Raw genomic sequence first — 1130497 nt, 5'->3', positions numbered from 1 at the left:
TGAACAAAATAATTAATCATCTTTATAGATAGGAATTATTTTTAAAAATTTGCATCATTTTACTGATACTAATGTAGTTTTTAGCGCAGAAATAAACATTCATATAAAAAAATACAGCATTCTTAATAATACCAAGTTTTTATGATTGCAAAGGAAAATACAATAGTTTGTAGTTTGATAAATTTTACTTTCAAAAGATTGAAACTTCTAGAGCTTTCGTAGAATCGTACGACACTTTGTTAACTTTCAAAATTTACCTATCTGCCGAAGCATTAGATAAAATGCCTGGGACCAAATTTTGACGGCTTTTTCACAAGGAGTGCAACAGCCATCGACGAGTTCAAACTGCACCACCGGCCAATCAGAAGCGCTACGCCAAACTTAAGTGCAGTCGAGACCCGTCCTAAGTATATTATAGTACGGTGGAAGGACCAACAAAATTCGGCCCCTGAATTTACTATTTGCCTGCAGAGTTTACACCAACAAACAGAGCAAATTTTTAATAATGTTGGAGGAACCATTGATTAAATGCCTACTCAGTTCCATAAGATTTGACAGCACCCTACACTAGGAAGAGTGCAGAATGGAACTCTCGTACACCATAGAAATCATGGGTATCAGTGCTCGTACTTTCATGAAATTTTCCAGGAAAATTGATGGTGCCACTGTTTTCTACTGAGACTAAAACTTCAAAGCTCAAAAATAGCTATCAATGTCGGGACTACAATGGGGGGGGGGGGGGGGCTCTCACTACATTGAGAGTCCCCAGAGAGAAAGTCCCTAGATCCAGTTAAACCCTCTTGACACAGATAAGGAGTAAATACAATTACAGGGTTGCCACTTTTTCCAAAAATTCCAAGGCAATCATGCTTCCGATCTGTATCTGTGCATGGAGGAATTGACGAGGTATAGAGGTGGAATCCCTTCTATTACAGCCCCATTTTAGAGAGCCTTTTTAAGCTTGGAAGTTTGGTTCGGAGAAAATCAATGGCACCATGGTGTTTCTTGTAAACTTTTACATCCAAAAAAGTACCTAAATTACCAATTTCTGAGACATTCAAGAGTTCCATTTCAGTGCCCTTCTTCCACTAATGTGACAATTGAAATAGAGTAAAAATATGCATTTTTGGAGCAATTCTGTTGAAACTTCTGAGAACGCCGATACATCTATCCTCAAGTAAAAGGCTCAAAATTAAAAATTGAGAGATTATAATTTTCTCAACTAAACATTTCAATTGTTCAAATCCGATATTCTGTCTTTATCAGCGCTCAATTTTGCCTGTAGACCTGGGGGCAGTGAACATGTACTCAGAACATGTAAAATTGAAACAGAGAAGGATTTATTTTTTAGTAAACAAATTATTCACTTCCTTGATTTGAGATTGACAAAAGTAAATAATCTCTAAATTAAAATATAAATTAAATAAAAAACAATTGAAAAAAGTTGGAAACAAAATTAATAGGAGATGAACATTTAATGACTAAAACACAAAAAAACTGTTTCGAGACATTAAAAGGAAAAATAGTACAATTAAATTGTTATCACTAAAATGCATCGATTAGCGTACAGATTGCAGCACGAGCTAGCTCCTGATGTCTTCGAACCATTAAAGATGAGATAAATTTTATTGAAAATTTAGACCTACAAACGTAAAAAATTAGCTATGCAGCTGAGGCGCATTAGGAATTGATTAAAGCGATAATTTCAAAAACACAACTGTTTCAAAGAAGCAATCTTAGGCATAAACGGAGGTGCGGGATGTTCTTAGGTCAATAAAGTGCTCACCTGGCCTGGAATTTCCCCACTCCTCTTCAACAACCAAATTTTCTTTTCACATGCAGAGGAAAAATGGAAATATTTGGAATTCAAAAGACAAGTTACCTACATTTCCATCGCCTTGAAATAATAGACTAACTTATAATTTTAAAGATTAAGTTGATATGTACAAGCAAATAATTTACTGGTCACATTGACTGATACAGTAACAAGCTACGCTACTAAATCCTAGGGGAGAATATAAAACATTTTTAAGCGTAAGTGTACTTTGTCCATGGTTACCTTAAGATAATGCATAGTCAAGTGAACAATCAACAAATGCGTTTTCGCAGAGCAATTTTGAGTACATCACAGAAATTATGACTTTCTATTTCGGCCGATAAGAGCACTTTAAATCAGATTATTTCTTGAAGGTTTAGACTGTAATAATCTACCAAATTCTCGGTTCTTTATGCTGAACTTTAAATTAGGTTACTTGGAACATTCCGCACCTATCATACGCATTAGGCGCCGAGTTAATCAAGAATGGCACCCTCCCTAGTGACTCATACATAATTATTTAATTAATTAATAGAATAACAAATTATTCAGTGGAATCCAAGTGAAGTCTACGCCTAACGATTTGCTGCTAATGGAATTGCCAGGTTCGAGAGAGAGGAGTGAGGTACAAATGCAATTTGAATAAAAATATTAGTTATCGAAAGGAATAAATACATTTACAACTTTTAATCCTGTTCCCCGTTCTCTGTTTTCATCTTTTCATCTTGCGTCGACTCTTGCGATTGTTTCGGGCGGCGGCTGTTGTTTGGCGGGTTCCGGCGCTACTTTGGGCATCGTCGAAAGGAGTTTGATTTCCGACACCGCTTTCTGGAAAACAAAAATTAAGACATATGTTAGGGCAACGTTGGATCCATCAGTATCCGCAAAGTTAGCAGTGAATCAAACATAAGGAGTTGGATGCAAAAAGACTCTTTCACGCTTGAAAGCTTGTCACAAAAAGTAAATTTTTTTATTTCAAGATTCTGAGGAAAAGCAGTACAAAATGTTATCCTAATTTCAAAACTTGGCAATATACGCTGATGATACACTCTAAAGCTGGTGAAACAAGTTTGATTTTCTATAGTTTTTTGTATGACATGTAAGGTCATCTGAGGATCACAATATGATTTTTTTCCTGATAGAAATTTCTTTTTCCAGAATTTTTTCTCACAGAATTTTGGGAAAAGTTGTTCACTTATCAGGATTTTAATTTACAAGGTACTTATCAAAACTCATGAAAGAAGACTGTCCCCCATGATCTTTAGTGCTAAATTGTTAAAGTGAATGTTCATTGCCTGAAATATATTGGAATCTTGGGTGGCACAGGAATTTCAACGAGTTGTGGATATTTTAGAGTTGAAACTTTATTTTCTTGTCAATGTTCACGGCTTCTTCACAAATGAAGCCCGTGAGAAAGAAAATTCTTAGGATCTTTATATGGAGTTAATTTGACACTCAATGCAACAAAGCTTTAAAACCGATCTTTCTACAAACCAAAGAACCCCATTTATAACTCTATAAGATCGGAACACCCAAAAACCTCCCTTTAACTAGTGATATTCACGTTTTAGAAAAATGGATGAATTAAGCGCTTGAAACTATAAGCAGAGACCATTCATTTTTTAATAGTTATTGTGCATTTCTTTCGTCAAAATTCAGAGAAAGGGATTTTTTAAAAAATGTAGGTTGGCCTTTCCAGTGGCGGCACTTTCCAAAAAACTATACGAAAAAAAAGCGTTGAATCATTTTTCTATGAATTTTCCACAGAATTTTATTTGTCAATCAATTCATCTGAAACATTCAGCAAAAAATTTTGAATGCGCTTTTTCTTTCTTTCTTTCTTTCTTTCTTTCCTTCCTTCTTAAAAAAAGAGTTCTTTATCACAGGAGATTTGTTACCCTTTAAATGTTGATAAAATATGGACTTGAACCCTGCCCTGATAGCATAAGACGGGACTTACCTCTTTTTCGGCAAGTATTTCTGCAACAGAGACGGGTGGGTTCTGGTGCAGAGGCGTTGCGCTGAGGATTGCTCTCTTCTCTTCACACCAGTGGTGAAGATTGCGGATGTTTTGTTCGCTCTTCTCGACCGTTGCAGGGTCCAAGTTTTTCAGCTTATCTTCCCTTGCTTTGTACTGCTCTAAGTTCTTGAACGCAAGTTGGATGGCTACGCTCAGTTCTTCCAGTGCTTTGGGCCTTGCTTCATACTCCATCTTCCGCTGGTAGATGGCATCACCGATACTCTGAAAAGGCCAATATAAGAGTGAAATAGGAGGGTTTCAGAGAGGAAATGAGCTGCATAATGGGTCAGTTGTGCCGCTCACAAAATTAGGTCTTGATGCTTGATTCTTGTAGATTAGCTAAAAATATTAAGATCTATCTAAACAGCAACTTCCTACATTCAATATTAACAGAGATATCGTGCTTTGAAAAGTCGGGTTTTGAACGTCATTCACGGCAGTAATGCAGAGGGCGCAACACAAAACTTGAAGTCTGACTCAGAGTACTGAACCCCAAACCTGACTCAGCTTGAGTGTTTGAACAGCGCTTGATGTTCTATTAGAATAAGTTTCAAGATTTTTCAAAGTTCGAGTCTTTTTCGAAAAATTTTCTGACTTTTTCCTGATTTCCTTGACTTGATGAGATTTCCTGACAGTTTCTGGTTTTCCAGACATAAAGGCACCCTACTACACCTGTGTAATTTTATAAACAGGATACAAGAGTCAAGCTTGAAATGCGACACAAAATCTGTGAATTTCAATTCATAATCTTAATTCATTCGAAAAAGGGCACAACTCTACTTTTTTCTACATTTTACCTGGGCACCCGTTTAAAGACATCTTTTTGTGCCTTTCCAATGAATGTATTGAGCATTTAAATTACTTTTACAATACCATAGCATTGCTTTAGGTGAATTCTACACAGTTTTTTGACTCTCCTGAAAAGTAGCAACTTATAACAAGTGTCCTTTTTCTGGATGGTCCTTCACTTGTATTCATGGATCAATTGAAATATGGATCCCAAAAGTTTGAAGAGAAAAATCAGATTTACTGTGTGGGAGCAAAATTTCTTCTCCAGGATTTCTTTGAATTTTCAGGAGCTTTTCACCCTATTCAAGAACTTTTCAAGGCATTACAAGACCATGATGCCAAGAATTCTGCCGTGCTACGGAAGAATGCCGTAAGAACATTCGGAAGTTGCCTAATTTCCTCCAATAAAATGCCTATTTTTAAGAAAAGTTATGAATATTTTTCCTTGAAATTTTCAGGAGCTTTAGGTGAAATTGCGAACAAACTCATCTGAAAAATTGGAGGAAAAATGTTCATAAGTTTACCGGGAAATTTGCATTTTATCAAAAGAAATTTGGCAACATTTGTAGGTTCATACGGCGTTTTCCCTTAGCATGGCAGAATTCTTGACCATGCCCATTCCCTGATTTTTCGCCCATTTCCAGGAACTCATTTCCTGATGAGAAACCATAATTTTTCGCACTTTCCAAGATTTCCATGAGAAAATTTTTGTAACCCTCCCGAGTTTCAGATGCGAATACCGATTTTTTTCGTCTTTCAGACGATTCTTTGGAGCACATTTGAATTTTTAATTCTGCAAGCATTCTTAATGTTCACATTAACCGATCAATGAAAACTTCTCTATTATCCTCACGATTTGAAGATTCAAGAGGTCAATAATGGTGGATCAGGCGCAATGACATAAACCTTAAAATGGTCCCTAAGAGATAGAAGAAGAGTTTCTGGTACAGATTCCCTGATTTTCTTCAAAATTTTTCATTCCCGGATGAATCCCACTTTTTCTGGTTATTCCTGATCTTAGACATCATGTCCTTCGCATGTAGTTGGTCATCAATTAAAATATGGATCTCAAAGGTTTAGAGAGAAAGTTGCAATTACAATGTACGAGAACATTTCTGAGCTTTTTCAAGTTTTCTTCGTCCATCACTTTGTCTATCGATTTCAATGGGTCAGTTGCGCTGGTCTCAGAATCGTGTTATGATGCTTGATTCATATCGATCAGCTAAAAATAATAACTTCTGTCCAAACAGCAACTTTCTACATTCAATATTAACTGAGATATTGCGCTTTGAAAAATGCGGTTCATGATGTTATCCTCTGCGGCAGTGACACTCCTTGTTTCTTCCACCTTGCTTTCATCCGAGTTTCGCATTGAGTAATTACTGAAAATGTAAGTCTCCCTGACAAATGAAAGCAAGGTGGAGGCAACCAAGGGTGTCACTACCATGGTGGATAACGTCATAACCCAAATTTTTCAAAGCGCAACATCTCGGTAAATATTGAATACAAAATGTTTCAATTAGAGCAAACATTAATTATAGCTAATCTACAAAAATCAAGCATCAAACCACGATTCTGTGACCAGCGCAACTGAACCATAGCATAACCAACACGCTATTCAAGAAGTAACTTCTAACTTACCCTTAAAGATCCAAGTTTGTCCATGTAAACCTGCTTGACACACTCTTCCCCTTCCTCGTAGAGCCAGTTCTCCATCTGATCCAATTGCTCGACTAGCGACGATCGGTCCTTCTCAACAACATAGGCTGAGAGTTCTTCCGACAGCTTTCCTCGGAGCTCGTAAACGTACTCCTCCAGACTGTTACGCGCGTCAACTCGGTCCTTTTCCTGACGGTCGGCGGCCATCATCTGCCCCTCAGCCTCGAAGAAACTGCTCACTTCGCTCGAGGAAAAGCCCGGCAGGAACTCTTCGATTGGCAGGTCTACTGATTTCACTGTTTTCCGCTTTTTCTCTTTCTTCTCCGCGTCGTCGTCCTAGAATGAAGATAAAATATTAGAGGCTTATCAGCTTGGTTCTTTGATCCTGGTGGATTGAGTGGTGTTAGATCAAAATGCATGGATACATAACATGCAAATGAAGTAAATGCAGAGATAAAGAGTTTAAAAATAAGGTTAGCAAATCATTTTTCAACAAAAAAAAATCCCTACCACAAGCTTTCCTGCGACTTCTTTCCTACACTTTTTTTTCGTCCCATTACAATTTGTACTCAGAGTAAAATGTCCTACTGGTTTATTTCCGATTGTATTTGTCCTAATTTTAATTAGAATATTAGTTAAAATAGTGGGGGTGTCTCTTAGAAATCGATGTAAGTTGCGAGGATAGATTGAGAACTTTTCCCTCTGCTCCGCATTTGTTAAAGTAAAAATTACAATTAGGACAAACACTCTGAGGGGCAAAAAACCAACAAGATATCTCACTTGAAGGGCTTACGGTAATGGGACAAAAACGAGTGGGGAAAAAATAATTGGGGAAAATTGTGGTGGGTAAGAAAAGTTTCGGACAAATTACGTACCTAAAACCAAAAATAAGGATTAATATGGTGAAAAAGAACAGAATAAAATTAACTGTAAAATTGGTAAATATTTTTAAAAAAACCTGTAGTTTCCAATCGTTCAGTGAAAGTCTTCTAGTGCTATGCACAAGCATGAATTCAAAACTGCATTAGAAAACCCCTAACCGCATCAGACATTGTCTAATTTCTTCTACGTTTCATTTTTTTAACCAGAAAAGTGAGCAACACTGAAATTCGAAATTTTGTGAGGGTTTTCTTCGTAATCTGAGGAAAATCCAGTGAAAGTTTCAAGGCAAAAACGCAAAAGTAAGTTGAGCAACGTGAAATGCAGTTAATACATAGATTTCGGTTGGAATACATCTAAATGTGGTACACTGATGACTTTCACACACACAAAAGAAGCCTCATCTACCGCACCAAACTATCAAGTTGATGACAGATAGTAAACGGGCGAACGCTTAGATTGAAAATTAGCCAGATTATTCCACAATTTAAAAGTCTTGAAGTGACATAAACACAGTACAGGGCTTGGAAGTTTGTCTCATAAACGCTCTGACTTCACAATATCCCTGAGACCTGAAAAAACTAGGTGACACGGCTGTCCTGACAGCCGTGCAATTAACCGAACTAAGTTTCTTTCACATTCGAATAGTTACCAGATTAGTTTTTCACCTCTTTACTGATTTATACCCGGAAGAGAAATATTAAAAGAGACACAAATATGCACAGGCAGACTTTCAGGACTGCACTTTACGATAAGAAACCATTTATTGTAAAAACAATGTATTTCTCTATGCAGATGAGTGCTTCAACGGATAATCTAGTCCCTCATTGCATAATGTAGTCCATTTCTGCTCAGCTGGAACATGAGGTTCCCTTTTTTACACATTAAAAGGACTTATCTCCAGTATGACAAGGGCCCTGAGATTGATAAGATATCATGCAAGACAAGGTCCATGTCACGATAAAAATGGTTCTTTTTCATTAAAATACGTCCTAATGAAGTCAAACTAAGAAAAACTATCAGTTCTTAGAACACTACAATTGCCAAGCTACGAAACCACATATCTTTGTTTGCCATGTTGAAGACTTTCTGCCATACTATAATACATCTTTGAATTACGGGTCAACATAATTCCTTGAAAACGTCCTTACTTTTTCTTCTCTGTAATCAAAATATTTTTTTTATACATTTCATTCTATATAGTTGGCTTGTTTCTTTTCGAAAATATAAAATAGAGTGGAAGTATTGAAAAACAATGAGGATACTTGGTTTCGAACTTGGGCCATCGATATTCTGACAAGATTTTGTCTCCACTTATGACAGATCATAGATTTATGACTTATGTTTGAACATCTGATGAGGGAGTTCCGAACACACCCCCCCCCCCCCCATCTTCTTCCTTGCTCAGGAAAAACGCTAAATGAACATTTAAAAAATCACGTAATCTCTACAGATAAAAATTGTATTTTTGGGGGGATTGGTGCATGTTACTTTTCGATTTTTCACAGAATTTCATTCTCGATTTCGTTTAAAGTAACTGAAAATTTCAAAAAAAAAATAATCATAGCTAATTTCTAAAACGAATATTTGATTAGCAAAAAGTTGGCAACATAGGAGTTTTCTGGCTCATTTTAACAATTCAGGAACAAAATTAGTGCTACTAGTTTCCTTACTCAGATAAATACTTAAACGGATGAGCCAGAAATAGTCCCTTGCTGGAAAATAAAGTCCAAAATTGAAAATGGTACACCCCAGGCAAAACCTACGTCTGACAGAAGAATGGCACAATTACACTTGATGAACCTGAAAAGTGTAGCGCTTGTTAGTAATATTGAAAATTGCTGTCAACAATCCAATCTTCCCAGCAAAAATGTTTTTTGTAACTTGAAAAAACGTTGCAGCCACGAGAGCACATTCCATGGCATATGCGGCCTTGCAGGTAATGAATCAAGCTCTTTCTAAGCATCTTCAAGAAAACTGTCATGCATTTTCGGGCACCTTTGTTTAAAATTCACTCCTTGGTGTGTGGTACCCTGTACTGCCGTTCTAAGGGAAAACGCTGTAGGGACATTCAAGAGCAATCAAATTTCCATCGATGAAATGCTCATTTATGAGGAGAGGTGTGAATATTTTCTCCTGAAACTTTCAAATAATTTAGATCTAATTAGAAAGAAAATTCTCTGAAAAACTGAACAGAAAATATTCACAAATGTATCTAAAAATTCGCATTTAATTAAAGGAAATTTGGCAACTGCAGAATGTTCATACGGCATTTTTCCTCAGTAAGGCCGTATACCTAATTGTAATGTAGAGTTTTCAGAATGAGAATTTCATTTATTTTTCTGAATTTTCCTTGCATTTACAATCATTAAAAAAAAAAACTCATCCTGCCGTCCATAAGTTATTGTGCTGAGGAGGGCCCGGCCTCCTGTCACATGGCAGGGTGTCTACTAAAACAGGCTGGTTTAAAATCAGTACATTAATGGTACTTTTTTAGTACAGTCCTTAGAAATTCAGTGCCTCCTCAGCGGAAAAGCCCAGTGCCGCCATTTGAGGAAATTCGGAAAATTTTGAAGTTCTTACTCAAAGTACGACAAAAATGACGAAGACACAAAATTTCATGAAAGGATTGAAGATTAAGTGACTGCACAATCGCGATCTTGCAGGCTAATCCTACTCTAAGAATCATCGCTCAGGGGAATGCATTCTTTCCAGGCCTTGTTAAAAACACACGTGGTATGAGGGACCAAATTCCGGACCGCCCTTAAAAAATCAGTAATATTTCCAGACTTTCTAGAAATTCCGGACTCGTAGGCATCCTGCACTAGGGTATGGAAAATCCCTCCAGTCCAAGGTAGAGTTAGAGGGGTCTCACAGAGATTTTTGCGAGGAAAAAATGTAATTAGTTTTTTTTGGAAAATAAAAAACATCAAAGATTTTCACGTGGACACACATTATTCACATTGAGCCATCGGTGCTAAGTTTCGAATTTGTGTTTTCTTTCGAAGATCGTAATCGGATGCCTCTGATCTCAAAGGGGAAAAATCACTCGGAACCCTACATACACAAAGAACGATGAAGTTGAGTGGCTGTGCTCTCTTGATAACTGGCTTCTTCTGTTGCTAAAGGCTGTAACTGGACTAAAAACACACTAGCTTCAGTCACGATTTCAAACTACATGGACGAAATTGAAAAATACTTCATTAAGGTACCTGCCCTTGCCTTTGAGTTCACGAACAACCTAAGTGTTTGTGTTATCGTCGTTTCCCAGATAAAAATACGTTACCCAATTTCAACATTGTAAAACTTAACATAAATTGTACTTATAATGTCAAATAAAATACTTAGAGAATTTTCCCATTCACAGAAAGTAGGAAAGCGAATTCAAAATACTGAGAGGAGATAGATAAGACAGAAAAAAGAGAGTTATTCAGGTTGGCCAGGTGAGAAGGCTGAGAGGAGAAAATGCTGCAAGGTCGTTATTTTATGTTCCTGATATTGACATCGGGAGGGAAAATTGCAACTAGGGGCTCATTCCAGTGATCCAAGATTAGAGTTACGAATTGATTGTATTCATAGACATTGCTCAGATTTTTTCCAAGTTCGGCAAAGAGTCATTCACGAACATTTTTTTTCCACCATTAGTCTGATAATACTCGAATTTGAGACTAAAATCTTTCATTCGATATCTTAACTGATTCACTTTGCAGATAATACTCAGCTTTAGTTTTCAGATGGCTAAAAGATTAAATTTTTTCATGGAGTTCTGAGTGATGTAAGACGCCGATTTTTTTCATAGCTTTTTTATTTAACGCAAAGTCCACATAAATTTTAATAATTTGTTGACGTTCTTTCTAAAAATCCATAGGATGCTTTCGATCAGATTACGAATACAATTATCTAAACAAATCGGTAGAGAAATATTCACAAATTTCCTCAAAAATCCTGACCTTATCAGAGGAAATTCTGCAACACCTGAGGGCTTATACGGTGTTTTTCCCTGGCACGGTAGTATTGTACTCGAACTCGAGTCTATGCAACGTCATTATTCGGATCGTGTCGTTATTAAGAACTGCGCAAAATAGATAAAAAAATAATCATAATATGAATCTGAAAGCTGCGAAAATACGACGCAAACAGGAAATCTCTGAAAATACGAGCGGTTAATTTGTTGGCTCGCTGTTACTATCCTCTCGTCTCGTGCTCAACTTAATCGCCTCTCGTGTTTTTGTTCTTTTTTTCAGAGGTATAAATTCGTCTCGAATAGTCGAGACGAATTTACTACTCATCGTCGAAATACTATTGTACTCGTCGTTTACTATTTCTCGTCGAAAGTCATCGCAGTCATTTTCAATTATAGTTCTATTGAAAATGAATCTATTGAAAAAGAGGCCGACTCATCTAACTAGTTCGACTATTTAAAAATAAAAGAGTTTCTGTGGGGGAAATCTTTTAGAAACCTAGTCAACTTTTTGTTCTGCGAAGTAAGCTTTATTTCCTTTTTTCGATTCAACTGAAAAATAGACCAATCTATCCCTAATCGATATAGTTTCACATCACGTCAGGGATCCTCAGTGCAGTGCCAGGGGCGGATTGGTGATGGACGAGGGGGATGGGGAAGGGTGTCCCCGTCCTCGTGTTCAGCTCACTTGGCAGTGTCCATTCAAACACGGAATCCATCAAATTTCAGACAACTGCAAATTCTCCATTGGTAGTACCAAAATTTTAGGGGCTAACTCCCAACAATTTTTTCGTCCGTGCACTTAGGTAATTCGAAAAGGCTGGATTCAGGGTGCACAACAGGTGCATAACGAATGGGGGTTTGGGTTTCAAAAATCAGTCAAATTGTGTTGCGTGAAACTTAAACAGTCCCCAGACGTGTTTGGCCGCCGCGTGGAGTCGAGATGGGTTTGACAACTGCGTCTCAATATTTGAACTGCGCAGCAGGTGGATGCCAAATCCGGACTCTCCGCTTCTTATTTTCCAGTCCTCCTTCCTCCGGATGAAATCGAGCCTGTTCTGGAGGATGCGGTGTTCCTGCCTTAGAAACACCCTCGTCCATGTTGCCACACCGAACCCAGAAGAGAATCACTCAAATGGACGCGTTTATGCTAAAAGGAACCATGTTACAAGCAATCTCTATGCATCAAGCTCCTTTCATCGGAAATACGTCCTAATCGTCGCCCCTCTGACGTAAGGGCGTATCTCAAGTTAAACCAGAGCCCTGGTAAAAATTTGCGGTAGAATGGGTGCTCCAAAATACTATAGACCTAAAGCCGGCTGTAAGATTTCCAATAGCTTCTGTAGCCGGCTACACAATTTCTTATAGCCTTTTATAGCCGATGGCGATTAAGCAACAGCCAGACGATAAAGTTTATGCTAAACGTTACTAAATACGGATACTAGGACTTAGTTAGTTTTTGGACTACCGCTCTCTTTTTGTGCCGTAGTATCTTGATTTATTTTGCGAGGAAAGCTCCGTATTTTTGAAGGATGCCTGTCATTCTTAATATGTTGGAGCGCCTTCAATTTCTTATGATACTGTGCAATACCTCTGGTGTGAAATAGTTGCTTCAGACGCCGTGGCACGCTGCGGCGCGGCGGGCGGGCAGAGAGCGCGAAACGCGCATTGGCGCCTACAAACCTAACAGGCATACTTCACGCATTGCGCAATGCGTGAAGTATCCCTGTTAGGTTTGTAGGCGCCAGTGCGTCGCCGCTCCGCTTTGTGTTAGGCTCTAATATTTAATCTCGCGGAGTCAGCGTTTTTCAACTCATGATTTTGAAATGTTTGCACACTCTGTATGGACTATTCTCATTTTAATTGATGAAAAAAAATATGTTTTAAAGGAAAATATAATGTGCGTTTTGTAAATATTAAGGTAGTTCCGTATCAAACTTAAGTGATTTCCAAAGCACACGAATTTCTACACAATTTCTTTTAGCCTTTTATAGCCAATGGCGATAAAGTGTAAAGCCCGGCGATAGGAACTATAGCCCGACTGTATACTTTTTTATAGCTTCGTATAGCCCGGCTATATGATTTGCTCCGCTTTCTACAGTCAGCTATATGATTTTCAATAGCCTTCTTTAGTCGGCTATAAGAACTCCTATGGTATTTTGAAACGCAGCTCCATTGCCAATTTTTACCAGGGAGCCCTGTAGTCCATACCACCGTGCTAAGGAGAAACGCCGTATGAACTTTCAGGCGTTGCCGAATTTCGATTGATAAAACGTATTTTCCTGGTAAACTTAGGGATATTTTTCTTCCAATTTTCCACAGAATGCCGTTTGCAATTTTATCTAAAGTTCCTGAAAATTCCAAGGAAAAATATTCATAACTTTCCTCAAATATAAACATTTTATTACAGGAAATTTGGCAACTCTCGAATGTTCATACGACGTTCTTCCTTAACACGGCAGCATATAACTCCATACTTTTCGAGGTTCACTTGAATATGGGTATACGCGCTTACGTCAGAGGGACGACGAAATAAGACGGTATATTTAACGTCATCATTGCTATATTTCTGACCTCTAATTTTCGCACAGCGGCCATGCGTTGTATTCCCTAATGCGCCAAAATCCTCGGATCAGGTTCCATATTCCAGTACCTACATTCTGGCGGCGTGGCGTGCTTTGCGATGTATCGATTGATCTGCCATTCAAACCTTCGGAAAAGGATCGATGTGTTCGCAACGAACATCCTAACAATCAATGGGGATGTTGCATGTGTGAGGAATTTGCGATTTAACTATTGATTCTTATGTAAAAGTTCGCAAGAAACACGATAAAGCCACTGATTTTCCTGAAATCGACTCCAAAGCTCAAAATAAGCTCTCGACGTTGAGGGCGTAATGGAGACGATATCTCACGCTATCCTGAGAGTCCACCTCTACATCAAGACAAACTCCCCATGCAAAGATAGGGGGCAAATACATTAGCAGGGCTGCCATGTTTTCAGTTTTAGAGTCCCCAAATAAAGTGGCAGCCCTGTCAGTGTATTTGCTCCCTATGTTTACATATTTGTCTTGATATAGAGGTGGATAGCGTGGTGTATCCCCGCCATTACGCCCTCAACTTTGAGACCTTCTTTTGAGCTTGGGAGTTGACTTCAGGGAAAACCAGTGGCAATATCGTGTTTCTCGCGAACTTTCACAAAAGGAGGAATTGGATGACCTTTTGAATTGGACTATACTTTGCGATAAGGCACCTACTACTATTCTTAACTCATTTAAGAATAACTTGTACGTCATGAGTAGGTATTCCTACGCAGATAGGTGATTAATGGATGAGCAATAGATAGTAGTTCCTCTCCTCATTGCAAAAAGAAGTCAGACGGAGCGAAGCTAACTGTTGTCAACGTGCGAGGATTGGATTACATTCCGCAGTAAAGAACGACTATTTTTGACCAATTTTAAATACAACTTTGTGATTAATTTCTCTAAGCGGATGAGTGCTTTCATGAAAGAGGCACAAATAACAATTCCTAATCACAGACTGTAGTCCAACTATGAAATTAAGTCTCTTAAGTTGGAATTAACGTTTAGACCCTCTGGCCTGTGCCTGCACCCTCCCTTAGGCAGGTTCTGAGTTGTAAACTACGTACACGTAAATGAAATAATAGATACAAGTAAAAAATAAAAAAACCTAAGAAAGACGGAGCAAAACAAAAAGGAGAAAAAGATGTGAACAAAGGACAGTGTTAAAAACAGCGGAGCTCCGGGTCCGGGAACAAAGGAAATTCCGTCGTGGAGGTGTGGGCCGAGTCCCAGCTGATCGCACCCCCCTCCTCCATCCCTCATCCGCGCTCCATTCCCACGTGTGTGAGGGGCGGTGATGGCCGGGGGGGGGGGGGTTGCAGAACAAGATCAACCCCTTGATGCGTGGTGGAGGTAGCGAGCAAGTAGCATGACGAAACGTGAGCCATAGAAACCTCGGCCACAGAACCGGCCGTGCCTAGGGCTCGTGCAATTCACTGCCGTGCTACGAAAGAACGCCGTATGAACATTCGAGAGTTGCCAAAATTCCCTCGATAAAACATGTATTTGCGACGACATTCATGCATATTTTACCTTGAAATTTTCAGATATTATAGATTGAATTGCGTATGAAATTTTCTGAAAATATTGGGGGGAAATATTCACGATTTTCCTATTTAAGTCGCTTTTTATTGAAGAAAACTTGGCAACGTCTGATGGTTCATACGGCGCGGCGTTTTTCCTGAACACGGCAGTTCTGGCCGTGTTGTCGTCATGCCTGTGCTCGAGTGTATTACTGCCGCGCTAAAAGAAGGAACGCCGTATGAGCATTCGAGAGTTGCCAAATTTCACCGGATAAAACATGTACTGTTGAAAAGAGTTGATCTTGAAATTTTTAGATATTTTACATCGAATACCAAACAAAATTGTCTAAAAAATTTGAAGAAAAATATTCATATTTTCCCAATAAATTTGTTTTTCATTGAAGGAGATACGGCAACGTCTGGAGGCTCATACGGCGTTTATTTTTTTTTTTTAGCACGGCAGATTACCTTCATAGAGGATCCAAATCTGATTGGTTCGGCCATCTATAGAGCTATTGGGATAAAAAAAATTGCGGACGTAGCATGCAGATGACGCGTGAAAAAATGAGGGTTTATTTGCTTGTACCGCCATGAAAGGAGGAGTATCGATAAAGTCCGTTTTCCCACCCTGAATTTCCTCAATTCTTCAATTTTTAGCTCACCGTGGGTTCTCTCACGGAATGCGTCACGATTCGGTCATTTTCGGTCTGTTTTGGGTCTTTAGGCCTAAGCGTGGATCTAAAGGCCGACTTTGGCGAAAAATGCGTATATTTCCGGTATTCTACCGCAAGCCCGCACGCATTATTCGCCAAAATCGGTCTTCAGGTCTATGTAGGCATAAAGGGCTTATAAAGAGACCGAAACTGACCAAATCGTGATGCATTCCATGAATTATACACTTTCAATGGGCAAAAAGTCGTGGAGTTGAAGAAATTCAGGGAGGGAACAAAACGGTCTTAATCGATACGTCCTCCTTCACTCAAATTACGTAGTTGGACGCAATTTGAATAAAAAAATAATTGGAATAAATCCATAAATTTAAAACTTCAGCGGCATGATGTCACTCAGGTAGGTGCATGGCTGGACGCGTGTGAGGCAAAGCAAAAAATACATTGCAATGGGGGAAAACAAAAAAAAATCAACGGGGACGAAAATAGGGGAATGGGAGGGGTGACAATGAAAGAAATCCAGAATCAATTGTATCCTACGTTGCCACATCTAGACTGAATCACGCAATAGGGAGCTACAATCACAGGCTCATCCACAGGAGCGCGTACCTGTACTAATGGCACAAGCGTTGTTTTGACAAAGATCCAGTTTTACGAGAGTGATTCGCGCAAAAGAATTAAATGCGCGGCGTAAAAATCAATTACAATCGACATTTCTTCTTCTCAACATGTTTTAAATGCCTAAAACGAATATATTAAGAAAGTTTAGCTGGCCAGGTTGGCCTAGCGGTCAGCGCGTCTGACTCTAGACCAATAGGTCCCGGGTGCGAATCCCGGTGGTGGCAACAAATTTTCACGGAACTGACGTGAGGATCTGCAGAAACAGATTCTACTTGGCCTTAATCCCTGAAAATTTGGAAGCCGGAGCATGGATGTCCCTATCGCCCTGTTGTCTACGACGACGATGACTCGATAAAATACACCTATTTCACTCGGTAACAAGCAAGGATCTCAAGTTAGTTTTTCTTCTGCTCATGGTGATCCTGCCGGTTCAAACAGGCCGTCCCAGTCCTAGATGACCGTTACTCCCAAATGAAATCAATCGGTCGATGACGGACCAAAAATAACCTAAAGTTAAAAAAATATATGTGGGTAAGCGAATTTGGGCAAAAATCAACCTAGCATAGGTACATTGTTTACGCAATTTTATTCAGTTCCCACCCTACATTTGAATTTCAAACTTGTCCCGATTTCGCCGCCAATCCTCTGGCCAATAGTAGAGGTGGTTGAAAAGTAGCTTCATTTCTTGCTTTTAGCGCTCCGTCTTTATGTCTTGGGGATCCCCCATCTTTAGTTCTAGATCGTTGTCCATGAACTAACCTCAAAATCAGCGACGCGTCCGTACTCTCCCCATAGAGCTACTTTGATTGGATAAATCGGCAACGCTGAGCGATGCCACCCTTGGGCGGGAAAGAGGGGTCGGGAGCACTTAATTAGGCCGGGGTTGAACTCGAAAGCCCCCCCCCCCCCCTTCCCGTAATCGCATTTCAATATGAATGACACTCGTGCATAGCGCTGTGTGCAGGTATTCCGTCACCTGGAGGAGGACCACTTCTCCCCGTCCGAGCCGCCCCGCGAGCAGCTGCTGCGGCGAGGGCGAAAGCTCGTCAAAAGGCGCCAGAAAGGTCCACACCGTCACACAGTGGGTCGAGTCAATTACAGATGTCGGACAAGAAGTTTTTTTTACTAAAAATGCAAATTTTTCATACTCGTTTCGTCACATTTTAAATTTTAAGGGGTACCTCTGGGAGAACATTTTCACGAAATACCAGAGGGACCACTTTCAGAACCTCAAAGTTTCGTATTGACGGAGTTAAAAGCGTGCAAGGTTTCCAAATTTTGTCCGACCTCTCCTATTAACTCGATCCATTGTGCGCCCTGTCGCACCCATTACGGCAGCTTTTGGGTAGAGTTAGAGAGAAAACAGGGTGTGAGAAAATTTTTTATAATCTACTTGAATGTGATGGAGCTTTAGCAAGCTTTTCCGGGCTTTAGGGCTCGATTTGTGACTTTTTTGACGTTACCATCGTTTTTGTCGCGAAAAGTTCTATGGCTACAAATTATTTATTCTCAAATCCCTCGCCCATGCTACAACCCCATTATGTTCACGACTACACTGGAAAAAAAAGTCGCTTGGATCTAGAGTCCAGACTCTTGAAAACATTGACAAGAAATAATACTCTTGATTCAATCGGATTTTTGCTTAAATCGAGAGTCAAGCCTCTTAATTTAAGCGGATTTCCTTTTGATTCAAGCAAAAATCCGATTGAATCAAGAGTACTTTTTCTTGTCAGTGTTTTCAAGAGTTTGGACTCTAGATCCAAGCGACTTTTATTTCCAGTGTAGCTTCTTAAGAATTTGGAGCTTCTGTGTGTACAATGCGTTCCTTTTCCTCCAAAAAATATGGAAAATCTTGATTTTTGAAAGTTTAATTTCCTTCCACTCGGGTCAATGGTTTTGACCCTGACCTGACGGGACAGTCGAATGACACCGACTCGAATTGAAGAAAATTGAAATTGCAAAACTCAGGATCTTCGGTGTATATTTTGCAAAAGTGGAACGTATTATACATCAATAGAAACGCCAAATTCTCGAGAAGTCAGTCGTGATCATAATATTGCCGAAAGATTTTCCCGATTTGAAAAAATTCATGGGTTCGATTTCGCATATTATTTTCCACAAAAACAGTCTGATTCGCTCAAAAACAACGCGGGAATATGTGGTGGTCATGCACTTTCTCTACTCGATGCGGACATTTGGACCACATTTTGCAATAAGAAACCACAATTTCTGGCTCTTCCATAAAAGCACCTTCCTGCATAGGGAAACCAATGACGCATATGATGTTTCTAAAATGAGCCAGAAATAGTGATTCCTTATTGCAAAATATGGTCCATTTCATCTATGGGTAGAGTACTTACATGGGAAAAGTTGCGCACGGACAAGTCAGTAATATAGAAGGGTAAGTCAGCTTCTAGGGCCCAAATGGGCAGCCAACCTATGAACTCAAACTATCCAAAATGATTCGTTATCACAACAGTTACGACTCGTCTTTTGTGATGTGCGTATTTGACTTAGTTTTGGCACAACGACGGTGAAACTTCTAGACCACGTATCTTGTTTGAAGTGTTTAAAAATCTCCGCTTTCAGTTTAGAGATTCATTCCTTGAAGTTTTCACTGAGTTAGCTTCGAGTAAATAAAGTGTCACAGGAAGTCTGTGACATCGCAAACCGAGATACGTGCTCTGGTATCGCCATCGATGAGGAGCTTGATGCAAAAAAAGCCTGGAATTTCTTCAAACTTTGTCTATTGATTACTCATACTTGAGCGCTTCTTTTCCCAAATTTTCAGACCTCCATAAAAATTTTTGGGGTCGCTAGGGGGGGGGGGGTGGAAGTCAAGAGACGGACTTTTGAAGAAAAAAAACATAAGCAGAATATTTGAAAAAAGCTCATATTTTATTCATTCATTATTTTTAGGAACTATTAATTGTTACAAAGAAAAAAAAAAATTACAAACACGTAAACACAAAGGTAAATGATAAAAGTTGTTATGATTAAAAAGGCACTAATTCGACTGAAAAAAATCACGCTTCATCTCGATTGAAGATCAACGATAGATTCGAGTAACATGATTCATTGGGTCCCAGCGCAACCCTTTGAATGATCACTGAGGAATAACCGGCTGTGCGAGTTCTTACTCAGATTTCTTTTCTGGAGAAGGATTTATGAAAAAAAGTGAAACATAATTAATATTTAAAATAAAGCTGCTTTACCCGTGCGCGTATTTTAGTGTATTTACCGAAGGAAATGCACTATTTTTTTACTTCGTTTTGTAGGAACTAAGTATTGTATCACAAAGGAAAATAAAATTACATGCAATTTGCAAAGACAAACGATTTTTGTTACAATTGAAATTAAACAATTTGATTGAATAATCACACTCAGTCTTAAATCTCTTTATCTTAAATATCACTGAGATCAATTATGGATGAAAACACCATGCGATATATTTGACTTCAGCGAAACCCTTAAGGTTTCAGAATGGTGCTTTGAGTATGCGGTGGGAGAGTAATGATTATTGATCATTCCTAAAACTATAAAACATTCTAAAAATGTAGTGACAGACAAGAATGAACTATAAACTATCCGAGGCACATACAAACAAAATTGAATACTAAAAATATGTAGTGTTGGACTACATTACTCCATGCATGTATTCTCATGGATGTAAGAGCTCGTGTTTGATTGGATTTAAATCATTTCTGTTAAAATCCGTCCAGTTGAACCACATTTTGGAAAAAGGAACTACAATTCTTGGCTCATCCGTGAAACACAAATGTCAGTAGGGTTGTTTTTAATCTACCCCGGAAATCGTAGTTCCTCATTGAAAAATGTAGTCCTATTTCACACAGATTTTACCAAATGGACTCCATTTTCCAATTAGGAATTACAATTTCTAGTTCATCCGTAAAAATACTTATAGGCATAGAAACACTGGGGTTAAGTACATACGTTTTTTGAAACTGAGACAGAAATTTTAGTACCTAATTACATAGTGTAGTCCAACTCCAAATGATGAAAAACAAACATTATTCGGTACGGCTATTATTATCTAGGAGTTTAAATGGGACTGTGTGGATTCAGAGTAATATATTCATCTTATTTTATTCATAGTTACAAAAACTCTTCATTTTTTTAATTGTCATATTCCCCTGATCCCCAGGGATGTACCTATTCATTTACGTACCTTCATCAAGAGTTTCGTTCCATCCCCTTGGGTATTCCCGTTAACTAAGCTTCACAGCATCAGACAAGAGATAATTTTTTCCTCGTTTTCCTATCTTTTACTTTATTTTTATCAACTCCGTAAAAAAAAATCTACGTTTTCTCCGCGGGTTTGGAGGGCAAAAAGGGGAAATTCTGGATTTGTGTGGGTGAGACAATTTCTGGCGACCGGGAAAAATCGGCACGGCAGATCATAAAATACGTAACGGTACAGGGGGAGGGAAGGGGTTGGGGAAAGCGTTACGCAGTCTTGTTTTTGCGTGTAAGAAGATAGGGACTTACGTCACAAAAGTAAATGGAGCGGTAGCGGGGGGGGGGTTGAAGCATACGAATTTAGCGTTACGTATTTTACAGACTACGACTTTTTGCCATATTTTGAAACCTCGGAGTGGGGAGAAAACAGATGCTCGATTTTGAAAGTCGACTCCCTGACAGAGACCCTGATATTCTGGGTCTTTTTAAGGTCCCTAATAAAACCGAGGTTTCCAGGGTTTCCAGTTCCTGGGTTACTCAGCTAGGACACTCTCCAAAATTCTGGAGTAGAATTCAGTGCCGTTGTCTATGGACCACCCAAAAAACCCGAGTGATATGAATGCGGAGCGGAATCTCTTCTCTTGCTGGAGTGATTTACACTCTGCCGGAGGGGAATCGACTCTTTTTGCGGGGTGTCACACGATTTCATAGTGCTAATGGAGAATTTGCAGGTATCTGAAAAAATGGGTAGACGAAAAAAAGTAAGGTACGCATACCTTGGATATCCTTAGTTTTTAAATTGAACAATTATTGAAGGAAATATGACAAAATAACATGACCTGCTAAAATGCATGCGTTTAAATGAAAAATACCGACAAATGAAGTCACAAGTCCTAATTTTTAGATCTATTTTTCTACGGTTTCCAAAAGCAGAAAAAATCTTGAAAAAACTACGAGCTCAGCTCAATAGGCACTCTCAGATGAAGCCATACTTTTTTTTTGGTAAAAATGCTCCATTTCAATCCGCATTCATATCAATCGGGGTTTTTGGGCGCTGCATGAACTACGGCACCGAATTTCACTTCTCGATTTTTAACTAGAGTATCTTTACAGGGAGAGTTTGGACAACTAAATAAGGAGGTTAGGTTTGATCAGGTCAAGTAGCTCTTGGGGCTCAAAAGTGTAGCCAACTTCTGAACTCGAATTATCCAGTAAAACTTTGATTCCGCTTAAATTTTCTCAGTTTCAAAGTTTCAATCCTTAAAAACGCTTGTTTGTGATGCGCATTCGGCCATATTGAGCAATCTTCCAAATGCATAGGTTGGCAGCGGCACTTTTCTAGTGATTTGCGTTTTTCACGTTGTCGTCCTTTTGGGCCCTAAGAGCTACATAAATCAAGTTGTCCATACTCTTCCCATAAAGGTACTCTATTTTCAACAGAGTAGGGTGCATTCTAATTAATTTTATTTCGTTGTCCTTGCACTGGAATAGCCGGAGCAGTCTCCTCCATAACTAGTCGGTTTACACGATCGTGCCGTTTCAAGTGAGAGATCAACCTCCGCTTCCTGGCGAACGCAGCCGAGCAGTGGTCGCAGGTGAAAACTTGGTCGCCTAAATGCAATTTCATGTGCTTGGTGAAGCTGCTCTTCTGATTGGTCGCGAAAGGACATTGCTCGCAAGAAAAAGGCGTTTCGCAGGAGTGAATCTTCATGTGCTGAGCTAAGCGGCTCTTCCGCCTAAAAGAAACAGAGCAATGATCGCATCTGTACGGATTTCCATCAGAGTGCTGTTTTAGGTGCGAGATCAAACTCCCTTTCTGAGTGAACGAAACCGAACAATGATCGCAGGTGAACGGTTTCTCGCCGGTGTGCGTTCTCAAATGTCTCTTCAAACTGTTCCCCTGATTACACGCGAAGGGACAATACTTGCATTTGTACGGTTTCACGCCGGTGTGTATCATCATGTGCCGATAGAGCTCGCCTTTGACGGGAAATGCAGCTGAGCAGTGCGCGCAAATGAACGATTTTTCACCATTGTGCGCTCTCATGTGTTTCCTTAGAGTCACCCGCGCTTTGAAAGACTTGTCGCAATGTTCACACCTGTAAGGTCTTTCGTTAGTATGGACTACCAAGTGCTTCGTAAGACCGTTTTTTCTGGCGAAAGCACTACCGCACTGCTCGCATACGAATGGTCTTTCTCTGCTATGCACTGTCTTGTGTCTCATTAAACAGTTTTTGGCTTGAAAGGATGCATCGCACTGATCGCAAGGGAAGGGTCTCTCACCCGAATGCTTCTTCAAGTGGAACGTCAAGGAACTTTTACAGGTGAATGACGAGGAACATTGCGGGCAACGGAATGGGTTTTCATCGCTATGACGGGCTAACATATGACTTTTGAGATTCCATTCTCCTTGGAAAGATGCGGGACACTGCTGGCAACGGAATGGTTTTCCACCCGTATGCACTCTCATGTGTTTTTGCAATTTACATGGATTACTGAACGAGTGGGCACAAAGATAATGGCAGCCGTACACTTTACCGCTATTCCTTCTCATATGTATTTTTAATTCAGTCTGTGTAACAAACGAGTCAGCGCAAAAAGTGCAGCTGAACGGCCTTCCACCACTATTACTGCAGCTCTGGTCTTCTGGTGTGACGCTGGACTGCGCACAGCTAGAATTGTTTTCGCTGTTTACTGCGAAAACTTGCGTTGGTATATTTTTCTCCCTGTGATCATTATACAACGGCATTTGACGAGGGGCAAAGCCGAGTGGAAGTGAGCCGTTTCTTTGATTCATACTCCGGCACTGATAGCATTCACACGCTCTGTCACTGCTACGTAAATCAACATGAAATTCATGATTTTGTCTTTGCCCTGCAGGAAAATGAATTTGACGGGCGTGCCTAAAATAATTCGCGTCGTTTCTTACCGACGCTAAATTTTCCTGATTGATGTTCATATTGAACGGTATTTGACGAGGTTCAAAGTGATACGTATTTGAAGGTGTAAGGGGGATTTCTATTTGATTATTGCGTCCGTTTTGATACACGAAGCCCTGAGATCCCGGGAAGGGGTGGCGTATCAGCTGTGGTTGGGGCTGGTTGTTCAGTCCGTGTAACAAACGAGTCAGCGCAAAAAGCTGGGGCTGAACATGACCTCTAAAAGGGAAAGTATCCTGTATTCCTGTCCTAGAAATCGAGCAAGAGGCAGGAACGTTGAAAGTTTGAGCTTTATCAAGTCGGGGAACGTTGTATGGGAAAGCCACCTCCGGGTTAGCGTGGATGTCACGCGTTTTCATTTGATGTGGATTTGAAAAGAATTCCTCTTCATAATTGCTGGCAGGTTGAATGGTCATTCTGGATGTGTTGGCGCCTCCAACTTCACGCGGGTTAACGTGAAGGTTGCGCGTTTCCGTTTGATGCCAATGCGGAAAGTGTTCCTGTTCATAACTGCTGGCAGGTTGGAAGGTCATTCTGGATGTGTTAGCGCCTCCAACTTCACGCGGGTTAACGTGAAGGGTACGCGTTTCCGTTTGATGCCAATACGGAAAGTGTTCCTGTTCATAACTGCCGGCAGGTTGGAAGGTCATTCTGGATGTGTTAGCGCCTCCAACTTCACGCGGGTTAACGTGAAGGTTACGCGTTTCCGTTTGATGCCAATACGGAAAGTGTTCCTGTTCATGAGTGTCGGCAGGTTGGATGGTCATTCTGGATGTGGTGGCGTCTCCATCTTCAAACGATGGTACAGCGCCATGGGGTTGGGTCGAGGAGCTCCTCATCAAAGGATGGAGATTGTTCCCTTTTTCAACCCTCTCTGAATCCAAGGACTGCGAAGGTATCTCGTTCTTGATTTCGATACAAGTGTGTAAGGTATTGAGCAGATCATCTCCAACAAATTCTTCTTTTTCTCCTTTCTTTATTTTAGGTACCAAATTGAAAATGACATTTGTGGGGAGATTTTCTTTCACGTCATGTTCATTGGGTGACAAAGGACCGTCCTCGCGTTTTACAACCTTCATCAGGGTAGAGTCGGCTGATTGGATTGAAGAAAAGGGCTTTTGTTCGATAATTTCGGAATGCTTCAGCGGAACTCCCAAATTTTCACTAGCATAGAGCACTTCATTTTTTATTTTGACTCCATCCTCGACAACCCTGTGAGGCTCGCTGACAGAGCATCTCCTAGGCTTGTCCATCTTTCAAATCACGTTAACACCCGGACATTTAAGTACCTGCAAACAAAAATACGATTACACATTAAAGTCGAGTCTAGGAAAAATAAATAAAATATAAGGCATGTTATAAAAATCTGAAAATCAAAGTCAGCGAACATTGTCAAGCAATGTGTGGAGGTAATAGCAATATATATGGGTTTGGGTTGGTAGCCGAGTGCTAGACATGTAAAAAATGTTTACAAAACACACTTACATTTTATTAATAAAGTACCGAAGTTTTTCGAGGCGGACGCCTCATCGTCAGGGTAACATCAAAATTAATATCACAAAGGCCGCTGCCATACTTTAAATTTCAAACTAGGTAACAAGTGATAACAAGCTATTAGATCAGTCTTACTTGTAAGTCTTAGCTGAAGCGCAGTTAAGCGCATTCATGACTGCAAAAATGTTAACGGAAATCGAAAAGGCCAGCGTGCATGGACGCTATTTCCATTTAAATCTTCCGTCACATTCTTACGGCGCAATGATACAATTATTTGAACTCTCCGGAATGCGTGAGGTATCACGCCGCATTTGAAGGCGTTTTCAAATCAGCCGAGTTCCGATACCCGGATTATCGTTTTGCATAGTTCATACTTTTTAGTTATATTCCGTACCACTCGTTTATTTTCAATCCTCGTAGAAAAATCACCCATTTGCTAATTACAATTCTAGCTGGAGCGCACTTCAGCTATGCATTCATCAGCGCAAAAATGTAAAAGGAAATCGACACGCCCAGCGGAGTCCGCTTAATTCAGATTTTCAAAATATGACCCAGGTTTTTTTATATTACGTGGTAAAGTTTCGAATTCTCCCATTTAAACAATGTGAATTTTTATTTTTTGTCATAGTTTATTTGAGCGTTCTACTGGGCCGATTTCCATAATTTTTGCGGTTATCGACAGATGATAGTCTATAGATGAGCTCGCTGCAATCAGATTTTAGAAAGATGACCCAGATTTTTTTATAATTGAGTATGTCTGGGAGCTTGGAAAGGGGGCAAAATTTGAAATTCCCGCCATTAAAAAAAGACGGGAATTTCAAATTTTGCGGTAAATTGAAGTAAGCGGGAAATGTTGAATCTTGGTGTGTTAGAGTAAGGTACGTGAATCGAAGGTGTGCTCCTTTACTACAGACTATCCAAAAGTAACGAAACGCTCCGTTCCGTTCGTTCCGTTTCGTTTCAGTCTCAGCGTGAAGTTTGAAAGAAATGCCGATTTTTTCATTCGATTCTTATTGGTCCAATCGCTCCCGGCCAAAGAGAAACTGGACAAATGAGACAAATCTCTTCATTCTTTTTGGTCGTTCTTTTGCCAAAGCGAGCCTAAGAGAGGGCGAAGCGCTCTCTGGGGGTTGAGCCGCGTAGCGGCCAGGGGGCATAGCCCCCTAGTATTCTATTATCCTGTTACGTGCGGTATTTTCTTATCATTTTCAGAGATTCCTACTGTTCCTCTGAAATGAATATTTGGATTGCATTTTGCAAGGAGGAACTACGATTTCTGTCTCACACATTAAAGCACCTGCTTAGGAAAAACGCCGTATGAAAATTCGAATTGCATATTCCCTCTCAGAAAGTATTAATTTTTGAAGAAAAATATGAAAATTTTCCTTGATATTTTTAGAAATTTCCGATCAAATTAAGATCACAATTCACTGAAAACTCGGAGGAAAAATATTTAGAAATATTCCCGAAAATTCGTGATTTGTTAAAGGCTATTTGGCAACGTTTAAGGCACATACAGCGTTCTTCCTTAGCACGGCAGAGGACGCCCAAAGTTAGAGGGGGCGGTAGAGACTTTTAAATCACCTTGTACTTACATATACGATTGCAAATCTAATCTCGACGTCATAAAAATGGCTCAGTTCTTTCTTCGTCCTGCAAAATCGTCAGTTTGCAGATCGGTGGTATTGATCCTCAGCTATCCATATAGGTTCGGTGGTAGTTGTTAAAAAAAAATTATTAAATAATGTAAGCACACTATTTTAAATGTGTTTAAATAGCAGAAAGCCAGTGTTGGCAACTTGTGGGAATCGCTCATTGCCTCTTAGGGATGGATCGTGTCTTCGAGATTGTCTGATTGTGTAATGAAATGTGGATATTTTATGCGGCTTGAAATGGGAGAGAAGTGTCGATATCTCAGTACTATCGGGCAACACTGTTTGCCGGGTTTTGCGATAAAATATGGATACTTTATTTACGGTTAGATGCCGGAAAAAGTAAATTTTTCACTACAATCCGTCGACGAAGATCGCTAAGTTTTGCGACAAAATGTAGATATTTTACATTGGTGTAAAGGGGGAGGGGGAATGCTCATTTTCCAGGAACAACTGACAACATTGGTAGCCAAGTTTTGCGTTTTTGATATTCTACATTGGTTTCAATGGGTTAAAAGGCTGCTTTTCAGAACTATCTGGCAGTGATGCCTAACTCCTTAGTGAAGTTCAACCAACGCGATTGAATGAAAAAATCAAAAACAAAAACAAAAGACAAAACCCCTTTTTCCCTGGACTTCTTGATCGAGAGGGAGGCTTCCAAAAATAAAACATGGAATAATGGTGAACTTGTGATTTCATAATGATTAAATGTATTTCAAAATGCAATAAATATAACAATTCAAAATGCAATAAATATAACAATTCATCCAAGTGTGAAACAATGGATTTGGCAAATTCTAAAAATAAATTCTTAAAGTCATGAAACCAACAAATAACGAACATTAAACAAAAAATATAAAAAAACTTTCACATTTGGGCTTATTTAAGACCAATCTTCTCTACAGCGTGATCCAAAATTCCCATACCATGTATATAACCCCTGGGGTTCTTGCCCCTTTTTAGGACTCTCTTCATGGACTTTTTTTTTGGGGGGGGGGGAGGGTTGCCAAAAGTACTTTCCTTTTATCTAAGGACACTCACAAAATTCAAAGTCTCTATCTTGGAACGGTTCAAAGTTACAGGAGTGATGCCTGGTGATGGCGAGGCGGAACTTTTGAATCGCCCTGTATAGTGATTAAAACCTGCAATATTTTTAACTTAGAATCAAAGATTTGCTCGGTTAGAGAGAACAGAAAATATTTAGAATAATAAACTATGGTTAATAATAACAAGAAGGTGTCAAAAGAGTTTTTGAAACGATTGCACAAAAACAAAGGTACGCGTACATACATATTGATACGTACACATGGTCGTGGTCTCTATTTTTAAGTTTTATTTTTTATTCACACAGTTTTGGTAACTTATCGATCGCAATTTTTCCCGGGTTTAGTCAGGAAGGGTGATGTCTTAGATGTGCTGGTTGAGGAACGTTGCATGTTTCTGGCACTAAAAAGAAATTCACACGGACACTGAAGGGAATATTTTATTAATTTCGCTCGTAGAGGAATGAAAGTTTGACGAATTTCCACTGCCACTGCAGATAGGATCTTGTGCTTATTGTGAAAATGCTCGGACTCATATACTGAACTATCATTATTCAATTGACTTTCTTAGGTTTTGATCAATTTTACATATTTTCTACTCTATGCTTAGTGAAGCCCCTGAACAATTTGTGTATCAAATAGCGATCATCAAATTGGTTAATCCAGAGTTGTGTGTTTGAAGGAAGGAAAGATCCTGCGCATGCCTTTTCCCCCATACTAGCTGAAGTGTATTTCATGCATGACAATTTACTAATGTACAAACGAAGTTAATTTTTGTACCAGAAGCCTTGGCTACCGAGATGCATGTTGATGGCCGAAGTACAAAACCATGAATCTCCAATATGGTATTTTAAAATATCCGCTCCTAGTCAATTTTTTTTAAGCATAAAATGTAATATCATCACTTGATATTTATACTAAACATTCCGCAAACATAGAAGACAAATCTAGGAAGGTTTCAAGACATTACATTTACTAGATTACCAAGAAAAAATCAAATATGACGGGAAGTCCGCTACGTTACAATCGGAGATACGTGGCTTTGCACTTAAGCCATTGATGTATTTCCACTTTGGTTTGATCAAGCTCGTTTTCTGCTTAAAGCTGTTTTTCCCCTGATTTTCAGGTGCTCATATCCAAAAGAGAAACCTATGTTTGCTCTCATTTCCCCAGGAATTTTTTGGGGAAAATTATGCAATTCAGAAAATCGATTTTTAATCGATTCTTTGCCGCGTTTTCTAATTTTAAATTTCAAAGCGTTCCTGATATTCACATTATCTTGTCAATCAAAGCTTCATGATGATGATTTAAAGAATCAAACATTTAAAAAGGGTAATAATGGCGGGTTAAGTGCAACAAAGATTAACCTTAATAACAAATAGGTACTTAAAATTGCTTAAATATTCGAAAACGTAATGGTCTCTAAGCGGTAGAAGAAGAGAGCCCCAGTTTCCGGCATAGATTTCCTAGAATTTTTCGGCTCCTGATGAGCCCCGTTCAGTCTCGGTCCTAGCCACCATGGCTCGAATAATGCTTCTCCAGCAGCGATTCTTTCCAGAAGCCAACGGAGCAAACGTCGCACTTGAACGGCTCCATGCCGACGTGGATCTTAATGTGCCTTCGGAGATTGGCCTTGAGCACGAACGTTTCACAACAAAAGTCGCAAGCGAACGACGATTTCCCACTGTGCACGGCCGCGTGCATCTCCAGGTGGCAAACCCTGCTGAAGGAGGCGGAGCAGCGGTCGCACTGATGTTCCTTCTTCTCCGCATGCACCCTCATGTGCCCCCGCAAGTTCGTCTTCTCCGAGAAGGCGGCCGAGCACTGATGACAGACGAACGGCCTCCTGCCCGTGGTGTGAATGCGCATGTGCTGCGTTAGACTCCAGCGCCTCCCGAAGGCGGCGGAGCACTCCTGGCAACGGAACGGCTTCTCCCCGGTGTGGCTGAGCAAGTGTCGCTCGAGAGTATGCTTGATGCTGAAGGAGGCGGAACAGTGCCCGCAGCTGAAAGGCTTCTTGCCACTGTGCAAACGGATGTGGGACTGGAGGTTGCTGCTCCGGTTGAAGGAGGCGGAGCACTGGTCGCAACGGTAGGGTTTCTCGCCGGTATGTATCCTTGCGTGGTACACCAGATCGCCTTTCCTCTTAAAAGAGGCGGGACAGGAGGTACAGAAGAAGGGTTTCTCGTTGTTGTGCGTCTCGGAGTGTCTCTTCAGAAGGGACTCGTTCTTAAAGGTCGCGTAGCATAAGTCACAACTGTAGGGTTTGCGAGAATTCATTGTTTTCGTGTCTTTCATGTTGGAACTGCGGGGGTTTTGGTCACAAGGAGACTTGGTGTTGCAACTGTGTGGTTTTGTCTGATTGATGGTGGACTGATGTGTTGCAACTGTGGTTTTGGTCATGATGCGAGTTTTTGTCCAAGCCGCTCGGTTGTTGGCCATGATGAACTTTCATGTGCTTTCTCAAGTTCACCTTCCGATTGATTGTAAAGGAGCAATCGTTGCACGTGAAAAGCTTCCCGTTAGTGTGGAGTGCCTGGTGATACTTCAAGATGTCCGCTCGGTTGAAAGAGGAGGAGCACTGGTTGCAGGTGAAGGGGTTCTCTCTGCGATGAGTTTGCATGTGTCTCGTCAGTGAAGCACCTTGGCTGAACGCGTACGGGCAAAGCTTGCAGCGGTGAGGTTTTTCGCCGGTATGAGTGAGGGAGTGCCTGTTGAGGTGCCCTCGTTGTCTGAAGGTGGCCGGGCATTCGTTGCAGACGAAAAGCCGCTCGGAGGTGTGCGTCAGGATATGCCGGTTCAAGTCAGCCTGTCGTTTAAAGGTAACGGGGCAGTACCTGCAGATGAAAGGCAACTTGCAATAAGTACAAGAGCAGGGGAAATTGTTCGTATGGGCTCCCCCACGCTTCCGGATTTTATCCGGGAAAAGATCCACCAGAGTCACGTAAAGTAGCTTTCGATGGTTGATGTAATTTGTTCTTGACTGTGTTTCCTGCTTGATGATGGGCAAATCAATCACATCCTGAATGGCATCACTTACGGTATCAGGAAGTATGCACTCAGATGTAATTTCTGAGTGATCTGGTGTAATATCATTATTCTGCGCTTTACTATTGTCCGAATCATAAGTGATAATATCTCTCTCCAGGAAGCTTTTAAACTCGAACGAAAACGACAAGGGCTCGTCTTTGATATCGTTGTGACTGTGTAATGAATCGACGCGCACGGTATCGATTGGGTGATCGATATATTCCTCCTTCACCTGGAGGACCGGGAGAGTAATTTCCGATTCTGCTCCTAGAGAGTTCTCGTCCCGGTCACTCAAATCAGGCTTAAGCTGTACCATGTTTTCAGCAATATGAGGATTATTTTGTTGCTCTGGTGCTACGGTTCGCTCATTCAGTGAAAAATGCCTATCTTCGCTAAATAAAGCTTCCGTCGTGTGAACCGCATGGTTAGAGACATGGAAATTTCTTTGTAGCTCAGCTCCTGAAGTATATTCACCATGCAATGAATGACCATTATTGTCAGTATGCTGCAACACGTGGTTTTCAACAAGAGTTTTTTTGTGCTGCTCTGAGAGTGAGGCACAGTAATCATGTAACGCATTACCCTCTTCGCTTTCTGGAGGCTGCAACACAAGGTCAGTAACATAAGAAGTATTTTGCTGCTCTTCTACTGCAACAGATTCATCGAGAGACGAGTGACCATCCTCACCTTTTGGAAGTTGCGACACCAGGTCAGCAATATATGGCTCTACCACCCCAGCTTTCTCATCAAATGACAATTCGTCAGCCTCACTTTTGAAGAAAGGCAAATTCCCCGACTTTTCCCCCAATTTCCTGACCTGATGAAGTTGCCGGGCGATTCCCGGACAGTCATCAGGTTCATCCTGCGAGGATGCGCTTGGTTCGTCCGATCCGATAAACTCTTGTTTAATCAATACCTCGGTATCGTCAGGATCGAATCCATCCACACCATTTTCCGGCGGCATCATTTTATTTGCGGTCGCGAGTGATACCTCGACGACGATGATGAGGTGCCTTCAACAAAAGTTCATCGTCTAAGATTACAAGACATTTACGCCCAAGAAAGTAATCGGCACCTGCGAACAGAAAAACAAAAGAAGTTAAACTCGTGTCAGTGCGAGGTGCATTTTAATAGTCAAACAATGGATAAAAATAAAAATTATTTAAGCCAAAAATTGACCGCGTTAAGCAGAAAGGAACCAAGTCACGGTAGCGGATGCCAAATTGAACTGGGCTATTTAATATTTTTACATGAAAGTTGTGGGGATTTTTATGCAACTTTCAGTGCATTGTCTGCAAAGTACGAAGCAAATTCCTTGAAATTCTTAATGGAATCCGCACAAACGTTCTCTTGTAAAAAATTAAATTGCCCGGTTAAATTTGGCGATTGCTAATGTGGCTTAGTTCCTTCCTGCTAAACAGGGTCCATATTTCATTCCTGCTCAAATCCAAAAACAAATTCTACACAGCATGATAAAGGTACAGGAAAGAAAGGGACAAGTCACATCAGTTATTTTCCTACCTGCGATTACCATTAATTAGGCCTGGTTTCAGGTCAATTAAACAAGTCCGGAAAACCGGGTGAACCGGGAATCTCTAGGAAATTGAATGAGGTCTGGGAAAGGGGGTAAAAGTAGGAGAATTTTACGAAATTAAAAAAAAAAAAATAGACGTTGCTCATCAGTCATCATTCGGCAAGAGGTGGCGTTGAGCTCCAATATAACTTTTGCCTCCCTCGATTGCATTGCTTAAACTGTGAGCGCGGAGTCTCTAAAATAAATTGTCTCTGCCGGCAAGAGACTGGAGTTCATCCTTGTTCTCGAATACGCGACGCAACCATTGTTGCCAGATATTACTGAAAAATCAGCACTTTTTCATTCAAGTCCGTGTGATATAGAAAATATTTTACCGCATAATCTGGCAACTTTGCGCAACACGGTGGTGGCGGCGCGGCAGGTCAAGTGTCAACGCTCCCCACAGCTTCAACGCGAGTGACATGTTGCACCAGACGGAATCTGATTAGGATCCGCCCAAGGTGAAAACTGCCGAGCTAAGGAAGAACGCCGTAGGAGCCTCTAGACGTTGCCGCATTTCATTTGAAAAATCTTTAATTTTCAGGAAACCCTGTGAATACTTTCCTCCCAGTTCTTTGGAGAAAGTCCGCTATTTGATCGAAAGTGTCCGAAAATTTCAAGAACAAAATTCATTACGTTTCCGAAACATAAATACTTTCTGGAAAGAGATTTGACAACATTCGAATGTTCATACGGCGTTTTTCTTTAGCACGGCAGGAAAGCTTTCGGACATCGCGCCGCGCGTCGAATTCCGAATTCGACCCGGGATGCTCTTATGAGATCAATCGGATGTCATTCGGATAGTTACGTGGAGACACGGAGACAATACGGGGCATTGTTGCCATATTATGCTGAAAATTCAACACACTCCTCATTTAACTAGATGTAAACTCTCCGCGTTTATCTACACGACATGGCAACCTTAATACAGGGTGTCCCCAAGTTGAACGCAAATATTTTCAAAATCGATATTTAGGATCAAAAAAAGACTTTTTTATTCCTGGTGTAACGATTTCCCAGAAAATCCCCTTACTTCAGAGTGGCAGGCCCTCCCCAATAGCCCTCTTTAAAATATAATTTTTGCTTTTCCTCCTGTAAAAAATTAGCAACACGAAAGGTTTATTCGTTCCTTGCAAAGCACACGTCTGCGGGATCTATCGAGAGATGACGTTAAAAAGGGAAAAAAATACACGAGGTAAAACTTTTTCATGAATAGATGTGCAGATAAAACACACAGCCTCCATGACCGAGTAATAAAAAAAGCTTTTTTGCATTTAAAAATTTGCGTAAACTTTTCCGCGAAACTGCGAGCGCGTGTTTTTCTAGTTGGATGACGCTAGCCGGTTTTTAATGGATACATCGGATGATTCATCACCGATTCATCGAGTAAAGCGAGCAGCCCCTTCACTTTTCGGACACTGTTGCCGGGTTAACGGGAAATTTTCCGATCAATACACGAAAAACAGAAAATTCAGCCGAGGATTGCACACGGGGACACGTTTCTTTAGATTTGATCATTTTCTCACTTTTTCGAGTTTTTAACGATGTGATAGTCTGTTCATCTGCTAACATTCTCAGGACTAGCGGACTGACAATTGAAATTGATAGACAAAACATTCTGATACATGTCACTTAACCGGAATTTCGCACAGACCACGATTCTCACATCAGAAATTAATGAAATCAACTCTTAACAAAGATATTGACGTTTTTATACAACATTGCTGACAGGAAATTTGAATTTGCCGGAAACAAAACACGCAATACTCTAAGTGAGTCAAATCGCGCTCTACAACAGTTTTGGTGAGCCTGTTAATCGAGCAATGTTTCCTCTCCTTCAGCTGTTTAGAGTGTTAACAACAAGCACCGGCTGAGCTAAAGTACCGAGATTGAGGTTGCCACATTTTAAAACCACAGAGACTGTTGCGGCAATGTTCAGTGCTCGATTTGACTCACGCATACCATTGTGTTTTCATGAGCGGAAGGTTTGAATTCACGCATCAAGAAACATTAAATATCTTGGTTGAGAGTTGATTTCAGTGATTTTAGATGCGCGAATCGTGTTTTGCGGGAAATTTTGATGAAGAGACGTTTATCAGAACTCTTAACTTGATACATTGTCTAGCGGTCCGTTCGATTTAAAACATCTAGAAATTCCAAGAAAAATGCATGGTACAACTGTTTCCGCAAATAAACTTTCTATCACAAGAAATTTGACAACGATCAAATGTTCATAAGGCGTTGTTCTTTAGTGCTTCAGAACCAGCATGCTACCGACCGTGCCAAGGAAAAACGCCTTAAGAGCCTCTGGACGTTGCCAGATTTTCTGCAATAATAACAGAATTTATCGGGAAAATGTTGAATATTTTTCTTCCAAATTTATAGACGACTTTCTTTGCATTTGGATCGCCTTACGCAGAGGGGTACCAAGCCATGTCAGCTTTTGCCAAATTTAACGTGGCGAGTTAATTTTTCACAAGAAAACGGATGAGCGGATTTTGCGTGCAAATTTCGGTGAATTTTATGCGTAGTGCGAGGCAAAATCCTCAACATTTTCAATGGAATCCGCACAAACTTTCTCTTGTTGAAAATCAAATTGCCCAGTTCAATTTGGCAACAACGGATGTGACTTGGTTCCTTTCTGCTAAACGCGGTCCATTTGATCTAAAATATCTAAAAAATTCAGGAAAAATATGTATAACTTTCCTCAAGAATAAGTGTTTTATCCGGGGAAATCTGGCAAATCTCGAAAGTTCATACGGCGTTTTTCCTTAGCACGGCAGCATGAGTATCGCGGACACGGTGGAACAACTTTACGAGCTCTCGTTTTGAAATCATCAGCTGAATGCGCGTGTAAATAAATGAGCTCTTAGAATTTCCCAGAAGAAAAAAATTGATTTTTTCCTCGTCTTCATCCTCCTCTTTGCGCGAAAAAGATCCGGATTTGTATGATTTTTTCCTTATCTTCATCGTTCTCCTTGAGCGAAAAAGATCCGGATTTGAATAGGCTGTCCTATTTAATCCACCGAACCAAATCCAAAAAACGTCTTATTTAGACAAGCAGCATCCACTTTCATGCATGTATTTTTAAATCGTCCAAGAACTAACGCTTCTAAGAACAGACGGGAAGGGCTGGCTGGAGACAGGACGTGCTCTGCGATAAATCGATTGATGTCCCATTTGAACCTACGGAAAAGGATCGATGAACTGGGTGTTCGCGACGAACACCTTAATAATAGATTCTTTACCATAGCCTCAAATGGGGAATGGACCACTGGACAAGGTACGACTACGAATTTCAGTATTCTGATTCATGTTTCATATCAAAAATTTTACGTAGAACACGATGCGCACAACGAAAATTACTGAAATCAACTCCTTCCGAAGATATTTAATGATTCTTGATGCGTGAATTTAAACCATTCGCTCATGAAAACTCAATGCTCTGCGTGATTCACATCGCTGCATGATTCACAGTCTCCTGCGATACAAAAATCTGGCAACCTCAATCTTGACGCTTTGGCTCAGCTATAGCAAATTGCTGATAGTTTGAACAACACATGGTGGGAAATGAACATTGCTCGATTGAGAAGCTTGCTGAAACCGTTGCAGTGCGCGATTTGACTCACGTAGAGCTTTGAGTTTCTCGAGAGCGGGCAGTTCAAATTCCTCGTAACCAATGTGAAATAAAAACGTTAATATCTTCGTTGGGAGTTGGTTTCAGTAATTTTCGTTGAGTGAATCGTGTTCTACGTGAAGTTCTGGTTGAGAATCATGTATCAGATCGCTTAAATTCGTACCTTGTCTAGTGGTCCATTATCGATCGTCGATCATTCACGCCTCGACATTGGAGGAAGAGCGCTGCGGGGCGATTATTGAAACTGATAGACAAAGCGATAGACAAAGATGACATAGGAAGTATAAAGCAATTCTATTGGTTGAAATGGGTGGTTCTCATCGACTAAGGGGGAAAATGATAGACTAACTGTCGGGTTTCTCGTGGGTTGCCGTTACTTAGTCGATTACCTACCTTCTTTGTCCATTGCAACAACCCGTTTCCACCAATAGGATCCCTCCAAATCCCTTTTGTCGTCTTTGTCTATCGCTTTATCTATCAGTTTCAGTAATCGGTCCGCAGTTGATGGATTCAGTAAGCCAGGGCATTATCGATCATGTAACGTTGATTACCAGGCGCAGGTTTAGCGCGAAATTGTTGGGATTTTAATCAGATGTGGAAAGTTTATATAAGGCATGGTTAGGCTGCGAATTTAAAATTTAAATATGGGCAATGCGCAGCAGTTTAGAAAGTCATTTAACGACTTGCATAAAATGTGTAGTGCTTTAATTCGTTCTATCTGAAAGAGTAATTTTTGAGGGCAAAAACACGGCTCGTAAACAAAAGCCGATTACAGGACCGACCATAGACGAAGCGATTCTTCGGTGTGAGAAGCTGATCAAAACTTAGTCTCTCTCAAGTTAATTTTACTGGGTTTTTTTCCAATTTAACGAAGAGGCATTGGGCATTGTCCGCCAAAAGTAAAATGAATGAATTGGTGATAAGGTTAGCACGTGCACTTCGGATTGTGCCATAGCAGCTAAAATTATTCGTAGCTACGTAAGTTGGAAATATGCAAAGAGAGGTAGGTAATTACCGGTAGAACTTGAGTAAAATAAGCGGAAAAAACCACGCCAAAGTAATTATCATTATAATTAATTACTTTATTTGCGGGTCTTCTAACCCCTTTGGCCTTTAAAAGGTTCGGAAGTAATTACGGACAGAAAATCACCAACCAGAATTGCAAAATTAACAGCTTATGAAGAAAAAAACTAGAAGAAAGAAAGCAAAAAGTAGCCCAAGAAATTATCAATGTAGGTAATTAATAGCTTCGTCCACATCGTCAACGGTTTTCAACTATTACGATTTTGTAAGGTCCAGGCAGAAAATGTGCTAAGTCGCACAATTTTGCCAGAGGCAGCAATAAAAGAGATTGATAAGCATTCAACCATCGTTTCAAATAATTTTAATTCAAGAGCAATGTAAAGATAGATTACATTGTGAATGGGTATCGAGGTTAATTAAAACCGATAACTTAAGTTGCAACGTTGAGAGTTTTGTGTCCAGCTGCGGTGTCTAGAATTCTCAACTTTCTTCACTTTCTGATTATTCTTTTTTTATTGTATTCTATGATTTCCAGGGGAAAATTTCCCGATGGATACCCGAAATTTCCCGTCATTTTCCTGTTGATTCTACAGGGATGGGGACAGATTTTTCTGCAAAATTCGGGGAGAAAATTAACTTTTCCATTTTTGTGTGATTTTTTGATGCCGTATATGTCAACGCAAAAAACTAACTAGGTATTAACATAATTGGATAGAAATTCCTTGAATTTTCCGACAGTTCGCTGATTTTTTCTTCTTATTTTTTATTTTCCCCGATTCCACGATAAAAATTTTCGAATTCTTTAGCTTTTATTGACCTATGGACACCAGAGGCGGATCCAGCAATTTTGCAACACCGGATTTCTTCCATTTAAACCTATGCTAAATAATCGATTCTTGTCGAAGCACCTGGCCCCTTCAAGAATCGATACATTTCCGTAGATTTAAATGGAGGAAATCCGGAAATGCCAGATTGCTAGATCCGCCAATGGTGGGCACATAACCTCTTCTGAGGGACACACGAACCCTAATGTAAGTATGAACTTCTCATGATACCTGCTGATAGGAAAATTATCGCACGTCATGTGAGTGTCTCGACGTCAAAAATACGCAACTTCGTACGTGATTAAACCGGGCAAAAAATTAGAGTTAACATACAATAAAAAAAAACTTGACAAAGGAAAAGTGGACGAAAAAATCTTTAGGCGATAATTTTTTTCAGACGAGGAAAACTGCATTGTCGCCTTGATTACGCATTGTCTTCTTTCAAAAATTCACGGTTCGTTGACAGTTGCGTCTTCAGAGGCCTGACGGCATTTTCGAGCGACGTGACGCATTCTGGCTGCACGAGGAAACATTTTCGGTTGTAGTTACCGGGACAGAATATAGGAAACCTCCCTTTCTTCCGCATGACGTGTGCGCGAGAAGATACGAACCAAAAACGAAGATAGTTCAAGATTAAAAGTTTCTTTTGCGTTTCCTCAGACACCATGCGGGAGCTAACGTCCCCTCCACCACATCATTATTATTATGATTATAATATTTTTTTCCATCTCGCAAGATTTTTTCCGGTATTAAGAACCCGAGACGAGTCGAGGACTAGAGCCTTGCTCTTGGGCCCTTCTCTTTTCCTAACCATTAAAAATCTAAGAAATTGAAAAGAGAAATCAGAAAAACAAGCGGGAAAGCTCTAATACGTAGGCATTAGGGAAGCGCTCAGCTGCATGCTGCATTTCGATGGTACGGTAACGCAAAAGCTGTGTCATACGAAGGCGAATTTTAACAGGTTCAGAGAAAGTCATTACCGGTGGAGAATATTTCGGATGAAAAGAACTCGATATCTGGACTTTCAGACATAATAATAAAACAAGCAGGAAGCTCCAACGCATTGGCGTCGGAGAGCGGCTCTGGGGGCAGTAGTTGTAGTCAAGAATGAGGGCCTAGACACATTTTGTCATTGATGTACAATCCGACAACTGTCGATTCATGTTTTGTAACTTAGCAGATTTACGTAGCCGGTGTATAAATGTGTATTGGGCTTTGATATGGCGAATACATGGCATTATCACTTGTTGTATACTTTTAATTTTGAAAGCTCTTTGGAGGTCCGCTTCCTAAAAAATCTCTGGTTGATAAGTCGTTTAGCGAGGCTGCAAAAAATTTGCATTTTTATATCTGAAAGTGTAGGTATTGGTTTTTTGTATAATTGTTTTTTTGGATTGCTGGAAAAGTAACGCATACTTCTATAATTTAGGACTGAGTCAGGGAAATATAAGGTTCGTTAAATAGTAAATATTCCTAGTACCGTGTGACACTATTGTTAACGAAAAGTTTTTGCAACTTGTCAAAGAGGTTGTTGAATGATCTTCGAATAACTTTTGATGAGCTAGAGGTAATGGTTCTATCTGCAGCTCGTGGACTTCTGTACGATATTGTCCAGAATCATCTAAATTTTCAAAAAGTGTCCGCTTGTTCGATACCCAATTTGCTCATTCATGCATACAAGGAGAAGCGCATGAAAGCTTTAGCAGACATTTTGGAGATGAATCAAGAATTAGATGAAGAATTTATGACTTAAATCACGGCACCTTAATCACGGGATGACCTTAATTACGGCAACTATTTATTGTCCATGAGATGCAGATGGTTCCATTTCCCTAGCTCATCAAAAGGTATTCGAAGATCAATTTCATCAGCCACCCGTACGAACCACGTTTCTAGTGACCCGTACTTGCTTCGCACGTATGAAACATACAATCAGAGAAAACAGAATTCATCTTACAATAATCAATAATCAGTAGGACATGAATCGTTGCGATGTATAATACGACATTATAATGCGGCATTACTATTGTAATTCATTTTAATGTTTAGGGGCATTATAAATCATTATTGCCACGTCGGAATGAAATGTTGTAGACTGAATTGAAAAGCATGTTGGCAAAATTTATTATAAAAATAGTATAACATGTAGGTACATAACATAAAGGTAATACAAATTAAATGATTAGAGCGTGTATATTTCATTACATTATAGGTATATTACAATCATTTTTGTCATTGTTGGAAATTTTGATTAGTTTGAATTTTGATAGTTGATAGTTGATAGTTTGAGAGTTGAAAATTTGGTTATTTTATTTAGTTAAGGTGATTCGATAGACGCCATATTTTGTGTCAGAATGGCATGCGACATATCCCATCAATTGGTTCCATTTTTTCATTTACTCATCATTTTTCTCCAATTTTAAGTTTCGCAATTCTGTTTTCAGGAGACTAAAGCACTCACTTATCAATTTGTATATTTATATTGAGTTAAGGGTAGAGACGTATTCCTCACCGGAATTGAGGAATGGAGGTGTTACAGTAAGTCCGGCATTAGGTTCCATTTCGACATCAGCGACGATCAACGCTACGATACTGGAAGCCAGTCTTCCGATATTAAATCCCTAGCGGGGAAGAAAAAAAATGCCTAGATTTCGCTAAAAATCCCTAAATCCCCAGATTTGCTCAAATATACTTAAAAAATCCCTAGATTTTGCAAAAAGCGCCATTTTTTTATGAAGAATCATGATGTCATTCGATGTAGCGATTTGCAATATTTAAATCTGATTGGCTCGTTTGAATTTTGGCGCTCTCTGAAAGCAGTGCTAATCCAGACCAATAAAATGAAAGAATATTAGTTGATTTCTTATTATTAACAGGTTGAATGCAGTTGAATGTCAAGTACATCGAAGGACGCAATCGTTTTAATTTCCGGCTTATTTGCGGGGAAAATAGTGTTGCCAAAAAGGCCTACAAAATATAGATGAAAAAATGTTTTCGATTGTCGAAGCTAGAATTGAGGTTAAAAAGTTGATTTTTGGTAACTTTACCTCATCAAAAAAAAATCCCTAGATTTCCTGAAAAATCCCTAAATCCCTGGAAATTCCGGAAAATCCCTAAATCTAGGAATAAACTCTTAGACATCGGATGGCTGTTGGAAGCATTAGAGTCAACATTTGAAACGCTGCTGCAGAATTTGCCGGGAGTATAATCGAGTGTTGAAAGTCAGTAGAATTGAACAATGTAATAATTGCTTTCCGAAATAAGCGTTATAATAAAAAAACAACGAATCTGAACTGTTAATACTGGAACACACCTTCTGTAAATGTACCTTGCGAGAGATAAGTAAAAAAATAGATGTACTGGAGGAGAAGTGCTTCTCCACAGAGTTTGAAGAAGGAAAAAAAATGCCCAAATTTACTTACTTCAGCATTTTCGGCAAAATCACTGCAATTTCCGAACCTTTTTCTGGCCAGGGGCCAAAATTAAATGATTATGAAGGGCCACTTAGATGTTGTAGATAAAAATAGGACTGTTGAAAAATTCGCCGTTTTCAATAAATATGTACCCGGAATGGAAGACATCTAGGGGAAAATTGTTACGATTTTCCGATGCAAATATTTTCCTACAATCTATTTTCCTGCGTTTTGGGATTATACGTACTAAGCAGGCTAAGGGCCCGTTCGCCAAAACTAATCGGAACTGTATGAATGAATTGCTCCTTTTAAAAATCAAAACAATATCGAATTGCGATATATTACACAGTTAAGATAGGGCTATGTCCTGTCGTAAGCGGCGACATAAAGTCGATATCATTTCAATAATCGCCCCAATGGCCACGATAGTTGTTAGACGTTTACGGTTTCCCTGGTAACCTTTGTTTGCTATCAGCTGATATCGAGTAAATGACTAGGAAGCTCCAACCCAGTGGTTAAAGCTTCCTTAACCGCGAAAACTTTAAAATTCAAATTTTCAAATTTTGAACGTAAAGTACATTTTTTCCATCACGAGATAAAAGCACAAACAAGTTTTGAATTGTTGACTGTATCACCATGATTCCAAAAATACAATACACAACATAGCATTGACTAACAATAAAACAGTATGCAATAAAATAAAGTCATGACAAGGAACATAGCCGAAAATGGCGCCGATTCCCATCAACCAACGCGCGGTCTCTACAATGTAACATGCTGCATTGATACTCCCCAGCTGGGACCGTCCGGAATAGCAGCTCTAGTGCAAGCACCAGAGCCGCTAATAACTTTAAACTTTCCAGCAAAGAAAACTTTGGGAACGTTATTTACTTCGTCCGCTAATTTATATTTAAAAACGTTAAAGGGGGTATCATCAGCTGGTAGAAAGAACATTCTGAGAATCTCGTCGGCCATGTTTTGTTGAGTTGATAAGCCATTCAATCGCTTGAACGCTGTCCTATACAGGGTGTCCCAAAAGTCCGTAACACCCCCCCCCTATTAACTTTTGGACGGTTAGAAATAGAAAAGCAGATCGCAATTTCTTGCCAACGGTTGATCTAAAGGTTCCATTTTTTACAAAAAAACGATTGTAGAGTTTCTAGTCAAAGTTTCGCTTTTTCCTTTGCATGTACTCGGACGAAACATCGGTAAAAAATTTTCAGCTGAAAACTTTCGTCAGTTTTTGAATGAAAGTATAATTTGAGCGTAAAACTTTAGCGAGGATGAGTTGCAATCATGTTAAGGGGCGAAATAAAATACGTATATGGTGTTCAATAATCAAAAATATGCAACTTGCCAGCTTTCGGTGAATTTTTTTCTTCTTCTTTTCTATAACTCGGTTACTTGTAAATCAAATGCAAGGTTTGGCGGCAGAGTCAGCTGATTTCCAAAGAACCGTGGGTTATCTCTCAACCGAAAAGTTCGGTTACTCGGACCGAAGTTTCGAAGCTCTTCGTGTACGGCGCATTCAAACCGGGTGGCGTCGATCGAAACCGGTTCGACGGTTCGCCGCACAGTGCACCGAGTAATCTGGAAAGGTCAAGCGTGATGCCGGAATCACACACGGAATTTGGCAGCTGAATATGGAAGTCAACAGTCATCGGCTGAAATTTCGCAAGTTCGGGTAATTTTCATCCAAATGTGTATCAAATCTAATCGAATAGTTCAGACAAATCCGACATTATCCGATGGTTGCTCAGCCTCGTTGCTGAATTTTGCGCGACACGCGCAAAATTCAGGCATCGGGCCGATGACTTCCACAATCACGCCACATTCAGCGTGTTATTCTGCGTCAAATTTGAGACCAAAACTGCAAATGGGCCTCTTGCAAACTTCAGCTAGAGCAAATAGAGGAAATGTTTCTAATAGAAAAAGGCTCAAAAATCACGATGAGCGTATCGGGAAAGGCTGAAACACACACTCCTAACTTCAAAATCTCCGCAAGGGGTATTAAATGCGTTATTTTAAGGGGAAAGCAAAGAAAATGTACTAAAAAAAAGATACTTCGAAAAAGATACTACGGCACAGGTGAAAAGTCCGTATTATCTCATCTTGCGCACTAAGATGCTACGCAATATTCAACATGGCTGACGCTTCGACGCGCAAACCGTGAGGAGGTCCCATTGGTCTTCGTCAACACAATGGAAATGTACGCCGGTTGAGAAAACCCCGTCTCGTCACGTATGTTCTGGCAGGTTGGCGTCGGCCATGTTGAATATTGCATAGCATCCTAGTGCGCAAGGGTTCGATGGAAGGGCTCCTCTTTCTTACGAAATATTCACCTGTGCCGTCCCATCGTTTTTGAAGCGGAAAGCTTCAAAAACAACAAAAAACAACAACAACAACAGCTACAGCAACAACAACAACAGCTACAGCAACAAAAGCAACAGCAACAGCAACAACAGCAATATCAGCAACAACAACATAACAAACTTCAAATAAGCGCATATTTCCTGAGCAGACTGTGAAGTTAGCAGTGTATTTGTGACTTTCGCGGTGCGTTCATTTTTGAGACATTCTCTGAAGGGAAGAACTCTTTTCTCTACTCTTGCTGAAGTTTTCCACTGTGCGAGTGCGACGGGTCGGTCGTTAAACGGCAGCTGGTTTTGGCCTCGACCACGGCTCACGATCAGCCCCGTCGAGCGAGAACGACGTAACCACAACGATAAACTTACGGGTATAAGTGGTTTTCCGTCGAAACGATAGCACTGCCGGGAGCCACTCAACTGCACAAGATGGGATCAAGATCGAAACCCCCCCCCCCCCTCCCACCACACTACAGGGCACGCGTACCCGTCCGTTATTGCCGGCCGGTGCGGGGCCTGGCGCCGGACACAGAGCTGCAAATTTCTTCTTCTTCTTCTTCTTCTTCTTTTTTAAAGTTTTATTCAAGATTTCGCCTACTGCAAAGGTGTTAAGAATTTTACAATTTAATTTATATTAAAGCTAAGGAGTAATAATTGGTGGGTTGATGACAACCCTGTTGAGGATGAGGACTCTGGGACAGGGTCCAGATTACAAAATTAGTAGCTCCAGGTGTCCCCCAGGCCAGGCCGAGGTAAACAGAGGCAAGGATCCAAAATTTTATGATGAAAAAAACAAAATTGGAAAAATACAGGAAAAATGGAGAAAAAATTAATTTCGCGAGGAGTGGTTTTAGTGGGGGTCGAGCTCTACCTGACCCTAAATTTCGGTAGCTTTAGCGAATTTAGCTAATATCGATGGCAGTGGCGTGGCGTGCTTTGCGATATATCGATTGATCTGCCATTTACACTTATGGAAAAGAATCGATTAACAGGGTGTCCGCGACGAACACCTTAGTAATAGACTCTTTACCATAGCTTCAAATGGAGAAATATCGATACTCGATGGCCAAAGTGGAAAAGCACGTATCTCTATTGCGAATGCGATGTTCCAAAATTTCAAAAGTTCGGAAATTTTGAAACATCGCATTCGTATATTATATTTGTATATTATTATTACTATTTGTATATTATTTTTTCGAAGTTGAGAAAGCCAACTTCGAATGAATTTCAAGCTATTCATACTTGAGCTTGAGATGGATACTTGGTACAATTACCAATTCAGCTTCCGCACTTCAATTTCAACTCTACGTTGAGTTATGAATATTTTTCATTGAAATTTCTAGATTATTTACATCACATTACAGATCAAATTCTCTAAAAATTTCGACACAAAATTTTAATTATTTCTCTTGAAAGTCGGTGATTTATCGCAGGAAGTTTTGCACGTCTGACGGCTCATGCGGCGTTCTTCCTTTAGCGCAGCGGAGCGGCTCGCGTCGGTACGTTGTCCGTCGTAGCGCACCGTGGGTCGAATCAATGACAGAGCTCAGACAAAATATGGAAACTTTGAAAGCTTACATCTCCGTCATTGCAAAACGAACAATTGGACGTAATCCTATCAAACAGATTTGTGTGCAGGTGAGAAATGTGAGGTGTGCTCGTTAGTTCTCTGGCCGTAAAAGTGAATGAGCATAATAAATATAAATAAGAAATAATAAACAAAAATAAAATAAAGTAAAATTTTGGGTCCGAACTTTTTGAGAGGCATGCTACACTGAGCGGCGTCCCTGGACCGCTCGCCCGACCCGCGCTCCGACTTTTGCGCGGTGAACGCCCGTGAACCCGCGCCGCGACGCCGCGCCGCACAACGACGCCACAGCCTCGTCATGGCGCGACATCGTGCGGAGAGGGCGTCGGAGGCTATATGGATTCGATCGACACATTTCCATCGAAAAATAAAAGCATGAAACGATCGACACTAAGCCGATCGACAAAATTCGATCGATTCACGGGTTTATCAATGGCAGGGTTGCCACCATTTTTTCATCTTGAAATTCCCTGACTTTCCCTGACAATTTTTGCTTCTCCTTCACTCCAGAATCGTGTAATTCCCTAACTTCAACGAACTGAATGTTTAGAATGTCCGCCAGATAGGAAACCTGCGTAACACGCATGGACCGATTTTTAAAGGCCGGAGGAGGATAAAAGCCCAAGTATACAGGGCCGGATTTACTTACTTGCCGCCCATGGGCCGCCTGTATTTTGCCGCCCCCTTCTCATTCGTTTTGAAACATCACTAAAAGCCATCAAGGAAACGTGTCGGAGGGGGAGAGGCGTATAAGACGCGTTTACTCATGTTGGTCACATTTTTTGCGAAAGCCCTGTCAACACTACTAGCAAAAGTTCAAGGAACTTGGCGCGAAAGTTAAGCTCCGTAAAACTACCTGTGTATGGACCAGGCCTTCCATTTACAAGAAATGAACCAAAAAATTATGAGGGAACAAACATAAATGCGGTTTAATAATTTTAACTTCTACCGCCAAGCCGCGCTGACCGCAATGTATTTGGCTTAATGCGTGAAGTATTCCTACAATCTTACATGCACTACATGCGTTTCGGGCCGACCGATGCTGCACGCACTGTGTTTGACGCAATGCGTGAAGTATTCATGCAGTCTTGTAGGCGCCATGCGTTTCACGCTGCCCGCTGCTGACCGCAGCGACCGCACTGTCTTTGGCGCAATGCAAGAAGTATTCATGCAGTCTTGTAGGCGCTAATATGAGTTACATGCCGACCACCGCGCCGAGGGTTTCTCCTTTTCATCTCACGTTCTCGTCATCATTGCTCTCTGCGCCGCGCCGTTCCAAGCCAAATTTCGTGTCCGGTTTCTCTCTTAGTCTTAACTCGACTAATTGAAGGTGCTGTCTACTGTATCACATAAGGACGACAAAATTAGAGATATACTCTCAGGAAATGAGAGATTTTGTCACCTTTTCTCGTTCGTAATTTTTTTGTCTGAATCTGATTTTTCTTCATGGCTACATTTAAAAAAATTGCAAAATTTGCCGCCATGGGCCGCGGCCCATGTGGCCACCCCCTTAATCCGGCACTGCAAGTATACCTAACCTGCATCTCCATTTCCGTCACGTTTTGCCCATACGAATTAAATATGAAGATTTCCACCTTTGTAAATTTGAATTATTTGTAGAAGCGCCTTCAAAGTTCCTATTTTTTGAGTAGAGAAGACCTTGTGCGGTGCGATTATGATGCCATCTTTTCATTGCTATTACTTTGTTCAACGATATTCGGCAAAATTTGGGCGGTGTTTAACATGGGTTTAGATGGCAGCTTGCGGTGTGAGCCCAGATGAACCTAACCTAAATCAATGTCAAAGTGTTACGCAGTATTTGCACTAATCAGCCATTCTAGACGTTTAGTTCGTTGCCTGACTTTTCTTGACTTTCTAACAAATTTTATACAATATTTCCTTCGTTCGATCCAAGGAATTCACTTGAAATTGAAGGAAACACGGCAACATCTGAAGATCCACACCGCGTTTTTCTTTAGCACGGCAGACAGAGGGAGGGTAAGAGGGTACAAGCTGGACAAGGCGATACCAAAAACAGTGGCGTGGCGTGCTTTGCGATTTATCGATTAATCTGTCATTTAAAACTATGGAAAAGGATCGATGAACAGGGTGTTTGCAGCAAACACCTTAATAATCGATTCTTTACCATAGGTTTAAATGGTATAAAAATCGATACATCGCAATTCACGCCACGCCACTGACCAAAAACCTCACATCATTATATGAGCCGACTTGTCCTCAAGCTACGGAACCTTAGGCGCGTCTAGACGCGGCGTCCTGGACGCGGCGTCCAGACGCCGATAAATCTGTCTAATGATTTTTGCGCGGGGACGGCACCTTAGCGGCGAAGAGACGCTGCGAAAAACGCCGAGCGAGGACGCTCCGATCTGTCTCGAACAGATCGGAGCGAAGACGCCGAGAAATTCCGCTCAGTCCGCTGCCTTTCCTACCGATTTTTGAATGTGTTTAGTTCGACAAACCCACGAATCGATCACAAAGGCCGTGAATTGATCGACAAAAGCCGCGAATCGATCGAAAATTCCGTGAATCGATCGACAAGAGCCGTGGATCGACCGACCCACCCGTGAATCAATCGACAAAAGCCGTGGATAGATCGACAAACCTGTGAGTCTATCGACAAACCTGTGAATCTATCGACAAACCTATGAGTCGATCGACAAACCTGCGAATCGATCGACAAACCTATGAGTCGATCGACAAACCTGTGAGTTAAACGACAAACCCGTGAATCGATCCACCAAGTTGTGAATCGATCGAATTACGTCGATTGGTTCACGTTTTGGTTTTTCGATCGATTCATGTCGATTGACTAGATACTGGTTTTCCTTTTAATTGTCAATCATTTCTCGTCTATCGATCCACATTTTTTGTCGATCGAATCGACATCCGTTTTTTAGTAATTTGTCCATCGATTGGTGTCGATCGATTCACGTTTTTATTTTTCGGTCGATTTTTGTCGATCGAATCCACACCCTCCTAAAAAAAAGGGCGCACAGCCATTTTCGCGGCCCAGAGCATACTGTCCGATCAACAAAAATTCGAGAAATTGACGGCGGACAGAGCGGAAAAAATCCACGGATTCCGCTCCTAAGGTGCCGTGCTCCAAAATGTGAGCGTCTTCTCGCCCTCGACTCGGTAGCAGCATTTTCCGCCGGCGTCCAGGACGCCGCGTCCAGACGCGCCTAAGGTTCCGTAGCTTCACTCTCACTTTATAGGTACGGAACCTTAGGCGCGTCTGGACGCGGCGTCCAGACGCCGATAAATCTGTCTAATGATTTTTGCGCGGGGACGGCACCTTAGCGGCGAAGAGACGCTGCGGAAAACGCCGATCGAGGACGCTCCGATCTGTCGCGAACAGATCGGAGCGAAGACGCCGAGAAATTCCGCTCAGTCCGCTGCCTTTCCTACCGATTTTTGAATGTGTTTAGTTCGACAAACCCACGAATCGATCACAAAGGCCGTGAATTGATCGACAAAAGCCGCGAATCGATCGAAAATTCCGTGAATCGATCGACAAGAGCCGTGGATCGACCGACCCACCCGTGAATCAATCGACAAAAGCCGTGGATAGATCGACAAACCTGTGAGTCTATCGACAAACCTGTGAATCGATCGACAAACCTATGAGTCGATCGACAATCCTACGAATCGATCGACAAACCTATGAGTCGATCGACAAACCTGTGAGTTGATCGACAAACCCGTGAATCGATCGAATTACGTCGATTGGTTCACGTTTTGGTTTTTCGATCGATTCATGTCGATTGACTAGATACCGGTTTTCCTTTTAATTGTCAATCATTTCTCGTCTATCGATCCACATTTTTTGTCGATCGAATCGACACCCGTTTTTTAGTAATTTGTCCATCGATTGGTGTCGATCGATTCACGTTTTTATTTTTCGGTCGATTTTTGTCGATCGAATCCACACCCTCCTAAAAAAAAGCGCGTACAGTCATTTTCGCGGCCCAGAGCATACTGTCCGATCAATGAAAATTCGAGAAATTGACGGCGGACAGAGCGGAAAAAATCCACGGATTCCGCTCCTAAGGTGCCGTGCTCCAAAATGTGAGCGTCTTCTCGCCCTCGACTCGGTAGCAGCATTTTCCGCCGGCGTCCAGGACGCCGCGTCCAGACGCGCCTAAGGTTCCGTAGCTTATAGAGAATAGAGACTCAATGTGCTAATGGGGTGAGGTTGTTTTTCCTGTGCACGCGTTTAAGTCTCTGGACTGGAAGTGATTCCCGCAGTGTGGTCAGTCCATCCCATGTCTAAAAACGACTGAAATCGACGGAGACATACATTTCATACCTTCGTTATGGACAGTACTTGTGATAATTCGGTCTAATAGCTAGTGTTGCCGCTTCACTAAAATTTAATTCCCAGGAATACCTGGTAATATTTTAGACTAGAAACAATGTTAGATTTTATTTTTTTTCCCCTTCTTCTTTTTTTATGATTGAGCCAATTGTACTGCACTGCCACTGCTGACTGACCACTTCTTCAATCATAAAAATACTCGAGAAACTGGAACTGCGACTTTACGGTTAATTTTTTCGTCCGTGCGACAGCGAAAAAAATTCTAACAGCCTCACGCGATCCCAATTTCGTTCGAAATTACACGCACCAGTCTGCAGGGAAATCTTGATTTCAGCCTCACAAAAAAGTAAAATAAAAAAATGAAAAGTAGCGAAGTTATCCAGACGAACAATCCAGAAACGAGCGGTGATTTCGCCAAATTATGCAAGCGAAAATGACTCGGCGTCATTATCGGCTCGGCTTCAGGCCCGGTAAAAAACAACGCGGAAAACGAGTTTACTATTCTGCCGTGCTTAGGAAAAGCACCGTGTGAGCATCCAGACGTTGCCAAACTTCTTCTGATTAAATATAAATTTCCAAAGGAACTTTTGGTCATTTTGCTCCCAGATTTTCAAAGAATTTATCTCACAATTTAATCTACAGCATCTGAAAATTTTAATGAAAAAGATTCATAATTTCCTCAAAAATTAATGTTCTATAAACGGAAATTTGGCAACATTCGGATGTTAATACGGCGTTTTTTCTCAAGACAGCAGTATTCTCACGAAGCTGTCATAAGTTCCTGCGTGGTACCCAGTCACGGTACCGTTCATCGAAAGATATGAATATCAAATGATAAAAATTGAAAATGAACTTCGAAAAAACGAGGTTTTTTTCATTCGGTCAGTGATTTCATGTGCAGATTGCATACTCAGCGCCCGATAAGAATGGATATGGGTATTTTTTGCCTGGTGAAATCTATATATTTAATATCCTAAGGCCTTTTTTGGCCTCCAACAGTTTGTGCTAATTCGATCTCGGAAACTACTGGACCGATTTTCCTCGGATTTGTTTTAAATTAAAGCTTTTAGGCTGTAGACGTGCCAACATCCCTTGGTTTTTCGATTTGCGCGACCGACGTTGCAAAATTTACCTCGATTTGATAACCACATATTTGCATTTTTGACGCTGGACACTTTGTGCTAATTCGATCTCGGAAACTACTGGACCGATTTTCCTCGGATTTGTTTTAAATGAAAGCTCTTACGCTGTAGACGTGCCAACATCCCTTAGTTTTTCGATTTGCGCGACCGACGTTGCAAAATTTACCTCGATTTGATAACGACATATTTGCATTTTTGACGCTGGACAGTTTGTGCTAATTCGATCTCGGAAACTACTGGACCGATTTTCCTCGGATTTGTTTTAAATGAAAGCTCTTACGCTGTAGACGTGCCAACATCCTTTGGTTTTTCGATTTCCGCGACCGACGTTGCAAAATTTACCTTGATTTGATAACGACATATTTGCATTTTTGCCTGACGTTGTGCAATTCGATCTCGGAAACTACTGGACCGATTTTCCTCGGATTTGTTTTAAATGAAAGCTCTTAGGCTGTAGACGTGCCAACATCCCTTGGTTTTTCGATTTGCGCGACCGACGTTGCAAAATTTACCTCGATTTGATAACGACATATTAGCGTTTTTGCCGCTGGACAGTTTGTGCTAATTCGATCTCGGAAACTACTGGACCGATTTTCCTCGGATTTGTTTTAAATGAAAGCTCATAGTGTCTAGATGTGCCAAGATCCCTTTGTTTTTCGATTTGCGCGACCGAAGTTGCAAAATTTACCTCGATTTGATAACGACATATTTGCGTTTTTGACGCTGGACGAGTCATATGGTTGGGGTATCTCCCACCCTCTGATTTTCCGTTTCCCTCTCCACGTAAACCCATCCCTACCTGCTCACAACACGTGTCACCCTTCTACCCTAGCATGGGTCCTACGGCAGTTTCACTCATGTCGGGGGTCGGCTCATGTCTTCTTCCAAGAGAATTGGTGATTTATCTTCACCCTTTCGCACCGTTACATTTTCAAAAAGTGTTCTGATTTTCTTTTCCAGGAGTGTTATTTATTTTTCAAGGTTGTTTCTTTTTCTAAAAGTAGGTAATTTTTAGTTTCCTATTCTTTGTTTTTGAATTTATCATTTTGCCTCCAGGAAGTCCTCTAAGCACTGGTAGTAGCAAAATTTGGCTCGCGAAGCGAGCCAACAGTTACTCGCGGAGCGAGTAACTGGGGGTCCAGGGGGCTTGCCCCCGGCTAGCGGCGCAAGCGAGCGTAGCGAGCTGAAGCAGCTAGTTTTGTTAAATACCCATTGTACAATAATTTCTTTATTATATAGGCATGTGAGATCAAAAGGACACAAAATCACTTCAATAAATCGATTGGCAAAACTGGCTTTCCTAAATTTAAGCCTATACGTTGAATAATCGATTGTTGGCCGTAGCACCCGGCCCCTCTGAGAATCGATATATTTTCATATGTTTAAACGGAGAGAGAGCAATGTTGCAGACTGCCTGGATCCGCTGATAAAAGTTCCCAAAAACTGGAACTTATTTTTTAGTTAAGGATTAATACTTTGGTTTTTAAGGGTTAAGACTTTGAAACTGAGAAAATGTATGCTAGATCAAAGTTTTATACGTGCTTCAATAATTTTTGATCAATTTAAATAATTTGGTTAGTACCACTGGATAATTCGAGTTCATGGGTCGGCTGCCCTTTTGGGCCCCAAGAGCTACATGACCTGATCAAACCTAACCACCAAATCGAGCTGTCCATAACAAAGACAAGGGACCCTCCAGCCCTCCACTGGTCTCATGGCGACAGGTGAAAGCTTTTACTTTCGGGGATTCAACAGTTCCTTATGGACCATTAGGGAGCAACAGTCATCTCCCTAATTTTGGCTGTTGACCTACCTACATGGTAGATGATGAGCTTCGGGTGACGTCATGAGCCGAACAAGTTTCCCAAACTTTGGCCATTTTCGGCTTGTTTCCAAAACGAAACTGCCAACATGTTGTTGAACATCAACCATGTAGGTAAGTCAACAGTGGAATGCTGAAGTCCCGAAAGCAGGGTGTCTACCAAAACGGGCTGGCCAAAAATCAGTACTTCCTCAACAGAAAAATTAAGTACTTTCCAGTACCTCAAATTGACGAAATTCAGCAAAATTCAAAAATTTAAATCACCCGCTCAAATTGCGACAAAAATGACAAAAAAAAAAAAAAAAATGAAAAAGTTCCAGACCTCCTTGCGGAATCCCGCACTTTTTCAGTAAGTACTTCCGGACCGACCTTAGAAAATCAGTACTATTTCCGAACTTTCCGGAAATTCTGGACTTGTATAGACACCCTGAAAAATAAAAGCTTCCACCATGGTCAAGATACTACGGGAGTGTCTCTAGTCTCTTATCTCTGCACGGAGAAAAAAACTTCGTGCGTGGGACCCGAAGTTTAGGTCATATGGATCTCTTAAGTTTCCGGATTGAGTATCCGAACACTTAAAGTCCAGCTGCTGAGGTTTGGATTACACATCTGAAACCTCAGTTCTTACATCTGAAGTACTCCGGTTTTCACATCCGAAAAACTTCGATTAAAACTTCGGTTCTCACATCTGAAGTACTTCAGATGTGAGAACTGAAGTTTCAAATGTAGGAACTGAAGTTTCAGATGTAGGAACTGAAGTTTCAGATGTGCGATCCGAACCTCGGCAGCTAGACCTAAAGTGTTCAAATGCTCAATCCGAAAACTTCAGAGATCCATATGAACTAAACTTCGGGTCCCACGCACGAGGTTTTTTTCTCCGTGTGGTCCATACTTTCCCTATAAAGGTACTCTAGTTTTGGGAATGACTGACCTACATGTATAAATCTTTGCCTCGACTTGGGGAGAGTGATAGGGGGGTAGGAGCGTTGGGATCGGGCCGTCGGTCGGCGGGCGAAGGTGGAGCAGATCGCGATCGGCAGGACGGCCGCCGGAGCGAGGGCCCGGCCGGCCGGCCGGGCGGCGGTCGCGGCTGCGGAGGAGCGGGCGGTACTCGGTTGAGGTTGCGTGGCCTGGTAACCCGCAAAGCGTCCGCGGAAAAAGAGCGGAGTAGGCCAGCCGGCCAACCAACGCTTCACCACCAGTACCACCGCTGCCCGCCGCCCACCGCCCGACACGACGCCCCAAAATCAAGCCCGACAGCCAACAGCCAACACCTCCGCTGCCAAGCGCCGAGTCCGTCGCAGGTCGCGTGCCGCCATACTCCCGTTCTCAGGAAAACCGTCGTATGAGCCTAGAGTCCCTTTTTAAGGCCTCGATAGACAATCAAATTCCCGAACCAATTCCGATCAAAGTAGCATCAAAGTGTCGGGAGTCATCAGTCTTAAACTCATTAATTTGCTTCATTTTAAAATGAAAACTTGGCAGAAATGTTCCCTGTGGCAGGAAATGATGAATGGTGGCACTCCGTTCTGATCTTACTTTGAACAAAAAAGTGCGGCCCGTCAAAATTTAATGGTAGATGGTGACCACCAGTCATCAGCATGTCTACTTTGATCGGAATTTGATCGTCTATGCAGGGCTATACTGAGAGTCAAGACAATGTGAATCCATTTTTGATTGGTTCCCGTATTTTAGGCCTGCACAGTGTCACAAACGGGAATAAAGATTACATTTTCACCGATTGCAAAGATTAAAATCAGGAATGGACCAGGGAATTACGGGTTCGGCAAGGAACAAACGGAATGAGAGAGGGAACGGAGAAAGGAATTTGAGAATGGGCCGATCAAAGATTACAAAAAACGTTCAATTTCTGTAATCTTCATTCCCGTTTGTGACTCCATGAGGGGGTGTTGTCATGACTCTCAGTATAAAGGGACTCTAGTATGACCCTGTAGACGGCTGACAACCTTTTCCGCACGAAGTAGATTTGTGGTAACTTTTCGATTATCGGTGCCGCACAAAATAATTTTCTGTAGTATGTGGCGACGACGAGAAAAATATGAGGCATATTTGAATCAGTGAGAACGAAAACACACCAACTCGGTAACTCGAAAATGCTCTTTCTTTTACTAAGGACAGATAATTTTCATAAAGGTCATTGAAGTTACGGTACCTGTTCCAACGTGGACATTTAAAGTGTGAATTTTATGTGAAAATTTGGGAAAAGAAGCGCTCAAGCATGAGTAATCAATAGACAAAGTTTGAAGATATTCCCGGGGGGGGGGGGGGGGGGGAGGCGAAAAGAGCCATTTATGCATCAAGCTCTTTCATGGAATATTTCACAGCCTCGTTAAATTGAATGAAATATTTCGGAGCCTCGTGAAATTTGATTAAATATTTCACTAAAATTCCCAATCTTCTATTTCTTTTTACGCCTCATGGAAACCTGCCGTTGTCTACCGTTCCGTCGGCTAATGAGCTCGGAGAAGGAGGGACGACGCGACGCGAAAAAAATGAGATGATCCCTCGCGATGCCGGAGGGTAATTGGACTGCATTTTGCAATTTGGAACTATAGATTCTGGCCCGGTTTAAAAACAACGTATGTGCCATTGGTTTCCCTATGCACATAAGTGTTTTTTCACATGAGCCAGAATCTATAGTTCCAAATTGGACTGCATTTTGCAATTAGGAACTATAAATTTCGGCCCGGTTCAATACCAACGTATGTGTCATTAGTTCCCCTATGCACATAAGTGTTTTTTCAGATGAGCCAGAATTTATAGTTCCAAATTGCAAAATGCAGTCCAATTGCAAAATGCAGTCCAATTATTCCGTGCTGTGGAAAAACGCCGTATGAACATTCGAGAGTTGCCACATTTCCATCGATAAAATGTTCATTTTTGAGGAAAGCTATGAATACTTTTCCTTGAAATATTCAGGAACTATACCTAGGTGAAATTTCGAACAAAATCATCTAAAAAATTGGAAGGAAAATATTCATGAGTTAAGCAGGAAATACGTATTTTATCAAATGAAATTTGGCAACGCCCGACGGCTCATACGGCGTTCTTCCTAATTCCGTTGACCACGTCCGTGCCCGGGTCATGCCATCTTCCTCGACCCCTGATGACGGGATCGCATCTGGTCCGCCCGCCACCCGCCGCCGTCGCGCTTTCCATACTCCCGTGCTAAAGAAGAACGTCGTATCAACATTCGAGAGTTGCCAAATTTCCCTTAATAAAACACGTACTTTCGACAACATTCGTGCACAGTTTTCCTTGAAATTTGCAGATATTTTAGATTAAATGGACCGAGTTTAACAGAAAGGAACCAAGCCACATCAACGATTGCCAAGTTTAACTGGGCAATTAAGATTTTTACGAGAGAACGGTTGTTCGGATTTCTTTGAAAATTTTAAGGAATTTGCTTCGCACCACGGAGAATTTTCACTGAAATTTGCACGAAAATCCACACAACCGTTTTCATGTAAAAAATTAAATTGCCCAATTAAATTTGGCAATAGCTGATGTGGCTTGGTTCCTTTCTGTTTAACGCGGTCCAAATTGCGCACAAAATTGTCTGAAAATTTTGAAAAATAATATTCGCAATTTTCCCAGTAAATTCGGTTTTTACAGGAGGAAACTTGGCAACGTCTGAAGGCTCATACGGCGTTCTTCCTTAGCACGGCAGTATAGACGGCCACGTCGCGCGCGCGCGCGTTCTAGTTCCACGAAAGTAAATCACCGTCGTTGTTGCCGATGTGTCCACGCGGATAACCTCATCCCGGTCGGCGTCAGCGCAGGCGATTGGGTCAACGGGCTACTGAACAAGGTACAAGCTGCCGTCTTAGCCATGAGAGGAGTAAGTGTCAAATCAAAATCGAGTTTCCTTCTTACACCGCAATCACACGCTGAATGTGGGAGCTGAATGTGGCTTGAATGTGGAAGTCATCGGCCCGATGCCTGAATTTTGCGCGTGACGCGCAAAATTCAGCAACGATTCTCAGCAACCATCGGACCAATTTTGAATTTGTCTGAACTATTCGAGTAGATTTGATACACATCTGGATGAAAATAACTCGAATTTGCTAAATTTCAGCCGTTGGGCGATGACTGTTGACTTCCACATTCAGGTGCTAAATTCAGCGTCTGATTGCGGGATAAAGTCGCCTGATCTCTTTCAGATGAAACAGAGTTGCCACAGAATGTAGAAAGTGAAATTCCCTGACATTTCCCTGATTTCCCTGACACACTTTGGTGGAATTGCCTGAAAATTGAAAATGTGACTGCTGGTTAAGGCATAATTGAAAATAGTTTTCAGGCAAAAGTTGTTGTTCGAAATCTGAAACCCATTCTAGAAAGCAAATGAAGGTGATTTAACAAATTTTTCCTGACATTTCCAGGTCTACCTTGACTTTCTAAAATTTCCTACATTTCTAGGTTTTCCCTGACTGTGGCACCCTGATGAAAGCACTAAAATAGCTAACAGCAAAATTCATCTCAATCGCATAAAAACGAGACATGTGAGAAAACCGTAAGTGCGCACATAATGACGTAGTTTAAGGCAAGGCAGCAGTAAGTGACAATATTCCTCCAGAGCCGATGAAATTAGTGCTTTCATGTAAAGTGCCGCCCTCTCTTGCCAATTTCTAACCTGAAAATGAGTTTGTTGTTTGTCCAAAACGCTACCACGAAAGCATGCAAAAGATATCACTTACGGCTGTCTTGCCTACCACAAGCCTATCATGAAAATGAAAAATACCCTGTTTATGTAATGGAAATAAAATCAGTCGGTTTTTAATCAACCAAACGATTCCTAGGAGTCTTTGGGACGGTTAGTGGGAATTCGAGAAAGAACGGAGGCTTCTTTCAATAAAATTTTCCGGTCAGAAGCTTCTGAGCTCGTTGTCTCGAAACTTCATTTTTGCACTTACTGCACTTCGCCATGACGGCAGAATGGGTCAGTTGCGCTGGTCGCAGAATCGTGTTTTGATGCTTGATTCTAGCAGATAAGCTAAAATAATAAGACTTGTCCAAACAGCGACTTTCCACGTTCAATATTGACCGAGATATCACGCTTGGAAACATTGAGTTTATGACGTCATCCACCGCGGCAGTGACAGCCCTGGTTTCTTCCACCTTGCTTTCATCAGTCAGGAAAACACACATTTGCTCTGGTTACGCGACGTGTAACTCGTATGAAAGCAAGGTGGATGAAACCAGGGTGTCACTACCGCGGTGGATGACGTCAGAAACCGAATTTTTCAAGGCAAGATATCTCGGTTAATGTTGAACGTAGAAAGTTACTGTTTAGACAGATCTTATCATTTTCAGCATCTAACAGAATCAAAGATCAAAACAAAATCCTGTGACCATCGCAACTGACCCATCCCATTGGAGCATTCCGATAAATTGAATTCCCCTCTAACACGAAAGAAATAATAGCTTACTTGAATCTAATCGCGCCCTACAGTGGGTTAGGTGCGCTTCTTGATGAAGGGAACATTCCTCGATTAAGGAGTTTCCGAAAACCGTTGTGGTGCGCGATTTGATTCAAGTGCCTAAGCTGTTGTTTTCTTTTGAGTGCGGGAAATTCAAATTTCCTGTATCCAATGTAAACCGAAGTAGTTAATTAGTTACTAGTTAATTTCAATAATTTTGTGGCGCAAATCGTGTTTTACGTGAAGTTTTAGTAAGGAAACTTCTCCTAGAATACTTAATTTTGTACCTAGTCTAAAAAAAAAAATCGGAAAAAGTAAATGAAAAGCGGGCCGGATATTGACATTGATAGACAAAGCGACAGACAAAGAAGACAAAAGGGATATGGAAGGATCCTATAGGAGGAAGCGGGCGGTTGCAATGGACAAAGGAGGTAGGTAATAGACTAACTAACGACAACCCGCAAGAGATTCTATAATTAGTCCATCATTTTCCCCCTCAGTCTATAGGAACCGCACCCGTTTCAACCAAAGGATCGGTCCATACTCCTTATATCTTCTTTGTCTATCGCTTTATCTATCAATTTCAATAATCAGCCCGCAGGTCGACTCGCATATCCCGCACTTACGCAGAGGCTCCCGTTAAACAAGATTCCACATGACATGACCTAGGACATGTTGCGAGGTGGATTGGGTGGATTTTCGCGTTAAATTTGACAAGGGCGCAGATTTGAGTCTCACCAGGAGAGAAAACGCAGCCACGAGGAAGCGCCGGATTATCGTCTTGCCTCACGTCGCGCGAGAGGTCGTACCTCGATTTCTACATGAGCCCCAGAAAGCATGGATTTATATGTAAAACAGGGCTCACTTGGAAATCCAGATACGTTCTTACGTCAGCGGGGCGCAGTTGAGTCACGAGGCGGGAATGATGGATTGTCGATATTATCTCATTTGAGTTTGTGGTAAAGAATCGATTATTTAGGCGCTCGTTTGAACACCCTGTTTATCGATCCTTTTCCATAGATTTAAATGGCAGATCAATGGATATATCGCAAAGGAGCCACGCCGCTGGCGACGTTATCACCCGCTGTTGGTTCCACGCGACGACTGCTTCGATCGTGCGTCGTAGACGTCGCACCACCGGTTTTTGGCCAACTGCCAACTGGTTGCATACGTTCGTAAAGGAAAGGAACCGAGTGTTCCGACATTGTGGGCAACCAACGGCGATTTGTGGAAGTTGGCAACGCTGATTTTCCTCCATTTAAATCCATCGGAAATATCGATTTCAGGTGAGGCAAGCTCCCTCACCCGGAATCGATTATTTTACATACGTTTAAATGGAGGAAAAACAGAGTTGCCAACTTATACCGGTAAGGAAGGAACGGAACGAAGTGCTTCGACATTAATATAAACTAAGATCCAAAATACGACTCACATGCACGTCTGTAGGGTGTACGAGTCTCATCTCGGCCTAACCTGAAACATTCGAAAAATATCATTGAAAGCAGCTCCATCGAAACATAAATCTTATAATAAAAGTTCTCTTGGCAAACGACTGGAGTACATTTTGCAATACATGGCGACTATTTCTGGCTCATTTTAGGGACGAAATTTGTGCCATTCATTTCCCTGCACAGATATAGGTGCTTTCACGAATGAAACAAAAATAGTAGTTCCTTATTGCAGGATGTTGACGAAAATCTCTCTTGGAAAATGGATCGAGGAATTTTGACGAGGAAACATGCATCAGCATAATGATATTTCAGCACTAACTTGGAAGTGCATATGGACATATTCCTATCAAACAGAACTATGTGCACTATGACGTGAGCCCTGTTATGCGTGTATTCTTATGGGTCTCAGGGCTCATGTCTTTAATGCACATAGTTCCGTTTGCCAGAAATACGTCCATATATGTTCGGAGACTTAAACTCAAGAGAAGAAAAGTAGATAAATGCATGAAAACATCTTTGCTGGTCTTTACCAGATAAAAACGGGAGCTTTTCACACAGGGTTTTCCACTTTCATTCGATATTTTCTCCTTCAATCCCCACCCGAGAACCCTTCCCCCTTAACCCGTTATATCAAAAACATAGGAGAAAAAACAGGAAACAAGGCTAAAAAGGACACATAAAAATCCGAGAAGTTTCGGCTCAAAACTGAGCCATTTTCAGTCGGAAGAATGAACATAAGATATAAAAATTCCAAATAGAAACCTTCTATAGCTTCTCTTTGTTTTGATTTTGTCGGCAATCATGTGGATTGCATTTCGCAAAAAGGAACCACTAGCATTGCAATGTTGCTAAGATTGTGCAACTTCTTTTGTCTTGAAGGAAAAAACCCGATTATCCCTTAATAGTTTCTATTTTACTCGCTAAAAACTGTAAATTTAAGACAGAAATTACCATCTAAATTTTATAGTTTTTCAAAATTTCCGCAATTTTATTGCAAAGGATGAAGTTGCACAATCTTAGCATCATTGCAATGCTAGTGGTTCCTTTTTGCAAAATGCAATCCATGTAGTCTGCAGGTTTCTATTTGGAATTTTTATATTTTATTTTTATTCTTTCGACTGAAAATGGCTCAGTTTTGAGCCGAAACGTCTCGGATTTTTATGTGTACTTTTTAGCCTTGTTTCCCGTCTTTTCTCCTATGTTTTTGATATCACCATTGTCACGAGCTGCTGCTTTAGAAATGTTAACCTTAACCCGTTAAACCCGTTGTGAGGTTTCAAAATTTTTGTAGTAAAATCACCGTGTCAACATCCTGATATGGAAAATCTTCACGAGGAAACATGCATCATTAAAAGATTTCAGCAATAAAAGCTTTTTAGAGCGTGCAATCGTGCATGTGTCCGGAGACTTGAACGTAGGAGTAGAAAAGTAGATGAATGCAAAAAAACATTTCTGTCGATCGTCACCAGATTCATACGGGAGCTTTAACCGGGGTAAATTTTCCTCATTCATTTAATCTTTCTCTCTTTCTCTCTGGAAAAAAAAAAAAACTCTGAACTCACAGTATAGCTGGAAAATTTGTAAATATTTTTCCTCCTACTTTTCAGATAACTTTGTTCGCAATTCCAACTAAAGTCCCTGAAAATTTCAAGGAAAAATATTCTTAGTTTTCCTCAAAAGTAATGATAAAACATAATTCTCTGGTAAACTCGTAAACTTGAGAATATTTTCCTTCCGATTTTTTTTTTAGATAATTTTCGCTAGCATTTTCACCTAAAGTTCCTGAATATTTTAAGGAAAAACATTTATAACTTTCCTCAAAAATAAACATTTTATCGAAGGGAATTTGGCAACACTCGAATGTCCATACGGCGTTTTTCCTTAGCACGGCAGCGTTGCTCGGGGGCCCGGCCCGGGCTGTTCCGCGGCTTTTGTGTTGGAGCCACGACGCACAGTGGATCCAGCCAATCAGAGAGGTCGGACATGAATGTTTTCACTAAAACTGCAAATTTAGATGTATACTTGTTCAAATTTTAAAGTTTAAGGGTTGCTTCCAGTGAAAATTTCACGAGGAAACCAATGGAACCACTTTCAAAACCTCAAAGTTTTGTATGAGCGAAGTTATAAGCTTTTAAAGTTTCTAATTTTTGCCCAACTTTTTCCATTGACGTGACCTCTTGTGCGACGCGCGATGGGCACGGAGTAGTGGGAGCCAACTTTCTCTGTCGAAAAAGCGTGAGCCCGCAGCTGGGCGCCCGGGCGCTTTGCCGTGCTAAGGAAAAGCGCCGTACGAGCATCCAGGCGTTGCCATATTTCCTTGGATAAAAAACGAATTCACTGAAAAAATTCGGAATATTTTCCTTCAATTTTCCAGAGAATTTTGTTTGCAATTCAATCTAAAATATCTGAAAATTTCAAGGAAAAATATGCTCGACTTTCTTAAAAGATACGCGTTTCATTCGGAGAAATTTGGCAACTCTCGAAGGTTTATACGGCGTTCTTCTTTAGGACGGAGTTGGAGATCGCTTTAAGTCGGGCGTGACTGACCATACCGTCACCGCCAACGCACAGTGGCTCAAATCAGTAGGAGAAGTCGGACATAATTTGGAAACTTTAAACGCTTATAACTCCGTTTACACAAAAATTTGAGGTTCTAAAAGTGGTTTCATTGGTTTCCTCGTGAAATTGTCTTCAAGAGGCACCCCTTGAAATTTTAAATGTGACGAAATAAACATAAAAATTTGCAGTTTTAGTCAAAAATGTCATGTCCGACCTCCCTAATTGACTCGATCCACCGTGCGACGCGACGCCTTCCCGAGGGCAAAAAGAGCATGAAGCCATTCTACTGCCGTCCTAAGGAAAAACGGCGTATGAGCCTTCAGATGTTGCCATATTTCCTTCACAGGGTTGCCACAGAATATGATAAATTAAATTCTCTCACATTTCTCTGATTTCCCTGACACCTTTTGGTGAAATTCCCTGACCATTGAACAAATGCCAGATTTTTTTTAAAAAAAAGACTGATAGAGCCACATTTCCTTCACAGGGTTGCCACAGAATACGATAAATTAGATTCTCTCACATTTCTCTGATTTCCCTAACACCTTTTTGACATTCCCTGACCATTGAACAAATGCCAGACTTTTTTAAAAAAAAGACCGATAGAATTAGTTCTCAGGCAAAATTTGTTGTTCGAAACGTCAAACCCAGCACTCGAGAAAACAAAAGAAGGTGATTTGACCATTTTCCCTGACATTTCCCTGACTGTTTAAAATTCCCTGACATTTCCCGGTATTCCCTGACTGTGGCAACCCTGCATTCAATAAAAGTCAAAAACCGGGAAAATTGTGAATATTTCTGTTCAAAGCTTGCGGGCAGTTCTGTTCGGGATTTTATCTGAAAGCCCTGAAAATTTCAAGGAAAAAATGCAAAACTTTCCTCATCACAAAAACATGTTTTATTCGAGGAAATTTGGCAACTCTCGATCCCTCTTACGGCGTTCTCCCTTAGCATGGCAGTCTACTCCGTTGGCATTTTTCCTTCCATCAGAGCGTGTCTGCCACCATTTTAAAATCGCCCAACTCCCTCTTCACAACCATCGAAATAGCGCGAGCATATCCACGGCTAAGGGACCGTTCTTAAATAACTTAACGCTCCAAAGGAGGGGGGGGGGGGGTTTGTCACGAAGTATCCATACACATAAGCTTTGTGTATTATACAGACAAAATCGAAGAAAATCCGACAAATTTGAATGAACAGGCTATCATGAATTGCAAATGCGGTAAGGACAGATCTCTAGTGCGCTCGGTCCAAGTTACATGACTCTCAACGGCGAGGCGTGAAATATCGATGATCGATATTTCCTCATTTGAAGCTATGGCAGTGAATCGAATTGTAAGGCGCTCATTGCGAACACCCTATCTATCGATTCTTTTCCATGGGTTTAAACGGCAGACCAATCGATAAATCGCAGAGCGCCACTGCATGACTTGATTCGTTATGGTTCAACTGCGGCTAATATGAGGATCTAATTGGACGCATTTCTGTCAAACGGAACTAAGTGCATTATGACGTGAGCCCTATTATGCATGTTTTCTTATGAGTCTCAGGGCTCATGCCTTAATGCACTTAGTTCCATTTGATAGAAATACGTCCAATTGAGAAGACCCTTGAACGCCCTTCGAGGGGCTATTCGAGTCTGAGTCGGCCTCAATGCGACTGATCGAAACCTGGAGAATCGGTTCACGGGCGCATTTTGGATCAGGGGCAGAGACGAGGAGGAACTGGATCACTGTGCTGCTGTGCTAGGGAAAAACGCCATATGAACCTCCGATAGTAGCCGAATTTCCTTAAATTAAATACGAATTTTCAGGAAAACTTGTGAATATTTTCCGTTCAATTTTCGGAGAATTTTCTTCGTGATAAGATCTAAATTGAGGACACCGCACCAAGAACAGCCTATAACTGGAAACCGCGTTCGGAGAAAAACGTATTTAAAGTTTTGTTTTTGATGTATTGCGCGGACTTTTCTATGCAGGTACCCTGTTTGGTGTTTTTGGGTGACCTAACCCTTCTATTGAAGGATGCCGGGTAGATTTTTCGATACATTTTGGGTTTACACTCTAATATATTTAATTTAAAAAAACGGTTTATAGGCCATTATTACGCCCAACAGTCATTTTGGTGGCAATATGAAGTATAAATCATTTTAATCACGCATGATTAACACAAAATGAAAGAATATCGATGGTGAGTAAAGAAAGGGGTAACTAGCATCTTAGGCCCTTAAGTTTATAGGCCCGTTTATAGGACGTTCTTGCACCCATCGATCCAGAGGCCTGACTTAACTCGGAAAAAAAAGGTTTTTGGACCTCGAGCCGTTACCTATCTATATTCTATCGCTACCACAGCATAGTCCAGGGTAAGTAGAATCCGAAAAGCAGATGGGCGTAATAACGACCTATACGCCTAGAGGCTGTTCTTGGTGCGGTGTCCTGAATTGTAACCTTCTGTCGCATTTCTAAGGCGCAATGATACAACTATTTGAACTCTCCGGAATGCGTGAGGTATCACGCCGCATTTGAAGGCGTTTTCAAAACAGCCAAGTTCCGATACCCGGATTATCGTTTTGCATACTTCATATTCTTTTGTTATATTCCGTACCACTTGTTTATTTTTAATCCTCGTATAAAACCACCCATTTGCTAGATACAATTCTAGCTGGAGCGCACTTCAGCTATGCATTCGCCACTGCAAAAATGTCAAAGGAAATCGTGCCATCAAAGCCAAGCGTGCATGAAGGCAATTTCAATCGTAATCTTCCGTCGCATTTCTAAGGTGATACAACTATTTGAACTCTCCGGAATGCGTGAGGTATCACGTCGCATTTGAAGGCGTTTTCAAAACGGCCAAGTTCCGATATCCGAATAATCGTCTTTCATAGCTTATATTGTTTTTTTTTTTTTTCATTTCTAACCACTTGTTTATTTATAATCCTCCTATAAAAATTACCCACTTGCTATATACAATTCTAGCTGAAGCGCACTTAAGCTGTGCATTCATGACTGCAAAAATGTTACCGGAAATCGGAAAGGCCAGCGTGCATGAAGGCTATTTCAATCGTAATCTTCCGTCGCATTTCTAAGGCGCAATGATACAACTATTTGAACTCTCCGGAATGCGTGAGGTATCACGCCGCATTTGAAGGCGTTTTCAAAACAGCCAAGTTCCGATACCCGGATTATCGTTTTGCAAAGTTCCTATTATTATGTTTTATTTCCTACCATTTGTTTTTTTTCCATCCTCCTTTAAAAACTACTCATTTGCTGAATACACATCTGGCTGGAGCGCACTTAAGCTATGCATTCACGACTGCAAAAATGTTGATGGAAATCGGAAAGGCCAGCGTGTATGAAGACTATTTCAATTATTATCTGACAATGGAGAATTTGCATGCAAATATTTTATTGCTTCGTCTGAAAGTGCCGAAAGAGCTCATTTCACAGTATTTTTTATACTTTTTTTCTGATATGGGAAAAAGTGTAAAAATAGATTTAAAAGTGAGAAAATGCACCGCCTCGTGACGTCATCATTGTGTCATATCTTCTCCAATAATCGTTCAATTCATGAACCAATGGTACCCTCATGTTCAGTTCACTCAGTAGTTCCCACTTCAACGCGGAATTCATCAAATTTCAGACACCTGCAAATTCTCATTTCAAGAGAAAATATTCATAACTCTCCTCAAAAATAAACAAAATAAACACACACGAAATTTTTAGAGGTTACATTTTGACAATAATTCAAGAAATTTGGCATCGATGTGAGGAGCGCGGAGTAAGGACCCCGGGACCTCGTGCCGGATTAGGACGGCGACGCGGACCGGACGGGACGTCGAGACCGAGGTCCGCCATCGTTGACGTCACGCCGTCTACACGACCGCCAGCCCCCCCCCCCCCCACCACCGCCCCCCTCTTCCCCCGGTCACAACCCTCACCTCCGCGGTGAACGACTGATAACAGTCGCGCAGCGGAGACGAACACGATGTGGCAGCGTTGCAAAATGCACCACATTTTGAGATTGGAAACCAGTGTTCGAAACTCACCTTTGAGTCTCAGGAGTCATGTGGCTCAACAAGCTCAATTGGACTACATTTTGCAATTGGGAACTATAAATTCCGGCCCGGTTTAAAAACAACGTTCGTGCCATTAGTTTCCCTATGCTCATAAGTGTTTTTTCAAATGAGCCAGAATTGATAGGTCCAAATTGCAAAATGCAGTCCAATTTGTAGGGGCTATTGAAGATTTCTTAGGGGCCAAATTGACTTTTTGCCTGTATATCACGGCGCATTTAGTGAAAAGTTAGACGCGAGATGTTTTGGTAACGGGACAAGTTGCTGTAACTTGCGAGAAATTTCGAAAAATCACCAAACAGAAAAATTTGGATTTTTTCTGGGGGAGGGGGGGGGGGGGGGCGCAATTTTTAGGGGCCACGTTGGCTTTGCTGCACTGTGCCGAGTCTGTTTACCTTGCAATCAGTCTCGATCTCGCAATAACAGCGAATCGACGGCTCATTTTTATTTATTTCTTTTCCGGTTGAAAATGAAATTGTTAATATTTTGAAACGTTCCGGGTTTTTGTTTATCCTTTGTTGTTTTTTGGCAGCCTTTTCCCCAAATTAAGTTGTTATTTTATTGTTGCAGAACCTTCATCTTTTAGGCGCCATGACCGATTTTTTAGGCGCATTTGGCGCGTTGGCGCCTGTGAGATTTTTGGTTTATCTTAGAACTTGCCGTTCAATGACCTCATGCAGGTAGATGTTCTTCATTTATGAACCAGAAATCGTAGTTCCTTATCGAAAAATGCAGTCCGAGTAAACCATCAAAGAGTAAATGGCCATACTGCCTATTTCTAGCTCATCTGGAAAACGCAAAAATATCGTCATTGCCCGAGCGAAGAAACGCAACTCCACTCCCAGGTTGAAAAATTGACTCGAGCAATTCGATGTTCACAAGAATGTTCCTGCGCAATTTGTGTCCGAAAACTTCTGAACTGTCCATCGGAAAAAATTAGTGTTTTCCGTGAGAAATGCCCACGGTTCTCCTCTTAAAGATGCGGCTCGTAAGGGGCGATTGTGGTCAAATTGTAATGGAGTTAAGTTCCTTAGTCATGGAGGTACGTTCTTTGGTGATGGAGTTAAGTTCCTTGGTCATGGAGTTACGTTCCTCGGTGATAGAGTTACGTTCCTCGGTGATAGAGTTACGTTCTTTGGTGATGGAGTTATGTTCTTTGGTGATAGAAACGACGATATCGAAAGTTCAACAGAAACGCGCCAACTCGCATTTTTTTAAATAAATGGTTGAATTCCCTATCCTATTTAGTTTTGAATCCATCAAGTCGTAAGGTGCCAAAAGACATCTGGTTCCTATCATACATTTTTTTCAAAATAAGAAAGGAAGAATAAAAATTGCCCTTCAAAAATGGCCCCTAAATGTGTTTCATTTTCCCTTTAAGAACTGCAACTCCTGGCTGATCTATGAAAACGTCTATGTACATGGAGAAACTAATGGTGGCCTTCTTTCTAAATAGAGCCAGAAATTGTAGTGCCAAATAAAAGTTGGTCTAAAAATTGATCAATTTTTTTTTTATAAAAAAAACGAACATTTTAAAACCTAATGGCCCCTAAATATTGATGAAGCTGATCAAATTGACCCGTAAACTCAGTAAGATTGGACCATCGGTTTCCAATGAAAAAAGTGTGTTATGGCATAAAGAAAAAATAGGTGTTAGCATTCCGGGCATCTTGGATTCTTTTGATGACGTAAGTCGGCGCGGACGAATTTTATCATCGACTTCCTTGGAAATAGTGTAGTTTATGGAAAAAAGTCATTCTATATGAAGTGTTTGAAATTATATCATGAGTTGATCTAAGCAAGATTATTGGACGTTAAGGTCCATTTTTCATACTTCGACTTCCAGAGTTTGCCAGTGTACCTGCACTGACCTACGTCACGGGGTTAACAATCCTCAAGATGCAAACACCTCCTTTTTGTCTCTATGATGTTATGGTGTGACAAATTACCGTATTCTTTAACGAAAATGGTATATTCTTACTTTACATCGTGTTCCAAGGTACTGAGGAAGCAATCGGTGTCTTACATAATAATAACCGTTGGGTGACTGGTGAGGTCAGAAGAAACGGGTCCCGGTTCCACCGACGACGAAATGATGTGACAATGAAAAGCAAGGCCTCTCCGTTCATTACTCGTCTTTCTGGCTCTGCCGCCGCCGCGTGAAAAGATGTGGCCACGGCTACGAGCCTTGAGATCTTCTCTAAACTAGTGCGATGATGTGCATGACTAAACCAAGCCATCTTACGTACACTATAAGCCGATTCGCACGGCCTAAAACCTACTAATGGATTGTATTCGATCGTGTTTCGATTTATTGTTTGGTTCAAGGCAATCTAACATAACCCAAAACGAAAATATTGGGATTTAAGTTGGAAAAGCTGAAAATGAGAAAATTCCTGACAATTTCACTTTTCATTTCCATTTTGTACTCATACGAATAAAAAATCCACCAAAATAACCCGTTCCCTCAGATCGCTCAATTGACTTTACAGGGTGTCTAGTTTTTTTTTTTTTTTTTAATTTTGGGAAATCCTGATGAAATCCTTATTTTTGACTGCTACATCCTGATTTCATAATTTTTCCAGATCCTGATCAAATCCTGATTTTTTGCGGCGAAATATTAAAATTTCTGCATAAGCGTATGCAAAAGCATAAAAAAAATCCGATCAGACGGCCGATTTTTCTCAAATCCTGATTTTACGACCGATTTTTCCTCAAATCCTGATGAAATCGGGATTAAATCCTGATAGAATCGGGAAAATCCTGATGCTAGACACCCTGAAATCCCTGATTTTCCTGATTTGTCGTCTGCTAAACATGTATATACCCTAATATACCCAGTACAATGTGGGAATCAACGCTATGAATTGTCATATACCCGTCAATTTCTTCATGCACTAACAGGGAGCTAATACATTAGTTGAAGTTATTGTTCCGGAGTTGCCATTTTGTCTAGGAACTCCAAGACTGAAACCACGGAAACCCTGCTAACGTATTGGATCCCTTGCGCGCATGGAGAGTTTGACCAGATAAAGAAGTAGACTCTCAACGCAGCGTGGGATATCCCCTCCATTACGGTCTGAACTTCGAGAGCGTTTCTTGAGCTTAGGAGTCGGTTTCAGAGAAAACCAGTGGCACCACCGTGTTTTTGGCGAAAGTTTGCAGAATAGTACTTATATCACAAATCCCTCGTACATACAAGAACTCCATTCTCTGACTTTTCAGGTTTTTCGGACCGCCGGAAACTGTCTCATAATAAAAACGGCTGAAATTTGGCAACGTTGGACAACGGTTGAGTCAACTCTATTGAGACGAGACTGGTAGAGTCGCGTGAACGGCCGTCAACTCTGTCACTCCACAGCTCCTGTGTCCTAGTCTCCGCCCCACGCTGCCAATTCGCCGCTCCGATGCCTAGCCAAACCAAACCCAGCTCAGGTCAACGAAGCTGAGATGAAATAAGAATTCACTAAAATAGATCTTCGGAGAGGCATAATTTCGGCTTGGAGCGCCTTCATCTGGTCGTGATACTCTACGTTTTGCCACGGAGTTAGTTTAGTTGCCTAAGCTAACCAAACCCAGCCCCCGACACCGAAAATTAGAAGATTTCAATTAGAAGGATCATCAAAGCGGGTTAATTTCGGCTTGGAGCTCCTTCATCTCACCGTGATACTCTACGACTTGCAGCGAGGTTAGTTTAGCTGCCTAGCCGACCGACGGATGCACGAAAATGAGAGGATAGGTGTCAATGATAGCACGGAGGGCCACAGCAGGTGCACTGAAAAAAGTCACTGTTATTGACTTTTTTCGAGGGGCAAACACGTCTTTAGACATCGGATACCACCCTTTTCGGAGCGACACAATTTCGAAACCAGGCTAAAGACTTGAAGTCATGATATTAAAAGGTAAAATTGGGCACCAAGAACTTTTTCCGGGTGTCTACCAGTTGTAAAAAACAAAAATTGGGGACTTTTAGGGTGTTTTTTCAAGAAAATCGGGGACTTTTTCCCCGAAATAGTAAGAGAGCGGGAGCTAGTTACAGCAAAAGGCGTATTTTATGCGACTAATTTTACAAGTCATGTTGAATCGATGAAAACATACGAAAAACCGAGCAACACTTCAGTTTTTTTATTCCTGGTTATCCCGCGCCGCCGCGGCTGACGCGACGGGAAAATTTGAAAATGTCGGTGTTTAGGACAATTTCTGTCATTTTTTGGGAACCTGAACAGAAAAATTGGGGACTTTCGGGGATATCGGGGTCACCCTTCCAAAATCGGGGATAATCGGGGACATTGGAGACTTTTGGGGACCGGTAGACACCCTGTTCTTCCGCGGCTCTTAAATTTTCGACCAATTTTGGGGCCTGCGAAACGAGTCTTTACGGGTGTTCTTTCTAGCGACGAGACGAAAATCGTCGACCGTCGATAGTATGCTATACCAATTGAAACTATGGCAAAGAATCGCTTTGAATGAAGCTCCGGCATATTGGTTACGAAAAATTTGAATTTCCTGGTCGCAAGAAAAACAAAAGACATTTGAGATTGAATGAAACTGCGCATTAGGACGGTTTTGACAGGAGCCTTAATGAGCACTGAGCAGTGTTCTTGGGTTTTTTTTTCTATCTTGGCGTTAAAGTCTCTAAACTTGCTACATACACGAAATGATTTTGAAATGAACCGATTGACGGTTACGACGAGGTACGAATTAAATCCTTGTATTGAATGTTTTTCTCTTTAAAATTTCACTTAAAAGACGATTTAAGCAACAAACAGTACTACATTAACTCCCAACTATGATACGAATGTTTCTATTCTAGCACTGCACTGGGAACAAAGTTAACAAATAACACATTGGATCTAGAGTCCAGGACTTTTGAAAACATTGTACAAGAGGAATTACCCTGTGATTCAATCAGGTTTTTGCTTGAAATCAAAATGAAATCCGCTCAAATTAAGAGGCTTGGTTCTTGATTTAAGCAAAACATCCGATTGAATCAAGAGTATTTTTTCCTTGTCGATGTTTTACAGAGTCTTGGACCTCGAGATCCCATGAGTTTTGTCTTTTCTTTTTTTTTTTTTTTCTTTTTTCCCAGTGTGATAACGAAAAATTTCAATTTCCCGCTCACATGAAAAAACCAGAGTCTACTTGAATCAAATCGCGAACTTTGATGACTTTGGTATATAAGCTTCTCAATATTAGAGGCGAGACTTCCCCACCCATTGTCAACCAAAGTTTTAACAACTTGCAATAGCTGAGCCAAAGCGCCTACATTGAGATCGCTGATTGTCACGGTTACATTTTATGTGCGATTTTTCTCTAAGATTTTTGTATTTCTATGACACGGAAGTTTGAGTTTATGCATCGAAAAACATTACTATATAGTTTGGAGATACTTTCAGTAATGTTCGTTGCACATATCGTGTTTTACGTTATAAATGAGAAGTATTTAGGCCTTTTTCGGGACCATCATAAATTTTCTAGACTCTGCGATTTTTTAACAATAAATTAAGGTGATTCAATCGGACGCCATTTTTTGTGTCAGAACGACATACGATCTATCGCATCGATTCTTTCCATCATTTCGGCTACTTGTCATTTCTTTCGGATTTTGAGAACGCACCTCTGTTGTTGTTATGAGACTAAAGATTTCATGTACCAATTTTAAGAGAGAAATTCATTGTAATAGAGGCAGGGTTTTTTCAGAGGAAAAATATAGCATTCGATACTGATATCGAAACTGCACTCGGACGCGATATTTTTCCTCTGAATAAACCCTGCCTTTATTACGTTGAATTTCCTTGTCAAATTTGGTACATGAATTCTTATTTAGTCTCACGACAACAGAAGTGCGATCTCAAAATTGGGAAAAAATGACAAGTAGCTGAAATTATGGAACGAATCGATGCGATATATCGCACGCCGCTCTGACATAAAAAATGGCGTCCGTCGAATAACCTTAAGGTCTATATTTTACGGAATGCATCATGATTTGGTCATTTTCGGTCTCTTTCCGGGTTTGACACTACCAACAACATGGATAGCCTAAACATGGTAAAATGGGGGTTTCCAGTCGAATGCCGACAAATCCGCATTTTCCGGCAACGCTAGCCTTTAAACCAATGTTGAGGCTGGTATTCGACCTGAAAAGAGACTTGAAAAGAGACCTGAAAAGACCAAAATATGGTGCGTTCCGTAGGTTTCTGGGCACCATTATGGACTTCGGTGCCAAATGCACCCTCCGATTTTCAACATCGCAGACCTTCCATGAGCAAACTGGACGTACTTATGCTAAAAAGAACTGTGAAAATGGAAAGATGGGGTGTGCTCGTTGGTCGAGAGCCATAGGAACGAATGGGGATTTTACAGCGCCAGTGACGTCAGCGGCGACGTTGCCAAACCCGTCGTCGCACGGTGGATCGAGTCAATACGAGAGGCCGGACAAAATTTGGAAACTTCAAACGCTCACAACTCCGTTTATACAAGACTTAGAGGTTCTAAAAGTGGAACCATTGGTTTCCTCGTGAAATAATCTACTGCTTGCACTCCTTGAAATTTAAAATGTGACAAAATAAACATCAGCATTTTCAGTTTTGTTCAAAATTTCATGTCCGACCGCTCCAATTGACTCGATCCACTGTGCGTCTTTGCCGAGCCCGGTCGTCACCGCTGACGTCACTGGCGCTTTAGAATTCCCATTCATTCTTATGGCCCTCAACTAACGAGCACACCCCATCTTTCCGCTTGCACATAGTTCCATTTAGCATAATAACGTTGAGTTGAGGAAATTCAGGGTGGGCCCGAATTGCCTTTTCCAAGGGACCTTTTCGATAATCCTCCGTTTGATACACGGAGAAAAAAACCTCGTGCGTGGGACCCGAAGTTTAGGTCTTATGGATCTCTGAAGTTTTCAGATTGAGCATCTGAACACCTTAGGTCTAGCTGTCGAGATCCGGATCACATATCGACGGTGAAACTACCAAACACGTATCTCGGTTTGCGACGTCGCAGACTTCCTGTCATACTTTATTTTTTAAATGAAAAACTACTTAACATCCAGTCTTGAAAATTTCTGTGATTTTTCCTCTTTGTGCGGAGAAAATTCCGTGAAAATTTCATCAAGGAATGATATTGATTTGGTCTACTTCAAAAAAATAAAATGTGAGCGTAGATTTTTAAACACCGCAAACGAGATACGTGGTTTGGTAGTTTCACCGTCGATATCTGAAACTTCAGTTCTTACATCTGAAGTACTTCAGATGTAAGAACCGAAGTTTTTCGGATGTGAGAACCGAAGTTTTTCGGATGTGAGAACCGAAGTTTTTCGGATATGAAAACCGAAGCACTTCAGGCGTAAGAACTGAAGTTTCAGATGTATGATCCAAACCTCAGCAGCTGGACCTTAAGTGTTCAGATGCTCAATCTGAAAACTTCAGAGATCCATATGACCTAAACTTCGGGTCCCACGCACGAAGTTTTCTTCTCCGTGTGGGAATTTTTTTTACGTCATAATAATCTGAATTCGCACCTTGTCCCGTGGTCCGTTTCCCGACTTTCCCCGACGGGCGAAAAGCAGTGGCGTGGCGTGAGAGATCGATTATCGATATTTCTCCATCTGAAGCTATGGCAAAGAATCGATTATTAAGGTGGTCATTGCAAACACCCTCACGAAAAAAAATGTGTCACAATCCGTATGCTCCAGGCAGAATTTGGCGCCAGATAGTTGCACAAGCCAGAGGTGTGGTCAAGTCAGCTGAAAGTGTGATTGGATCTACCATACCTCTAGCCGGTGCCCTCAAAGTCAGCATAAGTCAGGTTGGATTAACTATACCGTTGGCCGGTGCCTTTCCTAAAGCAGGGTGTCTAGTTTTTTTTTCATTTTGGGAAATCCTGAGGAAATCCTGATTTTTGACTGCTAAATCCTGATTTCATAATTTTTCCAGATCCGATCAAATCCTGATTTTTTGCGGAGAAAAATTAAAATTCTGCATGAGCGTATGCAAGAGCATAAAAAAATCCGATTTGCAGCCGACTTTTCTCAAATCCTGATTTTACGACCGATTTTTCCTCAAATCCTGATGAAATCGGGATTAAATCCTGATTAATCTCAAATCCTGATAGAATCGGGAGAATGGGGAAAATCCTGATGCTAGACACCCTGTATTACACTTGGAGCTAGTGCAACTTCTCTTATAGCTGGCGCCAAAATCAGCTGGAAGTATAGTTGAGATTGTGATATTTTTTTTTCTTTTTTCAGTACTGTTAGAGTGGCAGATGAATCGATTTATCGCTAAGCACGGCATGCACGCCACTGGTAAAAAGCGACAACACCGGATAGCGAATCAACCTTGGAACTTTTACAACTACTGAGAATGGAGTGTCTGGAGCGATCCGATCGTCCTAGCTCAGCTCCAACTCCAGTCTTGCCGCGCCGCACAGTGGATCGGGTCAATGGGAGAGGCCCGACAAAATTTGAAAACTCATAACTCCGTTTTTTACAAAATTATGAGATCTTAAACTTGGTTTTCTCGTAAAATGGACCACTAGACAAGGTACGAATTCAAGCATTCTGATACATGTTTCTTAACCAGAATTTCACGTAGAGCACGATTTGCGCAACGAAAACTAATGAAACAAACTCCAAACGAAAATATTAACGTTTTTATGTCACATTGGTTACGAGGGATTTGAACTGCCCGCTCACAAGAAACTCAAAGCTCTACGTGAGTCAAATCGCGCACTACAACGGTTTCAACGAGCTTCTCAATCGAGTAATCTTCATTTCCCACCATGTGTTGTTCAAACTATAAGCAATTTGCTACAGCTGAACCAAAGCGTCAAGATTGAGGTTGCCAGATTTTTATATCGCAGAGACTGTCATGATAACGTTTAGCGCGCGATGTGAATCACGCAGAGCATTGAGTTTTCATGAGCGGGTGGTTTGAATTCACGCATCAATAATCATTAAAATCTTAGTTAGGAGTTGATTTCGGTAATTTTCGTTATCCGCGTCGTATTCTACGTGAAATTTTGGTTAAGAATCATGTATCAGAATGCTGAAATTCGTACCTTGTCTAGTGGTCCATTGTCGTAAAGAAAAATCCGGCAAAATTTAAAATTTGACGAAGTGAACGTCTTTTGCAGTTTTAGTGAAGAAATTCATGTGCGACCTCTGCCATTGATTCAGTCCATTGTGCGCCGTGTGCTTGAAGAAAACTCAACTTGCTCACCCAACAGCCTTGCCCTGAGAAAATCTCCGACGACCATTTCATACGCTCACGTTCGTTAAACGCATCGCGTTCGGAATTCTTGACCATGTTCATTCCCTCATTTCCAGGAGCTCATATCCTGATGAGAAACCAAACTTTTTTCCCACTTCCCCACGATTTCCTGAAGAAAAACTACATAAGTCTACCGAGTTGTAGATATGAATATCGCAGGGGTGCAAAACGTTCCTTCAGTTTACGCTTTTATCAGCAAGACACTCATTTTCCCTACGCACTTACACACAGCGCGGTCGAAGTAATTTTGACCAAAAAATCAGCCCGGTCGAAGTAAATTTGACAAAAAGATCAGCGCGGTCGAAGTAAATTTGACCAAAAGTCGGCGCGGTCGAAGTTTTGACAAGAGTTATGCGCGATGGCGATTGAAGTAAATCTGACAAAAAATCAACCCTGTTGCAAAGTAATTTTAACATAAAAATATCAGTGCGGCTACAGTAATATATACAAGAAATCAGTGTGTTCTTATTCATGTTTACACAGAATTGATCTGCTTGAAGTATTTTTTGATTCTTCTTCAAAATCAAAGCACACTGGAGAAAAAAAAAAAAAACAACACATTGGATCTAGAGTCAGACTCTTGAAAACATTGACAAGAAAAAGGACTCTTGATTCAATCAGATTTAAGCTTAAATCAAAACGAAATCCGCTCAAATTAAGAGGCTTGGTTCTTGATTTAAGCTTAAATCTGATTGAATCAAGAGTCCTTTTTCTTGTCAATGTTTTGAAGAGTCTGGACTCTAGATCCAATGTGTTTTTTCTTTTCCAGTGCATTTGGACAGTTTTCAGCAAAAAGTGTGCTCTTCTCTTGATTTTCATTCATCAAAATTCTTTTAGTTGAGCTAAATTATCAGAATTTCAGCAATGCCTAACAGATAAGGCACACGGTACCGAGCGTCGACGCGATCTGAAAAAAAGCTGGCTGACGCCGCGAATTCGAATTATCGCGGGCGCGCACCGCTTGGAAGTTGGAGCGCCTTCAACGGCGTGGATATGCTTCAAACACTACATTGATGAGGTGATGTGCAAATTGCCTATGCTGCGCCTGCCAGAGCGTACACTGTTCACCCGCGAGATTTTTCTCGCGGGATCGTGAATATTCTGCTGCCCTTAAGTATCAATTAGTTTCATTTTTCGGCCGATGGAACTAACGTTTTTTATGTTTATGTTATCTGATTAATGGATGCTTATTCTCTTTCCTTCTGAAGATTTGAAGATTCAAGAGGACAATAATGGTGGCTCAAGTGCAATAACATAAACCTTAAAATGGTTTGTAAACTGTGGAAGAAGTTATTCCCGGTTCCTGGAAAAGATTCCGTGATTTTTTCCTGAACTTTTTTCATTCCCCGATGAATTCCAGTTTCCCGATTTTTCCCGGTCCTAAACACCCTGATTTAATGATGAGGTGCGACATTGACGCGAGAAAAGATAAAAAATGAAACTCACAGGCTTGCTAGGATAATTCGGAGGTGTCAATGGGCTGCTTTACCTGAAACATACAAAAAAAAAATATTGAATGCTGTATTACTGGTTCTGGAGGAATCCTCAGTTTATCGCCATAAAAAGGACAATGGGCCGCTAGAGGAGATCTGAGCAAGCGAACTAATTTTCAAAAGTGATAGACAAAGCAATAGACGAAGGAGACGAAGAGAAAATGGAGCGATCCTATTGGTGGAAGCGAGTGGTTACAGTGGACAAAGGAACTATGTAATAGACTCAGTAATGGCAACCCAAGAGGGACTTCGTAGCTACTCCACACTGGTAAAAAAAACATCTTGGACCAATGCCGCGGTGCATTGACTTAAGAGTGCAGTTTCTTGTCACCGGATTTAAGAGTCTTGAACTCTTGTTTCAAGCGGATTTTGCATGGATTCAATTCAAAATCCGCTTTAAACAAGAGTCCAGACTCTTAAATCCGGCGACAAGAAACTGCACTCTTGAACCAAGAGGTTTTCTTTACCAGTGATCATTTGGACATAATTATAGTAAAAGGAACTATGTGCATAGGGTTTGTGGGCAACATAGTTCCTTTCAGCATAAATACGTCCATTTTACCCAACCATCTGTCTCAACCAACAGGATCGATCCATTTCCCTTAGTTTTCGTTGTCTATCGCTTTGTCTATTAATTTCAATACTCAGCCCGTAGAGGAAAGCGTCATATGTTCCTTCTTCGACATTTTGAGAAGAAAACAATTCACACAACCAAAGCAGTGGCGAGGCAAGAATGATCGATCATCGATATTCCCCCATTTGAAGCTATGGTAAAGAATCGACCATCAAGGCGTTTGTTGCGGAAACCCTGTTCATCGATCCTTTTCCATTGGTTTAAAGGGCAGATCAATCGATACATCGAAAGGCACCCCACTGAATCGAAGGTTCGGAAATCAACTCATGAACGAGGCTTTGACAAGTATTTTCAACACAGATAAAATTAAGCTTAAATTATACAAATGAAGTAATGGAGAATTGGCATGAAAATTTTTCATTGCTTCATCTGAAAGTGCTTAAAGAGCTGATTTCGTTGTATTTTTTATAATTTTTTTTTGATATGGGTAATGGTATAAAAATAGATTTAAAAGTGAGAAACTGCACCGCCTAGTGACATCATCTGGCGGCACTTCCCGTTTAAACGCATGTATTTTAGCAGATTAGATCATTTTGTCGTATCTCCTCTAATAATTGTTTGATTTATGAAGCAAGGGTATCCTCGTGTTCAGTTCACTCAGTAGTTTCCACTTAAACACGATATTCATCGTGTGACGCCTGCAAATTCTCTACTCCAGAGTGTCTACTCAAACAGACTGGCCAAAAATCAGTACTTTCACATTACTTTTCCAGTCCATTCCCGATAAATTCAGTGCCTCCTCATAAGAGAAATTCAGTACTTTTCCAGTATACCTACAATTGAATCAGTGAGAACGAAAACACACCAACTCGGGAAAATGAAAATAATCAAGACAAGCGCAAAACTGCACAGAAGGTGAAGAAGTTAGTTAGAGAAAAAGATTTTTGCTGCCGGAAGACAAGTACTCATGGACACTTTAAAGGTCCAAGTTGGAACAGGTGCGCTAACTTCAATGACCTCTACGTAAATTAACTGTCTCCACTCTCCAATGAAAATTGATTATTTTCGAGTTACCGAGTTGGTGTGTTTTCGTTCTCACTGATTCAATTGACGAAATTCGAAAATTTTCAAAAATTTGAAATTCTCGCTCGCCATGGCGACAAAAATGATTAAAATTCTGGACCTTCTCGTGAAATTCCGCATTTTTCAGGACTCCCGGAGCGCCCTTAAAAAATCAGTACTATATCCGGACTTTCCAGAAATTCCGGACTTGGAGACACCCTGCTATTCGAATTTTCGCCATTTAAGGTGATTCGATGGATGCTATTTGTTTGTCAGAACGGCATGCGAATTATCGCATCAATTGGTTCCATTTTTTCAGCTACTCGTCATTTTTCTCAAATTTTGAGATCACAATTCTGTTGTCAGGAGACTAAAGTACTCACTTTCCAATTTTAACAAAGAAATTCAACGAAATAAAGGCGTGTTTTTTTAGAGAGGAAACATCGCATTCGATACTGATATCGAAACTGCACTCGAATGCAATATTTTCTCTCTAAAAAAACCACGCCTTTATTACGTTGAATTTCTTTGTTAAAATTGGTAAGTGAGTGCTTTAGTTTCCTGACAACAGAATTGCGATCTCAAAATTGGAGAAAAATGACGAGTGGCGGAAAAAATGGAACCAACCGATGCGATATATCGCATGCCATTCTGACACAAAATATGGCGTCCATCGAATCACCTTAAGCAATGTTAGTTGTAAATAGAGTACCTATATTAAGAGAGTATGGCCACTGGGCCCCATGGAGAGGCTTAGGACCCAAAAATGGCGGTGCTTTGTTTCGGTTTTTGTGGATGGGAGGGGGGTCATTGCCAACTTTTGACGGTTTTCACCAACCGCACTTGCTGCCAACCTTACTACATCTAAGATAATTTTTCTCAAATATTGCGCACGATTAGCCTTAAAAATATGTAAAGAAGTCGCAATAGTGCATTTGGGTAAATTTCTCGTTACGATAAGCAAAGAAAACTACATTTTGAGTCATTTTGCATTACATCAATTTATTGCGTCCGCCATTTTTGGGTCCTAGGGGCTCCATTCAGCCTAAGATGGCTGAGCCAATCAGATGTGGTAACCCCAGTGGCCATACTCTCTCAATATAGGTACTCTAGTTGTAAACACTTGTATCTTCCTCAGAAGTCGACTGTGTACACCCTTACGATTTTTCTCGGAAATTCGGCAACGGGGCGCACGTCTCACGAGGAGGGCTCAGCGGGCGAAGGGGTTCGGGGTTCGAGACCCTTGGAGGGTCCGTAAACAAAGAGCGTCCCAGTTATATTGCGTTGTTAGTGGGTCTCACCTGCGCGCTGCGCCAGGAATACGGGAACAGCTGATGGGTCGCGGCGAGGCGAGGGGGGGGGGGGGGCGGGGGGAACTGATTTTTCGACCTGGTTGCACACGTAGATGTACCGGCAAGGTTGCCACAGAATTTAGAAAATAAAATTCCACGATACATTTTGGCGAAATTCCCTGACAATTGAAGATGTGACGGATGGTTAATAAGGCATAATTGAAAATAGTTTTCAGGCAAATTTGTCGTTCGAAACCTCAAACCCATTCAAGAAAGCAAATGAAGGTGATTTAACAAATTTTCCCTGACATTTCCCGGTTTTTCCTGAATTTTTATAATTCCCTGACATTTCCCCGTTTTTTTTTTCAAAAACCGATTACACATAACTCGTTTTACCCATTACCCATTTCAGTCACCTGAAGATGGGCGGGCAGCCCGCCCGAAATGGTCATCGTGCGTAATTAATAAAAAGTAAGTCATTTAAGTATAAGCGGTTTTCGAAAAAAAATTAATTGGTATCGAAAAAAAGTTTTCATAGTGCCAATACAGTGTTAGAAAAATTGTGCAGTATGCTACAACATGAAGTTACAAATTGACTTAAAATCGTGTTAGAAGAGTGACTTTAGACTTCTTACGGGAAACACAAATTTAACGTTCCGTCTTGCTAAAATATGCACTCAATTCAGGTCCAGTGGTGGAGCCTTTGTGCCCTTAATTCTTGAATACACGCCAAATCTGGCAGCCACGCAAAGGCATTTCGCCGGGACTGGACCCGTTGCGCCCAGCGTTGCCGAAGTAGGCGACTGGGAAGGAAAACATAAAGAACCCTGCGAAATCCCGGTCTCATCCGGCACGCATCAATTCTACCTGTTGTTGACGGACCCACATCCCACCCCCACAGCCACACTCCCGTGCTAAGGAAAAACGCCGTATGAACCTTCAGGTGTTGCCAAAGTTCCTTAGATAAAACACGCATTTCCTGGTAAACTTATGAACATTTTTCTCTCAATTTTTCGGATGATTTTGTTCGCAATTTCACCTAAAGCTCCCGAAAATGTCAAAGAAAAATATTCATAACTTTCCTTAAAACAAAGCTTTTTATCGAAGGAAATTTGGCAACTCTCGAATGTTCAAACGGCGTTCTTCCTTAGCACGGTAGCACAAGGGTTACGAGAGAATATTGACGGTGAAACTACCAAACCACGTATCTCGTTTGCGTGTTTAAAAATCTACGCTCGGCATTTTATTTTTTTGAAGTCGACCAAATCAATATCATTCCTAGAAATTTTCACAGAATTTTTCTCCGCACAAAGAGGAAAAATCACAGAAATTTTCAAGACTAGACGTTAAGTAGTTTTTCATTTAAAAAAATAGGGAAATTTGAAAAAGCGCGTTCCTGACAACGCAAATTGCGCGGTAAGGAGTGTATTTCAGACTTTTTTAATGTGACCATCGTAATTTTCGTGTCATTTAACCTCTAAAAAGTCTATTCGCGCGGCTGTATCTCTTGCATGCAACAGGCCCATTCTTTGCCTGCAGAGTTCTCGCCACCAAGTTGCAATTTTCCCCAACATACATCGGGGTTGCCATCATTTCTTCATCTTAAAATTCCCTGTCGTTCCCTCACTATTTTTGCTTTTCCTTGACTTCAAAATTTTTTACTTCCCTGACTTTCCCTGATCATCGAACAAACTTTCCACCAGGCTCTGACTGGCCATAAGGCCAATCTACCATTGGCAGATACGCCCCCTTGGCGCGCCGAAAACGCGCCCCTCTGACACATAGCAAAATAAGAAGAGAAAAAATTACGATCGAGAATATCTGCAAAAAATTTCTTAAATGAACGGAAGAAAAGAGAGCTGGGAGTGAAGAAAGGTGCTTTAACGAATGATAGTGACGGACAGAGGTCCAAATACTACTTTCTGGAGCGTAAACACTTTTCTGTGAAATTTTCACCTTTTTGTTGACATACAGGCGCTTTATCATACCCCTCCTTCATTCGCTACGTGTAACTCCCTCAGAAGCTATGGTCGATTCGAATTTTAGACGTACGCTCCCTTTATAGACCTCTTGAGAGACCTTTTAACATATTTCTTCCTTTTCAAAATGACTATTGATTTGGACATACCATAGCATGTCTCGGGCAAACTTAACCTTAATTTATCTCGAAATTAAAAAATAAGAGACATCTAAAGTGTAAACGCGCTATAACTATTCGCGCAAGATGGATGTCCACATTGCATATGAAAAAAGTAAGACGCGATGGCGTGAGTCGTGAACTCGCGATGCTCTGCTCTATGCTGCTAGTTTGAAGCACCATTACGAATAAGACAAGCGCAAACAAACACAATATGGAAATAAAGCGAGGGAAAGGATGATCGTTAGCGACGGCGCAGAGATACAACTATTCGTACTTGATGGACGTCCGTGCTGCATCTGAAAAATTGAAGGCGCGATGACGCGACGCGTGAGCTCTCAATGCTCGGTTATACGCTGTCAATTAGGCGTCGCTCTGATTCGGAAGAAAAGTTAAAAAAGAGGCCTGAGTAAGTCTTTCCTATCTTCGGCTGTGTTGATACTCGTTCTTTCGTCTTTTTCCAGGTTCTTGTCTGATTCTCTTTTATCATGGATTTGTAGACCCTCGCCTTAAGCTCGTGTAAACCGCAGCACTGGCTCGGTTCTTTTGGAAATAATGGTGCTTGGATGCGTCTAGTGACTTTAATTTTTAATGTTTTCTTTAATTTCAGAAGTCGGTCGGTTACTTCAAATACGTTCAATTTTGCAATTTTTACTCTGTACGCTTAATAATCTTTGAACCTGAAAATAGCGTAAACTTTGTGCTGCTTTGCCAAAATTTTCTGGACCCCTCTCCACGTAGGGGATGCCCTACCAGGAAATATCACATTGCATTATCACCAAGGGTCTACGCCCTCAGATGCGAGCCAGTCCGACCCTGCTTTCCACCTATTTTTGTTTAAGCTACGCTGACCTGCGCTAAACTTCGACAAAATCCTTGTTTATAGATTCGATGGGTCTCTTGCACGCAAGAGGCACACTCACAGCCAAATAGATAAACTCTGTCCAGGTAAAGCATGGTGTCTAGTTTTCTTGGCAAAGCTCATTCCCTGATTTTTCCCTGATTTTCAGGAGCTCATTCCCATATGAGAAACCAAAGTTTTCTCCCACTTTCCCGGGTTTTTTGGGGGGAAAGGAAAATAATTTTCCAGAGTTTCAAATATGAATATAGATTTTAATTAATCTTACAGCCATTTCTTTAGCGCACATTCAAAATTTTGATTAAAAAAATGTTCCTGATGTTGATATTATCTGGTTGCAATGAAAGCTTCTACATTATTCCCGGTTTCTGGAACAAATTCCCTGATTTTCCCGGTTACTGGCACAAATTCCTCGATTTCCCTGATTTTCCCGGTTTCTGGAACAAATTCCTTGATTTTCCCCTGACTTTCCCGGTAAATTTTCATTCCCTGATGAATCCCGGTTTTTAAAGAACTAGACACCATGAGGTAAAGTCGCACGAAATTCACGTTGGACACGTCAGAATAGTCTGAAATCCATTCCTTAGTGCGCAATCTGCGTAGTTTGCAACACTCTTTTTCAAGTGTCCCGCGCATGCGGTCAGTTTTTCTCAGTCACCGCCGACAAGGTTTGCACAGATTGGAGTAAAAAGAACGTCAAACCCAAAAGCAAATGAAGGTGTTTGACAATTTTTCCCTGACATTTTCGTCACTTTTCCCGGACATTTTCGTCACTTTTCCCTGACTTTTTAAGAATCCCCTGACATTCCCCGGTTTTCCCTGACTGTGACAACCCTGTGCCGACCCCTCCTTTTGAGATGAACAACAATGCGAGCGGGAGGACGGCAACGGCGCACAGTGGATTCAGTCAGATCGAGAGGTCGGACATGAAATTATCGACTTAAACTGCTTATTTTGATGTTTATTTCGACACATTTTGAATTTCGAGGGGTGCACCTGGTCGAAAATTTAACGAGGAAACCGATGAAACCACTTTTAGAACCTCAAAGATCTGTATAAACGGAGTTATAAGCGTTTAAAGTTTCCAAATTCTGTCCGACCTCTCCTATTGACTCGACCCAGGTTGCCACAGAATTTAGAAAATGAAATTCCTTGACATTTTCGCGGACACATTTTGGTGAAATTCCCTGACGATTGAAGATCTGACGGACGGTTAAGAAGACATAATTGAAAATGGTTTCCGGGGAAAATTTCTTGTTCAAAATCTCAAACCCATTCTAGAAAGCAAATGAGGGCGATTTCACAAATTTTCCCTGAAATTTTCGTACATACCTACATTAAGTCGCTTTCACAGCGCAGCCTCGCGCTCTGCGACGCCCAATCGCCATTCTGCCGTGCTAAGGAAGAACGCCGTACGAACCTTCGGGAGTTGCCAAATTTCCCTTGATAAAATATGTATTTTTGAGATCATTCATGGATGCCTTTCCTTGAGATTTTCAGATCTTTTAGATTAAATTGCGCACAAAATTGTCTGAAAATTTTGGAAAATAATATTCGCAATTTTCCCAGTAAATTCGGTTTTTTATCGGAGGAAACTTGGCAAAGTATAAAGGTTCATACGGCGTTCTTCCTATAGCGAGACAGCATTGCCCTTGCGAGCCCCCTATCCTCCCAGAGACCATCAGGCAATTGGCACCTTTTGATCTCCTCCTCCACCCCTTGTCGCCAACCTTCCACAGGACGTCCACGCCGTCGCCTTCCGGGAGGATCCAAATCGAAAAAAGGACATTTTCGTCATTGTCCCTGACATTTCCCGGTTTTCCCCAGAGACAAGAGACCCTCCACTAGTATCTTGGCCATGGTGGAAGCTTTTACTTTCGGGACTCCAGCGTTCTACTGTTGACTTACCTACATGGTTGATGTTCAACAACGTGTTGGCAGTTTTGTTTTGCAAAGAAGCCGAAAATGGCCAAAGTTTGGAAAACTTGTTTGGCTCATGACGTCACCCGAAGCTCATCATCCACCATGTAGGTAGGTCAACAGCCGAAATTAGGGTGATGACTGTTGCTCGCTTATAATTGGACGTATTTCTACCAAACAGACCTATATGGAGGTGAGAAATATGGGGTGTGCTCGTTAGTTCTCTGGCCGTAAGAGTGAATGAGAATAATAAAGCGTCAGTGACGTCAACGGAGATGGAACCGCCGTCGTCCCGCTTCGGCCGCTTCCGCTTCGTCTTTAACTCATGAGCCCTGTCCACAACGCTCTCTTGCCATGCCCGTGGCTCATGAAATCCGCATTCAGTTGGCACATAGGTCTGTTTGATAGAATGTAAAATCCTGCTTTTCCGATTCTTCGAAAGGAATCACGTCCACTTTTACATTGCTTCTTATGCAGCTTTCTAGAGCACACCCCATATTTCTCACCTGCACATAGGTCTGTTTGGTAGAAATACGTCCAATTGTCCATAAGGAATTGTTGAATCCCCGAAAGTAAAAGCTTCCACCTGTCGCCAAGCGGCCAGTGTAGGGTCTCTAGTCTCTGGTTTTCCCTGACCGTGGCAACCCTGTCGACCCACTGTGCGACGGGCGAACTGAAACCTGTCGCGACCTGTTCTGGGTAAGGAAACAGGAGCTAGCAGAGCAGGTGACCGACGCGATGGAGACTGTTGCTTCGGATTACCACCAGGATGGAGGAAGGGCGCGGGGACGCCACGGCTGCTCCGGTCTCGGGATGAAAGGAATCCAGATGACACGCCACGCAAATACAGAAGAAGACGGACCTCAGGGGGACGCCAAAAGGTCCCTCCACGAAATCACGAATGACCGAACCACGGGCGCGGAGCATCGATTCAGACAAAGGCACCAGAGCTGCCGTCACAGAACATACGGCCTATACTGCCGTCATAGCCAAGAGAGCAGTACGTGAAAAGATCAAGTCAAGAGAAAGCGGGCTCAGATGCGTCTGACCGGAAAATTTTATTCAAAGAAGCCTCCGTTCTTTGTCAAATTCCCACTGACCGTCCGAAAGACTTTCCTGGAAATCGTTTGGATGATTAACAATCCACTGACTTTATTTCGAGTACATAAAAAGGGTGTTTTTCATTTTCATGCTAGGCTAGTCTTAGGCAAGACGGCCGTAAAGGTTCAGTTACACGATCAAATTGAGCCATCAAACTGAAGCTCTGATTGGTGGAAAAAGACCTGAGGTGAGGATGCGACCAATGAGAGGCCCAATTTGATGGCTCAATTTGTTCGTGTAACTGGACCTTAAGTGCCATCTTCTGCATGCTTTCGCGGTTGCGTTATGGACACACAACAAACACATTTTCAGGTTAGAAATTGGCAGAAGAGGGCGGCACTCTACTTGAAAGCACTGTTTTCGTCGGCTTTCTGAAGGAATAATATCACGGCTGTCTTGCCTGAAACTACGTCATTTTTTGCGCACTTACAGCTTTCTCGCATGTCTTGTTTTGAGACGATGGAGAATTTGCAGGTGTCTGAAATTATGTACATTTCATGTTTAAAATGAAACTGTTAAGAAAACTGAGCACGAGGATATCCTTGGTTTCTAAATCGAACAATTATTGGAGGAAATATGACAGAATAACCTAATTTGCCGAAATACATGTGTTTAAATGGAAAATGCAACCAGATGACGTCACAAGGTGGCACATTTTCTCACTTTCAAATCTATTTTCTCCGATTTCCCATTTCAGAAATAAATTATAAAAAGTACTGCGAACTCAGCTTATTAAACACTCTCAAATGAAGCAATACAATTTTTGTGTGCAAATTCTCCATTAAGATGAATTTTGCAACATTGAAATGTAGTTATGTCCTTTCGTGAGAGAGACGACGATTTCTAAATACCGAGTCCGATGTCGCGCTCATGGTACCTGATCAAAAAATCCTAGGGATTTACAGACAACAAATGGACTACGTTTTGCAATTTGGAACTATAAATTCTAGCCCGGTTTAAAAACAACGTACGTGCCATTAGTTTCCCTATACACATAAGTGCTTTTCCATGAGAGCCAGAATTTATAGTTCCAAATTGCAAAATGCAGTCCAAATTATTGTTACTGTGGCCCGATTCACTGCCATCAACCCGGCACAGGCGCAAAATAAATTCACGCTTGCCCGACGCGGCAACCTGCGTAGAGAGCGGGGGGGGGGGGGAGGCGCCGCCGGCCGCGGTCTTGTTGACTACCGGTTTGTTTACACTCGTAGTTGCGCGTCTGGCCGCCAGAGAGCGCCACGCTGCGGGGACAGACTGTTGCCCCGGGTTAGGAACACCTTCGGAGGTGGTAATCGTTTCACCGCTTCGTCCTTGACGATGGGATAGATGGATAGATAACGCGCAGCTCATCCAACGTTGCCGCACTCCTTCGAAATCGTGATGGACAAAAGCACGGTTTTTCCGATCTGTACAGGGGACAAGAGACTTCAGCGCATAGAAACTCGAAGTTGGGTAGAGTCTATGCCAAATAAGTTTACGCATTTTTGGTCTGCGGCGGCAGATCCGCCATCTTGATTCTTGCATTCGCTTTACATGTAAAAGTGACGTCGGACGATCTTTTGATGCATGCCTTGACAGTGCGTAAATCTTATTTGGCGTTGTAACTGGCCAGGAATTAGGTCCAAGCACAATGAGAGAGCAGAGGCATTTAATGGCCTCAAAGCGAAAACGCAGTATCTATCCGATAGGCGAGCCGTTTTTGGGCCCAGAATTACCCAAATCTGCGATACTTCGCTTATTGAAGATCTATATTCAACGGAATGCAGCATGACTTGGTAATTTTCGGTCTCTTTAGGGGTCTAATGCTGGCCTAAACACGTGTGTCAAAACTGATGTTGGCAAAAAAAAATGTGGGAGAAAAGGAGTTTTAACAGTTTTGCCGACTAGCGAGAATCGCCACTGTCGCAGACCGGAGGAGCAGGGACAGCAAGGTTCAGAGAACAAGGCTGCTGCGCTAAGCGAAAACGCTGTATGGACATTTATATGTTGCTAAATTTACACGGAGAAAAAAACCTCGTGCGTGGGACCCGAAGTTTAGGTCATATTGATCTCTGAAGCTTTCGGATTGAGCATCTGAACACTTTAGGTCTAGCTGTCGAGGTTCGGATCACACATCTGAAACTTCAGTTCTTACATCTGAGGTACTTCAGATGTGAGAACCGAAGTTTTTCGGATGTGAGAACCGAAGTTGTTCGGATGTGAAAACCGAAGTACTGGTCAGTTTCAGACGTGTGATCCAAACCTCAGCAGCTGGACCAAAAGTGTCCAGATGCTCAATCCGAAAACTTCGGAGATCCATATGACCTAAACTTCGGGTCCCACGCACGAAGTTTTTTTCGCCGTGTACTATGATAGAACAACAATTTTTGAGGAGAGTCATGCATATCATTCCTTGGAATTTCAGAAAAATGGTTTATAGTGCGAACGAAATTGTCGGAGAAATTGGAAGAAAAAATTCTCAGCTCTCCCAATAAATTCTACTATCAGGGGAGATTTGGCAACGCCTGAGGGTACATACGGCGTTTATACTAAGCACGGCGGAGGGTTCCGAAGGAAGCGAACCTGACCCGGGACTGCAACTGGATGCCGGATGCCTCCTCTTTTTTTACGCGTCAACATCTGGGTTCGGGAACAAAGGACAAAGGATCCAGAGCTACTTCTCAGAAATCTCACTCTACCGTAAACATCCCAGACCGAACTTTCTTCTCTTATTTTGGTACCTAGGTATCCCAGTATGTGCGTGTGGCAGGGATGAGCGAACAATGTATTTCGACACGAAACATGAAAATCACCTCACACCACGCGTGTTCTTCACAAGAAATAAAGTATTAAGAGGATACCAGTTTATTTTATTCGGTTGGTGACCAGGCATGACGACAAATGGACGTATTTCTGCCAAACGGAACTATGTGCATTAAGACGTGAGCCTTGAAACCCATGAGAATATACGCATAACGGGGCTCACATCGTAATGCACACAGTCCCGTTTGTCAGAAATACGTCCAAATGGTCTCCACAGTAAGAAAAAGTAACCAAAACATTGTGTTGATATAGGAGGTAAACAGTGGCGTGGCGTGCTTTACGATGTATCGATTGATCTACCATTTAAACCTATGGAAAGGATCGATAGACAGGGTGTTTGCAGCGAACACCGTAATAATCGATTCTTTACCATAGCTTTAATAGGGACATATCGATGATCGATCATTCATGCTTTACGATATATCGATTGATCTACCATTTAAACCTATGGAAAAGGATCGATAGACAGGGTGGTTGCAGCGAACACCGTAATAATCGATTCTTTACCATAGCTTTAATAGGGACATATCGATGATCGATCATTCACGCCTCGCCACTGGAAGTGCAATAAAACACGAGGTAACAAGAACTGTTGGTTGATTTTTGTGTGTGTTAGTTTTCCCTGTGTCAAATGGATCGAATCTTTGTGTTGTAAATCTGCGACGTGTTAAAAATTAGTTGCCAGCCTCCGGAATCAAACCTTGGTCACATCGGCGATAGCCCAATGCGCTAGCCACGTGACGTTACAAGTCGAGCATGGGGAGGAAATAAGGGTACATAAGTTCGGCAGAACATTTTTTTCATGATCCCACGGTTTGGGTCGATTTCACACAAAAGGGCGTTGAGCAACCAAGTCCTGTAGGTTGACCTGACACAAAAAAAAAGTATCACAAAATCACACGGAGTGACATCAAACACAGAAATTTTTACATACGAAAAACCAAGCAACACTTCAGATTTTTTACTCCTGGTTATACCGTGCCGCCGCGGCTGGCGGGAAAATTTGAAAATGCCGGTGTTTGAGGGCGATTTTTGTCATTTTTTGGGGACCTGAACAAGAAAATTGGGGACTTTCGGGGATGTCGGGGACACCCTTCCAAAATCGGGAATAGTCGGGGACATTTGGAGACCGGTAGACACCCTGGTCATACTGTATTGAATCCTTGGAAGACTAGTCAACGTGATTCCTCGAAAACAGCCTCGATTATTTTTCTTCTTCATCCGCAGAATATTCGGTAAACATTTCAAGTCATAAAATTGACCTGTTTCTCTTAGAAAAAATAAAATAGGAGCGGTTACTGCGAAACACAGCGATGGAGGAACGTGGTTTTGCACTGCAGCCATCGACATACGCGAGCGGTGAAGGTCACCGAGAAAGGAAAAACCACGGGCCACGACTGGGCCCGTAAACGCCGCACAGTGGATCGAATCAATTAGAGAGGTCGCACTTGAATTTTTTAGCTATAACTGCAAATTTTGATGTTTAATTCGTCACATTTTAAATTTTGAGGGGTGCCCGTGAGACAAAATTTCACGAGGAAATCGGTGGAACCATTCTTTAAAATCTCAAAGTTTTGATTCAACGGAGTTAAAAACGTTAGAAGTTTCCAAATTTTGTCCGACCTCGCTTATTGATTCGATCCACTGTGCGCCGGCCGGATTCCCGTGAGTTCTCCATCAGGGGGAGAAGGGTACGTCAGGGGGGTGGGAGGGGGCACGTTTTGACATTGACCAAGGGTACGAATTAGGATTCCTCGCCGGTCCGAAACCAAACCAGTGGCGTGGCGTGAAGGATCGATTATCGATATATCGCCATTTGAAGCTATAGTAAAGAATCGATTACTAAGGTGTTCGCTGCGAACGCCCTGACAATCGATCTTTTTTCATAGGTTTGAATGGCGAATCAATCGATGTATCGCAAAGCACGCCACGCCACTGAACCAAACCGAAGCACCGGTTGCTCGGTCATCGTGCTCATCCTCCGAGCTGAGCTGCCCGCGGAAAAACAACGTATGAGCGTCCGGACGTTGCCAAATTTCATGGATTTTTTTGGAAAAACTAAGCACGTTCTACCGATTTTAGGAGGAATCTTGGTCGCGGTATAATCTGAGGCATTGGAAAATTTCGGAGGGAAACACTTAACTTTTCTTTTCAAACAGAGACAAAGAGAGACCCTCAATTATTGGACCACATTTTGCGATTCAGGAAGTACAATTTTTTGCTCAGTTGCCTGCAACTCCTATTTTTTGGAGTTATGCGGGACATTTTGGGGCAAATTTTAATTAAAGAATGTAGGCGTTCAAATCATCCGATTTTCATAATCTAAAAGTCTCTTGAGAGAAGAGGTCAATACCTTTTTACCGATGTGCCACATGACTCTTGTTGGTCCAAAATCATGGGGCCACGTCCCCCGAAAATTTTGGAACTTTGGAGGGCCGTAAATCGAAAATTTCAAACAGCAAGGGTATGTTTTGACTTCAGATTTGGATTCTACGCGAAAAGTTACGTAGAATTGATTACGCGTACGGCCTATTTGCTCCAAATTACTTTAGAACCCTGTTTCCCTATACTGCCGTGCTGAGGAAAAACGCCGTATGAGCCTTCAGGCGTTGCCAAATTTCCCCTAACAAATCAATCACTGATTTTCAGGAAAATTTATGGATATTTTTCTGCCAATTTCTCAGATAATTTTGTTTGTAATTAGATCTAAAGTGTCTGAAAAATTCAAGAAAAAATACTCATAAGTTTCCTCAAAAATAAACATTTTATCCAAGGAAATTTGGCAACTCTTGAATGTTCATACGGCGTTCTTCCTTAGCACGGCAGCATAAGAAGCCGGGTGTGGAGGAAAAGAGGGGCGAAACAAAATTTGGAGAAAACAGGCTGTAGTGTTACGCAGTTGGGTTAACCGGTGAAAAATTATTTTTTTCATTGCATTGAATTGTAAAATTATTTAAATATGTTCCCGTTTCACTGTTCTACAAACGAGAGGAAGGAAGTTTTTGGGCGGGGATGGGAGGAGCAGAAAGGATTGATGAAAAAGGGTTTTCCCGTGACAAATGCTACCATATATTGTGCCTGGAAAGACTGCCGACGATGTTTTTGCGCATTTACGTAGGCGGCTCCACACTGAAAAAAAGTTCTGTTGTCACAAACCAGAATTTCTGGTTGTATTTCGCAACCAGATTTTCCGGTTGATTTAACCAGAATTACAGTTGACTCGACCAGAATTTGGTAGAGTCAACCAGACGTCTGGTTGAGTCAACTGTAATTCTAGTTGAATCAACCGGAAAATCTGGTTGCGAAATACAACCAGAAATTCTGGTTTGTGACAACAGAACTTTTTTTCAGTGCAGGCACCTCATTCGGGAGGGGCGGGTTTTTTTCCTGAACACCAGTCATTGGGGAGGGGGCAGAGGTCGTAATAAATTTTGGAATTGTAAAGCATTGCTATCAGGGTGTCTACTAAAACAGGCTGGTCAAAATAAGTACTTTTACAGTATTTTCAGTACATTCTCAAGAAATTCAGTACCTCCTCCAACAGAAAAATTCCGTACTTTTCTAGTACCTCCATTTGACGAAATTCGAAAAATTTCAAAAAGTTGAAACTGCGGCAAAAATGACAAAAAATTAAAAAAATTCCGGACCTTTTTGCGGAATTTCGGCACATTTTCAGTACTTCCGGACCGCCCTTACAAAAACCGGTACTATTGTCAGACTTTCTGGGAAATTCCGGACTTGTAAAAACCCTGACTACGCAGTTACAGTCGATCTTGTCATATTTGTTATCAAATATAAGCGTTTTTCCTTCTTCTAACCTCCGTTCCTGTTTTCCTCTTTTCCTAATTTTCTTCTTCCCTTTTCTAGGGCAAACGAAGAGGGGGGGGGGGGGGAGCGTTCCTCCCCCTTGGATCTGCATAAATGCGCATTTATCTACTTTCCTTACTCCGCGTTTAAGTCTCCGAAAGTATGCACGTTCGAAAAAGCGTTAGAGCTGAATGATTATACCGACACCTGTTTACTCATGAGAATTTCCGTTGCGCATAGTTGGGATACGTTTTTGAGAACCATAAATCTGGCTGCCAAGCCACAGATCACCACAATCTCTAAAAGTTCCTTCTTTTTGTCGGGTATGCAATGCCGACGTCATGGAACTAAAATAATGTATCGAGAATCGAGATAGTATTGGACTTTCGACCAAGGTTAGAGGGACAAGCCGTGAGCCTCCCTCACTTAGACTACTCGGCTGCCGATCATCGCAATCATTCTGAGCTCCTTCATCTTGTTGAGTATGCAATTTGACCTCCTTGGACTTACTTCAAATAGTTGCTCCCAGTCAAAATGAACTTCCGCGGCCACCGACTTTCTCCGGCAAGGAGGAGCGATTGGACCACATCATTTTGCAATACAAACCAGAATTTCTGGATTATTTTAGAAACAACATAAATTCTATTGGTTTCCCTACGTAGAAAAGTACTTTTATGAAATAGCCGCAGAGATAGTGGTTCCTTAATGCAAAATGTAATCCAATGGCCCGTCTTTAAATTGATGAGAAACTCTTGATTTTGTTAGCATGTGCGTCTACAGTATGAACAAACTGAGATGTCATTGATGACACATGAAGCCCACCGGATTGGCCATTGATGTGATTTCGGGTCATTGATGACACCTCAGTTTGTCCGTAATTGACAGTGTACGAGAGCTTCACAAGTTTTCCCTCACAATGCATTGCTGCAGTGGAGGCGGTCCGTTTCTATATTCCTTCAACTATGCTGACCAACATGAGCCGTGATCACTTATCAATATTTTGGTTAATATCTCAAGGTCATGCAGTTTACAAAACCGACAATGACGTCACATTACACCAGTTTTATTAATCTTTGGTGGCCCACAAAACAGTTTGTAGATTGTAATACTGCATGCCCTTGAAATAATGACCAGAATATTGATGGCGTGAACTCGGCTACAGGAATTCACAGTGTTCTTGATTGTTTCTTTGAGCATCATAACGTCAGATCGTCACCTTCCAGGCAAAGTATCACAAGCGCCATGCGACGTTTAAAAAATTCCGCCGCCATTTTAGTTTTTTGCAGAGAAATTGTTCAACGAAGCTGTCCGAAAATTTCACTGAATTTTCTTTGTGCTGCCGATAAAATTTGGTGAAATTTCCAAACAGATTCAACCAACAATTTCTCAGTAAAAAAATAAAATGGCGGCGGAAATTTTTAAACGTCGCATGGCGCTTGTGATACTTTGCCTGGAAGGTGACGAGATTTTAAGAAAATACTTGTTAATACCTCGTCCATTTTAACCTGTGGAAAAGGATCAATAAACAGGGTGTTCGCGACGAACACAATAATCGATTCTTTACCACAGCTTCAAGTGGGGGAATATCGATGATCGATCATTCACGCCTTGCCACTACAGCGGGCTGATTATTGAAATTGGTAGACAAAGCAATAGACAAAGAAGACAAAAAGGATTTGGAGGGATCCTATTGGTGGAAGCGGGTGGTTGCAATGGACAAAGGAGGTAGGTAATAGACTAACTAACGGCAACCCACGAGAGACCCGACAGTTAGTCTATCATTTTCCCTCTTAGTCTATGAGAACCACCCATTTCAACCAATAGGATTGCTTTATACCCCCTACGTCTTCTTTGTCTATAGCTTTGTCTATCAATTTCAATAATCGGCCCGCAGGAGTTTAAATTTCCGAACTTCTCGAAGTAAAGAGACATAACCGATTCTCAGATACGGTTAAAAAGTCTAACTTTAACTACCTCATCTGAGCATCTGAGCCATCAGACACACTTATTATATAGTTTCATATAATATATCATTTCAGAAACAACATATGAAGAGTGGTAATTCAAAACCTTGTAGGCGTCATCGGGCGTTGCTAAGATCATGCAACTGTCGCTCTGGCATGACATAGCAAACTCCATAGGAAAACAGTAGCTCCCAATTGCAAAATTCAGTTCGAATAAGGAGAAAGTAACTTTGAGGATCGAAGGCGGATCTACTGAAAATTTTGGTCAAATGGAATCCGGAACTTCAAAAAATGATTGCAAAGAAAAAAAGAAAAATGGAAAAAAAAGGGGGGAGACTCTTTGAGGTGGCAATTTAAGCAAGTTCAGCCTCGGATTCCGGAGCCAGAATGACTAAACTACAATCGGCGGAGTTAATTCTACATGATTTGACACTAAAAGCAACCAAGGAGTCCAAAAGAGACTCTTGAGGAGCATTTTACCTTTGGAAAACTACAAATCGCTGCTTTGAGAAAAACACAATAATAATTTTGAGACGATTTCACGGCGAAGAGGCTGCTTCAGTAAGGAAGAAAGGAAAAAATCTGACAGCTGTCCAAAATTTTGATAAATAAGAATCGAAACGACCCCCTGCAGACAAATGATGAGAAACGGAATTACACGGAAAATTCATTTTTTAGTAGAAAAAAAATTATTTACTGATAGGTATATACAGGAGGAATGAGGGAGTATTCACAAAATTGAAGTACACGGTATATACATTTTCATTTAACTTCCTTAAATAGAACATCGAAAATTCTTGAAGAAATAATCGTTTGGCTCATTCAGGTGAAGAGAAGAAAACAAATCTGAAACTGGGTGTCAAACCAACAGCATTATGGCTATATTAATCTTTATTCAGCGTCCAGGACCAAACTTGTGTTGTGGTTGGGTGCGGGGCGGTGCAAGCAACAGTTCTGTACCCATATTTCCCCAAAATGGTTAGAACAGTGACCGCTGGTGCTTGCAGCGTCATAGAAATGGTTTGATGTTCATTAAAAGCAAATAGACTGGAAAAATCTTCTGGAAAACCATAAGGGAATGCTGTTCTCAAATAGGACAGCTGCTCCTTGCAGATCCCGTGCACGAGGCAAGTGCCTTTGTTTTTATATACTTCATGTGGTAATTTATAATTCTGTCGACGATGGAGTTCCATGTCTTCAGGGGGCCCCTCTGGCGGATTAGTCGCGTATCTCATTGTTTGATCCAAACACCCAACCACTACCAATGACAACACCATTTTGGACAAATCCAAGATTTACTTCAAACTGGGACCTAACAGAAAACAGAAGAAAGAAAAACTTCAAATCAAAATAAGATATAGATAAAGCGTATTTAAGAAGAAAAAAGGAAAATAAATACCTTCAAGAAATGAATACTTTCAACTTAAAACGAACCTACTCCTAACCCGACGACGGAAGCATGTTCTTGTGTTAAGACAAGGAATATACGGCCACACAAGGACTATAGCAGAGAAGAAGAAAGAATGACGGGGGCGTTTCTGGAAGCGCGCAAAGGGAGGGCTACTTCTCGTGTAGCCATCACGTAGCTCCATTGCGATGTTTTCAAATTTCCGCTCCTATTTTATTTTATCGAGAAGGAATTTCACAGCTTGAAATTTATATAGAACGTTCGGCTCACAGAGAAGAAAAACCACGGAAGTTTTTGAGAATTACACCGACTGGTTTTTGTAAATTTATCTATTGTTAATAATCTAGAAGTCTGAAAAGACAAATGGACGTATTTATGCTAAAAGGAGCTATGTGCATAGGGTTTGCGTGAGACATAGTTCCTTTTGGCATAAATACGTCTGAATGGACTGAATAACTACTATTTCTGGCTCATTTTAGAGATAACATACGTATCATTAGTTTCCCCGGTGCGAATAGGTGCATTTATGGATATGGAATAACCAGATATAGTGATCTTTTATTGCAAAATTTAGTCAAAATATAGCTAGAATCACAACCACTGGCAAGGCATGCTCAGAGATAACTTGATTGATCTGCCATTTAAACCTATAGAAAAAGACCGATAAAAAGAGCGTTCGCAACAAACACCGTAATAATCGATTCTTGAATCGATAGCTTCAGATGGGGAAAAATCGACGATCGACTATTCACGCCTCACCACTGCTGAAGCTGATCAAAAGTGTCAAGTGGAGTTTAAAATGATTCACTACGAGCGGGGATTTAGACAACGAAAAAAATAACTCTTCGAAAATTTGTGCACTCAAAACTATGTTTTCCCACTGATGATGAAAATCGATGCTAAGCAGGTCAGCTTGCCTCGATATCGATGGAATCGATATTTTAAATGGATTTAAATGGAGTATGAACAGTGTTGCCAATTCGCAAAATCGCCACTGGATTCCGCGGTGGTGATTTGTAGCCCTGCAACCGCGGCGCCTCCCCCTGCGGAGGTGGACCCGGCGTCGGGACGGCGAGAGCGGCGCCGCGACGCCGGAGCGATGACGCAACGAGCGTCGTTTCCTAGCATGCGAGACGTCGCGACGCGACACGGACGTCGACACCGACGCGTCGCCGCACGGTGGTCGCAAAACCGCGGCTCCACGTGCCAAGAGTAGGAATCAGTTGCGTGGCGTGCTCTGCGATAAATCGATGGATCTGCCATTTAAACCCATGGAAAAGGATCGATGGGCGGAGTGTTCGCAACGAATACCTTAATAATCGATTCTTTAGCATAGCTTCAATCGAGAAATGGACCACTAGACAAGGTACGAATTAAAGCAATCTGATACATGTTTCTTAACCAGAATTTCACGTAGAACAAGATTAGCGCAACGAATATTACTGAAACTAACTCCTTACGAAGATTTCAACGTTTTTATTTCACATTGGTTGCGAGGAATTTGAACTGCCCGCTCACAAGAAACTCAAAGCTCTACTCGAGTCAAATTGCGCACTACAACGGTTTCAGCAAGCTTCTCCATCGAGCAATGTTCATTTCCCATTATATGTTGTTAAAACCACAAGAAATTTGCTATAGCTGAGCCAAACCGTCAAGATTGATGTTTCCAGATTTTTATATTGCAGAGACTACATGATGGAAGTTTAGCGCGCGATGTGAAACACGTAGATCATTGAGTTTTCGTGAGCGGGCGGTTTGAATTCACGCATCATGAATCAGTAAATATCTTCGTAAGGAGTTGATTTCGGTGACTTTTGCTATGCGCATCGCATTTTACGTGAAATTTTGGTTGAGAAACATGTATCAGAATGCTGAAATTCGTACCTAGTCTAGTGGTCCATTATCAATAATTGATCGATCATTAACGCCTCGCCACTGAGGAGTATTCTGCGTGCTAGGGAAAAACGCCGTATGAACCTTCCGGCGTTGCCAAATATCCTTTCATAAAACACGAATTTCCTGACAACCATACGGATATTTTTCTTCCAATTTCTCATATTATTATGTTCGCAATTTCACTGAAAGTTCCAGAAAATTTCAAAGAAAATATCCATAACTTGCCTCTAAAATGAACATTTTAGCGAAGACAATTTAGCAACTCGTGAATGTTCAAACGGCGTTCTTCCTTAGCACGGCAGTATTGAACGCAGGGGACATAGTTCCGTCGTTCTCAGGGAGAGCCGTACGCGCATCCTGACGTTGCCAAATTTCCTCGCGTAAAATACGAATTCTCTGGAAAAGTGGTGATCCCCCACTTCCCCCTCCCCCTTTAAAGTTTAAGTTTTGCATTTAAGAATTTTTTGCGCAAAGAGCTTAATGACGGCAAGACAGCAGTGTAGGCTATCTTACGTACATCGATAACTAATGTGCATCTCCGTTTGGAACGTTGCAGACTTCCTGTCAAACTATTCATTCATTCTTGGAAAAACTAGTGACGGTAATTTTCCTTGGAAACGGACTTGATTTTTCTTCCCTGTTAGCAAAATGTTCCTGTATCTGGGTGTCTACTAAAACAAGCTGGCCAAAAATCAGTGCTTTTACGGTACTTTTTCAGTACATTTCCGAGAAATTCAGCACCTCCTCAAAGGAAAAATTCAGTACTCTTTCAGTGCCTCCGATTGACGAAATTCAGCAAATTTCAAAAACTTGAATTTTCCGCTCAAATTGCGACAAAAATGACAAAAAATAAAAATTCCGGACCTTCTTGCGGAATTCCGCTCTTTTCCAGTACTTCCGGACGGCCCTTTAAAAATCAGTATCAATTCCGGACTTGTAGACACCCTGTGTATAAATTTCAAGCTAAGAAGTTGGTTCGTTTCTCTTTAAAAAAATAAAATGGGGGGTGGAAATTTTAAAACACCGCAATGGAGTTACGTGGTTTTGCACTTTGGCCATCGATATTGTCTCTCTTGATGATCGAAGAGTTGAGCAATTGGTTAATCAACCTAGCGGGCTGATTACTGTAATTGATAGACAAAGCGATGGACAAAAAAGACCTAGGGGGGATGGAGCGCTCCTATTGGTTGAAACGGGTGGTTCCTAAACAGGGGAGAAAATGATGGACTAACTGAAGATTCTCTCGCGAGTTGACGTTAATTAGTCTATTACGTGCCGCCTTCGTTCACTGCAGCCACTCGCATCCACCAATAGGATCCCACCATTTCCTTTTTGGCTTCTTTGTCAATCGCTTTGTCTATCAATTTCAATAATCGGCCCGCTGACCTTATTCGCAAAGACTCGAGTAGCTAACTGCTTATCCCGACTAGATTGTCAGCGGGCTGATTATTGAAATTAAATGGACAAGGAAGACAACGGGAAAATAGAGCGATCCTACTGGTTGAAACGGGTGGTTGTTTTAGACTGAGGTACATCATTTCAGTCTAAGGTTTGTGGAAGGTTGTCTAAGGACCAGTGATTCTCGAACCGTTTCCCACCCCCTTCTACTGACATTGAAGTAGTTTTGAGCGAAAAATTTTAAAATGAACCATCATCGTGAGTCAAAAATATATTTGAGATGACAAACTCAAAAAAATTATTCAGATGTCCAGGGTGTCTACTAAAGCTGGCAGGCCAAAAATCAGTACTTTTGCAGTACTTTTCAGTACATTCCCAAGAAATTCAGTAGCGCCTCAACAGAAAAATTCAGTACCTCCTCAACAGAAAAATTCAGTAATTTTCCAGTAGGTACCTTCGTTTGACAAAATTCGAAAAATTTCAAAAATTTAGACTTCTTGCTCAAATTGCGATAAAAATGACCAGAAAATGAGAAAAATTCCGGGCCTTCTAGCGGAATTTCCGCACTTTTTCGGGACTTCCGGACTCCCCTAGAAAATCAGCGCTATTTCCGGACTTTCCGGACTTGTAGACACCCTGGAAGTGGAGTTGTGAATTTGTGATTTTTGTCCAGAGAGGGCCGCGCTGTGTGGCGGTGCGGCGTGCGACGCGGCGGTCGGCGAACCGGGAAGCGGGCGGGCGTCGCGCGTCGCGTCGAGCGGGAGTCGACGATGGCGGAAACGCGCGGCGCGCGGACACCCGAGCGCGGGACCTTGGCGTCCCGCATCCGCGTGGATAATAAGCAAACTCCGCTCCGGACACCACCGCCAGGATTCTCCAGTAGACAAGAGAGCAGTAATAACTCCAAAAATCCTCTCTCGGCTCACATAAGGCCTTGTCTCCACGGGCCTTTTCACGAGATTTATCCAGAGACAAGAGACCCTCCACTGGCCTCCTAGCGACAGGTGGAAGCTTTTACTTTCGGGGTTTCAACAATTCCTTATGGACAATTATTAGGGAGCAACAGTCATCACGCTAGTTTCGGCTGTTGACTTACCTACGTGGTCGATGATGAGCTTCGGGTGACGTCATGAGCCAAACAACTTTCCCAAACGTCGGCCATTTTCGGCTTGTTTGCAAAAAAAAAACTGCCAACACGTTGTTGAACATCAACTTCCATGTAGGTAAATCAACAGTAGAATGCTGAAGTCCCGAAAGTAAAAGCTTCCACCATGGCCAAGATACTAGTGGAGGGTCTCTTGTCTCTGGATTTATCCCAGGGAAAAATCCCACTTACGAAGTTGGGAAAAATATCGAGTTGTTCAATATTTTTCCCAGTACCAAGTATGGTCCTTCTACCCTTCGGACCCACTGAGAGAAGAAGAAGTGTAAACGAATTGTGCGATATTTGGTTGATTACTCCATTTTTCATGTTTGTTAAGTTAAAATAATGTGTCTAATTGTCAATTGAGTGCAATTATTATTTTAATCCCGGCTAAATACTCGACTTTAACTAACATAAGTTATCTTCCCGCGCAAACTAGTCGCAGGACCGTATGAGCCTCGTCCCGTGGAGACGGTAGGTAACTGGGAAAAATCCCAGAGGTTTCATTCCTGCTATTCGAACTTGGGAAAAATCCTATGAAAACGTCCCGTGGAGACAAGGCCTAAGGGCGTAACTACACATCGAGATGAGCCCGAAAAAGCTTTGAAATGTATGGAAGACAGGGTTCATTCCAGTATGTAGTTACGCCCTATTACGTCAGGTAGCCGACGAAATCAACTCAAGAGGAAACGGGCTCAGAAGCGTCTGACCGGACAATTTTATTGACGCAAGCCTCCGTTCTTTCTCAAATTCCCACTAAGCGTCCGAAAGACTCCTAGAAATCGTTTGGATTATTCAAAATCCACTGATTTTAGTTCCATTACACAAAAAGGGTATTTTTCATTTTTATGTTAGGCTAATGTTAGGCAAGACAGCTGTAAGTGCTATCTTACTTCTATCTTAACGTGGATAAGATGGTTTTCTATAAAGGGGTAAGGGAATATAATAAATTTAAATGTTATAAGTTGGAAGAATTGGGGCTGAAGGCATTTAAAATGAACTTGTTGTTTAAAATGAGGATATATCAGAACGATAACTGGGGTGATGGGAAATTGTTGAGGGAAGTCGACAGAGTGGGTTTATGAATTGGTGAATGAACGGTGTGTGAAGCCGAATGGGATTAGCCTTCCAGGCTATTTGAAGAAAAAAGAAAAAAAAAGAAAAAAAAAGAAGAAAAAAAAAGAAGAAAAAAATCTTCTGCATGCTTTCTAAAAAATTGTATGGAGGGAAACGTCTGTTCTCTGTCAAATTCGCACTAATCGTCCGAAAGACTCCTAAAAAAAGTTTGGATCATTAAAAGTCCACTGATTTCATTTCAATTACATTTGAAGAGTATTTTTCATTTTCATGCTAGGCTAGTATTATAGGAGGCAAGACAGTCATGAGTGCCATCTTTTGCATGTTTTCGCGGTTGCATTTTGGACACACAACAAACACATTTTCAAGTTAGAAATTGGGATAAGAGAGCGGCAGTTAACTTGAAAGCACGGTTTTCATTGACTCTCTGAAGGAATCATGTCACTTACGGCTGTCCTGCTTGAAACTACGTCCTTTATTGCGCACTTACGGCTTTCTCATATGTCTCGTTTTTTCCCAATAGGTAGTCCATCTTTTTCACCCTTAATCTACAGGAACCACCTACTTTAACCAATGGGCTAGCTCTTTACTCCCCATGTCTTCTATGTCTATAGCTCTGTCTATCAATTTCAATAATCGGCCGGCTGAGGAGTTCTACCACCGGGTTCTCCGTGCGTGCGCTTCGCAGGAACAGGTTTGCGCGGGAAATCAGGAAGACATCGTTATTGGTTCCACCAGAGCGACAGCGATTAAAACTGATGTCAACAATTTATTCTCGAGCGGTGAGAAGTGATGTGCGGCCATGTGGCGACGGAGTAGACTCAAATGCTATTCTCTCAGATCCTCAAGGTTTTTTAAACGGGAACTTTCTGACTATTCAAAGCTGCTGGGCTTTGTCAAAGAGGTGATATTCTACATATCGACGGTGAAACGACCAAACCACGTATCTCGGTTTGCGACGTCGCAGACTTCCTGTCATACTTTATTTTTTAAATGAAAAACTACTTAACGTCTAATCTTGAAAATTTCTGTGATTTTTCCTCTTTGTGCGGAGAAAATTCTGTGAAAATTTCAAGAAATGATATTGATTTGGTCTACTTTAAAAAAATAAAATGTGAGCGTAGATTTTTAAACACCGCAACCGAGATACGTGGTTTGGTAGTTTCACCGTCGATATGATTTTTCCTTCACTTTTCCGTAAAACCTCATCACACGTCTACTCTGCCGTGCTAAGGAAGAACACCGCATGAACATTCGAGAGTTGCCAAATTTTTCCCGAATATAAAGTGTATTTTTGAGAAAAGTTAGGCATATTTTTCCTCGAGATCCCAGGATATTTTAGGTAAAATTGTGTATAAAATTGTCTAAAAAAATTGAAAACAAATATCCACAATTTTCTCAGTAAATTCGATTTTTATTGAAGGAAATTTGGCAACGCTTAATGGCTCATGCGGCCTTCTTCCTTAGCACGGCAGTACTCCAGAGTCCGAGAAGTCGCGCGCTTCATTTGCGCACTTCACGATGCAGTGTTCAACACTCACATGGCGCCAAAAGCGCCTAAGAAATCGGTCATGGCGCCTAAAAAATGAAGGCTCTGCGCCAACGTGGCCCCAAAAAATTGCCCCCCCCCCCCCCCAAGGAAAATAAATCTTAATTTTTATGTTTGGCGATTTGATTTTTAAATTTCAATCCACGGCAACGGCTCCTGACTTTTCACTAGGTGCGCCGTGGTATGTAGGCAAAAAGTCAATTTGGCCCCTAAAAAATCTTCTAAAAAATCGCCATGCATACGGCGCGCTTAAAAAGCTGATTTTCAGCACTCTCTGACAACAATGAGGACGCAGATGCTTCTGCGGACGACCCAAAAATAGTAAGTAGTTCCTAATTACAAATGGGGTCTAGAATACCGAAGTCTGCCAGGTTAGGGTTAGAAAAAAGCACAAGGATATTCCTTTCCTAAGTACTTCATACACCACCGACTTCAATCCGAAATTGCACCCGAATAACGAAACTTCCGACACCAAAAAATTCTACTTTGATAAGTACCTAAAAATTAAATGCCTCTCGTAAATCTTGTGATTTTAAAAAAACAACATGACAAATAGAAGTTTTATACAGAGGGTTTTAAAGACTATCATTTCCACGCGGAGAAACGATTTTAAGGATCCTCTAGGGCTGTAATACAAATTGGTACATGGAATTTTCTGACAAATTTTTGCAGTATTCCCTGTGACATTTCAAGATATGCAAGATGGTTACAAATCGTTCCCTTCAAAACAAACACAACATATTTGCTGTTCCAAACCGCTATTTACGTACGCTTGATTTCCGCATTTACTTAACAACAACCGGGGGGGGGGGGGGGGGGGGACTTCATATAAGAAAGCTACAAGCAGAATTACATCCGAAATTAGACCCCGCGTAACACTATATGTACATTTTGAAGAACCGAAATCCCAGAGGCCTAACTATGACTGCCATTTTGAATTTAAGGCATTTTGGGAGGTGTTCAGAGGTCGGACCGGAGTGGACTTTTAGTATGTTGCGACAGAATTTGGAAAATGAAATTCCCTGACAATTGAAGACATGACAGATGGTTAAGAAGACATAATTGAAAATAGTTTTTGGGCAAAATATTTTGTTCGAAACTTCAAACTCATTTTAGAAGGAAATTTTCCCTGCATTCCCCGATTTTCACTGACATTTCCCGGTTTTCCCGGGTGAAAATTGGCGATAGGAGCTGCGTTTCAAAATACCATAGGAGCACTTAAAGCCGACTGAAGAAGGCGATAGAAAATCATATAGCTGGCTGTAGAAAGTGGAAAAAATCATACGGCCGGGCTACACGAGGCGATAAAAAAATTAAACAGCCGGGCTATAGTTCCTGTCGCCGGGCTTTACACTTTATCGCCTGGCTGTTTTTTTTTCGCCATCGGCAGTAAAAGGCTATAAGAAATTGTGTGGAAATTCGTGTGCTTGTAAATCCTTAAGTTTGTACGGAATCACCATAATATTTACAAAACGCATATCATATTTTCCTTTACTACATATTTGTTTTCATCAATTAAAATGAGAATAATCCATACAGAGTGTGCAAACATTTCAAAGTCATGAGTTGAACACCTCTGACTCCACGAGATTAAATATTAGAGCCTAACGCAAAGCGGAGCGGGGGCGCATTGGCGCCTACAAACCTAACAGGGATACTTCACGCATTGCGCAACGCGTGAAGTATCCCTGTTAGGTTTGTAGGCACCAATGCGCGTTCGGCGCTGGCTGCCCGCCCGCCGCGCCGTACCACGGCACTTGAAGCAACTATTTCACACCAGAAGAATTGCACAGTATCGTACGAAATTGAAGGCGCTCCAACATATTAGGGATGGCAGGCATCCTTCATAAGTACGGAGCTTTCCTCGCAAAATAAATCAAGATACTACGGCCCAAAAAGAGAGCGGTAGTCCAAAAACTCACTAAGTCCTAGCATCCGTAATTAGTAACGTTTAGCATGTACTGCATCCTTCATAAGTACGGAGCTTTCCTCGCAAAATAAATCAAGATATTACGGCCCAAAAAGAGAGCGGTAGTCCAAAAACTCACTAAGTCCTAGCATCCGTAATTAGTAACGTTTAGCATACACTTTATCGTCAGGCTGTTGCTTAATCGCCATCGGCTATAAAAGGCTATAAGAAATCGTGTTGCCGGCTATAGAAGCTATTGGAAATCTCTAAGTCGGCTGTAGGTCTATGGTATTTTGGAACACAGATTCTACTGCCAATTTTTACCTGGGTTCCCCGACTGTGGCAACCCTGTATGTTGTTCAAGAGGACGTGCCGATGAAGTTTACAAAAGAAAAGTTTGTTGAACAATTTATTCCGCCAGTACTTAATTTGAGGAGGCTAACATTTCCCTTCACTTCCCGGCGAAACCACATCCCTTACGCACTGCGGAGTCCGAAATTCGAATTGTGCGTGCTTGATATTCGCATTTAACAATGCGAGCATGATGCCTACCTTGGAGGGTATGGATTCGATCGACATGAATCGATCGAAAAATGAAAACGTGAATCGATCGACAAATTGTTAAAAAAACCGGTGTGGATTCGATCGAAAAATGAAAAACGTGAATCGATCGAAACCGATTCGATCGACAAATTATTAAAAGACCGATATCGATTCGATCGACATGAATCGATCGAAAAATTAAAACGTGATTCAATCGACATGAATCGATCGACAGTTAATTTAAAAAGTAAAAACACTCGTACCGATTCGATCGACATGAATGGATCGAAAAATGAAAACGTGAATCGATCGACACCGATTCGATCGACAACCGTGAATCAATCGACAAACCCGTGAATCGACCGACAAACCCGTGAGTCGATCGACAAACTCGTGAGTCGATCTAATTGAGGGGGAAAAATTCAGTCACGTCCTCCACCGATTTTGTGATCTCGAGGTCATTCGAGAGATTTAGTTACCTATGACCCTCAAAATCAGGTTTTCGGTTCCCTTATTTTGTTTTTGCTAAGGGAATAATTGTTTTTCTTTTTTTTTTACTGTGGCGTAAGTTTCGAGACGACCCTCCCTGCCGAGATACGGCAAACGAGTTTCACCGAAAAACCTTCAATTTTCTGCACAAACCACAAACCGTTGAGAAGCTGTTTGTGAGGTTATAAACACAGTTTTGATAACATAGATAAGGGCTGATATGCTGATAACAATAGTGCAATCATGAAAGAAATAGACTATTTCTTTCATATTTCATGAAATAATTAATTTTTTCTCAGCCAGATTAGTTCGGTACTAGAAATTCATATTCAAAGCTATTCACTCGATCCAGGTTCTCTAATTTTCGTGTCACTTTCATAGTTCTGTTCGTCAAAAGTTCAAAACCTGGAAAATCTGTATAAGTTGTACCTATACCTATTTATCGCATCGTGTTTCTTTTACAGCCAATTAGTATCAATCAATTTTTTGTTCTTTACGCTCAAACTGTATAGTACTTGAATTTATATCATACTGTTTGATGAGTGGATAAAAATTGAGGAGTTGAATCATCGGATTCTTCAGAAAGAAACATCTTTTAATTGCATTGAGAAAATACCCGTCACACTTCAACTCAACAATCCGTAATATATAAATTTTTGCTCACTCTTGTTTCTTACTGGAGGTTCGCCTTCTTGGGCCCTAATATTCTGGATCTATATGTTTAGATGAGTGACATCATTATAAGAGCCAAAGATTCAACCAGCAATTCTTGATATTCATTCACCTACAACTCAGTAAAGGATTCAGCCACCCTCAATTAAGAATGAGAGGTCATATTGATGGTGCAAGTGTGTTCACAAGTTTTTAACTTTAATATATCATAATTGTATACAAAAATGTTGAATTTCCTTTCCCTTCTTTAAAGCGATTAATCTTGTATACTGTAAGTGAAACTTTATCTCGCTCAGAAATTTCTTTACAGCCAATAATTGTTTTACTGTTCACAATTTTCTCTTAGAGAGGAAAATGAGCTTCATCCAATGAACTCCGACTCGTCCAAGTGATTGTGAAAATTTTGGAACTAACCAGATATTCTTCGTGAATAACGCGAATGACACATTTTCCTCTGTGTATGGGCATCATTGAAAAAAGCTTATGTTATTTATCATTTTATTTCTTTGATCTCCTGTAAGAAAGTGACACATTAGGCTTTAAATTTTTTCATGATGCTGCTGATCAGCTTCTCACCGTTTTTGCAATTGGGGGAAAATTACAAATCAAATGAGATTTGACTTGCTCTCAGTATGCTTATTGAAGAAAAAAAATAAAAGCAGGGCATCTCGGTTTTTTGTGCAATATGATCGACAGTCTCCTCGTCAAAGACATCTAGGCATCCTTGATCAAATCAAGCTATCAAATGGCTAAGGCCGGAAACTTTTTCTTTAAATAAAAATGGCCCACTTGTATTTGATGGGATGAGTGAACTCCGATTCACCAGCTTAGCTATATCAATTACCTGCGGGCTGCTGGTAAGTATTTCGAAAAAAAGTCTCTGACCTCGTCCATTTGATTTTAACTCTGAAATCTCTAGTAAGTAGGTAGTACCTGCTCCTGCCAATGCTTTCAAGCAGATGTTACTTACTTATCACTTGGTCGACTTGAGAAAGTGATGGGTTACAAAAATTGCAGAATCCACTGCTGATTTTAAAAGTAGCTATTGAAATACTCATGCTTTGATTCTAGCATGCCATCATGTTTCGTGATGGGAATGTAGATAGAAATGTGATGTATAGGTAACAATCAAGGAAAATGGGGCTCAAGGTGAAAGCACACAATTTTCTATCATCAAAAACAATGACCAAAGTTATCACTCTAAGCCCAATTCACATGCACTATCAGTCTTTTTATCCAACATATCTAATTGGACGAAAAGTTGGATAGTGTGATACTGACGCGATAGAAGACAATTTGATGAAAAACAGAACAGAAGCTTGAATGTGATGTCACATTCAACGTGGCGCCTCCAATTGGATGGAAAGTTGGACGGAAAGTAATCGAATGAAATTTTTTTGCGTTCAACTTTCCATCCTACTTTTCGTCCAATTATGTTGGATGAAAATTTTGATAGTGTGAATTGGGCTTTACCTATTTTCTGTTCCCCTTCTAAATACCTCCATGAATATATGATTCAAACTTTAGGTCCTTTTCTGCCGGACTCAATTACACATGGACTAAGTATTTAGGTAATGTAGATGCACCAAACTTGAACCGTAGGAAATAGATTCAAAGGTTTATTCCTCTACAATGATGAGGACCAAGTTTGAGGATTTTTTGCAACGTTAAAAATATTTTGACAGAGAAAAATTTAAGGCTCTTGTTGATGCAAAACTACACCCAAGTCATTTTTTCCACAATGCACCTAGCATTGATAATGATTGCAAGGATCGAAAAGCTTCAGCTATAATTTAATAAATAATCTTTCTTAACACCTTGGTGTCATGTATTCACATATTCCTGCTATAAGTAATGCACTTTATTGCATTTCTGTCAAACTATTCGTTCAAATGATGATACTGCGATGTTGCTTACAAGTTTCTAGGAATTTTAAGGAACAATGAGTCAAAATTGCATCACGACATCAAGTCTAATGATATTGAGATCGTGTCAGTAGTTCAGCATCAATATTGCTGGATGAAAACCCAGTTTGCTTATGAGGAAAGCATCAGTATTTGCTGCTCTCAATTCGAACTTTATCAGGTATTGCGCAACATGTATGAAATGGTAAGAAAAGAGGAACTAATCTAGCCATCATAACCAGAGACAAATCATGATGGGTGGGTGACATGGCAAAATGTAATGTGTGTAATAGTAGTGTAACGGAATAGAAAGGAGAGCGATGTCAATGACTGTGAAGAATGGATCTATCAGCCTTCACAACATGGCAACGGTACTATGATCTTCCTGGCTAAGATTCTCACTGATACTTCTTGCATCCTTGGAAGCATTCTGTTTTGACACAAACAGAAGCTTCACGAAAATTCAAATGAGTAGCTCATGTACATAAAGGAAAAATATGTAAAATATATACATTACAAAAATATAGACAAAAATACAATGGCAGTGATAGCATGATAAGAGGAAATCAGTTTCATCAAAAGCGCGGTGTTTACGTTGAGATAGTTGAGAGGTGACACTCCTTGGTGTACGTTGCTTGTCGTTTGCCGCATCTCAGCAGGAAGCAAAAACCGTAAGTTTCGGGACATTTTTGGTCTTGGTGGACCCTGAGAATTCAAGGGATGTTATTGCTCATCTCTTTGTTAGTTTTATCAACCTTCTTGAAGAGGTGAAAGGGCATGCTTTTGGTTACCTTAAGATGTAACTGGTCCATTTCTCGACCGGATATATAATCCCAAAAATGTTTTTGAGGGTTTTTGGTAGTTTATCTAATTCACTATGATGTTTCTGATTGCGTTACTAGCTATCAACAGCAGGTGAATGAATCTAACCTATTGATATCGTTATAGCGTTTCTGTCAATTTCGGTGCCTCTTTCCAGACCAACTTCCCTCACATGAAGCAGTCAAATGTCACTTTCGTTGAAGTTATGGATTATTCAAGGCTGACAAATCAAAGCTGCAATGTCGAAGGAAACTATTTCGGACCGTTCAGGGACAGAATTACCCGATTCCAAAAGGTTCCGCGTTGTTGGACTCCGTCAGAATTACTTGATGACTTGAGTCTCTACATATGAAAGCGTAACGTTTCTACAAAATGCTTATAGATCTCAAGAGTTGGTGGGTTGCGTTTGCAAACAGAAGAACCAAACGGAATCGGACAAGTTTACTTCAACAATGCACCTAAATCAACAAAGCGTTGCTTGTCCAATGAACCAACAGGTGGCCCCGCAAAATAACATTGTGATTGAGTTATCTCACAGAAGATGGTTGATACAGATGTTTGAGTTCAGCCTCAAATCTACTAATTTTTCACCAAGAGAGTGAACGACTCAGGTTGAAAATAGTTTTGAACATGATTGTTACACTTACTTTAGTCTCAATTTGAACCTAACCTAACTTAAGTATATTGGGAGCACACCACACATGGTAGAATCGTGGACTACCCCCTAAAGTTGAATTGAAGAGAGTGCTTGTATTATAGACAACAACCCTCGAGTAGAGTACTGACTGTATATTACAATCACCTGGTTCTACTGGGGAAATACTCTCTGATAGTTCTGAGTGCTGGCTGAGTCAAACCAACACATGATTCGAACACACCCACAATGAATTCTGGATGATTAATCTGTACCAGAATCGCAATTTCAGCTGCTTTCGATTAGACATACGGAAATCTAGTGAAAAATCGATTATTGGATAAGTTTAGAATGTTAAATATTCACCTGATAATGTGCCTGAGAAGAAACTGCTAGCTGGTATACTGGAACTAAGTGATGGAGGGTGGTAATCCAAAGAGCACTTTATCACGTCACACAGATAGCCGGTTTAAATTCTATCTGACACTTACACTGACTATATGACACTAGATTGTAAGCAATGCTTTTGTTTGAAGCTACTGAGAATAATAATTCAACTAAAAATGAATGAACACAGCGACGCGAAAGAGTGAAAAGGCGATGAAAGGCCCGATTCCGCGAAAACGAAAACAAACACTAACGGATTTTGCGAATTTTCCCGCCTTCGCAAACGTGGGCTGTTGAACGGTGAGATTCGGCGCGGAAAACGGTGCATGTTCTTTGCGCGGTTTTTTCGAATTGTCGGCCAGAAGGCATGCGCTATGGCTAAGGGTTGCGCAAGTGAAATGAGAAGCACGGAAGATTGGAAATTTGCGTTTAATATTTTATGAATATTACGCAGTGTAAAATATTTGACATGATTTCAGGGGCTGGGAAGGTAACACGCACTAACATACACCAGGCAGCCCCCCCCCCCCCCAAAAAAAAAATTGCACTTAATTTCCAGAAGGATATTTAATTTCTGAAATTTCTAAAATTTCTCAGAATATGTTTCAAGATTTCATTCTTCGTGCAAAGTTACACACCTGAAAGTACTTGGGCCTCATGCAAAAACAGCTTGGAGGATTTCTTGAGATTTCAGCTGTTGAAAAGTAAAATCTGAATCTGAAATTTCACTGTGAAGTGGAATTTAATTTTGCTGAAAAATGGAACGTTTTCAGTTGTCCATCGTTCAAATGCTTATAACATTATTAATAGCGTAAATTGAGGCATCTTCAGGCTGCATGTTCTGCACGGTTTCAGAAAAAATGTATCAATGAATGCTGGAAAACATTAATGTTGACCCTTGTTAATTTCAATACACTGCTCACATGACATTTTGACAGTGAACTGCAAGAACGCATATCTCTGTTAGCAAAGATGCAGAATTCCTTTCATACTTTATTTGTTAAATGAAAAAATACTCAACGTCTTGAAAACTTTCTAGAATTTTCTTCTCCGTGTGAAATATATTGTGTGAAAATTTCAAGTAACGACGTTGGTCCAATTGCCTCCAATGAACTGAAGTTGGAGCGGAGATTTTGAAGTAGGAAACAAGATATGCATTCCTCCAGCGGGCTGATTATTGAAATTGATAGACAAAGCAATAGACAAAAGAGTCAGAGGGAGTATGGAGCAATCCTAGTAGCTGAAACCACTAGACTACAGTATAGACCATGGGAGAAAAGGATGAACTAACTGTAGGGTCTCTCAAGGGTTGCCATTAGTTAATCTAATACTTCCCTCCTTTGTCCTTCGTCTATTGTTTCCCTCTTTTGTCCATTGAAACAAACCGCTTTCAACAAGAGGATACCTCCATATCCCTTTTGCAGTATTTGTCCATTAATTCCAATAATGAGTCTGCAATTTGATTGTCGATTGGAGTTCCCTCACTTCCTCCGATTCCATCAACACTAAGAATCCATTTTCCTTGCATTCAACCCTAACCTTTAATACTGTCTCATCAAGGAAAGCAATATCATTGGTAGGAAATTATCCTGGTGTCCTTGTTACAACATTCCTTGTACTATAATTCTTGCATTTCTTGGTAATTACACTAGAGCAACTGATTTTAGATCATAGAACTAAAAAAGAAATAATAATGTTTCATTTTTTTATTTTTTCAGTAAAGCTTTATAAAATTTTAGCTCTTATAAAATGAGTTCTTAAAATTTTCACTTTCGCTTGATATATTTTGGCTTTCCCTACTTTGTTTCATAGAATTTGTCCATTCAAAAACAACCCATCTCGGAATAATGACATTTTTCAGAAGACAATAAAAACTGCCTAACAGCCAGAAAAGGAGATCGAAGGGAATTTTTTTTGGCCAAAACACTGTACATATAAGGAAAATATATATAATCTATATTACATTTGCCTACACCGTTTTGACAGTGTTGACGGTATTTTTGCCAAAAATTAATTCCCTTTGATCTATATTATGGCACTGATAAATGCATAGGCATTCAGTTATTCAGAAAAGGAGTGTTTCTACGCAAAAAAAGAACATTGTGAAAAAACCAAGTTGGGTCATTTACGAAATTAGATATTCAATCAAGACCTGGATAAAATGTTTATTCAAATCGAGAATCTTAGTGCATATTGATGGCCAAAGTACGAAACCACATGACACATCTCACGTTTAGTTAGCTTTGATTGGTTAGAAAAAACTTGTGAATGGAATTTGGAAAGTTTCAATGCATCCGTTGTATTCTACCTAAAATTTTAAACCATGTTTGGTGGTGCGTCATTCCGTTCCCAACTTAGTGGTCTAATATGTTAGATAAGCTCTTTTTTCCAGTAAACTGCTCAAAATCGTCGGTTTTTTACGATATTCAAGTTGCAGGCAAAAGGTCAATTTAGGCATCTTGTCAAATGCCTCGGCAAAGTGTCAAACATTCTCACTCATATTGAAATTCTGGCTCTTCTGCTGTTTTTGAACAAAATAATTAATCATCTTTATAGATAGGAATTATTTTTAAAAATTTGCATCATTTTACTGATACTAATGTAGTTTTTAGCGCAGAAATAAACATTCATATAAAAAAATACAGCATTCTTAATAATACCAAGTTTTTATGATTGCAAAGGAAAATACAATAGTTTGTAGTTTGATAAATTTTACTTTCAAAAGATTGAAACTTCTAGAGCTTTCGTAGAATCGTACGACACTTTGTTAACTTTCAAAATTTACCTATCTGCCGAAGCATTAGATAAAATGCCTGGGACCAAATTTTGACGGCTTTTTCACAAGGAGTGCAACAGCCATCGACGAGTTCAAACTGCACCACCGGCCAATCAGAAGCGCTACGCCAAACTTAAGTGCAGTCGAGACCCGTCCTAAGTATATTATAGTACGGTGGAAGGACCAACAAAATTCGGCCCCTGAATTTACTATTTGCCTGCAGAGTTTACACCAACAAACAGAGCAAATTTTTAATAATGTTGGAGGAACCATTGATTAAATGCCTACTCAGTTCCATAAGATTTGACAGCACCCTACACTAGGAAGAGTGCAGAATGGAACTCTCGTACACCATAGAAATCATGGGTATCAGTGCTCGTACTTTCATGAAATTTTCCAGGAAAATTGATGGTGCCACTGTTTTCTACTGAGACTAAAACTTCAAAGCTCAAAAATAGCTATCAATGTCGGGACTACAATTGGGGGGGGGGGGGGGCTCTCACTACATTGAGAGTCCCCAGAGAGAAAGTCCCTAGATCCAGTTAAACCCTCTTGACACAGATAAGGAGTAAATACAATTACAGGGTTGCCACTTTTTCCAAAAATTCCAAGGCAATCATGCTTCCGATCTGTATCTGTGCATGGAGGAATTGACGAGGTATAGAGGTGGAATCCCTTCTATTACAGCCCCATTTTAGAGAGCCTTTTTAAGCTTGGAAGTTTGGTTCGGAGAAAATCAATGGCACCATGGTGTTTCTTGTAAACTTTTACATCCAAAAAAGTACCTAAATTACCAATTTCTGAGACATTCAAGAGTTCCATTTCAGTGCCCTTCTTCCACTAATGTGACAATTGAAATAGAGTAAAAATATGCATTTTTGGAGCAATTCTGTTGAAACTTCTGAGAACGCCGATACATCTATCCTCAAGTAAAAGGCTCAAAATTAAAAATTGAGAGATTATAATTTTCTCAACTAAACATTTCAATTGTTCAAATCCGATATTCTGTCTTTATCAGCGCTCAATTTTGCCTGTAGACCTGGGGGCAGTGAACATGTACTCAGAACATGTAAAATTGAAACAGAGAAGGATTTATTTTTTAGTAAACAAATTATTCACTTCCTTGATTTGAGATTGACAAAAGTAAATAATCTCTAAATTAAAATATAAATTAAATAAAAAACAATTGAAAAAAGTTGGAAACAAAATTAATAGGAGATGAACATTTAATGACTAAAACACAAAAAAACTGTTTCGAGACATTAAAAGGAAAAATAGTACAATTAAATTGTTATCACTAAAATGCATCGATTAGCGTACAGATTGCAGCACGAGCTAGCTCCTGATGTCTTCGAACCATTAAAGATGAGATAAATTTTATTGAAAATTTAGACCTACAAACGTAAAAAATTAGCTATGCAGCTGAGGCGCATTAGGAATTGATTAAAGCGATAATTTCAAAAACACAACTGTTTCAAAGAAGCAATCTTAGGCATAAACGGAGGTGCGGGATGTTCTTAGGTCAATAAAGTGCTCACCTGGCCTGGAATTTCCCCACTCCTCTTCAACAACCAAATTTTCTTTTCACATGCAGAGGAAAAATGGAAATATTTGGAATTCAAAAGACAAGTTACCTACATTTCCATCGCCTTGAAATAATAGACTAACTTATAATTTTAAAGATTAAGTTGATATGTACAAGCAAATAATTTACTGGTCACATTGACTGATACAGTAACAAGCTACGCTACTAAATCCTAGGGGAGAATATAAAACATTTTTAAGCGTAAGTGTACTTTGTCCATGGTTACCTTAAGATAATGCATAGTCAAGTGAACAATCAACAAATGCGTTTTCGCAGAGCAATTTTGAGTACATCACAGAAATTATGACTTTCTATTTCGGCCGATAAGAGCACTTTAAATCAGATTATTTCTTGAAGGTTTAGACTGTAATAATCTACCAAATTCTCGGTTCTTTATGCTGAACTTTAAATTAGGTTACTTGGAACATTCCGCACCTATCATACGCATTAGGCGCCGAGTTAATCAAGAATGGCACCCTCCCTAGTGACTCATACATAATTATTTAATTAATTAATAGAATAACAAATTATTCAGTGGAATCCAAGTGAAGTCTACGCCTAACGATTTGCTGCTAATGGAATTGCCAGGTTCGAGAGAGAGGAGTGAGGTACAAATGCAATTTGAATAAAAATATTAGTTATCGAAAGGAATAAATACATTTACAACTTTTAATCCTGTTCCCCGTTCTCTGTTTTCATCTTTTCATCTTGCGTCGACTCTTGCGATTGTTCGGGCGGCGGCTGTTGTTTGGCGGGTTCCGGCGCTACTTTGGGCATCGTCGAAAGGAGTTTGATTTCCGACACCGCTTTCTGGAAAACAAAAATTAAGACATATGTTAGGGCAACGTTGGATCCATCAGTACCCGCAAAGTTAGCAGTGAATCAAACATAAGGAGTTGGATGCAAAAAGACTCTTTCACGCTTGAAAGCTTGTCACAAAAAGTAAATTTTTTTATTTCAAGATTCTGAGGAAAAGCAGTACAAAATGTTATCCTAATTTCAAAACTTGGCAATATACGCTGATGATACACTCTAAAGCTGGTGAAACAAGTTTGATTTTCTATAGTTTTTTGTATGACATGTAAGGTCATCTGAGGATCACAATATGATTTTTTTCCTGATAGAAATTTCTTTTTCCAGAATTTTTCTCACAGAATTTTGGGAAAAGTTGTTCACTTATCAGGATTTTAATTTACAAGGTACTTATCAAAACTCATGAAAGAAGACTGTCCCCCATGATCTTTAGTGCTAAATTGTTAAAGTGAATGTTCATTGCCTGAAATATATTGGAATCTTGGGTGGCACAGGAATTTCAACGAGTTGTGGATATTTTAGAGTTGAAACTTTATTTTCTTGTCAATGTTCACGGCTTCTTCACAAATGAAGCCGTGAGAAAGAAAATTCTTAGGATCTTTATATGGAGTTAATTTGACACTCAATGCAACAAAGCTTTAAAACCGATCTTTCTACAAACCAAAGAACCCCATTTATAACTCTATAAGATCGGAACACCCAAAAACCTCCCTTTAACTAGTGATATTCACGTTTTAGAAAAATGGATGAATTAAGCGCTTGAAACTATAAGCAGAGACCATTCATTTTTAATAGTTATTGTGCATTTCTTTCGTCAAAATTCAGAGAAAGGGATTTTTTAAAAAATGTAGGTTGGCCTTTCCAGTGGCGGCACTTTCCAAAAAACTATACGAAAAAAAAGCGTTGAATCATTTTTCTATGAATTTTCCACAGAATTTTATTTGTCAATCAATTCATCTGAAGCATTAAGCAAAAAATTTTGAATGCGCTTTTTCTTTCTTTCTTTCTTTCCTTCCTTCTTAAAAAAAGAGTTCTTTATCACAGGAGATTTGTTACCCTTTAAATGTTGATAAAATATGAACTTGAACCCTGCCCTGATAGCATAGGACGGGACTTACCTCTTTTTCGGCAAGTATTTCTGCAACAGAGACGGGTGGGTTCTGGTGCAGAGGCGTTGCGCTGAGGATTGCTCTCTTCTCTTCACACCAGTGGTGAAGATTGCGGATGTTTTGTTCGCTCTTCTCGACCGTTGCAGGGTCCAAGTTTTTCAGCTTATCTTCCCTTGCTTTGTACTGCTCTAAGTTCTTGAACGCAAGTTGGATGGCTACGCTCAGTTCTTCCAGTGCTTTGGGCCTTGCTTCATACTCCATCTTCCGCTGGTAGATGGCATCACCGATACTCTGAAAAGGCCAATATAAGAGTGAAATAGGAGGGTTTCAGAGAGGAAATGAGCTGCATAATGGGTCAGTTGTGCCGCTCACAAAATTAGGTCTTGATGCTTGATTCTTGTAGATTAGCTAAAAATATTAAGATCTATCTAAACAGCAACTTCCTACATTCAATATTAACAGAGATATCGTGCTTTGAAAAGTCGGGTTTTGAACGTCATTCACGGCAGTAATGCAGAGGGCGCAACACAAAACTTGAAGTCTGACTCAGAGTACTGAACCCCAAACCTGACTCAGCTTGAGTGTTTGAACAGCGCTTGATGTTCTATTAGAATAAGTTTCAAGATTTTTCAAAGTTCGAGTCTTTTTCGAAAAATTTTCTGACTTTTTCCTGATTTCCTTGACTTGATGAGATTTCCTGACAGTTTCTGGTTTTCCAGACATAAAGGCACCCTACTACACCTGTGTAATTTTATAAACAGGATACAAGAGTCAAGCTTGAAATGCGACACAAAATCTGTGAATTTCAATTCATAATCTTAATTCATTCGAAAAAGGGCACAACTCTACTTTTTTTTACATTTTACCTGAGGCACCCGTTTAAAGACATCTTTTTGTGCCTTTCCAATGAATGTATTGAGCATTTAAATTACTTTTACAATACCATAGCATTGCTTCAGGTGAATTCTACACAGTTTTTTGACTCTCCTGAAAAGTAGCAACTTATGACAAGTGTCCTTTTTCTGGATGGTCCTTCACTTGTATTCATGGATCAATTAAAATATGGATCCCAAAAGTTTGAAGAGAAAAATCAGATTTACTGTGTGGGAGCAAAATTTCTTCTCCAGGATTTCTTTGAATTTTCAGGAGCTTCTCACCCTATTCAAGAACTTTTCAAGGCATTACAAGACCATGATGCCAAGAATTCTGCCGTGCTACGGAAGAATGCCGTAAGAACATTCGGAAGTTGCCTAATTTCCCAATAAAATGCCTATTTTTAAGAAAAGTTATGAATATTTTTCCTTGAAATTTTCAGGAGCTTTAGGTGAAATTGCGAACAAACTCATCTGAAAAATTGGAGGAAAAATGTTCATAAGTTTACCGGGAAATTTGCATTTTATCAAAAGAAATTTGGCAACATTTGTAGGTTCATACGGCGTTTTCCCTTAGCATGGCAGAATTCTTGACCATGCCCATTCCCTGATTTTTCGCCCATTTCCAGGAACTCATTTCCTGATGAGAAACCATAATTTTTCGCACTTTCCAAGATTTCCATGAGAAAATTTTTGTAACCCTCCCGAGTTTCAGATGCGAATACCGATTTTTTTCGTCTTTCAGACGATTCTTTGGAGCACATTTGAATTTTTAATTCTGCAAGCATTCTTAATGTTCACATTAACCGATCAATGAAAACTTCTCATTATCCTCACGATTTGAAGATTCAAGAGGTTCAATAATGGTGGATCAGGCGCAATGACATAAACCTTAAAATGGTCCCTATGAGATAGAAGAAGAGTTTCTGGTACAGATTCCCTGATTTTCTTCAAAATTTTTCATTCCCGGATGAATCCCACTTTTTCTGGTTATTCCTGATCTTAGACATCATGTCCTTCGCAATGTAGTTGGTCATCAATTAAAATATGGATCTCAAAGGTTTAGAGAGAAAGTTGCAATTACAATGTACGAGAACATTTCTGAGCTTTTTCAAGTTTTCTTCGTCCATCACTTTGTCTATCGATTTCAATGGGTCAGTTGCGCTGGTCTCAGAATCGTGTTATGATGCTTGATTCATATCGATCAGCTAAAAATAATAACTTCTGTCCAAACAGCAACTTTCTACATTCAATATTAACTGAGATATTGCGCTTTGAAAAATGCGGTTCATGATGTTATCCTCTGCGGCAGTGACACTCCTTGTTTCTTCCACCTTGCTTTCATCCGAGTTTCGCATTGAGTAATTACTGAAAATGTAAGTCTCCCTGACAAATGAAAGCAAGGTGGAGGCAACCAAGGGTGTCACTACCATGGTGGATAACGTCATAACCCAAATTTTTCAAAGCGCAACATCTCGGTAAATATTGAATACAAAATGTTTCAATTAGAGCAAACATTAATTATAGCTAATCTACAAAAATCAAGCATCAAACCACGATTCTGTGACCAGCGCAACTGAACCATAGCATAACCAACACGCTATTCAAGAAGTAACTTCTAACTTACCCTTAAAGATCCAAGTTTGTCCATGTAAACCTGCTTGACACACTCTTCCCCTTCCTCGTAGAGCCAGTTCTCCATCTGATCCAATTGCTCCACTAGCGACGATCGGTCCTTCTCAACAACATAGGCTGAGAGTTCTTCCGACAGCTTTCCTCGGAGCTCGTAAACATACTCCTCCAGACTGTTACGCGCGTCAACTCGGTCCTTTTCCTGACGGTCGGCGGCCATCATCTGCCCCTCAGCCTCGAAGAAACTGCTCACTTCGCTCGAGGAAAAGCCTGGCAGGAACTCTTCGATTGGCAGGTCTACTGATTTCACTGTTTTCCGCTTTTTCTCTTTCTTCTCCGCGTCGTCGTCCTAGAATGAAGATAAAATATTAGAGGCTTATCAGCTTGGTTCTTTGATCCTGGTGGATTGAGTGGTGTTAGATCAAAATGCATGGATACATAACATGCAAATGAAGTAAATGCAGAGATAAAGAGTTTAAAAATAAGGTTAGCAAATCATTTTTCAACAAAAAAAAATCCCTACCACAAGCTTTCCTGCGACTTCTTTCCTACACTTTTTTTTCGTCCCATTACAATTTGTACTCAGAGTAAAATGTCCTACTGGTTTATTTCCGATTGTATTTGTCCTAATTTTAATTAGAATATTAGTTAAAATAGTGGGGGTGTCTCTTAGAAATCGATGTAAGTTGCGAGGATAGATTGAGAACTTTTCCCTCTGCTCCGCATTTGTTAAAGTAAAAATTACAATTAGGACAAACACTCTGAGGGGCAAAAAACCAACAAGATATCTCACTTGAAGGGCTTACGGTAATGGGACAAAAACGAGTGGGGAAAAAATAATTGGGGAAAATTGTGGTGGGTAAGAAAAGTTTCGGACAAATTACGTACCTAAAACCAAAAATAAGGATTAATATGGTGAAAAAGAACAGAATAAAATTAACTGTAAAATTGGTAAATATTTTTAAAAAAACCTGTAGTTTCCAATCGTTCAGTGAAAGTCTTCTAGTGCTATGCACAAGCATGAATTCAAACTGCATTAGAAAACCCCTAACCGCATCAGACATTGTCTAATTTCTTCTACGTTTCATTTTTTTAACCAGAAAAGTGAGCAACACTGAAATTCGAAATTTTGTGAGGGTTTTCTTCGTAATCTGAGGAAAATCCAGTGAAAGTTTCAAGGCAAAAACGCAAAAGTAAGTTGAGCAACGTGAAATGCAGTTAATACATAGATTTCGGTTGGAATACATCTAAATGTGGTACACTGATGACTTTCACACCCACAAAAGAAGCCTCATCTACTGCACCAAACTATGCATTTTCGGGCACCTTTGTTTAAAATTCACTCCTTGGTGTGTGGTACCCTGTACTGCCGTTCTAAGGGAAAACGCTGTAGGGACATTCAAGAGCAATCAAATTTCCATCGATGAAATGCTCATTTATGAGGAGAGGTGTGAATATTTTCTCCTGAAACTTTCAAATAATTTAGATCTAATTAGAAAGAAAATTCTCTGAAAAACTGAACAGAAAATATTCACAAATGTATCTAAAAATTCGCATTTAATTAAAGGAAATTTGGCAACTGCAGAATGTTCATACGGCATTTTTCCTCAGTAAGGCCGTATACCTAATTGTAATGTAGAGTTTTCAGAATGAGAATTTCATTTATTTTTCTGAATTTTCCTTGCATTTACAATCATTAAAAAAAAAACTCATCCTGCCGTCCATAAGTTATTGTGCTGAGGAGGGCCTGGCCTCCTGTCACATGGCAGGGTGTCTACTAAAACAGGCTGGTTTAAAATCAGTACATTAATGGTACTTTTTTAGTACCGTCCTTAGAAATTCAGTGCCTCCTCAGCGGAAAAGCCCAGTGCCGCCATTTGAGGAAATTCGGAAAATTTTGAAGTTCTTACTCAAAGTACGACAAAAATGACGAACACACAAAATTTCATAAAAGGATTGAAGATTAAGTGACTGCACAATCGCGATCTTGCAGGCTAATCCTACTCTAAGAATCATCGCTCAGAGGAATGCGTTCTTTCCAGGCCTTGTTAAAAACACACGTGGTATGAGGGACTAAATTCCGGACCGCCCTTAAAAAATCAGTAATATTTCCAGACTTTCTAGAAATTCCGGACTCGTAGGCATCCTGCACTAGGGTATGGAAAATCCCTCCAGTCCAAGGTAGAGTTAGAGGGGTCTCACAGAGATTTTTGCGAGGAAAAAATGTAATTAGTTTTTTTTGGAAAATAAAAAACATCAAAGATTTTCACGTGGACACACATTATTCACATTGAGCCATCGGTGCTAAGTTTCGAATTTGTGTTTTCTTTCGAAGATTATAATCGGATGCCTCTGATCTCAAAGGGGAAAAATCACTCGGAACCCTACATACACAAAGAACGATGAAGTTGAGTGGCTGTGCTCTCTTGATAACTGGCTTCTTCTGTTGCTAAAGGCTGTAACTGGACTAAAAACACACTAGCTTCAGTCACGATTTCAAACTACATGGACGAAATTGAAAAATACTTCATTAAGGTACCTGCCCTTGCATTTGAGTTCACGAACAACCTAAGTGTTTGTGTTATCGTCGTTTCCCAGATAAAAATACGTTACCCAATTTCAACATTGTAAAACTTAACATAAATTGTACTTATAATGTCAAATAAAATACTTAGAGAATTTTCCCATTCACAGAAAGTAGGAAAGCGAATTCAAAATACTGAGAGGAGATAGATAAGACAGAAAAAAGAGAGTTATTCAGGTTGGCCAGGTGAGAAGGCTGAGAGGAGAAAATGCTGCAAGGTCGTTATTTTATGTTCCTGATATTGACATCGGGAGGGAAAATTGCAACTAGGGGCTCATTCCAGTGATCCAAGATTAGAGTTACGAATTGATTGTATTCATAGACATTGCTCAGATTTTTTCCAAGTTCGGCAAAGAGTCATTCACGAACATTTTTTTTCCACCATTAGTCTGATAATACTCGAATTTGAGACTAAAATCTTTCATTCGATATCTTAACTGATTCACTTTGCAGATAATACTCAGCTTTAGTTTTCAGATGGCTAAAAGATTAAATTTTTTCATGGAGTTCTGAGTGATGGTTGACGGACAAGTTTAGCACAACGTTAAATAGTTTGAGTTTAGGATGGTGTAAATGCTGCTTTTAATTGTTACTGGACAAAATTAACCTTAATTTGCGGTCAATTGTAATACAAAAATTGGGACCCACATTATTTTTGTTGAATTTATCTGTCTCATCAAAATTGATTGCACAATCTGTTACGGAAACACACTCAAAATTCGATAACATTATTTCCTGTGAAACTGAAAAACAGATTATTTGCCTTTTGCTGTTGACAGAAAAGCAGTACTTGGGTAACTCCAATTATTAAATGCTTAGGTCTCAATAAAAATTGAGGGGCACTTGGTGAATGAATTACGACAGTAAGAAAACATTAGAGCAGAATCATATGAATGACGAGATGATTAAAAAATTTGCCAATACTGGCACTATCAGCATAATTATGTCTTATTTTGTTAGAACCTTTCCTGCATACCACATTTTTATAGACAGGGAAAAAATCGTGAAAACACTATGAATACAGCTTACATTATTTTAAAATAATATCAGTATATTCTGCTGGTTCTCTTATCAAGAACACTCACTGCTAATTCTTGGGTCAGCAAGGAATAAATTATGGCAAATAAGTGAGGGGTTCTTCACTGTTGAATCTTCCAGACTAGCTTAAAAAATTTAAAGCAATTCACTTAAATATGAGAAAATTTTGCTTGGAAACCTGAAATTTATGGGGATGAATTAGAATTAGTGAAAAATCAATGGAATATATGATGATCTCCAAAATTCTTTTCAGCTTTTGTACATGTATGTACAAATATTTGAAGAAAATATTGGAATTTGCTTTTTTAGAGCACTACGAAAGTATGAAGTCAATAATGAAAAATGACTAGCAAGCAGGCTTATTATTGAACTTGATAGATAAAGCTATAGCCAAAGAATACAAAGGGAAAATGGACGAATCCTATTGGAAGAATCCGGTGGTTACATTGGACGAAGGAAATTAGTAATAGACTAACTAACAGCAACCCTTCAGAGACTGTATAATGGAGATGTTGCATGTGTGAGGAATTTGCTACTTGACTATTCATTCTTACGTAAAAGTTCGCGAGAAACACGATGGTGCCACCGGTTTTCTCTGAAATCAACTCCCAAGCTCAAAAAAAGCTCTCAAGTTGAGGCCAAAATGGAGGGGATATCCCTCACTATCCTGAGAGTTCGCTTCTGCATCAAGACAAACTCTCTGTGCAAAGATAGGGAGCAAATACATTGACAGGGCTGCCACTTTATTTGGGGACTCTAAAACTGAAAGCACGGCATCCCTGCTAATGTATTTGCTCCCTATCTTTGCATGGAGAGTTTGTCTTCATGTAGACGTGGACTCGCAGGATAGCGTGGGATATCCTCTCCATTTTGGCCTCAACTTGAGAGCTTTTTTTGAGCTTAGGAGTTCATTTCAGAGAAAACCAGTAGCACCATCGTGTTTCTTGCGAACTTTTACATAAGAATCAATAGTCAAATCGCAATTTCCTCACACATGCAACACCTCCATTAGTCCACAATTTTTCTCCTTAGTCTATAAGACCCACCTGTTTAAACTAATAGGGTCGCTGCATTTTCCCCTTGTCTCCTTTGCCTGTAAATTTCAATAAATAGCCAGTACAGCCAAAGCAGAGAAAAAAGGTATAGGAGAGATCTTTTCTGGATATTTTAGGAATACCCAACAGTTAGTAAACATCCCCTGATAAGTGATTCACTTACCCAATAGTTACCGGTAAAAGGTTGAAAAAAGGTTACCAGTGAACTAAGCCAGTCTGGTCCTGTACCATGGGTAAGCTGAATGTGTCTAAATGGGAACTATGGTCTTAATTCTGACCATTGAACGTACTTTGCAGCTGTTTCACAGAGGGACTCGGCCATCCTGAATTCGCTACTTGTTGTTATTACACTAACTGCCCAAGAGGTCCATCTCTTGATCAATGATTGGGCTGTGCTACCGTGCTTAGGAAAAATGCCGTATAGCCTGCGTCACACTATCAAAACTAGCTTTGAAAATATCAAGGTCAGGTGTTGTGATTGGCTTATTTGATGACTTAGACCAACCACAGCACTTGACCTTAATAATTTGAAGGAATATTTTGATGATGTGACACAGGAAAACCGCCGTGGGAACATTTAGGCATTGCCAATTTTCTTTAATAAAACTCGAATTTACATACTGAGAAAGTTGCGAGTGATTTTCTTTCAATTTTTCAGACAATTTATTTTGCTATCTAATCTAAAATATCTGAAAATTTTAATGAAAATAAGCATAATAAGTTTCTTCCAAAATAAAAATTTTATCGGAGGGAGTTGGACAACTCGTGAGCATTCATAAGGCGAAGAAATTCATAAGAAATTTCAAACCTGCTACTATTAATTTTTTGGATGAAATCTTGGTATTGCCCTCTTTTTGAATAATCTGATCAGCTCAACGTCTTGTATGCGATTTTTTTAAAGGAATTTCTGACCCTTTGAGGCATATTTCCAGCCCCCCTCCCTTCACCTGACTGGAACAAAAATGGCGGCCTATCATAGAAATACCTGACTTTTCGAGGAATTCCCTTAGACCCCTTGGACAGTTGTAAGCCAACAGTTCATTTAAACTATGGCTCTGTATAGGCCAGAAAAGAAAGATCAATTATTGAAGGGACAAAGAGGGAATTGAGAAAAGTGAAGAAAAAAATACGAGGAGAAAAACTAGGAGAGAGGATGGAGAGGCTGGCAGACAGCCTTCACTTAAGGTGCCTGGAACAGAGACACTTAAAAAATTCAGAAAATTAACATCGGAATAACTGAAAACATTTGCTAAAACTAGGTAGATCCTCTGTGACAATTCAGAGGACAAAAGCCTCAAGTTTTACTGTGTCTGTGCTTCATCTGGAAAAAAAATGAACTTAAAGCGAAGCATACTTTGAAGAAAATTTTCAGTGATAAAATTAATACTGAAATGATTTGTGCAGTATTAGCTGTGTGAAGTTAGAGTGCCAATAATTGCGGACTAGGTTGGTGCAATAATGCTCTCTTTGTAGTAGAAGCGGGGCTCAACGCAGACCACAAAATATGAGTGAGGATAAGCGTATTACAATTTCGGCGAATCCTAGGAGGAAAATTTTGAGAGATTGGTGCTGTCATAAATTCTTAGGGAAAGAAAAGTCGTTAAAAAAATTGTTTAAAACAAAAATTTCAAAGCCTTTCCATTTGCTGCTCTTAAAACTCAAATTTGTTAAATAATAAGTGATAAATTAGGTTTTCTCCTGATAAAAAAAGGGGAAAAGGCACTTAAGGTACGTTTGAAATTTTCAGTGCAGCAGAAAAATTTGATCAAAATTTTAATTATTAATGCTATTTAAGAGTATATAATAGGATTTTAAGATGGATTGTGTCAGCAGCCTATGATAGTATCAGCTTTAACTTGGCTGAGCAGGGCTCTATTTGTTACTTGGCTGACACAAAGACGTCAGGACAGTTATAAAGATGAGCCCGAAAAACATTAAGCAATATGAAATGTAGATATGACTTAATGTTAGAAGGGCAACTTATTGGCTATAAAATGAAGAAAAAGCTTGCTATCTATTCTAAAAGACACTATAGAATTTCCTAAATTCAATTGTTCAGCCTAACTTGAAATAAAATTGCTCCACTCCACTAGCAATTTCATCTTTAAATAGGGACACTTTTCCCTTTGACAGTCGAGAATCTTAGTTTTTCCTATGATGATATGATTGCCTTCCTCTAATTTTTTAGACTGAATTTACTTGTTTCCAAATGTTCATAAGCACGATCTTATATGTTATATTTGATAGCAAATTAATTGGCAACATCAAACTCTCCAAAAACCTCCTCCTCGGATAAGCTATAACCACACTCCGAAGTTAAACATTTGTGCAATACCAAAGGGCGAATAAATTCTTCATCTGAACTTGAGGTGACTTGGTTTTATTGGCAGCTGAGTGAATAGAACTACGACTTCCTTGCGAAATAATATCAGTCCAACGGAAACTATTTTATCGAGGAGTCGAGACAGCCTTCCATGTAGGAGCGAGCACCGAAAATAACAAGACATAGCATACACAGACAAGAAACTGCACTTATCATAACATTCAGGATCGGAACATTTGCAAGTCGACGCGGGGGAAATAGTAGGTCGGAATTTAGATCAGTTTCAGCACTTAACCGCAGAAGCCAGTCAAAAAACAGTCCATCAACATCTCGATTCGACAAGCCAAATATTACCATGGAAAATTGTGTGTGAAAAATAATCAAGGACGGAAGGTACACTGATAAACACAGCTGTACTGAAAATAAAAAAAATTGAATAACCACTTCCTATTACCACTTTACCGCAGTAAACTGTAACTCACAAGTCTAAGTCGCGTCCAGAGAATTTCAGAGCCTGATTAATCGACATGAAGAATAAAGGAAAACATTCCTTCGGACACAAAAACAACGGTTTTACAGGCAACGTTGCCAGGTAAATACAAGAACTGAGTAGGCACAATTATTAGCATGATTTTGCATGATCTAGAGAGAACAGATCAACAAAGAAACTAAGAAAAAAACACGTTGCTTCATGGGCAAAGATTCTAACTTTCAACACAATTTATTCCAATGAAGAGAAACAAGCTACTTTCAATCCGTGAAGTTCCGAATGATTTCCCTTACTTTATATATCAGAATAGTCATTCATGAATTTTCATCGAAAACTTCAGGTAAATTAAAAAAGATACGAGAGCAAGTATTTTGAAACGCTAAGATTGAAACATGTGTTTCTTTCTAGGTTTCATCATTGATATTCCCTCTGAAATTAACGGAGGTCCAAGAAATGCTGGACTCCAATACCAACTCATGATTCTGGCACGCCTGGCAACGCTGCTGATGAAAGTCAACTCATCGTCAGAGTCATCTGCTATCGCCATGAAATAATACTGCTGTTAACAGACTAGAGAGCTAAGGTTTGGCTATTGTTGAGGCATTTGCACAGCAATAAATCTGTAGCGTATAAGAAATACAGCAAACTCAGACGGTGAGAATTGTGAAATCACTCGAAAATTGAGTCCAGCACATCAAATAAGCCTATAATCCATTCCTTGAAACAAAATTTGCGATTTCCGCATCTTTAATTTTCAAATTACTTGCGGACAACAGCACTTATTTATGATTGTTGGATAGCCAGTTTGTCGAAAGAAAGACGTAAAAAAGCCCATCCAAAGTGAACAACCAACCTTGCACAGTTATTAATTTTTCTCTTATATGATTACTATCATTTGAACATTAATATTAAGTCATTATTAAACCATTTCAAGGGTTTAAAACCATTGAGATCCTGGGTGAGAAGAACTGATAACGGTTTGCAAGGTTGTTTGATTAGGTTCGGTTCCCTTGCATGTCTCATCAACTAACCTAGTCACTGGCAATTAAAAAACTCTCCAGTCAGGAAAGATGTCAAGATGTGTAATACAGACTTGGCAAATTTTGCTTGCAGAAGTGGATTTAAGACATTCCTTAAGTGTGTAAAGTAATTTTCATACAATATTGTCCCTTAGTTTTTCCGTTTGCTGTATTCCTTGTATGCAATAGACCCATTGATATTAGTGCATATCAACTTAGAACGGTGCGTATAGCAGACAATTCTTCGTTGTGTCGACAATTGTTGTATCGATTGACCAGTCAGTTATAAAAAAGTTGAGTCAAATTGAACATTTTCGTGTGAGTGAGGAGACTGCTGCAGGAGTCTAAGTTCAGACGATTTAAAAAAGAAAAAAAAATCATGACTGAGAGAAGACGTTTGGAAGTATTTTGGCAAACTGGGGGTAAATATGAGCTTAAAACTCTAGAAAATGCTGCAATAAACACAAATTGTTATAAGAACTTTACAACTGAAATGATTCAAAGATGTAGGATAGTTAGATAAGCTATCCTGTTAAAACTACTCAGCATTTCACAATTGGATGCATTTAGCCAGAACAACCTAACTGCATTTGGACTGCATTTTGCAATTTGGAACTATAAATTTTAGCTCTCCTGGAAAAACACTTACGTGCATGAGGAAACTAATGGCACATACATTGTTTTTGAACCGTGCTAGAATTTATAGTTCCTAATTGCAAAATGCAGTCCATTGGACATTGCTCACTTTTCTTTAACATTTCATTTTTTTAAATAGAGCTCTTAACTACTTCACTCCTTGGAACTTTCTACGAATTTATCCTGGATTGTAAAGAAAATGCTCACAAAATTTCAAGTTTCAGTGTTGCTTGGTTTTTCCTTTAAAGAATAAAACTTGAGAGGGATTAGACAATGTTTGATAGTAGATACATTCATTTCAGTCAAATCCGTCATTTGACCATGACAATTTTCTGATCAATTAATGAGAAAATATGGACCCCTGTAGCAGCCTCAATTGAAAAAAGAAAAAAAAATAAATGAATAAAATAAGGTGATGAAAATAGAATCCAACGTTCAAACAAAATAAAAAAATAAACTAGTCTAGTCTAGAATCAAAGTCAGTCTACAGGAATTTATCGTTTTCAGAGTCGTAGGTAGATTAGCTGTCGATTGATTTCCGAAAAGCCGAAAACACGACCACTGTCATCTTGAAAAGAGGGGAGAAAAAGAACTGGAAACCATCAGAAACTGCCAACCAGGAAATAAAGCACACTTCACCGGATTAACCTGAGTACTGCGCCTTATTTACAATAACCAGCGATCGCAAGTGGCTCAAATAAATGCAACAGACCTCGTCGAAAGAGAGCACCCTCTTTTACAGAGGAAACACCTTGTTCAAAAGTAGGTTAAATTAACTTTAATTAGATTATTCATTAAAAGAGGAGTTCTTCCACTAAAATTTGAATAGTTTATTCCTATCACTGGGTAATCTTTGTAATTTTTATTTTTTAAAAAAAAAAAAAAAAAAAAAAAAAAAAAACAATCAAGTTTCAGTAGTGTTTAAATGTTTCAGTCAAAACCTTCATTTTGGGGTGTTCAATAACATCTCTTTGTCTCCATAAAGAGGGTTTACGATTTGTTTAGATGAAAATGAAAAGGAACAATGTTTGAATCAATTTTACAGTCTTGCATGTCCCTTCCCTTCTTTTCTTTAAAAAGAATGAATCGTTCCTTCCTCTCTTCCTAATAATGAGTATCTCCTTTTTTCTAAAATACAAGCTTAAAAAATAAATATGTGCAAATATTTTTAGGGTACCTATTTTAATAAAAACACAGGAGTTTAAAATTACTGTGCAAGCATTCCAGAGAAATTGATATCCAATTTGTTAAAAGAGTTTAAAAAAGGTATTTTGGTAGACTTGGCTTTAATTTTTTCCCTATTGAAAAGCGAAGAAGAGTAAATAGAAGAGACAAAGGAAAAAAAGGATGGAGAAGAGAAGAAGGGGAGAAAGAGAAAAATTAAAAGGAAAAATTTGAGTTAAAGTTTTCATGATTAATAAGTAAACAAGTTTAAATGAGGAATAAAAATGATATTGAGAGGAGTAAATTTTTTTTCCTATTACAGAGTGTTCCATTATCAAGATGCTCTCTTTGACTTAAAATTCCACCAACTGCTCAACAGAACCACTTTCTTTCCACAAAACAAACAGATCGCTGTTCCAATTGACTGATCAGCAGAAAGAACGACAGAACGAGCGAAGGAATCGACCGCACAAAGAAATGACTCAGCAGAAACCGCGACAGCTTCCCGATCTGCACGGCATTCGAAATTCCCGCAGACTCAAAAGTCACCTGATGAACACAACATACCCCATAAAACCAACTCAGCAACTGTTCAGACAAAGATTCCGTTCGGGCCCGTTTCCGTTCCGAGTGCAATTCCTTTATGCTCACCTCGGCAGGGCCGTTTGGCTGCGCGTCCTGAGAATTGGCATTGGCCTCCGGAGGCTGTTGTTGTTCCTGCGTTGTTTCTTGCGCAGGTTGCTCTTTCTCCTTGTGTTCCTCTTCGTTGACTTCGACGTCCATCGGCTCAGCGCTACCTTTGATCTGCTCGATCAGGGACGCAGAGGAAACAGAGACAATCCCGTGAATGTTGATGCGGATTTTTAGCTTCACCTTCTGTGTCCCGCCTTGCGCTGTTGGCTTGATGTTCTTGATGCAGTATTCGCCTGTGACATGGATGCAATGTTAGAAAGAGATGCTAAGAAAGAAAAAAAAACTGGCTCCAAGTACCCTGACCAATTGACTCTCAAGTTTGAACTTGGAAAAAATGTAAATTTATTTTTTGAACATGCCGGTCAGAAAACTTTAGTTGTCCTTTCCTCTGTACAACTGATGTAAAATTTATGTTGCAATAAAAATATTGACATCACAAATTTGGTTAAATTCTAAAAGTTACTCATAATAATGCTAAACATAAAATTAACTGCAAAATACAAACAGTTATGTACAACAGGTGGTTTCCTAACTCCATTATTTAAACAGTTTTTTAGGAGTTTTCTCTTTGAAATTTACGAGTTCATCAATTTTTTTCCAACAGCCAATTTGAAGCCATTTGTCTTGATGTAGGACTCTGATGTAGGAAAATGCTGCAGCTTTACGTTCACAATATTTTACTTTTGCCCAAATTCATAAGGCACAATGATAAGGCATAATTAAGGCACAATTCTGAAAAATTCAAATTTTTTACTATTTTACTTTCATCAGAATGCGCTCAACTCATGAATTTGCGATGCATTAATTTTGTAATTAATTTTAGAGAAAACTGCTCCTGAACAATGTTACAATTCAAGTTTTTAAAGTCAAATTCAAGTGTCGAATGACAAGTATTACTCACCGATTCTTGGATCAGGATATGGAACACTGTTGGGAGGATAGAACGCCTTGAGGTTGAACGATTCTTTCTTGTACAGAGTAAGGACTTTAGAGAACGGAGCCGCATGATTCTTGCTAAACACTTCCATTTCCCTGGAAAAAACAAATTACACGATGAGAAAGAAGCAGACATGAAACCTAAAACTCACAGAGGATTTAAAAGTTGCAAGTATGCATCACAGAGCATGAAATATTATTCCACTAAGTTTAACCCATTGACTGAAAGCGACCAGTCCCACTCGTCCTGAGACTTGGCAACATTATTTGCGTTGTTTTGGGTGTCTCCCAATAGAGAGCGCCACATATATCGACTCATGTGAACACAATGACAAAACGTTCCAATATTTTTCCCATCTGATCCATTACTTCCCCGATTATACGGTAATTCTCAAGTTTAGAAAATAACCCTCATTTTTATTTTTGCTTGAAATTTTCTAGTTTTTCTTTGAGTTTACGCTTTCTATTTTATTTGTCTTGCTCTGGTTGTAGTTTTATTTTTTGCACTCTATCTTATAATATAAGTAATCTGCGTTTCCTCTTTGGTTTGCAAACCCTCTTCTCTTGTTCCATGCTGTTTTTTGTCAAAAATACATGATTTTCCCTAATTTTCCACTTTTTTTTTGTTTTCAATTTTTCCTCACGGATTTCAACAACACAGATGCATAAAAATGGAAGTCATATTCATCAACCAGGCAATTTTTCTCTCTTTGTAGTCTACTAATAAGCAACCAATTAAATTTTTTTGAGTTAGTGGCTCTACAAGCCCCGAAAATCTGATTTTATTGGGTAAAGGTGAAATTAGCAAATCAGGGCCAAAATTAATTTATCAGTCAATGGGTAAAAGTGTTTCGAGCTAAAATGTTTCAACAAGTATATCCCTGGAAGCCCATTGCAGATGATCTTTTGAGTAGAATGCTGTAGACGGGTTCAGTGACTACGTCTAAATGACTTATGGCTCCCCTTAAAGAGCACCATCTTCCACTAATTTGTCGAAAATCAAAGTAATGATCTTTCCCCTGCCCCCTTTTTTTCTTTTTAAACATCCATAATTTTACAACTAACACAGAACTAGCCTTTACACTTTCAAAACCCCTTCTCAAGACCTTTTTACTTCATCACACGATCACAAAATAATATCAAATATTTTCAAATATCATCTGCAGGCTGATCGTTGAAATCGGCAGACAAAGCAATAGACAAAAAAGATATGTAGGGATCCTACTGGGGAAAGCGGGTGGTTGCAATGGACACAGGAGGTAGGTAAGAGATTAACAAGAAGCAACCCTCAGTTAGTTCATCATTTCATTCATTTTTTCCTTTTATCTGTAAGAACCACCTATTTCAAGCGATAAGGTCATTCCATACTCCTTATGTCTTCTTTGTCTATGGCTTTGCTTACCAATTTCAAGAATCAGTCAAAGAGCAAGACTCACCCTTGATCCTGGGCGTCATGTCCATCCCAGTTAATATGTACAGGATACATTTGGATGTCAGTGACTGCAAAGTCCCGAACGCGAACAGCCGGAGAGAGCATGGCGCACTGGAGGGCACAGCCTCGTGCGACGGCTTCATCTTGGTTCAGCGTTGTTGAGGCAGGCTTGTTGAATACCACTTCGATGAGCTGCTTGATCGCCGGCACTCGACTTGACCCGCCAACGATTTCCACAGCATGAATATCTTCTAATTTTAGTTCTGGAAAATAAAACATATTATTTTAGGTTATGCGGTTCCCATAATTTCCTGACTTTTCACTCATTTTCCAATTCTTTGCCTTTTCCTGACTATCAAATGAAATGTCCACCCTCTCATTTCCCAGTCTCTCTCTCTCTTCTAAATACGCTGACCTCCACTAAACTTTGGACAAAATGTCATTGTTAGGATGTGGAATTATGGAAAAAAGCATTCAGTGGCTAATAGAAGCTCTTTAACCAAAAGGTATAAATCAGTAGCAAAATTATTACGTAGTATTTAGACGAAAAATCATGCTTTTGGGTATCAAAGTCGAAACAGACTTTGTCTCCATTCCTTAGACTTAAAATGGTCAACTCATGTTTATGCCTTGGAACAATCTAATTTTCAAGAGATGAAAAATAGTTACTAGTGAAAATCATAATAACTAAAGGAGCAATACTCACTAGAGTCTTCCAGACATTGTCGCAAGGTTTTCTCCACTCGTTGGAATAACCCCGCGCAGAGTTCTTCCATGTCCGCTCTGAAAGTAAACAAAACAATTCAATCATAAATAGAAACAGAATAAAATAACTTGTGAACATCTACAGTGAAAGGACCTTAAAACGCTAGGGCAAACATTTAGGCAAAGCGCTAATTGTAAAATAAAAGAAAAAGAATTCCTCCATGGGTTTTCGATGGAAAACGTCTGATGTGGTCTGAAGAAATTATTTAAGTCAGTTCAGTTTATTCATGTCCCATGCAAGAGCATAAAGTCGAATTTACGTATCTGAGAATGGAGAATAGCAAAGTAAAACCTGAATGAGCTTCCTCTCAAAACCAATATTTTTAAACTTCAAATTTCAAGCCATCATAATGCCTGTTTCAGTACTAGGAACTGAACTTCAGTTCATATTCAACAGATAACAAAAGTCTTTTAGGACAAAAATTTAGGTTACCTGAACTGCCGACCGGGTCATTCCATACCAAATCAACCAAAAATCTGGCAAAATTTTCATGACCATCTTCGATTTTGATGAAACTTGGTGAGCATAATGATCCGTATGATGGTATGAAAATCCCAAAATTTCAGCTCTCTACGACCAATAGAACCGAAGTTACGGGGGCTCAAAGATGGCAAAAAAACCCCCGGGGCTGTGAACCCCTTGAATTTCAAAAAATCATAACTCGGGTTCTAATTAAGCTACAGGGCTCAGCTTGAGCTTGTTTTGAAGCTGTTTATCTGCTCTATTGAAAAATGAATGAATTATGTCATTTTTGAAAAAAGGGGTGCCTGTTCCCCCCAATTTAAACCTTTGGGGGGCTGTAGCAAAAAACACCCCCCCTTCGATTTTTGTCAAATTTTCATATTTTGTACAGCAGACCCTCAGGAAGGTTCTGTGAAATTTTCAAGTTAGAGACTTGATGGAAACTATTTTTTTCTCATTTTTGAATACAATTTTAGCTCATTTTCGGTGCATGCAAATGGGTAATTCCACGGATTTTTGATGGTTTGACCCAGCGTCAGTATGGTTCCACCTCATGCACTTTCCTTAACTTACACTTGCTTTAGAGGTCCCCTTATTTTGATGAAAAAGAGTTTTGCTTATGAGATTCTTTGAGCCCCCCCCCCCCCCCCTCTAACATTGAGTACAATTCATAAATCAACCGAAATGATCAATCTGTAAAATCAGAATAATTAGGTCCATCAAGTAAGTAATCCAGCTGGGAATTAACTTGTTTGCTCTATCAAGCAATCATTGAGCGGTAAAAATTGGCTTGCATGGCTTCAGTTATGTCTGAAGCTAACCTTCTTTCCTTTTCTTCTGTTACTATGGAAAGAGGAGAGTAGCTGCTCCTATTTAATGAAAAGAAAATGAGCTAAATTTAAAATTTCTTTCGACCCATCTATATATTTTTGAATTCGAAATCCAAAGTATATCAGTATTCTCCTATTTCAAAATTTTATTGTGTCACAGCTTTATTCTTTTTAAATTCAAAATTTATCAGCCCCCCTCAAAATTTTTAAGTCCTCCTTTTTCCTTCCTTTTAAACCCTCCTAATACCATGTCTAAATTTATGAAAACTAAAATGTACTGTTCTAATCCTTTAAATAAAAAATCCCACTCCAAAGTCTCCAATGGGTTGAGGGATGTTCAACCCTGGATGGTGAACATTGTTCCCAGTTTGAGGCTGGGTGATAAAATTTGTAATAATTGTAGAATGGACTTGGGGAAATTGCGGAGGGGGGTGGAAGAAGAGTTCGACGATGATTCAGAGGCAGGCACAAGTGCCTTTGAGGAAAGCATGACGTCTCAAGCGGAAGCTGCCTCCGCAATCAAGAGCATCAATTCAAGTCTGGCAATTATGGGGGAATCTCCTGTTTCAAACCAAAAAATTGTAAGTCACAAAAAATATCCTCAAAATAAATTCAACAAAATTACTCGCGTTTTAAAAAGAAAATTATTTAAATTACCCGACGAGAGTGATGAAGAAGACCAATTTGAATGTGAAATCATCAGTCAACTCAAAGAAAAATTTTCTGGATCTGAATCAAGAAGTGAAAAACTTCAAATTCTAACTATTCTTCCGAAATCTTGGACAGTTAGTAAAATTGAAAAAACGTTCAACACCACCAACTACACTGCTCGTTTAGCGAAGAAGCTTCAGGCAGAAAAGGGTATTTTAGCAACTCCAAACGTAAAGATTGGCAGGATTCTATCGGCAGAAATAGAGGATCAAATAAAAAATTTTTTTGAATCAGATGAAATAAGCCGTGTTATGCCCGGAAAGAAAGATTTTAAATCCCTTATAATAGATGGGAAAAGGGTGCATATACAAAAGAGACTAATATTGTGTAATTTAAAAGAAGCTTATGCACAGTTTAAAGGCGAAAATCCAGGCATCAAAGTTGGATTTTCAAAGTTCTCCTCACTCCGGCCGAAGAATTGTGTGCTTCCAGGTTCCAGTGGCTCCCATGCAGTTTGCGTCTGCGCCCAACATCAAAATATGAAATTAATGATGTATGGTGGGAAACTAGCTGAATTGACAAAGAATTTTGAAGTTCCTTTAACGTCTTATAAACATTGTCTTGCTAAAATAGCTTGCAATCCTCCCAGAATTCAGTGCTTCTTTAAAGAATGTGAGCAATGCCCCGGTGTAGAGGGGCTAAAGAAAAGTTTAGAGAGAGCCTTTGAAGAAAATGAGATTGATGAGATATCCTACCAGCAATGGGTGACAACTGACAGGGCAAAGTTGGAGGAAGTTACTCAAAATTCTGCAGATTTTTTAGAAGCATTTGCTGACAATTTGAGGAACCTACTTACGCATTCATTCATAGCCTTTCAACAGGCCGCCTTTTTCAAGGAAAAAAAAGAAACGCTTGAAAACGGAGAGTACGCAGTGGTATTAGATTTTGCTGAAAATTATACTTTTATTCTTCAAGATGAAATACAAGGCTTCCATTGGAATAATGATCAGGCGACCATACATCCGTTCGTAGCATACTATCGTCACGAAGAAACGCTGCAGCACATCAGCTACATAATAATTTCTGACTGTCTACGCCATGACGCAGTCTCCGTGCATCTATTTCTGGTAAAATTAATATCATTTTTAAAGGCTCAATTTCCTAATAATGTCAAAAAGATATACTATTTTTCTGATGGTGCTGCAAGTCCGTACAAAAACCATAAAAATTACAGCAGCCTTTGTTCCCACTCGGAAGAATTTAATGTGGAGGCAGAATGGCATCATTTTGCCACCTCTCATGGCAAAAACGCATGTGACGGTGTAGGCGGCACTGTTAAAAGACTCGCTGCTCGTGCAAGCCTGCAACGTCCATATAATGAGCAAATAATGACGCCCAGACAATTGTACGACTGGGTTTCTACTAACATTCATGCCATGAACTTTCAGTATGTTCTAAATTCAGAGTATGAAATGCATTGCGAACTCCTTCATGAAAAATTCAATTCTTGTCAAACAATTGCGGGCACACAAAAATTACATGCTTTCATTCCTATCAGCAACACAACTCTGCAGACAAAATTGTTTTCTTGCGCTGAAAAGGCAAGAACAGTTTCAATAACCGGAGAAAATTCTGAAGAGCTAACCCTGGGGATTGACGAAATAAGGGGGTTTGTGGTCTGCATGTATGGATCTGAATGGTGGCTAGCCTGCGTTTTGCAAACCTTCCCTGTCAACGATGAAGTTAAACTAACATTCCTCCATCCATCCGGACCAAATGTTTCCTTCTATTATCCATCAAAACCTGACATTTTGGAAGTGCCAATCTCAGACGTTCTAATGACAGTCGATCCAACAACACAGACTGGACGAGTTTATTCTCTATCAAAACAAGAATCTGACAATGCCTCCCTCAAACTGAAGAGAAAACTCAATCTTTAACAGTCTATCTGAGAGGTTTGCATTAAAGCTAACAACATTAAAGCTGATTGCATTTTTTCTTCTGTACGATAGGATCCTTTCTAGGCAGGTGGAGGGAAGGGGATGTAGATCCCCCTCCCTCCCCATGAATAATAAGACAACAAACCCTCATAATTGTGCATAGTCGTGAAAGAACCTCTCCTCAATTTAAGTGCAAGCTAAACTAGAAATATGGGGTCAAACCATCAAAAATCCGTGGAATTACCCATTTGCATGCACCGAAAATGAGCTAAAATTGTATTCAAAAATGAGAAAAAAATAGTTTCCATCAAGTCTCCAACTTGAAAATTTCACAGAACCTTTCTGAGGGTCTGCTGTGCAAAATATGAAAATTGACAAAAATCGAAGGGGGGGTGTTTTTTGCTACAGCCCCCCAAAGGTTTAAATTGGGGGGAACAGGCACCCCTTTTTTCAAAAATGACATAATTCATTCATTTTTCAATAGAGCAGATAAACAGCTTCAAAACAAGCTCAAGCTGAGCCCTGTAGCTTAATTAGAACCCGAGTTATGATTTTTTGAAATTCAAGCGGTTCACAGCCCCGGGGGTTTTTTTTGCCATCTTTGAGCCCCCGTAACTTCGGTTCTATTGGTCGTAGAGAACTGAAATTTTGGGATTTTCATACCATCATACGGATCATTATGCTCACCAAGTTTCATCAAATCGAAGATGGTCATGAAAATTCACTGGTTGAGTTGACATGGAATGACCCGACCGATTATCGAAGTTGATAGACAAACTATAGACCAAGGAGACAAAGGAGATAAGAAGGAATCTTGGTGGAAGCAAGGGGTTGCGATGTACAATGGAGGTGGGTGATAGACTAACTAACAGCAACCCTTAAGAGACCCTTCGGTTAGTCCATCATTTTCTTCCTTAGTCTGTAGGAACCACCCATTTCAACCAATAGAATTGCTTCATACTCTATAAGTCTTCTTTGTCTGTTGCTTTTTCTATCAATTTCAACGATCAGCCTGATGAAGCTTGGTTATGACTGAAAAGTTCAGCTAACTGGAATGAAAACATTAGTGCTCTGTATGAACGAAACTTTTATTCTCCTTGCTGTTTCATGTGATTTTTTTGGAGCATTATCTGCGTCAAAAGTTTCCGTCACACCATCAATACTTCCATCGATATCTTCAGGGAGTATAATCAGTATAAATTGGGCGTGTGGCGGCAAACCACCCACTCCGCCAACCAGCGTAGCTCATTGGCTGTAGCCCGCTACAGTCGCAAGCTAATTATCTCGCTCCCGTCAGTCACATGGATCACACTCCTCATCCAACGCATGGACATCATGCAACCAGCCAGCTTGTCTCTTCCAACAGCCCTTCTTAGGGCCACAGGTGTAAAACGCGAAGTACGCGCAGAGGCTTAACGTACAACACACTTTATTGAACTCACCGTTTCATGTCACAATGGACATCCTTGTCTTCCATAAAGCACTCGATGTTTAGAGGTAGTTTGGTAGAATTGGCCGACATTTGTTTCTTGAGCTTGTCCACTTCCGTAAGGAGTCGTGTATACGCACGAGCGTTGGTCATAGGGTTTATGTTGTATCGAGCTTTCAGGTCTTTGCTCAGGTGTTCTGCTAGGATCACATCGAACGAATGACCACCTAGATCTGGATCGGCTGCACAGGCTAACATCTGAAAAAAAAATACCAGAATTAGACATTTTTCCTCTACTTTTTTTTAAAATAAAAACTTCTCATTACTACACTCCAAGGAACGGTTTGTAACAAATCCACATTTCTTTCAGTAGAAAATGTTCTGTAGGATCAAGTTTGAATTTTGAAATTAATTACTTTTTAATTTAAGAATTTTAACCTAACTATGCATGTAGAAGATAAGGTGGACGGATTCAACTGGAATCAGTCCAACTACATGAGAGGTTGCCTATTTTATTCTAATATTTTACTATTTTTGCAGAAAATTGAGCAACACTGAAATTTGAGATTTAGCAAGTGCGTTTTTCATAGTCTAAGGTAAATTGACAGAAAGTTTAAATGCATTAAATAAATAAGCTGTCTCTGTAAGTAATGAAACATGAGAGAAAATTGTGCAACGTGAAATGCAGGTAGGCTGTTTCTGCTTGCATCGTTCAACTTTCATAAGAATTTTTATTTTTTTTTAAAAGTAATAATAATAATGATCGGTGCTCTTCACAATGTCTCAGGTCTGGATTCGATATCATGGGAGAATGCAATAGTGTATTTTCTTCGGAAAATACACCAAAAAAATAGAACTTGAAATGTAGCAATGTAAAAAAAATTTTAAAAAATTGAAAATTTCAGGTATTTCTGTGAGCAAAAAAAAATTTCACAAGTGACTGGATCCCCAAAATAGGACCTCATTTTCCCTGGGCAAATTTTTCTCAACTTTTTGCAAATGCATGTAGAGAGAAAATCTGTAAATTTGGCCACACGTTTGAGCCAGAAAGCTCAAAAATTAAGAGAAATATGAGTCCCAGTTTCATGAAAAAGGTTAGGTTGTAGAAAAACCTAGTTAACATTTCTGCTGCAAGATGAGAAAAATCTTCTCCTGGAAGATAACTGCAGGGTTGCAACAGAATTGGAAAAATGAATTTTCCTGATACATTTAGGTAAAATTCCCTGCCAATTAAAGATAAACCAGATGGTTAAGAAGACATCATTGTCAATAGTTTTTAGGCAAAATTTGTTGTTTGAAAAGTCAAACTTATTTTAGAAAGTAAATACTTAAAGGTGAATTATCAATTTTTCCCAGACTCTTCTGTTGTCCTCTCTGACATTTCCAGGTTCTTTTGGACTCTTTAAAATTTCCTGACATTTTACTGGATTTCCCTGACTGGCAATCCTGCCAGTCACAAATATGAGTGGACTCAATACAATATAACAATTTATCAGGCGTCAGACAATTAAAACACCAGCGCATTGGAACATTAATCCAGCCAAAAATTAGTAACTGAGTGCGTACCTTAAGCTTTCCTTTGTGGAACGCACATGCGGAGACTTGTAGAGACGAATAACCGCAGTCAACAAAGACAACATTCCTAGGCTTCTCTTCTGGCGGGGGGAGGTCTTGTTTGTAGATACCATACGCCAAGGCTGTGGCTGTAGTTTCGTTAAACAATCGAAGTACATTCAGCCCTGCGATTGAAGCTGCATTTAACAGTGCTTTCCTCTCCGTATTTGTGAAATAACTAGGAACCTGCAGAAAACATAAAAATAATGATTAATGTATTGGTCACAGTGAAGCAAAAATGGACCACTATAAAATGTCAAAAGAGACCAGACAAAAAACCATGAAATTTTCGACAATGGTGCTTGATTTACTGTAAAAAAAAATTTCACAAATTTCAAGATTTTGTGTGGGAGTGACTTGATAAAATTATTTATCTTGTTTGAATACCTTCATCTTCTCATAACTGATTGGAATTCTTTAAGTATTCAGATTTTATAAGTACAGTTGGATCGACAACATGAGAAATTGACCAATTTTAAACATCAGTCGAGAAATTGCATTGACAGTATTGAACAACCTCAAGACATTATAATGTCTCTCAAAAGTGTTGAATGAAAAAGGAAAAAAAAGAAAGATACAAAAGAGAGCAAAGGTCAAATTCATCTTACAGAAATAACACAGTCATTGATTTTGGTATTGAGGGCTTCTTCAGAGATGGCTTTCAGTTTCGTTAAAAGCATGGCTGTGATCTGCTCTGGATGAAATACATGTGGCTCGTTCAAGTAGTTCACCTGAAAACATAAAGTACTGATGAGAACTTAGGGTAATTTTCAAGTTTTAACACAAATTAAAGCAAAACTTTAAATTACATAGAGGATAATTGGAATTGAGCTAGATGGAGGATCTGTACTCCGATTTGAAGCCTCCAATTAATTTAAAGATCGACAAATGTTTCAATTTCTTTAAAAAATGCCACTTAACTCTCTCATTGTTATGAGAACTGTGGGTGACATTTTTTTCTTTTTCGTAATTTTTTATTCCTCTAACGGGAAACTTTCATTTAAGTTTTTAACCTTACTGTAGAGGAAACAAACTTTTGAGACATGATTGACATTTTGCAGATCTCAGTATTTACAAAATAGTAAAGCAAATCTCATAGCACCATGACAAAATCAAAGCAGGACAATGCTAGACATAAAAAACCTCATTCACATTTAGGAATGTGAATCCAATTGAGGAGAAGCAAAGAAGCTTACCTTAATTCCAACCCCACCGGATGGTGTTTCGACTGTCTGGTATGTGAGACTCTGAAGATCTTTCTGGATGAACGGGTCTTTGTACTGGCGCCCCAAAAGTCGCTTGAACCCGTAGACAGTGTTTTTCATGTTTGTTACCAGCTGATTCTTCGCTGCAACTCCTAGGATCCTGGTTTTCTCGCTGAAGGCTACGCATGATCTGTAAATATTTCAAGACAAGACATGGATCAATTTTTATCCCAATAGAAAAATAATCCAATTCCCAGACTTTCGAACAAAACTATCCCTTTGATTTATTTATATTTTTTTCTTTTTACTCGCAATGACCAGGCTAAGCTTCAAACAAAATTTCCACTTCTGAAGATTCAAATTATGGAAAAGAGAAATCATTTGCGCTCCTTACTTAAAATGCAACCCACTGAAGTAGCTAAGCCGACGCGCTATTTGCAAAATGACCTGACTTTTTGTGGTCACTGTATATTCCTTGACTGAGGTTTCCAGAAATCCTGCTGCCAGGTTGCAAAGTTGTGCAATAAAATGAAGAATTTGGCATGGGTTTAGAAGGGGGAAAAGTGCTGATTTTTCAGCACTGACAACTAAGGTTGCCAGGTTGTGTGATAAAATATAGATATTAAACATAGGTTAAATGGGATAAAATGCTAATTTTCTGCACTTTCTAACAACAATGTCACAATGTGTAGCACATAGAGAAAAGAACATTAAAACATGACAAACAGCTGATAAACATTTTGCCTTCGAAATCTTATCACGCAGTCTGATCACATCAAATGTTCATTTCTGACGAAACATTGTTCTCATACTTTCTTCAGCCATAACATTGAGCTCATGAATAATCACTTTAGGACAACTGCATGGATTCAACCAGAATCAGTCCTAACTGCATCCAATTTAGCCTGATTTTGGCTCATGTTAAAAAATTAACAGACACTCCAGAAAATTCTGTCTGAAAATGTTGTGAGATCTTAAAATTCGAGGGAAATTCACCAACAGTTTCAATGCTTTTGACCAGGGTAATTTCCAAGAAAAACAGGACCTTCCAAATAATCTTTTCTAACTGCATTCAGCGATGAATCTTGATGGACTGAAGTGTGTAGGAAAGTATTTTCCGAATACGAACTGGAAAAAACTTGTGCAGGTGCTACATGCCTGAGATAGTCGCCTCAGAAATATTCCTCCTATACATTTCTGCAGAGAGGTCTGCAGAAATGGACATTGTTACACTGGACAGACCTGCATAATGACAAGAAACACCCAAGTGACTTTGAAATACAATGGAGGCTCAAGTGGTTTAATTGAGCGCTTCTTCTTCCCAGGCTCTTGTTCTCATTGTTGCGCCCTGCAGAAGTCAGATAAATCCCTGTCTGATGAATGATACCAGCCTTAAAGTGTAGATCACTAGGCGTTCTGTAAAACTCTCGCTGTAGGTGAAATCCCTAAAGCTTGGAGGCCAACTGACAACAAGGGGTTAACTCCCACTACCTGGTTGCCATGCAAACGAAGAAGGATGTGGATACAAAGCCGTCTTAATTAAATAGTCATGTACGATACAATAAGGCAGTAAAGAATAGAGAAGTACTGGGAAATTAAAAGATCAGTAGCAGTGATGTGAAGGAATTGCGAAAGGCTTCGCAGGTTGGAAAATTCTCATAAAACCGATTTGAACTCAGCAAGGTGGAAATGCAGATTGGGTGCAGAAGAGAGTATAAAATTACTAGTGACCATCTGGCCGAATCGGAGCAGTAAATATTGACCTATCGGAGAAATAATGCTAGGTACAAATACAATGTATGATGGATGTAGGATGTGGATAAGGTAATGGTCAACCACAGGCTAGTGATAACCTTCCACAACACGGCCCCGAAGTGGGTTTGGTCAAGATCTTTGAAGTCGAGGCTAGTTGAGCAATGAGGGGTTGAAAACACGAAGGGATAGTCAAAGGAGAGTGGAAAAACTGACTGGAAGTCTTGGAGATGATAAAAATGGGCGAAGATCAAAATACGATGCGTCATGGGCACCTGTGCACATGCTACGGAACCGCTACGGGAATTAGTCAGGTAGTCGTGTTTACGACGAAAGAAACACAACGAATTCGGGTAAAACGCATGGGAAAGGTGAGAACTGCGCAAGGAAAACGTTTACTTACGGTGTGGCTCGTAAACTGTAGTCGTTCGCAATGGTTTCTATTCCACCAGCACGGGCTACGGCGACATAACAAGACTCGTTGCCGAAATCTATGCCAATCACTGACATAGCAGCCATCGTTCACTAAATCAGACTCGCACGAACTTAATTATGCACTCACAAGCAGGAAAAATTGTTAATAATCACTATGCGAAGGCAAAATATCACGCACACAGACCGGTTACAGAGACGGAAATGAGTACAAGTCGAAACTTTCGACACACGAGGCAGCGAATCGGACGATACTGATAGGAATTGATGGGAGAGCACATGGAATGGTCGCCGCTGGCCAATCACAGGCCGGTATATGTTTGGAAATTTCTAGAACTTTTAGAGATAAAAGAATCGGGACAATGCGCTTGTCTATCGGGCGATGCTAGCGCTCCCGGCGATCGGCTTGTGAACTGTAGCAGTGTAGCCAATGTAGCTACATTTACCCTAGACAAACTGCATGTGTTTTTACTCTTCTCATAATCATATAACGGCAACTAGCAATACATTCTGCAACAATACATTAAAATATAATATTTAAATCCAACTTATTGAGGAAACTTTTACAAGTTTGTCCAATTACTCAATTTTTTAACTGAAGGACGAGGATGGCTATAAAGCGCTTTTTCATTATACAGTTGGTTAACATGTAAGATAAAAAGAGCGGGTAGGGACGGTAAGTATAAATAACAGGATTTCATGCGTGAAGTTAGTGATGCCTTGAATGAAGTCAATAAAACTCCGAATTTTCTGGAAGGATCATTATTATTTCATGATGCGACCATTGTCATTTAATTAACTGCTTCGGATAGAAATTTCGAATACAGACGAGCTTTAAAAACGTGATCCAAATGAAAAATATTTACCAACTCTCGTCGGTATTCCAGAGATATACATATTCCATACTTAGGTACTACATCCATGGCATCCATGAAAATGTGGATATCGTGGAGTTATTTTAAGAACTACTTGTTTTGACAGTTATTTACTTGGTGGAGGACTAAATTTACGAAATTTCGGCAATTTCAAGTCTCAAAATATACCATCAGCCGTAAAACATTTCCACTCAACCTTGGTGTCACTTGCGCAGGAGTTAAAAACGTCATGGATGGAGTAAAAACAAATTATTGAAGTAAAAGTTTGTAGATAAATGAGGAGCTTTTCCTCTATTTTTAGAAAGGAAAAATACTATGACTCATATGACTTTACAAAGAAGTCTTAACAACACAAAGAATTGTCTAGGTAGCCAACTTTGAAACAGCCTAACTGCTCGTGACAATGCCTAACTTCCTCTCAAGTTTCATTTTTATAAACAGAGAACTAAGCTAATAAAGCGCTGTTAAAATTTATGTGAATTCACCGTCAATTATGAAGAATATTCTCACAAAATTTTAAATTTCAGCATTAATTCGTTTTTTGTGTAAAAAATTAAACATCAGAGAAAATTGGGCAATGTCTCTTTGAGTTAGGCTCATTCTGGTTGTATTGCGCTGAAGTTTATTTTCAATGTTTACATTTTCAAAAATGGTTCAGCTTCCAGAGAAAAAAGAGTAAACAGTATCATAATCCATAACTTGTCTTTCGAGTAGGATGTGCTGTAAATTAGTATTGCCACGTCCCAAGAAAAAATCACAGCGTGATAAAAATGTTGAAATAATTTTGCACATTTAATGTGATAAAATCGCAAGTTTTTTCACCATAAAATTGCAATATTTTGACATCATTGGATCGAAAAATGCTGATTTTGAACGATCAATTAAATGAGTTTAATTCTTAAATAAGGCAGGTTTGCAGTGTAAAAAACTTCCAACTTACTCCAATTTTATTGCAATACATTTTGAGCCCTTTCAATTATTGTATAGACAAAACTCTAATTCAATAGCAATAAATTTATCAGGTAATTACAATTTATTGCAACGTTGGCTACTTGGGGAAAAAGGCTGCTTTTATACTGAGTTAATTAATGACTAGATCTATGAGAAGGGGCCTTATCTTCCCGGAGAAAGGTTCTTTGATTTTGTTTCAGATGCATTAAGGAAGATAATCTGGATACTTTGACGCAACTTTGATCCTGAAAGCTTTAAAATTGATGGTGATGTGAGTCCTGAAGTTTCGAGACACAGCATTCTAAGGTTGTTGAAGAACGTAGTTAGAGTAATTGCAAAATTTTAGAGAAAACTTTCTCCTGAAAGATAGGGTCCCTCAGTGGCAATTCTTAAAATAAAACAACACTGATTTCTCACCATTTAATTGTATTAGCCTGTGTCACACTATCAAATTACTCCATCAAAATCTCAAGGTCAAGTGCTGTGATTGGCTAATTTGATGACTTTTGCAGCTAATTTTATGGACCAATTACAACACTTGACCTGGACATTTTAATGGGGTATTTTGATAGTGTGACACAGGCGTATACAATTAAATGGAGAGAAAACAGAGTTGCCAGCTTGCAAAATCGTCACTTCGTCCCTTTTCACGGATCCGGTCACTTTTGAAAGTATGGAAAATGAATTTGAAAAATCAAAAGCAGAAAAAATTGGGCAAGATTCTTGCGATGCATGAAATGATAGGCAGAGGTTTAACATGGTATGGTATGTATTTACACCTACAGTAGAACCCACAAGGCAAGGAGGGTTAAAAATTAAAACTCTGAAATAAAATACTATCAAAAGTAAAATATTACAAAAAATTAACAAGATAAAAGGGCATCAAAATACTACAGATATCGTAACTTAGAATATTGTCATTATGTTGCGCTTGGTCGAAAATGGTAGGTATAATAAAGGTGCGCTGAAAGCCACTGCTACCACAGCCGTTCGAGTCGCTCTTTAAAAAATCCATAAAAAAACAAATTTAAGATTAGGAAATTAATACTAGAATAAAAGGAAATTATAGTAAATTAACGAGTGGTTTAGTTGCGTTCCCAAAGACATCGATGACTTGGAGAAAATTTGGCGGCAAGGTCAAAGTCAGGTTTTAAATTGGCACATTTTTTTCAATGATTTCCTTTTCTGGACTCTACGACAACTCAACCAAACACTGTGAAAGTAAGTTCACATCCAAATAATGAAAATACAAAGAACGAATTTAAAATCAGTCTCATGAAATCAATCAATCGAACGGTCGATTTTGGCAATAATCGAAGGAAATTTGGCCATGTCTGAGAGCTCCGATGGCGGTTTTTCTCTTCTTTTTAAGCATCGAAGAGCTCTCCTTATGGGAAAAATAACATTAATCTCTTTCACTTTGCAAATTTTTAACATATTCCTTCCGCAAACAAGTAAAAATTAAAAACATCAGTTTGAAAGATCACTAGAAAAGGTTACGTTATCAGACCTGCACAAAATTTTACAATTTCAACAACCAAAAAATATAAAAACAAAAGATTAAAAGTGTATTCATTGCTGGTAACAAATCACAAACTTTTAGAGGAGATGCTTTTGGTAGAGGGCGCAGTTGCTTCTATGAGGAATTTCTAGAATCAATACAGAGCTCCATGTGATTATTTTTTTAAACGTGTTTGAATAGTATGGTTAAACAATCAAAATTTAGTAGTTATTACAAAGAACTTTGGCTGGATAATTTTCTCAGCCACTTTTATGGACTGGAATAAAGAAACGATAACTAACAACATGGTAAATTTTTAAAACCTTCAAGGGAGCCTTCAGAAATGCATTTGTACAGTTTGAAGTTTCATACATACATACATTCTATGCATTTTCCTACTTTTGACTTACAAAAAGTTTGACACTGACTCAAGTCTTAGTTTTCAGACTTGAATATATAAAAAGAAATATTAAGCAAGTTTTACAAGAACTTTGTTAGTTCAAACTAAATATTAGAATTCAAGAAAGGGTGACTCACAAATTTCAAAATGCAATGCAGTAACATTTCTAAAAGAAAATCCTTGTAACAGTGCCAAAAATTTACATTTAAGTTCCAATTTTCTCTAGTTGGAAGTACAGAAATTTCCAACCTTGAAGCATTTCATGGTCAGAAGGTTGAATGGAATAAATATTAAAAATAGGGGTTTTTAGTTAATCCCAATGGTATCATTTAGGAGAATCATCATAACCGACAAACTTCAGGCACAAAAATATAATAACAAGTTTGGCTTCTTGATCTATTCATGATATTTGTGCGTTAACTAGAAAAATAAAAAAAAATCACAGTACACAGGGGCTTTCAAATTGCGCAAGAAACATACAGGTAAAAATAAAGTATCGAATAGGAAGACACGACTGGTAGGATATCTAGCTTAGCAGTGCTATTGGTACAGATCCACTGAGACATACATGCGAAATATGATTAATGTTGATAACGGTATACTTGTGATGATAGAACATGTGATTAATTACTGATATGACGATAAGGTTAGCAGTTGCTGAGTTGGGGATCGTCTACGTTCATTCTTGTAAGTGCTGATTCTGTCATTTGGTTGTTTTGGAAGAGACAGTTGAGACATTCTGAAAATTAAAAATAGGAGATAATGTGAGAAGGATAAGAGGAAGAAATCGTTCAAAAGTCGTTTCAAAATTCTATCTGCCTGTTAATTTGGATAAAACTAAACTGATGGGATGTATTGATGGGCAAAGAGCTAAACCCATTTATCTCAGTTTACAATGATGCATGCTTCCTGTCATACATGTTTTCCTTTAGAAAACTCGGGAGCGTAATATCTTGAAAACTTTCTTGATTTTTACTCTCTGCTAGCAGAATATTCTGTATGAATTTCAAACTATGACGTTTGCTCAGGTCTTTTGGAAAAAATAAAACGGGAGCAGAAATTTTGAATCATGGCGATAAAGATACATGGTCTTATACTTTGGCCATTGATATTTACTTAGAAGTTGTAAAAAAGACTTGAGGGCAACGAGTACAGGGCTGCTGACATTTGTTACAAAAGGATGCTTTCAAAATTGGAGGTTAGAGAGTCTTATACACTCATATTTCCGAGACTATTGGAAAAAATCCAAGGATTTTTCACACTTACTTGTGGAACTTTTTAAATGGACGTATTTCTATCAAACAGATCTATGTGGAGGTGAGAAATATGGGGTGTGCTCGTCGAAGCTGCATAAGAAACAATGTAAAAGTGGACGTGATTCCTTTTGAAGAATTGGCAAAGCGGGATTTTACATTCTACCAAACAGACCTATGTGCCAACTAAATGCGGAACTCATGAGCCGCGGGCATGGCAAGAGAGCGTTGTGGACAGGGCTCATGAGTTTATGCCGAGGCGGGCGGACGAGGGCGGAGGAGGCGAGCGGCTTCGTTGCCGCTGACGTCACTGGCGCTTTATTATTCTCATTCACTCTTACGGCCAGAGAACTAACGAGCACTCCCCATATTTCTCACCTCCACATAAGTCTGTTTGGTAGAAATGCGTCCAAATTATCATTGGAGTTAAATGAAAATGTATTAATGTCTTCTGTCTCCAGGGTCATTTTATATCACCGAATTGATGCAGATCACCTCTTTGAAGAGCAAGGTCCAAGAGTTCCATGACTTCCACGGCGATTTAAATAATTCAATAATCATAAATAAATAATCCGATATTCTCCGGATAAATCTCCGCATTTCCCGATTTGTCAGGTTCTAGACACTATGCTTAAAGGCCTAGATACACACGGTGATTAATCGCTGCGAGTGAAAGACGAAAGCCTTGATTTCGATCTATTGACATCGATCTATCGAAATCAAGGCTCTCCATTGGCTTTCGTCTTTCACTCGCAGCGATTAATCGCCATGTGTATCTAGGCCTTTAGTCCCAAATTCCTGTGGCATGCATGAGTTCCGTAGATATTTTCAATCTTTTGTTGTGTCAAAATGTTTACAAAAAAAAAAGCTCCTTCAAAGTGTGGTACCAATTTCAGAATTTTTAGTTTTTTGGTGCTAAGGTCTCCTTGTGAAAGATTATACTAAGTAATTAATTGTATTTAATTTTTTTTTAAGATTTGTATTAGAAATAATCAAAGCTAACTCACCTGGTTCAAAGATCCATTGGGCTCCTCAGAAGCAATTTCGTGATTTATACCTGATTTCTGCAGACAGGAAAGGCATAAATTAATATTCAACGTTGGAGGGTTAAAACATCAAAGGGACTAGAATGGTTCCGCGCAAGCTTTAGATTAATTTTTATGAGAGAAAAGGCTGTCAACGAAGCAGAGGAAGTTTTGAGCCTTTTTAATACTCACTAAAATTATCGTTTCTGGGAGCAAAATGTCTACAGACTTCCGGGAAAAAAATTCCAGACTTAATCTAGATTTTTCTTTGATTATTGGGCTAAATTTACTCGGCCAGTCGAGACACTGACAATGAGTAGTATAGAACAATCATTAATAATTTTAAGAGCCTGTTTGCTACTTCTTAAATATTGTCAAAGATCAATAGACTTAAAATTCTTGAGGCCGCATTTAGACGGCTTCGTATAGAATGTACCTAACTGCATTTCCTGTTATCTAATTTCCTCTCATGTTTTATTTTTTCAACAGAGAACTAAACCACTTCTGTTTAAAAATGAAACATCAGAGAAAACTAGGCAACATCTGATGCAGTTAGGCTCTTTCTGATTTAATCTGTCGGATTGATAATATCTTGATTTTAGATTTTATTTCAAAAATTTCCAAATGTCATACATGACGCTGAAGAGGAATTGGATAGATATTTGCAAGAGATTATTGATTTTTGTATTATAAATAAGTAAGCTTGTAACTGTCATAATCTGGCAACTTAGGAGTCTCGAAAAGATGGAGAAAATTTTCCCTGGTGGCGCAAGATTAGTCCGGTAATTACTTAACAACCGATAGTATCAGTTGGAATTTAGCATGGAAGAAGGGGCCGGGAGCCCCGAAACGCGTCTGCAATTTTAATTTATTGGTGTGAGTTTGAGTTTTTTAGTTCCAGCTTTCTTTATGTCATTATTTAGCTCACAGTTTGTTACCTCGATTTCTCGTTTGTTTTGTTTCGTTTTTTCCTTACTTTTGATATATAACCAATGGTATCGTTGAATAACTTGACACAGATAGGTGCTTTTATGGTTAAACCAGAAACAAAGGCTCCTAATCGGAAAATGAGGTCCATTTAACCTTCATTTGTGTTAATATAGTAAGTGAGATATGAGAGGACAAATACATGAGAAAAAATATACAAAAGAGTGCGAAACAACAGTATGTAGTACCAAGTGTTTTCGTGTGAATAATTTTATTAGTAAGGCCAATGAGTGTTATTGGTGATTAGCAGAATGGAGATTCCATAAATAAAAAGGTATAAAAAGAATTTATTAATTTATTAAATAATTAATTTAAAGATATCTGAGAATTTGACCCAGTTCCGATTTGAGGATAGAACTTAGACGTTTTTGACAAAAAATACTGTTTAAATTACATGATTATTACCATCATATTAATACTTTGATTAAACTGATAGTGATTCACCACAAAGAGAGTTAATTAATCAGAAACAATCATATTCCAAGGCGTTTGAACCTTTAATGAAAGCCAGTCTCATTTTTCAAAATACTTTTTTACCTAGAAAATAGAGAAGAACATTTACAAACAGAGATATAATATCATGATTAAGTCTGGCTTAAATTTGAGCTTCTTTTTGGAGATAAATTGAGCTGCAATTTGAGTAATAGGCTGCAAGGCAAGTTTTGATCTCAGCAATAGAGATGAGGTCACCTCTTTTAGTAGCTCATTCCACTTTACTTAATTTTGGTAAGCTAGCTTGCTCTGATTTAGGTTTTTCTTCCCATTAGTTAAGACCTTTTTCCTTGTGGACGGTCACAAATGTTAAAATTGGACTGAATTTTGCCATTAGGAACTAAAATTTTTGGCTCATCTGAAAAACACTTATGTGCATAAGGAAACCAGGGTGTCTACTAAAACAGGTAACCAAAAATCAGTGCTTTTACAGTACTTTTTCAGTACATTCCTGAGAAATTCAGTGCCTCCTCAACAGAAAAATTCAGTACTTCTTCAGTACTTCAAATTATTGACGAAATTTAAAAAATTTGAATTTCGCTCCAATTGAGACAAAAATTACGAAAAAATTAGAAAAATTCCGGACCGTCCTGCGGAATTTCCGCACTTTTTCAATATTTCCGGACCGCCCTTAAAAAATCAGTACTATTTCCGGACTTTCCGGAAGTTTTGGACTTGTAGACACCCTGGGAAACTGATGATACATATGTTGTTTCTAACCTGAGCCAGAAATTGTTGTTCCTAACTGGACTGCATTTAGCAGAAAGCTATTGCCAACTTTAACTGAGCACTTTAATTTTTTATAAGAGAGCTTTATGCAGATTTTTTTTCAAAATTTGCCCTGTACTATGCAGAAAATTCACACATAGGTAAAAGAATCCACACAACTGTTTTCATGTAAAAAATTAAATTGCCCGATTAAATGTAGCAATAGCTTGTGTGGCTTGGTTCCTTTCTGCTTAACGCGGTCCGATTACAAAATATAGTTCATTGCTGAATCAATTTGTAGAAATTTTCGTCACATCTACAATGTTTTGTATAAACTTATAATTTGGCAAAGTAGCCTATTTTTTTTCCAAGAAAATTCTGCTACATCCTATTCTTGCTGCTTTTCCAGAAACAGAGTCATGACTTTTCCCAACCTCTGGAAGGGTGATTTTAATGTATTTCAAGCCTTTGAATCGAAAAATGAACTCAGATTATTTTAATGCTCTCCAGTTTGCCAATGAAACTGATTTTCTCTGAAATATCTTTTTACCTTCTTCATAAAGCAAGGTAAAAAGCAGTCCTAGAAGAAATAGTTTTTCTGTAAAACTGAAAGAGACAAAGAGAAAAATGGAGATCTTTATCGTATTTAGCAATTGAAAATACACTAAAATCAGATCATTTTTGTACCTGGAAAAGTCTTAATACTGTTTCTTTCAAGTAATGTTTCACAGCATTTTCCTAGAAAAAAAATAGGCTGTTCCGGTCAACTGAGTGGCGTTATGAAATGATGAGGGCTATTCCCAAACTAAAAGGGTCAAAATACACTAGGGCGCACTTCATCCTGAGTCCAGAACATTTTTTACTTACTTTTCTGCAGAACTGTGGTGTTAGAAGAGCCTGAAATTGGATAGGAACGAAAAATGATTGTTTCTGAGAGAGAAAGAGAGAAGAGAAAATGTTAGTAGAACTTACACCAGAGAGTGAGACAGAGAGACTCAGGGCGGAATTCGAGAGCTCATCACCTGATTCCACGATATTTAAAATACTTGCACTGGCCTGCTCCATCGGGCAGATGAGATCGCCGTAATCAATGTTAGATTTTGATTTCTTGCGCTTCAGCGTGAATTGTGTTTTCTTTGGTATCTGAAAATTATTCACAGGAATGAATGAGAATCTGACCAATATTACCTTTTAAAATAGAGCTTGGCGAAAGTTCTGAAACCTTCCTCAAATTCAATCAGCCTTCCTCCAAAATTCTAAAACATTCTGCCATCTGCGATACTTTCACATTGCAGAGTTCATGGTTAATTGCTTGTTTATTTCCGTTTGCTCTCTTCTGGAGCTTCTTCAGTCTATGAAATAGGAGACAAAATTACAAGAACGAGGAACTTCCAGCTCCATTGATGCTTTATTTTAAGAATGGCATAAGTTCCATTAGTTTACTCATGCAGGTGCGTGCTTTCATTGATAACTAGAAATATTGATTCCTTATTGCAAAATGTATCTTCAATAATGCTTACTTTGATTTTGGCTGTAGCTGAGAGTGGGACGTGACCCAAGGAAACCTCAGCATCACGTTTTATTTGAATGACATCGCGACCCAGGAGCTCTTTGAAATGGGTACTCAGATGCCGCCTTAATAAAGTTTTCTGGGGGGGAATCGAAAGCAGGGAGGCGAGAAGTTCTGCGTTGAACCTGGGCTCGAACATTATTAGACCGCCATGCACACCTTGAAGAAAACATTTTCATTACCAGAGTTGAATGCAAAAACACAAAAGGAAGAAAAACAGAAAATACAAGAACGATTAAAAACCTAAAATTTAAAGTTGGTAACTCACTTGCACATAGATAAAACATTAAAATGAGAACTTGGAAAAAGGAACTGAAAGGAGAACTTGGTCTCATCATCAGCGTTCACCAACTGATTTGACAATCGAGAGTCTTTGAAAGCTGATGATGAGGCCAAGTTCTCAAAACCGATTTTAATTTTGTATCTACGTAGAAAAGAGTTAACAATTTTGATTTTTAGCTTTTTGATCGTTTTATTGATCTTGCGCGGTCCGCTTCACATTGCATCAGCAAATACAAGCCTATGCTTGGTTTAGAGTTGGCTTTTTTACAACCCACGCCCTGCTTTTGTAATTAATATAGCTAAAATAGAAACCTAGGATACACGGTGGTCTGGAAGGGGAGAAAAAGTGCGACAAAAATGTACACAACAACAGTTTGCAGGGGATGAATCTATGGTATGTGTGGCTTTAAAATTGCGAAAAATCGAAATCCTAGCTGATCCTATTTTCCAGACATCGTAATTTGAAATTTTGATGGTAAATGCAAGTTATCTACAGCTTTTGATCTATTTGTTCCACTGTAGACCCATAGAGATTCTTAGGGAGTGTGTTGCTTGAACATGATTTTCAGCTACCACCTTGGATTTGGAACATACTTCGCAAGAAATGTCGGTTTTGACTTAAAAGTTGGATTCTGCAATAAGAAAAAAACATAAGAATCCATATCTCACAAGGTGTTGTTTCATGGTAATGATTTGTTCATCCCTGTAGCAGCAATTTTGGCTGCTTTCTTGGATGGGGGGGGGGGGGGGTTGGGTGGGGGATTCCTTACAAGAAATTCCAGTTGTTGGCTTCAAATTCGGATTCTGCAACCTAAAGTCATAGGAATCGATACATCACTTGATGTTGTTTCATGGTCATGATTTGTTCACCCCTGCAGCGGCAATTTCCGCTGCCATCTTGAATTGTTGGGGGGGGGGGAGGGGGCTGCGTGTTGGGAAACTCGGAATCTCAAACATGAATTTCCTCTTCTTGGACATCTTAACCACGTATATTTCAACATTTTCTATTCTACTATCATCATGTCTCAGACGCGCAGTCGTACTAAACGCAGAGAAAATCAATCAAACGCTGTAAGTAACTTGCATTTACTTTCAGAATTTCAAATTGCGATATCTGAAAATAGGATCAGCCGGGATTTCAATTTTCCGCGAACTAAGTCCACACATACCATGGATTCACCCCCTGCAAACCGTTTTTGGATACATTTTTGTCGCATTTTTTCCCCTTTCCAGACCACCGTGGATACTTCTGTATACTTCTAGCAGTCATCCAATGATGCTGAAAATTTATACTTTTAACTGGTTTCTTGATGAGTACTGCCCTCTGTTGAACAATATCATACTTACAGGATCATTTAACAATTAGGAACTTCAATTTCTATCTTAGTTTAGAAAAATGTAAGGACCATAAGTTCTCACATGCATTTTTACCGATGAGCCAGAAACTGTAGTTACAAATCCCAAAATTTGGTTCATTTATTCCAGAATGGCCATGACGAGTTTACTCTTCATTTTAAGGCAATGGATTACTTGGCTCCTCCCAAGAAGGAAAATCAACTTTTCTCGTACCTAATATTTTAATAGTTATTTTAGAGTGAGCTTCTTGTAGTGGCATGACTTAAAATTTACGTACAGTGTGGTAAATCTAGCGGCAAAAAATCATTCTACCTAACCTTTAAATTGAAGAAATTCACACTTAAATTTGAGAAGAACTTGAAAAGAGTACAGTGTTCAGTTCAAAGTTACTGAAAATTTGCATAAAATCTAATAACTCCTCATGCGTACGTCGCAGGCAAATAATCAAAAAAAGCATTTTATCAAATAGCTGGGCAGATAGTCAAATTTAGAAGGTTAATGAGTTTTGCATGTTTTCTTAAAGACCTCTCAAATTCTCAATGTTGTAAGAGTGAAAATCCATCGAAGTACAAACTGTCATTGCATTATCCTCTCAAAAATGCTCCTTAGACATCTTCAACTGTCCAATTGTGAAAACTCATCATTACATAAAATGCTGCATATTTAGATATAAATGAGCATTCAAAGACCAGAAAAAAATGATTTATCATCGTATGCAGCAAATTTTTACTGAACATTTTTCCCACATTATCGAAGAATTCCTTTGTCCACACCTAGCAAAATAATCAGAATTTCAATTTAGGTAAGAATAATTGACTATTTGCCTAGGCATTTGAAAAATGCCCGATTTGATTATCTGCCTGTAACACATACAAATTCAAAATAGGAGAATCTCCTGATTTGAGCACATCATCGATTTTTTAATGAGAACTTTACCTCTTTCTAAAATTCGGAATTTATTTTCTTTTTAACTCTTTTTTTCTGCAGCCGATGGAATTATAATTATGTTAATTATTACCTGAGCCTCTGAGATTTGGCGCATATTCAGCCAGATCAACAATGCGCAGCCACTCCATAACACGATGGTTCGTCCACAGAGCCACTTGACTTGGGTTTGTCTCCGTCGCGTCTCCAGGCACTGATCGCCGACACAGGCAGTTGGGTTCGAATTTATTATTTCTAAGTACCTGCAGCAAAAATTGCCATTTGGAAATAAAGACGTTATTGCCAGATAGTGGTAACATATCTACATTTTAACATATAAACTGCCAACCACGGGTGGTGACTAGCCTCAAGTTGTAAAATTTAATGAGCTATTAAATAATTGTTCCATGGATGACTAAAAGCTCAGAATGATTGCTTTGTACCAATGGCTTAGTGAGAATAATAATGGAAAATTTGCGTTCGAAATTTTCAGAGAATTAAATATTTTCAAAATTATCTAACAAGGTGAAGAAAAATCAGATGAAGTTTCATGTGATATTCTTTACAATATGACTTATTATCCTTCAAAAATAAGAATAGGAAAACAGCTGTGACCTAGGGGAATAAGTAAATTTTTGGGAGAACCACCTCTGGCAATTAGCCTGATGAAAAAATTAATTTTGTGGGCCGGTTTCAACCAAATTGAATTAGGTTTTTTAGTCAGCAGAAAGTTTTTCTATAAGTCACAAAACGTTGTACAACTTATTTAATAATGATCAGATTTGAGAAACTTAGTCTTAAAATACAGCTGAGGACATGTAGAATCCGATGAGAAAAAAATGAGTACCTACTCCCCTAGAGGAGAAAACTTACTTGGATACCGCACCGCAAACTGGCAACATGGAGAACGGATGAGATGTGGAGAGCAGCGAGATCCTCGAGCGTTAGTCTATGTAGAGTAGCTCCGTTAATCCTCGCCGCAAGAAACGAGTCCTTGTACTGAGGAAGCCCGACATCATCTAACCACCGCAAAACCCAGACGGTTTCTAGTTTGCCTGCTTCGAGCAAGAGAGGGTCCTTGATTTCATCGCCACGCTCGCACTGAAGCGCCAGGAGTAACTTCTTCCTATGAAGTGCGTTCTATAAAGCAATGTCACTGATTAGTCATTTATAATTTAATCCAATTTCTTTACAGTTTTCATAATTTAACTTTTCAATTGGGACACTCGAAGCAAACGGAGCAAAGTTCCATGAATCTGATTTTTCAGAAATAGCAAGAAGCTGTCACATTGTTGCAAAAAGCTGTGCATAAACACTTTTTTTTTCACCAAGTGTAGTTTTTGATTCTGCTTTGATTGTGTGTGAAAAAAAGTCCTCTGAGCACATCGAAAGCCTCGCTCCCCAAAAAGGGATTTACTTACAACTTTAAATCATACCTTGACTAGCATCCTGTTTTAAGCGACTTTACCTACTTGAAGGCTACAGGGTCGCCAGTTTTTATTGTGAGTGACAGATCTTTTTGCAAGGAATAACTCACTTTTATTCCAAGGTGTTTCTCCAGATCATGGCTTGTCGCGTTGAGTAACTGTGTTCCTGATACAATCCATTTCTTTGCAGCATTGACATAACTATCCAGTCCTTTCTCCGTCAACCAATCACAAATTGAATCAAGGCTCCAGTCACTAAAAGGTAAATTTGGTCTGAAAGAAAGCAAACATGTTGAAATGGTTAATTCAACGATGATTGGGTCTGTTGCAAAATTTAGATACGCGAAAACATAACTAGAAAGAACATTTTCGAAGGGTAGTAAGAACCGCTCAAAAATCATTATAAGCCCTTGAAAAAAGTTTGAAGTCCATTGCATTATTCGGACCGTCTGTATCACTTAATATCAAAGTTCTCATACACCAAACCCTCTTTTTTTCATTTTTGGGAATTTTTTTTGCCAGAATGTTTGTGTTAAGTGCTGCCAACACCTCAATGATCTTTTTTAGGTGCTGAGGTCTCTTTGCCGTGAGTCACTAAAAAAATTTGGTAAAAATTGTGCATTGATGATTAAGAAATGAAAGCCTGAGGGTTTCCTTAGGTCAGAATAAAGGCTAAGCACAATATGAGTTGAATTTAACAGTTTTTGACTTTTGTACAAAGTAAATCCGAATTACTCAATACTTACTGACAGCTCATTTTTTAATAGAATTTAAGTACAAGGATATTTGGTTCCTTGCAAAGCAATCAAAAATAGGATTTGTTGATAGTATACTACAGAGAACACCCCTCTCAGTGTTAGATGACAAGTTGAGATTGATTAAAACCAGTCTGTAAGACAACCTAACTAATCAAACTTACTATACCTGGGTTTTACGTTGGAGCTAGTGAGGCGTCCATTCGCAGTTGCCCGCAATCCGCCTCTTTGAAATTCACCGCCTGATGTGTCATCCAGGTTTCCGGAATTACTTCGCTTTAACCTACAGCAAATACTGTGCGTTAATGGAATCGGACAAACCAAGTCTCAGCAAATCATGATGCTGATTTCCTTCAAGATGTTGATGTATCAAATTGAAGGAGAGCCAGTTGACTCCGAGGAAAATAGTTAAAAAAAATTAATGTTAAAAACAGCTAAATATCAAAAGCTATTACTTTTAACTTACCATTTTAACCCCTAAATGAATCAATTCTTCCAATTTAAATGAATGTGTCGAACCAAATGCTCAATTTTAAAAAATTTTTGACTCCTCTTTTTGGTGTTCTAAAAGAATATAAATGTACCATAATTCTTAGATTAGCTCAAATTTATAATTAAAATTAATAAAATAATAAAAATACTAGATGTTGCATTTCAATCGGTCAATAATTCCTCTGAGAGAAGAAAAATGGAGTGAGCTAGAAGGAAGCCAAGCAGAATACAACTTACTTTCCAAGAATCTTTCTAATTCCTCTTGACCGGTCCATGTTGAGAGAAGGACTCTGATGCGGAGAGAAGTCTTCATCACCACACTCAGATACAACGTCACTCATTCCAGTGTTCTCTGTTTCAGCTAAAAAAAAAAATTAAGAATTTTACAAATAATGTGATGATTATTTGAATGCTGGAATGCTACTTGAATATAATCAATTCCATTCAGCCTTGTCCGTGAATGGTTTTTGCGATTCCTTGCGGTGACAACTTCAGCAAACAAGCTGTGCTGCGGAGTTTCATAGTAAAGATTAGAAAAATACTCCAATTATTGGAGAATTTGTGGCAAGGGTCGCAACGGAGATCCAAAAAGTCAGATAGTTGAAATCATCAGAAAAAAACTGACAAATTGCCATTTCAGGCTCTTTTTGTGACCAAAAAGCACAAGCTTAGCCAATTTTCTATCGTATATCGATGGTGAAACTGCAAAAATGCGTATATCGGTTGCGGTGTTTGAAAATCTCCGCTCCTATTTTATTTTTTAAAAGGAAACCGAACCAACATCGTGGCTTGAAATTTTCTCAGAATATTCTTCCCATAGAGAAGAAAAATATCCGAAGTGCTCAATAAATGACGTTAAGTGGTTTTCCATATAAAAAATAAAGTATGACAGGAAGTCTGCAACGCCGCAAACCGATAAACGCATTTCTGCAGTTTCGCCATCGATATGTAAACATAGCAATTAAATTGGAAAAAAACGCAAGAAACCACCAATTTACATTCAATTTTTGCCAAATGACCGATTTTATCAGTCATTTGGCAAAAAATGAATGTAACTTGGTTAAACCGATTAAACCGATAAAATCGGTCATTTGGCAAAAATTGAATGTAAAATGTTTTATTGTGTCTGCTGATTTGTCTTTAACCAAAAACTCAATTATGACTACGTCCGAAAAGTGAAGTGTCGTATAATTGCCAAATTATATTGAGAAAAGGTGATTACAGAAAAAAAGAAGTTTTCTCGACTTTGCCTGTCATTATATTGGCCGGTCTCTTTTTTACAGGAATTATAATTAAATAATAAATTAATTATGTAAAAAGAAAATAGGAATCCATCCAGCAACACTGGGCTTTTTGAAAAAATAGCAAGAACAGATCGAATAGAGAGGCTACATCATACATTTCAAATCGCAGTTCAATGATTCCATTGCAAAAAGACACATAACCTTGTCCAAATCTGTCCAAGTATTTTTTTTGCCATTGAAATTGCTTGCGTTTATTGAGTACTTGATTCATGATTTGTTAACGCTCAAATAATAATGATTTGACACAATTAACTTCACACGGAATTTGGACACTAGCTTTTGTTCTACTGTTTTGGTTGGAATCATCGCAAATCAAATGTCGAATACTGGAAACTGGAACCATTGCAAATTGATTTATTAGATATCACAAGAAAAGACTGACTTAGTGGCTATGTCATGCTTCAAATGTAAACAGACACATAACTTTGTTTCTGATTCGCGCCCTTTGCACCATGGTGGTTGGTGGTAAAATGCATCCAAGTGTTTCTTACAATTGAAATTTCTCATGTTTAATGAGTCCTTAATGGATTTGTGACCGGTCAATGACTAAATTTTAATAAATGAACACAATTAACTCACGAAGAATTTGTACATGAGGTTATGTTAGTTTGTTTTGGTTTGAACCAAAAGTTCGATATTGAATGACGTAGCCACTAAATCAGTCTATAAATGTTGCAAAAAAAAAAAAAAAAAAAAAAAAAATACACAAAATGAGAAACCTCTCTGATCCAAGGACTAAAAATGTATGTACAAAATGAAAAACTTACACTCCCTATGAAGGGGATTCTTATGTACACAATCTTTTTTTAAAGATTAAGTACATCCCCTTCAAGAGACACAATCTTTAAGAAGAAATAAACAAACTACATTTTAAAAGGCATCACTGCTTTTGGCCATCACTATGATAGAAACATGCATTTTTTGAGAGAGAAATTTAGAAAAACTCTACGAGCCTAAATACAAATGCAAAACTGAGTGTGACTACTTACGTTCAGCTAGTTCAAATGAGCTACCATGCACAATGTAGAAAAAAAATGAAATTGAAAAGCTTAATCGCATTACTGACTAGCATGTAAAGCACAAAGCACAGATGTTTTGATTACAGAAAGGAAATGCACTTTTACACACGGTGGATTGCTAGGATGTGCGAGATAGAGACTTAATGTTATCGATGAGTTATGGAATAAAATTTAAAAGTTAAAAATGATAAATATTCAAATATTTTATCCTAGATAAAACTAAATCAGTACAGTCATGACTGAATCAAACCTACTCTTTTCTAATTCACGGCGATACTGTTTATTTAGTGTAGGTGTAATTTTTCTCAACAGCGGATAACCTATCTGGTGAATCGAAAAATATCAAGGAAAAATATTCATAATACTCCTCAAAAATCAATTTTCAAGTCTCTTGTTCCTCTTTTTTTGTAGATCTGTTTGTTGTTGTTAAAATTCGTTTTAGTTTTTTTTTTTTTACTGTTCTCAAAATTTTATTCTAGGCTATAGTTCGGACTCTGTTTTAGATTCTTAATCAGTAATTCTCTTTTGTACGGGCTTTATTGCCCATTTGTGTGAAATAAATATATAAAAATATGAACATTATACTGTTTGGAAAATTTAATACCATTCGAAGGCTAATACAGCACAGCAACGCAGCAGAGTAACGCTAGCATAGAGACAGAGAGAGAGGTTAAGAAAAAGGGGGTCGAGAGAAGACTGAAGATGGTTCACCTAGATTGGGCGCAGATGAACTCCGCTCACCCACCACCACCTCTGACTGCGCATCATGACTGAAGCTGTTGTACATATGAAGCGTTTTACCGAACATGACGCCTTTCCGCATGTGTGGACTCTCGCTCCCAGACTTGCTTTGCCGCGGCAGGCTCCCGTAGTGGTCGTACGGCCTCCGATAACTTGGACTCGACGTCTGCTTGGCACAAAAAAATTAAGTTACTCCCTATTAGAATAACTCAAAAGTTCTATTCCATTAGGAAAAATGCAGGGTATCATCAACGGCGGGCCACATATTGAAATTGATAGACAAAGCTATAGACGAAGAGGACAAAAAGGATATGGGGATCTTATTGGTGGAGGAAGTCGGTTGAAACGGACAAGGGAGGTAGATAATAGACTAACTGACGGCAACCCACAGGAGACCCTACAATTAGTCCATCATTTTCTTCCTTAGTCTACAGGAACTACCGATTTCAACCAATAGGATCGCTCCATACTCCCCATAACTTTTTTGTCTATCACTTTGTGTATCAATTTGAATAATCAATCCGCTGAAGGCTGATTATTGAAACTGAAAGACAAAGCGATAGACAACGGGTGGTTTTTACTGATTAAGGGGGAAAATGATGGACAAACCAGAGAGTCTGTTGTGAGTTGCCGTAAGTTAGGTTATGACTTACCTCCTTTGTTCATTGCAACAACCAGCTTCCACAAGTAGGAACGCTCCGTCTTGCCTTTGTTTTCTTTGTCTATCAATTTCTCAGTCTGTCAGTTTATATTCTATTCATTCATTATATTCTATTATATTCTATTCATTATATTATATATTTCTATTCTATTAATTTATATTTTTCAATTTTGTTCTTTTCTTTTTGCCTCGAGAATGTTCGAGACAAAATTCCTGACTTTTCTATGCTTTTACCTAATGATTAGGTCAAGTTTATTGATTTAGTTGAGATGCCGATTTGTACTGAACTAACAATCGTTAATAATTTTAAGGAGTTGCTTGTCACTTGCCAAATGTTTAAAAAAATCGAGAGACCAAACCTTTAAAGACTTATTTACCTTCAAAACAAACACACATAAGGAACATTTGTTAATTTCTAAACTTTTTTCAAAAAGAAGGGGGCTAATTTTGTTTTCTGTTGATTTTCTTGGATCTTGGTACCGAACACTAGTCTGAGGCTTTCATAACATGTGTTTTATTCCATTGTATTCACCTGCATGTTGATATGCGAGTTTGGCGGAGGGAACGGAACAAGCCTGGGTGCTATCGGCGGTTTCCGCTGTTTCCTTTCTTCTCGAAGGAATTCTTTCAACTCATTATTCTCCAACTCCAAAAGCGCTATTTGCCGTTTCTGATCCGTGACAACAGACAGTAGCTCTAACTTCTGGGTTTCTAGAGATGACTTTGCCAATAATTCCTGGAGGAAAAAATTTGCCATTAGATAAAGAGTCGCCACAAGAATTCATACAGAAGGGGGTACTTGTTAAGTAAGTGTACATTTTCACTGTATACAGAGATAGAGAAATACTTTTCCTTGAGCATCTTAGAATCAAGGTACAAGTCAGTAGCTTCCCTATGCAGATTAGTGCTTTTTTGAACTCGAGCAGTCGCAACTGTTCAACTGTAAAATTTGTTAGTTTAAGTTTCAATTGAACATTTTTTGCTTGAGAGATATCTATAATGAGATAATTTTTTTGCTAGTACTCAAAATTTTTATTCTCACGACTGGACTACCTTGATGAGAAAATATAAAGTTAAGTAATTCAAGCAAAATTTTGATTCTATTTTTATCTGTTTCATGAAATTCCAGTTGTGTGTGATAAAAGATCCTGGTAACTATTTAATTTGAATATTTAGTATTTGATCTGTAAAAAACTTTAACTGCTGACTTAAAGAATGTTCCGTATGTAATAAATCTACATTCAAGGTGTCTACTAAAACAGGTTTGCCAACAATCAGTGCTTTTTCAGTAAATTCCTCAGAAACTTAGTACCTCCTAAACAGAAAAATTAAGTAATTTTTCAGTACCTCCATTTGACGAAATTCGAAAATGTGAAAGTTCCGCTCGAATTGAGATAAAAAGTACGTACAATTTCATTAGTGGCTTGAAGATTACCTGACTGCACAATCGTAATATTGCAGGCAAATACTATTCAAACATGCGTGTTATGAAGGAAAAAATTCCAGACCGTCTTGCAGAATTTCCGCACGTTTTCAGTACTTCCGGACCACCCTTAAAAAACTAGTACTATTTATTTCTAGACTCTCAGCGGCCTAATTGTTGAAATTTTTTGTTTGTCGGACAACAGATGACATGGACGGAGCGTGATTGGTCGGCTATGTCTTATCGCTGCTTTGTCATGCCTTTGTTAGGTGGAATGGACGACATACTGTCGGAAACTTAAGAGGTGCCATTAGCTTGTCGTGAGTTCAACCCGACATAGGCACGACAAAGCAGTGATAAGACATAGCCGACCAATCACGCTCCGCCTTTTAACCTATATCATCTATGTTGTCAAGACAAACAAAAAATTTCAACAATCAGGCTGCAGGACTAGTAGACACCTTGGCATGGATAAACACATTAAACTATGCAGATTACCTTTTGAAGCAGTTCCTTCATTGATTCGAATCGTTCTTTTTGCTCAGCGAGCGATTTCTCGAGATCAGAGATTTTCTCCGACTGAGCGTCGATCTGATCACTGAGGACAACAACTTGTAGTTGCAGGGAGTCTTTGTCGTTTTCCAGTCTTTTGAACTGATCTTCCAACTCCTCTGGAGGCTGGAACAAATGAAACAAACAAACAATGAACAAATCGTCAGGACCGTCACTAAAATGATCCTAAATGATCACTAAATGATTCCTTTGATCGAAATATATGTTAGAGATAGCAGGTATATATTTTATTATTAAGAGGATTATTGCCAATAAACTGCATTTAATTTTAGGATTTTTTTCATTCAATTATTTACCTGATGATTTTCAACAAAACATGTTTTCATCATTAAAAGAAAAAAAAATGTAAAACCAAGCGCTGTTTACTGGCTATTATTTTCTTTTTCCTAAAACCTTTGATTCCTTCAAGAAAAATTCTAGATCTTAACCAATGAATCATTCTAGATGCAAAAAACAAATTAAATCGAAGGATATTCTGACAACTGAAATTTTGAAAAAAATATTCAGTCGCCGACTTAGAGCGAGTATAAAAGTCAAAACAGGTATCAGGATAGTGTGAATTGTAACAGAAAATTTAGACAAAACTGCATTTTTCACAAAAATTTCTTGGCAAAAATAACATACTTAAATTATCGAAGATAATAAAATCTTAAGTAGTGCATTTGATTGAGGAAAAAAAACAAACAAACAAAACACTCGGATAAAATAACAAATTAAAGAGTAAAAAGTCACAGTTAGGAATTCTCATTACTTGGCAAGCATTTAAAAATAAATGGAACTGCATAAATTCTGGCTCATCTGAAAAAATCCTTATGTGCATATGGAAACTAATGGCACATACGTTGTTTTTAAACCGGGCCAGAATTTATGGTTCCAAATTGCAAAATGCAGTCCAAATGTAACTCTAATCAGTACCACAAATCAATCTGTTAGTTAAACAGCTTCAAAAATAAGAAATGATTAGTTGAGACACAGGAATAGGAATAAGATTAGTTAACAAGAGTTTTAACCACACATAACACAAAATGCAAATTATGGTTTACACAGTTTCTTCAAGCAGCATTGTTTAATGAACAAAACCATTAAATAACCCTAACTGAATCCAATACAAAAAGTAGAATAATAATTGAATGGGTCATGTTCCACACACAAAATTATTGCTTCCCATCTTCTGAATCTTGAATCTGAAAAGAGCAGTAGTAACCAAACTCCCTTTCTAAATCCAACTGATTCAAGTTCAAACCCTAGTTGTGTTTTGGAATTGGAATAAACAAAACAACAAAACAGAAATATCCAAATTTATAGATAACAGAACTTTCTCTTGGATTCTTCATGGAAAATAATTACATAAAAACACGCATGGTACGGCATAAAGCGACAAATTCCAGATATTTTTGTGGAATTTTCGTAGTATTTTCATACTTTCAGACGCCTTAAAACAATCAGTACTATTTTCGGACTTTTCAGACCCGAAGGCACCCTGAATAGCAGAGCGGTCATGCAAACACGAGAAAACCAAACAACGGGAATCTTGGCAAGCTAGCTGCCTCACAGCGAACCTTGGGATAGCGTGGCCGCGCCGCAGCATGCTCCATCTGACAGCAAATCGGGACGGCGCAATGGTGACAGGGGAACATTTGAGCCCGCTGGAAATTAACGTTCAAGTAAGGGTTGCTCCCGTGCCAGCAGCATTCCCCGAGGTCCCCGCTCCCGAAACAGCGTCCTTGGCTCGGCTTGAGCCTCCGCGGGTAGGACGAAGTGGACTTGCAACGCTTGTCCCGTTCCTTGCGGGGCAGCTGACTCCGATCCAGGCTTCCGGTCCCGCGGGGGCGTCGTCGCAGGGTCAGAGGGGTCAGGGTGTCTCTGTCCCTGCTCAGGGTCCGCGATGAGGTCGAGGAGTTGTCTTCCGTTTGCGCCATCCATTGGAAGTCGTTGTCGTTCGAGGCCGAGTCGGATTCTGGCCCAACAGGAACATCGAGAAGATGTCAGTGAATAATATAAATTGGGTAAAAAAAACCTGTCAATTTGAGTGGTGAACTACGGGGTGGGTACCCACTTGCCCGCTACGCGGGCCAACGCCCAAAGAACGCTTCCTGCTATCTGGGTCCCGCTATGCAGGTCCCCGTGAGTTAATCTGAATACAGTGGGCTCATCTTGAAACTGTCGACTGTCACCTATCACAGTCAATAGCCGAAAAAATTATGAAAATCGGCCCAGTAGAACGCTAGAACGAACAGTGGAAAAAAAAATCTGAAAATATACGTTCTTTAAATGGGAGAATTTGCAACTTTCCCACGTTTGTATAAAAAACCTGGGCTACATTTCCAAAATCGGCATAGAGCGGGCTCATTTAGAGACAATGACCTGTAGATAGCCGCAAAAATCGTGAAAATCAGCCCAGTAGAACGGTGGAACGAAACTGTGGCCAGAAATGAAAATTTAGGAGGCCTGAGAGCTTGAAGCACGGACTAGGGGGCTATGTCACCTGGCCGCTACGCGATCCACCCCCAGAGGAAAGAGGAGAAAGAAGAGGAGGCAAAAGAGGAAGTAGAAAAAGGAGAGATAAAAGGCAAAGAGATAAGAGACACAAAAAGGAGGAGGAGGCAAAGGAGGAGGAGAAACGGAAATTAAGAGAAGAAGAAAAGTTACAAGATGTTATGAAACATTCTTCTTACCGATTTATCCAAATTTTGATGCTTTTACTTTGCTTTTAAATTTGAAAAAATCGGTGAGAAAAAGTTATCATACCATCTTGATAAATATGACCGATAAAGTTAATAAAAGAAGTGATAAAAGATACAATGTTCCCAGATTTGAGCCCTTCAATCTCCGCCCGCCTCTATGACCAGGGTTGCCACAGAATTTAGAAAATGAAATTCCCTGACATTTCCGTGATTTTCCTGATACGTTTTGGTGAAATTCCCTGACAATTGAAGATCTGACGGATGGCTAAGAAGGCATAATTGAAAATAATTTTCAGGCAAAATTTGTTGTTCGAAACCTCGAACCCACTCTAGTAAACAAATGAAGGTGATTGAACAAATTTTCCCTGACATTTTCGTCATTTTCCCTGACTTTTTAAAATTCCCTGACATTTCCCGGTTTTCCCTGACTGTGGCACCCTGTGTGACGTATGAGAACCGTTTCCGGCGAAACTTACTGTGGGTTGCGGCGCTGGTGCGGTGTCGCGTCTTGAGCCTTTTGAGCGCCGAGGCGGGAGCGGGGGCGGTGTTGCGGAACTCGTCAGGGGACGAGGCGAGATCCAGGCTGGAGCTGGAGGGACTCGAGGACTCCAGGTCCCGGCCCCGACCGGGCTCCTCGGTTCCCGGCTCCGGCTCCGTCGAGAGGGACCTCGACCGGGACCTCTCCGCCGAGACCCTCGTCCGGGTCCGCGGCGCCGCCACGCTCGTCTTCTTCCGGGCCGCCCGCTTCTCCAGCGTCTCGATCACGCTCGCCACGCCGGCGCTCGTCTTCACCATTTTGTCGATCTCGGACGCCAAGCCGCTCACCGGCCGCGCATCATGGGAATCGTCGATGGAAATCGTCCGGTTCTTGGTTCCGACGAGTCTATCCAGGTTCCTGTGCCAGTAGGAATCGTCCGGTTCTTGGTTTCGACGAGTCTATCCAGGTTCCTGTGCTAGTAGGAATCGTCCGGTTCTTGGTTCCGACGAGTCTATCCAGGTTCCTGTGCCAGTAGGAATCGTCCGGTTCTTGGTTCCGACGAGTCTATCCAGGTTCCTGTGCCAATAGGAATCGTCCGGTTCTTGGTTTCGACGAGTCTATTCAGGTTCCTGTGCCAATAGGAATCGTCCGGTTCTTGGTTTCGACGAGTCTATTCAGGTACCTGTGCCATTAGGAATCGTCCGGTTCTTCGTTTCGACAAGTCAATTCAGGTTCTTCGTTTCGATTGGACACTTCTGGTCTTGGTTTGAATTGAACACGACCACTTCTAGTTTCGGTGGGACATTTCCCGCTCCGCTTAAGTTTAGGTACTCTCGAGGACACTTTAAGCCACGGTCTCACTGGGACACGTCCAGTTCTGGCTACGATTAGTCTTTCCTGGTCCCGATTTGAATGGAATACACCTGGTTCTAGTTTTGGTAGGACACTTCCACATACGCTTGTTTGCGTGCTCTCAAGAATACACTTCAGGTTACGGTTTCCAGTAGGCACGTCCGGTTCTACTTTTGTAGGACACTCGTAGCTCCGGTTAATTTTGGGTGCCTTTGACTCAGGGTTCGATGAAACACTTTTAGTTCCGGTTTCGTTTCCCAAAGAGACGTTTCTGGCTCCGATCTCGCGAAAAGCACTCCCGGTTTCGACTTCTGCTCTGAGATGACAGACAGACAAGATGGAGGAGAAGACAGGCTCCGGATTTAATGGAAAGCTTTGGAACCCGGTTCCGATGGAACACTCCCAGTTCCAATTTCACGTTACAAAAATTGACTTGAGTTTCCGGTTTGAATGGGGCACGTCCTATTTTGACTTTGACGGGATACTACCGGTTCTGATCCCATTAGAGTGTTTCAAACAATGAAACACTTTCGATTATTGTTTCAACAGAGCGCTTGCGGTTCGGTCTCGTTTAGGCACTTCCAGTTTTGGCCTTGTAGGGGCTCATTCAGTTTGATTTTTTTAATACACATCTGGTTATGGTCTCGCTAGGTTGATAATGATTTTCTTTAAAAAGGAACACATTCAATTCTAGTTCCAGCTTCAGGTAGACACTTCCAGTTTCGTTCGGATGCTTCCGGTTCTGGTTCTGCTAGAGCAATTTTAGTCCCGATTCATGTAGAACAACTTCAGCTTCCGTTCTGAACACAAGAGGAACTATTGGGCTCCGGTTTCAATTGGAAATTTCCGGATCTGGTTTCGTTGCGGCGCTATGATTTAGGTATCGATAAGGCTCTCTCAGCCTCTCTTCTGATAAGACGCTACTTATCCTGGTCTCGTTGGGTACATGAGATATCGGATCCAAAAGGAAACCCCTGAAACGAAACAGAACTAAACCCGATTTCAAGGAGTCACTTTAGGTTTTGGCTTCAACGAGGCGCTTTCGATTCTGCAATCGTAAAAACACTCGCGAAGCTCGAGTTGTCTATATCACTTCACACAATCACATATCGTTCTCCGATAATCCTAGAATAGAAGAGGCGTTCTTGAGGGAAATATTTTACAAAACCTATGTTGGCTGGAAAGTAAAGGTCATACACGATCTGTCAATTCACTTCGAACATCGCTGAGCCCGTAAAGAAAGGAATTCTGAGCTATAGCCAGAGGAAAATAAGAAGTCACGTTTTGAAATTTTGCGAGTCCTAAAAAATTTCGCGAGTACAGAAATTTGACCCCGCTAAGCTGATTTGATTACTTCTCTTGCAATTTTGAATTATTCGGACGTCGAAGTTAGCGAGAGCCGATTATGCAACCCGCATCCACAATGCATCAGAGAAAACAAAAGTCCGGTGATTAGAGTGGAATCAACATTTCTTTCGTTCTCATCAGGATAGCGACCATATTCATCTAAGTGGGCTCCAAGAGTTCGAGAGTACGAGATCAGCTCTGATGCCAACGGAAAGGTAACACTTTCCCGATAATTTCAAGAAGTCCCGAATAATATGTGCTTGCCAGCGTGAAAAGAGACCTCGGTACACTTCAACTGAAAATGGGGTTATTGATACGGCACCACAGAAGAGTTTTCTACGAACGTTTGGCCACAAAAAAAGCTCAAAAATCAGGGTTATCACGATTGAAGGTTGCAGCTCAAAAAATGCTCTCTGAGAAAGGGTTTTTAAAATTCTACGCTAGCATGTTCAAGACACAATAGTGTGGGATTATAATACAAGTTCACACCATCTAGGTACAGGCAGAAAAAAATACCGAGACGTTAAGAACTCGTTTTCTCAGGACATTCCTTGATAGAAACGACCGGTAGAACAGGATAAAAATGCCATTGATACGGTTAACTATTCTACTGATCTCTACCGACATCATTAACTAAAGGTAACTGGTTTATTGACACTTTGACACTCTTCTACCGGTCATATTCATCAAGGCTTCAAAGAGTTTTCTGTCGAAATGTCACGTTTCAATACTTGGACGGAACTCGATTCACCCAACTCTACCTCAAAGGTCTAAGGTCCCTTCCCCTGCGGGCGATTACATACGTTGTCCTTGGAAATATCCCGAAGCCTCCGATGGAACGCAAGGACGCAAACGAAGCACTTCCGGGTCCGGAACTCCGGACCGTCCAGCTCGGAGGGCAACGAACCGCGGCCCCCAAGTTCGGAGCACGACCCGGGATAAAAGCAGAGGGACGAGGGTACGACTGCGACTACGGCAAGCCACCGCGTTCGACTGAGATGCCAGGGATTTCGAACGATGGCTCCTTCGGCTCGCGGTTCTCGCGGGTTAAAATTAGCCGGGCGCTCGACTCGCCGCGCCGCGCCGGCGGAGGGCGTGTGGCTCCCGATGCCACATGGCTCGCATCTTTCATTTCGACCGACCGCACCCCCGCCTCACGGGGCGCACGGCCACGACGGAGCGGCGGGTCGATTCCTGCACCGCCATCGAATGACCTTCATCGATACATCCTATTGCTAGGATAGGGATCAATCGATCAAAGTCTTTCGATAACGAGTCAACGACCGACGACTCGCCGGGTGGGATCAAGTGTTAGGATCGGAAGCAATGTGAAGAGTTCTGGATGACACGAAATGTGCAACAGCCGAGGACTCCAGATAGGGACGTAGTAAAAATTAGGAAAAGCGGAAAGATAAGAAGAAGAATGTGAAGGATTATATGGAAAAGAAAAGGAGACAGAGAGAAAGGAGGACGAACAGGAGAAGGGGGGAGATTATGGAAGAGAGAGACTGGTTGAAGAGGGAAAGGAGGAAGAAAGATGAGGATAAAGAGAAAAGAATAAAATGAAGAACCAAGCGAGGGGGGAGGGGGAAAGAGAGGAAGGTTGAAAAAGAGAGAAACAGAAGAAGACAAAGGAGAAAATCATTAAAAGAGGAAGAGGAAGAAAAACTAGTTATTTTTCTTTGTCCTTTCCTTCCTCCCCGGTCTCCACTTCTCGTTTATCTTTTCCTTCTTCATCCTCCTCCTTTTCTTTTTCAACCTTTCTCTCTTCCCACCTCACCCCTCGCTTGGTTCTTCATTCTATTCTTCTCTCTTTCTCTTCCATCCTCTCCTTTATCCTCATCTTTCTTCCTCCTTTCCCTCTTCAACCAATTTCTATCTTCCATAATTTCCTTCTCCTCCTCCATTCTCCTCTTCTTTCTTCCTCTATTTATCTTCCATCCTCTTCTGCTAATTCCCTTTTCATTCTCCTTTATATCACCCTTTTTTTCTTCGTCTTTCAACTTCTACCGTGCTCTAATCTGACGTATGAAAGAAGTCCCAACCTATGTCACATAATATACGTTCTATCAAAAAAAAGCCCTGCAGATCAATTGGACTACATTTTGCAATTTGGAACTGTAAATTCTAGCCCGGTTTAAATACAACGTATGTGATGAAGAGCCAGAATTTATGGTTCCAAATTGCAAAATGCAGTCCAATTGTTGATCTGATATAGTTACGAAGAAATTTGAATTTCTGGCGTACATAAAAAACTAGTGATTTATTCATGATGTGCCATTCTTCAAATTGGCAGAGATATAGGTAGGCTAAGGCACTTGAACACAGTTAACAACATTATTAAAAAGTACCTAAATAAGAGATCAACAGCTCAAACCCGAAATAACCAGCCTACAGATGATGAAAAATATATAACACTAACTTACTTCAACGAGTATACTAATAAAATCGCTCAGGTAATAAAAAAGCATAGATTCATTCCAACACTTAAAACCTACACCAACCTTCAGCATAAGCTGAATCACAAAACTAACAAAGAGAGAGACCTTTACAACACATCTGGTGTTTACAGAATCAAATGTTAAGAATGTAATACCAAATATATTGGTAGAACACAACCCTATTTCCATCAGAGGTTTGCAGAGCACATCAAAAATGATACATCAATGGTCCATAGGTTACTTTCAGTAATTTTCGTTGTACAAATCGTATTCTACATGAAATTTAGATGAAAAGACATCCATCATCAGGCTTAAATAAGGGGCTTGGAGGACAAGGCACAAAAATGCAGTTTTTTTAAAAATTGAGATATTAATGATTTTAAGTAAAACTTGTCTTAACGCATTTTCTGTAAAAAATTCACTCCTGAATTCCAATTTTTAAGCAGCAAAAAGTCAGTTTGAACTTTTTTTCTGCCATAAGGATCCATGTAATTTCGAAGCTTCAAACACGCATTTCTCAAGGAGCAAAAACTACACTTATGCTCCTCATCCTTCAAGCTCCTCAAATTTACATGCAGTGTGGTGGTTGAATGTAGAATATGAAGGATAAAATAAAACATATTGAAATCCTATGTTGTCACAGTGTTCCGGAGGGTCAATGTGACAGCAAAAATTTGACAAGCCTGGAAAGCTCTGTCTGAGTCTTGTCTCAAGATGAAATTTTCCGAAAAAGTTTGTGTTACCATAAACTTTCATTCGGGCCATATTTTATTGACCCTCTCCAGTATCCAAATAAAAGGCAGTTTCTACAGAGGCTTTTTCAGACAAGAATAGGAGAGTCAAAGAAAAATCCTAATACCAATAGCTTCTCATTAGGTCTCTTTTCTTGAGAAGGCTCCTCAAGAAGAGCTCAATAATGAACCCATCAACTTGTCTCTGAGGTGAAAATTTAATCAGGGGAAATTCGGCAACACCTTTATTTTGTCACCAGAAAAATCAGCACTTCTCTCCATTAATATTATCGTAAAGTATCCACATTTAATTGCGCAACTGGCAAGTTTAAACAGGGGAAAAACGCTCCGTTATTCCTGGGCACAGCAGCATAGAAAGGTTCAATAGTGCACAGAGGCTTTGTGGTTTCAACCGAAATGAGCCTTACGCATTTAATGGCCGAATTTTCTCTCATACCTATTTTATATTTTTGACGGAGATAGAGCTGTTTAAAGCCTCCAAATTTTCTGTCAGTTTACCCCAGATTATGAAAATATACTCACAAAATTTCGAGGTACAATTAGCTCAGTTTTTGGTTTGAAAATTAAAATAGTAGAGAAAATTACACAATGTCTCATGTGGTTAGGCTCATTGTAGGCAAACAAGTACAATTGGACGTACTTCTGCCAAACGGAGCTATGTGCATTAAGCCATGAGCCCTGAGACCCATAAGAATACATGCATAACAGGGCTCATGTCACAATGCACATAGTTCCGTTTGATAGAAATACGTCCAATTGTGACAAGGTGATAAAATTTCAATAACAGTAAACAATTTTCAGCTCTGATGAATACTATTACAGGACTGAGGGGAGAGAATGTTTACAAGGTCTAAAAAGATCCTAAACTTTATAGATTTCTCGGCAAGACCACAATTTAATATTTCAATACAATTGCATGAGCTGAACACTCTCCTCCCTCAGTCTTAGAATGGTACCCATGAAAGCTCAAGATTTGTGACTATAATTGACATTTTTTTAACTTTTTGGCCTTGAGTTCCCTGCATACTAGTGTGGACCCAACACCATTTTGCCACCTTGCTACGTACAGTTCAGGCCACATTCCTTGGTGTTCTTTTTCTTGTTCGTCCAATCGTGTGGATCCTCTTAAGAATTTCAGATAATGGAGATGTTGCATGTGTGAGGAATTTGCGATTTGACTACTGATTCTTATGTAAAATTTCTCGAGAAACACGATGGTGCCACTGGTTTTCTCTAAAATCAACTCCCAAGCTCAAAAAAAGCTCTCAAGTTGAGGCTAAAATGGAGGGGATATCCAACGCTATCCTGAGAGTCCACCTCTACATCAAGACAGACTCTTCATGCAAAGATAGAGAGCAAATACATTAGCAGGGTTGCTGTGTTTTCAGTTTTTGAGTCCCCAAATAAAGTGGCAGCTCTGTCAATGTATTTGCTCCCTATCTTTGCATAGAGAGTTTGTTATGATGTAGAGGTGGACTCTCAGGATAGCGTAGGATATCCCCTCCATTTTGGCCTCAACTTGAGAGCTTTTTTTGAGCTTAGGAGTTGATTTCAGAGAAAACAGTGGCACCATCGTGTTTCTCGCGAACTTTTACATGAGAATCAGTAGTCAAATCGCAAATTCCTCACACATGCAACATCTCCATTGTTTCTTGCCCCGGAAAATATTTTTGCTGGGAAGAGATGTCACTCAGTTCTCACTTCTCGCAATGCCGCCCAAATGGTACCATTTGTGTTTATGCAACGTGATGATTGGTTGTTAAATTTCTTTGCCTTCTAAATTTCTTTCTTGTCTTACGCAGTTATGCTCACTTTGGTTGAATCCGTTGATTTTTCCATTGGCGCGATTTCTGTCAAACTAGGTCTTAAAATCAGAGTTCAAATTTTTGAAAGACAACACTCATATATTGTATTCTCCTTCTGTTTCTTCATTTTTTCTTCTTTCTTCTCATTTTAACTCCTCTTCTGTCTTCTCTCTTATCACCTTTCGCTTGTTCTTTTTTTGAACTAAACTGGACAAGGTACCATAAGCCACAAATAGTAATTCTTAGAGCTATTATTATTAGTTTTTCCTTAGTGCTGAATTTAATCAAATTTAAAGTTGACTCAACTTTGAGTTTTTCAGTATGATGATACCTACTTTTTCCTATTCATGGTCTTGGAGAGAAGTACATGAAAACAAACTTACCTGTAGTCTTGAAGATGGCAGCATTTCTGTAGGGTTAAATGCTTGCGTTTGAACTTCAGATGCAAAATACGACTCAGAGGATGCCCCTGCCGATCAAACAGAAAGTAGGTAAGTGACATCAGGCACATCAAAGAACAATGGATATCAAGCTTAAAGGACCCTGCATGTAGACAAGGGATTTAACAGGGTGTCTAGTATTTTTTAATTTTGAAAAATCCTGATATTTTCCAGATTTTTCCTGATATTTTATAAAAAATTCCTGATTTTGTCATTCTGAAAATTCCTGATATTTTCCTGATTTTTGATGAGGCCTTCACTATACAACACAAGCGCTACGGGTGAGAAATTATCGGAAATGTTGGGGACAGGGACCTTTTCTATTTTCGTTCTGAAGTTAAGTTATGTTAAGTTCGGTTAGTATAAGGCCAGGCATTCAGTTATGTAACTTAGATCGGCACGTGTCACGCAACGTGACCGTTATGCAATCATTACTCAATCTTTATGTAATAACACCTATAAAAGCTCCAGTTCTTCAGCTTTTCAGTGAGTAGTCACCACAGTCTCATCCTGTCCACAGCTCCCATGCACGCCTGCTGTTTGGCTGCCCCTTCTTTCACTTAACTTCGTAAGGGTACGCCTGAAGTTTGGCTATCTTTGGCGCGCACGCCTGAGTTTGGCAGCTAGCTACTTCACTTTCTTTGCACGCCTGAAGTTTGGCTGCCACTTATTTACTTATGCTACTCCTAGGGACAGGATGACTGGTAGTAGGTAAACAAGATGCCTGGCTTGACTAGGCATACCCATTTTAGTTTCGTTATTTTTTCTTGGTTGTACAGTTCTCTGTGATGAAAATATCGCACGGCTTGATGCCAAATTTGATCTTCTGAGAGAGCCAAAAGCAAATAAATAGCGTTCACTTCAGGAAACAAAGACAGCGCGACGACACCTGGCAGGGTAGGCAAAAAGCAGTAAGACTTCTCCACTGAGGAGGTTCGCGTGAGAAAAATTCCTGATAAAACATCCGATTTTTCTGATATTTTCCGGTTTTTCCTGATGCTAGACACACTTCAAACACAATGTGAATTTCATTGTTATTTGGATTTTATATTAAACAGGACAGTCACATCTACATTGCAGAGTTCCAAAATCTTATCTCCTGTATTAATTTTTTAGCAGGGAATTAATCAACATCTCCGCTATAAAATGGTTGTAATTTTCCTTTCATATTAGTTTAAATGAAAATGCTGGTTGGTTTCCATCCCAAAAATTAAAATAGGAAATGAGATTTTGAAACACTGCAAAGTAGATGTGACTATTTTGCTTAGTTTTTTACTTTTTGCCCTGTAACGGTGCTTTGGCTTTAGTGCATGGGCACAAACAGCCACTAACAAGATATATGGTCAGTAGATAGCTAGATTATTGATTATTGGTGGTAGAAGAAACTAGGATGTTGATTATTTGCTTGGATTATTCCATGTGTGGATGTTGGGAGTGGAAGTTTAAACTTAAACAATTATTTTGTTGGAGCGGATGAAGCTGCTGACTGTTTTGCTTACCTCTAGCCATTTGATATCGTCACCTTCCAGGCAAAGTATCACAAGCGCCATGCGACGTTTAAAAATTTCCGCCGCCATTTTATTTTTTTACAGAGAAATTGTTCAACGAAGCTGTCCGAAAATTTCACTGAATTTTCTTTGTGCTGCCGATAAAATTTAGTGAAATTTCCAAACAGATTCAACCAACAATTTCTCAGTAAAGAAATAAAATGGCGGCAGAAATTTTTAAACGTCGCATGGCGCTTGTGATACTTTGCCTGGAAGGTGACGATATGATGTTCTATACATCCTGGCATCTTCTGCATTTGATAAGCTTTTAAGATAAAACTAAAGGCTTGATGGTTTTCTTCCCAATACCTAATAGTATATTCATATGAAAAAATAGTGCGAAATTTGAAAAAGGAACAATGTGGAATGCCTTCTACCTTCATGTCTGTTTCCCCTTTTCAGGTGCCTTCACATTTCTTCTGTGATCAGTTGATCACCCAATGGAGCACTTTTTACACCCCTGGTCACAAAAAACATCATGTTAAATGATGGCAGAATTTAGCTGGCACCAGGTTTCTCTGTATTGTTCGTAGTTCTTTCATGAGCAGGTAAGATTGGAACAAGATTTTTACAGTAAAAAGAATGGAGGAAAAAAATCAGTTGATGATACCTATAATTCCATCTATCTGATGAAGCGCAGCCTCCAACAGCTGACTGGCGTCGAAATTGTCATTTTCATCATTCTGATCACTGTCTTCGATTGCTTTCCCCATGCTTCTGCATCCTGAGAAAAAGAAAATGCAAAAAATAAATTTGCAACCATCATCCAGGGAGGATACATTTATCAAAGATGCTGAAATAGAGCAAAAGTCGGAGCAGTGAAACAGGAGAAAAACATGTCCATTTTTCGCTCCTTTGATTTAGCAAACTTTAAGACTTTTACAGAGTAGATGGATAAGCACGTGCAGGAGACAGCGATATAAGAAGTATTGAAAAAATAAATGCAATTAATTCATTGCTTTTGGTAACAATTGAACTGCAATAAAGTGGGTAGTAACATAAAATAATTCAGAAACAATTTGAGGAAAAAATGTATGACCGCAAATATGATAGTTAAGAAAAGGAGCCATCCAAAATAGGAAGGGGACGGCAGACATCTAAGAGGGAACTGTTTATTTGAATTCATAGATAAAAGTAATAGATATAGAAGACAAAGGAAAAATGGAACGATCCTTCAGAGGTACAAAAACTTCTCAACCACGCCACCGAGCAGGTGGCGATTGGTCGCTTGTGAAAATGAGAAGGCCCCACAAATGGTGATTAAAAATTGAATAATAATAATAAATAATAATGGCTGGCAGAATAGTCAGTGGTAAAAACACGATAAAAATCACAAGTTTTCTTTAGCAAAATCGCAGAAATTCATGCGTACCGAGTCTCAGAAAAAGTCATCTCTTGGAAATTCCTGAGGGAAGAGGGGTTTTCAGAAAAGGCAGGTCAATTTGAAAAGTGGGAAGGCTCAGGACTTCTTGCATCCTTGCAATCCTATCCTTGAAAATGAATGAAGGCGATAAGTATGTGATAGACTGGCGGCAACCCATGAGAGACCTTGTAGGTAGTTAGTCTATCATTTCCTGCCTTCGTACGTTAGAGCCACCCCTTCCGACTGATGAGATCCATCCATCTTTTGTTTATATTCTTCATCAGTTCTCATAATCAGCCTGCAGAAAGGATGAGTAAAAGTTAAAAGAGCCTCACTGGGCCAACCGGATGACAGCCACAAAAATGTTGTGAATCCGATCATACTATAGGAAACCAGAAATGTCAAAGGTTACTTGCAAAAAGAATGAGATAAAGACCTTTGAATACCAACAGAAATCAGATTAGCATAGATTTCTGCTTTAAACGGTGTGAAATTGATGCGACATTGAGTCTTACCATACAGTTTATTCAGATAAAATCACGGACAATCAGACTGATCAGAGCTGACTCTGTCCACAAATGAACTGTCCTTGCGAGCACAACACTGTACGACCAGCACGAGAATTTACGAATAAAATGCTCCTGCCTGCTCTACAAATCGCACTGAAACTTGAAAGGTCTGAATGAAAACGAGTACGTTTGCAAAAGAACAGATTTCTTCTTGCGGCAAAAGAACAGATGTAGGGTTGTATTCAAACAGAAGCAACAGGAGATCGGGCGCCGCCATGTTGAATCCCCCACTTCACTTCAGCTGGACGAATATCGAATATCGTATCGATGCGATTGTTCGAATATCGCACTATCGATTCTTTACCATAGCTTCTTACGGGGACACAGCTATAGTCGATCGTTCACGAAGTTTGGCCAGAAATCCGCCTCAACCACTGGACACCGTTTTTCTCGCACCGGCTCACTGAGGAGAAAGGCCGCGGCTAGAATTCTAACGATCAGCGACCTTTCTCCTCATTTTACTTTTAAACTTTCAATCTTAGAGGAAAATGTCATAGGACCCGAAATAACGGCCGTAAAATTTCCTATCGGTTCATTACACAAAATTTTCGAAAAAATAATTTTCGTGACCAAAAATAAGGGTTTTAAAAAGGGCGCAGGCAAAAATTCTTATGATCACCGACCTTTCTCCTCATTTTACTTTAAACTTTCAATCTTAGAGGAAAAGTTTCATAGGAACCCGAAATAACGCCGTAAAATTCCCGTTGAATCGGTTCATTACACAAAATTTTCGAAAAAATAATTTCACGTGACCAAAAATGAAGGGGGTTTGTAAAAAGGGCGCAGGCAAAAATTCAGGATGCAACCGACCTTCTCCTGCATTTTTACTTGTTAAACTTTCAATCTTAGAGGAATATGTCATAGGACCCAAATAACGGCCGTAAATTTCCTATCGGTTCATTACACAAAAGTTTCGAAAAAATAATTTCCGGACCAAAAATGAAGGGTTTTAAAAAGGCGCAGGCAGAAAATAGTTTATGATCACCGACCTTTCTCCTCAGTTTACTTGTAACTTTCAATCTTAGAGGAAAGATATCATAGGACCATAAGGCGGGGTTCTACGGGGGTGCCAGTTGGTGCCGGGCACCCCCAAGCAAAAATTAAGTACGGTTATCGGAACCGGAATTACTGGCTTTTACAGATTCTGTAGTTGCTCACACTGAGAAAAAATCCCAGCAAATAATTGAAAATGTTTAAACAGAATTAATATTGTTAGCTGTGTGTTTAATAATTCTACTGTTTTTTTCGCGTCTTCGTTGTTTTTCGGTTTCTCGTCCCCTTCGGAGCCGAGTCTCCGACATTTTCCACCGCTGGGCACCCCCAAAGCATGAGGTCAGAACCGCCTAGCAAAGGACCCATAATAACGGCCGTAAAAATTTCCCTATCGTTCTTTCTCTAAATTTTTCGGAAAAATGGACAGGCGATGAAAGGGAATACATCCAGAAGAATATCGACTCGGTGACCTGTAAGATCCACTCTGAATTTCGGTTCCTCCGCACTTCCCATAGGCTTCTTCTTGTTTTCTCGTGGCCCGGGGTTTAAGCTTCGTCTCGTATTGATGAAATACTTCTAAATGAGTAAAGGAGAAGATGACAATTTTAAGCTTAAAATGATTCAATATAATAATATAATTGAACGATCTGGGGACCGGTCGTGAATGCGTGATTGAGTTGGGGAAAATGCTTGGCCTGTGCAATGGCCGGGCCGCCATTTGCATTTCTTCAAACAGGTGGACGAATCGAATATCAAAATACGCGTCTCGTCTCGAATGCGATTATTCGAATATCGCACAATCGATTCTTTACCATAGCTTCTAACGGGGTCATAGCGATATTCGATCAATCACGAAAGTTGTCCAAAAAACCGCCTCGGCACTGACCGACTCCGTTTTGCATTGCGACGCACCGGCTCGAATGCCTGGCCCGCTCATCGCCTTATACTAGACTTGTTGCGTTGCGGCTATTTCACTCGTTCCTTCCTGGGGATCTCGTGCTAGACTATGAAGTATTCCTTGGTTATTTTGATCGTAGAATTATTCGTTTTTGACCTTACTTTTCTTGATATAATGACGAAATACACAATTTTACGCGTTCTTTCAAACTTTTTGTAGAAACATAAAACTATAAGTTACTCACAGATAAATTTTACTCGTTCTTGTGGGCATTTCGTGTTGAGACTCGATATCCAAGGGGATTTTTGATCGTAGAATTCATTTTTTACCTTACTTTTGTTGATTTGCTGACACAAACACATGATCTCGGGGATAAAAATGAAGGGTACTCACCGATTAGATTGCACTCGTCCTGGTAGACATTTCGTGTTGAAACTACGGAAACTAATGGTATTTTGATCGAAAAATTCATTTATAACCAAACTTATGCCAGTATATCGTCACCTTCCAGGCAAAGTATCACAAGCGCCATGCGACGCTTCAAAATTTCCGCCGCCATTTTATTTTATTACAAAGAAATTGTTGGTTGAATCTGTTTGTAAATTTCACTGAATTTTAACGGCATCGCAAAGAAAATTCAGTGAAATTTTCGGACAGCTTCGTTGAACAATTTCTCTGTAAAAAAATAAAACGGCGGCGGAATTTTTGAAACGTCGCATGGCGCTTGTGATACTTTGCCCGGAAGGTGACGATATATGATGACACATAATTGGGGGGGGGGGGGGGGGGGTGGCAAGCGGTCCGGATAAGCAAGGCAAGCACTGCTTGCCCAAATATTTCAGAAGAAAGAGGAAAATTACAAAATGTATTAGTAAGTAAATTTCATTAAAAACAGAAAGAGAGAGAGGCAGAGTTACGTATGCAGCAGCCACGCGCAGCTTGCGAAGGGCTGATGAGCGAAGCGCCCAGCGCCAGACGACGTGCGCGTGCGCCAGACTGCTCGGCGCGGCGGCGGAATCATGGCGGGCGGGGCGGGGAGAGCGGTACGGAACGAGTAGCAAAGGTCGACATCGGCAATGGTCGATTCGTGGCGAACGGTCAGAGGTCGATTCGCGAACGGTCATACGTCGATGCCCGAACGCACCGAACCAATCGAACCTAGTTCACCATTGTGCATTTTCATTTTATTTTACTTTTCATTTTATCGTTTGTTGCAAATGGAGCATTATGTATAGGCTGCTTGTCCTTGCCGTGGACGACACTAAAGACCTCTAAGTTTAAGTAGCTCTCTTAGCAGAACGAGAGCCATAATGGATCAGGAAATTCCATCAATGGTTGTAAATAAAACTAAATTTATGCTTTGTTTCTGACCCTTAAAGTAGATACCTAAGTAAACAGGTCTCGATTTTTAATTTGACCACGACTGATGAGCAATAAAAGCCTAGCGTCACCATTAATGTCTTCCTTCTCTTCATCAGAGAAAGGCTATGTCCAATAATAGACTTAATTGAAAATGAACTTTGGAGAAACGTTCTCCTCTTAATTTTGCACCATGATTTGAAGAGAAAGGTCTTCAGGATTTTTCCATTCTGATACTTGGAGGGAATTTAAGTTTTTTTAATATCTTTTCTAATAAGACCCAGCTGGGGCGCTAAGTGGCTTTTTTTATTTATTTTTATCTTTTAATGTGATTAGACATACACATCAATGGTGAACCTAGAAAAATTTCCATTGTGCAAGGAATATGGATTGATAGCATCTCAGAATCGGTGCATTACATGCAATTTTTCTTCATGTACTGATCCGTTATGCTTCAAAATAGTAAAAAATTTAAGAACATCTGAAATGATGCAACTGCAGATAGGATTGTGGTTAAGTGATGTCACCTTCATTGTGCATCCCCTTAAAATGGAAGGATTTAGAAAATGAACTTCAAATTTCTTCAATGAAAGTGGAAAACTCTTATGAAGTTAAGTGTAAAAATCAATGTCTCATTTCTGTGTTTTCAGAAACAAGTCGCGGTGAAAATCCCTATTTTTTTTTTTAATTTCATGGAAAATAAACTTGATTTTTCTCGTCTTTGAAAGTATCATGTCCTACCGCGATGTGCAAAAAGAATGCTCGATAGGTACCTATGTCATAACTTTTTCCATGTTTGAATTAAAATGTTCCGATTAGGACTAGTGTGAGAAGTTCCAGTTGTACTTCTTTGAGGCTGGGCCTCAGCCGGCTCTTTCACTTTTGCAGTCAAGTATACTTAGTGTTTCATCCTCTTATCTTTTTGTGTTCGTGTTTTCAGCACCCTGTCTCTCTTTAGTAGGGAGCCGAGGCACCCTTCTATGACTCAGTCTTGTCACGTTACAGTATGAGGAACTGCGCAAAAGCAGATTGAAGCAAAGGAAACTGTGTCGGTAGTAAATTCTAGGTATCCTACATGAATGTATTTATTTCCAAGTAACTCCTGTGGGTAACAAAACGTTGGCTTCCACATCAAGAATAAAGTTGTCAAAGTAGAGGCTTGAAAGCAACTTACAATGAAGTAGATGTAAAGACCTGTGATATTAAAGCGTATTAAAGGTCATAAGGAACTTTACCATCGAAGAAATCTTCAGTCATGGCGACTATGACCATGGAGCAGAGACGTTTCCCTCGCTGTATGAGAAAATCTGCCATTAAAGTTTTTCAAGAACAAGAAAAGCTACAGTTTCATCTGCATTTTTCATCAACTTGGTTCTCAAGAAACCTTCAATGATCAGACGCAATGATATGCTCCTTTGGCGTGGTAGCGAGTGGAGATAATCTATGAACTGCTGAAAGACTACTTTTTCCTCAAAAAGTGGATTTTTCCACCTACCTACACGAAAGTCGTAGAATGTCCACTCAATTAGGGCTCAGACTGAAAAAGAAATTAATTAATTAATTTAAACTGACTCAAAAACACTTCCGGATTGAACAGCTTCGATTAACTTCCCACCGTTCCGACAATGAACAGCAGTGGCTAGGCAAGAAATTACTACTAACAGACACACTGCCAAAAAAATAATTTATCCGACGACATGCGAAAATTTATTCAGTGAAAAATATTAGACATTCTTGACTATTAAATAGGTAGATGTACTATCACTATTACTAATGTCCTCAAAAGGGGTTAGTTTAATGAGAAACAATAACAAACTCGTCCGAACTCGCCCCGGCGAATGTTCATGACATTCGCGGCAGTTCGCGGAACCATTCGACTCGTTCGCTTCGAGTCGACGACTGCCCTTTTTTCGAATTCGACTTCTGCCGATGTCGACGATTGAACTCCGCTCGCGGTACGTTCCTATAGTCCGAGCGCCTCGCTGCTTTTGCCTCCGATGCGCTGTCCTGTTGCATCTTCCCGTCGCGGTTGCGATTGCTCCCTCCGAGCCAATTGTGTCCTCCATTTCAATACTATGCCGCTCACTTGGATCAACTTGGTGATGAATCAGACAATTCTCAAGCATGTTTATTCGTAAAGAGATGTTTTTTTGAAGAGTAAAATAACTCAAAAAATTCTGAACGCTGTGGAGTAACGACTAGATATACCTCAAGTAAGTGGCAAATGGAAATCATAAGTAAGAGAGAATGAAATAAAACCATTGTTTTTCAGGACGTTCCATCAGATTTCAACCGAAAAATAGAGTAAATTGAGGTTCGCGAGGATCTAAATTTTAACAATTGTCAAAGGAGGTTCCCTGAGGAGGGGAAGGGGGCTAGGCTACGTTGAACCCCCCCCCCCCCCCCCCGATTACGAACGCTAGAGCTTGCCCTGTCACTAAACCCACCGCACACCACGAGGGGGGGGGGGGGGGGGGCTATTTTCAAACTTTTAGTATCAGAGTGAAAATAAATTATTCAAAGATAGATTTCACTAGTTCCGGTTGAAAATGCACGTTGAATTGTTGATATACTAATTCAGGGACATCATTCCTATGATTTATCAACTTGGTTTTCAATCGTTTGGCTTTTAGTCGTTTTGTAACCCACGGCGACACGACTACTCCTTTTATCGTGAAATCACCCTTTAAGTGATGTAGCGTAATTTCGCAACACGCACCTGCAGGAAGAAATGGGAGAATGAATGGAATGCGGAACTGAGGGATGCGGCCCGCGCCCGCCCCGCGCGCCGCCCGCAGGCGCAGGGGGGAAGATGGGGGGAAGCGGAGGACGAATCGGCTTAGAAAAATGAGGAAATCCGGCGGATTGGAGCAAGGCTCCTGTAGAAATAGCTCTGGACGGATGAGCGACTCTCCTCCCTCTCCTTCTCCTCTCCCGTTCTCTCCCTGCTCCCTTTTCTCCATTTTCTCTCTGCTACGTTTTACTCCGCGAGCGCGGTCCTGCTCTGCCCGCCTGCGCCGCGCCGGTGCCTCACCTCACCTCTACCCCTTGCCCCTTCATCATTGCGTTCCCCTCTCGCTCTCCTCCAGGTTCGGTAGCTGGTGCGGTCCTGCGTCGCAGGATTCTCTCTCTCTCTCTTCGCCGCGCCGCGCCCGCGCCGCATGCCGCTGTCGGAAGCCAAGCGCGGCAAGCGCCCAATAATTATTTGCTGTCTTCTATTCAGTATTGTTTCCCACATTCTTAGCCATATTTATTAGTTGTTTCAAAGTATTTTGTTCGGCAAACACTGCGAAGCTAATGGACGCCACGTCACTGATACAATCAGTTGGATTCTCATTTTAAAACTTGATACAAATACAGTATTTTCATCGTAGAAGTCAATTTTGGCCTTACTTTTGCTCGTTTGACCAAAATTTATCATTCGTGGAGTTTATGAATTGTTGGTCGGGGTTAGAAAAAAGCTGTTATTCTAGCTTAAAAATTTTGGGCATTTAATGGAGAGAACATTAAGTAATACTACATTTTCTATCAATACTTTTGAGTGAAGTGTTCGTTACCTATATTTGTCCGCCCTTTTGCATTGGTTTAAGAGTTACCTTACCCATGAGTCTCCAAAACACACTACTTCCTGGAATTGTGCTCTTCTCAGCCGACTCTCATATTGGGTCTAGTAGAAAAGGGCTGAAAAAGAGTTGCCGTTGAATAATAAAAGGCATCGAAGGGTGGAAAAGGGTAAGTATAGAGATGGTATCAAAATGACTCAAAAGGTAGTAGGAGGGGAAAGAGGCAGTTTTAAGGGAGTGAGATTGGGCTGAAAAATCGCGTATTGATGTGAATCAATTAACATAAGTAAGGTCAAAAATGGGATTTTCGATGAACTTACCATCAGGTATATCAACAATTCAACGTGCATTTTCAACCGGAACTAGTGAAATCTATATTTGAATAATTGCTTTTCACTCTGATACTAAAAGTTTGAAAATACCCCCCCCCCCCCCCCCCTCGTGGTGTGCGGTGGGTTTATTGTGTCAGGGTAGGGATGTCGATACTTATCCGATACTTGCAAAGTATCGATACTTTCGATCGATACTTAACGATACTCGGCATCGATACTCCACGATATCGATACCATGCAGTATCGATGCCAAGACCCCAGTATCGACGGTATCGATACTTAATCTGATTTGGCCATGAAGAAGGCCTCTTTTTCTTTTTTAAAAAATTCTCTCCCCGCTATTTCACCTTCATGATGCACTGTGACAAACGACGGAGTAATCAAGTTTCTCAAGATGATTATACTTCAATAAAAATGGTAAAAGCTCAGTTCGATAACTGTAGTTAAGGGCTCAAAATAGTTGACTAAGGACGCGAACAGGGCTTTTTCGAGAGAGGCGTAAATCTGGCGGAATTTAACGGCCGACAGACATATGCACACTCAGAATCACGGCATAATTCAGAAATAGTATCGATGGTATCGATACCTCATAAGTATCGATACTTCAGCTCGATGATCGATACCGGTATCGATGCTTAGAGTCGATACCAGTATCGATACCGAGTATCGATACTTCCCTGAGTATCGACATCCCTATGTCAGGGCAAGCTCTAGCGTTCGTAATCGGAGAGGAGGGGGGGGGGGGGGGTTCAACGTAGCCTAGCCCAGCCCCCTGCTTCCTCTCCTAAAGGGAGCCTCCCTAGAAAATTGTTAAAATTTAGATCTTCGCGAACCTCAACTTACTCTATTTTTTGGATGAAATGTGATGGAACGTCTTGAAAAACAATATTTATTTCATTCTCCCTTACTTATGATTTCCATTTGCCACTTTATTTGAGGTATATCCAATCGTTACTCCACAGCGTTAAGAATTTTTTGAGTTATTTAAAGGACCCCTCACACCTCTTATGGGAAGCTGCACCACGACCGATTGCCTTCTGACTCATGGACTTCGATTCTCCTCAAGATGCTGATCAAAAGTTATAATTGCGCCAACTTTCTACGATGCACCGTTTTCGCAAAAAAGCTAACAAGGGGAACTTACGGACCTGCCGCCTCCGATTGGGCTGAATTTTTTTTTACAGACTCTATGGACCAATTCTAGAGGTCAATTTGAGCCGTTTTCCCGAATGCGCAATAGGAAGGGCGTAAAAAATTCCCAAAAGTTGCGTTTTCGGCGTGTGATTTGGTCGTGCGGCGCGTGGCAACACTGAAGCAGCCTCTAGTACCGCTTTATCGGCCTGAAGGTTTCAGCGGAGTCCGGAGCCCTACTGCACACGTACTGGTTCCATGATAGTGATGTCCCGGGTTCGATCCTCGACTTTTTATTTTCCGCATGATCACGTAACATTTTATTTTTAATTCTTCATCCGCATTTATAAATCAAGCAGTTCCGATCACTATCCCCCCCCCCCCCCCTCATTTTACGTACATTTTCCCCCGATATTTATTCACATTGGCCACATATAATCGTATGAAACTTCATTGATATAAATTAATGAATTAAAAAGCAAAGGGCTAAAATAATGTGTTTCTTGATGACCCTTGCATGCACATGGGTTTGGGGTTGCTCTTCGATTTATTTACACATTACATATTTTTCCAGGAAAACATTTGAAGATAATGTAGTAACAAATAAGGTTTTCTTTTGCTTTTTAATTCATTAATTTATATCAATGAAGTTTCATACGATTATATGTGGCCAATGTGAATAAATATCGGGGGAAAATGTACGTAAAATGAGGGGGGGGGGGGGATAGTGATCGGAACTGCTTGATTTATAAATGCGGATGAAGAATTAAAAATAAAATGTTACGTGATCATGCGGAAAATAAAAAGTCGAGGATCGAACCCGGGACATCACTATCATGGAACCAGTACGTGTGCAGTAGGGCTCCGGACTCCACTGAAACCTTCAGGCCGATAAAGCGGTACTAGAGGCTGCTTCAGTGTTGCCACGCGCCGCACGACCAAATCACACGCCGAAACGCAACTTTAGGGAATTTTTTACGCCCTTCCTATTGCGCATTCGGGAAAACGGCTCAAATTGACCTCTAGAATTGGTCCATAGAGTCTGTAAAAAAAAATTCAGCCCAATCGGAGGCGGCAGGTCCGTAAGTTCCCCTTGTAAGTGAAGATTCAATTATTTGGCGATAAAAAGCCAGAAAGATTCCTCATTTCAGTACTCGAGTGAACAAATCAGGGGAACTCCCGCACCGACCGGCAGTCTTATCTCGGATTCCGCACGCCGTTTTCCTCGACCACCCATCGTGAGGAGCATATGAACAGGAAAATGAGCGTCAAACGGACGCATCGAGAGCGGGAGGAGGGGGATATAGCCCTAGAGTCGGCAGGTACAGATAAGAAGACGGACACGCGCTAGGTACGTATTTTCCTTATTTAAATCGGGCCTGTTCTCAAATGCTTTGTTCTTTTTTATTCATAGTCGCCGAATAATTGAATCTTATTCACTTAGCTTTTTTGCGAAAACGGTGCATCGTAGAAAGTTGGCGCAATTATAACTTTTGATCAGCATCTTGAGGAGAATCGAAGTACATGAGTCAGGCAATCGGTCGTGGTGCAGCTTCCCATAAGAGGTGTGCGGGGTCCTTTAGATCTTCGCGAACCTCAACTTACTCTATTTTTCGGATGAAATGTGATGGAACGTCTTGAAAAACAATATTTATTTCATTCTCCCTTACTTATGATTTCCATTTGCCACTTTATTTGAGGTATATCCAATCGTTACTCCACAGCGTTAAGAATTTTTTGAGTTATTTAAATTTCTCAATAAAACATCTCTCTGCGTTTTAAACATGCTTGAGAATTGTCTCATTCATCACCAATTTAGATCCAAGTGAGCAACATTTTATTGAAATGGAGGACATACATGCTCCGGGGAGAGCAATCGCAACCGCGACGCGACGACGAGAAGAGCGAACAGGACAGAGGACAGCGCATCGTTTCTCATCAGAGGTATCAGAGGCAAAAGCAGCGATCGCGCAGCGAAGGGCTCGCGCTCGGACTCGGACGGAACGTACCACTCTCCCCGCCCGCCGTGATTCCGCCGCCGAGCCGTCTGGCTCTTGGCGCCTGGCCATGGACCAATAGAATAAATAAGGACTCCCAACTCCCTATGCTACCCTGTGTTAAAAACCGTTAACGCGCGCTCGCAGCGAACCTGGCAGAGGGTGCGGCGAACTAACGCCACAGCGGTCCACGATCGTACCTCTATAGTATGTTATTCCATGCAATGTTCTTTGTTTATCTATGATTTATTTATTTGTGTAGATACTTTAATACATTTTACTTTCGCAAACTAATGAAATTGTATAGATACATACCTTCGGCAGAGGTCAATGCGAAAGACTTTGATGTGAAGTATCTTATCAGAACACGAGCAAAGATGATTCAGTCAACTTCTGACGCAGAATCAAAGAGACTTGCTAATAATCAAATTAAAGGTAATGCTTGAAGTCAAGTATCTTTGATTTTGTGACACTCAGTTGATTTTTATCAGTACAACACTATTTCTCACTAAAAAGATTTCACTTAACAGAGCGGCGCCTTCGGCTAAAAGTACAATCCTGATTCCTGCTGCACACTACATACACACTTCCTTTGGCTTTCTCAACAGCAGTTGCTGCTGAGTAAAACGGTTAGAAATAACACTTCACATTAATACCAGTTTATGTACACGAAGACTGACGAAGATTGAAATGAAAATGGGAAACTTTTCACACTAAACTCTTCAAAACTGCAGGGCGACCACGAGGATACGAGGATCTAGAAACTTCTATGAGCACTACTGAGTGATAAGCCTAAATAGGTGGTGCATGGAAATATAAACAGGAAGACCCAATCATCGGTTTAGTTCACTACACCCTCTGCCAGGGAGCGCTGATGTCAGCGCTAACCGGAGTTGGGGGTCCTTATTTATTCTCTTGGTCCATGGCCTGGCGCTTATAGCCCATCGCAACGGACACTGCTCTCAGGCCCCCGCAGCGCGCTGCGCCATAACCGCGTTCGCTTAGCCGCTTTCCTACCTTGGTGGCTGCTTTAAGTATACGTATCTGTCTCCTTCTCTCTCTCCCTCTCTCCCCCCTTTCTGTTTTTATTTACTTACTAATACATGTTATCATTTGCTAAAATTTAAAACATGGAATATAGGTGTAATTTTCCTCTTCTGAAATATTTCGGCAAGCACTGCTTGCCTTACGCTTATTTAGGACCGCACGCTACTGACACCCCCCCCCCCCCTCCGCAATTCTGTGTCATTATATACATATCGACGGTGAAACTACCAAACCACGTATCTCGGTTTGCGACGTCGCAAACTTCCTGTCATACTTTATTTTGTAAATGAAAAACTACTTAACGTCCAGTCTTGAAAATTTCTGTGATTTTTCCTCTTCGTGCGGAGAAAATTCTGTGAAAATTTCAAGGAATGATATTGATTTGGTCTACTTCAAAAAAAAAAAAAAATGTGAGCGTAGATTTTTAAACACCGCAAACGAGATACGTGGTTTGGTAGTTTCACCGTCGATATAGGTATTAGCTTAAGTTTGGTCATATAAGAATTTTTCGATCAAAATACCATTAGTTTGCGGAGTTTCAACACGAAATGTCAACCAGGACGAATACAATCTATCTATCTATCGGTAGGGCTGTTCTATCGGTTGTCGGTAAGCTACCGAAACTGTTCCGTTAAGAAAAAGTTACGATGAGAGCACTCTTGCCGATAGCGATCAGAGTTTTCGGAGCTGGCGAAAATAAGCTGTTGCCATGTGTACATCTATTTCATGCGCCGCGCCGCGCCGCCGCGCCAGGCAATCTGATAAACCGACACAAGGGGCAACAATGCATTGAGTGCGAGCTCTCAAAAATCCGATACGGCCGGCTGTTGTCGATATCATCGCCACTGTCGGTACTGGTGCCAGTTTCAATAAGAGACGATATCGAAAGAGTTCCGGCAAGAATTCGTTTGAACACCCCTATCTATCGGTGAGTACCTTTTCTTTTTACCCCCGAGATCATTAGGTATGTGTTTGTGTTAACAAATAAACAAGAGTAAGGTCAAAAATGAATTCTACGATCAAAAGTGCCTGTAGTCACCGAGTTTCAACACGAAATGCCCTCAAGAACGAGTAAAATTTATCTTTGAGAAACTTATAGTTTTATGTTTCTACGGAAAGTTTGAAAGAACGCGTAAAATTGTGTAGGTATTTGCGTCATTAAATTAAGAAAAGTAAGGTCATAAATGAATTCTACGATTAAAATAAAATTAGAATACTTTTGTTTCGCACGAAATCCCCCGAAACGAGTGGAATAGCCGAGACAAGTTGGTTGGTAAGGCGATGACGGGGCCGGGTAGCGCTTCGGCTCGAGCGGGTCCGAGAACGGAAGAGGCGGATTTCTGGACACATTTTGTGAATGATCGATTATAGCTACGTCCCCGTTAGAAGCTATGGTAATGAATCGATTGTTCGATATTCGAACAATCGAGTATCTCGATATTCGATATTTGTCCACCTGTAGCGCGGAATTCAATATGGCGGCCATGTATAATTTTAATTTTAATTATAAAAGTGCTTTTTGGGATGTAAGCTCTTGAGTAATGTCATTATTTCAAATTATAAATGATGGAAGCTTCCTTATTATTGCTTGTTTGATAATGTGAGGGAGGAGCGCTGAGTCTTCATGAGTTTTTGTTCCTGATGTGCTTAAATCGATTGATAAAATGTTTAATAGGTAAGGGACGCAAGAAATATGTAGCTGATCAGAAAACCTAATCGTAAAGTCGTGTGAGTACTTTCGTTTTCATTTTTGATCGTTTCCTCTGAAATTTTAAGTTTGAATGCTGCCATGACCAGGGATTGATATAAAGGTAGACAAAACAAATCATTCAAAGTCGCAATGACCGAGTTTCATTCTGAGCCCTGGTTCACCATTTTTGTGTATTATACTAGCTATTAATACAATGGCCATTGCTAATGAATGAGATATTTGTTATTTAATGAATTTACGGTCTACATGGTACTTCAATGCACACTGGGTCTGGCTCTCACACTGCATGCTCATGTTTCGGAGGGAAAATTTTTCATGTTTCGTACAGCGTTCTTTTGTTTCTCAGCCAATTTTTTCAGCAATTTTTTTTTTATTTGTGTCAAAAAAGTAAGGTCAAAAATGAATTCTACGATCTAAAGTCCGCAAGGATCCCAAGTTTCAACGCGAAATGCCCACAAGAACGAGTAGGTAAAATTTATCTTTGAGTACCTAACATATATAGTTTTATGTTTCTACGGAAAGTTTGAAAGAACGCGTAAAATTGTGTATTTGCGTTATGATATTAAGAAAAGTAAGGTCAAAAATGAATTCTACGATCAAAATAACCTAGGAATACTTTGGTTTAGCACGAAATCCCCAGAAACGAGTGGAATAGCCGAGACAAGTTGGTTGGTAATAAGTAAGTAAGGCGATGACCGGGGCCGGGTAGCGCTTCGGCTCGAGCGGGTCCGAGAACGGAGAGGCGGATTTCTGGACACATTTTGTGAACGATCGATTATCACTACGTCCCCGTTAGAAGCTATGGTAATGAATCGATTGTGCGATATTCGAGCAATCGAGTATTTCGATATTCGATATTCGTCCACCTGTAGCGCGGAATTCAATATGGCGGCCATGTAATCTCTAATCATGCAATTTCCCACGCAGGTCCTGCCGGCCCTTAGATCTAAGATCGCTCAATTCATTTTGATTATTGATTTATTTATTACCAGCCGTTAAAACTGTCATCTTCTCTGCTCATATAGAAGTATTTCAACAATTCGAGACGATGATTTAACCCCAGGGTCAACGAAAATCAAGAAGAAGCCATGGCAAGTGTGGAGAAACCGAAGTTCGGAGTGGATTTTTACAGGTATGAGTGTATGAGTCGTTTTTCTGGTATTGCTTTCAATCGCCTCTATTTCAAGTAAATCGAGGAAGCTTATACAACTGATTCCTCTTTAAGATTGTAGTGAAGTTCCCATAACTTACGATGTTACAACACAACAGAATTGTCACAAGACTCCAGTGACGGAACATGTCTTTTTGTCTGTCCCTGGACTTGTCTTGGAGACTCCACTATGGACCAAAATGTATCTCATTATCTCCTCTCATCTTACCTAGTCAATCAATGAATGCAGACCGGTTCTTGAAACTCTGTTGGCACGCTAGGACAAGATAAGGAATGTGTGAGCTTTGCGCCTGTGAGACCTTGATCCCCTAGGCCTGGGTATGCGGATGAGATTTTCAAGGATCGATTCCTGTGTGTGAGACTGAAGCTAACTTTAAAGAAGGAACCTCTGTGCACAGTGAAGAGTGCTTAACAGGTTTTGTGTCACAATCCCCTGCAAATAGCATGAACTGTGAATGCAGCTTCCACACCTAATTATCTTCCTAGTTCGGACTCCACTGCCAGGTATTTCCCGCCTAAATTTCCTCCTCAAGAATTGTAACTTCCTCATTCCCTAAACGTCCTCTAACTCTCTCCTTCTTTCTCTTTCATGTCGTTTAATCTCTGAAGGAAAGAGTTAGTTTGTCTGCATGTAGTCATGCTGTGATAATGAGGCCAATTTCATCATGAAAGCTCACCTGGACCATCTCTTCCCTGCGAAACGATAGCTTAGCCACTGGTTCACCCGATCATTTCTCTTTCTTTACTCAATGGGCCAGTTGCGCTGGTAACAGAATCATGTTTTGATGCTTGGTTCCAGTAGATAAGCTCTAAATAAAAAGATCTGTCCCAACAGCAACTCTCTACCTTGAATATTAACGGAGATATCTCGCCTTGATAAACTCGATTTATGACGTCATCCACTGCGGTGCCACGTCCTACCGCAGTGGATGTTATTTGACCAATTTTATCTAATCTCCACTGTCAAGCTTCTCTGGTATTGAATCGTGCAACACTCAAGAATATTTATTTTCGGTTTACAGTGTACTCTCTGTTTTTAATTGATTAGAGTGGGTATGTTTTCAAAACCATTCATTTCTCTAAGTTCCATGTACAACAATGCTTACTTGCCAAGTGACATTTTTATGTCTTTGATGGTTTTTTGCACAAAGGAGTCAATTTCTCAAAATGGCGGCAGATAAGGTAACATTAACTGATGCCTTATCCTACGTCGACACCTTAGATGAGCTTACGTTACCTGATGATCAACTGTGTATAGTAGCTCAGCTATGCTCTGTCATTTATCAAGCTAACTTTGATACCAACTTCGAAGACCGGAATGGGTTCGTCACTGGCATAGCAAAGTACATTGAAGAAGTCACCGTTCACGCCAGTTTGGGAAGCTTCACATTCCTGCTACTTGACCACCGTTAATCTGTTAAATTGAATGGATGATGAATGATAAATTATGGCTTTTAGAAAAATTTTGCTTTTCCAGGATAATTTTGAGAAAAATGAGAGGAAATCGTAAGTTTTTGGCAGGGAATAAATGATATGACTCTTTTACTCTCACCTAAATCATTACAGAGCTATGGCAGGAGCAGAAACCTCGTATTCGAAAAGTTAGTTCCATGCAAGTGTTTTCAACTTAACGCAGACATTTTGAAAATTGGTAGAGGCATATTTTTTATAATAAAATCAGAAGTTTATGTATTTCTTTGATGGAAGTTCATATGACCCTTGATTTCAATTGTAAAGATTTCGAACTATCCAAGGAATCCATTGCAGATCGACCTTTAAATGTAAATGTATCAATTTTTGAACCTTTATAGTATTTGCACTGAAAACAGTCAATAGGTTTTTTCATTGAAGCTTAATCGACACCGGTTCTGGTCGTTTTAAAAATTCAGAGCTTTTCCATGTTCTGAATTTGAAGTTGTCAATCTACCAATCCTGTAAAATATCTATTTGTAATGCTCCAGAATGAACCTTTGGAAGATGGCTTGGAACAAGTGGTCATGCTGTCAACGTGGCGATGTTGCTCTCGAGCCATCCCACAACCGAAGTCCAATGAGCAGTCAAATTGGGTGGAAATCTATGAAAAGACTGTTGAAGTATTAGCTCCTGAAGTGAACAAGCTGCTTAATTTCATGTATTTTCAGGTGAGCATTCTAATTTTGTCAGTTTTCGACATTCGGTAAGTAATTAAAGTGGTGTATTTTAGGTGAAAACTTGCATCATGTTCTCTACCAATGTGTCTAAGAAGTGTAACTGATCTTGTTCGGGCCAGAAAAACATGTAAGAAAAAAAGGATATTTGAATGCTTCAAACCACAATTTCCACTTATTGCCACAATGCTAGAACTTAGTTTAGGTTACCCACCTGACACCTGTAGTCTTTAGTTATATAATTAAAAGACAAATAACTAAACGAAAGTATATCAATTGCACTGATAAAATGATTAAATTAATTATCTTTGTCTTTAAAATTAAACATATTTATTTAATTAACTAAAATTACTTCCCTCTGCTTTTTAGTTCCGTGCAAAAACTGGTGATGGTGCCATATTGCACAACTGTGTGATCTTTTATTTATTTAGTATGAATTGGTACAATTGAAACAATGAAAATTGTTATAGTACATGCTAAATACCGGTCACCGTGCCTGAAATTACCTGGCGCATTTAGCAAGAAAGGGGTCTTTGCTGTGGACTTGTAAAGGTCTTAGTCTTTTTGATTTTCATTCAGTTTTTCCGTCTATTGACTTCCATCTTATTTTGCCAATATTCATCGGAAAATTTCATTTTTTCTAGGATTTATGCCATAGGGTTAGATCTCAATTGATTATACAATGATAAATTCTCGCTTGCCAAATGATAATTACTTTTTTGAACTATTGCCCTGAGGGAAGTTTCATGCTTTCAGAGAGGAAACTACTGTGTGAATCTTCTGAAAATTTTCATCTAGAGAATCATAAAATCATGAAGAATATTCAGTAGGAGTTTCAGCGAATTACATACATTTGCTTGATCATAATTGATGAAAAATTGGTGAAGATTCTGAAACACTGCAACTGAAGAGTGTCCTTTCTGTGCTTTGATTTTCTCAAAAATTGGAATTACTTAATAAATCCTAATAATGAATTTGAATTTCAGTCCATCATTCTCTTCATACTTTACTTTGATTACACAACACAACAAATTTCCGGTTCTGGTTTGTCCTTCGAACCAAACCAATTTTTTTCGTTTCCTAGGTGCTACAGTAGTCTGAAAATGCCCATAGAAACTTCAGGAAAATTGTCTGGTGCTTCAGGACGCCGCCATTTTAAAGTTTTCAAATTTGAGAAAACCCACGATTAGATTTTTGCAAATATCTCCTCAACGGCTCATCCCACAAAAAAAACAAAAAACCAGCAGAAAGCACATGAAACTTCCTACCGAAATCTCTCTCCCTGTTTTATCTAGCTTACATTTTTTGTCATAAAATTAACGTTTTCTTCAAAAATTAACTTAAAGAAGGCGCATTTGTGCTGATTTTAGGAGAAACTTTGCTTTAAATCTCCAGCCACGATTATCTGAGAAAAAAACTGTTACGCTCATTGAAAAGAGCGTAAAATTTACTGCTGGAAAACATATCAATAGTTCCTAATCTTGATTATATTCTGTGAAACAGCAGTTTATTAGCTCGGCCCTTAAATTGTGACCATCTCCTTTCAAAACAAGAAAAAAAGAAGGAAAAAACCTAAAACCGAGGCTCAAACTGTGTAACAATGTGGTAAAATAGTGCTGGGCCCACACTATATGGAGGGGGGGGGGGGGGGAGCCAAAAAGTTCTAACATTTTCTATCAGAGCCAACAATTTTGAGCTCTAATGAGGATCAGTACAAAACTGATGGGGGAGTGTTCAGTCCAGGCAGTTTGCATTGGACTATTAAGGTGAGGTAACGTCGAGAAATCAATAATTTTGGGTTTTTTTTACACCTCATCAGTAGATCACACTAGTCAGTGAGATCAAAAGCCCTAAAATTCAAAAATTTTCAATTAGAATCAAAACTTGTGAACTCTAATGAGTACTAATACGAAACTTACCGTCTTGCAGTACAGAACTTGTACCTCGAACTTGTGCTTTGATGCTGTCTTGGATTTTGCAAGATTTTCAGTTGGATTCACTGACTAGTGTGATCTACTGATGAAGTATAAGAAGACCCAAAATTATGGATCTCTCAACGTAACCTCAACTTAATAGTCCAATGCAAACTGAGCTGAACACTCTTCCCATCAGTTTTGTTCTTGATCCTCATTAGAGCCCAAAATTGTTGGCTCTGATTGAAAATGTTTGAACTTTTTGGCTCCCCCCCCCCCCCCCTCCATCCATATAGTGTGGGCCCAGCACTATTTTACCACATTGTTACACAGTTTGAGCCTCGGTTTTAGGTTTTTTCCTTCTTTTTTCTTGTTTTGAAAGGAGATGGTCACAATTTAAGGGCCGAGCTAATAAACTGCTGTTTCACAGAATATAATCAAGATTAGGAACTATTGATATGTTTTCCAGCAGTAAATTTTACGCTCTTTTCAATGAGCGTAACAGTTTTTTTCTCAGATAATCGTGGCTGGAGATTTAAAGCAAAGTTTCTCCTAAAATCAGCAAAAATGCGCCTTCTTTAAGCTAATTTTTGAAGAAAACGTTAATTTTATGACCAGCAAAGTAAGCCAGATAAAACAGGGGAGAGTGATTTCGGTAGGAAATTTTATGTTCTTTCTGCTGGTTTTTTTGTTTTTTTGTGGGATGAGCCGTTGAGGAGATATTTGCAAAAATCTAATCGTGGGTTTTCTCAAATTTGAAAACTTTAAAATGGCGGCATTAGCTAAGTCGGCACTTGTTAAGATTCCACTCGCAAGCAATTGCGATGCAATTGTCCTACAGCAATAAGAGATTGACAGCAGCCGGATTGTGAGCTTAGTCAATCCTCGATTCCTGTTGGATGACTACATTATAGTTGCTTGCAAACGATATGTATTCAAGTGCCAACTTAGCTGACGACACCTCTACCTCAAGTTAGCTGTATCGCCTCTGATTTTTTTACACAAGTTTGTCCTACCTCTTGAAGGAATAAAGTTGTTTGACCAATTTTATATACTCTCCACTTTCAACCTCCTCTGGTTTTGAATCGTGCAACACTCAAGAATATTAATTTTCGGTTTACAGTGTATTCTCCGTTTTTAATTCAGTAGAGTGGGTATGTAGAACAAGAACTAAAGCATTTTGCCATATACCTTGTATCTTTGTAAACTTTATTTGAGAGGAGTTAAACTCCTGTTTGAGGTGACAACTTCAGCGGTAATCTTACTGTATCACTCTCCGCACTGTAGGACTGGCTAAATGATTTGCTATAGACTGTTTACACAAGTAAAAGTAGTCAGCAAAAAATTGATTAGTGTCGTAGTGAGTGGTGTTATTTTCGGAAGGTTGCTTTTGCAACATTAAAAACCTGCCCATCATATTGAAAAAATAAAATAAAAGAATAAAGAATCTTGAATAAAAGAAGCCCAAAGAATTTTGTTGTCTTCTTCCTAATGTAGATTCCTCCTTTTTACAGATTTAAAAACATATCAAAATGGCGCCAGAGCCACTGGATATCTCTGAGCATGAGTTGCTCTTCAAAGCAACCAATTTATCCAAACTGGCCTCCATAGATTTGTCTCAGGTATGAGTTATAAATATTTTTCATCAAGTAACATTTTTTTGTTAGTCAATGAGAACTGGAATAATTTTTTAGGACAAACAGCTCATATTTTTTCTGTTCTTTTTTTCTTATATTTTAGTTCAAAACCTGTTAGAGATCTCTCCTAAATTGTTGCAGGCTCAAGAAATGAATTTCAAATTCAGAGTATTGCATTAGAAAACTGGTTTTCTCAGTTGATGTGAAGTGTGCTCTATTATAATTAATAATTAACATTTTCTGTATTTTAAAATCCAGGAGGACAGGTCAAGAGTTGAAATATTTGCCGAGTATTGTGCTAAGAAGCGAGAACCTATTTGCGGTCAGTTTTTGAACTTGTTAAATGGATCTGATGGATTCATTGTGAATATGTCTGCCAGAATAATCGCCAAGATTGCCTGTTGGAACCCATCTGCCAATTTACTTGACAGCTCTGATTTCACTTTTACCTGAATCGGTTGAATGGACAATTAAAATTGAGTGTAAGTTAAATGGATCAATGATTTTCTGCTATTACTTCTAATTAATTCAGTAATGCATCTGTTGTCCTCAGAATTCTGTTTCTGCAGGTGCAAAAAGTTCTAAAGCATCTTGCCTTTGCCACATGATCCGGCGGTCTCTACTTCTTAGCAAAATTTTTGATGAGAAAAGAGAGAGAAAAAAAAGACATCACTTTTTTAAAATTGCATCACTCGATGCTGATTGTTGATGATTGCTTATTTCCTGTGATTGCTAATTTCCTACGATATAACATAAAATAAATAAGGAGCTAGGTGGCACAATGGTGTGGGGGAGCGCAGGTTGTTCTTCTGGAAAACTGATATTTCCATACAGCATACCATAAGGCACTACTGCACCAAATTTCATGACAGTATTTCAAGATTTGAGCAAGTTACAGGATTTTTTTTTTTTTTGCAAGGTTACGATTCTGTGACAATAATCATCTAGGTCATGACTGTTATCTGTCAAAATTTCTGTACAAATTCTCCACATAGCTGAAAATTGGCTGGTCTTTTAAGGTTTTTTCAATGCACGACCCCATTATAGCTGAGGAAGAGACCCTTCTCACAAGCAGCGATGGTGAAAGCGAATGTGAGGCTGAAGATTCATGATGTCTCGATTGATGAACTCAGTGGAGCTGGCCCTTCTTAATTTTGTCCCCTTTACTCCTAGACATGCACTGAGGGGGCTTATAAACTTTTTCAACATAAATATGCTTTTTTTCAAAAAAAATAATAATCTTTTAGTAGTTCCCTTTCCTTGATAGCCTGTAGTTCTCTTGAAAAACGACTTCTGTAGCGCTTTTATAAATCTCATTTTAAATATGTCAAATACTGTATTTCAGTAAATGCAGTGGTACCAACCTCTAAATGAGGGTTTGATCTATCATTTTTGTCAAACCCATGATCTCAAAATCTTTAGTATATAGCTGGTAATCATTAGAGTAACCTGTACAGCAAGAGTATAGACGGGTGTGAAACTCAGAAAATTAAATCCATCAGGCCTTCACCGATGCCTGCGCAAACAAGGTTAGGGCCCAAAAGGGCAGCCAACGTATGAATTACATACATCCAGAACGATTTATTATTATAATTGTCACAACCTGTTGTTTGCAAAGAACGTATTTGACATAGTTTTTGCATAAATTTACTAATTTTTGAAGAACGCACATTTATGAACATTCTTTGCCATCTTGATTTGAATTTTAATCTGAAGATTGGCAGTGAAATTTTATGTGTTAAAGAGCTGGCTACCCGTTTGGGCCCTAAACCCTCCATGAAGCAAGCTGTCCATACTCTCAGTATACAGGTACTCTAAGAATCATGTCTTAAAATATTCAACCTTCGTTTTCTCAAACCGCTATTTTCTGACTCATGCCATTTTTCCATCTAAATCCTCAAATGTGATGATCTGGAAAAGTCCGACTTATTTTTCAAAGTAAACTCTTCAAGCAAAAGAAAATGAGTGAATCTGCTGGAAAAGTCACCTTTTAATATTTGAACTTGCATTAAAAAATCCCATCTCTTCCTGAAACAGATAGAATTTTTCTTAAACTTCTTATTCCACACCCTTCTCATTTAAGTATGCCCTGGGTACTGTCAGTGGGCACTTTACAGTGGGCCTCAGTTCAATCTTGATCTGACATCTTCAGGATGCGTTTACTGATTTCATCGAATTTGTTATCTTTTAGGGAGAGGACTTCTTTTTGCCGGAAGATGCTTGCAAGTAGTTCTTCGTCACCATAAATATTGTTTGGCTTTCATCAAAGTTGGAGGGCCTTCAACATTGTTGAAAGTCCTTGCCTCCGGACAAGTAAATTTCCAAATTCAGTACCAACTTATGTTCTGTCTTCGGTTACTGCCTTTCAACCCTAAATTTGCTCAAAAAATGAACAAGTGAGTATATACAAATAAGTCTAAAAGTGTTAATTGTCTGTTGAAGAAGAATTTTGTTTTTAAATTGTTGAAATATCAGGTCAGATAGCCTTATCATGCCATAAATGTTTTAAATTCTTCGCTAGGGACCATCATGGAGGAAGTCCGGGTGACAATCGGCTCTGTCTATGAAAATAATAGGCTGTATAAAATTTGAGCCAATTTGAAGCTTTTTTAGATGATGCTCAAAGGGATTAAAACTATGGGCAAAATTACATTGGTTTGAATGGGCAGAAAAACGCCTGATCTGCGAAAATACATTTTTGGATCTAAAATGCGCTGAAATGAAGAAAACCTGTTCAGCTCTTAGAGAGGCATCCAGGGGCTTATTCGAAACGAGAAAATCACACTTTTGAAACATGAGTGGGGACAGCAGGGTCATGGCGTAGCTGGTTTTGAGGTGCCGCGCCCATAGCTACGTGATCGATTTTGAGACTTTCAGATCGAACTTACAATAAGTGTTCCAAAGTTGGAGAGGCAAATGTATCTCACAACTTGATGAGAAATAATGTATAATGGTTGTTTTAGCCCTTGAGAACTATACTTGGCCCTTTACAATTTAGCCTCCCATACTATTTCTCGAGCCCAGAACGAAATTGGTGTATACTTTTTATCTTGCACTCGAGTGATCCCCCTTACCCTCACCCTTGGGTCAAAAGTGTGATTTTCTCGTTTCGAAGGAGCCCCTGGATGCCTCTCTAAGAGCTGGTCAGGTTTTCTTCATTTAAATGCATTTTAGATCCAAAAAACGCATTTTCGCAGATCAGGCGTTTTTCCGCCCACTCAAACCAATGTAATTTTGCTCGTAGTTTTGATCTCTTTGAGCATTATCTACAAAAGCTTCAATTTGGCTCAAATTTATACAGCCCATTATTTTCATAGATAGAACCGATTGCCACCCGGACCTCGTCGATTTCCCTCCATGACGGAAATAAGCCGCACCCTAATGGTACCTCCAACTCAAATATCAGGTAAGAAGACCAGTTGAAAAAGAACAAGTTCAAAGGCGGAAGCGGTTCATTAAGAATCAGAAACCCTTCCCTAGAATATGGATGAATGTTTAATATGTTACTAATTAGTATAATTTCAATGCATTAAACAAATTGCTGTCTACATGGCATTGTTACTAAGTTTAGAACTTTCCAAGGCTGTATACAATGAGGAAAATGTTCTCTGTCAGTCCAATATTAAGGGATTAATAAAGAAATGATTTGAGTGTGTAGTCTGGTTGAGAGAAAAGTTCATGCGTAGTAAGAGCAGACAAAAAGAAAATGAATCTACCTCTATTTTTTTTCCTTCACTCTAACATAATTCTGGTTGCTCTTAAATTTCACAGATTAGGCGTCATTCCAATCCTAGGAGATATTCTCAGTGACTTTGTGACAGAAAAAGTTACCCGCATCATCTTGGCTGTATTCAGGGTAAGTTGGTTTTTATACCCATCCATTCTTTTATGCCGGCCCTACACACTTGCGCACAGGGTGCATTCAAAGCATTGATGCCTGCTTGATCATATTTTAAAAGTGATTGCAGATAGTTAATTAGTTAATTTAATTAGAGTCATTCAGCATCACAGGCTATTAATGTTTTTACAGAAAACATGAAGGGTGAGTGAAAATAAAAAAATTTAGATTCTTAACTTAATGGAAGCAAAAAATTTCAAAATCTTGGTTGTAACACTGACATCATCTTCGGTTAATTTACAAATAGTTTGAACAAGTATATCTATATCACGCCTGTACTATACTACCGTGCTAAGCAAGAACGCCTTAAATCCATCAAGATTTTCCCTCTTTTTTTGGAACTTAACACTTTATGAAGTAAAAATTCCCCTATGCACCGCAAATTTTCAGGTTAAGTTCTAGATAGTATTTGCAACAGAATTTTGTGAAAACATTTTCCCAAGGTATACAAGTTTTTCTGCTATAATATATTGTTTCCAAAAAATGTAAAATGGCGTTTTTGCGTTGCACGGCAGTATAGCGCTCTGCAACTCCTGATTGCCATCAAAACCGATTCTGCAACGATTCGATATCTGCAACCGTTCAAAAGTTATGCCCATAAGTTGATTTTTCTTTAACCCCCTCTCCCCGGGAGGCTGGATCAAAAACTCCGCCATTTTTTAACTTCTGTAACCTTCCTTTACAAAAGGTGAGGGTATGACAAGATTCTGTTCTGGGTCCAATTCTTATGGGAAATGCATATACCTCTTTGTGAAAATCGGCAGAAGTTCAGATATGGATTGTTTGTGTCAATGTAAGGTGGAAAGTAATCTGTATTTCTTTCCCTCGCCTCTCAAATGTAAGAATTTGAGGAAGTAAAAACAAGAGGGAAAGAGCTCGTTGATTCGAGTTTTGCTCTTGTGCTTTCTGTCTCTCCTCCTACCCCTTTCAAAACGGAATCGCCTGTCAATTGGATGGAATTAGCCAAGTTAGGGTTAGTTGGGGTCATTCCATAATAGGATGATTCTGGATTGGTCTCACAGCGATTGTAATCATATAGTCAGGAAATTTTTACATTAGTATGTTATTGCAAATGATCGGTCGGTCTCATGCAGTGTTTTGATTGACTCTCTTATTTTTTCTTACAAGGTATCCAGGAAAGTATAATCAATAAACTGGGAAACTCTACCTCCAGATGTTACAAGTAACAGAAAATTTCTGTATACGGTCAACCTCCGCTAAATCGAACATGTTACCTAAAAATTGCTATAAATCAGAAAGTTTCTGACCTAAAGAGCTCAACCAATTAGTATTTCAAAGCCAATGAAGTGATTTTCAAGCTCCCATAATCCACATTCCCTGGCTTTATTTGTGAAGGTTGGTGACATGACTTTTGAGATACCCCTCAACTTGGTGAAAGATGAACAACCGCCCCCCCCCCCTCCTTCCCCCAATAAAAAATTTTCAAAAACCTAAAGTGTCAACTCATTGTTTTTCAAAGAACAAACAATAATCCCTAAACAACTTTAAAGTGTGTTTTCCTGTTCAGAGATGATTAATAATTTCTTTTTTTTCTTGTTTTATTCGCTTTTTAGAACTTAATCATGAAACCAGAAGAGTCGAACATTGCAAACGAACATTGTATCGCAATGGTACAGAGAACGCAAATTCGATGATGAAGACATTGTAGAAGATATTCAGTTTCTCTACAAAAAATTGCAGGCATCCGTTCAAGATTTAAGGTATGTGGTAACTCTATTTTCTCTCCCACTAAAGTACTCGGCATTCTACAAGTGGGTGGGTGTATTTACTGGTCTTTCTCCCCAGTGGTTGCATACACCACATCTTGCAGGAGAACTATGGGTGGGGAGAAGTGTATTCCTGTGGTGAAGCACTTCCGAAAAAATTAACAACTGTAATATAGCCTATAAAATTTATGTATTTTAAATGTGGGTTCAAAAAAGTCCGGTTTGGGAACCCATGTGTATAACAACGGTCAGTAAAGCTAGGCCTAGACAACATTTTTAGAGACGCTGCACTCTTCATCCTCCCGAAGAGTAAGTCATTTTGGGAATCATTAATTACTTTTTGCCTAATGATGATTCATGAAATTGGTGAATAATCTGTTGAAACATGATTTAGATCAACCAACTTGCATTGTAAAATGTTCAACAGGTTATTCTGAAGTTATCATCTGCTTAGAATGGAGGCAAAAAATACTTCCGTGTTAAAGAAGAATGCTGTATGAGCCATCAGCCATTGCCAAAGCTCCTTTAATAGAATACAAAGAAATATGTGAATATTTTTTCTCCAATTTTTCAGAGAATTTAATCCACAATCGGACCTTAGTTAGCTGCAAATTTTAAGAGAGAATATTCATAAATCTTCTCAAATATGAACATTTAATCTGAGGAAGTTTGGCAACTCTCGAATATTCATACGATGTTTCTCCTTAGTACAGTAGAGTAGCTCATATATCATTAAATTGAAGTACAAAGTCTCTTAATGACATTTTCTCCACCTAAAAGAGTGATAATTCACGGTTTATTTTTGGAAGACCATTGTCTGTAGTGAGTGTGGTATCTATTATCAAGAAAGTAAATACTGTAATTTGAAATAATTTTTTTCATTTTTACTTATAGTTCTTTTGATGCCACTGAAGTAAAATGTGGGCGACTAGAGTGGTCTCCAGTCCACCGGTCTGCTCAGTTCTGGGGAGAAAATGCAGCACGTTTGAATGAGCACAACTATGAGCTTCTTCGCTGTCTGGTCTATTTACTTGATACTTCTGAGGATGCTTTGGTGCTCAGCATTGCATCCTTTGATGTTGGTGAATACGGCCGTCACTATTCTCGAGGCAAACAGTAAGTAATAATTGACAATTTTTAAATTAAATCAAGATTTAAAAACAATTCTTCTGAGAAGTTTTGATTTACATGCGCTGACATTCTAACCGTTTGATGAATGACAACTTAGTTGGTTTTGAGGCGGACAAGGTTTTGAGTTGGAAGTTCCCAAATCTTATCAATGCTCCGAAATTCCGTTATCATTCCGAAATTTTTAAACATCGCCAATTCATAAAGATACAGTAGTATTCCAATGTTACCATAACTAAACAAAACCAGAAATTTATTCAAAATCGAGGTTTATTCTAAGTAGTTTCCCTAAAAAATGTTTGTATCTGATTTTTAGTACCATAACATCTGGCTATTTTTTCTCTCTCAAAAAAGTTCTCAACTTTACATTTTGATCAATTTTCCGGAAATATTGTCATATTACATTTAATTTTGACTTATGACAGAAGTGACAGTAAATGACAGATTTTTACCACCTATCTACTGGTAAGTAGTAGAAATTGCTAAGTGTCACCCAGGATTAGATAGATTGGTCAGAGTTATAACTTCACATACAGCAAATGGATTCTGCACCAGAACTGTGACAGTCGTCACCCCTCTGCCAATTCGCTAACTACTTTAGGTGTTGAAAAATTAAAACATTTTATAAACCTTCGAAGCAATTTGTTTCAGTTCAATGTTATTTTGAAAACCTCAGCAAGAGGATAGTGTGTTGAAACAACTTGACAACTGTGTTTCAATTCTTTTTCAATCTAAAATCAAAGTTTCAAATACGCGCCTTTCACTGAAAACTTCATGCTCTTCCCTTATCTATTCAAATCTAGGCGTTTCTCTCTTTTCCCACTCCTCTTTATTAGACCTGTGAGCGGCCTTTACCAACATTTTAGTGATCTGGAGAGTGATGGTGATGCTTCGGGAAATGATTAATTCATACTGATCCCAGTACCTATTTGAGAAAATACTTCATATTTGTGGTGGACGTATTGTCTCAACGACTAAAGCCGATCATTAGTTTTGTCTTTGAAGGAACATCTCTGTGTCCTTTGAGTGCAGAACTTTTAACCCTTAACCCGAAAAATTCACTCCATCAACAAGAAATCAAGTATTCTATTCTTCCATGTGGTTTTATTATGAAACTTGTTGAATACATTTCTGCAATATTTAGGAAACCCGTTGTTTAATGCCGAGCAAGCCGACGTTTAATGTTGACCAGTCTTTTAATCATTTTGGCTCCTCATATTCTCTATTTTTTCTTTCATTTTGAATCATGAGTGACACATACAGGTGATTACTACAAAGCTGCATGGATACTGAGCATGTCATAATGCACTTAATGAAAAACTGTCTAACCCGTTAAGTATTAGAGATGAGGGTAAGGAAATATAAAATTATATTTAACAAAGTTCTTAGCACTTCAGCATTTATTTTAATTTCTAGCTCAATCAAAGATAATGTAACAATTAAATAATAATTTTTCTGTTATGAAAAATGAGTTTAGTTAAATATTGGTTTGTCTTTAACTAAACTATTATACACCTTAACAAAAGAGATCTAAGCTAATTGTGGGGTATAGAACCTGCTAATCATGTCAACTATTTTCCTTTTTCTTTTTTGCCCAATCTTCTGCAATTCTCTTTCTTTGTAACAGAAAACTCCGCAACGGATAAATTCACCCGCCTTTTCCTGTATTAAACACATGTATTACCCTCTCTGTCCAGTAGGTGTCTCTCTGTACCAGATGAATCTTCGGGTCCCTTGAGATCCACTACAGAGAGCACTGTATTAGTTTCTCAGTAGATCCATGTTAATGGTAAACGATTATTGCATGCGAATATAAATATTTTGCTACTCGAGTCTAGGATTATACCTGTCGCACAAACCTAAGAAGTAAAATTTTCTTAATTAATTTTGTCGTTGATTTTTTATTTTTGTTTTATTTCAGGGAGTATCTAGGATGCCAGCTGGAAAAAGAGCAAGGATCAACAACTACTGCAGCAAAATCTGCAGCTGGAGTATTCGCTGGTAAGACCTCCATGTAGTTTGACTGCTTCAGAAATTAATCAAATCTTGTATTTGAAGATCATCATGTGCTGCGGCCATATTAAACACTGAGATTTTTCCTGCCTATTATTATCAATACACCAGACATGGGTAAATTTACTGATGTGGCAGTCCATTGACCTGTATTAGCTAAAAGCCTGCTAATTAGGAGTATGGATTTTGGTGCCTTCAACGAAGACTTGTTACCAGAAGTATTACCCAGACTCTTAACAATGAGTCAATGACGCTGACTTTTTGTATTGTATCATTTAAAATTTCTAATTGAGGTGAATCCTTTGTAATGGGTCAGTTGCGCTGGTCACAGGAGTGCATTTTGATGGTTTCAGCTCATAGATTAGCAAAAAGGAATCAGTTATGTCCAGATGCTTAGTTTTTCCATCCAGTATTAACGGAAATATTGCACTTTTAAAAACACAGTGTATGATGTCATCCACTGCGGTAGCTTACACCATGGTCCCGTCCACCTTTGATTCATCAATTAGTGATGTACACATTTGTATTGGTAGCTCTACTCAAATCATAGATGAAACGAAGGTGGAAGAAACTATAGTATCCACTACTGTGATGGATGACGTCATACGCCATGCTATTTGAAGAGGAATATCTCCGCTGGTATCGGACAAGAAAACTTGGGTTTTGGACAGATCTTGTCATTTTTTGCTGATCTGTAATCTGATGTCATCATAATACAATTCTGAGACTAACGCAACTGACCCATTTAACACTTTGAATTTTGATCAAGGAGGGAAGCACGGATTTGACGAAGCTAATCGGCAATCTAGCTGAAATAGTAATTTTGATGGCCAGCTTGTAATATGCAATAATTATCTTCTCGATGGTTGTGGATTTTGAACTTGAAGAATTAATGGCTAATTAGTAATTATTGGTAGTCTCACACATCAAGACAGCCGTGCTAAGGAAGAACGCCGCATAAACCCTCAGGCGTTGCCAAATTTCCTTTCATAAAATCCGAATTTTCTGGTAAACTTATGACAATTTTTCTCCCAATTTATTCAGATAATATTCGTAATTGCATCTACAGGTTCTGAAAATTGAAAGGAAAACTATTCATAACATTCCTCGAAAATAATAATTCTATCGAAGTAAATTTGGCAACTCTGGAATGTTCATACTGCGTTCTTCTTTAGCACGGCAGAAGAGGACAATGATTCAGTAAAGGCAGGCAGGGGCACAGAGCAGCTGAGTTCCTCAGGTTTTTTCCTAAATTCTTGAAATTGACCCTATGTTTTCTCGAGGTTCCTCTCCTCCAGTAAATATTTTTTAGCCTCTTTCTCCTCTATTTTAGTTTGTTTTCATAGATCTTTATTCAAAATGAGTATGCAGCTCAAATGAGGTTTTTAGGTTCTTGCATTTATTCCTACGTTGCAAGAAATTTTTCAGAGCTCTTAAAATGCTATCTACTTCCCTGCCTCAAAAGTAGTGAAGCAATTCTATTAATCAATCGATTATTTTGTGAAGACATTCACTAATTTCCTTTGATTTTCTTCTAGAGGTATAGATCCATCAAAGTCAGTATTGGTGTCGATACTCAATTCAAAGCTTATCAACGGCGTAAGTCCGCGATCACATATCTCGTTTGCGGTGTCTGAAAATCTCAGCCTCTATGCTATTTTTTTAAAGGAGAACAAATTGACATCATTCCTTAAAGTTTTTGCAGAATTCTCTTTGCACAGAAAAGAAAAATCACGGCAGTTTTAAGGAATTGCCGTTGAGTAGTTTTCCGTTTAAAAAATAAAGTATGACAGTAAGTCTGCGACGTCGCAAATCAAGTTATGAGATTGCCGACTTTCACCGTCGTTATGTCTTTACAACTAAAACTAAATGGAACAAAACAGAACCTCAACATTGACTCCCAAATTCAGTGTCAAAAGGGCTCCTATCCAGAAAACCAAGTACCTCAGCATCTGCTAAATTCTGTTTTTTGATATAATATTCCTTACGACCTCTTGGACACCGTCTCACCATCAAAAAATCCGATATCAATAAGATCAGAGTATTTTATAGGGGAATATCTATAAATCTCATTTGAATAATTTTGTGAGGAGGTCTAATTGATCCTGTTCTTATATCTGGACTTAATCTATAGTAAAAATACATTCAAAAGAATGAAATAAATAGTCAAACTTCTGAAACAATAAAAAAGATTATTCCAGATCTAATAATATAGTTGATTTTTAAAGATCGAGATCCTTCGTATAAGGATTCTCGAATAACATCTGGCCATCAAGCTCTCAAACTCAAACCTTCTATGTACCAGGCTCGAGAAAAGCAGGGCCAAACAGTGAATTTTTCTGTATTTTTTCTTGCAATATTAAGTAGATATGATGAAACGTCCGACTGGTCTTCAAGGAGAGCTTTTGTTTCCTTGCTGATCAGGAAGATAAGATAGACAAAATAGTCAAATTTTCCGAATGATAACAGAGTGAGGCGTATCCTCTTTACACCTAAACCAGGAATTTCTCAGCTCCATTGGATAACACTTGTGAAAAGGCCAAAAAATTATTTTTTCAGCCCTGCTTGTCTCGACCTTGGCATATTGAAATTTTAAGTTCAAAAATTCATTGCGCTTAGAAAGTCGCAAAGAATATAATATTGTATAATAATTAAATTTAGCCAGGTCAGAATACCTTTGGTTTCCCATGCAGGGTCGCTACAGGTATCCTAATTTTTTGCTTTTGAAGCAACTTCTGTTGAATGAGTTCTAACTATTTCTCTTCTCTTCTTATTTTTAGGTAAAATATCATAAGATTATCTGGAAGAAGTTGGCTCCCAATAGTGGAGAGGAACAAATGCTGCTGTTATTTGGTGTCAATCAATTCTGGTGCCCTTTTAATTCTTTCTTGAGAATGATTTTTCCTCAAAAGGGACTCATGCTGATATCTTGGCAACTAGTTATGTATTAAAAAAGTATGATGGTGGCACTTTCTCAACTCATTTATTGAACTTAAATTTTCCAGATTAGTTGTCTTAAAGTAAAGTCATCCATGAAGTGTGAGCTAAAATTCGCTTTAGCTGTAATTAAACAGTGGCACGAGGGTGTAATTAAAGCCTCTGAAAACATTGTGAATGTCTCTCCAATGAATGCTTAATTTAAGTACATGTATAAACAATTTTGTTAGTTTATGAATTGGTTGGAACTCAAACAATTTACCATTCCCCATTTCGAGTATATTTTGTCTAAATTCTATTTTAGTCTTTTCCATAAGAAAGTTCTCTAAAGTAGGTTAATTTGAAAATCTGTAGTAGCATCTTTCAACTGATAGAGACTTCTTCAAGAGTTGCTGTTTTAATAGTTGTAATATTTTCATTCTTATTAGCCTCAACTCAACTTTACAATTAACAGGGTGTGTTGGGAACAACTACAAAAATCTAATACAGCATTCATCTTTTTGCACCATGCCAATCAGCTGTGCTTAAATTTTTTATCGCTGTAAACTGCATCTTATTTGAAATTGGTCACCTCTAAGCCAGTCAAATAGGCCAGACCAAATACTAAACGCAGGAAAGTTCAGAGATGTTGTTTTTTTTTTTTGCTGTTTTTTCCAGCCCCTGGACCCCTTAAAAACCAGTAGCTTTTCTCCACAAGCCTTAGCAGTTAATCTCAAACAAAAGATCAAAGAAAAAGTTTCAATAGTTTGGAACCTAAAGTCGTAAGATGCTAAACCTATTTACCATAATGCTTCTGAGCGGCTGATTTCACTTGATTTAAAATGACTATGTTATGAACGAGATTAATTATATTTTTTCAGCAACTCTTGTGCTGCAGTATTAGTATGTAATTCTTATGTTCATTGAAACAAATCTCTCTATGCTCCAAGCCACGATGACAACACATAATTATTTTCCCCAAGTTCATTTCATAGCAATGTCACCTATCACTGTCCTTGTCGGATCATTCTATGAGATGTTGATGATGTATTTTTGATTTGTTAAATTTTATTATTGAGGTATCATATAATATTGTTAATGTTAAATTATATGTCAAAAAATTATGCAATTTTATTTAATTTGTGTTTCCCAAATTCGATTTTTTTTTTGGATGGGAGGTGAGTAAAAATTGAAGAGCATTTTGTAGAAGGGTGGCTCTACAAGGTACTATTTATTGAGGAAAATGCAATTGAAATTGTGTTGATTTTGATCACACTTAATCCTGTTGGGTAACTTTAAACCCGTTAACTTCAATCAACCTATATTGAACTGAAAATTGACAATAGTTTTAATTGTTAACTTTTTGAGCTTTTCAAAACTTGAAGCATTGGCGGATCAAGAGGGGGCGGTCACAGTGGTATGCTGCCATGCTAAGTTGAAAATCAGTAAATCCATAATTTGTCGCAAGTCCACTAATGGACCAGTTTAGAAGGTACAAATTAACACATTCTGATACATGTCGTAACAAGAATTTTACCTAGAACACGATTCACGCAACAGAAATTGATGAAACTAACTCTAATTGATCTGTTTAACATTTTTTGATGCGTGAATTCAAACCTTACGCTCATAGAAAAATTAAAGTCTAGTTCAGACCAATTGCGCAGTAAGGGTTACTGTAACAGTCTCTGCGGTATGAAAAGATGGCAACCTTGATTTTGGATCTTCGGCTCAGCTGTTGCACGTAGTTAACACCTAGAACAATACAAGGCAGGAAGGAACATGGCTTGATTAAGAAGCCTGCCGAAACTGTTGTGGTAGGTGTGATTTGATTCAAGTAGACCATCGTTTTTCTTGTGAGCAGGGAATTCAAAATTCTTGTAACCAATGTAAACTAAAAAACGTTGTTATCTTAGTTTGGAGTTGATTTCAGTAAGTCCCTTTGTGCAAGTTGTGTTTAACGTGTTTTGGTTAAAAGCCATGTATCAGAACGCTTCAATTTTTGCCTTGTTTACTGGTCCATTACAAAATATAATTCTGCTCGTTTCGAAGAAAGTAGTTCAAGAGGTTTCCATTGACCACCTGGGATCAATTCATTTTTGATGATGACAAATGAGGGGCTTGGAGTACAAGGCACATCAGTGCAGTTTTTGCTATTTCAAAATGTACTTGTTACAAGTTTCGAAATTTCATGGATCCTCAAGGCAGAAAGAAAGTTCAAACTGACTTTTTGATGTTTAAAAATAGGAATTTGGGAGCGAATTTTTCACAAAATATGCATCAAGACCAGTTTCACTTGAAATTGTTAATATCTCAACTTTTAAAAACTGCACTAATGCGCCTTGACCTCCAAGCCCCTCGATTTCACTTCAATGCAGGAATACCAGAGAGAATTTAAATGAGGCCTTAAGTATTCTTTATGATGATTAAGGGGAAAAGATTAACATAAAAGAATCCTAAGGAAGCTGAGTTTATATAAATGTAGGAACTTTATTTACAGGAAATTTTTTATAATTCATTATTTACAGTTACCTCAGCTGGTTTATCACTTTAAAGCTTACCAATTTCATTCTTGAATTTAGTGATTGTTTCTTTAGCATTTTTAAGACGGTCCTTGTACTCGCTAATTTCTTGTCTAATCTTCTTTTTGGCATTTAAAATGGCTTGAAGGGTTTCCTCGAGTGGTTTCACAATAACTGGAATAGTTTTGTCGCCGTAACAGACAACACATTTTTCGGGCATATTTTTAGTAGTAATGATAATCTCTCGAATTTTTTTGCATTAATCTACACAGGGTTATGTGTTATAGTGCTTTTCAAAGATTTATTGCTCTACCCTTCAATTTTAATATATGAATGGTCGAAAATGTGCTGTCTATTACGCTGACTTTTTACCGTGTAACAGACAGCCTATTTTCGGAATTTACATAATATTAATTGAGAAGTAGAGCAATAAATCATTAGAAAGCGTTATAATAGGACCCTTTTAAGGTTAATGCAAAAAAATTCGAGCGATCATTATTTTTACTAAAAATATGACCAAAAAATGTGTTGTCTGTTACGGCGACAAAATTATTCCAGTTATCGTGAAACCACCCTCTCCTTTTCATCAACTGAAACAAATTAGAATTAGTCACCTAAATTAATTTTAAAGCAACTTTAAGTTAACAATTGAAAATAAAAAAACCGAGATAAGAATAATATTAAAAGATGAACATTCCAGATACAATAAAGAATACATTTAATCTTGCAGCCAGGGCTTCGTTCTAGGCTAACCTTCTTAGTTCCATTTCATAATCGTACCTTTGATGCAAAAGGTCTTCATTTACATCTTTCCTTGCTTCATGCTAACCAGATATTGATTGCCGAGGTCAAAAAATGCGTAACTCTGATTGTGACATTACTAATCTCCTCTCTTGTGTCCCTTTTTTTTAGAGGAAACTAGCCCAAGTACAGTTTTTTTTTACATTTTCTGTAAATTCCCCATACTCATTCATAACCATTCACAGATAGTTTTAAAGAGATAATTTAATTGGTTCTCTTTTAAAAAATAATACATAATTGGGGATTTTTAAAGACTTGATAATATCGAAAAGGAGCTATCTTTGAAATTTTGACAAACTTACTTTCTTAAAGGAATCTTCTCTTAATGGATACGCAAACCAGCCCCTAAAAGCCTACGACTGGTTTTCTTGCGAAACATCATTCAAGGGGGTCCAATTCAACAATAATTTAGAAAAGGAGCTATCTGCAAAGAGACTTGAAGTCAACCTAAAGTGTTGCTAAAATACACTTTCTATCTTTACTGATAAGCTGCTGTGTTCCTTAGATTTGCCTATCATTCTTAGCTAGACAGAGAACTGTCCAGTAGTTCTAACAACACAAAGCAACTAAGTAAAAATGTTGCCTTTTGAATTTAATTTCACACATGCTTTGTCACACAATAATATGTGTTCCACTGGCACTGGCACGGAAAAAACACGACACGGTGATAATATTTTTCAGGAGAGATCTCAGCACAATAGAAAGGTCCTTTTATTTATGCGAAAATTGTATGAAAAAGGGGCCATATCCATTTTATTATTTCAGTTCCAGAATTCATTTTTTCTGGTTTTGCTCTGGATTTACTCATTACTATCATACACAGTATCAAACCTTCAGTCTCGAGATTTCACTAAATATTCACTTTCCGATCAGTTTTTTGGCTCTTCTGAAAAATTAAAAAAAAAAGGAGATGGCGTTTCTTCGAAATTATTAATTCAAAAATTACAATGAAAATGTAAATTTTTCAACTCCAGCCCTGAAAATGCAAGTTTGGTAATAATGAAGCGGTAGCTCACAAGGGTATTAAAAGTTGAATGAAATATTACAATCAGTCTCAAGTTTCCACGGGCCTATGGTAGCTGGATGAGGATTTGTTAATAACTTTTCCATGGACGCAATTGGATCTTGAAACACTATTTCTTCTTAGTGCTCTGATACAAGAATTTTTTCAGTAACTAAAATATCTGGATTTGTTAAAAAAAGCTTCAGCATGTGGTAGACTGTTACCGAAACAAAAATGAAAGTAACGGTCACTCTGTAAAGTAAAGACTCGTTGGAAATCAAATGAAAAATTTATTGAAGATGATATCGATTAATATGTCCACTCCAGAAACTGCAACAAGTGAATGATGATAACAATGTTTATTATTATGAGCGATATCTCAAAAGTTCCCTGACAGCCAGATTAAGTACTTATGATGGAGCAAAGCTCTTTCATAGTCTCTTCCACTTCCCTACACTGCCCAGCAACATTAAAGGGTATGAATGCGTTATGTATTCCATTATTGTTTCAAGGCCACCCCCATTGACTATCTACCTGGAGGTTGCTTTTAAAATGGCAGAAAAATGGAGCAAAAAGACACAGGTAAAAATTAGAGAAGGGTCTTAGGAGGCCTTCCTCCAGATGAACACAAGAAAATGACTCAACGACTTAGCCTTTTTCATATCTATACAAAATTATGGATTTTCGCTAATCCGGGAAGACGGCAACATTGCTCAAGATTTTCCACTCGGATTTTCTCTTTATTCGAGGATAGTCCTTGGAGTGTATACTCAATATAAGATGAATCAAATCGGATGAACAAATGAAACTGACGTAACGCCTAAAAGCCTGTTCCGAATTTCCGCGACTCGACTCGAATGGATGATGGGGCGATTCGGCAACATTGCTCAAGATTTCCAAATTGGATTTTCTCTAAATTTTTCGAGGATGTTCCAGGGAGTGTATACTCAATATACCTACAATGTGTCAAATCGGATGAATAAATGAAATTGTGGAATCACCCGGGCCAATCCGAATTTACGCGACTCGCGAATATTGGATATTCGGAAATTTCGGCAACATTGGTCGAGACTTATTCCCCTTGGATTTTCTCTAAATTTTCCGAGGATGGTTCCGGGAGAGTATACTCAATATAAGTTGAATCCAACCCGATAAAAAAATGAAATTGACGAAACGCCTAGGCCTGTTCCGAATTTACGCGACTCGCGAATATTGGATACTCTGAAATTTCGGCAACATTGGTCGAGACTTCCTCTCGGATTTTCTCTAAATTTTCCGAGGATGGTTCTGGGAGAGTATACTCAATATAAGATGAATCAAATCGGATGAACAAATAAAATTGTGGGAACGTTAGGGCCTGGTCGGAATATCCGCGACTCGACTTGTATGGGTGATGGGGAATTTCATCAACATTGCTCCAGCCTTCCACCTTGCATTTTTCTAAATTTTTCGAGGATGGTCCTGCGGGAGTGAATACTCAATATAAGATGAATCAAATCAGATGGACAAATAAAATTGTGGAATAACGTTAGGGCCTGGTCGGAATATCCGCGACTCGCGAATATTGGATACTCTGATATTTCTGCAGCGATAGTAATAATAGGCAGTGTAAGATGTTGAGGTTTCGATGTGAATTCAAAATAACTTCGAAATTCAAGTTTCAGTACAAGATTTTTCGATTTTTCCCCCCTTTTTCACTCAAAGACATGTCTTTCCTTGTGCTTTATTCACTTCTGACTTTCATCCATAGAGTCGTTCATGGGTGCCGGACACGGGAGCTGTCAGCAATAGATTTCGGGTGCAGATTGCAAAACGACGGTGGTGGCGCGACTGCGGATTGCACAGGAGTTAGGCCGCTCCGTGAGAATACATGAACAATACCTATATGAAGCATGTGGCTCATTTTAGAACTTTGACTTTTAGAAGTTTTCTTGCTGGACTGTATGAGCCCCGTCCCGTGGAGACGGTAACTGGGAAAAATCCCAGAAGTTTCATTCCTGCGATTCGAACTTGGGACAAATCCTATGAAAACGTCCCGTGGAGCGACAAGGCCTTACCTTTCTCCTCTTGTATTTTAATCTCCCTAACAGGGAAACTTCCGAGCTGCCGCCTCCGATCGGCTGAAAAAAATTCGTACGAACTCTTTGGATGAATTTATTTGACCCATATTTTTTTGTTTTTTCCAATGCCCCCCCCAGAAACACCCCAAAAAAATTCCGGAAAGTTTTGCTTTGACCGCTTGAGTCTATATACGCAGTATAGCAGCACTCTCTCACCGTAAAGCGGTGGCTCTGCGGTAGTGCGCTTGCCTTGTGAACCGACGGGTCCGGGTTCGATTCCCGGGCGCCGCGCCAAATTTTTACGACCGAATTTTATATTCTCACACATTTTCACATCGATTCCCATTTGATACATTAGATCTTAAAACATCAATTAATTTACAACCATCAACGATCAAGAACTTCTTCAATTTGAAATATAGATTTTTTTTTTGGGAGGGGGGGAGGGGTCACGCGCGCGATATTCTCGCCAATCACTGTACTTTCACATTAGCAGACGACCGCTCCGCCCCCTCACATCAACATATTTCTCCCGATCACCCGTATGCGTCATGTTTTTTCCCATCATTATCCAGAAAATGATAATGAAAAATTACTACGAACATTCAAATTAAAAATGCTACAATTTTTCATTATCATTTTCTGGATAATGATGGGAAAAATCATGACTCATACGACCGGGCGACATGACTCATGAATCATTCGGGAGAAATATGTCGATGTGAGGGGGCGGAGCGGGTCGTCTGCTAATGTGAAAGTACAGTGATTGGCGAGAATATCGCGCGCGTGACCCCTCCCCCCTCCTAAAAAAAAAATCTATACTTCAAATTGAAGAAGTTATTGATCGTTGATGGTTGTAAATTAATTGATGTTTTAAGATCTAATGTATCAAATGGGAATCGATGTGAAAATGTGTGAGAATATAAAATTCAGTCGTAAAAATTTGACGCGGCGCCCGGGATTCGAACCCGGGCCTACCGGATCACTGAGCGAGCGCGCTACTGCAGATCCACCACTTGATAGTAAGAGGATGCTGCTATACTGCGTATATAGACTCAAGCGCTCAAAGCAAAACTTTCCGAATTTTATTGCGCATTTTTTGCGCGCATTTATTGCTAATTAGTTTTTGATGAGTCGATATTTTCTAAATTTCTCATTTTTAATAAATTTTCCGCTTCATATATAAAACCTTCTTTAGCATGTACAGCATCAACTTGTTTTGAATCCCCCGCCACCTCTTTTTAAAAGTCAGAGAGTTTTTAGAATCTTGTCCATCTGTATTACAGGTCGTCAATTTTTACAGCCCACAAGCTGTTCGTTAGTTCCTCAGATGTCCGATTCAATTTAGAGATTCAATTCTTCAATCCCGCGGCCAAAGTTTGTTTACATCATACGAGCGCCCTAACTCCTGTGCAATCCGCAGTCGCGCCACCCGTCGTTTCGCAATCTGCAGTGCACCCGAAATCTATTGCTGACAGCTCCCGTGTCCGGCACCGAGTCTTTCATCCTCCTTCCTACAAGTTGACAACATGGTTCAATGTTGGTTATGTTCTTTTGTTTACAAACAATCGAAGTAATTCGTTATCACTGTTGTTATCACTTGGTTAGTTGGTTACTTGGTTATCACCAGTTAGCACCTTCATCATTTTCAATTTTGCAAGTGTAAATATATGAGCACACATTTTGTACAATTCTCTCATTTTGTTTTCGAAACGGTCCTTGGATTTTCAGTATTTCTTCCCTGTTTGTTTTTGTTGGAACACTATTAAGTCCCATTTGCGTGGTGTCGATATTATACTGTTGCCTTAAGAAAGTACTATGCATGAAAATACATCCCCAATCCTTCCAGAAGTTTTCATGATGGTTCAAGTGGCAACTCATTCTTCATTATTTTGCAACTCTGTCGGTTTAAAAATTACGTATTCAAACAACTCATCGGAATCCTGACATTGAGCATCTCTTCGCTGAAAATCGAAATGATCGATGGAGCCTGTCAAACCCAACAGTTCAGACTGCTGTGGATCAGGTTGTGTGCCGTGTATCGTCGATGTCTACGAAGCAGAGTTGAGGAAGTGGAAAGAAGGTAGCACAGCATCGGTCAGCCACAAACAGAGATGTGATCTTTTATCAACACTGCGGTACCAACCGTTCAGAATTTTTGAAATCTCATTATTAGCACAGGACATTTTCTTATTTAGATTTCAAGCATCTGCGGCAAGTCACTGTTCTGACGAACAGACGGCTTTTGAAATCTCAGGTCATCTGCCATATCGGCCGAGCCAACATCTTATTATGCGATGCCCTCGTCTGAAGACTTCTGGGTTCCAATCGTCTGATATGGCAACAAGCTCTGAAACGTCACTGGGTAGAACTGAGGTGGAAAGCGAGTTTATTTCCCGAGCATACACTCCTATCAGTCTGGCAGATGAGGAAAACAACTGCTGCTTTGACACGGTCATCAAGCTGTATGAGAATGGGCTGATGTCTTCAGTGCTTCGAACGCTACAGAGAGGTCATCTACAAATTTATTTTCTAATTTACTTACTTATTTTAATTCCCTATCAATCATCTTGATATTTTTGTATCCTAGTAGTAGGGACTGTAAAAAAATCTCTTGGAAAAACTTGTAAATTTTAATCGAGAAACCCTTAATAAAACTTTTTTTTACACTTCAAGTATCCGACAAGGGATAATCCTGCGCTTTACCATCCCTAGAGCCCCATCCCCTCTCCGTCCCTAATCAAGCCAGTCCCAGGTAACCATCGTTTGAGACCATCAAACTCGGGTCACCGACCGGGAATCGAACCCGGAAACTCCTGAGCATAGAGCAAGCGCTACAACCACTACACCACAGGAGGCCGACTGTTGAAATTTACAAAGAAGGAAACCCGTTTTGGGATTTTTATATTTAAAATTTATGAGAGGTCAAATTTCAATGCCATAATTGTTGAATGAAACTGTTAGAAAACTCTTAAATAACTCTTGAAAATAATATATTGGTTTTGAACACAGTTTTTACTTTAATACCTCACGTTTTTACGTAAAAAAAAATCACTGAAATTGTTTTTAAAAAATTATCATGAGTCAAATTTCTTTGCCGTGTTGAATTCTTGGATGATTGCTTCTGGCTGCACATGCAGTTTCTGATGAAACACTTGAAATTTAATTTTCCATCTCTGAGTAAAATGTAGGTAAGTAATTATTCTTTTTGCGAAAAAACTGAAATTTCAGTATTTTTGCCTGAATTAACAGAAATTGCTCGGCTGAGGTTTTTTTCTCTCCATAATTCTTGAAATTTGGCAACACTGCTTTTCCTCCATTTATATCCATTGAAAATATCGATACATTAAAAATATTTTACATAATTTTTATGGATGAAAAACTGTGTTACCAACTTTCCAGAATCATCACTGATACTAGAGTATATTTTACATTTGAGGACTTTTTCGGTAAAAGGGCGGATGAGGCTTGCAATGCTGCTGAGATCATTCAATTTTTATAGTACTTGCGGTAATTGAAATTCATTCACAGTCGACTTACTTCGTAAACAAGTAAATATCAACAAGTAATAAGCAAACAAGTAACTTCACAATAGTAAGGAAAAACTCGGAACAGATTCAGGGAAAAATTCATAGCGGAATTGTTGAGTAAGTTACCTCCAACTAGAGAAGTGCATCGCACAATCTTTGCAGCATTGGAAGTCTCATACGCCTTTTTACCCAAAAATGCCTCATTTGATAGTGGCATATAAAATGGATTGATCTTATATTCCAGGTGACTTGGTCTATTTTCGAGGTCCTTACGGAGGCTTTGAACACACGCCTGGACTGTATTCATCCCTGACAATGGTGTGTGCAGGAACTGGTCTAGCGCCAATGATAAGCATCATCAAATCAATACTGCGCAACGAGGATGATGAAACGCTAGTATTACTCTTATTCTCCGTATCCAACTTTCAAAGTATCATTTTGCGAGAAGAGATCAGTAACTTCTGTCGCAACTGGAATATGAAAGCGAAAATTTTTCTGAGCGGCGAGAGGAATTGGAGTGAAGTCTCACAGCACCTACGGCACGGTGAAGCGATTCTGTGCCAGCGAATAAATCAAGAGACCATCGAGTCAGAGGTGTGCAATCGACAGAACAATCAGGTTCTTCTGTGTGGACCTGAAGGTTTTTGCCAGGACGTTCAAACTTGGTTGCGTAACACAAAGTTTGATGTGGAGCGAAGGCTTTTTATTTTTTGATGCCTTCAGAAATACTTTATTTTAAGAATGGTCAAAGACTGTCCTGCAGAAGAATTGGCTGCCTCTTGCAAAGTTTAATTCAAGATCTCCAGATTGTGTGATAAAATATAAATGTTCTACATGGGTTTTAATAACAGGAAGTGCTGATTTTGTAGCACTGGGTGGCATTGAAGGTTGCCAAGTTGAGCAGTTAAATGTGGATATTTTAAAAGCGTTTAAATAGCGGAAAGTGCTGATTTTTGGAACTATCTGGCAACAATGGTTTAATTTCCAGCCAAGTTGTTCTGTTTTCTGTCGCTTTAAGCCGTAACTTTTATTCAAAGATCAAATGAAGACTCTCCTGTTAAAAATTTTGCAGCACTATCTGGAGGTTGATGTTAATCAAAGACTGTTTGTTTTTTGAAGCTTTTAGAAATAAAGTTTATTTAAAGTTAAGAGAGGAATTTTTATTTTTTCAAGTCTTCGACAAAAGTGAATTTGACTTTAAGGTTGGCTGTCCAGAGTCCCCCTGAGGAACTGGCTGTATATGAATTTTTAGAGTAAAGACTATTTGTAGTTAGATACTCCTGGTTGTAAATTTCCTTTAAAAACTAAATAAATAATGTGTACAAAAGAATCTGCACCTCAAAAAGTTTCTTGTTGAAACCGGATTATTTTTTTTTTTTTAATGCTTCAACTGATAGCTTTTTGATGTTCATAGTAGTTAAAGTTGGAAAGTCCCCCCCCCCCCCCGCGAGATTTACAGCCGATTTTGGACTTTAATGACCCCCACTCTTTCTTTATTCAGTACCCAATTGACTCCCAGGAATAAACTTGCGATATTCAGATGAAAAAAAAAGGATATATTAAATGTAACAAGGCATACTTGCGTATATTTTAAAAAACAATAGATATGAGACAATACTGTAATATTGCAGATTAAAAGCGTATTTTTTGGATAAGACAAAGTTAAGCGTTTAGACAAAAAGTTCACTTGCACAGGCAATAAAAATTTTACTGTCATAGTGTCATTGTTAAAATTATCATGTGATCAAGTAATCATTTAATCTCATATTAATCATTACAAAAATTTCCTAAGGCTCCCTTCCAAATTTCAGATTCAATTCTCCATGCCCTAGAAGCAACAACTGTTGAAAAACACTAAATACTAATTCTTCGAAGAAGTAGCAAGAATTGCATAAAAAGAAACTCTATTTAAGTATTTTATTGGATAGAATTAAAGTCTGGAAAAATTTAGATGAAAAAGTGTTTGAAAACTACTACTTTTTTCAATAATTTTTTTTTCAAGATTTTTACTATTTTCAAAATTAAATTTTAATTTAAAATCAGCCAAAAAGGTTCTTATCAAAAGTTATTGCTACTGGACTGCAACTGAAATAGTTATTTTTGATTTTTACAGTTGATATAATCTTCATCAAACAAAATTCAAGGCATTTGATACGTATCTTTGGCATAATTTCTTAATCCTACATGCTTACAATAGTAATAATGAAAAAACTTGAGTAAAAAGATGAATTGTGCAAAAACAGCCTTGGATAAGGTAGGTAACATATGAAAATTTAGGTACATTCATCAGGAGAGTTCAGCTTAAATGGAGTTTGATTTTGCGATGGATGGCTGCTCGACAAAGCGGGCAGCAGCTTAAAGGCACGGTGCAAGTATCACAGCAGCAACAATGGCCGCATTCCATGAACACCACTGAAATCTGAAAACCAAAATTTTGTGAAAATTTCACCAAAATTCCAGGTATATTTGACCAAGATTCAGTTCAAATTTAACCAAAATTTCATTTGAAGGACATAATGTAGAATTCAAAAGGATTGAGAGCCAAATCAGTGTGTCAGCTCTATAGGGAATGAGCTCCAAGTAAAAGTATGATAGCCGCATAGATTTATTTGTCTGTTGAATTCCTTGGCCAGTAAAACTGACATTCATGGCAATGGTTCATTTTTGCCAACGGATCGCTGAACTGGGTGCAAATTTAAGCATTACTACATATGCGTTCTCTTCAAAATTTCATGTAAACTCAATTTGCACAATGAAAATAACTGACATTAATTCCAAACCAAGATATTGACGCTTTTACTTATCGTTGGTTATAAAAAATTTGAACTTACCGTTCAAGAGAAAAACGAGAGTACATATACATGAAACAAATTGCGCATGGTCTCAGCAGGCTACTCAGCAGTGTCCCTGCCCCACCCTGTGTTGTTCGAAGTGTGAACAATCTGCATCAACTGAACGGAAGCATCAATATTGAGATTGTCATATTTTTATACTGTAAAGACTGTCACGAGGTAAAATTTAATGTGCGACTTAACTCAAGTGGATTATTGTTTCTTCTATGAGCGGAAAGTTTGAATTTATGCATCGAAAAACGATAATATCTCGGTTAGGAGTTACTTTCAGTGATTTCCGATGTATAAATTGTGTTTTACATGTTTGAAGAGGAAACATACATCAGAATGCTGAAATTCGTACCTTGTCTACAGTTCCATTCTGCAACACCTGTTGGTAAGAGCCCCTTAACTCCACTATTTCTTGGTAAAACCTTTCAAGTGGCTTCCTGAAAACCCATCAAAGGCGAAAATACAAAACCAGGTATCTCCATTGCAGTGTTTCAAAATTTCCACTCCTATTTTGTTTTTTTGGTTTCGATATGAGCCAACTTAATAGCTTGAAATTTATGCAGAATATTCTAATACAGAAGGAAAATCAAGAGAGTGTTCAAGATATTACGTAGGCTATCAGAGATACCTCGTTTTGTACTTTGGCCATCGCTATGGGAACCACCCTTGGATATTACAATAAAGAGGCTTACCTCTCTCTCGAAGCAGATGATGCACTCATTCATAGGAGGCGCTGATGGAGTGTTGTTAGTCTCGATACTTTCGTCAAGGACAGGTACAACTGGCGATTCAATTTCCAACAAGAAATTTCCTATGGCCTCCAAAACTTTGGCACGATCCGAGCCAAGAACAACACCACTCTGAAAAACCAAAATTCAACAGGTAAACACTCGAGGTCGTGGAGGGCAAAGCAAAATGAGATGGTCAAAGAACTACGCGCGGAATGCCGAGAAATTCGGCGCCAAAAAAAAATCGTTGGCCGCTTTGTCGAAAAATTTCTCATCTTCCACTGCTTTCACAATAATATTTTTGAATAGACCCCTGGTGTCATCAGATACAACAAGCCAGCAGCAGCTGTCACCAAATATAACAACTAAGTAAAAATCGTCAATATGGCTTAAAACTGCAGTTACGGATATCAAATTTTCTGTTTTCATGCCTTTTCACCCTGAACTCATTTTTAAGCACTTGACTGACAGCAAAAGCTTTTGGCTTTGCTGCTTCACAGTTTGAAGGAAGATAAGCCAAGTATCTTTTCAATGCTACTTATGACAAACATCCAAGTGCCTTATTGATTCAGTGAAAAAACTCACATTTATGAGATCCTGGTCTGAAATTTCTCGAATCACCATAGAGTTGGCACAGTGAGCAACGAATGGAAGACAATGGATTGCGTTGGCCAAGACCAATTGATGGATCAGACGAGCGTCTAGCATCTGTTGTGCTTTCTGCAAGTTTCCTGGCAGTAGCCTCAAAAGGGTTTGGTACTGCTGAAGCCAGTAATCGGGATCATTCGCTAGATTCTTAACATACGTAATTACAAAAATAATAAGTGATGAAAAGAAAAAGTGAAGAAAACGAGGAAAAGTTTTTGTGACCAATGAAACATGGATGAATCGAGACTTAGCAATAAAAAATTTAAAAACAAGTCATAAGAAAATTGTCACTGAACATAGATGAAAAACTCATGAGAAACCCTGCTGGATATTTGCAACACTCTCCATGATTAAAACTCAAGACATCTATAGAAGTAACCCGAAAGTTATGCCAAAGAACAATGTTTTTTTTTTCAATTTTCAGGATGGCCGAATAGACGACATTTTGCAACGTCGAACCACACTCTATTTCTAGCTTGTCTCAGAAACAAAATTAATTCGATCAGTCACCTGATGCAAATAAGTGCTTGTTTGGGTCAGGTAGTGATATTGCTTCTTTATTCCAGAATGAAGTTCAAATAATTTCGATACTATCTGCGAAAAAGCTTCTCTTCATACTAAAACCTTTAAACTCAATATCTCCTCTCTTTTCCTTTTTTTTGGCTCAATCTATTCTCTCTCCACCTCTTACGGGGGACTGATTATTGAAATTAATAGACAAAGCTGTGGATAAAGAAAATGACAGGAAAATTGAGCGATCCTATTGATGGAAACGGGTCGTTGCGATGGAGAAAGGAGGTGGGTAATAGACTAACTAACGGGAACCTACACGAGATCCTGTACTTAGTCCATCATTTTCTCTCTTAGTCTATAGGAACCTCCCGTTTCAACCAATAGGATTGCTCCATTTTCCCTTTGTCTTCTTTGTCTGTTTATTTCTAATTTCAATAATAAGCATGCTAATGGTGGCTTAGTGTGTGATCCATGACCCAATTTCTGGCTTGCAAAGTTGCCTTCTTGGATTTTGAGGCCTCATTTGTGGGTCAATGCTACTAGGGAGACCCATTCTCCCTCAATCCTAAAATTCAATTGATTCAAAATTTAATAAATTAAATCAATTAATCAATTTAGAGTGGAGGAGTTTCATTCCTTAAGGTTGTTTCAAAGTTGCCTACAACATTTTGTTCTGTAGTCCTTGAGATAGAAAAGGCAACCAATTTGTGAGCTAAAACGAGTACATTCATAAAATACAGTTTTAGGTAACTCCATACAGCATTTTTCAAAATAACAGTCATCTAAAAAAAACTTTCTACTTTTAACTCACTTTAAAATGCTATAAGGAGATACATCTGTAGTACAAAGTATTACATGATAGATAAAGCAAGAATCGAACCTTGTTCAAGTGTTGACTCTGCAGTATATTTATTGTGCTCAGCAGTTGCAGTCTCCTTTCATCTCGCTGCTTGAGGAGTTCTTCGAGCAGCTGCGACAGAGCAGCTCGTTCCTTGCATAATTCCACCTGAAAAATGAGAGTAAATTTTGTTGACCACATCTCGAAACAATCTAAAATCATAATTATGCAGGGTGTCTACAAGTCCGGAATTTCCGGAAATAGTACTGAGAAAGTCCGGAAATTTTGCAAGAAAGTCTGGAATTTTTTTCATTCTTGTAACAATTTAAGCGGGAAATTCAAATTTTTGAAATTTTTCGAATTTCGACAGTTGGAGGTATTGAAAAAGTACTGAATTTTTTTTTAACGAGGTACTGAATATCTTGGGAATGTACTGAAAAAGTACTGTAAAAGTACTGATTTTTGGCCAGCCTGTTTTAGTAGACACCCTGGTATAATTCCCTTGGAGTAATTCTGAACTGGAAGTAGGCGATCGTTGAGGGATTGAATATATTTTGCTGGCATACTTGAAATTTTTAAAATGAACAGTACGTGAATGCAATTTGACTGATTCTGCTTAACTTTTTGATGATTGAACTAGGAACTTTCTTTGGAAAATTACTTAATATAATTTCTTGAAATCTTCTTTGATTTTTCTACTCTGTTAGAGGAATAATTTTTGTAAATTTCAAGCTACAATGTTGGCTTGTTCCTCAACAAAAACATAAAAGAGAAGTGAAGATTGTGAAACACTGCAAAGGAAATACGTGGTTTGGCACTTTGGCCATCGATATACAGTTGTATCAAGTTCAGGGGAGTCATGAGTCATTCATGGTGAAAAACATTTTTCTTCAAAAATGGGAAATGTAAATTTATGCATGAACAAACTTTAATATCTTGGTTAAGAGTTACTTTCAGTGATTTTCAGTGTACAAACCGTGTTCTACGTGGAATTCTGAGGAGAGCAGATACATAATGATTGTAGATGGGGACAGATCTTTCTAAATAGAGATCTTATAAAACAATGGGTACACCCAATAGTCAATTGCATAAACTTTAAGCTCACTCACTTGCTTTTCACAAATGTAAGGATAATTCTTTCAGAGCTGCCCACTTTATCCTCAGCTTTATCACGTGGACGGACAAGTCGTGAGGTAGTCGTCAAGATGAGGTTGGAGTGTGCAGCTCCGGAAAAATTGTCCTTAAATTTGTAAGAAGTAAGTGAGCTTAGAGTTTATGTAACTGAGGATTGCATAAATCCAGATATCATGATGCTTGAATTGGCACCTTTTCTGAAGGTCCACTATGAGGTTAGAAATAAAAACTCACGATATTTCCCAGCACTGTTAGCCTTCTTTCTTCAAGTTCAAGCTGCGTAGCCTGGGCAAGTTGTTTTTCTACGCTTTGGATTTCGTGCATGAGTCGGAAGGACTGGACATCAGATTGCTCCAAAAGTGCGCTTACGGCCGACCTTTGAAGATCCTCATTTTGCTCGATTGATTTGATCAGCTCCTTGCACTCTGAGCTCCGATTCTTCATCAGTTCCTCCAAATTTTCATTCATCCGTTCCTCACTTTCAAGTGAGACAAACGAACATCAGTATTAAAAGAAGCGAGAAAAAACACTAATAATTGGTCCGAAATGTATGCAACAAGGTGGTGAAATGGTGCTGGGTCCACACAAATGGTTTTGTGGGGAAAAAAAGTCATAAAATTCGGTTAGAGTCAGAAATGTTTGAGCTCTAATGAGTTCAGATTAGGCAGCTTGCGTTGGAATATTAAGTTGAGGTCACACCGAGAGATCTATAACGTTTTGGATCTTTTTAGACCTCATCAGTAGATCTCACTCGTCGTGAACCCAACTAAGCATCCTGCAAAATCCAAGACGGCATCAAAACGACGTCATGAATATGACACGAGGCATGACACTAAAGTGTGATCCTCACGCCATCTACCGTCGCTACTGAACAACTCTTATAACAAAACAAGGAAACCCCCAAAAAAACTGGTACTCATTAGAGTTCAAAAATTGTTGACTCTAGTTGAAATTATTGGAACTTTTTGGCTATGTTTTCCTCCGGAAATGGTGTGGACCCAGCACCATTTCACCGCCTTACTAAAAGAAGTTAAAATGCCATCAAACCAACAGAAAAAAATGTTTACCTACCGAGCAACAAAAAAAAAAAGTTCCATTCTTAAAGACTCAAAATTTTTATGATAAGAAAGTTGAGAAGGAATGATTCAATAACTTGCAGTTCCTTTGGGGAGGAAATTTTTACAGGAGCCTCCAATTTTGTACTTGATGTTGGCGTCCAACTACTGCTAGTTGATTTACTGTTCATAAAGACTGGCTCATAGGATAATGATTCGTTAACTCAGGCTCTATTTTACTGATAGAAATTCCATTTGGTGCCCAAAAATAAAAGTGCGCATTTGCAATTTTGAGTGGTAATACCTGTGAACATGTTTAATTCAAACAGCAGTTCTCAATTTTCTACCAACCACCTCTTACTGAAAAACTTTATTTGAAATTTTCGATCCTTATACTTCCTGATCCATTTCAAAATGTTCAAAAACTTAAAACAGGAGGTAAAAATGTTTATTAGTAATATATTCCCTGACAGAAAGAAGCAAAGATTCTCATCTAACTTCACTCCATATTTACAAAACTGAAAGAAATGAAAACGAAACAGAGAAAATGAGGTACCAAACTGTGAGCTGGATTTACGAGGAAGACAAGAAAATTAGAAAACTCCCTTTCAAAGTAAAATAAAGGAAACAGTATTGCATTGCAGAATATCAGCCAGTCAGACCAATTTCAACCGATTTCATCAGTCAAAATTCCAACCTTGAAGAGGGGATTACAAGGTCTAGAGACGCATCAGCCTTTACGTTAGTTTATTTTGAGAGTTTGAGTATTTCAATTTTCCGATTCTATTATCTTTTCCTTTAATTCATGTTGGTTACTCAGGATTTGCACTAAGAAGCTCTACCATTTTACCTTTTCATAGATCTGGTTTGCAATTCAGTCATGGCAGCTCGATGATCACAGAATTGTTTCTCTAGTTTGCGTTCTGATACAAGACAGTTGTACATGGCCTCTGAAAGGGACAAAAAAAAATGTCCTTTAGGGTAAGATTAGGGGCAATTTTACAATGGGTCAGTTGCGCTGGTCACAAAATCGTGTTTTGATGCTAGATTCTTGTAGATTGGCCAAAAATATAAAGGTCTGTCCAAACCGAAAATTTCTACGTTCAGTATTAACTGAGATATGGCGCTTTAAAAAATTCGGAATTTAGATTCCACTCAAATCAAATCAAGCGCAAATTTCAGTATATTTTAGGATGGAAGAATTTTTTTGTATAAAACATCAAAAGTAACTTGAATCAAAAGAGGAAGAAACTGTGTACAAGACCAAGCTCTAATCATTTGCCTATCATATTGGTTGATTTCAATGCCTAATTTGGGCAAAGTTGATTGAGGTTTTTTAATGGACAGGAAGCTCTGAATTTAATGTATATAATATAAATACTGAGCATTTACTTCTTACTTCTGAATTTATTTTGAAAGTTTTCAACATTTCTAGCATGGAATTTTCAAAAAAAAAAAAAAAAAAAACATGCTGTAGTGCTTAGATTCTAACCCTTTCTACCTTAGAATCAATCGATCAAATGATGATTCCTTGATTTTAAGACGTTCTTTAAAAAATCTGTGAAATTTATGTCATGCAGGTGCACACTAATATAACTGTAAAAAATTTAAACCTGAAACAATTTGAAATAACTCCTAAAGTATGCTGGTCAACCCGTGGCACAATGGCGATGTTGCATGTGTGAGGAATTTGCGCTTTGACTATTGATTCTTATGTAAAATATCGCAAGAAACACGATGGTGCCACTGGTTTTCTCTGAAATCAACTCCCAAACTCAAAAAAAGCTCTCAAGTTGAGGCCAAAATGGAGGGGATATCCCACGCTATCCTGAGAGTCCACCTCTACATCAAGACAAACTATCCATCCAAAGATAGGGAGCAAATACATTAGCAGGGTTGCCGTGTTTTCAGTTTTAGAGTCCCGAAATAAAGTGGCAGCCCTGTCAATGTATTTGCTCCCTACCTTTGCATGGAGAGTTTGTCTAGATGTAGACGTGGACTCTCAGGATAGCGTGGGATATCCCCTCCATTTTGGCCTCAACTTGAGAGCTTTTTTTGAGCTTTGGAGTTGATTTCAGAGAAAACCAGTGGCACCATCGTGTTTCTCGCAAACTTTTACATAAGAATCATTAGTCAAATCGCAAAAACCTCACACATGCAACATCTCCATTGTATGTACGGTAAAATTGTACAAGAGAATTAATCATTGAACTGAAAATCGTGCAGCAAATCCTCATTCTGCTAAAATTTTAATAAACGACTGAGGATTGAAAAATAAACAGGAGCTAAGCGTACCATAGATAGCTTCCTTGCGATAAAGTTGAGACTTCTCAAAGTGAGTTTTGAGCAATTTTTCTTGTAGTGCTCTATCTTCTTCCTCCAGACGAAGTCTATACTCACTACTGCGCATTTGACTATTCCTCTCGAGAAGTTCTGTGATTACTGCACTAGTGAGTCTCTCCGCTGGAAAAATAAATAGATAAAAAAAAATAGTTGAATAAAGTTAAGGGTCATATCTACATTGAGTTTTAGGAGAAGGGCTATGTACGACAGTGTGGAATCAGTAATATATATTAGACAGGGGCATATGCAATTAAAGGGCGCAGATGGCGCAACGGAGAACTGGAATCAGGAAACAACCCGAGACTCCATGAAACTCATAGCCACATAAGTGTTTGAAGATCCTCCAGAAGGTATGATACACTTGGTCAGAGAAATGTCCTTGTTGACACACTCTAGTAGCATTGGCTGTTAAAAAAAAGTTGAACAATTCTTGAAGTATTTTGCCATCCTGCAAAATGCACCAGTTGAAATTGAAGAGCTGACATTTTTCCAGACTGCCGGAAATCATGCCTTCTTCTCATTTATATTTTGTATAGCTAGAAATTGATACAGATTATTCTGCTGACAGAGGAGAAAAATAAAGGAAGTTTTCAAAAAATTATGTCAACTGATTTTCAAAAAAAAAAAAAAAAAAAAAAAAAAAAAAAAAAAAAAAAAAAAAAAAAAAGCGGAAGTGTAATAGGAAATCTGCAACATTTTGAATGGAGATATATGGTTTTTCACTTAGGCCATAAATGACATGCCCTGTCTGAAATATTAGGCATTCTGGAGAATAGTTTACGATCAGTCTCATTCTGCTGGTACAAGCCATTTTTGAGACAATCATGAAGGTCTTAAAAAAATTAATAGAAGAAAAACTTATTGGAAAAATTGATTGTGGATGCAGGCATCCGACGAACAGGAGAGAAATAAAATACCTACCCTCTTTTAGACATAGCAGTAAGTCTGAGCGTTCTGTTTCTTTCTGCAACTGTAGGTTTTTCATTCGAATCTCCAGTTCGACTTGCTCTTTTGTTATTTCTCGCAGCATCTATAGGATAGAAATAGAGAAAGTTATACGTCATTCAAACCAAAAAAATTGGACAAAGAGATACAAATAACAGAGCCCAAAGCAAAGACAATCTGGGCCTTATTAATTGCATACAACGAAAATTTGAAAAGGATGACAATGTACCATGTAAAATTATCTACATGCGATGTTTCAAAACCATCTTCTATACTTCACTGTATGTATGACTGTATTTCACAATTCACAATGCCCAACTTCCTCTTGAGTTGTGTTTTTTTTTTCTTTTTTTAACAGAGAACTAAATTACTTAATGTCTTGAGACTCCGTCAATTTCTCTTGGATTATGAAAAGTATGATCACAAAATTTCAAGTTTTAGTGTTGCTGTGTTATTTAGTTTTCTGTTTAAAAAATAAAGTATTAAAGAAAACGAGGCAAAGTCTCATGCAGTATGGCTGATTCTAGTTAAATCAGGGTCAAATCATTCAGGATGTTGTAAAGATCCCATACTACCCCTGTAACCCCTAGGGCTTTTGTTCCTTTACAGGGTGATCCTAAAAGTCGTTTCCTTCGATCTAGGATTACTAAAAAAAATTTCAAGTCTTTATCTCAATTTTTTAAAGTATTACAGGGTGAAAATGCTTCAATCATAAATACAGGGTTTCAAAATATTTTAAAACATTACCTGGTGCTGGTGGTGCAGGATTTTTAGATCACCCTGGAGAGCTACATTTGAGCTTTATTTTGCATTAAGGATCCACTATCTCCGCTCATTTTAGAGCCGACTTTTGTGCCATTTGTAACATTGCGCGAAAAGAAGCGTTTACAAGAAAGCAAGAAATAGTGATTTCTTGATGCAAAATAGAGTTCCGTTGAGTCTTCAGGTTCTGAATTGGAGTTTTTGACGAAGAAGACTCTCTGGGATCTAGATGATATGTTGCGAATAGTTTTGCTCATTCATTTGCGGATAGAAAGCATAATGTTGCTATACACTTTGTCAATTTTGAGCACTGGACATAGCTGAGTAAAACTGGACAACATAAAACTTACTTTCTTCCTTTTCTCTTTCTCGCTCAGTAGACACTCTAACTCTGATTGTTTCTGCTTCATTAGCGCTTCTTCAAACGCCACTTTCTCTTTAGCTCTTTCAGTCTGCAACCAAATAAAGAAAATATTTGTCCAACTTTAGACATCAAACTTTAAAACGTGAGCACATAAGAAAAATTCCAGGTTTTGAAAGCAGAGAACTTACTGTGGCAAGCTTGTAAAAAAATTGATTTTTCCAGATTTTTTTGCGACTCTCGTGTATATTGCTGAAGCATTTAAGTTGAAAATTAAATTCTTTTGATAAAAAATAGAGAATTTCTAACACAACTTTACCGTGAAGAGAATTGAGACATGAGCAACTGCCTTGAAGTAGTCATCTAGACCTGCAGGCTGATTGCTGTAACTGATGGATAAAGCAATAGACAAAGATGATGTAAGGAGTATGAAGCAAATCTGTTGGTTGAAATTGGTGGTTTTTATAGACTAAGGGAGTAAATGATCGACTTACTTTAGAGTCTCTCCTGGGTTGCCATCAGTTGGTCTATTACCTACCTCCTTTGTCCATTGCAACCACCCGCTTCCGCCAATAGGATCCCTTCACATTCTTTTTCTGTTCTTTGTCTATTACTTTGTCTAAAGTCTCATCAAGATCAAACAGAGAAAAAAGAGACTCAAATATTATTCCTCAGATATCAGACTCCGATAATTTTGCCACTAACTAACTCCATGTAATTCAGAAACATTATTGCCAAGTTGCTTTCTATTGCATAGTTGCATAGTATGCATAGTATGCATAGTATGCATAGTATGCATAGTATGCATAGTATGCATAGTATGCATAGTTGCATGGTAGCATATAAGTTGATGCATTATTGCTTTCTACCAAAATAAGGATGAATATTCATAGAGAAACAACCTCAAAGGTACTTGTTATTCTTTTTAAAAATACCGTCAGCAGCGCCATTTACTATATCTTGTCATCAGCTGCCAGATGTACACTTTGAAACAAAAATAAGCATTACTCACATATTTGGGGAATTTTTTACTCTCAAAAGTACGTGTTGTACTTTTGAATGCTTGTTTGTACACTTATGGGTTGAAAGGTGCATTGGAAAGAAAGAAACATACTTACTCGGAGTTGTTCTTGTAACTTTAATTTCGCCTGAAAAAAAAAAAGACAGATGCCCTTGGATTAATGTTTCTTGTTCTAGGTCATGGCCTAAACTTTAAAAGACAAGGTAAGAAATAGATCTCACTCAGCAGTAGAGAACCAACGCTATGACTGTGTTGTAAAAATCATCTTTACCAAGAATAAAGCCTAGAACAGCAAATCGTTTTCGTTTTTCTATCAAGAATGTGTCAATTTCAAAGCAAAACGATTGTATGGATTTTATTACTATACATTTGGCATTTTCAAAGTAAAAAAAAATCCACACAATTTTGAAAACACTGTAATTGACTAGGTTCTCTCCTGCTGAATTCAATCCGATTAAAGCACTGAAAGTGACATATCCTCATTAAAATTCCATATACAATACTCTGCGTGTGTTCAAAATGTGTAAAATCAACTTATAAAAAGGTTCTAATTTAAGGTCCAACTTTCCCTCAAAATTTTATTTTGAATTTAGGGGTGAGACAAACTTAATCTTGACCAATACTTGATGTAGAATCAGGAAATATTGGTCGTCAAGCTTAATAGTTAAGCTAAAACCTGAAATTTGACTGTGAAATGTATTATTGCAAGAAAGCTCTGATTACATTTGATTTTCCAAATCTTCGTCTCAAAGATGATGTACAATACTTTACATTAAAAATAGACCGAGATGTTTATAAGAGCATCGTTGAGCACTAAATTACCACATAATTGAAAAAAGTTAGCCCTTTTACACCTTGGAGAACTAAAAAAGTCGAGGAAAAATTGATCCGTTATGAAAGAGATCTAAGGCTTATTTTGCTTGTCTCTTTGACAGTTCTGTCTGTCGAAATCCGCATTGTCTTTCTTGAACACGAGAAGAAGCTTCAAATTCTTGGAATATTGCAATATGAAATGGATCAGAATCATTGAATTTTAAAACTTCAAGTGGGCATACCTATGAAGTGGAGATAAAGCCAGGAAAAGTCTGAGGAATTGCATTCACATAATAATTACACTGGTCAAAATTTTTTGTTTTAGATTCGCCAAACATTTGTCAACTGATACTGAGTAGCTTTTAAGTGCTGATTCTGAGAATGACCTCCGTTTTTCTGGATCAGTTCGATATTCCCCGGGAATATTGGAATTTTCCTTATAAATCTAGATTTTCTAGAAAAGACGATTTTCCGGGGAAATCTGTGCATGATGGAAGAAAACAAGGAATATTCCGATTAATATATATTCCGATTTTGCAGCCTTAGGTAAAACAAAGGAAACCTAGTATTGCACCCCTACAAAAATTTCTTTTCTTTTCTTGATACCAAAGTTTTTCCGGTCCAGTTTCACTTAAATTGATTGTTAAGGTACTCCTAAAGAATTTAAGGCCACCTCCGCTATCTTGGATTTTCGAATTTTGGATATTCAACTGAAAATTTGAGGCCCCCATTTAAAAATACCGTTAGACACCAAATTTCACTTAAATCGGTTGAATAGAACACCTACAGGGCTTAGACAAGCAAGTCTCAGTTTTACCAGTAAATGAGTTGTCCCACTAAGGTGGGACCCAATGGAATGGGACAGAGTGGAAATAAGCTGTTTTTGAAGCTTATTCCTAACAGTAAAGACAATTTTGGTGTTTTTTTTTCACGGAATTTGTAGTAACACATTCTGGTGTATCGGAATAAGATGAGTTTTTGCAAAACTCACACTTCGAAAATATTTTACGTCCTAATATTAGTATGTCTTGATGCTCTATTAGTTACCATGTATCACATTTTGTTTGGCATCCTGAATGGCGTATATTTTGCAGAAAAATTTGCGATTTCACTGTATTTTTGCTATCGATGGCATGTGAACTAGTCAGCCGAAGCAAAAAAAGTCGTTTTTGGAAAAATTTCTACGTTACTGCAATTATTTAGATCTTGTTACATTGTTGCCATGTCTCTCCTGACTGTTGCAGATTGTTGCTGGGGATAATGATTTTAGCACAAGTAAAAGTTATTGATATAATACAATAAAAAAAACCAGACCTATTTTTCTTTCTAAAATCTAAATTTCTTCCATTTCCAGTGCAGTGTTCCCAATTAATCACTCTAGTTGTGCTGCAATATCTGTTTAAAATCCAGAACCAGGTGCAAAGGACCCGCTTTGAGAATTAGGGTAATTTGCACATTGAATATTCTGCTAAATTTTGATTTTAGTCTGAATAATGTAGAAAATAGTGTGTGTTAGTCGACAGTAGTGTGATAAATTAGAAAAAAATGTGATTTGACCATTGTTGTCATATTATAGCGATGAAAACAGCTGGGGACACTGAATTAGACACTTATTTGAAAGCACCCATCTGCCGCTTTAACTGTTGTCAGTCGAATTTAACTTTCTGCTTGTGATAAGACCGAACTGGCAAGAATAAGCCTAAATACATGAGAGGTTGCCTCATTTTCTCCGATGTTTTATTTTTTTTTTTTACAAAAAACTAAGCAATAGAAACTTGACATTTTGTGAGTACATTCTTCATAATCTGAGGAGAATTCACAAAAAGTTTTATGGCGTTAAGAAGTTTAGTTCTTTGTTAAAAGAATGAAACCTAAGAGAAATTAGACAATGCTTAAGGTAGATAAACTACTTTCGGTTAAATCCCACCATTTAATTTAAAAGGAAACTTACAGAGCTCTGTAAAATTTGTCACTTACTTGGGGGAGGACTTGGAGGAAGGGGGGAGGGGGAAGCTCAAGAAAAATGGACATCATCAACCAGAATTAGCCTAACTACATCATGTATTGCCTTATTTCTTCTCAATTTTTTTTGGACAGAAAAACCAAACACATGGAGAAAATGGATTGCTGATTTAACAATTAAATTGTTTAGAAGATATGTCCGACATGTTTCAAATGTACATTTTACAATCGCAGAAAGCTAATTTAACCACATGGGTGGTTAAATTAGCATTTTTTTTGTAAAATCTACATTGACACATGTCGGACACTTCTTTTAACTACAAAATTGTTAGATCAGCACTTTCATTTTTTTTCCGTGCAACATAACATCTTGCGAATTCCTACTAAGCTCCTCTGGATCATAACACATGTCTTCACAAAATTCTAGGCAGAATGTTGCATGGCTTTCAACTAAAAAATAAAATAAAAGAAGGAATCAGGCAACACGAAATTAGGGGCTTGGAGGATAAGGCACATAGGTGTAGTTTTTACTATTTCAAGAAATATGTGTTTGAAGTTTCCAAATAACATGAATCCTTATGGTGCAAAGATAGTTCCAACTGACTTTTTTGTGCGTCAACATTGGAATTTGAGAGCAAATTTTTCATAGAATATGTGTTAAGACTAGTTTTAATTAAAATCATTGATGTCTCAATTTTTTCAGAAACTGCACTTATGCCCCTTGTCCTCCGAGTCCCTTAAATATAGTTAGCCAGCTTCTGGTTAATGTATGTAGTTGGGATTGTTTTTAGTGAAAGTACCTATCCCTCACAGATGATAAGGCAATTTTCATGAAAACTGGCCAAAAATGAATTAACTTTCGAACACTTTGAACGAACCTCCATCTCTTCGTGTTGCAGCAGCACAGGTGAGGGCACGTTTTTTGAGGAATTTTTCAAATGAAGATTTTCGTTTGAGTTTATATCACAGCCTGAATCACATTCTATATAGGTCAGAAAGCAAAACACGATTTCGTGAGTGTGTTGGAATACATTGAGCAAAGATACCAGTAACAAATAAAAGTCACCACATCACATTTAATTTAAATGTGAAAAAAAAAATTTGCTAAGCATGAGCATATGAAATTAGAAGGCGCAGAAAACGCAAGAGGGGAAAAGAAGGGGGGGAGAAAAGAGAGAAGAAATGGAGGAGAGAGAAGACACGGAGAGAAAGTGGACAAAGAGCACATGCAAAAACCACTTACGGCCCCATTAAATTACAAAGCCCCTTTGATGTTTCTAGCCTTCCCATAGATCCATTCTATCTGATGGATGATTCTTTAAATGAAATTCCTGCTTATGCACTTTTCAGCTTGACAGACTTATCTGCAGATATTCCTGTTTCCCAGACAAAGGAGTGTACCTAGCTTTATTGTAACATTGCAAACTTTAATTTCAAAAAATATATTTGTTACAAGATTATGTGCGTACGTAAGTTTCTCTCTAAAAAGTTGACTTCTGCTTGGAGTCGGGAAAAAAAATCTTCCCTCCCCCCTTTTTTTTATTTGAAAATCTTAAAAAATTAAAACTGAGGCGGCAGGTCTGAAAAACTTTTCGTTGAAAATTCTCAACAAGTGTTAAATAAAATTATATACCTTGAGATATATACCGAAAAATACCTTGAGCAAGGAATGACAAAATTCGAGCAGGCCCTTGACGCATAATGTCCTGAGGAGGAAACGTGAAGTCCTGGTTCTGGCTCCAGTTTATTTCAACAAGCACTGTTGCATGATGCAATGATGAAGGCAGTGTCTTCAACTCTGCGTTGTTGCTGACATCAAGTCGTGATAGTTTGGTCAGTCTTCCTATGTTCACTGGCAGTTTTGAAAGCTTGTTCGAAGATAGATTCATATCTTCCAGACTCTTGAGCTCGCAAATCGAATCAGGGAGGCTTGCAAGCTGATTTCGACTTAAATCTAGAATCTTGAAAGAAATGGGACAAGAAGAAGCAAGATTAAAAATAAAAGATAGAGGTATGAAATCATGGAGGATCTGTGACATTTACTATCAATTAGAATTGCTTCCTCCTGTTAATCTACAAAAGATGAAATATTTGACAAATTTTAACAAACAATCTTGATGGACTAACAGGCTGATTATTGAAATTGATAGACAAAGCGATAGACGAAGAAGACATAAGGAGTATGGGGGGATCCTATTGGTTGAAACTGGTGATTCTTACAAACTAGGGGAGAAAATGATGGACTGATGAAGGACTAACTCCATTACCTACCTCCTTTGTCCATTACAACCACCTGCTTCCACCGATAGAATCTCTTCATATCTCTTTAGTCTTCTTTGTCTACAGCTTTGTCTATCAATTTCAATAATAAGCCTTCAGTAGCAAAGAATTTTCGCAGGGCTGTAGTCTAGTATTTCCTGCGTGAAATTTTGTGAGGAGCCAAAAAGTTTCTTATAAAGTTCAAAAAATGATTTTGAGGGGGAGAAAAAGCTAATCAAAATCCGACCGATCAAAAGCTGACGGCTCAGTTGATGTAGTTTCAAAGCATGTCTGAGTATGAGTTCAGCCAACCAGAAAACGCAGTTTCCCCTGCCGAATTGCGTCTTCAGCGCTAGCCAAAAATATTGTTTCAAATGGTTTCCATTTTCGCCATGTTAAAAACGGATATCCTTTGCCACTTACAGTTAAAATGAACCTGAAAAAATTCTTAGGAGCTTAATTCGCCTGGTAGGTACTTTCGGTGAATGAATTAAAAAGAGAGAGTGCAACTAAACAATTGATCAATAGTGTGAAAACTTACTTTTAAATATTGCAATAAAATGATATCAGAAGGCACAATGGTCAATTTGTTGGTGCTTAAAATCAAAGTTTCTAGAAGCTCCAGGTCTTTCATGTTCCCTTTGCTCCCGAATGATGTTAGTTCATTATTCTGAAACAAAATCATCCATCATTCATCATACTCGAAAATACAACAGTTTAAAATACAAAGCACAGACTTAAATGCAATTCTCTCCATCTGCAATGGGACTTCATTTTGCAATTAGAAACTGCGATTACTGGTTCTTCCGTAAAATCACATACAATTTCTGGCTCAATTTAAAAACAACGCGCGACAAGGTGGAAAAATGGTGCTGGGTCCACACCATTTTGCCGGAGAAAACAAAGCCAGGAAGTTCCAAAAATTATAATTTGAGTCAAAAATACATTTTTTTAACTCTAATAGGTACCAGTACAAAACTGAGGGGGGGGGGAGAGTGTTCAGCTCAGGCAGTTTGCATTGGAATATTAAGTTGGAGTTACGGCGAGAGATCTATACCGGTTTTACAAGAGAACGTTGGTGCAGATTCCTTTGAAAATTTTAAGGAATTTGTTCTGTACTATAAGAAAATTCACTGAAATTTGCACAAAAATCCGCACAACCGTTTTCATGTAAAAAATTAAATTTTCCAGTTAAATTTGGCAATGACTGATGTGGCTTGGTTCCTTTCTGTTTAATGCGGTCCAAATATCAATCACCCATGTGCAAAACAATAGCCTGTGTCACACTAACAAAATACTCCATCAAAATGTCAAGGTCAAGTGCTGTGATTGGTATAAGTTATCGAATAAGCCAATCACAACACCTACCCTTGATATTTTGATGGTATTGCTGTTTGCAATATTGCAGACTTCCTATCAAACTTTAGTTTTTTTCTGGTGGAGCTAGTCAATGTAATTTATTGATTTTCCACATCTGTTTGCTGAAAATGTTGCAAAAATACCAAGCTATGAAGTTGGCTTGTTTCTCTTTGAAAAATTAAAAAGAAGCAGAAATTTTGAAACACTGCAACGGAGATGGAGGATTTCACTATTGGGCCATTGGTAGAATCCACACCAAATAAATTTACTCACTTTTAAATTGCGACAGAAGATCAGCCATCTTGCCTCCTGCATTTACTTTACGTGTAAAAGTGATGACAGAGGATCTTCTGTTGCAGTCTACAAATGCGTGAACTTATTTGGACCGCAAACAGAAAGGAACCAGGTCACATCAACTACTGCCTTTAAACGGGCAATTTAATTTTCTACATGAAAACGGTTGTACAGATTTTTGTGCAAATTTCAGTGAATTTCCTCAATATTACGAGGCAGATTCCTTAAAATTTTCAAAGGTATCCGCACAAACGCTCTCTCATAAAAAATTAAAGTGATCAGTTAAATTTGACAATAACTGATGTGGCTTGGTTCCTTTTTGTTAAACGTGGTCCAATTGCAAGGTCTCTCTTGGGTTGCCATTAGTTAGTCTATTACTTAGCTTCCTCAACCATTGCAGCCATTGGCTTCCACCAAAATGATAGCACCAATTTCCTTTTGACTTCTTCGTCTTTCACTTTGAATTATGAGCCTACTCAAGACACTAATAGCAACTTAATAGCTACTGAAAATGAAGCTTAGGTAGGTACTTGTAAAAAGAGAGCTGATTTTCTCAGGACAGCAACAAACTTAAAAACAGCCGATGGCACAGTCTCAAGTCCACATCCACTTAGATCAAATGTGGGTTCTGGATCTGACTTGGCCTGAAAAATTGAAACAAACACACATCGTGTTAGAATGAATATCTCATGGAAACTGTTAACTCTCACATTTTTCTGCTCACTAAGACAAGAACTTAATTTTATCATTGACTTCAAAAGCTCTTGTCACAATTACGGTTGATTTCAATCATGTCGATATTATACCATGATTCTAGGGTTGTGGTCCATTCAGTTGTGGCGCTGTTTCACAAAATTAGAGAAATGTATTTTCACCGAGGACAGGTCAATTGCTGGGCCAAGTATGTAGGTACTTTAATTTGTTTATCTGCTAGGACCTTGTCAACAGTGTGGTTGTGGAAAAATTGTCTTCGCCAACCGGATGAGCAATTTAAAGCAACTAGGGACAGGGATATGACAGGGGACAGGGCAGTGGCGTAGGAAGGGGGGGGCCAGGGGGGGCCTGGCCCCCCCCAAAATTGGAAATAGTATCATCTGGCCCCCCAGAAATTCTGGATGGTGCAAAAACACCATCTTTAATCGTTAAAAGTGAGAAAATAAATGGAATAACCTGTTGAATGCAACAATTTCAAAGTATTTTAACCTTAAATGCATAAAACTGGGTGAATTTTATGCAGAAATTGAAGGAAGATTAACGCCACAAGTGCCTCGAGATGCGCTCAAATAGAGTTAAAATTTCAAAAATTTTCCGGGGCAGGCCCCCCGGACCCACCGCTGACCTGGGGGGTATTCCATACCCCCCAGACCCCCCGGTGGTGGGGGGCCAGGCCCCCCCCAGCAAATTGGCCTAGCTACGCCTATGGGACAGGGACTCGTCTGATATGATCTCTTTTGTTTCTGTCATAAATAGTATATGTTTTACTACTTTAGCCGCACAAGGCTAGAACTCTTGGTGAGTTTTTTTGTAGTGGCTTTAACTTAATTACTGTATTATGTATTTTCTTTATTAATAAATGAAATCTGAATCTGATCTGGATGGGGTCATGAGATTAGTCAGCTTTATCAGTTGTTCTTTTCGTTGTTTGGTATCCACGAGAAATTGTAAAGGCACCTCACGAATGGCCGATAGTTTGCAACTGACACAGCCAGACATACACACGACAGAGGACAACTAATAAAGCTGACCAATCACATAACTCAATTTTAGCATTTGTCTACTAATACTTGTCTTGTCTGCTTAATCTTGTCTGATACAAGACCAATCCACACAGGTCAGCCATTCCCGTGGACGAGTTTTGGTACTCTACTGCGCAGTGACGTACTATTGAGTGCTTGCAATGTATTTCTTATGGGAGCACCCATTGTGACGTACTATTGAGTGCAGCCGAGTTAGGGCCGGGCGGGGAAGTGGCTTTCAAAAAGATGCGCAATGACTGACCGGTGTGGATTGGTCTTGGTCTGATACAATCACAAAATTTCAACGATCAGTTGCTGGTGTTCCTTCATGGCAAGAAGTCCATGTCAATTTTATATTCCCATTTACGGTTAATTTTTTCAAGAAAATTATGGAATATTCCTGAGCTCCCTTACCAGACAGAATTTTCTCTCGAACATCGCTTTGAATTCGTCTTTCTTCCTCCTACTTTGTCTGGAACTTTTCCCGAAGAAACTCATCGTCGAGTATTTGCATAATGCACATGACACTACCTCAGAGTGAAAAATTGATATTCACCGTAAAATGGAAACAAACCGTTAAGAATCATGATCCTTTCAAAGGACTGAAATTGAAATAACTTCCTAACTTGTAACTTCGCAATTGCAGTTTGTTTGTTATGTTATCTGTTATCATTAGTAGCGTAAATCAATTTCGACTATCAATTAATCGATTAATCGAGTGGTCGGACGTCTTGAGAAGGATCTTACCGCGCCACAACTGCTTTCGATGTATCGGTTGAGTGGAATGGAAAAACGTCTCTAGGAGGTGTAATCTAGACTCTAGTGTAATCTAGAAAGTTTCAAAAAGTGAATTAATTTTCATGAAATATCGTGAAATTTCAGTTTAGAATCTTTCATGAAGTTTTATCGTGAAACATCTTGGAATCCTTCATGAAATTTCGCAACTCTGTGAGTACTTACATATTGCTAATTATGTAACAGGTGAGCGTTGTCAAATCGTTAAATATCCAACAAATATAACGCGCCGAGCCTTTTTATCAACTTATCAACTCAGATATCCCAAAAGAGCTTGTAAAAATCCAAAAATCGTAAGTTTGGCACTCACTCGCTTGTTGTCTTTGACTATTCGTGTTTCGCATCATTGGTTTCGCGCGCTGACAGATTGATAAATCTTATCTTGCAATCACTTACGTGGGGCGTCCGTTTTGTGATAAGAGGACGAGTGAGTTCTTCGCTTATCGAAAACAACTAACTCGGCCGTCCCTGCCATCAGTTTGTAATTTCTCTATTTAGTTTCCATGTGCTGTACCGTTCCGCTCCCCACGGTTATTCTAGCTAATGTGCGATCGACTCAGTTTTTCTCGCGCCGTGTAAGTATCTTGACGAGCTTTTCATTAGATAACAACCACACGATCGCGTGATTTCTGCATCTCGAAGCTTCGGTCCGATCGAGCATGCACAGTAATTGTTCCTGCAGCGCAGCCTCTATCTTGTGGACCAAAAACGGCAGCATTGGCATCGCCTCCCTGTGTTTGGATATTGTTATGAGTTGACCGTGTGCCCATGGAGCGGTTGAAGGATTCCGTACAGCCGGATTACCAGGCGACCAGTCCTCGAACTCCCCTCCGCATCAATGAGCCATCGAACGACAGTGCATCTCCTTCCACTAACGCAAATGTAAGTTCCGACTAAGTATCCAAACCAATGTCCGGTAACTGGAGGTTCAGTATCGGTAACTTATACAGTTATCGACGGTGCAAGTCGACAATCACATAACTCGTTTGCGGTGTCTGAAAATCTCCGCAACTATGTTATTTTTTTAAAGGAGAACAAATGGACATGATTCCTTGCAGTTTTTGCAGAATTTTCCTCGCACATAGAAGAAAAATCACGGCAGTTTTAAGGAATTACCGTTGAGTAGTTTTCCGTTTAAAGAATAAAGTATGACAGGAAGTCTGCGACGTCGCAAATCGAGTTATGTGATTGCCGACTTTCACCGTCGTTATGTTTTATATCGAAAATAGTTCGGTTGTTGGGATACTTTCCCATATGGATGGTGAAACCACGGCCAAACGACGATCTCTACCCCCATTTTATTTTTTGTAGGAGGACAAGTCAGTACCATTCCTTGAAGTTTTCACAGAGGTTTCTTCACACAGGAAAGAAAAGTTACTAAAGTTTTCAAACATGGACGCTGATTAGTTTGAATGATTCCCTTTGAATATTTAAGCATGACAGAGAGTCTGCAACATGGCAAACGAAGATACGTGGTCTGGTAGTTTCACCGTTGTTATGTTCCAACTAGGCTTATTCCAGCAAGCTCCTATGATAGGTAGGTAGAGTGCAGTAAATTTTGGATGACAGGCTAACTTTAAAGCTTGATTGACCCTCTCAAATACCAATATCAAAGATGGAGGTACCAGGTACGGATTACAAGAAAGAATGTCAAATATGTCTGCCAAAATTGCATTCATCAATTTCCGTTTTGGGCCTCTAGGCGTGAAGCCATTGTTGGTCCTCTAGTTCAATCTCCTACTCTAAATCCCTGCAACGATTCCTATTCCATCTTAAGTATCCACATAACCAACCTGTAAATTAAAATTTGTTGTTAGTCGGCCGTAGGCTCCCGACCTGGAGTGTAAGCCATATAATCACTAGAATGTGCGATCTGCTCAGATCTGTCGTTGCGTATCTCTTTGGGATCCACTCCCTCGCCTAGTCCTGCATGACTGCAACCAGTGTGATGTCATATTGGCTGCTCTCACAAGAAATGCATCGCATCTAAATGTTCAGGCCTATTACACAGTAGGGTCTCAAAACTCTTCCACGAGAATGACCAACCTGTGTGGAATTGGTCTTGCTGAGAGGTGTTGAAAATGTAGATCAGTGTGGAAGAAACGGAACATTTCTGTCTTCCACAGGTCAAGTCTTGTATGATCTAGCATACTCCTCCACTAGAAAAAGACCATCATATTATACTTCGCAATTTTGCTCTATTTATAATAATTGTGGAAAGATAAAATGACGGAACTCACTAACTGAAGTACCTGTTGTATTTGCAGAACAGTTTTGTATTTGCATGCACTGATATTGATAACTCCTATTCAAGTTGTAGTGAACTTGGGTATACTTTTTTCTCTGGACAGTTCTGCCGCCCTGAGGAGAAACATTGTATTAATATTTGAATGTTGTCAAATTCACTTTCAATAATACTTATGGACAGTGTAAGTCGGCAATCTTATTACTCGGTTTGAGACCTCACAGACTTCCTGTCATACTTTATTTTTTAATCGGAAAATTAGTCAACGGCAATTCTTTAAAACTGCCGTGATTTTTCTTCTCTGTGCGAAGAAATTTCTGTATAAAATTCAAGAAATGATGTCCATTTGTTCTCCTTTAAAAAAATAACATAGAGGCAGAGATTTTCAGACACTGCAGACAAGATATGTGATCGCGGACTTGCGCCATTGTTATATGTGAGGAAAGTTATGGACGTTTTCATTAAAAATTTCGAACACTTTTGATCAAATTACTAATAAGATTCTTTAAAAATTTGGAAATTAAATATTCCCGAATTCTCCCATAAATGCAAGGTTAGTCAAAGAAAGTTTGGCAATATCTGAAGACTCATAAGTACGGCATTTTTCATCAGTATACGGCAGAGTTGTACATGATTAGAAATCCCTCTTCATCGAAACTCAGTTGTTAAAGGGGTCATACCTATCTCAATGAAATTCTCCCAAATCTTACACCACGCCCATTTTTTCAATTTTACCTCCTTTCACTTAAAAATGCTGTTGAAAAATAAATTTGTTTAACATTCGGGTGTTTTTCATGAAAGAAACTTAACGAATTTCAGTACTTAGAAATTGTTAAAATTAATTTCCTAACAAAAATAACTTCTTACAGAAGATGTCCTAGAAGTTTCCTATGTTTTTCTCATTTTTATACTGTAAAAAGGTGGGATTTATTTTCCTCAATCTCTGGAAACTTGCTGAACATGATTGTTTCCCTCTCTATGAATTCATCTATGACTTTTCAATTTTCCCAGGCAAGAAGTCCTAATTTTGAAACTGGAGCTCCTCAGAATGCCGGAATCAATGTTCTCACCGCAGCCGTCTTTGTGGCAGGAGAGATGGCAGGAAGTGGTGTACTTGCATTACCCAAAGCTGTCGTAGATTCCGGTGAGTGAAAAATTCCATCATTCCTCCCAAAATTGTTAAAACTATGACCCTTTTTTTTGTTCTGTATTCACGAATCCCCACAATTTTGTGAAAGACACGCAAATTCAACGATGACTCCAACACTACTGCACTTTTTGTTAGCTGGCCCTCTCAATTTCCACAGCCTTCCCATTTTGCACATGAGTTGCCTTAGCCTTGCATATCATAATCACAAGATCAAGAAGTTTCAGCACCCTGTCGCAGGGCAAGAATTTGAGCATTTCAAGAGAACGCATTTGAGCATTAGTCAAAATTGTATAAAAAAATGTTGAACTTGTTCAAAAATTTCAAAATCAACTTTTAATCAAGAAATTAAGTAGCCTACACGGTTCAAAGTGGAATAATTAAATTATTATTCCTCTCTCCGGAAAAAACTAGAATCGATCCAGGTCAAGTCAGCCATTGAAAATCAACTCATATACCTGGCAAATAGCTTATATTGGGCCTCAAATAGTTCTGTTCTTGTTTTTGAAACAGAGTAATTTTAAAATGCCGGTCAAAAACTTAAGACAAAACAGTGCAGAAAAGCAGAAAACAGTTTAGAGTACAAGTAAGCAGAATTCTATCGTTAACTAAGGTAAATAACAGTAGTTTTGAAAAACAGCTTGTCAAACACCGCAGTGTACGTTTAGTACTACACTTAAGTGGCATTAAATATGTAAGTACTCTAGCGTTAAGTCGTTTAATTCTCTGTCAAAAAAGTACAACATGCAAGATAATTATGCAGCCTGAAATGCAAGTACTCTCATTCCACTTACAATTATATCTGTCCAATGATGTCAAATTTGCAACTTTGTTAAGATTATCAGATCATTTTATTTCTCTGCTTCTTGGATCGCTGATGCCATTTGCTATCGCACGAAATTGTGAACAGATTGAAAATATTGCCAAGAATTTCATCTCAATCTTCTTTTTTTTCTCTTCTTTTTGTGAAGCTTGAGTGTTCTAAATAGTATAAGTGAATGATACACTGATCCGACCTTTCACAAGCTAGGAAGCACTTATCAGCTGGTTGTGGGCCCTTATCAAGGTCATCTGAGATATCTCCCGTATTCAGATTTAAATTGAATTCATTTTTTCTGCCCAGCAACAGAGTGTTTCCTCTTTACTCGCTCACTATCTGCACTGCGGTTTTATCACTTTATATTATTTTATTCAAGCTTTATTTTATAATCTCTGAATCCTGATTGCACCTCACATGAATAAATAATTTTTCCATCAGTTCTGTTATCAATTCGAGTTCTGAACTGTCAGGAATGTTACTAGATTGCACTGAGAATTTAGCGCATTTTACCATTTAACTCGTGTAAAATATCAAGATTTTTCCTTACAACCTGTCAGCCATGCTGCTATGAACATTCAAACGTCATCAAATACCTTCTGTAACTTTTTTTCTTCTCTTTTTTGAAAAGCGTTATATGAATATTTCTCCTCCAAACTTTCTGACACATTAAATCAATGATCAAATACAATTCTTTGAAAATTAGAATAAGAAAAAGTATTCCCATATCCCTAAGAAAATTTGTCTCTTATCTGAAAAACTGTGGCAGTATTCAGAAACGCATATGATACTCCTCCTTAGCTTGGCAGCAAAATAAGGATCACCGGTTGGCTGATTATAAAAATATAGACAAAGCTATAGATAAGGAAAAAAATTAGGTTTCAAGTTTAGGAAAAATTACCGCAATATTGCAACAAATAGTAGTAATTTTTACAATATCATTGCCTTATAATGTAACATTTCAGTTATGTAAAATGCTATGTGGAAAAAAAAGAGCTCAGTCAAATCTTTTTCTCATATCAGGTTGGATAGGAATTTTCATCGTGATCATCTGCTGCATCAATGCAGGGTACGGCGGTTCTCGTCTTGGAGAGTGCTGGGCAATACTGGAGGAGCGGTACCCTGAGTACAGGGGGAACACACGCAACCCGTATGCCACTATTGCAGAAAGGGCTGTCGGAAAGTGGGGCAGGTAAAAATCTCTCATCATTCGCCATTCTAAGCTTTTTATTTTCAGTCCATTTTAATCAATAAAAAATGAATGATCAATGAATTTTTTTGATTTTGAATCAATGAAAAATGAAGGAGAAGAGATATGGATGGCTAAAATGTGAAATCACATATCACCGTCCACAACATTGTAGACTTCCTGTCGTACTTTATTTTTTCTCCGGATAAGTAGTCAATGTAATTTTTTCAAACTTCCTGGGTTTTTCCTCTCTCCGAGCAGAATATTCTGTATCATCTTCAAGCTGTGAAGTTAGCTTGTTCCTCTTCGAAAAAATAAAGTAGGAGCGGAAATTGTGAGACTCAATCTTCTTTATCTTCATTACAATGAAAATACATTGTTTTGCACTTCAACGATTAAAGCTAAATATGCGTAATTTTCTCTGATGTCTCACTGTCAAATAGAAAACCAAGCAACATTGAAACTTGATATTTTGTGAGTGTTTTTTTCACAATCTAGAATTTTAAAGGCATTAAATAGTTTACCTTACTTACTTACTTACTAATGGCGCTACAAAATAGTTTACCTACTTCTTTGTCAAAAAAATAAAACAAAACATGAGAAAAACTTGGGCAAAATTAGATCCAGCTAGGCTGATTCCTCCAGTTCAATCTATCTGATCAAACTCTTGAACTTTGATGGATCTCAATGAAAATTTGATGAAGTTTGGGGAAGCTCAATAATAATGTGGACAACTCAATTGATAAATTGGAAATTTTCATAGTTTGATAGGAAATACAATGGAATAATAACCAAGAAACTTTTAACATAATTTACCTTTTTAATATGAGTATTTTTTGCTTTTTTAGAATTTTTTAGAAACAAGGAATGAAAAAACGCATGCTCAATAATTTTTCTTTTCGGAAAATAAGGAAAGAATTAAATCAAGAGACATGAAAATAATCAATTTGAATAAATCGTTGCTTCTCTGACATAAGGGCGTACCTCAATTTCCGTGGAGCTCTGGGTCACGTTCAAATTCATTCTCTCTCGGGCTCATGCGGGAATCAAGATACGTCTTTACATCAGAGGAGCGACGAAATGTCATCCAGTTTTCGCACGCAATTTTTTTGATGAGCTACTCTGATAGACCCGAATCTTGCCATTTCAGAATTCGATACGTATCATCTCCGTCAGCCACGTCTTCTAGTCAGAATTTGAATCGGTTCTCTAATGGGAAGTAACCAATAGAATCAATAAGGTGATAACCTACAGAGTGAGCCAAAAGTTCTGCACCAGGCACCACCGCTCCTGTAACTTTTGAACAAATCGAGATGAAGTCTTGCAATTTTGCGAGTACTCCTAGGTCAAAGGAAACAACTTTTGGGAACCCCCAAAATTTTAAGCGGACCTCACCGAAAAAGTGCAAGATCTTGGAGGTCTGAAAGGGAGGTGCAGGACTTTGCTATCACCCTGTAGAATAACTCAGTATTTTTATCGCCGTAATCTCTTGAAAGGTCAAAGCCGGCAGAGAGAAATTAAAATGGGCAAAGGTCAAGAATTTTGCAAAACGGTCTCTGCAGAAAGATAATTTTTGTCTCATCCTCTGTTTAAAGTCTGCCAAATGTTACAAAAAAGTTGAAGGGGGACAATGTGAGTCCATGAGGAATAGCTCAACCAGCACTTGCAGTTCTCATTTGTTGTTTTAGCAGACTGATGATCAAATGAACTACATTTTTCAATTGGAACAACCTATGTGCTATTATTATTTGATGCAGACAGGTGCTTTTGCAAATGCCAGGGACAGAATCTCAGTTGCTAAATGTAATTCAAATAAAGGACACCGGAATAAAATTTGATGCACCCGGGTCTTTTTATGCACTCCCTCATTTCTGGACATAAATCGAACCTTTCATTCCGAAAAGTATGGCAATCTCGATCTCGGTGCATCAACTCAGTCGCTGTACACTGTTTACTCCATGAACAACTGGGCAGGGATGAAACACGGTTGGATTAGAAAGCCTACCGATATCGTCGTAATGCGCGATGTGATTCAAGTAGACCATGATTTTTCTTGTAAGCAGGAAATTCAAATTTTTTGTAACCAGTTCTAAATAAAAACGTTAATATCGTTATAATAACGTTAATATATCTTTCTAGGTCAGGAAATCAGGGCGGAATTCATGAGTTTACCACCCTTCAGAAGTAATGACACTCCCCCCCCCCTTTGTTTCTTTGCTTTTTTTTATTTTGTGTGATTTTACCGGCAACAGAAATACATTTTTATTTTGAATGGGTTGCATTTTGTTCCAGTTACTTAGTCTCTGTGTGTATGCAGATCACGCTGTTTGGTGCCAGTATCGTGTATCTCTTGCTGGCAGCGCAGTTGGTTCAAGATCTCCTCATTGTGGTGTTCCCGTCGGTTGGTTTCTGCTGGTGGTTTCTCATCTTTGCTGTGGGGCTAATACCGGCCATGTGGCTGGGTTCACCCAAGGACTTTTGGTAATTAAATCATCGTGAAACCTCTACCTGTACAGACCTCTAAGGTTTGAAGCATCAAAAGATATTGATGGCCTAAGTGCGGAATGACATATTTTCGTTTGTGGCGTTGCAGACTTCCTGTTTTAAGTTCTTTGTTTTTGCTTTAGGAAACAGGTCGGAGTATTTTCTTAAAATCCTCTGGAATTTTTCCTTTTTATTAGCAAAATATTCTGTATGGATTTTAAAATATCTGACTGGTTTGTTTCTCTTCGAATAAATAAAATAGGAAACCAAATTTTGAAACACCGAAATGGAGATACATCGTTTGTATGATGGCCTTGGACCTGTTTTCTCATCAAATTTGTGCTCTCTGTGGAAAATGGACTGAGCCCAACTGCATTTAACATTGCCTAATTTTTGCCTAATTTTGCTTAATTTTCTCCCATGTTTTATTTTGTCAACCGAGAACTAAATTACTTGACCCCTTTAAACCCTCTGTGAATTTACCCTAGATTTTAGCTGACGACATATAATGAAACCATGCTATCAGTATCAAGGTCAGGTGGTGTGATTGGCTTATTCGACGACTCGGAACAATCACAGCTTTTGACCGTGAAGATTTGATGGACCGATTTGATCGTGTGACATCGGCTCATGAAGAGTACACCCGCTCAATTTTGAGTTTTAGTGTTGTCTATTTTTTTCAAAAAGAAAAAAACCTGAGTGAAAATTAGGCAATCTCTCCTCTAGTTAAATCAATTCATGTTAAATCGGTCTAATTAATCAGTGCATATAATGTATTTTCTCCTGCATCCTAAGCCATTATTAAGTGCTGGAACGCATTTTCATGGTGCGGAATGCTTATCTGTCACATTCCCCAGTTTTGCATTTGCCTTATCTGTTAGCTCATTACTCAGCTGTGATACTGCTAGCATTAAACGATCATTACTCACCACGGACTCTTAGCACTCTATTCTCAGTCTGATAAAATGTTACATTTCTCAAATGTTATGTTGATAAAACACAATTGAAATCATGATTGATTTAGAAAGATCTCAGATTAGATTATTACTAGTACTTCCACTTTCATACTTTATGACCTGCATTAATACAATATGTGTATCATGCACTTGAGACTTTGCAAAATTAGTTTTTGAAAACTTTTGATCTTTGAATGAATCCTGAAATTTTCCATTCACGAAAGCCGAGAGAAAGGCTGTTTTTACAATCTCCATCAAATCCTTAAGGGGAATCCCATAAAAATAGAAAAGGCAGGTTTGGGACCCCTAAATATGATTTAAGGACTGAAATTTTGCTCAGGGCCCTCATTTAAGCTATAGGAGAAATGAATGAATTCAAATAAATATAATTTTATTTGTCTGTGCACATAGATGGCTATTAAAAATCTGTCAGGATTAAACAGGATGACAAAAAACAAAACAAAAACAAAAGAAACACGATAGGGTAGGTGAGGGTAAGTATACGCATTTTTTGGTTTTTCCCGTATTTTCGTGACCGAATCGACTTTTAAGGCGGGAAAAGTGGTCAGGCACCTACTGCAAGCCCTCGCGCACAAATTCCCTGCGTTGTCCGAATTTAGAAATCAAATCCATGGCTGTGACGAATTTTTTAAAAAAATTTGAAAATGCGTACTTTTGCCCCATTTAATGGGGCAAAAGTACGCAGGTAAAATTTTTCTTTTAAAAACATCTTCTGGGCTCCAAATCGTTGTTAAATCCCGGAAAACGACTGAAACTGGTCTCAAAGGGTGCCAATAGTGCCTAACCACTTTTATGGAGGAAAAAAAAATAATTCAGTCTCTGCAAGTTCCCGAAAAATTTTCGAAGTCAATTTTTTTTAAACAGGAAAATAAAAAAGTATAATTTCCCAAATTGAAGAAAGGAACATAAAAATTTATTAAGATACTTAGTAAGTTGCCTTTATCTTCTATTTCGAAGTTCCTATACCCCCCTCCCCCACTACACCCCACTTTTGGGCGCGTACTTTTGCCCCATTCTAGCTGCGTACTCTTGCCCCATTTGTAAACATTGGACAACATAAACTAAAACTTTGAGCCCAAGGCGCTAGGTGTGAAAACAACCACGAATTATTAAAGCCAACACCATAACATTTTGATACAGTGTCTGTCAGATTTTCTCCATCAACTATTCTACTCACAACAGACAATACAAATACTAAAAAAATCGATCTTTTTCGCATGAAAAGAGAACTTGCCTCATAATTCCGTCAAAACACATCCACTTCGCACAAAACTTCGTCAACAAGTGAAACTCAATGTTGCCAACAACCAACACCTGGTGCCATCATAAATTCAAACAAAGCGCGCGAAAAAAGTGCAGTGCATACTTTTACCCCGTGCGTACTCTTACCCCCACCTACCCTAGTAAATACTTATGCTTAAAATTCCTTATTTTATTTATTTATTTGTTTTATTTGTTTGGAATATGCTACAACCACCAAACACATTACTGTCAATCAGCTTATTATTATTTTGAAAACAATAAATAAACTTATCTTGGTTTTGTTTTTAGTTTTGCAGTAGAAACATTTATCTGCAAAAAAATTTTCCAAGGCTGTTTTGAAATTCCTCTCGGTAGACTATTTTTCTTATCAACAAAATCTTGCCATGATATAAGGATGGGTTGCTTTTGATTGCACTTTTTATGGCTTGAAATCTAGTGTGGATTTTGTTTGAGTTAATTACTGCAGGTGCGAATAAGGTTTCGTGTTCGTATTTATGATTGATTTGGAAAATGAATTTTGCTTTTCATGTATTGTCTCCACTGGTAATTGCTCTAGAAATGTATCAACCACAAGGTTGTTTTTTAAATCGGGGTTACTTTCCTTTCCAGGTTAGTGGGAGTTGGAGCACTGCTTTCGACGACTGTGGCTGTTGTTTTCATAGCCACGCAGATGTTGATCGACGGTCTGAACCTGGAAAAGCTTCCGCGACACAGGCCACATTCGTTCAAGGAGTTTTTCCTTGCGTTCGGCACCATCCTCTTTGCTTTCGGCGGGGCCTCCACGTTTCCCACCATCCAGAACGATATGGTTCATCGTGAGAAGTTCTCAAAGTCGGTGATGATTGCTTTCATAGGTAAAAGAGCTCTCAACGTAAAGAAGTTATCGTAATTTGTTTTTAATGGAGCTGCAATCGCTTCTGAAAAAACTTCATGGAATGATGTTGATTCGTTTTCCTATGAAAAAATAAAATAGGAGCGGAAATTTCTAACACCGCAAACAAGGTCCGTGGTTATTGAGTTTCACCGTCGATATTTTTGATTTTCAAAATTACTTGTAGAGTATTATTTGTGCAACAAAAATAGAAGAGTTTGCTCGAGGAAGGGCGTCCTGTAAAAAACTTTTTTTTTTTTTTAAGTTTATTCGAAAATTTCACCTACTGTGTACAATATTAGGAAATCTATAATAAAAAAAAGTTTGTTTTTTGAAAAACTCAGTTGAAGCCTCGGTAAAGTGGCTCTTAATTTCGCACAGGAGCATCAGATCTAGATAAGAACATGACTGTGTGTTTCTTAAGATGTGCTGATGATATATAGTTGATTTTCAAAACAAAGACTAATCTTGAAATATTCTCTTCAATGAGAAAACTTTTCAATTATACAAAGTAACTTCCAACCAAGGTATTAAAGTATTTTAATTCATAAGTTCAAACTTTCTGCTCACAAAAGAAAATCATGAACTTCTTGTATAGAAGAAGTAACCTAATGTAAAGAAAAAAAAAATTTCTCTTTATAATTTATTTCTTCTAAATTTTCCTTTTAAAATTGATTCAAGTGTATAAAGCCTGAAGCATGCTTGATCTCGCAGTATAGCAAACTTGAATTTAAGGATAAGCTGAATCGAACTTGGAAGTAAAATTGCATCGATTTTCATTGTATTTTCAGCTTTCATTTCTGCAATATCTCATTTTTTCCGTTCTCTGTTTCGGTAGCTATCACCGGTCTGTACAGCCCTCTGGTGATCGGAGGCTATTATATTTACGGCGATAGTATTCAACCAAATGTAGTCATGTCGCTGAGTCATACAACTCTCGTTTCCTTAGCGAATATTGCCATGGCAATTCATCTGATCCTAGCGTTTTTAATTATCATCAATCCTGTTTGCCAGGATCTAGAAGAAATGCTCCAAGTTCCTCCCGGTGAGTACTCTATAATCTGTTATTGCTGCGATAAGGCAAAATCAAGGATTTAACCAAAAACAGCGTAACTGCATTTTCACGCTGCCAGATTTTCTCTCGTGTTTTATTTTTTTAACAGAGAGTTAAACCTCCAACTTTCTGTGAAAAACCCGCTAGTTTATGACAAGTAGATCCACGAAATTTCAAGTGTTGCTTAGTTTCCCTCTTGAAAATGAAATATCAGAAAAAATTAGGCAACATCTCATGTAGTTTGGCTCTTCGGTTGGATTTAGCCTATCGGTTCATGATAATTATGAGGTTACCAAATTTCAGACGTTACAGTGTAAAAAATTGGAACAAATATTTTTATTTATTTAACATAAATTGGTACAAACAGAACAATAAAAATAGTTATGGCACAAGCCAGAACAGCTATTATATACAACTATTTATAATAATAGGTAACAGTTTAAAAATTCATCTACATGTAATATAGCAGGCTTTGGTGATTGATAGATCTTTGATGTTGTTGAGGAAAGCCCTGTTGTTTTCAATTTCTTTAATTGGTTTTGGCAGTTCATTATAGAGACTAGTTGCCAACAAACAAAGCAAATGCTGCAATTATTGTGGATTAAACAGAGGACAGTTGTATATCGCTACCACTTCTGGTTGCATATGAGTGAGCATTATTGGATGTGACACAAATGTCATCAGCTTCCCGAACTAACTTTAAAAGTTCTAAAATGTAGATTGACACTACAGTAAAACTGATACTTCCTAAAATCTTCCCTGCAGGAAGCAGCTTTTTTCAAACCGAAAATTGATTGTAAGCCGTTTTTGGCTTTACATCAACTCTTGCATTGTTTTAGCTCCACCCCATGCAAGTATATTATACTTCAAATGTGAGAAGACATGTCCATAGTAAAATGATTTCATCCCTAGTCGGGAGATCACCTTCCTTGCTCTGTGTATCGCGTAGCTCATAGAGGCCAGTTTGTTAATTAATTTTTGAGTTGGAATACCCCTTTTCAATCATCATCAATACCTAGAAATGTGACTATTGCTACAGTTTTTATCCCTGCAATGTTCATATCTGACTCCTTACCGAAGAACATACATTGAGTTTTATCATTGTTAAGACACAAACCAAGCTTGTAATGGTCTAGGGGATGAGGAAATAGCCCAACTCACGATGACGTCTAGAAAGCACTAAGGTGGCAATCACCGGCAAGTACGCATGTACGCAACTGACCACTCCTTGGCCGCTTGGCTGCCGCTATATAGCAGTGCCCAAAAGATCTAACCCTGACGCGGCACGCGCCAACCAAAGCACCCACCTGAGATCACCTCGGAAATACGCGATCTCTCACGTATGTCCGAGGTGCTCCTAACAGAGGCGTACTCTCAAGGTAGAGTGCGTCTCTGCTACAAGCTCAGTAAAATATTCCTTCACACATTTCATTACATCATGATAGGCACTCACAATTTCTTCAATAGAACTACTAGTAATGATTGCTGTTTTGTCATCAGCAAACTGAATGAGTCCAGCAGATACTCTCTCTTTAATTACTCTGTACATGTTGTTTACATAAATAATGAAAAGCAAAAGGCCTAAGATGCTACCTTGAGGAACACCTAATTAATAAAAGAGTTGATCTGATTTACAGTTTCTGATCTGAAAAAATTGCTTTCTATCTTTTAAATAAAATTTCAATAAATCTGATGCTTTACCTATGATCTTAGTACATGAAATATTGTTACCAATTTTCAGGATCAGTTTATTAATAAAAAATAATGGAAATAAAGATAGAATACAGTATCTTAGTCTTTATTAATTTACAGAGGGGCATTTTCACATTATTTTTTCAAATTATTGTCAATCATTTTTGCCAAGTAGTCGTCTGAAAACCTTACCTGAATTAACAAATGATCCTCGAAGCAATTCAAAACTTTTGAAGGATTTAAAACTGGGAGCCTGCAGAAATTCTAGCGGAAACGACCGAAAAAAACACTCCTATGGCAAATTAACAGCTCTTCTTTCTTCAGTGGCAGACACCCCAGGTCTACTGATAGAGATGAAGGTAAATAAATTAATAATTGAATCAGATTCAGCCAAACTACATCAGACGTAGACCAACTTTTCCAATGTTTTATTTTTGAAACAGACAACCAAGCAACACTAAAATTTGAAATTTTTTGAATACTTATGTTCTCTTTAATGTAGGGTACATTTTCTGAAAGTTCCTCCTCTTCTACCTGTTTTTCTTCTTTTTTCTCCTCTTCTTTCTTTTATCCTTTCGCTTCATCATCTTCTCCTTTTCTCCTTCTCCTATTCTTTTTCTCCCTATCTTCCTCTTATCCTTTTGCTTTTTCCTCTTCCTTTTTTTTCTCCTTCTTTTTCTTAATTTTCAGTATTTTTGCTCTACCTCAAAAGCACTAAAAAACCTCATCAGCACTCCTCTAAAAGTCCTTGAAAATCCTCAATTCAACTAATTCAAACTTATTGTTTAGCCCTCAAAAGTCATTGATTCTGTTGTTGAAAAGCTGTCCTGAAGGAATTATGTTTTGATGCTTGATTCTTGTAGATCAGCTAGAAATGTTAAGGTCTATCAAAAGCCAACTTTTTGTGTTCATTGTTAACGGAAATATCACGCTTTGAAAAATTCGGTTTATGATGTCTTCCACTACACTGCTGTGCTAAGGAAGAACGTCGTATGAACATTCGAGAGTTGCCAAATTTCCTTCGATAAAATGTTTATTTTTTAGGAAAGTTATGAATATTTTTCCTTGAAATTTTCAGAAACTTTAGGTGAAATTGTGAGCAAAAGTGTCTGAAAAATTGGAAAGAAAATATTCATAAGTTTACCAGGAAATTCGTGTTTTATCAAAGGAAATTTGGTAACGCCTAGAGTTCATCCGGGGTTTTTTCTTAGCACGGCAGTACAGTAGTGGCACCCTTGGTTTCTTCCATCTAGATGATGTCAATTACAGAGACACACATTTGCACTGGTAACGCAATGTGAAACTCAGATGGAAGTAAGGTGGAAGAAACCAAGGGTGTCTTTAGCGTGGAGGATAACGTCATAAACCGAATTTTTCAAAGCGCAATATCTCTGCTAATATTGAACGTTAGAAGTTGCTGTTTGGACAGATCTCGGAAGAATTAAGCATCCAAACACGACTCTGTGACCAGCGCAACTGACCCTTTCACAAAGTAAAAGTCTACTCAATATCCTACACCTGTTGAGTGCAACCAAAATTAATTCTTGACTTTACCCTTTTGATTTGTCCAGAGTTCTGTCTAAAGCGTTGCATCGTGCGCACGTGCATGATAATGCTCATGATAATCGTGGGGGCGACTGTTCCCCGGTTTTCGAAAATCCTCTCGCTAGTCGGAGGCTCGACCATCACCCTTACAACTTTCGTTCTGCCAAACTATTTCTACCTGAAGCTCAGCGACCAAAGGGCACCGAACTGGCCAGTTAGGTAAGCCTAGTTATAATGAATCAGTGCTAAGGATCAGAATGTCCGCATTTATTGTTCAAAATATTCAAAGTACTATGTGAGCTAAAAGTTACGGTCATTGAAAAATACCCTCGAAGATGTTTGTTACTTATTTTAAAATCTTGGTTAATTTATCGAAACCAAATACAGGAAAACAGAGAACAATGGCTAAAAATAATTTGTTTTCAATTTTCTTGTATTTTGCCTCGTTTAAAACCTTGTTTACTGCAAAATCTTACTTGATAATTTGCAAAAATAGCACTTGAATATTCTCTCTTGTTCGTGAATTTCGGTTTTTTAATCAAGCATGAATTATCGGTAAAAAATACACATTTTTTTGGATTTACAACTTAAATTTAAATTGGATTTTCGAGAGAAGTTAATTGCATTCAGTCTGGTGCATCAGGAAAGTGCAGTAATAATTGTTCTTTCTTCTCCTGGAGAAAAGTTTTTTTCCAGGAAAATTGGAAAGATTTGAATGATCGGCTGGCCGTATTCCTCAGCACTGCAGTCTAAGTTTAATTGCGCCTTGGATTTTTTCGTTTTTCAGAACGTCAATTTTAAATCGTTTTCGATATTTTGCAAATCATTTGAAGCATTCATGAAAGTCTGAAAAGCTGCCGAATCACTGGACAAGGTCATTAGACAGTCAACTCATTTCAGTCTGTTTTACGACCAAATACTTTTTTCTTTTCCTGGATCTTTTTTAACCTCACTATAACTACCATGCATCAAAGAAGGATAAACAATGTTTCAGATTAAAAGCATGAATACTTGCCAAATGCCAAGTTTGTTTTCAATGACTGTTTCAACGTATGTTGATTATTTTTTGCCATTTTCTTCCCAGAGAGGTGCCGTTACACATGCGTGTGTACATGTACGAACTGATCGGAATTGGCCTGGTCGGTGGTTGCTGCTCGACATACAGTGCGCTCATTGACATGGTCGGACCAGACTCCTTCACCAAGCCTTGCTATTGGCCCAACTGATCCAACTTCAGTATTAACTCCACCGTTGAGCTTTCCTTGTTACTGTAAGTTGAGCTTTCCTTGTTACTGTAAGTTGAGCTTTCCTTGTTACTGTAAGTTGAGCTTTCCACCTTACTGTAAGTCGTCCATTCTGCTTCAGCTCGATCAGATCTCCTTCTGTTTTTAACCTCTTGTTTCCTCTTGCCAAACCTCTTTTCAATAAACAGTTCATCTCCACATCAGCCTCATGATCAAGCAACATAACTTATTTGGACTTTTTTTCGGAATCTCCCGTCGGAGGATACCCGCACTTTTTTCCTCTTAATTTTAAATTGGACGTAAAAACGCCTAAATCCGGTGTTAACTCTCAAGTCTGCAGATCTAGAAATTTGGAAGTCCAAAAATGTTCAGGAATTTTTATACACGGGCAGTCAGGCCATTTAATTGCGGAACGCCCTTTCTATTGTCGGTGAAAACGTTATTCTTACTATGAATTTTCTTAGGTATCATACTGTTATACATACAATAAAAATATATGTTGTTCATTCTATGATCTTGTGAGACCGATGTGGGTTGAATTTGTGGCACTAGGCCTTCGGCTGAAGCAGTATTTACGTAATGAAATAAAGACTGTCGAGTTTATTTTCAGATCCATTCCAGGTTCTGAATGTTTTCGCATCATTTGTGCCCTACTTTTATCACCCTTTCTGTGTAGTTTATCCTGGATGACCTACCTGGAATTTACTCATCTTACCAGAATAGAAAAGAACAGGATAAGTACTATGTTTAGGGGGGAAAAGTTTAAGAATTTGAGAATTTTCCAATTAGCAAACACATCATATTAAACCTTCTGATATTTTTGCTGAGGTGGGGGGGGATAACTTTTTGAGATGTCATGCACCTCTCTCTGATGTTTAATTTTTTACAAGAAAATTGAAGAACACCTAAACTTGAAATCCCGTGAGTATATTCTCCTCAATCTGAGGTAAACTTACTGAAAGTCTAAATGTTTAAAGTAGTTCAGTGCTCTGTTTAAAAAGTTTAACTAGAGAAAAATTAGGCGAAGTGAAAGGTGGTTAGGCTTATTCTCCTCAAATCCGTCTGAAAATTGACTAGTAAGCACAATAAGTAAGATATACATAATAAAAGTTCACAATGCTTTTGTGCTAAGGAACAACGCTGTATGAACATTCGAGAGTTGCCAAATTTCCTTTGATAAAATGTTTATTTTTGAGGAAAATTATGAATATTTTTCCTTGACATTTTCATGAACTTTCGATCAAAATACAAACAAAAATCTCCTAAAAATTAGAAAAGTTTACTGAGGAATTGGCGTTTTATCAAAGAAAATTTTGCGACGCCTGAAGGTTTGTACGCTGTTTTTCCTCAGCACGGCAGAATGGTAGTGTTTCATCCTTGTCAGTCCTCTGAATAGTTTTAAATAAACTTCCTTAAGAAGAATCTGTGCGTCTGTTCTGTTTTGGAGCTTGTTAATTTTTATTTTTTTTTTGCTTTTGTGCAAAATTACAACCACAGTCTAATTTTTAATAATTAATTTTAGTAGGTTAAATGGATAAGTGGCCTTTTTATCTACATATCTTGAATTTGTTATGCATTTACAAATTTTTATCAAATCACCTGTATAATCCTCAGACACAACGAAACGTTGATGCTATTTTATATTTTTTTAGTCAGCAAAGAGTTCACGAAAATTTGTCTATCATAAGAATAAACTGGGTCTCATTGGGAACATTGAGGCTAGTCAAATTGATCAGAAATGTCTAAACTAAAAAGAACTAAGTGCAAATTATGTAAAGGGACTATGAACGTAGTATTTGCACGTCTCTTGGTTCCTTTCAATTCAATTTTTTCTTACTTATGTAGTTCCTTTTTGTGTAATTACGCACATCCTATCTTTTCAGCAAAGAAGCACCTTGTGTTTCTCGATTTACCTTCACATGGCAAGAGAGTGAAAGAGACTGAAATGAAAGTTTTAGGAACAAACATTATTTCAGTCTCTAAGAAAAGTCATCAAACGTAACTAATATGACTATATTTTGCAATGAGGAACTACAATTTCTGGCCCATACCTAAAAGCACCTATCTGCGCACGGAAGCTAACCGCACATATGTTGTTTCTGAAATGAGCCAGGAATTGCAGTTTTTGATTGCAACATGTAGTTCCATTTCTGATTCTGTCCCTCGTTATTCTTGATTCTTTTGAATCTGTATTTTTAAAAATCCTTTTTAAATCATTTACACAGGCAGTAGGTAATGATTCCTATTTTTTCCACGGAAATAATATTTTTCAAGGAAATTGAAATAGCATGTTCTGGGACAAATCAATTCAAAACACTCGGCATTAGATACAGAGTGGGGAAAAAATTTGACCACCTTTTGCAATTAGGAACCACAATTTCAGGCTTAGTTTACCAACAATGATGTGCCATTAGCTTTCCCATCTAGATAAGTGTTTATACGGATAAGTCTGAAATAGTAGTTCCCAAGTGCAAAATGCAATTCAATATTTTGCAGGAAGAAGGCTGTACATTAAAAAGGCTGATTTATTTTTTACTTAGGGATGTGATAATCTAAGTGATATCCTCAAATTTTATAACTCATTCAATGTCCAGAAAAAAAACTATGCGGAACAATGGTTCAGAATTTTGTATTTTCTTATCAACGTATTTTTTTGTTTTTTTAAATCGTTTTTATGTTACCTTTTTATCCATGTTTTTGTACAATAAAGCGTTTAATTTTTCCACCTGCTTTTCTCAGTTTTTCCCTAGGAGATACCTCCAATGGAGCTTTCTCAAAATGTAAGGCAGAACTTAATTTGCTTTCGCATGTCTAAATTTTCTCTGATGTTTTGTTTTTTCGACAGATAACTAATCAATACTGAGACTTGAAATTTTATGAATATATTCTTCACAATTCTGGATACATTTATAGAAAGTTCAAAAGCATTACGTAGGTTAGTTCTGTGTTGAAAAATAAAACAAGAGAAATTAGGGAACGTGAAATGCAGTCGGGCACCTTCTAATAATTCGGTACAATTGAAAAAAAAAAAAATAAGTTTACAAGAACACTGTTCTTTTACTGGAAGAAGTTTCACAATGTCAAAATGTTTAGATGGCGCTTTTCCTCAGCGTATGTTAACTGACCCGTTAAATTTTAGCGACGGAGTTATTGGGCTTAGGAAAAAGGTGGTGGGAAAAGAGATACACAGAAAGTTGATAAATGTGAACCACGTTTACTATAGGAAAAGATAAAGGTACAAAATTCACAAAATAAATACAAGAAATGTAGGTGAAAGTAATTTTTTTGCTTGTAAGTGATGAAACAAGAGTTCAAACAGAAAAGGCATACATAGTTGCCAGATAGTGCTGAAAGATCAGCACTTCCCATGTGAAATACTTGTACAATGTCACTGTCTAATTGCACAATCTTGCAGCTTTGGTATAGAATAACCCGAAAGAAGAGGAGGTAGTTGGACTGTTTCTGACTCATCCACCGGTGGCGATTTTTGGCGATTGCAATTGGCATCAATAGTTTTCCTCCATAAAATGTATTATAAAACAATCAGCAGAAGAGGCAGCTCGCCTCACCTGAATCGATACTATATTGGAGGAAAAACAGTGTTGCCAACTTAAAAAATCGCCACCTCCATCCACAGGAGCACCTATTTGTATAGGAAAATTTACGGCACTTACGCTGTTTATGAAATGAGCCAGAAACAGTGGCTCCTAAATGGAAAAAGTTGTCTACACACACGAGTGTAAAATGATGTATGTGCTTGTATGCCTTACACCGAGGTTATTCAAATAATACCAAACAAAACTCCAATTGAAGCCATCTTACAAACAAAAGAGGAATGTTCGGGACTGGTCCAACTGATATATAAAATAGAAGCTTTTGTAACTGTCAAATAGTAAGATATATTCGAGAAAATACTTAATTGAACATGAAAAAACAGAACCGATTTATAGTCACAAAAAAATAGGAAGTTGTAAAGAGTTAGAAGAGAAAGCTGTATCTCAGGCGTGCAGTTTATCATCCGTGCCAGCATAACTGCGGATATTAGCCAGGTAATAATTGGTCTGTTAACATTCAAGCAATATTGTTACAGTGTTGATATTCAGTCAGAGAGCAGGATTTTTGCAGAAAACTGAAAATATGAACATCAACATGAAACAAATATTGCAGCAATACGACAGTAATCATTACCATAAATAATACAGAGTAATATTGATCAGAAAAAAAGCAATGGAGGTAATTAAAACCGAGAGAAATTGTACATCCTGGCGGAAAAATAGCACTGTACACTACTTTTGCACATTTCCACATTTAATACTGGTAAAAAATCCAATGACTTTATTGCTCTCTTTATAGGTCATGTTGATTCCATATTAAAGCAATTTTCCTTAAGATATTGCTACAGCTTTGGGGATATTAAGGCAAACTTCATACAAGAATGCTTCGCTGAGTGGATTGTACCTGTCTGCGGATGTTGTAGACCCTTAATTTTTTCCTGAACATAACATTAAATCAAAATTGTTGAAAAGAGGATGAATATCTTGCTGTTCTGCACTTTTGACCTACGATTCACCTGAATGAGAGGCAACCGCAACTGCAGACCTAAAGGCATGTGAAACTTAAAAAACTAAGCGATTATTCAACATAATTGTCTCAAATCCAAACGCAACATGCTCTCATATGCTGTGGGCTTCTTATTGAAACTGATAGACAAAGCAATAGACAAAGAGGATATAAGGAGTATGCATAGAGTACATAGAGTTGTAATGTAAATGAGAGAACTGGCGCCATGTTCTGCTCGACGAGTTCCAAGCCCGGTGTGCGCCGAGCTTTGGTCACTTTTTCTATACATTTTTCATCCAAAATGGCGGTGTATAATGAGTGGTAATTCCTATCTTCTTTGTTTACATCGGATGGCCGGGTACCCGTGTATCAAGAACAATCGATCATGTATCGGAAAAGTGACCCGTCGTCACACAGGAGTCTCGTTTGGGACCTGGAAAATGTTTAAAAATGACGCCTGCTCTCCCACTTACATTACGACTCTATGTACTCTATGGGAGTATGGAGCGATCTTATTGATTGAAATGGGTGGTTTTCAGAGACTAAGGGAGAAAATTTTAGGTTAGCTATAGGTTCTCCCATGGGTTGCCGTTAGTTAGTCTCTTACCTACCTTCTTTGTCCATTCCAACCATCTGCTTCCACCAATAGGATCTCTCCATGCCCCTTTTGTCTTCTTTGTCTACAGCTTTGTCCATTAATTTCAATAATCGGCCCGCTGCGCTGATGAGAAATGTTCGAAAAATAAAACTAATCAGTCGAAAAAATAATTCAATTGGTTATCAAATTAACAAGTCATCATGTATCAAGTTAACATTTTTACAAAATTATCATTGTGAGACTGAGGAGCATAGCTTAAAACTGCTTCAAATAGGATGTTTCACTTGATACTTTTTCTTTCAGGGTAGTGTTTATAACTACGTTGACTTCCGTTTTTACATACTGCCTTGCTGTGCTGCAGAAGAGAACCATTAGTGAAATTAATTGTATGTGAAGGAATGGAACCTAACTTAGGTCCTAAATTCGAGGAGATAAATACTTTCTAAGCTATTGGCAATGTTTCTCACGTATGAGTTTAGTTCTTTCAAAATGTTCGTTTCATCTTTGTGCAAAGGAAAAAGCAAGAGCAAATGCTTTGAAGGAGATGAAATCGCACATAAGGATGATCGATAGCAATTTTTTTAAAACAATGCATGAGAACAGCTCTTTTGATGAAAGTTTATTTTGGTTAGGTTTTCTTACATCTATTTCTGAGTAGGCCTTGGTGCCAGCAGGTGAGCAAAATGTCTCTGCGGCTGGAGGATATTAGAAAATGCGTGATATGGAATGCACAAATTGCCCCTTCGAAAGTGGATCTAAGAGGTCCCCATCAACATAACTTGCGTGTGAAGAATTAAATGTCCTGTGAGAAGTTTACTCAATCTCTAGCATACTTAAGATGTTCCATAGCGGAAAATACAAATGATAGAGAAACTGAATTGCTAATGATCACACAAATGAGAACCAACTCACAACTCTTCCAAAAAATGCTTGCAATTCACGAAGAGCACTCTCATTTTTTTCTCCAAAGTTCAAAAACCACCAATAGCTTTCTTGCGCAGCGAGGCAGTCATAGCTTCAAAATGTCTCAAAAAAATGGACAACATTTTGCAGTAAGGAACTACACTTTCGAGCTCATCCGTAAAAACATAATAGTTCTTGCAGTGTTTCTAGTCCATGCCATATATTATAGTTCCAAACTGCAAAATGTGGTCTCATTTATCTTATCACTAAGGTCTAAAGGACGAGAGGCTTCTCAGTCTTCGGAGTCAGACTACAAGTCTTTCTTCTGGGCACTTTCCAACTTGCTTTTGAGAAGCGAATAGCGATACGACAAATCAACGTACTCGACGAAGGCGCGCCGTAGCCTTTCTCGCATTTCCAGACAACACGCATTGTCTGCCTCCTTCAGCGTCGCATCACACACGACTACATTGCCATCGACATGAACATACTGAATTTCAGTCACAGGAACAGACGGTCTATACTCGTTCCAATACAGAGTCGCACCACTGTGCGACTGGATCGTGATTTCGATGCTGTCAGAATTAACGACGAAAATAAGAGCGTAGCAGGTGTCAGGTCGCAAGTCTTGAGGCAGATCATGCTTCTCCCCGTACAAGGAACTTCCTTGACAAGAGAGGTCAATCATGTCCGTGCTAATGGTGGCCTGGAGTGGAAATCGGGACTGGTCGTACCCCAGCTTGATGGTGAAATTCTTGCAGTGCGGTAGCGTTCTCACTTGGAATTCGAAACGAGTGCCCGGTACGACCGGTTGACTTAAAACGGCGTGGAGCGGTGTCCTCACGTCATTCAAACACCCGATCAAGCTCCGATTCCGCCAGCCTAGGTTGCAGTTCCCGACGTAATTTTGGGCCGCGTGCTTGAAGGTCTCAGGAACCCCCTCTTCCTCACTCTGTGTGGCTTTGTTCACCAGTGATTCGCGATTTGTGACGCTTCCACGTTGTTCCATGTCATCTGCAACAGAAGTTCCACGTTGTTCCGTGCTATGGGCCTCAAGTCTTTCTGTGCTACCTGCCATGAATCGATCCACGGTTTCCTTCAGTTTTTTGTTTTCGAGCTCGACTTTGGCCAGTTCGTCGGACAGAACGAGGACGATGTCGTCCAAATGATCGCCCCGCTCTGCTGAGCTGGGTTGCTTTGTTGACTCCAATTCCTGAATGTACGACTGGAGACCGGCAATTTCCGCTTCGAGTGCCTGGATTTTCTCTGTTTGCATGAGCCGTCTGCGTCCGGCCAAAATAGGATTGGGATGCCATCCATCCATCATCTGTTCCATCGACGTTCTTCCGAAAACGAAAGGCCTGGGACCATTGTATTTTCTTGCGATGTGTAACCATGGCCTGCGTACAGTTCTAGGAGCAGTGTTCGAGCTCTCACCCTGTATAGTGAAAAAAAGCTTCATTAATTCAAGTTCAGATGCAATGGACTGCTGCATAGAGTAAGGAATTAAACACAAAAGTTCACACATCTATAAATAGCAGGTGTCGAGTTTTCAAGCTTTCAGAAAATCCCGTGCAAAGTTTTTGAAGCTGTGCATTTAAATGTTCGTGCAGCAAATAGGGTTTAGCCAAGGATTTTATTATGGAGCAAATCGTCCTCCAAAAAAAGAGGCAAAAATGAGGGTAAATTGGACGTATTTCTGTCAAACGGAACTATGTGCATTGTGACGTGAGCCCTGTGATGCATGTATTCTTATGGATCTCAGGGCTCATGTCTTGATGCACATAGTTCCGTTTGACAGAAATACGTCCAATTAGAAGCAAATGTCAACGAGATACAGTAATCTATAAAAAAAAGACCACGTCCGCTGTTTTTACAGAGAAATTTTTTTTGATGATGAATGAACAACAACAGAATAGTATTTGATTTAACTCTCCATGTAAAGTGTTGAAGTGCATGTGGGGAATTTTCGTTTTTTTTGCGGGATTTTTGTTATTCCCTTTTTCTTTGTTCTCCCTGCTCTCCTCCGGCTTATCTGTATGCTATGGTTTTTTTGTCCAGACGTTAATTTCTCTGCTATGTAAAGTTACATTGAATAAAACTCATCTCAGGGCCGGTGGGACTTGTCCTCACCATTAACTAAGTGTTTTATTTCATCTCGTTTCCAACAAACAGACTCTGTGAGCTTTAGACCATTCAGTTATCCAAGTACTTACCATTGGAGGTGAGGGATTAGAGTTATCATCCCCACATTTGAAACCCTGAGCATCACATTTAACCTCAGACCCGCTTGTTGTCGGCTGTTTTATTGTTTCTGAAACTTCTTGAACGTCATCGGTTGAGGTTGACTGTGAAGGCAAAATAAGAGGAAACGTTGAAGAGAAAACACAGCTATGGAACATGAAACTAGTCCAATTATGATCCGATGGCATTGGACCACTGGACAGGGTGCAGAAAACGTCATCCTGCTGTGCTAAGGAAGAACGCCATATGAGGTTATAGATGTTGCCAAACTTCCTTTGACAAATCACAAATTTGCAGGAAAGTTTCTGAATATTTTTCTTACAAATTTTTAGAGTTTTGCTTGTACATACTTGGATCTAAAACATCTGAAAATTTCAAGGAAAAATGTTCATAACTTTCCATAAAAATTAATATTTAATGAGAGGTTTGGCGACATTCGAATGTTCATACGGCGTTCTTTCTTGAAATGGCAGTATGGTACATATTTTATGATCAAAATTTCCGATCAAAAAACGGTTTAAACAACGAAATGTTACTGAAAGTAACTCATAGCTAGATATTAATGTTTTTCGTAGCAAAAATTCAAATTTCCCTCTCATGAAAAAAACCATCTACTTGAGTGAAATTTGCCTTATTAAATGTTACCATAACAGTCTGAGCAGTATTGAAATATTGCAACTTCCATCTCGACACTTTGTCTCAGCTGTTGCGCGTTGTTTACACGAAGCTTGTCCACACCATTGTATTGCGCGATTTGATTCAAGTAGACTCTTGTTCTTCTGGTAAGCGGGAAATTTAAATTTTTCTTAACCAGTGCATGGAGCAAAGCAAGAAATTCACATCTTCATTGCAGTTTTTTAATAACTTATCTGGTATTTGAATTTTATGGAAGGGAACCAACCAACATCCCATCTTGCATTGCACTTTTTGTTTGCCCATTAGAGGGACATTTTCGCAAAAATGTTGGTTGGTTTTATTTGTCTAAAAAATTAAAATGCGAGATAAGAATTTGAAACACTGCGATGGAGACATGACCGGTATGTTTAACTTTATCCCTTACAAAAAACTTGATATTTTTGGTGGGAATTTCAGTAATTTTCACTGCGCAAATCATGTGTAATGTAAAATTTTGTAGAGAACTCATAACTCAGGATGTTTGAATTTGTACCTTGTCCAGTGATTGATTGTCGTTTATCATATCTCTTTATTTTATTTTTTTATCACAAAACTGTGCTACTTAATACCTATACAATTCCCATGAATTTACCTTAGGTAGAAAAGTACACTAGCAGAATTTGTGTCGCTTGGTTCCCTGATAAAAAAAATAAAACATCAGAAAAAATTACCCTACATTAAGGCTAATTGGGCACATATCGGTTAAAACTATCTATTTACAAGTGAAGAAATACTGTGTGTTGAAAGAGAGATGGAACTTCTGTGATGCTCAAGCCTAGTTGGACTATGTTTTGCAATTAGGAACTATAATTTTTGTCTCTTCGTAAAAACACTTAGGTGCATGAGGAAATTGATAGTGCATAAGTTCTTTCTAAACTGAGCCAGGAACTGTTGGAAAAATTAGCATTTTGATGGGTCCAACTAATCTTCATTGAGACTCTAATGGCATATATGTTGTTTCTGGGAAGAGCTGGAACTGGCCGTTCCTTATTGTAAAATTCACTCTGATTTTGAGAAGTAGAGAATTCTAGTCTGAACATTTAACATACCGTCGAAGAACTCCCAGAAGCCTCCGCCATCGTTGCTTCCTCTGCGTGTGATTCCTCATTGGTACCTTCCTTCTCGAGAGGCGCCTGTTCCTTGGAGTTGAATTTCCTCCTCAGCGTTTCAATTTCCTGTAAGAAAGTACGCTATCATGAGAGGCTTGAAACACTCCAAAGTTAATAGAAAAAAGATAGATTCACAAAAATCAATGCATGCTGGGCAATATATTGTAATTTTTAATTTTCATAAATGTGGCACAGCGCGATTTTTGCTCGTCCAGTCTGAATCTTAATAATCTCTGGTCATAAAAATAGGGCCATACAAGGGATAACTCCTCATTTATTCACATTATTTGCAGTGATCTGTTCAAAGACGACAAAATTTTAACGATCCCATCCTTATATGGACGTATTTTTATCAAACAGATCTGTGAGCAGGTGAGAGATATGGGGTGTGCTCTAGAAAGCTGCATAAGAAGCCACGTAATAGTGGGCATGATTCCTTTTGAAGAATTGGAAAAGCGGGATTTTACATTCTACCAAAAGGAACTAACAATAAGCGCCAACTGAATGCGGGATTCATGAACCGCGGGCATGGCTAGAGAGCATCAAGGACAGGGCTCATGAGTTAAAGCCGACCAAGCAGAGCCCGGCAGTGCCGCAAGGGCGGCTTTGTCCCTGCTGACGTCACTTATAAATATTTTACGCTTTATAGTTCCCATTCATTCTTACGGCCAGAGAACTAACAAGCACACCCCATATTTCTCACCTGCACATAGGTCTGTTTGGTAGAAATACGTCCATATGTGTATCGAGTTCTAATAGTTTTCTTCATGAAAAAGCACTACTTAAAATCGAACAAGGATTTTCATAATTACAACACTCAAGGAAAAAATCGTTGGTGCAGTAAGTGAGCTCAAAATGGGATAAACATAATGTTCTAACAGGGACATACCTTCTTTTACGAGCTGCCACAGTCAATTCAACATTCCAGCTCTCTATTTACCTTCGAGAGGGATTGTAAAAACTTATTAGTGGAAAAATGTCTGTATTCTATTGATGATTTCTAAGTGTTTGCTATTCTATCTTTAGACCTCAGTCTTAGTTTAAAAATTTTTTCTTCTTTTTTGTCCCTTTCTTGACACTATTTTATGTTCTTATATGCACTGGAAAAAAAACCACATTGGATCTAGAGTCCAGACTCTTAAAAACATCGACAAGAAAAAGTACTCCTGATTCAATCAGAATCTGGCTTAAATCAAGAACCAAGCCTCTTAATTTAAGCGGATTTCGTTTTGATTCAAGCAAAAATCCGATTGAATCAAGAATATCTTTTCTTGTCAATGTTTTCAAGAGTCTGGACTCTAGATCCAATGTGTTTTTTTTCCAGTGTGAATTAAAAAATAAAGGATTAATATTGTTATTTTAATAGGAACGCACAAAGTCGTATTTTGGAGAAAAAAATGAGTTTGGGGTGGTTATGAATTCAACTAGTTTTAAATTCCTCCTGTTGAACTTTCAAAGGGGAGAGATAATATTTCGAGTTTGAAATTAGTCGTTAAACTTTGTCCTTCTGCAAAACGTCTTGTTCAGGAATGTCATAATCCTCCAACATAATCTCCCTCACATCGGACAGAGAATTACAGAGGTTCTTTGACAGACAAGACGTACCCGATAGAAGGAATTTATCATTGGCAGAACATCTTGTTCAGGCATGCCGTATTCCTCCACCATAAAATTCCTTATAAGAGAGAGATAGGTAGAGCTGCTTGGAAAGTTGCGAGTGTTGAGAGGCCAAATAGCTTGTTCCGTCACATTAGTATCTTCCTTCTCATCCTTCTCAAGAGGCTTCTGTTCCTTGGAGTTGAGCTTCCTTCTTAACCTTTCAAATTCCTGTAAAAAAGTACGCAATCAAAAGAGGCTTGAAATGCTCCAGAGTGCATTGAAGAGATTATAGACTTACAGAGATTAATGCATCTTGGACAACAAAAACTATTTCTGGCTCATTCATAAAAACACCTGAGCACATAGGAAAACTAATAGTACATACGTTCCTTCTGAACTCAGCCAGAAATTGTAGTTCCTCAAAATGCAGTCCTTGTTGCCTAAATGTGCTGTAAAATTAGCATTTTAATGGATTTACCCATCTCCATAGAGAGACTTACGGCACATATGTGTTGTTTTTGGAACTGTTGTTACTTTAGCATGCACCTAGAGAATATCCTGGATTTTCATTGATTTGGAATGGGCCACTAGACAAGATCTACACTATGAAATATTGTCACAGATTTTCTCTTTAACATCTTCCGTAGAAAACGATCCATATGTCGGAAAATTCAAAAATCAAGTCCTGAACGAGTCATTAATAAGTATTTTTAATCCAGATCAAATCGAAGTTAGATTATACAAATGATGTCAGTTGTATAAATCATACTCTATACTATAAAATTATAAGCATAATGCATGGAAACTAAACGCTGGGTGTGTCCTCTACCCCTTCCTTTGCATCACCCCTCCCTCCTCATTCTGCACCTCCTCAATCCGCTACCCTTTATGATAAGCCTATGTCACACTATCAAAGCTAGCCATCAAAATATCAAGGTCAGGTGTTGTGATTGGCTTATTCCATGACTTTGACCAATCACAGCACTTGACCTTGACATTTTGATGGAGTATTTTGATAGTGTGACACAGGCTTTCTCACTCTACACCCCCCCCCCCCCCATTTTCTCTCCTGGCTTTTTGCTGACTATTACAGTTTTTCCACCAGTTCAGACCAGTTTTCTCTGCAACTTGGCGGCACATTATTTTGTGTTTTGTGTAGCTTGGCTAAGTTTCTTTTTAATTTTCTTTTCATACTTTTATTTCTACTTTGTTTTGCTTCCGCATGTGATTCCAGTGATTTATTTTGTAAGTCATTAACTACTCTTTATAATATTGTTTTCTTTCCCTTTCATGGTAAAGTTTCATTATTATTGACTCCCTCCCTGAGCATATTATTCTTTGTGAACCACTCTTAATAAAGAATGTTCTTTTTTATTGGAAAGTATCATTATTATTGATTTACTCAATCATTCTGAGGAAATAATATTTATTTTTTTATTGTTAATATCCTTTCATCGTTTGGAAAATCGCTTTTGGCTATCGATAGGATATAGTCCTTAGATGAGCCCACTCTTTACAGACTAACGATTGAGAGGTCTGCATAGCGATCAAGGGGCATACCCCTGTAGTGTTAATTATATACACGTATGTATATCTTGTGTGGAAGTTGATTTCTAGACTTGCTGTTAAGTGATTCGTCATGGCATTATGAGACAAAAACACGCTACGCAGTGCTTTAATTCATGCCTTGTCTAGAGGCTCATTCAAACATTTTTCTAGTTTTTTATTCACGTACCTGACAGAAGGAATCGATCATGACGGAAACCTCTTCTTCAGGAATGTTATACTCCTCCACCATGAAGTTCTTTAACCAAGACAGATTGCAAGAGAGGCCCACATGGTGTTCCCCACCATTGCAAAACCAATTAGCTTTGTCCGTCAGTGGGAGGGAATTCAATGCTGCCTGGTTATTTTGAGAGTCTTTAGTAGTCTCATCCAAAGTTCTTCTAGAGTCCTCCTGTGACGAGGGATTTGCCTTGACTGCCTCATTCGACACAGAACTGGCTCCTTCTGCCTCAAGGATGTCATCCTTAGGTTGTTCCTGCAAAAAAAGACTTAAGATTGTATTACAGTGGCGAGGCATGAATGATCCATTATCAATACTTCTCCATTTGAGGCCATAATAAAGAATCGATTTTTCAGGTGTTGGTTGCGAACACCCTTTTCTCGATCATTTTCCATGGGTTTGAATGACAGATCTATCAATACATCGCAAAGCAAGCAGCACCACTGTTGTACTCATAGTTGTTTCTTAAACAGCTCCTTCCCTTCGGAGACCCTAATAGACCATTAGACAAGATGTTGACAAAGCAATGTGATACATGCTTTCTTATCAAAATTTCACGCAGAGAAAGGTATGTAGGTACAATGAAAATTACAAGGAATAACTCCCAACCACGATATATGAATGTTTACTAATGCATAAATTCAAACTTCCCGCTCATAGAAAAAACAATTATCTACTAGTGTAAAATCGCACACTGAATGTTACCAAGACGGTTTCTATGGTATGAAAATACGACAACCCCAATCTCGGTGCTTCAGCTCAGCTGTTGCTTGTTGTTAACTCCTTAAACACAGGGCGGATAAGGAACATTCCTTGATTGAAAAGCCTGCGAAAACCGGTGTAGTAACCAATTTGATTCAAATAGACTGTTGTTTTCCTTGTGAGCGAAGAATTCAAATTTCATATAACCAATGTAAACCAAAAATGTTATTATTTTGGTTCCGAGTTGATTTCGGAGAATTTTGTTGGGCAGGTTGTGTTCAACGAACGACTCTGGCAGTATCCGTGCAGGTACACTAACTTGAGTTTGGTTTAGTTGGTCTGCTCGACCTTGGTCCGCGATCACCCCTTTCCCAAAATCTAACTCTTGATCAGAGATATTTCTTTTCTAGAGCCATACCAACACATGATAGCTTAACTCTTCAGACACCCGTCTGGCCGAAACCCACATCCTGCGTGATGTGGTGGTGCGAAACAGGTGGAAATTATATGGGAACTAAAGTGTCATATCTTTGAGAAGATTTGCCACTTTTTCTCTCAGTTACCAAAAAAAAAAAAAAAAAAAAAAATTGTGCACAACGTAAAATTTTGGTAAGGAAACAAGTATCAGAATGCAAAAATTGGCATTTTGTACGATGGTCCATTGGTTTACATTGTGATTAAGGGAGGTTTAAGAAAGCCTTCATTGTAGCAATATACAAAATACAATTCTTGCCAAACTCAAGTTTGCCAAAATTCGGCTATGTAACTTTAAAAACGGACCCTCGCAAGGAGTTACAGTGCTTTGCCACGACAAAAATTTCAAAACACAGAAGAATTCTATGATTTCAACTAACTTGAGGGTAGATATGAACCTACCTTAAAATTTACAAAACTCCCAAAGTAGCTTCTTTCTTCTTTAGTAATTTTTATTGTGTTAGAATCATTGTGATTTCTTCAAAGGGCCCACTGCCAAAATTTTACTGCTAAATTTTACTCCAGATTTGCTAAAATCGTGTTTTACATGATGCTATTTCAAAGGCCTCCTTTAAAAACCTCCCTTAATCACAATGTAAACCAATTCGTGCCTACTACAGAAAAGAGCTGTTTAAGGAATGATTAAGATTACAACCCTTGAATTACAGGTGAATGGAGAGGTTTGACCGGAATTAGCTTCACGACATTAGACATTGTCTAATTTTCTCAGATGTTTCGTTTTGTAGAGAGAAAACTAAGCAACACTGAAACTTGAAATTTTAGGTGTATACTCTTCATAATCTAGAGATATTTTACTGAGAGTTTAAAGGCTTTAAGTAGTCTCGTTCTCTGTTCAAAAATCGAACCAGGAGAAAAAGTTTGGCAATATAAAATACAATTAGGCTAATTACACTTCAAATAATTTAAGGTCACAATCTGAAAAACCAGTTCTCTGACTCAACTCAACAAAAAATACTGTACAGAAAATTTTGCCTCTGGGGACTAGCGTTTATTTCCCGTTGGACACTCAAGAACCACCCTAAGAGGACAGCTAAATTCAAACATTCCATACCTCTGACTGCAATGTAGCCAATTTCAGCTCGTGTCTTGTTATTTTGCAGAAGCATTTGACGAGCATTTTCCTTTCAATTTTCTGTGAATTTTCATCATGTGCCTACAAATGTCACAGTAACATTTCAAGGGCTTAATGTAAAAAATTCGTAACTCAATTGCATTCTTAAAAAATCTCCGATTATGTTGTATATGTTCTTCCCCAGAAACAAATCAAAATTTTTCTTTGTGATTATTCTGAGAATGAGAGAGGAAAATTCACAGAAAATTTCAACAGAAACCATTGATCAGTTTCCTCTCAATGAAAACAATGACATGAAAATGAAACATGAGTGGAGATTTACAACATTGCGATCCAAGAAGCGCATTTTCCGAGTTTAGGGGCTAAGTTCACACTATCGCACGTACGTCTATTTCAAAATTTTCAGGGTAGCTATGTCACTATTGCTCAATTCTAGCCTTCCAGGGTGATCTGGACCCCCCTCCCCACTACCAGACCCCTGTAACTTATGAACAAATTGACATAGGAACTTCGAATTTTGTGAGTGCTTTCAGGTCAAAAGAAATGACTTCTGGGAACCTCCGAAATTTTAAAAGAACCATCCTGAGAAGGGGCAAGAACCCTAAGGATTTTAGGGATTTTTGGATCATCCTGAACATTGGAAACAATAGGGAGCTATTACTTGTGGCACACTTTACAAAAACTTATGTGTTATTAATTTCCATATTCAGATAATTGCCTTGGTGGGTAACTCAGAAACAATAGTTCCTTTTTCTTTTACGTCTTTTTTTTTGTTTTTGTCTTTATTTGACTTATGATTCCATACAAAAACTTTAATGTTGTCTTTTTTTGTTTTTGGACTTTTATCTTTATTTAACCTGTGTTTACGCGTAGTCCATATTTGTGAACAACGTACCTCTCTGGGTTCAAAAATCTCAGTCGAAGGGTCATCCTCAGGTCTACAATCTGGCTTTGTGATTTTGCTCAAATCCAGCATAAGCTGGTAATTATCTAGTTGTGATTTTGCCGGTCCAGGGATCTTTGTTGGATTCATCAAATCCAACATTAACTGTTGGATATCTGGTTGTAATTTTTCCAGTCCAAGGATCTTCCTACGTTTGTTCAAATCCAACGTTAACTGGTGATTATCCGGTTGTAAATAAGGGATCTTTGTGCATTCGTACGAATCCAACATTAACAGGCAATTATCTGGTTGTGATTTTTTTGGTTCAGGGTTCTTTGTACAATTAAAAATATCCATCATTAACCGGTGATTATCTGGTTGTGATTTTGCCAGTTCAAGAATCTCATTGTGCGAGTCTTTTGTCTCCGGGGAAGCATCTTCTGATCCTTTCTGTAAAAAAGCTGGCTCATTCTTGGCGGTTGTACAGGATGATTCCAGTTTGGGCGCGACAAAATGCTAAAATCAATTCAATTCAACTTCGCAATACTTTTCAAAGAAATTCTATTCTAAATTTAAAATAAAAACAGGTTGATATCTCATTTGGCAGATTTAAGGGGAGGTAGCCTGATTACCTACATTTGAGGTTGCCTGGTTTTCTTTCATGTGTCATTTTTGAGCAAAGAACTCAAGTACTTGACCCCTTCAAAATTGTTGTGAATTTTTCCTAGATTATGAAGAATACACTCATAAAATTCCAAGTTTCAACGTTGCTCAGTTTTTTATTTAAGAAATAAAACATAAGAGAAAATAGTGTATTTTTCCTTCGGAAATTACACTAATTAGGGATTGTCTGATGTAGTAAAGTAAGGCTTAATCCGGTTTTTGTCCAATTACACACACAAAAAAAAAAAAGGTTTGCATATGAATATCAAAGAAAATCATTTAGGTGAGGTATCATTTTTGGAATACCTGCTTTAACAGAAAAAGTTCCGTCAGAAGTTCAGTGAATTTTTCACCCTTTTTCAATATTTTCAGTCCTACTTTGACAATTCAACTTTTCCTGGATTTTTCAAATTCTGACACTTCATACAAAAGATCATTTGGGAGTACTAAAAGGTCAGAGTCAATCGGAATGAGCCTAACTGTTAAAGATATTGCCTCATTTTCTATGTTTTATTTTTTTAACAAAAAAAAAGAGCAACTTGAAATTTTGTGAATATATTCTTCAAATCTGGGGTAAATTCAGAGAAATTTTAAAGTCATAAAGTGGTTTAGTTTTCCGTTAAAAAAATGAAACACATGAGAAAAAATTAGGCAATGAAAAATACAGTTACGCTCATACAAATTAGATCTGCTCAATTTTTATTGCGATTAAATTGCCTGTTTGGTAAAAGCAAAAGCAGAAATTGACGTTCTCTGTGGTATTTAATCAACAATTTATGCGATATGCTTTTAGTATGGTGAATCAAAAGCCTAGATTCACCAGCAATTGTGAATTGGACTACATTTTGCAATTAGGAACTACAATACCTGGTTCATCCGTAAAAAAATGTATGTGCAAAGGAAAAATAATGATACATGCGATATTTTTAAACTGAGCCACAATTTTTACTTCCTAATTGCAAAATGTAGGCCAATTTCACTACGGTCATGCCGAGGAAAAGGACTTGGGTGCATTTTGATGTTACAAACCTTCTGATTTAAAATGTAAATATCATGGGAAACTTGTGTTATTTTTTTGTATTTTCAAGAAAATCCATTCAGAATTAGTCTAACATACTTGCAGGCTATTTATTGATATTGATATAAAAAGCAATAGACAAAGAGGACAAAGAGAAACTGGAGGGATCCTATTGGTGGAAGATGGTGGCTTCAACAGTAATGGATTAACTTATTATATTCATATATGAGGCCTTATATGTAACAATGGCGGATGTGAAAAATTACCTTTTAGAAACACGCTTAAAAAACTGTTTTGTTCACACAAAAATTTAATATGTTTGGCTCTGGCATAATGTACAGATCTCGAAGATCACATCTCAAGTATTTTCTTAAAATTTTCTTGATGCCAAAACAGTTTTTTGAATGTGTTTCGAAAAGGTAATTTTTCACATCCCCATTGTTACAGATAAGTCCTCATATATATAATGGTTAGTCCACCATTTTTCCCTTCAGACTATAAGAGCCACCCGTTTCAATCAAAAGGATTGCTCCATATTCCCTTTGAATTCTTTGTCTATCACTTTGTCTGCTGAAAATTTAGAATAAATAAATTCATAAATTTCCTCAAAAATGAAGATCTTAACAAAGGAAAATTGTCAACATGCAAATCCTTCCACTACATATCTTCGTGGCCGATTAGTATTACACATTTTTCTGAGCAACTTACATTTTCCAGTGGCGTGGAAATGACTTTTCCAGGTCTAGTGTGCTTCTGTAAATCACACATCAATTGGAAATTTGCCACTTGCTTCTCCGTTAATTCAGGAGCCTTGTCGTTCAATTGTCCCTGTGAAAGTCTTGGATTAGAGTAGACAGAGACTAAGATGAACTTCATTTTGGAAAAAGGAGCTGATTGAACTTCACTTTGCAATAAAAAACTACTATTTCTGGTTCACTTTAGAAATTAGGTACATATCAATCCTTACTATAGGCAAAAAGGTGCTTTTGTAAGGAGGCCAGAAATCACAGTTCCTCAATGCAAAATGTTGTCCAGATCTCATTCAGCGGACAGGATATATCTGCAAATCCATTAAGTTTTAAGTCTGAAGTTGGCTGTAAAACGGGCAAATGGTGAGTTTCATGGGTGGCGTTAGCCACTTCCGGATAAAGTCTAAACTCGACACCACTGGAAAGCGTCCAAACGAAAGAGGTGGCAGCCAACCATAGACACACATCACTCCCTTATTCTGAAAATTGATTCGGTTTGAACTTGTCCTGGTTACAAGTAAGATGCAATTGAAGCCTTACATTTTGACGTCATTTGAACCAAAAAGTACACTATTGAAAGAAAATTCTCTTATGATATTATTTGGACTTAAGGCGTTGTTTCTAGTTAACATTTGGTTTTTTGGAGTTAAAAATGCGTCTGTTGTAATTGTTAAGTTTAAGTTACAAAAACGACAAAAAAACAACGTTTCTTTATAAAAAAAATGAGGGAGCTAATTACCGCACAAGTTTTTGCATAAATAAAAGGTTATAAAAAAACAATTTTTTTTTGAGTTGCATGGAAGATGAGCCGCATTTTGCTTGAAATGAATCTTCCAATGAAAAAAGTCGTCGAAAATGAGTGAAAAAAAAAATCTTTTATTTGACGTTTCTTTAACTCAAAACAGCTAACTTTAAGTTAATTTCGCACAAACATAACACAAAAAGACCAAGTAGTGTCAACAAGAAACAATGCTTTATGTCAAAATAGTGTCTCAAGAAGAATTTTGATAGGTGCAGTGTTTAGGAATGCTCACAAATTCACTCTGTTACAGTCGGAAAATTGTACGCGGTCGTCTCTAAAGTTAAGTCATTTTGTTTTCATAGAATCCAGATATATTCAATCTTGGCCATCAGATATTTCTTGGAAACTGCATCCTTATATTCTCAGCTTCCGGAGGATTTTAAGAACATTTTGGCACAGGAAAAGCCCAAGAATGCCTACTCAGAGCAAAGTCAGCTGACGCCTTAGATGCGAATCAAGAGTGAAATGAACCGAACAGCTGCTTTTTTTTACGCTGCCACCTAAAGCACACGAGTGGCTTATTTGAAGTAGGAATACATTTTGCAATTAAGAACTAATATTTTAGTCCCATTTTAGAAATGGAGTACATCCAATTGGACTACATTTTGCAATTATAGGAACTATAAATTCTGACTCAGTGTAAAAACGACATATGAACCATTAGTTTCCTGATGCACATACATGTTTTTCCGGATGAGCCAGAATTTTTAGTTCCTAACTGCAAAATTAAGTCCAATTAATGCTACCACACAGACAAAAGCTGCTGCTTTTTCTTCTTCTCCACATCATTCTTCTCCTACTTTTCTCTTTATTCCTCTTTTTTCTCTGCCTTTTTGTTTTCGTTTTTTCCTTTTTACGTTTTTCTTGATGTGACTGGATTTTGCAGTTGTGGTGTGATTCATTCAAGATTCAAACTAGTAAATCGACATGATAACTAGATTGTTTTGTGAAATTAAGAATATTTTCCATTGAGAACTTAAACAGGGTGTCTACTAAAATTTCATTTTGGATTTTCCCCATGCGTCAATTGAATATTCCTGATTCTTTGCGAGAATGACTTGTCACTCTTTTAATTTCACAAACCAACATAATTAATGCATTAATTCAAATGTTGTACTTTTCTACGCCCTGAACTGCATATAGTTGGAAAATGCTATACGGACTTAGAATTTCCTTAGCACATTGAAATTTCTTATATTTTCCGGTGTTTCCAGTTTTTATTGATCATAGACACTCTGTTAGATACAGTTTTCACAGCTCAACTAGGCACAAATAGCTTTCCAGGAAAATGAAAAAAGGATAGCCACTCACCAGATGGACCAATCTGGTCAGCTTATTTCTGGTCCGTATTAATTCATCTTTCAGCTGTTGATTTTCGAGAGTCAACTGTGGGCAAATAAAATAATACATTATTAGGTTTTGGATAAAAGGTTGTGACATTTTTTTAGAGGGGAATCTTACGTCATTTTTATTTTAAAATAAATTTTCTTCAGTTTTTTTTCCTAATCGAATTTTACGTATCCTCAGCAACAACGAAAGACCAAGTTCTTAAAATCTGATCGTTAATGAATAAGTTATGCAACATTTTGTGACACATGGGATAATGCAATTATTCTGTTTTTTCAAAACTTCACAAAGGTTTCTCTCAAAACGATCAACTTGAGATGTTACATCGGTTTAAACGGGGGGAAGAGCTGATTTTTCAACACTATGTCAAGTCGTTCGATTAAGTGTGGATGTTTTACATGAGTTTAAATGGGGGAAGCTGCTAATTTTTTAAGACTATCTGGCAACTTTGGCGGTATACATTAGTTTTGAAATGAGCCAGGAATTGTGGTTCCTCATGAAAAAATGGAGTTTAGTGGAAAAGTGAGTTTACCCTGGCATTATTTGTCTGCATTGCGGAGAAATTACGTTCAACAGTGACAAAATCATCATCAGAATTCTCAACCGCCACCCATTCGCTATCGTCCGGCGATTGGAAGAAGAAAGGAACAGATGCACCGGCTATCATGCCTTGCTCTGTAACGTAGCAGAGTTGGTACATTTTTCCATCTTTGGGGAGCAAATGTCCTGCAGGGAAAAAAACCACCTATCAGACTCACAAGACTTGAATTACATAATCTAAAGACAGAGAATTAGAAACCTCCTCAACAATGTCAATGTCAATGTGCAAAGATCAAGGAAATAATTCTCTCGCACAAGAGGAGTCCAAGAACCTAAGAATAGCCATCCTTGAAAATAATATTAAAAGGGCTATGCCTAGAATACCGAAAAATTTGGCACCAGCAGATACAAAGAAGCGCCGTTTTTGGGCCCATCCTGAATTTTCTCAACTTAACGATTTTTGCTTTTTTAAGGCCTATATTTTACCTACTCGAAGCATCGTGATTTTATCATTGTTAGTCTCTTTTCAGGTCTAATACTGAGGACCAAAAAATGCCGGTTTTGCAAATGCCAGAGAATCCGCATTTTTCACCAAAATCGGCCTTCACACGAATTGCGTAATGAAAATTACTAAAATTAACTTTCAACCAAGAGATAAACGTTTTTATTTCAAGAGCATTGGTTAAGAAACATTTAAATCCCCCACTAACAAGAAAACCAAAAGCCTACTTGAGCCAAATCATGCACAACATCCGTTTCGACGGGCTCCCCAAGTCCCCAATAAGCAGTGTGCCTTTTTCATCCTGCATCTTTTAACATTTTAACGACATGCAACAGCTGAGCCAAAGCGCCAAAAATGAGATTGTTATATTTTTAAACTGCAAAGACTGTCACAGTAATATTTATTTTTCTATGGGCGAGAAGTTGGAATTTATGCACTGAAAATTGTGATACCTTTGTTAGGGGTTGTTTTGGGCAATTTTTTTTGTACAAATCTTAATCTACATAAAATTTTGATGAGAAAACATGTATAGCTTTACTTCGATTCGCACTTTGTCTGATGGCCGTTTGTTAAGAGTATTTTCGCGAAAAAAAAAGTATATTAAAATTATACTATACCATTGAACCAGATTGGCTCTGATGGTTTCGGTGCAGGCTTCAAGAGGTGAGCGTCACTGATGCTTTGCCATCCAACTTGGAACACACCAACTTGATCCTTCTCCGAGTGCTGGATCTCACCATGGAGTGAGTAAGTGCACTCGAGATTGCTGCCACCCGGGTAGCAATCTACCAAGTTGTGAAAAACCGCCTGTCGACAGATTGATTCATTTGTTATATTCTAATCAAAGCTGTGTTGGAGTCAGTGTTCCAACTTCACCTCCAAGTTTTAGGAGCCGTTTGGCCTATCAAGTTCAATTTTTAGGGGCCAAATTGAATTTTTGCCTATATATCACGGCGCATTTGGTGAAAAGTTATACGCAAGATATACAGTTACAGGACTTGCAAGTTGCAATTCGCAGCCATTACTTGGGAAAGGGAAAGGCCAAAGGAATGATATTCCGATTTAAAACAAGGAGCTTTTAGTTTACTTAAAGTTTGTTCAATTAAATAATACTTTTTCTGACTTCCTATTATGAAAAGTAGTAGAACGATTCTATAGTATGTGCGATAAGTAGTACGATTCTCGATCTGCTGAGCCGCTGCCGCGACGAAGTTCCGCGCGCAACTGCTTGCTATGCGCGTTCAGTCCAGGCTGACTGACAAAAATCTTGAAATCATCAAACCGTAATTTAGGATTGCGACAATTTTTTAGGGGCCACGTTTGGCGCAGGGTCTTCATTTTTTAGGGGCCATGGCCGATTTTTTAGGAGCATTTGGCGACATGGCGCTCGTGGGGTTGGAACACTGGTTGGAGTTTCGACAAGAATATAGGAATTAATTGTATTTAACTTTGGCCTGACAGGCCCGAACCCTGCTACTCCTCATACGATACATGTCAAATTGATAAATCAGGAGAAAAAGGAGGGAGGAATCTTTTCCTTCATGAGAAGCAGAAAAATAAGGGGAGAGAGAAGAAAAGAAGGGAAAATAATGATGGGAAGAAGAAAAGAGAACATAAAATTTGTATCTTTTTCATCCTTTTTCTCCTTCACTTGATTTTTCTCTCCTTTCACTTGCTCTTTTTCCTCTTATATTTTCTTCATTTTTCTAAATCAGAGTACAAAGACTACGGTCCGTTTGGAATTCTGCGCAGCTTTTCTGCAAGACCATGCTTTCTACCCTGGAAACTTCCTATTTTACATTAATTGGATTAAACTTTGCAATGAGGGACAACTACTTCTGGCTTTTCCATGAAAGCACTTGTCTGCATAGGAAAACTTACAACATATGTGCTGCTTCTAAAATGAGCTAGAAGTGGCAGTTCCTTGACAATAGATGTCATCAAAATACTGCGCAGGTGTTCCTTCAAAAATTCGATTTTTCTGAGTTAGTAATTAGCTTACATTAAACAAAATTAATCACAAGCAGTTTTCCTCCTTCATACATTTCTCAGTTTTTTTCAGGGTCAAATTGGACATAATTAAATCAAAAGGAAATGTATCCATTCTAATATAAGCCCTGGGATCTAGCATACATAAGAAGAATACATCATATTTCAGCATATTTCTTCTGGAAGAATACATGCATGAAAGGGCTCATGTTTCAATGTATATAGTTCTTTTTAATTTACATATATCCAATTGAACAAGTTCCGCTGCCTGAAGTACTCTGCTTGGAGGATAGATTTAAACAACTTCAACATCAACGGATTTTCAATTCAATCCTACTCATATTGACTTCTGGTATTTAAGTACCTGATTGAACTGGGCGGAAGAGAACAAGCTACTCGATAGAGAGGCAGCACCTTCGTCCATCGTAAGCTTGATCGATTTCAATCTGAAAAACAGAAAAAATAAATCAGCTCTAAAGAAGCCATATTCTTGACAGTGTTTACCCAGAGTGGAGGGTTTGAACCTTCCTTCGTGGTCACCTTCAGCACAATACCAAACACGACAAACCAGTCACACGGCACAGTTAAAAAGAAAGTCACCTCTGATCTTAGCCCCTCCGCCGTGTCTTAAGCACTGGGTAGAAGTGACAGTTTCAGTATTAAAAAGTGGATGTCCCGCACTTATTTTCTCTGGAAACATTGCCAGTTATGAAGATTAAATTTACCAATGGGACACCCCAATACCACCTGGAAAGGTTGAAAGATACATCTCTTTCTACAAGGTATCGGATACAAGGACTTTGAGGGAAAAGGTCTGCGTTACATCAGCGGGCCAATTATTGAAAGTTTGACGCAGCCCGAAAGGACATCAAATTACGATATATTGCACGGTTAGGGCTTTGTCTTGTTATGTCGGGCCGACATAGTTCCCATAATCGGGCCGCAGATGACAGCTGGCGGTGGGGTTTCGGACTCCATGCTTCGAAGGCACCACACAGCTATCTTGGCAATGATACTCAGGCTCAGAGGATCACAGTTAGAACCGTATTGAGAGGATGCCTTTGAAATCAAATGAAAATCTCAGCAACTGACCTGTTAAATGTGGTAATATAAAGTTGCCTTGTCGAGGTAGCTTCTGCCACAGTTGATTATCTTACATCCATGGGTTAGACACAGATGAAAACTTCAGAGTTACATTACAAATTGAAATGATAATCCTCGTGAAGCTAAACGAAACGAAACCAAAACATACTATGCTTCAAATCAATTTCAAATTCCTAAGGGAACAGATTCCGAGAAAAGCTACAGCTACAACGCAGAACGTAAACAAATTACCCAGCGGGCATCATCAAAAGATCATCGGACCATCTGAGCGTTGTACTTGTACAATGCTGCCAGATCTCTGATTACTCATTGACGTAACTGAATCAGCACACTGAGACGCTTTTCTGTGCCAGTTCAGAGAAAAATTTATGATAAAAAATTATCAAAAGTATAATTGTGATCCCTCACACAAATTATTTGGACTTAATCTGAGAGAATAAGATAATTTTGAGCTTACGTTAACATCGTGTCTCTCTTGGCAACATTTCTGCTTTGATTGTATGACGTCATTACGCTTGCGGCAGTCGCTAATCGACGATTCATCAGTGGACTCGAACTTTTCCCTTCCCCGCCACTGATGGTCCCCGACTTCCCGTTCCCACAAATTTTAACCAATTTTCTGGTAGACTGCACTTACTTGGTTACCACATCAACCACACCAATCCCGATATATCCTCATTAATTATTTCTATTTTTCTGCTGGGAATTCGTGCCGATAAGTGATAACTGCGTGAGAAGTGCGTGCCGATACGTGCGGGCACCGGCTATGTGGACTCTCTGAATCCGGCCACTGGCGCCTGGCCTCTTTCTCCACATCTCCTGCGGTTTCATCATGGGGTAAGTAACGTTTGGATTCGTTTCCTACCAGTAATCTTACCGCTTATCAATTTGGTTGTATATTTTTCTCTCCACAATCTGGGTCGACAACCTCCCTCTGAGCGTCTAATCAAGATGATTCTGCCTCTTAATGGATGGGTTTTTCAACGGACCATGCCGCTGAAAAGAGCCTTGTTCTGAAAGCTTTTGCGAAAAGATATACTTCAGTCTACTCACTTAAGGATGGTGTCGTACTATTCATTATCTCTGTCCGCAGCTTAGTCTGCAGGTTGATCATTAGTCTAACCTAACAGGTTAGATCCTGTTTTAGACGAGTCTGCTGTTTTTCATGTAAATCCTGAAAATTTGTAGTTTCTTTTGGGATGTGAGTGTGACTTTTTCTATAGACTGTCATGCCAAAATGTAGCACACGCTCATTCACATAGAATTTCTGATCTACACGTTATTATTCCTTTCTTTGGCATGATCTTCGGGCTACTCCTTGGGATTTTGAGAAGTAAATGGGTTAGACCCAGCTTGAAATAAATTTACCCACCCTTCTTCTCTTCATGGACAGATATTGCAACCAGCATATGTGTAAACAGGCAGGCATCTGTTTACACTCCAGTTAAAACTCTGCATCTGTGTCTGGATCTATGCTCCTTTACCCTCTTCTGTAAAAGTAATACATGTGCCATTTTTTATGACATTTAGTTTTAATTGTTCTGAATTCAGTAGATAACATCCGTAATGAAAACTGTAGACTTTTGTTCAATTTATAACCTTGAAAAAGAGTATTAATGAAGCAGGAAGAGTGCACCACTTTAGAGTTTGTTTTATCTGAACCAAAGAGGACCGCTACGGAATGCATCACTTTTTTATCCTGCTCCACTTTTGCGTTCCAGTAGAACGCTTGGACTGCTCTTCGAGATGGGTTGAGGCTGCCGTTAGGCCGGATGAACTGGTCCTAACTGCGAAGATCCCAATCCATCACGTTCCATGCGCTCCACGGATAAAAAGAAAGGCCCTTTTGTGCTAGGCGCAAGTGTCAAGTTTGGCAATGTAAGGAAGGTTGTGGATTGCATCTCTTCTTTTTCTTATTCTGTGGGCTGATAATCAAAACTTTTAAGCCCGCGTGCCACTAACAAATGAATTCATCAAATGGAAGATGGCAGAGATACGTACTGGTTTTCACGCAAGTCTGCTACCAAAAGCAAGCGGACCGTCAAATGTCGATGAACAATCGCCATCTTGCATTTGAGGAGTTCATTTGATAGTGGGACACGGGCTATTGGCAGAGCCCAACAGGACGGTCCCATTAGTTGAAGAGAGGTTGTCAAAGGAGGTACATAAGACCCATGAGAGACCGTAGTGTTAGTCCATAATTTTCTCTCTCGGTCCATAAGAACCACTCGTTTCAACTATTAGGGTCCCTCCATTTTCTTGGCATTTTCTTTGTCTATCATTTTCAATAATCAGCCTGCTGCTTGATTTTGAGGTTTGAGGTCAAACACACATACATTTGCTAAGCTAGGTTTTTTCTAAAATATGGCGCAGATAGTTCCAAATTGCATAATGAGGTCCAATTAATGAATTATCTGCAGCTCTTTTGATTGGTTTTTTCATCCCTTTCAAAATGGACTGCGTTTTGCAGTAAGGAACCACTATATCTGCTTCATCACGGAAAGAACATGTGTACTGTTTGTTTCCCCATGCAGATAGGTGCTTTTAAAAATAAAGCAGGAAATAGTAGTCCCTTACTGCGTAATGTAACCCACAATCCCACATAGTCTGTAATGCATGTTTTCGAATCTTTGTTAACAGGAGTTCTGACATAGAACTCTCCGAGTCGGAAGATTCAATTGAACTGTCAGAAACAGAGGAAGTCAAGACTGTAGATGCTTCAAAAAAGAAGAAAAAGAAAAAGCATAAGCACCACAAACACAAGAAACATTCCTCGGAGAAACATGAAAAGTAAGAAACTCCTCAAATTTTTTGTTATTCCTTTATAGCTCCGTCAACGACAAATTCTATCAGAGATCAGCAAATTTTTTTGCTCCTTATTTTCAGAAATTTTCAAGCGTTGAATGCAAACTACGAATTTATTTCTCTCTTGTAAGTCAATTTATGGAATTATTAATATGTTCAGCATGTTCTGTGCCAAATTTTGATAAGGAAGCATTCGGTGTAGCAGTTTTTTATTCTTTACCCTGTCTAGTGGTTCATTGCTTTGAATTCGTTCTTCCAATGCTGCCAGACGGTGATTTAAACCCATGTAAAATATTCACTTTTGATCTCACAATCCGGCAATCTTTCAGGAAACAGAAGAAAAAACCACAATTTTTGATCTTCATCATTGTCAATTAGTGCTGAAAGATCAGCACTTTTTAAATCCATGTTAAATATTCACTTTTCATCTCTCAATCCGGCAATCTTTCAGGAAACAGAAGAAAAAACCACAATTTTTAATCTTCATCATTGTCAATTAGTGCTGAAAGATCAGCACTTTTTAAATCCATGTAAAATATCCACTATTATTCCATGATGTGGCAACCTTTCAGGAAACACAAGAAAAAGCACAAGCACAAGAAGGATGCCAAAGTGAATGGAGAGGCTGCTGCTGAGCTTAAAAACGGGAAGAAATCAGGGAAGGATGGAACTGTCATGAATGGAGGTAAAATCCCTGCCAATGCCAAGCCTGTCTTTGTAGACCTCGAAGCCTCAGTTGAGAAGAAAGTTATCGATTTGGACTCTGATGGTATCGACGTTGACCAAATCGATGAAGATATCAATCTGGAGGACTTGATGCGCCAAAAGGTTTGTTCTTCAACAAGCTTACAAGGCTATTTATTGTGTTTTGATTTTTGCCTTGCTCAAGAAGAATGCCGTGTGAACATTCGAAAGTTGTCAAATTTCCCTGGATAAAACCCGTATATTTGGGGAAAGCTTTGTATATTTGTCTTTTAAATTTTCAGATGTTTTTGATCAAACTGCGGATAAAATTGTCTGAAAAATTTGAGAAAAAATAATCCCAATTTTTACATTGAATTCGTTGTTTATTAAAGAAAATATGGCAATGTTTGAAGAATCATATGGACTGCCTCAACCAGAAAGGAACCAAGCCACATCAGCTATTGCCAAATTGAATTGGCTAATTTAATGTTTTACATGAAAACAGTTGTGCGGATCTTCGTGCAAATTTCAGTGAATTTTTTCCATAGTACGAAGCTAATTCCTTAAAATTTTCAAAGGGATCTGCACAAACGTTTTCTCGTAAAAAATTAAATTGCCTAGTTAAAATTGGCAATAGCTGATGTGACTTGGTTCCTTTCTGTTATTAAATTTGAGTAACATCTGCACTAAAATGTTAATGAATAAAAAATGATTACCTATCATCAAAATTGTGTTCGTTTTTAGCATCATGAATTTTAATGTTGCTATTCGAAACTCAAAGTGAAATTGGAACTCAAGTGTGTCTCCGCTTGCTATGTCGTAAATTTCTTGTTACATATTACCCTTTTGGCAGTTAAAAGATCATCAGTCTAAGAGAAATCTTGGTGTCATTTTTTTTTTGCTTTCTTGGAAGAGTCTCCAAAAATTAATTGCGAAAGTACTTATGCTGTAATAATCCTCCAGGACAAAGAAAGAGGCGCAGAAATTTTGAAACACTGCATTCAAGATCTTTGATCTGGTAGTGTCACCAGCGTTTACTTTTCCCTCCAAATTAAGTTCAACACAGACCCATTCAATAGTTCATCAAAACTTGCTTGCGATTTTTTCTATTTTTTTAATTGAACTATTTCTCCTACTAAATTGTTTGTCTTCTTATTACACAGGCCTTGCTTCAAGCACGTTTAGGAGCTTATGACTCAGAAAGTGACAAAGAGAGTGACATCAACAAAGGGAATAACGACAATCTCAATGCCAAAACTGATATTATTAACCTCGTAGATGACGACTCGGACGATAAATCATCAAGGAAAAGGCGGAAGAGAAGTCCGTAAGTACTTTCTAAATTTTAACCGGTGATTTTGGTCGCTTTGTAGCATCCGTATTTCTTTTAGATAGGTAAAAGCTTATGCTCTCTAACCAAAGGTATCACAATCAATATTTTTGATCCTTGATGTAATAAAAATTAGAAAAAAAAGCCAACAACAAGCCGAAAAAAGTCACAACATGTTGCAACATGTGATAAGCGTTGCTCCTTTCTCTAATTTCTTTTTCTCTCTACTTTCCTTCTCATTCTCTTTTCTGCTCTGCTCCTTTCTTAAAATCTCGTCCTTATTTTTTCATTTCCTTTCTCTTCGTTTCTACTTCATATTTTCCTTTCTCAACACTTTCCTCCTTCTTGAATATGAGAAAGCCGCAAAAAAGAGTAGGTCGTCGGAGAAAGTGGGAGGGGGGTTGTCGTCACTTTGAAAATCAAGAACTCTCTGCATCCCTGGGGAATCAGGTAACTTGGTACTGGAACCATGAGAAACAGGTTTGTAGCTCTATCTTTGCTTGAGATCTCAGGCAGAAAACAAACATTATCTCAAATTTTTGCCTAGGTATAAAAATATTTCTGCTGACTTTAAATTTTTAGAAAGAGGAACTATAGCTCCATGCAAGCACGACACTTTTTCAACTTGTTTTTTTTTTTTAGAAGTTCACAAGGTTTCATTTCACCATACTTTTTCTACTCATGTTGTCCATGATCTCTGTTTTCTTTATAAGTGTCATCGCGAATTTAATCATTTCAATTTTTTCTCCCAACAGGAGCCAAGATGTCGATGGAAGGAAGAAAAGGAAACCGGGTGATTCCAAAATAGGTCATGGAGACAGAGAACGGGAGAGGGAAAGAGATAGGATCAGGCGTAAGGAGGAAGAAGAGCGATGGGCGAAAAGAGAGGCTCAGAGGAGGGAGGAAGAACGTAGACGTGAGGAAGAACGGAAGAAACGAGAGGAAGTGCGGCGCAGACAAGATGAAGACGCGAAGAGGAGAGAGCGTGAAAGGCATCGCTCGGATTCTACCCACAAAAGAAGTAGAAGCCGATCGCAGCTCAGTGAGTATTTCATAGTAGTCTTCTTTGTGTTTCAATTTTTGTTATTTTGCAGCTTTTGTACCCTTTGTCCTGCAATTTAACAAACTTACTTTTAAATCCTAAAAGAATTCTCAGAGAATCTTGACAGTAGTCTCTTTCCAGCAGGCTCATTATTAAAATTGGTAGACGAAGCAACAGACACAAAAAACAAAAGGAAAATGGAGCAATCCTACCGGTAGAAGCAGGTGGTTGCGATGGACAGAGGAGATAAGTAAAAGCCTAACTAACAGCAACCCATGAGAGATCCTAAAGTTAATCCATCAATTTCTCCCTTAGTCTGTAAGAACCACCCATTTTAACCAAAAGGATTGCTCCATTTCTCCTTGTTCCTTTTTATCGCTTTGTCTATCAACTTCAACACTCAGTTGTACCTGTAGGCAGGGTTAAAACTCAAGCATCAAAATTCATAATTTCTAAATGACTGTACGATTATCTAAGTACTGACAAATGTACTAAGTTTTTTTTTGTGCTTCTGAATAACATTACTGGCATTCGTACGGCACGTACGAAAAAAATTCTACACATTGGTATGGCACTGAGAAATGAACTTCGACGAATCACTACTTTTCCTGACCCATCTACAAAATCACCTATCGGCATAAGAAATCTGATGGCATAAGTATGGGTACTCTGATGAGCCAGAAATAGTAGTTCTTTACTGCAAAATGTAGTCCGAATTATCAATACACATTTAAATGATGTTGATAAATGAGAGGAGGTTAGGAGCTTTCACCCAAACTCGAAAGCTTAAAAAGAGGAAATCGTAAAAGATTGAGAGATGTTGTAGCATGGCTCATAAAGAGGGGGAAATTAGAAAATGAGGCCCTTAAGAGCCATGCCCTTCTGTGAACTTGGGATACACCTGTGGAAATTTAGATTTTTCTTAAAAGAAAATAGTATATCAATTCAAAAATAGAATAAAAATTGAGATCTGTTTAAAATTTTATTAGGTAATCTTCAACACAATAGTTTTTGGATACTATTTGTCATGGTTTCTAACCTTTCGTATGTAATTTTGAAGGATTTCTAGAACTTCCCGATAAGGACCCACAAGCAAAATTTCATGCTCAGGTGGGATCTGTAAAGAACGTTTCTCCACGATGCATTTCCATCTTATCTTAACTTACTTTATTTCTTTGCGTTTCTATGGGAGTATAGTCCTAATAACAAATATAACAGACAGCAAAAACAAAGTGGCACAGTATGAGTCTCAAAAACAAAACACATAAAAAAGGGGGGAAAATAACTACAAGCATTAAGTCTTTTCAAATCTCTTTCAAGGTAAATTTGATGGCTGGTAGTGTAGTAAGAAGTGCCTAATGAGGATAAAAATTTGACGATGTGTGACTTTTTATCCTCAAATTATGCTTAAACGATGGATTTTAGATTTTAGACTATTTTTTGACCTGTTACTAATTCGCTAAGGAGGCTGTATCTCTTGTGCACAACTGAACTTTTTATTGTATTCTCCCATGATGTTGAACCCAGACCTGAGATCTTGTGAAGAGCGCCAGGTTGTAGATCACAAAAATATATGTCATTCAAATTCATGTGTAGTTATATAACTGTATGTTGTTGTTTTATACACTTATTTATATGTAGGTGTTTTAGCAAAGCTGGGCCATTAACACCTACATCAGAGATCACCAAAATTGAAGTACAAAAATCGAAAGAAAGGACAAAGAATAAATAAATTAAATTTGGAGATTAAGTCGTTTGAAAAAGGGAGGGATTTTATGAGAAAATTTTGAAAGTATTGTATTGGGATCAGAAAGAATGGGGAAAGTTTTGGATCTTAGTTGCTCGTAGATAGGACAAGATATTAAAACTTATCTGACTGAGACAGGGACATTACAAGAGGGGCAAGTCGGAGGGGAGACTTTCTTAATTAAGTATTATGTACATATGTATGTATTTCGGCCGATTTTTGAGTAGTCATATCTTTCTTACGTTGCAAGATATTTTGACCAATTTTTTTGCATTCTGTAGAGCCTCATTAGAGCTACTATCCTCCCAAATAAAAATTAAAATTTAAGGCAATAGATTTTGAGGGGTGGGACTCGATAACTCGAGTCAAAATGAATATTTTGAGCTGAGATTTTTATGGGTAGTGTTTTTCCCCCAGGACTGGTTTGGTATTGAATTCGAGCAAAATCGGCGAAGCTGTTTAAAAATGGCGAGCTTGAGGCATGAGGGGAGCCGATTAGTGGGTCAGGGGCAGAAAGTTTTTGGACAAACTGTTCGTCGCACAGTCAGTCAGGGGGAAGAAGTTTTTTGGCAAGCTTTTCATCGCTCAGTGGGTAAGGGAAAGGAAGATTTTTTTTTTTATTTAAAATTTTTAAAGCTAACTTGAAAAAGTTAAACAAATTTTCTTGTGAATTTTCTCCAACTTTTGAACTTCATTTTGCAATGAGGTACTGCGATTTCTGGCTCATCCATTAAAACACTTACTTACTTGGATAGGGAAACTAATGGTTCATACATTTTTTCTAACGGAGCTAGAAATTGTAGTTCCGAATTGCGAAACGTAATCCAGTCAGCTTTTTCAACTTGTGTCATAATAATCAGACTGTTCAAACTCAAACTTATCTTATGAAGTAATCCTAAATTTTTCCGAATCCGTCACGATATTTTTTTTGTTTCAGGTCAAGACAGCAGAGCAAGGGATCGCGAGAAGGAAGCCCGCGAAAAAGAAATCAGAGATCGTGAACGAGACAGGGATATCCAACGGGAGCGAGAGATACGAGAGAAGGACCGCGAACGTGAGAGAGAAGCTCGAGAGAAAGAGCGACTACGGGACAGAGACAGAGATAGAGATAGAGGGGGTCGCGACAGAGACAGGGACAAGAAAGGAAGGGATCATGGCAGAGATAGAGGCAGATTCGACAGGGATCGGTATCGTCGCTCCTCAAGTAGGGATAGGTAGGTGTTGCAGATAATGTTAATTTTTCCCCATTTAAATCCATGTAAAATATTCACATTATATCGCTCTATCTGGCAATTTTTGTTGTCAGATAGTGCTGAAATATTAGAACTTTTCCCCATTTACATCCATGTAAAATAGCCATTTTTTACATTGGAAACTTGAATTCTCATTTTTCAACGCAACTCGAGAAAATATTGCTGTCTGAAAAAAATTTGCCTCCATGCTTAAGGTCCCTTTTCCCCTCAGATAGTGGCCTTTATCTCAAACTGGATGCAAGAGAAAGGTCTGTAGTCAGAGACATTTTTCAAGAGATTTTCTTTTCTTTCTGAAGATAAATTGGACGTGTATTGAACAGAGAGCAACCTAACTGCATCAGATGAATTACATTTTGCAATAAGGAACCACTATATCTGGCTCATTTCAGAAACAACATATGAGGACTTTTATGTAACAATAGCGGATGTGGAGTTTTCTCATAGTGAGAAAATCGCGTTTGAAGGTTTCGAAGCTTTGCACTTTGCCGCCCGTATAACCGAGAGGATTCTTACAAAGATTTTCACGAAGAGCAACTCTTCCTGTAAAAAACAGACGTTTTACGATGTATGTAAGTGAAAAACTGAAGGAGTAACAGCGATTTGAAAAAAATGTGACATCCGCTATTTTTACTGAAAACATTTTTTTTGACATGAAACAAAGTCTTCAGGAAGGGCCAGGCTGGTGAAACGATTGGAATGAACCAAAAGTATGTCAATACTGAGTCATTTAATAAACTTGAACAAGAAACTAAACTGTCTGTAACTTCTACAACAAAAATAAGGAAAAAATTATAAAATCTGTCAAAAACTCATCGATTCTGGCAAGACGGTCCCGATACGTATCATTTGAGTGTCAGCTGCTGCCCATGGCCAGTGCGCGGGCAGTTATTGTGTTGTCCTGCTGCGCTGGCTGGGGAGAACAGTGGATTCTCATATCCGCTGTCTTTACAAATAACATGGTTTTCAGTTCGTATCTCACCGAAAAATTGCACTGGAAGTCTGAAACTTTGCACAGGCATTTTTGAGGGCTCCAGAATTCAAAAAAAGCGTTTGCCCTAAAAATGGCAGATGTCAGCGACCGCTATTGTTACGTATAAGTCCTCATATATGCTATTGGTTTCCCTATGCAGAAAAGTGCTTTTACAGAAGAGCCAGAGATATTGGTTCCTTATTGATAAATGTAATCCAGATGTTGCCTAATTTTATCTGACATTTTATTTTTTAAACAGAAAGATAAGTAACACTGATACTTAAAATTTTGTGAATATATAATGCTTCATAATTGAATCAGTGAGAAGGAAAACACACCAACTTGTAACTCAGAAATGCTCAATTTCCATTAAAGACATTTAATGTACATAAAGGCCATTGAAGTTAGCGTATCTGTTCCAACATGGACCTTTAAAGTGTCCACAAGTACTTGTCTTTTGGCAGCAAAAATCTATTTCTTAAACTAACTTCTTCACCCTCTGTGCAGTTTTGTATGTGTTTTAATTATTTTCATTTTTCCGAGAGTGTGTGTTTTCATTCTCACTGATTCGATTTAGAGTAAATTCACAGCAAGTTTATGGGCGCTAAGTAGTAGAGTTAAAAAAAAGTAAAACATGAGAAAAATTTGGCAGTGTGAAATGCAGTTGGGCTCATTCCGGACTAAGCTGTCCAATCTTTCAGGGGGTTTTTGTTACCTTAAGTTTTGTTAACCCATTCACCACTGGCTTCATCCATTACAAGGGACATTCATTTTGGGTGCTTGAAAATTAAGTCAGGTAAATCAAAGGAATTGTTATGATAAGTTTTATTATTCAGTGTAACATGTCTTCATCGCCGTTTTTCATGAGCAGCGCTTTTATTCTTACATTTTGGGAATTTACTATGATTACTTCAAAATTGTTATTTTTTCGTTTTTCCGGATCAGCTGAAATGCCTCTGTTTATGTTTGTTCCCAAAAGCGCTGGGTAGCCTATTCTTTAATTTTAAGGTCCCTATTGTTAATTTACGGCTCTGTGATGAATTTCTCGCTTGGATAAAGTCAGTCGGAAAGGTTTTGCACCCTTGAGAAATGAATGTTTTGAAAATCAATGTCCATTGTAATAGACAAAGCCGGTCAAGAGTTCTCTTATAAGCAAGAGTGATTTACAAGAGGAGGAGGGGAGGTCATCCCTTGAACTCCTCCCTCCTACCCCCCCCCCCCTTAAAAAGATTTGTCTGAAGATTGGAAATATTTATGAAATTTTACCTATTGCTAAAAATTGGTTTTTTTTAAATTCTGAAATTGGAACTCCTCCACCTCCTATGTTTTACGTGGTCATAAAAGTTAATTGAATGCCTTTGTCTGTTATAATAGATATTCCATTTGTTGGGTTCTACTGGTCCAATTTTGATGGTAGAGGACTTAAACTTTTTAAAAAAATTAGCTCAGCTAGAGTCAGCACTTGGAAAAATTTTTAGGGTCCCCTGAAAATGTTGGCAGTGAACAGGGTAACGTAAGTAATTATTCCCTGATAATCTTATCAAATTACTTTTTTGTTTGTAGGTACCAGAACAGAAAATCAGATAGATCAACCGACAAATTCAAAGATAGCTTATCAGAAGGACTGAAAGTCGACAAGTCATCCTCTGAAGATGAAAAGTGAGTCATGTTCATTCATTATTTTTCCATTTCTATCCATTTTATGTCACCTTCCGTTTATCCTCACTGTTTCTATGATGTTTAATTTTGTGCAGAACTAACGTACAGCAGGCTTTTGATGAAAAAGTCTTTGGAAATGAAAATTTCCTCACTTTGAAGAAATTGGCAAATCTCAAGTACTGCTGTGCTAAGAAAGAACGCTGTGTGAACGTTTGAGAGTTGCCAAATTTCCTTTTATGAAATGTTTATTTTTGAGAAAAGTTATGAACATTTTTCCTTGAAATTTTCAGGAATTTGAGGCAAAATTGCGAACAAAATTATCTTAAAGAAAGGTATTCCTAAGTTTACCTGGAAATTTGTGTTTTATCAAAGAAAATTTCACAACGCCTGAAGGTTCATACGGCATTTTTCCTTAGCACGGTAGTGTAGTACACTCTGTGTTAACAGAACTTGACCAGTTAGGTTTTTAACTATTTTTTTTAGTCCCAGGAAAATTTTTAATTTAGTGTGAAAATTAAGTCTCACCACTATAGCATAAGGAAAATGCACTGAATCATATGATGATTTCCTGCCAATGGGGTAGTGGTAAGGAATGTCCACACGGTTACAGTTAAATTTTTCCTATGTCCAATTTTAGGAAAAAACAAACAAGTTCATTCAAGTACTTCTAAGGAAGAAAACGCTATTCAAAAGCAGTTAGTCAAATTGTCACAGCCATGCCAGAAGCTAAGTTGAGTACATCAGCCAATGTTGTGTCCCCTGCCTGACTACGTCATCAGAGCCAGCCAATAATTTTGTTTTAAATGTGTCCCATTTCTGGCATTTTCAAGACTGTGTTTCTTTTCTGTGTAAGTAAAAAATTCCTAAAATCTTAGTTTACTCCATACTCTCAGAAAATGAACTGCTACTGACCCATTTTTGACTGGAGATTTTTTTATGGTTTGTTGAATTCAAAACTATTCCAGTCTCATTTTTTTTTCTTTTTTCAGAAATGCAACTTGGTGCGTTTCTGTGAAACTCTGTCTATTTTACTCCCTTAGCTTTAGTGACGAGGGCTAAAAATTTGTCAAATGCATGTATTCATTGCAGTTAGTTGGTAGATTTGAACAAGGAGGGGGATAGAAGTGACAGAAAAGTGAGAGAAGTCTCTTTTTTTTTGTAATTGAAGAAGCTGTGCCTGAAGTAGGAGGGATTTATAATCAGTTTTGTAGTTAAAAGTTACAGTTTTGCTCTATCCATGGTGTTTGCGCAACGAAAAAAAAGCAAACCTTACTTATTATGATATAATTGTATTAATTTGCGCTCTCAAGTCGCGCTTTATTGTTTCAAATTTCTTATGCTTCTAATCTGTCTTTTTTTTTCTTTCAGTATTGACTTAAATATTGATTTAGAAGAAGAAAATGAAGAAGAAATTATTGAAAGAAGGAGGAAAAAGAGAGAGGAACTATTGAAAGTAAGTATGCCTCTTTCTTCTAGCTCTCGCATTAACATTAAGTATATTATCAAGCTTGTTAATCCATCAAATAACTTGTATCATTATGGGATATGATGGGTCAGTTGCGCTGGTCTCAGAAATCTGGTCTTTGATGCTTGATTTTTCTTAATTAGCTAAAAATCATAAGATCTGTCAACATTTGAAGAATCCAGAAAAAGTTGAAAGTACAACGTAGGATTGCAAGCACTGTAAAAATGTGAAAAATACATTCAACTCCTGACTTAATAGTTGCTGTTTAAGGAAGTCCCTTGAAATTTACGCAACAAGCTTCTTTACTCTTTATGCTGTGATGGAAAACTGAAAATCAACTTGATTTTTTTAAAATTTTGACTCCCTAATTTTTCAGCAGCCAGAAGGAAGTACTTTAATTTCTCCAAAGTGTTCATCCCGTATTAGGACTCCAAGACTTGATCATAGATAAACCTAAGTAATTCTTCATTAGATCTCAACAATGGAGAACTTGCACACACAAATTTTATTGCTTCATTTGAGAGTGCCTAACAAACAGGGTTTGCAGTATTTTTCATACTTTTTTCTGAAATAGGAAATTGGAGAAAAATAGTTTTAAAAGTGAGAAAATGTGCCATCTTGGGACGTCATCTCGTCACCTTCCAGGCAAAGTATCACAAGCGCCATGCGACGTTTAAAAATTTCCGCCGCCATTATATTTTTTTACAGAGAAATTGTTCAACGAACCTGTCCGAAAATTACACCGAATTTTCTTTGTGCTGCCGTTAAAATTTAGTGAAATTTTCGAACAGATTCAACCAACAATTTCTCAGTAAAAAAATAAAATGGCGGCGGAAATTTTTAAACGTCGCATGGCGCTTGTGATACTTTGCCTGGGAGGTGACGATCTGGCTGCATTTTTCATTTAAACACATGTATTACAGCAGACTAGGTTATTTTGTCAAATTTCCTCCAATAATTGTTCCACTTAGAAACCAAGGATATCCTCGTGCTCAGTTTTCTCAGCAGTTTCATTTTAAACATTGAATTTACAAAATTTTAGACACCTGCAAATTCATACTGCATTATGTTTCTTGCTTAGACAATTTCGGCTTTAGTTTAAAATTTGTCCAAAAAAATTGTCTTTTAGGATTCTGATCATTTTTTTTTTTGCAGCGACTAGGTGCAAACACGAGCGAAGATTCAAATCCGCCGATGAAAGCTCCGTCGCCGGCGAGACCAACCAAAGATACGGTCAAACCGGAGGAAAAACCGCTCAAAGAACCTGCGCCACTCACTGCAAGCAAAGTCCATAGCAGTAGTAAAGAGCCAAAGGAGTCGCGTAGCAAAGAACCAAGCAGTAGTAGCGAGCCAGCAGCAGTAGCAAAGCAGCAGCAGAGCAAAATTAGTAAAGAATCGAAGGGATCGAGCGGTGGCAAGGAAGCGAAAGAGTCCTCAAGCAGTAAGGAACGCAAGGATAGCGTGAATGAATCAGGGAAAGAATCTGGTCAGGATGTAGCGGAAACACCGACGAAAGTGAAACGCAAATCTCGCTTTGAGCAAGTTGATCAGGAGAAGCAGACATCTAGTTCGCAAGCAAAAGGCGAGCCAGATAAGAAGAAAAGTGATAAAAATTGGGACATGTTTGCTGAAGTTATGGATGGAGAAAGTTATAGTGTGAGTTCAATTTAAGAGACTGCCCAACAGGATGAGAGTTAAATGGCATGACGGTTGTTTTTCTCCAAAGGGAACTGAGTGGTATCTCTTATTGACAGATTTCATTGAGCTATTTATTTTGTTTATGAGTGAGCGGTTTTTTTGTTTTGTCTGAAAGTCCCATGGAAATTTCTTTGTGTCCAAGAGCAATTTTTTAATAAGTCTGTACAATTTTTTTTTTTTTTTTTTTTTTGAAAGAAGAAAATAGAAACTATTGCAAGATCTGGAAGTGCCCAATAAGTAGGTGTATCTGAAGTAAATCTTCGCTCCAAATGTATTTCCTAGCCTTGCAAAGCTCTAAATACTTTTTTTTTTTATTGAAGAAAGAAACATAAAGTTGAAGTTGTCCAAATGTATTTCCTAGCTTTGCAAAGCTCTAAATACTTTTTTTTTTATTGAAGAAAGAAACCTAAAGTTGAAGTTGTTAAAAGAATGTTTCTCATTGACCCTAAGTTTATGACATCACATGAAGGCAAGACAAATTTGATGTCGTGTTTTATCTTTAATAATATTTTGAAGCCTTTCTCTAAACAGCTTTAGTTACATGGGTACAATCAAAGGAAAAATTCGAGCCGGAATTTAATAGAAAAAGTGCATGATCAACTGATCTTTCTGTGTTTTTTTCATCTAACCAGGCACTATCCATGAGGAATGAAAAATGGTCGTCAGGTGTCTAATTGTCCGAAAAAAGCATTGAAAAATTAGGTGATGACGCACTTTTCTTTTCTCAATGCAGATTTTAACTCTCCCTTTGGTTTCAATGCATTTTCTGAAATAATATTATGTAGTATCCCAAGATTCACATTTGTCAACATCAAACTCCACCAGTTTCTAGAATGAATGTTTGTGCTTTCGATTTGCAGAGCCCAGGTGTTGACGGGAAGAAACGAACTGGCCCAGAGAACCCTGCTCTGACCGACAACTGGGATGATGCGGAAGGCTACTATCGTGTTAGAATCGGAGAAAAACTGGACACGAGGTATATTGTCTACGGTTACACAGGACAAGGCGTCTTTTCAAACGTTGTTCGAGCCAGAGACACAGCTCGTGGGAACCAAGATGTTGCTGTCAAAATCATCCGTAACAATGAAATCATGTTAGTCAACCATCCTCTTTACAATTACTGTAGCGCTTGTATTACCCTCATGGCTTATGTGGAGAATTTTGTCAATTTCAACTTAACCTTTGTGACAGATTCAGTCCCTTCCGCAAAATTTTTCTTTGCAGGGTGACCATTGAAATTATTGGACAAATATATGGACTTAAATGGTCCAATTCTATTTGTGGAGACTGGTAGTTGCAACAAACCAAGGAAATAAGTAATAGACTAACCAATTTAAACAGACAACAGATCCTAAAGTTAGTCGCTCATTTTCTCCCTTTGTCTGTTACAACCATCCATTTCAACCAATAGGATTGCTTTATCTTCCCTTCATCTTCTCAATCCACCGTTTTGTCTGTCAGTTTCAATAATCAGCCTGCTGTCATAGGAAAATAAGAATAAACTCTGCAATCAAATCCCCTAAGATGACGACCCCTTGCATGAAGGCTTGAAATATATACAATTTTTCAAAGAAATTTCCTTGAATCGATGGCATCTTGGTTGGCCAACAATAAGAAACAGCATCATTTTGACAACCTTTGATGGTGCCTAAGCTCCTCTTTATCGTTATTAATTCCTGGTTATTTCAGCAATGCCAATTTTTGCAAGAGTCATTATTGACCTCCTTGGCATAAATGCTGTTTTTATAAAAAAAAAAATGCCGAAATAATGAATGCATCGCAATAAGCTCTTCAATTATTGGCATGCCTCAAAGCCCGAATTCAAAAGCTTCTTTCAAAGCTAATTCAGCCTACTCCACCTCCCGTTTTGCTGATGTTTAACCACCTTTTACATTGTCTTTAGGGTTTTTCATTTACACTAACATGGTGACACTATGATTGCTTGTAATTTCAGGTTAAAGCTTATGCATGAGCCGTGCAATTGCAGTTAATTTCTCCGTGTGAAACTTTGCGAGAAAAAGTGAAAAGGGGGTTGATTTTGTTTAAAATCAAGCTTTCATAAAAATGTTTGAAGTGAGGCTGTCATGGGAGAGTTCACCTCCAATTTTAGTAAATTTTTGTATGCTAGCGTAAGACTGAATATATTTTCAGGGACAGCTACGTTAGACTTCACCCATTTTTCTGTCAAACCTTAAATTTTGCACGCCAACAATTGAAGTTACCCTCTCAAAATCCATAGTTTTATCAATTACTGTTAAAAATTTTACATCCAAAACATTTAGGTCAATTTAGATTGAGAATAAGGAAAAAATTTGAAAATTTCCTTCCGCAATAACTTGCCACATACAATACATTTTTTCCGATCTCAATCAATGTATCGTTAAAAGTATTTGCCATGCTCCACATTTTTGAAAATACAGGAAATTTAGCAATTAAAGAAATCTTGTCAACCCAACACATGTAGGCAGACAAAATGTTTTTGAAGGAGAAAATTTGAAGAGAGGTCAGTCAAGTTAAGTCGATTATCTCTCAAGAGAATCGCATCTGTGGTAAAATGGTTCTTAATATATAGAATCGATGACTATTTATCAGTCGAATGGTACTAACCGATCGTGTTTTTTAGTATTAGATCGAAATTTGCGTTGAAAATCGCAGCTGAATTCCAATCGAGGTGTTGGCAAACCTTGATCAGCCTCACACTTAGCAACCTTATCAAATATGCACCCTTCGTCTAGTCAAGTGTGGTATGTATTGGCCTGCCATCTGTCTGATTTCATCATTTTATCCTCCATTTTGCAATCAGGAAGCACAATTTCTAGCTCATTTTAAAAACAACGTATGCACTATTAATCTTCTCAGAGACATGTGTGTTTTCAAGTATGAGCCGCAAATTGTAGTTCCTAATTGCAAAATATAGTCCATTTTATCCTCCATTTTTCTTTCTCCTTTTGACTGTACAATCTAAGTTTTTAAAATTTTTCCCGGGTTGATGTAGCATTGATGATTTATTCAACATGGTGTGGAGAATAGGTAGAGTTGTGCTGTGTTCGTTTCTTTCCATGCCATGAAAATGACTCTTCGGATAGTTTTCTTGAATGGGTTTGTCTAACACAGCACAGAATTAAGTTTTGATGGTTGAACCTTGACTGAAGTGATAAGTAAGGAGCATCCCCCAAACCAAAGCTTCTTCTACCAATGCGAGCGGAGATATCACCATCTGAAAATTGGGTAGCTAGACTTTTTATCCAATTTTTTTAACCCATTATTAATTAACTCCGGAAAATTGCGGTCAATGAATCCTTCCGCATTTCGTGGTTTTTTTACCCAAGCGTCAACAATTAGTAATGTACCTCTAATAAAGTCAAGTAATAGGAGACCTAAGGAGAATGCTCAAAATTCGCAGTATTGCGGAAAGAATATCCCAAGTCCAAACAATCTCAAAATGAGTTTTCATTTTGTGAGTCAATGGATTTTTTCACATCTTAAAACACATAATTTTTATATTAAATTGATCGGAAGAAGGTTATAAAATTACCAGATTTCATTTTTAAATGTAATCATGGGCTTTTACAGACTTGAGCGCAAAATCGTAAAAGCACAAATCATTGAACTAAAGATGTCTATTTTGATCTGATGACGTATCACACATGATGTCGAATGTACATTAGCTCATTGAGTAAAAATTTCTGAGTTACTGATGACCTTAAAAGTGTTATTTTCTCTCTGAGAATTCTGTACAATCGGGGAAAGATTTTGATGACATTAGCTTCACATTATCAATTTGCTCATTAATGGCCTGGTTCCCACGTATTTGTTTCTGTCTAAGTCATACTCAGATTGTCCCAACTGAAACTGAATATTGAAAGGCAGGAAAAAACTTATGAAAGGCGATCTGATGTAATTTTTAACCCATTTTTCAACTTGCTGTTTCTCAAAAATTAAGATAAAATCACTGATGCACAAAGAATTTCCCCTCCTAATTTTCCTGTGATCCTAATGTTAGTTTTCGGAACTAGTGGGCTAGAAGACAATGTATGAACCAAAGCACAATGCGATACATATTCTCTTGAAAATTTCAGAACGGAAATGAATTGCGCAACGAGAAGTATGGAAATCAACAATACAAAGTTATTCGAGTCAACAAAGCCTCCTGATGCCTGAAGCTGACTATATCAGCCAGTCAAACGGCGTTTTCCTTGCTTGGCTACATTATCAGAACCCGCCAAGAATTTCGTTGCGAGTAGGTCTCAATTTTTAAAACGGGGTTTCTCTGTCATTTAGGGTTAAGAAAAAAATCCGAAAAAATTCCCAAAAGTTAAGTTCACTCTTTACTTTCAGAAAATGCAGGATGTCTAGCGACTGGGAAAGGCGGTAAATGTCGGGGAATTTTTTTTTTTTGTTAGGGAAATTAGAGGAACGTAAGGGAATTCGCAATAATTCGGCATATCAGGGAATTTTACTTTGCAAGTGATTTTCGTGTCAGGGAAATCAAAAAACGCGATTTTTCTTTTTTGTTGAAAATTTATGATGAATCAAGTTTCAGAAAAATGTAATTGATACCAAACTTTCCATCAGAATTTCTGCTAATGTTTTCCAAATTTTAAAAATGAGGCAAAAATGTATCGCTTAAGTTTAGGCACTATACATTTTGCTCTATTTATCACATTCTATTCCTTCAACATGAAAAAAGTCTTTCTTACATCTGATCAGTTTAACTGTGTCGAAAATTTAAGAATATTTTTCTTTTTTGTTAGGGAAATGTGGGGTAATTATTTTTTCTGTCAGTTAGGGAATTTTAAATTTTTCCCGGTTTTGTGGCCGTTTTTGTCAGGAAAATCAGGGAAATGTTAGGGAATTGTCAGGGAATTATTTTCCGGAAAATTTCTAGGCACCCTGAAATGAACTTAAAAAAATATTTGGGGAATATTATTTGTTATTGCAGCAACTATGTTTTCAAATTTTTGGATCGTTTCTATTAATTTTGTTGTGGTTGTAGGTGTGAAAGTTAAATGGTGAAAACGCTCACAGTTGACTAGCCGGCCTCAGCACAGCTCCCAGTGGTAGTATGTAGCTTCTCTTCTAACCGTTCCTTCAACTCTTCATTCCACTCTTTACGTTGCATAGATAAGTGTGAATGCTTTGATACTGTTTTACATTCTTCCATCTCCTTTCCATTGTGAAATGGATCCGTAGTAAACCAGGGTCAGTGGCATAACATTTCTGCAGAATATCTGACAGTTGTTCTTGAAGTGAAATTTCAGACGCAACATAAAAGTTCATAGAAAAGCTTAAAATAACACTTCTAAAGAAAAAGCTGATTAAATTCTGACCAACCAGAGGAACTACTATTTCTTCAGCTGGGCCTCAGCCAATCAGCGAATTTGGACTCCCCGTCTGCCAACGTCATACTAGACAGTCAAAATATATCATTTCAAATGGTTCGAGATTTTGGCAACTTCAAAGTCAATTTTCTCAACTCAAGTCAAAAAAAGTCCGGAAAAATTACTGGGAACTCAACTCTTTTATTGTGTCAAGAGAATTAATTTTAAAAATACACGCCACTGACCCGTTGCAATCAAAATGGTAAACTGTGAATCTCAAGGATTTTGAACCTGTCTGCAACAGAAAGTTAAAAAAACTGAAGAAGGAAAGAAACTTGAAAAAAAATTGACAGAAAAGAAATTGGCAAAAAAAATCCAAGTCATTGTCACCTATGTTTTTTTTTTTTTTTTTTTTTTTTGAACACTTTGTATTTGTGGTAGAGTTGCTAATGATTAACTAGACTGTAGACCCCTTAAAATTTTACTCATCCCAGTCCAAAGCAGATCCTCAATCAATGCTTTAAGAATGTCGGCCTCCAAGGTGTAGTTGTTGTAGGGCTCGCTCTATGATTGGGAGGTTCTGGGTTCGATTCCCGGCCAGGTGACGGAGTTTGATGGTCTCAAACAACGGTCACCTGGGGCTGGCTTGATTAGGGACGGAGGAGGATGAGGCTATAGGAATGGAAAAGCATAGGATTACCCCTCGTGGGATACTTGAAGCGTAAAAAAAAGAAAGAAAGAAAGAATATTTATAATGGGATTTTCAATACTGCATTTCCAGTGATATATTATACTTTCCGAAAAAGCGATCTGTTCAGGAGTTATGAGTTGTTAAAGTTGCAGTTGTGAGTGCAAAATGTCCCATGTGGAAAATTTGCAAATGTTACAGTATCCCAGTGTCCTTCAAAGAATTTTTCAAAATGCCGACTGTTAATTGCAATTTGGTGTTGTGATTTCCCAAAATTTTCCAATGAACCACTTAACAGAGTAAGGACTAATACACTTAGAAATTTGTCTCCTCAAAATTTCTCGCAGATAAAAAAAAATAAATAAATAAAAAACAAAGAAAAAAATTGTCAAACGAGTTCAGAGTCGACAGCGGGCTAATTTTTGCAATTGATCGACAAAGTCGTAGACAAAGAAGACAAATGGGATATGAAGGGATCCTATTGGTGGAAGCGGGTGGTTGCAAAGGACAAAGGAGGTAGACTAACTAACGGCAACCCTAAAGTCATTCTATTCTTTACCCTCTTAGTCTATGAGAACCACCCATTTCAACCTATAGGATCGCTCCACACTCCCTGTCTTCTTTGTCTATTGCTTAGTCTGGCAGATTTTACAAATTATTAGCTTAATTTTCTCTGATGTTTTATGTCTTAAATAGAAAACCAACCAACACTGAAATGTGAGCTTTTTTTGGTATATTCATTTATAATCCAGGGCCAATTCCCAAGAAGTTTTAGGGCGTTGGATAATTTCGTTCCTCGTTTAAAAGAATAAAACATCAAAGAAAATTAGGCAATGTGAAATGGACGTATTTCTGCCAAACAGAACCATGTGCATTAAGACATGAGTCCTGAGACACATAAGAATATATGAATAACAGAGCTCATGTCATAATGCACATAGTTCCATTTTCCATTTGGCAGAAATACGTTCAAATGTGGATAGGCCAACACCTGTTGAAGTTAAATCCACCCCATGAAGTTTACATTAGAATCAGCAAACTCAAACTTCCTGCTCATGAAAATGAATGTAAATCAAATAAATCATCGGAAACTAATATATTGTCGGACAAATAACGCTCCTTTTTACTCTAGAACATTGTATTTGTAAATAGTCAAAAAAATTTCATCACTCTGAAAAACGTTGTATTGTGAAGAACACTGAAATTACTTCAGTGATTTTGACATTAGTAATCTTCAGTTCTTTGGCGAGCAGTAAGCGTTAGTTGGTGAACCTAGAAAATGCTGATTTTTTACTAGTAAAACTTTGAAATTTTTTACGTTTTCATTGCGTTCTACATAAAATTTCGAAGCGGATCAAAAAAATTCTCTCTTTTTGCATTAATCTGCAAGAAGAGATGAACATCAGGCAAAGTGTGAGATTTTTATTTTCTGAGCATTAAAAATATTTTTCAGGCTTTCGTTCGTTTTGTTATGTCTTTTTTTTCCCTCTCTGTAGAATCAACAGAAGTGCAGGCCAAATACATAGCACTTCCGTCACACCCGATTACAGGCATTTTAAACTTGCGCTACTCAGCATATGGTCTGAAGATTCGAGCCTCTTTTGTCTTGGATGTTCTTAACTTTTTTCATTAATCCTGTTTACGCTACCTTTAGGAGAAAATCGTTGTAGCCAAGACAGACTATCAGTCTGAATTCTTATAGGGATAAGCTGAATCTTGTTTGTACCCAACAGCAAGTCATTAACTTCCGATCAATTCACAATTTATCCCAATCCTTGCTCTTTGGGTGCATTTAAGCTCAGTTCCCGATCTTTCATTTTAAGCTGCTGTAACCAGGGTTGAAATTTTTCATGAAAAATAAAATCGTCAAATTTTAGGTGAAATATTTCATGAAATTTCAGAAGAATATGAAATACATGTATTGAAAACTATTTTTTGGAATTGCTGCAAAATTAAATGAAAGGCAAATGGTTTTTGCTTTTTTGCATTTTATTGTGTGTCGCATACCCAGCCCCCGAAAATATCTTTCATTCTGCTCATATTTTTCAAAGCTTCGTGTAGTTTCATGAAATCCTTAAGGGACATTTTTAATCCCTCATATTTTTTTTCATTTCACCTAAACAACCCATGCTCTGACAGTGTGCGTAATTGCAAAAAAAACCACAGTTAACTAACATTTCTGGACGATGTTTCTGTCTGTTGGATAGGCATAAAACTGGTCTAAAGGAATTGGAGATCCTGAAACGGCTGAACGATGCTGACCCAGACGACAGGTTCCACTGCTTGCGCTTGTTCCGGCACTTCTTTCACAAGCAGCATCTGTGTCTGGTCTTTGAACCTCTCAGCATGAACTTGCGCGAGGTGCTCAAGAAATACGGCAAAGACGTCGGTCTCCACGTAAAGGCGGTGCGCTCGTACAGCCAGCAGCTCTTTTTGGCCCTGAAGCTTCTCAAGAAGGCCAACATCCTTCATGCTGATATCAAACCGGACAATATTCTTGTAAGTGAATGTGGATATCGTACACTATCAGTTTGCTTCCTAACCGAGTCTCTTGGGCCATTGTGTCTAGAACTCTTGGCCATGCTCATTTCCTGATTTCTCCTGATTTTCTCCCCAGTGTTCGAAACTCATTTTTGATTTTCATGAGCCATTGGCCCACCATACTCGATTTTTAGGGGGCCAAATTGACTTTTTGTCTCTATATCACGGCGCATTTAGTGAAAAGTTAGACGCAAGATGTTTTAGTTACAGAACTAGTAGCTGTAACGTAGGGAGGAAAAAAGCTCCAAAAATCATCAAGCAGAAAAATTGGGATATTTTGGGGGAGGGGGTAGGATTTTTAGGGGTCACGTTGGCGCAGAGCCTTCATTTTTTAGGCGCCATGACCGATTTCTCAGAAATATTTGGCGCTTTGGCGCCTGTGAGTTTGGAACACTGACTCCCTCGGTTTTTCTTGGGAAAAACTCTCTAATTATCTGGAGCTCCAGATATGAATATCGATTTTTTTTCATCTCCCTACCAACTCTTCTGCGTACATTCTTTTAAATTCCAGTGCGACTTCATTGAAAAATATCGATGGCCGAAATGCAAAACCACGTATCTCCATTATGGTGTATTAAAAATTCCGCTCTCAATTTATTTTTTTGAAGAGAAACAAGACAACTTTACAGCTTGAAATTTACACAGAATACTCTGCTAACAGAGAAGAAAAATCAAAGCAATTATTTTATGAAATTACGCTCACAAGTTTTCCAAAGAAAGAATAAAGCATGACAAGAAGTCTGCAACGGAGAAACGTTGTTTTGTACTTTGGCAATCAATATCAGATATTTGGTTTCTTGAGAGATTAGTAGGAAATCTGACAAAATTAGGATGTCCTTATGTCAGAAAAAATCGTGTAAAACTCAATTAAATCCAAAAGAACTACCTATATACACAGGATTTTTATACTATCTATTATTTGTTTTATTTGAAGTCATTTGTCACCATCCTCAGGACAAAAGATTTTAGTCCATACACACTCAAAAAATTGAGTCATTGATACCAAAGCATAAAGGTGTGTTCTTCAGAAATTGGAACCATAGAGGTTTTCAATCAAAAACCTCAGTTTTAAGAAAAAGCTGTCAGAAATTCTAAACTGCCGTGCTCGAAGGAGGGAATTACGGGATGATAATGCGGTAAAAAATACTGCAACTCTACTTTTCGTTTTAGCATAAAAATTTAAGGAATTTCTCACAACTTATTCCTTATGAAACAATTATAAAAATGCTCAAATTCATCGTCTGATGGTACCTTTTATTACCGCCCATCGACCATATATTCAGGACGCAATTAACAAGATATGATCCAATAACTTATGAACCTGAAAACATATATTATAATTAATTAATGTCATGATAAAACAAATAAAGATGTTAAGCCAATTTGATGGAAAATTATGGGAAGGAAACAAAGTTATTTTTATTGTAAGAAAGCCTGAAATGATTAAAATTTCTATAAAAAAGTTGTGAAAGAAATAGTTGTTCGGTAAACATTAATAAGGTTCTGTGGATGCTCAAATATCACTGTCAGAGCTTGTAGAGTTAAATTTCTTACGATTCAGTCCTCATTAATTATGGAATCGTAATTTACAGGTGAACGATAGCAAACTCGTTTTGAAATTGTGCGATTTTGGTTCGGCCTCTCATGTTGCAGAAAATGAAATAACGCCTTATCTTGTCAGTCGGTTTTATCGAGCACCAGAAGTCAGTAAGTACTTTGACCTTCCCTCATTTGTTTTTTTTTCCCACTCTTGATAATATAAATGAATTTTTTATACCCTGGAACTGCTGTGAAATGTGCAGTTAAGCCCTAAATTTCCTCTAGAAGACAAGAGTGAAATCAAATTGTTTTAATTGCAGAAAAATTTAGTGACTACATCAGATGTAGTGTAATAGAAAATGTTTCCCCAAATTCCCCAGTAATCTTGAAGAATTCAATGTCTGATCCATCTTTTTTTATTGAGGTTTTTTCAATAGGTGAAAACTACGCATCAGCTGAAAGTGGTCCTTTTTTACAGCACTCAAAGTGTGTCTTTGTGTGAAGGACTTAATATAATTTCTCCAAAGAGCCAGAAATAATTAAAAATTTAACTTCAGAAAATAAGACACTAAATTCAGCAACCGGCCGAAGTAAACTTGCCAAATCTAAAAATTTTCAGAAAATCAGGAAAATTTGAAAACCTGTTAAGACAAAGTAGGTCATAATTTTTCTCAAAGACAAAACATGCAAAAAAAAATTAGAAACATGTCCAAATGAATCAGAAAATTATAAAAAGAAAAATCAGATAGATCTAGCAGCTTCCCCAAAACTGAGAAAGCACTAAAATACATTGAAAAATTAGATAGGACTCTCTTAATTCCTGTAAAGAGCCAGAAAAATCCAAAACTTACTGAAAAATTTTGAAAATTCCAAAACACTGTATCAGAAGTTAGGAATATTTGAGAACAGTCAAAGAACTGGATTTTTCTCAACTTTCTGAAGCTTTTATGAAGCCAATTAAAAGAGTTCAGAAGCTTCTAATGTTTGAAGAGAAAATAAGAATAATCATCATTTTTCTGCACTAATTTTTAGAGAACTACCCAAATTTAACGTCCAATCTGCGGCTCGATTATTGAAACCATGTCAGCCTGACAAGACAAGACATAGTCCTATCTTAACCATGAAATATATCGCAATTCGTTGTCTTATCGGGCTGCTTTAAACTTTCAATAATCCTCCCTTTGGACTTATCAGTCTGTATTTGCTGCACACCTGTTGGAACACTGGTGGTTTTTTCACTGTGTATTTGTCTTTCTTTATTTTATCAAGGACTAAGAATTGACTTTTTTCTCAGTTCTAGGTATCCCGTACGACTTTGGGGTTGATATGTGGTCTGCTGGCTGCACAATTTACGAACTGTACACGGGCAAGATCATGTTCTCTGGCAAGTCGAACAATCAGGTAACTTCCCGATTTTTTTCATCGTTCAGTTTTACAGGTGATGTATCCCGAAACTTATACAGGGTGGCCCATACTTACTGTACCAGGCCTTTTTTTCGGATAATTTGATTCATACGAAGTTCAGGATCACAAGATGAGTAGGGAATCGATCCCGAAAAATCCAAATTTCATGGTCCCAAAGCCCCCTAGGCATCCCTTGGGGCGCGAAAGAGATGCCTGTACTTCAAAAGTCAAGGTTTATGTTAGGGGTCCACAAAGCGGCGTTTTTCAAAGCGAAGCAACTGCAAAGCGAAGGGGACCAAAAAAACCCTTCAAATACGCTGGATGCAATCTGCGAAATTTCGTGTCGGTCACTCCAGTGAGTCGCGACTCGGCGTGCGGCGGTGGTAAATTTCATTGAACACTGGGAAATATGTTAAGAATACATCCATTAAATTTTCCCCTAAATAAGAATAAACTTTTATTGGATGCCAGCAGGTCTAAGATTTCTTTTTTAAATTTGTCATCGGTTTTGCTTTAATTATCACGGAATGATAAAAATAAAAAATGTTTTTACTTTCTTCTATTTTCCTTTTAATTTTTTTTTTATCTACTTTAATTTAAAACATAGCAATACCTACAAAATTGTGGTAAATATAATTTGAAAACCATCGATTCAAACTTTCCAAAACATTTTATTATTTTTATTCAAGAACACAAAGTAAAAAAGTCTCATAAGAGCAAATAAGATGAACATTTGTTACAAATGTTCATACAGTTTGAGTTCAGTACAAAATACCTACTTATGAAAATTTATTTCATAAAAACCGGGACTGTTGTACATTTTTGAATTGGTTATGACTTCGGTGAACACAATTTACCAAAATTCGCGGAAATAATGATTGATTTAAATGAATGAATCCCGAAAACCACTCGCAGCCCGCGATTCTCCCATAAGCCGCCGTGTTAAAAAATGGTGCCTTGGTGGGTGGTTATATTACTTCTCTTTTTTTTTGGTATATCTTGTATTTTAAAGTTGTTTTGTAACACCCACAAGTCATAATTAACTTCATAATAAATTATTTTCTATTTTTGTTGACAGATGCTCAAGTTTTTCATGGATTTGAAGGGTAAAATGCCGAATAAACTCATCCGCAAAGGCAGCTTCAAGGAGCAGCACTTTGACTCGAATTGTAACTTCCTCTACCACGAAGTGGACAAAGTCACTGAAAGGGTAAGTTGCAGTGTTTTATGCCGATATCCAATACCATCGTAAAACAACCACCATTCGGGGAGAAGTTAGATTAGAATCTCTTAGTGAGAGCACTGGATTTTCTAGTATGAGAAACTGTAACCGCTAGTCGAAATTGATACAATTCTCATCCAATAGAGGGATGCGCTTTGAAACTTACACTTTGATTGAAAACAGTTGTCACACACTAAATTTAAATTTACAACCATGTATTTTTTACCCTCTTCTCAGGGATGCGCAATCTCACCATCTGCTCATCACTCTGAACATGAGGCAAATCTTGAATTGCAAGGCAAAATCATTTTCTCTGAATTTTTTTTTCAGCACTTTTAAAAAGTAAGGTAAATCATAAGGTTTGCTGTCAGGTAGAAATACAGGAAATAATCAGATTATTTTGCACTTCTGCCTTTTCCCACAGACAATCATGCATAAGGCAGTGGCAAGGAATTTTTGCAGGGTTGTATAATCGTTATTCTTGCGTAAAATTTCGTAAAAAAATCAAAAAGTTTATTAAAAAGTTTAAAAAATTATCTCTAAGGGGAACAAAAGCTAATCAAGATCTGACCACTCAATAAACAACAGTCAAGTAGATGTAGCAAGGCAATGGCTGAAGATGAGTTAAGCCAATCAGCGAACGTCGTTTCCCTAGCCGGACTACATTATCAGCGCCTGCCAATAATATCGTTTCGAATGGGTCCCATTTCTGGCAGTTTCAAAACGAAATTCCTTTGATATTTAGAGTTCAAGAAATTCTGAAAAATTCCTTAAAGTTCACTCTGTACTCTCAGAATATGAACTTAAAATGAGTGGAGAGCCCAATCTCAGCCATTAGGTTGAGATTTTCAACCTCTAAATTTTAAAAAATCCTATATTATATATATATATATATGCTATATTTCCTTTTGATTTTGCAGGAAAAAATAGTCTCAATGAGCACGATCAACACTTCCCGTGACCTCCACACGGAGCTGGTTGGAAACCAGCACCTTCCGGAGGACCAGGCGCGGAAAGTGAACCAACTGAAAGATCTCCTGGAGAAGATTCTCATGCTCGACTCGGCTAAGAGGATCGCCATCAACCAAGCGCTCACCCACCCGTTTATAACGGAACGAATCTAGGATCCCCCCTCCCCAGCTATTTGTAATTTACCACGTAACTATTAAGATTTTGTAGATAATTTATATGTTGTTCCTCGAGGATGATTATTAATATAAAACTTTGATTTTATTTTTAATCCGTCTCGCTTATTTCACAATAGAAAACAACCCGATCAGCCCTAGACACACAGTGGAAAACGACATAACTAGGCACACAGTGAAAAATGACATAAGGGGAGTCATAAGCAGTGTTGCCAGGTTCTCTATATTCGAAATCCGTATTCTCACCTGTTCTTTGTGTTGCCTTCGGCTGCTTTGTCACTCTGTGACATCACTTGTACGGACTTTTTAAGGTCGGGATGCATTTTCCCTTATACTTTTGGTCCGTATGCTGTCCACACAGGTATTGGGAAGATGTAACTGCATGCTTTGAATCACTGGTCACAAGTCCCTTATCCTCACCCATTGGCGTAGCTAGAGATCCATATGGGGGGGGGGGGGGGGGGTTCATTAAGAAATGTGTCCGTAAATTTACATTATTTTGTGTACTCCCCCATGATATTCTATGTCTGCCCTTCAAAAGTAAAAACAAAGGAACAATTAACGAGGCTAAGGGGGGAGGGGGGGTCAAAACCTCCTGGACATCCCTGTGTCTACGCCACTGTGTGAGAGAGACGGACGGCAAAACAGCATATTGACCTATCCAAGTCGCTCACGCAGCGCCAAGTTAGTGTCCCCTTGACGAGCCGCGGACTGCCGCATTTGATCCATGAGTGCGAGAGAGCCGGACGACAAAACAGCGTATCGACCAATCCAAGTTGAGCCTTACTCCCCATTAACGGCCGTTCTTTACCGGGCTCACGATTTAAAAGCACTCCGGTGGTTTTGGTCTTGCCGCAAAGGAATTGATCACTCACTACCACCGGGGACGAAATTAGTAGGCGTACCCGGTATTTTTGCGGGTGTGAGTGAGCGGCAGGTGACGCTTTGGCGGGCCGCGGATAGCCGCATCTGATCAATGAGTGCGAGAGAGATAGACGACCAAACTGTACATCTAGCTATCCAAGTTGAGCCTTACTCACTTGACTGAAATTAGCTACAAAGTTGATGTCCGATGTTCTCGGAACAGGTAATATTCTGAGAGATCCAGAACCTTCATAAACCAGCGGAATTTGTTCCGGGATCAATGCTTACCGTTAATTAATCAAATTAATTAATTAATCCATTTTGGAGTCCTCTATTTTTATGAGAAAAAGAAAATCAAATCATTCGATTTGACGGATTATATTTATTGAGGATGGATATCGAAGACCATCCTCCGAAAATTTCGAGAAAATCCAAAGGGGAAATTTCATGCAATGTTGTTGAATTGCTCCTTCATCCATAATTCGCGAGTCGCGTAAATTCAGGGCAGGCTCTGAGGTTTTCAAGTTTTCATTTGTGCATCCACTTTGACGTATAAGATATTGAGTATGCACACCCAGAACAGTGGCGTGGCGTCCATAGGTTCGCAGTGTTCGCCGAACACCCTAAAATATTTTGAAACAATCAATAAATTGGACCGCGTTTAACAGAAAGGAACCAAGCCGCATCAGCTATTGCCAAATTTACCTGGGCGATTTGATTTTTTACGCGGGAATGTTTGTGCAGATTCCTTTGAAAATTTTAAGGAATTTCCCTCTTACTATGGAGAAAATTCACTGAAATTTTCACGAAAATTCACACAACCGTTTTCCCGTAAAAAATTAAATTGCCCGATTAAATTTGGCAATAGCTGATGTGGCTTGGTTCCTTTCTGTTTAACGCGGTCCAATTACGGCTAAGAATGTGGGAAGCAATACAGAATACAGATTGTGAATGAGAAAATCACACATCCGACCCGGGGGGAGGGGCACGATGGAGCGGATTCATTGGCGCCTCACATTGGTTCCAGAGCCCGATCTGGGGGGCATAAATTCGAAAAAAAATAATTTTTTGAATAAATGAAAAACAGCACTCTGGTCGACACCACATACTAATGGTGTGAAGGACTATTGCTTTGAAAATATGAAGTATTCAGAAAAATCCAGGTGGAGCCGGAAGAGGCTCAAAACGATACTCCTCCTTTCAAGTTGTCCTCATTTGACACACTCAAGTATATTCCTGCCAAATTTCATGTTTATACGTAAGTTAGAGCGCCTGACAAATGAGATAATAGGAATGAGCTTATGGCGGCCAAAATACGGGGAACCATGGGGGATCCAGCTTGGGTCCCGATGGATTTTCGTTCCGAATAGTACCTAATTAATCGGTCGGAAACCGCTAATGTCCATTTTTTTCAATTTTGAGATTTTTGGGTTAAAATACTCTCGGAGGTTAGACACACTCATTAATGTGGTGAAAATGTTTATTCCTTAGGTTTGAAGCCCTTTTCAGGGGGGGTCGTGGTCCGAATCATGCGAAAACCGCTAATGTCCATCTTTCGTTATATGCCTCATTATACTGTACTACAAACCAAAATAAAAAAATGTCTCCTGGACGAAATTAGGTGATTTTTATGCATTTTAAGGCGCTGAATCCGAATATGACCTCCATTTTTTTCCATCCCCCTCCAATTTTCCGGAAAAGCCAATTTTACTCGGAAAAATTACCATTTTGGGGCATTTTCGGTGTTTTTCCGACTGCTATCCCCTGCATAATGCAGATAAAATTTTTCGTAGCTACGAGATTCAACTATACCGATGTCTTTTTAACTGATGAGTCCGGAAATGACCTTAATTTTTCCCGTTCACATCTCAGTTTTCCGGGAAAGCAACTTTATCCCGGGAAAATGAGCAAATCCGACGCATATTTGTCGTGCATGCAATGTATTTTTATGAATTTTCCTGGACCCGTGGTAGCATGTTACTCATGTATTTTGAGCTGCTAAATCCGAATATGACCTCGGTTTCTTTTTATCACACTTCAGATTTCCGGTAAAGCCGAGTTTTCCGAGCCTAAAATTGTGTATTGTAAAAGCTTTGCCGGATCGAAGTGTATTCAAAATTCATTGTATGAATGTCTCCGACATGTGATACATCGGTTCCTTTGTATTTTGATCTGTTGAATTCAAATATGATCTCAGATTTTTCCGATCACCCATCATTTTTCCGGAAAAGTCGCTTTTCCTAGGAAAACTCTCTTTTCAGATATTTTTGCGATGATTTTTCTGCTCTAGGGAGTTTCAGAAATTTTCCGAGATGCTCTTTAGGTCTCTCTTGCTGTATTAAGAGGCACTGAACTTGAATTTGACCTTCACTCATCTTTGACAACCCCCCCGTCTTCTAGAAGGTCCGATTTTTCCGGGCCAAAAGCTTTTCCGGACTGTTCCCACTTCCAGGGAAATTCAAAACATTTTCCGCATGTGTGATATATCGATTCTCATGTAATTTGAGCTGAAAAACCCGAATATGACCTTAGAAATTCGTTATCACCTGCCGGAGAATTTCTGAAACTCCTTAGAGCAGAAAAATCATTGCAAAAATATCTGAAAAGAGAGTTTTCCTAGGAAAAGCGACTTTTCCGGAAAAATGATGGGTGATCGGAAAAATCTGAGATCATATTTGAATTCAACAGATCAAAATACAAAGGAACCGATGTATCACATGTCGGAGACATTCATACAATGAATTTTGAATACACTTCGATCCGGCAAAGCTTTTACAATACACAATTTTAGGCTCGGAAAACTCGGCTTTACCGGAAATCTGAAGTGTGATAAAAAGAAACCGAGGTCATATTCGGATTTAGCAGCTCAAAATACACGAGTAACATGCTACCACGGGTCCAGGAAAATTTATAAAAATACATTGCATGCGCGACAAATATGCGTCGGATTTGCTCATTTTCCCGGGATAAAGTTGCTTTCCCGGAAAACTGAGAGGTGAACGGGAAAAATTAAGGTCATTTCCGGACTCATCAGTTAAAAAGACATCGGCATAATTGAATCTCGTAGCTACGAAAAATTTTAGCTGCATTATGCAGGGGATAGCAGTCGGAAAAACACCGAAAATGCCCCAAAATGGTCATTTTTCCGAGTAAAATCGGCTTTTCCGGGAAATTTGGGGTAATGGGAAAAAACGGAGGTCATAATCGGATTCAGCGCATCAAAATACGTAAGGGTAACTTTCTTTACCCGAAAGGCATACTGAAAAATATGCGTTTTCGATGATTTAGAACCGACCATGCACGAATCATGCGAAAACCGCTAATGTCCAGTTTATTGCTGGTCGTTTCGTGATGAAACTTGCTTTAAGTGCCGCAATTGTCAAGAATTTTAGTTTTAAAACTTTATTTGAATGATAATCTACCGTTTTCATACCTTTAGAATGAATTTTGAAAGTATCAAACGGTTCCAAAACTCGGAGATTTTCACGAATCATGCGAAAACCGCTAATGTCCAGAGTCTTTTCTTTTTAATTATTCCGTCCCAGACAGAGGAGGAGCTGGAAACTGTTAGGGATCCTTTTCTACAATCCTCTCCTGTAATAATTAACTTCTGAACATTTTTTAATTCCGCATTTTAAAGGCTCCTACAGTTTTTTGCAGTTCTCTCAAAATTAGAGAAAATGGACATTAGCGGTTTTCGCAGGAGCCGATTTAATTACATTTTCAATAAGTTTCATGCTGGTAGCCTAATTTGAACTATTAGGCTAATTTTTGACCCTAAAGCGACCCAACTATCACCTCCTCAACGCTTGAAAGCTTGCAAGATCATTTTGGCTAAAAAATTATTTTAATTTTACGACCTCTCAAGTAAACCAGATTAAGCAACGATGAAACTGCAAGGACACACAAGTAAGTATTTTGATTTCCGAGTTCAAAATTTCCCAAAGTAACTGATTTCCATTCTTGCATACAATTTCTTTTTTAAACCTTTAGAGTAAGTTCTACCTAATTATTTTTTATTTAATATAATTTTTTCTTGAAAAAAAAATATATTATTTTCTGGTGAGTATTTTGCGGTGAGAAAAAATATAATGCCTTTTTTTAACAAGTTAAATATGAGCACTGAGCAGTTTAATTTTTCGCTCTTAAAAGAAAATATTGACTCAGGAGTTCACAACTTCGCAAACTGAGCTACGTATTTTCTAGTTTCACTCTCCAGATATGACAACATCCAATAAGGTTGAGGAGACTTCATTCATTAAATAGAACTTTTAAAAAGACTCTATTTAATAGTAAAAAAAAAAAAAATTATAAGAAAAACTGTGGAGATATTATTTAATTTATCTGTGTAAGTATAATTATAAAATGAAGAATAGATCGAAAGTGACTGAGGTAAGTAAAATCTAAGAAAACTTCATTTCATACAAAACAAATTTTATTCATCATTGTACAACTAATGCTAAAAATACAGGTAAATGAAACTTTAAGACTAATGGACGATTTGGAACATTTTTTAGGCTCATTATACCTGGATTTCATTTGATAAAGTGGACTAATTTTTCAAACTTAAACTATAAATATAGAGAATTTTCTAATTCGTTAAGAAAAATTAAGGAGCACCGTAACTCATGTTACAATGTCATCAAAATTTATTTTGATTCCTGGGTACATAAAAAACTTAAACTAACATATTCCAATCTTTAACGGTAATGACTTAAGGCAAACTTAATTGGAAGCTTACAGGAGGACAATGGAAGCTAAGGCATATCTGATAAACCATAATATCAATTTTAAGGAAACAATCAGTCATTTTAACAGCATTCAATTTTCCTAACTAAAAATTAGATGCAAAATCAGGGTTGGGTAATTATCACTCAAAATCGAATTTTTAAAAAATATACAAACTGTTCTAGAGATGAAAAACCATCATTCACATCTCATAACCTGTCATGTGAGGCACTTTACGAGTCACAGAATTTTTTCCTAGTTCGGTCTTCAAAAGAAGCCTCCTTGAAAGGTGTCAAAAACTGGTTTTAAATTGGCAGCAAAAGAAAAGCTAATGAGCAAAATGACTTGTTTGAGAAAAACAACTAGGGCACCTGATAGGGGAGAAATGGGCATTGAAGCTCGTGGATCTTGAGTATTTTGAGCCGTAAAAGGTAAAAATAAAATAATTAATAGAGGCTCCTTTGATCAAACAGTAGTGCAGGCAGTATTTTCGGTGAAAATCAGCATTTTTTTTCAATTTGTTCCGCATAGCTGCAACATTACGATATTCCAACAGCTTCCGTTGAAAAATAGGTATCTTAATATTTCAACATTGCAAAAACTCCTATAATATTTTATTTTTCTGTTCGATCTGTATCCTGCCTAGTTAAAGAAAAATACCGTATGAACATTTGCACATTGTCGAATTTCCCTCTCTTAAAATATTAATTTTTGAGAAAATTTATGAATATTTCTGCTTGAAATTTTCAAATACTTAAGATCACAATACTGCCGTCCTAAGGAAAAACGCCGTATGAACATTCGGGAGTTGCCAAATCTCCCTTAATAAAGCCTGTATTTTTGACAAAAGTCATGCATATTTTTCCTTGAAATTCTCAGCTATTTTAGTTTAAATTGTGCATTAAATTGTCTGAAAATTTCAGAAAATAATATTCACACTTTTCTCGGTAATTTTGGTTTTTATCAGAGGAAACTTGGCAACGTCTGAAGGCTCATACGGCGTTCTTCCTTAGCACGGCAGAATACAAAGAAAATTCTCTGACAAAGTGGACAGAAAATATTTACAAGTTTTCCTGAAAATTCTTGTTTTATCAAAGGAATTTTGCCAGCACACAAAGGCTCCTCTTTCTTAGCATAGCGTATAGTGCTCTAGAATTGAGAGATCCCTTAAAAGACGTGAGGCTTGCAGCAAAGATCAGCACTTCCAAAACTGGAGGAATCAATAAAAAGACCGATAAATAAAACTAAAACAAATTAGATACATGTCAAAGTAAAGTCTGGATTCACCGTAAGTTTTTGCACTGTGGCTTGAACATCAGGTACTACAAATATTGGGTAAGCTTCGGGCGATGGAAAAATTATGACATACCACCATCGTTTGTGAGCACCCTTACGCTGCTGTGCTAGGAAAAAATGCTGTATGAAAATCCGGTTATTGCCAAACCTCCCTTTCTGACAAAGCTGCCACAGAATTTAGAAAATTAAATTCCCTTCAATTTCTCTGACTTCCCCGACCCTTTTTGTAAAATTCCCTGACAATTTTAGATATGACAGATGGTTAAACATACATAATTTGAGATAGTTTTCACGCAAAATTTGTTGTTGGAAATGTCAAACCCATTCTAGATAGCAAATAAAGGTGACTTAACAATTTTCCCCTGAACTTTTATCATTTTCCCTGACGTTTCCAGGTTTCCCTCATTTCTTCAAATTTCCCAGTATTCTTTGACTGTGACAACCTCGTTCTAAAACATTCATTTTGAAAGAGCTAAGAATATTTTTTTTAAATTTTCACACGCTGCAGATTCGATTGCGACTGAATATCTCGGATGAATTGAGAGAAAAATATTCACAAGTTTCCTTTAAAACTCTTATTTTATCAAAGGAAATTTGGCGACATCTGAAGGCTCATAAAGCGCTTTTCCTTAGTACATCAGCACAATGATCAACTTCTAGACCACACATCAGCACTTAAACACATAAAAATATCACATTCATAGGGTTTGGAATGAGGCTGCTTCACTGAGATTATCATCCACGGTTAAAAGTGGCCTCTTGTCTTCTTTTGTTGATTTTTTTGTGTTAGGTTTCCTAACTTTGCGGTTGGTAACAAAACAGTCATCGTCCATCATCCGCACTATTTGCGTTTGGTCTGACGAGTCGATGGGCGCGATGGAAATATCACGGACGGCACGAAATTTACCACAGTTGTTCAAGTGCTCGTTTTCCAACCGGAAAAAGTTCCACACAAATCGCCTGCAAAAAAAAAGAAAGCCCTGAATCATGCATTCACTTAAAGTAATTGCAGAACATTTTTTCCTCCGCAATAGAGAAACAGAGCTATTCATGGAATACCAAGAAAATTGGTGCCAACTAAAATTCGAGATTTTTTCATTTGACGTTGTTTTATGATCTGCTTAAAATGACCTTTTAACGTTGAACTTTTAGAGTGCCAATCTTGAGAAAATCAGGTTTCAAAAGCGCATTTTCCAGCAGTCCAGCTATTAAGCAAGACCTGATGATTACATTATCTGTGCTGTACATACATACTAAATTCTCTTTCTAAAGGCACATGCAGTTCTTATTTCAGTTCTTTTTACCTACTTGACAAGTGACATACATTAACTACACACCTGAAAACTTCGAGCGGTGCTGTTATGGTGGTCATCATTTCAGCAGACACATAACCATGATTTGTCAGCCAAAAACTGTAAAGCCAGGTGAATCTCAGGATGAAGTCTTCTATGATTGCAAAATAATAGAAAGCCTGAAAAAAGGAGCAAGAATCAGACTTTTTTCATCATTAGGCGGGTTACTAGTCCCACTGAGAATACAGGAAAAACTCAAAGTCACTTATTTTTAAAATAGTTAGATTCAAAAGAAAAATTAGTTATTAGGATAGGTAAGAACTTTTCTTTTTGAAAATCACTGGGAGTTTGATAGAGGGTTTTTGAATAATTTTTTGCGCTAAATCTGAAAATTACCTTGGGCTGAAAAATGTCTTTTCTGGGTGCTAGAAACCATGTGTTTTTGGAGAATTTGATTCTCTGGCAAATTAGTGAGTCATGGAGAAAAACTAACGTCATGTTTAGCTTCAGCAGAGGAAAATAGGCAGTAGCGCCATTAGACACCTAGATAAAATTGTTTTCAGGGGCATAGTAAAGCCGAAGTTTTGCAGCGCAGTGCACAACAAAATGTGACTTTCGGTAAGTTTCGTTGTACAAATAATGTTCTATGCAAATATTTTCTTAGAACATAAGCTAATTTCAATTGTAGCTCTTTGATTTTCTAACATAGCTGAGACACAACGCACTCTAAAATTCCAGGAATAAGTTAGCAGACTATGAAAATAAGAAACCAAATGATTAAAATTGTAACAGTACAAGGTAACTCACCGAGCTTGAGTAAACAGTTTCTTCCCGCAGTAACTGATACTCTGCGCTAGAGAGATCAAACAAACCCCAATCCATCTTGACATCCCAAATGTAAGCATACAGAGAGTTGACAATGCAGGCACAAACCCAGCAGTAGAAAAAAGGGTTTAAAGTAATGTCAGAGTAAGAACCTGAAAGAAAGAGGAATGAAATATTAGGAGAAATGACTCAGTATCATGTGAAATGATTGAGGAATGAGGATCTTGAAGCTTTTGGACCTCTGATTTGTTAAACAGAGAAGCCTACTTTCACTATAATTTTAAAGTAAATTTTTGAACACGCAACTACTCCTCCATCAATCATCTCATGTTTGGTTGTTATTATTTTTTTCTCCGAATGTATGGGCAGCAACCTCAGAAGGTAACCAAGAGTCATTTGCAGTTCGATGGTGAAACTCCCAAACCCACGTATCTCGGTTTGCAACGTTGTAGACTTCCTGTCATACTTTACTTTTTAAATGGAGAATTACTTAACATGAATTCTGAAAAACTTGCGTGATTTTTCTTCTCTGTGCAAAGTAAATTCTGAAAAAACGTCAAGGAATGATGTTGATTTGTTCTCCTCTAAGAACATAAAATAGGAGAGGAGATTTTTAAACACCGCAAAAGAGATACGTGGTTTGGGAGTTTCCAGGCGAGTTCCCAAATTTCATAGGACAGTATAGTTTTTCATATGAATACGGTTGTACCCATTCTCTTGAATCTTCAAGGAATTTCCACTATGACTTGAAATAGAGCAAAGTTCCAGAAATTTTCGAAAGAGTTGGTAGAATTGTCCTTTGGTGGAAAAAAAAATAAATAAATAAATTGCACCATAAAATTTTGCAACTGCTGATGTCACTTGGTACATTTTTAAGAGACACTACCCACAACAATCTTGTGTTCTTTAGCAGATCAAGAGGGTTTAAACACCGGGAGCAAAAATTTGATCAGATGGTTAAAGAATGTATACTTACAGTGGATAAATGAATATTAAACCTAGTGACAGAATTAACAATTAAATAATCGGCTTGATTTGTGCATTATTTGAATAATTAACTGACTGGCCGTCATCAAAGTTAAGACTTTTATTTTTTAAATGATCGGTGGTAAATTTAAGGGTAGTAGATCTTCTCTGAGAAATAAAATTAAAAATAAAAATATCAGTTACCTGAGGTCCTTGCCAAAAGAGTTTGGAAAATGACTACAAAAAAAGTGGAAGCATATTTCATGGCATTGGCAATGTGCGGAAAGGCTTCTCCAGAATCGTAGTACCGCCTGAGACATTGTGCAAATCGAATCCATGCTGGAACGCAGTTAACAATGGCCCTTGACAGCCAGTAATTATCAAAAGAGGGATGAATATCTGGGAACAAGAGCAACATACTTAAAATTTGCGGAAAAACTTTAAACAAGAAAATTTAGAACAAAAGGCAATGACCGAGAAAATCTTGCATTTTAAAAGGTTCAAACTTCTGAGTTAATGTCATTGAATAAACTTAAAACATATCCAGAACTGAACTCTAATAGGTCACACCCTGGAACACTCCATCGTTCCAGATATCATAAGAACTAATTCTCCTTCATTTTGAAAAATTGGATGGTGTCAATAGTTTTTCATTTAAAAATTATTTCATGAGTTTTATGAACTGGGATATGGAAAAGCGCACTTCATAACACTTTTTTATGACATCTCAAAAGCAACAAAAATTGAGACATGGGTTTTCAAAATTCAGCATTCAGGAATATTTTTAAAGAAATGAGGTCTGACAGGTAATTGTTACTCTGTTGAATATGAATTGCCATCTTTGAATTCCATGCAAGAACAAGAAAAAAAGTTAAAAGAAAAAAAATCAAGAAAACTAGTCGAAGAGAAAGTTCAGGGAACCTGTATCCCTTCTCTGACCCAAAAATTTCCCTCAAGAAGATTATTTTTTGGACATATTTTTCATTACATCATGGACGACTTTTTTCTTCGGACTCCTCTTTGAGAAAATTTTTAATCTCTGACCCCTCCTCTTCAGAAAATTCCTGGCTATACTTTAGCAAGGGAATCAGTAATATTTTTCATCATTTCTCAAAATTTTAATCATCTTTTTGCCGTCAGTGATCCATCAAAAAAGCATGACACAGTCTACCCAAACTGTGCACTTAAAAGTGGATTATAAAAATTTCTACTATGCTTGATAAGATTTTCCTTCGGCAATTTTTCCACAATAAAGTCTGCGTAATTGCCTGTACCTTTCAAGACAACAGATCTATTCTTCTCGGTCCAATACATAAAATCTCATACTGCTTTAAAAACTAGTTAAACAATTTTTTAGTGTGAAGAGAAGTTTGAAAATAGCACGAGAGGGCGGTAAATACCTGCAGATGACATCCAGTCAGTAGACGTAAAGTAAAAACAGACTAGAAAATGGAAATCAAGGAGTACTGTTGCGAGACTGTTCAGCTGATCAGCCAGCCAGAAATCTGCGAAACCAACATGATAGAATGGGGCTAGAAACATCTCCACTGAAAAAAAAAAATGCGAAGAACAGTTTATATATCATCATGATTTCACCTAGTGCTATAAAGGCAACTACTTTAAGTTTTTTGATTATTTAAAGTAGCAAATCGCATACTTGACTACAAGATGGGTAACTTGCCTCTCAAGTTGAAAAAACAAGTTTAGCACTTACTTTTTGTTTCTTTGTAGTTTTCCTGTTTGTTTTCTATTTTTGCTCTTTTGGTGAAAAGGGCAAGTACTTTGATTCATAAGCAGAAGTTATCGGTATCCTTTTTCCAGGATAGGGGGGGAGGGAGAAGAAGGAAAATGAAAAATTTGCTTAAAAGGAGGGCAGTTGTAATTTCTAACAGAATTTCTAAAATACATCAAATTTTCAAGTCTTGGGGTGAAGGAAAGTCCCACCCTCCTAAACTTACACTCCTGAAAATATTAAAAAAATAGAGTTATTTTACAAACTCTAGAATCCTCTATTAAAAACTTCACATGCAACATTTACAAATAGATTCTACAAGTCCTCCGTCCGAACTACTCTACACTTACTGCTGATAAGCATTGGTGGAACAACACCAACTCTTCAGCATTACTCTGTTTTTGAGCTAGTTAATCGTGTTTTATTACGCATGGAAAAATGAATCAAAGTACAAGAGAGAGAAACTTACCAAGACTTTAATACACCAAAATCTTGCGCCGGACTGGAATGTCCTCAATGGATTTAAAAAGAAGAAAGCCATGACAAAAACTAGAATGATGGGGTTCAGGTACTGCGGTATGCTCAGAGAGTTGCTATACAGAAAACAGAGGATACTGAGGGCCCAGATTACTCCGAATATTGTTGCTAGCTCCATCAAATGTTGCTCAGACAGATGATTTCGGGGATCCAACTCGAAGATCAAGACGTGGTTGACACCCGACGATCTCCAGCCGTAAACGTTGACCCCGATGAGAAATAGGAACATTATCAACAGAAGTGGTGCTCGGTAGAGTCTAAACACTGTGGCTAGGCCTTGATAACTGCTCTGATGGTATAGGGCTGGAAAAAGAAAGAATACTTAAAATTATACGAGAAGTTGAGAACTAGGGGGTCTCCCTAGCCGCCAAGCAGCCCAGTCCTGACGAGCACATTGTGGCAAACGAAAACCTGGGCCATGATTTTGATCATCTCTATTGTATGCTAACAGATAAGGAATCATGTAAATCAGCTTCGGTAGATTTCTGAAAAACTTGGAGAGAAAAGAGAGTTACAAAGGCAGATCTCTCATGGTAATGACACTCAATTTTACACTTTACATCACCGGTTAGCCTGTTCAAGATGGTAGAAAATTTCAATTATTTTATTCTTTTTTTTTTAATGAGGAGAATATATGTAAAAAAATGTGAAGTTAAAATTGAGGTACAAAAATGGGGCATAGACTGCAGCTATTCACAGATGTAACCAGTAACAGAAGAGGAATTATTTCAGATTAAAGTTTCAATTCTGTTTTCAACCTAATCTCTTTTTCATTCTGCTCAAAGCGCTCCATACTTATTTCAACATCCAAGGTTTGACTGTGTATGTCTGCTCAATTAAAGGTTAACACGGTTGTCCAAAACATGTCTAATGAAAGTCAACCCTGCAGAGGAACTGAAACTTTCTATGCTGCTCCTCGAAAACGTATTTCACGGAATCAGCAGGCCAGTAATTTTTTACATTTTATAACACAAACAAGAATTTTCGCCACTTCACCAGCATATGTTGGTTCAATATTTTTGATGCGCAGTTTTTGATAACGTTCCCATCTGATTTTTTGCACTTTTATGAAACACTTCCACCTGTGCTTTGTAAATGGAAAATAACTAACACACATGTATGAATGAGAGTGTGAATAAATGGCGAAAGGAAGAGTGTATTAGGTAATTAAACTACATAGTAAACTCATACTTTTAATTTTTCCAAAAAATAAAAGACAGAGAATTTCATATTTCCTGTTTTTTAGATGATTTTATTATCTAACATTACTTTGTTGCTTAATACCTTCGAAAATTTAATTCAATTTAATTCATGTAGATAGGTACGAGACATATTCTCGTAATAGTTACGTTATTTTAAAATGAAATTATTCAAAGCAAAAAAGAATAAATAGATAACACATGCTAAAATTATAATGTGTGGCAGCTCTTTGGATGCATTTACGGCTACAAGGAGAAAAATGATAGAGTAAAAACCAAAAGATTTTTAGGATAAACAATAATTACCAGATAAAATAACAGCACAAAAAAGAACTAGGAAGGAACCAGAAAAGAGACCAACTTTGAAAGTAATCCACGGACTCTGCTGTTCGCCCAGTGGAGGAACCCTCAACCTTTTCATCGCCTTCTGCCGGTTTCCGCCCTCCAGTTCTTGGGTGACTGTGTTTTCCGTCTCTGTGATGAGGCGACTGATTTCATTGTTCGTATGGAAATGAGCCGTCTCCATGCAGAGTTTCCACCACTTGGAGCCGGTGTCCACGCGCAGGAGCTGACAAATATTCAAGAGAGCTATGAATGATACAATCAAAACCAAAAGTAAATATCTTACAGAGTAATTTTTACATGGTGACGTTAAAACATGAGACAAAAAAGTTCTTGCGATTGAATGGACCATTAGACAGGGTGAGAAATTAAGCACTACAGCACATGTTTTCTCATCATAATTTCATGCAAAACATGTTGAATATGTCAGAAACCTCCAAAGTTAACTCATGAAAGAGAAACAAATATTCATAGGTAGTTTACATTGTAAACTGTAAAATTAAATAGGTTTGGAAAAAAATCACAATCAATGTACACTAAGTAATTAGGCATTGACGTCAATCTACACGATAAAAAAATGACTTGCTTTAACACACATTTTTTTCGTCTTCTGACACAAGATACCTTCAGCCTTGTCAAGGAAAAATTATTAAACAGGAAGATATTTCTATCGTATAAATTATAGTTAACAGACACTCGTTAAATGCTCGATTTGACTTGGGTAGACAGCTTTTTTTTTTGTGACAGGAAGTTTGAATTAATGTGGAAAGAGCCGTTGTATTCTCTTTTATGAGTTAAATTTGGAGAGTTTTGCAGCGTCCATGAGTCGTTTCCTATGTAAGATTTTGAAGAGAAAACATAAGACGCTTCCTTTTAGTTCAGACTTGTCTAGTCATCCATTGGAGGGGTTTTAGTCTTTGTTACGTAGAAAAATAAAAATTCCTCTTCAGACGACCTTTGTACTTAAAAAAATAATCTATACTAATAAAGCAGACTTCACGTTGATTGACTCACTCACTGACTGACTCACTCACGTATCAGCGGATCTCGTGAACGGGAGGCCGTGTGACCCTGAGATTCCGCACTGGGATCCCTCTCTACCCCGAGGCGCCGGATAAGGGAGGATTTTGCGATCCGCCCGCCGGTTCGCGGGATATCGCGGTCCGCGTGTGTCGATTTTCCCGTAAGGACAACGGGTGCGAGAGAGAGTGCGAGCGAGATGGAGCGATTTCCGCGTTTCGCGCTGAAAGACAGCTGATAAATTTTACGTGTGTTCTTCTGGTACGCGCAACGGGTGCGAGGAAGATGGAAGGAGTTAAGCGTCCAACGAGTGCGAGGAAGATGGAACGAGTTCGGCGTCGCGCTGTTGGAAACGCGGCGCCATGATTTTTGCGAGCTCCGACTCGTGCATTCGTTGCCGGGCTACTCTCTCAGGGATGTGAAAATCTGGAAAATCTGTCTATGCATCGGCATAGAATAAAGAAACTGACGTAGTCTCTTCATTCTATGGCATTGGTTCGCGATTTTCGCGATTGGTTCGCGCATTGGTTCGAGTTTCCTTCCGTTTTTTTTTTGCAAGATTAGTGAAAAATGTGCTCCGCGGAACCTTTCGTTTCGTTTTGTTTTTTTTTTTTAAAAAAATTTACCTGCTCAAATTCGGAAGTAAAAAAATTGTTGTGATTTAGTCTTCACGTCGCCTGGGGTTACTTTTTGTTACTTTTATCTTGTTTTGAAATGATTAAGGCAAATTCTCGGGAAATTTTGAGAGAAGCTGTTGCTTGGCTTCAAAAATAGAATAAATAAATAAAAATGGAACATAAAGACGGTGTGCAACGCTTCAATCGGAGGAGAAGCGGGGGTTTGACAGCAAGCAGAATTGAAGCGAGCAACTATTTGAACTCCGGAGTGGGTATGTGGTATCATACAAAATTGAAGGAAAATCATACGTTTTCGCCCATCTCAAGTAACAGATGTTTATGAGTTTTATGCGCACATGCGCGTCTTAATTCAGTCAGAAATTCGCGTGTAGGTATGCCACGATATTGATGTGAATAACGCGCAATTGTAATGATCTTAAAAATTCGCTAGGAACACGACGTATTTGCCGTGATACCGAGGTGATTATCGTGTAATTTCTAATTTGTTTTACAAAATCCCTGGATAAATCAAGTTTTCTCCGCGATGTAGATGACAAACCCGCCATTGCTGTGAATTAAACGAAACCGCTGGTTAAATCCCGTAATTTTCGCGGCTGAAACTCACCAGCTAACTTCAATTGAACATTGAACTGACAAAAGTAACAAATCTTCATGAAAATAACCATCTTTTGATTGGGTATTTTTTATTATTATAACTATCATGTGAGCTTATTGCAGAACGGACCAAAATAGCAGCATACTTCGAATCTCTACTTTTTAATCAAACCAGTGCGTCTCGCCAATTTTGAAATAGTAGATAATAATTCAGAAACACAATTAGTAACTGATCACTAATCACAGTTGTTGATAAAAAAAGTTTATAACAAACACTCAAAAGACAAAATTCCCAATATCCGTCTCTAAATCTAAGAGAGACACATTTGATAACATTTAATCAATAAACTAGTCAATAACATCTTGCAGTCTAAAATTAATTTATTTTTTTAAAAGAAATGCCTTTAGCTAGAAACAATTCTGAGCATTCTAAAGTTGTCTGTGTTTTCAAACGTATGGCAAGTTCCAATGAGGAAATCCAAAATGAGCTTTATGTGCTCATAAATATAAGCATAAATTGTGAGTCTAGACAGTTTTAATTAGATGGATTATGAACTTTTAAAAGTATTTTGGAAGATGAAACTCACCTTGTCATGCTTCTTTAAGATTTTCCTAAATCCTACATAATTGAGAGTTTGATAACTTTGCAACAGAATGAGACTTAAGTAGTATTCACTGAATGCCAATTTGAGCTCTTGCAGTTTCCTGGGAGGTATATCGTTCCCTGCCCCGCTTGTCACATGCTTTTTTTTACCTAGCTCGAGGGCTGCTTTCAACTCAACGCACAAAGATGCGTATTTGCGAGTTGCCTCAGCAAGTTTTTCTGTGGACAGCAACAAATCAAAATTAACACTCCCTAGAAAGAAGTACATAGATGGACTTCATTTGGCAATTAGGAACGACAATGTCAGGCTCAGTTCAGAAATAACGTATGCACCATTAGTTTCCCTCTGCACATAAGTGTTTTTAAGGAAGAGCCAGAAATTGTAGTCCTGATTGCAAAATGTAGTCCAATTCTTCTTCACATTCTGGAGAATGCTGGCACCTTTGAAGACATACCAAGAAAACAGAGAGAATGTTTATGAAAAGTAGAATGTTTTGATGTCTTTGACAGGAAAAAAAACTAACCAACTTTCGAAATTAAATTTTTCGTTTTTCAACAAAAAAACGCTTGTGCATCTTCTTTCTGCTGACATCATTCCATTTTTTATAAAATATATCAATGGCTAAAATAGATAAAAACTCATATCCATTGGCAATGTTTCAAAATATCCAATTAGGTTTAATTCTTTAAACAAAACTAACCATAACGTCACCTTGCAATTTTCAGAGAATCTGAAAATACGCTAAAAAAAATCCACAGAAAATTTCAAGAAAAATTGTTGATTTGTTTGTTTGTTTGTTTTTTTTTTAAAAAAAAATGCGATGATTTGCAACGCTTCATTGATGTAGAGATTGACTGGGAATTAGATCATACTTTTTTACTTACTTTTCTCTAATTCATGTAGGAGACATGCTTATTAGAAAATCATGGAAGAAATAAAGGAACAAATCGTTCAGGATTAAAGACTACAGCACAATTAAGACCTTGGATATGATTGCTTCTAGTTTCAGTGGTAGGTATGAAACTTCAAAGGTCAGAAAGGAAGGAAAAAAGAACGCAAATTTAAGTTTCACCAGTGGTATGAACTAATACTGTACTGTACATACTAACAGTTATAAGAAGTAATCATTGTATAGATACAAAGGAAGGGACCATTATTAAAATACAAGTTCATCCTAAACGTTCCTCAAAAATTTAAACTCCAAAAAGCAAGACAATGGTTTTCTTAGAAATAATAAATTCATCATTACTAAAAACATAAAAAAATTAATTCATAACAAGTGAGAGTCGGCTGCTAATGCTATACAGAAATTAAGTAGAAGTAATAAATTACCAGCGTAAAAGACGTTGATTTTCTGAAGTTCTTTGTCACAATATAGGAAGAAATTCTCATCAAACTGACTGAAGTGCCTTGTGATGATTTCTGGTTCAACAGATTCTGGAGAAGGGGCTTCCTCTATCACTTTACTCAACATTAATTTCATTTCCTGTGAATTCAAAACAAAGATTTTTAGGACACAGAAGGGATTTCTTTTAAATACAAGTAGGATACCTTAACTTAAAATGCGGTAAAGGATTTATGATGTAATGCATAGAACTTCTAGTGTGAAAACCTGCTCCACCGCAAAATGTCCAAGATAAATGTCAACTGACATTCATTCAAGTTTTACTACAAATTTTTTGTGGCTGGTAAAAACTGAATGGACTTTTCAGTTGATATTTCGTTTGGATATTGTTCTAAAGATGAGGTGGAAAGGAAGATATTGAGCCAATACAGTAGATTTTGTAGGTTTTGATGATACAAGTTTTACGGAGGATAATTTTTGCGCAGAGCTGAGTATCAGTAGGTGGTAGTAATTCAAGTAGCAGCGGCAGTATGTGTATTCTTAAGGAGTAATTCTTTCAAAAGTTTAGAAAAAAATCTGAAACTTACATCATAATTTATGTACTGCTTCCTCCATTCCGGAGTGATGTGGGCGGACAGATGCTCTGCGAACTTCATCTTGATTTAGTTCTGAGGAACAGAAAAAACGAGGAAAAATTAGGTGCACTATCAGCAACTGAAAATACAAAAAAAAAAAATTGCCAAATTTCCCTTCGCAAATTGCGTTTTTTATCATGAGATTCATGCACATTTCTAACTGACAAGTTCGCCAATTTTTCTTCTGACTCCTGCAAAAATCAGCAAAATTCTGGAAAAAAATTGCATAGGTATATGCTTGAAAAAAAGTTAAATTTTTGGGTTAAATTCGCAACCTTGGAGAGAAGTTACGTTCCTTCGCCCGGTAAACGGCAAAATATGGCAACGTTGCAATATAGTAATCCCCTCCTGGCTCCGAGGGCCCGCAACGTCATTGCCCTGAACATGCGTAACATAAAACATAACATGCGTCACGGATTAAGGAAAGGCGAAATTGTGCTTAAAATAAAATGAGAGCGATGGAAGGAAACAAGAGAGGGAGGGGGGGGGGAGGGGGCACTTAGTACGTCATTACAATGAAAATATATGCGTTCATTAATTCACGCAGGGCCCGTTGTCGAAAGACGGACGTGCGCTGGATTGCGGACTAATTGCGGAAAAACAACGTAAGAACTTCCAGGCGTTGCCAAATTTCTTTCGATAAAATTAGCAATATTCAGAAAACTTGTGAACAATTTTCTCTTAAGATTTTCGGATCTAAGACAAGGAATCTAAGGCATGGGAAAGTTTTGTAAAAATTTATCCAAGAATTGAGGTTGCTTGTGGACGACGTCAAGTACAGCAAGCTAATGGGCCTGTTGCAAACTTTTGCTAGAGCAAAACTAAGAGTTGTTTCTTATAGATAATGCCTCAAAAATCACGATGAGCGCATCGGCAAACTCTGAAATGCACTCATAACTTCACAATCTGCGTAAGAAATTTGCGGTTTTTTGAGCTTCCCGCTTCAAAAACGATACTACGGCGCAGGTGAACATTTTGTAAGAGGAGTCGTTCCATTGTCGGCAATAATCATCATAGCCGACGCCAATCCGCCAAAACACGTTTGATGGGACGAGATAACACCTGAACTGGATTAGACCAGATAACAATCGGTGTGTTAACGTTCATATTTTCCACGCCCGAATTGATTGACCTTGAACTCTCCTTGAATTACGCGCGGAACTGCGTGCAAGCGTCGGCCATGATGAATATCGCCGACGATGGAGCGACTCCTCTAACAAAATGTTCACCTGTGCCGTAGTATCGTTTTTGAAGCGGGAAGCTTAAAAAAACGCAAATTTCTTACGCAGATTGTGAAGTTATGAGTGCATTTCAGACTTTGCCGATGCGCTCATCGTGATTTTTGAGGCATTATCTATAAGAAACAGCTCTTATTTTTGCTCTAGCAAAAGTTTGCAACAGGCCCATTGCGTTCAAATAGATAGACAAAGCGATAGACAAAGGAGACCAAGGGAGAATGGAGCAATCTTATTGCTGGAAGCGGGTGGTTGCAATGGAAAAAGGAGCTAAGTAATAGACTAACTAAGGGCAATCCACGGGAGATCCTGTAACTAGTCCATCATTTCCCCCTTAATCTGAAACAACCACCCGTTTCAACCAATAGGAGCACTTCATTTTTCCTTTGTCTATCACTTTGTCAATCAGTTTCAGTAATCAGCCTGCTGGAGAGATGGAAGAGCAAGTGTGGTGGTTGCGTAACAAGAAAGGGAAGGGGCTTCTATCAAATTCCGTGAAGTTTTTTGATGGTTTTCCAGACGAAATTGAATTTCCCGTGTTTCCTCGATAGCTAGGAGCATGGTGTGTTAGAATTCTTGATTGTTTCATTCTTCTATTTTTCCTGATCTCCTTGAAAAACTTCCTTGAGGAAACTCGAGGATTTCCTTTCATAAATCCTCTGGAAAAAGGCAGAAGTTTGAGGGGGGGGGGGGGATCAACTTTTCGAACTGATCCCGCTCCCCGGCAAATTCCTTGATTTCCCATTTTCCTGATGAATCCCGGGAAATCCAGGTTGATACTATCAGGGATGTAGATTTTTCCCCACTACACGACCTGTTACAATATTAAAATTGCGATTTATTTCAATTTTTTTGGATGAATTTCAATTAGAGGAGCCCCTTCAATCGGTGAATAGATAACACGCATAACACTCCGGCACGACAGCAATAATCTATTCACAATGTAACTGCGATTAAAAATCAATGGAAATAAAAAGTCTCCTGTATCCTGAGCCCAGATTTATAAAAACTTTGAGAAAGAAAAATACTCTCGATTCTAAAGGATTTTTGCTCGAATCAAAGGGATTTCAGCTTGAAATATAAGGCTTAGCTCTCGATTCAAGCGAAAATCCGATTGAATCAAGAGTATTTTTGCTCGAATCAAAGGGATTTCAGCTTGAAATATAAGGCTTAGCTCTCGATTCCAGCGAAAATCCGATTGAATCAAGAGTATTTTTGCTCGAATCAAAGGGATTTCGGCTTGAAATAAAAGGCTTAGCTCTCGATTCGAGCAAGAATCCGATTGAATCAAGAGTATTTTTGCTCGAATCAAAGGGATTTCAGCTTGAAATAAGACTTAGCTCTCGATTCAAGCGAAAATCCGATTGAAACAAGAGTATTATTGCTCGAATCAAAGGGATTTCAGCATAAAATAAAAGGCTGAGCTCTCGATTCGAGCAAAAATCCGATCGAAACAAGAGTATTATTGCTCGAATCAAAGGGATTTCAGCTTGAAATAAAAGGCTTCGCTCTCGATTCAAGCGAAAATCCGATTGAATCAAGAGTATTTTCGCTCGAATCAAAGGGATTTCAGCTTGAAATAAAAGGCTTAGCTCTCGATTCGAGCAAAAATCCGATCGAATCAAGGGTATTTTTCCTCGTCAAAGTTTTTTCCCGGTGACTGGGATCGGTGCTACGTGGGCGTGAACATTTCGTCCGTTTCGAATACTTTATCAACGAGAAATCCGGCAACGTTCGAATGCTGATAGGACGTTCTTATCGCAGGAAATTTGGACGGCGGGGGTGGAGGAAATTTACAAGCGCGAAAAGCGACACACCGGTGGATTTCCTGGCACGCCGCGATAGTTTCGCGCGCGCGAAAGCGAGCGAACCGCTGAAAAAGCGGTAATTCGGATCCGGGCCGTTTGCCGGTGTCACCCAGTGCCACGCGATTGTTTACGCATTTTTCTGCGGAGACCCGCGCGGCCCAAAGTTCGGACCAAATCCAGGGTTGCAGGCGTGAAATGAAAAATTAGAAAGATTGGAAATTTCCGTGAAATATTTCATGGAATTTCACGAGACTGTGAAAAATGGCATAATTTTCAGGGGTTAGAGTATGCAATCCGCACGCAAATACACAAAAAATAGAAGACAGAGACAATTTTTACATTTTGCGAAACATGGAAAGGAACTGGTAGTTTTCAACATGTTTCATAAATATCTGAAATTTCATGAAATATTTCACGCAAAATTTCAAAATTTTATTTTTCATGAAAAATTGCTACCCTGACCAAACCGCGCATCACCAATTTTCCGCCTTCCATGGCAGAGACGGATCCAAGGAGGGAGGGGGGAGGGGGAATGACCCCCCCGCCCTTAGACCGAAAACGGAAAAAGAGTAGGAAAGGGGGAAACGGAGGAAAAGAGAGGAAAAGGGGTAACGAGGGAGAGAAAAGAAAATATTCCTTAAAATTTACTGAAATGGTCTTCGGACCGAACTGTATGACCAAAGTTTACCAAACCAAAGGGTTCTCAACACCGCAGAAATAAACAGTCCATATACTAAAATAAAATTACGCCAGAAGAGGTACTGTTCGTCAATTTTCAACTATCAAATAATGCACAAAATTCCTTAAGTTCGCCTTCAATTTTGTTGCATACCCACCAACGAGCCCGAATAATACACATCCGAAAAACATATTCATAAAGCTCCATTAACTTTGATTAGACCAATAAACGACTTTGTTCACCTAAGCGGCCGTGCTAAGGAAGAACGCCGTATGAACATCCGAGAGTTACCGAACTTCCATCACTAAAATATTTTTTTTTCTTAAGGAAGAAAATGAATATTTTGCCTTGAAACTTTCAAGGACTTCAGGTGAAATTGCGAACAAAATTATCTGAAAAATTGGAAGGAAAATATTCATGAGTTTACCAGGAAATTCGTCTATCGTCGTTCTATCAAAGGAAATTTGGCAGCGCCGGAAGGTCCATACGGCGTTCTTCCTTAGCACGGCAGTATGGGTGGGTATCGTGTACCTAAAGTTCGCCTTCAATTTTGCTGAATAGGCAAAATACCTACCGAAGAGCACCTAACGCCTTTTTCAAGAATGTTCGCCATCAAAATGATGTTCACCATCTCTGGTGCGAGACGCAAAAGCCTCAACCAAACAGGATACTCAATGTATGACACCCGCATTTCTTAACTTTCGAGAGCTGAGTAACTTTCACAAAAACAAATGGATCGCTGATTTAACAATTAAATTGATAAAATTATACGTCCGACTTGTTTCAAATGTACATTTTACAATAGTGGAAAGCTAATTTACCCACGGGGTGCTTAAATTAGTATTTTTTCAATTGTAAAATCTACATTGAAACATGTCGGAAACTTTTTTCTAACTACAAAATTGTTAAATCAGCAATCCATTTTTGTCCGTGTTGTTACTGGCTTCCCTCTCCTTCCCCAGACTTTTCAGGCAAACATTTGAAGGGGGGAGGGGGTCGCTTGCCACTTATCGGAGGACAATTTAAAAAAAGGTCAACGGAAAGCTTTTTTACTTTGGCTCTCGATGGGACATTTTCCAGCCCCTTTCTTGAGTGACCTCGAGGCTCAGATGACATCGTGGTTTGTTATTTTGCGATCGATACAGAAATTGCGAATGCTGCATTTCCGTCCAACTTGGAGACTCCCTTGTGACAAGACAAGTTCGATTGAATTATTTTCATCTCACGCGAGACCCGTGGGTAGGCGATAAATACTGCCGTGCTAAGGAAAAACGCCGTATGAACATTCGAGAGTTGTCAAATTTCCTTCGATAAAATGTTTATTTTTGAGTAAAGATATGTATATTTTCCCCTGAAATTTTCAGGTACTTTAGGTGAAATTGCGAACAAAATTATATGAAAAATTGGATGGAAAATATTCAGAACTTTACCAAGAAATTTTTGTTTTATCAAAGGAAATCTGGCAACGCCTGAAGGTTCATACGGCGTTTTTCCTTGGCACGTCAGAATAGATATCTCATCTTTGAAATAGAGAATTTGCAGGTGTCTGAAATTTGATAAATTTCGTGTTTAAGTAGAAACTACTGAGTGAACCGAACACGAGGATACCCTTGGTTCAAGAATGGAACAATTATTGGAGAAGATATGACAAAATGATCTAGTCTGCTAAGTTACATGTGTTTAAATGGGAAATGCCGCCAGATGACGTCACTAGCCGGTGCATTTTCTCACTTTTAAATCGATTTTTATACTATTTCCCATATCAGAAAAAAGATTAGAAATACTGTGAAATCAGTTCTTTAGGCACTTTCAGATGAAGCAATAAAAAATTTGCATACAAATTCTTCATTCCTACAATTTTCTGCCAATTTTTCTCTTTCTGAAAAAAAGTCCATTAGACTAAGAGTTCAGACTCACCAAAAATTTGACAAGAAGGAACACTCTTGATTCAATCGGATTTTTGCTTGAATCAAAAGGAAATCCGTCAAATTAAGACTGAGCTTGGCTCTTGATTCAAACAAGAATCCGATTGAATCAGGAGCGTTTTATCTTGTCTAATTTTTTAAGAGTCCAGACTCAGGATTCAAGAGACTTTTTTCCGGTCAACGATCGGACTACATTTTGCAATAAGGAACCACAATTTCTGGCTCATCCGTAGAAGCACTTATCAACGTAGGAAACTCAGTGGCACATACGCTGTTCCTGAAATCAACCAGCAATTTTAGTTCTTTACACTGGGAAAAAAGTCTCTTGGATCCCGAGTCCAGACTCTTATAAAATTTGACAAGAAAAAATACTCTTGATTCAATCGAATTTTCTTTGATTCGAGCAAAAATCCGACTACATCAAGAGTATTTGGACCGCGTTAAGCAAAAGGACCCACATCAGCTATTGTCAAATTTAATTGGGCTACATGAAAACTGCTGTGCTGCTTTAGTGCGAATCACGGTGAATTCCCTGCATACTACGAAGCAATTTCTTTACAATTTTCAAAGGATTCCGCACAAACGTTTTCTCGTAAAAAATTATACTCACTATTACATTAAGTTAAATTTGGCAATAGCTGATGTGGCTTGGTTCCTTTCTGCTAAAACGTGGTCCATTTTTTCTTGTCACATGTTTTAAAGTCTGGGCACAGGATTCAAGATACATTCTTCTTCCAATGTATTTGCTGCAAAATACGGTCCGATCATGCATACAATCATATACCTAGGTCATTTTGCTGGGGGGCCTTCACCGGGGGGTCTGGGGGGCATGGGATACCCCCTAGCTCAGAGGGGGGTCCGGGTAAATTTTTGAAATTTTAACTCTATTTCAGCGCATCTCGAGGCATCCGTGGCGCTAATCCTCCTTCAATTTTTGCACAAAAATTACCCAGTTCTAGGCATTTTAAGGTTAAAATACTTTCAAACTGATGCATTCAACATGTTATTCTGTTTATTTTCTCACCGATAACCACTCTTATGTGTGGAAATTGCGAAAAAATGTTTTAAAAAATGCCAGAATCATTGTTTTTTATCAGAAGCCCATGCAAAGTAAAATATAATATAATAAGCGACGTAACTATGAATGATTAAACAATTTTCACCCACTAAAAAATAGAGGTATGAATTTGAAAAAATCGATTGCATCCAGATTTTTTGGAGCAATTCGACTGAATAATGAACAGAGAAGAAAAAACTAACTGTTCGAGCGCAGGATTTTCAGTAAAAACTATGTGCATCAAAGAGGGTGTTTTGCACCATCCAGAATTTCTGGGGGGGGGGGGGGGGCAGATGATACTATTTCCAATTTTGGGGGGAAGGGGGCCAGGCCCCCGCTGCCCCCCCCCCCTCCGTACGCCTCTGGATGCCTAAATACTTCTGCTCCAATCAAATCCTTTCTCTTCAGTATACAATACTGCCGTGCCGAGGAAAAACGCCGTATGAACATTCGAGAGTTGCCAAAATTCCTTCGATAAAATGTTTATTTATGAGGAAAGTTATGAATATTTTTCCTTGAAATTTTTAGGTACTTTAGATGAAATTGCGATTAAAATGATCTGAAAAATTAAAAGGAACATATCGACGGTGCAAGTCGGCAATCACATATCTCGTTTGCGGTGTCTGAAAATCTCCGCCTCTATGTTATTTTTTTAAAGGAGAACAAATCGATAACATTCCTTGACGTTTTTGCAGAATTTTCTTCGCACAGAGAAGAAAAATCATGGCAATTTTAAAGAATTACCGTTGAGTAGTTTTCCGTCTGAAAAATAAAGTATGACAGGAAGTCTGCGACGTCGCAAACCGAGTTATGTGATTGCCGACTTGCACCGTCGATATTCATAAGTTTACCAGGAAATTTGTATTTTATCGAAGGGAATTTGGCAACGCCTGGAGGTTCATACGGCGTTTTTCCTTTAGCACGGCAGGATACCACACGCATATCGACGGTGAAACTACCAAACCACGTATCTCGGTTTGCGACGTCGCAGACTTCCTGTCATACTTTATTTTTTAAGTAGACAAACCACTTAACGTCCAGTCTTGAAAATTTCTGTGATTTTTCCTCTTCGTGCGGAGAAAATTCCGTGAAAATTTCAAGGAATGATATTGATTTGGTCGACTTCAAAAAATAAAATGCAGCGTAGATTTTAAACACCGCAAACGAGATACGTGGTTTGGTAGTTTCACCGTCGATATGTACGAGCAATGAAATCTCGACAGGCAAAGCCTGCGCCACGAACCTTGACTCCGATTTTCGGCGGGTGTTCCGGCCCTCCGAAATCCTTACTTCGGGAGAGCGCGCACTCACGTGGTCTGACGTGACGTTGACGTTCGCCCCCGGGGGGCGGGGGAGAGGGGGGGGGGGGTAAACGATCCCCGGTTTCGACGACCAAGTCGCGACCCGAAACAAACGGCACTCGAAGCGAGCGTTTTGATTGTTTTTAATTGCGGGCGGGAGTGGCGCGGGACGCGAGGATGACGTCACGTGCGGAGCGTGAGTCACGACGGACGGGACGCGCGTCGTCGTCGGTGTCGCCGTCGCCGACGCCCGAGGAGCACTGATGAAGCCGGGTTTTCCTTCAACTAGCGCGGTGGCGCGCGCAACGGCGACGGCGTTTTTGGGCGCGGCGCTGCACTGCTAGGCATGAAATCAAATGCTCCCGGTTCCCTCCGAAATGACAGCGCGCGATGAGCGCCAAGCGTCACCGAGCCAACGCTTGCGCCCAAAGACGCAGCACCGGTCCGGGACCGGTGCTGCGTCCTCTAGCGCGGCGCAAGGCGCCGCGCCTACTAATCAATAAATTTACTTGGTTGGTTACTATTCCTTTTTCTGTGGTTTTTAATATTTTAGTGTTTTGGGTTATAAATATTATCTTACTTATTAAGTTTAAGTTTTTTATAAATCACATGTATGTTAATATTTGGTTAATAATTTTATTGGGTTTGTTTGTTTATTGTTTTGTTTTACAATTTAACCCTTTTATCAGGCACTTTATTTATTAAGATATCGGGATGAGGCTAATCAATTCTAAAATTGCAGTTTAGCGTTATATTTCTTTAACTATTAATAATTATGAAAGTTTACAATAATTCATTTTTATTGTAATAAAAAAAAAAAAAAAAAAAAAAAAAAAAACCGAGAGAGGAGAATTGAATACTATCAAACTCCTTAACCTAAATCAGTAAAAAAATCTTAATGAGACTATTAGCCTATTAGCTATGCTTTGTTGATTAATCAATGTTTTGATAAAGTACAACATTTTTTATGTTAATCAATTTAAATTTAGGTCTTTAAATTTATCTACAAAAGTTATAATTTTTATTTATGGTTTAAGAATTTCTGGATTTTCTGTTTTAAATATTCTTGAAACTTCCGGTCATCTTCCGCGAGGTGGCGGTTCACTAAAATGTGGAATGCTCCCTCGGTTGCTCTAGTTTGGAAGAGAGGGCTTGCACTGTTCCTGCCTTTCTCTTGGTGCAGTAGCAACAGAAGTAATAACTTTTGCCGTCTCAGGGCAAGATGGTAAAGAGCAAGAGCTTTTCTTTTTCTTCTATTATCCATTGGAATGGAGAAAAAAACACAGCGGAACGCATGTGCGAGCACACTAGCGATAGACGCCACACTGATATCGAAAAACACGAAAAACAGTGTGAAAACGCCGACGCTGTACTCAGCGCACGACGCCTGACAGATTCCGAGGAGAACAGAGCCGCGCCATTCGCGCCAGGAACCGCGTTTTTGACGCGATCGCCGTGCGCTGCGCCAGTTGGAGGAAAACCCGGCTTGACGGCCGCGGCCCGGGCGTCGCGACGCCGAACGCCCCGCGCGAGACGCCGATGCGCGACGCGGTTGCCGACGTGGGCTCCGAAAACGCTGCGTTTGACGTCCGCGCTGAGTTGCTAAAAGAAATTTCGTCGAATGAAATTTCTTGAAATTTCACAAGAAATTTCATGAAATTTCTTTTTTTCCCATCAAATTTCTTAAATTTCATGAAATTTCTTTATTCCCCATGAAATTTCATGAAATGTCTTTCTTCCCCATGAAATTTCATGAAATTTCCCCATGAAATTTCTTGAAATTTTCCCAAGAAATTTCTTGAAATTTCCCCATGAAATTTCTTGAAATTTCCCAATGAAATTTCTTTTTATAATCTTTCATGAAATTTCTTAACTCTGCGTCCGCGTCAGCGTTACGGAGCGTTATGCCGCAATCAGACGCTGAATTTAGCAGCTGAATGTGGAAGTCAACAGTCATCGCCAACGGCTGAAGTTTAGCAAATTCGAGTTATTTTCATCCAGATGTGTGTCGAATCTACTCGAATAGTTCAGACAAATTCAAAATTGGTCCGATGGTTGCTGAGAATCGTTGCCGGTCATCGGGCCGATGACTTCTAGAGTACCTATATTGAGAGAGTATGACCACTGGGGTTACCATCTCTGATTGGCTCAGCCATCTTAGGCTAAATGGAGCCCTTAGGACCCAAAAATGGCGGACGCCATAAAGTAATGTAATGCAAAATGACTCAAAATGTAGTTTTCTTTGCTTATCGTAACGAGAAATTTACTCAAATGCACTATTGCGACTTCTTACATATTTCTAAGGCTAATCGTGTGCAATTTTTGAGAAAAATTATCGTGATGTAGTAAGGTTGGCAGCAAGTGCGGTTGGTGTAACCGTCAAAAGTTGGCAATGACCCCCCTCCCATCCCAAAAACCAACAGATCAAATTGCTACCGCCTGATATTTATGGTACTCTAGAGCTTATCCATCGAGGTGCCAATGTGGGCCATACTGCTCTTATATAGGTCAATCTCGAATAGTTCAGACAAATTCAAAATTGGTCCGATGGTTGCTGAGAATCGTTGCCGGTCATCGGGCCGATGACTTCCACATTCAAGCCACATTTAGCTCCCACATTCAGCGTGTGATTGCGGTGTTACAACTGGGGGGTATGGCCTGGTTACACGCTCAAATTTCCGTCAAATTCCGATCAAAATTGATGACCAAGATGGCGGTCGAGAGTTATCTAGATTGATGAGTGAAATTAATTAAAACAGCATGTTGATTGAAATAAGCATGAAATAAGCACGGTTGTGTGGAAATCAGATGAAGGATGAGGATGGAGCCCCACAGCTCCATCATCTACCATCAAATTTTTGCAGGCCGCAGAAATTTGATGGTAGATGGTGCGCACCAGTCACCATTTGATCGGAAATTGATGGGAATTTGAGCGTGTAACCAGCACATTAAAGCCTAGTGATGCGTATTATTTGACCGGACACATAAGACTCAGGGTTGCCACAGAATTTAGAAAATGAAATTCCCCGACATTTCCCTGATTTCCCCGACACATTTTGGTGAAATTCCCTGACAATTGAAGATGTGACGGATGGTCAAGAAGACATAATTGAAAATAGTCTTTGGGAAAAATTTCTTGTTCAAAATCTCAAACCCATTCTAGACAGCAAATGAAGGTGATTTGACAAATTTTTCCTGACATTTTCGTCATTTTCCCTCACATTTCCCGGTTTTCCCAGACTTTTTAAAATTCTTTGACATTTCCCGGTTTTCCCTAACTGTGGCAACCCTGAAGACCCCGTCAGGAGACACGAATTGTTAAATTACGCGCGCGGAGAACCAAAACGCCTTCATTTATTGGTATAGGCAATGGGAACATCCGTCAAGTCGAAATAGTCGTATCCCAGCCATCAGGCGTTACAATTGACTTCGCGTCTCGTGTAGGAGAAGCTCCTACTCAGAGTTATTAAAATTACGCGCACGGCGCAAGGATAACCAAAACGCCTTCATTTATTAGTATAGGCAACGCGGACGTCCGTCAAGTCGTAATAGTTGTATCCCAGCCATCAGGCGCTACAATCGACTTTGCGTCGCCTGTGGGAGAAGCTCCTGCGGGCCGATTATTTAAAGTGATAGACAAAGGGATAAGGAGGCGATCTTGTCGGCGGAAGCGGGTGGTTGCAATAGACGGAGGAGATAAGCAATAACTAACGGCATTTCTCGACAGACCTTAAAATCTTATGGTTAGTTAGATCATTTTCCCCTTAGTCTACAATAACCATCCATTTCAACCAATAGGCTCGCTTGTTTTCCTTTTCTTTTCTTTAACTATAGCTTTGCCTTTCACTTTAAATAGTCACTTGTCACGGGTCTAAAAAATAATTAAGGTTGACGCCTTGACTCCTTCAGTTTCCATTCGCAGTTTTCCATGCGAAAATCGGAATGATCCGTGATTTAACAGGCCATAGAGAATAAATAGGGGGTGGTCGTGAGTTCACTTTTGCAGCCATTTGGACCGTCGATTTCACATGTTACATCACTGGGCAGCAAGAACAGCATTCCCAATTATCAAGGGAACATATCGAAAACCATTTATGACACAGTTTGGCTTAAAATTTAAATTATTACTGGAAACTAAAAAAAATGACGGAGTACAACTGCCATGCAAAAGGAAAACATCGTGAGAGCTTTGAGGCGTTGCCCAATTTTCCTCGGTAAACCACGATATTTTGGAGAAAGTTAGCAAGATATATTCTTCCAATTTTTCAAACGATTTTGTTCGCAATTTCACCTGAAAGCCCTGAAAATTTCGAGGAAAAATATTCATAGTTTTCTTCAAAAATAAACATTTTATCGAAGGAAATTCGGCAACTCTCGAATGTTCATATTGTTCATGCGGCGTTTTTCCTTGGCACGACGGACAAAATCCTAGCAGAATTTCGTGTGTAAGTACCCAGTGACACGAGTGAGTACAAAAAACCCCTACTCGCAGTCACCTTCTAGTTTTCTCTTTTACTATACCCTGCTTTCCCTCTATAAAAATGCAGATAGCCTTTTGTGAAAAAGAAAAAATGCTGTCCCTTTGACAACAGCGGAGCACCTGCCGATCGCTGACTTGACAGGCATGCAGGGAACTACCTTACGCGACCGCGAGCGGCATGAAAGCATTCTCAGGTGCGATGCGAATGGCAGAATAGCGCAACCCCCCCCCCCCCCCGCCCCATACGAGACAGGAGAGGGGGCACGAGCAAAAGATAAAAGAAAAATATTCATCCTTCGAGTGAGGAAAATAGCTCGCCTCGCTGGATTCAAAATGGAAAAAATGCGTGGATAGCCTTTAGGTTCGGCCTCGATTATCCGCGACGGAGCCGCCGTGCTAAGGAAAAACGCCGTATCAACATTCGAGAGTTGCCAAATTTCTCAGGATAAATGGAGATGTTGCATGTGTGAGGAATTTGCAATTTGACTGTTGATTCTTGTATAAAAGTTCGCGAGAAACACAATGGTGCCACTGGTTTTCTCTGAAATCGTCTCCCAAGCTCAAAAAAGCTCTCAAAAAGGAGGCCAAAATGGAGGGGATATCCCACCCTACCCTGAGAGTCCACCTCTACATCAAAACAATCTCTCCGTGCAAAGATAGGGAGCAAATACATTGACAGGGCTGCCACTTTATTTGGCGACTCCAAAACTGAAAACACGGCAACCCTGCTAATGTATTTGCTCCCTATCTTTGCTTGGAGAGTTTGTTTGGATGTAGAGGTGGACTCTCAGGGTAGGGTGGGATATCCCCTCCATTTCGGCCTCACTTTGAGAGCTTTTTTTGAGCTTGGGAGATAATTTCAGAGAAAACCAGTGGCACCATCGTGTTTCTCGCGAACTTTTACATAAGAATCAATGGTCAAATCGCAAATCCCTCACACATGCAACATCTCCATTATGCGTTTTTGAAGTGAGATATTTATAATTCTCATTGAAATTTTCAGATAATTAGATCAAATTGCGAACAAAATTGTCTGAAAACTTTGAGGAAAAATGCTCACGATTTTCCAAGAAAATTAGGGCTTTAGTGAACACGGAGAAAAAAACCTCGTGCGTGGGACCCGAAGTTTAGGTCATATGGATCTCTGAAGTTTTCAGATTGAGCATCTGAACACTTAAGGTCTAGCTGTCGAGGTTCGGATCACACATCTGAAACTTCAGTTCTTACATCTGAAGTACTTCAGATGTGAGAATCGAAGTTTTTCGGATGTGAGAACCGAAATTCTTCGGATGTGAAAACCGAAGTACTTCAAACGTAAGAACTGAAGTTTCAAATGTGTGATCCAAACCTCAGCAGCTGGACCTTAAGTGTTCGAATGCTCAATCCGAAAACTTCAGAGATCCATATGACCTAAACTTCGGGTCCCACGCACGAAGTTTTTTTCTCCGTGAAGGAAATCTGGCAACGTCTAAAAGCTCATGCGGCGTTTTTTCTTAGCGCGGCAGAGATGCTGACGGTCCAGTCGTCTTTGTTGTGTGAGCGCATCGATTTCGTCATTTCTTGGCGTCGATTTTCTAGTGGATATAGATTGTATTCGATACATCGAACGGCTGAGATTGTATCGATATCGATTGGTTCAAAACATAAACACAGCCTCAAAAGTCAATTGAGTAATCTGAGGGAACGGATTTTTGTGATAGAAGTTTGATTCGCATGAGTGCTAATGGGCCAAAAGTAGTAAAATGGCTACGAAACCACTGTCAGCTTTTCTGACAAACATCCTAACATTTTGGTTTGAGGTTATGTTCTATTATTTCGAGCCAAACGATAAATCGAACCACTAGCGAATACGATCCATTGCATCGATGGTGCGTCAGAGGGGGGATCAAAGCATCCCAGGAAAGTCAAACGCCGGGAACGGAAAAGGGAAAGTTCTTAATTACGTATCATCGGTGAAGTTCACAGGAAGAACAAGAGACAAGTGGACTGCATTTTGCAATTTGGAACTATAAATTCTGGCCCGGTTTAAAAACAACATATGTGCCATTGGTTTCCCTATGCACATCAGTGTTTTTTCAGATGAGCCAGAATCTATAGTTCCAAAATGCAAAATGCAGTCCAAGTGTGGGTGATTACAATGTAACGTCGAGGGCCAAACTGTGGAACCACGTACCTCCCAGTGGCGGATCCGCGGGGGGGGGGGGGGGGGGGGGGGCACGGTGGCATGACCCCCACTCGAGCCAAAAAAAAAAGTATGAAGGAAAAAAGGAGGAGAGGAGGAAAAAGAACAAGGTATAAAGGAGAACATATCAACATCATTCCTTGAAGTTTTGACATGATTTTCTTCGCACGGAGAAGAAAAATCGTGAAAGTTCTAAAGTATTGAGTGACGTTGAGTAGTTTTCCATCTAAAAAACAAAGTAAGGCAGGAAGTCTACGACGTCGCAAACCGAAATACGTGGTTTGGGAATCTCACCGTCGATATATTACTCAGTGTGTGTTTTCCTGTCAATATTTCCCGGAAAATTGTGTTCATCCGGGAACTTCCGGGAGCTCTCCCGGAAAATTTCTCGCTCCAGAGAACGGAGAAAATCCCACTTAAATTCCTGGACCAGAGGTCATCAGATAGGCGAATGATGACTCCGTTTATGAACTGACTGACATTACAACTGATTGCATTTTAATTAATGAAGAAACTAATTAATGAAGAGAAAAAAGGAGAATGCAATTTGGAAACCGCGGAAAACACAAGAGGCAAATTTTAGCGCCGCGCAGCGATTTCCTTGGAGGAGAGAAAAGTAGTGATTTTACGCAACTTTGAGTCTTCTCGGAATGGCAAACGCGCGGAGGCAAAACAAAAAACAAAAAAAGAAAGAAAACAAAATTCAATAAGCGTGTCCGCGAAACCCGTATATGAATCGGTGAAACGCAAGATCACGAGTTAGTATTCGCGAAACTGTGAATATCAGCGAATAACCGCGAGCTTACGACACCGCACAGTGGGTCGAGTCTTCAGGAGAGATTGGACAAAATTTGGAAACTTTAAACGCTTATAACTCCTTTTATACAAACTTTGGGGTTCTAAAAAGTGTTCCATTGGTTTTCTCGTGAAATTTTCTTGCAGAAACACCCCTTGAAATTTAAAGTATTGCGAAATAAACATCAAAATTAACAGTTTTAGTCAAAAATTTCACGTCCGACCTCTCTACTTGACTCGGTCCAATGTGCGCCGTTTCCCTGACGAAGGAGCGTAACTCCATTCCAAGGTTGCGAAATTGACTTAAAAAATACAATTTATTACGAAAATATAACCGCACTATCTCTACCCAAAATTTGGCGTTTAGATTCGAGACACACCAGTGAAAATCTTATGTAAAAACATCCGACTGTTTTGTAGTACAGGGAACTGTTTTTGTAGGAACTGTTACAACGTTAAAACGTAGTTACATTCATCCGTCTTGGAATGTCATGTCTACGCGAAACTACATGAGAAATTGTGAGCGTGGTTCACCAATCGATCACAAGATGCCAATCGTAGGACAGACAGGAGTAAGGAAAGTCCTACAGTCGAAGTACGGAGGAAAATATTCGCCATAGAACTGTCGTGCTAAGGAAGAACGCCGTATGAACATTCGAGAGTTGCCAAATTTCCTCCGATAAAATGCTTATTTTTGAGAAAAGTTGTGAATATTTTTCCTTGAAATTTTCAAACACTTAAGATCAAGTTACAACCAAAATTGTCTGAGAAATTGGAGGAAAAATATTCACAAATTTTCCTGAAAATTAGCGATTTGCCTAAAAAAATTTGGCAACGCCTGAAGGCTCATACGGCGTTTTTCCTTGGGACGGCAGAGAAAAAGAGAGGGAAAAGCGGAGAGGATAAGAGATTCATCACTTTTCTTCTGATGTGTTGGCGACAGCCCGTCAAATCTCATCCCTGCTTCAAGAATTGACTTTCATTTCAATGGCAAATACCTACCAAATTCGAATTTTTTTTTGGCATCTTACGTGATACGGTCAGAAGAGAAATGCGTTGAGGTGGGTCCTTAGCTATGGCTCATTTTAAAGTGTAACAATTAGGTAAATTATTTTTGAAAAACTCGAAGTTCAGTCGCTAAAGTACTCGTTAAGATTCCTAAAGACATCCCTCTGTGGGGATGGGAGCATTAATCTGTTGCCGGAATCACACGCTCGAATTAAGCAACTGAATAAGGAAGTCAACAATCATCGTTTGACAGCTGAAATTCCGAAAATTCGAGTTATTTTCATCCAGATGTGTATCAAGTCTATTCGAATGGTTCAGACAAATCCGACTTTATCCGATGGTCGCTGAGAATCGTTGCTGAATTTTGCGCGACACGCGCAAAATTCAGGCATCGGGCTGATGACTTCCACATTCAAGCCACACTCAGCGTGTGATTGCGGCATGTCTTTTTGGATTGGAGGCACGTCAGGGTTGCAATTTTTTATGAAAAATAAAATATTGAAATTGCATTTGAAATATTTCATGAGATTTCAGAAATATATGAAAAATATTGACAAATATTTTTCGAAATTAAATGCAAAATTAAATTGAAGGCGAATTCTTTTTGCTTTTTGGTGTTTTTTGGTGCAAGTTGCATTCCAAGCCGCTAAAAATATGTTTCACATTTTCCACATTTTTTACAACTTTGGGAAATCTCGTGAAATTTTTCACGAAAATTTTCAATACTTCATACTTTTCATTTCACCCGTGCAACTCTGAGATACGTACCTAGCAAACAGAAATTTTCCGGGAAATATTAGTATGAGAAACTTGGCAACACGTTCTCCTGGCAAAATTTGGGCACATTTCTCCATGAATGGCATCCGAGTTCGCGAGGGCTCCGTTATTCATTACTTGCGGATTATCTACACGGTTGTCAAATGTCGCTCACAAACGCACACGAATTCTGCCGTGCTAAGGAAAAACGCCGTATGAGCCTTCAGGCGTTACCAAATTTCCTTTGATAAAACACGAATTTCCCAGTAAACTTATGGATATTTTCCTTCCAATTTTATAGACAGTTTTGTTTGCAATTTCATCTGAAGTTTCTGAGAATTTCAAGGAAAAATATTCATAACTTTCCTCAAAAATAAATATTTTATCGAAGGAAATTTGGCAACTCTCTAATGTTCATACGGCGTTCTTCCTTAGCACGGCAGATTAGGGAATGGACCTTAAGGGGGGCTGAGGAATTTTTCAACAACAGTTTTAATCCCCGAGTAACATCACTTGAAGAAATTGCACCCTATTAAATAAAAAAAAAAGATGATTAAAGTTGTTTTTCAACGGAAGGACTTCAGAATATCGGCATTTTATAAGGGGCACATTTAAATTTTATTTTATTTGACGGCACTCAGGTAGAATAAGACGGGACGGGCCATCTTATGCTGATGTTTCAGTCAACATAAGAAACGCCTTCAATTGTTGATGATAACGCTTCGATACAACTATTCGTACTCTATGGACACGCGTGTTGCGTACGAAAAAATTGAAGGCGCTTCGGCCGCCCTTGTCCTTGGAGCAGTGCGCGCAGCAACAAGTGGCGCGCCGTTACGAATAAGTGGCAAGATGAAATTCTTCGATAAAAACGAAGGCAACGAAGACAAGTGTACATGAAACAATGCTTTCGCACCATTTTCACATGCCAGAATATCAAAGGGTGTCGACTGAGACAGGCTGGCCAAAAATCAGCACTTTTACAGTAAATTCCCAAGAAATTCACTACCTCCTCAACAAAAACATTCAGAAAGACGGAGCACTAAAAGCAAAAAATGAAGCTTCTAGAGCTTCTTTTCAATCACCTCTACTATTGGCTAGAGGATTGGCGGCGAAATCGGGACAAGTTTGAATTCAAATGTAGGGCGGGAACTAATAAATAAAATTGCGGAAACAAAGTATTTTAGGTTGATTTTTGCCCAAATTCAGGTACACACTCATATTTTATTAACTTTAGGTTAGTTTCGGTCCGTCGTCGACCGACTGATTTCATTTGGGAGTAACGTAGATCTAGAACTGTAACGGCCTGTTTGAACCTGCAGAACCACCATAAGCAGAAGAAAAACTAACTTTATCTGAGATTACTGCCTGTTACCGAGCAAAAGTAGGTGTAATATATTAGGACGCAGACCGAACTTTCTTAATATAATCGTTTTAAGCATTTAAAACACGTTTCGAAGAAGAAATAAGGAAAAATCAAGAGGACAAGTTCAAATCAAATTTCCGTTTGCCGCCATGGATTCCCGCGCTCATTTTTTTCCGCTAAAATAAAGCACGAAAAACATTGAAACTTTGAGGAACTGTTACTTACTGATAGGTGCATATGCCCTATTTTTTTTCAAATTTGTAACTCAATTACAACTCTTCAAATAAGGGTGTCACTCTCTTATTACCCCATGGTCTCTCTTATTACCCCGTCTTCCCCTACTATTTCAGTACCTTCATTTGAAAAAATTCGAAAAGTTTCGACAATTTTACATTCTCGCTCATAATAAGACGAAATGACATGGACACAAAATTTCATTATTAGGTAACTGACTGTAAAATCAAGATTTTGTACTTCTTGTTGTGAGATCTTGTTACTCTTGTAGGCAAATACTACTTTGAGAATAAATGCGCGGGAATTCCGTACTTTCTAGGCTTTATTAAAAAAACACGCGTGGTATGAAGGAAAAAATTCCGGACCTTCTTGCGGAGTTACCGCGTTTTTTCAGTACTTCCGGACAGGCATTAAAAAATCCGGACTAGTAGACACCCTGTCCTATTCACTGAGTGAGAGCCCTGAAATGGTGCTATCCTTCCTCTGGCGAAGCTCGTCGCTCAGTAGGACGAGCCATTAGGAGAAGTCGGACATGAAATTTTCGACTGAATTGCGAATTTTGATTTTGATTATATTCATCTTAAGAGGGTTGTTGTATCGCTTGTTAGATTTGGTCTTTGATCAAATGTGATCTTCTTTTTTTATGGTGATGCAGTCGCATATTAGACTTTCAAAAATGGCGCATTTTTGGTTCACGCTTTTGTTCCCCCGGAGGCGAGCAGATGGTGGACGGGAAAACTGGTCTCTGCTCAGCTGGAGTCACTGCGCAGTGCCATAACATTGCAGGATTTATATGTTTGCACCCTAGCACATCAAAAATTGCTATCACTTCGCACTGAAAGGAATTTTAATTTGTTTCTATAGCAGGTGCTGATAGGTATTTTTAAAATCTTGCACTTAAAAAAAAAAAAAAAAAAAAAAAAAAAAAAATTAGACTCAATTTGATGATGCATTCAAAAATGATAGTAAATGTTTTGCCCTTGACCCCTTGTTCCTCCTCTATGAGTGGGCCAAAACACAATGGCAAATTTTGCACACATGGCAAACTTGCCTCGGCGACAGCAAAGCTTGACATGGGTAGTCACCTGTTTGGAACACTTTGTTTAAACTTTTTAACGCTGCATCACGACTGATTGAAAAATCGTAGGGTCAAGAACGGTCTCAATTCCCGAGAAACATTGCGCCAACTGATGAAATTGTGCCCCAGAAATAGATAGAAAAAAGATGGATTCAACTGGTTTTTTTTTTCAAATTAAAGACCTTCAAAATATTAGCATTTTTAACAGTAAAAAATGCAAACTTCGCAACACTATATTGCAAAAACAAGCTTTGAACTAAACTTGAAACTTTCACTGGAGGGCTGTCTAATCATTAGGTTTGTTTGGTGCAGAATTGGAAAAAAGGGGCACTTTTTTGGCAGGAAGCCACACTGAGGAAAGACGCCGTACTAACATTCGAATGTTGCTGAAATTCCCCTGCACTAAAATATTTCCGTTTAAAAAATGATGAATGATTGGACAGCACTGTGCAATCAGGAGCAACTATTTCTACCTCGTTGGTAAAAGCACCTATATGCATAAGGAACCACACCACACACCACATATGTTGTTTTAAAAATGATCGAGAAATAGTAGTTCCCAATTGCAAAATAAAGTCCAATTTTTCCTGAGTTTTTCAGGTGCTTTAAATCAAATTAGGAGCAAAGTTCTCTAAAAAATTGGAAGAAAAATATTCATAAATTTCCCAGTGAATTTGAATTTGACTGAAGAAAAATTGACAACATTCGAAGGCTCCATACGGCGGTTTACTGTAGCATGACAAAATTTTTTTTAAATACAATTTATGTGCTTAAAAATTGATCGCTTCTATCAACACATAATAATTTACAGATTTTGTGCAGTACAAACTTCTACATTGCGTTACTAAGATTGTGCAATTTTGTATGCTGTTTCTCAGAGGCATGGCTGAGACGGATGAAGGGGATCTTCAAGGTTTGGCTTGCCCCCTCCCCCAAATGACCATAAATTTTCGCCCGCATAAAAGAATTTCCTGAGATTTTCGGGCACTTTTAACTAGGAATCACGGAATCCCCCTACAAGAAAATAATTACTCTCAATATCCCCAAACTTGAAAAAAAATGGTCTATTGAGGATTTTATGGGGTGCCACTTTTGTGGACAGTTACGGAGGGGAAAATTTCAGAAATTTCTTACTCTGACATAGGTAAATTGCAAAATCCTCTGATTTTTTAGGTTTTCCGAGACTCTCACCATCCCAACAGCTCAACTGCTAAATTCTGAAGAGATGTCAAACATGTGCTCTTTTAAAACTGGACAGGGGGAGAATATTCCCCAGTTTGGTTCTACGGAGCCTGCAGTTAAGCTCGAATCAAAATATCTTTAAATGGCGACCCCCTTGCCCATCGGCTCATTCGCATAGGGGGAAGATTTTTCAGAAAAATAGAGGGACCTTCGTGTTACCAATACCCTCGTCAATTTCAGAACTGTCCAAAGTTCATACACTTGTTCTAAGAAGCAGAGAATCCCCAAGTAAATCAACTTTTGTGAGCTTGTAATGAGTCAAGCATCAGCTTGAAGATATCAACTGAATACAGATCAAAATAAACTTACTAAAGAGTTTTCCGAGACGAGAAAATAATTCTTAGAGTAAACACATAATCTCCAGGAAACAAAGAGCAGCAACCACTATTCCAAACTTAAAATAACGTTTTGAAAAATTAGCACCGCTTCAGAGGAAATACGAACAAAAGACTTTTCACTTTCATTCGAAACCGGTTTGAAATTACCGGAAAGCAAGTCTTTTATGTTAACAACACAGTAATAATGATGATAAACTGCATAACCTTCAAAAAACCACTATCATACAAAAAGGCTCGAAAGATCAGTTTTTAGTTTCACGCACAAAGAAATGAACAATATACAATGTTTACAATTTCTCCCCAATCACTAAGTTACTGCATGCCTGATTATTAACTTAGCACACAAATCCCCAGTCCATTTCGGTGGGAAAAGAAAACACACTGGTGCGCCCAGAAATCAAACTGACAGATCACGGACAGAGATTTTTAGTAGTTGGAAAGCAAAGCATCATCAGCTACTAAAGATTACCAGATTGTGCGGGAGCATTGAAATAATCAGTAATGAACGATGAAAAAACTTTCATGATAAGGTGCAATTTGGCACCAATGTCCTCAATAATCTGAGTGAGTGTTAGATAAAGCTTATCTGGATTAGGGACGATTTCATGAGTTCCTTGTTATCAGTAAATAGTCTAGGGAGATGTAAACTCTGAACGACACTTATTTGCATTCAAGGAAGTGAGACAGTGTAGTTGTTGGATGCGCTGTTCCCAGAGATTTCGAGGATTGTCTTTCCAAGTGTTTTAATGCTGAGAAACTTAGAAGAAAGTCGTTCAGGTCTGATTCAATAAACGAAAGCAAAAAATACTGTATCAGTTTTTAAGAACTTTCATGGGATTAGATATGTTTTACAATTGGAAAGGGTAGGCAAAAATATATGGCTAGCTTCATATACCGTGTTTGCAACTTCAAATTGATGGCTAAATGTGAAAAAAGTGTATTTTAATGCTATTTGTAAAAATGTGCAATTACATTTTCTATCCTTCAAGGAGGACTGATCCCAATTCATTGCAATTTTGTGTGATTTGTTTGGAATAAATAAAGAAAATTCATAGATAATTTCAATGGAAACTGATGATTACTTCTTTTTTTGAAAAATGAAATATGAGTGGAGACTTACATCGTAGCAATCTGAGATTTGCATTTTTTTTTACTATATTTTTGAATATTTTTAATCAAAATATTTTGGAGCTCAAACACTGAAGACGATAGGCATATTTTACTCTTAAAAAACCCTTCCCATCGATTTCCTTTGATTTGCAGAGACGCTCTGTAGTGATTTTGAGGGCGAAGATGATGGCTGATTTGCAAGTTTTTACTGGGTGTTAGAGTGGCATAGTCTAGAGTACCTTTGTAGTGAGAGTATAGACAGATGTGAAACTCCGAAAATCCATCAGGCCTTCACTGATGCCTCCATCAACAAAGTTGGGGCCCGGAATTGCAGACAACCTATGAATTTCAATTATCCAGAACTATTTACTCCTACAATTATTAGGAACTGTTGTTTATAAAGCACGTATTTGACTTAGTTTTTGCATAAATTTACTCATTTTTGCGGAAGAACGCTCATTTATGTACATTCTTGGCCATCTGGGTTAGAATTGAAATCTGCAGACTCCGCAGACTAGCAGTATGTTGGAAGTTGGTTAGAAGAATGGCTGCACTTTTGGGCCTTATGCCCTCCATGAAGCGATCTGTCCATACTCTCGCTATATAGGTACTCTAGCATAGTCATTCACAGTCACTTCTGGGGATTGAATGCGTGACCTCAGTGATGACCGGAACTGCCTTAACCACTACATCACTGCTAATAACATTATTTTGAGAAGTAAAATGAGAGCCGATCGAGAACGTAATTTGCAAGGAAGAAAAGCCATCGCGATGTTAAACGGGGTTCTCTGGGATCAGAGAATCTCGAAGGAAAATAAGCGGAGAATTTACAGCGCCATCGTGAAGAGCATAATTATGTACGGGAGTGAGGTCTGGCAATTGAAGAAAAAATCCGAGGATATCTTACAGGCAACTGAAATGGACTTTTGGCAAAGGTCTGCAGGGATCTCGCGGAGAGAGCGCGTTCGTAATGAACGAGTGCGTGGAATAATGGGAGTTGAGGAAGATACTGTGCACGATATCAAAACCAGGCAGCTGGTTTGGTATAGACACGTGCGGAGAATGGCAGATAGTAGGTTGCCCGGAAAGGTATTTGATTGGGTTCCTCCCGGAAGAAGGCGGCGTGGACGTCCAGTAAAAGGTTGGCGGGAGGGAGTAGAGGGGGAGATCAGACAGTGTAATCTGCCCGATGATTTGTGGGAGGATCGATTCCGATGGCGATTTGGAGTCGCAGAGCACTCTAGTGCGCTGAGGTAGCGGCTTGATATATATATAAAATGAGAGCTAAGATTACTTACATTACTTGTTGCCGTCTAGAAGCTCTCTCATGATGGTGACAGCAAGCTTCATATTCACTCTCCCTCCAGAAGATTCGGCAATATTTTTCATCATCTTATTAAAGCTGGCATCTTTCTTTTTTGGGACTTTATAGGAAGCGACTAGATCTTCGCTGCCTGCTATTTCTTTCCGGCATATTTCAGCTATTTTTTCAGGTTCAGTTATTTGTTGCCACTGGTTGTCCTCCACAAGCTGACATTTGATTTAAAAAAAAGAAAGTAGTTGGTAAAAATTAAAATATTTTATGTTCTCTTTTGAATTTATCGAGATGATAACTTATCACAGACCTATTTGTCTCCATTTTGTAGGAAAACAGGTACACAGGCAGGGAAAGCTTCTTCATTTTTGCACTCATTAATTTTACATTTTCCCTGACCGCATTTTACGCAAAGGGAGTCTTTCCGTAGTTCGGACTAAGTTTTGTTGTATGTTATAAATCAAGATAGTTGAGACAAGGAAAATTAATATGATTGGTTCTGCTAAAGCTCTATTTCTGTGCTGCTAAGGTAAAATTCTCTTTGTTCTACCATTGTTTCTAGAACTGGGGATGGAACTCTCATATAAATTACTATTTTTCCTGGTGAAGTTCTCGATGATGTTATTTTAAAAATTTTGATTTTTTGTTCCACATCATTTTTAAGTGTTGTACTATTTCCAATAACTTGAGTAATTTCATTTAGGACTTGTGTTTCGTTCATATTAGCGGGTACTGGACTAAATTTAATGACTTCTGACCTAGTCATCATCTCAAGTTTGAGACCATTTTCTTTAAGTTTCCCCATCGTGTCGTAACCTTATCTTTAGCGTCTGTAATGACTTTTAAAATGGACTCTTTACCATCTCTTGTAATGTTATATGAGATAATTGTTGTGTTGTCAGAAAGGCCTATTTCTGATTCTAAATATGCTCTAACTTTTTTTCCCTTCCTCTGAACAGCTTAATCTCATTGTCATTTTGTCTTCGTTTTTCTTCATAATTGATTCAGCAGTGTTGTTTTTGGTAACTTCATTGTACCTAATATGAAACATTGAAAATTAAAATTGACTGTACTCCTTTGAATTCACTGAGATTTTGATCTTCTATGCTGCTGTGCTGAGGAAGAACACCACATGAGCCTTCAGATGTTGCTAACTTTCCTTTGATCAAATATGAACTCTCAGAGAATTCCATTCGCAAACAGATCTAAATCATTTGAAACTTTCAAGAGAGAATATTCATAATTCTCTTCAAAAACAAACTTTTTATCAGAGAAAATTTGGCAGCTCTCAAATGTTCATGCAGTGTTTTTCCTTAGTATGGTAGTATGGTTCTTGGTCCTTTTTTATTTATGGACCACAGTTTCCACCTTACCTAGATTTTACTTTCATTGAAATTGCATCTCCCTTATAAAGGAAAAGAGAGCTAAGTTCAAGATTTTAAAATTTTGAGAACAAGATGTGATTCCTACGTTGTAATTTCTGAACAAAAACGCACCCTAAAATGTATGAATGATATGCTATGCTTGACCTACAGTTTTTTACAGCTTCTCTATAAACCTTATACAACCCCCATCAGAAATTCGAGTTGCTTACCTGCGTTGGAGTCTTGGAGGAATTATTAACTATCAATTCAAAAAGTAATTTCTTCACTGTAGGGAGATTGATTGTGCCACTTTGAAGTAGATCAACAATTTCTCCTAAAGTGGTTGATTCTAAATTACTGTAACAGAAGACCAGATAAGACATTAAAAACAGAGGAAGGGAAAAAATCTCTTTGAATAAGGGATCAGTAATCCATACATGAGATTCGTAGGGAAGATGTTGATTTTAACTTGAATCAGGGAAACAATATTGAATTAGACTACATATGAGGGCTTTTCCAACCAAACAGCTTATACCCATGTCAACATCGCTAAGATTGTGAAACTTTCCCTTCTTTTTACAAGTATCCGAAATCAACCACACAATACATTTCTCTGCCAAAATATTCAGAAAAATAGAAAGAAAATTTGAGGCAAATTTCAAAAAAATGCTTACAGCTCTCTACCAACTAAACAGTTGAATGTATGCACAATCTTAGCAACGTTGAAATGGGTATAAATTGTTTCGTGGGAAAGGTCCTCATGTGCATGTATGTTTCCCGCATTTTTGGAATGAACCGAAGCTAAGCGTGTGATACTTGAGCTGAATGAAAATTTAGGAACACAGGATTACTTGAAAGTGTGTACATTTTATTTATTTGATGTTTTTATTTACTCATTTATTTATTATTCTCTTTAAAAAAAGATATAGCACAAAAATTCATTAAGTCAGGTGCTGCTCCCTTAAGTACATATACCTAGATGATGATGGATGAATCTAATTAGCCAGATAATTTTTCTAAAATAAAAAATTCAAATATTCCAAATGGAGAGGGAATGAATTACTCACCAGTATTCTATTTTGATATTTGCTTTGTTTAAAACATAGTTTAATTCAATTGTCCCGACATTTGCTACTGTTTTTGGATTACGATTCGAATCTTCGGAAGTAATGTCTAAAAAGTATCGCAGAAGTTTTGAATCACTCTGAAAAAAGAGGAAATAAAAGGCATGATGCATTTCATAGAAAAATTCAGCTCTTCTTGAAATGATAAATCACTTACATCAATGAATTGAGAGTGAACCACAAACAGTGACTGAAAATCACTGTGATTTTTTCCGGGAAGTTTTTGGCCTCAACTATTAAAAATGGCAAAAGAAACAAATCCAGGAAAAAATCTTTAAAGAGGAACAAAAATTCTGCCATTAATTTGCTTTACTCAACATTTACACAGAGAGAAGAGACTTACCATTAGAGCTGTCACAACTGGCCCCGGAAGTTTGAAGTGCTCTTTCAGCCGCAGTCTTGTTTCTCGCGGTAGCTCTGGCAGTTGTGCTTCTATACTTGGTACATTCACTATGTCTGGGTCTGAGAGATTGCCACTTAAGTCAACTCTTAGAGGGGGTAAATTGGGCTCTGGCATAAAACGATAATCCTGCCAAAACAAAGGCACAAACCAGCATTAGATCAAAATCATGGCTTTCGTTTCACAGATCCCTCTTAGAAAATCAGCCAAATTGGTCAAATTCTCTGTCGATAATTCAGCCCAATTGTCTGTCTATGGATCAGTGACATTGACTGTTAATCGACCAGTTTCATCATCTGTTGATAGGCCAGTTGAATCAACCGTCGATGAGCCAGTTGATTCGACTGTTGATAGGCAAGTGGATTCAAAGCCAATGGGTCAGTCAAATCGACTGTCGATCGACCAGAGGGAATATAATAGACTGGTCAAATTGTCTCACAATTAACCACTCAATGAAGAATTTGCACCCATTTTTCTTTAATTCACTCTATGAAAGTAGGGGATAATTGACCTTCCAGGAATTTCTTGCGATTATTGAGGTTGACATCATCAGACCCAGAAACTTTCACAAGCTTTTTCCGCACTTAGGAGACTCAGAAGGCTTTTCTTGATGCCTGCATAGTTTTTCTCGCAAAATTTCCAGTCAGAAAATAAAATAACATCATAGGAATCCCTATTGCATGCAAATTCTCCATTTTATCTCACTATCAAGAGACAACTCAACTAGTTTATCGACAACCTATTTCACTGGTTGATAGACAAACGATTAGACTAGTCAATGCACCACAGCTGTAATTCAAAATCGAAATCCAACTAAATTATTTTTATTGCAATGTTTGCCTCTCCAGCTCAACAATTAAGAGATTAAGATAAGAGATTAGAGATTGATTAATTAAGAATAATGGAGAGTAAATGCTGTGATCAGTTTGAAACTTTACACAGTTTTGAATTCATGAAATTACGTGCTTCAAAATAACCGAGGAGTAATTGTAGATGTTCACAAATTGCATTGCCTTCACTAACCTGATCAACTTCTTTGTCTCGCATCGGGTAAGTTTTGTTGGATTGTGGGTCCCAAAATCGAGTTTCATTGACGATTGTACCACCACTTTCAAGGATACTTATATGTCGCCTGACTTCAAAATGGATAGCATTGCCTACACTTCTTATACCACCAATGTTTTTCACTTCGCTCCGGACTCCCAGCTCTGATGAACCTATCTGGCGAACAGAGACGTTGGCATCTACTCTCAGAGCTCCCTCTGAAAATAAAAGCAATGATAATGATTAGATTGGTTTGGAAATTACTTCGAATATGAGGTATACAATTGTCCTTAAAATAATAAGTCCATCTCTGCTCTACCGTTTCCTGGTTGGATAATGGACGAGCTAAACACACCCCCTAGTAGCAGTGGCTCTTTAAAAATATAATTTTTTCAATTTTGTAGAATATTTTAAATATTTTACAAAAAGTTGTCCAAAAGAATGTAAAAAACTTGTAAAATTTTGAGAGTTCGTAAATTTTAAGTAAAAAAACCCTTCAAATACTCGTTTTAGGAGACCTATTTGGGGGATTCTTTAAAGTAAAAAGATAGGGAGCCCTTTTGAAGGATTCTTTTAATTAAAATAACACTATTTTTTTATTTAAAATTTACGTAAAAATCAACAAACTATATCCTTAATTTTTATGGGCTGCAACTTTTTGTTACATTTTCTGTTCACCACTTTTTTCCTCGTTTTTGCCCGCAGGAAGTTTATAAAAAAAATATGTAAATTTTACTTAAAATTTGTCTTCAATTAAATGTAAAAAAAAGCCCCAAAAAGGGTTTCCTGATACAAACATTTGAAGAGTTTTTTTTACCTAATTTTCAAGTAGTTTTGAGGTAAATTTTAAGTTCTCCTAAAATTTACGAGTTTTTTACAACTTCTCTCAACAGCCACTGCTACTAGGGCCTCCTCGCTAGGCAACAAACCAGTCCATTACAATGCCTCATATAGACAGGACAACTGATTCATCATACAACTGAACAATCGCATGGATCCAGTCTTTCATAATCTTATCTGGTCCAATAGACAAACACAAACTTTAAGTTATCAGCCTACTGCTGTTCATTGTTAATGAGTTACAATGAGTATCTTTTCCTTTTTTTCTTTCACCCGATGAATTCTTTTATCGGTTGTCACAAACTAAAATAAAATGACCATTTTGTCCAATTTATCCATCATTAGATGATGTACAAAAGCGAGAACGAGAGAGCAAGACTTGCGCTAAAGCCTTGGGTTTCGTGTTCTAGTTTACGTTTTTCATAAATCACCTTAAGATGGCAGAACTAGCCATCATGTTTTCATTTGTGATGACCAATTAAAAAAAAATCTCACTGGGCAAAAAGGACTGAAAAAGGTAATTAAAATGTCACCTGATCAATAAAACCAAAACAAATCAAAGTTACAACGAGTAAGAGATGGGTAAATTGATTGGGTGACCTTGAAAAGTTGTTTTCACCTCACATTTGACTTCCTGACTTGGATATTATCTCACTTCAGTCAACAAATTTAATTCTAGAAAAGGTTTGGATGTAAGTGCTACCCAATCTTCCTTGAGCACCAAAGTCTAAGTACTGATAATTTTAAAAAAAATCAAAGTTTCAGTCACCCAACTCAAAGGAACATTACCTTCCATTTTGCCTGAGCAGACGTCAAGGACTTCTAAAATCCGACACAACTCTCTCACCATGGCTACAGCCTCCTCTCCGTCATTGAGATCAGGCGCAAAAACAAGTTCTATAAGAGGGATTCCCGCTCGATTCAAATCAATTAACGTCCTGAAATTAAAGGATAAAGAATGAAAAAAAATTTGGAAAACCGATTACAACAGAGTTTTGATTAAATCTTCAATAATGACAGAGATATTCTGTTCAAGAGTATCGTCCTATTCTTGATGAGTAGAGATTGGAAAATTTCGCCGCCGCAAAATTTTTAAAATGTGCTTAGGAATCTGAAAACCAGACAGAAGCACCAATCATAATCCCCTGATTACGAAAACATAAAGCGAAATAACGCGAATTCGGCCATTTTCCGGATTTAACGCAAAATCGCGAGGAATTCGCGAAATCATTCATATTTATCCGCAAAATAGACAAAATCCGTACATCTTCATGAAATTTACAGATATACGCGAGTAAGACGAAATTTGCCGAGATTTTTTTCAAAATAAAGAAATTACAGAGTTGTTTTTGAGCATTGGTCGTCATTGTCTACTGGCTATCAACGTACGCCAGTGGCATCAAAAGACGAGAGACTGAGTGATGGCTCGTTAAATCAAATTAAAAGCTATATTTTAAGCCGTCAAACGCAAAAAGCACTACAAAAATAACGGCAAAATCAGCAAAAATAACAGTGAAATTGGGAAAGAATAACAGCAAATTTCCCTATCTCTATTGATCAGTAAAGAAAATATGATAGATACAAAGAGTCAATATCGTTTCTAACAATTTTAATTGCACAATCTGCCCTTTAATTTGCGGAAAAATTCTTCAATTTTATTTAGACATTTTAAAAGGGAAGAGGTGCATTAAACTTCCTAAGTCTTCGTTAAAAACTGCAAAATTACACTAACATGGCGATGCACATCTGCCCTTCAAACGGAATAATATCAGTATCAGTATGATGTGAAAAATACGATTGATTGATGTTGAAAAATATAATCCTCCAGCTGAGGATAGGACTGAGTTTAACAGGGTAAAAAACACAGAGAATCGGAATTTTATTTGGTTAACAGGATGATGCTTGAGTAGATTTTTCAGCAGCATTCGTAAATAGTTGAAGCTGCTATGGTTGCAGTAATACAGGAAATAAAATTTTTTGGAAATGAAAGTCTAAGAGATCACATTTTCCAGATTAGTTCTATTGCAAAACCTCAATTCAGCTCAAGTTGAACATGCAACCAACCAATTGTCTTTCAATTTTCTTGAGGTACATTCTCTTAATTTGAATGCATTGTTAATTTCTCTACATGAGTGTGCAGGCGCATAAGTCTGTGTCCAATAAGTGTACATACTTCTGCCACAGTTCAGCAGAAGATTAACTGTCTTCCGCTCAGCGTTGAAAATAAATCCGAGAATCAATACGGCTAGTCCTCTGTTGTACTCAGAAAGTGCATGAACTTACTTGGTATGGACTCTCCTAAAAATCCATCAAGACAGTAAGAGAAGAAAAGTAACTTTTGCAGATCTTCTTTCTCTATACCTAGTACCGTAATCATTCACATACATGAAGAGACAATTGACTCTAAAATTTGAACTCAGGAAAGATGTTCAATTTCGATGACTGACCTGGATTTTTCCTCTTCGTGAAGAGATCTACCACTATCTTGCTCCAACTGAAGTTGAGTTAGCTGACATGACTTCATGTAAGGTTTATCATGAATGCCTTGAGTGAACACTTCAAATTCTAAATGGCCACCTTGTGCTAAAGGTAACCTCTGCTGTGTGATTTGGTAACCAGCCTGCAAACCAAGAAAATATTAATTTGACAATACTTATATCTACTTTTAGAGGCGTGGAAAAAATCCTGTTCATTTCAGTAGTAAATTATAAAGTTTTTGTAAAAACCCATGGCAACAAGCTGTTTTCGGCAAGTTTGGTAAATTCACTTAACGGAGAAAAATCTAGAATTTGTTGATAAATTCGTTATTTCATTTGGGATTAGGGTAACTGTTTTAAGTGTCATCATGACTGATTGTAAAAAATCGAATCAGCAGGAGGTAATTGTCTCAAAAAGATATCCAAAATAGATGTTATAAAATAAAATTGAAAAAAGATGATGCTTTTAAAACAGGCTATTTGAATGACTACTGAAATTTTCTTAAAAACAAAGCTCCTTTGGCTATGCTGGATTCTTTTTATTTGAACTAGAATCTTAACCTTTATAGACATATTTCACCACATGAATTCTGGGTTTTTTTTCTTAAATTCCCACGATTCAAAGATAAACTGAAAAAACACAAGAAAACGGGTAACCAAGGCAAAAAAAAAAAATGAGCTTTGGTCAGCCTTGGTTAAAAGTTTTCTTGTTTTTTTTTTTTTTTTTTCAGTTAAATTATTCAGGCTATTTTGTGTATTAAGTATTGTTCAAAGATTAATTTTCATCCATTTTAAAATTGGGACACCTGCGGTAAAAACCTGTAATCTCTATTGCACTGTCTAAAAATTTTGCAATCGTTTTACTAATTTATCATAAAGAGAGCAGGTGAGTTTCTATTTGCCTACTTTCTCAAGAATTATCTACATGTTAGCAAGAAAAATATGGCGGTATTTTACGCACAAAGTCTTAGTGATTACTCCTTTTCAAAAATTAAAACATCTGCCAAATTTTTAAACATTAGAATGGAGATTGCAGCTTCAGGGTGTCTACTAAACCAGGCTGGCCAAAAATCAGTACTTTTACAGTACTTTTTCGGTACATTCCCGAGAAATTCAGTACCTCCTCAACGGAAAAATTCAGTACTTTTTCAGTACCTCCATTTGACGAAATTCGAGAAATTTCAACATTTTGAATTTCTCTCTCAAATTGCGACAAAAATGAAAAATTCCGGACCTCCTAGCGGAATTTCCGCACTTTTTCAGTACTTCCGGCCCGCTCTTAAAAAATCAATACTATATCCGGACTTGTAGACACCCTGAGCTTTTGATTCATTTCAGTTATCTTAATTACCTGATGAAACAAAGACATACCGGTAAATCAGAATAGAAATAGTGTTTCCTGTCAAAAAGAGACACAGGATTGATGGTGGAGGAGAGAGCTAAAGCAGCTCGAACGCCTGCTTCCACACATCTTTTGTTCAGTACCTATAAAAAATAAAAACATCTTACAATACTGCTTATACAAATACATCTACCCTTCTATTAACTAGTAATGCATGAGGCAGAAAACTGATGACTATTTGGATACATCCGTAAGCTATGTAAGGATCACATTTTCTGATAAATTGGACATTTTTTTAGTATGAACTGTTGTCTTAAACATATTCAGCAGCAATGCAAATTTTACAGGGGAGTTCAGGGGTTAAAAATTTTGTCACCTCACATTCAACATCTACATGGTCTTTATTAATGTCTTCATGGTCTTTACGGTCTTCCTAACTGACTGATCAAAGGTGCAAAAAATGCCAGATCTAGCAATCTTAGAATAACGACAAATACGAAGTAAGTACATCCTAAGCTGTGAAAAAAGTGATGAGACATTTTGTTTCTTTTTATGTTCTTTCTTAACTTGAGGAAATCAAGCATTTTGCCTTGACATTGAACATTTTTCCATGAGTCTAAAACGCTGAATCGCAAGGAAGAGTCTGCGCTCTAGAACTTACCTGGGGCACCAGGTAAGTTCCACCAGGGTAAGGGGTTATGTGATAATTTCTCAAAAGGCCAGTTATTAGAGGACACCAACAGATATGGGGCAAGACCCCTACCTATGCAATCGACAATAATATGATTAAAATGAACTTACAGGTAAAGTTCCGGGGATGGCAGCGTCGAACAGTGAGACTCTTGTGTTGGGTCGAGCCATAAAGTCAATTTCAGCATCAGAGAATAATTTTGACTTTGAATTGATTTGAGCATGAACTTCCAGGCCGATCACACTTTGCCATTTTGATCTGAAAAATAGACAGTTTGTTCAAACATGTGGGGGTGAAATCGGGATTTAGCACTGCAGTACGAGATCTACAAACGATGGATCTTGGATTGGCCCCTGTTTAGTCCATCCTTCCTACTACCTGTGAAAAACAATCAAACTGCTAGGTAAAAAAGAATAATTTGTTGCTGTATTTTGCCTCTTGTAGTCACGTCAGGTTTCATTTACGCTGCCTTGAGAGCTTCTTTTAAATACAGGAAGCGCATGGAACAATGGATCCCGTTCTTTACGTTTCGGGGTGGTTCAACTGAGGTTAGGATCGCTTGTAGCCTCTTGCAATCCACCTTGTGAGGGGGAGCCTAACGTTCCACTGGAACATAAGGAACGGGCTGGACAGCATCAGTGGGGTGGGATAAAAAAGAGAGGCGTCTCATTGTCTTCCACTGCAATCCTCTGTGGTTCGGATACCAAAAAAAGCCCTTACATGACAATCCGCTAGCTTGCAACTTCTGACTGTCTGCTTGCCACCGAAACAATATCAGGGTGTTTAGTAAAATTTAATTACTTTCTTTCTTCCCTGCTTTTCCCGGTTCCCTCTGACCCTCAGATTTTCCCACTCCTCGACTTTCCCTGACTCTTCTTCGTCTATAGGTATCGATTTGCTACCTCAACTCTACTCCTGGCTTTTACTCCCAATCAAAACAATTTTTTAACATTTTTACTAATCTTTTAGGTCCTTCCACAAACTTTCGTGTACAAAGAACTACACTAAAATCAACGCAAAATAGGTATACGTACGTTTAGACTGCGACAGAAGATTATCTGACCTCAGTTCAGCATTGAAAGTAAATACAAGAATCAAGATGGCAGATTTTCGGTTGAGGTCTAAATGTACGTAAACTTATTTGAGGTAGACTCTACAACCCTGCGAAAATTCCTCACCAGTGCCTCAGTAAAGAAACAATGGGCCAACTGAAGACTCTAGATACTTGTTAAGTACTGAGATCATTAGTTAGGGTATTTAACTTAGAGATAGTCATAAGTATTAGCATATCGATGTTGAAACTACCATACCACGTATCTTGTTTGCGGTGTTTGAAAATCTCCGCTCCCATTTTATTTATGTGAAAGAGAACGAACCAATATCATTATTTGAAGATTTTTCTTCACACAGAGAAGAAAAATCACATAAGTTTTCAAGAAATGACGTTGAGTAGTTTTCCATTTAAAAAATGAAGTATGATAGGAAGTCTGTGGCGTCACAAACCGGGATACGTGGTCTGGTACTTTCAACGTCGATATACAATGTTGTAGCAATCCAGCCTGCGACAGAAGAAACCGAACAAAGGGAACTGGCACCATACTTGTTGCCTGTGCATTCAATCCTTCCATCAATATTAGAAGAGCTCTTAAGACACACAGATGGTGCCACACAAGTCAACGATTAAAATTTGAAAAACCAAAACATGAACGAAAATTCACCTCACTTGCACTAACCATAAAACTTGGGGCGCATTTCAGCACCTTTGGTGTCGTCCTTAACTGCGACTGATTCTCCTTGGTCCTTATTCAGATTTATCGGATCTAGATTCATTCTCAGTCGCGGCTGAGGATGATACTAAAGGTGATATCAAAACGTGTCCCAAGTTTTAGGTTTCATGCAAGCAAGTGTAGTTTTCGACCATTTTTCGGTTTATAAAATTTTGAAAGAGCTCTAACTGCTTAAATGTGGTATCTTGAATAAAATATCCTCCTTACTTCAGTTGACGCTGATTAGTTGATTTCCATCGACAACTGTTCATGAAACATTTGAGACATGAACTTCCTTCCTCAAAACCGGAGATAGCAGATCTTCGGACGAGAGATCCTGGATGAACGTTGATTCTTTTGAAAACTATCATTCCAATGCCTTGCAATTGACATGAAAGGCAAAAAACTCAAAGCTTCGGGGACACCACTAGGGACGTACGTATATAAAGTTAAAAGTTTTGAATGCATGCGATTATTCGAATATTCGAAACTTTACGGTTGCGATATTGTGTCGAAGCGGCAGCGCTGAGAATCGAGTGACGTCGCAAGTCGTACCGTCTTTGCCGCGCAGTTCAAAATGATGTTCTGGCAGATCTGGTAGCCTCAATAAGCTGTCAGATGGATTTAAAAAATTGATAAAACTCATAATAACGAATAAGATAACTAGGAACACGAGAAAATAACACGAAATTGACGAGACCCGCTCTCAGAACAGAAAGAAAATAAGTTTTCAATATGGCGTCGCAGTCGAATTCCGCGCTACTAGCGCGCTACAGGTGGACGATATCGAATATCGAAATACTCGATTGCTCGAATATCGCACTATCGATTCTTTAGCATAGCTTCTAACGGGGACGTAGCAATAATCGATCATTCACAAAATGTGTCCAGAAATCCGCCTCTCCGTTCTCGGACCCGCTCGAGCCGAAGCGCTACCCGGCCCCGTCATCGCCTTACTTACCAACCAACTTGTCTCGGCTATTCCACTCGTTTCTGGGGATTTCGTGCTAAACCAAAGTATTCCTAGGTTATTTTGATCGTAGAATTCATTTTTGACCTTACTTTTGTTGACACAAATAAAAAAAATTGCTGAAAAAATTGGCTGAGAAACAAAAGAAGGCTGTACGAAACATGGAAAATTTTCCCTCCAAAACATGAGCAGTTTGAGAGCCAGACCCAGTGTGCATTGAAGTAGCATGTAGACCGTGAATTCATTAAATAACAAATACATAAATCTCATTCATTAGCAATGGCAATTGTATTAATAGCTAGTATAAGTAATACACAAAAATGGTGAACCAGGGCTCAGAATGAAACTCGGTCATTGCGACTTTGAATGCTTTGTTTTGTCTACCTATATATCAATCCCTGGTCATGGCAGCATTCAAACTTAAAATTTCAGAGGAAACGATCAAAAATGAAAACGAAAGTACTCACACGACTTTACGATTAAGTTTTCTGATCAGCTATATTTGTTGCGTCCCTTACCTATTAAACATTTTATCAATCGATGCACAGGAACAAAAACTCATGAAGACTCAGCGGCTCCTCACATTATCAAACAAGCAACAAGGAAGCTTCCATCATTTAATTTATAATTTGAAATAGTGACATTACTCGAGAGCTCACATCCCGAAAAGCACTTTTAATAATTAAAATGAAAATTATACATAGCCGCCATATTGAATTCCGCGCTACAGGTGGACGAATATCGAATATCGAAATACTCGATTGCTCGAATATCGCACTATCGATTCATTACCATAGCTTCTAACGGGGACGTAGCGATAATCGATCATTCACAAAATGTGTCCAGAAATCCGCCTCTCCGTTCTCGGACCCGCTCGAGCCGAAGCGCTACCCGGCCCTGGTCATCGCCTTACTTACCATACCAACTTGTCTCGGCTATTCCACTCGTTTCTGGGGATTTCGTGCTAAACAAAGTATTCCTAGGTTATTTTGATCGTAGAATTCATTTTTGACCTTACTTTTCTTAATTTAATAACGCAAATACACAATTTTACGCGTTCTTTCAAACTTTCCGTAGAAACATATATACTTAGCTGCTCAAAGATAAAGTTTGCTCGTTCTTGTGGGCATTTCGTGTTGAAACTCGTAATCCTAGGGGAATGTTGATCGTAGAATTCATTTTTGTCCTTACTTTTGTTGATTTGTTGACACAAACACATGATCTCAGGGGTAATAAGAAAAGGTACTCACCGATAGATTGTCGTCCTGGTAGACATTTCGTGTTGAAACTGTGCAAACTAATGGTATTTTGATCGAAAAATTCATTTATGGCCAAACTTATGTTAATATATGATGACACAAACAATGATGACACATGATTGGAGGTTATTTTCAAACTTTTAGTATCAGAACAGTGGCGTGCAGTCCGGATAAGCAGAGGGCAGCTTGCCCAAAGATTTCAGAAGAAAGAAGAAAATCATATATTACCTACATCATGTTTTAAATTTTGGTAAATATTATTGAAAAAGGCGGAAGGAAGCAAAATGCAAGAAAATAAGAAAGAGAGAGAGACAGATATACTTATAGAGTCACAAAAGTAGAAAAGCGGCAGAGTGCGGATGATTGCGGAGCGTGCTGCCTCTTGATCCTTGATCTCTGGAGAATCGCTTGCGATGGGCTGATGAGCGGAGAGCCGAGCCACTGCTCAGCGGCGGAATCAAGGCGGGCGGGGAGAGCGGTACGTTCCGAGTCCGAGTGCTTCGCGCTGCGCGATTCTAGCGGGGCTCCACTATACGCTGCCGCTGCCTTATTATGGGGAACGCATGTTTCGCGTTAATTTATTGCTTGTACTAGTAACTCCAAAATTGTTCGACTTAAACGAAAATGAACCAGACTCATCCGAAAGAGCCCAAAATTTCCTATTATCAGTATCAAAAAATTCATAAAAAAAAAAAAAAAAAAAAAAAAAAAAAAAAAAAAAATTCCTGTGACCGAAAAATGGGTTTTTAAAAAGGCCGCGGCAAAAATTCTTACGATCAGTGATCCTTTTTTCTCATTTCCCCTTAAAACTGGCAATTTTAGAGAAAAATGTTTGATCATTTCACAAAACTTTCGAAAAAGTAATATCTGAGGCCGAAAATATGGAATTTGAAAACGGCCGAGGCAAAACTTCTTAACTACCTTTTTTCTCATTTTTCTTTTAAACCGCCGACTTTTGAGGAAAATGTCACAGGACTTTTTAAAAGGACGTAAAATTTACAATCAGTTTATTACAGAAAAATTACAAAACCAAAAATCCTGAGTTGAAGGGCTGGACAGTGCGTTTCCCTGTCTCGCCGTGCTTGCGCGCGGCCAGGATGACGATCGAGGGAAGAGAAACAATGCAAAGAAGGCGAGGCCAAGGAATGAGGAGTGGGGAACGAGGCGGAGACCAGGCGCCGGGCGCGAGAAAAACAAGGAAAGGTGGGCGAGGCCGAGGAGGAGGGAGAAGGGGGCGGGGCGGAGACCGAGCGCCAGGCGCAAGCGAAGCGTACCACGCGGGCTCCGCGAGGGAGGGGGGAGGCTCGGGCGGCAACTGAAGGCAGCGGATTCGAGAGGCACCCGCAACTCAGAAGTCATCCAACGTGATCTTGCGACGCTATCGACTAATCGATATATTAGTCGACAATCGATCTATCGCAGGATCGAGAGAAGCGTGCATCGTGAACGGAGACCCCGTGGTTCGATTACTCGCTCACCGTTTGCACAGAAAACGGTCGGAGCTGAATTGATGCCCGGCGGCTCAGCTGGAAGAATCACCCGAGGCCAGCGGCGCTCAACTTGGGCACCTTCCCCGGAGGGACCGGACTGACAATACGAAAATGACATAAAACACCCGCTAATGCGCTAGGGTTTTTGAGGGTGCGCTTAGCCTTTAGGTTGAACTGAAGATCTAAAGTCATGATACAGCAAGAATCTCAATTAAATAATTTAAATAAATTATTTAATTGATGCAAGTGAGGAAGATGCGCGGAGCGCACTCTGGTGGTGCCGCTTTGAACTGAGCCCCGTCCCGTACCGCGGCTGCGGCAGACTCGTTCCTGGGGATGGGATACCGTGCTAAACCAAAGCACTCCTAGGTTATTTTGATCGTAGAATACATTTTTGACCTTACTTTTTTCAATAAAATGACGCGAATACACAATTTTACGCGTTCTTTCAAACTTTCCGTAGAAATATAAATAGTCACTCAAAGATAAATTTTACTCGTTCATGTGGGCATTTCGTGTTAAAACTCTGTATCCTTGGGGATTTTTGTTCGTAGAATTCATTTTTGACCTTACTTTTGTTCACACAAACGAAACAAAAACTGCTGAAAAAATTGGCTGAGAAGCAAAAGAAGGCTGTACGAAACATGGAAAATTTTCCCTCCAAAACATGGGCAGTTTGAGGGCCAGACCCAGTGTGTGCATAGAAGTAGCATGCAGACCGTGAATTCAACAAATAACAAATATCTCATTCATCATCAATGGCCATTGTATTAATAGGTAGCATATTACAATACACAAAAATGGTGAACCAGGGCTCAGATAATGAAACTCGGTCATTGCGCCTTTGAATGCATTTTTACGTACTATCAATCCCTGGTCATGGCAGCATTCAAACTTAAAATTTCAAAGGAAACTATCAAAAATTAAAACGAAAGTACTCACACTTTATGATTAATTAAGTTTCCTGGTCAGCTATTTCTTGCGTCCATTATTAAAAATGTTATCAATCGATTTAAGCACAGGAACAAAAACACATTATGACTCAGCGCTCCTCATGCCGAGATAGCATTTTAAGCCACTTCAGTCATTTCGGATTTTCGAATTTTGAATTTTTTGAATTTTGACAGATTTTGATTTAAAACGCGTGATACTCAAAATCGAAGCTCATATTCGGATTCCTCGTAAAAAATCGATGCGATTTCATGTATCATACCTTGACACCGAATTTCAGAAAAATCCATCGAACAGGAGCCGAGATAGCATTTTAAGCCACGCCCGTCATTTCGGATTTTCGAATTTGGAACATGTGACTTAAAACGCGTGATACCCAAAATCGAAGCTCAGATTCGGATTCCTAGGAACGAGCTCGTTGAAAATCGATGCAATTTCATGTATCATACCCGAGCATAGCGTGAAGGAAAGACACGTAACGTAGGCATACTGATTCGAGCATATGAATGCAACGTGGCAACATGGGTAGTGCTCAGGAATGCCTCGGGACGAAACCGAACGCTTGTTAGCGCAGGCCGGCGCGCGCCTCCCCGTTCGGTTGCATCTCGGGCGACCGGCGCGGCGGCGTAGTTCGAAGGGGTAGTACGACGGATTGGTCTTGATCTAAACGCGTCGTTAAACCTCTTCCTTCATGTTATGCTAACATATGATACATGAAATCGCATCGATTTTTCACGAGGAATCCGAATCTGAGCTTAGATTTAGGATATTACGCGTTTTAATCTATTTAAAATTGTAGGAGAAATTACAGAATTGTCCTTGAAAATTGATCACGCATTAGTATTTTTTTACCCCGTTTTTCTTCTGCGTTCGGTCTTGTCTCCACGGGCCTTTTCACGAGATTTGTCCCAGGGAAAAATCCCACTTACGAAGTTGGGAAAAATATTGAGTTTATCAATATTTTTCCCAATACCAAGTATGGTCCTTTTACTCCTAGGACCCACCGAGAGAGGAAGAAGAAGTGTAAACGGATTGTGCGATATTTTGTTGAATACTCCATTGTTCCTGTTTGTTTAGTTAAAATATGTGTCTAATTGTCAATTGAGTGCACTTATTATTTTAATGACGGTTAAATACTCGACTTTACCTATGTAATTTATCTTCCCGCGCCAACTATAGTTTGTTTCACGTAAGCTGAGACTTTTTATTCGGCATTAAAATCCGTAAATGGCAACGCATCAGTCCCGAACGCGGTGACCTGACCGCTCGCCGGCCACCCTCTTTTGTTCAGCGACGAGAGGCCGGCAACCCGTCCATTGTGAGGGTAGGAACAATGGGCACCCTTCATCCCTCCTTAATGAGCCCTAGTACCCGGACCCAATTTTCTTTCTCGTTGAAAAATTAAACTTTTAGCGTGAAAATTCAGGTCCAGCGGGAAATTTTGATGAAAATGAACTAAAATTCCATCCGATTATCTTAATTTTTACCCGATATACGGCTCTTGTGGTTGGCCGCGAAAAAAAAAATTAAAGATAATAAAAATTAAGATAATCGGATGAAATTTTAGTTCATTTTCATCAAAATTTCCCGCTGGACCTCAATTTTCACGCTAAAAGTTTAATTTTTCAACGAGAAAGAAAATTGGGTCCGGGTACTAGGGCTCATTAAGGAGGGATGAAGGGTGCCCATTGTTCCTACCCTCACAATGGACGGGTTGCCGGCCTCTCGTCGCTGAACAAAAGAGGGTGGCCGGCGAGCGGTCAGGTCACCGCGTTCGGGACTGATGCGTTGCCATTTACGGATTTTAATGCCGAATAAAAAGTCTCAGCTTACGTGAAACAGACTATAGTCGCAGGACCGTATGAGCCTCGTCCCGTGGAGACGGTAACTGAGAAAAATCCCAGAAGTTTCATTCCTGCGATTCGAACTTGGGACAAATCCCATGAAAACGTCCCGTGGAGACAAGGCCGAACCCTTCGCTGAGTTCAACACTACACTGACACTCCTTTCTTCGGTACCTACGCCTTCCCGTACGCGTTCCCTTGGTTCCCATACGCGGCTCCTACTTCCATGAAATTAAAGCTGGAACATCTCACACGCAGTGGTAGTTTATGTGGACACTTATCAACCAGAAGTATGCCTTTTATTTGAAACCTGGCAGTGTTATAATTTCTATTTGTTGTGAGGAATTAGTTTAATAATTCAACCTGTTGATGTGAGCGCAAATTAAAGTGTTCGTCGGTAGGTACAAAAATACCTATTGGATACTGGTTTTGTCGTGATCATGGATTGAAGATAGGTGAGACCTCTGAGAAATTCCCCTTTCCCTCCTCTGTTCAGTTCGTATGTAACGTTTCTGCTTGGTATTCCAAAGTAAGTAATTATTGTTGCTTAGATCTTCAGCAATTAGGGAGACTTAAATAGTACATTATGAGGACGCATTATGCCTCTCTGATAAACCCCCCCCCCTCCCCCCCCCCAAATACCTATACTTTGACGTTCGAATGTCAAGTTAATGCTATTCCATTTTTACCTCTTCCCTAACGAAGTATGTATAAAAATGTTGTCTGAAATAAACACGTCTTAGCTATGATCAGGGTTATTGTGAAGCTTGGTTCTCCTGTGATATGCAAGTTTATTTTTAATAAACACTGACATTTTTTTAAAAAATCTGCTGAACTTTTCTTATGCCTCTAAAAGAAAATAAAAAGAGTTTTTAAATTTTCTTGTTTTCACGCACTTTGATCATTTGCTCCATATTTGGAAACAATTTCAAGGTTTATTGGATAGGACCCAACCGAAATGCCGTAAGAGGTAGAAAATCTGGATAACTATAAAATACTGCAAGTAGACACTGAGTGGAGTAAGTGCTCAAGCTAGAAATTACAACATTCAAGAGGAGGAAAGTAACTCTCACTGATTTGATTAAATAGGTAGGAAAATGTGCTAAGTAATATCTGCCGTGCTAGGGAAGAACGCCGTTTGAACCAAAAAACCCTTAAATATTTCGAAACAATTAATAAATGATGGCCAAGAATGTGAGACACAATACAGAGTAGAAGACCGCAAATAATTATCGGGCGCGGCATGCGGCGCGGGGTGAGAGAAAATCTTGTGACGCGGAGCGAAGCCGGCACCGGCTACCGAGGATGTACCGAAACTGGATGATGAGAGCGAGGGGTGATGGGCGGGGCGAGCTCAGCGGGCTGCCTGCGTCGGTGGCCTCGGGTGATTCCTCCGGCCAGCCCGAAAACTCTCAAACAGGTCCCGACCATTTTCTGTGCAAGCAGGAAGCGGATAGTCGAATTTTGAGACCTCCATCTGCGGAAGCAGGATTTATCGCTTTGGCGATAAATCGGAAATCGATAGATAATCGATTAATCGATAGTGAGATGTCGGGGAAGCTCACGTAGAATTTCTCCAGCTCAGACTTCTCCTCGCGGTGCTCGTACGGCACGCTCCGCCCGCGCCTGGCGTAAGCGTGAAATGAAAAATATGAGAGATTGGAAATTTCAGTGAAAGATTTCATGAAATTTCACAAACCTGTGAAAAATATGAGAAATCGGACTTTCTCGCCGCAAATCGACAGATAATATTGATATCAATACTTTTACTTAGCAAACATATAATTCCAGCAAAAATATATAGTTCCTGTCTTTGCTCTAAATGGAAATCTGAAAAATTACAAGAAAAAATCTTAGCTTCTTTGGGGGGAAGAGCACCGGGCCAGTCTTTTTTGTCTTAAAATGAAAGGTTCTTGCGGGAAATGTCATGAAAAAAAACACTGGTGTCGTTGAAGGGTGCCATTGGGAAGGATTCTGTTCCCAGAATCTTGCAACATCCACATACATATAAAAATAAAATCTAACAATATTAATCTCATCAGGAATCACATAAGGTCCAAAAAAAGTTATATTCCCCCAATTTTCTAAAAAATTTCCTTCTCCCTTTTGTGGAAGTTGTTCTCTACCCTCGGCCCTCGAATGGCTCCCCCCCCCCCCCGCAAGAATTTTCTTGAATTACAATTATATGTATAATTATGTATGGCCTATCTATCTACATACCTGTTTGAATTTTCAATTTATTTGAGTAAGCAATCAATGAAAAAACAGTTATTAATTTGTAAGTTTTATGATATTTTTAATACAGTTGGCTGGAATGCGACTTTGAGAAGTAAGCAGTGGCATTTTGTTTTACATTACCAGTTACTCAATATTGGGGATGAAAATACTTCATTAAAATCTAATTTTTCACAACTTTTCATATTTTTCTGAAATTTCATGAAATATTTGACGTGAAATTTCAAGATTTTATTTTTCATGAAAAATTGCAACCCTGGCGGCCACCGTTTTCTCGTCTCGGTCGCTCCACGATGGACCGAGCGGGGGGAGGTTCTGTGGGGGGGGGGGGGGAGTTGACCGGGTTTCGGAGCTCCACTACGCTGCTGCTGCCTTATGGGGAACGCGTGTTTCGCGTTAATTTATCGCTTGTAACTCCACAATTGTTCGACTTAAACGAGAATAAACCAGAGTCATTTGAAAGAGCGCAAAATTTCCTATTTGTTGTCATCAAAAAATTTGTGAAAAAAAAATCCTGTGACCGAAAAATGGGTTTTTAAAAAAGCCGCGGCAAAAATTCTTACGATCAGTGACCCTTTTTTCTAATTTTCCCTTAAAACTGTCAATTTTAGGGGAAAATGTCTGAGAACGTTGGTGAAAGACAATAAAATTTTCTATCAGATCATTACACAAAATTTTCGAAAAAGTAATATCTGAGGCCGAAAATAAGGAATTTGAAAACGGCCGAGGTAAAACTTCTTATGATCAGTGACCTTTTTTCTCATTTTTCTTTTAAACCGTCGACTTTTGAGGAAAATGTCATGGAACCATTTAAAGAGGACGTAAAATTTACTCTTAGTGCATTACAAAAAAGTCACATAACCAAAAATCCTTGTGATCAAAAATATGGGCTTTAAAGAAAGCCGTGGCAAAAATTCTTATTATGAGAGACCTTTTGGGCCTGGTGGAACAAAGCTTGCACAGGGCTCTATTTTTCGCATTTGTGGAACTAGTATCTCCACATAGACTTATTTCGAACCTTATTGGTGGTAACTTGGACTCCAGGGCATGTAGGTCTGTACTGAATCGTCTGTCGGTCCCGAGAGGAATTTTTACCTCATAATTTCGGACTGTAGTTGGAGACCGCTAAAAAGCACTTATCACAAATTTCTAACCTCATTTTATCATGCTCAGATTACAAATCGAAATCGAAGTGCGATTTCCACGCGTATGACTAGGGAGGGGCGGAAATTCTGCACAAAATTAATTCCCACCGCGGGTAAATTTAAACGAAACTGCAAAACACTCGTAAACTGCCCTATACGAGCCGAAAAACCAAATTTTCACGCTCATAAATTTCGAAAGAAAGTGTTTGATCAGCTGGAGACGAAGAATCGAATGACGTCCTTGAGATCATTTTTGATAAACACTCGACCAGCAACTGCAACACACGACTCGAAAAGTGAATGTGAAAGTGCAATAACGGGGTGCATTTACAGGTTTTATCCCCATAAAAAATGCTGTTTTTCACAAATTTTCTTTAGTTACATCAGCAGTGTAAGATTCTTCACCCCCAGTCATTTTTTTCGTGTGAAAATCAACTACTGATAAGCGTAATGGTGCCTCATAGTCCGTGCTCAAGCTGGTAAGGGGTTTCAAAACAAGGTCAATTTGTTGAAGAATAAGAAAATTTTTTAGCTGTGTCAAAAATGATGTCAATAGCGTCGTTTATAAATTTAACATTTTGCCATTCAGTGTTCTATTCTTCCAGTGAAGTCAGATTTTGTTGAATTTAAGGGTGTCCCCGGACAATCTAAGAAAAGAACCTCCTCGATGTGATAAAGAACTATGGCAGATAAACAAACAGTTACCACTCATCTGGTTTTTTCAGTTCGCTGGTTTGGTAAATAATTTATCAACTCTTGTTTACTTTAACATGTTTGCCAGCAATCGTCTCTAGTCAATTTTAATGTGTTATCAGCTGTCAGGAATGCGCACCAACTTTTAATGTTTATATTCGCATTGCAAAGCTAAAACGTTTATTCATGTTTTCCGACGAGCCTCTGGGTTAAGTTCGTGCACTCAGAATTCTATTCCAATTCTTCGCAGTGTCAGGAACTCTTAGTCAAAGTTATTTTTACGTTACAGGTCACTGACTCCATTTGATCCTTCTTAAATTTTGGCCGAGGATAGAAAATGAATGAAATGATTGGATCTGCCAGTTTTCTTCATCTGGGCGATATTGTGTCGCTCTTCGCGGAAGGGAGTGTCTGCGGATTTCTTAGCACTCTAGGGTAAGATATCATTGTTCTTTTGTCAGAAAGTTCACTATGCTAATGTTGTCTGAGCTGTATTTTCTTTGAAGTCATGATGTGTAAACATCACTTCAACTATTATAAGGTCTGTTGATACTAGGGTAAGTAAGCAAGTATTGATACCAAGTATCAACAAAAGTATTGAAGAAGATGCATTGCTCTCAGAATTGACACTGGCATCAAAGTATTGATAATTACCAAGCACTACTTCCAATTGATACTATTAAAAATCAAGGCTAACCAACTCAATTTTAATCTTTGGATTTAATTTTGAAACCTTTCTTCAATTTCAAACCTTAAAGCCCATATCGACGGTGAAAGTCGGCAATCACATAACTCGGTTTGCGACGTCGCAGACTTCCTGTCATACTTTATTTTTTAAATGGAAAACTACTCAACGGCAATTCTTTAAAACTGTCATGATTTTTCTTCTCAATGCGAAGAAAATTCTGCAAAAACTTCAAGAAATAATATCAATTTGTTCTCCTTTAAAAAAATGACGTAGAGGCGGAGATTTTCAGACACCGCAAACGAGTTATGTGATTGCCGACTTTCACCGTCGATATGCTCCTCCGCTAACATTTCTATTGAATGTCGCTTCTGTTTTTGTCTAGTTTGGTTGATGACCGTACTGTAGTATGTCCCGAAGCAGGAGACTTGAACAATCCGCCCAAGAAATTCAGAGGTAAAATTCTCAGAGTTATTTTTCCTAGTGTAGACTTTTTACCCATTTAGGGTTGAATTCTAAAAATCCTGATGATTTCAGAATGGCAAAGCTGTAGGTTTCTAGGGAAAATAAATTTCAGAAGAATGAGATGTGTTGGCTTAAATAGATCTGTTATCCATCACAAAAATCAACACTGCCAAGTTGAAATGGAACCTTATCAAGAATGATTTTCAGATCTGAATGAGATACTTACTTTATTTTTGAAATTTTGATGGTTGAAGTCAAAAATCAAAAATTTTCATTTTTGTTTGATTTTTTTCCCCTCCCTCTCTCATACAAGTAGAAACCAGCCATCGCTTAAAATTTTCACAGAATTTTCTCCAAACAGAAGATTTTGTCACTAACATTCTGTAGCGGTACTTACCTTCTGTAGTTCAACAGCCTGAAATGTGAATAATAAACTTTTCAGATTGTCTGTTCAAAATATGTCCCATGAACCGGTACTCTGCCCAGAAGCAGTTCTGGAAAGCAGCGAAACAAAGTGCCAGCTCCACCACCGATGCTGTACTCCTGAAAAGATTACATGTAAGTAGTTTAACAATACCTAGTAGTAATATTCTATCCAGTCAATATCTTTGGTTTTTTGCTTCACATTCAGTGATTGTGACACACGCCGGCCAAACTGCAATTTGCTGGTAAGAAATTGCCTTTGGCTGCTAAGAAATGAAACCAGCGCCCAAGCTTGGCCACTAAGAAAATCGTTGTTAAACTCTTTTTTCGGGATTTTTTGGCGCATTCTGCAAGGTGCCACGTTGTGTCATGTTATCAATTCTTCCCCTCTGTCTTCGTCAAGTTTCGTAAAACATCGGGTCTTGTCCAAACATTATGGTATTGTGCGATTCAATGGGGTATTCCTGTCTTCAGGCATTTTGAAAGGGCAATTTTTCATTTTGGCCCCTAAGAAAAAAAGTTGCTGGACAGATGGCTGCTATGACCTCATGCCGAGTTCCAAACACTGTTCACATTAAAGCTTGTCAAAAAGGGCAGGCATTTTAATCTGCTGCAATGCCTACTATAGCTCTTAGGAGGAACTGCGTGCCCTTAAATTTTCGTTTGAAATCTGACATTGATGAAATCCTGTAATATGCATCTCAATACACAACGTCGCAGTTTCTCTGTCCTTTTTTTATTTTTTCTAAAGAAAACCATTGAACATAATATTTTGGATTTCTGTTTCATTTTTTCTCATTCTATCAAGTATGGTTTAAAAATTTAAAACATTGAAGTGTTCTTGCTTTCCTGTGAAAAAACAATTTAAAAAAAGCAGCGAATATTTTAAGAAGTTTCAATTTAGTTGTTTTTTTTTACTTTTACCATCCACGCCCAAAAATGCTGCATAATTGACAAATAACTTTGAGCTTGTTTTGACGTTCTTGATCATAATTCAATATCAATATGTAACCATCTCCAATGCTTTTTCTATGAGTAGTAAATTGAAATCAAATAGAATTCAGCAATTGAATCATTTTTCTTTTAATTTTATTTATTGCTCATTTTATATTTATTGTGTGTGTTTATCCATTAATTCAACTCTGGTTTGTATTCACAGCATGCTGCTGAGATTGAAAAGAAACAGAATGAATCCGAAAACAAAAAATTGTTTGGGATGATCGTCCAATATGGCAGTGTTATTCAAGTAAGTCTACTTTTTGAGCAAGTGTTCATTTATGCAGTCTTGTAATGAAGAGAGAACATGAAAAATTAAAGGGCAAAAGATCAAAGAGAAAAATTAAAGAGAAAATCTCTTTAAAACTACAGTTTGCTCTGTTGATTTAAACAGTAAAATTTATTTTCTACTCACCTCAATGAATTTCGGAAAGGCTCTTTCTTCAGCTCTCTTTTATCATCCTTAAAAGACAATAAATTATTATTTGTTTCAATTGAAAACAAGTTAACTTGGAAGATACCACAAACAATAAAGGATCAAACCAGCGTTAGCACTCCTGTTTTTTAGTCATCCCATTTTTCAAAATATTTATGAGGTATGAGGCCTGGGCTCTGTGTAATATATCTGTTTTCTCCAAAACAATTAATGTGAAATATTTCAATTATTTCAATGTAGTAAATGAAACTCTGATTTAACCACAGCATGCATTTGTCACATTTGTCTGCTGTTAAATTCTCAGGAGTTCAATCTCTAAATCTGAGCATGAAATAAGAGAGTATCATGAACATTTTTGTACTAGATGTGTGTACAGAAAGTAGTCTAATTAATAAGTCATCTTTTCAATTATTTCAGCTTCTCCATTTAAAATCAAACAAATACCTTACTGTCAACAAGCGGTTGCCGGCTCTTCTAGAGAAAAATGCAATGCGTGTCTACTTGGATGCCAATGGTAATGAGGGCTCTTGGTTCTACATCATGCCATTCTACAAATTACGGTCGGTGGGGGATAATGTGGTTTTGGGCGACAAAGTCATCATGAACCCAGTTAATACAGGACAGCAGGTCCTACATGTAGCTGCCAACTATGAATTACCAGACAACTTGGGTTGCAAAGAGGTATGTGATTTTATTTGAGTATTTCAATGGCTGAAGTAAAAAAATATGTATTTTCATCATAGCATTTTTAAATCGCCAATAATGTTTTTTTTAATATAGGAACTAAGTTGGGTTGCCGTGCTAACTAAGTTTAGGCACTTTTAGACTGCGAAAGAAGATCCCCCATCTTGCCTCCTCCACTTGCGTTACGTCACATTCAAAGTGACGTCAGACCATCTTCTATGCAGTCTAAAAGTGCGTAAACTTATTTGGCGTGGACTCTAACCAAAATATCTCCCTCAACTTTTGTGTAAATATTTTACAATGAGTGAAAAAAATTCACAGAAAATGTCAAGAACAACTGTTGATCAGTTTTCGTCTAAAAGAATACAGCAATTGGAACATCTGATGAAAGATAATTTTTTTATTTTTACAAATTTATACAGGAAAAGCCTCCTACTGGAAAATCTAGCGGAGTTTCAAGAGCTGGAGCCTTGAATGACAAATAATGTTACCAAGACATCAGTGTTTTAAAGTTTTGGCTTATTTGTTTTTATTCTTTATCTTCTTGGGTTGTGAAGTAAAATTACACGGAATCAAAAGCTGATTTTTTATTGCTGCAAACTGGCCCTATGAAGGCACAGAACATCATTTGTAGGATTGCGTAGCCGCAATGGGACTCCTGAATAATTTACACCTTTTACAGGCTCTGGAAACAGCGTAGTTGGTTTTTTAGCAGTTTATTAATTACAGGTATTCTCTCCTTCATTTTAGGTCAATGCTGTCAACTCATCAACCTCTTGGAAAGTAACTCTCTTCATGGAGCACAAAGAAAATCAAGAGGAAATTCTGAAAGGCTGTGATGTTGTTCGTCTTTTTCATGCGGAACAAGAAAAATTTCTCACAATGGACGAATATAAGAAAAAGCAACATGTATTTTTGCGCACAACTGGACGCACATCTGCTACGGCTGCCACCAGTAGCAAGGCCCTCTGGGAGGTTGAGGTAACGTGTTAAAAGTAACATAAATCAACCAGGTAGATGTTCAGGTAGATTTATCAACCCATCATATTCTCATCAATTTTAAAAATTCACATTTATTCCAAATTTCCAATTCTAGTTTATTTTTGCGAAATGTAACAAGCCGACTTCATGGCTTGAAACTCATTAAAAATATTCTGCTGATACCTAGCAAAGAAAAATCAAGGAAGGTTATAAAAAATTGCGTTGACTAGTTTTCCAAAGAAAAAAAGAAACGTGACAGGAAAGCTACGTCACAAACAAGGATACCTTGTTTTGCTCCTCAGCCATTGATTTACCTGCACCATTTCTGATCAAACTTTTACAGGTAGTTCAACACGATCCATGTAGAGGAGGTGCCGGGCACTGGAATTGTTTGTTTAGGTTTAAGCATTTAGCCACTGGCCACTATCTAGCTGCTGAAATAGATGATGACAACAGAGACATCGATCAAAAAAGAAGCAGTAAGTATTTGCAATGAAATTAAAATATTTAAATATAACAATTGACTAAAAGCTCTTCATTAGCATTTACATCCAAGAGCATCTGTGAAAAATGGATGGGTTTGAATTAACCATGTCAAATGATTTACCAACTCTGACTGAAAATTTGTTACCTTGTATTTTTCTGGTAAATGGAAGCAATGGAGCATTATTTTTCAGTTTCTTTTTTTAAGTTTCGTTAACGAAGTGGAAAGTAATAATCCCTGTCGTTTGGCATAGCTACTGCTGCTCTATACTTGTTTTTCAGTAACCGCTCCTAGAAATCATCGTTTCCTGCTCGATGGAACATATCTTGTTGGCGCTGTTCCAGTATTTCTACAAACTTTTCTTTCTTCATGGGAGAACCATCTTGTGAATGAATCTGGAAATTTCCGAGTCTATTCTCTCATGGATGAAAAAAAATGACAAGAAATTTCAGAGAAATTCATGTGACAGTTTTTGTATAAACAAATAAAATTTAAGGAAAGAAAACTTAAAATGCCCAATCGAGATAAATTCCTTTGTACGAGAGATGACAAAATCGGTATTTCCAACCCTCATTTACACCAATCCAGATTCTCAACTTTCAAGAAGCGGGTTCTCTTTAAATTTTGGCCAGAAGGTATTCCAGTAAAATTTTGTGTACAAAAATTTTGTCAATTTCCAACATTAACTTTAAGCATTTTAGCAATTAAATCATTTTGATGTATCATTTTTCAGAGTTGCATTCTATGTACCATCTAGTGTCTGTTCCACATTCGAACGAAATCTCATCATTGTTCGAGTTGGATCCAACAACTCTCACCCGTGGGGATTCACTAGTCCCGCAGTCATCTTACGTTCGTCTCCATCATCTATGCACAAACACTTGGGTTCACAGCACATCTATTCCTATTGACAAAGATGAAGAGAAACCTGTCATGTCAAAGGTATTTCAGATTTTCTTACAAGTCCTCTTCAAAGTAAAGAATCACTGCCATTAGTTGTTGCTGTATTATGAACAATTCTTTGAAAAGATGTAATTTTGAATACTTTTCCTCTTGCACAAATACCAAATTTTCACTTCAATTTTCATTTCAGTCTCACTTATCAGAACTGATTTTATTTTCCAGGTTGGCTGTGCGAGCGTTAAGGAAGACAAGGAGGCTTTTGCGCTTATATCAGTATCACCAACAGAAGTCAGAGATCTAGATTTCGCAAATGATGCTTGCAAAGTGTTAGCCGCTAATTCGTCAAAACTAGAGTCTGGCACAATATCCCATAATGAAAGGAGGTAAATAAGAAATATGTCTAGATCACAAACTGACAGAATCAAATTTGAAGACTATAAACATTGTTAATTTTCAAGGCGCAAAGCCATTGTTTTGATTTTGATGTGGCTCTGTTGCAAGAACTCTAGAATTGTATTTTACTAAATGTGAAATACTGTCTTAATTTGCTTAGTGATCTTTTAGTATCTGGCCGTAAATTGTATGGAATTTCTTATACAATTAATTAAGTTCCTCCTAATTTTTTTATGTCTACCATTCAATTTTATTTCTGTTGATTCCAGAGCTGTCACCAGTTTGCTGCAGGATATAGTTTACTTCATTGCTGGTCTAGAAAATGAGCAAAATAAATCTGAAGCCCTAGATTTGATAGTAACAAATCCCATCCGGTAAGAGCAGTATTGTATCAAAGTAGATTATTTATGTGTGTTGTTCCCCTCTAAAAGTACTGTCCTGTAGTTTTCACTTTGATCATAGATAGTCTTACTAATTTTTTGGTACAAAAGAGAAACAAAAAACACAAGGAAATAGGTGAACAAGGCAAAAATACATCTAAAATGCATGGCACTTTTTGAGGGTGGTCTCAACCCCACTTGCATGTATCTGTAGAGTCAGCCTTGTTTATCCATTTGCTTGTGTTTGTTTTTTGTTGAATTATTTGGGCTATTTTTTCGTATTTTTTAGTCAGTATACTCTCATCCACCTAGTTATTTCAGTTTTATATATAAAAGAAATTATATAAAGTTTGTCTTTTCAAGTGAAATCCTGTTTTATGTTCCAACTTGTTGGTTTATTTTTGTAAAGTTTTGAGAGATTCATTAAATTTTTTCGACTCAGTTTTCTGAGTCAACTAACTAGCAACTACGTATATTTTGTTAATTTGAGCTTATAAACATCGACCTTTGAAGTTAGAAACATTAATCAATTTTAGTAAGTTAACAAAAGATTTAGTTAAATGATGCAATAATATTAGTTTATAAAATTGAATTTAGAATATTAAATCCCAAGCGGATTGACGGGCGGTTCTACTCACAAAAAAGACTCATTTGCACAGTTACTTTCTCGTTGAACTCGTTTCAAGGGAAAATGCATAAGTAGTAATTGTGCAGATGAGTCTTTTTTTAAAAATACTGATATTTAAGACATTATTCTTGTGAAGTTCTCTTAAAAAATGTTCTTAGTTTTCTCTGTTAGGTAAACGCTTGGGTTGAATGAAAAAATGCCACAGTCAAATTTAAAGCACAACAAACATAGAAGTAAAAAAAAATTGCCTCAAAACTTTTGAAACATCATCATCTTAGAACAATGTCACAAATTTTCATTGTGCAGTTTTGCTTTCCTTTGACATGTACTGTTTTTTGTTTGTCTACAATAGAGATCGGCAAAAATTACTCAGAGAGCAATATATTCTAAAACAGCTGTTTAAAATTCTTCAAGCCCCGTTCCTAGAAACAAATGAAGGTGGTGGACCGTTTTTGCGAATCGAAGAGTTGAATGATCCGAAACATGCTCCTTACAAGTACATGTTTCGCCTCTGTTACCGTATTTTACGATTGAGTCAGCAAGATTACAGAAAAAACCAGGTACGTACTTTCATTAAGTTTTATGCCCTGGCAAGTTCTTTTTTATAAAAAAAATTTTATAAGTTTGCCTCATTTTTACTTTCTAAAGTATTTATGATAATACTTTTACCTAAAAATTTGAAGTGTTTTTTTGTCCTCAGGGTGTCTACAAGTCCGGATATAGCACTGATTTTTGTAGGGCGGTACGGAAGTACTGATAAAGTGCGGAAATTCCGCCAGAAGGTCCGGAATTTTACTCATTTTTTTGTAATTTTTGTCGCAGTTTGAGCAAAAAATTCAACTTTTTGACATTTTTCGAATTTCATCAAATGGAGGTACTGAAAAAGTACTGAATTTTCGTGTTGAGGAGGTACCGAATTTCTCGGGAATGTACTGAAAAAGTACTGTAAAAGTACTGATTTTCGGCCAGCCTGTTTTAGTAGACACCCTGGTCCTGTTGAAAAGTGTATCTTTCCATACTTTGTCAATCTTTTTATGGTCCCTAGGCTTGTAAATACATTTTAATCCGTCCCTCTTCATTATTATGTTCAACACTGCAATTCTGCCCCTATTTGTATCTCATGAAATCATATCTTCTCTTTTTTATTCTGACAGGAATACATAGCAAAACATTTTGGATTCATGCAAAAGCAGATAGGATATGATATTTTGGCCGAGGACACTATCACTGCACTGCTGCATAACAATCGTAAACTGCTGGAGAAGCATATTACTGCCGCTGAAATTGAAACATTTGTCGGACTGGTTCGGAAAAATATGCACAATTGGGAATCAAGATTCCTGGACTATCTCTCAGACTTGTGCATATCCAATAAAAAAGCCATTGCAATAACGCAGGAGCTGATATGCAAAAGTGTTCTAAGTGCCAAAAATTCTGATATCTTAATTGAAACCAGGTATGCACGGTCAAATATTTCTTTCAAGTTTCATTATGAAAAAACAAGTTTTAGGTTCGCTTGACAATTGTCCTCTAACATTCGGGCATTGTATTAAAATTGTGATAAAAAATTTAAAAAATCATGATAGACAGAGACAATCTTTTCCAATTTAAAATGCTGGAAGACAACTTAAAATTATATCATTTTTAATCTCGAGAAAATTTTTCACTTTAAATTTTAAATGAAAAAGTCCAGTTCTATGAAGAAAAAACAAAGTTTACAAACCTGGAAATACCTATAAGATTCCTCGACATAAGGATGAGAGATCCATTATTTTTTTTAATTTTCAGATTTTTTTTCTCTCTCTCTACTCCTCTGGGTTTTTTTTTTTTTAAAATTTTTAAGCAACAAATAATGGCAGGATACCATTGACACATAGCAGAAACTGATAACTGCCATGGATGACGTTCTCTGAGGTATCCATTCATGGAGTCATTTGTGCGCATCTGGACTCAGAAATTTTGACAGTTAATCCAAATTTGTACTCAAAATTATTATTATTTTGGATAATGTTTTTCAACTGAATTACTAACTTTTTTTTAAAATTTTTGCCAGGATGATGAAAATTGAAGAAGAAGTAAAGAAGGAAAACAATGTCGAAGAGTGGAGCAGAAATCCAGTAACAGTCTCAATAATCCAGTCTAGAGAAGAAGTCATTCTACTTTGGAATAATAGAAAAGTAAGTATCAAATTAAACTCTGTTTCCCAGCAAGTCTACCTAGTCAATTCACTTCATCGGCCAACTTTTAGATCCCTGCCAAAAAGCCCGTTATCCTCATTCTTGCTTCAAGCGAAATTTCATCTCTCAACTGTTAAAAATTGTGACAAACAGTTTTCCTCTCAATCAATTCTCTCAATCAATTGAATAGGCAACACTTGGCATTGAATAATCTAACACCTCACCTAGGAATTGAGCCCATTCTCAAGTGAGGAGAATCACAGTTGCACAGTTTTTTCGGTAAGGGGAATCACAAATGGATTGCATTTTGCAATGAGGAACCACTGTCTCCGGCTCTTCTGTAAAAGCACCTTTCTGCATAGGGAAACCAATGGCATACATATATGCTGTCTCTAAAATGAGCCGAAAATAGTAGTTCCAGATCGCAAAATGTGCTCCAAAATACTGAGGAGCTTAACTTGTCTAATTCTTTCATCATCATCATCATTATGTTTTTGTATTTTTCATACTGATGTTACAATTTCACACGAAATTTATGTCCTTTTTCAGTGTTCACAGTCGTTAGAGACTCTATCCCGTGATGCAATTCTTGGAAATGAAACGGAACAATCGCTCCTGGAATACTATAGGCATCAGCTGAATCTGTTCTCTAATATGTGTTTGAATAGGCAATACTTGGCATTGAATAATCTAACACCTCACCTAGGAATTGAGCTCATTCTCAAGTAAGGAGAACATTTTACATGAAATCCAAACATCAACTAAGAGTCAATCATTTCCTTCCCCCTGTATCCTAACCTCCCAAACCTCTCAAAGTATAGACTCGGTCCTTTATTGGACTATATTTTGCATTTAGGCTCACAATATTTGGCTCATCCATAAAAACACTTAGGTGCATAGAGAAGCTAATAACATACATACGTTATTTCTAAACTAAGCCAGAAATTGTAGTTCCCAATCGCAAAATGTAATTTAATTGATCTATTAGCAAAGTCCCTTTTATACATGTCATTTAAATTTATATTGATCTTATCAAACCTGATTTTTAATTCATAAAGATTTCCTCAATTTCACTTGTACTCTTAAAAATTCCCTGATTTCACCCGTGAAGTAAACCAGTTCAATCAATTACCCCTTACAGTCTCAGTTAAAGTTAGCAAAATGAACAGAACTGTTCAGCGTTTTAAAATTGCAATGGATTCCTAGGTCCATTTCACCAGCCCCCCCACTTCCACAAAATAATATGAAAAATATGCCATCGTTTTGTAAGTGTTTTGTAACGTTTTGTAAGTCTAAAAAAAAATTTTGTAAGTCACTCCAAATGCTTCAAATGGATAACTTCATTTTGGGGGGGCTGGAGAAATGGTATCCCCCCCACTTCGCGATCGATAAATTCTGACAACGCCAACGTTTTGTAAGTGTTTTGTAACGTTTTGTAAGTCCAAAAGAAAATTTTGTAACTCAATTTTTAGGGGGGATACGGCTACCCAAAATTTTGGGGCCAGCCCCCCCACTTCGCGATCGATAAATTCTGACAACGCCAACGTTTTGTAAGTGTTTTGTAACGTTTTGTAAGTCCAAAAGAAAATTTTGTAACTCAATTTTTAGGGGGGATACGGCTACCCAAAATTTTGGGGCCAGCCCCCCCACTTCGCGATCGATAAATTCTGACAACGCCAACGTTTTGTAAGTGTTTTGTAACGTTTTGTAAGTCCAAAAGAAAATTTTGTAACTCAATTTTTAGGGGGGATACGGCTACCCAAAATTTTGGGGCCAGCCCCCCCACTTCGCGATCGATAAATTCTGACAACGCCAACGTTTTGTAAGTGTTTTGTAACGTTTTGTAAGTCCAAAAGAAAATTTTGTAACTCAATTTTTAGGGGGGATACGGCTACCCAAAATTTTGGGGCCAGCCCCCCCACTTCGCGATCGATAAATTCTGACAACGCCAACGTTTTGTAAGTGTTTTGTAACGTTTTGTAAGTCCAAAAGAAAATTTTGTAACTCAATTTTTAGGGGGGATACGGCTACCCAAAATTTTGGGGCCAGCCCCCCCACTTCGCGATCGATAAATTCTGACAACGCCAACGTTTTGTAAGTGTTTTGTAACGTTTTGTAAGTCCAAAAGAAAATTTTGTAACTCAATTTTTAGGGGGGATACGGCTACCCAAAATTTTGGGGCCAGCCCCCCCACTTCGCGATCGATAAATTCTGACAACGCCAACGTTTTGTAAGTGTTTTGTAACGTTTTGTAAGTCCAAAAGAAAATTTTGTAACTCAATTTTTAGGGGGATACGGCTACCCAAAATTATCAGGGTCAATCGCACCGTTCAAATATCCCGCGCAAAGACCACCGGATCTCGCCCGGATCTTTCCCGCCTCCGTGCCATGTTGCCGCAGCCTTTCAACCTTTCCGACCGTTTCAGTGGGACAGAGATAAATCGTGTTCCTACGCTGCTTAGGGTTACATTAGGTCAGGTTATAGATTTTCCTCCCCGATTTTTGTTCTCGCTGTTTTAAGAGAAGCGTATATTATTCAGCTAAAATTAAGAGGGGTCAGGTTGTTTACATTTCATGGGCACTTGAAAATCCGGTTGTTTCGCTTTAGACAGGAGATGACCAATGAACATGGTCTGCATTAAATAATTAACGGCACTTATTTTCTCTTCAAAATTTATTGTAAAAAATGATGCACACAACGAGAGGTTCGGAAAGCAACCGCTGAACGGGATACTCTTTAGTTTTTTAAGTCAAATCAGATGATGGTTCAACGGCACAAATGATGTCCTTTATATTTTTTCCCTGAAAATAATGTTAACTGTGAGCACTTATTTCTTCTTCAGTTGCTCATTTCTGGACTCCAAGTCGTGCGATTCGTTTTATACTTGAAATTTTGAAGTTGGAACGCGTTGCGTGGTGTTTCAATTTATACCGTGTATAGTGGTCTATTGTTTGACGGATCCGGGTCAGGGTTAGGTTTCCTTAAAATTTTTTGAGGGTAGGTCGGTAGCTTCCTCCCAAGAGAAGAAAACCAATATTTAAAAAATCACTTTCGTCTAGAACCTTATTTTGTTACATTTTTAGTATTATGAACTAAAACCACTCAGAGAAAACATCACTGTCATTCATAGGCGGAACCGGACACTTCAAATCGGGGATGGAAGCGGGAGGTCAGCGGAGCTTCCTTCAGAAAATTGTCGAAATTTAAAAGAATCTAATATACAGGGTGATCCAAATGGCCCTTCCACCCCCTGTAACTTTTTACCTTATAGAAGTAATGATTTGAAACTTAAAGGATGTGCCTAGGTAAAAATGAGCTACTTATCGGTCCCTTCCCCCTAGGGTTTTCAGGGGGACCCCTTCGGAAGGTGGGAGGGAGAGGGAGGGAATGGACCCCAACTTTTCGTTCAAGAGAGAAGACCATATTCGCGATACCTAGTTCGAAAGAACATAATTAAAGAAAACTTTTTACACAAATCCGAAGTCATTTCCTCAGAATGTTTCAAAATGGCGGCCTGTTAAAGTTCAAAATGGCCGAAAATTGGCACCGGTTCTTCGTCCATGAATTTGCGCGAAAATCAGCGACGGAGAGTATTTTGCCACGAGAATAACGAATTTGACGTCAGATTTTTTTCTTTTTTTTTTAAAAAAACCAAAATTTTCGAAATGGCAGCTGCATTAATTTCAAAACGGCCGTAAATTGCCAACTCGGTTTTTTGCTGATGGATTTGCTTGAAACTTGTAGCCCAGAGGTATATTGGCACGAGATTAACAAATTTGGAATTTGATTTCTTAGGGAAAACGATCAAAAAAACCATACAATATTTTCTCACGGTTAAAAGGTAACGCCTTTACATATTTATTGTATCACAAGAAGCATCTAAAAAGCACCCAATGCTTCTTATGATACGGTGAGGATGTAAAGGGGTTACCTTTTAGTTTTGAGAAATTATATCACGGTACTTTGACAGTATTCTCAGGCGGTATAATACCTCCATGACCGCTTCTCAGGTCAAACAACTACAGCCAAACCTCAGAGAAACCATTAAAAACTCGACAAGAAATTTTTTCCCACGTTTATCTTATAATTCACTTTAACAACCAAAATTTGCCTCAATACGGGCCTCGTAGGCCTCAATTAGTCATTCTAGGGGTAGACGCGAAACACAAATTGCAGTCTAAAAAAAAATTTCGAATATTTTTTCTTTCGAGAATTATGTTTTTAAGCGTTTCTGTAGAGCTATTTGTGAAGGACAGACTTTTCGGTCAATTACAGCCAATGTGGTTCGAAAAATAAAAAGCCGTCGGGCCCCGTAGACCCGGTTAGTCATCTAAGGGTTAAAGAACCGGAGTTCTCCATTCTGCGGTTTGCGAGTTTTCCAGAAATATTACTCAAGAATAAGACGACCTTCGTTCCTACATGCCTAATTTTATTTTTCACCAATGATAAACTTAAATTGGACTACATTTTGCAATTTGGAACTATAAATTCCAGCCCGGTTCAAAAACAACGTATGTGCCATTAGTTTCCCTATGTATATGAGTGTTTTTTCAGATAAGACACAATTTATAATTCCAAATTGCAAAATGCAGTCTAATTACTCCTTGAAACAGTTCGTTGCTTCCCACCGCTTTTTCTCGTGAGCTACACATAGAAGAATATTGCTCGTCAATATTTATCAGTTTTAAAGTTGAGGAGAGGGTAGGTGTCCAAACTTTTGGGGGTCATATACCCAGCAATTTCTACCTTTCAATATTTGAGCGAATCGGGATCCGTCAAACAATAGACCTCTACACACGGTATAAATTGGTTATAATTAAATATTGGTTTTCTTCTCTTGGGAGGAAGCTACCGACCTACCCTCAAAAAATTTTAAGGAAACCTAACCCTGACCCGGATCCGTCAAACAATAGACCACTATACACGGTATAAATTGAAACACCACGCAACGCGTTCCAACTTCAAAATTTCAAGTATAAAACGAATCGCACGACTTGGAGTCCAGAAATGAGCAACTGAAGAAGAAATAAGTGCTCACAGTTAACATTATTTTCAGGGAAAAAATATAAAGGACATCATTTGTGCCGTTGAACCATCATCTGATTTGACTTAAAAAACTAAAGAGTATCCCGTTCAGCGGTTGCTTTCCGAACCTCTCGTTGTGTGCATCATTTTTTACAATAAATTTTGAAGAGAAAATAAGTGCCGTTAATTATTTAATGCAGACCATGTTCATTGGTTCATCTCCTGTCTAAAGCGAAACAACCGGATTTTCAAGTGCCCATGAAATGTAAACAACCTGACCCCTCTTAATTTTAGCTGAATAATATACGCTTCTCTTAAAACAGCGAGAACAAAAATCGGGGAGGAAAATCTATAACCTGACCTAATGTAACCCTAAGCAGCGTAGGAACACGATTTATCTCTGTCCCACTGAAACGGTCGGAAAGGTTGAAAGGCTGCGGCAACATGGCACGGAGGCGGGAAAGATCCGGGCGAGATCCGGTGGTCTTTGCGCGGGATATTTGAACGGTGCGATTGACCCTGATAATTTTGGGTAGCCGTATCCCCCTAAAAATTGAGTTACAAAATTTTCTTTTGGACTTACAAAACGTTACAAAACACTTACAAAACGTTGGCGTTGTCAGAATTTATCGATCGCGAAGTGGGGGGGCTGGCCCCAAAATTTTGGGTAGCCGTATCCCCCCTAAAAATTGAGTTACAAAATTTTCTTTTGGACTTACAAAACGTTACAAAACACTTACAAAACGTTGGCGTTGTCAGAATTTATCGATCGCGAAGTGGGGGGGCTGGCCCCAAAATTTTGGGTAGCCGTATCCCCCCTAAAAATTGAGTTACAAAATTTTCTTTTGGACTTACAAAACGTTACAAAACACTTACAAAACGTTGGCGTTGTCAGAATTTATCGATCGCGAAGTGGGGGGGCTGGCCCCAAAATTTTGGGTAGCCGTATCCCCCCTAAAAATTGAGTTACAAAATTTTCTTTTGGACTTACAAAACGTTACAAAACACTTACAAAACGTTGGCGTTGTCAGAATTTATCGATCGCGAAGTGGGGGGGCTGGCCCCAAAATTTTGGGTAGCCGTATCCCCCCTAAAAATTGAGTTACAAAATTTTCTTTTGGACTTACAAAACGTTACAAAACACTTACAAAACGTTGGCGTTGTCAGAATTTATCGATCGCGAAGTGGGGGGGCTGGCCCCAAAATTTTGGGTAGCCGTATCCCCCCTAAAAATTGAGTTACAAAATTTTCTTTTGGACTTACAAAACGTTACAAAACACTTACAAAACGTTGGCGTTGTCAGAATTTATCGATCGCGAAGTGGGGGGGCTGGCCCCAAAATTTTGGGTAGCCGTATCCCCCCTAAAAATTGAGTTACAAAATTTTCTTTTGGACTTACAAAACGTTACAAAACACTTACAAAACGTTGGCGTTGTCAGAATTTATCGATCGCGAAGTGGGGGGGCTGGCCCCAAAATTTTGGGTAGCCGTATCCCCCCTAAAAATTGAGTTACAAAATTTTCTTTTGGACTTACAAAACGTTACAAAACACTTACAAAACGTTGGCGTTGTCAGAATTTATCGATCGCGAAGTGGGGGGGATACCATTTCTCCAGCCCCCCCAAAATGAAGTTATCCATTTGAAGCATTTGGAGTGACTTACAAAATTTTTTTTTAGACTTACAAAACGTTACAAAACACTTACAAAACGATGGCATATTTTTCATATTATTTTGTGGAAGTGGGGGGGCTGGTGAAATGGACCTTCATTTCCTTCCCCCTGTATCCTAACCTCCCAAACCTCTCAAAGTATAGACTCGGTCCTTTATTGGACTATATTTTGCATTTAGGCTCACAATATTTGGCTCATCCATAAAAACACTTAGGTGCATAGAGAAGCTAATAACATACATACGTTATTTCTAAACTAAGCCAGAAATTGTAGTTCCCAATCGCAAAATGTAATTTAATTGATCTATTAGCAAAGTCCCTTTTATACATGTCATTTAAATTTATATTGATCTTATCAAACCTGATTTTTAATTCATAAAGATTTCCTCAATTTCACTTGTACTCTTAAAAATTCCCTGATTTCACCCGTGAAGTAAACCAGTTCAATCAATTACCCCTTACAGTCTCAGTTAAAGTTAGCAAAATGAACAGAACTGTTCAGCGTTTTAAAATTGCAATGGATCCAATATTTTATTTGATCATTTCAAGCAAAATGAACAGAACTGTTCAGCGTTTTAAAATTGCAATGGATCCAATATTTTATTTGATCATTTCATGATACAAACAAATGTGTAAAGACTGAAGCAGTATATAATTGTCTGTGTAAACTTGTAAATTTGAAACGAATAAAAAAAATTCAGCTTACCATTAGCATAAAATGATACTGCGCTTGGAACAAAAAAAAATTCTAACGTTCACAATTTTAATAAAATTTACTACGCCTCGTTTAGTCCTTCAGTAAAAGTCTTTCAAATCTCTGGTTTTTTTCTTTCTTTCTTTTTCTATTTTAGTTCACAGCAAGTTGATTGCAGCACAAAAATGGAAAAATGGAAGTCCTTCAAAATATAAGTGTTTGAAGTTGGTGATCATATAGTTGCCTGAACACTCAAAAATTTTTGTGTTATTTACTGTTTTCAGGTGCATGTCAGACGAAAATGTTTCGTACGAATTACGAGCCTCCTTTTGTAGATTAATGCTGCACCTTCATGTTGACCGAGACCCACAAGAACCTGTTACGCCTGTCAAATACGCGCGGTTGTGGTCTGAGATTCCATCAAAAATGTCAATTAAAGAGTAAGCAACCCTCCTCTCTAACTTTTGGTGTAGGAAATTTTGCTTTTTAGAAATTGTTTCATAGAAAAAGAAGTCACGGAATATGTCACATATTTTTTCCTCTCTCAGCCTCCAAAATATTTAAGCAAACGTATGGTCTCAAACTGATGAATGTATCAATTTTTATTTTGCTCCAGGAAATTTTCATGACAAAATTTTGAAGTTTTTTCTATTTTCTTCTATATTTTCCTTCTGTCTTTGGTGCTGTAATAATCAGGCTTTATTTCTTGTTTTTCTTTCAGCTATGACAGTACTCGAATGCCAGATTTAAGTAAAGAGGCAGTCCGAGCCAAATTCAGCAACACAATAATGTTTGTCGAAGAATATCTGTGCAACGTTGTGGCTAAAATGTGGAGCTTTGCCGACCCATCACAAAATAAATTGACTTTTGAAGTTGTCAAGTTGGCAAGAGAGTTGATTTATTTTGGATTTTATAGCTTCAGTGACTTACTCAGTCTGACGAAAACTTTGCTTAGTATTCTTGATTGTGTTTCGGACGGCAACTCAGGCAAAAGCTACATTCCAACAAGCGAGATCCAATGTAAGTTCAATTATTGCTTTAATGTTTTTTTCAATGAGGTCAAATGAAATCTGCCTTTAGTGACAACTTTCATTCATCAGGAAGAATTTTTAAAATGAAATTGTTACGGGATTCTGTAATGTTCGTTTGCAACCGGCTTGAAAATTTATGCTGCAATGAATAGTATTATCCTATAAATTGAATCGCCTGTTTATACTTAAAATGATATTCTACAAACTTATATACCCCCATATATATCCTTTCCCAGTTAGCAAGATCGAGCTCCATCGCGGATTCTAGCGGTGGACGGTGCCAAAGCGGAATCGCTTATCCACATAGAGGAGCGGCAGTGTAGCTAGAGATATTCACCCGTTTGAATGTGGATACCCCTCGTCGGACTCGGAGTCCAGGCGCCGCTACTCGCGGCATCCGGAGCGGCTTTGTAGCACTGACGCAAGCGGCCCACGCGCGGCGTCACGCAGCGCGTTCCTAGCGGCAGTTCTGACTGATAATGAAATTTATTCGGGGTTTTTGTTTCTTTTACAAAACATCGGATCTTCAGGAAATAGATCTATATCTCAAGAGAATATAATTAAATTTTGAGGCTAAAAAGCTCAAAAATAAAATGTCAAAAATACCTCTGAAAGAATTTCACAATCCATGAAATTTTTTCTTGTATATTTTTCACTTTATTCCTCAGTTTTTTAGCTTCAAAATTTCAGAAATCAGGCACTCTAGAGATGTAGATGTACTTCCTGTGGATCCGATTTTTTTAAAAGTAATCCCAAAAGAAAACTTAATTTTTTTAAAAGAAAACTTATAGTAAAGACTTATACTTATAATGTACTTATATCAAAGTGTTTTCGATAGGTACACAAAATACCAAGTCAAAGTTATTAACTAAAGTTATTTTCCATATTACCTCGAAAATCTATTTTTCTAGGAGACAAATTGCCTCTTGGATGAATTCGATATGTCGCTAATAAAACTTTTTATATTGAAATACTAATTATATGTGATTGCAGGAACGTTAACAGAAATTTTCATAATTATTTCCCCTATGGCTAACTAGATTTATTCTCAACAATGTAACAAAGGAGAACATTTAAAGTCAAGAAAAAAAGAAGAAAAGAAAAAAACTCAGATGTATACCAACAAAGATATTTTATTACCATTATATCATTCCAAATAGACTCGTTTCTAAATTTAAGATGTACATTGATGATGTACAAGATGATCTTTTCTCTAGGGCAAACTAGAGATTTAAGAGAAAATTTTATTACCTAGTTCAGTTTTTCCATTAATTAAAAAAGTTGATGTATGGAACACATTGCACAAGTAATAAGCATAATTTGTATGAAAATAAGAAATTCTGGAGACTAGCCATATCTTAAAACATTGGTTTTGATAACTTATTATTCTTCTACAACCCTGTTGATAAGAGTCTCCTCTCGGAATCGGCAATATTAAGTAGATGTAAGAATTATTATCGATAAAATTGGAAAGCTGACGAAAGAACAGTATTAATGACTTTAGCCGTATTTGATGGAGCCTCAACATACGTCCAGAATAGGATGCTGCAAATACTTTCTATCAAATCTCATCGAAGCTGACAATGAATCTTCACCACTTTCTCAAGGAAAATATAACTTTTGCCACTTTATCATCAGATGTCGTTCCAAGGGTATATCCTTCATTCCTCACAAAAACATTGAAAGACATTCAACTCCATATATTGTTGAAAATCCTGACATTGAAGGATGCATGTCATTGAAAATCCTAAAACATGTCGTTAGGAATTCTAGGATGATGAATGACATTAAACGGCGCATGTCATTGGTCATCCTACGATTATGGATGACACATGTCATTGAAAATCCTAGGATAATCAATGACACTGAAAGACACATGTAGCTGGTAGCACAAAGGGAGCATGTTTACCATAGAGAACCCTGCAAAGATGAATGAAGTTTGATGTAGAAAATGTATACTAAGGTATTGATTGATGCGCCACATCTAGTCCGAATAACGCTTACTCCAGTAACTCTTCATTAGTCACCGGTGTAAAGTATCGTGAGATTTTGACTGCGAGACCCTCAGTTTTGGGGGGATGGAGTTACACAATGTCTATAATTTAAGCTTATTAAGTTATAATGATAAATCATGACATTCAGATCCACTTAAATGATGCCGACAAATACAGCTAGATCACTAAAAAGTATGACAGAAAATATTCAAGGCTTTGAACTACATAAAATCAAAATTTTCAGGTAATATACAGCACAAATATGTAACTCAAACTTGAGAGGGCATCAAACTTGCTGAGATGATGTTTCATGATGAGCATCAAAAGAAACTGCTTTCTACAGTTTATCAAAGTCCTTCTGTGTTGAAAGAGTATGCGTTAAGAAATTATATAAAAAAAGACTCACCAAATATAAAGTTCTTCTTTAAAACTTAAATTCAGAACACTTTGGTTTGACCTACTGATTCAGATATTTAGGCATTTCCAACACTGAACTTAAGTACACTTTTCTTCTTCGTTTGAAAAAATTAATATCTGGACAAATCAAACTTTGAAAGTCACTTTTTATGATTATTTAAGTTGCCTACACTAAATCTTCCTTGATATCAATGTTGTTTGAAGCACTAAATGATGAATTTTGAGGTGATTTGATTTTGCTGCTAACTCTCTACCAATGATTGCTCAGATACAGGATGGGCAATCAGATCATAGAATATTAGCCGCTTGGAAATTCCAGAATACTTGGAAATAAATCTGAGTGCAGATGCTCGTCTGGAGTGAGGCCACTGAAAAATAGATGAAGAAAATGACATTACACATTAGCTTCACACCTAATAAACCCAACTTATGTTTAGTTCTTATACATTTACTCTGTAAAAAGAATCAGCGATTGTTATCATTTAAATATTGAATACTTCAGAACTAACGCATAAAAGTTCTGTGAAAATCACCATTTCATTTCCGTTGACTTCTGAGAGACTCCGCAACCCCTTGAGGTATGTTATTGTGAACAAATACTCCACACCTAACAAGGAGCACCCAGCAGGTGAAACCAAAATCAATTACTCATTGAGTTCAGCTTATCTCATCCGAGATAGGTTACAATGGACAAGGACAATTCCAACCCTGAGCACAGATGAAAGTACTTAGCGGAGAAGAAGTGAGATGCAGTCTGAAACTCATTGATTAAGTATATACGTCGACAACTCATAAGCAAGCTCACTGCTCGAGTGCTTACACGAGTCTACAAGATATAAGCCAGTGGTACCTTGCATTAGCCAAGTAAGATTCGAATAGACTACAATCACGAGAATTTTGGCTTATTAAGCTGAATTGTGTTCTTGCCGAATTAGTAATTCAACGTCTGGAGGACAACTGAGGATCAGCTGTCCTGCACTTTCGCAAGGAAATATGTTGAATTCAAACAAACAGAGCATGGTACAAAGTGGTAGGGAGGTTAGCTCTGAAAAGGAAAACTAACTTTCGTCCCTCAGCGAAATAACTAACTAAGAGATAAATACTTCGGCTTTGTTTCTTGCACGAGCGGCAGAATTAAACACCGGTAAAGAAAATGAAAACGCAATAAAAACATGGGGAAAATACTTACTTTAACAAGTGGACTTTACAATCAATTCCATAAGCGCTCACGACTCAAATCACAACAACTTGCCTGTTGAAGGACGCGCCGGACGCGCGGCGCGCGCATCCAGACTCCTGCATTTCTCCGCAACTCCAAACGCACTACACACGCGGCTAGATGCGCTCGCCTGGACTCGTACCCGACTCATTTTCGTTCAACCGCTAGAGACGGTGGATGAACACCGTCAGAAGCGCGCTTATCAACTCAGTCTCCAATCTGCCGCTAGAGACTGTGGACGGAGACTGTAAGGAGCGCGCTTAGCAATGCCATCTTCAATCTACTGCTACATTTTGTGGATAACGCGAGTATTGGAGCGAGCTCCTGTACGGGCTAATGGATCCAAATGACGGAGCTCAATCTTGCTAACTGGGTTATAATGATTTGATTCATTCAATAGTTTGTTTGGTGGGCGTATCAATTTTCAATGTTTAAGATCTACTATTGTGTAGTTGTATGGCATCATTTTTTTTACATTTTAATATTCAAAGGCAGGAATCTAATGAATAGAAAATTTTGGGTCAACCTAGGGGCTTGTATAATTTCTAAAGCTCCTCTGTTATATTTTTTTGAAAGATGAATCCCAGCTGAAAACCTTACCATGAAGTCAGGGTATGCTGAAGTAATGATCAATTTTCTACCCATGCTTATTTGTCACCTTTTCAAAATCTTCAAATCAAATTTATCGGCAAAAAATTACAGGCTGGAAAGCTGTCTCATGGATCATGAGAGAAGTTAGTAAAACAAATTTTTCTGCACTCTAAGTATGTGTATTTGCTCAGCTTTTTGCATTTAAATGGAATGTTTATCTCTCCCGTAGCTGAAGGTGGAGTTCTTCGGAGTATTGGTGATATGGGTGTCGTTGTGACAGGATTAACCTTAGGAACTAGCGGAATTCGTAGAGCATCAGCTGAGCCAGCTGTTCCGTGCACACCAACCACAACCGCTCTTAAGAAAGAAGCTTATCCTTTCGTGATGGATACTAAACTGAAAATCATAGAAATTTTACAAGTAAGATCTTTAATTGACTTTTTTAGTCAAATGAAGTCAACTTATTTAGTCAACCCATGCAAATTTTTCTCAATTTCTTACAAATGCATGTACTGAAAATAATGTATATTATTTGTTCAGTTCCGAAAAGTTCTGAAGTGTTTTATTGTTATAGGTTAATGGACCACTAGACAAGGTACGAATTTAAGCATTCTGATACATGTATCTTGATCAGAACTTCACGTAGAACACGATTCGCGCAACGAAAATTATTGAAACCAACTCCTAACGAAGCTATTAACATTTTTATTTCACATTAGTTACGAGGAATTTGAACTGCCCGCTCACTAGAAACTCAAGCTCTACGTGAGTCAAATCGCGTACTACAACGGTTTCAGCAATCTTCTCAATCGAGCAATGTTCATTTCCCACGTGTGTTGTTCAAACTATAAGTAATTTGCTATAGCTGAGCGAAGTATAAGATTGAGGTCGCCAGATTTTTTTATCGCAGAGACGTTCATGATAACGTTTAGCGCGCGATGAGAATCACGTAGAGCATTGAGTTTTCATGAGCGGTGGTTTGAATTCACGCACCAAGAATCATCATATCTTTGGAAGGAGTTGATTTCGGTAATATTTGTTGTGCACATCGTGTTTTACGTGAAATTTTGGTGAAGAAATATGTATCAGAATGCAGAAATTCGTACCTTGTCTATTGGTTCATTATGTGCTTTTTGTCAGTGAGGAGATAAGACCTCAGCACTTCGGCTGTAGCTCTGCCCCTTGGGCTCCATGCAAGTCGTCCCTACTTGGTATCTATATCAGCAAGGAGCAGTTTTGGAACTCCTTGGCTTTGATTTCCCCGCAAAGTGGTGTGGACCCAGCACCATTTCTCCACCTTGTCAGCAAGGAGTTTGATACTGTTCAATTCAATAACTTAAAACTTAACCATGATGTAGTCAAAGCCAAGCTTTAGCAAGAAATCCGTTCAACGGAAACTTAGCTAAATGGAACATTGTTAGCAATAAGTACAAATAAATTCTGGAAAGTTAGATCTGGTAAAATCTGATCTGCTTGAGATTCTTTGAGGCATCATGCAAGGTTTTGTGGTTGGCTCTTTAATTTTTTTGCTGTTCATAAATGACGTTACTAATTTTTATAACATCAAATGAAGAGCAACCATAATCAATTTATTTGTCAGGCGTTTCCACTTTGAAGATGATGTAGGCTTAATAATGAGTAAGAAGAATATAATCATTGCCAAAGAATTTCTTATCATAAGAACCTTTTCAATGTTTAATGGACCCTTTTTCCAGAAAATTTGTTTGAAATTCCTCACACTCCATCAACTGTTAAATAATCTTTCATATTATACAACTCTTTCTAAATGATTTATTCATTGGAATTTCAACGTTTTCTCTGTTTTCAGTTTATCTTAGATGTACGGTTAGATTATCGTATTAGTTGTTTGCTATCAATATTTAAAAGGGAATTTGACCAAGCAGGCCGAACTAATACAACCTCTGACACCCTCAATATAAACCAAAAAGCAATCGATCTTGAACTGATAGGTACGCAAGCAGAAGGCATTTTTGGAAATAGGTGAGTATTCTGCACCCATATTTTTTCCTCCTATATCTCTCCAGGTACATATTTTCGTCTATCAGATTTTGCAATTCTCTTACAGCTTTCCAATAAGCTGAGTTGAGATACATCGAGTTCTCATAATTTAACCACAATTTTCATGAACTGGCAAAAATGATTCCCCTTCAAATCATTTGTTGTCACCTCTTAGATTCTGTAGAAAAATCTTTTAACAATATTCAATAGATGCATTCAGTTGAAAAATAGTCAAGTGTTTCAAATTTAAAAGTAGGTAGATTTACAAAACCTTGTAGTGTACACTTTGTCTATTGTTGAGATCATCATTGATGAAGGGCAGATAATTATTTTGTATCCTGATGTGACTTTATATATCGACGTGAAACTCCCAAATCATGTAACTCATTCGTGGTGTTTTTTAAAGGAGAATTAACATCATACCTTGAAGTTTTTTCAGAATTTGCTTTGCACAGAGAAGAAAATCAGGTCAGGTACGAAGAGGTTTTTAAGAATTGACGTTGAGTAGTCCTTTATTTACAAAATAAAGTATGACAAGAAATCTGTGAAGTCACAAACCGAGATACATGATTTAAGAGTTTCACTGTCTGTATTCTTTATACTTCCTAGTACTCAAAAAATATATATGTAGTAAAATCCCTTTCGTTAAGAATAAAATTGTTAAAATTTAATAAACCCAAAGATTTCCTTACTTAATTTTTGTCCCAGACGACTTGTCGGAGGGCAGACCCTTTGAAACGTCGTCCGAGACAAACACAAAGTAAGGAAAGTTTTGAGTCTTATAAATTCTAGCTATTTTATTCCTAATTTAAGTGTACTCTTCTTGTTTTTTAGCCGTATTTTCATCATCATCCCTTTCATTATTCCTGAAAATTTTCCATTTCCACTGATTGAAATAGCTTTTTAAATGTTTCTGTCACTCAACAGGTTTTTGTAAGTAAATTTGAGAGGAAATGAATTTATTCAAGCCCCCCTCTCACCTAAATTTCAGCTGCTTTACACGGTTTTGCTTGTTTCTTGTAGGGAAGAGTGTGTCGCGCTGGATCTCGATGGCTACGGAGGTCGAACCTTCCTGCGGGTCTTGCTTCATTTAACGATGCACGACTACCCTCCTCTTGTTTCAGGAGCTCTGCATCTCCTCTTCCGCCATTTCAGTCAACGGCAGGAAGTTTTGCAAGCTTTCAAGCAAGTATGTAGTGCTTTGTTGTTGCGTCTAGTTGTGTTGCTTCAATTGCAAATTGAATTTTTGCTTTATGTAGCAATTTTGGCTTTACGCATTTCTGGAACATTACTTCAGTTCCTGAATCTGTATGCTTGAAGTGTTTTGTCGGTCCATCTCGTAAATTTCACTCCAAAATCCATCTGCTGGAAATTTGTGAAAATAATCTTAGCGTTATTTTTTTCTTTCCTCTTTTATGTATTCTAAAATACAGAGCGAAAGGACTTAGTCCCCTCCAATATTTAGTCTTCTCTTAAGTTGAAGAACAGCTTTCATTATCTAATCAAACCATGCATAAATTCCCTTTACATAAGCCTTTGCTGCCAAGAAGTTCACCTATGTTTTTACGATAAATGAAAACATGTCAGATGAGGTATACTAAGTGAACTCGAAGATAAACTCAAGTTATTAATCAACCTTTTTACTTTGTTAAGCTTTCAAGAAAAATATCACTAATGATTCTTAATAGGTCGTCAAGAAGCACAATGCAAAAAAAATGCATTGATACATTTATTCTCAATTAAATATTCATTACCCATGCAATTGACAAAATATTCTGCAAAAAGTGTGCCATTGTCTCAATGTCACTATATGACCGAGATATTTACATATTGATGTATGCTTGTTTCCTAAGGCATAATTTGCTTTAAACTGATTGCCGTAGATTTTTCTAAACCCTAAGCCCTCAGCCTATTCTGCCTTATCTTTGAATCGCAAAGCTTGTGTTTTTACTTTATTTTACAGAATCGATAATCTCTCTCTCAGCGTAATTGTAAGTAGAGGCTTTGCAAATGCAACAGTTCTTTCTGTGAAAATTTCCATGAGCAGTTTTATTTTTTTTTGCTGATCTGTTTGCTTTGTTCAGTCGCTAATATCAATTATAATTTTCAATGGAGAAACAAAGAACAAATTAAACTTTTCGTTTGTTTTTGAAGGTACAACTACTGGTCTCGGATAGCGATGTGGAATCCTACAAACAAATCAAAGCTGATTTAGATGTTTTGAGACAGTCGGTGGAGAAATCTGAGTTGTGGGTTTATAAGTCGCGAACCGTGGATGATCATGCTAAAAAACGGAGCAAGCGGGATGACGATGAAGAGGCAGTCAGGGATACGAAGCCTGTCGTGAAGGAACCTTCTCTAAGCAAACAAAATTCAGCGGTGGACATGGATGTTGGACCACCGCTCCATCCAGATCAGGCTGAAGAGTACAAAAAAATACAACAGGTGAATCTCCATACAACCTTTCAAGAAAGCAACCTCTTCAAATACGTCGTTTTCTACATGAAAGAATGTATTTACATTTCAATGTTGCCTAATTTCACCAGGCAAATTGCAATCTTGGGACAATCTTGGGCATTTCTAACTGAAAATCTCCTCGATTTTTCTGCTGGTGTCATGCAAAAATCAGAAGAATTTTGAACAAAAATTGACAGATACATACGCGTGAAAACTGAAATTGGTTTAGTCAATTCTGCAACCTTGGAACGAAGTTAAGTTCCTTCATCGGAAAACAACGAAAAACAACAAACCAAAGTGATGGTTGGTTAGTTTAAATAGTAAAAAGTGAATATAATCGAGAAGACAACTCATTTTAACAGTCTCCTTTTGCGATATGTAATAGAATGAACGCCAATGATGTGTACGCCACAAAAATGTGCATCTTATAATTGAATCTTAATAATTTAATCTTCATTTTGATCCATACAATTGGACGTCTTTATGCTAAAGGAACTATGTTACACGCAAACTTTATGCACATAGTTCCTAAAACGAACTAAAAGCTAAAAGGAACTATGTGCCTAAGGTTTGCGTGTAACATAGTTCCTTTTAGCATAAAGACGTCCAATTAATATCTGCAAGCAACTAACTTGTTTTTTATAGTCGCCCTGAAAAAGTAAACCACCAAAAGAAAGCAAAAACAACAGATCAAGTCAAGATCATAACTAGTTTAGGTATCTAAGAAATGAGGGTGGATGGTCCACGATTACTGTTTCGCACAACTTTTTAGTTAATTCATAATTATCTGAGACAAATATAATGTCTACAAGTTGCCAAAAAACGTGTATAAAATAGTTCTAGGTAGCAAAAGTTGAAATGATGATCAGCTGCAACTGGACTACTTTTTGCCCTAAGGAACTACTATTTCTGAAGCATTCTTGGAACAGCAGATGTGCCGTTCGTTTCCGTATTCAAAGGTGCTTTTATGGATGCGCCAGAAATAGTACCCCCATACTGCAAAATGAAGTTCAATTCATAATCAGTGTAACAAGCTCTTGAGGTAAGAGGAACAATGAAAAATTTAGGGAACGTTATGCCATGCCAGAAAGTTAAGAACATTTTCTATCAAAATTGTCTGTCTCTTTACAACATGTTCAAAAATCCTGCATTTTTTTCTGTATCAAGGAAATTATTTCATATTGTGTTTCCCTTGAATAGCATCTTAAATCGGAGGACTTCACAATTAAGGTTAATTTGTCAGGCTGAATTTGAACGGTGAATTTTTTTATTCATATTTACTGTCTCATTATGAAATGAGAGGTATCACAGGATCTTTTATTTATTGGTCTTCCAATTCTCTTTCAGATCTTAATTCGAATGATCAAATTATGCACTGCTCCTGCGGCTGCTGGCTCTCCAGTGAAGCCGCGCAAGCACGAGCAACGCTTACTTAGAAACGTAGGTGTACATACAATAGTTTTGGATTTACTTCAAGTTCCGTACGATCAAAAAGAAGACATTCGGATGAATGAATTGATGCGCCTTGCTCACCAGTTCCTCCAGAATTTTTGTCTTGGCAATCAGCAGAATCAAGTCCTCCTTCACAAACACTTGGATTTGTTCTTGAATCCTGAGGTGAGTCAATTTATTTTGCATTTTCATCAAAAAAATGTTTAGACTGTGGTAGTTTTTGATGTACAAAAGATTGGAACTCTGGGGCTGTCTCGTGATGGGTCAAAGTGTCATAACATGATTTTAGCAACAGAATATTTCTTTATTTATACCATTTATACCAATATTAAATTATCAAATCGATATAGCTTCAAGCCACAAAATGGACAGCTTAGGAATAAACAAATAGTTCAAATACCACTCATAGTCAAGCCTTCTCCTTTTTCATTGATTGTTATTTCAACTTGAACGTCGTGTACTTGATTAAGCAAGTGATTGCATTTCTTTGTTTCTTCCTCTTGTCCTTATCTCCTTGATCGTGTTGAAAAATTTAGACTAAATCCAGACTTGGTCTGAATTTCTCAACATGTCCAAAGAGATTGGGACATCCATCATCCGATATCTTCTCTTTACAGATCCAAGAGGCCCAGACAGTTTGCAGCATATTCCAAGATAACTCAACACTCTGCAATGAGGTTAATGAAAAAGTGATCCAACATTTTGTTCATTGCATCGAAACGCACGGAAAGCATGTCCAGTACCTCAAATTCTTCCAGACAATTGTTAAAGCAGAAAATCAGTTCATCCGCAGGTGTCAGGACATGGTCATGCAGGAGGTAAGGCTGTTTTACTGATTGTATGCAGAAGAGTGTCGTTTCTCAAAGTCGTGGCCCTATTTGATTTGCGGTGAAAGTTTTATTTTAATCTCTTAACGTAAACTTCCGCTGAGTTAAAGAAATTTTCCTGGGAAAGTCATGGTCAAATGGGAATCGCTGTTTTTCATGCTCACAGATCCCATAACTTTAAAGATGGACACATTAATTACACATCAATGGGTTAGCTTAGATAGCTCTCCCTTCACTTAACGATATTTTAGACTTCCCATCATACGAAAACCAACGAAAATAATTCCTTGCAAATTTCCCTGATCGTGATCATTCTACTAGATCTAAAAAACTAGCTGGGAGAATTTCAAGCAAGGAAGTTAGTTAGTTTCCTTCTGAGTAAATAAATAAGAAGCGGGAATCAAGGAGCACCAGAACTGCAACTTGTAATTTTTGAGTTTAGCAATTAATATAAGCTATCGATATAAATCTTGAGTTTTACAGGGATCTTTTTTTTCTCTCTCTTTCTTACTCAGTTTCATTGTTTTTTTGTAAATCCCTTTTTGATTTAACTCATGAGCTTTGAAACTATCGTACATTTTTTTCTTCTTATAAATTTTCTGTACTCATAGTCACCAAACTCTTTTTTGAACTCAATTTAGCGTCTGAACTTTCAAATCGTAAATTATTTGAGCAATAAGTAGAGGTCATATAGATATCAAAAGTAGTTTTGCTCATGAAATCACAACACAAAAAACTTAAAGTTCTGAGGGCAAAAGCAGATCTTAAAAATTAGGTTAATTGCCCCTAGAGCTCAAAGATTCTGTGAGATTTACCCTAACTATATGCAAATACAAAGAAACTGTGAGCACTATATATGTAAGTAGTAAGCAACAACATTAATTTAAAGTTGTGCAGAAACTACATCATCCAAATAGTCTGACTACAAGAAATATATATTTGTTTATGCAATTATTTTTGGTGCGAAAAAGTTGTATTTCTCACGGAAGAAAGTATTTTGTTTAAAACGTAATGGTTATTTTTAATAAAAATGAGAAGAAGCTTGAAGTTGTCTGCTCTCCTAATAATTCTCTGAAAGATGCAAGCAATTTTGATGTTAAAAAAAATGAATGTAATATTGAACTTTGATTCTGATATTTAGTTATGATCCTATCATAAAAAGAGACAGAAGACGGCACCCGATGCGGAAAAGAAGTGAATGAGTGAGGTTTAGTTTCTTTTAACGTTTCAGAAGAAAAGAGGACTACCTAAAAAAAGTTTTAAGAAATCGCTGGAACTAAAGTAAAAATCAACGAAAGGTTTCATTGCAATAAAAATAAAATAAAATAAAAATAGGTTCAGTAAAATTTGAGAACATTTGAAGTTGTAGCCAAGAAAGCTATGATTCTCTCTCTGAGCTGTCCCACATTAACTGTTGATAATCTTCCTTATCTTATGACATAGTTTTCAAGTTCAAGAAAATTTTATATCCATCTTCTCTAACTTTACGAAAAAACGAAGAGTGATGGTGTTTTGAGGCTAATTGCATCAGTTGTGCTGTACGTAATTCTAGAAAAAATTCTTATTAATGTGTATTTTGTAACTTTTGACTCCTTGCTGGCGAGTAAACTTATTGCATGTGTTTAGAAGGTGATGTCTGTAACTAATTTTTGGTTTCTTTTTAAGTTTTGAATTGATCTAAAATTGCTAGAAGAAAGTGTCAGACATGCCGTCGAGTTGTAATTTTGTGTGAACTTTAAACTGAAAAAAACATGCGTGGTGTGCTCTACCGTGTGCATATTCCTGAATTATTGCATTTTTCTTTCAAAAGTTTTCTATCGCAGAGCATCTGATACCATGCAAAATTTCGTGGAACGTACAAGGTAGTTAATTTAACTGGCTTGTCAATTGTCAGAATTTTTAAAAAATCTGTCTCAGTTAGGGGTGTTCTATCCGTTTTCTGTTAGCTATCAAAATTGCTTGGTTTAAAAATAGTATCGGTAAAAAGACCCTTATTGATTGTTGTCGGAGTTTTCAGAGCCGGCAAAAATGAGGTGTTGCCACGAATGTCAGATATATGGGGCAAGTAGCCCAGTGGCCAGACGCAGGTGGCCGGTGACTTAGAGCTTGTGCAGTTCTGATAGCATCAGCAAACAACAGCGGTCTTATGAGAGTGTATCGGTAGTTGGAAACAAGCAAGATTGATTGCTTACCAACAAGAATTCGTTTGAACACCTCTATCTTGGTTGAAACCTGTAGATTTTACTTCAACGGCAGCTTGTCTGACAATTTTCTTCAGTTGAAGCTGAACTCATTTGTCCCAAATCCTTCCAGGCTCAGAGTAAACATATTGTGAAATACTCAGCATAAATTTACTACTGATTGTAATTAGGAACTCCTATCTCTGGATCACCCATGAAAGTGCCTGTCTGTCTCGGGAAACTGATGACGCATAGGCTGTTTCTAATATGAGCTGGAAATAATAGTTTGTAATTGCAAAATATGGTCCAAACGGAAGTTAGTCAAAGGATATGAGATGGGTGAGATTGGCTCCAAGCTTTTTTTTTGTAGCTCTGAGTTTGTGCATTTTTTAATTTTCGTCTTGTCATTGTTGTTTTTGTGACTTTTTCGGCTGTAGCTAGTAAATGCTGGTGAGGATGTATTGATCTTCTACAATGATAAATCATCCTTCAGCCAGTTCATCTCAATGATGCGCTCTGAAAGGCACAGAATGGATGAAAGTAGTGCTTTAAGGTTTGTTTAAACTCATACTTCTCTCCAATTTTTCTTTGTGTATTCTTTGGTCTATTGTAGTGCCGTTGTAGAAATTCCTTGGAAAGAGAGGCTTGTAAAACAGTGTGTGCTTTTTGAGTGTAGGATTACGTTTCGAGTTGATAGCTACAGGGTTCCTGGGGGTCGGTAAAACCTAACAAGTCAGTGCCCGTGAGTGCTGTGATAGCCTAGAAACTTCAGCTGCCACCATTCGAGGCAGTGCTTAAACAACTTCTGAGTGCCTTTTTCCTAATTTGAAACCTCTGGAAGTAGAGATTTCGCCGATAAGCAAAAGTCAGCGTAATTAAGAAAGAAAAGAAGCAATTTTTTTTAATAGAAAGTGAAGGAATCTTCAGGGAGTGTCGGAATATGAAAAAAATATGGAAACCCTGTAGCTATTATTTAACTTTCATCTGTGACCGTGCACTTCAGATGTACTCTGTTTTATGCGCATTTCTTCTGTGAAGATTCTCAACTTGGTCTTTTTTTTTACAAAGGGATTAAATGTTATCTCTTTTTTCGTAAGTTCTGTTATTTTACAGGCTTCTAGTTGGTTGAGGAGCAACATGCTGTTGGACCAAATCACTTGCTTCTTTTTCTTTCTAATTTTTACGTAACTTTGACTCTGAAGTTTATCCCAAGTACCTCTACTCATCACAAGTAAATTATTTAATATTACAAAAATAGATATCCGTCATTATTCTAAAAAAAAAAAAATTGTTTGTCTCAAGCAAAACCTGTGTAAGTATGCATACTTACCTTGAAATCCTAAAAAAATCACCACTGCCCAATGAAACGTTTAGTTTTAGTGGTTTTGTGTGTTATCATCCCATGTACTTGTTTTAGTTTGAAGTCCATTATTATGTTTTGTTTTTAATCCAGGTATCACATAGAATTAGTAAAATTGCTGTCCTGTTGTACTATGGGGAAAAACGTCTACACAGAAATCAAGTGTCACAGCTTGCTGCCGCTGGATGATATTGTTACAATGGTCTCGCATCCTGATTGTATACCGGAGGTACGTTCAAACCTGTTGTGTATCCAACAAAAGTCAGTGATCTTACAACATAAGATCTTGGAACACTCAATATTTATGACTCAATGTTTCTTAACTCGCCAGAATCAATCAAATTCCTAATTTAATCTCACATGTTGCATATCGATGGCCTAAGTCAAAACCACGTTTCTCCTTCTTCAACACACACATATTTACATATATACACATATTTACTATCATACTTCATTTTTGTTCGAAAAACTATTAAGCGTAATTACTTGAAAATTTCCTTTATTTTTCTATTCTGTCATCAGATTATTTTGTTTACATTTTAAGCTGAAGAGCTGGCTTGTTTCTCTTTAGAAAAATAAAATAGGAGCAAAAATTTTAAAAAACTGCAAGGGAGGTGTGTGGTTTTGCAGTTTGGGCATCGATACAGTACCTTTTAATAAGCAGGAAAAACCTTGAAGAATTTGGAATTATTAGAGATATTTCTGTGATAACTTCACATCACGTATATGATTCATGTTTCATTTGATCAATTTGAAGTTTTTATGTCAATATTTGGCTAAGGGGATGATTTCCAAACCTCCTTTTGCATGAATATTTTTTGTAAAATTTTCCAGAGGAACCGTATAGCATCAAGTTTTAAATAATATCTTGTATGGTGGCTCATTTTGTGTGTGACATGAGAAATTTAATGTGGATTTTCAATTTTCACCGCATTTTACATCTCAAGTGCCCTGTGACTAACGCTGCTGTAAAATTTTCTGATAGATGTTTTAATTGTGAAATCATTTTATGCCTTTATCCAAATTTCTGACGTACAATTATAATTTCAGGTCAAAGAAGCATACATCAATTTTCTGAATCACTGTTACATTGACACAGAAGTAGAAATGAAGGAGATATATGCTTCAAACCATATGTGGACGTTGTTTGAGAAAAGTTTTCTTCCTGATCTATCTGCCGTCACTCAGCCAATGGAAACTAGAGACACAGTTCTCGATACTTACGTAACAAATAGCGTTATGACCATCATTAATACTTTCTTCAACAGTCCATTCTCAGATCAAAGTACAACTGTTCAGGTAATTTTTTCGTGTATGACTGTCTACAGGAAATTGAGAACTTCAACGCCAAAAAACTCCATTTGAGGCGTTAAACTCTTGTATGGGAGTGTTTTGCTCTTAAGAACATGTTGGTGTAAAAAATACCCAAAAATGCACCACCAAATACTTGTAACCTAATGCAGAGGTTTATTTAAAAAAAGCACCTAACTTAAAAAGGTATCACCACATATGAAGAAAAAAAAAAAAAAAACCCTGAGAAGTGGCCTGAAACCTGTATGTAACAAGATGGAGAAATGGTGCTGGGTCCACACCATTTCGTGGGGAAAACAAAGCCAAGAAGTCCCAAAAATTAAAATTAGAGTCAAAAATAATTTTTTGAACTCTAATGCGCACCAGTACGAAACTGAGGAGGGAGAGTGTTCAGCTCAGGCAGTTTGCAATGGAATATTAAGTTGGAGTCACGTCGAGAGATCTATACCGGTTTGGGCCTTTTTAGACCTCATCAGTAGATCACACTCGGCAGTGGACCCATCTTAGCAGTGCTCTTAGAATCTATGAGCACTGCTACAGTAGGTTCCACTGCCGAGTGTGATCTACTGATGAGGTCTAAAAAGGCCCAAACCGGTATAGATCTCTCGACGTGACTCCAACTTAATATTCCATTGCAAACTGCCTGAGCTGAACACTCTCCCTCCTCAGTTTCGTACTGGTGCGCATTAGAGTTCAAAAAATTATTTTTGACTCTAATTTTAATTTTTGGAACTTCTTGGCTTTGTTTTCCCCACGAAATGGTGTGGACCCAGCACCATTTCTCCACCTGGTATCACCACATATACTTTCTTTTAAATAAGATAATGAAGAAGATTTTTGCATTGCTAAATTTTGTCCAAAACAAATTTCATTAATTTCTTTCTTCAAGTCATTTTTGTTCAATGGAAAATCTCAATTGATCATTCATTTTTGACGCTGAAATTCTGTCTACTTAATGTTTGTGTTTTTATTAATCTTACAGACAAGACAGCAAGTTTTTGTGCAGCTTCTACAAGCTGTTTTGAAAGTTTCTCAATGTCCCTGGTTGACTCCTACGCAGCATTACAATGTTGAAAATACTATCCGTTCCTTAACTGAAGTTGGTATGTGTAAATGATAGCTTTTTATAATTTTCACTGTTTCTACCAGGGATCATGATACTGAAATGCGTGCAGAAAGATTTTTTAACTACACAGAAAAATCACTATTTTTAAATTAATCTTGAGGTTAAACAACGCAAGAATAAGGTCTGAATCCGATATATGAGGACTCAGCTGTTTAATTAACGGTATTGATCAGTGAAATTATCTTTCCTGTAATCTTATTTTTAATTTTGAAGATCTTAAATTTGCGAAAATGTTCCTCAGACAAACTTCTCCTACTTTAATTTCAATCGCCCCAAAATTATTTTAAAAAATCATCATAATCTAAATATTTGAAGTAACACCTTATTTCGTATTATTATCTAGAAGAAGAAAAAATTGTTTAAAAATGCGCCAAAAAGGTGAAAAACTTGGTAAACATTTGCTTTAATTAGTGGCTTTTTCATGAATTATCTCCTTGAAATTTCTCAGTACTAGTTTGTTTCAAAATTTTGAGGATGTCCATGAAAAATACTTACTGAAAGATGAAGAAAATTGCAGCTATTTCTGTCACTGGATTAAAGTTTGTATTCAACTGATTACAGCCAAAGGTCGATCGATCGCAATCCCAGCTGAGTTAGAAGCCACCGTTCAAAATGTGTTCAGTAAATCCACCATGCTCATACGTCAGACGAGCAAATGGATTCAAGCCGTTAAAAGTCCTAAATTAGAGAGAACCCAGTCTCAAGTGAGTTTCTCTTTTTTTGATTCTCTTTGATCTAAACCTTTTAGACCATCGTTAATCGTCAATGAAAACTGCTGGCTGCTGGCTGTGCTGCTCTGATGGTGGGTTAGCTTAGACCTGGAACGCGTCTGCAGTTGCCTTCTTGACCAGTCGTAACCAGTGTTTCACCAAACAGCATTTCCATGAGGGAACTTTGCGCTTGAATGAGTTTTTTTCCTCTGTAATGAGAATTTCAGTTCAACATTGAATTTTAATGCACGTTGGTTGAAGCACCAACGCTTTTGTCAAAAAAACTTGTGCGTCGAACCGATATCCATTTTGTTAAAAATTAAAATCAATAAAAACGTCCAAAGCTGAAGGTAATCTTTGTTAGAATGAATCAAAATCTAAGGGGCCTAATTTCATCGCAACATTGCAAATTTTACAGCGGCAAACTATTTTTTAATTTTTAAAAGGTGTCTTTTTAAAGGTGAAATTTTTTAGGAATTTTTGTCCAACCCAAAACAATATACGAGGGTCATCCAAAAAGTAGGTTTCCCTAGCTTGTATCTTCCGAACGAAAAGAGATAAATTAAATCGGTAAAAGAACAAATAATAGGCATACTCTAAGCTTTAAAACATGTCCAAGTTTTCGAAAATCGGTAAAAGGATTCGCAAGAAAAGTTAATTTCACTGAGACAATCTCCTGTCGCAGAGTGCCCACCTCCCGGGTCAGGATGTACGGAGAGTCGATTATCTCAGACTCGGGTATTCGCCTCTAAACATCTTATCAAAAAGGAATTTAAAATTTTTCATTGAGTAGGTCTTACTTTCCTTTTTGACGCAGGCTCCACATCTTTTATGACATTTCTGGTATCATTACAGCAGCTTTTTGATGCCCTCCGTGTAGAAGCTCACGCCTTGGCTCCGAAACCAGTCATTGACTGCGATCTGTACCTCTGAATCGGTTGGCAATCGCTTCTCATCTTGGAAGTTTTTCCGCTTGGGAACAGATGGAAGTCACACAAGGCTAAGTTAAGAGAGTATGGAGGATTGGAGGGAAATTTCCCGAAGCAAAGCAACTGATTTGGAAGTGCAGATCGCTGTCAATGACATGGTTTCGGAGCCAAGGCATGAGCTTCTACGCGAAGGGCATCAAGAAGCTTCTGTAACGATACCAAAAATGTCAAAAATGATGTGGAGCCTACGTCAAAAAGGAAGGTAGGACCTACTTAATGAAAACTTCAAAATTCCTCTTTGATGTGATGTTTAGGGGCGAATACCCGAGTCTGAAATAATCGACTCTCCACGCATCCTGACCCAGGAGGTGGGCATGCGGCGACAGGAGGTTATCTCAGTAAAATTAACTTTTCTTGCGAACCCTTTACCGATATTCAAAAACTTGGACTTGTTTTAAAGCTTAGAGTAAGTATGCCTAGTATGTATCTTTTTACCGATTCAATACATCTCTTTTCATTCGGAAGATACAAGGTAGAGAAACTTACTTTTTTGATGACCAATATACTTAAAAAACTATCAAAGAAAATTTGTAACTGTGTTTGAGTAGATGAAGGGCCTCGTAATTTGGTCCGCGGTGGTAGTGGCGAGCCAAAATCCGGGTGCCCCGAAAAAACACCGGAGTGCTTTCCGACCATGAGCCCTGGAAAGAACGGCCGTAAACGGGGACTAAGGCTAAACTTGGATTGGTCCATACGCTGTTTTGTCCTTTCTCTCTCTCGCACTCATTGCTCAGATGCGGCACGTCAAAGGAGCACACTCGGCTTTGACAAGCCGCCGTTTTATCGTCTATCTCTCTCCCACTCATTGATCAGATGCGGCAACCCGCGGCTCGTCAAAGGGACACACACACACTCGCAAAAATACAGGCTGGGCCTCGTAATTTGGTCCGCGGTGGTAGTGGCGAGCCCGAATCCGGGTGCCCCGAAAAAACACCGGAGTGCTTTCCGACCATGAGCCCTGGAAAGAACGGCCGTAAACGGGGACTAAGGCTCAACTTGGATTGGTCCATACGCTGTTTTGTCCTTTCTCTCTCTCGCACTCATTGCTCAGATGCGGCACGTCAAAGGAGCACACTCGGCTTTGACAAGCCGCCGTTTTATCGTCTATCTCTCTCCCACTCATTGATCAGATGCGGCAACCCGCGGCTCGTCAAAGGGACACACACACACTCGCAAAAATACAGGCTGGGCCTCGTAATTTGGTCCGCGGTGGTAGTGGCGAGCCCGAATCCGGGTGCCCCGAAAAAACACCGGAGTGCTTTCCGACCATGAGCCCTGGAAAGAACGGCCGTAAACGGGGACTAAGGCTCAACTTGGATTGGTCCATACGCTGTTTTGTCCTTTCTCTCTCTCGCACTCATTGCTCAGATGCGGCACGTCAAAGGAGCACACTCGGCTTTGACAAGCCGCCGTTTTATCGTCTATCTCTCTCCCACTCATTGATCAGATGCGGCAACCCGCGGCTCGTCAAAGGGACACACACACACTCGCAAAAATACAGGCTGGGCCTCGTAATTTGGTCCGCGGTGGTAGTGGCGAGCCCGAATCCGGGTGCCCCGAAAAAACACCGGAGTGCTTTCCGACCATGAGCCCTGGAAAGAACGGCCGTAAACGGGGACTAAGGCTCAACTTGGATTGGTCCATACGCTGTTTTGTCCTTTCTCTCTCTCGCACTCATTGCTCAGATGCGGCACGTCAAAGGAGCACACTCGGCTTTGACAAGCCGCCGTTTTATCGTCTATCTCTCTCCCACTCATTGATCAGATGCGGCAACCCGCGGCTCGTCAAAGGGACACACACACACTCGCAAAAATACAGGCTGGGCCTCGTAATTTGGTCCGCGGTGGTAGTGGCGAGCCCGAATCCGGGTGCCCCGAAAAAGCACCGGAGTGCTTTCCGACCATGAGCCCTGGAAAGAACGGCCGTAAACGGGGACTAAGGCTCAACTTGGATTGGTCCATACGCTGTTTTGTCCTTTCTCTCTCTCGCACTCATTGCTCAGATGCGGCACGTCAAAGGAGCACACTCGGCTTTGACAAGCCGCCGTTTTATCGTCTATCTCTCTCCCACTCATTGATCAGATGCGGCAACCCGCGGCTCGTCAAAGGGACACACACACACTCGCAAAAATACAGGCTGGGCCTCGTAATTTGGTCCGCGGTGGTAGTGGCGAGCCCGAATCCGGGTGCCCCGAAAAAACACCGGAGTGCTTTCCGACCATGAGCCCTGGAAAGAACGGCCGTAAACGGGGACTAAGGCTCAACTTGGATTGGTCCATACGCTGTTTTGTCCTTTCTCTCTCTCGCACTCATTGCTCAGATGCGGCACGTCAAAGGAGCACACTCGGCTTTGACAAGCCGCCGTTTTATCGTCTATCTCTCTCCCACTCATTGATCAGATGCGGCAACCCGCGGCTCGTCAAAGGGACACACACACACTCGCAAAAATACAGGCTGGGCCTCGTAATTTGGTCCGCGGTGGTAGTGGCGAGCCCGAATCCGGGTGCCCCGAAAAAACACCGGAGTGCTTTCCGACCATGAGCCCTGGAAAGAACGGCCGTAAACGGGGACTAAGGCTCAACTTGGATTGGTCCATACGCTGTTTTGTCCTTTCTCTCTCTCGCACTCATTGCTCAGATGCGGCACGTCAAAGGAGCACACTCGGCTTTGACAAGCCGCCGTTTTATCGTCTATCTCTCTCCCACTCATTGATCAGATGCGGCAACCCGCGGCTCGTCAAAGGGACACACACACACTCGCAAAAATACAGGCTGGGCCTCGTAATTTGGTCCGCGGTGGTAGTGGCGAGCCCGAATCCGGGTGCCCCGAAAAAGCACCGGAGTGCTTTCCGACCATGAGCCCTGGAAAGAACGGCCGTAAACGGGGACTAAGGCTCAACTTGGATTGGTCCATACGCTGTTTTGTCCCTTCTCTCTCTCGCACTCATTGCTCAGATGCGGCACTTCAAAGGAGCACACTCGGCTTTGACAAGCCGCCGTTTTATCGTCTATCTCTCTCCCACTCATTGATCAGATGCGGCAACCCGCGGCTCGTCAAAGGGACACACACACACTCGCAAAAATACAGGCTGGGCCTCGTAATTTGGTCCGCGGTGGTAGTGGCGAGCCCGAATCCGGGTGTTGTCCCTGCAGGTCTGACCTCTCCAATAAAAACGTGTGGAGAAGAGAAAAAAATAATTTATAGTGGAGCTCATGGAATGCATATAAAACCAAAAATGTCTGTGTAAATTGTCTAAAGTACTAAAGTCCTAAGTCGCAAGACTGTTTTTAAATGTCTGTTAAGAAGAATGCGAACGTTAGATTTGATAACTAATTTATTTTTAATTCCAGACTTGCATTGTGTCTGACATAGTTTTTCCACTTTTTTCAGCAACTAATGAGATTAGATCGTAGCATAATTGAGGGACTGCAAGATATCGTCCTCCTTCTAGAAGAACAGTTGAAGCCTTTGGTAGAGGCAGAACTTTCTCTTCTAGTCGACATACTCTATCATCCAGAACTACTTTTCCCAGTGGGAACCGAGCCAAAGAAGAATTGCGAAAACGGTGGCTTTATTCGCAGGTACGTTGGCAAGAATTACTTTCTGTTTGAATTGATGATTGTATCCCTTGGAATATTTAATGCTAGGTTAATTTACTGATCACGTTTTTCAACAAAAAAAAGTTGGAAAAGTGTGATACATCAATTCCTATGTATTTTGAACTGTTAAATCCAAATGAGATCTCAGATTGTATTTACCACCCATCATTTTCCGGAAAAGTCGCTGTTTCTCAGACAACGCTCTTTTTGGGTATTTTTGCGATGATTTTCCTGTTCTAAAGAGTTTTAGAAATTTTCTGAGATCCTTTTTAGGTCTCTCTTGCTGTATTCAGAGACAGTGAGCTCGAATTTGACCTTCACTCATCTCTGACAACCCCCCATTTTCTAGGAGGTCTGATTTTTCTGGGCCCAAAGCTTATCCGGACTACTCCCACTTCCAAGGAAATTCTTAAAATTTTCCGCATGTATGATACATCCATTCTTCTATAATTTTAGCTGAAAAATCCAGGAATGGCCTCAGAAATTCGTTATCACCCACCATTTTTACGCAAAACCCGATTTTCTAGGAAAATTGTGGCAATTTTACCCACATTGCATCATGGGTAACAGTTGAAATAACACCACAAATACTCAAAAATACCCATTAATCCAAAGTCAGGTTTTCCGAAAAAGGGTGAGTAATAATGAATTTCTGAGGCCATATTCAGGTTTTTCAGCTCAAGCTCAGCTTATGAGAATCCCGAGTTTTTGGATAAATGGGTGTTTTTGAGTATTTGTGGTGTTATTGCAACTGTTACCCCCCGTCCCCGTGCAATGTGGGTAAACTTATGACAATTTTCCTAGACAATCCGGTTTTCCGGAAATATGGTGGATGATAACGAATTGCTGAGGCCATCCTAGTATAGCAGGAGAGACCTAAAGAGGATCTCGGAAAATTTCTAAAACTTCTTAGAACAGGAAAATCATCGCAAAAATACCCAAAAAGAGAGTTTTCTGAGGAAAAACGACTTTGCCGGAGAATGATGGATGATAGGAAAAATCTGAGATCATATTTGAATTTGACAGTTGTAAATACATAGGAATCGATGTTTCACACATCGCAGACATTTTTAAAATGTATTTTTAATACACTTTGAGTCTGGGAAAGCTTTTACACAATTTCAGGCTCGGAAACATCAGCTTTACTGGAAATCCTGGAGGGTGATAGAAAAAACCGAGGTCATATTCGGATTCAGCAGCTCAAAGTATGTTGGACCAGTTGTATCTCGTAGCTGAGAAAAATTTTACCTACATTCTGCAGGGGGTAACAGTCAGAAAATCACAAAAAATGCCCAAAAATTGTCAATTTTCCGAGTAAAATTGGAGAGTGATGAGGAAAAACGGAGGTTATTTCTAAATTCAGCGCCTCAAAATATATGTAGACCACCCGACCTCCCCCAGGAAACATTCTTTTTTTTCATCAAACAGTGTTTTACAATTAATTGTGAACACTATTTAACAATCATGCAGACTGTCCATGAGTTATGAATAACGGAATCTCTGCGAACTCTGTTGCCACTAATGGACAAAAATGCCCAACTTTTGCCAGGAGAGTGTGAAGTGCCAAGTTTTGCAAATTAATTTTTCCCGAAAAATTACTGTGTGTTGCGCTCTTCTCCACACCACCTTAGGAGAGATCGATCAGGCAGAGGTCAGAGTAATAATTCATCATCAGAGTAATAAAATGCGATTGTGGTCGATTGGAGACATCAAATGTTGACTACGGACAAAGTAAAATACAGCTAGTTATTTGTGTCCTGTTTTTAGGCAATCCAAAAAGATGAACCTCTTTTAATTCCTCGTTTTTTCCATAATGCTACTATTAGTCCATCGATTAAAAATAATTCCTTTTGATTGCAGACTTATCAAACACACAGAAAAACTTTTGGAAGAGAAAGAAGAGAAGTTATGCGTCAAAGTTTTGAAGACCATACGGGAGATGATGGCAATCGACCTGGAATATGGAGAGAAGGTGATTGTAATAGTAACATATGAATTACCCATTATAGGTATATTTTCATCAAGGTTTATGATGAAATATCATCGAGGTCCTACATTAGACCTCATTGATTTCAGATTTGGACTGCGTGTATGAAAGAGGGCGACGACAAAAATTGGAAAATGAAAGACGGAAATGGTGGATGATAAAAGAAAAAGGTGAAGGTGTGAAAGTCTGAGGTCTCTTAGATCAGAAGTTAAATTTTAGTGATTCAAAGTCTACTGTGCATAAAAATAAACTTTTCTGCAGACTTGAAGCAAGTGGAGAACCTACTTTACCATGCAATGCCAGAGAAAATCAAATTTTTCATTAATTTTGCTGTTGTGTGGCTTGAAATAAGACTTACTCAGCGTCATTCTGCAAAATGTTGTTAATGCTAAAGAAAAACAGCCTTCTTTTCTAAACTATTTTGTTGAAAAACCAATTTTACCATATAAATGACTGCCTCTACATGATGATGAACCAATCAACCACGATTTTGGCTCTTGTATCCTGCCCTCTTTAAGTAATGACCTCCAACTTAGATACATTTGTGCCAACGCCTCTTCAATTTGGAAAAAACAACTTTTGAACTACTCAGGTTTGACTGCGCACAATTCTCTCAAAGAGTTTTCTTACATCTCCACTGCTGACTTAAATTTATAGTTACAGGATAGTGCACAATAAGTAGTGCTATTTAACTCAATTACTGGCTTATCTATGTATTACTGTATCTTATTATCGATTGAATACAATTCTTTGTCACAAATGCTTTTTTCTCTTTCAGGGAGATATTTTGCGCAACAATTTGCTGACCAGGTATTTTGGTAAATCTTTCACTCAAAAGCAAAATGCTGTGGAACTAGGGAAACCAACACAAAAGTTTATCATCAGCCATGGACCAGGAGGTATCTAAAGTTTTTCATGACCTTTTTGCTCTCTGTGACCTCATGAAAAATTTCAGTTTCCATTATTTTCTAAAATAATTTCCTTGATAATAATTCAGGGCAAAATCCTGGCAATGTTCATGTCGTTTTGCAACAAAATTTTCGATTTGCCTCAATTTCTCAAAATCACTTCCAAAGATGAAAAAAAAAGAGATCACCGCTTTGTAACTTTCCGGCTGAAGATTTGCCTCAGGTTTGCCATGATCTATAAATCGCCAGATAAAACTTTTTTTTGCACTCCTGGCTGAGCGGTAAAATATGTTAAAAAATGTATTAATCATAAGCAGCATGCCAGGACAAAGGCAAATCTTCCAAGTTGGAACGCACTGTTTTTCCTCCGTTAAATCTATTCTAAATAATCAATTCTAGATGATGCAGCCTGCTTTAATAAATAGTAATTGTTTTCCATTCATTCAAAAGGACAAAACTCAGTGTTACTAAGTTGTAAAAATTGCTGCTATGCTAGGGAGATGATTGAATCGATCATAGAAAGTTAACGTAGCAAACTCTGCACCATCTCTTTGATATTCACTTCACTCTTATCTTTCACGTTAGAAAACACAGAAATAAGTGTTTTCGGTTCAGTTATTCCGTTTTAGTTAGTTAGTTAGTTAGCCTTTTCTTCTGCCTTTGACCAGAGCATGAGATCTGTTTGTCCAGTCATTATCATATCAGGCACGGATAAAAATCATAAAATTGATAAAAAGAGCTGCTTGAGCCGCTTGTAGATTGTGAATAGTCAATCATCGTTTGATTACTATTTCAGTGAGCTACAGATTTGAACTATTAGCCGCAATCTTTTATAAAGAATATGATTTTCCTGCTTGTCGATAATATTTTTCTGATACTGTTTGATCTTAGCCAAAATACTCGCAAGAGCTGGTTTGACGTTACATGAAGTTCAAAGTCACTTGGATCGAGAGGGCGCATCAGACTTGGTGGTTGAGCTGGTCATAAGATCTGTTCACTCTCCATCAATTTTCGTCGAAGCTGTCGAGTTGGGCATCGCATTACTCGAAGGCGGAAATCCTATTATTCAGAAAAGCATGCACACTAAGCTTTTAGGTGGAGATCTCAGTCAAGCATTCTTTAAGGTCAGTCGAAATTATTTCCTCCTTAGCCATTGAAATATGCTTGATTAATGGTCAGATGACTTTCTTGAACACCTCACATCATTTAACTTTCTAAGTATTATATTTACCTGAATGTTGATGATAAAACTCTCAAATTATGTATCTCGTTTGTGGTATATTAAAATTTCTACTCCTATTTTATTTTTTTAAAGAAGAATAAATCAAGATAATTTCTTGAGGTTTTTTCAGAATTTTCTTGGCACATCAATGAAATATCACTCAAGTTTTTGAGAATTGATGTTGTGTAGTTTTCCACTTGAAAAGAATAAAGTATGACAGGAAGTCTGCAACATGGCAAATTAAGGTACAAGAATTGAAAGTTTCACTGCTGATGTGTATGTCTCTCCATATTGTCCATGCCCAAATTTTAGGGGACCAAATTTTACGTATTTGTTTCCAGTAATAAAATGTCCAACATTTTAAGGATTCCATAAAGCCCCGCCATAAGTACTTTTTGTCTTGTACTTTTTCAAAAACGTAGACTTATAGTTGATGATTTTCAAACTGTCTTTCTTCATTTGAGACTAACTGTAGCTTTTATTGACCATGGTAACTCCAAGTCACTGCAAATAATTGAGTGCTATCAAAGTCAATATTTTCCTGACTGCTCTCTCTTTCTTGCCACAGGTTTTCTATGACAAGATGCGAGATGCCCAGCAAGAGATTAAATCGACAGTGACCGTGAATACTTCAGACATGGCGGGCAAAGGTAACGAAGACAAAGACCAAGAATTGGAGAAAATGGCGCGCCGGAAAGGACGAAAAGTCAGCAGCATCGTGATAACAGATGAACTACGGGAAGAACTAAGCCAAGCAGCGGGTTTGAATGGTGGTACTGAAGAAGGGCAGAACATGACCGCAAGCTGTGCTCTTGAGGATATCCTGGCAGAAAAGTTAGAAAGGCAGAAAGAACGGGAGGATGAAAATAAACTGTCTAATAAAGTATTGGTCATGCAGCCAATACTGAGATTTTTGCAGTTACTCTGTGAAAATCACAATCGAGATCTACAAAATTTACTGCGCAACCAGTGCAACAAGTCCAACTTTAATCTCGTTTCTGAAACGCTAATGTTCCTGGACTGTATTTGCGGTTCGACAACAGGAGGTCTCGGTTTACTAGGGTTGTATATTAATGAATATAATGTCGAATTAATCAATCAGACCCTGGAAACTCTCACAGAATACTGTCAAGGACCGTGTCATGATAATCAAAACTGTATAGCAACGCACGAATCCAACGGGTTGGATATAATTACTGCGTTGATTCTGAACGACATCAATCCATTGGGCAAATCGAGAATGGACCTGGTTTTAGAGCTTAAGAACAACGCCTCAAAATTACTGCTCGCTATAATGGAAAGTCGAGGTGACAGCGAGAATGCGGAGAGGATTCTTTACAATATGAATCCGAAGCAGTTGGTTGATGTTGCGTGTTCAGCATTTCATCAAGAATCGTTGGATGATGATATCGACACTGACGATTCCAGTGAACCGGATGAAGAGGTATCACCAAAAGAGGTCGGGCATAATATTTACATCCTCTGTCATCAGTTGGCGCATCACAATAAAGATTTGGCCGCATTATTGAAACCACCAGAGGTCAACACCGATCCCAAGATGAATCAAGCGCTGGAATATTACGCATCTCATACCGCACAGATTGAAATCGTTCGTCATGATCGCACACTGGAGCAGATTGTTTTCCCCATACCAGAAATTTGTGAGTACCTAACGCATGATACTAAGGTCAGGGTATTTCATACTGCTGAGCGGGATGATCAGGGCTCAAAAGTCTCGGACTTTTTCGAACGAACAACTGACATGTTCAACGAAATGAAGTGGCAGAAAAAATTGCGCGGACAGCCGTTGTTGTTTTGGGTGAGCAGCCATATGTCCTTGTGGAGTAACATTCTCTTCAATTGCGCTGTTTTGATCAACATCATTGTAGCATTTTTTTACCCCTTCACCGACTTCGTACCAAAGTTAGGAGTTCACTTATCTTGGCTCATCTGGATCATAATGTTGTCATCGTTCGCGTTTCTCATCGCTATTCCTAAAAGAGCAGCCATCCGATTATTCTCTGTAATGACAATAGTTCGGTCTATTTTTTCTAGCGGTCCAGAGCCAACACTCCTGCTTCTTGGTGGCACAACGGTTTTGATGAAAGGTGTGCATTTAATCAGTATAATGGGCAACCAAGGCACATTCACAAAGAAAATTAATCAAATTCTTTGTGATGTTGAAATAATATACCATCTTTTCTACGTGATATTTTGTGTGCTTGGCCTGTGCATGCATCCTTTCTTCTATTCTGTTCTTTTATTGGATGTTGTGTACAGGGAAGAAACACTTCTTAACGTTATACGCTCCGTTACCCGCAACGGTCGGTCTATTATTTTAACGGCTGTCTTGGCCCTAATTTTAGTCTACATGTTCTCGATTATAGGCTTTATGTTTTTCAAAGATGATTTCTTAGTAAATGTCGACTCAGAAATCATAAACTCGGAGAGCGAATTAATCACACCATCCAACAAGTCAGACCTGGAGCCCAACCAAACATCAACTTGTCCGTCAGACGGCAGTTGCAACTACCAAGGAGCGTCAATGGAATACTCCAAAGCCATCAATGAGCCATTTACAGAATCAGATGGAAAGTTGTCTTTACAGCATTTTGTGACTGTCGATGGAGAAACCAAAGAGCGTGCTTGTGACTCGCTTATCATGTGTATCGTCACAACGTTGAATCAAGGTCTTCGTAACGGAGGCGGGATCGGAGATGTGCTCCGCGCTCCAAGCAGCAGTGAGCCGCTATTTGTGGCCAGAGTAATTTACGACCTACTCTTCTTCTTCATTGTCATAATTATTGTACTCAACCTGATTTTTGGTGTCATCATTGACACTTTTGCTGATCTGAGAAGCGAAAAGCAGCAGAAAGAACTCATTCTGAAGAATACATGCTTCATTTGTGGCCTCAACAGATCAGCTTTTGATAACAAAACGGTTTCTTTCGAGGAGCACACGAAATGTGAGCATAATATGTGGCATTACTTGTACTTCATCGTCCTCGTCAAGGTGAAAGACCCAACAGAATTCACTGGTCCAGAGAGTTATGTATATTCGATGGTTAACGACAGAGATCTCGACTGGTTCCCACGCTTGAGAGCTATGTCTTTGGCTGCTGAAGAAAGCGATAGTGAGCAAATTGAATTACGAAGCCTTCAAGCACAGCTGGAAAACACGCAGATTCTTGTCGCAACGCTGTCACAGCAACTGAATGAGTTAAAGGATCAGATGACAGAGCAGCGCAAACAAAAGCAAAGAATCGGTTTACTGAACTCAGCCTCTGCATACTTACATAATATGGCAACGTGATATTCCTTCTCTCAACTGTTTACCCTGGGTTTTCGTACCTTGACTCAACTTTCGCCCCTTCCTTTCTTTTTATTGGAATTTTTTCAATACAGTCATTAATTTTTTAAGCCTCCTGTGTCCAATATTCCATCAGTTTAAGTGTGAGTTCTACAGTTAAATTTCCGATTTCTGAGTGAAAAATATCAACAGAACGTCACAAATTCTCCTCGGTGAACCTCTTTTGGAAACAAAAACACCATGTTTGTGCCACTACTTTCTTTCACGGCAGCATGATCATGTTACAGCAATGAACTAGGAATGTTTGCAATTTAAGAGAAAAAAAACCCAAAGAGTGTCTGCAATCTAGTGTATTAATTTATTTTTTTTTCTGAAATGAAACACTTAAGAATGTTTGGTGACTATTGAGTCACTAAATTGTCACTCCAGCTTATGAGTTGCTCTGATTCTTTCTTGGAATTCCACATTGCGAGCTATAAAATCTCTGTTTAATTACTAAGCCATTGACTTAAAATGGTTGTTTAAGGTATTCATTGACTTTGAAGTAATATTAATTCGATGATTCTATGTAATTTAGACCTTTGTGTTCGGAAAAGGTTCACTCCGGAAGAATAGAGAACGGCAAAAAGAGCTGAAATAATCACAGTGAGATGGTTCTCACCATCCATTTTTTTCTCTTTTTTATCATTATCATTCTATTCTATGAAAATTTGCTTAATTTAAGGCAAGAGTACATCAGAACCATGCTCACGCCTTTTCTGCCATTAATTTATTTGTTAGGTGTATTCAATCCTTGCTTTTGTTGTTTGTTTGACAGTTAGGTTTTAAAGTTTTAGAAAATGAAATATATATTAGTGAGGTAATAATCCTTAACTTAATTTATTTATTTGCGTGTTTTTTTAAGACACTTTTGTTAGATTTGCATATCAAAAGTAACTGTAGGTCATTTTTCTGTAGGAGGAAAGTGATTTTAGCCTTGTGAAAAACAGGACTGATACTTCATGAAGTGAGAATGTGCAATGCATAGACTAAATTTTTTTAAATGATCATTGAACTTGTATTAACATTAAAATATTTTATATCATTGTTGAAATGACTTTGAAAGTTGAGGCCTAATTTTAAAATTTCAAGAGTCTCTATGATCGTTGATTTTCTGTTTCTTTTCTGTTTTCATGAGCTCACTTGAAAAGTGAGTGATCAATAACGTTGTCTGGTTATCTTCGTGATGAAGTAAAATTATCCTACGTTGTCCTATTAATCCTTGAAAAGAAATTCTTTTCAAGTATGGCAGAATTCATTTTCCTACATTTTGTTTTACTTTTTGCCTCCCAAAAATATACGCATTATTTTAGTGAGATAATGATAATAATTTGTCCAAAAAAAAAACAAATTAGCAGGCTCAAACAATTATCTTCCTTGTTTCAGAATGATTGAAAATCGTTGACACTTTTTGTGAGCATCAGGAAAGAATTTCAAAATTACGCTCAATTTTTGATAATACGCCTTCTGTCTCGTTATTCCCGGTCTTAGATCGAGTGGAAAAATTGTATCCAAAATCATATTACTTTGTCTGGAGCATCATTTTCCCCCATATTTTACAGATAAAGGAAAGAATACGACAGACTTCATATAATACCTGTTCACTTTTTCTCTTTTTTTCCAAGTTACGTTTATGTATTTCGTTTGATTGATTTTTTTTTTTTTTTTTTTTTTTTGTAAATAGTTACTTTCAAAGATTTTAGATGTGTTATTTTTTTGTTTCAGTTGATTTTATTTTTAGTGCCTTCAAAGAACTAGTTTAATACTTAGATATTTATTTGTTATGTTACAAATCTATACGCTAATGAGGCAAGTGATCCTACAACAGTTTTTTGTGCGAACATCACGTTTTTAGCATAGGGCAGGGAAATGTATTTTTGTAACACCAGCTTCTGCATTGTTTTTAAAATTTAAATTATTAGCTTGGAAGGTCTCTTGGTCTTCAAAACGATATGCATACCTCAAAAAGAAGGAAAAAGAAAATTATGCTAGAAGCTGTGTGCAGAATTTTTACCAAGCAGTCTAAAATGCTCTTATACTCCTGCACCTTGAAACCGGTTTTGTGATCAGTAATCTTCATTTTGTTTTAGTAAAGAACCCTGTACCTAAAACCTAGAGTTTTAGTGCTGCCTAAATTTATCATTTAATATGATGTTCTCTACAACCTCCCCAGCACAATGAGCTTTACAATTCTTACCCGGTATGAGCAAATTTCGAGAGTTATAAATTAGTCAGCAGTTTCACTTCCATTATTTGGTAATAATGTTAGTTAAGGGGGAGAGCTTCTCTTTTCCCACCTTGTGCCATCTAGGAAGATGCAAGCTTCCGTCAACTACTTTTGAACAGGAGGCTCCGCATACACAACACAACGGTAGTGTTACCTCTGTTACGTAAAATATAGAAGTGCCAAAAACTTCACTTTTCAGCCTTTCTTTTCTAAAACTTAACACTTGAAAAGTCGATTTCAGAAGATCACCAAGCTCAGGAGGTCATAAAAGATATCATATCCAAGAATAATGAAAACCTGGCGCTGATCGGGCTGAACCCTTTGGTTGTACAAGCAAGGCCCTATTTTTGCATCTTAAAACCAGTTTTCTAATAATTCTTGGTTATTCTGTTCATGTCGAATCCTAGTGAACTTCTTAGATATTTTACTGGTCCAAGTACTTTTTTGACGAAGGGACAAGTCCTTCGTCTGAGTTTATAATGTTTGTGGTATTTGCCCGCTGTTTCATTGCACAAGTTTTACTAATTCCATATTTATTTTTTGAGTTTTCAGAATTTATTCTTTAGTACATACCTAATTAACTTAGCTTTGTTTGTTATCTTGAAAATTGTGATAGTATAAAGTAGTTTAGTAGGACTGTTTCCGCAGGAATTTTTCGTGTTTCTAAGAGCTTATCCAAGAATCATCGACGTTTATCAGGCAGATTGTAAATCAAAATACTACATTGCTCTCATCAAAAAAAAAAAATTGCTTGAGTGTGAGGATGCGAACTTTAATTTTTACTGACAGTTATTAATGAATTTTACCAATGAACTGAGAAAAATTCTAAAAATTTAAATAAGTAATTGACTTGCGAACCTTATTTTGAAATCAAGTGGCACTCACGGTGTACTTACCACTTGGTAACAGATATCATACTCTTTCCCTTTGTTTTTAGCGATAATTGCTTCCGATAATTATGTTAATTTCCGAGTCTTTCCTCTTCTTTTCCATTCGAGGTTTTCCAGCCTATCACAGTAATAACACAAAATCTGTGGTTCTCACTTAACTCTTTCAGAGCGTTTTTTCTCAAACGATTCTAGAATTTCAAAAATTATTGGTACATAAAGCATCTTAGTTTCTGCATTAATTCAGTCTGCATTCTTTTCTAATTCAACCAAGCAAGAGATTTGATAATACATCAAACTTGCGTGTTTGTATTGGGATCATTGTGAACTTGGAAAGATAAAGTCTAAAAAGAACCACTGAACAGGGTTTAAAGTACAGGATGCCGGTACAAATTCCATCAGCAAATTTTAAGGAAATATTAATGCAAACATTGAACATTTCTAGAATATAACAGGGAATAGTAATGCCCCTATTATTCAATGCTTCAGTTATCTAACTTACCTAGTCAAAATAAGTTTTTGGTCAGAACAGAAGTTTTGGTCCAAGGATTGAATTATTTCTGTGAGTTAATTATTGCAAGGTATTTATAGAATCAGGCAAGTTTTTTGAAACCTGTTTCCAGTCATTTATAGAAGAAATGAATTCAATTTGAATGATGGATAGAACTTTCTCAACTGTATTCTGCATGAAATTCTGATGACGAAAAATTTAACGTGTTTTTTTATTTCTCAACATATTTGAATTCTCATTCTGTTCAGTGGTTCACTGAAACTTGATTCATCGAAGCAAATTACGGCTATCCTAGTATTTACCAACTTCACATATTTGTACTGAGTAGTTGCATTTTAGTTAGATATATAGGTAGATACTGACCTATCGCAAACTGAGAAGCGGTTTGTTCAAATGTGATACTCAACTCCATTTTTATTATTAATACCCTAGTTTGATTATAATGAATCCTCCTTCCTCATTTACATCAGGATGTTACTTTTACAATCTGTAGTTATAATTGAATCTTACTCGTTTCCGCTTAGGAACCTATCCTTCCCTGTTGTTTTGAGTGGAACTCCAAACTTTTTTAGTGATGTTATGAGCAATTATTAATTTTTAACTCAACCCTAAATTTTATCGATCATTGTTGTGTACAGTTTTGTTATACTAAGTGATTTTATTTTAAGTACGATTTACTCTTGGTTACTCCTCATTTATAATTTAGCTTCTGTCATGTTTTCATTTCATTCCATGAAATTAAACTATTGGAAACCATTCTTGAAGGTTCTTATTCCTCCTAACCTCTCTTTAGTCACTCACAAGTTGTCACTGTGAATGCAGAGGATTTTTTTTTTAAAAAAAGAAGGAAGAAAAAGTCCTTCTTACTTCCGCAGCTTTAAAGCCGGTACTTCATTTATTTTAATTCTGAAGTTCCAAGTGAAGTTGATAAACTGCATGTGACAGAAGATAGTGTAATAATTTTATCTTTAAAAATAACACTTTTGCAACACAACACATTTCTTGAGTGATAAAAAATTTGCAGAGTACAAGCTGTTGCTCGGAGGACTATGTACTTAAGGCCTAGATACACACGGCGATTAATCACCGCGAGTGAAAGACGAAAGTCAATGGAGAGCCTTGATTTCGATCCATTGACGTTGACATATCGAAATCAAGGCTCTCCATTGACGTTCGTCTTTCACTCGCAGTGATTAATCGCCTTGTGTATCTAGGCCTTTAGATAAGGGAAGAATATTCACTCACAGATGTGATTTTGTAAATGCAACTTTAATTTATGAAAATATAACAATAATAAATAAACGACTCTTAAAAATAAAATACATCAATCACACAAACGAGTTAAACCTCTTGATCTACAGTACATTATACATTTCGCTCTAACGGAAGAAACCAAGACAAATCTAAGGACAGCGCTTCCTAAAACAATAAATCAAGATTCGATACACAATTTCTGATTTATATGATACAAAGGAGTACAGTATGAGGATTGATTTTCTTATGATGGTAATGGTCAATATCCATCCTGAAGTTGATGACACAGGAGCGATTGAAAAAAATTCTCAGACTTTTAAAAACTTTTGCAAATGTTGATGGCTTGAGAGAGAGGTGAGATGAAATGTATTTCCATCTAGGAGTACTGTGTTTTTCTTTCCATTCAGGAATAAAAGCAGTATGGTTGTCATTAAGGAAACGAGATCTATCTACAGGGGTGCAGAGAGTTCCAGAATTCAGACCGTTCCTGAAGAACTGCCATCTTATGCCTTATGGCTAAATTTCAAATTCTCCTCTTGGAAAAAAGTCAAATTCTGTGGAAAAAGGCCGGATTTCACGTCAAAATGTGCGATTTGCCACGCTTCTGTAAGAAGAGTAGCAATAAAAAATATCTTTCTTGAAAATAGCCTCACAACCTAAGATTTACCGCACACTTGCTGAAATCTGCAGATGGCAAGATCAGGCACTTTTTACACCCACACTATCTACACTAGCTTTTTGTAACGAGCGCAAGACTGCATCTCGTCTCTTAGTGGCAGATACACAGTCATAACTGGACGTATTTCTACCAAATGGAACTATGTACATTAAGACATGAGCCTTGAGACCCTTAAGAATATATGCATACCAGGGCTCACGTCATGATGCACATAGTTCCGTTTGACAGAAATAGGTCCAACAGTTCCTGTTGATTGATCCTGTTTGCTTAGCAACATCCATTTTAAAGAGGTCAAGCACTTGATTCATGATCGACGATACGTGCTCCTCGTGTTTAAATTAGGATTTGGTTTGCAGTCATAGAGTGATATTGAAATTCACTCAATAGGAGTGCTGAGCGGGAAAAGAGTAAATCTCCTTTCAGTGCCTCAATTTTTCTTTTGATTCTTTTAACAAGGGCTCGATGCTCTTTCCACCTTATGCCGACATTGTGTTGGGACTAGGAAATGGCAAAATGAACTCATTGATCACAGAAACTTAAAATTAATATCGGCTGATTACGTCCACATTCTGGGAAGAATTAGTCGATTCCGCAAACATTAGTTAAGTATCATTTTACTTATAAGCTGCACTAATCTTCAAGCAAGGCTTCGACAAATAGAAAAGAAGAAAAGTTTCGGAGCATAGACTTTGCAAATTACAACTGTGCTCTGCAAGCCATGACTGAGGCAGAGAAAAAGGACTTGAATACAAGATAAAGTTGAGGAGAATTCTCAGCAAGCTAACTGAGTCTTTCGTGATGATGACAGATTAAATCATGAGCTACGCTTGGAATGAATTCCAGAGGAAGTTCACAACTATGACTTCAAACACAATTAATTTGACATAATTCTATAGAAACAAAGGATATTACACATTCAATTCCCGAACAAGATTTTCAAGTCTACAGGGAGGTTTTAGTGAGGTGCATTAAATCTATTGCTACATACCAGTGATGCCTTTTGTTTCGGACTATTCACCCGCAAGGAACAAAGATCAAATCTATTTTTTTTATCTAAGGTTAAGTAGGAAAATGCCAGAAGAAGTAGCCACCTTCAGTTTTGCTCTAAAAACTCGAAGTGTTTCGAAGAAAATTTTAAAGCTAAAAAGTTTCAAGAGCGGATCATGTTTTCAAAACTTGTATTAATTACAATTTAATCTCCGTTCTATGTTAAAACATAAAATAGAACTATTCAAAGGTGAGTCGCCTAAAGTTGTTAAAGAGGAAATGAGGAAGTATATTTTACTTACTGCAAACATACACAGATTTACTACAAGTAAACCTAGCAGAAAAAAGTTTCAATGGAGAATTTTAGTGAAAAATGTTCTGCACTGTTTCATGTCTGTTTGCTCTTCAAAAGACCATTCTAGCAATTTTACCATTTTCTTTAACCCAGTCGTTATGTCTCCTCGACTAATCTCAAATATTTACAATAAAAAAGACTGATAAATCTGTTGTCTTAACATGAGCGCAAGGGAAATCAATCGTAGTGAAGAACAAACATTCTGGGAACAATGCAGAAAACCAATTTTTGAGGATTTATGATTGACGTAAAAAATATCTCACTCGAATGTCTAAGCTTACGGGTTGCCTCAAGTATTCTCTCCATTTACATGAAATCTAGTTTCATTGAAGAGCAACACATCATTGAGCGCACTCAGATGAAAAAGGGTAGAAAAATAATTGCAAATTTAGAGACTGCTTCACGGCGGAACTAAAATATAGAGTAAGGGTAGACGAGTTAAAGAAAGCTTATCACACTTCATGTAGAAAGAACATCACAATTCACCGAATAAATTTTTGCTTCCGTTTCATTTGCAACCTGATGAGGAGAGGTTTCAAATGTCCAGAGCTAAAAAATTTGTAAATGTATCCTCCTTAATACTAGCTCTTAATATCTTAGCGGTTTAGCAATTGGAAAGCCCAATTTTCAAATCAGCTGAGACCAAGAAATGACGCGGCAAACATAGCACGTGAAAATTAATGGCAATATTCGAGAGGAAGAGTGAATGAGTTCATCAAGAGAGAGTCCTTTAACTTACTCAACTTTACGAGTATCTCAATAGATACTCGTTTAATTATCACTAACTTGTTTTGACTAAGTGTTTCGCCGCTTGTGAATCCATTCTGAATATTCTCTGTCCAATTGCTAATCCATCTAAAGAGCAGCAGTGGTGAGGCATGAATCATCAATTTTTTTTTTCATTTTCTCATTTGAAGCCATGGTAAAGAATCAATTACTAAGAATTTGCCCAGAACACCCTGATAATTGATCTTTTTCCATAGATTTTAATGGTAGATCAAAGATCGATTCATCACACAGCACACACACCACTGAAGAGCAGCGTACAAAAAACAAAAAAAAACAAAAAAGGACAGTACAGGGCCTACTGTCTACTAAGATGAGGACAAAATTTAAGTATAAAAAGAATAGCACATTTTTACCACCTTCCTTCGCGCTACATTTTTCTGAAATTATCATCCAAAACTAAACCGTTTTTCGATATAAAAAAAAAACTAATTTACACATCTCCCTAAAAAAAAGAAAAAAAAATTCAAGTATAAAAATTTAGATTTCATATTTACAGATGACTTGATGTGACAATTGATTCAGAGTTATCAAAAATAAAAACTGAGTTGACTCTACAGTAATCGGTTACCATATGACACGCAATATACTTAGATCTTAACCATTAACTGATTTCATGAGAGAAAAGATCTAAAAAAAATTATATTAAAAAAAAAGAAACTCTTATTACAATTTTTTGACAGCACCAATTACAAAATGGGAAGAGCTACTTTCAGATAGGAATACATCTGACCTTGAGCTGCTTTTCATGCTTAAATGAGTGCAGACTACAAAGAAAAAAAACCAATGAGGTTTGATTGCAAAGTGGTTAAAAATGTTAATTAGATGTTATATACGTACAAAGTGGTACAAAAAAAAACTTATTTCTTGAGGAACCAGGAAAAAAGGCTTGTGAGTCTGATAAAACTTTAATTGATTTTTTTAATTCCGTAGAAATCATTAGAGGGTAATTATTGTAATTATTACGTACATTTAAAAAGATTGGACGTAAAATATACTGTTCTACCTTCACTCTAATTTGTTAGGGTCAAAACAATTTCTGAAGAAACCTCAGTAGAGGGCAAAAATTACTCTTCTTTACTGTACTAGCATAAGCCCCCTAATAGGCATAACTTTGCACATTCACAGAAATAATAGTGCATTTTGACGCTCAGCTTCATGTAAGGTATTGCGTACCAAGAATCAAATGCAATTTTTAGGGCCTAAAATGCTGGATGAAATGAGTGAAAGTAGAAACTCAGAAAGCAAGGAACCTATTGACGCGGCTTTGCAAAGCTTAGGATAAATTCCCCGAATCACCCTCAAGTAGTATTTCTAGCATTATATTTTTCCTGCTTCCGTGTGAAACAAAAAGGTCAATTCAAGGTCAGCAGTAATCATTCTACAAACAGGCTCTGATGATTTGCTTTCCTGTCGATTCCTGCAGAAATATTTACACCAGAAAACGAAAGAGGGAAGAGTGAAATAATCGAGAACTTACTGCACTGATGACTAATTTTTTTTCTTCTCTTTTAGAAAAATCTACCATATATGTTTAAACATAGATCATCTTTGTGCCGGTTCAGTTGTTGGAATCGTAGCAAGTTAGAAGAGCTGCGTCTACAGGCTCCATACAAGATGGGCACGTGAAACTCCGCATCAACCAATCATCCACACACTTGACATGATAAATGTGCATGCAAGGCAGGTATCGAACGTTGTCGCCGATGAGGAACTCCATCATACAAATTACACACCTGGGCAAAGAGATTGGAACAAAACATTCAGCTAAAATATAATTGGTAGATGAATAAGATGTTAGAAAAAAGACCCCTTTCGATGGATAAAAAATATTAAGAGGAGGTTATTTCATAGCTAAGAGGGGTTAATTTTGCATACATTCTTGACATTTTTGGTGATTAAGTTGGCTCAATTTCCCGCTAAAAAATAGATGTCACAGATACAAAAAGGCTAGCCTTCCTATTTCTTGAACACTTCAACCAGAAAATTTTCAAGGTGTTGACACCTAATTTTTTTTGTTCTCTTTATTTTTAGTAATATACGTAATTATAATTATGTACACAATATTCAGACGAAGAATAACTTTAGACGACAGATTCATGAATTCCAGTTGTATCATTTACGTCAAACTGGGTTGAAAAATCTGATTTTGAAATTTGGAAAATTCTCTTTGGTGTCCTTAAGAATAAATTGCGAGAGATTGACTTCATTTGGTGTCAATATAGGTTGTAAAGTTGTGATATTTTCCGGCACTTCTGTGCCCTTGCCATGGCAGATAAGAAATTCAAATGGTTTTCTTTCCTTGACACTACTGTTTTGGACTGGAAACTTTGAGCAGACAACACTTGGTTTAGCTAGGAATTTTTGGTCCCAAAATGCTCATAGAGCTTTCTTCTAGGCTGTTGTAAATAGCTTAGTTTCGAATCTCATGGAGTAAGGTCCTATTTCTCTTCGATATGCATACTTACGAAATACCATAACTGTGCTGAAAATACGAAATTCTTACATTAATGTGAGCCAACCCTAAATTAATTTCATCAACGTCTTTAAATCTGCTCCATTATCTTTTTCATTCTTTCTGGCCAAATGATTTTACCTGTTGTTGCCAATTCAGAACACAATGGCCGAAAGAAAGAAAAGGGTAAGACCTTGTCATCTGATCAAGGAAATCAAAAAATATTGAATCCTTTTAACTCAAACATATTAGTCCAATCTTATATCCATATTAGGGGCAGAAAGTATAAAAGAAATAGTGTATTGCTTGAGTTCAAGAGGTGTGGTCTCTTGGTGTATCTGTTGAAGTCAAATCAGGCATTTTAATAAATGCCTAGGCTAGTAGTCAAATTTTGACAGTTCACGGAATTCTGTAAATTTATGGCAAGGAGTTCACAGGCTTTCAATATTTTGGGAAGAGTAACTATTCAAATCCATGAACTCTCTTTGTTCCTTCCTGTTTACAAGCCTTTAGTACATTTAAATATTAAAGTTTTCAAAATTCTATGTTTTATGATGTGCTGAAAATTTCATGATAAATGTGCATTCAGGATCTTAAAATCGTTTAAAATACTATTCTATGCTGTATATTTTTACAGAGAATTCTTTCTTACAGGAGCAACGAATTATTTTGTCTAAAATTAGTGTAAAAAATCAAAATTTCAATCTAAGTAAGAAACTTTGACTATTTGCCAAGGCATTTGACAAAATGCCTGATTTGACTACTTGCCTTCAACATATCGACGGTGAAACTACCAAACCATGTATCTCGTTTGCGGTGTTTAAAAATCTACGCTCACATTTTATTTTATGGAAGTAGACCAAATCAATATCATTCCTTGAAATTTTCACAGAATTTTCTCCGCACGAAGAGGAAAAATCACAGAAATTTTCAAGACTGGATGTTAAGTAGTTTTTCATTTAAAAAATAAAGTATGACAGGAAGTCTGTGACGTCGCAAACCGAGATACGTGGTTTGGTAGTTTCACCGTCGATATCCATTAATATTTCATCATTCTTTTCTGAAAATCAACAAAGGTACATTGGTTGTGGGAATCAAACGCATCCTCATTCTTCTCCCATCTATTGTTCTGTTTACTTACTCTCTGTTCTTTTTGCAGCCATCGTAAGACCCTGTTGGTAAGTGCTGGATAAGTCCCATTCTTTTTGCTATTTTGACTTGTTCTTCTTCAGTCAGCTGACTTACAGGACGGCTTACATTCGGGGATGGATAGAAGATTGGAAGAGCTTCCTAGAATAAGCAGAACACACACTTATAGGTTTATGTGACATGGCGTTCAAGACCTTACTTGGAAAGGGTGATAACTAATTTTATTTATTTCATTTTGAAAGAAGATGGTCAAAAGATCCATATGACTGGAGAATAGAGAACTGCAAAAGTGTATTCATATGGATCTAGAACAGTTTTTAGATACTTCAGCGCATTTTTAGGTGGAGGTGCTAGGGCTAAAACTTGAGAGGGGGGGGGGGGGTTTGAAAAAATAGAGGGGGTCTGAGGGTCTACTCCAGCCATGGAGGCCCTTCACAGGCAAAATATTAAAAATTAAATAACCTCAGAGTGCAAGTTTTAGTTTTTTCCTGGAAAATAAATCTTTCAATAGCTCTTCTTAAAAAAAAACTTGGGGAGAGGGGGGGGGGGGGGGGCTGATCCTTTGGCCCCATACTTGTACTACCACTGGCATTTTCAATTCAATGGGAAGATACGCTTCCTGAATATATGCATTGAAAAAAGGTCTCAGAATCTCCAATCTTTGTACGTGTGAGGATATGGTAAAAAAAAGTGTACTGATGACTATTCAAAGCAAAACAAAATCATTTCTTGACATCTTGGGTGAGTAAATGTTGCCCTCTGATTGATGCTTCAGCTGTGAATGTAAAAGGAAAATAATAAGAGGAAAAAAAAATTGAAATGATCTTCATGAATATGCTGAGAAGTTTCAGTGGTTTGCCTCTTTGGATGAAAGTGTCTTTTACATTAAATTTGAAGTTGATCCCTAGAATATACTAGTCACAAATCTAAATTGAATCAATACTAAATTGATCTAACACTCAAGTATCACAGGAAAAAAAGGTGTTCGGCAACGAGTGCTAGATGACTGGCATGTGAAAATATGCCAATTTGAAGTAGTTTCCCACGACCAAAGCAAACTTACGAAGTTTGGAGAAACTCAATGTTTCTTTGTCTCTGTGAGACACCCCACATTTTAGGTTAGCTTTTCATGACAATAAAGATACATATATCTTTCCAAACAAGATTACTGATGGACAGCGGCAAACAAGTCTAAGAGAGCATTGACAGCTTCAGGGAAGCATATAAAAGGAGCGGTGTTTCAATGCACTAATCCTGCACCATCACGAAGCCCGCAAGGAATCCATAGTAAGTCTCATGAGGAGACAGGAGAGTGCAGCAAGGTAGGCTACAGGCTACATACTCCAAATTAGAGGTGTTCAATGTCAGTAGAATAGGGATGAAGTTACACAAGATAAAGTCAGACAAAAAATAAGGAGCAGGAAGTAAAGGTCACAAATGATACAAGAAAAAAATGACTTGAAGATCAAGTAACAAAGGAAACTTTTCCCTGTTTCAGAAGGACAAGGTATCATATATGCATTACCCTATACGGAGGAGGAAGTGGTCCGAGTCTGTCAGACGTTTCAGCTCCATTTTCACTGCCTCTAAGAAGTGATATGTCTTCTGCTGACGATCCTTTCAGGCAATTCCCCATTTTCAAGGTTCATAAACCTTTTCATGTACCCTAGTAGACAGACAGGGTTGAGAGTTTTGGTAGGTCGCTGCTAGCAAAATTCGTGGTCATCCTGTGGAAAAGTCCTACGTTTTACAACAGGCGAAACTTGCAGATTTAGACACAACATAGGTGGGATCACAAAGGCACGAATCTAAAGGAAATACACTGATTTTTAAAGTTCATGATTTGAAGAGCTCGGACGACTTTCGTGATAAAAGCGCACACATATCCAGCATAACCACTACAATAACACAACTGGTGATTACACGCTTTGCCCCGAGAGAGCAGCACTGTTTCCGGAAAGAACCGATTCTGACCGAGCTTTTTTTGTTGTCAGATTGGGTACCGCAAAACTTTTGTTGCATCAAGTTCTTACTATTTAACTTTTAATTATTGCATTATTTGCCAACGCAGCTTTGATAAACAACAAAGGACCCTGAAACTCGGACTAGTTCGTGACGTCTTCGTGAACGTTCGGCTAATTTCGACGCAGTTAAGCAAGTGAAGTTATTACGTCATACCCCTCCTCCCCGCTCGCCGCAATTTATTTATTTACCTAAGCTTTTATCTTTATCTTTCTTCCCCTTTGTTGTTATCTACACACTCGTAATTGATTTGATTTCCAAGTATTCACCCTTTGTCCCGCCACTGTTAGATATGTCATTCAATTTTCATGGTGCTAATTTTTCTCTGTATGATAAGTAGGTATTGCTCTTTCCGTATTTTCTCGCTCAATTTCAAATATGAATGAGGACTCTGGTTCGGGGTCCACCTTGGAAGCGGGAATTAGATTTGCTCCGGAGGAACCTCAACAAGAAGCTGATAGCCCGAAGCGCACAGTATGGTCTGATAACACTAGTGAAGGTATGTCCTCTCTCATTATCTCTTCGATTTTTGTTGATTTCTTTCCACTTAACCCTTTATCAAGAGTTACCGTTGTCACTGCTGTCGCAGCCTCACCTTGATGTATACCTGTTCCTACCACCTCTGCTACATCTTTCCTGTGGAAACATGGTCTTTAAAGGTACTATTCTCCTCTCTTAACTCTATTCTCTGAATATTCTGTACATACATACTCACTCTCATCGAACAGTTTTTTCATAATCGCCCGAGAACAGAGCTTTTTTCATCGTTATCTCACCGGAATTTTCCCTTACTCTGCATGCAGCTAAGGAGATGATTCGATGATTTATGCATATTCTCTATCATTCTGCACACTACATAATATTCTCATGTGCCTTTTTTTTACTTTATTTATCATTCATCATGCATCTGTCGTCCGGTTTATCAGAAAATTAAACTTGTGCAAGTACTTGTGAATGTTTGTACGTGTATGAGAGAAAACTGCATCTATTGTAATCCTTCAGGGATGGTGTTTTATTTCATTAATCTAAGTGAAATCAATTCTTCTAGAAACCTCTGATAATTCCTATATGAAGTAAAAGGTGCCGATTGTATAAAATTTGAATTGGACTGAATTATAACAAAATGTACCGAACTTTTCAAGGTGGGTACTCAGAGACAAGTTGGAATGATCTGTTGCACTTACAGAGACTCTTGAGTCACAGAACTTCAAAACTTATTGAATGGTCCTGAATTGCAAGTTGCCAAGAACGAGGAGGAAACACAGGGAGATAGTTTGAAGGATGTCCTCTGAAGGTTTTTACTTCCGATCTAGTCTTATTATTATAAAGTAAGCCTGACAAGGGGAGACGCCAATTTTCATGGTCATTTTGCATATCATTTTCACATTTCTGGGCACAGGGTTCATTTTGGATTACACGGATCTGGAAATGGTGAATCCATTGAAAATATTTCATGTATTATAAAATGCCCAATAATTCATTTCCTATCAGAAAGTACGAAAAAGTGACTGGTTTAAACTCCTTAGCTAATTTTTATGTATACCTTGTAATGGCAGTAGGCACAAATTCTTAAATAACACTCAACCTCTCTTCCATCTTCATGTCTTAACCTATTCTTTTCCCTCTAAATACTTTTAGACCTTGTCCAATTTTTGCAATTTTCTCAAATCCAATTCTTTTTTTCTTTCTTGCTTGTTTAACGTTGGGAAGAAGGTTACAGAGCTCGTAACGGCCACCACCCAGGTATAAAGTAAGCTTTCAAAAGCGTTTCTTCTCTCCGTCATCAAAGGTAGAACTTCGATAGAAACGTTGAAGAAGATGCATCTTCCTATGGTGTTTAAGGGTTTTTTTGGGGGGGTTGAAACTGGAAGTTTATTATTACATCCACGCCATCACTACTTAAATCATTTCATGAAATGAGGTGAAATAAGCGCATCTCTTTAAAGCCCTGGCAGTGAACTTCCTTTTTCATTTCTGTACAATTTGTTTTCAGATGATGAGCCTTTAATCAACAAAAATGCGGAATCACCGCAGCTGCCGTCGATTCACTGCACCGGAGGAAACTCTTACTCTTCAAAAGACACTCTTCTCTCAGAAATGCACATGAAACTTAAGCTGAGATTCTTTTTCATGAATCCTATTGAAAAATGGGAAGCCAAGAAACAAATTCCGTACAAGTTCCTAGTCCAAGTAGTTAAAATATTCTTTGTCACAATTCAGGTAAATATATCTTCCTTTTATCATTTCTATGATTTCTCAATGCTGTTAGCCACAGTTTAATATTTGACTGTCATGCCAACAGATGTGGCTGGTTGATTCTACTTTAGCTGATCCCGATCAGTTATAAACCGGATGCAATTAGCACTCAGCAGATCTAAGCTTAAATTAAAGGAAAAAGATCTAACATTAAGTGGAAGCCTTATCAAAAGTCAGGAAAGGTCAGGGTTTCAAAAATTTTGTAGTCGGGGAAGAGCAAAAATATTCAGAAAAAAGTCAAGGGAAGTCAGGGAATCCAAAAAAGAAGAAATTATACAAACCCTGAACACATTCACTTTTATAACTTGGATGAAAATACCTGGATTGATGAGAACATTTTAAACCGGTCATCTGTGAAGAAAATGCTCTGGAGTTCTCACAGCAATGTCATATGAAGTTTCTTAGTTGAAAATTTCATCGGACATTTCATTTTGACACTTTATACTGTTGTAAAGAGCTAATTGTATGGAGTGAAAAATGTCTACAAATCCTTAAGAGCTTCTGAGAGGGGCTCCTGTCCCTCAATGAGTCACTACAAAAATCATACCTCGGAAAAAACTATACAAGCGTCATGGATATTACAAAAGTAGGACCTTCATTTGTAAAATCCATGACACTTTTTTCCAGTATTGCTCTCTCTAAAGTTTTATTCTTTTAATGAAACTTTGAGGGAAAGGAAGGGACCTCTTTTGCAAAGGTTTAAGGATCTTTTAAATTTTTTACTCCAAATAATGAGCCCATTACAACACTTCAAAGTGCCAAAATTGTATGCCCTTCATCAAAAAAAATTGCCCCATTGCTGTGGGACTTGTAAAATCATTGATATCAAGAATTTGAGAATTCGTAAGACTATATTGTGTGCATTTTTATCTGTTTCAGCTGTGTCTATTTGCTCATAGTCGCTACAACCATGTAAACTATTCTTGGGACAATAGAATATCATTTTCACACCTATTTCTTAAAGGCTGGGATACCACCAGAGAAGTGAACGCTTACCCGCCAGCTTTGGGGCCGATGGCTGTCTACAAGAAAGATACCTTTTTCGAATCCTTAGATTTTGCGTTAACTGGGGTAAGTTGTCTTTTCCCCCATCAATGGACCACTAGACAAGGTACGAATTTCAGCATTCTGATACATGTTTCTCAATCAAAATTTCACGTAGAACACGATACGCACAACGAAAATTACCAAAAGCAACTCCTGACGAAGATATTTAATGATTCTTGATGCGTGAATTCAAACCACCCGCTCATGAAAACTCAATGCTCTACGTGATTCACATCGCGCGCTAAATGTTTATCATGACAGTCTCTGCGATGTAAAAATCTTCAACTTCAATCTTGACACTTTGGCTCAGCTATAGCAAATTACCAATAGTTTGAACAACACATGGTGGAAAATGAACATTGCTCGATTGAGAAGCTTGCTGAAACCGTTGTAGTGCGCGATTTGACTCACGTAGAGCTTTGAGTTTCTTGTGAGCGGGCAGTTCAAATTCCTCGTAACCAATGTGAACTAAAAACGTTAATATCTTCGTTAGAAATTGATTTCGGTAATTTTCATAATGTGAATTGTGTTCTACGTGAAATTCTGATTAAGAAACATGTATCAGATTGCTTAAATTCGTACCTTGTCTAGTGGTCCATTGGCATTTTTTCAATTAGTGAAAAATTCAAAATTAACCTCATTCGCCTCTGCTCTAAGTTTCTAGTGCAAGCCTGTTTTGCACTCTGCATAGAAGTTAGTTTTTATTTATCAGTCTCTCAAAAAAATGTAAAACAGTTGATCAGCACCGTGGAGAGTGTATCTTTGTAATTGGCTCCTGTTACAGATCTGTAACAATCATACAATTTTATTTACAAAATACAAAGAGTGGACTTTGGTTTCCAAAGCCCTAAGATTGATTTATCTGTCGAAGGCTTTCCCTGAATGAAGGAAAATGCTCTTTGAGGAATTCAGGGACTTTCCATTACCCTGGGTTTTGTTTACAAATCTTATCAGAATTCAGTATCAAACAAGACTTTTAACAAAGTAACAGAATGTTAGAATAGTGCTTAGTTCACACTATCTGTGGGAAAATCAAGGTAAAATTCCAGAAACTTCATTAGATTCGAAAGAACCCCAATGCGCATCAGTGGAAGACAGAGGGAGGTTTACATTTTTAATCTAATGATACATTTAGAATTTTTGGCTGTAATTTCCCCTCCAAGTAGTGTAGACCCAGAGCTAATCTCAGTTGCTTTTTACAGGCAACATTTTTACTGTTTTTCTTTTCATGTCTTCCAATAAAGTTTAGTATCTATTCTGCACCAAAGTTGTGATGAGTTTTGAAGTATTTCTCTCGTGATTTTCAAGTTTCCTTTAGATAAATTCCTAAAGCCCATTTCTGTAACACTATCTCTACAAAACTTACACCTCAGTTGAATGAGTGTTTAGTGTCTGGAATTATACTACATAATATTAACAACTGAAGAGTCATCCTCAGTGAGTTTAAACATCCCATCATGTGTATCAAATATTTTTTTAATTTTCTTTTGTAAGTCTGTACTCACATTCAAGTCCTGACTAGACTCATGTATGATAATGCGTGAAATAAACGAGACAATATTATCTGAAATAATTTTTTTCTGCTCTAATCTGTAATAATAAATTATCTATACGCATATTTTTAAAATGCCTCATTCCCCCATGAGACATGAATCACTTCTTGATTAGTTGACAACGAAGTTGTATTAATCTTTGAGTATGGGCAAGGTTGACCAGTCTTGAATAGGATAAGAATTTGTGGTTGTATATTTGTCTCCAAGTCTCAAGTCTCTATCAATTTTATTGTTCATTATTTTTAAGTTTGGCAAGAATTGAACTATGAATGGGCTTTGCATAGAAGTATTTGCTAAAACATCGATCTGCTCAAGTGGAATCCTTCATCTCCAAGTCAATTCATTTTGCCACATGCTAATCTGAACATTGGAAGTAATGATTTATTTATCTTATCTTTTCATAGCTGGACTTGAAAGTACAAATCATTATTTATCCAGAAATGAAAAATTTTCATACCATCATATTTTTCCTCCTCCCTTAGCTAAAAAAGTAAAAAACCTCATATGTATATTTCCTGATGAGCCCTAGGGTCCTTTAGAATGCTCACTTTTTTCATCTCCTGCATGAAGAAATGTATCTCGCCTGCGCTGGTTCAGTATTTCTACTGTCATTTCATGTTTTCATGAGAGAACCCTTACAGGAGTGTGCATGAAAATTTTAGTATCTTTTTTTACAAGGGTTAAAAAAAATCATAAAAATTTTGGGCAAATTCATGTGAAAGTTCTCCCATAAAAAAATAAAATGCTAGCAAAAGATACTGAAACAGGGCAATCAAGATAAGTTTCTTTTTGGGGCAGACAAAGTTTTTAGGGCTCATCAGTTAACGAACCGTCAGGTCTTGTCATCAACCAATTACTTTTAGATCTCCGACCTCTCAATATCTAAATGTTAACTACTCTTTTTTCCAGTATGCTAACCTCAGCGATGCCATTGGATCGTACTCATACACAAGTGACGATAATACGATGACAGCGCCAGTTTTATGTTTCCATCATTATAAGGATGGAATCATTTTTGGATTCAATGAAAGCTATGTATTCAACAGTGAAATTGATACTCGTGAGTAATCTTTTATGTATTTTGTATGTGTACCAATATATCTTGCAATGTGAGACAATTTTCAAAACCGATATTTATTTTCTTTCTTTCTTTCTTTCTTTGCGCATTACCTAGAAGTAGAGGGGCTTAGAAACTTTCTCGCAAAGCAGAAAGCAATGGATCGCAAGAAATGGTTAGCATTTAAGAAGTCCATACATTCCAAATTAGGTATTTCTGATCCCTTTTTACTGAATAAAAAGTGATCGTTTTTAAGTGAAGGTAATAAAATTTAAATAAGTTTTAAATTAATATAAAACATTTTTATCACTTACTCCTTTTTTTTTACAGAGTGTATAAGTGTTAACATCTCTGACGCAGCCGCAAAAGGAGGTGAATTTTCCATCATAAATTATTTAAAAGACGCCAATATTGAAGTCAATTTTGCTGCTCTAGTCAAAGTAGAATTATTTTTCTCCCTAAAAACTGTCAATTTCAGAGCAGCCGGCCCAATTACTCCCCCTGACTGTTACAAATTTGATATTGTTGTAAGTATTCACTATGCAAATTAATTTGTCATGTTTCTATATCTACATATTTTATCTTTGTATCTATCAGTAGAAAAAAGCTGCGCTAAAAAATTGCACCATGCTAGATTTACTGTTTGTCATATAAATGTTTTGAACTGCAAAGTTTTGTTCGTCTTGAAAGTTACATGCATCCCAAATGTTTTCTAATTATTCATATTGCTAAATTTTTCTATCGACAACTCAGGTTGCCAAGTTGCTGAAAAACTTGTTTAAATTCATCAGTTTCCATAGAAGTAAAGAATTGTCAAACAAGGGTCTGAATCAAAGAACAATCGCACTCTGAACTCTATTGTTCCTTTGCTAATCCTTGATGTCTTCTTCTAGATCTCCTACGATAATACGGATAACGATGGCCAAATGCTGATTGATCTCACCGCAGACCCATTCAGATTGGTATGCCAAGGAGATGTCGAGTACATCAGTAAGTGTTCTCAGTTCTCTTATTCTAACTTAATTTAGAAACACCGGCTATATTTCTTTCTCAATGACGATTCTCTGGGGGCAAAAAAGAAAAAAAATATTTCATCGATTTTACAAGCACAAGAACGCCTTGAGGGTATAAGAAGCAAAATGACTGTGAAGCAATTCTATCACTAGGTTTTAAAAATTTGAGAGTAAAATATATTTTTTTTACTCTGTAAAATTCTATTCTTTTCAAGCTCTATTTTGGGCTCTATTTCATATACAAAGAGAATAAATGGAGTCATCAACCACGAAAGATTTTGTAAGAAGATGTTAAAAAAGTCTTGTCGTGTGTCTTTACGGTCGTTGCAGGCTTTAACAATGAGGACAAGTTCTAGTTCCCTGATATTTTACAAGCAGAGAAAATACCAGTCTTTCCTTGCTCAAGATATTCAGTAAAAATTTTCTTATGAAAATCAGGATTTTCTAATCATTATATTCCATCATGAGAGGTAATGAAGGAAATTCAATTTCAAAATAACTATAGGTATTCACTTATTTTTGCCGTGCTGAAAATTATTTGTTTTGCAAAAACTCTGGGCTAACATATCCATCTTGTGTGATGGTTTTTTTCCTCGGTATCCTTGTCATTGGGAACAAGAAAACTGGTTCTAAACTTACATCCAGGGCAATTGAACAAATCGATTCCATTTAACTTGGTTAAATGTCAAGCATGGGTTACAGCGTCTCAGCTTTTTGGCTTTTATCTTTTTTAATTTTATAGTAGTTGACAGTGTTATGTATTATCGTATTTCTTTCACCTAACTCTAAATCTCTATTTTTATCTCTCTTTGTTACAGACGATAATCGAATAGATTTCATTTTACGAAGTCTACTGAACTTCGTTGTCATCAGCATTTGTGTATGTTCTCTCATCCTATGTAGCCGTGCAGTCTATCGAGCGCAGCTCCTAAAATTTGTACGACCGCATTTTTCATTCTTTTCAAAATTTAGTTATTTAAATAGCAATACTAAACTTCATAGGTGATGTAAACGACCATTTTGCTAAAATATAAGAGCTAGGAGCAAATGCTCTCACACTTTTCTAAATTTCATTATGCATTGCCTAATTTTATTTAAAGACTCAATTGTAAGTACAAGGGAACCTCTTACGTATGGAAGCTATCTTTCCTGCAAATGATATTTCTTACATCAATTACTCAGTTTGAAAGATCTAATAAAAATAAAAATCATCATATAAAAATACCACTGTGAGAAATGCTATTACTGCAAAAATCCATGACAAATGATTTTGATTTTAGTCCACTGCCTGTTTTCTAAACATCAGTTGAAATGAATTAAATTAGAATATCTCAGCTGTTTGGTTTTTATTAGGCAGAAATCCATTCTCTTCCATTTCTTTCTCATAAGAGAATTCTCTAAGTTCTCATTATTTATTTATCATTCTAATCGTGAAAATCATGAAAGGGCACACTACACAGTACATATCTGCCACTATTGTAGCAAAAATATTCTTCTCTATTAGTATTACTTATTGTTTTGAAATTATTGTATTATTTTCTTTTTTGTTCAGGAAACAATACGCTTTTTCCGTGAGGTTTATCGCAAAGAGCTAAGTGTGGAAGGGAGATGGGAATTCTGGAATCTCTGGTACATCATGATCATTATTAATGATATCCTCCTGATATTTGGTTCTGCAATCAAAGAACGAATTGAAAGAAAGGTATGCCATTCTTATCATATTTCACAGAATGGGCCCAAAGCAGTCAATAAGAGCCTATTGATTCCAGCTCTGGAATCCAGCAAAAGTTATAATTACAACAAACACTACAAATTAGATTGTAAAATAGAACCCAAAAAAACTGAGGTAACAAAAACGAACCGTGAATTTAAGCTGAGGCTAAAACGCAGTGTAAAAACGGATAAAATAAAAGTTAAGTCGGAATTCTTCCTGGAGTGAAGTGTGCCAATTTTTTTCCCATTATTTATTGTGAAACTTTTTGAATTAAAGAAACAATCACATTATCTTCAAAGACAGAATAAAGTATATTTAACTTATTTACTTGAGAGAGAAGGAAGAAAACTCTTTAGAGATGGATCAGACTTGGGAGATGACCAACACCTAGTGTGTGCCTACTTTTATTTCGTTCACTCCGTCAGTTGAGTTTATTCATTTCCATTTTACTCATTTTTGCCTCAAATTAGATCATTTTTTTCCTAATTTGACCTTTGTACATTAGCTTTTCTTGCGAGCAGGATATTGGAATCTACCAATTCTGAAGCAAACTGCGAACTTAATTTTACTCTTACAAGCTTATTTTAGAAGTTTTCAATCTATTTTTACTGTATCCTACATACTTTCCTCCTACTTCATTGAATGATTCTCAAAAGTTCGTCACTTAAGAAGGCAATATGAATCTTTTTTCAGCAATCGGTTGGAGATCAGTGGAATGTGTGCAGTGTGTTTCTTGGAACTGGGAACTTACTTGTCTGGTTTGGAGTTCTTCGATACCTTGGCTTCTTCAAAACATACAATGTAAGTTTTCCGCCAAAATTATGTCTGTCCTTAAGAAATTCAAAATTGAGTTGTTTTCGTCATTAAATATAAAAGCGCTATATGAAAACTATAATATAAAAATTTCCAAAAAGGTTGAAAAATATGTCTATTCTAAAGTACAATGCGATTTGTTGATTCTTGAAGTATCCCTGTAGATAGAGCTGTTCTGTTCAATGATGTCAAATTTTTGTCCTCCAAACGAGTCCCTACCTATGTAGCGATGATAGCAATGATGCGCTTCATAAATTTAAGCTCTTGAATAGAAATTTCGTGTCAACTTCATCGTGTCTTTTCAATACATGTTCAGCTCGTTTGCTCCCTCCTTGAGTAACACGATCAAACGCCAACTTTTCATTTAATCTTTTAGCTTAGTTTTTCAGCAACAATTTATTTAAACTTTTCAGCTTACAACCATTCTCAAGATTTAAATGATCATCTACTGGTAATCCTCTCACACCTGTAAATTTTGCATTGTATGTAATGAAACAACAAGCTCAGCGTATAATAAAGTTGAAAGGAGCCTCTGCAGGCTGATATTTGAAATTGATAGACAAAGAAGACCAGGAGAAAATGCAGCGATCATAGTGTTTGAAATGGGTGGTTGTCCTAGACAAAGAGGGAAAATGATGGACTACCTATAGGGTCTCTTTTGAGTTGCTGTTTCAATGCAATGTTATGAAATTAATTGTGAATTTGTTCGAATTATTCCAATAAAAACATAGTTTGAATTAGAAGATCATCTTATTATTATGATAGTTAATGTATTAAATGCCATACATCTTAATATTATCAACACTGATATTTTTATAAAATTGAATGAATAGTTAAATGGTATTACTTACTTTCTTTGTCCATTGCAATCACCTGTTTCCATCACTGAGATTGCTTCTTCCTCCCTTTGTCCTCTTTGTCTATAGCTTTGTCTATCAATTTCAATCATCAGCTCACTGGAGTTGATCTAAATTCTTCCTTTAACTCACCTAAAGAGGATGCCCAATAGGCAGCAAAGTCATCTCTCAAAATCCGTCCATTAATTTATTGATTTCCCTCTTTTTTCTTTCACAGGTTGTAATCTTAACACTCAAAAAAGCATTCCCTCAAGTTGCAAGGTTTTTACTCTGTGCTATCCTAATCTATGCTGGCTTTACGTTTTGCGGTTGGATCGTCTTGGGCCCTTATCATATGAAAGTGAGTTGTGCTAATACAATGCTATCGATTGACTGAATAAATTTTGATTTATCGACGTTTGCCGACAAAGGCGAACAAAATGACCAAAACTATTTTTGGTTTCTGGAGGTCTGGAAAACCTGAAAAGCCAAGGAAAGTTGGGGTACTTACACCAACTTGGAGAAAATGGGGGATAGTCAATGACTTCATGGGAAAAATCAAGAACTTTTGCGCGAAAGGAGTGGCGCGTCTGCCCAGCAACTTCTACCAGTGTCCTTCAAGGGAGTGCAAACAACTTCAAAGTGCCTTTTTTCTTTATTTGGATCTCTAAAAGTGAAAATTTTGCCTATAGTCTAGCAAAAGTCAGCATAATCAAAAGAAAAAAAATTCAAGTGGAGGTTTTGATTGATGGTTGGGGAATAGTCAGGATAAAGTCTTGGAATTTTGAAATTTTGGAAACAGAGAAAAGCAAAAAAAGTCAGGGAATCGAAATATGAGGAAATTATAAAAACACTGCAACTGGTTAGATCATCTGTCAATTCATAAATTGAATCGTCTCTCAATGGGCCATGCGAACAATCTGTCGTCTCACTAGCCGTATCGTCCGTCAATCAACCGATCAAATTTTCTGGCATTTGATCAGTCAAATAGCCTGTCAATTGAGTGATACTACCTTCAGCATTACACTCACAAAACTTGTCTAGCCTCAAGGAAATGAAACATATGAAAAAGTAAAAATCTGCTATTTAAAGTTTCTGTTAAGCTTGCAAGTCATCCAGGTAACTTGTGATTTTCCCCACAGAAAACTCCATTTAGTCTTCGTTTTACATTTTTCTTGATTCAAGTATTGTTTTTCTTTCAGTTTCGCTCATTAGCCAGCACGTCTGAGTGCTTATTCGCACTGATCAATGGAGATGACATGTACGCTACGTTCTCGATAATGTCATATAAATCCCCGATGCTCTGGTGGTACTGTCGCATCTATCTCTATACCTTCATCAGTCTCTTCATTTACGTAATTCTCAGTTTGTTCATCTCTGTCATCGCTGACTCATACGAAACCATCAAAGTGAGTAGTATTTTTTTTCGTCCTCTCGTATTAGGTGATTAATCAGCAAGATGTATCCTTGCTGATCCATGCTTATAAAGTTACTAAAAATGAGCAGGGTTTACCTTTCTTCAAATGTAAGAAATACTTCTTATCATGTAGAGGAACTTTAGGAGTTGCAAAAAAATCTATGGATCTAGTTGAAACTTTCAAAACTTATGTAAGTCCTCACGGTGAGCGTTTCACCCTGGTTGAATTTTATTCGACAATAAATATTTATAACAGACCACTGTCTCTGAGGATGTTTGCTATCAAACTGTTTCTGACCAAAGGAAGAGTTTTAACTATGAGGACTGTCCTCCAGGAAAAAGTATGTTTTCCATGTTCATTCTTTTGTAATTAAAAACGACTTGAGAGATTTGCCAAATTTTTGGTATATTAATCCTTCAAAAATACCAAACATTGTGTACATTTTTTACTAGATTCTTGGAAACTTTTATGAGCATAACATAGCATTACCAATATTTAACGCTCTTGAAAAAGTACACCGCCTTTCAAGTGGAAGCACATAATTATTAAGCTAATTAAATTTTACTTTTTAGTCCTTCCATGTCTATGTTTAATTTTGTTTCACTTGTCGTGTTTCATGTGTTACTTACCTTTCATCTCGCAGGACGTTGTATTTCTGATTTATTTCTCCTCTAATTTTATTGTGTTCAAACCATGTTTTTAGCAAGCACAGCAAAGGCTTTTCAAAATACTCTGGTAATTTACATTGCGGTAGAGCTCATGCCAAATGAGTTTACGCTTTTTTTAACTGCAAGGGAAGGTCTTGCCTCTTGCATTTATTTTATAAATGGAAGTGTCGTTAGACGATCCTCTGTTGCAGTCTAGAAGTGTGTGAACTTATTTGACGTGGAATCAACAAGTATGCATATGATCATGGTATACAATTGAAGTATGAGTTCAAAAAAATGTCCCTTGATACACTGAAATAATAAAAGAAAAATAATCTAAGAATTGGCCAGCAAATTACACAAACTCCATTAAATTCTTATTTTGTTAACTATTCTAGAAGCCTGTCTATCCTCTTTGTTATTGCTATTCTAAGTCAAAGTTTTACAAAAATTTACCCCAATGACGCGAGCAAATGCCTCTGAGAATGTGCCTTGCAATAATTGAATTGGGGCGCTGTCAAACCATTCTAAGATCAGATTTTTACTCCCAGCTTATCTTATCAAGTTTTTGATCATTTACAGAACTTTTCTCTAATTATGGATGTGTTCACATTTTTACAGAAATATTACACGGAAGGTTTTCCAAAGTCAGATGTCCAGCAGTTTGTATCCAACTGGGATGAAGATCCGAAAAGCGAAGTCTATCGAGACTGGGGTGAAACTTCAGACTCGTCATTTCAAGAAACGTTTTCGAGGTTTTGCTGTTGCAAGATGTGAGCAACCCTTTGAATATTTGTGATTCTGTTCGTCAACTTGCCTGAGATGTCGCATGAATTTTTTTTTCATTTGGAACACAGTATACTTTTTAAGTGTTGTGGTGATTGAATCAGTGTGCTCAAAAAGAGCAAAAATCCACATCGGCAAGCAAACGAGAATTGAACTAGAAAATACTCAAAATTAATTTTTTCTTCAAATTTCAGATTAATTTCTACTTATGGATAGCTGAACCTGAAAAATGCTTATTTCAGACAGCGATGTTGTGAGTCTCTGCTCATTTTTATTTTTTGAAGGAAAACTAAGCAACAGTTTCTATTGAAATTTTTTGTGAGTTATCTGTATTCATACTAAAAAAATCATGCAAAATTGCAAGAAAACTTTGCATGTAGTTTTCCTGAAAGAACATAAAACTTAATTGGAGATTTTCAATCGTTACAAGTGAGATATCCATTTCTAGCATTTGGCAATATATATTGTTTTTTTTTTTCATTAATGGTCTAGTGGAAGAAAGTGGGCATTGTGTCCTCTCATTCTTTTGTCTCTTTGCATTCGGTTATTAGTCTTCTTCTGTTATTCTATTTAATCATCTTTTAATAGTATCATTTCCTGCCGAAGCAAAGCAAATATTCTTCATGTTTACTTTGATTGTGAAAAATGTGCATTCTTTCAAGCAATACTCATCCAAAAATATTCTAAAATTTGGAAGCTTTTCTCTTTTTGAAGCAACTGATTCGGTAGTCAAGGTCTGATGGAAAGGTAAACAGAGTTGGAATTTTATGGTGCACCTTGAAATCAGCTTGACTTGGAACCTTAAATTTTCCTAGTTTGCAGGCGATTCAAAGTTTCAAGTCTTGAAAGTTTCAAAGAGTATCTAAAAATTCCCGCCAAACTTTTGCACCTGCCTTATTTTATGTTGATCAAGAGATTGTCAGTAGTTACACTACGTGATATTATTTTCCATGTTAGTTTTATGTGTTTTCTTATTTACAACTTTGCATCGTATCCTGGTAAAACTTTGTATGAGATTTGAAAGACTAGACACTTAGCGTTTTTACTTATTGAATTTCTCGAGGTACTTTGTTTTGTAAATTGGATATATTCTTCCTCATATTCATTGCCTCAATGAAAGAGTGCTGCAGACATTGATGTTGTGGAAGTGACACTTGTTGTGATGGATAGTAATGGGAGTTCTATCCCAAAATACGCTAAATTCATTTTATTCAAACGCTTTGTGTTCTGTCTTAATTTTTTGATGTGTCTAGTTATTTTGGTCTCATCTATCTTGAGGTGGTTCCTTTTTTTTTTTTTTTTTTTTTTTTATTTGACGAAATTTTCCTTTTTTCATCCATGACTTTTACCAATAAGAACAAATACTTAATTTGACAGCCCGACTATTGCCAAGAACACTTCCGAGACAACTCTCCACGATCTTCAAAAATGTATCCGTCTATAATATAAGTTGATCTCAAAGTTTCAGTAGTTTGGGTAGAAAAATTACAACCATTTCTCTTTTGCATTTTGGTAGGCTGAGCTAAATGTCAGTTGAAATTTTATGAGACAAAAAATATATATTTTAAGCTGGTGGAGGTTATATTACTACCACTACCACTACCCCTACTTTTAGGACTACGTTAGGGACTACTTTTGAGAGTCGTTTATCAAGTTATGGGAGACATCACAATCATTGGTCACTTGTTGGCGAATCAGATGTTTAAAAATCCACTGCCAATGAGTCGAAGTTTGAATTCAAGCATTTTTTCTTACATTTTTTTGCATTTATTTTACATTTCTCCCGAATTTTCTCTCTAAATTTTTTTTTCTCCTCATTGTTGACCTTAAAAATTCATAAATACAATGAAAAGATGAAAATTCCACCCATAACCAGTATACCATCCGCCAGTTTATCTGTTTTTTACGTTTTGAATTTTATCAGTATATGTTACGAGCAATGAAAAAGATCTGACATAGGAGTTTTTCATAATATAAGTGTATTTTCCGAAAGAAATACACTATTTTTTGAGTTTTTCCCATCTTGTTCTCTCAAAACAAATTTGAAAATAGAATTCTTCAATTCAAACCCTTTCTCTTGGTTCATTGCTTAGTTTTTTTCCCCTTGATTTTAACATTAATATATACTCTGTTCTGACAGCATGGGCTCTTGTGAGTCTGGTATTGAGGAGAGTAAATGTGTGAAGCAAATTCCAAACTCAGTGTCATTGTTGAAGAGACTTTGTCTCTCACAAATTCAACATTGCGGCGGATGATAATGCTCAGATGGAAAGAAAATTTGTTTTTGTGGGTTCATCCCATTGGACGATTCCGAGCATGCAATCCACCGACTGTCCAAGGTTAGGTCTGAAAATATACAATATCCATCGCGTTGTGGTGTTGAAAGCTTACATGGGTTGGTTGTGGTTTTCAGTGTGATCGGGATTTTAATGTAGAGGCAAGGTTTGCTTCTTTTAAGATATCTTTTTCTCCTGAAAAAAAAATGTTTTAATTCGTTGACTTTTACATTGACAGCACTCCTTTCTTTCCATGTTGGGTTTAATTTGACTCATCTAAAGCGCCTATAAAAGCTCTTGTTTTTTACTCATTTCCCCTAACATTTTTCTGTAATTTGCGCTCTTTCTTTTGCATTTTAAGCGGACAAATACCTTTCCTTCCTCCGTTAACTCCTCCCTCTGATTTCTCAAAGGGACCACCTCTAAGTTGCTCAATGTTGATTACCATATTTTCTTTTTCACTGTCTCATAATTTTTATACTTTTTCTCTATACTGTCATACTAATTGTAATTTATGTCCCGTATCATAGCTTTGATAAATGTGTATCAGTGTACTAATCAATAACTGTATCAGTCGATGTAAGTAGTGTAATTTGTATGTAATTTTTGTTTTAAGTCATTTATCAACATCTAAGACTGAAATAGATTTTTGGACTATTTTTTTTAGGTAGATAAATGTTCTGCTTTGTGTTTTTTTATGGGTACGAAATATTACAACTTAAAGGTGTTACTGCCCAATTTTTATTCGTATTCTTCTAACGGGTCTCAAAACAATTTCTTTGCGCTAGCTTTTAAAATTCATGCTAAAAATCATGTTGTCTAATTCTCTAGTATAATTTAACCCGTAGGCACTCAAAGACGATGGTATTTTGAAAGCAGGGTGTGCATAGGACTGAGAAACAGGGTACGCCAGGAGGGGAAAAAGACGCCCAAAAGTATTGGTCAAAAGTGTTCGTATACTTCACAAAGAAGACTTTTTCTCCTCTGTAATTTGGCCCTATTTTACAGATTTTCACAGCTGTCAGAATTCAGTTTATAAAAAAATTAATTTTAGGCAGAAAAACTAAGGACTTAGAGGTCAATTTTAAATTGACAGAGGAAACGTTCCCTTTTCTATGTATGTGTAAAGTTTTAAACGAGTGAGTCAGAGTGTCTCTGTCATTTTTTAAACCTGGAAAAGTCAACATTTTTTGTCCTGAAGTCTACACTAGGTAGATACCCTGCTCTGAGATACATGTTTCCAGAATTCCATATTTAGATATTGTTCTGTTATTCTGTGGTGGTGATCCTCCTTGTCTTTCAAACTCAAGTGTTTCCGATTTAAATGAAAAATTCACCCTTTTTTTTGTCAGGGTCCCTGTGTATAAACTGTTCAGTCAGTTTTCAAAAAATGAGGTGGAGCAAGTAACTGACAGGTTCCAGCTCGAATCATTCTGCATTTAATTGGGCGATTGCAGTGATTAAGAACATGTTTTAATCTCCTTTAGTTTTCTGGATTTATTTGGTATCCGCGGTTTTAGATAGATTGTTTCTCACTTGTGTTGTAATTGCTGTAGCAATTTTACTATTTTTCTGCCTCCAGGGGTCACACAATCATTAGATAACATGTTTTTGTAGATACTTTGGTATTGTAATTCGAGATCTGTTACATAAAGAAAGCAAAGTGAGTCAAAATTTCCTTCAGTGATTTTTCTTGGAAGAAAAGCCCTTTTCCTCTGTTCATTTTTCCATCTGTTGTTTGACTTGAGCACTCATGAAGCGCAGGAAAGCAGATATTGACTCTTTCGTTACTGTGATTAGCGTTACATTCATAAATTTGTAGCTGCTCAAAGTCTTTTGTCAAATACTTAGCGAGTAATCCTGCTCATAACTTTTGTCATACTTTATTAGCTCATGGGTCACTTAAGTCCATAAAAGCTCTATATTAGGTTTCACTAAATTTCATTTTTAATTTTTACCCACTGAAACCAATCTATTTTAAAGATTTTGCAGTTTATTTTCGAATCGGAGGGATTATTTTGGTCCAGACTCGGTGTTCACTTGAGCAGAAATAGACGTCGAACAATGAAATCGGAGGCAGGCACCGTGATTGATAAAAGCTGCACAATGGAAATGAATCTTCAGTGATGCAGAAAACGATTGAAAATTGATTATCGAATAGCTAGGCTATGACTAGCATGTTTAGTCGTAACTATTGTCATTGTCCTCATAAGTTCTGTCCATTGTAATCTTGTACCATTGTTTTACCGTTGTTGTTGATTATGCAGTAAATTTTATTTTCTAATTTTTGTTGTAAGTAAGTTTGTATGTATGATTTGAACTAAATTAAGTGTTTTATCTTGTATTGTTAAAAGTGATTACAGAGGTCTTTCAATAATTCTAAGATCAGTTGTTCCTCATTTTTAATCAAATCTTCGAAATTTTAAAAAATACATATATAATGTTAATGTAGGGTAAAGTCACCATCTTTGAGAATTATCCAATCAATTACTCTAAAATATACCAGTTTTATACAGGATAAACAAAATTTTCAAAGAATCGGGCAAATGTGGATGTCGATATCTTTTTTAGAAAACCAAGTCGTTGGAAGTGGAGAGGATCAAAAACATTACCGAAAAAAGTAAAATATAAAATGTCCTATTCTGCTGTGCTTAGGAAAAACGCCTTATGAGCTTTTAGACGTTGCCAGACTTCTTTCAACAAAAGCCGAATTTACCGGGAAAATTCTGAATTTTTTTCTTCATAAATATCAGCCGATTTTGATCGCAATATGATCTACATCTGAAAATTTTAAAAAAAAATACAAGTAATTTTCTTCAAAGAGACGTGTTTTATCTGGAGAAATTTGGCAACTTTCGAATGTTCATACTGCGTTTTTCCTCAGCACGGCGATATGGCTCTGCTGTGAAACTCATATTTCATTCTTCAGACAACTGATCATTGCGCTGACTGGTCAAATTTCAGAAAAATTTTCCTTCTATCTTAAAGTTCTCAAAAAGTAAAAGCTGGAATTGTTCAAACGTAACCATTTATTTGATGCAGAGATTGAAGTATCAACAGGGGTCAAATATTGTATTATAAATCGTCTGTCTTATATTTTCATCTCACAAGGAAGTAAATTCGTGCATCCCATGCGCAGCACTGCTGTGCTAAAGAGAAGCATTGAAACCCTGGACTATGCCAAATTTCCTCCAACAAAATGTCTATTTTTGAGGCGAGCTATGAATATTTTATCTATCAATTTTCAGACAACTTAACGGATCTGATTGCGAATAAAATTCCTGAAAAATTGACGGAAAATATCCACACGTCTCTGAAAATTCGTATTTTATGCAAGGAAATTTGATCATGTCTAAAGGCTCACACAAGTACTTCCTCAGCACATGAACACATTTTGACTGCATTTTGCAATAAGGAACTACAAGTCTATCTGCATAGGGAGGCCAATGGTATTGTTTCTAAAATGAGCCAGAAATTGTAGTTTCTGATTGCAAAATGTTGTCCATCCGTTAAGTTACTATCTTTTGCAAACAAAGACAAATAATTAAAATCAGGTTTTAATTCCAAGATGAGCTGGAATTCTTCAGTTTTTTCGCAGGTCCCCACTTTTTTAATTTTTTCATTATTGCTGCCGGATAATATCTGGAAGCATTTAGGCACAATCAATTCGTTATGTTTTTGCTCTAGCCAGTTTTGAATCACCTATATTTTTAGAGTTTTTTGATTTCTCTTTCACTAAGGCAAGTGGAGATTATTTTTCCATTTTAATTGTTGTTGTATGATACCACTATTTTGTCCCATCGCATGTTCTTAAATTTCTGAATAATTTTTCTTTAAATACATAAGAGGCATGCCTTTCATTATTGTGATTTGTTGCCGAAATTTTTAATTAAAACTATTTTGACTGTCAATGTGAGTTTGTTTATGATTTATTTTTGCCTGAAATTTATATTCCAAACACTGCACTTTGCACTTTTTCGTAGTTTGCATTTTGAAGAGATAATACAATTTTATGAGCTGTTTTTTCATCAGTGTGCATTCTTGTGGATGGATTTTTTTTTGTAATAATTTTGTCAATACTGCACTGAGAAAGCACTCCTCACTATAATAGTACTTCTTAGCTTTTTAATTGAACTTCTTATGGGCCAACTTTAAGAAAAGTGGGGTTGAAAAGTGAATTTTTCAGCATTTTTACATTATTCAGTAAAAATGTTGCAACATCTGATCGGAGATTCGAGAGATCTTTGGTTTTTCCTCCCTGGTTAAAAGTCAGACGAAAAGAATTTAATTCCTCTGAATGATAACACCATATCGCTCAGCATCCATACTCACATAGTGATAGTCTCATGTTTCTATAAGAAAACTTGTGTAAGAGCATCAACAAACTTGCTTTACAGCCCAGCGTTTCTCAAAATAGGCACACATGAAGCTTGATTTTGAAGGCTCGTTGTGCTCAGAAGTGGTAATGCACAACTTAAAAAATTATTAAAAAATTTAGCCGGTGCTGAATTTCTTGGTATATCATTTTTCAGATGCCAGTCTTATTATGGTAATTGATATAGTTCCAAAAATTTGAGAATTTCCATGATGCATTTTGATTTTATCTTTTTGTTTCATTTTTATTTTTTTTAGGGATTGTGATTATGGGTTTTATTAGAGCTGTAGGTCCTCCCAAAATTTTGGCAATTAATAAATGCATTTATTTTTTTAGAGGTATGTATATTTGTTGATCTCATGCAGTGATCAAGAGACGCATTTTAAAATCGAAACAAGTAGATGCTGAAAAAACTTACTCACCTATAGATACTTGCAAAGTTTGCATTTCGTGCTTACAAAACTTTGCCGATTACATTCTTTGTAACAAAGTGGAGAAATGGTGCTGGGTCCGCACCATTTCGCAGGGAAATCAAAGCCAAGAAGTTCCAAAAATTATAATCAGAGTCAAAAATAAATTGTTTTAACTCTAATGAGTACCAGTACAAAACCGAGGGTGGAATTTCTTTACTTCTGGATGAAGTATCATCTTTAATTCTTCAGTCAGTCTCTTTTTAAAAATACCTAAGAATATAGCAATCTTACAGGCAAAGGAGCATTTATTTTTCCTCAGTTATTTCCCTCATGAACAAAAAAATTGAAAGACCTTAGGAGTTGGTTCCCCTGTAAATGCACCAGAATGTTACAAAATCCTTGCGATATAAAAAAAGTGAAATGATGCTAGGTTTGCAAAAATCTCCTCTCACTTTCAGGAATACAATATCTCTAAATCCAGTTTTAGTTAATTACCAAAAACCTCCCGATGAACTGACTTTATATATGAAAAAGTTTTTGCTGAAAACTACTCTGTACTGGAACTGTCAATGATGCCATCTTCCTGTGTTTATCTAATATTCTTGCCGCTTAAAATTGAAGGCTGATCTATGTAACAATCCAGTACATCTAGCGGCTCAAAAAACTTTATAATCTGATTGATGTTTACGAGATGGTTTAACTTGTCAGTGTGGATTTTTTCTAACCATCCCAATGCACGCCTATGAAGCTGTCAGAAAACACCTTTTCATAAAGATCAGTACATGAGAGTATTGAAATGTACGTAATGTGTGACTTATGAAAATTCTTGTTTTCTTTTACAGAAAAAGTAAACGGAGAGCATTTGAAAGACCCTCCTCAAAGAGCAAACGGAAAAAATTCAGCCAAAGCAATGGGGCCTAATTGAACTTTCGCGCTTCCATGGAGCTTCCTTTTTTTACCTAGTCATTTTATGATTTTGATTTTAATATTTCTACAAATAAGTATAAGTAGATGGGGCAACACTAGCGAAAAATATATTCTCCCAAATTAGCAGCTGTATAGAAGATTTTCTCCCCCATTTTATTTTTTTATAGAAACCTATAATCATTTGATGTCATTCAATGAAACTTGGTGTGATTTTTTTAAGGCTTATCAAGATAAATTTTACACTAATAGATTCTAAGTCCACATGCAAGAAATTTTTTTAAATGTTTTTATTGAGTAACCTGTGTCGGAAGTTCATCACAGGGGTACATATTCTGTCGTGCTAAGAAAAAACGCCAGATGAACCTTAGGCGTTGCCGAATTTCGATTGATATAACAAGAATTTCCTGGTAAGCCTACAAATATTTTTCCTCCAGCTTTTCAGATTATGTTGTTTGGAATTTCTCCTGAAGTTCCTGAAAATTTCAAGGAAAATTATTCATAACTTTCCTCAAAAGTAAGCATTTTTATTAAAGGAAATTTGGCAACTCTTGAATTTTCTTACAGCATTCTTCCTCAGCATGACAGTATTAATATTAGTGGTTCTATAATATGGTCAGGTCAACCACTGTTAAATGGATTTGAAAAAAAGCTAGAAAAGTAGTAAATTAATCTAGAAAATCAAACAAAATAAATGTATAAACATGCAAAAAAACAGATGTAAGTCTGTCCCTCCTGATAACACATCAGATGTTCAAAAATACAGTGAAAATGATTTTTTTTATTGAGTAATATAGCTTTTAATTGTATCATTGGGTACACCAATTTTCAGTTTAAATATTGAAAAGTTCAGGGCATTAATATATATAAATTTAAAAAAAAACTTTTAAGACAGGTACTATTTGTGAAGAGAGGCCTGTGCAGGATGAAAAATTGTAATTAATCAGAAAAAAACATTTTTCTTGTACAATGTCATGCAGTGACATTCAAATCGATAGGGATTAAAAATTTTGATTAAAATTTAAAGTAATCATGTTTCAGAGACAAACTCATGTGTAATCAGAAGGTGCATCAGTGTGAATTAAAAATTAAATTAAGTAAGCTTCATTTTCCAACATGAGTAGACAAACGCATCAGTATTTTTACCAGCTTTTAAAATCAGTCTATGTGCTGAAAAGAAACCATTTAAAAGAAGAAGAAAAATGAACATACAATAAATCAAATTATTCGCAGTAATTTATATCTTTTTTATTCTTCTTTTCTCCTTCTATACTTTTTCTTTTACCACGCTTATTTTCAGAGCTTGAAAAATATTTTTAATCTCTTTCCTTCCCAGTAACTGAGAGCTGAGATGGGTCTCATTGTAGCCAGAACAAAACCTGAAATGTTCAAATCAGTCCTCAAAACTTAAAAATGTTTTGTTAAAAAATCAAATTGCCCAGAATAGTTTATAATAATGGAAAAAATAAATAAATCAGAATTCAGTTATTGGTTCTAGTTCTGGGACTGAAAGACGCACGGCTTTTTTGCCGCGGTTTTTTTAAAATGAACGTTGTCAGTGACGCCAAACTGTAAAATGAGCTCATGAGAGTTTTCAGAAATACTTACCATCGAAATTACCAGTAAAGTCTGAGTTTCAACTTTTAAGTATTTTTATTTTTACAATTAATTTTATTCGATTTTATCGTGCAACAAGTAGACAAGATCATTTTATCGAGAGACAAAAAATCACGAAAATTATTAGATTCACATTGGCAACAGCGAAGAAGTTTGTTTGGTCTCCCTGCTTGCTCTGCACGGTAGCGCCAAAGATGGGACTAGCGGCGAAGAACGGAACTAAGATCGTTTGGGCGCGGAGAGAGCTAACAAGCATAACGGTTGCTAGCTTGCTTTTGTTGAATTTGATTTTCAGTTGAATTTTGAGCACCGTTTGGGTCGAAGCCGCGTCGAGTTTCCCTTGTAAATTCACTCTGCAAGCCGACTTGTGGTTTAGAAGTATTTGCAATTAATACTAGTTTTTTATATTATGTGATGTTTTTATTATCGAATTCGACGACTATTCTTCGCCTTTTAGTTTCCAAGAGAACCTTTGTTTCTCTTACCTGACCGTGTGAACGCGTTGCAAAGCGTTGTCGCTGTGTTTCGTACGGAATTAGTTCGCTGTGTTTTTCATCGGCCGATCATATTTCTTGATCAGTGTCTGAAAGTTTAGTTCTTTAATTCATTATTGTTGTCGGTTTAAGTTCTCAAGTTATCTCTTTCTAAGAGTAGTGTTAGTTTTGAGGATTTCTTCGCACCAGTGATCAACAATGTGGTTCTCCATTACCTGCTTCACACTTCTGGCTGTCTCCAGCTTTAAAGGTAAAAATCCACGATCATTGCCCATCCTCTACCATTTCGATTCACCGAATTCGAATTTGTTGAATGTCTAGATGTTTATGCCCATCTCATGTTCTGGGTAGCGCCTATTTTCGGTTCAATTTTGAAAGGCTTTAGCCTTAGCATCCTGACAGCGTGTTGGTGGGGCCCAGAGGCCGCCGAAAGTTGCTGACACGCATTTTCCCAGCTTCTATTTCTGTCTCACCTGCCCACCTGTTAATTTCGCGCTCTTGACGCTAGAATTCTTTCATTGTGCCGTTCTGTCCACCATCTGCTAATTTACACACATTGGCTGATGGTCCAATATGTTTTGGTCGGATTATTCTCTCACCACACCTATTTATGCTTCTATTTTTTTAAGTTCCAAGTAGGTTTCTATTTTAAGAAAAACAGCATTTTGAAGAATTTAGCAATAATCACGCAATCTGGAATCAGTTAAATCCTAGCATCCATTTTTTAACCCTACCCTTGTTCAAACTCGTGTTTTTGAATATCAAAGTATTTTACGGAAAGGATCTATGTGCATAGGGTCTATTTGCAACATGGTTCCATTTAGCACAAATGTGTTTATATGATCTCCAGCTCCAAGTAACAGAATTAAAGTATAAGTAAGCATTAACGTATAGTTTAACGTAACTAAATAGATTGTACATTTCTAAAGCAGATGCCTTGTTAGCGTACAGAGTACTTTCTAGCGTGTTTTTTAATCTTCAATGAACCAAATCCATTGTAATACCTGGCATTTAGATTGGACCATCTAGGGCAGAAGCAGACCATATATTTCCCCCAATTGTTTAACTCAGTTGCGCACTCCCCGAATGATTCATCTAGGATTTATTCTGTATTTCTTTCTAACTTTCACACCTGATCGATTGAGCTAACTTGCTCCCTTTAGCAAACTGACCACAATAATACAAGCCCAGGTGCAGTTTAGGATTATTGAAAGGAGGTACTTTCCAGTTGATCACAGTTTGGTTGAAAGGTATAAATATCAACTGAAGTCTTGTAGGTATCATGCATTAAAATGTGTACCTCATAGCCAAACTGAATTATTGACCATGCTGTGAGCTGACAGAAAGTAGGTATTGATAAAATAGTAATAATATTCTGATAATTGCTGGGTAAATCTGACTGGTGAATCTTGTATTTATTGTCAAATCCCTCGAAGTTTATCATTTGAAGATGAAGTTATCCTTCATTTTATCTTTGACTTTTTAGCAGTCAAAATTTACAATTTATTTTTGGATGATTCTCAAAATCACAAAAATTAAACCACCTTCAAGTTTTTTTTTTTCTTTGAAAAGAAGCGAAGTATTCCTCAAAATTTTCAGTTCAGTACTGTGCAAAATTTTCCTTGTCTCAATTTTGAAAAAGTTCTCAGTAGGCTTAACATTTTTACACAAAAGCCTTCTGTGTGAAAAACTGAAAATTCAATTTTTCCATCACAGAATTAAGTAGAAACTAGATGCTTCTTACGTTGGAGAGAAATATTTAGAATTTACAGGTCTAGCAGAAAGTTGAAATCTGTAAATTTAGCACTTAGGTATGTAGTTTTTATCTAATACAGCCAGGAAGATTCCCCCAATTATGATTAGGTACTAATTAATTTGTGCTGAATCCTGAGACACTAACCTTTGATGCTAATTTCTTTTTTGTCTCTCTGTCCTGACACCCAAACATTCGTTTTTCTTTGTCATATTTGCATTTATTAACATCTCATTGACAAGCCTGCATTGAAATATACATATCACAAAAGCATTTTGATGTGGGTTTGATTCAGTACAATTTGGCAAAACTCAAGTTTTGGTTTATGGAGTCATGCATTTGCCGTCTTACTTGATTGATTGTTGCGATTTTCATTTTAATGTAAATTTTTCTTGAGTCACATGCTCGTGTGATGCTAAAATTGACGCTACCCCAATTCCTCTACTGACTCTTGTTGAACCAGCGTATTTTTGATGAGATAATTTTTAGCACACTGCACAAGTGTATTGGTTGAAAAACAGTAAAGTCCGTGAGTTGATGCCATCAATGTTGTAAATTTTTATCATTACGTGAAGGAACTCGCCCTCATTTGGACTGCATTTTGCAATTTGGAACTATAAATTCTAGCCCGGTTTAAAAACAACGTATGTGCCATTAGTTTCCCTATGCACATAAGTGTTCTTCCATAAGACCCAGAATTTATAGTTCCAGATTGCAAAATGCAGTCCCTCTAAACCGATTTGAGCAGAATCGGCTTAACTGCGTTTTTTGTCGCCTAAATTCCTCTCATGTCTCATTATTTTAACAGAGAACTAACCAACATAACACTTTAAAATTTCGTCTGAATTTTCCTCAGGCTACGACGAACATGCTCGCCAAATTTCAATTTAGGATGATACTCAGTTTTCTCCTCGCGAGAAAATAGAATATGATAAGGAATTTGGCAACGTTTGATGTAGTTAGGCCGATTTTTCTTAAATCTTTCGGTCGTACATTTTGCACTATGAATTACAATTTCCGGCCCATTTGTGCAAACACTTAAGTCTACACTGCCGTGCTAAGGAAAAACGCCGTGAGTTGTGAGCATTCGCACGTTGACAAAATTTCTCTCGGAAACCATTAATTTTTAAAGAAAGTTATTAATATTTCCTCTAGAAATCATCAGTCTTTTAAGATCAAATTACGGACGAAATCCTCTGAAAACTGAAGAGAAATATTTACAAATCGTCCTGAAAATTCGTGATTCGTCTGGCTCATACGGCGTTCTGCCTTAGCTTGGCAGTACAGTGTAAGTAATGGGACATACGTTGTTTTTTAACTGAGCCAGAAATTGTAGTTCCTAAATGTGGAATGTAATCCAATTTTAATTTAGCGGGTACATTTTCCTGTCTACGATTGTTCATGTATGTTTTTCCCTCGTCGGGTATCGCAGGGCAGTCTGCGCACTGGTCTTGCTATACCATGGAAATCGCATAGGACTTCGTAGTGTTGTATATCTACGTCTGTTCGCATTGAGGCATCGAGCGTCTTGTTGGAATGCGTGAATAATTTCTGCCGAATTAGGTTCATCGCTCCTTATGACATGGTTGCCGGCCGTAGATTCTTTTCATTCGTACACTAATCGCAGCATCCGTTTTCGTTGGGAGCTGATGTTTGATTTCTCCTGCCTCGACGAATGTGCACACGCATCGGCGGTTCCAGCAATTTGGCAATTGCTTTCTCTCCATTTAAACCTATGGGAAAATATCGATCCAGGCAAGGATCGATCATTCAACACGTGTTTAAATGGAGGAAAGCCAACGTTTCCTAACTGCTGGATCCGTCTCTGTGCACACGAGGTTCAGGAATACAAAATCGGGCAGATGATTGTGCACAAAGGCCGTATAAAACTAATTTATTGAGAAAATCGTGAATATTTTTCTTGAAATTTTTCAGACAATTTTCTCGCAATTTGAACCGACATATTGACAAAAATTTCACTGTATAATATGCACAGTTCTCCTCAAAATTACATGTTATATCCGGAGTTTGGCAACTCTGGAATGCTCATATGGCGTTTTTCCTTAGCACAGCTGAGTACAGGCTAGTCTTTTCAGGACTGCTGCCGTGCTAAGGAAAAACGCCGTATGAGCATTTGGGAGTCGCCAAAGGACTACGTGCAAAACGGGCCATTTGGGGCTCGGGGCGGATACCTTTGAGACTTGCCCTATGCATTCACCTAACAATGCCCCATCTTTTCCCAAAGTTTCAAGCCCCCCAAAAATTTTGGGGGACGCGGCGGGGGGTCAAAGTTGAAAACCGGCAAAATTTTCGCGAATTTATTACTCGAAAACCAAGAGGTTTTGGAAAACGCGGTTTAAACGAGCGTATTCAGCGTGACGAGAGCTTTCAGAAAATGTATAACATCATAGGGTTTTGTCAACTTCAGCTCGAGTTATCGCCTCCGAAGCGCCGGAACGCTCAAAAAAGACCCCTTTTTTTTCACGTTCGGGCCGATTTAAAAAAAAAGCCATTTTTTGATTTTGCTGAAAAACTGATATGTTGTTCCTGACCCTCTGTAGCACCTTTTGCTCTTTACCGCATGCTGGGGAAATGATTTGGTCGCGAGTTATAAGAGCGGAAAGGAGCGAAGGTCGGGAAAATCGGCTGTTTTAAACTGCGCGCGCGGCGTTGATCGGAAGGAAAACGTCCCCTCCCACTCAGTTCGGCGAATCACACTCCACTGCCGACCTCGCATTGTTGCCACATGTCTCCTGATCCGTCGCCGCGCGCAGTTTAAAACAGCCGATTTTCCCGACCTTCGCTCCTTTCCGCTCTTATAACTCGCGACCAAATCATTTCCCCAGCATGCGGTAAAGAGCAAAAGGTGCTACAGAGGGTCAGGAACAACATATCAGTTTTTCAGCAAAATCAAAAAATGGCTTTTTTTTAAATCGGCCCGAACGTGAAAAAAAAGGGGTCTTTTTTGAGCGTTCCGGCGCTTCGGAGGCGATAACTCGAGCTGAAGTTGACAAAACCCTATGATGTTATACATTTTCTGAAAGCTCTCGTCACGCTGAATACGCTCGTTTAAACCGCGTTTTCCAAAACCTCTTGGTTTTCGAGTAATAAATTCGCGAAAATTTTGCCGGTTTTCAACTTTGACCCCCCGCCGCGTCCCCCCAAAATTTTTGGGGGGCTTGAAACTTTGGGAAAAGATGGGGCATTGTTAGGTGAATGCATAGGGCAAGTCTCAAAGGTATCCGCCCCGAGCCCCAAATGGCCCGTTTTGCACGTAGTCCTTTCCCTTGATAGGTATAACCTGTACTTTTGACACAATTCATGCATATTTTTTCTCGAAATTTTCATATATTTTAAATTAATTGTGTACAAAATCGTCTGAAAACTTGGAAAGTAATATTCACAGTTTCCCCAATAAATTCGGTTTTTATCGGAGAAAACTTGGCAACGTCTGATGGCGTCCTTATCACGGCAGTACAACCTAGTCTTTTCAGGACTTGGAGTCCATACACTGGAAAAAAAAACACATTGTATCTAGAGTCCAGACTCTTGAAAACATTGACAAGAAAAATACTCTTGATTCAATCAGATTTTTGCTTGAATCAAAAGGAAATCCGCTCAAATTAAGAGGCTTGGTTTTTTGATCGAAGCAAAAATCCTATTGAATCAAGAGTATTTTCTTTTGTCGATGTTTTTAAGAGTCTGGACTCTAGATCCAATGTGTCTTTTTTTCCCCAGTGTACTTTCCCCGATAGCGTAGCAACTGACATTTTCTCCACTTGAGAATGCAGCGTTGCCGCAGTGTGGAGTTTAAGCCTCATTTTTGGACGAATCCTGGCGAGGCCTTTTATCGTGAGTGCGTGTTTCCCTCCCGCAGCGGTGGCGAGTGGCGGGAGGCAGCGGAACAAAAGGCGGCACTCATTTGAATCGATTTTCGGCGCGCAAGGGTTCAAGGGCGGCCCGGCCGGCGAAGAGAGGGGAGGGGAGGGTTGCGGCACCGTTGAACGCACCTGACGCGCTCGCACCGCTCAACGCACGGCCGGCGCCTGCGACGCCTTGTTCGGAAATTGATCGCGTCCCGTCCCGTGGACGGGGTGATCGTCCGCAAAGGCGAGAGATGAGCATCCTGCCGTGCTAAGGAAGAACGCCCTATGAACTTTCAGGCCTTGCCAAATTTTCTCTGATAAAATACGAATTTCTTGCGGGAATTGTAAATGTTTTTATTCCAATTTTTCAGACTATCTTTTTCGCAATTTAATCTTAAATATCTGAAAATTTCAATGACAAAATATGCATCAATTTCGTCTATAATGCGTGTTTTATCCCGGAAAATTCGGCAACTCTCGAATGCTCATACGGCGTTCTTCCTTAACACGGCAGCACGCGCGACCCCTGTTTTTGAAGAGGGCAACACAGGGAAGAAAAACCTCTGTTACTCTTGCTGCCGTTCCAAGGAAAAACGCCGTTTGAGCATTCAAATGTTCAAATTGAATTCTCAGGAACATTCAAATGAATTTTCAGGAACTTTAGGCGAAATTGCGGGCAACAAAATCTGAATAATTCTAAGAAATATAGTCATAAGTTTGCCGGGAAATTCGTGTTTTATCAATCGAAATTTGCCACCCCCAGAAGGTTCATACGGCTATAATAGTAAATACTGATTATTATACCTGGAATTCAAACAGACGATTTTTCTTCTTGAATGCATGGCATCAGCTAGCACACTCGTGAGTGCATTTAGTGATATCAGCGGCCTCCGTTGGTTATGGTTAGGTTCAGCAACTAAACTAACTTCTCGACGAAGCGGAGAGTATCACGGGATTTGAAGGCGTTCCTAGCCGAGTGATCTCCGTTGGGTTTAGTTAGGTTCAGCAACTAAACTAACTTCCCGGCGAAGCGGAGAGTATCGCCGGATTTGAAGGCGTTTCTAGCCGAGTGGCCTCCGTTGGGTTTGGTTAGGTTCAGCAACTAAACTAACTTCCCGGCGAAGCGGAGAGTATCGCCGGATTTGAAGGCGTTTCTAGCCGAGTGGCCTCCGTTGGGTTTGGTTAGGTTCAGCAACTAAACTAACTTCCCGGCGAAGCGGAGAGTATCGCCGGATTTGAAGGCGTTCCTAGCCGAGTGGCCTCCGTTGGGTTTGGCTAGGTTCAGCAACTAAACTAACTTCCCGGCGAAGCGGAGAGTATCACGGGATTTGAAGGCGCTCTTGGCCGAGTGCGTGCTTTTGACTCTTCCTGTCCATGAAACCTTACCATGCCGATACGAATTATTGCAATTTCTCGAGTTAGCGCCCATGTCGCTTGTGAATCGCCGGCGATTCTTGACTGCCTGCGACTTCTTGCTACCTAGATTTTATCAGGAGAGATTTTACAATGTTTGAATGTTTATACAGCGCCAAAAACAAACTGTCTATGAGGAAATGTTGAATAACCGAAAGTAAATGTTTCCACCTGTCGCCAAAAGGCCAGCGGGCTGATTATTGAAATTCATAAACAAAGCTATAGACAAACAGGACACAGGGAGTATGGAGCGATCCTATTGATTGAAATGTATGGTTCCTAGGCTAAGGGAGAATATGATGGACTAACTGTCGGGTTTATCGTGGGTTGCCTCAAGTTAGTCTATTACCTACTGCCTCTGTCCATGGCAACCCCTCACTTCTATCAATACTGTCTTACTATGGAAAAACGCCGTATGTGCCATCAGGAGTTGCCAAATTTCCTTCGAAAAACAACGAATTTTCAGGAAAATTTCTCCTCCGATTTTTCGGAAAATTTTCTTCGAAATTTAATCTAAAAATTCTGAAAACGTCAAGGATAAATATTCACAACTTTCTTCGTAAATGGATATTTTCTGAGAGGAAAGTTGGCAGCATTCGAATGCTCATACTACGTTCGTCGTTAGCATGGCAGAATAGGATTCCTCCATATCCCTTTCGTCTTCTTTGTCTATAGCTTTATCTATCAATTTAAATAATCGACCCGCTAGGGGGACTGGATGGTCTTTTCGTCTCTGCTTAGTCTTCTTAGCTGAAAAAGTCTGCTCGCTGACTCCTCACCGATAGATTCACTTTTTCCTTTATTGAATTCCTTTACATTGCACACACTCACACTGCCGTGCTTAGGAAGAACGCCGCATGAACCTTCGAGAGTTGCCAAATTTCCCCGAATAATACATGTATTTTTGAAGAAAGTTTCGCATATATTTCATTGAAATATACAGATATTTTAGATTCAATTGTGAACAAAATTCCCTGAAAAACTGGAGGAAAAGTATTCAGGATTTTCCCAGTAAATTCGGTTTTTTTCGTCGAAAACTTGGCAACGTTCAAAAGCTGATACGGCGTTCTTCCTTAGCATGGCAGTACACACTTGCATCGAGAGTCCTTGGTCGATGTCGGGCACCTTAATCGCCTTTTAAGGTTTGACAGCGCCGCCTGCGTACCCGTCGACGCCGTGGTGCCGCGCACTTACGAAAGAGCGAAGCGATGCTGAAAGATTGCAAGTGTCTCGGCATAAACACTAGACAAAAGAGGAGACCATCGAGTTGTGATGAAATCGAGGCATCGTTGCCGAAATCATCCTCGTAGTCCGTTATTTCGAACGGGAAATCGGGTCGTTTTCGCCACGCTCCGACAACGCCGCCAAGAAAGCGCCGCTGTCACGGAGTCTGCGTGAAAGGGCCTCTCTCGCCAGCGGGGAGGAGGGGGGGGGGGCGCTTCGGGTATGCCAATTCTGATCGCTGACGGTAAAAGTGGTTCGGTAGAAAGTTGGAAGTTTGGAGTCAAGGTGCTTCGTCTTGTCTTATTCTACTCGCGCGGCGAACGGGCCTCGGGCTGTGTGCGTTTTGTCGGTTGCGCCCGTTCTGATTAGCCTTGTTGCCTTGGAAGTTGACTGCGGCGGTGCCTGGGTAGTGAGCTTTCGTTTTCCATGGAATTGGCCAGTTGCGAACTTTTGCTAGAGCAAAAATAAAAGTTGTTATTCCTAGAATGTGTCTCACGAAGCAGAATGAGCGCACACTGGAAAAGAAAACCACATTGGATCTAGAGTCCAGACTCTTGAAAACATTGACAAGAAAAAATACTCTTGATTCAATCAGATTTTTCCTTGAATCAAAACGAAATCCGCTTGAATTAAGAGGCTTGGTTCTTGATGTAAGCAAAAATCCGATTGAATCAAGAGTATTTTTTCTTGTCGATGTTTTGAAGAGTCTGGACTCCAGATCCAATGTGGTTTTTTTCCAGTGCATCGGTAAAGTCTGAAATGCACTCCTTACTTTACGATTTGCTTAAGAAATATGCGTCTTTTCGAGCTTCCCGCCTCAAAAACGATACCACGGCACAGGTAAACATTTCGTCAGAGGAGTCCTTCCACCCAACCCCTGCTCACAAGGATACTACGCAATATTCAATAAAGCTGACGCCAATCCGCCGAAACACATGTGACAGGACGATGATTCTAATCACCTGATAACCATTAGTTGACTGTAGGCCTTGTCTCCACGGGCCTTTTCATGAGATTTGTCCCAGGGAAAAATCTCACTTACGAAGTTGGGAAAAATATTGAGTCAATCAATATTTTTCCCAGTACCAAGTACTTGTAGTCCTTTTACTCCTAGGACCCACTGAGATAGAGGAAGAAAAAGTGTGAACGCATTGTACGATATTTTGTTGAATGCTCCATTGTTCATGTTTGATTAGTTAAAATAATGTGCCTAATTGTCAATTGAGTGCAATTATTATTTTAATTCCGGCTAAATACTTGACTTTATCTAATTTATCTTTCCGCGCCAACTAGTCGCAGGACCGTATGAGCCTCGTCCCGTGGAGACGGTAACTGGGAAAAATCCCAGAAGTTTCATTCCTGCGATTTGAACTTGGGACAAATCCCATGAAAACGTCCCGTGGAGACAAGGCCTTATGCCCCTACAATATGACTTTTTGCGCCCTCTGTTCTGGCTGTGACTGTTTGGCCCACCAAAAGAAGTATAGGCAGTCCATGACGGCAGCGGTGTTTCATAGCTCACGAATCCTGTCCCACTCTGGGTTGTGAGTACGCTGCGTTCCAGTTACGAAAGCTCCGGCCTTTGGCAGTCCCGCTAAATTCTTCGTCGAGAGCTTGGCTTGAAATTGAAACGAGTCGTTTGTCAAATGTTGAAAAGGGTCTTTCAAGTTACTTCAGCGAGCGTTTCGGATTCTCGATGAAGGTTATCTTGTGACTTGTGGAGTCATAGTAGAACGAAGAAAGGGTAACCTGCCGCGCTAAGGAAAAACGCTGTATGAGTCTTCAGGCGTTGCCAAATTTCCGTCGGTAAATCTCGAATTTTCGGGAAAATTTGTAGACATTTTTCAGATACTTTTCCCGGCACTTTTACCCAGTAATGCTCCTGAAAGTTTCAAGGAAGAATATTCATAATAACTTCCTTCAAAAGTAACTATTTTCTGAGAGGAAATTTGGCAACTCTCGAATGTTCATACGGCGTTCTTCCTTAGCACGGCAGTATCGATGAGGGCCGTTTTTGGGCCCACCCTGGATTTTTTCAACTATAGGATATTTTGCTTATTCGAGGGCTATATTTTACGAAATGCATCGTGATTTGCTCATTTTCGGTCTCTTTTCTGCTCTAGCACTGGCATAAACACGGATATGAAGAGCGACTTTCACTGGATGGAAAAATACTCTTGATTCAATCAGATTTTAGTTTAAATCAAAAGGAAATCCGCTCAAATTAAGAGGCTTGGTTCTTGATTTAAGGCCTTGTCCACACGAGTGCAGTTCGCGGAACTTATTCCTCGAATTTGCTCAGTTCCCGGACTTCCGTTCCTTGAAACGAGGCATGCTGTCCACACGGGTTCGTCCGAACTGGAACCGGAACTTCAATAAAACTATACAATTATTGCAAAATAATAGATTATAATACGGCCGCCAAAGTAACAAAAATAAATGTCAAGACGCATATAAAGGACGTAAAAAACAAAAACAAACAAATTCACATCAAAAGAAACATATGTAGAAGCTCGGAGTACGGGGGAAGATCCGGGTTTTGGAGGAATAAGTTTTTAGCTCAGCCAAAAACTATTGTTCCAGGAACAAGTTCCTCGAAATAAGTTCCGCGAACCGCGCTCGTGTGGACAAGGCCTAAGCAAAACTCCGATTGAATCAAGAGTATTTTTTCTTGTCGATGTTTTTAAGAGTCTGGACTCCACGTCCAATGTGGTTTTTTTCCAGTGTTGGCGAAAAATGCGCGTTTTGAGGGTGTTCGCTCACATGGCCAAAAATCCGTATTTTTCGTCAAAATTAGCCCCCAGATCATGTTTAGAGCATGAAAGGAAATTAGGCGAAGGTTCTTTCGGCGTTTTTCGTCAGGACGGCAGGAGCATAGTCCCGATCGCTCGGACCAATTTTTCCATTTTCAGCCCAGGGGGAGTTTCCCGGGCAACGGATGGAGAGGAGAGACGTTGAAGGTGGATGAATCCGCGGGTGAGAAGTCGGACGAAGGCTCATCCTTGGGATCCCCCCCCCCCCAACCCCGGAGCCCGAGCGGGCGACAAGACGCCCACGCGCTGCTTTTCCGGCCTCGTGCGTGGGCGGCATCGCTTGATAAAATTCAGGCTTTGCAACGCAGGACGCCTCTTCCAGGTGTACCAGCCTATCGTGCACATGCTTCATGTTACGATATCAATCACGGAAAATTCAGGATCCGCACGCAACCCCTCCTGTACATCTCTGCTGGATAACATTGATCGACTAAACCTAGGAAAAGTATCGACAGCGAACACCTTGATAATCGATTATTTACCACAGCTTCAAATGGGGAAATATCGATAGATCGCGAAGCACGCGCCACGCCACTGAGGTGTACTCGACATCGTGTAAGCGTCAGTTTACACTATCAACAAGGAAAATTGCCACGGATCCACGCCACGTCAAAACCCCGCCGTCATATCGCCCTTCTCACCCCCTCTATTCCTCCACCTTTCGCTCGTAAAGGGCTTGAACACTGCCGTGCTAAGGAAGAACGCCGTATGAACCTTCAGACGTTGCCACAGTTCCTTCAATAAAACCTTAATTTTCCGGGAAAATCGTGAATTTTTTTCTTCCATTTTTTCAGACAGTTATTGTTCACAATTTCGGGTAAAATGTTTGAAAATTTCGAGGGAAAATACGCATAATCGTTCTCACAAATACATTTTTTATCTGGGGCAATTCGGCAACTCTCGAATGTTCATACGGCGTTTTTCCTTACCACGGCAGAACGCTGCGCATAAGAAAAATTCAGCCGCGCGAAGGAAAAACGCCGTATGAACATTCGAGAGTTGCCGAATTTCTTCCAATGAAATGTTCATTTTTGAGGAGAGTTATGAATATTTTGTCTCGAAATTGTCTCTCGTGAGTTGCCGTTAGTTGATCTATTTTCTACCTTCTTTGTCCATTGCAACCACCCTTTTTCATCAGTAGGATCCCTCCATATCCCTTTTGTCTTCTTTGTCTATAGCTTTGTCTATCAATTTCAAAAAAATGTTTTCTGTATTATCAGCTCCTCCTCGCATGCTGACTCAATTCCCTTTTCTTTTTTCTCACTGATAAGCAAGCTCTCTTTGGCGGCTTATCCAATGGGTCGTGCCTGCGACGTGACTCCTATGACCTCTCAATGGGTCTGAAATTATCAATCTCTCAGTTTATCCGCGAGTAATTAATCCGGCTTTTATTGCCTCGGAATCACGGCTGAGGTCAACGGTTAACGGTTTGTCGATGGGCTTTTGACGGAGCCCGATGTACTTATTTGATACTGAGCACTTGTCGCTTTCTCCCTCCCCCCCCCCCCCCCTACACAGTGGGGGCGAGCGCGCGCGTGTTATCAATGCATTGCTGCCAAATGAGCGGGAAGTAAACGCACTAGTGCTTATTTAGTCGTGGAAACTGGGGTGCTCTTACAGAGAGAGCCACAATTTTCTCAACCGTTGCGAGTTGATTATTAAAATCTATAGACAAAGCTATAGACATAGAAGGTTAAGGAAGAATGGGGGTGGTCCTCTTGGTGAAAGCGGGTGGTTATCATGGACCTAGGAGGTATAGGGCTGGACACACGTTCGAAGTGAAGCTTCAAAGTGGTGGCTGTTGAGAAAAGTGTTGCCATCGATTACCGTATTTTGACGCATCGATGCGCAACACTTGACTGAACAGCCACCACTTCGGAGCTTCACTTTGAACGTGTGTCCAGCCCTTAAGTAATAGACTGGCTAGTGGTAGTACCCACGAGAGACCCCATGGTAAGTCCATCATTTTGCTCCTTAAACCTCGGTCCTGCGCACAAGCTGGGGCTCTCAAACTGGCACTAATTCATTAGTTTCTTGGTCATTTATGCACGAAAGTCCTTTAAATCTCATGACCTGATCTACGTGTCCGGTGTGTCCTGAACACATGGGTTACGATTTTCGGGCCAACCATGTTTGAAACTCATCCTTCAACAGTTCCATCGATGAAGAGGGTTTCCACTGCAATAAAAACCGTAAAATAGCTGAGGAAAAACGCCTAAGGTGAAGGCCTAAAATACGGTAACCAATCAGAAATGGATTAGCATTGTCTTTACTCTCAGTTCCAAGGGACTCTATGTCTATGGATTTCAATAATGAGCCCGCAGATTTTTTTTCTTGAATTTGTTGCTCGGGCCTCGACCCGACAACAGTGTTAAAGTGGTTAATCGGCGGTGTATCAGCTGTCAGCACTCATCAGAGACACCGCCGCGCGGTGCAACAACCCTCAACACTCAACAGCCACCGCAGCGCGAGCGCAGCCGGGTGTTGAAATCCCGGCCGCCGACGGCACATGCACCAGTGCACCGGCTCCTGCACCCCCCCCCCCCCCGCGCTCGCTTCGTAAAGTTCCCATGCGCCGGGAGTCGACGGGAATCGTAATAAGTTGGAGTTTCCGAGTTGTGGCAATGTCGCCACTTGTTGAGCGTTGAGCCGCGCCGGCGGTGATTGTTGCATGCCGCATTGCGGCACCCGCTCGCTCGTCGGGCTCCGGTTACACGAGCGCACGATCGTAATCGGGGTGACACTTGTAGACAAAATATCCCCGAGACCCCGTACAACTGCTCCTCCCGTCAAATCCAAGGAAAGAGATGCGCACTGAAAAAAAAGTTACGGGCTGTACAGATAGATACACCGTTCGTTCCGGGCTCACAAGGGGAGGCTACCGATTGTCCACCTCAGATCGGGTTCAAATTTGGCAGAGAGGTAGAATAGATTAATATAAGAAACCGTATTTTTTTTTAGGTGCCAATGCCCAGCCGTTTTTGAGTTATGAATTTTTGAAGTTGCCGTTTTTTCGTGTCAGCGACGCGCTCAAGTTGAGCCTACTGTGCGCGCATCTTTTAATGCGATCCGAGTGTCCTAACGTTCAATTAACACAGTTGCCCAAACGGTAGCGCGCTCGCCTACGGTGCTGCAGGTTCGGGGTTCGATACTACTTCCGTGAATTACAATTTTGCAATTGATTATTTTGTTTTTTAATAGCTTCATCACAACAAATTGTAAGTCACCTTGTAGACGTTATGATTCTAATTAAATTTTATGTATTTTTTATTTTTTTAAAGAGTGTGTAACAAAAAAGGAAAAAAAATGTAATTAGCACCACAACGTCTACAAGGTGACTTACAATTTGCTGTGATGAAGCGATTAAAAAACAAAATAATCAATTGCAAAAATGTAATTCACGGAAGTAGTATCGAACCCTAAACCTGCAGCACCGTAGGCGAGCGCGCTACCGTTTGGGCAACTGTCTTAATTGAACGTTAGGACACTCGGATCGCATTAAAAGATGCGCGCACAGTAGGCTCAACTTGAGCGCGTCGCTGACACGAAAAAACGGCAACTTCAAAATTCATAACTCAAAAACGGCTGGGCATTGGCACCTAAAAAAAAATACGGTTTCTTATATTAACCTATTCTACCTCTCTGCCAAATTTGAACCCGATCTGAGGTGGACAATCGGTAGCCTCCCCTTGTCAGAGGCCGAAAGTTCCGGGTGCTCAGGGTGTTCCCCACCCCAGGTTGTGTTTACCAGCCCCCAAAACTCCCCTATGTCCCCACTCCAGGGTGTTTCTACCAGCCCCCAAAAGTCCCCTATGTCCCCGAATATCCCCTATATTGGAAGGGTATCCCCGATATTCCCGAAAGTCCCCAATTTTCTTCAGTCCCCAAAAGCCCCCTATGTCCCCACTCCAGGGTGTTTCTACCAGCCCCCAAAAGTCCCCTATGTCCCCGATTATCCCCGATTTTGGAAGGATGTCCCCGATATCCGCGAAAGTCCCCAATTTTCTAGTTCAGGTCCCCAAAAAATGACATAAATCGTCCTAAACACCGGCATTTCCAAATTTTCCAAAATTATTTTGTTGTGACCAGGGGTGCAGAAACTTTCAAGGGTTCCCCCATTTTAAGTTTTCGCAGAATTTTGCCCGACACACAAAGTAACGCGATCGACAGTTGGGTTCCCTCAAAGGAGCGTACTAAACAGTCAAGTTTTTTTCGTCCTCACATGGGTTCCCCCATTTCACGCCAACGGACGGTCGCGTGGTTGGGAAGTCTCTGCACCCCAGCGGCCCAATTATTAAAACTATGTCAGCCCGACACGACAAGACATAGCCCTATCTTAACCATGCAATATATCGCAATTCGATGTCTTATCGGGCTGGTTTAAATTTCAATAATCGGCCCGCTGGTCGTGACCCGATTTTATACACCAAAGTCTTCAAATAATTCTCCCATTACCAGCATTACAATCGAAACTCTTGCATGGAAGTGCTTGTAAGTTGGGTAATTCGGAGATAACTCTATCGATTAGCTACTCGAGGAGTGTTTGCACGGTTGAAGTGGGTGCTTATGATGGAGCTTCCTAGAAGTACTCGCGTTGATTTCCCTTGAGCACTCGATGATTCCCTCCTCGAGAGGTGATAGTCAACGGTGCAGGCATAATGATCGGTGCTTAGCTCGTTGTATCAACTGAGAAAATGGTCGTGCAAGAGTCGAGTGATTTTATAATTAAAGGTTACATGTCAGCCTGTCGAAATAAGTTACACTAAAATTAATGAGCAAGGTAAGTAACAAATCAGGGCTGCCACAGTCAGGGAAAACCGAAAATGTCTGGGAAAATAACGGGAATGTACAGGAAAATCCGTTTAAGTCACCTCCATTTGCTTTCTAGAATGGGTTTGAGATTTTGAACGAGAAATTTTGCCTGATAACTATTTTCAATTGTGCCTTCTTAACCATCCGTCAGATCTTCAATTGTCCGGGAATTCCACCAAAATGTGTCAGGGAAATGGGAATTCATTTTCTAAATTCTGTGGCAACCCTGCATTATGCATTTCGTAAAATGTAGTCCAACGATGAGCATCAAATCGTTGATTTGAGCCAAGTTAGCCAGGGTGTGCTTGCAAACGGCTTTTATTGAAACCCCTCCTTTAACTGAACTCAGACACACTCTAACCCACATCTAACACACTCGAGTCTCTTGGATCCTCAGCCTCATCGATCCGGGTCTAAAAGCCTGAATGACACTCTGTCGTGCTAAGGAAGAACGCCGTATGAGCCTTCAGACGTTGCCAAGTTTCCTTCGATGAAAACCGAATTTACTGGGAAACTCCTGAATATGTTTCCTCCAGTTTTTCAGAGAACTTTGTTCACAATTGAATCTAAAATACCTGATAATTTCAAGGTAAAATATGCAAAACTCTCTTCAAAAACACATGTTTAATCGGGGAAATTTGGCAACTCTCAAAGGTTCATACGGCGTTCTTCCTTAGCGCGGCAGGACTGACGCGTGGAAACTGGCAAATCGGGCGCGAAATCGTCGACCGATCGGTGTCCGGGCGACACGTATCCGTCGCAGAAATCACCGCCGGGCGTTCGCATCTCACGGTCGTTTTAATTATAATTAATCGATGGTAAATGTAACGCCGCTCGGGGGGCCACGCCCTGCCCCCGTCGCAGTGACTGCATCGCCGAGAAATTCAAATTCAAATTAACGCTCAAGTGCGCGGCGACACCCACTCACACGGCCGCACTTGGCCCCTTTTGTTGTTCGTCTCGCTGCGAGGGTAAGAACGCCGTATGGGTCTGCGCAAGTTGCCTAATTACTTCTGATAAAATATTCATTTTCAGGGAAATTTTTCCGAGACTTATATTCGCTCAAGGATCTAAATATAGATGTTGCATGTGTGAGGGATTTGCGATTTGACCATTGATTCTTAAGTACAAGTTCGCGAGAAACACGACGGTGCCACTGGTTTTCTCTGAAATCAACTCCCAAGCTCAAAAAAAGCTCTCAAGTTGAGGCCAAAATGGAGGGGATATCCCACGCTATCCTGAGAGTCCACCTCTTCATCAAGACAAACTCTCCATGCAAAGATAGGGAGCAAATACATTGACAGGGCTGCCGTGTTTTCAGTTTTGGAGTCCCAAATAAAGTTGCAACCCTGTCGATGTATTTGCTCCCTATCTTTGCATGGAGAGTTTGTCTTGATGTAGACGTGGACTCTCAGGATAGCGTGGGATATCCCCTCCATTTTGGCCTCAACTTGAGAGCTTTTTTGAGCTTGGGAGTTGATTTCAGAGAAAACCAGTGGCACCATTGTGTTTCTCGCGAACTTTTACATACGAATCTACAGTCAAATCGCAAATTCCTCACACATGCAACATCTCCATTGGTTAGCGGATTCTTTCACGGTCGGATTTATATCATCCGAAAATTTCAAGAGGAAATATTCTTCTAAGTCTCGTAAAAAATAAACGTTTTATCGGTGGAAATTTGGCGAGCCGAGAAGGACCACGGCATTCCTGTTTTTAGCATAGGAGGACTGACGAATGGGTTTGGTTGGGATTCGTCGCGTGCGCGCTGAGGATGATGGCTTCAGGTCCCGCGACGACAATTTGCGACCGGCGCGAGAATTTCCCGGATTTCTGCCACGTTTAGCGTGCCTTTTATTGCCGTCGTTTTGCAGGTTGTAACAATGAATTAAAGGCACTGCAACGGAATTTCGAGGGGAAAAAAGCAGGGCGTTTGATTTGCTTCACGAATACTTGAAGCATGTAGGATCGAAAGGGCCACAATTTCACTTTTCACCAAGTTGTCACAACGCTTTCTGCTTCAACTTTTGACTCTAGCAAGTCTCCAATCTGGAAGTCTGCACACGCTTAGGTGATAGTATTGTCAACGACGAAATTTTCAAGGAAACGAGAAGCTCCGGTCTTGAGTTGTAACGATTTAAAAATTAAAAGCGCCGAAAAGTCTGGAGTCGCCCGATTTTCTTGTGCATGGCTAAAAAGCTCTTTCCAGGGCTCTTGATTCCGGATAAACTGTTTCCAAGTTGCACTACACACAGATACAGTGGTGACATCCATCGAAAGTATCAGGAATTTTCAAAATGAAAAAAATCAGGAATTATTTATAAAATATTAGGAAAAATCAGGAATTTTTTATGAAATAGGTATCAGAAAAAATCAGGAAAAGAGCAGGATTTTTCAAAATTAAAAAATACTAGGCACCCTGCAAGGAGTACGGTGAGGAGTTTAATTGGACGTATTTATGCTAAAAGGAACTATATGCATAGGATTTGCGTGAAACATAGTTTTTTTTAGCATAAATACATCCAATTTTCATACGAGTGGACGCCAAGATTTGGAGGTCAAAATCTGAGCTCCACGTGGATGCGAGACCCGCGAACGAAATGCAGTCTCCCTCGAAAGTGTTTGATTACATTTCGTCGCCCCTCTGACGCGAAGGCGTATCCCAATTTCTACGTGAGCCTTGTATTACATGCAAATCCATGTTCTGTGGGGCTCATGAGGAATACGGGATACGCCCTGACGTCAGATTTTCCCCCGACCACTTACGTAATGCCCGCGCGGCGAGCTTCGCGCTTCGCGAGCTCATCAAAAATTTTGCATGCAGCTCCCGGAGAACAGGAGCCGGTGAATTTACGGTAAATTTAGTCTGGTGTAAACTTATCGCTCCCTGACAAGCGCCCCTCGAGGTGAACCCTGTCTTTCGCATGTTTCCGCGTCTTTGAGGGCTCAGGAGGAAACCGAGTTAGGGTATAATATTATCGGGGCGAGATTACGAAACAAGCCGGGGAACACGTCTCGAGGCGGGGGCCAGAACTTATGAGTCGTAAAAAAACGGTGATAAGAAAGTGTTTTAAGACGGAGTCGGTTTATTGGGAGCCCCCACCTCGGCTTCCGTGTCGTCCCGGAGTCTGGGCGCTAATTATTTAACAGGCGGCGAATTGGGTTTCGGCCTGAACCGAGGTCGGATGAGGCTCTGTCGTCTGGTCGCGAGGGAGAGGGGAACGGAAACCTACTTTTTCGGATCCTGTTCAGAGATGCAAAATTTCATGAAACCAGGGTTGCCACAGTGAGGGAAAACAGGGAAATGTCAGGGAATTTTATAAAGTCAGGGAAAACCGGGAAATGTTAGGGAAAATGACGAAAATGACAAAGATTTCAGGGTAAATGTGTTAAAACACCTTCATTTGCTTTCTAGAATGGGTCAGAGGTTCCGAACAAGAAATTTTGCCTGAAAACTACTTTCAATTATGCCTTACACTGGAAAAAAACACGTTGGATCTAGAGTCCAGACTCTTAAAAACATCAACAAGAAAAAGTACTCCTGATTCAATCAAAATCTAGCTTAAATCATTAAATCATCGAATCATCAGCTCGTTAGAAGTCTATATTCAGTACTACCACAGCCTGAGAATACCAGGAAAGCTGGCCAATGTTAGGGAATTCCTGGAAGTGTCAGGCAAAAATTGCTCAAGTCGCTGACATTTGCTCTCTATGAGTTCGATGTTTCAAAAAGCAAATTTTGCGCGAAAATGTTTTGGAATTATGTTTCTTCAACCGTCTGAAATGTGTAAATTTTATCCCCTCGTGAACTCCTCTCTTGGACCACTTAGATAGTCCTCCGCCTGGCGGCGTTTTTCTTGAAGGCGGGTGAGGAGGTGGGGGCCGGGGGCAAACGTGGCGGGGGGGGGGGGGGGGGGGAGCGGACAGGATGTGAATAATAAAAAAAGAGCGCGTAGCGGACCGGACCGCACCGGCCGGCGCGGAGAGCATGGCGAGCCAAATCCGCCATCAACTTGGGCCACATCAAATTAACCAGAAAATTAGACGCCTACACGCCTACGCGCTTCAGGTTTCTGCTCAATATTCGCCGATATTAACGCCGAGCACCCTTGCCAAGCCGCCCTCGGAATTTTCTTTTATTTTTCTTTTTTTTTTTTAAAGAAAGCGAACTCGTTGATAATTGGTCGGGGAGAGAAAAAGTGAATCTCCAAACCTATCGCCTCGTCAGAATGCTATCAGTGGCATGGCGTGCTTTGCCATCGATCGATATATCTGTCCTTCAAATCTATGGAAAAGGATCGTTCGCAACGAACATCTAAATAATCGATCTCTGAAGTTTTCGGAACACTTTAGGTCTAGCTGTCGAGGTTCGGATCACACGTCTGAAACTTCAGCTCTTACAACTGAAGTACTTCAGATATGAGAACCGAAGTTTTCCTGATGTTAGAACCGAAGTTTTTCGGATGTGAAAATCGAAGCACTTCAGATGTAAGAACTGAAGTTTCAGATGTGTGATCCAAACCTCAACAGCCGGACCTTAAGTGTTCTGGATGTTCAATCCGAAAACTTCAGAGATCCATATGACCTAAACTTTGGGTCCGCACAGTTTTTTTCTCCGTGTGCTACTGTTGCGGGAAGAAAAGTCCCTGATATTCTCAAAAATACACCCCTAAAAGTCCCCAATTTTGGTTTTTCATAACTGGTAGACACCCTGAATTCGTGTGACGGCTTTCCCGTGAAAAAATTCGATGTCCACAGAAAAACTGAAGCAGCACAGAGGAAATCCGCTTCTCCGTGCGGGTGACAAATTTTCCTCTACATATAACTATTTTTCCCGTTGCGAAGGTACAATTTGACTGGATCCCGATTTCCACGGAGACTCAGTCCGGGTTTTACGACCTTATTTGGCAGCATCCGACCCAGACACATCTCGCTTTAAGTCCTCTTTAACTGCCGCGCCGCTCCGACTCAGGACAGTCGTAAACTCACCCCTCCTCCCCGTTCGCGGCTGTCAATTCGAGAATCGCCCCGCGGAATTCGCCGAGATGAGCGATTTCAATTTCGCCAATCTCGGCGACTCCGCTCGCGACCCAGGGTTGTTTCTCTCCAGTGTCGATCGATTATCGATATTCCTCCATTTGAAGCCACGCTAAAGAATCGATTATTAAGGTATTCGTCGCAAACACCCTGTTGATCGATCCTTTTCCATAGGTTTAAATGACAAATCAATCGATGTATCGCAAAGAACTGTTTCTCGCGGAGTCGACGGCGGCGAATTGGTAAGAAATTGAAAAGCGTCCCAATTTTTCCAACGTTCGCTTGTTTATGTCTGCGCTCGTCCTTGGATCGAGTTCGCTCGGTTCCGTTATGGGGTCGCTTTTAGTGCGGGGCTGGAGCCGGAGTTGTCCAGTTCAGGGTGAACGATGTACGGCCAGGGTATCTACAAGTCCGGAAAGTCTGGAAATAGTACTGATTTTTTAAGGGTGGTCCGGAAGTACTGAAAAAGTGCGGAAATTCCACAAGGAGGTCTCGAATTTTTTTCGTTTTTTTTTTGTCATTTTTGTCGCAATTTGAGCGAGAAATTCAAATTTTTGAATTTTTTCGAATTTCGTCAAATGAAGGTCCTGAAAAAGTACTGAATTTTTTCTGTCAAGTAGGTACTGAATTCTTGGGAATGTACTGAAAAAGTACTGTATAAGTACTGATTTTTGGCTAGTCTGTTTTAGTAGACACCCTGACGGCCGTGCTCAGGAAAAGCGCCGTATGAACATTCAGAGAAATTGAAGGCGAACTTCAGGTGGACGATATCTCCTACATTGTTAGGTTAACAACATCGTCTATCAGTTCAATCGAATCTGTATTATTATATGTTTTTCTCGGTATGTTTGTTGCCTAAGCGGCGAACTGAAGGAGGTATTCGACAACACGATATTTGGATTTTATTTGTAATTAGGAACTGCAATTTTTTGCTCACCTATAAAAACACTCATGTGCACTGGAAAACTAAAGGTACATACGTTGTTTATAAACTGAGTCTTAAATTGTAGTTCTTAATCGCGGAATGAAGTCCATTTCGTCTCTGGCGTGGACTGGGCAGCCAGCTAGTGGATAGTCACGAAAATATTTCGACTCTCGTCTCGTCACACGGCTCCTTTCTCTCAACAATTATCTTTCCCTGGAGCCAGCGGTGAAAATCCTCTCCGTATTATTGTGCAACAGCTCAATTCACGTTCCAAAACGCGGCAGGGACCCCCATAATGATGTCATAGAGTCCAGCAATGGACCACTAGATAAGGTACGAATTTCAGCATTCTGATACATGTTTCTTAACCAAAATTTTACGTAAAACACGATGCACACAACGAAAATTACCGAAATTAACTCCTTACGAAGATATTTAATGATTCTTAATGCGTGAATTCAAACCACCCGCTCATGAAAACACAATGCTCTACGTGATTCACATCGCGCGCTAAACGTTATCATGACAGTCTCAGCGATATAAAAATCTGGCAACGTCAATCTTGACGCTTTGGCTCAGTTATAGCAAATTGCTAATAGTTTGAACAACACATGATGGGAAATGAACATTGCTCGATTGAGAAGCTTGCTGAAACCGTTGTAGTGCGCGATTTGACTCACGTAGAGTTTTGAGTTTCTTGTGAGCGGGCAGTACAAATTCCTCGTAACCAATGTGAAATAAAAACGTTAATATCTTCGTTAAGAGTTAGTTTCAGTAATTTTCGTTGTGTGGATCGCGTTCTACATGAAATTCTGGTTAAGAAACATGTATCAGATCGCTTAAATTCGTACCTTGTCTAGTGGTCCATTCAAGAAACCTCGACTATATAGAGTTATCTTTAGAAGTTGCGTGGTTTCGCAGCGGTATTATCGTAGCCCTTCTGACGAAAGAGCGTATCTCTTTTTCCACATGAGCCCTGGAAAGCATTGATCTATATGTAAAACAGGGTTCACGGGGAAATCGAGATAGGCCCTTACGTCAGAGGAGCAACGTTATGAGTTTCGATTATGTCAGCCTCATCCGCCGCGCCGCGACGGGACGACTAGTCTAAACATTTTTAGAAAAAAAAACAAAACAAAAAAAAAATCACGAGGAAATGGGGGAAAAAGAAACACAGAACTGGAGTGTTTGAAATGCAATGCGCGATAATTGGGTTGCGTAACTGCAGGCCCTCAGCGAGGGGGGGGGGGGCGGTGGGTGCCGGCCAATTAAACTCAGCGCCGCTATATTTTTCGCGTTTTCGTCGCGGAATTTCAGACTTTCACGATCCGCCGACCGGGCCCGGATCGTGCGCGGCGGCGAAGACTTATTTTCAGTCGGGTGACGATTCGAGTGGTGCGGGTGTTGAGTCTCGGATTGAGATTTCCCGCCTAATTGTGCCAGGCCGCTAAGTGGGGCTCTTTGCTCGAATTTTGGGATTTTTCGGTGAGCTTACGATGGGAATATTGTTCAACGAGACGGTGGCCACTTTTGAGGGAAACTGAGAAATTACACAATAACTGGACTGTATTTTGCAATTTGAAACTATAAATTCTGGCTCATCTGAAAAAACACTTATGTGCACAGGAAAACTAATGGCATATACGTTGTTTTTAAACCGGGCCAGAATTCATAGTTCAAATTGCAAAATGCAGTCCAACTGGTCTATCGTATGTCAAAATCGGAAACCTGGAAAAAATCAGGAAATTCGATATCGTCAGGAAAATCGGTCATGGATCAGAAAATTCTGAGTGCCCCTAGAATTTTTCAAAATTTGATTCAACTCATCTAATATATTGATTGTCTAATCGAACGAGTGTCAAGTTATTTATGCGAAGAATCTGGAAATCTCGCCTTAAATATCAGGAAAATCCAATATTGAAATCTAAGGAAAGAGTCTGCCTCTGCCTTCCAGTTCTCGTTCTTTCAATTTCAAGAAATTTGGTGGTTTTTTTTTCGCTTGAAATGTAAAATCATGAAGAATTATACATAAAAAGTAGGAGAAAAATTAAAAATCGTGGAAATTGAATCCTTACTGGCGCCTGTTATTGTGTAACCTCTCAGTTTCCCTCAAAAGTGGCCACCGTCTCGTAGAAGAATATTTCCATCGTAAGCTCACCGAAAAACCCCAAAATTCGAACACCGAAATCGTCGCCAAAACAAACCGCGACAAGAAATCTGCAACGTTGTAAACCAAGTGACGTGGCTCCTCCATCGATATGCCGTGGCATATCCCTTTTCATTTTCATCTACGAGCGCTCTTAATTGCTTAATCCGCCCGATTGCAGAGGCTTTGCCCGCCTGTGCGGTTTTCCGTTATTCAACATTGTTCCAGTAATCGGATTAGCGATTTCGAAGACTAATCCGTGGTTTTCCGCTTTATTCGCCACTCAACGGATCGTTATTGTACAACCGTCCCGACGCGCGACGCTTCTTTTTTTAGCTCCGTTTGTTGAAAGTGAACTCGCCAAATTTCCCAGCGATGACTTCGGAAATGTTACGTAATGTCCAAGCTGACGCTTGAGTTACAGCTCGAGCTATAATCCATCGGAACTTATTAATTTTTGATCTCTATTTTCACTGGTTTTTTGGCTTGAAAAGATTTAAGTGTCCCATTATTACACCATTTCCCTGACGCTTTTTTTCTTTTTTAAAAAAGGATAAAGGCTTAAACCCTTTGCATCGTGGAATCGTTACTCTATCTTTTATCATTATTACATTTCGCATAAATTTGCGAGAAACTAGGGATTCATTTCCCAAAATGCTCTCTTTCTAGAGCTACCACACACGCGAACAATCAACATTCAACTGATGAATATTGCTGATAGCGCGCGGGGTCACCGACACCGAACTGAAGTAATTGTTCCTAATGTATTTTTAAAGCGCTAAATGCAAATGAGTATTTTCACTGACGTGTTAAAAAAAAACTGCACACGATCTGATAACCGTGACTCTTGGATCATTTTCGAACAATGCCACGACCACGAGGTGAGTGATGGCTCCGTTCGCTGATCCGCTGCATTCCTGGAACCCCGCGTCCGATGGCGATGTGCCCCGCGAAACGCAATGCGTTCTGGGCGTCGTTTTTATCGGAAATCGGAGTAATGGCGCGCTTTTTTTTTGTTATCACTCCTTCCTTGATTACGCCTATACGACTGCGCGCGTGTGTTCGAAGAAAAAAGCTCATTCGAAGCAGAAGCGAGGAGTGAACAATCGATTCGATATATCCCCATTTGAAGCTGTGGTAAAGAATCGATTATTAAGATCTTCGATGCGAACACCCTGTTCATCGATCATCTTCAATACACTGAAAAAAAAAGAATCTTAAATTTGCCGCCAAGAAGTATTTCTTCTTAAATCAAGAATTTTTCTGGTAAATATAAGCTACTTTTTTGCTTAACCCAAGCATTATTTTTCTTGCATCAAGAAAAAGTCAGCTTAAAGCAAGATAAAAAAAATTCTTGGCGGCAAATTCAAGAATCATCATGCTTGATCCAAGCTACTTTTTTTTCTTTTCAGTGTAGGTCTAAACGGCAGACCAACCGATATATCGCAAAGCAAGCCACGCTAGGGTGGTGGTCCAAGCTGATACGAGAATTTTTTGTTTTTTCCCAATGATCCGAGGCTGCCTCGGTGCGAGGCGCCCCCTAAATTTGTTCCTTACCATCCAAACCTGATACCTGCCAAATATTCTCGTTCTCCGGCAATATTAACACGTGCCGCCGTGAGGCTGAAAATATCCAAAAAAATTACATTGATTTATGAATACATTAATTTTTGACAAAATGTTGGAATAACTTTCCATGAAATTTCAAAATACTTCACATTGAATTGCGAACATTATTCTCTTGGAAAAATGGTGGACAAATTTTCAAAATGTTCCTATAAAGAATTCAGTTTATCGGATGGGACTTTGACCACGTCCGAATAATCATACGGAGATTTTCTTGAGCACTGCATTAAATCCAAGTAAAAAAATCTGATTCAAATTTTCCACCGCGACTTTTCCGTTCGAATGGGCAACACCGTTGAAGCTCTCCTGGCATCATTTCCAGAGAGATCCCCCGAGTTTAAACATGAAAACACGCACTTGCAGTGCGCGGTTACAGTATGCGTACCGGCGTTGCCAAAACGAACATCGTTCCTTAACCATTCCTCACTAAAGGCATGATAAACCTATAATTTCGTAAGTTTTGGCAACACTGGAGCCTGAGCAAACGGAGTCGCATCGGTCCCCGGGAAATGAAACAGAACAATTTGACTCCCTCGTTGCAGTCGTTGCATTCAGGCCCCCGCAAGCGCGGGAAAGAAGTCAAAGAAAAGGACAATTATTTTCCTGGGAAAGCCTCTACCTTACAGTGTTGCCACTCTCAGGGTGTCTAACAGTTATAAAAAACCAAAATTGGGGACTTTTAGGGGTGTATTTTCAAGAAAATCGGGTACTTTTTTCCCCGAAATAGTAAGAGAAAGAGAGCTAGTCAGATCGTTAAAAGGCGTATTTTGCTCCCTATCTTTGCATGGAGAGTTTGTCTTGATGTAGATGTGGACTCTCTGGATATCGTGGGATATCCCCTCCATTTTGGCCTCAACTTGCGAGCTTTTTTTAAGCTTGGGAGTCGATATCAGAGAAAACCAGTTGCACCATCGTGTTTCTCACGAACTTTTACACAAAAATCAACAGTCAAATCGCAAATTCCTCACACATGCAACATCCCCATTATGTCCTTGAACTGGACGGATATTAAGATAGGTGAGCCGGTGCTTTTACAGCGCGAAACTCGAGAGTTCCAGGATTACGTCATTCAACACCGGAGAAAGGTATACACTCGGAGAAAAGCGAAACGGTCGTAACACGACAAATCCCGTGTACACACGTGGATTTACGACCCCTCGACATGTATAATATCCCCGTTGGGTCCGAGTCGTAAATCAGCGGGTCGATCGTTGAATGGATCGATAAATCGATCGATTAATCGATAAATAGCATTGCTGAGATAGGGATGTATCGATTCGGATCATTCGATAAGGATTCGAGAATCAACCTGCTGCCCCGCGTCCCGACGACTCGTTGGAGGTGATCCGATTCCTGGCACTCGATCAAACCTCGCCCGACGTATTTCTGTCAAACGGAACTATATGCATTATGACGTGAGCTCTGTTATGCACATATTCTTCTGGTTCTCAGGGCTCGTGTCCTAATGCTCAGTTTCGTTTGGCAGGAATACGTCCATTTAATCAGTGTCTCTTTTGAGTATTGGGTCTCCATACTCCTTCGTGTCCACGCTTCGAAAAATGACGTCATTCTGGATGTGTCGTGTAATGGCGCCTCCAGAGCTGTGAAATGTCGTGAATTTTTATTTCAAACTGAATAATTGGCAAAATTCAGAGAAATGAAAGCTCCACAGTTTAATAATTGATATCATTCTGGATAAGTCCTTTAAAGGCCCCGCAGAGATGTGAAATGTCATGAATATTTATTTAAAACCGAATAATTGGCATAATTTTGAGAAATGATAGGGTTGTCACAGTCAGGGAGAACCGGGAAATGTCAGGGAAAATGACAAAAATGTCAGAGAAAAATTGTTAATTCACCTTCATTTGCTTTCTAGAATGGATTTGAGATTTTGGACTAGGAATGGGCCTGTTGCATGCAAGAGATACAGCCGCGCGAATAGACTTTTTAAAGGTTAAATGACACGAAAATTACGATGGTCACATTAAAAAAGTCTGAAATACACACCTTACTGCGCAATTTGCGTTGTTAGGAACGCGCTTTTTCAAATTTCCCGCGTCTGGGGGCAGTTTTCTAATCACCGGAAACGAGCAAACGGCGGGCTCGGTGATTTCCGGAAGATGCCGAGTCGTTGTTGTTGTTGTTATTTTTTCCTTCAGTTTGTTTACAAATCCAACGTGATCTCTTGTAGTGGTCCATATACGCTTTATGCGCTAACCAAATCGATCAACTTTTAAATATCCAACGCAATCCTCCTACATTTCATTTCACGATATCACGAGCTCCGATTTTTAGGTTATGTTGTCAGTTTTAGTTGACCGGAAATAGCCGCGAGTTTCCGTTAATTGTTTCCGTTAGAAAACTGCCCCCAGACGCGGGAAATTTGAATAAGCGCGTTCCTAACAACGCAAATTGCGCAGTAAGGAGTGTATTTCAGACTTTTTTAATGTGACCATCGTAATTTTCGTGTCATTTAACATCTGAAAAGTCTATTCGCACGGCTGTATCTCTTGCATGCAACAGGCCCATTTTGCCCGAAAACTATTTTCAATTATGCCTTCTTAACTATCTGTCACATCTTCAATCGTCAGGGAATTTCACCAAAATCTGTCAAGGAAATGTCAGGGAATTTCATTTTCTAAATTCTATGGCAACCCTGGTTTTCGGGTAGAGCATCTATACGGGGAAAGTCATGAAAAACATAACGACCTGTCGAATGATGGAGCTCTTCGGGCCCAAAAGGGCAGCCAATCGGTTTCGATGTTTGCGTTCACCTGACGAAGACAGCCAATGATAGTAGCTAATCTGTAGCGCCACCGTTTTATCAGTAGCGGGTAGGGATTGCTGTTAATCTCGCGAGGTTTTCTCGCTCATTGGATGGCGTTTATCTCTCGTCGCGGTAGGGATAAGTACACATTCTTATCTCGGTCGACCTTGCAATCAGACTGTAATTATTTATCTACGCTATTGCTGCAATTTCATTTCACTTCCTTTCGCATTGTTATTAAATGGACGAATCAAGTTCGATCTTGAGTAGAGTGCCATTTTTTTTCTGTGGAATTTTTTTTTTTTTGGTGTGTGTTGCACTGAGTGGTTTTAAAATTTCCAAGGAAACACACAGCTCCGTACCTAGTAACGTCACTTGTCAGTCTTATGATTTGTTCACTGTCAGTGCTAAATTTTTAAAGTGGTCATTCTATCAGATCGCCTCCAATATTCCTTGAAGGTGATTCGCGAGTTGACATTTTAACCACATTTTGCCCTAAGAAATCATTATTTCGGGCGCATCCATAAAATCACCCATCTGTCCGAGTAAACTGATACAACATACGTTGTTTCAAAAATAAGCAGTAGTTCCCAACTACAAAACGTGGTCCACTTACAGCCAACGTCTGAATCGAACGGAAATAAAGCAAGTCGTATTTCGGGGAAAATTAGTTGGAGGTAATTTTGAGTGAGGCTGGTCGCAAGTTTTTCTTCTGTGAAAAATTTGAAGTCTAGAAAAAATGATTTTTTTATGGAGAAGATGCTAACCTGTTTCCCTGAAATAGAATCTGGTAGGAGATATTTACCAACATTGAACGCTGGTTGCCATTTCTTCCAAGAAGTAAAGTACTCGCAGAGGAAAATGTCCAACTTTTATCGCTCGGCTCCGTAAGGTCTAGTATCTCACTGGTGAAAAAAACCTCATGGACCAATGCCGCGGTGCATTGACTTAAGAGTGCAGTTTCTTGTCGCCGGATTTAAGAGTCTTTAACTCTTGTTTCAAGCGAATTCTGCATTGATTCAAGCGGATTTTGCATTGAAACAAGAGTCCAGACTCTTAAATCTGGCGACAAGAAACTGCACTCTTGAACCAAGAGGTTTTTTTTACCAGTGTGAAGTAGGTGCGTTTCGAGGTTCAAAATCAAGCATGCATCGAAGTGCATTCTTCGCCGCGCGTTGTGCAGTCTATAAGATAATTAAGTTATGACGTCATCCTTGATGTGGTGGTGTTGCCTGGCAACGCTGGTTCGCCACTAACAAAACAGAGCTCCTTATCAACTGATTTTGTGGCTTTTTAGTAATAGCACACATATAATGACGTAGTAAGTAAATTATTTCATCCCTAAATAACTCGGTTGAATATCGAAGGTTCCGGGAACGATTCAACATGGCGAGTTAATTTAACCTTCCCGAGATACGTATTAACGCGGTCATATTTTTCAGAATCGACCACCCTAACTGGCAGCATTATAATCGGTTTGTGGAAAGCCGTGACGTTATCATAGATATCGTCGATACTTGAATTTGATAGGACTAAATGGACCACATTTTGAAATTCGGAACTATAATTTCTGGCTCATCAGTAAAAACACTCATGTGCATAGGGAAACTAATGGTTCATACGTTGTTCCTCAACTGAGCCAGAAATTATGGTTCCGAATGCAAAATGTAGTCCCAATCATCCCCACGGAAAATTAAATGGGCTCTTGCAAAGCTCTGACTTATTGGTGCTTTTTGAACCCACATGATTCCAAACACAGGTGCTGATGGCGCATGCGATATTTAGTAGGTATCTTCTCTCGTCATCTAGATGTAACTAAGTCAAAAGGAACCATCTGACTTGGGCCCTAGGGCTCGTGAGAATACACATGTATGAAAGAGCCCATGCTATGACACTTATGACAGAGATAGTTCCTTTTCATTTAAATTTTAAATAGGTTCATCTGCGCAGTTCATTAGGCAACTCTTGGCGTTTCTCGAGTTCCGCATTCGTGCCAAGGAAAAACGCCGTGTAAACTTTCAGACGTTGCCAAATCTCCTCACATGATGTAAACATTTTCTGGAAACCTTATGAAAAATTTTCTTCCAATTTTTCTAAGAAAATGGTTTGCAATTTAATTTAAAGCATTTTAAATTGCGAGGAAAAGTACTCCCAACTTTTCGAAAAAATAATATTTTATCGGGCAGGGGATGTTTGGCAATGTTCTTCTCTCCGCGTTTTTCGAGTTCCGCATTCGTGCCGAGGGAAAACGACGTGTGAGCTTTCAGACGTTGCCAAATCTCCTCACATGATGTAAAAATTTTCTGAAAACCTTACGAAGAATTTTCTTCCACTTTTTCAAAGAACATTGTTGGCGATTTAATTTAAAGTAGGTATCTATAAATTGCGAGGTAAAGCACTCACGACTTTTTTTTGAACAAATTAGTATTTTATTGGGGAGAAGTTTGGTAATGTCCTAATGCTGATACGGTGTTTTTCCGTAGCACGAGAGTATGGTGCGTGGATTCTGGACGAAGTCAATCACCTGGGATGAGAATGAGCGTGCTCGGGCCTCCAAACGGAGCGGTTTACTTGCGTTGCCATGGCGACTTCGCCGGCCGCGGCCCGGGGGCACAGCAGGCTTGCAGTCGCGACACGCTCCGCTGACGATCACCAGGCTTGCCATTTTTCCGGCCTATTCCGGGTCCCATTCGCCAGCACACCGCTTTGGACTTGCCACTACAAGAGACCACGGTGTCTACAAGTTCGGAAAGTCCGGACATAGTACTGATTTTCTAAGGGCGGTCCGGAAGTACTGAAAAAGTGCGGAAATTCCGCAAGGATGTCGGGAATTTTTTTCATTTCTGGGCGAGAAATTCAAATTTTTCGAATTTCGTCCAAAAGAGGTACTGAAAAAGAACTGAATTTTTTGGGAAAGTGCTATTAAAGTACTGTAAAAGTACTGATATTTGACCAGCCTGTTTTAGTAGACACCACGTACTACAAGAGACTGACATAGTGACTAGATCATTGGATATTTGGATTGCATTTTGCAAAAGGGATCACTAGCATTGCAATGTTGCTAAGATTGTGCAACTTCTTTGTCTTGGAGGAAAACCCGATTATCCATTAATAGTTTCTATTTTACTCGCTAAAAACTGTAAATTTAAGACAAAAATTACCATATAAATTTCATAGTTTTTCACGATTTCCGCAATTTTATTGCAAAAGATGAGGTTGCACAATCTTAGCATCATTGCAATGCTAGTGGTTCCTTTTTGCAAAATGCAATCCATATTATCCAACGCTTAGTTCAAACCAAAATCGCATCTTGCATTTCGAAACTGTTAGAGTTGTTTCTCTCATCGGTAACCCGGTAGAAGTGACAACCTTCGTATTTCTCCGAAATGACAAGTATAGGTGGTTCAATTGGTTCATTAAATCGCGAAATCCCACGCTTTTCCAGGAACTGCAGTCGAGGTCTGCTTTGGCAGTGCGCTTTTCTGCTCGGGGTTAGTTGCGCTCGTTTCGAAATCGTGTTTTAATGATATGAAGCTCGTAAATGAGGTAAAAATTAAAGCCTCTCCAAACGCCCTGTTTCCGCGCCTCGTATTCGGCCGTGCTAAGGAAGAACGCCGCATGAGCCTTTAGACGTTGCCAAGTTCCCTTCGATACCAACCGAATTTACTGGAAAAATCCTGAATATTTTTCCTCCAATTTTTCAGAAAATTTTGATCACGATTGAATTTAAAATATCTGAAAATTTCAGGAAAAATATGCGAAACTCTCTTAAAAAATACATGTTTTATTCGGGGAAATTTTGCAACTCTCGGATGTTCACACGGCGTTCTCCTTAGCCCGGCATTATTAGTGAATTTTAATTAAATTGAAAACCCCACACGTTTCCAGGAACTATGTTTCAAGCTCGGTCAGCCTGCTACCCGCGCAAAGCTATGGGGGTGTTTTCGCTTTTTCGCTCGTTGTGGAATCGCCCCCCCCCCCCCACCCCTTTTTTTGGACGCTCGAAAATGAAGTAAATATAAAAATTCTCCACGCACCATGTTTCTACGCCAAATATCCACGAGAGATCAATGAAATTAAAAATAATTACAGTGTTCCAGGAACTGCATTCCACGTCCAAGCCTGGTATGCTAGTTTCCGGGATTGACGGTTGTATCATCGGTGTTATCATTGCTTTAATGTCATGAAATTGCCTGTTAAATGTGTTTGGTTTAATTTGAGTATTATTTTGTTTGTTACAGGTAATTTTAATACTTGACAGTATGATTCTCGAATTCTTCAGTCTTAGTACTACTCTGTAAGTGAACTTATTTTTTCTTTGAAAATAAAAAGGGTGGCCGTAGCCATAGAAAACTGTAGTGGGGAGGCGTGAATGATCGATTTTGGATATTCCCCCAATTTAAAGCTGTGGTAAAGATTCGACTTTTAAGGTGTTCGTTGCAAACACCCTGTTTATCGACTTCTTTCTGTAGGTTTAACTGGTAGACCGATCGATATATCGCAAAGCACGCCACGCCACTGGAAAACTGGGAAGAAAAAAGGGGAAGAAGTCGGAGATATAGTCCGTTCACGAAAATCCTAATCGAAAAATGCTAAAATTCCTAAATAGGAATTTCAGGATTCCGGGCTATGAATGTTATCTCAAATTGTCTCAAAGTGCAGAAAATGTCCACAAAATTTGTCAAATAAAATCTGAGAAAGTCAGACGTTTCCACGAATTTCTATTGCTAGCCTGTATTTCGGCTCTTAAAGAAAAAAAGTCCGTCAAATTTTGCTGTGATCATGAATAATTCTGGTTTGAAGAGAACAGTTCTCTAAAAATGTTGTTGGCGTTTTCTCCACCTTCCTAAGTAAGTAAAACATCTTCGGAGCCACCTCGATATTTCAGCCCGATTACACAGAGGGAGAAGAGAAAGTAGGGAGGAATGGAAAGGATGGATCTGCGGTCCCGAGTTCTCAGAGGACCCCCCCACCCCCCTCGCGAGGTGATGAATTTCAGAGTAGACGTCCTGAAGTTGTGGAACTTCGTACGTGACGCGAATTTATACATCAACTTCGGAAACTCCTCTCCCTCACAACCTCAGTCGAACCTAATTTACCCATCTTTATTTTTTCATAAAATTGATGAACCGCGCTTTTATTCATGTTATCGGCTCTTACTTCAAGGTATATCTATTTTTAATTTTCCTTTACTTTTGTGTTAAAGTCGAGTTTGATCAAACCTCGCGCTGTTCTCCAGCATTAGACTTTAGGTTTAAGCATAAAAACGAATCTAAAACCATAAACTGCGACCCTAGTACTGTAAGCTACACTGCCGTGCTAAGGAAGAACGCCGTATGAACATTCGAGAGTTACCAAATTTCTTTCGATAAAATGTTTATTTTCAAAGAAATTTATGAACGTTTTTCCTTGAAATTTGCCGAAATTTCAGGTGGCATTGCGAACAAAATTATCTAAAAAACCGGAAGGAAAATATTCGTAGTTTACTTATCAGGGAATTTATGTTTTATCGAAGGAAACTTGGCAACGCTTAATGGTTCATGCGGCGTTTTTCCTTAGCACGGCAGTACAGGATGCTAATTTCTGGGCTTGATTTCCCCTTAGAATAGTACGGATCCAGCTCTATTTTACCACCATGTTCACTAAACAGAAATGTTCTCGACATTACCGCCTAGATGTCTTTCTGTATAGTAAGAATGAAATCGCTTGAATGCAGTAGATTTCCACTCGATACCAGTGAGGTACATCCCCTGAACGCTTCGCGCTTCAACCCCACGAAGCGCTTCGCGCTTCAGACGTTATGCGTTACGCGTTACTCATATAATAATAATTTATATATATTACAGAGTTTTTTATATGATAGAGTGTGACGAGCGAATTTCTTCCTGGTATAAGTATCTTTTTCTTTCGATTCAACGGGAAATCTTTTCAGCGGCAAATTCATGAATATTTTTGCTCAGATGAAATCACAATTTGTTCCCAGTTTATCATCGGCAAACCTGTCTCATGAATACGGATCTTGCTTTTACAGGGTGATCCGAAAGTCCCTTTCGTCCAGCTCCAAGCATCCTCCGGTGACTTTTGAACAAAATGAATTAGAGACTTGGAATTTTGTGAGTGCTCCCATGTCAAAGGAACACTTGAAAAAAACAATAGCTTGGATCTAGAGGTCGGAGTCTTGAAAAAAAATGACGAGAAAAAATACTCTTGATTCAATCGGATTTTTTGCTCGAATCAAAAGGAAATCCGCTTTAATAAAGAGGCTTACTTCTAGATTAGAGCTACAATCCACTTGAATTAAGAGTATTTTTCTTGTCAATGTTTTTAAGAATCTGGACTCTAGATCCGAGCTACTTTTTTTCCAGTTAAGTGACTTTTGGAGACCCCTAAAAAAGAGATATTGCATGTATGAGGAATTTGCGATTTGACAATTGACTCTTATGTAAAAGTTCGCAAGAAACACGATGGTGCCACTGGTTTTCTCTGAAATCAACTCCCAAGCTCAAAAAAAGCTCTCAAAAGGAGGCCAAAAGGAGGGGATATCCCACCCTACCCTGAGAGTCCACCTCTACATCAAGACAAATTCTCCATGCAAAGATAGGAAGCAAATACATTAGCAGGGTTGCCGTGTTTTCAGTTGTGGAGTCCCCAAATAAAGCGGCAGCCCTGTCAATGTATTTGCTCCTTATCTTAGCATGGAGAGTTTGTCTTGATGTGGAGGCGGACTCTCAGGATAGCGTGGGATATCCCCTCCATTTTGGCCTCAACTTGAGAGCTTTTTTTGAGCTTGGGAGTTGATTTCAGAGAAAACCAGTGGCGCCATCGTGTTTCTCGCGAACTTTCACACAAGAATCAACAGTCAAATCGCAAATTCCTCACACATGCATCATCTCCATTTCAAGGGGGTCACTGGAAAGGGGGTAAGAACCCCAAGGGTTGCAAGGTTGTTGGATCACCCTGTATTCGGCGTGGCAGTCGAGTTGAGTCGTCGGATTCAATGCCTCCCGCTCGGATGCCCATTCATCAATTCGTCGCTTGGCTGACATAAGGGCGTAACTACACTCGACGATGATCCCTGTTGTCCATATAACTCAGTGCTTTCTCGAGCTCATCTCAAATTGTAGTTACGCCCTTTTGTCAGCCAAGCGACGAATTGGACGGATCCAAGTCACAGGAACTAAACGCGTTTTGACATGAGCCCTGCCGGCCTGTTCTCTTACGGGTCTCAGGGCTCATACAGCAATGGATATAGTTGCTTTCGATATAAACGCGTCCAATTTGGTGAAGCCGCGAGCCGCGACAAACCCAAATCTCGCTTCCAACGCAACGAGGCCGCATCCTATCTGGCCCGGTGCGGCCGCGTATACGGTTGGAAGGTAGCGTGTAATTCGATCTTTTTCCAGGGGCCACGTAGATAGGGAGGGTCGACCCTGTCAAAATGCGCGATCCCTCAACGAAGAGGGGACACCGCGGCCCGCGCCGACGTTGCCATGTCGTCTCTCGCGTTCTGCTCCGGACGTCAGGGAGTCTCGGATCTTATGAGGGAAACCTTCGCAGGGTGTCTACAAGTCCGGAATATCTGGAAAGTCCGGATACTGATTTGTCGCAATTTGAGCAAGAAATTGAAATTTTTCGTATTTCGTCATTTGGAGGTACTGAATTTTTTCGTCGAGGAGGTGCTGAATTTCTTGGGAATGTACTGAAAAAGTACTGATTTCTGGTCGGTCTGTTTTCGTAGACACCCCCTTTCACCGCGAGGAAGAACGCCGTATGAGCCTTCAGATGTTGCCAAATTCACTTCGATAAGCATTGAGAAAAAGCTATAGCTTATAAACCAATTAGTGGTTTATATCAAAGGTAAAGGCAAAATACATTAATATAGCGCATATCCCTTAGTGATGGTACTAGATACCTTATTAGTGTGGTTCGCAGACCGGCAACTCAGTCTGAATTAGTTCATTTACGACTGTTAGTGGTGTTCAATATGAACGACTAATTGGTTTATAAATCCATAGATTTTTCTCGGTGAGCTACGGATTTCCTGGGCAACTTTTGAATATTTTACATTTTTTTTTGGAAAACTTTTACGGAGAAATTCGGCAACGTCCATTCGCTCATACGTCGTTCCTCCGAAGCGCGGCGGAACACTTGTCGTTGATTTGATTTTCGATTCATGAATGAATGGAGCTTAATGAGGAAGTGAGTAGAGCGAGGCGGACGGGGTGAAGGGATCGATCGTGGTTTTGATTTGACCCTAGTTTTTGTTCCACCAACCCTTTCCTTCTCTCTGCTCATCCCTTCGGGGGAAGGGGGTCGTCCGTCGTGGGAGGAGATGTGGTCGGAAAACTCCCTAGGTACGTGGGATTGCTCTTCAATTCTTATTCATTCCGATTCGTACCCTTTGATTGGCTCGCGGTTATTTAATAAGAGAGTTTAAAAACAAAAAAACAAAACAAAAAGAAACATTATTTTAAAGGACGCTACCGCAAGTACGTGTTATTTTTCTTTTCGTTTATTCTCAAAAATTTCCTCGGAGTATGAACCTTTCTAATGACAGCATTCGCTCTCTGTCACTTGAAAAGTGGGTTTTAGAAAGTAACGTATCATGTAATGGAATGCCACGGCAAAGAAGCATTCAGAATGTGCATTTCAGAAAGGCCAGTCGTCGGCTTTAAAATATCGTCGTTTCCTTCACAATAGAAGTAGAGGAAATTTGGCAACGCCCGAAGGTTTATATGGCGTTTTCCCTCAGCACGGTAGAGTAGGTTAGGTTAAACTAATCTCGAGCTCTGATTTGCTACGACGATGAGCGGACGCTGCTGCGTCGTTTCTGGACTTTCGGGGCTTTTTCTCCTTGCTCCAATCATCAGAAAATTTTTAAAAGAATACCTCTACAATCAGCAAAGCTCCAAGCTGTAAAAACTGAATTTAAACAAAATCATGCAGAACCCCGTTGTCGAAAATCAAAGGGAACAAGAAAGAAAAGGCTCATGTTTCCTTGGCTGGCCTCTTTCTTCCGAAGGCCACTCTTTGACAATTATTACAGCCATTTCATTGGATTGTTTCCTCGAGAAAAATAAATTATGAGCGGAACTGGCTAAGTAGGTTAAAGCCAAGATTGTTTCACCTCTTATCAATGGAACTCTTTCCACACCACCTTAGAGAAACCCTTGTGAAGATGAACCGTTGATCACCGTCAAGACACAGTTGATTTCAATCAATATTTATAATATCACTTGAGATAATAACATGGAGTTAAAATTTCATTAATTATCAACTGTGTTTTGGCGATGACCATCAGATCATTTTTACCAGGGAAAGACCATAACTTGTATTAACTTTTGTTTTCTCAGGAGGTAAGTTCAGTGGCGCGTTGTTCCTTTTTTTTTTACAGTGGTTGAACTTCCCCCTGAGGCCTACTGATCCACTGACGAATTACGAAAAAAAAAAAACAGAGAGGGATGAAGGAGTTTTACGTATCCTCCCGCCTAGACAAAATGGACCATCTTTTTTTTTTTTTTTTCGCCAGAAGGGCCGAGGGTTTCTTTTACCGCCCTCTAACTTGCACCATACCGGGTCCTGGTTATGGATTCAGCCGTCGTAGGAAAGCGATGGCCGCCGGCCGACTGAACGAAGTGCAAGCACCACTGCATCCTTCGAACCAAAGCTACGGTAACGCCGCCCCCTGTTCTAAATTTACTGGGCGTTAGAATATTTAAAATTCCTAGACCCACTCTCTGTTAGGGGAGGGGAGACAAAGAGAAAGAATGGAAAAAAGCAAGCCCTACTGGCACGCTTTAAAAGAAAAAAAGAAAAAAAGAAGAAAAAAAAGGAAAAAAACATGATCGGAATCATGTTACTACGCGGGAGGGGTTGGGGGACTCTACTTTAACACGCGAATTTAAAAGGTTTTCTTTGCTCTTTGTCTTTTAGAAAGCAAACAAAAAAGAATTAGTAGAAAAAAGAGGAGGAACCAACACCGGGAAGTATGCGTTAAATCGCTAAAAGACAAAGAGAAAAGAAACCTCAAAAAAGAAATAACAACAAAAAATTAAAACCAGCATGCGGTAAACAACATAAGACACACGAGCAACACGTAACACATGCAAGCAACACGTAACATATGCAAGCAACACGTAACATATGCAAGCAACACGTAACATAAACACATGTAACACATAAAAGCAACACATGTAACACATAAAAGCAACACATAACATATAAGCAACACATAGCATACACAAGCAACACATAGCACACACAAGCAACACATAGCACACACAAGCAACACATAGCATACACAAGCAACACACACACACGCACACACAGCACAAATAAAACACATAAAGCACACGTAACACATACCACCACCAAAGAGTCCTGGCCAGGGACTGCCCGCTCCACCCCTAGCACTTGTATTTATAACCACCGGCTTGGTGTAAACATAGCCGGGGGGCACTTTCAGCTGTGACGTCACTCTGGCTATTTTCGAAAACCAAGCAAATGCCTTCGTATATCAAAATCCATTGAAGTGAAACTAGAGCACCGAGGTTGGGAACCCATCATGATTCCGACTGCTCATGGAGGCCTTAGGATCTGCAAGGGCAGCCAACCTTCCCACACGGAGTATTCGAAACTGAGTCGTTGCCAACCTTCTCCTAAGCCATTGAAATGAAACCATTGCAGACTCAGGTTGGGCGACTTTCATCCTTGAAATCGTTACATGGGGGGGGGGGGGGACGTTAGGGTCTGAAAGGGCTGCCAACCCTCTCTCACAAGACAGGGTCGTAGCAAACCTACTCACATTCGAAAGGAAGCCGGCTCCCCAGCCCAGGCTTCCAGGGGTCGAGGGCAAAAATTATTTGAAAATTAAACTTTCAGATTGACCTTGAACAAAATGCAAGGAAACTACTCGAGTCAAAACTGAGTGAAAGTTTAAAACATCAAGCGAATTCACATTCAAAGGATCCGTGCTTGATATAAAAACGTGAATTTATAGGTAACAACAACGGATGATTTGAAACCTTAATTTTGCTGCGCTTTTTGGCCCTCGCTGTAATCGCAGAGAGATCGGTGAAGGCCTGCGGTCGATTATTGAAATTGAAAGACAAAGCTATAGACAAAGAAGGAGTAGGGAGTGTGAAGCGATCCTATTGGTTGAAATGGGTGGTTCCTGGTTCCCATAGACTAATGGAGAAAATGATGGATTGATTATAGGGTCTCGTGAGTTGCCTTTAGTTAGTCTATATTACCTACCCACTTAGTCCATTGCAACCACCAGCTTCCACCAATAGATTCCCTCCATATCCCTTTTGTCTTCTTTGTCTATAGCTTTGTCTATCAATTTCAATAATCGGCCTGCTGATGGATTTTCAAGAGAACTGATGTGAGGAGGGTATTGTCATCTCTATCCATCTACATTAGAAAAATTGTGCCGCTTTCCCATTAGTCGACAAGCTTTAGGCCTTCATGTTAGCCCCTCCGCTCCTAGTTTTGGGCCAATGTAAACAAACAAGATGGCAACTGAGGTCTGGGCGTGTTAGAAATTTAGCTTATATCCAATTTCTCTATTGCGTTCCGAACAAAATTTTGATAGACGAATTTGCCGAAAATTACACTTTATTTGTTAGATTATCGTTCATTTCTCACTCGATAACACAAATTCCTCTCGATCGGGTTGTTTTACATTGGTTCAAAAGGGAAGCCTCATGGGAAGCCTTAAACTAATGAACCAATCAGAGAGCGGTACAACCATGGCAAAACTCTCCTTGAATAGGTAATGCAGGATTTTCGGGATCACAGATCAGTCCGCACACCCCTAGCCTAATCTAGAGCTGCACTAATGCCCAGAGACGCAAGAAATGCCCAAAAATAGGTCTGTTGCCAGCAAGAGACCAACTATATGCTTCTTGAGCGAAAATTAACTCAAAGAAAGTCTGGAATCCACTCCCTAGGGTGCAATTTGCGTAGTTTGTAACTCACTTTTTAATGCATATAACGTATCTGCACTTCAATGTCGCGAAATTTCCCCCCGTATATTTCATTTTCCCCATTGAAATCTTTGGCATTTCGAACTGAAAATTTCACTGATTTTTCCCAGAGAAATACTCACATGGATTCACAGGATTTCTACATGGGATGAGAATCCCATGTAAAAGTCAGACAAATTTGGACACAACTTGCACAGGTATATTCTTGTGAAAAATTAAATTTCTTGAGTCAATCTTGCAACCTTGGAATGAAGTTACGTTCCTTCGTTCGGGAAACGTCGATTTAAGCATAACGACCTATCGATAGCAAATATGACGACTGGTCTCTTTATTTCTAAGTTTATTTCCATGCCCTTACAACATTTTGCCGGGAATTTTTTGCTCAAGAACAAAATTCTGATCATAAGAGCATACAATTATCAGGAAATTATTTTTTTTCATTTAAATTTGTCTCTCACACACCCTGGTAAAGACTGAGCAACCTGTCCCTCTCGCAACTGAAGGGGTGGGTTTCTCAGCGGTATCTTGGGCAACGTCGCGATCCCCGCTGACATTTCGTAATTGACATTTGAGCGTGGCAGCTTCATCCCTGTTTCGGGAGGCCGCGGCGGAGCAGGGATTGCAACCCTTTTATTCCTCGTCTAAGACTCGGCTTAGAACTAGGCGGTCTCCAGGCAACCGGATCACGCTCCTGTACTGCCGTGCTAAGGAAAAACGCCGTATGAACCTTCAGGCGTTGCCAAATTTCGATTGATAAAACACGAATTTCCCGGTTAACTTATTAATATTGTCCTTCCAATTTTTCGGATAATGTTGTTCCCAATTTCACCTGAAGTTCCTGAAAATTTTGAGCCAAAATATCAGTGGCGTGGCGTGAATGATCGATTACCGATATTTCTCTATTTGAAGTTATGGTAAAGAATCGATTGTTAAGGTGTTCGCTGCGAACACCCTGTCTATCGATCCTTTTCCATAGGTTTAAATGACAGATCCATCGATGTATCGCAAAGCACGCCACGCCACTGCAAAATATCCAAAACTTTCTTCACAAATAAAAATTTTATCGAAGGAAATTTGGCAACTCTTGAATTTTCATAGTGATACGGCGTTCTTCCTTAGCACGACAGTGTAGACCGCGGTGAGGAAACGAGTGCCTCGTGCCGACCGCGTGGTCCCGATCAAAGTTTAGGTGTCTTTTTTCTTTCTCGTCAGCTCTCCTGCCGTCCTCAGGAATAACGTCGTATGAGCATTCTCCTGTTGCCTAATTTTCTTCGATAAAGTATTTATTTTTGAGGAAAGTTATGGATATTTCTCCTTACAATTTTCGGTCGCATATGCAACGGTAGTAAGGACTAAGCCTATGCGCCTTCAATATTTTGCGTATGCAAACAGGATGAGCGTAGAGCACGAATAGTGGTATCTAGACAATGCGACTAAAGCTAGTGCGCCTTCAATATTTTGCGTATGCAACCAGGATAAGCGTAGAGCACGAATAGTGGTATCGAGACAATGCGACTGAAGCTAGTGCCCTTCAATATTCTGCAATGCAACGCGGACACTCGTCGAGCACGAATAGTTGCATTTATCGCAATTTAGCAAGGCGCCGCTTATCGAGAGCTCAACTATCAACGAATCAATCGAACTAAGGACTTTAACTATTGTCTGAATTCAGAATTATTTTTCCAAAACTGTTCTTTTTTTTTACGTATCTATTGTATTACCAAGATACCTCATTCCCGTGTTCTCTGCTAATTTCTTGTGATCCCACGAGGAGAGATCAGACAAAATAGAAAAACTGAGTCGAGTAATCTCAAATTTGCTTCTTTCGTATTTCATGAAGCTATTGTATTACCAAGATGACTAATTCCCGTGTTCTCTGCTAATTTCTTGTGATCCCACGAGGAGGGATTAGACAAAATAGAAAAACAGAGTTGAGTAATCTCAAATTTACTTCTTTCGTATTTCATGAAGCTTTTGCATTACCGAGATACCTCATTCCTGTGTTCTCTGTCAATTTCTTGTGATCCCAGGAGGAGAGATTAGACAAAATAGAAAAACAGAGTTAAGTAATCTCTTTACTTCTTTAGAATTTCAAGAAGCTATTGTATTACCAAGATACCTCATTCCCGTGTTCTCTGCTAATTTCTTGTGATCCCACGAGGAGAGATTAGACAAAATAGAAAAACAGAGTTGAGTAATCTCAAATTTACTTTTACGCATTTCATGAAGAGGGCTTCATTTGTGTATTTTTCACTAGGATCGAAGTTTTCCGGAAAGTAAAATTAGATTTCAGCCGTAAATTCCCAGGAACTAGAAAGCCTCCATTTGGATCCCTACGCTCAACTTGTTAGAGTCGATCGTGCCTGTTAGGAATTAAACTTCGCGATTGTTCAAACAAGTCGCGGGCCGTCAAAAAGCGCGGAGCTTTTGTTGTATCGGGCGACTCGTTAACATCGAGAAAATCATAGTTACGGGCCTCTGTCCCGGGAAATTTCGCCCGGAGCCCGCCGGTTAAAATAGCCGGATAGCGTGATTTGTTTGTGTTTCGACGACGTTAATACGCTCTTTTTATCGGAGCCCCTCCGACCCCCTCGCCCTTCCTCCATGCCTTTCCCGGCTAAATTAAAAAGTGTCGGGAGCTGAAGTTGCCGAGCTGCTGAGCTTTTCCCTAATGGGTCAGTCGGGCGGGTTGTTGACACATAGTGCTGGAAAATCGGAAAATTTCCCCCAATTTTTTACCCTTTGCCTACTATCCACGGTTTTAACGCGCAATCTGGCAACCTTGATCGGGCCTGAAGCAGGATCGCGATATGCACGGAAAAAAAAATTGCTGATTCAGCAATTTAATTGCTAAAAACAGTGAGTGCAATGTTTCAACGCAGATTTTACAACAAAAAATGTTACTTTAACCACCCCCGTGGTTAAATTAGTTTACAATGTGGTTAAAGTAGCATTTTTTTGTTGTAAAATCTGCGTTGAAACATTGCACTCACTGCTCTTAGCAATTAAATTGCTGAATCAGCAATTCTTTTTTCCGTGTGATGGTCTATGCGCATGGTTCAGTTGAGCTTCATTTTGCAATTAGAAACCTCAATTTCTGCCTCATCTGTAAAAGCACTTATCTGCATTAGAAAACTAAAGACGCATAACCTGTTTTTAACATAAGCCGGAAATAGTAGCCCCCAATTGCAAAATGTAGTCCGGTTTTAATCGGCAATTTGGATCGGAATACCTAATAGAAACGTTTTTTGAAAGAGGAGGGTGACTTGTTCTTGTGAAGTGCGATGGAACAAGTACATGGCAAAGTCAGGGCAGTCAGTCGCTGAATCTTTGAAATTTTTTCTTCCCGCCAGAACATCAGGTCATTTTTTCAGATTCTTGAGACTGCGATGAAATTTTGATGACAAAACGTGGTGTTTCAAACGGCATTTCTGTTATTTTTACGGGGCGTCCCGTCTTGAAGCGATTTTCAGTTGACTCGATGAGAGTTCCCGTCCTGAAATCCAGCAGAGAACCATACCAATACCGAGTTCATTTTCCCCGGTTCATTGTGTGAAAATGTTTCCGGAGGCTTTTTCTGGTGTTGAATTCTGTCAATAATACGGTAACTTCAAAAATAGTCCGTCCCAGAGTAGGTACGCACAGTTTCTTGTCTCTGATCCTGGTAAAAGCGAGGAAAACGGAGGTTTACGCTGCCGTGCTAAGGAAGAGCGCCGTATGAACATTCGAGAGTTGCCAAATTTCTTCGATAAAATGTTTATTTTGGAGGAAAGTTATGGATATTTTCGCTTGCAATTTTCAGGAACTTTAGGTGAAATTGCGAACACAATTATCTAAAAAATTGGAAGGAACATATTCATAAGTTCACCAGGAAATTCGTGTTTTATCCAAGGAAATTTGGCAACGCTTGAAGGCTCATACGGCGTTTTTCCTTAGCACGGCGAGTACAAGTAAAAACTGGAGGAAACTCTAGAAGATTGTCGACAGGAGGAGAGACCTCGTCTTGGACGATTCTATCTACAACACGATCGCCGAAACTCGTTTTGACTTTGAGTGATCGATGTTCGGATCGGTCGGTCGGTAACCGATGCTCATTGGCGGGCAAAGCCCTCTCTTTTCCCCGAATCGGGACAGTTATTGTTTCGGGCATTTATTGGTAAATAAACCAAGTGTAAACAGCGATGAACTGCGCCCGCCATCTCTTGTTCGATGACAGGAATCGAGTTCATTGTCACGAGGAAAATAACGGCCTTTATTGGCAGTCTTCGGTTGCAATGTGGTCACGGTTTTCGAAATCGTTGCGTTTTCCTATTCCGATTCTGTGTTTCAAAGGAGGCAAAAAGTCAATTCGACCCCTAAAAAATCTTCAATGGCTCCTAAAAATCGAGCTTGATGAGCCACATGGCTCCTGAAACTCAAAGATGAGTTTCGAACACTGCCTGAAATCATAAGTTTTCGAGATTTTTGAGGTCATAAATGGATTCAACGTAAAAATCGTGGGGTGAAGCCATTTTCCTAACTAAAGGTCGCTAAAATTCAAATAAAATACCATCATGTAACCAAAACTTTTTGGAGGCCATACCTCCGACACTTAACACTTTTGGGAAAAAACTTTACTGGAAAAAAAAAAAAAAAACACATTGGATCCAGAGTCCAGACTCTTGAAAATATTGACAAGAAAAAGGACTCTTGATTCGATCAGATCTAAGCTTAAATCAAAAGGAAATCCGCTCAAATTAAGAGGCTTGGTTTTTTATTTAAGCACAAATCCGATTGAATCAGGAGTATTTTTTCTTGTCGATGTTTTTAAGAGTCCGGACTCTAGATCCAATGTGTTTTTTTTTCCAGTGTTCGTAAAAGGAAGAAAAGAAGGCTTATTTTGACCCACCCAGCATGCTCCTGTAGCATGGAGTTTCAACCCTGATCCTGAAACACCGTCCCTAGGATGTGAAGCCAGCAGGGGATACTGCGCTACCAACGATGAGTTTTCGCGGATCGATTCGTAGTCTCTTCAAAAATACTGCGAAATAATGACTTGGCCGATTTGAAATAATTCCGATTGCGGTTATACTCGCGATCACAGTCACCATCGTGGCAACTCTACTGGAACGAAGAGGGGCCTGTGACAGGCTGTGGTTTGAACATCAAGATCCTCGACCTCCAGACAGCTTGTGTCTCTTCTCCACTCTGCCTTGCTAAGGAGGAACGCCGTATGAACCTTCAGGCGTTGCCAAATATCCTTTAACCAAACACAAATTTCCGGTAAAATCATGAGTATTGTCCTTCCAATTTTTCAGATAATTTTGTTCGCTATTTCACCGTACGTTCCTGTCGATTTCAACGAAAAATATTCATAACTTTCCTAAAACATGAACGTTTTATCGAAGGACATTTGGCAACTCACGAATGTTCATGCGGCGTTCTTCTTTAGGACGGCAGCACTTCTCTCCGGTCATTATTCTCTCTTGAGGAAAAAAATCGGGTTCAACATCACGGAGAAGTGATGACGATTTTCATCAAGAATTCGCTCAAATTTCTCAAATACAGAGTGGAAATTCAAAACCTGATAAGTGTCATCGGGTGTTGCTAAGATTTTCCTGGCGGTTTCCATCAACTAATGGTAATCCAGTGCAGTGGCAGTGGCTAAAGATGAACAATTTTAGTAAAAAAATGACTTTAAAAATGAAATTACTAGGGGGAAAGTTCATGAAACGAAGGCACAAGTTTCTTTTACGCTGCTGAGGATAGCATGCCCGATCGCAGCAATACCCAATGATGCTTATCAGGGTTCGGATTCCCTTTTTTAAGTACGGATTTTTTCTTTCTTTTTTTTCTCTTTTTTTTCCTACTGGTTTTATGGCTTTGTGCCTAGCACCTTCAGCCAACTTTAGACTATGTTTATTGTCCGTAGACATTGAGGGATTTAGGCACATCCATGCTCCAGGCTTCTTTAATTTTCAGGGATTAGGGCCGGGTAGAATCTCTTTCAGCAGATCTACTCGTCAATTCCGTGAAAATTAGACGCCACCACCGGGATTCGAACCTGGGACCCATTGACCTAGAGTCAGACGTGCTGACCACTAGGCCTACTTGTCCGGCTCATTACGGATTTTCTCGGTTTTTGAGGTTGCGCATGTGAAAAATATTGACTCAAGTAGGCCATCGTTGCTTTGACTTCATATCTAAATTTGGATCAACATGACAAAAATCGTTCGATTCCAACTACCGATTTCAATCGTTAGTCAGTTCAAACATTCGATTTTGATTTTCAACCGATCGAAGGAAATCGACGTAATTTTTCCGGAGTTTTTGGATGGAAAAATCGAAGTTTTTTTGTCGCCATCCTCATAGGTATCAAAATCTGTGTACAGCCCTGGTAACATGTTTCTATCATTTGGTGGCTGATCACGAACTTCTGGTGCATATTTCAAACGCATCGTTTGTCAACGAGGTTTTAAGGTGATTCGATGGACGTCATATTTTGTGTCAGAACGGCATGCGATATATCGCATCAGTTGGTTCCATTTTTTCAGCTACTCGTCATTTTTCTCCAATTTTGAGATCGCAATTCTGTTGTCAGGAGACTAAATCACTCACTTACCAATTTTAACAAAGAAATTCAACGTGATAAAGGCGTGGTCTTTTTAGAGAGAAAACATCGCATTCGATACTGGTATCGAAACTGCACTCGAATGCGATATTTTCTCTCTAAAAAAAACCACGCCTTTATTACGTTGAAATTCTTTGATAAAATTAGTAAGTGAGTGCTTTAGTCTCCTGAAAACAGAATTGCGATCTCAAAATTGGAGAAAAATGACGAGTAGCTGAAAAAATGGAACCAATTGATGCGATATATCGCATGCCGTTCTGACACAAAATATGGCGTCCATCGAATCACCTTAAGTCCGAACGCTTCCCGAAACATCAAAAAACTTGTCGACGAGCCGAGCAAGTTCGGGAGTCCTCCGCGGGCCTGTCCCGCTATCGGAACATCCCAATATCAATGTGAGGTATGTTAATTGGCGGCGGCCCGTATGGGGGTCCCGCTCCAACCGTGGGGCGGGGGAGGGGGGTCGAGATCGAGAGCTAATTAATAAGCCGTGTAATTGTCGTTGTAAATACCTCTTGTTTCCCTCCCGCTCGCCGGTGTCTGCCGCGGCCGCCTGACCTCTGACCCCGGCCTCGTCCTCCAATTTTGAGCTCAGACGTCGCCCCCCCCCCCTCTTCCAGGATCGAGGGGGCACCGCTGACCCCCGGTCGCTATCAGCGATCAGACACGCTCCCCGATCGCTGGAGGGAAATGTCAAACGGTTCAAAGGGCCACGTTGCCGGCTCGTCGACGGAATTCCTTTTAAATGGACCGCGTTCGGCAGAAAGGAACCAAGCCACGTCGGCTATTGCCAATTTAATCGGGCAATTTAATTTTTTACAAGAGACAGGGTTGCCGGAGTCAGGAAAACCGGGAAACGTCGGGGAATTTTCAAAAATCAGGGATAACCGGGAAATGTCAGGGAGATTGACGAAAATGTCAGGGAAAATTTGTTAAATCACCTTCATTTGCTTCGAATGGGTTTGAGGTTTCGAACAAGAAATTTTGCCTGAAAACTATTTTCAATTATGCCTTCTTAACCATCCGTCACATCTTCAATCGTCGGGAATTCCACTAAAATGTGTCAGGGAAATCAGGGAAATGTCAGGGAATTTCATTTTCTAAATTCTGTGGCAACTTTGACCGTGAAAAAATTAAACCCTTTCGAAGCCGAAAATTCGACTCCGAAATTGTCGACAGTCAATGCAACTGTTGAATTCACAGAATTCGTCGCCTAGACATAATGGCGTATCTCGATTTTCCACGTGAGCCCTGTTTTACATATAAATACGTGCTTTCTGGGGCTCATGCGGGAATCGAGGCACGCTCTCACGTCGGAGAGGCTACGAATTCTCGACCCGACCATCGGATCGGACCGGACCTGACGCGGCGGGCCGCTCTTGGGCGATCGATGGCATCGCATCGACAGCTTTTTGTCACCGTCCATGTTTGTCTTTGGCCCGGCGATGCGTGCGGACGGAGTAATTAAAAACTCCCCTCTCGACCCCCCCCTCCCCCCCGTATTTTCGATCGCCATCCCTTCGGACCCGTCCGATTTCGTCCGCGCCGCCGTCGTGTCGGGTCGGCCGCCGAGCCATCGTCCAAGGTCGCGGACGGATAATGGAAGCCCCCCCCCCCCCCGTTTCCCACCTCTTTTGGTGGGGGGGGGGGGGCTCGGGAAAATGGAATGAAAGCGATGAGTGCGAGGAGCCTGCGGTCGTCGGAATCGGTGTTGCCATGTCGGAAAATTCGTCCTTTTTTTCGGGAAATGCTGCCAGGGTCTTTACTTGAAGGGGATTGATCGACTCTCGATTCCCTTGGAAAACTACTAAGCAAGCAGCAAGAATTCAATCGCTGCAAACAGGGTTGAAACGTTCAGACTGGAGGTGAAATGATCAGACCATGCAAAATGGACCATGTTGCTCGCAAGAGGTACAGCCGATTCAGGGTGTCTACAAGTCAGGAATTTCCGGAAGTCCTAAAATAGTACTGATTTTTTAAGGGCGGTCCGGAAGTACTGAAAAAGTGCGGAAATTCCGTTTAAAGGTCCATATTTTTTTTATTTCTGTCGCGATTTGAGAGAGAAATTCAAATTTTTGAAATTTTTCGAATTTTGTCAAATAGAGGTACTGAAAAAGTACTGAATTTTTCTGTTGAGGCCAGAGGCGTGTCGTGAATTGCGATGTATCGATTGTTATGCCATTTAAACCTATGCTAAAGAATCGATTATTAAGGTGTTCGCTGCGAACACCCTATTTATCGATCCTTTTCCATAGGTTTAAATGGCATAGCAATCGATACATCGCAAAGCACGCCACGCCACTGGCTTGAGGCGGTACTGAATTTCTCGGGTATGTACTGCAGTAGTACTGATTTTTGGCCAGCCTGTTTTAGTAGACACCCTAGATCGCATGCGAATTTTCTCCTTCGTAGGAAATCCGTTTGAAAGTGTGTTGAGTTGGCTGTATTATCTCTCGCTTGCAACAGACTCGTTTTAGGGAGTTTTCGGGGGCTCAGCGGAGTTGTGCGTCGGATTCCAGTGAACTTGGAAGGAGTTTTTTCCGGGGCCAAGCTCGGCAAGCGCGGACGTGAGCGTGGACGTCAAGACACGCATGACTGCGTTTTCGGAACGAATCGGGTTCCTGCCTCGGAACCCGTCAGCGCCCGGGCTTTTGCCTCGCTTCCCGTAAATTCCTCCGATTTTTATAACTTCCTCCGACACTATTTAATCAACCAGGCCCGAAAAGAGGGGTCCGTGACTCCTCCGAACCCGTCGACGCTTCCTCGCCGCTCGAGCTTCGGCCACGGTTCCAATTTTTCATGAACACGGTGTCTACAAGTCCGGAATTACCGGAAAGTCCGGAAATAGTACTGATTTTTTAAGGGCGGTCCGGAAGTACTGAGAAAGTGCGGAAATTCCTCAAGAAGGTCCGGAATTTATGTCATTTTTGTCGCAATTTGAGCGAAAAATTTAAATTTTTGAAATTTTTCGAATTTCGTCGAATGGAGGTACTGAAAAAGTAGTGAATTTTTCTGTAGAGGAGGTACCGAATTTCTTGGGAATAATACTGAATAAGTACTGTAAAAGTACTGATTTTTGGCCAGCCTGTTCTAGTAGACACCCTGATGAAAAATACCGGAAAATATGAGGAAATTCGTTGTCATCCAGGACAATCAGGAAAATATGAGAATGGTCGGTCATGGATAAGGAAATTCTAAGTACGTCAAGCGTTTTTCATCCACATGCAGTTAGACTCGTGCACGTGAAAAATTTGATTCAATCCATCCAATATGTTGATTCGTGAAATCAAACGTTCGTAAAGCAAACATAAATTCTGGCCCGGCTTAAAAAAAACGTATGTGCCATTAGTTTTCCTATGATCATAAGTGTTTTTTTTTTCAGATGAGCCAGAATTTTTAGTTCCAATCGCAAAATGCAGTCCAAACGTACTTTCAATTCGCTAAAAAATTTGGGCGTTAAACGACATTTTAATCAAGTCGAACTCTACGCTAGCCGGAAACGGTGTTTTAAAGCCTGTCGCGAGGACGTTTTGTTTTATTACCTCTCTCAAGGAAATGAAAGAAGTTAAGTTGCACGCTGCTAGGATAGAGAACGTCGATAGCTGGATAAATTGCTCAAATTGCGATTGTCTCCATTTCGAGTCGTAATCAAGGCTTCAGGTTACGAACCGTCTAATCGCTAGGTCATTAAACTGTAGTCTCTCGTCGTCTGTTGATTAAGATGGAACTAGTTCGGGTCGGTGTTCGCAGGACTCGAGGAAAAAATTCACCGGCAGACCAACCAGCTGTCACTCTTTCCTGCTTAAAGGGATCGGAGAGTTTTTGAATCTTCGATCCCTTTTAGTACTCCGAGAACTTTCTAAGCGCATTTAATCAAAACCAACATCCTCAAGCATCCTCCGTAGCATTGTATTTGAAGCGGAAAGCTCGGAAAACGCTTGTTTCTTACGCAGATTGTCAAGTCAGGGGTGTATTTCACAAATGAAACGACTCCTCCCTTACGAAATGTTCACCTGTGCCGTAGTATCGTATTTGAAGCCAGGAGCTTGAAATAACGCATTTTTCTCACGCAAATTATGATTTATGAAGTTAGGAGTGTATTTCAAACGTCTCCGATGTGTTGATCTTGATTTTTGAAGCGTTTCCAGGTTTCCTATGTGAAGTAACTCCTTTTTTGCTGCATGTAGCAGCTGAAGTTTGCAATACCTTGGCCTACGTACAAATCTTGTAAAGTTCCACTGAAAAAGTGGTTTCAGTTATGCCGTTCGGCGCAACATTAACACTTTTTCCGTGAAGGTCCTTTTCCTCGCAGTCGAGTCTTATTTCCAGAGAATTTTCCGAGAACTCTCGATGGGAAGCTTACTAGTTTGGCAGCACGGTCGCCAGTGCTGGCATCAGAAAAGGTCTTTGACTCACGGGCTCTCGGTCGAATCGGGCTACCACTCGGCGCTGGGCGGTACAGCCGCTGCCGCGGCCTCTCTTCGCACTTACCCGAATTTTTTACAGCATTCCAACCTCACCGACTACTCTGCCGTGCCAAGGAAAAACGCCGTATGAACCTTCAGGCGTTGCCAAATTTCCACCGATAAAATGCACATTTCCGGGTAAATTAATGAATATTTTCACTCAAGTTTTTCGGATACTTTTCCTCGCAATTTCACCTAAAGTTCCTGAAAATTTCAAGGACCAGTGTTCATAACTCTACTCAAAAACAAACATTTTATCATAGGAAATTTGGCAACTCTGGAATGTTCATACGGCGTTGTTCCTTAACACGGCGGTATTCTACCGTGCCAAGGAAAAACGCTCTACGAGCCTTCAGGCGTTACCAAATCCCCTCTTTGAAATACGGATTTGCTGGGAAGCTCGTGGATATTTCTCTCCTAAATTTTAACAGAATTTCATTCTAAATTCAATCTACAATATTTGAAAATTTTAAAGAAAAATATTCATACCTTTCCCTAAAAATTAACATTTTGTTGGAGGAAATTTGGCAGCTCTCGAATGTTGATACGGCGTTCTTTCTTACTGCGGCAGTATTTCGGTTCCTTTCCCGAGGTTCCTGATCGAGCCTACAATTCGTCGCTTCCCTGACGTAAGGGCGTATCCCGATTTCCACATGAGCCCCAGAAAGTATGGATTCATATGTAAAGCAGGGTTCACGTGGAAATTGAGGTACGCCTTTACGTCAGGGGAGCGACGAATTGTACGACCATGTCTCGACCCGTATCGTATGACGTATCCTCTCATCCGTGTGTGTTTTTCTCGATCGTGTAGATTTGATGTGCGTGTATGTATTTATATGTATATTAATGTATGTGTGTTTTTCTTTGTTCCAGGTAAGAGATCCCGACGAATAATTCCGATTGACAGCGCTTCGAGCGCGATTTCGCACGTCGGGTCAGACGTGAGTGGAATTTTTGTGTTAATTTTCAACCGCCAGGAAATCTGCCCAAGGAAAAACGCCGCATGAACATTGAACTGTTGTCAAAGTTTGATTTTTCTAGAGACAAGAAAACCAATGCTTGGATTGAGCAAAAAAGTAGCTTAAAGTAAGCAGCATATTCTCGATTCAAGGAAAAATATCTCTCGGCGGCAGATTTAAATTTCCTTTTTCTCAGTGCGCTGGAAAACCAGACCGTTAAAAAATTGTACAAGAAAAAATACTCTTGATTAAATCGGATTTTTGCTCGAATCTCGGAGCTAAGCCTCCTAATTGAAGCGAATTTCCTTTTAATTCAAGCAAAAATCCGATTGAATCAAGAGAATTTTTTCGTGTTAAATTTTTCAAGAGTCATGACTGTAGACTCAAGAGACTTTTTTCCAGTGTGTATAACGAAAATTGTGGTTTCATTCATTTATCCCACGCGTGGTTTCCACGTTTTTTACGGCTTCCGGGAATGAACTATCGTGGAAAACGAAATGACACAAGTTCTAACTCTTACTCGTGGAATTACTCCAGGATCCTTCTCCATCTCTCTGTCATCGTGCGGCATCGCGGATGAGTTATGACTATTTTAAAAGCGGTTGAAATATAACGCTCCGATGTTTGCCTATAACTCACGAATGTTGATTGTTAGCGTCGTTGGCCGCACTATATCATCGGTCAATTCGGCGGTTTCCAGGAATGTAAACGCCCACCAGAGGCCGTAAATCTTTTTCCATAAATATGCGAGTTCGATGATTGGCAGTGTAAACAAATCACAAGCGTGTGCGTTCCAATGCATCATCTTTTGCGCAATCACAGTCGCGATTCGTCATTTTGTGGACAAACTTTGCATGCCTCGATTTTCTTGCAAATATTCTGTTTTAAATATGGATCTAGGAGTGGGATTCGGTGCTGGAGTGCATATAACGCCCGAAAACCCCCCAAGGGATACCAGGATCTCTACAGTCAGTAAAAACCAGAAAATATCAGGAAATTCAATGTTATCAGGAAAATTGATCAAGGGTCTGGAAGTTCTGAGTACCTTAACCGTTCTCTAGCATGTTTACAACTTTGATTCATTTCATTACGTATGTTGATTTTTTAAATTCAAAAGAGTGTCAATTTATTAGCGCATAAAATCAGGAAATCTCTTTTCAAATATCAGGAAAAATCAAGAAAATCCAAAATTAAACCTTAGTTGACCCCAGAATACAAATGCAAAGTGAAATTATCGCTATGTATAAAATCGTATGACACTCCATTAGAAGTTTAAGCCACCCCGTAAGGAGACGAAATTCCGCTCCGCATTCTTATGACTGGGAATTTTTGGATCTTTTGGGCGCTACTGAGATTCCGGCACAGAATTTCACTCCAAAATTTCCATCAGTGTATGTCAGAAATACTAACCTAGCTTACCCCTGAGAGTTATGAAAGGTCTTCTCGGTAGATAAATATGAATATTTCCGAGTGAGTCACTTTAAGCCGAAGAAGGTCCTTATCAGACCATTGAAACAGGAAAGAACTTCAAATCGATGATCCAATTTACGAATTATGCTCTAAAAAGAAACGGAAACCCAACTCTCATTTTTATTTTACTGCTCTTGATAAAGAGATAAACGGAACGATGACGCTTTAGATCAATTCATACGCAAGTTTGACTGTTCAAATCATAACGTATGCTGCTAAGAGTTCCGTAAAACGGAAAGCCATTTGCAAGGATAAATCCACGCTAGGGTATCCATTTTTTTCAGCATTGGACGATTTCACAAGAATTAGCTTTTATATGCATATGAGATTTATTTCTTTCTGATTCTTTCCTTTTTTCAAATTTTGAAATGTAACTGCAGGAAAAGTTGTAGAGGTCGTTTTGTTCAGGGTGTATATTCTTTTTTTCGGGGTGTCTCTAAGTCCGGAAATAGAACTGATTTTTTAAGCGCGATCCGGAAGTATTGAAAAAGTGCGGAAATTCCGTAAGAAGGTCCGGAATTTTTTTCGTCATTTTTGTCGCAATTTGAGCGAGAAATTCAAATTTTTGAAATTTTTCGAATTTCGCCGATTGGAGGTACTGAAAAAGTACTAAATTTTTCTATTGAGGAGGTACTGAATTTCGTGGAATGTACTTAAAAAGTGCTGTAAAAGTACTGATTTTTGGCCAGCCTGTTTTAGTAGACACCCTGATTATTTGGAACTAGAAGTGCAAGCATATCGATGCATGTCATCGATAAAATTCTACGATTACTCAAAATGACAATAACCTGCCGACGCACCCGTCAAGTAAGGGCTCCATTGCGCCCCTACAAAATAAAATGTCCCAACTTCTCAGACGCTCGTCGCACGAACGAAAAGAATAAATTATATGATAAGTGGATCACGTCGAACTAGTTGTTTTACGACCGATGAAACCGGCAGTTTCCCTGCCTGCGCCCGCCAAATTATTAAAAACGTAATTTGCCGTCTAGCCACGCGTTATTCGCATGTCTTCATCATAATCCCCCGTCAAGCCAACACGAAAGGGTTGCTTTTCGATAGGAACAAGCGCGTTTTAACTTGAGCCGCGTTACCCGTAAACATCCTAACGGCTGGGGGCTCATCGAAAAGTGAGATGGTGTCGTGTGTACGGATAGAAATGCGCTATCGTGCGTTCGAACCTGTGGAACCTCCCCTTCAACAAACCCACATTTCTGAGGGAAGAACATCGTATGAGACTTCCGTTGTTGTCAACTTGCCTTTCATAAAACATGAATAATCCGGGAAAATATTTTTTTCGCCGATTTTCCAGAGAATTGTCCCTGCATTTTTTGGGCGACAAGCTTTTGAAAAATCAGGTGAACCCCAAATAATGTCAAGGACATCATCAACTGCGGAATCTTGGAATGTTTCATTTTATCCAAATTATTACATTTTTCAATTTTAGAAGACTTCCCGCTTTAAAATTTGTTGCGAAAAGAATTTTTTTTTGAGGCTTTACCACCCCCCCCCCAAAAAAAAAATGTGTAGTCGGAGAATTTTATTTTCAAAAATTCTGAAATAACAGACAGGGGTGCAGAATTTTCCAAGCTTCCTCCTCACACATCCACGGGCCAGCTCTCCACATTTTTAGTGTATTCTCGAACGCACCATTGCGTTCTCCCCTGATTTTCGTATCGGCATTCCAATTAATAACATCTCTGCGATTTTATAAATAAGGACCTTTTTCTTCCTATTTCCTGTGACTCTTGACCATTAAATATTGTCCATCCTTCCACATTTTCATCCATGCGTTTCCAACACCCCTAAGGACATGGACTTTTTAAATAAATACATAAATAAATAAGTAAATAAAAAAACTTATTGATACCTCGCTTGATATTCAGTATCTGAAATTTTAAGTATGTTGATTTATATTTTTCCCCTCCTAAGCAATAGCCAATTCATCAGGAGAAATTTAGCAACATCCGAAGGTTCATACGGTGTTTTGCCCCACCGCGTCAGCCACAGGTCCGTTTATTTTTTTTCTTTTTTCGTTTCGTTTCCGTGTCAACCATTTCATTTTTTATCGTTCCACCCCTACTCGAACTCCGTTACTCGGTTTTCTGGGGTCGGCGGGACGCGGGGGGTGGGTGGCGGAGGGTAGAAACGTTGAAGGGTTGGAGGGACACGCGATGCCGGCCGGCGGAATCGACAGGAGTGCGTCCTTTCACGCACGGCGCGGCGGCGGCGGCGGCGGCCGTGAAGTTGAGGTTAAACGTCCGTATTTGAGCCATGTGCCCCCCCTCCCCCCCTCCTTGTATTTGCGATACTGCTCAATTAAACCTTTTCGTTTTCAGAAGGGCCGCCCCCGAGCCGAAAACTTTTGAAGTTTTTATTTGTTTTCTTCGTGACGAGAGGGGTGCGCGTGTTGCGGGGTCGTGTGGCCGTCGAATCTTACCGAGGGTTGATCTTGTGGCCGCTACGTGGCGCAACCCTTAGCCAATACCTTCTAAAAAGAATACCTGATGATTCGAACTCTTGTGAGAGTGGGTGAACCCGAATTGGTTCCCGTGGCCGTCCCTATTGGTCCGAACTGGTTCCCGGATGAACCAAACTCCGGAATTGGGAACCAAGACCGTCTTCGGAAAAAGAAACCAAGACCGTCTTCGGAAATGGGAACCAATTCGACAATTCCCGTGAGGGTGTAGTAGTGCACAAATGTGTGGCTTTGAACACAAGTTCCTGCGGAGACTTTCTGAAAGAATGATTTTTTAAGTGGAAAATTTAATCTTCTGCATTGGATTCTCTTGGATCATAAGTTCAGATTCTTAAATTTGGCAAGAAAAAATACTGTTGATTCAATTGGATTTTCGCTTGAATCGAGAGCCAGGCCTTTCTACTAAAGAGATTTCCTTTTGATTCAAGCAAAAATCCGAGTGATTCAAGAGTATATTTTCTTGTTCAATTTTTTAAGAGTCTGAACTTTTTCCAGTGTGCATTCAGTACTTATTCGACTTCATAATTCTAATGTTTGATTCGGCAGATTTCAAAGTATGAGGGGTATGATGAAAATTTCACGAGGAAACCATTGTAACCACTTTTAGAACCTCCCAGGCCTATACAAGCGGAGTTCTATGCGTTTAAAGTTTTCAAATTATGCCCGACCCCTCCCATTGACTCGATATACTGTGCGCCGGAAGAACTCGTGATCGAGGATTTTCTGCACTCCGGGGGGTGTCAGATTTTTCGGATCACCCTGTGAATTTCGTCGTGTTATCGTGGAGCGTTGGAGCTTTAGACGGTGGGAGATGCATTATTGAGGAGTTTGGGCTGCGGGCGGCGCTGACCCGGGAGTGATTCAACTCTCTCCCCCCCCCCCCCCCGAGGGGGGGGGGGGGGGCGTCGGGAGTAAGTACTCGAAATTCAGGCTCGGTCACCTCCGGCTGGTACCTTGGCCGCCAGTCAGCTACCAGTCAAATATTTACACGGCTCAAACACTTAACCGTAGCCGCTTGCTCCTCGTTCCCTCCTCTCTGTTGCCGCTGATGAAGACGAAACGGCCCGAGCAATGATTCTAATTGCCGCGGATTTAACAGGGTATCTACCGCTAGTCAAAATCGGAGAATATCAGGAAAGTCGATTTCGTTAAAAAAAACCAAGAAAATTTCAGGAAAATATCAGAAAAATCAGTCACGGATCAGGAAATTCCCAGTGCGTCAAGCATGCCTCAATTACCTACGTGTAGTTCAAGACGTGGCAAAGTGAAATTTTTTGTTCAATTCATGAAATATTTTGGTTGGTATAATAATTGGATTAAATTTGCAATAAGGAACCACTATTTGTGGCCCATTTTAGAAACAACGCACATGCCGGTGGTTTCCCCATGCAGATATGCTTTTATGGGAGAGCCAGAGATAGTAGTTCCTTATTGCAAAATGTATAATCCAATCAACAGCACTGGAAAAAAAAAACACATTGGATCTAGAGTCCAGACATTGACAAGAAAAAGGACTCTTGATTCAATCAGATTCAAGCTGAAATCAAAAGGAAATCCGCTCAAATTAAGAGGCTTGGTTCTTGATTTAAGCTTAAATTCGATTGAATCAAGAGTATTTTTTCTTGTCAATGTTTTTAAGAGTTTGGACTCTAGATCCAACGTGGTTTTTTTTCCAGTGAGAGATACGATGCCAATTTTTGGCTTTCCACCCCCTTGTTTTCGGTCAGCGATGTCAGCCGTCTCTCAAATTCTCGTGCAATCCGGCCATGTTGCATTCCAATTTCAATAGGCTCCTCATCCGCGGGGGAGGCGCTCTTATTTTCGACAAGACGCGTATCTTCGCTCGTCGCGCAGGCGCCAAACTTCCCGAAAAATCGCTGTATTTGATGATTCGACGTGGACGCTTTTCGGCACGATCAAGAAGTGGCGGTCATAACGCGAGCGTCTCCAGCTTCAGTTGAATTCCTTTTTGCAAGAAGGAACCACTAGCTCTGGCCCCTCCATGAAAGCAACTTTCTGCATAGGGAAACCAATTGCATTTATGCTGTTTCTAAAATGAGCCACATAAAGTGGTTCCTCATCGCAAAATGTAATCCAGTTCATCTCTTGTCTTATCCTGCCGTGGTAAAGAAAAATGTCGTATAATGAACCCTCCGACGTTACTGAAGCTTGTCTGATGAAGCACACATTTTCTGGGAGCCTCGCAAATATTTTTCTTGCAGGCTTTCAGAGAATTAATTCGTCACGTGGCTGACAAAAGGGAGTAACTGCACTCAGAAATGAGCCCAGCAGGCCGATTATTGAAATTGATAGACAAAGCTATAGACAAAGAAGACAAAAGGGATATGGAGGGAACCTATTGGTGAAATCTGGTGATTGCAATGGACAAAGGCAGTAGGTAATAGACTAACTAACGGCAACCCACGAGAAACCCGACAGTTAGTCTATCATTTTCCCCCTTAGTCTATGAGAACCACCCATTTCAACCAATAGGATTGCTTTATACCCCCTATGTCTTCTTTGTCTATAGCTCTGTCTATCGATTTCAATAATCGCCCCGCACGGAAGCATTGAGTTACATGGACAAGAAGGTTCATCGCGTGCGTAGTTACGTCTTTTTGTCAGGGGGGCGACAGTTTTCGAAAGTTGAACCAATGGATTTAAACATTTCAAGTCAAAATGAGCTTTTATCTCACAATTTGATATGTTGTCGGTTAATATTTGGCAACACTGGAATGAATGTTCATACGGCGTTTTTTTCGGGACGCCACCAGTTGAATGAAAGGATAAAAGACACGTTTGCGCGTTCGTCCGCGGTCTTTTCACTGCGGAAGCTGAGTCGTCGCCCTTTTTCGTCGTGTTACGGAAGAGAGGCGTAAGTTCATTCTGGAATGAGCCTCGAGACCTATTAGAGCGTGTTCTAACGTTGGCTCACCTCGCAAATGCACTCGCGGCACTCTTCCGTAACGCAGCAGCTTCGTTGGGATGGGATGATTCAACGTTGAGGCCCGAGAATTGGTGCGCTCTGGGATCAAGGCCGCTTTTCGGTCGAGGCACAAGTGTAGACAATCCAACTCAGAGGAGATGCACTGATTTTGCAGGAAAGAAGCAAGTAATTAAATACGTTTGAATGAAAGTATTATGGATTCTCAGCGGCTAAGGATTGAGAACTCATTTAGGTTGGTAGGTAGAAACTACACTGAAAAAAAGTTACGGGCTGTAAAGACATACTGTCCGTTCCTTGGCTCAGAGGCTGTAAGTTCGGGGTTCTGGAGCCGGAGCTTCGACTGCTCCGGGTGCCACGCCCGGAACTTTCGGCCGCTGAACCTGAACGCTGACAGTATGTATATATAGCCCGTAAGTACGGCTCCCACGTTCGGTGTTTTTTAGTGTATTTTCCGAAGAAAATACACTATTTTTTTCAGTGTACGCAAAAACAGAGAACATGCATGGGGGAAAACCAGGAAAACTCAGGAAAAATAAGTTGCAGTCATGAAAGTCGAACATTTTACTCTTGTGGTTGATTTCATCGCTAAATTCGCCATTTTTCAGTCCAAAGATTGTAACCCCGTTTAATTTGAAATTTGAAAATTTTAATTTTTCGACTCAACTCGACAAAAATTGGTTTTCTGAATATTTTCTGCCGTGTCTAGAAACCTGTTTAGAAGTATTTTCTCCCGCCAACGGTCATATTTCTCAACGGTTTTTCTCATTTTTTCTCGGAATCTGCGATGGGCACCTTTCAAGAGTTCACGTTTCACCAAGCGTGTGTAACGAGTCGTACTACAAATCCGATTTTGACGGAAGGAGCGAAATCGAGAACTGCTGTGCAAGCCCAATTTCCGCCGTAAGCAAACAGGAGTCCTCCTTCCGTGCTTCGTTTTCAGATCCGAGCAGAACTCTGCCGTGCTGAGGAAAAACGCCGTATGAACCTTCAAGCGTTGCCAAATTTCCTTTGGTAAATCACGAATTCTCTGGAAAATTTGTAAATATACTTCCTCCACACAAAGAAAAAAATCTCTGTGTATTTACCAAGAAAAGGGTAAAATTACCAAGAATTCAGGCTTCTATTTGATCCCAGTTTTTTCTTGGTAAAATTACCATTTATGGAATTGGTAATTTTACCGAGAAATCTCGGTAAAATGTTTGAACTTTCTCGGTAATTTTACTGGACCTTGGTAAAAACGCCAATATTTTTTATCGACTGTGGTAGAATTACCGAGGTATAATGGCAAAGTTACCGGGAATTGATTACCAATAAAAGTGGTATTCTTACCTGGAAAAAACAGTATAAATACCGGTTTTTAGGCAAACTTACCAGTCTGTCTTGGTAAAATTACCAATAATCGGTAAAAAAAAGTGAGATGGTAAAGGTACCAACGGACCTTGGTAAAAACACCGAGAATTTTTTTTCAGTGTAGTAAATCACGAATTCTCTGGAAAATTTGTAAATATTTTTCCCCCCAATTTTTCAGATAATTTTGTTCGCAATATCACCCGAAGCCCCTGAAAATTTCAAGGAAAATATTCATAACTTCCTTCAAAAATCACTATTTTCTGAGAGGAAATTTGGCAAATCTCGAATGTTCGAACGGCGTTCTTCCCTAGCACGGCAGAACTGCTGCCGTTGCACTAACAGCGCTGAGACCGGAGACGTTACAAGAGCGTAGCGTACGTTGCTTGGAATGTTTTCAGTGCTCCTTTCATCTTTCTAATGCGAGCAAACACACGGTTATACCCTGTCTCGTCCAAGGGTGCAGAAAGTTCTTCGGCCGCACAAGTTCGAATAACCGGTGATTCAGCTTACGCACTAAGAAATTGCACGTTCGTGGTATTTTTTACCCCTCTATTGCGCGTTTGCTGTCATTTTCTTAAAATTTGACGCTTTCGCAGTAAACTTTTCAAAAATTGAACGCTTATTTCGCAGTAATTTTTTCAAAAATTCAAAATGGGTATTTAGGTACGTAGTGATTTTCTTAAAAATTTAACGCTTTCACCACTAGTTTCGTAAAAATCAGTGCTCTCGCACTATTTTGTACAAAGTAACAACATCTTTGTCAAAGTTCTCCTGAAAAGCAGTACGTTGAGCGGTTCTCTCTTTAGAATAAAACCGATTTTTTATTCGTGTAACCGAAACTTTTTCATCAGCTCTTTTAACTTCATAAGTTCGGTGACACGAATCAAACGTTGGGTTTGACGAACCAAATAGTTGGAATGGTATAGAACACCATGTTCTTCTTCATTTTTGGATTTTAAAGTTTACCTGCTCGAAAGTCAAAATATTTGTATCACGTGTTTTGTCTTATGTAACTGTTCTACTCTTGCGTTAAAGTCTCTGAGTCATTCGAAAAGAGTTTACGCCCTCCTTCATTTTTTAGGATATGCAATTTTACCTACTTGGAAGTCGAAATAGTTGTATCATTCGTTTCGCCCCACACTGGAAAAATTGTTTCTGGGATTCAGAGTCCAGCGGCCCGATTATTGAAACTATGTCAGCCCGACACAACAAGACATAGCCCTATCTCAGCCATGCAATTTATCGCAATTCGATGTCTTAGCGGGCTGCTTTAAACTTTCAATAATCGGCCCGCAGATTTATTAAAAAATTGACAAGAAAAAATACTCTTGATTCAATCGGATTCCTGGTTGAATCGAAAGCCTAGCCTCCTAATTTCAGCGGATTTCCTTTTGATTGCAGCAAAAATTAGCTTGAAACAAGGGTATTTTTTTTTCCTTCTTTTTTTTCTTTTTTCTATCTTCTCTTTTCTTTTTCAATTTTTTCAAGAGTCCGGACTCCAGATCCATCATGGGACTATTTTTTCCAGTGATCCAACTTTTCTACTATGTCGATTGATGAATCCTTAGATGGATATTACCTCCTTAAGTAATGCCGCAATCACACGCTGAGTGTGGCTTGAGTGTGGAAATCATCGGCCCGATGACCGGCAACGATTCTCAGCAACCATCGGACTAATGTTGGATTTGTCTGAATTATTCGAGTAGATTTGATACACATCTGGATGAAAATAACTCGAATTTGCTAAATTCCAGCCGTTGGACGATGACTGTTGACTTCCACATTCAGCCGCTAAATTCAGCGTGTGATGGCGGCAAAACCACAAATTTCGGCCCGCGAAGCCCGCAGTACATCCCTTGATGACTTGCGGACCGCGCACAAACCCAGTTGTAAAACCAAGGACGAGAATGTGCGCTGGAAAGGCGACGAGCGCAACGGTGCTCTAGTGGCCCGAGAGGCGGACAGTTAGACGTAAACAAGACACGACGAGAGCTAGATGCCCCCGGCCGATGCCCGCGAAAACCGGTGCGGCCGCCCGGCGACACGCGACAACGCGACGACAAACGCAGAGACCAAGCACAAAAAGCTCGCCTCGACCATTTATCATTTCCAGTCCCGGCTCCGGCGCAGCGACCGGCGAGTCGCGGGAGGGCGTGAGAGAATCCCACATCTGGATCTAGGTAGAGTACCTGTATAGGGAGAGTAGCGACAGATCTGAAACTCCGAAAGTCCATCAGGCCTTCACCGATGCCTCCGCGAATAAAGTTAGGGCCCAAAAGGGCAGCCAACCTATGAATTTCGAATGTCCAGAGCGATTTACAATTACAATTGTTACGAACCGTCGTTTAGAAAGCATGTATTTGGTTTACTTTTTGCATAAATTTACTTATCTTTGCGAAAGAACGCTCATTTATGTACATTCTTAGCCATCTTGGTTAGAATTGAAATCTGTAGGCTGGCAGTGAAATTTTGTGTGTTAGAAGTTGCTCAGAAGGGTGGCTGCACTTTTGGGCCCTAAGCCCTCCATGAACCGATCTGTCGCTACTCTCCCTATACAGGTACTCTAGATACAGGAACCGAGCAAAGGTATACCAACTGATCTTTCAGCGGATACACTGAAAAAAAAAATAATCATAAATTTGCCGCCAAGAAGTATTTTTTTGTTAAATCAAGAATTTTGCTGCTTAATACAAACTACTTTCTTGCTTAGCTCAAGCATTATTTTTCTTGTATCAAGAAAAATTCAGCTTAAATCGAGGTAAAAAAATTCTCGGAGGCAAATTCAAGAATCATCATGCTCGTGCCAAGCACCTTTTTTTTCAGTGTACAGCCTGGATCCGCCAGGGTTGTTTGTCGAGTTCGTCGTTTTTGTAGATAGGTGATTTTCTCGGGCAGCGCTTGGCTAACTCAGTCAATTTTCGGAGTGAATCTTCCACGGAACATGCTTTACATATCGACGGCGTAAGTCCGCAATCACATGTCTCGTATGCGGTGTCTGAAAATCTCCGCCTCTATGCTATCTTTTTAAAGGAGAACAAATTGACATCATTCTTTCGAGTTTTCATTCCGACACTCTTCGAATCCGAGGCTAGTGAAACGGCCGCAGCCGAGGGAGAAACGGAAAACGGAATTTCGTGTTGCTTTCTCGCTTGTCGTGTTTATGAGCGGGGTGGCAGAATTTTGCCAACACGAACTCGGCGAGTGTGGAACTCGTAAAGCTTCGCGATGGCCCCGCGATACGGACGCCAGGTCGGTGAGAAGTGCGCCCCGATGCTAGCCCGCGTGTCAAGTGTAATGAAAGGGCCGTCGCGGTTTTTTGCGAAACCGCCGTGCCGCGCCGCCCGCCCGCCCGCCCAACCGCATCGCCACATTTCGATATTTGTTTCGAGGATATCGAGTCAGCCCTGGTGATTTTCCCGAGTTCTTTGCCGGTCCATGCAAGAGTCCCTTTATACTGAGAGTTAAGACAATGTGAATACATTTCTGATCGGTTGCCGTATTTTAGGCCTCCAAAATCTCGAATTTCTGTTCTTTTCCGTACTTCCGTGCCGACCTTCCGAGATCCGTGCTTTCGCCGCACAGAAGACACCCTGAAGTCTTTTTATCTCTCTACAGCTGACGAATCTCTGGGGCCGAATTTTGTCGGTCCTTCCACCGTACTTAAATGTACTTAGGACGGGTCTCGACTGCACTTAAGTCCGCACTGGAAAAAAAAACCACATTGGATCGAGAGTCCAGACTCTTAAAAACACCGACAAGAAAAAATAGTCTTGATTCAATCAGATTTAAGCTTAAATCAAGAACCAAGCCTCTTAATTTGAGCGGATTTCCTGTTGATTTAAGCTTAGATCTGATTGAATCAAGAGTCCATTTCTTTGTCAATGTTTTCAAGAGTCTGGACGCTAGATCCAATGTGTTTCTTTTCCAGTGCGGCTTAGCGTTTCTGATTGGCCGGTGGTGCGGTTTGGACTCACCGATGGATGTTGCACTCCGCGTGAAAGAGCCGACAAAATTCGGCCCCTGACTCCCAGATATTTGACATCCCCTGATGAATCCCGGGATACGCTAGAACCTAGACACCATATTTTCACCTCACCCGATGACATTACTCGAATACCTGGAGCGATGGAATATCTAGGACACTGTCTCCGCGATCCCAATCCGATCACGAAATCGTCGAGCGTAATCGGCCGCGATAAGAATATGAAAGGGCTCCGATGCCCCCCGGCTCTGGCGGTGGCGGGGGGGGGGGGATCCGAAACTGAAAGCCTGATTTATGGGGCCTACGTGCGGATCGCCTTACAATGGAGATCGTCCGGGCCGGTTAAGAAAACAATCGGCGCGGCCTGGAGCCTGTAGTGTATGATCGGTGACATAATGCTTACAATTAGTCCTGAGCAGCCCGCTTGAACAAAGCCCCGGGAGGTGACACATTAATTTTCCATCATAACCTCCCTGGCTGCGGCCCAATCATAATGAAGCTCTTGCCGGTTGCCTCGTGTGACGTCCAGCCGAGTCGCTCGATATTTTCTTCATTTTTCCGATAATTAATCATCTCCGCACGGTGGACGGAAAATCTACGTTCGGAGGTTAAAAGCGGTTCGTCATTGCCACTTGAGGCCGTTATCACAGTTGGATCGCTTTTAGCATATCGTATCAGGTCGTAACAAATTAGGTCCATAAAACGCTTTTATCGAAATGACATTTCCCGGTTTTCCTTGTCTCTTTAAAAGTCCCTGACATTTCCTCGTTTTCCCGGTATTCCCTGACTGTGGCAACCCTGAAGATCTCTCTCTACCAGTGGCGTGGCGCGCTCTGCGATATATCGATTGTTATGCCGTTTAAACGTACGGAAAAGGATCGATAAGCAGGGTGTTCGCGGCGAACACCTCATTAATCGATTCTTTAACATAGGCTTAAATGGCAGAACAATCGATACATCGCAATTCACGCACGCCACTGCTCTCTACTACGGCCTCGAAAAGATCTTTTCGTACCCTCTAACTGTGAGCGTCGGAACCCTATCGAAACACTCCGCTCCGCCGCACAGTGGATCGAGTCGGTAGGAGAGGTCGGACAAAATTTGGAATTTTTAAACGCTTGAAACTCCGTTTATACAAAAATTTGAGGTTCTAAAAGTGGTTCCAGTGGTTTCCTTATGAAATGTCCGTTCATAAGCACCCCTTGAAATTTAAAATGTGACGAAATAAACATCAAAATTTGGAGTTTTTGTCAAAAATTTCATGCGAGACCTCTCCTCTTGACTGGATCCACTGTGCGCTGCAGCGTTGGGTTCGGTTCCGCGGCAGTGAGAATGGGCACGTAGTCGATAACTCGGAGCTTCGGTGGCCGGATCACAGGGGTCGGGGTTCCTTACGTCTCCTTTCTTTGTCCTTCGATTATTAACGCTTTCCGATGAAAAAGATGACGACGACCAGGACGATGATGATGATGATGATGATGTGAGGCTCGGACCGTGATTCGGGCACGAAGCCCCCCTCCCCTCCCCCGGGGTCCAGGGGAGCGTGATAGAGAGGTCCTCGAAGTGGGACGTCTTCGTTACAGCATCGCGTCCGAGTTCCCGTCGAGCTGCCTGGACTTTCGTTTTTAAGCCACGACGAGTCCATGCGAGCAGCGGTCCCAGCGGAGATTACGGATCAGGGTGTCTACTAAAACAGGCTGGTCAAAAATAAGTACTTTTTTAGTACTTTTTCGGTACATTCTCGAGAAATTCAGCACCTCCTCCAACAGAAAAATACCGTACCTCTTCAGTACCTACCTCCATTTGATGAAATTAGAAAAATTTTAAAAATTTGAAAGTGAGACAAAAATGACAAAATTTAAAAAAAATTCCGGACTTTTTTGCGGAATTTCCGCACTTTTTCATTTCAGTACTTCCGGGCCGCCCTTTTTCCGTTAAGGAGGTACTGAATTTCCTGGGAATGTACCAAAAAAGTACTGTAAAAGTACTGATTTTTGCCCAGCCTGTTTCAGCAGACACCCTGCACAGGTATATTATCGTGAAAAATTGAATTGTCTAAATCAATATCTACAACAGTGGAATGAAACTACGTCCCTTCGCCAGGGAAACGACAACATGGACCGCCCTGAAGAAGAAATTGTCTCCTTTTCTTCAACGCGGCAACGTGGGGCTATTTAAAGCGCCGCGCCGCCAGGAAAGAGACCCGAATCCTGAATTAGAAAATGATGAAAGTTCAGAGGGTGAAAGGTGCCCCCTGGGGGGGAGGGGGGGATGCAAGGCGGAACGCGAGGCGCTGCAGTTGACCTCAATCAATGATTCATCAGATGCGGGTCGCAGGCGCTCACGCCAATTAGGGGCTGCTTTGGCTCTCCGCCCGTCTCGCCGCGTCGCGATCGCACACAGCCCGATATGAAATTCCGGGTCCCGGGCCAGAAGTTTGGGGGAGGGGGGGGGGGGGGACCACCGCGAGAGCCCAACCCGGCGGATAAACACGCGGCCCGCTGGGGCGCCTATTAGAGTGAAAAGTTGCAGCTTGAACCCCCCCCCCCCCCCCCCCCGCAGGATGGAGGAGGGATGGGTTGATGAAACGAAGGATGTTGTGCAATGTGCATACCTGCTTACTGCACCTGCACTGCCGAGCCGGGGAGGAACGACGGATAAGCCATCAGGCGTTGCCAAATTTCCTTCGACAAATCAAGGATTTTCAGAAAATTTGGGAATATTTCTCTGCCGATTTTTCGGAGGATTTAGTCCGTAATTTGATCTAAAAAGTCTGAAAACTCTGAGGGAAAATATTCATGACTTTCTTCAAAAATTAATATTTTCTGAAAGGAAATTTGGCAGCCCGTGAATGTTCATACGATGTTTTTTTTCCTTATATCGCGGCATTGCAAACCTGCATGCACTATCTACCGGAATGAAGAGGGTTCGTTTGCGGTTCGTTCGGCACAAGCGCAGGTTGACGAGTTTTGGAGGAGTTAGAGGAAGCCTGGGATAGGCAGTGAGGAAGTTTTACTCAGCCGTGAAAAGTCCGGGATGCATTGGGAAGTTTCGTCGCTGAGTATCTGCACCGAAACTTCAGTAATTTGATGCAGTGAATGTTGTAGGCGATACGAAACACTGCACTTGCGGCGCATCCGATAAAATTTTCTTCCTCTTATTCTACTCCTCCTTTTCTCCAAAATTTTCTTCCTCTTATTCTACGCCTCCTCTTCTCCAACAGATAATACAGTAATATGACTAATGAGACTCAATTTCCTTTTAAAATTTTGCTGATTTTTGCATGCGATTAAAAAAAGTCAGTGAAAAAGTAATTTTTTTTCCCCCGTATTAAAGAATGGGAACCTACGTCCCACAGTGGGAAAAACAGCCGATCTAGCGCCGAAAAAGTCGGAAAATCGGCATCAATGGAAATGGACAAAATTGGTATGTACGTGTTCCTGAGGATCTACTGATCAAGAATCAGTCATGTTTTACTTCATAAGGTCGACCTTATCAGCGATAATCATCAGAAACGCACCGGGTAGCGCGGTGCTGATGGAGGACCGCCTCTGAATGTTTACATTCAATAGCCTCCTGTGTTTATTGAAAAGCGTCATGTAGTTACTTTTAATTTTTTTTGGCAATGGCTGACCTTTCTAAACGCATGGATACCATTTTCTTTTCTGAAATCCAATTTTTTAACTTACAGCAATTTTTTAAAGTTAGCCTCCAAAATAGTACCAAATTCAAACTTCCATGGACTGTATCTTTTGAGATCCACTCGGATCCACCGAGATATTTATATCCAGTTACTCGTCATACTATCAAGAATACGATAATCCTTAGTTTGGGTGCGCATCCTTGCGCCATTAGGAGATATTTGATAAAAAGGAAGTGGAAATGTGCTCAGAATGAATGTGTACCGTTGGGTTTGGCGTCAGATTACAGAGTCGCATGGGGAGAAGTGCGTGCGCAGTGCGCTGCGCGCGCAACTCAGGCAACCCATGTTTAACAGCAACTGTTTCAGCCTATCCTCAACTGAAGCTGTAGCCTAGTTGGTAGAGTTCTTCGCTGCTGAAGCGAAGAGTGCGGGTTCTAAACCTGCCGGACGGCATGAAATTTTTAAATAGTTCCGTGCAACTATTCATGTTTTACTTCACAATTGCTGCCTTTTAAAAATGTTTTCATTTGACATTAAGTCTTGAGAAGAAAAACATTAGATGCATTGAGCGGAAGGAATTAATTGCCAAAATTTCCAAGTAATGACAATACTTCATTTTACCTTTATGAAAATAAAGTGTATTGGTAAAACGATAATACGGATTTCTACTATTAAATTTCCTGTTTGACAACACTTTATGATAAATTAAATGTTTGGAACTTAACTGTTATCCTAACAGGAATTAGAAAAAAAATTAGGACACGTGATTATCTATTGATTAGTAAAAACTGTTCCATTGTGCAACGTTTTATTAGGAAATTTAAAATTTCAAGCGTGTTTTTCCTCCTTATTTGCTCTTAATATTGAGTACATGCCAATTAATATGTCAATCTCATCCATTAACATCTTTAGTAATACCTTGCGGATTACATTCATTCTAATCCATAACTTTACCTTGAAACACCCATACATAACCACACAAACTTTTCCAAAATAAAGTGAAAAATCAGAGACTTACATAGTATAACGAAGAAAGTAACCGACACAGTATAAACGACGAGAAATATTTTTATTAACTCTGCTGGCCGATCGAAGACCACAAACCGAAACTCAGTTTCAAGGAAAGTAAATTACAGCTGATCTCTTGACTAAATTTGGCTCAATAACTCTTGAATTTACAAAAAATTGGCGCATAATGTTGTCATTAGTGTATGGCTCGATATTATAAGACCGGTAAAGTGTGAAAAACCAATGGGAAAGTGAACAACCCGAGCGTCAAGACTTTTTCGGCGCTAGATTTGCTGTTTTTCCCACTGTGCGTCCTAAAAGCATCATGGAAAGGAGAAAAATGGATGAAAGGGAGTGGGGGTCGAAAAATCCCAAATGTAGCCCCCCATTTAGTCACCCCAGGGGTGCAAAAAGTGCCTCCCGGTCGAACGTTTCACGAGATCTAGGATTTTCACTCTCTCACTTCCGAAAAATTTCTTCACTTTTCCAATTTTTCGATGTTATGACCATCTGTTTTTTTCCACTGATGAAAATTTCTCCGAAAAGTGGAAAAAATCGGTAAAATGTCGGCTTTTTCGTTTTCGTTTTGAACAAAAATTTCCTCACGGATCGCATGATCGGGCAGATTTTGCACCCTCGGACTAATACCCTGATTGGTTGAAGTAGAAAAATCATAGAAGTCAACCCTGTCGATCTCCAGGATAGACTCGGAGAAGGAATGAACGACAGCTTAGAGTAATGACGATGAGGATGGCTTTGCACTGGAGAGGACTTGAGATTAACGAATGCGATGATGTTACCGATCGCTTCGGAATCCCGGTCCCCAATAGAATGTACTAGGGGGCTGCGCCCCCTGGCCGCTACGCGGCCCAACCCCCTAAAGGCGCTCCGCGCCATCATTGGGCCGCTTCGCGGCCCTTTTTTTACCCTCCTATCGGTGTTAGTTTTATTTATTTTTCCCCTAAAATATTACGATATGAGGTATACTTTACTTTTAGAATGAAATAATTTTTGGTTTTGATGAATAAAGAAACAAACATTTTTTTTTGAAGTCTACACGGAGAAAAAAAACTCGTGCGTGGGACCCGAAGTTTAGGTCATATGGATCTCTGAAGTTTTCAGATTGAGCATCTGAACACTTTAGGTCTAGCTGCCGAAGTTCGGATCATACATCTGAAACTTCAGTTCTTACATCTGAAGTACTTCAGATGTGAGAACCGAAGTACTTCGGATGTGAGAACCGAAGTACTTCAGATGTGAGAACCGAAGTACTTCAGATGTAAGAACTGAAGTTTCAGATGTATGATCCGAACTTCGGCAGCTAGACCTAAAGTGTTCAGATGCTCAACCTGAAAACTTCAGAGATCCATATGACCTGAACTTCGGGTCCCACGCACGAGTTTTTTTTCTCCGTGTAAAGGGCGCGATTTGGAATGACTGATTGATGAAATATTGCAGTAAAACAACTATCATTGATAAGCAGGTAATATTTAAGGGTATTGGTAGACGGAGATCGAACCCACACCTTGAACTGTGTGGATGCTCCCGACGTCTTTGACGACTCGGCCACCGCTCGTCTTGAGGTAGGGCGAGCGAATCTTGTGTAGATAAGTGCAGAGCTGATGCGCAGGCTACACAGCTACTGCGCAACCTCCTCGACCACTGCGCATCCTCCTGCGCATAGCGGTAGCAGTCTCGGAGCATTCTGAAAATTCACTCTCTTTTATAACGTGATTGTAAAAAAACCTGGTTCCTATTTCCAAAATCTGAATAGAGCGGGCTCATCTAGGGCCAATGACCCGTCGATTACCGCAAAAAACTTGGAAATCGGCCCGATAGAACGCTCAAACGAACTATGACAAAATATATAAATTTACATTGTTTAAATGGGAGAATTCGCAACTTTACCACTTAATATAAAAAAACCTGGGCCATATTTTGAAAATCTGAAAAGAGTTGGCTTATCTAGAGAAAATTGCCCGTCGATAGCCGCAAAAATCATAAAAATCGGCTTGGTAGAACGCTGGAACTAAGCGTCACCAGTTTCGCAAAATTAGGAGGTCTTGGAGCTTATAGTATAGATGTTATGTCGTGTTCGATCAGGGCGGATAAGGGCCCTTGGCCCATCATGCCGCATGCCATCCCGCCCGGATTTCGACACAGTGCCACGCTGCCGTGCCAAGGAAAAACGCCGTATGAACCTTCAGGCGTTGCCAAATTTCCTTTAGTAAATCACGAATTTTCTGGAAAATTTGTAAATATTCTTCCTCCACACTAAGAAAAAAATCTCGGTGTATTTACTAAGAAAAGGGTAAAATTACCAAGAATTCAGGCTTCTATTTGATCCCAGTTTTTTCTTGGTAAAATTACCATTTATGGAATTGGTAATTTTACCGAGAAATCTCGGTAAAATTATTGAACTTTTCTCGGTAATTTTACTGGACCTTGGTAAAAACGCCAATATTTTTTATCGACTGTGGTAGAATTACCGAGATATAATGGCGAAGTTACCGGGAATCGATTATCAATAAAAGTGGTATTCTTACCTGAAAAAAAAACAGTATAAATACCGGTTTTTAGGTAAGCTTACCAGTCTGTCTTGGTAAAATTATCAATAATTGGTAAAAAAAAAAGTGAGATGGTAAAGGTACCAACGGACCTTGGTGAAAACACCGAGAATTTTTTTTCAGTGTAGTAAATCACGAATTATTTGGAAAATTTGTGAATATTTTTCCTCTAATTTTTCAGAGAACTTTGTTCGCAGTTTCACCCAAAGTTCCTGAAAATTTCAAGGAAAAGTATTCATAACTTTCTTCAAAACTAACTATTTTCTGAGAGGAAATTTGACAACTCTCGAATGTTCATACGGCGTTTCTCCTTAGCACGGGAGCACGGATCGTCGAAGCGGCCTATTTCGAGCGACCGAGCAGAGCCCGCTGGAGCGCCACCCTCTCGGCTGCGGGACGGAACATCTGTCGATGATGCAATTTCCAAGCGGAAGTTTTGATTTGAGGTCGGCTCCCCGGCCCAGGCCGCGTGTTCTACGCTAGTAATCTGTTATGAGGCCTCATTAGCCCTAACGAGAGATCTTGGTCGGATGCATCGGGTTCGGATTTTTTTTTTGCTTTCATCTAAGAAAATAATATAAATGGGGCTAATTTGTTTGTTTATTTTCGTCGCGACTGTTTGCTTTTTTTAAAAGCAACTTGTCGCGTTACTTTCGATGTTCTCTCCAGGGTTTCTCCAAGTCCGGAAAGTCCGCAAATAATGCTGCTTTTTAAGGGCGGTCCGGAAGTACTGAAAAAGTGCGTATATTCCGCAAGAAGGTCCGGATTTTTTTTAAATTTGCTGCCATTTTTGTCGCGATTTGAGCGAGAAATTCTAATTTTTGAGATTTGTTTTGGGAGGTACTGAAAACGTTGAATTTATGTGAGGAGGTACTGAAAATCTCGGGAATGTACCGAAAAAGTATTCTGTGAAAGAACTGATTTTTGGCCTGCCTGTTTTAGTAGACACCCTGGTAATCCGGAATACTGAGTGCGCTAGCTTCTTAAGTAAATTCACTCACCTATACATCTGTTGTTAGTAAAATCCCCTCGATGTTTATTTATTTCGCTTCATATCCCTCTTTTCCCCTGAAACATTTGCATTAAGTAGACTTAAAGAATTTGGACTCGGTCGGTTTAATAATGTTTCGCGTAACAGGCTCGGAAGAAAGTCCTTACAGCATACGGCGTTACTGACTTGAAACTTAATAAATTGGAGAAAGTAAAGAAGTTCTACGGAAATGATGGTTATTTTTTCATAATGAATTTATGACAAAGCAGCGAGACGGCTGTGAATTTTCGCAAGCTCCAAGCGTTCACAGAGAACACCTGTTGCGCGGTTGTCAGGTTTAGGATAGAGAAATCATTCGATTGATTTCCGGTTCGTCGTTATTTCAACTGGATCATAGAAATTTCAGAATTTCAATGAAATCCCTCGCCTGGCTAAATATCGTATCTCGCTCTTCTCTTTCCGTTAGCTTCCCAAATTCGATCATCAAAAACATGGAGGCTACAGTTACAAAAGAACCTGAAAAACCGGAGCTGGATGTTTTTTTGCTTATAAATTTCAAAATTAAGATTTGACTGTTTTTGTGCGTTTCGTGGTTAATGAGTCCGTTTTGGAAGTTTTAATAGATCTTGTGGAAGGATGTGTTAATTAGTGCGATTTTAGGGGTCCACCTCGGATTTTCTCAAATCTAAGACGTTCTGCCTATTGAGGGGCTATTTATTACGGAATTCATTATGATTTGTTGGTTTTCGGTACCCCTACAGGTCTAATACTGACCTAGCTATGGGTCTGCAGGCCGTCTTGGCGAACGTCTTTGGCGAAAAATGAGGGTTTTGTGGATTCGCGGTCGAATGTCGAAAAATCCGCATTTTTCGCCACAATCGGTCTGCGGACCCATGTTTAGGCCCGTACCAGACGTCTGAGGGGACCAAAAATGACCAATTCACGAAGAATTTCGTAAAATAGAAACCTTCAATATGAAATAAATCGTAAAATTGAGAGGATTCAAGGTGGACCAAAAACGGCCCTTATGTACTCCCTTCCATAGACTCTGTTATAATATCGGAAACTGACTCAATCCGGTCAATACGGTTGCAAAACAGTAAAATCTCAATTTGGAAATTTTAAAGTTGAACTATTTATAAAAAAATTAGTCCAAAAACGGCCCTTATCGATCGAATGCCCCTCCTCTCATGTAACGAAATTTCATGTAATTTTGCATCTCTAGCCGCAAATTTTACTCCCTCACTGGGGAAAAAAACACATTGGATCTAGAGTCCGGACTCATTGAAAACATCGACAAGAAAAAATTCTCTTGATTCAATCGGATTTTTGCTTAAATCAAGAATCAATCCGCTTAATTTAAGAGGCTTGTCTCTCGATTTAAGCTAAAATCTGATTGAATCAAGAGTATTTTTTCTTGTCGATGTTTTTAAGAGTCTGGACTCTAGATCCAATGTGTTTTTTTTTCCAGTGTAATAATATTTAATGTAATTTTGCATCTCTAGCCGCAAATTTTACTCCCTAGAACTAGAATGCCCCTATTTTATCCTAATCTGGCAACGCCGATGGTGGAATAGCGCGAGCGGCGTAATTTATTCGAGAGTCGGAAGCGGGGCGCGGCGGGTGGCGAAGAAAGCCGAAGGCATCCGATCGACGGTGGTTGAAAGAGGAAACTGCAAATAAGCTGTCAGCGGCTCCGGATTCGCACTCGGCCGACTCCGACGACCAGACGACTCGACTCACGACTGAGTTTTCCATTCCGGACGCCGCAACGGGACCGGGACGCCGCCGCAACGACGGGCAGGGGACCGGGGGTGCTTAATGGAAAACGGTGCAAATTGCTCGATGGAATCGGATTGGACTCGAACGCGCGGACAGGAAAGTGGAGCAGGCCGATCGGAAGCCGAGTCGTTGGGCTCGCTTCGACGCGGTGCTGATTGGTGAATGGTGAGCGATGTTGATGTGATGCAATTCACCGGTGATCGATGAGCGCGTAGAAAGCGCATCGGGAAAATTTAAAATTGCCCCGAGATTTGCCGCAGTCCTCGGCTTCCGAGATCGGGCACTTTTTTGCAATCCTGAGTTGTTGGGGCCGGTGTTCGAAATTCACAGGCGCCAAATGCGCCTAAGAAATCGGTCATGGCGCCTAAAAATGAAGGTTCTGAGTCGGTCGTGGCCCCTAAAATATTACCTTCCCTCCCTCGAAAAGAAAAATCTTATTAATCTTTCTACTTGGTGATTCGTCGAAACCCCCAAGTTACATGCTACTAGTTCTGTAACTAAAAGATCTTGCGTCTAACTTTCCACTAAATGCGCTGTGATATATCGGCAAAAATTGAGTTCGGCCCCTAAAAAATCTTCAGTGGCCTCTAAAAATCGAGATTGATGCGCCACATGGCTCCTGAATCTCGATGGTAAGTTTCGAACACTGGTTTGGGCCGAGTTTTGTCGGTTCCCTTGCACTGACATTCAGGGACCTCGTTTTAAGAGGATACCGAGGGCTATCCGATGCATCTCAAAGTTGATTTTTTTTTCGATTTTAAGGATTTTGATTTATTTTTAAGATATGGTTGGAAAAATTTTGATCTCTGAAGCAAATCTTACCTCCTCTCAGCAACTTTCAAGGATTCTGGTGATCTAAGAAACTTGGAAAGTCAGGGAATCCACAGTGACTGGAAAAATGTAGGAAAAGAGAGAATTTTGCGATAATCGCAAAATGTATCGTTGATGTTGTCGTCTCTGACGCAAAAATCAGCGTGATTCATAGAAAGAAATCTTAATTGGAAATGTTGTTCAAAGGTCAGGGAATTCAAACATTTTAGAGTCAGAGAAAATGTAGATAAAGTGAGAGAAAAGTCAGGAAATCTGTAGATGAAGCAAGTATGCAGACCCCGAACTTTCATGATCCACGGATCATGGCGATTTTTCTCTTCGTTTTTTTTCCATTAAAAAAAGCAAGAAAAATTGTATATTTTGCTTTGTAATCGGGCATTTCACCGTAAGATCGGACATCTCTCCCTGAGGCGAACCAAAAATTAGGCCATGAAGGAAAAACGCTGACTCGCACCCCACAGCTCGCGTTTTTTACCTTCTCGCACCCCTGCATAGAGGCCCATCGACATCGGCGGATCCAGTAAATCGGCAACATTGTCTTTTCTCCATTTAAACCTATGAAAATGTATCGATCCTTGTCTGAGCACCTAGCCCCTCCAAGAATCGATTATTTAGCATAGGTTTAAATGGAGGAAATCCGGTGTTGTCAAATTGATAGATCCGCTTATGCCCCATCGATGATCCGGACTTCATACCGGTGACCTGCGAAATCGGACTTCCAGTCCAAAATGTTGACCCCACCCAAAAATTCGAAATTGAACGACGGACCAGACGATGCTGAGCGCTTTGCTTTCGTCTCTTGAGGCCGCGAAACCGCTGCTGAACGCTACCGATCGCGAGCGGTAGCCCGGTTGCCGGTTTGTGTGAATCCATTCGCTCGGATTCCAGTTTGAAGGGTATTAAATTGAGTATTTTATCGTCTCAACCGGCAACGGTGCGGCCGTCAAACCGCGGACTGCGCTACCGGCCCCGATCCGTCCGAGTCAGGACCGTTATTACGCGTCTGTCTGTGTAAATCACAGATGGAGTGCGAAGGAAAAACGCCGTATCAACGTCCAGACGTTGCCAAATATCTTTTTTAAAACCCCACTTATTTTAAAAATTACCGTTTTGCAGAATTGTTTACGTAATTTAATTTAGAGATTGCAAGAAAATTTCAAGGGAAAACACCCCTATTACCTTTTTCTTGATCAACAGAATGGACGTATTTCTGCCAAAACGGACTATGTGCATTAAGAATGACCCTGTTGTGCATATGTCCTTATGGGTATCAGGGTTTTTCTACTTAATGCGCACCTAACTGTCAAGCGCGCTGTTTTTGGAGGAACAAACATTCAAGCGCCTGTTTTTGGGGGAACCAAACTATTGACCGCGCTGTTTTGAGGGGAACCCAACTGTCGACCGCGTTACTTTATGTGTCGGGCGAAATTCTGCGAAACCTTAAAATGGGGGAACCTAAATTGGACGTATTTTTGTAAAATGGAACTAAGCGTCAATTTGAGTTCCTTTTGAGGAATTTAGAATGCCGGATAGCGCGTTCTGTCAAACGGAACTAAGCGCCATGGAAAAGCATTGAGAGCATAGGACGGAATGATCTCGACGCCCGGTTCCGCCGCCAATCCAAGCCCCCCTCTACCTTTTCACCCCATGGCGCTTAGGTCCGTTTGACAGAAATACGTCCAATTTATTTTGGGGAACCCTTGGAAGTTTCTGCACCCCTGCCTCCCAAACATAACACTTTGAAATGTCGTGTAAAAGTTAGGGATTTTTCAAAGTCAAGAGAACTGTCACCCTGTCAATAAGTGCTATATGTATGATTGCATTTTGCAATAAGGAACCACTATTTCTGGCACATTTTAGAAACAACATACATGCCATTGGTTTCCCTATGCAGATAAGTGCTTTTATGGGAGAGCCAAAGATAGTGGTTCCTTTTTGCAAAATGTAATCCATGTAGCGTTGGGCACAAAAAAAAAAATCCGGAAATATTTTTCACGACTTTTAACTCCATGAAATTTCGCCACTCTACCCTCTCTGCTGAAACCCGTTTAATTTTCTCTAATGCGGCACCGCCATCGGGATAACTAGACTTGGTCGCCACGGCTCGGCTCCGTCGGGTCGCACCGGAGGACACCGTTGCCTATTTTCAGCCCGAATCATGGATTTTCCCGCGGACCCCTCGGTAAAATCCCGCGTTTTCCCGCCCTTTCCCGGCAACGCCCGACTCGCTCGACGCGGGATCGATCCCGTGTTTATTGGTGTTGTGTTTCCACGGCTCCGCGCCCGGAATCCCATCCATATTAATTATTCTCAATTTACACCAATTCAGTTTGGTCGCTGCACTCGCTCCGGGATCCAGTGCATCATAAACCCCCCGCCCCCACCCCCCGCAATCGTCGGTCGAAATCGCGGCCCGTCTCGCGGAGTATGAATTTGTAGGCTTCGCCTGGATTTGGATACGTTGCAATGGTGAAATTTGTGGATTAACGTTCGGTTTACGTTAACGCTGCGGTCAAACCGTCATACTTACCGCATGAGCGTGTTCCACACTGGGGAAAAAAAAACCACATTGGATCTAGAGTCCAGACTCTTGAAAGCATTGACAAGAAAATGGACTCTTGATTCAAGCAGATTTGAGCTTAAATCAAAAGGAAATCCGCTCAAATTACGAGGCTTGGTTCTTGATTTAAGCTTAAATCTGATTGAATCAGGATGTTTTCTCTCTTGTCGATGTTTCTAAAAGTCTGGACTCTAGATCCAATGTGTTCTTTCTTTTGCAGTGTGTTCCACGGGTAAAAAGAAGTTATTTTCCTTCTCGAAAGTTTTTTCTAAAAAAACCCCTGAATGAGATACGGCCCCCAATTATTCGGGAAAATCACTTTGTTTCTGAATTTTATCAACGGTTATAGACCTAAAGTCGTGAAAAATGGCTGTTCCCATGAATTTTAGCGCTGAATTCATTCATGGTCTTGAAAATATTGTTATCAAGTTAATGGGAGGCGGGCAGGTCGCTGATTTTTCAGTGCATGAAACCCCTGAGAAAGACCCTTAAAATCCCCTGTGTCACGGCAGGGGTCCAAAAACTTCTCGACCACGCGACTGATTGGATCGTGATCGGTCGTGTGGGAAAATAAGAAGACCCCGGAAACGGTGCTCTTTAATAGAAAATTCGGCAAAATCATGGTTTTTTTTTTTTTTTTTTTTTTTTTTTTTTTTTTTTTGCAAGTTGTAAAATCGCGGTAAAAATCACGTGCTTAGCGCAGAATTGCCGTGACCCATAAGTATAGAGTCATTAAGAAGGCATCATCATGAAATTTCTGAGAAAAAAGGGGTTTTATAATGGGAAGGCAAGGCTAAGAACTTCCTGCATCCCTGTTCCACCGACCCATTTGAATTTTTGATTCTCGAAAAGTCGAAATTGAGTCCCAAGTTGAGCAAAAAGTTGAGCGTTTTCAAGAATTCAAAAAAATATTAAGTGGAAGTTTTGTTCGGACGCAGGGAGTCTGAAAAGAATCAGGAATGAGGCAGAAAAGTACATCTGTGGATTAGGAAATAGCCAAGAAAGTAGTATAATTCGAAAACGAAGAAGTGTTGTAAATCCTGCCAGACCGACACCCTTGAATGTCGAAAAACCACGTCTCATAAAACGCCTCTTCACTCAGAGGTCCAGACTTTTCTCACCCCGACGAGTCTGGAATGTGAAATATGTTTAGAAGGGCACTCGGTGGGGCAGCTCGGCGGTTGAGGTCTCGACGTCCGAAGCAGGGTCCAGCCACTGGAGCGGTCCACGGATCGAATCGTCCGTCGAATCGTCGGTGGAATCGTCTATTGGTTTGGCCTTGGAGCGAGAGTACCGTCCCGTTGTCCGCTCATTACAGACGCACAGAGACCGCGACGACGGTTACAATCCTCGTCGTGTTTTACTCGACCAGTCCCGAGTGAACTGACGTGACTCCGGCTGGACCGAGCCGCCCGGCGAATGCCTCCATCTAGAATCAGATGTCGGCCAACTGAACGGACCTCTCGAGTCCACCGGGATAAAATTCTCCTCACTGGAAAAAAAAAAAAACACATTGGATCTAGAGTCCAGACCAAAGACATTGGTCCAGACTCTTAAAAACATCGACAAGAAAAAGTACTCTTGATTCAATCAGAATCTAGCTTAAATCAAGAACCAAGCCTCTTAATTTAAGCGGATTTCGTTTTGATTCAAGCAAAAATCCGATTGAATCAAGAGTATTTTTTCATGTCAATGTTTTCAAGAGTCTGGACTCTAAATCCAATGTGTTTTTTTTTTTTTTTTTTTTTTTTTTTTTTTTTTTTTTTTTTTTTCAGTGTTGGCTCCAAAGCATAGACTTTAAAGAAATTGACAAGCAAAATGATTTGATTCAATCGGATTTTTGCTTGAATCCAGACCCAAGCTTCTTAATTTAAGGTGATTTTCTTTTGATTCAAGCAAAAATCCTATTAGATCAAGAGTATTCTCTGTTGCCAAATTTTTTAAGAGTCTGTACTCTAATCCAAGAGACATTTTTGCCAGTGTGTGAAGCAAACGTCTGTTTTTCTGAGAGAATCTACAAGAAGATAAGCGAAAATAGAGTTTTGATCAGGGGATTTTTCCGTAAAAATCGAGTAAAATCAGGAGACCTTCAGGGAATAGAAAAAATCAGGAGTTCTATACTCCCTGCTGAAAATGTAGTTATCGCTGATGTGCTTGCTATAATTTATTATTTTATATACTTAACCATTGGTTTCTTTTTTGTTTCAGGTAATCTAAACAATTTAAGTCCTACAATCTGCTCGGTTCTTTTCTGTAAGTAAAACTCAGTCAATTTTTTCGGTCAAATGCAGTTCGAATCTTCATACTGCATTTTGCATTCAGGGATTACAATTCCCGGCTCATACGTAATGACACCTATCTGCCTAGCGAAAGTAAAGGCACGTGTGTTGTTTCTAAAACGAGCCAGAAATTAAGGGCTGCCACAGTCTGGGAATAGCGAGAAAACCGGAAAATATTAGGTTTTAAAGATTCAAGAAAAACCTGGAAATGTCAAGGAAAATGACAGAAATGTCAGGGAAAAATCGGCAAGAGTAATTTTTATCTGCTTTCCCGGGTGGGTTTAACGTTTCGAACAAAAAATTTTGCCTGAAATCCCATTTCTAACGTTGTAAGTCTTTTTAACAATCTGACATTTGTTCAACTGTCAAGGACTTTCACCATAATGTGTCAGGAAAATGTTGGGAAATTTAATCTTCCAAATTCTATGGCAACACTGGAAAAAAAAAAACACATTGGATCTAGAATCAAGGCTCTTAAAAACATCGACAAGAAAAAGCACTCTTGATTCAATCAGAATCTAGCTTAAATCAAGAACCAAGCCTCTTAATTTAAGCGGATTTCGTTTTGATTCAAGCAAAAATCCGATCGAATCATGAGTATTTTTCCTTGTCAATGTTTTCAAGAGTCTGGGCTCTAGATCCAATGTGTTTTTTTTTTTTTTTCCAGTGAACCCTGGAAATCATACTTCTGAAGTATTGCAAAGTGTAGTCCATTTGAATCTCGGGCAGCCCTGCTTTTGTAATTGCTCCCTATCTTTACATGGAGAGTTGGTCTTGATGTAGACGTGGACTCTCAGGGAAGGGTGGGATATCCCCTCCATTTTGGCCTCAACTTAAGAGCTTTTTTTTAGCTTGGGAGGTGATCTCAGAGAAAACTAGTGGCACCATCGTGTTTCTCGCGAACTTTTACACAAGAATCAACAGTCAAATTGCAAATTCCTCACACATGCAACATCTCCATTGGGCCAAAATGCACCGATATCAATACTTCATATGTTACTTGGTTCCTCGAAAATTCTCCTCTTGGACTTAGCCTAAAGTGAACCCTGGAAATCGTACTTCCGAAGTATTGCGAAGTGTAGTCCATTTGAATCTCGATTTCGGACTCTTGAATATTTCTCAATTCTCACGGAAATCCGGCAACATAGGACGGGGGCATCGCCGCGCCGTATGCAACGTCCGAGTGCCCGTGGCCGTGGCCTCGACGTCGATGACGACCCGGCGAAATATCGAAATTAAGTCGTTCACGTCCCCCCTCCCCCCCGGGGGTCCGCGGCGGACTACTTTCTCCGCGGACGCATCCCATCTCTCGCCTTTTCCCCCGGGATCGGCCGTCACCGCGCGGACCTGCGTTCGTCGTCTTTTTTAACGAGGCCCGCGACCTTTACTTGCAGCACCCGGGGGATCCTCCGTCCGAGTGTTTGCGTTGTCGGTCTCGCTCCATTGTTTTCACTCTTTTAACTAGGGAAAGTGGCAATTTCGCCCGCCCAACTCCGTAACGAGAGCAGCCCAGCTTCGCTGGATGAAATGTTCAAATACCCCGCGGGAATTTGTTGACGGATAGGCGGGATATACTCCCGTGCGTCGAGGAGTAACGCCGTATGAGCTTTACAGGGTTGCCACAGTGAGGGAAAAACGGGAAACGTCAGGGAATTTTAAAAAGTTAGGGAAAACTTGGAAATCGCCAGGGGAAAAATTGTTAATTCACCTTCTTTTGCTTTCTAGAGTGGGTTTGAGATTTTGAACAAGAAATTTGGCCCGGAAACTAGTTTCCATTATGTCTTCTAATCCATCAGTCACATCTTCAACGGGGTGTCTAGCATCAGGAAAAATCGGAAAATATCAGGAATTTTGGCCGATCAGGAAAAAATCAGGAAAATCGGACGTTTTATCAGGAATTTTTCTTACGCAAATCTCGTAAGCGGAGAAAGTCTTACTGTTATTTGCCTACCGTGCCAGGAGTCGAAAAAAATCAGGAAAATATCAGGATTTTTCAAAATTAAAAAATACCAGACACCCTAATCAGTTGTCAGGGAATTTCACCAAAATTGGTCAGGGAATCAGGGAAATGTCATTTCTAAATTCTGTGGCAACCCTCATGAAAGTATAGTGTACTCGTGCTAGTGGTCGGGTTGAAAGCGAAGAAAGCTCGTATTTAGCTGAGAAAAGAAAGATAAAAAAAAATAAAGATGAAAATGATGAAGATGATGGAGCTGCATTCGCCTCCACTGAGAGCGAAATGAGAAGCCGAAAGTGTTCGAAATTATAACTATGGATACGCTGCGAAATATTAGTCTCGGACTAATTTCCAACGAATCCGATATCAGACATCTCTATTTTGCATAAAAAGATAAATCGTTTCATGCTTGCGTTGTTTCTGAGAACTCGAGCGAGTTCTCTCATTTCTATATTTGGAGTAGTGAAAAATTAATTAAATTTTATGATTAATATTTGCGTACTGAAAAAGTCTCTCAGCGTTTGAAATAAGATGAATTCCAATTTAAGAAGTCAGAATTATTCTTTTGCTCTCGCAGGGGAATACCAACGTGCTGAGCTAAAACGCCATTTAAACAATTAAATGTTGCCAAATTGCCCTCTGATGAAATATTTAGTTTCGAAGAAAATTGCGAGTATTTTCCTTTGAAATTTTTCGATAATTTAGATTGAATTGCAAACAAAATTCTTAGAAAAATCTGAGTAAATGTATGCACAGGTTTTTCAGAAAATGTGTGTTTTATCAACGGAAATTTGACAACGTCTGAAGACTCGTAGGTTATTTTTCCGTAGCGCAGCAGAATATCGTTTACCTCACGAGGTTTCGTGAAGTTATCTCCTCAAGAGAATTCTTTTTTAATTGAAAGTCTCCGTCTCGTCGTGAGTTCCATGAAATTTTCAGACCCGTTTAACGATTTTTTCGAGAATTTGCCTCTGAAGAAACATCATTACGGCCCCGTAACGAAAGGATGGGCTAGAGCGCGCGCAACTTGGATTCCAGTGTTTAATTGAAGATGCCTCCATAACCGAGCCCAGAATGCGCTCTTGTCAGATTTCTTCAAAACTTTCGTACTTTCATGTCCGGAAAGTCCGCAGGCGCAGGGCGATGAATCCCCATGGATCAATTAGTTTAGAGTCTGAGAGAATCTGAAAAATCTTATTCGGATTGATTATTGTAGATCAGCAGAAACTATTAGGAGCTTAAAATAGTGTATCTCACGTCTAAACTCACACTTAGTGCACCGTGATGTATAGGCAAAAAGTCAATCTGGCCCCTAAAACATCTTCGATGGCCCTAAAAATCGAGCTCGTTCGCCACATGGCTCCTGAAACTCGAGGTGAGTTTCGAACACTGGTGGCAGCCCTGGTTCAAATCGACAACCCTTGATGTGATTTTTAATCACGATCCGACAACTCCTCGGACCACGTGACCAGGGCGCAACACGTGTAACGATTTCACGGCGCGAGTCTGAAATCCACGCTCACGGTGGGGATTAGTTCGATTTGTTCTAGCGGCAGTCGATTTCGGGGGGACCATGGAGGCGGGGGCGGGGGGGGGGGGATCAATTTGTCACCGGGGCGCATATGGCACATGTGCGGTTAAGCGGGGCCTCCGGTTGAATGGACCCCGACGCGGTCCTCGGTCGGAAGAAGAGCGAATGTAAAGAGGTGAAAAGATGAGGTGAGGGAGGGGAGAAAGTTGTCGGGGGAGCCACCCGAAATGAGTATGTCCCGGTTGTCAAATAGACCCCGTATCGGAACAATCGTGTTTGAATTTCGTCATGTAGGCGTGTACATATCGATGGCCGAAGTGCGAAAGCACGTATCTCCTATTGCAACGTCGCAGACTTCCCGCCATAATTATTTTTCTTTTGAAAACCAGTCAACGTAATTTCCGCAAGATGGTCCGGAATGTTTTTCATTTTTTTGTCATTTTTGTCGCAATTTGAGCGAAAAATTCTAATTCTTGAAATTTTCCAAATTTCGTCAATTGGCGGTACTGGAAAAGTACTGAATTGTTCTGTTAAAGAGGCACTGAATTTCTCGGGAATACTGAAAAAGTACTGTATAAGTACTGATTTTTGGCCAGCCCGTTTTAGTAGACACCCCGTAAGTGCAACAATCCCTTTCACCCGACACGGATAGCTCAAGTTGGACGAATGCCAGTGTTCGAAACTCACTTATAGTTTTAGGAGCCATGTGGCCCATCGAGCTCAATTTTTAGGGGCCAATTGACTTTTTGCCTTATATTACGGCGCATTTTGTGAAAAGTCAGACGCAAGATGCGTATTAGTTACAGAACTAGCTAACTTGTAACTTTCGAAAAATCCTTAACAGAAAAATTAGATTTTTTTTTTTGTGTGCACTGAAAAAAGAAACACATTGGATCTAAAGTCCAGACTCTTGAAAACATCGACAAGAAAAAATACTCTTGATTCAATCAGATTTAAGCTTAAATCATGAACCGAGCCTCTTAATTTGAGCGGATTTCCCTTTGATTTAAGCTAGATTCTGATTGAATCAAGAGTCCTTTTTCTTGTCAATGTTTTCAAGAGTCTGGACTCTAGATCCAATGTGTTTTTTTCCAGTGCACGTTGGCGCAGAGCCTTCATTTGTTTAGGCGCGATGACCGATTTTTTAGGCGGATTTAGGGCGTTTGCGCCTATGAGTTTCGCGAGCACTGACGAATGCCGTCCATGGGAGAGCCGCGAAAGCTCCAAGTGCCCAGAAACGATACTATAACTTGATTTGGCGGGCCCAGCGTGCGGAACGGATGGCTGTGCTAAATCTTGGATAATTCCTTGGCGGCCCGAGGTGGGTTCCGTCTCGGATGCAATACTTTATGGGGACTCTCCTCGCTCGAGCGGCGGCGGCGGTGGATATATGTCAATTGAATCGAAGATATGTCAATGGAATCGAAGGATCCAGGCTCCGGGCGGCAGCAGCCCCTGGCGGCATGACATTGTGCTCTCGGGCCCGGCGCATAATGGAGACATTCATTGCACGTGTATGCAAATCACTCGTCGCTTCCCGCTCCCGCTGTCCGCCCATCCACCCCGGCTTTGTCATCCAGACACGAGTGCACTCCTTCTTCTACTCCTCTATGCGCTGGAAACGGAGGTGGCGCTACCTACGCCAAAAATGCAGATTTATTTTCAACCTCCTAATTAGTCTGCCCTTGAGGATACATCGTCGTTTCCTGCTCAGAAGGAACGCAACTCCTCTCTAAGGGTGCGAAATTGACTCGAATAGCGCAATTTTTCACAAGATTATACATGCACTGGAAAAAAAACACATTGGATATAGAGTCCAGACTCTTAAAATCATCGACAAGAAAAAATACTCTCGATTCAATCAGATTTAAGCTTAAATCAATAAGCAAGCCTCTTAATTTGAGCGGATTTCCTTTTGATTTAAGCTTACATCTGATTGAATCAAGAGTCCTTTTTCTTGTCAATGTTTTCAAGAGTCTTGACTCCAGATCCAATGTGTTTTTTTTCCCCCAGTGTGCTCAATTTTTGTCCAAAATTTGTCTGATCTTTGCACGATATCGAGGGAAAAATCAGTAAAATCTTCCCTCGGAAATGCCCCAGATTCTCCAGGGGAAATTTGGCAACGTTTAATTGGAGTTACGTTTTTTCGTGAGGGAACGTCTATATGAAGATATGATGACATGAAGTTGCATTTGCCGGCCAGGTTGGCCTAGTGGTCAGCGCGTCTGACTCTAGGTCAATAGGTCCCGGGTTCGAATCCCGGTGGTGGCGTCTAATTTTCACGGAATTGACGAGTAGATCTGCTGAAACAGATTCTCCTCGGCCCTAATCCCTGAAAATTAGAAAAGCCTGGAGCATGGAGCCTGATGTCTACGGACACTAAACATTGTCTAAAGTTGGCTGAAGGTGCAATAGACACGAAGCCATTAAACCAGCAGAAAAAAAAAAAAAAAAAAAAAAAAAGATTGCATTTTGTAAACATGTATGTACTGGTACCCTCATGTCGCGAGCCGATAAGAGACTTACAAAGTTGAACTAAAATTTCCAATGAGGAATTACTATTCTTGACTCCTTTTAGAATGACCCAAATGACCTCGTGTCTATGGAATGTCCATATGAATTTCGTGTTTAAGTGGACACTGCTGAGTGAACTGAACACAAGGATACCCTTGGTTCATGAATTGAACAATTATTGGAGAGGATATGACAAAATGATCTAATCTGCTAAAATACGTGTGTTAACATCGGAAATGCCGCAGATGACGTCTCTAGGCGGTGCATTTTCTCACTTTTAAATCGATTTTTATACTGTTTCCCATATCAGAAATAAATTATAAAAAATACTGCGAAATCAGCTTTTTAAGAACTTTCATATGAAGCAATAACGAATTTGCATGCAAATTCTCCATTGCGGTATTAAATCCTAAGAAAACCGACATTTTTAGAGGATTAGCAGCTGAAATGTTTTTTTTTTTTTTTTTTTTTTGCGCAAAATTTTAAAACAAAAGTAGCATATTAGCGAAATTTTGTCGATTTTTCATTATCCCAAGTGAAGGAATCATCAAGGATTATCTTGAAATTCTAGCTGCACCTTGCATATCGGTCCTTTCCCAATGAGACCGTCTTCTATCCGCACTTTTTCGCGGATAATATCTCATCAAGGCACCATCCTCAATCGCGGACATTCAATTTTTCCATCAACAAATTCGGCTTCTCTCGGAATCCTCGGCACCGCTGTATTGTTTGGATAGGGCGGTGGCGTCTCCGTCACGATGCGACGCGGCGTTGCCGTCGAAGCGCCCAAATCAAGGCGTTTCCGTTGCGATGGATCCTAGAATCGACTTTTTTTCGGTACGGAGCGGCAACGCTGCGCGCAAGCCCCATTAATTGCCCGTGCTTTCTCCTCGGCGGCAGCTGATTAATTAATGAATTTATTCCTGGCACCAAGCAACACTACTAACACAGCCACCCGTTCGCAAATAAGACGTCGGTAAGTGGATTCAAATGTTCCGTTACAGTTTTTACTTTCGGGAGGGTTCGAGGAACTGCGGAATCTCACCGAGGTGAATGCATGATTTGATTCCTTCCGTTGCGTACGACTCTATTCGTAGGGACAAAATGGTGAACACGGAGAGGATGGGGTACATTGAGGGACCATTCGGAAAAAGAGCCTTCGTCTGTTTACTGGTGATGAAATTGTACGAAATAGAGAATTTGCAGGTGTCTGAACTTTGATGGATTTTGTGTTTGTACAAGGTGTCTACAGGTGCCGAAAGTCCTGAAAAAGTCCAAAATTTGAATGACCGGTCCCGAAGTCACGAATAAGTCCAGAAATTTAACTGGAGGTCCCGAAAAATTGAAAAATTCACGGTTTTCGCGAGTCAAAGTGTTGAAAGACGAACTCGATTTCCATTGAAATTAGCTGTGAGTGTAGACCCTGACTAAGCAAAAATACTCTGAAGGTCCAAAAAAAAGTTCTGAAAAGGCTCTGAAAAAGTCCTGAAATTGGTTTTCATGAATCTGTAGACACCCTGTAAGTAGAAACTACTGAGTGAACTGAACACGAGGACACCCTTGATTCATAAATTAAACAATTATTTGAGGAGATACGACTAAATAACCAAGTCTGCTAAAATACATGCGTTTAAATGGGAAATGCCGCCAGCAGCATGATCATTTACTTTTGATATCTATTGACCTTGATGGATACGCGCCGCGCTTCTATCGGATTCATTTCGTAGCGACCATAGACTTAGCCCGGTAGATACGCCTCTAGATACGGCACTAGATATTTATCCCCCACACCGGAGGTGGTGGATAACTCTGTATCTATCGATATTTGAGGTTAGGTGATCGATTTTATTGTAAAAAACTGGTTGTTTCTGCTGATTAAGTTCAAGTTAATCTTTTTACTGGCACAAGTATTAATTTCATTACGAACATACTCGCAAACCGGATAAATATTACACTTTGATAATTATTTGAAAAAAAGAACAAAACTTAAAATAATACATTTAAAGAATAAATTAATTTGTTTTACACCTTTATGAGTCAAAATTATTCTTTTGGTGAAATATAACCTCAAAATACAATTTTGAAATTCCATTTTAAAAAGAAATAAATTAATATAGTATGAATTGAAATAAGACGATATATTTTTGTATTTCCCGCGGAAACCACGATAAACTACGGAAATCGCGCTCGTTAGAAAATCGTGCTCCTAATTTTCCGTACATTTGAGGTTTATGGTGTTCAATTCACGCGCGCAAAGCAACGCGCAAAGTCACTTCTTCTTCTTCAGAGATGGAAGGATGAGCTGTGATTGGTTGAAAAGAAAAAATTATTTTCATTAGATCGTGAAACACCGCGATCCGTATCCATCGTACCTCTGATATACTTATCCATCTAGAGCTCATCTACCGCACTAGATACGAGGTAAATGGTCGGCAGCTTACGGGCGATAGATCACCAATAGATAAATATCCCGTATCCACTACCCGTATCTAGCGAAGTAAATGATCAAGCTGCAGATGACGTCACTAGGCGGCGCATTTTCTCACTTTTAAATCTATTTTTACACTATTTCCCATATCAGTAAAGAATTATAAAAAATACCGTGAAATCAGCTCTTTAAGCACTTTCAGACGAAGCAATAAAAATTTGCATGCAAATTCGCCATTGCACATTGCACAATCGTAAGTCAAAACGAGATACAAATGAACGTGCTCCCAGGTCGAGAAATTGCCTACTCGCGGAAATGAAGGAGCGTTTCGAATGCGGTGACGGAATGCTCTCGTTTCGAAGTATCGAAACTCCAAATCATTGTAATGGATTTTAGAGCATTTCGTTGTGGTATAAATGGAATGTCGCTAAAGTTTCTCCTTCCATTTGAAAAATGAACAGGTCCAATTTATTACATCGGTCCTCATTACATTTTGCGATACAAAACTAATGTTTCCGGCTCATTTTAGGAACAACATATCTGGAATAAGTTTTCCTATGGTCACAGGTGCTTTTACGTATGAGGCAGTAGTAATAGTTCTTTGCTGCGAAACGCATGGGCGGGAACAAAGCAGTCGAGAGACCCCACGCTATCGACCTTCCCCTGTTTAAAAGTTACTTCTGGGGATTAACACTAATCTTCGCGTGATGGTGAATGATGAGTTGCGTGTCGAGGAATCTGCTTAAATCTGTTTGGCCAACGAGGCCTAATTTGATAAACTCTCTTTGCAAAGAGAGACGACACCGGTTCATCAGTCATCATGAGGCCAGGAGGGATGTTGCCGCGTCCGTAGAGTAATTCGTTGTTTTCCTGCAAAAGAATGACATCAAATTGGATTGCATTTTGCAAAAAGGAACCACTAGCATTGCAATGATGCTAAGATTGTGCAACTTCATCCTTTGCAATAAAATTGCGGAAACTGTGAAAAACTATGAAATTTATATGGTAATTTTTGTCTTAAATTTGCAGTTTTAGCGAGTAAAATTGAAACTATTAATGGATCATCGGGTTTTTCCTCCAGGACAAAAGAAGGTGCACAATCTCAGCAACATTGCAATGCTAGTGGTTCCTTTTTGCAAAATGCACTCCAATTGACCATTATGACACTTTCGCTCTTAAATATTATATTCAGTACAAGAAGAATTCTTGAAAAACTGAGAATTAAAATAACACACTCTGAAAAAAAGAATCTTTTTGCCGCCAAGAACTGTTTTATCTTAAAACAAAAACTTTGCTGCTTAATATGAACTACTTTGTTACATAACCTAAGTATTATTTTTCTGTATCAAGAAAAATTCCATTTTAATGAAGGTAAAAAAATATACGAGAATGATCATGCTTGAGCCAAGCACCTTTTCCCCCGGTGAAAACCAAAGTGAAAGACATTCAATTAAAACACATCCCACGGAAATCATCAGAAAACGTAAATACTTCAATCAATAAATAATTTAAATCTATAAAGGTACTATTTATGGAAATGTTTTGTCAATTTTTCTAATCTTTGTCATCGAAATTTCCCTGTAAAAAGTTAACTGAACTTCGAACTTTCAACTTTTTCCAACGGTTCAGAGTGTCTACAAGTCCGGAAACAGTAATGATTTTTTAAGGGCAGTCCGGAATTACTGAATAAGTGCGGAAATTCCGTGAGAAGTTCCGGAATTTTTGTCATTTTTGTCGCAATGGACTACTAGACAAGGTACGAATTTAAGCAATCTGATACATGTTTCTAAACCAGAATTTCACGCAAAACACAATTTACGCAACGAAAATTACTGAAACCAACTCCTAACGAAGATATCAACGTTTTTATTTCACATTTGTTACAAGGAATTTGAACTGCCCGCTCACGAGAAACTCAAAGGTCTACGTGAGTCAAATCTCGCACTACAACGGTTTCATCAAGCTTCTCAATCAAGCAATGTTCGTTTTCCGCCATATGTTGTTCAAACTATAAGCAATTTGCTATAACTGAGCCAAAGTGTCAAAATTGAGGTTGCCATTTCTTTTCATCGCAGAGACAGTCATGATAACGTTTAGCGCGCGATGTGAATCGCGTAGAGCATTGAGTTTCCATGAGCGGGTGGTTTGAATTCACACACCAAGAATCATTAAATATCTTCGGAAGGAGATGATTTCGGTAATTTTCGTTGTGCGTATCGTGTTTTACGTGAAATTTTGGTTAAGAAACATGTATCAGAATGCTGAAATTTGTACCTTGTCTAGTGGTCCATTTGAGCGAGAAATATAAATGTTTGGAATTTTCTCCGAATTTCGTCAAATGGAGGTACTGAAATAGTACTGAATTTTTCTGTAGAGGAGGCACGGAATTTCCTAGGAATGTACTGAAAAAGTACCGTTAAAGTACTGATTTTCAGTCAGCCTATTTTCGTAGACACCCCGAACAGTGAAACCTTAAAAGCAATTGCCTCGCTCTTGAACTTGGAAACATTGTGTTGAGCCGGAAGTTGCATCACTATCAATGCAACTTTCGCAGGCGGCAAAATTGCAGTTTCATTTGCATCGTCGTAATTTTATTTGATGAAGCCCCGGGGTGACCTTCCAACGATCAACTTAGAGGCTGCTGGTTTGAAGGTCGTGCAAGTTGCAATTGTTGGGGCTTCATTTTTCACCGCCCTCTCGCAGCAGTTTTTTCTGTCTTTTCTTTCCGCCCGAGAAAATCTCGTGAATCAAGTCCCCGATTAATGAGTCATAATAAAGTCATTAACTCATTATGCAGATCGTGTCCATGTGTGTAGTCTTTGTTTGACATTCTAAAGAAAAAGAAACTGATCCGTTGTATGTGTTGTGGCTTATCATCCTCTAATTATTTTTCTTTTTTCCCCGCCGTTCTTTAATTCAGGATACAATTCCAAAAATGTATTATTCTACGTTCTGACGTACTTTCATGAACGTTTTTAAGGGCAATAAAAATAAGAGAATGAATATCTAAACGTAAGTAAGCTGAAAATTGATTATATTTTTTAGACTGAGAAAATAGGTTTAGATACACTTAAAAAAAGGTGTCTTAAGGTGATTCGTCAAGCTCAAGTGACGTGGTCGAACTGGCGTGCGATATATCGTATCGATGAAGTCAAAAATTTCGGCAGATTTTGAATTTTTAGCCAAACCAAGGACGATAGCCCCTGCGCAAGAGCCTAAAAAAATCATTCTAAGCCCAAAAATCAGCAAAATTTAGAGAAATTAAAGCAGAATAGTATTTGAAAAAAAAAACTTCACATTCGACACAGAAATCGATAGCTGAATCGAATGCGAGGTTTTTTTCCAAACACTATTCTGCTTTCACTTCTTTGAATTTAGCAAATTTTTCGGTTTAGAATTATTCTTTAGGCTCATGCGCAGGGGCTATCGTCCTCTATAATGCTAAGAATTCAAAATCTGCCGAGATTTTTGACCTAATCGATGCGATATATCGCATGCCAGTTCGACCACCTCACTTGAGCTTGACGAATCATCCCAAGACTTTCCGGGTTCTTCGATCTAAATCGAGTACTCCCAAATTTCAAAACAAAAGGAATGAAACCAAGAATATCGAAGGATTGCTGGAACTGGCACGAACGTTGCAGTCGCCCAACCACTTGACAAGAACGATCCTCGACACTTGAAGGCTCCCCCTGAAATTTTGACGAAATGCAGGAACGCATCCCGCGAGCCGTCGAGTATTCGGACGTATTCGTGCTAAAAGGACCTATGTGCATAGGGTTTGCGCGTAACATAGTTCCTTTTACCGTGAATACGTCCATTCGAGTCGATGAAAGCCCCCCGAGCGGATAATTATTCATGTCCCGGGAGTTTGGGGCGAAATTATCATAAATTATTTCGGGAACATCGCGCCGTGGCCGACCGGGTAATTTCTCGCCACCTCGGGGGCACCAACATCGCTTTTCGGAGCTTGTTAACGTCCCGTCCAACTCGCGATTCGATGCACCGTCCGGCGGTGAAATCTCGACTTCGCAACGGTTTTCTCATTAATCGCTTACGTCACGGGTCTCAAGGAGCTATTAAGAACTTAGCCTGATCAATGAACTGGGCAGAGGGCGAAGCCCTCTGTCTCGGTGCCTTCGGGAGGATCCGTATCTGCTACGGATCTGCGGAAAATGGATCAGTTGCTCACAAGAGATTAAGCAGCACTGGAAGAAAAAACACATTGGATCTAGAGTCCAGACTCTTAAAAACAACGACAAGAATAAATACTATTGATTCAATCAGATCTAAGCTTCAATCAAGAACCTAGCCTCTTAATTTGAGCGGATTTCCCTTCAATTAAAGCTTAAATCTGCTTGAATCAAGAGTATTTTTTCTTGTCAATGTTTCTCAAGAGTCTGGACTCTAGATCCAATGTGTTTTTTGTCCAGTGCAGGATGTCTAGCATCAGGATTTGAGGCTTATCAGGATTTGAGAAAAGTCGGCTGTCCGATCGGATACTTTTATGGTTTCGCATACCCATTTGCAGACATTTTAATTTTTCTCGGCAGAAGGATTTGATCAGTATTTGGAAACATTTTGAAATCAGGATTTAGCAGTCAAAAATCAGGATTTCATCAGGATTTCCCAGATTAAAAAAAAAACTAGACATCCTGATTTACAAAATTTTGGGTTTGAATCAGTACTTACATCGCATATTCCTGTTACATGCAAGAGCTTCATTGTACAGGGTGTCTAGCATCAGGTTAAACCGGGAAAACCGGAAAATATCGGGAATTTCGGCGGATCAAGGAAAATCGGAATAAATCGCGGACGTTTTATCAGGAATTATTATTTTTCTTACGCAAATCTCCTCAGCGGAGAAGTCTTACTGCTTTTTGCCTACCGTGCTAGGAGTCGTCGCGCCGTCTTTGTTTCCGATAATTTCTCACCCGTAGCGCTTGTCTCGTATAGTGAAGGCCTCATCAAAAACCAGGAAAATATCAGGAATTTTCAAAATGAAAAAATCAGGATTTTTCAAAATTAAAAAATACCAGACACCCAGTTGTGGTTCCTAAATGCAGAAATCAGCCCATCAATTTCATTCAACGGGTTTCTCTTGGAGTCTTCTTTTAGCGGGAAGCTCAAGCGGGCGGCCGGCGTGCGATCCACGTGGACCGGTTTCCCGGTCTCGGGACCCGGGTTCCACGAATCTCAGACGTGGCAATGGGGCGCCACGGCTTCGCGGGCCTTCCCACCGCGTGTCGTTGCCAGATAGTGTTATAAACCCACCATTTCTCCGTTTAACTCTCGTTAATTATTCATATTTTATGGCACAACTTGGCAAGTTTCCCAGCGGCCCGCGGCTGCCGCGGCCTGACCAGAACCGAGAACCCGCCCGGGCCCTCGGCGTCCATCTCAACCTATTGTTCGTTGACCGACACTTTTAATCCGAATCCAGTCAACGCCGAGGCTGCCTCGTGGCCCGGCTTCGACACCTGCGAGGATCATCCACCCAGGTGTTTATTCCCATGAGGAATTATGATCGATTTGGCAACGCTGCAACATCCCTTTCTCTCCCGCTCGCACCTCTAATTTCCAGAACCTCATCGCTTCCACGTTGCCGCATTCGCACGTTTCCAGAATTATCCAGGTGTATTCATAGGGAGAGGAATCAACAAGGTGTCTAGCATCAGGATTTTCCCGATTCTATCAGGATTTGAGATCAATCAGGATTTAATCCCGATTTCATCAGGATTTGAGGAAAAATCGGTCGCAAAATCAGGGTTTAAGGAATTCGGCTGTCCGATCGGATTTTTTTATGCTTTCGCATACGCCTATGCAGAAGTTTTAATTTTTCTTCGCAAAAAATCAGGATTTCACTGGAAAAAAAAACACATTGGATCCAGAGCCCAGACTCTTGAAAACATTGACAAGTAAAAGTACTCCTGGTTCAATCAGATTTAAGCTTAAATCAAAAGGAAATCCGCTCAAATTAAGAAGCTTGGTTTTTGATTTAGCGAAAATCCTATTGAATCAAGAGTATTTTTTCTTGTCGATGTTTTTAAGAGTCTGGACTCTAGATCCAATGTGTTTTTTTTTTTTCCAGTGTTGGAAAAATTTCGAAATTAGGATTTAGCAGTCAAAAATCAGGATTTCCCAAAATGAAAAAAAAATGGACACCCTGAAAATCCATCGATGAGTCGAAACCCCACCACCGGCTCATCAGAAGCGCTAAGTTGGACTTAAGTGCAGTCGATAATTTGAGTTCATAGATTGGCTGGCCCTCTGAGCCTCAAGAGCTCTATAACCAAACTTCCAAAATCATCGACGTGTCCGCTGTCCACACTCTCCCAGAGTAGGCACTCCACACGGGAGTATTGAAATTTTGAAGACATCATGAACTCGGAATGGAGGCAATACTTCTCTAGCCTAGCCCATCTCCAAGTCCTAGCCGTGAAGCTGAGGCTGTGGAGGTTGCGATGCGCAGGCATGAAGGCGGTCGGTTTTGAGGCGTTTTCCGCGTGGTGTTGCTGCGGTTGTGGGCCGCCAGGGAAGATCCGATGAGGTTGAGGAGCAGGCCGAGCAGGTGTTGGGCCGACCCGCGAGCTGCCTACTACAATTACGACTCGAGTTTGATGCGCTGTTGCCGCCCCGTTCCGTAGGCAGGATTTCCCAGAACCCTCCAACCGGTTTTCCACGGACCCACACCCAGGTCCCGAGATCCACGGATTCGCCGGATCCAGGCTTCCAGGCGAAAGTGTCCGGCGAGAGGTAACCAGAAATGGGTTCCTGGCCACGTGGTGCAAGCTATCTTACGGTTTATAACTGTGCGATGGATCAATTGGACTATATAGAGTGCAGTAGGGTGTCAACGATTCCGGAAATAGTACCGATTTTCTTAAAGGGGGTTCGGAAGTACTGAAAAAGTGTGGAAATTCCTCAAAAGGTCCGGAATTTCTTTTCGAAATTTTTTTGGTCATTTTTGTCTCAATTTGAGTGAGAAATTCAAATTTTTGAAATTTTTCGAATTTCGTCAAATGGAGGTACTGAAAAAGTACTGAACTTTTCTATTGAGGAGGTACTGAATTTTTTGGGAATTTACTGAAAAAGTACTGTAAAAGTACTGATTTTTGGCCCGCCTGTTTTAGTAGACACCCTGGTGCAGGCTAATTCCATGCTAACGGTTGCCCCTTTTAAAAAAGTTACCCCCTCAGGATTAGATGGAATTTGGCATACTTAAGAGTACGTGCTTAGCTGAAGTCAAAATCCAGCATTTCGACTTTCCATCGGGTTTTTATCACTCTCTAAAAGTTCGCGTTAGTCGACTACAAGGAATTACTGTTCCAGGTTCAGACTCATTCATAAAAGCACCTAACTGCACTGAAAGTACAATGGCACCTCATATGTTGATTCTAAAATTAGCCAAAATTAGCCTTTTATCGAAAAATGTAGTCCCATTGTATTCTTTTTTTAGCAGTGAAGAAATGAAGTTGATAAAACAGATTCAGTTTCTATACTTGTCAAATAATCTCCTCATAGATGAGGAATAGTATGTTGCATCAATGATGATCCTCTTTTTAATGTGCATTTCATACCGAAACACTATGTAGATAAAACTACGCCGGGCTGAGATGCAACTCTCCAAGACTAACATATTTCCCATAGTTAATTTTCTCTCTTTTTATTTCGTGTCACGATATCTCCCTCGAATTTACATCCCTCTCCAAGTTGTTCGATGCCTTTTAAAGTACAGATTTTTCAAATTTTAAACATCGAAACTTCATATGGAAAATTCTGCATTATCAAAGTTAAGAAAAATCGCTGTTTTTATCATTCATCCCTCAGAAACCCCTATCAAAAACATGCCGAACTTAATAGGTTTTCGAAAGTTTTAGGCATTTTTTGGACTACATTTTTCAATCGGGCTAAAAGTCAAATCAGGCATTTTGACGAATTCACTTCATTTTGCAGAAGGAACTACTTACTATTTCTGACTCATTTTAAGAAGAACCAACGTGCCACTTGTTTCCCTGGTCAGATTAGTGCTTTGTCGATGAGCTGGAAATAGTAGTTTTCTTTCGCAAAATGAAGTCAATTTGACAGAATGCCTGGTTAGTTAATCAATCTGAGAAAATCGGGTATCATTTAAACGTGAAGTTACCAACGGCCCGAAGAAACTTCTCCAACTCGCAATGGGACTTCATATTGCAATAAGGAATTACAATCTAAATATTATGTCAGGTACAGCATAAGTTACACCGAAATAGAAGTGAAGTTGTTTCAAAATTCTGGATATAAAAAAATTTCCGAGATAATAAAATACTGAACTACCCGCTATAGCAGTTACGTATGCCAAGCTGTAATATCAACTATCGTGGCGGGTAGGTAATTCAGCATTTTACAAGTTCTCGCACACTTTTTTTACATCCAGAATGTTAAATCAACTTCATTTTCTTTCGGCGATGTCATCAGTGTCCCTATCCGTGGAGATGCTGTTATAGATTAGCCTGAAATCGTAGCAAGTCGCAAAATGTGGTCCAATGGACCACTAGACAAGGTACGAATTTAAGCATTCTGATACATGTTTCCTAACCAGAATTGTACGTAGAGCACGATTCGCGCAACGAAATCTAATGAAACAAACTCCAAACGAAGATATTAAAGTTTTTATTTCACATTGGTTACGAGGAATTTCAACTACCCGCTCACAAGAAACTCAAAGCTCTACGTGAGTCAAATCACGCACTATAACGGTTTCAACAAGCTCCTCAATCGAGTAATGTTCATTTCTCACCATGTGTTGTTCAAACTATAAGCAATTTGCTATAGCTGAGCCAAAGCGTCAAGATTGAGGTTGCCGGATTTTTATATCGCAGACACTGTCATGATAACGTTTAGCGCGCGATGTGAATCACGTAGAGCATTGAGTTTTCATAAGCGGGTGGTTTGAATTCACGCATCAAGAATCATTAAATATCTTTGGCAGGAGTTGATTTCGGTAATTTTCGTTGTGCGCGTCGTATTCTACGTGAAATTTTAACTTAGAAACATGTATCAGAATGCTGAAATTCGTACCTTGTCTAGTGGTCCAATTCAAAGTTTCCGTTTTTTACCGCAGTGTAGCGCTGGTGAGCGAGTCGAAAATATAAAAAACCACAGGTCTACGAGATGTAGCGACTTCGGTCTCATGCAAAGGAAGAGGCGTTTTCCACGAATCGTGTCCCGGTCGTTGAAGGAAGCCGCTCCTAACCTCAAAGCTGCCCTGCCGGATTAAAACCGCGCAAACGACAACGAATAAAACCCGGAGATGTGCGTTTATTGCGCCAACGTCACGAGCCTCGCGTGATTGATGCGAGGGAAAACGCGTAATTCATTGATGTTTAATGGTGGGGCTCTCTTTGCTTCGGTTTGTATTTAAATGATTTTCGTCGGATAAGTGAAAGCATTGAACAAATTGTGGTTTCTTCCCCCTGCCCGCTTTGAATCGCTCCATCCGTTTGATCGAAAGTCGACAGCAACGAGGAAAAGCGGATTGGAATTTATAATGTGTCCCGGAACAGGTGGTCTGCTGAGCTGTGCTGAGGAGAAAACCCGTATGAGCGTTCGAGGATTGCCAAATTTCCTCCGATAAAACATGTATATTTGAAGTATGATACTCATATCTTTCCTTAAAATTTTCAGATTATGTACATTGCGAACAAAATTCGCTGAAAAATTTGAAGAAATAAATTCACAATTTGTTCATGGAATTCGCTTTATTATTGAATATAATATGGCAACGTTTGAAGGCTCACACGGTGTTTTTCCTTTGCACAGTAGTGGTCTGCTTAACGGTTGGTGCGGTGTTTCAGGTTATCTATACTGTCATGTTAAGGAAAACCGCCGTATGTGCCCTTGGACGTTGTTGATTTTTCTCGGATAAAATGCGAATTTTCCGTGAAAATTTCTCTTTATTTTACAGATAGTTTTAATTGCAATTTACCCTTAAATATCCGACAATGTCCAGGAAAAATACTCATAATAATCAACGGCGTTTTCCCTAAATTCGGGAGCACAGGTTCGTAGAGCCTAGAAAAAGTGCGGAATGTTTTAAGTAAATGGAGGAACTTAAAAAGTTCGGAAAATCAACGAGTATGATGCTGCGATTTGAGCGTGCGCCGAGAATAAACGCCTTCTGTTCGGTGGCTATGCAAAGTGAGCTACGCACAAGCTTGTACAATTGTATCACGCCTTTTGCCTAATCCCTCCTGTGCAGCGATTTGAGCTTGCGATCGAATAAACGCCTTCAGTTCGGTGGATATGCAATTTGACCTACGCAAAAGCTCGTACTATTGAATCACGCCTCTTGCTAATAACTTGGATTTCGCAAAGAAGAAGCGAAATAAATGCAGTTCACACAAGTTGTGGACGAAAATAAAAGGGCTTCAGACTCTTTGTGAGTTTCACAAAAGCATGAATTTTCATTGTAGTAGTTACCCCTTTACATTAATCATCTCGATTCACGATGGATTGAAAACTGATGGGATTTTAACAAATAAACTGCGTGGAAACATAGGAGTTTAATAAATAAACTGCGTGGAAATATTAAAAAAGGAAGACGGAAAAAGTTGGCGTGAGGTGCACGAAACCCGGATGGAACAAAACCACGTTCCAACTTCCGACGATGTAGCTCGTCCTCTAATTGGACGCAGAGAACTTCGCCGCGAGAAGTAAAATAAGTTTTTAGTTGACTCATAAGGTACGAGTAACTTATTCTTTGTTATGTATTTCTTTTCGTTGCCTCTGTTTGTTCCTAGTTGTGAGACTCAACGGGGAACTTTCCGTGCATGGTTGCCGGTATGGTGCCATAAAATGTTATTATTATTGTGCTGCTCTCAGCGGAATCAGCTCAACACCATCAGACGCTCCGTACTTTCCCCAAATATTCTATTTTTTAACAGAAAACTAAAATACACTGAAACTTGAAGATTAGGCTCATTTGAAAAATTAATGAGCCACTTTTTAATCACATTTTTAAAGAATTGTGTTTAATTTTCTTTTTCTAATGTGACAAAAAGTGCTTTCAATGTAAGATTTATACCAATGACGAGTGTTCCTCTTTAGAAATTCAGGCATGCAGGAAGTTCCTAGTTTTCCCAATTTAAAGAACTATTTTTCCTCAGAAATTTTAGAAAAAATATTCTTTCATCGCTCTGTCCGATTAGTTGATGCCATTTTTTCTAAAAAAATATAAATAACTCAATAAACGTGATTTTTACCACAACGTTGCGAAAAACACGTAATTTCAACCGCGGCTTTGCAAATGTTACAGAGTAGTGTCGAAGAAATCCAAACGACAGTCGCCCCCAGCTCTATGTGTTCGCCCCTCCCTCTCGCCACACAGTGGATTAAGTTAATACGAGAGATCGGACATGAAATTGGTAGCTATAATTTCAAATTTTGATGTTTATTTCGTCACGTTGTAAATTTTAAGGGTTGTTTCCTGAAGAAAATTGTACGAGGAAACCAATGGAACCACTTTTAGGACCACAAAATTTTGTATAAATGGAGTTATAAGCGTTTTAAGTTTCTATATTTTGTCTGATCTCTCCTGTTGACTCGATTCACCATGCGCCCCCCCCCCCTCAACCCCACCCCCGCCCCTGCCATAATGACACAACGAGATCTCGGCACTAAATCGACCTCGTAAAATGCAATTAGTACCTGAGCGAGTCGAATCACTCGCCTCCGCAGCGATAAGATCCGCGGCTATTGATAAAATTCTAAACAAATTTGAGCAATTTTAAAAGGCTCGAGTAGAATGGGTAATTATGCCGAGTTATGATCAGGCGACGCGCGGAGGGGGCGGGGGGCGGTGTAATTCGAAAACCTTGACTCCGGTGTCCCCGATCCTGGGAAGCATCTCTGCAATTGCAACGAGGGTTGTCAAATTTCTCGGCAAATCGTCGGATTGAACTCGATCGAGCTTCGGAGCGAGGAGGCTTGATTCCTGAAGGAAATTGCAAATCTGCTGTCTGATCGTTGAAATGGATAGACAAAGCCGAAAGCTATAGAGAAAAAAGACATGGAGAGGTCCTATTGTGCGCGCCTTCAATATTTCGTACATGCAGTCCGGTCAGTCGTAAAGCGCGAATAGTTGCATCAAGAATGCTTAATAATCACTTCGTACGTAAGAATTTGAGTCCCCAATAATTGCAGAATGTAGTCCATTAAATTGACCTATTTCCCTCCGCTTTAACAAACCTGAGTCATCACTTGACACCGAATGGTACATACGTTATTTCTAATCTGAGCTAGAAATGGACGTATTTGTGCTGACAGGAACTATGTGCATAGGGGTTGCATGTCCTTTTAGCATAAATAGTCCAAATTTGAAATCCTAATTGCAGAATCTAGTCGATTTGACCTATTTCTCTCCGCTTTAACAAACCTGAGTCATTACTTGGCACCGAATGGTACATGCGTTATTTCTAATCTGAGCCAGAAATAGACGTATTTCATGCGGAAAGGAACTGTGTGCATAGGGTTTGCATGCAACATAGTTCCTTTTAGCATAAATACGTCCAAATTTGAGTTCCCAATTGGAGAATGTAGTCTATTCCACCTAGTGCTCAACAAACCTGAGTCATTAGTTGGCACCGAACGGCAACGCCCCGTTATAATTCGAGAGCGATTACAAAGCTCTGGGAAAGGTAACGGTGAACGAAATAACTCCTCCGTTACTTGTCGTTTAAGGAAACTAACTTAATTCCTCTCATTTCCATGTTTATTTTCGCCATCTGTGTCACCGTCACCGCCGGGCGCGAGATCGAGATTGACTCAGAATTGGGAGCCGCCGCGGCAGTGTGCCATCTCGGAGGACGCGGTTTTCTCAGCGCATGATTAAAGCGTGGTTCCGGGTTCCCCGCGGCAGGACAGATTACTAACACCTATTTCGTTTCCGATTTTTATTGCTTCGTATGAATCATGAATGATGTAGTGCGGCTGCGCGGTGACCTTCAACGCATGTTGAGTCACAAATTGCAGCGTGTTGCGTGGGCTCGGAGCTTCAGAACTTTTGCGAGGTGTCAAAAGCATTTGTGGGTAGTGGAAGTGGACCAAAAATACCTCAAATCGTATCCATGCATGGAAAATTAAATCTCTGGGATTCCGAGTCCAGAGTCTTAAAAAATTTGACAAGTAAAAATACTCTTGATTCAATCGGATTTTTGCTCGAATCAAAAGGTAATCCGATTGAATCGAGATTATTTTTATTGGTCAGAATATTTGAGAGTCTGGACTCGGGATCCAAGAGACATTTTTCAGCGTGCTATGAAAATTGGACTGGACTAAATTGCTTTGAATTCATGTACAGTAGACTCTGGATTATCAGGATTAATTGGTGCCGGGCCCGATCCGGATGAAAAAGAAATCCGGATAATAATAGTAAACATAAACACCACCAACCAACACCACAGTATTCTTATTATGTATACATCATGTACATACCAACACGAATTTAAAAGGTTAACGCCAAACTGAACGACTCAATGGTGATTGTGAATGGTAGCCGACAACGATAAATTACAATACAACGATTAAAGCGCGCAATGCGTGAAGTATTCATGCAGTCTTGTAGCCGCTAATGTGCGTTTTAGGCTAACTAACCGACTGCACTGCGTTTGGCGTAATGCGAGAAGTATTTATGCAATCTAGTAGGCGCTAATGCGTTCCACGCCGACCTCACTGTTTGGCGCAATGCGTGAAGTATTCCTTCAGCCTTGCAGGCGCCAATCTGCCTTGCGACCGCTTCTCCGCGGATCCGCTCACTTATCGGAATGCGTACGTAGTTACATGGTTGCAAAATCGATCCGGATAATCCAGAGTCCGGATAATACGAAGCCGGATAATCCAGAGTCTACTGTACACTTATTTGTACATCTACATCGTCGTTGATTTTCTGAAGATAACTGCATTTTACTTATTATTTGGACCAGGTTTAGCAAGTAGAAACTACTATCTCCGACTAATGTTAAAAACAACATATGTTTCATTAATTTCCTCACGCAGACATATTGTTAGTTTATGGATGAGCCAGAAATTGCAGTTTGTTCTTCATTGCAAAATGCTTTCCATTTACTTAACTCTCGCTCTGAACGCACCGTGTTGAATATTAGTTCGCTTGACATGATTTATAACTTGAGTACGGTTTTCGAAATTATTTATGCTCTATTCTTGACATCCTTCATTATTCCTATTATCTCCCATTTTGCTTATTTTTTGTCTTTTCTCTGTTTCAGGTAAGGAATCAATTTTCAAAGTTCTGTGATATGGTGGTGAGTCAATTTATGTGTAAAATTATAACAGCTTTGCGGCGTTTCGCCAGCTCCTTGAAGGCCGTTATTTTTCACAGGGTTGCCACAGTCAGGGAAAACCGGGAAATGTCAGGGAAAATGACGAAAATGTCGGGGAAAATTTGGCATACGGCGTTTTTCCTCAGCACGGCAGTACTACCGTGCTAAGAAAGGACAATGTATAAACCCTCAGGCGTTGCCAAATTTCCTTTAATAAAACAATAATCCCCTGGTGAATTTATGAATATTTCTCTTCCAATTTTTCAGACAATTTTGCTTGCAATTTCACCGAAGTTTCCTGAGAATTTCATGGAAAAATACTCATGGCTTTCCTAAATAATAAACATTTTATCTGAGGAAATTTGGCAACTCTCGAATGTGCATACGACGTTCTTCCTCAGCCCAGCAATAGTCATCTGGTCGTCCTGGCGACCTTTCACACGCGCGACGGGGATTCGAGTACATGAGTCGGTAAGGTCGAGGAGCAATCATGACATCATGACGAACCCCGGCCGGGTTTTCATTCATTTACCGCGGGGAGCGGGGGGGATGTGGGGGGGGGGGGGTAACTCGGGAGTGGACATTCCTTATTCACAGAGACGATTGGATCAATTGGCCGAAGCCGGCTGGTGGCGGTGGCGGATTGAGGAAGCCGCCGTGGTCGTCCACAATCCGAGAATTGATTCGTCCACCCAACACGAGCAAGACGACGACTTCATCCCGCGTCCAGCTCCGAGCTCGCGCTTCCCTTAATCAATCCTAATGGCGCTATTGTCGCGCCGCCACCCATTGCGCCGTTGCCGCCTTGTCCACCGACCTCCTACAGTAAGGGCAGCGTGTCCAGCACCGGGGCAAACTGGGAATGGAGAATTTGCAGGTCTCTGAAATTTGATGAATTTCGTGTTTAAGTGGAAACTACTGCCACTGAAAAAAGTAGTTCTGTTCACAGGGCTCCTGTACTTCTTTTGTAACAGTCACAAAAGCTTCTGTTATGAGGACAAAGTACTCTGTTTCCACGACCAAAGTTCTGTTCTCACAACAGAAAAATTCTGTAAGTGTGACAAAGAAACTGCAGGAGCCCTGTAAACAGAAGATTCCGTCGTCAGCACCATCTATTTTTTTCTGTGTGAGCCAACTGAACACGAGGAAAATCTCGGTTCATGAATTGAACAATTATTGGATAAGATATCAGGGTTGTCACAGTCAGGAAATACTGGGAAATGTCAGGGAATTTTAAAAAGTCAGGGAAACCGGGAAATGTCAGGGAAAATGACGAAAACGTTAGAGATATATATTGTCAGATCCCCTTAATTTGCTTTCTAGAACGATTTGGAGGTTTCGAACAACAAATTTTGCCTGAATACGATTTTCAATCATGCCTTCTCCACCACCTGGCATATCTTCAATTGTCACGGAATTACACGTAAATATGTCAGGGAAATCAGGGAAGTGTTAGGGAATTTCAGTTTCTAAATTCTGTGGCAACCCTGGTCCTAGGGTGTTCTCCAGAATATTTTCCCCCTAGAAATTACATGCGAAACAAATGAGATCTCGTAGCGATGGCTCTGTGATGAGGAGGTCCCAGGTTCAATTCCCGGTTCCAGACTAGACTACCCTAGTTGTCTCAAACAACGCTTGCTTGGAGCTTGTTGTTGAGTCGGAGTCGGGTTTGAGGGGCATACGTCTCTAATTGTAAGTCCCGGATTGCCCCTTGGGTAGTAATTGAAGTGCTGGGAAAAAAAGTATTACTGGAAGAAATTTGGCAACTTTCAAATTTTTATGAGGAGTTCTTTCTTAGCATGGCACTATAAGGGCGAAAGGATTGATTACACACGTCCGCTGCCCGTGAAAGAGGTTCCCACCAACTCATATCGCCGCTCCTCTAACGTAACGACGTATCTCTATTTCAACATGAGCCTTGATAAGCATTGAGTTATATCGAGAACAGGGCTCACACGGAAGTTGAGCCACTCCCTGACGTCAGGAAAGCAATGTTATGGAAGCTAAAGGGATGTCGCGGAATGGGGCTGTTTCGTGCGACCAGAATCATGTTTTCCCAGTCAAATTTAATTGATCGCTAATGTACCATCAGATCCATCCGAGCACTAGAAAAAAAAAACACATTTGATCTAGAGTCCGGACTCTTAAAAACATCGAAAAGAAAAAATACTCTTGATTCAATTAGAATCTAGCTTAAGTCAAGAACCAAGCCTCTTAATTTGAGCGGATTTCCTTTTGATTTAAGCTTAAATCCGATTGAATCAAGAGTATTTTTTGTTGTCGATGTTTTTAAGAGTCTGGACTCTAGATGCAATGTGTTTTTTTTTTTTTTTCTAGTGAGCTCTTCTCTCAGTATTGGCCGAGAAATCTTTGACCGTAGGTTTGAGCTGTGGAAGAATCTACGAAAAGAAACGCCCGAAGGGGAAGAGGGATTCAAGCCTCCGTTATAAAATTGGACTTACTTATGCTGAAAGGAACTATGTGGAAATGGAAAGACGGAGTGTGCTCGTGGAAGCTGGATAAAAAACAATGTGGTCAGCAGATTTATAGTTCCGCTTAGGAAAATGGAAAAGCGGGATTTTCAATTAAATCAAAAGGAACTGAGCGCTAACTCGTGAGCCGTGGGCATGTGACGAGAGCCTTGTGGACAGGGCTCATGAATTAAAGACCGTCTTCCCGATCGTCGTTTCTCTCGTCGTTGCCGCTGACGTCACTGGCGCTTTATATTCCCCATTCATTCTTATGGTCCGAGCACTGACGAGCACCCCCATTTTTCCACTTCCACATAGTTACATTTCGCATTAATACGTCCAATTGGACGTATTTCTATCAAACGGAATTATGTGCATTATTATGACGTGAGCCCTGTTACACATGTTATCTTATGGGTCTCAGGGTTCATGTCTTAATGCACATAGTTCCGTTTGATAGAAATACGTCCAATTGAGCTTTACAAGTCGCAAATTCATTAACTACTGCGAAGATACGACTATTTCAAAGTGGGCGTAGCTCAAATTGCATACCCTTCAGAAATATAGGCGAAATCGATTTTGTATCGTGTATTTTTGCCGATCCAGGCGGGATTACACATTAATTCCACTGTATTTCCTAAGAAACGTCCCAAAAAATGCATTTGTCTGATCCTACATGAAAGTTTTCTAGGAACCGCTCATAAGCAGCTTGTTGAGTTAACGAAAATGAAGGCAGTTCGGACAACGAAATGAAGTCCTTCGACGGTGACGGTACCCGTTGTGGACGAAAGAGAAGTGAATCAAGCCGAGACGGATTCAAGTGCCTGCGTTAGTGCGTTACGTTGGTCGCTTAGTCGATGACCGCAGTCCGAACGTTGTCAAATCGTCCCTGCCAACTGCCGAAAAGAAAGCATTCAGGGTGTCTACCGGTCCCCAAAGTCCCCTATGTCCCCAATTATCCCTGATTTTGGAAGCGTGTCCCCGATATCCCCGAAGGTCCCAAATTTTCTAGTTCAGGTCGCCAAAAAATGACAAAAATCGTCCTAAACATCGGCATTTTCAAATTCTCCCGCCAGCCGCGGCGGCGCGGTATAATCAGGAATTTAAAAACTGAAGTGTTGCTTTGTTTTTCGTATGTTTTGATCGGTGCAGCATGACTTGTAAAATTAGTCGTGTAAAACACGCATGTTAACGCTCTAACTAGCTCCCTTTCTCTCACTATTTCGGGAAAGGAAGTCCCCGATTCTATTGATAAAACACCCCTACAGGGTGTCTACAAGTCCGGAATTTCCAAAAAGTCCGGATAAAGTACTGATTTTTGAAAGGCGGACCGGAAGTACTGAAAAAGTACGGAAATTCCTAAGAAGGTCCAGTATTGTTGTCATTTCTGTCGCAATTTGAGCGAGAAATTCATATTTTTGAAATTTTCCGAACTTCGTCGAATGAGGTACTGAAAAAGTACTGAATTTTTCTGTTGAGGAGGTACTGAACTTCCCGGGAATGTATACTGAAAAAGTACTGTAAAAGTACTGCAGTTTGGCCATGCCTGTTTTAATAGACATCCTGTAAAAGCCCCCGAAAGCCCCCATTTTGGTTTTTTATAACTGTTAGACACCCTGTTGTCTCTGTTTCCACCCCTTTAACATCTGCCAGCCTGTTTTAGTAGACACCCTGTAAAAGCCCCCGAAAGCCCCCATTTTTGGTTTTTTTAACTGGTAGACACCCTGTTGTCGCTGTTTCCACCCCTCTAACATCTGCCCATTCTGGCAACGCCGGGCCAGAAGCTCGGAGTCGAGTCCTGACGCTCCGCTCCGATGCCCCCGCTCGCTTCCTCCCCTCACCCCTTTTCCACGAGCTGGGGGAGGGGGGGGGGGGGGCACGGACGGCGACCCGTCATTAAAAGCGTATCACAGGAAACGCGGCCGTAGTGGCTGGAATCGCTGGCCGGCAGGGTTGGTTCGTTGGTCGGGAACCCGGGGAACGAAGCCGCTCGCTGCCGTGCCAAGGAAAAACCCCGTATGAGCCCTCATGGGTTGCCAAATTTTCTGTCTTAAAACGCCAATTTCCTATTAAAGTTATGAATATTCTCCTCCCAATTTTTCACATCATTTAGTTTACAATTTTACCCAAAGATTCTGAAAATCTGAAGGAAAAATATCTATAACTTTCCTCAATAATGAACATTTTTTCAAAGGAAATTTGGCAACTCTCGAATGTTGATACGGCGTTTTTCCATAGCACGGCAGCGCGGGTAATCCGTTGAGGGGGAAGGGGGGCATCGAGGGTGGGGTGGGGTTGGGGGGGCGTCGAGAGGCGAAGGGTGGTAATTACGCGTGGGCAGCGGCGGGAAATGGGCTCGGGCCATGCGGTTGTTTCGGACCCGACGAAAGCAGGCTTAACGCTCTCGGAAAAGGGGGGGGGGGGGTTAGAGGGTGGTAAATGATGGGGTCGGTTCGAATCGCGATATTTCATCAAGTTTCGCGGAGCTTTCGCCGTCTGGAGGTGTTTAACCGGAGAATGACCATGAGGGAAGCCTCGGGAGCCCGGAAAAACTTAAGGAAAATCCGGGACTCGGGGGTTTGGCATAGGCTCATCTCGAGTCCTTTATTTCTGTCCAAGTCCGTATAGCAGGGTGTCTACAAATCCGGAAAGTCTAGAAATAGTCCTCATTTTTTAAAGGCGGTCCGGAACTACTGAAAAAGCGCGGAAATTCCGTAAGAAGGTCTTGAATTATTGTCATTTTTGTCGCAATTTGAGCGAAAAATTCAAATTTTTGAAATTTTTCGAATTTCGTCAAATGAAGGTACCTACTAAAAAGTACTGAATTTTTCTGTTGAGGAGGTACTGAATTTCTTGGGAATGTACTGAAAAAGTACTGTAAAAGTACTGAATTTTGGCCGGCCTGTTTTAGTAGACAACCTGCTATATTTAGAGTTAATTATCAGGTTTGCCACAGTTCGGGACCATGAAGTTCGGATTCCTTGCACTGGAAAAAAAAAACACACACATTGCAACTAGAGTCCAGATTCTTAAAACATCGACAAGAAAAAGTACTCTTGATTCAATCAGAGGCTAGCTTAAATCAAGAACCAAGCCTCTTAATTTAAGCGGATTTCGTTTTGATTCAAGCAAAAATCCGATTGAATTAAGAGTACTTTTTCTTGTTAATGTTTTCAAGAGTATGGACTGTAGATCCAATGTGTTTTTTTTTTTCCAGTGTGGGGTGAGTTCCCCATTCAACCCCGCGGTCCGCGACTCTGTACATCCTGAATTTTTTTTTTTTTTTTTTTTTTTTATTTATTAAATTAAAAATGTACAACTGCCCCTTTCGGGGCATCAATTACATTACTTCTAATATTGAAATTAAAGCTAATCTTAAACTTAAGTTACAGGATTTTGTTAATAAATTAAAACATTCATACCTGACCTACGCTTACAATTATTACTTCCTCAATATCATCTACAATCATACAACATATACACAAGAAGGGGGGCAGATGCCAATGGCAAATGCTGAAATGAATAAACTAAATTTTAATGTCTTTACAAGTAAGAGCCATCGTTGTCATGGACCCCCACTGCAAAGTGGAAACTCACCTAGGGTGTTTTGCTTAGGATAAACCATGGTTGCCGATTTAATGCAACACCCCTCTGGCCAAGTCGTAGGGCTTTACCCTACGCAGCCTCCTGCTGGGGTCATCGCTGTGTGCTCCTGAATCAACCGAGATAAAGGCCTGTTACGGGTGGTCTGGGACACCCTGTGGATCACATCTTGAAATTTTCAAGGAACTTTGCGCTGAGGAATTAAAGAATCAGTGCCACTTTGAGGGCTCTACTTTGATCGAGTGATAGGGGCTTAATGGTGCATGGGTAATAAACGCCACTGGATGGTGACATCATGACTGCAATACAAATGAAGAATCAATGCGGCTGTGTAACGACTCGAGCGCGCTCGTAAAATCATGTTCGAGTATCGGGTTCCCCCCCGTCTCGGCGCCGGGGAGTCGTAGTTGTCTCCTCGCCCCCCCATTTTGCCCCCCCCCCCCCTCGCCGTCCTCGGTTCTCTCCAGCCGCAAGTTATCATTAATTCATAATTCCGCGCCCGTACTGTAATCTCTCTCAATTCGTACAATAATAGATCCAAGGCCGCTGAATCGCGTGCTCTTACCAACTTCCCAGAGAGAGGAAGAGAGAGGGCAAGGAGAGAGGCGGAGAAGAAAGCGAGGAAAATTGTAAGCTCGGACGATGGCCGGCCGGCGTCGCACAGTGGATCGAGCAGGGTGTCTGTAAGTACGGAGTTTCCAGAAAGTACGGAATTTCGGAAAGTCTGGAAATAGTACTGATTTTCTAAGGGCGGCCCGGAAGTACTCACAATGTGCGGAAATTCCGCAAGAAGGTCCGGAATTTTCTTCATTTTTGTCGCAATTCGAGCGAGAAATTCGAGAAACTCAATTTTGTTAATTGGAGGTACTGAACGAGTACTGAATATTTATGTTAAGGAGTGTACTAAATTTCTTGGGAATGCACTGGAAAAGTACTGTATAAGTACGGATTTTTGGCCAGCCTGTTTTAGTAGACACCCTGATCGAGTCTATTAGAGAGGTCGGACTTGAAATTTTTGACTAAAACTGAGAATTTTAATGTTTATCTCGTCAAATTTTAAATTTTATGGGTGGCTCTGGAAGGAAATTTAACGAGAAAACAAACGGAGCCACATCTGGATGTGCTTCTATCAAACGGAACTAAGTGCCATAGGGGGTGAAAGGGCGAGGGGGCTTGGATTGGCGGGTGTTGCGGAACGCGATGCTCGTATCGTTCTATACTGGCAATGCTTTTCCATGGCGCTTACACTGAAAAAAAAACCTTTGGAGTTCAGCTCTTACAGAACATCGACAGTAACGGACTCTGATTCAATCAGATTAGCTTCAATCAAGAACAGCTCTAATTTGAGCGGATTCTTTTGCTCTACGCTTAAGTCTGATTGAATCAAGAGTCCTTTTCTGTCAGTTTTCCAGAGTCTGGACTCTGTCCATGTGTTTCCTTTTCCGTGTAGTTCCGTTTGACAGAACGCGCTATACGCGATTCTAGTCCTCAACGAAACTCATTGGGCTTAGTTCGTTTAACAGAAATACGTCCATTTTGAGTCTCAAAGCTGCGTATGAACGGAGTTTTGAGCGATTGAAGTTTCCAAATTTTGTCGACCTCTCCTATCGACTCGACCCATCCCAGTGTGCGTCGTTCGGCCGAGGGCTAATTTATGGCGGACGAAGCCCGGAGCCCGGTTGATAGATTGTGTCGGGAGTCGGCGGTTTCAGTGGCGTGGTGTGCTTTGCGATTTATCGATGGTTTTGCCATTTAAACCTATGGAAAAGGATCGATAATCAAGGTGTTCGCAGCGAACGCCTTAGTAATCGATTCTTTACCATAGCTTTAAATGGCAGAACAATCGATATATCGCAAAGCACGCGATGAGCTCGGTGGGAAATGTCCTGATGTTGCGACGTCGGGTGACTGGAGAGACGAGGACATTTCGCGTGGTTTACGATGGACGGAAACATCCTAGGACTTTACTCCGCCAAGACGAAATGAAGTCGAGGATTTGCTGTAATTCTAGGATGGAGTGAACATTCAGGGACAGCCGGGAAATGTCAGGGAAAATTTGTTAAATCATCCTCATTTCCTTTCTAGAATGGGCAGGGTGTCTAGCGTCAAGAAAAACCGGGAAATATCAGGAATTTTGACCGATCAGGAAAATATCAGGATAATCGGAAAAATCGGACGTTTCATCAGGAATTTTTCTTACGCGAATCTCCTCAGCGGAGAAAGTCTTACTGCTTTTTGCCTACCGTGCCAGGAGTCGAGAAAAATCAGGAAAGTATCAGGAATTTCAAAATGAGAAAATCAGGAATTTTTTTATAAAATATCAGGAAAATATCAGGATTTTTCAAAATTACAAAATACTAGACATCCTGATGGGTTCGAGGTTTCGAACAACAATTTTACCTAAAAACTATTTTCAATTATGCCTTGTTCACCATCAATCACGTGTTCAATTTTCAGGGAATCCCACTAAAATGTGTCCGGGAAATCGGGGAAATGTCAGGGAATTCAATTTTCTAAATTCTGTGGCAAGCTAGTTCCGAAAATAGCTTTACTTCGTCTTCAAATGTCTTTTTTTCTTTTTTTTATTCCAAATTGTATTAACCCATTGGTTCTTTTCTGTTCCAGGTGAGGATATTTTTTTTTCCCCACGCTGCTTTCGAAAACCCCTCTCTTTTCGTAAGTAGAAATGTATCGAATTTCTCATATCTATTCGATTCCGTTTTATTCAGTTGATCTGATGTACACATCGACAGGTCGCATACATTCTCCGTTTAATCGGAGTAAGCGGACCAATCCTATTAATTTTTGCTGAGCTATAAGCTTCAACCATCAGGGGCCCATTCATGTAGCCCTCTATTAGGGCTTATTTCCAGCGGAGGTTGGTGCTGGGATCGGACGCATTGCGTCACGCCTTAACGCGTGCATCGGTCGAGCGGAGATGCACGATGCGCGATGCGATTCTGTTGCTGAACCGACCCCTCTCTTCTTCCTCTGCGCTCCGTGTCTTCCCGGTAATTATCCTCGAAAACGTCGATTAAGAAATATTCAACCCGTCCCGTTGTCTGTTGAAATTTTAATCTATTTTCAGCGCCTTCCCGCCGCGGCTTCGCCAATGAAATCCTCCAGTCTCGTTCTGCCGTACAGATGAAAAATGCCGCACGAACTTTCAGATGTTGCCAAATTTTCTCAGTTACACGGAGATAAAAACTTCGTGCATGGAACCCGAAGTTGAGGTCATATGGATCTCTGAAGTTTTCTGATCACGCATCCGAAAACTTGAGGTCGAGCTGCCGAAGTTCGGGTCAGGCATCGAGGCACTTCGGTATGTATCGAAGTACTTCAGATGTGTGACCCGAACTTCGGCAGTTCGACTTCAAGTTTTCGGATGCTTGATCAGAAATCTTCAGAGATCCATATGACCTCAACTTCGGGTCCCACGCACGAAGTTTTTTTCTCCGCGTTAAATATTTTATGTTGAAGAAAATTACGAATTCTTTCCCGCGGAATGTTTTGATGAATTAGATTGAAATGAAAATGAAATTGGAAGAAATTGAAAAACGGTAGAAGAAAGGTACTTCCTAGTTTCCCTCAAAAAGTGTACCTTATAGGACATCTGGCTAGGTTCGAGTTCGAGTGTTCCTACGGCGTTCTCCCTTAGCACGGCAGAAAACTCGTATACTATCAAAGGAAGTTTGGCAACGTCCGAAGGCGTATACGGCGTTTGTCCCTAGCACGGCCTAGCGTTCCGGAAGGAGGTTGCACCGCTTCTCTGATGCAACAGCAGCGATTGCAACCTCGCTCGGGATTCATGTCGAGTTCCGTGATTTATTAGCGTCCTAGAACTTTTTCTTCCTTTTTCCCCTGGATCCAAGACGGCTGAAGAAATCGTCAAAGATGCCTGATAGTGCGCCCTTCGCGGCTTCGCCTTTCTCCCCGGATGCGGCCGCAGGATCCTGTTCTGGTGGTTGGAGCTTATGGATCAGCAAAAAATAATGAGATCTGTCCAATTAAACGGGAAACATCCACGTCCTACTACGAGGGTGGGTATTGACGAAGTTATTAGAGAGGAAACGTGCTTGCAATCGCGGCTCCCTGCGAGGGTCCCCTTTTACTTTCGAAAATCTGACCCCGATCTGAAAAAGACGGAACTTGGATGTCGAACCGAAAGCTCACACTTGATTTGTCAGGGAACAGAAAGTTGGAGATTCCCTGAATTTTCCAATTTTCTCCTGATTTTCCGGTGGGGAAAGCTGCGAATTTCTTCTTTTCAGCTCTGACCCTGTTAAGTGGACCGCGTTTTGCAGAAAGGAGTCAAGGCACATCAGTTATTATCCAATTTAATGGGACCATTTGACTTTTTACATAATAACGGTTTTGCGAATTTGTTTGCAAATTACAGTGAATTTTCTGCGTTTATAGTACGAAGTAAATTCCTTAAAATTTAAAAAAAAGTCCGCTTTAACGTTCTCTCGTATGAAATTAATATGCTCAGTTATATGGCAACAGCTAATGTGGCCTGGGTCGTGTCTGCTAAACGCGGTCCAAATACCTTAGATTTGTGGCCCGCGGTCACTCAACGCTGAAACCGAGCTCCTAGGTTTTCGGTAATTCGAACTTATTCTGTTTAATCTTACCGGAGATTTGTGAAAATTGTCCTTTTTACCATGCTGTGTCACGGATCTCCATCTCCTTCAATCTTCCTTAATCAGAACATTAAACATACGGGAACTCGCTAGGAAAGCAAGGCGTCTGCCGTCAGTAACAACGGGAAATACCGAAAAATATCAGGAAATCCGATGTCATCAGGAAAAATCACACTTGAAAAAAAAACACATTGGATCTAGAGTCCAGACTCTTGAAAACATTGAAAAGAAAAAATACTCTTGATTCAATCGGATTTTTGCTTGAATCAAAACGAAATCCGCTCAAATTAAGAGGCTTGGTTCTTGATTTAAGCTTCAATCTGATTGAATCAAGAGTATTTTCTCTTGTCGATGTTTTTAAGAGTCTGGACTCTAGATCCAATGTGTATTTTTTTTCCTGTGGGAAAATCTGTCGTGGATCAGGAAATTTTGAGTAACTTAAGGAGGTTTCGAACATTTTCATAGCTAAATGTTGGTTTGTTAACCAATCCAATGTCAATTTTTTTTGGTGCAAAAAAAATAGGAATTTTTTCTCAAAGGTATCAGGAAAATCTGAAATGAAATTTAAGTAGACACGCTGGAAAGAAGCTGTTTAAGGGAAGAATGAGAGTACGGCCCGTAGTAAAGTAGCGTCGAAGAGTCAGCTCGATGCTTCCATCGTATTCTTTTTAAAGGCAGTGCATGGGTATCTCGCTCGTAGCCGAAGGAAGATGAAGAAGGTGCAGCGTCTTTTTCGTTGAGGTCGGTCCCGTTCGGCCATTTCCCTCCTTTTCCTCTAATGAGCTCCCACTTTTATTGCTTCGTTAGTTTTATGACCCGAGGCATGGTCAGTGTTGTCTCAGCGCCTCTGTTGCCGCCGCTCCGTATACGTATCTTCCTAATTATGTTCCCTATACCAAGACTCTGTGCCCCTCAGAGCCATGTTTACGGTTCTTAGCGACCAAGAAACCACAGGGAGTTCTATATGGTGGGAAAATACTGTGAAAAACTCAGGAACTTTTCACAGGTCAATGGAAACGACTTTTGGGACCTCCCAAAATTTCAAAGGGATCATCCCGAGATGAGGCAAAAACCCTAGGGATTATAAGGACTACATTTTGCAGTAAGGAACCACTATTTCTGGCTTATTACAGAAACAACACATATGCCATTGGCTTTCCTATGTAGAAAGGTAATTTTATGGAAGAGCCAGAGATAGTGGTTCCTTATTGCAAAATTTAATCCATAAGGCAAAGGGCGGCGCAGAACTTCTTGGTCGCCCCGCAGAGCTCCATTTTGACCACATTTTACAATAAGGAACCACTATTTCTGAGATTCTGACTCATTTTAGAATCAGCGTAAATGCCATTGGTTTCCCCTATGCACAAAGGTGACTTTATGGAAAACCCAGAGATGGTGGTTCCTTATTTCAAAATGCAATCCATTTTACCGCCTCCGTGTGACCATGTTCCGAAATATCCAATTAACGACAATTCGACAACCGCTGGTTTTGGACGGTCCCTCCTCTCTGCCATACTATAAGGAAGAACGCCGTATGAGCTTTCGCACGCTGCCAAATTTCTCACTATAATATGCGAATTTCTCGGGGAACCTGTGAACATTATTCTTCCAATTTTTCACAGAATTTTAGTTGCAGTTTGATCCAAATTATCGGGAAATTTCAAGGAAAAACTCTCATAACTTTGATCCATAATAAATATTTTATCGCTGGAAATGTGGCAACATTCAAATGTTCTTGCGGCGTTTTCCCTCAGCGCGGCATCGTCTGCCGAATGATTCAATCGATCCATTTCACCCTTTTCTCTAATTTTTTCCTCTCCTCGAACTAATTTCTTGCTCCGCCCTCGAGCGGTTCCCAACTCCCGCGCAACCGCCCGCGCAGTCCTCGAAAACCGGTTGATGGTGGCAACCGATGGACCCGACGGTCGACTCCGCCCAGAGACGATATATTTTTGAGGCCCTGCACCGTTCACCTCTGCGTAATTTTTAATTTTCGCTCAGGGGTCAATGCCCAAATTCGCCTGAAACGATAACTGCCGAACAAAATGTCGAGAAATTGGTTTTTGGAAATCTGACCTAATTCCTCAACGAGTTGCTCATCATCCATCATTAGACGAGAAATGGACTGCATTTTGCAATTTGGAACTACAATATCTGGATCATCCGTAAAAACACTTATGTGCATAGGGAAACTAATGGCTCATATGTTGTTTATTGAATCGGGCCAGAATTTATAGTTCCAAATTGCAAAATGCAGTCCAAATGGACCACATTTTGGAATTCGGAACTATAATATCTGGATCATCCGTAAAAACACTTATGTGCATAGAGAGACCAATGGTACATACGTTGTTTCTAAACTGAGACAGACATTTTAGTTCTTTATTGCAAAATGTACTGCTTGCAACCTTAATTTCCGAGCTTAATTTTCGCCTCACGCGATTAAATCGCTGAGATTGGAAGCGCAGGGTCTCCAAAATATACTGCCTTTGATTTTGGCACTGCAAGAACAGAAATTGGATTAAATTTTTCACTAAGGAACCACTATCCCTGACTCTTCCACAGAATCACTTTTCTGCATAGGGAAACCATTGGCATATACGTTGTTTCTAAAATGATTCAGAAAGGGCGGTCTCTTATTGCAAAATGTAAGTCTGACTTTGAGACTACGCTGAAAATCAGGGAAATTCTTGCATGCAGCTTGACAACCGTATTTGCAACCTTGTTGCCATAATAACTTGAAACAAGTAGTTTTGTTTTTTTACGAAAAAACGAACGAATCAGATGCTGCCGTGCCAAGGAAACACGCCGTATGAACATTCTAGAGTTAAACAGATTCCTCTCGGCCTTAATCCCTGAAAATTTGAAAGCCTGGAGCATGGATGTGCCTAAATCCCATGATGTCTAAGGACAATAAATACTGTCTATCGATGGTTGTAGGTTCCAACGGAATATAAGCCACTAAACCAGGGAAAAAAAAAAAAAAAAAAAAAAAAACATTCTAGAGTTGCCAAATTTTTTTGGATAAAACATGTATTTTTGAGGGAAGTTATTAATATTTTACGGTGATATTTTCAGTTATGTTAGATCAAATTAAGGCACTGGATGCGAAAAGGGCACTTCTCGGTTGCAGTGTTTCAGAGTCTCCTCTAATATTTCATTCATTGTTAGAAAGTGAATACATCCATTTCACTAAAAATGTTACTGAATATTCCTTATGATTCTACAATTTTCTGTGGAAAGAATCCTGACAAAATCACCCATTTAATTCTTCTCCAAGGGATTAATTAGCAACAGCGATTCCAAAACACTGCAATCGAGAAGTGCCCTTTTCGCATCCAGTGCCTCAATAGAGAATTCGCAGGTGTCTGAAATTTCGTGAATTTCATCTTTAAAATGACACTGCTAGGAAAACTGAGTACGAGGATAACCTTGCCTTCTGAATTAAACAATCATTGGAGAAGATGTGACGAAATAATCTCTTTCGCCAAAATGCATGTGTTTAAATGGGAAATGCCGCCAGATGACGTCATAAGGCGGCACATTTTCCCACTTTTAACTCAATTTTTCTCCAAATTCCCATGTCAGAAAAAAATATGAAAAATACTGCGAACTCAGCTCATTAAGCACTTTGAGATGAAGCAATACAATTTTTGTGTGCAAATTCTCCATTGCGAACAAAATTATCTGAAAAATTTGAGAAAACGCATCCTAAATTTTCGAGTACATTAGGTATTTAGTATAGGAAATCCGGCGACGTCTAAAGGCTCATACGATGTTTTTCCTAAGCACGGTAGAATTGTTCTCGCTGCATGGCAACGATGTTTAACCTCCAGCGTATGAAAGCCCGGCCTCGACGCATCAAACCGTGCCCGGTTGCTTCCTTTATTTACTCTCCCCCTGGAAGCCTGGATGCACCTTTTTTTGTCTTCCGCTTTTTACCTGCGTTTTTTTTCCTATTTATCTTTCTCGTCCGAGAGTCGAACCGTGTGCTCGCCAGGGCGGATTAATATCGTTACATTGTGTGACTTGGGTTGTTAGCGCAGCGCGCACCGGGGTTTGTTTCGGTAGGGTTGCTACTCGCCGAGTCAACGGAATTCCGAATACTGGGAGGTGTCAGGAGCTCTGTCGATTCTTGACTTTTGACTGTTCGATCTGGTGCGGGAGTTCTTATCCGTGACTGCGATCTTCGTGTTTCTTTCTCTTACCTTGTCTGATGGTCAGATTATCGTGAAATAGCCCGGAGACTTAAACGCCTGGCTAGAAAGAAAGAGAACGTCCATTGTATTAGTGACCGGCAACAGAGGAACTGAGAAAACACCAAGTATTTGATCTACACTGTAAAAAAAGTATCTTGGAGCCGGAGTCGAGGCTCTTAAAAAATTTGACAAGTAAAAAAACTCTTGATTCAATCGGATTTGCTATTTTCTTTTGATCAAGCAAAAATCCGATCAGATCAAGAGTATTTCTTCTTGACAAATTTGTTAAGAGGCTAGACTCAGGATGCAAGAGAATTTTTTTTCCAGTGGAGAGCGGATACGAGTCTTACGGAGATACACTGTAGTACCAAAAAATACCGCCGTATGACCCCTCAGACGTTGCCAAATTCCCTTCGATGAGTACGAATTTTCGAGGACATCCAGGAATCTTTCTTCCAATTTCCGTACAGTTTTATTCGCCATCAGATCTAAAGTATCTGAAAATGTCAAAAGGAAATATTCATAGCTCTTTTCAAAAGTGAAGTTTTTACTGAAGGAAAGATATCGTTCGAAACACTTCGACGACGTTTTTCCTCAGCACGAACCGAATTTCGAACCGATTTTTCTCGGTTCAAACTTGATGCGACTCGGTGTGTTTCTCACACACTCAGTCCAATCGGACGTATTTAAATCGAACAAAACTACATACATTCATTCTGACATGGGCCCTGAGATGCATAAGAGTACAACAATGGCAGGGCGTATAAAGGCGTTCATATTAGAGTGAAAAAACCTAAAAAATACATGTTTTGGGATTACTTATTATGGGAAAACTTTATCAAACCAAATTTTTGGCAGTTTTCGATCGAACTCTTTCAGCTTTGTCTGTCTGAGTGGTTTTATCGCTGTATACCGTCTCGCTCAAGTCTTACCCAGCATCGTAGAACACGGAGACCTGACCACAAGAAAGGTTACGAACAACCAGCTGAACTTTCAGCTTTATCTCTCCCCTAGACCTTAGCCTAAAACCACTTTCACAACTTCATTTCTCCACGTCCAACACCGGGCCAGAATGGGGACTTATACACCCAGGAATGTAACTCCATTGCATCTTATCTTGAATCTGATTTGGTGTGGCGGCGATGCAACTCATATTCGAGGATAGGAAGGGGGGGGGGGCTCGAAATTGCCAGAAACACCCCACAACCCCCTCCCCTCCGCCCCTCCTAGCCCCAAAATGTACAGCGCAGCGCTGCAACTATCAAAAACACCGGCCAGCGTCAATGACCGGACCTTGCTCACGCACAGATGCAACGCTGATAATACACCGTGCGTTGTTGTCAAATCGGTGTCCTAAAATTAAGTATTGAGTTGAAAATTGTGGAATTTTCGGTATCAATCTGGCAGCGCTGCGAGCGTGCGTCCGTGCGTGAGTGAATGTCACGTCGCGGATGTGTGAGTGCGCGGTCCTATGCAGCCGTGCTATGAGGGGAAAACGTCGTATGGAACTTCAGCTGTTGCCAACTTCACTTTGACAAAACTTAGATTTTCTAGGAAACTTTTGGACTTTTGTCTTCCAATTTTTCCGGAAATTCTGCTCGCAATTTGATCTACATCATCTGAAACTTTCTAGTGAAAATATTCATAATTTTCCATATGAAGTCGTATTTTACCGCGAAAAATGTGTCAATATTGGAAGGCTCATACGGTGTTTTTCCTTAATGTGGCAGTGTGCGGAGGGACCGCGTGTACGTGTGTGTTAAGGGTGGGCGGGGCGCGGGAAGAAAGGTCTCTTCTTTTTTATATCTGAACAACGAAAGTTATAATTTCGTTTGAGCGAGCCTGGACGGCCAAAGATGTAAGCGCTGGGTTGTCAGTTGTTGCTTGTTATATGCGGGTACGGTTTTTTTCAGGCCTAAGATTCTCTTCAAATTATCAAGCGATTTGTCTCTGAATTATTGAATTTAGTCGATTATTTCTCAGAAAATTTATTCGATCAAGCATACGTCAATCGGGGGAAGAATTATCACAATTAGCCAACCCCTTTCGAGAGCACGGCCGCACAGCAATTTTTTTCTTCGAATTCGTGGTACTTTGGAAAGTAAAGTCTCTTGGATCCTGAGTCTAGACTCTTAAACAATTTGACAAGAAATAATTCTCATTATTCAATCGGACTTTTGATTGAACTGAGAGCCAAGGCTGCAAATTAAGCGAATTTCCTTTTGATTCAAGCAAACATTCGATTGAATCAGGTGTGTTTTTTCTCGTCAAGGTTTTCAAGAGCCTGGACTCTGAATCCAAGAGACTTTTTTCTCCTAGTGTATCATGAGGAAGTACTCCTGATTTTTTCAACGCGACACTTCCTAAAGAGAGTGGGCATAATTCGAGAATTATTTCCAAGACAGGGTGTAAATTTCATGAAAAGTCGGGGTTAAACTGGAAAAGGGATCGAATTTTGCCCAACTCAGAAAATCGAAGGATTTCTGCTGCGGAAACTTGAGATTTGTCTCTTCCAGTCACAAGCATCGCGTAGGGATAGTCCAGTTCCCCTAGGAAGAATCTAACCAGTTTTTCTCGAAGTGGCAACACTGGAAAAGTAATAATTACACTGCCGGATCGGCCCGCTAACCGCTAATCCAAGTGGAGCCTCGGTTTCGGTGGGGGGGGGGGGGGGGGGGTCCGTTCCCCGAGCGTCCATGCACCTTGATCGTCCGCACGGTTTAACCAACCGCACAAGAACTCGTGGGCTCTGCGTCGTGTTGACAGCATAGGGCGCGAAGGGTCATGAGTTGAGCGGGAACCGGGGGCCGGCTCGTCCGTTTACCCTTTCGACGCGACGCTCGGTTGCAAGATCGTGCCGAGATATCGTCTTTATTCGTTGTAAAATGTGAGGAATTTACTATTCGATCTGGCAATCCTGACGAGGAGACCGTCCGCCATCGCCCGCGTTATGCTCCGCGGTCACGATACCGAGTGTGGAAAAATCGATTGTTTTCCAGCTCGCCCGCCTCCGGACGGGACGCCGCTTTCCGCCCCCGGGGGCTGGGGGTGTGGGCCCTTTGCCACCCCTATTTCAACGCCGCGGGGGTAGTGATCGCAGGAACCGTCGCAGGGTTTACAGGTGGAGAGCGGATACTAGCTCTTGCTGTCGGAAAATAATTACTGAGTCTTCTCGTGGCCTAGCAGCTTTTCCAAGGTGTCTACCGTACGGAGAAAGTACGGATTTCGGAAGGGCAGCACGGAAACGGAAGTGAGGAAAAGTTACGGAAATTCGAGGTTTTTGTCATGAACTCTAAAATGTAGCCATGAGCGCATGCTATTCCTCAATATAATTCATTAATCAAGATCTCGGTTCAATTCCCTCGTGATTTTCGGTGCATTCTTACATCACTCCATCATTCCATTCACATGATCTTCATTCACTGAAAAAATTTTCGTCCTCCGCACAGTTGATAATGCGTGCGATGTAAGGGAATAGCAAGAATTTTGGAGTATCCCCCTTCGAAAAAGGAATTGTTGGGAAAGTAATGAAATCACGTGGACAAAATGTACCGAAAAAGCAAAACATCTATGACAAGGTACCAGTAGAACTCACACTGGGAAAAAAAACACATTGGATTTAGAGTCCAGACTCTTTGAAAACATTGGCAAGAAAAAATACCCTTGATTCAATCGGATTTTTGCTTGAATCAAAACGAAATCCGCTTAAATTAAGAGGCTCGGTTCTTGATTTAAGGTAGATTCTGATTGAATCAAGAGTACTTTTTCTTGTCGATGTTTTTAAGAGTCTGGGCTCTAGATCCAATGTGGTTTTTTTTCCAGTGCAGTTTTCCCATCTCCGCATTTGCTCCAGGTCCAAGTGAGCTACAGAAAGCATGATACTATATGGACGACAGAGCTCTCGTGGAAATTCAGATACGCCCTTTCCGTCATCAGAGGAACGACGAATAAGATCGCCGTCGCGTTGTTTAAAGGAAGAGGTGGGTAGTCCACTCGAGATGCAGAACGGTTCACGATGGGCAGTTGGAGTCGGCGGTGGGTCGCTTGGCCGCGTGACCGGCTGCCCGAGGAAGTGGCGATGTTGAAGTTACCACCTTTCCGGCCGCGGTCCACCAGCGTCATCATGTCGTGTCTCCGGCAGATGACGTTCCTGGGCTAATGACACACTGCCCGGGTCCCGGGTCCACGAGCCCGGTCTGCTCATAGCCCAAGAGATCGGAATTTTCTTCGTCGCAGCCCCAGCTTGCGTCCTGCGTGTCACATCGGGGTCGTCATTTCGTCGTTTTCTCTCCTCACGCAGGGTGTCATCTGCTCCGGGGAGTCCGGAAATCGCACTGCTTTCTTGGAGGCGATCCACTGAAAAAAAGTTATGGGCTGATTCCGAACAAGGTATTCTGCAGCTTGGTGTACTTTCAAAACAGCGTGGAAAAGTATTCCAAGCTGCACATACCGCGTTCGGAATGTTAAACATCTGGTCTGTGTTTGCTGATAGTCATTTTGTAACATAATCTTCGGTGTCTCAACGTGAAGCATGATACGGAAATACACCGTTGACCAGACGAAAGAACATAACTAAAACGCAACGTTGACAAATTTCCACTCGCAAATCATACTTTTACCGGGCAACTGTTCGACTTTTCCAACTGAAAATTCCACCGATTTATCTTCTGAATAATCTCTAAAATTATCAGAAATTCGGACAGGAATCGCATGGTCACATTTTCGTAACCGAATCAATCGTTTAAGTCAATTCTGCAACTTTGGAGTGGAGTTGCGTTCCTTTGTCCTGGACACGAAGTATACTGCCGTGCCAAGGAAAAACGCCGTATGAACCTTCAGGCGTTGCCAAATTTCCTTTGATAAAGCACGACTCTCCCGGTAAACTTATGAATATTTTTCTTCCAATTTTTCAGATAATTTTGTTCGCAATTTCACCCAAAGTTCCTGAAAATTTCAGGGGAAAATATTCATATATTTCCTCAAAAATATGCATTTTAGTGAAGGAAATTCGGCAACTCTCGAATGTCCATACGGCGTTTTTCCTTAGCACGGCAGTATACTGTTACCAGTACAAGTGCCACGCTGGAAACTCATCGGCATGGTATGTTATCATTGGGACGCGCGCTTGATCGTAGGTATGTCAATGCCCTTGTCGCCCTGTCTAGACTCTAGACGGGTCGTTTCAACGTAACGATCGGAGTCATTAGTTCTCAGGACATGATGAGCTCTCTCCGTTCTCTCTCTCTTACGTTTTTGTGATAAGCGGATGCGCGGTGAAAGCTCCAGATCTCTGTGAAAAAGGGGAAAGAACTTAAGCGAAGGGCTAATTTCTTCGTAATTGTTTGTCGAAGAAGAGCGAGATGTTTAATCGACTCTGTGCCGCCGATCAGCGAGGGCAGCCTCCTCCATTTTAAATTTTTAAGTGTTATTGGACAATTTATACGATTTAAGGGCAGTTTTCGAGTACTGGGAAAACATTTCTTGGATCTGGAGTCCAGACTTTTAAAAAATTTGACAAGAAAATATACTCTTGATTCAATCGGAATTTTCCCTGACTCAAAATTAAATCCGCTTAAATTAGGACGCATCGGCTTCTGATTCAAGCAAAAATTCGATTGTAGCAAGAGTATTTTTTCTTATCAATTTTTTTTAGGGGCCGGACTCAGGATCCCAGATACTTCTTTTTCCCAGTGACGTTAGTTTATCAAAGTTCTGTCCTTCCTCTTCCCTAAGCCTCTCAAAAGTTCTCGGCGAAATGGTACGTCTGAGGTCCGGGAATTCCGGAAGTAGTAATTTTTTAGAGGCGGTCCGGTAGCACTGTAAAAGTACGGAAATTCCGCAAAAAAGTTCAGAATTTTCCACTTTATGCCTCGCATTTTTTGTAAAACACCCGGGAAAGTATGCAATCCTTTGCGCATTGATTATTCGTGCAGTATTTTCCCGCTGGATCGCGATTTTACAGCAGAGCCAGTGTATGATCAGGCCACCATTGATTGAGCTTTGAATTTCGTCGTTACGGCTTTTTTGTCACTTTTGAAAGTGAGGAGGGGCTGGAGAGGAGCCTCGGCGGTGTCGGCAGATTTGGCTCGGAATCCACGTGTTTCGGCGGTAATTGAATGGGAATTTCTCGGGTTTCCGGCATCGGCGGCGTAGAAAATTGGCCGGGACCTCAAGCGGAATAGTTTTGTGCAAGTTGCATATCGGGCAGTTAAAGGAGCGCCGGAAACGGAGGTCGAGAAACAGTTGTCGAGTGCCCGGGCACGGCTTCATTTCCGCCGCGCTCCAACCCAACGGAAGACAAATAAATTTCATTTTCCAGCCCCGAGCCTCTAGCCCCCGCGCCTACCGGGCGCTCTTGCCGAGACGGCCAAAAAACCGCGGATTTTTACACTGAGGAAGGTGTATCTTTCAAGATAAATGAATCAGTGAGTTCGAAAACACACCAACTCGGGGGAAAAAATTGTTCAGGAAACACCTAAAACTGCGCAGCGGGCGAAGAAGTTAGTTCAAGAAAACCCTTTTTGGTGCCAAAGGACAAGCACTTAGAGACTGTGTAGAGCACCAAGTTGAAATCGAAACACCATGTTTGATGACAGAGAATCAAGCGTTTAAAAATTTCCGAGTTGGTGTGTTTTCGTTCTCACCGACTTTCAGCTACTGATTTTTCACAGTCTGCCCTGAAAAATGTATATTTTTCGACCTGAATAACGCTTGAATATTTATATAACTTGTTGGTACAAGGTATACTGAACCGAAAAAAGAAAACCGCAAAATCGGATGGTCACCTGTTTCCCTTGAGATGGCCAAAAGTTGGTTTTTCCAATGAAATACCTCGATTTTTCCCTTTTCCCGTCGCTGTTTCGAGCACTTCCGATTGCAATTTCGAAATTTCCTTTTGCGTGCAGATGCTTCTATCCATAAGTGTTACTAAACCGTAAAAGAGTAAAAATCGAAAAAAACCCGAGTTGGTGTGTTTTCGAACTCACTTCAAATGAAGAGCTGGGTGTAGAGAGGGCATTTCTTGGTTGCAGTCACAAAATCTCTGCCAATGTTTCATCTATTATCAAGGTGTCTACCGGTCTCCTAAAGTCCCCAATGTCCCCGATTACCCACGATTTTGGAAGAATGTCCCCGATATCCCCGAAAGCAGGGTGTCTAGCATCAGGAAAAACCGGAAAATATCAAGAATATTGGCCGATCCGGAAAAAATCAGGAAAATACCAGGAAAATTGGAAAAATCGGACGTTTTATCAGGAATTTTTCTTACGCAAATCTCCTCAGCGGAGAAAGTCTTAATGCCTTTAGCCTACCGTGCCAGGAATCGAGAAAAATCTGGAAAATATCAGGAATTTTCAAAATGAAAAAATCAGGTATTTTTATAAAATATCAGGATAAATCAGGAAAAAATCAGGATTTTTCAAAATTAAAAAATACTAGACACCCTGGAAAGTCCCCAATTTTCCTGTTCGGGTCCCCAAATTATGACAAAAATCGTCCTAAACCCCGGCTTTTTCAAATTTTCCCGGACCGGGAAAGACTCAACTGTACTTCAATCCTTCTCTCCATTCAAATTAACAGTTGGCTGGATTCGGGCAACGCCTGACATGACTTACCCCCATCTCCGCTCTCCCGCCGGCCCCACTCCGTTACGCACCGCTCAGGATTCGGGGTGTGCGAGTGTGTGCGCGTCTGTGTGTGTAGCCGGGGTGTGGATGTGCGCGTGTTGCGTGACGGCCGATGATTAAGCGTCGAAAGTGTCTGATTGGCGTCTCGCTGGAAGGAACCCGTCTGCCGATGACGGCTCGGAGGCACCTTAACAACCTCGCTCGAATTTAATCGATACCCTGTCCCCGCGTGTCCCTGTCCCTGTCTGCCCGCGGTTCGGCCTCGCCGACCCTAATTAAAAACGGGACGATCGTAAAAACGCCCGGCTCCAGGAAAACTCGCCAGTAGGGAAGGGTTGCGAGCGGCGTTCAGGGAAAAGTTCTCGGGGAATGAGGAAGCGTCGGGGAGACCGGGAAAGGCTCAACCGGGAAATTCAGGAAACGTGGGCAGGATACGGAGGGTTCCGGTTCCCCCAGCATCCCTTTCCGGGTTGAAATGAATGGGGTGCTGTTAGGAGAAAAAGGGGTGTTTTCATGATTTCATCGGCAGCTTTCGACGTAAACGTTGAGGAAAATAGCGGAAACGCAGACGACTGGGTTGCCATAGTCGGGGTCAACCGAGAAATGTCAGGGAATTGTTAAAGGTCAGGGAAAACCGGGAAATGTCAGGGAAAATGACGAAATTGTCAGGGAAAATTTGGTTTTTTACATGCATCCGTGCTTACATCTCTTGAATTCATTCGGAACTCATTTTTTCTGTTTTGTCTGTTCCAGGTAAGAATGATTTCCTCGTGATTTGAAGAATCCACCTTTCTACTGTCCGTAAGTTTAAATTATGGAACAATTTTTCGGAACGCTGAAATAGTGAAGCAGAAGAGGAATAAGAATTCAAAGAAGAAGAAGCAAAGAGAAAAACGAACTCATCCCTCCTCCGTTTGTGCTTCTTCTCTTTCTGTCTCTTTTTAATCTTCCCTTCCTCTTCTGATTCCACTATTTTTTTCGTCTGTTTCTCCTGTCTCCTGACTTGGATGGATGAGATTAAACCCAAGAGCAAATCTTCAAGCAATTTTCCTGTCATATTTTCGAATTTTTGGCGCGGTATACATGCTCCACCCCAGGGTGTCTACCGGTCCCCCATATCCCCGAAAGTCCCCAATTTCCTCCTTCAGGTCCCCAAAAAATGACAAAAATCGTGCCTGAAGCGGCATTTTCAAATTTTCGCGCCGGCCGCGGCGGCGCGGTATAACCAGGAATAGAAATACTGAAGGGTTGCTTGGTTTTTTTTTAATGTTTCCATCGGTTCAACACGACTTGTAAAATTAGTCGTATAAAATACGCCTCCTAACGCTTCGACTAGCTTCCTTTCTCTTACTATTTCGGGGGAAAAAGTTCCCGATTTTCTTGAAAAAACACCCCTACAAGTCGCCGAAAGTCCCCAATTTGGTTTTTTTTCATAACTGGTAGACGCCCTGAGAGCGAATGTCTAAGCAATTCTCCCGTCATATTTTCGGATTTTTGACAAGGCATGCAATCATACATGCTCCACCCTCTTTGTATTTTTCGTGGCAGAGTTTCCGTTCCCTCTCCCTTACTATTTCGGGGGGAAAAGTCCCCGATTTTCTTGAAAAAACACCCCTACAAGTCCCCGAAAGTCCCCAATTTTTGTTCTTTCATAACCGGTTGACACCCTGAGAGCGAACTTCTATGCAATTTTCCCGTCATATTTTCGAATATTTGACACGGCATACAATCATACATGTTCCACCCTCTCTGTAGTTTTCGTGGTGGAGTTTCCGTGATTCTGAATCGGACGATAGCGGTGGGAACGAGTGGCCGGGAGGAGAGGGGAGGGGGAGGCTTCCCGCCAAGACTCGGAAGCAGGAACAGTGGTCATTCTCCCCGTCCTCGTCTCCCCTCCCCCTCTGGCGCGGCCCAGCGTGGCGTCGAGTGAGTCGAGCGCCTCTCGGCAGTCCCCGCGGCTCCAGCTTTTCGAGAGCTATGATTATCGCCCCGATAAAGGGCTCCGTGACGCTTGGGCGCCCGGCCTAGATGCCGCATCCTCCTAGAAAACTCGAAATTCAATCCACCTTAGGGTCGTATTCTACCGTGCTACACTGGAAAAAAAAGTAGCTTGGATCCAGAGTCCAGACTCTCAATAACACTGACAAGAAAAAATACTCTTCAGGGTGTCCACAAGTCCGGAATTTCCGGAAATGGTACTGATTTTTTAAGGGCGGTCCGAAAGATCTGATAAGGTGAGGGAATTCCGCAAGTAGGTCCGGAATTTTTTCATTTTTTTCGTCATTTTCGCCGCAATTTGAGTGGTAAATACAATTTTTTGAAATTTTTCGAATTTCGTCAATTGGAAGCACTGAAAAAGTACTGAATTTTCCTGTTGAAGAGATACTGAATTTCTTGGGAATGTACTGAAAAAGTACCGGAAAAATACTGATTTTTGGCCTTTCTGTTTTAGTAGACACCCTGCTCTTGATTCAATCCGATTTTTCCGTGAATCGAAGAGCCGAGCCTCTTGATTTAGGCGGATTTCCTTTTGATTCAAGCAAATAGTCCGATTGAAGCAATAGTGTTTTTTTCTTTTCAATGTTCTTAAGAGTCTGGACTCTAGATCCAAGCTACTTATTTTCCAGTGTAAGGAAGAACGCCGTATGAGCCCTCAGACGTTGCCAAGTTTCCTTCGATAAAAACCGAATTTTCTTGGATGATTGGAAGAGGAGAGCTTTCTTCGCCTCTTCTTTCTCGCTCTGTGATTACTTTTAAGCCACGGGTAGTATAGCTTCTACCCATGAAAGTGTTGTTGACAGCCTGAATGCTCCACAACGGATTCGAAATAATTATGGCAACACCGCGCGGAAGGGTCGTTCGCTATAAAATATTTATTACCCTCGGCGCATAACGCGGATCTATAAATTCATTCGACAATGCGATTTGAGGAGGAACCAGGATTGGAAGGGTCTTTTTTGGCGGGAAACTCCGAAGGATGGGGCCTGTATCAAGCTCGGTCTTCATGTATTTATTCTACTTCTTCATCGACTCGTCTGTTTGTAACTTGGAATATTTGATCACAATCATAGTATGATGTGCTGGATGTCTCCGATGTTTGTTCATTATAGGTTAAGATTCAGCTACCAAGAACTCGTGTAATTTGAAGGCTTAGAAAAATTAGATCATTATACAAGGTGGGGACGGTTCGAACGGGGCCTGGGGCTGTCACACGCGTTAGTTCCTGCAACACCCTCCAATTTTCTCCCAGTCATCCTCCAGTGATTTGTCAACGAAATTAATGAGTGTCGCATCCCTCCATTCTCTCATCTCGGCAACAGCGCTGTTTTACAATGTTGCCACTCTACAGAGAATATTTGGTATTTCTTCCTAAGATTCAGTTTATCCTCTTTCGCGCGATGCATGGTAGATACGATCTATAGATTTCTTTAATATATCGGAACGATATGAGTTGCAGAATTTTCCAAGCTTCCAAATTTTCACGCACCTGCCCGCGGGATTATCAAATTGTTTTCATCGATTTTTCACAAAAGTTCCCGCCAATTTAAAAAAGAAAATGACTTTCTTTCCTGTTTTTCGTTGACTTTCGACTGATGACCCTTTAAAATTATCCCTGTTTCCACATTTTCGGCCATTTCCTGCACCCCTGAGACGATCATCTCCTAAATTCCGAAATGTTCGTCTCTAGATCAGTTGCCAAGGGACATTTGGACCACATTTTGCCATAAGGAACCAGTAGAAACAACGTATATGCCATTAGTTTCCCTACGCAGGTAGGTGTTTTTACAAACGCGTCAGAAATAATAGTTCCTCATCGCAAAATGTAGCAGATTTAATTCCAAAAATGTGTTTCTCGAAACATTTGTAAATGGTCACAACTCTGTTCTTCAATAATCCTTACCACCGATTTGTCGCAGGCAGTCAGGAATCGCCGGCGATTACCAACAGTCTGCTTGCTAGCTCATCATATTGCAATAATTCGCATCCATATAGTAAAGGTTTCATTTGTAAAGGGCTTCTTTAGCGAAGTTTACGGCTCGAAGCGCCTTCAAATCACGTGATACTCTCCGCTTTGCTAGGAAGTTAGTTTAGTTGCGTGACCAAACCGAACCCACGGCTCGGAGCGCCCTCAAATCACGTGATACTCTCCGCATTGGTAGGAAGTTAGTTTAGTTGCGTGACCAAACCGAACCCAACTAAGGTCACCGATCTCATTTCACGCATTCCCAAGCGGGCTGGCGGTTGCCTAATCGCCCACGGCAGATACATTGAGGTTGGTCAACAATTGAAAACTGCTCTTCCGAACTTATTTTAAGGCTTCGAAGTTTGATTCTTTAGAACGGCTATTTCTCAGTATTTGTTAGTCTACAGATTGACTTCTTGGTTTATCGAACAAAAATTGTTCCCTGGAAAAAAAAAAAAAACAAAAAAAAAAAAAAAAAAAAAAAAACACATTGCATCTAGAGTCCAGACTCTTGAAAACATTGAAAAGGAAAAGGGCCCTAGATTCAATCAGATTTAAGCTTAAATCTAAAGGAAATCCGCTCAAATTTAGAGGCTTGGTTCTTGATTTAAGCAAAAATCCAATTGAATCAAGAGTACTTTTTCTTGTCGATGCTGGACACTAGATCCAATGTGTTATTTTTTTCCAGTGTAGGGGCTCAAATCCATAATTTATCCAAGAGGTGAAGATATACATTGTGATCTATAAGTTCTGCACTCCTAGTTTTAGGCATCATACCTGTAACTTATTTGTATCGTCTCGGAAAAGCATGTTAAACTTTCCTTAGCGACCTCGAAAATCTAAAAATACGGGAAAGCGCATGCCTCTGTCAACATTGGCAGCGAATAATTTTTCCTCACTTTTCCTCGGCCACTCTCCTTGAAAGTCGTCGAGAGCCCTCGAGTTTTCTGATTGGAATATCTCGAGAGGCCCTCGAGAGTCCTTGATTTCGAACATTAAGGTGAACAATGGGAACGGCGGAATAACGACGTAAAAATACCAGAAGAGCAAGACGCGAGTCGGTAAATACTCGAGGATTAATTGCCTATATTGGTTATTTTCTCTTTTTTGTTTCCCTCCCGCGGAATCATCCCTCGTTTCTTAATTAACATCGTTTCTTTTCCCAAGCGGATTACGTCGGTTTTTCTCTCGCGAAGTGATGAAGATTCTCTCGTATCGTATCCCTCAGGATACGGCCAAACGCATTGGTATGAGCGGCATGATTAGGCTTCTGTGAAATCAAGTTGGTCGCTTCTATTTAAGAGCACTTAACGCCCCCCTAAATCTCTGATTTTACTTGAATTTATTAAATTTCGGTTTCCACGACAAAAACGAGCCCATCAAAATGGCTCATGGATGCTACTGTTGAGTGCTGCCCATCAAAAGTGAGAGGCTCCTTTACTTTTTGAACAACGCAAATCGCGAACGGAGCATTAAAAGTCATATATTTGGACGTATTTCTGTCAATCGGAACTATGTGCATCAAGACATGAGCCCTGAGACAATTTAAAATATGTGCAATGTGCATAACAGGGCTTACGTCATAGTGCACATAGCTCCGTTTGGCAGAAATACGTCCATTTGATGCTCCTTTTGCCAGTTATATTGATCTAAAATTAGACGTGCGCCTCTTTAATGGACTACGTTTTGCAATTAGGAACTACATTTTATGGCTAAAAGAACTCTGGGAAACTGAATGTTTATAATGCGTTGTTTCTGAACTGAGCGAAAAATTGTAGTTCTGCATCGCCAAGTGTAGTCGGATTGAACGCATTATTTGGAGAAGGGTGAAAGTACCAAATTTTCAGGAATTGAGTTTTTGACTGAATGCTATTTTTCGAGGGTGGACGCATCGTATTACCTAGCGATTCTACCTATTTTGCTCTTTAAACGTATTTGTTAAACATTTGAAGTTCTGCTTCGGTGGAAAGAGGACGTGAATTCCGACCAACCCGTGAGCGGATTTCCCCACATGTGATGGCCCGTTCTGCCGCGCTAAGGAAAAACACCGTATGAACATTCGAAAGTTGTCCAATTTCCTTCCATAAAATGTTTATTTTTGTGGAAACTATGAATTTTACTCCTCGATATTTTTAGGAACTTATCAGACAGAATTACATAAAATATTGAAAGAAAAATATCGATAAGTTAACCAAGAAATTCGTGTTTTATCGAGGGAAATTTGGCAAAACCTGAAGGTTCATACGGCGTGTTTCCTTAGCACGGCAGCATACCAGAAGTTAGCTCACGCTCTTTCGCCATCCGAGGCATTGGCGGATCCAGCAAATTGGCAAGATTGTTTTTCTCCCATCAAACCCATGGAAATGTATCGATTATTGGAGGGGCCAGGTGCTCCGGCAAGAATCGATTATTTAACATAGGTTCAAATGGAAGGAATCCGGTGTTGCCAAATTGCTGGATCCGCCTCTGATCCGAGGAAAACATTGCGGCAATGGCGGATGCTGTGGCGTCGGGCTGAGGGTGCGGCGTGTGGCAGGCGGGAGAAGAGGGGCGACAGGAGATGGGACAGGGGAAGCGAGTAAAAATAGAAGTCCATCCCTTGCGTCCCCGGGAGTGGGACAGGGACACTACGCAGTCGTAACCGGGATTCGGACGGGAGCAGGGGCCGCCGCGGCGCCAAGATTATGTCATGCAACAGATTATCCGGAGCCTCGTGTCACCCCGCGCCCTCCCGCCTTCATCTGCATCCCTCGCCGCGTTGCCACAGGGCGCCAAGGGATGCGATTATGAACGCTACATACCCAACCCGGGTCAAATGGAGAGTTTGCTCGCAAATTTTTTATCGCTTCATCTATAAGTGCTTTAAGAGCTGATTTCACAGTATTTTTTATTATTTTTTTCTGATATGGAAAATAGTATAAAAATAGATTTAAAGGTGAAGAAATGCACCGCTTAGTGACGTCATCTGGCAGCATTTCCCATTTAAACACGCACCGAAAAAAAAGGGATGCTGATTGAACATTTTGGATGTAAAAAAAGGTGCGAAAACTCAAAAAATGCTGAATTGACCGCTACTGCAGTTACTTCAGCGATGTCAAGATGTTAAACTAACTGCTGTGGCGGTTAATTCAGCGTTTTGTGAGTTGTCGCACACTTTTTTACATCCAGAATGTTAAATCAGCATCCTTTTTTTTTTTTCGGTGCGTATTTCAGCAATTTAGATCATTCTGCCATATCTTCTCCAACAATTGTTCAATTTATGGACCAGGGGTATCCTCGTGTTAAGTTCACTCAGTAGTTTTCACTTGAACACGAAATTCATCAAATTTCAGACACCTACAATTTCTCTAGTTTAGGGGATAACCTCTACTTAATACTTTTTTCTATGTAGGATTAGCCCAAAGCGGCAAGAGGGTGCGACTCGGAATCCCTGCCGATCGCCCGTCGCCGAGTGCACGGAGCGCCGCCTCCGCGGCACTCGGCGTCGTCCCTGCGTCTCCCGTGACGTCACCACCGGCGCCGCGTCCTTCCCCACGAGTCTGGAGCCAGGGTCGTCGCCCCGTCCCCGATCGCATCCCTTTCGCCCGGCCCCTCCTCCCGCGATCCGTGAAAGCGGCAACCTCGCAGTTTGTCAACCTCGGGAAGTTTGTGAGTACTCGTGCGTCACCCGGCAGCAACCCTCGCCCTCCTTCGTCCCTTCCACCCCCCACCGCACAATGGATCGAGTAATAGGAAAAGTCGGACGAAATTTGGAAACTTTAAACGCTTATAACTCCGCACTGGGGGAAAAAAACACATTGGATCTAGAGTCCAGACTCTTGCAAACGTTGGCAAGAAAAAATACTCTCGATTCAATCAGATTTTTGCCAAATCAAAAGGAAATTCGCTCATATTATGAGGCTTGGTTCTTGATTTAAGCTAAACTCCGGTTGAATCAAGAGTATTTTTTCTTGTCGATGTTTTTAAGAGTCCGGACTGTAGATCCAATATGTTTGTTTTACAGTGCGTTTATACAAGACTTTGAAGTTCTGAAACTGGTCCCATTGGCAGTGTGTAGCGCCAGGATTTTCCCGATTTCATCAGGGTTTGAGGAAAAATCGGTCGTAAAACGAGAGTGTGAGAAAAGTCGGCCGTCCGATCGGATTTTTTTTATCGAGCTATTTTTGTGAAGTTACATTCGCCTCCGTTAAAAAATTAGGATTTAGCAAAATTATGAAATTAGGAAGCAGGATTCAGCAGTCAAAAATCAGGGATAATCAGGACTTCATCAGGATTTTCTGAAATGGAAAAAAAACTAGACACCCGTGATTGGTTTCCTCGTGAAATTTTCTTCAAGAAGCTCTCCTCAAAGTTTAAAATGTGACGGAATGAAGATTGAAATTTGGAGTTTGAGTGAAAAATTTGTATGTACGACCTCTCTCGTCGACCGGAGCCACTGTGCTGCGTCCGTTTCGTGCCTCCCCACGGCGATGCCGACTCTTGACCGAGAGAAAGCAAATGAAGGGGATGATGATGACAGCTTGCTTTCGGGCGGGCCCCGTGCACTCGCTCGATTATCCCTGTTCCCGGGTCTGCCTTTTGTGTGCACCTCGTCGGAATGATGGCTGAGCAGGTCGTTTCGTGCAACATTTATGAGCTTGTAGAGCAAACAATCCCCGACTCGGTAACCCTTAACCGCCGCCGTCGCCTCAATTAACACGGGAGCTTTGTTGCGTTTGCATCAAACTTGAGAGGGACCTCTCCGCCGTGACATGGAAAAGAGCAGTGAGTGCAGTCTGGGATGAGCCTCGAGACGTATAAGAGCATGTAGTAACCGTGGTTCATACAGAAATACACTTAAAAAGGTGCATCACTCGCGCCGGCTACTTGCCAATCAGATAGCGATCAGAGTCTTCTCCAAGTTCAAACGGACCTTCGGAAAGGCTCATCGATGGCCCCAAGTTGCAGCGCTGGCCAATGAGGCGGTTGGAAAAGTCACCCATTAATTTCTTGAGATGCTAGGTGCAGTACACTGGAAAAAAAAACACATTGGATCTAGAGTCCAGACTCTCAAAAACATCGACAAGAAAAAATACTCTTGATTCAATCGGATTTTTGCTTAAATCAAGAACCAAGCCTCTTAATTTGAGCGGATTTCCTTTTGATTTAAGCTTAAATCTGGTTGAATCAAGAGTATTTTTTCTTGTCCATGTTCTCAAGAGTCTGGAAATCCAATGTGTTTTTTTTTCCAGTGTAAGGCATAGTGTGTACAGTCAGTAAAAACCGGAAAATATAAGGAAATTCGATGTAATCAGGAAAATTGTTTCAAGATCAGGAAATCCCAAGTGCCCCGATCAGTTTTCAAGAATTTTTCCAAGTTCTCAAAATCCACGATTAAATTTTAGTAGACATCCTGTAGAAATTCTTCTTGGTTGCAGGTTTTCAGAATTTCCGCTAACATTTCATCAATTGCGAGGAAAGGGTGAACCTATATCTGAATTTATTTCAAAGCTTCACAAGTGTTCAGGAAACCAATCATCAGGTTTTAGCCTCAGTTAAATTTTAAGTTACACGCGGAGACTCTGAAGCAACGCAAAGCGGGTTTGGAGGCCTTTCCGAGAAAGCTTTGAGAAACTTTGACCAAATCGTTTCTACAACAAATTAGATTTATTCTACTCGAAAAGTTGATGCAAGTACGAACTTATAGATAAAAATAATTTATTTCATTTGGAAAATGCACTGAAATCTATGTTACGCATTCATTTAGCAGAAAATTTTCCGGAGGGAAGCAAGTACATCTCCGGAGCTATCCCTTTGGTATTTTTCTAAGACTTGCGTTCCTTCATCTGGAAGCCAAAAAATTGACCACACTGATTTCTCAGTGGGAACTTGAAGATAAACATAGTTTATTTCATTAGGAACATGCACTAAAAACTATGTTACGCACTTATTCAGCGGAAAATTTCAAATTTTCCGGAAAGTACCAATTACACATCCTGTGCTATTCCTGTGGTATTTTCCTAAGACTTACGTTCCTTCATTTGGAAGCCAAAAAGTTGACCACCGATTTCTCAGCACGGCTGAAACTTCAGCTCAGAGTTGAACTCGCGAGAAAAAACTCGGATTGTAAACTTCCTCCCACAGCAATCGTCGCCTCGTCAAAACACGAGCGTGTTTATGTCAACCGCCTCGCTCGGTGCGTGTTCTCTGTTGACAGACTCATCAGTGTTGAAATAATATGGTGAGCTAATAGCGGCCGAACGGCCAATAAACCCAGGACCCGGGACCGATGATGAGGTCAATGGAACACCAGACTCGGAGAGAAACCGCGTATGCGCATCCGGATTCGTCGGGAAGTTGCGCGGTTTTCGGTTGGGCGGAGTGCGAGGCAGCAGTGATACGGAGCGATTTATCACATTTTAGAGCATTAACTCCGTTTCTCGGTTCCATCTCGAACGCATTAGTTTTTAGGGTTATACTCGCGCGGTTCTCGCTTCGCTTCTCGGTCGAGGCGATAGCCGGAGCCCGAGTCGTGGCCCAGAAATCGCTTTTCAATTTCACATTTTCAGCGTCGCGGCAGGCTGCATCGCTGTTGCAACGTGTAGCCGGGAAAAATTTTAAATTTTCCACGCTCGAAAATGGGCCTGTTTTCAGCTAAATCTAGAAGCCCACTAAAATTTAGGCGGGCGCCGCGCCTGCAATATTTTGGGTATGCAATTAGCACGAGCGTAGAGCGCAAACAGTTGCATCCAGAAATCCATGACATCTTGACATGGCGCAAGGCGACGACAGCGCGTCATGTCGAACGTGCGGGAAAGCGCGATTGAAACCAACGCAACCAATTTGACGCATTTGTGCATAAAACATCATTTTTCTGGAAGAACATTTTCATTTATGAACATTTGTACGGTCATCCTGGTTTGATATTGGAATCTGAAGATCGGCAATGAAATTGGTGTTGGACGGGTGGTTGCTCTTTCAGACCCTCAGAGCTCCATATTTCGACAAATTCGTGCTCTCCCTATGTAGGCACTCTAGTTCGATTTTTACTTTCTCGCTACCCTAGGATAGAGCACCTGTGTAGCGAGAGTAAGGACAGCTGTGAAACTCCGAAAATCCATCAGACCTTCATCGATGCTTCTGCGAATAAAGTTAGGGCCCAGAAATGCAGCGAACGTATGAATTTCAATTATCCCGAACGATTTACTAATACTATTGTTTCGAACCATCGGTTTTAAAGTACGCATTTGACTCAGTTTTTGCGTAAATTTACTCATTTTGCGGAAGAACGCTCATTTTTGTACATTCTTGGCCATCTTGGTTGGAATTGGAATTTGCAGACTGGCAGTGAAAGTTTTGTGTGTTAGAAGTTGGTTACAAGGATGACTGCACTTTTGGGCCCTGAGACCTCCATGAAGCGATCTGTCCATACTCTCGCTATATATGTACTCTGGAAGTATTGTCATCCTGCAAGGGGAAGAAAACAAGTTGAAATTTCATCATTTCTTGACGTATTCCTTTTTGGATCCAGCACGGCAACTTCCATGGATCCCGCCCACCTCCCCCCTCCTCCTGTATTGTTCCCGCGCTTTTAACGAGTTTGTTAACTGGCCGGGTTTATGCTCGCTTGTTTATGGGGCGGCTCGCGTGCGCCGCTGCCATAAGCGTGCGTGCTCGCCGCCGACAAGTCCCCCGCCCGCCGCCCGCCGGAGCCGCAACCTTCCGGACCGCCGGACCCGGGTTCGAACCCCCCGACAAATTGAATCCAGTCGTGTCCCCGCGTCTTCCTGCCTTCTAGAGCACCCTGCCCCCCGCCTGGCGGAGCGAGAAAACGTGACTCCTTGAATTAGTATTTATCGATCCATCGGGCACTTGATTCAATGGGCTTACGCATCTTCCCACCTCTCGACCGTGTTCCGGAAGAAAGACCTAAGTGCATGCTGCAGTGAGCCTCGGGGCGGATCCAATGAGGCTCGGGGCGTATTATAATACGTGCAAACCGCAGCCCATACGTGACCCATGCATCGTTCTTCGCTAGCACGGTGCGGCGGTATGTCCTTCCCAGCGACTGGGAAAAAGTGGAAGTAGATATCCTCTTTGAAGCGCTGAGCGCTTCACTTTTCACTTTTATTTCGCCGTTAAATCCTTATTAATTCATCCGTCCGCCTGTCTTGGGATTATTTCTTCCCCCTTTTTTCCCGTTTCTTCTGCCTCTTGTTGACAGCCGCGCCTATATCGCCGCGTCGTGTAATCCGGCGTTTCAGGCGTGGAAGCGACCGCAGCACGAAATCCAGGATGAGGACGAGCACCCTGGATGCTTTGCAAACCTGCTTTTAGATTCGATGTCAGGTGTTTTTTTTTTTTTTCTTTTTTTCTCCCTTCTTGAATGAAGCGCGGAAGAGATAGGTCGTACGACCATCGGACATTCCGTCGTTCTGCTCACGAAAGAACGTAACTACATTTCAATGTTGCCCGAGTGTACTTCTCCCATATTGCATTTTTACCGGTGAAATCTTAGTCATTTCTAAATGAAAATTCCTCTGATTTTTCTTCTAATCTCGAGCAAGGATCAGAAAAATTTCGGTCAGAAATTGCACGGGTACATTCCAGCAAAAAATTGAACTTTTTGAGTCAATTATTTTGTAGAATTGTAGAGGCAAGGCATTACGTTAGGTATATGTTTTATTATGTATTTACTTACTTACTTACTTACTTACTTACTTACTTACTTACTTACTTACTGACTAACTAAATATTTACTTAAATAATAAAATATATGTATACCTAACGCAATGCTTTGGCTTTACTATTTCTACAATATACTATTTAGTATTGCTATTTATCAGAAACATGTTTAATATTTTTTAGTCATAATTCCAACCTTGGAATGCCATTTCGTTCCTTCATCCGGAAAACGACGATTCCACCGATAACGTCCAGAAGTCCGGTTACGACTGAAGAATCGCTGCCCAGTTCAGTCGCCCTTTTTAAGATCCTTTTTATCTTTACAATCAACTCCTAAGATTCTCATACTACCATGCTAAGGAAGAACGCCGTATGAACCTTCAGACGTTGCCACATTTCCTGCAATGAAACCCTAATTTACTGGGAAAATCGTGAATTTTTTTCTTCAATTTTTTCAGACAGTTTTGTTCGCAATTTGGTCTAAAATGTCTGAAAATTTCAACGAAAAATGTGCGTAATCGTTCTTAAAAATGCAAGTTTTATCCGGTGCAATTTGGCAACTCTCGAGTGTTCATACGGCGTTCTTCCTTAGCACGGCAGCGTAAGGCTCCGACGATTGTGGTGAAAGGGGCTGGATGCTGGATGGAACACGGATGTTGGAAACATTTTGAACTCCTGAGTATTTTCAGACCGGAATCTCTTTCCCCCCCCCTCTCTCTCTCTCTCTCTCTTTGTAGCCTTTGTGTTTATTTTCAAGTGCAGATTCCCCAACTGAATTCTTAAATTTACAAAGCGTTTTAGTCCTCAAAAGATTTGACGTTGACAACTCCTTGTTGAAGTGGTAGGTTGGTGAAAAAAGGAGGAATTTTTAAAATCCAATCTCACCCCGGCACCCTCTGTTAACACGCACACTTTTTCAGGGCTTGGAAAAACGCCGTACGAAGATGCGAATGCCGCCAAATTTCTCGAGATAAAATATATATTTTCGGGAAAACTTATTAGCAGTAATTATGTTCCTTGAAATTTTCAGATATTTTTTTTTTTAAATTACGAAGAAAATTAACCGAAAAATTTTAAGAATATAAATTTACGTCTGTAAAATTGATTCCCCTATACACACGAGTGTTTTCTCCAGATGAGTCAGAAATAATTGAAGTTCCTTACTGGACCTTTAGACAGAGTCGGAACTAGAAATTAGCGTCACATGAATTTTCTTCAAAATCTTACATAGAAAACGGATCTTTAAACGGGAATTTTGGAAGTAAACCACTGAACGAGATATTGGCAAATGTCCTCACACAGATCTAATGGAAGGTAGATTGTACGAAATGGCGTTATTTCTATTTTTGTAATTTGACCAATGTTATTTGTAAACACTTGTATCGTGTTTAGCAGTCGATTTTCAGACTACCCGCTGCGTGGTTCGTTTTGGTCGTGTTTCGAAGAGAACGCATCTGGCCTAGTGTTGTAATTCGTACCTTCTCCAAAGCCCCATTGCATAATGAAGTCCAGTTGTTTATTTGCATACGCAGCTCCTGAAAAATCGTCGAAATTTCATAGAAAATTAAGCAATTCCTCTTTTCCGAAAAATGCAATTTCGTGTGAAATTCCTTTCTTTGAAGTTTCATTTTGCCTCCCCAGCTTGCACTGGAAAAAAAACACATTGGATCTTGAGTCCAGAATCTTAAAAACATCGACAAGAAAAAATACCCTTGATTCAATCAGTTTTAAGCTTAAATCAAGAACCGAGCCTCTTAATTTGAGCGGATTTCCTTTTGATTTAAGCTCAAATATGATTGAATCAAGAGTCCTTTTTCTTTTCAATGTTTTCTAGAGTCTGGACTCCAGATTCGATGTGTTTCTTTCCAGTGTGGCAGCGCTTTAAGCTCATATTTGTAAGGCGTATTCAAAGAGATGCGAAGACAAGGAGTCGGTAAGAAGCATCCTGGAGCCGAGGACCAGAAGGGATTTTCCGGACCCCCGCCAAGACATCTCTCGAATGGCGGAGATGCAGGGACTTTTGAGAGCCTCGCGGAAGGAGGGATCCCTTCGGCGGCCCTGGCACGGGCCTCGAAAAAGCCGGCCGGCGTGAAAGTCCCGTCCCGCACGGCTCCGAAGCGGTCCGCGGTGATATTGATCCGGTACCCGAGCGGCGCTACCCCAACGCCGGCGACAACACCCCCTCCACCCGCCCCCTCCCTGCGAAGGGCCACGCACAGCCCGCCCCTCTTCGGGGTTGTCGGCTCGAGTTTTTGTCCGGGGATGCCGGGAAAGCCGACGTAAACAGGGTGCCTAGCATCAGGATTTTCCCGATTCTATCAGGAATTAGAGATCAATCAGGATTTAATCCCGATTCTATCAGGATTTTCGGAAAAATCGGTCGCTAAATCAGGATTTGAGAAAAGTCGGTTGTCCGATCGGATTTTTCTACGCTTCCGAATACGCTTATCGAATGCAGCAATTTTAATTTTTCTCCGCATAAGATCAAGATTTGGAAAAATGTTGAAATCAAGATATAGCAGTCAAAAATCAGGAAGCATCAGGATTTCGGTACATTTTGTACAAATGAACAATTCGGTGTAAAATGTACATTCGGTACAACGGTAACCAGGCGTTAAGCATTTGTATGTCATTTTTCAACTGCATGCATTTTCAATATTTTCGATTTTATGAGACCTGGCGCTGAAAATCTTGGTGAAAAACCTTTTTACAGGGAATCGTGCCGCAAGAAATTAAAATGTACATTCGGCACAATGGTAACCAGGCGTTAAGCATTTGTATGTCATTTTTCAACTGCATGCATTTTCAATATTTTCGATTTTATGAGACTTGGCGCTGAAAATCTTGGTGAAAAACCTTTTTACAAGGAATCGTGCCGCAAGAAAGATTAAAAAGCAATGGAAAATTCGGTTACCGATAAGAAAGATTAAAAAGCAATGGAAAATTCGGTTACCATAAGAAAGATTAAAAAGCAATTGGAAAATTCGGTTACCATAAGAAAGATTAAAAAGCAATGGAAAATTCGGTTATATTCGGAAATCCTCAAACTGCATGGAGAAGTCAGGGAATTTTGAGATCCAAGGAAACTCGTCACCCTGAAATGGGAACATGTGCATATTAATGAAAACCCTGAAACGCCAGTATTTCTTCGTAGCTCAAGGCTAATCCGAAAATCTACTTGTTTTTTCATCAACAACTTGTTCCGAATTTCTGAAGCAAAACGCATCCGGCAACGTGAAACTCGGGTTAGTTTTTATTTCACCTTCGACCATCTTTCTTCAGTTTCCCTCCCCGCTATCATAATCGTATTGTTGGCATCCCCGCAATTTACACCCCTCGCCTCCCGCGACCCCCCCCCCCCCCTCCTGGCGGCAATTTTGTAAGTACCGGAGGGGAATCGCGCGGAGCCGCGGAATTGGGGTTGGACTTTGCCCACCCTCCTCTTCACCACCCCTCCCGCGGGGCGCGTTGTTTCGCCGTTTTTTTTTCTCTCGTTGCCGCTCGCGTGGAAGACTCGCGTAGTAGTAGTGTTGTTCATTCATGCCCATTCATGACCCGGCGCATGCGCAAAGCCCGCGTTTGCACCGTTTTGAATGGCGCCGCGCTGGCGGGCCGCCGCCCTGTTTTGCGCCTACCCGCTCGCCCCTTCTCCTACCCCCTACCGCGGTGCCTGGATCGCGCGGGTGGAAACCTCGGGGTTTCTTCCGGGGGGATGTTGATGCTGATATTTGTGCAACTCCCTGGCTTTTACACGGCGGAAGTGTACGGAGTCTTGTAGAATTGAAGGTTTTTTTTTGTTTTTTTTTTTTTTTTTTTTTTTTTTAAAAAAGGGTGTCTTTGGCATGCTATGCTGCAAAGATGAGTCTACTTTTTGTTTTGCAGTCCGCCCTAAGTTCTGCGCCCAAGTTAATTTACCCCACACTTTTTTTTTTTAAAATTGATGAATATTTGGAGGAGTAGGGGCAGGGTTGCCACAGTCAGGGAATACCGTAAAAACCGGTAAATGTCAGGGAAAACCTGTCAATATCAGGGTAAATGACAAAACTGTCAGGGAAAAATTGATAAGCTCCTTTATTTGTTTTCTAGAATGGGTTTGACGTTTCGAACAAGAAATTTTGCCCAAAAACTATTTCTAATTATGTCTTTTTGATCATCTGTCATGTCTTCAATTGCTTGGGAACATACCAATCTGTGTCAGGGAAATGTCAGAGAATATCATTTTCTTCATGTTGTGGAAACCCTGTAATAATTAATATTGGTGGGAGGTAGAGATTTCGGGATATATAGGCGGTTGCTTCAACATCGACGTCAAATTCCTGAAAGTAAATTGTCCCTCTTCCCCCTCCAAAAAAAGAGGAAATGAAAGGAAACTCCGGGAATTTTATGCTCAAAATTCTTGAAAAGTATGGGAGTTCTAAAATTCAAAAATGTATCCTGTAAAATTTATAGGAAGAATGTTGATAAATTGACCGAGTATTCTACGAGCGGAAATTTGGCAATTTGAATTGGCACCTTCTGTAGCACGATAGCAGCACAGCGGATGCAGTAGTGCAGTGGCGTGGCATGAATTGCGATGTATCGATTGTTCCGCCATTTAAACCTGTGGTAAAGAATCGATTATTAAGGTGTTCGCTGCGAACACCCTGTTTATCGATCCTTTTCCATAGGTTTAAATGGCATAACAATCGATGTCTCGCAAAGCACGCCACGCCACTGCAGTAGTGCAGGAGTCGTGGTTTATGTAGCGGGTTGCTGAGTCAGCGCCGTGCAAGCGCGGTTAACGATCCACGAGTGGTGAAAATTTAAAGCGCTTTCAGCTCCAAACGTGTTGTCAACACGCGACCCGGCTCCGTCTTATCACACGTTTACTCCATGAGCCCCCTCTAAACGCTCATTCTGGGCGTTTATTCCTGCTTCGTTTCGGATTATATTTGTGATTCATTCCGCCTCAGCGGATTCTATGTTAGCTCTGGACACGCACGCTCTCAGCTTTAGATGAGAAAATGGACAGTTTGTGAGTCTGCCGTATTTTTGATAAGCACCTCTGGTTTTTAACCGTACATACATGGACAGTTCAGAAGTCAAATTCCATACATGGGATTAAAGTTTTCGTTTAAGTCCATGGAAAGCTGTTGACGTCATAAGTGTACCTGTCACTCACATCAATCTTGCTCCATAATCGTTGCTACAAATAAATTTGTCATTCCCCTCTCGAAAGAACGTAACCACAATCCTATTTTGCAAAAATTATTCTCGGAAATTGCACTTTTTGCACTAGGAGAATTTCGAGAATCTCTAGCTCAAGTTTCACTAATTTTCCCTCTCATCTCGCGCAAAAATCTGAAAAATATTGGACAAAAATTGTTTAGATAGGATCCTGTTAAAAATTGAATTTTTTTAGTCAATTTCGCAACCTTGGAATGGAGTTTCGTTCTTTCGCCCGGAAAATGACGAATTGACAGACACGGTCCTCTGGAGGTTCGCCTTTGATTTCGTCGGATAGGCAAGAAACTTACTACGGAGGTGCGAACAGTTATCTACCCGAAAAACACATCAATTGCGCTCCATAAACTTTCTTGAAAACGAGAGTACAAATTCCTCGGAATTGGACGTGGAAAAGAAAAATTCCTCGGAATTCGAAGTGAGCTTGTATAAATTTCTCGAAACTGGACGTGGAAAAGGACAATTTCCTTGGAATTCGGAGTGAACGTGTTAAAAATTTCTCGAAATTTTGAGTGTAAGAGCAAAAAATTACTCAGAATCAGACCGCGTTAAGCAGAACAGAACCAAGCAACATCAGCTACCGCCAAATTTAATCGGGCACTCTAATTTTTTACATGAAAACGGCGGTGTGGATATTTGTGCAAATTTCAGTGAAATTTCAGCACAGCATGAAGCAAGTTCCGTAAAAATGTTCAAAGAAATCCACACAATCGTTCTCTTGTAAAAATATTGAATTTCGCAGTTAAGATAGATAGAATTTATTGATGCATACAGCCTATTATAAAGAAAGCTCTGGCACAAGTCATATTTACAATCTATACAATAATTACAACAATCTAAAACAAAATTAATTATACAGGTTCTTTGAAAAATTCTTTTAGACTATAATAGGCTTTATTTTAAGTTTTATTTTCAACTAGTTAAGGAATATGTTGACGGAACTTTCCAAGTTAAATTTGGCATTAACTGATATGGCTCGGTTCCTTCTGCTAACGCGATCCAATTCGGGGTGAAAGACGTGAAAATTACTCAAAATATCAAGTCAAAGAGTGAAAAGTACCCAAAATTCCGCTGGAAACTTGACGTTCCGACAACGTCCACCCGCGCGCCGTCATCGCTTCGTTCTAATCGACCTGCCCAGATTTAGACGTGTTTGTTTATAATCGAGACGCCTTTTGTTCTTCTTTCCCTTTTGTTCTTCTTTCCTTTTATTTCCTTTCCTTTTCATGTGGATCCCCTCCCCCTCCCACCCGCGCCACCTTCCCCTCGACCACTTTCACTCAGCGTCCGTGTTAAGCGCTTTTAACACGCGTAAATATCCTCGAGGAAACGCGCTCTTCCGAGACTGTTTTGAAAGCTTCTCTCGAGCGCGCCGTCCGAATCAAAATATTTATGTTAGAACATGTTTTAACCGGCTCCTTTATTTTTTTCTGTTGCAGGTAAATACTGACCACCGATGTTTCTCTCGACGCATGACCGGAAAGTTCCGTCGTTTCAGTAAGTCGTGTCTCCGAATGAACTGCATTCAGCAGCGGAAGTGTGGTCAATACTACCACTTGCCAAAATTGCTCTAGTTTTGCCCTCTAAGATCCCATAATTTTTCGCTCCAATAAAATGTTCTGCGATTTTCTGGCTTTTTCCTTGCGCTTTGGAAATAATTGGACGTATTTCTGTCAAACGGAACTAAGTGCATTAAGAAATGATCCCTGTTATGTATTGTCCTTATGGGTCTCAGGGCTCATACCTTAATGCACATAGTTCCGTTTGGTAGGAATGCGTTCAACTTGCAGCTGTATTATTGTCAGGGTGTTCAGCGTCACAGTGCACCGCGATTCTTGGCCGGTCGCTGCACCTTAGCTCAACCTGGAAGCGAACAGGTGAACGGTGAGTGGAGCGGTGGCTTTTACCGCGGTGGCGCAGATTCCGGTGGTTCGAAATTCAATTAGCCACGGGAATGGGACTCCGGAGGGTGGTCGACTGTCGACTCGCTGGCTTTGATGCGGGTCTCAATCAGAGTCTCCTGTTTCTCCCACTCCACCGCAGAGTGATGCAACCGCCGTTCGGGCTTGACAGATCTATCAAAAAAATCCAATTATACATTTTTATATACACTGGAAAAAAAACACATTGGATCTAGAGTCCAGACTCTTGAAAACATTGACAAGAAAAATACTCTTGATTCAATCGGATTTTTGCTTGAATCAAAACGAAATCCGCTTAAATTAAGAGGCTTGGTTCTTGATTTAAGCTAGAATCTGATTGAATCAAGAGTACTTTTTCTTGTCGATGTTTTTAAGAGTCTGGACTTAAAGATCCAATGTGTTTTTTTTTTCCAGTGCACGTATCACACCTGTATGTGTCGACTTGGAAACAGCTTTAAAAACACGTGGATAAGTTGGAGCCTAAAAAAACAGGACCTCCTGAGGACGAGAATGCAACAGCGTTGAGCGAGCAAGAGCTTTTCTGCGGTCGCCTACTCAGAGCGGTGGAGTTTGATAGAGTCTGCGGAAAAAAGCCACCATACAGCGACAGTGGCCCCCCGCATACGCACTTGTCCTCAAGCTCACTTTCACTCGTTACTGACAATCAGCCACAACTTGAGTGTCTACACTTAATAAAGGGATTTATTACCCATTTCTAATCCACAGCACGTATTATCAGGCTTTTCTGTGGCATGTGGGAAACATCGAGCAATATTGGACTACATTTTGCCATGGGGAACTATACAATTTCTGGCTCGTCCGTTAAAACATGAACATGCATAGGGAAATTAACGGCACATACTTGTTTCTAAAGTGAGCCAGAAATTGTAGTTCCAAATCGCAAAATGCAGTCCAATTCGCAGTGAGTCAGTTGCGAGTGCTTGGTTCTTTCACACTGATAGTTGAACAAGAAGTGATAAATTTTGTGTAAGCACATCACTACTATGTACAACAAACCGTGGTTGACGTCATATGAAGACAGGGTGTCCACCGTCAGTAAAAGCCGGAAAATATCAAGAAATTCCATGTTATCAGGAAAATATTAGGAATTCATGAGTGCTTCAAGCATTTTTCAAGCATAACTATGTTGATTTTTTAAATCAAACGAATGTCAATTTATTTGCGGAAAATATCAGGAAAATCTCAAATTAAATTTTAGTAGACACCCTAGAAGAGCTTCTCTTGAGACGACATCCATCTCTTTCATGCTTGACTATCCAGGACCGGGCCAATTTCATAGCTTTGCCAGGTTTTACCTGGCGTTTTATGAAGTCGTCGCTTAGTGCATACCATATTTCGAATCGGAATTCCATGTAGTTGAACCATCAGTTTAAAAAAAAAACCTGTAACTGATTGTGAGTGTGAGCGTTTTTACTTTTTAGCCGCGTACACTGCTGGGTTAAGGAATAACGCCGTATGAACCTTCAGACATTGCCAAAGTTCCTCCGATAAAGACTGAATTTACTGGGAAAATTGCGAATATTATTTTCCAAAATTTTCAGACATTTTTGTGCGGAATTTAATATAAAATATCTGAAAATTTCAAGGAAAAGTATGCATGAATGATGTCAAAAATACTCGTTTTATCAAGGGACATTTGGCAACTCTCGAATGGTCATACGGCGTTCTTCCTTAGCACGGCAGTATGCCATACCGTCTATACCCCGAGAAAAACCATTGCACCCTGATGATTAGTTAAAAACCGAGGTTAATTTGGCACGGACAATAGTGACTTGCAGCAAGCGCGGTGATTGCTCACTGAAAACGGTAATTAGCTGGATGGAGAATTAACGGACTGCAGCGAAGAGGCCTACTTTGTGAATCGAGGGAATTTCCTCGCGCCAGAGACAATGGATGCAACGGGGAGCCCTCCGCAGTTAGTCCGCAGTCTGCAAAACCGCCAGACGTAATAGAGTCATTTTCTCCGAATCCCAGCTCAATTTTCATTTTTTATTTCTTTCCTTGTTTAATTATTGCCATGGGGCGATTACACTCTGTGCAAAATTGACAAAGAAAGGAAACTGCTCGGACGGTCGTGGGAGAATGTTGTGGAAAAAATCGGTGGCAATGGTAATTCAATTTGAGCCACCAAGAATGCGCAATCGCTTAAAAGCAGTATACATGATTATTATTTATTTATTATTTTTGGACTCAGTACATTACAGATTTTTTTTCTTCTTCTTTTATTTAAATTAAGACCCTTAGATCCCATTTTGCTGTTTCCCGAACGAAAAAGCGTAACTTCATTCCAAGTTTGCAAAATGGACCCAAACATCTCGATTTTTTACAAGAAAATCCCTGTGCAGTTTCTCTCCAACATTTCCTAAATTTTGCATCGTGATCAGGAGAACAATCAGTAGAATTTTCAGTTAGAAATGTACAAGATTCTCCCGGTTAAAATGCAGTTTGCGAGGGAAATTTGGCAACATTGGAATAGTTACGTTCTTTCGTAAAGCAGGGTGTCTACAAGTCCGGAATTCCGGAAAGTCCGGAATCACTGATTTTTCAAGGGCGGTCGAGAAGTAGTGAAGAAGAGCGGAATTCGGCAAGAAAGTCCGGAATTTTTTCCATTTTGTCGCAATTTGAGCGGGAAATACAAGTTTTTGAAATTTGCCGAATTTCGTCAATTGGAGGTACTGAAAAAGTACTGAATTTTTCTGTTGAGGAGGTACTGAATTTCTTGGGAACGTACTGTAAAAGTACTGATTTTCTGGCCAGCATGTTTTAGTAGACACCCTGGCTAAAGGTAACGAGTATTTGTGATAGCACGAAAGAAGAGGAGCTGAAGATGGGAAACAGGGAGAGAGTACAAGGTGAAAACGACATCGTCCCAACGGAATTGTACAGCTCGCTTCTCTCAATGGTTTCGATGGCTCTTTAACGATCTTTGTGTAAGCTTCCTCCTCGAAAAAAGCCGCGTGACGTATTTACCGAGCGATGAATGAACTGGAAGAGAGGAAAAGAGCCATCTATTCCGGGCGCTCTCGAAGCTGCCCATTCATTTTACGATGTCGGCTACGTCAGTGACGTCACGCATTTAAACGCGCGCGCGGCCTTTATAGTATCCAGCTCGTTCCGTATGCGCGAGGCATGGCCCCACAACCAAGGAAATTATGCTCACAACGACTGTTTTCCTCCCGGCGATGGCTCGTCGAAATCGGCCGAGATACTCAGAATTGACAGATGCTAATGCTCTGTTCCAGATTATTTTTCTCTCTCTCCTTTCATTTTTTAGACATGAAGCAAATCGACGGTGAAACTACCAAACCACGTATCTCGGTTTGCGACGTCGCAGACTTCCCGTCATACTTTATTTTTTAAATGAAAATCTACTTAACGTCCAGTCTTGAAAATGTCTGTGATTTTTCCTCTTCGTGCGGAGAAAATTCTGTGAAAATTTCAAGGAATGATATTGATTTGGTCTACTTCAAAAAAATAAAATGTGAGCGTAGATTTTTAAACACCGCAAACGAGATACGTGGTTTGGTAGTTTCACCGTCGAAATGAGTGATTGAAAATAAATTCATAGGGATTCTTTGCACGGCGGAATGATCATCGAAATTGATTGATTGAATTGAAGGCGCATTGGTTTCTCATATGCAATGCATGCGATGCGACGTGCAGCGAAATTTCAACATCTCCAAACCCTGGAAGCAACTATTCGTGCTCCACGATTGTCCGTGTTGCATAGCAAAATATTGAAGGCGCACTGCTTTCCTTTTTGCTGTCGTAATCATATGTGGAAAGTGCGACGCGCCCGGCATGGTGCCTTGCTTAATTGCTATGGAATTTTTGAAGCAACTATTCGTGCGGCAGAATATATTTTCCGCACAGAAGTACATTTGTGATAATTTTTCCGATTATCGTCGCCGCACAAAATCATTTTCGCACTAATCAGATCTCAAACATCTAGCAAAATGACAAAATGATCTAATCTGATAAAATACGTGTGTTTAAATGGGAAATGCCGCCAGATGACGTCACTAAGCGATGCATTTTCTCACTTTGAAATCTTTTTTATACAATTTTCCATATCAGAAAAAATTATAAAAAATACTGTGAAATCAGCTCTGTAAGCACTTTCAGATGAAGCAATAAAAAATTAGCATGGAAATTCTCCATTCTCTGTCCATTGCTTTGTCTACCAATTTCAATAATCAAGCTGGAGAGGTGATAGAACCAGTTCTGAGGAGAGGTCATACTCTCCTGTAGATGATGCGTGCAATGAGGGGCCTTCTAAATCCTGCATTAGCTCATTACCACCGAGTGGGGTTATTATTCCGTTTCTGACTCGTGCCGCGAAGCGATCAATTCCATCTCTCATCGATCTCACCGATTGACTAAACGGTTCAGGCGCCGGTATCCGAGTCACGCTGGCTCGAATTACGCACGACCGGTTCGCGGTTCTGTCCTGCTGCCGTGCTAAGGAAAAACGACGTATGAACTCTTCAATGTTGCCGAACCTCCTATATTAAACATTTATTTATGAAGAAACGACGGCGTAGTCCGCAATCACATATCTCGTTTGCCGTGTCTGACATGATAGCCACAGTCAGGGAAAACCGGGAAATGTCAGGGAATTTTAGAAAATCAGGGAAAACCGGGAAAGGTCATGGACTACGACGAAAATGACGAAAATGTCAGGGAGAATTTGTTCAATCATCTTCACTTGCTTTCTAGAATGGGTTTGAGGTTTCGACTAGAGGGTTTCGAACAAGAAATTTTGCCTGAAAACTCTTTTCAGTTATGCCTTCTTAACCATCCGACACATCTGAAATTGTCAGGCAATCACCAAAATGTGTCAGGGAAATCAGGGAAATGTCAGGGGATTTCATTTTCTTAATTCTGTGGCAACCTTGAGTTGGGGTGAGGTTTCCAAGTGTTTTTTTCTCGTTTCCCAATGTATTTTATGAAAGAAAATTTGCCAACGCCTGAAGGCTCTTACGTCGTTCTTCCTTAGCACGCCGGCCAGGATCACATGGCGGGATCCAGGTCCCGTGCCAATCGCGGATTGCACGTCACAAATCCATTGGGCGATGGATCTGAATCCGCGAACGGCCGTTTTACTTTCTACCCGACGCATGACGCCAGTTCATGTCGTTGCTCGTTGGTTGTAATCCAATCACCATAAACCATAAACCTCGATTGTCCGCTCAACTTGAACCTGGAAACCGAGTCAGAATCGTGCTGTTCGCGCGCGGTTTTGCCGCGGTGCCGCCGTGAGGTGCGAGGCGTTTTCTCGCGGGATTTCGTGTTGTTTTGGGGGGTTTTTTATGTTGAAGTAACGTATTTAAGCTTTCACTTTTGTGTGGTCTTGGCCCGCAACCAGGAATACGTGAATTAAACGGAGCACTTTAGAGGGTCAGCAATCTAGCGTCGCAAGTAAGATCCGGATATCGGCGAGAACCCGCCATTTTCCTGATGTAAGGACGTTCCTCGATTTCCACGTGAGTTCAGTGGGCCGATTATTGAAACTGATAGACACAGCTATAGACAAAGAAGAGAAAAGGGATATGTTGGGGTCCTATTTTTGGAAGCGGATGGTTGCAATGGACAAGGAGGTATGTAATAGACTAACTAACGGCAACCGACAAGAGACCCGACAGTTAGTCCATCATATTCTCCCTTAGCCTATAGGAACCACACAGGCACGCCAGGATTCCAAAGCACGAACTCAGCTAAAAGCGCCTTCAAATCCCGTGATACTCTCCGCTTCGCCGGGAAGTTAGTTTAGTTGGTGAACCTAACCAAACCCAACGGAGGTCACTGAACTCGGCTAGGAACGCCTTCAAATCCCGTGATACTCTCCGCTTCGCCGGGAAGTTAGTTTAGTTGCTGAACCTAACCAAACCCAACGGAGGTCGGTGATATCACTAAATGCACTTATGAGTGTGCTAGCTGATGCCATACATTCAAGAAGAAAATGCGTCTGTTGGAATTCCAGGTATAATAATCGGTATTTACTATTTCGTTTCTTCACTTTTGAAAAGCTACTTTTTTCGGCGAACAGTTTGCAATTTACCGGCGATTGCTTATCGCCTGCGACATATACATTTTTGAGAAAACTTCGGTTATTTTTTTTTAAAAAAAAAATTTCAAATACTGTAGATAAAATTATGAGAGATATTCTCGGATGTAAATTAGCAGAAAAATATTCACAAGTCTCCTTGAAAATCGGCATGTGACTACCAAACCACGTATTCCGGTTTGCGACGTTGTAGACTTCCTGTCATTTTCCCCTCTTCGTCTGCAAGAACGACCAGTTGCAACCAATGAGATCGCTCTATACTCCCTGTATCTTCTTTATCTATCGCTTTGTCTATCAATGGAGATGTTGCATGTGCGAGGGATTTGCGATTTGACTGTTGTTTCTTATGTAAAAGTTCGCGAGAAACACGATGGTGCCACTGGTTTTCTCTGAAATCAACTCCCAAGCTCAAAAAAAGCTCTCCAGTAGAGTCCAAAATGGAGGGGATATCCCTCGCTATCCTGAGAGTCCACCTCTACATCGAGACAAACTCCCAATGCAAAGATAGGGAGCAAATACATTGACAGGGCTGCCACTTCATTTGGGGACTCCAAAACTGAAAACACGGCAACCCTGCTAATGTATTTGCTCCCCATCTTTGCATGGAGAGTTTTTCTTGATGTAGAGGTGGACTCTCAGGGTAGCGCGGGATATCCCCTCCATTTTGGCCTCATTTTGAGAGCTTTTTTTGAGCTTGGGAGACGATTTCAGAGAAAACCAGTGGCACCATCATGTTTCTCGCGAACTTTTACAGAAGAAGCAATGGTCAAATCGCAAATCCCCCACACATGAAACATCTCCATTTCAATGATCAGTCCGGAGACCTGTCGAATTGATCCCGTTTCTTGAAATCTGGCAAGGACGGAGGTTGAACTTGAAGCGAGCGGTGAAACGGGCTACCAGCCGGTAGGGCACGACCAATTAACACGTAGCTTCCAGCTGACTCGCTTCCCGCGATCCCGCGCCCGTGCGAGACCGAGCGACGGAGCCGTTAACTCTTGAAAAGCTAACCTCAAGATTTACCCCACGAGTCCGGGTCGCCAGAGAGGAAAGTCGGGCTCGGAATCAGCCTCGGGGCTAGCGCAAGCCCGCATTTTCTTATCTCGTCGAAACAGATGAACAATGACCATTGGCTCGGACCTACAGACGTGGCATTGCGTCCGGCCGTTTGTATGTCTACGTCCAAGAGGAAGTAATTAATTAGAGAAGGAGGGTCCTGGGGGTGAACAGTACACCGCGGTACTCATGTCCTAAGAAACAACGCCGTATGTACATTCAAACGTTGCACTGGAGAAAAAAACAAATTGGATCTAAAGTCCAGACTCTTGAAAACATCGACAAGAAAAAGAACTCTTGATTCAATCAGAATCTAGCTTAAATCAAGAACCAAGCCTCTTAATTTAAGCGGATTTCGTTTTGATTCAAGCAAAAATCCGATGGAATCAAGAGTATTTTTTTTTGTCAATGTTTTCAAGAGTCTGGACTCTAGATCCAATGTGTTTTTTTTCCCAGTGTTGTGTAAGGCTCATTTTTTTGGGAGAAAGTTATGAATATTTTCCTTAAAATTCTTTGATATGTTTATTTGAATTGGAAGCATAGTCGGTAGCCAAAGTGCAGAACCACGTATCTTACTCTACGATGTTGTAGACTTCCTGTTATTCTTTATTTTGTCTTTGAAAATCTAGTCAACGTAATTTCTAGAAAATTTCTTTCAATTATCTTTTCTGTCAGCAAAATGTTCTATGAACATTTCAACCACCAAGGTTGGCTTGAGTTTCTTGGGAAGAAATAAAATAGGAGCGGAAATTTTGAAATACCTCAATGAAGGTACGCGGTTTTGCACTTTAGACGGTCGAAATATTAGCGATCCGGTGCATCAAGAATCTGAGTAGTTTAAGCATGCAAGGCGAAAGTCAAGTTTTGAAGTTATTATCGGCCAAAGGTGGTTGATTAGCGATTTCTTGTGTATAAAATCAAATAAAATTCGCCTAATAATGAGTGAACGCTGGGTCTCTAAAATATATTGTCTATATTGTCTCCTATAATAAAATTCCATGGAAATTTTCAAGAAATAATCCACAAGTCCCCAGTCACAAGAAAATATCGAAGAAAAGTTGGCAACATCCTAAAGCTCATACTGCGTTCCTCCTCAGTACAGTAGAGTAGCTCTCCTCCTCAACTTCGAAGGAGCTCCAAGTTAATTTGGCCCTGAAGGCTACGTACTTACAAGATATTGCTGGAATCTCTTATTCAATTAGAGTGGATTCTGCGATATCTCGGAGAAATTCTGTAGTTGAAGCGGTGCTGTTGAAGTATGTATTGGAAACCTTTATCAATGAATGAGCATTCGCTCAGAAAATGGGTCATCTTAATGCACGCCCTTTTTATCGCTGTGTCATGTTAGTAGGGCTTTTTTGCATTGCGACTTTTTTTTTCTCTGCCTTACGAGGCTAGTCGGGACTGTAACGATGTTACTTTCCTACTTTTCTCCTCCGAAGATGTGGCACTACGCGGTGTGGAAAAAATATTTCTTGTGCTCAATCTTCTTATTCAAGTTATATTTTTGTATTTTCTCTGAAGTGAAAATACAAGATTTTTTGTTTACTGACGATTTAAATATCCAAAAACTTCGGAATTCGTACGTTGAGAACACAATCCGCATTTGAACCGCATCGAGGGGAAAGGAACCAAGAACCAAGCCACGTCAGCTACTGCCAAGTATAATTGGACTGCACTTTGCAATTTGGAACTATCAACTCTGGCCCGGTTTAAAAAACAACGTATGTGCCATTAGTTTCCCTATGCACCTACGTGTTTTTTCAGATGAGCCAGAATTTATAGTTCCAAATTGCAAAATGCAGTCCAATTGAGCAATTCAATTTTTTTGCAACAAAAGGCCTGTGCGGATTTCTGCGCTAACTTCAGTAAATTTTCTGCATAGTATGAAGCAAGTCCCTAAAATTTTCAAAGGGATCCGCACAAACGCTCCCTCGTAAATAATTAAATTGCCCTGTCAAATTTGGCAATAGCTGATGTGGCTTGGTTCCTTTCTGTTAAACTTGGTCCATTAAAGCAGGAAGCCATGGAATCAGCAAATTTTTCCCGTAGAATTTATCAGTGGCGTGGCGTGCTTTGCGATATATCGATTGATCTGCCATTTAAACCTACCGAAAAGGATCGATGAACAGGGTGGTCGCAACGGACGCCTTAATAATCGATTTTTTACCATAGCTTCAAATGGGGAAATATCGATAATCGATAATCGATCATTCACGCCTCGTCACTACTGGAATTTATCGTCGCGCGTGAGAATGATCTGGTATGAAACGACTCGGTATGCTATATCGGAAGGAAATAAATCATGTTTTATTGAGGAAATTCGACCAACGTTTCTTTTCTGCAGCTTCTCGCATAATCGCGCATTTTTTTAGGTATTTTATAGTTGAGCGATTAAGTACTAAACTTATCCATTAGAGACCTGGTCGATGATTGCTCGATCGAAATGGGTTAAATTCCTTCGTATCAGACTGAAGTGACCATTCTTTTTTCCCACGGATCGATCCGCAATAATGTGCATGGAACACGATTTATAATTACAAGGTAAACTCGCCAGAAGGACATCGTTGGTAAAGACTCCCAGTTGCGGACTGCAGTGAGAAAAAATTGATGACGCCAGTAAGCCGAGAAAAAAATTGATGATTGCACCGCAAGGCTAATGCACGTGCACAGAGATGACGGCAAGATAAGGTGTAATGACTCAGACTTACAGCCAAGGTCGCCAGATTGTGCGATGAATTATCATCATTTTACATGCATTTAAATGGGGAATAGTGTTGATTTTTCAGCACTGCCCGGCAACAGTGCTCTCAGCTACAGTTTCTTCGCTGGACAAACCTATAAATTTGAATTATCGTTTTTTGAATGACTCACGGAACTATACTTCCGGGCGAACTTATTCTTATGCTGGAGTGGTAAGGAAAAGCTCCGAATGAACTTTCGGATGTTGCCAGATTGTTTTTGAAATAAATATCGCTTTTCTATCTGCCAAACGCGGTCCAATTGATATTAAGGACTTGAAATTTGGTGAGGACTCCTCGGTCAATTGGTCATAGCGAACGACTTTCGGGGGCCTCCAAAATTTTAAAAGGACCATCTTGACTTGAAAATGGGCAAAGGGAAAGAGGCCTAGGGGCTTTAGGTTTGGTACGGAACTTTTGGATCACCCCGTGTGTTCTACTGAGGACATGGATGGCTTGCGACCGGAAAACTCGGGAAAAGTCAGGGGATTTCATCAACAGTCAGGGAAGCCGTGGAGCCGGGCTCCGCGTAAAGATCATATCCATGACGGGCTAGCTGATTGCATCGTTGTACCAAAGTTTTGACCATATGAATTAAGTGCCCTTATCCTGAAAGAGTTGAAGAATTTCATTAGAAGTCAGGGAATGATAAAGTACAATTTTGCCAGGCACCCTGCAAGGAAAACCACCGTATATGAATCTCCGGACGCAGTCACATTTTCTCCGATGGGAAACAAATTTTCTAGGAGAATATCGAAAATGTTTTTGAAAATTTTCGCTCGATTTTGTTTCCAATTTAATCAGAAATATATCTGGAAATTACCGAGGAAAATCTGCATCATATTTCTTCATGAATAAATATTTTATTGGGAGAGGAAGAGGTTTGGCAACGTCTGAAGGCACATACGGTGTTTTTCTTTAGCACGGCAGTGTTCTACTTACCTTACCTTACCTTACCTTACCTTACCTTACCTTACCTTACCTTGCCTTGCCTCGTGCACAGCTATGTAAGCGTTTTGACACACCGATAAGGCATGAGGAGCATCCAATACAACAAAAATTTTCCATGCAGGCTGCTTTGGACTTGCAGCACCCGGCAACCCTATGCATCGGCATCCGACTTATCACTCCGTAGCATCGTTTCCTTTTCGTTTCGAGGCATTAATCTCCCGCCGCTGGAGCTGGAGGCTTACGTTACGTACGCAATACGCACCCACGGACTTTTAATCATTGATATGGATCTAGATGCCCCGGAGTTATGTTTCGCCTCCGATAAATCATGTTAATGGGACGCACCGATTTAAATAGGACCGGGGTCCTGGGTTTGGGTCGTCTCCTTCGGCCAGGAAAGGTGGAGGCGGCTAAGACAATGGACGATGGTAGACATTTTCGATGTAACATGCTCAATATTTTTTTTCAACGTTCAGGATGCAGAGATCCTCGATGGTACTGACATCTTTACCTTTGATTTGAGGCCCGAGGGTAGAGATGCAATATGAAATTCCTTTTTTCTAAAAGGTGAAATTACCTTTTACTAAAAGGAGAAATTTCTTTTTCCATGAAATTTCAATGATTTTTCAGAGGTTACGCATACATTTTGCAACATTTCTTCATTTTCCGGACGAAGGCATGTAATTTTATTTAAATGGTGCAATATTGACTCAAATAATCAAACTTTTTGCAAAAAGTGCAATCTTTGTTCAAAATTTTTCCGATTCTTAAACGAGATCTGAAAAAACATTAGGAACATTTTTTTGTTGAAAATGCCCTGATTTCTCTCGGTGAAAGTGCAATTTGCGAGGAGAAATTCGGCAACGTTGAAATACTTACGTTTTTTGTGGAGGGAAACGACGAATAATTAGAAAATTTAATAAGAACCTTGAACCTTCTGAATTTGACTCTTTTTTTTTTTTTTTCTTCTTTAGGAGTTATCTCTTCCCACGTGTGTTACGGTTTACTAAGTCCACTGCGCGAACGAAAAGTTTTAAAAGATTTTATGATGGGTTTCATTTTAAGACGTTAGATAAATTACACATCTAGATAATTTTTGAAATTGTAAATCTATTTCGACGCATTTTGAAAGTTCAAACTTTCTCTTTTCTCGCCTTTTTGTATTTTCTGTCTCCCCTTTTCTTCATTTTCCCCTCATTTTTTTGCTTTCGGAGAAGGCTTGAGCCCCCCGAGCTTCCACTCTGGCTACGTGCCTGGTCCGTCGATTCACGACGTTAAGCCAGTTTGAGCGATGCCCACATCTAAATCAAGGAACCCCCGTGAAAGGGACATCAGTGGCGTGGCGTGCTTTGCGATATATCGATTGATTTGTCATTTAAACCTATGGTAAAGAATCGATTATTAAAGTGTTCGCTGCGAACACCCTGTTTTCCGATCCTTTTCCATAGGTTTAAATGGCATAAGAATCGATATATCGCAATTCACGCCACGCCACTGAGGGGCATGCCCGGCTCGGGTTTCACCTCGCTTGACCCGTGGCATCGGGCTCGAACAAAAGTAATGAGAGCTTTCAATCCGGCGGTTACATCGTTAACGCATTAGTTTAAGACGGAGCCAGGGAGCTTGGAGCTTTGAGCTTTCGTGGCGGGGAGGGAGACCTTGCGGGGCGCGGCGCGGTTAGTCACTGTCCCGATCTGTATCAAAGGTCAGGGGTACCAAATGCCCGGACTAGTCCGACATCCAGGTGTGCGCGGTCACGAACTCCCTCTTTTCGTGCTTCCTTCTCGTTTATGTTTCCTTGTTTATAATACGTTGGCACGGCGGCAGGAATGCTTTTCTTGACAAGCGATCATAGGCGGATCCAGCCACTTTAACGAGAGGGGCTTCCGCCTGAAAATTTTCGGAGTTTTAAAATACACTCGAATAAAAGTCTCTTGCGTAAATCCTTAGTCCAAGGTGTCTACAAGTCCAGAAATAGTACTGATTTTTTAAGGGCGGTCCGGAAGTATTCAAAAAGTGCGAAAATTCCGCAAAAAGGTCCGGAATTTTTTTCATTTTTATCGCAATTGAAGCGAGAAATTCAAATTTCTGAAATTTTTCGAATTTCGTCAAATGGAGGTACTGAAAAAGTACGGAATTTTTGTGTAAGAGGAGGTACTGAATTTCTTGAGAATGCACTGAAATAGTACTGTAAATAAAAGTACTTATTTTTAACCAGCCTGTTTTAGTAGACACCCTGGAGTCCAGACTACTATAAAACATAATTGTTGATTCAAAAAACGAGCTAAAAGGCAAAATAAATAATATAAAATAGCATTTCAAACTACACGTGGATTGAAAAATACAACTTTTCGATTTATTAACCGATAATAATGTCTATATAGCTTAGCCGACCGGCACCAAAATGTGCCAATCAAAAAATTGACGAAAAAAAGTACTCGAGATTCGATTGGATTTTCGCTTGAATCAAAAGGAAATCCGCTTAAATTCAGAGGCTTGGCTCTCGGCTCAAGCGGAAATCTGATTGAATTGAGAGTCCTTTTTCTTGTCATTATTTTAAGAGTCAGGGCTCTAAAAAAATTGGACCAAAAATATTTTTTTTCAGTGTCTTACTGTTCGATGCAGTTTGAGTAGACTTTCCGCCGAGGAATCGGCCGAAGATTGGTCGATGGACTTGGGTGTCTCATCAAGAAATGAGCTCCTGGACATCAGGGAAAATCAGGGAATGAGCCTAGTTCAGAATTCCAGACACATGTTCAGAATCTAGGTCGGTCTGCTCTTATTGAATCCGATCCAAATGATGGATCTGTCGCTGTGGATCCTGGAATAGCGAGGATGTAGGCTGTGGTGGAGTTGGAGTAAGTCAGCGCGCCAAAGCACCTGTCCTACCTGTTCATGTCACGCCCGTGCCGGCGGTTTCACCCTCGCCCCTCCGCGCCCGTCCCCTCGCTGCTGGTCCGCCAACCCTCGTTCAATTGGAAGGAACCCCCTCCTTCTCCCCTCTCCCCCAGGTGAGCAGCGTAATACCTGCACGAATAAAGCCCCCCGAAATATGTCGGCGGTTCCCCGCGGCAGTGTGGGAGGACTGAACAAACAGACGATTCGACGCGCTGCTCCTGCGTTGCCAGGTTTTTTTTGTTGTCATTTTTTCGTTTTTGAAATGAAGGCACTGAAAGGACCTCAGGACGGCCCAGTCGCGCTAACGAAACCCTACCCGCCAAAATCGGCCTTCATTTTCAGGGTGTTTCCTATCAGTGAAACCCGGAAAATATCAGCAAATTCGATGTTACCGGGAAAATGTCAGGAAAATCGGTAAAGAATCAGAAAATTCTGAGTGCGCCCAGCATTTTTCAAACATTTGATTCACTTTCTATAACTACGTTGATTTTTTAAATCAAACAAGTGTCAATTCATTCGCGCGCCAATCAGAAAATCTCGACGAAATTATCAGGAAATTTCAAAATTAAATTTTAGAAAACATCCTGTATTCACCCTGTACTCGTAGTTGCAAGTTTATTCGACCGACTGCTGACGTACAAAGCAGGAATAATTTTTGGCAAATTTCTAGGGGTTAAAGCAATTCTTCCATCGACAAACTGTTCGATCTGATACTTAGGAAAAATCGCCCCTCGAATAGTAGGTTTAACACATTTTTAGCGGCTTCAGGGGATGCCCTTGTTATACAACATGTTACTTGTTTAATGGAAATTTGGTGAGCCTAAGAGTGCAAACTCTCATCTCGAAATTGAAGTGAAAATCTTCGAACTTGTCGTAAGTCCTATGAAAAAATTCCTGGAGCTAAGCCACTCAGGCACTTTTGTCGAGCAGTATTCAAATTTTAGCAACATCTGATGACGTATAAGAATTTTTGAATTCCCACTTCTCGTATGAGTTATTTTATCATCACAATGCACATAGCTCGCAAGCCTCTGCAAATAAGGTCCGAGTTATTTTATCCCTAGAGTCGGCAACGCTAGGCTTTTGGCTAATCTCTTGGCGGAGTCGAAGCTCACTCCTTGCTCCGTGGTCCGTTTCACCTCTGAGCTCTGTCAGTCAGTCCCCAGGATCAAGGATTCACTTTCCTTTCTCCAAGGATTACACGACCCACGCATTCAGCCTCCGTCCATCGATGCCAGATCTACAGTTTTAGGTCCAGGTTAAAGTGAGAGAGGGTCGCTCACGCAGATCGCTGAATTACGTTTTCAAAAGTGAGTTCTCACATCAGTAAAAGCAATAAATTCAGTCCACACTCAAAAATTTTCCCGTCAATACGTAAATTAATAAAATGTTGACAAGAGTGCTGATTTGCGCTCTTATCAGTAACAACAGAGACACGGCGCACAGTGGATCCAGTCAATAGGAGAGGTCGGACAAAATTTGGAAACTTTAAACGCTTATAACTCCGATTATACAAAATGTTGAGGTTCTGAAAGTGATTTCATTGGTTTCCTCGTAATATTTTCTTCTTTAAATACACCGTCTTAAAATGTGACTAAATTAACGTACAAATTCGCAGTTTCAGTAAAAAATTACATGTCCGACCCCTCTGATTGACTCGATCCATTTTGCGGCGTCTAGGCGGATTTTCTTGCTGTTTTCTGAATTTTAACAAAATTATTTCACTTTTCTGAATTCAATTTTAATCCTAGGAACCTCCCGAAAATTCCGAAATTTCTTCACGTTTTTCTACCACGGCGTGATCGGTCCACGGCGAAATGGTAAAGCTAGTGTGAGAACGATGAAAACCGGGGGCATTACGGTCGGATTTTTTCCGCCAGTTTTTTGCGTTTTGGTGGAATTTTTTAGTTTTCTTTTCTTCTTTTTAAATATTAAACGGCTATCAATCGATCGCGACACGCATATACAATTCTGTTGTTTCAAGAAAATCTTACCTAGCTTTGTCAGTTTTTTTTTTTTTTTTTGTCAGTCTCTACCTAAACTTATTTTTATTGACGAACTTCGTTTTTCTTTCTTTTCTTCAATGCATTTTTCGAAATTGCCCAAAACTTGAAAATGTCTCTTTTTCGAGTATTTTCGGCAACGTTGCCGCCAACTCGCGACTATTCATCACAGCGCAGACGCATTCAACCCCCGGAGCGTTGCCAACTTTACTCAACAATCGTCATTCCCTCCGTCGTGAACTAAGGGGCTCTCCTAGAGCATGTAACGCTGGAACGGAATTTCTCCTGGCTGGAAATCGTCGCTCCTCTGACTAGAGGGCGTATCTGGATTTCCACGTGAGCCCTGTTTTACATATAAATCAATGCTTTCCGGGGCTCATGCGAAAATCGAGATATGCCCTTACGTCAGAGAAGTAACGAAATGTCTCAATTCCGATCCTGCCACGCTTACAAAGGGACGCACTTAACCCGAAAGGAAACGTATCCATTTTTACATGAGCCCTGTTATGCATGTACTTTCATGGATCTCAGGGCTCATATCAGAATGGATTTAGTTCCGTTTGCTTGAAATGCGTCCAAAGGGCCACAATGAATCGTCCTCAAGCTTCTAGACAACCGGGAAAGTCGTGCGTTCGGGGCTATTATTAGTGGTCAGGAGCCCTGCCCCCAGCGCGCGCTTGAATTATAACTCCGAAGTGATTTACTGCGACTTTCTTACTGTTTTGCTTCCCTTGACGGATTGCTCGGAGGAATTTAGTGAAACTCGAAAGCAGCGGAAACGCTCGTCAATTTTTTGTGGTCTTCCTTAGCAGCGGAGACCCTTGGAGAGCCAGAGGAAAGGGAAAGCAGGGGTCACGGTGCCCCCAGAGCCCCACTGTAAGCACACAGCAAACTTAGATTGCTTGAACGATACGGTTCCCAGTGCGCCTTCAATATTTCGTGTATGCAATCCGGACAATCATTAAGCACGAATAGTTGTATCACTAAGTCCATCGCTATTCGGCAAGGCGCTGCGCCGGCCATGTCGCACATACAACATTGAGGAGATTGAATCGCCTTCAATATGTTGGGTATGCAATAAGAGCAGTCGTAGAGCACGAATAGTGGTATCCAGATATCTGTCGTACTTTGACACGGCGCGGCACAAACGTAGGATTTCGCAGATACCGGAGATAAAATAGAGATCAGCGCGCCTTCAATATTTTGCTGTGCAAAATGCAACATGCACAATCGTCGAACCCGAATAAATAGTTGCATGCGAGGTCTCGGAGGAGAGCATATTCCGAACCAATAAAATCACTCTTATCCTCGTGACTCGTGAGATCAATCGGCCCTGCGTCACAGCCAATTACTTTCGAATGCACCGAGATAACGGATTGGAACTTGGAAGTCTGTCAAAAGCTCCAAAGCTCCCGTGGTCCCTCACCGCGCACGGCCGTGCATTCCCGACGGCAGGATCTTGGGTGTTGTCGCCAAATTTATTCATGTTTTTCTCATTATTTTCATCAGTTCCAGCCGAGGAGCGTGACTTCATAATGATTTTCACCACTCGGTACGGAAAGCTCTCCAGAGTAAAGTCCGTATTTCCTCATGCTTGGAAATTTGCTCACCTCACTAGAAGGTCTAAAGCAGGGATGCAGAATTTTCCACATTTCATGCCAGCCGACTTTCCACAAGTTTTCCACAAAATTTCCCTTACATTTTCACACTTATGACCTTTCGCTTTCGTTTTTTTCATTTATGATTTTCGACTTTTGACATTTAAAAATTTTCCGTTCCTCTACATTGCGGGCGGGCATGAGATCGAGCATTTTCTGCATCCCCGGTCCAAAGCACGCGTGGCACCCCAAATTGACCTTTATTGGTCTGCATTTTGCAAAGAGGAACCACAATATCTGACTGTATTTAGGAACATCGCATGTACAATTAGTATCCCTGTATACATAAGTGTTTTTGAAGATGATCCCGAAATAACGCGGCCACATTTTGCAATAAGGAACTGCGATTTCCTGCTCACTTCAGAAACAACGGATGTGTTATTAATTTCCCTATGCATATAGGTGCTTTTATGAATGAGCCTGAATAAGTAGTACCTTATCGTAAATTGCAGTTCAATTCTAGTACCCAAATACAGTTGGCGAGCTTTTCAGTATTTTTTTTCTGGATTTTCGCTTCAAAAGATAGATATAAGGGCAGAATGTGAAAAATTATTTTAATCGAAAACTTTCTTCAACCTGGATCACGCGCCTTCTCTGCATCTCACCTCTTCGAAGTACGTGACAAACTTTCATACAGTCCGATCCGGCATCGCTGAATCGGAGACTCCTCGTCGGTGCATTGTGCACGTTATCGACGTCAACAAAGGGTGACGTCACCCATGACGCCATTCACGGCGCTCCAGGCCACGAGCCGAGGAACTGGGGCAGTGTTCCCGGTTCACCCTCCATCCCCCCCCCCCGCCGCCCCCCTGAGTCGAGCGTCTTATCGCATTGGCGAAATTGGTGCCGACAAGTGACGATAATTCTCCTCTCCCTCGCTATCCCGACAATGGATTCAGGGGAATTCTGTCTCGCCAAGATACGTGTTCTTGAACGAAGCTAATTCGGTGTTTTCCACACGGAGGAACGTAACTTTTCAACGTCACACAATTGGACCGCATTTTGCAATTTGGAACTATAAATTCTGGCCCGATTTAAAAACAACATATGTGCCATTAGTTTCCCTATGCACATAAGTGTTTTTCAGATGAGCCAGAATTTATGGTTCCAAATTGCAAAATTCAGTCCAATTTTCATTCGCGAATTTTACAGGGCGATCCAGAAGTCCCACGCCCCCACCCTGAAGCTGTTGTCCCTTTTCAGGGTGATCTTTTTAAAATGTTTGTGGCTCCCGAAACTCATCTCCTTCCTCCTAAGACAGGGTGTGTACCATCAGTAAAAACCGAAAAATATCAGGACATTTGATGGCATCCGGAAAGATTCTAAAATTACCTTAAATTAATTAGAGATGGATATTGCACATTAGTAATTTTGTAAAGAAGTGAAATTTCGAGTTTGGGATAGCGATAGGGGTGTAAATCATTTTCATCTTTGCAACTGGGAATCGTGCTACGTTTTTCCGCCTGGGCAACGACAACTTTTACTTCCCTTTTTTGTTTACATAAAAGGCAGTTCAAGGTCTCGAAAATGAAGAATATGTTATCCTTGTATCATAATTGTTTCAACTATCAGCGCTCGGCAGCGGCGATTTTGCAAGTTGGCAGCACTGTTTATCCTCCATTCAAACCCGTTAAGAATATCGAGTTCAGGTGAGGCAAGCTGTCTTTTTCAGGATCGATTGTTTCACATACATTTAAATGGAGGAAAAATAGTGTTAACAACTTTCAAGAATCGCCACTGGCACTCGGGCAGTTGGGTCATCGTGATCGTCTTTTTTAATAGCTGAGATGGACCGCATTTTGCAATTTGGAACTTCAATTTCTCGCTCAGTGAAGGAGGGACATATAAACCATTAGTTTCCCCACGCACATGAGTGTTTTTACGGATGGGCTAGAAATTGTAGTTCCTATTTGTAAAATTTAGTCCAAATAATAGTCGGAATTCCTCACTCAGGCTCTTCTCAAGTTTTTTAACTGAACACGGAATCGTAGCTCATAAACATCTGGAAACGTTTTTCGTCCTTACCTTTTTTGCCGGTTGACCTTTAGCGCGTTTCTAATTATTTTAATAGCATTTAGTCACTCGTTTTTTTCTCATTTTTTTCATCATTTTTATCGTCTTTAAACTGCGTTCTTCTCGCTCACGAACTTGTTCGTTACGACTGCTCGTTACTTTCACCAGACGATGCGCGCGTGTTGAGAATGTCACCCAAGGACGGAGTAATTTTTGAAAGTGGAAGTGTCTTGCAATCGTCACCTCGCTCGGATGTTGCACGGGTTCAGAGTGAGTTTCCTTGAAACAAAAACGATGATTTTCTCCCGAGAATTCGTAATCGTCCGCGAGATGGGACCTTACACTGGAAAAAAAGTCACTTGGAACTAGAGTTTTGACTTTCAAAAAAATTGACAAGAAAAAATACTCTTGATTCAATCGGATTTTAGCTTGAATCAAAAGAAAACCTGCTTAAATTAGGAGGTTTGGCTCCCGATTCAAGCATAAATCCGATTGAATCAAGAGTATTTTGCTTGTCAAAGTTTTTTAGAGTCTGGACTCAAGACCAAGAGACTTTCTTTCAGTGTATTGTCCGACTGTCCAAGTGCGTGTGTCTGTGTACCACTCAATTCGTTGTTTCTCTCACGAAAGGACTTAACTCCATCTCAATGTTGCCAAATTTACCCTCGCAAATTGCACCTCTACCATGAGAATTTTTGGAATTTCGAATTGAAAAATTATAGATTTTTTTTTTCTGATCTCGAATAAAAATCAGAAAATTTTCGTTCAAAAACTGTGCGGTTACGTTCTTGTAAAAAATCGAGTCTTTTGAGTCAATTATGCCAACCTTGGAATAGAGTTGCGTCCCTTCGTCTATTAAGCGACGAATTTTTGGTTTTTGGAAATTACCCCTCACAACTGTGACCTGCCGAATTTCGTACACCGATTACCCGTTGAAATTTTCATCTGCAGTTCAACTCTCAACCAAAGGAAAAGGAACTAGCTCTTATCTGCATCGAATTTCGACGGCGAAACTGCCAGGCCGCATATCTCGGTTTGCGACGGTGCAGACTTTTTGTCATGGTTTATTTTTTAAATGAAAAATACTCAACGACAATTTGTTGAAAAATTATGAGATTTTCGTCTCTGCGCGAAGAAAACCCTATGAAAATTAGAAAGTATGATATTGAATTGTTCTTCTTCGAAAGAATAAAACGGAATCGAAGATTTTTGAACACCACAAACAAGATACGCTGGTAGTTTCACCGTCGATTTGCGTTAAGTGTTTGTTAAAAATGTTTTTGCTATTGCAAATGCTACGAGCTTGAGTGCAGTTGAGTACAGCAATCCTCCGTTCAAGCGATGCAGAACATCCCAATCACACGCTTCGTTGAATCCTCGAATCTGCATACTAATGCCATCGACTACCGCGTGCAACTCTCAGAGGTAAAGTTACCTCGAGGAGAAAGTCGCCGAAAGTTAAGTTTTCGGGCGGATCCGAGATTGTTAAACGACCGTTTTATGCAACGCTCAACAGGTACCACATTGGCACCAGCATTCAGAGAACTAGCAAGCACCCTTCGCGACAAGTTGTGGTTGTCGCTTGAACAACGATTTTTCTCAATCAGGTATGAAAAGAGAGAGATTAAGAAGATAGTCTCAGATCAGGTTTTGTGACGCTTTGAACTGTCCATATCTGTCTTTGAGTCGAAAAAATTTAAGGAAATTCAAGGAAAAGGTCGAGGAGTTTAAGAGCCTTCTAGTTATTTAGAGAATAATAAAAGTTGAGAGAGAGTAAGAAAACATCCCGATGCATCTGCCTGACCTGAACATTTTTCCCACTCAGTCTTGTACTGATATTAATTAAAGCTCACAATTTTTTCAGTGGCGTGGCGTGAATTGCGATTTATCGATTGTTATGCCATTTGAACCTATGGTACAGAATCGATTATTAAGGTGTTCGCTGCGAACACCCTGTTTATCGATCCTTTTCCATAGGTTTAAACGGCATAGCAATCGATATATCGCAAAGCACGCCACGCCACTGAATTTTTTACTCTAATTATTGATAGGTTTTGAACTTTTTGGTCTATACTTCCCCGCAAAACATTGTGAACCCAGCACGATTTTACCGCTTTAATTAATGAAGAATGTACTCGAACCTCCTAGAATTTTAACTTCATTTTCAGGGCTAATGGCGCGCCCGGAATTCCCGTTTCTTCTGAATTTTCCTTGCGTTCGCATCGGTAAAGAAAAGGCAGATTTCCTGGTAGGAAACTCGGGATTTTGGGGCCTTTTTACGCGTCTTAGCAAAGAACGATACAGAAAAAATAAAAATACAAAAATACTGAAGTATACTATATACTTTGCCTCAATTTTTTTCGAATAATTTGGAATGATTCAATGTATTCTGATGTATTATTTTCTTTCTGTTTCAGGTAAGAATCATGTCAACTATGTCGTCATGTATAATCATCATGTATTGTGTCATCATGATGCTCGTCTGTTTTCAAGCCACTGGTATGCATTTTTCAATTTTGTCAAAACATGAAATTTTCACATTAAGGGTTCTCTTTAACTTGAATCCATCACATATTTTTCTGCATTTTCTTCGTGATTTTTAGAGGCTTTCAGGATGAGTAAAACTATACCCCTTCGCTGCCATGCCAAGGTAAAACGCCGTACGTACAGTAGAGAGTTGCCAAATTTTCCAGGCTAATTTTTTTTTACTCTTGATGAAGGTTGTGCTTATTTTAAATTGAATTCCGTACAAAATTGTCGCACAAATCAAAAGAAAAACATTTACCAAAGAGGGGGTTTTCGGAAAAATATTTACTATTTTCCTGATAAATTCGTATTTTATCGAAGGGAATTTTGGAACGCTTCATGGTTTTTGCGGCGTGCTCCCTGAGCATATTTTTCCGTAAAAGTTTCCGACATTTTAAATTGAATTACGTACAAAATTGTCGAAAAAATCGGAAGAAAAATCTTTACCGGGGGGAGGGGGGGGGGGGGGGGTTCTGAAAAATATTTACTCTTTCCTGATAAATTCGTCTTTTATCGAAAGGAATCTCGCAACGCTCAAAGGTTTTACGGCGTTTTTCCTTAGCAGGGCAGTTGCAGTACGGTCTTTCCTCAAGACGAAGCAATCGGACGCATTCTCACGATAAAAGTGTTACAGTTCTGTGCAACGCATTTACTACTCCTCATCGTGAAAAACGCGTGCGATTTATGTCGAATGCTTGGACGGCGGAGCAGGCATTCAGATACGAATCTGAGTCGCCATCGTTTCAAAAACTTATGGGAAAGGTAACCCGGATAACGCAGCGAGACAAATCCGCGCTTAGAACCGAGTTTTTCTGCCTCGCGGAGCGGAAAACTGAAAACGCGTAACTACAGTAAAGTCGCACACAGTGCCGTGGCGTGCTTTGCGATTTATCGATTGATCTGCCGTTTAAACCCACGGAAAAGAATCGATTGTTAAAATGTTCGCAACAAACACTTCAACAATCGATGCTTTCCGATATATCGATTGATCTGCCGCTTAAACCTACGGAAAAGAATCGATTGTTAAGGTGTTCGCAACGAACACTTCAACCATCGATGCTTTTCGATATATCGATTGATCTGCCGTTTAAACTTACGGAAAAGAATCGATTGTTAAAATGTTCGCAATGAACACTTTAATAATCGATTCTTTACCATAGCTTCAAACGGGAAAATATCGAAAATCGATCGTTGATGCATCGCCACTGGTCGCCTGCAGATACGCGGTTTTGTACCCGACCGGTTTTCGCCGTGCAATCCCCCGCGCACAGCACCGTTAATCGGGCGTTATTGTGCGATTTCACGGTTCGTAATAAAAAACCGCGTAAGTGCACGTTCGAGTCTTGCAGGAGTTGGGCGGTTCCCGGTTTGTAGGCTGTGCAAAGAGCGCGTATGAGTCATTCACTCCGGTTTTTATGGTCTCGTATGCGGTCGGTTCACGGTTGTCAGATAGTGGTGGAGAAAGAATCAGCACGTTCCCCCATTTAAACCAATGTATAATATCTACATTTAATTGCACAATTAGGCAACTTTGGCGTCGGTTCGATGGGATTTTAGCGAGAAACTGCGCCTCGGAGCGAGGAAATTGCGGAAAATGCGGGGACCGGGGCGACGCAGCGATGGGAGAATGTGCGAATTTACTGACCTTAGACGAATTGTGCGGAATTTTTCCCCGCGGATGCAATTGAGTTCAACCGCAACAATTAGACGGGAGACTTTGAACTGGCCGTGACCCAAGTTTGCGCGGGCCGTTTGCAACAAGTTGCCTCATTGACGAATATTTTACATTTTTTCGATGAATTGTATGCAATTTTGTCTTCGGTGCAAGCTTTCGACTTGCTTCGTGCGAAAATTGGTTAAAAAATTTCAATCGGTCCATCCAAAAAGTGTATAATTCACTCCTGTTGCGTTTTCATGAGAGTTTTGCACGCCTTTAAACTTTTTGAATGGTTTTTAGTGGTCACATATGCAACCTGCAGCAATTATTGAGGCGTTGTGTGCAGAAGGAGCATTTCTTGATTGCGGTGTCTCAAAATAAATCTTCACTACCAATTAATATTTCAGAGAGGAAACCATTCAGTGAATTTTTTCGTTTTCAGATTGAAAATTTAGTAAGAGTTTCAACGAATTCCGTACAATTCCCTTCACTTATAGTGGATGAACGTAAGCAAAGATTCTGAGACACCGTAACCAAGAAACGCCGTTTCTGCATTCAGTGCTTGATGTTCCGAGCTTTCACTAAGAAACTTCGAATTCAACTCATGACACCCCCCTCCCCCCTCCCGAAGTTTCAAAAATAAAGTTTTTTGTTCGTGAGCGTTTTGTGGCCTACTGAGTCCATCGTAGAATTTCAATTGAATTTGTACGCAGAAAAATGAAAAACTTCGCCCGTGGAAGCCGTATCTACAGGCTCTATAGATATACCGTCCGTTCCGGGCTCAGAGGTCGAAAGTTCCGGGCGTAACATGTACCCATCACTCCGGCTTCTGAACCCGGAACTTACGGTATGTCTACACTCTACATAGCCCGTTTGTGCGTTCGGCTTCCACGGCTGGAGTTTTTTTTTCACCGCCTAAAAATTCGTTAAATTTCACGAAATTTCGTTTTATGAAGTTCAATGAAATTCACCATCTCTGGGCGAGAAAGAGCTTTAAAAATTCTCAGTGATTTCACCATGACGTAAGAAGCCTTGAAAACCGAGAAATGTTTATCGCTTGGAAGTTAATGCGGCTCATACAGCCCTTTTCAGTCATGTCCGAAAAAATATCGGATCTCCGACGGTATAATCTCCCTGCACCATCAGTAACCACAAATGAACATCGGAACGCGTCCTCTTCAGATTCAAGAGCTGAAAGTAGATTAAAAAAACGGTGAGCTTATTTTTTTGGGTTTTTTTTTGATGGACGGAGACGTTGAGGACGGAGTGGTGTCAAGAGAAATCGAGAGAAATTGCGCGGAGTTGCGTGATCCAGTTCGATCATCGTAACTCAAACAGCGAGGGTCCCCCGAATCATAATTTTGAGGGCCCGCTGACCCTCCTCCCCCCCCCCCCCCCGACCCCCGTTATTGTGAATTGCAGGGCCCTTGACATGAGCTACGACTACGACGATAGCTCAGAACAGCATTGACAGCTTAGCATTATTCTGTCATGCTGAGGAAAAACGCCGTATGAACCTTCAGGCGTTGCGTTGTTTTGATAAAACGCAAATCTCCTTTGATAAAACGCAAATATCCCGGTAAACTTATGAATATTTTCCTCCCGATTTTTCAGATAATTTTGTCAGCAATTCCACCCAAAGATTCTGAAAATTTAAAGGAAAAATATTCATAACTTTCCTTAAAAATAAACATTTTATCGAAGGAAATTTTGCAACTTTCGAGTGTTCCTACGGCGTTTTTCTATAGCACGGCAGTATACCCGAGGCTTCGCGGAAAACCCTTCAAGTTCTAACCCCAATCGAATGCGGAGAGAGCCGGAATGTAGGTTAAACTTTCGGAAAGTTGAATGAATCCTCGCTTTACCCGGAAAATCTCGGTTCTCAACTTAACACGTGTGGGTGAAGATACCCAGAACGTACACGGCGTGTTGCAATCCTCTTAATTTTCCTATCTCTATTTCTGCATCCGTTACGATCAAAATTTGTGACGGGGGGTAAATTTTTCAGTCGAGCTGTTTCATTAAATTGTGTTGAAAAAACGGAGCTTAAGTTTCAGCTGGAAATATTTTGTCGCGTTCCGAGAATGCGCTAATAACGGTTCGGTTGGTTCGTCGCCTCTCTGACGTAAGGGCGTATCTTCTTTTCCACGCGTGTCCTGTTCTTTGTATAACTCCATGCTATTCGGGGCTCACCTTGGGATGGAGATACGCCCTTACGTCGGAGGAACGACGATTTCTGCTTGAGGGAGTGAAGTTGCATTGTAATTAATCAAATTCGAGCTTTGAACTTTGTGGATGAACGTTTTAAGTGGAATTTTATGGTCTCTTAAATTTCCCTGACCTTTTTACGTTTTCCCTGGCTGTCGTCACTCTTTTGCCTCTGTCTGCAGCCTCGCATTTTGCACTGCGAGCTGATAACTTGACGTATTTCTGCCAGACGGAACTATGCGCATTATGACGTGAACCCTGTTATGCTTGTATCCTTATGGGTTTCAGGGCTCATGTCTTAATGCGCATAGTTCCGTTTGACAGAAATACGTCATACTTTCTCGATGCGCTCATCTTGATTTTTGAGCCATTAGCTGTAAGAGATAATTGGATCGCATTTTGCAAAAAGGAACCAAGAGCCATTCCAATGGCGCTAAGATGGTGTAACTTTTTTTACCTCGCAATTATAAACCGACCATATCAACACTTTTTATCTCTATTTCCTATAAACTGTAGATTCAAGACGAAAATTGTCCTCATAAATTTACTTTTTTGCATGATTCCAGTACACGGAAAAAAAGAGGTAGGGGTTAAGTCCCAACCGTTGGATGATATGGGCATTCCCAATTAATTGTGGCAATACCCCCATTAATTGTGGTAGTGTCCCAATAAATTGTGGTAGTATCCCGATAAATTAGGTTACTAACCCAAATGTTGCGGTACTACCCCAACTTGAGTTGCGGTGCTACCAAAATTAATTGGAAATGTCCATATCATCCAACACATTTGGGTAGTAGAACAATCTTGGGGGATAAACCCTGACACTTTTTTTCCGTGATTTATTAGAATGCAATTGTACAATGTTAGCAACAATGGTAACCTCTTGGTTCCTTTTCGCAAAATGCAATGCAATCCTCATTTTGCTCCAGCCGAAGCTTACAACGAGCCCTTTCCGAATGAGAAGTCGTTTTACTTTTTTTCGGAGGCACTCGAGAACGAACTGTCTCGTTGGTCTCACCTGGCGGGCGGCGAGCTCACCTGAGCGCATCGAAGCGGGCGCAGTGGAGCGAGTTGGCCAAAATCCGGCCAAAATGAAGCGAACCGCTGCCGCGCCGCCGGCACCGAAATTAGCGCAACTCGCGAAAATTCGCCATCCCAACGTTCGGGTCCCGGCCGGGGCAAACGGGTCAGAGGGGGCAATTTAACAACCCAGCGGTTCCGATGACGACTACCGGTGCCATGCCGGTGCCCGGCTTGGGGTTCATGCTGCGAGGATGCCGAATTACTCGGAAATTGGACGTGTTTCTGCCAAATGGAACTATGTGCATTAAGACATGAGCCCTGAGACCCATTAGAATATATGCAAAACAGGGCTCACGTCCTAATGCGCATAGTTGCGTTTGGCAGAAATACGTCCAATTCTCCGAGTCCTTGTCTGCCGTGCTGCACTGGAAAAATAAACACCTTGGATCTAGAGTCGAGACTCTTGAAAACATTGACAAGAAAAAATACTCTTGATTCGATCGGATTTTTGCTTGAATCAAAACGAAATCCGCTTAAATTAAGAGGCTTGGTTCTTGATTTAAGCTAGATTCTGATTGAATCAAGAGTACTTTTTCTTGTCGATGTTTTTAAGAGTCTGGACTCCAGATCCAATGTGTTTTTTTTTCCCAATGTATGAATTTTCAGGGAAACTCATGGATATTATTCTTCCAACCCTTCAGAAAATTGTATTCGTGATTTAACCTTCAGGACTTGAGAATTTGAGAGGAAAATTTTCATATACCTTATCTCGGACGGAGACTTTAATCTAAAACAATTTGGCTGCGTTCGAAAGCTCATACGGCATTCCTCCGTATCCGGTAGCGCTAGGAGAAGTAGGAGTGGAAGGTGTAGGGTCTTGGGAAATGTAAATTCATCGAAAGCTTTCAGAAGATTAAGTGGAGGGAGGTGAGAAGACGAAAAGCGTGGTACTGTCGATTCCGTGAAATTCCCGAAAGCTTTTAAGAGCTTTTGCGACCCTATCAAAATTGGAATTATCTGTAATTGAATGTACTGCTTCGCAAATTACCCAGCTTGAGAAAGATGAGATGTCCGCTCTTCAGTGGAGGAAGAGGTTTTCCTGGTCTGCGAATCTGATTACTTTTTAATTCTTCCCCCTATTTTTTTTTATATTTTACATTGAAAAGTTAGGCACGAATTTCGTTTGTTCCGAAAAGCCCTCGATTACCTCAATGATTCGAATGGGTACCGGTGTCAGTGCTCGAACCTCACAGGCGCCAAAGAAATCGGTCATGGCGCCTAAAAATGAAGGGTCTGCGCCGACATGGCCCTTAAAAATTAATTCCCCTCCCCCCCCCTCAAAAATAATCCTAATTTTTCTGTTTGGTGTTCTGATGATATTGCGACGTACGGCACCGGATTCTAACTTTCCACTAAATACGCCGTGATGTATGGGCAAAAAGTCAATTTGGCCCCTAAAAATCTTCAATGGTTCCTAAAAATCGAGCTTGATCGGCCACATGGCTCCTGAAACTCGAACACTGACCGCTATGTGACTCACAACTGTTCTTCGAAGGCGAGTTCATATAAGTTAGAAAGATCCCTCTTTTTGATGTGACTTTTGTGTGACTTTTCACAACAATGCCGGCCGATGTATGTGCATGGTCGACACGACGGACCTTGCTATCACGTGTTTTTTCGTAGAATGATGAAGATTCAAGTTTATAGAAGCGTAGACCTCTAAAATTAGATTAATTAGTGCTGCAGCAGCGAAGCTGGAAGAAAACTGGACTTCTTGTTCCGTGTTTATTTTTGGCCACCAAGATTCGGAAGAGAAAGGTTGTAAAGATGCCAAAAACAACATGTTATTGATGTCATAAAGGGACACGTAAAATCCATTAACCCTCGTATTTTGTGTCGTAAGCGTTTTAGTACGCACTTGAGCGTGCCCAATTATAACCACACCACCACGTCTTTGAGATCGCCCGGATTTTGGAGGATTTTTAATCCGAACCGGAAGATCTTCACCAGTCATAAATACCCTCCGCAAAAAAAGTAACACGCGCTGACAAGTTCTGCAGGGTGTCTAGCATCCCGATTTTCCCGATTCCATCAGGATTTAATTCAAATTCCATCAGGATTTGAGGAAAAATCGGTCGTAAAATCAAGATGTGAGAAATCGGATCCGATCGGATTTTTTTATCGAGCTATTTTGTGAGGTTCCAATTTTTCTCCGCAAAAAGTCAGGATTTGGAAAAATCATGAATGCGGGATTTAGCAATCAAAAATCAGGTCAGCGTAGGACGCTAAGGAAAAACGCCGTATGAGTATTCGAGAGTTGCCAAATTTCTCCAGATGTAACATGTTGGTATTTTTAAAGAAAGTTATGCATATTTTCTTGAAATTTTCAGATATTTTAGATTAAAGTGCGAGAAAAATCGTCTGTAAAATTGTAAAGAAAAATGTTAAAAAATTTCACAGAAAACCCGGTTTTTATTGAAGGAAATATGGCAACGTCAAAGCGCATACGGCGTTCTTCCTCAGCACGATAGAAAACTGCCGTGCTAAGGAAAACGCCGTATGAACATTCAAGAGTTGCCAAATTTCCACTGATAAAACATATATTTTTGCCAACATTCATGCATATTTTTCCTTGAAATTTTCTGATATTTTAGATTAAATTGCGTAAAAAATTGTCTGAAAATTTTGGAAAATAATATTCACAATTTTCCAAGTAAATTCGAGTTTTATCGGAGGAAACTTGGCAACGTCTGAAGGTTCATACGGCGTTCTTCCTCAGCACGGCAGGATAGCACTCGAGTTTTTTCGTAGACAGGGCGGCAAGCCGAACTCGAAACGTCGAGGTTGGGTGGATGGCGTCGCAAGTCAAGTGGAAAGCCCAGCGGGGAGCGGGAGGGAGAAGGGTGGAAAGGGTTAGGGGGGCTCGGGGGGAGGGGGTGGGGGTGGACGTTAACGGTGGAGAAAGATTGAAGATTACGATCAGCTGATTGAAGGATAACGATATGGTTACTCGTTAGTGTTGTCCGTTGTCGTATTCTTGTTTGATTAATGTCATTCGCCGCCGAGTCCTCAGCGCTTTCTTCACATAGCCCCGCTTCCTGCCCCGGGAATTTTCTCCGCTTCGGAGTGCTTTCGGCTTAAACCGCTGAGTTCCCTTGGTTTTTTATTGCAGTTGCGCGGTTTTTGAACTGCAGGGCTCTTTACGGAATCCTAAGCGGGGATGCGTGGATGCTCGATCGAAGATCGAATTTTTCCGGGAGATGACTTTTTCATTGAAAGTTTACTTGCACTGGAAAAAAAAAACACATTGTATCTAGAGTCCAGACTCTTGAAAACATTGACAAAAGAAGGACTCTTGATTCAATCAGATTTGGACTGAGTTTAACAGATAGGAACCAAGACACATCACCTATTGCCAAGTTTAACTGGCCAATTAAATTTTTTACCAGAGAAAGTTTGTTCGGATTTCTTTGAAAATTTCAAGGAATTTGCTTCGTACCATGGAGAATTTCCACTGAAATTTGCACGAAAATCCGTACAACCGTTTCATGTAAAAAATTAAATTGCCCAATTAAATTTGGCAATAGCTGATGTGGCTTGGTTCCTTTCTGTTTAACGCGGTCCATTTAAGCTTAAATCAAAAGGAAATCCGCTCAAATTAAGAGGCTTGGTTCTTGATTTGAGCTTAAATGTGACTGAATTAAGAGAATTTTTTCTTTTCGATGTTTTAAGAGTCTGGACTCTAGATCCAATGTGTTTTTTTTTACCAGTGTGGCCCTTACGAAAGAACGTAAATAAATTCAAATATTGCCGAAAATAATCGAGAATTGCGTTTCTACCACGATATTTTTGGCATTCCTTACTGAATATTCCACTGATTTCCTTTCTGACTTTATGCAAAAATCCGAAAAATTTTGGATAAAAATTGCACTGGTATGTTTTTGCAAAAAAAATTGAATTTATTGGGTCACTTGCGCAACCTTGGAATGTAAACCTTGGGTAATGTAAAGTAGGTTTTGATCGCGCTCTATTTTAATGTACACTTTCAGAAGTTGTGTATGCACGCGGGCTCGGGTACACAGCGGGCGCAATGCTTGAAGTATTCCTTCAGAGTTGCAGGCGCTGCCCTCCTACGTTTGTCGCTCGAAGTTCAAAGTTTCGGAACTTCTCTTTCGGAAGACGGAATCTATACTTTCAGATCCGATCGAAATTGAAGCAACAAAACTCGCTCCTATATCCTTAACAATCAAAAAGAGCTTGGTCCCTTTCTGGTGACTCAGAGATTAATACGCAGAGTAGGAAAGTTGGATGAGGCCAAATGCGGGATACAACTATTTCGACTTCAAAGTAGGTAAAATTGTATATCCTCAAAATGAAGGAGAAACTCTTTTCGGCTGACTCAGAGACTTCAACGCAGGAGTAGAAAAGTTTGATGGGGCGAAACGCGGAATCCACTTATTTTGACATTTCACGATTCAAGCCTCTATTTTCTTGATTCCAGCGATTTTTTCGTTGATTCTAGAATGAATTTTCTTGACAGCTAATTCAAGCCACTCGGTCTTCCAGTGTACGATACACACATCAACAGATCAACCCGAACTTTTCTCTTTCAAGTTAGCACGTGTATTACATTTCCAGCCCTCAAATGGCATTGGCCACTCTCACACTGACGTGCTAAGGAAGAACGCCGTATGAACATTCGAGAGTTGCCAAACTTCTTTCAGATAAAATTTTAATTTTTGTGGGGAGTTTTGTTTATTTATTCTTGAAATTTTCAGAAATTATAGATCAAATTTCGAACAAAATTTTCTGAAAAACCGGGGGGAAACATCTGCAAGATTTCCGGCGAACTCGCATTTTATCGAAGGAAATTTGGCAACGTCTGAAGGTTCATACGGCGTTCTTCCGTAAGGCTTGGATACACGCTCAAATTTCCATCAATTTCCGATCAAATGGTGACTGGTGCGCACCATCTACCATCAAATTTTTGCGGCCTGCAAAACTTCGACCGCCATTTTTGCCATCATTTTGATCGGAAACTGACGGAAATTTGAGCGTGTATCCAGGCCTTTAGCACGACAGCATACGTGTCTATTGGCAAGGACCGCAAACCCCGGGGCACGTAACCGTGAAGCCGATTTCCAACGGATCCTCAACCGGTGAAATACCGATGCAACAGTCGCTCAGGAAACAGAGGTGATTTATGCGCGCTCGTTCGCGACTCGGTCGGTTTTTTCCCGAATAATTTAAAAGAGTTTCGGTCACATACGGGTGATTGACACGGCTAAAACAAAACAATCCCCCGCAGCCATGCATGTAAATCGTGCGAAATACACGGCCGCCGCGGGGTTGCCGCGTCTCGCTTTTAAATCCTCGAATTTCAACGACGGCCCGTGGGAATCGCGGGGAATTCGGCAGCGTTCGCGAGGTCGTGCTGTCACGGCTCAGAGAAGTTGAATTGGCATGTTTGTAATCTTCTGCCAAACAGAACGCTCCTGTGCTAAGGAACAACGCCGTAAGAGCATTCAGATGTTGCCAAATTTCCCAGAACAAAATATTCATGTAAAGCTAGGATTATTTTTGCTTGCAACTTTTAGACTTTTTTCATCGAACACTGGAAAAAAAACACATTGGATCTAGACTCCAGACTCTTGAAAACATCGACAAGAAAAAATACTCTTGATTCAATCAGTTTCAAGCTTAAATCAAGAACCCAGCCTCTTACTTTGAGCGGATTTCCTTTTGATTTAAGCTTAAATCTGATTGAATCAAGAGTATTTTTTCTTGTCAATGCTTTCAAGAGTCTGGACTCCAGATCCAATGTGTTTTTTTCCAGTGAAGTACGAACGAAATCCTCTAAAACAATCGGAAGAGGAATATTCGCAAATTTTCTTGAAAATTCGTGATTTTTTAAGGAAATTTGGCAACGCCTGATGGCTCATACGGCGTTTTTACGTAGCACGGCAGAACGGGAATCGGGTTTCGCTGCGTCCTCCTGCATACAACACGCTTATTTACGGACAATGGAAAATTCAATATTTCCTTCATAATCGGAGATTAATTTGGGATCAATGCGATGTGAAACCCACACCGGATTGAGTCATCGGAGAATTTTAACGGTTCGGACGTGGTCTGATGAAGGACGCTGTAAATGAAGCCAAATTGACGAATGCATTCTTGCACATAAACAATGGGAGTTCAACTCGTGCTCCAGGTGTTGTGTAGATTCTGCTGCTGCTACTCTCTATTGACGATGATCTAGCAGTAGCGGATCCTAGAGAGGGGGCATGCCCCCCCCCCCCCCCCCCCTCGGGCCGAAAAATGGAAAAAAAAGAAAAGGAGGGGAGGGGGAGAGAAAAATAAGTGCTTCCAAAAATTTACTCATGTGCTCAAGTAAAATTAATTGATGTGATCACTTTTCAAGGATCTCGGTAATAAGTTTTCAAAAGTATATCGATTATTATCATCGAGTCTACTGATTCAAATCGATCTACACTTATGAAGCTACACACCGTCACCTTCCAGTCAAAGTATCACAAGCGCCATTTGACGTTTTAAAAATTTCCGCCGGCATTTTATTCTTTTACAAGGAAATTCTTCGGTTGAATCCGTTTGAAAATTTCACCGAATTTTATCGGCAGCTCGAAGACAATGGAGAATCTGCATGCAAATTGTGTATTGCTTCATCTGAAAGTGCTTAAAGAGCTGATTTCACAGTATTTTTTATACTTTTTTTCTGATACGGGAAAGAGTATAAAAACAGATTTAAAAGTGAGAAAATGCACCGCCTAGTGACGTCATCTGACGGCATTTCCCATTTAAACACATGTGTTTTAGCAGATTAGATCATTTTCTCATATCTTCTCCAATAATTGTTCAATTCATGAACCGAGGGTATCCTCGTGTTCAGTTCACTTAGTAGTTTCCCTTTAAACACGGAATTCATTAAATTTCAGACACCTGCGAATTCTCTATTCAGTGAAATTTTCGGACAGCTTCGTTGAACAATTTCTCTGAAAAAAATGAAATGACAACGGAAATTTTAAAATGTCGCATGGCGCTTGTGATACTTTGGCCGGAAGGTGACGATATTAGAATGCACAACTAGCGGTGACTGAGCTCAAATTTAAGTATGTCATTTATCCAGAGCTTTGAATCGAAATAGTGACCCATTTTTGACCGTGAAGAGGAAAAACCGCAGACACTCCCTGCGTCGGATTTTCACGGCCCCTGTGTTGAAATCCGTTCCACTGCACCGACATCAGCGCCGCACAATGGATCGAGTCAATTAAAGAGGTCGGACATGAAATTTTTGACTAATACTGCAGATTTTGATGTTTATCTCCCCACATTTTGAATTTCAATGGTTGCCTAAAGTAGCAATAATTTCACGACGAAACCAATGAAATCACCTCTTAAAATCTCAAAATTTTGTATAAATGGAGTTATAAGCGTTTAAAGTTTCCAAATTTTGTCCGACCTTTTCCATTGGCTCGATCCACTGTGCGCCGACCGGCAAACTCATCCCGATGGGTAGTCGCCCCAATTCGTCAATTCCAGCGCGAATCCCGCACCGACCGAATCATCATGCCCCGACCTCATACTCTGCACTCACCCATGCTGCCGTGCTCAGGAAGAACGCCGTATGAACCCTCAGACGTTGCCAAATCCCCTTCAATTAAATATCAATTATCTGGAAAATTTGTGAATATTTTCCTCCGAGTTTTTAGGGAATTTTATTCGTAATCAGATCTAAATTATCTAAAAATTTCAAGAAACAGTATTCACAACACTCCTCAAAACTAAGCATTTTAATGGAGCAAATTTGGCAACTCTCAGATTTTCATACGGCGTTTTTCCTTACCACGGCAGCATGCACCTTGAGCGCCCGTCCGTCCTATTAGCCGATGTCAATTAGAATGGTAATCGAACCCGTGATCGCTATCGGCACGCGGGACCCTAACAAACGAAAAGCGCGTAACTCCCAACGTGGAACAGTGTGCAGATGAGTGGTTTATGGTCGACGCGGTGGCAAGGTCTCCCTGCGTACGTGGGTTCGTCGCGCGCATGATCAGACGACCGCAGATCCCCACTGGCAGAAAAGAGGGGGGGGGGGGGGGCACCAGGCCCGACGGGACAGGGTGTGAGGTTGAGCAACGCGTGCGCAAATAGGCCACGGCCCGGCCGGCCGGCCGGGAGTCGTCGGTGCCGGCTTTGGCGGGAATTTTGAATTTTTCAAGTATCAGGGGTCGCGGCTAGTTGGACGTATTTCTGCCGAACAGAACGATGTGCATCAAGACATGAGCCCTAAGACCCGTAAGAAAGTATGCATAACAGGGCTCACGTCATAATGCACATAGTTCCGTTTAGTAGCAGTCCGTCCAATTGGGGTACACAAAACAAGAGGAAATGAGAGCATGGTGCGTAAGGTGATACAGTAGCGAGAGTTAACAGGCATCGATATGCTGATCAGAATCTATAATATTGATTATACTCAAAGTAAATTTTGTGGAATTCTTTTATTCAGAACGCTTCGAATAAGCACATTAAGCACAAAAAAAAGCAGATTAAGCTTTAATCAAAGCAAAAAGAAAAATATACAGATTTCGCCAACCTCGAGTAAAATGGACCATTCCAAAACATTTCCAAATCCCCCCCCCACAAAGATAGGTGTGAGCCTACTTTCAAATCAACTAAACTTACAATATATTTTCCTATGTATTTTGTGCTTTCTGTACCGTCTAATCATTTTGATTCTTTGGAAGGATCCATTTCCAGAGTCTCGCGCCGCTGAATTTTCTTCGAGGCTTGCGAAAATTACCTTTACGTTGGAGATCTCCTTAATTCCTTCTTAAATGTTGATCATATGCGGCCTGTAAGAAAAGAAGCTGTTAAAGGAACGGCTATGGCCGTATCGTCTTCGATGGCCAATTTGGCAGCGTTCGGGCGAGGGATCCTCGGACTCTCCGGGCACGAAATGTGCCAGTAGTTAGAGCTCTGCGAGACCTTGAATCGTAATAAGAGAACTAATCGAATCGGGAGTAGCCTGTCCTGGACCTGGACCTGGACTCCTTTCCCTACTCCGCACTTGAGCAGCATCTCTCACTCTGGACCTCAAATCCGTGATTGCTTGCCTCCCCGGTCTCAAACCACGCTGCCCGGCTTCGGTATACACAAGAGTGTATCTCAGTTTCCACGTGAGCACTGTTTTAGCTAGGGTGGCCCTTATTTTTGACTTTTCGGAAATTTAAAGTGTGGAACCCTGCAAATGGTTCCCGTTGATGAGGAAATAACGGGAAAAAAATAAAAATGGAGAAAAAAAATTTTTAAATGGCGCCTCAAAGAGCCTGAAGTTGCGAGCGTGGCGTGCGAAGACGCGTTTTCCCGCCATTTCGCGAATTTTTTCCCCCCTTTTAAATGTTGTTACGGCTTTGAAATTTTTGGAGGTACTTCACACACTTTTTAGATTCCTTTACGGGAAAAAACAGTGTTTTACATATGTATTGTGCTGGTTACACGCTCAAATTCCCATCTATTTCCGATCAGATGGTTACTGGTGCGCACCATCTACCATCGAATTTCTGCGGCCTTCAAAAATTTGATGGTGGATGATGGAACTGTGCGGCTCATCCTTCATCTGATTTCCACACAACCGTGCTTATTTCATGCTTATTTCAATCAACACGTTATTTTAATTAATTTTACTCATCAATCTAGATAACTCTCGACCGCCATCTTGGTCATCATTTTGATCGGAATTTGACGGAAATTTGAGCGGGTAACCAGGCCATATAAATCTATGCTCCCTGAAGCTCATGCGGAAATTGAGACACGACCTTCTGTAGGATGAACACATTTAAATCAGAAAGTTCTGCTTCCATCGCGTGACATGAGCCTTGTCATGCATGTATTCTAATGGATCTCAAAGTTCGTGTCAGAATGGATGAATTTCCTTTTGATTCAAATACGTCCAGACAGATGACGATGTGCAACCGCTCGGTGATTTGCCGCCAATTTTACCACACTGGAAAAAAAAGTATCTCAGTCCCAACTTTACCCCTGGCTGATTTTGGCGCCAGGTGTGCCTCAGACTGGTGCAAATACTTTTATACCTGGCGCCTGAATAAGCCAGGATTATAGTTGGGATTGTGATACTTTTTTTCCGTGTAGTATGGAGCAAATTGACCCAAGGGAGAGCGGAAAATAGGAAAATATCAAAAATTGAAATAATACAAAAAAAAAAAAAAAAAAAAAAAAAAAAAAAAAAAAAAAAAAAGTACCAAATCATGAAGCGTGTTGATAAATATTGCACTTTCATACCATAACCTATCACTTTCTCGGTAGGAATCGGGAACGTTACACTAAACATCAATTCCTTTGCCGAGCAGTGATGCTACTGCTGCAATGGAGATTTGCCGTGAGGCTGAACGTTGTCATATGAAATTAAGTCATAAAAACGCTCTCCGCGGAGTAAGTAGCAGTAAAATTAGAAATGCGCCCGCTTAGACTGCCGCTCTCTCAACTCGTTGAAAGTAAGTGCGAGTTATTGTATTTCAAAGTCTAGCGCGTTTGTTTCTCACATACGCATAGCGCAGTTATGGAAGTCTTTATACGGAGAGAGTGCAGGGTATTTTCTTCGCTCACGGTTGTCAAGTCTGTCTGAAAATTCGCGTTTTTCTTGTAGCATGCCATGCTATGCAACAGTGCCAAAGAAAAGCGAAAAACCTAGTGATTCGGCCGCGTATTCAGAGCAGATTTCCACAGGGTGTCCGGATAAAGAACTGAGGAGAGGAATCCGGGAGATCAGGTTTAAACTGTGCAAATGTTTTCATAGTTTCTGACAACTGGACGTATTTCTATCAAACGGACCTAAGGGCCATAGGGTGAGGAAGGTACCGGGGAGCTTGGATTGGCGGCGGAATCGGGCGTCCGGCTTATTCCATCCTATACTCGCAATGCTTTTCCATGGCGCTTAGGTCCGTTTGACAGAACGCGCTATCCGGGATTCTAAATTCCTCAAAAGGAACTCAAATTGGCGCTTAGTTCCGTTTGATAGAAATACGTCCAACTATGAGCTGACTTGCCTCAACTCTCCCTATACATTGACTATAGCCATCACTAACCCCAGTCCCGTGACCAGCATTCTGATTGTTGAAATGTATGTCGGCACGACAAGAATCGAAAATCGATATATTACACTGGAGAAAAGTCACGTGCCATGTAGACTTACCCGGAAAATCCGGCTTCTAAGCCCGGAACGTGGACGGTATGTCTATATAGCCCGTAAGTACGGCTTCCAAGGTCGGAGTTTTTTTTCCCCTTTTTCTATGTACACATCGCAGATAGGGCTCTGTCATGTCCTATCATGCTTCAAATTTACGCAATTTATGAACATTCTTGGCTATCTTGGTTTGATGTTAGAATCTGAAGATTGGTGGTGACATTTTTTGTGTTAGGAGGTTGGCTACCCTCTTGGGCAAGAGCTCCATATTTCGACGTGTCCGTGCTCTTCCTCATATAGGCCCTCTTATCTGTGGCTGGGTGGTTTTCGCACCCTTACAAACCACACCCAGCCAACCGGACGGTAAAATCCGGGCTCGGAACCCGACAACGCGGCTCTACCATCCTCGTGGGAGCTGCATCCATGCATGGACCGATAAAAACGCCGTCGCGAGCTGACCGGAGCTCGGAGACGGGAGACGGAGACAGAATGGGCGGCGGAAATTCTGTCGGAGCTTTCTCTATTCAAATAAACGGCGGCGATCGACAGTGGACATGGGCCGTGTCCAGCTCGGCTCCGGCCGGAGCTAAGTAAATAAACGGAGCGTAGCTGGAGAAGCGAGACCGCCGCGCGGATTCAATAATTGCAGTTAGCATTTATTGTAATTATCCATTGTTACCGACGCCGTAGCCGCCACCGCTTTTCACTTTCGATCAGTGACGCTAGGTGACCGGCTACCGGGCTCGCGGCTCCGCGCAAGGCGAGGAGTTGACGCGCTGGCTGTGGCGAGTTGTTGGATGTTGCATGTTGATTGTTGGTTTTCCGGGCCCAGCAGTGGAGAAGTGAGGCTTTTATTGTTGCGTGGCTGAGATGACGAATGGGTTTCCACGCTGCGGGTGCGTGGGAGGTGTAGGTCCGTGTTTTGGGAAATCTGGGAATGTCTTAGAAGTTGCGGCAGTTTTTCCGGTATGAACCCTCTGGGAAATCATTTCCTCTTGGGGTGTGATCGGAGTGTCTGCGGGCTGATCAGTGGAATTGATAGACGAAGTCCTAGCAGGGTGACGGTGTCTATCGTCAGTGAAAACCGGAAAAAAAATCTGGGAATATGCAGAAGTTGGGGCAGTTTTCTCGCATGGTGTCTAGTTTTTTATAAACCGGATTCATCTTGAAAACATTGACAGGAAAATCAGGACTCTGATTCAGATCCGGAATCTCTTCTCGAACCAGAGGATCATTCCGTTTCAAATTGGCGGTTGGTTCTTGACGTGTGCCAAAGAAATGCGATTGAATCAAGAGTATTATTTCTGTCGATGTTTAATAGTCTGGAACTCTAGATCCAATGTTTTATTTTTTTTCCTTCAGTGAAGCTTAAATTGGGGCAGTTTTCCGGTATGTTTCTAGAAACATTCCTCCTGGGGTGATCACAGTATCTGCGTGCTGATCGGTGGAATTGATAGACAAAGTCCTAGCAGAGTGTCGGTGTCTACCGTCAGTGAAAACCAGAAAAAAAATGGAATATTCAGAAGTTGGGGCAGTTTTTCCGGTATGTTTCCGCTGGGAAATCATTTCCTCCTGGGCTGTGATCAGAGTGTCTACGGACTGATCATCGGAATTGATAGACAAAGCCCTAGCAGGGTGTTGGTGTCTGTCTACCGACAGTGGAAACCGGAAAAAATCTGGGAATGTTCGGGCAGTTTTTCCGGTATGTTTCCGCTGAAAAATCATTTATTCCTGTGATGTAATCAGAGTATCTACGGGCTGATTTTTGAACTTGATAAGCAAAGCTATAGCAGGGTGTCTACTGTTGGTGCAAACCAGAAAATTTGGAAAATATCAGGAATTTCAATGTCATCAGGAAAAATCAGGAAAACGGGTTCTGAATAAGAAAATTTCGAGCTACGTCAGGGACTTTGAGTTTTGATGATACCCCTCAACACATTGCATTGGTGCATTATCAGTGGTATTCCGGAAACAAACAGATCGATCGCAAGTTATTTCTTACCAAAAACAACTTGGTGGAAACAAGGCGGAAGATAGGATTAGGCTCCGCCCACGCGTTTTGCACACCCGTGACGTCAGTTTGGAAAGAGTTCACTGGTGCGAAAACGTATGTTTATCGTCGAGCTGCTCGAGCGAGAAAGTTCAACGCCGCAGACAGGAAACCTCGAGCCGTAAAGCATTACGTCCCGGCAGGCGGAAGGCAATTTATAGGAAATGGAAAATGGAGCTTTGATGCCGCTTATCATCGAAACGCTTCGTGATTTCACCGCTCCGGATTTTCCACACGTCGGGAAATAACACGAATCGGTGTCGAATCACTGACGGATAGCTGAATAAGAATAAGGGAATCGTGAAGCCTAGGTGAGAGATTTCCAAAGCTAAAAAAATGGATCACCAATTTAAACATTTTGATCTAGGCTTCCTCTGTTAAATTGCGCGCAGAACACGATTCGTGCAACGAATAAAACTGGACGGCGCGGCGCGGCGTTTAGCAGAAAGGAAACCAAAACGCCTTCACAATTTTGCGTATGCAATTAGGACAAGCCCAGAGCACGAATAGTGGTATCCGACTTTTCTATTGACCTTTCCTATTGACTCGATCCACTTTGCGGCGCCAGTGCATAATGTCGCATATGCGGGAAAGTGTGATTGAAACCAGTGCGCCTTCAATATTTTGCTGGAAAACGCGGGCAATCGTATATGTTGAATGGAAGTTTGAAAAATTACAATGGAGGTAAGTAGTTTCGCACACGGAAAAAAATGAATAGCTGATTTAGCAATCCAATTGTTAAAAAAAGTGACTGCAATATTTCAAAAGTACATTTTACAATAGTGGAAAGCTGATTTAACCACGGGGGTGGTTAAATTAGCATTTTTTATTGTAAAATCTACATTTCAACATTATAGTCGTTTTTTTAACTACAGAATTTTTAAATCAATAATTTTATTTTTTCCGTGCTCTTCGGCGATCGATATATTACGTTAGCGTTCGAACTTTGCGCGTGTCTTCTACCTTTCGGAAATGCGAAGATCCTTCGATACTGACCGTGTTAGTCTCTTTCTCTCTCCCAGTACACGCATATTTATGCTCCATTGTCGCCGGCACTGGAGACGGTCTCCCCTGGAGTGTGACCCCCCCCCCCCTTCCGTGCTTCAAAGCTGGGACAAAAAATAATTTGAAATATGGCCCACTTCCTTCGAGCACTCCTCGCTCTCCTGTTTCCTGTAAAAACAATAGCCTAATATTCTCAAAGACTCCGGAGTCAAACCGGAGGCGGAGGCACATGAGACTTTTCCAGCTTACTTTCTCAGATTCGAACTGGACGTATTTCTGCCAAACGGAACTATGTGCATTAAGGCATGAGCCCTGAGACCCATAAGAATATATGCATAACAGGGCTCACGTCATAATGCACATAGTTCCGTTTGGCAGAAATACGTCCAACTGTCAGTCCTCGGGTGCTTTCTCGGACACAATACGACATTAAGAGATGTCGATGAGGGGCTCTCAGCTTGAAGACCAGTTTCGCGAAAACGCGGAAGACTCCATCTATTGGAAATCTCCATTGGAGGATCCAGCAAATTGGCAACATTGTGTTTTCTCCATCTAAACCTTTGGAAATGTATCGATTTTCGGAGGAGCCAGGTGCTCCACAATGATCGATTATTTAACGTAGGTTTGAATGGAGGGAACCCGGTGTTGGCAAATTGTTGGATCCGCTTCTGGAAATCTCTCTGAAAACCGACTAAATTTAGATACGCTGGAAAAAAAAACACATTGGATCTAGAGTCCAGACTCTTGAAAACGTTGACAAGAAAAAATACTCTTGATTCAATCGGATTTTTGCTTGGATCAAAACGAAATCCGCTTAAATTAAGAGGCTTGGTTCTTGATTTAAGCTAGATTCTGATTAAATCAAGAGTACTTTTTCTTGTCGATGTTTTTAAGAGTCTGGACTCTAGATCCAATGTGTTTTTTTTCCAGTGTATGTGACCATTCACAGATAAGGGCCTTAGGTAGGTTTGAGGTTTCGAACAAGAAATTTTGCCCGAAATCTATTTTCAATGATACCTTCTTAACCACACGTCGCATCTTCAATTGTCAGGGAATTTCACAAACGTGTGTCAGGGAATTTCATTTTCTTAATTCTGTGGCAACCCTGTTTGTAGCTTTGTCTATCAATTTCAATGAACAGATGATTTTGTAGATTGTCGCTTCATCATTCAGCAACCGCGGGAACCCTGATAGAGTGAGAGAGAAAGGAATCTAAAGGAAGAAGGAAGGAAAGCTTTTGAGGCGGAGGATCTGGAATCGATGGAATGGCGAGCGGCCGGTGCCATGTCGGTGAGATATAACAATGGCCCAATAAAATTGGTCCATTAACTCGCACGAATCGTACCGGAGGCCTCGTGCCCGATATACAGGGTGTTCGCAAACCCCAAACCCTCTTGTTTTGTACTATTGGATTTCATTTTCCTTCAAGGAACCACTATTTTTGGTTCAAAAGCACGTATCTGCCAAGGTTAACCATTCGTATATCCGCTTCTTCTTCAATGAATCAGGAATACCGACGATCCAGGTTGACACGGTTGCTGAATGATGAAGCGGCGCTCTGAAACATAATAATCTGTTCGTTAATTGATGGACAAAGCTATAGATAAACACGACGAAAGGAAGAAGGAGCGAACCGAATCCTTATTTAAATACTCACCAATTGGACTGCATTTTGCAATTTGGAACTACAAATTCTAGCCCGATTTAAAAAAAAACGTATGCTCTATTAGTTTACTTATGCACATAAGCGTTTTTTCAGATGAGCCAGAATTTATAGCCCCAAATTGTAAAATGCAGTCCAATTCGCCGTCTCCTAGACGAAGAAACGCAACCTCATTTTTGCGTGCAATAAGAAGGAAAATCAGTGAAATTTGTCGTTGGAATTGTTCTATAGTCTGTGAGAAGGAATGTAATTTGCTTGTAGAAATTTTGAAACATTTAACTGTACTTATGTTTATTCGTCTGAAAAACGACGAATTTTGAGTTAATTTCATATCATCGCCCCTCTCACGCAAGGGCGTATCTCGATCCCTTTGTGAACCCTGTCTTACATATGAATCCATGCTATCTGGGGCTCATGTGGAAATCAAGATACGCCTTTACGTCAGAGGAGCGGCGGTATGCACTGGTAAAAAAAACCTCTTGGACCAATGCCGCGGTGCATTGACTTAAGAGTGCAGTTTCTTGTCGCCGGACTTAAGAGTCTTGAACTCTTGTTCAGCGTTGTTTTCAAGCGGATTTTGAATTGAATCAATGCAAAATCCGCTTGAAACAAGAGTTCAAGACTCTTAAATCCGGCGACAAGAAACTGCACTCTTAAGTCAATGCACCGCGGCATTGGTCCAAGAGGTTTTTTTTACCAGTGTGGTTTCTTTCATGTTCTTGATATATTTCCTCACGCTGTAGTTCAATCAAACTTTTGTTGTGCCCAACTGTTTCTAATCGTCGTATTTTTCCTGTGTTGCAGGTAAACCCCATTGCGATTCGTATGTTGGAAGTTCCTGAGAAACTCGAACTCATTCACCTCCAGCGTTGTCATCATGATTAAAAATCATTTTGGCCCCAGATTAAAGTAACGTAGTCAAATCCAATTTTTTACTCGAAGACTATCCCTGTCGGAAGTTCTCGTTTCTTTGCTCGTTGTCTCTTTCGTTTTGGTTGTATGATTCGCGTTGGTACTGAGAAATGACGACGAATTGTAAAATTTGTCGTATAAAATACGCCTTTTAACGCTCTAACTAGCTCCCTTTCTCTTGCTATTTCGGGAAGAAAGTCCCCGATTTTCTCGAAAAAATCCCCCTGAAAGTCCCCAAAAGTCTCCAATTATGGTTTTTCATAACTGGTAGACACCTAGACACCCTGGAGTCGTTAGTCACCGAATCGGAAATTCCGAACTCAAATAGAATAGCAACTCGGAGGTTCGGGCACAAAAGTAGTACCGAGCCTCTAAACAAAATTCGCTTGATTAGAATGTGTTTCGCTGCAAAAAAAATCACATTGGATCTAAAGTCCAGACTCTTAAAAACATCGACAAGAAAAAATACTCTCGATTCAATCGGATTTTTGCTTAAATCAAGAACCAAGCCTCTTAATTTGAGCGGATTTCCTTTTGATTTAAGCTTAAATCTGATTGAATCAAGAGTATTTTTTTCTTGTCAATGTTTTCAAGAGACTGCACTCTAGATCCAATGTGTTTTTTTTCCAGTGTTCTCTACTAACCACTGCTTTGTCCGAAAAAAGTCCGAGTCCAAGTTGGAGAGGACCCTGTGCATAGGCGGCGAGTATCCTCCCGCGCCGGTCGACCCGAGATGAGAGGCAACGCCCGGCCGCAACAGGTTATTCTCCCGCCCGCCCGTGACGTCATCCCCCCCTCCTACCGCCCCCGCGCACCCCTTCCGGCAGGTAACAGGTAGGCACTCCAAATCGATGCTCCCCCCTCCCCCGCCCCTCCCGGCGGGCTCCGCGCTCCCTTGTTCCACGGCGGCCGCGACTCCCGCCTTTTTTGCGCTGGAGTGACGTCATTCACCTGCTGCGCCCCCCCCCCCCCCGCCTCGCCCTCCCGCTACCCCCGCGTCGGCCGCCGTTGACCTTTCCTCGCCCGGTTTCGGAGTTCGGCGCAGCATCCAGGTCCACCGGTCCAGGCCTCTCGGGAGGAAAATCTTTGACCGGGCCCGTTTTCGTGCCAAGGAAGAAAGCCGTATGAACATCCCAGCGTTGTCAAATTTCCTCTCCTATTACGATTTTTTTTAAAATTTTTGAACATCGTGTTCTGCGGGCTGATTGTTGAAATTGATGGACAACAGGGTTGCCACAGTCAGGAAAACCGGGAAATGTCAGGGAATGTTAAAAGTCGGGGAAAACCGGAAAATGTCAGGTAAAATGACGAAAATGTCAGGGAAAATTTGTTAATTCACCTTCATTTGCTTTGTAGAATGAGTTTGAGGTTTCGAACAACAAATTTTGCCTGAAAACTATTTTCAATTATGCCTTCTTAACCACCCACCGTCACTTCTTCAATTGTCAGGAAATCTCACCAAAATGTGTCGGGGAAATCAGGGAAATGTCAGGGAATTTTATTTTCTAAATTCTGTGGCAACCCTGCAAAGCTATGGCCAAAGAAGACCGAAGATCAGGGATAGTCACGGAATGACGGGAATTCGTAACTTTCGGAGTCAGGGAAAGTTAGGAATTGGAAAATAAAGGAATTATGGAACCCAGTTTTTGTCAAAAAATGGCGATTTACGTTGATTTGTGCCATAGGATCACCCTGAAGACGAAGTAATCAATGAATTCGCTCTTAAATCTAATTGCAAACCCGCAGATTCTGGAAGAGTTGTAAGTAAACTCTAGACTTGAGTCAGAGATTTACTTCCGAGAGGCAGGGAATAAGACACTGCAAGAATTCTAGATATCATATTTTTAGTGGAGCTTATTCACATTTTCTTCAAGTGTATGTGGTAATTTCGCGAAATAATTCTCTCAGCTCTTTTCGAATATTAATATATTAGCGCGGACGCTTTGGCAACGTGCGGATGCGAATACGGGGTTTCTCCTTAACATGACACTGTGCGGCCCGGATTTTGGCCCCTTAAAGCGGGGCCCTTCGGAGATGGGTCGGGAGATAGCCGCTTTGATTTATGAAGCTGGTCCGTTTCCTCGCGCGGAGGACGCAGGAACCGGCGAATATTTTCGGAAATCAGTTCCCTGGCGAGGGGCTCACGTTTATCATCACGGCTAAAATCAGATTTTCGCAATCTTAGAGCGCCTTCTGGACGATTTTTTCCTTTCACTCCACATTCAAGGAAAATGTTAAACTAGGTCTGTTGCTCGCAAGAGATAAGAGTGAAGTTGATTTAACATTCGCTCTGCATGTAAAAAACGTGTACAATAATCATTGAGTCAAACTGAAATTACATTCCACAGCATAAGTGACTCTTGAGTTCTACAGATTTCTGTGTACATCGGGTATTCAGCATTTTAAAGTGGGTCTGCACTCTTTGATTTTACATCGTGATTGAATCAGCAGCACTTCTTTTTTCGATGTAATGTGTTAAGAGTCTGCAGACTACAGAGTAACTGAGGGTAAATTCGCTCGTAGGATCACGTTGGGCACATCAAATAAGTCTGAAATCCATTCCTTAGCCCGCAATCTGCGTAGTTTGTAACATGCTTTTCGAAGTTTCCCGCGCCGAAAATGTTACCAATGTCAGGGAAAAATTGTCAAGCCACCTTTATTTGCTTTTTAGACTAGGTTTGACGATTGAAACAATAGATTTTGAGTGAAAACTATTTGAAATCTTGTCTTCTTAACCATCTAGCATATCTTCAATTTGCAGGGACTTTTACCAAAATGTGACAGGGAAATGTCAGGAAATTTCCATTTCTTCATTCTGTGGTAACCCTGACCAACCAACAGGGTTGCTCCATTTTCCTATCGTCCTTTTTGTCTATTTCAATAAGCAGCCCTCTGATCCAGCCAGGGCCGGATTAAGGGGGTGGCCACATGGGCCGCGGCCCATGGTCGCAAATCTAGGGGGCGGAAAATTTTGCAATTTTTTTAAATGAAGGTATAAAAAAAAATCGGATTTAGAAATAAAAAAATAACTAACGAGAAAAGGCTACAAAATCTCTCATTTCCTGAGAGTATAGTAATTTCTAATTTTGTCGTCTTTCAGTGATACAGGAGACAGCACATTTAATTAGTCGAGTTAAGAGAGAAACCAAACACACAATTTGGCCTGGAGCGGCGCGACGTAGGAAGAAATGATGACGAGGACTTGAGATGAAAAGGAGAAGCCCTCGGCGCGGCATCGGCATGTAACACATATTAGCGCCTACAAGACTGCACGAATACTTCACGCATTGCTATCAAACACAGTGCGTTATTGTGGTCAGCGTGAAACGGATAGCGCCTACAAGACTGCGTGAATACTTCACGCATTGCGCCAAACACAGTGCGGGCAGCGTGGAACGCATAGCGCCTACAAGACTGCGTGAATACTTCACGCACTGCGCCAAACACGGTGCGGTCGGCGCGGCAAGGCGGCGGAAGTTAAAATCATTAAACCAAATCTTGTGTTTGTTCTTTCATAATTTTTTTCGTTCATTTCTTATGAATGGAAGGCCTTGTCCATTAGAGATAGGTTTACGAAACTTGACTTTCGCGCGAAGTTCCGTGACCTTTTGTTAGTAGTGTTGACAGGGCTTTCCCAAAAAATGTGTTCAACACGAGTAAACGCGTCTTATGCACCCCTCCCCCGATGACACGTTCACTTGATGGTTTTTATTGATGTTTCAAAACGAATGAGACGGGGGCGGCAAAATACAGGCGGCTCATGCAGGGCGGCAAGTAGGAAAATCCGGCCCTGGATCCAGCAATTTTCCCTACCCCCCGGGCGAAAAATTCTGAAATTCTAGCCCTAAATCGGCGTCGACGCAGCTGTCAGAGATGTGTCCTAATCGACAATTGGATTGACGGTCGGACCAATCAAGCGTCTCTCCCGGCGTTGCCAAACCGAAGGACTTTTCAAGAAAATCCATCGCCGTCCCGTGTGCCACTCCCGCGGTCTGCGGCAACCCGGGCCATCAAACATTCGTCCCGTTGGCGACGAGTGGGACGACGAGGCATGCAGATCTGTGTCATCTCCTGATTTCCTCGCTCCTCCGACGCAACGGCGTATCTCGATTCCCACGTGAGCCCTGTTCTCCGTATAACGCAATGCTCTCCGCGGCTCATGTCGGAACGGAGGTACGCCCTAACGTGACAGGAGCGAGGATTTGTGGCCGTGCTCTGTCGTATGTCGTCTCCGTCGCATCAAGGACATGACTCAGGGGTTACTCCAGTCCAAGTGTGTGCCCTAATTTTTGTCGAGGATCAGTCTCGGAGCGATCTGTGTCTTGGATGTCCGTGTGAAAAATGTAGCATGTCGATCCGCCGCGCCGTTGCTCTTGCTGTAGGAGCTGTAGGGTGATGTATGATGTAATCGTACCACATGTTTCAGAACATTATGACACACTGTTGAAAATCGAGGAATGGTACTCGGTATATGGCCAGGGTGTCTACAAGTCCGGAATTTCCGGAAAGTCTGGAGATAGTACCGATTTTTCAAGGGGGGTCTGGAAGTACTGAAAAAGTGCGGAAATTCCGCAAGAGGTCTTAAATGTAATTTGAGCCAGAAATTCAAATTTTTGAAATTTTTCGAATTTCGTCAAATGGAGGCACTGAAGAAGTACTGAATTTTTCTGTTCAGGAGGTACTAAATGTTTTGGGAATGTACTGAAAAAGTACCGTAAAAGTATTGATTTTTTGGCCAACCTGTTTTAGTAGACACCCTGATGGCTCACTCCGGACTCCGGAGTCCAAACAGGGTGTCCGGAAGTTAACGTACTTAACTTTCAGGATCGATTTTTTGAGGAGGTCCTCAATTTTCTAGAATACAGCAACAGTACAGATTTTTTGCCAGCCAATTTTAGTAGACTTCCTGTCTTGCAATATGCGTATTGGGTTCTTACCTCGCAGGGAACTAGCATCTTAACCACGTTTCGCAAGATCTCATTTCCGGAATCGAGGACTTGTAAGTTGGTGCTCGGTATGATTCACCGAGCTATCAGCATGGAGCTGGAGCACAACATCCGTCAACCGTATTTTTTGCAGCTTCCTTGGAAATCCTCATTTCCTATCTGCGCTAACAGTTTTGTACTATTCCAATTCATACATGCACTCGAAAAAAAGTAACTTGGATCTTGATTCTAGAGTCATAAGAAATTTGACCGGAAAACTACTCTTGATTCAATCGAATTTTTACTTGAATCAAAAGAAACCCGCTTTAATTAAGAGGCGTTGCTTTCGATTCAAACAAAAATCCGATTGAACCAAGATATTTTTGCTTCTTAAATTTTTTAGAGTTTGTATTCTAGATCCAAGAGACTTCTTTTCCCAGTGTTAGGTTTTAAACGTTGATATTTTGTTCGACCGTTTATCAATTCTTTCAGGGTGTCTAGCGTGTCTGTTCTCCCGATTCTAACAGGGTTTGAGGAAAAATCGGTCGTTAAAACAGGATTTGAGAAAAGTTTGCCGTCCGATCGGATTTTTTTATGCTTTCGCATACGCTTATGCTGAAATTTTAATTTACTCCGCAAAAACTCGGGATTTAGCAGTCAAAAATCAGGAAAAATCAGGATTTCCTAAAATTAAAAAAAAAAACTAGACACCTTGTTGATTTGTAGACAGATATTTTGAATTTTCAAACGAAGCTTTTATAATACCCAAAATCTACAATATTTCGAAGTGGTGATACGCAAAGCTGAGAGCTGAAGATCACCTTAAAAGCGGCAAGTCGATTCTCGGTCTTCCTCTTTATCAAAAGCTCATTTCTCAAAAACAGCAGAAGAGTGATGACACGAACACGCGCACCTCTCAAATTATCCTCCAGTTATCAAATCGTAAAAAACCATAAATTATCGTGCATTAATCCACGACGATGAAAGACTCGCGGACGAAAACCCATTCTCGGGAGTGACTCCCGCTTCTACCGTCATCCAGTCGGACTGATTCAAGCTAAAAGCACCTAAGTCACACGCAAACCCCATGCGCATAGTTCGTTTTAGCATAAACACGTCCGGTTATCAAATCGTAAATAAAGCGTGTAAACAGCGCACCGCCTGTCGGCTCCGATAATTCTGTCCCCTCCTCGGAGAGTCAGTCACAGATGAAAACGCTGAAAATTGCTCTAATTTTTTTGTTCTTCTTCCTTGGCAAGCGCTCAAGACGCATCTGCGTTTATCTCTTCTTCTTTTTCTTTTCCCCCCGCCTTTTTTTTTTTACTTATTTATTTCTTCGGGCCTTGATTTATCGAAGCGAGAAACTCTGGTGCTTTCCTCCCCGAGTCGGACTGGTGGCCGGGAATTCGGGTCAAATGCAACTCATCTTCCGTCGCGGGGTTGTCAGATCTCTTAGAAATAACTCTTTTTTTTTTACCCGTGGAAGAGCTGGACCGTTTGGTTCATCGTGCTGAAACCAGTGGAGAAGCGTGAATGATTGAGTATCGATATCAGGGTGTCTTCAAGTCCGGAATTTTCGGAAAGTCTGGTAAGTACCATTTTTTTAAGGGCAGTCCGGAAGTACTGAAAAAGTGCGGAAATTCCGCTGAAAGGTCCGGAATTTTTTTCATTTGTTGTCATTTTTTTCGCAATTTGAGCGAGAAATTCAAATTTTTGAAATTTTTCGAATTTCGTCAAATGGAGGTATCGAAAAAGTACTGAATTTTTCTACTTAATGAGGAAGTACTGGATTTCTTGGGATAGTACTGACAAAGGTACTGTAAAAGTACTGATTTTTTAAGGGCGGCCCGGAAGCACTGAAAAAGTGCGGAAATTCCGCAAGAAGGTCCGGAATTTTTTGTCACTTCTGACGTAATTTGAGCGAGAAATTCAAATTTTTGAAATTTTTCGAATTTCGTCGATCGGAGGTACTGAAAAATTACTGAATTTTTCTATTGAGGAGGCACTGAATTTCTTGGGAATGTACTGAAAAAGTACTGTAAAAGTACTGATTTTTGGCTAGCCTGTTTTAGTAGACACCCTGGTCCATGGTACTATTTACTACCTCGTTTTTCCATCGCAAACACCCGCGTCGACCAATGGGATCACTGCACTTTCCCCTTATTTTTTATCCGAACGGATCAATCGTTAATTTTCAATTCGGAAAGGCAACGTGGAGGTTTGCGGCTCATTTGCGCTCTCTCGTAGCGTGAAAGCAAGGAAATATGGTTTCCCGCGCTGGCGGGGCGTTTTACGCGACAATAAAACGATGAGCGCACAATTGGAACGTCAGAATCCGCGCTCGATAATTGAAAAAAGCCAGCGTTTTAATCGGCAATGATGCGATCCCCGTAGAGTTGGAGTGCTTCGCAGGTATGTCGAGTCTTTATCCGCTTCAATTCATATTCCTCCTTTCGCCTCTTCTTTTTTTTATTTTAAATGTTGGCATCTTGTTAACGTCAAGAGAATCGGTTGTTTTCATAAGAAAACAATCCTTATGAAACGCTCCCTAAAAATTGGATGTACTTATGCTGAAAGGAACTGTGTACGTAAGGGTCAGTGCGCTGCGTTGTCCCTTTTAGTATAAATAGCAGTATACTTACTGTGTTCAGCATGTTATATCTACTCTGAAGTGAAGAATGCATGCGTTACAGGGCTTGTGTCACAATGGATGTAGTTCCTTTTAATTTAACTGCGTCCAAATTTAACCAGAATCAGGCGAAGTACCTCAATTGCAATTAGGAACTAAAATTTCCGACTCAAATGTAAAACCACTAATCTGCATACGGAAATTAGTGGCGCATACGTTTTTCCGAACGTGAGATTTAAATTTCAGATCCTAAATTCGAAATGCGGCCCATTTCCCGTCCATCAATTCTCTCCCGTGTTCTGTTTTTCACCGGTCTATCAGTCAAAGCAATCGTTTTAAGTGAATCGAAATGTTGCATGTGTGAGGATTTTGCGATTTGACTGTTGATTCTTTTGTAAAAGTTTGCGAGCAACACGATGGTGCCACTGGTTATCTCTGAAATCAACTCCCAAGCTCAAAAAAAGCTCTCGAGTTGAGGCCAAAATGGAGGGGATATCCCACGCTACCCTGAGAGTCCACCTCTACATCGAGACAAACTCTCCATGCAAAGATAGGGAGCAAATACATTGACAGGGCTGCCACTTTATTTGGGGACTCCAAAGCTGAAAACACGGCAACCCTACGAATGTTTTTGCTTCGTATCTTTGCATGGAGAGTTTTTCTTGATGTAGAGGTGGACTCTCGGGACAGGGTGGGATATCCCCTCCATTTTGGCCTCAACTTGAGAGATTTTTTGAGCTTGGGAGTTGATTTCAGAGATAACCAGTGGAACCATCATGTTTCTCGCGAACTTTTACATCAGAAAGAACAGTCAAATCGCAAATTCCTCACAAACGCAACATCTCCATTCAGGGTCCTGTCTCTCGAATCCATTACAGACTCGTACACTTCTTCGCGACTGAATTTCGCCGAGCGTTCATCGCTCGTTCACCGACGAATTCCAGCGCAGTGACACAGATAATCACAGCGTCTCGCGGCTCGCATTTCACCGCTGCGGGGGAGTCGCGCCTCGCCGAGGCAGAACAACGCAAGTCCAACCGGAACCCCTCGTAACATACGCGGTTCTTCGCCTCTGGCTCCGAAGCGGCGGGCAGGCACCGGTGAGCACAACGGCGAGCTTGGAGTTGCGCTTCGCCTCCCGGAACCCCCGAGCCCCCCCCCCCGGTCCCCCTTTTTTCGGGGGTTCTCCCCGGGACCACTCGGCAACCGGGGGCGGGTCCCCCGAGTTGCAGCGTCATCGTATTTAAACGGGTCCCGACTCCTGCGCCGCTGTGCTAAGGAAAAACGCCGTTTGAACACTCGAGGGTTGCCGAATTTCCCTTGATGAAACATGCATTTTTAACGGCATTCATGCACTTTTTTCCTTGAAATTCCAGATGTTTGAGATTTAACACTGGAAAAAAAAAAACACATTGGATCTAGAGTCCAGACTCTTAAAAACATCGACAAGAAAAAATACTCTTGATTTAATCAGATTTAAGCTGAAATCAAGAACCAAGCCTCTTAATTTGAGCGGATTTCCTTTTAGTTTAAGCTTCAATCTGATAGAATCAAGAGTTCTTTTCCTTGTCAAAGTTTTCAAGAGCCTGGACTCTAGATCCAATGTGGTCCAGTGAATTGTCCGAAAATTTTGGGGGAAAATATGCAGGATTTTCCCAGTAAATTCAGTTTTTATCGAAGGAAATTTGGCAACGTCTGAAGGCTGATACGGCGTTTTTCCGTAGGTCGGCAGTGCGGAAGGCGAGGACTCCGGAGAGACCGAGAGAAGTTGGGTTCAGCCGCGCTGGCTCCCGGGTCAAACGAGGCGGAAAAATGAAAAAAGACGGAGGTGGGCAGAAGAAGTGGAGGATGACTCTTCTGGAGTGCGGGCTCGAGAGTTGCCGCGCGTTTTACTTTCGGGCATGGCGCAGTGGCGTTGCGTGCTTTGCGATGTATCGATTGATTTGTCATTGAAACCTATGGAAAAGGATCGATTAACAGGGTGTTCGCAGCGAACACCTTAATAATCGATTCTTTACCACGAATTCAAATGGGGAAATATCGATAACCGATTATTCACGCCACGCCACTGGCATGGCGTGATGGTCGTCATCGCCGTGCATTAGATAGTTATCATGCTTCGGAAATTTTCCATTCATCCATCGTGAAATTTCGCTCGGAATATGATAAATGGAAATTTCTTGAGACGTCAGGGCATACCTGGCAAAAGTGGGGAATTGAATTCCGCCAGACGTTGAAAAGTTGAGGGATTTTGCTCCAAAATCTTGACTTTTTTTCCTCCAACCGAAACCTTGCGTGTCTTTTTCAATTTCAAGAGATTTCTTGCTTTAAGCTTTTTCTGAAGAAAATTTTTACAAGAAATCATGTCCGGAAACATTTTATGTCGGGGAGTTTTTAAATTTAAGAAATCTTATTACCCTGCGGTGACGTCATTGGTTTTTCTCTTTAGTCAACTTCCAAGGTAAAGAAAATAATGCAACTCGAACCCTACAGCCTGGCTTCATCGTTTCTTGTTTCAAGTTAAACCTCCGGCCGAAATTTGACGAGCTCCTTCAAGGTTCAACCGGAAGTTCAGACTCTCCTCGGCAAAATGTCCAACTAGAATCGGAAATATCATTGAGATCATACAATTTTGAAAAGACCATTGAGTTTAAAATTTTTGCAAAAATGTTCGACCATTAAAAATCGTGTTGCAAAGCATAATATTGAAGGTGCGCTGGTTTCAATCGTGCTTTCCCGCACCTGTGTCTAATTACCATAGATTTGTTGACACCACTATTCGTGCTCGACGACTTTCCTGATTGCATAGCCAAATTATTGAAGGCGTTTTGGTTTCCCCCAAAGTTGTTGTATGTGCGATGCAGCCGGCGCGCGGCGCCTTGTGTAATTGCTATGGACTACTTGATGCAACTATTCATGCTCGACGACTGTCCGGATTGCATACTAAAATATTGAAGGCGTTTTGGTTTCCTTTGAGTTGTTGCAAGTGCGACGCGTTACTTAACTGCTATGAACTTCTTGACGCAACTATTCGTGCTCGACGATTGTCCTGATTGCATACATGAAATATTGAAGGCGCCTAACGACCCTGTCTCTAAAAGCGCAACTCGCAATAGTTGAATTAGCGATTCCCGATGCTTGCGAGCACTTCGCGGGATAGAACTCCGCATATAGGAATCAAGTACTCTTCTTAACGTTTAGAAACTTGACGAACGTCAGAAAAATTTTGACCAAATCGTGGACCAGATGAACTTTAAGCGTTATTCGTCCTTTAGTCCTAACCGACTTACTACGCACCTGCTGAAGATTGATGATCCCCTCAATCAATATTCGAAGCGATTCCCATCAAAACGTAACGAGTGGCAATTATATATACGAAAGTCATCTCGCCTAAATTGTTTTTATCCTAAATCGCTGTGCTTCGATGCGGCAGTGGTGTTCCTGGAGGTCAACTATGATGATCAACAACGCTTGCGATGTCATTATCTCCCATCGAATATCAGGAGCGAGCCGATGTCCGATGTTGAAATGCGGTTATCACTCATCCAAGGAGACACCTTGTTTCTGTGGGATTTTCTTCGTGTTTCGATCGTGCGACCGGCGAAGGCCAATTCGACGTAATACTGCCAAACGGAACTATGTGCATTAAGACACGAGCCCTGAGACCCATGAGAATATATGCGTAACAGGGCTCACGTTGTAATGCACACAGTTCCGTTTGGCAGAAATACGTCCAATTAATAATCAAAGTCATTTAATCAAATCAGGCATTTTGTCAAATACTGAGGCATATAGTCAATTCTTCCCTCCATGATCGATTTTCATAATGTATACCAAGGCATTACTTTGAATAAAAAGTAAAGAATTTGATGTATTTTAGGTAATTAGTGCGTGTTAATTACTTCCAGCCCGGGAGAAGCCCTGTTCCTGAAAAGCCTCTGGCTCAACACGCGAGTGCAGCCGACATGGAACCTAGGACGCTTTTACTAGCTCCATGATCGCCATCATCTACCGTTTCCGACAGAAAAACGCTCTAAACTATACAGCTCGATTTTTTCGCCGGCAAAAACCGAAAAGTAGCTCATGACGGCAATTCGTCACTCTGACGTAAGATCGTATCTCGATTCCCACGTGAGCCCTGTTCCCCGTATAACTTTAAGCTTTCTAGGGCTCATGTCAAAATCTAGATGTTAGAGAAGTGACGGATTGCGCGAATGGACGCAAGATCCGCTCTCGACCTCCTGCCTTCGTTTCCTGGAGCGTCCGACGCACACGGGGTCGAGTCAATTGGAGAGGTCGAACATGAAATTTTTGACTAAAACCGCAAATTTTTATGTTTACTTCGTCACATTTTAAATTTCAAGAGGTGCGTAAGGAAGGAAATTGCACGAGAAAACCAATGGAACCACCAAAGTTTTATATAAACGGAGTTATAAGCGTTTAAAGTTTCGAAATTTAGTCCGACCTCTCCTATTGACTCGATCCACCGTGCGACGGTTAGTCACAATTAAAAATGACTCTGCGCATGGCTTTCATCCTGAAGAAAAGATAAAAAAGGAAAAAAATAAATAAAAAAAAGGAGGGGGGGGGGCGGAGGAACGGTTCTGACCCATCCGAGCGAGCCTGCACTTTCGGGGGCACCGTACCGGTTTTCCGAGTCACTGGACGCGGGCGAAGCGCACTCTTTCGGAGGATAATTCCCTCCGCGGCTTTAATTATTCCGACGAGGAAAAAAGAGGGGAAAAAACGGAAAATCATCGGCATAGCAGTTGGTGATCGATGAGTTAAATGGTGTCGGATGTACCGCTACGTCGCTGGGTGTGATAGGACGGTCACGTTCAATGCCAATGCTCAAATGAGGCATTTTATCGCATGAGCTACATTTTTTTGCGATGAGAAGCTACTAGTTCTGGTTCGTTTCGCAATGAAGAATCGCTATTTTTGGCTCATCGAAAACAAAGCGCCTATCTGGATAGGGACACAGATAACACATGAGTACTTTTGAGAATGAGCTGCAAATAGTGGTTCCTTACTGTTACATATTGTCCGTTTATGGCTAATTTTCGGCTATGGGTATAATTTCCAATACGGATTAATCAGAAACGTTGTCTCTCCATTGCAAAATGTAGTCAACATGGCGAGACTTGTCAAATGCCCTGATCGAATCGGGATTGCTTGTTGAATTGCACTGATCACATATAGTCTCATCAATTTTATGCTCGTCAAAATTGTAAATCTGTATTTTGCAAGTTCTGTGACAGGAGTCATTTTTCCAGGTTTTTTTTCCAGTGTGAGGAAACGAATGGCATGCATGATGTTTCTTAAATGGACTGCATTTTGCAATTCGGACCTATAAATTCTCGCCCATCTGAAAAAACACTTATGTGCATAGGGAAACTAATGGCATATACGTTGTTTTAAAACTGGGCCGGAAATTAAAGTTCCAAATTGCAAAATGTAGTCCAAATGTGGTCCAACTAATCCTAAGTCACTCTGTCTGTCGATTTAAGCGATTTACGATGATTTTTCACGGCTTCAGGGTCATTATTCATCGTGTTGGTTTTCCGTTTGGATGTCAACGGACGCTACGGTCGTCGTCGCCTCGTGTGGATGGTCCCTTTGTTTCCGCGATGGCGGTGCCGACCCCGCTTTTGTTTTTCATTTTCCCTCGTGGAGCCCTTGAAGGTGCAACGTGCGATTAAACACCTCCACGGTCACGCGCTGAGGTGCGCTCGCGACCACCATCACACCTCAAACGTTGCCGAATTTGGCCATCCGATTCCCCTCTCTCTGGAATAAGAGAAAAAGGATTCTAGGGATTACTGCCTCACCTGATCTATGAAAATGGAATGTCTCAAAAATTCTGGTAGGAAAACTTTTTCCCCGATAATGGAGAATTTGCCGGTGTCTGGAATTTGATTAATTTTGTGATTAAGTAGAAACTTCTGAGTGAACTGAATACGAGCTGCAGCCGGATTGTTGAAACTTTAACTGGCTATATCGGCACGATAAGACAAGACATAGCCCTATCTGCGCCGTGTAATATATCGATTTTCGATTCTTGTCGTGCCGACATAAATTTCAACAATCAGGCTGCAGGCGTCCGAAATTTCAACAATCAGGCTGCAGGCGTCCGAAATTTGATGAATTAGCGGACGCCGCCAAGTGAGCTGAGCATGAGGATACCCTTGGTTCATAAATTGAACAATTATTTGAGAAGATATGACAAAATGATCTAATCTGCTGAAATACATGCGTTTAAATGGGAAATGTCGCCAGATGACGTCGCACTAGGCGGCGTATTTTCTTACTGGTTTACCTATTTTTATACTATTTTTCATATCAGAAAAAAATCCTTAAAAATACTGCGAAGCCAGATCTTTAAGCACTTTCAGCTGAAGCGATCAAAATTTTGCGGAAATTGCAATTTTGCAAAATTTGAAGAAGCAGACTAAGAATAAAGAAGTTGATATTTCCCCTTTGGAGAACAGTACCTCTTGTTTTTTTCAAGAGAATCCAGAGGAAATCAATGAGAGGAAATCCCGGGTTTTCATCAGTGAATTTCCAGCGGGAATTGGAAAAATCAAGGAAATCTGAGTGAATTGAAACAATCGAAAATTCTGATCACCACGGACAAGTTGCTCAAGCATCGTGGCAAACCTTAAAAGCCCCTTTACCGAGGATGCCCCTGATTATTTTCCTGCTTCCCGGAGTAAATTCCTTCGGCCTCGGCAACGGCGAGTTTGCGGTGGGAGCGACTGCAGGTTGCAGTAGCGGGTGGATGATCCGGCGCTGCAATTGGCCAAAGTTCACGACCGACGACTCGCGCGGACCTCGCGCCAGCGCAACCCGTGACACCGCGCTCACGAAAAACCCGCGGGGCGCCCTCCCCCCCCTCCCGGGGGAGGAGGGGGGGGTTCGACTCGGAGCACCGATTGCGGTGACAGAACCCCACGATCTCATAACTAATCCCGGGCAAGCGCTTCGTTGCCGCATGGGATCCGGCAGAAGTGACTGCAAGCATCAGAAAGAGAAAAATTTACAAATGAGCTTTCCGTGTAATTTTGCCAAGAATCATGTTTGGTCCCTAGCCCCCCGAATTTTAGCGTACCCCCAAAATCGTGTGACGTGCGCGAGGAGACCGTAGGCATGGTCCTCCGTGAAAAGTTTGAATGAAATCGAACGAATAGATTTTGAGGTATGGGTGTACACATATTTAGGGGATGCCGCACAGTGGGAGAGGTCTTCCATCCACCGGAGGGTCTGTCTCTGGGCCCATTCCTCGATAGTGCCCTTTTCGTGTGGGTGAAAAAACCTCGGCCCACAAAACGGAAAAAAGTTCCTAGTTAGTTCGATGTATTCTACGTTAAAGTTCAACACGGATGACTGATTCCAACCACTACCCCCCCCCCCCCCCCGCGGTCCAGTGGCCGCGAAGACGGACGGACAGAATATTCAAAGTTATCACTGCCCTGATGATGCTTTAATCCTATCACGGATGCTGGATTGGTGTCACGGTGGCGACTGCAAGACCGTAAACACCTTCGACGTTGCCAAATTTCCTCGCCAAATTCAATAATAATCGTGGTCTGGATTTCTTAGAACGCCTGTAAAAACAAAATAGTGACGAATGTTGGTATTGACGAAGTTCTTCGAAGTCGAATACTGCCGTATAAGGAAGAACGCCGTGTGAAGCGTTAGGCGTTGCCAATTTTCCTTTGATAAATCACGAATTTATGGGAATATATATGAACATTTTTCTTCCGATTTTTCAGAGAATTTCGTTCGTAATTTAATCCATATAGTGTAAAAATTTCAAGGAAATATATCCATAACTCTCATCAAAAATGAACATTTAATCGGAGGGAATTTGGCAACTCTCGAATGTTCATACGGCGTTTTTCCTTAGCACGGCAGAATGAACATGTAATCGAAAGGATCGTTTCCTCGTCATTTGGCAACGTAGCGATGAAAAGCGGCGGAGGGAAGGGGGGGGGGGTCAGAGGAAAGGGCGGAAATTTGATCCCGTAAAAACTCGACTTTTGGCGCCGAGGCAGTCGTAAAAATGAAAAAGCGAGGGGAGGGAAAAACAAGGGGTGGTCTCCCCGTTTAGAGCTTGGCGTCCGCTCTACATCTCGGCCGTGACGTTAGCTTTTCGCCACCCCCTACCACCCCCCTCTCCTTTGATAATTATTTTTCGTGCAGTCGGGTGAAGGTACGGAACCGTTACCGCGTCGGGTTAATTTTGGTCCTTAAAATAATTACAGCTCCAGTCGTAAATTCTAGTTATCCGCGAGCGAAATTTCAGGCCGCTCGGTTCTTTGCACTTGCTTTTTAACCCCTATAGGCGGTTTTGTTTACTCGGAAATTAAATTCAAATGTCGCTTTTTTTGCTGCGCTAAGGAAAAACGTCGTATGAACGACTAAATATTGCCAAGTCTCCCCGAATGAAATTTGTGCATTCCATGAGTAGTTTCCCTGGAATTTTCAGACAGTTCGGATCAAATCTCTGCTAAAATTCACCGAGAATTCGGAAGGGAAATTTTCACGAGTTTCCCGGAAAATCCGTGCTCAATCACAGGAAATTTGGCAACGCCTGAAGACTCATACGGCGTTTTTCCTCACAGCACGGAAGTTCGGAAGTATTTTTCTCCTATGTTCCACTATGGGATTTTCCATCGGCATGAAAACTTTATAACCCAGTTCTCATGTTAGCTCATTTATTATAATCTATGTTTTGCTGCTGTTTTGTTTTAATGCCTTCTCTCCGTCCTCATGAGAAGTATTTTTAAAAATGAAACGTGTCAATACGAATCCCAGACTGTCCCGGTGAATCCAGTTTAGTTTATTTTTAATACTCGGTCGCATTTTGAAGTGGAGCGTACTAAAATTTGTTCCGTGCCAAGGGGTTTTCAGTTTAGTGGACCACTAACCCTTTCCAGAAACGAGAAAGCTTATCGTGAATTATTTAATTTTATTCTCGTTGAAGGCCCTTGGCAGACTTATTAATATTTCAGTCGCTTTTTCGAGGATCTCTATTCCTTTTAAGCATCGCATTTAGCCAAGAGAGCTTGAGGAAAGCCAGTGCGCCTTCAGTATTTTGTGTATGCAACCCGGACAATCGTCGAGCACGGATAGTTGCATCTAGAGGAGGATCCAATAAATGTACATTTCTTCATTTCAATGCGTTCTCAGATCAGTTTGGGTTGCACGCAGCACCGATTTGCGGTGTGATCATCTTGTCGTAAAATGCGGCGAAGCTATTGGTTTTTTTCTCTTCTTTTTTCTAAAATCCAAAATCAAGAAAGCTCATAAAGCTGATGCCGTATTAAGGAGGACTAATGTTTTATTCGTTTCCCTATGAAGATCGGTCCTTTTACGGATCAGCCAGAAATGATGGCTTCTTTTTGCAAAATGTCTTTCTAATTAGACTGAACTTATCTCCGATCGTATTTGATTTCGTTACAAGGAACCACTATTTTCAGCTTATCTGTAAAAGGATCTTTCTTCCCCGGGAAACGAGTGAAATTCGAATTGCATTTTGCAAGAAAGAACTAAACGTTTTCCAATGTTGCTAAGATCGTGCAACTTGTTTTACCCTGCAATATAAACTAATCATCTAAACAAGGTTTATCTTTACTCCCAGTAAACCATGACTTCAAGACGAAAATTACTTTGTAAATCTAATTTTTTGCCAAGAATGTAAGTTGCACAATCCTAACAACACTGAAATACTGAAAGCCTAGGGTCCTTTTTGCAAAATGTAATCATTTCATAGTTCGCACTGGAAAAAAAAACACAGATTGGATCTAGAATCCGACTGAAACATTGATAAGAAAAAGTACTCTTGATTCAATCGGATTTTTGCTTGAATCAAAACGAAATCCACTTAAATTAAGAGGCTTGGTTCTTGATAAATAAGCAAAAATCCGATTGAATCAAGAGTAATTTTTTCTTGTCGATGTTTTTAAGAGTCTGGACTCCAGAGCCAATGTGTTTTTTTTTCCAGTGCGTTTTTTAAATGAGCCGGAACTAGTGGCTCCTTCTTGCAACATGCAATCCAATTTTCACAAAGTGAATTCAGGGCCCTCAATCTTACTCTAAATTCGAATTCAGAACGAAATTCGGCACCTGAGTCGCAAAATCCGATATGTCGGAAACATGTTGCGCCGTGCAATCCGATACGCGAGGAATCTGCGGGGATCGCTCGTGCGGCGCGCGAAGACAAAGGAAATTTTGGCAGGAAATTCTTGCCTGGAGCGATGGATGGAAGCGCCTCCGCGAAATTCGGGTCACGAGTTTAGTATTTCGGGTGTCGCGCCGCAGCGTGACAGCGTGACAGCGTGACGCGGCAAACCGTTACGCACGGTCGAGAGGCCCGGAAGCTTCCAAGTGTAAAATGCGAGCTTGTCACAGTTGACGCGGGTCGCATGCTCTTGTGATACGGAAAAACGCCGTATGAACCTTCCAATGTCGCCAAATTCACTCTTAGAAGATATTTATTTTTGCAGGAAGTTATGAATATTTGGACTGAGTTAAGCAGAAAGGAACCAACCCACATTTTGGAAAAAATTGAGTTATGAGTGGTTTTGAACTCGACCACTGCTCTACTATCTATCGCCAAAAATTCAAAGTTTTTGTTGGAGCAAATTTTGCAGAAACAGAATTTGAAGTTTATCTTTTACATTGAGTCTTATGCAGGAGACAAACTTTAGACCTCTTTTTCTCGGTTCGATCCCGATGTGGCTTGGTTCCTCTCTGTTTAACTCCGTCCATTTCTCCTTGAAATCCTCAGACACTTTAGAAAAAATTACGAGCAAAATTCTCCGAGAAATCGGAGGAAAATATTCAGAAATTTCCCCTCAATTTCTTTCTTTCTCGAAGAAAATTTGGCAACGTCTGATGGCTCCTACGGCGTTTTTCCTTCACTAGGCACGCTGTCTCTTGATTTTATCGCAGTTTGCGTGCCAAACCGAGCTGCAGTCGCGAATTTTGGCACATGGTGTGGCAAAATTGGCGCAAATCCTCGATTTCGTGCCGTGTTGAGCTGTGTCGGTTCCCACACTCCGTTTCTAAGTTAAAACGCCGTATGAACATTTGGACTTGGCCAAATTTCCCTCAATAAAGCAATTATTTTCAGTAAAGTTATCAACGTTTTTTCCTTTGATATTCAGGCACGATAGTCTAAATTATGGTTCGAGATCTGTGAAAATTTCGACGGTAAATATTCAACATTTTCAAGAAAATCCGTGTTTTATCGGAGGAAATGTGGCAACGTTTAAATATTCATATGATGTTTGTTTTTAGACAGGCAGCGTGATGCGAATAAATAGAATAAATATCGTGCTAGGGAGAGAGAGAGAGAGAAAGTAAGTAAAAGTGGAAGCAAGTCACACACGTACATGATAAAAATTTTGATGATCTAAACCTCTGCTTCCCTCAAATACCGTTTTTATAGTCGGTCCTTGAGTAGTTCCTTAACGTAAGGGTGCGGGTGCCCTATTTCATTAACATCGCAAGTAAGGGAGATTTCATTGTTTTGCCAGCAAGGAAACTTAATTCCATTCCGAGTTCGTAGACCCGAGCAATTTCATTTTTTACAAGAATATGACTGCAAAATTTCTGTTAAAAACTTTGCTGGCTTTTACGTGTAATCAAAAGGAAACTCAGCGAAGCGTTCCTTATTATAAACGCCCTGGATTTTTCAATTGAAATTACAATAATTGGCGAATGAAAATGCTGCGTTGAAATGAAGTTAAGTTCTTTTATCTAGAAATCGACGATTTAAGGAAGTCTCAATATCCAGGATGTCTACAAGTCCGGAATGTCCGGAAAGTCGGCAAATAGCACTGCTTTTTTAAAGGCGGTCCGGAAGTACTGTAAAAGTGCGGAAATTCCGCAAAAAGGTCCGGAATTTATTTCATTTTTTTGTCATTTTTGTTGCACCCTAAGCGAGTTCAAATTCTTGAATTGTTTCGAATTTCGTGAAATGGAGGCACTGAAAAAGTACTGAATTTTTCTGTTGAGGAGGTACTGAATTTCTTTGGAATGTACCGAAAAAGTACTGTAAAAGTACTGATTTTTTGCCAGCCTGTTTTAGTAGACACTCTGATATCGTGGCGACGTAAGAATAACGATTTTTACAAAATTCCAGTCGGATTCAGCATTTCTCACCCCATAAACAACCCTCATTTAGGTATCCCACAACCCATCAGAAAATGTTACTTTTAAAATCCATGCATCCTCTTGAGCCATAAAAACATAAAATTATGCGATAAGGTAACATAATAATGTTAGGTGATCCAGATATCTATTATCTAAAGTGATCTGGGATCGTAAATCCCGGTCAATCGGTTCACTTTAAAACCCAACGATCAAAACTCTCCTGAATTAATGTTACTTTAGTTTCCTCCATGCGGAAAGAGCGCACACTTCCAGACAAGTAAACGACCCGAAGTGGAATAAAATCCCTGACACAGTGACCCGCCTTTCGCCGTTTGTTACGTCGTAAAAAATAGCTTTTAAGACACGGGGAGCGGTGATGAGTCAAGCATGGTACTCAAGTACATAGTTTTATAGCTTCACCAATAAAATTCTTAATTTTTGTCCCCTAAACTTACGAAACAACGGAACGCGGTCGGATATGATGAGAGCTTTTAGCTTTGAGCTTTGACAGCGGAACATGGTTACGGACCTCAGTTCGCCGTCAATCGAAGGGCTATGCAGCAATCGATTCTTGAGGGTTGAATAATTTTCTACCTTAAAAATTTTCATGAGTTTTAACTTAACCATCGAATGCATATTGTCCACGAAGCTGGGTAGAAAAGGGCAGAAGATGCCGGGAAAAATCGAGAACTTCTACACTCAAAACCGGGAAATTAACGATTTTTTCAATGTTTCAATTGAATTAACAATTTTCCCTGACGCCGCGAAATTTTCCAATTCTCTGATCTCCGAACAAAATTTCCACTTTTTTTTCTCTTTTTTTTTCTTTAACGTGCTAACTTCTGCTAAATTTGGACAACATTTTCTTTACTTTCCTTCCTCCTTTCATTTGTTTCAAGATCTAGTAATCGAAAATGGTATCCAGTAGCTATAGTATACACTGGAAAAAAAAAAAAAAAAAACACATTGGACCTAGAGTCGAGACTCTTAAAAACATCGACAAGAAAAAGTACTCTTGATTCAGTCAGACTCTAGCTTAAATCAAGAACTAATTTAAGCGGATTTCGTTTTGATTCAAGCAAAAATCTGATTGAATCAAGAGTGTTTTTTCTCGTCAATGTTTTCAAGAGTCTGGACCCTAGATCCAATGTATTTCTTTTTCCAGTGTAGAAGATGACGAGCCTTAAAAAGATCGTAAAGGGTAAACAGTCGGAAGATGAGTGATTATGTATTTGTGTTTGCCGAAGACTTTTTGGCGCTGCGCGGAAAGTTGCGATCTGGAGCGCGGTGGGATTCGTCATCGTTCGTCATCGATGCTCGACGTCGGCTCGGCGTCGCGGCGCCTGATTCATCGCTCATCTCCGCCGGGAGAGGTTTCGCAACGGACCGGAAAGAGCATCGCGACGCCGCCGACGCCTCCAGCGCGGAGGACCCACGTCCGACCATAGGGAGCTGAGCCTGACTCAGATTCGGCGGTCAAGTTCACGGCCGACGCGACGCGACGCCGCTACTCAGCTTTTTTCACACTCAGCGTCATCGTCATCTCGCGTCGAGGCCGCCGGGTTAGTGTGTCAGCACGATCAGGAAACGTAACCGTCCAGCGGGCTGATTATTGAAATTGATAGACAAAGCTATAGACAAATACGACAAAAGGGATTTGAAGGGATCCTATTGGTGGAGGCAGGTAGTGGCAATGGACATAGGAGGTAGGTAATGGACTAACTAACGGCAACCCACTAAAGACCCAACAACTAGTCCATCATTTTCTTCCTTAGTCTATAAGAACCGGCCATGTGACCAATAAGATCGCTCCATACTCCCTATGTCTTCTTTGTCTATCGCTTTGTCCATCGATTTCAATAATCGCCCCGTAGGAGGAAACCCAGCCAAAATAGCCTACGAATTAGATCCTGTGAGGGACAGCAACTTTTCTGACCTGAGAGTCATCGATTGGATCCATAGAGGAGCTTTTCCTCATGAAAACACTTCTAAAGTGCAGGACGCCGTGAAAGTCGTAAAAGTCGTGAACCTTTAGCACCTGTGGCAAGGATGTTTGTTGTCGGCCCGCCCCCTTAGGGAAGGTCGCGAATGGGGGGGGGGGGGGGTGTTCTGAGAAAATCTTGAATTCTAAGAGAGCAGTTTTTCTCGTTTTCGTTCTCTCTCGTCCTTTTTCGTTTTCGAATTTTTGGCGCCCTCCTATCGTCAGCGCCTAAAGTAACCGTTTTTACGTTAAAAAAGAACTGAAAGCGCTGTAAATCACTATGAGCTCACCAGGAAAATCTGAAAGCAGGGTGTCTACAAGTCCGGAAATAGTACTGAATCTTTAAGGGCGATCCGGAAGTACCGAAAAAGTGCGGAAATTTCGCAAGAAGGTCCGGAAGTTTTGCCATTTTTTTGTCAATTTAGGCGAGGCTACAATTTATTAAATTTTTCGAATTTCGTCCACGGTACTCAAAAAGTACTGAATTTTCTGTTGAGAAGGTACTGAATATCTTGAGAATGTACGGAAAAAGTCCCATAAAAGTACGGATTTCTGGCCAGCCTGTTTTAGTAGACATCGTTGAAAGGAGGGATATCCATAAAGATAGTTCTATCTGTAAATTCAAAATTGGGCGAGTGATTGAAAATCTGACAACGTAGCGGCGGCTTCCTTTGAGAAATGAGCATTTTTTCACGAGTTTCCACGGTCGCCGGGAGCGGAACGAGGCCTCGATGACGCGGCGCCGTCCAAGCCCAAAGCTCGAGTCCTCGACCAATCAAGCGCCCTCGTTCCGCGGAATCCGAGCCTCCGATTGGTCAGGAATCCCTTTGACAGGGCAGTCGCTCCTCGTCCAAATGACGCAAGCGCCGCCGTCCATTAAGTAATTTACGCTGTAATGTACGTCCTTGCATTTCTCTCGACCAATAATCGCCTTATTGAGTGAGATATATTGCCCAGCTCTATGCCTTTTTCAGCCGTTCTTCACAATAGCAGTGAATGCTAACCAGATGGGTGCCAGGAAACTTGAGATCCGAATTCAGTCAACAAAAAAACATGTAGTTAGCCAAAAACAAATAGGTCAAATGCGCTGGTCACAGAATCGTGTTTTGATGTTCGATTCGTGTAGATCAGCTAAAAGTAATGAGGTCTGTCCAAACAGCAACTCTCTACGTTCTGTATTAAGTTATTAACCGAGCGAGATACGCTGGGGAAAAAAAAAACATTGGATCTAGAGTCCAGACCCTTGAAAACATCGACAAGAAAAAGGACTCTTGATTCGATCAGATTTAAGCTTAAACCAGAAGGAAATCCGCTCAAATTAAGAGGCTTGGTTCTTGATTTAAGCTTAAATCTGATTGAATCAAGAGTATTTTTTCTTGTCGATGTTTTTAAGAGTCTGGACTCTAGATCCAATGTGTTTTTTTTCCAGTGTACCGCCGTTTGAAAAATTCGATTTATAACGTCATCCCCCGCGGTAGTTACGCCCCTGGTTTCTTTAGTCTTTCCGCCCCTCAGTCAGTGATGCATTGGTTACTCAACGTGAAACTTGCATGAAAGCAAGGTGGAGGAAATGAAAGGTGTCTCTCTCGCGGTGGCTGACGTCATAGACCAAATTTTTCAAAGCGTGATAGCTCGGTTAATATTGAACGTAGAGAGTTGCTGTTTGGATAGGTCTCATAATTGCTAGCTAATCTACAACATGGTGTCTAGGTTTGTTAGAAACCGGAAAAAACCGGGATTCAGCAGGGAATGAAAATTTACCGGGAAAATCAGGGAATTTGTTCCAGAAACCGGGAATCTCTTTCATTTACCAGATAATATCAACATCAAGAACATTTTTTTAATTAAAACTTTGAATGTGCGCCAAAGAAATGGCCGTAAGATTAATTAAAATCGATATTCATATCTGAAACTCTAAGATTATATTCTTTTCCCCAAGAGAAACTCTAAAATTATATTCTTTTCCCCAAGAAAATCCCAGGAAAGTAGGAGAAAACTTCGGTTTCTCATCAGGGAATGATCTCCTGAAAATCAGGGAAAAATCAGGGAATGAGCTTTGCCAAGAAAAGTAGACACCATGATCTACAAGAATCAAGCACGAAAACAAGATTCTATGACCAGCGCAACTGACCCATTGAGCGATCTTCCCTTCGTCTTCATGTCTATAGCTCTGTCTATCAATTTCAATGATCAGGTCGCTAGACGGCGGATGATTTTCCCGGTGCTGCCTGCTGCGGAGGCAGCGTCAACGACGGGGCAAGGTCGCTGGAGCCGGGGCGAGGCTTGACACGTCATTTTCCCTCGTCTCGAAATTCCTCGTCCCCCGATGGGCATGGCCCAGGGACCAGGGCAGGGGGCCACGATCCATGCGCTCATGCGATCCCTCGACAGAAATAAACCGTAACCCACATTCGTACGTAATCCGCGTTGCGCCGGCACGCTCGTACGCTACTAGGTCCTCATTCACCATGGGTGGGCCCCCCCTCACCCGAGGCTCAACACCCAAAGCTTGTTTCCGGATCGCGTTAGTGCTGCCGCGCCAGGAGGAACAACGCTGGAACAGCCGGAGGGTATGAATTCGATCGAAAAATAAAAACGTGAATCGATCGATTCACGGGGTTGTCGATCGATTCCCGGATTTCTCCGTCGATTCACGGTCGTCGTCAGTTACGTGGCGTGCTTTGCGATTTATCGATTGATCTGCTACTTAAACCTATGAAAAAGGATCGATAAACAGTTTGTTCGCAACGAACACCTTAATAAACGGTTCTTTACCATAGCTGCAAATCACCGGTTGTCGATCGGTTCAAGTTTTTATATTTCGATAAAATTCATATTCTCTGGCACAGCCTCCACACGTTGCTAAATCCTTTTTCCTAAAACACGAAATTTCGGGGCACTATGTGAATGTTTTTCTTTCGATGTTTTGAGAAATACTTCGCAAATAAATCCAAAGAGTTTGAAAATTTTAAGGAAAAAATTATTAACTGACCGCAATAATACACATTCTATCGGGTTCGATCATTTTTGCTTTTACTTCGATGCAGTTTTACCCACTTAAAGTTGTACCGCACGTCTACTCCTACGTTAAAGTCTCCGAGTCAGCCGAAAAGAGGTTCTCCTTCATTTTGAGGACACGCAATTTTACCTACTTTGAAGTCGAAATAGTTGTATCACGTGTCTCGCCCCATCCAACTCTTCTACTCCTGCGTTAAAGTCTCCGAATCAGCCGCAAAGTGATACTGCTTCATTTTGTGGAGACGCAATTTTACCTACTTTAAAGTTAGAATAGTTGTATCACCTGTTTCGCCATATCCAACTTTTCTACTCGTGCGGTAAAGTCTCCGAGTCAGCCGGAAAGTGATTCTCCTTCATTTCGTGGAGACGCAATTTTAACTACTTTAAAGTTAAAATAGTTGTATCACGTGTTTCGCCCCATCCGCCTTTTCTACTGTATCTTATTCTTACTGTCGGCTCTTGACTCGCGCATCGCGATGAAACTCCAAAACCACGTATCTCGTTTGCGGTGTTTATAAATCTCCGCTCCCATTTTATTCTCCGGAAGGAGACCATATCAAAATCATTCCTTGAAGTTTATGCTCAATTTTCTCCGCGCAGAGAAGAAAAATCACCCAAGTTTTAAAGAATTGACCATGAGTAGTTTTCCAGCTAAAAGGCAAAATATGCCAGGAAGTGTACAACGTCGCAAACCGAGGTACGTGGTTTGGGAGTTACACCGTTGATATGCTCTTTAACCACGAATTTTACCTTCACCGTCTTCTCTCAACTTAGTCTCTATTTTATTCTTATTTTCTCTCGAGAGGAAAAGGAAGCAAAAAACTTAGGTTTATCGGTGATTTTTATGATTTCCTTTTTTTTGGGGGGGGGGGGGGGCGAACGTTACGTCCTTTTTCAGAGAGGATACAGATCTGCGTTACGGAGGAGAGGCAAGAAAATCCGATTTTTAGCGTTACGTATTTCATGATTGGCGCGAGCGGCAGCTCTTTTTACTCAAATTCTTCCACTTCAAAAATTCTGTCCTTAAAATGGCCGTATTCCTGTCAGACGGAACTATGTGTATCATAACGTGAGCCCTGTTATGCATACATTCGTACGGGTCTCAGGGCTCATGTCTTAATGCACATAGTTCCGTTTGGCAGGAATACGTCCAAATAATAGTAAAGGCACTCATTTCGCTTCATTTTCAAGCCACAGCGACAGGGTCTAAGTACTCATGTCTCTCTCTCTTTTCGCGCCTCAGTAGACAGGCTGTTAATTAGGACTTTTTTTCTGAAAGTGCTAATTGCACGACCGAACTATCTAGAGACGGTTCACCATTGCCCCGTTCCGTGTTGTTGAAACGCGGAGGTGCGTTTTATCGCTTCGCGACCCCACAGGCGCGCGCTCTACAGTTGAACGCATTTCTGCCAAATGGAACTATGTGCATCATGACGTGAGCCCAGTTATGCATGTATTCTTATGGGTCTCAGGGCTCATGTTTTAATGCACATAGTTCCGTTTGACAGAAATACATTTAGTTCGTCGTTTCTCGGACGAAGGAACGAAACTCCATTTCAAGGTTTCCAGATTAACTCAAATAATCATTTTTTGTACCAGAATATACATGTGCAATTTTTGTCCAAAATTTTCTGGTTTTTGCATGAGATCAGTCGGAAAATCAGTGAAATTTTCAGTCAGAAATACCCAAAATTCCCTTGGTAAGGATGCAATTTGCTAGAGGAATTTTGGCATTATTGAAATGTAGTTACGCTCTTTCATGAGGAGAATGACGAATTCGCACCATCTTGAACTTACTTTCAACACAAGTTTTTTGGAAGCATGACTTTTTTGACTTCTGACCCGGATATGACGCCTCAGTTGTTATTGGACTGCTAAGCATAGGATGTCTATTGCACATACGGTAAAAGTATAAAGGAGTGTTTTGAAAGGTCAGACGGATGGTCAGGCACGTGAAGTGCATAAAAATCACTCAGATTTTCCCAGGAAAGCATATTATTTATGGCTGTACCATAGAGAAAAGAAAAGGAGGTGTTTGCATTTCGGGCATCTTGGAATTTTTTTGATGACGTAGGTCGGCACAGCGACTTTTATCGTCGATTTTCTTGGAAATGGTGTAATTTATGGAAAAAAGTCATTCTATAAAAAGTGCTTGAAATTCTATCATGAGTTGATTCAAGCAAAAAAAAAAAAAAAAGGGACATTATAGTCCGTTTTTCATACTTCGAATTCTGGATTTCGCTGGCCAGGTTGTACCGACCTACGTCACAGGGTAAACAAACCTCATGATGCAAACACCTCCTTTTTTTTCTCGATGTGGCTGTACACAGAATTTTTCAGGATGAACTTCTTTTAAAAGTGTGAACGGCCCCATATTTTAACGTCATCAATAACCTGATTTTCTATTTCTGTTTCAGACGCCCATGGATACCACGTGGAAACAAACACTCGGTATATCGAAGCGTTACCGAAAGATACGATAGTCTACAAATGCAAAGTAAGTATTCAGTCGACTACTTCCCACCGTTTTGAACCTATTGAAAGGAGAGAAAATGAGACCTAAAGTTAAAAAATTAAGAATTTTTTGAACGGGATGGGATGGGAAAATTCACAATGTCATGCCGTCGCATAGAAAAAAAGGGCGCAAATCATCTAATTGATGAAAGCGAGGTGGAAGTATGCAAACGCACAACTGTGGTGTATGACGTCATATACCGTGTTTTTTAATGCGCGATATATTCGTTCCTGTTGGACGTAGAAACTTGGCGTTTAAACATATTTTCCTTTCGTTTCTTGCTAATCTCCAAGCTTAAACCACTCTGCCGTGTTAAGGGAAAACGCCGTATGAACATTCGAGAGTTGCCAAATTTCCTCTCAGAAATTAGTTATTTTTGAAGCAAGTTATGAATATATCTCCTTGAAATTTTCAGGAACATTAGGTGAAAATGCCAAGAAAAGTATCTGAAAAATTGGAGGAAACATATTTACAAATTTTCCCGAAAATTCGAGATTTACCAACGGAAATTCGGCAACGCCTGAAGGCTCGTACGGCGTTTTTCCCTAGCACGGCGGCATTGGAGCACGATACCGTGCCTAATGCAACTGACCCATTCAGCAAAGTTCAATGGGTCTCCCGTGTTAAAAGTGGAGGATTCTGGGAGAGTCGGCAACGTTGCACATTGTTAAGGAGGAGGGGGTTGTTGCTGCACTGCCGCAAAACAAAGTGCACGTTTGTAATTTAGTTCAAGGCACCAACTTGCAATTAGACGCTGCATCGCGTCGCATTTCTTACGGTTGTCAAGTTGAACCCGACGAATCTAATTTTCTGACGTCTCCATCTTCGCACACGGAGAAAAAAACTTCGTGCATGGAACCCGAAGTTGAGGTCATATGGATCTCTGAAGTTTTCTGATCACGCATTCGAAAACTTGAGGTCGAGCTGCCGAAGTTCGGGTCAGACATCAAGGCACTTCGGTATGTTCCGGAGTACTTCAGATGTGTGACCCGAACCCTTCGGTCTATATCGAAGTACTTCAGATGTCTGACCCGAACTTCAGCAGCTCGACCTCAAGTTTTTAGATACGTGATCCGAAAACTTCAGAGATCCATATGACCTCAACTACGGGTCCCACGCACGAAGTTTTTTTCTCCGTGGAGGAGGTACACATAAGCGGTGTGCATAAGCGTTTTGTAAAAAGTGTTCTTTTAATATCTTAATGAACAAGTTCGGCGACTTAGCGTCGACGAAGATCTCTTTCATCTCCTTAGGTAATTTGTTGAAAAACCTGACTCCCCTTAGGCCTTGTCTCCACGGGACGTTTTCATGGGATTTGTCCCAAGTTCGAATCGCAGGAATGAAACTTCTGGGATTTTTCCCAGTTACCGTCTCCACGGGACGGGGCTCATACAGTCCTGCGACTAGTTTGCGCGGGAAGATAACTTGGTTTAAGTCGAGTATTTAACATGAATTATAATCACAAATTGCACTCAATTGACAATTAGTTATACATTAATTTAACCAAACAAACATGAACAATGGAGTATTCAACAAAATATCGCATAATTCGTTTACACTTCTTCTTCTTCTCTTAGTGGGTCCCAAGGGTAAAAGGACCATACTTGGTACTGGGAAAAATATTGATTAACTCAATATTTTTCCCAACTTCGTAAGTGGGATTTTTCCCTGGGACAAATCCCGTGAAACGGCCCGTGGAGACAAGGCCTTAACTGAGAGCTATCCGAGTCCCAGCCAGTGTCTTATCTATGAAGGGATGGGTGACAAGCTCATTGTTTCCATTAAACTGATGGGCTGTTTGTGTATGTTTCAGATTCCAACGGGGCTGATATACTGTCGGATGGAGATCCCGGGTTTCCCGGAGGCGGTGCTGCTGGCGCCGGGGAAGCCGACGCCGGGCGCCCCGCGGGCCCAGTACGAGGGCGACGGCTTCGACAAGGGGCACTGCGGCCTCCGCCTCTCCGGCATCGAGGAGAAGAACAACGGCCAGATCAAGTGCACCCTCGGGGCCCAAGACTACACCGAATCTAGTCAGAACATGACTCTCACCGTCGCAAGTCAGTACCCACACTCCACCCACACTTCCCGACAACTAGAGTACCTATATTGAGAGAGTATGGCCACTGGAGTTACCACCTCTGATTGGCTCAGCCATCTTAGGCTGAATGGAGCCCTTAGGACCCAAAAATGGCGGACGCCATAAAGTTAATGTAATGCAAAATGATTCAAAATGTGGTTGTCTTTGCTTATCGTAACGAGAACTTTACCCTAATGCACTATTGCGACTTTTTTACATATTTTTAAGGCTAATCGTGTGCAATTTTTGAGAAAAATGATCTCAGATGTAGTAAGGTTGGCAGCAAGTGCGGTTGGTGATAACCGTCAAAAGTTGGCAATGACCCCCCTCCCATCATCAAAAACCAAACAAAGCACCGCCATTTTTGGGTCCTAAGCCTCTCCATGGGACCCAGTGGCCATACTCTCTTAATATAGGTACTCTACCGACAACCAACCACTATCTTTAGAAGCATCATATCGTGGCGTAGACAAAGGGGGAGGGGGGGTCCTGGTCCAGGAGGTCTGGACCCCTCTCCCCTCTTAACCTCGTTAATTGTACATTTTTTTAATTTTGGAGGTCTGACATAAAATATTATCAGGGACGTACACAAAATAATGTGAATGGACCACTAGCCAAGGAACGAATTAAAGGATTCGTTCATGTTTCTGAACCAAAATTTCACGCAAAAAACGATTCGCTCAACGAAAATGACTGAAACCAATTCCTAACGAAGATATTAACCATTTTATATCACATTGGTTACAAGGAATTTGAACTGCCTGCTCACAAGAAACTCAAAGCTCTACGTGAGTCAAATCGCGCACTACAACGGTTTCAGCAATCTTCTCAATCGAGCAATGTCCATTTCCTACCATGTGTTGTTCAAACTATAAGTGATTTGCTATAGCTGAGCCAAAGCGTCAAGATTGAGGTTGCCAGATTTATATATCGCAGAGACTGTCATGATAAACGTTTAGCATGCGATGTGAATAACGGAGAGCATTGAGTTTTCATGAGCGGGTGGTTTGAATTCACGCATCAAGAATTATTGAATATCTTCGTAAGGAGTAGATTTCGGTAATTTTCGTTGTGCGCATCGTGTTTAACGTGAAATGTTGGTTAAGAAGCATGTAAAGTTTTTTAGTTAAAAGTTTACTAAAAAACTTATTTTATTATGTAACCCTTAGTATAAAAGTTATATAACCAAATTCAAAGAGTGTATAAAATGAATTTTCATTATTCTTCCTGGCTGGTAGCGCACTCTAGTTATGAAGTGTGCAAGTTTTCATATGCGTTACTACCAGGTGGTGGATCATCGTAGAGTTGTGACTTACCTTAAATCCGCGCCGTCCTAGTCGGGATTAGAACCCACGCTTCGGGATGGAGTTGCAATCCGAAGTCCAGTACTTTACCACCAGACCAGCCAGGCTTGATATGAATGGGCCCCTAAATTCAATCTCTTAACTATCGCAGGCCTCTGAGTCCGTAATATTTTGTTTATTGACGGATTCTTATGATATTTTACCAGACTTTATTATTTATTATTTATTTATTTATTGTTTTTTATTTCATGATGTAATTTTTTCATTTTCATTTTTTTTAACTCTCTCTCATTTTTTTAGCTCTCTCTTTTTTTTAACTATCATGATTTTTAACTATCATTTTTTCTAACTCTCTCTATTTTTTTTAACTCTCATTTTTTTAACTCTCTCTCTCTCTCTATTTTTTAACTTTATAATTGCGTCTTTTTCCAGTTTTAATTATTTGGGCCTTTTTCTAGTTTGAATTTATGTCGATGTATTTATGTTATTTATTTATTATTATTATCATTTCCTTTTTTCTTTTAAATTTTTATAATATTAATTTAAACATTTTAAAAAAAATCAAAATTTTTAAAATAATATTTAATAATATTTTTAAAATATTAACAAAAATAATTATGATATACTTTAAAAATATTATAAAATATTATTTTAAAAATTTTAATTTTTTATATTTTTAATATATTTTTAAAATGTTTTAAAAATATTCATTGATTGTATTTCAAAAGTACTTTTGAAAATATTTTAAAAATACATGAAAAACATTTTAAAAATATATTAAATTTCAATATTTTTAAAATATTGCTGTCTAACTGGGCAGGGTTATGAGCCAGACACGCTACCAACTGAGGTAACAGGGCTCCTCGGATTGTGTGCCGAGATATCCCCTTTTAACTCGTCTCGGAGCCATTAGTACCTCTAATAATACCTATCCCACGCAGTCTGAGAGTCGAGGGTGTTCATTGAAATGAGATCATCATCATCATTCATGAAAATGAGATAGGTTTACGTTAAAGTCATTCAGGTCATTTATATAACAGTTATAATAAGCAAATTAAGCAAAAGGATACTATGCGTATAAAGAAAATTTATAAAAACCCTTCCTCAATTATATAAATTTTATATAAACGTTATCTTCTGAAAATATGAATAATTATTTTCATGGGCATTTTATATAAAACTTATATACACGATATATAAACTTTAGTTAAAATGTATCAGAATGCTGAAATTCGTACCTTGTCTAGTGGTCCATTTACCATCACGTTTGTGAATGGACCCCCTCCTCCCCTTTAAAGAGTTCCTAGCTACGCCACTGACAACATAGATGCCATTGGTTTCCCTACGCAGAAAGGTGTTTTCATAGAAAAGCCAGAGATAGTGGTTTCTTATTGCAAAATTTAATCTAAGGGTGGCGATGGCATAGGCAATTGAATCGCATTTAGCAAAAAGGGACCAGCGGAATTAGGGTCTTTTAAGAAAGTTGCCTCTTGATCATTATCTAAAAAATCTCCCAGTATAGCGAGTCGTTTTGGTTTCCCACCAAAAAATTATTTGAGAAGTAGAAACAGGAGCAATGAGTTATTTTGTTTAAAATTAGGAAATGAATCAGAATTTTAATCTATGTATGAATATTTAACAAAATGCCTGATTTTACTATTTGCATGTGACAGCGACATGACAGTCGTCAGGGAAACCTGGATAAAAGGTTTCTGCAAAAAGTTCAGAAAGTTTCTGGATGTCAACATTGTAGAATAGGATAAGATGTTCGTGGAAAGTCTTGGGAAACCGGGAAAATTCAGAGAATTTTGCACAATTCCGGAGAGTCAGGGTATTTTTCCAGGGAACCCTGAAATTATTTCCGCCGACCAAGACATTTCATTATTTTCCACCATTCTTGCACCATCTGTCAATTCTGATGACTAAGGAATTTAACAACTGTAAGAAATTTGCTGTTATTTTACCCCGTTTGTGGTATTTTTACCAATTTTAATATGGTATAATTCTAGGAATTTGACGGCCTTACCAAGCGCTAGGGAAATTGGGAACGCAATTTAAATTGTTTGCTAGCCAATGCAGAATGTTTTTTTCTATTGTACAAACTTTGGGAAAGTGAAAGGATTTCAGAATTTATGAAACATTTACCAAAATCTAAGCTCTTCTTTTTTGTTTCATCTTTTGTTTGCAAGCGTTCACGAGAAACCAGCCAGCAAAGATGTTGACTTATGAATAATTACATAAATATAATTTTATCGAACTCTCCCTCTTGTGTTTCCAGGAGCGCCATCTCCTCCTGAATTGAAGTTCCTATCACCTATAACGTCTGGAGAAAGCCTGAGGGAAGGCGATGCCGTTAGTTTAAAATGTACTGCAAGCAAAGGAAGACCCATCGCCAATTTGACGTGGTTCATCGGTAAGCACACTTTTTTGCTTTCTTATTTGTACCTTGGATGATTCATCAGTTACACCTTTTCTTCTCATAGACTTATTCTGTGAATAAATCTTAATAGAAGAAACATTGTCTCATTTACTGTTTTTAATTAAAAAAAGGGAAGAAAAAGAAAAAAAAGTAGAAGTAAGGGAGCAAAATCCAACCCCTTTGCACTCTTTCTCTATCAAATAATTTTCTCTCACAGGGAATAACTGAAGCTTCTAAGAACAGGGTCTCTACAGGTCTGGAAAAGTTTGATTGAAAACTAGGAATTGTCAGGGAAAATTCAGGAATTTCAATAAAAATGGCTGGAAATTTGAAAATCTTGAAGTGTAACTAACATCACCACCGTCCATACAATCAAACTGAGTATTTGTCCGGTCAGGGGTTCAATACCCTGATTCACCCTTTGGGTAGTGAATAGAGGAATAATTTTTTTTTTTTTCAAAATTAATACTTTCCTCAATGAATCACAAATACCTGAAGCAAAAAAGTATTTTTATCATTTTTAGTGAAATTAATCCTAAAAACTGTTCATTTTTAGTTTGATGCATGCAAATTTTCATCATGAGAAGTCAGAGAAAATCAGGTCGAATGAACCATTTTGACCAGAGAAAACCTGAAAAAGTCTGGAAACTGTTTCCTGCCGAGTCTGTAAACACACCAAAGAATCTTTCAGTTCAATAAAATTGTATCCAAAAACAATCTTATTACAATTTATCTTGTGTGAACCAGTTTTGAAACTGGCACCTTTTTGTCAAAAAATTAATTTGCTGTACGCAACAATTACACTCCTATAAAGGTTTGACTCAGCCTTAGTCAATAATGTATTTAATGAAATGAGGTATAATGACTTCCTCATCGAGAGACATCAATTACATCAAGCTAAAAGTATCTTCTTCCAGACTGAATATTTTCTTTTTAATCAATGGGCATACCTATGCCAACTTTTCTGTCAGGTATCGAAACAGTGAATATCTCTAAACTCCGAATTTTTTCCCCCACAGGAAATGACACCATCACTGAAGGCTTAAGTGCACCCACTAAAATTAAGGAAGACTACGACTTTTACACGATCTCACAAAATCTGACGCGCACTCTGCAAGCTTCTGACAGTGGGAAAGAACTTAGGTGTGTCGCTGGTCACATCGCACTCCTTCCACCAAACAACCAGAAGGCGCACACTCTCCGAGTTCAATGTAAGTGTGATATTATTTGTCCCATCAAATTGTGGGTAAAGAAAAAATGCCAATAATAAGAGTACTAAGAACCATATTTTATTGTCCTGGACGTATTATATTCCTCTCCTGTTTTACTATTTTGGTGAAAGAGTATTTCAGTATTGTGACGCAGGAAGGAGTACAAAAACTTTTCTACCAAGCGAATGGGTGGGTGGAGATGGATCAGTTACGAAAATTGGAAGACCCCAAAGCAGGCTTCATTAACGCAAAATGGTGTTTTATTTCGCAGAATTGTGGATGCACGGAGCCGTAAAAAGTTTATCACTTTGAAATTTCTGAGAAAAAAAGGTCTTAAAATAGAAAGTCCATGAACTTCTTGCATCCTTGGTGGGAGGCATCAAGTCTCACTGCTAAAAAAATCTGTCTCCATCAAACATTGCAATGATTCAGCAGTGAGCAGTAACAACTATTGATGTTCATGTTTGTTTTCCTCTATGTTAATTCGTTTTTTCTCGTTCCCTCATTATTAATGTTAAGGAGTAATTGAAGAATTCAATGCATAAAATGTTCAAAAATAATTGTGTGAAGAAGCGGTATATGCAAAGCGTGGGTACACCACTTGCTTAAGAATATCTTTTTACTCACAGAAATCATGCAAGTCAAAATTTTTCAGGTGCTTCATGAGACCCTAAGGGAGAGTATTTTTTGTCTCGTCTCGTTTAAAAACACACTCTTCCAAGGATGCATTTAAATTAAACTGAAATATAAAGTTATATTTCTTAATTATTTAAAGGTAAAATCGATGAAAACTTGAAGCAGTGAAGAAAAACCTGTCAAATAAACACAGATCCAGTTGCCGCGTACCTCAATATTTTATTCCATCTGCTCCTGACCCACTTTTTCTAACTGATTTCTCTTTGTGTTTAGTATTAATAAGCCACTTCATTTTTTTGCAGTCGCTCCAAAACCCTGGGAAAAGCCCCATGAACAACTCGGACTGGTCGAAGGACAGGAAGGCAAAGTGGAAGTATTAGTCCAAGGTAATCCCAAGCCAACGTTCACTTGGAAAGTCGGAGAAGAGTCTTTCTATGAAGGATACCCAGACCCAGAGAACAAATACGTAGTCATGCGAAGTTACAACAAGGTATGTTGATTGCCTCTTCAGTATTATAGCCTTTTAAAATATTCTAATACTTAACGAAAGCGTTTTTGACAAATTCAATTTGTACAATACATATATTTATAGATGTTTCTCCACAAGAAGTGACATAAAAACGTTGCATTTGATACCGTAATTGAACTAGAACAACTTCTGACATTCCTTCTTATTTGTTGGAATATTACTTTTCTGTAGGGTATTTTTGTCCTAATAGATAAAGCAACATAAATTCATCGTCTATTACCATTTTCTTACCTGAATGGAAAAAATTAAAGACAGGAAATTTTTACGTAGGAATGTAATAAAAAATGTTCGCATTCAGCGGACCTTTGTATCAGTACTGTGTATGTATTCAAGACCATGTATGTAAATTAGTGCAGATAGTATGTGTTTCTTGAATGCAAATTCGGTTTTTCGTATCTTTCAGGGAGGTGATGTCTGGGCATCAGTACTGAAAATCAATAACTTGTCGAAAGAAGATATCAAAAAGACGTATTGGCTGAGAGCATCCAACGTACATGGAGAACGAGATTATGAAATTTACATTTCTACCAACACTGAGCCACGATGTAAGTTCATTATTTAGATTTCTGGAATAACAAAAGTAGACTCCAATCATTTTGGTTCTCTGTGCAGAAGTAAAGCAAATTTTCGTTTAGGATCAGGTGGAATTGAAAACTTGGTCTGGAAAACTTTGAAAGTCAAGGCATTCATCAGAGAAGTCAGATAATTTTGTGAGCAGCTTCTAGCAAAAGTCAGTGTAGTTAAAAAAAAAATCTACATTAGTTCGAGGGTCTAGGAAAGTCTGGGAATCCAATAATTTTGAGTCGAGAAGAAGCAAAAATAGCCAGGACATTGATATATGAAGAAATTATGGAAACCCTGAATCTGGACGGCTATCATCTTTGTAATTTACAACCTGGGGTTGCTACTCATTTAAAGGTCCCTGGCTTAGTTTGGTATCAGTGGAGATTGCAATGGAGTATTTGCCTCTGAAAAATACATTAAAATTTTTTGCACTGTTTTGATTCTTTGGACAAAAATTCAAGCTGTGCTTTATCTATGTATTGCTATAGTCTCATGTTCATGAAATTTTCCTCCTTCAATTACGTACCATAAAAATTTGTTATCTTACAGAATAAATGTTTCTCTCAATCTCAACTGAACTCAGAATACCCAATGCTTTTTTACTCCCATGAAAATCAGAATTTTTTTTTTTTTTTTTAATTTTTTGCATGAGACTTTCTTGAAATTGTTGGTAAAATGGCAGAAATGCTAATTTCAGTTTGCGGCACTGCAGACTTTTTTTCATACTTTATGTTATATGTGGAAAAACACTTGGACATCTATTCTTAAGACCTTGGTTTATTTGTTCTCTAGATGAAGAATTTTCTGTAATAATTTCAAGCCATAATGTTGGTCCTGTCTTCTTTTCAAAAAATAAAGTACAAGAAAAGATTTTGAAGCACTGCAATTGAGATGAGCAGTGGCATGGTGTGAATGATCGATTATCAATATTTCCCCATCTGAAGCTATGATAAAGAATTGATTATTAAGGTGTTCGTTGCGAACACCCTGTCTTTCGATCTTTTTCCATAGGTTTGAATGGCAGGGCAATCAATAAATCGCAAAGCACGCCATGCCATGCCACTAGAGATGAGGCTTTTTTCAGTTTCACAATCGAAATGAATTTCGGGCTCAGGCAGAGAGTGAAAAATTTGGAAGAATTTAAAACCTCTTCAATAAATCTGAGCTCTGATTTGTTTTTGCCGCAAGACAAATTACTACCCATTCCAAAATTTTCAGTTTTCTTCTCCTCATCCTCTTGAGTCTACTGAATTTTTCCCTCTAACCTCAACAACTGTTTAACTAGGGTTTTTTGCTTCTTTCTAGCTGCAGTTGGTGCTAAAACGATTATCTTCCTCTTCATCGCAATTATAATCTGCGCTGTTGTAGCGTTAGCTGTTTTTGCCCGAGCGAAAGGACTATGGTGTTTCGCTGGTGAGTTAAATTTTTTAAAATTACGTACCATCCTTACATTCTTTTGTAGCTCTTCTCCGACACAATTTGTGTCATGAACACTATTCTACCTGATCGTTTTTTGAATAATTCTTAAATCAAGGTGAAATGTCCTAACTTTCATTCTGTCGCCGGTTGTTTCATTTTCAAATGATGACTGAAACTACCAGCTAAACATGTTGCATCTTACTGTATTTCAGCTTCGAGTCTTTGAAAATTCATTAAACCTTCTTTCTTAAAGACTGAATTCAGGATTGCTGTTTGGCTCCGCAAAGCAGTGATGGGAAAACTGAATTTTAGTAGTCAATGAGACAGAGGAGTTGACTGTTTTAATGAATTGGAAACGTTTATTAATGCAAAATTTTTGGTTGGACAAAAAAGGAGGTGGGGGATTTCTTGACTTACAACTGTCAATTACTTCATCTCGCTCGAAAAGAAATGAAGCTGCAGCAGAACACCTTGTCTTCTCTATTACCAGTAGTCATGTCACCGTAGTCCGATGAGTAAAATTAACACCACTGCTTCACGCTTTTTAACTGGAGAAACACCTCTTCTCACACTAATTCTTAGTTATTCTGCAAGTAGGAACAGTGTATTCACTTTGCCATATCCCACTAACAATCACTTTAGGCATGCCACGTCACATTTTTGGTAAAGCGGTGGTAACGGGACATCTCAAAGCAGATGTGATCTACAGGAGCGATTAAAGAACCAACATACAAGGACATCTTTCGCTACTGTGCAACTAACTCCCGGCTGATTTTCTGAACTCCAAAAAGGCAACAAGTTGCAATCATTAAACACCTGAACCATGTTTCAAGAATTTAACAACAACCGATTCATGCAGACATTACTATCCGTTGACAGTTGTTAACTTACAGAAATCGTCCCGATGGACGAGAAATGTCTTGTTTAGGATGTCTAACGACTTAGAAAAGTGGGAAAGTCAAGGAAATAGAAAAGCTAAGGGTCAGAGAAGTGAAAAGTGAAATCTGAAAAGTGAGAGAGAAAGTAAAAAAAAATTTTGCTGGATAACCGGAACATAATTACAACTTTCAGGGAGTGAAGTAATATTCATAAGAAGGTTTAAGTCACTCAGAGAGTTGAGTTTATGTTCATTGGAGTAAGTAATAAAGAAATTATATAAGAAATTGAAGAATAACAATCAGAAGATGTTTAAAACAAGAGTATTTGAAAAACTGATCGGAGCCCAATGAATGAAAAACTGACTGAATTTTCAGGTCAGCTATTTTTGGAGGTACGAAAGTAAAGTAACACCGAATGGCATGACTTAACAGTAGGGCTGAAAATAAAAAATGAAGAAAGGAACCTTTTATCAATTTTCAAATTCTGCCCAAGAAACAATACTACTAATGTGTGATTCAAAAAATCTCATAAATAAGTAGAGAAAATGTTTTTTCTGACATTCTGCAAGAGCAAATGATCGGCATAAGTTGCCTGTGCAATAATTGCAGTAGTATTTTATGAAATGTTAATACATATTTCTTGAAAAGGCAATTAAGTTATCAGTCTTATAGCTTAGAGAGCATTCGAGTTGCTGAGTCTTGTCCCCAAAAAAGTCTTTTTGACTGCGTTGTTCCCAAGAAGACTTTTGAGGGTTTCGTACCTCAATGTTAATCTTAAAATAGCCGTGGAATGTATACATTGAATGTTGTCTTGAAACTACTAACAGAAGCAGATTCAAGGGATCGTTAAGGTTGTGAAGGATATCTTCAGTTTTTATAGTTTAACTTAGGGAAGCCACATTTTTTAGGATGACAGTTGCGGAGCAAAGCATGCTTACTCCACTGAGCACTAAACAGTCTATCATTAAGTCGTTTTATGCCTCATTCTTGATTAGAAAAAGAGTGAAGAGCAATGATAGCTGAAAAATTGACTTTTAGCATCTTGTAGTCTCTATTCTATAATTTAATTCATTTCTCTCATGAGATGCACAGTTTACCATAGGTCTTTTTTCACTCTAAAAATTGAATGAATGATGAAAGATGAAAAGTTCAAAATTTCTAACTTTTGAGTGTTCAAGCCTAAAAATGAAATAGGTGAGAACTTCTCTTAAATGCTCAAGAAGTTAAGTGAACAATATGAACAGTGGTACGAAAGTCACTCGTAGTCTGTTTTTGGAGGATTATTCGTAGCAGTTTCAATGCATTCTATGCTCTGCACGGTGTCTGCAGGACTAGATAAAGTGAGGACTGAAAAAGCATGGAAAATGTATGAATAATCTACTAGAATTTTTGTCATACCCGACGACAAGAGCGGTCAGCCTAAAACTTATGCAATAGGCAATTCTGGGGATTACAGTTACGAGAGCGCATTCTGCCAGGGTAGTTGTGAAAATACTTCATAAAGTACTTCCGATGTTAGATGTGATAAAGCACTTTACTTTGTTGTGAGAGGTAGCACTAAAACTCTTTGGTTGTTGGGCAAAAATACTCAAAAAGTAAAGTTTTAGAATTTGAATTTTTTATTGAAAGCTTCTAGTAGACACTCCGGCTTGGTGACTGTCATCTTCTTCGTCACAGTCATCATCAAAGATATGTTTCGCAAGGCTATCCTACCTGTCTAAAAATCTGAACCTGTTGCATAGCTGTCCAGTGTCCGTTTCACTGTGTCTGAAATGTGTGTGAAACGTCCGAATAACTATGTTGTCATAGATATTAAGGTTCTCTGTTAAATTTAGTGTACTTAGTCTCTGATGCACGGTACAAATCGCATGCCTCACGAAAGCATGGCAATCTTCTCTCTGTCCGCAAAACTTATCGGAATCTCATGACGGCTGGAGTCAGTCAATTTTGGTGTTAGCAAATGATAATGAAATCTTGTTGTCTGTACTTAGCTTCATTCTTCCATCAGATATTTAGCTCTGTTTGCAAATTAGACTGTTTTCGAAGTGACTAAGAAGGAAATGGACCTATTTATGCTAAAAGGACCTATGTTGTATGCAAATCTCTCCGCACATATAATTCCCTTTAGCATAAATACATTCAAATGTCAGTGTCAGAATCGGAGCAATTTTTCTGTCTAATGAGGAATTTACCTAAGTGATTTTCCTTTAAGTCTGTCAACAGGCTGAAAATTTCATTGCCTCACAAGAACTGAATCAAAATATCGCTTTAATGATTACTTTAATTCCAAAAATGTCACTTACATAGATAATACTGCATACAAAAAGTTAGAAAATCAGCTTCTAAACCATACGCAAAATTTTATATTCTATGTAACATGCTCAAGAGCAAATGTCATTTGTGTATTTCTTTTGAGTGTACATTGCAGATATTGTGATTCAGTCCAGGAGTTGATTTTCAAACTTGCTGTTGCGTACATTGTTTGCCACGGAAAAATTTTGTAAGGTAACACGAAAACAATTGTGCCAGTCTGAGCAAAGGGACCCTGAGAGCTGAAAAATTCAAAATTGAGGTGCAGGCACCAATAGGTAGAGGTTGTCTGACCAGTGTTCGAAACTCACGTTAGAGTCTCAGCAGCCATGTGGCGCAACGAGCTCCATTTTTAGGGGCCATTGAAGATTTTTTAGGGGCCGCATCGACTCTTTGCCTATATATCACAGTGCATTTAGTGAAAAGTTTGACGCAAGATGTTTCAGTTACAGAACCAGTAACTGTAACTTGGGAGAAATTTCGGAAAAGCACCAAACAGAAAAACAAGGATTTTTTTTTTGGGGGGGGGGGGAATTTTTAGGGGCCACTTTGGTACAGAGCCTTCATTTTTTAGGCGCCATGACCTATTTCTTTGGCGCGTTGGCGCCTGTGAGTTTCGAACACTGTGTCTAACTTACATTAATGTGCACAAAATGCTCAAAAAGTCAGTCTAGATACTTGACACCTGGAAGTTTCCAGCTGAACCTCTCGCAGTTTACTTTCTAGGTGCGCTTTTGATTAAATTTTAAGGATCTTCGCTTAAATATTTGGCTCTGTGTCCCGAGGTCTCTTTTCTCACGGATGGTCATTAATGGTATGAGTATTGGCACAAAACTGTCATTTTATTGTGATTCTGTAACTGACCTTAATCACTCCAAAACAGCCTTCTCTGCCTCAGTGCCTTATTTATTTCATGTGTCAAAAGGAGATGTCTCTTCCATATTGAGTGTTGTCCAACTGTTAACCAAAAAACAGAAAATAAAAAACCGAATTACTGCGGGTGGAAACTTCCTTCCCCTATCTATTTTTCTATCAAAATTTTGAATAAGTAGACTCGATCAATTCTCAGAAGATTCTGCTTTAATTCCAATCAGAGATTCAATTCAGTCGTAATTTGAATCCAGTGGTTGTTAACCTCTCTCATTGATGGAATGCTCAAGATCTAGAGTTTAATCAATTCGTATGAGAGGGACAATGTTGTTTGTTATCATTTTCCAACGATTGAATGTATATTAAAATATGATTCACTCTATAAAATTTTGGTATTGGAATCTTTTAGCATTCAAAAATTGTATGCGGTAGTGTAAATTGTAATCTCTCTTTATGTCACCGTTTTAGTTCATGTAAAGTCTTCACGAATCTCTGTAAATTGCAAATTTATTTTTGTCCAAAGAAAAAAAGAAAAAAGAAACAGTAATATTGAAAAGAAGTTAAATGACTTTGATCCTTTGACATTTCTCTTGAGCTTCGAAGGGCGGCTCTGCAGCTGTAAAGTATCAGGCAATCTCCTTTTTTAATCGTCGAGTATGAATATACTCTGTAAGTATATTATCGTGAAGGCATTTGCCCCGGTCAAATATAAACTTCTCCACTCGTTGAGGTCTGTCCTCACGACGTGTGTCGTTTCAACAGATTTGATGATCAAATAACAATTTTCAAACTGATTTATTTGATTTTAACATGAACTGAATTGTTAAAGCTGGATTTTATTATGTCCATTAGCTTATGTATTGGCATCAGGAGATGAATTTTGAAGGTGCCACAAAATCAGCAAACAGATGTGGTTTCTGTGTGTCGAAGGTAAATTTTGAATCATTCAAACGTGTTTTTCACCCTTTCGAAGTTTTAAACTCCCTTTTTTCTTTAAGTTTGTCTTGTTGCGGTCATGACTCATGGGTTTCTTCTGTGTTTTGTATTCAGTTTTATTACATCAACCAACCTTAGCAGCACACTTCGTAAAATAACTAAAAAATAAATGTAAAACTGCTATAAGTTTGTCAGTTGTACATAAAAAAACATGTAAAGAAGTCGTAAACAGTCAGAATTCAAGAATTTTACGTAAAAAATTGTGATCAAAGAGATAAAGAGAGGTAATTCGTTTCTTACGTATTTTTCTTGTAAAAGATACTACGTAGTCATTTTGTTTTTGGTCTATTTTACTTCTTTTTTACAAGTTTCTTACAGTATTTTGTTTTGTAAATTTTACGTTATGCGACGCTAGGGAATCCCTATCCACCTAGTGAGGAGGCCACAGACTGTCGTAAAAATCAGCCCTCCCCCCTTCCTTTTTATCTTTTTTTGATTCATTCAGAACTGAATGAAAAGATTCTAGAATTTAAAAGGCTGTAAAAGCAGAAATTTTAAAAACATGGAAATTTAAAAATCACCCATTGGCTTCCTCCAATTTTTAGTGACTAATTATTGTCAAAATTATCTTTGCCTCAGAAAAAATGGGATAATACAGAGTTTTGGAAATTCCAGGTGAAGATGTACACTTGTTACATTGGAGAGCTGACAGTCAAATCGCTTAGATACGTTTTCTCTTTTCCTGGTTTAAAAATATCTTTCTCAACCGAGCAGGTTCTAGAAAACCAGAGGAAAAACTCGAATTATTGATCATATAATGGCCTCTTAATGCCAATGAATCAGTTCTTTATCCCTGATCAAGCATTTCAAAAAAATAACTCATCGGGTTATGTTTGCAACAAGTAAAACAATTAGTTAACACCCACCCCCCTCCCTTCGGTATTTTTCGATTTTCGCATTTTCTAACCCCATTTTAATATCATTTTCTCATCCCATTAGCTTTTAAAATGTGGTGCATTTTTGTATTTTTGTGAATCCGGCAGTTTGTGTTTTCTTTTTTCATTTAAGTTTTGTTGTTTTCGGTCCGTGCCCATTTCATTTTATTTTTCACTCGAGCTTAGACCTGTAAAAGTATGAGAAGTTGCGTCCGGCCCACTCAAAAGTATTTAAAGTGTTTTGTTTCTCTTGCGAGCCTGCAGTAGTTAAGTCTTTTTCCTTTATTACTTTTTTAGTTTCATTATCCTGCAGTTAATATTTTTCATTAGTTAAGTTGAGTGTATCAGTTAGTCCGTATTTTAAAGTTACCTAGTTAGTTTTTTACGTATTTGCGACTAAGCTTTACCTTTCTTGCATGGATTAAAAAGCTCAGTTTCATATTTTAATTTTTATTCTGTGTGTGGCTTTTTTATGGTCAGTATGCATTCACAGTTGAGTGGGTTTTTACTATTTAGCGTGTCAATTTGATTGACTTTTCTGTGGTTTATTGTTTTATTCTGGGGTTTGAAAACAAGAACAAGTTTCGGAAAATAGTTAAAATTAAAATTTACACTTTCGCTAATATTGCTTTTTCCTAATTAAACAACTCATTTCAAACATTATTTTACCTTTTTTATGCTAGAATAATATTTTTTTGATTCATCCTATTAACAAAACTTATAACCTTCACTTAGGAAAGGACGAAAAGATTCGAGAAGAGGCTCAAATCTACATTTTTTTATGTCTAAAATATTTCTCCCGTTCTTTCTTCTCTCCCTCGTGCCCTAATCAGAGAAACTGATCGAATAAGTCCCCCAAGAAATCTTGATACCTTTTGTAAGAAGAACCTTTTGAAAAAAAATGAATTTTTTCATTATAGTCTTATGAGGAAATCAATTCGCTATGACCTTATGTCTTAATCTGGAAGTGGTGATCAAAAAATCAGCTTATATCATTGTTCCCTGTTTTGAGGGTAAACTGGCTTGATTTTTTATGTGAATACGTAATGAGCATTCTGTGCTTAGAAATTGTGCTCTGAGATAGATGCAAAGTTGTAAATACAATTTTTCCCTTTGTTTCAATGTCTATTTTGGTTCCGCTTGAATGTCTAATTGTATCACAAGCCTTCTTATAGATCGCTTGTTTTAAAATCTTGTGAAGAGGTGTTCTTTTTATGTTGTTTGACCATATCCGTTCCTGCTCATTCCGTCGCCAGATTTTATTTTGCAATCATGGTATCACTCGAGAAGCCTTGAAACCACACTTTCACTAGCCTCTGCTTTCATTGCAAGAGCGTCAACGAGTCTCATGCATGAAATCACTAATTGTACATTATCATCACTGAAGTATCAAAGCTTTTTGATGCAGGATGATCCAAAAGTCCGATACCAAGCATCACCCCTGTAACTTTTGAACATATTGAGATAAAGACTTTAAATTTTGTGAGTGCTCTTAAATCAAATAAAACGATTTTTGAGAACCCCAAAAATTTTGACGGACCATCCTGAAAAGAGACTAGGTCCTTAGGGGTTATAGGGGTCGGGCAGGACTTTTAGATCACCCTGTATTCTCCTCAAGCTGCTTCCTACATCTGGGTTGCTGCATCCTTACAAAATATTGGAACATTTTTTGCTCATAAAACATGTCATAGCTTTGCTGGATATTCCTCTTAAAAGCGCATTTCCCTTGAGTTGAAAGTCAAAAAAGTTTTCTAAAAGAGAAAAACTCTGAATGAAAATTTTTCGAATCGACAATGTAACACATCAAGGGATGTAAAAATTAAAAAATTTCTCTCCTTAATTCTGCCTGTTTTTCTGAGTACACTTTAGGTGGGAGTTTCTGCAGTGTAAGTAATTGATGCATGCATACGTGTGAGAATGAGTAGTAGTACATCTTTCATGCTGGTCTCTGTCCACTACACCTGGACCAGAGTGTTCGTAGGTTTGATAAAAACTGGGTCATTTATGTCTGGAGTGTATTATTACCAGAGAGTTATTTTGAGTTTAACTACATCTTGTAGAGTCTTAAATCTAATGGAATTTAAGTACTTAAAAATAAACACAGAGTCTTCTTTTGATACTTGAAGCTTGCACTTGGACTGTGAAGACCTAATTTAACCGGACTTTGACGGAAATCCACCAAGTCCTATTTTGAAAGGAAAAAAAAGTCAAGAGTAGTTTTAAATTTCTGGCGAAAATTCAGGTTTGAGAAAAAATATTTTGAAAGTGAGAATTGTCATCAGCAATTTTATCCTTAACATTGAGTCCCACGGGGTATCAAACTCAAACTTTTTTTTTCTTCATTCAAACTTGATGTGTTTTTGTTTTATTCGGTCCATTTAAAATTTAACTGTGCCTCAAATTGATCAAAGGTTGGCGGTTCCTTTTTTTAAAGAATTTTCCTCTAATTTTCCTCTACTGAAGTGTTGAGCTCTCATCATAATACGTAACATAACCCATAATTTTTCAATCATCTCTTTGTTCCTTTTTTTTTTTTATTTTATTGGGGAAGAGAGTGGTTTTACGAACACACCATAGTCGTACAATAATCACAAGCATCTTGAGTACTCTTAGTTTTAATGTTTTTGCTTTCAAGTGCCATTAATCTGTAGAACAAAAGATGGGTTCTTTTTGTATCTGAATTAAATTTTAATAATTAATTTTAAAAAGAAATAAGTACTAAAAACACAGTGTTTAACATCACTACTCTCTCCCCTTTAAGAGCTCGTTAATTTCTGAGATAAAATCTTTCAGTCGTTTGTCATAGTGTTACTCTCTGGGGATTCGCACTTTATTTAGAGCTGCTATGTTTTTATTGCCAAGAATGGATAAAGCAGATAAGAATACCTCCCCACCCCAAATTTCATGTAATTTTATTGATTGATGTGTGTGGCTACAATTTAAAATATTCAAATTTTTGGAGAAACTTTGAAGGGCTAAATTCCCTCTAAAAATTGGTCAAAAAGTGCCATAGAATTAAATAGATTTTTTTGCCTCCGCAGAATTAATCCCCAAGTTTCTTTGCCGTGCCAAGGAAAACGCTGTATAAAATACTGGAAGTTCTGAAAGACATCTCAGCCAATTTTATAAAAAAAAAATTATTTGCGATTTTCCTTCATTTAATCCCTTTTACAAAGCTTTTTCGTGATCTACAAAGAATTTAACGAAAACGAAGTTTGCTAATTTAGTTAAAATTAACAATTCGAGTTGCACAGTCCTATATTTGTCTCCTCCAAATCTTAAAGTCAGATTTTCTACTAGTCATTCAAATCCACAAGTCAATCCTAAAGCTCTTTTCTTTCTCTTTAAAATTTGACTTTTCTTCTGGAGTTTGAACCGCTCTCTTATACATTTCACATACCTCTTCTCGTTTTGTCACATCAGAAGATAAGAGTGCATTCAAGCCTTCGATTTGTAATTTTTCATGAGATTCGATTGGTCCGTTGGAGTTTGCTCAGTGGTGTGTCTCTTGTTGCAGCACGTGACAATGCGGCAGGTACAGGCAGCGAAGCGCAATTCGATCCCAAGGACCAAGTGAACAATAAAGGCACCGACAACGTCAACCACCACGCCAGCACGGAACTCATCAACGGAAACCAAGACATCGTCAAGGAGAAGCTGAAGGAAGACACACCTGTTTAAGTTTTCACTGCCTTTGTTCGTCGAAGCCCCGCTTTGACGCTTATCTCAAATTAATGTGATTTGTAAACTGCGCTATACCTGATTCTCAATAGTGGCTGTTTCTTAAAATTGATTTCCTGATCCCTCCCTCAAATAGTGGAACTGTCTGACCCTAGTTTACACTCGGTAGCTTTTATCGATAATGCCCAGTTATGTGAAATTTTAATGAATGTTGACGTCGACCATGAGGGTACAACTCAAATTTTTCATCACTCCATTGAATGTATCTTCCCTTAGGCTGCAAATCTCTAAGATTTATGTAATCAAGGAAGGATCAATATTTCTTAGTGTGATGAACAAGACAGGTTTATCTATCCCAAGCGCAATTTTGAAAAGAGAGATGCCACGAGAGTCCAGAATTCTTTTCTCTAAAAACTGCCTCTTATTTTTACGTGAGGGACCATGAAAGAAATTTTAAAGAAACGGCTACCAATGCAGCTGTATTAGACTAAGAAGCCAAACATTTTGTTCTCTCTACCATCAAATTTTTGTTTATTGTACCAGATTTCATAGGGTTTTGAAGAGATCTTTATCCTGTTGAATTTGAAAGGTTTTCAGAAAGCCAATTCACCAAAATCAATTTTTTCCATCTCCTGATGGTACAGTTTTAGAGAGAATAAAGACACCGTCAGTAAAAACAAATGGCTATTTTTTAGTTTCATCAATGTGTCCATAGGACAATATTTTTAGAGTCAGGTCTTAGTGCCAGTATATTCTTGAAACATGGAAACCTTTTATCCTCCTCTCTGTTTATTTTCTTTCAAAGATTCATCATAAGATATGATACTCTGACTGTGAAGGCGATTACGCACTAAATTTTTAAATTTGTCAGACTGTTGTTCGTACCAAGCGCGGAAATCACATCAATTCTTAGAGAATTTTGAACAAAATTTGGTCTTGTTTTTTCTTTACACGCCAGTTAAAAAAATTGTATATTAACATCTGTCTATTTATTCATGTCTTTTTATTTCATCTTCGTTCGAGATGGAATCGGTAATTCTTATGTACATTTTTTTATTTTCCCTAAAAAGTATCGCTCTGTTTGAAGCTTGCCTTGAAGTCTGTTTGCTTGTTAGTTTTGTATTGATTGAAAAAGTTGATCTTGCTTCGAGACCAAGTTAAAATCTTTGGTCCTGATGCAAAATCAAAAAAAGCTTCTTGCCTTGTGCAATACGAGCGATAGAATGTTAAAATGGTCCTAAATTCTTGGGAACTAGTATTCTAAGAGGTATTCTGCCCTGCTATAGAAGAACGCCGCATGAACCTTTCAATGTTGGCAAATTTCCTTTGACTATCTACGAATTTTCGGGAAAATTTCTAAATATTTTTCCTCTCATTTTCAGAGAATTTTGTTTGCAATTTGATAAAAAAAGTCAGAGTTTTCAAGGAAAAGTATTCATAATTTGTTTCAAAAATACGTTTTAATCTGGGAAAATCAGGCAACTCTTGATTGTTTAAACGACCTTCCTCCTTAGCACGGCAGTGTTACTATACTGGTTTTGTATCCTATCCTCTTATCTCCTCGATTTCATTTACCTTTTACCTTTATAAGGAAGGTATCATTTATACTGCCGCTACAAATAGCATTCAATACAAAAACTTGTTGAACTGAAGAGGATATTGGGGCACAGGGACCATTTTCACAATTTACGCTTAGCTATAACTAAACATTCCGTAATTGTTGTGAACAACATGATTCCAAACTGTAATGTTTTCTTATTCTCTCATTTTTAGCTTTAAGTTAGTTTACAGTTTTAAATTATTTAACATTTGACGTGTTTTAACTTTGCAAATTTTAAATGAATAAAGAATAAAATGAAAGTATTTATTTTTATCTTGTGACACTTCATTATTGTTTATGTATAGTTGTATATACAGTTTTAAGGTTCTCATGTCTTATTATAATTTTCTGACTATAATTTTAGGTTATTAATTATTATTTTCTTTTTTTTCAAGTTATCTGTAAAAATAGGGCAACAGTTTTTTCTTATTATTTATTAATTAATTAATTTATTCATTCAATTTTAATTTTTTCTTTAAGAACCATTTGCCTAGGACTAAAACTGTATTATTTTCTTAAATTTTAGTTAGATATCTAGTTTCTTTTATTATATAGAGAAAGTGTAATTAAATTCATTTAGAAAGAAATACTCGGCCTTACCAGATTTAGCCTTTTATTTTTCGAGTTCCTTTTTAATTTTTTTTTCAATTCAAATTAAGCACAGCTCCTTTGCCTAGTACCTAAATAATTTTTACCAAATCAAATATAATGATTACCTTAGAGCGCACAACCTAATGCTGTAATATTGTAATTTGGTTTCATTCCGTCACTCATCCAGCACACAAGCAGTGATGTCTAAAATTACCTATCCCGGTTTAAAACTTGTCGATACATTCACCTTACTCAACTAGGTACTTGTTTTTCGCAAGTACGCCGTACAGCTCACTCGGTCCGAAAAACCTCAAGAACTTTGCCGTTTTTGATAAGTTTCATTTATTCAGGAATCTCACATTTTGTTCATGTGTGTAATATAATTCTGTATTAATGTACATAGTATGTAATATTTACTGAGTCGTAAAAATTGATAAGTGTCTAGGACTTTCAGTCGGACATTGTCAAGGAAACAGACTTGTTCTGCATGCAGCGTCTAGAGAGAATACATTCTCACCGAAGGAAACTCTCGTTCAGTTGGACATCAGTTTGTAATAAGGAACTATCATGAATTTCTGGCTCATTCATAAAAACACTTATCTAAATACTGAAACTAACGATTCATTTATTTTTTCTGTAATTGGTCAAGAATAGTAGTTCTTTATTGCTAAATGCGGTCCACTTATCCTTTCTCTTGCCCTTTTTTTTCAAGAAGCCAGCGCAGATACGTCTTGTTTGCTTGACGTTGTCTGATTGCCCACCTCCTGAGCGCTGAGGGAACAGTTTCAAGATGAAATTGTACATACTGTTAATGTATCACCTGATCCACTGCTGTTTTAGTCTGAGAAAATCAGGTTCTATGTATTGCACTTTTCCTGTGTGTGTGTATGTGTGGTTATTTATTTCCAATTTTCATTTTCAGTATCTGCTAATTAACCTTACTCCCTCCCCCCCTCATTTTAAATTTAAGTGCTCCCTTGTTTATTTTACATTGTAAATATGTATCAGTGTACGTAATGTATTTAATTGTTCGTTTCAAAGGGCTCACCATGTTCCTGTCTCAAAATCTAAGATACTGATCCCCAAACATTGCCAGAATCTCAGTATTATTCCCTCGACTGCGCTTTCCCAGCCTGCAACTTTCACCGTGCATTCTAATGCTTCCTCTAAATATTTGGCGTTCATAATTGAAGATATTGGACCTCTTTTAATTTTATACGTATTGATATTGACGCCTATTCATCGCCTGCACTGCGTAGGAACATATCAGCATTGCACCATCTGTGATGTCCGCACCATTTTATATGTTTGCGGGATGGTCATTACCCAATACTTTTCTGCAAATCTGAAAAAAAAATTCCATAAGCTCTGCGCTATACTGTGGTGCCATGAAAAAACGCTGTGTGAGCCTTTCAGCATTGCCATATTCCCCTTGATGAAAAACGAATTTCCTGAGAAACTTTTGAATGTTTTTCTTATAATTCGTCAAACAACTTTGTTCATAATTTTATCTGAAATATCTGAAAATTTCTAGGAAAAATACATTTAACTTTCCTCAAAAATTAATATTTTGTGAGGGGAAATTTGGTAACATTAAAATGCTCATACCGCGTTCTTTTCTAGCTTGGCAGTACAAATATAAAGTTTTTCGGAAATTTTGTGCTTTCGCAGTGTTGTTATGATCCTCCTCTGTGCTGGGGATGAATGACTAAGTGTGGCTGATTTCAACTATGAGAATTGAAAGATTTTTCCCAAAGGAACATCGGTTCTTCTCTTTCTCAGCTTGTTACCTCTGGCTTAGACTATAAAAACACCGATTATGGTTGAGGTCCAAAATTCTTCGCTTAATTTTCTCGTAAGAATTACTGTTTAATGCACTTTGAGCTTTGCTTGATGTTACTCCAAGAAATATGCCTCATATGTATAGCTTCCAACCTTACGTGTTACTTAAGTCAATAGTTATGAACTAACTGCAGCTAGTGTATATTATCGAACCCCTCTCGACCTTAGAGAGGTGAAATAATTAAGGAAGACCTTTGCCCTTTCAGTCTAGTAGCGTAGAGTCACCTATTCAGAAAGCCTCAACGATCCTTCCCTCTTTTTTCAATATCTTTTCACGGATGACGTTTTCCAAACTTATTTCTCAGTGTTGGGTACTTAAATTATTTACATCAAGCAGAAGTGTATTCAAAATCAGTTTTGAGCTTGCGTGTTATTTGTGACCAGTGTGGTGTCTGAAAAAGATGTTTTTGCAGGTAAAATTTTGACTTATGGCCCTATTTAAAAAATAACTCGATTGTCTCAAAACCAACAAAAATTGATTTTCCTTATAAATTTGAACCTACATAGAAGCTGAGATAATGCTTCATTTTTTCTCATCAGTTAGGCAGTTGCTGTTATTTGTCTCGTTTACCAAAGTGAATTTAATTGTGATTATCTCCACAGCAAAACTGTCGATCTTCGCTAAGACATTACACTAAAACAAGGAGCACGCATTCAAAATTTGTTGAAAAACTTAAAGCTCATCTTAAATGGTAGCATTTAGTGGTCCAATTTTCATTATATTTTCTGGTCTTAATTTCTGGGTCACCATTTCTACCAAGTCTGTTTCCAGGTTAGGGAGGTTGATAGACAGAAAATCAAGGAATCATATTTACGGTTACCTTATCCAATCATATAGTAAAACTTTTGTCGCGCATTTTATGCATGAAACTTTCAGAATGTTGCCCTTATCATTGTCGCTATCACAACCTAGTGTTCATTTTCCTGCAAATGGAATATTTTAATGAAAAATTGATGCTGAACTCAGGTTAATATTTCTGATCTATTTATTTTTTTAAAATCCTTTTAATCGTCATAACGTGACATTTTTTAATGCACCTTTGCATAATGTAGTTTTTTATATCTTCATTTTATTCCGATCACGTTTGCATAATCATTTTACCCTCCTGCACCAAGAAATTTTTTCAAATATTAAGGCTCCTTGATCATGTACCTCTCCTTTTACTCGTTCCAATAATTGATCATTGATTTTTTTCCTCTATTTTTTAAGCTATTTCATTTTCTTTTGTTCAGTTCAATATTTATTCTATATATTTTCTTGTCGTAGCCCTCCCTGTAGACTCGTTTATTGAACAAACTACCACATTTTTACGAGCCGTTTTGCTCCTTTGTATCTTAGCAGGGTCAGATTCGCCTTTGACAGCAAAGAAGTTAGTTTAGTTTTGCATTTTAAAAATGTTCTTTTTAGATTTTAGTTTGTGTAAAAAGAAATCTAAAGTATTATTTCATTTTAAGGTTTAGTCATTACAATTTTACGTTTTATGTTGACGGATAATTATTAATTGTAATGGTCGAAGGATTATAATTAATAATTGATCTCATTATGGTTAGGCAAAGCGCTACAGTGATGCTAGGATCGGCGTAAACTAAAATTCATCATTTGCTCACTCAGAATTTTCCTGGAAGGGAATTCAACTAAGATACCATGCCCTTTTTTTTAAAATCACTTCTCACAGGTTAGATAAAATTTAGCCAAAACTCTACCACTAAATTGAAAACCTGGTACCTCTTGAAACTCCTTGCTTGCCATGGAGTTACAATTCTTTACATCCAAATTGATTCCTCAAAGATAAAATCTGATATTTTTGGCTTCCAACTGAAGAATTGGATTTTTTTTCTTCTACGGTTCACGCCGACAGAATAATAAGTTGTTACAGCCTGTACTAAAGCATTGAGGAATGAGCAGAACTCATTAATTAAATTGCAGCTCGTTGATATCTCATAGTATTATCCATTGCACATTCATTATATTTTGAAATCTTTTTTCTTCAATGCTAAATTCCGCCAACTATCCGAAAATAGTGCTGTCGACCGCAATTTGACCTTGTATTTTATAGTACAAACTTACCTCTGATAAAATGGCTTGTTTATTTACATTAAGTTTACAAATGGCGGTATATGACACGCACACCCATGCATGTTAGTAAAATTCAGTTTTGTGATGCATTTCTACGTTCAATGTAGAAAAGGCACTCTCTCTTAAGGTGAGACTGACGCAACTGCATTCTGTATCAACTAATGTTTTTCTTTTTAAAAAAGAAAAAATAAAAAATTTCGATTTTTTGCTCTTATCCCAAGGCATTTCTTTTCAAAAGTGTGAACTTTTTGTTGGAAATTTCTGTAAAAAATCATGCTCATAGCTTAAAAACCAAGATTTTCAACATTTTAAAGTGTTGCGCTGTCTTTATCTTATTTGAATTTAGAAATGCAGTTGTTTATTCTGATGTCTATGCTTGTTAAAATATGCTTTTGTTCCCACGTCTTTGCAGAGGGTAATCAGTTCACTCACCAGAAACTTGAATGCTTATAACTTGTCTGAATAATGATACTTCTCTTTGAACAGCCCCGCGTAAACGGCATATGTCAATGTCCCAGTTTCTATTCAAACGCTAGCAAAATAACATGAGTCATTCTCATTTTTAAATTTGTAGAATTTATAGTTGACCGTTCATGAATACCTCTTAAAAGTGAGCTAAATTTGGTTTGATTTTCCCTGAAAATTCTACAACCTATATTACTCCTGGATGTATTATCATGTTAGCGAAACTTTTTATTCACATTAACGTTTGTAAATTGGTGTATGATTGTTAGCATAAGATCAACCTGTTCTGTAATTTTGGTTTTTTTTTTTTTAAAATAAAGAAAAAAACAATATGTATTTGTTCAACATAGAAACCAATTTAAACAATTTGACTAAGGGACTTATGGTTTTCAAACCATCAGCTCATAAAATGTATTTTAATCCAAGCGGTGTTTCATAAAAGAAAAAGATGAATAAACCTACAAATTTTTTAATGTTTCTATTTTTTCTTCTGGTTAGAAACGAACCTTTTTGTGTCCTTAAATTCACTGCATTCTCTGGTTGAAAAAGACTGAAGTTTGTACAAAAAGAGGATGTCAGTTTAGCATGAATAGATAAATATTGCATTAGTGTTGCCTGTTGTTTTTATTATAGCTAGCTATTGTCGTTTCTGAAACTAAATTAATCGTTAAGTGTATTTAGTCGTAAAAAAATAACGTTTGCTCTTCACTTCGTCAGCTTCAGTCGGCTTTTGTGTAACTTGAATGAACTTTGGTTCGGTAATCGTATCACTTATTTCCCTCTTTCGGCATCTATTTGATTCAAATCGTCGTCTAAAAACAAACTCTTTTGCAATACCGTCTGAGTGTACGATGGAATATCAGTTCATTTGCATTTTCTATCTTAATTATTTTATCTCTTTAAGTTTTGTAATAATGTTCTTATACTCTTATTTATTTTTGAATAAAATTGTTTTCTTCACGGAATCAGTGACTTATTTTTGTGCTTCTCCAGTCAATCCTGCTAAGTTTCTAGTCCTGGTTAAACCAAAAAAGACACAGTAAATGAAGTCATTGAGGGCGTAAAAAGTGATTTGATAGAAAATTTAGTCTATAAATAGGGTAAAAAATCAGTACTCAATCTGAAAACCTTGCTTTGTCTCAAAACCTTGGTCTCCATTTTATTTTTTCGAAAGTTATCCAGCTAAATTCGCTGCTTAGAATTTTCTCAGACGATTCTTCAAAGCAGGAAACAAATTCACGAAATGTGAAGCTCCAAATTCCTGTATGGAGAGGAAACCCTTTTGATTGATTTTGAAGTGAAAATTAGGCAGAATATACATCAACTTGAAGGAAATTTTGCATCAATTTTTTTAACTCTTTGAAAATTATCTTTATTGATGTGTGAAACACAATTATCTGTTGATTGACACTTACTTTTCTTTTTCGCCCGATGAATTTTTTCCTCGGTTGTCACTCTTACACAATGGCCATTTCGACTCCAGTAGGAGTCATCATCAGGTGCTTAAAACTAAGAACGAAAATAAAATAAAAACCGAAGCTAAAAAATTTTGACGTTAGATTCACGTATTATCTCCGGCGACGCGTCGCGATACTAGTCAGTGGGATATCTCGCCGGTGATCAGCTGACTGTGTTGCGTCACGAAGGAGGGCGGGGGGGACGATCACTGGTGCCACCTGTTGCTCGATTTGTGAATTAAGTAGCTGTTCCTTAGGTGTTTTCATTATTTCGATTTGTTCTAATACATTTAATTTCCGGCCTTTCTGACATACTTTTTCTAGTTTCGCATAACAATTTTCCAGTTTATGGTCAGTGTCGATTATATGATCCCCGAACGATGACTGACCTCTCCTTTTTAGTATGGCACAGTCAACGTGTTCCTTCAGCCTTGTTGCCACACTCCTTCCTGTTTGGCCTATATATATTTTCCCACAGTTACATTCTATTTTGTACACTCCGCTTGCTTCCAATTTTCCACATTTCTCTTTTGTATTGATCAAAATTCTGCCCAAATTTCTCTGGTTGCCGTAGGTTACTTTTACGCTTTTGTCCTTCTCTATTATTCCCTTCACTCTCTCTGATATTTTCTCGATATATGGTATTGAGATCCATTTTTCGGTCCCTTTTGTTTTTATTTTCCCATATATCATCCTGTCTCTTTTCTCTTGTTGTTTGCGATGTAGTAGATGAAAAATGTCACGTTTCTGATATCCGTTGTTAGTGGCAATGTTCAAGATAGTTGTTAGCTCCCTCTCATATTCCTCCTTTTCAAGTGGTATAGTTGTTAGTCTGTTAAGCATGCTATGGAACCCTGCCATTTTCTGGGGCCAGGGGTGGTACGAGTTATTAGGTATTATTGCATCTGTGAAGCATTGTTTCCTATAAATTCCAAACTTTATCTTTCTGTTTTCTACTCGTATGGTAAGGTCCAGGAAATTCAGAGTTTTCCCACCCACTTCCAATTTGAATCTGAGATTGGGGTGTAAATCATTTATCTCATTATGAAAAATGGACAGTTCTCGATCAGTGCCCAGCCAAACTGCAAAAATATCATCCATATATCTGAAATAACATAGAATTTTCGAGGCCCATTTATTGGATGTACATATTCTGTGGTCATATTTATCCATGAAAATGTCGGCCATAATGGGGGATATAGGCCCTCCCATTGGTAACCCTTTATTCATCTTATAGAATTTCCCATTGTACTTGAAGTAATTATTCGAAGTGGTGAACTCTAAAAGCGTTGTGAATTCCATGATTTCACCTTTTGAGAGGGATGAGTGGTCCTTCAGAATGGTTTTCATCCTCATATTGGTTTCCTCTACATCTACATTTGTGTATAAGTTATCCACATCAAGTGAGATCAATTTAGCATTTAGGGGAATCTCTATGTTCTATTATGTTCTCTCTATGAGAGGGAGCTAACAACTATCTTGAACATTGCCACTAACAACGGATATCAGAAACGTGACATTTTTCATCTACTACATCGCAAACAACAAGAGAAAAGAGACAGGATGATATATGGGAAAATAAAAACAAAAGGGACCGAAAAATGGATCTCAATACCATATATCGAGAAAATATCAGAGAGAGTGAAGGGAATAATAGAGAAGGACAAAAGCGTAAAAGTAACCTACGGCAACCAGAGAAATTTGGGCAGAATTTTGATCAATACAAAAGAGAAATGTGGAAAATTGGAAGCAAGCGGAGTGTACAAAATAGAATGTAACTGTGGGAAAATATATGTAGGCCAAACAGGAAGGAGTGTGGCAACAAGGCTGAAGGAACACGTTGACTGTGCCATACTAAAAAGGAGAGGTCAGTCATCGTTCGGGGATCATATAATCGACACTGACCATAAACTGGAAAATTGTTATGCGAAACTAGAAAAAGTATGTCAGAAAGGCCGGAAATTAAATGTATTAGAACAAATCGAAATAATGAAAACACCTAAGGAACAGCTACTTAATTCACAAATCGAGCAACAGGTGGCACCAGTGATCGTCCCCCCCGCCCTCCTTCGTGACGCAACACAGTCAGCTGATCACCGGCGAGATATCCCACTGACTAGTATCGCGACGCGTCGCCGGAGATAATACGTGAATCTAACGTCAAAAATTTTTTTAGCTTCGGTTTTTATTTTATTTTCGTTCTTAGTTTTAAGCACCTGATGATGACTCCTACTGGAGTCGAAATGGCCATTGTGTAAGAGTGACAACCGAGGAAAAAATTCATCGGGCGAAAAAGAAAAGTAAGTGTCAATCACGTTAGTTCCCGATTAAGAAACAAAGGATTAGTAACAATTATCTGTTCTGAAATAATAAAACATTAATCTAAATGATCTGTTGAAGATCAATGAAAATGATTCTGAGGCAGAGCCTCCCATATGTAATTTATCAGTCGAGTCAAAATCTAAAGGGTTTTCTGCAGAACACAGCCTAGGTATCATTGCCTGAGCCATGATTTCAGGTAATTTGTAAAATAAAAGAGAACAAATTGAACTATCTTTGCTGTCGGGTACTTTTTAATCTGTTTTCATCAGGCTCATTTTGAAATGCGTGCTGATAAGAAATGAATTATAGTCTTATTTTTTCAAGCTTTCGAAGTATGATTCATGTGTGTGCATCGTTAGGAATCGAGTAGAGGAAAGAAAGTACCCAAATCTAGCCCCTCTTTCCGTTCAGTGGGTGGAAAGAACAAGGCTTCTCGCATCTTAGGCAGAAGAGAACCGTTCATACTTTCATTTGATTAAAATGAAAGTACCTTTCACTGAATTCCTTAAGTTACAATTCGTTCTCTTTTGCATGGAGGAATGTATCTAAATTGCACTGCTTCAGTATTTCAGACTAAGGTTTATTTTTTATAGAAGATCCGTCTTATGGAATTACTAATGATGATCTCCTTCACACTTGTGAGGATAGACTCAGCATTTTTCAGACCTCTTCATGAGATGATTCTCCCTTGAAAAAATATAATGCTCTCAGAAACACTGAAACAGCCAGATAAGATATGTTCCTTTGTGTCGGAGACAACTAATTAAGGACCTTGGTGCGAAAAGAGCACTTCTCAGTTTCCATGTTGCAAAGTTTCATTCTTTTTATATTTTTACACGTAACAGGGGAAAAAATTGATCGTACCTAGGTACTTGGGCAGATTGAACCAATTACTCTTCATGATTTAACAGTATCTCTGAGACAAATTTCAAGTTTAATTATCCCGCAGTTTCCTCTCATAAAAATTAATTGTTGGTGAGAGAATTCTAAAACACTCTAACGAAGAAGTGCCCTTTTTGCTTTAATATCACAATTTGAATTTCATCATGAAGAGTGAAAATTCACTTTCTTTTGTTGCAGGAGACGCACTAATGTCTGGGATTCGTCAGATTGAATCGTAAGTCCAACTCAGTTGCTCAGATTTACCTTATTACGTATTACTGAAGACAATGGTGTCTAAGAGAGGGATTGATCGGGGAAAACTGAGATTCATTAGGGAATCTGTACCCAAAACCGAGAATCTCTTCTTAGATCGCTTCCCAAGTTGCAGTTTCCAACGGAAAAATCACGATATTTTGAAATTTAGTTTCGATTTTTTTAAGATTTTTTGGCGATAAAAGCTCTAGGGCCATCAGCATTCGAACGATTATCCTCGATTTTTTCGCAATTCTATCTCTATCGAATCTTTTTGTATGTATTGATATTATTACAATGAATCGCCGTCGATAAAATCGTGATTTTATTACAAGTTTATGCGATGAAATCACCATTTTTTATCCGATAATATTGCAGTAAATCGACATCGATAAATTCGTGTTACATTTTTCGATCAAATCGCAACTTATCGTGATCACTGCTACTTGGGTAAGAAACCATTTCCTTTTCAAAGTTGGTGGACATTTTGAAGGACCTGTTGTTTTTAAGGTTTATGTTATCACACGTGAGCTGCAATTATTGAACATTTGAATAACATATTCAAGTATACAAAGCATCGAAATAACAGAAGCCTCCATTGACCAGATAATATAAACATACGGAGCATTTTTAGAATTAAAATTTTGAATGTGCGCCAAAAACTCAGGTGAAAAATGAAAAAAATTTGATAGTTTTCCGCAATGAAATCCTGGGGAAGTGGGAGGAAACTTTAGTATCTCATGAGGGAATGATCACTCGAAAATCAGTGGATGAGCCTGATCAAGAAATCTAGACACCATGCTTAAGACTGCTTTTCTTCGGATTTTAAACTACCAGAGGAAGTCCGTCAAACGTTTCATCTCTCCCAATTCGATAAGAAGTCACCTCTCTCCCTCCCATTTGAGAATGGTTTCGATTCACTGAGCTACTGAGGCCCCCGACCCTCTTTGACTGAACTCTTTGAGGTCATTGAAGTCTCAGACACTTGGATCAATAAGCATTCAATCATTAGTTAACCATTCCCTCTGACACACACTTATGAAGTATCGTTGTTCCTGTGACAGGGGACAAGAAAGGGGAAGAATCTCAATTGCCTTGTGAGCCCTGTTTCACATCTGAATCCATGCTTTCTGGGGCTCACGCAGAAATCGAGATACGTCCCTCTGTCAGAGGTGGAACAGCATTTGAGCTCAATGCACCATGCAATGAACGATTTCATGCATATTTTCAGTTTTGGTCAGACAGGAGTGATATTATTTTCATGTCTTCTATTTCAAGGTGAATTTGGAAAGAAAACCCAGCAGATTTTTAATGGGGGGGGGATGGGGGTCATGAATTATAGACACTGTCCGGGCAAAAAAAATTCTGCATACATAACTGCAATTTTTCAACTCAGAATTATTTTTATGCAATTATTTCTTCCAGCATTGAATACCATCGGTAAATAACTCTCTCTACATATCCTCCTTACATATCTGCTAATGTAGTTAATATTTTTATTTTTTCTTTATCCTTTTTTTACATTTGTAAGTATATAAATTCTGAAGAGTGGACGAAATATACCTAAATATTCTTTAAATTTTCTTTCGGAATACGGATGTTTTTTCCATAGTTCAGTAAAATCAACAAAGCTCGTAAGAACCCTGAATTTTCAGTCATCAATCCAGGTACAGAGCACAGCTGATTGTATTGAGACACTAAGCACGTTTTTTTGTAACTTCATTGTAAATAATGCTAATACCGAATGGTAATGTAGAATCGTTTAAAGAAATCGATGAAAATGCTTTGTTTTTTACGAAGAAATGGTGCGAAAAATGTTTGGTTTTTCCAAAAAAAATGAATACTGCACATCGATGGTGAAACTGCAGAAATACGCATATCCGTTTCCGGCGTTGCAGACTTCCTGTGATCCTTAATTTTTTACATGAAAAACCAATAAATGTCATTACTTAAAAACTTTGGTGATTTTTCTTCTCTATGTGAAGAATGTTCTGTGAAAAATTTTCAAGGCGTGATGATAGTTCCTTTTGAAAAAGAAAATAGGACCAGAGATTTTGATACATGGTAACCAAGACGCATTTTTGCAGTTTCGCTATGGATATGTAAGTATCTTTGAGAATTTGCAAGAATAGAAAATACAGGGTTGCCACAGAATTTAGAAAATGAAATTCCCTGACATTTCCGTGACACATTTTGGTGAAATTCCCTGACTACTGAAGGTATGACGGATTGTTAAGAAGACATAATTGAAAATAGTTTTCAGGCAAAATTTGTTGTTCGAAATCTCAAACCCATTCTAGAAGGCAAATGAAGGTGATTTAACAAATTTTCCCTGCTATTTTCGTCATTTGCCCTGACATTTCTCGGTTTTCCTTGACTTTTCACAATTCCCTGACATTTCCCGGTTTTCCCCGACTGTGGCAACCCTAAAAATAGTCAGTGTCTTACTTAGTGCTCGAATGATGTGCGATGTAGAAATAGAGAGGAAAAAAAGGACACTGGACGATGATAATTGAACTTGATAATTTATTCTTCTGAACAAAGACGCTAGCTACAATATAAAAATACTGTGAGAGTTTTCGATGCCAATATCGGTGTACAGCAACTACTATCTTTTCCGCCAGAAGTGATACCGAGAGTATGAACCATCGTCCTGGCGAAGATAAAGGCAAGAAGGACACGAAACCGAAAATTTCCGTCAAGGCGATTTTCAAGAAGAAATGGGACCAAAAGCCGCCCGAGGCCAGCAAGCCGAGCAGCAACGGCAACAGCAAGAGTGATGGTGATAAAGAGGCACAAAAACCCGAGACAACGACGGTAACAGTCGTCTCAGAAGAGGCACCCAAAGAACAAAAGGTTAGATAATAGATAGTCAATAGTCTTGGAGTAGAAGAGATATCGATACGACCTTGGTCTTGAGAGAGTTAAACTAATTCCATCTTCTACCCGCTCGAGTCAGGTATGTGCACGAATTCTGTGTCAGACTGAAACAAAAAAACAAAACTCAACAGGTATAATTTACAAGGAGATAGATTTAGGAGAAAGTCATCTTGACCAAACCAAAATTACTGGGTTTTCGGCTGCTCATAATGAAAGAAACAAATATTGAGCTTTCAGCCGATTTTCTTTTGCATGATATGTAAACTCAGACCATGTTTAAAAAAATAGTGTGCATTGCACTTTGCAATTTTTATGAATCCAAGCCTCCTCTTTCTCAATTTTTTTTTTTTTAATTCTATATTTTAATATGTACTACTGGAGAGGGTTCAAGCATTGTAGATTTTTACAGAAATGGAAGTGAAGAACCTCAAAGGATTTAGGCTTTTTTCCTGTATCATTCGACAGAAAGCTGAAATTTACCAAAAGGGAACTCTCTCTATTTTCAGAAAGGAAATGATAACATTGTCTACGCAGAGTTGACCCTACCCGCCACCTCTTCACCAGTTGCACGACCTCGTGTTGTGGAGGATAAAACAGAGTACGCTGAAATCATCCATTCATGAGGCATTCATCAAGGACTTTTAAAATATTCTGCAAGTTGACTGATAATAGTTTTTAAGTTTGTGAATAATGCATGCATGATTGAAGTGTATTTTAAGAAAATCTTGTCCTGAGTGTAAATATTCCCCACCTTTCTAGTTTCACCGAATTTTAAATATTGAACAAAATTACCGTTAGAAATTTGTACATGTTAAGATCCAAACGGAGATTTTTTTATAAACTTCGATTTTAAATATTTTAATATTCTTTGTCTTAGTTTTTCTTTCAGCCATGTAGGGTACAAAACCTCTGTTGCTAAAACCATGGAATGTTATCTGGGGTTGTCAATTTTTACAGCTAGGTATTATGCCTACATTCAATTAAAATTTCATAATTCGAATTCTACTCAAGTCTCTTGCCAGGTTTTTCAACACATGTATTTTTTGAGGATAATTAAGGTAAGTGTAATTTTAATACAGGATGGTAGGATAATGCTAGGACTTTCAGTTTCCATTTGTTATACCGAGATATGACTGTATTCTGCCCTACTAAGGAAGAACGCCGTATGGACCTTCAGGCATTGCCAAATTGCCTTTGATAAAACACAAATTTCCTGGTAAACTTATGACAATTTTTCTTCCAAATTTTCAGATAATTATGCTTGCAATTTTACCAAGAAGTCCTGAAAATTTCAATAGAAAATATGCATGTCTTTCAAAAAAAATGAACACTTTATCAAAGGAAATTTGGCAACTCTCAGATGTTCATATGGCGTTCTTCCTTAGCACAGCAGTGTATACTTCGATACAAACCTCAAGAGAAATATGTTAAAAGGATTGAGGCCGGCAAAAAATTTCAGTAGACATCATCCATTGTCTATCCCTCTGGAAATCCTTGCCAATCGGAGGCCTCCGATTCATCTTCATCTTGTTCAACTCCGATGCAATGGATGTTGTCCTTCAGGAGAGGAGTGCCCTTTCCTTTACCTAAAAATTTGATCAAAAAAATTTTTTAAATAAAAATGTTTAAAGTGTCAGCCTTTGATATTGTAGTCCCGCTGCACGATTACCAGCTTCTTGATATTTTTTTTCCTACATAATCACACTCTGCCTCAGTTTTGTCTTTCAACGCACATTTTCAATACTTGATATGTAAGAGTGTATTACCTGGATATTATTTTTTTCTCCCTATTTTTTTGATTAGGCTTTGTACATTTCGGAATTTTCTTCTTTCTTCAGGCCAAAATTTTGATAGTAGTCTGGCACTCTTTCCTTGTGCGCGTTCGATGGTAAGAGAGACACATTATAATAGTAAAAAATCGGAAACGTATAAGAAAATAAAAAATAAAAATAAAAACACTTAGACTGAGAACAAATTGACTGTAGTAACCGCACTGGGTCGCGATCGATTTATTACTGTTTTCCGGTTTCCTCCTTGGCTCTTGTCCACAGGGCTGAAGAATGTGGCATTATCAGCAGTGATATTATTAACTCAATCTGGGTATTGAGGATGTTCTATTTCCGTTTGCTCCTGTAAGTTCATTTTTTTTTAACAACAACTAGACAACTATCAAAATTTTGGCCTGAAGAAGGAAGAAAATTCCGAAATGTACACAGCCTAACTCGGAAATAAAGAAAAACCGGACGAAAAAAAAAATAATATCCAGGTGATAATAATCCATCCGGTAAACTGATAAAACCATACAATCTAGTGTAAGAGTGTGTTTGATTAAAAATTAAATGGGAGTGAAGTAATATTTTCATCAATAGCTATAAATGGATATCAGAATCGTGCAGCAATGTCTAGAATCCGCCATCTTTGACACTCCTTAATTTTCCAAGTTTCATTTTTCAACAGGAAGGTAATCAATACTCTATCTTAAAGTTGTGCGAGTGTATTTTTTCGTAATCTAGAGAAAATTCGTAGAAAGTCTTGAGGGATTACATAGCTTAAATCTCACTGAAAAAATAAAACATGAGTGGAGTTCAAATTTTGTAATGAAAAACCGCAATCTCATATTTTATAAGAACAGCCTTTTTGGCCAATGCCGTCCAACATCTCTCATTTTCAGTTTCTTATTTTTAAAGGGAGACATGTTTAAAGCCTATAATCACTTTCCTGCAAGAAAAAGAGAAAATGGGTTGATGAGTAGAGTTTCAAAAATAAGAGACGGCAAATGCAATATAGTTAGCAAATTCCAGTTAAGGCAATCAAATTTTTAATGCATGAGTCTATGTCCTCGCTTATTTAGACTCCATTAGCAACATGGAACCGTTTATAGAATTGAAAATGAAATTTAGATCCTTACTATCATAATGTAAATGATTTCTATCCGAAATGATTAATGGAAGAAAGCTTACCTAGAACTCTAGCTGTGAGCTGCAAGATTGTTTTATCCCCCTCATTATTCATCTGAAATGCCAGTTCTTCTTTCAACAATTTCTCCTTGTGAGCAAAGAGCTCAACGAAAAAATTGACTTGGTTTGCGTCAACCTCTATCTTGGAGAATGTACAGTTGAAGTTCGGGACTGTGGGTGAGACTGGTACAAGTTTTGCACCGTCTTTGACCCTCATCATTGTCTTTGAGGAGGAGAAGGAGATTGCATATCGGTGGTTAATTTGGAGGAAACCCAAATGAATCTGGAAAATGTTAGGTTCCGCGCCAGGCTTGATTATGATTTCATTATCTCGGCCAAAAGTATCATTTCCCTCATTGAAATGAACATGATGATGCTCTGAAAAATAGAGGAAAATTTTTATTGGTGAGGGCAGCATACAGCAGCATGGTCAGAAACCAGAAAAACTCAGGGAATGCAACTCGACGGAGAAAAACCAGGGAATTTTTTGTGAGGCCAGGATCCTTGTAAAAATCGAGTATGCGACAGGTCAGCTGATTGCGTTGTTGTGCCAACATTTTGACCACATTACATATTTAAGTGCCTTTACGATAACGCAAAAAAGTCAGGGAAAAATCAGGGAGTGATAAAATGAAATTTTGCTAGCCACTCTGGAACTGACATTGTTACGGTTCGGTGCTCATTCCGCTGCGGACATTTTACTAGAATAATTTTATTTCTAGATCTCTGATGCCAAAGTGATTCATTATCATAAATGAAGTTCTGTTATCATGGTTGATAGATACGAGAAATCGAATACATATGCATCTCCTCTTGCCTTTCAATCTAGCTTGGCAGACAGAGAACCTTGATTTACTCAAATAACAAATCGACTGTGTAAGTCGGCAATCACTTAACCCGGTTTGCGACTTCGCAGACTTCTTATCATACTTAATTTTTTAAACGGAATACTACTTAACGGCAACTCTTTAAAACTGCCGTGATTTTTCTTCTCTGTGCGAAGAAAATTCTACCAAAACTTCAAGGAATGATGTCAATTTGTTCTCCTTTAAAAACATAACTTAGAGGCTTCGAGGCAGACACGGCAAACGAGTTATGTGATTGCCGACTTACACCGTCAAAATAATGTATACAAAGCGATGTAGGAGAAAGAAAACTATTCAAATAGCCAGGAAAATCAATACATACTAAATAATTCAGAAAAATACCTTTATTAGCAGTCATGGTCGTATTGAAGTGTTGATGGTGGTTGTCATTGAAACTTGCGGCACCGATCAATTCTATCCAAACGAATAATACAAAAACTGAATAACAGTTCCTTCTCAATGAGAGGACCTGAGGAAAATGAAGAAGGAATGCAAATCACAAATTAAAAAGCTCTGTTCGAAATTTGAAGTTACATTCTAATGTGTTTGTTTACGTGAGTTATCTGTCAGAAGTGCGGATTCAAGCGTGTCAATTCTGAAGAGCCAGAATTTACTTTCGTTTCCATCATATTTGAAAGTCTTTTTTTCTTTTGAATCAACCTGACCTTCAAGGTTATTATTTTTTAAGAAATTAAGAGTTATATCAAGATTCTATCGCAAAGGCTATCATCGTATTTCCATCCAACATTTCTACTTCAGACTCCAATGAAGTTTAAACATCTTTCGAATCCGCGCTTACGTTATTATGTTGGCAATGCCGAAGAAGCGCCAACAGCGATGGCTTTGAAAAACGGGAAAGTTCCCCAACTTCCCGCACTATCCATTTTTGCCGTATTACAATTATTTTTGATATTTTATCTTAAGTTTTCCTCAATTTTAAATTTTTAAAGCAGAATTTAAAAATTGTATTCAAACAATATCATTGCCGATCCATCTTAGATCCGAGATATAAAATTATGTGATCGTATTTCTTTGTCCAACATTTAGGAGTGTGCCATAATAACTTTTTTTCTAACTGAATACGGGGTGTAGTAAACCGTTTCTCAGAATAATCTCGAAACCTCAATCATATATATGTTTAATCTAAAATGAATATCATCAATAATGTCTTATTTTGATGTAAATAATTTGTGCATGTTGGTTAGGTCTTTGCTTTCAGATTGACTAAAAAACTACATATTACAAAAAAGGGTGGGAATATAAAATCCATCTGTCAAAAATTAATAGGATATAGAGTCACAAAAATTCTGTTCACGCCAAAATGTTCAATTTTTGGTCCGAGCGATCAACCAAGAAGAAGATTTTTGGGCGGCAGGTGTTTGGGGGGCGCGTCAATTTGAATTTGGCGCGTCTGAAGATGCGTGAAGGATAGCCCCTCTGATTGGTCGGACGATTGACGTCATCGGTTGAAGCGCCGGATGGCGCTCAAATTATAAAGTATTGAACGCTGAAAATTTCTGCGTGCGCGCACTGTCCGACTGTTTATTTTCATCTTCCCTCCCCTCCTCCCCGCGGGCGATGCAGCTTCCGCTGAAAGCTCCAAGTTCCCAGAAGTTTGTTTTCACTCTAGTTCGAAAATTCCTCCATCTTTACTCCCTTTTATTTTGATACCTTATCTCAACAGTCCGTTGGGGGGTTAAGTGTTTTATCATGTCCTAATGTAAGAGTGTCTTTCACTGTTTTTCGACGGCGTTTTGTTCCTTATTTTTTTTTTGTTTTCAAATATCTTTATTATGCGAACACTCTGGCTAATCTAGGAGAAAGTAAGCAAGATTTGGTAAGTCCTCATTTTGGTTATCTATTGTTCCTAGCCTTACCTTCCTCTCCAATTTTCTAGTTCATCCATCATTACTTATCTATATCTGTCTCTCATCATTCAAGAGCAGTTTACTAAAATTTAGATTTTTTTTATCAGATCTCTTTGATTACTCACTCAAATGAATAAAAAAAATAATCTAGGAAATTAATGTTTTTACCCCTCAAACCAGGAGCTGTAGGTATTTCCCTTTGAATGTAAATTTAAATGCAAGTTTGGCAATAAGTTTCAAAATTATAAACCTGAAAAGAATGGCAGGTGAGCAATTGATCTGACAAACATGGCCAAAAGTTTAATATTTTTTTTTGCACATAAAATCTACATTGTTATTTGAGATATTTCAAGCGCTCTATATCTTTAAAAGATGCCAAAGAAACGCTAGAAACATATTTTCCAAGCCCTTGAGTTTTCCTTTTTTTGAAGGTTCTCATTTTAATTCTCAATCAAAAATTATTCTTCTGTTCAAGCTCCAAGATTTTACCTCCATCTTTTTTACCTTCCACTCTTTTTTTGGCGGGTATAAACTAATTTTCTGAAGAACCTAGTGGCATCAAAAATTTTTTTTAAGCACCAACTTCAAGTAGAGTCATGGTGCATGAATAACCTGCAACCTCCCTGTGCCCCCCAAAAAAGCACAGAAATTCAAGGGTTCTTGCTCTAAAATTGAATTTTGTAGAGTTATGGCGTATTAATTTGTTCCAAAACAAAACAAAAAAAGAACAATAATTCTGGCAAAGGCAATAAATAATATAAAGGAACGATGGTCAGAAGGGGTTAATTACATTGCAATGTGGTCAAATTCACTCCATAACTTTTTTTTATTTTCTTAAGAATTGATGCCTACTTACTTACTTTCTTTTAAAATCTGTCGTAAATTTCCAGTAAAATCTGACGTAAATTGACAGAAATTCTCTAATATTTTCGCAAAGTGTGAACCCATCAATGCATTTTTACGGATAAGCCAGAAAATGTAGTTCCTAATTGCACAATGTAGTCTGGTTGTCAGGTGAAACTTTGCAACATTCCAATTGGATTAAGCCCCCCCCCCCCCTTGTATCTCCCTTTTTTTTCCTGGAATCAATTTTAATCACCTCAACTGATATCTTTTTTGCAGGATGCTCAGGATATCAAAGATGTTCAACTTGCTTTTCAAACATCTATCGGACAAACCAATGGCAACACGACGGTTTACATGTATGGAGCTGCGGATGAGGGAGGCGTAACTCTACAGCTGAGGGATGTTGATGACCTAGACTCCAAGAGCAGTCTTGCGTCTGTTCTCGCTCAACTGCAGGAAGAGGATGCGGCTGCTCTTAGCATCAGTTACACTGACGACAGCTTGGCCAATGTTCTCCTCGATTCCAACTTCCCGTCAAGTATTCCATCAACTGGTAATTTTTTTCTCCTTTCCTACTTCTAGCAGCAGGGCGGTGCGCAAGTGAAATATTTCATGAAATTTCACAAAGTTTTGGAAAATATGAAACATATTTTGCAGTGAAATATTGCCGGATAATATGAAACTTCGCTCTCTTAATAAGCAAAGGCACAAAAAATTGACGAAACTGTGGGCAGATTATTGAAAATGGTAGATAGATCCTAAGACATAGAGTACATCAGGCTTTCTGATTACAATTAGGTACAATTCTAGTCATAAAATTGAATGATTAATGACCTGAAGAAAAAAGTTTCTTATGTTTCTGTCATTCCCAAAGAAATTAATGCCAAAAATGATAGTTCATTTTCAATTCTATGCACGCAAATTGTGGGTGTGAAAAGTCAGGAAATCTTGATCAATTTGGTCAGGGAAAAGCTGAAAAAATTAAGTAATTTTTTCTTGCTTAGACTGAAGAAATTCTAGTGAGTTTTCTATCTAATCTCAAAATCAAATTCTTCAACAAAATTTGACAAAAATCGTTCCTCTGAAAATTTTACGTCTGTAAATTTTATGTCTTTTTTCCTATGGACGGTCCTTTATAAAAATTGTAAGTTCTTAACTCTGTAGGTATAAAAATTGCAATATAATTCATTAACTCTGCACGAAAATTGTAATGTGATTTATTGACTCTGTTTCTAGGAGCTTCCATTGATACTTCTACATTGGATTTGTTTGACTCAGAAAATGCTCAAGACTTGACTCTTTCTCCTCAAACATTCACCAGCTCAACAGAAGCATTTATTAATAACAACTCAGACTGTCTCAGTAAGTCATCGTTACTTCATAATAATTTACTTTAAAACGGATAAAAGTAATCCGTTACCCAAGCACAATCCCATACATTAATTCGTCAGTATTAGTATTAACTAATCATCATATAGATCTTTCATATCAACGGCCGAAATGTGAAACCATGTTTCTTCATTGCAAAGTTTTAAAATTCCGTAATTCTTTTATTTTTCATGAGAGTAACAAGCCAAATTTATGGCTTCAAATTTATACAGAATATTCTGCGAACGTAGAACAAAAATCGAGAAAGTTCTCAAGAGAATGCGTTGACTAGTTTTCCTAAGGAAAAAATGAATTGTGACAGGAATTGTGCAACATTGCAATCAGAGATACGTGACTGAGCACCGCGGCCTCTTACTAAAACACTACTTCCTCCACTGATTTCATTCGGAAGCAGTTTGGCAAGACTGCTACACATTCCTGTCATCAATCGCAAGTTTGCCTGGCACATAATCAACACCAGCCCTCAATGCAACCTGACGACACTTTCAAGCTCATCCAATGTACCTTGGTTTTTTCTCTTTCATTTCAATTTTTTCCTACAAAATACAAGCATGAGTCCTTCTTTAAAATTCCTTGAATCATTATTACCACATTAACTTTAGAGCCCTTAGCCACTCTCAGATTTACAGGATAGACAACCGTGGTAGTTGTGTAGTGGCAGCATATTTCAGAGCAGAAAAAAGTGCTATAATATATTTTTTTTCTTCTTTTTTAAGCAACAGCTATGCTGAGAAGATTTGGCAAAAAGATTCAACCTTCCTCAAAAGAAACACTATTTTTGTTAATTTGACAGTACCTTTGGTATGTAATTTTTCTTGATAGATCCATTATCGAGGCAGCACCTTTTTATTCTTGTTGTCTTGATGCAGTAAAATATTGAATCCTGCCATGTTTTTACGTCCTATTATCATAAAAATGTATTCAAAAGGTAGTCTCCCCCTCATTATTGTAGTTGAGTCTATTTGGAGGCTTGAATATTACTTTTCTAAATCAGATTGAATTGGATTCCCTCGTGTCTCTTACTTCAATCTCCACAGTTTTAAATTCTATTATTCGACCATATTTTATGTATGTGCCTCCTATCATAATTGCTTTTTATCCAAGTAGATAGGTTTTTCGGTATAAAAAGGAGAGAACAAGCATTGCATATAAGTCCTCAGCCAACCAATTGAAAACAAAGCTAGGAAAAACATTATTGGATCAAATATTTGCTCTTAAATGTATGCGTACTTTTTTACTGTTACAGCCGACAGTGCAGAAGACTCAACAGGAGCTTCAGACGCAAGTCGTCTTGTTGTAATCAAATCGAGGCCAAAAGCCTCGTCTCCGAACAGGCAAGGGCCTCAGCAATGCCAGGTAACTAACGTCCCAGCTATGAAAATGAAGGACATTTTTTTTATAATAATTTAAATTTACATGTCAAAGGTGAAACTACCAGACCATGGTTTATGACGTTGCAGACTTCTTATCATACTTCATTTTCTAAACGGATAACCACTCAACGTCAATTCTTGAAAACCGCCATGCTCTTCTCTGTGCGAAGAAAACTCTATGAAAACTTCAAGGAATGACATTGATTTGTTCTCCTTCAAAAAATTAAAATGGGAGCGGAAATTTTTGAACATTGTAAACGAGATGCGTGGTCTGGTGGTTCTACGGTTGATGTGCAATGATCAAATCATAAGTTAAAGATAGGTATCAGGCCATTAACATATTTCTTCATTTACTTTTTTGAAATAAGAATGAAGTAACTTTAAACTTAAAGAAAATATATTCTGCACTACCATACCTTTGGTATTATGGTAATTGTATAATAAATTTTCATAATTTCATTTTAAAAAAAAAAAAAAAAAAAAAAGTAAGTAAAAATGAAAATAAAAAAAACAGTTCAAATTAATGAAATTAATACTTCAGCTTTTGTTGAATTATAGGCTTGCGCAATATGAAGACGTGGTCTCTCTAGAATCACATCACTTGATCTCTTCCGAGTTCTGTTCTTATTTTTGGATGTATTATTTTCTATAAACTCAAAAGATTTTACCGTCTTTATTTGATGTGTTTGGTTCTCAATGAAATTGTATTCTGTTGATAATTTTGAAATCTTTCCACTTCTTCCTAGGTTTGTGGGAAAGTTTTTGGTAACGCATCTGCCCTTGCCAAGCATAGACTGACCCACAGTGATGAGCGGAAATATGTCTGTAGCATGTGTACAAAAGCGTTTAAGCGGCAGGATCATTTGTAAGTAAAATTTTTATATTGTTTTCGGGAGCAGGAAATATATTTTGGAACACTTATAAAGGGAGCATTTTTACACTCCATTAAAATTGGAATTGAATACTGTTCAAATATTTTTGATCTAGCAATACAAACGAGACATTAAAAATTAAAATTTTTAATGAACTATAGAACATCATTTGTCTCAAATTTGTTGATATTAATCTCTCGTTGTTTTCCCCTACCAATTTTACTATTCTTCATTTTTTCCGTCCCAATATTCTGGTATTTTGATTGCTCTATTACAACAATTCACAAAGAAGCCCAGAATGGCAAAACGAAAGTGAAAAACTACTCATACGAATGAAGAATGAGGTTTTAGAGAAAAATTTGAAGATTTTTCTTTGAGGTTTAAATCTTCTATTATTTTATTTCTTCTGTTGTTGAATGATAGCTACTAAATTATTAATCAAAATTTCTGGGAGTTTGTTTTATGTGGTTTTAGTCTAAGTTCCTGTAATGCCATATCATTTTTTAAACTTTATTGTTGTGTTGTTTACATGGATTTCAGTTCATACTTTTGCTTTTTCAAGGGAAGATGAGGCATACAATCCATTTCATTCCTCTAATATGAGTAAATTTAATTGCATTTTTCATTTTTGTTTCAGGAACGGGCACATGCTAACACACCGCAGCAAAAAACCATACGAGTGCAAAGCAGATGGCTGCGGGAAATCATATTGCGATGCACGGTCTTTACGTCGCCACACCGAGAACCACCATTCATGTTCAAATTCCTCCACACCAACCTCTCCCGATGCCCAATCGTCTTTCTCATCCTGCATACAGTTTGCGCCTCCACCCCCTACGCCACCGCCTGCCTCAACCCCTCCTCTCACACCCCTCTCACCGTCCGCTCCTGTCAACGCTCCTCCACCCCCCTTAAAAGCGCCCAGCCAGCTCCAGCAACTCTTGGCCAGTGAGCCAATCTCCAGTTCCTCCATCAAATCTGTAAGTTGAGGATTTTTTATATACTTTCCATCAATTTTAGAGTACCTTAATAGCGAGAGTATGGACAGATCACTTGATGGAGAGCTTAGGGCCCAAAAGTGCAGCCACCCTTCTGAGCAACTTCTAACACACGAAATTTCACTGCCAGCCTGCAGATTTCAATTCTAACCAAGATGACCAAGAATGTACATAAATGAGCGTTCTTTCGCAAAAATAAGTAAAATTGTGCAATAAGTAAGCCAATCACATGCTTTATAAACGACGGTTTGTAACAATTGTATTTGTAAATCGCTCTGGACATTTGAAATTCATAGGTTGGCTGCATTTCTGGGCCCTAACTTTATTCACGAAGGCATCGGTGAAGGCCTGATGAATTTTTGGAGTTTCACATCTGTCTATACTCTCGCTATACAGGTACTCTAATCAATTTCATCTCTCCGCGGCTTGGAATGCTTTGAATTGCATTTGTTAATACTTGAACTTTCCCTAAATCCCCAAAATACATTACCCTTTTTACTAAGTACATATTTATGAATTGGACTTCTTTCAGCAGCATTGCACTAAGTTCCATCAAGTCTAAAGTGTAAAAAAGAGGTTTGAAGTTTTACTAGTGTAGTAGAAAGTTTCTCGATAAAAATTCCTTGATTCCTCAAAAAAAACTTGCCCTTGTAGCAAGCTTCACTTTGTGTGATTTTGTTCTTGAAAAACTATCATAAACCCTGAGTTAGTGAGTTACACCATTGCAGAATTTAAGTTGATTTTTCTTTTCAATAATTTACCTATCGAGAATCATTGAAATCAATTCCAACAGAATTTCTATATTAAGTAATGGGTAAGACGTAGTCTTTGTACTCTTAAGTGAAACGTAAAAAAACTTAGCCTGCATTTTGAACATGCAAATTTGAAGATAAGTGTAAAAATTAAAAATTTTGTTTTCTTGAAGCAATCCATATTATCACAAAAGTTATTTTGGTCCTGTGAATGAAAGATGAATCTTATTTTTTCAGATTTCTGTCAGCGATTTAGATCCAAAACCAGCTGTGAGTAGCGCCTCTGCGTCTTCTACTCCTTCTAGTGGGAGCTCTTCTGCTGATAATTCCACCAGCACAACCCCACCCTCCAAGACTGATCCTAAACCTGTCGAATGTAATCTATGTCATCGGTCATTCAAAAATTTTCCAGCGCTAAATGGACATATGCGCTTGCATGGCGGATATTTCAAGAAGGTTTGTCAATGGTTTAAATCATCATGATAATTCACATGCATGCATTCTTATCCTCTCTTGGAATTTTAAATTTAAATCATCAGGTGTCTTTTACATACTTCATTATCACTACCTAAATCCTAATACAAATTCTCAAAAAACGATAAATATCCCCCCTTCCTTCTAAAAAAAACTAAAATCAAAGAATATAGAGAAAACTTCAAAATTTATGACTCTAGACACTTCTTTCTGAAGCATTAGTGAATGACAAGCTTTCCTTATGTTGCAGGATTCTGATTGTAAAAAGTCAGAGAAACGAGAATCATCTGGGCCTCCGCTTCAAACAGCCAGCATCAGTGTTCGTGCACTCATCGAAGAGAAGATTATTCAAAAGAGGAATACAAACCCTGCGCTCTCTTTACAGAATCAGACAAATGTTTCCACTTCCAGTAAGTCTGGTTCTTCTGCTCCATTTGATCCTCTCGGAGTCAATTTGGAGATTTTCGTCACCAATATCCCTTTTTTGTGAATGCTCGCATTTCATATTTTCCAAATAAAGATAGTGCGTGACGTCATACCAGGATTGCAAATTTTAAAAAAAAATTTTAGCTGTGTTTTTAACTCGCTTTCATTTTTTTAAAATTAAATTTATGAAAAAAAAACAAAAAAAAATTATCAAAAAAGTGCAAGTGAGTCCAAAGCAGCTTAAAAAATGTCCATATTCGCGTGCTGACTTCAGAAGTGTCTCTTTGCAAATTATACTGAAATACTTAACTTTTTACATAAAAATGACGTGATGACTTCTGTTCAAAATTTGTTTGATGTCTGTCAGCAATTTGTGAAAAATTCCTCTTTACCTATTAGTATAAGCTAAGCAGTTTCCAAGGGAAAGATGGAATTTTGCAAAGTTGATATATATTGTCGCGTCATTGTCTGGGAAACAGCAATTAAGGATTTTTCTAGAAGAAAGGCGTAAAGCCTGCTCATATACTCTTTTCCCAAACATTTGGTTTTTATATAATCAGTACATTATTGTGCATATGTGTATACTTTCAGATAAATTTGCCAAGTTTTGAAGCCAGGATACTAGTTTCTCGATTATAGGATCATAGATTTAGAAATATTCTCAGAAAGAGCACCAATACACTTTAGGAGCATTTTTTCTGGAAATCTGTTGTTGAAAATTTTTTTCATGTTCAGTATTGGGTTGGTATACCTGGATTTGTAGCAGACTTTTCATTTATGTTATTAAAAATTAGCTTCAGTCACCAAAACCTATAATAAGTTAACAATGATCCATTTCCTGTAAAACGGAGTGTAACCACTTATTTTCAAAAATTCCTTCCACAACAACCAACCTTAATCATGTTTTAGTGATGTGCTAATTTCATTCCAAGATGCATAAACTTTGATTAAGTCCCTGAGTTCCACCATAAGTCACTCTTGGTCAGAAAATATAAAAGTGGAAAAGTTTAAATGTATTTACCTTCATGACGCTTTTTTTCATTACACATCCTTTTTCCAGAAATCTTCTCAATCCAAACAAAATGCAGCCAATATTTTCGTCATCAAAACATTGGTTAAAGATTTGCCTAGATGTCTACTTCCAATTAGGCCATATATTCTGAGATGTGTTGTTCTGAATACTTGTTAATTCATTTACAGGTTCTGAGTCGGTCAAATTCATTAGCTCCACACAATCAAGTATATCGAAATCTAGTCAATCAAACGACAAAGGATCGTCGTCATTTATCATATCAGTCGCTCCGTCCCAACAAGATCAAACACAAGCAACACAGAAGGCGTGGAAAACCAATTTCACCCCTCTTGTATTGACATCGCCAAAAGAAAAAAGTGCCAAAGATCAGAGTTCCTCCTCAAATGCTCAAAATAGAAAACTAAAAAGGTAATATATCAAAACGCATCACTAAGCCAGTTTTGGCTCATTAAAAAACTGTCCAAACGACCTCTTAGCACAAGATATTAACTGTCAATTTCTCTTTTGTTTTTTTTTAAACGCACCCATCATGGTAAGCCATCTTCTAAGCGGAAGGAGCTTCTTTTCGGACTATTTTTTGGATAAAAGTAACATTACAGTCAACACGATTTCCTTATATCTTTATCCTGAAATACTTAACTGAACAAAGAAGATTTCAGTAACTTATGAACAGTGCAATAATTTCTATGTTCCAATTGAGTTTTAGATACTATATTTTGACAACAGGCAAAGTTTTTGATTCCATATTCCCCCCTTCATGAAGATGAACCTACGTAATAAAAGTTTGAACTCTCTTCTTTCAAAGTTTTTCATACTTCTTTTTATCCTCGTTTCATTCAGTCACAAATTCTACACATCCCTAGTAGCAGTGGGTGTTGAGAAAAGTTGTAAAAAAATTCGTAAATTTTAAGAGACCTTAATATTTCCTTCAAAACCACTTGAAAATTACGTAAAAAAAACTCTTGAAATATTCGTATCAGGAAACCCTTTTTGGGGCTTTTTTTTACATAAAATTGGAGACAAATTTTAGGTAAAATTTACGTATTTTTTTTATAAACTTCCTGCGGGCAAAAACGAGGGGAAAAAAGTGGTGAACAGAAAAGTATAAAAAAGGAAAAGTTGCAGCCCATAAAAATTTAGGATATAGTTTGTTGTTTTTACGTAAATTTCAAGTTTTCTTTTAATTAAAATAACACTATCCTTTTATTTTAAGGAATTCCCCAAAACGGTATCCTGAAACGAGTATTTTAAGAGTTTTTTCACTTAAAATTTACGAACTCTTAAAATTTACAAATTTTTTTCATTTTTTTTGACAACTTTTTGTAGAATTTGTTTTAAGAGCCATTGCTACTTGGGATACCTCTCACACATAATTCAGCTCAAAATATGTAAAGTACAAGTATTATTGTTAAAAAAAAAGTCTTTAGCATGATACATCTTGTGCTCGGCTAATTTCCCTCATCTTTTCACAGGGAATCCTCTGATCCTTCTTCGCCTCGTGATCCGCCAAAACTAATTAAATTACCTGAAAAAAATCTGATACGCATAAAAAATGGATCGCTTCCGCAGTTCACTTCCAACGGTGGTGTTTCTGAACTGGCCAACGCTGACGGTTTTTCGCACAAAACTTTCCTCCTCCAAGACATCAACTCTTTTCAGCAGCAGTTGAACAACGCAACACCACAGGTAACTACGATTTATTTTCTCAGTTTACTATCACCCAAGTAGCACAGATTGCAATAAGTAGCAATTACACTGTAAAAATATTGAAATTCCACTGAGTGTTGTGTATGTTGCCTAGCTCCTATTTGAAGGGGCATTATTTATCGAAACTTATTGCAATAAAATTGAAATAAGTTGCAATTTTTCATTGCATTGCATTTTGCCTATCTTTCTGACACATGGAGCTCATTTTGTTGATTGTATAAAATGGGCATAAATTGACTAAATGATGTAAAAATATTGCAATTTAATTGTAAAAAATTACAATTTTATTGAAATCAAACAGCAATTTCATTTCAATATTTTCGTTGCACTGTGCTACTTGGGCAGTACATATTTTCCTATTAAAACTTTAAGCCTAACTAAATAACAGCACGGAAAAAAGTTGCTGGGATGTTCAAAATCTGCATGACAACTCGAGAATGTTGGTATGAACCTGGCTGTTGAAGTAAAATCCTAGCGACATTGAATGAACAACCAAAGCGTTCATAGTATATCAACATTCCAGAGTTGTCGTGCAGATTTATAACCTCCTAGGATTTTAATTCAGCAACTTTTATGAAAGGTTTTTTTTTACTTTTTTTGTTTTGCCTCTGGTAAATGAAGTGTAGTGAGAAATTTGAATTTTTGTAACTAAAGTATGTAGTCTAGAAGTAGTAATAGATTTGAAGTCACTAATAATTGGAGGGTAAAAGTGGTGGCATCTCAAGTGCTGGTACGTAATTCATTCAAAATTTTAGGGTCCTGTATAGTGCATCGGCAGTCAAAAGAATCCAATTTGAGCCTGAAGATTTAAAACCATGACACTAATTTCCTTCAGTTTCTGTTCGTTATACCAGTAAGCAGTGACATTAATTTCACGAATGAGAAACACACGTTACAGAAAAGTAATATTTAAAGATGACGCTACTTTACTAGCACTGACTGTCAAAAAAAACTTTTAAAACACTTTGTCAATTCATAAAATACAACTCTCAAAAATAAACATTTAAAAAAATAAAAAAATAAATAATAAATGTTTACTCTAAGAAATCCTTCTGAGGTAGTTTTAAAGTGAAATTTACAAGAAGTAACATTTAAGTGAAATTAAAACTAAAAGTGTTGAAAAAAACTTCTAAAGTAGCAACTATGATTCTTCAACACTAAGTTTGTTTGAAAAAAATGTCAAATAACTCTTTGAAAGGAGTCATTTTTTTGCAAGAATTTTTTACGTAAATTTCACAAAGAATTAACGTCTCCTTATGAAAGTAACTGAATAGCGTTCCCATAAAACGAATATGTTAACAATTTTCCTAAGTGTTTTTGAAAATTGTGTTTTATAGATAGCTGCCACTGAGGACCTTTAAATTGATGTTGAAATTGCATCGACTTTTTCACAAGTTTCTCTTGTTCCTGGAATTTTATTCTTCAGTAGGAATATTTAAATAGTTTTTTTTGCCCCACAATAATGATCAAAAATACCAATGTCCTCAGTAAACTATTGCACATGTTTGCGGAAGTTTAAACAAATTATTCAACATCTCTTAGGTTTCAGACTGGCTTTAGTTCATCAGTCACCATATACTTAATTGCAGCACGTTGATCTCAATGTAGTAACCTTGCGCCAGATATTAATTTCATTCCAACAATTTCTTTTCTTCCAGGAAACTATTTCTAATACAATTCCAGATTCCAAGAACAACAACCACCAAAACAAAGAAATCCAATCTCTCCTGAAAACGATTCTGCCCGTCAGCCTCTCAGATCTGCTCTTCCAGTCGAATCCGACTAAAAAATCAGACGTTGTGTCGCCTGCTTCCTCATGCTCAACAATTAATCAGACTGTGAACTCCATGACAATCAGCGCATCAGAGTCTAGCGCTGTCAGTGTGCCTTCAATGAATTCCATGACAATCCATGCCCCAACGGTTGTTCGACCGGGTCTCCAGCAAAATCCTGCTCAGGTTTCAACTTGTTTCCTCTCTTGAATAATCAAAATATCGATGGGCAAAGTGCAAAACCAAGTTTCTCCATTTGCAACGTTGCAGACCTCCTGTCATACTTTCTTTCTTCTTTTGAAAACTAGTCAACGTAATTTCTTGAAAACTTTCTTGATTTTTCTTCTCCATTGACAGAATATTATGTATAAATTTAAAGTTATTAAGTTGACTTGTTCCTCATTGGAAAAATAAAATAGAAGCGGAAGTTTCGAAACACTGCAATGGAGATGCGTGGTTTTGCCCTTTAGCCATCGATATGTTTTTTGTGAATATCATTTAACAAGTTCCTAACAAGTTTAAACTTTAAATCCAAGAGTTCACTCCTACAAAGTTTTTTCTACAAATTACTAAGAATTTACTCTTATAACTTTCAAGAACATTTTTAAGTTTCTCCTGAAAACGGAAGAAAAATAATCACAAGAAACAAAATATTTATGATAAACGGTCGATCAGAATTCGAAGGATCAAAGATTTCATCGATAAAATGAACACTTTTAGAAGGAAAGAAATGAACTTCAAAATAAATGAAAATTTTGCTCATTCCAATTTTGGCTGATTTCGTTCTCAAGTGAAGCGTTTCATTTTATGTCCTCAAGCAAGTAATTTCACTAGGATGCAGATGTGCAGGAATCTCTTGAAAAGGAGAGAACTTGAAATAGAACAAGGGTTTGTAATGGCTATTATTATAAATTTTAAGTAAAAACAATTTTAGGTGAAGGGATTTGGAATAACGTGAGATAAAATCACATGAAAATGCTTCTCATTGAAGGTTAACTCCTCAGACTCATCAAGCTATTACTGCAGAATGTCTTTTTCAAACAATAAAAGTATTTTGGTGGCGTTGCAGCCCCCCCCTTCATGAACTTCAAAATGGAATGCTGAAGGTAAAATATGAAGATGAAAAGAGACTTGACGTCCTTGATACTAGTTTATGCTTCAAAAAAACCATTTGGAGGAGAAAGTTTGAATATTTTTTTCAAATTTTGACTTGTGAACGTCTTCTTCAGGAGAAAAGAAGAAGATCTAACGTCCTTGAGACTAGTTTGAGTTTTTAAAGAAACCATTTTGAGGAGAAAATTTTTAATTTTTTTTTTCAAATTTTAATGTGTGTAGGTCTTTGTCAAGGAGAAAACAAAAGAAATCTAATGTCTTTGAGACTGGTTTAAGTTTTAAAGAAACCATTTCGAGGAAAGAACTTGAATTTTTCTTCAAAGACGTGGAAAGGTCTCTGTTAAAGAGATAACTTCTTAAACTATTCATTAACTTGGCTGCGATGGATCTTTTTTTGACGAAATCACAGATCAATCACTTTCATGAAATTTTGTTCCAGGTTGTGACAGTTGATTCCCTGCAAAATGTTGTGTGCTTCCCGCCTTCCTCTGTGCCAACCCCTTTATCCTCTTCTTCCATAACTGTGCCACTATCGTCCATCATTGCTCCGTTCTCCAATCAGAGTCTCCAATCGCAACTGATGACAAACTCAGACGATCCACTCCTATCGAGCTGCCCAAAGGATTTCTCTTCGCGGAAGCGCTTTGATCTCCAAACGCTCAAACTCCTCAGCAACGGCAAAATGGATATCCTTTCAAGCAATGCTCAAAATCTAGCCGAGGTCCTTCTCAATTGCAACTGCGAGGTCAAGTTCATTCAAGTTGGCTCGAGTTTCAAGTCAATCAAAGACTTGACCAAGACATCAGCGGTTGTCGTTAAAACTGAAAACGCAACAAGTCAAGAAATCAAGACTGAAGACGCGAAAGTTGGTACGCGAGATGTCAAGTTATGCTCCTTACTTGACGGAACCAGGTGAATACTTTTTTTTTTAGACAAGTTTTGAAAAATTATAAAAATATGGTAACTACTACAAGAACTATTTATATAAATGGTGAAACTGCAGAAATGCGTATCTCGGTTCGCGGCGTTGCAAACTTCCTGACGAACTTTATAATTTCAATTCAAAACAACCAATTGTCATTTCTTGAAAATTTCGGTGGTTCACCTTCTCTATCTAAGGAAAGTTCTGTAAAAATTTCAAGCCATGACGTCCGTTTGGTCTCCTTTTTTCACAAAATAAAATAGGAATGGAGATGTTTAAACACTGCAACCAAGATACGCATTATTGCAGTTTCATCATCGATATGCCTTGTATATCTATCTACGTGAATTAAATCAAATAACATTAAATTTACAAAGGTATTGAGAGAAAAAGTAACGTTGGATAATACATATTATTTAGAAGAACAATAATTTTTGAATTCTCTGGTGAATACTCCAAACGCCTTTTTGGTTTTCCCTGCAATACTTGTGAATTTTAAGAACAAACTTTACTCTTACTTATATTGCAGAATTTTCTTTCTTATTTTAATTTCTAAAACAAAAATTGCCGTACATAATTGCGTGGATCTCCCTCTGAATTTTGGTCATCTGTGAACAGAACTCCTCTTAAAATTTCAAGAAATAATGTCCAGCAATTATTCTGTTACACAAAAAAAAAATTGGACATTTTGATATGGTGCAATGCAGTTTTCTGTATTGTAATATCTCCCTTATTTTTGTTCTAGCTCTATCTTCAACGGAAATCAGCAGAGCTTAGACTCACCATTGCCCTCTCCAACCAATAAATCACCATTCACCTACACACCATATCCAATTTTGAATTCTGCCTTGAACGGAACCCGCGTCTACTCCCATTCATCACCGTGGCCAAACTTGAGACACAAAGGTAATTTGAATAACCTCCATTTACTTTGTGTTTCCTCTCATTATTCTATCTCAAAAATTTCTATTCAACTCAAAATTTAGTGTAGATTTAGGGATCATTATTTTCTGCTCACAATTTCTGGTCGACAGGATCAGTCAATTATTATCATGATTTTCTTTTTTTTTCGTAAACTAAAGATATTGATTTGAAAGATTTATAATCTCCAAGTTCGAAAATTTACATTTCTTTGGAGATCTAATCTGAAGATTTTGATAATGCTTTCGATCGTCAACATTGCGGATAAATGTCCCTTATCATCAGAAGTGCCACTGATAAATGAAGGATTGCAACTTAGATTATCATTATGTGAAGTAAAAACATAAAATTACAATTCAGGAGAATGCGTTTGACATCAAATGTTCCATGAAAAATTATAATTAAAATGGTGGAGGCGGCCAAGAATACTGATTGAAATCATTATAGTGTGCTGTCTCGTTGTTTTTTATTTTTTCATTTTTTTTGTGCAACTAAGCTGGTAATTTTAAAATAAATTAAGTCTGTCATGCCTTTTTTCCCAGGGGGATCTAATGGGCAAATTGAAGCTGAGAAGCCTGCGATGACACCGCATATAAATGTTGGATTCCAATTTCAAGCGGAAGTACCACCGGTCGAGTTGATTCCTGACAAATTCAGTGACAAAGATGCGTTTGATGTCCTGCTGTGGGATCCTTACATCAATGAAATAATCTCAAATAAAGAATGTAAGCTTTTCCCCTTCATATGAGAGCCGGTTTTACGTCTCACAAAAATACCATTGAAATCAATGTTCTTTTTACTTAAAGGTTGCAAATTATTGATGTAATTCACAGTTGTCAATTATCACCAAAAATACCACTGAAATCGATGTTCTTTTTACCTAATGGTTACAAATTATTGATGTAATTCACCAATTAATTCTAAAATTTGAGAGCAATTTATTATTTTGTCAATTACCACCAAAAATGCACAGAAAGGAGAAGTGTTGCTACAAAGCAATTCATCGGTCAATAATGATTACACACCAAAAAGTGCCCAATATGTATAAACTCTCTTTCACCTTTATTCATTCTTTATAAAGAGAAAGACAAATTTCACACTATTATTTGACGAAACTCCCATTTTCAGGGAAAGGACTGCTTTTGGAATACCAAGAAATTTGGCGCCGGCTAAATTTCAATATTTTTTCAATATCTGTTCCTTGCGATATTCTGAGCACAATTAGTTTTTAAATTTAACTGTCTATGACACTCTAGAGGAAAGCAGGGCTGGAAAGTTAATTTTGTAGCATTTTTACGTGCCAAATCTCATTGAAATATTGGAACATCTGATTGGTGATCGTTTCTTTGTAGGCTGGGAAGATGAAACAGACAAAAATAATCAAATTCCCCCAAACGATGACAGCATCCAGTGCCATGTCAACACACACATAGCATCAGTCCCACATCCCCATCAGAAAACGTGTAGGTATGAGGGCAAAAAAAAAGCACTTTTCAACCCCATTTTTTCCGAGATTGGCGTGTAGAAAAGTTTATTTTAAAAGCTCATAAAATCAAAAGAAATATCATAAATAATATCGAAATGTAACCAGCATTGCATGTCATGGTATTCCGTGCGTAGTCCTTTCTGACTTTTAAACATTAAAAATCAAATAAATTTTCATTCGAAATGAACCGCTTATGTTTCCTCTCCAAAAGAGCTGTACTTGAATTGAAAAATAATGGGGAGTTTTTTCGGTCCATTCCAGAATGCGTCAAAAATACAACTCATATCTTGCTTTTGTTCAACTTATGTCACCTAATTTTTTTACTTTTCCACATTTGTTGCAGTGGATATGTTCCTTGAATTTGCATGTTGTGCTTGCATACAGGGTGGAGGCAGGAATAAAGAATGTGCATTGCATATTCTTTACTTATGTCATGGAAACATTCAAGTAAGAATTTCCTTCAGATAAAGTATTTGTCCTTGAATATTAAATATCCATGGCCAATGTGCAAAACCTTCCTATCTTCATTGTGGTGTTCCAAAATGTCTGCTCTCATTTTATTTTTCAAAGAGACGCAAGCTAACTTCGTAGCTTGAAATCTATACAAACTAACAGAGAGAAAAATCATGAAATAAAAAAATCAATCACGATCCTGATAATACCTTGTCTAGTGGCCCTAAGCTAAGGATATCACTGAATTACAAACCAGCCATTTTCAAGGCTTTTCCTTTCTTCAAACTTTTTCTTAGTGGAAATCGTTCGCAAATTTCAAGAACTCTGCACCCTTTTAAACCCCCATTTTGTTTTTATTGATATGTTTTTATACATCGAATGCAATAAGGCTTCTTGTTTGCAAAATATGCACCAGTAGCAGGGCAATTGATCTGTCCACCTTTATTTGAGGGGCTTGAAAGACAAGGCGCATAAGGGCAGTTTTTGAAAAATTGAGGTATTAATGATTTCAAGTAAAACTAGCCTTAATGCAAATTCTGTGAAAAATTTGATCCCAAATTCCAATTTTTAAGCATCAAAAAGTCAGTTTGAACTTTCTTCCGGCCATAAGGATCCATGTAATTTCGAAACTTCAAACACGCATTTCTCAAAATAGCAAAAACTGCACTTATGCGCCTTGTCCTTCAAGCCCCTCATTTCTCCTCTCTAATCTCTCTTCTCTCTTCGATTCTCTTTAATTTTAGGAGGCAATGCTCAAACTGATGCAGCCCACTGCATCTCTCTTCTCTTGCTATCCTTTCATGACGCAAATCAAATATCCGGATGACGAGCGATGGACATCGTTCGAAATCGACCTTTTCCACCGAGCAATAACCCTCCACAAAAAAGATTTCCCTGCAGTTTCAAAATTGGTGAGTTAAGTCGGCTTTACAAACTTTTTTGTATTGTTTTCAATTCAATAGACCCAGTCAATTTAATTTTGCTTTTACATTAGTGTTCTTCTAACGGTAGATATTTGTTGTATGAAAAAGGAGGAACTATTTCATAGAGGAACTCCTTTTTCTATCCCTATATTTTTTTAAGTTTCTACCTATAAGGATTTCGACTTTTATAGGGATTTATACAATTGCCACGAAGTACGTTGTATGAGTATTCGAATTTTGTCAAATCCCCGCTTGCAAAATGTTTATTTTTGAGGAAAGTTATGAATATTTTCCCCTGAAATTTTCAGACACTTCATATCTAGCTAGGTACAAACAAAATCCTCTGAAAGATTTCAAGAGAATTATTCACAAAGTTTACCGGAAATTTGTGGTTTATCAAAGGAAATTCAGCAATGTTTGAAGGCTCATATGGAGTTTTTCCTCTGCGTAGCAGACGAGTAAAGAAACATTTTTGTTAATTTTGGGCATCTGCCTTTAGAACTTTTAGATTTTATGAATTGAGAAAAATTAACTCTTCAAATCTGAGAAATTATGTCTTTGATATAGGAAAAGAACCGGCAAATAGTTACTCTGCCTGTTTTTTTTTTTACTTTTTATTCCAGAATGATAAACGTGCAAATGCATTCAAGTTTTGAGTAAATAAATTCCGCAAATTTATAAATTAACTATCTGCTAATGCATCAAAACTTTTTTCAATTTAATTTTTCACAAACCTCATTTGCACGTAATCATACCAAAAATGTTTGTGGTAGGTTGGATCCAAAAGCGTGAAGCAATGCATTCAGTTCTATTACATGTGGAAGAAGTCCTGCGCTCAAGAGTACAGAAAACTGAAGCTGGAATCGCACAAAAATGGAAACTCTGAGAATGATGTCGTGGAGATCAAAGTTGAGCCGGAGACTCTGCATGTGGTAAGTAAAATTTTTGTCATTAAGTAGTGAATGAACGGAAGAAAATTGAAGAAGCAAAGGAAATTTCAAGAAAAAGGAAGTTTTTAGATGGCGTAATGATCAAAATATTAAAGGTCTTGTCTCGACGGCGCAACTGTTGAGGGAATTAGGTGCAACTGTTGCGAGTTTGTTGCACCAACCAAAGTTCCCTATCTCGACGCACACGCATGTGTTCCTGGAACTTTCAGGTGGGAATATTTGAACAACACATTTTTTTAGGTCAAACGATGTCAACTGAGGTAACTGAACTGATAATAATTATGACCAGGAGGTAAATATTTTGCGTTATTTCAACCAGGTATAAAACAAAAAACAGCAACATAACACAGACATGGATAAAAAGAAAGTATATTCGATAAAATTTTATTTTTATGCTGTAGTGATATACTACAAACGAAAATATAAAATTGATAGTGTAATGTATACAAATATTTTTAAATAATAAAGGCTCAGAAATAAAACACCCGTATTAAATTTCCGCTTCATGTGTAATCAGCATTTATCAATTCAGAACACGAAGGTAAACAATTGTTTGAGGTTCCAGGTTTCTGACCTTGACAGTTTCTTTTATAAGTGAAACATTTTTGTAACACCTCCTTCCTTCAACAGTTGCACAAAGTACCCTCAACAGTTGCGCCGTCGAGACAAGGCCTAAAAAATCGATGGCTCAGGGGCAGTTCAAAGTTTATTTCGGTGGGTTAACGTTGTAATGTTTTAAAATGGCAGTGACCATTTTATTCTTGTCCATGAAAGCTGCTTCGGTTTCTGTGAAAATTTTTGCAATTTTTTTCCTTTTTCACGAAAAAAAAACTGGGATACTCTCTCACTGGAAAAGAAGGGAATGCAGGGTTTCTGGCAGTCCAAAAAACCTAGAAAGCCTGAGAATTTGTGGCAACCTGGAAGAGTCAGGGAATTAACAGAAAAAGTTAAGGAATTTGACAAGTAGTAAGTTAGCTCATTGGCATAATTAAAAGGAGAAAACAAATTTAAGAGAATGTTTGTTAGAGGTCAGGGAAAGTCAGGGAATCCGAAAATTTTAGAATCAGAAAAAAGCAGACGAAGGGGACGCCCGGTGAGAGGGTGGCGACAGGGGGTATTAAATGAAATGAGGGAGTGTCAACTTTCTGATGACCTGTGGGAAGACCGAGTTTTGTGGCGATTAGGCGTCGCACAGCGCCAAAGAGCGCTATAAAAGCGACTCCTGTATGTACATATGTAAAAAGCAAATAAGTCAGGGAACTAGAAAATTACGAAATTATAGAAACCTTGGAAATGGATGTGGACGTTTTGAGATAGATAGGACTGATAATGCTTTAAAGTTTTCTCTTCAAAGTATTTCGCTTTTGTCATGCACGATATTCATTCTGATTCTTACTTTTTTAATAGGTATAATAAGTAACCACGAGTATGCTTTTTGCCAACAGGTTCTATAATAATTGTGAATTGCTGTTTGTGAATAACTGAACCTTCTCAAGAATTCTTCCAAGTGCTTTTTCTAAAATTGTAGAGTTCTAGATTATATTTGTCTTCTCAAAGTCTTTTGAATTTGTTGTTATAAGACTTTTTGTTGTTTCATTGTGACTTCTGTGTTTTTAGAGATGTTAAAAAAGTTCTAGGTCCTAAGCTTACTTAATCTTCCTTTCGATGTCTTTATTGCAATATTTTTGGAATCAATCATAGTGATCATAAAATACCGGCAATTTATTTTGTAATGAATTAATGTAAGGCAGTTTTAACTCCCCTTTTGGAAGTATGCTTTACTTTTTTTGACTCTTTTTCAATGAATCGTTCACTTGGCTCACTTTATGAACGTGAAAAACTACACTTTGAAAAATAGTATCCTTTAGATTTTTCTCTAGTCTTCACAGTGTGGTTTCATCATGTTTACTTGTTATTTTTTTCGTCTTAAGATAATTTATGAAATGATTTGAATCAGTGTTGTGAACTTTTATGTTAGATGCTTGTTTGATCAAAAGTGCAGTCGAAAGGATCTGTAAGAGAATTCCTCTGGGAATGAGCCCCGTAAGCTCTCAAGCATAATTAAATAATTTACTTGGCAAGGCATATCAATGGTGAAAATTTGAAACCATTTTCCTTGGTTTGCAACAATCCAGATTTCTTGTGATATTTTACGCCTTTGAAAGATACTTTATCATCAGTATTGCTGAAATATTTACAGTATATATAATAATACAAAATTTATTCACAAATACTCGCGGATAATCATATATATTATTGTTTATAAATGATTTTCCTTCGTCCTTTGTGAATAACCTCCGAAAATTTTGCATGAAAATTTCAACTTACATACTGTGAAGTAAATCTACACTAGAAGCAAACAAGCACTGAGATATGAAACAATTTTTTTTTTAAATTACTGTTCTCATTTTGAAGTTTCAGCAATAAAAACGGATTAATTGCGCCAAGAGGCATATTTAAGATGATTCCTTGAAAAAAAAAAAATCATTTTTAAAACTCTAAAGTAAAAATTAAAGTATACAAACACTATTGCATTCAATGAGTAAAATTGAACGGGTTAACTCTTCACACTTGTCCCTGAATGTGCATCACTGCTATCAACTAAAGCTAAAATAAATATTAGTGTGAAAAATTTCTGAACCTTTCGGCTGTACTACTGTGCTTTACTATCATTGTTTCATTGTTCTCAGTATTTACGTACTTCTTTATTTTATTACCAGTTATTTTGTTTTTTATTTTGTTTTGTTTTTTAAAAGCTTTAAGTAAATAATTTACTGTAGATAATTTATCAAAACCTGTTTACATACCAGTCTCTTTTTTTCTAATTTTTCCTCCTCTACTCTGAATGAACTTGATATATTTGAATCCCAAATTGTGGTAATGATGGATGTTTTCTAGCATTGAGCAAAGTGGTACATTTTCAAGCCAGAAAAATGCGAATATCTCGTTAACCACTAGTTGTGCAGAAAAACGGACGAAATTTGCCGGCTCCTCTGCATTCCTGCAATTACTGTTGCAACCTCCCCCCCCCCCCCATGGGGTCGAGGGCCCCCTGAGGTCATTTTCAAGTTAAAAAATGGGGAGTACCAAAGTAACTACCTACAGATATTTACTGGAACTGGAAAATTTCGTTCGTTCTGTGCTACGACTATCAGTTTGCGAGATATTCGCATTTTTCTGGTTAAAGAACATCCACTTTTCATCATGATAAAAAATCGACCAGCACCAAAATTTTGAAATTTCAAAGTGACCCTAAGGGGCCGAGACCGGCATAGCCGATTCAAATTTTGAAAAGAACCCTGCACAGATCAAGGGGCTTAGTGACTTTTGGTAGATTTTGATAAACAACAGTTTGAAATTAAGTTCATCATTAGCACAAAGCCAAAAAATTAGCTTCTTCTAACGAGCAGAAGCCGAGATATTCGCGATTGAACGCGGACTAACTTCTATCATATCACAGCATGACGGAGGACTTACGAATCCCCTCTCCTCTGATTGTTTGGCGTTTTTGGTCAGACCTCACTCACAGTTAGGTGCTTCTACGCTCGGCCGGTGCAAAGACCGTACGCCATCCGTCTTCCCGCATCTGCCGATTCTGTTTCAGCAACTCTTTAGTCATTTCAGAGGAGATTTGGGAGAGATAAGAAGGCTCTATATTACTGCTTACTCCAGCTAGCCCGAGCAGCTACCTAAAGGAGAGAGGGAGTTTCCCGGCTGAAGTATGAAGTGTTCAAGCAAAAGAAAAGGCAACGAGGAGCACCCATTTGTCTCCGTTGCACAGAAAATGGCCCGTGTTTAACCGCAAATATTTCCGCTTCCACTTGTTTGAATGGGCTAATTTTTTAGCTTTGTGCTAATTATGAACTTGAAGTCAATCGATTTACAGTTTCATCAAAATCTACCGAGAGCCACTGAACCCCTCTGTTCTGTGCTGGGCTCTATAGGTGCTGGTCGCACTAACTTTTGGGGAGTTTTCTGAACCTTTAAAGGGGTACTTTACTATGATGAGAAATTTGGTAGAAAACTTGAAGACAGCAAGCTTGGGTGAGTATTATTACTAACCGATTACTACAAAATAATGAGAATCAGCGTGGTGCATCTTTAGCATTAACCCTAGCAAGATGTTAAAATTTGTGGCATCAAAGAGCCGTTAGAGAAAGTAATACCAATACTAAAAGCTCCATAATTTTTCTTTTTTTGTCACAGTCAAATTTAGAGATGTATGAGACCGATTTTAATTATTTTTCAGCAGGTAATAATTCCCACATTGACCAGCGATCTCCAAGTTTTCAAAACATTACTGTGCATTTCATTTCTCTGAAATCACCGCCGTAGTCGACTGCATGGGTGCCAAAAGGATATAACCTATTGCCTTTCATTTGCGAAAGCTGAAAAAAAAACCAGAGAGAATGGTAAAACAAATCTGTGACGGTCTTGAAAATTTTATTTTCCACTCAGAAATACTCACATGAGTGATGCAACTAGAATTTTATTGTTAAAGCTTGTTTATACAGAGACATTGCGGTTCAACAATAACGATTTGTTTAAGAATACATTTAAGAGGAGTAGAAGGAGGAAACGGACTATTTCAAGCTGATAAGATGATGCCTAAGTATAAAAATAAAAACTTTACACGTATTCCTATCTACACTTACCAACTCAGTACCTCACATTAATATGTCACCTTAAACCTAAATGTACATTTAACGCTCTTTGTCGTTAGTTTATCACTCACATTGATATTATTTTTGGGATTTTCAAGTGCTCCGACAGTGATTAGTCCAAGACACAGATTAAATAAGTGATAACCTGTTAGACAAATATTTCAGTGGGATATCCTAGTGCCTTTATTTCTTGTCTTCGTTGACATAGAACTGAAGGGGAAATGAGGACATAAAAAAACCTGTTGAGTTGTTGATTTTTTTAAGTTACTTCGATTTAAAAAAAATTATTTCCCTTTTTCATTTGATTAATCTGTACATCAATATGGTTAAGCTAACTTAGCGATGCAACTATCCATTTGATCATTTTTCAGTCTTCTGCAGCCCAACCACAGACTTCTCACCTCTATGGACCTTGACGGGACACAACTCATTATTTGGAATCCTATGGAATGGAGCTCCCGTTTCATCAAGGTCAGTGCATGTGAAAGTCTCTGGTTAGACTGCAGGTCTGTCAATGCGTGAGACAACGTTAAAGCAAATTTTCCCCATCAAACATGATTCACTTTGACATCATGTTAAATTTTTTCCATGATTTAATTTAAAGTTGAATTAACATATTTCTTCAGAGCCCAAGCGGAGAGAGAAAAACAGGTATAACTGTGCTGTTCGGCGTGCGTTCAATTTTTTGAGCCCAAAAACTGTATGCAATCAAAGTATATCTACTGAAACTGGGCTTAATGGTTGAACGAACGTCGAATAGCATACTTTTTACCGATGTTCTCCAGACTTGAATTTAGGCCCTCCAGAGAGATATTCGTTAATGGAGATGTTGCATGTGTGAGGAATTTGCGATCTGACCATTGATTCTCATGTAAAAGTTTGCAAGAAATACAATGGTGCCACTGGTTTTCTTTGAAATCAACACCCAAGCCCAAAAAAAGCTCTCAAGTTGAGGCCAAAATGGAGGGGATATCCCACCCTACCCTGGGAGTCCACGTCTACATCAAGGCAAACTCTCCATGCGAAGATAGGGAGCAAATACATTAGCAGGGATGCCGTGTTTTCAGTTTAAGAGTCCTCAAATAAAATGGCAGCCCTGTCAATGTATTTGTTCCGTATCTTTGCATGGAGAGAAGTTGGAATGATGCAGACGTGGACTCTCAGGATAGCGTGGGATATCCCCTCCATTTTGGCCTCAACTTGAGAGCTTTTTTTGAGCTTGGGAGTTAATTTCAGAGATAACCAGTGGCATCATCGTGTTTCTTGCAAACTTTTACGTAAGAATCAATAGTCAAAACCCAAACTCCTCACACATGCAACATCTCCATTGTTGAATTTCAATGATTGAGAGCTTTGGATTCACGTACGATGCTATTTTCAAAAACTGAATTTTAGCAACCAAGAGTGTTGAAAGTTAAAAGATTTCTCCCTGAAAGGAATCCTGTTCAATATATCATTAGTGTGCAATTCTCTGGATTAAAGTTACTTACAATACAAATTAAGTGCATATTGCATATTTATAAATAAACATGGACCCGTTCAGTAACAGTAATTCAACACCAGGTGAGATGCGCAGCTAATTAGTTCCCACCTATTTTCCCCGAATTAAATAATTCGATTTCATTTTTTTCCACAATTCGTTTGATTTTTTCATTGGTTGCATTATCTATCGAAAAGTTAAACATATTGGATCATAACAATTTGCAGGATGATCTTTGCATTTCATCGATATCACCTTCCGAAGAGAACAACTGCAATCCAAAGGTGAAATTGATCGCATGTTGCATCACCAAATGTTACCAACGCAGAGGTTAATAGTGTCTCTTATGTAAAAAAGGGAACTTCAATGTTGCGTACTAAAAAGAGAGGCTAAACTACTAGTAAAGACAATAATTGACAGAACAAAATTTGAAAAGATGTATAAATCTGAGATAGAAGAAGGGACGCTATACTTTTGCCAGGATCACTCCCTTTCTTGTCAAATGAATGGAAATATTACATGCAGCATGGATTTTCGATTTAACCATGTATTCTGATGCAAAATTTTGCAAGCAACGTGAATTTTATTAAAACTAGTTTCTTCTAAAATTAACTCCAAAGCTAAAAAAACCCAACAAAAAGTTGAATTTATAATGAAGGCAATAGCAGTAAAGAGGGTCCACGTCTGCATTCAACTACTCTCCACACAGAAACAGGGCTGAATACATTAGCAGCATTACCTTGACTGTGGCTATAGATTACAATCTGAGACTTTACAGTCGCCGAGCAGAGAGACAATCCTGCTAATGTATTCAACTCTGAGTCTCTATGCAAAGTGATTGAATACAGAGATGGACCCTCCCCCTCTGCTATCGCGTCCATTACAGCTTCAACTCTGCGAGCTTCTTTTGAGCTCAGAAGTTAACTTTACAGAAAACTAGAGGCATCGTCGTAATATTTGGAAAATTTTACATGGGAATCAATGGGTAGATCAAGAGTCCCGCATCTTCAATGTGAGAAAACATCATGAATACAACAACCAAAAAAAAGAAAACATGTTCACTCTAAAAATCAATTCTGTGGTATAGAGATGAGTTTACGAAAAGTTGAAAAAATTGTTTAAATTATTCTGCCTAGGCAGATAATAATTTGTGTGAAAACATTATTTGAAAATTACATACGAGAGTGTGAGGAGGTTACTTCAAGTACAGATGATATCGAAAGCACCGAGCATTCGAATTAAAGTCTATTAGGAATGCTGCTTACCACATTTGATAGATTGAAGAGGGAACACTTACACTATCATTCTCGTGAAACATCATTTATAAGTAAAGAAACATCGACAATGTTAGACATTAAACAAGGATTAATTTTTTAAAGGAAGATACACGAATTCATTAAAAAAGGAACTGTTTGCTGAATAAACATAATTAAGGATGCAAAGGAACCGAAAACAGAAGGCAGCAAATAAACGTTGACAATCAAGTGATGAGAAACAGCAAAACTTTATCGGCTCCTACTATTTTACGAACGAAAAACATTGTACTATATTATTACTGATGATAAATGTCTAAATCCTAAGCTAAATTCCATATCACTTCAGTCGAATACCAAGTAGATTTAACAAGATTATGGGTCGAAAAAAAGCCTGCCTCAGGTCTCCGAATCAAGCTAACTAATTTATGGTACAGTAACTTGACAGTAGAGACCTTTTAATCAGAAAAACTTACAAAAAAATTAGAGAAATATGACTGTCCACAGGAAAATGGACCTCAGTTCACGAACAGTCAAAATTGAGTTAGTAATGCTACAGCACAAAGGAGCTTCCTATCGAAAGTCGGGGGGAAGGGGGATGCTAAAGGTAAATTAAAAACTAGAATTATGATGTTTTTCGGTTTGAATAACAGCAAATGTAAATTCAAGAGAAGCACTTGAAAATTCTAATCTACCATGTTGGGAATTGGAGCTTGGTCAGTAATTTTTAATGCAGAGTGCATTTAGTTCACAGATAATTTCAGTGATTTTTATAATGATATTAACCCATTAAAAACAAGTTATAAGTTGTGCATTTTATATTCCACTTTAATCTCGCATTGCTGAAAAAGCTGAGATAGCCTCGAGAAGTATTCATCCTGTAGTGGCCATGATTTTGACTGTACGCTAACACTGCCACGGTCCAATCAGTCCGTGGTCAGATTAATCTGCGCAGCCCTCAGAAAATCCCAGATCGGACATCATTTTGCAAGTAGGAACTAAAATTTCTGGCTCATCCGTAAAAACACTTATGCTCATATGGAAACGAATGGCGCTTATGTTGTTTCTAAACTGAGCCAGAAATTGTAGTTCCAACTTGCAAAATGTATCGCAATTAGGTGATCATGGTTCCTGACAGGAGCACTTTGCGGCCAGAAGTGGAAAGATATTTTCAGACCCCGTCTCTAGTTTTTTGAAAATACATGTTTGAACTGGAGCAGAGGACTGAGGCCCTTTCTTCTGTTGAGAGTCGCAAATAATGATCATGAAACTTGCAAAATCAATTCAGTTCAAGTGACCCAGAAAAAAAGAGGAAAACACGAAGGAAAAAAATCAAACACAACACTGGCAGAAAGAGTTACGCTTTAAAATGTATGCCAAAGTCACAGAATCAGGATAGCTGAGGCTTATTAATCAGTCGGAAATGATAAGATTTGTCAGAATGCTAAAATCCTTAGTCGCATTTCAACAGAAATATACTTATTTGAAAAAATATGGGAGATGTCATCCTTTGTACTTTCCAAATATCTGTTAATATGAACATGAGAACTTAGCAATATGACAGACAGTACCATTTTTGCTATTCTGTAAAATGCAGCTACCAAAATACGATTTGGGCGACAATTCATGGATAGGCATCAGGCAGCGTTAATAAACTTTCTGAGCTCAGTTTAAAACTTATTCAAATTTCACCCAAAATTACCAAAAAATCCAATCAAAATTCTGATAAACTTCCTGCAATCTGTCAGTTTTTCTGATTGTTTTAAATAAGCGGGTGGACAATAAAAAAAGACCCATCTACATCTATCACATAAAAATTTTGAAATTAAAAAATTAACCTAAAGTTCAATTTTAAGTAACCGCTCAGATGCAGATACAAACTTAAATTTTACAAATCAAACTAGCGCTTTATAGCAATGACTTTGGTCTAAACACACTTGCTCACATTCAAGAAGTTGCTAATTCATTCCCTCCACTTATTTTATGACAAGAAAACCACATCTTTTTTCGAAACTTTCTTGAAAATACCCACTGCCTAAGTTCTTGATACATCATGCAGATGATCAAATATAATTGGATGAAAAAATGCTTGAATTTTTTTTCTTCTTTTTTTCTTATAAATATGAGCTACTTTTTGTTTCATTTCAAAATTAGGTGATTGGCCTTAGTTATTGTACAAGTAATATTTCACACTGTCATCCTTTTGATAATGCTCTGAAGTTTCAGCTTTTTAAGAATTTGTCACAAGGTAGAAAGAGCTGCATAAATATAAATTCAGAAAACATCAAGAGGTGCTGTTTGGGTCTCTGAGAAAACGTTCATACCTAATTCTTAAGAGCTATAAAACCTAGGGGTTTGGACGATTGTGCACCAGGATTGAGTAAAGATAAATCAAAATGAAAAGAAATAAAAAATGCACACCTAGAAATATGGAAAATTGATCTTTCAAATCCATGGTCTGAGTGGGAGGGATAGGCACGAACAGCATGTAGGAGTCGACTTTGAAGGCCAAATGTTGTAATTTTGTGTTTATCGATTGGACAAGATAAGACACGGATGGAACAGAGGAATGTGATCATTGAAAGTGTTGGTTCAACATTATGGTAGTAGCACTTGATGTAAATCATTGCTTTATTGGGTAGCCAGCGCTAAGAATTAAAATGACAAAAATTAATAAGCTACGTTTATACTAATATTACTCAGAGTAAGTTACGTACAGTATTAAATCGTTTTTCTCTGTAAAGTCCTGACGATGGCCAAGGCCAAAAAGCTTTGACAACCTTAAATAAATGCATTTATTTTAATGTGAGTTAAAAACTTCATTTTAATGCATAGCACTGGCTACCCAATAAAACAACAATGGATAAGATTTGTTGGTAACATTTTATCCGCCACATTTTTGGCTTTTTATTGGGTCAGCTAATCGATATGCTAGAGGCACCTCCTCAGACTGAGAACCAGTTGATTATTCAGCCCTATAAAAAACCAACAATGAGACGTCAGCAATGCAACTGACAGATTATATAAGTCCATTTCATCATAGTCTCATCTTGTGTTCATTTACTGAGCAAAGAATTTTAAAAATCAGTCTGCTTGTCAACTACTTGAGTTTAAACATTTTGTCTCAATGCCTTGACAACGAGAGCAGAGATTTCAGAAAACTAAATGTTCAAAATTTTTGTTTCAACGATCAAAGAAACTCAAAGGAAAAGGAAAAATTTAGGGCGGAGAAAAACTCGCATCTTTTCCTAAAATTTCTTGACCTTAACAGAGAATCCCTAATTTTTAGCGATGTAATACTTTGTTGAAAAAAGAGACCTCTGTTGTGTTACTCTCTTCTGTAGTAAAGCTTCACACACAAATTATTGTCTAAACTATGCCTACAGATTTTCAGTTTTAAACGGTGGTTGAAATTATATTTAAATGGAAGTTAAAATGAATGGAAAAAACGAAATGATTTACAATTATCTTCGTAAACAGCAGCTCTGGGTAGGGACATCCACTTCTGAATTTTTCACTTAGCTTGAGGACGATACAGTCACAAAGAACATTTTCAAAAGCTAAAACGACTCATTCAAACAACTCGAAAGACTTGAAACTTCATTAAGGTACTCATTTCATACACTTATTTCGATTTCTAGTGATTTTTTTGGGTGCTGTGGTATTTTAGAGATTGGTAAATTGAGTTTCACGAACTGATTGAAAAATCTTATGAAAAAAGGCAAACTCTCAAAAAATCGTTTTCAAATATTCTTGGCAAATTTGCCTTATTTGTTGAGTTGATGAAGGAGCATAACCGCTTGAAAATTGGATTCACAAGTAATTGAGACTTAAGAAGACACTAACAACAGAGGGTTGGTTATTGAACATGGAACAAAAACTTGTTGAGCAACCCCAATCGTTAGATTAATCGTAAAATTGATTCAGGTCATTCAATTGAGGAGCTTCGAAGTTTCATTTATCAACTTGTGCACATAAAACAAACTATTTCCGTGAAATAACGCTTCCATATTGCCTTGAGAGGCATCTTAAGATAGAATCTTACAAGCAAGAAAGGGAGAGCCTCTGAATTTCCAACAGAGAGATTTTCAGCAAAACAACGATGAACATTTTCATAAGTTCGACAGAAAGTAAGCACCGTCAAATGCTTAAAACTACCCTTTTTCTAAGCACACACAAAATGAAATACATGAAGACAATAAGAGTTAGATTAAGTTACAGTTTCTGAGGATTGCTATTGGTTAGAGCGACAGTGCTGGTTGCGTAACCGTTGGGGTACCCTGTGAACAGCGGTAAGTTCAAGTCTTCTGGAATGGCAGGTGAGTGCAGGTTGTCGTAGATCCCGATGTTGCTACGAGTCATCCGCTCCAGACATCGCACATCTTTGTCTACTTGTTCGAGGGCTCTTTCTAGTTCCTCTGTTTCTTCCCGTGTGGGAACGTATTGACCATTTTTGTCTGAAAAAGAAAATTGGAAGTTATTTTAGCGAAAAAAGATTAAAGGTATACAGTGATGTTCGTCTATAAGCAATCTTTTGATTTATAATTTTCTGATTTGGATTCTCTACTTTCATATTCAAGCTATCAACTGCTTGAAACACAAGACAAACTTGCAATAAAAGTGCTTGATAAAACTGTAACAAGTGCAAGTTAGCAAAGGTCTTGGCCTTGATTGCAGGTTCATCGTGCAAAAATAGGCATATGCAAAGTAAAATAAACTCTTCATGCAGATCATAAATTTGAAAATTGTCTCACCCCCCCCCCCCCCCCCCCAAAAAAAAAAACTCTTTAATTTTAGTAAACTGATCATCAATAGAAGATAGTTTGTGCTGCCTTAAAAATAAAAAATTAGGTATTTTCAAGCACTTTTTGAAGAATTTTCGAGGTTTTTCCAAGACTTTTTTAAAATTATTTTCCTACAAGAAGTTTTTTCCTTCTTTCTTCTCATATCACGAGTCAGTGTAAGCAGTTTTTGGTTCTCTTTAAGAAAATGAGTGATTTCTTTCCTAGGTAGAATGTCTTTCATAAGAATCCATTCAATGTCAAATGTTTTGTTACATCTTAAAATCCAGGATTTAATGCTGAAAATTACGTGTAAAGAGTGGAGTTCAAGCAATTTTCAAGCGCCGTAAAAAAATAAAGCACCTCACGGCTTCGAATGAAAATTTCAAAAACAAGGTTTTTTGAGGGCTGCTTGAATCATGTGAAAGAAATACATAAACACTAAGATGGAACCCTAAACTCATTACTGTAAAGTTTACAGATTTACCTTTATCCAGGTACTCAGTTACTACAGTACCAGTACAGGTTACTCCATGTTATCAGAGAAAAAGGTGGAATTAATTTTGATTCTGAGTTTCTTGCGGTAGTACAGGAAATATACAAGTATTCTGATAAGGATTAAAAAACGTAATACATTCTCTTTAGGACTGCACCCTTAAGAATTTTTAAGCTTGATTAAAAAATTAACTGCAATTATGAATTAAATTAGATGAAAAATGAGAAAAAGGCAAATGAAAAGAAAAATCTGCAAAATTACCTCATCGTCATTTTCTTGTAGCGTTAGTAATTAAAATGGCATTGAAAGATGAAACTTTCTAGAAGAGTTTTCTGGAGATTTTGGATGCTGATAATTTAATTTTTGTTCCGTTGATTTATTTATTTTTATAAAGGATGACTCAATTTCTTTTCATCCAAAAGATCAGTATCTCTCAAAACAAACTAGACTTTTTTCAGCTTTAAGGTTTAGAAGAAGAAGAAGAGAGAAGAGAGGAGGGAAGAATAGAAAATTGAAGATTTTTAAAATGGGATGAACATAGAACCTAACCTAACTAACGTATACACATGACACACAAAAAATCAGAGCAGGTATTGGTTAACTTCACATAATTTGTGCCAAAACATGTCACTAACAATTTTTCATTTTTTACCTAACTGCGTTTATACCCTTACATTCTTTCTTTTCGGCTTGTTTATTTAATTTTATTTTATTTTATTAATTTATTTGTACTTTCTTTTTCTTTCTTCCTTGCTGGCCAATAAACTATTCACACTCCAAATGCCAAATAGTGAGAGCGTTTATTCTGCATTATGCTGGATGGACTGTTACTGCTAGGTGCTGTTGGTTTTTTTGATCCGCCTCGATGAGAATTCAGCGAACGGACAGTTGAATTGATCATGAAAGTAAACTGTTTGGTTGTTTGCAATCTAAATGGATCAATCTGCATGCGTACGCAAAGTGGTGAAGAGTAGCATGTTTCAGTTCTTTCGATGTGACACTTGCAAATGTGGCACTTACACATTTGGTTCCTTGTCCTGAGTGATGGGATACGCAAGTGTGAAGGCGGCTTTTAACAACTTACTATCCTTTTCGAAAAATATAAGTTATCAACATCAAAATGTAGATTACGCATGATTCATCTACACTTCTGGACTATCAACAAGTTAAGTTCATTTTTTCACTGTTGGAGGTTAGAAATGCACCACCCTCTCAGTGCTCGGATATCAGACACATTTCAGGAATTTCATATGCAATTAATTTTGTTATTCCATTACAATTATGTACACTAAAAGAAAAAATTAATCATAATTTTGATTAAAATTTGATGAACCGCACAGCTCTAATTTTCTTCTTTTGTGGCCCCCTCTCCCCAATCATAAATCATACCCAGTACAATGAATGTTTGGACATTTCCTGATTTCGTGAGATATCAAAGTACACATGATTTGATCAATCCATGAGCAACTCAAAAACATTCTCAGCTGAAAATAGAGGTAGAAACTCATTCTCACCTGAACCTGAAAATAAAGATAGGAACTCATTCTCACCTGAAAATAGAGATAGGAACTTAAGAGCGGGACGAAAGATTGGACTGGGTTGGTAAAAGATGAGGTCAAGAAGGAAAGTGCCCGGAAGGAGGGAGGAACCAAGAGCTATATTGGCATGTTCTGGAGGATAAGAGGACCGCTGGAGCAAAGGAGCGAGCGGTATTCGCTGAAAAGATTCTCACCTGAAAAAAGATCATTAAAAGCGTCTGCTGGCAGCTGATTCAGAACCGTCGTAAGATCCTCATGGTCGTCCAGTATCCGAGAGTTTACAAGTTCTTCCGTTACTTCAGCTGAAAAAGAAAATGGTTGATACAAGAGTTGTAGGCAATCTTTTAGAAAGGAGATATTGATAGGAAAAGAAAAAAGAACTAATTCTGATCAGGGTCGTGTAGTCATAGCAAAACAGAATTCAAGGATTTACACGTTCTTTTACACCATTTTGCCATCATGAATGACAGAGATTCTTACAGTGTTTCCACTGCAGTTTTGCACAGCCTCACAACCCCAGGAGAGAGTATTTCATTAGTACTTAATTATCTACATTAGTGAAAGATATATCATCCTTGTGTCAGGTAGAAAAACTGTGGAACCTAAAAAGAAGAAGATAAGGAGACAATGAACAATGAACTGCTGGACAGGTATGAAACTGAGCATCCCGATGTAGGTTCCCTTTTCAAAATGTGTTGGAGAACATGATTCTCGCAACAATAATTACTGAAACTGACTCCCAACCAAAATATTTGGCCTGGTCTACATAAGAACAGTTTGGCAAATTAGTTCCATGAAGTAATGGTTTGCGGAACAAGTTATAATTAAGTTATAACAAGTTTGCCTGAGGTTCCACAAACCGCATTTGTGTGGACAAGACCTTAAACTTTTTGTTTAGCACTGGTTGCGAGAAATTTGAATTCCCCACTTATATGAAAAACCAGAATCTACTTGAATCAAATTGTGCACTATATCGGTTTTGTGATCAAGCTGAGTTCCTTTCCTACCTTATGTTGTTCAATGTTTTGACAACGTCCAAAAGCTGAGCCAAAGCGTTGAGCTTGAGAATGCAAGTACTGCAACTACTGCAAAGACTGTTATGGTACTAATTAAGTAAGGAATTCAACTCAAATACATAATGCTTTTCTTTTAACTGGGAAATTTAAATTAATGAATCGAATGACGTTCATATCTATGTCAGGAGTTTACTTGCAGTAGTTTTTGTTTACTTGCAGTAATTTCTGTTGTATAAACCAAGCTCAACTGGAAATGATGATGAGAAAAGATACATCATAATGCTCATATTCACACATTGTCCAGCAGTGCATTGAACCGACCTTCATGGAAAGCACCAAGTCACATTTGCGAAAAAATGAATTAGGAATAGTTTTAAATTCAACTAGACGTAAATTTTCTCCTGTCAAAAATTCAAAAAGAAAAAAATATTTTGGACAAGAAAACAGACCTTAAACTGTGTTCTCAACATTTAGTCTACGAAACTTTGAAGCTCTTTTCCTCTGTTCAAATTTAATGCAACATGTTGCGTTTCTATGAAACTCAGTCCAATGGGTCAGTTGGGCTGGTCACAGAATTGTGTTTTGATGCTTGATTTTTGTAGATTCGCTAAAAATAATAAGATCCGTCAAAACGACAACTTCCTGTGTTCAATATTAGCCGAGATGTTGCGCTTTAAAACATTCGGTTAATGATGTCATCCACCGCGATAGTGACACCCTCCGTTTCTTCCACCTTGCTTTCATACAAGTCTCTTGTTGAGTGACTAATGCAAATGGGTGTCTCCCTGATTGATGAAAGCAAGGTGGAAGAGACCAAGGGTGTCACTACTGCGGTGTATGACATAAAAAACCGAATTTATCAAAGAGCGATATCTCTCTTAATATTGAACGTAGGAAATTGCTGTTTGGATGGATCTCATTACCTACACTATGAACTCTCAAGCCTCCTAAATTTTCATTTCCGGTAAAGCTTGGTTCTGGCGCTCTACTGGGCCGATTTGTAAGATTTTTGCAGTTATCGACAGGCAATTGTCTCTATATTCAGATTTTGAAAATATGACCCATGTTTTTTTATATCACGCGGTAAAGTTGTGCAATCCCCTATTTAAACAATGTAAATTTTTACTTTTTACCACAGTTTGTTTGAGCCTTCTACTAGGCCAATTTTCATGATTTTTGCGGTTATTGACAGGCGATAGTCCCTAAATGAGCCAGCTGTAATCAGATTTTGGAAATAGGACCCAGGATTTTTTATATAAGAGTACACCAGAGAGCTTAAAAAGTGGGGCAAAATTTGAACTAAGCGGGAAATGTTGAATTTTAGTCTGTTAATAGGGTAAGGAAAGTGAACCCACAGTATGCTCCTTTGCTACAGACTATCCAGAAGCGATGAAACGCTCCGCTTCGTTCGTTCTGTTTTGTTTCAGTCTTGGCAAGAAGTTTGAAACAAATGCCAATTTTTTTCTTCGCTTCTTATTAGTCCGATTGCTCCTGGACAGAGAGAGATTGGACAAATGAGAGTCGGGAATGAAAGTCTTTTTATTCCTTTTGGTCGTTCTTTTGTCCAAGCAGGCTTGAGAGAGCACGAAGCGCTTTCTGGGGGTTGGGCCGCATAGTTTTTAGTTAATGTACAAAAATCAAACGTCAAAACACGATTCTGTGACCGGCGCAACTGAGCCATTAAGATATTTGAAAAAAAGGTATCAAAGAGATAAAATTACCTTCCAACTGAACCATTTCACAATGCGAGCTGACATTGCTGTCGAGGTCCGAACTGTGAACAGGCACGGACGCATCGGTGAGGAATACTTCCTCCCCGTGCCTCATGATCATCGCTGACGCAGCGTTGATGACACTTGGGACTTGCGTCATGGGGGTGAAGCTCTCTGGTATATCTGAGGTTGAGGTAGAGGAGTTGGTATCCGATGAGAAAATTTTCCTCCTCTTCTTTCCCCGATGCCGCGACATCAGTGATTTAGATTTCTTCTTCGATTTTTTCACCTGGATGCTATGCATAATGGGAGGTTGATCCTGGTAAAATGCAAAATAGATAAGAAGTTACAATAATGAAAAAAATAATTATTTTGTCACTTTTTCATTTATATCAGGGCTCATATTTAATAATTTTCTGCAAATTTTACCTTTTCTGTTTCGTGATCTTTTTTTCCATTTCTTTCTATGTAAATATGGTTTTTTTATTTTTCATTAATTAGATGATGGCCATTTCAGGAAAATTTCCCATTCAATTTGAGTGGTGAATCGTCTCTCATGATAACCCATCCGCAACCAAGGTGAGAATAGTGCGTAATTAGTATTATTATTTACGTTTTAAATCAGTTTCATCACCAGACAAAACTCATTGCAGGAAAAACCAGGAGTGGAACTCAAGTATACAACCTAGAGAGTATGAGTAAGAAACCTAGCATAGGAGCGATCAAGAAGGATCTGAAGATGGAAAATTTTCCTGAAATGGCCATCGTCTAATTGAAGAAAAATAGAAAAACTAGAAGATCAGGAAACAGAGAAGGTGACATTTTCAGAAAATTTGTAAAAAAATAATTGGTTGACAGGAGAAATAATATGCTTGTTGTTATTCTACAAACATAGGGCATGTTTAAATTTCCATCAAAAGGTCCTGGAAGTTTGCTGCAAACCTCATGGAGAGGACAGTGGAAGACCTAGGTGTAAAAAGGACTTTTTCCTGTTACCGTGTCAGAATCTTCACAGTTTCTATCTTTGAGAGGAAATTACTGGATCATTAAATTTGAAATTTGTTTTTAGGGATATCATTACAGTAAGAAAAATATTCTGTTGAATTTCCATTTTTTTTTCAATGGAATTTTTCCCCTTCTCAAGTGTATAAATGGATAGGTAAAGCTAAGCAAATAGTCACATCTCCATTTTCAAGATTTTTCAAAATCTCCTTTTGTATTTTAATTTTTTAAAAGGAAACCAACCATTTTCGCTTAACATGGTGTGGAAATAACTTTCGTAAAGGCAAGAAAAATTGCAACAATTTTTAAATGAGGATGTTGATTAGTTTCCTCTAGAAATAGTAAAATAGAAGATGAGATTTAGAATCACCAAAATATAAATGTGACTATTTTGCTTAGCTCTATTCAAAGGTAAAGTGAAGTTCTGAAAAACTGAATCAAGAGGTGTCCTTTTTGCACCCACTTCTTAATCTTGGAAGAAAATAAAGTGCACTTCAAAGCCACAGAAAGAATTTGTCTCTCAAAGCTCTACCTCACCTGGTTTCCTGATTTATTTTATTCAAAATATGTGAAAGCGAGATCATCTGTTGAGTTTCGGCTATGTTGACAATGGGATTGTTGCATGGGTGGGGGATTTGAGAATAAAAAATAAGTTATCTTAGAACTTTTTGCAACAAGAGCTACGGTAACATTCAAAAACTCAAAAATCGAGTCCTAAAGCCCGAAAAAGCCTATCAAAGTTCTATCAAATTTAAGTTGGAAATAAACGATTTTCATTGGCTGCTGTACAGTTGGTCAAACTACGCGTCACAACGCATGGGAGTCTCTCCTCGCCGCCATTACTCACATCTTGATCGCTTGTTTATCTAGTGGAGGTTAGGTTACGTTAAGTTCATCTCGAGCTCCGATTGGCTACGATGATGACCAAACGCTGCCGTAAGAACCCGAGCAGGGCCGGCTCCTGCGCACCGCCCTCTGCTCACCACCGAACGGCTCCTTCCCTCCGTGAGGAAAATGGGGAAGGAGCGGTTTATAACTCACTTTTCGACCCAGAAATTGTTGTGAAGTGCCAAAAGCCTAATCTGAAAATGATTCATCTTAACTTCAGGTACAGTGTTCTGCCTTCCTCCTAAAATTTTAGGAGCCACCTAGGCCGGAAAGTCCAATTTTAAGGAGCCATCTACTATTTATGTAGGAGCCAAATTAAATTTTTGCAGAGAGGCAATGACGATGCTGCAAACGGTGCGTATAGAGAGCGCTTTATTGCTACTGCTGCTTCCCGATTGTGGATTCAATCTGTCAAATTTTTTAGACACCAAGATGGCCCAGCCCCCCCAATTTTTAGGCGCCAAGGCCCGATTTTAAGGCGCATTTGGCGCATGGCGTCTGGGGAAGGCAGAACACTGTTCAGGTATCCATCAAGATAAAAAAAGTAAATTTAGTCGGATGACTTGATTTTTCCTGATTTTTTAAAAAAACTCATAATAGCACGCAGTTTAGGTAGCAAAAACCCGTGGCCGTGCGTTGTGATGTCAGAGTCATGTGATTTCGAGGCGCAGGAAGGAACCCTGTTTCAAATCGTTTCTGAACTTTCAGCGCTTTTTCTCCATGTTCCAATCATCAGAAAATTTTGAAAAAATACCTCAACAATCAGCACACCTCCAAATTGTAGAAACTAAATTTAAAGAAATGCATGAAACAACCCCATTCAGGAGTCAAAAATGGGCTTTGAATGTTGTTACAAAAAAAAAATCTCATGAAAATTTGCTTGAAATTGCCTGACGATATAGGATTTTTTACATCTTATTACAAACTAAAACGCCCTGATGTAGAGTCTCAATTCGTGAAAAACCATTTCTTTTTTTTTGAACAGAGGTCATGTGATACCTGTACTGATGAAATCGATAGAAACATGGACTTCCGATCTCTAATGATTTAAACACAATACCGCTAACCTAAAAGAAAAGCATTAAGGCTGATCGATGAAAAACCATATGGTCTTACTTGCAGAATATTATAAAAAACTAAAATATATAATTTAAATTGTGTTCTCCATGTATTTATTTGGAGTATTAAAAACTGCAAATAAGTACAAGGGTGAACACCTCAGAGTATTCAGTAAAAACTGGAGATTCTTTCATCAATAGTTCATACTGAGAAAAATTTAACTGGTTGGAATGCATCTATTATCAACAAGAGCAAGCCAAATGTTTGACATTCTCAAAACAGAAACAATAATTAAGGATAACAACTTGCACAAGTTTCAAAAGAAACGAGAAATTTTCTTGTTGGCAATCTAATCTACTGTATCTCTCTGTGGATTCATGGAAAAGCAATGTGTGGTCACCATTAGAAAGTAACTGTAAAAACTGCAAAATTGTGATTGAAACAGTAAACATTGTAAACGATTTATATACTTCGTAAACGGCCTGAATACAGTCCGCGGAGGAGAGGCTAATGAAGAAAAATAAATTAGTAAAATGTGTTAGTTGCAAGATTCTCGCGGAGGAGTCATTTGATACTTACTTGGATTTGTTTGGCATGCACGGGACACAAAGGAAATGTATTTTTGATATCGAATACAGGATTGTGACATTGAGTGTTGTCATTCAGCTTCCCTGAGCAGTGGGAGAAAAGCTGCTGATCTACGCTGTATAGAATGTGTTGCATACAATAACGCGCTCCAGGAATTGCTTTGCTTGAGCATGAGTCCAAGCAACAAATTCGTTTGACCGTCAAACAGCTTTTCGATCTGAAACCATTGAAGAAGACCATGAGAGCTTTTAAATCCTGATTCTTACTCAAATTGGGAAAGTAAGGCTCTTATTTTCTGAAAGCTACTTGGCATGAGCAGGGTAATATGCCGATGACCAAAGTGCGAAATCACATATCTCCATTGCTGTACTTCAAAATTTCCGTTCTGATTTTATTTTCAAACAAGACACCTTTATAGTTTGAAATTGATTCAAAATATTCTGTTAAGAGAGAAGAAAATTTAGAGAAGTTTTTAAGAAATTTTTGACTAGTTTTCCGCAAAAAAAATAAAACAAATGGAAGTCTGCAACGTTGCTGATGGACATACCTGGTTTTGCACTTTGGGCATCAATATATGAAAAATTCAAAAGACAACACACATGGGTTCTTGGAATTTTGGCCACAGTTAGTTGCTATTCGCTACTAAACCGTGATATGCAACCATAACTTCATGATAAAGGATGCCGTTAGGCCAAATTGAGCCGAATAGCACCAGTATGGGTTCTTTACATTTTAGTCACAGTTGATTACTATATGCTAATAAAACTCGGCTAAATTATCAAAAATTCCATTTGGAAAAATTGGGCCAAAAGGCACCAATATCAGTACTTAAAAATATTACTTGGTTCCTATAAAGTTCTCCCTGTGGACTTGGCTTGAAAGTCTGAACACTTTTAGGACGCCTCTGGCGAAACCTAGAGTCTATTTGGCTTTGCTGCAAGACTAAAAAATAAATAAATAAAGTACATATGACTGGAAGTCTGCAATGTCACAAACGAAGATACCTGGTTTCACACTTTGGCCATCAATATATAAAAAATTAGGAAGGCGACACACCAAGTTCATTCTGCAAAAAGTTGCGTTCAAAGGCAAAAATTATGTATAATATTGACCAAATCCACAGACAGTTACCAGACTTATGAGTCTTGATGATATTCAACAAATTAATAAAAGAGCATTGACTAGAAAGGAAGAGAAAAGAAAAAAAAAAGGAGAAATAATGGAAACATAGATCGTCCTAATCGCCATGTTTCAAAACTTCCGCTTTTCTTAATTTTGTAGGAAAACATTACCAGACAGCCCTCCCCCCCCTTAATAAGTAGGTATTCATGAAAGGGCAAGGAAAAATCACACAACTGTGGTCAGTCACTCCTCAAAAATTTGCGAACCAGGGTATGCCATTTTCAAATTTAACTGTCGATATCCTTCTGGCCACTTTGAAGGGAATCAACCCTAAAAAACATGTCAGTCAAACTAGTTCTGAAAAAATGTAAGGGAGCACTGGAGTCTGCTTACAATAATGACAATATCACAAACAGGGTGGCTAAAAGTTTAGAATCTTAGAATTCCCTGACCTTTTATGAGAAATTCCGTAACTTTTAAACTCGAGAAAAATTGCTATACACACTTGCTCACAAGGTAAAACAGCAGAAAAACCAAGGTTGGAAAATTCTAAGTCTTCACCTTCCCTTAATTGCACCAAACTTACACTTCCTATCTCTACTTGAAATAATTGAATCAGGGAGAACGAAAACACACCAACTCGGAAAAATGAAAGTGCTCAAGAGACCCAAATACGAGGGTACACCCAAAGTAAGTCTCCCTATTTTAAATATTATCTTGGATAGAGCAAATCTGTAGGTATTCTTTACAGGGTTGCCAGCCAAATTATTTTTTCCATTCCCTTGACTTTTCCCTGACTTTCCAATATTTTTCCCTGACTTTTAAGTATGGATCTGACGCAGTCTGTTAAAGTGAGAATGAGTCAGTTGATCCCGCAACGCGAGCCCGAGACCGCCCGCGCCTAATTCCACGAAAAATCAGAAAAATCCCTGACCAACACCGAAATTCCCTGACTTTCTCTGACTTCTCCCGGTTTATTTTTTTTCCCCGACTTTTCCCGGTTTTCCCGGTCGCTGGCAACCCTGTCTTTAACTATGATACTTTTTGAGAATTAAAATAGAGAGACTGACTTTCGGGTATAAACCTCGTAGCTCACTTAAAATGCGCCAGAGGGAATTACCGCAACCGCATCAGCAACACGAACAATGTAGTCAATCAAAATTCCCTGACTTTCTGTTAAATTTCCCCGACATTCTCTGATTTTCCGCGGTCGTTACAAACTCCCTGACAATTCCTGGTTTTTCTGATATTCTAGGCTTTGGGTCACACTGCACAAATCATCATCGTAGAATCGATAGAATCAAGAACACGTACCTGTCTTTTTTAGCGGAGGGGTTGTACTGAGGATTAAGAAGGAAAGCAGTTTGCGAGGGACAGACCCTGGCGGCATTAATTATAGAACTAACAAGAGGCGGCGGGCAACTATTCGAACTACTCAGTTTAATCAATGTCTGCTGGAGCTTTTTGCAGGTTTCGTTCTTGATTTGGGAAAGCCTAGTCTCCCGATCCACTGAAGGAAATGAGGGCAGCGAGCATTGCTCAACCAGGTTCTTAGCATCACAGATGATATCTGCTTCATCTTCTGAACTGGAGAATTCTGAAATGATAAGAAAAAGCAACTTAGAATTTTAGAGATTAAAATTGATCACTAGATATAGTAAGAATTAAACTTGCTCAAATTGCCTTCCCTCATCAAAATTTCACACTTTGATGCACACAAAAACGCTACTTATTTCTTTGTGAATTGAATTTGAAGATGTTTCCTGTGTTGACCGTAGTCTAAGTAAAAATCTGATGAGGAGACATGTATCGAGATCAACAATTTTGTACCCTGCCTAGTGGCCAACTGTCTCATAGTGGATTATATGAACTTTCTAAGAGAAGGCTTTTTTATGCTACCTCTTGCTGGTATAATTAATAAAAAGTTGAACTATGAAACTAGTATTTCTTTCTTCCTTTCATAACTTAATTCTGAAAAGAAACTATCCAAAAAACAAGAACAACAGTAAACCTGACTAAAAGATAAATTTCAGGTACACATAATTCTTCTTCACTTTAAGGTGAAGGCATGTGATATCAAAACATTCCTGATCTTACAATTAATTCAATTGACCATTTCGACACTTTTAACGAGCGTATGGATCATTTTGGAAACTGAAATGAAATAAAACTCTCAGAGAAAAGCCACCAAAACAGAGACTGAAAAACTGCTTTTAAGGAATGTATTACTCGCAAAAAGTAATGCAACTACTTATATAAAATTTATTTAATGAAGACCAGGAGCTTCCTACATTTCTGAATTTTTCACGACCTTGGTCAAAATAATTTGCCAAAATTCGCAAAAATAGTTATCGGATCCTGAATACCGCTCACAGTCCAAGGTACTCCCACAAGCCGCTATGTTAAAAAATGCCATTTAGTTCACACTTGGTTCATACTTTCCGGCAAACAAGGGGCTCGGAAAGAGCCGTTCATAGATTGACTTCATTGGTGCCCCAGTATATTGCGACTCCATTGTACTCTATGATTTTTATCTTAACCATAAACATGCCTTGAAAAACAAATAGTATTTGTTTTTCTGCCAAAAACCTGTTAATTTTAAAGAAAAACGATTGTGCACATTTTATTACTGTGCATTGTATTATTCAAGGTAAAGAAGAAGTTGCACGATTTTAACGGCACTGTGATCTGATTCCCTTTTGTTAAATATGATGCATTTGTTATGTACTTTGAGCAAAGAGTCTGATAGCACAAATGTAATTCTTTGCATTTAGAGGAAAAAAATAAAATTTCAAAAGAGCTTCAGAAATTTTACAGGAATGGAAATGCTTTGCCAAAATATTTACTATTTCTATCATATTAGGTAAGAACTATTTGTTACTTAGATTGCATTTAGCAAAAGGGAACCAGCGCGATTACAATCAGCACCTTCATCTTCATCTAAAAAATTTCCTACAATAGCAAATAGTTTTTGCTTTTCCACCAAACAATTTTTCAATTTTAAAGGAAAATGATTGTATGAATTTTAATACTGTGCGTACATTTAGTATTTTTCAAAGAAAAAAGAAGTTGCACGATTTTGAAAACACTGTAATTGCGCTGGTTCCTTTTTGCTAAATACAATCCATTTCACTTGATTTTACTTTACACTATCATGTAATTTTGACTATCCTGACAAAAACTGTTCATTCTTGTCTTTATTTCCCTTACTTTCCCTTGTCCCTGCAGTTTTTTCTGTGTGAATTCACTCGTATTTATTTCTAGATTACGCTTTACATCTTGTCTGTCTATCCACTCTGATACACACGTGCTCCACCTTTCATCGTTCATTTGCCTCTTTATTGGCCTCACTTTCCCTTGTTCTTACAATTTTTTGCTAGGCCAAGGTCACCAAAAATTGTGGGAACAAAGAAAAGTAAGGGAAATAAAGGGAAGAATGAACTGACAAAAGAAGGAGGATGTGCAGGTAAATCCGATTAAGACAGACCGGAGATAGAGTGAAACCTGGGAGACATACAATACGAGGAAAATCATACCTAAGGAATAATTGTATGAAATTTTCCATGTTTGTCAGTAAGCAAGAAAAAAACACTGCATGGATATAGGGAAGAAAGACATTGAACAGAGAGGCAACATACCTAATGGAAATAAGTCAGATTGCAGTTGAGATTCCTGTTTCAGGAGATCCTGTATTCTCTGGAGAGCCTCGTGCTTCGTACCATTATCCTTCCTCCAGCTACTCAGCTTCCTCTTGGGTCGAAGAGCGACCTTGCCGATGCTTTTCCCGAAATCTGGCAGAATGTTCTCAGCAGTAGGAACATTGGTCTGTGAACCATACTTACAGTCTTCTGGAACTTTGCACTTCTGTGGGAAATTAAAAGCTAAATTAGATCTATTCGCCGAGGAATCTGGTTTGACCGCCTTCAATATCGGCTGCGGTTTTACACACTCGTTCAACCGCCGAGTGAAACTACTATCGTCACTGGTTCGGTAAGTTGACCCACTTTTGAGTTGTCGGCTGATGATATGACCGAGGCTGCTCGACTGTCCGTTAACTTCATCGTGGAACTTGGCGTAGCGTTTTGTCTGCTGTGCATCTTCAGTGAATGAGTAGGGGTCCAGTGGCTCGGGGTCTGGTTTGCGGTTGGTTTTCAGACCGTGGTTGAGGCGCGGGTAGATGTGTTTCACTTGCTTCTTGTCGCTGACCTGGATTGGCGGTCGACATGCTGAAACCATTTTATCCTTCAGGATTGAATCGATTTTTTCCTTTTTGCAGCCTTTCCTATCTTTTCTGCTCGTAGTTTTCTTGGTAGAGTATGATAACACACCATTGAACCTGAAACGATTGAGAGTGATAAAGGGTTATAATAAATAGGAGCCTAACATAGCATACATGATAAGAAAAACACAGTAAGGAAATGAGGCTGTAATTTTTAAATAGATTAAAAAATGAAAATGCACTTTAATCACTTCAAGGGTATAAGGAAAATATATTGAAATCCAACAATTCACAGCCCATAGCGAATACATGGTGATGGAATAGATGGTTTTTATTGTTGCAATCCTGTGTTTTCATTTTTGAAAATTTCGACCTGTTTTTACTTTATGTTCTTCTCAATAAAAAAATACATACAGAAGTTAACAGACGAATATTCAACCACTTCCATTAAATTCACATATATTAATTTAGGATTCATACATCTAAGAGCTACTTCCTACCTCTACTGCTACTATGTGATGGTTTCTTTGAATTTCTACTCTTGTTGAGCAGCTATTGTTCAATATTGCTTCCTATTTTAGATCATAATTTAGTTGCTTCATCATCTCGATTATTAGACTTTTGTTCAGTTTCATTGCTTTCTTTGTTTTCCTTGATGAATCTTAATGTTTTGCAATTTATTATCTTTGGTTATTATCCTCTGTAACTAAGGTAGTAACTTAAAGAGAATTTTCTTTTCCTTCTGATTCAATTACATAACTTGTGAAGTTAAAAAACTTTTCAAAGTGAGGCATTGAAAATAACAAGGTCTGCGGCCCGATAACTGAAATTGATAGACAAAGCAATAGACAAAGTAGACATGGAGAACATGGAGCGATCCGACTGGTTGAAGCGGGAGATCGTTACAGACTAAACGGGAAAATGATGGACCAACAAGAGGGTCTCTCGTGGGCTGTAGTTAGTTAGTCAATTACCTACCTCCTTTGTCCATTGCAACCACCCGCTTTCACCAATAGAACGCGTTTTTTTCAGTTTGTCTTCTTTGCCTATCACTTTGTCTATCAATTTCAATGATCAGTTCACTGACAACAGGGTCTCACTGTATTAGCAAGATTAATGGCTCAGACTTTTTTGTTCATATTGCTTTCCTTCAGTGTTCGAAACTCACCGGCGCCAAATGCGCCTAGAAAATGGAGGCTCTGCGCCAACGTGGCCCCTAAAAAGTGCCCCCCCCCCTCCCAAAAAAAATCCTAATTGTTCTGTTTAGTGATTTTTCGAAAGATACAAGTTACAACTACTAGTTCTGTAACTTAAACATCTTGCGTCTGACTTTTCACAAAATGCGCCGTGGTATTTAGGCAAGTCAATTTGGCCTCTAAAAAATCTTCAATGGCTCCTAAAAATTGAGCTTGATGGGCCACGTGGCTCCTGAAATTCAAAGGTGAGTTTTGAACACTGCTTTGCTTCATAATGAAACAAAAGAGTGTGCAAGCGCATAGAAGCAAACAATCAGAGCTTAAGGAGAAACCAGGTCTGGGGACAGGGCCTCACTGTACTAGCTAGATTAAAAGCCCAGACTTTTGGTGTATCTACATATTGCTTCCTTTCATAATGAAACCAAAGAGTGTGCAAGCGCACAGCAACACACCCTCAAAGTTCTACATTCAATGAATGACAGACAGTGACATTCTTTTGTTTAATGTGGATAGAGCAAGTGTAGGAAAGCAGATGTAAGAACCAGAACCAAAATTACTAAATATATAACCAGCCCAAGGGGAGCAGAAAGTTCTTAGCCTTTCTATTTCAAAAACATCTTTTTCCTCCCAAAAGTTGGGAACATTTTTCTGTCTTATTCACACATTTCCGAGATTTTGCAAAAAACATGCAAATTTTGACACAATTATACAGAATACGAGCAAATTTTACTGCAATGTTGGAAGACACATACAATTTAAACGCTTTCGCCCATTGGCAAGTCATTTTTCTTGCGATGGCTGCATCCGGAAGTTTCTGCACCTCTGGATAGCCTTGATTTCTGATAATATTCCACTATTCCATGCTCAAGAGATAAAAATGTAATGTACAGTTAAAGGCAAAGTTCATTTCCTTTACGAGTTTCCTCTGATTAGTAGACTTAGACCCTGGTATAAGCAAAAGCTATGGGTTGACTCAACACATAAGAGGCAAAACATTCTCCCTTAAAACAAACTTGGGTGTCTAAAAAAATTTTTGATACCTTTTTGGATAAGATGGAATTTACTTCCAGTTATAATTAACAAGGCTTTGAATAAACATCTTTAGGCAATCTTATGAAGGCTTATCTGCCCTCCATACGTCCTTCATTAGCTCTACTAACATCAACAAGGATTGCTATAAGAATATACCTAACTTAGTGAAAGTCAGAAAGCAATACCTGGAGCTGTTGATGGAATTGATGTTGAACATGACGCTTCAGAAATCATCCTGCATTCTTCAACCGTAAGTATTCTGGTACTTCATTTTGAGTCTACGGTCACCGCCTGTCAGTAAACCTAAACACCAAAATGAAAATTCTATTACTCAAAGGTCCATTGGAACGTAAAATTAATAATTGATATTCATCATTTTGAAGCAAATTCAATCTAATAAAATAAGGAGGCATCAGATGTTTACAAACAAAGGATAACGAGCATGTGATCTATCACAAGGGATACGTAATTTCATGCCCAATAAATCAAAGATCAGTTATGGAATAAGGATAAAATGTATGAAAAAATAAATGCAAGAGTAAAGGTTACTCTGATTACATCAATATTTGTAGGTATACTTTTCAACAGTTGCGATTGCGCTGGTGAGGTAGCCACTTCAACAAGCCATATTTGCAGCTAGAAACCACCTAATTTACTTACCTCGGGACAAAGCAGTCTCTTAATCGGAACTGGGTAAATCCAAAGTAATTGTTTTTAATAGCCGCAAGTACATATGCAAGATTAAAAACTACGATACTTTCTTGTAATTAATCTGATGGGACCAAATAACCTCAAAATCGAATCCAGAATCAGATTTCCAAATTGAAGTTTGCTGAAGAGTAAGGATGAAAAGTTGACAAATCTAAACACTTTTTCAGATATGCACTCAGTAAGTAACTGCACCAGCGAAAGATTAAAAGTCAATAAGAGATTAAAAATGCAATCGAAGAACTTAAAAATAAACATCAAAGTCTAACAAAGTGAACTTAAAAAGTTTATCAGGACGAGTGATAACGCACGCAAATGTAAAAAAAAATTGGCCAGACCGATGATAGACTTTTAAGTAAAGAAAGGCAAAGTGATTCTCGATTTTAAGCAGCCAAATTTGGAGCTTTTAAAATCAATGATTGAGTGTTTAGTCACAGAAAAGTCAAAAGATACGTCAAAACACAAGTGCCAGAAAAAAAATTTATGGAACCAGGTGTGTTGCGTTGAACAACGCTGAATTCTCCAACCGCTCCAGCTTACATTCATTTCCCCTTCCTTAATTCCTTTTATCCTAATAATACTTATCGTGAATATGTTATCCTCAGATTTCTCATTAATAGATAAAACTCTCAACATTACTAACACTGCGAAATGGGGGTAATTAATTTTCAATTACTAAATTCAAAGACATTGACTAAATTACAGTCTGATTAGCTTTTGGATTGCGGGTTGCCTGGTCATATTTTTTAAGCGCGTTTTTTAAACCCGAAAGATCTACTTCTACCCTCATCAATTTTCATGATGATTTTTACCTGGCCATTAAATGTTAAATATAAAATAACACTGATATATTATTATTTCAGGAGTTAATTTTTGAAAATACCAGTTGTGTGAATAACTTTCCGCTAAAAACTAAAATGGAGAGTACTGATTTTTCTTAATTTTGGGGGGAAAAAACAAAAAAACTTATACTTAGGTGCAGGGGAATTAGATGGTGGAAAATGCAACTAGGATTACTTCACTTAATACTATTTAATTATGATGATGAGTATTTTGTAATTCTCAAAGATGAATAAACACATTTCAAAGCATTCAATACAATTCAGCGACCAACACACAGTAGTCAATTGATCATTGACTCTACTCTTTTTTTTTGCTTTGAAAGCAGGGACAGAACCGAGTTCCGGCGACTGCTGCTTGCATGTGCTAGGAACAGGTGGCCGGTCTCACCCCGCGACAGCCACAATCAACTGACAGGGGGATAACTCTACTCTTGCTGACACCAGTAAATAATGCCAGGTCCGTTGAGCCCTCAGTTCAGAGGAGTGCAATAAATTGGGCTTTGGTGTCCTACAACCAGCAAAAAAATTGTACGCACTCGAAGATACAGGCAAAGGGAGCCATAGAGTGCTGCAAGCTGCAAGGCAATATTGAAGCTTTTCTTTAAAAAAATATTGGGATACAGTCATAATTAACTCACTACACCCTATTGTCTTTGATCAAAGGAAAAATGACTTAGAATTTTAATGCATGAGTATCCTTGTGCCAACAACTTTAAAACATTCTTCAGCAAAAGTCCGTAATCACATATCTCGTTTGCGGTGTCTGAAAATCTCCACCTATATGTTATTTTTTATAGGAGAACAAATTGACATCATTCCTTGAAGTTTTTGCAGAATTTTCTTTGCACAGAGAATTGCCGTTGAGTAGTTTTCCGTTTAAAAAATAAAGTATGACAGGAAGTCTGCGAGTTATGTGATTGCCAACTTACACCGTCGATATGTGATTGTCCACATAGAGGGGGAACTTGTACCGCAGAGGCACGTTTCCTCAAAGAGCAATTTTTCACTAGTTGAGTTGAAACGTCGGCATTTAAGTTTTCATCAGGAAACACTCTACTGCCGTGCTAAGGAAAAACGCTGTATGAACATTTGAGAGTCACCAAATTTCCCCAGATAAAACATGTAAGTATTTTTGAGGAAAGTTACGCATATTTTCTTTGAAATATTCAAATGTTTTAGATCAAATTGGGAACAAAATTGTCTGAAAATTTTGAAAAAAAATATTGGCAATTTTTCTGGTAAAATCATTTTATATTGAAGGAAGTAGAATGACACCTGAAGGCTCATATGGCGTTCTGCCTTAGCACAGCAGTCTACTTTCTCAAGGCAAAAGTTGCTAGCAGTCTACATGCGTAATTTCTGTGTCAATACAGAATGAAAAGTTGCTGTTAGATTTTGAGCCTCAAAATGGCGGATTGAGATTTTGAATGAGTATTCTTTAAAAGGTTTTCCCAATGGCAAACTTTGAACCATCATTACTCTGGTTTGGTTAGACTCTTTTGTGTTTCATGTGCTAAAATGTTCAAAATATTCCTTCAAGTAGAAATTGGGAAGTCAAAAATTTTGAAAATTAGGCACTCCTATGACGCAATTTTCAGTTCAATTTCTAAGTAAAATAATCACCATTTTTTGTAAAAACGAAAATCCTCGAAAACTTGAAGGGGTACCCCAAACATGCACCATAATCGAATACCAAAGGCTCTCTTTGAAATGTTTTATTCTAAAATCCTTTAAGACTGGATTCAGGTGCTGCATCATTCGAGGTGAGGAGATAAAAGAAAATACTGACACTCAAAATTAACGACTAAGACTTATTTATTATTGAAATTCCACTTAAAATTATTAACAAAGTTGCTGACTTTACACATATGATAACCTTAAATATTAGTATTAAGATTGAGAACTACTTAGAGAACTTCCTTACTCCTGTTCATCTTCGTAACCAATTCCAGGGATAGGATTAACTTTGGGGTTGTAGAAAAGTGGCGTCTTTCCATCTCTCCATGGGAAGGGCTGTGGAAAAATACAATTTTTTGAGATATATATGATAAAAAATTGAAACATTGAAAACACAGAACTAACCACAGCCTCTCATCTGTGGTCTTTATTCAATAATATAGTATAGATACACAAATTAACCCTTGATGGGTATTTTTAAGGGGTTACTAGTCATTTTTCTGAACTTTTTAAGGTTTGTTGTCACTTAAAAACTTTCATAAAGGCTATCATTATTAGTATACAAGTAATATACAAATTAGGAGTACCCGTGGGAAAAAAGGCAGGGGTGTGAATTGTCCTTAACCATACCACCGAGACCAAATTGTGGATGTGCCCTGAACGATTGTAGAGGCTGAGTTTTTTTCCTTCAAAGGTTATCAGATTTTTAATTCTGATGGAATAGTGCGACTTCGGCACACATCCAAATACTTATTTAACAAACGTAAATTTTGCAAAACTTAGAATTTAGCGCATTATGTTGGCCTTTTTGCGAAAACCCGGCACTTTGCAGAAAATTAAGAGGGCCAATAACAGGTTATACTCCCGAAAAAGGGTATTTTTATGACAAATTTTGAAATAAATTCTTTAAATTATTTATTTGAAAATAGTGGTTTTTGCCCCTTTCTATTATTCAAGAATGGAGCAAGAGAAAGTCTGTTATTTTTCTATTATTTCTACAAGGTTCATGATTACTATTTGTGACTCAGGATTTTTGTAGAATCGTAAGATGTTCAGGTTTGTTATGAATAACTTTAAAGCTTCCAGGCCTCTGTTTCTGAGTTCTTTGCTATTCTGCCTCCCGAGCAAAAATTATGGAGCTTTACTACCAGTGTTCGAAACTCACAGGCACCAACGCGCCAAATGCACCTAAAAAATAAAGGCTCAGCGCCAACGTCGCTCCAAAAAATTGCCTCCTCCCTCCCCCCAGAAGAAAATCCTAATTTTTCTGTTCGGTGATTTTTCGAAATTTCTCCCAAGTTACAGCCACTTGTTCTGTAACCAAAACATCTTGCGTCTGACTATTCACTGAATGCACCGTGATATTTAGGCAAAAAGTCAATTTGGCCCCTACAAAATCTTCAATGGCCCCTAAAAATCGAGCTTGATGAGCCATATGGCTCCTGAAACTCAAAGATGAGTTTTAAAATTTTTTAATACATATTTTAAGTCCTTTTAGAAGAGCATTGTGATGGCCGAAAAGTGAAACAACATATCTCCATTGCGGTGTTCCAAAATTTCTGCTTTCATTTCATTTTTTCACGGACTTAATAACTTGATACTGGAATAAAATATTCTGCTAACAGAGAAAAAAATCAAGGAAATTTTCCAAAAATTACACTGACCAGTATAAAAATAAAGTATGATGAGTATGCAATGCCCAAACGGAGATACATGGTTTTCTACTTTGGCCATCGATAAGGGTAAATCATTATTTAACTTTCAGATAGATTTTCAAGCAGTCCCTATTTTCCATGTGTAAAAATAAATGAGTTTTGGATGATTTAAGGACGAGTTTCAAATTGATCTCGTTTTTAAAGTCAAATGCTACTCTTTCATTCAAAGATCTGCTGGTTCCAAAATTGGATTTTTTCTGTAGCTGATAAGTTTTTTGTAGGAGAAGAGGCAGAAAAAGATAAATTGGCCCCACACAAGGAAACTAAGACCCTCTCGAAGGAGTAATTTTGTGTTTTCCAGAAGAGAACCAAAGTAATTTACCATGATATTTTGCATGATGAATATAAAAAAACGGTTTTTTTAGAAGAACATTAGAAAACAAATATGATTATTTTGCACAAATTAAATTAAAATTAGAACGAAGAATGAGAGAGCTACATTGGAAGATGAGGTAAAAAAGAGGCACTGTTCCTTATACACTAGACAAGCTCATAAATAAAAATGGAATAGCCTGCACTTTTCAAAATGACAAAGAAGAAAAAGTCAGGAATAAAGTAAATGACAACAGACAGAGCTTGAACGAGTATAGTGCATTGATGATATTACTCCTCATCAAAGCGTATCTTTGATAAAATAAAAAAAACTGGGCGTTGTACATAAAACTTATCAAATCTTTTCATTGACAGCTAACGTTTTTCGGCATAATAGTTGTTGTTGATTTGACCTCACTTGATACATAGTCCTATTCACCTGTGCATCGCCCAGAAACCCAAGATGGCAAAAGAAGATATCTCTCTTATCAGGATCATGATCTTGAACTCTGTCTTTAATAGTCTTGGAGACTTGTGGTCTGTGCAGCCATGCGACAGCCATTGATGACAGCTGCATAGACCATGGATCTTCGCAAAAGCAATGCACAATCAGGATCTAGGCCTTGACAAGAGGAACATTTTCAGGCGTCATCTTAGCTTTCTTGGCAATGCATGATTAAATGGGAGCTCAAATTGCGCATTTGAGCTCTTCTTTAAGGTGATTCGTCAACTTCAAATGACGTGGTCCAACTGGCATGCGATATATTGCATCTTATAAGTCAAAAATCTCGGTGGGTTTTGAATTTTTTTAAAAAAAGGACAATAGCCCATGCGCATAAGCCTAAAGAATCATTCTAAATCCAAAAATCGGCAAAATTCAGAGAAATGAAAGCGGAATAGTGTTTGGAAAAAAACCTCGCATTTGATGCAGAAATCGATTGTTGAATCGAATGCAAGGTTTTTTCCCAAACGAGGTGCTGCTTTCATTTTTTTGAATTTAGCCAATTTTTGGGTTTAGAATGATTCTTTAGGTTCATGCGCAAGGGCTATTGTCTTTTTTCGCTAAAAATTCAAAATCTGCCGAGATTTTTATCCTAATCAATGCGATACATGGCATGCCAGTTCGACCACTTCTTTTGAGCTTAACTAATCACCTTAAAGGGTTCATGTGGTCCAATATAATCTGGAAAAATTCCTCTGAAAAAAATTACTTTCTACTTAAAAAAATGCAATTATTAAAAATTCTTGTCGGTGGTTTTCAATGATAACTCACCTTTCTAACAATCCACAAGTATGTGATTCCAGGGTGATACTCCATGCGTTCAGGTTCATGCGTCATATGGTGATGACCAATTTTGATGCTGAAAAATATCATGACGGGCACGGATGCGAGGGAAATGTATTTCCACTTTCTGGAGCCGGCTACGAACAGACGAAAAGAGACAATTAAGACATCTTTTTAAATAAAAGGTAATTTCATGAAATACAATAGTCCTCAAACTTCATTTATGGAATGACTGATTTCTTTCTATGTATTATTTATGGCTATTATTCTACAGAATACCTACGAATTAAGGACCGATTATATGATTTGAAGCAAGGCCATTCAAATAATGCAAAGGTTGTAAAATGTACAGATTTAAGTATGATGATTTTTTCACAGACATAGCTACAGATTCACTTTGTAAGTTTTTTGTCGACAAAAATTGTGCATACTTACTATTGCTCTCATAACATTCAAACATCACAACAGCCAAAACATGTTCACCAGTTCCCAGTTCAACTTTAGAGTCAGAACTGGTCAGTTTTTGCAACAGGCAAATGAGAAAATGGCAAACACCAAATAGTCTCTCATTCCTTTGAAAAATAACATCCTGTTAGAGGTGTTGTTAGCTAAGTTGACGGTTGTTTACTTTCGGTTTGCAGGCGTTTTCGCGGCAATACTATCCACATGAAAACATCTGACTCTCTCAGAAGCAAGAACACAAGCTTCGATAAGTTTTTAAATACTCTTAAACCTTTTAATACTTTCATTTTTCGCCAAACAGAAATCACAACCACAAAAAAGTCGCAAATCATAACTGATAAGTATAGTTTGTTTACGATACGACCATGAGACTGATGTTTTCAGAGTGGATAGTAGCGAACGCCGCTTCGTTCAGAGGCCCAAATTCGTCGTTGGCGTTAGCAAACCGAAAGTAAACAACCGTCAACTTAGCTGACGACACCTCTAACTAATCTATCCTCACTAAACTTAACCTCGACTCGTCTCCCTACCCTTCTAACAATTAATTCTTTAATATCCCTATCTACCAGATTAATCATCCCTTTCCTCATCTTTACAAAATATTACAAAGATCCTCAATTTGATTATCAATTCTACGCATGACCACCCTAAGCTTTTCAAAATATTACTATCCCTATCACATCCTAATATTTTATGTATCTCATGGCTGAATTTTGCCCTTTATGTGGCGCCCTGATCTCTTTTCCATTTGCTTCTCCAAGTAACAACATACAATAATTTAACTTCGAACCGACCAATAAGTTATAAATTAGCTTTCTACTACCCTTCTCTATAAAATCCTTTATTCTCTATGACAAACTTAGTTCACTCTTATACTCCCTCGTTAGTCTATCAATATGTTTCAACTTTAGGGTCAACCAGATCCCTAAATACCTCACTTCTTCCTTTCTATCACCTTCCCATCAAAAACCACCTCACCTTGCCACTTACTCCTGAATGCTTCAAAAACCATATATTTAGTTTTAGATACATTCATGACTGACCAGTTTTCCTTTAACCAGACTCCTAGTCTACCTAGATCCCTATCGATTTTTTCCTTCGCCATCTCTTTTCCTTCACTATTGAAGACTAGTGTGTTGTCCGCAAATAAACTAACTTCACATAATAAACTAGTATAAAATATTAGGCATCGGGTTATTCTTGTTTCCAAATGCTCTGAATGAGTTTACAATAACAAGGCACCTTCAGATAGTTACAACGTGGATATCTTTGCCGGCTTTCTCAATGGGGGTGTTCAGAGATAAAATGTGCAGTTCATACGATTGGTGGCATCAGGTCAACAACTGGAAATGAAGGAGAGGCAATATGCTTGCCATGAGCTGGCTAAATATCAACGTCCGCTGCGAAGCCTTGGGCGTTATCCGTCCCACTAACCATTTGTCACCGGACTTACCTACATGGAAAATACTTCGCTGGATTTATGCTACTCGCGGTAGTTGTTATACATGAAAATATGAATGGGAATAGAAAATTGAATATCTTAGGAAGTCTGTGGACTTTGTTGGAGTGACCTTGAAGGGGCGAAAGGATTTACCTGGTGCATGGTGCTTCGCGTGATGCAAGGCTTTTTCCCATTGGGGAAGATGTCGGGTGGCTTGGTTCATCGCTTCGATGGCAGGAGGTAAGCCACTGCTGGAGCTGGCATATCGAGCGGCAGCTGTAGAAATTCCACGAATAAGTTTCAAAGTTGATAACGCCATGATGGACTGACAACTGACCAACAATCCAACGACTAACCTCAAATTACGAAAATTTTCAAGCTAAACGCGAGTCAGCTGTTTGTGCTGAGTTGCCAAACCAAGTCTGAAACAGGCAGAATCAGATAAGTCAGAAGTAAACAAACGAACAAGCAAAACCAGGTAAATTATGTTCCTCGTTCTCCTAAGTTTTCATAATTGAGTACGTTTGTATTATTCGTGAGAAAAGTTGTCGATACATTTTTTAAATATGTGCCCCTACTGTGGTGTTCATACATGAGACAGGAATTACTCAGGATGTTCAAGAGTCGGCAGTTTTGTAGGGTAATCTGTTTGTTGTTTCAACCCATGCGTTACTAATTATGTGCTGTCAAGCTTTGTTATCAACGTAGTAATTAGAATTAGCGTTCCTCGGGATGGGAAACTCTCAGCACACTCATTCGAAAGGTTCCGAATCCAGTCAAACTCCGCCTGTCTCAAGAGCAAGGAAACAAATTGGTCACATTTTGACGAGCATAAATCAGGTACATAAATTATCTCAACTCTTTACCATGACATCCGTCATTAATCATAAAATATGCTGACACTGTCATGCTGAGAACACGTATTGACATCCGCATATATGAGTCCGTGAACAGTCAATGTGTTTAACGAGGGTTAGCTTTCGCATGGGCATGACAACCTGTTGACATCACTGGTCAAATGCAACCCTTAAATAGCAAGCGCTAATTATTTCACTGAGTTTTTGCAGGTTTGGAGGCACAGTGTAACAAATGCGCAGATTAACCAGTAGTGAATTTAGTCACTTTATGTTTCTGCTTTAAGTTTGAAGAAGAAAGTACGATAAGTGGTAGAGCTTGCTGACGGTACGTATGTTGAGTCATGGTCATAGAATAATTATAACTTTGCTTTAAGAAGCTCTATAGCAATCTTTTCATTAGAACAGCATTTTTTTTTTTTTTTTTTTTTTTGGGGGGGGGGGGGTGTTTTGGTCTAAGTTACAAACAATCAGCCACTTTCAAAATTTGTTTTTGTTGACCTTGAATGATCATGGTTAACCGTGACATTATTGTTTGTCATGAATTTCGGTTAACCATTCTCGATATTCAGCTTACCTTTTTGGTGATTGTAACTCGGCTCAGTTTTGTTAAACCGGTAAAAATATCTGACAAGTGAAGTTGCTTGTTCAGTCAGTACATTTTACAGAACATATCTATGAAAGTGTCAATCACAATTAGAAAGGTTTTATTTTTTGCGCATTGTGCCAATTCTTGGCGCATGATCTGCAAAATTTATAGAGAGTCAATGATTTCTTCTTTGCCCAAATTCAATGAGTTTGGTCCCAGTCCATTAGGAATCATGAAAGCTTTTAAATAAAAAATAAAGGCATTTTTCAAAATTTACGGTCCCTCAAAATGAGCTTTCCGTGTGATTTTGCTGAAAATGGACCTTTAACCCAATTTGACCCTAGCCCCCCCAAATTTTAGCGTACCCCAAAATCGTTGGACGTGCATAAGGAGACCATAAATATGGTGTTCTGTGAGAATTTTGAATGAAATCGAACAGATAGATTCTGAGATATCGCTGTAGACAGATTTGGGGGACGTCGGACGGACGGACACACATTTTTTCAAGTATGGTTATTTTGACTCCTGGGACCTTAAAACGTCTAGAAATGATGAAATTTCAACTTTTTTTTCTTTTTTTTTCTTGGAGGATGACAATACTTCCTCTCTACCCTAGGGGAGCGAGAAAGTAAAAGGATCAGCGCCATAGCTGTAAGGAGGGATAAAGTTTGCAGGTATTAAAATTTTTGCCTTGCCAAGACTCAAACATACAGCAATTAAGATGACCGATCAAGTTAAATCTTTACCATTTCAAATCAATTTTGCTTCGTTTTAATTTGTCATTTTTTTATCGTCTGATTCCTAAAAATTTACTTGATTTTTTTCAGCTATCTGCTGCTAGTTTTACATTTAGCTTCAACGGAGCATCATTCCTCAGTCAAAACTCGCGGCAGTCATCATACAGTGTAACTAGACCCTGGTCCCGTGTTTCAAGGAGAAGGCAAGTGCTTTAAGTTTACTGTCGTGCCAAGGAAAAATTCTATATGAACATTGGAGAGTCACCAAATTTCCTCCAATGAAATATCTATTTTTGAGGAGAGTTATGAATATTTTCTTTTGAAATTTTCTGATAATTTAGATTAACTTACGAAGAAAATTCTTTGAAAAATTGAATGGAAAATTTTCACAAGTTTTCCTGAATATTTGTTTTTCATCAAAGGAATTTAGGCATCTGTCAAAGGTTTATACGGCGCTCTTTCTTAGCATGGCAGTATAATTCTATCCAGTATTTATTTCTTTAAAATCTCCTCAGATTCCAACAATCGCAGGGTTGTCACTGGTCTAGGAAACGTGGAAATTCAAGGACTGTCAGGGAACTTACAGGAACCTAGATAAGTTAGGGGATTCTTAGAGAAAGGTAGGAAATTCTGCTAGCGGCATTCATAGAAATTAGCATCATCATAGTAAACTCATGTTGCTTCGTATCTCAATTTATTCACCGTCGATCCACCGATATTTTGCTGCATCTAGCAATGATTTCTACATTCACACACCCTTCCCCTCCATGCACTCCATGGAACCTTTCAAGGTTCTTTATCTTTTCTAAACAAAGTTTTTGCTGAAGTGCTGATGATATATTACTTGAAAACAAAATATTTTTTCTATCCCAACCAGGTAGTTTAGTAAGTTTTCAAGCTTGCAACTTTGATAGTATTATAACTCTATAAGTATCAATTTTCAGGGAAATGAGACACCTATATTTTCAGAATTCACCAGAAAACTAAGATAGCTACTTGCGAGTAATTTCATGGCATAATTTTTAAAATAAAATTGATACAAGTAAAAAAATCACAAATTACAAAACGATATCTAAAATATGAAAAAGTGTGAATCCTTGCAGGAAGACGAAGTTTCCTGTTGGTTTGGTTTCATTTGAGGTTTAAAAAGAGGATTATCCTCTTGTTATAATGATAATGGCCAGTTTGGTTTTAACTTTATCAGAGTTTTAGGATGGTTCGTCTGTGTTAACCAGGCATTGCAGGTTGGAAGAACTTACAGAAATTGCCGTTGTGCCCATTATGATTATTGAGTTGTATTGCATACAACTCACATCTTATCAGATGTTGCAATTAATTTACAATAGTCTCGTTCAGAGTATCTTGTTTCGGATAAAAAAGTGCATATAGACTATGCCAACGTCTCTTTATGTCGCAATCAGCCCATACCATACTTCGTTGGTGCACCTTTTCTTTTAGGATAATCGAACCGACTACATGTTTAATATTATAGCTAGCATAATTAGGATTAATTATAGCTAGCATAATTAGGATTAATTATAGCTAGCATAATTAGGATTAATTATAGCTAGCATAATTGGACCGAGTTTAACAGAAAGGAACCAAGCCACATCAGCGATTGCCAAGTTTAACTGGGCAATTAGATTTTTTACAAGAGAACTGTTATTCGGATTTCTTTGAAAATTTTAAGGAATTTGCTTCGCACCACGGAGAATTTTCACTGAAATTTGCTCGAAAATCCGCACAACCGTTTTCATGTAAAAAATTAAATTGCCCAATTAAATTTGGCAATAGCTGATGTGGCTTGGTTCCTTTCTGTTTAACGCGGTCCAATTAGGATTAATTATAGCTAGCATAATTAGGATTAATTATAGGTAGCATAATTAGGATTAATTATAGCTAGCATAATTAGGATTAATTATAGCTAGCATAATTAGGATTAATTGTAGCTAGCATAATTAGGATTAATTATAGCTAGCATAATTAGGATTAATTATAGCTAGCATAATTAGGATTAATTATAGCTAGCATAATTAGGATCAATTATAGCTAGCATAATTAGGATTAATACTCTGTAGTTACCTATCTCACTAATAAAGAAAAAAAAAAATTCTACCTGATTTTGAGCAGTTCGCAACAGGTTCATTAGAAATTGAAAAAACCATAGAAACCCTGTACTGTAGTGGAAAGCCCCTCCTCAAAGGACCAGCCAAAATGCTTTTATTTACAAGATGATAGTTTAAAACTTCAGTTGGCATTTGTAAAAACTCCATCCAGCTCATAAAAAGCGATAAGTTGTGACCAAGTATGTCCTCTTTTTTTGTAAATGTTAATAATTTTTTTCTACCAGCTACTTTTTCCTTCCTGAGCTTGAGGGTCCCGCCTCACTGATCGAGAGTCTTCTTTGAAGCACCCGTCCCCGGCACAAACTAGAGGTTTCAAAGAGGTGCATCAATGGAATTGTTGTTTTTGCTGACTGATAGTCGGCCTGATTATCTCTAAATGGAACTGATGTGCTAAGGACCCACGATAGTCCAGATTTTAAGATTTTTAAGGAATTTCGTGCAGAAATGGCTGAGCAATGACAGAATTATAGCTGGTTTGAGAGTCTCAGTTTGTGCAAGGGATGGGCGCTTAAGAGCTCTGTCCCACTGGCTGAGAAAGCCCCTTCCCCGGTAGCAATGACCTTTATAAAAAAAATTTGAAAACTCTTAAAAAACTGTTAAAATGTTCGAATTAGGAGAGTATTTTTGGTTATTTTTTATAGTGAAATTAAAGGAAAGAACAGTTAAAAAACTCTTAAAATATCACTGTAGTTTTTTTAATATTTTTTCCAAACATTTTAAGTGTTGAAAAACTAAAGTTGATATTTTCAGAGTTCTTCTAACTCTTTTTCAGTTAAATTTTACTGCTTGTAAATTTTACTGAAGAAAATAGCCAAAAAAGGTTTCCGAATACGAATATTTTAACAGTTTCCTTAAGAGTTGTCTTTTTGAAATTTAAGGGTTATTTTTAAAAAAAAAAATAATTTAACAGTTGTTGCTACTAGGGCAAGTGTAGGTATAATTTTTTCCAACCTGAAATGGAAATTCTTTTTCCAACATTCTACGATCAATTTATTCCCCATTTTTGGTCTCCTCTATCTTTTGCTTTGTCAGCTTAATATCTGTTTATTTTCACAGATGGCAAGAGTCAACTTTAAGCAACTCCTGGGCCCTGTCGAAAACCGCATGGCCGGTTGCGCAGGTTGAAGCAGCTTTCTTGCCAGAATTTAGAATCGGCAGTGAAGTATCAAATGACAGCTTTGAGGTAAAATCAACTGCTAAAATTTTTATTTCTAGTGTGATGGGTATCAATAAAGGCCGATTAATTGATAAATCATGCATTATTTTTCATCAGCGTATTATTTCACAATAAAAATTTGTTGCACTTTCTGTTTCATTGCCAGAATAGGCCACTGATGAGGTCCTTGCTGACTTACAACGTCGAAATGTTTTCTCTTCAAAATCTCAAGCAGAAAGGAATAGATTCATGTAAATGGATGTTTGGAAATCAACTGCTAAAGGAGAATTAACAAGTATTTTTAACACAGATCAAATGGAAGTTAGGTTATACAAATGACGTCCTTTGTATTTTTGGCGTTTAATCCATGATGATTGTGAACACATATCTTGACTAAGAATTGATTTCCAGACTTTGTGTTGTGTGACTTTTTCCTTGTGAAATTTTGAAGAAAAATCATGATCAGAAGTGCTCTAATTCATACTTTGTCTATAGGCCCATCATGAGATACGATTGATGCTCTGCAGCCCATGACAAGATATACAATAATAAAATGTGGGTTAACTGCTGATATAACACTCTTGTAGTTCCTGATGTCCCGCTTAAAAGCTAAAACCCTGGTTTTACAAGAGTCGGGGTTGGTGGATTAAATTCCATGCTCCAAATGCAACTTGTCCCACATTGAGCAAACTAAACAACTTCTGCGCAAGCTTATGTCGCCGCGTAGGAATGACAGCGAAGAGTTAACAGCTCTCAAAAATCATCAAAGAGAGCTCAGTCACCAGTTCAATTTTAACCAGGTTGAAATTTGATGTGGGGAAGGGAATCTATTTCCTAGATTGGTGCGGGAAATTATTGAAATTTTGGAGCATGATGAATCTGTTTGTAATTCCCGCTCGGACGAGAGTGGACTCAGTACTCTCTACCACCAGTTCTTCCGAAATCAGGAGTTGCGCGGCCTATTTGAAATTTCGTGTACCTTTCACCCGGGTACATGCCTGGTTGGTGTCGCTATCTATTGGCTGAAACTTTAAGAGCTGGAGTGGTTTTACCGATGCTTGTTTGAGGTGTTTCTTGTTGACTGTGTTATTAAAATTTCTTTCCTAATAACATTCTCGCTTTGAAAGGTACAGCCAGGTACTATTTCAGATTTTTACCATTTTTCTTTTTACTATTTTATCCAACTGAGGAAGACCAAGTTTTCAGCCGAAACATTTTGGTTTTATTAGTGGAAATTAGTCTTGTTACTCGTTTTATTATTGTATTCTCGTCTCTTCATTCCAAGATGATAAAAAAATACCTGAAAGAAAAGCCTTATTTCCCTGTTAATGAATTTTAGACAATGGAAAATAATCTCAAATAAGAAAATAACAAAAAAATTTCAGTCATATTATTTTGCATGTAGATCAAGTTGTTGATGCATCATAGTTAAATTAAAAAAAAAAAAAAAAACCAGAATGTGAATTTTTAGCATGTAAGATAAATGGTTGTTAAATAAAATAAATAAATAAACAAATAAGTTGTGCCTCTCTGCCGCAGGTTTTAAGCGAAATATCCAAAGGAGCTTTTGGCGTAGTCTACAAAGTGATGAAAAAGGATTCAAAGGAATTGTTCGCAATGAAAATCCTACAAAAATATCAGGTACAGTATACTCATTCTCTGTTGACTAGGGTGAGGCAAAAGCTAAGTCTCAAGTTCAATGCTATTTAACATCGTCTGATGATTGATGAGTGACCTGTAGATCATTATATCGACCTGATGGTGACTGATGAATAACCAACCGAAGCAAGCTTGTTGGACTTGGTCTTGTTTACTGAATAAAGTGCTCAACACTGCGGTCATCAATGCAAGAAAAAGGTGAATATAAACACGCCGATTGTCATCAGGTGGTTAGAATCATCGTCCCATTACATGTGTTTTGGTGAATTGGCACCGGCTTTGTTGAGTATTGCGTAGTATCCTTGTGAGCAGGGGTTGGATGGAATGACTCCTCCAACAAAATGTTCACCTGTCCTGTGGTATCGTTTTCGAAGCGGGAAGCTCGAAAAAACGCAAATTTCTTATGCAAATTGTGAAGTAAGGAGTGAATTTCAGACTTTGCCGATATGCTCATCGTAATTTTTGAGACACTTTCTATAAGTAAAAACTCTTATTTTTGCTGTAGCAAAAGTTTGGAACAGGCTCATTATCAATTCTGCTTTACTTTTTTCTCACTAATTTTTTTTTTTTTTTGCAGATAATTAACGATAAAGCTGTGCAGCAGGTTAAAAATGAAGTGAAAATCCAGTCAATGTGTGGCCATCATCCTTTTGTCGTTAACTGTCCGTATTATTGGCAAACCAAGCGAGAATTATTCATAGGTTGGTACCAAAATGAATTTTCAGTCGAGTGAAGGAACCAGTTTGCTTTCTTCATATCACTGTGATACAATTCTATAGTTATTTTTCCCTTCTTTCTTCTATTTTCAGCCGTTGTGAAGACAGTAGATTTTTTTTACCCTTTAAATCTGAGCTGTGTGCATCCACAAGACAAGCTGCAAAAAAAAAAACTCAAGGAAAAAAGTTTGAAAAACGAACTGTCAGAGCTTAGTGATGCAAGCTATGACAGTCTGACTTGCAAATTGAATCTTTCTAGAAAGGAAAATAACGCAATTTTTAGAAAAGAAAGGCCTTCCTCACCTCTCGCTCTTGCTTCAAAGCTTGAAAATGGCTAAAATGCCATCTTGAAAGGAGTGGCTTTAAAGAAGAAAACTGAAATTAGATTTCAAAGGCTCCTTGTGAAGCACTAAAAAATAGATGAGACCAACTAAGCGAGTGTCTCCCAGCCAACCAGAAATGGCGTCAGGGTATGCCAATGTTACTTATGCCCAGTGGACGTAGGCGTAAGTAGCTTCAGCATGACTGGAAGATGGTGAGAAACTCGGGAGGTGAGGGGCAGGGACCACTTCCTACAAATATTATAATTATTTACCGTTAAGGTACAAAAAGTAGAAATGATTGAAAAAAAAAAAGGTTTTCTATCAGTTAAGTAACAATATGTCACTTAAAAAAAGGAATATTAGTTTTTAAAGAAATCTGCATCAGAGAGAAAAAAACTCGAGCTTTATCATACTATAGAATGCACAAATGCTGAGGGGTTCAAGCTGATGAAACTGCTGAAGTTTTGTGAAGTTAGGTATTGATCTTTAATCTTTCCTATTAATGCAGTTGATCAGCATTAGTGCTTAACACAGTCCACGCAAAATAAGTTTATGCACTTTTAAATTGCAACAGGAGATCTGCCATCTTGATTCCAGCATTTACTTTCCATGCTAAAATGACTCAGACCATCTTCTGTTTGAGTCTAAAAGTACATTGTTATTTGACGTCGACTCTGAAAGGAGTAGATGCCGAGTAAGCCTGAAAAAAAACCAAAAAATATAAATATCCTTTTCTTGAGAAACTTTTTTAACTTAGCATTTTTCTGCTCATTCACTTATTTTTTCTCTTCAGTACTTTATTTTCCATTTGCAGTTGCGTTTCTAAAATCCTAAACCTTATCGCAATTGAGCAGAATATTGTAGTAATTTTTGTTAATGGTACAATATCTGTGACTATGCTTTGATTGTCTTGAGCTAGTGTATGGTGCAAAATGCTCATTTCCATCTCATGATATCTCATCCTCTCTCTCTGTTTTTGCAGTCAGCGACTATGTTGAAGGAGGAGAACTTTCTGATCTCTTAAATAAATTTGCTCCTTTTTCTGATGAACTTGCAAAAATTTACATAGCAGAACTTGCTCTCGCCATCGGTAATCATTTTACGCATTTCAAATTCCTATACTTTAGCTTTTAGTTCCTGTTTAATGTAAAGAAAAACTTGAGATTTGAAGAATAATTTGAACATTTGAACAAATCCTTTTGTTTTTTTTCTCTTCCTTATGGAACACTCATATGAAATTTCAAAAAATGTAAATTCTTTATGAAAACCCCTTGTTTTTAGATTTGAAACTTTTCATACCTCTATCGCAAAAATGTATTGCAATGGCTGCTGGTGATTTTTAAAATGATTTTAAACTTAATATAAATTAAAATGCATTCAGAAAGAAGTTCTCTTTTTAGATTCCAGCTAAAAGAATGATTTTTGCCTAGTTAGCACGCAGGGTGTCCACAGGTCACTTAATCATGTTAAGTCATATAATATTGTTATATTTTAATTTTTCTCATAATTTTATGAAAAAGTTATTGCTGGATGTTTGTTTAATCCTTTTGGGTTAAAATTCTCAGTCTAGCAGTCAATTTATGCTAGTATGCAAGATCGCATGCACTTTATTTTTTTCTGCCTCTCAAAACTTAAAATATCTCTTTAAAATCTATCATCACACGGTTATTAATGGATAATTTCCTTTTCTTTTCTTGTAAATTAAGAGAAAAGTCACAATTTCATCACTTTTAAAATCAAGAAATGTAATATTGCTAGTAACAATTATTGTTATTTATATGATTGTTATTTATATTACCTTATAATTTTTGTTCTTTGTAAGCATCAGTTCCAATGAGCATCTCTTTATCAGGAGGATGTTTTCCTGCTAGCCGTTTTTTAATGGGGACTAAAAGCATATTTATTAGCTTCGTGGTCATGTTTTTTTGCAAAAAAACGGTCGTATAAAGTCATATAAAAGTGCTATATTTCTGCCCTGGGTCTCTGTAGACGTTCTGACCATGGTTTTATTTTTCAGATTTTTTGCACAACGCTGGTGTTATTTACAGAGATTTAAAGCCAGAGAACATACTTTTAGACTGCGATGGACATATTCAAATCATTGATTTCGGTCTATCCAAATGGTTACCTTATAATGCGAGAACAGGAACAATTTGTGGAACTTTCCAGTACATGGGTAAGATCTCTTGATATTACGTTTTGAAAAACTCTTTTATATTATAGAGAAGGGAACAATCAGTGTAAACTGAGTCGGAGCAAAAAGCACATAAGGGAAGGTATGTATAAAAATTTAGAACAATTAAAGGACTCACTTGCATGTTGATGATTGAAGACAGTAGACGCTCTGGCCTCAGTGACACCAAGCTGAGGAAAAATGCTGTCTGAGCCTTCAGACATTGCCAAATCTCCTAAGATAATAGACAAAGGACCCTGCACACCTCTTATGGGAAGCTGCACCATGAAGGAACATTAATTTATTTATGTCATTCGATTCTCCTGAAGGTGCTGATCAAAAGTTATAATTGCGCCAACTTTCTATGATGCACCCTTTTTGCAAAAAACCGCCGAGAAGATTCAATTATTCTGCGATAAAAAGCCAGAAAGATTCCTCATTTTAGTACTCGATTGACAAGCGGCTGTGTGTCAACAAAGAAATAAGAGGAACTCCAACGGACGTGTCGAGAGTGGGAGGAGGGGGATAGCCCTAGAATTGGCAGGTACAGATAAGAAGACGGACACGTGCTTTGTTTTTTCTTCATTAACATCGGGCTTGTTCTCAAATGGGTCTCAAATCTCAACTCCGGTTAAAAATTCAAAGCTGAAAAAAAAATTTTTTGAGCATAAATAGAATTATCAAACTTTGTCCTTAACATTGAATTTCATAGAAGAATGATATTCCAAACCTTTTTTCCTTGGTTCAAACATAACGCAACATGATGCATTGTTTTTGGTGGCATAGTTGCACACGCTTTCTCTGAATTTTTTCGATTGCTTTTGCCTCCAAAAATTAAAACCTTACTTTCATTCTGGCGCAATCTCTTCAAATCAGATTTGTTTATCTCCTCTCACAATGCTTTCTTAGTTTTCTAACTCAACTAAAGATAATGGAGAATTTGCAAGTGTCTGAAATTTGACGAATCCGTGTTTAAATGGATGCTACCAAGTGAGCTGAACATGAGGATACCCTTGGTTCATAAATTGAACAATTATTGGAGAAAATATGACAAAATGATCTAATCTGCTAAAATACATGCGTTTAAATGGGAAATTCTGCCAAATGAAGTCACTAAGCGGCACATTTTCTCCTTTTTAAATCTGTTTACATACTGTTTCCCATTGGCGGAAAAAATAATAAAAATTACTTTAAAATCAGCTCTTTAGGCACTTTCAGATGAAGCAATAAAAAATTTGCGTGCAAATTCTCCATTCTTTGAAACCGTTACCTTTTCTGTTTCCTAATCTTCTGGCCTTCTAAAAGAAAAATAGAAAAACCAGAATATCAGGAATCAGGAAAGGTAACATTTTTAAAGAATTATAAAATTTGAATCCTGTTGAAAATGAAAAAGTTAACAAAATATCAACTGAAGATGATTGAATTTTACCTCACAGCTCCAGAAATCTTCAGTCCTGAACTATACAGCCACGCAGTCGATTGGTGGTCATTGGGAGTAGTAGCATGTAGACTTCTAACAAATCAGGTAAGTTCTCATGCTTTTATGAGAGAATTTTTTACTTTTTGCAAGTTGCGATGAAGAAAATAATCGTTGCTTCAAAGAGGAGATGATGCTCCACTTCAAAATCCATGCCTTTTTTTCTCTGGTTTAGCAACTTGGAATTTGTTTCAACAGGAGATTAAAAATTTTTTGTGAGTTTCTCCGAGATTAAACATATTGTATTTACGATTTCAAGGTGGAATGTTGCTTACCTTTAGTTTTGCTGTAGAACAATGAGACTTGAAAGGAAATCAAGCAATGTTCAACGCAGTCAGGATGAATCTGGTGAATGTCTTTTAGTGTGGGGGATTGTTTTGGTAAAATTGATTAATTGAATCAATTCGATTTTCTTTGAGAATCCGATTTTATTGATTGAAATCGTGAAAAAAAATCGGAAATCATAAAGGCTCAAAATTTTTATTAAAAAAGAAAAAATATCAAAGGAAAATTGCCGGAAAGTTTGCTAAAATACTGGTCCAAAGATCGGCTCACATCCCAATTCAGTACTTTTGGGCTGCAAAAATCGGAATCTTCGACTTTGAGGGGAAAAATCGGGATTTTCGACGTTGAGGAGAAAAATTGGCTTTTACGATTAATCGCATTCTACAAAATCGATGCCATTTAATTAGAACTTCAAATATCGATTTTTCAAGAAAATGAATTAAAAATCCCTTACGCTAAATTGCCTTTCATTTCTTCTTATGATTGGCAAGAGCAGATTGCTACCAGAAATTTGGACTCTTTGACCATGGAATTTATTACGGGAGATTTGCGTCAAGAATAGCTGAATGTTTCAGAAACATCTTGAGCTTGTCTCTTCTGATTTGATTGCCGTGAATAGTTAATCCAACAGGAATTGCTAGAGGATGCATGCGGATTCTCTTTTTGCAATTACAGATCTAAGTGACTCAATCCCAAAGGGCAATCCATAAAGTTTAAAAAAAACGATTTTTTTAAAAAGAAAAAAAATTCTTCCAGCCAATAATTGAAGAATTGCCTCTAACAGACGGCACAGGATTCAATTCTGGTAATTTCTTTTAAACAAAGTTTAGGTCTTACCTCTCTCTGAATTGATGAAACTTCTGACACAGTTATGTCTAAAATTTCAGGCGTATTTCATTCAAAGTTGGTTTTTATGCGGCTCCTTTGTCTTTATTTCACCTTAAGGTACATGTCACCAAGTATCTAGGGTTTGTGTTAGGTTTTGACAGCATGAAGCATTTTGAAACTCGAGTGACACTTTAAATCATTGTAACATTTGAAGGGCTTGGAGGGCAAGGCGCATAAGTGCAGTTTTTACTATTTTGAGAAATATGTGTTTGAAGTGTTGAAATTACATGGATCGCTATGGCGGAAAGAAAATTCAAACTGACTTTTGATGCTTAAAAATTGGAATTTGGCAGCGAATTTTTCACAGAATATGCATTAAGAATAGTTTTACTTGAAATCATTAGTACCTCAATTTTTTCAAAAACTGCACTTATGCGCCGTGTTCTCCAAGCCCCTCATTTGTTAGTGTTATGAAACGAAAATTTTCCTGGTTTATCACTGTTATTGCCAGGCTTTCCAAAGGTTAATAAAAAATAAACCAATCTAAAATATGTATGTGCGCTCCTGCGCTGTAACTAACGATGAACACTTTATGATTGATTCCTACAATTTAAGGACTTCCATAAATTTTGAGGAAGATTATTTGACTTTCTTTTGTCGAGGAAACTTGCATCTTGTTGAAGGGTGTTTCCAAAGTAGCATCAGTGTACTATCCGTTAAGGGTAATCAGATGATTTTCGAATGTTCTTGAGCTCAAGCGGTGAATAGTCTCTTTTAGATTCTGCAATCCGTAGGACATTAAAATCGACATCTTCCCCAAATATTGCACTATAACATAAAATTCCCTCTAAGCTGACTTTTTTGTTCTCTGACTGAAATTTTAGTCATTGTTCATTACTTATCTCTTTATTTTTTTATTTTTCACATCGTAGTACGTTTATAATAAAAGATTTACATTATCTTGGGGGTAGGCATCATAAAGTTTGGTAAAACATTGCGCAGTCATTTCAGAACCCTAAACTCTAGTCACTTTGCAGCAGAAGCAAAAAGAAAGATTGTTCTAGTTTGAGCAGTAAAGTTCCAAAATAAGTACTCCTACACCAGTGCCAAGTCCTAAGCCCAGACTTATGAATGTGACTCGTAGATCTGCCATTGAAAAAAGTCTACAAGCCTTTTCTCCGATGCCTGTTGGTGAGGGCCTCCATCTACCATTAGTAGTCCAATGATCAAATCGCAGGTGTTGATTTGATCCCAACACACCACTTTCTAGCAAAGAGGTCAGTATATCGTTGATTGCACTTTGGTAAAAAGAATCCTTTGATACCAAATACATGAACGGATTACTAGTGATCTGTTCGCGAACATAGTGAAACTCATGCTCTTGATCAGTATCAGACCCTCTAATTATAACATTATTCTGCTCTGCAAATGAAGCCATGACGTCAAGAGAGGTGACGCTGATTTTCGATGGAGGGAGGTCCATCATCACGACCAGCGCAAACTAGATCTGATTCGTATATGCCTAGAAATTCAACAGGAGATAAAGCTGATGGGTTTTTAAGTCTCAATTCGTAAGATAAAGCACATAGAAAGAATAGACATTGATTCTTTAGGTACTTACTCAAATTTTATGCCAGGAAATAGTCTAATTTCTTCTATAAAACGTAGAGGAATTGGTGTTTTACCTGAGTGAGAATATGTTAGTGGCCAATGTTTTTTGTTCCTTGCCCAAATGAAAGATTAACATTTTTTGATTGTCCCTTATTTCACTTAAGTTATTACAGGATTTTTTGCAAAACACTGTTTGCTGCTCTACATTTATCATATTACTCTGGTTTTCAAACAATATTATATCGTGTTCATGGCTTATTTGATCGAATTTGATCGCCATCCTACGGCTCTGTCTTTATTTCAAAACTCTGTGGCCAGTGCCTTCAATGTATTGGAAGGTAGTGTGAGCAGGTAGGAGAGCATTCTGTCAATAATTTTGACAGCATAAAGTATTTTTAAACTCATGTGAAATGGCGAATTACCAAGACACTCGACATTATTTTGTACGGATGTTTCAAATGATGTATTGAACGATTTTCAAAGAAAGAAAATTGAAGGTCAAATGAGATGGTTCTTATGAGCGGAGAACAAAAGATGTCTAAGTATATTACATCTTCGTCCAAATTCAGCAATTCATCGATTTGCATTATTTCGTTGTTAAGACTACCTATTAATTTCGTGCCTTGTACTGATCTGATAAGTTTTTGTTCCGAACATTGGACAGTCTTACGACGTAGGGTAGACTTTAGACACACACAGCAAGGGTGGTGGCTAGTGGGGGTCCTCAAAATCATGCTTTGAAGACTTCAGTTTACGCTGAGAATATGCACTGAGACAATTATAGGAGATATTCATAAAATTAACAGTTTCATCATTAAGTAAAAGAAAAATTATTATTTATGAGAGCAACTCTTTAGCAGTTCTCATTATAATAAGAAAAAATTATTTTGTAGCAACCGCCCTCCAAAATTAAAAAAATTCAATATTCCCTGAATCCTAAGCCGTCCTGCAAGCCAATTATTGGAATTGATAGACAAAGCAATAGACAAAGAAGACAATGGGAAAATGGAGAGATCGTATTGATGGAAGGGGGCAGTTACAATGGACAAAGGAGGTAAGTAATAGACTACCTAAAGGCAACTCCGAGAGACTCAAAAGTTAGTTCATAGTTTTTCCACTTAGTCTGTCACAACCACCCGTTTCTACCGACAGGTTTGTTTCATTTTCCCTGTCTGCCTTGTCGATCGCTTTGTCTATCAATTTCAATAATCAGCCCGCTGTACCTTACACTCATCGCGAACGAGAGCATCCCGCTGCCATCCTTTCCCTGACGAAGGAACGTAACTCTATTCCAAGGTTGCAAAATTGGCTCCAACAATTTAGTTTTTACAAGAGTATACCTGTAAAATTTTCGTTTAAAATTCGTCCAATTTTCTCATGAGATCAAGAGAAAAATCAGCGAAATGTTCCATTAGAAATGCCCAAGATTCTGGTAGAAATGCATTTCGTGATGGGAAATTTGGCAACATTGAAATATAGTTATGTCCTTTTGTGAGGGAATTGACGGTATATACAGGGTGTCCCAAAAGTCCGTAACCCCCCCCCCCCCCCCTCGTAACTTTTGAACGGTTAGAGATAGAAAAACGAAACTTTGAGAATGTCTCTATCTTAAAGGGGGCCATCTAACTACGCGGCACCAACCAAACCAATGGAACCAATGGCATGTATGTTGTTTCTGAAATGGGCCAGAAATACCGGTTCCTTATTGCAAATTGGACCGCGTTAAACAGAAAGGAACCAAGCCACATCAGCTATTGCCAAATTTAACTGGGCAATTTAATTTTTTACATGAAAACGGTTGTGCGGATTTTCGTGCAAATTTCAGTGAAATTTCTCCATGGTGCGCAGCAAATTCCTTAAAATTTTTAAAGAAATCCGAACAAACGTTCTCTCATAAAAAATTTAACTGCCCAGTTAAACTTGGCAATAGCTGATGTGGCTTGGTTCCTTTCTGTTAAACTCGGTCCAATTGTAATCCACTTAAACGTCCCTTTCGCAAGGGCTCCCGTTAGTGCGTTCGGGCAGGGGCCGAGTGGTCAGTTTTTTCTCGATGTCACTTTTTTTGTTTTTTTTTTCTTTTCTTTTTTTTTGTATGGTCGTTTAGTTTGGGTGGGTGAGGGAAAAAGGACGCGAAGTCGTTGACCTTGACACAGTTGATGAGCCGCTCAAAGCCGTAAAAGGTCGTTGGTATATCGGAACTTAGGAGATTCCGCGCATATCATTATCGCGGAGATGTCCAAGATGCCTCATTGTCCTGTCGATACTCCAAGTTCTTGGCTCGAAACTGGCGCCGCACAGTGGAACCAGTGGCGTGGCGTGAATTGCGATGTATCGATTGTTATGCCATTTAAACCTATGGTAAAGAATCGATTAAGGTCTTCGCTGCGAACACCCTGATAATCGATCTTTTTTCATAGGTTTAAATGGCACCACAATCGATATATCGCAATTCACGCCACGCCACTGAGTGGAACGAGCTAATCCGCCGTGCTAAGGAAAAACGCCGAATGAGCCTTCAGGCGTTGCCAAATATCCTTCGATAAAACGCGAATCTCCTGGTAAACACATAGATATTTTTCTTTCAATTTCTCATATAATTTTGCTCGCAATTTCACCTGAAGTTCCTGAAAATTTCAAGGGAAAATATTCATAACTTACCTCGAAAATAAACAGTTTATCGAAGGAAATTTGGCAACTCTCGAATGTTCATATGGCGTTCTTCCTTAGCACGGCAGAATAGTAGAGGTCGAACGTGACATTTTTGGCTGAAATTTCAAATGTTGACGTTTTATTTCGGCACGAATTCAATTTCAAGAGTCGTTTCTGAACGGAGATTTCACGGAAAACCCAAGTGGAGCCTTTTTCAAACATTTCTGCTCCATATTCTCGAATATGAGTTTTCAAAGTTTCCAGATTTTGTCTGAATTTTCTTATTATTGACTCTGTCCAGTGTGCGCCGCCGCCGGTGAGTTTACGGGCTCTTCTCCTGTTTCTGTCATCCTTTTCCTTGACCCCTTTAACGTGGATCTTCAGCTTTTGTGTAATGCATTCTGGGTACAATTGGAGGGCATGGATTCTACTGACATGAATCGATCGAACTGAAACCGTGAATCGATCCACATGAACCGATCGACAGATTATTAATAAAGCTGTGCCGGTTCGATCGACATGATTCGATCCAAAAATGAAAACGTGAACCGATCGACAAATCCCTGAATCGATCGACCAACCTAGTAAGTCGATCAACAACGCCGTGAATCGATCGACAACTCCGTGAACCGATCGGCAAATCCCTGAATCGATCGACCAACCTAGCAAGTCGATCGACAACGCCGTGAATCGGTCGACAGACTCGTGAATCGATCGACAACTCCGTGAACTGATCGACAAATCCCTGAATCGATGGACCAACCTAGTAAGTCGATCGACAATGCCATGAACCGGTCGACAAACTCGTGAATTGAGCGACAACTCCGTGAATCGGTCGACAAACCCGTGAGTTGATCGACAACTCCGTGAATTGGTCGACAAACCCACGAATCAGCCGACAAGCCCGTGATCGATCGACCAAATCCGTGAATAGATCGACAAACTCGTGAATCAATCGCATTTTGTCGATCGAATCACGTCGAACCGTTTACGTTTTTTCTTTCGATCGATTCATGTCGATCGAACCCATATTCTCCGCTACAATCGACTTATTTTCAATTCCAACACTCAGGTCGATTATGCTGGAAAAATCGGAATTTCTGTCCCTCGATAAATCATCAAGGAGTTTTTGTGCCGAAAATCATATTTTAAAATCTTACTCTGTAGCATACAGGGTGGCCCAGACCTACCGCACCAGGCCTTTTTTTAGGTTATGGGTCTACGAAGTCCAGGATCGCGGAGAGGAATAGGGAACCGACCCCAAGGACTCCGAATTTCATGGTCCCAGAGCCCCCCCCCCCCCCTGGCACCCCTTGGGGGGGGGGGTAAAAGGAGGGTCCGTACTTCAAAAGTCAAGGTTTATGTCGAAATTTTGCAATTATTTAATCGGAATCAGAACGTACGATAACTTGAATCGACACCAAGAAATCCAAAATCGGCCCATCCGTGTCCAAAATACCGACCCCTAAAGGTGGGAGACAGAGCCCCCTTTCAAAAAAATTCAAGTTCGTTATTTTGACGTGGAGACTCGGAAAAATGTGTATTCATGGGTAATTGCCCCAAGTAATCCAAATTTGAGGGCCTCGTTGTCCTCAGAGACTCTTCTGATGGGGCCCAGGGGTAACTTTCACACCAGTTCAATTTAAAAGTTGAGAGTCCCCCTATGCCCCATTAGAAAAGTCTCTGAGGACAACGGGGTCCTCAAATTTGGATTCCTTCGGGTCAATTACCCATGAATACGTATTTTTTCCGAGTCTCCACGTCAATTTAACGAACTTGAATTTTTTTGAAAGGGGGCTCTGTCCCCCACCCTTATGGGTCGGTATTTTGGACACGGATGGGCCGATTTTGGATTTCTTGGTTCGATTTAAGTTAAAAATTTTCGTACGTTCTGATTCCGATGAAATAATTTCAAAATTTTGACATAAACCCTGACTTTTGAAGTACGTACCCCCCCTTTAACCCCCCAAGGGGCGCCAAGGGGGCTCTGAGACCATGAAATTCGGATTCCTTGGGGTCGGTTCCCTATTCATCTCCGCGATCCTGGACTTCGTACGACCCAAATTAACCGAAAAAAAGGCGTGGTACTGTAGGTCTGGGCCACCCTGTATAATCTTAAAAGAAACGCATAACACTTAAGGCGCGAAGCGGGAGTTGAACCGCGACGCAGTCAGGGGCGTAATCTTTTGGTCTTGAAATGAAGTCGAAATTACTGTTTTTTTCCATTTTTCAAACGATTTCAACGTATCGATATCTATGGTTAATTTAATGGAATCAGTGCCTGTGACTTAGTTATAAGACTTTGGGAGATGAACCTCGGCCAGAATACTCCTCAATGATCTATCTACAGATTGAATGAGGCGGAACGCGTGATACAACTTTTTCAACTTCTTAGTAGGTAAAATTGCATATCCACTAAATGAGGGAGAACGTGAACTTTTTTGACTGACTTAGAGACTTTAACGCAGGAGTAGAAAAGTTGAATGAGGTGAAACTCATGATACAACTATTCTGACTTCTAAGCAGATGAAATTGCGTATCCTTAAAATGAAGGAGAACGTCTTGTCGGCTGACTCAGAGACTTCAACGCTGGAGTAGAAAAGTTGGATGAGGCGAAACGCATAATTCAACTTTTGAGCGTTCACCACGTTAGTAGTGTACGCTCTTTCCGGTCGTTTTGCAGCGGGTATGTTACTAATGGATCCATTGGTAAAGGCCCGCACTGCTCCATGGGAATCGGCGCCATTTTCCGTGGCGGGAAGCAATGCGTAGTTTCTCAATTTTATTTATGTACCATTTCTACCTTTTTTCTCCTATTTTGTCCACTTTATGTAATGCCTGTAGGCTTGTCTTTGAGAAATTAATAGCTACATCAGGCATCTAGAAATCTACGGTAATGGAGATGTTTCATGTGTGAGGAATTTGCAATTTGACAATTGATAACGCATATCCTGTGAGAAATTCGCTTCCAGAATCCGGTTGCAAAAATCGTGGAAAAATTGAAATCCGGGACCCAGTTTTCAACTTTTAAGCGTCAAAAAGTCAGTTTGAACTTTCTCTCCGTCATGAGGATGCATGTAATTTTGAAGGTTCAAACACGCATCTCTTGAAATAGCAGAAACTGCACTTATGCGTCTTGTCCTCCGAGCCCCTCATTTCATGTGTTCAACAAACCCATTTATAGCTCTAACTGCAGACACTGTCATTTTGCAAGTACTGATCTTTTCCTTCAGTGCGGCCTCTGCACTGAAAAAATCGCTTTAAAGGGCGCGCTTTTAAGCCACGGTTCCACAAAGCGCTGGCGGCGCAAAATTGTCCGCGCAAAGTAAAGCGAGCCGGGTGCAATGATTGCACTATATTTTAGTTAGATTTGAACGGTCGAATCTCCTAAATTTTCTGGGATTACCTCTCACATTTTTCTAGAATTACACAGGAAAAACAAGTTTATTCTCTGAAAGTCCGGTAAAAACTTTTCTATCTTTCGTCCGATTCTCTAAGATCGAGTCAACATGGATCAACAGTTTTGAAAATTATTTGATTTTGTCGCAGAAAGAGATGTAATCCCAACTTTTTATAGCTTTACCAAAGTTAGAAGAAACCGGGAATCGTCAGAAGAGATTGGGGAATATCAGGAAAGATGGTGAAAGTGGCAGGGAGTAATTCTTAGGTCACCTCTACTTGCTCTTTACAACGTGTTTTCGTTTCGGAAAGCAAGTGATGCGTGGAAACTGTTTCAAATTATGTCTTTCTGACCAATCTGAATATCCTCAATGTCAGGAAATTGCACCAAATTGTGTCAAGAAATTAATAAAAATGTGAAGAAATTTCATTTTCCAAATCTTCCTCGGGCCGATTATTGAAAGTTTAAAGCAGCCCGATAAGACATCGAATTGCGATGTATTGCATGGTTAAGATAGGGCTATGTCTTGTCGTGTCGGACCGACATAGTTTCAATGATCGGGCCGCTGGCAACTTGCTTTTAGCACCAATTTCCTGACAAATCCCCTGATTTTCCCAGATATTTTTCATTCGCTGACGAATCCAAGCATTTTCGCGCGCTGTTTGTGGGAGCGCGGCTGAAGATAGGCCGGGCGTGCAGCGACTACCCCGCGGGCTCCCAACGGCAGTGCAGAAGTTGTCTCGGGCGCGCGGCGCGGATGCAGATGAACTGGAAACTGGTCGAACGACCCGACGAAGAAGAAGAAGCCCCGGCGGAGGAAGAAGAACAAGAATGAGAAGTGTGAGGCCACGAGGCAAAGTACAAGGGAACAAGGTGCTTCATCATCCTCGCCCGGACGGGAACACGGGAACCGCGCCGTTGTCGGCTCGGGAAAAAGCTCGCCTCCTCTCCCGTCATAGCCAAGAGAGCCGTAAGTGCAAAATTTTCGAAATCGAGTTTTCTTCAAAATTCGTCTAAACTCTTTTGGATGAAATTACTGAGACAGCTAAAACAGCAAAATTCATCCTAATTTAATGAAAACGAGACGTACGTAAAAGCCGTAAGTGCACAAAAAATGACACAGTTTCTTTTCAAGACAGCCGTAGATGCACGAGAGCCAATGAAAACAGTGCTTTCCAGTAAAGTGCCGCCCTCCTCTGCCAATTTCTAACCTGAAAATGTGTTTGTTGTGCGTCCAAAACGCAACCACGAAAGCATGCAGAAGATAGCACTTACATCTGTCTTGCCTAACAATAACCTAGCATAAAAATGAAAAAAACCCTTTTTATGTGATGGAAATAAAATCAGTCGATTTTTAATCATCCATACGATTTCTAGGAGTCTCTCGGACGATTAGTGGCAATTTGATAAAGAACGGAGGCTTCTTTCAATAAAATGATCTTGTCAGAAGCTTCTGAGCCCGTTTTCTCAAAACTTCATTTTTGCACTTACGGCTCTCTTCGCTATTACGACAGTACACTCCCATCATAGCCAAGTGTCAAATTTTCTAAATCCAGTTTCCTTCAAAATTGGACCGCGTTAAACAGAAAGGAACCAAGCCGCATCAGCTATTGCCAAATTTAACAGGGGAATTTGATTTTTAACGAGAGAGCGTTTGTGCGGATTCCTTTAGAAATTTTAAGGCATTTGCTTTGTATTATGGAAAAAATTCATAGAAATTTGCACAAGAATCCGCATAACCGTTTTCATGTGAAAAATTAAACTGCCCGGTTAAATTTGGCAGTAGCTGATGTGGCTTGGTTCCTTTCTGTTTAACGCGGTCCAATTGGATTGCATTTTGCAAAAAGGAACCACTAGCATCGCAATGATGCTAAGATTGTGCAACTTCATCCTTTGCAATAAAATTGCGGAAATCGTGAAAAACTATGAAATTTAGATGGTAATTTTTGTCGTAAATTTACAGTTTTTAGCGAGTAAAATAGAAACTATTAATGGATAATCGGGTTTTTCCTCCAAGACAAAAGAAGTTGCACAATCTTAGCAACATTTCAATGCTGGTGGTTCCTTTTTGCAAAATGCAATCCAATTCATCTAATCTCTTAAAGATGAAATTACTGAAATAGCTAAAACAGCAAAATTCATCTTATTTTCGCGAAAACGAGATAGATGAGAAAGCCGTAAGTGCGCTAAAAACACGGCGTCTAGAACGAGAAAAACCGGGATTCTTCAGGGAATGAACATTTACAGGGAAAATCAGGGAATCGTCAGGAATCTGCTCCAAAAACCGCGAATCTCTGCCGCTTAGGGATCATTTCGTCTTCAAATTTGGCGGTCTAATCTGACCGAGCGCTGTTATTGACTTCTTGAATGTCACATTTGAAGCTTCAAATCATCAAAAGAATGGAGGAGCTTTCATTGACCAGATAATATAAACATCAGGAACGCTATCGGCATTGAAATTTTGAATGTGCGCCAAAGAAATGGTTGAAGGATGAATTAAAATCGATATTCATACATAGAACTCTGGAGAATTATATTCTTTTCCCCCCGAGAATCCCGGGGAAGTGGGAGAAAACTTCGGTTTCTCATCAAGGAATGAGCTCCTGATAATCAGAGAAAATCAGGGAAACATCAGGGAATGAGCCTGATCAAATATTCTAGACACTGCTGCTCTAATCCCTTCTAGATGAAATCACTGAAATAGCTAAAGCAGCAAAATTCATCTTATTTTCACGAAAACGAGACATATGAGAAGCCGTAACCGTAAGTGTGCTAAAAATGACGTAGGTTTAAGGCAAGACAGCAGTAAGTGACAATATTCTTCCAGAGAACCAATGAAAACAGTGCTTTCAAGTAAAGTGCCGCCCTCTTCTGCCAATTCCTAACCTGAAAATGTGTTAGTTGTGTGTCCAAAACGTAACCACGAAAGCATGCAGTAGATAGCACTTACGGCTGTCTTGCCTATCAATAGCCTAGCATGAAAATGAAAATTACCCTTTTTATGTAATTGAAATAAAATCTGTCGATTTTTAATCATCCGGACGATTTCTAGGAGTCTCTCGGACGAGTAGTGATAATTGGACGTATTTCTATCAAACGGAACTATGTGCATTAAGACATGAGCCCTGAGACCCATAAGACTATGTGCATAACAGGGCTCACGTCATAATGCACATAGTTCCGTGTGGCAGAATTACGTCCAATTTGAGGAAGGACGGAGGCTTCTTTCAATAAAATTTTCCGGTGAGATGCTTCTGAGCCCGGTTTCTCAAAACACTATTTTTGCACTTACTGCTCTCTTCGCTATCACTGCAGTACTGCCGTCCTAAGGAAGAACGCCGTATGAACATTCGAGAGTTGCCAAATTTCCTTCGATAAAATGTTCATTTTTGAGGAAAGTTATGAATATTTTTCCTTGAAATTTTCATGAGCTTCAAGTAAAATTGCGAACAAAATTATCTGAAAAATTGGAAGGAAAATATTCACAAATTTACCAGGAAATTTTCTTGTTTTGTCAAACAAATTTCCTTCGATAAAGTGTTCATTTTTGAGGAAAGTTATGAATATTTTTCCTTGAAATTTTCACGAGCTTCAAGTAAAATTGCGAACGAAATTATCTGAAAAATTGGAAGGAAAATATTCATAAGTTTACCAGGAAATTTTCTTGTTTTATCAGAAGGAAATTTGGCAACGCCTGAAGGTTCATACGGCGTTTCTCCTTCGCACGTGGAGTGAGGCGAGTTCTTTTTTCCGGCCCGGCAACCCCGCTGAAAGCCGCGAGGAGGCGGTGATGAGCGCCGCACAGTGGATCGAGTCAACAAGAGAGGCCGGACAAAATGTGGAAACTTCGAACGCGTATAACTCCGTTCATTCGAAACTTTGAGGTCTCAAAAGTGGTTCCATTGGTTTCCTCGTGAAATTTGCTTCTAGAAGCAACCCTTGACAATTTAAAATGTGAAGAAATAAACATAAAAACTTGCAGTTTTAGTAAAAAATGTCGTGTTGGACCTATCTGATCGACTCGAGCCACTGTGCGACGCTGTAATAACAGTATCCGAACCGAATTCAATTTCAAGTGCGCAGCTTCGGTGGCAGGCGGCCGATGAATTACAATCCGTCGGGACGCCCGGATAAGGGCCGGGGGCGCCGGATTTTCCCGGCTGATTATTGATATTGATAGACATAGCCATAGACAAAGAAGAGAAGGGACACGGGACAAAAGTGTCAGGAGTCATACCCTAAAATGAAGCTCTTGCTGGGTGTCTAGCACTCAGGGGGGACTTTTCCCGATTTACAGGATTTCAGGGTCGGAGGTTCAATCAGGATTTAATCCGCGACAATTTCATCAGGACTTTGAGGGAATAAATCGGTCGTTTTTTAAAATCAAATCCCCGATTTCCTCAGGATTTGCGGAAAATAGGATTTAATCCCGATTTCATCAGGATTTGAGGAAAAATCGGTCGTAAAATCAGGATTTGAGAAAAGTCGTCCGTCCGATCGGATTTTTTATCGAGCTATTTTTGTGTAGTTATATTCGCCAAGTTTTTCCCCAATTTTTCTCCGCAAAAAATCAGGATTTGATCAGGGTTTGGAAAAATTATGAAATCAGGATTAAGCAGTCAAAAATCAGGATTTCCCAAAATGAAAAAAAACTATACACTCTGTACTTGCATGTGTCAGGAATTTGCGATTTAAGTACTTTTTCCCATGTAAAATTTTGCGAGAAACACGATGGTGCCACTGGTTTTCTCTGAAACCAACTCTAAAGCTCAGAAAAGCACTCGAAGTTGAAGCCGTAACGGAGGGGATATTCCACCCTACCCTGAGAGTCCATCTCTATATCAAGTCAAACCCTTCATGTAAATGTAGGGAGCAAATACATTGACAGGGGTTGCCACTTTGTTTGGAGACTCAAGAACTGAAAACACGGCAACCCTACTAGTATATTTGCTACCTATCCATGCATGAAGAGTTTGACTCATGTAGAGATGGACACTCAGGGTAGCGTGGGATATCCCCTCCATTACAGCCTCAACTTGAGAGCTTTTTTTGAGCTTTGGAGTTGATTTCAGAGAAAACCAGTGGCACCATCGTGTTTCTCGCGAAAGTTTGCATAGGAACCAGTGCCTGGATCGCAAATTCCTGACACATGTTAGAGCTTAATTGTGGTACTTCCCCAATTTGTCCGATAATACGGACATAAGTGTGATAGTATACCGCAACATTTGGGGCAGTAAACTAATTTATTTGGGTATTGTCACAATGGAGATGTTGCATGTGTGAGGGATTTGCGATTTGACCGTTGATTGTTATGTAAAAGTTCGCGAGAAACACGATGGTGCCACTGGTTTCGCTGAAATCAACTCCCAAGCTCAAAAAAAGCTCTCAAGTGAGGCCAAAATGGAGGGGATATCCCACCCTACCCTGAGAGTCCACCTCTACATCAAAACAAACTCTCCATGCAAAGATAGGGAGCAAATACATAGCAGTGATGCCGTGTTTTCAGTTTTGGAGTCCCCAAATAAAGTGGCAGCCCTGTCAATGTATTTTCTCCCTATCTTTGCATGGAGAGTTTGTTTTGATGATAGAGGTGGACTCTGAGGATAGCGTGGGATATCCTCTCCATTTTGGCCTTAACTTCAGAGCTTTTTTTGAGCTTGGGAGTTGATTTTAGAGAAAACCAGTGGCACCATCGTGTTTCTCGCGAACTTTTACATAAGAATCATTGGTCAAATCGCAAATCCCTCACACATGCAACATCTCCATTAATTGGAAAAGTCCATATCATTCAACTACCCAGTACTCTTTTTCCATGGAAAGTGGAGCGATCCTATTAGTGGAAGCGGGTGGTTTCGATGGACAAGGGAAATGACCAATAGACTAACTAAAGGTCTATAGGTAATCCACGCGGCAAGACCATATAGTTAGTTTATCATTTCCCCCTCAGACTTTATAAAAACCACCCGTTTCAATCGACAAGATCGTTCCATTTTCCCTTTAACTTCCTTGTCTATCGCCTTGTCCATCAATTTAAATAATCAGTCCGCAAGGGGCCTGCGGGCCGATTATTGAAATTTATAGACAAAGCTATAGACAAAGACGACATAAGGAGTATGGAGTGATCCTATTGGTTGAAATGGGTGGTTCTTATAGAGTAAGGGGGTAAGTGATGGACTAACTATCGGGTCTCCCGTGGGTTGCCGTTAGTTAGTCTATTACCTATGTCCTTTGTCCATCGCAACCACCCGCTTCCACCAATAGGATCCCTACATATCCTTTTTGTCTTCTTTGTCCATAGCTTTGTCTATCAATTTCAATAATCAGCCCGCTGATCGATCAAAATGCACCACTAAACGCCAATTCTCTCCCGAAACAATAGAAGTTTCACGATCTTAGCAACATTGAAATGCTCTTGATTCCTTTTTGCAAAATGTAACCCATTTATCGCTTTGTAGCAATCTAATTACATATCGAGCTGACGATGTTCATAGAAAAGCTTTTAGCAGGGCATAACTCGGAAAGTGTTGCATGTATGTGTAGGTAACATGAATTTGTGCAACTCTCTGCAATTGCAGATGTAATCTACTCATTCTACACACAAACGGAAACTCTTCTTCAATTTTACACTTCATTCAGATCTCACTCGTCCTAATCTTGAAGCAGCACGCTTTCTCGTACGCATTGCTGCACTCAAAAGCCGATGAAAACTGAAATTTCTTTAGGAATCCGGAATATTGTTGACCTGACCTCAGTGTCGAATCTTTGGAGGAAGTGTCGTAAAAAATTAAATTTACATTTCTGTGGAGTTCTATCCAACATAGCCTTGTCCTCCAATTTTTTTCGTCTTCTTTTATTAGGTAAGAGACACTTTTTTTAAGAGTCGCGCCACTGCGATACATAAAGTATCTCCTGTAATAAACTGTTTAATTGATAGCGACGAAATTTATCTTTCCTTCCTCATTATTTCCTTACATCTGAAGTTCCTGTTCGTATTGATTTCTGTTGATCTGTATACCTTGGAAAAAATCATGTGTGAGGAAATTGGGATTCGACCGTTGATTCTTATGTAAAAGTTCGCGAGAAACACGATGGTGCCTCTGGTTTTCTCTGAAATCAACTCCCAAGCTCAAAAAAAGCTCTCAAGTGAAGCCAAAATGGAGGGGATATCCCACCCTACCCTGAGAGTCCACCTCTACACCAAGACAAACTCTCCATGCGAAGATAGGGAGCAAATACATAAGCAGTGTTGCCGTGTTTTCAATTTTAGAGTCCCCAGATAAAGTGGCAGCCGTGTCGATGTATTTGCTCCCTATCTTTGCATGGAGAGTTTGTCTTGATGTAGAGATGGACATTCAGGACAGCGAGGGATATCCCCTCCATTTTGGCCTCAACTTGAGAGCTTTTTATGAGCTCGGGAGTTGATTTCAGAGAAAACCAGTGGCACCGTTGTGTTCCTCGCGAACTTTTACAGTAGAATCAATAGTCAAATCGCAAATTCCTCACACATGAAACATCTCCATTGACTCGATCCACTATGCGGCCGTGCCGAGCAAAACCCGCGGATCTACATGACGTCTTCCCTGGGTTACGTTGTTCTTGCCAAGCGGCAAGATATCATTTTCTCGGATATCATTTCCATTTTGGCCTCAACTTGAGAGCTTTTTTTGAGCTTGGGAGTTGAATTCGGAGGAAACCAGTGGCACCATCGTGTTTCTCGCAAACTTGTGCATAAGAATCAACAGTCATATCGCGATTTCCTCACACATGCAACATCTCCATTCGAACCAAATCCATTTTGCTTATTCACTCCGAGTATGAGCCGACAACCCGGGGTGCGGAGAATACAATGACCTCTCCGCGAATGAAGCCCTGCGGCGGCGCAGCTGCGTCCGAAGACCCAAGACAGGAGGAAGCTGATAAGAAGACCCTCCCGGTCTTGGAACCCATCCAGAGATCCAGGATCCTCCATCAACGAGCTGTCCAATGAGGGAGGGTCCTAATCGGGAACCTCTGCCAGCAACGCACGACCGTGTACATACTACATATGCACGTATTTCTGTCCAACGGAACTATGTGCATTAGGACATGAGCCCTGAGACCCATAAGAATATGTACATAATAGGGCTCACGTCATAATGCACATAGTTCCGTTTGACGGTAATACGTTCATGTTATCCTTCGCGCAGCTGGGACTGGAACGGGAGTCGTGCTCTTAGAAATGCACTGAAAAAAAAAATCTCGGTGTATTTACTAAAAAAAGGGTAAAATTACCAAGAATTCAGGGTTCTATTTGATCCCAGTTTTTTCTTGGTAAAATTACCATTCATGGAATTGGTAATTTTACCGAGAAATCTAGGTAAAATTTTTGAACTTTCTCGGTAGTTTTACCGGACCTTGGTAAAAACGCCAATATTTTTTATCGACTGTGGTAGAATTACCGATATAAAATGGCAAAGTTACCGGGAATTGATTACCAATAAAAGTGGTATTCTTACCTGAAAAAACCAGTAAAAATACCGGTTTTTAGGTAAGCTTACCAGCCTGTCTTGGTAAAATTACCAATAATTGGTAGGAAAAAGTGAGATGGTAAAGGTACCAACGGACCTTGGTAAAAACGCCGAGAATTTTTTTTCAGTGATGGTTCGGTCATGCAAACCGAACCGAACGTCTGTTTTTCAATATGAATGAACTTTTAGGTTTCGGATTTTCAAAACAGTACGATTAGTTAAGGTGATTCGTCAAGCTCAAGTGACGTGCTCGAACTGGCGTGCGATATATCGCAATGATTAGTTAAAAAATCTCGGCAGATTTTGAATTTTTAGCCAAACAAAGGACGTTAGCCCCTGCGCAAGAGCCTAAAGAATCATTCTAAGCCCAAAAATGCAAAATTCAGAGAAATGAAAGCAGAATAGTGTTTGGGAAGAAACCTCGCATTCGATATAGAAATCGATAGCTGAATCGAATGCGAGGTTTTATCCCAACCCGAACACTATTCTGCTTTCAATTTTCTGAATTTTGCACATTTTTGGGTTTAGAATGATTTTTTATGCTCATGCGCAGGGGCTGTCGTCCTTTTTTGCCAAAATTTCAAAATCTGTCGAGATTTTTGACCTAATCGATGCGATATATCGCATGCCAGTTCGACCACGTCAATTGAGCTTGACGAATCACCTTAATGTACCGGTGTTTAGCAACTTGGAAGATCGGAAATGAACAGGGAATTTTTTTTCATTAGGTAAAAAGTAGAAAATGTCTCGGATTATGTGAGAAAGCTGATCACGATAAAGCACGCAGAAAAAAAATGAAATTGCTGATTTAACAATTTTGTAGTAAAAAAAAGTGTCCGACACGTTTCGATGTAGATTTCACAGTAGTATTTCTCACAAAATTGAGTGGCGACCTGACCCCAGTTGTTATCACGTAAAGAAGTTAAGTTGATCGTTGGAGGTTTTTCGTGGAACCAACAAGTTTTTACTTTCGTGTTTCGGATTTTTTCTTTTTGACTCCAGAAATGATGGAAATTGCGTGGAATTCCTCCTCCTGAAAATTACTGATCGTCAGGGAATTTTTGCATTTTGTCCTGAAAATCATCAGCCTATACTTATGAAGTTATCATCATTGTTTCTCTTATATTAAAAAAAAAAAAAAAAAAAAAAAAAAAAAAAACGTTTCAGACAATCCATGAATGTTTGGTTCGATGAGACGAACTTTTAATTCCAAGTACTTATATTTCGAATTTTCTTCTTTTATAACATTAAAAATCATGGAGGTTGCATGATTTTCTCTAAAAATTCTGAAAAGAAATTTGTACATTTTGTCATAAAATTTATCAGCTTATCAAAGATTTCATTTTTCTGTATTTTGTGTTTGATTATTTTGTCAAACAATCAGTGGGTGGTCGATTCGGTGAACCAACTTTCAGACTTGACTGAACTGAAAATAATAGCGGTCTAGAAATGTGAACGAAACGCCCTTCTACACTGAAAAACTGATAGTCAGCGGTTCGTAAAATCAAATATTCGTAGGTCGATCGATATTGAGTACTACATTCAATTCACACGATAACACTTTTCTCGAATCGGCGGAAAAACCAGAAGAAAACAGCAGAAAAAATGTTCGGCTGGAGAAAAATAACGAAGGTACAGGTAGCTTTACTTAAATATCACACTCGAAACTCTGTAAGTGAAGTAAAAATGTACAAGGACTTACCGAAGGTTTCAATTTCATTCACTGTCAGCAGTTGATTTGATTTCATCCACCTGTATGTGGCTTGTTATTCGTCATCCAAATTGCGTCTTTTGAGCAGACCTTTTTTCTTCTTGTCTGCTCTGTTGTAAACTTGCACATATTCTGAATTTCAAATGAGGGTCCAGGAGAACAAGACGCATAAGTGTAGTTTTTGAAAAAATTGAGGTATCAATGATTTCAAGTAAAACCAGTTCTAATTCATACTCTGTGAAAAAGTCTCTCCCAAATTCCAATTTTTAAGCATCAAAAAGTCAGTTTGAACTTTTTTCCGCCACAAAGATCCATGTAATTTCGGAATTTCAAACACTTATTTCTCGAAATGGCAAAGACTGCACTTATGCACCTTGTCCTCCGAGCCCATCAAATGCTTTTTTGCGCGTTGTTTTTCGTTTGAATTTTCTCCTAAATAACATTTTTTCCTTTTTGGGCTAAGCACCATTCGAAGAAATTCTCGGAAATTTGTCAGATGTGTGCTCAGGTATGAATGATATTGTCAGAAACTAGCAATGCTCAGTGACTTTAACGCAGCAAAGAAAAAACAACTAAGTCGTTTCGAAGTCAGTTATCTACAAGTATTGTAACTTTGAGAAGATCGATCATTAAATGTTTGTTTGATTACTTTTCGAGGTAATCTTATGTTTTTGGATACTTGACATGAATTCAGCACATAGGAATCACACATACGTTAAGATGAAGTAGAAAAAGACGTTTCAAACTTAGTTCTTTCATCCATCAGACTCATTATCAGTTCAAGGAATTTTAAAGTTGACCTCTCGAGTCCTAAAAATGTCTCGAGGATTTTGAGTAGATCTATAGTCGGAGAAAGCATGTATTAGTCTAGCCGGAGATCACTGAAAATGGATTTTTTTCTGTATCTTTTTTTTTTTTCAATTTTGACCTGTTCCTTTCTGCCAAACTCATTTCAGTTTGAGGTAAAGTGATTAGCTCAAATGACCTACTTTATTTCTGAAATGTTTAAAAATTGGTATCTTTGCTAGACATTTAAATTTCTGAAGCGTTTTAAACGACCTTTGAAAGTTTGATAGCATCACTTCCCAATATTCGAAGCCTAGGGAAAATTAAAGAGTCGGAAGTGTTAAATTGCATTGCAATATTATGAAGTTCATCAAATTTTCGTCAAATCTTAATATGCAAATTGTCGTTCAAAACGAAGAGGGATTTCGTAACTTCTCTAGAGTAAATGAATACATTGTTGAGTAAAATCGTAAAATCTAGGAACATCGCGATGCTATTACACCATATCTAGCTCTCACCTCTTCAAGTGAATTAGAAAATAATTTGGACCAAGTTTAAAAGAAAGTAACTATCAAAAGTTACATCAAGATTGAACCGAGGAAAATATGTTCAACGTTTCATTCTTCCTCGAGACTAAATTCCAATAATAATATTCAACGCATACTCTCACATTCGAAATATCATCTCTCAACTTATAATTTGTTTCACCAAAGAAATTGTACAGAAAGTCACGCTCAAAAATATCCCAACTCATTTCTTTTTCTTTTTTTTCAAGTGAATTGTCTCATTTCTTCCTGTTTGATGCCGTCCATTGTTTACAGAGAAATGGTTCCAAAAACCGCCGTAAGAATAGGATTCATTTTAACTGCACGAATCGTGGTATCTCGCATTAAGAACATTTTTTTGAAGACGATAGTCAACCTGGTTTTAAAATGAGTTAGGACGTTGCTCACGTTTTTTACCCCCTTAATTTGAGAAACAGCACGAGAAAAATGGGATCGTTGCTTTCGCAAAACTCATGATGGTTTCCAGATCTCACCCAGTGGCGTGGCGTGTTTTGCGATTCATCGATGGATTTGTCATTTAAACCTATGGAAAAGGATCGATAAAAATCGATATAATCGATAATCTATTCTTTAGCATAGCTTCAAATGGGAAACTATCGATCATTACATCGATCATAACAGTGCTACATTTTTATCAGAACCGAAAGAATTGTTGTTATCATTAATGTAACCTCGTGAAAGTAGGTAGGGCCTGGATCCACCACAAGCATTGTAAGGACAGAGACAAGAGACCCTCCACTGGCCTCCTAGCGACAGGTGGAAGCTTTTACTTTCGGGGTTTCAACAATTCCTTATGGACAATTATTAGGGAGCAACAGTCATCACCCTAGTTTCGGCTGTTGACTTACCTACATGGTCGATGATGAGCTTCGGATGACGTCATGAGCCAAACAACTTTCCCAAACGTCGGCCATTTTCGGCTTGTTTGCAAAACGAAACTGCCAACACGTTGTTGAACATCAACCATGTAGGTAATTCAACAGTAGAATGCTGAAGTCCCGAAAGTAAAAGCTTCCACCATGGCCAAGATACTAGTGGAGGGTCTCTTGTCTCTGTGTGAGGACGATGATTCTTTTTTCTCGCGCTGTTCCCTCAAATGAATAAGGTAAAAAACAAAGCCAACGTCCCAACTCATATTAAAACCAGGTTGACCATCATTTTCGAGCAGGCGACCGCTCCGAGATGTCACGATTTATTTCGAGAAAATAAATCCTATTCTTACGGTGGTTTTTGGAACCGTTCGTCCGAGCCTGGAAAGTAGATGAACGGGATTCCAGAGAGGCAAAATTATGCAAATGAAAAATAACAGCATCGGAATGCAGTTTGATTTTTTCCTCGATAGCGGACACTCATATGGGCGTATTCTTGCTGAAAGGAACTATGTGCATAGGGTTTGCATGTAACATAGTTCTTTTAAGCATAAATACGTCAATACGTGCCGTCTGGTTTCGTATTTTTGAATCACAAATGGATTTCTTTTTGCATTTTAAGCCACTAATTCTGGCTCATTTTAGAAACAACACATGTGTTGTTAGTTTCCCGCTGCAGATAGGTGATTTTATCGATGGGTCAGAAATAGTGGTTACTTATTCAAAATGCAGTCTGAACGTGGACTCGTAGTTTTTTTAAGTAGATTGACTGACTTGCGGTCCGTGGTTGCTTATTATCTAGTAGCAAGGTCAGATCTAGGACAGCCGCACGAAAAAAGGCTGTGCGCCTTTGTTTAAAATTAAAATTCAAACAATTTTTCCTGAAGACATCGATGAAACACTAGGCCTGCTTTTTTATAAAGCGAAAAAAAAATATTTCTTAGTCAGGGAGAAATGAAAGAAGTTAGGCATTTTGCTCAAACTTAGAAAAATTAGTTCTTCCGTCAATGGACTTAGAACCTTTAGAACTTATACACTTCTTTGTCAGCTCAGAAATTTTTAAATTTTCTCAAAATCAAACCGATTTGATCGTTTTGTGTAACAAAAAGTTAGTGGCGTGGCATGTCATATCATGTCATAGCATGATCTCAACTTCGTTCTTTCCCTAAAAAAGTTTGCCAAGTATATGTACGTGGGATTTTACAGTATGCTTCAATTTTACTAATTTATTTAACTCATATTTCATTGATACAATGTATTTTCAAAGGAAAAACATAAAAAATTCCCACGTACTTTGAAACATTATTACCTTCCACACATTGCAGTAGCCCTGACGATGACTACTTTCACACTCATTGTAAGTGCTGCATTAGTATATGCATGTGCGGTTTGTGAAAATCTGACCTCAAAAATGTTACATATTTTGTTTTTGTTTAATTGAAATTTAATTTATTGATCTATAGTCAACCGCGTAAATTTGCAGTCTTAAAATATTAGGTAAATTTGTCTATGTTTCACATTATCCTCCCCCGCGGGCAAAAAGTAAAATGGCGGGAGGAATTGAAATTGACGTTTCGGATTCGAGTCATTTTTGTAAAAATTTATTAAGATTCATTTTATAAATAAAGTCATATTTATTTTCATCACATATCAGAATTAAAAAATAAATAAATAATGTATAAATAAACATCAGAGTGAAAGGACCTTTTATTTACTTTACACATATTAATTATAAAATAAATAATAACTAGTCACATTAATGAGATATTTAAAGAAGGAACTTAGCAAATTTATGTGGGAGTGTTCTATGTCTGCAGTAAGAAGATGAGTCCATGGACTCGGGGGTTTGTATTTATGGCACAACAAGGATAATCAGGGTTTTTGCTTGCTTATCAAGAAACACTAAATTAGAGAAGCAACTTTATACATTTTTTTTTTTTCATTTTTCGTTTTTTGATTTTTTTTTTGGCAAAAGAAGAAAGAAAAGCTATTATAAAACTAATTTTTGAGGGAATGTGCCCGTTGAGAATTTCTTCCTGACGAATGATAAACGATGGAATCGGACTCGTCCATGTCAATTAAAGCAACTACCTTATCACATATTCAATTCATAGAATTGAGGGGGAAAAATACGCAATGACTCACGTATGTACACCTTCTCTTTCGTGTATAAAATGCAACTGGTAAACTGGGAAGGAGACGAAAATATGTTCAAGAGCGAATGAGTTCATCTCCGTTGATGAATCAATCTCACACATTAAGAGACGAGACAGCCTCGACTAACGCACATCTATGCACCTTAATCTAGTCACCTTCGTTCTCAGTTCAAACGGACCGAGGCGAACGCCATGCCGAGGGCACCGTCCGGTATCCTCAGAAATTTTTGAGCAATGAGCAACCCACCGATGGCGGGAACATCTCGAAATGAACACTTCCCCACAGAATTCTAGATGTTATTCCTTGTGCTGACTAGATATTTTCGCATTCGGTCAAAAATAGGTCAACATTTCACGCCTGGCTAAACGGTTGCATACCCCTCGTCGTCGAAGGGGCGAATTCGGCGCATTGCGGATTGCGAACGCCGAAAATTGAAGGCGCGAATTGGATTGCTCGTTGCATACTTCGAGGTTCGAAGGAGCATTTCGAGATGCCGCCATCGTAGAGCCACCCAGGTAAGATTGAGGCGCTCAACGGTCCATTTGAAGAGAGACAACTGGCGTGCGGGGGGTCAAACTAGACTATGCTATAAGAGCCTACGGTATACGCGCAGTATACGTCCAGATCCATCTTATAGTATACTCTCAGTTCAACGAGCGTCCCGGAAACGAGCCGGGAACGGGACCGAGGACCGGGACTTTGGAACTGGACTGATCCCGAGGCCCAATCGGGCGTTCCCCGGGCGTTTCCACGGAGACGCGGCACCGAAAATCAAAATGTACAGTTACGAGTAAAACTATGTACATGAGTGTTCAAAAGCATGTACAAGTTTCTTAGCTCGAGTGGGAGGGCGCGGCGTCGGCGTCGGAGGCCTTCTTCTTCTCTTCTTTCATCTCTTCTTTCTTCATCTCCTTCTCTTTGAACTCCTCCTTCTTCTTGTCTTTCTTGTCTTCTTTCTCTTCTTTCTTCTCTTTCTTCTCTTCCTTCTTCTCTTCCTTCTTTGGCTCGTCCTTCTTTGGCTCGTCCTTCTTCTCTTCCTTCTTTTCCTCCTTCTTTTCTTCCTTCTTCTCTTCCTTCTTCTCTTCTACGGGCTTGGAGTCCATCTCGGGTTTCTTCTCTTCTTTGGCTTCTTCTTTCTTGACTTCCTCTTTCTTGGGCTCTTCGGGGGCGGGGGTGACTTCGGCGGCGGCGGCAGTTTCCTTCCTCTCCTCGGTGACGGCTGCGACGGGGGAGTCGACCTTCTGGGTGGGGGCGACTTCGGAGACTACGGGTGGGACGACTGGTTTGGACTCAGGGGCGTCGGCGGCTGGTTTCTCCGGTTTGGACTCCGAAGAAGCGGCTACGGGGGTGACCTCAGCGGCTTTGGCGGGTTCTTCCTTCCTGGGGGCGTCCTCGGGTTTGACGGGTTCGCCTTTCGGGGTCTCTGGGTCCATAACCTTGAAAAAACGGAAGTGGGTCAAGGTCGTGTTACCGCAACGCAAGGCCCGTAGTTCGGGTCCAAACAAAACAACCCAAGTAGCATTTTTCAATGTAAAAGTTGCAACAAGTTGAAACAATGTTGGTATTAGTTGCAACAAAATTGCAACTTTCGGTCAACTTTTGGTCGATAAGTGCCGATTTTCGGCGATCTGATCGGAAGACAAAGTTGCAACCTGCTGAGATTGCAAAATTGCTGCACCGAAGTTGTTTAAAATCTAAAGATAGGCAACCAGCAATACTTTGAAGTTGAAACATGTTTCAACTTAATTGCAACTAGTTCCGACAATGATAGCTCCTTCGGGGGAAAGAGTAAGCAATCTGCACATCAATCTATTAGTTGCAAGAATCAAACGATTTTGTTGCAAGTTGTTGCAACCTCTGCTACTTGGGAAGTGGTGAATTTTTTAATCATTTTGATTTTTAATAGGTCTAATGCAGACGTGTAGTGAAAAGGGAGGGGGCTCTGGGGGTATGGATTACTCGAGTTTTTCCCTTCAAAGAAATTGTCCACAATTTTCGATAAATGGATGACAATGAAATGAATTTAGACAAATTTTTGACATCGGACCTTTTTCCATCTCCACGAGAATTTGTAAGCTACGATGCTATTGAAATATACTTATAGGTGAGGAAAGAACTCAGAGGAAAATTTGGTCCCTTTGTGGATCTAATGCGTACCATTGTAACTCTTAGCTTGTATGGTTCTAGCTTTTGGACCGTTGGTTGGAAAACAACAGCGGTTTGATAACGAGAGAAATGTGACAATTGTAGAAACTCTACTGCCTAAGTCGATATCTCCTAAGCGTATCTCCATTGAAAAGTTTAAAAACTTCCGAACTTGGTATTCCTTTTTAAATAGAAAACTAACCAAAGTATATTTTTAAAAATGTCCCTGTGAATGTTTTTATTCAGGGAAGAAAAGATCCAGAAAACTGTCGGTCATTTATCTTTGCAAAAACAAAACTTTCGCACAGAATTGCAGCGTGAAAGTTGCAGATCCGCGTTCCAAGCGCCTCTGAGCTTGACGAAAACTTTGTCACAACGGGACGATATTTTGCTATTAGGAACTAGTACAGCTGCCTCATCGTAGCATCACGTATTTGCCAATGTTTTTCCTCTGCAGATAGGTGCTTTAATGGTTGAGCTGTAAAAAGTAGTTTCTTATTGCAAAATTCACTCCATCTAATGAAAGAGTAATCATGTTCGTTCCCTATTTTCTTCATTATTCCTCTTTAAAGCTCTGTATTAGACCGCTTTTGGTCGACCAACTTTTAATTAATCGAGCTCACTTGACATAATCACTCTCTCCAAAAGGACATTGTTTGGTCTCTCTGTTTAAACCTGGGTTTTCTGACATCTTAGGTTATAAATCCAAGTCTTCCCTACATCTGATCATAACGTATGACCAAGTTGAGGAGAGTAACTATTTGTGTATGACAGTACTTTTTGTCATTTTAATGAGCTTTTTCGACAAACTATGTTTGAAAGCCGGCAGCTTCTGAATAAAACTGAAGCTTCCGCCAGTTCAACTCCTTTTTTATGAGTTGTTTTTAATCATTGAAGTAATATTTCTCTCTTCATAAATTAAAGCGTTGTCCATGAGCTCGTGGGCAAACCGCCCCCTGCCTGTTTTAATAATTACTAAGCTGAAGTTGCTTTCAATTAGAGTTTCGCTCTTTCTCCTAAGTGAAAATGGAAAAGAATGTAATTAAAACGAATCCTCGCTTAACTATTTTTCCACCCATCTCCAACTTTATAGTGTGCTCATTTCTGCTGAATTTTTTTTTTTTTTTTTTTTTTTTTTTTTTTTTTGCGAATTACCCTCCTCGGGCAAATGAAACGAAAATAAGTACCATTTTCTTCGAAAACACTTGATTTATGACTTTCATAACAGAATTATTTTAGTAAAGCTCATTATTAGTTAAGTACAATCAATAAAAATAAGGCTGATTTCAAGCACTAGTACATCTCACGGAGACTTCATATCAATAGAATATTAGGGTAGCAGGACAGATGAATAATTTTGCTCGAAAGCACGAATACTAGTCAGACTACATTTTGCAATTGGCAACTATAAATTCTAGCTCAGTTTAGAAACAACATATATACCGTTAATTTTCCTGTGCACATAAGTGTTTTTACGGATGAGCCAAAATTGTAGCTCCCATTTGCAAAATGTAGTCCAAACCACTCTAAAATCAGAAAACCTTCTCTACAAACATCACTCTGTAACATAGGACAGTGTCTTAAGAAAAGGAACCTGGTTCTGTTCTGGAGGATAATTTGACGCGGTTTGAATTCTTAGTAATAGTTAAATGTCAGCAGGGCTGTTGCCCCAGTTCCATAAATCAGTTTTGACTGTTGAAATTTATGGATCAGCAAAACATGTAATAACATTTTATTAAATGTCAAGTCTCTCCATCAAATAATAATGGCTGAATGGCTTGAAAGACTTGTGGTTCACGTTTATCTCTCGCCCATGGTTTCCAACCTTAGTTTTTGAGGAAGTAGGTTTTCCTAAACCAACTTCCCTAAAAACTAAATGTTTCCCTTAGGGGATTGTCATGCAATGACGGAAGTGCAGTATGACTTTGAAACAATCGCCACTTAAACCACTGATCCGCTGTCTCTGGAATGGTCTCCGAGAGTCATTCGAAACTCTGCCGTGCTAAGCAAGAACGCCGTAAATCCATCAAGATTTTCCTGCGGTTTTTGGAACTTAACACTTTATAAAATATAAACTGTTTTACCTATGCCCCTCAAATTTTTAAGTTAAGTTCTTGATAGCATTTGAGAAAGAACTCTGTAAAAACATTGGCCCCACGTACACAAGTTTTTTTGCTATGAAACATTGTTTCCAAAAAATTTAAAATGGCGTTTACGGCGTTTTTGCGTTGCACGGCAGAACTGTGCTCCTCCAGAACAGACCGTGGACCCTGAAAAGAGCAGTGACGAGGCGTGGATGATCGATTATCGATATATTCCCATTTGAAGCTATGCCAAAGAATCGATTATTAAGGCGAACCCTGTTTATCGATTCCATAGGTTTAAATGGCAGGTAAATCGATATATCGATATATATGGATAAAATGATTTGCAGCCCGACACGATACAAAAGATGACACAATAAAGTTTGGGATAATAGCTGTAAACACATAAAAAATATCGTACGTTTCGGAGCGAAACAACCAACTCCTTCCTCAGCGGCTGAAACAAAAAAATTAAGCTAAAAATCTAAAAAACTACCTCCTCCCCATCTCGCCAATGCTTCCTTTTTTTCAGCACGAGCATTGCCGAGATGGGGAGGAGGTAGTTTTTTAGATTTTTAGCTTAATTTTTTTGTTTCAGCCGCTGAGGAAGGGGTTGGTTGCTTCGCCCCGAAACGTACGGTATTTTTTATACGTGTTTACAGCTTTTATCCCAAATTTTATCGTGTCATCTTTTATATCGATTTATCGATAGCACGCCACGCCACTGGGAAGCAGTTCTACCAATCGCAAAGCGCCGGAATAAACTTTCTGATTACCTTCTGCTCGGAGATTTCGCTGGCTGCAGGCTTGATCTCTTCTTTCTTGTCTTCCTTGAGGGGCTCTTCCTTCTTTGGCTCCTCTTTCTTTTCCTCCTTCTTCTCTTCCTTCTTCTCTTCCTCCTTCTTGGGTTCCTCCTTCTTTGGTTCTTCCTTCTTCTCTTCGGCTACGGGTTTGGCGTCCTCGGCCTTTTTGGCTTCGTCGACGACGGCGGCGGGAGGAGGAACTGCAACTGCGTCCTTGGCGGGCTCGCTCGGGGACACGACGGCGGGTTCCTCCTTCTTAGGGGCCTCAGCCGCAGCTGGGGCAGCTGAAACCAAAGAAAATAACATTATCAGAAATTGTCGGGGTTTTTTTGGTGAATACGAGGAGAGCGGGGGGGGGGGGGGGGGAATCAATTTTCGTACAGGAATTTGAGCTATAGATTGAATGAGCTCTATAGCTGAATCAGCTATAGAGCACCATAGGTTAAAAAAAAAAAAAAAAATCAACTAATCTTGCTCAAAAATTTGAGAACGGTAATCAGCTATAGAGTACCATAGGTTAAAAAAAAATCAAGTTTTGTACAGGAATTTGAGAATGGTAATCAGCTGGAAAAATGGATTTCTTCGATTGCGACGTTGGTTTTCACTACTCGTCTTTCATCAAATTTCTTCAAGAAAACTAGCTGCCATTTCCTCGTGAAAGTGTCTATCGAAGGCTAAGGTTATTTTTTGTTTTACTCCCCGTATTACCAAAACCAGGGTTGCCACAGTCAGGGAAAACCGGGAAATGTCAGGGAAAATGACGAAAATGTCGAAAACGTCAGGGAAAATTTTGTTAAATCTCCTTTATATTATTTGCGCTCTAAAATAGATTTGATGTTTCGGACCACAAATTTTGCCTGAAACCTATTTACAATTATGTCTTCTTAACCATTTGTCATATCTTAAATTGCTAGGGAATTTCGCCAAAATGTGTCAGGGAAATCAGGGAATTTCACTTTCCTAATTCTGTGGCAACCCTGTAAAACTTTGGAATTGAAATTTCTCCCTGTGTGGAGTAATTTCCCGTGAAAGGGTTGGCATACATTTTTGGCGACCGTAAGGGCATCATGATACTTCAATGCGTGAAGCTCCGTATCCTTGAAGTACCTTGCGCCATTTGGACACATTTCTGCCAAACGGAATTATTACTAATTAATTATACATATTACATATTCTTATGGGTCTCGGGGTTCATGTCTTTATGCACATAGTTCCGTTTGGCAGAAATACGTCCATTTATGGGCAAACTGATAGACTTATTCGTGCACTGGACTTACACTGAAAAAAAAAAAAAAAAAAAAAAAAAAAAAAAAAAAAAAAAAACACATTGGATCTAGAGTCCAGAGTCTTGAAAACGTTGACAAGAAAAAATACTCTTGATTCAATCAGATTTTTGCTTAAATCAAAAGGAAATCCGCTCAAATTAAAAGGCTTGGTTCTTGATTTAAGCTAAAATCCGATTGAATCAAGAGTATTTTTTCTTGTCGATGTTTTTAAGAGTCTGGACTCCAGATCCAATGTGTTTTTTTTTCCCAGTGTATACTAGATCGTTCACATCGAGACCGAAGAGCAGTCAATGTCCACTGAAAATTTCAGTGTTGAATCGTGCTCTAGCTCAGCTCCGCAGCCTCAATCGATCCTAATACCGCGGACTCTTCACCCTATTCAAAGCACTACCCCTATGCCAACCTTTTTAACCTCTCACGTCCGGAGAAAGGGGAGCTTTAATAAATGAGGGGGTGAGCCGTCTCGAGGGTCTTCAGGAAAAGGCCTCACCACTAACAAGCCCTCGTTCGTCACGCTGCTCAAACTTCCCCGGAGATGAAGCGTGACGTGCTTTTCGATGTATCGATCGATCTGACATTTAAACCTATGAAAAAAGATCGATATAGTGGCGTGGCGTGCTTTTCGATGTATCGATCGATCTGACATTTAAACCTACGAAAAAAGATCGAAACAGTGGCGTGGCGTGCTTTGCGATACATCGATTGATCTGTCATTGAAACTTATGGGAAAGGATCGATAAACGGGGCGTTCGTTACGAACACCATAATAATCGATTCTTTGCCATAGCTTCAAATGGGGAAGTATCGATAGTATCGATTGTCACGCCTCGCCACTGGCGTAAACCTTTTCAAGATGAAGAGCCCGGCGAAAGTTTAAAACTTCTCAACAGCCCGAGTGGTTTTTTCTAATAACGTCGGAGCGATCATACCCTCTCAAACCTACCCTTCAGACGACAAGCAAACCAATCTATGTGTTTCCCAGTTTGTTCTTTATTTTTTTCTCATTCTGTTAATTTCTTCTGTTGCAGGTAAGAGGCTACCATTCCAGGACTGTTTTTAAGCTTACGCTGGTGAGTTTACCTCTGCATGAGTACAGTTTGACCATATTGTGCAGTTAGGAGCTACTATATTTCTGGCTCATTTTGTAAACAACCAGGGTGTCTACGAGTCCGGAATGGACCACTAAGCAAGGTACGAATTTAAGCAATCTGATACATGTTTCCTAACCAGAATTTCACGTAGAACACGATTCGCACAACGAATATTACTGAAACTAACTCCTAACGAAGATATCAACTTTTTTATTTCACATTGGTTACGAGGAATTTGAACTGCCCGCTCACAAGAGACTCAAAGCTCTACTTGAGTCAAATCGCGCACTACAACGGTTTCAGCAAGCTTCTCAATCGAGCAATGTTCATTTCCCATCATGTGTTGTTCAAACCACAAGAAATTTGCTATAGCTGAGCCAAACCGTCAAGATTGAGGTTTTCAGATTTCTATATCGCAGAGACTATCATAATAAACGTTTAGCGCGCGATGAGAATCACGTGGGGCATTGAGTTTTCATGAGCGGGTGGTTTGAATTCACGCATCAATAATCATTAAATATCTTCGTAAGGAGTTGATTTCAGTAATTTTTGCTGTGCGCATCGCATTTTACGTGAAATTTTGGTCGAGAAACATGTATCAGAATGCTGAAATTCGTACCTTCTCTAGTGGTCCATTTCCGGAAAGTCCAGAAATAGTACTTATATTTTAAGAGCGGTCCGGAAGTACTGAAAGAGTGCGGGAATTCTGTAAGATAGTCCGGAATTTGTCAATTTTTTGTAATTTTTATCGCATTTTGAGTGAGAAATTCAAATTTTTGAAATTTATCGAATTTCGTCAATGGGGGGGGGGGGGGGGTGCTAAAAAAATACCAAATTTTTCTATTGAGGAGGTACTGGATTTCTTGGGAATGTACTGAAAAAGTACTGTAAAAGTACTGATTTTTGGTCAGCCTGTTATAGTAGACACCTTGACAACGTATGTGATACTAGTTTCCCTTTGCAGATAGATCCTTTTGTGTGGAGCCAGAAATATTAGTCTCTAATTGCAAAATGTAATCCAGTTTTAGTTTCTATAATTTAGTTCGTGTTACGAAGTCAGGCAAAGGGTACTTTCAGGTGGAAACTCAATTGTTCAATACAGCAAGAAACTCGGTTCCGGGCTTAATGTATGCAGTTGTCAGTTTTCGAAGCCCTCTCTAGGAGAGGCAGATCCAGCAAGTTGGTACATCTGTTTTCTCTCCATTTAAACCTATGGAAATGGATCGATTCTTGGATGAACCAGGTGCTCCGACAAGAATCGATTATCCTACACGGGTTTAAATTGAGAGAAAACATTGCTGCCATGTTGCTCATTCCACTAATGCAGTGCTCGCAAGATCATTAGTTCATAGTTTCAAGTCATAAGTGACATTATAAATGATGTCATATGCGTTTTAAATTAATCATTCTTAAGGGTTGTATTCATTTTCGTTCCGTAAGCAGATCCTAAAGCTCAGTTTGGTTTACATTTCGATTTAAGGAAGCCTCAAAGAGATCCTATAACTTCGTAAAAAGGGTACTTTTATCCAATCTCGAGGAAAAGTTAGAGCTTTGAAAATGGGTTCTTGAAAGGGAACTCAATTATTTACCACTGCAAACTATACAAAATACGACAAAAATATTCTGCAACATGAAGGTAGGTTCGCATCCACTCTAAAGTTTACGAGAATTTTAGAACACTTTCTTTTGTATTTTGTGTTCTTTGCGGTGAGAAATCGTTGTAATCCCTTTCAATGACCCATTTTCAAAGTTATACCACTGAATTTCACTTGGGTATGCAGGAAGAACGCCGCATGAGCCTTCAGATGTTGCAAAATTTCTTTAGACAAAATACGAATTTTTAGAAGAATCTGAATACTTTTCCTTGTTAAATCACCTTCATTTGTTCTCTAGAATGGGTTTGAGATTTCGAACAAGAAATTTTGCCTAAAAACTATTTTCAATAATGTCTTCGTAACCATACGTCAGATCTTCAATTGTCAGGGAATGGAGCACTAGACAAGGTAAGAATTTAAGCAATCTGATAAATGTTTCTTAACCAGAATTTCACTTCAAACACGATTCGCACAACGAAAATTACTGAAATCAACTCCTAACGAAGATATCAACGTTTTTATTTCACATTGGTTACGAGTAATTTGAACTGCCCGCCCACAAGAAACTCAAAGTTCTACGTGAGTCAAATCGCGCACTGCAACAGTTTCAACAAGCCTCTCAGTCGAGTAATGTTCATTTCCCACCATGTGTTGTTCAAACTTTAAGCAATTTGCTACAGCTGAGCCAAAGCATCAAGATTGAGGTTGCCGGATTTTTATATCGCAGAGACTGTCCTGATAACGTTTAGCGCACGATATGAATCACCCAGAGCATTGAGTTTTCGTGAGCGGGTGGTTTGAATCCACGCATCAAGAATCATAAAATATCTTCGGAAGGAGTTGATTTCGGTAATTTTTGTTCACCGGTAAAAAAAAAGAAACACATTGGATCTAGAGTCGAGACTCTTGAAAACATTGACAAGAAAAAGGACTCTTGATTCAATCAGATTTACGCTTAAATCAAAAGGAAATCCGCTCAAATTAAGAGGCCTGGTTCTTGATTTAAGCTTAAATCTGATTGAATCAAGAGTATTTTTTCTTGTCGATAATTTTAAGAGTCTGGACTCTAGATCCAATGTGTTTTTTCCCAGTGTTGTGCGCATCGTATTCTACGTGAAATTTTAGTTAAGGAACATGTATCAGAATGCCGAAATTCGTATCTTGTCTAGTGGTCCATTCTTTGGCAACCCTTGTGTAAGAGGGATGAGAAGAGGGGTGGTTACCTGGGGCGGCGGCGGTGGGTTCTGGTTTCTCCTCGCTCTTGATGGCGTTGGACTCGGTGGCCGGGGCGGCAGCGGGCGTGGGTTTCGGCTCGTCGGCCACCGGCTTCGGCTCGCTCTTGGGGGCGTCAGCGGCCACCGGGACGACCGGTGCGCTTGCGTCGCTCACCTTGGAGTAGTCCCCGATGACTACGTCCTGCTTCTTCTCGTTGATCGGGTACCCGTAGGCGCCCACAGCCAGAAGCGCTAAGCCCAGCAAAGCCCACTTCATCCTGCAACAAGGAATAGAATGTAAAGGTTAGAGGGTGTTCACAATACACACGAAATCGGAAAATAAGGCATGCGCCGGCCGCGTTACGTGTCAAGGTGTCTACAAGTCTGGAATTTCTGGAAAGCCCGGAAACAGTACTGATTTTTTAAGGGCGGTCTGGAAGTACTGAAAAAGTGCGGGAATTCCGCAAAAAGGTCCGGAATTTTTTTCATCTCTTATCATTTTTGTCGCACCTAGAGTGAGATTTTCAAATTTTTGAAATTTTTCGAATATCATCATTTGGAAGGTACTGAAAAAGTACTGAATTTTTCTGTTGAGGAGGTACTGAATTTCTTGGGAATGCACTGAAAAAGTACTGTAAAAGTACTGATTTTCGGCCAGCCTGTTTTGGTAGACACCCTGCATGTGCAACAACTGAAGGGAAACCAAAGCGCCTTCAATACCTTGGGTATGCAATTAGGCCAAGCGTAGAGCACGAATAGTGGTATTCAGAATCTATGGTAAGTTGAAACGGCGCGGCGCAGGATGGTGTGAACGCCTCTATCAATTTCAATTGGACCGCGTTAAGCAGAAATGAACCCAGCCATATCGGCAATTGCCAAATCTAATCGGGCATTTTAATTACATACGCGACAACGGCTGTGCAGATTTTTGTGCAAATTTCAGTGAATTTTCTGCATAATGCGAAGCAAATCATTTAACATTTTCTAAGAAATCCGCACACACGTTCTCTGGTATACAATTCAATTGCCCAATTAAATTTGGCAATAGCTGATGTGGCTTGGTTCTTTTCTGCTTAACGCGATCCGTTTAATGCGCCACTGTAGGCTGATTATTTAAATCGATAGACAAAGCTATAGACAAAGAAGACGAATGGAAAGCGGAGCGATCCTGTTGGGGGGAACGAGTGATTGCGATGGATTAAAGGCAATCCACGTGACTTTGGTAACTACCCGTTTCAATCGATAGAAGTGCTCCATTTTTCTTTACTTTCTTTGTCTATAGCTTTATCTATCAATTTAATAATCAGCCTGCTGCTCTGCTACTGAAGAGAATAGTAAGCCCATATCTGAAATTTTAAAAGAATGGACCAAGGGGGTAAATGATGGACTAACTAATGGGTCCCTCGCGGTTTGCCGTTAGTTAGCTACCTCATCTGTCCATCGCAACCGCCCGCTTCAACCAATAGGAAGGGAATATTCTTTTTCTCATCTTTGTCTATCAATTTCAAAAATCAGTTCGGAGATATGATCGAAGCTCGCGAAAATATTGTGAAAAATTCACATTCACTGGAAAGGAAAACACATTGGATCTAGAGTCCAGACTCTTAAAAACATCGACAAGAAAAAATACTCTTGATTCAATCAGATTTAAGCTTAAATCAAGAACCAAGCCTCTTAATTTGAGCGGATTTCCTTTTGATTTAAGCTTAAATCTGATTGAATCAAGAGTCCTTTTTCTTGTCAATGTTTTCAAGAGTCTGGACTCTAGATCCAATGTGTTTTTTTTTTCCCAGTGTTCTAACGACCCTCGATCATAATAAAAACGTGAAACTACCGGTAATACTAATGGGTAATATGAAATCGAAGGTTGACTACTCTATAGGGACCTACATGTGAATAGGTATCGAATTAAAAAACCTCTGTTGTACACAAAAGCCCCATCGTTAAGCCCACTTTGCACCGAGTAAACAGAAAACCACAGTGCAGACAGTTGCATTTAAGCGAAACGAGATGCGTTTGCATTCTGTGGTCATCGCAGCGTCACACACCAACGAGGACTGCAAAATCGGGCAAAAAATCAGCATTTCACCCATTCGGCCCGATAGTAAAATGCTGTGCATTTTATGCAATTTGGCAACGATGCCCATTAACGAATTAGCCAACGATGTCTAATTGAGTTATCGCTAATTTATCGGGCAATTTCACCAAAGCTGCCGTAAATGAATCGGCGGATTTCAAAACCGACTATGTCAATAATCTAGTGAGTCGAGGATTATGAGTATTTTTACGGGGTTGAGGGCTCATCAGGAAATGGACACAGTCGATTTTAATATTCAGCGAATAGAATTGAGTGCATCTTAATCAAGGTTAGATGGCCTGTCATCGATCATCCATCGGAAAACCACAAATGGAAATTCTTGTTTGTTTTATGCAGCTTTGATGCTTGCACCGTTCCATCACTGTAAGCGCTTTGACTCCTCAAATTTTCATTTCCTCTCCGTTGCGTTGCCATGCTACCGATGAGTGCAGTAAGTTCTAAAATTTAGTTTTTAGAGAGGGGGTCGAGCACCGTATCGAGCGGACATTTTTTTAAAACGTTTCACCGTTTTTCGTAAAATTTTCGATAATCGTCTGGAAAGACTGTTACTTTTGAGTAGCGTTGTGTTGCCACGAAATATCCAATGAAGTTTTTATTTCAGAGGAAAATTGTGCGTATTTTATCTTGAATTTTTCAGGAATTTTATTATTTAACGTTACTCTGTAAATTTAATGAAATTAGTCTAGTTTTAAATCATGTAGATGGATACATGATATATTTTTGTAGAAGTTACGTTGACTTGAACGGAATTTCTTCAAAAAAATAAAGAAATTCAGGAGCATTAGATTAAATTGGAAAGAATCCCAGCAATTCAAGAAAATAAAACGATGCCCTACTTTATCAGTGAAATTTTGGTAGCGCCAGAATTTTTAAACCGAGTTTTTCGTCAGCTCGATAATATTCTACCGTCGTGCTGGGGTAAAACAGCGTATGGAGCTTGCGATATTGCCAAATTTCCTTTGATAAAACATCGATTTTCTAGTAAACTTTTAAGTACATTTCTTCTAGTGTCCTACATAATTTTCTTTGTAATTTGATCTAAAGCCCTCGAAAGAGTGTAAGACTAAAGACCGCAAGACTGTCAGAATGAAAAACTTGAACCGGTTCCAAATAAGTCGACACTTGTGTATCATTTCAAGCCTTTCCGGAAGTTCTGGCCCTCGGACACCTAAAAACGTTGAAAAAAATCGTGATACGCTAACACTTCCATTTTTTCCCAGCAATTTTTTGTCTGGTAGACCGTCACTCCAGTGATCACCAGTGAAATTTAGCAGTGGCGTGGCGTGCTTTGCGATATATATATCGATTGATCTGCCATTTAAACCCATGGAAAATAATCGATTAACAGGGTGTTCGCAGCGAACACCTTAATAATCGATCTTTTACTATACGTTCAAATGGAGGAATATCGATAATCGATCATTCACGCCACGCCACTGAAATTCAGCAGCCTTTTGACACCGTCTCATCTCAATCTACTTATACAACCGCGAGACGAGCAAACCATTCTCAGTCGCGAATATTTGGGAACCGGTTTCGCCCGCGAATTACGGGAGTCCGACGAACGAAAAAAATCTGAACCGGTCGCGCTTCGAAGCCCTACCGCAAACCACAATCACAACCACCCTGGACGATTGGATCAATTTTTTGATTCGAATCTCCGCACAGTAAGGAAAAACAGTTGCAGCTAGAGTAAAGATCATGAAGTTTTCCTTTACTGCCATGAAATAATTCCACACATTTCCATTCTTTTTTCGCAAACATTTTTTTTTAAAAGACTCACTTGCACGTCAAATTAATTTAGTTGCGCAACTAAATTAATTTGACGAGCAAGTGATTCTTTTTAAAAAAAAAAAAAAAAAAAAAAAAAAAAAAAAAAAAAAATTGATCATTTTCATGTGAGGCCTCCAAGGCGAACAAGTTTTCCAATTTTTCGTTTTATTTTCGTTGAAAAAATTTGATGCTTGAATTCACAGCATTATTGAAGATAAACTCTCGCTTAAAATGGTGCCTTCTGTTGAAAAAAATTACACGCGGAGCGAAAAATCACGACGGATTTCCACAATTTATAAACCAACTTGGTAGAATCAGCCATTTATACTCTTTTGTGTATACTCGTAGACAAATCTTTGCATTTTAATATCCCGCTGTGAAAGTAAAGTCTTTAAGGATAGATTACTATTTTCAAAAATATACAGGGTGATCCGACAGTCCGACTCCATAAGCACCAGGTTTCACCCCTGTAACTTATGAATAAAGTGAGGTACTGAGACTTGAAATTCTTTCAAGTGCCTCCAAGTAAAAAGAGACGACTTCTGAGAACCTCCAAAATTTTTAAGGGACCATCCTAACAAGGGGTAATAACCCTCGGGGTTCTAAGGGTGGTAGACGTTTGGATCACCCCTTAAAAAAAAACCTTGATTCCCGACGGCGAAGTTTTTTTTTGCCAAAACGACTTTTTGCCTAACTGTGCGGCAGTCCTTCGCAATCTCGAAACTTTGGTCAAAGCAGCTGGTCACATCAGCCGCAAATTACGCAATTATTTGGACGTGTTTCTGCCAAACGGAACTATGTGCAATAAGACATGAGCCCTGAGACCCGTAAGAATATATGCATAACAGGGCTCACGTCATAATGCACGTAGTTCCGTTTGACAGAATTACTTCCATTTGCAAGTCAACGACTCAATAATCACCCCATCTTCGGGAATTTCTCTTCTTCTTTCGGCATTTTTGGTTGCAAAATTACACGAACAATCTTCGTTCACGCCGTCGCGCTCAATGAAATCCCACCAAGTTTTAGGCCCCGCTTGACACTGGCATTCGCTCAGTTCATTCGCCCTTGCCCGGCTCACATAACCAAAGTTGATGACTGCTTCCGAATGAAAGTTGTTACCGAGATGCGTGCTTGTTCGATAACATGCACTAAGTTCTAATTTATTTACATCTCGTCGCCCCTCTGACATAAGGACATATGTCTATTTCCAGCTGAGTTCCGGACAACATAGAGTTATACGGATCGTAGGGCTCATGCCGAAATCGAAGTGCACCCTTGAGGCAGAGGAGCGACAATTTGAGACATCTTGCACAACTTGAGGAGCCTCGTCATGATTGCATTATTTTGAGTCTCCTAATGCACTCTGCTCACTATTTTCGAGGCAGTTGTAGACACTATGCATTTCTCTCTTTCTCAATTTAAATTGGTCGAAAGCTGCCCACCCCAGAGTATTTTACGCGATTTTCAGTTCCTTTACGAACATTTCCCTCGAAATTTTGTGAATGTATTATTTGTCGATCGCTGTATCTGTCAATTTCAATGATCACCCCGCTAAAAGAGGTAATATTTTGAAAGAAGATGCGGAGACGACATTTTTATAAATCCGGAAGGACGGCAGCTATGACGACCGCTTAAACTTATTAACCAATTTGATGGCAAGGAAAGGGTCTATTGACTATTTTCCTCTTTGTTTTCCTTTCGCAGCTCTCTTATTTTATCGAATAAAAATTTCCATTCTTCTCGCTCGAGGTTATTTTAAAACTCCTATCACGGCAGAAGATTTTCCCCGGTGCAGAAGAGGGGGAGAGGGGGGGCGTCCCATTCAAGCGGAAGTGCCCGCCGCGAGAGGCGGATCGGTTTTTCCTTATTTGAAGCTATGGTAAAGAATCGATTATGAAGATGATCGCTGCGAACACCCTGTTTATCGATCCTTCTTCCTAGGTTTAAATGGTGGATCAATCGATATATCGCAAAGCACGCCACGCCATTAGGAAGAAAGGACCGGAAGTAAAAATAAAGAAATCAAAAGATGAAAAAGGGCGAAAGGTTGGCGTTTTTTTCATCGGTTAATTAGCTAATTGCATTTCCGACCGTTATCGCAACCATGTTGCCCCTTCTCAATTTATTCAACTCTCACGGTGGAGACGGTCTTGGCCGTTTCGCCGACGGGTATGCTAGAATTCGCTTGTTTCCCCCGTAGAATTAATGCAACGTAAACGAGTTTTCCCAGAAAATCAGCAGTATCCGAACATGATGTAACCTTATTGGACAAAGTAAGGAAGTTAGCAGTATATGGTTTTTATAGACAAATGTAGTGAAATCACTATAGCTGGTTCCGGTTTTGGCATATCATTTGGCCCATTTGGAAAAATTCAATGTGATTTGAGTAGAAATATTCTTGGATTTGCCGCCAAGAAGAAATTTGAAATTCCGCCTTATCGAAAAGAAAGTATGCTTTTGATGAGTTGAAATTTGTCAGACGGTAAATTCAAGTCATTTGTATTCCTTCTCCCACTTTTTATCCGACCATTTTTTTTACGGTCGTACGTTTTTAAACTCGGGGATTACCCCACGAAGGCAGAAAATTGTTCGCATCCGTAATTTCTATCTTAAATCGCGAAACTTCAATCTCACCCTTTCATTTATCCTCCCGTACATTTTCGATCAATTTTTTGATTATAATTATTACTGACCGAAACTTTATGACTAAAACATGTTTGTCAATTATTGAAAACTGAGGGGAAAAAGGAGAACATGTTCTCTTTTTGCGATTATTTCTCAGCATCTTTGCGATGCGCACATTTACAGTCGGAAAGAGCATAACCTTATCTTCGTAGGTGTTGATTTTGTTTTTTTTGTTTTTTTGTTTTTTTACAAAAAAATTCCAACGGAGTAAATGTTAACGATTCGCTGTGAAATGCATATTCATGCCCGATACATCCCGAAAAACTCCGAGAATGTTCAGGAAATTTTGAAGTAAATGTTAACGATTCGCTGTGAAATACATATTCATGCCCGATACATCCTGAAAAACTCCGAGAATGTTCAGGAAATTTTGAAATCCGAGTAACCCCTTCGTTATTCGGTCCGTTCGATGTTTCAACATTTTAACTTTAGTTCGGCGGCGTTGTCATCGATGCTTCTAGATTGCGTTGGAAAATTCGCGAACTTAACACGGTTTCGACATGGGAAAATGGCGCATTTCTAGTGTGGAGCGGAGTTGGCGGGATCTCAGTAATTGCGGGAAAAGTTTCGCCGACGAGGAAAAAACGGGAGAACCCGGGACCCGCGGTCACCTTGCGCTATTTCCGTAATTTACGTAACCGCAAATGGGTTGAGTGGAAATTAATTCACCGTGAGCTGGAATGGAAAATGACCTGAATTGTTTCGTCGTCGGGGCGGCGGCGGCGGCTACTTCTATGGCAATCACGTTGCCAGACAAAGGGCTTCAACGGGCTGAATCCTGTGGAGAAGGGTTGAATTCGCCAGGAAATTGCTGAGTGTAACCAAAGACAATTTATCCTACAGACTCTGCACTAACGATACATGTAATGTGCCGCACTGGAAAAAAAACATATTAGATCGAGAGTCCAGACTCATGAAAACATTAACAAGAAAAAGGACTCTTGATTCAATCAGATTTAAGCTTAAATCAAGAACCAAGCCTCTTAATTTGAGCGGATCTCCTTTTAATTTAAGCTTGAATCTGATTGAATCAAGAGTCCTTTTTCTTGTCACTGTTTTCAAGAGTCTGGACTCCAGATCCAATGTGTTTTTTTTCCAGTGAGGAAAAACGCCGTATGAACATTCGAGAGTTGCCGAATTTTCTCCAACGAATCGTATTATTTTTAAGGAGAACTATGAATATTATTTCTCAAAATTTTCAGATAATTTAGATCTGATCGCGAGTAAAATTCTCCAAAAAAGTGGAGGAAAAATATTCACAGATTTGTTAAAAAAAATTGCATTTTATCCAAGGAAATTTGGCAACGTCTGAAGGCTCATACGGCGTTCTTCCTTAGAACGGCAGTTTTGTAATCGAGTGGGGCAGAGGTTAAGCTCGGAATGCTGGAGAAGGGGGGGGATTCGTGAAATATTTCTCGGAAACGTCCAATCTTCTATAAAATGTTTTTTATTTTTATTTATTTTCAAGCCACCCTTATCACACAGCTATTCGTCTCTTACTTAGTAGCTCAATGAAGACCTCGCAAATAATAGAAATTTAAATATCTTGAGACATTACTTGATTCGACTATATTCGATTTTCTCCTCAGCTCAAATTAAGACAACCCCCCCCCCCCCCCGGCTTAAAAAATTGAATATCTGTCAGGGAATATGACAGATCACTCGATTCGACTATTCACTTTTATTCGTCATTTTCCTGGCGAAAGAATCCGACCATATTTCAATGTTGCGAACTCCTCACACACAAATTTCATTGTTGTACCAGAAAATAGCCGATCATCTCTACTCGCGGGCTCATCATTGAAATAGGTGGACAGAGTGATAGACAAAGAGGGGGAAGGGGAAAAAAGGAAAAGGAGGTTTCCAAAACACCTACAGTATCTTTTGTATGCAATTAGCACAAGCGTAGAGCACGAATAGTGGTATCCGAAAAGATGTGGTAATTTGACACGGCGCAGGCCGGCGCCAACTTGTAACGTCGCACTATGGTCCAGAACTCAAGAACAGGACGAAATAAGTCGGATAATGACTGAAAGATCACGAAAGCTGCGCTACTCCTGATTTTTGAGTCGCTAATTCCGAATTTGATGTCAAATTGCCAAGATTTCAACACCCTGACCCATAAACTGTGGGCAAGTCTATAGCACGCTGCGGCGCGGCGTGCTGCCTGCTCGGAACGCGTACTGACGCCTACAAACCTAAGGGAATACTTCAAGCACTGCGCAATGCGTACTGACGCCTACAAACCTAAGGGGATACTTCAAGCATTGCGCAATGCGTGAAGTAGCCCCTTAGGTTTGTAGGCATCAGTGCGCGTTATGCGCTGGCAGCACGCCGTCGCATATACAGAAAGGTCCATTGGCTGAATAGCTCATTGATTTTTCTTTCGATGACGCGCTAAATTCAGCCAAAATTTTGACGGAAAATTAAACGAAAACAAAAATGGAAAACATATTGAATGGGCCTGTCGTAAACTCCAGCTTTAGGGAAAAAATTAAATTGCTAATTTAAACAATTTTGTAGTTTAAAAAAGTGACTGCAATGTTTCAATGTAGATTTTACAATTTAAAAATGCTAATTGAACCACCCCCGTGGTTAAATTAGGTTTCCACCATTGAATTGTTGAATCAGCAATCTATTTTCTGTGTAGAGCCAAAATATGGCTCTAAGTCACATGTGCGCATCGGGCAAGTCTAAAATTTTAACATGAATCTCTGAATCTTAAAAATTTGAATATCTGTCAGGGAATTTGACAAATCGCTTGATTTGACTTATTGACGAGAATACCTTCTCGACCTACATAGCACACATATTCTGCCATGCTAAGGAAGAACGCCGTATGAACATTCGAGAGTTGCCAAATTTCCTTTGATAAAATGTTTATTTATGAGGAAAATTATAAATATTCTGCCCGGAAATTTTCAGGATCAAAATACAAGCTATATTCTCTGAAAAATTGGAAGAAAAGTGTTCATAAGTTTACCAGGAATTTGATTTATGAGGAAAATTATGAATATTCTTCCCAGACATTTTCAGGAACCTCAGATCAAAATACAAGCTGTATTCTCTGAAAAATCGGAAGAAAAGTATTCATGAGTATACCAGGAAAATGTGTTTTATCGAGGAAAATTTGGCAACGCCTGAAGGTTCATACGACATTTTCCGTTTGCACGGCAGTAGAGTCACTTTATACTGAGAGTCAAGACAACACCCCCTCATGGAGTCACAAACGGGAATAAAGATTACAGAAATTGAACGTTTTTCGTAATCTTTGATCGGCCCATTCTCAAATTCCTTTCTCCGTTCCTTCTCTCATTCCGTTTGCTCCTTGCCGAACCCGTAATTCCCTGGTCCATTCCAGATTATAATCTTTGCAATCGGTGAAAATGTAATCTTTATTCCCGTTTGTGACACTGTGAAGGCCTAAAATACGGGAACCAATCAGAAATGGATTCACATTGTCTTGACTCTCAGTATAAAGGGACTCTACACGGCAGTACTGGAACCGACTCAGCGATGACAAGATTTTCCCTGGTGAATCATGGCTTCATCTGACATCCGCGGAAGAGCGTTGAAAGGAAACGCTTTTCCGAGCTAACGATCGCGGAATGGTGGAGTTTCGCAGGGTGTCAATTAAATGGCTCCCTCCTCACCTGGTAAGTCCTCCTGCAAAAAGGGGGGGGGAGGTGGGGGGAGAGCGGGAAGAATAGGGGAAGCGACTGCATTTTTTTGTCCCCGCGCCAAGACTCGCAAAGGCTTCTTTTGATTCAATTAGACCAACGGAATCTGAATGCACCTCGGAGCACCGTTCTGCCATGCTAAGGAAAAACGCCGTATGAGTCTTCAGGAGTTGCCAAATTTCCCCTAATAAAGCAGTAATTTTTGAGGAAAGTTATGAATGTTATTCCTGGAAATGTTCTCATAATCAAACAATAAAAACACTGAAAAAAATCTCGGTGTATTCACTAAGAAAAGGGTAAAATTACCAAGGATTCAGGGTCCTATTTGATCCCAGCTTTTTCTTGGTAAAATTTTTGAACTCTCTCGGTAATTTTACTGGACCTTGGTAAAAACGCCAATATTTTTTATCGACTACGGTAGAATTACAGAGATAAAATGGCAAAGTTACCGGGAATTGATTACCAATAAAAGTGGTATTCTTACCTGAAAAAAACTGTAAAAATACCGATTTTTAGGTAAGTTTATCAGCCTTTTTTTGTAAAATTACCAATAATTGGTAAAAAAAGTGAGATGGTAAAGATACCAACGGACCTTGGTAAAAAGCCGAGAATTTTTTTTTAGTACACATTAAAATACAAAACAAATGGTTTTACAAGGCTGAGGAAATAGAAAACAAACCAGGACGTTTCGGGCCAATTACATGCCCATTCTCAACTGGAGCAGAAGCTAAAAAATGTAAAAATTTAAAACTAGTTGAGTAAACAAGTATGAGTTTGCACTGATTCCTACCTCGGTCAGTTGCACGCTCATATCCTTGTTTTGATTTTTACATTTTTTAGCTTCTGCTCCAATTGAGAATGGGCATGTAATTGGCCTGAAACGCCCTAGTTTGTTTTATATTTCCTTAGCCTTTTAAACCCATTTGTCGTGTATTTTAAAGTGTTTTTATTGTTGTGTGTATTCGGGCTATTGTGTCTCATCTCTCTCTTAAAATCAAATTGCAAGTAAAATTCTTAAAAAAATTGGGGGGAAATATCCAATAGTTTCTCCGAAAATTCGGATTCAATCAAAGGAAATATGGCAACGCCTGAAGGCGCATACGGCGTTTCTCCTTAGCACGCAGTCTTTTTCCCGTTGCCGCAGTCGGACGATCGAAGGAAAAATTTCACTTACCGCGGATCCCAAAAGCATTCACGGGAAAAACGCATGTCTGATTTAACCATATTTACAGCTGGTTTGGTGTCAACTAAGAAAAGCGGTGTAATCAACCATCTTTCTAGTGGTGATAATTTAGAGATTGATAGAATTTGACAGGAGCAAGATAGAAACACTAGGAATGTAGCTCGAACTGCATGTAGAAGATGGTAAAGTAGTGCTAGGTCCATCACGAAAAAAATTAAATTGCTGATTTAACAATTCAATTGCTAAAAAGAAGTGACTGCAATGTTTCAATGTAGATTTTACAATAAAAAAATGCTATTTTAACCACCGCCGCGGTTAAATTAGCTTACAATAGTAGTTAAAGTAGCATTTTTTCGTTGTAAAATCTCTGTTGAAACGTTGTAGTCACTTTTTTAGCAATTAAATTGTTAAATCAGAAATGTAATTTTTTCCGTGTATTTTGCGAGGAAAGCAAGGCTCAAGAATTCAAAAAATTTCAATTAGAGACAGTGAAGGGTGAGTATCAGTCTTATACTGACACTCACCATAGCTCAAATTTGTTACTCTCATTGAAATTTTTGGAATTTTTCGGCCCTGCTTATCCCGCAAAAAAATGTGAACCCAGCATTATGTGGCCACCTTGCTCTTTATCAGGATTATGGTTGATTTCACCATATTTCCAGGTTGGCTCCAAAATTAACCGTAAATGCAGTTAAATCTATCATTCTTCTTTTCCGTCAAGGGAGTCAGTTGCGATGGTCTTCAAGTCGGATTTTACGAATTCTTTGGCTCCAAATCAGAGTGTAAAATATGCTCGATTTCATGACATGTTTCTAGTGTATGTGTTTTCATAGTGTTAGACATCGCAGCCTGCATGGGAGGCCGGCTCTACTGTACAACTGATGATTGGTGACGCTAACTGTATCCTCTGAAGATGTCACCTCACGCCATTCTAAGTTCGGTCGTCTTTATCTTTACTGTTGGTACAGCTCTCGTGCCTAATGAAATTATCACCTCTTAACGATCGAGAACAGCAGAATAAACATTCTATCAAACGCACAACTTCGTCATTTTACAGTTTCACGTCCTCAGCAGCGCGACAATCGATGTTATCATCAGGTTTGTCATCAAATTAAATCCATCTCAGGTAAATGATTCATTAAGGACCTCAGTCATACCTAAGACAACATTTTCTCGAAGAAGCCTATTAATAGTTTCATACGAGTATGCATAGTGTGATAGTCACAGGCGGAGATCAACAGTAATACTCGAACAGGATCCATTTTCTACAGTCCCGAATATCTTCCCCTCGAGTTCTTATCGCAAACATAGCCAATCCAGTGAAACTACACTGAAAAAAAAAATCTCGGTGTATTTACTAAGAAAAGGGTGAAATTACCAAGAATTCAGGGTTCTATTTGATCCCAGTTTTTTCTCGGTAAAATTACCATTTATGGAATTGGTAATTTTACCGGACCTTGGTAAAAACGCCAATATTTTTTATAGACTGTGGAAGAATTATCGAGATAAAATGGCAAAGTTACCGAGAATTGATTACCAATAAAAGTGGTATTCTTACCGGGAAAAACAGTAAAAACGCCAGTTTTTGGGTAAGCTCACCAGTCTGTCTTGGTAAAATTACCAATAATTGGTAAAAAAGTGTGATGGTAAAGGTACCAAAGGACCTTGGTAAAAACGCCGAAATTTTTTTTTCAGTGTATCTTCCCCGCGAGTCCATATCGAAAAAATAGCCAATCCAGTGAAACTATTCGATTTTTCCCGGCCAATTGGCAACGTTGTTTTCTCGCCGAGCTGTGCTGCTCCCAGCGAGGCTCGAAGCCTTTTAATTGCATTTTTGAGCTGCTTGCCCCGGCCCGGCCCCGTGGCCCGTTTGCCCCTTTGCAGTCAAAAAACCCCGTTGACACAACCTCCCTCGGTCCACGCTATAACTTCATTAATAATTTCAGGCGGCGGCAATTTAACCTCTGCTCGCATTTTGCATATTTTAGCAACAGCATGTTCCAGCCCCGTGTGCCCCAGGCGTCCCGAAGCGCATACTTAAATACTACCCGCCTAAAGAGAAACGCCGTATGAGCTTTTGGACGTTGCCGGATTTCTGTCGATAATTTTTTTTTATATTGAGGGTGTAAAATCACAAACTGATTGCGATAGGCGCATGAGTCGTAAGACAGTAAGTTGGATTTTTTTTAGCCAACGTGCGTTAAAGATCAGCATAAAGCTGAAAATCTCAATACAGAGGGAAAAAGCTCATATGAGCACAATTTTCTCTCGAAGAGATACGCTGTTTGGTGCAAAACTAGTAGCGTAGTAGTAGCTGGTAGTTAGTAGTATGCTGATTTTTAACGCACGTTGGCTAAAAAATTCCAACTTACCGTGTAACTTTATCTTAAAATTAGAGCACCTACACTACCTACAGGGAGAAGACGGTCATGTCGAAATACGGATTTCTTAGGGCCCAAAAATGCAGCGAACCTTCTAACACAAAAAATGTCACAGCCAATCTTTAGATCCTAAGATCAAACCAAGGTGGCTAAAAATGTTCATAAATGAGCGTTCTTCCGCAAAAATGAGTGAATTTATGCAAAAACCAAGTCAAACACGTGCTTTGCAAAAGACGTGCTTTTAACTTCATATGCAGTTACATATTTAAAGATTATTTTCGGCACAAACATTCTGTAATGATTTACGTAGAAATCGAATTTCGAATTTTCTCAGGGTAGTCCGCACTTTACTGAAACAAATTTCCGCTACTCTATCTGCATGAATGTTTCGTGTTTCATATCATCCCAAATGTCCGGTAAGTCTTACTGAACTTTTAGTTCCTGTAACAGATCGTTCGGTTCATTTAACCTAACTTATGAGGTATAGTCAAGTTCGGTTTGACAAACTGTAAAGATTGGGTGGTATGGAAAAACGGACGTTCAGCTCATATGACCAAACTTTTTTTTCCAGTCAAATTCTTGAATTTTGAAAGACATTGATCGCACCCAGAATACATTGCATCATTGAAGCAATCATTTCAAAGAATAAAGAACGCAATTTCTAGAAAAAGGTTCTAGACTTTAAAGTGCACTGGAAAAAAAACACATTGGATCTAGAGTCCAGACTCTTAAAAACATCGACAAGAAAAAATACTCTTGATTCAATCGGATTTTTGCTTAAATCAAGAACCGAGCCTCTTAATTTGAGCGGATTTCCTTTTGATTTAAGCAAAACTCTGATTGAATCAAGAGTATTTTTACTTGCCAATGTTTTCAAGAGTCTGGACTCTAGATCCAATGTGCTTTTTTTTTCCAGTGTGAATTGAATTGAAAAGTAGAAAGCGATTTGGCAACGGCTGTATGTTCATGCGGCGTTTTTCCAGAGGATGGCAGAATAATACTTCAATTGGACTGCATTTTGCAATTTGGATCCAAAATTCTGCCTCACCTGAAAAAACATTTATGTGCATAGGGAAACTAATGGCACATACGTTGTTTTTAAACTGGGCCGGAATTTATATTTGGGCCTAATTGCAAAATGCAGTCCAATTAAGGAAAATGTGTGTGTGAACAGAATGTTTCTTTTCATTAGCCCTCAAAACGGAGCAGGAAAAAGGGAATCGTGGTAACTATAGTGGCATAATATGAAGGCTTGAATCAAATTAAAAGCGTTCAAATATTAAAAAATTAGCCCTTTGAATAGACGTTTCCGCTGCGATCCGAAGGGACGGACGTCATTCTCGCACAGGTAACTGAGCACGAGTCTCGTTGATTTAATTTTCTTTCGTGGGTTCTGCGCAAGATGGAAGGGACTTGGTTATGAAAAAAGGTGTACGATCCAGACGAACTTTTATGAAGTCCGTACTAACGCTCGCCATCGTGTGAATTCATTTAGGATGTGAATTCGTTTTAATTACATTTGGACATATTTCTATTAAACGGAACTATGTGTATTATGACGTGAGCCCTGTTATGCACATATTCTTATGGGTCTCAAGGCTCATTTCTTAATGCACATAGTTCCGTTTGATAGAAATACGTCCATATCGGATGCGGGAGATTGCTGTACTCGTACTGCCGTGGTAAGGAAGAACGCCGTATGAACATTCGAGAGTTGCCAAATTTTCCCGAATAAAACGAAAATTTATTTTTGACGAAATTTATGCATATTTGGACTGCATTTTACAATTTGGAGCTAAAAATTCTGGCTCATCTGAAAGAACACTTATGTGCATTGGTAAACTAATGGCGCATACGTTGTTTTTAAACCGGGCTAGCATTTATAGTTCCAAACTGCAAAATGCAGTCCATTTGTCCTTGAAATTTTCAGGTATTTTAGATTAAATTGCGAACAAAATAGTCTGAAAAATTGGAAGAAAAATATGTACCATTTCCCCAATAAATTCGTATTTTATCAGAGGGAATTCGGCAACGCCTGAAGGTTCATACGGCGTTTTTCCTTGGCATGGCAGAGTAGAGGGCGGATTTTCTGAATTTCATATGCTGATTTTTCTCGCAGGTGTACATTTTCTCTTGGTTTTATTTCGTTCCTAGATCGTTTTCATGTTCTACTGAAAATGGAGTATGGCATGATTTGTGAAGTGTCGTTATAATAAAAAGCAATAAAAATAACAAAGTATTTACAAATTTTAATCTTGATCGATGTTTCACTCTAACGAGAGTGGCCGATAAAGAAGGTATCTGGATAAAAAAAAAGCGCTCTGAAAGTCATATTAATGAATAGACTTGCGTCTACTCTCGAAGCTGTTGCTCTCCAAAATTATTCACTTAATTAGACTGCATTTTGCAATTTGGAACTATAAATTCTGGCTCCTCTGGAAAAACACTATTGTGCACAGGGAAACTAATGGCACATACGTTGTTTTTAAACCGGGCTAGAATTCATAGTTCCCTATTGCAAAATGTAGTCCAATTGGAACCTATGGCATTCAAAATTCAACTTTTTGTTAATATCTCCCTAAAATTTACGAACGTAGTGGATTCGTGGCTAAAATTAAAGACCTAGATGAAAATCGGTCCGAAATTCGTTCGTATCGGTGGGTATTCCTGCACCAAGTTTTGTGGAATATAAAAAATTTACATCAAAACTCAAGCTGTTAGAGAGTCTGAGACTTTAACATTAACTAGTTTAAGAGATGTCTCCTTTGACAGCATTTACTTCAAATAGACATTCGGCTAAATAAGATTCCTATAAACCTCATCCAACTCAAATTCTGACGGTTGAATTGTAAGTAAATCATTCTCATCATTGTAGGTCAAGTGCGAAAGTCGTGGAGTGCCGATGACCGATTGGTCTGTTCGTTCAGAATTTAGTTGGTTTATTCCGTCGCATGAATGAAAAGAAAGAGCAAATTCTTCCCACGAAAAAAATGAACAGAATGCAGGAGTCTACGACGTGGGTCGCTGAAAGTGATTCTGCAAGCACGAGGAGACAACACACATTCTTAACTCTTTAATCTCGTCTGGAAGCTTAACAGGGTCATACAACTCACAACTATGTGCCGCAAATGTCAACAACGCTACAACGCAGTTTTCCCACTTTCCACCCTCCGCATGCCTCGCTTTTACTTTTTTCTTCAACTGTCGGTTCTGTAAGTGTTGGGGATTTTTTCAACAAAATTAATCGAATCGATTCCAAAGATTTCCGATCGGATTCGAGAATCAAATTACATCAATTTGAATCGATTATCCGAAAAATCCATTTAAAAAATCGAAAATTGCGAAGGCTCAAAATCCGCCTTCTTGTAAGAAAATGCCAATGAAAATTTCCGGGAAGTCCGCTAAAATGTTGGTTTAAAAATTGGCTCTAGTGCCAATTTTTAGTATTAGTATACTAATTTTTTAGAACACCCGGGTAGCAAAAATCGGAATTTTCGATTTTGAGGGCTAAAATCGATTATCCAAGAAAATTGACTAAAAATCTCCAACACTACATTATTCTTTCGCAGCTCGCGAAACGCTTGGTCCTGTACGACGCGCACCGGAGAACCGGTTTTTCTCATCAGCTGTTTTTCTTCTCCGCAGTTGGGTCGTCCGGTCCGCGGAAAGTGGTCCCGGGGGGGAGGGGGAGGGGGGTGAAAATTTTATCCGAGGATCCACTCGTCCGGAAGAAAATCCAGGAGGATGACTCAGCACTCGTCGGTGACTCATCTGAGGAATGTTGAGTTCGATTTTCGAAAAGTTGCTCCGGATGCGGGGAGGGGGTCGAAGAGTCTGGCTCATTCACAGAAATCAAGGTCGCCTGTTTTTTTTTTTTTTTTTTTTTTTTTTTTTTTTTTTTTATAGATTTGCCTCGCAGCTGACGATAGCGGGAGCAGGTTGGTTGTGAGTCTTTTTCTGTCGAACTGGTTTCGATGTTAGAATGCGTGAAAGATGTGATCGCCGAGAAACATTTGAACTCCGTGCCTACAAAGAGCCCGCCAAAAACATTTTTGGGCTTCTTATCGAAGGACTTGGTTTTTTGCTCACAAAAGAACGTAACTGCATTGCAGTGTTGCCAAATTTTCCCCAGAAAATTGCATTTTTACCCAAAGAATTAGGGTGTCTAGCATCAGGATTTTCCTGATTCTATCAGAATTTGAAGTTAATCAGGATTTTCCCGATTCCATCAGGATTTGACGTTAATCAGGATTTAATCCCGATTTCACCAGGATTTGAGGAAAAATTGGTCGTAAAATCAGGATTTGGGAAAAGACGGCTGTCCGATCGGATTTTTTTATGCTTTCGCATACGCTTATGCAGAAATTTTAATTTTTCTTCGCAAAAAATCAGGATTTTGAAAAATTTTGAAATCGGGATTTAGCAGTCAAAAATCAGGATTTCATCAGGATTCCCCAAAATGAAAAAAAAAACTAGACACCCTGAAAATCTTGGGCTTTTCTAACGAAAAATTCTACCGATTTTCCTTCTGATCTCGCGCTCTGATCTGCAGAAAAACTTTCATTGAAAAAACGCAGGTACATCTTTGTAAAAAAATTAAGTGTTCGAGTCAATTTTGCAACCTTGGAATGAAGTTACGTTCCTTCGCTCGGGAAACGACTAGCTCATGGATTGTGTTCAGATGTAGTCTGAAAGATACCTCATGATGAGACAATCTACCAAGTAGCGAAACCGGAAATAAAGTTTACGGAACTACCATAATAAATACGTGAAACGAGACTCAGTTGGATGATAAGAAACGCCAACCTACTACCCCGAAATCAAAGCAGTAACCGCATTAACTGAGCCGAACTCGAGCGAACTCGGCACGTGTTTGTTCTGTAACTTGGCCATCTTGTTATTAGACCAGCTTCGGAAACTGCTCAGAATTAATCTAACCAATTACGAGTATTGCTGCGCAAAATCCCCGATCGAATCCACGAAAATAACTTTAGCCCTCCATCACTCCAATCAGTGGCGAGGTGTGAATGTTCGATTATCGATATTTTCCCCATTTGAAACTATGGTAAAGAATCGATTATTAAGGTCTTCGTTGCGAACACCCTGTTTATCGATCTTTTTCTATAGGTTTAAATGGCAGATCAATCGATATATCGCAAAGCACGCCACGCCACTGACTCCGGTACAGCTTTGGAGACTGCCCGTGAAATATTAGGTCTCCAGAATTTTCGCGTGATTCCAAACCGATCGCTTGAAGTGATCAACCATTTCGTGCGAGACCTTGCGTATTAACGTATCGTAGAATTGAAACAGCGGTGGAAAATGGGATACGGCCCTTGAAGATAATAGTCTCGCACGCGGCCTTCGCTTAAAGAAATTAATCGAGTATGTAGCATGGCCGTAAGTACGCTCAACTGAAAGTTCGAGGTGTAGTAATCAAGGCAGCGGTCATTATGTTGCGCTTTTGGTATCGTGCATAATTTAAGGCGCAATGATGCGTCGCGTTGTCTTGTCCCGTGCTGTGTTCGTGCTCTCTGCTCTCGTCAGGGTCAGCACGGCCGTGCTAAGGAAGAACGCCGTATGAACATTCGAGAGCTGCCAAATTTTCCTCAATGAAATGTTTATTTCAGAGGAAAATTATGAACATTTTTCCTTGGAATTTTCAGGGGCTTTAGGTGAAATTCCGAACAAAATTATCTGAAAAATTGGAAGGAAAATATTCATAAGTTTACCAGGAAATTTGTGTTTTATTAAAGGAAATTTGGAAACGTCTAAAGGTTCATACGGCGTTTTTTCTTAGCACGGAAGAGTTGTGATAAAATGCAGGCGTTGGAAAAATCCTCGATAAAGTCGATACAAATAGATAATTTTACCAATTTGTTTATTTGATGTAAATAAACACTCAATGGGTCGCTAGACAGCAAGGCAAGATTAAAATTTCCCCGAGTTGGGTTAATCTTTAATCCTGTACCTTGTCCATTTCATAATAGAAAAACTTTTCGAGTCTCCTCATCGAAAACTGCAGGGCTAATCCATTCCATGGGTTCATAGTATTTTTCTAGGTCTGTTAAAATCTTTTGAGTACCCACAATGACCGATTTAAACTTTGAATAAACCAGAAGTTTCACTTACAGAGTATCAGAAACCAATCTACGTGATAATTTTTACATCCGCTCGCTCAGAATTTCCGAAAGTTACTTTCTGTTCTGTTCCTACTGCGCAAAAAATTTGAAATTGAGATGCAGAAAGGAAAAGAATTCGCATGGAATGACGGTCGGTTGCAGTCGGACGAATTTAAATCAAAAGGAGCCACATCTATCGTGACATGAGCCCCGTCATTCGTACATTCTCGTGGATCGCAGGGTTTATCTTGGAATGGACGTAGTTCCTTTTGATTTAAATTCGTCCAGTTTTAATTCGTCACCCGAAAGTTTCCCGGGAGACCGAAAGTTTCTCAATTATCTTTACTCGCCATCCCAAGCATCTCGCCGTAGCTAAGAGGACGGAAAAAACTTTCACCGACGGCAAATATAAATATTTGAGAGTTCTCAAAAGCGCGGGAACTTTTCGGCTTCAACGCTGCTGTGCGAATCTTGAAGAAGATATTATTCTATGTTGATTTTTTCTGCTCCAAGTCTCTCGAGTCTCAATAGTTTCCTGAATTTACATCCTCTTCCTCATACTTAATGCAGTATGCAGGTTGTAACAGATTCGACGCGTGTACAATGTAAATCATTAGTTTTTCATACGAGTAATTTCAGGAAAATCTAAATTTCAGTCCCTACACTGAGAAAAGAGGCTCGGCACATGAACCGCAAGTACGTTGTTTCTTACGCGGACCGCGTATAACAGAAGGAAACAAAGCCACATCGGCTATTTCCAAGTATAACTAGGCAATTTAATTTTTTATAAGAGAACGTTTTTACGGATTCCTTTGAAAATTTTAAGGAATTTGCTTCGTGCTGTGCAGAAAATTCACGGAAATTTGCTCAAAAATTCGCAAAACTGTTATCCTGTAAAAAATTAAATTGCCCCATTAAATTTGGCAGTAGCTGATGTGGCTTGGTTCCTTTCTGCTTGACGCGGTCCATGTAGAGATCATACTATTTGGTTCATGTAGTTTGCATTTTCCCCCTCAGAAATGATGACTTTAATTAATTAACTCGTTGGTTTTTCCACTAAATTTTTCAAAGGGAATGCTTTGCTACAACCCTGGAAGAATTACTTAGGACTGCCTCATTCATTCAGCAAGTGTTCGCTTAGTAATATATACGCTAACAGAAAAATTGGGGTTTTCCCCCTCAAATTTGGCCTTTGTGCATTCACAGATGCGAATGATGGAGCTTTAAAAATCAATGTTAAGATTTTTTCCTCAAGTTTGGGAATCTTGCATACAAAAATGCAAATTGTGAAGCTTTAAAAAACAAAATTAAGATTTTTTCCTCAGATTTGACAAGCTTGCATTCAAAGATGCGAATGCTGGAGCTTTAAAAAACAAAATTAAGTTTTTTTTCTCACATTCGACAAGCTTGCATTCAAAGATGTGAATTGTGGAGCTTTAAAAAACAATGAAGAATGAAACGGAGATCAGGAAACAAAGAGCTAGGAGCGTCTGCGGTTCGAAATTTAAGCCCTCAAGGACATTCTTTGGTTTCTGTTTCGGCTCAAAATACCGTATCTTATATCATAGCCCCCTCGCCTCTACGCCCTAGCCTGCACACTTTTAATCTCAATCCTCCGTGAAAACATTAAATTGCACCTGCGAATAATTACCTTCCTTCTCGCCTGCGGCAGGGTAGCCACTTTTACCGTCTAATGGAACTTTTTAGGTTGAATGCCTCATTTCCAGTGGCGAGGCGTGAATGATCAATTATCGATTATCGATATTTCCCCATTTGAAGCCATTGTAAAGAATCGACGATCAAGGTGTTCATTACGAACACCCGTTATATCGATCCTTTTCCATAGGTTTAAATGACAGATCAATCGATGTATCGCAAAGCACGCCACGCCACTGCTCATTTCCACGTCTAAGAGTAGCCAAATATCGACAAGAAATCACATGGTCATTTTAACATCAAAAATTAAATTTTTCAAGCCAATTTTGGGTCCTTAGAATCGATGGTCATTTTATAGTCAATGAAGATATCAGTAATCAAAGTGCGAAACCGCGTATCTCCATTGCGGTGCTTTCAAAATTTCCGCTCCTTTTTCATTTTTCGAAGAGTAACAAGTCAATTTTTTAACACTGGAAAAAAAAACACATTGGATCTAGAGTCCAGACTCTTAAAAACATCGACAAGAAAAAGTACTCTTGATTCAATCAGAATCTACATATAGCTCAAATCAAGAACCAAGCCTCTTAATTTAAGCGGATTCCGTTTTGATTCAAGCAAAAATCCGATTGAATCAAGAGTATTTTTTCTTGTCAATGTTTTCAAGAGTCTGGACTCTAGATCCAATGTGTTTTTTTCCCAGTGAACTTTGAATTCATACCGAATATTCTACCAACAGAGTAAAATACAACCTTTATAAAGAATGGTTTTTTCCCATAAACTAAACCAATTCTAAGAAAATCTATGATGAAACTCGTCCGCACCGACCTACGCCATCAAAAAAATCCAAGATGCCCGAGATTCAAACACCTCCTTTTTTTTCTCTCTTAGGGAGAACTGATCTAAATAATTCCACCGAATGACATATCAATGCAGCCGCATGAATCCTCCCTCTCGGGTAGAATAGAGAGGGATGAAACAAGCGTGACAACGCAGCTCGTCTGCGGGTTATCTAATCTACTTACGCATCAGCCCTCCGTGTCTCGCTCCGTGTTCCCAGTTTTAGGTTTCAAGTCCGCAGCAGTGGCGTGGCGTGCTTTGCGATATATCGATTGTTATGCCATTTAAACCTATGGAAAAGGATCGATAAATAGGGTGTTCGCAGCGAACACCTTAATAATCGATTCTTTACCATAGCTTTAAATGGAGTAACAATCGATATATCGCCATTCACGCCACGCCACTGGTCCGCAGTCACGTTTGTCCCGACACCAAAGTCTGGGTCAGTTCCCCGAGGTCGTTGGGGAAGGTAAAAGAGCCCGATGGAAAAAAACCGCGCACAGATGGAGATACGTGTCGGGACGTCTGTGGCTGCTCGTACGGCCGAAGAAAGGAGGCGCCTCCAGGCTCATTATCGAAATTGATAGACATAACGCTATGGATAAAGAAGGCCAAGAAAAAATTCCACCAGTGGAATCGTGTGCTCTCCGGTAGGTCGGTGGTCACAAAAGAATGGACCACTGCGGCCTCATTATACAGTTTGATAGACAAAGCTATAGACAAAGATGGCGAAGAGAAAATAGGACGATTCTATTGGTGGAAGTCGGTGGCTTGAATGGGCAAAGAAAGAAAGTGATAGACTAGTATCTAATGGCAGCCCATGAGAGACCCTATGTTCAATGCATCATGTCCTTCCTTGGTCTATGATAACCACCCGTTTCAAATAATAGGATAGTTCCATTATCGCTGTGCCTTCTTTGTCTATTGCCTAGTCCTATCAATGTCAATAATCAGCCCGCTAGGGCTGATTATTGACATTGATACATAAGGCTGTGTACAAAAGAGACGACGGGAAAATGTAGCGATCCTATTTTTTTGAAACGGATAGTTGTTATAGAATAAGGGAGGGATGATGCACTGACCATAGGGTCTCCCATGAGTTGCCGTTAGACAGTCTATCACTTTCCTCCTTTGTCTATTCTAGCCACCGACTTCCACCAGTAGGATCGCTCTCTTTTCTCTTCGCCATCTTTGTCTACAGCTTTGTCTATCCAACTCTATAATCAGGCCGCAGTGGTCCATCCTTTCGGACGACCGACCTAGCGGAGCGCACACGATTCCACTGGTGAGGTTTGACAACGCTGTGATGACGGTGGACAGATGAGGAGTCGTTGGACATGAGTTTATGAGTTTATGATGCATAACGATTCGGATCCACGCTCGCACGTCGTCGCGACGCCGCGCCGCGACGCGCGACCGCATGATTTTAAGGTCAAGGACGCCGGAGTCACGCGCCTCCGTCCTCCATGTCGCGGGAGCTCCCCTCAAGCTACGCCGGCCCCGGAATTTGCCAAAAGTTCCGCACGACTTGGCGAATTTCAGGCTCACTCCTGGACCAGTGCTGTAATTTTATCGAGCCCTCGTGCTAGAGGCTTCTCAAAATCGATCTTTCGTGTCTTAACATATCACAGCACGCTGTGCCATTTCGTCGCCCCTCTGACGTAAGGGAGTATCTCGATCCCTTCGTGAGCTCTGTGTTACATAAAAATCCAGGCAATCTGGGACTCATGTAGAAAGCGAGGTACGCCTTTACGTCAGAGGAGCGGCGATTTGTGGTGCCAGAAGCTCAATAACAAGTTTGCAACGCCGATTGCTTCTGGAACCTTGCTTTTTGCGAATTTTTTTTTTTTTTTTTTTTTTTTTTTTTTAATATCCTCATGGTTCCTAAAAAATAAACGATCAGAAAAGGCGAGCATTCAATTTGCGAAGCGAAAAAAACCTTCCTTACAGTTCAAGTGATTCTTTTTATTATGTCTGAATTTATAGCTCCTGAAACGTACCCTCTAGACAAGAGGCTAAGCAATAACACTGTATTTCATCTTGTTTCAGGTAAGAGTCTATCATTCAAGTACCGTTCTACAGCCTACTCTGGTAAGTTTGCCTCTACATTACCGCAAGAGCACAGATTATGTTTATTTGTAATATACACCACCGAAGTTCATACGGCGCACAGTGGATCGAGTCAATCAGAGAGGTCGGACATAAATTTTTGACTAAAACTGCAAATTTCTGATGTTTATTTTGTCACATTTTAAATTGTAAGAGGTGTCCCTGGAAGAAAATTTCATGAGGAGACCAATGAAGCCGCTTTTAAAACCTCAAAATTTCGTATAAACGAAGTTAAAAGAGTTTAAAATTTTCTAAATCATGTCCGATCTCTCCCATCGACTCGATCCACTGTGCGGCGTTCTCCTTGAGTATGGCACATCAAAGCACCCGTTTCGTCCCGTCCAGCCGCACCGGCACACGACACGACAGTTCAATTTCCTCATCGTATGGCGGGGGGTTGGGAAGGAGAAAGGGGTGGAAGAAGGGGGGGGGGTTGAAATTATGATCGGAAACGAGAGGAGCCGTGATAAACGGCTCAGGTGCCCGAATGAAGTCGTAGCCGGAGCATCCGGAAGAGCCGGGCGTTGTAATTGATAGCTAATGGCTTTCTATGCAGCGTCCGAGAAGTTTTACGAGCGTCGTTTTGATTTACGATCCTCCTCTCCCACCCCCCAGCCCCCCCTTAAACCCCACGGGTTACGGATGAGCGTTTATCGCCGGGGTCAACCCCCCTCCCCTCATCCGGAAAATGCATCGGGTGATTTTTCGCGAGGGTAGGCGAATTTTCGCGATCGGTTCGCGATGACCGGATCTTCCGAATGAGAGGGGGGGGGGGGGCTTCGGCTTTCCGAGGAGGAAGAAGAAGGGGGTAGCTATAAATCGTGTGATGGACCACCGGACATGGCAAGAATGGAAAAACCACGAGGGACGCTCCCTCGTTGAAATTTCACGCCGCGTGCTTTGATAATTGGCAGATCGGGCGATTCGGCAACATTGCTTTTTTCTCTGTTCTCAAACCTTTGGAAATATATCGATTTTGGAGGAGCCAGGTGCTTCGGCGAGAATCGATTATTCAACGCAGGTTTAAGTGGAGGAAATGCAGTGTTGTCAAATTCCTGGATAAGCCTCTGAATTTAACAATATTGAGAATGTCTAAAATCGGCTCAGAAGTGTAGTATGTCAGGGGAATCATTGGTATATTGCATGGTAGCCGAGCAGTGCAAGATGGAGATATTATCAAAGTTGCGTAACAACTGGACGACTTTATGCTAAAAGGAACTATGTTGCACGCAAACCCTATGCACATAGTTCCTTTTAGCATAAATACGTCCAACTAAGTATCAACTTTGACTGCATACTTCAGGTGGGATATTCATTCTCAGACGCGAGAACGTCAGGAAAGATGCCCAAATTAGTCGGGGCCTGATTTTATTCTCAATTTTTTATTTTTGATGAATTTGTATGTTGAAGTCTAGTCATCTGTAAGTCGAAGCACAAGTTCTAACCCGAGCACAGAACCATGGGTATTTCAGGATTTTGCGTGATAATGAAGTCAAGTTACTTATTTCATTTTCAACACGTTGCGTAGTTGAGGTGTATACACTGGGGGAAAAAACACATTGAATCTAGAGTCCAGACTCTTGAAAACATCGACAAGAAAAAGTACTCTTGATTCAATCAGAATCTATCTTAAATCAAGAACCAAGCCTCATAATTTAAGGGGATTTCGTTTTGATTCAAGCAAAAATCCGGTTGAATCAAGAGTATTTTTTCTTGTCAATGTTTTCAAGACTCTGGACTCTAGATCCAATGTGTTTTTTTTCCAGTGTACCCAAATATCGACGGTGAAACTACCAAACCACGTATCTCCGTTTGCGACGTCGCAAACTTCCTGTCATATTTTTTTTTCCACGCCCCGACATTTTTATGATTTCCTCTTTCTGTGCGACGCAAACTATGTTAAAACTTCAAGGAATTATGTTGACGTGTTCTCTTTTATTAACAGGAATTTGGAGCGAAGATTTCAAAGCATCACAAACGAGATGCGTGGTTCGAGAGTTCGACCGTCGATGTGTTCAAGAATATACGTCGTTATGATCAGCGAACTCTACGAACCGAATTATACATTCTGGAGTTCATTATTTTGGTTCTCGTCTCATCATGAAAACATCCTCTTGCGTCGAGTGTTGATCGATAGTGCTGCGACAAAGAAAAATAAAAATGAAAAATTTAACTTGTGAGCGTCCTCCGCGACGGTACGCAGGAGCCGCGTCCTTATTCCATCGGCTTTTTCGTCGAGAGAGAAAATTGATGTCGGTCTCGCTGCCCCTTTGAATCATAAAAGTTTTATTTTATGAGCCGAGCGTAAAATTTTATGAGCTCTCCTCATCGGCGCCGCGTCACGGAGAACGGTGGCCGCCGAGGAACTCCCGAATTTCATTTCTAAATAATATTTATCGAGTCCGCGAAAATCATAGATTCTGTTGTAGGATAGTATCCGAGATATTAGACCGGAATTCTTCGCAAATCCCTGCTGCATGCAACACAAACGGACCTTAAAACACACTGAAATGCAAATTCATTAGGTCTCTCTGGATGCAACTATTCGTGTTCCACAGTTTTCCGGATTGCATACATGAATAATTGAAGGCGCACTAGCTTTCTTCAAGCTCTCTATTAAGTGCGACACTATGTGTTGTTGCTGTGCCGTGCTAAATTGACAAATACTTCTGGATACAACTATTCGCACTCTACGATTGGCCCTGTTGAGTAGCAAAATATTGAAGGCGCACTGGCTTCCTACACACTTCAGTGGGTGCGATAGGACGCGGTGCTCGGCACCGTACAAAATTGCGATGAATCCAGGGTTGTCACAGTAAGGGAAAACCGGGAAATGTCAGGGAATTTTTAAAAGTCAGGGAAAACCGGAAAATGTCGGGGAAAATGACGAAAATGTTAGGGGAAATTTGTCAAATCCTCTTCATTTTCTTTCTAGAATGAGTTTGAGGTTTCCAATCACAAATTTTGCCTGAAAACTATTTTCAATCATGCCTTCTTAACCATCCATCGTATGTTCAATTGTCAGGGAATTTCACTACAATGTGTCAGGAAAATCACGGAAATGCCAGGGGATTTCATTTTCTAAATTCTGGGTCAACCCTGTGAACCGAAAGATACCACTATTCGTGCTCTACGATTGTCCGTGTTGCATAGCAAAATATTGAAGGCGCACTCGTTTCCTACATGCTCCTTCCTGTGTGTGCCAAACTGACGTATTGGAATACTTTTGGATGAAACTGTTCGCGTGTTCTAAAAAAAAAAAAAAAAAAAAAAAAAAAAAAAAAAAAAAAAAAAAACTAAGTCGGTCAGACTAAATGAAAGGGGTTAATGAATGTTTTTTATTATGGCTCTGTCGCGACCACGTAATGTTTCATCCCTTTTCCAGGAATCGGACCCAGGGAAGTCTCTTTGTATACGCGTCTCAAACCTGTGACAGGTTCAATGAAAATAAAGTTACGCTCCTCTACTGACTGAGCGAAAAAAGGGACTGTGAGTACATAAAAAAACGGAGGAGTAGCCTTAGCCTCTCTCTCCGACCGATAGTGAAAATTCGCGGGGATTTTCCTTTTGATCTCGAACACGCCCGCGCCGCAACCGCGCAAGCCCTCAGGATGACAAACAATGAACGACTCATGTTTCATTTTCTTTTTCGTTATTTATTCAAAAACCGCGCGCCAAGTCAAAAGAAACACTTTTTGTTCCACCAAACCGCGGTCTCCTTTTCAAAGTAATTCTCTCTGCCAACCACTTTTTTTTTCCGTCGTGACGTCAGCGACTTAATGCTTTGATAGACTGCAACGCTGCTACTCTCAGTGTGGAACTAGTTAATTTTAACGAGAAAAATCGAGGGTTCCTTGCAAAAATTGCGACGCAGGTCAAACCTCGTTCGTCGGTCCGTCGGTGTTTTCATTCTAAGAGCTGACCCGCATTGCTGAAAGCAAGCTAATACCAGGAAATGCCGGCAGGGAGGAAAAATGCAGGTTCCGCTAAAAATGAACGCTCAGAAGGAAACGCAAGAGGTTTCATGCGTGGGTTCTTTCCAACTTTTGCCGGGTAAAAATGCACTCTTTTGAAGTGGATGATTCGGTTACTGCAGTGTGATGTATTAATGCATCGCACGGATTGACAAAAGGATACCATGATGCTGCCATTCGTTGTTAAGGTTGTAATTGGACTGCGTGTAGCGGAAAGGAAGTTCTCAGTTTTCCATTCGTCCTCTTTCTCTATAGCTTTGTCTATCGATTTAAATAATCAGCTTGCAGGGGCGCATCAAACGGACCGCGTTAAGGAGAAAAGGAACCAAGCCACACCAGTTACTGCCAAAAACTGGGCATTTAACGCTGCGGCGCGGCGCGGCGTGCTGCCAGCCAGAAACGCGTACTGACGCCTACAAACCTAAGGGGATACTTCAAGCTTTGCGCAATGCGTGAAGTTGCCCCTTAGGTTTGTAGGCGTCAGTGCGCGTTTTGCGCTGGCAGCACGCCGTCGCACATACATGCCTCATGCCATTGACTGAATAGCTCATTGATTTTTCTTTTGATCACGCGCTAAATTCAGCAGAAATTCGGACGGAAAATTAAACGGAAACAAAAGTGGAAAACATATCGAATGGGCCTGTCGTAAACTCCAGCTTTAGGGAAAAGAATTAAATTGCTAATTTAAACAATTTTGTAGTTTAAAAAAGTGACTGCAATGTTTTAATGTAGATTTTACAAATGAAAAATGCTAATTGAACCACCCTCGTGGTTAAATTAGCTTTGCACCATTGAATTTTTAAATCAGCAATCCATTTTTTTTCCTGTGTGGAGCCAAAAAATGGCTCAAAAGTCACATTGAGCGCATCGGGTAAGTCTTAAATCTCAACATGAATCTCTGAATCTTAAAAATCTGAATATCTGTCAGGGAATTTGACAAATCGCTTGATTTGACTTATCGACGAGAATACCTTCTCGACCTACATAGCACACATATTCTGCCATGCTAAGGAAGAACGCCGTATGAACATTCGAGAGTTGCCAAATTTCCTTTGATATAATGTTTATTTATGGGGAAAATTATGAATATTTTTCCTAGAAATTTTCAGGAACCTCAGATCAAAATACAGTAAAAGCTCGCTAAGTCGAACTACGGTTAAGACGAAATACCGATTAAGTCGAAGTTTTTTTCGGTCCCTAGAAACGTCCATAAGTTTGGTGGAATATCGGTTAAGACGAATTGTCGCTTAAGTGGAATTTTTCGTCCGTCCCTACACAATTCGACTTAGCGAGCTTTCACTGTACAAGCTATATTCTCTGAAAAATTGGAAGGAAAATATTCATAAGTATACCAGGAAATTCTTGTTTTATCGAAGAAAATTTGGCAACGCCTGAAGGCTCATACGGCGTTCTTCCTTAGCACGGCAGAATAGGACTATATGAAAATTAACTAGGACCCAGTGTTACGTCCCGATACGGCGGTATTCATTTTATAGATACACATTCTATACATTCTATTTCTGTACAACCCTTCTATTTCCCGGAGCATATCCGCGGACCCGTGGCGCGTGGAAACTCAATTACACAGGTCCGAACCCTCGCCGGGACTACCGGGAAAAGGTAAACAAAGCAGGAGCGTGGCGTGCTTTGCGATATATCGATCGATCCGCCATTTAAACCTACGGATAAGGCTCGATGAACAGCGTGTCACGAACACCTTAACAATCGATTCTTTACCATAGTTTCAAATGGGGAATTATCAATAATCGATTCTTCACCATAGCTTGAAATGAGGAGATATCGATAATCGATTCTTTACCGTATCTTCAAAAGTGGAAATATAGATAGTCGATTCTTTATCGTAGCTACAAATGGTGAAAATATCGATACTCGATTATTTACCATAACTTTAAATGAGGAGATATCAAGAATCGATTCTTTACCGTAGCTTCAAATGTGGAAATGTAGGGAGTCGATTCTTTACCATAGCTTAAAATGAGGAGATATCAAGAATCGGTTCTTTGCCATAGCTTGAAATGAGAAAATATCGATAATCGATTATTTAACGTACCTTCAAAAGTGGAAGTGTAGATAATCGATTCTTTATCGTAGCTTCAAATGGTGCAAATATCGATACTCGATTCTTTACCATAGCTTAAAATGAGGAGATATCAAGAGTCGATCCTTTGCCGTAGCTTCAAATGTGGAAATTTTGGTAGTCGATTCTTTACCATAGCTCAAAATGAGGAGATATCAAGAGTCGATTCTTTGCCATAGCTTCAAATGTGGAAATATAGATAATTAATTCTTTACCATAGCTTAAAATGAGGAGATATCAAGTATCGATACTTTACCGTAGCTTCAAATGTGGAAATTTAGGTAGTCGATTCTTTACCATAGCTTAAAATGAGGAGATATCAAGAGTCGATTCTTTGCCATAGCTTCAAATGTGGAAATATAGATAATTGATTCTTTACCATAGCTTAAAATGAGGAGATATCAAGAATCGATTCTTTGCCGTAGCTTCAAATGTGGTAATATTGATAATCAGTGGCGTGGCGTGAATTGCGATGTATCGATTGCTATGCCAAATAAAACTATGCTAAAGAATCGATTATTAAGGTGTGTACCCTCTTTATCGATCTTTTTCCATAGTTTTAAATGGCAGAACAATCGATTTATCGCAATTCACGCCACGCCACTGTAGATAATCGATTCTTTACCACAGCTGAAAATGGGGAAATATCGATAATCGATTTTAGCGCCTCGCCGCTGGTAAACAAAGGCGCCCGCGGAGCTGAGGCTGGGGGTCAATACATTCCCGAATCGTCGGGAGGTGCATTACCCCCCCCCCCCCCCCCGAAGAGCGGGGGGGAGGGGGAGATCCGGCGAATCCGACAAATGTGGAAAGCGAATCATTTTAACGAGCTGCGGCGCCCGCGCGCGCCCCTCCCGCGAGGGCGAAAGGGGCGCCCGCTCGCCGAGAACTTTCTCGACGACAGTTATCGGTCCAGAGATGGGTTTTTTTCGCCCCTCGCCCCCCGCGCCGGAGCCCCCCCCCCCACCCCTCCTCCTCCCAGCGCGCTTTCCGACGGCAAACACTACCCTCCTGTGTTGCCGTCCGCGCGAGGGTTCGAGGAATGGAGGTTTCCCAGCTTTTTCCTGTTCAGGTTGGGCTAGTTAGGGGTATAGTTCTGCCGTGCTAAGGAAAAGCGCCGTATGAACCTTCAGGCGTTGCCGAATTTCCTTCGATAAAACACGACTTTTCTGAAAAACGTATGAATGTTTTCGCTCTAGTTTTCAGATAATTTTGTTCGCAATTGGACCCTAAATTCCTGAAATTTCAAGGAAAAATGTTCATAACTTGTCTCACAAAAACATTTTATCCAAGGAAATTTTGCAACTTTCGAATGTTCTTACGGCGTTTTTCCTTAGCACGGCAGAGTTGGACTGCGTTTACCAGAAAGGAACCAAGCCACATCAGTCATTGCCAAATTATCGGAGCAATTCAGTTTTTTACAAGAGAACACTTGTGCGGATTCCTTTGAAAATGTCGAGGAATTTGTCTCGTACCGTACAGAAAATTCACTGAAAAAATCCGCACAACCGTTTTCATGCAACAAATTAAATTGCTCAGTCTAATTTGGCAAAAGCTGAAGTGGCTTGGTTCCTCTCTTCTCAACGCGGTCCAGTTCGGGGCCCAAAATTTGGCTGATATAATTGAATGACGTTTATGGATAAAAAATGAGCATGGACTCGTGCAAGGTGCACTATGTATAATTTCTGTATAGAATACCGTGAAATCAGCTCTTTAAGCACTTTGAGATGAAGCAATACAAAATTTGCATGGAAATTCTCCATTTATGAAAATTTAATTTTTATTCCCGTTTGTGACACTACGAAGGCCTAAAATACGGGAACCAATCAGAAATGGGTTCGTATTGTGTTTACTCTGAGTATGAAGGGACTCTAGGCAACTCTGTTCGGGGACGAGAGAGCGCGGGCTGTTTTTGCCGCTGGAGCAGGAGTCGGGAGCTGAATGGGGAGTCTCCCCTTTTCCCTTCCCCGGGAGCGGGGCGGGGGGGGGAGAGGAGGGGGAGCGAACTCCCCTTACATGACAGTGTATTTTATTTATGGGTCTGTTACCCCGCGTCCGCCCTGGGGGCCGCGCTTCAAAGGCTGTTCCGGAGGAGCCGGCACTTGACAGCCCCCGGAAAAACACGAGAATCGTTTATTTAAGTCCGAATCAGGACTCGGCGCCAGGAAAAACCCCCTATGCACATTCGCCAGTTGCCAAATTTCTCCCAAATAAAATCCGCAGGGCCGCCACAGTCAGGAAAAACCGGGAAATCTCAGGGAAAATGACGAAAATATCAGGGAAAATGTGTGAAATCACTTTCATTATTTGCTTTCTAGAATGGGTTTGAAGTTTCGAACAACAAATTTTGCCGAAAACTGTTTTCAATTACGCCTTCTTAACCATCCTTCTAATCTCAATTGTCAGGGAATTTCACCAAAATGTGTCAAAGAAACCAGGGAAATGTCAGCGAATTTCATTTTCTAAATTCTGTGGCAACTCTGAATCTGGATTCTCTTGAAATCTCACAGTAGTTTTCCTTGGAATTTTTCAGAGAATACTCTCTGCGATTTTTCCAGTATCCCTGAGAGAAGGTTGTCACTGTCACGGAATACTGGAAAAACTGGGGAATCTCAGAAAGTTTTAAAAAGTCAGGGAAAACTCGGAAACGTCACGGAAAATAACGAAAATATCAGGGAGAAATTGTCAAGTCACCTTTATTTCCTTTCTAAAATGGTTCAACGTTTCGATTTACAAATATTGCCTGAAAACTGTATCAAACCATGTCTTTTTAAGCATCTAGCATAACCTTAATTGGACCACATTTTGCACTAAGGAACCACTATTTCTGGCTTATTTTAGAAACAACATATATGTCATTTTATTCCGTATATGCAGAAAGGTGCTTTTGCAGAAGAGCTAGAGATAGTGGTTCCTTTTTGCAAAATGTAATCCAATAGTCAGGAAATTTTTCTAAAATATGACAAAGAAATCAGGGAAATGTTAGGGGATTTCATTGTCTAAATTTCGTGGCAACCGTGCTGGGAATTTCGAGAGATAATGTATGAAAATTTCCTCAAAAATGAATAATTCATGCGGAGGAGTTTGGCAACATTCGAATGCGCTTACGACGTTCTTTCTTACGCGGCAGAGCGAGGGGCGGCCGAATTCCACGGCTACGCAGTTTTATTTTTTTCCGACCTGGCCGATGCAGCCTTCATAAAGCACGCAGCTCAAATGCTCTGTTCTGAAACTTCTGCTCGTGATGTTCCTTTGAAAAAGTAGCGAGAACGAGCCGCTCGCTGGTTTTTCTCGGACAATAACTAACAAGTGACGTGTCTTCATTAATGTTAAATTGACGGTGAAACTGTAGAATTTAATTTATTTTACGGCGCTTCAAACTTTCTGCCCGTGTTCTATTTGGATCGCATTTTGTGTAAAAGAACCAAGAGCATTTCAATAACCCTAGGATTGTGCAACTTTTTTTTACCTAAACTGATCATCTGAACAAGTTTTATCTTTATTCCCAATAAACTATGACTTCAAGACGGAAATTACCTTTGTAAATTAAATTTTTTGCATGATTTCATTATTTTTTTTGCAAATAATGTAAGTCGCACAATCCTAGCAACATTGGAATGCTCTTGGTTCCTTTTTGCAAAATGCAATCCTTATTATCGTTGGAGGATGAACCAAGATTACGCGGAATTTTTACGGAATTTTCTGCTCGAGGTGAAGAAAATTTGGAAAGTTTTGAAGAAACGACATTCAGTATTTCTCCCTTGAAAAATAAATTCTAAAAGAAAATCTGCAGTGTCGCTTATCGATATTCGCATTTTTGGAGTTTCATCTTCGATGTTTGATCGTCTACAGGATACGAAAGTAGAATCGGATCGCGTTTAGCAGGAAGGAACCAAATCACGTCAGCCATTGCCAAAGTTAACTAGGCACTGTAATGTTTTACTAGAGAACGTTTGTGTGGACTCCTTTCAAAATGTTACGGAAGTTGTTTCATCATTTTGAGAAAATTCACTGAAATTTGCACGAAAATCCGCACAACCGTTTTTATGTAAAAAATTAAATTGCTCAGTTTAGGTCTGCAATTGCTGATGTGGATTTGTTCCTTTCTACTTAACTCGGTCCAATTTTCAGTAGATCGTTTACTGTCAACCTAGGTCGAAAATCAGATTTTCAGATTTCGCAGGAAAACGCATTCCATGTCCTATAGAACAAGATGCGAGTTTGCAGTGAGAGTCGAGTATTTCTGTAACTGCGAGAGCAGAATTGAGCCATCGTGTGCAATAATGTAGAAACATTGAAAAGGAAATGCGTCGCACTTTTTGATCGACCTAGAACGCCTCTGTGAAAAAACTTACGGGCTTTTCCTGGCTTACTTCGCGCTGCTTTTTACAACCCCCTCCCCTCATCGCCGTAAATAAAATAAAAGAGTTCTGGTAGCGAAGAGCTTCCCTCAGTCATAGTACTTTCCAAGTTTGCAATGCTCCTGCTCCAGATCAAATTTTTCCTCCCACCTCAATGAAACTTAATATTTCTCCGTACCGTTAGAGTAATACAGAGTTCTAGAAAAATCAATCTAGCTCCGCGTATAAGTTTTGAAAATTCGTCGTTTCCAACACGTAGGAACGCATGTCCATCGCATTCCAAGGTTGCAAAATCTACTTCGAAAATGATTCACGTCACGCAGAAACAACAGAGCTATCAGCCCACAATTTCGCTGATTTTCAAAGTTATTCCTGATAAAATCTGCTAAATTTTCGGTGAAAAGTGTCCGATGGTTTCCCCAGTGTAAATACACATCCTGTGCAAAAATTCGTTGTTTTCCGGATGAAGGAACGTTACTCTATTCCAAAGTTTCAAAAGCCCTTCAAATAATGCAATTTTCTACAAGAAATAAGAGTGTGGCCTTTGACCAACATTTTTGCTGCTTTTTTCGTTAGATCAGAAAAAAAAATCAGTGAAATTTTCTGTTAGAACTGCGTAAGATTCTCCCGTTAAAATTCAATCACTGGAAAAAAGGTCGTTTGGATCTAGAGACCAGACTCTTAAAAACATTGACAAGAAAAAAAACTCTCGATTCGATCGGACTTTTTGCTCGAATCGAAAGGAAATCTGCCTAAATCAATAGTATCGGCTCTTCGATTCAAGGAAAAATCGGATTGAATCAAGAGTATTTTTCTTGTCAATGTTATTAAAAGTCTGGACTCTAGATCCAAGCGACTTTTTTTCCAGTGAGGGGAAATTCGGTAAAATTGAAATTTACTTACTTTCTCTCGTGAGGGAAACGTCAAATTTTACATCGTTGAAATGGATTTACGCTCTTTTGTCAGAGGGACAACGAAGTGAACTATTTATTGAAGGAAGAACCCAAGTGTCAAACTATCATGGCTCTTAATGGTTTTCATGGCTTTCGAGAGATTACGAGGTTTCGGCGCTCGGGATTTTTCGTACACAAGCGATTAAATTTACAACGTTATTGATTCCCTCAGAAGAGCCGCGTCGCGTCGGTAGAGTAACCAGCTCACAGGTTACTCAGCTCTAATCCCACCGGGTGATGATTGGCGCGAACGCTTTGTCGATGACGTCACGTTCGTCGGCGAAATTTCCCTCGGTGAGCGCCGAAAATCCTCGGCCGAATCCCTGCACAAAGAGACGCAGGTTCCCGGTTCCCGCTCCCCATAAATTATTAAACTTCAAACGCAAACTCGCGATCGGGAGACGTGGAAGAGGGGTCCGCCAGCGCCGCCGCGCGCCGTGCTCAGGAAGAACGCCCTATGAACATTCGAGAGTTGCCAAATTTCCCCAGATTAAATGTTTATTTTCGAGAAAAGTTATGAAAATTGTGCTTCGAAAGTTTCGGGAGCTCTAGGTGCACTGAAAAAAGAAATCTCGGTGTATTTACCAAGAAAAGGGTAAAATTACCAAGAATTCAGGGTTCTATTTGATCCCAGTTTTTTCTTGGTGAAATTACCATTTATGGAATCGGTAATTTTACGGAGAAATCTCGGTAAAATTATCGAACTTTCTCGATAATTTTACTGGACCTTGGTAAAAACGCCGATATTTTTTATCGACTGTGGTAGAACTACCGAGAAAAAATGGCAAAGTTACCGGGAATCGATTACCAATAAAAGTGGTATTCTTACCTGAAAAAAAACAGTAAAAATACCGGTTTTTAGGTAAGCTTACCAGTCTGTCTTGGTAAAATTCCCAATAATTGGTAAAAAAATGAGATGGTAAAGGTACCAACGCACCTTGGTAAAATCGCCGAGAATTTTTTTTCAGTGAGAACAAAATTATCTGTAAAATTGGAAGAAAAATGTTCATAAACTTTCCAGGAAATTCGATGTTTTATCGGTGGAAATTTGGCAACGCCTGAAGGTTCATAAGGCGTTTTTTCTTAGGACGGCAGAGCACCGGAGGCGGTGGAGGCGGCGGAGGCGGCGTCTCCACCCTCGTGAGGATAACGCGCGGAATAGGTTCGCGGCGAAATGTGGAGCTTGCAACGGGAACGAGAGAACTTTCCCCGGGAACTCGAGTCGGGATCCCGCGAGTTGGTCGACGAGGAGTTGAGTTTGTTGATTGGTGCGCGCCGAGTCTTGAGAACGGATCCGAAACAGGATTGGACGATTCTGGTATCGACCCGAGCACTCGATAAACTTAAGTTTCGAATCGAATAAGCGTAGGGCCTTGGAAGAAATGGATTATATTTTGCAATAAGGCACCACTATCGCTGGCTCTCCCATAAAAGCACCTTTCTGCATAGGGAAACCAACGGCATATATGGACGTATATCTGTCAAACGGAACTTAGTGCATTAAGACATAAGCCCCAAGACCCATAAGAATATATGCATAAAAGAGCTCACGTCATAATGCACATAGTTCCTTTTGGTAGAAATGCGTCCATACGTTGTTCTTAAATGAGCCAGAAATGGTGGTTCCTTATTGCAAAATGTGCTCCAAAAGGACTTAGTTCAGCAAAGAGTACTTTTATCAAGGTAAATGAAACCTAGGTATGCTCTTCCGGACATTTTCGGCCAGAATTCTGCGATCGGCTCCCGCCGCTAGAGCTGCGGCGCGAAATCTAAATTTCAACAACTTAACTGTTGGCCGAAAACAAATACGACCTCCTGCTCTTGATGAACATTAACAACGGTCATCTCGCTAAAAATAAATTAATTTTATTCTCAGAGAATTTGCTTGTGCTGAATTCGTTCGTTTTCATCAACAGCAGGCCAATTATTGAAATTGATAGACAAAGCTATACACAAAGAAGATAAAAAGAAGTATGGAGAGATTCTATCGGTCGAAACGGGTAGTTGTTATAGACTGAGGGGGAAAATCTTGGACTAACGGTAGGGTCTCTTGTGAGTTGCCGTTAATTAGTCTATCACTTACCTCCTTTGTCCATTGCAACCACCTGCTTCCACCTATAGTATCACTTTATTCCCATTTAGTCATCTTTTTCTATAGCTTTGTCCGTCAATTTAAATAGTCAGCCCGCAGGAGTTGTTCGTATTTGTTTCGGCTAGGATTGCAAAGTTGTTGAAATTCAAATTTCGCGCCGCAGCTCTAGCGGTTTGAGCCGAAAGCCGAGTTATGACCAAAAGGGTCGGAAAGAGCATACCTACGTTTCACTTACCTTAGTTTTCTAGGATCGGGTTTTCTCCAATTTGCGAAATTCTATATAGAAAAGATAATCGAATCAACAATACTCGCCACAAGCAAGAGCACCGTTCCGCGGAATCACCGTTCGTGCAGATGTGAAGACTCGGAAGATCGAGAAAATCGGGAAAGAAGATGAACTGGACGTATTTCTGTCAAACGGAACTATGTGCATTAAGACATGAGCCATGAGCTCCATAAGAATACATGCGTAACAGGGCTCACGTCATAATGCACATAGTTCCGTTTGATAGAAATACGTCCAACTGGAGTCCCTTCCACCAAGTAGCTAGGTGTATCGGAGAAAGGTGCGGGTCTTTTCCCCCGATAATTCCCTATTTTTCTGATTTATCAGCCCCGCGGATACCCTGGATATTGAGGGGCTTCCGTCGCGGAGAACCCGAGATTTTCCCGGCGAGTTTTCGCGTGGCGAAGCTTCGACGCGCCGTTACATCACCGTCACCTGGGAGTTGCCGCCCTGTGCGAAAAAGCAGCGTGTTTTATCAGTGGCGTTGCGCGCTTTGCGCCATATAGATTGGTCTGTCATTTAAACTTATGGAAAAGGACCAGGGTTGCAATTTTTATGAAAAATAAAATCTTGAAATTCATGTGAAATATTTCATGAAATTTCCGAAAAATATGAAAATAGTTAAACATATTTTTCGAGATTAAATGCATAATTAAATGAAAGGCGACTCGTTTTTGTTTTTTTAGTGTTTTTTTGTGTGCTTGTTGCATACTCAGCCACACACTGCCACCCAGCACACACACTGAAAAAAACTCCGGCCCCGGAAGCCGTACTTACGGGCAATATAGACATACCGTCCGAGTTTTGGGGTCAGAGGCCGGATATCCCGGGTGTAGCACCCGGCGCAGTTGCAGCTACGGCCCCGGCACCCGGAACTTTCGGCGTCTAAGCCCGGAACGGACGGTAATTCTCTAAAGCCCGTAACTTTTTTTCAGTGCACCGAATCGGCAAGGATGCCGTGACACGGTGGTGTATGTTACCCGGGGTAGAATACGCGGGATTAAGGGACGAGAACCCCCGATTCACCGGTGGAGGCGGGGGCGGGGGGCGGGGGTCTGCCAATTTATGGTGGATCATCCCTCAGAACTCCTCTTTCGCTCGGCTATGAAGTGTCTACGACCCGATTCCGTCCAAGATGGAGATCGTGATCCCCGACACGCCGCTCGGATTACTTTTTTCGCCATGGGAAACTTGACACTCTCACCCTTATATCTTCGCGATGTGAGGGAAGAGAGGGGGTGTCAATTCAGCAACATCTTAGAGAAGAAAGGTGGAAGTTGGAGGGGGGATAAAATGTCGGAAAAATTCGAAAAGACTCCCTTAAAATTATTATGTCAACACAAATATTAAAGTCAGAGAGTCCAAGGCTGCAGCGGTATGTCTCCATAATGTGCGCGAAATAGAAAAGGAGCTTTGAAAGTTCAACGCCTAGAATACTGCATGCAAGGGAAGAACGCCGTATGAACATTCAATAGTTGCCTTTCCTTCGATAAAGTGTTAATTTTTGAGGAAAATTAAAGGTGGAGAAGATGGAGGAAAGAAAGAAATGGTACATAAGAAGTTTCTAACATTGGAAAAAAAACACACTGGATCTAGAGTCCAGACTCTTAAAAACATCGACAAGAAAAAATACTCTTGATTCAATCGGATTTTTGCTGAAATCAAGAACCAAGCCTCTTAATTTGAGCGGATATCCTTTTGATTTAAGCTTAAATCTGATTGAATCGATTGAATCAAGAGTTCTTTTTCTTGTCAATGTTTTCAAGAGTCTGGACTGAAGATCCAATGTGTGTCTTTTTCCAGTGAAACTGAGCCAGAAATTGCAGTTCCCAGATGCAAAATGTAATCCAGTTGGATTGCGTTTCGCAAAAAGGAATCGAGAGCATTCCAATGCTGCTAGGATCGCGCAACTTACATTCTTGGCAAAAAGTTACTGAAATCATGCAAAGAATGTAATTTACGAAGGTAATTTTCGTCTTGAATTTATAGTTTATTGGGAGTGCAGATTTAACTTATTTAGATGACCAGTTTATAGAGGTAAAAAAAAGTTGCACAATCTTAGCAACATCGGAATGCTCTTGGTTCCTTTTTGCAAAATGCAGTCTAATTGCGACGCGCGGAAGTCATTAGTCACATCTCGGCCAGAACAAGAGTTTCAGTCAATTTAAAAGTTGGCAAAGGGAGCCCAAATCAGAAAATTTAAATATTTCCCAAAAGTTTCGCAAAGGCTGGATATCTCGGCGAAGGATTCCATTTGGAAAAACGGTTTTTTGGCTATAACTTTTGAACGGTTTGAGATATCGATTTGAACTTTTTTTTAAATGAAAGGTCGTTTAAAGAGCTTTCTTTTGGTATATTATGTTTAATAGTTAGGTCAAGTTTTGACCAATTTATGGCCTGTCAAAAATTTTCCATGAGTCCAAAAATCAGATTTCTGTAGTTTAGAGCAGCGACGATCGCATGCAGATGAACAAAAAACTGTTCAACTTATAGCCCTCTCTCTGACGGTTAAAATGAGCCCAAGATCATCTTGGGGAAACGATTTGTCTCCGAGTTATGCTTCTTCAAAGTTGGCGCGGCGGGGTCCGCTTCCGCGGGGCAGCGCTCCGGAGTACGATAGTTCACTCCCACCCCCCTCCCGTCATGCCACGCGACGCAAACCGAGGAAGACTACCTTTAATTATCATTTGAACAGATAAATGCACACAATATACGCTATTATGGTGTACAAGTATTATTAAAATTATATTGAAAACGCTCTATAAAATGAGAAGCAATATACCTGGATCCGGCAATTTGTTTGACGACTATCGCATAGTGTCCGCGATACATAATTTATATTTTCAACGCCTGCAAAGTGATGGTGACGACGCAAAAATTGCCATTCAAATGCTCCAAAAATTAAATGAGCCGAATATTGTGCAACAAATTGTTGAGGACGAGAAATGGCTCCGAAAAAAAGTAGTTTTTGAAAACCTGACGACAGATCATTTTGAACAATTAGAACAGTGGAGGAGCGAAGATCTTGACACCCTCTCGGGAAGTTATCAAATTGGACTTGCAGCAAGTCATATTGCAGACCATTTTGCTGATGGAAAATATTGCTTTCAAGTGACGAAGGATAACTTTTTGCCAGATTTTCAAAAATATGATATTTCCGTAAATTCGCCTCTTTTTCTTCGATCGCGGATCCTATCGAGGCATAAATCAAAAAAAGAATATCATATATTTATATTAATCGACACCAGTCAAAAATCCAGCGAGGCCATTAAAGCAAGTTACTGCACATGTAAGAACGGTGCGCGTACCATCAATCCTTGTGCTCGTATTTGTTTTACGGGCGCTATCACAAAAAACCAGCGCCTTCAGCCTTTTTGAACGAGTGCTTCCCTCTCAGAAAAGTCGATTTTGGCTTTTCAGACGACGAAGATGAGGATGAAAATGCGGATCACACTGCCGATGATCCTATGGATTGCGGTGATGATAAATTCGGTGAGATTCCACTCTTCTATTTAGTATATTAATATAATTTTAATAATACTTGTACACCATAATAGCGTATATTGTGTGCATTTATCTGTTCAAATGATAATTAAAGGTAGTCTTCCTCGGTTTGCGTCGCGTGGCATGACGGGAGGGGGGTGGGAGTGAACTATCGTACTCCGGAGCGCTGCCCCGCGGAAGCGGACCCCGCCGCGCCAACTTTGAAGAAGCATAACTCGGAGACAAATCGTTTCCCCAAGATGATCTTGGGCTCATTTTAACCGTCAGATTTGATAATGTTTTCAACTAGTTAAGATGATAACGATGATTTGCAACGCACCCGAGAGTAGAACGGAGTGCCTCTCCGTTTCGTCGAGAATAAAATCAACAAAGAAAACGAGCAACTGCACTTTGTAAGTCAATAGAACAACAAATCTAAGACCTAACTTCCTCGAATCCCAGGCTCAGGCTGTTTGTTTTATGGTACATTAAATCCAACTCGCAGCAGCGCTCCTCTCTGTTTGTCGTCAAAGCAAAACGTCCCCAAGAAAATACTGTCAAGTTATGAGCATCCTCAGAGCATCGCAAGTCGAAAATTATATTTGAGAGTCGCTTGTTCTTTGGCGCTTCTTTGGAGCCAATTTGCGAAATGGACCAACAGACAAGGTGCGTAATTGAGAATTCTGAAACATGTCTCCTGCGGGCTGATTGTGGAAATTGATAGACAAAGCAATAGACAAAAAGACACGAGGAGTATGGAGCGATCCTGTCGGTTGAAATGGGTGGTTGTTACAGACTAGGCGGGTCAATGATGGAAAACTGAAGGGTCTCTCGTGAATTGCGTTACCTAGTTAGTCGATTACCTAGACCCAAGTCCTTTGTCTATTGCAACCACCCGTTTCAACCAATAGGATCTCTCCATTTCATTTTTGTCTTCTTTGTCTATCGCATTGTCTATCAATTTTAACAATCAGTTCGCAATAAATTGTTTCTTTCCATGGGCGGGATGCTTGGATTCACCCATCCAAACACAGTTAAGTACCCTCGTTTAAAGGTTGATTTTTGTAATTTTCTTTGCCCGAATCATATTGAACGCGAAATTGTGATCAGGAAACATGTATTAGATAGCTTAAATTCGCAACTTGTCCACTGACCAATTGGGTGCTTGTAAGGGTACACACTGGGTACCCACCCCTTTGCTGGGTGTGTACCCACTCAGCAAAAAGTAAGGGCAAGTTATAAATGTACTGCCGCAAGTCCCTTTTCCCATGGATAGTCACGTATCGTCTCGCTTCTGACTTAAGGGCGCAACTCAATTTCCATTTGGGCCCTGTCCTCCGTATAACTCCATACTTTCTGGGGCTTATACGGAAATAGAGATACGCCCTTACGTCAGAAAAGCTAAGATTTGTTTGTTTTCCCGATCAATTGAGTGTGTCTTCCAAGGATCGAAATTCTCCTGCGCGAATTTGCAGTCCAGCAATGTCTTTGGCTCCCAGTTAATTTCTGTCATTATTGTCATTACCAATGCAATCGATTGACATTGGCCGGTCGCTTTGGAGCATACGGCGCTATTACCACGGTCAGGGTTATTCTAATGAGGTCATTTTACTGCAGGCGGTCTCTCATCTGAGGTCACTGGAGGTCACCGATTATTGGTCAGTCTTATATTCGAAGGGAATTGCATTTTACCGCCAGTTTTTTGAAGGAATTTTAGAGGAAAGATATCTTAGGAAATGTCACTAATTTTCCCTAAAGTAATGCGTAATGCATTATGTGTACGGTACGATCAATATATTTCAAATCGTAATTAAACTGTTGGATTATTTTAGAAAAATCGAAATTTCAGTCTGTAGAGTAATCATTAAGGTATCCACGTTCCGAAAATAATCTTCCTAACTCTTAAAATAAATTCTGAAGTACCGGTCCCATTTTGGAACCGAAATCGATGTAACTGATACCGATGGTCAATTGAAAACAGCACTTTTGATTTTATTTCAAGACTTTGAAATTTGATTTCCGGCACGTGATTCCTCAATGATTTATCTACAGACTGAACTTTTTTTCGGAAAATAATCAACCTAAAGGCTAAAATTGGAAACATATCGTGGAAAAAAGTCGCTTGGACCTAGAGTCCAGACTCTTAAAAAATTTGACAAGGAAAAAAACCTCTCGATTCAATCGGATCTTTGCTTTAATCGAGAGCCAAACCTCTTAATTTAAGCGGATTTCCTTCTGATTCAAGCAAAAATTCAATTGAATCTAGAGTATCTTTTCTTGTCAAATTTTTTAAGAGTCAAGGCTCTACAGCCGTGCAAAGGAAAAATTTGAGAGTTGCCAAATTTCCTCCGATAAAATGTTCATTTTTGTGGAAAGCTACGAATATTTTTCTTCGAAATTTTCAGACACCTTAAATCGAATTACGAACAAAATTCTCTGAAAAACGCGAAGAAAAGTATTCTCAGATGAAAAAGTATTCTCCCTGAAAATTCGTATTGTATCAAAGAAAATTGGGCTCATACGGCGTTCTTCCTTAGCACGACAGTCTAGATCAAATTGACTTTTTCCCCCATCGATTGTCTATACCCATGATGCATTGCGCGAAAGATGTGCCTACATTGAGGAAAAAGATTGGTAGAATTGACCATTCCTTCACGCTGTATTTCACACGGCGTAAATTCGAAGTCGATTCTGCCAGAGGAATGGTTACCTGTACCAGTATATAGTAACGTTTACCTTTCTTCCGGCAGAATTGACTCTGAATTGACGCTGTGTGAAATACAGCGTGAAGAAATGGTAAATTCTACCAATCTTTCTCTTCAGTGTACGGAAAAAGGTGATTCTCATCGACAACGAAGTTCACGTCGAAAGTGTGTATCCGGGAAGCGTTGGTGGCATCTGAGACGCTATCTCGCTTACAAACGAACGCTTTATTAAGCCGCTCAATGTCTTCGCGTTAATGATCGGTTCCTATTAGCGTCGAGACGATGCGATCTCCTCTCAACATAATCCAATTAATTATCTCGCTGCTTTCGAACCGTTAGCAGTCGAGCATCGTAACTGTGTAATAGCGGGGGGTCTCTCCCGGCCCAACCCCAAACGGGCCCGTCCCCCGTCCCCCGTCGCCGCCATATAAACCCGCGCGGGGTCATGATTCAGAAAATTATGAATAGCGGAATCATCTTAAGCCGGAGCGTGGCGTGCTTCGCGATATATCGATCCATCTGCCATTTAATCCCATGGAAAAGGATCGATAAACAGGGTGCACGCAGCGAACACCTGAATAATCGATTCTTTACCATAGCTGCAAATGAGGAAATATCGATCATCGATAACTCACGCCACGCCACTGCGTTCTACGTACTTCTATTCAACATAAATGCATCCAATTCAACAGTATGACTTCAGTGGTACATCGTTGCGGGTACAAGAACGATTTTCCATCGCAAAAAATGAATAAATAGGTATGAAAAATTCCTAAGATTTTGATAATCTTTGATGTCGGGACAACCTACCTAAAAATTTCCAAAATCTAAAAAAAAAAAATTATTTTGCATTTAGAATTTTTTGGAGTGGTAAATCATTCTTATCAAAGTTATACTGCTGAATATTGGACTCGAGATTCACTGAAATTGTCCTTTCTATGATTTCATGTATAGGGTCTTTATAAACATCTCTTCATCACTATGTAAACCATTTGGAGTCTCCTAACGAAATGAACTGTTTTTACTGAAAGACTATGAGTACAGACCTTAGCAACAACAGAAAAATCATTGAGAATAGCCTCAAAAATAAATATGGAAAAAAAAAAAATCCGAATATTTGGGGGAGATATGGTTTTAAACTTCTTGTATTTACTTTCTCGCTTTCCTTGCGGGTAGAAGAAGTATTGTCACCGTAAAAAAAGAGGGGAAAAAATCATTTCTTTTACGCCCGGCACCTTTGACTCTAAATCCACCATTTAAGTGATTTTGATCTCAAGAAAAAGAATTCTTAACTTTAACACGTCCAGAATGTTTGTAGTAACAAGAATGTCAAATTACTAAATAATATGTTATTGAAGATTCTAACTGCTGACTATACTTTTTTTCGTTTCAAGTACCGAGTCAGCCTTATTTTTCACCAAAATGTCCCAAATTGCCATGATCTCTTTGTTTTCTACATCACAGAATCTATCACATTGGCTAAAAAACTCTGAACCCAACCCCGGTAGCTGTATACCGGCTCCTGTCATATTTCAACTGTAGAGACCCGAAACTTGGACAAAATTCATTTTTTTTTGTCTAACATCGAAAATTATTGTTGAACCTTCTTTTCGCAAAATATCTGTGCTCAACAATCCACATAAAATGAAAAAAAAAAAAAAAAAATGATTTGCTCGTAATTATTTTGACTGGTTAAACGATTTGTCGGCTGGATCCTAAGCAGGATTTGCTAACCGGTTTTATGAAAATAAAACAAAAATAAAATAAAAAACGCTGCGTGTAACCGCGAAAGAAATCGGTGAAATTGTCGTATTCAAGTTTGACAGTCCTGAGGTCGCGACTGGAATATCACTTTGAATATCCATTGCAAACATCAAAAATGAAGATAAGAAGGCATTTTAGCCTCGGGAATAAGAGCTAATAGTCCATGCGTCGAGACTAGAATACCGTAGGAAAGAATCCTTCGCGGGCACCGAAGATTCTTTCAAAATTTTCTCAGGAACTCCGAAAAATTCCGAGCACAATCGGTTAAAAGCGGCGTCACAAAGCGTCCAGGGCACAAACACACACGGTAGCACAGAACACAGAAATCATAATACACACTACTAATAATTGTCAACCTCGCTCCCGATTAAAAAATGGAAAACCACATCGAACGACTTCAGGGTTCTCAGTGACCGAAAATTTACTTGAAATTTCCATAGTTCACGGATCTGACAAGACAAAAATCCAAATTATTGGTTGCCTGAACTGTTTCAATACTTAACTCTGCTTTTTTCATCCTTGTGCCAACACAGGAAGAATCCAGGGGAAAACATAGGAAATTTGGAATCCAGAGATTCTAGTTTGGCTTAACGAAAATCTGAATTTTTTGGTCGTCCAAACGGTTTTAATTTTGACTGTTTTTTCCTCGTGCGAACACAAAAAATTCAGGAAATCTGAAATGCAGAAACTTCAGTATTTGATAGTTCTGACAACACAAAAAAAATGTTTTTTCACCTGATCCTGCCTGGTTTTAATCCTCGTGTGAACACTGTCAGAATCCGGGGAAAAACACGGAGAATCCGGAATTTAGAAATTTCAGTTTCTCAAAGTTCCACACAAAATTTTAATTTTTTTTTGTCTACACAAAATACTAAATTTTTGACTTCATTTCACCTGTTTTTATCCTCGTTTGAACACTGGAAAACTCCGAGGAAAAAACACAGGGAACCCGGAATTCAAAATTTTTGGTACCTCATAGTTCTGACCACACGAAACGCTAAATTTTCAACTTCGTTCTGCCTGCTTTCATCCTCGTAAGAACACTAGAAAACCTCGAGGAAAAAAACACAGGGGATCCGGAATTCTGAAATTTCAGTACTTAACGTTTCTAGCCACATGAAATTCTAAATTTTCGACTTAGTCCTGCCTAGTTTCATCCTCGTGAGAACACTGAAGCAATCCTGAGGGAAAACACAGCGGAAACACAGAACCCTGAATTCGAAGCCGGGGGTTGTCCTTTGATGAACCGGGAGGGAGTTTCACTTGATTTTGGTGTAATGAAGAGGAGATCCTACCTGAATTCGTTTAAGGGCGGTTTAACGGAAAGAGATAGCACTGTAAACACGACTGGGGGATGCGATGCGAAGCGCGAGACGAACTGAACACGACGGGGTCGGGAGCTTGGGTCGGAGTGAGCTGCGGGATGGATGCGACTTCGGATCCTCTCTTTTATAGTTTCGGATCTGACCCGCGCCAGCGTCGGGGGGCGGGGCCTCGCAGCCGCCACCGCCGGCCCGGCGTCGTTGCCGGCTCCCCCGCCCGCTGCCACCGCGTCCCGGCGCCCCAGCAGCATCCCAACCCGCTGGACCCGGCCAACGGGAACCCAGGGATACTCGCCCGTTGGTCCAGGGATGCAGAGGACTCAAAGTCCACGCAAATCGTGTTTTCCGGTAAATTTTGAAGGGGAGCCGTGTTTCCAATTGTAGCAAATCTCACCCCCAGATCACATACGGGGTTATTCAAAAGTCACGCACCACTGGCCATGAGGGGGGTGGTCATTTGAAATTTTTGAGTTGCCCCCGGCCCTCTCTCCTCGAGGGGATCAAAAACTGGAAGAAAGACAACAAACAGAGAACTTAGTGCATACGGAGGTGAAAAGTCCGCTTGAAAACCTGAAAAAATGACTTTATAGTGTCTAATCGTATATAACCAATATATTTACATAATTATTTTGCATGAGATATGAAAAATACGAATTACCCGCTCTTATGAAAAACCATAGTCTACTTGAATCAAATAGCGCACTTAACGGTTTTAGGATACTCCTCAATGAGCCAGTGTTCCTTCCTCACCCTGCGGCACCACGCTGCAGCACAGTCAAAGCCCAAAATATAAAATAATCAATTTGAATGCTTTGGAAATCATTAAATTTGACACGGAACGACTGTTATATTTACAAAAAACACATTATATTTTCCAGTAGTACATATTTCTTTTTCATCAGTTTAAAAGGGAATAATCAATGCAGAGAGTGCAAACATTTCAAAATCATGATTTGAAAAACGCTGACTCCGCGAGTTTAAATATTAGAGCCGAACATAGAGCGGAGCGGCGTGTTAGCAGCGCAGAAAGCGCACTGACGCCTACAAACCTAACGGGATACTTCGCGCATTGCGCAACGCGTGAAGTATCCCGTTAGGTTTGTAGGCGCCGGTGCGCGTTCTGCGCTGGTTGTCTGCCGCGCCGCAACGCATTAAACAACTATTTCGCGCCAGAGGCGTTGCACAGTATCCTACAAGATTGAAGGCGCACGAAATAACTAGTTAAAGAGGACTTTCAATTTTGATTGCATCTGTTACTGAAAAATGTTTAATTTGGCATTGGAGCGTTTCCTAGGCTCCCGCTTTGGTTTTCATCTTATCATATCCGTACAGTGTACACATGAACCTATGTTTTTATCTGCTCATAGAGTCTGTTCTCTTTCATGACTTGATTCACGAATGAAATGTTTTTAAGAATGAAGGAACTCTTCATCTCTCTTCATTTAAAAATCTAAATTTTCGTATATACTACCATTTTCAAAATTCTCTGTAAAGACGTTAATAGCCTGTGACGTTGAACGTCTTAAAATATACTAACTAACTAACTAGTAGTAGTATGCATTTATTTTTGAGGTGGTTCCTGTCATTTAAATGAAAATAAAAAAATGTGGACATAACATGTCCACAATTTGGACAATTTTGGACATAACCATGGTTGGACATTAAATCATGTGGACTTAATAAAGACTTGACTTAACGTTTAGTGGACATAAATAGCGGTGGAAATTTATTTAATGGACGAAAGGCAGGTGGACATAAAGTCCTGGAAGCCCCTGCGTGCCAAGTATAACCTGCGTGAAATAGCCGAGTCTAAGTGTCGAGTTGAGGCTGTTATATTTTCAACCTGCAAGTCTGTCACGGTAGCATTTAATGAGCGATTCAACTTAAATAGATTATGGTTTTTTCTATGACTAGGAAGATGGAATTTATGCGTCGAGACACCAAATATTCTTGCTAGGATTTACTTTCGGTAATATTCGTCGTACAAATCGTGTTCTCCGAGAAATTTTGATGACAAACCTTGTTTTACAGTGCCAAAATGTGCACCATGCCTAGGTGTTCATAGAAGCGAGTTTCACCGTGCTGCGCATCGCACCTACGCTAAAGCAAGCGAGAAGCGAGGGCCTTCGGTATTCCGTCTATGCAATCGGGACAGTGTTGGAGCACGAATAGTTGCATTCTTTACCTATCTAGCTCGGCGCGGCGCCAACACTTCGTGTCGCACGCATAAGAGAGCTTGAAGAAAGCCAGTGCGCCTTCAATAATTTGTGTATGCAATTCGTACAATCGGAGAGCACGAATAGTTGCATCCGGAGGTATAAACCAATTTATTGAGGACAGTGCCAGCACGTTAAGTCGCAGCGGGATCAGGGGACGAAAATATCCCAAAAAGTCAAGATGCCCATCGGACAATCTATGCAAAAAACTGGAGCCTCCTCCTTTTTCCACCGTGGAACTATTTTAATTCAAGAAAACTTTAAAATTTTAGTTGCATCTAGAAGTATATACCAATTGAGGACGGCGCCAGCACGTTAAGTCGCACCGCGCGGGATCAGGGGAAGATTTTGAAAACTCATGAATGATTTTCTTGGCATTTCCAGACGTCAGATGTTTTCCGATTTTTGAGCTTTCAAAGCCAAAATCACTCAAAAATGTTCACATTTTGACCGCATTAAGCAGAAGGAACCCAGCCACATCAGTTACTGCCACTTTTAATTGGGCAATTTAAGTTTTTACATGAAACCGAAACCGCTTGTGCGGATTTTTGTGCAAATTTCAGTGAATTTTCTGCATAGTACGAAGCCAAAATTTTCAAAGGAATCTGCACAAAATTTCTCTTGTAAACAATCAAATTGATCAGTTAAATTTGGCAACAGCTGATGCGGCTTGGTTACTTTCTGTTAGACGCGGTCCATTTCTTTCCTCTATGCAGTGGTGCACTATTAACTAAAATTTGACTTATTGGAAGACGAGCTCACTTTTCATAGATCCGCCCACAAATATGCAATTTTCAGCTGGAAATCGTACAACGTTGTAATGTAGTTACGTTCCCTGCGGGCTGATTATTGAAATTTATAGACAAAGCAATAGACAAAGAAGAAGGTATGGATGGATGCTATCGGTAGATCCGGGTGATTGCAATGGACAAAGCAGGTAGGTAATAGACTAACAAACGGCAACCCACCAGGGACCCGATAGTTAGTCCATCATTTACCCCCTTTGTCTATTAGAACCACCCATTTCAACCAATAGGATCGCTCCTTACTCCCTATGTCTCCTTTTTCTATAGCTTTGTCTATCATTTTCAATATTCGCCCCGCTAACTTGAGAAACGACGCTTTGTCTTCTCGCTTGGATCCACCCTCGGCGGCAACGTCGGGAAAGCTCCAAGTTGGAAGCCCGGAGTCGCGCAACTTTGAAATCTCGGCGACGCGACGGAGCGTCTTGCTAGGAGCCTCGGCACCGCGTCTTCCGCTCCGCCTCCAGGAGCCTCTTGCCATCCTGCCAAATTACTCGCAAAAATAATTCTATTCTCAACGACTCACTGCAGGGGTTGCTTTTGCGCCGAAGTCCCCCCTCAACGGCGAATATGGGTCAGTTTTGCAACGCTGGAATGAAAAAGCTTTCCTGCTTCTGAGAGACGACAACTTCTGCCTCGCGACGCAGGAAAACCGAAGAAAAAACTCAGACAATCTGAAAAATTGAAAATATCACAAACCGAAGGAATCTAGAGTACTCATTTACAGGAGAGTATTGCCATCTCAATCCTTCTACCACAGAAAAAGTGTGCCGTTTTCTGATTGTACGGCCATCATGGAGCCCCAAAGTTGGCTCAATGTAAACAAGCAAGATGGCGACAAAGTTTTACAAAGTTCTAGGCGAGATTTCGGACGTGATAGAAATTTTTTTATGATCAACTTTTGAATTGAGTTCGGGTCGAACCTTGATGGATATTTTCGCCGAAAATGAGTGTGATTATCATTTATTCCTCAACCGATGATACGTGTTCTTCTGGGTCGGGTTTGTTTACATCGGGTCAACTTTGTAGCTCCATGATAGCCCATATGTATAGCCCCAGCCCGATAGCCAATCAGAGAGCGGCACAGAGATGACAATACTCTCCCGTATATAGGTACTCTAAAGGAATCCAGTAAGTCTTCATTGTCATCTAAATCAACAACTTTCTCACGAAAAAAAACCACGGAATTTCGCGGAAAATCGGCATCGTCGGGCACTCGTCCGCGCATTCTTTCTCCCTCACCCCCTTCAATAAAAGCGGTGACGAGCTTTTAGCCGGCTGCGCCCTCCGCGCCCCTTCGCGCCCGCGTCGTCGCCAGCTTAATTGCCCCGGGATCCCGCGCGCGGGAAAATTATGAGCCGGGTGAAAGTTTTTTCGGTCCTTTCACCCTCCCCCCCTCCCCCCTCCCCCCTCCGGCCCCTCCGGCCTGCACCCCCGGTTCCTCCGGTCTCCGCGCCCGGAGGAAGCGAGGGTGCGCCGGAAGAGGCGAGGCGGGGAGGGGGGGGGGGGGCGTCGTAAACGCAATCAGCGACGGATTTGTCGTTATTATTTCGGGCGCGCGGATTTACACACCGAGGAGCTAACGGAAAACGCCGTATCAACTCACCCATGTTGCCAAATTTAACGCATTCGTGATTTTTAAAACATGTTCCGTCATGAATGCACGATTAAAGTTAGAGTTCCATGCAAATTCTTACCATGTAAATTTCATATTTTTGTATGATTTCAGTGTCTTTATTGCAAAGGATGAAGTTGCACAATCTCAGCAACATTGCAATGCTCTTGGTTCCTTTTTGCGAAATGCAATTCATTTATAACACTTCTCTGAAAAATAAATGTTTTATTATAAGAAATTTTGCAACAATCGAATGTTCGTACGGCGTTTTTCTTTTGGCACGACAGAGCTTTTCAACGTAGCTCCTCCGTAACTGCATGCTGAGGCGAGCCCCACGGTCCGTTTCATTCCATGTTTTCCAGGGCTCAAGTGAAAATTGAATCACGTCCTTGCGTCGAAGGGGTCGTATATGAAAGGTGGCTCTCGCAGCTTATTTTCCGGATGCTGTTTGAGGAAGATTTGTGATTTTTTGGAGAAAACAATCTTGCGGAGAATGTTGGTGTCGTTAAGGTATATCAACATTCGAACGTTGCTAAATCGTACCGGATGAAATCTTTAGTTTTGAAGAAAGTCGTGAATATTTGATGCGCACAGTTGCAAACCATTTTCCTGCCTAATAATTTTGCGATCAATATAATTTGAAAGAAATGAACAATAACTAAATTCGAATAATTATAATATAATATTTAACTCAGAGAAAGAGAAGGCCTGCATGTTCATGTTTTATCGTGAAATTCCCGTTTTTAAGCAAAAAAGTGGAAGCTTGTTTAAAGCAGCTGCAGAAATTTTGGTTACTCCTCAGTAAGTATTAACATGATGCAAAATTTTTAAATAGGGGAATGGAGATCGCTGAGTTTGCAACTAGCCGCATCAATTTTTTCTCGAAATTTACAGGTGCGGTAGATTAAAACGCGTGTAAAAATCGCTGAACTTTTAGGAGAATAATATTTCCACGTTCCCCAGAACATTATAATTTTACCAGAGAAAATGTAGCACAAAGAACCTTTTCAGCCAATCGAATAAACTAAATTACGAGTTGGCGCCGCCCTGCTGCGCCGTATCAAATTGCCATAGATTTCTGGATACCACTATTCGTGCTCTACGGTTGTCCTAGTTGCATACGCAAAATATTAAATGCGCTCTGGGTCTCTTCATACGTTGTTGTATGTGCTTGTGCGATTTGGCCGGCGCGGCGCCCTGCCAAATTCCTATGAACTTCTCGATGCAACTATTCGATCTTGACGAATGTCCAGATTGCATACGCAAAATATCTAAGGCGCATAAGTGACCCTATTGTTCAAAGTCTAAGTTTCGTTGGCGGCTCTCACGTTAAATTAGAAATCTCCGATGCATACAAGAACTCCGCTGCGTGGGCTGATGATCGGAGTTGACAGGCAAAGCTATGGACAAAGAAGACGGAGGTAAAATGGAGCTATCCCATAGGTTGATAGCCTATAAGGGGTGAAATCATGGATTAATCACAGGGTTTCTAGTGAGCTGAGATTGCCCTTGAAATTTCACGTAATTTGTCACTTAAAATTTCCGAAAGTTTCTAAAATTTCATGAAAATAGCCTGAAATTTCAAATTATTGAAATTCTTCAGGAAGATACACGAGGAAAAAAACACGTTGGATCTACAGTCCAGACTCTTAAAAACATCGACAAGAACCAAGCATCTTAATTTGAGCGGATTTCCTTTTGATTTAAGCAAAAATCTGATTGAATCAAGAGTATTTTTTCTTGTCGATGTTTTCAAGAGTCTGGACTCCAGATCCAATGTGTTTTTTTTCCAGTGTATCATTAAATTTCATCATTAAAATTTCAAATTGTTACATTTTCATGAAATTTTCCACCTCAGCTAGTCGGTTGCCGTCATCAAGTGTTTTACTCACCGCGTTCTTTCTTTGTATCCACCCGTTTCAACCAATAGGATCGCTTCATTTTCTCTCCGTCTTTTTTGTCTATAGTTTTGTCTATAAACTCCATTAACCAGCCTGCAGACCCATTTCCAAAGCATTGATTCCCCAAGTAGGGGTTCTTCAGGTTTTCCGAGTATCAGTGCAATTTTCTTTCTTCATCACAGTCAATAATCAAGAATCAATGATTTATTTCCCCGAAACGCTCAGCAACAACGGCACACAGTGGATCGCGTCGATTGGAGTGGTCGGACGTGACATTTTTAACTGAATCTAAAAATTTTTATGTTTAATCCGTCACAATATAAATATTAATGGGTGCTTCTGGATGAAAATTTTACAAGGAAACTAATGAAACCTCGTTTAATACCTTAAAGTTTTGTATAAACGGAGTTGTAAGCTTTGAAAGTTCCCAAATTCGTCCGACCTCTCCTATCGACTCGATCCATTGCGCGGCGCGTCTAATATTCCAGAATCAGACTGTGAGTAATTTCGGATTCGTGGAAAAATAAGCTTATCTCCGTCCGTAATGATCCGTCGATGTCCTACGGGTTTAACTTAAAACTTATGTTCTCCGATCGGATATCGACTATTTTGTGAATGAAAGTGAGCTTCCTGCGGGCTATCGTGGTCTGGTTCTAAATATAACCCAGCTTTTTGTTTATTTGTCTGCTTGTTTCGACTGTCAGGACGATAATCAGTGAAATTGCTCGCTCTTTGAACCCTTTTTTCTCCACCGCCGCAGCGCCGTGTCACGCAGCGTCGTTCATCGCACGTTTACACTTTTGGGATGTTTTGATTACACAAGATTACGAGATTTAACTTCTCATTTCGTATCATGGCCTAAACAGGTGCCGACTATTCGAATCGGGGCTTTCTGATATTTACGTGCCCAAAAATTGAAAAAACGTCACCTTCCAGCGAAAGTGTCTCAAGTGCTAATTCTAATTGGATTACATTTTGCAATAAGGAACCACTATCTCGGGCCCTTTCATAAAAACGCATTTTCGCGTAGGGAAACCAATGGCACATATGTTGTTTCTAATATGAGCTAGAAATAGTGGTTCCTTATTGCAAAATGTAATCCAATTCGTCGTTTCTCAAGTAGGGAAACGTAGTTACATCCCAAGGTTGGTAAATACATAAAAAACACATTTACAAAAAAATTTACTTATCCAATAAATACACTTTTCACGAAGAATGAACCTGTACAATTTTTGTGCAAAAACTGTCTGATTTTTGCATGAGATAAAAAAAAAAAACTCGGTGAAATTTGCGAAGGATCGCCCCAAACTCAGCCTTCGTAAGACTAAAATCCGAATTCTGCTACTCTAGGCTCTCTTTAAGATCACTCAATACACAATCTTAGCAACATTGCAATGCCAGTGGTTCCTTTTTGCAAAATGCAATCCAATTATGAAGGAGCAACATTTTCACAACACTGTAATCGCGCTGGTTCCTTTTTGCTGAATGCGATCCAACTCAAAGTATGGAAGTTTATTTAAATTTAAGGGGAAGTCAGAAAATCCGAAAATTTTGGAGTCAGGGAATAGCAAAAATAGTCAGGGAAAAATCAGGGAATTTGAAGGTAAAGAAGTCATGCTCATGGCAATCCTGCAATTGATCTAAAACATATTTTCCTGTAAAATTATTGTTTGTCAGGGTGAATCAGGCAACCCCTAATGGATCATACGACATTTTTCCTTAGGACGACGGGAGTGATTTTCGCGCATGCTCTCGGTGTGGCAACGACACTCATATGGAACCGACGGGAGAGTCTACTCAACGAGACTCCGCGGTGATGATGCACGAGAGACGTATCGATGTAATGACGATGGGATGGGCGGAGGAGATAGGAAAATTCTCTTTATGTCGAAGGATGACTCACCAACTTTTTGTGGGATGCATGTGCAGATAAAGGAATAAAAAAATCACCAATAATTGGGCGCCGCAGCCGCCGCGCGGATCCGAGCCGGGCCCATCGAAAACCGCATCCATCCACCATCGTTGCCGCTCCCATCCTCGATAAATTGCAAATATTTTTTTCCATCTCAGCTTTTTTTTTTTGTTGAGGGGCGCGGTGGAAGAACATTAATGTTCTGGAAATTGTACAGTAAAATTCCTTTAAATCAGGGTGTCTACAAGTCCGGAATGCCCGGAGAGTCTGGGAATAGTACTGATTGGGCGGCCCAGAAGTACTGAAAAAGTGCGGAAATTCCGCTTGGATATTCGGAATTTATTTCATTTTTTCGTCATTTTTGTCCCAATATGAGCGAGAAAGTTAAATTTTTGAAATTTTTCGAATTTCGTTAATTGGAGGTACTGAAAAAGTACTGATTTTTTCCGTTGAAAATGTACTAATTTCTTGGAAATGTACTGAAAAAATACTGTAAAAGAACTGATTTTTGGTCAGCCTGTTTCAGTAGACACCATGTTTAAATCGAACGACGCTTATGACGAAGAACCGCTTAAGTCGAAATTTTCTTCGGGCCCGGGACGCTCCCACAAGGAACAATGTTAAAAAAACAGCGCTTTAGTCGAATTAGTGATTTTTGAAAAATGCCGGGTGAAAAGTCGCTTGTGTCGAAAAATTGTTTCGGAAAATCCGGAAAATACTCGGGTTTTCATGAGAAAAAGTGGAAAATTAGCAATGTTGACGAGAAATGTTAAAAAGAAAGTGGGTACGTACCTTTATATATAAAGGAAGTGTAGAAGTGACATATGTTGCATCATAGATTTGAAAATTACTGCAAACTTTTGCCTGGTTTTAGAAATGACGTATATGCCACTGATTTTTCCACACAAATAGAAGTTTTTATAATCCTATTATCCTGTTTACCTCCTTTTTTTCACGCTAATTGCGTGTTAAGCGGAGAAACGTATTTTAATATATTTAAGTGCAGTTTTATTAGTGCAGCACTTCAATATTATTAACTACCTATATTATTCTATCTCCTCTCCTCTCTTACTAATGATTACTAGTATATTATTCTATCTCTTCTCCTCTCTCACAAACGATTATTACCGCCAAACTCAATAAAATTCAATAAAAAAATGCAATGTAAAATGCGCCATTTTACAGTTGTAACTTAAAGTGTTTGTTGTTATGCTAGGTATATTAGTCCCTAAAAATAAATGTAAGTATGGACTGAAATGATTCCCTCGTGCACGATTCTTCGCAGTTTTAGAAATCGATCGTCCTTGATTTTCATGTCCAATCAAAAATTTAGCGCCATGTTTTCCTGTTTTGATGTGTCCCGAACGGCATCTTACCTTGAATGTGCCAATTTTGACCTAGATTTCAAATTTTTATCACAACAAAGTATCGAAGTTCTTAAAAATTGTTTCGTCGATGCAGTTACCATTTGTGAGTTGATGCAGATATTCAATTTTGGGCTGGTTGGCAATTATTCTTTTCATACAGGTATTTTGAAATTGATTAATTGACTTCACGTTCGCAATCCAGGAACAATAACTCCTGAAAAAGCAGATTTTCTCTCCTTCTTTTCTTGTTACTTACTGTTCATAACAAATTATCAGTTCATCAAATGCTCAATATGCTCTGAACACGGAATAAAATAGATGAACACTAAGAATTTCACTCGCCAAAATTTTTTTTTTAAATTTTTAGAATTTTATTTTTTTCGCCAAGTTACAATCCCCCTCAACAGTTATGAGCAAGTTTCTTTATCCAATCCTTATACATGTTCATATAGTTTTCAGTGCGTATTACCCTCCTAGATTCTTACCGAAAGTCCTGGAAGAAAAGACGGAGTCCATCTTCTTACTAGCACTCAACGTATGCCAAAATATAGTGATCGAATCACAGCAACCGTTATTATATACCGTAGAATTCTCCGCAGAGCCTGCATTCGTGCATTTTATTCAAGCTTTGCATGATGCTTCAATTCAGACCATCTCGGTATCCGATCATAGAAAATTGACAAGTACAGCACTCGCTGATAACAGGAAAAATATACTCTTCAGCCTCGATAAAGCCGATGAGATACTTGACTTGATTTTTCATACGATTTCACAAGAGGGGACATTGATGGAGTCTGAATTTATTCAATCGGAATTTTTAAATAAACCTTTACCTCACTACTGTGTACGAATTGATGGACGTCCTTTTCAACCCCATGAAAATTCCTGCAGTAAATTCGTGAATATCACGTCTGCCGAATTGGACGGAAGTTCAGTATTGAGTAGTTCACTCTTCGAGGTCACTCGAGGTTTGTACGTCAACAAAATTTGGAACTCGAGAAACCACTTGATTTTTCTGGTGAAAGAATTCGACCATAATTACAGAAAATCAGCCCAGCGGAAACCTTGCCAATTTGAATTTGGAAACAAAACTTTTAAGAATCACGAAGCCGGAGCGCCCGATGGTATGATACTCTACTTCAAATTCTTCTGGCGCTTTTTCAAGGGTCGATTGGCGGTCATTTGTCACCCAACCGGCTGCGAAAAATACGACCCGTTTACGGAGACCCTAGTTTCGGTAACTGATGGGACTTTCTTCGACTTCTCTTGGAACAGCATGCATGGCAAACCCATCAGAGTCGTCATAGATGATGACGATAATAAGAATTATTACTTGAAGGCTGCCATTTCGTTCCCTGAGAGATTCGCTGCGCTGTACTTGGTAATACTGGAAGACTTCAAGCAGTACATGGACGGCAGCGCAGAATACGTGACTTCCGAAAATACAAATTTCGATGTCGAAGAAGGCCTCAAGTTGGACGTGAGTTTGTACTTATTCGGTAGCGGAGTACATTTAGTGGAGATGGATTACTCCAAAGTCGAATTCTCCGCCGCCATCGATTCCACAGCCTTCTGTTTTATCACTCCGCACAGTGGGTTCATGTCACAAGGACTGGTCATTTTCAAAACCTTTCCGACCATTGTTTGGTGTTTGGTTTTCGGTACCGTCGTTTGTTTCCTCGCGATGCAGTACGTATTCTTGCATTCGCAGTGCGGATTTTTCAACCGCTTCTACTCGGAAGCAGAGATCGACCACCTCAGAGACATGTCGTCCATCTTGACGATCTGGGCTTACTTCGTGTGCGGAAGACCACCGTCTCCATTTTTCGGCCGCCTGGTCACAGGGAAGGTCCTTTTTTTAATCTTCAGTTTCTCCGCGTTTATTATCTCAACAATTTTCCTAAGCGAAATGACCACTCTCCTGAGCGACAGGGTATTATACCCTGAAATCGAAACTTTGCGGGAGTTGGCGGAATCGGAGCTGTTTATTCAACCCATCAATAGAATATCGATAGAGTCTGCCCAGAAAATCCTCGACCAGCAGAGCTTCGAAGCTTTGAAGGAAAAATTAATCAGTAACTTAGGTTTCTACCTGGACGAAGAGTACTCGGGTGAAATATTCACCGACTATTTAACCTCGAGCATGAGGGCCGGCAACGATTCCATCAGAAAAGTCTGGGAAAATATTCGCGCGATCGCGGTGACGGATGCCTGTCTGGTGCAAATACCTGCCTTGTCGATGCGGAAAAAGAATATGTTCGTGACACCCTTGGTGAATATGGAGGAAGTCGAGTATCATCTGATGGAAGAGTGTCTGATGACGCATCCAGTCATGTTTCTGCTCCTGAAGAATTCTTTTCTTTTCGAGAAGTTCAATCTTTTCCTGATGTATTATTTGGAGAGCGGGTTCTCGAAATTAAATTTGGAAAACACTGCTGACTCGTACATGAGACTGGAGAGTTCCCGTGGGATGATCGTGGATGTCGACCAGCCGAGAGCCTACGGTCTCAACGATCTGCAGTCGGCCTTCGTCGGTCTGAGTCTGGGTTTATTTTTTAGTTTTCTCGTCTTTGTAGGGGAGCTCTCGCTTGACTATTTTCAAAATTCTGCCATCGTTAAATTTTTCAGGGGCTTGAAAATACCTCAAGTGGCGTTTATTTTCAGAGGTTAGGTCTCGGTGTACGGTAATTGGCGGATCCAGCAAATGTAGAATTTGCAGGTGTCTGAAATTTTGGGAATTTCATCTTTAAAACGATACTGCTAGGAAAACTGAGTATAATGATATCCTTTGTTTCGAATTCGAACAATTATTGGAGGAAATATGACAAAATAACCTAATCTGCGAAAATACATTTGTTTAAATGGAAAATGCTGGCAGATAACGTCATTAGCGGCACAATTCTCCGCCACACCGGTGGATTTTTTGCGTCACTTCACCGCTGCACCGCGTGACGTTCTTAGTGCGTTCAAATTTTCACCTTCACTGTGCGTAGGTAGGCAATTTCTCGACTTAGGAGCACGTTGATTTGTATCCTGTTTTACCGTATTTATACACGTTCACATAGCGCCAAGAACGGCGCGCGGTGTAAGCGTGGCGTGACGTCCTTAGTGCGTTCACATGTTCGCCTTCACTGTGCTTAGGTAGGCAATTTCTCGACCTGGGAGTACGTTGATTTGTATCCTGCTTCATCGTATTAGCGGCAGAAACGGCGCGCGGTGTAGGCGTGACGCCCTTAAAGCGTACACATGTTCGCCTTCACTGTGCTTAGGTAGGCAATTTCTCGACTTAGGAGTACGTTGATTTGTATCCTGTTTTGCTGTACTTTCTCCTATCATTTTCATAATTCTTGATTTGCACCGAGCGCGGCGGCGCCTTGTCGCCTATTATCCTTGTTCACTTCTGTCCACTCTTGATATGATAAAACAAAACCGAAAATTATGTTACCAGAGATCTTACAGCCTACATACTAAATGAATAACTGGAAAAAAAGCGAATTTGAGCCATCTGTCACGTGTTTCCTTATCTTAATCGAAATTTCACGTACAACACAATCCGCACAACGCTAACTTCTGAAATCAACAAATTAACATGTATGACGTACAATGTTTTTCATGTTTTGAAATGCGCAGGAAGAATGTGGTTATGTTCCATGTTATTTTATGTGTAGTTTGTAATTCTTTTTTTATTTCATCCTACGTCCGATTAAAATGAGTAAAAAATTTTGACTGAAAGTTCTGTTAGCGTATACTTTTTCCACAAGTGTTACGCCTCATATCCTTCCAGATAAATTCAGCTCATTTCCATTAAAACGAGACATATGTGAAAGCTGTAAGTGCACCCAAAATGACGTAGTTTCATGCAAAACAACAGTAAGTGACATTATTTCTTTAGAGGGCCAATAGAAGCAGTGCTTTCAAGTACACTGCCGCCCTTCTCTGCCAATTTCTAACCTGAAAATGTGTTTGTTGGGTGTCCAAAACGCACCCACGGAAGCATGTAGAAGATGGCACTCTCGGCTGTCTTGCCTAAAACTAGCCTAATATAAAAATGGAAATTGCCCTTTTAGTGTAGTTGAAATAATATCTGTCGATTTTTAATTATCCAAACGATTTCTAGGAGTCTCTCGGACGATTAGTGATAATTTGAGAAAAAACGGAGGCTTCTTTTATAAAATTCATCTTATTTTCACGAAAACGAGACACATGAGAAGCCGTAACCGTAAGTGCGCTAAAAATTACGTAGGTTTAAAGCAAGACAGCAGTAAGTGACAATATTCCTCCAGAGAGCCAATGAAAACAGTGCTTTCAAGTAAAGTGCAGCCCTCTTCTGCCAATTTCTAACCTGAAAATGTGTTTATTGTGTGTCCAAAACGCAACCACGAAAGCATGCAGTAGAAAGCACTTACGGCTTTCTTGCCTAACAATAGCTTAGCATGAAGATGAAAAATACCCTTTTCATGTAATTGAAATAAAATTGGTCGAGTTTTAATCATCCAAACGATTTTTAGGAGTCTTTCGGATGATTTGAGGCAATTTGACAAAGAACGGAGGCCTCTTTCAATAGAATTTTCCGGTCCGACACTTCTGAGCCCGTTTTCTGAACACTTCATTTTTGCACTTACTGCTCTCTTTGCTATCACGGCAGAATGGCACATTACTTTCTCGCTTTGGAAATAATTTCCACGCACGAGACGACAACGAGGGGTACAACAAAAGAGCTTTAAGTTGAGGCTGTCAAAGAGGATGATGATGCATGGAGGCGGATCCAGAATCAAGAATCATTCGGATCGGTGCACGATCGTGTGGGATACGGAGCAGCCACCAGCAAGAACCCGCCTCAGGGCTCCACGGCACCTTGACCGCTAGCGCACCGCTTGCTCTTCTTGCATCCCACGGCGCCTACATCTATTATCTTTCCTACATCGCATAACGTGTTGCCGTTCCTGTAATTTTTCGCATTAGCCTCTGTCTAAGCTATGGTGTCCAGGACTGGGAAAACCGGGCAACATAGAATAAAAAAATTGAGGGATAAGGAATGGAGATGTCGCATGTGTGAGGAATTTGCAATTTGACTATTGATTCTTATGGAAAAGTTTGTGAGAAACACGATGGTGCCACTGGTTTTCTCTGAAAGAAACTCCCAAGCTCAAAAAAAGCTCTCGAAGTTGAGGCTGTAATGGAGGGGATATCCCACGCTATCCTGAGAGCCCTTCTCTACACCAAGGTAAACTCTCCATGCAAAGATAGAGAGCAAATACATTGACAGGGCTGCCACTTTATTTGGGGACTCCAAAACTGAAAACACGGCATCACTGCTAATGTATTTGCTCCCTATCTTTGCATGGAGAGTTTGTCTTGATGTAGAGGTGGACTCTCAGGGTAGGATGGGATATCCCCCCATTTTGACCTCAACTTGAGAGCTTTTTTTGAGCTTGGAAGTTGATTTCAGAGAAAACCAGTGGCACCATTGTGTTTATCGCGAACTTTTACATAATAATCAACAGTAAAATCGCAAATTCCTCACACATGCAACATCTCCATTGCAGGGACATTGGGGGTACGGCAAGGAACAAATGGAATGAGAGAGGGAATGCAGATAGGAATTCGGAAATGGGTTGGTCAAAGATCACAAAAAAGTCCACTTTGTGTAATCTTTATTCCCGTTTGTGACTCCATGAGCCGCGTAGTCTTAACTCTCTCTATAAAGAGACTCTAACAGAGGAGAGAATTCGGCACCGCGGTGTGAGGATTTCGGGTGCGGAATCTCAATTGACGGGCGCTTTGGCGGTAAGTTGGCGCAGTCGGGCCAGTGGCGTGGCGTGAATTGCGATGTATCGATTGTTCCGCCATTTAAACCTGTGGTTAAGAATCGATTATTAAGGTGTTGGCTGCGAGCACCCTGTTTATCGATCCTTTTCCATAGGTTTAAATGGCGGATCAATCGATATATCGCAAAGCACGCCACGCCACCGAGTCGGCCTGCTGCAGGTCCTGGGGACCGCGGGGACAGCGGACAGGACGCGGGACTCTCACAACTTCATGAGCTCAATTCAATTAGAGGATTAGGGCAGACTGCGCGCCGCCCGGGCCGCCCGCGCCGCGTTGCGTTTCATGCCGTCGTCCCGCCCGCCCAGCGCAACTCACCGCAAGGCCCACAGGTCAATCCACGCCAGCCAAATCGAACGCCCAGCATCGACCGAAGATACATCTTTGTAGAGTACCTTTATCGGGAGAGTATGGAAAACTCGAAAATTTGGAGGGTAGGTTTGATCAGGTCATGTAGCTCTTAGGGCCCAAAAAGGTAGTTAACCTTTGAATTCGAATTATTCAGTGGTACTATTCTGCCGTGATAGCGAAGAGAGCCGTAAGTGCAAAATTTTCGAAATCGAGTTTTCTTCAAAATTCGTCTAAACTCTTTTAGATGAAATTACTGAGACAGCTAAAACAGCAAAATTCATCCTACTTCAATGAAAACGAGACGTATGAGAAAGCCGTAAGGGCACAAAAAATGACATAGTTTTTTTCAAGACAGCCGCAGGTGCATGAGAGCCAATGAGAACAGTGCTTTCCAGTAAAGTGCTGCCCTCTTCTGCCAATTTCTAACCTGAAAATGTGTTTGTTGTGCGGCCAAAACGCAACCACGAAAGCATGCAGAAGATAGCACTTACGGCTGTCTTGCCTGACAGTAACCTAGCATGAAAATGAAAAACACCCTTTTTATGTAATGGAAATAAAATCGGTCGATTTTAAATCATCTATACGATTTCTAGGAGTCTTCCGGACGATTAGTGGCAATTTGACAAAGAACGGAAGCTTCTTTCAATAAAATGTTCTGGTCAGAAGCTTCTGAGCCCGTTGTCTCAGAACTTCATTTTTGCAGTTACGGCTCTCTTCGCTATCACGGCAGTATTTCAAACTCTGAGAGTAGGTACCTTGATCAAAAATCATAAAAACACGTGAAAAACTTTGATTTCGCATTAATATTCTCCGTTTCAACGTCTTAATCCTTAAAAACGCTTGCTTACAATGCGCTGTCGGCCCTATTGATTAATATTTCAAATGCATAGGTTGGCAGCGGCACTTTTCTAGTGATTTGCGTTTTTCACGTTGTCGCTCTTTTGGGCCCTAAGAGCAACATAAATCGAGTTGTCCATACTCTCCCTGTAAAGGTACTCTATCACCGACCAAAGATATATCTTTGTATCTGGAGCAGGCTATCAGTCAAATCGGGCATTTTATCAAATAATGCCTGGGCAGATCGTCAATTTTCGACAGTGAACGAAATTTTGTAAATTCACGACGGAGAGCTAATTAGTTATTATTAATTTTGGAAGGAATCGGTCATCAAATTTACGAACCCTCCTTGTTCTTTCCTCCTGAATTACTCCTCACATCGCCACCTTCTGGACAAAGTATCAAAAGCGTCATGCGACGTTTCACTGGAAAAAAAAACACATTGGATCTAGAGTCCAGACTCTTAAAAACATCGACAAGAAAAAGTACTCTGGATTCAATCAGAATCTAGCTTAAATCAAGAACCAAGCCTCTTAATTTCAGCGGATTTTGTTTTGATTCAAGCAAAAATCCGATTGAATCAAGAGTATTTTTTCTTGTCAATGTTTTCAAGAGTCTAGACTCCAGATCCAATGTGTTTTTTTTCCAGTGTTCGAAATTTCCGTCGCCACTTTTTTTTTTTTTTTTTTTTTTTTTTTTTTTTTTTTTTTTTTTACAGAGACAATTTTGGTTTAATTTGTTTGAAAATATCACCGAATTTTATCGGCCGCTCAAAGAAAATTTAATCCAGTGAAATTTTCGGACAGCTTCATTGAACAATTTCTCTTTAAAATAAATATAATGTCGGCAGAAATTAAGGTTACTAACCCAAATGGCGCGATACTACCCCATCTTGAGTTGGATTACATTTTGCAAGAGGGACCACTATTTCTGACTCTTCTATAAAAGCACGTATCTGAATGGGGAAATTAATGGTATATATGTTGTTTCTAAAATGAGCCGGAAATAGTGGTTCCTCATCGCAAAATGTAATCCAGGTGTGGTAATACCACATTGAATTGGAAATGCCCATATCATCCAACAAATTAAAGTAGTATCACAATGTCAGGGGTTGACCCCTGACTTCTTTTTCCTTGGACGCATCGAACACGATGCGCACATTAAAAGCGCGAAATAGTAACTCGGAAACCGAGAAATGCGCTGCTCATAAAGCGCAACTTTTTCGGACTTTTAAAATGCTCCGGTTTTGCGCCAAACTGAGTGATGTCATCCGGCGCCCATCAGAAGCGAGCACAGGCTTCTATACGACTGTAGTCAAATGTGATGTGTGCGATTTGACTCGAGTAGACTTTAGTTTTTCACGTGAGCGAGAGTTTCATATTTTTTGTAAGCAGCGCCAGGTAAAAACGCTCATAACTTGGTTGGAAGTTAAATTCAGTAATTTCTGTTGCGAACATCGTGTCCTACCTTAAATTTTGTAGGGAAAACGGGGGTCAAAAGGCTTAAATTCGCACCGTGTCAAGCGGTCAAGTGCTATAAACGATAGGATGCAACTATACGTGCTCTACGACTGTGCGTATTGCATAGAAAATTATTGAAGGCGCACTGGTTTTTCTAGTTACAGTCTTTCCACTTTATGTTAACCAGTTTTTGTGAAATACAAGAAGTAAATATTTTGTGATTTAGAGATAGGGGCGCGATTTGAAGGTTGATAAGCAATAGAAAATTCCAAAGCCAGAATATTTCAGCTACTGCAGTCACCAGACTATCAGTCGTTGTTTTATGTTTTCGAACAGATTCTCCACCTTCTGACAAGTTATGTTCTCTTCTTGATACAATCGTTGGAAAAATTCTAAATTTCATAATTCTCTGATGTCCCTCACTTTAACGAATGCCAAATATAACGTTAATATCTTGGTTGGGAGTTATTATCAATAGTTTTCATTGCGGGCATCGCGTTTTATGTGAAATTTTGAAGAGGGTTAATTAATACATCAGAATCTGCAAATTTGTACCTTGTCTCAAGTGTTCTGTTGATTTTTTGGTCCTACTAGAACTAGATTTCCGTTAAATGAGAAAAATAGTTCAACCGTCCTAGTAACTTTAAATGGCTCACCAGTTTTTGAGTGTTCACTTTTTTTTCGTTATGATTTTCAATTCATTTTTCCATCAGAAAAACTCTTTTTAACACTTTCCTTGCTCCGATTCGAAAGAAAAAAGAAGAAAGAAGGAGAAAGTTCAGGGTGTCTACTGGTCCTCAAAATCCAAAAAGTCTGGAAATAGTACTGACTTGTTTAAGGGTAGTCCGGTTACACTGGAAAAGTATGAAAATTTCCCAAAAAGGTCCGGAATTTTTCGCTGAATGGGCCGTTTGTTTTTCAAGGACAATTTCTTACGCATTGATTATTATTAATCGAATTGATTAAACCAAAGCGATGTAATATTGAATTTCTTCATTGCTTACAGCCTTTTCGATCTCGATTAAGAAAGTGAATATTACATTGCTTTGGTTTAACCAATTCGATCAATTTTTCCGGAATTTTTCGCTAAGTGCCCCGTTTGTTTTTTAAGGTTTGTTTTTTTTTACAATCTCCTATGCATTGATTCTTATTGATCAAATTGATTTAACCAAAGCAACGTAATATTCAATATCTTAATCGAGCAATGAAGAAATTCAATATTACATCGCTTGGGTCTGATCAATTCAATCAATAAAAGTTGGCGATATTTGATATCAGATCACTGAAGCATTGCTTCTTGTTTGCCCGCACGGAAAAAATGAAATTGCAGATTTAACAATTCAATTGCTAAAAAAGTGACTGCAATGTTTCAATGTATGTAGATTTTAGAACAAAAAAATGCTACTTTAACCAACCCCCCCGGTTAAATGAGCTTACAATATTGGTTAAAGTAGCATTTTTTTGTTCTAAAATCTACATTGAAACATTGCAGTCACTTTATGGCGATTGAATTGTTATATCAGCAATTTAAATTTTTCCGTGCAGTGTTGCCCGTTGAATCGCTATCATGCAGCCATTTTTTAAGTGTCCATTTCTGTTTCCTCGTGATTTTCAAGTCATCTCGTTATTGGAAAAACTCCTCTTTTTGATCCATCGGAGGTTCGCAATGGGCCCAGTAACGCGCTAGACATGGAATTTAAAGTGTAGATTTGGCATCAAAGCGGAGTAGATTCCTCCCTTAAGCGACTGGGAGCTTGAGCGTGGTTACCCTTCGCGGGATTGACTAAAGCCGCGGGGAACCGCAGGGCTATGCCGCTTATCGGAGCACAACTAGCAAGCTCATTTTTGGCGAATTAACCCACCGCCGACGAGGGTTGAGATCTCCACTGCGCAGGTTGTCTTTCAATTTGTACGTTCGGGAGTCGAACATTACTCAAAGTTGGACGTATTTAATGTGCTGGTTACACGCTCAAATTTCCATCAATTTCCGATCAAATGGTGACTGGTGCGCACCATCTACCATCAAATTTTTGCGGCCTGCAAAAATTTGATGGTAGATGATGGAGCTGTGGCGCTCATCCTTCATCTGATTTCCACACAACCGTGCTTATTTCATGCGTATTCCAATCAACACACTATTTCAATTAATTATACTCATCAATCTAGATAACTCTCGACCGCCATCTTGGTCATCATTTTGATCGGAATTTGACGGAAATTTGAGCGTGTAACCAGGCTATAACGTGAATCTACAGCGGTGCGTGGTAAGAAATTTTTCAGCGCAGGGGGCGCCACCGCTGTGTTTTGATTTTTCGGTCCCCGCTGTAGACGCTATTAGTGGCGACGTCATCAGGGCCGGATTTAGGGGGTGGCCACACGGGCCGCGGCCCATGGCGGCAAATTTTGCAATTTTTTTCAATGTAGGCATAAAAAAATCGGATTTAGAAAAAATTACGAACAAGAAGAGGCGACAAAATCTCTCATTTCCCGAGAGTATAGTAATTTCTTTTGTCGTATTTATGTGATACAAGAGGCAGCCCTTTAATTAATCGAGTTAAGAGACAAACCAAACACGCAATTTGGCCTGGAACGGCGCGGCGCGGCTTCGAGAGAAATGATGACGAGGACTTGAGATGAAAAGGAGAAAGTCCTCGGCGCGGCAGTCGGCATGTAACACATATTAGCGCCTACAAGACTGCATGAATACTTCACGCATTGCATCAAACACAGTGCGGTCACTGCGGTCAGCGTGAAACGCATAGCGCCTACAAGACTGCATGAATACTTCACGCATTGCGTCATACACAGTGCGTTCAGCGTTCAGCAGCGGTCAGCGTGGAAAGCAAAGCGCCTACAAGACTATAAGAATACTTCACGCATTGCGCCAAACACGGTGCGGTTTGCGCGGTGCGGCAGTGGAAGTTAAAATTTTTAAACCACATATATGTTTGTTCTTCATAATTCTTTGAAGACTTAAAACAATTTTCTTTAAAATTATGTTAATTCCGTACTTTAACGTATTTTAATATCAATGGCTCTGTCCTTTTGTTACAGGTAAGAATGATTCACATTGTTCATTCACTGCAGCACAACAAACCAGCAGGTAATATTTTTCCGTTGACCTGGAAAAGGTCATGGGAAACTTTTTTTACTTTGCAAGTAACTGTCAACATAACGTTAAAATCAATATTGAGTCCTTCGCAGAATTATTCATATTACTTATGACCTCTTGCCAAGGACAACGATTTTGTTTTTGTTTTTTTTTTTTATTTTTGTCTCATTGAATGGCCTCATGCCAGGTGAATCTCACAGAAGTGTAAAATCAATTTACGAAATGTACGAAAAAAAATTCGATGTACGAAACCGCAAAAGATGTCTAAAGCCCCGTCCAAATGACCTTATATTGAGGAGGTAGGTTCAAGACGGCCATTCCCCAATGATAATCCAGATACTTTATTGCAGCCAAGTGCCTCTGTAAGGGCGCGAAGCTCCAACGGACGGTCGGGCCTCCGAGCAGCGGGGGAGGGGGGGGGGGGGCAGCATCGTTTAGTATTCATCTCCCACGGTCCAGCGCGAAATCGGAGCCGGAAGACCGACCCCAAGAGGAAACCGCCCCTTATGCTACCGTCTTGGGGAAAAACATCGTATGAATATTCGAACGTTGCCAAATCTCCTCTAATAAAATATGTATTCTTGCGGAAAGTTACGGATATTTTTTCTTGACGTTTTCAGATACCGTGAGTCACATTGCGAAGAAAATTCTTGGAGAAATCGGACGGAAAATATTTACAAGTTTTCCAAAAAACTCGTATTTTATCGAGAGAAGTTTGGCAACGCCTGAAGGCTTACAGAGCGCTTTTCCTTGTGTAAACCTCACAGTCCGGTGCCTTGCTAATGAAGAACGCCGTATGAGCTTTCAGACGTTGCCTAATTTCTCTCGATAAAAACAAGACCGTTTAGGGAAAGCGATCAGTTTTCTTCCAATTTTTCAGATGATGATTCTCAATGGGTCACTAATTCATGAACGAATTATAAATGAATTTTGGCCCACAAAACATTAAAAAGGTAAATGAGATGTAGAACAAAATTCGCACATCGAAACCGCGAAAAGATCATATCATCCGGCACCAATCAAGAGCGAACATGGGTTTCTACGACTTCTGTCAAATGGATTGCTTTTTGCAAAGAGGAACCAAGAGAAATCCAATGACGCGAAAATTGTGCAACTCGTTTTACTTCGCAAATATAAACTGATCATCTAAACAAGTTTTATCTTTACTCCTTTTAGTCTATAATTTCAAGACGAAAATTTCCTTGGTAAATTTAATATTTTGCGTGATTTCAATAATTTTATTGCAAAGAATGTAAGTTGCACAATCTTAGCAACATTGGATTTCTCTTGGTTCCTTTTTGCTAAATACAATTCAAATGACTTTTTGCTCCTCGCATGTGAAAACATAGAAAAATCGAAACTATATCTTCAAAATCAAAGAATCGAACATCATTCATGTTGTCTGTAGTAAACAAGCAACACTCTCACATTCGGTGGAAAATGAGAGGAGATAGCGATTTGACTGCCGCAGTACATCTTTTCCACCATTTTCCCTTCATTTCGGCGCGACTGAAATTCCTCCGAGTCTTTGGACTTTAACGTGGACATGTCCGGGATTTTGGCTCCAAAAATTCGCAATAAATCACTACGTAATCTTTTCACTCGGTACTTTCCGAACACCGAATAAGAAACAAGGTTTTGTGACCCATTTATCTTGAAAAGTCTGTAAATTTCAAGGAAAAATTTTCCGGAAATTTTCTAAAAAAAGTCCTGTTTGATCTCACTTGGCACATTCTGAATACTGAATAAAAAACAAGGTTTTGTGACACATTTATTCCAAAGAATCTGTAAATTTCAAGGAAAAATTCTCCTAAAAAAATCCTGTTTGGTCTTACTTGGTATTTTCCGAATACTGAATAAAAAACAAAGTTTTGCGACCCATTTATACCAAAGAATCTGTAAATTTCAAGAAAAAATTTTCCGGAATTTTCCTAAAAAATTCCTGTTTGATCGTGAGAGATTTGGCAACCTGCGAATGTTCATACGGTGTTTTCCCTCAATATTGCGAATCTCCTCTCGTGAGCACGAAGCTATTCAGATTTCGCCGGCCAAGACAATTTACAGCATGTGTGTGTGCCAAAGAGGCAAGTTAACGAGTAGGGCGGTGGGAAGGAAGTGACAAGGAACGAGGAAACAAAGATAAGTGAAGCCTCCAAGGAGAGACAGAGACGAAAGACGAGAAAGAGAGTAACGAAATCGGTGAGAGGATAGATTAAGCGAAGGAAAATTTCTACGAGAGTTAGACGTGAATAAAGAGACAAAGGAGGGAAGCTGGATATCGATAAAAAAGGGTTGGAAAGTATAGGAAGGGGTGGAGGATAGGCAAGGAAGATCTGAAGAGAGGAGTTCGGCAAGGGAGAAGGGGGAGGGGGATAAATCGATCGCTCAGGTTCGGCGACCGGGTCGATTCACCCGACGGTGTTGTCAATTCAATCGAGGACGGATCGATATATTTCAATGGTCCCTTATGGACGTAAATAATCGGGAGAGGATCGATATATTTCACACGTTCCTATACGCAATTTGTTGAACAAAATCTGAAAATGTTCTAAAATAATTTTCTTTTTTTCGAATTTTTTTTTTAAAAAATAGGAGGCTAACGTAAGCTTGGACCTGGCTCCTGTCCTTCTCGTAGAACCTGGTGATGTAAACTCACACCCTCTCTCATATCTTAAAATACACTGGAAAAAAATTCTCTTGGGGTCCAAAGGCAGGGTGTCTACAAGTACGGAATTTCCGGAAAGTCCGGAAAGCGCGGCCCGGAAGTACTGAAAATGTGCGAAAATTCCGCTAAAAGGTCCAGAATTTTTCATTTTTGTCACAATTTTAGAGAGAAATTCAAATTGAAAAAGTACTAAATTTTTCCGTTGAGGAGGTATTGAAAAAGTACCGTAAAAGTACTGATTTTTGGCAGGTTGTCTAGTAGATACCTTGAAAAGCTGGACTCTACAAAAATTTGACTACTCCTAATTAAATCGGATTTTTGTGCTTGACTCGAGAGCCAAGCTGCTTCATCCATGCGGATTTTCCTTTGATTCAAGCAAAAATCCGAGTGACACAGGGGTATTCTCTCTTGTCAAATTTTTTAAGAGTATTCATTCTGGATCCAAGAGAATTTTTTCCAGTGTAGCTTTCGTAATTGTAAAGATAAAAGCGGCGAGATCCTTTTGTCAAACAGACACAAGTTGATCGATCGCAATTTTTTTCGCCAAAAAACTTGATTCCATGAGGGAAAAAATATTCTATGCGAGATTTTCCCACTATAGTAAGAAACATGATGCCTCCTCGCGCTTATCATACAATCAACCATACTTTGTGTCCAGCGTACACAATTCTTAACGGCCTCTCAGTAAAATGCACTTTTATTCAGGAACAAGAAGTGCCCCAGAGAATAGGGCAGTGGCAAGGGATTTTTGCAGGCTTGCAGCATGAAAATAGTTTTCTCAAGTAAAATTTCGAAAAAAGCAAAAAATTAATCGAAAAGTACAGCAAATCATTGCCGCGGGGAGGAAAAGCCAGTCATAATTCGATTAAAAGCCGATCATCGAGTTGGCGTAACGAGGCGATACCTAAAAGTGAGCCTGGCCAATTAGCAAGCCTTGTTTCCGTACACTGGAAAAAAAAGAATCTTAAATTTGCCGGCAAGAAGTATTTCTTCTTAAATCAAGAATTTTTCCGGTTAATATTAGCTACTTTTTCGCTTCACCCAAGCATTATTTTCCTCGTATCAAGAAAAAGTCAGCTTAAAGCAAGAAAAATAATTTCTTGGCGGCAAATTCAAGAATCATCATGCTTGATCCAAGCTACTTTTTTTTCAGTGATGCTTGACTACGTCATCTGAGCTTTCTTAAAATATCGTTTTAAACCCGTCTCCTTTTTGCTATTCTGAACGGGGTTACTTTGCCTTGTGGGGTTAAAACAAATCCGAAAAATTCCCAAAAGCTCAGTTTATACAGTATCCACTATTAAAAAATATGTGCTACTGACCTATTTATCCGGTTTTGGAAATTGTAGACCAACATCAGGGCCGAGAAAGCCCCGAACGTCACGTACCAACACCCCCCCCCCCCCCCCCGTTTCGTTCGCGTGGACTTGGGCTGCGATTGGGCTTCGATACGTTTGACACCGTCGGGCGAGTATTTTGGACCGCAGCCAAGACTCGTGTATTGCGAGCGGGAACAGCACCCCCCCCCCCCCCCCTCGATACCCCACGAGGGGGGGGGGGCGTGTGGGAGTCGAGAGCTGATGCAGAACATGTTCCCGAGTGCACATAACGAGGAGATCAGGTCCTGCCGCGCTGAGGAAAAACGCCGTATTAGCCTTCGGACATTGCTGAACTACCTTTCATAAATCATGAATTTTTCCGGAAAGTGTGCAAGTACTTTACTGCCGATTTTTTTTAGAGAATTTTCTTTCATAATTTGATCTGAAGTGTCTGAAAATTTCGAAGATAAATATGCGTAGTTTTCCTCAAAAATAAGATTTTTATGAGAGTAAATTTGGCAACGTTGGAATGTTCACACGGCGTTCTTCCTTAGCACGGCGGAGGGATGGTCGAGTCGCCCTAACTACGACTCGGAGCCTCAGAGGAGGCCTTACCATATTTTCTGCCGTATTGCGGAAGAGAGCAGTAAGTGCACTTCCCTATGAGCCACGGTTAATACGTGGCCTTATGTGTCCCGAGGCTCATCTTGGAATGCACGCACGGCTCTCTTCCGTAATGTGTGTGTTTTGTGCGGTCACGGGCGCGGTGCCGTTGTTGCGGTGTCGGCGTGTGTCGTCTGACGAGAGAAAAGGTCTCGATACACGATCAAATTCCCGAACCAATTACCTTCAAAGTGTCGGAAGTCGCCAGTCTTAAAATTGTTGCTTCGCTTAATTTTAAGGTCTCGATAGACGATCAAGTTCCCGAACCAATGGAGATGTTGCATGTGTGAGGGATTTGCGATTTGACTGTTGTTTCTTATGTAAAAGTTCGCAAGAAACACGATGGTGCCACTGGTTTTCTCTGAAATCAACTCCCAAGCTCAAAAAAAGCCCTCAGATTGAGGCCAAAATGGAGGGGATATCCCACCCTACCCTGAGAGTCCACCTCTACATCAAAACAAACTCTCGATGCAAAGATAGGGAGTAAATACATTAGCGGGGTTGCGGTGTATTCAGTTGTGGAGTCCCGAAATAAAGTGGCAACCCTGTCAATGTATTTGCTCCCTATCTTTGCATGGAGAGTTTGTCTTGATGTAGAGGTGGACTCTCAGGATAGCGTGGGATATCCCCTCCATTTTGGTCTCAACTTGAGAGCTTTTTTTGAGCTTGGGAGTTAATTTCAGAGAAAACCAGTGGCACCATCGTGTTTCTCGCGAACTTTTACCTAAGAAACAACAGTCAAATCGCAAATCCCTCACATATGCAACATCTCCATTACCCTCAAAGTGTCGGAAGTCGCCAGTCTTAAGATTGTTACTTCGCTTAATTTTAAAATGAAAACCTGGCAGAAATGTTTCGTGCGGCAAGGAATGGTGAATTGTGGTACTCCATTCTGATCAAAAGTTGACGGCCTGTCCAATTATGGGTCTGGATACACGATCAAATTCCGAACCAATTCTAATCATAGTAGACCAGTTGATGACTGATGGTCACCATACAACAGTCCTCTTTCATTAAAATTGGACGGGCCGTCAAATTTTGATCAGAATGGAGTGCCACCATTCATTTTTTCCTGCAGCACGAAACATTTCTGCCAAGCTTTGATTTTAAAATGAAGCAAAGTAAAGATTTTAAGACTGATGACTCTCGGCACTTGGATGGTAATCGGTTCGGGAATGTGATGGTGTATCGAGACCTTTTGATCAAAGAGGACTGTTGCATGGTGGCCATCAGGCATCAACCGGTGTACTTTGATCAGGGCCAGATTTACCTACTTGCTGCCCATGAGCCGCCTGTATTTTGCCGCCCCTTCTCATTCGTTTTGAAACATCAATAAAAACCATCAAGTGAACGATCCGGAGGGGTGCATAAGACGCGTTTACTTGTGTTGGAAACATTTTTTTCGAAAGCCCTGTCAACACTACTAGCAAAAGTTCACGGAACTTTGCGCGAAAGTTAAGTTCCGTAAACTCATCTCTATGTGGACAAGGCCTTTCATTCATAAGAAATGAACCAATAAATTATGAAAGAACAAACATAAATGTGGTTTTATAAGTTTAATTTCTGCCGCCGCGCCGCGCCGCGCTGACCGCACTGTGCTTGATGCAATGCGTGAAGCATTCATGCAGTCTTGTAGGCGCTGTGCGTTTCATGTCACCACTGCTGAACAGGCCCTCCACATCCCATCTCGGGCCCTGGTACCAATTTTCTGGCCCGGGCCCCTAGCACCGGGGGGAGGGGGGGGGGGGGGTCCGGGGGACATTTTTGAAATTTTAAATCTATTTGGACGCATTATGAAGCTCTTATGATGGAGATTTTCCATCAATTTCTGCAGAATAATTACGCCTTTTTGTTTACTTTCAGCACCAAAAACTTTCGAATTGTTGCATTCAAAACATCTATAAATTTTTTTTTTGAGGGGGCAGATGATAATTTTCAATTCTATGGGGAGCCGGGCCCCCCTGGACTCCCTTTTCGTACGTCTATGGCAAGGGAGTTAAGCCATTGAAGTCGAGGATGCCCAGAAAGGAGCCTCTTAGCATCCGACAACGGAAGAAAATGAAACACAGTTACTAAAAATATCATTCTACATATACTCAAAATCTTGAAAATCTCTAAAAAAGTAAGAAAAATTTTATAGTGCCCTAGCGTGTTTTTGAAACTGTATTCACCTTTTGCGGAATTTTTAGGGTAATTTTTTCACTTTTCCCTACGAGACAAGGGTTACACATGAATTCGTAGTGGTTTGTCACCTGCGTTACGGGCCCCTCCAGGGCCCGGGCCCCGGTACCAAGGACCCAGTATCCCCCCCCCCCCTTGTGGCGGGCCTGCTGCTGAAGTACTAAGTTTAACGCAATGCGTGAAGTATTCATGGAGTCTTGTAGGCGCTAATATGTGTTACATGCCGACCGCTACGCCGAGGGCTTCTCTTTTTCATCTCAAGTCCTCGTCATCATTGCCCTCTGCGCCGCGCCGTTCCAGGCCAAATTGCGTGTTTGGTTTCTCTCTGAACTCGACTAATTAAAGGTGCTGTCTCTTGCATCACCGAAAGACGACAAAATTAGAACTTACAATACTCTGTGGAAATGAGAAATTTTGTTGCCTTTTCTCGTTCGTAATTTTTTTCTGAGTCCAATTTTTTTCATACCTACATTTAAAAAATTGCAAAATTTGCCGCCATGGGCCGCGGCCCATGTGGCCGCCCCCTGAATCCGGCCCTGACTTTGATCAGAATTAGTTCCGAGTTTGATCATGTATTGAGAGCTCAAGGCTCCGGTCTGTGCTGCCGTTGCGACCGGACTGAAGGTTTCGTTACTCGCATCTTCCTTGATCCCGTTCCATTCAAAGTTCCGAGGTGAAAACGTCACCCCTCTGACGTAAGGACGCATCTCAATCCCCACGTGAGCCCTGTTCCGCATTTGAATCTGTATGTTAAGATATTGTTGATGTCGAAAATGACATCATATTCGACGTCATGACCAGACAGCTTGTCTGGTATCGTCATGTCAATAGAATGACGGACGAAAGGCTGCCAAAGAAGTTGCTTGAGTGGGTTCCTCCTGGGAGGAGACGAAGGAGATGCCCAGTGAAAGGGTGGCGACAAGGGGCTTTTAGAAGAAATGAGGGTTTGTCAACTCCCTGAAGGGCTTTGGGAGGATAGGGGACTTTGGCGGCTAGGGGTCGCAGAGCGCCAAAGAGCGCTATAAAAGCGACTTTATACATAACTGTTAAGATATTGAACACGAACATCGAGTAGGAAAAAAGTGAATTTCTTACCTAGAGAGTAGAACTGAAGGTTTTGAACGTCGAACAAAGTCGGTGATTGGAGTCGTAATCGAGTGACGAAATAGGGCTAGGTCGGTAAAAAGCTCTCCTATTTAAGCTCCACGGACAAGAAGCAAAGTAAGAGAACCTCTTGCCCCCCTCGAATACCCTTCTATCGAATAGTTCGAGCCACTTGCTGCCCAGAGAGAAACTTGGAGGTCCAGAACAATACTTCAGTATGCTTTGAAAACTCGTTACTGTGAAATAGTTCGAAGAACTGTCTCAAGAAAGTTCTGAAGTCAAAATAAAATCCGGTATCTATAGCCTGTGAGGGCCTCTTCAAACCTCTCTTAATCACAATGTAAACCAAATGGGACCTCCTCAGGCAAAAAATGGCGAGTCCTACTGTAACAGCGCGATGAGGCTCATAGCATGTTTCCTTTAAACTTATTGTATACCGCCTTTGCGATCGTTTCGACCCCCCCCCTCGATACAATAACCGAGTCCCCTAGTTCCTTACCGAAAAGTGACTACCGCGAACTTCTGAGATTTTCCAAAGCGTGTAAAAAGTTTACTAATCCGTCAATAATAATGATTAAAATTTGTTTCTCATTCTGGGGCTCGCTAGTTTATGTGTAATGAATACCAAGAGTCTACGTTTCTTGGTTTTTTTTAAAAAAACCTTAGAATGGGGCGCGCTGATTTAAAATATGCATATATAAGCGGAAGCAAGCGAACTGATTCGAGGATGGCTGACCAGTTCGGCACTCCTTGAATGAGAATTTCACTCACTCCGTTTTGTTCACAACGTTGCTTTGACATATCTCCACAACACTGTTATCCTTTTCAAAAGTTGGTACTCCTTGCTCTGATAGCCGGGGCCACCAGGATAGTGGTAAGTGCAATCTGTGATGAGCCTCGAGACTCATTAGACCATTTGCTAAACGTGGCTCATACAGGAGTCCACTAAGCCCTCTCGTCCCCACGCTCCTGATCACTGCGTCGGCGTCACGAAGAACAATGGGCCTTGGGTCCCAACGCGGCCGATACCCGTACCCCAATTACTCACGCTTCATTAACCATTTCACCGTCACGCTAGGATTCATCCAATTTTCAAAAAAAATTGTTTCGCATGTATTTAGCAATTTTTTCCTTACTCTCCGTTAAAACACAAATAAAAAGAGACCTCATTCATAAAAATCGGCCGAATAGAAGAGAAGTTACAGTAATCGAAATCCGAAGAAATCAACAAAACCTCGACTCCTCGATACGAAAAATAAAATGAAGGGGAAAAAAAGAAAGTATAAATTACAATTAAATATAATTGACCTCAAAATTTGACAAACAATTCATTTATATACCTAACGCTGAAAAAACTGGGAGAAATTACAAAAAATTTGCCTCTTGCAAGGGGCTTCTTTGTAAGAATTTTGACCTGAAGACAACGGTCGAATAACAGCAGTACTCCATACAATACACGGTGTGCCTGAACGAGTTAAACATTTTTCATACGTCCAAATCGAAAAATCTTTATATTTTTAACTACAATGTTTCTTGAATCGTTTAAGCAAAAAAAAAAAAAAAAAAAAAATTCCGTCGAGATTCTGGAACGCAAAGGCGCTTTAAAAGTATTCTGGGGCTATAATAGCTAAATCACCGGTAGTAAATTCGTTATATTATTAAAAAGAAATTGACTCCATAGTTTAATTCCTTAGTTTCTTGAATACGATTATTTTAAGCACTTAAACATTTATACCACCAATTTTAGCCATGGGGTGATTTCCTGAGAGCCGATAATATCACGAATTTCTCATAGAACCCCTCAACAGTGGCTTGCTTTTTTGGCAGCCGATTCGGCCATCGAACCGGAGTTTAAATGGAAGCTGATAATAACCCAAAGCTCTGAGAAAAATTTTGAGATGAGTATAAGAACGGTTTGTTGTAAGTAGCGAGGAGAGGCGGGCAAAGCGGCTAAAATCCTATCTAATTTTTACAGTTTTTCTGTTGAATTAATGTTGCCGCGGGCTTCTGACTGTCCACACATAGTTCTGTTCAGCATATCGATACATAAGTATTTACATTTTACATACGTAGAATCTAATTTTCACGTCGGGGAGTTGACATATTTTGATTTTTTCGATTTTATACGGAAAATTGATGGTTTTTCGGGATTGAAATTATTATTGTTTCATGAAAAATAAATGCACCCAAAATGACTATAGCATATTGATTCTTACACATTTGCACTCACAAAATTGGTTGGTAAATTCAACGAGTGGGTGCATCGACCTGGTATATCAAGTTTCTGCAATTTTTTACGGCAAATCAGTAGATTTTCGGGATGTAGATTGCTTACTTTCAATTCATGAATGAATAAAGCAACGACATGGTTGAACTTCTTTGCATGGAAAGACGTTTAAAATAACAAAATCAAGACGTATTTAATGCAATTGCATTTATATCGAGTCAATTTCTTTTCAATAATATAACGGGATTTTTACTACCGGTGATTTGGGTATTTTAGCCCCAAAATACCTTTAAATCGACTTTATCTTCTAGGAGTTCGACAGAATTTTTCCTTTCTTCGCTTAAATTATTCCGTAGCACTTTTCTTCAAGAATCTGATAAGATTTTGCTTGAGGCAGATCAAAAAACTTAAATTCGATCGAATAGCTTTCTACTTTCACAATACACGGTCTCGTCAAGGTGCGTCTTTGACCTCGCAGTGTTGGATCGTGAATTCTCTTTTTATGCTGTTTGCCTATTTTGAAATCTCTGTAAATGAAAACTAAAGGGGTTGATATGTGCGAGTTAATGACGCGCCTTATCAACACATTGTGTTGGAGTTCACTGCTTTTTTTCTTTCCGGTTGAAAATGCGGGTATAATCACCGCGAATCATCCTGGGCTTTTTATTTTATGTCCTTATTTTATTTTTTTGGGCCTTAATTCCGTGACTCGACGGTTGCCGTTTTTTGTGTCAGTGCGACGTGCGATCTATAGCATCAATTCGGACCATAATTTCAGCTACTTATCATTTTTTTCAAATTCTAAGATCGCACTTCTGTTGTCATGAGACTAAATAATTAATGTACCAAATTTTACAAAGAAATTAAACGTTATAAAGGCGTGGTTTTTTTAGAGGAAGAATATCGCATACGATACTGATATCGAAACTGCACGCGAATGCGATATTTTTCCTCTGGAAAAGCCCTGCCTTTAATACGTCGAATTTCTTTGTCAAATTTGGTACATGAATTCTTTAGTCTCATGACAACAGAAGTGGGATCTCAAAATTCGAGAAAAATGACAAGTAGCTGAAATTATGGAACGAATTGACGCGACACATCACACGTCGCTCTGACACAAAAAATGGCAACCGTCGAATCACCTTAAGGCCGCAAAATTCCTCGGCGACAAGCGTTTTGATTTTGAACAAAGACGCTCTACCTGCTGAATTGTAGATCAGTATTCATTACCCGAACTAAGTGCAGCTTCATCAGGATTCTGATCGCTGAGTTGATTAAATACGGGATTTTGAGGATAAAGTACCCTGATTTTTAAGTTGTTTCTGTCCCCTCAGGAAAGGAAATGTTAAGGGAACGTCTATGAATACGACCCTCTGAATACAACCCCCAATCGCTCACGACGAATTCGGGATGATTCACTTCTCATCAGAAAAAGTGTTCTTCCCCTCGTGGAGCATTTCTCTCTTTGAAGGGAAGGGACAAAGGACGAAAAGCTCTCCGGCTTACAGTGGATCGGGTCAATAGCACAGGTCGGACATAATTTCAAAACTTTGAAAGTGTATATCTTTATGAATATGAAATGTCGACCTTTTAAAAGTAGTTTTCTACTACTTTTAAAACTCTACGAGGTTTCTCGTAAAATTCTCTGTAAAAATCACCCCTTAAAATTAAAATTGGACGCATCTCTATCAAACAGAATTATGTGCAGAGGGCAAGATGGTGGTGCAGTGGTGCTCGTTCGTTCTCGGGCCATAAGAATAGATGTGAAATATAAAGTGGCGATCGGGGCGGTCTTATACTCATGAGCCCTGTCCACAGGGCTCTAGATACATGCCCAAGGCTCATGCGTGCCGCTTTTAGTTGGCTTACAGTTCCGTTTGCTGAATTGGAGAAGCGGGATTTCACGTTCTGTCAAACGGAACCGTGTGCACAGTGTATGAGCTGTAGACATGTATCTAGAGCCTTGTGGACAGGGCTCATGAGTTAAAGACCGCCCCGATCGTCGTTCCACTCGTCGTTGCCGCTGACGTCATTGTCGCTCTACATTTCCCATTCATTCTTATGGCCCGAGCACCAAAGAGCACACCCCATCTTTCCCTTCGCACATAGTTCTCTTTGATAGAAATACGTCCAATTGTTACGAGATCAACGTACACTAGAAAAAAAAACACATCCAGAGTCCAGACTCTTGAAAACATTGACTTGAAAATGGACCCTTGATTCAATCGGATTTTCGCTTAAATCAAAAGGAAATCCGCTCAAATTAAGAGGCTTGGTTCTTGATTTAAGCAAAAATCCGATTGAATCAAGAGTAATTTTTTCTTTTCGATGTTTTTAAGAGTCGGGATTCTAGATCCAATGTTTTTTTTTCCAGTGTAAAATTTTACAATTTCCATCACAAATTTCATGTCCGACTTCTTTCAATGAGTTGTTCCCCTGTGCGACCAGGGGATGCATTCCGTTTCACCCTGAGCGTTTGACTCGAGCCCCGATGCACGGATTCCTTGAAGTTTGTGCAGATGAAGGAAGAAATTGAAAGTCTCGCCCCTCGCCGATGCCGTCGGAACGGAGGCCCGGTCCATCGAAAAGGAAACTGAGCTATTACGCGCCGTGATGTAATGGGAAATGGGAATCAGACGACATTAAGAGGCTCCGAGACGAAGCCACCGCTGCCGAGAAGTTCCACAAATCCAATTTAATTCCTCCTTCGACCCGCAGCGTATCGACCAAAGTCGAGTTCCCGCGCTCGCGCTCCCTCCGCGCAAGTTCTGAAGGATCGGAAAGTTCCCACTCTGCCTTTTCTATCCGGAGCAAGTTCAACAAAACGGAGCCGAGTTTTCTCCCGGAAAACGAGAGGTTCTGCGGGCTGATTATTGAAATTGATAGACAAAGCGATGGACAAAGGGAAAATTGAGCGATCCTGTTGTTCCCGTACTCATGTTCCCTCCGCGCAAGTTCTGAAAGATCGGAAAGTTCCCACTCTGCCTTTTCTATCCGGAGCAAGTTCAACAAAACGGAACCAAGTTTTCTCCCGGAAAACGAGAGGTTCTGCGGGCTGATTATTGAAATTGATAGACAAAGCGATGGACAAAGGGAAAATTGAGCGATCCTGTTCTGCCGTGATAAGGAAGAACGCCGTATGAACCCTCGGGCGTTGCCAAATTTCCTTTGATGTAACACGAATTTCCCGGTAATCTTATGAGTATTTTCCTTCAGATGTTTCAGATAATTTTGTTCGCAATTTCACCTGAAGCTCATGATTTCAAGGAAAAATATGCATAACTTTCCTCAAAAATAAACATTTTATCGAAGGAAATTTGACAATTCCCGAATGTTCATACGGCGTTCTTCCTCAGCACGGCAGAGTTCCTGTACTCGTGTTCCCTCTGCGCAAGTTTTGAAAGATCGGAAAGTTCCTACTCTCCGTTTTCATATAAACTATGTAAACATCAGGAGCGTATCGGAATTAAGATTTTGAGTGTGCGCCAAAGAAATGGCTGAAAGATGTTTAAAATCGATATTCACGTGGGAACTCTGGAGAATCATATTCTTTTCCCACAGAAAGTACCGGGAAGTGGGAGGAAACTTGGGTTTCTCATTAAGGAATAAGCCTCTGAAAATCAGGGAGAAATCAGGAAAAAATCAGGAAATGAGCCCGGTCGAAAATTCTAGACACCAAGTTTTTAAAGCCCCGGACGTAGTACTTCCCGTTGGAAAATGTTCATTGGCAATGTCCATGCTGTCCATTTGGCGTCGCGGGGCGGGAGGCCGTAAGTGGCGGCCAAACGTATCGCATCAAAATATCATCTGAGACGGTGGAACACGAGGGAAGGGGGGAGGGGGAGGCCGACAGGAAATTCGGTTGAATTGAGAGGGGGCAAACAAGGCGGGCGCAGGACACACAGGCCAAGACGCGCCAACTTTCAATTAATTAAGAGGAACGACAACAGGAGACGGGACACAGGACATAGGTCGCCCGTCGCCTTCGCGCGCATCCCTGGAGCAAGGATCCACACTCCCGAGCCAAGGAAAAACACCGTATGAGCATTCCACAGGGTTGCCACACTCAGAGAATACCCGGAAAACCGGGAAATCTCAGGGAATGGAGATGTTGCATGTGTCAGGAATTTGCGATTTGACTGTTGATTCTTATGTAAAGGTTCGCGAGAAACACGATGGTGCCACTAGTTTTCTCTGAAATTAACTCCCAAGCTCAAAAAAAGCTCTCAAGTTGAGGCCAAAATGGAGGGGATATCCCACCCTATCCCGAGAGTCCACCTCTACATCAAGACAAACTCTCCATGCAAAAATAGGGAGCAAATACATAAGCAGGGATGCCGTGTTTTCAGTTTTCGTGTCCCCAAATAAAGTGGCAGCCCTGTCAATGTAATTGCTCCCTATCTTTGCATGGAGAGTTTGTCTTGATGTAGACGTGGACTCTCGGGGTAGGGTGGGATATCCCCTCCATTTTGGTCTCACTTTGAGAGCTTTTTTTGAGCTTGGAAGATGATTTTAGAGAAAACCAGTGGGACCATCGTGTTTCTCGCAAACTTTTACATAAGAGTCAACAGCCAAATCGCTAATGCCTCACACATGCAACGTCTCCATTTTAAAAAGTCTGGGACAGTGCTCGAAACTCACAGGCGCCACCGCGCCATATTCGCCCGAGAAATCGGTCATGGCGCCTAAAAATGAAGGCTATGCGCCATCGTGGCCCCTAAAAATCCCCAATCCCCCCCATCCTAATTTTTCTGTTTGGTGTTTTTTGGAGCTTTTCTCCTTTTCAAGTTACAGCTACTATTTCTGCACGTACAGCATCTTTCGTCTAACTTTTCACTGAATGCGTCGTGATGTAAAGGCAGAAAGTCAATTTGGCCCGTAAAAAATCTTCAATGGCCCCTACAAATCGAGCCTGTTGAGCACTTGGCTCCTGAAACTCAAAAGCGAGTTTCGAACACTGATCGAGGCCCAAATTAATTTTTGCTCCGCATGATATATTTTACTGTCTCTCCTCGCTGCGAACCTCGACTGGCCAGTGCGACTTCTGTCGATCAACCATGTAATGAAGATGTTGCATGTGTGAGAATTGCGATTTGACTGTTGATTCTTATGTAATAGTTCGCGAGAAACTGAAAACACGGCATCACTGCTAATGTATTTGCTCCCTACCTTTGCATGGAGAGTTTGTTTTGATGCAGAAGTGGACTCTCAGGATAGCGTGGGATATCCCCTCCATTTTGGCCTCATTTTGAGAGCGAGCTTGGTGGATGATTTCAGAGAAATCAGTGGAACTCATCGTGTTTCTCGCGAACTTTTGCATGAGGATCAACAGTCAAATCGCAAATTCCTCACACATGCAACATCTTCAGTGCTGTCAGCAATTAACCGTGATAGAACTTCATCCGGTCTGAATATCATCCCTAATCCAAGATCTAGAACTTTTCGATTGTGGTATCGGTCGGTTCTGCGCGGCTGGAACGTCCCGAATTCACGGGATCGCAACTTTGCGCTTGGACCATGCTGCCGTGCTAAGGAAAAACGCCGTATGAACATTCGAGAGGTGCCAAATTTCCCTCGATAAAATGTCAATTATTGAGGAAATTTATGAATATTTTCCCTTGAAATTTTCAGGTCTTTTCGGCGGAATTGCAAACAAAATTATCTGAAAAATTGGAAGGAAAATATTCATGAGTTTACCAGGAAATTCGTGTTTTTCAAAGGAAATTTGGCAACGCCTGAAGGTTCATACGGCGTTTCTCCTCAGCACGGCACCATGGACCTCAACGACGGGTAATCACGGCCAATCAGTTGACAAAAGCCTTTTCGCGTTCCTTAGCCTCTCCGCTGCAGCCGGTACCTCCCTCTTCCTCTATCGCGAACCGTGGCCGGGCCACGTACCTATCAAACAATAAAGTGGATGTACAGGGTGTAAACTAATATTTAGTCCTGGATTTTCCTGATTTTTCCTGATATTATAGACGAGATTACCCGATTTTTCGCGCGAATGAATTGACACACGTTCGATTTTAAAAATCAACATATTTGATGAATCGAATCAAATGTTTGAAAAATGTACGAGCACTCAGAATTTTCTGATTCATTATCGATTTTCCTGACATATTTCCGATAACATTGAATTTTCTGATATTTTTCAAATTTTACTGATAGGAGACCCTTTTATATCCATGCTTGGAGTCGTATTCATAGTCGTTACTTAAGCACTGCCGTGCTAAGGAAAAACGCCGAATGAACCTTCACGCGTTGCCAAATTTCCAGAGACCAAAGAGTCCAGACTCTTAAAAACATCGACAAGAAAAAATACTCTTGATTCAATCAGATTTAAGCTTAAATTAAGAACCCAGCCTCTTAATTTGAGCGGATTTCCTTTTGATTTAAGCTAAAATCTTATTGAATCAAGAGTCCTTTTTCTTGTCAAAGTTTTCAAGAGTCTGGACTCTAGATCCAATGTGTGTTTTTTTTCCAGTGATTGTTAACTGTCTTAGTATGTATAAAACTCAATTAGACGTATTTTTGCAGTATGGAACTGAAATCTCTGACCCAGCCGTAAAACCACCTATCTGCATAGAAACTAAGGCACATACGCTGTTTCGAAACTGAGCCAAGTATTGTAGTTCCTTGCTGCAAAATTAGTCCAATTCAACATACTGCTCGGCTGCGTGCCACAATTTTAAGCTGTTTCTGGTCAAAGCTACCCGAATAGGAGGAGAAGATTTGCGATACAAGACTGGTGCTTAGCCTAGTAAGAACCGCATTCCTGCTTTGGGTCTCAAAAGGAGGTATGTGGTTCCTGCTTTGCACAGCAGAATGCTACACTTACGTGCCTTTTTCCATTATGAAATCTCTAATTTTCAGAGGACAAGGCTTCCAATGGTTCCTCGGGAACAAACGTTCTTTTTACAGAGAAGTAGCTTTTCTGGCGTTCTTACTCACAATAAAAATGTTATAAAGTACTCACTTCAAGTTGTATCAAAATTTGAATATAAAGAGTGAAATTTTCCGGAACGGAAGAGTTTGTGAACGGAGTTCCGGGTTGTGAGTTCCGGAGTTCACTCCGGAACGGAAACTCCCCTCGCAAGACGCATGGGATTTTTGATAGATCACTGAAAAAGTTCAGAATGAAAGCTTTACGATTCAAAAATTAGCCTGATTCACGCACTTTTTACAGGAACGTAGCTTTTTTGGCACTCACGCTCACAATAAAAATGATATACTGTACTCACTTCGAGTTTTACCGAATTTTGAATATAAACAGTGAAGTTTTGAACAAGAAATTAAGATGCGAGGGGAACATTAATAGATCCCCGGATAGGTTCAGAATGTGAGCACTGCAGTAAAAAAATTAGCCTCACTGCATTTCACTTCGCCTATTTTCCTCTCAGTATCATTTTTTAAAAATAAAAAATCAAGATATCTATTGCGTCGGAACTATCTATTATTGTAGTGTTTATTTTAGATTATGTTATACCTACAAACTTTCACGGCAGAATTCTGCTCATTCATGTGTTGAAAATTGTAAAAAACGAGAGGAAACCAAACAACAGGTAAATTCAATTTCATTGAATCTTGTTAAAGTTATTCACCCTATACACAGTCGGGAATTTTCACCAATTTTTTCGGGATTTTGTGTATTTTTCTCGGCCCTACACCGAATATCCTACGAAGTAATCTAACAATGAAGGCGTCCCCTCTCCTTCTTCTCCCTTTAAGTATGATTAAGTACAGAAATATGTACATAACGAAACAACACAGGAGATTGTAAAGCATCACAATCCAAGTTCGTGTCTTTATAGTGTTACCAACGATGCACTGATTTCGAACCCTTTACCGGTCCGTCCGCGTTAGGATATCGTCCGAAGTTTGACCCAAGAGCACTGCACTAACGCTCTAACGCTGGAGCACTTTCGCTGTCACGAAAAAGGACCGAGCTTTAGAGAGTAAATGTCCGTCTCTCCATCTTCGTCGGCTTTTACGCACTTTCTGATTGCTTCGGAGGTAAAACAAACCCACACGACGTCCTCACCGAGAAAAGGAATAAATACGTAAAAACCTACGATCCAGAGGAAGCCAACCAACCCTATTTTGGTGAGTTTCGAGCTTCTCGAAATCTCGAAGGATACAACTTGTCTTTTCAAACGACCGGCGATTTTTGAGTCGTATCGAACGACTTTCATAGATGAAATCCTGTCTCGTCAATGGTATTTATCGATCAAGATATCGATGACGATTCAACAATCCAGGTGCTGCTATCCTTCTGGGAGCCCTCGTCAAATTGCATACAGGGTGTCCAATATCGATAAGCGGATGTCCTAGGGACAAGGAATAACACAGATAACTATGGTCGGAACTGTATGTTACAAGGGGAGGGTATGGATTCGATCGACATGAATCGATCGAAAAATGAAGACGTGAATCCATCGACATGAATCGATCGACACCGATTCGATCGACAAATTATTAAAAAAACCGCTGTCGATTCGATCGGCATGAATCGATCGAAAAATGAAAACGTGAGCCAATCGACACCGATTCGATCGACAAACCTTGAATTGATCGACAAACCCGCGAGTCGATCGACAATCCCGTGAATCGATCGAATTTTGTCGACGGAATCGGTGTCGATTGATTCACGTCGATCGACTCACGTTGTCATTTTTCCATCCACTCATGTCGATCGAATCGACACCGGTTTTTAATAATTTGTCGATCGAATCGGTATCTATCGATTCATCTCGATCGAATCAGTGTCGATGGATCATGTCGATCGAGTCGCGTTGTCATTTTTCGATCGATTCATGTCGATCGAATCGACACCGGTTTTTTAATAATTTGTCGATCGAATCGGTGTCGATCGATTCATGTCGATCGAATCCATACCTTCCGTTACAATTAAGGTGGTAAAAAAGTGCTGGGTCTGCTTTCTTTTACGGGGAAAACAAGGCTAAAAAGGTCAATAATTTCAATTAGAGTAAAACAATATGAGCTCTTATGAGTACCAGCACAACTTTGAACGTTTGAACTGAAACGTGGAAATTTTTGAGCTTTTTTTTTGCCTCGTTTTCCGCGCAAAATGGTGTGCATCCAGAACTATTTCACCACCGTAGAGGTAGATTCTCCGGGCTAAATATGAATTTGTAGTTCCGTCATACTGTTTCTATCAAGTCCTTTTGAGGGAGTTGTCATCAAGAGGGATGATGTTCTTCAAAATATTGTAAGAAATAATCGTCCTCATCATAACGACAGATATCAACCGAATAACACCAAATACTGTTTTTTTGGAATTTTCAGAAATACGTCCAATTGAACGTATTCTTCTAAAAGGAACTTAGTGCATAGGATTTGTCTGCGACACAATTCTGTTTATCATATAAATATTTCCAATCTAAAGAAATAAGTAAATGTTTAAGGAGAAACTACTTCGCTCGAAAAAAAAATCAACCGTTTTTACAGTGTGAGGTACCCTGTATTTTGTTCGGTCAACATTTGCTCGGAAAAAATGTCGTAAGTTCAGTTCACCGGAAACTCCTACACAAAAAAATACAGAGTAAAAATACAGAGCAATGTAGCCGAGAGAGTCAAAAACTCTCCTAGCTCAGGGCTGGCTTTCGAAAAAAAAAAACGTCTAATAAACATTCAAATGTTGCCTAATTTCATCTCAGAAAATACTTATTTGTGAGGAAATTTACAAACATTTTTCATTGAAATTTCCAGACACTCTGGATCAAATTAGGGATACAATTTTCAGAAAATTTGGGAAAATAACCTTCACGAATTTCCCCCGAAAATTCGTGATTTGTTAGAGGAAGTTTGGCAACATCTGGAGGTTTCTATGAGGTTTTTCCTGAGGGAGCCGCTGGTGATCCGCTCCACTCATGAATGAAATTAATAAGCATTTGTTGGATTAGGTGCGTGTGTAAATACGATTTTATTCCAACGGCCGCGCGCGGAGACTCCCCGAGTGACGTCACGCTGGCCAGCGGTCACTCGCTCTGTTGACCGTTACTGTTTGTCTTGATAACGTTATCGACCTTTCGGAAAATCCCACGGGAGCGGGTGGTACGGCAGGTTCGCCGAGAAAATGTCAGGTTGTCAGCGAGCTCCGATTCTGAATCTGAGAAAAAAATCCTCCTTACGTGAAACGGAGGCTATGGATTCGATTGGCATTAATCCTTCGAAAAATGAAGACGTAAATCGATCCATGAATCCATCGAAAAATGAAAACGTGAATGGATCGACATGAATCAATCGACACCGATTCGATCGACAGTTAATTGAAAAACAACCGTGTTGATTCGATCGAAATGAATGGGTCGAAAAATTAAAACGTGAATCAATCGACGTGAATCGATCGTCAACCCAGTGAATCAATCGACAAAACCCGTGAATGGATTGACAAACCCGCAAGTGAATCGACAAACCCGTGATTCGATCGACAAAATTGTGAACCGATCGAATTTTGTCGACGGAATCGGTGTCGACTGATTCACGTCGATCGACTCACGTTTTTATTTTTCAATCCATTCATGTTGATCGAATCGACACCGGTTATTTAATAATTTGTCGATCGAATCGATGTCAACCGATTCACGTTTTCATTTTTCGATCGATTCATGTCGATCGAATCGACACGGTTTTTTAGGAATTTGTCGATTGAATTGGTGTCGATCGATTCATGTCGATTGATACACGTTTTCATTTTTCGATCGATACACGTTTGCATTTTTCGATCGATTCATGTCGATCGATACACGTTTTCATTTTCCGATCGATTCATGTCCATTGAGTCCATACCCTCCACGTGAAACAATATATTTGTATTTCAGAGACGCTGCAATAACAATCGAAGCAATGTAATCGAGGGATGCAAAAGTTAAATTCGAAGATCAACTCTTGTTTTCACCTAATGATGTTTGATAAGGATAACCTATTGAGGGGGGGAAAAAAAACTATCTAAAATTAATTTTTTTCGCCTCGAAATTTGATTTAGTTCCGTCCTGCTGAATTTGTTTGCAAGTCCCATTCTCGTGGGCAAGAACTATAAAATCGAAAGATGAAGTAAATGCCAAAAGACGCCAGCTTTTTTTCTATGTTTGTCTTGACCCCTAGCTTTTTGTGAGAAGGGGGGGGGGGGGCTTGACTGCAGAGGGGTACACTGCACTGCCTCCAGTTAACAAGGTCCGTTTGGTCCTCCTTGTAATCGTTCCGAGCATAGATGTCAAACTGAGTCGAAAAAGTTACCAGATTTTCAAGGGAGTCCTTGATCTTGACTATAAATGTAAGACAGGCATCGGCCTATCCTAAAACTTGAAACGTTTTTGTTATCTTTACTTTCGTATGTATTCTTTCATGTTGAGATACGTCATTGCAATCCCCTGATGATGTCTCGTTTATGTGTCGAAAAAGTTGCGAACTTTCATCAGAGCCTTTAATTTCCACAAACAAGGTAGGGACGGTTCTACCCCAGGACTTCGAAGAATGATTCAATCAATCGATAATTTCTGGATTTTAAGACATCCATCGGAATTCGCGAGCATCACATCATGTTGTAGAACGGCAGATATGTGTACACGAAATTGGACCCAGGAACATTTTGGGCTAGCTTTAAAAGTTCGTCAGAGGTGAAAGTCGCAAAAAGTTGTGCCCTCCGATTTGTGGTATTTACCCGGGGCTTTTCTTAAGAGTCATCTCAAAGTATCTTTACGTCAAATAATATGTACAAATACCCAAAGTTCTTTAACGAGATGAGGTGTCCATAAATTCTGAAAAATGTCTTAAAATCCAGATAGTATCAATTTGACCTCATTCTGCAATTAGAAATTACAATTTCTGGCTCAACCACAAACACAACTATCTGTATAGGAAAACCAATGGCGCATATGTTGTTTCTATCATGAGCCAGTGATTTCAATTCCTAATTGCAAAATTTATTATATTTAATCGATAGACCATTGAATCGCTCGCCCAGATGCTGAAGACCCACCTAAATTCCTATATTAGATAAGTCTATTTCGAAGAGGGTCTACTCAGTTGGCTATGTGTCTGAGGGCTAATTATTAGACAAAGCAGTAGGCATAGAAGACAACGGGAAGCTTTGGCGCCGTCCTGCGCCAATGTCAAATTACCGTACATTACTGGATACCACTATTCGTGCTCTACGCTTGTGCTAATTGCATACGCAAAATATTGAAGGCGCTTTGGTTTCTTTTACGTTGCCGTATTTGCGACGTTGCGCACAGTGCGGCATCCTTACAGACGATGTGGACAAAAATCGGTAAAGGTCACTTAACTTTAAATAATGAATTAGTAGCACCGACACAGGAAAACCCTTTGGCGCTATCAAAGTAAAACACTCGAGGAATAAGAAAATGTTATACCTCAGAATTTTTTGCGTATTTTTTGAGAAAAGTTCATTTGAAGTTGGCAACCTCAAATCAGCCTTATGTTAACAATGTAAAAGCAACGTAAAACACACAAAGAACTTCAAATATCTCTCACAGTCGCAAAAAGTCGCGAGATCTGTTTAGTAGAAGTGAAAATGGATGTATGAGGATTAAATAAGTATCAACCACCCGGAGCATTTTGCGTTTCTAGCGAGAAATTTTCTTTGAAGTTGACGTCTTTTTCCCGTGAATTTCTATAAGGACCAGCGATTCTCGACCCATTTCCCACCCACTTTCAACCCAAATTTTTTTAAAAGTAAAATTTTGGTTACGAAACATGTATCAAAGTTTTGATAACATGCGCGCACCAGCCGCTAGAGCTCGCTGAAAATAGCGGGAAACTATTCTTCCGTGATAGCGAAGAGAGCAGTAAGTGCAAAAATGAAGTTTTGAGAAAACAGGTTCGGAAGCCTCTGACCGGAAAATTTTATTGAAGGAATCCTCTGTTCTTTGTCAAATTACCACTAAATACCCGAAAGACTCTGAGAAATCGGTTTGGATGATTAAAAATCGACTGATCTTATTTCAATTACATTAAAAAGGAATTTTTCATTTTCATGCTAGGTTATTGTTAAGCAAGACAGCCGTAAGTGCTATCTTCTGCATATGTTCATAGTTGCGTTTTGGACATACACAACAAACGCATTTTCAAGTTAGAAATTGTCAGAAGAGGGCGGCACTTTACTTGAAAGCACTGTTTTCATTGGCTCTCTGGAGAAACAGTGTCACGCACTGCTGTCTTGCCTAAAACTACGTCATTTTTTGCGCACTTACGGCTTCTTCATGTTTCTCGTTTTGATATAATTAAGATGAATTTCGCTGTTTTAGCAATTTCAGTGATTTCATCTAAAATAATTTAGACGAATTTTGAAGGGAACTCGATTTCGAAAATGTGACACTTACTGCTTTCTTCACTACACTGGAAAAAAAAAAAAAAACACATCGGATCTAGAGTCCAGACTCTTGAAAACATTGACAAAAAAATGGACTCTTGATTCAATCAGATTTAAGCTTAAATCAAAAGGAAATCCGCTCAAATTAAGAGGCTTGGTTCTTGATTTAAGCTTAAATCTGATTGAATCAAGAGTATTTTTTCTTGTCGATGTTTTTAAGAGTCTGGACTCTAGATCCAACGTGTTTTTTTCCCCAGTGTATCACGGCAGTATTAGCTCTTGAACGAATCTGATCCGAAAAATCCAGTGCCCGGGTCACAATCCGACACCCCGGGTGGCTCCCGAAATCAATTTGTTTATCAGTCGTGTCTGGATACTGATTGGTGCGGGCTGGTGCTGGTGCTGGTGCTGGTGTCATGCCGGTATCCTCATTCACACCGACCATCAAGCATCGAGCATGGAGCCTAACTCAATAGAATTTTCGCGTTTATCCGATCGATTCGTCTTGAATCCTGTTGAATCCGATGTGACTGATGTCATCAGTGCTATGATGCAACACCCATCGCAGATCCGTCGCCGTGAAAAGACGACGAAGTGATCGATCCAACGGAAACGAGCGGGAAATAATGTAAACATGACCTAAATGAGGTTAGGTGATAAGACTGAATGGTTGTTTCTTTAAATTTACGTTCTCTTTTATGTCCCAATTAATAATGAAATTTTATGGCGAACAAATCTGTAGGAAGAATATGCTTTGAAGGATATGGCCAGTGTGAATAATTCAGTTCATCTAAACGAGGCTATCTCCTGATTTTAACAATTTCTATAGCAATGAAAACCACTACCTCCAATTTAAATACTAGGGAACGGCATGGAGATCGAGCTTCAAGGAATGGGTTCAGCTTTTTTACCCGCTTCATAGTTTGTCTCTTCATTTTAATTATAATTCGGAAGAAGAATGAAAATTACTTACCATCATTTTTTGCCATGGTCCATTCAATCTTGCGGTAACTTACGGTTGAAACGTGAAATGGATAACGATCATGAAAACTCTAGAATATTTTGAAATTCCGATGAAGGATGAGTTATGAGCAAAACAATGGCATCGGATTCGCGCAAACCCCCAGTGTTCTGTTTTCCTTGCTCGGCTAATCGTCATCGCCCGTGACTCATCACTCAACGATCCCCTACCCTCCGTGCGACACCGCAAGCGTTGCCGTTTTCCCGGGAAAAACCGCCCGTTTCCCGATTCTCCTCTCAGGGAATCAGGCTGATTTCCCGCGAAAATGGCAACGGTGGAGACGGAGGATGCGACGTATTTCGGAACCCACGTCGACTGTTGACCGTGACCTCTGTGACTAGATGACCGGTTCCCGCGTGGAGGTGTGTGCATTGGCTACGGAATAGAAGATGACAGGATTCTATCGTCATGTTGTGTTATTAAGTTGCTTCCAAATGAAGACAGCGTATCATACTTGCGGGCTCATAGTTGAAATTGTTAGAAAAAGCTGCAGACAAAGAGGACATCAGGGTGTCTAACCGGTCTCCGACATCAGGTCACCGGCTCAAAAGTCCCCTATGTCCCCGATTATCCCCGCTCTTGGAGGGGTGTCCCCGATACCCCCGAAAGTCCCCCATGGACCACCAGACAAGGTACAAATTTAAGCAATCTGATACATGTTTCGTAACCAGAATTTCACGTAAAACACGATTAGCGCAACGAATATTACTGAAAATAACCCCTAACGAAGATTTCAACGTTTTTATTTCACATTGGTTACAAGGAATTTTAACTGCCCGCTCACAAGAAATTCAAAGCTCTACGTAAGTCAAATCGCGCAGTACAACAGTTTCAGCAAGCTTCTCAATCGAGCAATGTTCATTTCCTACCATGTGTTGTTCCAACTATGAGCAATTTGCTGAGCCAAAGCGTCAAAATTGAGGCTGCCAGATTTTTAAATCGCAGATACTGTCATGATAACGTTTAGCGCACTATGTGAATCACGTAGAGCATTGAGTTTTCATGAGCGGGTGGTTTGAATTTACGCATCAATAATCATTAAATATCTTCGTAAGGAGTTGATTTCGGTAATTTTCGTTGTGCGCATCGTGTTCTACGTGAAATTTTAGTTTAGAAACATGAATCAGAATGCTGAAATTCCCACCTTGTCTAGTGGTCCATTTTCTTGTTCAGGTCACCAAAAAATGGAAAGTTGTCCTACACACCGGCATTTTCAAATTTTCCCGCCGGTCGCGGCGGCGCGGAATAATCAGGAATAGAAAATACGAAGTGTTGCTTGGTTTTTCGTATGTTTTCATCGGTTCAACGTATAAAAAAAGATGAAATGCACTATTCCAAACTCAAATGAGATGCTTAGAGGACAAAGCGCATAAGTGCAGTTTTTGAAAAATTCGAGATGTTAATGACTTCAAATAAAAGCAGTCAAAGTTCATATTTTGTGCAAAATTTTCTCCCAAATGCCAACCAAAGTCAGTTTGAACTTTCTGCCGTGAGGATTTATGTAATTTCAAAACTTTAAACAAGTATTTCTTGGAACAGCAAAAACTGCACCTATGCGCCTTGTCCTCCAAGCCCCTCAAATGAAGTTATTTGTTCACAACTCAAATTAGTTTTCCTTCTTCTGTTTCAGGTGAGACTCAGAAGAAACTCAGACTTTTTTTGCATGCCCTCAAAGCATACTGGGTAAGTAAGCATACACAATGTCAGGTTTTACTTTAAACCCCAGTTCACCCATTCCAGGTTCCAGATCTGTCACCAATCCGTGGGAAACATCCTTTTCTTGAGTCGGATGAGATGGTTTCTAATATCACTGCAAAAACGCCTAGATCCGAACTCGGAGTTTTGCCAATCAACTCTAACCGCACAAAAAATGCTTAGTTTGACCATTTGCATGAAACTTCTACAATTCCATTTGGATTGCATTTCGCAAAAAGGAACCAAGAGCATATCAATGTTGCTAGAATTGGGCAACTTACATTATTTTGCAATAAAATTCCTGACATCATGCAAGAAGTTAAATTTTCAAAGGTAATTTTCGTCTTGAATTTATATAGTTAATTGGGAATAAGGATGAAATTTAATTGGATGATCAGTCTATAGTTGCAAGGTTAAAAAGTTGCACAACCTTAGCAACATTGGAATTCTTGTGGTTCCTTTTTGCAAAATGCAATCCAATTATGGTAAAAACCGGATCAGAAAGTCAAGAATGATGACACATAATCCTAGTTTAACGGTTGCTTCAGTGTCGCGCGAGCCAGGGAAAGAAACGCCGTGGAGTCATCTTTGCAGTGTGACGCGCCTTCAATCCCGCTAGCGGCCATATGCTTACACCCGTGGTCGAATAGTTATCGCAAATAACTCTTGCATTGCGTTTGATGCAATGCGAGAAGTATTCATGCAGGCTTGTAGGCGCTAATATGCCTTTGACACCGACTTCAATGTTTGGCACTAATCGTGCAAAAAATCGTGCAAATCATTTTCACACGCTTAGCGATATTGGAATGCTCTTGGTTCCCTTTTGCAAAATGCAATCCTATTTTTCTTTCGTTGCATGCATTATATATCTCGCTGCCCTCGCAGATAGAAGAACTGTCATCAAAAAACTAAAACAAAAAAAGTCGAAATTCCATCATTTCTATGTGTTGTAAGTTGCCAGGAGTAAAAAAAAAAACACACTTGAAAAATATGTGTTCGTTCGTCCAGCATTCTCTGTTTCTGTGCACAGCCATATCTGAAAAGCCATCCGTTCATTTATGAAAAGTAGCATGGCAGATCATATGTATTGTCCATCTCCTTATTTTGGTGTACGCCAAAATGGAGTTGTTGCATGTGTGAGGAATTTGCGATTCGACTGTTGATTCTTATGTAAAGGTTCTCGAGAAACACGATGATGCCTCTGGTTTTCTCTGAAATCATCTCCCAAGCTCAAGAAAAGCTCTCAAGTTGAGGCCAAAATGGAGGGATATCTAACGGTATCCTGAGAGTCCACCTCTACATCAAGACAACCTCTCCATGCAAAGGTATGGAGCAAATACATAAGCAGGGATGCCGTGTTTTCAGTTTTAGAGTCTCCAAATGAAGTGGCAGCCCTGCTAATGTATTTGCTCCCTATCTTTGCATGGAAAGTTTGTTTTGATGTAGAGGTGGACTCTCAGGATAGCGTGGGATATCCCCTCCATTTTGGCCTCAACTTGAAAGCTTTTTTTGAGCTTGGGAGATGATTTCAGAGAAAACCAGTGGCTCCATCGTGTTTCTCGCGAACTTTTACATAAGACTCAACAGTCAAATCGCAAATTCCTCACACATGCAACATCTCCATCGGGAGGCTTGGGGGCAAAACGTGATTTCTACTAGAGTACCTTTATAGACAGAGTATGGCCATTCGTATATCTTTTTACTACAGGAAAACTGTTCCGCTTTTTGATTGGTCAACGACTTTTTAGGCTTCGTGATGCTCTTACGGCCGTAAATAAAAGATGGCGGCTCACCGTAACATCGACAAGAAGCTAAATTTGACAAAAATTTCAATTATACGGCAGTAATAATTTAAACAAGCATATCTACGAATAACACACGAAAACATTGTTAAATGGTCTTTCACCTTTATCACAGGAGGATGTAAGATGTGCATAACCTCAATCTTGCTTGCTGATAACGGCCATCTTGTTTGTTTATTTACGGCCGTAAGAACATCGTGTCAGCCTATTTTCACGCGACCAATGAAAAACCGGAACAGAAATGGCCATACTCTGTCTATAAAGGTACTCTAATTTCTACCAAGTTCACATCATGGAGACTCACTTTTTTCTACTAAATCTCCCGGTACCTCGAGGACATCAACGAACGATGAAAATAAAAAGCAAGAGTCCTAAACACTGGAAGCAAGCGACAACGCCGATTCGAGCTTTATTTCTCGCTCGACGATCCATGCGGGCGCCTAGGCTACCGGTCCCCTTCGGGGAGGGGGGGGGGGGGGTTGTCAAAATTGACGGCTGACGATGGGCACCCGGGAGAACGGAAAAGTACCCGGAAGAGATCCTTTAGACTGCCCCCCCCCCCCACCGTTTACGAACCGGTCAATTCGGCTCGACTTATACCGCTGCTGTCCGAAGGACCTAACCCAACTTCTTTCATCCTGGCATTCTCGTACGATGGGCTGTTTTTGATTGGAGAGCAGTGGTGAGGCGTAAATGATCGATAATCGATATTTTCCCATTTGAAACTGTGGTGAAGAATCGATTCGTTGCGAACACCCTGTTAATCGATCCTTTTCCATAGGTTTAAATGACAGATAGATCGATATATCGCGAAGCACGCCACGCCGTTGTTGGAGAGAGACACCAGGAGGATTCTAGGCGCCGTCGAGCAGTGTCGCCGCTCCTCTGACGAAAGGGCGTAACTCAATTTCTCCTTGAGCCCTATTGTCCATATAACTCTATGCTCTCTGGGGCTCACGTGGAAATCGAGATATGTCTGTGCGACAGTAGAGCGACGGTATGTCAGAACAAGTTTTTGAGCATTATCGGTTGGCGCCTCCGGAATCTAACCAGACAGGTGGTTTGTTTTGACCGAATAGTTGTGATTATGCCTTGTGTTATTTGGGTCAAAATAGGAGGATAGCTGAGCTCAAGGTCAGAACTGCGTATCTCTAGCATTAAAGGGTTGCTTCAAATAACTTTTGAAGTTTTTTTTTCTGAAAAAATGGGTGCCATTGACCCATCGGATCAAATTTAAGAAAAACGCATCATGACGCTTCAAGTTTGAATCGAGGAAAAGGGGTTTAAAGTTTTATTCCTCAGTGTTGAGGCATATTTTCCTGTTGAAAATATTTTTTCTCATCTTAGAAATTTTGACAGGAGAAAATGTACGACTAGTCGAACTCAAACCCAAATCCCATCTCATTTGTGTTTTTCCACGATGCGACTTGATGCGTTTCTGTTGAACGCGATCAAATGGACGTATTTCTGCCAAACGGAACTATGTGCATTAAGACATGAGCCTTGATACTCATAAGAATGTACGCATAACAGGGCTCACGTCATAATCCATATAGTTCTGTTCGGTAGAAATATGTCCAAATTATCGCACGAAATTCCATCATATGCAAAAATTACAGATGATTTATTCAAATTACGCTGCATATTTTTCATTTTAGCTTAGATGACTTCATACCGTCACTCATTTGGCATAAGGGCGTATCTCAATTGCCACATGAGCCCTAGAAAGCATGGACTCATATGTAAAACAGGGCTCACGTGGAAATTGAGGTACGCCCGAATGTCAAATGAGCGACGAAATTGCTCGCATGCCTTTTCGAGCTGAAGATGAGCTGAAACGGGAACCGTCTCTTTGCAAATGCCTCATGACTCATCGTAGGTCTCTTGATATAAGGACGTAACTACACCTGGTGATTAACGTGTACTTACGTCGTTTTGTCTGCCGAGCGACGTCACGGCGAAATAAAATCGCACGATTTCGCGAAGGAGACCCGAGAAAGAACACGATTTTTTCGGGAGGATGAGAGAGGCATAAATCTTGGTGGTGAGTCATGGCGAGACTTCCTCGAAAATCTTCGGCACACGACATTTGAAGCAGATTACAACTGTTCTTTTCATTATTAAATTTTGTATTCCTCTTCTCTTCTCTTAAAAGGAATAAATCAATAGCCGCGCTTGAGCGCATCGAGTAACCCAACCTTGCCGTGCCGAGGAAAAACGGAGTATGAACATTAGAAGGTTGCCAAATGTCTATTGACGAAACTTATATTTTTGAGGAAAGTTATGCATGTTTATCATTGAAAGTCTCGGATACTTTAGATTAAATTGCCCGCAAAATTCTCTGAAAAATTTGTAGAAAAGTATTCACAAGTTTTCCGGGAAATTAGTGTTTTTATCGAAGGAAGTTTGGCAACGTCTGAAGGCTCATACGGCGTTTTTTCTCAGCTCGGCAGAATACTGCTCACGATATTTTTCAGGAGGAAAACAAATTGCCTTTACGGCTCTAAATTATCTAATGATGATCGTGATTTTTGGAGATGGGGATTCAAGCCGATTTGTGAATTTTGTTTTCCTCATAAAGAGTGAAGTGCAGAGTAGCCACAGCCAGGGAAGCTCTGTGTTTCGGATAAATTCAGGGGAAATAAAAGAGAATAATAAATAAAAAATAAACTTTAAAAACATAATAACTTTGAATAAATTTATAACATTTTTAGCTATTAACTTTGATGGAACAAAAAGGGAAAATTATTTTCTGAGCGAAAATTTTACGTTAGATTACAACGAAAGAAGACCCTCCAGAAAATAGACACTAAAAAGTAATCATGTTTGTAAAGATAGCGTTTTCACTGACATCACCTCCTCGCCATTTCGGCGCATTTTTGGGCTTGTTAAAAGCGGGCCTGCACTGTGTTTTGGCTCCAAAAATATGGAATAAATCATTATGCAATCTACTCACTTGGTATTTGCAGGAAAGTAATCCGTTTTGATAAGGATTCATGTATCAGAGTTCTGTACTCGCACCTTATCTGGAGGTCTGTAGAAAAACTTGTTTTTTTGGTTTCGCTTTCGGTTCGCTGAAAATTAATCAGTTCCCGCGGGAATTCTCTCCTCGCTAGCTTCCGTCTTTTTAACCATCGCTTGGAGTTCTCAGATCTTTTTCCCGGTCTGTCCCTTTATTTGGCCCCGTTTCAAATGTCTAATCATCCGCAAAGTAGCGTACTTAAGTGCATGACAACTAAAACACATGCCAGCGGTCCTGTTATTTGGACGTATTTCTGCCAAACGGAACTATGTGCATTTCAACTACATGAAGTTTAGCACATTCACAAGTAAAACATTCGGTTCAATTAATAAAATATGTTGGTTCGTGTAATCAAACGGATGTCACTTTATTCGTGCAAAAAATCAGGTAACTCATTTTAAAATATTAGGAAAATCAGGAAATATCAATATGAAATGTTAGTAGGCACTCTGCAATTGCATAATGCAAACCAGTTGAAGTTCCGTCATTTTTATCCCTATTTGAATCACTAAATACAAAAAGGGCACATGTCCGGAAAACCAAATTGTTCAAGAGACACAAAAAACTGTTTATTTCGTGGTAGATATTTTTTAAACATAACGACTTTCCAAAAAATATCTACCACGAAATAAACAGTTTTTTGTGTCTCTTGAACAATTTGGTTTTCTGGACATGTGCCCTTTTTGTATTTAGTAATACATTTGTATGCCGATCATTGAGGGTTTAAAGCACCACGAAGAGACATCGAAATGCGGTATATTTTATGGTTGAGATAGGGCTACATGTCTTGTCATAGATTCAAAGATCGGGCCACTGAAAATCTTACCGCGCAGAGTAAGTACCGCTGATCGATAAAGGCTCTTGAAATTTAAGTTTTAACGACAGGTATAAAAATTAGACCAATGCTCCTTTTTTACCACTTCACGTTCCCCCGTCAGCATCCGTGCACTTCTTCACTTCCTACACTGTAAACTCGTCGCCCCACAAAAAGAAATTAAACATTTCAGAGTTTATGGGGGCTCATAAAGAGTGCAGAGCGGTTTCTCAAAAGCCCGGCGCTATTTTCAAATGCTGTTTCGCGGCTTGAGGACCTCGGATTGCATTCGGACGTGATTACAGTGACTTCTTTGTAAGTCTCCGTTCTCGCGAAAAATCATTTTGAATGCAAATGGATTAGTTGACAGCATTTAATTGGAGGGAATAATATTTCTCATAAGTAAGGCTGCGAGTTTATATTATTCTTACAAACTCACCAACGGAATTTTTCACATTATCTTGATAATACTACCATGTAAAGTATATGTATATATACGTCGCAGGCAATGGAGATGTTGCATGTGTGAGGGATTTTTGATTTGACTGCTGGTCGCAACAAAAGTTCGCAAGAAACACGATGGTGCTACCGGTTTCCTCTGAAATCAACTCGCAAGCTCAAAAAAACTTTCAAAGTGAGGCCAAAATGGAGGGGATATCCCGCCCTACCCTGAGAGTCCACCTCTACATCAAAACAAACTCTCCGTGCAAAGATAGGGAGCAAATACATTAGCAGGGTTGCCGTGTTTTCAGTTTTGGAGTCCCCAAATGAAGTGGCAGCCCTCTCAATGTATTTGCTCCCTATCTTTGCATGGAGAGTTTGTTTTGATGTAGAGGTGGACTCTCAGGGTAGGGGGGATATCCCCTCCATTTTGGCCTCACTTTCAGAGCTTTTTTTGAGCTTGGGAGTTGATTTCAGAGAAAAACCAGTGGCACCATCGTCTTTTTTGCGAGCATTTACGTATGAATCAACTGTCAAATCGCAAATCCCTCACACATGCAACATCTCCATTAGCAATCGCCGGCAATTTGCAAGCGGTTCACATGTTGTTTCAATAAGTGGCAATAATGCGCATCTGCATAATGCAATTTTTAAGGGTTATGGTCTTCAAAAGTACGAGCGCGGCTTGAAGCGCCTTCATTTTTCGTGATACTCTACGCTTTGTCACGATGTTGGTTTAATTGCCTCTCCGATCTCAACCCAACTAAAGTCAAGGAGTTCACTACACGCTCTTCTGCGTGTGCATATTTCTGCCATGTTTTTACGGATGGAAAAGTGTCTATTCACATTATAGGCAACACAGTCAGCACTCTAATCTTGTTCTTTTATTTTTAAATTTTATGATTTTCTGTATTTATCCACCACTGGCTTGTAAATTGCCGGCGATTGCCAATGGCCTGCAACATATGAGGCATATATATGATGTATGATCTGTAACAATGGCGGATGTGAAAAATTACCTTTTCGAAACACGCTTAAAAAACTGTTTTGTTCACACAAAAATGTAATATGTTTGGCTCTGGCATAATGTACAGATCTCGAGGATCACATCTCAAGTATTTTCTCAAAATTTTCTCGATGCGAAAACAGTTTTTTGAATGTGTTTCGAAAAGGTAATTTTTCACATCCGCTATTGTTACATATAAGTCCTCATATATAAAGACATTATTCCAAAACGTTTTAACAGTTTGGCTTTCGTCATCAATATTTTAGCATTCCCCTCCCCTGCAAAAAATAAACGAGTGAAGCATTTGCTGTCATAACATAAACGTATACAGATTTGACGTTGATCTCGAATTTTTTCTCTCGTCCAACATCGAAAAAATTCGGCATAGGTTCCCGGATCTATGGAGTAAAATTGTGGGGTCAAAGTCGAAAGTTCTCCGATTGGGCTGAAATGAAGCTAGTCCCCCTGGAAATGCTCTGCTGAGTCCGATTTTCTGGTTTAAAATGCCTCAAAAGTTCACTTTAGCCCACAATTGGCGAAAAAGAGTGTAAGTTCTCGGAAATTGTCAGACCTGTCAAAAACAGCCAATAACATTAGCCTCTTGGCTCAGCAAGCTACGTTGAGTCTTGGAACCTGGCACAATCGATTTTACGTCTCGCAGTACGTAAAATTCGACATCAATCTCGAAATTCAGCATAACAGCAACCCCACATTATCTTTAGATATAATGCCTACATTTTTGAAAAAATATTCCCTGGTTCACTCGGTTATGATAGCTTAAAAAACATAAGAGGTGTGATTATTTCTTCTATTATCGTAATTTTAATAGTTTATGAAAAATGTTGATTTTGTCATTCAATGAAATCTCTTTAGGTTTAAATTATCAGTAAAAATACACTTATTTCTAATTTCTAAAATTAGTATTTTATTTTAAATTCTTATATTTTTTTATAATTAATTCTTATTCTTAATTATCTTATTTTAAAACTTGATTCCTAGTAATCAGCCAAACGAAATCGATAGATTTGTCTTCAATACAGAGAATTCTGTTAACATACGAACAAATCTCTTGTTTTCTCAATTGCTTGCTTCCGTTTCGCCTGAAACTCCTTCAATGGATCTCGATAATAGACCCTCCTGAACTTGAATGGATCGGATATTTTAGACCTTCCTCCCCTGGAAATCTGGATTAATCTGCGTAAACTTGATATGAACGGAGGCGGCCTGAACTTGCCCACAAATCGGAAAAGTTTATCTTTTTGCCTTGATTTCTAATTATACTCGTATACCCTCGTAATTTTCCTTGTCGGGGTTTCCACATGGTTGCAAAATTGAACTATCCCTAGGGCTCTTTTTTTCAAGTTTGTTTGGTTAAAAGTTCAATGTCCTTTGATTGCTTTCTAGAAGTTTTAACTCAATTTTCTCCGCTGGGTGATGGGTTTAATCGGAGTTTTAAATGCACCGCTAGAAGCAGGTTCACTTTTTTTTTTGCAAAGAAGCACGCCGCGACCGCAGAGTGGCTCGGATCAATGGGAGAGGTCGGACAAAATTTGGAAACCTTAAAGCTTATAACTCCGTTCATACAAAACGTTGAGATTTTATAAGTGGTGGAATTGGTTTCCTCGTGAAATTTTCTCGCAGAAGCAACCCTTAAAATTTAAAAAGTGACGAAATAAACATGAAAATGTGCAGTTTTAGACCAACATCTCACGTCTGACCTCTATGATTGACTCGATCCACTGTGCGTCGCGGCCGTGTCAAATTAAACATGGATTTCTTGATACCACTATTCGTGCTCTTCGCTTGTCCTAATTGCATACCCAATATTTTGAAGGCACTTTCCTTTCTGCTGTTGCGTGTGCGAGTGCGACGCAACCGACCCACCGACCGGCGTGGCGCCTTGCTAAATAAATAGGGATCTTTTAATGCAACTGTTCAGTGCTTGAAGACTGACCGGATGGCGTTCACACAATATTGAAGGCGCACCAGTGACCCATTTAATCAAATCCGAAGTTAAGTGCCCGGCTCTCAAAATTTAATCAGGAATCCCAAAGCTTAAAAGAATTCCACTTAGGTTTTTTTTTTTTTTTTTAAATTGATAGACAAAGCGATTGACAAAGAAGACAAGGGGGAAGTGGTTGCAATAGCATTGGTAGGGCCGTTCTTATAGACGAAACATTGGAAAAAAACCACATTGGATCTAAAGTCCTGACTCTTAAAAACATCGACAAGAAAACATACTCTTGATTCCGTCGGATTTTTGCTTAAATCAAGAACCAAGCCTCCTAATTTGAGCGGATTTCCTTTTGATTTAAACTTAAATCTGATTGAGTCAAGAGTATTTTTTCTTGTGAATGTTTTCAAGAGTCTGGACTCTAGATCGAATGTGTTTTTTTTCCAGTGGGAGGGAAATGGTGGACTAACTGTAGAAGTGTAGGGTCTCTCATCGATTGCCTTTAGACAGTCTATTACTTACCTCCTTTGTCCGTCGCGACCACCTGTTTCCACCAATAGAATCTCTCTTGTTTTCTTTTGTCTCCTTTTTCTGTAGTGCTGTCTATCAATTCCAATGAGTAGCCCGCAGGAAATTTGGAAAATGACTTTGCACTCTTTCAATTCCGCATCCTTAGTAAAAATGAATTATCGTCCTGTCCTCGGAAGACGACATTGTCCTCGGTGGAGGACAAATCGTCGCTTGGCTGATATAAGGGCGTAACTACACATTGACATGAGCCCGGAAAAGTATTGTGTCGTATGGACGACAGGGTTTATAGGTAACAAAAAAGTACTAACATTCACGAGTGGGTCCGGTGAACGCTCTCCAACGTCCACACGTTGGAATAAACCTCTTGTTTCCTCTTCACATGGATGATTATAGCTTTGGTAGCACTTTGTCCATTCTCAACTTGCGTGAACAGAAAACTTTCAAAGTTTTCAAAATTTTGATGACGCCTGAGTTTGGATACAAATCAGCTAATAGTTCTCCTACAAAAGTGAGGAAAACTCGCAAATAAACCTATGATGAGCCCTATGAAAGCTGACTGCAAATCGTTTAGATCGTATGGCTTCGGCTCAGCATCTTCGGCATCTGTTCCCTCCGATGGAAATGTCACTGCGAAGCCCTCATATTGCTCTAACGTTTTTCTCGTGTGCCCAGTTTCTAGATTTTGATAAATTATTCGATTCAATTTATCATAGAGAAAAGAGTTTTTCAAGGAAAGGAATCATTACCGGATACGTAATCAGGCACTCTTGCATTAGATGATACTCAGTTTCAACTTGAAATCCATGCCTATAAGAACATTCTCTTTACGGATGGAAGAGAATGGTACACTGATCATTGCAGCATCCATCACAGTCATCGAAAGGATATTCTTTTTAATCTCCACAGTGCGATTTCTAATAAAATTAAAATCTGCGGATGATTCATTCTTCTCAGAGAGACTAAGATAATTAACGAATTCTCCGAAGAATTCGGCCACAGAGTAATCGTACAGATTACTCACCAATTTTGCACTTAGCACCTCAGATTGGTTTTGCTGATACAACATTTCCTGTTCCAATTCAACATCATCAAAAGCTATTTGAATGAGCAGTTCTGATTCTTCCAAGGCTTTCAACGAATCAATTTCCGGATACTGAACTCTCTTGCTAAGAAGCGTTGTCATGCAACCCAAAAAAGCATTCGTTATGATGATTGCAGAAAAACTGAAAATCACGAAGAGGACTTTTCCAGTCGAAAGATGGCCCAGGCGCAGGTTTGCTGGGCTACCACACATGAAGTACGCGTAAACAGTTAACAGAGGAGATGAGTTTCTGTAAAATTCAACTTCTGCGTCTGGGTAGAAGAAGTAGAATACTTTGCATTGTAAATAATTGAAAGTGCCCAGAATGATCCAGAAACAAACAATCGTGATGACAATGAGTATCCATACGAGTGGCGAAAAGCTTTTGAAAATCACCAGACCTTGTGACATAAAACCACTGTGTGGAGTTGCAAAGCACAGAGATCTCGTATCAACGCTGACTGAAAAATCATACCTGGAGTAATTTGCTCCTTCTACATTTAGTCCATACCCAAACGGCTGCAAGTCTATGTCGAATTTTAAGCCTGCTTCAGTACCGTAACTGTTGAATTGGTCTTCCATGTCTTTCGTATATGCGTACGTCGATGTGCAATTTACAACACGTATAAAGTCATTCAATACTGCCTCGTACGATGCAGCCCAAAAGCTTGAGGACGAAGGTGGAAACTTATATTCATGATTGATGGAGTAGAATGTGGTGATTGATTTCCTGTGCATATCGCTCCAAGAGAAGACGAAGAAATTTTGATTGGCCTCACCCTCAGTTGAGATGAGTTTTTCCATGAAGGGATTATATCTTTCACAACCATGCGAGTGGCAAATGACTGATCTTATTCCTCTGAAGAAGCGCCAAAAGAATTTGAAACAGAACATCAAGCTGGCGACCGGGTCTGTATCCACAGTGTACTTTTTCAGTCCATTCCCTATTCCAGAATTCTCTGTTTTTAATAGTTTTGTATAAGTCGGGTGGCTGTAAAACTCATCGAAATTTTTTAAGATGAAAATCAGATAATTCTTAGAATTCCAAATTTTATTGATGTACAAACCTCGAGTTGCATTAAATACTCGATCGCTTAGAATCGAGTTTGGCTCCAATTCGGCTGATGATAGTCTCAACTCTTTACTGCATGTTTCTTCCCCTTGCGTCCAAAGAGAACGTCCATCTACTGTCACGCAATACGGAGGTAAAATACCCTTCGACTGATGTTCTTTTCTGATTTTCTCGTATTCCAGATTGATCGAGTCTCCGCCGTTTACGTCTGAGAGTCCTGAGTATGAGATAGTGTAAAGAATTAAGCTCATCAGCTCTCTCATATCTTTGAGGAGGAATATGATATTCTTGCCATGATCGGTATTGACAGCGTTTGTCAAGTGACTGTGGTGGGATATCAAAACGGTTTTAATGGAAGCTTCATGCAAGCGTTGATTAAAGTGCTCGAAAGAAGGTTCGGAATGCAAACCGTCCTCGTAAATGTAAAATAATTCTTGTTTCGATTCCTCGACTATGCTTCGACATGCGTTGAAAGCTATTGAAGTTAAAGACTCATCCCATTCGCTCTCCGGAGATAGCGCGAAAATCTGATTGGTTTGCGGACCAAGGAAAATCAGACCAACGGTGAGGAAAAATAAGAGAGAACACACATGCATAATTCGGGAGCGAATATCACGCCTTGCCGTACTGCAAAACAAAAGATAGAACAAATCAGTTAATGATAGATGTTCTATCCGTGTTCTTTTACACGGAATTTTCCATCCTGATACTTCGGCTTTCGATTTGATTTCCTGGAATAAAAATATAGTTTTAATCGCTTACCATGTTAATTTCCCTCGCAGAAACCAATAAATTTTAAGCGGTAAAAACTCCTACTTCGCAAGATTTTCACGATCGTAACTTATCTTCGAATGAGATTCAATTCTTATTTAAGTCAACCGAGTTACCTTGAATATCTTATCAGCCGCCGCTAAAACCTGCAAAATAAACTTCTGCGGAGGTTTGTTAAGCACTCGAAAAGTTACAGCAAGGACAAATGTTTTCCCTATATTTTCATGTTTAATAATTGAGCTGTTATCGGGATTGTACCCTATTTGAAATTCTATTCAAGGTCTCATTTCTGTAAAATCAATCTATGTTGCCGTGCTAAGGAAGAACGCCGTATGAACACTCGAGAGTTGCCAAATTTCCTTCGATAAAAGGTTTATTTTTGAGGACAGTTATGAATATTTTTCCTTGAAATTATCAGGAGCTTTAGGTTAAATCGGGAACAAAATTACTTGAAAAATTGGAAGAAATAAATTCATAAGTTTCCCAGGAAATTCGCATTTTATCAAAGGAAACGTGGCAACGCCTGAGGGTTCATACGGCGTTTTTCCTTAGTGCGTCAGTATGGGCGGGCTACGGAGGGACGCGCGTTAGTCATATGGGCGTATTCGATGGAAGTTCGATGTATCGTTTCTTTCAAAGCAATAGAACATAACCTCAAACCAGAATTTTAGGATATAAGTCAGAAAAGCTGAAAATGACAAATTTCGTTGCAATTTTACGACTCTCGGCGAGTTAGTACTCATAATACGAATTACATACGAATAAAAAATTGACCGCGTTTAGCAGAAAGGAACCAAGCCACATCAGCTTTTGCTTATTTTAACCGGGCAATGTAATGTTTTCAAGAGAACGTTTGTGCGGATTCGTTTGAGAATTTTAAGGAATTTGCGTCGCATTTTGCAGAAAATTCGCTGAAATTTGCATAAAAATCCGCACATCTGTTTTCATGTAAAAAATTAAATTGCCCAATTAAAGTTGGCAGTATAGCTGATGTAACTTGGTTCCTTTCTGCTTAACGCGGTCCATCCGTCCTCTGAGGACAAATCGTCTTGAGGCATTTAGGTGTCTAGCGACGGGGAAATCCGAGAGAACCAGGAAATGTCAGGGATATTTCTTGGATATCAGGGAAATCAGGGGCAACCTCAGGGAATCTGCAAAAATTTGGCATGCCAGGGAATTTCATTTTGCAAGCGTTTTTCGTTTCAGGGAAACGTTAGGGAACTAGGAAAAGCACGGATTTTTCGAGAATAGTTTCGCGAATTTCACTCTTCCGGAAATTTCTACCAAAATTCTACCAGATCCTGCTAATGTCTTTTAAATTTTAAAAATGAGGCAAAAATATCTCGCATAAGTTTAGGCGTCATATATTTTGCTCCATTTATTACATTATATTTCTAAAACATGAAAAAAAAAATTCTCGTACATATCTAATTAGTTAAGTGCGTCGAAAAATTCGGAATTTTTCCTTTTTTGTCAGCGAAGATCAGGGAATTATTTTTTCCGTCTGTCAGAGAAATTTGAATTTTCCCCCGGTTTTTGGCCGGTTATGTCAGGGAAATCAGGAAAATGTCAGGAATGTTTTTTTTTTTAAATTGGAAGACACCCTAGGGTGCTTTATATCATGTCGGTCCAAAAGTGATTTGCTCGATAGAAATATTCAATGGACGTTTGTTTGAATAAAAATGTGTCGAAAAATTAGGAATTTTTCCCTTTTTGTCAGGGAGTCATTTTTTCCGTCTATCAGAGAAATTTGAATTTTTCCCGGTTTTTGGTCGTTTTTGTCAGGGAAATCAGGAAAATGTCAGGAATTTTTTTTTTTTAATTGGTAGACACCCTAGGATGCTTTATATCATGTCGGTCCAAAAGAGATTCACTGGGAAAAAAAAAAAAAAAAAAAAAAAAAACACATTGGATCTTGAGTCCAGACTCTTACAAACATCGACAAGAAAAAAAACTATTGATTCGATCGGATTTTTGCTTAAATCAAGAACCAAGCCTCTTAATTTGAGCGGAACCTTTTGATTTACGCTTAAATCTGATAGAATCAAGAGTATTTTTTCTTGTCAATGTTTTCAAGAGTCTGGACTCTAGATCCAATGTGTTTTCTTTTCCAGTGTTCGCTTGATAGAAATATTCAATGGACGTTTGTTTGGATAAAAATAGAAAATATTGGCGATGACTCGCGGTTTTGGCTGGATGTCGGACGCGTGGCGAGGCTGGGCGACCGGCCGCGAGCGATCGAGCATGTTCGTGCGAAGAGGAGCCGGCTGGCTCCGGGCTCCGGGACGCCAAAGGTTAGATTTTATGTTTGTCCGACGACCGCCGCCGCCGTGGTGGAGGGCAAGGTTATCCAACTAAAAATTGCGTATTGAGTTTTAATTCATCCTGACCAAGCCGTTGCCAACTTCTCGCTGCTGGCCCCAGGATCAACGTGTTACGTAATCAAGCTTCGCAGTTTGCAATGCGTGGCAAATTCTCAATGTTAAAATGTTGGAGTGAAATTATCCCAAAATCAGCGAACATTGTAATACAATGTCTGAAAGCACTGAATATATTGGTGTTTGGAGTGTAGCCGAGTGCTAAAAATAATGTAAAATTTTCTTTAAAAAACTTACATTTTATTAACAAATAGACCGATGCTTTTCGAAGCAAACGCTTCATCGTCAGGGTCACAAACTCGATATCACAAAGGCCGTAATTTAATTTCAAACAAGGTAACAGATTTCATTGATGGTATCAATTGATAACAAGCTATTAGATCAAAACACTCTTAAGTTTATTAAGAGTTAAGTTAGAGTTTAAGTTTAAGTTACTCTTAAGTTTATTAAGTATTAAGAGTGTTTTGATCTAATAGAAGAAATAATCACACCTGTTATGTTTTTTTAAGCTCTCATAACTGAATGAACCACACTGGAAAAAACAACACATTGAATCTAGAGTCCAGACTCTTGAAAACATTGACAAGAAAAAATACTCTTGATTCAATCGGATTTTTGCTTGAATCAAAACGAAATCCACTTAGATTAAGAGGCTTGGTTCTTGATTTAAGCTAGATTCTGATTGAATCAAGAGTACTTTTTCTTGTCAATGTTTTTAAGAGTCTGGACTCTAGATCCAATGTGTTTTTATTCCAGTGCACAACAAAATTCTCGAAAAAGTTAGAAGAAAAAAATATTTACAAGTAAGCCCAAAATTTGTGATTTGTTGAAGGAAATTTGGCGATAAAAGTTCGCACGGCGTTTTCCCTTAGCACGATAGCTGGGAGATCCCAATTTCTTTAAGTCCCCATTTCTGCCTCGGTGTATTTAGCCCAATCTTCAGGAGTCATGTGGAGTAGGTCGTAGGTCTCTTGGCATTGCTTGTGGCATTCTCTGTAGCGCAGAACCAATTCATGTTCGTATGTTATGTGTGTGTTTTCCTGTGGCAAGCAGCTCCGTGAGCATCTGAATACGCTTTGCACGCACTCCGGAAAATCAGGATGACAATCTTCGCCTTCCTCGGCCTGGATCTAGGCACAAGAATAGATCGAAACTTGTTAGAATGCTTTTATTAAATGGACAACACTTTGCAATGGAGATGTTGCATGTTTGAGGATTTTGCGATTTGTCTATAGTTTCATACGTAAAAGTTCGCGAGAAACACGATGGTGCCACTGGTTTTCTTTGAAATCAACTCTCACGAACTTCTACATCAGAATCAACAGTCAAATCGCAAATTCCTCATACATGCAACATCTCCATTAAGAACTATAAATTCCGGCCCGGTTTAAAAACAATGTTTGTGCCATTAGTTTCCCTATGCACATAAGTGTTTTTTCAGATGAGTTAGAATTTATAGCTCCCAATTGCAAACTGCAGTCCCATTGGACTATTGCAAAATGTCAGAGAAGAGAAAAGATCTTTCTAAAGAAGAATATCTTAAACAAGCAGTGAACTCCAACACAATGTGTTGATAAGGCGCGTCATTAACTCGCACATATCAACCCCTTTAGTTTTCATTTACAGAGATTTCAAAAAAGGCAAGCAGCACAACAAGAGAATTCACGATCCAACACTGCAAGGTCAACGACGCACCTTCACGAGACCGTGTATTGTGAATCTAGAAAGCTATTCGAACAAATTTAAGTTTTTTGATCTGCCTCAAGCAAAATCTTTTCAGATTCTTGAAGAAAAGTGCTACGGAAAAATTTAAGCGAAGAAAGGAAAAATTCTGTCGAACTCCTAGAAGATAAAGTCGATTTAAAGGTATTTTGGGGCTAAAATACCCAAATCACCGGTATTATAAATCCCGTTATATTATTGAAAAGAAATTGACTCGATATAAATGCAATTGTCTTAAATATGTCTTGATTTTGTTATTTTAAACGTCTTTTCATGCAAAGAAGCTCAACCATGTCCATGCTTTATTCATTCATGAATTGAAAGTAAGCAATCCACATCCCGAAAATCTACCGATTTGCCGTAAAAAATCGCAGAAACTTGATATACCAGGTCGATGTACCCACTTTTTGAATTTACCAATCAATTTAGTGAGTGCACGTATGTGAAAGTCAAAATGCTATAGTCATTTTGGGTGCATTCATTTTTCATGAAACAATTGTAAGTAATTTCAATCCCGAAAAACCATAAATTTTCCGTATAAAATAAAAAAAATCAAAATATGTCGACTCCCTGACGTGAAAATTAAATTCTACGTGTGAAAATACTTATGTATCGATATGCTGAACAGAATGCCCGCCTCTCCTCGTAATTTACAAACCGTTCCTATACTCATCTCAAAATTTTTCTCAGAGCTTTGTGTTATTATCAGCTTCCATTTAAACCCCGGTTTGATGGCCGAATCGGCTGCCCAAAAAGCAAGCCATTTTTGAAGGGCTCTATGAGAAATTCGTGATATTATCAGCTCTCAGGAAATCACCCCATGGGTAAAATTGCTGGTATAAATTTTCGAGTGCTTAAAATAATCGTATTCAAGAAACTAAGGCATTAAACTATGGAGTCAATTTCGTTTTAATAATATAACGGGATTTACTTGTCTTCAGGTCAAAACTCATACAAGAAAGCCCCTTGCAAGAGGCTAATTTTTTGTAATTTCACTCAATTTTTTCTCCTTTTTATAATTGAATTGCTTGTCACATTCTGAGGTCAATCATATTAAATTGTAATTTATACATTTCTTTTTTTCCCCCTTCATTTTATTTTTTGTTTGGAGAAGTTTTGTTGATTTCTTCGGATTTCGAATACTGTAACTTCTCTTCTATTTGGCCGATTTTTATGAATGAGACCTCTTTTAATTCGTGTTTCAACGGAAAGTAAGGAAAAAATTGCTAAAAACTCGCGAAACAATTTTTTTTTAAAATTGGACGAATCCTAGCGTGACGGTGAAATGGTTAATGAAGCGTAAGTAATTGGGCGAGGGGCTGAGGATCCCGGCCTCGCTTGGCGACCGTCATTAGCTATTGTTCGTCGAGACGCCGACGCAGTGATCAGGAGCGTGGGGAAGAGAGGGGTAAGTGGATTCCTGTATGAGCCACGTTTAGCTAATGGTCTAATGAGTCTCGAGGCTCATCACAGATTGCACTTACACAGATTGCACTATCATGAGTGGCGGTAGCCACCACCGGGCAAGTAACCTATCCTCCAACAATTGGCAACACAGCACAGCCCGGTCGAGGCAACGACACCATAGTTACACGAACTTGGCTTATTTGGGTTTTTCAGAGCACGGGTACCAACTTTTGAAAAGTATAACCGAGGTTACAGATCTGTCAAAGCAACGTTTTGAACAAAACGGAGGAGTTAGATTCTCATTCCGAGAGTGCCGACCTGCTCAGCCATCCTCGAATCAATTCGCTTGATTCTGCTTATATATGCATATTTTAAATCAGCGCGTCGCATTCTTAGGCTTTTTTTAAAAAAACCAAGTAACTTAGACTCTTGGTATTCACTGCACATAAACTAGCGACCCCCAGAATGAGAAACAACTTTAAATCATAATTATTGATGGATAAATAAACTTTTTACACGCTTTGGAAAATCTCAGAAGTTCGCGGTAGTCACTTTTCGGTAAGGAACTAAGGGACTCGGTTATTGTATCGAGCAGGGTTCGAAACGATCGCAAAGGCGGTATACTACGTATACGCGCCAAAAGGGTGTCTACCGTCATTGGAAACCGTTGAAAATTAGTAGATTCTAAAGAAAATTCGTGATGGATCAGGTAATACCGAGTGTGTCAAGCTCTTCTCAACTACAAGCAGTTCAGCGTTAGTAAAAATGAAACATTGTCTTCAATTCATTGCATATCGAGGGCTAAGAAAGAATACCTCCTAACTAATAATTTAGGCAAAAAAGGGGGAGCAACTTTGCCGCATTCAACATTAATGTAGTACGCGAGCTGATGTTATTAGTTTTTTTTTTCCAATTTTGTATAGGAGCGCTGCAATAACGCTGTAATGTATTTTAAAAAAAATCGCAAATCTAACTTCAAAATTACACAAATGACCGAGTTTTAGCTTCGTCCTACAAAATCGTCAGTTTTCAGGTAGGCGGCATTTTTCCTTAGCCATCAAAATGTTGGTTGGTTAAATTATACAATGGAGAATTTGCACGCATATTTTTTATTGCTTCATCTGAAAGTGCCTAAAAAGCTGATTTTGCAGGATTTTTTGTAATTTTTTTCGGCCATGGGAATTGGGAAATAGTATGAAAATAGATTTAAAAGCGAGAAAATGTGCTGCCTAGTGACGTCATTTGGCGACATTTCCCATTTAAACACATTTATTTTGGCAGATTAGATCATTTCGTCAAATCTTGTCTAATAATTCGACTACATTTTGCAATATGAAACTGTAAATTCTAGCCCGGTTTAAAAACAATGCATGTGCCATTAATTTCCCTATGCAAATAAGTGTTTTTCCAGGAAAAGCCAGAATTTATAGTTCCAAATTGCAAAATGCAGTCCAATTGTTCAATTCATGAACCAAGGGTATCCTCTTGTTCAGTTCACTCAGTAGTTTCTACTTAACCACGGTATTCGTCAAATTTCAGACACCTGCAAATTCTCTATTAATCCCCCTGCGTATTTTAGCAGATTAGATAATTTTGTCGTAGCTCGTCCAATAATAAATTGTTCAATATATGAACCAAGGGTATCCTCTTGTTCAGCTCACTCGGTAGCGTCCATTCAAACACGGAATTCATTAAATTTCAGACACCTGCAAATTCTCCATTGCCAATATTCTCAGGCAAAAACTAAGAAATTCCATTTAAAATATTAGGGATAATCTGAAATGAAATTCAGGAGACACCCTGTTAAAGGTGGAAATAAATCAGCGCAACAGAAAACTATCTATTGCAACGTTACTTACATTTCCTGAGATCACAGCGAGCATTAAAGTCACTGCACTTATATAGACCGACAATTTCATCTTGCACATGATGTTGATTTTCCACCGAGAAGAATAGATGTCTCACTTCCATGATAGGCAGTCGCGTTACGTCTCATACTGGCATCAGGGCTCGAATGAGGAGTTAAAATCCACTCCATAATTGAAATTTCCACCTCGTCAGAAAACGAGTCGAATAGTGTTCATCTCAACCGCAACACGAGCTGCGAAGCGATTTGTGGCGTGATCGAACTGGCTGCGTTGTGTCGCATCGATTCAACCAAAATTCTCGGCAGTTCTTATCCAAGCCAAAATAAAGCGATAGCTCCTATGCCTACGCACAATTCTGAAAAACATTCGCAACTGAGCGAATGTCAAATTTCGGGGGAGTGAAAACAGGATTTCGCTGCAAAATACAAACAAATGCATTCGACTCGCTTCCGATCTTAGTAATCTATCAGCAACTTCTGCACTCAGTGCGGGTTCTGTTACATATGGACTGCGTTAAACAGAAAGGAACCAAGCCGCATCGGCCATTGCCAAATTTAATCGTGCAATTTAATTTTTTACATGAAAACGGATGTACGGATTTTCGTGCAAATTTCAGTGGATTTTTTCTACAGTACAAAGCAAATTCCTTAAAATTTTCAAAGGAATCCACACAAACATACTCTCGTAAAAAATTAAATAGCCCAATTAAATTTGGCAATAGCTGATGTGGCTTGGTTCCTTTCTGTTAAACGCGGTCCATATATCGTGTCCGCTATCTGCGATATAAAGCCATCCCATAGGCACGTCGGGCGCGAGTGACGTCATAATTGTGACGTCAAATCACATTCTCATTTACAATCGGCCGCGAAATTTACGAGCGCCTTGGCCGATCGATGCGCATGCGCGACCGATCGGCAAGAGTGCAGAGGTGCATCCTCACGCCCGGCACTATGCAAAACCGCGCAAGGCTCTATCGGGCACCTATACAGAGACGTTGTTTTTGCAGAGGACAGCGGGGGAGAGGGACATGTGTTTTCTCGACGTGCCGCGGCGAGTTTCCATCGGGTTTCCATGACCAGAATTAATTGTCGGGTGACCCCAGGTCCCAGGTTCCGAGCACTCGCCCGTGATTAGAGACCTCGCCACGCCGGCCGGGGACAGTCTTTCTCGAGCCGCGCTTTCACAGGGCGCTGCCGACGCTAAAGTGGCCGCGCCGCGGAATCGTACACTAGAAAAAAAACCACATTGGATCTAGAGTCCAGACTCTTGAAAACATCGACAAGAAAAAGGACTCTTGATTCAATCGGATTTTTGCTTAAATCAAAACGAAATCCGCTTAAATTAAGAGGCTTGATTCTTGATTTAAGCTAGATTCTGATTGAATCAAGAGTACTTTTTCTTGTCGATGTTTTCAAGAGTCTGGACTCTAGATCTAATGTGGTTTTTTTCCAGGGTTCGACCGGATGTAGTAATACACCACTAGATAAGTTATGAATTTAAGCATTCTGATATGATTGTGCTTCAAACGCGTAGAACAAAATGGGCCCAAGTAGCAGTGATCGCGATAAATAGCGATTTTATCGCTTGGTTATCGCGATCATATCAATGGCAATATATCGAGATATTATTGCATTAAAAATTGCGATTTATAACGATTAAATCGCTACACATCGCAATTTTTGGTTGGATGAAAATCGCGATCAATTTTCGTCGATAAAATCGAGATTAAATTGTCATTCATCGCGATTCTTATTTCGAAAATATCGCGCACTGGAAAAAAAACCACATGGGATCTAGAGTCCAGACTCTTAAAAACATTGACAAGAAAAAATACTCTTGATTCAATCGGATTTTTGCTTAAATCAAAAGAAAATCCGCTCAAATTAAGAGGCTTGGTTCTTGATTAGAGCTTAAATCCGATTGAATCAAGAGTATTTTTTCTTGTCGATGTTTTTAAGAGTCTGGACTCGAGATCCAATGTGTTTTTTTTTCCAGTGCGATAAATTGCCGGGCGATAAAATCGCGATTTTATCCCGATAAGATCGAGGATACTCGCTCAGAAGTTGATGATCCTAGCAATTTTATCGCCGACAAAATTGCAATATATCGCGATTTTTCCGTTGAAAAGTGCTACTTGGGTGCCTGTTGCAAAATTCAACTTTTTTAATCTTCCCGATTTTTTGTAAGGAGAACATTTCGCACCGCCCTGCGCAGTATCATATTACCATAGATTTGTGGATGTAACTATTCGTGCTTTACGCTTTTCCTAATTGCATACCCAAAATATTGAAGGAGCCTTGGTTTCTTTTCCGATGTTGCATGTTAGTGCGAAGCAACCGCCGCGCCGCGACGCCTTGCTGAATTGGTAGGGACTTTGGACTGCATTTTGCAATTTGGAACTATAAATTCTGGCTCATCTGAAAAAACACTTCTGTACATAGGGAAATTATTGGCACATACGTTGTTTTTAAACCGGGCCAGAATTTATAGTTCCAAATTGCAAAATGCAGCTCTATTGATGCAACTATTCGGGCTTGAAGGCTAGCGACTCACATTCGAAGTGAAAGTTACGCGTGCGACTCTCTAACGATAAACTAGGAATCCTCAATGCTCGCAAGAAAGCTATTGACAAAGAAGACGAGAGGAAAATGGAGGGATTCTATTGGTTGAAACGGATAGTTGTTAAAGATTATGGGGCCAAAATGATGGGCCAACTATAGGGTCTTCCGTGGGTTTCGGTCCGTTAGTCTATCACTTGCTTCCTTTGTCCATTACAACCACACGCTTCCACCAGTAGGATTCCTCCATTTTCCATTCATCCTTATTGCCTATCAGTTTCAATAATCAGTCTGCAGGCCGATAACCAGTCGATTATTGGGCCCGATGAACAACACTTCCTCCTTCGGTCGCCCTAACGGCACGGCCAACCAACTGCATGATTTCATTTAGACTGCATTTAGGGACTACAATTTCTGTCTTAGTTTAGAAACAACTTGTGTAAAATTGTTTTCTTAATGCAGATAAGAGTTTTTACCGATGAGTCAGACAATTTTGTTCCAAATCGCCATTTGTAGTCCCTTTGGACCGAGTTTATGAAAAACGCACCAAGTCGCATCAAATATGAACTCGGGGTTTTCACCTAAAACGCGTCTATGTTTAACTCTGTCCGTTTCGCCTTTGTCTTGTCTTGTCTACCGGACAAACACAAAACATCAACAATCAGGCTACGATCTGTTGTAAGAGACATGATTGACACGAATCGCTAAGTCAATGGCAACCGGCAGCCTTGATGCTTTCTTCCGCCTGACCAAATCAGAATTTGAGGCGATGAGATTGCCAAGCGCGTTGCATTGGCAGGGTAAGTCTAGAGACTTAGACTAATTGGACTGTATTTTAGTATGAGGAAGTAAAATTTCTAGCTCATGCACACGTGCATGCACCGATCTGCACAAAGACTAGCGAATACTATCAATTATACTGTATTTTCTCTGGTTACAGGTATGAGTTTTATCATTCAAAGACCGTTTTTAAGCCTGCTCTGGTAAGTTTACCTCTGCATGAGTAGAGTTAATGTATGATGTTTGAAGTGTGATGTATTATGTACGGCACGACACTACGTCTACCATGCTGAGCATGAACGCCGTAAATCCATCAAGATTTTCCCCTCGTTTTTTGGAACTTAACACTTTATAAGATAAAAACTGTTTCACCCATGCACCTCAAATTTGCAGGTTAAGTTTTGATGATTTGCGAAAGAATTCTGTAAAAACATTTTCCCGAGGTACACGAGTTTTATGGCTATGACATATTGTTTCCAAAAAATGTAAATTGGCGTTTACGGCGTTTTTGCGTTGCACGGTAGACGTAGTGTGCATCAAGGAACTAGATTCCACGCCGAATAAGGTTACGCACTCTTAGATTCCAACAACTGATCGAAGACGTCAGTTTAACATTGCACGGATATGCATGTTGTTCTCAAACTGATTTCTTTCCTACTGACGGAAGAGGAAACGTACGTTACAGAATGCTTAAATTCGTTCTTTGTCCAGCGGTCAATTGAATTATTGCAATTACCAAATCCCAGCTTGCTGGGGTGTACTTTAAACCTTTTTGGACAAAAAACATTCCAAAATTTCAAACCAAATCGGTGTCATAGCGATCACGTGAAGTAATCAACAGAGTAAAAAAAGTTAGGTTAGGTTTTCATTCATTCCTCCACAAAACTCAATGTTAAAGATATCGTTCAACCCCAATTTTTGTTATTAAGGTTATATTTTTTTAAATGTTTGACAGGGAAGTACAATTTGCGACTAGTTACCCTCCAAAAACAAATTAACTAAGTATCGAACCAATTTTTTCTCCGAAATGTGTCTATTGGAAGAAAAAGTCTCTTCGATCTAGAGTCCAGGCTTAAAAAAAATTGACAAGACAAAATACTCTTTATTCAATCGGGTTTTTACTTGAATCAATAGGAATTTTGCTTCCATGAGGAGCCTTAAGCTCTCGAATTAAGCTAAAATCTGATTGAGCCAAGAGTATTTTTTCATGTAAAAGTTTTTGAAAGTCTGGTCTCTAGATCCAAGAGATTTTTTTTCCAGTGAAGACACATTTTGGAGAAAAAATTGGTTCGATACTTAGTTAATTAGATTTTTGAGGGTAACTAGCCGCAAATACTTCCCTGTTAAAGATTTAAAAAAATAGTCTGGTCTCCAGATCCAAGAGACTTTTTTTCTACAGCGAAGACTTTTTATCCAAGAGACTTTTTTTTCCCGGTGAAGACTTTTCATCCAAGAGACTTTTTTTCCAATTTTAATTTTTTTCCATCAAGTTTGGTCCAAGCGGAAATTATGCATGGGAAGGCGGTGATTTATTTACGTAACTGACGAGACACTTGTAAGAAAAATTGAACGAACAACTCCGGACGAGATAATGACGGATGTAAACAAGATGTCAATCAAGTATGAATCGATGGAAAATGAATATCAAAGGCTCCGACTTAATGAGTTTGTATTTACCTCTCGCCGATCGTCGGATCTGGTTGATTCATGCTCAGAGCGAGGGCTTTTTTCAAATTAATAACTGTATTCAGATTATTTCAGAATGCGGATCGTTAAAACTGTATCGATGTTGAATGACTTCGATCGAGGAGATGATAGAGAATGTTAGAGATGGAGAATTCGTCGTTTCTCTTACCAAAGAACGTAACTCAATTTCAATGTCACCAAATTTCTCCTTGTAAATTGCATATTAACCAGGAAAATCTTGGGAATTTCTAATTGAAAATTTCACTGATTCTCTCACAGATTTCATGCAAAAATCAGATTATTTTGGATGGAAATTGCACAGGTACATTTCAGGGGTTTGGAGAACAGCGCATAAGTGCAGTTTTTTAAACAATTGAGATTTTAATTATTTCAAGTAAAACTAGTCGTAATGCATATTCTGTGAAAAATTCACTCCAAAATTCCAATTTTTAAGCATCAAAAAGTCAGCTCAAACTTCAAAAAGTTCAAACTTTCTTGTCGCCATATGGACCCATGTGATTTCGAAACTTCAAACGCGTATTTCTTCGAACAGCAAAAACTGCACCAATACGCCTTGTCCTCCGAGCCCCTCATTTTTAATTTTTGGAGTCAGTTTGGCAACCTTGAAATGGAGTTACGTTTCTTCGTCTGCAGGCCGATTATTGAAATTGATAGACAAAGCAATAGACAAAGAAGACAAGAGGGATTTGGAGGGATCCTATTGGAGGAAGCGGGTGAGTGCAATGGATAAAGGTGGAAAGGAATAGACTAACAAACCGCAACCCACGAGAGACCCTTTAGTTAGTCCATCATTTACCCCCTCAGTCTATAGGAACCACCAATTTTAACCAATAGGATCGCTCCATACTCCCTATATGTCTCCTTTGTCTATAGCTTTGTCCACCAATATTAATAATTGGACCGCTGGGAGTGCGGGGAGACGACGAGTTATCGATAGATCGATCAATCGACTCGCAGTTCGTTTTGTGAAGCACTCTCAGGTCCCCTTCCCCCGGTCCTGTAACCTTTATAAATGTTTCAGGACGTAAGTCCGTAAATAAGAACAATTTTCATCTCCGCTTTCCGGCATTCCCTTGAGGGAACTTGTTCAGATTTTTCCGGGAATACTCGTTCGCGTTTTCCGGGTACGTGACGCACTCGGGTTTTTTTTCGTGCGTTCCGAGAAAACCTTTTTTCAGCTTCCTCGAGGGTTTTTTGTCACAGAAAACGCTAACCTTAGGAGGGGGGGGGGGAGGGAAATAAGTTTGATGCTGGAAAATTAACGAGAATGACCAAGGCATGGAAGTTTAGAAATGGACCGAGTTTAGCAGAAAGAAACCAAGCCACACTAGCTGTTGCCAAATTTAACTAGGCAATTAAATTTTTACAAGAGAATGTTTGTGCAGATTCCTTCGAAAATGTTGAGGAATTTGCTTCGCACTAGGTAGAAAATTCACTAAAAGTTGCACAAAAATTCGCACAAACGTTTTCATGTAAAAAATTAGATTGCACGATTAAAGTTGGCAGTAGCTGATGTGACTTGGCTCCTATCTGCTAAACGCGATCCAAATTATGAACTAAATAGTCTCCGCTTCTGGTTTTTAGCATTTTGAGACCAGTTCTTTTGGAAATGGAAAATAATCTGAATGTAACCGAAAATGTACTTTTACACGTTCAGGATTAATGAATCCAATATTTTGTCAGAGCGCTGTGATTTCAGGCGATTTATTTTGAAACTCGTCGATCCAATCTACCGCTTCTCTAGACAATAAACTTTAATTCGATGAATCAAAGGTTTACTTAAACGAAACGAAAAACTTTGGTTTTCAATGTTTTCATAGAAAATGTTTCATATTACTCGAAGCTTACAAAGTTTACAAGTTACTTCGGTTTACAAACTTACGTCCAATGGACCACAAAACAAGGTACGAAGTTAAACATTCTGATTCATGTTTCGTAACCAAACTTTGACGTAGAACATGATTCGTGCAACGAAAATCACTGACATTGACACCTAACCAAGATATTTAATGGGTCTTGACGCGTGAATTTAAACCTCCCGCTCGTGAAAACACAATGGTCTACGTGCGGCAGATCTAAATTAAACGCTATCGTGGCAGTCTCCGCGATACGAAAATATGGCAATCTCAATCTTGACGCTTTGGCTCAGCTGTAGCAAATTGTGTACACTTTGAACTATAAAGGGTGGGAAATGAACAGTGTTTGATTGAGGAGCCTGCCAAAACCGTTGTAGTGCGCGATTTGACTCACTTAGAGTATTAAGTTTTATGTGACCGGGCAATTCAAATTTCCCGTCGCCACTGTAAAATTTTTACCAATATTTATATTGCGAGGAAAGATCTGTACTTTTAAAGGATGCCTGCCGTTTTTAATACGTTCAATTTCGTATAATACTGTGCAACACCTCTGTTGTGAAATAGTTGCTTCAGGCGCCGCCGCATGGCGTGCGGGCGGCCAGCGCGGAACGCGCATTGGCGCCTACAAACCTCAGTGGATACTTCAAGCATTGTGCAATGCGTGAAGTGTCCACTTAGGTTTGTAGGCGCCAGTGAGCCTCTCGCGCTGGCAGCACGCGCCGCGCCGCGCCGCTCCGCTCTGTTAGGCTTTAATATTTATACTCGCACAGTCAGCGTTTTTTAACTCATGATTGTAAAATGTTTGCACACTCTGCATTGATTATTCTGATTTAAATTGTTGGAAAAAAATATGTATCAATTTATCAAAGGAGAATAATAATATAATGTGTGTTTTTTAAATATTGGTGGTTCCGTGTCAAATTTAATAATTTTCAAAGCACTTTAATTTGTTCCTTTACATTTTGTGCTTTTATTGTGCTGCAGCGAGGTGTACGCGCAACCAAACGCTCAAAATTTGACATATTCTAAAAGATCGATGTACAAATGGGTTAAAACCAAAGATTGCGTGCTTCTTCGTTTTTTTCTCTCTTTTATTCATTTTTGCAGTTTCTTTCGGCACAACTGCGGCTCATTGAGATTAATGTCGCTTGGAAAAGGTTTTACAAATATTTTTCACGTTTTAAAAATATGTTCTCAAAACGAAGTAATAATTTCGTAAAGAAAAAATAAAAAAATAAAAAAAGTACCTATACATATATTAGGTATATTGTGCATCGAATATTTTAAGGATACAAATAAAACCAAATATTTACCAACGACAATTTAAAAAGATGATTCCAAAGGAGAAAGTAATAACATTTCATTTAGAAAATGAGAAACCATAACAGTACCTCCTTCTCTCTCAATTTCTCATTTCCATATTGTCAATATAATTTTACATACCGACTAAAATATAACGCTTGGACCAAGTCACTGTTGCTTATTTTACGTGTGGGCGTATACTACTGGACGAAAAAGGTGCGCGGACAAAAAATCGTTGACAAAATGTCTGAAACCCAAATCCCTTAAAATTTTCAAAGGCATCCGCACTTTACTCTCGTAAAAAACTAATTGCCCAATTTAATCGCATAACTAATTTTTTGTAGTGTGTGGCAACCTAGAGAAAAATATTAGGCATATTTAATAAAAATCTCTTAACTTTCTCAGCAGTCCAACAGGGATCGTCAGGGTCCAGATTTTCGCCCGTGAATTTTCCATTTTCATTTACGTGCTTATAGTTTAACTTCTTCTTAATATATAAATAATTTTTTCGATCTTTGTTCACTCGTTTTCTTTAAATATGCTTCATATTTTTCCGACGTTGCCACGTACTACAGAAAATTATTTGTGCGAAAATGATTTGGTGCAGCAAAGATAATCGGAAAAATTACCGCGAATGTACTTTGTGCGGAAAAGATAGTCAGCCTTCCATTCGTAGATCCGAGGTTTTTTCCCATGTATATCGACGATGAAACCATAGAAAGAAATGCATCTGTTCGTGTCGTATCTGCAGGCACCTCTCGCCCTTTTTCAAATTCGGCGCAATGTACAGGGTCCAATTTCGGAAACTTCCGGCTGGCTCAACTTTCCCGAGTCGCTTTCGGAGGACCACACCAACTTTCTACTCGCCTCCGGCGCCTCGGTTTTCGAATCGCTATCGATGATCGATATCGTTCGATTAGTAGCATTGTTTGTGTAGGGCTTCATCGATCGAGGTCTCGATAACGATATTTCAGCGGAGCTTTTTTTCTCCGCTCAAGGGCCCCAGCCGGCCGGTTCAACGTATCCATCACGACGTCGAACCAAGTTCAAAATCTGGGTTCACGTCGCAGCTTTCGTAGAAAGCAGGACCGCGGAATGCGGAATGCGGAATGCTGACGGTGAACTTTAAGCGATAAACCGCGTAAATGCATAGCGATTCGCGTTCGACTTACGCGGTTCTTGCGCCGGATCAGACTCGGCCGAGACCCGAGTAATCCCCCGGCGTAAAACCGCGCATCTGCTAAGCCGTTCTCCCGTTGGAATAAAAAACGCCGTGAATACGTTCGAATTCTGCGTTTGTCCTCGACACATATTGCTCCATCGCAGTGGAGCCTGCGGGCTGATTCTTGAAATCGATAGACAAAACAGTGTATAAGGAAGACGAAAGGGATATGGAGGGGTCTCACTGGTGGAAGCGGGTGGTTGCAATGGATAAAGGAGGTAGGTAATAGACTAACTAACGGCAACTCACGACAGCGGGCCGATTATTGAAATCGATAGACAAAGTCATAGACAAAGGAGACAAAAGAGATATGGAGGGATCCTATCGGTGGAACCTGGTGGTTGCAATGGACAAAGGAGGTAGGTAAGATACTAGCTAACTGCAACCCACGAAAGGCCCAATAGTTAGTCCATCATTTTCTCCCTTAGTCTATAGGAACCACCCATTTCGACCAATAGAATCGCTCCATACTTCCTGTGTCATCTCTGTCTATAGCTTTTTCTATCAATTTCAATAATCAGCCCGCTGGTCCGATAGTTAATCCATCATTTACCCCCTTAATCTATAAGAACCACCCATTTCAACCGATAGGATTGCTCCATACTCCTTGTGTCTTCTTTGTCTATCGCTTTGTCTATCAATTTCAACAATCAGTCCGCAGTCCCAGTTGTTTGAAAACAGCTTATGCGTGGAGAAATACTCAGTGGCGATGTGTGAATTGTCGGATTGAAATTTATAGACAACTCTATAGGCAAATAGAGTAAGAGAAAATGAAGCGATCCTATTTGTTGGAACGGGTGGATGTCATAGATTAAGGAGCCAGGAACATGATGAACTAACAAAATGGCGTCTTGCACGTTGCTGTTACTCAGTCTATTATTTTCCTCCCTTATCCATTGAAACCGTCCGCTTCTATCAATGGGATAGTTTCATCGTCCTCTTGTCTTTTTGTTAACCGCGTTGTCTAGCAATTTCTATTATCATCCCGCTGTCCAGATCTATTATAATAAACCAAGGGTGAACATGATGGTCTAGCACTATGGGGTCTCGCTAGTGTTGCACATGCGGATCCAGACACGGATAACGAGGGGGGTGGGGGGTTCATCAGGGGGTCTGGGGGGCTGCCCTCCAAAAATAAATTTCGAAATTTTAAAGCATCTTCCATGCGGTTTGAGCCAATTTCGACATAATAATTACCAAATATAAGCGTCCTTCCTTCTTCTTTCCTCTGTTCTTTTCTTCTTTCCTCCGTTCTTTCCTTCTTTCCTTCCTTCCTTTTTCTTCCTCCTTTTTTCGGGCGAAAGGGGGGGTATAGCCTTTTATGACCCCCCTCTTTCCCCTGAAAATCTCAATACAGAGGGAAAAAGCTCATATGAACACTATTTCCCCTCACAGAGATATGCTGTTTGGTGCATCACTAGTTACGACCATTCAGGAAGGCAACTGCAGACGCGTTTCGGTCTTGTTGAGCGAATCCTCCTGGTTGTGGCTATGAGCTTTTTCCCTCTGTATTGAGATTTTCAGCTTCATGTTGATTTTTAACACACGTTATGGCTGAAACACTCCGACATAAATCTTTTCCAAAAATCGAAAGATTACTATTAGCTGGTTTTCTTGGAATTGAACATTTTTTCCCAAGAAACGGACCAAACAATTACAAAATGGAGCCATGGCTTTTTACTCATAATTTCTCTCAGGATCCCAAAAAGTACGTACGAACGAGTCATTTACATAAATAAACGGGCTTTTGATATTACTTTTGTCAATTTTTTCAATCACCCAACCCCCCATAGCCCTTTTTCTGTTTGTCACCCCCCTTCCCCTGGTGGTACGAACACACGATTGTAAATTTTTGATGATTGTAACCGGTTGCAGCTCTGATTTGTTGACAAATAAAGAAAGAAAAACACTGGTAAAAAAAACCTCTTGGACCAATGCCGCAGTGCATTGACTTAAGAGTGCAGTTTCTTGTCGTCTTATTTAAGAGTTTTGAACTCTTGTTTCAAGCCGATTTTGCATTGAAACAAGAGTCCAGATTTTTAAATCCGGCGACAAGAAACTGCACTCTTGAACCGAGAGGTTTTTTTTACCAGTGAAAATAAATAAAAGGGTGAAAATTAGTAGTTTTTCCGGAATATAGCACTTTGATAGACCGTTGAAAAATTACAAAATGGTTATACGGGGTTCTTACCGCGGCCGGCACAATTCTCATCCAACTCGCGCGGTTGTTGCACCGGTTCGGAGTCGCGGCCAAGATGCGGCCACTCCCGCGTGTAAAACCGCGTATCCGCGTACGGATCCCCACCGGGTTTACGCGGTTTTCGCCCGGATTAACGCGATCGGAAAGCGCGCATCCGCGAACTGGTTTCCGATCGGATTTACGGGGTTGTTGCACCGGGCGCATGCGCATCGCCGCGAGTATGTCAAGCCGGTCCGGTCCGGGCGATTAGCATACGCGGGCTATTTTTGGCCCGGGATAAAAATAGATGGCGACGCTAAATATCGGTATTTTCTCGCCGCCTCGGTTAAAAATAGCCCCACCGCCAGGCAAAGGTCGTTATCACGCGATTATAGCATGTCTAGGTCATGTCGGGGCTGGGGGAGGGGTGGGGGGGGGGGAGCGCGGGGCACGCATTTCCCGCCGGAGATTTACATATATTACGCGTTCTTGCGTGAGCTTTCGGTCCAGGCCTCTCGACGGTGTAATTGGAATATGTTGTTTTGAAAAGGAACGACGTATCGATGTACGAATGTTGCCAAAGGCTGAGGTGGAAAATTTCACGAAATATTAGAATTTGAAATGCAAGGATGAGATTTCACGCATTTGCCATGAAATTTCGGAAACTCTTTGATTTTTCAAATGAACTCTCTGATTTTTCAAACGAATCACGTTAAATTCCAAGGGCTATCTCAGGCCAAAGGACCTGTATCATCAAGGATTTCGGTCCAGGCTTCCCGACGGTATAATTGGAATATGTTGTTTTGAAGAGAAACCACGTATCAATGTACTTACGAATGAATGTTGCCAAAGGCTGAGATGGAAAATTTCACGAGAAGTTAGGACCGAGGATGAGATTTCACGCAATTTTCTGTGAAATTTCAGGAACTTTTTGAAGTTTTAAGTGAAAAATTACGTGAAATTTCAAGATAGATCTCAGGCCAAAGGACCTGTATCATCAAGGGTTTCGGTCCAGGCCTCCCGACGGTTTGTGATATGTTGTTTTGAAGAGAAACGACCCATCAACGTACGAATTTTGCCAAAGGCTGAGATGGAAAATTTCGTGAAAAATTATAATCGAGGATGAGATTTCACGCAATTTTCTGTGAAATTTCAGGAACTTTTTGAAGTTTTAAGTGAAAAATTACGTGAAATTTCAAGGGCGATCTCAGGCCCAAGGATCATAAAAAGGACAGTTTTGAAACTTTGAGTAATATTCAGCGATGAAATGGTAAAAATGGACCCAGGACCAAGCATTTGACGGTTGAACCGCATTTTGCATGTAGGAACTCCAATTTTTAGCTCACTTTAGAAACTGTAATTGCCATTAGCTGTTTTTTACGTAGATACGTGCAAAAGCGCTTATGGGTTAGAAATTGCAGTTCCTACTTGTAAAATGAACTTCAGTTAAAGCAGGTCTTCCATAAACGTATCACTTACAAGGGATCAATGATCATAGAACCCTCATTTTTCGTCTTGAAAATTCTTGGAGTTTTCTTTAAGTCTAGAAACGACTGATGATCTAGGGTTCCCTCACTTCCGAATTGAAAAAAATGACAGAAATATGGATTTTTATTTTGTCCCAAAACTGCCGATGGTTGGGGATTTTTTGTATTTTGTTGGTGGAAATCAGGGTGCAAAAGATTCCGGAAAAAAATCTTTTGAAAAATTTAAGAAAAAAATTGTATCCCGAAAGCCCTCGGTTTAACAGGAGAAATTCGACTGCGTCCGAAAGCTTATATGCCGTTTTTTCTTAGTCAGGAGTAATGCGCTTTGCAATCAGCGTGAGTTGTGTGAAAATCCGTGCGAAAGAGCTCGGGCATAGGTTGTCGTTGGTGTTGGAGATTCGAATGCGTTGGTGTCGACAACTTCACAGAGTGTCCCACAAAGTCGGACCGTTGCACACAACAGATGCATACAGGCAACATGTTTCGTGCACTGGGAAAAAAAAAAACACATTGGATCTAGAGTCCAGACTCTTAAGAACATTGACAAGAAAAAGTACTCTTGATTCAATCAGAATCTAGCTTAAATCAAGAAAGCCAAGGAGGCTTTAATCAAGCCTCTTAATTTAATAGGATTTCGTTTTGATTCAAGCAAAAATCCGATTGAATCAAGCGTATTTTTTCTTGTCAATGTTTTCAAGAGTCTGGACTCTAGATCCAATGTGTTTTTTTTTTTTCCAGTGTTGATTTTCATCAGCCGGGATGAACCAATCTGAATCATTCTAAGGAACAGAAGTTGACATTTTTGTATCAGTTGTTGCTACTCCTGAGGACTGATTTTCGAGAGTTTTAGACGAAGCAATTGGCTAGAAGGACAAAAAGAAGATGGAGCGATGCTATGGGTGGAAGCGGGGTGGTTGCCGTAAGCAATACAGATAATGAATGGACTCATCAAAGGCATCCCGCGAGAGACCCTATACTAGTTAGTGCCGCCTTTTTCCTCCTTAGTCTACAACTAATATCCATTTCAACCAATATGATCGTTTCATTTTCCCTTACTGTCTTCTTCGTCCATCGCCTCGTCTAACGATTTCAAAAATCAGCGTGCAGTAGAATTTTTTTTAAAGGATTGGAGATTTCTGATTTGACTTTCGAGGGTCGCACACGTAATGTTCGCTCTGAATGAAAGGGTCCCTAGGGCGCCTTCAATATTCCGTGTATGCAATTCGGACAGTCTTCGAGCATGAATAGTCGCATCAAGCAGTTCGCAGGCACCGCGCACTGCTGGCCGCGTCACGCATGCACTGCAACAGCAGATAGGAAACCAAAACGCCTTCAATATTTTGGGTATGCAATGAGGACAAACGTAGAGCACGAATAGTGGCATCCACCAATTCATGGTAATTTGACACGGCACACGCGCAATGTCGCATACAAGGGAAAGAGCTATTAAAACCTAAGTGCCTTCAACATTTTGCTATGAAACACGGACACAGAAGGCAATGTAAAATAGAGCGGTCCTGTTGATGGAAGCCGGTGGTTGCGATGGAAAAAGGTGGTGAGTAATAGGCTAACTACCGGCAACCCGCGAGAGATCCTATACCGAGTCCATCATTTTCCCCCTTAGTCTATAACAATCACCCGTCTCCACCAATGGGATCATTACATTTTCCCCTCGTCTTTTTTGCTCATCGCTTTATCTATCAATTCCAAGAATCAGCATGCAGAAGATGAAAAAAACGCAATCGGTGAGTTAGCTAACTTAGGTAAATTATCAAAGCAGTTCGTGTTAATACAGGGAGGTATGCAGCAAGCGATCTGAGCTGTCGAAATGGTGGTATCACAATTTCCCTGCTCGCTATGAACTCGAGACTATCGTTTATCCATCGTTGCATTTTGGGAGTTTTCGCCTTGTTTATCTTGTTTATCAGAAACTTGTTGATGGGGATACACCCTCCCCGATGGATTCAAACCTGTTGCAAACTTCAGCCATAGCAAAATGAAGAGGCGTATCTTTCGGGAAAAGGCTCCAAAATCACAATGAGCGCATCAAAAGATTCTATGGACTGCTCTGCCCTCAGATACCTACCTCCAATCACAGATCTACTCACCTACAATCAACAGAAATACAACCCCACTTACAAGCGATGAACCCAATGTCAATACCAATACCAATATCAATAACAAATAATAATAATAATAAAATAATAGCAATACCAAAATTCTGAAACTCTTCACCTCTCTTAATTTAAAAATCTAAATTTTCGTATATACACTTATTTTCAAAATTCTCTGTAAAGACGTTAATAGCCTGTGGCGCTGAATGTCTTAAAATATACTAACTAACTGACTATTTGCACAATCTCTGTGTAGTGAGAAATATGCGTTTTTTAAGCTTTCCGTTACCAAAACGATACTACACGGCAGAGGAAATCGTTTCGTAAGAGGAGTGACATCATCCAACCCTCGCGCATTAGGATGCTACATGCTATCCAATGTATTACGTGGCTGACGCCTCCTCGCGCAAATCATGAAGAATCATGGCCTTTCTCAACGCAAGGAAAATTTAAATACATATATGAACACGCCAGTTGATAAAATCCCGTCTCGTCACTTGTGTTTCGCGGGGTGGCGTCGGTCATATTGGATATTGCGTAGCATCCTAGTGCGCAAGGGTTGGATGGAACCAGGAACCACTCCTCCTACTCAATGTCCACATGTGTCGCAGTATCGTTTTTGAAGCGGGAAGCTTAAAAAAACGCATATTTTTTTGCAGATTGTTAATTGGATTGCATTTTGCAAAAAGGAACCAAGAGCATTGCATTGGTGCTAAGATTGTGCAATTCCTTTTGTCTTGGAAGAAAAACTCTGATCATCTAAACATTTTCTATTCTGCACGCTAAAATCTGTAAATTTAAGACAAAAATTACTAAATAAATTTCATATTTTTGCATGATTACAGTAGTTTTATTGGAAAGGGTGAAGTTGCAAAATCTTAGCAACATGGAATTGCTCTGGTTCCTTTTTGCAAAATACAGTCCAATTCAGGAGTGTATTTGAGACTTTCCCTGTGCGCTCACCGTGATTTTAAGCCATTTTCTAAGGGACACAACTCTTTTTTTTACCATAGTTGAAATTTGCAACAGGTCCATCGTCCTTTTTATGATGCTGAATCAAAGGTCTCTTCAAACCTCCCTTAGTCCCATACAATATAAATCATATCGACGGCGTGAGTCCGCAACTACGTATCTCGTTTGCTGTGTTCAAAAATCTCCGCTCCTCTTCCATTTTTTTTAAAGAGGATAATTCGACATCATTCCTTGAAGTTTTCGCATAATTTTCTCGGCACTGAGAAGATTAATCACGGCAGTTTTTAAAAATTGCCGTCGAGTAGTCCATATGCTGTCTTGCCAAGGAAGAAAGCCGTATGTACATTCGAGAGTTGCCAAATTTCCTTCGATAAAATGTTTATTTTTGAAGAAAATTGGACGTATTTCTATCAAACGGACCTAAGCGCCATAGGGTGAGGAAGGTTGAGGGAGGCTTGGATTGGCGGCGGAATCGGGCGTCCGGCTTATTCCGTCCTATATACTCGCAATGCTTTTCCATGGCGCTTAGGTCCGTTTGACAGAACGCGCTATCCGGGATTCTAAATTCCTCAAAAGGAACTCAAATTGGCGCTTAGTTCCGTTTACGTCCAATTATGAATATTTTTCTTCGAAATTTTCAGAAGTTTTAGATCAAAATACAAAAAAAATTATCCGAGAAATTGGTAGACAAAACATTCTTAAATTTCCCTGAAAATTAGTGATTTTCCAGGGGAAATCTGGCAACGCCTGGGGGCTCGCACGGCGTTTTTCCTCAGCACGGGAGCAAGGGAAGGAGGTGTTCAAGGAACGACGATGCCTATGAATACGGTCTTATGAACCGTGAATACAAATGGAACACGCCGTATGGAGAGCGGCTTAAGTATTCTATGGATTATCTGCGATTAATTACACATGTCCTGTCAGAGCTCCTGTTCCCAGCCCCCCCCCCCCTCCGCCCACGAGCCCCTCCGCCTGCGATCCCGATGCAAACTAACATGAATAATGCACTTTTCCCCCTCGATTATCTTCTATTAATTTTCGTCTACTCCCACCCACCCCCTTCCTCCCTGGCTCCCAGAGCCACCTGGTTGAGTCACTGACCTTTCGGATAGATATTCTAGACCACATTCCGCAAGGGCCGATGCGCCGTTGGGAAGTCCCTCACTTTCGCGGCCGAGGCCAAATTGTTCGAGTGGGCGATTTGGCAACGCTGGAGCCCGGCTTTCAGATGCGGAGACGTCGGAGGTCGCGTGTGAATCCAGGATTGCAGTCGCGCGCTGTGTCGCCCGGGTTGCGTCGCGCTGCTTCGGAAGGGGCTACCTCGAATAGCGCCTTAAACAATTCAAAATTTCCTCTAACGTAGAAAACATTTTTTTTTTTTTTTTTTTTGGCGAGGGGGAGGGGAGTTTTTTTTAAATTTTTTATAATTTTTTTTTTGCTTCCTGGCCGGGGGTTGAAACCACCTCGAAACTTCCCCGGCTTTGGGTTCTAGAATTTCGCGTATTATTTATTGGGAAACTAGTCAATATTAATTTTGTAACTTTTTACAGAATTTCATTCGTAATTCGACCTGAAGTCTCTAAAAATTTCAAGGATAAATATTGATAATTATTCTCAAAAATAAATATTTTATAGTAGAAAATTTGGCAGCTGTGAACATTCATACGGTGTTTTCTCCTTAGCACGGCAGTTAAGTTTGCTGGTCAAAAGTGGAATTTCGTAAGCATGCGAGATTTTTGAAACAAATTAATTTTCCACCCCTACTTTTAGTCGAACCATATGTATGAACGATATGAAGTATATGTAATGATGTGATTTTCCTCGGACTTACCGTCTTTTTTTATCTCATCTCTGAGAATTTGACCTGAATATTGAACCTTAGGAGCCCTAAAATCGAATTCAATTACTCAGCCGTATCACTGAAGAGAGTAATAAGCCCAAAAAATGTATTTTTAAGAAAACTGACCCAATATCGTTCGATTATACAATCTTATCAAGTAAGTCCTTTGATCCACGTGAAATTTTCAAGAATCGCCCAAATAACCAGTATTAATCCTTTAGTGCTGAAGAATTAACGAATTTTATCTTTGACCATAGACAGAGGAATCATTCATTTCACAGACAAGACAGCCGTATGTGCGCTAATTTGCATACTTGCCTGATTGCATGTTTCTGCAAACAAAAACCCTATTTCAGGGTCAGAAGTCGGCAGGATAGGGTATCGCTATCTTAGCGGAATCATTCCGTTCGTTTATGTTACCTCGGTCAAATTTTAAGGGTAACTTAACTTTGAAAATTTAGTAGTCATTGTTTTCGTCGCTAACGCGATAGAACGTCGATAAGTGTCGAAATTGAACATGATAAGTTTAGGAAAACCATATCATTTTACATTCTCCAATTTATTCCTTTGTCCAAGGAGCAGTGATCGCGACTTGTTGCGATTTAATCGGAAAATCAGTGGCGTGGCGTGAATTGCGATGTAACGATTGTTATGCCATTTACACCTATTGTAAAGAATCGATTATTAAGGTGTTCGCCGCGAACAGCCTGTTTATCGATCGTTTTCCGTAGGTGTAAATGGCATAACAATCGATATATCGCAATTCACGCCACTCAACTGTGGAGAATGTACCGCGATTTTATCGAAGTCAGTTTACTGCAACTTTATCGAACACAGAAACGCGATGAATCGAGATAAAATTTCGATTTCATTCAATATGATTTTATAGAGATAAAATTCCGACAAGATCGAGGATAATCGCTCAAATGTAAATGATCCTAGCGAAATTACCGCCGAAAGTCGTAAAAAAGTATAATAAGATTGCGATTTCTTCCGTTGAAAATTGCTACTTGGGTGGAGGAAATGTTTTCATCGTACACGGAAAAATATGGATTGCTGATTTAACAATTAAATTGTTAAAAAATATGTCCGACATGTTTCAAATGCACATTTTACAATAGTAGAAAGCTAATTTAACCGCAGGGGTGGTTAATTTAGCATTTTTTTTATTGTAAAACCTACATTAAAACGTGTCGGACACTGTTCTTAACCACAAAACTGTTCGATCAGCAATATCAATTTTTTCCGTGTAAAATCTACTACAGTGTGCGATTCCTTTAGCACGGTTGCTGAATACTTCCCATCACAACCACTCAGTAAACACGACTCGCATATTCTACCGTGCGAGACAAGAACGCCGTAAATCCATCAAAATTTTCCCTCGTTTTGTGGAACTTAACACTTTATAAAATGAAAACTGTTTTATCCATGCACCTCAAATTTTTATGTCAAGTTCTTGATAGTATTTGCGAAAGAATTCTGTAAAAACATTGTCCCAAAGTACACAAGTTCTTCTGCTGTGATACATTGCTTCCAAAAAATGTTAAATGGCGTTTACGGCGATTTTGAGTTGGACGGGAGTATTGTGAATAGGTTAACGACCGCTATGTTTCGGTCGATCATCGAATTTCTGACCCACTTCTCCGGCCCATTTTCAGACTGGAGCGAAACCAGTTTGGTGGCTACTGTGCTTCCAATTGACGAGCGATTTTCCTCGCTCGAGCAGCGCTCCACGTGGCAATGATGGGAACTTGTCCCGGCCGCGCGGTTCCTGAGAGTGATTTGTCTGTCTGCTTACATTATAACTAGTATAACTCATGGCGATTCCCATTAATATGTTAATGGCCAATCAGAACCGCCGCTAAGTGGGACAATCCGCGGGTGACCTTTGGCTCAGCCTCTTTCGAGACGCCCCTTGAAACCTCCTTGAGGATGTTTTCAGTGAATGCATATTCAGGCGCCACAGTCCTAGATACCAATCGATCGATAGTATTGACTTATTTCCATTCGGATCGTTGAAAGATGTTTTTTTTTTTTTTTTTCGGATTCAGGCGATAGAATAGTCGTGAGACAAGGTAAAGATCATCGCTCTGTAAGGCAAATACCAAATCCTTTTGAGATATCGATGGTGAAACTGCAAAAATGCGTATCTCGGTCGCAGTGTTTCAAAATCTACGCTCCTATTTTAATTCTTAAAACGAGACCAAACCGACATCATGTCCTGAAATTTTCACAGAATATATTTCATATAGAGAAAAAAAAATCACCAATGTTTCCAAGGAATAACGTACGTTCAGTTGTTTTCCAACATTTATGGAAAGCCAAAAATGGTTTTGATTCCCCCGCGAAATGGTGTGGACCCAGCACCATATTTCTCCACCTTGTCTCTCAAAAATGAACCTTTTATTGGAGGGAATTTTGCAACTCTTAAATTTTCATACGGCGTTTTTCTTTGGCACGGTATGATACTGGCCTGAACCCGAGTTTGAAAGCCGACTCTAACGAAAAATATGGAGTTTGCGGATTCGCGTTCGAACGCCAAATAATCAGCATTTTTCGCCAAAATGGGCCTCCAAACCAAGTTATGGCCCATATTAGGCCTGACAGCACGTCAAAAACAACCAAATCATGCTGCATTCCGTACAAACTAGTCCTTCCCCTAGAAGCAAGAAATCGTAGAATGAAGGAAATTCAGCAAAGATGGGCCCAGAAATGACCCTTATTCATACACGTCTTTTGAGATAGTGAGTTTGAACTTTTCGCTTTTGGAAAAATCAACATAGGGTAGAATTTCACTGATGTTTCTTCTCATTTGATGCAAAAAGTGGGAACCTTAAAAAAAGTGACATTATAGTATGAAGACCAAAAATAGCGGATCGAGATGCACATAATCCTCAATCTCCCCCGTGGAAGACTCCGTTGACTGGAAGGAAATCCACCAAACTTCTCATACGTTTTTCCAAATTTCACCTCCACAATTTATCGTTTCAGCCCATTTCCTCTTGAATTTCTAATAATTATAAATGAGTCTTTGGCTCGTCCCATTTTGTTTATCTTGCCTCGAAAATCCGGGGACAGCCAAGTTCAAAGTAATGTTTATAATTTTCAATTAAAGACAACTGAAATATACGCGTGCATTGAAGATTATGTCTTAACGAACCAAAATTGGGAAAACGTATTGATTCAATGAAAATTAATACACACCTGCACTGCCGTGCCAAGGAAGAACGCCGTATGAGCCTTCAGACGATGTCACATTTTCTCCGACAAAAGATTTATTTCTGAGAAAAGTTTGCATATTTTGCCTTGAAATTTTCAGATGTTTCAGATTAAATCGTGAACAAAATTGTCTGAAAAATTTGAAACTATACACCCAGAATTTTCCCAGTAAGTTCAGTTTTTATCAAAGGAAATATGGCAACGCCTGGAGGCCTATACGGCGTTTTTCCTCAGCAGCACATCAAAGAGCTCTCATAGCTATGCTGTATAGCTGAAGCTCATAACTCAATTTTTAGTTGAAACCTGGAAAGCACTGAGTTATATTGACAACGGGACTCATCTCAAAGTTTAGTCGCAGCTTTTTGTCGAGCAAGTATCGAAATGAAGTTGGGAAAGGTCTTAGCATTGTCTTCAAAGAAATGATGAGACTAAACCAGGGGGTGAATGGCCGATTATTATTTTCAAGCGAGTCGGTACAAAAATAATGAGGGAAACCTAAGACCGTGAGAGATTGAAAAGTGAGAGTGCGAGGTGGCAAAATATGCTGTTTTTACCGGTTGTTGGCCAGCGTTTCCCAGGGTCCGGAAAAGCGGGGAAGTTCAGAAATTCGTGGGAAAAGTCAGAGAATTTCCCGAGTTGATTGTCAGCTCGGCAACTGCAGTGGGTGCCATTTCGACCGCGTTTAACGGAAAGGAACCAAGCCACATCAGCTACTGCCAAATTTAATTGGGCAATTTAATTTTTTACTTGAAAACGGTTTTGCGGATTTTTGTGGAAATGTCCGTGAATTTTCTGCGTAGGTCATAGAAAATTCCTTAACGTTTTTAAAGAAATATGTACAAAAGTTCTCTTTAAAAAATTTAATCGTCCAATGAAAATTGGCAAAATTTGATGTTGCTTGACTCCTTTCTGCTTGACGTGGCCCATCAGAGAGCACCCGAACAACTTCTGAGTGTCTTCTTTCATAATTTGAATTTTCTAGCATAGAAGTGGAAGTTTTGTCGAAATTTCAGCAGATGGCGAATAGAGAATTTGCAGGTATCTTAAATTTTATGAATTTCATTTTTAAAATGATATTGCTAAGAAAGCTGAGTACGAGGACATCCTTGGTTTCTAATTGAGAGATAATTGGAGGAAACACGACAAAATAACCTAATCTGCTAAAATACATGTGTTTAAAGGAAAATGCCGCCAGATGACGTCATAAGGCGGCACATTTTCTTACATTTAAATCTATTTTTCTCTGATTTCTCATTTAAAAAAGAAAAAAAATTATGAAAAATACTGCGAACTCAGCTCATTAGGCACTCTTAAATGAAGCAATAAAATGTTTGTGTGCAAATTCTCCATTGTGATGAAATTTTCCTTCTAAAATCAGGGAAAGTCAGGAAAAAGTCAGAAAAAGACAAGAATTTTGAAATTGAACCGAAATTATGGAAGCTCTGAATATCGAGCTGTACTGAAGCATCGACTTAGCCCGGAGTCTTTGAGAAATGGTTGGGGCTCTAGAATGCAGAATAAGGCCCTCGACATTAACTTTTGCTTCATTTTTTGGGGACTCCTAAATTCTCGTTCAACTTTTTCGTTTGACTTGCATAGTTGATGAACGGTAGCTCCTCAGAATGATTTATTCTTGCATTAAAATATGTGTATTTGAACATGTATTGTTTCATATTAACCTTTTAAAACTTTCCTGGCTGTAAATCCCCCCCCTCCCCCACCCACTTCAATTACGGGTCAGCTTAATAACAGCCATTCCTTATTTTTCTTTTGTTTCAGGTAAGATGTTTCTCAGGATATCGTACCGTGTTCAATGTGGCAACACCGAATTTCCTCCATTGAAACCTATGCCAAATAATCGATTTTTGACGGAGCACCCGGCCCCTTCAAGAATCGATACATTTCCCATTTGTTCAAATGGGGAAAAGACAATGTCGCCAATTTGCTGGATCCGCCAATGTGTTCAATCAAGGATCTGATGGTAGTTGCATGTCGGGTACGTTTTTATATTCTTTATTCATTTATCCATGGATTGACGGCGTTTTCGACAAAAGGGGGAAAAAGTATTAGGAGTTATCCTCTAAAATTGTCGCAATACCCCAATTTGTTGGATGGTATGGACATTTCCAATCAATTTTGGTAGTACCGCAACTCAAGTCGGGGTAATACTGCAAAATTTGGGTTAGTAACCTAATTTATTGGGGTACTACCACAGTTAATTGGAAATATCCAATTTCGCACTTAACCCCTACCTATAAGTTTTCCGTGAGGGTATCTGCTAAGTTTGTTAAGCATGAATATCGTAATAAATTGCCTGTTAGCATGATTCTAGAGAGTTAATTTAAAACGAAATTCCTCTTTATTACAGGATAAAATTTCAGAATTGTTTCACCTTGTTTGCTCTGAAAAAAAGTAAGGCTCTCAGAAATTAATTAGGTTCATTGATTTTTCTTAATATTTAGCAAGTGGCAAACATGCTCTAGGATCATTAATGGTACGGAGGATATCGATTCAACACTATTTACTATATCGACTAACTTTATCAGAATTGATCCTTTGGTCCGAAAATGTCAGGAAATATATAGTCGAGAAATTTGTTTTCAAAATTCTGCAGACAATGTGTTTTGAATGAAAGTAAAAAAGAAGCATAGTCGACAACATGAGGCTACGGGTGGAAGTCATGGGCTCTTAAATCGCCTTCAATTCTTCAGGTGGGCCACCAAATATCTTCCATGAAACATTAATTATCTGGTCGATGATCTGCGTCTCGCTTTGCATACAAATCTTGTCCCGCAGATAATTGTATTAGCCTCCATTCTGACGACTTTTGTACCGCCACTGTATTTCTGTTCAAGTCTCCGTGATCGGCGGGTCGTAAAAATTGTTTCGGTTAATCATTCTGGATAATTTGAGTGCATACGCGGGTTGCCGTAAGAGCTCCATGACCAAACCTCCAAAATTACCGACGCGCGACGTTTCCATCATCTCCCATTTAGTTACACATTGATAGCATTTAGCAAAAAGGAACCAGCACAATCACGGCGTTTTCAAAATCGTGCAAAATTTTTTTTTCTTTTAAAAATACTCAAAATATGTACAAAGTTAAAATTCACAGGATTATTTTCCTTTAAAATTTACAATTTTTTTGGAGGGAAGCAACAATTATTTGCTCTTTTGGGATATTTTTTAGGTAATTCTAAAGAAGCGCAACATTATTACAACGCTGCAATTGCGCTGGTTCCAATTTGCTAGATGCGATCCACATATACAGTGGAAACAAAACCACATTGGATCTAGAGTCCAGACTCTTAAAAAGATCGACAAGAAAAAATACTCTTGATTCAATCAGATTTAAGCTTAAATCAAGAACCAAGCCTCTTAATTTGAGCGGATTTCCTTTTGATTTAAGCTTGAATCTGATTGAATCAAGAGTCATTTTTCTTGTCAATGTTTTCAAGAGTCTGGACTCTAGATACAATGTGTTTTTTTTCCCAGTGTAATTGAAGCAACATTATTACAACACTGTAATTGCGCTGGTTCCAATTTGCTAAATGCGATCCACATATAAGTAAACAAGCCACGATCCAAAATACGAATCTGCGTTAACATTGGGGAAAGGGTACACTGTGCGGCGAACGGCGAGTGGCGAATGTTGTGTACGATTTACATGATTTATTCGCACGAGGTTGATCGCTGTTTCGCTTTTCCGTAATTAAACGTCTTCCGACGCACACGCTTGAGTCCTCCGTGGATCCTCTATCATCCGCATCTTCATCCCTCCTCCCTCCTCCCTCCTCCCTCCTCCCCTCAAAGCCCCCTCCTCACCGCCGAAACCAAGTCCCCACCGGTTACAATTACCTCCAACCATCGGATGAGGAGCTTCCCGGACGACTTGTGAGCTTTTTCTTCTCCTCGTTTTCGCACAGTTACCAGTAGCGTGGCGTACTTTGCGATATATCGAATGATCTGCCATTTGAACGTATGGAAAAGGATCGATAATAAGGGTGTTCGCAACGAACACCTCAATAATCGATTCTTCAACATAGCTTCAAATGGAGAAATGTCGATAATCGATCATTCACGCCACGCCACCGACAGTTACCTTTTACGATGGTCGTTTCCGTTACTCATACAGAGTGTATAGCATCAGGATTTTCCCGATTCTATCAGAATTTAAGGAAAAATCTGTCGTAAATTCAGCATTTGAAAAAAGTCGGCTAACCGGCTGGATTTTTATATGCTTTCGCATACGTTTACGCAGAAATTTTAACTTTTCTCCGCAAAAACTCACGATTTGATCAGGATTTTGGAACATTATGGAATCAGGATTAGCAGTCAAAAATCGAGAAAAATCAGAATTTGTATTAGAATACTTAACTCGCACATTGTTTAGTGATCCATCTGAAGTTTGGCCCCTGAGGGCTGATCATTGAAATTGATAGACAAAGGATACATAGAAAGTACGGAGAGATCCTTTTGGTTGAAACGGGTGGTTCTCATAGCCTGAGGAGAAAATGATGGACCGACCACAATAAGGTCTCTTGTCGGTTGCCGTTAGTTAGTCTATAACTTACCTCCTCAGTCCATTGCAACCACCCCTTTCCACCAACAGGATCACTCCACTTTCCCCTGGTAAAAATTGGCAGTAGAATCTGTGTTCCAAAATACCATAGACCTACAGCCGGCTGTAAGATTTCCTATAGCTTCTATAGCCGGCAACACAATTTCTTATAGCCTTTTATAGCCGATGGCGATTAAGCAACAGCCTGACGATAAAGTGTATGCTCCGTTACTAATTACGGATGCTAGGACTTAGTGAGTTTTTGGACTGCCGCTCTCTTTTTGGGCCATAGTATCTTGATTTATTTTGCGAGGAAAGCTCCGTACTTTTGATGGATGCCTACCATTCCTAATATGTTGGAGCGCCTTCAATACCGTATAATACCGTGCAATACCTCTGGTGTGAAATAGTTGCTTCAAGTGCCGTGGTACGCTGCGGCGCGGCGCGGCGCATAGCGCAAAACGCGCATTGGCGCCTACAAACCTAACGGGGATACTTCACGCATTGCGCAATGCGTGAAGTATCCCTGTTAGGTTTGTAGGCGCCAGTGCACCGCCGCTCCGCTTTGTGTTAGGCTCTAATATTTAACCTCGTGAAGTCAGCGTTTTTCAAGTCATGACCTTAAAATATTTGCACACTCTGTATGGATTAATCTCATTTTAATTGATGAAAAAACATGAGTAGTAAAGGAAAATATAAAGTGCGTTTTGTAAATATTAAGGTGATTCCGTACAAACTTAAAGATTTACAAAGCACACGAATTTCTACACAATTTCTTATAGCCTTTTATAGCCTTTTACAGCCGATAGCGGAAAAGCAACTGTCAGGCGATAAAGTGTTAGGCTAAAGTGTCAGGCGATAAAGTGATAAGGTTATTGCCCGGCGATAGGAACTATAGCCCGGCTGTATAATTTTTTATCGTTTCGTGTAGCCCGGCCGTAAGATTTTTTCCACTTTCTACAGCCAGCTATATGATTTTGTATCGCTTTCTTCAGTCGGCTATAAGAACTCCTATGGTACTTTGAAACGCAGCTCCTATCGCCAATTTTTACCAGGGATCTCTTCGTCTTTTTTGTCTATCGCTTTGTGTATCAATTTCAATAATCAGCTTGCTGATTACTGAGTTTGGTAGACAGAGCTATGAACAAGGAAGCGATAGGGAAAATGGTATGATCTTATTGGTGGAGGTGAGTGGTTGCAATTGACAAAGGAGGTAAGTAATAGACTCACCAATGGCAACCGACAAGAGACCCTAAGGTCGGTCCATAATTTTCCCTTAGTCCATAGGAGCCACCCGTTTCAACCAATCGAATCTCTCCGTACTCTCTATGTATTCTTTGTCTATCGATTTCAATAATCAGCCTGCAGGGACCAATCTTCAAATGGATCACTAAAAAATGTGCGGATCAAGTATTCTAATGCTTAACTCGTATGTTCTCTCGGTACCCTTTTGGGCCACAGGGTCATGTAGGTGCTGTAATTCTTGGTCAAACCAGAGGTTCAGGACAGGGGCCAAATTTTAAATAGACCACTGGACAGTGTGCAAATTTAAGCAATCGGATGCATGCTTTCTCCCTCCATTTTATGTATCAATTTCAATAATAAGCCCGGTGTCCTGAACCTGTGGATTGACCTAGAGTACCTATATAGCGAGAGTATGGACAGATCGCTTCATGGAGGGCTTAGGGCCCAAAAGTGCAGCCACCCTTCCAACCAACTTCTATCGCACAAAATTTCACCGCCAGTCTGCAGATTCCAATTCTAACTAAGGTGGCTAAGAATGTACATAAATGAGCGTTCTTCCGCAAAATTGAGTAAATTTATGCAAAAACTAAGTCAAATACGTCCTTTATAAACGATGGTTCGTAACAATTGTATTATTAAAGCGCTCTGGATAATTGCAACTCATAGGTTGGCTGCATTTCTGGGCCCTAACTTTATTCGCGGAGACATCGGTGAAGGCCTGATGGACTTTCGGAGTTTCAGATCTGTCTATTCTCTCGCTATATAGGTACTCTAGTTTGACCAAGAATCGGATCGCGGAAAGGCTCGTATTTTGAGGAGCTCGGGGCCGGCAGGGCCGGGACTGGGCGGTGGGCATAAGGTCAAGCGGTGCTGGACGTGGCGTCGCGGTGCGTGGAGCGTCGTCGGTCGGTCGGTCGGGAAGATGGACGCCCGCGGCGCTCGTCTGACGATCCGATCCCGGTCGGAGTCCGACTCGGCTGAGGTCACTGATCTGCGGCGACCTTACCGCGCCCCCCCCCCTCCCCGTTCCCGTCGCCCGTCTCGTTATGCGCTCCGCTAAGTGTGTTATGCCATCCGATCATTGTCCTTGCCATCAATTCCTCCCCCGGGTCATCCTCCGACTTTTGCTCCGGCGGGCCTTTGCCGCGACCCCGAATTCGTCCCATTGTCAAGTTCACGCCCGGTACCGTAACTCCCGTCCGTCACCGACGCTCTTTTTACTTTCGGCCGCCCCCCCCCCCCCCACCCCACCACTGTCGCTCCTTTCTCCGCCGGTGTCGCCGCTTCCTGGTTTCTCTTCGCTTCGCTCTCGTCAACTCGCTCTGCTCCGTTCCTAGAAGGAACTTCATCGGCCGACGGCATCTTCGGCTCACTCTTCGATATACAGGATTATTCAAAAGTTACGCACCACTGGCCATGAGGGGGGTGGCCATTTGAAATTTTTGAGTTGCTTTCCACCCCCTCCCCTCGAGGGGATCAAAAACTGGAAAGTACCGAAAAAATTTCCCCCCTCAATACGAGGAAAAACGTCGTAAACCGCAAGTCCGAATTAGAACTGAAGTTATGGGCAGTGGTGCGTGACTTTTGAATAACCCTGTATCTCTAAGATTCCTGTTCGTATTCGTTCCACACGGAGAAAAAAACTTCGTGCGCGGGACCCGAAGTTTAGGTCATATGGATCTCTGAAGTTTTCAGATTGGGCATCTGAACACTTTAGATCTAGCTGGTTCGGATAACGCATCTGAAACTTCAGTTCTTACATCTGAAGAACTTCAGATGTGAGAACCGAAGTTTTTCGGATGCGAGAACCGAAGTACTTTAGATGTAAGAACTGAAGTTTCAGATGTGTGGTCCGAACCTCGACAGCTGGATCTAAAGTGCTCAGATACTCAATCCGAAAACTTCAGTGATCCATATGACCTAAACTTCGGGTCCCACGCACGAAGTTTTCTTCTCCGTGCACGTTGAATATTTCGTAGCATCCTCGTGCGTAACAGTCGTATGGACCGACTCCTCTTGTCGAATGTTTACGTCTGCCAAGATATCTTTTTTGAAACGGTAAGCTTAAGAAAACTTCTTTTTATTACGCAGAATGTCAAGTTAGGAGAGTGTATATCAGACTTTCCCGATGCGCTTATTGTGATTTTTCAGCTATTTACCATAAGAAACAATTCCTCTCCTTGCTCTGGCTAAATATTGCAACAGGCCTTTAGGAATAAATTTTGTATTAATGAACCTCTTTTTCTTGTTCATTCAGAATCAATACTGCGATTAGTTACCTTACACGTTGAACTAATTTGAAGCTCAGTTTTTGACGACTGAAACGGTTGATTTGGGCTGAAGGGGAATGCACTTACTGAACTACTCAGCGGGTCGTATAACCGAGCTTTTTTCTCCCTGACTCCAGATAGGTGCTTTTATAGATGAACGAGACTAATAAATGGACGTCGTATTTCAATAACGAGCTATATTTGGTTCATGAATTGAACAATTATTGGAGAAGATATGACAAAATGATCTAATCTGCTAAAATGCGTGTGTTTAAATGGGAAATGCCGTCAGATAACGTCACTAGGCGGTGCATTTCCTCACTTTTAAATCTCTTTTTATACTATTACCCATATCAGAAAAAAACCATAAAAAATACTGTGAATTCAGCTCCTCAAGCACTTTCAGATGAAGCAATAAAAAATTTGCATGCAAATTCTCCATCGGGCGGTTTAAAACGGCTGTGCGGATTTTTGTGCAAATTTCAGGAAATTTTTTGGATAGTACGGAGCTTCCCTCTTAAAATTTTCAAAAGAATCCGCACAAAGGTTCTCCTGTAAAAAATTAAAATGCTTGGTTAAATTAGGTAATAGCAAATGTGGTTCCTTTCCATTAGCGGATCCAGAAAATCGGCAACATCCCCCCCCCCCCCATTTGAACCTATGGAAATGTATCGATTCTTGTAGGGGCCAGGTGCTCCGACAAGAATCGATCATTTAATATAGGTTAAAATGGAGGAAATCCGGTGTTGGCAAATCGCTGGATCCGCCTCTGTTCCTTTCTGCTACACGCGGTGCATTTAGCACTCTATTATACGTAAATGTTTAAAGTTTCGTAAACTTGAATATATCGACGGTGAAACTACCAAACCACGTATCTCGGTTTGTGACGTCGCAGACTTCCTGCCATACATCAATTTTTAAATGAAAAACTACTTAACGTCCAGTCTTGAAAATTTCTGTGATTTTTCCTCTTCGTGCGGAGAAAATTCTGTGAAAATTTCAAGGAATAATAATGATGTGGTCTACTTCATAAAAATAAAATGCGAGCGTAGATTTTTAAACACCGCAAACGAGATACGTGGTTTGGTAGTTTCACAGTCGATATGTTCTTTGACAGAGGAGGTTTTTAGCTGCGTTTGAATTTGTCTATGTATTTCGGCAGCGGTGCGAAGCGGGCTCAGCGGGTGCGTCGTGCGTTGCTGATGTCGCTGCTGCTGGTGGGGCCTGGGGCGCCAAAAGCAAAACCAGTTTCTGATCGCACGCCAGGCTCCGAGCCCGACTCACCTGCTTCCAGGCCTTTACCGATATTTTACTCGGAACCGCAATCTGAGTTCCTCTTCTCCAACTTCCATTTCGGAGGCCCACAATGTGTCTATGAAGAGGAGGAAACTTGGAATATTTTCAGAAGATCAGCAGCCTGATTGTTGAAACTTCAGCTGGCTATGTCGACAAGGTAAGACAAGCCACAGCCCTATCTACGCCGTGTAATATATCGATTTTCGATTCTTGTTGTGCCGACATAACTCTCAACAATCAGGCTGCAGGGTCGTATTTATGATCGTTCCATAAACAGCTCAAGTGCGCATGTAGAGGACTCATTTTTAAGCGCTCAGCCGATAGGGAGTTTGGTGAGCGAGCTCTTTCATCTGAATGTTGCTCATCCTCTTCGGAGAACTTAAAAATGTGCCTACTCTTGAATGAAGCACTATAATAATTTCAATGTGTGTGAACTTGGAGTAAAATCAGGGTGTCTACAAGTCTGGAATTTCCGGAAAGTCCGGAAAAAGTACTGATTTTTTAAGGGCGGTACGGAAGTACTGAAAAAGTGCGGAAATTCGCCAAGGAGGTCCGTAATTTTTTCATTCTTGTCGCAAATTTGAGCGAGAAATTCAAAATTTTGAAATTCTCCGAATTTCGTCAAATGGAGCTACTGAAAAAGTACTGACTTTTTCTGTCAAGGAGGTACTGAATTTCTTGAGGATGCACTGAAAAATTACTGTAAAAGCACTGGTTTTTGGCCAGCCTGTTCTAGTAGACACCCAGAAAATTCAGTAATATAACTTCGGAAAGGAAACATTGTATAAGGGATTACAATGATTTGTCATAAATAGGTGGGAACATTTGAATCCGGGCTTTTATTTACCATCAGTGTTGTGCACTCTTTCCCACTGTCAGTGTAAGGAAAGCCAGTGCGCCTTCAATTACCTGCGTATGCAATACGGGCATCCACGGAGTACGAATAATTGTATCCAGACGCCGCTTTGCCATCGTGGTGGACGCGGCTGTTTGCGATGGACGCAGGAGGTGATTAACAGTAATTTTGGTCAAATCGACCAAAACTGTAGGTCACTATGAGACATCTGAAGACTTCTACTGTTCCTTATTGTGATTAAAGGACGTTCAAGGAAATCCTCAACACGGCATCATAGAGAGGACAAGTTTTGCTAACCGCGAGTAAAATTTAGCATTATAAATTTGAAAATGAGTCCTTGAAAGAGAGTTCAATGATTCATCACTGCAAAAATTACGAAATACGAAAGACAATATCTTGCGAGTTTGGTAAATTTTAAGAAAGGTTCGCTCTTACCTTAAATTTTGTCAAAAACATAGAATTCCTCTTTCGACTTTAGTACTTTTTTCAGTGAAAAATGTTTGTAATCCTTTGCAATGATCCAAGTTATACTGCTGAATTTTACTCGAGGATGGTAAAAATTGTCCTTTTTATAATGCTATGTTAGGGATCAATTGGACGGAGTTAAATAGAAAGGAACCAAGCCACATCGGGATCGAACCGAGAAAAAGAGGTTTCAAGTTTGGCTTTTGCATAAGACTCAATGTAAAAGATAAACTTCAAGTTCAATTTCTGCAAAATTTGCTCCAACAAAAACTTTGAATTTTTGGCGATAGATAGTTGAGCAACGGTTGAGTTCAAAACCACTCATAACTCAATTTTTCCCAAAATGTGGGTTGGTTCCTTTCTGCTTAAGTCAGTCCAATTGGACTACATTTTGCAATTAGGAACTATCAATTTCGGCCCGGTCTAAAAAACAACGTATGTGCCATTAGTTTCCCTATGCACGAAAGTGTTTTTTCAGCTGAGCCAGAATTTATGGCTCCAAATCGCAAAGTGCAGTCCAATTTTAACTCGCCTTAACCACAATGTAAACCCTTTTCGATCTCCTGAAGGATGGAGTTGTAGGATTACGGACCCGCATACGGAGTAACCGTTAGTTAGTTAGTTAGTTAGTTAGTTATTTTATTTATAGACATTCAGTATCCTAGGCTATGAACGTCTTTACAAATAATTTGGAAGATGGGTTTATATACAAAAATTCAGACTTTTAAATTAAGGGAGGCAAAACGTTTAAGTACTTTGGTTGTTTCATCGCATTTTAGTTGGTACGTATCCCTCTTGAACGTTAGTGAGCATATCTTTAAGCGGAGATCCATGAGGGCAGAGCAGTCCATAATCACGTGTTTGACGGTGAGAGGTGATGAATTGCAGAAGTTACAGATGGGTTTATCACACAAAACACCATGTAACATCATTGTAACATCACACTGGAAAAAAAAACACACTGGATCTAAAGTCCAGACTCTTAAAAACATCGACAAGAAAAAGTACTCTTGATTCAATCAGAATCTAGCTTAAATCAAGAACCAAGCCTCTTAATTTAAGCGGATTTCGTTTTGATTCAAGCAAAAATCCGATCGAGTCGAGAATATTTTTTCTTGTCAATGTTTTCAAGAGTCTGGACTCTAGATCCAATGTGTTTGTCTTTTTCCAGTGCATGCAATTGAATCGCATTGTTTTTATTACTGGCTTGTAGCTAGATACTTATGATCACTTTTTTTTTCCTCATTCGACTATTTGGTCCCTTTTTCCCGCGTGCATAACTCGAGTGCAGCAGACCCATCAGATTCCCTCGATTTCGATACGAGTCAGTCATTCCTGCGCCAGAACTTGACGAAAAAGCCGAAGACGAACATCCACAGGACGGTACGAGGAATTCGGCTCGGAAACCGAAACAGCGGGACCGAAGTCATCCCGGGCGCAACAACGCACACTATTACGTCTCAAATTCACCGTTGTGCCCTCCCCCCTCCCTCCCTCCCCCCTCCCTCCCCCTCCCCCCTCCCGCCCCCCGGGGAGGCGCCCTCCTTAATCGGCAAAAGCCCAAACGAGGAAGAAAAAGAAACAGAGACGCCACGGCGACCACTGCAAGTTATCCGAATACCGAAAATAGTTGCCGAGAACGAATTTTTTCCTCTTCCGTTTTTTTATCCGCGTATAAAATGTGTGTCATCCGGTCGCCCGCCGAAACCGCTCATCTCCCGCCGGGGTTCGCCGGGACATGCGCGGTTCTTCGCCGGGGATTTGGCAGCGCTAGGATCCGAGTATCGAACTGGAGGAAAAGCTTTTCGGGGAACGGGGGGGGGGAGTTGGTTGCGGGGGGGGGGCGGCGGCGCACAGTGGATCGAGTCAATTAGAGAGGTCGGACGTGAAATTTTTGACTAAAACTGCAAACTTTGGTGTTTGTTTCGTCATATTTTACATTTCAAGGGGTGGTTTAGACAGAAAATTTCATAACTAAACCAATGGAATCACTTTTAGAACCTTAAAGTTTCGTACGAACGGAGTTATAAGTGTTTAATGATTCCAAATTTTGTCCGACCTCCCCTATTGACTCGATCCACTGTGCGGCGGGGGATTTTGGACGGGTGCCCGAACTAGGCACAGATGGGAGTCTGGACCGGCGCGCGCGACACCAGGTCGGCGCTCCTCTGACGGAAGGGCGTATCGCAATTACCACGTGAGCCCTGTTCTCCGTTTAACCCCATGCTTCCTGGGGCTCATGCGCGAGTAGAGATGCGCCCTTACGTCGGAGGAGCGACCGAGATCAGGGGATCAGAAGTGGAACGCCCGAGCGGCAGGTCACCCACCAATCGTTCTCTGGGACACTGTTGCCAGCGCGCTCCGGGCTGAGTATTGAAATTGGTGGAAGAGGAAGATAAGGGGAAAATACATTGTAGTTAAATGGTCCCTTTTTTGCCAATCTCTAACCTGAACATGTGTTCGCTGTGTGCCCGAAACGCAACTACGAAAGCATGCAGAAAGCAGCACTGACAGGGTGTCTACAAGTCCGGAATTTCTGGAAAGTCCGGGAACAGTACTGATTTTTCTAGGGCGGTATGGAAGTACTGAAAATGTGCGGAAATTTTGCAAGGAAGTCCGGATTTTTTTTCATTTTTGTCGCAATTTGAGCGGGATTTTTAAATTTTTCGAATTTCGCCAGTTGAAGGTAATGAAAAAGTACTGAATTTTTCTTTTGAGGTGGTACTGAATTTCTTGAGAATGCACTGAAAAGGTACTGTAAATGTACTGATTTTTTACCAGCCTGTTTTTGTAGACACCCTGACTGACAGCTGTCTTGCCTAACTTCAGCAACTCATGAAAATGTAAAAGACTCTCTCATACAGTAGAAAACAAGATTCTTCGATTCTTAATAATGTGTACGATTTCTGAGAGTTTTTCGGATGACAGGTGGCAATTTGACAAAAACCAGAGTCTTCTTTCAATAAGATTTTCCTCTCAGACGCTACTGTGCTCATCTCCTTGTGGCTTCTTTTTTGCAGTTAGACTCTCTTCGCTTTCATGGCAGTGCGCTATTGTGTCAAGGAGTAAATTTTAGACTCAGTTGATCCGTCCATTCAAATTTTCGCGCGAGTAAGACCTGAGAAGTCGATTTAATTACGTCCATCTCTTGTGCACAACAGACCCATTACGGACTATGTCTATGCCCCACATATGTCGAATGAACCGAAATTACTTAATTACCTGTGCCCGCCCCCACGGACTCCAAAAATACGACAGAACCTCCAGAACCTGGATGCAACTATTCGTGCACTTAGGATATCCATGTTGCATACATGAAAAATTGAAGGCGCGAGAAAAATTCACGCTCTCGGTAGTAACGAAGATACGTTGCCGCGGTATCGATAGCAAATGATGCAACTATTCGCACTCATTTAGGATCTCCATATTGCATTCATGAAACATCGAAGATGCACTCGACAACTTTTGGGTGCATCTTTCCCTGGACGCAACACAAGAAAGTGCGGAAAAAGAGGAGTGCAAGAAAGAACGGACGCGAAAAATAGGAAAATGCTGTGAACTGCGCAAGTGGGTCAGTTGCGCTGGTCATAGAATCGTGTTTTGATATACAAGGACGAGCCTTGCAAATCAGCTGAAAATAAAAAGATCTGCCCAAACAGCAACTTTCAATGTTCAATAATACCGAGAGATCGTCCTTTGAAAATTCGGGTTTTTTGACGTCATTCACCGCGGTAGTGACACCCTTGGTTTCTTCCAACTTGCTCTTATTAGTCAGTGTGACGCAAATTTGCACTAATTACGCAACGTGAAACTCGGATGAAAGCAAGGAAGAAGAAACCAAGGGCGGCACTCCCGCGGTGGACGTCAAAAACCCGACTTATCAAAGGGCGATATCTCGGTTAATATTGAAAGTAGATAGTTGCTGTATAGACAGATCTCATTATTTATGGCTAATCTACAAGAATCAAGCATCATAAAAAATTCTCTAACCAGTGCAACTGACCCTCGTACTTCAGTAAATAGATTTCTAACTTTTTCTACTCAGTCGTTGTGATTATTGTATGATCGTACTCCGATATCGTTTTTCCATTTGTGTAATTTTTATCTATAATGTTTGGGCAACCGACTGTCCACTGTCATTCGCATAGCTCCATACTAATGCGATTTTTTGGTTTCTTACGATAAAAAAAAATGCTAATTTAAGTACTCTTACTATTGTAAAATATACATTTGCAAGAAGTCGGACACGTTTTTTTAAACAATTTAATCGTTAAATCAGCTATCCATTTTTTCCTTGAACGCACGCTCTTTGTGTGGATCTCCGCCAAAATTCAATTTCAGTTTACCGACAGGATTTACAGAGGTTCCTCATGAAGTTCCACTTTCGGTTATAATAATATTTACGATGACGCTGTAAATCCTACTTTTATTTTTCCTCTTTCTTCGAATATACCTATTTCATTTCCGCCCTCGTTGCGTACTGCGCGCCCTACATATACGCTTCGCTTACAGAGATAATATATTTAAGAAACCCCGCATTACTATCTGTACAATTGTGCAGATTTCCAACAAAAAGACTTATTCCTAAGCAAGCCATGGATGATAGAATAACTGATTCCAATCGATTAATGAAGAGGTTCATATTTACCAGACCACCAAAATATGTTTAAACAACGCAAATTTCTACGGCAGGTTGGGAAATTAGGAGTGCATTACAGACTTCGCCAATGCGCTCATCGTGACTTTTGAGACATTCTTTATAAGAAACAACTCTTAAGCTTGATTTAGCGAAAGTTTGCAACAGGCTCATTGCATTTATTGTAATTTTCATGAAGAAAGTACAAAGATAAAAAAAAAAAATACTAACATTCACGAGTGGGTCTGGTGAACGCTCTCCAACGTCCACACGTTGGAATCAACCCCTTGTTTGTTCTTCACATAGATGATTATAGCTTTGGTAGCAATTTGTCCATTCTCAACTTGCGCGAACAGAAAATTTTCAAAGTTTTCAAAATTTTGATGACGCCTGAGTTTGGATACAAATCAGCCAACAGTTCTCCTACAAAAGTGAGGAAACTCACAAATAAACCTATGATAAGCCCTATGAAAGCTGACTGCAAATCGTTTAGATCATACGGTTTCGGCTCAGCATCTTCGGCATCTGTTCCCTCCGATGAAAATGCGATTGCGTTGGCTTCATTTTTCTCTGCAATTTTTCTCGCGTGCCCAGTTTCTAGATGTTGATAAATTATTCGATTCAATTTATCATAAAAAAAAGAGTTTTTAAGGAAAGGAATCATTACCGGATACGTAATCAGGCACTCTTGCATTAGATGATACTCAGTATCAACTTGAAATGCATGCCTCATAAGAATATTCTCTTTACGGATGGAAGAGAATGGTACACTGATCATCGCAGCATCCATCGCAGCCATCGAAAGGATATTCTTTTTAATATCCACCATGCGATTTTTAATCAAATTAGAATCTGCGGATGACTCATTATTCTCAGAAAGAATAAGATAATCAAGAACGAATCCTCCGAAAATTTCGGCCACAGAGTATTCGTACAGATTACCCACCAATTTGGTCCTTAGCACCTCAGATTGGTTTTGCTGATACAACATTTCCTGTTCCAATTCAACATCATTATAAGATATTTGAATGAGCAGTTCTGATTCTTCCAAGGCTTTCAATGAATCAATTTCCGGATACTGAACTCTCTTGCTAAGAAGCGTTGTCATGCAACCCAAAAAAGCATTCGTTATGATGATAGCAGAAAAACTGAAAATCACGAAGAGGACTTTTCCAGTCGAAAGATGGCCCAGACGTAGGTTTGCTGGGCTACCACACATGAAGTACGCGTAAACAGTTAACAGAGGGGATGAGTTCCTGTAAAATTCAACTTCTGCGTCTGAGTAGAAGAAGTAGAATACTTTGCATTGTAAATAATGGAAAGTGCCCAGAATGATCCAGTAACAAACAATCGTAATAATAATTAGTGTCCATACGGGTGGCGAAAAGCTTTTGAAAATCACCAGACCTTGTGACATAAAACCACTATGTGGAGTTGCAAAGCACAGAGATCTCGTATCAACGCTGACTGAAAAATCATACCTGGAGTAATTTGCTCCTTCTAAATTTAGTCCATAGTCAAACAGCTGCAAGTCTATGTCGAATTTTAAGCCTGCTTCGGTCCCGTAACTGTTGAATTGGTCTTCCAAGTATTTCGTATAGAATGGGTACGTTAATGTGCAATTAACAGCACGTTTGAAGTCATTCAATACTGCCTCGTACGATTCAGTCCAAACGGCCGAGGATAAAGGCACAAATTTGTATTCATGATTGTCTCCTGAGGTGTTCAATATGCTGATTGATTTCCTCTGCATATCACTCCAAGAGAAGACGAAGAAATTTTGATTGGTCTCATCTTCAGTTGAGATGAGTTTTTCCATGAATGGATTATATTTTTCACAACCATGCGAGTGGCAAATGACTGATCTTATTCCTCTGAAGAAGCGCCAAAAGAATTTGAAACAGAACAGCAGGCTGGCGACCGGGTCTGTATCCACAGTGTACTTTTCCAATCCATTCTCTATTCCAGAATTTCTGTCTTTAATAATTTTGTATACGTCGGGTGGCTGTAAATCTCATCAAAATTTTTTAAGATGAAAATAAGATAATTCTTCGAATTCCAAATTTTGTTGATGTACAAACCTCGGGTTGCATTAAATACTCGATCGCTCAGAATCGAGTTTGGCTCCAATTCGGCTGAAGATAGTCTCAACTCTTTACTGCATGTTTCTTCCCCTTGCGTCCAAAGAGAACGACCATCTACTGTCACGCAATACGGAGGTAAAATACCCTTCGACTGATGTTCTTTTCTGATTTTATCGTATTCGAGATTGATCGAGTCTCCGCCGTTTACGTCTGAGAGTTCTGAGTATGAGATAGTGTAAAAAATTAAACTCATCAGCTCTCTCATATCTTTGAGGAGGAACATGATATTCTTGCCATGATCGGTATTGACAGCGTTTGTCAAGTGACTGTGGTGGGATATCAAAACGGTTTTAATGGAAGCTTCATGCAAGCGTCGATTAAAGTGCTCGAAAGAGGGTTCGGAATGTAAACCGTCCTCGTAAATGTAAAATAATTCTTGTTTCGATTCGTCGACCATGCTTCGACATGTGTTGAAAGCTATTGAAGTTAAAGACTCCCATTCGCTCTCTGGAGATAGCGCCAAAATCTGATTGGTTTGCGGATCAAAGAAAATCAGACCAACAACGTGGAGGAAAAATAAAAGGGAACACTCATGCATAATTTGGGAGCGAATATCTCGCCTTGCCGTACTGCAAAACAAAAGATAGAACAAATCAGTTAATAATAGATGTTCTGTTCGTGTTCTTTTACACGGAATTTTCAATCCTGATATTTGGGCTCTCGGTTCGATTTCCTAGAATCAAAATATAGTTTTAATCGCTTACCATGTTAATTTCCCTCGCTGAAAGCAGTAAATTTTATGCGGTAAAAACACCTACTTCGCAAGATTTTCACGATTTTAACTTATCTACGAATCAGATTCAATCCGTATTTAAGTCTCACCGAGTTACCTTGAATACCTCATCAGGCGCCTCTAAAACCTGCAAAACAAACTTCTGTGGAGGTTTGTTAAGCACTTGAAAAGTTACAGCAAGGACAAATGTTTTCCCTTTATTTTCATGTTTAATAATTGAGCTGTTATCGGGATTTTACCCTATTTGAAATTCTATTCAAGGTCTTATTTCCGTAATACCAATCTTTGTTGCCGTGCTGAGGAAGAACGCCGTATGAACACTTGAGAGTTGCCAAATTTCCTTCGATAAAAGGTTTATTTTTGAGGATAGTTATGAATATTTTTCCTTGAAATTATCAGGAGCTTTAGGTTAAATCGCGAACAAAATTACTTGAAAAATTGAATGAAATAATATCCATAAGTTTACTAGGAAATTCGCGTTTTATCGAAGGAAATGTGGCAACGCCTGAGGGTTCTTAAGGGGTTTTCCCTTAGCGCGGCAGTATTGGTGGGTTACGATGGGACGCGCGTTTATGGGCGTATCCGATCGTAGTTCGATGTATCGTTTGGTTCAAAGCAATTGAACATAAAGTCAATCCAAAATTTTAGGATATAAGTTAGAGAAGCTGAAAATGACAAATTTCGTAGCAATTTCACTCTTCTTGGCAAAGTAGTACTCACAATATGAATTCCGTGCGAATAAAAAATCTATCAGATAAAACCCGTTTCGTTAGATCACTCAATTGACTTTTAAGGCTATGTTTCTGTTTTGAACCAATCGATATCGATAAGTCGCAAGCAATTAGCAATCGCCGGCAATTTGCAAGCGGTTTACACGTTGTTCCAATAAATCGCAATAATGTGCATCGGCATGATGCAATATTTAAGGGTTACGGTCTTCAAAAGTATGAGCTCGGCTTGAAGCGCCTTCATTTTCTGTGATACTCTACGCTCTGTCACGAAGTTAGTTTAGTTGCCTGTCCGATCTCAACCCAACTAAAGTCACAGAGTTCACTACACGCTCTTCTGAGTGTGCATATTTCTGCCATGTTTTTAAGGATGAAAAAGTGTCTATTCACATTCAGGGCAACATAATCAGCACTTTAATTTTGTCCTTTGATTTTTGTATTTTATGCTTCTATATATTTAATCACCAATGGCTCGTTAATTGCCGGCGATTGCCAGTTGCCTGCGACGGATAGAATCTCACCCGTTTGATGTATCGAACACGATCCATTGTCTTGTTTTTCCACCCCGACGTCGACGAGGACAGAGCGATGCATACTGCACGGCCTGTTGCAGTATCTGCAGTTCGGATAGGCGCAAGGCCTCTCCTATCTTGACTTGAGGGTTTGTTTGCCTCCCTCGCACGAGTTAGCTATCGTCCCCGATTTCCTTCCAAATAATTAATTAATAGGGTTAATCGAGAGGATTTTCGAAGCCCACCCCTCTCAATACCCACGATAACCGCCCTCTAAGTTTTGGCCCATCGTCAATCTCAATCCCTGTTTTCTGAGCAACGTTCTGTTCCAGCGCATAATGGAAATTGAACTTTTTGATTCAAGTAATCGTACTTACCGGTTATGGGAATTGAGTGTCGGATACTTGAACCAAAAAAATTCGTTGCTTCTATTACGTGTAAACTGAAAACCTAGGTTTTCAGTATGAATTCATTTTTTTTTCTCGCGTATTTGGTACTCGAAAGTATTGTTGATCAGTTGGGGCACTCTCAAGCTCATCAAAGGGACACCTGCGGACTGATTGTTGAAATAGACAAAGCTATGAACAAAAAAACATAGGGTGTATGGAGCGATCCTATTTGATGGACTAACTAAAGGGTCTCTAGTTTATTGCCGTTAGTTAGTCTATTACCCACCTCCTATTTCCGTTGCAATCACCCGCCTTTACCAATAGGATCCCTCCATGGCCCTCTTGTCTTTTTTGTCTATAGTTCTGTCTATCAATTTCATTCATAAGCCCGCTGGCGCAAGCAAATAGATGCGAAAATACAGGATCTGCCGCGTACTTAAGCCGCGTTTGTATTGCGAATTCCTTCGAGACAAAACCGCATCATCTCTTTTTAACAATGAGCCCTCAAAACCACGGCCAGAAAGCGGGAGTAGGGCTCAACTTAAACCGGTCCATACGCTGTAAATTGTCGTCCATCCCTCTCGCACTCGCGGATCGGATGCGGCATTCTTCGGCTCGTCAATGGGACAACTTACGGATACACACACACTCTGACAAAATTACAGGCTCTGCCTCGTATTTTCGCCGCGGTGGTAGTGGAAATTCCTTTGCGGCAAAACCGCTTGATTGCTTTTCGATCATGAGCCCCCGAAGGTACGGTTGTAAACAGGGAGTAAAACTCAACTTAGATTGGTCAATACTGTTTGGTTTATGTAAGTTTTTCCACAGCATTGCGGAAGCATAACTATGAAAATTTTCCATTTGAACCTATGTTAACGGATCTATTAATAAGGTCTTGGTTCTACATATCCTTATAGTCGATTCTTCTCCATAAGTTTGAACGGACCGCGTCTAGAAGAAACAAACCGAGCCACATCCGCTATTGCCAAATTGGACGGGGTGATTTAATCTTTCATGAAGACAGCAACAAGAGAAAGAGCCTCCCAAAAAAGAGGCTGATTTTGGCCCCTTTTTAGGTATTCGATTCGACCATCGGACCAAGGTTTAAATGGAAGCTTATATCAACAGAAAACTCAGGAAAAAATTTCAAGATGAGTATAGGAACCATTTTAGAGTTACGGGGGGGGCAAAGGGGTCACAATCCGGCCTAATTTTTTGCTGTTTTCTTGTAGAATTGATGCATCGGCGGGGTTCTTATCGTTGTTTACGCATGTGTAGCACATGGATTCCTACGTTTTTTTACTCGTAGAATCGATTTTTAACGTTGCCGAATCGATAAGCTGATCAGTTAAATCGATTTTGAACGATTTTTTAAGGAAAATCGATGATTTTTCAGGATCGAAATTGTTTATTTTCGATTCATGAATGAATAAATGCACCTGAATAGACTGAAGCACACGTGACCCTATGTATTTTAACACGGAGAATTGATTTTAAACGTTAACGAGTCGATTTATCTATCTTTGGTATCGAAATTTTTGCGATTTTTTACAGAAAATTGATGACTTTTCGGCATTAAAATCGGGTTTGCTCCATCCGAGATCGAAGATATGTACCCAACATGATTGGAGCACATCGACTCTTACGTATTTTTATACGTGAAATCGATCTATAACCTCGATAAGTCGATATAGCGATCGATTGTATTGAATTTTTGCGATTTTTTGCGGAAAATCGATGGTTTATCGGGATTAAGATCGGTGTCTCTCCATCCAAGATCGGAGAAATGTACCCTTCATGATTGGAGCACATCAGTTCTTACGTAGGTATTTCTACACGTAGAATCAATTTTAAACGTCGACGAGTCGATATATCGATCTGACATACACAACTCTTGCGATTTTTTACGGATATTCGATGGTTCTTTTGGATCGGCATTGGAAAAATCTACCAGACATGACTGGAGCACATCGATTCGTTTGTGATTATTCTCGCAAAATCAATTTTTGAAGTCGACGAGTCGATTTATTGACTGGTCATATATTGACTGGTTTTTAAGGTTATATATTTTTATGTTATATTAAAGTACTTTGTTATGGAACAGTATGAGAAATCCGGATTAGCATATTTGAAGGAAGATAAAACTGTCCCTCGAGTTGGCCGGGTATGACCAATCGATAAATCGACCCGTCAACCTTAAAAATGATTCTACGTGTAAAAGTACGTGGGAACGGCGTGCTCCGACCATGTCAGGTGCATATCTCCACCCTCGGACCGTAAGTAACTAATTTCATTCCTGATCAAAAAATCGATTTTCCATAAAAAACACAAGAAGTCAGTATGACCAGTCAATATATCGACTCGTCGACTTCAAAAATTGATTTTGCGAGAATAATCACAAACGAATCGATGTGCTCCAGTCATGTCTGGTAGATTTTTCCAATGCCGATCCAAAAGAACCATCGAATATCCGTAAAAAATCGCAAGAGTTGTGTATGTCAGATCGATATATCGACTCGTCGACGTTTAAAATTGATTCTACGTGTAGAAATACCTACGTAAGAACTGATGTGCTCCAATCATGAAGGGTACATTTCTCCGATCTTGGATGGAGAGACACCGATCTTAATCCCGATAAACCATCGATTTTCCGCAAAAAATCGCAAAAATTCAATACAATCGATCGCTATATCGACTTATCGAGGTTATAGATCGATTTCACGTATAAAAATACGTAAGAGTCGATGTGCTCCAATCATGTTGGGTACATATCTTCGATCTCGGATGGAGCAAACCCGATTTTAATGCCGAAAAGTCATCAATTTTCTGTAAAAAATCGCAAAAATTCGATACCAAAGATAGATAAATCGACTCGTTTAACGTTTAAAATCAATTCTCCGTGTTAAAATACATAGGGTCACGTGTGCTTCAGTCTATTCAGGTGCATTTATTCATTCATGAATCGAAAATAAACAATTTCGATCTGAAAATCATCGATTTTCCTTAAAAAATCGTTCAAAATCGATTTAAACTGATCAGCTTATCGATTCGGCAACGTTTAAAAATCGATTCTACGAGTAAAAAAACGTAGGAATCCATGTGCTACACATGCGTAAACAACGATAAGAACCCCGCCGATGCATCAATTCTACAAGAAAACAGCAAAAAATTAGGCCGGATTGTGACCCCTTTGCCCCCCCGTAACTCTAAAATGGTTCCTATACTCATCTTGAAATTTTTTCCTGAGTTTTCTGTTGATATAAGCTTCCATTTAAACCTTGGTCGATGGTCGAATCGAATACCTAAAAAGGGGCCAAATTTTGGGAGGCTCTTTGTGCGGATTCGGTAATAGGTCAAAATGTCCAAAAACAAATGTCCAAAAGTCAAAATGTCCAAACCCTGAATGCCCAAAAATTTAAAAAGGCCAAGTATCAGTAATGTCCAGCAGACAAATAAGTCCAAAAGTAGGCGAATGTCCAAATTAATGGAAAGAGTAATTATATACTAACTGTTTTCAGGTTTTTTTTTTTTTTGGCTTTTCATGACAAATGGGGTAATATTAGCCATGTCTGTTATGTTTGTCAATATCACTTAAAATTTGAAAAATAAATCACTAATGAATTTTAAAAGTAAGAATTTGCCTGCTCTCATGAAAAGTTTTATCATCATTTTTTCCTGACCTGCATCTCTCCATTATCCGACGCATCTGTTTCTGTGGCTGCATTCACAAATAGCTTGCAAACCTGCACCCAAAAATCCAGTAACGACTCAACCAATGCCTAATCTCACATTCGGACATTTGCCTACTTTTGGACTTATTTGTCTGCTGGACATTTCTGATATTTGGCCTATTTAGATTTTTGGGCATTCAGGGTTGGACATTTTGACTTTTGGACATTTTCTTTTGGACATTTTGACCTAGCACCGCGGATTCCTTTGAAAATTCTAAGGAATTTCCCTTGTACAATGCAAAAAATTCACTGAAATTTATAGAAAAACCCGCCTATCCTTTTTCACGCTAAAAATGAAATCGCTCTGTTTAATTTGGGAATAGCTGACGTGACTTGGTTCAACTTTGCTTAACGCGGTCCGAATGATAGATCGATGGATGTATCGTAAAGCACGAATCACCACTGCGGACCGATTATTGATACTGATAGATAAAGCGATAGACAAAGACGACAAAAGGGATTTGGAGGGATCCTATTGGTGGAAACGGGTTGTTGCAATGGACAAAGGAGGTAGGTAATCGACTAAGTAACGGCAACCCACGAGAAACCCGACAGTTAGTCTATCGTTTTCCCCTTAGTCGATGAGAACCACCCATTTCAACCAATAGAATTGCTTTATACCCCCTATGTCATCTTTGTCTATCGCTTTGTCTATCAGTTTCAATAATCGCCCCGCTGGGCAGAATGTTGTTGCGGTTATAATAATCCTGTGTTTATTTTGTGATGTAGACTAACTTTGATCGTTAGTGGGGAGATTGGTGGCGCATGAGAACGGTCACTAATAGCGGATGAAATCGACGCCAAATTGCCTCACTCATGTTTACCTGTGGGAAGTGCTCCGGTGAATAGCCGTGTTTTCCGAGTAAATTAATTATCCCGTCAATGTTTACCTCATATGCTGGAAGGCTCAGGCCACTTGGACGTATTTATGCCGGAAGGAACTATGTGCGTGGGGTTTGCATACAACATGGTTCCTTTTAGTATACGTATAAGCTCGTCGTGTTCAAGTCGTAGGTATGCTAAGTCGTTTGGAAATCGCCCGTAGATGCATCCCATCAATCGCCTCACAACACGACACAACGTTACAATCTTGGCAAAACACGTGACAAAATATGTTGTTAATGTGTAACAACACAAAGATTTTTAAGTAATAATAATTGAAATAAATTTAACTAAGTATTTATTTACCAATGCACTGGGTAATCAGTTTTTTATTCAACGCACATGAAAAAATTTATACATTTTTTTTTTCTCACTCAAATGTATACATTTTTTCTCATTCCGGTCAGACTCTTTCTTCTCACTCAAATATATACGTTTTTCGTCTCTAAAATTCGACTAGACAGGGCTTTTGCCTAAATGTACGGTGACTTAGATAGGTATTTAATGCCTAAATGCACTTTCGCTTAGATAGGTCTTTTATGCCTAAATGCACTTTCGCTTAGATAGGTCTTTTATGCCTGAATGCACTTTCGCTTAAATAGATCTTTTTATTTATTTATCAATTACTGATAAAATATGAAGATGTAAGCATGCCTTTATTTTAAAGGTTCACTTTTGCTGCCACCAATAAATGAGAGCGCCCTTCTCTTTTTGTATCCCGTTTTGGGCATATTACCTTGACTGCCTTACGTAGGCGTCCCTCAGCTGTCAGAGGGTTAGACTTTACACTCATTTTTCATGAGTTTTATGATAGTTTAGAAAGGGCACATGAAAACAGGTGAGAGCAATAGCTCACATTGACGATTAATTTTTCACCCTTTAAAAAAATATGAGAAACGAGGGTTATTTAACCCACAACCTCTCTCTTTTCTTTTAGTTTTTGTTTGGTTGCAGCAGCTTAACATCTATTTATAGCTATTATTATTTAGCTATTTTAGAAAAAGGAAGCTCAATAAGCTCACTTAATATACCTTATGACGAAAACTCACATTTTCAGGTTATACACCGAGAGCGAGAGCTCACTTGATAAAAAACTTCTAAAAGTATTATGCGCGGAGAGCAAGAGCTCACTTCACCCTTATAATCAAACATTTTTCCTCTATTAATTATCACGTCGGGGTCACCAATTTGTTAATTTATAACAACACTAAAATTTTTAAGTAATATTAATTGAAATAAATTTAACTAAATAGTTATTTACCAATGCACTGGATAATCAGTTTTTTATTCAACGCACATGAAGAAAGTTATAAATTTTTATCCAAGAGTTGTCACCCAGGAGACGCCAAAAAGAGATAATAAAAATGAACTTATGATTTTATTAATAACAACGAATAGGATTTAACATATGTCTCAATCGTGTCACAGCATGACAGAAAAATTGTGGGGTATCTTCAGAGATGCAAAAACATACTCCCGCGTGTCGTGAGAAAATTTCTTGGCTTGTAAGACAATTTTTTTACCGGTAAATGTGTCGTTTTCTTTTCCATACGAAAAATTAGTGAAAACTCAGAAAAGCGCGATAAATTTTGAGATGGTTAGTCTTCAGCGCGAGTATACTTTGACTCTTTTTGCGGAAGAAGAACATGTCTTTAAAAATCAGGATATTTTGCAGAGGAGGCCAATACAGGTTTTTGCTCTGAATAAATTTCTGCATCCTATAAAATTCAGCCCAATTTTTTAGACTAGTGGGGGAGTGGACATTTGACAAGATCCGAACCAGAAAAAAAGTACGAAGGTATTTTCTTCAACTCTGAAGCAGATATTTCGTCGCTCCTTTGTATGTATCTCTATTTCTAGATGAGCCCGGACTTCTTTTGTAACACTCACAGAACCTTCCGTTATGAGGACAGAGTAATCTGTTCCCACGCACGACCGAAGTTCTGTTCTCACAACAGAAAAATTCTTTAAGTGGAACAAAGAAACTGCAGGAGCCCTGTGAAAAGAAGGTTCTTTCGTCAGCACCATCAATTTTTTTCTGTACGGTTTGTGTAGTTAGAGGTGTATTGTAGACTTTTCCGATGCGCTCATCGTGATTTCTGCGCCATGTCCTATACGCAACATCTCTTCTTTATGCTCTAACTGAAATTTTCATCTGGATTCTGGATCATCAGTTCCGCATCAGCAAAATCTCGCCCATTAAAGCGCATCTTCTCGACATTTATGACCCATCATTGGGCGAATTTTAATCGATTCTTTCTCAACAATTTGTAAATTAACGAGCACTGGGTAAAAAATAACGCTGGTGACCTGAAAAGATGGAAGCGTACTTAAATATTATATTACGCTTACAAAGACACGGTATCAATGACAACGCCTTGATACAACTATTCGTACTCTTAGGATGTCCATGTTGCATTCGCAACGAATTGAAGGCGCCCTTAGATTTCTTTCGAACTTTCCGATCTAATTGCTGAGATTCTTCGTGCAGGGTCTCCAAAATTGGGCCCCTACTGATCTGGAAAATTCGAAGATACTAGGAATTTTTAGGGGTGGTCCGGAAGTACGGATGCACGGTAATCCCACTCGAAACTCTGGAATTTTTCGCTTTGTTTCACGCATGTTTTTAAAGACAGCCTGCAAAGCGGGCAATTCCATGCGAATATATTGATTCTTGGTTCAGTATTTGTACGTAGATCGCGATTGTGCAGTTACTCGATCTTCGAATTTCGGAAATACGTCATTTTTGGTGTGATTGGCACGTGAATTTTGAATTTTTGGACTTAGCGAATTTCGTCACCTTTAGACTTTGAAAAAGTACGGAATTTTTCTGTCAAGATGGTTCTGAATTCTTTCAGATAGTGCTGATTTACTACTATGAAAGTACTTATTTTTTGCCACACAGTTTTTGTTATTAATAAATTAGCCATTAATTACGAAAAACATCTCCATAGCCATCCAAATACGGAGGTACCCCTGCTATTAGATAATAGGTACCACAGACACAAGACGCCTCAAGAGGGTGAAGCTCTGGGAGTTGGCGAACCCCCAGGTCTGAACGAATAGGTATAAGACAAAACGAAACAACTTATTATAAATGATGTAAACTACTCTGTTGTTTGCAACATCCACTTTATTTTTTAAATTTAGTTACAACGTGTAAAATTCTAATGTGTAGAAGTTCACCATAATTACTAAAGTTTTCGTAGACACACTGCTATGTTATGTGGACCGCGTGTAGCAGAAAGGAACCAAGCCACATCCGCTATTGTGAAAGTTCACTGGAAAAAAAGTAGCTTGGAACTGGAGTCCAAACTCTTTAAAACATCGACAAGAAAAAATAGGCTTGATTCAATCGGATATTATGCTTGAATCAAAAAAAAGTCCGCCTAAATCAAGAGGCTCGGCTCTTCGCTTCAAGGAAAAATCGGATTGAATCAAGAGTATTTTTTCCTGTAAATGTCATTAAGATTCTAGACCCTAAATTCAAGCCACTTTTTTTGCGAAATATAAGCGATTCAAGTGACTACAGTGTGGGCTATCCTATTTTTTACATGAAAATGGTTGTGTCGATTTTTGTGCAAATTTCAGTGCATTCTCCGCATAAAGCGAAGCAAATTCCTTAAAATTCTCGAAACAATTCGCACAAATGTTCTTTTGTAAAAATGTACCATGTCTACTGTACGGTACAAGCACAGATACACTGAATAAGCATGGATTTCAGGAGTTGCGTACTGAAGTACAACAAAGTTACGGATTTTCCGCGAAAAGGTACGGAAAATCGAGATTTTTGTGATTCAACGGACGCCATTTTTGTGGCAGACAGGGGGCGTATCGATTTGTTCCATAATGTCATGCTACTTTTCATTTTTTTCGAATTTCCTGGGTTCTCTATAGGGTCTCAAGTGGGTTGCCGTTTGTTAGTCTATGACCTACCTCCTTTGTCCATTCCAACCACCCGCTTCCACCAATAGGATCCCTTCGTATCCCTCCGGTCTTCCTTGTCTATAGCTATGTCTATAAATTTCAATATTTGGCCTGCAGTTTCCTTGAGACTGATTTTCGGACTGAATTAATTCTAAAAGAAACTGGAATCAGTGCATTGCAAAAGTAAAGCCGCCTTTTATCCTTATTCACATAGATGATTATAACTTTGGTATCACTTTGTCAAATCTCAACTTCAAGAAAACTTTTAAAGTTTTCAAAATTTTAATGACGCCTGAGTTTGGATACAAATCAGCTAATAGTTCTCCTACAAAAGTGAGGAAACTCGCAAATAAACCTATGATGAGTCCTATAAAAGCTGACTGCAAATCGTTCAGATTGTATGGCTTTGGCTCAGCATCTTCGGCATTTGTTCCCTCCGATGGAAATCTCATTGCCCAGGCTTCATTTTTCTCTATAATTCTTCTTGAGTGCCCAGTTTCTAGATTTTGATAAATTATTCGATTCAATTTATCATAGAGAAAAGAGTTTTTCAGGAAAGGAATCATTACCGGATACGTGACCAGGCACTCTTGCATTAGATGATACTCAGTTTCAACTTGAAATCCATGATCTATAAGAACATTCTCGTTCTGGATGGAGGAGAATGGTACATTGATCATCAAAGCATCCATCGCAGCCATCGAAAGGATATTCTTTTTAATCTCCACAATGCGATTTTTAATAAAATTAGAATCTGCGGATGACTCATTTTCTTCAGAGAAAGGAGAATAATTAATAATATATTCCTTCAATTCGGCGATAGAGTAGTCGTACAGATTATTCGCCAATTTTGCCCATAGCACCTCAGATCGGTTTTGCTGATGAAACATTTCTTGTTCCAATTCAAGATCATCATAACGTATTTGAATGAGCAGTTCTGATTCTTCCAAGGCTTTCAATGAATCAATTTCCGGATACTGAACTCTCTTGCTAAGAAGCGTTGTCATGCAACCCAAAAAAGCATTCGTTATGATGATAGCAGAAAAACTGAAAATCACGAAGAGGGCTTTTCCAGTCGAAAGATGGCCCAGACGTAGGTTTGCTGGGCTACCACACATGAAGTACGCGTAAACAGTTAACAGAGGGGATGAGTTCCTGTAAAATTCAACTTCTGCGTCTGAGTAGAAGAAGTAGAATACTTTGCATTGTAAATAATGGAAAGTGCCCAGAATGATCCAGTAACAAACAATCGTAATAATAATTAGTGTCCATACGGGTGGCGAAAAGCTTTTGAAAATCACCAGACCTTGTGACATAAAACCACTATGTGGAGTTGCAAAGCACAGAGATCTCGTATCAACGCTGACTGAAAAATCATACCTGGAGTAATTTGCTCCTTCTAAATTTAGTCCATACTCAAACAGCTGGAAGTCTATGTCGAATTGCAAGCCTGCTTCAGTCCCGTAACTGTTGAATTGGTCTTCCATGTATTTCGTATAGAATGGGTACGTTAATGTGCAATTAACAGCACGTTTGAAGTCATTCAATACTGCCTCGTACGATTCAGTCCAAATGGCAGAGGATGAAGACACACATTTATATTCATGTTTGTCTCCTCCAATGAAGAATACGCTGATTGATTTCCTCTGCATATCGCTCCAAGAGAAGACGAAGAAATTTTGATCGGTCTCATCTTCAGTTGAGATGAGTTTTTCCATGAATGGATTATATCTTTCACAACCACGCGAGTGGCAAATGACTGATCTTATTCCTCTGAAGAAGCGCCAAAAGAATTTGAAACAGAACAGCAGGCTGGCGACCGGGTCTGTATCCACAGTGTACTTTTCCAATCCATTCTCTATTCTGGAATTTCCTGTCTTTAATAGTTTTGTATACGTCGGGTGGCTGTAAATCCCATCAAAATCTTTTAAGATGAATAACAGATAATTCTTCGAATTCCAAATTTTGTTAATGTACAAACCTCGAGTTGCATTGAATACTCGATCGCTCAGAATCGAGTTTGGCTCCAATTCGGCCGATGATAGTCTCAACTCTCTACTGCATGTTTCTTCCCCTTGCGTCCAAAGAGGACGACCATCTACTGTCACGCAGAACGGAGGTAAAATACCCTTCGACTGATGTTCCTTCCTGATTTTATCGTATTCGAGATTGATCGAGTCTCCGCCGTTTACGTCTGAGAGTCCTGGGTATGAGATAGTGTAAAAAATTAAGCTCATCAGCTCTCTTATATCTTCGAGGAGGAATATGATATTCTTGCCATGATCGGTATTGACAGCGTTTGTCAAGTGACTGTGGTGGGATATCAAAACGGTTTTTATGGAAGCTTTATGCAAGCGTTGATTAAAGTGCTCGAAAGAGGGTTCGGAATGCAAACCGTCCTCGTAAATGTAAAATAATTCTTGTTTCGATTCGTCGACTATGCTTCGACATGCGTTGAAAGCTATTGACGTTAAAGACTCCCATTCGCTCTCTGGAGATAGCGCCAAAATCTGATTGGTTTGCGGATCAAAGAAAATCAGATCAACAACGTGGAGGAAAAATAAAAGAGAACGCACATGCATAATTTGGGAGTGAATACCACGCCTTGCCGTACTGAAAAACAATAGATAGGACAAATCAGTTAGTACTAGATGTTCTATCCGTGTTCTTTTACACGGAATTAACCATCCTGATACTTCGGCTTTCGATTCGATTACCTGGAATGCAAATATAGTTTTAATTGCTTACCATGTTAATTTCCCTCGCAGAAACCAATAAATTTAAAGCGGTAAAAACACCTACTTCGCAAGATTTTCACGATCGTAACTTATCTTCGAATGAGATTCAATTCTTATTTAAGTCAACCGAGTTACCTTGAATATCGTATCAGCCGCCGCTGAAACCTGCAAAACAAACTATGGTAGAGGTTTGTTAAGCACTCGAAAAGTTACGGCAAGGTCAAATGTTTTCCCTGTATTTTCCAGTTTAATAATTGAGCTGTTATGGGGATTGTACCCTACTTGAAATTCTATTCAAGGTCTCATTTCAGTAAAATCAATCTATGCTGCTGTGCCAAGGAAGAACGCCGTATGAACACTTTAGAGTAGCCAAATTTCCTTCGATAAAAGGTTTATTTTTGAGGATAGTCATGAATATTTTTCCTTGAAATTTTCAGGAGCTTTAAGGTTAAATTGGAAAAAAAGTACGTGACAAATTTTAAGAAATATATTCATAAGTATACTAGGAATTTGCGTTTTATCAAAGGAACTGTGGCAACGTCTAAAAGTTTATACGACGATGTTTCTTAGCACGGCAGAATTAACTTGTATCCGAATACTTAAATTCGCATATAGCTCAGTGATCCATGGTTTATTGGCCTATTTTCCTGTGTTTTAAAAATATAGGAATGGCTATACTCTGTCTACACAGATAGAGTCCCTTCATACTGAGAGTTAAGACAATGTGAATCCATCTCTGATTTGCTCTTGTATTTTAGGCCTCCACAGTGTCTCATAAACGGGAATAAAGATTACAATTTCACCATTTGCAAACATTATAATCAGGAAAGGCCCGCGCAATTACGAGTTCGGCAAGGAACAAACGGAATGATAGAAGGAACGAAGAAAGGAATTTGAGAATGGGCCGATCAAAGATGACGGAAAGCTTTCGATTTGTGTAATCTTTATTCCCGTTTGTGACTCCATGAGAGGGGAGGGGGGTTGTCTTAACTCTTAGTGTACACGGAGAAAAAACTTGGTGCATGGGGCCCGAAGTCAAGGTCGTATGGATCTCTGAAGTTTTCTGATCACGCATCCGAAAACTTGAGGTCGAGCTGTCGAAGTTTGGGCCAGACATCTGAAGCACTTCGGTATGTACCGGAGTGCTTCAGATGTGTGACCTGAATCCTTCGGTATATATCGAAGTACTTAGAAGTCTGACCCTAACTTCGGCAGCTGGATCTCAAGTTTTTAGATACGTGATCCGAAAACTTCAGAGATTCACACGGAGAAAAAAACCTCGTGCGTGGGACCCGAAGTTTAGGTCATATGGATCTCCGAAGTTTTCGGATTGAGCATCTGAACACTTCAGGTCCAGCTGTCGAGGTTCGGATCACTTCAGTTTTCACTACAGTTTGAAACTCCAGTTCTTACATCTGAAGTACTTCAGAGGTGAGAACCGAAGTACTTCAGACGTAAGAACTGAAGTTTCATACTGTAGTAAGAACTGAAGTGATCCGAACCCAGAGACAAGAGACCCTCCATTGGTATCTTGGCCATTGTGGAAGCTTTTACTTTCTGGACTTTAGCATTCTACTGTTGACTTACCTGCATGGTTGATGTTCAACAACGTGTTGACACTTTCGTTTTGCAAACAAGCCGAAAATGGCCGACGTTTGGGAAACTTGTTTGGCTCATGACGTCATCAGAAGCTCATCATCGACCATGTAGGTAAGTCAACAGCCGAAACTAGCGTGATGACTGTTGCTCCCCAATAATTGTCCATAAGGAATTGTTGAAACCCCGAAAGTAAAATCTTCCACCTGTCGCTAGAAGGCCAATGAAGGGTCTCTTGTCTCCGTCCGAACCTCGACAGCTAGACCTTAATTGGACGCATTTCTATCAAACGGAAATATGTGCATTATGACGTGAGCCCTGTTATGCATTTATTCTTATGGGTCTCAGGGCTCATGTCTTAATGCACATAGTTCCATTTGATGGAAATACGTCCAATGGAGAATTTGCACGCAATTTTTTTATTGCTTCATCTGAAAGTGCCTAATGAGCTGAGTTCGCAATATTTTTCATAATTTTTTTCTGACATGGGAAATTGGAGAAAAATTGATTTAAAAGTGAGAAAATGTGCCGCCTTGTGACGTCATCTGGCGGCATTTCCCATTTAAACACGTGTATTTTAGCAGAATCGGTTATTTTGTCATATCTCCTCTAATAGTTGCTCAATTTATGAATCAAGGGTATCTTCGTGTTCAGTTCACTCAGAGGATTCCGCTTAAACAGGAAATTCATCAAATTTCAGACCCTTGCAAATTCTCCACAATCCGAAAACTTGAGATATCCATACGACCTAAACTTGGGGTCCCACGCACCAAGTTTTTCTCTCCGTGTGTAAAGGGACTCTACTCTTCAACTAGCGGAATCATACACGGAGAAAAAAAACTCGTGCGTGGGACCCGAAGTTCAGGTCATATGGATCTCTGAAGTTTTCAGATTGAGCATCTGAACACTTTAGGTCTAGCTACCGAAGTTCGGATCATACATCTGAAACTTCAGTTTTCACATCTGAAGTACTTCAGATGTGAGAACCGAAGTACTTCGGATGTGAGAACCGAAGTACTTCGGACGTGAGAACCGAAGTACTTCAGATGCAAGAGCTGAAGTTTCAGATGTGTGATCCGAACTTCGGCAGCTAGACCTAAAGTGTTCAGATGCTCAATCTGAAAACTTCAGAGATCCATATGACCTGAACTTCGGGTCCCACGCACGAGTTTTTTTTCTCCGTGTATTGTTTCTTAGCCCGAGCATAAGTAAGACTGGAAGTGGCCGGCCCGGGATGGGGGCTCCTGCGGCGGAGACCGGGATGGGGGCTCCTGCGGCGGAGACCGGAAGACCGGGGTCAACACTCGCGGAGAGCGGACGCCGCGCCGCGACGGCCGTGACAGACCGGGCAGCGGGGACCGGCTCGGCTCGGAACCGGCTCATGAAAAAGGCAAAACTGGTCCTCGGCGTCGCCGCTGCAACTGCAGTCGCCGGACTCGGACGACAACTGCGACGGCGGCGGCGGCGGCGGCGGACGCGGGAAGCGGGACCGCAACGGGGAAAAGCGCGAGCGGGCGGAAAAGATCGCCGCGCGGCCGCTTCCTCGTCGGGCAACCCGTCGCACGTCGGCGCGGCGTCCAGCCTGGACCCACTGGTCCGTTGACCTTTGCCCATCCGACTCCCGAGCGCAGAAACTCGGACGTTGCGGTAGAGTGAAAGGGGAGTCACAGAAATGTCGGGAATTTCGGGGGTTACACGGAGAAAAAAAGTTCGTGCGTGGGACCCGAAGTTTAGGCCATATCGACGGTGCAAGTCGGCAATCACATAACTCGTTTGCGGTGTCTGAAAATCTCCGCTTCGATCTTATTTTTTTAAAGGAGAACTAATTGACATCATTCCTTGAAGTTCTTGCAGAATTTTCCTCGCACAATGAAGAAAAATCATGACAGTTTTAAAGAATTGCCGTTGAGTGGTTTTCCGTTTAAAAAACAAAGTATGACAGGAAGTTTGCGACGTCGCAAACCGAGTTATGTGATTGCCGACTTGCACCGTCGATATGGATCTCTGAAGTTTTCAGATTGAGCATCTGAACAATCAAGATCTAGCTGTCGAGGTTCGGATCACACATCTGAAACTTCAGTTCTTACATCTGAAGTACTTCGGTTTTCCTATCCGAAGAACTTCGATTCTCACATCCGAAAAACTGCGGTTCTCACATCTGAAGTACTTCAGATGTAAGAACTGAAGTTTCAGATGTGGGATCCGAACCTCGACAGCTAGATCTAAAGTGTTCAGATGCTCAATCTGATAACTTCAGAGATCCATATGACGTACACTTCGGGTCCCACGCACGAGGTTTTTTTCTCCGTGTATGTCTTGGGAAAAGAAGTGTTGGGGGTTATCCCCTAAAATTCGTCGCCTCCCTGACGTAAGGGCGTAACTACAGTCTGCAATGAACCCTGTCGTCCATACAACTCAGTGCTTCTTCGGGCTCATCTCAATGTTCAGTTATGCCCTCATGTCAGCCAAGCGACGAATTTGGGGTCTACCCCAATTTGTTGGATGATATGGACATTTCCGATTAATTTGGGTAGTACCGCAACATTTGGATTGGTAACTTTATTTATTGGGGCGCCGCGCCACACATTGGTTCCCAGACCCGATCTAGGTGGCATTAATTCGAAAAAATTGAATTTTGGAAAAATTAAAATTTGACACCACAGATTGATAGTGCATACTCTCGAGAGTAACTTGGCCAAATATCATGAAGATTGGATCACTAATAAGGAAATGATAAGCACCTAAAGGTGAGGCCGCGAGGTACTTTTGGGCGTACTCGCACCAGTTTTCAGTGTTTACTGTCAGGTCCTATGATTTGAAGTTCATCACACAGAAATAGATGCAAATGTGAAGTTTTCTGTTATGGTATATCAAAAATATAAGGCATGTCAAAGGTTTATACGTTCTTACTATCTTTCAAAAACGTGTCTATACATCTAGACAAGCCGTTAGACAAAGCGTTATTTTCTACTAATTCCAAGCAAATTTTTACAAAATGGCTCTAGATGAATGTCTTGCGCCGGTTCGCACGCATACAGACCTACTGTAGTAGTTAGTACTAACCCTAAACTTGATTTTAGTGCAATAAAATTCTGCGCATACTTGCGTCCCTGGGGGTTAGGGCACTTTGAATTTCCAAAACCGGCTTTCAAGAAATAAAGAATTGACACACTAAGGAGCTTACTGCAGACCTCAGATCCTTGGGAATATGAATACTGCATTTTTTTACAGGTCATGTGGGTTCTCGAGTCTTCATAATCGTTAAGATGATTATTTTTTACTTTGTCTATACCTCTAGAGAAGCCCATAGACTTACCACAGCTCCGGTTTTTTGACTGGAAATTTTACAATTATGACTCAAAATAAAGGCCCTGCGTAGGTTCGCACGCATACAGACCTACTGTAGTAGTTAGTACTAACCCTAAACTTGATTTTAGTGCAATAAAATTCTGCGCATACTTGCGTCCCTGGAGGTTAGCGCACTTTGAATTTCCAAAACCGGCCTTCGAGAAATAAAGAAAATTGACACACTGAGGAGCTTACTGCACTACTGCAGACTCCAGATCTTGAGGACTGCATTTTTTTGCACATCACGTGAGTTCTCAATTCCTCACAATCATTGGGATGATTATTTTTCACCTTGTCTATACCTGTAGAGAAGCCCATAGAAGAAAGACAGTTCCTGTTTTTTGACTAGAAATTTTACAATTATGCCTCAAAATACAGAACACGTTGGTTCTTAAATCCTCTCAATCGTTTAGATAATTGTTTTTCACATTGTCTGTACCTTTAGAGAGGCCCATAGACATAGCACTGTTCCGCAGGAAAGGAGCTTACTGCACTCCTCGCGCATTATTCCGTGATTGTATGAGTAAATGTCCTCTAACTTAACAACGAGTGCTTATTTCTTCTTGGTTCATGATTTCTTCGTGTTTTTATTCTCTCAGGTTTGTAAGGCTCTGAAATCATCGCAAGCTCACAACTTTGTTTAAAAAAAGAAGAAAAGCAAGTGTGACACCTCACTCTTTTTGATGCGCAGTAAAATATTATACCGATGAATATTTTCCTGATCTTACAGACAGTAATCATTTTTCTTTCAAAATACTTTGTTATTAATTTTGGTTTCTGCTTTCCTTCATTGAGTGAATATACTTCTTGTTCAAGTAAAATATTTATGTTACGTATGTTTAAATTGCCGCGTATAATGAATTTAAATGTATTTTTTGAATTATAAACGAAGATCGAATCTTAATTCATAGTTATTCTGATAACATAATAATTCTGATAGCATAATTGTACCATTAAATTGCAAAGCTTCAAAATTTCTGTTGGTTTTAAAGCGCGGCAAATCAAGAAATCAGCGAGCATTGAGGTTCAAATAAAGTTCTTCTTACGCTGATTTGTCAACACTGTATGAACAACTCGAATAATGGGATAAGCAGTTTTCTTTGGTACTGGAATTTATTATCCTCAGGGAAACCACAACATTTAGGAGGTATATTTTACCAGATAATTCTAATTCCTGGTTCAACAAAATTATACAACATCCCCCCCCCCATAAAAAAATTAGTAATTAGAGGACAAATCCTCGTAAAATTCATCGATAGTTTTTGATGATAAATCAAAAAAGGTTGAAAAATATATCAGTCCAGGAATTCAGCCATGTTAAAATATTATTAAATTAGTATTAAGTATGAATTTTCAAGCTAAATGCAAATTTACCACCTTATGCTAAATGATACAGTCAAATTGACTTCAAATTCGTAATTAGCGACCCAAAGAGAACCCCTAGAAACATATATAACATGTCATCATCAGTGATATTCTAATTAATGCCACCTAGATCGGGCCCTGGAACCAATGTGCGCCACTTCGATCAATTGGAAATGCCCAAGTTGGGACCTAACCCCTACCTCTATTGTCTTTGCTGGTGAACTTCAATATTCATCCAGACTCACTTATTTTTCAATAGAACTTTTGTCAGTGTCGGGAATTTGCGATTTTCGAACTGATCTTCACGTAAAATTTTGCGGGGAACATGATGTCGTCTCTAGTTTTCTGTGAAACAAACTACAAAACTAAAAAAATCAAAATGAAAAAAAACAAAAACTCTCGTTGTAGAGATCGCAACGGAGAGGATATCTCACGCTGTCCTGAGAGTCCGGCTCTACATCCAGCCAATCTCTTTTTGCAAAAATAGGAAGCTAATACATCATAGCAGGGTTGTGACTTTGTTTGAGGACTCCAAAACTAAAAGCACGGCATATTTGCTAATGCGTTTGCTCCAAATCTTTGCATAGAGAGTTTGACTAGATGAAGAGATGAATTTTCAGAATAGCGTGGGATATTCCTCCATCACGACCTCAACTTTGAGAGCTTTTTTGAGTTTTTGAGTTTATCTCAGAGAAAACCAGTACATCCATCGTGTCTCCCGCGAAATTTTTCGTAAGAATCAGTACTTAAATCGCAAATCCCCAAAACATGCAAGAGCTCCATTGAACGGTCAATTTGAAATACCTTACCTCTTTATATGAGCGAATTTTGCATTTGCGAAAAATGCAAAACCTCCACCCCAGTAGCGTGGCGTGCTTTGCGACTTACACATTGGAAAAAAAAACACATTGGATCTAGAGTCCAGACTCTTGAAAACATTGACAAGAAAAAATACTCTTGATTCAATCAGATTTTTGCTTAAATCAAAAGGAAATCCGCTCAAATTAAGAGGCTTGGTTCTTGATTTAAGCAAAAATCCGTTTGAATCAAGAGAATTTTTTCTTGTCAATGTTTTCAAGAGTCTGGACTCTAGATCCAATGTGTTTTTTTCCAGTGTAGATTGAACTGCCATTTAAACCCGTGGAAAAGGATTGACACACAGAGTGTTCGCAACAAGCACCTTAATTATCGATTCTTTACCATAGCTTTTAACGGCGAAAGCGAAATCTCGATGATCGATCATTCACGCCTCGCCAATGCTCCATACCTCATGGAAAATTTATCTCCCCGAGGGTTTGATCACCGTTTCATCTCAAATCCTGGCTGAATAACGTATTTTTTTAAAATATTCGAGCGAAAATTGGAATTCAGCTTCAACGTTTTGCGTCGGTCTTTCACCAACACATTCACCGAGTTCAATGCACACCAACCACATAACTTTATAATGAATGCACGTGACGTCGATTCGTGCGTACATACGCCGTACCTTTTTCAGCAGTCAGTTTAAGCTCGCCGGGAGAGCTGCGCATACCTTTCCTCGTTATACCGCTCGCGCAGCATTAAAACCTTCAGTCGTTCAGATTAAATGAAGCTATTTGACATTTAATCGACGAGCTATTTTTACCTCACGCTCGTCTAAGACAGTATTCTTCAGGACGCTTCAAAAAATGTTTCAGAATACCTTGAACTCGGCGGATCAGAGAATTATTCACTCTTCGAACGGAAACTTTAGCCATGCTGCCGAACGGTAACGGTGTTGACTTCACCGGGAGCTATGCGCAAAATGCGCTTTTGGATGAAGTTTTGGCGACTCAAAAGTCGCAGTGCTGGCTAAAAGTGGCGCCTTAAAAATTCAGACGTGACCCATTGCTAAGCCTTGTAGTAGCGATCCCGTTACTTATTTGGACGTATTTCTATCAAACGGAACTATGTGCATTAAGTCATGAGCCCTGAGACCCATAAGAATATGCGCATGAGAGGGCGCACGTTATAATGCACATAGTTCCGTTTGACAGAAATACGTCCGTTTCTACTATTAAATTGTAACTCTCGCGAACTTATATGCCCCATGATAGGTCGAACGTATTCAAAAGCAATTTTGGCCCCTGGAAATTAGGCTTGCTAGCCACAATGTCCCACAAAATTTTACCACGAAGCTAGGACACTCCTGTTAAAGTACTCGTGAATATCATGATTCACCCTGTCCCGCCCTCTACATTCTCTCATCTTCTCACAGCCGCAGCTTGTTCCCCCGAAAAACATTTTTTAAAGCAAAGGCATAGAGGATTGAATTGAATAATCGCTCTCAGGTGCTTTGTCCACTTATCGACTTTGGAGCGTATTTGCTTATTGCCGGCGAATCTCCTAAACCACGTTTCTCGGTTTGTGACGTTGCGAACTTCCTTACATATTGTTTCATTGGGAAACTACTCCACGACAATTCTTTGAAACCTCCATGATTTTTCCTCTCTGCACGAAAGGAATTCTTTGAAAACTCGAAGGAATGATGTCAATTTGTTCTCCCTTAGAAATTAAAGAGGGATGGCTAACTTAAAAAACCGCAACGAGGTATGTGGTTTTGGAATTTCACCGTCAATTTACCTTCGAAGATTTTTTAGCATACCTGGAATTCTGTGTAGCATGTCAATAATTGATTCATTTGTGTAATGGGCCAGATGCGCTGGTTACAGAATCGTGTTTTGATGCTTTAATATTGTGGATTAGCTAAACATAAGATTTGTCCAAACAGCAACTTTCTACGTTGAATATTGACCGAGATTTGAATTTGATATGTCCTTTGAAAAGTCGGGTTTTTGACGTCATCTACATGAAGAAAAAGATTGTCACAAAGCGTGAAGGAATGGTAAATTCTACCAATCTTCAAGTCGATTCTGCAATGGTTACCTGTACCGGTATATAGTAACTTTTACTTTTCTTCTGGCAGAATTGACTCTAAATTGACGCTGTGTGATACAGAGCGTGAAGGAATGGTAAAGTCTACCAATCTTTTTTTTTTTCAGTGTACCGCGGTAGTGCATAACATGGTATGTACCACTGCGGTGAATGTCGTCATAAATCAAATTTTTCAAGGCGCGATATCTGGATTAATACCCAACGCAGAAAATTGCTGTTTGGACAGATCTTATTTTTTCAGTTGATCTGCAAGAATAAAGCATCGAAACACAATTCTGTGGCCAGCGCAACTGACCCGTTGTAAATATACATTGCCTCTCATTTTTCGCTTGCGAGTTAATTTCGGAAATTGTCGATTTACTCAACGTTTTCTGCGTGACACATTTGTGCGGAAACATGGGTGTTATTTGTGTAATTAGGAGCATGTCTTGTGGTCGACGGGACAAAATGATTTTTCGAAGGAGGAAGCGACGGTTGCTGGGCGGATGCGCGCACCCTTGGACGGTCTGGAGGGCGAGGCTGCGGTGCTCTAGGCCGGTGGCCGAGTGGCTCGGGTCGTGGTCAGGTCGCGGTCGAGTCACGGTCGCAGGTTCGAACTCCGCGTCCGACTCTCGACAAGACGCACGCCCAACGCCGAGCTCAACGCCCTTGCCACATCTTCCTCCGACGCATCTTCACACTATGCACTGGAAAAAAGAAAGAAAGAAAGAAGAAGAAGAAAAAAAAAACATTGGATCTAGAGTCCAGACTCTTGAAAACATTGATAAGAAAAAATACTCTTGATTCAATCGGATTTTTGCTTGAATCAAAACGAAATCCGCTTAAATTAAGAGGCCTGGTTCTTGATCTAAGCTAGATTCTGATTGAATCAAGAGTACTTTCTCTTGTCCATGTTTTTAAGATTCTGGACTCTAGATCCAATGTGTTTTTTTTCCCCAATGTGGTGTCTCGGCCCGGGAACAACCGGAACTCACGAGGGAATGAAAAATTTCCGGGCGAATCGGGGAATTTGTTCCTGGAACCGGGAATATTTTCCTCCGCACTGGAAAAAAAAAAACACATTGGATCTAGAGTACGGACTCTTGAAAACATTGGCAAGAAGAAGGACTCTTGATTCAATCAGATTTAAGCTTAAATCAAAAGGAAATCCGCTCAAATTAAGAGGCTTGGTTCTTGATTTAAGCTAAATCTGATTGAATCGAGAGTATTTTTTCTTGTCGATGTTTTTAAGAGTCTGGACTCTAGATCCAATGTGTTTTTTTTCCAGTGTACTGCTTAGAAACCATTTTGTTTTTAAATTTTACCGAAATTACAAATTCTATCTCTGTAAGTTGAAATTTTTTAATCAACGTGCGTTAGAAATTCAGAAAACTGGAAATATCAGTACAGAGGGAAAACGCTTAAATGAGCACAATAAATTTTCCCTCAAAGAGATATGCTGTTTGGTGCGACACTAGTTACGAACATTCAGAAAGGCAACTGCAGATGCGTTTCAGGTCTAATTGGACCCATCCTCATACATGCGGCACCCACCTCTACTAGACACCAGTTAGTCTCTGTACATTAGGTCATAATGGCGAGCGACTATTATAGGTGTTCCATATTTTCTAATAGGACCATTTCTCAGTGTAGTGCAGCGCAGCCTCCTGAATTTTCTACCACCAAGCTCGGAAAGGTCGTGAAAACCAGCCCAAGACTTGGGCCAGCCCACAGTGGATCGAGTCAATTAGAGAGGTCGGACATGACATTTTCTACTAAAACAGCAAATTTTGATGTTTATTTCGTCACATTTTCAATGTCAAGGGGTGCGTAAGACGATTTGACGAGGAAACCAATGGAATCTCTTTTAGGACCTCAAAATATTGTATAAACGGAGTTATAAGCATTTGTAGTGTTCAAATTTTGTCCGACCTCTCAAACGAAACAAGTAATATTTCAAACCACACGGAGAAGAGAAATAATAAAAAACTTACAAGAATTTTATTAAAATTATTTTTTTTAAATAATAAAATAATAAAAAAATAATATAAAAAAAAATAAAATTCTTCTAAGTTTTTTATTATTTCTCTTCTCCATGTAGTTTGAAATATTACCTGTTTCATTTATTTTTGGCTGGTAGCTCGATTTTTTTAAAATAAAAAACCATGTTTACTTAACTCATTTGTCTATTGCAACCAACAGCCTCCATCAATAGAATCCCTCCACATCCCGTTTGTCTTCTTTGCCTATAGCTTCGTCTATCAATTTCATCAATGAGTCCTCTAAGGAGTTTTTAAAGAGATTTTGCCCGAATCGGCAACGTCGAAGAAAATTGATTGGACGGAGGGAGGCGGTCGATCGGCCGTGTTGATCCCTGATCCCGGGTAATGGAGGGCCGGCCGCGATGAGGCACCTTAATTCACAGCTCCCAATGTCCCTCCCAGCGCCCTCCTCCCTCCCCCCTCCCCCTCACATCGTCCACTCCTCCTCCCACACGCTGCTCCTCCTTGTTCTTGACTCCGCTCCGAGCTCTTCAGGCACGAGCTCTGTATCATGCTAAGCCAAAACCACGCAACTCCAACGAGAACCCCGTGAAGATAGGTTTTTTTTTGGCGTTCCAGGGCATAGTTCACCCGAAGTCCCTCGAGCTGGATAGAACCGCGGAAATCTATCGCTGACACTTTGTACACTGTACAGGATGTTCGAGGTCTAAACCGCAACATTGGTCCCAATAAGGGACAATTTTTATTCGCAAGGGACCTTGTCTACATTTTTTTATAATCTCATAAATGATCACCAAGTAAAGCAAAAGATAAAAAATAAGAGAAAATGAGAATATATTAAAAGGAAACAGCATTTTAAAAATAAAAAAAAAAATTCATAGTAATTAATTTTATAGGTTGAAATAAAGATAAGAACATGGGTATCCTTGATGGTTCCTTCGTTATTTTTAAAGAGTGCTCCTTGTTCACTGGAAAAAAACCACATTGGATCCAGAGTCCAGACTCTTGAAAACATTGACAAGAAAGAATACTCTTGATTCAATCCGATTTTTGCTTAAATCAAAAGGAAATCCGCTCAAATTAAGAGGCTTGGTTCTTGATGTAAGCAGAAATCCGATTATTGAATCACGAGTATTTTTTTCTTGTCGATGTTTTTAAGCGTGTCTGGACTCTAGATCCGATGTGGTTTTTTTCCAGTGTGTTGGATCTTTACTCACATGAAAAAATAACCGACACTTTTTTCGACAGCGATTTTGACTGCTTCTAGCGGCCGTTTTGACAAAAATCGTATCTCTGAAGACGAGGCAAGGTCCCGAAATGCATTTGCTCTTATACAGAAAAAGAAAACAAATACGCGCCTTTGGCCTACCTACCATTTTATTATTAAACAAAAAACACATGTGACGGTTGAGAAGTCGAAACTTGAGGACAGCATATTTTCGAAATGTTTTGGGTGGAACCCACTTTCTTAAAGTCAAATACATCGTACATCAGTTAAGAAATCGGAACAATTTAGTAGACAAAAAAGTCATGAGGCTGCATAAGCACCGCCACCCGACAATCGTGAAAGTGACGGTCGTGAAATTTTAACCAGTTAAAGCTAAAAATGAAGCTTAATTCCTTGATATACACAATTTTAATTATCAGAATTCATCGAGAGCCTTTATTTCCTTCATTTCAGGTAAAATGTGAGATTTTCCCCGCACTTTTTACTAATAAAACGTTCTCGACTGAAATGGGACTCGGTTCGTAGAATCGCTCATTAGCCCCTGTAGCCTGGCCGTTTAACTCTGGAACATCCCGTAGATACGCAATTTTTGCCCACCTCGGCAAAGCACATCCTAGTCCCTCGGGCCATGATATAACAACGTACACCGTAAATCCCCTGCAGATGCGTGCTTTTTCAATCTGTTTTTGCCCACCTCGGCAAAGCACATCCTAGTCCCTCGGGCCATGATATAACACCGTAAGCTCAACGTATATCCCTTGCAGATACGTGCTTTTTCAATCTGTTTTTGCCCACCTCGGCAAAGCATATCCTTATCTCTCGGGCCATGATATAACAACGCAAACTCCACGTAAATCCCCTGCAGATGCGTGCTTTTTCAATCTGTTTTCGCCCATCTCGGCAAAGCACATCCTAGTCCCTCGGGCCATGATATAACAACGTAAGTTCACCGTAAATCCCCTGCAGATGCGTGCTTTTTCAATCTGCTTTTGCCCACCTCGGCAAAGCACATCCTAGTCCCTCGGGCCATGATATAACACCGTAAGCTCAACGTATATCCCTTGCAGATACGTGCTTTTTCAATCTGTTTTTGCCCACCTCGGCAAAGCACATCCTTATCTCTCGGGCCATGATATAACAACGCAAACTCCACGTAAATCCCCTGCAGATGCGTGCTTTTTCAATCTGTTTTCGCCCACCTCGGCAAAGCACATCCTAGTCCCTCGGGCCATGATATAACATCGTAACTTCAACGTGAATCCCATGCAGATGCGTGGTTTTTCCATCCGCTTTCGCCCTTCGGTCGTGCCTCGTGACGCTACACACCCCCAGGGACCCCCAACGACCCCCGACTCGGAAACGATTATGTACGTATATTTCAATCAAAAGGAACTATCTTAATCGTGATTTTGGCCTTATTATGCATGTATTCTTTTGGGTATTGGAGCCCAAGTCGCAATGGAGATAGGTCTTTTTGAATTTGGTATTCGGACATATTATGACGGAACGATTAGCAGTCTTAGAGCTGAAGTCCGTCGACTCGTTCAGTGTCTTCTCCGTGGCTGTAAAATTTCATCGAATTAATTGGACGTATTTTTACCAAACGGAACTTTGTGCATTAAGATATGAGCCCTGAGACTCATAAGAATATATGCATAACAGGGTTCACGTCATAATGCACATGGTTCCATTTGATAGAAATACGTCCAATTGAGACGTAAGGTCCAGAAAGATTTCCATTTCTCGGTTGCGGTGTTTTTGAATCTTCAGTGCTAATTTATAGTTTAAGAGGAAAACTATCGGGTGAATTTTCTAAAATTTTACGTTTTCAGCATTGTAAAATGGATCGCTTTTAAAAGAAAGAAACCAAGCCAAATCAGTTATTGCCAAATTTAACTGAGCAATTTAATTTTTTACAATGAACGCCTGTGCAGATTCCTTTGAAAATTTTGAGAAATTTGCTTCGTACAATGCAAACAATTGATCCGAACAACCGATTTCATGTAAAAGATCAGATTGCCTAGTCAAAGTTGGCAGTAGATGATGTGATTTCTTGGTTCCTTTCTGCTCAACGCGGTTCAAATGATTAATAATTGTTCAATTCATGATCCAAGGGTATCCTCGTCTTCAGTTCACTCAGTAGTTTCCAATTAAACACGAAATTCATCCAATTTCAGACATTTGCAAATTATAGATGATTATAGATGGAAACATCTATATTTCCACTATAGAAATTTATTTTATTTTAAGTTTCTTTTATTTCTCAGGAGCTAATTAAGGAACGACTCGTTTCGACCAATAACGAACCGCAGTTCGGGCAACTTTTATATCTTTTAACCAAATGTTGTTATCCGTCACCAACCATTTTAAAAAAAAAAATTGTCAATAAAAAAGTATCTTTAGTGGGTTCAATCGTTTTTTTCCACTGGCCTCGCCCGCCAGTTAGCAAGCGCCACATACCGAGAACCGAGGGCAGAATCACAAGATCAGAGTTGTTACTTCTGTCGTGTAGAGCGCCTTCAAATCATCTATCACACACACTCTCATACATGTCTGTGCTACCCCACGCTGCAAGGCGTTTTGGTGACGGTTTTTATTTTGGTCGGTGTTGTCATTTAGAACGAAACAGATAATTGGACTACATTTTGCAATTACGAAGTAAAGTTTGTGGCTCACAATCAGTATAGAAACAACGTATGTACCACTAGTTACTCTATGCACACATGTGTTTTTACGGATGAGTCAGAAATAGTTGGCCGTAATTGCAAAATATACTTACATTGAATCGCCACCTACTAAAACCTTTATTAATTTATTTTGGTAATTTTGAGAGGGCTTCCAAACTCTGTGCATGTTTTTTAAATGCGATTTAAATTGTTGATCGAAGCGAACCTCCAAACCTTCTTAAACCATCACCTAACCTAAAAACTCGCCCCACCCTCTTCTCCAAATCCACAGGAGTCTTTAAACCAAAAAAAATTACAAGATTAAACAACGGGACTTAGCTGGTTTTTATGACGAGGCGATTTCAAAATGGAAAAAAAATGAATAAATGAATAAATCAAATAAAATAAAATGAATAAATTAAGTAAGTAAAATAAAATGAAGTCATCATAAAAAGAAATAAAGACAATTTAATAATGAAAGTAAAACAAAATAAATAAATTGATAATCTAAGTAAGATAAAATAAAATGAATAAATGGATAACCCAAGTAAAATAAATAAAATAAACTATTGGACCATATGTTGCAGCAAGGAACAGCTGTTTTTAATTCATTCGTAAAATCACTTATCTGACAAGGAAAACCAATGGTAAATACGTCGTATTTAAAATGCGCCAGGAAATTGTTCCAAAAAAGAAAAAAAACAATAATAATTTAGGTGAATTAAAAATTAAATACTAAATTAAACGGGACACTTAGCAGCGCCGTATCCGCGACAACAGCTCCGCGACCGCCGCGCAGAACGTAGCGAACTCTATCGGAGAAAGCTAGAAGTAGTCGTGACGTAGTCCCGCGCTAAGCAAGTAGGTAGCGTTTAGCGGTCATGAATTCTCGTTCCGCGTTCTTTTCGTCGTTTTGGTTTGAATGGGGTCCCAAGGACGGTGTTTTTCTCGTTAGCTTTGCGCAGAGGCGATATCGTAACCAATGAAGTTCATCTGAGGTGCGATTATTGCTAGTTGAAAACTTTAACCAATACCCCGCCACGTGAACGTGAAATACCGTTCGCAATGGCAATTTTTGAATGCTCCTACGGGAGCTGATCAACTCTTCATCATCCCATTTGCCACTGATAGAACTCTTGCCGACTATTCTTCTCTCTCTTGTAACAGATTATTAGAGCGTTGCCTACGAGAATTGTATGAGAATGGCAACGTAGGCAACGATTAGAGGTGAGACATCGTTCCCAAGGAACAAGCGGCTGTATCACAGCAGCACTTTTTTCTTTTTTTTTTTCTTGATTTTCCAAAGTGGATTTTTAATTTTAATTCGTGCACTTTATCTCTAATTTTCTTATTTCACTTTTTTTTCTTTTTTTTAAGATGAAAAGAAATCTAAGAAATCATACACTGCTGTTTCTAATTTTTAATTTTTAAAAAAGTAATCCTCAATTTTTTAATGTTTGCTGTGTAGTTAAGTTTTTGGTCTCCCCTTTTATCATGAGTGACTGGTTAATTTTTTATTTTTAATTGTGCTTAATTTGTTTTCAATTTTCTTAACTTATACTTCTTATCCTCTCGTTCTAATTTTAGAATGATTGTTCATCTTTCAAAGTCTTTTTTTTTTTTTTTTTTTTTTTTTTTTTTTTAAATCATTCTATTTTTATCGTCTCTTCGCCCTCTCTTTTTTTCATTAAGCCACATACGCACTGGCAAAAATAATAATAATAAAAAAAAAATAGCGTGTATTCACAGTCCAGACGCTTAAAAAATTGGCCAAAAAAAAGTACTCTTGATTCAATCGTATTTTGCCTTGAATCGAGAGCCTAGTCTCTCAATTGAAGCGGATTTCCTTTTGGTCCGAGCAAAAATCCGATTGAATCAAGAGTATTTTTTCTTGTCAAAGTTTCTGAGAGTACATTCTAATGCCAAAGGTCGTCTAAGCTTCATAGAACATGGTAATTGATTAAACAAAATTGAGATACAGTAATAGAGCTCATCTCCATATAGTTTGAAATATTACTGGTTTAATTTATTTTTGGCTTGTAGCACGATTTTTTTAAATCAATTACCATGTCTCTGAGAGTCTGGACTTTGGATCCAAAAGACTTTTTTCCCATCAGTGGGTGCAATTTTTACTTTGTTTTACCCGCCGTTAGTTTTGAGTTATGCATTTCAATTTCTTTCAGATTTAATTTGTTGAAGTTACTGACCTGTCGATCGTTGTCTGTTTCAGTTCCCGAGGCGAAGGCCCGATCATAAAGTGGAGCTCCCAGAGGAGCCCGTCCTTTGCAGCGCAGCCCAAGATTTACTCAGAAGACTTCTGGAGGTGAACCCTAGATATCGACTGAAATCCGTCCTCGCCCTAGAGAAAATAGCCTTCTATCAACATTTCAATTTTGCAGATATTCGTGCTAAGAAGGTCAGTACTAAAAAATATCTCTATTTCCTGAGGTGGAATCGGGATGACATGAAACGAAGGAAACTTGTGGCGGATTGGAAATGGACCTGTTGCATGTAAGAGATTTAGACATGTGATGGACTAGGCACTTAAAAAAGTGTGAAATCCACTGCTTAGCGCGTAATCTGCGCACTCAATAACACGCTTTTTCAAGTTTCCCGTGTCCGCAGTATGTCTATCTATGGCTAAAGTGCGAAACCACGTATCTCTAATTACGGTGTTTCAAGTTTCCCGTGTCCGCAGTATGTCTATCGCTAAAGTGCGAGACCACGTATCTCCATTACGGTGTTTCAAAATGTCTGCTCCCATTATATTTTTTTGAGTAGAAACGAGCCAACTTAAGAGCTTGACATTTTTATAGTATATTCTGCTAATGGAGAAGAAAACTCAAGGAAATTTTCGATGAATTATTTTGACAAATTTTTCATGGAAACCATAAGGTATGACAGGAAGTCTATAACGTCACAACAGAGGTACGTGGTTCGCACTTTGGCAATCGATGTTTCTATCAATCGCCGGCAACCATGTTTGCACAGACAGTGGAGTAAAAATACTCGTACCATCCCTGAATAAACATGAACAATTCTAAGTGAGACCGGTAACCTAGCAGAATTTGTTCCATATCTCGATGCTTGTCGCTACCTGTGTAAACCCACCTTAAAGCCTCTGAACCAGGGGGAAAGAGACCATGTTTTTCTAAATTTTGTGAATGCAAGCCTACCTATTTGCAAATTATGATAGTTATATCACGTGTTACGCCACATCCAACTTTGAGCGGCATCAGCTTTTCTACTCTGTGTCAAAGTTTCTACAAACAATGAGTCAGTAGAGAAGAGACCAAATTCTCCTTCGTTTTTGTGGGTATGCAATTTTATCTACTCAGAAGTCGAAATAGTTGCATCGCGTGTTTCGCCCGTAACTTTCCTACTCGGCGTTTAAATCTCTGCGGTATAGCGGCGGCCAAGTTTACTCTCAAAATTTGTGGATATGTAACTTTCCCTTCTTGGAATCGAAAACGTGTTTCACTCCATCTAACTTTCCGCCGTATCAGCTTTTCTACTTTGTCTTAAATAGACGCGGTTTTGAAAATTCGTGTTGCAAACCACGCAGATTGTGCGCTAAAGGGTATCTGACTTTCATGATGTGTCCAGAGTGATTTTCGTGCGATTTTATCTGTAGAGAGGCCATTCGCTTGGCTGTGTCTATTGCGTGCAACTCACTCATTTTAAAGAAATACTTAATTTTAAAACACGTGCTTATGAAATTTTTGAAAAATACGATGCATTCATTTTAAGGGTAGTGCATGAAACCCGCGTTAAAAAATACCGGTGAACACAAAAATCCTTTTTTCGTCCTGATCTGGATATTTAGTTCTTTTTCCCGAATTGGGAACATAAGTGATCAAAACGAATGAGACAATGCCATCTAATACTTTTGGTAGCGTTTTAATAAAATCAGTGATGGATGATAAATCTTCACGGCGGTTTAAGGGTGGCCTAATTATTATAAACGGCGCCTTCTTAAGGACCGACCCAATGTTTATCCTCGTTTTTCAAACGCTGTTTGACGGCGAAACTGCAAAAATGCGTATCTCGTTTCCGATGTTTCAAAAATCTATGCTCTAATTTCATGTATTTCAAGGAGAACAAACTAACATTATGGCTCGAAATATTCAGAAAATAATCTTTTCACAAAGAGAAATAACCCTTGAAGTTTGCAAGGTACGATGTTTCTTTTTTAAAAAACAGCGTAAGTCACTTCAAAATTTTTGACGAAACAGCCGATCTCTAACATTGAGGAGCAATTGTACATTTCTCAAAAAAATTAATATGAATCATTCTAGATATTAGATTTTTGACAGTTTTGAATCAAAATTAGTGCAAGTATGAAAGTGCCGGGACCTCCATATGATGATTTGAGGATAAATTATAAGATGAAAATGAGTTTTATCATACTAAGAACCATTGTAAGGACAGAAAGCACCTGTGAAAATTATTCATTTTGATGGGTTCCTTCCTAACCCATGGTCCACATCTCAAAGTGAGGGCACTTCACTGCGAAATTCGTAACAAAACCGCACATCTCACTTTTACGAGGCTTCAAATGTGCCGCTCGGCGTAATTTCATGGTGCCAGAGGGCCACTTTTAAAGCCCCACCCCGCGGCCGCATGGACTCAAATTTGTCTATCAAAGTAAAAAATGGCATAAATATGTCTATACTCAAGGATAATGCATGAAGAGACTGTTGGATAACGGATTAAACACTTTTGCAAGACTTTAAAGTGACTCTCCCATCCGCTTTCAATTTTTTTTTTTTTATCCCTCTTTCGAGGGCGTAGGAGCCAGAGAAACAGGTTGCGTGACCAAATATCACTCAATTTGCTTCTAAATTGGTCAGAGCTGTTGGAAAAATACAATTTCAGTCGATAGTATCAACATAATTTTCCCATTCATGTTTGTTGTGAAAATCGCTCAAAAGTCCATCTTTAAAGTCAAAAATTTCAATTTCCTCAGTTTTCCTCAGTCGGTCACCTCTGAATCCTGAAAATACCCACTTCGGACTATATCATTCCGCCTGAAATCGCTTGAGAACAGTTGAGAGAAAAAATAAATCGGCCTCTGAATTTCGACAAAAACGTTTACTTTTACATCCTTTTTCAACCTCCTGTGAAAATCACTCGAAAAGGAAATTTCGAAAATACTGTGGTTAGTTGTGTAGAATATACCCCTAAGAATCTGTTGCATATCACCGAACTTCCCTCCTATGGTCGCACAGTTGAAGTAAACTGATCGACTAGTAGCGCGCCGAAAAATATCAAAATAATCGCTGAGAAATAGGTAACTTCGTGGTCTCTTCGCGGGAAATTGAGCCACTCGAAAAATGGTACATCCATGTCTACCAGGGTAAAAAACAGTGTAGATTTCAAATATTACATTGGTTTTCCAAAAAAAAAATTTAAAATTGAGGTTTTGGCCAGGTTTTTTGGTCAGATACCACAGTGTGCGGCAGCTCGTTCTACATATACCACCGGCTGCATACTCAATTGCAATAGTATAATCTGAAGGAGCGCCATGCCTGCAACGTAAACGTAATCACAAGCGTGGATTTCGTGCGCGCCACTATGCATTTCCCTCATAACATGACATGACAGGGAGCTAATGCTTCAAAATATGTAACTGCTGCTCATTTGTCCTACTAGATGGTGTTGAAAACCAGAATTTTTCCCCATTTCGTCACTCCTCTGAAGTAAACGCGTATCTCACTTTCCACATGAGCCCCAGGAGGCATTGATTTATATGTGAAACAGGGCTCACGCAGCTTTTGAGTTACGCCCTTATGTCAAGGAAGCGACGATTTAAATCCATGTCAAATATCCACATCATATCGCTGAGCCTGGCAAATTCACTGCTGTTTTGAGTAAATGTCACACTCTATCTTAAAACATGGGTTGTTCCAAATCCTGAGGAAGATGCTCATCAGTTGGACTTCAAATATGGGGCTTGGAGTTCAAGGCGCATATGTGCAGTTTTTGAAAAAAAATTGAGATACACTGGGAAAATAACCACATTGGATCTAGAGTCCAGACTCATAAAAACATCGACAAGAAAAAGTACTCTTGATTCAATCAGAATCTAGCTTAAATGGAGAACCAAGCCTCTTAATTTAAGCGAATTTCGTTTTGATTCAAGCAAAAAACCGATTGAATCACGAGTATTTTTCCTCGTCAATGTTTTCAAGAGTCTGGATTCTAGTTCCAATGTGTTTTTTCTCCCAGTGTATAAATAATATCAAACGAAACTAGTCTTACTGCTTATTCTGAGAAAAACTCGCTCCCGAATTCCAATTTTTAAGCATCAGAAAGTCAGTGTGAACTTTCTTTTCCCCATAAAGATCCATATAATCCGAAACTTCAAACACGTATTTCTCGAAATAGGAATAACTGCGCTTATTCGCCTTTTCCTCCAAGCCCTCAAATGTCCAATCAATTCATAATCGTTTTCAGAGTTTTCAACACTGATAAATTAACGCCATAACTTTTGGTGTTATTCCCCCACGGTTCGTTTTAAAAATTTTTAATTTTTCTGAAGACCACCCGCGATTTTTTTTTATAAAAGTGTCAAGGAAGGTTTCTAGATTAAGGTATTGAAAACCGCAAAATCGTAAGTGGGGCCGTTTTTTTTATTTTCGACTTTTTCTATTTTTAAGGGTAAAATGGCGGCAAAAGCCAATGTATGACCACTAAAACCCCCAGCCATCTAGTCAAATTAAGTTAAAATTTTATGTATGTTAGTCCTTGACATGTAAATGGGTGCCCTCAAAAGTTTCAAACCCTCCTTGAAAGAACTGCACCCCCTTATGCGGTGTTGCCAAGTTACGTACCCGATAATGACGCGACTGACGGGGCAATGTAGATTTTGAGTTGCGATCATCACCAAGACTTATGAAAACCCTTACCATTATACAATGTGAGGATACTTTTAAATCTTATTCGATAAGAGCATGCGCGGTTGCCATATTTTCGTTTTTTGAAATTGCAAAATTTCACCAGAAAATGTCAATTTGTTTTATTTGATTAAAAACAGTCAAACATTCAAACAAGTTTTTGCACTACATTGCCCCGTCAGTCGCGTCATTATCGGATACGTAACTTGGCAACACCGCATAAGGGGTGCAGTTCTTTCAGGGAGGGTTTGAAACTTTTGAGGGCACCCATTTACATGTCAAGGACTAACATACATAAAATTTTAACTTAATTTGACTAGATGGCTGGGGGTTTTAGTGGTCATACATTTGCTTTTGCCGCCATTTTACCCTTGAAAATAGAAAAAGTCGAAAATAAAAAAAAAACGGCCCCACTTACGATTTTGCGGTTTTCAATACCTTAATCTAGAAACCTTCCTCGACACTTTTATAAAAAAAAAAATCGCGGGTGGTCTTCAGAAAAATCAAAATTTTTTGAAACGAACCGTGCCCCACTTCCCATCAAACAAATGTGAAAAAATTAGCCCTTAGAGGGTCTAGAACATGCCTTAAAAATTATAATCAGCTTAAACGCCCCACTTCCCATCAAACAAATGTGAAAAAATTAGCCCTTAGAGGGTCTAGAACATGCCTTAAAAATTATAATCAGCTTAAACGTTATTATTTTCCGAACCCATAATCTACTCAAGGATGACTATTTTACGATTATTTCAGTCGAATTTTCTTCCATAAGTTGACCGCCGCTGGACGATCAATGGTCTTTAGTTGTTTATCGATGGCGGTACTTCCAAACCGCACGTATCTCGGTTTGCAACGTTGCAGACTTTTCATGCTTTGTACTTGAAATAGAAAACTTATCGAAGGCAGTTCCTAAAAACTGCCGTGAATTTCCTTCTCCGTGCGAAAAAAATTTCGAGAAAATTTCAAGAAATGACGTCGATTAATTCAGGGGCTTGAAGGACAAGGTGCTTAAGTGCAGTTTTTGCTATTTTGAGAAATACGTGTTTGGAGTTTCGAAATTATATGGAGCCACACGGTGGAAAGGAAGTTCAAACTGACCGTTTGATGCTTAAAAATCATAATTTTGGAGCAAACTTCTCACAGAATATTCATTCAGGCTAGTTTTGCTTGAAATCATGAAAATCTCAATTTTTTCAAAATCTGCACTTGTGTGCTTTGTGATTCAAGCCCCTCAATTCTCCTTTAAAATAATTCAAATGAAAGCGGAGATTTTAAAACATCACATTCGAGATGGTATCTGTTTATCCAGCCACGGCTCGTGGCGCCACGCAACAAAATTCGAAGCACTAATTTTTTTTTTTTTTTTTTTTTAATTATCCGGGACATTCCCCTTGTAACTTTATTCAGATATTTGTAAATACAAGGACATAATGAGTTTGTGTACATATTGTAAGGTTTACTTGAAGTTAATAAAATTATTTACATTAATATCGAAAGGGACGGAAGTATCTGGTGATATAACTATCGCCCTGGTTGAAGCACTAATGGTTTTTCTTGTTTGTTACAGCCAATTCAAGCATACAAAGATTTGTTTCGGTGACATTTACTGACGATAAATCCGCCCTTTCAAGGCTCTATCAAGTTGAATGGCAAAGCTCAAATCACAATCAAATTAAGTATAGTTAATTCCTTTTAAAATTGTATACTTTCCGTGCTCTCCAGACACTACTCCGTCCATTATAATTAGTATAAGTCATTGTTTTTACTTTTATTTCCATGGAGAATGTTTTGTGATTTCATGGCTACTTATTTGCATCAACTCTGTGATCTCTGTGTGTATTTAACCTACTAAAAAAAGCAATGGGACTTCTTAGTCCTAAAAGGAACTTTTGTGTTAAGAATTTGATATGATTTAAATGATCCGTTGTTCTTTTTTATGTAATTAAGTTTCATCTAATTCCTGTTTGCTTAAATAAGTCTTGAGGTCGTTCGTTACGTAACATTAAATTTTTGGATTTTTCGACCCCACCCCCACGTCCCTCCCCCTCGTAACGTGTTTATGACGTAGGTGCCTATCCATTAACATGTGGAAAAAAAAAGAAGAAAAAAATAGCGTAACGTTCTCCACGACTCTCCCCCTATCCCCCTAATAGTTACGTATTTTATGAACGGCCTATAATGGGTATGTAATCGAAGTTGAAATTTTGTCTGCCGTGTTAATTTGTTAACTTTAGGTAGAGGTGGTTATATCCTTTTGAGGCGTTTTCTATCGTATGGTGCAACTTTTTCATGAACTGATTTCATTTTGTAGGTGCACAAATAATCATTTTTAGTAGTAAGATCTGATTAAGAGAGATATTTGTGGGATTCGAAAGTCCCCGTAAGATGATTTTCTTCTCTCTTGTTGGTTTTCCGCAATTTTTGTAGCTGCCAAATCAGCGGCGAACACTGGAAAGAAAAACACATTGTATCTAGAGTCCAGATTTTTAAAAACATCGACAAGAAAAAATACTCTTGATTCAATCGGATTTTTACTTAAATCAAGAACCAAGCCTCTTAATTTGAGCGGATTTCGTTTTGATTCAAGCAAAAATCCGATTGAATCAAGAGTATTTTTTCTTGTCAATGTTTTCAAGAGTCCGGACTTTAGATCCAATGTGTTTTTTTGTGTGCAGTGTGCACAAAAAATCATGTTTAGTAGAAAGATCTGATTAAGAGAGATATCTGCGGGATTCGAAAGTCCCCATAAGATGATTTTCTTCGCTCCAGTTTGTTTTTCGCAATTTTTGTGGCAGCCAAATCAGTAGTGGAGGTCCAGAGATGCGGATCCCCACTGCAACATTTCAAAATCTCCGATCATGTTCACTTTTATTCTATCTTTTATAAAAAAAGAAGCTAACCTGAATATTTCTTTAAAATATTCCGTGAATACTTTAAGATGAGTTTGAAAAATGCATCTAAAATTGTAATAAAATATGCCCGGCAGATTTTTTTTGAGCAATAAAACATGAGCGGAGATTCGCGATGTCATGTCGCAATTAGTCCCTCCTCAGGTAGAATGGCGTATCTGAATTTCCACGTGAGCCCTGTTCTCCGTTTAAGTCTATGCTTTCCACGGCTCATGTGGAAATAGATATACGTTCTCACGTCAGAGGGGAGATCAATATTGGAGTTACGACTTTCCGAGTTCGGCAATTGAAATTTTCCGACGTTAGGATACTTTTTAAGTTGTTATTATTATTCAATTAGAATGGACCACCAGACAAGGTACGAATTTAAGCAATCTGATGCATGTTTCTTAAACAGAATTTCACGTAAAACACGATTCGCGCAACGAAAATTACTGAAACCAACTCCTAACGAAGATATTAACGTTTTCATTTCACATTGGTTACGGGGAATTTGAACTGCCCGCTCACAAGGAACTCAAAGCTCCACGTGAGTCAAATCGCGCACTACAGCGGTTTCAGCAAGCTTCTCAATCGAGCAATGTTCATTTCCGACCATGTGTTTTTCAAACTATTAGCAATTTGCTACAGCCGAGCCAAAGCGTCAAGATTGAGGTTGCCAGATTTTTATATCGCAGAGACTGTCATGAGACTGGCATGTGAATCACGTGGAGCATCGAGTTTCCATGAGCGGGTGGTTTGAATTCACGCATCAAGAATCATTAAATATCTTCGTAAGGAGAAAATTTCGGTAATTTTCGTTGTGCGCATCGTGTTCTTCGTGAAATTTTGGTAAAAAAACATGTATCAGAATGTTGATGTTCGTACCTTGTCTGGTGGGCCATTTAATTTCCTCTCTATTTAGTTATTCAATGTTGAATCTATTTGTTTTGGAAGCCCAGGAGCAGAGAGATCTGATAAAACGTAGGTTATTGTGGACTGTAGTGTTATTATCTCACGATGATTTTTTCAACCATAATTTCATTTTTCTTCCTTCAGAGTGGTTTCACTATTATGTATTAGCTGATCTGAGAAAATACCATTGTTGCAATCTTAAGGAGTGCTATTTTTCCCGTAAGTTCTATGCCTACCATTTTTGGAAGGAACATCTCGAACTTGTAAACTTGCGCATTAAACCAGAGCTTTTTCATTTTGCGAGGTCTTTATTAAGTCCAGTTGTGATTAAAAGAGGTCATAGCGATCAATTTTGTTAATCTATGATCCTTTGCGAGTACTTACTTATTTTTCATGTACTTATTCGTTTGATTTATTCACCAATTAAATGTTTTTTGTTTCGTTTCATTATTTTGTTTTACTCCTACTAATACATTACCTTAAATTACTCGTCGTGGTAAAAATAACCGCGAGACTAACGTATTGTGATAAATAGATGGTGGTAACATAATGATCTGTGGAACGAATGTCGATATCGATACACGATACCAGTATAGCAACGAGTCTTAGCAAGTTCTAAAATCTCCTTCGACTTCGTAGCTATGGGCCGTAGCAATAGTGCCGAATTGTTCAGACAATCCACCACGCACTAATTTCTCTAACTCAATTGAATCAGTTTCTGTTCGACGGGCGTTCGTGCAAAAAATCATGAGCCCTGGCTTTCTTTGATCTCACGAGACGCTAGGGCTCATGCGTTTTTGGGCTTCCGCCCTTGTTCGCCCCCGGATTCGATTGGAGAATGGCATCTAACTGATTCAGTGCTACGGAGCGACTTATTTTTTCTTCCGAGAAATTAGTTAGTGTTCCAGAGAAAAATATTTTCTCTTCCCAGCAGTGACTTTTCAAAAAAGAAAAAAAAAAATCGCTCCCTAGCAGTAACTCATCGTTCCGGAGTGAAATTATGTTTCTCTGGAACACTAAATAATTTCTCCAGAGAGAAAAAAATTCGCTCCCTAGCAATAACTTATCGTCCTGAAGAGAAAATATGTTTTTCTCCGGAACACTAAATAATTGCTCCGGAGAAAAAATAATTCAAAACTCCTTCAATTTTGTAGCTATGCAATTTGATCTCCGCGGAGTTAAAATAGTTGCTCAATGTGAAAGTATGCACAAGGGTACGGCGCAGCGCTATTAAATGAGACTGCTGGCCCTTAAGTCACGAGTAACCGGATTCTCTCAAAGTGTCTTCACACTTCACTTTGTCAAGTTAGAGATTCGAGTCCTCACTGAGTTGAAATAATCGCTCATGATCAGGAGTATGGGGAGCTTTGCAAAATATTGATTGATCTGCGGTTCAAACCTATATGGAAAACTACCGGTAAAACGGGTGTTCAAAACGGATACCTTAACAATCGATTTTTTACCACACCTTCGAATGAGGAAATATCAAAAATCGGTTTATTCAAGCCTCGCGACTGTTCATAAGCAGTGACCAGGCAACGCCATTTATAAGTTTGACAAACTGGTTTGTAAGGCAACGAATTGAGTAACGGTAAAAAACTGGTCAGAAACTCTCTTTTTCTACCAGTTTTTCACTGTTTGATTGGCTCAGGAGGCCTCAACGAGCCTCAAGACCATGCGCAAACGATCCAGCGCCATTATTTAAATAGGATACGAACGACTGTGATTTCGAATTTTTTTTCCTGGACCAAAATCACGAAAAATTGACAGGGGTCACATGGACTTTTGTATGGTTAAAATCGAAAGTTGGCCGATCGGGCTGAAACTAAGCAAGCTTGCTCGAAAATGACCCGCTGAGTCGGGTATTTTCCAGTCGGAAAATCTCCGCAAGTCCGCTACTTTTCGCTATGCGCGGAAAACGCCTGGCATAAACAGTCAAACACTGGTCAGAAAAACTCGTTTTAGATCAGTTTTTTACTACTTTTCGGCGAGCCGCAGGACCATGCACAATCGATCAAGCGCCTTCAGCTATACATAAGATCCGACTGTGATCTCGATTTTTTTCCACGACAAAAATCGCGAAAAATCGAAGGGGCTTTTATGGACTAAATTTGAACGGTCAAAATCGAAAGATCGCAAATCGGGCTGAAATAAGAAAGCTCACTTTGAAATGACTAGCTGAGCGCGATTTTCCAGTCGGAGAAGCTCCGCGAGTCCGCTACTTTCGCTATTCGCTGAAAACGCCTTAGAGACACATTCAAAAGTTGATCAGAAACTCTCATTTTCGACCAATTTTTGACCATTTTTTGATTCAGGAAGCCTCGTTGAGCCTCGTGACCATGCGCAATCAATCCAGCGCCTTCAAATACGTAGGATCCGACTGTAATCTCAAAATTTTTCTCCACGACCAAAATCGAGAAAAATCGACAGGGACATGGACTTTTGTATGGTAAAATCGAAAGTTCGCCGATCGGGCCGAAACCAAGCAAACTCGCCTGGAAATGACCCTCTCACGAGTTTTAATATAAGAACCTAACACAGAGTGGAACGGCGTGCTGCTAGCGCAAAAAGCGCACTCGCGCCTACAAACCTAACAGGATACTTCACGCATTGCGCAATGCGTGAAGTATCCCTGTCAGGTTTGTAGGCGCCTATGCGCCTTCCGCGCCATAGCGTGCCATGCCGCCTCAAGCAAATATTTTACACCAGAGGTATTGCACAGTATCTTACGAAATTGAAGGCGCTCCAACATATTAAAAATGACAGGCATCCTTTAAGAGAATTGAGCTTTCCTCGCAAAATAAATGAAGTTACTACGGCACAAAAAGAGAGCGGTAGTCCTAAAACTCACTAAATCCTGGCATCCGTATTTAATAACGTTTAGCATAATTTTTGGATTTCATGAGAGAAAAAAGTGACTAGATTGATGCATTAATATTCTTGATCATGCCGTCAAAAAGATTTTATTTTGAATCTAGAATAATGCGGGTTTCTGCTTGATATAAGAGACTTTTCTTTTCATATAAGAATCATTTCTTTTTTAAACAATCATTATTTTCTTTATTGCTTAGTTCTCCTCGGCGAAAAATTTGAGCATACTTCTGCTTGAATCAAGTCAATTTTTCCTCTAATGAATTTCAAATATTATGATAAACGTAACTGAATACAGATACTAGGACTTAGTAAGTTTTTCGACTCTCTCTCTCTCTTTTGTCGTCGTCGTTCGATTTAATTTGCGAGGGAACTTCGTGCTTTTAAAAGATGCCATAAATAATGATGCGTTAAGGTGCCTGTATGGTACTGTACAACACCTCCGTGGTGAAATAGTAGCTCAATACGCCGTGGCACGCAGGCGCCGTCGCATAATTATCGTACACCGGAAAAATCTAGGAGTCTTTGGTGAAAGCTAATCAAAAGGTTTATCCGTTTCAGGTGCGACAAGATGGTATTTTCTTTAGAGATAATTTGGTCCTGTTGCACCAAAGAGGTGTAGAGAGTTTTAGTGAATTTTTCCTCGTGGCATTGCCGCTTCCCCATTTTTACTAAAAATCTCAATCTGAAAAATTAAAGAATTATATGCGTACACTTCTTCAAAAATGAGTATTTTATCTGCGGGAGATTTTGCACCGTCTGGAGGCTGATACGATGTTTTTTCTTAAACCAGTCCGCGGCCGAGTTTTCGGGGAATGATTATTTCCAGTGACGTGGCGTGAATTGCGATAAATCGATTGTTATGCCATTTAAACCTATGGTAAAGAATCGATTATTAAGATGTTCGTTATGTCTATCGATCCTTTTCTATAGGCTTAAATGGCATAACAATCGATATGTCGCAAAGCACGCCACGCCACTGCGAATCTCGTCCGACAGAGCTCATTAACAATTGAAATGCGCTCGGCGTTAACGACCGTGTTTCTAAGTTTCAGAACGGTGGCGCAGCGCGTTTTGCGATCTATCGATTAAGCTGCCATTTAAACATATGGAAAAGGATCGATAAAACAGGGTGCTCGCCGCTGACACCTTAATAATCGATGTTTTACCGTGCTTCCTTCCATTTCTAGGGCTCATGTGGAAATCAAACGATATGCCATCACGTCAGAGGAGCGACGATTTAACTCCGTGACACCTCAAATTCACGATGAATTTTCCGTTTCTTCCGATGTCTTGGGAGATTCGTGCCAAATTTTTTTTTTTTTTTTTTTTTTTTTTTTTTTTTTTTTTTTTAATTTATGAACAAAACTACAGAGTATTAATTGTTTTTACATTATAAGGTTAAAATATGATTAGTAAATGAACTTTTGAGTCTAACTTTAGACTCTAGCTTATAACTAAATTATATATACGTAGTATGTATAACTGTTAATTTAGTTGTTAGGCCAAAATTTTAAGCTGTCGTGTGAAAGAACTTTCATGGAGGTTTGACTGGTCTCGCAATTCCAAACGAACGATTACATCGGGGACTTGCAGGACTTCGGAATTGTCAGGTAAAACGAGGGATTTTATCGAACATTTTCGGAAGTCAAGAATTTTATGAATACTATCTAGAGACGGCAATTTTAGTAAACGCAACAACGGTAGGCATTCCCCAGAGCGAAAATGCAGAAACCAAAGGCTCAAATGGACGCGTTTGCACTGAAAGGAATTATGTTGCACGCAAACCTCGTGCGCACAGTTCTTTTTCGTATAGATACGTCCACATTTTAAACACAAGTAGTACCGAGCCCAGTTGCACAGTTCGTCCAAAAGCGCAAACGTGGAAACGAACGTATCTCAACCTAACTTAACATCTCGTTTTATTAGGTTGGGACCTCTTGATAGAATCTCTCCTCGCAAGAACCAAAAGCGCAAACTGACGATTTGCGCTCTTAGATGTCTTCGATTCAATAATCCACAAGTTAAAATGTATATTATATAGTCTAGTTTAAGTGTACTTCTAAAATGTAAATTACTTAATACTCTATGTAGGCGTAATTCAAGAATAAATTAAAAAAAAAAAAAAAAAAAAAAAAAAAAAAAAAAAAAATGTCTTCAAATTATATGCGAGATTCTCAAGGATAACCATCCATTAGATCCTATTGAAATTCTCTGTATATTTTCATCGCTTTCTCTGAATAAATCACAGCCAATTGCAATGAAACATTTCAATTAATTTTCTTTGCAGATAATAAGATCGAGTCGGACGTTTTTTAAGGTGATTCGACGGTTGCTATTTTTGCCAGAGCGACGTAAGATATGTCGCATCAATTCGTTCCATAATTTACTTATCATTTTTTTTCGAATTTTGAGATCGCACTGCTATTGTCATTATGAGACTAAAGAATTCTAAGGAGACTAAGAAAAATATAGCATTCAATACTGATATCGAAAGTGCACTCGAATGCGATATTTTTCCTCTAAAAAAACCACGCCTTTAATACATTGAATTTTTGTGAAATTAGATACAAGAATTCTTTAGTCTCATGACAATAGAGGTGCGAATTCAAAATTCGAAACGAATGACAAGTAGCTGAAATTATGGAACGAATTGATGCGATGTATCTTACGTTGCTCTGACACAAACAACCGTCAAATCACCTTAAGCTTCACAATTGAGGTTTTACTTTTTCGCCTTTAGCCATTGATACGTGAAGAGTGGACTTTCAAAACCTGGAAAGTGTCATCCGGTATTGCTAAAATTGTGCATCTTGCTCCGTAGCGTAAAAGGACCTGAATGCTTCCCTTCATTAAATTTTAGTGAAGAAATGCTCTATGAATTTTGACCTTATAGAAACTGGTGCTCAATCGTAGCAACACCTGGTGGCACTTATCAGATTTTGAATTTATGCTCTTCCTATAAAACAGATAAAAAACCACTTGATGAAAAGATTCTCAGGTTTTGATTTTACTTACTCAGAGGAAGAATAGAGGAACATATTTTGACAAGCTCGTTTCCACACCACCTTAGGAGAGCCCGATCAGGTAGAAGATACGGTGCTGCTCCTGGAGGTAGAGCTTACGGCGCGTTTTTTTTAACGTGGTGTCGCCAAGAGCCCTAATCCACGGGGAGGGGAAGAGGAAAATGAGAGAAAGGAAAGGGAAAGGAAGAGGGAAAGGGGAAGAGGGAAAGAAGAGGAAGGGGAAGAAAAAAATACACTCACCAACGCCGATGCATCTCCACCTGTCACTTCTCCATGCCGTTTTTGATACTCCTAAAAACAGCTGTGCCCGCAGAAGACGAAAGTAGCGCCCTCCACAACTGATTATGGAGGAGGAATAAAACGGTATCTTACCTTCGGTTGCAGGAACATCCAGCAGCAGCAGCACCTGGAACAGAGAATAAAAAAAAGAAAAGAAAGAAAAGAAAAAAAAAAAAAAAAAAAAAAAAAAATTGCGACGATCCCGGTACGATGGCACCCAGCAGCAGCACCTGAAACAGAGAATAAAAAAAAGAAAAGAAAGAAAAGAAGGAGAAAAAAAAAAAAAAAAAAAAATGCGACGATCCCGGTACGACGGTGTCCACCAGCAGCGGCCTCCCCCAACCCCGGCTTCCAGCGTCCCGGTTCCTTTCCCACCTCCCCCCTTTTTTTTTTTTTTTTTTTTTTCCACTCGTGGCTTGCTGAGATCCTCCGGGGCGTAACGCCCCGGAGCCGCCGTCGCCGGCAGGGGCGCCCGCCGGGACCCCATAAGGGTCCGCTGGGCGCCCCCACCCCCGACCCCCCGCGAGGGGGGCCAAAAAGCCCCCCCTTGCGGGGGGGCAAAGTGACCCCCCTCGCGGGGGGTCGGGGGCAGGGGACGCCCAACGGACCCACGGGGTCCCGGCGGGCGCCCCTGCCGGCGACGGCAGACCCCGGGACGTAACGCCCCGGAGGATCTCAGCAAGCCAGTCGCGGAAAAAAAAAAAAAAAAAAAAAAACCCTACTCCTCCCCCCGTGATCCTACACCGCGGTCCCTTCCCCCCTTGGAAACCCTGCTCCGCGATCCTACATAAACCCAACGGAGTCCCCCCTCTCCCGGGAACCCCCTTTGGGAAACCCTACTCCGCGATTCCGCCGCCAACCCCACGAGCCCCCCTTTCCCCGGGAATCCTCCCCCCTTGGGAATCCTCGTCTCGCGGTTCTTCCCAACCCCACGAACCCCCCGTTCCCCGGGAATCTCCCCCATCAGCGAGCCCTCCCCCAAAACCCCCGCTTCTTCTGCCGCATCTTCTGGAACAAACAAGATAAATCGAGAGATATTAGTATGGTTTGCAATGGGTGACAAAACTGGCTTTTATAATTCTATTAAACCCCTCATTATAATTAGAAGTTCTCTTGTTATCAGCAATTAAATTAGTTGGACTCATGTATGCTAAAAGGAACTATGTACTTAAGATTTGCCCGCAACGTAGTTGCTTCTAGCCTAAATGTGTCCAGTTCTCTCTCGCCAAGATTTTAGTCGATGCATTATACCATAATGAATCAATCAAACGTAGGTATTATTTTTCCAAATTTTAATTTGAATTGCAGTTATATTCAGTCTTTGGACTTGCAACATCAATTGGATCTCATTTTGCAATGAGAAACCACTATCTCTGGCTCTCCCATAGAAGCACATAACTGAATAGGGAAACCAATGGCATGTACGTCGTTTCTAAAATGGGCAAGAAATAGTGGTTCCTTATTGCAAAGTGTAATCCAACTGCAAGTTCGCATTCAGTCGTAGTAATTGAACTGCATTAAGCAAAAAGGAATTAGTATTCTTGGCTCTTCAAAATTCACTTACTTATGTTGGAAAATTTGTGAAACTCATGTTTTTTCTCCGGTGAACCGAAAAAGATAATTTATTTTTGCGTAATGCAGTTCAATTTCTCCCAGTTAAATGTATATTATTTGACTGTATTAAATGAGAACCATACGCAGAACTTGAATGAATAACAAATACTTCTTCTATCTCTTTAAGCAGCTGAGGGCATTCAAGTTAAGGTGATTCGACGGACGCCATTTTTTGTGTCAGAGCGACGTGCGATATATAGCATCGATTCGTTTCATAATTTCAGCTATACTTGTCATTTCTTGCGAATTTTAAAATCGCACTTCTCTTGTCATGAGACTGAAGAATTCAAGTACCAAATTTCACAAAGAAATTCAAGTTCACAAAGGCGCGGTATTTTTAAAGGAAAAATATCGCATTCGAGTGCAGTTTCGATATCAGTATCGAATGCGATATCTTTCCTCTAAAAAAACCACGCCTTTATTACGTTGAATTTCTTTGTCAAATTTGGTACACGAATTCTTCAGACTCATGACAACAGAAGTGCGATCTCAAAATTCGAAAAAAATGACAAGTAGCTGAAATTTTAGAACGAATCGATTCGATATATCGCACATCGTTCTGACACAAAAAATGGCGTCCGATTATCTGGATACGACACGTTTAAAATATAATTATTTTTATGGATTTTATGAACGAAATTAATTAAAAATTGATTGGATAAAATTTCAATCATACTAGTAATTACTACTTTCTAAATTATATGCAACTATGTAATACACATTTAGGAGGGCACTACTTCCGTCCTCAATGGCTCAACTTGCGGAGCATCCATCCTCTTCGTTTCTTTCCGACCTGAAACAGACTAAAAAGAAGAAAAAAAAGTATGATTAGTCCTTAACCTAAACCTAACTTGAAAATAAAAACTTTTATAACAAATTAGTTTTGATTCTTGCTTAATATATTTGTCAAAACTCATACCTCCTCTTTTCTAATGCTAAATTCATTCCGCACAAATATTTGGAACTTAAGGTGATTCGATGGACGCCATATTTTGAGTCAGAACGGCATGCGATAAATCGCATCGATTAGTTCCATTTTTTCAGCTACTCGTCATTTTTCTCCAATTTTGAGATCGCAATTCTGTTGTCAGGAGACTGAAGAATTCCCTTACCAATTTTGACAAACAAATTCAACATAATAAAGGCGTGGTTTTTCTAGAGAGAAAATATCGCATTCGAGTGCAGTTTCGATATCAGTATCGAGTGCGATATTTTTCCTCTAAAAAAACCACGGCCTTATTAAGGAAAATTTGTTTGTCAAAATTGTTAAGTGAATTCCTCAGTCTCCTCACAACATTATTGCGATCTCAAACTTCGAGAAAAATGATGGGTAGCTGAAAAAATGGAACCAATCGATGCGATATCGCATGTTGCTGTGACACATAATATGGCGTCCATCGAATCACCTTAGTGCAATTGTTTTTACGCTATTTGTTCTCCTGAGCTATTTATTCTGCGAGCAAATAATTAGTCATTTCAAGTGGCTTTTTGAACGAAGCATAATTGGACTGCATTTTGCAATTTGGAACTATAAAGTCTAGCCCGGTTTAAAAAGAACGTATGTGCCATTAGTTTCCCTATGCACATAAGCGTTTTTTCAGATAAGCCAGAATTTATAGTTCCAAATTGCAAAATGCAGTCCAATTATAATTGTTCTGATTTTAAATACTTAAAATATCAAACACCATTAATGAGCGATTCAATGATCAAAATGTGACTTTATGATACGTCTAAATTGGACCATGCTGTACAGTAGAGGAATTGATAATTTGTCTTATTTCAGAAAAAATAGCAGTTTGCAGATAAGTGCTTTTGTAAGGGAAAAAGAATTAGTAGTTTCAATCGGATGTGTTTCTATCAAACGGAACTATGTGCATTATGACGTGAGCCCTGTTTTGCATGTATTTTTATGGGTCTCAGGGCTCATGTCTTAAGGCACATAGTTCCGTTTGACAGAAATACGTCCAATTACAATATGCACTTCAATTGCAAATGGTGTAAAGTGGCAGATACACTTGCAAGTTAGAAGCGCTTGTTAAAAGTGAAACACCAATAGGAAACCGGGATTTCGATCGCTCGACGTCTAGCTATCGAAATCTTCCTTTCCTATTGGTGTTTCACTTTCAACAAGCGCTTCTAATTCGCAGGTGTATCTGGGTCTTCAGAGGAGACGCTAATGAAAGATGGAAGAAAGAATAAATAAAGAAAGGGAAATTAATAAGAGGTAGATACGAAATAAAATGAAGAGAGCAAAATAAAATTAGGTATGAACCGCTTTCACTGCACCCGTTTCTTGCCAATCTGAAACTTTCATTGCACCCGTTTCTTGCCAATCTGAAACTTTCACTGCACCCGTTTCTTGCCAATCTGAAAGAAGAAGAAAAAATGGAAAATTAGTTTGAGGTACTTAGAATATATAAAAGAAAAAAATAAAAATAAAAGAAGATGAAACTAATTTTACTGTGTTCGTTTCTTACCGATGTAAAAAAAATAGATAAAGAAAAAATATGATAAAGATTTAAAAAAAAACACGGAGGGAAAAACTAGTATGATGTTTGAGAAAAAATACAAACTCTGTAGAGCAATTTTATTCGCGATCAGTATGCTGCAAGTAGCTTAAGCTCTGACCCTGTCTCTAGTCAATTTAGAAGAGATAAATACACGAGAAAGGAGAAAGAAAAATTAGTATGAAGCTTTTGAAGAGGAAAAATTCAAATTTAGTCCCATAAAATAAGTTGATTTCATTCAACAAGCAAAATGCCGGAAACTCCATTACTGTTTTGCCCATCTGGAAAAATAGAAAAATGAAGGAAGCAGAGCTGCTAAAGGTCTAATGTAAATTAAAATTATAGCCTGTGCGCAATTTTTTTTTTACTAAAACTTTAACGAGAGTTCGAATATCCATAGCTGAAGGTTGAAAATACTTATCTTTGACTGTGACGTCGCAAATCTCTGCTCTTGTTTTATTATTTTCAACCAGAACCAATCAGCAGTTTTTCATTAAAATTTTGGAGAACTTTCTTCACTCATTCTACAATATTCACGGAGAATTTGAGGGAGATACCTCGGTTACTTTTCTTTTCTGAAAGTGGAGCACCATGGGAGATTTTCAAACGTGGCGGTGTAGTTGCGCATTTTTTATTTAATCAATGTATTTTGATGCGACTCTGGATGCAAAATAATGACCTGAAACAAATAAAAATAAAAAAAAAGAAATAATACAAGTCTAAAAGCATGAAAATAGTTGGGAAATTAATCCATAATTGAATTGATTATAAATCAATTTTAACCTAGCAAATATGAACTTGCTCTAAAAATTCTGGGATTTCGATGGCTATTTCACGTTCATTTTTTGGACTAGGCGCCAACAATTACTCAAGAATTTAAGAATGCAAAACAATGACTTAAAAGAAAAATAGCAATAATATAAGGTTAAAGTATGAGAGCGATTGGACAATTAATAATGCTTTGATTGATTATTTTTAAATTTTAACCGAACGAATGTTCGCTTCTTTTAAAAATTCTGAGATTTTGATGGTTGTTTCTCGTTCATTTCTTCAGAATAAGCGCTAAAAATTACTCAAGAATTCAAGAAAGTTTTCAAAATCTAAGGGTTTTTTGGTTGTGTAGATCAGAGCAAATTGCAGGAAAACAATTAAGGTGATTCGATGGACGCCATATTTTGTGTCAGAGCGGCATGCGATATATCGCATCAATTGGTTCCATTTTTTTAGCTGCTCGCCATTTTTCTCCAATTTTGAGATTGCAATTCTGTTGTCAGGAGACTAAAGCACTTGCTTACCAATTTTAACAAAGAAATTCAACGTAATAAAGGCGCGGGTTTTTTAAGAGAGAAAACATCGCACTCGATACTGATATCGAAACTGCACTCGAATGCGATATTTTCTCTCTAAAAAAAAACCACGCCTTTATTACGTTGAATTTCTTTATTAAAATTGATAAGTAAGTGCCTTAGACTCCTGACAACAGGATTGCGATCTCAAAACTGGAGAAAAATGACGAGTAGCTGAAAAAATGGAACCAATTGATGCGATACACCGCATGCCGTCCTGACACAAAATATGGCGTCCATCAAATCACCTTAATATACTGTTGATCCATAGAATTCGAATAAATTGGAATAAAATATTATTACTTTCATTGACCTTCTATTTCTCTTTTTCTTCCTTTTTTGAGAATACGAGTACCTAAAACGATGATAAATAAAAATTTAAACCTGGTACGGTCGTAGTAATGATAAAGTACTATAGAATATACCCAAAATTTACAATTTAAAAGCGACAAAATTTCAATTTGAAAAATGAAAGCTTTAACTTTGAAAATTAAAAATTTGAAATCTGAAAATTAAAAATTTGAAATTTGAAAACTAAAAATTTGAAATTTGAAAGTTGAAAATCAAAAATTTAAAATTTGAAAATCTAAAATTTGAAAATTAAAAATTTGAAATTTGAAAATTAAAAGTTTAAATTGGAAAAATAAAAATTTGAAAAATAAAAAATTTAAAATTAAAACTATCAAAATTTCGATTGTATAAAAATAGAGAGTATGAGTAAGCTTTAAGGTTAACTCACGTATTAGGATCTTAATCCAAATTGAGTTACTACAAATGTTGGAATTCCGGTTGCTCACTGCAGTGTACCACTAAACCACAACCACTGAAACACTGAAGCACTGAAGCACTGAAGTACTGAAGCACTGAAGCACGGAAGCACTGAACCACTGAACCACTGAACCACTGAACCACTGAACCACTGAACCACTGAACCACTGAACCACTGAACCACTGAACCACTGATCTGTTCACCCATGGAACTTCTTCGCTCTCTAAACTTACACTGATTGAACTTTAGGGGTGGGGTCTCCCTTTTATAAGCTTGGTTGGTCTGTAGCCACCTCCAAAAATCCCACCCCCCTCTGCTGACCCCTCCTGCAATTAGGATGTAATTTAGAAACTATTTACTCATTGTCCTGTGGCGGGAAACCCGAATTTTACGGAACCAAAGTTCAAAATCCATCCCTTTTGTTCCATTGAGGTGGAGGGACCTCTTTATTGTAAGCAGGATTTGAAAATCCCTGTTCTGTTCTTCGAGAAACTTCGAGACTACAAAACAATGAAAAAAGATTAAATTGTGTTAACAATAAGAAACAGGGAAAAGAACGCTGTGAGGATGTATTTTTTGGGGGGAGGGAGGGGTAAAAGTCCGTAAAAGTTCAAAACAAAAGAACCCGAAACCCTTTGGGGAGGGGCGAAAAAGAGAGGAAATTTCTAGATGAACTGTTCCAGAATGTTCCAGAAAATAGAGCGTCTATAATGTGGTGATAATGGGGAAAGATTAATCAACGCAGAACTTTATTTTGCGTTCAAAACAACGTAGTTTTTTCTTCGTTCTCGCAATCGTCACTAAATCATCATGCGTGCACTGAAATCAGTAGCAACTTGCAACCGTTGGCAGAGCGCGCTGAATAAGCCATCAAATCCTTAAATTTATTTTTAGGACGGAGCCTTACAGCCTGTAAGACTGGGCCCTAAAGTACCTTTTGTGACCCACCCTACAGCCGTTCAGGACTTAGCTTCCTGCCTCTAGTTGGCGCCGTTTGACCTACCATACTTGGAGGCTAAGTTCCTTCCCTATACGTTTCGTCTTTTTGCTCGAAACCGGCAGGCGTGAGTTGCAAAAAAGTTAGGTAATTCCAATTGGACTTCATTTTGCAATTTGGAACTAGAATTTTTGTCTCGTCCGTAAAAACTTTTGTGCGTATGGAAACTAATGGCACAAACGTTGTTCCTAAACTGAGCCAGAAATCGTAGTTCTCAAGCGTAAAATGTTGTCCAATCGACCTTCGTTGTGTCTCCGATGCAAGCTAATTTTTTCCTTCGATATTCCGTAAGTCGCAAAAAAGTCAGGTAAATCCAATTGGACTTCATTTTGCAATTTGGAACAACAATTTCTGCATCATCCGCAAAAACACTTTTGTGCATAGGGAAACTAATGGCACATACGTTGTTCCTGAACAGAGCCAGGAATTGTAGTTCCTAATTGCAGAATGCAGTCCAATTCACCGCCCCGCATTGTGTCTCCGCATGCAAGCTTTTTTTTTCCGCAGATGCTCTGAAAAAGTCCCAGATTATCATTTTGTTGTCATTGAATTGTTGATTTTAATTTATTTTCGTTTTAGTACAGAGGTGTACAAAGCTTATAGACAAATAGTTTTTGTCTGTACTAGCGTATTGAAATATCGCGGTTTATCCATTTCCGAGAGAGAGTCGCGCTAAAAATAATTATTCCAACAACCGTTCCTAATCAAATAACGCGCGTATCAAGAGTATTGAGTAGTTCTGAATGATGGGTAAATGAAAGGCTTCCATTAGTCTTTAAGTGCAAAAGTGATGATTGGATAATATGAGACATCGGCCATAATCCGATATACTTGCAGAACTACTTACGAACTTGCAGAGGCATTCTTCTCTATGAAGAAAACCCCTCGGGACTTTTATAAATAGTTTTACTTGCGCCTTTGAGAGTGTGTTCCCATACTGTCACTTTAATTATCGACCATTTCACCTGAACTCGAAAATTTCCGTTGTTATCTCAGGGAGAAGAATCGGTGACTTGAGAGACAAAATCGTTATTATGATTTTATATGTTGCAGTTAAAAATATTACCGTATCTTCTTTCATTCGTTTTTTAAAATACTAATATTGCACTTCGATTGCAAACGAGTAATTGTTTGACCAAAAGGGTCAAGTTTGAATCACACAATTGAATCAGTGAGTTCGAAAACACACCAACTCGGTAACTCGAAATTGCCAAATTTTCATAAGAGAAGGTCAATTTTTATAAAAGTCATTGAAGTTAGCGCATCTGTTCCAACTTGGACCTTTAGAATGCCCTTGAATGCTTGTATTTCGGCACCAAAAATCTCTTTCTTAGACTAATTTCTTCATTTACTTTTCGGTTTCGTGTGTGCCTTGATTCTTTTCATTTTTCCGAGTTGGCGTGTTTTCGTTTTCACTGATTCAATTGAACGCAGAAAACAAGAAGCGGCAGTTGAAGTCTTTACTTTAAAGCTGCATTCGTCCTCACTTTCGTTCTCTTCTCACGATTGTGCGCCTTCATTTCAGCTCGATACCAGCCGCGCGCACTGGCGTTAAAATAGTGGTATCAAACAAAATCCTCATCTCTCGCGGAAAACGGAGTATACTGAACCTCATTCCGTTCAGTGGCCTGGCGTGAATTGCGATGTATCGATTGTTTTGCCTTTTAAACATATGGTAAAGAATCGATTATGGAGGTTTTACCTGCGAACACCCTGTCTATCGATCCTTTTCCATAAGTTTAAATGGCATAACAATCGATATATCGCAATTCACGCCACGCCACTGATTCCGTTGCGATGAAAAGGAAGATTGTAAAGTTACGTTTTCCCTACTTTTAAATAGTGTCGTTCTCAATTAATATGTATAAATATCCATTTCAAGTTACGTTAATAATCTTCATCGATATCCATCATTTTAAAGAGCTTCACAGAGACTATAGGTTTCGTACAAGAACAGATTGATGTAATTACACTATCGTTTTTTTCGAAATAGAGGTCTATTCCTGACGACATTATTTGTACTATCTGCACTGCGAACTAACTTTTGTCTATCTAATCCCAGATTTTAATCGATCTAAAGGTATAATACTTCCTAATAACCGCAGGTATGATTCTAATATCCCTCACTAAATAAACGTCATTCTGCAATGAGGCACTAAAATGTCTGACCTATACGTGAAAGCGCCTATTTACATAAAGAAACTAATGGGACATACGTTGTTTCTTAAAGGAGCCGATAATTCTAGTTCCTTATTGCAAAATGTAGCCCAAATATCAGTTCTCTTTCCGTCACAGCTTCGAACAGTCGTCGATTGTAATTTTGTATTGAAGAAAAAAATATAGAATGAAATACCCTAGTTTGATAACTGTATCAGTGAGAACGAAAACACACCAACTCAGTACCTCGAAAATGCTCTTTTTTCACCAAGGACAGTTAATTTACATAAAGGTCATTGAAGTTACCATATCTGTTCCAACGTGGACATTCAAAGTTTCCTCAAGTACTTACTTTTAGGCATCAAAAATCTTTTTCTTAGACTAACTTCTTCACCTAAAATGCAGTTTTGTGTGTGTCTTGATTATTTTCATTTTTTCGAGTTGGTGTGTTTTCGTTCTCACTGATTCAACTGCATTAAGACAAAGACAATCTTGGCAACGCAAAAAAAAGGTTGAGAATAGGGACCGCGAAAGATTAAGGAGCATTATTCTCGTCTAATTTTGTGGAAAATTGAAATGATTGAGAAGCTTTTTATCCTTCCAATCGATTTGATCGAGCTCGAGACAACTTGGGTTTAAGTTTAATCTTCCAGAAGATCCTTGTGATCCGCAGGATTTCTTTATAAGTGTCAAGGGAGTTTTTATAAAATTGTTCCTTGATTGTTTTATCTCGCCTTTTCCCGCAGGGCACTAGAAAACTTTTCCTCAAGAATCTGATAAGATTTTGCTTCAGGCAGATCAAAAAACTTAAATTCTTTCGAATAGCTTTCTACATTCACAATACACGGTCTCGTCAAAGTGCGTCGTTGAAGTGTTGGATCGTATGAATTCTCCTGTTGTGCCACTTGCCTATTTTGAAATCTCTATAAATGAAAACTAAAGGGGTTGATATGTGCTAGTTAATGACGCGCCTTATCAACACATTGTGTTGGAGTTCACTGCTTGTTTTTATGTTATCATCGTGTAATTATGTCATGTTGTTGGGTCATGTCGTAACCATGACTGTTTAAAAATCTTTTTCGCTGAGACAACATGTTCCATTCGTCCATACTTCAGCAGTCACTGGTAAAAAAAACCTCTTGGACCAATGCCGCGGTGCATTGACTTAAGATTGCAGTTTCTTGTCGCCGGATTTAAGAGTCTTGAACTCTTGTTTCAAGCGGATTTTGCATCGATTCGATTCAAACGTAAATTGAATCAATGCAAAATCCGCTTGAAACAAGAGTTCAAGACTATTAAATCCGGCGACAAGAAACTGCACTCTTGAACCAAGAGGTTTTTTTTACTAGTGATACGCTACCGTGCTAAGGAAATACGCCGTATGAACATTCGAGAGTTGCCAAATTTCCTTCGATAAAATGTTTATTTTTGAGGAGAGTTATGAATATTCTTCCAAGAAGTTTTTCAAGAACTTTAGATAAAATTGCGAACAAAATTATCTGAAAAATTGGAAGAAAAATATTTACAAATTTTCTCGAAAATTCGTGTTTTACTTAAGGAAATTTGGCAATGCCTAAAGGTTCATACGGTCTTTTTTCTTAGCAAGGCAGTATGGGTATCACCACGAATCACGATTAGGACGCGTAAAAAAGAAAATGATTTCGACAGCCAAAATATATGAAAAGAAAAACAGACCATAGCATATTCTTTTTTGGTCTTTCGGTGTCTCAGATTGATAGCGCTCCATAAACGTTGCACTGCCTATTTGACTTAATCTTAGCTTTTTTACTGAAATAATGATTGCAATGACATTTCAAGTGCAAAACTGGGTTTTTGGTATTTTACGAGTGTTTATAAGGCGTTCTGCCTTAGCACGACGGTGAAATGACCATACTTATAATACTTGAAGCACACATTAGGATGCGAAACTTCTATTTCACACTGGAAAAAAAACACATTGGATCTAGAGTCCAGTCTCTTAAAAACATCGTCAAGAAAAAATACTCTTGATTCAATCGGATTTTTGTTTAAATCAAGAACCAAGCCTCTTAATTTAAGCGGATTTCCTTTTGATCTAAGCAAAAATCTGATTGAACCAAGAGTATTTTTTCTTGTTAATGTTTTCAAGAGTCTGGACTCTATATCCAATGTGTTTTTTTCCAGTGCAAGCTCAATTTAAAAACAACGTATGTACCATTTGATTCCGTATGCAAATATGTGCTTATACGGATTAATCAGGAAATTGTGATTCCTAATTGCTTCATGAGGATTTTGGAGGACAAGGCGCATAAGTGCAGTTTTTGAAAAAATAGAGATATTAGAAGAGGACTTTTCGTTAAATTAACGTTAAACTTGTCTCAATATATATTCTTTGAAAAATATGCTCCCAAATTCAAATTGTTAAGCATCAAAAAGTCAGTTTGAACTTTCTCTCCGCCCAAAGGATCCATTCAATTTCGAAACTTCGAGCACGTATTTCTCGCGATGGCAAAAGCTGCACTTATGCGCCTTGTCTTTTCAAGTCCTAAAATGGACGTATTTCTATCAAACAGAACTATGTGCAGGTGAGAAATATGGGGTGGGCTCTAGAAAGCTGGATAAGAAACAATGTGATCAGTGGGCGTGTTTCCTTTTGAAGAATTGGAAAATCGGGATTTTAAATTGAGCAAAGAGAACTATATGCCAACTGAATGCGGGATATACACTGAAAAAAAATTCTCGGCGTTCTTACCAAGGTCCGTAGGTACCTTTACCATCTCAATTTTTTTACTGTTTTTTTCAGGTAATTATACCACTTTTATTGGTAATCAATTCCCGGTAACTTTTCCATGTTATCTCGGTAATTCTACCATAGTCAATAAAAAATATTGGCGTTTTCACCAAGGTCTAGTAAAATTACCGAGAAAGTTCAATAATTTTACCGAGATTTCTCGGTAAAATTACCAATTCCATAAATGGTAATTTTACCAAGAAAAAACTGGGATCAAATAGAACCCTGAATTCTTGGTAAGTTTACCCTTCTCTTAGTAAATACACCGAGATTTTTTTTTTCAGTGTATGAGCCGCGGGCATGGGACGAAAGCGTTTTGGACAGGGCTCATGAGTTAATGACCACGACGACCGCGACGACGGCATCCATCTCCGTTGACGTCACTGGCGCTTCATTGTTCTCGTTCACCCTCACGGCCAGAGAACTGACGAGCACACCCCACACTGAAAAAAAAATCTCGGTGTATTTACTATGAAAAGGGTAAAAATACCAAAAAAGCAGGGTTCTATTTGATTTTACCGAGAAAGCTCGGTAAAATTATTGAACTTTCTCGGTAATTTTATTGGACCTTGGTAAAAACGCCAATATTTTTTATCTACTGTGGTAGAATTACCGAGATAAAATGGCAAAGTTACCGGGAATTGATTTACCAATAAAATTGGTATTCTTACCGGAAGAAAACAGTAAAAATGCCGGTTTTTAGGTAAGCTTACTAGTCTGTCTTGGTAAAATTACCAATAATTGGCAAAAAAAGTGAGATGGTAAAGGTACCAACGGACCTCGGTAAAAACGCCGAGAATTTTTTTCAGTGCATATTTCTCACCTGCACATAAATCTGTTCGATAGAAATACGTCCAAATGTGGTCCATTTTACCCCGTCTTGTGTTTCATTGGGTTCAATCCAAATAAGCAAGTCAATCATTCTTTCAAGATCCATTTACTCGAACATTTTATTCATCCGCGTTAAATTATCCCCTCGCACAGCGAAGATAAACTCCCGATTATTCCCTTGAGACCGCCTGTAAGATCAGTCTTCAGCTCCTCCAAAGTCCCAATCCCTTTTTCCTTGGTTTCAACCGCGAGCTGGGTCACTTGAAGCTCTAGCGTATCGACCCAGCCCTCAACCTTCCGTGCGGCTTCTGACATGTATTTTTCGACATCAGCTCGGGACGTCGTGAGCAGTGTGTTGATGGAATCTCCAGCAGAGGCTGTCAGCTCGGTGGCGAGTTCGTCGAGGGTGTCAGAGGTCTCGCTGGGAAGATAATCTGGGTTTCGCAGTAATCTGGGTCTCGCTGGGAACAATCTGGGTCTCTGGGTCTCGTTGGCAATCTGGGTCTCGCTGGCAACCTGGGAATCTGGTCTCGCTGGGGGAAATCTGGGTCTCGCTCGTCTCGTGGCAATCTGGGTCTCGTTGGCAATCTGGGTTTCGCTGCCAATCTGGGTCTCGCTTGGAATCTGGGTCTCGCTGGAATCTGGTCTCGCTGGCAGTCTGGGTCTCGTCGGCAATCTGGGTCTCGCTGGGAATCTCTCGATCGGTAACGCTGAGGCAACAGACACCAGGAGGAGAAGGATGATCTTCGAACTTCTTTGTGTCACCATTGTTCGTCGTCTTGGGAAAGCACCGAAGGTACCAGCAGAATAGAATGCAACCGAACTTTTCGGGAAAAGTCGACCTACTATTTTACGGGTCGACTATGATTGCCCCTTATATGGTCCAGTCTCCACGATCGAGACAGAAGCGCAAAATGGAGCGATAAATCGAAAGCTTGCCGATTTTGTCGCGAGAACCCTGATAAAATCCTTCATTTTGAGATTTTATTTTGACCGCAGAAATTGAGCGTGCAAGCGAACGGCTGGCAAAGTTAAGATAGTTACAACACGTGGAGAATTTTGCGTGTGCTACTCTGACAGGCCGTGTAGAGATAAAGTGCCGCGTGTAGATTTTAGACCTTTCGGCCAAAGTATCACAAGCGCCGCGCGACGTTAAAAAATTTCCGCCGCCATTTTCCTTTTTCACGGGGAAATTTTTCAAGGAAGCTGTCCGAAAATTTCACCGAATTTTCTTTGTGCCGCCGATGAAATTCCGTGAAATTTTCAAATAGATCCACTAAAGATTTTTCTGCGAACAAATCGCGAATGGCGACGGAGGATTTGAAACGTCGCATGGCGCTTGTGATACTCTGGTCGGGAGGTGACGAGATGTCGCTACAGGATCACAAAAAGGTAATTTTTGGTAAACCTCGAGTGAAATTCAACCGTATATAACTTTGGAAATGGGGCATGGAAAGAAATTGCAATGATGTAAGTACTACTAAAAAATTACAATAGAAAATATACTGCTAGTTTCGTTTTAATGGTAATAATGTAAAGGACCAATATTTGGACTAAATTATGCAACAGAAAACTTCTAATTCAGGCTCACATTAAAAACAACATATGTGCCGTTCGATTCCCTACATAAATACGTGCCTCTACAGATTAGTCAGGAATCGTGGTTCCTAATTCACCCCGTCGTGTTTTCCACTTTTAAGATAACATCAAAATAAGCAAATCAACCTTCCTTTCAAGATCCATTTAATCGAGTATCCCAATCTTACTGAAACAGCGAAAGACACCTTTTAATTTCGGTAGTAAAATCAGTCTTCAACCCTTCCAAAGTTGTAAGTCCAGATTCAGCCCCAAGTTCGGTCAATTCTGACGCTAACCCATCAACAAAGCTCTCAACCTCTAGTATGGCTTCCGCACAGTAATTTGTGTTATATGCTCCGGACGTCGCAACAAATGAGCTGATTGATTCGTCTGGGGAGGTTGTTGCTGTCAGCTTGGCGGTGACTCCTTCGAGGGTGTTGGAGATCTCGCTCGCCGAGGCTACGGACACAAGGAGGAGAAGGATAGTCGTCGAACTTCTTCGTGCCGCCATCGCAGTCTTGAGAAATCACCGAAGGCACCAGCGGAGTAATATTCGACAGCACTTTTTAGGAGAAGTCGACTCACTGTTTTGCTCGTTGACCGGCTCTGCCGCTATATAGCCCTGTTTCCACGCTCGAACCGAAACTCACAACCAGCATGGAGCGATACATCGGTGTCCGGCAGATCACGTCGCACAGTGGATAGAGTCAATAGGAGAGGTCGGACAAAATTTGGAAACTTTAAAAGCTTGCAACTCTGTTTCACACGAAACTTTGAGGTTCTGAGAGTGGTCTCATTGGTTTCCTCGTGAAATTCTCTACTAGCAAAATCTCTTAAATTTTAGAATGTGATGAAATAAACATTAAAATTTGCGGTTTTAATCGAAAATTTCATGTCCGACCCCGCTGATCGACTCGATTTACTGTGCGTCGCAAGAATACCGATAAACTCCGTCACTCAAGCTTTTATTTTGACCGCAGAAACAGAGCTCATAGGTGAACGGCTTGCAAAGTCGAGATAGGAGACACAATGAATTTCGTGTGCACAAATCTGCTGTGCACAGATAGGACGCCGTGTGGACATTCGTATGTTGCGAAATTTCTTTCCGTAAAATTTGCACTTTTTTTGTGAATTATTCCTAGAATTATTTTCTTGGCTTGTCGAGAAGTCTCTCACCGCCCAATTTTCGGCCTTGACTCTTCATTTAAATTGTCGCGCAATACAGTGAAAGCTATTCCAACGATTGCACTGGAAAAAAAAATCTCGGTGTATTTACTAAGAAAAGGGTAAAATTACCAAGAATTCAGGGTTCTATTAGATCCCAGTGTTTTCTTGGTAAAATTACCATTTATGGAATTAGTAATTTTTACCGAGAAATCTCGGTAAAATTATTGAACTTTCTCGGTAATTTTACTGAACCTTGGTAAAAACGCCAATATTTTTTACTGTGCTAGAATTACCGAGATAAAATGGCAAAGTTACCGGAAATTGATTACCAATAAAGGTGGTATTCTTACCTGAAAAAAAAACAGTAAAAATACCGGTTTTTAGGTAAGCTTACCAGTCTGTCTTGGTAAAATAACCAATAATTGGTAAAAAAAAGTGAGATGGTAAAGGTACCAACGAACCTTGGTAAAAACGCCGAGAATTTTTTTTCAGTCAGGGCCCACCACTCTCCACGATCGAAGTAAATGATCAAAATCGAGTGAACTATCAAAATCTGGCCAATTTAAAGCAAGAATTCCATTTTTATTTGAATCGTAGAAACAGAGTTTTGCTCCACACAATATACTGATCTAGTGGCTACGTCGTTCGATATAATATCGAACCCTTGGTTCAAATGTAAAATAACTCAGAGTCATGTTTCTGATTCGCGTCATTTCGCGCTCATTGGCTCCCTTTGCACCATGCTGGTAAAATGCGTCCAAGTGTTTCTTCCAATCGAAAAGTCTCCTGTTTAATGAATCTTTCATTGATTTACGACCGATCAATGAATAAATTTTAATTAAGTAACACAACTCGAGGTCATCTGGGAAAAATCGTAACAAGGGACGGATTAAAGGTCATTTTTGTCCATTTACATGTTCTCAATTATTAATGGCATGTTTTTAACTTTTTCGGATCGAAATTTAAAAAAATGAACTTACGCATACTTTAAGCGCATTTTAGATCCAAAAAACGCACTTATGCAGATCAGGCGTTCTTCCGCCCATTCAAACCAATGTAATTTCGTCCGTAGTTTTGATCCCTTTGAGCATCATCTAGAAACGCTTCAAATTGGCTCTAATTTTATACAGCCTCTTATTTTCGTAGACAGAACCGATTGCCACCCGGACCTCATTGATTTTCCTACATGACGGAAATAGGCCGCATTCTAATGGGGTATGCTCGCGCGGTGAGCTGGATAAGAGATAATAATGTAAAAGTGTGCGTGCTTCCTTTTGAAGAATTGGAAAAGCGGGATTTCAAATTCACGAAACGGAACCATTCCATCATCTTCCGGGCAAAGTATCACAAGCGCCATGCGTCATTTCAAAATTTCCGCCACCATTTTACTTTTTCACAGAGATATTGTTGGTTGAATCTGTTAGAAAATTGCATTGCATTTTATCGGCACCACACAGAAAATTTAGTGAAAGCTTCGTTGAACAATTTCTCTGTAAAAAATGTGACTGCGAAAATTTTTGTCGATGTGCCAACTGTATGCGGGACTCATGAGCCGTGGGAATGGGACAAAAGCGTTGTGGACAGGGTTCATGAGTTAATCCGACTGCGACTGCAGCGGCGTCTTCGTCGCCGACGTTTACTGGCGCTTTATAATTCCCATTCATTCTTACTGCCCGAAAACTAACGAGCAAACCCCATATTTCCCACCCACGCATAGGTCTATTAGCTAGAAATACGTCCATTTATAGCGCCGGTTAACTTCCTCGGATTGTAATAAGAAGTATGACTGAAAACACCGCGCTTCAGTCAGTGTTTCCTGAAATTTGCACAATGAAAGCCTCAAAATGCGTCTAAATATAGTTAAAATCTCAAATTTTTTTGGACCTGTCGAATCTAACGATTTGAAAGTATTTTGGGCCAAAAGTAAGAGTGTAGCAACATTTTACCGCAGATATTGATGGAAAATCTGCGCTACGGAGGCCCCAAAATGCGTTCTAGTGGAGATAAAATTTCAAATTCTGGATCTATTGAATGCAACTGTTCGAAAATATTTCGTGCTGAAGGTAAAACGAATGTGTACTCCTGTTGAACGAAAGCGGAAATCTGCACTGACGCCTACAAACCTAAAGGGCTACCTCACGCATTGCGCAATGCTTGAAGTATCCCCTTAGGTTTGTAGGCGTCAGTGTGCATTTCGAGCTGGTAGCGGCAGCACGCCGCGCCGCATCGTGCCATGAACTTGCCCACAATTAATAGGTCAGAGTGTTGAAATGTAGCCAATTTAACATCAAATTCGAAATTAGCGACTCAAAAAAGACGTCAATTACGAAACTTACGTGATCTTCCAGATATCATCCGACTTATTTCTTCCTATTCTTGAGTTTTAGACCTTAATGCGCGGGCGGCGGCATTAATGACATTCTTCCATGGGCTCAATTGCAAAAAGCGCGACTTTTCTGCAGTTTTAAAACGCCCTGGTTTCACGCCTAGCCTAATAATTTCATCTGGCACTAATCAGAGGCAAACACGGCTTTCTACGAATTCCGTCAAATGTCAGTCTTCTCCTTGTATGTACATCGACGGTGAGACTACCGCAGTGGCGTGGCGTACTTTGCGATATATCGATCGATACGCCACTGAAACCTATGAAAAAAGATCGATTATCAGGGTGCCCGCAGCGAACACCTTAGTAATCGATTCTTTACCATAGCTTCAAATGGCGAGATATCGATAATCGATCGTTCACATCACGACACTTGACTACCGGACCACGTGTCTCGTCTGCGGTGCTGATTAAAAACCTCCTATCCCGTTTTATTTTGTTGAAGGAGAACAAATCAGTATCATATCTTGAAATTTTCACTAAGTTCTTTCGCACAAAGAAGAAAAGACACAAGAGTTTCCAAAAATTAACATTGGTTTCCTTTTGAAAAATTAAGTATGACAGGAAGTCTACAACGCCGCAAATCAAGATACGTGGTCTGGTTATTCCACCGTCTTTATGTAAACAACAGGAGAGGAGAGTCGCAAGTATATCTTCAGATCAGAGAATCGAGTCCCATTCATGATATCTGTCGTAAACAAGCCACAATTACACATTGAAATACGTTCTATTTTAACAAACATCAGTGGAAAATAAGAGGAGATAGCTTCTTGACTGCCGTAGTGCATCACTTCCATCATTTCCCCGCCATTTCGTCGCGTCTGAAATTCCCTCGGGTCGCCTTGGACTTTTTAAAAGCGGGCTTGTCGAGGAATTAGGCTCGAAAAATACGCAATAAATCATCACGTAATTTACTCACCTGGTACTTTTAGAATATTAAACAAAAAATACAAGGTTAAGTGATCCATTGTGATTGAATCCAAATTCGAACTCAGCTTTCATCTGATCGCCTCATCATTAAAAGATTTGAACAAGTTGACGCGATTCTAACGATGATAATTTATTTAAGCCAGTAAAACTTTATAAAACATAGCTTCTAACTGAGTTAAAGTACCAGCTGCGTAAAGTTTTAGAATATAAAAAGTAAAATTTTGATTGAAACTTCCTTAGGATGGGTTAAGAAAGCATGAAAGCTTAAATAAAACAAACGAAGTTCAGCTTAAACCAAATAATATTTTGAGTTTAATCTTTTACCTCTCTTAAGTTAATCTGATATCTTAACTAGTATGCCTTTATAAAATAAAGCTATCAAAATAAACAATATTAGTCATTAAAATAAGTATAGTAATCATTGTATAACAAGGTGGAGAAATGGTGCTGGGTCCACACCGTTTCGTGGGGAAATTAAAGCCGACTAATTCCGAGAATTTCCCCGCGAAATGGTTTGGACCCAGCAACATTTCTCCACCTTGTTATATACAGTTCGGGCCATTTGCTTAGTGTTTTTTCTTGTTATCATTATATTTTATAAGCAAGTCTAGTAATTCATAAATACAAATTCTGTCGGGAAAAAATTCTCCGACAAAGAGTGTATAATTACCATGTGAGGGATATTTTATCTTTTAAGCCACCCTTCCACCAGCTAAGTATGCCTTCAACTGCTCCATATTTGCAGTCAATCCCCGTGTCACTTCTCCAAACAGATCTTCAAGACCAAGGTCCCTCGCCGCGGCCGTCACATCTATCGGAGTGTACATACTCTTAAAACTATCTTCAAGATTATTCAACAAGTCGCCAAATTTTGTGATGACAGGTGTGAGAGGGTTAGCTAAACCGGGAATTCCTAGCTTGCCGACGAGATCCCCCAGGATGTCCCCTCCAGCCCCCCGGATGCCCCTTCCCTTTTCCAGGATAGCGTTGATCTTGTTTGTGACGTCATCAATCGGGACTCCAATCGCTGAGGTAACGGACACTAGAAGGACAGGGGAAATGATTGTGCCTCCCCGTGTCGCCATCAAACTTTTGGGAATGCAACGAAAAAACTGTTGGATTAGGATGCACTAGAACTTCGGAAGAATGCTCTTCTTCTCGACTATGACTGACACTATATAGCCGTGCCGCCACGGTCAAAATTGAAGCTCAGCTTCGCATGATACATCGGAATCTAGCTCATGACGTCGAAAGAATGTCGGAAAATTACCTCATTTTCAGCTCTTCTTTTGACCGTGGAAACAAAGCTTTGCAAGCGAACCGTGGACAAAGTTGCGATAGGAGACTCAACGAATGTCACGTGCACAACTGGACCGCGTTTAGCAGAAAGGAACCAAGCCGTATTAGCTACTGTTAAATTGACTGGGCAATTTAATTTTTACAAGGGAACGTTTGTACGGATTCCTTTTCCACAAAAATCCGCACAGCCAATTTCATGTAATAAATTGAATCGCCCAATTGAATTTGGCGATAGCTGATGTGGCTTGGCTTCTATCTGCTGAACGAGGTCCAACTCTTACTTGCAAAGATACGCCTTATGGATATTCATATGTTGACATATTTTTTTCGATAAAATACCGATTTTTTAGGAGAATTCGTGAATTTTTCTCGGAGGTTTCGCTAAATTCTCTATATGTCTCGTTTAGAGGTCGCTCACCGCCGATTTTCGACCTCGAATTTTCTTTTTCGGTTGTTGAATACGGAAATGGAAACCGATAATGATGTCGTTCAGTCATTGAAATTGCTGAATTTTTGAAAAGTGAATATCGCACTCATGTTGCAGATATTTTTCCAGATTTTTTGGACGGTATAAACTCCTGAAAAAACACCTCAACTTTGTATGTTTTGAGCTCCTATTTCAACGCGGATCGCTGAGAAACCAAGATTGCGTCTGGAAATATCACTGGTGGCAACGTTGAGATGGGTATAGGAGACCCAGTGAAATTGATGTGCACAATAGGCCAGTGCCACTCACTTTTTTTAAATTTATTTTCCGAAAGTGCGGGTGAATTAAGCCTGTAGGAATTTATTCAGATTTTTTTTTACACCACAAATGGCGAAGAAACTTCGTTTTGAAATTGCCAAAAATGTAACTCGTCTGAACAATAATTTAAGACGGGCGCTGATGACGTAGCCAGGCGAGGGAAACGGGATTTGCAGAAACGGACGACCCGACATGAGCCCCCATAAGAATATATGCATTACAGGGCTCACGTCACAATGCACTTAGTTCCGTTTGATAGAAATATCATAGGCTATTTAGGCATTACCTTGCTACGTCATTTCGACAGTTTGCTTTTGATTAACTTGTTCCCCTTTAGAATTGATTTCTTGAACTTTTTATGAACTTTTTGTTAGTTTTACAAAACACGTAAAAAAAGTAACTTCAACCCTACAGAAATTTCTTGTCACTGACGCATTCTGCCGTGAAAGGATTGAACGCAGTATGGATATTGAACATCCGTCATATTTCTTCAATTAAATACGAATTTTCCGGAAACCGGATTATACATGACTTTTCCGGAAGTTTTGTCGATTGTTGGCCTCTTTTCTGTGGACGGTCACCTTCTAATAATTTGTGTAGGATATTTCACGAGAAAAAAATAATTGGATGAATTAAAAACAGATACAAAATAATAGAGGATGATTGTGTAATAAGGAAACGAACAATTCAGTCAAGCATAATAACAAAGAGAATAACATGGAGAGATATAAATCATTTTCTTTTTTTAAAAAAATGATTCTATGCAAGAAAATGTAAAATAAAACTGAAGGCTTTTAAACATTTGAGAAAAGAGGCAAGACTAAGATTCTTTTCCCACCGCTCCACCGTTTTCAACCAGGCACCCCTTGGTTCCACCCATATGATGGGCTCACCTGGCTATCAAGTACGTCTATCATAGTAATTATCGAGATGACGGCAGGAACTGAAATCCGGCCGTCCTTCCGATACAGGTCTTTTTCAAATTTTGATTTGTCACCCCTAAAGGACAGCAGCGGTTCGTTCAATCACTAGCTCTTTCGCATCTTCAACTGGATCCAATAACGTACCTCCTGCGGTATATAATTCAGCAATCACACTTTCTTCAGTTTTGAAACCTGGAATGTCATCCAATAATGTCGTCACACCCAACGTTCCACCCAACGTATTATCCAAATTTCCAATTGTGAATCCTCTCAGATTGGGCGTCACCTGCCCGAGTGCTCCATATAAGTAATCTGTCACAGTGGGCGGCAACCCTAATTTAGAAATAATTTCCGGAGGCAAATTAAACACAATCGTCTTCAACGCATCCAAATTTGCACCCTGTAGACACACATCATTCAGTAAACCTCCGAAACCTAACCCCGCCCGGCCGCACTCCTAGCCGCGCTGCAAAGAGTTTGATATTTTTGTGTGACAGAATTCACGACGGTGCATAATTCCGGTATGCCTGCCAGGTCGCCCCTCCCTGTCCCCAAGTCGAGGATCGGTGGGCTGCCTGAGGTAGTTTTCACGGAGTTAACGAGGCTCTCGCCGGCGGCGACCACGGGTTCGAGCTCGATCGATGAGGCAACGGACATCAGGAGGAGAAGCAAAATCGTCGCACTTCTTCGTCTCGCCATCGTGGAGTCTCGGAAGAGCACCAAAAGAACCACCGGAGCAATATGCAACAGCTTTTTTCTGCAGAAGTAGACGCACTGCTTTGCTTGTCGATTGGGATTGCCCTTCGTATATGGAGCACCGGGAAAAGCACCGGAGCAATTGGAGCACCGGGAAAACCACCGGAGCAATGGAGCACCGGAAAAACCACCAGAGCAATATGCAACACCACGCTTCACGGAAAGTAGCTGTACTGTTTTCCTCGTCGACTTCGACTGCCACTATATAGCCGTGCCTCCGCGCTCAGAAGAAAAGCTCGACGTCGGGGGATATATCAAAAGCTGGCCAATCGCGTCGTGGAGCCTCGAAAAATTTCTTCATTTTCGGCTTTTCTTTCGATCGTGGAAACAAAGCCTCCGAGCGAACGGCTGGCAAAAGTTGAGATAGGAGCCTTAATGAATTTCGCAGGCATATACTCTGCCGTGTAGAGATAAGTGGCTGGATGCACGCTCAGCTGTTGCCAAATTTCCTTCAATAAAATGAGAATTTTTTCGGAAATATCGCATAATTTTCCTGTACGTTTTAGGTACCTAGAGTCTCTTTATAGAGAGAGCTGAGACAACGCGGCCCACACCGAAAAAAAAAATCTCGGTGTATTTACTAAGAAAAAGGTAAAATTACCAAGAATTCAGGGTTCTATTTGATCCCAGTTTTTTCTCGGTAAAATTACCATTTACGGAATTGGCAATTTTACCGAGAAACCTCGGTAAAATTATTGAACTTTCTCGGTAATTTTATTGGACCTTGGTAAAAACGCCAATAAGTTTAATCGACTGAGGTAGAATTACCGAGATAAAATGGCAAAGTTACCGGGAATTGATTACCAATAACAGTGGTATTCTTACCTGAAAAAATAGTAAAAATACCGGTTTTCAGGTAACTTTTCGGTTTTGCTAATTTGGTAAAATTACCAATAATTGGTAAAAAAGTTAGATGTAAAGGTACCAACGGACCTTGGTAAAAACGCCGAGAATTTTTTTTCAATGCATCGTGGATGTCACAAATGGAATATAGATTACACAAATCGGACGTTTTTTGTAAGCTTTGATCAACCCATTCCTGAATTCCTGTCTCCGTTCCCTCTCTCATTCCGTTTGTTCCTTGTCGTACCGGCGTACCCCTCATTCTCCAGTCCATTCCAGTTTATAATCCTTACAATTGGTGAAAATGTAATCTTCATTTCCATTTGTGGCACTGTGAAGGCCTAAAATACGGGAATCAATCAGAAATGGATTCGCATTGTCTTTACTCTCAGTATGGAGGGATTTTACTTTTACCGACATGGTGTCCAGGACTGGTAAGAGCCTGAAAAAACCAGGATTCATCAGAGAATGAAACATTTTAGGAAAAATCAGGGATAAATCAGGAAATCTATTCCAGAAACTGAGAATCTCTTGTTCTACTGCTTGGAGTCGATTTCGTTTTCAAGTTTTGCGGAAATTTTAAGTACATATATATCGAAGTTTTTGTTTATTGCACCTCAGCCGCCATTAATTGACCTCTTGAATGATATATTTGTATTTACAGCTTTAAATCAACTTAGTAATAAAGAGGTTTTCATTGACCATATTTTATAAACATCAGAAACGCTTCTGGAGTTAGACCTTTGAATGTGCGCCAAAAAATCGGTCGACAGATGGAAACATTTGATATTCATATCCAGAGCTTCGTAGAGCTAACTATATAGTTCTTCTTGAGAAAATCCTCGCGGAAGTGAGAGAAAACTTCTGTTTCTCACCAGGGACCTGAAAATCATCAGGGAATTGAGCATGGTTAAGAATTCTTGATACCATGGTTTTACAGAATCGGCCAGTTGCGCTGGTTTTAAAATCGTGTTTTGATGCTTGATTCTATTACATTAGCTAAAAGCAACAACTACCGCGGTGGATGACGTCAAAACCTGACTTTTCAAAGGGCGATATCTCGGTTAATATTGAACCTAAAAAGTTGCGGTTTCGACGGATCTTATTATTTTCAGCTAATCTACTATGTTCAACCACCAAAACACGACTTTATGAGCAGCGCAACTGAACCATTAAAGAAAAACTATAACGGATCAAACTCAGTTTTATACCAATTACAGTCTCATAAGGAGACGTAGCAACCACCAGAATATGCGAATATTCGAGTGGAATATTGTCAGTCTTTTACACAAGGAGCTTTTAGTTTCCACAGTATCCTCGAAAAAAAAGACCATAGCCTGCGGAGGCAAACTTTTCAGGATACCGTTTTAAAGCGAAATAGGTTCACAAATCGAATTATGAGACTTGAAGGGAAACATTTTTAGTGTCCAGAGGATAGGCGGACAAGCGGCTAGTTCATTTTGTGCCAGTGAGAAAATGTGAAAATGCATTATAATCCAGTAATTTTGTATCCAGAACATGGCAGACAAGAACTTTGACTAGTTTTCAGTTTTCCCCAAAACTACAATTTTTGAACAACGGGGTTCAAACCGCCCCATTGTTCCGATTTGTATTGACAAATCGTTTCACTGAAAAAAAATCTCGGTGTATTTACTAAGAAAAGGGTAAAATTACCAAGAATTCAGGGTTCTATTTGATCCCAGTTTTTTCTTGGTAAAATTACCATTTATGGAATTGGAAATTTTACCGAGAAATCTCGGTAAAATTATTGACTTTCTTGGTAATTTTACTGGACCCCGGTAAAAACGCCAATATTTTTTACCGAGATAAAATGGCAAAGTTATCGGGAATTGATTACCAATAAAAGTGGTATTCGTACCTGAAAAAACAGTAAAAATACCGGTTTGTAGGTACGCTTACCCGTCTGCCTTGGTAAAATTACCAGTAATTGGTAAAAAAAGTGAGATGGTAAAGGTACCAACGGACCTTGGTAAAAACGCCGAGAATTTTTTTCAGTGCTCTGACTTAAGGGCGTATCTCAATTCCTACATGAGCCCCCGAAAGCATAGAGTTGTACGGAGAACAGGGCTCGTGTCGAAATTAAAATACGCCCTTACGTCTGAGGGGCGACGATAGAAGGCGTTTTTTGTCCAAATATTTGGAGAACACACTACTACGCTCTTCATTGCAACAGCTCAAATTTGAGTTCTTGTGTATTTGGCTCCTTTCTCCCATAAGCGGATACGAATTTCTCTAATAATTTTAAGAACATTCGTTAATTTCCTCATGTAGTAATTTATCGGGGATAACTTCGGCAACTTTCGGAAGCTCCCGGCGCTTTTTTTTATAGCGCAGCAGAACTGTGTTGTGCTCACCTGCTGAGTAACAAAGCTCAGGTGTGTGCGCATCGTCTAGCACGCGAGCTTTTTCTCGATAAGGAAATTTTGATAACTTGCGTTTGGAAAATTGACTGAAATAAGCCTTTCGACATTGTTCCAATGAAATATTTAAGTTTACAGACTGTTGCACTGAATTTTCCCGTAAGCTTGGAGACAGATTTATACAATTGGACTGCATTTTGCAATTTGGAACTATAAATTCTGGCCCGTTTTGAAAACAACGTATGTGCCATTAGTTTCCCTACGCACATAAGTGTTTTTCAGATGAGCCAGAATGCATAGTTCCAAATTTCAAAATGCGGTCCAATTAGGCGTATTCATGTCAGGAGGAACGGTGTGTCACCGAGAAAAAAGATTCGTAGAATTGACCATTCCTTCACGCTGTGTTTTACACAGCGTGAATTCAAAGTCGATTCTGCTAGAGGAATGGTTACCTGGACCAGAATATTGTAACGTTTACCCTTCTTCTGGCAGAATTGACTCTGAATATAATTGACGTTGTGTGAAGTACTGCGTGAAGGAATGGTAAATTCTACTAATCTCTTTTCTCGGTGACAAAATATGAATGAACTCCCTGGTAAAAATTGGCGATAGGAGCTGCGTTTCAAAATACCATAGGAGTTCTTATAGCCAACTAAAGAAGGCGATAGACAATCATATAGCTGGCTGTAGAAAGTGGATAAAATCATACTGCCGGGCTACACGAAGCGATAAAAAATTGTACAGCCGGGCTATAGTTCCTATCGCCGGGCTTTACACTTCATCGCCTGGCTGTTGCTTTTTCGCCAATAAAAGGCTATAAGGAATTGTGTAGATATTCGTGTGCTTTGTAAATCCTTAAGTTTGTACGGAATCACCTTAATATTTACAGAACGCACATTATATTTTCCTGTACTACAAATTTTGTTTCATCAATTAAAATGAGAATAATCCATACAGGATGTGCAAACATTTCAAAATCATGAGTTGAATAACGCTGACTCCGCCAGATTAAATATTAGAGCTTAAGACAAAGCAGAGCGGCGGCGCACTAACGCCTACAAACCTAACAGGGATACTTCACGCATTACGCAATGCGTGAAGTATCCCTGTTAGGTTTGTAGGCGCCAGTGCGCGTTTCGCGCTGGCTGCCCGTCCGCCGCGCCGCAGCGTACCACGGCGCTTGAAGCAACTTTACACACCAGAAGTATTGCACAGTATCATACGAAATTGAAGGCGCTCCAACATATTATGAATGACAGGCATCCTTCAAAAGTACGGAGCTTTCCTCGCAAAATAAATCAAGATACTACGGCCAAAAAAGAGAGCGGTAGTCCAAAAACTCACTAAGTCCTAGCATCCGTACGTATGTTTAGCATACACGTTTAGCATACACTTTATCGCCAGGCTGTTGCTTCATCGCCATCGGCTATGAAAGGCTATAAGAAATTGTGTTGCCGGCTATAGAAGCTATTGGAAATCTTACAGCCGGCTGTAGGTCTATGGTATTTTGGAACACAGATTCTTCTGCCAATTTTTACCAAGGCTTAAGCGTAAGAATGAAGCACTTTAATCCTATGCACATACCTCTCTTTTGTATAATACAGCTGTTAATACCTCTTCTTTAGCATAAATATGTTCAATTGGAGCGAATTTTGCCGTGTATTAAAAGAAATTTTCTGATTCTTCGAGTAAAACACTAATGAGAGAAAATGAGTCGTTGAGAACTGTATTGCATGCAATGTTTTTTCCCCGAGAAAAATATCAATTAATTTCTCTAAATTTTGCAATTTTTTGAAATTTTTGGTTGGGTATTTTTAGACAAATTGTTGTAGAAAGTTTAAGTTAGTAAAATTTGTTTATGTACAGTTACATTACTAATCACGGAATCCTCCAATCATCAGAGCGCGAAATTAATTTACACTGACAAATACATTTTATAATTTTTTTGGGAGTTGAGCATGATTTTTTAGGCTTATGCGCACGGATTACCCTTCTTTTTGCGTAAAAAGAAAAATAGGGGCTTATTGTATCTGCTATTTACGCTGCTTAAAAACAATGAATTGATCAAAGCTCACAAAAAGTCAAGCCTCCCTGTTCGCACTTACAGATATTTCTGACACATCTACTCATGTCTTAAACATGGCACTGACCTTCAAAATTTTTATCTTTCCTGGTCATCTTCTAGGCTTGTCATCTTTTAACTAGCTGCTGAATGCCTCTTTCCATAATTGGGTTTTTAAACAAGGAAATTTTGTCCAAATCTGAGCAAAACACAGCGTACTTAAAAAAATAGGTGGAAATTTTGTCGTTAGAAGGTCAGGGAATTAGGAAAAGTTGGAGTCGGGGAAAGTAAAAATAATCAGGGGAAAGTCAGGGAATTTCAAGATGAAGAAATTACGAAAATCCTGAAATCAAGCATATGTTAGTGGAGAACACCAACTTTTTTTTCAACACAGGAGGCGCAGCGCAGGCACTGCTCTCGCCCTGATCATTTTCAGGAAACTTTGAAAGCGCCTCAATTGCCTGAAAACGAAAACATTCTCAAAATCCTCCACTACCATCTCAGCGAAAAAAACGAGGAAACTGGAAAGTAGGCCCAGAAGGAGACTGAAAAAAGGCAGCTGTAAATCGTTCAAACTGTACGGCCTCGGTTCCTCGTCTTTCGGGGGCGGGGGTGCAGCCTCAGGGGTAGTAGGAAACCCCGAAAAATAAGCCTTGCTCACGTGACCCGACTCGAGGAATTGGGCCGTTTTCCGGTCGAATCTCTCGAACAGAAACGAATTCTTCAGGAACGAGTGAAAATAAGGACGAACTTTCAACCGCTCCGCGACCAGATGATATTCGAATTTTTCCCGCAACGGCCATGTGCGCAGGACAACGCGATTCCCCGAGCTGAGAGAGGGATGTAAAACAACTAAAAACGCATCTTTCTCCATGATCACGTGCATGTTTTCTGCGAATTCCTCGGAACAGGAATCCCCGAAAGTAGAGTCTCATTTTCTTTGATAATTCGAGGTCTGAGCAATCTGAGTATATCCTCATCGAACAACTTCAGATACGATTCCAAATTGCTAGTGAGCATGCCTCTCAATTTCTCGGACAGACCGAGCTGAGCGAAGAGCGTAGCCGCTGCTTCTGTATTGTGCGCCTGGATGCGCAGACCGGAGTCCTCCAAGTCCTTGAGCGTGTCGATCTCAGGATACTGCACTGTATTCGTCAGCAGCGTCGTCATACCGCCCAGGAAAATGTTGGAGATGATAAGCGCTGAAAATATAAAAATAATAAACAAGATTTTCCCTGTGAAAAGTTTACCCAATAGCAAACGTGGTGGGCACCCACATACGAAATACGCGTACATAGTGTGTACCGCCGATGTGCTATCGTAAAGAGAGGCATCTGTCTCCGAGTACAAGCTTCGAAACGGTCCGCCCTGAGCCTGTAAGAAAATGTATTGCATCATGATGAAGAGGGTGACCGTGACGCCCATGAAAATCCAGACTGGAAACGAAAAGACTTTAAACGGCACCAAAAATTGAGGTAAAAGCGCACTATGCGGAGTGACTATGCACATTTCCTCCGACTCAACGCTGATAGAGACGTCGAACCTCGAGTAATCTGTCTCATCTCTAGTCGCGCCGATTTCCACATTGTGCAAATCCACGTTCAATTTTTGGCCTAATTCGTGACCAGTTTCCCCGTTGACGTATCCGCAGTGAAATATGAAAGTGCCGTTCATGGACTCCGCGACATTTTCGACGATTTTTATCCGAACCGTCGACATCCAATCGTGAAAATGAGCATCGGACACGAAAAGTCCTTCGGAATCGTCGAATATCAAAGACAGGCGCTTCCCGTGCAAGTTAATGTCCGAGAAATCGAAATAAACCTCTTGGTTTTGGCCAGTGTACCAAATTATACTCTCGGCGAAGTGGTCGTATCGACTGCAGCCTTTCTCGCTGCAGATTATTGTTCTCAGTCCGCGGAAGAACCGCCAAATCAATTTGAAGCAAATAATCAGTTCCTCGAAATCGTTTCTAGAGGTTTCGTTGGGCGAAATCGCAGCCTGGTGCTGTGTCAGTGGTTTACAATCATCCCGGCCGAAATCTCTAAGTATGAAAATCAGGTAATTGTTCGAGTTCCAAAGTGGATTGGTGTACAAACCGCGCGTCATGTTAAAAGCGTGATCGGACAAAACAGAAGATCCGTTCAGTTCTCCCGAGGAGATGAAAAGTCGCTCGTCACAAATCTGATCCGCCGTTGGTTGGGTATAATTATCGACAGTAATGCAGTAGCGTGGCAGTTTTGACAGCGTGCAAGGCTCATAATTATGATGTAAATTGGCAATGGAAATTGAATTTTCATGTTTTGTTCCTGTGTCGCTACAATCCGCTCTATATCTCATTTCCCTCGAAGCTGAACTTAAAATCAGACTTAGTATTTCCTCTACATCGTCAAGGGAGAATATGAAATTCCTCTCCCGAGACTTTTCAGCGGCATCCAGAAAGTTGCAATAGTGAGATGTCAAAACTGTAGGAATGGATGAGCGGTGCAAGGATTGAACCAGGGTAGGCACCAAAGGGTCAGAGTTGAAATCTGCGATGAAGAATGATGATTGCTCCGACAGTTGGATTGTTTCGTGACAAACTCTGAGTGCAAGGGAGATTAATCGTCCACGGTCTTTTTCAATCACATTGAACGTCTGGAAGGCCTGAATTTTAGTAATTATCACGATCGTGAGGATTGCAACACAGAAAATCCCTCGAAATATTTTGCCCATTGCGTAGATAAATTAACTTTTACTCACAGAGTATTTGAAAAATTTAAATTTTTTATATTCAAAAACGGCAAATTTCGGAAAGTGTTAAAAAACTGCATATGCGAGGAAAAAATCTGGAAGTGAAAAGAACAACGAGGGTTCGATCTTATCGCACGTGTTAGTGTACAAGTGTTGATGTTTTTCTAGATTTATTCAAAAATATAATGTTGATCTATTTAGTGTCGTTTTATGTCATCTTCATGTTTTTCGAAAACGTAGTGGCGATTTATTTTGTGTCGTTTTATGTTCGAGATGTAGCATTGGAAAGTGGGCCAAGACACTTGGACCCACGGTAAATAAATATTTTCTTCCGAAATATGCAGTAATAAACAAGTCATTAACTGTGCAGTTTCTTGTTTACCACTGAGAATTCGATTCACTTAAGTGAATCAGAATAAATTGTCAGTGGTAAACAAGGAAATGTAAAGTCAATGCGCTTCGTGATTTTTTTCAAGGACGAATGTTTTAAATATTAGTGAATCGTCATCCTGGATCACGAAGTAATACCGTGTAAACTTGTGTCATTTTAGAACATTTTCTTCAATTGGACGGAACTAAGCGCCGTAAAAGTACTTATCTACATAGGGAAACCAATGGCATACATGCTGTGTCTAAAATGAGTCACAAAATGTGGTTCATTTGTCAGTACGTAAGATTTTGGTAACAACAACAAATCCTGTCAAAAAAATTGTTTTCCTGTTTTTGTTGAATGGAGTGTGATTTCATATTACAGAGTAAGATATTGAAAACATGACAAATCTCATAAAAACACACTTTTTTCTGTTTTTGTCGAGTGGTATTCAGCTCTCTTTGGGAATTTTCTTCGGAAAAATATCCAAATGACAGATATGTAAGGAGTGAAATATAGGACGGAAAAATAACTGAAGTAGACAGCCATTTTCTCCTTGCAAATTATTTACGATTCAAGCCGTCCTTACAGGCCAAGAAAACACTGATGTGCTGTGCTTGAATTGATATTTCAATGGTCTCCTGTTATTATTTTATCACTTTGAAGGCCATTCGATAAGAGATCTGACATAGAAGATCCGGAATGTGCCAGTTTGTCGATGTTCGTCATCATATTCCACGAGCCAAAAATCGGAATTGAAAAATTACCAAATATACTTGTGTTGTAAGGACGATCATGTTTTTGGCCTACTTCAAAAATTGAAGGCAAAGTGGCGCGGAACCCTCTGACGTCTCATCGCGGTTATATGTTAAAATTTAGAAAACGCCAATAAGAGCGTTGACCCTCTCAGTCTCCGCGAAATTAATCAAAAGTGCCTGTTTAATGTAAGTTAAATTTAAAAACAAAACGTTAAAAGACCATAATCAGGTCCGCTCATTCCATCGTATTATAATTTATTGTAATTATAATCTATATAATACCGAATAAAAAGAAAGTTTCCGCGAAATAAATTGGATCCGACGAGGAATACTTTCCACGGAAAAAAAGAGGTAGGGGTTAAGTCCCAACTGTTGGATGATATGGACATTTTCTAATCAATTGTGGTAATATCCCGATTAATTGTGGTAGTATCCCGATAAAGTAGGTTCCTAACCCAAGTGTTGCGGTACTACCCCAACTTGAGTTGCGGTGCTACCAAAATTAATTGGAAATGTCCATATTATCCAACAAATTTGGGCAGTAGAACAATTTTGGAGGATAACCCCTGACGCTTTTTTCTCCGTGAACCTTGTTGGACCCTCTGTAAGTAAGTTTAATTCATCCAAGACATGAGTGAGCGATTCCGACGGGTCTCCTATTCCGCGCTCCTGTTTGTGACGATGTATGCGAATATTGCAATCGCCCCTACGTTAATGGAAAACGAAAATGATCGCGGGAGAATATTCTCCTTCGCGCTCAGAGTTTGTGACAACACAATCCGACTGTCCGAACAGGCATCATTTCTCATCGCCGATTTTAACGCGGAGCCATCGGTGCCCGCTTTGATTCAAACCTTACACAACTCATCTATCCAAACGGTTTTGACAACGCACCACTGTAACCTGTTGGAAACAATCGAAAAAACTCAGGTCAGAAATATGATATTCTTCCTCGATGATGTGCAGGAAATAACAAGTTTGATCCTGAGTTCAGTTTCGGGGGAAATGGGGTGGCGAGAGGATTGTACCTTTGACGTAATGAACATCGCGAATTCAGAGAAAATGTTTCTGAGAAAAATGCCCATGCATTGCATCATAGTCGATGAATCCTCGCACCCAATGGCGGATAAGATGTGCGAAGAACGAATGTTCATCTCCTCGGAAGAACTGGATGGCTCTTCGGTTTTATCGGATCGCAATTTCAATATGACCCGCAGTTTGTACACCAACCCAATTTGGAATTCAAAAAATCACCTGATTTTTATGCTCCGTGATTTCAACGGGGGGTGTTATCAACCGACGCGGCGTTCAATTTCGCCGGACGGAACTTTCTCGAACGATCACGATGCGCTGATTCTTTGCTTCAAATTTATTTGGCGGTTCTTCCGCGGGCTGAGAACAGTTATCTGCTGGGAATTCGGCTGCAGTCGATACGACCATTTCGCCGAAAATGTAATTTGGTACACTGGCAAGGACCAAGAGGTTTACTTCGATTTCTCCATCACCAACATGCACGGAAAACCGCTGAAAGTGGTCATGGATGATGTGGTTGGTCGCTACCCCAGCGAATCCTTTTTTGATGCGGGGATGATGAGAGTTCAATTTGAGGTTCTCGCTGGACTGGCAGAATCAACGAACGCTACTCTTACAAATTTCTTTGGGTTTGTTGACGAGGTACCGGGCATGAAATTGGCCAAAAATGGAACATAGATTTCCATCGAGTGTACATAGGCGCAACCACCTATGATCCGGATTACTCGCAATTCGACTTTGCTGTTGGCATCGAGACAGAGGCAGCATGCATCCTGACACCGCACAGCAAACTTTTACCGCAAGGTTTGGTGCCTTTCAAAGTCTTCACGCTCGTCGTTTGGATTTTTCTCGGCCTCACAGTCACCGCCTTCATCTTAATGCAACACATTTTCTCGCAGGCGCACGGCAGATCGTTCCAAAGCTTGTATTCGGAGAGGGACATTTCTCTGTTCAACGAGACGTCGTCTGTTTACACGGTGTACGCATATTTCATGTGCGGGAGTCCACCACGTTTGCTTCTGGGCAAGCTTTTCACGGGCAGGATCTTGTTTATTATTTTCATATTTTCAGCGCTCATCATATCCACCATTTTTCTGGGTGGCATGACCACGCTACTGACAGATACGGTTCAGTATCCCGAGATTGACACGCTCAAGGACCTGGAGGATTCCGATCTGTTCATCCAAGTGTACGACACTGAATCAGCAGCCACGTTTTTCGCTCAGCTCGGTCTGTCGGAAAAAATGGAGGCTAAACTTAGTAGTACTTTGAAGTATACACTCGGGATTTCTTAAGTTACGACCATGTGAATGATTTCGCGGAAGAATGGAGACGAGAGATTCCGTTTAAAAACTCTAATCTTTTGTCTACCTTGGACGAATCTAACTGGGATCTTTTTCTTATTGTTTCGAAGGAATTCGAAAAAAATATCCAAGCTATCATGGAGAACGATGCATTTCTGGTTACCTTACCACTTACCCTTAATTCAGGGAACCGCTTCGTCCTAGATGGGTGGCCGCTTAAGGAAAAAGTAGAATTCCATTTAGTTGCAGAGTGTTTGAGAGTGCATCCTTACTCCAACCAGTTCCTGAAAAATTCGTTTTTGTTTGACAAGTACAATGAGAGAATGGTCCGATTTTTCGAGTCTGGTCATGTCAAAAAGGTCTACGAATTAGACCTTCACCAGGGGCCTCAAGCTGCACATCCAACTCTGGAAGATGAGGAACCAAGGCCGTATAGTTTGAATGATTTACAGCTACCGATTATTAGTCTAGTTCTAGGTCTAATTTTAAGTCTTCTGATTTTTGTGGCGGAGATGGTGGTGGAAGATTTTGAGAATTCCTATGTTTTCAGGCTATCAAGGCGTTTTAAAAATTACCTGTCGTCGAAAACAGTAATCTGGGCGTAAGGAACCGTTCATGAAATAAGTAACCCTAAAATACGGAGGATTTTGGAGGATACGGATTTAGAGGTGCAGGTGTGCCCCCCCCCCCCCTCCAAAAAAAAAACGATCTCTTCGACATCCATCCAGGCAAGCTGGCGTGGCATTCCGCGGTGAATTTTAGATGAGAAATTGTATCCCCTTTGTTGCTGTATCATCTTACTTGAAGATAGGAATTAGTGTTTCTGGTTTTACATGTCGCATGACTGCTCAGGTCATCATTTTTTGTCTGAGTTACTTATTTATGAATGAAAGCTGAATTTAAAAATGAAGAATGTTTTGAAGAATATTGTCAGGGTGTTAATTTGCTACATTTGCCGACTTCTGTCATAAATTTGTTTAAAGCTCTTTACGTTCAACTTTTTGTCTTAAAAAATTATGTTGATGATTGATACATTTCGTTAAATTTTCGAAATATTGTTTTTAAAATAAACAACATAACTGAATCCTTGTGACAGCATCGAGGCGTTTGTCGAAAAATTTTTAAAATATTTTGTATATTATTTTTTCATGCAAAATTTCAAGAAGAGTCGGTTTTGCCATCTCGATAAATATAAAAATCGAACTACAATATATCTCATCGAACAAATAAAATATAAAACACCGATATCTTTGTGATTAGTCGAAAAAGCTCAAACTTTCATAGTTATTAATAGTTAAAGAGATATAACGCTAAACTGCAATTTTAGAATTGATTACCCTCCCCATATCTTAATAAATAAAGTGCCTGATAAAAGGGTTAAATTGTAAATTTAATTATAAGTTTATTCTTCTTTATTAAAATTTAATTATTTGTACCTTTTTCTCAGGATCTACTGCGGGTTGATTGTCGAATTGTTATCGAATGAATTCGATCGAGGAATCCCTATCTTGGTAACGCGTTTTATCGATTAAGGTCATTCCATAACGTGATTCAACAATCGCCTTCTGGTGCGATTTTCAATTTCCTCCCTTAAATCCTCAGAACGCTTTCTTTAATTTAAAACCTAGTCTTCTCGATTTCTGAAAATTTCAAATTTTAAAAGATATTTTTAATATTTCATTTCTTTTTCACATTTTAACAAATTATGTGGGTGAAACGTCTAGTAAAATTGAAAACTATAATGAGTCAAAAAGATCACGCGTCGAAGAAAAGAAGACGTTCTGAGGAATCAGGCAAAAAAATTGAAAAAATAATGCAAAAATAATTTCATGAACGACATCTTAAGAATGTGAAAAATACACCCAAAGCCATACTTCGTTTGAAAGTTTCTCGCAATATAATTTTTCCAGAAACAACTTTTACATCAATTTACCCTTCGAAAACGTCACATCGAGATCCGACTGCAAGTATTCTAATTTGCTGTGTTATCTCTGCGAGTCTGAGATAAGAAACGTACATAATTTTGCCGCATACGTGTTTGGAGGAACTTTTCAACTCTTTCACAACATTTTCATGAGGTCTACCGTGCAAGCCAGCTGCGAAAGTGAACATACTTTCTTTGCAGTCTGGGATACTTACAAAATTCAAAAAGTACTGATTTTCAAAATGAAACTATCCATGAAACATTGGTGCAAAGAATTGCAACATAAATTTGATCACATTAAGCAGAAATAAACCAAGTAATATCACCATTGCCAAATTTTATGAGGTAATATATTTTCTTCTGAGAGAACGGTAGTTCAGATTCTTTTGAAAATTTTAGTTTCCTCAGTGACACAAACCAAACTTCTTGACATTTTCAAAATAATTCGGACAACTGTTTCCCTGTAAAAAAAAAAAAAAAAATGGTCGGTGAAGTTTGGCAATGGCTAATGTGACTTAGTTCCTTTCTACTTAACACGGTCCAATTATGTTCATGGTCAAATAGAATACCGAAGATCGAACGCTGAAGGCACCGCATCTCATTGTCAGTTTAAGAAATTTTACAGGCTTCCTTTTATACTTAAGTCATTCACGGTTCAAGAGACAAGGTAAGAATTTATGCGTAGCCACAAAACATGCCTCTTTGCCTCCTTTTGATTTGACTTATTGTGTTCCCATACGCTGGAATCGCTCGAAGGCACGAATTTCGCAGGTTGTATCGGATTTAGGTATTTTCCCCTTCATTCCGAAGGATTGCCACAGTCAGGGAATACCGGGAAAACTGGGAAATGTCAGGGAATACCTGGAAATGTCAGGGAAAATAACGAGAATGTCAAGGAAAATTGTCGGGTCACCTCTATTTGCTGTCTGTTTTGGGTTTGGCGTTTCGAACAACACAACATGTCCGAAAACTATTCCTAATAATGAATTATTAACCGTTTTGAATATCGACGGTGTTATTCGGCAATCACATATCTCGTTTGCGGTGTCTGAAAATCTCCGTCTCTGTGGTATCTTTTTAAAAGAGAACAAATTGATATCATCCCTTGAAGTTTATGCAGAATTTTCTTCGCACAGAGAAGGAAAATCACGGGAGTTTCGAAGAATTACCGTTGAGTAGTTTTCCGTTTAAAAAATAAAGTATGGCAGGAAATCTGCGATGTCGCAAACCGAGTTATGTGACTGCCGACTAACATACCGTCGGTATCTTCAATCGTCAGGGAATTTCACCATTTGGAGAATTTCACCAAAATTTGTCGGGGAAATGTCAGGGAATTTCATTTTCAAAATTCTGTGGCAGCCCTGATTCTAGGACGAATGAGGGACGCTTTTGAAAGAACTTTTCCTCCTTCTTTACCACCAGATCATGCGAGTTCTTTGCGAGTGCCAGCCGTTAAGCCGCAACGCAACGCGACGCACAATGGATCGAGTCAACGGGGAAGGACGGACAAAATTTGAAATCTTTAGAAACTTTCAACTCCGTTAAATCAAAACTTTGAGATTTTGAAAAAGGTTCCATTGGTTTCCTCGTAAAATTGTCTTTCAGAAGCATCCCTCAAAATTTAAAATGTGACGAATTTAACATAAAAATTTGCAGTTTTAGTCAACAATTTCATGTCCGACCTCCTTGAATGGATCGATCCACCACTGTGCGACGGTGCAATGCATGCCGTGAGTGAGTTTTAATACTCTAAATGGTATATAAGGCTGCCGCATGCGTGTTTGAAGGAGTTGTTTTTACTCTTTTACAATCCGATCGGGAGTCCATCGAGACAAGTGACCACGACTATGCCGTGACTGCGATATTCCGCAGCTTGAATAAAGTACTGGTTTTAAGAATGAAATTATTCTCAAGCAAAATTCTTTACCTAATAGTATCGCGGAAGTAAGATGAGCCACAGCGTTGCACGATAAATCAAGATGATGGCCCTTTAATGTATCATTGATGTAAAGAAATTGCCTACCTATGCACAGTGAAGGCGAACATGTGAACTTACTCAGGACGGCACTAAGGGAGCCCTGCCGGCTGAAACTATATCAGCATTTTAATTTGAAATAGACTACATCTCTGAATAAGACAATTTTATTTCTGGCTCATGTTAAAAACAAACGATGCACGATCAGTTTCTCTATGCATATGCTATTATCGGTGAGCCACATATTAGTGTTCCTAATTGCATCATGAAATCAAATTATAATGCGATATGCTTGAGTCGCTTACAAGGACGACTTTTGTAGGTTGTTCCGAATTTGGACGTTTTTTCTTCAATTCTCAGACGTACTAAAAATAAATTTGTGCGTACAATAAAGGATTCACGAGAAAAATTATTTTCATGACCAAATCAGATGAGACGGAAAATGGATAGAAGACAGAACAAGCAATATAATTGTGAATGAAAAAAACGAGTATAGAAAATGAGCATCTAGCGTTTTCTTGTCTCGTGAATTCGTCTTGCTGAAAGTTTGTATTCATTTGATTCATTTTGCCCTATTCATGCATATATAAAAATATTACAGTATACAATTTTAAACGCGGCACTTATTGTAAGTAACTTTGCGAAAACATCACGCGAGAGGTTCAAAATTGCGTCGCTCAAATTTATCCTTATCCTAAAAATAATTATTTCAACTTTTTGATTAGAATGGAAAGGAAAGCGGGTACAAAATATTTGAATGAATATGAAAAAGGAAAGGAACTAATAGAGGAACTAATTTAATTAGGAACTGAGCAATAAAGTAAGATATTACTAACAGATATAAAAAACAGATATTACAAGCAGCGCGAGGGCTCTCAGTTATCCTTCAATTCAGTGGTTATGCAATTTGGCCTACCCAGGAGTTAGAATAGTTGTATCACGTCATATAGTATCTCAGCGTTCCAGTTAGCTCCACAAAAATCGATGGCTGCAGCCCAGGGCGAAACCACGTATCTCCATTGCGATGTTCTAGAATCACTAGTTTTTATTGAAAAACTAGTCAACTAAATAACTTGAAATTTCTACGGTATATTTTACCAACAAATAAGGAAAATCAAGGAAGCGAATCAAGGAATGAGGGTAATTTCTTTTTCATGTTGTCAATAAAGTATGCAAGAAGTTCCTGTAGTTTTTTAAGGTCACCTAAATAAACTGCATTTAACCGAGGGGAGCAATCTCGCTTCAGTATTTTCAAAATCGTGCAATTTTTTTTCTATGAAAAATAGTGAATACATCGATGGCTCAAGTGCGAAACCACCTATCTCCATGGTGGTGTTTCAAAATCCCTGCTCATATTTTATTTTTTCGAAGGGAAACAAGTCATAGTCAACTGTGTAATTTGAAATTTCTGCAGAATACTCTGTTAATAAAGGAGAAAAATCGAAGGAAGTTTTCAAGATACCAAGTTGTCTAGTTCTTCGATGAAAATATAAAGTATGACAGGAAGTCTGCAACGTTGCAAACAGAGATACGTGGTTACCCACTGGGCATCGATTTTTTACCATAATAAAATTTTCACGATAGCTTTCCTTCAAAATTACACATTATACTTGGCAACTTGGCAAAAAAATTCAGATAAAGATGAGGATGCAAGATTTTACAACACCGTAATCGAGTTGGATTCTTTTCGTTTAATGTGATCCAAATACTGCATGATATGAGGTATGCAGCATAAACCTAAAAGCATAAATCGACAGTGCAAGTCCGCAACCACGTATTTCGTTGGTGGTGTTTGAAAATCACCGCTCCTATTTTATTTTATTTTTTTTTTTCCAGGGAGAACAAATCGACATCATTTTTCGAATTTTCCGCAGAATTTTCTTCGCACAGATATAACAATCACGGAGGTTTTCAAGAATTGACTTTGAGCAGTTTTTCATTTAAAAAATAAAGTGTGATGGGAAGTCTGCAACACCGCAAACCGAGATATGCGGTTTCGGACAAACATCGTCGAAAAGAAATACGTGATAAGGCTTCCCCCCATTACTGCCGTGCTAAGAAAAAACGCCATATGATCCTCTAGGCGTTGCAAAATTTCTCCTGGCAAATTTCTAATATCCAGGACAATTTTTGAAGATTTGTCTACCGATTTCTCAGATAATTTTGTTTGCAATTTGATCTAAAACCATCGAAAATTTCTCGGAAAAATATTAATAATTCTCCTCATGAACAAACATTTTATTGAAGGAGATTCGGCAACTCTCGAATGTTCATACGGCGTTCTTCCTTGGCACGGGTGAATAAGCGTCCTTTTATTCGCGATTATTTTTATCGCGATAAAAAAGGGATTTTTTTATCGCGAATAAGAGATAAAAAAATCTCTGAAACTCATAAGTTGAGGAGTTGAGTTCCAAGGTGTTGGCTGGTAGATTCGGCAACAGGGACAAAGCGGACAAATTAGCGGGAAGAAAATTCGAGAGACCGAATCAGGGGAGATGCGCGTCAGACAGAAGCGATAGTAGCGGGGTGGGGAGTGAGCCCTGCCTCGAGCCATCCACCTCAAGAGCGCCCGCCGGTCAGTTTCCCGAAATCGGAGATCGGAGCAACTGCAAGGGTCACGCGCCGCAAACCTGTCCCGTCAGGTCCGTGGTATATTGTTCTGTCTGAACTCGCTTTCCTTTTAATAGTTTCGGTCATTAATTTCATTCAAGCAGTGCTCCTGTCTTACGAGTGACGATTGTCTTAATATCAGTGCAAGTCTCTATCGTTTCTTCGAAGATTGTGTGAACCTTATTACGAGTTACGACCAATTTGCACTCGGCAAGGGTGAAGGATCAAAGATTACCGCGAACGTATCCTTCCTGTCTCTCGTCTGATCGGTCCAAGTTATTCGCTCTCGCGTTGTGCAAGTGAACTTCTCGCGAACATTCGTTCAAAGTTTCCGTGGACTGATTCGAATTCAATGAGGACCTTTCTCGAAAATGGAGATACTCTAGATTCGGGAGTATCGAAAACGGCGTGAACGCGGTTTTCCTCTCGTCGGTTGGAGTGATTTCGTTTCGCACTACGCAAGTGGCCCTCTCTCGATTTTGTGTCGAATGTTCTCGTGGACTTGATTTCGGATTCGACTATTTGTTGCCCTCTCATTCAAAAGAAAACCGCTAAGATCTAGGTTTTTCTTTCTTGCGATCCTATTGTGTTCGGCTGAGTGACGAGAATTTGCCTGCTGGTGTTTCGTTCTAGTTGAGCCGCGTGGATTTTTGAACCTCTGAGGTTCTGTGCGCCCTTGCTCCAAATTCAGACTTTTCTATTCGTCTCGCACTTTTGTTTCATCGGTTTCGGTTCTCTCGTAGTTCGTCTGACATGTGTGAACTTTTCGAGGTGATTTCGAGGAATTCATCGATTCCTTTCGATGGTCGCGGACAGTTTCGGTTCTCGCGTTTTCGGATCCGATTATACTTGTGTTTTCGCGTCGTGTGAAACCGTGATTCAGTGATCGTGCGTTTTGTGTGTCCTGTTTTTCATCTAGTGGGACGAGTCTCGGGGATAGTGGCGATGATTTTTCTGGAATATTCTGCCCAATTAAGCTATCTTCGTCTGGTTGGTGAGGCTCTGCCGGTCAGGTCTGAAAACATAAATTACTTATTCTATTCTGATTTCAAATCTGTCACAACATGTTGCGTTTCTCTACACTGATTGCTGATTTATGGTCATTGGGTTGTGCACTCAAAGATTGCGGTGTTGTATCCCAAAGAGTAAATGAAAAGTCGGCTTTAGTTGTCTAGAAATTTCAGTCACCTCTAGTTTAAGGAATTTCTCGAATACTGTGATCATAATTCTGTATTATTTATCATCAATTTTTCTTTCTCTGGATACATTTTATTCAGGAGGAACTCGGACATAAGCTACGTTGTGCATTTACAGGTATACTTATGGATCTTAGGGCTCATTTAAGAGTGGATGTTGTTCCTCTTGATTATGTCAATACGTCAAATTATCTGCATGTTTTCAGTTATTATTTGCTGTCTTTTCTTAGTTTTCTTTTCAAAAATTCCTCGAATGAGCAGAAGCTAGGTAGTTATTTCTAAATTTGGAGACTGCTGGTGAGTGTTAGGAGAGGGAGGTTTTGATTTTTTTCTTTAAATTTTATCCTATTTTTTTTTAAATTTGTGTGTACCGAATTGAAGTATATCTTCACGAAAAATCCCCCAACGTTCATCTCCCTTGTTTTAGTAACTCTATAGAAAACATCTTTAATTAAGTTATGAATACAGGTTATAATTGTCAGTGTGAGTTGCAATGTTTTCATTTCTATCATATTTTCATTTCAAGAGTTTCATTTTGCTTCTAAGTACCTCTCCTATTTTAGTTCTAATTCTTCAATAGCATACAAGTAACGTTAAGTTAGAATACAATTTTCCCTCCCCTCTGCCCATCGCGCTCTGATTTATTAACTGAGAATAGTTCAACTAAATGACCAGAAATTAACCAATTTTCCTCTTAATTCAAGTATATTTTTTGGTTTTCACCTGTCGAAAGTCCCCAGAAAACCACTTGAGTCCATTGCCCTCTCTACTCCAGGCAAATGCAGTGTAAGGAGATATAATATTTTCAGATATTTAAATGCAAGGAGAAATTATTTTTTGCAAATTAAACATACTACGCCGCCTCTCCCCCCCCCCCCCCCCGGAGCTAGGGGTCAGAGTTAGAGGGACTTCTTGTTTCTCTTATTTTCATCTATTTTAATTGTCCTTTTTCCCTGGGACGTGTCTACTGGACAAAATTGAGGAGCGAGACGAAGGATGGATGTAAGGAAGAGAGAAGTAGAAGGATAGATGTGAGGAATAGAGAAGAAGAAGGATAGATGTAAGGAAGAGAAAGAGCGAACATCCACAGAGCTGAGACTTATTTTTTTAAAAAACCAGTTCAAGCGTCCTTTTACCCAGGGAAGGGTCCAACAGGCAAAATTTCAGAGAGAAGAAGTAGGATCGATGTAAGAAAGAGAGAAAGCGAACACCCATAGATTTGAGACTTAAACGTTGGAACTTGATTGTATCGACATGTTGCACAGTTTCACTTAAAACGCACTCCTTTAATCATGTAACGAATGCTTGTCAGTTGTTTTTTCCTTAAATTTTAGTTATATTATGAATTTTAAAATGCATTCAGCAACGTTGCTGTAAGATTAAGTCCCTCTGACTCTCGCCCCTTCGATAGATATTGCCATTCCTATCCTTCAGTTTGCTCCACGCCTTTTGCAGTGTTCCCGCTCGAAGGAAAAACGCCGTATGAGCATTCGAATGTTGCCAAATTACCTCTCAGTAAATATTTATTCTCGAGAAGAGATGCGAATATTTTTCTTTGAAATTTTCAGAGACTCTAAGTAATCAAATTTGAAACAAAATTCTCTACAAAACTGGAGGAAGACTATCTAAAATTTCCCGAAATTTCGTGAGTTGTTAAAGAAAATGTGGCAATGACTGAAGGCTCATACGGCGTTCTTCTTTAGCACGTCAGAGTAGGTGCCAAATTTTCCTACTTGTCGCCTCGCAGTGGCTTTACATTGGGAAATTAACTTATCAGGAATTTTGTGCAACAATGAAGCTTAAGTTTAAATTTATCTGTCCTTTCATTTTTTTTGAGGAAGGACCACCCGCCTTAGAGTTGGAAAGAAATTATTCAGAAATTATTTGGTCAATTAGCAACGTCCGATCCATCGGCCGAAAGCCGATTTATCTATCTCATCAGGTATAGAATAGCTTCTTCCACCGAAATCACTCCTGAATGATTTCACGGAGCAGATTATGATTGTAACCCTTCGTTGATTCCACTTTTTCCCCCTCGGTCGTCTGAAACTATGATCATTCTACGAACTCCCCCTCTCCTTCCCCGGCCCGGGCCATGCCTCCTTTCCCGCGTAAAACGATTCCTCTTTGAGAGACGCGTATTCGCCGCAGGTGTTTCGCTTTTCCTGGGATTTTGCAGTGATTTTCGACTGAATACTGTGTTTCCTTTTCTTTATTGCTTCCCTCTTTTTTTTTTTTTTTTATTCAGTTACCGCTCAAGTATTACGCAGCAAGACATTTTTGCCGACTCTTTGATCTTCTCACCTCCTCCTTTTTGAACCACGCTAAATTGGCCAAGCCCCCCCCCCCCCCCTTGAAATATGTAAGAATGACCAGGCAGTCCCCCCCCCCTTTAAATTTTAGGAAGTAAAGGAGATAACCGGAAGAGGACTATTTAATAGTTGAATGATATTGTTTTTTTTTTCCATTTGAGATGAGAGTTTTTAATAGAAAAATTTCTGACCAGCGAGCGGCTGTAATATTTTAATATTTTATTAATTTGAGATGAGAAGCTTGCGTAGGACTGGACTCGATAGCCTCCCCCCCCCCCTCTTTGAAGTATGTAAGATTGACCAGCCCCCCCTCCCATTTCTTAGACAGTAACGGAGAAAACTGAAAGAGACTTACCTGCGTTGAATAATATTGTTTTTATCCATTTGAGATGAGATGAGATGAGATGAGATGAGAGTTTTTAAAAGAAAAATTTCTGAAGCAGTGAGTGCTGTAATATTTTATAATATTTTATTAATTTGAGATGAGAAGCTTTCGTAAGACTGGACAGCCCCCCCCCCTCCCTGCTCCGTAACGCCTGAAAGCGCAAGGATAGATCCACCCTTTTCCCACATATCGTCGTCTCCCGGACGAAAGAACGTAACTCCACCCCAAGGTTGCCAAATTGACTCAAACAATTTACTTCATTTTACCAAATTTTACCCGTGCTATTCCGTCAAAAATATGTCTGATTTTTGCACGGAATCCAAGGAAAAATCAGTGACGTTTTCAGTTAGAAATGCCCAAAATTCTCTTGATTATATGCGATTTGCGAGGGAGAAATTTTACAACATTGACATGGAGTTCCGTTCTTCCGTGAAGAAGACGACGATATATAGGGTGACTTGATGACCGCTATATTTTGCGGCAGAACAACATGCCATATGTCCCATCCATTAGTTCCATGTTCCCAGTTATTTGTCATGTTAATCGAATTTTGAAATTGCGTTTCTGTTGTCACGAGACTAATAAAGAATTCACTTAAACATTTGACAAACAAATTCAACGTGATAAAGGTAGCTGTATCGAATGCGAGTTTTCTGCTCTCGAATTCGATATTTTTCCCTCTAATAAAACTCTGCCTTTATTACGCTGAATTGGTTTGTCTTTGGCGAGTGATTTCTGGTCTCGGGACAACAGAAATGCGTTCTCAAAATTCGATAAAAATGACGAGTGGCTAAATAGATGAGAACTAATCGATGCGATATATTGCATGTCGTTCTGACACAAAATATGGCGGTCATGGAATCGCCTTATGTAGCGTACGCAATAATTGAGCGGCTCTTAATGGAGCATCTACTCCCGAAATGGCCCACATTTTGCAAGTAGGAACTACAATTTCTGGATTATTTCAGAATCAGCATATGTATCACTGGTTCCCCTATGCACATAGATGTTTTTACCTCTAAGCCTGAACTATTATTTCCTTATTGCCAAATGCAGTTCAAATCTGAATTTCAAGTGACATTCATCTTCGTTTCTAATTGTTTTCAAGTTATGAAAACACAGCATCAATGATACAAAATACATCAATGATCAATGTGTGGTACAACAGATATTAAGTTAGGGTTATAGGTATTTGCTTGTTCAAATGATTAGACTACTCATTTGAATGACCAAGTTCAAAAATGTTTGCAAAATTTTTTCAACCTGAGAGGAAGGATCGGATGTTTTTTTACTCAACGTAAGCAAAGATAATTTTAATGATTGATTCCCTGACCGTCATTTAGAACGAGGACGACTCTCTAAAAGATTCCCTCTCCTCCCTCTTCTTAACACTCACTTGGCAGACATTAGGGTTATTTTTGCAGCAAATTATGATAATCCTCTGAAAATCATCTCTAACCATTCACAATTCTTACCTTGAGTAAGGTTAGGTTAGGTTGGTTATGTTATGTTATGTTATGTTATCATCTCCTCTATCATCTCTATCAATTCACACTTCTTGCCTTCAGTTCCTTCATCATCCCTATCCATAAATACCTCTTGCCTTCAGCTCCTTCCTAACTTCTATCCATAAATACTTCTTAACTTCAGCTCCTTCAAAACTTATATCCTTAAATACTTCATGCCTTCAGCTCCCACATTATTTCTATCTTTGCATGCTTCTTGCTCTTCCAACTTCTCTTGCTTCCCTCTCATCTTTAGGTAACAAGGTAAGTAACTTAGGTAAGTATGTTTTGTTTATTTCCTTTAATTTAATATAATTTTTCTCTCCCATCTTTAGGTAAGAAGGTAAGTAACACAGGTAAGTATATTTTTTTTACATATTATTTGTTCTTTACTTTAATTGAATATCGTTTTTCTCACGCAGGTGCGTCCACACAGTTCGCCCGACGGTCGGACGAGCACTCCGCCGAGCAGTCCGCCGGACGCTCGGTCTCCGGACAGAGCGTCCGGGAGGTTGTTCGACGTATCGCTCATCCGACGGTCAGACGAACCGCGTGGACTCACCGTTGACTTCAAGGCTCTCGTTACACGAGCATGTGTCCGATCGGACCCCTGTCCCAGTGGAGGTCATCAACGCTCACCGGTGCCCATCGGTGAGCGGTGGTGCGCTCCGTTCGGACGGGGATCCCTTCGAGATTCGCTCGTGCAACGATTGCCTCGGGTAATCTGTGTCCTTGCGGCAGTCGATTCCTAGGGTTTCAGGCACCGTCACAGGGTCGGAGCCCGCAGGTCCGGGCGACCTGCGGACGGACCCCTCGCCGGAGCTGGTCGAGCGGCGATCGTTGTTGCGGCGCTACGACCGCGAGAGCAAGTCGCGGCGACGGTGGAACTATCCTGGGGCCTAAGCCCTGGATACACGCTCGAAGTGACGCTCCGGAATGGTGGCTGTCTAGCCTAGTTTCGGCATGGGTCTGCCGAAGCAGAGCGCGGGGCGCTCTGTTTCGATGGGATCCATGTCGAGACTCGGTTGAGCAGCCATCACCTCGGAGTTTCACTTCGAACGTGTGTCTAGGGCGTGCAGCTGGGTTTCTACGATCGACACGGGCCCGTCGAATTGGGTCCTCGATGCGACGATGCGATCGTGTTGCCGATCAAAATTGAGTGGTGCCTCTACTTTTCGGTCACATACATCGCGACCTTAGTATCATAAGATATTTATGTAATGCCCTGCCTCAGTGGTGAGGGGGGGGGGGGCTGACTTCAAAATTTTCAAGAGGCGGTCCCACCAGAATGAGTATGGAGGAGGCCTCTTCTCATGTAAAAGGGGAACTTTCAATTTAGAAGAGGCACTGAAGGGCCCCTATGATATTTTTCGAAAAAATCCAGGGTGTTCCTGGTGGGGCCATACAAATCATTTCAGAATGACCCCCATCGCGACCCTAGTATCATAAGATATTTATGTAATACCCTGCCTCAGTGGTGAGGGGGGGGGGGGCTGACTTCAAAATTTTCAAGAGGTTGTCCCCACCAGAATGAGTATGGAGGAGGCCTCTTCTCATGTAAAAGGGGAACTTTCAGTTTAGAGGAGGCACTGAAGGGCCCCCTATGATATTCTTTGAAAAAATCCAGGGGGAGTTCCGGTGGGGCCATAAAAATTATGTCATAATGACTCCTAGCGGATAGCTCTCTCAGTTAACGATTATGGGGCGATCGTCCTCTGGTCAGGGCCAGTCCGCCTCTGGGAGGGGGTAGCGCCCCCTCCCTTGTGTTTTTTTTAGAAGGCCTCGATAACGTTCCCGCTTTTTTTTTAAATTTATCCGGAAGCGAAGAGTAATTGCGCCTCCGTTCCCATGTGAGCGGGAAAAAACTAAGCGTGGCAGGTGTTACGCGCTTGTCCAAGGTATAGAGAAACTTCGCCCCCCCCCTAAAACAAAAATTAAAAAAAAAAAAAGGTAAAGCAAACATAGAGGCACCTATGAATTTTGATCGGCACCTCTCAGTAGTTGCATGGATGACCCATTTCGATGCGCTCATTTCGATCGTGGAAACCGAGCTTAGAGAGAGCTCACCTCAAGGCCCCTCTTTGAAATCAAACTTATAGCTCACCTCGAGTCCCTGTGCCTAGGCACCCACTATGACCATACTTAGGGGAGAACCGGGTAAAAAGAGACTGGGGTAGTGGGAGACTTTTGCTCCTGCTGCTACCCATATGAGATTTAAGTAATGAAACGAGAAGGAATGGACTCTTGGTCCATTTCTACGTTCTTGCACAAATTCCGAACCGGATCGGACGACAACAGACCGCGGGAAGTGTATGTAAACATAACCTCTTTTTTGAACTGTGTTTTTAAGTTCGTTCCGTGCCGCAGTTTTTGTGGATTTTGGAAAGTAAATTTTACTCAAAAAAAAAAAAAAAAAAAAAAAAAAAAAAAAAAATTATACCATTTTGTAGCTTAGGATATGTACTATATGGCTATATTTTTTGTTTTATGCTATTTACTTTACAAGTCTGGCAGCATAAATATAACCTGGAGACAAGTGTCAAAATGCCAGCTAAGCAGGCAAATATTCCTGTAACATCAGAATAGATCAGGAAAAAATCCCATTTTTTAACTGGTACATACCCTGAAACCACTCCACCGGTCAATTTTATCTTAATTTTAAAGCCGTAATGTTCTCTTAAGCAAGTTTTTAATGCTTAATTTCATTATATACTGCTAAGACCATATTTAAGGTCTATTTTTGCGGTTTTTTATCCCTCTAATAAAAATTTGAATTTTCACTTTTTGAATTGAATTTGTGAACTTCCCGCAGTCCAATTTCAAAACCCCGTAACTCATTCACATTTCATCCGATTGAATTGAAATTTGAAATGGTAATCAAACTCTATCAGTAGAACACTCTCATTGCCCTGCCATATTTTTCCTGTGCAATATAAGAGGCAAACCAGACCACGTCTCTCTTTACTCCGTAATGGTAAAGAGAGGCATGAAAAATGGGGAAAAAGAAAAACATTTAAAAAAATACTTTCTATTGCAGTGATAGAGATGAAACTTTGGGTAATAAGTTCTCATGAGGTAACTAATGAGGTACCCTGATTTTCTCAATTTTTAATCTCAAACAGGGAGCTCAGAAATAGGGGGGTAGGTCTCTCTTTACCCTGTTGGTCTCTCATTACCCGGTTCTCCTACATTAGAAAGACTTCAGAATAAAAAAAAAAATAAATAAAAAAAAAAAAAAAAAAAAAAAAAAAAAAAAAAAAAAAAAAAAAAAAATCAGCAGGCTCGTGGGCCTGCATCGCGGGGTCTACATTTACGACATTGACTCTTGAATATTTTTATTTTCGCAAAGTTTCTTCTCGGCGGCAATCTTTCTTAAGTTCAGCCATCTATTACTCTGGATGAATTTGTGACGAACAAAGACCTATGACTTAGCAAAGTAGGTCGCATTTTAGTTTTTTCCTTCGTGAACTTAGGGGGGTTAGTATCATGGGAACATTTCTAGAAGGTATGGTGTAACATTTTATTTTCTCATCCCCCTTCTTACTAAAATCCAAGAGATTTTTTAGGTTGGTTTTGACTCTGAACGTTCTAATGGTTTACGCATTTTTTCGCAAGTGCTCGTGTTTTACGGTTTTTTTCTTCCGCACCGCAGTTTTAATTTTTCGTTTAACATGCAACTCAAATGTTCGTTAAGGATCAACTCTTCATAATTTTTTTCAGCAGATTATAGGCTAATATTTTTTCAGCATATTATACAGGCTATAATAAGACTGTTTCTCCTAGTTCAAAAATGGTCTTTTACTGAAATGGACTAGCTTCAGTGTTATTTTCCTAATAAATTTAACAAGAAGCAGGCATTCAGGCTTTGTAGGTCGTTCTCACGTATTTTGTACTTACATATTTAGTTTACCACTGTCTGGAATTTGTATGTAGGTCACTAAATTTTCGGGGGAGCAATTATAGCCAGACAGTTTATACCCTTTTTCCTGTGAATAAGATTAGCTATTCCACTATTCTGAGGAAAAAGGCCCTATGAACATTCAAATGTTGCCTGGTTCCATCCAAAAAAATAATTATTTTTGAAATGAGTTATAATTATAACTCCCTGATATATTTTGGATTTAATTTCGATTAAAATTCTCTGAAAAATTCACCACTTTCCCTCTGATATTGTATATTATCAAAAGAAATCTGGCAACGTTGGAAGCTTCATACTGCCTTTTTCCTTAGCATGCCAGTATTGGCCCTCACTGCGTGGACGAAATCGCTGTACTGTGTGCAGGCAGAGACGAAACAGGCAGTGAGGGCTATCATGCAAGTAAATATGAGTAGGACGTAATTTAGTCACTGAAAAAATCACAATGGGAAAAAAAAACATTGGATCCAGAGTCCAGACTCTTGAAGACATTGACAAGAAAAAATACTCTTGATTCAATTGGATTTCTGTTTGAATCAAAACGAAGTCCGCTTAAATTAAGCGGCTTGGTTCTTGATTTAAGCTAGATTCTGATTGAATCAAGTGTACTTTTTCTTGTCGATGTTTTTAAGAGTCTGGACTCTAGATCCAATGTGTGTGTGTTTTTTTTTCTAGTGATATTTAATTTTAACAGTTTTCCCTCGGAGGACAAATTTCCCTTTGAAATTGTATATCATCTAAAGAAATCCGACAACGTCCAAGGTTTGTACGGTCCTTTTCTTTAGCATTCCAGTATTGACCCTCATTGCCTGGTCGAAATCGCTGCACTGTGTGCAGGCAGAGACGAAACAGGCTGTGAGGGCAATTAAGGAAGTAAATGTGAGTAGGACACAAGTCACTAAATAAACCAAATTAGAATAGTATTTTCACTCCATTGGGCTCCTTATCAGGCACAGTAAGATACGCTGTTTGCTTGAAGATTGTGGCGTGTCCGTTGACTCCATCGAGGTTAATGCTGAAGAGGAGAAACAATTCCTCACTACTTATACTACTTAAGTGTCGTTTTCAGTGCCTACGGTAGTATGGTCAATACTTACACACTGGGGGGGAAAAAAAACACATTGGATCTAGAGTCCAGACTCTTAAAAACATCGGCAAGAAAAAATACTCTTGATTTAATCAGATTTAAGCTTAAATCAAGAACCCAGCCTCTTAATTTGAGCGGATTTCGTTTTGATTTAAGCTTAAATCTGATTGAATCAAGAGTATTTTTTCTGGTCAATGCTTTCAAGAGTCTGGACTCTAGATCCAATGTGTTTCTTTTTTCCAGTGCATCTTAACAGTAACGAGAGCCCCTTAGAATTTTGCAATATTTTCTTTTATGTTGGATGAGCCTAATGAATATTGATACAGGTCGTTTACTTACCACACCCTGCGCAGCGACTGGGATTGTTGGAATTGCCTATCCGTCAGGGGCTGTCGGCGGAATTCTTTACCAAGTTTCTCACGTTTTCACGCAGATCCTGGGGTTACTCATTATCATGCCATGTTTTTGGCGCTGTAAAACCCAGTTATACCCAAGACCCGTTAGGATCTTTATTGAATGCAGACTTGCAAGCCGAGAGTAAAATTCCTCGATGGCTGTCGAGTGTCTATTGTTTACCAATATTCTTAACTTTTTCCTGTCATTGTTTGATTTTTTGGTAAATCGCTGCAAGTAAAACTCTCTCGAAAGTAAAGCAGTGCTTTACCAAAAAATAACAAAAAATTACTTGAAAAATTCAAAAATATTGGTAAAGAATACAGACCTCCTTTGCATACAGTGTTGCCATTATGCTTCCAGTCAGGGACCAAACGGACCTGCCTATGTTACCTATCTCTAGTTAAAAATGTTTTGTTTTTAATTGTTTTCCTTTGTTTTTCTTTTTTTTACAATTTTTTTCTCCTTTTTTTTGTTTTCTTTTATCCTGACGCCTAAGTTCTGTCCATTGTGAAAAGATCGAATGTTGCTCAAAAATACGTTTTTGACTTAAATTGTATCTTTTTGCGCATTCATTAAAAAAAAAAAAGGCTTTGGCTCAAGCATGTTTGTTGATCCTTGAATTTACCACCAAGATTTTTTTTCATCTTGATTTAAGCTGAAATTTTCGAGAGGGAGGGGGGAGGAAGCTTGGAATAAGCTTAATTTAGCTTTAATGATAAAGCGGCATCACGCTGGATTCAAGGATAAATATTTCTTGGCCGCAAATTTTGGATTTTTTGCAGTGCATATATTCAAAATTCTGCGCTACTGTGTTTCTGTAAATTCTGTAATTCTACTAACAATCGCACATAAATGCGTTTTTTATGTGTTGCCAAAGACACCATTATTACTGCCTAACCGCCAGGGGCTGTCGGCGGAACTTATCCCGCGAAATCCAAGTGAATTTTCCAGTGAATTTCAAGATCAACTTGAAAGGTATTTTCACGCGCTACTATTGCAACGTTTTTTTGCGATCATTAAAGACACAAATGCTCCATAGTTTCTTTATGGTCATGTTCTTATCGTCAAGACTATTTAAGTGAAAATCTGATACTTGCTTAAATGTCTTCAGCGTGACTCCCTTGTCTCAAGAAATCAGCATTTACTGAAAGATCCCGCACAATACGGGTTTGGGGGGGGGGGGGGGGTTGGATGTAGAATAGCGGGCATTTTGTGCTTGTTGATTTTCACTGGAGTAAAAAAAAAGACCCTCTAAGTACTAAATGGAAACTCATATCTTTTAAGTTATTAATTTTTTTATTTTATTTTTTTTTTTCGTGGGGAGTTTCAACGTCCCGACATTTAGAGTGATTTCGCGGAACGTCAAACTATACAATAAAATGACGTTACAATTTTTTACTGTATAGTTCATTCTTACGATTTTTGTAGTAAAACTGATTTTGTTTGTTCTTCGCGACTGTTTAAAGTTAGAAAGTGTTGTTTGCGTTTTGTTTTTGTTGGTTTTTTTTTTATTTATTTTTTTTAAGTTTGTTCTTTTAGGTACTTTCATCATGAATCCCTTTCTCTCGCCGGGTCGAATTTACAGCTTTTCCTCAAGTTGCTGCGCTCCAACCGCTGGGCTTTGGCCCCCATAAAATGTTTTCAGCCACGCTAATGGCTGACTAAAATATCGACTAACTCCTCGACGCACTGCGTTTCCTATCCAGTGAAACGTTTATCCATCGCAGCAGTTTCATCTCTTTCGAGTGGTCGAATTAGGATCAAGTCACAAGGATGAAGAAAATTTAAAGTCGCTGCTTTTACTTATCCATGATCGTCAGCATTCACCCTGAGCTACATCACTGCATCACTGATGTTTTGGAGCGACCTTTTATGCTCTTACGGCTCTAAAAATTTTTTTTGAGCGCTCATCGTGAATCACATTGCTGATATATTCGCCAATATTTTTTTTTTGCTGCACCAATGAAAACAAGTTTCGATCTTATGGAATTGCCGACATTCTTCAAAGTTAAGCCTCGCTTGGCTCAAGTTCAGAAATATCGCCACGAACTTCAGACCTCTTATGACCTTTAGTAATAGCGTCAATACATACGATGGTCTCTACCGCAAGTCGATGGTACGACGAGGAGTCCAGAATTAAAAAAACGATCCAACGTCTGCGTTTCACAGCCGGTATGCCGGGAATCAACCCGGTAATCGCCGAACGTATCAGACAGGATTGTAACTCCAGCAAGAAAAAAAAATCATTCCAGGTATCAAAACCATGAGAGTTGGCACCTGCAGATTTCCAGAACGAAGTGCTTCGAACATCTCAGTATTTAGAAACCTATAGAGTTTCAATTTTAAAGACAAACTTTCAACTGTTTATGAGGTCTGCGACGAATTCATCCGCAGTACCGCAAAATTTACAACATTGAAGTTCAAGAAGCTACCTGTATTCTGCCTAATGAAGTGAGCTTACTGTCTGAAAATGTGCACTCTGCTTCAAGCGCTCAACAGGTATGAGTGCACACCTGAAAAAGTAACTCTGGAAGTATATCTCCATAGTTGAAGGCGCCCCAAGTTATGCATGCCGAGCGCACACCTGAAGAAGTAACTCTGGAAGTATATCTCCATAGTTGAAGGCGCCCCAAGCTATGCATGCCAGCGCGATGATATCATGTCCCGCGTGCAATGAGTCAAATCTGCATCAGCGTTTCCAGCCCGACTCGATTTTTCAGTTTGGAGATTATTGCCGCTCAGCTACCGTGGGGCCTTATCTTTAAAATGTTCCACCTACCATCAAATTGCTGAGTAAAAACTATTCTCGAGTCTTGACTAATCTGGAGTCTGGAAACAACTTTGTCAGCAGTTACTCTTATTGAAGTGATTATGCATTGGACAACAAGTATTGAATGTGTCATCTGTTTTTGAAGATCCTACTGATGCCGACGAAGTACAAGTTGCGATCAAAATTGGTACCTTTACCAAATCGCTGCAAGTTTTGTACAATTTTTTCTCTCTTCACCGGCAAGGAACTTGTTCAGCGCTCATTGGTGATTTTGGTCTGAATTCAGGAAGGCTGATGATACCGCCATACCGCAGCTTTGCAACTGATAATACGAATTTACAATGATTGCTACATACCATAGTCCCAGAAAAAGAGACACCAATTTGGAAGATGACTCATACGGTCTTACGACGAATTTTTTTTTTTATTTTTAATTTTTTTTAAAAAAAAAATTATATTTTTTTTCGTCAACGCAGATGGTCTTGTAATCATCAGACTAACTTATTTTGCTGATTGATCTTCCTTCAAAGCCAAATATGGAAGCAGTTGATCCGCGATTGCAGCTCTGTACTATTTTGCCAAATGAAACTTTTAAATCAACCGCTGCTGAACCTGTTAGCAGTGTTAGCAACGCCACAAACTCATTATTGCTGTGGAGCTATTGCACAAAATTATGGCCAGAAAAATGGTACCGAGACGGTGACTTTGCATAGACCAGAAAAAACGACAACTATTGGACATGATTATTTTTGACTTTTCGAAAAATTTCCCCAGATGAAGAGGGGATCTGAAGGACAGTGATATGAAAAATTGCATGCAGTGAAACGTTCGTGGATAAGAAAAATTGATGCAACTCGCGGACGAAAGGTGACTACGGTGCGACCCGGCGGCGAGAACTCCAGGGATTTTTTCTTCAAGATTAATGATGGTAGAATATATTGATTAAATTGTGTAAAAAGCTTGTGCATCGTATATTTGCACGGAAGTCATCCACTAGGGCCGCATTGGCCGACTCGGAGGACTTCTGGAGTCAACTTACAATGCACAAGTTTTAATTTGTCTGTTTGTATTGGGATATGAAAAACGAAAAAAACGAAAAAAAAAAAAAAAAAAAAAACTAAAGACAAAAAAAAAACAAAAAAAAACTAAAGACAAAAAAAAACAAAAAAATAAAGAAAACAAAGAAAACAAAAAAAAAACAAAAAAAAACAAAAAATAAAAAAAAAAAAAAACAAAAAAACAAAAAAAAAAAAAAAAAAAAAAAAAAAAAAAACAAAAAAAAACAAAAAAAAACAAAAAAAACAAAAAAAACAAAAAAAACACAAAAAAACAAAAAAACAAAAAAAAAAAAAAAACAAAAAAAAACAAAAAAAAACAAAAAAAACAAAAAAAAAAAAAAAAAAAAAAAAAAAAAAAAAAAAAAAAAAAAAAAAAAAAAAAAAAAAAAAAAAAAAAAAATTAACGAAGAAAATTAACAATTTTAAGGTATTAAGACATATTAAGATATATTTAACTATATCGCTATTGATTAATTCTTATTTTGTAAATGGAAGTTTGTAGCTCAGAGCCAAAGGACCGTGCGCCTTTATCTTTTCCGTTTCAAGACTCTGTGGAAAATCAGTAATCCTTTATCGTGCTTTAATTGTCAATTTTGTGGCACTGGTAAAACTTTTTACCACTGAGCAAGTTTGATGTAGCATGCCATTAGTAAATTTATTTTCTCTCTAAGATATTGGTTACAGTCCTTTGGCTCTAAGCGATTGGGAATTATGTTTCCATCAACATTTTCGATGTGAGCCCTGAGCGTGTCGCTGCCTTTTGTAAAGGCCATCTTTTCCAAGCAATGAACGGAGAAAAAGAAATCGTAGCTCTTACATTGCTTTGTCAGTAGAACATATTTTTTGGTAATGAATATTATTTCCGTCCCCGGAACCATTCAATATTGTTACCAGGACCGAAATAATTAATAACATAATAGACTTCATAGAAATTGCGACCAGAATTTCAGCATAGGCTTAAATTCGGAAATTAGCAATTTAAGAACTACGATTCCCTTTACTTCGTGTGATCCATTCAAGGGTTGGTTAAGTATTGCGTAAAGCATTTCGACCACTTTTTTTTTACTCCACCTACCCTCCTCGTAATACCTTACAAGCTAAGGACAGACCCCTCCCGCCTCCCCCCTCCCCTTCCTGAAGCGACTTGCGTAATACTTCACATGTCCCGTATTAATTTTATGATTTATAATAGCAAAAATCCTTAAGTTCTAATTGGACTGCATTGTGCAATTTGGACCTATAAATTCTGGCCCATCTGAAAAAAACACTTATGTGCGTATGGAAACAAATGGTACAATGGCACATACGTTGTTTTTAACCGGGCCGGAATTTATAGGTCCAAATTGCAAAATGCAGTCCAATTAGACCTGTGTGTACGTTGCTTCTCTCTTTTGTACAACTGCACAATAGATTCTTCAACACTGTAAAAAAAAAGTCCCTCGGATCCAGAGTCCAGCCTCTTATTTTGATTATTAAAAAAAAAAAAAAAAAAAAAAAAAAAAAAAAAAAAACCAAACCACCTGATTCAGATGGATTTCAGTTTGCATCAAGAGCCAAGCCTCTTAATTGAAGCGGATTTCATTTTGATTGAAGAAAAAATCCGATTAAATCAAGAGTATTTTTTTTTTTTAAATTGTTTAAATCCAAGAGTCTTTTCATAGCAGTGAACAACCATGCTTGCGAGCCTATAAATGACCTTGTAAAGATGTTAAAACAATGATTCTCTTTTATCTTCAGATTACTCCCTGCGTTTATATACCTACCCTTAGAATCGTATTTAATGTTCTGCTCTGCCCTCTGGGTGTACTTTTAACCGTTAAACAAAGCCTGAATACGTTCTTCTTGTTCATGTAAGTTGTTTTCTAAAAGTATCTTTGAAATAAGATAGTAGTCAATTCTGCGATTCCAGCGAAGTTTTGATCCTAACGAACATCTGCGAGTGCTAAAATTTTGTGACATCGGACTTACTGAATGATTATTGAATATTATTCAATTTTTCATTGTCTTTTATCTCTTCGTCCAACGATCGCAAATGATCTCGCGGATCAGTTCCATTGCAAGGGTTCAACTTCAAAACATTAGCTTTGCCTTTCCGTACACATGAATGATTAACGATCGAAGAACGAAACAAATAATTAAGTACAATTAAATCTGACTGAATTCAAACTAAATAAACGAAGGGGAAAAACTACGCTTTGCCATTCCGTACTCGTAAATGATTGACGATCAAAGGACGGAGTAACGAATTAAGTAAAATTAAATCTGACTGAATTCAAACTAAAGAAATGAGAAAAAATTACACTTTGGCTGAAATCATAGGGACCTTCTCTGTTCGTCACTACCACATCTTTTTCGCCACTCTTTCCTCCCCTCTCTTTTGGAATATCTTTCATTTTTTCATGAGCTTGTTCAGTGAGCACTCGTTCGAGAGCGCGTTTAGCTCACAGAAATTTTTCAGGACGATATTATCTCCTCTAAAAAAAAAAAAAAAATTTCAAAGGTGTATAATTTGAGCTGAGTACTTTTTATTGCCGAGAAAGCGAAGTTTCGTGGGTCAATATCGTCACCGTACGTATATTTATTTATTTAAAAAAAAATAACTATATTTAAGAAAGTTGGTTTAAAAAAAAAAAAAAAAAAAAATCCGGAAAACTTCTGAACAAGCGCATTTTCCCGTTGATTCTCAACGGTGGGTGCCTACCAAGCACGCCTGAAGAGGTGAGCATGAAAAGGACTGTATTTTGCAATCTGGAGCTATAAATTCTGGCTCTTCTGGAAAAACACGTATGTGCGTAGGGAAACGAACGGCATATACGTTGTTTTTAAACCGGGCTAGAATTTATAGTTCAAAATTGCAAAATGTAGTCCAAAAGCGAAGTCGCGTTTCGGAGCGCGGCTACGTGCTGCGCTCCAAAGGGAACGCGACTCGGGCCTTGGGGTGAGTTCTCTTTAAGCGGGCCCCTTGATAGCTCCACTGCCGCAGCGACTTACTCTCACGGCCGTAGCGTACAACAACGATCAGCCGCCGCCAGATCCGGTAAAAGTGCGCCCTCGTGGTCTGTCCGACGTTCGGGGGGACGTCCCGCCGGACGGTCCTTTGAGCACTCCGTGGGACGGCATTCCACCGACTGAACCTCGCTTCCGGGGGCTAGCAACCTCAGCCTGGAAGTGAAGGTAGGCCGGTAGCAATGCCATCCCACGGAATGCTCGACGGACCTTCCGGCAGGTCGTCTCAACCCGACCGTTGGTGGACCACGTGGTCGCACGAGTAGGGGCCGTCTGCGGACCGCCTAGACCAGCCGGCAATGACCCGCCGACGGTGGCCATTGAAACACCTTTGGGTCCACCGCTGCTACCTCGGGTAAAAATAGTGACACCGAGTGTCCCGAATTCGCGTGCATTCAGGATGGTTGAGTGGTCATCAAGCGTGGGTGCTTGCTCACGCTTCATGAGCATGCAGCCAACCTGAGTGTGTGTGTTCATTCGGCTCACTCACTGTCACTATTTTTATTCGAGCATGGTTGCCCGCCACGGGAAAAAGCGAGTTCGCGTCCGCGACACAAGAGGGATGGTGAACGGCGTTCCCGAACCATTCCTGTGTCTTGTAGCTGCCATTCAGGGCTGTTTTCGGCCCTAAGCCGGCAGTAACGAGGCAGAGGAATGGCTCGGTAACTCCTTTTACCATTCTTGTGTCGGGACCCGAACTCGTTTCAGCCCGTGGCCGACTGACTATGACTGACTTGGGTTGGTGGCGGGTGCATGTGGTTTTATTTCCTAATTGTATTTAATCGTAAGTGTAACAGGTCTGTCCGGAAAGTATCCGACCTTGTTGATTATCTCGCCATGAACGGTTGATGAGAGCTTGGGGCTTGGGATCATCTTGGCAAGGACGCTCTTGCACTCAGGAGAGTCCTTGCCAAGACGATCCCAAGCCTCAAGCTCTCATCAACCGTTGAAGGCGAGATAATCAACATGGTTGGATACTTTCCGAACAGATCTCATAATGATCAATTTCTCATCCTCTTTATTCCTTACCTCTTATTGTTTACCTCCTATTCTTTCCTTCTTATTCTGTACCTCCTATTCTTTCCTTCTTATTCTGTACCTCTTCTTCTTTACCTCCTCTTCTTTACCTCTTCTTCTTTACCTCTTCTTCTTTACCTCTTCTTCTTTACCTCTTCCTCTTTACCTCTTCCTCTTTACCTCTTCTTCTTTACCTCTTCCTCTTTACCTCTTCTTCTTTACCTCCTATCCTTTACCTCCTATCCTTTACCTCCTATTCTTTACCTCCTATTCTTTACCTCTCATCCTTTACCTCTCATCCTTTACCTTTCATCCTTTACCTCTCATCCTTTACCTCTCATCCTTTACCTCTCATCCTTTACCTCTCATCTTTTACCTCTCATTCTTAGGGTAGAATATATACACCAATATAGGTAGAAACTACTTCAATCTAGTTGTGGAATGGTGCACCATTAACCATCTACATATACTGCTTCTAAAATGTTAAGTAATGAACCACGACGAAATGACTATGGTACGAAAAGTTATGATCATAAGTTGAGGGAAAATAACTTTTACTTCATTTTCCGATGAGAGAGATAAGAGACTAAACCTGAATCTCAAATACTCGGATTCACTTTCAGATTCGAAAATGTGAGCCAATCATATTCTAAACATATTGTAATCACATGTAAAGTAATGAACTACGACGATGGTAGTGTGAAACGAAATGCTATTTTTATGAGATCGAGTTGAAAGAAATTCTACCTATAATTTTGTGATGAGAGAGACTGGAGAGTAGAGACTAGAGAACAGAGAACAGAGATTAGAGAACAGTGGAACGAAGTCCAATACCTATGATTTGAGTTGGAAGAACTTCTACTTCATTTTTCGATGAAAGAGAAGAGAGCAAAATTGATTTCAAAGACTCAGATTTATTACTCGATGGAGGAGTGTGCGCCATTCACCATCCAAGAAGCATGTTCTTATTAGTATGCTAAGTTACATGTATGAATTAAGACGGAAGGTGGTTCCGCGTGGAGCGGAAAGCAATTTTTTATGAGATCGAGTTGCCAGAACTTTTACTTACGATTAAAATTTTGTGATCAAAGAAACTAGAGAACAGTGGAACAAGGTTCAATATTTATGAGTTGAGTGGGAGGAACTTATACTTCAATTTGCGATGAGAGAGACTAGAGACCAAAATTGATTTCAAAGATTCAGATTCATTATCACATATGGAGGTGTGTACCATTCATCATCCAAGCACCTTGTTATCGGTATGTAAAGTAATGAACTAAGATGAAAGTGGTGTGGAACGGAAAGCTATTTTTACGAGATTGAGTCGCAAGAACTTTTACTTTTAATTTTGTGATGAGAGAGACTAAAGAACAGTGGAACGAAGTCCAATAGCTATGGATTGAGTCGGAAGAACTTTTACCCCCTTTTCCGATGAGAGCAATAAAAAAAAATTCATTTGAACGACTCAGGTTCATCATCGGATGTGGAACTTAGCGCCATTTACCTCCTAGACAAGTTGCTTTTAGTATGTAAAGTGTTCAATCTTCTTATTTTAATCTAAAATTTCTGTTGAGTTTAATATGCTTTGGTAAATTTTGTATAAACCTATTTGTTTTTTTTAATTCCTGCGTTGAACCATTCCAGGTTACCCGGACCGCTTCGCGGTGCAACCCCCCGAAGCGCTTTGCGCCTCAGGCGTTTAGCGTCAAGTACGCATTACTCGCATACGTTTATAATATAGAGATAAAGCTAACGATTTTAAGACACGATACATTTGGAAAACCTAACATGGACAGAATTGAAATCAGAATAGTTTATCCTGTAATTTCTTCACTCTGCAGTGACCCTGTGTCCTCATTCTGCATTAATACTACTTTAATCTTTGAAGTAATGGGCAATTTTTTTTAGTACTACTTAAATATTTTAAATGATGGGCAATTGTTTTAGTACTACTTAAATCTTTTAAATAATGGGCAATTTTTTTAGTGTAGTTTCAGTGACAGTGTTGTGAGTACTTTCAGCCTGGCGTCGGGCAATCGGATAACCTACTGCTGGTACGTATACAACATTTTTTTTCTTTCTTTTGATAAGCAGTATAATGTTCCTCTCTAATATTTAGTAATGTTTTGAATGATATCTCTACAAAGAACGTAACTTTTGATATATTTTCTTTAAAGAAAGATATCCCTCCGAACCCAATTAAATTGATAGGTATTCATTTATGTAACCCTCACTACGAAAAAAAAAACACATTGGATCTAGTGTCCAGACTCTTAAAAAATCGACAGGAAAAATTACTCTTGATTCAATCAGAATCCAGCTTAAATCAAGAATCAAGCCTCTTAATGCGGATTTCGTTTTGATTCAAGCAAAAATCCGATTGAGTCGAGAGTACTTTTCCTTGTCAATGTTTTCAAGAGTCTGGACTCTAGATCCAATGTGTTTTTTTTTTCCAGTGCTTGTCTCCTCTTTTAAGGAAAAAGGGAACATTTCCCCCCGAAAATTTCGCAAAAGGTGAATACATTTTCACAAACACGCTGGCAGTGTAGAATTCTTTTTACTTCTAAGAAGATAAATATTTTTTTAAGATTTTTTAGTATAGAATGATACTTTTAATTTCCTAATATGCTATGAGCATTTATTTACTTTATCTTTATTCTAACAATGTTAATTTTCATGGTACTTATTACAAATCGTTTTTCTTGTGGCAAAGGGGTAGGGCAGTCATGGGGCCCAGACTTTAAAGCTGGTACCAGGGCCCGAGATGAGATGTGGCGGGCCTGCGGAAAATACGCGATTTGGATAGCAGGAGTACAATATGTGAAAACTTCAGTAATTTGAGACAGGCATTAAACTGAGATTTCCCTTCAATTCCGTGCGATACCACATACCGACTCCGGAGTTTGAAAATGTGCGTGCTTGATTTCCTCATTTAACGAAGCGAGCATAACACCGCCCGACACTTATCATTTCTGCAGCGGTTTTGTGAAAAGTGAGAGATCACGCGATTTTCATCTCAACATCGCGAGTAGTTTACGATTTTTTCGCCAGATTCGTATAATCATAAGGAACGCTCGGTTTTCATCCCACACTGAAAAAAAACTCATTGGATCTAGAATCCAGACTCTTAAAAACATCGACAAGAAAAAATACTCTTGATTCAATCAGATTTAACCTTAAATCAAGAACCAAGCCTCTTAATTTGAGCGGATTTCCTTTTGATTTAAGATTAAATCTGATTGAATCAAGAGTCCTTTTTCTTGTCAATTTTTTCAAGAGTCTGGACTCTAGATCCAATGTGTTTTTTTTTCCAGTGTAGTATCGCGAAAAATTGCAATTTTTTCAGCGATTATGTAACGAATGCTGATGCGAAAATCTGTGAAACAAAGCATCGTCAGGAAATTTGTAAAGACGGGGAGAAATTAGGGAATGACAGGGAATTTCAAAAAAAAGTTAGGGAATTTTAATCCGACTAGTTGTTCCCGTCGCTAATGCGGATGTGGTGATTCCCTCAAGCACATTTAGACTCCTTCGTAGGTATGTGGCATCAAAGGAAATTGAAGGAGAATCTTAGCTTTTTGCATAACTCAAGTTAGTGATGTTTATGAATATTTTGCTCGCATCGATGTATAATTCGCGTAATATCCGCGATATTGACGTGAAGATCTTGTGATGTTTTGCGATCTTAATCAACCGCTGGGAGCTTTGCCTATGTGTCGCGTTATACAAGTGCATAACTCGTTACCCCTAATGATTCTACATCATAATTGAGAAAATCGCGTTTTTACCGCGATATTGCATTCAATAATGCGTTATGCGTTTTGCATTTTTTCTACAATATCGCCGGAAAAATCGCCCATTCTCGCGATACCACGATGTAAAGCGTGTAATTTCCTTTAGTTTAAAGAATCCGCCGGAAATGTCGCAGAAATCGCGCGATACAGAAACGTAACACGCGCAATTTCTCATTATTTAACGCGCGGAATTCCAGCAAGCAACTATTCGAACTCCGGAGTAGGCATGTGGTATCACAAGAAATTGAAGGAGAAGCATAGCTTTTCTCCTATCTGAATTTACGACGTTCATAAAAATTATGCTCGCATTGATATGGAATTCGCGTAGGTATTTTCAGCGATTGCGATGAATGTTTTGTGACCATTAATGGTTTCCACCAACCGTTGTAAAATTTGCGCCCTCGCCACAATATCGAGGTAAATAACGCGTGATTTTCAATCATTTTAAAAAACCGCTGGAACAATCTCATATTTGCCGCGATACTGAAGTGATAATCGCGTAATTTCTAATTTTCTTATTAAAATACCAGAAAAAACCGCATTTTGCCTGATACCTAGAGATGAAAAGCGCGTAATATTCCAGAAATGTACGAATCCGGTACAAATATCTCCTGCCTCTTGCGGTATGCTGAGATGCAATTCACGAAATCTCTCACTTTTTAACGCGCGGAATTCAGGGGAGCAACTATTCGAACTCCGGAGTAAGCATGTGGTATCTTGGGAAATTGAAGGAGAATCATAGCTTTTTCCCTATCTGAATTTACTTTGTTCATAAAAATTTTGCTGGCATAGTATTAAATTCAGGTATTTTCTGCGATTGATACGATTTTTTTACCATCATTAGTGGTATTCATCAACTGCTGTGGAATGTGAATATCCGCCACGACATCGAGCACTGGAAAAAAAACACATTGGATCTAGAGTCCAGACTCTTGAAACAATCAGATTTTTGCTTGAATCAAAAGGAAATCCGCTCAAATTAAGAGGCTTGGTTCTTGATTTAAGCTAAAATCCGATTGAATCAAGAGTATTTTCTCTTGTAGATGTTTTTAAGAGCCCGGACTCCAGATCCAATGTGTTTTATTTTCCAGTAAGGCGAATAACGCATGATTTTAATCAATTTAAAATGTCGCTGAAATAATCGCGCATTTGCCGGGCCGGGATATTGTGGTGATTATCGGGTATTTCTCTTTCTTTCTTTGATACCGCAACCTATGAAAAATTGCGCATTTCTCGCGATACCGAGATGAAAATCGTGCGATTTCTCACGCTTTTACAAACGGAAATGAAGCGAACAAATATTCGAATGCCGGAGTAGGTATGTGGTGTGGTATCACCCTCAAATGAAGGATAATCTTAGCTTTTTATCTACGTATCAAATTTTAAGAATGGAGGCACCTTGCATCGGCGCATCGGTAAATGCGGAAATCAAGCGCGCAACTATTCGATCTCCGGAGTAGGCATGTGATGTGGTATCCCGTGGAAATGAAGGAAAATCTTAGCTTTTCGCCTCTCAAATTACTGACGAGTATTAATGTTACGCTCGTATCGTTATCAATTGCATTTTTCCGAGATGTTGACGAGATAATTATTTAATTTTTACACCTTTTCAATATCCGTAAAATAGTTTGTGTTTGCCGCAATGTGGAAATCACGTTGTAATTTTTCTTTTGTTTTACATGACTGCTAAAAAAATCGCGTTTTCTCCGCGATACTCGTCCGCGTTTACTCGTCGAAGTGATGAAACAGTTTTTCGGCAATATCTGCAGCCCGAACAAACCGGAAAAATGGATTCTTCTTTGTCTCATATCATTGAATTAAATCGAACAAAGCCACTACAACTACTAGTATTAGAACTAAGTAGTTGTAGTAGTAAATGTTATACTTTTAGGGCTTTCAGGCGTGCAAAAGCTTCTCGATCACGGATCGCGATTGGTCGCTTGTGAAAATGGAAAGGCTCTGAAAACACCAGTGGAAAGCCCGTAAAATCTCGAGTTTTTTTAAACACTACTGCGGTAAAAAGCACGTGTTTTTCGCCAAATCGCGGAAAGTCATACGTGCAGAGCCATAGGAAAGTCATTTTTGTGAAAATTTGAGGGAGAAGTGGTTTTTATGAAGGGAAGAAAAATTTTAAAAATGGGTAGGCTAAAAACGTTCTGCAACCCTTGCTTAGCGCAATTAATCGATTCCAGGACGCAATAATGGTGTTCTCCTAAATACAACAAAGAAGCATCGGTCTCTTGTGATTTTGAAATTAACTTTCCTCTGTGTAGTGGTGCATTTTCAGCAACCAGTCTGTAGCTTACTATACTTCTAATCGTCCCTGCACAAAATTTTACTTTTGCAAGAATTTTCAGTGCCTTGTTTTACTTAGATAGTAAGCCTTTCTTTTGCTTTCTTTTACAGAATCGTCTGCATTGAGCTGCGTACTGCTGATCTGATCGGTATGTAATTTTATTTTATTTGTAGCTTTCTGAATAGATTAAGCTCGCAATGGTTAATAGTGCCGAAGTAAGGTGCTTTTATTATAATTGGATTGGAAAAAAAAAAAAAAAACTTTAACGTCACACAATGGATCGAGTCAATTGGAGAGGTCGGACAGAATTTGGAAATACATTAAACGCTTATAACTCCGTTTATACAAAACGTTGAGGTTCAAAAGTGGTTCTATTGGTTTTCAAATTTTCTTCTAGTAGCACCCCTCAATGCCTACAGCGTCACTAAATACACATCAAAATTTGCAGTTTTCTGCACTCTTTTACAATCCGATCGGGAGTTCATCCAGACAAGTGGCCACGATTATGCCGTGACTGCAATACTCCACAACTTGTTTAAAGTACTGGTTTTAAGAATGAAACTATTCTCAAGCAAAATTATTCACCTAATCGTATCGCGACAGTAAGATGAGCCACAGCGTTTCACGATAAATCAATATGATAGCCCTTTAATGTATCATTGATGTAAAGAAATTGCCTACCTATGCACAGTGAAGGCGAACATGTGAACTTACTCAGGACGGCACTAAGGGAGCCCTGCCGGCTGAAACTATATCAGCATTTTAATTTTAAATGGACTACATCTCTGAATAAGAAAATTATATGGACTACATTTTGCAATTTGGAACTATAAATTCTAGCTCGGTTAAAAAACAACGTATGTGCCATTAGTTTCTCCATGCACATAAGTGTTTCTCCAGAAGAGCCAGAGTCTATAGTTCCAAATTGCAAAATGCAGTCCATATTTCCGGCGCATGTTAAAAACAAAGGATATACCATCAGTATCTCTATGCATATACGTGCTTTTATCGGTGAGCCACATATTAATGTTCCTGATTGCATGATGAAATCAAATTATAATGCGGTATGCTTGAGTCGCTTAGAAGGACGACTTTTGTAGGTTGTTCCGAATTTGGACGTTTTTTCTTCAATTCTCAGACCTGCTAAACATAAATCTGTGCATCAAATACAGGATTCCTGAGAAAAATTATTTTGATGACTGAATCAGATGAGACGGAAAATGGACAGAGGACAAAACAGGCAATATAATTGTGGATGGAAAAAAAAACGAGTATAGAAAATGAGTATCTTGCGTTTTCTTGTCTCGTGAATTGGTCTTGCTGAAATTTTGTATTAATTTGATTCATTTTGAGCTATTCATGCATATATAAAAATATTACAGTATAACATTTTAAACGCGTCTTTTATGGTCAGTAAATTTGCGAAAACATCACCCGAGAGGTTCAAAAATTGCGTCGCTCTAATTTATCCTTATCCTAAAAATAATTATTTCAACTTTTTGATCAGAATGGAAAGGAGAGCGGGTACAAAATATTTGAATGAATATGAAAGTGGAATGGAACTAATAGAGGAACTAGTTTAATTAGGAACTGAACAATAAAGTAAGATATGACGAACAGACATAAAAAAAATAGATATTACAAGCAGCGCGAGGGCTCTCAGTTGTCCTTCAATTCAGTGGTTATGCAATCTGGCCTACTCAGGAGTTGAAATAGTTGTATCACGTCATATAGTATCTCAGCGTTTCAGTTAGCTTCACAAAAATCGATGGCTACAGCACAGAATGAAACCACGTATCTCCATTGCGATGCTTTAAAGAGGAAACTCCCCTCACAACTCGGACTTAACTTCAGCAGATCCAGGGTCAAGCTTCGTCTTCAGCATCTCCAAAGTCTTCATGGACACCTCCCTCAATTCCTTGAGCTGATCCGTGTGACCGCCCTCGGCGACGACCGAATCCATAAAGTTGCCGAATCGCGTCTCGATTCCGGCCATGAAGTTGTCGTACTTGGTTTTGTATCCCTCGAGCGTTGTTTTGTACTCATCTTGAGCCGGAGCGCTGAGCTTTTCCGTGTATTTCTTGAGAGATTCATTGATCTGGTCCATGAGGCTCTTTTGGGGTTTGTGCTCCTCGAGTGTTGCTTTGAACTCATCTTGAGTCGGAGCGCTGAGCTTTTCCGTGTATTCCTTGAGAGATTCATTGATCTGGTCCATGATGCTGTTTTGGGTTTTGTGCTCCTCGAGCGTTGCCTTGTACTCATCTTGAGCCGGGGCGCTGAGATTTTCCGTGTATTTCATGAGAGAGTCCTTGATCTGGTCCATGAGGCTGTTTTGGGTTTCAGTCGCTGAAACGAAGGACGCGGACACTAGGAGGAGAAGAGAAATCGTTACACTTTTTTTGGTCGCCATTTTAGTCTCTTATGATTGCTTTTGAGGAACAAGTAGTGTAAAGGATTGCACTTTGGATGGAGGAAGAGCAGACTAACTGATTTTTGGCTGCGATCGCAAATATATGCGCGAACGAAATGCTCGCGGCTCGTGGAGATGTGATAACGAGGCTGAGGTCGGTTCTATCACCTGCGGTCGAATCTGCTAGATACGTAACCAGCAGTCATGCGTTTGTCTTCTTGTGGAAAAATAATTCGTTTTATCACCGTGTGTACGGTATATTTGAATCGGGCTTTCGCGAAAAGACTTGAGCGCCAAAAAATCGAAAATCGAGTTTTTGAAGATTCGTTAAAGAACTGTGTGCAAGTGGAAAGATGGGGTGTGCTGATGGTGAGCTAGATGAGAGACAATGTAAAAGTGGATATATTTCCTTTTGAGAAAATTGAAAAGCGGGATTCGACATTAATCAAAAGACACTAAGCGCTACCTCGTGAGCCGTGGACATGTGACAAGAGCCTTGTGGACAAGGCTCATGAGTCAAAGATCACCTTTCCGATCGTCGTTTCTTTCGTCGTTGCCGCTGACGTCACTGGCGCTTTTTATTTCCCATTCATTCTTATGGCCCGACCACTAACGGGCACACCCCATCTTTCCACTTCCACGTAGCTCCATTTAGCATAAATACGTCCAGATATTGGAACACCGGAACCGAGATGCATCTGTTTGCAATGACACCTCAGGCACCTCAGAGAAAGCTTCAATGAAATACACAAAGTCAGGGTCATTTCAAAAATAGGACCCATATTTTCATAGCTCTTTTTCTCAGTAAAGTTCTTCCTGAGGGGTAATTCTTCTCATGAAATTTAGAGGGAAAGGATTGGACCCTTCTCACAAGGGCTAAAGGATTTTTTTGAAATTTAATACCATTAATGGACTGCATTATGCAATTTGGAGCTATAAATTCTAACTCATCTAAAAAAAACGAAAACTTAACTTTTACGAAACTTAATTTTTGCTAGTAGTGTTGACAGGGCATTCCCAAAACATGTGTTCAACATGAAAACGCGTCTTATGCACCCCTCCCACGCTGGCACGTTCACTTGATGGTTTTTATTGATGTTTCAATACGAATGAGAGGGAGGTGGCAAAATACAGGCGGCCCATGGGCGGCAAGTAGGTAAATCCGGCCCTGACATGTCGCGTTGCAGACGATTGGTAAAATCAGGCATTTTGTTGAATGCTGAAACAAACTTTTGTTGAACTTTTTTGCGTCATTTTTGAAAATTTGCATTGGTATCTGGCAATTTTTTGACTCAGAAAACGGTCTAAGATAATTTTTAGGTGACTTTTTTTCCGAAAGTACGCGATTTTCTAACTGTAAACTTCAAACCATCATAACTACGTTTAATTTGACATTATTCAATTCCTTCGCGTCCCAATATTTGCAGAACACTCCTCTGTGCTTTAGTATTTGGACGCTCACAATAACCTCGAAATTTTACGGCAAAGCACTAACATATTCTCAACAAAATCAATCTAATATTTCATCGGGAGATATTTGAACTGCATTTTGCAATTTGGAATTATAAATTCTAGCCCGGTTTAAAAACAACGTATGTGCCATTGGTTTCCCTATGCACATAAGTGTTTTTTCAGATGAGCCAGAATCTATAGTTCCAAATTGCAAAATGCAGTCCATTTCATCGTCTCTGTTGTAAAAGAACGTAACTACATTTCAATGTTGCCAAATTTCGATTTGCAAATTGAATTTTTACTAGGAGACTACTAGGCGCATCTGACTAAAGATTGCACTGATTTTGCTCCTGATCTTATGTGAAAATCAGATTTTCGGCAATTATTTCACAGGCATACACGAAAAAAAATCTATGGCTCTATAAACCAATCAGTGATTCTTATGGAACACAACTAATAGTCGTAAATGAAGTAATAATTCTCGGTCTGTAAACCATACTGAGGTATTTCCTACCATACTGAAGTATAAACCATCACTACAATATATCGACGGTGAAAGTCGGCAATCACATAACTCGGTTTGCGACGTCGCAGACTCCCTGTCTTACTTTATTTTTTAAACGGAAAACTACTCAACGGTAATTCTTTAAAACTTCCGTGATTTTTCTTCTATGTGCGAGGAAAATTCTGCAAAAACTCCAAGGAATCATGTCCATTTGTTCTCCTTTAAAAAAATAACATAGTTGCGGAGATTTTCAGACACCGCAAACGAGTTATGCGATTGCTGACTTGCACCGTCGATATATGCTATCATTGTATGTTGTCTGTTTATACTACTGTTATACTACTATACTACTATTAGTGGTGCTCCGTATGAACCTGATTGGTTTATAAGCCATAGCTTTTTCTCAGAGTACTCTCGCAAAAAATTGAATCGCTCATGAGCCAATTTTGCGACCTTGAAATGGAGTTACGTCCATTCGTCCAGTAAACGACGATTTGGCAATTTTTGAAAAATCATTAGTAGAACGGAAGATCCGTACGTGCTCACCTGCCGGGCGGCAGATCTCAGGTGCGCGCGCGCGCGGTGTGTCGCGAGCAAGCGATTATTTGCTTGATGAAGAATCTTCGATAATTTGCGTCAGAGAAAAAGATCGAAATAAGACTTCAGTTGTCATTTGAATGAAATATTAATCTTTTCCGACTCCTCGTCACTTGTCTGACTAAAGGGCGTAACTGCAATTTAAGATGAGCCCGGGAATGCATTGGATTATATGGTCGACAGGGTTCATCGCAAAGTGTAGTTGCGCCCTTATGTCAGGAGGGCGACGTCTTGTTTTGAATTTCGCGTCTGCTCGGAAGAATGTTTGTAAGTCTCAGTCGTCTTGCATCGTACTATGCAAAAATTTTAACTGAAACTTGCACTAAAATCCGCACAACCGTTTATGTAAAATATTAAATTGCCCGATTGAATTTGTCAATAGCTTTCTGCTTAACGTGAACATATATCGACGGTGAAACTACCAAACCACGTATCTCGGTTTGCGACGTCGCAGACTTCCTGTCAAACTTTATTTTTTAAATGAAAAACTACGTAACGCCCACTCTTGAAAATTTCTGTGATTTTTTCTCTTCGTGCGGAGAAAATTCTGTGAAAATTTCAAGGAATGATATTGATTGGGTCTACCTCAAAAAAATAAAATGCGAGCGTAGATTTTTAAACACCGCAAACGAGATACGTGGTTTGGTAGTTTCACCGTCGATTTGCGCCTTTATTATTGAATCAATCAGTTGTTCAGGTTTGAATCGAGCTAGGCAGCGATGTGTCAGAGTTATAGATTAGAGAAAGAAATAAAGCTAGTATCATCGAAAGCGCCCGGAATAGACACGTTTGGTTGGAGTCTGATAAATATAATTGATTCGAGGCAAGCAACATAAAACAAAAAATGGTAATAGAGAAATTATACATAATTATTATTGCACAAAAATGTTCTTTGACTTACTTCAAAAATTGAAGGCAAACCACGAAAGTGCATGCGCGACACAAGGTTACGTCACTTCGCAAACCCATAAAAATACCGTCGGGAAACAGTAAGGATTCTGTTGCTACCTCCTGAATTTTGTTTCAAAATAAACTTTGCGTTAAAACTAGCTGACTCCGATGGAAAGATGTTAAAACCTAACCGATACGCTGTATACATGAAATCGAATTTATCTACAACATGAGCAGTCAGCGATTGCATGGACTATCTACTCTACGCGCCTATTCGATGCGATTAATGCGAACACTCCGCAATTGCCCAGAAGTTGAAGAAGAATTCTGAAGATCGCGGTTTTTTCTTCTCGCGCGCACTCAACGTTTGTCAGAAAACAATCCGAATATCCCAACAGTCATCAATTCCTCATAGCTGACTTCAAAACTGACCCGTCGGAACCGGCTTTGATTCAAACCTTACACAAGTTATCCATTCACACTGTTCTGTCCGCTCACAACTGTAGCATGTAGCTTAAGGGTCTCGATCAAAGACATAAAGACGGAGCGCTAAAAGCAAAAATGAAGCTTCTTTTCAATCACCTCTACTATTGGCTATAGGATTGGCGGCGAAATCGGGACAAGTTTGAAATTCAAATGTAGGGCGGTAACTAAATAAAATTGCGGAAACAAAGTATTCTAGGTTGATTTTTGCCCAAATTCACTTACACACTCATATTTGTATAACTTTAGGTTAGTTTTGGTCCGTCGTCGACCGATTAATTTCATTTGGGAGTAACTGTCATCTACGACTGTAAAGGCCTGTTTGAACCGGCAGAACCACCATCAGCAGAAGAAAAACTAACTTTGTCTGATATTACTGCCTGTTACCGAGCAAAAGTAAATGTATTATAGTAGGACGCAGTCCCAACTTTCTTAATATATTCGTTTTAGGCATTTAAAATACGTTTCGAAGAAGAAATGTGGAAAAATCAAGAGGGCAAGTTCAAATCAAATTTCCGTTTGCCGCCATGGATTCCCGCGCTCATTTACACACTCACACAAGCACCCAGCGCCAAACCAGGCTTCACTTTTTCCCCGTGCTTTTAGATACGAGCACTCCGTCTTTATGTCTTTGGTCTCGATCGAGACAACACAAGGGAAGAATAGCATGCCCTTCCGTGATAACCTCGAGGAGTTATCGAATCGTTATCGAATGAACTCGATCGGTAAATCCTTATCTTTGCAATGCTTTCCATCGATCAAGGCTCTCGAAAACGATTCAAAAATCGACCCGCTGATCTTGAGTCCAGCTTCGAGGGAATTGAGGTGTAAAGATGACCGTGGCAATAACAAAATGGATTTTTCGTCTGATAAAATTTTTTGTCTATTGCCCGCGATCCACACGGACAACGATACGAGCATAATGCCCCTTGCCTATACATTCATAAATGTCAGTAATTCGAAACTGGTTAAAACCTAAGATTGTCTTTCATTTTCGCGCGATACCGCATCAAATACCAAAAATGCCACAAATGCCACAAATTAAAATCAATCAAAAATGAAAAGGAAATATACACATCTTAACTATTAATCCCAGAGTCAAAATAAAACTACACATATAACCTAAATTAAATATATAAAATAAGATAAATGTAAGTAATGTGACTAAAGAAAAAATATTACTTGAACTAAATAATATCCTATTGTTGATTCCCTGGTTCCATATCCCTTTCCTGCCACACATACCCCAACAAACATCACAAGACATACTTCTATTAAGTATCAAATTATTAATCAATTATTAATAGTCCAACTCATAAACCGTCTCACTATACAGTCCGAATAATTGCGCGCTTGATTTTCCCATTTAACAATGCCTGCCCTAGTGCCCTGCATTCATCAACGCCAGTAATTTGAAACAGGCGAAAAGTAAGATTTTCCTTCATTTTCGCTTGATACCACATCACATACTTATTACGGAGTTCGAATATTTGCACGCTTGATCGCCGCATGGACCTATCCACACTTGGGCGTATTTATGTTAAAAGAAACGATGTCACATGCAAACCCTATGCACATACATTCCGTTAGCACAAATGCGTCCACTTGATCTTAGCCCCAGAAAAAAAGACCGTGGTCCAAAAAAATCGAAAATTAATATGTTGATACAAGATCATTAAAATTGTAATTGCCCATTTAAATTTCTCCAGACTGGAGTCGGAGATCGAAGACACAACACAACGTGCCGCATACGTATTTGAAGGAACTTCTTTACTGCTTTACAATTGGACGTATCACCGCCAAACGGAACTATGTGCATTATGACGTGAGCCCTGTTATGCATATACATGTATTCCTAAAGCGTCCATCCAGCCCACCTTCAAACTAGGGGCTTCAAAGAGACTCATCGATGGAACTGTTGACCGTTGCTTTTCAAAGATCGTCGACCCGATGATCTTTGAAGGTATTTGATGTGTTCGGGATACATCACAGATCAGATCTTGAAATTTTCAAGAAGGAATTCTGTGCAGAAATGGCTGAGAAATAGAAGAATTGGTGCCAGTTTGAGAGCCCCAGTTTGAAAGTGGGCTAGACGCTTATGGTCTCAGGGCTCTTTTCTTAATGCATATATAATTTGACAGAAAAACGTGGAATATTGTGTCCTTGCGTCCTTGTGTTTGAGCTTTTTCCCTCTGTAGTGAGATATCATATTTAAGCTGAATTTCACGCACGTTGGCTAAAAAACTCCAACATACCGTCTCACGACCCGAGCGTCCACCGCAATCAGTTTGTTTAAAACCGCCTTGCCAGGCATATGCGGAGCTGTTTGGATAATCGCTCACTAGATGGCGCAAGTTTACTTGCCGCCATCAATCGCTTGCCTAAATGTCTCGGGCTGGTTTTCATGACGTTTCCGCATAGAGAAAAAAAAGGAGGTGTTTGCATTTCGGGCATCTTGGAATTTTTCATAGAGTATCTATAGCTTTGATGGCGTCATTGGGTACAGCGACGTTTTTATCCTGTCGATTTTCTTGGAAATGGTGTAATTTAAGGGAAGTCATTCTATAAAAAGCGCTTGAAATTATATAAAGAGTTGATTTAAGTAAAAAAATCGGACATTATGGTCCGTTTTTACAGCGTCAACATAACCCTCAACGAGCGTCTTGTTTACATTGATGACGTAGGTGGGTACAAATCCTCAAGATGCAAACACCTCCTTTTTTTTCTCTATGACCTTTCCGCGCTTGGTAGCAGAATATTCAAGAGGCTGCGCTGCACCGAGGATTGGCCCAACAAGGCCGAAACGCGTCTGCAGTTGCCTTCCTGAATGGTTACTAATATTGCACCAAACGGCGTAACTCTTGGAGGGAAAATTGTGCTTGTGTGTGAGCTTTTCCTTTGGGGTGAGATACCAGCTTTATGCTGAATTGCACGCACGTCGGCTGAAAAACTCTAGCATATACCGTCCTTACCATACCTTCATACGGGGAAATATCAATAATCGATCTTTCATGCCACGACTCTGTGCTCAAAATTGCGAAAATAATTATTTGGGAATAAAATACTCTTGGACAAAAGTTGCAGTGATGAACCCCTCATAAAAGACGAAACACTCGGACAGCGTACCGTGAATCGGGATCATAGTTAAATATAAGTAGCTTGTAATAAGAGGTGATTTCGCTCCCTTAACATTTTTGAAGTGTAATGTAGGTGCTTTAAATTAACGCGATTAAATTATGAATTTCCCTATTTCATCGAAGTATTTTCATTTTTTTCTGTTTGTTCTGGAGATCTGCAAGACCGATTTCCAAGATCTTTGTAGCTATCACGTAAAACACTGGAAAAAAGTTGATGATTACTTAATTGTTCTTTTGTTTATCTGTTTCAGGTAAGAAATATGTTTCGTTTGGGAATATCCTCCCGTGACAACAGGTCTCAGTTAGTGAGTATATTTAGCTCTTCCATGAACATCACGAATCATCTTCAGCGTGTCTACAGTAGGTACGGAAAAAGTACGATACTTTGAATAAGCACGGATTTCGGAAGGTGTTGGTATGGAAGTACGGCTAAGGTACGGATTTTCCGCGAAAACATACGGGAAATCGAGATAATCCGTCTAAATATAACCTCACTGGAAAAAAAACACGTTGGATCTAGAGTCCAGATTCTTAATGACATTGACAAGAAAAAATACTCCTGATCCAATCCGATTTTTTCTTGAATCGAACAACCGAACCTCTTCATTTGGGCGGATTTGTTTTGATTCATGCAAAAAGTCTGATTGAATCAAGAGTATTTTTCCTTGTCAATGTTTTTAAGAGTCTGGACTCTAGATTCAAACGACCTTTTTTCCAGTGAAACCTCAATATGAGCCCGTTTTCATTACACAATTTAGTGAGAGATTTTTAAATTCAATCTGACTGTGAGTGATGATATCGGACTATTTGTTCAGGTATTGCACAAAATTTCTGTTTTGCCCATTGACCTGCGATAGTAATATTACTTGACTGTGAAAATACCACCATTATTGATCTCGGCTGAAAGGAATCAGAAGCTCGCATGGGACACCATTGACCACGAACGTAGTTTTTCAAGTATAGTTTTTTTCTAAGTGTGTTGGGCTGTTCAGCGGCTAGGGGGCGTAACCTCTAGCTCTCCATCAGGAAGCGCTGGCTGGGAATTAGCGGCGTACCTGACCTTGACACTGATTCATGATTTCATCGCCTGACTTATCCCAAACGCGACGAGGGGAGTGTCCTCTTCGCGCTGCCCGAAGGCCACCTATGATTGGCCCGTTTCTGCGCCCCGAATGCAAAATACGACTGTGATTGGGCGTCGACTATCCGTCGGTGATCCGCCTTTAAGTTGTGAACTTCCTTCGAGAACGGGCGGTATAATTTGAAAGCTTATGAACATTCAGTCAGCGAGTGAGAGTTAATGATGACAATTCAGTAAATTTTTTCTCGGATGCAACTGATGTTGAAGTAAACAAGGTTAATCCTGCTATTTCCTAGTTGAGAAAATCCTTACTTATATTTTATACGCTTGTCAACCGCTTTAAAGCCACTTTTTTCGACATGAGCGATAGACACAGCGGCTCACTCGCTGATAATATGACGCTCCGTGAAATTTTGGACGTGTGTGGGGAGAGGTGGGTTCAGAAAATACCACTGTACACAGAGATTTTTTTAAACAATTTTAAAAATCTATAGCGTCTTAAAAGGCTGAGAGCAGTAGCTTTACAGTGCTTTTTACATATTTTCTCTATCTACCATAGTTCATGCAGGAGATGTTGAATACGTAAACCTATACTTTCTGGACGACCCTCGTTTACCGCTAGGCTTAATAAAAATCACTATCGGCTATCAGTAAATTATACAAGGATATTCTTATTGAGAAATTTCCAGAAGTTCGCCCTCTCCTTCAAAAGATCTTCCTCTTGAACGAGTCCTGCAGCTGAAATGTGTAAATTCTTGATGCTGTTGCTCTTTTTGTTCAAAGGTTCCCACTCATCTGATGTGAAATTTCTGAAAAAAGTGACAAAAGATAATTCAATTTTTACTCCCTTCAATTGGCTCCAAAATTACAATCGGACATATTTATGCTAAAAATAACTATGTGCGTAGGATTTGCGTGCAACATAGTTCGCTTTAGCATAAATCGTCGTCTCCCGCACGAAGGAACGTAACTCCAATCCAAGGTTGCCAAATTGACTCCAACAATTAATTTATTTTACAAAATTGTAAGTGTGCAATTTATATCCAAATTTGTTAGATTTTTGCATGAAATCGGAAGAAAAATCAGTGAAATTTTCAGTTAGAAATGCCCAATACTTTTCTGGTTAAAATGCAATTTACGAAAGGAAATTTGGCAACATTGAAATGTAGTTACGTTCTTTCGTGCGGAAAACGACAAAATACGCCCAATTAGTCAGTCCACTGACTCCCAGCATTATATTTTCTCGTCATAGTTTGCTCAAAAACTTCCCCAGGCAGATTTTAGGGTTTTGCTCCTATCAGTGGATGGTAAATCGTAGATGAACCAGCTTTTTTTGACATTTCAAGTATGGAAGCGATATTTTGCAGCAGATAAGCATCTTTTAGGGATCGTTTCGCGTGGTAACCGCACTGCGGGCGCATACCCTATATACTGCCGTGCTAAGGAAGAACGCCGTATGAACCTTCGGGCGTTGCCAAATTTCCTCTGATAAAATACGAATTTCTTCGGGAAATTGTAAATATTTTTTTTCCAAATTTTCGGACTATTTTGTTCACAATTTAATCTAAAATATCTGAAAATTTCAAGGAAAAACATGCATTAATTTCGTCAAAAATGCATGTTTTATCCGGGGAAATTTGGCAACTCTCGAATGTTCATACGGCGTTCTTCCTTAGCACGGCAGTATAGGAGTGTCCCTCGGCCTTCGTACATACTCCTCGTATATTTTATGATTTCCTCGTATCTATTTGATTGATTTATGCTACCATATGAGTGGTTTCATGACTAACCATCAGAATATGGTTTCTGTATGCATTCCAAAAATCGACGTTGAAAGTCCCAAACCACGTATCCCGTTCCCGTTTGCGGTGCTTAAAAATCTCCGCTTCCATTTTATTTTTTTAAAGGAGAATAAATTAATGCCATTCCTTGAAGTTTTTGCAGAGTTTTTTTCAGACAGGGAAGAAAAATCACGAAGTTTCAAGAATTAAAGATGAGTAATTTTTGCGTTTAAAAAATAAAGTATGGCAGGAAGTCTGCGACGTCGCAAACCGAGCTACGTGGTCTGAGAGTTTCACCTTCGACATGCACGATTGTCAGAAGATAGGCGTGAAAGAGTTTGAAATCCTCAGATGCAATAATTTCTGGCGCATACTTTTCAATGACCTGTGTGACAAGTGCAGAATTTTAATAGTAGGTATTCTGGCTCGAAATCCCGTATTTTTCCTCCAAAAACAGGGCGAATATTAATTCATATAGAATTTTCTCCATATCAACGAGTAGCATTAATCATCCATGCCATGATTCAATTTTGGATGTCAGATCCTGGGAGGACACAAATCTACGAGTGTGCTGTAAATTTCGTGAAAACTTAGAGTCCATAATTTGTTCCCCAAAATTTCAAAATTTTGGTAATCATATTTTCAAAAAATAAAACATTGCATCGATAAAAATTTGCAACATCATCCCGCAGAGAAAAAGTTCAATTTTAAGAAAACTAAAACATGCGTTGTCACGAATGAGTAGCAGCATTCAATAGAGGGTCAATACTCACCCGTATTTTGCAAATCTTGTCCATAGGCTAACCATGTTTTTGGAAGTTTCCATATCCAGTGGAGATAGCTGTCTTCTGGGAAATCTCTTAGCGCTTGGAAATAGATTGAGTATATTATCCATGTGACCTGCACCTTTCCCTGCAAAAAAATTAGCAAATGTATAAATAAATGCTTGGCCCATAAAGGACCTTCAACGCGGGGAAAGACTCCAGAAATACATTCCTCTGTTGATGATTATAATAGGACTAGGGTATGCAGACAGAAAGTCTACAGCAAAAATGTCCACTAGCAGAAAGTCTAAATTTTTTGGTCTACATTTGGAAAATGTCTACAAATAATATTGTCTTCTAAAAAAAAGTCCATACTCAGAAAGCTCACTTCTGAATGGAATAGGTAGAGTGATCTCGCATCAGTTACTTCTTTAGTTGTATCTATGGAGAAGAACCATCGTGTATTCATTTTCCTATAATAGACACGGTATATGTAGACTTTTACTTTCTTGGGCATTCTAAAAGTATACTTCTTAATTGTAGACATTTTGACTGTAGACCAAAAAATGTCTACATTTTTTGAGTAGACCTTTTTTTCGTAGACCTACTGTCCGTGATTCAGGACTAGAGTCCTGTGGCCGCTGCGGCCGCCAACCACGAAAAAACTACATCCAAAAATGCGTAGAATAGCCAGGCTCAAGTTATTCAAGAGATGAGTGGAAAAGCCAACAGGCGTTTGCGAAGGAAAGCGTATTTATCTCTGATTGCAACGATATGCGCCACGTTTAATGTTTTATTATTGAACACAATTTTTAAAGAGCTACACACAGTTTTTCTGAAGAGTTTCCCTTGCAGTTTTCTAAATTATCTCAAATATAAGCGTCGAAAATGTCGACGCGATATTTCCGTTCGTTCTACTTCCTTTTTATGTGACTAAATAAAATTAAAAATCATTCGAGTTTCTGAATCGTTACAATGAGGATGAGGATACATATTTTCTCTTTGATTATGGTAAAAACCGGATCAGAAAGTCAAGAATATTGACAGATAATCCTAGTTTAACGGCACGGAAAAAACGAGTTTAGGGTTGGGACCTACATGTTAGTGCTGGGCACTAACGAGGGTTAGGTCAAATGGAGCCAGCAAGTCAGAGGAGTGCTGGGCACTAAACAGCTCGAGGCTGGGTCACTAAGGAAGAAGTAGTGTCAAGCCTAAAGTGACTTTGGAGCGAGCGTAAAATATGAAATGTCTCCGCCTGGGATCGAACTCGAGTTGCGCGGTGGAAGACCAGCGCGTTACCACCAGGCTATCGTAACTCCGACGTCTCGTGGGTGAATTTCACCTGTTAAGCGCAACTACGTCTCGCGGCATCTGATTAGCACTACTCATGTTCAGTGCCCACCTGCACTGCCTTCCGGTGTTGTCTGTACAGCGCTTAGACGCCAGCCCTCAACTACTCCCCACTAGTCCCCACTAAACGGCCAGTAGTGCTCAACACTAGTCTTGTTTTTTTCCGTGGGTAGCCATTGTGTCGCGCGAGACAGGGAGAGAAACGCCGTGGAGTCATCTTTGCAGCGTGACGCGCCTTTCATCCGACTAGCAATATGCCTACACCCATATGGTCGAATAGCCGCCTGTCGTTATCTCGTTACGCCTGTCGTGAATGAAATTGTATATCGACGCCTGCATGCTGAAAAATTTTTCTTATCCGCGATTGTGACGTTGCACATCTCTAATTGTGTTTTATTTAATGTTTTTCTTTAAAAAAAGCTACACACAGTTTTTTTTTAGAAATTTCCGAGAAATTTTCAGATGGATTTAAAATAAAATCACAAAAAAATTCGACGCGATACTATCGTTCGTTCTGTTTTCTTTTTATTAAACCAACATGAATTTTATGCGAATGAAGTTCCAGAATCGCTGCAGCGTTTAAACAGCGCCAGGAAATCGAGCGCGATCGAGTGTCGAGTCATCTTCACAGTGTGATGCGCCTTCCATCCCGCTAGCGGCCATGTGCCTACACCCGTGGTCGAATAGTTATCGCAAATAACTCTTGCATTGCGTTTGGTGCAATGCGAGAAGTATTCATGCAGTCTTGCAGGCGCTGATATGAGATTGATGCCGACCGCACCGTGTTTGGCTGAGATATTCGCGGCATCGAACAATGGGGCTTAAAATGCTCATTTTGTGTTTCGACGCGCGCCGTATGAGCATTGCATCGTTGCCTTGTTTCTCCCGATAAAATATTTTTTCTGCGAAAAGCTAGGAAAATTCTCTATGTTCGCTTTTTTAGATCGAATGGGCCATTAAGCGCGGTGCGAAAACAAGCATTCTGACACGTGATTCTTCACTACAATTTCACTTAAAACTCGATTCGCGCAACGAGAACTACTGAAATCAACTTCTAGCTAAGATATTGACGTTTTCATCGTCCATCGTTTACGGAAACTTTGAATTGCCCGGTCACGAGAAAAACAAAACCCGACGCGAGTCAAATTGCGCACCAGAGCGGCTTTAGCAGACTACTCAATCGAGCATCCTTCCTTTTCCACTGTGTTGTCCCAAGTGTGGACAGCTTAAGCGGTGCGTCAAGATTGAGGTTGCCATATTTTCATATTATTGAGACCGCCATAGTGACGTGAGGCGTGCAATTTAACCCAAGTAAATTATCCTTTCTTCTATGAGCGGAAAGGTTGAGTTCATTCATAAAAAAAAAAAAAGTTATTACCATGGTTAGGAGTTAATCTAGGGTTAGGGTTAGGATTTCGATTCCTCGATCTCGACGTCGAACGATTGATATCCTCGTTGCCTATTGGTGTTCACACCGCGTGCTTGAATTTCATTTAATATGCACAACTTAATACCTTGAATAATGACAAATGCTTAGCCTGATTATTGGAAATATCAGATAATTAGATGCATTCCTTTTCTTGGACGCAATGTCTTTAACTTCTTCAATTCTGAATATCACTTGGAAGACTACTGCTGATGTTCGATGAGCATTTACCCCGTTATGTTGGAATTTTCAGCCCCTGTAATGGAAGAATGCCCAATTCCTCAGTGAGACGATTGGGGTGCACTACCTCTTGTACAGGGTGTTTCAGACCACCCGTACCAGGCCTTTTTCTCGGTTGGTTTAGGTCGTACGAAGTCGGAGACCGCGGGATTGAATAGGGAATTGACCCCAAGAAATCAGAATTTCGTGGTCCCGAAACCCCCCCCCCTTGGGGGGTAAAGGGGGGGTCACGATGCTAAAAGTCAAAAGTCAAAGGTCAAAGAAAAGAACTAACCATCACCAACGCCGTAGCCTATCATTGACTTGAAAGTAGTCTTGTCAGATTGTTCGTAATCATAATAGTAGACATACGTCGGTCCTGCGTGAAACGGAACTGCATCTGAGATACCTTTTAAAAACCAGCCGTCGGCAATTACCTAGAAAAATAAAAGGTAAAGTAACTGAGAAGTTGAAAAAAGGCCGTAGACCACATTTCCTGCAATGATCGCCGCAGTGTACGTCGGTCAGTTGAAGCAAACATTACGTAAGCAAGTGTACAGATGTTAAAAAGGAAATCACTCTCGTGCACGGAGAAAAAAACTTCGTGCGTGGGATCCGAAGTTGAGGTCATATGGATCTCTGAAGTTTTCGTATCACGCATCCGAAAACTTGAGGTCCAGCTGCCGAAGTTCAGGTCAGATATCTAAGTACTTCGGTATGTACCGGAGTACTTCAGATGTGTGACCCGAACCCTTCGGTATATATCGAAGTACTGCAGATCTCTGACCCGAAATTCGGCATCTGGACCTCAACTTTTTAGAGACGTGATCCGAAAACTTCAGAGATCCATATGACCTCAACTTCGGGTCTCATGCACTTAGTTTTTTTCTCTGTGTGCGTATAACATTAGCAGGAATGTGGCTACAATTTTAATTTCGACGGCATAAAATTCTTTGCCGGGAGAAAATGGATTTTTATCGATCAGAGAGGAACTGATAGAGATAGTAAAATTGTGGGGGACTGTATGTAAGTAGGTAACGTTAATGTAAGCAGGCTAAGTTTATATACTAGACCGTATCAATTATGTCATTATGTGAGTCAGGCCTGAAAACTGATACAATTAGTTATTCAACACTTTTAAAAGGTTTTGTTAACGTACCAGATCCAAATGTTTGATATTTTTCTTATTTATTGAGTTCCCTGCTCCGAAGTAGAATTCTTTAATTTTCTTTGCCACCGCCGGAATTTCTTCTTCAGTAATGTTAAATCCATAAGACAGCCATTTGTTCAAAAATACATCGAATTGTTCTGTGAGGTTCAAATTCTTATTTTCAACATTTTGCAAGAACCCTGGGAAAATACATTGATTTTAAAAATTGTCTCTTAACTAAGACACTCTCTTAACACCTTAGGGAACAAAGTTTTAGGAGTTTTAAAGTTAAACCATTATTTAAAAATCATTTAAATTAAATTGTGACCGCGCTCTAGGAAGATGTTAGGCTGCATTCATGTCGACTGGATGATTCACAGAACTCTTTAATTTTCTGTAATTAAATCTACAATCATTGAGCTCGAGCGAACTATAGTTACTTCAGATGAAAGCAAGGAGAGTAACATGAGTGATTAATATCTTACTTCTGTTAAGTTTTATCACATGCAAAGCCGCCTAAAAGAAAACGCTGTATACCTATCCTATATTTTTCCGATTGTCTTCTACAGAATAATACCTCCCAAACCACGAGAACCAAATAGTCTTCATGATTCGATTTTTTTAGATGATTCTGACTTATTACTGAGAATTTGACACGAAAACCGAGGCATGATTAGGTTTTATTTTGGTAATAGTGCGGAATTTAGTGTTTTTTATGGTGCATTATGTACGGAAGAAAGGAAACCTTTTGAATGGAGTCACAGCATTTCTGCCTTAAACAGCAGCGCAATGCAATCATATGCATGTGCAATGCAATGCATATCGAAGGTTAAAGCACCAGACCACGCATCTCGTTTGCGGTGTTTAAAAATCTCCGCTCCTATTTTATTTTTTTGGAGGAGAACAGATCAATATAATTTATTGGAATTTTCACAGAGTTTTCTTCGCTCAGAAAAGAGAAAACAGGAAAGTTTTCAAGAATTAACTTTCCGTAGTTTTCCGGTTAAAAAATAAAGTATGACAGGAAGTCTGCAGCGTCGCAAACCGAGATACGTGGTCTGGTACTTTCACCGTCGATACGGTGAGGGCCAAGAGTTAAATTCATGATTTTATGAATAGCCGATGCAGTTGACCGAATTTTACAAATTCAAAAAGTCTTGCATGTCTGGACGAGTAATTCTCGATTTGTTTAATTTTTTAATTTCAACATCCTTATTACAATACCAAGAAGGCTCCTCTAAAATGTTTGCAAGCTGTCGACTGATTTGGATTTGGCTAACTTCCATGTTTCTAGGCTATATTTTGAGCCGGTTTTGGTAGCGCGCAGTCTGATTGTTGAAATTTAGTGTTCGTCGACTGGACGAGACAAGACTATATTAAGGTGAAATGGAGTTATGTGATTGGTCGGCCTCGTCAGTCATCCTCTATTTCAGGCTTACGTCGCGCGGAATCGACGAGAAGCTAAAGTCACTATACTGACTTAGCTTTCGTAAAATTCACACAATATAGGCCTGACAAAGAGGATGACTGATGAAATCTGCCAATCATATAACTCCATTCCACCTGAATCTTTGTCTTGTCTTGCCTAGTCGACAAACATGAAATCTCAAACATCAGGCTGATGGTCTGAAAATTACAAAACAACTAAGCGCTGAATATTTTTCGAAAATTCAAACTTTATGTAAAATTAATTGTATCAGTGACCCCAGAACATATCGACGGTGAAACTACCAGACCACGTATCTCGTTTGCGGTGTTCAAAATTCTCCGCTCCTATTTTAATTTTCGATGGAGAACAAATCTATATCATTGTTTGAACTTTTCTCAGAGTTTTCTTCGCACAGAGAGGAAAAAACATGGAGGTTTTTAAGAACTGGCATTAAGAAGTTCTTCATTTAAAAAATAAAATATGACAGGAAGTCTACAGCGTCGCAAAGCGGGGTACGTGGTCTGGTAGTTTCACCGTCGATGTGTCTTTTGGTGGAGATAAAATGTCATCTCACAAGCACTAGTTACTACTTAACGTATAAGGGTCCGTTTTCATACAACTCAAAGGTCCACATATGTCGTTATTGAATCCCTGATTAATTCATAATCATGAGTAATATTAGTAGCTTTTCATACTCCCGGAATAATTCATATGCTCAGCTGTATTTAGGCCTGTGATCCAAGGTAGCTCCGATTTAATCATGCGGGGATCAGTAGTTAATACAGCGTTCTTAGCAGTTGATTCCTCAATTACGGGAGCAAACTCTGTCAAAGGCAGCCTGAAATCATCCTGCAAAAAAGTTTTAAAACATGATTTTTAAATTGCGGCTCATTGCCCCATCTGATTTGAAACCCTGCCTATAAAATCAGCTAATTTCATATTGATAATTTTATTGTTAGAGTGCAATAGTAGGTGTAATATACCTAATGAAAGAGCACGGATTTCTCAATTTCCGTTGCGAGTTCCGTCGACGGTGAACCTTTAATCATCCTATGGAAAAAGGTTTCAAAATTGAATCGATTTCTGTTGGACGGGCTGAAGTCCAAAAACTCATGAGCCCTAGCGTCCTTCGTGATCAACGAAAAACAGGGCTCATGAGTTTTTAAATAGATTCAATCAATTGTTCCGTTGCGGCCCACATTTGGATTGCATTTTGCAAAAAGGAACCAGAGCATCCAAAGTTGCTAGGATTGTACAGCATACATTCTTCGCAATAAAACTACTGAAATAATGAAAACAATCAGATACAAAGGTAATTTTCGTCTTGAATTCATAGTTTATTGAGAGTAAAGATAGAACTTGTATTGATGATCAGTTGGACGTATTTCTGCTCAACGGAACTAAGTGCATTAAGACATGAGCCCTGAGACCCATAAGAATATATGCATAACAGGGCTCACGTCATAATGCACATAGTTCCGTTCGACAGAATTACGTCCAGTTTATATTTGCAGGGCAAAAAAAGTTGCACAATCTTAGCGACATTGGAATGCTCCTGGTTCCTTTTTGCAATATGGAATCCATTTATTCTAGACCTCGATTATAAAATCAACTCATTAAATTTAAGTTTTTATTGCTCAAGTGCAAATGGTCACTAGGACGTATTTCTGCTCAACGGAACTATGTGCATTAAGACATGAGTCTTGGAACCCATAAGAATATATGCATAACAGGGCTCACGTCATAATGCACATAGTTCCGTTCGACAGAATTACGTCCAGTTTATATTTGCAGGGCAAAAAAAGTTGAACAATCTTAGCGACATTGGAATGCTCCTGGTTCCTTTTTGCAATATGGAATCCATTTATTCTAGACCTCGATTATAAAATCAACTCATTAAATTTAAGTTTTTATTGCTCAAGTGCAAATGGTCACTAGGACGTATTTCTGCTCAACGGAACTAAGTGCATTAAGACATGAGCCCTGAGACCCATAAGAATATATGCATAACAGGGCTCACGTCATAATGCACATAGTTCCGTTCGACAGAATTACGTCCAGTTTATATTTGCAGGGCAAAAAAAGTTGAACAATCTTAGCGACATTGGATAGCTCCTGGTTCCTTTTTGCAATATGGAATCCATTTATTCTAGACCTCGATTATAAAATCAACTCATAAAATTTAAGTTTTTATTGCTCAAGTGCAAATGGTCACTAGGACGTATTTCTGCTCAACGGAACTATGTGCATTAAGACATGAGTCTTGGAACCCATAAGAATATATGCATAACAGGGCTCACGTCATAATGCACATAGTTCCGTTCGACAGAATTACGTCCAGTTTATATTTGCAGGGCAAAAAAAGTTGAACAATCTTAGCGACATTGGAATGCTCCTGGTTCCTTTTTGCAATATGGAATCCATTTATTCTAGACCTCGATTATAAAATCAACTCATAAAATTTAAGTTAATATTGCTCAAGTGCAAATGGTCACTAGGACGTATTTCTGCTCAACGGAACTAAGCGCCAATAGAAGTTCCTTTTGAGGATTACAGAATCCCGGATTGTGTGTTATCTGCCGAACGGAACTAAGCGCCGCGCCGCGCCACGGAAAAGCATTGTGATCATAGGACGGAATGAGCTCGTCGCTGAGCTCCACACGCCAATCCAACCCGGGCATTCTACTTCCTCCTGTGCCGCTTAGTTCCTTTTAGGAGAAATACGTAAATTTGTAAAATAAATACCAGGGTGGGTGTTTTTCATGAGAAATAAAATCTTAAAATTTCACGTGAAATATTTTATGAAAGTTCAGGATTTCATGAAAGATATTGAAAAATATAGGTTCCTTTTCAAATTTCGCTAAATGTAAAAAATATGACTTTCCTCTATTTGTGTGTGTTTGAGTGCGGGTTGCATACTGTAGCCCCTGAAAAATATGAAATATTGCACAGGCGCGTGAAATTTCATGAAATGTTCCACTGAAATTTCATATCTTTCCAATCTTTCTTTCCCTTCAACCCACCCTGTGAACGACCTCTTCGTGCAACGCAAGACATTGATAGAAGAAGATGCTGAGAATGGACCACTAGACAAGGTGCGAATTTATGCATTCTGATACATGCTTCTTAACCAGGATTTCACGTAGAACACGATTCGCGCAACGAAAATTACTGAAACCAACTCCTAACGGAGATATTAAAATTTTTATTTTATATTGGTTACGAGGAATTTGAACTGCCCGCTCATAAGAAACTCAAAGCTTTACGTGAGTCAAATCGCGCACTACAACGGTTTCAGCAAGCTTCTCAATCGAGTGATGTTCATTTTCCACCATGTGTTTTTCAAACTTTAAGTAATTTGCTATAGCTGAGCCGAAGCGTCAAGATTGAGGTTGCCAGATTTTTATATCGCAGAGACGATGATGATAACGTTTAGCGCGCGATGTGAATCACTCAGAGCATTGAGTTTTCATGAGCGGGTGGTTTCAATTCACGCATCAAGAATCATTAAATATCTTCGGAAGGAGTTAATTTCGGTAATTTTCGTTGTGCGCATCGTGTTTTACGTAAAATTTTGGCAAAGAGACATGTATCAGAATGCTGAAATTCGTACCTTATCTAGTGGTTTATTGAAGGGCTCAACAATTTGTATAAAAATGCAAAAATGCGCAGGTACTCACCCGAAAATTCTGAAAGCTTTCGACTAAATTGTCGACAGGAGTCTTCTGGAGACATTCAAGCAATGCTTCTGACGGTTGGGAGGGGCACCCGCACAAAGTTGCGACTTTTTTTGTCCTCGTTATCGCCAGCTCCCGATCAATCATAGCCCAAGGGCATGCTGCGGTGCCGCTTGAAGATATTCCCCCGTGGATTAAACCTTATCATGCGTTGCAGAAGAAAGGAATAAAACAAGAATAATAGAAATGGGCCAGTCACGCTAGACTCAAATCAGGTTTTAATGGTTTCAGCTTTAAGATTATCAAACATTAACAAGATCTTCCCAACATCCCACTCCTAAGTCCAATTTTGACGGAAACATCGATCATCGAAAAACACGGCGTATGAAACGGAAAAAAATCGGTCTGGTGAAATTCCTGATTGCTGGTTGGAAAAGTGCGGTAGGTAAGTCTCCCAGCGCCAGTAGGCGTTGTAGCTTTCAAACTCGGTGCGTCGCGCGTCGTTCAGGTATCACTTGGGTGATAGTGGCTCTAGGAATGACAATTTTTAATCGATATTTTGAAAAATCGATTAAATTGCATCGATTTTTTTTGAGGTCGATTGAAAATTGGAACTGGTTTTTCGATCCGAAATCGAATTATTGAAAAAAAAATTGAAATTTCCGACATTGATGTGTCACATAAGGCCCAGGTTCTGTGTAACCCGAGTTTCATTTCAAGATCAGTTTAAGTAGTAATTATGTTTTTGGCGTCGAACTTGGACAACTAAGTGTTTTCTGAAATCGCTTTCGAAAAAATCGATTTTTTCATTCCTCTTCAAAGCACCAACTAGTTGCTCGGGAGAGAAAACATTTCTCTTCTACTGCATTGAGTTGTTGTTTTCGAGAGAAATGTTGTCTCTCTAGAGCAACTAGTTAGTGCTTAAGGAGTACCATGTCAGTGGGTAGTTTCGATTCAGGAGACGAATATTTCTTCCCCTGAGTGGAGTGTTGTTCCTTAATACGATTATATATAGCAAAAGTTTCTCACCTAAACGACCAGTCACAGGTGGGTGGAGGAATATTCCCTCACCTAAACATTGAGTAGTTGCTAATGGAAGAGATGTTTTGTCTCCAGAACAAAAAGTTGATGCTTAGAAGAGGAGAACGTTTATCTTCGGACCAGAAACTTTCGTTTCTGGAGAAGAAACGTTCGTCTCTGAACAGGATTCTATTTTGAAAAATTCGATTTTTTCTGAAACCGATTTCTTTCATCTACTTTTAAAATCGAATCAATTTTTACGGAAAATCCAATCGATTTCCCGAAATTGACTCATTCAAAAAAATCGCCATCGATTTGTTTTAAATCTGCCATTAGTTTCAACTACAGTTATGAGAATTAAAATCAGAATTACTGGAACCAACTTTTCTGTAATTGATAAGTTGATCATTATTTAAGTATATTAACCATAATAATTTGTTGCCCAGAACTACCAATGGAATAAGCAGAATCATTAATCGAACGCCTCATCAGATCGCATCATTCTAAGAGCCGTATTCAGAGTTGCTTCTTAATTAGCTGCTTCCCTCATGCATCTTATCATAATGGACCACTAGACAAGGTACGAATGTCAGCATTCTGATTCATGTTACTCAACTAAAATTTCACGTAGAACACGATGCGCACAACGAAAATTACCGAAATTAACTCTTTACTAAGATATTCAATGATTCTTGATGCGTAAATTCAAACCACCCGCTCATGAAAACTCAATGCTCTACGTGATTTACGCATCGCGCGCTAAACGTTATCATGACAGTATCTGCGATTTAAAAATCTGGCAGCCTCAATTTTGACGCTTTGGCTCAGCTATAGCAAATTGCTTATAGTTTGAACAACACATGGTGGGAAATGCACATTGCTCGATTGAGAAGCTTGCTGAAACCGTTGTAGTGCGCGATTTGACTTACGTAGAGCTTTGAGTTTCTTGCGAGCGGGCATTTCAAATTCCTCGTAACCCATGTGAAATAAAAACGTTGATATCTTGTTTAGGAGTTAGTTCCAGTAATATTCATTGCGCTAACCGTGTTCTCCGTGAAATTCTGATTAAGAATTATGTATCAGATTGCTTTAATTCGTACCTTGTTTAGTGTTCCATTAAGGGAGCTAAGGAGATCTTGAACATTGTATCATAAAAAGGAGTTTCACATTACACACCTTTCGTAAGCGGGGAGAGGAGTAATAGATGGACACTGGACCCTCCTGCACTGTCTCCAAAAACAGTGACGCGGTTTGGATCTCCTCCAAAAGTCTCGATGTTCTCTTGAATCCACTTTAATGCCATTACTTGGTCCTTTATTCCCAAATTAGCAGGAATGACTCCATCACCGGTTGTTGCAAATCCTGTAGGATTTTAATATTTTATACAAAGAGTCAATGCATTCAAATTTGGGCTTGGAAGCTTGGGGGTGAAGCACCCCGGAGGCAGAGCTTATTGGATGCCAGGTGGGACGCCCCGGATGTTTTGTTCGCAATAAATCACGTATCAAATCTCTGAAATTCGTACTCTGTTGCCTGGGTCAATGATTTTCCTTCAATCGACCGGTTATGCAAAATGACTGTCGTGACGCACGAATAGTGGTATCAGAATTTTGCATTGAGATTACGCAGTGGGTTGAAGGCGCTCTTCTTTATCGTAAGTGAGTGGCCCTGTACATACAACGATGTTGACCAGAACTGTTCAGACTTTTGGGGTCTTCAATCGAGCCCTAATTTTGAAAAATGCCCGAAGAACATTATTTTACGTTCCAAGATGTTTTTTTTTTCTGTAAGTCTTATTTAAAAAAAGAGAGTCCAAACGCTCGGTTCAGATTGTGGTTTTTATTTCTTCTTGGTTTGATCATCGTACTCTCGCGCAACACTGAGAGAAGCCGTTCACAAGATCGCAACTTACTCAAAAGTGGTTGTGAATTAAATAAGTTTCACACGGATAAAATGAGTTTTCGACAATGAACTGTGATTATTCAAAATTGAAGAAAAGGTACTTAGTCCACTTGTCCATTTGAAAGGCGTAGAGCAGAGCACTGATGCATTAAGCAAGGATATCTTCCGTGTTTCTACGGGCACTAGACGGCTGTAGGTTTCTAACGGTATATGCCAAAGTGTCGGAGGGAAATAAAAAAAAAATTTACCTGTATAATTTTTTGAGGGTGTTCACGCAAAGACGATATTTTCTAGAGACTACGCACTGTCTTACCTATGGTGTAAAAGTTACTCAAGGAAGCCAATTCTCTGATTCTCTCATTGGTGGATCGTACCATCGTATTGGATCAACTAAAGGTTGTAAAAAAGTATTAAATCTGGATGAACTCTATTTTTCATCTTAATGATCAAGAGCAGTTGGAGCCTAATAATTTTGATTCTGGTTTCCGGTCGATCAGATTTCCAGGTGCCAGGTGCGCAGCCCCCGGCTTCGCTCCGAAGGTGCCAGGGGGCGGCCTCCGGCTTTGGCTCCTTAGGGGCCAGGTGGGCGGCCCCCGGCTTTGGCTCCATAGGGGCCAGGTGGAGGGCCCCCGGCTTTGGTTCCTTAGGGGCCAGGTGGGCGCTCCCCGGCTTTGGTTTCGGGGGGGTTAGGCCTTTTGGATGTCAGGTGGGTCACCTCCGGAGTTTTTCCTCCATAAGAATATCGAATGACTGCTGTAATTTGTACCCCGTTGCCTGAAGTCAATGAAACGCCTTCAAATGGTCGGGTATGCAAAATGACTGCCGTGACGCACGAATAGTGGTATCAGAATTTTGCATTAAGTTTACGGATTGATTTGAAGGCGCTCTTCTGTATCCATTGTGAGTGGACTTGTGCAATGATGTTGACCAAAAAGAACCTAATTTTCTGTTTCGATTCGGGCCGCATATTCGGAAAATGCCGAGGAATATTGTTTTGAAAAAATAATAAAGATTGTTTTTGGTCGCTACGTCTTATCTCAAAGAAGAGAGCGCAGGTGGCTGGATCAGATTGTGTATTTTAAGTCCCTTGGTTCGGTCATCGTATTCTGAAGCGATACTGAAAGAGTCGCTGTTTACTAGATCGCAACTTACTCAAAAGCGGTTGTGAATTTACAAAGTTTCGCACGGATAAAATTAGCTTTCTTTGATTAACTGTGAATAATCAAAATTGAAGAAAAGGTACTTTGTCCACCGGTCCATTAGGAAAGCCTAAAGCATGAATGGATGGAGCATCGATGACCAACTAAATCTTATCTGATAAGGAATTTTAAGTGTGAAACCCTTTTTCAGTCTTAAATGATCCAAATCCACCAACAAGTTTAAAACACTAAGTGCAAAAATGCGAATCTTCTCATGAAGTGTCGATTCTTAGTGCACGGAAAAAACAAGACTAGTGTTGAGCACTACTGGCCGTTTAGTGGGGAGTAGTTGAGGGCTGGCGTCTAAGCGCTGTACAGCTCAACACCGGAAGGCAGTACAGGTGAGCACTGAACATGAGTAGTGCTAATCAGATGCCGCGAGGCGTAGTTGCGCTTAACAGGTGTAAATTCACACATGAGACGTCGGAGTCACGATAGCTTGGTGGTAACGCGCTGGTCTTCCACCGGCGCAACCCGAGCTCGATCCCCGGCGGAGACGTTTCATATTTTACGCTCGCTCCAAAGTCACTTTAGGGCTTGACACTACTTCTTCCTTAGTGATCCAGCCTCGAGCTGTTTAGTGCCCAGCACTCCTCTGACTTGCTGGCTCCATTTGACCTAACCCTCGTTAGTGCCCAGCACTAACATGTAGGTCCCAACCCTAAGCTCGTTTTTTCCGTGTGCTAAAAACGCGAATCTCGGCATTTCTGCCGTATTTTCTAACAGTTCGAGAAATTATTGAAACTGCTGATGGAGTTTGAAAAAAACATCTTATTCTTGCTATCCTCAAGAATCATCTACCGACAATAAAGAGGAATGCAGACAGTTTTTTTACTCTCCTGGAAAATCGTGTTTTCCGAGATTCGCTCTTCTGCACTTTCACCATCGATAAAATGCTTTAGTATTGTTAAATTAACATTTGCACAGGCAGTGATTGTGATTGTTCAGCCAGTAATTTTTTTTCTCATTAATTTCTTCACAAACATTCTCAGGTGCATATGTTGCAGGCAATTAGGAATCACAGGTAAATTGCAATCTATTCGTGTTTAATCAACAACTTAAATCGTTTTAAAGTGAAAAAACGAGATTGGAAATAAGTATTATTATGCTTTGAATTCAAACATACGTTAGCCCCTTCTTCTTGGATACATGGTGCCAGCTAGCACACTCGCGAGTTCGTGAAATGTCATCAATAATCTGTGTTAGGTTTGGTTAAGCAACTAAACTAACTCCTTGGCAAAGCGGAGAGTATCGCTGGATGTGAAGGCGTAAAGAAATCTTTCCTACATCGATGTTATCGTAATTACAATTTGACGAATTGACAAGTACGGAGCTTGCAAATTGCCGGCGATTACTGCTCCCTGCGACTTATACACTGATAAAGATTTCAGAGATATTTATTTACATCCTTAAGTTTACGTCATGTACTTTTCTCTCTTCTAATCAGCATGTGTGTTTCTTTTTTGTTTTCTGTTCTTTTGTGCATACCTTGGAATTCTTGGATTCAAAAATCGATGATCTTCCTGGACAACGCAAATCGTCAATTAAAAAATTGGGATCGTTCAATTAAACGGGACACTTGATTCACTTGACTGAATCTGTAAATTAACTGGAAACTCAAATTTACCACAAATCCTACTCAACGGAGTACCTGATCTAACCCTGCTAACCAAAAATTTACTCAACTAACTGGTGATCTTACCCACCGGAAACTCAAATCAATCGACCAATCGTCCGGCCGAATTTTACTTAACCGGAAATCGACAACCGTAAACTCTGTTCGACCGGAAACGTGCTCCAATCGAAAACTTGACCCAACTGGAAATTCCATCCAACCTGAAGTCGGACCCATCCCAAAATTCCAATTCACTGGAACCGTAATCCATCCGTATATGACGTGACCGGAAATTAAAACAACTGGAAACTGTTTCCAACCAGTAACGTGTCCCTGTCGAAAATTTGACTCGACTGAAAAATTGATTCGATCGGAAATCTGACCGACCGGAAACCACAATCAACGGGATTCGTTATGCACCCGAAATTTCACTTCACCGGAAATCGAAAATCTTCATTTCTACTCAACCGGAAATGTGCCCCAATCGAAAACTTGACTCAACTGAAAATCGACCCGACCGGAATTGTGTTCCAACCCAAAACTTGGTTGTTCTCGGATGGAGAATAACCAATTTCAATACCAATATATCATTGAATTTCCTAAAAAACCGCAAAAATTCGACCTAAGCGATTCATATATCGACTCGTTAACGTTGAAATCGATTCTGCAAGAAAAAATACGTAGTTGTCGGTGTACTAAAGTCATATTAGGTGCATTTGGACCGCGTTAAACAGAAAGGAACCAAGCCACATCAGCTATTGCCAAATTTAATTTGGAAATTCAATTTCTTACATGGAAACGGTTGTGCGGATTTTCGTGCAAATTTCAGCGAATTTTCTCCACAGTACGAAGCAAATTCCTTAAAATTTTCAAAGGAATCCATAGAAACGTTCTCTCGTAAAAAATTAAATTGCCCAGTAAAATTTGGCAATAGCTGATGTGGCTTGGTTCCTTTCTGTTAAACGCGGTCCATTTAGTCATCCATGAATCAATAATAAACAATTTCAATCTCAAAAAATCGTCGATTTTCCGTGAAGAATCTTAAAAAATCGATATAACCGATCGATATATCGACTCGTCAACATCAAAACTCGATTTTGCGTGTAAAAATACGTAGGAACCGGTGTGTAACCCCTAATGGAATATTTTGCATTTTTCTTTTAAAAAATTGAGGTTTAGATTTTCTGGTTCATGAATTATCCTTCCATAAGAAATAAGTAGCAACTTTAGATGTTAAACAATTAGATGGAAAAAAAATAATCTGCCACATTCAATTCACGTTACAAGATATTTTATAACCCCTAAGATCGTTGAAAAAGTCCGAAATAAATTTCCAAGTTTCATTTTGGTCGTCGCGTCGTATTCGACGCGATTTTTTGGATCTATAGATCAGTGCAACGTGTTTCCTGGTATAATTACTATTTATTTTGCTCTAAAACATACCCAATACATTCAACCTATAGGTGATACTGGCGAATACAACATGAGGAAGAAGAAATTGCGGTTCTAGATTAGCACTTCCTAATTTGTAGGCACCGCCGTGAATGTGTAGCATCACAGGAAGTTTTGCTTTGATATCTAGCTAAAAATGTGAAAATTAAAAAAAAAAAAAAAAAAAAAAAAAAAAAAAAAAAAAAAAAAAAAAAAAAAAAAAAAAAAAAAAAAAAAAATACATATTTTAGTCTACTACTTAACTAAAGGAGAAAAGCTGATGGGCCGTATTTGAATCGGAATATTTTTAATTTTTCAGCATGCATAAAGTGTAATGATGGCAAAATTCTTTGAAAAAATTCCAGATACCAGCTCTCTTGGATATCACCCAGCAAATCAATCTGTAAGATTTGGTATACCATCATCATCAATATTGATAACCGATCGGCTATTTTGATTGTTTAAGCCATCGAATTGATAATTAAATCGCCTTTGATCAAACCCACCTAAACTAATTCTTAATTTTTTGTAGGAATTAGGCACAACAATTTTTTCCACGAATTATTCCTGGTTTATTTTAGAAGCAACATTAATATTTTCACGCAGCTAGGGGCTTTAATGTAATGTCGAAATAGTAGTTCCTTTCTGCTAATTGTAATCAAACTCGTTCATCAAAATGTGCATAATTTAATAAGCAGGTTTCGAAGTTACGAGTGAATTTCAAACTTTTATGATGCGCTCGTCGCGATTGATTCAGTCATTTTCCCCCAAGTTTTTATTTTTTTTTATTTTTTTTGTGTCGCACTAGGTAGTTTTAAAGTTTCCGAGGAAACATTAAGATCCGTACAAAAATTTTGCCTAATAACAAACTACACAAGAAAAATTTGGAAAAGCTTAGTGAAACTAGCAAAATTATTGAATGACACCCATTTCCTGTGTTGTTTTGCTGATCTGCAACAAATCAAACGGGCTTAAGTTAATAACTCTTTTTCATTAGCTGGAAAATGTGTACAGAAGACCCATTCCATGCATTTATTTTCCCGAATATTTGCAACTACTTACTGACGGCGTGAATACATTAATTCGAAGACAGTCCTCCTGCCCCTTGTTAGGGTTCGCTGCTTTCTCGCTTGGAAGGGGGAACAATCTACGCTGGAGACAGTCGGGACATTTTTCTGTGGCGTTTATTGGCGTCCTCCATGGCCTCAAAGGTTGAGGCTCCTGAAAAAACCACCCTTGATGAAAGTTTATGCACATAATGTGAATTTTACAAGCAGGAGCCACGAGCATTCCAATATTGATAGGATTGTGGACCTTTCATTTTTTCCGATAGAACGAGTCAGTTGTGCTGTTCCTAGAATCGTGTTTTGATGCTTTATTCCTGCGGATCAACTAAAAATAATAAGATCTATGCAAACAGCAACTTTCTACGTTGACTATTAACCGAGATATCGCGCCTTGAAAAACTCGATTTATGACGTCATTCACCGCGGTAGCGCATACCATTTTATGCACTACCTCGGTGGATGACGTCAAAAACCCGACTTTTCAAAGGACGATATCTCGGTTGATATTCAATGTATAAGTAGATAACGAATATAACGATCCAACTGAGATCTATTTTTGAGAAAAAATAATACTTTCAACATTCCAAATCACTAACAGCAATGAAACTTACGCCCCTCCGCTCATCTCGAAACTACCTTGCTATCCAACTAAACATGTTTCGTATTCTCCTGTACGATTTACCTCAGCACCAAAAAGGAAGCTATAAATTGCTTAGATCGGTGAATTTCCGACACCTTAAGGTGATTCGATGGACGCCATATTTTGTGTCAGAACGGCATGCGATATATCCCATCAATTGGTTCGATTTTTTCAGCTACTCGTCAGTTTTCTCCAATTTTGAGATCGCAATTCTGTTGTCAGGAGACTAAAGCACTCACTTGCCAATTTTAACAAAGAAATTCAACGTAATAAAGGCGTGTTTTTTTCAGAGAGAAAACATCTCATTCGATACTGATATCGAAACTGCACTCGAATGCGATATTTTCTCTCTAAAAAAACCACGCCTTTATTTCTTTGAATTTCTTTGTTAAAATTGGTAAGTGAGTGCTTTAGTCTCCTGACAACAGAATTGCGATCTCAAAATTTGAGAAAACTGACGAGTAGCTGAAAAAATCGAACCAATTGATGCGATACATCGCATGCGGTTCTGACACAAATTATGGCGTCCATCGAATCACCTTAATCGATTCCTGACAACTCACCTTAAATCTAAGAGCTCCAACAGGTGGCTGCGCGTAGGGAATACCTGTGAAACTGTAGATCACTTTATTTCCACTCCGAGTTCGAAGTCGATCGGACCCAATAATCACCCCATTTCGAGTAGATACTTCGATGGCATGTGAGTGTAAGCTTACAAAACATAAAACCAAAAATATTTTCACTGGAAATTCCATATTTTCATTCGAAGGAAAACAAAATTAAAACGGATTAATGAAAACCAAATTCGCGGATTTAATGTCACACTGCGAAATACGCTGTCATTCGCAAAACCTGAACCAGAAACGAAACAGAGCAGCTAGAATTGAAACAGCAACCCATAATATCAAGATTTGTATTGCCTGAATCTCATTGAGCAAGTCGAAAAAATATCGAAAGATTTGTTTCGACTCGCAGACGGCTTTGATAACCAGCGATTAATTAAAGAGCCCAATTTATCAAGACCGTCTTCGAATACGTTTTTTTTTTAAGTGTCTAGCTCTCTAATATTGTATACTTCATAATCTTTCACTTCAATTATCTAACGCAAGCTTCAATATTTTACACATAAAACTAAAATACCATTGCGTAATAAATCCATGTTGTTTTCATCATAGCATCCGAGAATTTAAAATAAGTTTCAAATCCAATTAAGAGTAATTGGTCTCTTAAAATTCGAATGAGGAAAGATTCTCAGTCCTCGCATGAATAGCCGCCTTTGCTACATTTCTGTATTTTGCTCAATTAGGATAATGAGATTTTTTTTTATCATAAGCGGAAAAAATGCGCCTAATGCAGACCAACAATTTCCTCTTATCCCAGTCGAACTCGTATGATAACTGCCATGCCTTTCACATTATTTGAACGTATCAATGCTAAAAGGAACTATGTGCATAGAGCTTGCGAGGAACCTAGTTCCTTTTAGCATAAATACGTCCATTTAATAAAATCGTGCACCATGTTCGGTGTTATTGCTACTGTTACCCCTTACATAATAAAGGAACAATTTTTCTCAGGTACATATCAGATCTTTACTCATATGTGTAATAAGTTTCTGATTCCGTAAAATACCTCCATTCTATTCTATAATCCCCCAGTTTTCAAAAAGATACACTTTTTCCTTGGCATATATGCGAAATTGACTTATTTTGGTCGTGCATGCAATTTCTATTTAATTAATTTTCCTGAATTCGTGGCAAAAATATTTTTATGTATTTTGTTATGCTGAATCTGGATATGAACTCCGATTTTTTTTATCACAATCCATTCTGCCGGAATAGTTGCTTTCTCTCGGAGAACGATTTTTTTTTTTTTTTTTTTTTATTTTCGAGACAATTTTCATATGGAATTGGCAATGGCAAATTTCCAATTTCATTGGAATATGGTGGGTGATTTCAAATTTCTGAGAAAATATTCGAGGGTTCCGGCTGGAATTACATGAGAATTGATGTATCACACTCCGTAAAATTTTCAGACCCTGGAAGTAAGAACAGTCCAATAAATTGAACCCTCTAGAAAAATGCGGGTTGCCAGAGATAAATGAAGGTCCAAATTTGGGCCCAGTGGCTCTTAGTATTTCAGCGGAGACCTTAAGAGGAGCTAAGACAATTTTTAAAACTCCCTATAAAAAGAAAATCGTCGCAAAAATACTAGAGCAGCTCGTTTTCCGAGAAAAATTGACTTTTTCGAGAAAATGATGGGTGCTAGGAAAAAATTACATCAAATTCGAATTCATCAGTTCAAAATACACAGGGATCAATGTATCGTACATCGAGTACATTTTTAAAATACTCCTAAAAACTCCTTAGAACAAGAAAATCGTCGCAAAAATACTAGAACAGCTCGTTTTCTGAGAAAAATTGACTTTTTCGAGAAAATGATGGGTGCTAGGAAAACTTTAAATTAAATTCGAATTCTAATTTAGCAGCTCAAAATACAAAGAAATCACTCTACGAAGGGTCAAAGAAAATTCATAAAAATAAATTGCATGCATGACAAATATACGTCAAATTTGCTCATTTTCCTGGGAAAAAAGCCGCCTCTCCAGAAAACTGAGAGGTGATAAGGGAAAATAAAGGCAATATTTGGACTCAGCGGCTCAAAATACACTGGAAATGAAATAGTGCCTGAGGTCGCTACACGGCCGCCAACCTCTGAATGAAAACTACGCGTATAAAATCATAAAACAAATCTATGTCCATGCTATTTAGGAGAAAAATGAATTCAAATGCCGACGGGTGCTCTCGGAAGAAAGGAATACCTCACGCATTGCGCCAAACAGTGCGGTCGGCGTCAAACGCATATCAGCGCCTACAAGCCTGCATGAATACTTCTCGCATTGCACCAATCGCAATGCAAACGTTATTTGAGATAACTATTCGACCACCGGTGTAGGCATATTTCCGCTGGCCAGATTGAAGGCGCGTCACACTGCGGAGATGACTGAGCTCCTTTATCTCCGATTGCAACATTATGCACCACTTTTCATGTTTTATTTTTAATAACCAGATGTGTGACTTTTACGCTATAGTTTTCCTGGAGAGTCTCCACGAATTTTCCCGTATGATTTCAAATAAATCAAGATAATTTCGACGCAATGTTTTCGTTCGTTCTAATCTATTTTTTTATTCCAGGAAAAAAATGTAACATAATCCGAGTTTCTGAATTTTTGTAATATTTCCCTTTTAATAATCGATAAAACTGGGGAAACAGTGAAGACTTCTGATGCGTGCTTCCAGTTTCACGCCGAATTCAACGTCGCGCGAGCCAGAGAAGGGAATGCGGTGGAGTCGCATCTTCTCAGTGTGACGCACCTGCGAATTCGGCTAGCGGCAGTTTCTTAATTCTTGCTATTAAGATGCACATTCTCCCCTCCAATTTTCATCGTAAAAAACCAAGCTGCGAGTCAAAAGCGCCTAATTGAATTCAAGTAAAATCAAAGACAATTTCCACGCGATATTCTCATTCATTCTATTTGTTTTATTATTTTCATCAAGAAAATCGTCCGGATTTCTGAATCACCGCAATTAAGATATTATTCATCCTTTAACTATGGTAAAAACCGGGCAGAAAGTCAAGTATAATGACGCGTAGTCCAAGTTTGCCGGTGTGTTTAGCGTCGCGGAGGCAACGTTAACGGTCAAGTCATCTCCGCAGTGTGACGCGCCTTCAATCCGGCTAGTGGCAATATGCCCACACCGGTGGTCGAATAGTTATCTCAAATAACTTTTGAATATCGTTAGGTGCAATGCGAGAAGTATTCATGCAGGCTTGCAGGAGCTCATCAGAGATTGATGCCAACTGCACCGTATTAGGGCGATTATTTTAACTCTCGCTAAGGTATTCACGGCATCAAACAATGGGGCTTAAAAGGCCCAAGTTGTGTTTAGACGCCGTATGAGCATTAAAGCGTTGCCTCGTTTCTCCTGATAAAATATTTTTTTAGAGAAGCTAGAACAGGACGTATTACGGTAAAAGGAACTATGTTGCACGCATATCCTTTGCACATAGTTCTTTTTAGCATAAAATAAGTCCAAGAGTTACCTCGTTACGCCTGCCGTGATTGAATTCAAAAATCGACAAATCAAAAAACTGTCCCAAAAAATGAAACTCGAAGGTGGCACTTGGGGTATAGTAAAAAAACGACTTGCACGTTAATGATTTCTTTCATATCGAACCATTCCTGTACAAATTATTTACCCTTACAGCCACTTTCCTGAAGCGTTTGTCGCTTATTGTCGATAGCTAACAAATTGTAGAAGTTATTAAGAGATTCATCAAAAAACCTTCCATACCGGTGATGTCATGGGAATGAGACCTTAAACAAAATCTTAAATTTTTTTTGGTACAAATTATTTACCCGTGCAGCCACTTGCTTTCAAATTTCGTCGCTGTACGTCACTAACTTACAAGTCGAGATCCTTACATCATGCATCAAACGGAGACACTAAAAAACTATGCCGCCGTAATAAGGAAGAACGCCGTATGAGCCTTCAGACGCTGCAATATTTCCTCCAATAAAAACTGAATTAACCAGGAAATCATTCATATTTTTCTTCAATTTTCTCACACAATTTGATTGGTAATTTTATGTACAACGTCTGAAAATTTCAAAGAAAAATAAGCATAATTTTCCTCAAAAAGACATGTTTTATCCGGGGCAATTTGGCAACTCTCGAATGTTCAAACGGCGTTTTCCTCAGCAGGGCAGCATGACTGGGTTCACTGAAGCAACATCCAATCAGGAATTTGACAGAAATAAGACCTTGAATAGAATTTCAAATAGAGTGCAATCTCGATAACAGCTGAATTATTAAACATGAAAATACAGGGAAAACATTTGACCTTGCTATAACTTTTCGAGTGCTCATCAAACCTCAACGGAAGTTTTTTTTGCAGGTTTTAGAGCCGGCTGATAAAGTATTTAAGGTAACTACGAAAAAAGGTTGACTTAAATTAGAATTGGATCTCATTTGAAGATAAGTTACGATCGTGAAAATCTTGCGAAGAAGGTGTTTTTACGGATTAAACTTTATTTTTTTAGCGAGGGAAATTATGATGGTAAGTGATTGAAACCATACTCTTATTCCATGAGATCGAATTTTAAACCGATGGAAAGTTCCATGTAAAAGAACACGGGTATAACATCTATTACAAATTGATTTGTCCTATCTTTGGTTTTGCAGTACGGCAAGGCGTTATAATCGCTCCCGAATTATGCATGTGTGTTCTCTTTTATTTTTCCTCCGCGCTGGTCTAAGTTTCCTTGGTCCGCAAACCAATACGATTTTGGCGCTACCTCCGGAGAGTGAATGGGAGTCTTTAACTTCAATAGCTTTCAACGCATGTCGAAGCATAGTCGAGGAATCCAAACAAGAATTATTTTACATTTACGAGGCGGGTTGCATTCCGATACCCTCTATCGACCACTTTAATCAACGCTTGCATGAAGCTTTCCATGTAAAACCATCTTGATATCCCACCACAGTCACTTGACAATCGCTTTCAATACCGATCATGGCAAGAATATCATATTCCTCCTCAAAGACATGAGAGAGCTGATGAGCTTAATTTTTTACACAATCTCATACCCAAGACTCTCAGACGTAAACGGCGAGAACCTGATCAGTCTTGAATACGATACAATCAGAAAAGAACATCAGTCGAAGGGTATTTTACCTCCGTATTGCGTGACAGTAGATGGACGTCCTCTTTGGACGCAAGGGGAAGAAACATGCAGTAAAGAATTGAGACTATCATCAGCCGAATTGGAGCCAAACTCGATTTCTAAGCGATCGAGTATTTAATGCAACCGAGGTTTGTACATCAATAAAATTTGGAATTCTAAGAATTATCTGATTTTCATCTTAAAAGATTTTGATGGGATTTACAGCCACCCGACTTATACAAAACTATTAAACACAGGGAATTCCGAGAAAGGGAATGGGCTGGAAAAGTACAATGTGGATACAGACCCGGTCGCCAGCCTGCTGTTCTGTTTCAAATTCTTTTGGCGCTTCTTCAGAGGAATAAGATCAGTCATTTGCCACTCGCATGGTTGTGAAAGATATAATCCCTTCATGGAAAAACTCGTCTCAAGTGAGGGTGAGGCCAATATAAATTTCTTCGTCTTCTCTTGGAGCGATATGCAGAGAAAATCAATCAGCATATTCTACACCGGAGTATCCACTCATAAATATAAGTTTGTGTCTTCATCCTCAACCGTTTGGGAACAATTGTACGCGGCAATATTGAATGAATTCGAAAGTGCAGTAAATTGCACATTGACGTTCCCATATACGGAATACATGGTAGACCAATTCAAGAGTTACGGTACTGATGTAGGCTTGAAATTTGACATAGACTTACAGTCGTTTGAGTATGGCCTAAATTTAGATGGAGCAAATTACTCCAGGTATGATTTTTCAGTCAGCGTTGATACGAGATCTCTGTGCTTTGCAACTCCACATAGTGGTTTTATGTCACAAGGTCTGGTGATTTTCAAAAGCTTTTCGCCACTCGTATGGACACTCATTGTCATCACGATTGTTTGTTACTGGATCATTCTGGGCACTTTCAATTATTTACAATGCAAAGTATTCTACTTCTTCTACCCAGACGCAGAAGTTGAATTTTACAGAAACTCATCTCCTCTGTTCACGGTTTATGCGTACTTTATGTGCGGTAGCCCAGCAAACCTACGCCTGGGCCATCTTTTGACTGGAAAAGTCCTCTTCGTGATTTTTAGTTTTTCTGCAATCATCATAACGAATGCTTTTTTGGGTTGCATGACAACGCTTCTTAGCAAGAGAGTTCAGTATCCGGAAATTGATTCATTGAAGCCCTGGAAGAATCAGAAATGCTTATTCAAATACCTTATGATGATGTTGAATTGGAACAGGAAATGTTATATCAGCAGAACCAATCTGAAGTGCTAAGTGCCAAATTGGTGAGCAATTTATACGATTACTGTTATGCCGAATTCGGGGAATGGTTTATGAATTATCTTAGTTCCTCTGTGGATGATGAGTCATCCGCAGATTCTAATTTTATTAAAAATCGCATTGTCGAGATTAGAAAGAATATCCTCTCGATGGCTGCGATGGATGCTGTGATGATCAGTGTACCATTTTCTTCCATCCGTAAAGAGAATGTTCTCATGAGGCATGGATTTCAAGTTGAAACTGAGTATCATCTAATGGAAGAGTGCCTAGTTACGTATCCGGTAATGTTTCCTTTCTTGAAAAATTCTTTTCTCTATGATAAATTGAATAGAATAATTTATCAACATGTAGAAACTGGGCTCACGAGAAGAATGATGGAGAAGTATGATGCCTGGGCAATGAGATTTCCATCGGAGGGAACAGATGCCGAAGATGGTGAGCCAAAGCCATACGATCTAAACGATTTGCAGTCAGCTTTTATAGCACTCATCGTAGGTTTATTTGCGAGTTTCCTCACTTTTGTAGGAGAACTGTTAGCTGATTTGTATCCAAACTCAGGCGTCATCAAAATTTTGAAGACGTTGAAAGTTTTCTGCTCGCGCAAGTTGAGGACGGAGAAAGTGCTACCAAAGTTAAAATCATTTATATGAAGGATAAAAAGCTGCTTTACTTTTGTAATTCACTGATTCTAGTTTCGTTTATAATGAATTCCGGAGTGAATTCATTCTCAACGAAACTGTGGGCCGATAATTTAAATTGATAGACAAAGCTATAGACAAAGAAGACCAGAGGGATACGGAGGGATCCTATTCGTAGAAGCGAGAGGTTGCGATGGAGAAAGAAGATAGGTAATAGACTAACTAACAGCAACAACCCTCAATGGACCATACAGTTAGTCCATCATTTTCTTCCTTTAGTCTGTATATGGGAACCACCCATTTAAACTAATAGGATGGCTCCATACTCCGTATGTCTTCTTTATCTATTGCTTTTTATATCAATATCAATAATCAGCCCGCTGGAATCGGACACCGAATTCTCATTTGGTTTCAGTTTAAAGGAACATTGTCTGTTGTGCCTGACTCTCGTGATTATGCCTTTACGAATAGTCGTAGGGAAAAGTATTGTAAACATGTGAGACCGTCAAACGCTTGGATGAGATTTTAAGAATTACGAAGCAACAACATTCTGTGAGAAAATTATGAGAAAAGTCTGTAGTTTTTCTAATATTTGAAGCAAATGAATTTGTAAAAAAAGAAATAAAAAAAAACAAATCACTTTAACTTAATTTTGTCCCCACTATTCGGCTGCGTTCATCATAATTTACCAGATTGATTGAATTAATTAAACCAATGCGATGTAGAATTGAAGTGCTTAATTGCCTGAGGCATTTTCGACCGGGAAACCTTTAAGCTATAAAGAAATTCAATTTTACATAGCTTTGGTTTAATCAATTCAATCAATAAATTTTGGCAATGTTTGAAATCATCTCACCAAATAATTTCCTAGAGCTCCCGGCCTTTCTGGGAAAGGGCACAATTTAAAGGGCCTCTGGTTTCATTTTAATTACAAGGGCTCGATTCTAGAGGTATTTGTACATGGTCATTGATCACAATAAATTTGGTGCATTCACATGTGATGCGTAAGAGAAAATTCACTTTCTACCGTATATTGGTTCCGTTGCAACTTTCCTAACTGGACGTAATTCCATTGAACGAAACTATGCGCATTAAGACGTAAGTGCTGTTATGCATATATACTTATGGTCCTCAGGGCTCATGTCACCATGCACATAGTTCCGTTTTTTTATTTTCGAGACAATTTTCATGGAATTGGCAATGGCAAATTTCCAATTTCATTGGAATATGGTGGGTGATTTCCAATTTTTGAGGAAATATTCGAGGGTTCCGACTGGAATTACATGAGAATTGATGTATCACACTCCGTAAAATTTTCAGACCCTGGAATTAGGAACAGTCCAAAAAATTTGACCTTCCAAAAACAGGCGGGTTGTCAGAGATAAATGGAAGTCCAATTCGAGCCGAGTGGCTCTTAGTATTTCAGGGGAGACCTTCAGAGGAGCTTAAGACAATTTTTAAAACTCCTTAGAACAAGAAAATCGTCGCAAAAATACTAGAACAGCTCGTTTTCCGAGAAAAATTGACTTTTTCGAGAAAATGATGGGTGCTAGGAAAAAGTTACATCAAATTCGAATTCATCAGTTCAAAATACACAGGGATCAATGTTTCGCACATCGGGGACATTTTTAAAATATAACTTTTATACAATTTGAGTACGGGGAAGCTTTTACACAAATGTATGCTCGGAAATATTGGCTTTACCGGAAAACTGAAGGGTGGTGCAAGAAAACCGAGGTCAGATTCTAATTTAGCAGCTCAAAATACACAGGCATCACTCTACCAAGGGTCAAAGAAAATTCATAAAAATAAATTGCATGCATGACAAATTTACGTCAAATTTGCTCATTTCCTGGGAAAAAAGCCGCCTCTCCAGAAAACTGAGAGGTGATAAGGAAAAATAAAGTCAATATTTGGACACAGCGGCTCAAAATACACCGAAAAATAGTGCCTGAGGCCGCTACACGGCCGCCAACCTTTGACAGAAAACTACGCGTATAAAATCATAGAACAAATCTATGTCCATGCTATTTAAGAGAAAAATGAATTCAAATGCCAACAGGTGCCCTCGGAAGAAAGGAATACCTCACGCATTGCGCCAAACAGTGCGGTCGGCGTCAAAGGCATATTAGCGCCTACAAGCCTGCATGAATACTTCTCGCATTGCACCAATCGCAATGCAAACGTTATTTGAGATAACTATTCGACCACCGGTGTAGGCATATTTCCGCTGGCCAGATTGAAGGCGCGTCACACTGCGGAGATGACTGAGCTCCTTTATCTCCGATTGCAACATTATGCACCACTTTTCATGTTTTATTTTTAATAACCAGATGTGTGACTTTTACGCTATAGTTTTCCTGGAGAGTCTCCACGAATTTTCCCGTATGATTTCAAATAAATCAAGATAATTTCGACGCAATGTTTTCGTTCGTTCTAATCTATTTTTTTATTCCAGGAAAAAATGTAACATAATCCGAGTTTCTGAATTTTTGTAATATTTCCCTTTTAATAATCGATAAAACTGGGGAAACAGTGAAGACTTCTGATGCGTGCTTCCAGTTTCACGCCGAATTCAACGTCGCGCGAGCCAGAGAAGGGAATGCGGTGGAGTCGCATCTTCTCAGTGTGACGCACCTGCGAATTCGGCTAGCAGCAGTTTCTTAATTCTTGCTATTAAGATGCACATTCTCCCCTCCGATTTTCATCGTAAAAACCCAGGCAGCGAGTCAAAAGCGCCTAATTGATTTCAAGTGAAATCAAAGACAATTTCCACGCGATATTCTCATTCATTCTATTTGTTTTATTATTTTCATCAAGAAAATCGTCCGAATTTCTGAATCACTGCAATTAAGATATTATTCATTCTTTAATTCTGGTAAAAACCGGGCAGAAAGTCAAGTATAATGACGCGCAGTCCCAGTTTGCCGGTGTCTGCAGCGTCGCGGAGGCAACGTTAACGGTCGAGTCATCTCCGCAGTGTGACGCGCCTTCAACCCGGCTAGTGGCAATATGCCCACACCGGTGGTCGAATAGTTATCTCAAATAACTTTTGAATATCGTTAGGTGCAATGCGAGAAGTATTCATGCAGGCTTGCAGGCGCTCATCAGAGATTGATGCCAACTGCACCGTATTAGGGCGATTATTTTAACTCTCGCTAAGGTATTCACGGCATCAAACAATGGGGCTTAAAAGGCCCAAGTTGTGTTTAGACGCCGTATGAGCATTAAAGCGTTGCCTCGTTTCTCCTGATAAAATATTTTTTTAGAGAAGCTAGAACAGGACGTATTACGGTAAAAGGAACTATGTTGCACGCATATCCTTTGCACATAGTTCTTTTTAGCATAAAATAAGTCCAAGAGTTACCTCGTTACGCCTGCCGTGATTGAATTCAAAAATCGACAAATCAAAAATCAGTCTGAAAAAATGAAACTCGAAGATGGCACTTGGGGTATAGTAAAAAAACGACTTGCGCGTTAATAATTTCTTTCATATCGAACCATTTCTGTACAAATTATCTACCCTGAAAGCCACTTTCTTGAAGCTTTTGTCGCTTATTGTCGATAGCTGACAAGTTGTAAATACGACACGACGTTATGAAGAGATTCATTCAATAATCTTCCATACCAGTGATGTCATGGAAATGAAACCTTAAACAAAATCTTAAATTTTTTTTTGTACAAATTATTTACCCGTGCAGCCACTTGCTTTCAAATTTCGACGCTGTATGTCACTAACTTGCAAGTCGAGATCCTTACATCATGCATCAAACGGAGACACCAAAGGACTATGCTGCCGTCATAAGTAAGAACGCCGTATGAGCCTTCAGACGCTGCCATATTTCCTCCAATACAAACTTAATTAACCAGGAAATCATTCATATTTTTCTTCAATTTTCCCACAAAATTTTATTGGTAATTTTATGTACAACTTCTGAAAATTTCAAAGGAAAATAAACATAATTTTCCTCAAAAAGACATGTTTTATCCGGGGCAATTTGGCAACTCTCGAATGTTCAAACGGCGTTCTTCCTCAGCACGGCAGCATGACTGGGTTTACTGAAGAAACATCCAATCAGGAATTTGACAGAAATGAGACCTTGAATAGAATTTCAAATAGAGTGAAATCTCGATAACAGCTCAATTATTAAACATGAAAATACAGGGAAAACATTTGACCTTGCTGTAACTTTTCGAGTGCTTATCGAACCTCCACAGAAGTTTGTTTTGCAGGTTTTAGCTGCGGCTGAGAAGATATTCAAGGTAACTTAGAAAGAAGGTTGACTAAAATAAAATTGAATCTCATTTGAAGATACGTTACGCTCGTGAAAATCTTGCGAAGAAGGTGTTTTTTCGGATTAAACTTTATTGTTTTAGCGAGGGAAATTATGATGGTAAGTGATTGAAACCATACTCTTATTCCAGGAAATCAAATTTGAAACCGATGGAAAGTTCCATGTAAAAGAACACGGGTATAACATCTATTACAAACTGATTAGTCCTATCTTTGGTTTTGCAGTACGGCAAGGCGTGATATTCGCTCCCGAATTATGCATGTGTGTTCTCTTTTATTTACCCTCCACGCTGGTCTGATTTTCCTTGGACTGCAAACCAATCAGATTTTAGCGCAATCTCCGGAGAGCGAATGGGAGTCTTTAACATCAATCGCTTTCAACGCATGTCGAAGCATAGTCGAGGAATCCAAACAAGAATTATTTTACATTTACGAGGACGGTTTGCATTCCGAACCCTCTTTCGAGCACTTTAATCAACGCTTGCATGAAGCTTCCATTAAAACCGTTTTGATATCCTACCACAGTCACTTGACCAACGCTGTCAATACCGATCATGGCAAGAATATCATATTCCTCCTCAAAGATATGAGAGAGCTGATGAGCTTAATTTTTTACACAATCTCATACCCAAAACTCTCAGACGTAAACGGCGGAAACACGATAAATCGCGAAGACGATAAAACCAGAAAAGAACATCAGTCGAAGGTTATTTTACCTCCGTATTGCGTGACAGTAGATGGACGTTCTCTTTGGGCGCAAGGGGAAGAAACATGCAGTAAAAAGTTGAGACTATCATCAACCGAATTGGAGCCAAACTCGATTCTGAGCGATCGAGTATTTAATGCAACACGAGGTTTGTACATCAATAAAATTTGGAATTCTAAGAATTATCTGATTTTCATCTTAAAAGATTATGACAGGATTTACAGCCACCCGACTTATACAAAACTATTAAAAACAGGAAATTCCGGAATGGAGAATGGACTGGAAAAGTACACCGTGGATACAGACCCGGTCGCCAGCCTGCTGTTCTGTTTCAAATTCTTTTGGCGCTTCTTCAGAGGAATAAGATCAGTCATTTGTCATTCGCATGGGTGTGAAAGATATAATCCCTTCATGGAAAAACTCGTCTCAAGTGAGGGTGAGGCCAATCAAAATTTCTTCGTCTTCTCTTGGAGCGATATGCAGAGAAAATCAATCAGCAAATTCTACACCGCAGGATCCACTCATAAATATAGGTTTGTGTCCTCATCCTCAACCGTTTGGGAACAATTGTACGAGGCAGTATTGAATGACTTCGAACGTGCTTTTAACTGCACATTGCGGTACCAACGTACGAACTACATGGCAGATCAATTCAATAGTTACGGTACTGAAGCAGGCTTGAAATTCGACATAGACTTGCAGCCGTTTGAGTATGGATTAAATTTAGAAGGAACAAATTACTCCAGGTATGATTTTTCAGTCAGCGTTGATACGAGATCTCTGTGCTTTGCAACTCCACATAGTGGTTTTATGTCACAAGGTCTGGTGATTTTCAAAAGCTTTTCGCCACTCGTATGGACACTTATTGTTATCACGATTGTTTGTTTCTGGATAATTCTCGGCATTTTCCATTATTTACAATGCAAAGTTTTCTACTTCTTCTACCCAGACGCAGAAAGTGAATTTTACAGGAACTCATCTCCTCTCTTCACGGTTTACGCGTACTTCATGTGTGGTAGCCCAGGAAACCTACGCTTGGGCCATCTTTTGACTGGAAAAGTCCTCTTCGTGATTTTCAGTTTTTCTGCAATCATCATAACGAATGCATTTTTGGGTTGTATGACAACGCTTCTTAGCAAGAGAGTTCAGTATCCGGAAATTGATTCATTAAAAGCCTTGGAGGAATCAGAACTTTTCATTCAAATACTTTCCAGTGATGTTGAATTGGAACAGGAAATGTTTTATCAGCAAAACCAATCTGAAGTGCTAAGTGCCAAATTGGTGAGCAATTTATACGATTACTGTTATGCCGAATTCGGGGAATGGTTTATGAATTATCTTGGTATCTCTGAAGATGATGAGTCATCCGCAGATTCTAATTTTATTAAAAATCGCATGGTGGAGATTAGAAAGAATATCCTTTCGATGGCTGCGATGGATGCTGTGATGATCAGTGTACCATTCTCTTCCATCCGTAAAGAGAATGTTCTTATGAGGCATGGATTTCAAGTTGAAACTGAGTATCATCTAATGGAAGAGTGCCTAGTTACGTATCCGGTAATGTTTCCTTTCTTGAAGAATTCTTTTCTGTATGATAAATTGAATAGAATAATTAATCAAAATCTAGAAACTGGGCACACGAGAAGAATGATGGAGAAATATGATGCCTGGGCAATGAGATTTCCATCGGAGGGAAGAGATGCCGAAGATGCTGAGCCAAAGCCATACGATCTAAACGATTTGCAGTCAGCTTTCATAGGACTCATCATAGGTTTATTTGTGAGTTTCCTCACTTTTGTAGGAGAACTGTTAGTTAATTTGTATCCAAACTCAGGTGTCATCAAAATTTTGAAGACTTTGAAAGTTTTCTGTTCGCGCAAGTTGAAAATGGTCAAAGTGCTACCGAAGTTATAATCATCTATGTGAAAGATAAAAATAGGTTTTACTTTTGTAATTCACCGATTCCAGTTTCGTTTAGAATGAATTTACTCCGGAATTCATTCTCAACGAAACTGCAGGCCGATTATTGAAATGTATAGACATAGCTATAGACCAAGAAGACCAGAGATACGGAGGGATCTTATTCGTTGAAGCGGGTGGTTGCGATGGACAAAGGAGGTAGGTAATAGACAAACTAACGGCAACCCCCGATGGACCCTCTAGTTAGTCCATCATTTTCTTCCTTCACTCCATATATAGAAACCACCCTCTTTAACCAATAGGATGGCTCCATACTCCCTATGTCTTCTTTATCTATTGCTTTTTATATCAATTTCAATAATCAGCCCGCTGGAATCGGGCACCGAATTCACATTTGGTTTCAATTTAAACAGACAGTGTCTGTTATTGTGCCCTACTTTCGTGATTATACCTTTACGAATAGTTGCAGGGAAAAGTATTGTAAACATGTGAGAACGTCAAACGCTTGGATTAGAATTCAAGACTTACAAAGCAACAACATTCTGTGAGAAATTCATGGGAAAAGTCTGTAAATTTTCTAATATCGGAAGCAAAAGAATTTTTATTTAAAAAAAAATAAAAAAACAAATCACTTAAATTTAATTTTGTCCCCAGTATTCCGCTTCGTTCATCATCATTTACCAGATTGACTGAATTAATTGAACCAAAGCGATGTAAAATTGAATTACTTAATTACCTAAAGCATTTTCGACCTGCAAACCTTTAAGCAATAAAGAAATTCCACTTTACATAGCTTGGCTTAATCAATTCAGTCAATAAATTTTGGCGATATTTGACATCATCTCACGAAATAATTCCTAAGAGCTCAGGGTCTTTTTGGAAAAGGCACAATTAAAAGGGCATCTGGTTCCATTTTAATTACTAGGACTCAATTTTAGAGGTATTTGTACATGGTTATTAATCACAATAAATTTGTTGTATTCACATGCATGTGATCCATAAGGATAATTCACTTTCTACCTATCTTGGTTCACTGGAAAAAAACACAGTGGATCAACAGTCCAGACTCTTAAAAACATCGACAAGAAAAAGTATTCTTGATTCAATCAGAATTTAGCTTAAATCAAGAACCAAGCCTCTTAATTTAAGCGGATTTCGTTTTGATTCAAGCAAAAATTCGATTGAATCAAGATTATTTTTTCTTGTCAATGTTTTCAAGAGTCTGGACTCTAGAGCCAATGTGTTTTTGTTTCCAGTGTTCCGTTGCATATTTCCCAACTGGATGTAATTCTGCTAAACGAAACTATATGCATTATGACGTGAGTCCTGTTATGCATATATTCTTATGGGCCTCAGGGCCCATGTCTTCATGCGCATAGCTCCGTATTTCCTTATAATCGTCCGTTTCCTTAGTGGCTCAGCAGCAGCATTTGGCAAAGTTTAACTTCAGCATTTTGTAATTTGATTTGATATACAAATACTTCAACATTTCGAGAAAAAAATCAAAACATTTCTCAGAATTTTGTAACACGTTACAAACATTTTGAACTGTCATAAAGCTGAGTGTAACGGCTCAGGACTTACGAGAATAATTGTCACAAAAATTACGCCGTATTAATCCTTTGTCTCTTACGCACGCAAATTCTCGTCTAAACATGTTCATTTCGTCCTTTTCCATACTTTCATACATTTTCCTTTTCATACACTCTAGTAGAATCTCCGATAATGTCTCATTATTATCGTGCTGAATGTCTCCGATAAAATTAACTTTAACCAAATTTGAAAGTTTAAGAAATAAAGAAACTTAATTGACTTACTTTCTTTGTTTTTCGCCCGATGAATATTTCGGTTGTCACTATTTAAACATGTTGTTTAAATAGTTTTAAATAGTGACAATCGAAATATTCATCGGGCGAAAAAGAAAGAAAGTAAGTCAATCACATAGTTCCCGATAAAGAAAACAAAGGAGTAGTAAAGAAACTTAAGATACGAAAATAAGGAGACTGACATGTTCTTTCAACACCCATGTGTTGATTTTTTTCGGATTTATTTATAATCTTTGATATAAACACGAAATTCATTGTATCTAGAATGATTAAGAACTTCATCAGCCGAAAATTACAGTAAGCAGCAACCTACTAGGGGGGAAAACTGCAAAACCCCTTTATTTCATTTTTCCTCGATTCT

The 1130497-nt window shown here is 39.5% G+C and overlaps 25 protein-coding genes, 1 long non-coding RNA gene, 1 other non-coding gene and 1 pseudogene across 60 annotated transcripts; 11 read left to right on the top strand and 17 right to left on the bottom strand.

The window, feature by feature from the left end:
* Positions 1-1318: 1318 nt before the first annotated feature.
* LOC140225604 (heat shock 70 kDa protein 4-like) lies at positions 1319-6642 on the bottom strand. Its single transcript, XM_072305052.1, has 3 exons — positions 6267-6642; positions 3777-4058; positions 1319-2644 (listed from the first exon to the last, which is right to left on the bottom strand). Exons 1-3 carry the CDS (start codon positions 6492-6494, stop codon positions 2537-2539), a joined length of 618 nt encoding a protein of 205 aa, XP_072161153.1. The 5' UTR covers positions 6495-6642; the 3' UTR covers positions 1319-2536.
* A 23523-nt stretch (positions 6643-30165) lies between these two features.
* LOC140225569 (uncharacterized) lies at positions 30166-110524 on the bottom strand. Its single transcript, XM_072304823.1, has 2 exons — positions 110223-110524; positions 30166-31950 (listed from the first exon to the last, which is right to left on the bottom strand). The coding sequence occupies exon 2, from the start codon at positions 31840-31842 to the stop codon at positions 30166-30168; it is 1677 nt and encodes a 558-aa protein (XP_072160924.1). The 5' UTR covers positions 31843-31950; positions 110223-110524.
* Positions 110525-114089: 3565 nt separating this feature from the next.
* Positions 114090-143739, bottom strand: Hsp110 (heat shock protein 70Cb). Its single transcript, XM_019043796.2, has 12 exons — positions 143453-143739; positions 141289-141487; positions 140701-140823; positions 140045-140278; positions 138492-138736; positions 133107-133183; positions 132405-132663; positions 130934-131064; positions 129991-130265; positions 119026-119379; positions 116536-116817; positions 114090-115414 (listed from the first exon to the last, which is right to left on the bottom strand). Exons 1-12 carry the CDS (start codon positions 143566-143568, stop codon positions 115274-115276), a joined length of 2436 nt encoding a protein of 811 aa, XP_018899341.1. The 5' UTR covers positions 143569-143739; the 3' UTR covers positions 114090-115273.
* A 2319-nt stretch (positions 143740-146058) lies between these two features.
* On the bottom strand, positions 146059-177270 carry Liprin-beta (liprin-beta 1). Of its 5 annotated transcripts, none has more exons than XR_011900631.1 (15): positions 167361-170001; positions 165760-166157; positions 164126-164305; positions 162737-162940; positions 161514-161709; positions 158717-158840; positions 158157-158270; positions 157343-157505; positions 156679-156945; positions 155900-156068; positions 153194-153402; positions 152646-152816; positions 150879-151010; positions 149469-149525; positions 146059-147947 (listed from the first exon to the last, which is right to left on the bottom strand). XR_011900631.1 is itself a non-coding variant. In XM_019043800.2 (15 exons), exons 3-15 carry the CDS (start codon positions 166117-166119, stop codon positions 147912-147914), a joined length of 2250 nt encoding a protein of 749 aa, XP_018899345.2. In that variant the 5' UTR covers positions 166120-166157; positions 174943-175028; positions 177157-177270; the 3' UTR covers positions 146059-147911. The 5 variants fall into 5 exon arrangements, 4 of the variants coding, with proteins under 4 accessions (XP_018899345.2, XP_018899342.2, XP_018899344.2 ...); XM_019043800.2 differs by lacking the exons at positions 150879-151010; positions 167361-170001 and adding exons at positions 174943-175028; positions 177157-177270; XM_019043797.2 differs by lacking the exon at positions 150879-151010 and having other exon boundaries at positions 167361-170005.
* A 15194-nt stretch (positions 177271-192464) lies between these two features.
* On the top strand, positions 192465-200707 carry LOC109044031 (V-type proton ATPase subunit H-like). The gene is made up of 5 exons (XM_072305051.1): positions 192465-192641; positions 194642-194821; positions 198255-198362; positions 198636-198859; positions 200569-200707. Exons 3-4 carry the CDS (start codon positions 198273-198275, stop codon positions 198828-198830), a joined length of 285 nt encoding a protein of 94 aa, XP_072161152.1. The 5' UTR covers positions 192465-192641; positions 194642-194821; positions 198255-198272; the 3' UTR covers positions 198831-198859; positions 200569-200707.
* On the top strand, positions 199406-211213 carry LOC109031877 (V-type proton ATPase subunit H-like; annotated as a pseudogene).
* A 6808-nt stretch (positions 211214-218021) lies between these two features.
* Positions 218022-221124, top strand: LOC109031914 (NADH-cytochrome b5 reductase-like). Its single transcript, XM_019043764.2, has 2 exons — positions 218022-218957; positions 220220-221124. The coding sequence occupies exons 1-2, from the start codon at positions 218429-218431 to the stop codon at positions 220687-220689; spliced, it is 999 nt and encodes a 332-aa protein (XP_018899309.2). The 5' UTR covers positions 218022-218428; the 3' UTR covers positions 220690-221124.
* Positions 221125-221534: 410 nt separating this feature from the next.
* LOC109031912 (E3 ubiquitin-protein ligase LRSAM1) lies at positions 221535-242261 on the bottom strand. 2 transcript variants are annotated; one of them, XM_019043758.2, is made up of 15 exons: positions 242004-242261; positions 240384-240497; positions 238742-238870; positions 237599-237902; positions 236820-236923; positions 233264-233293; positions 232135-232236; positions 230999-231107; positions 230030-230197; positions 228585-228684; positions 226914-227157; positions 225588-225713; positions 224132-224341; positions 223511-223678; positions 221535-222394 (listed from the first exon to the last, which is right to left on the bottom strand). In XM_019043758.2, exons 1-15 carry the CDS (start codon positions 242085-242087, stop codon positions 222272-222274), a joined length of 2115 nt encoding a protein of 704 aa, XP_018899303.2. In that variant the 5' UTR covers positions 242088-242261; the 3' UTR covers positions 221535-222271. The 2 variants fall into 2 exon arrangements, with proteins under 2 accessions (XP_018899303.2, XP_018899304.2); XM_019043759.2 differs by lacking the exon at positions 238742-238870.
* A 177-nt stretch (positions 242262-242438) lies between these two features.
* LOC109031913 (uncharacterized) lies at positions 242439-261635 on the top strand. Its single transcript, XM_019043761.2, has 8 exons — positions 242439-243266; positions 245641-245773; positions 247617-247785; positions 250075-250263; positions 253116-253360; positions 254216-254422; positions 257695-257887; positions 258753-261635. Exons 1-8 carry the CDS (start codon positions 243153-243155, stop codon positions 258892-258894), a joined length of 1392 nt encoding a protein of 463 aa, XP_018899306.1. The 5' UTR covers positions 242439-243152; the 3' UTR covers positions 258895-261635.
* Positions 261636-262106: 471 nt separating this feature from the next.
* Positions 262107-284489, bottom strand: LOC109031911 (uncharacterized). Of its 4 annotated transcripts, XM_019043755.2 has the most exons (12): positions 284241-284489; positions 283513-283594; positions 281777-281966; positions 280650-280843; positions 280082-280156; positions 277928-278047; positions 275551-276054; positions 272336-272641; positions 270607-270828; positions 268942-269067; positions 267190-267321; positions 262107-266411 (listed from the first exon to the last, which is right to left on the bottom strand). In XM_019043755.2, the coding sequence occupies exons 2-12, from the start codon at positions 283570-283572 to the stop codon at positions 265284-265286; spliced, it is 3057 nt and encodes a 1018-aa protein (XP_018899300.2). In that variant the 5' UTR covers positions 283573-283594; positions 284241-284489; the 3' UTR covers positions 262107-265283. The 4 variants fall into 4 exon arrangements, with proteins under 4 accessions (XP_018899300.2, XP_072161205.1, XP_018899301.2 ...); XM_072305104.1 differs by lacking the exon at positions 277928-278047; XM_019043756.2 differs by lacking the exon at positions 275551-276054 and having other exon boundaries at positions 284241-284485.
* A 309-nt stretch (positions 284490-284798) lies between these two features.
* On the top strand, positions 284799-312860 carry Prp4k (Pre-mRNA processing factor 4 kinase). The gene is made up of 15 exons (XM_019043808.2): positions 284799-285089; positions 286893-287042; positions 287630-287885; positions 288905-289068; positions 289827-290113; positions 292798-293074; positions 295647-295742; positions 297111-297195; positions 298363-298863; positions 299766-299998; positions 307122-307413; positions 309048-309162; positions 310289-310395; positions 311477-311608; positions 312541-312860. The coding sequence occupies exons 1-15, from the start codon at positions 285085-285087 to the stop codon at positions 312742-312744; spliced, it is 2904 nt and encodes a 967-aa protein (XP_018899353.2). The 5' UTR covers positions 284799-285084; the 3' UTR covers positions 312745-312860.
* A 5182-nt stretch (positions 312861-318042) lies between these two features.
* On the bottom strand, positions 318043-352895 carry LOC109031942 (solute carrier family 53 member 1-like). The gene is made up of 11 exons (XM_072305615.1): positions 352839-352895; positions 331336-331416; positions 330736-330889; positions 329386-329621; positions 326511-326772; positions 324934-325308; positions 324137-324283; positions 322941-323135; positions 321753-321922; positions 320991-321124; positions 318043-320613 (listed from the first exon to the last, which is right to left on the bottom strand). Exons 2-11 carry the CDS (start codon positions 331402-331404, stop codon positions 320352-320354), a joined length of 2004 nt encoding a protein of 667 aa, XP_072161716.1. The 5' UTR covers positions 331405-331416; positions 352839-352895; the 3' UTR covers positions 318043-320351.
* On the bottom strand, positions 330738-367278 carry GatB (glutamyl-tRNA(Gln) amidotransferase subunit B, mitochondrial). Its single transcript, XM_019043807.2, has 12 exons — positions 366569-367278; positions 364685-364832; positions 363913-364026; positions 362512-362684; positions 360854-361002; positions 359204-359442; positions 358124-358309; positions 357724-357860; positions 356887-357013; positions 355276-355507; positions 331336-331416; positions 330738-330889 (listed from the first exon to the last, which is right to left on the bottom strand). The coding sequence occupies exons 1-10, from the start codon at positions 366709-366711 to the stop codon at positions 355277-355279; spliced, it is 1647 nt and encodes a 548-aa protein (XP_018899352.2). The 5' UTR covers positions 366712-367278; the 3' UTR covers positions 330738-330889; positions 331336-331416; position 355276.
* Itpr (Inositol 1,4,5,-trisphosphate receptor) lies at positions 359212-429081 on the top strand. Of its 3 annotated transcripts, none has more exons than XM_072305611.1 (33): positions 359212-359230; positions 377217-377362; positions 377998-378068; positions 378520-378635; positions 379660-379746; positions 380350-380613; positions 381367-381597; positions 381941-382076; positions 382815-383023; positions 383207-383367; positions 383647-383751; positions 384738-384945; positions 385540-385841; positions 386439-386562; positions 387112-387287; positions 394238-394393; positions 394675-394973; positions 399435-399625; positions 401034-401206; positions 402248-402413; positions 403379-403669; positions 405029-405298; positions 405751-405951; positions 408578-408693; positions 409594-409729; positions 410551-410799; positions 411794-411914; positions 412499-412641; positions 417026-417216; positions 419095-419206; positions 420000-420120; positions 421021-421253; positions 421920-429081. In XM_072305611.1, the coding sequence occupies exons 2-33, from the start codon at positions 377265-377267 to the stop codon at positions 424662-424664; spliced, it is 8202 nt and encodes a 2733-aa protein (XP_072161712.1). In that variant the 5' UTR covers positions 359212-359230; positions 377217-377264; the 3' UTR covers positions 424665-429081. The 3 variants fall into 3 exon arrangements, with proteins under 3 accessions (XP_072161712.1, XP_018899236.2, XP_018899238.2); XM_019043691.2 differs by lacking the exon at positions 359212-359230 and adding an exon at positions 376156-376713; XM_019043693.2 differs by lacking the exon at positions 359212-359230 and adding an exon at positions 376728-376971.
* On the bottom strand, positions 396100-398994 carry LOC140225730 (uncharacterized). The gene is made up of 2 exons (XR_011900712.1): positions 398585-398994; positions 396100-397763 (listed from the first exon to the last, which is right to left on the bottom strand). It is a non-coding gene; the product is annotated as an uncharacterized lncRNA (long non-coding RNA).
* A 494-nt stretch (positions 429082-429575) lies between the features above and the next one.
* Positions 429576-437911, bottom strand: Rnf11 (Ring finger protein 11). Its single transcript, XM_019043697.2, has 3 exons — positions 437516-437911; positions 435983-436131; positions 429576-434122 (listed from the first exon to the last, which is right to left on the bottom strand). Exons 1-3 carry the CDS (start codon positions 437624-437626, stop codon positions 433948-433950), a joined length of 435 nt encoding a protein of 144 aa, XP_018899242.1. The 5' UTR covers positions 437627-437911; the 3' UTR covers positions 429576-433947.
* A 292-nt stretch (positions 437912-438203) lies between these two features.
* Positions 438204-460376, top strand: LOC109031885 (mucolipin-3). Of its 7 annotated transcripts, XR_002008849.2 has the most exons (14): positions 438204-438511; positions 440006-440232; positions 441148-441339; positions 443778-443928; positions 444256-444452; positions 444819-444915; positions 445757-445875; positions 446491-446640; positions 447346-447453; positions 448540-448662; positions 449504-449710; positions 450988-451139; positions 453293-453491; positions 455412-457339. XR_002008849.2 is itself a non-coding variant. In XM_072305612.1 (13 exons), exons 1-13 carry the CDS (start codon positions 438391-438393, stop codon positions 453405-453407), a joined length of 1959 nt encoding a protein of 652 aa, XP_072161713.1. In that variant the 5' UTR covers positions 438204-438390; the 3' UTR covers positions 453408-457339. The 7 variants fall into 7 exon arrangements, 6 of the variants coding, with proteins under 6 accessions (XP_072161713.1, XP_018899240.1, XP_018899239.2 ...); XM_072305612.1 differs by having other exon boundaries at positions 453293-457339; XM_019043695.2 differs by lacking the exons at positions 453293-453491; positions 455412-457339 and adding an exon at positions 459059-460376 and having other exon boundaries at positions 438205-438511.
* Positions 460377-461031: 655 nt separating this feature from the next.
* On the top strand, positions 461032-712514 carry Fas3 (fasciclin 3). 5 transcript variants are annotated; one of them, XM_019043700.2, is made up of 11 exons: positions 461033-461501; positions 677418-677497; positions 679329-679572; positions 683175-683309; positions 684335-684526; positions 685465-685652; positions 686095-686236; positions 687567-687668; positions 708719-708755; positions 711397-711628; positions 712159-712514. In XM_019043700.2, the coding sequence occupies exons 1-11, from the start codon at positions 461450-461452 to the stop codon at positions 712273-712275; spliced, it is 1521 nt and encodes a 506-aa protein (XP_018899245.2). In that variant the 5' UTR covers positions 461033-461449; the 3' UTR covers positions 712276-712514. The 5 variants fall into 5 exon arrangements, with proteins under 5 accessions (XP_018899247.1, XP_018899245.2, XP_018899244.2 ...); XM_019043699.2 differs by having other exon boundaries at positions 687561-687668; positions 711400-711628; XM_019043698.2 differs by having other exon boundaries at positions 687561-687668.
* On the bottom strand, positions 687677-707613 carry LOC109031890 (uncharacterized). Of its 5 annotated transcripts, none has more exons than XR_011900705.1 (3): positions 705425-707613; positions 691727-691819; positions 687677-690319 (listed from the first exon to the last, which is right to left on the bottom strand). XR_011900705.1 is itself a non-coding variant. In XM_072305603.1 (2 exons), the coding sequence occupies exon 1, from the start codon at positions 706670-706672 to the stop codon at positions 705428-705430; it is 1245 nt and encodes a 414-aa protein (XP_072161704.1). In that variant the 5' UTR covers positions 706673-707613; the 3' UTR covers positions 687677-691819; positions 705425-705427. The 5 variants fall into 5 exon arrangements, 1 of the variants encoding a protein (XP_072161704.1); XR_011900708.1 differs by lacking the exon at positions 705425-707613 and adding an exon at positions 705275-705417; XR_011900706.1 differs by lacking the exon at positions 705425-707613 and adding an exon at positions 705275-705417 and having other exon boundaries at positions 687677-691819.
* On the bottom strand, positions 711279-716077 carry LOC109031889 (adipose-secreted signaling protein). The gene is made up of 4 exons (XM_072305610.1): positions 715818-716077; positions 714613-714987; positions 713065-713238; positions 711279-711756 (listed from the first exon to the last, which is right to left on the bottom strand). The coding sequence occupies exons 1-3, from the start codon at positions 715831-715833 to the stop codon at positions 713129-713131; spliced, it is 501 nt and encodes a 166-aa protein (XP_072161711.1). The 5' UTR covers positions 715834-716077; the 3' UTR covers positions 711279-711756; positions 713065-713128.
* Positions 716078-716678: 601 nt separating this feature from the next.
* Positions 716679-738555, top strand: LOC109031920 (uncharacterized). 2 transcript variants are annotated; one of them, XM_019043775.2, is made up of 18 exons: positions 716679-717312; positions 718466-718742; positions 719423-719551; positions 720825-720934; positions 721698-721816; positions 722461-722803; positions 723811-724029; positions 724298-724457; positions 725674-725914; positions 726979-727192; positions 728872-729171; positions 730538-731010; positions 731766-731926; positions 732484-732666; positions 733771-733874; positions 734624-734791; positions 735577-735735; positions 737199-738555. In XM_019043775.2, the coding sequence occupies exons 2-18, from the start codon at positions 718544-718546 to the stop codon at positions 737205-737207; spliced, it is 3291 nt and encodes a 1096-aa protein (XP_018899320.2). In that variant the 5' UTR covers positions 716679-717312; positions 718466-718543; the 3' UTR covers positions 737208-738555. The 2 variants fall into 2 exon arrangements, with proteins under 2 accessions (XP_018899320.2, XP_018899321.2); XM_019043776.2 differs by having other exon boundaries at positions 716685-717312; positions 719426-719551.
* Positions 738556-740179: 1624 nt separating this feature from the next.
* LOC109031921 (zf-C3Hc3H domain-containing lethal (3) L1231) lies at positions 740180-765012 on the bottom strand. 2 transcript variants are annotated; one of them, XM_019043777.2, is made up of 8 exons: positions 764460-765012; positions 763985-764102; positions 760991-761688; positions 758667-758949; positions 756222-756447; positions 752703-753012; positions 750160-750267; positions 740180-747607 (listed from the first exon to the last, which is right to left on the bottom strand). In XM_019043777.2, the coding sequence occupies exons 2-8, from the start codon at positions 764014-764016 to the stop codon at positions 747366-747368; spliced, it is 1899 nt and encodes a 632-aa protein (XP_018899322.2). In that variant the 5' UTR covers positions 764017-764102; positions 764460-765012; the 3' UTR covers positions 740180-747365. The 2 variants fall into 2 exon arrangements, with proteins under 2 accessions (XP_018899322.2, XP_018899323.2); XM_019043778.2 differs by having other exon boundaries at positions 764590-765012.
* Positions 765013-767146: 2134 nt separating this feature from the next.
* Positions 767147-772622, bottom strand: LOC109031925 (cytochrome c oxidase subunit 6A1, mitochondrial). The gene is made up of 3 exons (XM_019043782.2): positions 772395-772622; positions 770327-770475; positions 767147-767362 (listed from the first exon to the last, which is right to left on the bottom strand). Exons 1-3 carry the CDS (start codon positions 772558-772560, stop codon positions 767270-767272), a joined length of 408 nt encoding a protein of 135 aa, XP_018899327.2. The 5' UTR covers positions 772561-772622; the 3' UTR covers positions 767147-767269.
* A 79-nt stretch (positions 772623-772701) lies between these two features.
* LOC109031924 (serine/threonine-protein kinase S6KL) lies at positions 772702-1011294 on the top strand. 8 transcript variants are annotated; one of them, XM_072305605.1, is made up of 11 exons: positions 772702-773081; positions 774512-774624; positions 777604-777730; positions 779243-779344; positions 779940-780063; positions 781384-781491; positions 782419-782577; positions 784011-784099; positions 912765-912817; positions 936197-936239; positions 955714-955791. In XM_072305605.1, exons 1-11 carry the CDS (start codon positions 772974-772976, stop codon positions 955774-955776), a joined length of 1089 nt encoding a protein of 362 aa, XP_072161706.1. In that variant the 5' UTR covers positions 772702-772973; the 3' UTR covers positions 955777-955791. The 8 variants fall into 8 exon arrangements, 7 of the variants coding, with proteins under 7 accessions (XP_072161706.1, XP_072161707.1, XP_072161708.1 ...); XR_011900709.1 differs by lacking the exons at positions 936197-936239; positions 955714-955791 and adding exons at positions 1002376-1002561; positions 1008612-1011294 and having other exon boundaries at positions 772703-773081; XM_072305604.1 differs by lacking the exons at positions 912765-912817; positions 936197-936239; positions 955714-955791 and adding exons at positions 1002376-1002561; positions 1008612-1011294 and having other exon boundaries at positions 772707-773081.
* Positions 806849-865334, bottom strand: LOC109031923 (uncharacterized). Its single transcript, XM_019043779.2, has 4 exons — positions 865177-865334; positions 817648-817916; positions 812426-812736; positions 806849-808856 (listed from the first exon to the last, which is right to left on the bottom strand). The coding sequence occupies exons 2-4, from the start codon at positions 817913-817915 to the stop codon at positions 808254-808256; spliced, it is 1182 nt and encodes a 393-aa protein (XP_018899324.2). The 5' UTR covers position 817916; positions 865177-865334; the 3' UTR covers positions 806849-808253.
* On the top strand, positions 1001099-1001239 carry LOC140225731 (U4 spliceosomal RNA). Its single transcript, XR_011900714.1, has one exon. It is a non-coding gene; the product is annotated as a U4 spliceosomal RNA (small nuclear RNA).
* Positions 1011295-1045065: 33771 nt separating the features above from the next.
* Positions 1045066-1048344, bottom strand: LOC140225636 (uncharacterized). Its single transcript, XM_072305198.1, has one exon. The coding sequence runs from the start codon at positions 1047794-1047796 to the stop codon at positions 1045958-1045960; it is 1839 nt and encodes a 612-aa protein (XP_072161299.1). The 5' UTR covers positions 1047797-1048344; the 3' UTR covers positions 1045066-1045957.
* A 45195-nt stretch (positions 1048345-1093539) lies between these two features.
* On the bottom strand, positions 1093540-1114859 carry LOC109031892 (esterase FE4). Its single transcript, XM_072305103.1, has 10 exons — positions 1114315-1114859; positions 1113107-1113265; positions 1112057-1112195; positions 1107074-1107259; positions 1104881-1105077; positions 1101896-1102049; positions 1099781-1099971; positions 1098917-1099058; positions 1095636-1095774; positions 1093540-1093890 (listed from the first exon to the last, which is right to left on the bottom strand). Exons 1-10 carry the CDS (start codon positions 1114504-1114506, stop codon positions 1093737-1093739), a joined length of 1653 nt encoding a protein of 550 aa, XP_072161204.1. The 5' UTR covers positions 1114507-1114859; the 3' UTR covers positions 1093540-1093736.
* Positions 1114860-1130497: the final 15638 nt, after the last annotated feature.

The sequence above is a fragment of the Bemisia tabaci genome, chromosome 10 (assembly GCF_918797505.1).
Source record: "Bemisia tabaci chromosome 10, PGI_BMITA_v3".
NCBI classification, from domain to species: Eukaryota; Metazoa; Arthropoda; class Insecta; order Hemiptera; family Aleyrodidae; genus Bemisia; species Bemisia tabaci.
This window is presented reverse-complemented; position numbering and strand designations above follow the sequence as displayed.

Bases quoted from the DNA above. Each gene is read 5' to 3' on its own strand.
- LOC140225604 (XM_072305052.1), bottom strand. From the start codon at position 6,494: ATGATGGCCGCCGACCGTCAGGAAAAGGACCGAGTTGACGCGCGTAAC. The intron at 4,059-6,266 runs GTAAGTTAGAAG...TGGCCTTTTCAG, and splicing joins ACAAACTTGGATCTTTAAGG to AGTATCGGTGATGCCATCTA. The intron at 2,645-3,776 runs GTAAGTCCCGTC...TTTGTTTTCCAG, and splicing joins AAATACTTGCCGAAAAAGAG to AAAGCGGTGTCGGAAATCAA.
- LOC140225569 (XM_072304823.1), bottom strand. From the start codon at position 31,842: ATGATGCCGCCGGAAAATGGTGTGGATGGATTCGATCCTGACGATACC.
- Hsp110 (XM_019043796.2), bottom strand. From the start codon at position 143,568: ATGGCTGCTATGTCAGTGATTGGCATAGATTTCGGCAACGAGTCTTGT. The intron at 140,824-141,288 runs GTAAGCTTCTTT...TTATGTTTTCAG, and splicing joins CCGGTGGGGTTGGAATTAAG to GTGAACTACTTGAACGAGCC. The intron at 130,266-130,933 runs GTGAGTAATACT...TCCATGTCACAG, and splicing joins ATATCCTGATCCAAGAATCG to GCGAATACTGCATCAAGAAC.
- Liprin-beta (XM_019043797.2), bottom strand. From the start codon at position 167,679: ATGGTGAAGACGAGCGCCGGCGTGGCGAGCGTGATCGAGACGCTGGAG. The intron at 161,710-162,736 runs GTGAATACAATG...TGTGCCAAGCAG, and splicing joins ACTCGCATATCAACATGCAG to ACGTCGAGTCCAAGTTATCG. The intron at 156,069-156,678 runs GTAAGTTTTCTC...TTTTTGCTGCAG, and splicing joins GTTTGCGGTGCGGTATCCAA to GTACTTAGAAATAATAAATT.
- LOC109044031 (XM_072305051.1), top strand. From the start codon at position 198,273: ATGGCGCCAGAGCCACTGGATATCTCTGAGCATGAGTTGCTCTTCAAA. The intron at 198,363-198,635 runs GTATGAGTTATA...TTTAAAATCCAG, and splicing joins CCTCCATAGATTTGTCTCAG to GAGGACAGGTCAAGAGTTGA.
- LOC109031914 (XM_019043764.2), top strand. From the start codon at position 218,429: ATGGAGCCTGTCAAACCCAACAGTTCAGACTGCTGTGGATCAGGTTGT. The intron at 218,958-220,219 runs GTCATCTACAAA...CTTATATTCCAG, and splicing joins GCTTCGAACGCTACAGAGAG to GTGACTTGGTCTATTTTCGA.
- LOC109031912 (XM_019043758.2), bottom strand. From the start codon at position 242,087: ATGAGTTTCTTCGGGAAAAGTTCCAGACAAAGTAGGAGGAAGAAAGAC. The intron at 240,498-242,003 runs GTAAGGGAGCTC...TCAATTTTTCAG, and splicing joins TCGAGAGAAAATTCTGTCTG to GCCAAGTCAGATCCAGAACC. The intron at 230,198-230,998 runs GTAGGTATTTTA...TTATTTTTCCAG, and splicing joins ACTGCTATGTCTAAAAGAGG to CGGAGAGACTCACTAGTGCA.
- LOC109031913 (XM_019043761.2), top strand. From the start codon at position 243,153: ATGGAGCGGTTGAAGGATTCCGTACAGCCGGATTACCAGGCGACCAGT. The intron at 250,264-253,115 runs GTAATTAAATCA...TTTCCTTTCCAG, and splicing joins GGTTCACCCAAGGACTTTTG to GTTAGTGGGAGTTGGAGCAC. The intron at 257,888-258,752 runs GTAAGCCTAGTT...TTTTCTTCCCAG, and splicing joins GCACCGAACTGGCCAGTTAG to AGAGGTGCCGTTACACATGC.
- LOC109031911 (XM_019043755.2), bottom strand. From the start codon at position 283,572: ATGGACGAAGGTGCTGCCTCTCTATCGAGTAGCTTGTTCTCTTCCGCC. The intron at 280,844-281,776 runs GTATAGTATAAT...TTTTCCCTGCAG, and splicing joins AGAGCCAATCTGGTTCAATG to GACATTTGCTCCCCAAAGAT. The intron at 267,322-268,941 runs GTATGTTAAATG...TTGCCTTCACAG, and splicing joins CTTCTGGGAGTTCTTCGACG to TCAACCTCAACCGATGACGT.
- Prp4k (XM_019043808.2), top strand. The intron at 287,886-288,904 runs GTTTGTTCTTCA...CTTATTACACAG, and splicing joins AGGACTTGATGCGCCAAAAG to GCCTTGCTTCAAGCACGTTT. The intron at 298,864-299,765 runs GTGAGTTCAATT...TTCGATTTGCAG, and splicing joins TGGATGGAGAAAGTTATAGT to AGCCCAGGTGTTGACGGGAA.
- LOC109031942 (XM_072305615.1), bottom strand. From the start codon at position 331,404: ATGAAGTTCGCAGAGCATCTGTCCGCCCACATCACTCCGGAATGGAGG. The intron at 323,136-324,136 runs GTATTTACCGCC...TCTTGTTCCCAG, and splicing joins TGACTGGATGTCATCTGCAG to ATATTCATCCCTCTTTTGAT. The intron at 320,614-320,990 runs GTGTGTAGTTAA...TTTTTTTTGCAG, and splicing joins GCACCGCTCGAAGTTTTCAG to GCGATTTGTGTGGAACTTTT.
- GatB (XM_019043807.2), bottom strand. From the start codon at position 366,711: ATGATAGTTTTCAAAAGAATCAACGTTCATCCAGGATCTCTCGTCCGA. The intron at 359,443-360,853 runs GTAATGTTCCTT...TTTTATTTTCAG, and splicing joins CTGCTCAGGCAAAATGGAAG to AGGGAGCTCTGAGAGTAGAT. The intron at 357,014-357,723 runs GTGAGTAATTCA...CTTCTGTTACAG, and splicing joins AATATCAAAATAGAATACTG to TAATTTAGAATCAACCACTT.
- Itpr (XM_072305611.1), top strand. From the start codon at position 377,265: ATGAATGAAATGATTGGATCTGCCAGTTTTCTTCATCTGGGCGATATT. The intron at 382,077-382,814 runs GTAAGTATTTGC...ATCATTTTTCAG, and splicing joins CATCGATCAAAAAAGAAGCA to AGTTGCATTCTATGTACCAT. The intron at 383,024-383,206 runs GTATTTCAGATT...TTTATTTTCCAG, and splicing joins AGAAACCTGTCATGTCAAAG to GTTGGCTGTGCGAGCGTTAA.
- Rnf11 (XM_019043697.2), bottom strand. From the start codon at position 437,626: ATGGGGAATTGCCTGAAAGGATCGTCAGCAGAAGACATATCACTTCTT. The intron at 436,132-437,515 runs GTAATGCATATA...TGCTTATTCTAG, and splicing joins CACTTCCTCCTCCGTATAGG to GAAGCTCTTCCAATCTTCTA. The intron at 434,123-435,982 runs GTAAGTAAACAG...CTCTTTGCCCAG, and splicing joins GGCTGCAAAAAGAACAGAGA to GTGTGTAATTTGTATGATGG.
- LOC109031885 (XM_072305612.1), top strand. From the start codon at position 438,391: ATGAATGAGGACTCTGGTTCGGGGTCCACCTTGGAAGCGGGAATTAGA. The intron at 448,663-449,503 runs GTGAGTTGTGCT...TTTTTCTTTCAG, and splicing joins TGGGCCCTTATCATATGAAA to TTTCGCTCATTAGCCAGCAC. The intron at 449,711-450,987 runs GTGAGTAGTATT...ACATTTTTACAG, and splicing joins ACTCATACGAAACCATCAAA to AAATATTACACGGAAGGTTT.
- Fas3 (XM_019043698.2), top strand. From the start codon at position 461,450: ATGTGGTTCTCCATTACCTGCTTCACACTTCTGGCTGTCTCCAGCTTT. The intron at 677,498-679,328 runs GTAAGTATTCAG...TGTATGTTTCAG, and splicing joins CGATAGTCTACAAATGCAAA to ATTCCAACGGGGCTGATATA. The intron at 711,629-712,158 runs GTTAGATAATAG...CTCTATTTTCAG, and splicing joins AGGCACCCAAAGAACAAAAG to AAAGGAAATGATAACATTGT.
- LOC109031890 (XM_072305603.1), bottom strand. From the start codon at position 706,672: ATGAGGATGAAAACCATTCTGAAGGACCACTCATCCCTCTCAAAAGGT.
- LOC109031889 (XM_072305610.1), bottom strand. The intron at 713,239-714,612 runs GTAAGCTTTCTT...TCAAATTTTTAG, and splicing joins GCTCACAGCTAGAGTTCTAG to GTAAAGGAAAGGGCACTCCT.
- LOC109031920 (XM_019043775.2), top strand. From the start codon at position 718,544: ATGTATGGAGCTGCGGATGAGGGAGGCGTAACTCTACAGCTGAGGGAT. The intron at 719,552-720,824 runs GTAAGTCATCGT...TTACTGTTACAG, and splicing joins TAACAACTCAGACTGTCTCA to CCGACAGTGCAGAAGACTCA. The intron at 731,927-732,483 runs GTAATTTGAATA...CTTTTTTCCCAG, and splicing joins GCCAAACTTGAGACACAAAG to GGGGATCTAATGGGCAAATT.
- LOC109031921 (XM_019043777.2), bottom strand. From the start codon at position 764,016: ATGTTCAACATCAATTCCATCAACAGCTCCAG. The intron at 756,448-758,666 runs GTACGTGTTCTT...CAATGGTTTCAG, and splicing joins CCCTCCGCTAAAAAAGACAG to ATCGAAAAGCTGTTTGACGG. The intron at 753,013-756,221 runs GTAAGTATCAAA...GCATTTTACCAG, and splicing joins TGCATGCCAAACAAATCCAA to GATCAACCTCCCATTATGCA.
- LOC109031925 (XM_019043782.2), bottom strand. From the start codon at position 772,560: ATGGCGTTATCAACTTTGAAACTTATTCGTGGAATTTCTACAGCTGCC. The intron at 770,476-772,394 runs GTAAATCCTTTC...GTCTGTTCGTAG, and splicing joins CGCGAAGCACCATGCACCAG to CCGGCTCCAGAAAGTGGAAA. The intron at 767,363-770,326 runs GTGAGTTATCAT...ATTTTTCCACAG, and splicing joins ACTTGTGGATTGTTAGAAAG to CCCTTCCCATGGAGAGATGG.
- LOC109031924 (XM_072305604.1), top strand. From the start codon at position 772,974: ATGGGAAACTCTCAGCACACTCATTCGAAAGGTTCCGAATCCAGTCAA. The intron at 779,345-779,939 runs GTACAGTATACT...TTTTTTTTGCAG, and splicing joins AAATCCTACAAAAATATCAG to ATAATTAACGATAAAGCTGT. The intron at 781,492-782,418 runs GTAATCATTTTA...TTTATTTTTCAG, and splicing joins AGAACTTGCTCTCGCCATCG to ATTTTTTGCACAACGCTGGT.
- LOC109031923 (XM_019043779.2), bottom strand. From the start codon at position 817,915: ATGAAGTGGGCTTTGCTGGGCTTAGCGCTTCTGGCTGTGGGCGCCTAC. The intron at 812,737-817,647 runs GTAACCACCCCT...CTTTGGTTTCAG, and splicing joins ACCCACCGCCGCCGCCCCAG to CTGCCCCAGCTGCGGCTGAG. The intron at 808,857-812,425 runs GTAATCAGAAAG...CGTTTTTTCAAG, and splicing joins GCGAAATCTCCGAGCAGAAG to GTTATGGACCCAGAGACCCC.
- LOC140225636 (XM_072305198.1), bottom strand. From the start codon at position 1,047,796: ATGGGCAAAATATTTCGAGGGATTTTCTGTGTTGCAATCCTCACGATC.
- LOC109031892 (XM_072305103.1), bottom strand. From the start codon at position 1,114,506: ATGGAATTTCCAGTGAAAATATTTTTGGTTTTATGTTTTGTAAGCTTA. The intron at 1,105,078-1,107,073 runs GTGTGTAATGTG...ACGCATGATAAG, and splicing joins CCTCTCCCCGCTTACGAAAG to GTTTAATCCACGGGGGAATA. The intron at 1,102,050-1,104,880 runs GTGAGTACCTGC...ACTTTTTTGCAG, and splicing joins AAAGCTTTCAGAATTTTCGG to GATGATTTCAGGCTGCCTTT.